Genomic DNA, 1153433 nt, shown 5'->3' with positions numbered 1-1153433 from the left:
CGAAGACACTCCTTGTGACGTGACGTGGACTGCCCTTTGCAGACCATTTTCTCGATCCACCTGATGCACTTTATGAAACTGATCAGCAATTTATTCTCGCTTACTTCTCTGACCATCTGCAACGTGTGTGGTGCTGCTTTAGAGTTCCTGCATAACTGCCGTACTTCGCTGTCACTTATAAGAGTTACTTTGTATGTGCTGCATAAAATCAGGCGGAAACGGTTAGCTTTGAGAACTCATATGGCAGAACGCACTTCACATTTGGCTGTGGATTCTCTTGCCCTACGCATATCTGCGTGCTCACTGTGCGCTCTGAAATTAGAAGTGACACGTGACGTAACCAACAGACATACTAACGGCACTGTGCGCAAAATCTGCTCAAAGCTTCATCTGGTTGCCCCTGTGGTCTTAATTTCGCCACGGATCGGACATGGAAAAAAAATAGTCCTCGTATTTGAGCGATGTTCCAAATTTAATGTGATGTCCCATTATTTACATATAGCATTCATTCAAATATACCGAGATGTCCATAGATGTTTGTCATTTTCATCCGCTTATGGTATACATGGCTGCTTTCTATCTTAACGAGCTGGTTGTGTAGTGTTACTAGTAAATTGTCCCGTTGGCTATTAAAATATCAATACAATACAAAGGGCTTACAACGAAATTTTACTTATTGTGTGTATACGGTACAATTGAAAGAAAACATGATGATTTGGTGGCTTACTTTGCTGTATGGTGTTATTGCAGAACGGATGGCAGGCATTGGACATGTAATTGTGAATCCATAGTTTGCTAAATTAAAACACGATGATATTCAAAATATAGTACTAATGGTGTTAACGGTATTGTTTAGAGGCCAGGGGAAACATATGCAGGTTTTCTGTACATGAAAAAGTGGCAGAGGGAGTTTAACATCTCAGCACATCACTAACATGGCTGCTGCTGTGAAGCGAAATAAATCCAACTTGTAACTGGGAGAAGAAGAGCATTTCACCACTATGCTAAAGCACTGCAACAAATGAACTAGTATATACTTTTAGTTACTAGCTGAGTACATGAAACGTAAAGCCTTTTAAGGTACAGTCCTATCATATCATCTGTCACAGGTTAGCACTAAAATAATTAAAATTCCTGAAAAGTTCCCTTAATCAGCATAAATCGTTAATGCAAGAATTTTAACATTACATAATGCAAATACGAAATGGCTTACATTGCTCCCGTAATAAACGGTAGCTAACAAGATCATGAAGTGGTTTAACATGTTTGCTTTGAACTTTATTGAGGTTAGACAGAAACTTTCTCACTTCAGTGTAACTGAAAATTACTATATCCATATCACTGGAGCATCCTGTTAATTGCAATTTCAAACGCACACCTCAAGAATGTAACCTATAACACCAAGAAAGTCTTAAAATATTGGAATATTAGGATAAAGACTATTATTTCAACATATCCTGGAATAAGAACATCAGGCCGGTGTGGCTGAGCGGTTCTAGGCTCTTCATTTTGGAACCGCGCGACCGCTACGTCGCAGGTTCGAATGCTGCCTCTGGCATGGATGTGTCTGATGTCCTTCGGTTGGTTAGCTTTAAGTAGTTCTAGGTTCTAGGGGACTGATGACCTCAGATGTTAAGTCCCACAGTTCTCAGAGCCATTTGAACCATTTTTGGAATAATAATGTTCCTGCTGCCTTTAAGCGAACTCAAGGATCAGCACTGCTCTACCGGCAGCAGTTTACCTCGGCCATAAACATTACTGTATTCTCTAGGTGTCTGAGACAGTTACATAACTGCCCAAGAGTGTGCGCACTTGCACAGAGTGACCTTTGTGTGAAGGTGGAATTTGCTAATATTTCTGCAGATCACAAGACACTTCACTTAGTGTTTGGCTTTCACATTGACTTGATTCGCCACGTCGAAACCTGACACATGGCTGCATTAATTTATTCCAGATGACATGCAGTCAAATGCAGCTTCAAATGCACCTACTCATGTGTAGCAACTTCAAAAGTGAACTGTGTTATGAAATAAATCAGTTTGCTACTGTATAACAACCTGTAGGTTCAAACTTCTTGGTAGATTAAAACTGTGTGCCAGACCGAGACTCGAACTTGGGACGTTTGTCTTTCTCAGACAAGTGCTCCACCAACTGAGCTACCCAAACACGACTGATGCCCCGTCCTCACAGCTTTATTTCTGGTAGTAATTCGTATCTTACCTTCCAAACTTCAACGAAGCTCTCCTGCAAATCTTGCAGAAATAGCACTCGTGGAAGAAAGGATATTGCTGAGACATGGCTTAGGCATAGCCTCGGGGATGTTTCCTGAATGAGATTTTCACTCTGCAGCAGAGTGTGCCCTAATATGAAACTGCCTGGCAGATTAAAACTGTGTGCCATACCGAGACTTAATCTGACCACTATTGTTGTAGTCACGCTAGCACCTACCTTCAGTAACACTCTTGTAAATTTCTCCAATATTTACACATATTTTCATATTAAATATGATTAAACATTCCGAGCAATCACTACATTCTGTCGATACACAGCCTGATTTACATATTTTAGTAACTGTGCTAAATACATAACATTTTATGTTGGAATCCAGAAACACCAGATCTAAGTGAAATTAACTCTGCTTTTCTCCATGATGCTGTGATACTACTTTGAACAATTGTTGGTTTCACAAAACAATATAAATAAACTTTATATTATTGCACATAAACACAAAGCATATTAGCGAAAATAACTTTTTACAGGGTAATCTTTTAGCGTAGCACTGCAGAATTTCATTTCTAACCTTCTTTTCAGTAATAGAGCAATATAATGCATAACAAGAATCTCTTCATTTAAAAGCTTCCCACATCCGTTAATTATGTCACTGTGTTTATATTCTTTTGATTCCATGTCATATATTTTTGCAAAAGTGTATAATCTTGAATAACATTACTAAAACCCACTTTGTATGTAAATATTAAAACACTGCTAATATGTGTACTATATGTGTGGTGATAATTTCATTGTAATTGTCCTTTTACTGCAAGTTGAGAGTTGTATTCGGATTTTCTGTAGTTCATCTGGAATTGAATTTCTATTTTCTGTTGAATATTTCAAGTGTCCACAAAATGAAACTGAAAGATTCACAACATTTTATGTTATCCTTCAAACAGCCAAGCAGGCAGGGAACTCGGCAGATTATGGAATTCCAGACATACTGCTCACTGTCACCTCAGCCCCTTTCCTAGCAAGTCTCCCTTATATATGTCAGCCACCAAGTTAATGCAGATAGAGATATTACCTAAATTCACATTGTGTTAACGAACAATATACACGACACCTCCGGTCTGTAAGATCATATCCTCCCAGTTTTCTTTAATTTACCTTGATATTTGTGACACAAAACAAAACCTCAACAATCCAAACGACGCCATTGCCTTAAAGTATGGTTGTGCTGGTACATGGGTATTACATTTATATTACTGGGTTAACCTACATAGCTTGTATCTAAGTTCATGCAAAAACAAATCTTTGTTAGTCATTATATCTTTAAGTAAATCATATTCTCAAGTATTATCAATATTATTAATTCATTTTTGGGACAGCAATGATAGCAACCATGAACTTTTCCATTATTCCTACTTCTGTCCTTCAGATATACTTTGCTTTCACAAGCCTCGCTCTTGTGCTCATCTCAACTTCTTCAGTTGGAGGTGATGAGTATCTTGTGTTGGCCCTTCTGAAGATCTTCTAACAACATATGCGTGAACACAGCCAACAGCACTGTGCACCTAATTGATAGACTGACTATGTAGCAAAATAAAATAAATTTCCAAATAATCATTGCTTGGTGAAGCAGATCATTACTCACAGTGGTCCAGCTATTTGAACCTACCAGGACTGTCACATGTCTGTTGTTTACTGCTTTCAACTAAGGCCGATCAAAATGACAAGAACAAATAAACATACATTTAAAAATACAACCATCAACATGTCCGCTAAATCTATTCTCTGGTGCAAACTATCCCTAAATGTCACCACTGCTGCAGTAGTATAAATGTACACCAATTTTAGATGAATTTCAGGAGCCCAATTCCTTTGTCTAACTTCATTAATAGAGAACCATCAAGCAGCACTCTTCAGTCAAGGTGCCAAAATTCCTTACATGCACAAATGAAGCATTCCAGACAGTTTCATCTGATGACACATAATTTTCGTCAGGCTGCATGTATTTTTCTTCCTACATCAATATTTACTTCCCTCTGTCTTCATTTATATAGAACATGAAGACATTGTTACAAAATGAAGTTTAATCTCCTACACAGTTTGTCTTTCTGCCAGCCATATCATCAAATTGTGGTTCTGCATCCAACTACACACAGACAAATAATTGTCCTCAAGAATACTTTGATTTGACATTCAAACATATTACTAATAAGATTTTAAATTTCACATGTGTAACAAAACATCAAAGCAAACAGCCCGAAAGCCCTCACATACAGCACAATATTCAAACTGAATTACTCGAGTAAATTTATAACAATGGAAAATTCAGAATGTAACAATGGCAATATTATGTAAAGCTCATATTGCTACCCACAATATAACGGTGATGTTGAGTTAGAGGCAGGCAGTCCAGAAAGACTGCTAAATATGTGAGCTTTTAGCCAAAAGACCTTTTTCTAAAGTAGACAGCTTAGACACATTCACACAAGTATATACTGACACACACATGACCACTGTCTCTGGGCACAGAGACCAGAGGGCGAGTAACTGCCATGATGGAAGGGGGTAAGGAGTGTGAGGGATAGCTGGGTAGAGGAGGGGGAATGTAAACTGCAGTTTTTGGGAGCATGCAGTGATGTGGTAGGGACATGGTAGAGCAGCTGAGTGCAAATGGTAGGTTAGACATGATGAGTGGAAGGGCATCAATAAGGGATAGGAAAGGAAAAGAGAGAGAGAGAGAGTCAGAGATGGAAAGAGCAGGGGGGAGGGGGGGGAGAGAGATGGGGGAGAGAGAGAGAGAGACAGAAGGACGGTGTGGTGGGTGTGTTGGTGGAAAAGAAGGCTGTGTAGTGCTAGAGTTGGTGTAATGAAGGAGAAGAACAGGGACTAACGAAGATTGGGGTTGGGGACATCAGAAATATAGGATATACTGGAGGGAGAGTTTCCACCTGCATAAGTCAGAAAATCTGACGTTAATAGGAAGGACTCAAAGGGAGCACTCTGTGCAGCAATCATTGAAGTTAAGAACACCTGTTCAGCAGCTTGGTCGTCCAGCTGGCTCTTTGCCAAACTTTGTTGCTGGCCATTGATATGGACAGGTAATGCATGACTGTTTACAGAGGTAGACCAGCCTTTGATGGGATAGGTGATGCTTGTGATACGATTTGAGTTGGTGTTAGTGTGAGGATGTACGGGGAAGTCTTGCACCTAGGTCTGTTACAGGGGTATAAGCCAACAGGCAAGGAGATGGGCACAGGGGAGGAGTAGGGATGGAAGAGGGTGTATCATAAGTTTGGTGGGCAGTGGAATTCGACTGTTGGTGTGGTGAGAAGGGCAGTGGATAGTTTATTCCTCATTTCTGGGCGTGGGAGAGGTAGTCCCACCCTTGCGGCGAACGTGGTTCAGTTTCTGCGGTCCAGATTAGTACTCAGTCACAAGGGAAATGCTCCTTTGTGTCCAGATGTGGGACTTTGGGAGGTGATGTAAGACTGCTCACACTTCAGCACTGCACAGCATTCCAGTCCATCAGTGCATACACTAGTCTCACTTTCTCTCTCACCCCACCCTGTACTTCTCTCGTGTTCTGCCTCCTCCCTCAAACCTCATGTCTAACCTCCTGACAGCACCTAGCTTCCCTAGCCCATACCCACTGTGTCCTTGCATGCTTCCACAAGCAGTGCTTTACCGTCATCCACATCTAACCTGCTGTCCCTCCTCCCACACCAGTCTTTTCCTTATCCCTATCAAGAAGACTTCTTCTCACATATGTGCAGTTTCGGGCTGTTGGGCCCTTGTGGCAATAGCTGGTGGTTATATATGTGTCCCTAACCTTGGGTGAGTGTCTACTTTAGAATAAGGCATTTTGGCTGAAAGTTCACATATTTAGCCGTCTCTTTAGTGTGCCTGTCTGTGACCCTGCATCTGCTCTATATCGTTTTCTTTATACTCTCAACTAAATTTCTGCTCCTTCTTCTCATATAGGTAAATAAAACATCAGAGTCTGCATGCTTGCTAACATAGCTAGACATGACTTAAAAACACCCAAAATAATGAAACGCCCACTAAAACCGCTGGGCAGAACAGGTAATAGGATTGTGGAAAGGGCCAAGGGTTGAAGTCAGTTTCTGCTTTTGATTGTCATTTATTGCAATTTGACAAATCTTTCACGGCTTAAGGCCTCCAAAAACAAATATTAACAAGATAAATATCCAATTAAGATAGCAATAAAATAATTCAAAAATCAACATATGCAAAGGGCAAATGCGAATGATAAAGGGCCACAATAAATTTCCAAAAACTTTAGAACGTATTACCATTGGTCTTTAAAGGCAGAAGACCAACAAGAATTCTGTAAAAAATCAAAAGTTAATTAAGATAGCAATAGAATAATTTAAAACCCGAAAGGCAACATATAGAAGGTGCAACACAAATAGCTGTGGGCCACAATTAAATTTAAAAACTTCAGAATATATTACAATACACCCTTAAAGGCAAAAGGCCAGCATGTTTAAGAACAATAAATCTTAAAAATCAGCAAGATTAAAATCCAATTAAGATAGCAATTAAATAAATTAAAGGAAGAAGACATGCAAGTTGCAATACCAATTGTTGAGGGCCACTATCAGGCTTCAGAATTAATAGCTTAATGGCAGAAGGCCACAGTTTTTAAGCTTGAAAGGTAAATTTAAAAATTAATTCTACCATATTTTGAGAAACAAACAATAGCCACAAGCCTAAAATTTAAAATTGCTGACAATAAATAATAAACACCGTTGGCACTCAGAAGGCCTCCAGGGGGGTCGGTCTGCCCTCGTTCACTTAGGTGAGACATTTGACGAGCCCAACTATACTTGATCCATCGGAACCCAACCAGAGGGCAGCCACGGACCAACCGACACATCTACTCGCTTCCCCTCAATCAGTACATGAGAACTCCAACCAGCAATGTTACAAATCTGATAATCCATAATGGAGTACGTATCAGCTGTCAAAATTACACACCACGTTGGACAGCGACAGCAGGTGAGGAATGGACGCTGCCTGAAATTACGTTAGTGGCCAGGGCAGGTAACCAGAACACTAATGGCACTAGGCATTAAATTCCGCTGGAACACGTGAATTTGGAAGACGGTAATAGTTAACTCGCTCAAAGAACACTGCTGAATTTACGTCAGTCCCCAGGGTAGGTAACCAGAACACTAACGGCCACAAGACAGAAAATTCCACTGGTGCACTCAAATCGTAGTCGACCAAAATAGTTAATTTCTTCGCATGGCAGCTAAATCTCAGCAGTGGAAACACTCGGTGTTTCTCACCGGGAAACCTCCCCAACAGCAAACCACCAAAGCAAACCACCACAACATGAATGGACGTGGCTTGAGTAGTTGAAAGCACTACTCAACTTTGACGTCCTGAGTCGGCGAACCACGAAGCTCAGCGAACGGACTGCTCCACACACGCTCCGATACTGCTCAGGGACTGCCAGCGGCCCCAGCCGACTGCACCTCGCGGAGAACTTCCCTCGTCCGCAACAACCGACCGACTCATTCCAGACCCCCTTACCGGAAACCATATGCACCAAACCACAGATGGTACACAGCGATAATATGGATACACATCACTGCTGCCACACGCAGGAGGAAGAAAAACCACGACGTGACCGGGACAAGGGCGGGGAAGCAAACACAGATAGACAGCGAAGTTCTCGGAAACGGATGGTTGGGAGAGAGCATGGCTCACATTAAAACGGCATAATGAATAATATCCACTTTAGCATATCCATTAACTTTCGTTTCTTCTTTTCCTTTCTGTCTGTTTTGCTTCATGCTTGTTTGTTCAAGTAATACTGAAATAAATATGCACTGAAAATACGAAAGAATCATATTCCTCACAAAAATGCGGTTCCAGATCTACCTCATGGTATATTTCGCTAACAGCACTTTCATTACAATAATTACTTCCCACTTCATTCGCTCATTCAATAATAATACAATTTCTTTGTATTTATTATCTTGTACATCCATTGACATAGTCGAAGTCATGTTACTCGAAGAAAACTCACGTCATTGGTCCATTACTACCAATAAACCTCAGTATCAGGCACATGATTCCTTTGGGTAGGTCTATTTAATACATATTCGAAACAATACCATCATTACAAACTTACCAACACATGATTCATGTGGCCTGGCGCACACACAATGAATCACCAAAGTTGCGAGTCAGCTACATTTCTAAGCCTGTTATGACTATATACTCTTTGTAACATTATCCCTCTGTCATACATAAATTTCCCTCTTTTCCTCTTCACCATTACCAAAACATCTACATTATTCAAACAATGTTTTACTACTAAGAAACCTTCATCGCTGATTTAGTTTCTTCCTGGCAAAACTCATCATATACATACATTGATGAGCCAAAAAATTACGACCACCTGCTTAACAGCCTGTTTGTACGTCTTTGAAACGAAATACATGATGATTCCCACGGTTTGTTGGTAGGTTTGTGGCGGTTTGTGGTATTAGATGTCTAAGCGCAAGTCGTGTAACTTCGCGCAAATAACAGGCCGCCGATTTGCGTATGCGCTGATGGCTCCCGACAGTGACCTCTGCTTGTTCCGTAGGATTTACATTAGGCAAATTTGGTCACCGGTACGTCAACATGGGTTCACTACAATGCTCCTGAAAGCATTGTAGCACAGTTATGGCTCCGTTACACTGACAATTATATTGCTGAAAGATGACATCGGCGTCGTGGAAGACATCAAGCATACAGGATGCAGGTGGTTCGTAGATGTCAAAGTGACTCCGATTAATATTACAGGTCCCAAACAAGCACAGGGAAAGTCTTCCATAAAATAATGCTGCTCTCACCAGCCTGCGTCCGTGGCGCTTTGCACCTTTCGAGCCACCGTTCACTGCGATGACGGCATTTGTAGAGAGGACCATCGACCAAATTGTAGCAGAAATGTGATTCACCCCAAGACGCGATACGTTTTCATTGATCGACAGTAGAATCCCACTGTTTCCGTGCACAGTGCAATCGTAATTGACGATGGTGTTGGATCAATATATGAAGACATAGGGATTATCTGCTGCGGAGCTCCATGTTCAACAACGTTCAACAGCGTGTTCCGAAACACTTGTGCGTGCACCAGCATTGCCGGCCGGAGTGGCCGAGCGGTTAAAGGCGCTACAGTCTGGAACCGCACGACCGCTAAGGTCGCAAGTTCGAATCCTGCCTCGGGCATGGATGTGTGTGATGTCCTTAGGTTAGTTAGGTTTAAGTAGTTCTAAGTTCTAGGGGACTTATGACCACAGCAGTTGAGTCCCATAGTGCTCAGAGCCATTTGAACCATTTTTGCACCAGCATTGTGCTCTTTCGGCAGAGATACCACAGATCACCATCATGCTGCTTTACAAATCAGTTGACGACGGCCAATCATTTAGCGCCTAGTGGTAGTTTCACTGTCCGCCTACCTCTTTCCATATAGGCTATCAACAGTAGCTCTTGAATATTCGACCAGCTTCGCCGTTTTTGTGATACGGGTGCACAGGCTTTGCGTGATAAAGGTCTGCTCTTTGTCAAAATCGCTTATGTCAATGGATTTTCTCATTTACAGACCATATCTTCGCTAGCACACATTTGTTACCACGTCACGTGCCCGCAACGCCACCGGGATACATCCAGCGTAACGGTGGGCAGTGATCGTAATGTTTTGCCTTATCAGTGTGCGTGCCATGCCCCATGCCATAATCTATCAACAAATTTCCTTGCTCATCCTCCATATTGAACATGGCTTCTTTAAAATTGACTAACTATCATCACTAATAAATTCGGTACAATTATCTTTCCCATGTTCCCATGTCCTTGGGCAAACTCCACTGATAAAATTTGTTTCACAGATACTGCATTGCACAAGACGTACCTTAAATCAAATGTTTGTCTCTTCTTAAACCTTTGTTACTCTGTTCAGTTCGCTCTTTACATCAATTTACATTCGAAAATCAGAATTATGCATTTGTTTGCAATTTATTTGCTTACACTCCTGTACCTGTTCCTCAGTTAGCCAAAGTTCACGAAACACAGATCTCACATGAATCAGCCATTCCTCTTCTGCAATTTTTCCTTCAGAATCTGTCCCTCCACTAGATCATCAAATTTTAATAGAATGATATTAAATCGCGACTTCAATTTTCAAATGTCTCATGCATTACTTCACTTAATACAGATTTCATTTCCCTAAATTTCGAATACTTAATTTCAATTACTTGTGCACTCCATTGATTTGGAAACGATGTAGGTTCAATTCCTGAAAACTAATTTATTTCATGCTTTTAACTATTATAACTACCTGAAACCCAAACCATAACCTCCGATTTATAATCACTTAATCTGTTTTTAATTTCATGGGTCACGTCTGGATACACAAAACACAAGCAAAACAGCTATCTAATCTTAAACTTTCGGGCTCGACACTATGTTACGGTGTGCTGACGTCACATGGCGTGGATGTGAAACGATGGACAAGCAACACAGCAAAGAGATGGTGACGATGAGATGCTATGGCTAGAGGACAGGTCAGTAACAGTAGCCGGGCTGCGTGTGTTTGGGTGAAGACACGATGAAGCAGTGATCTGGAGGGGACAGTATTCAAAAGTCGCCGGACGAAGACTTGGGTGCTGACATGTTATGGCTTGATTTCAGCAACGGGATGACTTGGTTACACGACAACGGGATGCAGTGGCGTGGAGGCGTCACTAGAAAGCGACATTGTAGCGCTGCGGCGTGGAGGGCCGTCAGTGCAGAATGACAGAATGTGTATGGCACGGATGTGACGGGGTGCGGAATTGACGCCGTGGCAAAAGGACTTGGAGGTGTCAGCAACAGAGACTGCTGTGTTATAATGGCGGGGGACAGAGGTGCATCGCCAGAGATACTGAAACGTGGACAGGCAGTAGTTCACACTGGCTCACGCTGGGCTGATGTCTTGGGCTGGGACTTGGAGGCAGCTGTGGACGTGACTGCGGCGTTTGGGTGCGTGACGGAGAAACTGTGGCTTGATTAGGCGTCGGTGCTTACAGGCGTGACGTAATACGGCAGCCCGGCGCCAAACAGCGGTTGTAGCAGTGGTGTGCTCTGGATCTCAGTGATTGAAGCATGGGTGCGTGAAGAATTGCGACAAGCCACAACATGGGACCGTTATGCAAAGGATTGTGGCACAGAGAGTGGTAAAGCGAAGCTGATTTTGCTGTAGTCTACTCCTTCAGCAATGTGAATGCAAACAACCATTCCACTTCTACAACTACTGCTGCTACAGCTTCGACAAAAACTAATATCTCCTATTTTCACTCCCTTAAATCCTGCTCCTGAAATATATTAGCGGAACTGCAGTTACGTCCCCGATGAAGCAAAATCAAGGGAAACTTCATAGAATGACGGTTATTCCAGATGAGATGAAACTGGATACAACTTAACGTGAACTTACTGGTGAATGTACCTGGTGAATGAACCTATCTACTGAAGAAATCGGCTACTAAATAACAAGCAGTCCCGCCGCACACTACCATATAACGTACTTAAGCGCCAACAAGAAACTGGTATACAGCGCTGCGGTCGACAACGAGTATACAGGGTGGTCCATTGATCGTGAAAGGGGCAAATATCTCACGAAATAAGCGTCAAACGAAAAAAACTACAAAGAACGAATCTTATCTAGCATGAAGGGGCAAACCAGATGGCGCTATGGTGGGCCCGCTAGGTGGCGCTGCCATAGGTCAAACGGACACCAACTGCATTTTTTTTAAATAGTAACCCCCAGTTTTATTACATATTCGTGTAGTACATAAAGATTTATGAACGTTTTAGTTGGACCACTTTTTCCGCTTTGTCACAGATAGCGCTGTGATAGTCACAAACATATGGCTCACAATTTTAGACGAATAGTTGGTAACAGGTAGCCTTTTTAAACTGGAATAGAGACAGTAGGTACGTCTGAAGATTTTATTTCGGTTGTTCCAATGTGATACATGTACCTTTGTGAACTTATCGTTTTGAGAATGCATGCTGTTACAGCGTGATTACCTGTAAATACCATATTGATGGAATAAATACTCGAAATGGTGTCTGTCAACCTCAGTGCATTTGGCAATACGTGTAACCACATTTCTCTCAACAGCGAGTAGTTCGCCTTCCGTAATGTTCGCACATGCATTGACAACGCGCTGACGCATGTTGTCAGGCGTTGTCGGTGGATCACGATAGCAAATATCCTTCAACTTTCCCCACAGAAAGAAATCCGGGAACGTCAGATCCGGTGAACGTGCGGGCCATGGTATGGCGCTTCGACGACCAATCCATCTGTCATGAAATATGCTATTCAATACCGCTTCAACCTCACCCAAGCTATGCGCCGGACATCCATCATGTTCAAAGTACATCGTCATTCTCTCATACAGGGAAACATCTTGTAGTAAGATCGGTAGAACATTACGCAGGAAATCAGCATACATTGCACCATTTAGATTGCCATCGATAAAATGGGGGCCAAATATCCTTCTTCCCATAATGCCGCACCATACATTAACCTGCCAAAGTCGCTGATGTTCCACTTGTCGCACCCATCGTGGAATTTCCGTTGCCCAGTACTGCATACTATTCCGGTTTACGTTACCGCTGTTTGTGAATGACGGTTCGTCAGTAAATAGAACGCGTGCAAAAGAACTGTCATCGTACCGAAATTTCTGTTGTGACCAGTGGCCGAACTGTACACGACGTTCCGAGTCGTCGGCATGCAATTCCTGGTGTATAGATATATAGTACGGGTGCTATCGATGTTGATGTATCATTCTCCAGAGCGACGTTTTTGAGATTCCCGATTCTCGCGCAACTTGTCTGCTTCTGATGTGCGGATTAGCCGCGACAGCAGCTAAAACACCTACTTGAGCATCATCATTTGCTGCAGGTCGGGGTTGGCAGTAAATGTGTCTGAACACTTCCTGTTTCCTTAAATAACGTAACTATCCGGCGAACGGTCCGGACACTTGGATGATGTCGTCCAGGATACCGAGCAGCGTACATAGCACACCCCTGTTAGGCATTTATCTCATAACAGCCATACATAAACACGATATCGACCTTTTCCGCATTTGGTAAACGGTCCATATTAACACGGATAACGTATCACGAAGCAAATACAGTCCACACTGGCGGAATGTCACGTGATACCACGTACTTATACGTTTGTGACTATTACAGCGCCATTTGTCACAAAGCGAAAAAAGTGGTCCCACTAAAACTTTCATAATTCTTTACGCACTACACGAATATGTAAAAAAAAAATGGGAATTCCTACTTTACAAAAACGGAGTTGATATCCGTTTTTCCTATGGCAGCGCTATCTAGCGGGTCAACCATAGCGCCATCTGGTTTTCCCCTCGAGCCAGACGAGTTTCGTTCTTTGTAGTTTTTTCGTTTGATGCTTATTTCGTGAGATATTTGGCCCCGTCACTATCAATGGACCACCCTTTATAAGACAAGTGTCAGGTGTAGTTGGTAGATCGGTTACTGCGGCTAAAACGGCAGGTTATCAAGATTTAAGCGACTTAGAACGTGATGTTGTAGTTGGTGCACGAGCGATGAGATACAGCATCTCCATGGTAGCGATGAACTGTGGATTTTCCCGTACAACCATTTCACGAGTGTACGGTGAATATCAGGAATCCGGAAAACATCAAGTCTCCGACCTCGCCGCCTCCCTAAAAGGATCCTGCAAGAACGACGACTCTTCCACAAATTTCTGCATATTTAAATGCTGAGCCATCAAATGTGTCAGAATGCTTCAACGAAAAATCATTGATATTGGTTTTCGGAGCCGAACGTTCATTCCTGGACCCCTGATAACTGCACGAAACAGGGCTTTATGATACAAGAACTTAGGCTTCCGCGGACGGTGTCATAGTGATTGAAATTCTTCTGGGTGTTATGCTGCATCATTGCTAAAAACTAACAACCATAATAAGCTAAAACCGACGTTTCGGCCGGATTGCAACGGCCTTCCGCAGGGCGCGACTTGTTTTGCATGGGGATAGGTGCTTCTATTTATTACAGACGATCGATGTCTGACGACACTGTTGTAAAAGTTTTAATTGGCGCTTTAATATGATTGGCTAGTCATGACGTAATGGAAGATGGAAGGAAAGAGGGTATTCGTTGATGTCCATATCGTCAACGGTTGGTAGCTGATCGCCATTCAGCGTTCGGCTTCTGGTCGGCAAGTTTTCGTCCTGGTGTGCGCGGAAGCGGACTGACAGTTGCTCTACAGCTGTTTGTGCAGATACGTCCGTGTCCCGTGTAGCTTCTGCCCCGCGACCGGTCGCGGTCCGTTGGACTGGGATGGTCGGCAGCCAGGACGCCGGGGATTTGTAGCCATCTTCTCTGTTGATGTTCTCAGGCTGCTTAATAATTTCGATCGCCTCCCGTATTTTGCGTTCTCACATCCACGATTCTTTCGCCAGTACTCGGGCTTCCTGGAACCTGATAGGCTGTCCTCAGCCATGGTGGTGTTCTGCTACCGCCGATTTATTATGTTGTAATAATCGTACATAGCGTTCGTGTTCTGCTACTCCTAAGCTGACAGATCTCCCTGTTTCTCCTATGTAGGCAGCTCCGCACTCACACCGTAGGTCGTAAACACCTGCAGTGTTAAGATTGTTGACTACATCCTTGGTGGGACCTATCATTTTGTGGATCCTGTGACTGCTTCGAAAAATCGGTTTGAAACCTCGTCGGCGGAGAACGTTGCCTAGCCATTCACTGACGCCTTTTACTACGGTATGTTGATGATTTTCACTTATGGACCGTCTGACAGCAACTGAATAAAACACAATTTTAGTGCCATAGGCGTTTCGCCTTTATTTTCTGCAAGGCATCATCAGTGGCCTGTAATATGTACATATGTTAGCTATTTTATTTACATTTTTGTCATTGTGCCTATAGGTTATAAACAGTTCTGGTGGTTGGTATTTCCTATTAAGTAGTAATGTTTTGAACTGTACTTACAAGTTGCGTAGACAGTTTCTTACATATTACGCTCCTGTTGCATTTTTGGTCTTGTTGTTCTTCCTATGAGCGCCAATTTGCTGTTTTTTCCGCATTCCACAGCACTATGCACTGAACGCTTCTTTTAATGCAATGTTTTGGTTTCTGTTGCCGACTGTCAAATGTTTTTGCCAAAGATCGAATATTACTGCCAAACTTATGAGTGTAACTATCGAAGTATCTGTGGTCTGTTCGTGTATGCATTTGTGTGTGTGTGTGGGTGTTTTTTGTTGTCGTTAATTTATTTTAATTTTATTGTATTTAATTATTTATTTTTGTTTATGTCCTGTGTGTGTGTTTTGGTGTGATTTTTTTTTTGTGCTGTGTATGTGTGTCTGTCTGTATTTTGGTGTTATGCATTTTTTTTTTTTGGAAGGGGGGGGGCCTGTGTATGTGTGTGTGTGTGTGTGTGTTATTTCTTTTTTACATGTTATCATTTCCTTTATTAAGTGTAGTAAGGAGCCTGTGCTGATGTGTGTCTGTTCATTTATCACATGTTTGTTTTCTGCTATGGCTTTCTGGATGTGGAAGTTTTCTTGCATTTGTATAAGATGTTTCTCATGGTTGCTTATTCTCATTATTTTCATTTCTTGTTCCATGTTTGTAGGATGATGGTTGTAGTGTTTTAAATGCTCTGCAAATGTGGAATGGTTTGTTTCATACTTCCAACATCTGATATGTTCTTTGTATCTTGTTTCAAAATTCCTGCATGTCATGCCTATGTATACTGCATCACAACTTTGACATTCAAGTTTATATATTCCTGATTGTTGGAATTCGTCCCTCTTGGTAGCTGGCTGGCTTAGGTGTGATTGAAGGGTTTGCCCAGGCTTATATGCTATTTTGAAGCCCTGTCTCTTTAGGATGTTTGCAACTCTGTGTGTTAGTTTATGTTTGTAGGTCATGGTGTACCATCTGGTTCTTTTCTGTGTGGTGTTGTCATTGTGTGTGTTTGTTGAGTGTGTTTGTAAGTTTTCAGCTTGTGAGTTCTTTTGTATTGTGGAAATGTTGTGTTTGTTTTTTATTTGAGTTTTGATTGAGCCTGTGTACCACATGTGTGTCATACCCGTTGTTCCTAGCTATTTGTATGATCGTGTTCATTTCTTGTTCATAGTTTCTCTTACTGAGTGGGACTCTGTTTAATCTATGTAACATGTGTCTTAGTGCTGCAAATTTCGGGCTTTTGGGGGTGGCACTAAAATTGTGTTTTATTCAGTTGCTGTCAGACGGTCCATAAGTGAAAATCATCAACATACCGTAGTATTACGGCAACTGAGGAGGACAGGACCACGAAAGTTGAAGACGCCTTTTACGTATGGTAAGTGTACCAGTGGAAGCTTGTCTTCTTTGCCTTATTCTCGTGTTCTGCTCCCTTTGGTTTTAGCTACCTTTCTTATGATGTTGTCATCACAGCTGTTGGCACGAAACGTGTGTTGCAGCTCCTTTAATTCTTCTTTGATGTTATTTTCATCGCTTATCCGGTAGGCTCGGGCAGTTAACGTATGCAGAACAGAATACTTTTGAGCTGGGTGGTGGTGGCTCTCCGCGTGCGGGTACCGATTAGTGTGCGTTGGTTTCCGGTACACTTTGTGTCCCAGTTTACCTTCGGCAGCTCTGTATAATTCCACATCCAGGAATGGCAAGGTACCATTATTTTCTGTACCATGTGTGAACTTTATATTTTTGTGCAGGCTCCGTTACGTCCCAGTTGTTGGCTACGATATGTGGACGACACATTCCTGATCTGGTCTCACGGTGAAGCGGAATTGGGAAACTTCCTGCAGCAATAAAATAGCCTCCACTGATGCACAGATCGAATTTATATATTTTCGTAATTTAGATAAATGTATAACATTTTACTTTGGAACCCAGAAATACCAGATCCTATGGGAATCAAGTGTTGCTTTCTGAATGGCTTTGCGGTATTACTCTAAACAATTGTTAGTCTTATGAGACAATGTAAATGACCTTTATATTAGTGAACATAAAAAACAAAGCTAATTAGAATGAATAATGTATTTATAGGATAAGCTTTTAGTGTAACTGAGTAGAATTTCATTACTTGAAATTTTTCTATTAAGAACCTGTGATTTAACAACTTCCCACATCTGTTAATTATATCAGCGTTTTCATCTTCCTCTGATGTCATGCCATATATTTATGTAAGTGTGCGTAATGAGAGATAACTTGTGGCCGGACGGGGTGACCGAGCGGTTCTAGGCGTTTCAGTCTGGAACCGCGCGACCCCTACGGTAGCAGGTTCGAATCCTGTCTCGGGCATGGATGTGTGTGATGTCCTTAGGTTAGTTAGGTTTAAGTAGTTCTAAGTTGTAGGGGATTGATGAACTCAGATGTTAAGTCCCATAGTGCTCAGAGTCACTTGAACCATTTTTGAGGGATAACTTTAATAAAACCACCTTCCTATACAAATAATTATGTCATTTATATCATGTATGCCACATGGGTGGTGAACAATACATTGGAATCGTTTTTTCATTATGAGTGGAATGCTGTATTCAGAATTGTTGCAGCGCCTCTGGAACTGAATTAGTATTTTGTGTTGCCTATTTTAAGTATTCATGTGGTGAACAGTACATTGGAATCGTCCTTTTATTATGAGTTAAATGGTGTATTCAGAATTGCTGCAGCTCATCTGGAACTGAATTACTATTTTGTGTTGACTATTTTAAGTATTCATGTAATGGAATACTGTAGGTGTGGTCTTAAGTCCTGCGACTGGTTTTATGGAGCTCTCCATGCTACTCTATCCTGTGCAAGCTTCTTCATCTCCCAGTACCTACTGCAGCCTACATCCCTCTGAAACTGCTTAGTGTATTCATCTGTTGGTCTCCCTCTACGATTTTTACACTCCACGCTGCCCTCCAATACTAAATTCGTGATCCCTCGATGTCTCAGAACATGTCCTACCAACCGATCCTTTCTTCTAGTCAAGTTCTGCCACAAACTCCTCTTCTCCACAATTCTGTTCAATACCTCCTCATTAGTTATGTGATCTACCCATCTAAACTTCAGCATTCTTCTGTGGCGCCACATTTCGAAAGCTTCTATTCTCTTCTTGTCGAAACTATTTATCGTCGACATTTCACATCCATACGTGGCTAGGCTCCGTACAAATACTTTCAGAAACGACTTCCTGACATTTAAATCTATACTCCATGTTTTTCTTCTTCAGAAAAGCTTTCCTTGCCATTGCCAGTCTACATTTTACATCCTCTCTACTTCGACCATCATCAGTTATTTTGCTCCCCAAATAGCAAAACTCCTTTACCACTTTAAGTGTCTCATTTCCTAATCTGATTCCCTCAGCATCGCCCGACTTAATTCGACTACATTCCATTGTCCTCGTTTTGCTTTTGTTGATGTTCATCTTATACCCTCCTTTCAAGACATGGTCCATTCCGTTTAACTGCTCTACCAGGTCCTTTACTGTCTCTGACGGAATTACAATGGCCGGCCGAAGTGGCCGTGCGGTTATAGACGCTGCAGTCTGGCACCGCAAGACCGCTACCGTCGCAGGTTCGAATCCTACCTGGGGCATGGATGTTTGTGATGTCCTTAGGTTAGTTAGGTTTAACTAGTTCTAAGTTCTAGGGGAATAATGACCTCAGCAGTTGAGTCCCATAGTGCTCAGAGCCCATTACAATGTCATCCGCGAACCGCAAAGGTTTTATTTCTTCTCCATGGATTTTAATTCCCACTCCAAATTTTTCTTTTCTTTCCTTTACTTCTTGCTGAATATACAGATTGAATAACATCGGGGATTGGCTACAATCCTGTCTCACTCCCTTCCCAACCACTGCTTCCCTTTCATCTCCCTCGACTCTTATAACTGCCATTTGCTTTCTGTACTAAATGTAAATAGCCTTCCGCTTGCTGTATTTTACCCCTGCCACCTTCAGAATTTGAAAGAGAGTATTCCAATCAACATTGTCAATACCCTTCTCTAAGTCTACAAATGCTAGAAACGTAGGTTTGCCTTTCCTTAATCTTTCTTCTAAGATAAGTCGTAGGGTCAGTATGGCCTCACGTGTTCCAACATTTCTACGGAATCCAACTGATCTTCCCCGAGGTCGGCTTATATCAGTTTTTCCATTCGCCTGTAAAGAATTCGCGTTAGTATTTTGCAGCTGTGACTTATTAAACTGATTGCTCGGTAATTTTCACATCTGTCAACGCTTGCTTTCTTTGGGATTGGAATTATTATATTCTTCCTGAAGTATGATGGTATTTAGCCTGTCTCATACATCTTGCTCACCATATGGTAGAGTTTTGTCAGGACTGGCACTCCCAAGGCTGTCAGTAGTTCTAAAGGTATGTTATCTACTCCGGGGGCCTTGTTTCAACTCAGGTCTTTCAGTGCTCTGTCAAACTCTTCACGCAGTATCTTATCTCCCATTTCATGATCATCTTCAATCTCTTTCATTTCCATTATATGGTCCTCAGGTACATCGCCATTGTATAGACCCTCTACGTACTCCTGCCACCTTTCTGCTTTCCCTTCTTTGCTTAAAACTGGGTTTCCATCAAAGCTCTTGATATTAACGCAAGTGGTTCTCCTTTCTCCAAAGGTTTCTTTAATTTTCCTGTAGCATTATCTATCTTACCCCTAGTGACATAAACCTCTACATCCTTACATTTGTCCTCTAGCCATCCCTGCTTAGCCATTTTGCACTTCCTGTCAATCTCATTTTTGAGACGTTTGTATTCCTTTTTGCCTGCTTCATTTACTGCACTTTTATATTTTCTCCTTTTATCACTTAAATTCAATATTTCTTCTGTTACCCAAGGGTTTCTACTAGCCCTCGTCTTGTTACCGATTTGGTCCTCTGCTGCCTTAACTATTTCATCCCTCAAGCTACCCATTCTTCTTCTACTGTATTTCCTTCCACCATTCCTGTCAATTGTTCCCTTATGCTCTCCATGAAACCATGTACAATCTCTGGTTCTTTCAGTTTATCCAGGTCTCATCTCCTTAAATTCCCACCTTTTAGTAGTTTCTTCAGTTTTAATCTACAGTTCATAACCAACAGTTGGTGGTCAGAGTCCACATCTGCCCCTGGAAATGTCTAAAATTTAAAACCTGGTTCCTACATCTCTGCCTTACCATTATATAATCTATCTCATACCTTCTAGTATCTCCAGGATTCTTCCATGTATACAACATTCTTTCATGATTCTTGAACCAAGTGTTAGCTATGATTGAGTTATGATCTGCATAAAATTCTACCAGGCGGCTTCCTCTTTCATTTCTTAGCCCCAGTCCATATTCACCTATTATGTTTCCTTCTCTCCCTTTTCCTACTCTCGAATTCCAATCACCCATGACTATTAAATTTTCGAGTCCCTTCACTACCTGAATAATTTCTATAATCTCATCATATATTTCATCAATTTCTTCCTCATCTGCAGAGCTACTTGGCATATAAACTTGTACTACTGTAGTAGGCGTGGGCTTCGTGTCTATGGTGGTCACAATAATGCGTTCACTATGCTGTTTCTAGTAGCTTACCCGTACTCATACTTTTTTATTCATTATTAAACCTACTCCTGCATTACCCCTATTTGGTTTTGTATTTATAACCCTGTATTCGCCTGACTAAAAGTCTTTTTCCTCCTGCCAGCGAACTTCACTAATTCCTACTGTATCTAACATTATCCTATCCATTTCCCTTTTTAAATTTTTTAACCTACCTGCTCTGTTAAGGGATCTGACATTCCACTCTCCTATCCGTTGAACGCCAGTTTACTTTCTTCTGATAACGACGTCCTCTTGAGTAGTCCCCGCCCGGAGATCCGAATGGGGGACTATTTTACCTCCGGAATATTTTACCCAAGAGGACGCCATCATCATTTAATCATGCAATAAAACTGCATGCCCTCGGGAAAAATTATGGCTGTAGTTTCCACTTGCTTTCAGCCGTTCACAGTACAAGCACAGCAAGGCCGTTTTGGTTAGTGTTACAAGGCCAGATCAGTCAATCATCCAGACTGTTGATCCTGCAACTACTGAAAAGGCTGCTGTCCCTCTTCAGGAACCACACGTTTGTCTGGCCTCTCAACAGATACCCCACCGTTGTAGTTGCACCTACGGTACGGCTATCTGTATCGCTGAGGCACGCAAAGGCAAGGTCCATGGTTCATGGGGGAGGGGGGGGGGAATGGAATGGAACACTATGACCTGCAGTTACTGAATCATATTAAATTTGAAAGCTCACTTCTCCATGACCCTGAGGTAATACTCTAACCGATTATCGGTCTTATAACGTAATGTTACTAAAGATTATATCAACATACATAAAAAATGGTATCAGTTATTTATGGGCTATCCTTATAGACGAACTGTGTAAAATTCCAGAGCACAATTCATTGCAGTAATGTGGCAGTTTTATTACCATTGTGGTCCTCTTTATTTCGGTAACTTGTCACCTAGACATTTAACATCCCTGCTTATATTCTTGTTTCGATGTTTGTCATTTGTTTATACAATCGCATGTAATCGTGGATTTCTTCTTTTAAAAATATCAGTTTTACATATAAATATTAATATCAGCTGTGTTGTATGTTCTTCGTAGATGGTGAGGAGTACAAAGGAATCGTCCTTTTATTACAAGTGCCATGACGTACTGAGATTTGCCATAGCTCGTTTAGAGCTGATTTTACTGTTTTATGTTGAGTGTTTCAAACATTCACGTACTGGTGCCATGATGGGCCTGCATGCTCGCAGACGCGCAGTCAGGCCCCTCACCGAATTAGGGAACACCAGGCATGGATGCTCAGTGTCGGCTTCCGACAACCTCGTCCCACTTACAGTAGTGTCTCCCTTACATACATCAGCCGCTATACTAAATCGTCTAGTAATGTGCGCTCCATTCACAACCTTTTCCATAAAGGAGATATACGATACCTCATACTTGCCGCGGCGTAGACTCACAACTAAACTGTCACATGCCAACCTAATATCGAACTCGGGATAAGCTGCAGATCAATCTGTCGCCCCAAACTGATTGATTTCGTTCGCATTCAAAATGTATTAAAGCTAATCCCTAACAATACCTGTCGCAAATCACGGCGTGGTGTGCTACACTGCAAGACAGGAAAAAAATTCTTAATGTGCCAGTATGCTACCTACAAAAGCCACTTATCCCAGGAAGAGCACCAAGCTCTGCAGAAACATCCCCGCAGTTGTGTCGCTCTGCACAAGTTTTCCAAACCACTGCTTAGTGTGCGACCAGACCACGTTTTCATTAGTTATCCGTTCAAAAATGGTTCAAATGGCTCTGAGCACTATGGAACTTAACAGCTGTGGTCATCAGTCCCCTAGAACTTAGAACTACTTTAATCTAACTAACCTAAGGACATCACACACATCCGTGCCCGAGGCAGGATTCGAACCTGCGACCGTAGCAGTCGCACGGTTCCGGACTGCGCGCCTAGAACCGCGAGACCACCGCGGCCGGCTCAGTGATCCGTGATGACGTCACAAAACATTCGAACCGAATTCAGATATCAGTAGTCTCTTTCTGCAGTTCTTCCACATAGCTATAGCATTCCTGTACAGCGAGATTAACTTGGGTAAAGTCAGGCACATGGTAGATATGAAAGTCACGGAACCATCCAAAGCTACGGATCTTTCTCTATTCAAGTTCAGTAATCCCATTGGCCTGGAAGAACAAGAGTAGTTGATTAAACAAACTATTACTAGTTTCTCAGGCTAATGAGAAGCTTTACACATAAAATGGACTCTTTCAAGGTGCCCCAAGAACATTTACATTCAGTAATGTTACGTTAGTATTACTCATTCGTAATAGAAATTACACATTTTCCGAACACGGAAATCTTGTTTCAGCAATTATTCCCTACAAACTGTGGAAGGTCTTGGGTAATTCAGCTTTAATTGGCAAATCATTTTCTGTTTGTCATTTACTTTCTTCGTGCAAAAATGCTAAGCACTACAATTATTCGCTTTTCACAGGAATCATTCACTGTACAAACGAATATAGATTGTGTTACAGGCATTCCCCGCCAATATCTGTGCACTTTGCTGTCGTTCTGGCAACTTCTGTATTTGAGTAGCAAATCATTCTTTCAGAGTATCCGGGCGCCATTGGTGGACAGCTACATGAAGTTCGTCTTTGGTGGTGAACTTCTTACCGCACCTGATCTCTTTTAGTTTTCCAGATAGTGCATAGACCCTAGGTGCCACATTCGGTGAATATGGAATATGTTGATCAAACATAGTAGTAATATCCTGGAGCCTGGCAAATGGCCGCGAGTTGTGGTGTTGGAGCAGAACGCCACGGCCTCGTTTCTCAGGCAGCGGTGTTGAATGCGTCGGTAAAACTGGTGCAGTGAACTGCAGTATCAATTCCTGTTGACGTATTGGGGGTGGGAGGGGGCAGCCAATCCACCCTTCCTAATCCCAGAACACAGTCACCATTTGTTTCTTCGCAATTAGTTCTGGCACTAACTTCTTGGGACGAGGGTTCCCATTACGCTTAAGCTCCATAGTCTTAGGTTTTTTTTTTTTTTTCTAGAGTCTCATGGAAGCTAAGACTAGTCGACGGTGACCAGACGCTCAAAGAACTCCGTTGGATTAGTACTGTACTATTTCACCAACTACTGGCAATTTCGCGCGCTACCGATTCTGCACAATGGTGACGGATGGGGCACCCATTGAGCACACATCTGCTTCACCTTCAAATTCTCAAGGTTGATGGTGTGTAGGTTCACCGTGATTGACCTATTGCTTTCTCTAGTTCATCAAACCTGAATCACCTGCGCTCCATTATCAAGTCATTGACGCGCTGATCACTGGTTACGTCCAGGTGCGATATCCACTCTCTGCTGTCTCTGAACGCTGCGTACCTCCTTATTGCCAAGAGGTAAAAAGTGCTCTTGCAGTACGCCACCTATTGGAAGCAGAAACATCATGTGGTGGCAGTAGGTAACACTACCGTCTATCTTCAAGCATACATCTACATCTTTATCTACGTGATTACTCTGCTATTCACAATTAAGTGCCTGGCACACGGTTCAATGAACCACCTTCAGGCTGTCTCTCTACCGTTCTACTCTCGAACGGCGATCGGAAAAAACGAGCACTTAAATTTTGCTGTACGAGCCCTGATTTCTCTTATTTTAAGGTGCTGATCATTTCCTCTATGTGGGTTGGTGCCAACAGCATGTTTTTGCAACCTCAGGACATAACTGGTGATTGAAATTTCATGGGAAGATTCCGTCGCAGCGGAAAACGCCTTGGTTTTAATGATTGCCACTCCAATTCACGTATCTTGTCTGTGGCACTATCTCTCCTACAAGGCGATAATCAAAATAGAGCTGTCCTTCTTTATACTTTTTCGATGTCATCCGTCAGTCTCACCTGATTTGTATCCTACAGCGCACAGCAATACTCCAGACTATGGCGGACAAGCACGGTGTAAGCAGTCTCTTTAGTAGACGTGTGGCATCTTCTAAGTGTTCTGCCAATGAATCGCAGTCTTAGGTTGGCTCTACCCACAACATTATCTATGTGATCGTTCCAATTTAGATTATTTGTAATTGTAATCCCAGGTAATTAGTTGAATTTACTGCCTTCAGATTTGTGTGACTTATTGAATAATGTTAAATGTCAGATGGGTAGATCACATAACAAATTAGGAGGTATTGAACAAAATTGGGGAGGATTTTGTGGCACAACTTGACTAGAAGAAGGGCTCGGTTGGTAGGACACGTTCTGAGGCATCAAGGGATCACCAATTTAGTACTCGAAGGCAGAGTGGAGGGTAAAAATCGTAGAGGGAGACCAAGAGATGAGTACACTAAGCAGATTCAGAAGGATGTAGGCTGCAGTAGGTACTGGGAGATGAAGAAGCTTGCACTGGATAGAGTAGCATGGAGAGCTGCATCAGACCAGTCTCAGGACTGAAGACCACAACAACAACATCGCATAATCGAAATTTAGCGGATTTCTTCTAGTACTGATGTGAATAGCTTCACACTTTCTTTATTCAGGTTCAAAAAATAGTTCAAGTGGCTCTAGGCACGATGGGACCTAACTTAGAACTACTTAAACCTAACTATCCTAAGTACATCACACACATCCATGCCAGAGGCAGGATTCGAACCTGCGACCGTAGCAGTCGCGCGGTTCCGGATTGAAGCGCCTAGAACTGCTCGGTCACCGCGGCCGGCTATGCAGGGTCAACTGCCACTTTTCGCATCATACGGATATCTTATCTAAATCATTTTGCAAATCGTTTTGGTCATCTGATGACCTTACAAGACGTTAAATGACTGCATCATTAGCAAACAATCTAAGACGGCTACTGAGATCGTCTCCTATGTCGTTAATATAAGTCAGGAACAATAGGGGGCCTACAATACTTCCTTGGGGAATGCCGGATATTATTTCAATTTTACGGGATAAATTTCCGTCTACTACTACGAACTGTGACCTTTTTGACAAGAAATCCCGAATCCAGTCGCACAACTGAGGCGATATTCCATTGGCAAACAGTTTGGGTAGAGGGCGCTTTTGAGGAACGGTGTCGAAAGCCTTCTGAAAACCTAAAAATATAAAATCAATCTGACATAGCCTGTCGATAGCACTCATTACTTCTTTAGTATAAAGAGGTAGTTGTGTTTCCCAAGAACGATATTTTCTGTATCCGTGCTGACCACATCTCAATAAACAGTTTACTTCGATGTACTTCATAATGTTCGAATACAGTATATGTTCCAAACCCTACTGCAGGTCGACGTTAGTGATATGGGCTTGTAATTCAATGGATTACTCCTACTTCCCTTTTCGGGTACTGGTGTGAATGGGGCAATTTTCCAGTCTTTAGGTACGGAGCTTTCTGTGCGCGAGCGGTTGTACATAATTGCTAAATATGGAGCTCGTATTTTAGCAGCATTCTCTGCGAGGAACCTGACTGGTATACAGTCTGGACCGGAAGCCTTGCTTTTTTTGATTTAAACTGCTTAGAGACATCGAGGATATCTATTTCAATGTTTCTCATCTTTGCAGTTGTTCTTGATTGGAATTCAGGAATGTTTACTTCGTCTTCTTTGGTGAAGTAGTTTCGGAAAATGGTGTTTAGTAAGTGTGCTTTAGTGGCACATTCATCAGTGACTTCAACGTTGTTATCGTGCAGTGAAGGTATTGATTGCGTCTTGCCACTGGTGTACTTTATGTATGACCAGAATCTGTTTGAGTTTTCTGCCAGATTTCGAGACAGAATTTCGTTGCGAAAATTTCTGAAAGCATCTCGCATTGAAGCACGCACTATATTTCGAAATTCTGCAAAACTTGGCCAGTCTTTAAGATTTTTCGTTCTTTTAAATTTGGGATGCTTTTTCGCTGCTTCTGCAACAGCGATCTGACTCATTTTGTGTACCATGGGGGATCAGTAGCATCACTTATTAATGTATGTGGTATATATCTCTTAACTGCTGTCGATGCTATTTCTTTGAAATCATTCCACATTTGAAACTGCTTTTTTACAGGTGTTGCAAGGAGAGTGTCAATTAATATTGAACGAACTGAACATTTTCTTTTAACTGCTCCTTGCATGGACTGATTACCCCGGTCCTTCAAATTTATTCATTGTGTCGCACAATATAGTTTCCAACAGTGTTACGCATTCAGCACATGGCCATCCTCAATTTAAGTTATAAAAGTCGAGGGACATGAAAGGGAAGCAGTGGTTGGGAAGGGAGTAAGACAGGGTTGTAGCCTCTCTCCGATGTTGTTCAATCTGTATATTGAGCAAGCAGTAAAGGAAACAAAAGAAAAATTAGGAGTGGGTATTAAAATTCGTGGAGAAGAAATAAAAACTTTGAGGTTCGCCGATGACATTGTAATTCTGTCAGAGACAGCAAAGGACTTGGAAGAGCAGTTGAATGGAATGGACAGTGTCTTGAAAGGAGGATATAAGATGAACATCAACAAAAGCAAAACAAGGATAATGGAATGTAGTCTAATTAAGTCGGGTGATGCTGAGGGAATTAGATTAGGAAATGAGGCACTTAAAGTAGTAAAGGAGTTTTGCTATTTGGGGAGCAAAATAACTGATGATGGTCGAAGTAGAGAGGATATAAAATATTGGCTGGCAATGGCAAGGAAAGCGTTTCTGAAGAAGAGAAATTTGTTAACATCCAGTATTGATTTAAGTGTCAGGAAGTCATTTCTAAAAGTATTCGTATGGAGTGTAGCCATGTATGGAAGTGAAACATGGATGATAAATAGTTTGGACAAGAAGAGAATAGAAGCTTTCGAAATGTGGTGCTACAGAAGAATGCTGAAGATTAGATGGGTAGATCACATAACTAATGAGGAAGTATTGAATAGGATTGGGGAGAAGAGAAGTTTGTGGCACAACTTGACCAGAAGAAGGGATCGGTTGGTAGGACATGTTCTGAGGCATCAAGGGATCACCAATTTAGTATTGGATGGCAGCGTGGAGGGTAAAAATCGTAGAGGGAGACCAAGAGATGAATACACTAAGCAGATTCAGAAGGATGTAGGTTGCAGTAGGTACTGGGAGATGAAAAAGCTTGCACAGGATAGAGTAGCATGGAGAGCTGCATCAAACCAGTCTCAGGACTGAAGACCACAACAACAAACAACGACACCATTACGATTACTGTGCGAGATGTGAACGTATTGTATCCTAAAATACAAAGTTTATCGCTAACGTCATCAACGCCTTTCGCAAAGCAAAGGCAAGAAATGGGCCACTTATGTATGAACGAAGACCTCGTGGCCTGCTTAGTATGCAAATGTAGGTTGTCTGCGCTTTAAGAATTTCAGAGTAAATGAATGTGCTGTTCTATATTCGAAGTTTAAACCTAATATGACTCCCCGTTAATAAACACAGAGTCAGTTAAAGCTTTACTTCAACGTGACCTAGTCATAATCCGGCCTCAAAGTAGATCGCCAGACAATGTAACGGGGAAATCAGCTGAGCTGTAAGTGCACTTACGATCAGTGCCTTCTACAGTCCTTCCAGTTCTTTTTTTTTTTTAAGGAGAGGATGGGGTCAGTCATATATTATACCCTGATTGTTACCTATTTAGGTTAAGTGGATTCCGAGTAAATGAAATAATGATTGACCGATGTACGCTGATATTATATTTGGCTGTGAGAACACTTGTGTGTATGTAACGTCATAGCGGGTACATTTCATTCACGGGCAGTACACAAAGCTCTGAAGTAGGAATGGAAATAACTCTTTTCATCTCGACGAAGTGCCACTTCAAAGATTATTAAGCTTTCCACTTCATATGAATGTAGCTTTACTCTGAATGCACATAACGTCAGACATTCCAATTAATGTCACTCTGTTAGCGTGCAGCGTTTTATAAATCAGTCCTTTCCTCTGTAAATGATTACATTGTCTCCATTTCACTGGCTCGTAGATACGAACTGAAGAATTGGATTAGCGCTTATAGTTCGTTCGCTCCTAATTTGTTCGCTAGGGTGTGTCTAACTAACAGCAACTCCTTACAATCTTCTCTTTAAAGCTAATAGCGGTAATAAGAAGCGGGATAGCGTTTTCTTCGTTCTAGGGAATTGACATTTCTTTGCTCTCCACTTTTTTCACCCCTAACAAAAGCTAATCACAGTGATACACTACTGGCCATTAAAATTGCTGCACCACGAAGATGACGTGCTACAGACGCGAAATTTAGGCGTCAGGAAGAAGATGCTGTGATATGCAAATGATTTGTTATTTAGAGCATTCACACAAGGCTGGCGCCGGTGGCGACACCTACTACGTGCTGACATGAGGAAAGTTTCCAACTGATTTCTCACACAAAAACAGCAATTGACCGGCGTTCCCTGGTGAAACGTTGTTGTGATGCCTCGTGTAAGGTGGAGGAATGTTTACCATCACGTTTCCGACTTTGATAAAGGTCGGATTGTAGCCTATCGCGATTGCGGTTTATCGTATCGCGACGTTGCTGCTCGAGTTGGTCGAGATCCAATGACTGTCAGCAGAATATGGAATCGGTGGGTTCAGGAGGGTAATACGTAACGCTGTGCTGGATCCCAACGGCCTCGTATCACTAGCAATCGAGATGACCGGCACCTTATCCGCTTGGCTCTAACGGATCGTACAGCCACGTCTCGATCCCTGAGTCAACAGATGGGGACGTTTGCCAGACTACAACCATCTGCACGAACAGCTCGACAACGTTTCCAGCAGCATGGACTATCAGCTCGGAGACCATGGCTGCAGTTACTCTTGACGCTGCATCACAGGCAGGAGAGCCTCCGATCGTGTACACAACGACGAACCTGTGTGCACGAATGGCAAAACGTCATTTTTTCGGATGAATCCAGGTTCTGTTTACAGTATCATGATGGTCGCATCCATGTTTGGCGGCTTCGCGGTGGACGCACATTGGAAGTGTGTATTCGTCATCGCCATACTGGCGTATCACCCTGTGTGATGGTATGGGGTGCCATCTGTTACACGTCTCGGTCACCCCTTGTTCGAATTGACGGCAATTTGAACAGTGGACGTTGCATTTCAGATGTGTTTCGACCCGTGGCTCTACCCTTCATTCGATCCCTCGAAACCCTACATTTCAGCTGGGTAATGCACGAGCGCATGTTTCAGGTCCTGTACGGGCCTTCCTGGATGCAGAAAATGTTTGACTGCTGCCCTGGTCAGCACAATCTCCCGATCTCTCACCAACTGAAAACGTCTGGTCAACGGTGGCCGAGCAACTGGCTCGTATTAATATGCCAGTCACTACTCTTGATGAACTGTGGTATCGTGTTGAAGTTGAATGGGCATCTGTACCTGTACACGCCATCCTAGCTATGTTTGACTCAATGCCCAGGCGTATTAAGGTCGTTATTACGGCCAGAGGTGGTTGTTCTGGGTACTGATTTCTGAGGATCTATGCACCCAAATTGCGTGAAAATGTAATCACGTGTCAGTTGTAGTATAATATATTTGTCCAATGAATACCCGTTTATCATCTGCATTTATTCTTGGTGTAGCAGTTTTAATGGCCAGTATTGTATTATTTGATCAAAAGACATTAATAAGTAGCCATTAATAAGCGGTGTGACGCCTGTTGCCTTTATGACAGGTTCAGATCTGGTGGGCACACTTTCTATGAGGTGTATGACTGTGGTGTAAATGTCGTCCTTCCACCGTCAAGAACCGAAATCGTAGCAAGAGGTAATGATATGGGACACTGGGGTGTGGAGCGAATTCTACTGTGTAACTTATCCCAAAGGTGCTCCATTGGGTACAGTTTTCGTCTCTGGATAGGCCAGTTCATTCCAGGAATTTTGTCTACAAGCCATTCCCTTACTGTGTGCATCTTCGTGCAGACACAATAAACCATTGTCCTCAAACAGCCGGCCGGAGTGGCCGAGCGGTTCTAGGCGCTACAGTCTGGAACCGCGCAACCGCTACGGTCGCAGGTTCGAATCCTGCCTCGGGTATGGATATGTGTGATGTCCTTAGGTTAGTTAGGTATAAGTAGTTCTAAGTTCTAGGGGCCTGATGACCACAGCAGTTAAGTCCCATAGTGCTCAGAGCCATTTGAACCATTTTCTTCGAACCTTTCCTCTATTGTACGCTGTGCACATCCTTCCGAATTTGGCCTTTTTCTAAACGTAATAAGGCAACCACACTATAGATGCAAAAAATGCCTCCATAGAATAACATTGCCTCCTTCATACTTTACAGTTAGCACCAGACACGATCGCAGGTAGCATTCTGTAGGTGTCCGCCAAACTCAGACACTTGTGTCGGACCTCCACAGGGAAATGAGTGACTTAGCAATCTGAATCCCTAGTTTACAAAGATCCGTTGTCCCGTGGCGTAGCAATTTACAACACCTCAAGCGCGCTTGCATTGCCTGCAGAAATGTCGGGCTACGACGAGATGCTCGACCATTGTACCCCATTATTCTTAAATCTCCGGACACAGTGCCAGATGGACGGCTGGTGGCGCTTCGGAATTCACGAGTGATTCCTTCTGCTGATATCATGCAATTTTTTGCAGTTACTCTCCGCAATGTTCGACGGTTCCCATCCGTCGTACACAAGGTCTGCCGGGTCTCCGCTTAGCAGTGTCTGTTTCGTTGCGTTTCCATTTCGCAATCAGATCACTAAAAGGGTTGAAATGTTCCAGATGGAATAGTTACTCAAGTGACATCCAACGAGTAGTACAACTTCCATGCAACTCACCTCACCTGACTGACGCTTTCTGCTCTTACTGCTTCTTTAGTGACAATACGAAACAACCGCATCCTTGAATGAAAGCGGTTTGCCTTTCGTGACATCTAGTGATTGCTTTTCGTAAGAGAGTCAGCATACTTTTGATCGTATGGTGGTCATACAACCCATCTGCACCCTGTTTAACTGCAGCATGACCTATGCCGTAATGACTAATTGAGCATTTTCCGTGTAAGACTTTCGCTGCATCCTGCCCTGGAGTTTGTTCCGCTCAGGGTGACGCTCCTTGAGAGACACTAAGCTCCCTTTTTCCGAGTAAATATTCACTCACTCCGTCGACTGATTTACTCTTTTAAGGTGTTCAGGACGTATCCCTCACCACTGCATCGCGGTACACGGGTATTTTTTGATTATTTTACTTATAGTGGTACTTAATGAAAATAAATATCTATTAAATACTGCAGTATCATTTACTTTGTTAAATATGGTGGTCTAGCTGAAGACTTTGAAATAACCCAATATCACGATAACATACGTACGTACCTCGGCTATTCCGAAGTACGTGCGGAATAATATTTTAAACACTACGCGCGACGCACCGCCTTCTAATAGATAGTTCGCATGAGCGCTGCTGTTTTGAAAAGAAAATGTGCGTGCTTTTATGCAACCTGTAGTAATTAATTTGGTTCTCAGGGGGCTACTGGTCATTATGTACCAAACTCCATAAAGTAACTGAGATATTGTTATGTTCATTGAATGGAATACTTTTCATTATTTATTTTCGTTGTTTCCAAGGCAAAACTGGACAGATTCTCACTTGCCGTTAAGTGCTAAATGTTAATAAATGAAATCTATTTGTACTCTTTTAACTCTGAAAGTATTGGAAGATCAAAACGGAGAAATCTCTCACATTTACATTTAATATTATGACATGAATTTATAATTATAAAATATCCTCAGCGTAATCGCCGACCAAATGCTGCTAGGGGAGGACAGCTTCCTGCAACACGAAGTTCTGAAAATAAATTTGTTAATTATAATTAATGATTATTATCATGAGAGGTGTCTACTAAATTAATAATATACACTTTCTCATAGCAATCATAAGCATATTTTGCTAAATTACAGCCAGACTTGCATTGAATACCAGACGGCTATACAATGGCGGTCTCCCGCTAGACGAAACAAAATAAGAGAGAGAGTTCAATAATACAATACTCTCTGGTCATGTTCATTTGCATTACACAGAGATTATAAACCAAAAAGGTTCCTTCTTAACCACATCGCTGTTTGTGAGCGCTGGTGGTAATAATTACACTTTTTAATATTTGTTATACATCGTGCACACGTACGCAGTCTTGAAATAATTTGTAGTACACATGTCACACAAGCAAAACCCCTTTTCTTTTTTAAAATGTCACTTTATGTGACGCTCCGTTACATCTGCCACCATAGAAGACCCCATGAGCATCGTGTATCTGCTCACCTCGGCCAAAGGAATTGAATGGCGCACTCTACATCACACAGCTGCCAGCGCAGTGTATAAAATCAAGGCAAATGAGAAAGTATGTAAAACAGCTAAGGTTTTATTTAACCAGCCATCAAATAGATTGTCGCAGACGAAGAACCTGCTCGGATCCTTGTAGCAAACTAACACTGTTCAGGTCGAAGGAAATGTACTCGAATTACAGGTAAATGAGTTAGGAAAGTAATGGAATGTCTTAAGTTTGGAGGGGTCCGCAGCTCGTGGTCGTGCGGTAGCGTTCTCGCTTCCCGCGCCCGGGTTCCCGGGTTCGATTCCCGGCGGGGTCAGGGATTTTCTCTGCCTCGTGATGACTGGGCGTTGTTTGATGTCCTTAGGTTAGTTAGGTTTAAGTAGTTCTAAGTTCTAGGGGACTGATGACCATAGATGTTAAGTCCCATAGTGCTCAGAGCCATTTGAACTATTGTTAAGTTTGGAGGACTGGGTGGGGAATTCACACCACTCCTCACTAGTGTGAGTCCACTCTGAAACGGTATAGCTATAGCATACACATTAACAATTGTTTTTTTAAATGTCTTTCGATGGAAATTTCAATTGATTAATGCCGAAAATATATGTGGAAGTTAGGACCAGAAGACTGAAAACTTTTAGGATCTATTCATTTGCATATGTGTATTATTTTAAAAAGTTGAAAGCAGTGTAATAGTTATTTATCAATATGTAAGTGACTGCTCTATGTGAGGGTTTACTAAATGTATTAATTAAGAGAAAGATTATTACCGTGGTTTGCTTGGTGCACTCTATGGTGCCGTACTCAACAGTAATGGAAGAAAGAGACAGTTTCGCGGCATTGAACGATGTACACGCATTATCGATGGCCGTCGACTTAAAGTTATTGTAGTGCTTAAAGTGCATCGAACCTTTGCAATCGCCAAGTCATGGATGCAGGAATTTCCAGACTGATCAAGCTGTGTGAAAATTCATGAGCCACGGCTGCCGCTGTAACAATGGCCGTGCAATTCGTCTTGTTGCTAAGTATATATTAATTCAGCACAGTCGGGAAGCAGCTGTGTGAGGTCATCGTCAACGACCACTTGGATGACTCAACCTCAACAACACTCCCATCGACGCAAATCAAGACAAGACAAGACTTTCATTTAGTTCAGTTAAGTACTTTGGTTAATGGAGTACTTGTCACACGAGGACCTTGTGAGAGAAATTTTAATTTGGACATTATAGTTCATTAGTAACAGTCACCAGACTTTTATCTTTATTTCATTATTGTTCGATCCTCAGTCATTTTTCATTTATTACAAAAGATAACCTTTGTGATATCCTTAGAATCATTATAATTTTTAAGGAGTATAGTTTTTCAGAATTTAATGCTAGCTGCTCTATTTTTTTAACATGAATTTCAACTATCAATGTATTAGTGAATTTTTTCATTCTATTTGCTGACGTAAAATTTGCTAATTGGCAGTTCACAATCCAGATAATAAATTTCAATAATTAGTTAGAAAAAGAGTTTAAAGATGGCTGCTAGAACATGGCATTAGAAGCAGTTGGGCTTGCTTCCACCTTAGAACTTTTAGCACGTCCTACAGTTAAAAGTTTTTCTTTTAAATTCGCAGTAAATTTCAGAATTAAGTACAGTCAAATTAGCTTCGTCAAAGCTTGACGTTCATAAGAAACTCGACTCTACATTTCTTTCGGGGTGTTTCATGAGCTAAGATACGGTCTTCTGTTTCCCTGAACGTGCAACTTCAACGGATGGAGATATTCACGGTATCAAGAACGATGCTGAAGGTAGCCGTGTTACCATTGAGACAGTGTTCTTGTAACAGAAAGTGAATTTTACGATCGAGCACCTGCATACATTAATTTCTTCAGAATTGATAGTCGATCGCCTTCAATGTGTAACAGCTGAAATGGTGGTGATTGTGGATTGTCAATTCAGCCAGGAAGCAATACCTGGAATGCCTGGACCAGTGGCAATACTACTCACTCTCTTCGCTGGTAAAAGACAAATTTATTTTACACTGTTTCAGACACAAAGCAGCCAAATAAGGCTTTATTTATTATTATTAATTATGAGGCCAAGCAATGAGAGTCATTTAAAATTCAATGCCAATCTAAATAATTTACGGAAAATTTAAGGTTCTTTTTAACACAAGATAACATAATATTCTTTAAGGCAAGACACGTTCTATATAAGACACAGAGGGTAATGAGGGTAAAGCCGAAATAAAGGCAATTCCAGAACAAATCAGAACATCCTTAATTAACAGGTGGTGAGAATAAAACATGAAGAAAGTCGACTGATCGAAAAAACCTGACACCATACTTAAAACAATGATTAAAAGAAACACTTTAACATCAATATTTATGTAAGATGTTGTTAAACACAGAAACACATCAACTGAACATTTAAGACATTTTCCAATAACGCAGGAATAATTAAGTTACAATAGATTATGGTGTATGCTGGGATCCCAACGCACATCAAAATTTGCTTAAGGCGAAGGCCCAGAGATAACGGATACACTTTCAGAATTATTCCAAGTGCAAACTTAACTTTAACCCGAACATTAAGTAGCGCTGGTGTGGTTGGAGGAAACAGCGTGAAACACAGAGAGCGCGAAGGCTGCTGATTGTATGCACTCCAAATGACGTAAACAACCGGCTAAGCAGGCCAATGGGGCGTAAGTGAGGCCAGATCCTGGGTAACATGTACCAGCAGTGTAATATACGAGATAATTAACAACAGTTTTCTGCAGCACATATACATTCAATTAGACAGAATTCCAACACACAACCGTGCATCAGATAGGTAGAATTAATTAATCTGTATTCTTACCAAAAACCATGACAACTTAGCTGTTTTTTAAGAAGTGTACCAAAGGATTTAAGAAAGCATCTATAACTATTTAAAAAAATTCACCAATAAAATAGAAATATGAGAAAAATTTCTCTATCTTGCAAACCATTAAAACACACACAAGGACACTCGCATGACGTTCAAAGCTCATCAGTACACAAATTAGTTCATAGCTGTCGGAGAGAAGAAATGAGGCCTGGAACAGAGTACAATTTATCTGAGTCACTTAAATAGAATAGACACACTACATAATTTCTTAGATAGCAAAGAACTTTAGCATTAGCTCCAAAGAAACCACAACGACAAAATCAAATTATAAGTATGCCAATGAAATAGAAAACAGACACACATTCTGACTTGAACAATTAATCATCTTTGGTAACTGGTAGTACTAAATATTTCACTGCACCTTCAATTGAAAATTTCATGTTTTACCATTTAGTTTAAAAATCCAAAGAATAAAGAGAGGTGGACACAAACAGGTAACGCATATACTGATAAACACAGCCAACCTTAAAAACAAGCGTTTTTCATTAACACGGCGCTTTCCACTGGCACCACGGATACAAAAGGTTTACACACAGGACAAATTATAATGACGTATCAGCCAATGAATCAGTCTAAACTGTCTATCAGATCTTGCAATCTCATTGCCCTTCGAATACCATGGAAACACGAGCGTCCGTACCTAAGAAACAGAAGGAAGAGAGACCAAACTGAAAGTGAACCCTGCCCTGGCAGCTCAAAGCCCTTGTCATGAATCAAAGCACAAGCCACGTGAGAACTCGATAACTTACAAGGGATAATATGACCACAATATTGATCGCCACCAACACCAGGCGAAGAGGCCTGAAGAAAATATCATTACAGCTTCGTTTCTCAGACCATACTACGCACGAAACTGGCCGCCATGCCCTGAGCCCCTACACAAGAGGGCGCTACGCTCCAACGGCAAAGTTTTCCTTAAAGACACAAGAGGGCGCTACGCTCCAACGGCAAAGTTTTCCTTAAAGACACAAGAGGGCGCTACGCTCCAACGGCAAAGTTTTCCTTAAAGACACAAGAGGGCGCTACGCTCCAACGGCAGTTTTCCTTAAAGATCATAAGAATAATAATATCGATACATTAAGAGAAAGCTGCCACGGCTCAGCCTCACACACCGCAGCTCGTGCGCCTTACGCTATTCCGGTTCATGGCTAACACTCACGACTTTCCTTAGCCTGTATAACCTGTGCAACTTGCCAGTCATAAGGATACGCACTAGTAAATTAACTGGGCTCAATAACTGAAGAGCCCTTAGGGGCTCACGAAGCGGGGACACAATTTACCAGAAGGTTCTAGCTGACGTCCTCTGCCCATGATGAAGTTACGAATGACAACAGTATCACCAATTTTTATCTTACAGGGGTGCCTGCGCGGTTATGTCTAAGACGCTAGCTTCGACAGGCTACGTCCATGTTCCTCCTAGCCATACTCCAGTTACTTTCAGTAACGCCCGATTCGATCTCGTCAGGAAAAATTTCATCAAGAGTTCATAGGAAGAGACAGCATCAGAGAAGCTTCGATAGCTTTAATATCTTCATGGTGAACAGTATTAAACACAAAATTCAGCCAGGAGATAGAACTGTCTCACTCCTTCTGGGCCTTACAATACAAGATGATAAGCTCCGACTTAAAATTTCTAATAACCCCCACCGCAAACGATCCCTGGCGTTAATAAGTAGTAGTTTTAACATGCTTAATGCCATTTTGAAAAAAAAAAGAAAAAACTTATGGATTGCTGGGACAGAAACGCGGGAACATTGTCACTAACCAAGCTCTTAGGTGGACCGAAACAGAAAATATCTTAGATGTTGAATGGTGAAGCCAGCAGTGACTCCCCTGTCGACCACGTAAAACTGGCAAATGCACCTACTGCCACATGAATATAACAATATCAGTTCCTGGTACGAGGATACCGACCTACAAAACCGTTATAATTTTTGTATGTGGGGTGTCCTTCACGGGTTTAACCCTAACGAGAATTCCGATTAGATTTAACTATTTTGAATTTTTCACGCTCCCCCACGAAACGCCGAACAACCTTCTTCAAGGAAAGTTAGGTAATATATTCCCTAATATTAACCAGGGTTTAACACAGTCCCAAATGACACCTGTACCGGAGTTATGAAAATAATGAAACACGACAGGTGTTAACTTACTTGGGAGATAAATCTTCAGTCCCTTTGTAACCCTCCTACCTCTCCGGCTAATTAGGATCTTCTATATGACCGTGTACCTAAAGTCTCTAATCTGTGGGGAAAATGCATCTACTCCGAAGAACAATGCGAAACCGGGAGATGAAAATTAAGCTATTATCGAATCGCCACTGATCAGTTCTTTAGCAGAGACGATTCCAAATAAAGTCTGGTTAACTTTATATATTTCTATTACGTAAACTAGTTTTTAATTAACAGTAGTTAGGAAAATTTGGATAAAAGTTTTAAAGACTGTTTACTCGTTGTGGACAGATACATTTTGTTACTTTACCCAACGTAATTTTGAATGTCGTAATTGTAGCGAGCGGAGGTGTTGTTTGAACTTACTCGTTGGTAAAGCACTCCGTCTTCAGGCCACAAGTGGCCCATCGGGACCATCCGACCGCCGTGTCACCCTCAGTTGAGGATGCGGATAGGAGGGGCGTGTGGTCAGCACACCGCTCTCCTGGTCGTTACGATGGTTTTCTTTGACCGGAGCCGCTACTATTCGGTCGAGTAGCTCCCCAATTGGCATCACGAGGCTGAGTGCACCCCGAAAAATGGCAACAGTGCGTGGCGGCCGGGATGGTCATCCATCCAAGTGCTGGCCACACCCGACAGTGCTTAACTTCGGTGATCTCACGGGAACCGGTGTTTCCACTGCGACAAGGCCGTTGCCTACTGGTTGCTAAAGTCTGTCATTTACTTAGAAGTTACTGTGGTATTTCTTAGTAATAAAAGTTATAAATTACGCCACGATCTATAAATTAGTACTGTGCTTTGACAGTGAAATTCAGTGTCCAAGTTACGTAAAGTTTTATTACCAATCATTTATTATGAAAGTTACTCTATTTTTAGCAGATGAATTAACACTGGCTTTTGTATCATTCTATTTTTGACATCGTACATACTACAGCCAAAGGTTTCATTAATACGTAATTGTTCAAAAGTTGGAAAAATTATGTTTTTATAATCTAATAACTTAATGTTCACTTCATTTTCTGATCATCTCGGTTTCTACAAAGGGATAGGATGGATACTACTGTGATAATGGCCTAAGAAATTTATTAACGTGACAATATGCACGAAAACAATGTTATTTAAGCAAGAAATTCCCATGACGCTGGTTAGCTTATTACAATTGTACTTATAAAAACTCTGTATCTTACTTCACTTCATGGTGCTGTTGGTTTGTCGAGTACCTTCATTTAGCGGTAAAATTTCGCACAGGTAGATCTTCTTTCCATACGGTAACCATTAACAAGGGCCCACAGTACTCTTGATGTCATGTGAATTACTGTTGCTGCATCTGTACTGTGCGCAATAAATGCCCATTTTTAAACATCTGCCAAAACAGCTATTTCAGTTTTCACTGCTCCGCACTTCGGAAACAGACTTTTTATCTCCGCACTTTTGCGTAGCCACTCCAACGAATAGACATAACCAGCGACACCAATTGTCTCCTCGCGACTCCGAAATGCTACCTATCTTGGCGCGCTTGCACGCCCAGCGATAATGCATTTACAATTTATTACACTCTTTGACAATAGCTTATCCTTGACTAGGCCAGCGTGTCTACTAAAATTTAACATTCCAAATACTATTAAATAACAAATAGCATTTGTAAGTGGACAACATATTGGCAAGAATAATATTCAGCACAACTAATAAAACAATGTGAAACACATAGAAAATGTATGATTATCCACGGAGTTGTGGTGTTATACCTTGTCTTAGCTATCCTTACGACAAACAATGCTCTTGCTGAGAACATAGTCGTTAACCTGCTGTACGTCTTGTAAACGGCACTTAATAGATCGAGGAACTGGGTCTTAATATTCCTTAATTTTAAGAGCAGAAAACAACTCCGGAAATTCCGAGAGTACGGCTCCCGTTTGCCTGACTTACGAGCAACATCCCCTGCTTCAGTATAGTCACGTTCTTCGTACATAGACGACTCGATTGTCAGTGCCTTTAACGTGGCTAACAGTGAACTTAAATGCTGATAAACGCACAGCCCAACGTGCGATTCTTTCCGGTTTTCTGGGTCGCCCCTCAACCCAGCTAAATGTGCGATTAACTGTTTCAAGCTGAAACTCCCTATGCTCTAAATACAATCTCATGTTCTGTACGGCGAAAATAACAGCGAAGGCTTCCCATTCATATACCCAATATTTTAATTTAACAGGTGGCAGTCCTCTCGAGGCATAAGCTATAGAACGGTATAGCCCCTCAAACACCTGCAGAAGCACAATGACCACATTCTCGTTTCTTACGTAAGCCGGCCACGGTGGACGAGCGGTTCTAGGCACTTAGTCCGGAACCACGCGACTGCTACGGTCGCAGGTTTGAATCCTGCTTCCGGCATGGATGTGTGTGTTGTCCCCAGGTTAGTTAGGTTTAAGTAGTTCTAAGTTCTAGGGGACTGATGACCACAGATGTTATGTCCCATAGTGCTCAGAGCCATATGAACCATTTTTTGTTCTCACGTAATTTATTCACACGAGCGGGTAGGTGAGCAAAATTTGGGACGAATTTCCAAAAAAAAGTTGGCCACGCAAGTAAACCTCGGTACGCCCCTCTTTTTCGTAGGTGGTGGTAACCTACTTAGGTCACGCGTACGCCTTTGATCTATTCTGATTACATCAGCAATCTAGCTAACTTGACCTTAGATTGTTTGACCGTAAGATGGGCCTCTCAAAAACGAAGTAACATTTGCTGACGAAGAACCAAATTTTCATCGAATCTCGCGCTGTAGACAATAACATCAGCCAGATAGTTGTAGACGGAATTAATTTTAATGTCGTGGTGCACGTTAGCACTTTCGAGAGAATATCGCAACCACGGTGGAAAGCCCGAATGGAGCACGATTGAATTTGTGAAGATTCCATTCGGTACTGAAAACCGTTACCTGTGTGCTGTCCTCAGTTAAGGATATCTAATAATAAGCTTTGTTCAAATCTAAATCAGTAAAATAATGCGCCCCCGAAAATCAAGTAAAGCAACTGTGTAGATCCTGTATCCGAACTTAATGAAAACGATTTATTGACACATCGTCAATACAGATTCAGAAAATATCGTTCTTACGAAATACAACTAGCACTATGTATTCATGAAGTAATGAGTGCTATCGACAGGGGATGTCAAACTGATTCCATATTTTTAGATTTCCAGAAGGCTTCCGACACCGTACCTCACAAGCGTCTTCTAACCAAACTGCGTGCCTATGGAATATCAACTCAGATGTGCGACTAGATTCGTGATTTCCTGTCAGAAAGGTCACAGTTCCTACTAATAGACGGAAAGTCATCACGTAAAACAGAAATAATATCCGGTGTTCACATCTCCATTGTGCGAAAAGTGGCAATTGACCCTGAATAAAGAAGAGTATGAAATTACTCACATGAGTACTAAAAGAAATCCGCTAAATTTCGATTACGCGATAAGTCACATGAATCTGAAAACTGTAAAGTCAAGTAAATATTTGGGCATTCCAATTAGAAATACCCTAAATTGAAACTATCACATAAATAAAGTTGTGGGTAGAGCCAATCCAAGACTGCGATTCATTGACAGAGCACTTAGAAGGCGCAACAGGTCTACTAAAGAGGCTGCTTACACAACGCTTGTCCGCCCTATTCTGGAGCATTGCTGTACGGTGTGGAATCCGCATCAGATGGGACTGACGGATGACAGCGAAAAAGTACAAAGGAAGGCAGCTCATTCTGAATTATAGCGAAATAGGGGAGATGCTTAGACATACATAATATGTGAATTGTAGTGGCAATCATTAAAACAAAGGCGTCTTTCGTTGCGACGGGATCTTCTCAAAAATTTCAATCACCACTTTTCTCCTCCGATTGCGAAAACATTCTGTTGGCACCCACCTACATAAAGAGAAATGATCATCACGTTAAAATAAGAGAAATCAGTGCTCGCACAGGAAATTTTAAGTTCTCGTTTTTCCGCGCGCCGTTCGAGAGCGGAACGGTAGAGAGACAGCTTGAAGATGATTCATTGAACCCTCTGCCAGGCACTTTATTGTGAATGGCAGAGTAATCACGTACATCTAGATGTAGATGTAGATAAAAGACAACCTCGAAGACCGTCTTTTAATTGATAAGCCTACAACGGACAACCACTATGTAAATGCCCTCATCCCTCGTGGGACTTGCCCCCCTTCTTGCAGCGGTGTACCGTAGGTCCCTAGAAGAGCGTAGCGTTCCAAAGGATTGGAGAAGGGCAGAGCTCATCCCCGTTATCAAGAAGGGACGTCGAACTCATGTGCAGAACTATAGACCTATATCTCTAACGTCGATCAGTTGTAGAATTTTGGAACACGTATTATGTTCGAGTATAATGACTTTTCTGGAGACTAGAAATCTACTCTGTAGAAATCAGCATGGGTTTCGAAAACGACGATCGTGTGAAACCCAGCTCGCGCTATTCGCCCACGAGACTCAGAGGGCCATAGACACGGGTTCCCATGTAGATGCCGTGTTTATTGACTTCCGCAAGGCGTTCGATACAGTTCCCCAAGAGGTTTAATGAACAAAGTAAGAGCATAGGGACTATCAGACCAATTATGTGATTGGATTGAAGAGTTCCTAGGTAACAGAACGCAGCATGTCATTCTCAATGGAAAGATGTCTTCCGATGTAAGAGTGATTTCAGGTGTGCCGCAGGGGAGTGTCGTAGGACCGTTGCTATTCACAATGTACATAAATGACCTCGTGGATGACATCGGAAGTTCACCGAGGCTTTTTGTGGAGGATGCTGTGGTATATCGAGACGTTGTAACAATGGAAAAGTGTACTGAAATGCAGAAGGATCTGCAGCAAAAAGACGCATGGTGCAGGGAATGGCAATTGAATCTCAATGTAGACAATTGTAATGCTCTGCGAATACATAGAAGGAGTGATTTAAAATGGAATGATCATATAAAGTTGATCGTCCGTAAAGCAGATGCCAGACTGAGATTCATTGGAAGAATCCTAAGGAAATGCAATCCTAAAACAAAGGAAGTGGGTTACAGTACACTTGTTCGCTCACTGCTTGAATACTGCTCAGCAGTGTGGGATCCGTACCAGATAGGGTTGATAGAAGAGGTAGAGAAGATCCAACGGAGAGCAGCGCAGCGCAGGATGTGATGCCATACGAAAGTAGAGAATGAAAATAGGCGTGGTAGGCTAATTTACTCAGATGTATATCGCCAAAATTTGCTATGACCCTAATAGTATAAGTAGCTGAACTTAAACGTTTCAGCAGATCCTCATGGTGTTTTTTCCAGTTCAACCCCTCATCAATGCATACATCTAGAAATTTTGAATATTCTACCTTAGCTACCGATTTCTGATCGAAGTCTATATTTATTAATGGGGTCATTCCATTTACTGTGTGGAACTGTATATACTGTGTTTTGTCAAAGTTTTATGAGAGCCTATTTGCAGAGAACCACTTAATGATATTCTGAAAAACATCGTTTACAATTTCACTAGTAAATTCTTGTCTGTCGGGTGTGATAGCTATACTTGTATCATCGGCCAAAAGTACCAGCTTTGCATCTTCGTGAATATAGAATGGCAAGTAATAAATGTATGTTAAGAACAGCGGAGGACCCAAGACCGAACCTTGCGGCACCTCATTCTTGATTGTTCCCCAGTTTCAGAAATCAGCAGTTTTATGCATATTATGTGGACTGTTTATTTCAACTTTCTGCACTCTCTCAGTTAAGTATGATTTAAACCATTTGAGCACTGTCCCATTCATACCACATTACTTGGACTTATCTAGAAGTATTCCATGATTTACACAATCTAAAGCCTTTGATAGATCACAAAAAATCCCAACAGGTGACTTCCGGTTACTCAGAGCACCTAATATTTCATTAGTGAAAGTATATATAGCATTTTCCGTAGAAAAACCCTTCTGGAAACCAAACTGACATTTTGTTAAAACTTTATTTATACAAAGTTGTGAAGCTACTCTACAATACATTACATTTTCAAGAATTTTGGATAAGGCAGTCAGAAGAGAGATTGGGTGGGAGTTGTTGACATCAGACGTATCTCCTTTATTATGCAGTGGTATAAGAATGGCATACTTCAGTCTATCCGGGAAAATACCCTACTTCCGAGAGCTGTTACATATGAGGCTAAGAATCCCACTTATGTCTTGGGAACAAGCTGTTATTATCATGCTGGAAATGCCATCAATCCCATGTGAGCTTCTATTCTTGAGAGAGTTTATTATCTTCCTAATATCAGATGGAGAGGTGGGTGGAATTTCAATTGTACAAAAGGTATGGGTAAGGCCTCTTCCATTAACTGCCTTACTTCTTCTGATGTACATTTAGATCCTATTTTCTCTACAACATTTAAAAAATTTCAAAATGTTTTCGACTTCGGGCTTCTCGTTTATCAACTTTCCATTGGCTTTGTTGGTGATGCAATCATCCTGGACTCTTGGTTGGCCTGTCTCCCTTGTAGTAATATTCCAAATTCTTTTGATTTTGTTATTAGCGGTACTAATCTCAGACATGATGCACATGCTTGTGGACTTTTCAATAACCAGTTATGATCTGTATAGCGTGTTAAGTTTAAATGCATTTAAGTAAGTTTTCACGGTTAAAGAAATCTAGAGAAACTCGTAAAAGGATTTATAGGCAAATAATTTCTTTTAATTGTCACTACGTGAAAAGAAAGTTGACTGTGCTGATTAACGAATACTAGCAACACTTTCAACACATTCACTAATACCTATAAGTTATTAATAAAGAACTAAGGGATCTCTGTGTTAGAGTACAAGATGTCTGATCCTCTTAAAATATAATTCTGTGTATGCATATTAATAATTTTGTTGTTAGAAAACCCATATATAGCTACGATCGCAAAAGGGATCAACTCCACTATTGACGAACAGTAACAGACACATAAAGGGTCTATTAGACAGTGACAAGTAGAGTAATTAATTTTTACTTATTTTCTAAGGATCTCGTACCGCTGTTAGATGTACCGTGCAAACCTTTGCTACTGTCAGTGCTAAACAATGGTGGACATCTTAAGCGGGCAGACGTATATCCTGAGTGAACTGATGTACGAGCATTGAGCATACACAAACTGTGGTCGATACGTTGTAATGGTATAGCCGAAGATCTGGAGATGGCAGGAGCTGAAAGACTCATCAGTATAAATTTCCATTGTACGTTAATTACTATGACAGAACTATAACTGCATGAGATAGTATTAAAAGGCGATGATTATTAGGTAATTGAATTTGTTACGTTTTGTGATGAAGTTGATCATGATTACTGAAATATTGTGTTAATACTAATCACAGTTGCAGAGTTACACGATTTTATTCTATTGTAGCATGTGTATTAGGTACTTAAAGCTTATTTTGAAAATATTTTCGATAAATTCCTGGAAGAAGCAGAAAAAGGTAGAAAAAAGGCGAATAAATCTAGGGAGGAATTTAAAAAAAAAGTGTATACAGCGGGTACCGAGGTGCTGAAACGCTGGCAGGAAGCTGTAACGAACGAAATGGCACAACTAATTTAAGATATGAGGAAGTTATTAATATGGTAATAGATGTAGAAAAATCATTATGTGAAATGTCAACACTTCCTGAGAAACCAGTAAATGCTAAAGAGACCAGGAAATGTCGATTTACCATTGTGGAATGTTACAGATCAAATTAAGAAGGAGATCCGTGATTTAAGCACATCTGCATATCATAAAATAGGTACACCACAGAAATTGGCAATGGTTGGTTGGTTGTTTTGTGGGATGAAAGGGACCAGACTGCGATGGTCATCGGTCCCGAAATTGGCAGTGGAGGTGATAAAGGATGTGAGTGTACCTTTCACAATAGTCAGTTGTTCTGAAAGAGATGTAGAGCTGCTTGCGATCACAAATGCCACCAAAGAGATAATGTAACGTTAATATGATGAGAATTTAATAGTCAACCTGCCTCTGAACTCATAAAGTAAATTATGAGAAAGGATATGTGTTCGGTAATAATAGGGCCGATTTAGTGGAAGATATATAACTGAGTATAAAAAATAATAGCACTCGCATTCCACAGAATAAAACTCGGTGGTCAGCGCACCCTGCAATTCTTTTGAAGTCATTCCAGGGAGCTTTACAGCCACCCCGAAATAGTCGAAGGAGTATGAGGTTTACTGTCATTCACCCAGAGGAAGTACTAAAGTGGGCAATGTTAAATATGAGCTGATCTGCCATAGCTGATGCCTTTACGCATGGGTTTATCGCGAACTGTTGGTCAGATAATGCCTAGAGGAAACTCAGACTTGAATTATATAAAACTCAATGGTACGGTGATAGTTTAGGTAGATTCAGATACGATTAATGACAGAAAATATCTAGTACATGGGTGAGCTTGTAAATTGCATTAAATAGAATACTGATAATTAGATTATCAGACACAGTAGGGGGAAGATCTTATGTTGAAAGGCGGTCCCAGGCTCAGCTGTTATTAGAATTGCTGTATGGGTGAATTATTAAAATAAAGCAAAAATTAAACCAGAAACTAGAACGGCGAACTGTGTTCAGATCAGATGACCGTAAACATAGATTCTGAAGTGACAACTATCGTAAGGAGCGGGGAAGTTATTATAACTGAAGCTATCCCAATTACATTATAGAGATAGAACTAACTACTGGGGATGGGACCATCCAATTAGGAACAATGACCGTCAGCAGAGTAATAGTAATTGTAACCCCAATGACGAACTGAGTAGTTCGAAAACATTAGGTGAAAATGATAGTAAACATGTCCAAACCAGAATGAGATTTTCACTCTGCAGCAGAGTGTGCGCTGATATGAAACTTCCTGGCAGATTAAAACTGTGTACCGGACCGAGACTCGAACTTGGGGCCTTTGCCTTTTGCGGGCAAGTGCTCTACCAACTGAGCCACCCAAGCACGTCTCACGTCCCGCCCTCACAGCTTCGCTTCTGCCAGTTCCTCGTCTCCGACCATCCAAACTTCACAGACGCACTCCTGCGAACCTTGCAGAACCAGCACTCCTGAAAGGAACGATATTGCAGAGACATGGCTTAGCCACAGCCTGGGAGATTTTTCCAGAATGACATTTTCAGCCGGCCGGGGTGGCCAAGCGGTTAAAGGCGCTACAGTCTGGAACCGCGCGACCGCTACGGTCGCAGGTTCGAATCCTGCCTCGGGCATGGATGTGTGTGATGTCCTTAGGTTAGTTAGGTTTAAGTAGTTCTAGGGGACTGATGACCTTAGAAGTTAAGTCCCATAGTGCTCAGAGCCATTTGAAATTGACATTTTCACTTTGCTAGGGAGTTTCATATCAGCGCACACTCCGCTGCAGAGTGAAAATCTCATTCCGGAAACATCCCACAGGCTGTGGCTGAGCCACGTCTCCGCAATATCCTTTCTTTCAGGAGTGCTAGTTCTGCAAGGTTCGCAGGAGAGCTTCTGTAAAGTTTGGAAGGTAGGAGACGAGGTACAGGCAGAAGTGATGCTGTGAGGGCGAGGCGTGAGTTGTGCTTGGGTAGGTCAGACGGTAGAGCACTTGCCCGTGAAAGGCAAAGAACCCCAGTTCGAGTCTCATTCGGCACACAGTTTTAATCTGTCAGGAAGTTTCATGTTCAAACCAGCGAACGTAGAACTACTCAAAATCGTGATGGAGTAGTAATAAAGGTATACACAGACAATAATGAGGCCATTCAGGTCATGTTACTCACCCAACAGCAGTCGAAAATGTGAATGTATTGTTTTGAAATGTTAACATCTGAAGGAAGTGAATGAAGAGCTGTTATTGGAAAAGGAAGAAACTAAGAACAGTGACTTAAATTTTATAGGGCAGATAGTAGCTGAAAATCAGGCTATCGATATTATGCTAGACACATAAAGCAAGGTTAGTCTATATTCCAAGAAATTGCTGAAACAAACAAGTTCAGAAGGAAATGTCCATTGTTTCCCATGAGCATATTAAAAGTGGACTGTTTCATTCGTAATAGTGAGGAAGAGGTAGTATTTTTTGGATTTGCTATCACATGCATAACATTGTAATTCCTTATGAAGATAGTAGCTGACATTAATTGACATATCTTTTTGGGAATGAATTGGCTGGTTACACATGGAGTATTTGAAACGTCCCCTTTTTAACAAATTATACACGACTGTGCTTAACCTGACACACAATATTTTTAGCGCAACGCAATCTGACTTTCAAGAATCCCTACAAAAGAATGGCCCTGACTAACATTAAACTATATCTTCCAGAAATCACTTACCTCACAAAAATCTTCATTACTCGAACTACTGCAATACAGCGAGCGCCACTACTGCCAGCTAAATAAAAGATTCGAACTACTGACGGCACTAACTACTGATAGGGATAGTTAGCAAATGAAAGATATTAATGGAGAACAAACAATGTATTTACCTTGATATCATCATATATAAATATAGCAGTTCATGACAAATTACAAAACTCCGCCATCTCTCTCCCCACATCCACCACTGCAGGCGGCTCACCTCCAACTGCGCAACGCTACGCGCTGTTCGCATCCAGCTGCCGCTGCCCAACACTACAATGGCAGACAACAATGCAAACCAGCCACAGACTGCACACAGCACAGCCAGTGATTTTCAGAGCGCTACGTGGCGTTACCAATATAAGAACCTAAACAGCCTACTTACATAGCCCCCATGCTCCCCACAAAAAATTTTACAAATTGGTTTGGGCAGTGGCCAATACAGATTTGAAAAAATTTTTCATAATTACAATAACAAAGAAATCAAATGCACACACTTATTGATACAATGTTGGTCAAAAGCTAAAATTTTCTCACAGTCTATAAAGACAGTCCTGATCATTCATCACAGTGAAACTGCCGTTTCTTTTCTCAAAGTCTGAGCAGTAAAAGACAACGCACACGGAAGTAGTGGATTTCCATGCCGTCTTGAAGAAGTAGTGTTGTCCTTCCAACGGAAAGACAGTGCTGACTCTTGACATGCAGACAGGTAATGGGCCACAACAGAGCAAACCCACAGCGGAGTCAGTCGAAGATTTGATGAATATTGGTGGGTAGGTCATCACAGAGCAGACCCACTGGAGTCCTGGTAGAGATTGTGGTATTCGTGGGCCACCAGAGGTGCAGACCCACTGCAGTCCTTGTAGAAATAATGGTATTGGTGAGTCAGCAAAGGTGTAGAACCACTGTAGTCCTTGTAGAGATAATGGTATTGATGGATCATCAAAGATGTAGACCCACTGTAGTCCGTGTAGAGACGGCCAGCAGCCATCTGTTGCGACTGTGCAGGTGCACAATCACCATCGAAGAGTCTTGGAGAGAATATAGCAAGTCCATAACCACCACTTGTGCACTCACAAAGTTTTTTGGAATTGTCCTTAGAACGAGCAATGCTGTTATCCAATCCCTTGCTGAATTATCAACACACGTGCAAACACTAACAGTCCCTACTCCTCACATATTGTCCATATACTATGACCAACAGAAACGTGTGCAGTGAAATGGAACTTACAAGTTACTTAATTTGATTAACTGGTGTCAATTACAATATTATAACACGAAAATATAATTACAACGGTACAAAATACATCATTAAAACATAATAATACAGATAACATTTGTTGATAATAGGGGCTTTACAAAAGAATAGAAATAAACATATACATCATAGTTACAGGAATTATGACATGAGTACATACATAAAAGATCGGAATAACTTTCGAAACACCAACTTCACACATGAGCATTAAACAGAATGGAATGAATAATGTCTAACATCTTTACAAAGTAAATAACATATTATTAATGCCAATTATATTCGAGGATAACAGTATTCCTCATCATAGTGAATGTAGCTTAATATTAAAAGAAGAAAAAATTCTATGAAACTACACAGAGACAGGAAGAAAACAAATACACAAGGGTACACAAACACATAGTGGGATAACACCAATAGGAAAGGACAGGGTTCGTTTTCAGTGTAACATTTGGTACTGTAGTCCAATCCAAAACTTCATATATCTTTCCTCTTATTTCATCCTTTGTTTCCACCAAAAAAATTCTATCTAAGCATGCTTTCTGTATTTATATGTTCACACATTTCTTACCTCAACATTTATTTCCAAGAAAATCCTACCTAAACCTGTTTTCTGTACTTTTTTTCGTATAACTTCTCAATGCATTTCTTCCAATTCATCGCAACTCATTCTCTTAGAGGCTACCCCCTCTTAAGCTAACTTAAATCTACTGAGCTCAGATGCTAAACTAAGGGATGAGGCAATGCAGCAGCACAAAATAAGTAACACAAACAACAAGGACCAAAAAATGGAAAATTGCAAAGCAAGCTACAGTAAATCTAACTTACCAAGCAATGCAACATTACAACTAATATGAGCCAATGTGCAGCAACAAGAAAAATAAATTAGTAAAACTGGCTTAGCAGAGTAACACAAAGTCAAATTCAGTAACACTATGCCTGGCAAACAGCAGTAACTTATACCTAAACATGACACAGCTCAAGCAGAAAAAATATTACAGTAAAAACAACAATGCAGATAAGGGAAATGTATATTCACATCTTAATATCTATGTAATTAAAGTGGTGCACCACAACAACTTATTGTAAAAAAAAATATTACCATGTACTTGAAAAGAATATTATGTATGCAGTTACTGTTACTAGTCCCTTCTTATTGTTCTTTCCTTTCCAAGTGCTCCTTTTTTGAAGAATGTGGATCACATAATTATTATTTAATAGATATGTTGACAGAAAGTGTTCACATTAGCAAATGCATTTAATTGTACTTTATGAAACCAATGCTGCAACACAGCTGGAAAACAGATGTCAAATGAAATAAGCAATTACGCAAACCAAAGCATAAAAATATCATTCAATAGTCATGTGGCATTTCGTAAGTCAGTAGCTCTCAACTCTTGTAGAAAGACACTTGTCATAATCAGGTGTGCAGATGTACGAATATTTCCCATCAATTCATAAGCATTTCAGTAATTAGCACAAAGTACGAGTAACCATATGTTTTCAGGTAATGAGCGTGTAATATTCGCGATGCTTTCTACAAAGGAATGTCAATAGTGAGGATAATGGCCTCCCTTTTTTTTCTACCTGTGCCGCTGAAAGGCTAATGGCTTTTTTTTTCAGGCGGCTGTCGCCCAGGTGGGTGCCCGCGACGCATTACGTGCAGGTGGTCACTTAACTTTCTTACGGAAATATTTACGACAGCAGTTTCCGCTACAGTGACAGTCTCACATAAAAATATTTCACAGGTCAAGAATTAGCGTTGCAAATCTGTAGAAACAAAATCCTATAAATATAAGTGTCCAAATAAAATATTCGTCAGCATTGTGATACAGTCACGCATTTACGCACATTTCATAACTCTTAAAGTACGATTCTTGGTTTCCAACATACTTCTTATTCCTCATATACGGTAGCATCATCTTATTGATCATAAACATATCTCAACAGCATAGTACACATCGTCGTCGTAATAATATCATAACATCTCAGTCAATTCTCAAAATCGTCGTAGCTTCCTCCAATAATTTCAAAACCTAAAAAAGATTCTATGCTCATTTCAATAGTGTCATCTGCCTTAAACAAACTTTAAAAATCATGATCCCATACCAAATACATCATTCAAAGCTCTCATTGTATCACAATGGTTTCGAAAAAATATGAACAGTTTACAAAGTACAGACAAAATACAGTTTTATAAGTGTGAAGTTATCCAACTGTGTAATTACGTAAACAACTGTCACTGACGTAGTAAAAAAAATGTTTGTCTCTCTCAGTTAAATGATCAGATAGCTGTGTAATTTGTGTGTTAGAGAAATATGGTACCGATGTGTAAAGTTGTATAAGCAAATACCATATTAGCTAGGGTTCCTTGTGGTTACCACACACATGGTACACAAAGTAAGCGTGTACCCCCCTGAGGATTAATGTAATTATACCCTCAGGTGTTACAGATTACAGCAATGGAATGAAATGTATCACGGAAAACTTTCTTTGTAGTTCAAAAATCTTTAAAATAAATGTTTTAAGTACAACATTAATCACTGAAATGCGTGTCCTGTAGCGCTAAATGTGCATCTTGTTGTAAGATAATCTCTGTGGAAGTGTCGTAGTTATCGTCCTCCAAAATCTAAGTTCTTCAGAAGCCAATGTACTTACCTCATGATAAACAAAAGTGAAACGCTTTGCGTATAGATATCTTAGTTATTACGCTTATTGTTGTGATGAAGAAATTACTGTGCTGTAACGTATTGTTGTGCTACGGAAAAGGCTGTCTCATTGTAGCTATACCACAAAAGTTACTATTAAAACATGTTTTACTTTCCAGAATAATACAGAAAAACTGTGCAGATATAAAACAGAAACACCACAAAAGCAACAATGTAAATAGTCACTCATTAGTAGCGTCATGATAAAATCGTGTAGCTGTAACATAAACTAATCACTGTGTCATCTGGTATCTCACATAAAGTACTTTAAATCCAGAATGCATTTCCAAGTAAACCAAAATGTTGCATTAAAATCTCATTAGCACTACTGGTAAATGTTCTAAGTATGTGAGCCTTATAGTCGTTATGTAATCATGCAACTAACAAGCAAGAATGTACACACACAATAACACTGTGTCGTCTGTTCACAATAACAATGCATTCGTAATTTCTGTTTAAATATGTTCCCTAGGTTCTTGATGATGATGATGATTAGTGTTTTAGGACGCACAAAAGCGAGGTTATCAGCGCCCGCCCTAGGTTCTTGATTGGATATTTAACTTCAAAGATTGTTGAATGGTAACAGTTTCTAAGTCTGACAATGCATACTAGAAATGTGAAGTTAAGAGTTTTATGGCAAAGACAAAGTTAAAAAGCAGATTATCTTTCAATAAACGGTTTTACATGTGAAATGTGGTGCAATCTTTTACTCTTCATAGTACTCAGAGTTTCAACTTGAACGCAGTTATCATGCAGTATACGTCGGTAAAGAATGCCGGAATTTTTCTCAAGGTTAGCGTGTATGTTATTTTTCTCTGAGCCAGCTGGCGCAGGTGGCTGCCTGCGGTGCGAGTCATTGTCTGTTTCTTTGTTGGCGCGCGCCGTTATTGGTATTAGGAGACCTAACTTCTACAAATTCATCGTGACGAGAGTGCTCTGCTCTGTTTAAATCTCGCCAGTTCTGATGCAATTCAGGTGTGTCGTTACGATTATATCGTCTGTCGTCATATCGGTAGATTCGATAGTATCTTTCATGTCGGTCACGTCGTGGAGAATTTCTCCCTGAATCGTAACTGCGCGCTGGACCGTTGCGTCTAAAGTTATTCTGTCTCCCTTGATAATAATTATTTTGGTTCCCATATTGTCTGTTTCTCTTATTGTCTTTGTGATAGTCATTACCACGGAGAGGTGATCTTTCCCTGTAGTTATTACTACTCTGCCAACGGTTGTCATACAGTTGGTGTCTGTTTTGGTCACGATTTGTGTTGTGAGAATAGCCTTGTCGTGTCAAGTTATTACTTCTTTCATCGCGGAATTGCGATGGATGTGACCTGTAGTTGTTGTGTTGTTGGTTTCGCGTTCCGCGATTGTCAGTGTCAATTTCTAATTCTTGTAAGAGTCCCTCAAATGCTTCAATGTCATCTTTGCAACGTCCTGCCAAAATAATATGTCGTAAATGTTCAGGCAATTTGAGTAAGCAAATGCGGATGAGTTCTGAGGGGCTGTATGGGTTTGAAAGATACTGATTCTTATGCAACATGTCTTCAAAATATTTGACAAGACTGGAAAATTCAGATTGTTCAAAGTGTTTCATCATCATGATGCTATGTTTTACTCGGACTTGTGTAGCTTGAGACCAATATGCTGAGAGGAAGGCATGGTAAAATTCTCCTTCACTGTGACAATCGTGAATGACCGATCGCATTCTTACAGCTGGTTCATTCTCTAAGTAGCCACACATAAATTCTAATCTGTGTTCTAACGACCAGTTGGGAGGAAAACAATGAGAGAATTGATGGAGCCACACTTGTGGATGAATGTCGTTGGCAGAGTTCTTAAACATTTTGAATTTACGTGTAGTAATGAACAGCTTATAATCAAAATCATCATGTCGGCGAGTCGCATGTCGGTCATTGTTACGTCGTTTCGGCGGTTCCATCTCAAAATTTGGTGTACCTTGCCAATTTCTATCATAATTTACGAAATGCGCTGTGTTATTATTTTGTGGCCGTTCCGTATTTCTAAGTTCTTCTTCCAGTGTTGGAGCGCGAGTGTCCTCTGAAATATGAAATTTTTCTATTACTTGTGCCAACTGATCTTGTACTTCCCGGATTTCTCTTTTGTGTTGCGTATTGATTTGATTTTGATTTTGTTTGAATTTTCTAATTTCTACATACTCTTCAGTGTCAGTGAAGGCTACAGGTGTTGTATCATTCAGATCATCATCTACCTTTGTAGATAAGTTAGTGAACTGATCTGAAAGTTCGGCTACTTTATCCGATAGTGAAATTATTTCCTCTGTGTGTTTTTCTGAACCAAGTTTCAGAGGGTCCATTTGTGTTGAAATCGAATCTACTGTGTCCTTTAAGTTTTCCTGAGTTCTTGCAAGTTGCGTAACCGAATCGGTAGATGCAACTGAGTCAATTTTAGCTTGCAAGATGTCATAATTTTCATGAACAATGGTTTGCAGTTCTTTTATGGCTGCTTCGTGATTCTGTAATACATTTTCATGCCGCGAAAAAATGGGTTGAAAATGCTCACAAATTTGTGTTTTTACGTCATTACAGACTTTTTGACATTTCGATTCAATGTTATGTAACTCACTAGTTAAATCTTCACGTGTTTGTTCAAGTGTGGTGTCTAACTTTTGAAGATTTTGTCCCATTGCGTCTAACTGTTGCTGTGTTTGTCTCTGGTGTTGTTCCATTGTGTCTAACTTTTGAAGATTTTGTCCCATTTGTTGCATTAATTGTAATAACAATGCATTAGTGTCTGGAATCTGTTCCTCTGTGCTTTTCAGCAGTGAATTTGCACCGGCAACATTCACATTTTGACAAGCGGAAAATGTGTCTTGACTCATTTGAGAAAACGGTGAGGACGCAAAACCTGAATCTACAGTATTTGCAAAATTGTGTCCTGTCATTTCGGATTCCTGAGGCGACCTGTTGCCGACCGATCGATCGATAATGCTTCCCTCTTCACTAATTGTTTCTCTGTCCACGCCATTGTTTGCTGCCCGCTCCATTTCCCTATGCACAATTACCAAATTACTACTTTGAACATCAGTTAATTCATTACTCGGTGGCGCTAACGTACTGCTTTCATTTTCGCTGTCATTTCTCAGTTTACTTTGGAGCCTAGTATTACGTTTTTCACCCGCCATTATTGTCACAGTATTTCACACGACAACACAGAAAAACACAATTTGAAGATCAAAAATAAGAGAACACACTAACATAGCACTGAAAATAATATCTAGTTAATTGCAGCTGCGAAATACTTGGTGCAAATCTACATGCATGCCACAACTGTTTTACTGTACAACAATGAAAAACTACAACTACAAAGGAAATTCTCTCTATAATTACGTGCTAGCAATAAACAAAATCTACACTAATTACACAAACTACAAGAATAAATCAGAAGATTCCAGTGAGGTATCCTGGCAGGGTCGCCATATGAAACGTCCCCTTTTTAAATAATTATACACGACTGTGCTTAACCTGACACACAATATTTTTAGCGCAATGCAATCTGACTTTCAAGAATCCCTACAAAAGAATGGCCCTGACTAACATTAAACTATATCTTCCAGAAATCACTTACCTCACAAAAATCTTCATTACTCGAACTACTGCAATACAGCGAGCGCCACTACTGCCAGCTAAATAAAAGATTCAAACTACTGAAGGCACTAACTACTGATAGGGATAGTTAGCAAATGAAAGATATTAATAGAGGACAAACAATGTATTTACCTTGATATCATCATATATAAATATAGCAGTTCATGACAAATTACAAAACTCCGCCATTTCTCTCTCCCCACATCCACCCCTGCTGGCGGCTCACCTCCAACTGCGCAACGCTACGCGCTGTTCGCATCCAGCTGCCGCTGCCCAACACTACAATGGCAGACAACAGTGCAAACCAGCCACAGACTGCACACAGAACAGCCAGTGATTTTCAGAGCGCTACGTGGCGTTACCAATATAAGAACCTAAACAGCCTACTTACATATTCTGCATCTACGTAGATACTCCACACGCCATCCTACGGTGAACGGCAGAGGGTACCCTGAACTAGTCATTTCCTTTCCTGTTCCACCCGCTAATAGAGCGAGGGAATCGACTGTCTATACGCCTCCGTATCAGCCCTAATTTTGTCGTGTATCTTCGTGCTTGTCATACGCAATGTATGTTGGCTGCAGTGGAACCGCTTGACAATCAGCTTCAAATGACGGTTGTCTAAATTTTATCAATAGCGTTTCTCGAGAATACGTTGGCTTACGTCCAGGGATCCCCATTTGTGTTCCCGGCTCTATGCCTAGCTCTGAGCAGTATGCGACTTAACTTCTGAGGTCATCAGTCGCCTAGAACTGAGAACTAATTAAACCTAACTAACCTAAGGACATGAGACACATCCATGCCCGAGGCAGGATTCGAACCTGTGACCATAGCGGTCGCTCGACTGCAGACTGCAGCGCCTCGAACCGCACGGGCACTCCGGCCGGCATTGTGTTCCCGAAGCATCTCCTTAATACTTACGTGTTTTTCAAGCCTACCGATAGCAGATCTAGCAGTCCGGCCCAGAATTGCTCCGAAGTCTTCCTTCAAGCCAACCAGGTGCGGATCCCAATCACTCTAACAGTGCTCAAGAACAGGCCGCACCAACGTCCTATATGTATTCTTCCTTATAGGTGAACCACTCTTTCCTAAAGTTCTTCCAATAAACATGAGTCGACCATTCGCCTTCCCTACCACAGTTCTCACATCTTCGTTCCATGTCATATCGCTCAGCAACGTTCTCCCAGATATTTAAACGACATGACCGAGTTAAGCAGCACACTAGTAATACTGTATCAGAAAGTTAAAAGTTTGATCTTCCTACTCATCAGCATCAAATTACATTCTTCCACATTTAGGGTCATCTGCCATTCATCACACCAACTGGAAATTTTGTCTTAGTCATCTTGTATCTTTCTACAGTCACTCAACTTCGACAGCCTTCCGTACACCAAGGCATCATCATCAAACAACTGCACACTGCTGCCCATCCTGTTTGCCGAATGATTTACGTATATAAATTACAACAGCGGTCTTATCACACTACCCTGGGGCACTCCTGACGATACTCTTGTCTGTGATGAATACTCGCTATCGAGAACAAGATGCTGGTTTCTGTTAAGCGAGCGTCCAGGCAGTCACGTATCACTCCATATGTTCATACCTTTGTGAACAGCCTGCAGTGGGGAACTGTGCCAAATGCTTTCCGGAAATCTAGACATATGAAATCCCCCTGTTGCCTTTCATCTCTTGTTTGGAGTCTAACGTGTGAAAAAGGGCAATCTGAGTTTCGAAAGAGTGGCGCTTTCTAAAACCATCCTGATTCATTGATATAAGCGCCTCAGAATCAATTTATTTTTTTAATTTGGAACCGAGAATGTGTTCAACTATTCTGCAGCAATCTGATTTTAATGATATTGGTCTGGAATTTTGCGGGTCGGTTGTTTTACTCTGCCTATACACTGGAGTCACCTGCCCTTTGTTCCAGTCGCTTAGGCTTTTGTGCTGGGCAAGAGATTCATGATAAATGGAAACTGTAGAGTACTCTTTGTAAAATCGAACTTTGTTGTTAGAATTTCAAAATGAAAGGGTGAGCGTAAATGTTGACAACTGTCAGCTATTGGTTAAAGTAAGAGAGGAGAGGAATTTTAATGACTGGAATATTGAATTAAATAAAGGTTATAAGTATGAAGCAATGGAACTATTTATCGGAAAAGAATACTAGAAATAACGATACAGTTTGAGAAAAACCAGTCAAGGATAAGTACTTAGTCATTTGGGCTAACACTGGAAGGAATGTGTCAATTGGAAAAGGTGTTTCTGAGGAATAAGATTGCGTTCAGTGACAAAGTGGAGGTCAATCAGAGATATGAAAGCAAGCTGAAAATAAAAGAGCATACACCATTTTTTTTTAATTTCGAACTGAGATCGAGTTCGCCTATTCTGCAGCAATCAGAAGTTAAAGATAATGGTCTGTAATTTTTCGAGTCGGTTGTTTTACCCTGCTTATATACTGGACTCACCTGAGTATAGATGGAGCAGTTGAAAGTGAAAGAAACATGCTGATCAGCAAGGGTATGAAACAAAGAACGAAGAGTTCATTAAAGAAAGCAGTTTTTGCTGTTAACAAACCTAGTGGCGCTATCTGAATGATCATGGGCTTTAGAAGAGTGAAAATAACAACACAGACTGAGAGAGAAAGGCCACTTGTCATGGAAGAAATGTTAGCTCGTTTCCATAATGCGCCATACTTACGTTCAACTGATTTTCCCAAAGGCTAGTGGCATGTACCCATCATAGACGAATATAGGATATTGACTATTGTTGTGTTTAATGGTGCCTCTTACAAATTTTATCTTCTGCCGGTTGGCCTGAGCATTTCTGTTCGTATATTTATTCTAGTCCTTCATCTGGGTCTGTGGGATAATTTGTTAGATGAAGTTTTTGTATATGTGGACGATGCAGTAATGGTTTCCAAAATCCGGAAGGAACATATTATGTAGACGGACAAAGTGTTTGATTGTTTAGCTAAGAGAGGAGTAACTGTTAAGTTTGCTAAGATTAACTCAGGATGTATCGAGATTAAATTCTTGCGGCACCTAGAAAGCAATCTAGCCATTCGACCTGATCCAAGGAAAGTACAGACTATGAAAGGCTGTTCTCCACCCACAAATAAGAAACAAATTAGATTTTTCCTTTGACTAGTGGAACTCTTTCATATCTATACTCCAAGACCGATAGTGAATTGTGTTACCATAAATGTCTTGTTGAAACCTATATCTCAGTGAGTGTGGAATGATAAAGCTCAGGCTGAACGACAAGCTGTGAAAAAGGAATGATATGCTCCATAGATCCTGAGACATTCTCAACTGAGCAGAGAGTTTTCTGTAGCAGTAGGTAAGTCATGGTATGATACTGAGGGTCAGGTGATCCAAAAATATTATGATAATGAAATCGTACAACATGTAACCCTTACTTTTTTTATTTCCCATTTTGCCATTGAACATAATTATTTTGCAGCAGAAAAGGAAAACATTGCCATACAGAAATTTGAATGTTCGTTCAAAGGTCATAGAACAGAGAATTATATTCAACATGGGGATTTAACACTTTTAATGACTAGCAAACACTTACACAGTAGGGTAATGCTCTGGACATTATATTATAAGAGTATAATATATAATTCAGTAATATGTAATAGGGGAAAGTAAGGCCCTAGACGTTATGTTTCGTTTCCATTTAGAGATGAATCGTGATTTGAATCGTTTAGGGATGAGAACAGAGTTTGTAGTTTACGTACGTAGCAGTACGGAACACGAAAAGAAATTAAAACAATTGGTACAAAACTTAAGTAGGGAACAACTGAGATATCGTTGGCTCAGTTATCCAAAGAAGAGATTGTTAGCAACTGATGATGATAGGCCTTATTAGAGGTATTGGACTTCTCCTAATGGGCTACTCTTTAATAGCACCTTCATTTTGTCATGAGTTTTCTCATTGGTTTGATGTGAAATCCTTCTTTGTGCCACTCTTTTCATCTCAGAGCAGTATTTGTAATGTACCTTCTCTATTATTTGCTGGATGTATTCCACTCTCTACCTTCCTCTAAGGTTTTTACCCTCTACAGCTCCTCCTCGTATCGTGGATGTTAGTCCCTCATGTGCAAACAAATTTACTATCATCTTGTCCTTTCTTCTTGTCATTGTTTCCTTCTTTTCCTTTCCTCGCCGATTCTGAAATGAACATCCTCAATCCTTACTTTATCAGTCCATCTAATTTCGCTCATAGCAGTAGTCAGGGTCTAGCTAAGTGGCGAGTCTGTATATCTCGGCAATATGCTTTTAAATTAAAGTGGTAAACATGTAGAATGTATAGTCACTTTGATATTAAAAAATGTTTAGCCCACTTCCAAAATTATTTTCTTTTGTAACGGGATTAATAGACTTTTGCAAGGAAAGCTGCAAACTTGTAGGGTATGTCAGCAAGCTAAAGACATAATGGGAAAAATGAAAATACGATGAACACTGTAACAACCTTACTGTAACACATTGGCACATTCAAACATACCAGCTATAGATAATTTTGGCCCTTTGCCCAGAGGAACTAGTGGTATGGTATACGAAGCAGCGATTTTGTAATTTTAATCTAAATACGTAACGTTACACCAATTTAGGCAGCAATTAGTAACATCATGGTAAAGAGATTAGACGAAGAATATTTCCCTTAAGTGGGGAGACCTAAGATATTAATTTCTGATAATGCTGTTCAGTTCGTTGCACAAAACATTACAGAATTTTAGAGAGTACAGCGTACACAGAAGGTACTTACACCCAAATATCATCCACAAACGAATTCAGTGGCTAGGTTAATAAAAGAACTAGCTTCAATAGGTAGGATTGCTGTGTTAAATAACTCAATAATTGGTCATTGCTCTTAATAGAATCTGAAAAAAATATTGAATGATCCTCCCCACAACAGTACGGAAATGGCCCCCACAAGAGATAATAGAAGGACAAGAATGGGAACTAGATCACTATACAGAACTCAATACACTCGTTGGGATAATGAGTGGGAAAGTTACCTTCCGGAATCAGTATATAGTAACCTCCATAAAAATTCTAAGAATAGACCTAATACGTCAGAAAAAGGCATTACAAATCATAATTTTATAGTTGGTGATCAAGTGTGAGTTCATAGACGTTGGAAAAGCAGTAAGATTGGCAAGCATATCAAAAGGATTTTATCTCTGTGGTGTTCAGTATGAGATTAGATTAATTCTTCACTCCAGAATAGCCACGCTTAAAGATGTGGATTCTGACAGAGAAAGATGAAGGTATAATTAAATGACATACTAATGGATGTAGTACCTTATGTTAAAACTTGTCACAAGTAAGCAGATGATTTTAAGAGATATAGTAATTGAATTGATTTTTTAAACATAAGATGCAGCTTCATGCCACCAATGAGATGTAGATCTATGGTTTCATAAAAAAGAGGAAGAACTAAATAAGGATTGTCTTAATAGTACGCTATCTAAGTGTCTTGTTTAACACGGTTTTAGTTTGCAAGAAGCACTTGAATTTGATTTTTAAAATTTTATATGAGTGAAGAAGGTGAAATTTCATTATATTTCAATGATGTAGGGAAAAGTATGGGAATGGGGACTTCAAGGACGTATGGGAGGTAATATTTAAGAATATTATAGAGTGTTAAGGTTCATGGTTATCTGAGAAGTATTTTAATACATTGTGTGAATGTAGTGCCACATTAATTATGAACTTCTAGATGTGTAGCTAAAATCTTAGCCATAACCGTATATTACAGTATATGCTTTGTGAAAGTAAAATGCCTCGCAGGCATTTTAAACTAGGAGGAGATCGTAGTTACTTGAATCTTGTTGGGAAATTGAGGAGACTCAATTAATAACCATCTGACGGAAAACATTAAAAATCATAGAAGAAGCTCTGATCATCAAAACACTAGAGCACGTAAGAGTTAACTGAACACATGAAAAATAAATAAAAATAAAATTTGTTATTTACAAAGGCTGACTCACTGGGAAAGCAACATGCTTTGAGATGTGACAGCATTATTCATTCTGAACAAAAAAATTTATACGTGTATGTGTTTTATTCCGAATGTTTTCAGATATAGAGCACACTCAACGGTCATTATTATTTCTTCTCTGTGCTATTCGAAAGTTGTCTTTGCTTACAAAGTATCACACCAGCGTAGAGGAAGCTGAGAAAAACAATTTGTTAAATGGATCGGAAAACTACCTGGAACTGGCCTATACTAACTATGGAGGGGGCGATTTCAGAGTTATTCAAGTAAAACTTACAAAAAGATATGAAATATGTTCTACCTCGGAAATCATTCGGAATATAGCAAATGTACATACGAACTTTCCTTTCTTCAGAATCACTAATACTATCAGCTCTAAAAGCCTGTACCTTTTTTCCTGTCTCACCTTGTATAGAAGCGATGTAGCGTTTAATAGCCAAAAGTTAAATGTTAAAATTATATTCACCTGCTTCCTCCACTAAGTTAAGGTGACGAGGAGGCTGTGTGTCTTGTCAAGTCGCAGGCGCACGATTCTTTTACTTTGTGTGTTTGTCGCCTTCGCCTACTGACTCAGCATCTAGAAATATGTTCCGTATCAAGGGAAATGTGAAAATAATGCCTGTATAAGGGTTATTATCTTTGTGTCACATTGGTATTTAGTAGATGTTCCAGCCTACTATCAGGGCTGTTCACTGGGATTGCAACCGATGACCATCGTGAACAATATTGTAATTCATACAAAGAATAGCTGTGGTGTACATGTGTACAAAGTAATGGCTTCAATCAGTTTTAATACGATCTAAATTGACAGTACAATTTCAGCCTAACTAGTGTTCGGTTAGAGTCTTGAATGAAGATAGCCGTGGATAACATGATTGTCAAGAGCGAGCTACTAGGTGCGGTAAGTCACTACTACAACCAACAATAGTTACTGCTTCGCCCATCCATCCAACAAAATTTTTTCAAGGAATAGGTTTCTGTTATCATAGTTAACATAGTAAGGATTCATGTGGTGATTCATATCGTATTCGTGTGATCAAGGTAGATTTTCTGTCATGTGTTATTGCTTAAAGGGCCTGAGTAACTTAATGTGTTAGGATGGGTTGATAGTGGTGTAAATGGAAACAGTTGTAATGACGGCGATTGTAAGTCCTTGATTTGTGTTAGTGAACTGTATCAGCATCCGTCTCAGTCATGATGCTAGGGATTCTTGTAGCACACTCTAAGGTATTTGCGTTCTACCTACTTTCTGCCTATTGTTCCAGTTTTGGCACTGAGGGAGGCCATGTCTCAAGTTGACTATATTTAAGGGGACATTCCGTACCATTCCATAACGGACACTTTTCTTGCACTTACACAGAAGATTACATGTTAGTCTGAGAAGATCTTGTCTGAAATAGTGAAAAAGAGACCACTACACTTTTTTGGAAAATTCATTGAAAACTTAGTACAGCGTAACTATTACTTGAGGTTTACCAATGTTATGTGACATTTTCAGTTAGAGCTTTATAGTGGGTCACATATCGCTAACACGTTAAGAGGACTGCACGCCATTTATATTGCTTAAATCTATGGAACAAAGCAGTAGCGAAATATAGGTAGTAGCGGCACATAGGTTTCTTTTATCACAATCTATAAGTGGAATATCAGAGAATCATTTGGTACTCACAGTCTACTAGATACGACTGATGTTAAAGAAAACAGAAAAACGTGAGAACTTTGTTTACAGAAATTAATACTGGCTACCTGAGCTAAAATTAAAGCAAATCACCCTACGTTGACTCCTATAAATAAAAGCCTAAAGATAAATGATGAATAACAGTCCAAAAAGATACTATTTAAACAAAAGTAAAGATTCTTAACATGCTCTAGGCAGTCGTAATTACATTAAATATAAACTAATGATTTCTTTGTAACAATACGACTATCTTATTTAAAAACGAAAGACAAAATATCATAAATGGTAATTACTTTAAATTCAGAGATATATTCTAATCCATAATATTTATGAAGATAGATGTACATATGAATGGACTGTTTTCAATGAAACTGGGTAACATATCGTTTACTGTCTGGATAGAGCTATTGTGAGGGTAAGAACCTTTCGAATATCAATGGGTTGGGGACGAGGATGAAGAAGCAGTTACCCACGACGCAACAATACTCACTTCGACAATACACTTTTCCACACTAATCATCCCACAGCAAAGGAAGTTCTGGCTTACTGACTGCTGCACATGCTACTAACAGTGATCGACAGTCACCTTCCCAGGAACTAAATACCATTTTTTTTCATGAAGATTCATGTCCATTTACATTGTCATTCCATATGCCGAAATTGAACTGTGGCACTGTCTCAAAATACATTTCCTTGTATTATATACCACTACTGTACAGATGTATTATGGTTTTGTATACTGGTTGATAGTAAAATGTACATGTGTATATATTATTGCACCATACATTTTTGTAGCATACACATAAGCTGACCTTTTCTAAAAGAGATACGGAAATTCTATCCTATTTTATTTGTTTAGTTTAGTGTATTACTTTATTTATTTATGTTACTGCATGATACATCTTTCTGTCTCACTCACGGAATCTGTCAACCAGCAAAAATTTAATAATTTTGTCATACGTATTGTAACTGTCCTGCTTGTGTGTCGACAGCACTATAGACTGTGGTAATGTCGCTGACAGTGCTCTGCGCCCTGGGCAAGAGATTCTGTGGTTGGATTTAAAAAAAAGATTCAAACGGCTCTGAGCAATATGGAACTTAACATCTTAGGTCATTAGTCCCCCAGAAGTTAGAACTAGTTAAACCTAACTAACCTAAGGACGTCACAAACATTCACGCCTGCGGCAGGATTCGAACCTGGGTCCGTAGCAGTCACGAGGTTCCAGATTGAAGTGACTAAAACCGCTCGGCCACCGCGGCCGGGCATGTGGTTGGACGGACTAGCAGTTAGCGAGTGGATAGGGAAGTCTATGGATATGATAATCTTAGTGGAGTCTCTGTTTAGGTAGGACATGCATTGTAAAGTGCATCGAAATAGTTTGTTTGGAAGCAAATACGTAGGGAAATGTATGATGATGGATATTTGGTTTATAATGTTTGCGCAGTGGAGTTATTGACAACTATATATCTTTTGAAACTGGATGTCACATGAATAAGGTGAAATTTTCTAAATACAATGTTTGCTCTTCAACAAAATCTTCCTTTCACTAACTGTATGTCTGCCAGTAGTTAGAGTCTATAGCAGTTAGAATCTTTTTATTTAGCTGGCTGTAGTTGCCATATGCTGTAATTGCTGTAGTTCTTGTTATGAAGATTTTCTGTGACGTAATTGATTTGTGAAAAAGAATTGGGTTTTCAATGTTGGGATTCGTGACTGAAATGAGTTTAGGCAATTAACAGAGTTGGAGGTCGTTTCATATTCCTTTAATTTCATATTTCTTGGATTTGTATTATTGTTAGGATATCGTGTAATTCAGGCCCATTCTTTTGTATTAATTACTGGAAATAATGTTGTCAATGTATAGCAGTCAGTTTGGGTTGTATACTGTGGGAAATAAATGAATAGGTAAAGTTTCAATTGTTTTCGTCAGGGAAAACTCTGTAGGTCACTGTTTAATGAATATAATTAAGGAAGTTGTTTCAATATCTTTTACTTATTTCACTACATTTACTTACTTCTGTTAAATATTTCTACTTTGTATTCTTCGAAAAGATTTGTAATTTTAACATAGACACAATAAGTGTGATGTATGAAGATGTGGCCTCTTGACACATGATTTGTAATATGTAAGTTAAGCAAAACTGTGACGACCACATTGTAAACGGGTATCTGGTGAGGGAAGATGACCTTCACGTTACACTGAGCTACTCTAACATATTGGCAGCCATGTTTGTACTACACATTAGTGTCATGACACTTCTTTGTCCTTTATATTGGATTGTTGATGTCACTGATGCGTTAATTACAAATGCTACATTCATTTGTATATTTGTTGTGCTAGGATTATACAGATGCCTCGGCGTCCTTGTGACAGCAATAATGCCTCAGTGGGAGCATAAGGTAGTACTTGAAGAATGATTGAAGCTTAAAGTAGATAAATTGTAAAATAGTTTCTTCAGTATGAATGAGTGACTTTTTTCCGCTTCGTTTTCTCCTTTTAATAAATAAGTCAACCAACTAAACAATAAAGCCTCTGGCGCCACTACCTGCCATATGTATGAATGGACTTGGTTGTTTCCGACAAAGATGAATCAAGTGACTGTACCTATATGTGGAATAGCACACACTACATCCTTAAGTGTAACACCGCCCACTCATATACAGCGTTATCGCTTGAGAGTGTAGAGAAGCGTCAGTCCTTCACTGGCCTGCCCCTCCTGTTGAATACTAATCCAGTTAATAATTCGACAAATCATCCTCACGTCGATCGATTTTTCTTCTCAGCTTCAATAATAGTGTATTAGCAGTGACTGTAAGGTCAGATTAACTTCTTCTTCTCTAATTAAAAACATAGGCTTGTGTAGAAGTAGTATTTCGCTTGCTAAATGCAGTTTTTAGTGGAGCAAAGCGAGAAAGCGGAGAGCAGACTGCAGACCGGTAGACCACCGGGGTACTGTTTCTCTGAGGAATTGGGAGGTGGAGCGTGGGCGGAGAGCACAGGTCGAGGACGAGCCTACAAAGGACAGAGGCTACTGAACATGTCAAACAACAGGTAGGCGCCCAGCATCCTGTCTCCATCATCGTGCGTCTTGGGCCAGTTCAATAACAATACAAGTAGACATGCCCCCATTAAAATGGAACCGTAGTGATTCATCTAAGCAGAAGAGCTGCCATCTTTACTATTACGCTATTCTTCGAAAACATGGTCTGTCTTTTGAGCTCTGATTTATGTCCGGCGAGTCCCCAGAAAAATGTCCATCATCTATCCCGTTTAGAAAGCAAGTAAACCATTCTTATGGGCTTTCTGTATATCATTTGCTTAGCCGTGTGCTGAGGCGACTGTCTGGCGCAAAGACAGTAGGAGAGGAAGAATTTCCCCACCCACGGACAGAGAGATGCGTCCTGAATGCTCTTGAATAACGAAGTCCCATTTTCAGCATTTTTCCGTATGAAACGAGTGGACCAAAGAATTTCATTTCATGCCAGAGACCCAAGGTCCAGAATTCTCTGAACAGCGAGATGACAGACAGTAGGTTGGAAGCTATGTTTTGTACAGCGACGGTGGGAGTACAGCTGCAAACTGAGAAAAAGGCTATTGGCGGAACCTAGGAAAGATCTTGCTAGTGGCTAACAATGTTATACAGCGCGAAATTCCGCACAGATCTGGTACTGTGAGAGCTGTGTTCACTCTAATTCACTTTCTGGTACACTTCAGGACAGTGGGCTGGACACTCTGGGGGTGTGGTGTCCACTTGACACACTGCTAGAGGGGTGTTCACGTCTTGGTCTTGGAGACAGAGAGAGGTGAAGGCGGTTTTGGCAACTGGACTTGTAATAATCTGAATTCTGGTGACCTTTACCAATACGTCTGCTGTCATCACTCCTGCTGACAGTTACCGTAAGATAGTACAGCTTCTTTGGTGCATTACGTCGCAATAAAGTTACTGGTTTGATAGACACAAGTAAATCTAGACAGGCCCACTAACTAAATTTACAAGCATAGTGCTCGTGAAATACTTTCTGTTTTTCTCGATCATACAGTCACTATATTCACGCGACTATATTATATTTTATGACTCCTTTAGAAAGTTTCTATTAAAAATGAAGAATTTTCTCCAGCTGTATTTAAGATGTCGATTTAATTTTGGCAACTAGTTTCAACGTTATAACAACGTCCTCTTCAGGCCCATACACTTTTTGACGTCAACTGCGTGCGGCTGATACTAGAAGTCTGTGGTGAGATATGGACGTGCTCCGTGTGGAAGGTGGGTAGTAACTCATGTGGTTGATCATTTCTCTTCCAAACTATATCATGTATCAATTAAATATTCTTGAAGTGGGTAATTAAATGTAGTGATGCTCTTCAATTAATCCGTATACACGCAATAACTTGTGATAAAACTGCGAGTTACCTGGGTCATATAATCCCTCTCATCATGTTAATTGGTATAAAAATTATGAAAATGTCGCTATGTGGCATTCAATGCTGGGGTCACGTCGTTGTCAAACTGCGTCAAATTTAATTTCGTTGCGATCCTTCATTAGGCATTTGGGTTTCAAGGAGCGACCTGCCTCTCAAACGTCCATATGACAAAGATCTGTCATGAGCACAGACAGCATTTTACGTATTACAAGTCTGCAAAATATAGTTCCAGGTGTACGATAAGTTTAAAAGCATTTAAGTAATTTTTCAGTCTAAAACAGAAATAGATATGCCACTGAAATACTTTATAGACAGATAGCTGTCTTTATACTGAGAACTGGGTTTGCTTATTACCGAATACCACTTTCAAAACAATCATTAATACATATAAGCTATCGGTTTAGAGTTAAGGGATCTTTATGTAAGAGTATAGTACTTCAGATGCGTTGAGACTAAAATTTCTTGTACACAACAGTAAACAATTGATTTCGTACTGAAATAGCTATGTAAAGTTGTAGTTGCAACAGGCAACAATTCCACTACACAGTAACGCTAACAGGTAGATAAAGTGTCGTCCAGACGGTGATAATGAGACTTATCGTACTTGCATATAAGGTGGCACAATGAAACATTGTCTGTCGACTAACCGATTTAAGTAAAGGAGAACAAAATTTTAAATAAATTTAGCACAGCAAAGACATCTCAAATACAGCAGAAAATTGTGAGTGCGTAAGCACTTGATCTAAATACTGTCTAATTAAAGCAGAGAATGAAGAATGTTTACGTTCATTAGCATGTTTTCTAGTAATATATAAACTTCTTTTGTTTAAGTGCAGTCACATATACATAGGAAAAAGCGTCAAATGACATATTTAAAATTTCCGATGTGGTGCATACAGGGTTAGAGAAAATAATGATAAAAAAGAAAAATTTTGATTCGCTTACAGTGAAGTATTACTTTTGAGCTGTGGCTTTACGCAGCAATGTTGTAGACAACAGAGTGAGTGGAAAATGAGGAAAGACTGTGCAAGCAGCCCCGTGAGAGAGCCATTGCTTCCGTATTTATTTTTCTCCTAGACGGATTGTCTACATGTGACTAATTAATTACTAATCGGGGCATAGAAGATAACACATTGGACACACCATTGTCAGCACATGCATTGGCGAATGCTTGGGAGATGTGCACCGAAATTAATCTCTATTTAACCAGGAAGGTAGCTTGAAGCCAACTGACAGTCATATACTGTGGAAGGAATAGCTTGTGCTTTATCAAAGCAAACGTTCGGTTATTCACTCTGAAGAATTTTGTGGAAAAATATAGCCGCCGGAATCGTGTGTGAGAGGCCGTATTCGCATATTCAGGTCAGATGCCTTATCACTGCGCCGCCTTACTCGGTCAGCATCTCTCTGCAATGTATGAAATCATTGTGAGCCACACTTTGCCGACTGACGGTGCCTGCAGATTTACGGCCTTTCAAACATGATCCACGACTGAGAAGAGTTGTAAATGACTCAAGGAAGAGTGCTACAAAGCATGTTCTGAGCCTTCCTGACAAATTAACACTGTGTGCCAACCGAGAGTCGAACTGAGATTCATTGACTTTCGAAGCCATGTGCTCTATAAACTGAGCTAATCAAGCACGACTCATGACCCATTCTCACAGCCTCCATTCTGCCAGTACCTCATCTATTACATTCCACACTTCACAAAAGTTCTTCTGCGATCCTCGCAGTACTAGCACTACTGGAAAAAAGGACACCGGGGAGACAAGGCTTAGCCACAGCCTCGGGCATGTTTCCATAAAGAATTTTTCACTCTGCTGTGGGGTGGTACAGATATGAAACTTTCAGACAGATTAAAAATCAGTACCAGACTGAGACTCGAACTCGGGACCCTTGCTTTTTGTGGGCAATTTCTCTACCAACAGAGCTACCCAAGCACGTCTTATGAACCATCCTCACAGCTTCCATTCTGCCAGTACCTCATCTATTACATTCCATACTTCATAAAAGTTCTTCTGCGAACCTTACAGAGGTAATAATTATGGAAGAAAGGGTATTAATGAGACATGGCTTAGCCAAAGCCTGAGGGATGTTTCCAGAATGAAATTTTCACTCTACAGCGGAGTGCGTGTTGACATGAAACTTCCTGATTAAAACAGTATGCCGGCCGGAGGCTAGAACTCGAAATCTCCGCTTTCCGATGGCAGGTGCTCTACCAACTGAAATACCACCCATCCTCGCAGATTCAATTCTGCTAGTACCTCAGCTCCTACGTTTGCCCTCGAAAGGCGAAGAGCCCGAGAGCGAGTCTCGGTTTGGCACACAGTTTTAATGTGTCAGGAAGTTTCATATCAGCTCACGCTCTGCTTCAGAGTGGAAATCTCATTGTGGAAACATCCCATCGGCTGTTCGTAAGCCACGTGTCTGCTATATCCTTGCTTCGGGGAATGGTATTTCTGCAAGTTTCGCCGAAGAGCTTCTGCGGTGTCTGGAAGGTAGGAGATGAGGTACTGTGGAGGATGGATCGTGAGACGTGCTTGGGTAGCTCAGATGCTGTATTACTTGCCCGTGAAAGGGTAAGTGGAAGTTTCACATCAGCTCACACTACGCTCAAAAGTGATAAACTCGTTCTGAAAGCATGTTCTGTTTACACCCACACAGCGCCATCCTTCTACGCGCAATCCGTCGCGCCAGCAGGTCCTGTTGATGAGTTTTAATTATAGCTTTAGAACTACGTTTCATAAATGGCCGATATGTAACCTCACCCATGAATCTAAAGGTGTAAGGTCATTACGTGAATTTAAAAGTGCAATCTCGCATGTGAGTTTGAAGGTACAAGTCCATTACCATAAGAAAAGCTCTTCAACAAGAGCTCCCCTGCCCCCCCCTCCCCCTCATTGTTAGCTAAAGCATTAAACATCTTTCAAAATACATAGCTGGTGGGGGGAGAACGGTGCATTTTGGCAAGGTTTAAGTACTATCTGTTTTATCAGTAGCGGTTTATTTTGATGTTTCTACACTCTTTTCTTGTACACTGAAGCGCCAGAGGAACTGGTGGAATCTGGGTTGTTGCGGGACGGAGCGGATCAGGTTGGTGAAAGGGGCCAACATCAGTTACTGTTAGTTACACAAGAACACGGAACTTTATTCCTGGAAAACACAATGCACAGTTTTCTCTTTAAAACAACAAGGATCAATTCGCGGCTGAGGGTCCAAGTCACTTCTCAATGTTTAAACAATTCATTTTAAAACACAAGGATTTAGCGAAACGGCTGAAGGCCTCACTTAAGTAAATTTGAAATATTCTCTCGGCTAAATGCCCAAATAATATTTTAGATCAACAAAGGAAATTCTTTAAAAGGCAAGCATTTATCAATTTCGGCTAAAGGCTATATGAAGGAAAATTTAAATTAATTCCTCTGCTGAAAGCCGAATAATACTTCAACATAACAAAAGGCAACCTTTAAAGGTAAGCATTTACACAGTACTACAGAAAACCATCTTAAGAAACTTGAAATATCTTGACGGCTGCAGCCGCAAAATACTATTCAAAATAATCAAAGACAATCTTTAAGATACGCATTTCCACAGTGCGGCTGAGGGCCATATTAAAAATTCAAGAGAATTAAAGAGAAACCTTACAGACAGGAATTTACACATTTACGGCTGAAAGCCACAAATTTTAAAACAAACGCGGCTGAAGGCCTGAATACAGGACAAACAAGAATTTTAAATAAAACATGGCTGAATGCCTAATCTTAAAATACTTCCCATAACGTTTGGCTGAATGCCATAAGTGAACACAGAACAGACAAAACTAATACACGGTTGAAGGCCTCGCACAGTACTTGAGTCTAAAGAAAATCAAAATCCCAAATAACAGAACAGTGGTGCTCAGAAGTGTTCCAAGGCTCAGACTGGGGAGGAAACTCTAACAACAGTTTAGGTGAGACAGGCAGCCAAGCGTCACACTAAATAATCGGATGGCAGCACGACCTAGGGACGGCTGACAATCCAACCAACAACCTAATCAATTCCCCTCGATCGCAACCGACAGACTGGCTACTCCAGTACGTAAACAGCATTCATCTGCTCAGCGGAAATCACAGAAGCTATACACAGCTTCACATAAAGACTTGCACCAAGAACTCCGACAATCCTAAAACCAATCGCTGTGGAACAACAAGGAGAAATGACAAGTCACACACACACACACACACACACACACACACACACACACACACACAGATTCCGTAAGCGGTAGGCGACCAAATACACGTCGTCCGATGAGACGACCAACCGAACGACCAACCAATGTTGTCCCCACTCAAGTTGAGCGTCGGCAACGGTCGGGCGAGTCATGTCCGTCCGGAGCTCACTGCAGCTCGAACACGACTTTGCTTGATGTCCGTTCTGAACTCGGAGACACGACGATCCGGGCACACTGGCTCGTCCCATTCATGCAGAGGTAACTCTTGTCCATCGGTGACGACATCTCTACACAAGGAAGGGACCGACTCACGTCCGGCAACATGACCGACTGACGGGGCACTGAAACAGTCAAAAGACCAAACACACGTCGCGCAATGAGACGACCAACCGAACGACCAACCAGCGGTCGTTCGCGCTCCAATCTGCTTCCCTCAGACAGTTCATGTGTGTGGCCAGCGGTCGGCAAGTACTGGCTGCCCGCACCTCACTGACGCTTCGTGCCCGACTGAACTCCCCGACGGACGACGACCGGGAAATACTAACGGTCGCACCAGAAATAGTACGACAGTACACTTATCTTATAAGCGCTGCTGCTGTCACTCAGGGCAAGGAAACCAGCAACTTAGTGACGCCAAAAAAATGGAATAAGGAAGAGGCGACAGAACAATAAAAACAAGATGACGAGCAATAAACGGCATGACCACGAGCTGCCCACGGCCCAACTGGTATACACATGCATATTCAAATAAAGAGACACACCCAGAACACAGCTCTGCGGTCGGCAAGGCCCATACAAGACAGCCACTGTCTAGCGCAGTTATTATTTCTGTTACTGTTCCTACAATGGCAGGTTATCAAGATTTAAGTAAGTTTGAACATGTTGTTATAGCCGGTGCACGAGCAATGGGACGCAGCATCTATTAGCTAGCGCGAAGTGTACTGAATATAAAGACTCCGGTAAAAAATTAAATCAACGGACATCGATGCGACCGGAAAAGTCCCTGCCAGAACGGAACCAATGACGACCGAAGAGAATTGTTCAACGTGACAGAAGTGCAACCCTCCCGCAAACTACTGCAGATTTCAGTGCTGGGCTGTTGAACGAAACGTCATCGATATGCACTTTGGGAGCCGATAGCCCACTCGTGCACCCTTCATGACGGCACGACACAAAGCTTTACGCCTCGCGTGGGATCGTCAGAACCGACATTCGACTGTTGATGACTGGAAAATTTTTTCCTGGTCGGACGAGACTCGTTTCCAACTGTATGGAACAGATGGACGTGTACGGATATGGAGCAACCTTATAAATCCTTGGACCCTGCATGTCAGCGGGGGACCTTTGAAGCTGGTGGAGGCTCGGTAATGGTGTAGGTTCAAATGGCTCTGAGCACTATGCGACTCAACTTCTGAGACGCCTAGAACTTAGAACTAATTAAACCTAACTAACCTAAGGACGTCACACACATCCATGCCCGAGGCAGGATTCGAACCTGCGACCGTAGCGGTCACGCGGTTCCAGACTGAAGCGCCTAGAACAGCGCGGCCACACCAGCCGGCAGTCTACTCTTCAACTCTCTCCTAGAAAGTTTTGTTGGTATTGCTATTGAGACCCACTCACAACAAGATTTCGTTCACTTTACTATTCCTTTGCAATGGAGGTAAGGTTTACTTAAGCTCACATGGATACCAGGTCACAGTCTGCCTTTCGTTTCTGCCAATCACGATCTTTTGCATAAATAGTCAGTAATGACTTGGCACAAATTTCAGCCTACTGGCAAGCGTGTGCTAGAATTGATTACTTGTTTTGTTTGTTCAAAAAATAATCATTAAATAAAATCCATTCACTACACTATAAACGTCAGGTCTAGTAAAGTACGTACCGTAAATGAGAACTAAAACAGCTCAACATAAATCTTAACGTGACACCACTTACAATATTTTAGAGTTGTTAATCTCTTAAAACAATTACGGTTATCATTTCCATGCTGGGTGACTTGCATATTTCTTTTAGACGTTTTCACTCTTCTGCTGGATTCCGGGATATGCAACGAACTCATCGCATAATAAAGATGCAGTGGTTTATGAAAGTTGGCAGACAATCAAAAGAAGAGGAAAAGTCATATAACTGAAGCACAGAAAATTATAATGACCTAAAATAGAATAGGAATATTTAAACTGTTTACAATGCTGATAAAGTTATGAAGAAACTTAGATATAGAACTCTTTATGTAAGCTGACCATCAGGGCTGCTAATGATGCCAAGTGTAATGGGCCAAGGTGGCCAGTCCAGATTCATCTCACACTGAACATTGATAAATTTATCTCTCTCACCGTCTCTATACTTTTTCCTTCCATTGATGAACACAACATCAGAAGACATCGTTACCTGACTCCTCTCTGTAACAAATGCGCTCAAACATATAGAACATACATACAGTTTACATGTACAAAGCATTTCAGTATTTTATTTGAACACGGAATACGATGCCTCAGAAGAAAACTGATATAGCTCCAAACCATAGGTTCAGACCACAGTTTTCCGACAGGTAGCCTTTGGTTGTAAGGCCAATGCGGGAACTGATAAGACTCTCCCATTTATTCCCACTGTGCCCCACTATGAGCTTCTCCAATACCTGGCTGTTTGAATGAAAAAAAAAAAAAAGCTCATCAGCTCATCCATCCCCCGAATTGAAACTCTCGACGATTTTTGTCTATTATCGACATTGATACCGGAAAGATATTGGTATAGGCAGTAAGTAAATTTTTTATGTTTTAGTGTTAGGTTTCAAGTGACTTGACGTAATTACAAATTAACACATTTCCGATTTTTCCTTTACTTGTATTGTCAAACCTTGCATCTTGCTAAATTTCATGATTCAAGGTCAACGGGAAGTACCCTACAGGTTTTAATGAGTGAGTTGGTCAGTATCAAAATCTGTGATGTAAACGGTCGTATCTTTTGGTTGCATTAGCTTAGAGGTTTATATTTGTTACACCGCTAAAGGACCTTAATGTGATATAAATTTCAATCTGATACATCAACCCGTTAGTGAGAAAAGGGGTCTTAACAGACAAGGTGCGTGGTTTAATTCCCGATCAAGAATTTTCGGACTTTTTCCCCATTGTTTGTACTGTAAAATGTTGCTGTTTGACAAATTTTCATGATTCCAGTCTAACGGGAAGTATCTTATAGATTTTGAAGAGTGATCAGACGAGTATGAAAATATATCACGTAAATGGCCTTATCTTTTTATTTCATGTACTTAGAAGCATACGTTTATTAGGCAAGGAAGAGATCTTAGACCTTAGAATGTGATTCCAATTTCACCTTGATAAGGCAACCCGTTCCTGAGAAAAAGCTGTCTTACCCGACGGAAGAACAGACAGAGAGATAAGAAACGACAATTAGTTTTCGGGTAATATAACTACGAATTGGCTATGTTTCATGGTTAAAGGGCAATGGGATGTACCCTTTACGATTTGAAGAGTGGGTTTGCGAGTGCAAAAATATGTGACATAAATTGCCGTATCTTGTTTGATTGTATTGACTTAGATGCTTAAATTTGTTACACCGCGAAAGGACGTTTTACTTCAGTATGTGGCGTATATTTCAACTTAGTACCCCTACCCCTTCCTAAGAAAAAGGCTTCTGAGGCACACAGGCAGACGATAACAAAGTGATCCTATGAGGGTTCCCTTTTCACCTGCTGAGGTATGGAACACCAGAAAAAAGCGGTCCTTACGTACCGCTGCTATTTATACAGTCAACCTGGTATCCACATAGCACATCTACTGGTTTATTTTTTGTTCTAGACCATGTTACTCTTGTCATAAATTAATCAACATCGGATAACAGATGGTGTGATCAATATATTTCACACGTTTCGCCTAATCATTCCCATCTGCAGCAGAGGAATGGTAATACTGTTCTGTAAATTCGATAAACAGTCTTTTAATATACTCGGACTGACAGATCTAAGAACCCTTTATAACTTGTGAGAGATGCTACAGTGGAGTCGGTTTGAGAAGGCCCCTCACAGCCGGCAGCGCGCTTCTCAGCTTTCAGATGCGCAGCCGCAACTGCTGCAGGCTAAAACAGTGGTACTCAGTATAGTAGCGAAACCACCGATGAGTTACCAGAGAGTTGTTATGTGACTGGATGGGGCAGTTGCACGAGACTGCCGCCCTGAGTACCCCGCAACTGACAGGGCTTTCCTTCCGCCACCTCAACTATAAAACACCACTACAATGAATTTAGTTCAAATAAAATGGCCCTGAGCACTATGGGGCTTAACATTTGAGGTCATCAGTCCCCTAGAAATTAGAACTACCTAAACATAACTAATCTAAGGTTATCATGCACAGACAAGCCGGAGGCAGGGTTCGAACCTATGGCGGTAGCTGCCGCGCGGTTCCAGACTGAAGCGCCAATGATTTTAGTAGCTGGTAGTACGTGTTACCGATTTCGGATCACGAACTCTTAGATGTAGAAGCTAGATACCTATTTCGGTCACTTTAAACTCTTCTGAGTCAACCGAAATCTCTTTCACTTTCATTGAACCTGTTTACGCGTCAATGATCGTTTCATTTCGACAAAAATTGGAGTCTCGGTTACATAATTTGCTTCACATTTAACAAAAATAAGGAATGTAAGTCTGCAGGCTCCCGTGGCCGTTGTCTCTGAAGTTATATTGTACTGGGTTATTAGGCCACGTCGTGTTTCTTCTAAAGTGATCGATGTAAGATCCTTCTGCTGGGATCTTTCTCATCATCTTCTGGTGTCCACTACTGCTAGTGAACACTAGAAGATTCTCAGGAAGATCCCATCAGAGGGGTAAAAACTTCGATAATTTTAGAAGAAACATGTCGCGGCCTAGTAGCCCAGAAGAATTTAACTTCAAAAATACAGAATATTTGTCTCAGCGTATTTACTCTCTTCATCGTCCTCGAAAATCCCACCTTTGTTTGTGTCTCCTATTTTCGTTCTCGCATGTATATTTAATCTTTAGTTCTGGTTTCTAAATTTACTTCATTAACCTCTGTTTTCTTCTACTAAGTCTCTTCTGTGTGACAACGGTTTATCAATGTTCTCAGTTCCACATCGTCTACGTACTCATCACTTTGAATAAAAATTTCATCAATTTTTATTCTGTAAGGACTTTCTTTGTTTTAGTTATTCCGATAAGGCAGATAAAGCAAATTACTAACTATATTGTGTAATCTACAGTATGAATAAATCATTCGCAATCTATGGATTTGAACTACTTCCCTCTTGCAAATAGCACATAGCACAACATCAAAACTGTATACTAACTGCTACGTATCTATAACTGAACACTGAAATATTCAAATGTCTTTAAAATTGGATACGGAAGTAGAGGTCTAAGGCCAGTAAAGATACGGCAACTGTCATCGCATAGTTCTTGCACAACATTGTACGCTAGAGATAACCGTACTGTGTAATTTGTTGTATCTTCGTACAAATGACGCAGTATCATGGTATGTACCTTACACTAAACTGTCCACATAATGAAAAACATTAACACTGCACTCTATTAAGCAGCTTAGGTCAGAGCTTGTAAATATTTGTGCCATATTTTCAATACAGTATTTGGATGTTTCCCAGCACCTCACATATGTGGAGATTGGGTAGCACCGCATGAAGACAACGTGCTGTTAATTTAAGAAAAAAGAAAATTACGTTGCTTTTTCAACGTCCCGGTCCATGAAACAAATACAACCGCCAAAGACTCAGCATGTGACTTTCCTCCATTCACAATCTGTGTTCGTCTTCTTACTAGGTGAGGTTGCAGAATATAGCGGGGTCTGCCATCCTTCTCCAGTTGGCGCGATCTTGTGCTTCGTCAGAGTGGAGAGCAGCTATCTCGACTTCTATAAGTAGGGCAGCTAGCCAACGTAGTCCCGATCTTCCAGCAGGTCGTTTACCATCCTCTTTCAAAGAAAAACTGGTTCTCGCAATTTCTCTGGGTGTAATCGAAGTATATGTCAATAACAATGTGGACGAGGATAGGTGACTTTCTGTATTGCCTGAAAATTTGAGAATATTAGCTAGATCATGTATTTTTGGACCAGATGTCCATCGAAGCATTTTTGTTTGCATTATGGCACCTTTTACAGCTTGTGCCCGACTGCGTTCGTCTTATCGCAAAGCACAGCAGCCATTGTCCTCCATATAAGCCACAAACTGAATTTTCTCATTTTGAGACTACCGAAGTATTTATCTGTTTTACTTGCTATAAGCATTCAAAGCATAGATTGCATAAATATTTGTTCATTTAAAACAACTGGACCCGACAGATATTGCTGTCATCATCAGGTCTTAAAAAACTTTTGGTTCTGAAATGTGTTCATTTTAAGTTGGAATTTACTCCATATTTGTCTTTTGTCATGCGTAGTAAGCCACAAATCGATGATTTGCGGCAATGCAGATAGTTGCGCCTCTTTTCAGTCTAGCGATACGTTATTATGCGAATTGGAGTCAATCTGATATACAAATCAATTACATTTCAAATTAAATCCTACCAAAATCGGGAAGACTGGAGAAATGCTAGTTCTTTATCATTTACAATACAACAGTGTTGACTGCTTAGGTGAGTACTGCCGTTTCTTTCATCTAGACACTTGTAATATTTCACTGCTTGTACTGATATGGGCTAAAGCAAATTTTAAGTGCTGATCCAGCCACTGAGAAGTAAGGGCACTTCAACACAAGAACCGAAAAAAAATGGTTCAAATGGCTCTGAGCGCTATGGGACTTAACATCTATGGTCATCAGTCCCCTAGAACTTAGAACTACTTAAACATAACTAACATAAGGACATCACACAACACCCACAATAACCATTCCAACCCCCATTGGTCTGCGTCAGTCTCTGGTGCTGAACTCAGTGTGGGGGAGGAAGGATGCAGCAGATAGCTGTGCAAGTTTCCGGGAGAGATTTTGTCAGCATAAAGCATTCTGTTACATTTTTCTACTAAAAACGTTTGCGAATCGTTTCCGTGGGTGGCAGAGGAATTGGGATATAACATGGCCAGCTTTTTGAGCCATTCTTGAGAGAATGTAGAGGAGACTGCGATCTCGAAAGCTTTATAAAAGACAGGGGCAATGGTGATCACATGATTCGACCACCTGTTCGGCACTTAGCCCCACATTTTCCACTTTTCTAAGTTTCCTCTTTTTACGTTCCCAACTTAGTAAATAGCACGCAAAATGTGCCCAATAGAATACACCCGGATTGGAGTATCGTGATGTAAAAATTTAAGATGCAGGTTTCTCGAAGATGGGTTTTAGGATACTTGATTGGAAAGACCGCATTTTTCCTACTGTGATGGGAGTATAGCAGATAATGCTTAATTGTACCGTTTTTAGAACAAAAATGTTCCTTGTCTAATTGTCAATTGCTGTTCGAGATGTGAAAAACGTCCTCAAAACTGACGCACTCTGGGCTGTTAACTTCCCTTCAGATATTGCTGTGTGTGGAGCGACGTCAGGCTCTGCTATCGGAGAGTACACTTGGGTCTTTGCAGCGGAGTCACTTCCCGTCTTACACTCGGTATAGACGCTCCGGCTTCCGCACGCAGCTGGAACACCTTGCGATCAGCACGCTCCTGGCGGCGACTTCGCCAGTAGGCTCGAGGATCAGAGCTTCTCCGAGGGCGCCGATGGACCAGCGGCGCCCACACAGTCGCGCTTAGTGAGCCATCGGTGTCTCTCGTAGAAAGAGCAGTCACACTCCAACGAAGCTGATAATTAGGGGCAGCATCGGTGGTATGAGTCGCTATTAATTCAATAACCATTATATGAATGCGCGGCGTATGTCCGAAAGAACAGACACCACGCAGAACATGCAGCTGTGAAAAATAGTATTTAAATTAAAGGAGGATCACAGCTGACAGCTGCGACGGGCCATTAAGCGGATTCATCGACGCAGACCGAAAATGTGTACCTGACCGGGAGTTGAACCTAGGATTTTCTGCCTATTAGGCAGGTGCAATAACCACTGCTCGATCTGGGAATCACCGGTATTGCAACTACACTATCTCGCCACGCTTCACGGCCGGCAAACATTACCACCGAGCTTCAACTATCCCCAGCCCCTGCCCAGGCCTAGCTGGGCGCTGGATACCATTACTCCTGTAGGAATCTCTGAATAGCTAACAGGAGTACAGTTGACAGGGGCTGTGGATGGTTGGCGGTCTGTGGGATTGAGGATCGACCATGAGATGTGCAGAGATATTCCGTGTAGTGACGATAACGCTGTGTCCCAGATGGAGCAGTGGTTACCGCACCTGCCTAGTGAGCAGGAGATCCCGGGTTCGACTTCCTGTCTGGTACACATTATCAGTCGTCGCCACTGATTCCACTTAACGTCCCGTTGCAGCTGACAGTAATGATCCACCTTAATTTTTATAGAATTTAATAACCGTCGATAATTACAGAGTTAGGGTCTACAGGACCACTGGGGCTGGTACAGATGCACAATTTCACTTGTAATCTAAGCGTGAATTCATAGAATAGATTTAAGTCAGTAAATATTTAAGATGTTAGTGAACCGAACTTACCTTCGCGAACTTCCCTTCCCGAACTTCACCAACAAGGTGTCACATCACTTTTATCTTGGTTCGTGTTCATTGTTGTTGTTCTTGCATCTACAGGTACTTTTACTGAATTATTTGTGAATTTCTTTTACGAAACCAGCTTATGCAAATAAACTCAAGAATTTATCGTATCGATGAATTCCATTTCATAGATAGTCATCCATGTGCATAATTAAAGAGATTATGTGTTTACCCTGAACCATTGTCCATTGCTTGGACCAAAGTTAGCATTCATGAACTCCACTGCGCACAGTTTAATTAGCGTAGTTCACTGGGGAGGGTTCTAGATACATAACTAGCATCGTTTGTCACTCTCTTTACTTTTATTTTAATAGCGAGAGAAAGAGGGGGAGGGGGAGGGGCGGGGCGTTGGGGGTTGAGTGCCCAGTAGGTAGCTATTTATGAGTCTATTTGATCGAAGATATTTGTCTTTGGCAGATCTATTCCTTGGATCTTCATGGTCATGATGATATGTTGGCAGGTGCCAGTGTTTTTTGTATAGGGGCGTAGACGGGACTTTTTCATAATGTGGGGCCACAGTTATCATATATTTCTTTAAAGTCAGTACCACCATTAGAGTGTTGTTTATTTGCAGTGTTACATTTACACCTACACGATCATGATTTCGGCTTCAAAGTGCCATTATTAATTGGCTCAAATGGCTCTGAGCACAATGAGGTCATCAGCCCCGTAGAACTTAGAACTACTTGAACCTAACTGACCTAAGGACATCACACACATCCATGCCCGAGGCAGAATTCGAACCTGCAACCGTAGGAGTCGCGCGGTTCCGGACTGTTGCGCCTAGAACCGCTCGGCCACCCCGGCCGGCGCCATTATCAATTGATTTAAATGTTATACAGTGCCTAAGATGGCATACTCTCGTATTTAAAGTACACTATTAGATACATCGTATTTTAAATACGAGAGTATGCCATCTTAGGCACGGTATAACACTTAAAACACTTGATAATGGCACTTTGAAGCCGAAATCATGATCGTGTAAGTGTAAATGTAACACTACAAGAAAACTACATTCAAATGGCGGTAATGACTTTAAAGAAGTAGACGGTACTGTTCAAGCCACACTTTCACTTCTGGGTATGCGCTTCAGCACCCAATAGAAGACCACCTGCATACAGCAGGATCAAAGGTGCTGATTTCTGAATGGAGGATGAAGCAAATTCGTGATGGACACCCACAGAAACATGATAACTACGCGATACCACAGTAACAGACGTAACTCAACTTTAAGGTTTGTCGTAGAGCAGCTTCATTCAGACAGTATTCCAGGTGATTCATGCTCTTGCAGGGCAAATCATATGGATCAGATGCTACTTAGGCAAAAGCCTTTGCACGCTATCATTTACAATACACCTGGATTCGATACCTTGGTCCACTTGCGAAATTCATGCTCTTGCAGGGCAAATGATTTGGATCAGGTGCTACTTATTCAAAAGGCTTTGCATGCTATCATTTACAATATACCTGAATTAGATAGCTCCATACACTTACGAAGCATTCCGGATGTCCAAATTAGGTGGTTTACCATGCGTAAGCTGTGACACGCACGGTACGGAGTGGGTATGTAGCTGGCGTCAGTGACAGACTTTATCGGAGAGCTCCTATTTCCACATTCAGCGGTCCGGTACAAGCAGCCGTCGCGTCGCGCAGCACGCTGCTTTCAACACTTGTACCACAGAGTGAGTACAGGCGGCAGTACACGGGCCGCGACGGCCTCGGGCACGGTGCAGTGGCGACGGCAGGCAGAGAGCGGCTGGCGGCCAGCGATCGCCGGGCTCATTTTAAATATTCACAGCGCGCCGGCCGCCCGCTGCCGGCCGCTACGGGAACGTTTTCATTTCGCCGCCCGGCGTGATGAATATTTACGCGGGCGCCCGATACAGGGGACGAGATCCACTGCAATTACAGCCGGACCGTTTTTGCCGGATTTCTGCACAGACACCTGCTGAATTCAGCAACTTCCCAATTGTGGTTTCAGCCGGCGATGAATGTTAAAATATGGCCAATTCTCACGAAAGTAATAGAAAACCTTATCCGAGGCATGAGTATTTCTTTAAAGATTTTGTGATACCAATTTGTGCGCAAAGAAGAGAGGAAAGATACAGAAAGTCGTGAACCTTCCTTGTTGCTCCAGTTACTTCTCTTTACTGACATTTGTGATGCATCTTACATAGGTTTTGTACTCATTAGTAAGCCTTGTGTCTTCGCTGTCTGTTATCACTACAACGAATAGACAAAAAAGTTTTATTACTTACTACTATAAAATTCTCGAATGACACGTACCATAAATAACCCCAAGCTCCGTGCTTGTCGGCCGGAGTGGCCGAGCGGTTCTAGGCGCTACTGTCTGGAACCCGCGACCGCTCCGGTCGCCGGTTCGAATTCTGCCTCGGGCATGGACGTGTGTGATGTCCTTAGGTTAGTTAGGTTTAAGTAGTTCTAAGTTCTAGGGGACTGATGACCTCAGAAGTTAAGTCCCATAGTGATCAGAGCCATTTGAGCTCCGTGTTTGTTTTCTAAGATGTTTAATAGCATATTGCCCATAATAAAGAAACAGCAATGATTTCACTATTTTCCTGCCAAGTTCCCCGATATTTATGGTTACTGTTCTCGCGTGTAGTAGAAGGTTATCCCCTCTTGAGACTAAACGTAAAACAATGAAATTGAAGTTCACATTAAGATTCAAAACAAATCTACACGCAGAGCTAAGACGAACAGGGCACCCTCGCAACATTTTAACGAATTTCCAGAGTGTTACAGAATTCTATGGCGGTTTATGAGGTAGATGTATCCCACTAAGTTAATACGCAGATTTCTGTGTTGGGGCTCAATAACTTAACACATGACGTCAAGCTTTGGGAACTTAGGTAAAAATAGTACAGAACACGGCATGGATATGGCACAATGTGTCGTTTTCACGAAAATCAGAACTAATCGTAGTCTCCTCCATTCAAATGCATGCAGAAGTAGATAATTCTTTTATACATTATTTTGGAACTTTACTACAGTCCTCAATAATTCTACTGCTTTGTATACAATGTGTGTTTAGCGATACGTAGAGGTGCCAATAAGGTTCAAAGGATGCCGAATACATTGATAAGTCAAAGACGTCTTGAAGACGTATGTTGATAACGTGTGTGCGAAATTTCAGTTTTTAATTGCCGCGATAATAGATGTGTTTTGGTACTGATATGTTACACCTCCATCTATGTGTGCCATTCTGATGAGCTAACTTAACAAACAATCATATAGCTTAAAATATTCTGGATAAACATGGGCTAAGTAAGGTTCTTGGGACACAGGTATCCCACCTTCTGGACTGATAAACTTAAACCTTTTGGTAATGGGACTGTGTTACTGAGTTAAATGCAAAATAGTTTTTTTTTTTTAACTTTTGCTTTTCAAATACCTCAAAAATAAATTTTTGCCATGAAGACATAATAACTAGCACGGAACAGACGTACCGCAAGTACCAATTAGTACTCGTAGTAAACCTAGCAATTGAATGACTATAGAGATAATACTTATTGCTAGCACTGCAGAACCTGTTTTCTAGAAAGAAGAGGGGCACGATAATTTATTAGGCAGAGTTCCACAGCTCTCAAATTATTCAGAAGTGTTATTCCAACAATTAAACGGAAATTCATGAATAATGGTTCAGCATTACTGGAAAGGAGATCCCGAGTGGCAGCTTGAGCCGCCTTCTTGGAAAGGTTTTCTTGCTTTCGCCCGCAGTGACGCACTTCTGTCTTAAACGTGTCTGTCCAGTGTAGCTAACTGTAATCGGTATTTGTAGTGTGCTGTCATTTTAGTGTTGTGTAACTATATGACAAGGGACAGAAAACCCGGCATCAACACACGGCCTTCTCTCAAACAGTATCAAGGAAGCCAGTGGGCTTAAAGTCGCCATTCGACGGACGGATCACAACAACAGTGTCGCATGTCCTCACTTCATGAGATTCATCATCATTTCTTCCCCTTCGACGCGCAAGTCTCCGAAGTGGCTTCAAATCGAAACACTTCCACCAGGCGAACGGTGTACCCGACGGGAGGTTTTAGTCACACGACATTTATGTTTTTTACTTCATGAGATACTACGGAGATGGTTGGAATTTTGTCCCAGTTATTATCGCAAAGTCTGGTGAACATAAACCTTCCTCTCTTTTCCTACCATACACTGACCGTCGCACGTTACAGGATATCACGATTTTTATCAACGTACCATTCTGCAATATTAGAAAATATCTTCAGCGCTCACGATAGCCATGTCCCATCGTTATCATCACTGAGCACTGACTCTGCTGCTACACTCCACAAAGCTATTGTATAAACCAAACAACACCCTCAAAGTTCCTCTCTACTGACAGGCTACGATGCTTTTCAGCTGAACTGGGTGTAATTACCCTAAAGCAGCTTACTACGCTGTTGAGCGGCAGGGCTTGGCCAGAAGGTTCGAAAGCTGCGTTCACAGTTGAAAACGTGCATAACCTTCTGTTTACGACGTCAGTAAAACATCTTTTAAAAAACAATTAAGAAAGTAAACAACTTATCGAACATTAAAGAGGAAACCAGATAAGCAACTGACGTCAGCAAAAGAGCTTTTAAGCAATTAACAAGCTAACCAATCTCTCAGACATTAACAGATATCTGAAGTCCGCCAAGCTGAATATTAATAATGAAAGCCTTAACTTTCACAAAGTTGATATCGATTACTTTTAATTACTGTCGCAGACTAGGTGACAACTGAGAGCCACACAAGCGATGAGTCTCGCCCGTTGGTGACGTAAATTAAGAATTGGGAGAAGTCATTCAACCCCGTTGCAGGTGGGATAACCCGACGGACAGGGTGGGCGGTGTGAACTCGCCACACACGGGTGTGCTGGTGGATGGGGCAGGTCCCGTACAACTTGAACTATCCCGTACAGTGTCAACTACAACGGACTAAGAAATAGCCTTTGAAACTAATAACAGTGCACTGCTTTACAAAGGGCGGAACATATTTCATTTTATTAACATTTAAGAGTCAATCATAAATAAAGACTTTCATCTGCCCAGTCAGCAACAAAGCACTTAACAACTTGGCAGCATAATGAGATTTTCACCCTGCAGCGGGGTGTGCGCTGATATGAAACTTCCTGGCAGATTAAAACTGTGTGCCCGACCGAGACTCGAACTCGGGACCTTTGCCTTTCGCGGGCAAGTGCTCCACCAACTGAGCTACCGAAGCACGACTCACGCCCGGTACTCACAGCCAGGTACTGGCAGAAATAAAGCTGTGAGTACCGGGCGTGAGTCGTGCTTCCGTAGCTCAGTTGGTAGAGCACTTGCCCGCAAAAGGCAAAGGTCCCGAGTTCGAGCCTCGGTCGGGCACACAGTTTTAATCTGCCAGGAAGTTTCAACTTGGCAGCATTCTTATTACAGGAACGAGAAAACTAATAAAGCTTCCGTTCCCCCAAATTTAATCAGCAAAAGTTACTTTTACTAATCATGCAGCAGAAACAATCGTTAAACACTATTCTGGATTGGAAGAGAATTTCAACTCGCCGACTCCTACCATGTTTTGCAGCTAGATACTAGCCATAACTAACGAATCGGGCAGCTCTTACTAACATAAGCTCCACTTCTTCATATAGCAAAGCAACCGAATCTCAGATGTCAAACTTGGTTTATCAGACTGAGCATAATTATAGTTGAAAAGTACATTCTTATTTTAGCAGAACTTACTATAGAAAATCTCAGGGAAGGTCAACTAACAATCTCACCCAAACTTTTTGCAAATACTTTTAACTAAAATGATTATAGTGAAAAGGCACTCTGATTAAATTAGACATTAATGTTTTTAAAAGGAGTAACAACACGTAGTGCAGCCCTCAACTGGGTTCACGGAAAGCCACTCGAAAGCCAGTTTTGATTAACATAACTCCACTAGCTTTGTAACTCAGACCACGCAACTTCCGCGCATTTCACAAACAGTTGCGACAAACGCCTGTAATTAAACAAAGTTGCTTCCATTAAGGTAAACTTCAGTTCTCTTGAAGCGAACCTCCATAAACAGCAAACACAGCAGACCCTCTGTGAAGGAGGAACTAGCCGCAGCACTACGACTTTTATAAAAACAAGGCACAGAATTCACAGAAAGAGTCTCATCAAAATATTTGATGAATCGGTAGCGAAGTGACACTCAAAAACTTCACACGCCAGACACAGGTAAGTCTCCAGAGCACCATCGTCACCACGGCCAACTCAGAACACCGTCTTCACGGGATGATGCCTGTGCTCTGGAAAATCTGTTTACTATCGGCTCTAGACAGCAGACGTAAACGGGACTCGCACCCTGTAAATGCTTCTACCAATTCGGCCCGCCAATTCTGCCAACCTTCGTGCCGGTCAAAGCTCCTCCCTCGGAGGACAACCAAAGCTACCGCGATCTAGCGATCGATTGATCGATGCTAACTGCCACGGTTCAGTAGGCACCAGCTATCCTTATTACACCGCACTATCCAGGGTCTTTCACTTTAGACCTACCGCAACACAATATCTTGCCACAGCTGTTTATTAAATGAGCAAATTCGGAATAACCATAAATATCAAAAATCTCGTCTACAAATACCTGAATTATTTGAGTATGCTTTTCGGTTCTCCATTACCATAAAGCAGCGACCTGTCCATCACAGATTTCCCCTAGGCATATAAGTCACTCGCACTATACTGCTACAGTCCACCTGCTTCCATTTACTCAGTTAAGAGACATATCAGTATTCTGATGTCACGTTGTTCGTCTGCTTTAATTCTAATAATTAAACACATTTAATCAGCAGTAATCAACACAACACAATTTTCAAAACAGATATAAGTGTTACGAAATATATATTGTTCTGATTGCTTCAATTTTCAACTGCCTGTATGACAGCGACGCCTCTTGGCTGCAGCCGTAACTACGAGTAGTAGCCTCTGATGGATCGTAAGAGCACATCTGTCACGAAGGAGTTGTGAGACATAACTACCTGTATTAAGGTTTTGATTACGCCCGACTTGTACATGGCAGATGCATGCGTCTATCCCACAAAAAACTAAAGACTACATAAACCACCATTACCAAGAATTCTATAATAGCGTAGCTGCTCCTGCTACCCATGTTCCGACATGGCCTGTTCGAAACACCGACCGTATATAGGAGATGTAGGCCTGAAACCCCAGGCTTCCTCAACCGTTCGACCTCGAAGATCTGATGCATTTCTTATAATAGGCTCCAGCTAATAAACCGCATGGAGCGTATGGTGTTCCTTGGAACTTTTATAAGAGGTTGTGTCCGTTAATGAGACCACACGTCCTGTAGATCCTCAATGAAAATGGTAAAGCATTGCCGAAGACTTTCGACGCTGACATAAACGTGTGTGATCGGGTTCTTAATCTAGGAATGGAGACAATCTCTCTCTCCATTCGTCCCCCCACCCCAAATACTGAGAAGTCTTCAATTCAGTGCTGTACTGGGTCGATCGACAAAAGAGGTTCTTGCACTACGCATGGACGTAGCTCTGGTGTAGTAGGATGAAAACACTTCCTATTTCTTCGCAATTTTATACTTACGTCTATGACCGCACTAAGTATCTCTCCCTAAGAGAGTGACTACTTATTTACGGCTTCGAGCCCAACTTCATACAGACTGTGACGGTGTGCATCTTGCTCGTCACAACAAGAATTTGGATCAATAAGTTCCCAAGGTCTCACGTAACTGTCTGTCGTGATCTGAGCCAGGGATGCCCGCTGTCGGTGAAGTTATATGTGTTAGCTCTAACCTCAAGGGCTTCACGTTACTTAACATAATTCTGTTGAGACATATAAGATGACGGCAACGTCATCCTGCCTGAAGAAGCAGATGTTCATCTTCCGCAACAGTTGTTATAAGAGTACGGGGCGAACAGCGGCAACATCGTGAACTGGCAAAAAATCAGGCCTGTTTAAGTAGGCCGTGAACATGTCATTCACCACAGGCTCCTAAATACCACGTTCCGCAAGCAACTGCGTTTATACGTGTCAATAGCTCCAAGGATATATTCCACAAGAAATGGATGCATAAAATGTAAAGCCTATGGGTAACCTTATGAGAGCACTATCTGTGGTCTTTTGAGATACTGAAAATGGTTCCTATTAATAATTGGCTTTGTTTTACCTACGGTCCATCACGTAGTATCATTTTAACCCGCAATGCGAAACACAGCGAAACTACTTCTGGCATATGTTGCTTCGGCACTCTGGCTGCCTAACATCTCCGAGACCCGTTTCTAATGCCAGCCATACCCACTATCGAAAACTGATTGGGTTTGTACAATCCTCTAGTCCTTTCAGTATTATTTAGGCCAGATCTGTTTTCAGTTTATTATTAGCTACCATAATATATGTAATTGAAAATGTTTCAACACATGAAAGCCAGTCAACAAGCCTTCGCCAATGTACCTGGTCGTTTTAATTGAAATTTCCCTATTTAACACGTTATGACACGGAAGTAGCAAACTTAGCAGCATGAATGTCCAGAGTATGAGGGCATGATTCCTATGTGTCACAGCGCCACAGTCCAGTTCCAACCATGGCCACCAGGTGCCGTGATCAGTCATCGTGATTCATAGTTTCACACATCTGACAGTCGCAGTGCACTTATTGACGTGTCAACATGAGCTTCGACGAAAGGAGCAGGGCATTATTGGTGAAACTCTAGTATAAAAATAACAGTAATGCTGCAGCAGCACTTCGAGCATATCGCCTGCTGAAAGGATTACAGAAAGGTCCTCTTTCTCCACCCGCTGTGCGAAGTATGATGAAGAAGTTAGAATCAACTGCAGAACTTGGCGACGACCATTTGCACCACCGGTGGCCAATGATATCGCTGTTGCTGCGGCAGACAACGCTGCGCGCAATTCCCGATCGTCAGGCAGTGCGCGTGGTGTGTCATGATAGTTCAGCATCCCGTGGTCCACTGTACGGTAGGTGCTTCGAATCCATGCTCAAACGGTATACATACAAGATCCATATCGTACAGCAGCCACGCTGTGTCACGATAGTTGAACATCCCTAGGTCCACTGTAATGTAGATTTTTCGAGCCATTCTAAAATGGTATCCATACAACATCCATATCGTACAGCAGCTTGCATTAAGTTGACGAGGGCTGGCCCTGGACCATCCTATGGACAGATGTAGCACAATTTCCTCTGACGGGAGACGTGAACACACAGAATTGCTGAGCGTAGGGATCTTCACCTTCAATAAATTGGCATGAAGTATCTCTGTATGATGAACGTGTCACCGTATGGTGGGGCTTCGAAGCTACATTTATTATTGGCCCATCCATTTTTGAACAGTTTGGCGCTGTAGGACCAAAAATCTGCAGTGCGCCTGACCGGCGTTACGGTGATGTGCTTCGCTAGCATGTCATACCCACCCTACAGGGGTGACGCATTGAACTCAACAGTTTTCATGTAAGATGGATCCCAACTGCACGTCTCTCGTGAAGTTCTCCTGCTTCTCCGAAACTTATTTGGCAGAATGCTATCTTGAGCTTACAGACTCTTCTGGACACTGATAGGCACCATAATTAGCGCCTTTTGTAGCGGTAACGGTTCCGGTATGTAATGGTATGATGTACCGTAGCGGCACATTAAAAGTGTTTCAACTGAATTGATTCTGCATTATTTTTCTTCCGTATGTCCTTGACATTAATGCTACCAAGTTTGGTCCTCGTGTGGCAATTAGTTTCCGTGTTATAACGTGTTAAATAGCGAATGTTTAATTATAGCCACCCGGTATTCATGCCTGAAACAGAACCCCTGCTGTGTTTGAGTAGTCGTATTTCATTATGGCAAGTTACATGGAGAGGAGTCCCTCCACGGTTCCAAAGCTTTTTATACCAACAGGTCTATCAGTATCCAAGGGTACACTCACGTAGCAAGAGTTACCTAACGACGGACTGGAGCTGAGATTCACTAAATCTTCAACAAAATTCCTAGAGTCGGATGTCAAATCATTTGGTTGGATGTAAACGATTGTAAGGTGCCAGTTACATTCTAGTATCAAACATTCTCTGCAGAAAGTATTAGTTACAGGACACCTTCGCCGATTCATTTGCTCAGATCTATATGCAATTTGGTCTTTAAAAAAGAAGAAATTGGCTATAATTTCCAAAACAAGCCCTACTGTCATCGACATGATCATCATTTCCCAGCCGAACTGTCCCATGCACAAAACACCAATCGTATACGTGATACGTTGCTCATTTCACTCAGTGCCCGACAAACACAGCTACTCCGGACGTGAGGGTCTTTCAGTATTACCTGGAACAGCCACAGTGGATAATGCGACAAAGTGAGCCAAAAATGTTTTGAAGTGCTCCATAAGTTTTTAATCATCTCTGCTAGTGTGCACTAACAAAGAATAGAAGCTAAAATTCAATGAGTGCCGACGCTGTTGGAGTGGTAATTGTGTTTGCTGGATGAGGAAAAATATCGGAATACCTACTGTGCAAATTCTGGATTTTCTACATCCTGCAATCAACCTTACGACACAGAAATTGAAAAAAGGGCTGTTTATATATCTCCGCATGAGCATAAATGTCTCGTGCCTTATCTTCGTGGTTCTTATGTGGAATGTATGTTGGATGCAACAGAATCGTTCAGCAGTCTGCGTCAAATGCCGGTTCTCTAAATTTTCTCAGTAGTGTCCCTTGAAAAGAATGTCGCCTTCCCTCCAGAGATTCCCATTTTAAGTACCGAAGCATCTCCGTAATACTTTGTTCGCCGTAATACTTTGTTCGAATCTACCAATAACAAATGTAGCAGCTCGTCCCTGAATCACTTTATTGAATTCCTTTAATCCGACCTTGTGCGGATCCGAAACACTTGGGACGTACTCATGAACAGGTCGCACTAGGGCCCTACATGCGTTCTCCTTTACAGATAAACCAAACTTTCCCAGAATTCCTTCATTAAACCAAAGTCGACTCTTGGCCTTTCCTACCACAATTCTCACATGCTCTTTTCATTACATACCCCTTTGCAAAGTTACGCCGAAACATTTAAACGGCGTGAATGTGAGAGGAAGGGACACTACTAATGCTGTAACCCAGCATTACGGGTCTGTATTTCTTACTCATCCGCATTTACCTACATTTTTTCTATATATACAGTTAGCAGCCATTCATCTCATCAACTAGAAACCTTTTTTCTTTACGAAATGTGACCTTTTAGATAGCTGATATCTGTGTTGCTGGTTGTATGAGTTATGACTGAAAACATTGTGTTGGAAGTATCCCGCAGAAACAACACGCCACAGATAGAGGAAACAACTGGAGGTAAGGTTATTTTGTTTGATATTTGCCTGTATTAGACTTGCTGCGACGGAAGAAGAGGACAGTTCTGTTGTTGCGGAAGAAGGGGATGAACTTCAGTGTAGTGTGAGTGCAAGTCTAGCAACCACTCCTGTGCAATCTGGGGAATTAGAAAATTAATGTTTTTTCTGTTGTTAATGTATAACAGTTACCTTCAACTAAGTGCGTTGAAATGAAGTCGAAGTGTTCAGTGAATGTTACTAGATGTGACATTTCCCTTTCCTTCAGGAATCGGTTGGATGTTTTCAGCAAGTTAATTTGTTTGTTATAAGCAATGATGATGTGAAAGAACAGCAGTCTGTGGAAGCAGTTCAAAAATTTGGTCTGTTGCCTGTAAAGAAAATCGCACAACGAATTATACAGAAGGAAAGTAAACCAGAAAGTTATGAACAAATTTTAGCTGCATGACAAAAAAAAAAAAAAATCGCAATGTAAAGCAAGATATAAACCAGAATGTTGATAACAAAAGTGAACAGCAGAAAGCAATCTTCATACGAAAATTGAGTAGCATTCTAGCAGTACTAACAGTTTGACTGCCAGCTTAAGGAGTTTAAATTTTAAATAAATGTTTAATGGAGTCAGGATGACACACTAAGAAAATGTGGGAGAAAATTGTGTCACATGAATTTGGATGAAATATTTCCTCTACTTGAGGAAAATTGTAACCAACCTTAAGAACATGTTAAAGGGCAATGAAGAGGTACCTATGTAAAGCAACCAAAGATTAGATCAAGTTAAAGAGGACAAACAAAATATTGAGGAGCAAGTAGCTGCTGTGGCATTCGTTGGTGAAAATTATCTGAAGGCCAGGGGAGTAAGATAAATGACGAAATTTAAAACTGTTTAAAGTCGGTAAAGAGCACGTCTGACTGTGCATTGCCAATTGTTCTATATGTGTGAAGCAATCAGAATTGTAAAGCAGTATTCGCAGTTCCGTCTATAACTGCAATTGTAAATATTACTGTACCAAGTCAAGATCGACGTTAATCGCTGATGCTGAATTAAAGGTAAATATTTACTTAAATTTTTCTCTACTAACTTCTAATCATTTAAGATGTTCCATATACATCCCGTCAAGTAGTTCATTGATACTCACAACAGCCTACGTCATAAACACTTGCAATAATGGCCACCCGTTGCGATCAGACTAAGGGTGAAATTGCGTGGCTCAGCCGGGTCACCCTATTTCTATGAGGTCCATAGTTTCGTATCATACATAACAGAATAACTTGAAGTTGCTTATTAAGAGACAATTGAAATAGTAGTGTAAGGGTGGCATGAGCCCATTTTTGATATGTAAGTGATTTTCAAATTAACTAAACTGACCAGTAAATTACCCTTACATACACCCCCGACCCCAGCCACACGCCTCGCACAATACTGTTTTCCTCAGCTGGCACACGGAACCCATAGCCCTCCAGCGCCCCACCCCTCCTTCACCTATACTACTGCTGAGAATTTCGAATCTTAGCGCGAATTTCGAGTTTAGGATATAATTTCGAATTTTGGCGGGATAGATATGTTTTAAATAACTGGTGCAGCTTAAGGAGGGGTAGGGGAGAGAAAAGGATGTTGATTAGAAAGTAGAAAGTGAGCGGGAGCTGGGCTAGGAGGAGGTGGAAGGAACAGTGTCTGGACTGGCTCCTTTGTTCCTATATAAGCAGGGTTGTTTAAATTACAAGTTCCTGAACGTTGTGTTGCTTTTAACAATTTTTTTTCTTTTATTTATCTGTTCTTCACAAACGTTTTTCAACAACGTTTCTTAAATATAGGAGGTTAGTTTGAAACGTTCTTGTTAACACGAAGGCAGGTCAGCACTAACGCAACGAGTTGATCACGTGCTATTTATTGGACTGTTGCCTGTAAACACGTGCTCTTTGAAGAGAGCTGTAGTGGTGACGGGCTCTGTTGTATTTCCCCACACACTGCCATCGGATTCAGTAATAAAAACTGTATCGTGTACCGTGATTCGCCACTCCATACAACGCTTTTCCACTGTTTAGTCGTCCAATTTTTACGCTCCTTACACCAAGCATGGCGTCGTTCAGCATTTACCGGCGTGACGTGTGGCGCATGAGCAGCCGCTCGACCATGAAATCCAAGTTGTTTCACCTCCTGCCTAACTGTCACAGCACTGACAGTGGATCCTGGTGCAGTTGGAAATTCCTGTGTGATTGTCTGGATGGATGTCTATCTGTTACACATTACGACCTTCTTCAACTATCGGTGGTCTCTGTCAGTCAACAGACGAGGTCGACCAGTACGCTTTTGTGCTGTACGTCTCCCTTCACGCTTTCACTTCACTATTCCATCGGAAACACTGGACCTAGGGATGTTCAGGAGTATGGAAATCTCGCGTACAGACGTATGACGCAAGTGGCACCCAATTTCCTGACCACGTTCGAAGTCCGCGAGTTCCGCGGAGCACCCCATTGTGCTCTCTGACGCTATCTCATGACTGCTGAAGTCAGTGATATGGAGTACCTGGCAGCAGGTGGCAGCGCACTGCACCTAATATGAAAAATATATATTTCTTGGGGTGTCTGGATACTTTTGATCACATAGTGTAGTAGGTGTCATGCGAAATGGAAGAAGGAAAGGTTTCTGGTCAGACGAAAATAGGATAGTGTCAACAGCAACAGAAAATAATATAATATTAGCAGGTTTTCCTATAAATAAGACGGTACGGCGCAGTGTGCGTTACTGTCAACAGTTAATTGTTGGGAAGACTTTCAGCAGAATTGTCTGCAAACGAACGCCCCAATTACTCGTTCAGATATACACTAACGTGTCTAAAGTCAGGTTATACCGATATGCACATATACAGGTGGTGGTTGTATTGCGTACACAAGGTATAAAAGGGGCGGTGCATTGGCAGAGCGGTCATTTGTACTCAGCACATTCGTGTGAAAAGTTTCCGACTTGAATACAGCTCCACAACTGCCACTAGTAGCCTTCGAACGCGGAATGGTCATTGGAGCTAGACGACTGGGACATTTCATTTCGGAAATCATTATGGAAGTCAGTATTCCGAGAACCACAGAGTCAAGAGTATGTTGAGAATGCCGAATGTCAGGCATTACGTCTTACAGCGAACAATGCCTTGGCTGACGACATTCAGCAGTGATGTTTGCGTTCAGCTGTCAATGTGAACAGACAAGCAATTCTGCTTGAAATAACAACAGAAATCAATGTGAGACATATGACCAACACTTCAGATATTACAGTACGGGGAAATCTGGCTTTAACGGACTATGGCAACAGGCGATCGACTCGAGTATCTTCGCTAACACCACGACATCGCCTGCAACGTCTGTCCAGGACCCATGACAATATCGGCTGGATCCTAGACGATCACAACAATGTTGCCTGGCCAGATGAGTCCTGATTTGAGTTGATAAGAGCTGATGGTTGGGTTCGAGTGCGGCGCAGACAAAACAAAGCATGGACCCACGTTGTCGACAATGCGCTGTGTAAACCCATGGTGGCTCCAGAATGATGTGCATTGTGTTTACATGGAATGCACTCGTTCTTGTGATCCAACTGAACCGATAATTGACTGGAAAAACTTACAGTTTGGAAAATTTGAGAGAGTGATTTGACCACCCATCAAACATTTATGGGAAACAATCGAAAGATCAGTTTCTGCAGAAAACCCGCACTGGGAACACATTCGGACGGCTATAGTGGCAGCATGTCTCAGTATTTCAGCGAGGGAATCCCAAATATTTCTTGAGCTCATGCCACGTTGATGCATTATGCAGGGCGTTACGTCGTCGTACGGAAGAAATATTGAATTTAATTGATGAAAGGAGAAAATATAAAAATGCAGTAAATGAGGCAGGCGAAAAGTAATACAAACGTCTCAAAAATGAGATCGACAGGGCCGGCCGGTGTGGCCGTGCGGTTCTAGGTGCTTCAGTTTGTAACTGCGTGACCGCTACGGTCGCAGGTTCGAATCCGGCCTCGGGCATGGATGTGTGTGATGTCCTTAGGTTAGTTAGGTTTCAGGAGTTCTAAGTTCTAGGGGACTGATGACCTCAGATGTTGAGTCCCATAGTGCTCAGAGCCATTTGAACCATTTTGAGATCGACAGGAAGTGCAAAGTGACTAAGCAGGGATGGCTAGAGGACAAATGTAAGGGTGTAGAGGGATGGCTAGAGGACAAATGTAAGGATGTAGAGGCTTATCTCACTAGGGGTAATATAGATACTGCCGACAGGAAAATTAAAGAGACTTTTGGAGAAAAGAGAACGACTTGTGTGAATATCAATAGCTCAGATGGAAACCCAGTTCTAAGAAAAGAAGGGAAAGCAGAAAGGTGGAAGAAGTATATAGAGGGTCTATACAAGGGCGACGTACTTGAGGACAATATTCTGGAAATGGGAGAGAATGTAGATTAAGACGAAATGGTAGATACAATACTGCGTGAAGAGTTTGACAGAGCACTGAAAGACCTCAGTAGAAACAAGAACCCGGGAGTAGACAACATTCCATTAGAACTACTGACGGCCTTGGGACAGCCAGTCCCGACAAAACTCTACCATCTGTTGAGCAAGATGTATGAGACAGGCGAAATACCCTCAGACTTCAAGAAGAATATAATAATTCCAATCCCTAAGAAAGCAGGTGTTGACAGATGCGAAAATTAGCGAACAATCAGTTTAATAAGCCACAGCTGCAAAATACTAACGCGAATTCTTTACAGACGAATGCAGAAACTAGTAGTAGTTAACCTTGGGGAAGATCAGTTTGGATTCTGTAAAAAAATTGGAACACGTGTGGTAATACTGACCTTACGACTTATCTTAGAATCTAGATTAAGGAAAGGCAAACCTACGTTTCTAGCATTTGTAGACTTAGACAAAGCTTTTGACAATGTTGACTGGAATGCTCTCTTTCAAACTCTAAAGATGACAGGGGTAAAATACAGGGAGCGAAAGGCTATTTACAATTTGTACAGAAACCAGATGGCAGTTATAAGAGTCGAGGGACATGAATGGGAAGCAGCAGTTGGGAAGGGAGTGAGAAATGGTTGTAGCCTGTCCCCGATGTTATTCTATCTGTATATTGAGCAACCAGTAAAGGAAAGAAAAGAAAAATTCGGAGTGGGTGTTAAAATCCATGGAGAGAAGTAAAAACTTTAAGGTTCGCCGATGACATTGTAATTCTGTCAGAGACAGCAAGGCACTTGGAAGAGCAATTGAATGGAATGGACAGTGTCTTGAAAGGAGGATATAAGATGAGCATCAACAAAATCAAAACGAGGATAATAGAATGGAGTCGAATCAAGTCGGGTGATGCTGAGGGAATTAGATTAGGTAATGAGACACTTAAGTAGTAAAGGAGTTTTGCTATTTGGGGAGCAAAATAAATGATGATGGTCGTAGTAGAGAGGATATAAAATGTAGACTGGCAATAGCTAGAAAAGCTTTTCTGAAAAAGAGAAATTTGTTAAAATCGAGTATAGATTAAAGTGTCAGGAAGTTGTTTCTGAAAGTATTTGTATGGAGTGTAGCCATATATGGAAGTGAAACATGGACTATAAATAGTTTGGACCAGAAGAGAATAGAAGCTTTCGAAATGTGGTGCTACAGAAGAATTCTGAAGATTAGATGGGTAGATCACATAGCTAATGAGGAGGTATTGAATAGAATTGGGGAGAAGAGGAGTTCGTGCGATTCAGGTTTTAACTTATGATGTTAAGTTCTGTTCGAATCCTTCTTGGACGTCCATTGTTTAGTTTAAAGTTTGGTCACAGACCCAGTGTCCACAAGAAGAAGGGACCGGTTGGTATGACATGGTCTGAGGTATCAAGGGATCACAAATTTAGCGTTGGAGGGCAGTGGGGAGGGTAAAAATCATAGAGGGAGACCAAGAGATGAATACACTAGGGAGATTCAGAAGGACGTAGGTTGCAGTAAGTACTGGGAGATGAAGAATATTGCACAGGATTGAGTAGCATGGAGAGCTGCATCAAACCAGTCTCAGGAATGAAGACCACAACAACAACATAGGTCGTCCGACACGATATTAGGAGGTATTCCATGACTGTTGTCTCCTCAGTGCACATCTTAAGATCAAAAACTGAGGTTTAAGAGGTTGTAAGGGCATTTGTGGTTGCTGAATGGGTCATTTAGTATGGCAAGGGCAATTAAAATCTGACAGTCATTGGGTAGTAACGATGGAGTACGTGTAGGAATTCAATACAGAACTGTGAAAAATACGGGTAATATAAACGGAAGAGGAGCAAAAATCTAGTTCTGCAGTAACGTTCAGCTAGTAATTATGGTGTTAAGCTGTTTTAAGGAATTAGAACCATTGCTTGCTCGTAGATTTTTTGGTGGTCGAAGTTCACCATTTGGATGAGTTATACGTTGTTCGATAGTCAAAGGTCAGCCCCTTTTGAAGGATTTGTGTAACGTCCCCTTATAAAATTTTATAAATGACTGTGCTGGCAAACCTCTTACGTTATTTGATTTTCAAACAGCTGATCAAAACTGAACGTTCTCAGACATTTCTCTCTCTGATCATCACTAAACTGACACACAATATTTTTAGCGGAAAGCAGTCTGACTTTCAATAATTCCTACAAAAGATTGACTCTGACTAACAGTAACCTATAGCTTTCATGAATCACTTACCTCACAAATATCTTCGTTACTCGAACTGCTGCAATACACCGAGCGCCAATACTGCCAGCTAAATAAAAGATTCTAACTGCTGAAGGCACTGATAGGCATAGTTATCTAATGAAAGATTTTGATAGAGAACAAACTGTATTTACCTTCATAAAGGTCAAAAGTCATCATATATACATACATATCGATCATTTCATGACCTCCATCTTTACAAATTTTCCTTTTTCTGGCGGACACACGTCCAGATCGCCCGCTAATGGTAACCTTTAATTTATTAAGGGTTTTAGGAAAATTATTTATAAGTTAATGGTTATGTGCGGTGCATAGACAGACACATTGCTAGGAGCAAAAGTAATTCATCCTTTATGACGATTCGCAACTTTTTGTTGACGCCCGCAGCAAGTATCGGCTCTAGGGAGGTGAGTGTGCCACTAGGACACTAGACGAACGAGGGCCTTGGGGCAGGCGTGCCGGCCTCTAGCCCCAGAAATGAAGTTTGCCGCAGGAAATTGAAATGTCAACTTTTCATTCGGCAGCGGTGCGTGGCGGCGGGGGCGACGCGGGGCGTGGGCGGGCCCTGGCGGCTGAGAAGCAATATCCTCCTCGCGGCTCGCGGATTGCCTGCCGCCTAAGTGCCTAATGCAAGATACATTAAGGCGGCGGAGCGCCGCCGCCAGCCGCTGCCTTCCGCTTCTAATACCGAGACTTCTTCCCATCACGCCGCGGTGGCAGCCGTCTGATTTCACTGACACTTGTTCAGGCATATTTCACTCGCAAGCAGCAGCGTAAAATCGCAGGCGTGAATTTTACTTTGAGCCACCGTCGCGTACCGAGTCACCAGCACAAAATAACGTAAGAGGAAGAATATACACAACCGGAAAAAAATTTGTGCATAATTTTAGGTGTTTCCAAATCATTCAATATCTATTGTTGCAGCAGTGCACGTGGAATACACGAAATGATTACATTTACAGATCAATGGCAACAGAGGTTCTGTGGTACCAGGTACCGACACACGCTGAAACACCCATATTAATACATGGTGTAGTATCCACGGATGGAAATGAGGCGCTGCCTATGGGATCCAGTCGATGTCCAGATGGCGAATACTATCCGGGGATACGTTACGCCACACCTGCTCGACCTGTTCCCGTAGTTCCGTGAGAGTTGTTGGTTGACGAGTTGTACATGTCACTCGTCGTTCCATCATATCCCATACGTACTAGACTGCATACGTCCGGAGACAATGCTGCCCGGGGAAGTTGCAGCACGTCTTCCAGAGAGCATTGAGCTTCACGGGCAGCATGTGGGCTAGCATTATCCAAAAACAAATCACCTTCCTACTAAACGCTGGTTGGCGTCACCTTCAGGAGCACCCAAGGTGAATGAGAGTTGTAGCTTATTGCAGCCCAGATCATAGGCGTGAGGTGGAACAACTCTGTCTCGGATGAATGTACTCTGCGAGACAGCGCCCACCAGGTACACGTCGTACACAAACGACGATCATTTGTCAGCAGGTATAATGTGTTTTTATCGCTCAAGACGACAGCGCGTCATTCCATCTTTCAAGTGACCCTCTGACGGCACTGGTGGAGCCGTGCACGTCGATGCTGTGGTGTGAGTGGATGACAGCCCAAAGGGGTGACAGCTTGTAGGCTCAGTGCTAATAACCGGTTCGCCACAGTTCGTGTTGACACGTCTGGGCTCACAAGCTCTCTTATTTGTAATGTGGTAGCAGAGGAGAGAGCAGATAGGTGGAAACAATACATTGAAAGCCTCTATAAGGATGAAGATTTGTCTGATGTGATAGAAGAAGAAACAGGAGTCGATTTGGAAGAGATAGGGGATACAGTATTAGAATCGGAATTTAAAAGAGCTTTGGAGGACTTACGGTCAAATAAGGCAGAAAGGATAGATAACGTTCCATCAGAATTTCTAAAATCATTGGGGTAAGTGGCAACAAAACGACTATTCACGTTGTTGTGTAGAATATATGAGTCTGACGACATACCATCTGACTCGGAAAAGCGTCTTCCACACAATTCCGAAGACGGCAAGAGCTGACAAGTGCGAGAATTATCACACAATCAGCTTAACAGCTCATGCATCGAAGCTGCTTACAAGAATAATATACAGAAGAACGGAAAAGAAAATTGAGAATGCGCTAGGTGACGATCAGTTGGGCTTTAGGAAAAGTAAAGGGACGAGAGAGGCAATTCTGACGTTACGGCTAATAATGGAAGCAAGGCTAGAGAAAAATCAAGACACTTTCATAGGATTTGTCGACCTGGAAAAAGCGTTCGACAATATAAAATGGTGCAAGCTGTTCGAGATTCTGAAAAAAGTAGGGGTAAGCTATAGGGAGAGACGGGTCATATACAATATGTACTACAACCAAGAGGGAATAATAAGAGTGGACGATCAAAAACGAAGTGCTCGTGTTAAGAAGGGTGTAAGACTAGGCTGTAGCCTTTCGCCCCTACTCTTCAATCTGTACATCGAGGAAGCAATGATGGAAATTAAAGAAAGGTTCAGGAGGGGAATTAAAATACAAGGTGAAAGGATATCAATGATACGATTCGCTGATGACATTGGTATCCTGAGTGAATGTGAAGAAGAATTAAATGATCTGCTGAACGGAATGAACAGTCTAATGAGTACACAGTATGGTTTGAGAGTAAATCGGTGAAAGACAAAGGTAATGAGAAGTAGTAGAAATGAGAACAGCGAGAAACTTAACATCAGGATTGATGGTCACGAAGTCAATGAAGTTAAGGAATTCTGCTACCTAGCAGTAAAATAACCAATGACGGACGGAGCAAGGAGGACATCAGAAGCAGACTCGCTATGACAAAAAAGGCATTTCTGGCCAAGAGAAGTCTACTAATATCAAATACCGGCCTTAATTTGAGGAAGAAATTTCTGAGGATGTAGGTCTGGAGTACAGCATTGTATGGTAGTGAAACATGGACTGTGGGAAAACCGGAACAGAAGAGAATCGAAGCATTTGAGCTGTGGTGCTATAGACGAATGTTGAAAATTAGGAGGACTGATAAAGTAAGGAATGAGGAGGTTCTACGTAGAATCGGAGAGGAAAGGAATATGTGGAACACACTGATAAGGAGAAGGGACAGGATGATAGGACATCTGCTAAGACATGAAGGAATGACTTCCATGGTACTAGAGGGACTTGTAGAGGGCAAAAACTATAGAGGAAGACGGAGATGGGAATACGTCAAGCAAATAATTGAGGACGTAGGTTGCATGTGCTACTCTGAGATGAAGAAGTTAGCACAGGAAAGGAATTCGTGGCGGGCCGCATCAAACCAGTCAGTAGACTGATGACCAAAAAAAAAAAAAAAGCTGTACGATCTGCCACTGCTGCCCTAGCAACACGACGATCCTGGCTGGCATCTCAGCCGAGTGCACCTCCAGAACCTCGGCTACAGTTATGATACGTGACCACAGAGACCATCATAGCTTCACAGCTAACCAGCTGACGCACCGAATCCAACTTGCGTGGCAGTTCTCGATAGGATCATCCCTCCTTTCGGAAGGCCACGTTTTGATCCCTTTCTAATTTTCTCAGTTAGCTGTAGGAACCGCGAATGTGTCTGCATGGCATGGCTGGCTGCTTGGTTAACACGTTTGCAGCACACTGAGCCTCCTGGCTGTGAGCATTCCCCATTAAAAGGTAGAAGATGGCGTTCAGGTAGCTATCTTTTGGTGAACGACCTTAAAACCATAATCAGTACATCTACTAACCCCCAGATGGAAGCCGGACGATTCAGCCGAACGGTTCTAGGCGCTTCAGTCTGGAAGCGTGTGACCGCTACCGCCGTAGTTTCGCATCCTGCCTCGGACATGGATGTGTGTGATGTCCTTAGGTTAGTTAGGTTTAAGTAATTCTATGTTCTAGGGGACTGATGACCTCAGATGTTAAGTCCCATAGTGCTCAGAGCTATTTGAACCATTTGAACATATTTCCGTTGCAAATGTCTGCTGGAACTATCGGTAAAACACCGAAAACTGACACTGATGAAGCGACACGATAGCAGACGGAAACCTGTCGTGTATTTTCAGTCATTCAGCTTTCTCTGCCTAACGTTGCAGTAACCGTGATAGTTGGTCTTTGATTGACTGCTGGTACTGATGCTAATGTCGTGCTTTGTGACAAGGATTTACGTCTACATTGAGCTTTTAATGCTCAGATACATGTATGTAATTTTCTGTTTCACGCAAGTGGATGACTGTGTTTTTGACCGATTTGTGAAAAAAATGATTCCACTGTATCAGAGAAAGATGGTGATTATGGAGTACAGGTCTGATGGAAAATCTTCCTTAAGCATACAGTTCGAAGAAGGGCAGGTCGTCGTTTCAAATGACCCTACAACTGAAAATAATTTTACAAAATCGATTCGTGCCAACAGTCAAGAATATGAACTTTAACTAGTGAATACAGTTGGTCCAGTTGAATATTCTATATTTCGAGCACAGTATCCTATGGACATTCAAGGTTATGTACATGTGTATTCAACTGTCCCTGCAAAATCATCTGTCGGCCGCTGTGGCCGAGCGGTTCTACGAGCTTCAGTCCGGAACCGGGCTGCTGCCACGTTCGCAGGTTCGAATCCTGTCTCGGTCGTGGGTGTGTGTGATGTCCTTAGGTTAGTTAGGTTTAAGTAGTTCTAAGTCTAGGGGACTGATGACCTCAGATTTTAAGTCCCATAGAGCTTACAGCCATCATCATCTCAATATCATCTGAAGTCGTATACATAATATATGTCAGACTAATGGATGTGAGAGAAATGGTTCATGTTCCAGTTGTTTTGGTTGGTAGTAAAACTTACCTGCAAATGGACCCAATTGCGTCCTTTGAGGAAGGAGAATGATGATATTATTCGTTTCTTTTGAATTACATTTTGATTCAATGTTTTGTTTCATAGAATTTATTTGCACCAGTTTATTAATTACTGTCAAATGATTATAATCTCTCAACACGTTTTGTATCTGACATTTATATTTTGTATTTAGGAATGGTATATGTCGTTTTAGTATGTTGCACAGTGATATTACTTTTGAGAAATTTGTGTAAACATTTAATTTTAATACTAATTTGGAAAAGTTATCTCTTAAATATTTTGCTTATTTACCTACGTGTTAAGGTTTATCACTTACACAGACCCGTCAGGTTAGAAACATTTATAAGATGTTGAATGAAACGTCGAATGCTACTGTGTGAATGTGACCATTTAAGCCATACAGTGCTACAGAATTTGAATTAACTGTCATAATGATTTTTGTTTTGATTTAAATTATAGTATTTGATCAGGAATCGAAATAGCCTGGGTTTGAACCCCGCTGGCGCTTTACTTTTAAACAGAAAGCATCAGCAACGGCCACTGATGACTTCTGGCACAAAAAGACACTCTCGTTATCTCGATGGCATTTTGAAGGAGAGCGGCGGAAAGGACAGAGTTTCAGGGCTCTTTCTTGCCCTTGGGGTTGAAAAGTGTTCGCTAAAAGGCAAAAGAATCAATAACGATTGACGGCATGAGGATGCAGAAGTCAATGGAAACCACTGTGTTGAAGAGACATATTATGTAGCCTCAGGACACATGACCGGTAATTGAAATAGTGTCATGATGATCTCTCTATTGCTAAAAGACTCTGCATTAGTCCCCCTATCGGACCTCCAGGAGAGGACTCGCAAGCAGGAGGTGGCCATGAGATAAAGATGGGACAACCAACGGAAGGGTAACGTCCGAACATGGAATGTCAGAAATTGAAACGTAGTATGAAATCTACAAGAACTGAAAAAGGAAATGCAAAGGCTGAAAATAGATATAGCGTGAGTCATTGACCTGAAGTGGAAGGAAGATAAGGATTTCTGTTCAGGTGAATATATTTTGATATCAACAACAGCAGATAATGGTATAACAGAAAAACCACCATATTCTCTTAAAACCTTGTGCAGCTACGTTACTACATACTATAGGTATAGTGCTGTCGTCTTGACTTTGCATCTTAACAACATTTGTTACATAATGAAATTCGTTTCTTGAATTTTCAGTACAAAAATAATTTTTTTTTCATTGATTATTCAAAAAGTGGACGTGTTTTTTATGATAATATGAACATAATTCCAGAAGCAGTAATATCTAACTTCAATATTACGCACTTCTTAAGTTTCGAAAACAGTGGAATAATCACAAAAGTCAAAGAGGTAGCTTTATGGATACTTTTAGCATTTGTTCACATAGTAAACAGCATCTAATTACAAAGATAAAACATTTTCACTTCAGTATTACTCGCCTCTTAGAAATTTTCCAGAATTATATGTTTTATGGGGAGCCTGAGGTGCCTATGCTGCCCATGTTAAAATCACTAAGTTTGAGGAACATTTATGAATAAACCACCAAATAGAAAAATTATAATTTTTTTTACATATAGAGTGGTTTAGTATTGCAGTCATGACAGAGGGATATTGGAGTATCTTTTCTAGTTTCCTTCCAATTACTTTTTTTAATAATGACCCTAATTATTTACAATAAGTGCTTTATAATTAAACTGAAATGAAACTACTGAACATATTGCCAAATGGCTGTATTACAATGTAAGTTTGACCACTAGGAGTGCTGTATAAAACTTTCATTTCTCTAGCACGAGTGGATTTTGAGAAAATGTTCCTTATATTCGAAAAATTCTAATTTACTGGAAATGGCTATCAAAGTTTCTCAATACATTCCTGCACTATAGGATGGTTTATCAAGGTCTTCTTCTTCATCATCCAAAAGCTTCCTCTTCTGTCTACTTTTCTGGCCTGTTGTTCCATCATATTTCATATGCCTTTCTCTTCTTTCTGCTCCTCTTATCCTTTCTCTGTCAATATTTCTTAGTGCTCGTACAGTGTTCACCCCAGCTGTAAATCCTGATGCCTTCAGATCTTCACACTTGAGACTGTTCCCTTGGTTGTAGGTTGCTATTGCATCATAAATGCCAAAAGGCAGTGTTTTTATGCTTACAAACACCCTTTTAGGAATCACTTTCTAAATCAAATTGTTTACGCTCTCATTAGGATTCTGCGTCTTTCCGTGTAGACATTTGTGTAACAATTCTGGCTGTGCTAAGTGATGAAAAATTGGTTTTATTGCATTTATCACAGCTGCTGGCAAACCATGTTTGTGATCATAGTCCTTTTTGCATTATATCTGCACTAGGAATCTTTTGGGCACAGGCTGTGTTGAGGGTATTGATTGGAAGAGGCAGTATGAAGGAACAATGTCCACATTGCTTTTCGCATGTCACTAACATTACTAGTATTTCGCCTTATAGCATACCCATAGTATCAGTAAGCCTGCCTCTCCCTCCTATTGTCTTTCCATCACTGAACTTACTTGAACCCAAAGTTTGTTTGAGCCTCTTAGCGCTTCATTTGTCACAGAAAACAATGTAGTCCACCCTTGCACACTCGCTGTATGCGTAACATAAGGCGCTGTATGCGTAACAGGCCGAGAAAATCCCAAGCAGTTCGCCGTGAAGTCACGAGAGGGTGTTAGATGCATTCAGCGGCCGCCCATTTCCTCTGCAGGCGTGGGGGAAAATGGTAATAACTAATAACTCCACTTCTAGGGCGAGTAGAACAATAATTCAAAGTTTGAAGAGGAATGTTCTAATTAATTTTCGGTAGCAAAAAAAAAAAAAATCGTATTTTTTTGGATTTGACCACCTCCGGCTCCCCTTAACTAACTAGTTAAATAATCACGTTGCGATTCAAATTACAGTCTTGTACACTGCGACCAAGTCTTGAAACCATTTTGAAACATTTAATGCTACGTGAGTATTTTGTCCACTCGCTTCGTTAGCGGCTCTATTCACGGCATACGTCTGATGTTGCCGTCTTGGCCCCGACTGAACAATGAAAAAAAAATTATCGCCTGCTTGCTTTCCCACACGCTGACAACGACAGTTCAGGAATACATGTCAACGGGGCAAGCCGAATATCAAGAGATAGACTATATAAGCATAATGAATGGGTAGTTAAGCATCGAACGGGAGATAAAACTCTACTAATTATGAAAGATTTGAACTCGGCGTTAGGGGAAGGAATCAAAGAAATGTTTACTGGAGAATATGAGCTTGGTAGTAGGAATGAGAGAGAAGAGGTACTAATTGAATTCTGCTATATACTCCAGATATTAGCAGTGAAGAATCACAAGAGGAAGAGGTTTATGGTTGTGGGAAAAGACCCAGAGCCAAGGGAAGATTCATGCTGGATGAAAACGTGATCAGAAAGATATTTAGAAATCACCTATTTGATTATAAGACATACTCCATCGCCATTTAGTTGTGATGAAGAGAAGATGAAGATCAAGAGAGTGGTGCAGAAGAGTCATCGTGAAAGGGAGTGGTATACCGAAATACTGAGTAATGATGAGATATGTTTGAAGATACCTAAGGAAGTGGCTACTGTGATAAGGAACACCAGGGTAGGAAGTTCTGTTGAAGAGGAATATACACCTATAAAATGGGAAAACAAATGTGCAGGATAGACAGAGAAGAAGGTAACTACGAGGAATGTGGATAAGAGAAGAAAATACTTCAGTTGATCGACGAGAGAAGGAAGTAAAAAAAATGCACAGGGAAGGAAAGGAGTAAAGCGATGTCAATCACTTAGGAATAAAATAAATACAAATTGTTAGGCTGCGAAAACAGTATGAAGAAATCGAAAATGAAATGATCGTCGGAAGGACTATCTCAGCTTATAAACAAGTCAAGAAGCCTTCGAAGAAATTAAAAGCATGGATGGTAACATTAAGACACCACTGGGAATTGCAGTGTTAAATGCAGAGGAGAGTGCAGATAGGTGGAAAGAATACTTTGAAATCATTGAAATCTTCTATGAGTGGGAAGACTCGTCTGACGATGTTATAGGAAACAAACTGTAGTCAGTATGGAAGACATAGGGGATCCAAAGTCAGAATTTAAAAGAGCTCTGGAAGACTTGAGAACAAACGAGCAGAAGGGATAGAAAACATTCCCAAAAATCTTTGTGGAAAAGTGGTGTGCAGAATATATGACACCGGCGTCGTGCTGTCAGACTTTCAGAAAAATATCATCCACACAATTCCGAAGATAACAAAGGCTGATAATTGCGAGAACTATCGCAAAATGAGCTTAACAGCTCACGCATCAAAGTTGTTTACAAGAACTATATAGAAAAGAATGAAAATGAAAACTGATGGTCTGTTACAAGAAGATTGGTTTGGCTTTAGAAATGGGAAAGACATAAATGAGGCGGCCATGACGTTACTATTGATAGTGGACGCATAATTGGAAAAAAGTTAAGACTCGCTCATGTGATTTGTCGACCTGGAAAAAAGTTCTACAGTGCAAAATGGGGCAAGATGTTCGCAGTTATAAGAGGAACAGGTGTAAGCTATAGGAAAAGCGGGTACTGGTAACACACAGTATGTTCAAAACGAAGTAGGATCATAAGATTGGATGACCAAGAACAAAGCCCTCGGATTATAAATGATACACGAGATACAGACTTTCGCCACTACTGTTCAGTCTGCACATCCAAGAAGCAATCACGAAAATAAATAAAGTTTGAACAATGTGATTAAAATTCGGTGACATCAGTGATGAAATTCACTGATGAAATCGTTATACTCGGTGCTAGCAGATGAAATGCAGGATCTGTTAAATGGAATGAACAATGTAATGAATACAGAAAATCGGTTGAGAGTAGACCGAAAAAGTGAAATGTAATAATTGGGAGAAATGAGAACAGCGAGAAACCTAACATAAAAAATAGTCGTTACGAAGTAAATGAGTTAAAGGAATTCTGCTGCCTTAGAAGAAAGATACCCCATGACGGACGAAGCGAGAGGGGCATGAGAAGCAAATTACCATAGCCAAAGCGAAGATTAGTCAATTGATATGAAACGTAGGTTACAATGTGAGAACGACGTTTCTGAAAAAGTAAGTCTGTATGGTAGTATGGTAGTGAATCAAGGGCATTGCTAAACCAGGAACAGAAGGCAATCGTGGCGTTTTAGGATGTAGTACTAAAGAGGAATATTGAAACTTACTTGGTCCGATAAGATAACGAACGTGGAGGAGGTTCTCCTCAGGATCGCTGAAGGAAGGAATATATTGATATCACTGTCAAGAAGAAGAGTCAGGATGATGAGACTTGTCTTAATAATGTCTAGGGTATTAGACGGAGTTGTAGAGGGCCAAAACTGTTGTGAATGGTGGAGGTTTGGATACTTCCAGCAAATAAGTGTAGCAGCAACACTTCATTATGATTGCAGATAACATGGAGATATACTCAAAATTTCCTACCGACTTCCGAGATAATAACTGGATATTCTACCTATTGATTCCCAGCGAACTTAAAGTATTATGGAAATGTTGTAAGTAATCGATTCCTTTCCTCAGCCATGTGGGTAAAACATGAATTGGAAAATTTACATAAAGACGATTACTTCAATCTGTGTGTCAGGAGTCCTTTGCGAATTAGCAATAAAACAACAAAAAAGAAAAATGCTACCACTTTCGTAGGCACTTCTATCCATGCCACCAGATGGTCCTTCGCTCTGGATCTTCCACTAACACGGTCGTGTAGTCGTTTACATAACGTTGTGCCAGCGACAGTGGCTAGTATTGTAAAAGAATCTACCTATATTTTGGTATCGGCATTGAAGAGTGGGTGTGGTAATGGTAGTTACTCATGCAACCGAAACGCCAGAGTGATCACTAAACCACGGTTAGTGGAAGACAATAATTTAGCCCTAACAGCCAAGGCGTCAAATGATCTAACATTCACTTACTAATTAGGTGCTGCTAGACAGATATGCTTCTCGCCAGCTCCTAATTTCCTGTGATTTAATTTCTCAGCGAAACTAACTGATCCATTTGTAGTTAGTATTGTTACGTGAGTACCATGAAATTTTCTGACCTCTGAATTCTTTAAGTGCTACAACTTGGTAGGTGTAATTAATGTCCACATTGTTTGGATACAAAATTAATCTTCCACTCTGCATTGAAGTATCATGTGGTTATGAAAGTTTTCGACAGTATAAATGCATGATGGAAGTAGGCGAAAGCCGATAAAGGTGATGACTTCGAAATAGTGAAACAGAATTGTCCAAAATAAGTTAACACTCATGTGGCACTACATAATTGTAAGTTTCTTTCAGATTAAAAATGGCCCCTAACTTACTTTGGAAGAGAAAAGGAAGAAGGTTCGATAGAAGTGTTTGGGTCAATCTCAATAGTAAGAAAATAATTTGAGCAATGGTTTCATAAGGATGCTTAAGTATCCATGGACTGCGTGATAAAATCTGGGCACAGTGGGTCTGTGACCAAACTTTAAACAAAACAATGGACGTCCAAGACGTATTCGAACAGAACTTAACATCATAAGTTAAAACCTGAATCGTACGAACATGTCTCTTAAGAATTTTCTACCTCATTTGGGAATGACGCCCTACCACATTCAAGTGGTGCTCTTTATGTGGAATGAAGTCACATTTTATGTCAGCGGCAACTCGAATAAGCACAGTTGCAACATTTAGAGTACAGACAATTCCCATGAACTAAGAGAGCACACTCGATCCTCTCCGAAAGTTGGGGAGACCACAGCACCAGGCTCCTTAGGTTGTGCTTACACAAAAACATTTTTAAACACATATAGGAATTGGAAATACAACTGCAAAGATAAAGTGTTTCTTTTTCACAGGAAATGAGTAATTTTTCAAAATACAATATTTTAGCAGATCAAATAAAGAAAAAAAATGTTCACAAATTACTATGGTGGCAAACCATTTCCCAATGTCATAAACTTTACAAATTCATTAATTACAACTTTAATTATTCATTTTTGGATAAGAAGTGATACTTTAGATTAATTTATAAGTCGCTCTAAGCAAACGGAATGTAAAAGAGATAACAGCGTAATGTTTATGCGTTGACGTTGTCACAGTTATAGTAAAGAAGATTTTCTTGATCCGCACAAGCCACAAAAGCCCACCCCCTGCATGATGCGCGCCGAACCGAAGCTTCATTTGTTGATTCCCTGCAAATAATACATTCCGTAGTGCTGTCTTTTTCATTTGTGTCAATTTTAGAATATCCGTTCTGTGGAATATTTGTCAGAAATTGATGTTTTCGATTTATTTTCACTTATCGATGTTTCTTTTTCTGATCACTGTTCTGTGCCTGATTTTGTATCTTCTTTTCTTTTATTAAGCCTACTTTTGCAAGTTTATCTCCAGGGTCCTCTAATTTGTTTTCTAGCATATCTTTATAGGGGCTGTCATTTAATATTTCACTGTTTTCGTTTCTTCTCTTGCTGCTGTCAATTTTATTTCTCGTTATCTCTGACACTGGAGAAATTCTGTCTGTTTCTGTTTGGAATAAGGAATAAATGCAGTTTCCGTACCCACTGAAGTACCCAGAAGTGGTTAGAGGAGAAGCAGAGCAGAATCTGCCGTGAAAAGACTAGTTGACGCAATGCCGGACAAGGTGGCAACTGTTGACCATGACGGCACTGGTCAATCGTTGACGCAGAAGGACTTACAATTGCAGCCCCTTGTTCATCTGAAGAAGCATTTAGCAGCCATACAGCACTTAAAACCGTCGTTCTTGAAATAATTGTCGGACTTCCCTCAGAATGAATTGTAGTAACGAAGTCTAAATCTGAAGAAAGATGTCTCTCTTTAATGGGTGGAGCCCAGTGCAGGAAAAGGCCCATCCTGCAAATAGCCTTGAAAGCAATTCCAAGTCAACCAGCAATGTCCCTTTGAGTTATGTTAAGAGGACTAAATTTGTTCTTCTATCTAGCACACATCGTTGTAAGCTGCTTTGAAGGGTCTCGTTAGTGTACGGTCAAGTGGCTGAAGTATGTGTATAGTGTGAGGAGAAATGTGTACCGTATGCACATTGTTGTTTCTTGCGTACAAAATTACTTGAATTTCTTGCTTGAGCTGTGGCCATATCAAATTATAACAGCAGGACTTTCCGTTGTTGGATTCACACGAGCAACAAACATGTTAAGCCAAATCAAAAATTGTTTTGCAGTGATCCACCCATTTTGTTCACAACCGCAGATACTCCCCTCTGCTGCATCCTGTTTTAGCCACTCAGCCATTTTCTTTCTCCAAAACACAATTAAAGAGGGTAGAAAAGATCACCCGTAGCACTGATTGTTAAGAACAAGGTCACATTTCTTCTTTTTTTTCCTGACGTGAGTTTGCTAACTCGTTTTTTGCCATTTTGGGACAAAACCGCTGCGGAATTTTCATGAACCACTGACACACCAGTTTCGTCACAGTTGAAGATTTTTGAGGGATCTAAATTGTATATATTTTAACATTGCCTCATACTCGTTATAAAACTACTGAACTTGTTCTCTGTCGAAGCCGACAGCCCTTTGAATACTCGTTGACTGGTGTTTTCGAAAAGAGAGTTCAGCATCGTGGCCTATAAATTGATAGTAATATTTATCACCAGCTGTCTGTTTTTATTTATTAAATTGGTGCGGAATTTTAAGGTGGTAAGAAATTTAAAATACAAATTGTAAAAATAATTTTTTACTCGTTGGTATCATTCTGTTATCTAGGTCTACCAAATGGTCAACTAAGCTTCATTCTAACTCTTCTGAAAAGGTCTACTTTAAACGGCTAGTTTTGGGTTTCATTTCAACATCCCCGTCATTTTTAAAACATTTACTATGTCCGCCAAAGTGCTTTTGGGACGAAAAATGAATCGAAACCTGCCTTATTCCCATTTTGTCGGATAGGACTTGCTCAATAGCAATTTTCATGTTATCCTCGGATCAAAGTCTCCTTCTTTTCTCTTTATCCGGGCGTTAAATGTCCCTGGAAATGGAAACACGATATTAGCCATCTCTACGGTCGTTCTAATACTGTTGTTTAGGTGCCCGGGAGTGAGCAAGTGATGTCTGCCGATAATGGGCAAATGTGGAAGGGGAGGAATATAAATTTATCATCATTAACTAACGTTTTAAAGCGAAATTCAATTACCTCTATTTATTCAGAATGTAAGGAGTTTTAACATAAAAATAGCTGAACACATTGTCGTTTAATAGAGGGTGCAACCTTACAAGGAAAGCCTCCGCTCGAGCACAAACACATGTCCCAGACGCTGCTCAGAAGACAGTGGCGCAAACCGGTGGAATCCTTATTGCCACCATACGTGACAAAGAGCTTCACGCACAAGAAGGCATCTGACTGACATCTATGGTTGTTTTTGAGAAATATGCTCTGTCCGATACTGGGCAGTTTCAGGTACTGTGCAAGTCTCCCCCGATACATGGTGTAGTATTTCGAAATCTGACGTTCGAAATACTTGTTTTAATATTGTTTTAATGATCAGCCTGGAACTGGAGATTGTCTACATTGAATGGGGAGGAGTGAGAAACTAAAGGAAAGGAAAGGAGCTACTGAAGTGAGCTGTATTTGGACTGTATGCGGGATACGTTACGACGAGTGAAAATGTGTACCGAATCGGGATTTGAACCTGGGATCTCCTGCTTTCCATCAGTTGCGTTAATATCTGCGCCACTTTGACACAGTGTTTACCGAAAATGTGTGGAATATCTGGACAAGCGTCTCTCCCGACCCACATTTCGGCCGAGGGCCACTTCTGTACACTTTCATATCCTCCATGATCGCTACTTTGAGATTCCCGCACGACGCCCAACATAACAGTGCATTGCCACCGAATGTGGTTGATTCATTGCCCATCGAGGACACCACGCATTTATGTAACTGGAGATTCTTGCCTAGGTACGTTCAGGAATTTTGTTGCTGATAATCGTCCCTTTCTTATTGTACCATCCAGCAAGATGGTGCACCGCCAGTTTACTTTTTGAAGGTTTTGAATTATCTGGATGAAACATTTGTCAGCAACGTCACCCGATTTCAGTCCATGTGATTTATGGCTGTGGCGAATGTTGAAGAAGCGCGTGTACTGACATTAAAGAGCTTGTAGAATGTATAACACAAGTTGTCCGCTCTGTAACTGAGGAAATGTGTGAACGAGCTATGGCCTGTGGGCTGAAAAGATTTTGCACATGAATTGAACACAATGGAGTACAGGTCTATGAAGTGCGCTAGCTTTATTTGGACTTGTGTACAATGTGTATGTTTGAATATTAGAATAACTTAAACAGGAGTAAAAATAAAAATATAAAATAATAATAAATATTAAAAATAACAGAATAAAATGAAAGTCATTTCCACATAGTTGGTAAAATCTTTTTTGGGTAACCCTCTAACACACACATCGTGAAACTCGGATACCACAATGCTATTACTCGCGGACTAAAAGCAAAAAATATTACAATATTTCGCCCTGTACATGTTTTCGCAGAAAAAGGTTGTCAACGAAGGCAGATTGCAATTCTGTAATCACGTGCGCGACAATTATCGAGAATTCCAGGTTCAACCACTTCCATGTCCAGTTAGTGCTGTGGACAGAGTTTTACCTTAGGGTACTAGAGTTCGAGAGTTCTATTATGGGGCTGTGTGAAATCATTTATTACATGTTGTTGTTATTGTGGTCTTCTGCCCTTTGACTGGTTTTATGCAGCTCTCCATGCTACTCTATCCTGTGCAAGCTTCTTCATCTCCCAGTACTTACTGCAACCTACATCCTTCTGAATCTGCTTAGTGTATTCATCTCTTGGTCTCCCTCTACGATTTTTACCCTCCACGCTGCCCTCCAATGCCAAATTTGTGATCCCTTGAAGCCTCAAAACATGTCCTACCAACCGGTCCCTCCTTTTTGTCAAGTTGTGCCACAAACTCCTCTTCTCCCCAATTCTATTCAATAACTCCTCATTAACAAACTGCCTATTGGCTTCTGTCTCGGGTTCTTCGGCCGACGTTCATCTAATGATTTTTCTGACTTTTCGCCAGCACGAGTGGCTGGCATTGTCAAAGCTTCACCCACCATTGCCGGAGGTGAAGCTTTGACAATGCTGGCGAAACATCAGAAAAATCATTAGATGAACGTCGGCCGAAGAACCCGAGACAGAAGCCAATAGGCAGTTTTTCAACAAGTGGCCACGAAAGCCTTAACAATTTTGAACTCCTCATTAGTTATGTGATCTACCCATCTAATCTTCAGCTTCTTCTGTGGCACAACATTTTTAAAGCTTCTATTCTCTTCTTGTCCAAACTATTTATCGTCCATGTATCACTTCCATACATGGCTACACTCCATACAAATACTTTCAGAAACGACTTCCTGACACTTTAACCTATACTCGATGTTAACAAATTTCTCTTCTTCAGAAACGCTTTCCTTGCCATTGCCAGTCTACATTTTATATTCTCTCTACTTCGACCATCATCAGTTATGTTACTCCGTAAATAGCAAAACTCCTTTACCACTTTAAGTGTCTCATTTCCTAATCTAATTCCCTCAGCATCACACGATTTAATTTGACTACATTCCATTATCCTCGTTTTGCTTTTGTCTATGTTCATCTTATATCCTCCTTTCAGGACACTGTCCGTTCCGTTCAACTGCTCTTCCAAGTCCTTTGCTGTCTCTGGCAGAGTTACAATGTCATCGGCGAACCTCAAAGTTTTTATTTCTTCTCCATGGATTTTAATACCTACTCCGAATTTTTCTTTTGTTTGCTTTACTGCTTGCTCAACATACAGATTGAACAACATCGGGGAGAGACTACAACCCTGTCTCACTCCCTTCCCAACCACTGCTTCCCTTTCATGCCCCTCGACTCTTATAAATGCCATCTGGTTTCTGTGCAAATTGTTAATAGCCTTTCGCTCCCTGTATTTTACCCCTGCCACCTTCAGAATTTGATACAGAGTATTCCAGTTAACATTGCCAAAAGCTTTCTCTAAGTCTACAAATGCTAGAAACGTAGGTTTGCCTTTTCTTAATCTTTCATCTAAGGTAAATCGTAAGTTTAGTATTGCCTCACGTGTTCCAACATTTCTACGGAATGCAAACTGATCTTCCCCGAGGTCCGCTTCTACCAGTTTTTCCATTCGTCTGTAAAGAATTCGGGTTAGTATTTTGCAGCTGTGACTTATTAAGCTGATAGTTCGGTAATTTTCACATCTGTCAACACCTGCTTTCTTTGGGATTGGAATTATTACATTCTTCTTGAAATCTTAGGCTATTTCGCCTGTCTCATACATCCTGCTCAACAGGTGGTAGAGTTTTGTCATGACTGGCTCTCCCAAGGCTGTCAGTAGTTTTAAAGGAATGTTGTCTCCTCCCGGGTCTTTGTTTCGACTCGGGTCTTTCAGTGCTCTGTCAAACTCTTCACGCAGTATCGTATCTCCCATTTCATCTTCATCTACATCCTCTTCCATTTCCATAATATTGTCCTCAAGTACATCGCCCTTGTATAAACCCTCTATATACTTCTTCCACTTTTCTGCCTTCCGTTCTTTGCTTAGAACTGGGTTTCCATCTGAGCGCTTGATATTCATACAAGCGGTTCTCTTCTCTCCAAAGGTCTCTTTAGTTTTCCTGTAGGCAGTATGTACCTTACCCCTCGTGAGATAAGCCTCTACATCCTTACATTTGTCCTCTAGCCATCCCTGCTTAGCCAATTTGCACTTCTTGTCGATCTCATTTTTGAGACGTTTGTATTTCATTTTGCCTGCTTCATTTACTGCAATTTTATATTTTCTTCTTTCATCAAATAAATTCAATATTTCTTCATTTACCTAAGGATTTCTACTAGCCCTTGTCTTTTTAACTACTTGATCGTCTGCTTTTGTAGTTTCTTCAGTTTTAATCTACAGTCCATAACCAATCGATTATGGGCAGAATCCACATCTACCCCTGGAAATGTCTTACAATTTAAGACCTGGTTCCTAAAACTCTGTCTTACCATTATATAATCTATCTGATACCTTTTAGTATCTCCAGGATCTTCCATGTATACAACCTTCCTTTATGATTCTTGAACCAAGTGTTAGCTATGATTAAGTTATGCTCTGTGCTAAATTCTACCAGACGGCTTCCTCTTTCGTTTCTTCCCCCCAAACCATATCCACCTACTATTTTTCCTTCTCTCCCTTTTCCTATTGACGAATTTCAGTCACCCACGACTATTAAATTTTCTGGTCCCTTCACTACCTGAGTAATTTCATTTATCTCATCATACATTTCATCAATTTCTTCATCATCTGCAGAGCTAGTTGGCATATAAACTTGTACTACTGTAGTAGGCGTGGACTTTGTGTCTATCTTGGCCACAATAATGCGTTCAGTATGCTGTTTGCAGTAGCTTACCCGCACTCCTATTTCTTTATTCATTATGAAACCTACTCCTGCATTACCCCTATTTGATTTTGTATTTATAACCCTGTATTCACCTGACCAAAAGTCTTGTTTCTCCTGCCACCGAACTTCACTAATTCCCACTACATCTAACTTTAACCTATCCATTTCCCTTTTTAAATGTTCTAACCTACCTGCCCGATTAAGGGATCTGACATTCCACGCTACGATCCGTAGAACGCCAGTTCAGTATGCTGTTTGTAGTAGCTTACCTGCACTCCTATTTCTTTATTCATTATGAAACCTACTCCTGCATTACCCCTATTTGATTTTGTATTTATAATCCTGTATTCACCTGACCAAAAGTCTTGTTTCTCCTGCCACCGAACTTCACTAATTCCCACTACATCTAACTTTAACCTATCCATTTCCCTTTTTAAATGTTCTAACCTACCTGCCCGATTAAGGGATCTGACATTCCACGCTACGATCCGTAGAACGCCAGTTCAGTATGCTGTTTGTAGTAGCTTACCCGCACTCCTATTTCTTTATTCATTATGAAACCTACTCCTGCATTACCCCTAATTGATTTTGTATTTATAATCCTGTATTCACCTGACCAAAAGTCTTGTTTCTCCTGCCACCGAACTTCACTAATTCCCACTACATCTAACTTTAACCTATCCATTTCCCTTTTTAAATTTTCTAACCTACCTGCCCGATTAAGGGATCTGACATTCCACGCTACGATACGTAGAACGCCAGTTTTCTTTCTCCTGATAACGACGTCCTCTTGAGTAGTCCCGGCCCGGAGATCCGAATGGGGGACTATTTTACCTCCTGAATATTTTACCCAAGAGGACGTCATCATCATTTAATCATACAGTAAAGCTGCATGCCCTCGGGAAAAATTACGGCTGCAGTTACCCCTTGCTTTCAGCCGTTCGCAGTACCAGCACAGCAAGGCCGTTCAGGTTAATGTTACAAGGCCAGATCAGTCAATCATCCAGACTGTTGCCCCTGCAACTACTGAAAAGGCTGCTGCCCCTCTTCAGGAACCACACGTTTGTCAGGCCTCTCACAGATACCACTCCGTTGTGGTTGCACCTACGGTACGGCCATCTGTATCGCTGCGGCATGCAAGCCCCCCCACCAACGGCAATCTGCCCAGCGATATGCACGCTGTTCTGTCTCTTCAGCGATTCACAGGCAACAACTACAGTTTTTACTGTAACATTGATAGTAAAAGATCAGCCGTAAAATAAATATTCATGACGAGGAATAGTGACCTGATATGAATTACCTCTCATAGTGCAAGAAACCTCAGGGCTTGTACAAAACCTCCATAAAGGTCTCAGTTTAGCTAATCAGTCCATAGTGGATGGTATAAGAGGCGTGCGGTATGGCTGGCCGTGCTATTCCATCCACCATCTGTGGAGACCAAGACGACCCTTCCTTGGCCTATCTTAATCGATATGTGGGATCCTTTCTGCCTGTTTTGCCGAGAACTTTGGGTCCCTAGCAGAAGTAGTATCAGCGGCATCGGGTTCTGTGCAAAAGGCAATTCTACACCCGGTGACTCTAACTGCTGACGCGGGAGCCTATATTATCCGAAATAATGTTCAAAATGGATGCCATTACGACGTATGTATTTAATTAACATCATAAACTGATAATATCCACACAATTAGTCATGATTAACTTAACGCCAATAATTTCCTGAGGGCTTGGTCTTACGATAAAACTAGGTCTGAAGGAATTCGACTGGCGAATATAGCGCGCAGCCTGTACCTCGTACTCACACTCGTGATATTTCATAGCCAATCATACATTTACATTAGCTTACAGATTAGCCATTTATTTATTAAGATGACCAATTTCTGTCGTAACTCTGTTGTAAGAGAGTACTTATGACCTGTAGGGTTTTTCTAAGAAAATGGCTCTGAGCACTATGGGGCTCAACTGCTATGTCCCCTAGAACTTAGAACTACTTAAACCTAACTAACCTAAGGACATCACACACACCCATGCCCGAGGCAGGATTCGAACCTGCGACCGTAGCAGCACGAGGGTTTTTCTAGTATCTATATTCGAAATAGATACTTTTATTAGCATACATTTATTGAGCTACTTTACCTGCTTTGCGCCAGAGTAACTGTGCTTTCCCTACATACTTCACAGCTTACGTAACGGGCGTTCTCACATCTAGCCGCATCACACCTCTTGCAACGCCACATAGTGCACTGGCTCCTTCGGCCAGCGTGGGAACTGGAATCTTACACCAAACTGTATCAGTTCTGCAGTACCTCTTTACTCACTGAATGCTACATGTCTACAGAAGCGATAAAAATCTGTAAAAATGAAAATAAAATAGCAAAACTTGGCTTGAATATAAGAGGTCCCTTACAACAGGACAGAAATAAGTACAGAAGTTCTGTATGAAGAAGTGTTAAACATACTTCATTCAGTAAGAGCGACCAGTTCTAATGTTTTAAAAACACAATGTGTGCCAGAAACAATCTTCAGATCACATGCTGCATCTCCAAACACTTAGCAAACACAGTATCATTCTTCTTTGAACTCATCGCTGCATAGTTGCACCGTCAGTTACGACTGGAGCATAAGATCGTTCTACCAGCTCTTCCACAGTCATCAGCGGAGTACAGTTAACATAACAAGGATTGGCAATTACCTGTGAAATTGGTTTCTTGCCTTACTGGCGATGTAATGTCCTACAGAAACATAATGTAAATTGTAAGTATGATAGCGGGAACTAGGCAGTAATCGATAAAACCAATAGCAGGAGGCATATTGGATACTGTGTTGTGTATTGGCTACACGTCTCGTATGGAGTACCTAAGGGACGCTGCGTTCTCGGAATGCTATACAACAATTCAAGCAAATAACACTAGTAGTTTTATTTCTATAAAGCAGATTTGACAGCACTTAATTTGGAGATTTACTAGGAGTAGTCGCACGCGATGAGCAACATGCCAACAAGTAATGTTCGTCGCTATAGATAAAGTCCAAACAACCAATGGACATGGATCGTAGCACTCTCTGTAAGGCGGCGCTAATGCTGTCGACTAGTGTCCGTATACTGACTCGACATGAGCGCTGATGTCCGGCCGAGGCTGGCAGCAACGGCGCTTGTATTCACTTGTTGCAGGTGTCGCTCCTGTCGTGGCGCGGTCCTTTTCCGAGCACCATTAGCCGACGTTGTTTCACCGCCTTCTCTGGTCTTGCGTTCTGCATCTTCGTTATGGCTCTTGTGGTTACGCCAGAACATACTGGACTCGATTGTAATTCATGAAGTAGTGTGAAACAGTACACATTTTCGATGTCGCTTTGTGATTTTCATTCATACAGGAGAACTCCCTAGGATAAATGAAACCTGTACAGAGCAAAAAAATTATAACCAAATAAAATTTTCCATTTAATTACGACGTCTATAGTATTCATGAAGGTGTCTTCACAGCGCGTCTATTTCTGTCAAATATTGTGCATAGAGTTAACAGTATTTAAGTTATTACGCATCTACACGTTCAGCCAATGACATTGCGTCATTGCTGTCTTACCTTTAACCACTTCAGGCGCTTTATCGCTACCGTTACAATTCAATTGGTAGATAGATCTTCTCTGGCTAAGATAAACATTCCTTTTTTTCTTTTTTTTTTTAGAGTTGCATAATCGTGTGGATTGCTTCACTTCTCTGGCTAAGATAACCACTCCTTTTTTTTCTTTTTTTTTTTTTTTTACACGAATCCATAGAAGCTACGAATTTCTTAAGTCACAACATACAGCTTGCAGTTGTTGGATTAGATTATTATGTACTATTGCTGGTATACTGGAAGAAAGGACAAGCTTGTAGAAGCCAACCTCAGGATGGATCAGTTTGGATTCCGGAAAAATGTAGAAACACAGCCCTAAGACGTATCACAGAAAATATGTTATGGAAAGGCAAACCTACATTTATAGCTTTTGTGGAGTTTTGCCAATGTTCACTGGAGCACTGTCTCTGCAGTTATGACGGTAGCAGAGGATAAAACAGGGAATGAAAGACCATTTACGACTTGTACCGAAACCGAACGACTGTTATAAGAATCGGTGGTCATGGAAGGGAAGCAGATGTTGAGAAGATGGTTCAAATGGCTCTGAGCACTATGGGACTTAACTGCTGAGGTCATCAGCCCCCTAGATCTTAGAACTACTTAAACCTAACTAACCTAAGGATAACACACACATCCATGCCCGAGGCAGGATTCGAACATGCGACCGCAGCGGTCGCGCGGCTCCAGACCGTAGAGCCTAGAACCGCTCGTTCACTCCGGCGGGCTGTTGAGAAGAGGGTGAAGCATGGTTGTAGCGTATCCCGATATTACACAATCTGTGCGCTGAGCTAGCAGTAAAGGAAACGAAACAAAAATTTGGAGTAGGAACTGAAATTCAGGGAGAAGAAATAAAAACTTTGAAGCTTTGTGACGTCACTGTAATTTTGTGACAGACAGCAAGTTACTTGGAAGAGCAGTTCAACAGAATCGACTCCGTCTTCAAAGGGGAATGTAAGACAAACGTAAGCAAAAGCAAAAGAAGGATAATGGAACGCAGTCTAATTAAATCAGGTAATGCCGACGGAATTACGTAAGGAAACGAGACACTAAAAGTGGATGATGTCTACCTTTTATCTGGACAGCAAAAATACTGATAATGACTGAAGTAGAGAGGATATAAATGTAGGTGTGCAATCGCAAGAAAAGAGTTTCTGAAGAACAGAAATTTGTTGACATTGAGTATAAATTTGAGTGTTAGGAAGCATTTTCTGAAGGTATTTCTATGGAATATAGCCATTCGTGGAAGTGTAATATGAACTACATACAGTTTAGACAAGAGGAGAAGAGAGGCATTTCAAATGTGGTGCTACTGAGGAATGTTGAATATAGGTTGGGTAGACAATGAAACCAATTAGGGGGTACTGAACTTGGGGCGAAAGGAAATATGTGGCGGAACCTGACTAGATGAAGGGAGCGGTTGGTAGGACATATTTTGAGACATCAGTGTTTCACCAATTTGGTAATGGAAGGAAGTGTGGAGGGAAAAATTCGTAGAGGGAAACCAAGAGACGAACACAGTAAGCAGAGTCAAAATGGCTCTGAGCACTACGGGACTTAATATCTGAGGTCATCAGTCACTTATAATTACTTAAACCTAAGGACACCACACACATCCATGCCCGAGGCAGGATTCGAACCTGCGACAGTAGCAGCAGCGCGATTCCGGACTGAAGCGCCTAGAACCGCTCGGCTACTCCTGCTGGCTTAAGCAGAGTGAGAAGGATTTAGGTTGCAGTAGTTATTCGGGGACTGAAGAGGCTAGCACATGGTGCAGTAGCACAGAGAGTTGCATCAAAACAGTCTTTGAACTGAAGACCGCAATCAACATACTGACAAAAGAATGTATTGCTGGGCCGGCCGGAGTGGCCGAGCGGTTCTAGGCGCTACAGTCTGGAACCGCCCGACCACTACGGTCGCAGGTTCGAATCCTGCCTCGGGCATGGATATGCGTGATATCCTTAGGTTAGTTAGGTTTAAGTAGTTCTAAGTTCTAGGGGACTGATGACCTCAGCAGTTAAGTCCCATAGTGCTCAGAGCCATTTGAACCATTTTTTGTAGTGTTGAGATTATGCAAAACTTCGTGACTAATCTAACATAACAGCTGAAGGCTGCATGGTGACTTATTTCTTATGGGATTGATATCACACGCTTATTACCAGTGTTCCAGTGTTCGTGATAAGCAAGTTGTGTGCGCCTTTAGGTAAACGGTAAACGTAATTGCAGCGGCTCCTTTCCCGGACAGGTCGCTGCTTTGCCGACGCCATGTGATGTGTGTGATTGTTGGTGGTGGGGAGGGCCGGCGGGGGGGGGGGGGGGTGGCGGGGTGGGGTGAAGGTGGGAAGGGTGGAGAACAGCAACCCGGGTGTGGGTGGAACGGGCCACTGCGCCGTGGCGTGTCGAGCCGTAAATAGCCAGTGCTTTATAACTCTAATTGGTACACGCCAAAGGATTTGCGAGGCATTACGTGCGAACGGACGCAAGTGTTCATTACGGCCGTAAACACGGCACGTGGTCCAATTTACCGGCACGGCGGCACAATGAGACGTGTTGGCTCGCGAGGCCAGCGCCGTGGCCTGTGTTGTGTGGCGGACGAGTGCTTCTGACGTTCTGTAGCCGCACACACCTCCTCGCCTGCCACACCACTTGACTGACGGTTCTCCAATAGCCTTCCTGGGTATCCTGCTGGGAGCCCACTGCAGCCGACGTCCGCTTCTAGGAGGCAACAGCACATGTATCCCTACAATCCAACAGGCAGTTATTAGCTATACAGAATAACTGTTACCTCTCGAAGGCTTTTTTCTGGATTTAAGATTTCTGCCTTTCTAGTAGTAGACCACTACGACTTCCTCCCTTGTGGCAAATTGTTCATCTCGGAGTAGTTCCGGCAACCTACTTCCTGGAATATTGGTCAGGTATATTCCAGGTTCTATCCGCTGTAACTGATCTCTTTTATTACTTGAATTTATATCAGAACGAGGAAATCATGAAATCTTTCTTCTATAGCAATGGTTAGCAACCTGGAAAGGTGTGGGGGGGGGGGGGGGGTGTTGGATGGTAATTACTCCCTGAAGGGAAAAATTGTCTGAAGGATAAAAACAATAGGTTGAACTGTGATTCGCTCATGACATTAAATTACTTTTAAAGTCAATATCATCATCATTTCGTTACACTGTGATACTGATAAGCTGCCAATAACTGAATTATTCATCAAATACTAGCATTAGTGTGTGAAACGAAAGTATGAACAACATCCTCTCACACAGCCCACATAGTACATACATACGTTGTGTCTTGCATCTTTGACAGGAAGACTGAAACGTATAGGACACACAGGCATTGATATTCAGTGAGAATACCCTGCTCGAGTTTTACGTCTATGTGTCAACATGGATTCTCTGCAAATCACGTTTAAGTGCCTGGCAGTGGGTTCATCGAACCACGTTCACAACTCTGTATTATTCCAGTCTCGTACAGCGCCCGGAAAGAACGAACACTTACATCTTTCAGTACAAGCTCTGATTTCTCTTATTTTATCATGGTGATCGTTTCTCCCGACGTAGGTGGTGGTCAACAAAATATTTTCGCATTCAGGGGAGAAAGTTGGTGAATGGAATTTCGTGAGAAGATTCCACCGCATAGAAAAACGCCTTATGTTTAACGATTTCCAGCCCAAATCCTGTATCATTTCAGTCACACTTTCTCCCCTATTTCGCGATTATACAGAACGTGCTACCCTTATTTGAACTTTTTCAATGTACTCTGTCAAAAGTATCTGATAAGGATCCCACAGCGCACAGCAGTATTCCAGAAAGGACGGACAAGCGTAGTGTACGCAGTCTCCTTAGTAGATATGTTACATTTTTTAAGTGTCCCACCAACAAAAAATGGTTCAAATGGCTCTGAGCACTATGGGACTTAACATCTGTGGTCATCAGTCCCCTAGAACTTAGAAATACTTAAACCTAACTAACCTAAGGACATCACACACATCCAAGTACGAAGCACGATTCAAACTGTTGAGAGGTACTTAAGTAAATAAATTAGTGAAATCAAAGTGAACTAGAAATTAGAATATAAATGGAAAACTTGGTTTAGTTTAGAGAGTTACATACTCGCATTCAGCGGGCAGAACAACAGAACAGAAGAGACAATGACCATGAAGTCAGCGAGTTCCACATAAGCGGGCGCTGTCGATTCAGCCGTCAGGGCATCGCCCGACCGGCTCACGTGTTTCTCAGTTGTCGCATGTGAGCAAAGGCCCTCGCCTACATTCCAAGAGCCAATGACCGACCTTAAGAAGATTCTTCGAGAAGCTCTCCAACGTGACGGAAGAGGCAATGACCAGCTCACGTGTTTCTCAGTCGTCACATGCGATCAGAGGGCCCCGCCTACATTCCAAGAGCCAATGACCGACGTTAAGAAGATTCTTCGAGAAGCTTTTCAACGTGACAGAAGAGGCAATGGCCGTGAAGTCGTTCACCTCCAGTGAACTGAAGTGAATAAATACGCGAGACGCGGTGGGCCCGACAGATGAAGACAGAGGAAGACAGATGAAGACAGACGGAGAGGAAGACGAGAGACGAAGGAAGAAAAGAAGAGTAGCAGTAGTTTTCAGTCAGTTTCGGTGCTGAAGACCGTCATGCAAGAAGAGACTACATCATGCACAGTCGCACCAAGTCCGCCGCTGTAATGGAATTGCAAGCAGCAGCCGCGGCGCCAGAAGACAGAAGTTAAAAGGTATTGGAAGTCTGATTTTTACGTACCCGGGTGACTCGTGAGGACGGGAAGGAGACGGCCTCACCTCAGCAGTCACCTGTGAGCTGGGATAAAGACCTGACAGCCGAAGACTGGCAAGCGGGAGTCCGTGGTTCGAGTTCCGGACACTGGCCATGCCCCGCCGCGCCGCTCCACTGGTCGACGCACAACACACGCGGCCGCTTAGAGAAGAGAAACACTGGGACGCCACACCCAAGGTATCATCCGATGCACGACTTCGCTCGCAATAGTTAAACCGGCCACCTCGCGCTGCGCGTCTCCGGTCAGCTGGGCGAGACGGCGACACGAGATACACACCGCTACGCGTAATCAGACGCCGCCGCCGCCGCCGCCGCCACTGCCGCTGCCGCAGCAGAAGACTTCACAAACGACACAGCCGCCGCTCTCCGAACCAGAGCATCCCGTAAGATACATTTGTATATATCTTCAATAAAAGTTATCTTATGTAAAAATGATGTTTCATTCGACCTCATACCCGAGCCAGGGAAGAACCCACCCTGCCCACATGTTGTTAAGAGAGAAAAGTTAATTTATTTAATATTTTCACCCTGACAGAATGCTTTAGAATGCTCATCCTGACAATTGACAGCATCAAAAGAGAAAACCCAGTTACATTTGTGTCAGAAGCCGTTTTAGTTGCTACAAAACCTGCGACCGTAGCGGTCGCGTGGCTCCAGACTGAAGTGCCTAGAACCGCTCGGCCACAGCGGCCGGCCTTTAGATTTGACTGATTTATCGTGTAACCGATATTTAAGGAATTGATTTTAGCACTCGGGTGGCAGACCTCACTCTTTTAATTATTTAATGTCAATTGCCAATTTTCGCACCATACAGATACGTTTCCCAAATCTTCTTTGTAATTTGGTTTGGGCTTCTGATGACTTCGTTAATAGATAAACGACAGCGTCATCTGCAAACAACCTAAGACAGCTGCTAAGATTGCCTCCCAAATTGTTATAAGGAACCGCAAAGAGCCTACAACACGACCTTGAAGAACGCTAGAAATGACATCTGTTTTGCTTCTTTATTCCCTTCGTAAAATGAAGCGAGTCAATAGACACCACAACACAAAAGTAGCTACGTAACGGCTACTAAACTACTGTAGGACTTACACTGTATAAATAATAGTAATGACTTCCAATTTCCACCATTTCGGAAGTAAGAAGTCCACCAATCAAGTGATGCACAAACAGGAGGCACACTTTTTACTATGGCTGATTTTAGGTGATATTGAAGGTAGTGTTCAAGCAAGGGTCTCTAGGTAGTGGAGCAGTGGAGAGGAAGCAAGTTTTTTAACAAGTGTCAGTCCTCAATGTGGATAGTTAGTTTTCCTTTTGTAGAAGGAGTTACAGGTTACACACGTGATGCAGTGAGAACAACGTTCTTAGAAATAAACAGCAACAATTGTCTCACTGAATCATAATCCTTGGCTTAATAAAGTATCTATAAAAATAAATATAATTCATCTTCTGTCGTTTTAAAAATGAAAGTGCTCACAGAAAGATATTTTTCGCTCCAAAGTCGAGCTGTGACCATGATGACGGTGGGAAGATTGAAAGGGGGGGGGCATTACTACCCAACATGTGGTTGCACTCAGGGTTAATGGTCTCAAAAAAGTTGGGAGTCACTGTTCTGTAGGTTTCTGTAATATTTCAAGACAGTCATCTACAAATTAATCGCAATTAAGGAAATGGTTATCTTAGATAAATAATATCTGTAAGTTTAGTGCTGAAATATTTGCAAAATCTGTAGGCGTTACTTTTCCTTTCACTCATATTTGGATCAGGTTATTTTCTCTAGTAACATAAACCACACTGATTTCTGCTCAAGCTAAGCTCATTGAGTAGATCCGATTTGTGTGGTTGCATTTCAAATACAGATCGAATGTAAAATTATCTACACAACGTAACCCAATAAAGTATCGAATTTCAAAAGCAAATAAGGTATGCGACAGATCTGTTGAACGGTAGATACCACTAGTGGTTGCTGTGAACGAAAATAATTTAATGACATTATGCAAACCACGCTAGCTTCCACTAATAAAATTGCCGTCGCCACATTTATTTTCACTATTTCCAAATAGTAAGGGATAAGAAATGACCTAAAGAAGATTGAGCGAATCTTTTAGGTCGTTATTATTTCAATTAGATAACTACTTTCACCAGAACAAAGGCAGCAATGGCAACGGCAGTAGTAAAGACAAAAAGAAACGAATAAAACCGAATGAATGAGTTATATTCGCGAATAACTACATATACCGAAACATGAAACAAATCGGGAACGCTAGCTCCTTACTATATGCTTCTCTCAGACAAACATGACACTTTACGCAAATGATAACACTGTACAGCACATTCATTTCCATTGTATACGGAGAATTATTTTGAAAAATGAGAATGTTTCCTAAATTATTAAGTGGTTAATAGAGGGGAATCTCACTACCCTTGAAGTTTTTACCGTTTACAGCTTCCTCTAGCAACATGGTAGTTCTCTGGTGTCTTACCGCATCCCCTATAAGGCTGCTCGTTTATTAATGTGTTATCGTATCTTCCTGTCTTCGTCGAACCTGTAGAGGAACTCTTCACACCTAATTACAAGCACTCTTCTATAGTACATCTCAAACGCATCAATTATCTTCTTCCACACAGTGCATTACAAATTATCAAATAAAGCTGTTCTCAAAACCTAAATCACACCAAAGCCTACATTTGATATTAGAAGTCTTCTTTGAACAAAAATTGCTTCTTTCCCTGTTCTAGTTTACTTTCGAAGTCATTCTTGCATCGTCCGTCGTCTGTCACTTTGCTTCCAAGTGCCTATGACAGGGGCTTCAGCAAGAGCAGAGTATCATATGTAGGACGTTAACACATGCACCCTGAAACAGTTTATGTTTGGAGGCCACAAGGAATTTTTTCGTAACTTTGCTAATAAGCTATGAAAGGCTAAAAAAGTAAACACATATGTTGCCCTGGTGTGATGAACGAGAGCAGGGAAGGCAAGCAAAGAAGACTGTCGTTGTTGCGGACGGAGCGAGGGATTTTCGGAATGCATGCTTCTGAAGTAACTAGTAGCACGTACAACGTTAAATTTAATACTAAAAGAGACGGTAATTATAGAGACTATCCCAAATTGTAAATACGTAGAATTAATTATTGTGTGAACCAAGTGAAAGTTAGATACGTTAAAGAAACAAAAGTCCCAAGAAACTAAAAAATGGGAGCTTATCTTACACGGGAAAACTTGGACGAAGCTATGCATCAGTTGCTGCTAATGACAGACGGGCTAAGATTAGCCGCTGATTAACTGTTATCAGTAATACCTGCACATACGAGCGTAGCAATTGAGGACAACGTAACCGCCTTTATGTGGTGTGTGCTATCAAATACCAAGTTTGGTTTATTATGTACTATGCCCCAACAGAACAAATAGTTCTGTCACGGAATTTCCACATATAACACTACCGTCCGCTACTCCTATACCATAACCTTAAAGTTGGAGGGAGATCGTATAATGAAACTGTTTTGTTAAAGCAATTATGGAATAAAGCAACAGTGCAGTGTTACCATCTGAAAGAAATGTAGTTGTGTTGACCGTGATATACCTAACGGAGGTGGTTTATCGGAAGTGCAAGTCAGAGTTTCATACATATTTAAAAGGCGACAAACAATCCACAGTGTCCAAATGATAATAAAAAATTACGCTAGCCTAATTAGGCACAAGAATGATTTCTTGTTGAAGAAAATATGTATGAGTAACTTTAACGGACTATCACAACCTACACATTGCCACACGAGAGTGCAATGAACTCTGGCGCCTGCATATGTTAACGTTTGAAGCTAACAGTTAGAGCAGAACAAACTATTTTTATAAATATAACAGATAACGAAACACACCATTACCTTGAGGACTTAGTCAAACTGAATGGTCTCAATAACGTTACTATTAATATTCACTGTTATATTTTACATTGGACATCGTTTCATTGCTACTATTCAAACATAATCCTATCTTACATGAAATATGGAAATGGTTCACATCAGAATCAGTATCTCACTACTAAACACCTTTCTACTTAGAATGAAAATTAAATGGGGTACACTAACAAATTACTTCTCACTGATTTATGAATAAAGCAGTTACTTTTTTCATAGACAGTGATCTTTCTATAAATCGTTATCTAACATGAGCACAATAGACAATCTTTTGATCCTGTTACACAAGTAAAATGCACTTTTAATACACAAGTGGAATCCAATATTGTACAGAACTTGACAGGAATAGCTAGAGTAATGGAAACTTTCTGTAATTAAGTAACTTTCAGCATTTGGTGGGGGTGTGGGGCTTAATCTTGACCACTTTAGTAGAGCAAAATGAACGCCCTTTCATTATAATAGTGAAACAAGCAATTAACAAACTTGAACATGTAACTCTCAACAGTTGCAGTTCTGAAATATTACTGCTGTTAAACACAAATTTGGGATATTTGTAAGATCCTTTCAACGAACAATATTAATTTTAGCATACTGTATTGCCATATTAATTTTAATATTCTTTCTATAAAGGACACTTGGTAAGCATTTTTGAGATGGGAAAGATCCTAAGTGGTTGTGTGACTAGGGATAATAATCAAGGTAGGTTTTCGGGTTTAAGTTACTTTACTTTTGAATACACTATAACATCCAGTGAGCTGATCCTTCACTGTACATTTCTATAGTTCTTCTGTTCCATTACAGTGATTGCGCAAAGTGGTGGCGAGTGCATGTTGGTAGGTGGATTTGCAAGTAGATTTGCTGGACTCTGTCATCTCTTGCTGGCGATGATAGATATCAATTCAAACATAATTCCAGCTAGTTACTGCATCTATCTGAGGCTTTGGCACATTGGAAAACGGCACAAAAGACCCATCTCGGTGGCACCAGCGTAATTCACGAACTTTCCTTGAGCTATTGGTGGTTCAGGAGCTCATCCCCAACTGACTCTCCATTCCACCTTTTTATCCATGCCAATCACATTTTGCGAGTGCTACAATGTTACGTTCCCAAGGGGAGCCACAACACCTTTTACATACAAATAACTAAGAACCCTAAGTGAAGGTCAGCAGTTTACAATACAGCAAATAATCACTTTAAACAAAACATGTTATTTGCACATATCAGTAGTCCTACAATTAATTATTAAATAAAATTATTCAGTTTTAAAGACAACCAAAGAGTTTATATGAGGAAAACATAATACATCATTTCCTCATATTGTACATATTACATAGATCACACTCCAAAAGACATCAACGTTTTTAACGCAGAAAAGAATAAACACTCTGATGGTATCGATTCAATCTGACAACATTTCCAGAAAGTCAACGTTATAATATTAAATAAAACAAAAGGCAAAATAAATCAGTTGACCATTAGGACTATGGTGTTGCATGTGCCCCATAAAACATCTGTAACACCGAAGTAATTATTGCAAAAAAGTTTCATATAATCCAACTTCAGTTGAAAAAAAAACAGATGTAAGAAGAATACAATACATACATGGAGAAATTTCATATATTTCTTCCATAACATTTTAAGACATTAACAATAATTTTCATCCTTACACTGGTTTAAGGAAAGAAAATTTCATTATTACACAAGGCATAGATTAAAATTATCCATCTCATCGACAATTATACTATATCACTGACAGACAAGCAGTAGGCAAAATAATCTGCACATCAGTAAAAAAAGTGTATAGTATTATAGAAAATGGTAAATATGCATTTACAAAATCATACATTAGCAAAAGCACAAATATTTTTCCAATATTATCAATTTTAAAGCTGCTCATCGTTTATAGCAGTCCAAAATATTTTTTGTGCATAAACACATTACCATATTCAGAATATATCTTTAATTATCACTGCTATGTCTTATCAAAGACAGTCCTAATCGTTTAAGTTCCTCCAGAAAACCTACATCTATTTGAATAAGATTCCATGTATGTTTTACTATAACTTTTCACTTACTACAATAAGAATAGTCAGTCCATAATACACTTGTCAAAAAACCTAATTTACTCCATTGCTGGCCTCAGCACTAGCAGTCCATGTTATAAATAACTAAACACAATTTTCTACATATACAAAATGTATTCCAAAAGAATCATTACAAATACATATTCTGCCAATCAATGGTTTGGCAGTCTCTGTATGCAAACATTTAGGCACAGAAACGCAATTTAGAATAAGATCACTAAAAGAACACCTTTCTAAGTTGACACACTGCCCCATCCTTGGCAGTTCGTGATCATTTATCAACTACTTGTCTCAAAATGGCTGCTGCTCACATAGAATAATTAGTAGTCCTCAGCTTCAGTACTAATGGGAATTTTTATTGGTTTGGTTTGTTACCCAACACTACTTTTTGAGCAGTTTATTGCCATCATCACCAAGTTTTTTCATAATTTTGTCACATTTTTGGTACAAATAGCATTAATGGTATAAAACATAAAACCTATAACTTTGAAACAGTAATTAGGCACTGATAATAATGAACCTTTCTTTACACCATGACAACATCAGGTAACATACACCTCATTAATCAAGAAAATTTAAATAACATTTTTGGTGTAATGACATTGTTAAGGAGATATTTGAGAGTCCCAGATTTGTGGTTTTTCTCCTCACTTTCTTTATCAGTAAAATTTTTTTATCGCCAATATTCAATTCAATTATTTTTACCCATATTTTGGGTTATCACATATGTCAAAATCATGACAATAATTTTATATCCTATTGCAAGTGATATCTGCCAACCCTTTTTGCACTAGACACCTACATCCCATATCTATTTTACACACATTAGCCAGGTTTATCTCCTTAGTTTTGTACACCTGCACAATTTTTCTACATTATATTTATGCCTCTTTTCAAAGACGTTTACATTTACAAATATTATAGCATTCATTTACCTAGTTTTCAGTATCCTTATCTTTTCTCATCGATACTTTCTTTTCATTTACTTTTCAATTACATTTTCCCTTTACAATACGCACTATACTTACATTATTCTTTGTCATTTTCTAGTGTACCCAATTTAATTATTCATTTACTTGTCCACAAACAATACACAGTATCTTGCATTATTTCCACACTGTTTAGTTTACCATGATAGAGAAGAAGGAAAGAGGACAGTAAAAATTCTGAATGATGAAGAGGAAGGTTGACAATACGAAAAGAAACTGAAGTAGTGCATGCAATGACTGAGGTACCTGGTGCTCATCAGGCACCTGACAGTGTGAGGAGTGGATGTCCTTGAGGATTAGCCACCCTCATCTGAGGATATATACCTTTAAGTAAACAACATAGTGCAGGCGTAAGCCCTCTCTGATCTTTAATTATACTAGAAATAAATTATTATCTTGTGGAGCTCTTTGCGCTTTCATTATGTTATCATAAGTATCATTATTCATAAAGTTTTCAGGTTTGTCGCACTATGACCCTATTCTCATAATTAGAATGGCATCAAAAATCACTCACATTGAGATAAACTGTTTCTAAGGAAAATCATGTGTTTCATTATAATAAAATAAACAACAACCTGCCTCAGGTCTCAATATCAACAAAACTGTAATTTCAGGTAACACTCAGATACAATAATAATAAAGTCAAGCATTATATAAATAATATATATACAACATCCTGCCCCCAGTCTCTTTGTTAACAAGGCAGTCTTTAATGGGTTACTAAAACAGTCACCTAAGTCTGGTACCGCTTTTGGCCTCCAAGTTTCTACATCTGTTACTAACCTATTCATATATTGCCCAAGACTTGTTTCATCAGGTGGCTTTTTAGGTTTTGGAATTGCAAAGTCTTTAGCAAGGTATAACATCTCCTGTTTTGCTATTATCTTACCAGGTGGTTCTTTTTGTTCCTGTACTTCACACTTATTCAAAACATTAGTTAAAACTTGCCCCAATATAGTGTTATCAGGAGGTACATGCAAACCATGTCCCTGTGCAACATTACTCAGTGATTCCTCTGATTTAGGCGCAGTTTCACTTTCATTAATACCTGAGAATCCATCTTCACTGCGTTCTTCACCACTTTCACTTTCATAATGAGATTTATTCCAGTTGTCCACTTTTAAGCAACAAGGAAAGTTAGTATTTTTATTTTCGCCTGTATTTACGTTCCTTTCATCTTCTGAACTACCACAAACATTATACTCGTCCTCAGATTCGGTTATTAACGTAACAGTGGGGCAGACCATAGTTAACTACTTCATCTACTTTGTTTTATGAATAACTTTCTTCACATGCCCCATAGTTTCGACACGTAGGCATTTCTGTAGTAGCACTTGGGACAATTTCAGCCTTAGTTTCATACACAGTATACTCGTCACATACATCGATAACCTTCATTTCATTTCCCTCTTTCTATCATTCTCAGACAACCGTGCGAAATTCCTACCAGACCTTTCTGCATCAGAACCACAAAACTCCCTTTCATCAACAATAATTTCACCTGCACTGTATATAATGTCATGTTTACTAACGTTCTCCTTTACGTCACTTTCACCTATTGTTAACTGTGCACACGTGTTTTGCGTGGGATATTCTACTTTCCTTTCCTTTTTATTCACCATAACATCCCCCACATCTACGTATTTTACCTCTTATACATCATTAAATGTACGTATATACTCATTTGCACTAGCATTTTCTGACTCTTTCATTTGTTAATAATACCTTTTCAGACGATTTTGACCTTGAAATATCATCATTGAATGACATATAAATTTTTAGATAATTCTGTTGCATTGTATTTCGATTTGTTTACTTTGTGCTGACATTTGCTGCCCCAGTGCTGCGATTTGTGCAGACATTTCATCATAGTTCGCTGCAAATTGTGTAGAAAAATTGTCATTTTGCAATGAAAATTGTTGCCCCAGTGCAGCAATTTGTGTTGAAAATTGCGCAGACAACATTTTGTGATTTATAATGCATTTTCGTGTTCAAGTCCTACTTCCGTTTCTGTATTTAGTGATTGAAACATACCCCGCGATTCATTAGCATAGCCACAGTCTTCGGTAACATTGCCTGTTCTGTCTTGTTTAATACGTGCAACATTCATATCTTCGATCCGTTTGTTTACGTCCACGTGATATCATACGTAATTTAATTCGCGCATAGAGCTATCTGTTGATGTGCTGCCTGAACTACAATCGACCGCTTTCTACTGTCGCTTGTCTAGATTTATTTCTAGTTTTCAGTTCATTTTAGTTACTCTTAAGTACTGATTAATTTTTACTTCCAATTTTAGCTGACCTTTCACTATCCGTTCTGTCAAATAATTTACCAGTTCGTGCCATTGGACGTTTTATGTTCACTCTGTGTTTGTAAAATGCTTAATAACTGTAGTTTTTTTTTTTTTTTTTTTTATCTGAAGTTGAGAACTGAGCAACATCGTGTCAAGGTCGCCACGTATAACACTGTAACTGACTTTATGTAGCGTGTGCTATCAAATACCAAGTTTGGTTTATTATGTACTATGCCCCAACAGAACAAATAGTCCAGTCACGGAAAAGCCACATATAACACTATCGTCCACTACTGCTACACAATAACCTTGAAGTTGGATGCAGATCCTATAATGAAGCTATTTTGTTGAAGCAATTATGGTATAAAGGAACAGTGTAGTGTTACCCTCTGAAAGAAATTTAGTTGTGTTGACCGTGACGTACGTAACGTATGAGACTTATCGGAACTGCAGTCAGAATTACATAAATATTTAATGGGTAACAAACAATAATTTACCTATCAACAGTGTCCAAATGATAATAAAAACGGTCGCCAGCCAGATTAGGCATAAGAATGATTAACATTCTTGATGAAGAAAGTATGTATGAGTAACTTTAACTTTAACACAACCTATACTTTGCCACACGAGAGTGCAGTGAACTATGGCGGCTGCATATGTAAACGTTTGAAGCTGACAGTTAGAGCAGAACAAATAATTTTTATAAATATAACAAATACTGTAACACACCATCACCTTGAGGACTTAGTCAAACTGAATGACCTCAATAATGTTACTATTAATATTCACTGTCGAATCGTAAATTGGACATAGGTTAAATATTGCTTTTCAAACGTATTCCTATCTAACATGAAATATGCAAATGGTTCACAGCAAAATTAGTTATTTAGAATGGATTAAGTCTCTCACTACCAAACACCTTTCTACTTAGAATGAATATTAAATGTACTTCACTAACAAATTACTTCTCACTCTCTTTTGAATAAAGAAGTAACAATTTTCATTATTCTATTAATCGACATCTAGCATGAGCACAATAGACAAACTATGGAAGCGGTTACACCAATAATATGTACTTTTAATACACAAGAGGAATCATGGAAACTTTCTATAATTAAGTAACTTTGAGCATTTGGACTACTTTCAGTGGGGGGGGGGACTTAATCTTGATCACTGTAGAAGAGGAAAATAAACGCACTTTCATTACATTAGTGAAACAAGCACTTAACAAGCATGAACATATAACTCTCAACAGTTGCAGTTTAGAAATATTACTGCAGTGAAACACAAATCTGAGATATTTGCAAGATCCTTTCAACAAACAATATTAATTTTAGCATACTCTATTGCCACATTAATTTTAATATTTTTTCTATAAAGGACACTTGGTAAGCATTTTTGAGATGGGAAAGACCCTAAGTGGTTGTGTGACTAGGGATAAAAAATCCAGGTAGGTATGAAAGTTCGAGTATAAGATACCTTATATTTGAATACACTATAACATCCAAGGAGCTGATTCTTCACTGTACTTTTCTATAGTTCTTCTGTCCCATTACAGTGATTGCATAATGTGGTGGTGAGTGCATGTTGGCTGGTGGATTTGCAAGTAGAATTGGTGAACTCTGTCATTTCTTGGTGGCGAAGATATTTTTAATTCCAACATAATTCCAGCTAGTTACTGCATCTATCTGAGGCTTTGGCACATTGGAAAACGGCGCAAAAGACCCCTCTCGGTGGTACCAACGAAGTTCACAACATTTTTAGAGCTGTTGGTGGTTCAGTAGCTCATCCCCGACTGACTCTTGATTCCATCTTTTTATCCATGCCAACCACAAATTGCGAGCGCTACAAAGTTCCGTTCCCGAAGGGAACCACAATACCTTTTACATACAAATAACTAAGAACCCTAAGTGAAGGACACCAGTTTACATAACAGCATACAATTACTTAAAAAAAACATGTTATTTGCACATATTGGTATTTCTACACTAAGTACTGAAATAAAATTATTCTATTTTAGAGACAACCAAAGAGATTATATTAGGAAGACAGAACATATCATTGGCTCATATCGTATATATTACAGAAATCACACTTCCCACACTCCGAAAGACATCAACGTTTTTAACAGAGAAAAGAATAAACACTCTAATGGTATCGATTCAATCCGACAACGTTTACACAAACTCAGCGTTATAACATTAAATAAAACAAAAGGCAAAATAAATCAGTAGAGCATTAGAGCTATAGTGTTACAAGCGGCGGACCCTTCAGGTGTCTGCCTTCTCGGCAACCGACCCCTGGGTCTAGTACGCTATCATCGTCGAAACGTCAGACATGAGGTTGAAAGACTACGGCCAGAAACACGGGGACCGATGACTGTAGCAGTCTGGTCCCTTTAATCCAACAAACCAACCAGAAACACGAGAAAAATCGTCTTGTGTCAATCAAGCAGTAGAGGGAAGAATCCCGTCCATTAAACTGTAAGCAATAATGAGAGAAAGGGCAAAAACTTTAGAGACTTGCTGAGACATACACTAGTAGCGCCTAGTACAGTGAAACACATAGGTTCTGAACTATTTTCTCACTGACGAATGGTATGGAGTTCAGAATTGTTTTCTTGTCTTGCTGTTTTCAACATCAATGATTTCAGGTATTGCTCTTTGGTCAGTTGCGCACAGTGTTATTGTTGAGAGCGAGGTAGGCTGGTCTTATGTTTAAGACGTTATGCGTCGAATCTTAGCAGCGGGTGGGACAATTTGTTTTGCCGAAACGAAAACGAGAGAGTGCTCCAGCTGGCCGACAAATGAGAGACATATTCGGGTTGTGCTTGTATCGGCCCTGAGTGGGCAGGTGAGGCGCATGCAAGGCCTGTGTTGTCAGTTTTGGAGTCGCAAGACAACGACGAATGCACCAAATGTGTGTGAAATCTTATGGGCTTTAACTGCTAAGGAAATGGCTCTGATGGAGAGGTCCGTTTGTATAGCCTCTTTCTTCAAATGGTTCAAATGGCTCTGAGCACTATGGGACTTAACATCTGAGGTCATCAGTCCCCTAGAACTTAGAACTACTTAAACCTATCTAACCTAAGGACATCACACACATCCATGCCCGAGGCAGGATTCGAACCTGCGACCGTAGCAGTCCCGCGGTTCCGGACTGAAGCGCCTAGAACCGTTCGGCCACCGCGGGCGGCGCCTCTATGTTCACCTGACTTTAATCTCCTGGATTTCTTCCTCTGGCAGCATTTAAAGCCGTGCGTGTATTCTAATCCGCCGACACATGCGGAAGAATAGATAGCACGTGTTCATGCTGCTGTTGTACCTGCGGATGCAGCCATGTTCCGAAGAGTCCAGAGCTGTATGGTCCAGCGGGTCGGGCAAAGTTTGGACGTACATGAGGATCTCGTTGAGCATCTACTCCGAGGACAACGTATTCTTTCGTAAACGTTATGCAATCGTTGACATGGTAATTCTTACTGTCACTCATCGCGAATGTGTTACATCCGTGCGGACATACTACATGTACTATAAAATGCTACTAGACATTACGTTATTTAACTGTACAATCACTTTTAGCATCTCTAAATTAATATTGTATTTGTAGTTATTTTTTCCTATGACACTTCATTTCTTTCAACTGTCTGTTTCTGACTTGTCTGATCACGTTGTTATTATGTTCACCATTACAAAACATTGTCTTATGTAAATATCTGATACGAGTGGCTTAAGAAACGGTTTAAACCACAGTATCACATGACACAATGAAACTGACAAATAAAAACAAATACGTTTCCACTCAGATTCGAACGCACGACCTCCTGCAGGGTAACCCTAAAAGCTACGCAGTTCACCAACTGCACAGCACTACTTTTACCCGTCGATGGAGGTAGTTCCTGCGCATGTTATTATAGTGTTGACGGATTGCTGCTATTTAAAGTCCATTTACTGGCGGAAATATTAACAGGACGAAATTTTGTGACACAGATTTTCATAGTGATTATATGTAGGGAATCTCGCTGCGAAGTCCGTGTATGTGAATTTTCCTTCACCCTGTATATACCATCTCTGCTGCGAGGCATCTAAGTATTAACGCCAATACTAATGAATAGTAGGGAAAAAGAAAAAGGAAATAAGCTTTTCCTTTCAGGTGAAGTGCATTAGTTTCAGCTACAATCACCTGACGTGAAATGAAACTGTTCGACCAAACACACTGTATGAATGCCAGTGGGTGTTAACATGTCATTGTCGGTATGAAATCGAATAGGGAGTTCTGTCCCGTGGTAGTATTTGAAAGCGCTCGATTTAGTGACTTCAAAGTATTATTATTCTGGGTGAATGGCTTCTACGATGCCATACGTCAATGCAGTGACTTGCTCCATGGAAATGTTTACGCTTCCTCGATGGTGTTGGATGAACGTACAATCTTTATAAGGTACTTCCCAGGTACAGATAAAAGATTTGGCAAAAGAGGGTGTATATATCTACAGGTACACACTTCTAATAATTTAATGACACAGCATAAGCTAGAGTGTCGACAGGGGTGGCAACCACACGTCTAGCGATTCTACGAGACATCGTGGAGTAACGAACTGGAGTTAGCTCGCCAGACTCTCCACCCATTGGAAGAACCCATAGTTCAGCCCTACGTCGTCTGCTATGAGTAGATGGAGATTGAAGCGTATAATGAGCGTTACAAGGTGTCGGCAGTGAAATACTAAGTTTATATACCGATATGTGAGACATTGTAATATCCTTTGCATTCCAGTGTAAACAAACAGTGACCACCACGACCGAGTTGAAGAAACAACCTCACCACACAGGTCCTCTAGTGAGCAGTGGTTCTGCAATAATAGGGTTGGAAACTAGAAGAATAAGACGAATCGATCATTTCATCCCGATATTACTCTAAAGTAATGGAACTGAGAAGTTTTGTCGGAACAGGGACTATAAGTGTCGAGGTGGTGAATGCTACAATACAGCAACGTGAACTACATGTCAGTTGGATAATTAAAGAAGTCGGCGCTAAACTAATAGATATACGTGGATATATCAAGACGATAGCTAAGGTACCTGCCGCCCATCATCACTAATAGCTTCAAACTATATATAAATCTAAACCACCTAAAACCATCTCAGTATACAGCAACATGTCGTCGACAAAGCGTAAAGTTATCGAGTCGAGGAAGGCTATTCGACGAAACCTACGATTGTTAAAGTAATTGCATTTGTAACAACAACAGCATTTCTCGGAAACGCTTAAGCCAGTGACCGACAGTCTAAAAGGGCTGTCTTGCACTATGGATGATGGGAGGAAACAAGAAGAAGAAGACAAAGAAGATGAGGGAGTAAATGCTATTATTGACTTCATTAATTGTTACAGCAATATTGATCGAGGTAGAACATGTGGAGTCAACATGATGAAGTCATAAATGTTGGGTAAGCACTGAATACGTTTAACTGAGAATGTAATAAGATTTGGGACAAGGAATTTGTAAGAACATCAGAAGGTATATTCCAAGAGATATAAAATCGTAGTTTAAAAGTTTCCCGTGACAGCGCGCATATGGCCACAAAAGCACGAATGAATGCCTCAAAGAGTGACATATACACTAATACTATTAAACCAGCTTTATCAGCTGCGCGTGGATGGGGAAAGGGGGTAAAACACTCAACAAACTACATCTAGAATATTGCACGAATTAGATGTTATCAGTCATACCTGAGCTCTAAGAATGACATATAATCGAGTAATTATGGAGACAATTGTTGATGAGCTTCACAGAACGACATGCAGAAAATTTCTGCACAGACATGTGATAATACGACGGTTAGGTGATTTATGGCAACCTGATGTAGATATGCGAGATTTCTCACTATCGAATAACTGTTGAGGCACATTGTAATGGTCGTAGATACATATTCGTGATTTACTTTGGCCCTACCTGAGAAAAGGACGGGGAACGAGGTTTACAAGGTTTTTCAACAATGCTGCAGACTGGAACGAATCGATAAACCAGCAACTTTCAGACTGACTGCGGAGGCGAATACTTCAAGAGGCAATACTAAAGAGTAATCGAACGATATGGAATTAACCACGACTCAGAATTCTCTTATTCGAAAGCTAGCATGTAGAATGGATGAACATGATGATCAAAATTCGGATGTGGAGGGAATTTAATCTCCAAGACGCGTACTACTGACTACAAATGACTGCTCCCTACCATAAATCACTGACTAGTGTGATCACACTATTCACCATTCATTATGAAGAGAACATGTTGATGTCCATGATAATGTAGTTCTGAATACAGTACACAGCCGTATTTAGATGGTGGATCCACAGCAGCAGTTGTTCAAAATAACTGGTTCGGTACATAGTTTGAAATGAAGAACAGCTACCTACTGAAATGGCCAACGGAGAAATTTACAGTTTCCAAGGTGGAGACAGCTCAGAACTTACATCTTAAAAGACAGTGATGTTAAGGATATTGCAGGCATTTATTACACAGAGAAATTACAGAAAGGCTCTGAACTGAACGTGTTCCTCGTAGAGCGGGTCATAAGACGTCGAGTGAAGAAGGCATTGGTGAACTGGCTCGGCCTCTCATCAAAGCACAACAGTTGGGTAAATGCTCTTAATTTGCTATGTAATAGGAACCACAACCCACAAATCAAACTGTAGTGTGACATGAGTGCTGGGAAATGTATCAACAGAGGTGGAGGCGGTATTCTCGAGAATCTACCATTTGAATTCCCTATCCCTGGATACGATTTTTGTTGACTTGGAGCTAAATTGAAGCAACGCCTAGCTTGTGGTGATAAGGGAACTAACATCCCAGACTTTACATGAAAAGAGCACAACATTTCTTATGCTAGAAAGAAGGATCAACTCATTTCATACAATATGTTAAGTGATAAGGCTGGAGAGGTAAGTAGAAGACTTGATATTTGCATAGGACAACATATTGCTGCATTCCTGAACGATAACGCAATGGGTGGCAAAGGTAAAGTGGGCGCTGGAACAATCTTCAAGAAAATAATGAATGCAGAACGTCACACACTAAAGAAGGAAAATCTGACAGGACCTTTAAAAAATAGCACTCGATCATCAGCGACAGAAGCGAAAGGGGCTTTTAGGCAGAAAGAAGGAAGAAAAAGACTTGCCAGTGCTAGAGACATCTGGTGGAATCATTTCGTTTCTGATCCCACGAACACAGATCTGCTTAAACTCATCATAAAAGTAAACATCTCTACATTTCACAGCATATTGATGTGGGATACATTGCCTGAGGAAATGCAGAAATCCAAAGAATATTTTATATTCAATTTAAATATTGCGGGGCGGATATGCAACTCATTTGGTTGCATAGGTAAAAATAAACGGAACGTCATCAAAATTTTGCCTCATTTGGTGATTTAAGGCCACCTGATAAACTCTGTTGTTATTTCACCGATGCGAACCAGGTGATGTACAATTTTCCACGCTACGAACACTTCATACCTCTGTGGATTTTCCTGGCAAATGTTTCCCATGACAAATGCATATAAACAAGAAGTAGGCCTATGCACGTAACAATCTTTCGCGGCTAAGATGTGATGTTTTTCACTCTACCTCTAAAGGAATGTCTGTCAAGATTAAAAGTGAATTTTCTAGGGGAAGTGGAGTACAGCACTGATCATGTACCAGCATAGCTAAAGTATACGTAGAACAGCATAGCTAATGTCACTGAGGTAAATATTAAATTTCACTTAGGAAATGGAGAAGCTGTGGTAACACGTCCCAGATGCTATGAAACTGCTGCTTTAAATGTGTGTATAAAACGATTTTTAAAGGAATCTGCTTTACATGAAATAGAAGTGACAGTGGATTTTGGTTCCAAAGGTTCAATATAAACGCTACTAGGTTTCTCAGGGGACAAGTGCTGGTACGTAATACTGATAAAATTTACGAGTGAATCAGGTAGTGGACATACTGCCAGTCAGTACCATTCATATAGACAGTAATATCGCGATGAATTTATACCTCCTAACGACATATTACTCTGTCCTGTATATGTATTCTTTCTTACAGGGGGCCCTGGTTATAAAATTGAGGAGATACCCAGTAATCCGATGTATCTTCCTGTGATTGTTCAGATATAACACCATATCGAGCTCAATATCGTGGATCATAACTCAAATCTAGACGAATGTCACACCGAGGAAATTACAGCATGTTTCCATCTGAAGCGAAATTATGAGTATTAAGTATAAATATAGCTTACCTAGCCATCAGAAGATCACTTTGCAGTGGCAGCAGAATGGGTTAACATGTGACAATTACGAGTATCTTCAATGTATTGGAGCGAAACCCCGCAATGCAGGCCCTCGAAGTAACGGCTTCAGTTTAATATAATGAGCATATTATTGTTCAGGAGTATTATTCTCACAAACCACTTGCCTCAGCACCGTTAAGTAATAATTCAGCATCAATATGGAGTGACACTTCCAAGCAAGAGCTTCCAATATTTGGAGAGCGTACTTTCACCTAAGAAAGCTGAGGTGCAATCAGTATCATTGCTCCTTATTTGTGTTCCATTCACCTTTCTGTTTTAAGAAGTGAGACATCGAGTTGAAATCGAATGTAACAGAAATGCGGCGATCACATATATAATCGAAACATACATCTGTTCATCAACATTGGACTTGAATGCTCTACGAAAGACAGGATGGTTCATAGACTGATCGACAGATAACTCCTTTAGTGGATGCATTTAACTCAAAATATTGATGGGACTCTTTGAAGGCAGCAATCAAATTTTGGTGAATGCTAAGCCAGAGCTGAGTCTAGTCCGAAGCGCTACAGATAGCAACTCGTACATTCTAGGACAGGGAGAAGAGAAGCACAAATTTTTGCTACAAAACCTCATATGGAAAGCGCTACATCTATCGCTATCAGAAGAAGAGAATCTGAAACGTCTACTTGTTCTGAATTCATGAGTGCATCTGCAATTAACTTTCCGTTCTTGGTAATTTTTGAATACCCAATCCTTTCACAGTCGTCTCGCCAAGCGTTGGCTTTTAAGACTACTATCCAACTAGAAATGCCTTGCTTTATTATTCTATCGCTGCAGACAGGAAGTAAGGGGAGTACTGACGAGGATTCAAGCATATTTTATCAGCTGTATTCTAAGCAATGCAAGAGTTTACCTAAAGTACCAGTTTTTCGATACTATAATTTGCAGTATGACTGGAGCATGAAGTCTTAGCGACTTTAATATGACATTACAAAAGATTTGGTACCTCATATTAGAGAGTGATGACGGTTTCAGATGCACACTTAGCCTGCAAAGATGCGAGGAATAATCACAAATAGTGGTGGTATGACGTTAAAAGCAGCACAAGGTAGTAAAGAATGGAACTGTGGATATTCATACCGAATGCGAATCATCTGAAAACTCTCCTGTGGGCACTGCAGGATATTCACTAATACTACATGATCATCTTGTAAACTACTTGCCGTTAGCAGGAACTGTACTACCTGTGGTATAAATGCAGGGGCATTACATCCTTTACAGCACGTTATACAACGATTCCTTAAAACGCAAAGGCTGTTGTAGGTACACAGGGGTTTTAGGGACAAGTATGGACGATTTGTGTTTAAAGATGTGGCCTTCCATGCATTCTGCAATGTCGGACAAGTACTAACGAGCTAGTCAACCATTTAGCTCAGTGCATTGTGGTAAAACACGAAAACCTGTGACGTGATCGACACGGAGTTACCACGTAAATCGCTGAGACTATGACGGGATAGCATATGAAGATACTATTGCTTTGTACTGAGAATATGACTATGAAAGCAACAAAATTTATGTCAAAGACTGTAAGAAGGTTGCCTCATTTCCTGTAATTTATAAATGCCTATCAGACGAGAATCTGGAAACAGAAGGATGTATCGTCTCCAAGCAGCTGAAGAAGAACAAATATTGAAATAATCGGTTTATAATCGCTTCAGAAAACACACAAGTTGTTGTTTCGGCTTCTATGGGAGTCGACAGAATCAAGGAAGGAGAGAAGTTGAGACGGGCGGTGGTAGAAATGCGAAATGACACTTTCAAATTAATAGAATCTCCGTTTCTAAAAAGGAAAGAAACTTAACTTTACTTCTCGTTATGAAGAGGCTTCATTTGACTGATGTGCTCCCCGGGCCTCCTACATGCAAGTACACTTATACACTATTACTACTCGCAGATCGCAGGCTAAGTATCGCCTTCCTATTACTCAGTACTGATGCCCTCGAAGTCTGCGACCGCACTAGAGCCGACCATTTTTCTTTTTATTGTCTTGTTCTGTCGAAAGAGTGATCGATTTTTCTCTTCTGGAGTGACAACGTGTGAAAGATATTTTCACTTTATTGTGTATTTGCTTGCAGAGGGACTTGGAGGCTCCATGGGTCCATGAGACCTTTGAAGGTGTTGGTTGGGTAGTTTTATGAGTCAGTGACAGTAACTATTTACATGTAAAATACCGAATAACTGAAGATTACATGATCTTCGATGGTCCTGTGGGAGGGCAACAAATGGCTCGAGGCACCTTGTGTTTGTGGCAATGTCGTGGTAGGGCCTGGCCTACATTCGCAATTTTGCATACATTTCCACGATACTCATCTAATTTGTGAAAAAGACGAGTTCCCTGGCCTCCTCAGCGACGTATTTTTCTCCATTCAGCTCGTGTATCTCTCTCGTCCTGGCCCACCTTGGGGCGCCTAGGCTCCTTTTCAAACCCCTGGTTTGTGGTTGTTGCAAACTGCTTGTTTTAGAGTCACATATTGATCCACAAGATGTTGAGCCGCACAGCAGGGAGGGTTCTACCGTTGCCCTATAAAGTTTAAATTTCGTTGACGGGTTTAGATTCCTGCCCGCAAAAAAAGGTGTGAGTGCCCGGATCATCTTCATACTATTCAATTTTCTGTCTAGTATGTGTGGGATGAAAGTCATCCCTTCATCCTGTATCACTCCAGGGTATTTCGTCGTCGTAGTACATCGTATTGTCTGTCCACTGATGACAAGTCGCGTCCTCAGTTCCGGCCGTATCTTCGTAAACAGTATTGCTGCAGTTCCTCCCATTGTTCGCCGACGACAAGTTGTCGCTGAATCCTGTTGACAAGTTGTTCGAAGTTCCTTCGTGAGGCTACGAAGGCCGTGTCATCAGTGTACAGACTGGCGGTGACGTGTTGAACGGTGGGTATGTCGCTAATATCTTAATTAAACAATCATGGCGGTATCATCGGGGCATGACCAGTGATGGGCCGCTAGCTAAGTGAGCGTTAACAGTGGGCGCTAACCTCTGTCTTCCTGTAGGTGTGGCGCTGCCCGCTCTTTCTATCGTCGAGCGGGTCAGCCCTATCTTGATACCGTTCCGTCGCGCTGCGCTGGCCGGTGCGCAGTCGATGCTTTCGGACCGCACACGGTTATTATTCAGTTAGGTTACCAATAAATAATGTGTTTATTAAAAAAAACTTTGGATTTAGTTTTTCACTCCCTATTTTACGCCTCCTCACTTTTCGGCTTCAGGTGAGGAATGCAACTTACGCGTTTTGCTGCACTACACGTGAAGAAGAGGTGCCAGGGGGCCTCGCACGGAGCTGTGCAGCTGCTGTACTGATAAACAGGCGTCTACAGGCAGCAGCTGGCTTTGCGATCTTGCTTATACTATGCTGGAAAGTTATCGTGGTACCACGTGTACACCACGTGCAGAGGTAGTGGATAACAAGTACCATGAATATGCATTTGCCAGTGTTAGGTTTCATATACGAATGTATGTGAACTACAGCTAACTCCCAATCTCACAAAAACTGCTCTCATAGCGGAACGTGCAGATGCGTGTCTTTCGCTTCCACATGACTTCTTAAGTAATGGAGCCCAGTAAGTTGTCCTCGATGGTGAGTGTTCATCGGAGGTGAGGGTAGCATCTGGAGTGCTCCAGGGAAGTGTGGTAGGTCCGCTGTTGTTTTATATCTACATAAATGATCTTTTGGATAGAGTGGATAGCAATGTGCCGCTGTTTGCTGATGATGCTGTGGTGTACGGGAAGGTGTCGTCGATGAGTGACTGTAGGAGGATACAAGATGACATGGACAGGATTTGTGATTGGTGTAAAGAATGGCAGCTAATTCTAAATATAGATAAATGTAAATTAATGCAGATGAATAGGGAAAAGAATCCTGTAATGTTTTAATACTCCATTAGTGGTGTAGAGCTTGACACAGTCACGTCATAACATTGCAGAGCGATATGAAGTGAGACAAGCATGTAATGGCAGTTGTGGGGAAGGCGGATAGTCGTCTTCGGTTCATTGGTAGAATTTTGGGAAGATGTGGTTCATCTGTAAAGGAGACCGCTTATAAAACACTAGTAGGACCTATTCTTGAGTACTGCTCGAGCGTTTGGGATAGATCGGATTGAGGGATGACATAGAAGCAATTCAGAGGCGGGAGGCTAGATTTGCTATTGGTAGGTTTGATCATCACGCGAGTGTTACGGAAATGCTTCAGGAACTGAGGTGGGATTCTCTAGAGGAAAGGGGGCGTTCTTTTCGTGAATCGCTACTGAGGAAATTTAGAGAACCAGCATTTGAGGCTGACTGCAGTACACTTTTACTGCCACCATCTTACATTTCGTGGAAAGACCACAAAGATAAAATAAGAGAGATTAGGGCTCACACAGAGGCATATAGGCAGTCATTTTGCCCTCGTTCTGTTTGGGAGTGGAACAGCGAGAGAAGATGCTAGTTGTGGTACGAGGTACCCTCCGCCACGCACCGTATGGTGGATTGCGGAGTATGTATGTAGATGTAGATGTAGATGAAAATACGGAAGTCAGTGTTATAAGCGCAGACGTGTGCTTCCTTCTGTACATTTGCACCTGCACCCAAGAGCGTGAACCACCTTATTATACCGGCTGATCAAAAAGTCAGTATAAATTTGAAAACTGAATAAATCACGGAGTAATGTAGATAGAGAGGTACAAATTCACACACATGCTTGGAATGAGATGGGGTTTTATTAGAACCGAAAAAATACAAAAGTTCAAAAAATGTCCGACATAGGCCGCTTCATCTGATCACAATAGCAATAATTAGCATAACAAAGTAAGACAAAGCAAAGATGATGTTCTTTACAGGAAATGCTCAATATGTCCACCACCATTCCTCAACAATAGCTGTAGTCGAGGAATAATGTTGTGAACAGCACTGTAAAGCATGTCCGGAGTTATGGTGAGGCACTGGCGTCGGATGTTGTCTTTCAGCATCCCTGGAGATGTCGGTCGATCACGATACACTTGCCACTTCAGTTAACCCCAAAGCCAATAATCGCACGGACTGAGGTCTGGGGACCTGGGAGGCCAAGCATGACGAATGTGGTGGCTGAGCACACGATCATCACCAAACGACGAGCGCAAGAGATCTTTCACGCGTCTAGCAATATGGGGTAGAGTGCCATCCTGCATAAACATCGTAGGTTCCAGCAGGTGTTTATCAGCCAGGCTGGGGATGATGCGATTCTGTAACATATCGGCGTATCTCTCACCCATCACGGTAGCAGTTACAAAACCAGAATCACGTATTTCCTGGAAGAAAAAAGGCCCAATAACGGTAGATGTGGTAGATCCAACCCCTACCGTGACTTTCTCGTTGTGCAATGGAGATTCCACGACAGTTCTAGGATTTTCGGTAGCCCAAATTCTGTAGTTGTGGGCGTTGACAGACCCTCGGAGCGTGAAATGAGCTTCGTCGGTCCACAACACGTTACTCAACCAATCGTCATCTTCCGCCATCTTTTGAAACGCCCACACCGCAAATGCCTTCAGATTTACTAAATCGCCAGGTAACAGTTCATGATGCCGATGGATCTTGTACGGATAGCATCGGAGGGTACGCCTCAGTGCCAACCAAACTGTAGTGTATGGAATGCCAGTGCGACGTGCGACTGCACGACCGCTGACTTCACCGTGCATAGACGAACCCGCTACAGTCTCCATTTCTTCCTGAAGTGTCTCAGCAGCATTATGCCTTGTGTTCGGTCGGCCATTACGGGGTCCATCGTCGCAACAACCCACGGCTTCGAACTTCGAAATCATTCTCGCCACAGCTACATTTGTCAACGGATCTATACCCGTTCGAATCCCCTACCTATGGCGTTAGGATCGCAACGCTGAACTAGCACATTCCCCATTCTGATAATACAGCTTCACTAAAAGCGCCTTTTCAGGTAACGTCAACATGCTGCGACTGCTGGCGCATCTGATTATCTCTCTCATTACAGCTCCTTTTATCTACGATTGTCATGCGCAGCCACTGACATTTTGTTGTCCAGTGCCATGTGTCGGACATTTTGTGAACTTTTTTTTTGTTCTAATAAAACCCTATGTCATTCAAAGCATGTGTGTCAATTTTTACCTGTCTATCTACATTATTCCGTGGTTTATTATGTTTTCAAATTTATACTGACTTTTTGATTACCCGGTAAATCAGCGCTGAACAGCTCCTTCTCATTTCAGTTTGATAATCAATGACGCGCTGTGCAAAAACTGACGGCAGTGCTGCTGGGAAGAGCCCTCGTTTGACAAATGATGACAGTTTGCTTCCAAGCATAACAACTTTTCGATGATGAGGCAATGGATGTGTTATTAATGATTTACGTGAAATCGAAAGTAAGAGCTATCTTCCATACGTGCATGTAATTCTTTTTCACGTTTTCGTGGGATAAGTATTCCTTGTTTTTTTTTCTGCTACAGTCGAACAGATCGATATTGATGTGTCTCAGCTATCGCCAGTGACGCCATTTTTCTCTCAGAACTCGTGGGCAATGACTCCAAATGTTGAAAGGCAGGTACCTGAGTAGTAGTTTTGCTACTTCTTCAATTAATAATATTTGTTGTTGTTGCATACATTGTTTCTTTTTCTAAATTCACATGATTTTGATATTGCAAGGAAAGTTAAAACGGAAGTGAGCCAAAATTATTACCATATAGCAGATTTAATATTGTGATTGATAATGATGTTGATGAGCGGCTGAAGCACTTTTCATTGTTGAACCTCGACATATCAGAATTTAATTATCATTGGTATGATACTAACCAATGTCGTTTTTTTCTACCACTGCACAAGGAGGCTAGTTCACAACAGAACGCCTTTATTGATGCGGGCGGCGACGTCTGTATCACCTTGGCCTGTGTCAGCGGGGCGGTGTCGCTGATGCCATCTTCGTCATCTCAGCTGGGGCTGTCACGCTACTGTCCCCAGACTAGGGTCTAGCAGTAGCAGCTCCATAGTCCATCTTCTTCACCAACAGTAGGTAAATCATGGAGCCAGATTAGACTACTCTGAGTAGGTGGTGATTTCGGAGGTAGGACGTTACAATCCTACATTTATAGCGTAGAAGTTGGGTTTCGAGATATGGCTACTTTGCTTCGTCGAGCAGTGTTGGAAATGGAGCTCCCTGAAACCATCGATGCCTAGCAGTAACCCGCCATTGGTCGAAAAGTGGTTCTCCAACGTGAGCTGTGGCGCCCTCCTAAAGAAGACAGTAATGATGCTGCAGACGCATGTACCGTCAAACTATGGGGGACGGAAGACACAGTATCGCAGGTCAAGTCAACTACAGAGTGGTATGCAACTTTTACCCAGACTGTCATAGTAACGCGTTTTACCAATATGAAGGGCTCTCAGCTGGTACTCAAACTTGATGTGTACTCGCATGCTCTTGACTCACTTATAGGGAGTCCAGTTTCAGCCGTCACTGAACAGACATGTATTAATGTCCGGAATAAAAAGGAGGGTGTCAGATATTGCCTCGCGTGCTCGCTTCTGGCTTGCGATGAAATCAGTCAAAAAATGCAACTGCTATGAATATATACTTGTACAAGACATCTGATGCTGGCGGGCTTTACAGCTTTGAAGGCATCTCATTCCCCATCACATTGACAGACCTAACAAAATTCAAGAGGCAGCAATCTAATTACTCGGTTAACGTTTATAGCCTGCATGTGGAGAGAAGAAAAGCAAGCCAGGAGATGTAAAGCACAATGGAGCTGGACCCCCAGCTTTTCTGCATTATATGGTCATAGTCCTTAACACGTAGATTGATTGATAGTCTCCAAGATGAGAAGCAACACTACATTTGTATCAAAAATACGTTGTGCTTACTTTCCGCCATCGCACAAGGCACTTTTGTCACAGCTGCATGCACTCTTTTACTGTCCGTGAGCATTTATAAAGCCATTTGGTTGATTGCACAAGCTAGAAACTGGTACGTGTGGAAATACTGAATGAGGACAAAAAGTTCTTAATGTTAAGAACGGTCACCGCCAAATATGAATGCCCATTTGTTGTATAAACTGACTTTTTGAGTGTTTATAACGACGGAAGGGGTCAAAATGACCCAGGTCATACGTTTTCCATTTATTGTCATATTGAGTTTATTTACTTTGTTCATGAAAATCTTTGACGCTTTCTAACTTTTCCCCTATTTCAGATGATGTTTTAGTACTTACAAAATATTTTAATTTTCTTCACAGTTTCTTTCAGTATACCTAGAACGGCGGAAGGGGTCAATTTGACACCACTGTAATTTCACTTCTGAATATAAGTAAATTATCCAACAATACAGTGGCAACAGTGAGCAGCAACGCAGAGCAGTTGCTCATTGTTTCTACTTGACACGTGTACATTCCAATCTGCCACAGCTTATTTAGCGTCGCTCAGACACTCTTTGTACGTGAAACAAATTTTCGAACTTATATCGCCAGCGTGGACTTTCTGATGAAGAGGTGTTACATCTCTTAGAGAATTCCGAAGGTGAAGCGGAAATTGACTTATGAAGATGATGATTATGGACCTTACGCAAGTGGAGATGAAGACATTGTGAACGATGGGTGATTAGTGGAAGATGATTCAGATGCTGATACACGTCAACCATCACTTCTTTCAGCACAGCAGGTACAGTTGGAAGCCTCTGCTACGACGACTGCAAGAGAGGGAACCGTGTGGAAGATTGGAAATTATTCATGTTCTGGAAGGCGGTCAGCTGTGAATGTTCTGAAGGAGAGAGGGAGTCCCACTACTTACGCTTGCCAACGCCATCGAGTGGCACTGTCATCAGTGCCTTCCGTCTTATTTTTTATGAAGCAGTTCTACGCCTCAAATGCTCAAAAAGTACTAAAATCAATGCCTGGGCTATGTCACTCGAGGAACTGGAGAAACTGATAGCCATAATGTATATTCTGTTTTTTTTTTTTTTTTTTGTCATCAGTCCACTGACTAGTTTGATGCGGCCTGCCACGAATTCCTTTCCTGTGCTAACCTCTTCATCTCAGAGTAGAACTTGCAACCTACGTCCTCAATTATTTGCTTGACGTATTCCAATCTCTGTCTTCCTCTACAGTTTTTGCTCTCTACAGCTCCCTCTAGTACCATGGAAGTCATTCCCTCATGTCTTAGCAGATGTCCTATCATCCGGTCCCTTCTCCTTATCAGTGTTTTCCACATATTCCTTTCCTCTCCGATTCTGCGTAGAACCTCCTCATTTCTTACCTAATCAGTCCACCTAATTTTCAACATTCGTCTATAGCATCACATCTCAAATGCTTCGATTCTCTTCTGTTCCGGTTTTCCCACAGTCCATGTTTCACTACCATACAATGCTATACTCCAGACGTACATCCTCAGAAACTTCTTCCTCAAATTAAGGCCGGTATTTGATATTAGTAGACTTCTCATGGCCAGAAATGCCTTTTTCGCCATAGCGAGTCTGCTTTTGATGTCCTCTTTGCACCGTCCGTCATTGGTTATTTCACTGCCTAGGTAGCAGAAATTCTTAACTTCATTGACTTCGTGATCATAAATCCTGATGTTAAGTATCTCGCTGTTCTCATTGCTACTACTTCTCATTGCCTTCGTCTTTCTCCGATTTACTCTCAAACCATACTGTGTACTCATTCGGTTCAGCAGATCATTAAATTTTTCTTCACTTTCACTCAGGATAGCAATGTCATCAGCGAATCGTATCATTGATATCCTTTCACCTTGTATTTTAATTCCACTCCTGAACCTTTCTTTTATTTCCATCATTGCTTCCTCGATGTACAGATTGAAGAGTAGGGGCGAAAGGGTACAGCCTTGTCTTACACCCTTCTTATTACGAGCATTCGTTCATGATCGTCCACTCTTATTATTCCCTCTTGGTTGTTGTACATATTGTATATGACCCGTCTCTTCCTATAGCTTACCGCTACTTTTTTCGGAATCTCGAACAGGTTGCGCCATTTTATATTGTCGAACGCTTTTTCCAGGTCGACAAATCCTATGAAAGTGTATTGATTTTTCTTTAGCCTTGCTTCCATAATTAGCCGTAACGTCAGAATTGCCTCTTTCGTCCCCTTACTTTTCCTAAAGCCTAACTGATCGTCACCTAACTCATTCTCAATTTTCTTTTCCATTCTTCGGTATATTATTCTTGTGAGCAGCTTCGATGCATGAGCTGTTAAGCTGATTGTGCGATAATTCTCGCACTTGTCAGCTCTTGCCGTCTTCGGAATTGTGCGGATGATGCTTTTCCGAAAGTAAGATGGTATAACGCCGGACTCATACATTCTACACACCAACGTGAATAGTCATTTTGTTGCCACTTCCCCCAATGATTTTAGAAATTCTCATGGAATGTTATCTATCCCTTCTGCCTTGTTTGACCGTAAGTCCTAGAAAGCTCTTTTACATTCCGATTCTAATACTGGATTCCCTATCTCTTCTAAATCGGCTCCTGTTTCTTCTTCTACCTCATCAGACAAATCATCACCCTCATAGAGGCTTTCAATGTATTCTTTCCACCTATCTGCTCTCTCCTCTGCATTTAACAGTGGAATTCCCGTTGCACTCTTAATGTTATCACCGTTGCTTTTAATGTCACCAAAGGTTGTTTTGACTTTCTTGTATGCTGAGTCTGTCCTTCCAACAATCATATCTTTTTCGAAGTCTTCACATTTTTCCTGCAGCCATTTCGTCTTAGCTTCCCTCCACTTCCTATATATTTCATTCCTCAGCGACTTGTATTTCTGTATTCCTGATTTTCCGGGAACATGTTTGTACTTCCTCCTTTCATCAATCAACTGAAGTATTTCTTCTGTTACCCATGGTTTCTTCGCAGCTACCTTCTTTGTACCCATGTTTTTCTTCCCAAATTCTGTGATGTCCCTTTTTAGAGATGTCCATTCCTCTTCAACTGTACTGCCTACTGCGCTATTCCTTATTGCTGTACCTATAGCGTTAGAGAACTTCAAACGTATCTCCTCATTCCTTAGTACTACCGTATCCCACTTCTTTGCGTATTGATTCTTCCTGACTAATGTCTTGAACTTCAGCCTACTCTTCATCACTACTATATTGTGATCTGAGTTTATATCTGCTCCTGGGTACGCCTTACAATTCAGTATCTGATTTCGGAATCTCTGTCTGACCATGATGTAGTCTAATTGAAATATTCTAGTATCTCCCGGCCTTTTCCAAGTATACCTCCTCCTCTTGTGATTCTTGAACAGGGTATTCGCTATTACTACCTGAAACTTGTTACAGAACTCAATTAGTCTCTCTCCTCTTTCATTCCTTGTCCCAAGCCTATATTCTCCTGTAACCTTTTCTTCTACTCCTTCCCGTGCAACTGCATTCCAGTCGCCCATGGCTATTAGAATTTCGTCCCCCTTTACATACTGCATTACCCTTTCAATATCCTCATACACTTTCTCTATCCGTTCATCTTCAGCTTGCGTCGTCGGCATGTATACCTGAACTATCGTTGTTGGTGTTGGTCTGCTGTCGATTCTGATTAGAACAACCCTATCACTGAACTGTTCACAGTAACACACCCTCTGCCCTACGTTCCTTTTCATAACGAATCCTACACCTGTTATACCATTTTCTGCTGCTGTTGATATTACCCGATACTCATCTGACCAGAAATCCTTGTCTTCCTTCCACTTCACTTCACTGACCCCTACTATATCTAGATTGAGACTTTGCATTTCCCTTTTCTGATTTTCTTGTTTCCCTACCTCGTTCAAGCTTCTGACATTCCACGCCCGGACTCGTGGAACGTTATCCTTTCGTTGATTAGACACTTGTTCAGATACAGGCCACATGTCCTGTGGGTACACGTTACGTGTCTTTCATGCAGTGGTTTCCATTGCCTTCTGCATCTACATGTCGTTGATCATTGCTGATTCTTCCGCCTTTTGGGGCAATTTCCCACCCCTAGGACAGGAGAGTGCCCTGAACCTCTATCCGCTCCTCCGCCCTCTTTGACAAGGCCGTTGGCAGAATGAGGCTGACTTCTTATACCGGAAGTCTTCGGCCTCCAGTGCTGATTACTTATCAAAATTCAGGCAGTGGCAGGGATAGAACCCGTGACCGAAGACGTTTTGATTATGAATCAAAGACGCTACCCTTAGACCACGGGTACGTTCTGGTTGTACTGTGCACAAAAGGTATGTCTGTGGATGATCTTTGCTTACAATCTTGGGGGCCTGATTTTATCAAGGACATAATGCCAAGGTACAGACTTCAGAAGCTTCTCAGATTTCTCCGTTTTGATGAAAATCTACGTGTACTGAACTCCTGGCAGCCAACAAATTCGCTCTTGTATCTGAAGCTTGGGGAAAGTTCATTGAAAACAGTGTTCGCGCTTACCACTCTGGAGAAAATATAACCATTAATGTTATCAATCATAGCAAGATGCAGGTTTACTCAGTTCGTGTCCAACAAATCAGACAGATATGGTCTCAGATTCTGGTTGGCTGTTGATGTAACAACAAAGTGTATATGTAATGCTTTTTCACACCTCGGCAAAAAGGACATGCATAGACATTAGATTAGATTAATTCTTCATTCCATAGACCCATAAAAGATGCAATCATCCTGGGTGTGGAACATGTCAGATAAACATATTACAAAAATGTAATTAGAAAAACTTGAGTTCCGTTAATTTTAATGATCCTCAGTCAATAAACAGTAAAATTATGTACATGAATGTAATTTAAACTTCTAATATTTACAGGTTTAATACTTACATTTGCTTTCATTAAATCCATCATTCAGATATATGCTAGTTTCTTGACCATTACAACCAAGGATTGTTAAAAGTTAAAGTAAATTATCCATTTCCGTGATCCTCAGTTAAGAACAGTCAGATTATGTACAAGACTTAAAATTAAATTTCCACTATTTACAGACTTGCACTATTTACAGAAAAACAGCCACTTGGAGAGTACATCGTCCTGTGACTCATGGAGCCAGTTGTAAATCAATGAAGAAATGTGACCACAGACAACTTCTTTACGTATCTTCAACTTGCTAAAAAACACAAAGAGAAGAAAACTTCAGTAGTTGGTACAATGAACAAGATCCGCCGTGAAATTCCCAATGAAGTAAGGAAGCCGAATGCTGAAATACACTCCACCACAATATTGCACATTAGTGGCAACACAGACCGCACCTTGACTGAACAAAAATGTCATTCTTCTGAGTACGATGCATGCTGAAGCAGCAATAAGCAAGGAAAGAAGGAGAAAACCTGAAACCGTGACATTCTACAATTCAACAAAGTACGGGGTGGACGTGTTTGATCAAATTATCCGTAAATATACTAGGAAGTTTACATGTAGGAGATGGCCAATGCATGTCTTCTACAACTTACTGGACATGGGAGCAATAAATGCAGGGGTCATCAAATGGTTCAAATGGCTCTGAGCACTATGGGACTCAACTGCTGAGGTCATTAGTCCCCTAGAACTTAGAACTAGTTAAACCTAACTAACCTAAGGACATCACAAACATCCATTCCCGAGGCAGGATTCGAACCTGCGACCGTAGCGGTCTTGCAGGGGTCATCTGTAACATAGTAACAAAAATGAAAATGGAACGGAAGGAGTTCATACTTCAACTGGCAAATGAACTCAAGGGAACGAAAGATCAAGAACATCAGGCAGAGGAAGAGGATATGGGACTGAAAACAACTAGAAAGAGGAGGAAGTTCCAAATCAGCCACTGCAAAGGCAACAAGACCAGCAAAAACTGTGCAAAGTACCACAAAGCCGTGTGCAGAAAATGTGCGAGTAAAATAGAAATCACCTGAGCTAAGGGCATCTAACAGCATCAGACGATTTGAATGAAAAGTAATACACAGCTGTATGTGAAACACATGTGAGAGTAAAATGGACCAAATATACTGAATGTGTGTAGAAGGTTGTATGAATAGTTTATTAATTAAAATCTATAGAGAAGAAACTTGGTAGCAGTAGCAACAACAAATTTATATGATACATTGTTGTCCAAATAAGTTAGTAATTATTATTTAAAATTGTAAATAATTTTGTGATTACTAGAAAAAAGATATGGGATAACAAACACTGAAAGGGGTACTTGTCTAAGTTAAATACGAAAATATTTTATCTGGGGTCAAAATACCCCATTCCCGCCGTTTTATGAATGTCTGAAACTCCGCCGTTTTAGTGTTAATCGTTCCTGTGGCGCGTTGTGAAAGTGATCCCAAATATTCCGCCACCGCTTTCACACAACGACACGTACTCTACGTAGCAGCGTGTCAGGTACACACTCGTATGATTGCAGTCACAACAAATTTGATTCATGTGTGGGGGATAATCTTGGGAGACGGTTGCTCTATGAGTTCTAAAAGCATGGGTGGGATGTTGATGGCTCTCACGGAAAGAAGTCCAGAGGTGTAAGATCAGGAGAACGGGCTGGCTAATTTATGCGTCCTCCACGTCCTATGAAACGCCCGTCGAACATCCTGTCAAGGGTCAGCCTAGTGTTAATCTCACTGGAGAATGATTTCTCATGGAAGCAGGAAGTTAAATGTCCTATTTGTGACCTGCCTTTGGATAGAAAAGTGAAAACTCCATATGGAGACAGGGGCCTTTTATTGGGGAAGTTCCGTGGTGGAGCCCTCAACACATACAATCTGAAGTACAAACTGCGGTGACACATACCTGTCTTCCTACATAATCTGAGCGGATATTATGCTCATTTTCTTGTTGACCACTTGGGTGCTTTCGGGTAGGAAATTGATAAGGTCAGTATCATAAATGACACTGTAGAAAAATACATTTCAATCTGTAAGTGAATCACGTCTAGAATATTGCTCCACTTCCAGAATTCACTACGATTGGTACAGGTGTTACACCTATGACATATATTGCCACCTGATTTTTTCGCCTTTACCGTGTACTGTGTAATTTGAATTACGTAAAACGTAATAATTGTCAATTAATTTCTAATGTCAATACAGTACGTTAAATATTGTGTTACATAATGGAGAATTATTAATGTCAAACATTGTAATTAAACTGCCTAACTGTCAACGATAAACGAGTAACAGCTAGTGGAGGTCATAGTTCTGTTCACTGGGACTTGACGTCACAGAGCGAGTGAGGTAGGATATATTTACTGAGAGATGAGCGATGGAAGTGGTTGTATGCGCAAATAACGTGCTCCGTGTCACTGTGTTATGTGAAACCACTTAACGTACATCAAATTGCTGGCTCTGATTACTCTGTGGGTAATGCAGATTAATTCTCCAAACGTGGAATTATTTGATCATTGTCGCCTATGCAGACTACAGCTTCTGGATGACTATAAAAATACTCAGTAAAATCATTCACGTTGCGTAGAAACTGTGAGGCACTACCCAGGCACATTGCTTTCATCATTTTTCTAATAAGAAGTGAGACAGTAACATTTTCCGATCACATTCTTTAACCGAAACCTCCCCTGTGTGTACTAATCGATGTGTCGTGTGTGAAAGAAAAGACCTGAATAGATAAATTAAAGGTGTGTGAGTTACCTTTACAATTTAAAAGGTAATTAGATGCAATTCTTACGAACGTCTCATGTAGTTAACAGATTTCCTTGCATAAAACTCAGAGGCATTGTTCACCCTCGTTTGAAAATCAAAGTAAATGTAAACCACTGGTAAATATATTTAAATGGCAATTTTTCATGTAACATGTGGATAACATTATCCTTGAATGTATTATCTAGGTTTAAAGTCGGTAGGTTATCAGTAATGTGTTGCAATCCTGATGTTAGTTATAATCCGTCTTGAATGCCAAAAATGTTTATTCACATGACTGGTTTCAGTACCTCTAGAACCATCTTCAGATCTGCAGTTTCGGATACAGGAGTAAACCGTCCACACACATCAACCTTCACAAGCTGCATCGAAACTGCAGATCTGAAGATGGTTCTAGAGGAACCGAAACCGGTCATGTGAATAAACATTTTTGCAATCAAGACGGACTATAAGTAACATTGTATAACGAATGATTGCGGTATCCCATCAAACATTATGTCTGCTTTTGCAAAATGTTTCAATTTTCATGATCAAGAAAATGATTAGTTTCCAGTCAAAATTACCTTTAAAAATCGATAAATAATCAAGTTACAAATTGTTTCATTAAACTTCAATTAATTTTCGTTTTCTCAAAGACTACTAGTATCGAGTAATCTGCAGGGAGCGGTTAAGTAAGTTTTTGGTAACAATAATGAACTTCAGTTCCACTAAATTCAGTGTCGTGTATTTCAAATCACATATCAAAATATTTCATTTACTTGTATTACATTATCTAAGGTTATTTTTGCAATATTCATTCATTCTTATTGTTTGCTTGTAGTTTTAACTAAGTGTGTATACGGCTTCTGCTGCCATGTTATTATTTCAATATTATTTCAAACAACTGCTCAGGTTATTACCAGTTTCTCGAACAGAAATTGCGCTACTGACCATAAATATTAGTCATCTTAAAGCATTCCAACCTAATATCTTTTAATACTTGGTGTGAGTGACTGCACTAATTGTCAACTAAGAGACTATAAACTGTAACAGCAAGAGAGAAGTGGGACAGGATTACATTATCTTTCTTAATAGCTTCTTCTGCACATCATGTCTCTAATCGGTTTTTGATTTCCTCGGAGACGGTAGCATTGTTCAAAATGTTATCATTTCCGTTGGGCACGTGTGATAGAAGGTAAAATTTGCACAGCAACCGATTAGTGTAGTGGTAATCGATTAATAGAGGCGGACATAGACACCTCGTCAGATACCTGCGTCTTGGTAATATGCTTACCAATCGTGCTGCATTTTCTGATGATGCCAAGTTTCAGCTTCTAACGATGAAGAAAGTCTTAATCCGAATAATATCTGGACTCCACTGCCTGTCACCAGATAGAACGTGGTGTCTCTGCTGGGTATCAGGAACTAGATGGTGCGGATGTGTCCACGGATGGCTCCTAATGACAGAATAACATTATTTATTGATCAGTTGCAATATATTGGTTGTGGGCCCTCTGGGCGATGTTTGCTTCCACTCGCAATATTCTCGGCGGTCACGCATGTGCCCGGCGGACGTTCACACGTGGGCCCGCAGCTGCGTCTGGAGCTGCGCTGGCGTAACTCGAAGCTGATGTCACGACAGCGGTGCTCCGGCCTTGCTGCGATTTACTGCCGCAGCTGGGACCACGCGCATCGTGCCTCGGTTATGCTGGTGCCTGGGGAACGTAACAGCGGGAAAGGTCAGTGCCCTGTCTCAGCCAGACATCCCCGGCGGCGAAAGTATGGCGTCTGCGGGCTAGCGTCCCCGGCTCTTGCACTGGTCACTGCGTTTTGTGGGGGTAGCGTTTCAGGGCGATAGCAACAGTGCATTACCATAGCGCACCTCAAGCGACTACGCCCATGACAGACAGCTGCCTGTTGACGGCGTCCGACAATAGTTACTTTGGCGGCCTCACTCTGGCGCCTTCTAGGCGACGACCCGCATTACAGCGGTGGCTGTTGCGATGATTGCGATGGCAGTGACGACTCCGAACTGTTGGCAGCGCTAAGTGACACATCCTGGGCGTCACTGCAGCTCCTCCCGACGGACGATGTTAACGAGTGGTTTGCCGATCGTTAAATACGTTTTTGTGGCGCTGATTTCTGCTGTTCTTCTTCCCCAGTAGGTATGTGGAATTTTCTGGTGTTGCTCTGCTGGTGTAACTGACCCCATTACAGTCCTCCATGTCAACATCCTGGAATGCTGCGAGCTGGCCGTCCACACAGCGTTCTCCTTCTTGTTCTGAACTCGGCGCTCCACCGACCCAGTTACGCAACGGTATCGTAGCATTGAAATGCGCAGCCGAATGTAACACACATACGATTTCTGACTCTCAATTTTATTCGTATTTGAACTTACTTAAACCGAAAAATTCTAACATTTAACTAAATTAATCACTGTCGTCTTCCGACCCTCTACACCATAATGGATGCACAGTACAGGCATGAGGTGAATGTTTGGTAGAGGTTCAATATGTCTGATTTAGAAGGTTAAATTGTACGAAGAAGCAGATGTGCCCTTGCTCGTAGACCGTTTTGAGTAATTCTCTACTGTGTGCCAGGGCACGTATCACTCGGTATTCTGCTTTCTGTTACACCGCCGTGGGATTTCGGGGGTGGCAACGTTAAGAAATACATGTATCAACCTCGAACTGTTAATCGACCTTGGTATGCTGCATTTTTTCCGAGCGCTGGTGGTCCACGGTGGACTTTGTCAGTGCGTACACATGCACGCCAAGGCCAATAACCCTCCACTGAGTCACTGGAAGTACAGGGCACCCGACGATCTGAATTTCCTGCTTTACTACCGTGAGCAGTCTCTACGCACGTCCCATGCAACAATCTCAGCCGCTTGGAGGGTTCCGGTGGCTGTGCAAAGATGAAATCGTCAGAATGAAGAATAACATTTTCAAAGTGGTATTTGATGCTGGTAGGGGATACGTCCTGGAGACAGACCTGGTATAGCCCGCCGATTTACATGATGTGCACAGTAATCTGCCATTAAGTACCTAAGCGCCTAGGTCCGCGATATGTTCGGTCCCCAAGCTGATGACTACGCTGGAGAATCAGTGGACATACATTCTCCATTATAGATACCTCAGAGACTGCCCAGGTTGGCGATGCGACTTCTTAGAATCACCCACAGAATCTTCTTCGACAAGAGTTTCTGGCTGCAGGAGTATGTTCATTCAAACAGCGAACAAATAACTCTCGCCACATGTGATTTTGAAAAAGATTTTTATAAATTAACTAATGAATCAGTTTTCGGAAAAACCATGGAGAATGTTAGATCATGTCGCGATATCCATTTAGATTCATTGGATGTGTGTTATGGTTCAAGAGATTGCATCACCAGACCAAATTTCAAACGGGCCATAACTTTCAATGAAGGAATAGTTGCTTTGGAGATGCCTACGGTTTCTGTGTTCACGAATCCAGTACTTACCGGTATGTGTGCTCTTCGCCTCTCCGAACTCCACATATACCGTTTCCGTTACAAGTTAGCGAAACCGACCTTCGCAGATCTCAAGTTACTTTAAAAGCGATTCCAAATTTGGGAGTAAATACTCCTTAAAACGAAATTACCTTAGCGGTATATACTGAAAGACTGAAGACTGTTGGCTGAATGTGTGTGTGTGTGTGTGTGTGTGTGTGTGTGTGTGTGTGTGTGTGTATGAGAACCGTATACATTGCTATGTGTACCAGGTACACGGCTGTACACTGTGTGTGCTCATTAAAGTAAAACATATATTTTTGTGTATGTGTGGGTTTTCACCTGCTGGTGCTAGTTCCTGTACACTGTTGTTGTTGTGGTCCTCAATCCAGAGACTGGTTTTATCCACCTCTCCATGCTACTCTATCCTGTGCAATCGTCTTCATCTCCCAGTACCTACTGCACCCTACATCCTTCTGAATCTGCTTAGTGTATTCATCTCTTGATCTCTCTCTACGATTCTTACCCTCCATGCTGTCCTCCAATACTAAATTGGTGATCCCTTGATGCCTCATATCATGTCCTACCGACCGATCTCTTTTTCTAGTCAGGGTGTGCCACAAATATCTTTTCTCCCCAATTCAGTTCAATACCTCCTCACTACTTATGTGATCTATCCATCTAATCTTCAGCATTCTTCTGCAGAGCCACATTTCGAAAACTTCTATTCTCTTCTAGTCCAAACTATTTATCTTCCATGTTTCACTTCCATATATAGCTACACTCCATACAAATACTTTCAGAAACAACTTCCTGACACTTAAATCAATACTCGATGTTAAAAAATTTCTCTTCTTCAGAAACGCTTTCCTTGCCATTGCCAGTCTACATTTTATATCCTCTCTACGTCGACCATCATTAGTTATTTTGGTCCCCAAATATCAAAACTCATTTACCACTTTAAGCGTCTCATTCCCTGATCTAATACCCTCAGCATCTCCCGATTTAATTCGACTAAATTTCATTATCCTCCCTTAGCTTTTGTTGATATTCACCTTATATTTTCCTTTCAAGACATTGTCCATTCTGTTCAGCTGCTCTTCCAGATCCTTTTCTGTCTCTGACAGACTTACAGTGTCATCGTCGAATATCAAAGTTTTTATTTCTTCTCCATGGATTTTAATTCCTACTCTGAATTGAATAACATTGGGGAGAGGCTCAACCCTGTCTCACTCCCTTCCCAACCACTGCTTCGCTTTCATGCCCCTCGACTCTCATAACTGCCATCTGGTTTCTGTACAAATTGTAAGTAGTCTATCGCTCCCTGTAATTTTACCCTGCTATCTTCAGAATTTGAAATAGAGTATTCCAATCAATATTGTCTAAAGCTTTCTATAAGTCTACAAATGCTAGAAACGTAAAGCTGCATGCCCTCGTGAAAAATTACGGCTGTAGTTTCCCCTTGCTTTCAGCCGTCCGCTGTACCAGCACAGAAAGGCCGTTTTGGTTAGTGTTACAAGGCCAGATCAGTCAAGCATCCACACTGTTGCCCTTGCAACTACTGAAAATGCTGCTGCCCCTATTCAGGAACCACACGTTTGTCAGTCCTCTCAACAGATACCCCTCCGTTGTGGGTGCACCTACGGTACGGCTATCTGTATCGCTGACGCACGCAAGCCTCCCCACCAACGTTAAGGGGCTGTATACTGTATAAACTGTAAATAATAAAATCATCAGTTGCGTAAAATAAAGTGATTCTGTATTTATGCAATCTATTTCTTGAATAAACAAAAGCATTGTTGCTGCTGTAATATATCTCTGCTATTGTAAAAGAAATTACTTATAGTTGATCAGATATAAAAAGCAACCTACCATCTCATTTTTGAAAATAGATATATATGTCGGTGTTGTTATTATTTGTTCATGTAACTATTAGAGTTATTGTATGATGGAAGTAAATGTGTACAATTTCACAGAACTTTTTTCTTATTCACACTCAAAAAGTGAACTTAACAGACAAATCTAAATAACTTTCATTACCTCTGAATTCAGTCTCAATCGTATTCAGGTCATGGACATTCTTTCACTAAATTCACAGTTCACTGATTTTATGGTTACAGCTCACCACTTACACCCTTTGGTACAAGATTACAAGCATTGACGCATTGCTCCATTTGATTAATATTAACATAGTTATTACGAAAATTTATATATTTATTACACAAATACTCAACAAATTCTTGGTACTTTGCTGTCACATCTTGACGTCAACGACAATATCTGTCAGCGGCAATTGTGGATAATTCACAGAACAGGTCTTTCCGCTGCCGAGAGTTCTTCCAGGATGTGTGGCCGTGGTCCATGGAACTCTTCTATCCCTGACGTTTCGCCCAAATCTACGTTGGACAGCTTCGGAGGTGCGCCAGGTTTGGCTAATTCTTGCCGGCTGACTGGTCGGACGTCGAAGAACGGCCTAAATACCGTGGAAAGTGGGCGTGATGGACAGTGGCGGTAGAGAATCGATGAGAAGTTTCTATCTTTGACGCACTATGATCGATAGTTATATTTTATCCTTGACAAGGTTTATGTCTACTATCTTGTGAAATCGCGACCACGGCCACTTTCCACGGTGTTTAGGCCGTTCTTAGACGTTCCACTCTTCAGTCGGCAAGACTCAGCCTAACAAGAAGAACCTCCGAAGATGACGAACTTTGCTTTGGACGAAACGTCAAGGATAGAAGAGTTACATGGACCACAGCCATACAACCCGGAAGAATTCTCGGCAGCTGAAACATCCGGTCGTGAAAGCCTTCAATGTATGACAGGTCTTTCCGTTTAACTACAGTTCAGCGTTTTAGGTACATATACTCACGAAAATAATGGCAACTCCAAGAAGGAGTTGTGCAATATAAAGTTGGTAGGCGCGTTTCTAAATCTAAAAGATGATTTACATTCAAATTTTGCACCAGTCGCATAAGAGCGACACTAGTAGCGTCACTATGAGGACGCAAATCAAGTATGTTTCAAATACACGTTGTAATGGTAGTGAGCTTTAGTTACCTTTGAGACTGGAGGTAGTGAGCTTATATTAGTCAAGAACGCCTGGAAGGCGACAAAGACGTTATTATCTACAAGTCACTGAGGTGCTGATTAGTTGGTTGGATGATTTGGGGGAAGGGGATCAATCATTAAGGTTATCGGGCTCATTGGGTTAGGGAAGGAAGTAAGCCATGCCCTGCCGAAGGAACCACCCCGGCATTTGACTGAAGCGATTTAGGGAAATCTCAGAAAACAGAAACCACGATGGCCGAATGCGAGTCCAGTGTGCTAACTACTGCGCCACTTCGCTAGGTGAGGTACTGGATAACGTCTTGTAATAGGGCTACGAGAAGCTGGATGTTATTTCTGCGATATTGCAGGAAGACTTGGCAGGAATGTAGCCAATGTACAATACTGCTGGCAGCGGTGGTCACGACACTGTACGGTCGCGAGAAGACTGGAATCAGGACGGGCACGTACCACTATCGAGAGGAGACATCGTCGTGTTTTGCGTATGGCTCTGGCATATCCGCAGCTGAAAGTTGACACAACACGTGGCACTACAGTGGCACAACAAACGATTACATTTCGTTTACTTCAACGGCAGATCCGACGCAGACGGCCCTAACGAGCGTTCCACTGACACCAAACCAACATCATTTGCGATATCAGTGGTTCCAAAGAGGAGCTCATTGGAGGGCAGAGTGGAGGTCGGTGGTGTTTTCTGATGGAAGCGTGTTCCGCTGTGTTTTGTGATGAAAGTAGGTTCTGTCTCGGTGCCCGTGATGGCCGTGTGTTTGTCAAAAGGAGGCCAGTTGAGGGCCAGCAAGAAACCTGCCCGCGTGATAGACACAATAGAACTACTCCCAGACCGAGGATAAAATGGTTCAAATGGCTCTGAGCACTATGGGACTTAACTTCTATGGTCATCAGTCCCCTAGAACTTAGAACTACTTAAACCTACCTAACCTAAGGAGATCACACAACACCCAGTTATCACGAGGCAGAGAAAATCCCTGACCCCGCCGGGAATCGAACCCGGGAACCCGGGCGCGGGAAGCGAGAACGCTACCGCACGACCACGAGCTGCGGACCAGACCTAGGATAAAAATTCTTATGCCAGCAGGAGTATTCTCAAGGTTATTTGAAGCACTCTCACTGCAAATTTGACGTCAATCTGGTCATTCGACCTGTTGTGCTCTCATTCGTGAACAGGAGTCAAGGGGTGCTTTGCTAGAGGTTAACAATTGTCCACATATCGCTGTTGTCCCAATATTCTCTGCAGAACGTTGACATATTGGCTTGGTCTGCTCGATCACCAGGTCTGCATGCAGTCGAGCGGATATGGGATATAATCGGACGATAGCTCCAGCGTCATCTGCAGCCAGCATGGACAGTCCCTGTAAACATCGCCCACATGCAACAGGCATGGAACTCTATCCCACGAACTGTCATCCGGAATCTGTACAACACACTGCATACACGTTTCTATGCTTGCATTCAAAATCCTGATGGTGACACCGGTTATTGACGTACCAACACTTAACATTTTATATGCCTCATCTCACGCTTACATTATGCTGGTGATCTCGCAGTGTTTATCATTGGGTATTGTCCTACAAAATGATGGTCAGGTCCTGCAGTAAATGTCATCACTTCTGTCTCTGTGCTGTTCATTTTGGAACAGAATTTACGACCAGCTTAGAGAAAGAACACTCTCTGCATGACCTGGCCAACATTTTGCATGACAATGCTGAAACACGTGCAGTGCGAGCCGTTACTGATTTGTTGGACTGATGGGGCTGCTAACTGCTATACCAGCTACTACACTCCGCTGAATTGAGCCCTCGTGAGTTCAACTCCATTTCTAAACTGAAGGAAACACTTCGCGGCATCCGCTTCAGAGCTGCTACAAATTCGACGGGCAATAGACCACGCCGCTCGAACTGTCAACACAACAGGCACTGCCAAGAGTATCCTACGACTTCCACATCGCTAGCAACGGGTTATGCACAATGCTGGTGACTACTTTGAAGGTCGTTAAAACTTTGAAACACGTATCTACTTTGTACGAGTTGTAAATAAATAGTTGACACTGTTAAAGTTCCAACCCTCGTAGTTACAACATGTAGCAATAGATGGGGTTGTAAGCACAATAATTTAATAGTGGTTGAAAACAAATAAAAAATTAATCATACAGCAATGCCTAGGGTGTACGTTTGACGTTAAACAAACTGTACTATTCAGTGTGCATCGGTGTACAGGTGTGATTCAATTATTTACGTAAGCTCATCCACCACGGCAAGGTCATATCACATCGGATGGGAAAAATCGGTTTTTAACTGTCCTGAGGCCAAAAACAGCATGAAAAGCATCACTCACATCGGTTATTATTGTCCTGTGGCCAAAACAGCATACAGAGCATAAATCGAAATCAAATCCGATTTTTAATTTCCACGTTACTGGTGATAAGCATATTCAGTATGCTGTCCACCGTTTTCTGCAACAAATTGAAATCGAGAAACAGCATGTTCCACAACTGATCGAAGTGATTCCAGGGTCCCATTCAGAATATGTAGCGCAAAGCGTGCCTTCAATGCTGCTAACTTCACAATCGGAACAGTGAGTAGAACATCTTACAGATAGCCCCACAACCAGAAATCACGCGGATTAAGATCAGGTGATCAGGATGGCCAGGCTATAGGGAAATGGCGGCTGATCATTCTAGCACTTCCGAAATGGCGCTTCAGCAACCGCTTAATGGGATTTGCAATGTGCGGAGGTGCGCCGTCTTGCATAAAAATGATCCCATCCACACATCCACACTGTTAATGAGCTGGAATGACGTCACTGCGCGAAAGACACTCATAGCGCTTACCAGTGACGGTACAGGTAACAGGACCGGAAGCGCCTGTCTCTTGGAAAAAATGTGGCTCTATGATAAATGATGACGTAAACCCGCACCACATAGTGACCTTTTCAGGATTAAATGATAATGGTTGCTTTGCGTGTGGATTTTCCGTTGCCCATATTTGTCAATACTGTGTATAGACATCCTGTCAGATGGATGTGGGCTTCATGTGTCCACCAGATCTTCCACAGCGTATCGTTGTCCGCTTCCATGTGAGCAAGAAATTTTAAAGTAAAAGTCTCTGTTGCTGGCACGCCAACAGGAAGCAACTCGTGCGCAAGGGTAATTTTGAATGGATAGCAAACAAGGATGTTTCGTAGGATTTTACGTACCGTGCTCACGGGTACGTCCAATGTTCGGCCAATTCTACGTGCACTACACGTTTGCAAACCACCACTCGTCTCCTCCTGCATTGTTGTGTCCACTGTTTCCACTGACGTCGAATCAAGTCGTTTCCTCACTCTACCAGGTTTTACACCAAGAGAACCCGTCTTTTCAAATTTCCGAATCGTTTTCTGCAGACGGCACTCATTGGACCAACGCCTTATTTCAAACCCTTCAGTGTCCGGAACTTCTGCAGCGCGACGTGCGCACAGTCATCATTCTTGTAATACAGCTTTACAAGCAGAGCTCAATCCTGCATTGAGACAGTCATGGCGAACGATGCACACGCGGAAGGAGGAAAAGCCGTGCACCGGACATGTTTATACCAACTTCAACTTCAATGGCTCGTGCGCATGACCGGTGTTTTCATTTTAGTATTCTGACACATACAGGGCCATCTGTTGATGAATTTTCACACTATTTATGTCCTTCTGCCACACGTTTTCCCCCTTCTCCGACAATATTCCGTTGCAATTTGACGTCATTCTGACCAGTAGTGTTATTTTTACAGCGTTTTGAAAGTTTAATTATAATCCCTCTGTATTTCCGAAGTATTATTGTTCTACATCAGGGGCTGTCGAATCGCCCCTGCCACGGTCAAGTGCAAATCTTCCTCTTTTTCACAAATGATCAGTAAAGCACATACTTTACTGTGAATGGTACTAACTATATTCACAGAATAAAAGTTCTAGATTACTCACCTTCGTATTTTGAGGTGTACGTAGTTCTTGTACTTATGTACCTCACTTCTACAATAGCGAGTGACATGGCGACCCTGAAACTGGTGTCTGCATAAAATCGCTTAGCAGACCTGGTGGATGGGCTATGTATTTATACGATGTACACAGATCTATATATTTTGGATTTAGCATTATCTGTGAACTGGTGTATTGTAGTGTATTGTAGTGTTTGTTCACGTAGTCCAGTCTTTCTCAATGTCTGATTTTCTTACTACATATAGTTACCTCCAAGCCAACATACGTACGTCTTTGCAGTCCTGCGTTCTTTAATCCTTTCAAAGTAAGAGAGATAGTCAATTAATAAACCTATTTGTCACCTGAATTAGATTTCTTCTTTCTTGGTGTCATGGAAACCCTCTTCATGATCACGGTGTTGTCAGTGCCAGACCTCGTCTGATGTGATGTCACTGGCTTCTTCTAACTGTTTAGGACGCTGTTTACTTTAAGGCATTCAGTATTTCAACAATAACTCATCACTATGCAGTATAAAGAAAATTACACAGTTACATTATTTTAAATTATGTAATATTTTTGGCTTTAGCAGTCATCATATCCAGCTCCAAGATTCTCTCTTAGAGCAGTTAAGATTGCAGCACTAAGCAGATGACGTAAGAAGTACTGTGAAGAACCAGTAGCTGTTGACATGTCCGGTCTCCCTTCCCGAGGAACGGCCGCCGGAATTGTAGTGCATCACTGTCATTGCCTGCTGTGATCGGAGGTAGGGGGCCTAAATGCTAATTTTCCTTTATTAATGTTGTAAAATTTGTCCAACAAATTTCCTTGACATTTAAAAACAGTCATCTGCAAAGAAAGGCTATCGCTCCTTCATTTCAAAAGTCGCAATAATAAGCGAGACTAAAAACAGAAGTTCAACGAATAGGCAGATGAAGCATTTGGGGTGTCTTCAGGTCAGGCCTAAACTGTACGCCTAACAGAAATGGGTTTCGCTGTCTAAGCACTCCGGAACGAGCAGTCTTGAGGCACAGACGCGTTGTCTGGTACGACAGATTGTATTTCGATTTTGTAAAGAACTGTTGATTCTAGAATATTCAAAAGAACAAGTAAATTGTGAACAGGTACCACTCTTTAGAGAGCACTTGTTAAATGATTAATGATGTGTGAGTTTTAAATAGACGGTGGATAAAAGCTATAGCTCCCAGTTTCTCATGTTCTGCTGGAATCAAACGACTGAAATCCAAAAACGTGAAATAATCTGTCATTTACGTGGTATCAGTTCATCGCTAACGGTTCGCTACATTAAGACAGCGAATCTACGTACTACTTGCTGTTTTCTGCGCAGGGGACATCTATAGAAGACTGCAGGTTGGTCAACTTAATTAGGAACGCCATCTATTCCACTCAGAGTGGTGGACACATCCGAGCACCTCGCGTGTACTGCATTGTCAGTACAATTGGAAGAGTGGCACATAGTCTGTGGTACCATATTTGGAAATCATAGAGCTATTCTAAAATTAAAATCATTTTATCCCGCAAACAGTAGAAAAGTTAACGACGACAGTTTCTTCCACATTTTATTCACGTCCTTCATCTCTGACAGAGATACGCTTTTGTTGAAACTGTGAACCAATTTCTTGACAGTTCATGTGAAGTATGTGAAGTAGACAGCTGGTTCAGTAAACTTACTTTGGTGATACCTACTAATAAGAAGCGTTATTGTGGCGTCACAATATTATAGTTATCTAGCTGAGCAAATCATAGCCTTGTTCAAGTCTTTTCAATAAACCTAATTTTGAAACAAAGTAAACAATACAATAACGTTTTTACAGTACATGTGCCAACATGAAGAAAACCATTTCATCGATTTAAAGGCCATATCCACCACTGAGAGCACAACGAATAGGCAAAATGTTTGGATACGTGTCCAACTTGCGATGGTAGGCCTTCCTCATTGTGTGATGAGTTTCCAAAGCGAAAGGAAAGAACAATGCTTAGCGTTCAGCGTGCTGTCATGAACAACGTTTTTACACATGAAGCAGAAGTTTGCTCACTTTCAGCAATAGGAAATAAATCGGCCGTTTCGTTCTCAAACGTGATAAGCTGAGAATCATCTGAAGGTGCTGTGGGAAGCTACGGAATACTTGAATCTACATGGCCGGAAGTTCGTTTCGGCCAGCTACTGTAGAATTCGGTTTCAGTTTTTGTTAATTAGGGCATCTATGGGACTTAGCGAATCATTCGATAGTAACTTGGACTATGAATAAATTAGTTGAAACTTACACGTTATTCATAGAAATGAGCTATGACGGAAACAAAACTTGAGGAAAACGCTCCGTAAATTTGAAATGTTGAAACATACCCTAAACTGGCTTAAGGTGTAATAGATTGACATAAAGGATAATTTCAAACGTAGTTCGTAAGTTCATTATGTAAGTACAATTACAATACCTCCATTCTTTGTTGAAACCAATTCTCTCTGAGCGACGTGCAATAAAATGAAGTTAAAGCAATATACTTATCCGTAGAATTCGTTGTTTGATACGGAGTGTTCATGGTAGCAGTGATGCAATATTAATTATTTTACATTTGCTACTTTGGATACGCAATGTGAAAATGTAATTTCCTTTAACACTTAAAGGTGGGAAGGAGCTTCCTAATAAGGAAACGATGCTAAATTTGGAAACTAACATCGTATTTTACAGCTGGTTTCCATTCCTACAGGTGAATTATATAGCACAGTAAGTAATTTGTCATTGATCTTTAAACATCAGAATCATAACAAACGAATAATATTTTCCAAATGAGAACGTATTTAATAACTCGTCTAATCATACATTTCTTCACCACTTCCGTCGTGTTCCTCATCATCATAGTCGTCATAGTTAGGAACATTATCAGTAGCTCTGTCAAACGAATCCCCCTCGCTGTTTGTAAGACCAGATGTATGGATCTCGAGAGGTCACCACAGGTTTCGTTTTAGATACTAAACATGTTGTCATCACTCAACAAGTCCGTCATACAACGATAAAACAAAGTACATCCCTTAGTTTTGGTGTAAATTAACTGAAATTAATTGCAGATTCTGGTCTATTGTGATCCTGTAAACATTAGGGCACAGTTTTCAACACTTCAGTTGGAACCACTCAGTATGAAAGCCGTGCCTATTCCCTCAATTTGCTTCAACTTCTGAAATTAGCAGATTATCATGTTCTTTCGTTCACACAAAATCACCCTGTTTCAAATCACAGGCAGCATGATATTTCTTCATTGGTATTTCATGGCTGTATTATTCCCGTTGGTTAGTAAGCACAAAGCGTTTTTCTTTCGTTGGCCAGTATCTTAATAATGACTATTTATAATCTCGAGTTTTTCCTTGTTAGTTCATTATAAAACTGCAAAACAACCTTTATCAGTACTTGTTGCCACAACTAAGTAACTAACTAACTAACTACGACATTTAATTTTGCAGATGAAGTAAAAGTAAAGGAGATAACCTTTAGCTGGACTCAATAACGGAGCGGTTGTACGCGCTTCAGTCCGGAACCGCGCGACTGCTACGCTCGCAGGTTCGAATCTTGCCTCGGGCATGTACGTGTGTGATGTACTTAGGTTAATTAGGTTTAAGTTGTCCTAAGTCTAGGGGACTGGTGACCTCAGATGTTAAGTCCCATAGTGCTCAGTGGCATTTGAACCACCAGTAACGGACTTCACATCATTGTTGCAGACATTACTTTGGCGATTAAATAGTATTTACTGTAATTTGTAGCAAAAATGACACAGAAACGGTCTAGAAAGTTGCTACGTTATTTTTGGGTGTTAAGTGTCTCATTGTTGGGCCTAATTGTTACACAACAACGAATGGATAAATTTATACATTCCTGTAACGGCCACGTGTACTCATCTGTCAAAAAATATGTACCACAAAATATATATTCCAAAATATGTACCCCACACTGCTGTAAAAGAGAAAATCTAGCGTTTAATGTATCTCAATCGTAACGTAGAACTGGATTAAAATTATTTTAAACCGCTGATGATCAATGAACTTATTAAGTGGTACATGTCAGCCAAAAAAGACGCCCACTGCGAAACTAGTTGAGATAACTGGATAATGGAAACACAAATATATACATAGACGCACGCACATACACACACACACACACACACACACACACACACACACACACACTGGGTATGATCAGACCTAAGACCAAACAGACTCTTTCCCTTGATCCCTCAAACACACATATACTTACATAAGATACATACATAGTATTAATGGACTCCTATTTTCTTTGTTTGTAAGCAATGATTTTACTTTGTCTTGAATTCAGTATGACATACAAAATTATTCTTCATAACAAATTCTGAAGCTAGTGAGGCACAACTACGTGTAATGGTCCTATCCACAAAGGTAAAAGTCCTTTAAACATAGAGCTCATAAGACTAGGTTATGCAAGTAGCAACTGTCATATATCTACTCTTTGTTGAAGTCAACCTCCACAGTGCTTCTCTCAATGCTTTACGAAATATCACCCAAAGGCAGAAACATACGTACATGTCAGCTGTGATACAAGCGAGGGTGCCAAACAACACACCGAAACACACACACACACACACACACACACACACACCGACTAGTGCGTGCTCTCTTGTCTGTTTTTCCACAGCTGTTTTTTCCTTTTTTTTTTATGCAGCGCAGACCAAGCGATTTGCGGCCACCCCAGCACTAAACACGCCCTTCGACCTATTGCACTGACGTCTGCGCCCTCGACAAATGGCGGCCAAGCTGCACTACAGTCCACCACTTAAATCTCGCTCTTCTAAATGGCCAGTAAATCCAGCGACGAGCAGAGCACGGCGCGGCGTTTGTGACTGGCGGGACGACTCCTGCCGGCCCGTCCAGTAAATCGCCACAATTAACGGGATCTCTAATCCGGCGGCGGGCTCACGGGCACAGTACGGCCGGACGGGGAACCCCCGAGCGGACAGCTAATCACTGTGCCGCTCGCCGCTCGCCGGGCGCTTCATCGACACGCGACCGGCCAGAAAGCGGCTTGTGTTCCGCGATTCGCACAGAAAACCAATTAAAGCGCTCTCCCTGCAAGCAGTCAAGGCACTCCCGGTCCACCCCCACCACTCACTCCGACCCCCACCCCTCCACACCCATCAACTACTCGCCGAGCGTCCGCTCCCTCCCAGCTCCTCCATTGAATTCCCAGGCAGCCACTGCCGCTCTGGCTCCACGTCGTCGCTGCACGTCGGTTGCGGCGGTCGTAATGCGTCGCCGCTACAGCAGGCGCATAAATGAAGGACATTAGCTCTCGCTCCGTCCAGCCTGAAGCTGCGGACAACTACTCCGGCCACCCCATCCCCGTTCACCCCTCCAGCAACCGCAGCTGCGAGCGCCGAGCGGCTACTACCTGCCTCAGAGGCGGGCAATATTTCGTGGCGATGCACATAACTGGCCATAAATTGGCACGGAATCCGGCCGCTAAAGTTCGGCATTAGGGGCACGTGCAGAATGAAAAACGCCCCGGGCCAGTGGCGGCGTGGTTGTAAGTGCTGCCGGAATGCTCTAGCTGGTGCGCCCTTTAAAACGCGTGCATAACTCATCCTGCAAAACGTTCTTTATCTGCTCGTAACGAAAATTTCTCCGACTTTATCGGACCGATCGAGATCCAATACGGGATATATTTAGGTTTACCGATAGCGGTAATCACTAGTTTTGTTTTGCACGGACGCTAAAAATAAATTCTGATAGGGCGCCAAAGTTTAAATCGCCGACCTCTTTCGTTCCAGCGCCGTACAATGCTGTAATTGAACCTTCCTCTGTATTTCATCTACAAATTAGCAGCATCGCCGCTTCAAACCGCGTGTGTTATTTAGCGAATCGAAGTACCGATTCAGAATTAGCTAACACGTTCCCTTACACTCTTGGACGAGCGTATTGTCTTGTGTTGAGTGATCCTGTTTGCAGAGAATCACGACTTGAGAGAAGATTGGTTAAAAACCGGCGTGACAGAAACCATAACAGCAGAACATGAATAAAAACGAAGCCTTAATTTTCAGTCATTACATCTTGCCCAGTAATACATAATGAACATTGTTGGTGTACAGGAACAGTTTTAATTAACAACACAGTTCCCTTCAACAAAAGTATCCACCTTAGGCCGATAGCAAATATTTTTCGGTAGGCTTCAGCAAAAGATAACAAAGTATCAATTGCCACAAGAAGAAAAGTTGGGACGAGTTGCTGGGAGAATGCCCAGGGGAGGGGGATATCTGATGGAAATGTTCATCGTTCAGAAAGGAGCTGCCTGGTGTTAAAACTACTGCGGTAGAAGCCATACGGCCGACAGCTTTTAGATGCGTAATACAAGCATGCACTGAAGTATCGTTGTAGGTAACAAGCTGATCCCATCTTCCTGGTGCGCCACATTCTATCTTTCTCTGTTACTTCCATCAAAACGTACAAAAATTCGTTTCAGACTTTAACGTAATCGACCCTTTTAGAAAAGAATATGCATTGTGTTTCAAGTTGTTAGCAGTGTCGTAAAGTCGGATTACAAATACCATGTAAGGCTTACACCCCATAACAACGAAAAATTTCCCGATATTCTGGACATCTGGTAACACTGCTCATGTCTGGCTTGTCACATACGCTAGTGTACACGGGCCTTTTCGTTTGTTTAGGAAGCGTTTCGTTACTCTCATGAGTCCATTATTTGCCTGTGCGATCCCGGCGAACTGCTTTAGGCATCAATGTTTCTTCAAATAGCAAAAGTATTGAGAGTCTGAAAGTTATAGAGATTTGTTACAATACTAATGCTCTTTCTCTTATACCTTTCCAAATGCACCGAAGCCTGCCTACGAAGTGCCAGGTGGACAGCGATTAGAGATTCGACTCTCGTTGTAGAGAATCCGGATTCAATTCAGCGTTTGGCCATCCAGATTTACATTTTTCGTGATTTCCCTTATCGAAATCAGGTGAATGCGGGGATGGTTCCTTTGAAAGAGTAAAATCCGAGCTCCATGCACGCTCTTCCCTATTATAAGCCTGTACTCACTCACCAATGACCTCATAGTTGCGTGAACGTTGAAATGTGTTGTATTACTTTATTGTTATTTTATACACTTTACATGACACGAACTAGACTGAGGATGCAACTATAGATCCTTGAGTCGTCGTTGAGATGGACAGATTTAAAAACTATTTAAAAGCGATAAAACTTCCTCAGGCTTGTAACTGCATTACGTGTTTCGTTTTAGGTGGGACTACGTGTAATTCTTTTGCCTCGAATATTGGTATTATAGGTAGTCGTTTGGGTAATAGCGCCATCACAAATCTTCTGCTATTTAAAGTACAATGTGATTCTACTATTTTCTTGTGGTTGTGACTTAGTCTGGATGCTACCAACTGCTACTTTCAAGATTGATTAGTTGATTAACGTTGCAGCGGGTAACAGTTTTCTTCAATTTGTACGTCGCGCAAAGTTCGAAGGACCTGGAAGTAAATGCCCAAAGAGGAATATTAGTGTCAGGGGAGCAGATAACAAAGCTGAGGTTCGTAGAAGACATACTCCTTACTGCAGTAAGTAACCATGACTCAAAAACCATCCTAAGAAAAGCGCAGAATATGGAATTCGTTTCTGTGGTATTAAATGATTCTCACGATTGATAGTTGATAACCCATTGCTCATGGTTCACTTTCGAGTTGCACGTTGCTTATGTAGCGGCTTCAAAGGGGAACAAGAATTTGGTTTTACGAATTTCGCGTGGTTGCTGGTATAATTTAAAACTTTAAAATGCTTAATTCAACACAAAAAGACAAGTATTACAGTTGCAAACTCTGTTACGTGTTGAGGCAGCGTCAATAATTGCGAGTAAATAGCCAGATTGTATTCTTCCAGTATTTGACAATCAGAACACTTAGTGAAATGAGACAATCTTCAAACAAAATTTCAAAACTTAATGTAACGTTTTTCGCTGACTTCCCCCCCCCCCCCCTTTCGGTCCCTCCTCTCACAAAATTATAAAAGGAATAAAGTTTATGCCTTAGTACATTTTTGCTGTTCTTGCAGTAAAAGTGGCTTATGAGTCACAACGATTTAGTCTATTACTTCTTCACTACTACCTCTACTCGCAATCCATTTTCATGAAGTATCGTCGTCTATCACTGAATCTACTCAAAATTATATAATTCTACTACTCGTAGTTCGGAAGCTATATCATCATAAACACTGACATGAATCAGGAACCAAATTTTGTTTAAAATGGGGCGAAACTAGCCTGATTATACTCAAGTTTAATGTCACATATTTACCAAATTAACTCATCTGTGAAGTGTTAAGGAGTCTGACGCTCATTGTATACATGAATTTCAGTTGTCTAAGGAAAGGGCGTATACTGACAAAGGAATAAAAGACGAACCTGAGACTAAATGTAGGAAAGAGAAGAAATGGTTCAAATGGCTCTGAGCACTATGGGACTTAACATCTGAGGTCATCAGTCCCCTAGAACTTAGAACTACTTAAACCTAACTAACCTAAGGACATCACACACATCCATGCCCGAGACAGGATTCGAACCTGCGACCGTAGCAGTCGCGCGGTTCCGGACTGTGAAAGAGAAGAGTAATTAGTTTTATTTCAAATCGGAAACAGTACAGTATTACATTTAGCAAGGGATTTCTTTATATGATATAGCATTAAAGTAGATTGACCAAAAAGGGAAATCAACGTAGGCAAATAGAGCTTCCTTCAGTAAAATTGCATAGTTAACGTTTCGTATGGAACTGAAGAAAAATTTTCTGATGGTTCACCCATAGAGCCTCAATATACGTCAACTGCCAGTGCTTGTAACCAGACCGTTAATGGCCACATGGCAGAAGATTCCGCCGGTGCACTTCATTTCAAATAACCAAGTACAGTTCAACTCCACCGGAGGGTGGCTAAAATTTGCCAACTGGAAAACACATGCTATTGCTCGTGGGAACATCCCAACAGCTGACAACGAAATCGAAATGACACAATGTCATCAGTCATGACTTGCTGGTAGATTAAGTCAAAACTCAACTTTTATGTCCAGGATCGGTGAGCTACGAACCTCGTAGCAATGGGAACCGCACCAAACACTCCGACACTGCATAGAAGCTGCCAGCGGGCCCGGAAAAACCACACACTGCAGAGATTTCCTCGCTGCTCCACGGCAACCGCCCAACTGCCCAGGCACTGAAACGGTGAAAGGACCGAATATACGTCAGTCGACGAGACGACCAACCGAACGACCAACCAATGGTCGTCCCGCTCCAATCTCCCTCCGTCGGACAGTTCATGTTTGTCGCCAGTGGTCGGCGAGCACTGGCTGTCGGTGCCTCACCGGCTCTGTTCCCGACTTCACTGCTGCTGCGTCCCGACTGCACTTCTGGTCCTTCTCCAACTGTCTGGGAGACACACGATGACCCAGAAATACTATCGGTCGCTCCAGAGATGGTACGAAAGTGCACTTATCGATACCTGCTGCTGCTGCCGCTCATTGGAAAGTAAGGCAGGAAGTTAGGGACGCCAGTAAATGGAATAAGAAAACGAGGCGGCAGTACCGTAATTGAATATGACAAACAGTAAATGGCCTGAACACGAGCTATGCACAGCTAATTCCCTTGGCTAGAAGTTTCCTTTTTGCCTTTGCTAGTCTGCTTTTGATGTCCTCCTTGCTCCGTCTGTCATTGGTTATTTTACTGTCTAGGTAACAGAATTCCTTAACTTCATCTACTTCATGCCCATAAATCCTAATTTTAAGTTTCTCGCTGTTCTTATTTCTACTACATCCCATTACCTTCGTCTTTCTTCGAATTACTCTCTATCCATACTTTGTACTCATTAGACTGTTCATTCCGTTCAGCAGATAATGTAATTCTTCTTCACATTTACTCAACATAGCAATGTCATCAGCTAATCATATCATTTATATCCTTTCACCTTCCATTTTAATTCCACTCCTGAACCTTTATTTTATTCCCATCATTGTTTCCTCGAAGTACAGACCGAACAGCAGGGGAGAAAAGCTACATCTATGTCTTACAACCTTTTTAATACGAGCACTTCGTTCTTCGTCGTCCATTCTTATTATTCGCCGTTGGCTGTGATCTCTTCCTACAGCTTACCCCCCCCCCCCCCTTTTTTTTTAGTTTCGAACGTATTCCACCATTCTACATTGTCGAACGCTTTTTCCAGCTCGACAAATTGTATAAACGTGTCTTGATTTTTCTTTTGTCTTGCTTCCATTATTAACTGCAACGTCAGAATTACCTCTCTCGTGCATTTACCTTTTCTAAAGCCAAAGTGATCGTCATCTAGCGCATCTTCAATTTTCTTTTCCATTCTTCTGTATATTATTCTTGTAAGCAACTTGGGTGCATGAGATGTTAAGCTGTTTGTGTGGTAAATCTCTCACTTGTCAGCTCGTGCCGCCTTCAGAATTGTGTGGATGATGGTTTTGCAAAAGTCAGATGGCATGTCGCATGACTCGTACATTCTACACACCAACGTTTCTACTCATTTCGTTGCCTCTTCCGCCACCGACTTTAGATACCTTCCGCCTTATAGGTTCTTAAGTTCTGCAAAGCTCTTTTAAATTCTGATTCTGATACTGTATCCCCTACCTGTTCTAAATCGACTCCTGTTTCTTCTTCATTCACTTCGGACAAATCTTCCCCCTAACAGAGGCTTTCAGTGTGTTCTTCGCACCTATCTGCTCTCTCCTCTGCATTTAACAGTGGAATTCCCGTTGCACTCTTAATGTTATGACCCTTGATTTCAATGTCACTGTGTCACTGGAGGTTGTTTTGACTTTCGTGCAGGCTGAGTCTGTCCTTCCGACAATCATCTATCCTTTTCAGTGGCTTCACATTTTGCCTGCAGCCATTTCTTCTTAACTTCCCTGCACTTCCTATTTATTTCCTTCCTCAGCAACTTGTATTTCCATATTCCTCAGATTTCCTTCTTTCATCGGTCAATGGAAGAATTTCTTCTGTTACCCAAGGTTTCTTCGCAGTTATCTTCTTTGTACCTATGTTTTCCTTCCCAAATTCTGTGATCACCCTTTTTATAGATGACGAATTTTCTTAAACTGTACTTCCCTCCAAGCTATTCCTTATTGCTGTATCTATAGCCTTAGATAACTTCAAGCGTATCTAATCATTCCTTAGTACTTCCGTATCCCACTTCTTTGCGCATTAATTCATCCTGAGTAATGTCTTAAACTCGTGCCTACTCTTCATCTCTACTATATTGTGATCAATGTCTGCTCATGGGTACGCCTTACCATCCATTATCTGATTACGGAATCTCTGTCTGACGATGATGTAATCCTACTGAAATCTTCCCGTATCACCCTGCATTTTCTAAGTATACCTCCTCCTCTTGTGATTCTTGAACAGAGTATTCGTTATTAGTAGCTGAAAGTTGTTACAGAAGTAAGTCAGTCTTTCTCCTCTCTCATTCCTTGTCCCAAGCCCATATTCTACTGTAACCTTCTCCTCTCCTCCTTCCCCAACAACTGCATTCCACTCTTCCATGACTATTAGATTTTGGTATCCCTTTACATGCTCTATTATCTTTTGAATATCCTCATACACTTTCTCCAGGCCTTCATCTTCAGCTTGCAACATCGGTATGTATATCTGAACTATCGTTGTCTTGCTGTCGAGTCTGGTAAGAACAACCCTATCACTGAACTGTTCACAGTTACACTCTCGCTGCGCTACCTTCCTATTCGTAACGAATCCTATTCGTGTTATGCCATTTTCTGCTGCTTTTGATGTTACCGTTTACTCATCTGATCAGAAACCTTGTCTTCTTTTCGCTCCTACATGTAGATCGAGCCTTTGCATTTCCATTTTCAGATTTTCGAGTTTCCCTACCAATTACCAACTCGATAAAAGAAAAGCGAACAAAAAACTCAGAATGACCGCTGGAGAGGGGACTTACGCAAATCTGACAACAGTGCAATCAGCACCATATTTACGAAGCATGGCTAATTAATCCGCAATTGCGAATAAGGACTGCCATCAGCTGTAGAATGGAATGCCGACAATAAAACTTGTGTCGGACTGGCACTCGAACCCGGATTTCCCTCCAATCACGAGCGGTCACCTTACCGGTTGCCTATCTGCGCATGCATGCATGTCAAATGGAAGTCTGCATCTTAATCATAATAACACAGGCACCTAAATATCGTATACATTATGAGAACGCTGCTTGTATCTGTTGGCGCTACAAACTTCGGAATCGCGAGGGCTGACATCGCCACTGTGAATCTGAAAGCAGAACTGGGAATACAGCGACGCTCAACATGTCTTTCGCTCCTCCCTTCGACAGCTACCTCATTGGCTGACGGAAATCTCGGGAAGAAGTTCCCGCAAACCTGATAAGCCGGGGGGAATTACTGACATGTCTGCGACTAATAGTAACGGCGTAGAATTCTTTTCCAACGGCTTTCGGTTGATAACCAGAGCCGCATCGGTCGTAGTGAGGCAGTCTCGCACAGGATCGCCCACGTGCTGCGAATAATATCAAGACCCCTGCTCGATACAACTACCAGCCCATCGGCTGTCGAAAGCGAAGCAGACAGCAGAGACTGTCAGAATAAAAACGTTCTACAATTACTTTATATTACACTTCTGTGAGTTGCTGTATACACTCTTATTTTTAAAAAAAGGGTTACTTAGTAGGAAAAAGGTTCCATATTTCTACTGGTTATAATAATATAAGCAGATATAGGACGTTAAGTTCTATGGTGGACCCGCCTCTCTCATACCGTTAGAGGTGTGACAACAGAGTGTTGTTGATGACGATTAAACCAAGTAATATCAGAGCCTAATACTTATGAGAGGGTCGCAACCAGAGTCTACCCTCACAGTGACATTTTATTGGGTCGATAGTAGCAAGAAAAAGCGTTCTGAAACAAATATATCGTAACTTGCATAATGTTTTCCATGTGATGGAGACTTGACAACGTATCCAATGTTAAATTACGGCGATGTCTCTGAAGTCGGGCCCACACATTGTTGCCTAAGAAGAATTAAAAAAAAAAAAAAGAGTTTTCTAAGGCTGCTGACCAACTTCGTAACAATAACCCTTTTTTCGCTGTAACACAGTCCTTAATAAGCGGATAACTTCTGCTAGGTCTAAAATTTCTTCCGAATTACATGTATATAAACATTGGACTGTCAGTAAAATATAGACATCTGTGGAATTAGCTCCTGCGATAACTGTAGCCTGGAGCCATTAAACCAACATGGTAAGGGTCTCAGACGATTTATGAAATTTCGTATTTTGTCGTAACACATCATGGTAAACTTAAACATGTAATGTACGTGATAAATTACTATTGATTCAAGGAAAAGTTGTAGCTACCGACATAATGACTGTATAGTGGAACCGTGACACACTTGGAATGAAGATTTTTCTATCAATAATAACGGCGAGAGGATAAGAAGTCTAGTCTCCCAGTCAGGATTTTATAGGAAGTAAATTGGGCAGATGAGATGATTTCAATCATCCGTCTGAGTAACCCTGAATTCGACCATTAGTTCGGCAGCCAGTATAGGTTAAAACTATAGGTACACAGCATATTCTCTATAAAAGGTTTATAGGTTCTTCTTTGAAGAAGGGTATCAACGTACTAAATCGTATCGTTACCCAATAACCCGTTAAAACTGCAGTCTTCCACAACTGTTACACATCCAGCTAAAAACATCACTTGTGAGTGGGTATCCTACGATCACGTCAAACTTAGCAGATGATTTCATTATTGTGACTGTATCATTTGTTGAAAACTCAGTGGAAATGAATGCACGTTGGCATGGGTCTTCCAACCGTCCATATAGAGCAGGACGTCAAATAGAGGTGGTTGTGACTGTAGCGCCAAATGGAGGCAGTTGAAGGAACGGGAAAAGACAGTGTGTCCAATCTGTGAGCGGTTACGGTGCACTGTGGTAGTATTTTCCATTACACTATGTCCAAAGACAACATTTGAACGACTTCACATAGGGAAGAATCATAAGGAAAATGGGAGGAGCACGAAATATGACGAGTGTACCCAGAATGAGATTTTCACTCTGCAGCGGAGTGTGCGCTGATATGCAACTTCCTGGCAGATTAAAACTGTGTGCCCGACCGAGAGTCGAACTGGGGACCTTTGCAAAGGTCTCGGTCGGGCACACAGTTTTAATTTGCCACGAAGTTTCATGACGAGTGTAGTTCTGAAGTTTGCTGCTGTTCACAGTACTTTTTCACGAGCATGGAGAGCGTTCAGCACCACAGCGCTGCCTTCCGAACGCGATGAGATGGTCGACCACTGTCAACCAAAGCAGCAGACGACCTCAACATTGTGCAACAGACAAGAAGAGATTTACGTCAAACAACAGGCGCAGTTGGCGCGTCCGCGAGGAACGCAGTCTTTCGTTCCTAAGTGACAGGGGTGGTCTCTTTGCCCGATCAGTATTACGTTGTATTCCATTGACATCTGTACATCGCAAGCCTAATTTGCGATGGTTTCGACCGCAAAGGGACTGCACCAACGAGGAGACGACTCGTCTGCTCTTCTCGGATGACAGAAGATCCACTGTGAGTAGTGATTTCGGGCGTATCCACTTATGACAAGAGCAGGCAACATTCAATGCAGCCAACTCTTTTGCCGAATATGATCGTTTTGGTGATCCTTCTGTTATGATGTGGTGAGGTGCAACGTCGCTTGGGCGCAATGATATCCAAATCTTTGAACACAGTACACTCCGCAGTAAAAATTATTGCGACATAGTATTCCTTCTCCCCACTGCGTCTTTTCAGGGGTGCATTCGGGCCTGATTCCATTACTATGGTGTACAATGCGCAACCGCATCTAAAGGCTCAGGTGGAGGAGCTCTTGTAACGAGATGATATTTGGGGAATGGAATAGAGAGTACGTACCCCCCCCCCTCCCTCCCCTGACGTAAATACCACTGAGCACATGTAGTATGAGATGGGAAGAAGTCGTGCAGCGCTTCCACACACACCAAGGACCATCCATCAGTTGTCAACAGCACTGGTGAAGGAATGGAATGCTTTAGCACAATAATTCCTTACCAAATTGGTGCCCAGCATGGGAGCACGTTACAGAGCACACATTGTCCTGTCAGTCTGTGTTAGTATTTGTTAAAATGTAGGACAAACACTACATTGCGTCATAGCGTGGCAGTATGTACACAACAAATGATTTTTACTGATGGACGATACTTATTTTAAAGACACTGAAATTTGGTTTTGCAGGACAAAGCGGATTAGGTTGTGGAAAGGGGCCAAGATCAATTACTGTTAGTGACACAAGAACACAGAACTTTATTCCACGACAACACAATGCACAGTTTTCTCTTTAAAACAACGAGGATCAATTCACAGCTGAAGACCGAAGTAACTTCTCAATAATAAGGTTTTAATAATTCCTTCTAAAACACAAGGATTAAAATATCTTTCGGCTAAGAGCTCGAATAATATTTCAGATCAACAAAGGAAATTCTTTAAAAGGCAAGCATTTACCAATTTCGGCTAAAAACCATATTAAGGAAAATCTGAATTAATTCCTGAGCTGGGGTGGATGACGTGTGACTAGGCCCTCCCGTCGGGTAGACCGTTCGCCGGGCGCAAGTCTTTCGATTTGATGGCACTTCGGCGACTTGCGTGTGGATGGGAACGAAATGATGATAATTAGGACAACACAACACCCAGTCCCTGAGCGGAGAAAATCTCCCACCCGACCGGGAATCGAACCCGGGTCCCAAGGATTGACAATATGTCGCGCTGACCACTCAGCTAGCGGGGTCGGACATTCCTCAGCTGAAAGCCCAATTAAATTTGATCATAATAAAATGCAACCTTTAAACACAAACATTTGCACAATACAACAGTAAACCATCTTAATAAAATTTGAAATATCTTAACAGCTGAAGGGCCAAACAATTATTCAAAATAATCAAACCATAAACATTTACACAGAATGGCTGAAGACCATTTTAAGAATTTAAGAAAATTAAAGAGAAACCTTACAGAGAGCAATAACACATTACGGCTGAAAGCCACAAATTTAAAACAAACGCGGCTTAGGGACTAAATACAGGGCGAACAGGAATTTTAAATAAAGCACGGCTGAAGGCGTAATCTTAAAATACTTCACATAAGGTTAGGCTGAAGGCCATATAATGAACATAGGACAGGCAAAATTAATACGCGGCTGAACGCCTGGCACAGTGCTTGCGACAAAAGAAAATCACAATCACAAACAACAGAATAGTAGTTCTCAGAAGTGTTCCAAGGGTCGGCCTGGGGAGTAAACTCTAACAACATTTTAGGTGAGACAGGCAGCCAAGTGAGACACTAAATAATCTGATGGCATCACGAGCTAGGGACGGCTCAAGAACCAACCAACAACGTAATCAATTCCCTTCCATCCGTCCAATGGCACGACAACCAAACATATCAGCGAGGACAAGGATCACAGCCGGACTAACCTTTAATAATTGGCGTCTTAAGACAGTCAAGGCACAATACCCACTCTAAGAAAAAGGGAGAACTACACGCCATGACAGACATCATCAACACGGCGAGGAAATACACACTCGCTGCTCTGTCCCGACCGACTGACTGCCTAATTCAGTACGCAGACAGCATTCATAACTGCCCAGTGGAAATCACAGGAGCTACACACAGTTCCACGTAAACACTTTTCACTAAGAACTCAGACAATCCTGAAACCAATCACCGTGGAACAACAAGGAGAAATGACATGTCACACACACACAGAGTTTCTATAAGCGGTCGGCGACCAAATACACGTCGTTTGAAGAGACGACCGACCGAACGACCAACCAACGGCAGTCTCTGCTCAAGCCTCCTTCCGTCGGACAGTGCATGTGTGTGCCCAGCGGTCGGCCGAGTACTGGCTGTGCAGACCTCACTGGCGCACCATCCCAACCCAACTCCATAAGCGTTCGGAGCTCGGAGACATGGCGGCCCAGGCACACTGGCTCGGATCCAAACATGTAGAGACAACAACGTCCCATTGGCTACCCAACATCTCTGCAAAAGGAAGGAACCGACCAAAGTGTCGCAAGATGACCAATCGAAGGGGCCCAGAAGTAGCCAGAAGACCAAATACACGTCGCCCAATGAGACCACTAACCGAACGGCCAACCAGCTACCGTCCCGCTCAAATCTCCTTCCGTGGTCGGCAAGTACTAGCTGCCCCCGCATCACTGGCAATGCGTCCCAACTCTCTTCGGACGGACGATGTCCTGGGGACACCGGCTCGGAGCCAAGCATGCAGAGGGAATACTTGCCCGTTGGGCACCCGACATCTCTGCACAAGGAAGGAACCGACACACATCTGGCAAGATGACCAACTAACGAGGCGCAGGAACAGTCAAAAGACCAAATACACGTAGCCCAATGAGGCGACCGACCGAAAACCAACCAACCGTCGTTCCCGCTCCAATCTCCTTCCGTCGGACAGTTCATCTGTGTGGCCAACGTTCAGCAGTTACTGGCTGCCCGCGCCTCACTGGCGCTCCGTCCCTAATAAGAAAACGAGGCAGCAGTATGGTAAGAGATGATGAAAAACAATAAACGGAATGAACACGAACCACACACAGCTCAGCTGCCCAGCCTACTTTATAGCAAAGAAGTGATGTTGATTTAAATAAGAATAACGTATGACGGTAAGGAAGGACACAGAAGGTCACAAGCAGACAGATATAGCTATCAGGACGACCCTAACGATGAAGCTCATACAGTCAAACCGCACAGAGCTTCAACGATGAGATATGATGATGATGTTGAGTTTGTGGGGTGCTCAACTGCTCAGTCATCAGCGCCCTTATGAAGTCTCAATTTTTACTGAATGCAATTTTTACACGGTCCAATCTTTCCACAGTCTCAAATGATGATGATGATAATGAAATGATGAGGACAACACAGACACCCACTTCCCGATCAGAGACAATCTCCAACCTGGCCGGGAATCGAATACGGGAGCCTGTGAACGATGAGATATGAAGCAGTATATCTCTGATAGCGCCTTAGACCATCCTTCGCCAACTCTCTTTCACCCCTCCCTCAAATATGTGTCGAAGGTCGTAAATTTGCCACAGCTCGTACAATCGGGGAGAGCAATCGAAAAAAAGGTTAAACGTTCGATAAATAGGGTTAAAAATTAGACAATCGCTAAGCAACAGCATTAGGAGCTAATCTAAGTCGTGTAGCTAAATAATTTCCTATCTACAGTGCGAATACAGTTCCCTTTTGTATCCTTTATCAGCAAACTTTCCGTGATTCGCCTATAGCTACGTCAGTATTCACGCAATGTGCTTAGATTCTGAAATGATACTACTTTAGGCCGATCTAACTATACTTTAAGGTTCCAAATAGATTAGACTTGCAACTAGTATGTATTGGATTGGAGAATACCACAGCGTTCACAATGAAATAGCACTAGAGTTCCCTCACACACACACAACTTCATCTTGTCTCTCGAGAATGCACTAGCGTTCCAGTAGTAGGGCAAATGTGCTCTATATCTACTCATTACAGCTCCTCTCTATCAATTACGACATCCGTGACTATGTGTGTGTGTGTGTGTGAGAGAGAGAGACAGAGAGAGAGAGAGAGAGAGCGAGAGAGAGAGAGAGCGACATTCTCTGTCTTCCACTCCCTCAGCATTCAAGATTTCTCGCGCAGATACTTTCATCTAATGCTCATGTTGCATCTCGACATTTTCCACATTTTCAATATTTATCAGTTTTTTCCCTTTCTACATGTGCACCTGTGGTTCATGGTGTGGGTTCCTGTAGTCATGTCCTAGTTCATGAACCACGGGCAACGTATGAGTGGCCAAGTAAGTGGTCCCGACAGTCGGGATACCAGTTACATCGGAATAAGGCTGAGCATCTCGGACATATTCTGAGTCGTGGTCACCTTTGTGCTCATACGGCAAAGACTATCAAATCCACCGGTTAGTCCCCCAGCTTCCCTGGTACTTCAAATATGATGCTGGCAACAATCAGAGCAAACTGCCTCGGACCTTTGGAGGTGACGGAGTCCCACCTCTAACTGACAAACCAGGGACTCCTAAGATACGACTTGGCAAACAAATGGTAATGAGATGAGGAGCTATTAATATGAATGGGGGCTACTCTTGGAAGAGGCTGCAAGTAAGATGGGGCTGGACGTTTTAGCTGTTAGTGACATTCGGGTAAGGGGTGAGATAGAAGAAGAAGTGGGAGAATACAAGGTCTACTTGTCAGGAGTCAAAGCAGGAATAGCAGAATGGGGTGTAGGGCTTTACATCAGGAAAGAAATGGAACCCAACGTAGTTTCAATAAGGTATGTAAACGAACGACTGATGTGGATAGATTTGACAGTGTCTAGCAAGAAAATTAGGATTGTGTCAGTATATTCGCATTGTGAAGGGACTGATCAAGATAAGATGGATAGTTTTTATGAGGCACTCAGTGGTGTAGTTGTTAGAGTAAAGGACAAGGACAGTGTTCTGCTCATGGGTGATTTTAACGCCAGGATTGGGAATCGAACAGAAGGGTATGAAAAGGTTATGGGTAAATTTGGAGAGGATATGGAGGCCAACAGGAACGGGCAGCAACTGTTGGATTTCTGTGCCATTATGGGCTTAGTAATCACAAACTCCTTTTTTAAACATAAGAACATTCACCGGTATACTTGGGAAAGCAGGGGAACCAGATCTGTCATTGACTATATAATAACAGATCAGGAATTCAGGAAGGCTGTGAGGGACACACGTGTATTCAGGGGATTCTTTGATGACACTGATCATTATTTAATCTGCAGTGAAATTGGGATTGCGAGGCCGAAAGTGCAGGAGGTCAGGTCCACATGTAGGAGGATAAGAGTGGAGAAACTTCAGGATAAGGAAATCAGGCACAAGTACATAACAGCGATATCAGAGAGGTACCAGTTAGTTGAATGTGGTCAATTACAGTCATTGGAAAAGGAATGGACAAGGTACAGGGACACAGTACTAGAAGCGGCTAAAGAATTTCTTGGAACAGTAGTGTGTAAAAGTAGGAGGAAGCAAACAGCTTGGTGGAATGACACAATCAAGGCAGCCTGTAAAAGGAAAAAGAAGGCGTATAAAAAATGGCTACATACTAGAACTCAGGTAGACAGAGAAAGTTATGTTGAAGAAAGAAACAAAGCCAAACAGATAATTGCAGTATCCAAGAAGAAATCTTGGGAAGACTTTGGAAACAGGTTGGAGACATTGGGTCAAGCTGCTGGAAAACCATTCTTGAGTGTAATTAACAGTCTTCGAAAGGGAGGTAAGAAGGAAATGACAAGTATTATGGACAGGTCAGGAAAACTGCTGGTGAATCCTGTGGATGCCTTGGGCAGATGGAGGGAATATTTTGAAGAGTTGCTCAATGTAGGTGAAAATACGATCAGTAATGTTTCAGATTTCGAGGTAGACTGGGATAGGAATGATGATGGAAATAGGAACACGATTGAGGAAGTGGAGAAAATGGTCAATAGATTGCAGTGCAATAAAGCAGCTGGGGTGGATGAAATTAAGTCGGAACTCATCAAGTACAGTGGAATGTCAGGTCTTAAATGGCTACACAGGATAATTGAAATGGCCTGGGTGTCGGGACAGGTTCCATCAGACTGGACAAAAGCAGTAATCACACCAATTTTTAAACATGGAAACAGAAAAGATTGTAACAACTACAGAGGTATCTCTTTAATCTGCGTTGTGGGTAAAATCTTCTCAGGTATTGTTGAAAGGAAAGTGCGAGTATTAGTTGAGGAGCATTTGGATGAAAATCAGTGTGGGTTCAGGCCTCTTGGAGGTTGTCAGGACCAGATCTTTAGCTTACGACAAATAATGGAGATGTGTTATGAGTGGAACAGGGAATTGTATCTATGCTTTATAGATCTAGAAAAGGCATATGACCGGGTTCCTAGGAGGAAGTTATTGTCTGTTCTACGAGATTATGGATTAGGAGGCAAACTTTTGCAAGCAATTGAAGGTCTTTACATGGATAGCCAGGCAGCAGTTAGAGTTGACGGTAAACTGAGTTCATAGTTCAGAGTAGTTTCAGGGGTAAGACAAGACTGCAACCTGTCTCCACTGTTGTTCATATTATTTATGGATCATATGTTGAAAACAATAGACTGGCTGGGTGATATTAAGATATGTGAACACAAAATAAGCAGTCTTGTACATGCGGATGACTTAGTTATGATGGCAGATTCGATTTAAAGTTTGCAGAGTAATATTTCAGAGCTAGATCAGAAATGTAAGGACTATGGTATGAAGATTAGCATCTCCAAAACGAAAGTAATGTCAGTGGGAAAGAAATATAAACGGATTGAGTGCCAAATAGGAGGAACAAAGTTAGAACAGGTGGACGGTTTCAAGTACTTAGGATGCATATTCTCACAGGATGGCAACATAGTGAAAGAACTGGAAGCGAGGTGTAGCAAGGCTAATGCAGTGAGCGCTCAGCTACCATCTACTCTCTTCTGCAAGAAGGAAGTCAGTACCAAGACTAAGTTATCTGTGCACCGTTCTATCTTTCGGCCAACTTTGTTGTATGGGAGCGAAAGCTGGGTGGATTCAGGTTACCTTATCAATAAGGTTGAGGTTACGGATATGAAAGTAGCTAGGATGATGGCAGGTACTAGTTGATGGGAACAATGGCAGGAGGGTGTCCACAATGAGGAAATCAAAGAAAAACTGGGAATGAACTCTATAGATGTAGCAGTCAGGGCGAACAGGCTTAGATGGTTGGGTCATGTTACACGCATGGGAGAAGCACTGTTACCCAAGAGACTCATGGGTTCAGCAGTAGAGGGTAGGAGGAGTCGGGGCAGACCAAGGAGAAGGTACCTGGATTCGGTTAGGAACGATTTTGAAGTAATAGGTTTAACATCAGAAGAGGCACCAATGTTAGCACTGAATAGGGGATCATGGAGAAATTTTATAAGGGGGGCTATGCTCCAGACTGAACGCTGAAAGGCATAATCAGTCTTAAATGATGATGATGATGATGATGATGACATGTGCACCTAGAAAAATGCTCTTTTTCTTTTCATATGCTTATGTAACAAGGTGTGGGTTACTATATTTGTTATGCCAGCTAGCTTTAATACAGAACCCCAACATAACCAGGGTAGATACTTAATCCTCAATCGGCAACACTAACGCTAAAACACAGTGAGTGCTGTTGGAGGTAATGTGTGCTGACGTTGTACTGCTGCAATCATACAGTTACACTATTTCACATATCAACATCACATCTGTTCCTCCACCGACGCCGGAAGTGGCGGGGCGGTGGCGGTGCCGGGGGTGGCGGCGGGGGTGGCGTCTGCAAAATCCTACTTGAGGTGATAGTAGTGGAAGATTGAAAACGACAAGAAAGGCATAAGGCGGGGTTGCAGTGTTATACTACCATTAAATGTCAATGAAGCATTGAAAAAAATGAAAGATAATTGTACACACGTGCAAGGATAACTGATACCAGGTCATCAGGTAAGAAGGGCTTTGTGAGATATAACAGCAAACTTAGCACAAAATTAGGGTTCAAAATAAACAAAGAAGTAGCTGATGAAATGTAATAGAAAGAAGAACAACGACATGCACAACGTCAACTTTGTCAGTGATACAGTAGTGAAACCAGTAAAGGAATTTCCTGTACATAGGATGTAGGGTTGCACAGCATGTTTGGAACAAGAAAGCTAGCGGAAGTAGAATGACGCAGCCATAAGCATTCGTCAATAGTAAAAGTTACTGAAATCAAATACTGAGACGGAATTGAGAAATAAATTCCTATAAACATCTCGAGTACGACTGTGTATAGAAGTTAAACGTATATAATCGCAAATCCGGAGAAGAGAAACTGAACGCAATTGAAACGTGTTAATGGAGGATGTGAAAAATTGAGAGCACTGTTTAAGTACGTAATGGATAACTACCAAAAACAGTAGCTGAGAAAAGAAGATACTTGCCAGAAGATGCGACTGTAGTGGCGTCCAGGAATACAATGCTCGGCAATGACAGAGTACCTGAGAGGAAATATAGCAGGCACTAAGGAGAAAATAAAATACATCAAATAAACTCCATAAGCTACTAGGTGTAGCAGTAACGTACAGATTAGCGCAACACATGAAAATACCAAGCAAGCCGCAAGACTGAAGGCTTAGATTAAAAAAGTGCCTCATACGTCTTGATGACTTCATGCAGAGATAAAGGAATTTACACATTCCACCTGAGATTATGTCGATGTGAACCACTGAGACGTGCTGTCGGCGTCGCCGACACTGTTGGAAAGTAAACACAAATACAGCATTCCATATGACCGAAAGCAAGCATTTGTTCAACGTTTGCAAGAAAATCCACTCATACTGTTCCCATCTTTATGGGTGCCTGAAACAATTACAACAGGCAAGCTTGGACTGGGAACACATTCAAGCTATTTTCAAACCACCGACGGAAATGAGAGAGATTTTCTACCCAATATTGGCAGGCAAGACCCAAGTATACCTGGAATTTGCAACGTTCCTTTTTAGTCCCGCAACAGTGATAATGATCTGTCCGTGCGTACTTGTGTAAAAAGCATTGTGCAGATAAATCGCCCAAACATTAAGGATGGAGGTTATAGTCGGTGGCCTAGTACAGTCTTATTAATAGCCACAGAACTATGTTCGATTATACAAAAGTTATCTCCTGTCACTTATGTGCTGTCCGGGATATTGTCATAAAGAAAGTCGATCGGACTAGAATGTGAAAGGGGCTCTGCTAATCCTTTTCCGATAAGAAGCCGGCTCTCGATGCTGGGAACGTATAGAGGAAAATACCGTGACGTGTACTGTATTATGGTATCGGTGGCACTGCTAGCATAATTTCATCGTATACGTTAACGTAACCTATGAAAACATGTGCGAACTACTTTAGTGTCTCCACGACGTATTGAAGACGTAATATCATTCACCATAATGTACTCCTCAACGATGAAAGGGGGAAATGATGAAATACTTGTGTGCTCGGTGTAACCTGTCACCATAACTAAATCTAGGCAATTGTGTGAATTACTTCTGTATGAAAGATAGTACATTCAGCACTGTGACTTATATTACGAACTCTAAAATTTGTATCCGGCACATGATACTGCATAGTGGCTCATAATACGAACTGTAACAACTACTTCCGTCACATTGTGCAGCTAAATGGCACGTTAAATCAACTATGTCTATAATCCCCTGCACCGAAATAGGACAGAGAGAGGTGGAATTGTGATTAGCGTACTACACTCGAGTTCGGGATGACGACGGTTCAGTCCCGCGACCGACCACGTGATTTAGGTTTTCCGTGATTTTCCTGCAACGCTCCATGCAAATGTCGAAATGGCTTCTTCCAAAGGGCACGGCGGATTTCGTTACACAACCTTGAGACATTCCGAGCTTGTGTTCCTCTCTAATGACCACGCTGCCGACGGGACTTCAAACTATAATCTTCCTTCCTTCCTTACATCAGAACTACGATGATTTAATTTTAATAGTGCCAACTAATTATTTGAAACAAATACAGACACAAAACAAATGTATGCTTCTAAGGTCCTTGAAAGAAGTCACTAGAATTACGTATTGTGGTGCCCTGAAAATATTGTAAGTTCACAGTTGGTGTGCCCATATGGGCCGCTAGGCGGGCAAGGGCCTCTTGGCAGGCCGACCACGTGGTGTCCGACGTAGACCGAAACAACAAGGGTCCAGCCATGTGGCAGGGAATTCCATGGCCATGCTGTGTCGATGAGGGAGACACGCCGGGAGTGCCAAAGATGGTGGACTTTGTGAAACCTCAATGGCAGACATTTCACAGTTCGTATAGAAATTAATAGTAGACAGATGAATCACGATACCTCAAAAAGAAACATGCACATTACGATTATATTCACGACGATTCTGATGGTGTATTCATATTTTCAATATCTATATTTGTTTGAGGTTTAGTATCTGACAGTAAGTAATACAAGTAACACCCAGAAACGAATTTCCAAAAACGCAAACCCTTCATCCGTTTTGTCGATCCATGTGTCTTTAGAAAGCTATTACTGTAAACTTTAATTGGTATGAATTACAGGCATCTAACTTGAACAGTACATGACTTATTGGACGTCAAAGTGCGCAATTACCATCGATAGCGTCAGGCCATAAGTATTGCACAGGTACACGAATATACAGTAGCAGCATGCTTATATATGTATTTATTCATCTATGTCTTTGTTTATATGCGATATATACTATTCAAAGTGGCTGATTACTATCGATCGCATCTGGCCATAAGTACTCCACAGTTACACGAATAAACGGTAGCAGCATTCTTATAAATATATTTATTAATCTCTGTCTTTGTTTATATCCGATATACATTATTCAAGAAGAAATTGGTTAAATACTTACTGGGTTGTAGAAAGCACAGACATTAGGCTACTGGCCTACCTTTTGTTGCTATTCCTTTGATATACGTTTATTTAATATGTTTATGTATTTAATAATGTGTGTTAGAGCGTGTTTCTAGTCCAGTCGTAGGAATATTTATTTAATTTCAAGTAAGTTAAATGTAAATCCAGTACTTCGTATGTGCTTCAATATGTTTGTGAGTGTACGTTGGCTTGGAGACATGGAGGGAGCTCTCTAGCCAATCACGGCGCTCGTTACTAAGAGAGACGCGTGGAGGTTGGGAAGGAGCATCGTTTTCCGGAGAGGACACAGGGAGTTGTGAGCAGTGCGGTACGGGGGACAGACGGCACTGGACACGGCAGCTGCTGGACGCGACGGCGTGACGGACGCACGGTCGTGGGGAAAGACTTAGACAGTGGAGCAGTTTGCACGTGGTCGCGAGGGACAGATATATTTCGTAGTGCCGATTGTGCTCTTGTGCGATACCCATGGTTACTATAGTGAAGACGTAGTATGCGTTTAGAAGTAAATTTCTCGCGAACTATGTTGTCGTTCATAACGAATTACGTGCAGTACGAATCTATTGTTTCCCTGTTATTCAACTTATATTACATTTAATTGCTGGACCATCGACATCAATAAATGCTTTGCAGAAATATACTACATTCTCAAAAGTACTTCTACTATAATACTCATTATTTAAATTCGATTCCCGGCGGGGTCAGGGATTTTCTCTGCCTCGTGATGACTGGGTGTTGTGTAATGTCCTTATGTTAGTTAGGCTGAAGTAGTTCTAAGTTCTAGGGGACTGATGACCATAGATGATAAGTCCCATAGTGGTCAGAGCCATTTGAACCATATGAACCATTTAAATTCGTTAAGATAGTACCAGCAGATATTATTTATTGCAAGCTTTTATTTATAAATTTCTACGTTACATTCGCGATTACCAAGTGATAGGAACCTTAGACCGTTCGATTCATGTGTATATTGATATTGTATACTGTAGACTCAGTAGTATTTGGCTTGTAATGCATGAAATACGTATCCCAACCCCTAGACAACGAAACCAGGCAAAACTTTTAATATTTCTACTCTGAGTCTGAGGGCCACCACCAACATTTCATTTTTCTGTTTTGAAAGCCCGCATTATCATCCATGGCCAGCGATTTGAAAGTTGTAGGATGTATTTTACAGCGCCAGTTATGTTGGTGACGTTTTCTTTGACTTCATTAAGGCATTCGATACAGTTCCGCCTAGTGAGCAAGATACGAGTGCGCGGAATAGCAGACCAATTATGTGACTGGACTGAAAAGTTTGTAGCAAACAGAACTCATCATGTTGTTCTCAATGGAAAGAAGTCTTCAGCCTGTAAATTGACTCCAAATGTACTGCGAGGGAATGTTAAAGGTTCTTTACTTTCCGCAGTATATACAAATGACTTAGTAGACAACATCGTAAGTTCCACAAGGCGTTTCGTGGATGACGCTGTTGTAACAGAGAGGTCGCAACGCTAGATAATTGTAACGAAATGCAGGAAGACATGCAGACGATCGACGCTTCTTCCAAGTAGTGGTGACTGACACTGAAAATAAAGAAATGTAGCGTACTGCGTATACATAGACAGAAAGACCCATTACTGTAATATAACACGACTGAAGGACAATCACTGGATGCAGTTACTTCCCCTACACATCTGGGAGTGTGTGTAAGGGAAGGTTTCATGTGTAACGACCACGTAAAACTCATCGCTTGTAAGGGAGATGTCAGACAGAGATTCACTGGAAGAATCTTCAGGAAATGTAGTCCATCTACGAAGGAGGCAGCTTACAAAACCCCCGTTCGATCAGTAACTGAAAACTGATCATCTTATTACGAGATACTTACCACGACAGATTAATTTACAGGTACATTTAGTAAGCAATAAGCGTCACAGAGATGATCAACCTACTGGCAGACGCTGCAAGACAGGTGTTCTACATCACCGTGTGATTCACTATTTCGGTTCCGAGAGCCAACGTTCGTAGAAGAACTTCGTGCTACCTAGATCACGAAGCTTACTGGGAATCGTTCATTCCGCGAATTATCCGTGACTGTAACAGGGTAGGGGGAGGGGGGGGGGAGGAGGAATGACAGTTCTACGCAGGTTATCCTCCATCACACACCGCAATTTGGATCGCGGAATATATATGTAGAAGGAGACAGTTTAAATGGAGAGGTCTATTTCCCGATAATTCACCTTAATGGTTCGGAGCTGGAATCACTCTAACGGTTCTGAAGTGAATGCAACATAACTGCTTTCTTCATTTTAAGTGTGAACTTGAAGTCACAAGGGATTAAATTCGAAGACTAGATTAGATGTTACATCACTTCTCAGCTCCACTGTTCGACAAGCAAACTGGTGATGTACGAAACCCAATCGTTTTCCTGCGAAATGATGGGTGGGTACTGAACAAAGCGTTACGGCTTCTTTCTCAAGGCTGCTCGCTGGTTCGAAAAATGGATAGTAAAATATGGCACTGATGGTCTGCCATTGGAGAGCGATATGAATTTGGATAAAGCCAACACGATCCTATACGAGATTCATCATATCTTTTTCGGGTTCTGCCGCACTTCCAATTGTCGCGTTAGGTAAACCCATAACGATGTTGTTGGTTTCAGTGACGTTTCTGGTGTGGCTCGTACGAGTTGGCACGTGTCTCATCTACTGAAATGGTTCAGTGTAAGAAAGCCTCTCCTCTGTGTTCATGCCATTACAAGTTGGTACGACTGGAGTCGCATTATAACCACTAGGATTACGCATTTTCGTCGAATCTTGCTAAACGCATCGACATACAACTTTTCTCAAATGGAGGCGAGTAGTAGCACAATGCCGCCACCATCTCACGTTGCCATTGTTGCAAAATTTATTCAAGATGGCGGACCCAAGATGGCGTCGTTGGATATAGCAACGTTGCAATAACGTCATGGTTGGAAGTTATAATTTTGGCAGAAAAATAGGTCAGTTATGCTACCTCGACTAACCTAACCATCTCCCCTCCCCTGCGCCCTCACCTTATGCAGAAAATGGCATGAAGATTAAATTTTGGCGGCTAAAGGGTCACTTGGGCTACCTCCACTATCCTGTCATCCAATCACCACCTCTTCCTTGGAATTGGTGGTAGAAGGACTCAGCCTGTGCTGGGCTGCTGGATGGGAAGGACTGTACATTATTTGTTTTCAGTGGGAAGTTGGAACAATTTATTTAGCGAAGGGTTTCACGTAATTCATTTATTACACTGATGAAAAACATTCGCTATGGCGTGTTACGGGTCACATTACATAGCCTATATATCTGCAAACTCCTCATAAATCACCGAAATAATGCAGTACACTGATGTGAAGACATGAAAAGAACTCATAAATTGCCAAATGAAATGAAATGTCGTGTGGCTAGGGCCTCCCGTCAGGTAGACCGCTCGCCTGGTGCAGGTCTTTCAAGTTGACGCCACTTCGCCACTGCGCGTCGATGGGGATGAAATGATGATGATTAGGACAACACAACACCCAGTCCCTGAGAGGAGAAAATCTCCGACCCAGCTGGGAATCTAACCAGGGAGCTTAGGATTGACATTCTGTCACGCTGACCACACAGCTACCGGGGCCGGACGTAAATTGCCAAAATAATTCATGTAAAACGCTCTGCAAACCCAGTCACTAGTTGTAAACTGTCATAATAATGCATTGCACAGCCTACAGACTTATTCACAAACTAGTGAAAGACATGTTCATTGCTCATGAAACTGCCAAATAATAATGTATATTTAACGGTCTGCCACCATGCTCACAACGCTTAAACAGCCGAAAATAATGCACTGCACAAACACTCATTGCACGTAAAAACAGTTTCAAACTATCGTCGACAGCAACATATCAGCGAACTGATACCTACAGAGCTCCAAGGTATGTGCACCGGGTGCCACACTCACGCCGGTCCCATACGGCAGACAACTCTGGGCCACAAGCATGTATTTTCCATTGCCGGTGTGATGCCTTTCTACATGTGGCCCAGCAAAGACCTAACTCCCAAACGACTCACCATTGTAGGTGCAGATAAAAGTTTGTCAGTGTTTTACTGATGTCACAGGTCTATGTAAATAAGAGACAAGTCTCACTCTGAACGCACTGTAGAAATGCTTTGCAATGAATAGTACAGGATGCAATGTTACTAGAGGTCCTAAAGGGACATGGGAGGCGCATCCAGCAGTGTAAGTGTTTACCATGGCTGACACACAGCTTTCGGAGTTGCCGATCCAGCAGAAGCCCAAATGACAAGGGAGAGACGTCTGCATAGGGGCTCACTCTCGCAGCCACAGTTAAAAGGCTGTCAGTGTTACACTGATGACACATGTCTTTGTTGATAAGAGCCAAGTCTACCTAAGGGAAATCGTAAGGTGTTGCAGAAATAGTTAACAGTCGCTTATCTGGATGGAAATTCTCGCCCTTCCTGGACCTCTTTCTGAAAACAATGAATGCGTTCTGCCTCATGGCTCTAAGGAGGCACACGTGCTACCATTCCTGGTAATCATGACGTCCTACTTTCAACATACGTCTCAGAAACAGTAAACATTGTCAACACTAAAAGCCTTTTTCATGTATGTGCACACTTGGGAAAACATCGTTAGTCATAAAAGCATTCTCGTTTTTTTGGAAACAGAGTGCTGTCTAAGCACAGACGGGGAAACCAGAACAACTACGCAAACAGAATTCGAAGCACTGTCCTGCAGAAGAGAAAATTGCTGGAATTTTCGGTGTCCTACAACTGATGGAGAGGTCCCAGTGCCAAAATTCTGGATGAGGGACAGCATACCACCATAAATACCCTGCCCCCATTTTGCTAGAACCGCTCCTTAGAGGCTCCTATGTCTCAGCACAAAGGATGTCTTGTGAATAAATGGAGCATTCTGATTGGCTCTTACAGAATTTAGCCACCATATTACTGACACTGCCGGTGTAGGAGCACTGTCCGATTTTATTTTCTGCAAACGAGACTTTCAGCGGCAAAAGTTATTTTGTACAGATCGCCATATTGCACTGACAGTTAAACCTTGCAAAAGTGGGCTACACATCGTCAAATATGGGAAGACACTTCCTCAATTACACTTTCTGCCACTGGCGACGGAAGCTTGGATATTCCAGTGTAAAACCGATCTCCAGACAAGGCTATATATAACCACACACCGTATCGATGTAGTAAACACGCAGTTTGTATCCTGCACCAGACAAAATCATCGTTTCTTCATCCTGGCCGGCCGAGGTGGCCGAGTGGTTCCAGGCGCTACAGTCTCGAACCACGCGGCCACTATGGTCGCAGGTTCGAATCCTGCCTCGGGCACGGATGTGTGTGATGTCCTCAGGTTAGTTCTAAGTCCTAGGGAACTCATGACCTCAGAAGTTAAGTCCCATAGTGCTCAGAGCCATTTGAATCTCCATGCTGCACATAGTTGGTGACTGCCAAAAACTCGTACATATACCGCGAAGACTGTTGTACAAAGGCAGGGTCGGTTCACCACAGCACAAAGGTGTTACTGATTCTGGCCCCAGCTTGCTTGCTTGACACACCCATCTCCAGACTCTGGGATTACAAGAACATATGTATTTTCACATGGCGTGCCAGAATATCATACCATTTTCGCGATACTTTTCCATGTCAAGCACACTGTAGTATGCTACAGATCGCTTGCATAGTATAATTCCGAAGATACAGACTGGAAATTATTCCTCTAGAAACCCGAAACTTTAGCGAAATGGAGCAGGCTCTAAATCTCTGAGTAACAGAAACATATTCTGTCTGCGAAGATCTTTCGCGAAAACTCGAAAAAAATAGAGGAAAATGATATTTCTACTCCTGAATACTGATGTCGGTGATATAGCAGATTCGAAATCATCCTTATAATGAACAAAGTCAGTTAAGGTGTTACTTATGTCCAGAGAACCAGCAAACGTGTCTTCCACCCGTCTCTCACCTGATAGACGTACTCACCACAATCGATGTTCTTTTAACCAAATAAAGGTGGGAAATGTGCAGAAGCCGTCATTCGGACAATTTACATAGAAGGGAATAAAGGCCCAGCGCAAACACACGTCAATATTGAGTTATCTCAAATTTCCACAGAGATCACACGTCATCACGAAGCCTGTCCAACACATACTATTAGTTCGCTATTTAGTCGTCTAGAGGGCGAAAGGATTACGTCAGCTACTTTACTGTACCCCAACCGGTCTTTCAAAATCGACAGCTTCTGCCGTTAGTGGGAAACCTGAATCATTCCCGCCACAGGCCACCGTCACCACGTGCCATGCAACTCTAGACAGAGTTGTTCTAGGAAACATGTTACATGTATATATATATTTGACCACTGTTCTTACAATTAAATATTACGATCGCGGCCGCTTATATTACATTCAACAGTGATCGAAGTATTGTAAAAACCCCTGCTGATTCCTTACGACTGGGCATAATCATTTCCTTTGCACATGTCTGAACATAAACACATACTTTATAAGCCTGATACTTAAGGCGATACTATCACGTATCCACTACTACTGAGTATAATACTTCGTCAATAAATGACTGCTGGTGATACGAAACAATACTGAGGAAATTCAGCGAACGGTGGACATGTCTCCTACGTTTTTCCAGCTTAGTGTAGGCAGTCTCTCTAGTACACATGTTGCATTGTCTAAATGTTCTGCCAATAAATTACTCTCTTAGGCTCACTTTCCCTGCAAAATTACCCATTACAATTCACGTTATTCGTAGATGTAATCCCTATGTACTTATTTTAATGTAAAGTCTTAAGATTTGTCTGATTCATCGTGTAACTGAAATTTAGCCAATTCCTTTTACTAGTCACATGGGACACCTTTGATCTCGAACGCACGGAAGCATGAAACCATGCTTAGAATAACACTCGATCATAGAAAGAACAGAGTTCTGTGTCGTTTCCGAGCAAATCGTTGCGTTCTACCATATCTGACAGATTAATAGAGAGAAACAAAGTAACAAGATATAAATACCGTAATAGGAGCTTATACACAATTAAATAATGGCAGCGGATCATAACATTTTCGTTCAACAGTACCAAAATCCCTATGCTAAAAAAATTATAATAGCGCAAATCGTACATATCCTACACCACTGATAGTGCTTCTATATTCCTCGTGGTGCAGTCGTGGGATTTCGATGAGGTGGTTAAAACAAATTGGAAGAGAACAATGTGCATACCTCACAAAAGCTCAGTTTTCAACTTCAAAATCACTTTCGTATTCAAGCAGTCCAGTATCATAAGCCACACTAATTACATTGGTAAATGAGTATGTGGGTATGTCAATGTCGTAACCTGCTTTTCGTCTTCCATATAGTTACACAGACCTATATTTTCTGGCAGAAAATTGATTATAAATTACGGATAGAGGTTTGAGAATGAACTAACCATCATCTAACTTCACTTGTCTTGCTAAATCAGCGATCTTTCTGATATAGAACTTCTACTGCCGAAAGAAGTAAACATCAAAGCGGTGGCAGTATTTTGTTGTTTTAGGCATTAGTTCTTTGTTTGGATAACTTTCATCTCAACGACCTGACCAGGAGTCATACAGCATTAGGCTCTTTTCACATTTTACGTGTTCGCCAAGGACTGAACTCACGTAACTTTTCATCTGTCTTTTATCATTTTTCCACTTTTTCATGTCTCCATATGAACGTTTCGTGGGCAGAATGTTTTACAATTCTGGACTGTTGCTATTGCTCTGGAGATGAACGTCGTTTACTGTTGAACAGCCAACTTCAGTTTCATTTTCTTCCTCACCTTCAAAATCAGTGTACCTATCCCGCGTCACGTCACCTATTTCTGTGTCATTCTCATTACATGTCTGAATTTTTGTGTTATAATATACAGGGTGGTCCATTGATCTTGATCGGGCCAAATATCTCACAAAACAAATGTCAAACGAACAAACAACAATGAACGAAACTTGTGTAGCTTGAAGCGGAAACCAGATGGCGCTATGGTTGGCCCGCTAGATGGCGCAATTGTTGGACTGCTAGATGCCGCTGCCATACGTCAAACGGATATCACCTGCATTTTTTAAATGTAGAACCCCCATATTTATTACATATTCGTGTAGTACATAAAGAAATACGAATGTTTAAGTTGGACCACGTTTTTGCGTTGGGATAGAGGGTGCAGTGATAGGCAGAAACATATGACTTACTATATTAGACGAACAGTTGGTAACAGGTAAGTTGTTTAAATTTAAATACAGAACGTAGGTACGTTTGAACATTTTATTTCGGATGTTCCAATGTGATACATGTACTTTTGTGAACTTATAATTTCTGAGAACGCATGCTGTTACAGCGTGATTACCTGTAAATACCACATTAATGTAATAATTTCTCAAAATGATGTCCGTCAACCTCAATGCATTTGGCAATACGTGGAACGACGTTTCTCTCAGCAGCGAGTAGTTCACCTTCCGTAATGTTCGCACATGCACTAACAATGCGCTGACGCATGTTGTCAGGCGTTGTCGGTGGATCACGATAGGAAATAGCCTTCCACTTTCCCCACAGAAAGATATCCAGGGACGTCAGACCCGGTGAACGTGCGGGTCATGGTATGGTGCTTCGACGACCAATCCACCTGTCATGAAATATGCTATTCAATACTGCTTCAACCGCATGCGAGCTATATGCCGGACATCCATGATTTTGGAAGTACATCGCCATTCTGTAGTGCAGTGAAACATCTCGTAGTAACATCGGTAGAACATTACATAGGAACTCAGGATACATTGCACCATTTAGATTGCAATCGGTAGAATGGGGGACAATTATCCTTCCCCCCATAATGCCGCACCATACATTAACTCGCCAAGGTCGCTGATGTTTCACTTGTCGCAGCCATCGTGGATTTTCCGTTGCCCAATCGTGCATATTATGCTGGTTTACGTTACCACTGTTGATGAATGACACTTCGTCACTAAATAGAACGCGTGCAAAAAATCTGTCATCGTCCCGTAATTTCGCTTGTGCCCAGTGGCAGAACTGTACACGACGTTCAAAGTCGTCGCCATGCAATTCCTGGTGCATAGAAATACGGTACGGGTGCAATTGATGTTGAAGTAGTATTCTCAAAACCGACGTTTTTGAGATTCCCTAATCTCGCGCAATTTGTCTGCTCCTGATCTGAGGATTAGCCGCGACAGCAGCTAAAACACCTACTTGGGCATCATCTTTTGTAGCAGGTCGTCGTTGACGTTTCACGTGTGGCTGAACACTTCCTGATTTCTTAAATAACGTAGCTATGTCGTCCAGGATACCGAGCAGCATACTCAGCACACGCCCGTTGGGCGTTTTTATCACAAAGCCATACATGAACACAATATCGACTTTTTCCGCAATTGGTAAACGGTCCATTTTAACACGGTTAATGTATCACAAAGCAAAAACCGTCCGCACTGGCGGAATGTTACGTGATACCACATACTTATACGTTTGTGACTATTACAGCGTCATCTATCAAAAAGCGAAGATAGTGGTCCAACTAAAACATTCATATTGGTTTACGTACTACACGAATATGTAATAAAAAATGGGGGTTCCTATTTTGAAAAACGCAGATGACATCCATTTGACCTATGGCAGCGCCATCTAGCGGGCGAACCATAGCGCCATCCATCCGGTTCCCCCCTTCAAGCTAGACGAGTATCGTTCTTTGTAGTTTTTTCGTTTGATGCTTATTTCGTGAGATATTTGGCCCGGTCACTATCAGTGGAACACCCTGTATATCCGGAAACCTTCTCTCCTCGACCCCGGTTACATTTCCGTATTCAGCATGCCACAGCGTTGTGACTAATATCCGTATCGCATTTCTAGGAATCATTCTCTTCATGATATGATTGTACACATGTTACACACAAACCCGCGTGCAAACACTCCAACAGACACATTCGTACTGTGTGTGTATTGTTTATGTGTATTGAACCAGAGACCTAGAAACGACGGAGAGGCTTCGTCCCGCCGTAGCTCTCAGTCGTTCACAACTCCACAACAGGCCACAGCAGTCCACCCACCCTACCGCCACCCTATACCCAACTTAGCGTTATTGCGCGGTTGCCCCCCCCCCCCCCCCCGGGGACGCCGCTCCCCCCCCCCCCTGGGAACATATGGTATCAGACGACTGTACCCCCAAATGTTTATGTGGTTGAGTAATTATGGTGTACACTTACGTGGAGACAGTGTTTGCGCAGCAATTACCGACGTAGTGTAACTGAGGTGGATTATAGGGAACCATGCCGGCCGCGGTGGCCATGCGGTTCTAGGCGCTATAGTCCGGAACCGCGGGACTGCTACGGTCGCAGGTTCGAATCCTGCCTCGGGCATGGATGTGTGTGATGTCCTTAGGTCTGTTAGTTTTAAGTAGTTCTAAGTTCTAGGGGACTGATGACCTAAGATGTTAAGTCCCATAGTGCTCAGAGCCATTTGAACCAAAGGGAACCAGTCAGCATTCGCCGAGGTAGATGGAAAACCCATTAAAAACCATCCACAAGCTGTCTGGCACACCTCGACACTAATCCGCCAGGCGGATACTTGCCGGCGATCGGCACACCGTCCCACGCGGGAAGCAGCGCGTTAAACCGCGCGGCTAGCCAGGCGGGTATTTCATACCGTTGCTATACCAATCATGTAACTCTAGCACTTGTTAATGCAGCTACAACGTGCCACTATCAAATGGCACCAGCAGCAAGTGTGGAGATTTTCATATAACAGACCATTTTATTTTCATATGTTAGGATATGCATCGTTTTGTCTGTTTCCGAGCAATTGTGGTCCAAGGTGTCCCTTGTCACATGTGAGACTTCACACTTTTTATTAATTAGAGTATATTATCTCTTCTGCAATACTTTTGTTTTATTTGTGTTAATTTTCATTCCATATTTTTTTCCGTTAGTTGCAATGGTGTCCACCAAATCCTGTAATTCTTTTTCCCCTGTGGCTAGAAGGACAATGTCATCAGCAAATCTCAAGCACCCTACTCTTCTTCCTCCAATATCTACTCTTTTGTCATCTAATGAGCATTGGTCAATCATATTTTCCAAGTACAGGTTGAAAGGAGTAGGTGATAAACTGCATCCGTGTCTTACTCCTTTCCCTAGTCTGATACAGTTTGTACTCTCTCCTCTCACTTTAACTGAAACTTTTTGATTAAGGTACAATGAGTTTATAATTCTACTAGTTTTCCAGTACACTCTCTTTTCCTTCATAATAGTCGCCAGCTTTTCCCAAACCACATTGTCAAATGCCTTTTTTAAATCGATGAAGCACATATATAGGTCTCTTCCTTTTTCAATAAACCTTTCTCCTAAGATTCGTAGAAGCCCTATTGCATCTCTGGTGCCCGTATTCCGTCTAAAGCCAAACTGCTCCTGGCCGAGAATCTCCTCTATTACTTTTTCAAGTCGTTTATTAATTATTCTTAACATCACTTTGGCTGCATGTGAAATGAGGCTGATTGTCCTGGGCTCGCTGCATTTCTTGGTTCCTTGTTTTTTCGGTAATGGAATCATTACTGTTGTCAAAAAGTCGTCAGGCCATTCACCACTGTCATATATTTTATTACATAACCTCAATATTTCTCTTATTCCATTGTGGTTCAAGCATTTTAGTATTTCTCCCGGTATTGTATCTGTACCTACTGCTTTGCCATTTTTCATTGCAGCAATGGCAGACTTTACTTCTTCCATTATGATGGTCGGTCCTTTCTCTTCATCACTTACACTGTTGTGTGATTCAACTTCCAGAGTTTCTGGTTTGCTATTTGTGTCATATAGCTCTTTTATATATTCTTCCCATCTCTGGAGGACATCGTCACGATCTTTGTACACTACCTCTTCGTCTTTACTCAAAATTTCCATAGTAGCACTTCCTGCTCTGTTTTGTTCCCATGCCATAGTCTTTGTTGTATAGTAAGTCGTATCTTCCCTTCCTGTCCAGTTCTTCAATTTCATCACATTCCTCTTTTAGCCATTTCTTCCTAGCCTGCTCTGTTTCTCTTCGTAGTTCGTTATTTAACCTTCGGTATATCTTTCTTGCATCTTCAGTGTCCTTGTTTTTCAATTTTCTTCTCTCCTCCATCTTGGAAATCATTTCTTGTGTGACCCATGGTTTTTTTGACCTTTTCCCTTTTAAATATCCTATGTTTTGCTGTCCTGCTTTAATGATTCCTTCTTTCAGCATATTCCAGTACTCGTTGGCATTATTAGGTGCTTCTTTGTCTCGTAATGTGTTTAGAAAGTCCCGAGACAGCATTTCTGTAATTTGTTCTTTGTTGGACCTTATCTTCTCTAGATCCCACTTCTTCACCATTGTCGGCTTTTTCGGTTTTTTCATTCTTATTTCTATTTCTATTTCTGCCATAAGTAAGTATTTTGCAGCATTTTTTATTTTCGTCCATTATTCCCTCTGTTACATTATACGTTTCCTCTACAATTTGGTCATCATGTTCTGAAGTTGGCATATACACCTGGACAATCAGTAAATCTTTTTGTGCTCCTTTCAGCCCTACACCAATAACCCGGTCATTTGCATAGTCTACATATTCTACACATTTAGCCAATTCCTTTGTCATAATCATTCCTACTCCATTAATTCCTTTTATTTCTCCTCCTGAGTAGTAGAATACACATTCATCTGACTGCAACTCTCCATGTCCATTCCATCTTACCTCAGCAACTCCTACGAGGTCCATTTGATTCTTTTCCATCTCTCTTTTAAGGTTTTCTAGTTTTCCTGCTTGTAGCAGAGTTCTGACATTCCAGGTACCAATTCTCGTATTGATTTTTTGCCTCCTTTCAATTTTTCCCCACTGATTTAACATGAGAGGAAGCCATTTTTTGTGCATAAAATGGAGACTGCATTATGCAGGGAAGTTAATCTGCGGTGGTATTCCGTTGCCTTCCGCAGTTCTGGCGGCCACCCTAACATGGCATACAGACGCCTTTTGCAGCCGCCCGCTCCGGGTCAGACGCTGCATGAGAAGTATAGGTTTGGAAATGAAAGACCCCTAGCCCTCGAAACCTAATAGCGTCAGGGTCGGAAAAGAACAAGAGTTGGCCAAGGGTGGCCAGGGTGGCCTAGCATAAGTAAGCGGAAGCAATGCCAGGACTCAGCTCGGGGCCCCGTGGTCGCCAGTCACGTATCACTAGGTGTGACTCCCTGGAAATAAGGATATAAAAATTGTGCTCAATTGAGAAACACTAGAACAGGAGCAAAATTTTAAGTATTTTGGAAGCAGGATGGACACCGACTGGAAGTGTACAACAGAAATTAAAACAAGGATAGCAATGGCAAAAGAGGCATTTTATAAGAAAAGGAGAATCTTCTGCAGCGGTCTGGACAGAGAACTCAGAAAGAGACTCATAAAATGTCTTGTATGGAGTGTTCTTCTATATGGCGCTGAAACATGGACTATGAGGAAAAAAGACAGAGAAAGGCTGGAGGCTTTTGAGATCTGGACATGGCGGAAGATGGAAAGAATAAGTTGGAGGGACAGAGTAAAAAATGAAGAGGTACTGAGAAGAGTGGGAGAGAAAAGGCAGTTACTAGATGTAATAAAGAGAAGAAAAAGAAATTTGATTGGGCATATATTAAGAAAGAATGACGGGCTGATAAAAACAGTTTTAGAAGGTTATGTAGAAGGGAAAAGGAAGCGAGGAAGGAAGAGATTCCAGATACTGGATGACATGATGGACGGTACAACATACAGCAGCCTTAAGGAGGAAGCAATGGATCGCAGAAAATGGAGAGGCAAAGGACCTGCTAATATAGCAGATAACTGATGATGATGATCTCTTCTGCACCAGGCACATAATGTGTCCAAATCATTTTACAATCCGATCTGATTACACAATAAATTTACAATACGGTAAATGACAGCGTCATCTGCCAGTAATCTAAGAGGATTGCTCAGATAGTCTCCCTAAATCGTTTCTGTAGATCAGGAACAGGAGAAAGCCTGTAATACTTCTTTGGGGTACGTCATATATTACCTATGTTTCAGTCGAAGACCTTCCGTCAGTTACTACGAATCGTGAGCTTTCTGAGAGTAAATTAAGGATACAGACGCACACCTCAGACGATACTTCGAAGGGACGCAATTTGATTACATGTTTTTCGTGAGGAACGGTGTCGAAAACCTACTGAAAATCTGAAATCCCTTGTCGATATCTCGCATTACTTCATGAGAATAAAGAGATACAACAACAGTATCTTTTGAAACCCTGCTGGCAGTTTGTCAATAGATCGTTTTCAAAGCGGTCATTATGTTCGAACGCATATGTCCCAAGACCTTACTGCAGATCAGCATTATTAATCTGTGTCTGTAATACAGGGGATTACTCCTATTTTCGTCCTTGAGTACTGATGTTACCTGTGAAACTTTACAGTCCTCAGGTACGAATCTTTCGACGAGCAAGCAGTTACGTGTAATTGCTAAGTATGGAGCAACTGTATCAGCATGCTCTAAAGTAATCTAAATGGTAAACAGTGTGCTATGGACGGCCTGAATTTATTCGGAGATGTAAACTATTAGCTAATAAAGTATTAGTTACTGTCTACTATTTTCTGGCTAAATTTTTCAAATTTATCTGGGCACTATGGGACTTATCATCTGAGGTCATCAGTCCCCTAGAACTTAGAAGTACGTAAACCTAACTAGCCAGGGACAACATACACATCCATGCCCGAGGTAGGATTCGAACCTACTACCGCAGCAGTCACGCAGTTCCGGACTGAAGCGCGTAGAATCACTCGGCCGCAGCGGCCGGCTTCTAACTAAAAAGATAATTAAATGCTAGGCAATAATAAGTAACCTAATTTATAAATAAATACTAACTAATGATAAATATAATAGTAAATTATATATAATACATACAACTTACATGTATATAAAAATGTAAATGAATAATAAGCACTTACACATATCGAAACGTGGTTTCCGGCAAATGTTACAGGGTCCCGCGCATGTATGTTTTTGTGTGGTTAACGTTTTCAGCACTGTTATCAACTGAGATATAGAAGTATGAGCTTCTTTTTTTCAAGTCGAGACATATACTCTTTATAACTGCATTCGATACCTCCTGAGAAGACAATTACAGTGATATAGCGTTTGTAAATGTTGACGTTGAGTCATATCGTTAAAAATTCAGGGTATGTTTTAGAATGTGAGAGCACGGTGGCCGTAAATGGCATCTGCGACGCAAACACTGCAAAGCCGGCGTCTCGGACAAATCTGCGTAGTTGTATGCGTAAGGTACTCCAGCACTACGAGAATAAAGCTTTGTTTCCTCTTGAACCAACTTAAGACCTAGATGCTCGTTCACCTACAAATGTTGTATATGGAAATGCGACATAGGCTACAATCTATCGTATGGCTAATGGCTTCAGAGAACTACAGTATTTTATATTTGTTTGTCCTTCCAGGTTTAGTTCAGCTGAAACGGACAAAACCGTTCATTCTCCAGAAATAAAGAGATCTTATACGCTGCAAAAAGCAACTACTGAATAAAATATCTAAATGTTAGCAGAAAGATTTGACATGTCTTTCCCAGTAGGTGTCTGTGTACTTCTTAGAGGTAAAATACATTCTGCCGGGCATCTGTCTCTATCTACACTGCTCTAAATAATATCATGTGGGAAACATTCATTAACAGGTGCGGGGTATACACGCTGTCGACTTATTTGAGACTGTAACGTAATTTTGTACAAATGTAAATGAAATAAACAATTTATTAACAATTATTTGGTAGTCATCCAAAGGTCGGCCGCGGTTGTACGCGCTTCAGTCTCGAACCTTGTGACCGCAACGGTCGCAGGTTCGAATCCTTCCTCGGGTATAGTAGTGTGTGATGTCCTTAGGTTAGTTAGGTTTAAGTGGTTCTAAGTTCTAGGTGACTGATGACCTCAGTAGTCCCATAGTGCTCAGCGCCATTTGATCCATTTGAACCATCCAAACCACACAACATAAACTTTGTTTTCCAGATATATAACTTTATTCTTCATTTAACCATGTGTTCGAACTGTTGACCATGGACTGAAAGGCACATTTGCAATCACCGTTCGAATGAATGATTGACAGATGTAACTACAGTGTATGATATGGTGGAGCATGCATTGGCGATTCAACGACAATAATATTGTCTGGTATAGTAGTGGACGTCGTCATAGACTGCACCTTTGAGTGCTCCCCAAAGAAGAAAAACGGGAGAGTCCAATCCCGTGACCTCGCAGATCATTTGACAACAGAACGTCTTCCTATGCAACGTCCAGAAATTTCTCATTCAATGTTTCCGTTGCAATACGGGACGTGTAAGCTGGACAACCATCTCCTTGCAGCCACAAACACTGTCGAATTTGCATTAGTACCTCTTCTAGAAGAACCGGCAGAATGTCCATTAGAAAGAGTTGGCAAGAACGTCCACTTAGAAAACTAGAGATGAAGTAAGGTCCTACAATGTAATTTCCTATGATGCTGCACCACATATTTACACTCCACTGCCGTTGACGTTGCTCCTGACGAAGCTGGGGTGGATCTTCGGCTACCCAGTAGTGCATGTTACGCTAATTTACATTAGAGTGGTTAGTAAGCGTTGTAAATAGCGCATGTTGGAAAACCGTAAGGTCGTCTCTCGGTTGCTGAAGAGCAAACCGAAAAGATTCTGCTCGATGTTCGAAATCGCGGTCGTCGAGTACCTAATGTAGTGACAGATGATAGAGACGGAAATTGTGTTGGCGCAGAGTGCGAATGACATTGGCATGGCTGATTCCATATTCGTTTGTAAATGTCTCGTACCACTGCATCGTTGCTAGAACAGCTTTTTGTGTTCTCCGTCAGTTTCAGTCTTCTTCCTTGTCCTGTTTTTGACGTTCAAGCAACCTGTCCACAATAGCGTCTAAATATTTCGTGAAATTGCCTGGTGCGTCGGGCGTTGGCGATCCATATAGAGAGCCTTACACCGCTGTAATATTTTTACGGCATTTCTTTTACATTTACCATATAAAAGTCGTATATCCAACCTCTCCACTTTGGTGCACATGTCAGCAGGCAATGAATATAGAAGCAGAAATGAGCGGCCTGCAGTGCAGCCAAGTAAACAGGCAAATGCGTTGAAATTCTGTCACAGGGTAGCACGAGAGCTCTGCTTGGTGTTGTTTCCACCGATAATGACGATTCCGACCACCGTACTTTCAAAATGTTCAAATGGCTCTGAGTCCTATGGGACTTAATATCTGAAGTCATCAGTCCCCTAGACAAACTACTTAAACCTAGCTAACCTAAGGACATCAGACACATCCAAGTCCGAGGCAGGCTTCGAACCTGCGACAGTAGCAGGCGTGCGGTTCCGGAATGAAGCGCCTAGAAACGCTCGACCACAGCACCGTACTCTCAATTCTCGATTTGTTACGACAGGTCAGCGTCCACATTAGCAAACGCTATTCCACTGTAATTGTTTTCTCAAGAATCGAGTGCAGAGTGCAGTTATAAAAACTATACGATTCCATTTAGAAAACGTACTTACGAACTTGCTTTAATAATTCCGTTGATACAAGCTCTGAAAACATTAACCAAACAACAAAAGAATACCATACCCACCTCGACGCTCTAACATTTCGATATGTGTAACTGTTTCATTTAAAAAAAGTTCTTACATGCTTGCTTCAACATCTCTGTTGATACAAGCGCTATAACATTAACCAAACAAAAAAGAAAGAAAGAAAGGAAAGAAACAACCACCTCGACGCTCAAACATTTGCTGAAAACCATGTAACTGAAAAATGTGTAACGAAATGGAAGGGCAGTTACGTTTCACGTTGGACACCCTGTATATACAGTACTATCTAAGAACTACTACCCTATTAACCATTAACCTCTAGTCTTAAACTATTAAAAGCATCTAGCACTGAAGTTCGCACTAACTTTCAAGCTTCTGCAAAACTGGCCATTCTTGGGGATTTTGTGTTCTTTTAAAACTGGTGTGTTTTGTTACGTTTTGTTTCGTTGTTAATGCATCTCTATTCTGACCTCCTCTGTCAACCAAGGGGGGATATTACCATCTCTTATTAATTTAACTGACATAAGCACTGAGATGCCCAAAGTCATGAGATGGTGGTTTGCACGTATACAAATGGCGAAGGTATCGCGTACTGGAGATAGAAAAGGCAGTGCATTGCTGGAGCTGTCATTTGTACCCCGTTGGTTCATGTGAAAAGGTTTCCGACGTGATTATGGCCACACTAAGGCGGCCTTCTGTTTCGGACGCCATTAGGGAATTCAATTTTCAGAGATTCACAGTGTCAAGAACGTCCCAGGAATACCAAATTTCGGGCATTACTTCTCACCATCGAAAGCACACTGTCCAACTGCTTTCACTTAACTAACGAGAGCAACGACATTTGCGTAGCTTTTCCAGTATTAACAGAGAAGCAAAACTGCGCAAAATAACCGCAGAAATCAATGTGGGACGCACGACTAGCGTATCCGTTAGGACATCGCGGCGACATTTGGATTTAATGGGCTATGACAGCAGACGACAGACGCGAGTGCCTTTGCTAGCAGCGTGGCATTACCTGCAGTGCCTGTCTGTGGTTAGTGACCATATCAGCAGGAGATAATGTTGTGGATTGGCGAGAGAGCCAACCCACTATGAGAGGAAGCTGAAAGGCACGCTTTTTAGCTCACGCAGGCTGGCGTGAGGTCTGCAACAGGTCAAGGAAATGAGACTAACAAAAAACGTACGTAGGTGCTGGAATACTCAACTTTAATCCATAATTGGTGAACATCGCTCTTGACGGTACATGTTTTACAGCATCAATAGTAACTGGTAATGACGCCTTGCTAGGTCGTAGCAAATGACGTAGCTGAAGGCTATGCTGACTATCGTCTCGGCAAATGAGAGCGTACTTTGTCAGTGAACCATCGCTAGCAAAGTCGGCTGTACAACTGGGGCGAGTGCTAGGAAGTCTCTCTAGACCTGCCGTGTGGCGGCGCTCGGCCTGCAATCACTGATAGTGGCGACACGCGGGTCCGACGTATAATAACGGACCGCGGCCGATTTAAAGGCTACCACCTAGCAAGTGTGGTGTCTGGCGGTGACACCACACATAATTTTGACAACCAGCCACAGGGGGCGAAAATTTCTGAAGATGCCTTGTACATAAGCCGAAACCAGTTAACCAACAAATATCATCCACATCTCGACTGTTCATTTTAACTTAAATGTCAATTGGACCCTAGACGACTTGGATACTGTGGCCTGGTCGGAGGAGTCTCGATTTCAGTTGGTAAGAGCGCTGACAGTAGGGTTCGAGTGTGAGGCAGGCCCGACGAAGCCGAGGTCTCAAGTTGTCAACAAGGCCCTGTGCAAGCTGCTAGTAGCTCCGCAATGATGTGGGCTGTATTTGCATAGAATGGACCGGGTCCTCTGGTGGAAACCGTTATCTTCAGCTACTCGGAGATTACTTGCGGCCATTCATAGACTTCACATTCCAAAACAACGATGAAGTTGGTATGGCTCACACAGTGCCATGTAACTGGGCCAAAATTGTTCGCGATTTGTATGAAGAATATTCTGAACAAATCGAGTGAATGATTTGGTCACCCAAGTAATCCGACATGAATCCCTTCGAACATTTATGGAACACAATTGATATGTTAGATCGTACACAAGATCCTATCTTATTAAAATTATATGTGACGAATAAAAGGGAAAAAAATCTTGCACTTTCAATTCTCTAAATTTGTTGAAAAGCGTAAGAGGAGACTGATTACATTGTTAAAGTTGATCGTGTCATAATAATTACTGTTTGCTTCAACACGTGGCTAGCTTCGTAAGAGTGTGACGACGGCTCCTCAATAGCAGATCAGATAGGAGAACATGCAATTCTTATTTTCAGGGTAAATGTGGATTCTGTATGTACGGCTGTTCATGACCTAGGAAAATTTCTAAATAGCCATTTCCGGGCGACAGTACTAGCCCCCCCCCCTCCCCTGGGAAAGTTTGTCCATAAACGTCATTTTTCTGCAAGTCAAACGTTTCCACATTGTTGACTGTAAAACTGTAGTTTCATACAGTCAAGATTCAATAAACACTTATCACAAACACATGTGTGTAAGAACACATTTGATTCGACATTAGGCCAGTATCAGACATTAAATGTTTATTGACTTGTTCTGATAATCACATAGTATTTAAAATTATACAATACTTGTGATTGCATAAACTATATTGTCATCCTACAATTATCTGTGGCGCGTGTATTGTGTGTGTATTGATAGGGAAAATGGAAATGACTGAGAGGTTTCGTCTCCCCGTAGCCCTCAGTGGTTCACAACCCAACTACAGGCCACTGCAGTCTACCCACCTCACCGCCGCCCCACACCGAACCCAGGGCTATTGTGCGGTTCGGCCCCCAGTGTAACCCCCTTGGAATGTCTCACACCAGACGAATGTGACCCCAATGTTTGCGTGGTAGAGGAAATATGGTGTACGCGTACGTGGAGACTGTGTTTTGCGCAGCAGTCGTCGACATAGTGTAACTGAGGTGGAATAAGGGGAACCAGCTCGCATTCGCCGAGGCAGATGGAAAACCGCCTTAAAAAACATCTACAAGTTAACTGGCACACAGGAGGTAGCCTCTAATCCGCCGGGCGGATTCGTGGAGGGGACCGGCACGCCCACCCGCTCCGGAAGCAGCGCGTTGGAGCGCGCGGTTACCCCGGCGGGCCATATGTGGTGTACTTCGCTGTGTGTATGTGTGAGGCAGTGTGAATGAGGCTTCGAAAAGACTTCCGATAAGACCCGGAATTTATTTAAAATTTGCTTCCCCATTTGGGTTCACTGGCTAGGGAAAAGCGGGAACAATACCAGCCTAGAACCTTTAAACTGCATCTGACTGTGTATGTGACAATTAACTTCGTGAGTTACGCACTTTCAGGTGACTCTGATTTGCCAATTGTTAAAGTAGTTTACATATAAGGCAAACTAATTATTTAGAAACACACATTAAACTGAAGAGAATTCGCTCAACTTGTTATGACAGGTGACATAAAAATGTTGGTTTCTCACATTGCTGTTCATGTGCTCTGCACTGTTAAATAGTTTCAGTTCATATCGACTTGGACTGCTTACATACGTTTACAGTCTTCGGTCTTGATACATCATTTTTGTGTACGTCGTCGTCGGCAAGTGGCAGTCGTCTGCGCTGCTGGAACCCATACATCGGCGGAACCGTACGACGGCGCAACTGCGAGCTGGTCCTGGGTCGTAACTTTGCGCCGCTCCGCTGTCCACATTGCCCGGACTTCAAGACTCCCCATAACCGCATCTCGTAGGAAGGACATGAAGACCACGACTAGTTTTAGTTGACCTTATTTAGACTGCTATACCTTGCAAGCGAAAAGTTAGCCTTGTGTACATTCAAATTCCACTGGCACATCCTTTGTGGGCACCACTGTTTATGATCGTTGTGGTGTCACCGCCAGACACCACACTTGCTAGGTGGTAGCCTTTAAATCGGCCGCGGTCCGTTAGTATACGTCGGACCCGCGTGTCGCCACTATCAGTGATTGCAGACCGAGCGCCGTCACACGGCAGGTCTAGAGAGACTTCCTAGCACTCACCCCAGTTGTACAACCGACTTTGCTAGCGATGGTTCACTGTCTACATACGCTCTCATTTGCCGAGACGATAGTTTAGCATAGCCTTCAACTACGTCATTTGCTACGACCTAGCAAGGCGCCATATTCAGTTACTATGTATCCTGAACAGATAACATGGTGAATCATGTACCGTCAAGAGCGACGTTCATCATAATGGATTAAAGTTAAGTATCAAACTAATTCCGTCCGCTTTCTGAATTCTAATTCCTTGTCATGTTCCAGACCTCACGTCAGTATAGTCCTTCACCCCTCACGTCATCCTGCGTGAGCTAAAACGCGTTCATTTCGGCCTTGTCTCATAAGACGGTATTGTGCCTGCAATGAATAGTCACGGTCAACTCGCATTGGCTTGCTGTTCAGTCACTGCACCATACCAGCGTCGACAGTTTAAATCTATTCGATTATCCGGAGTGGACCGCGCTCGCAGCTTTTGACCGACCGCACCAAATATGTTATTTCTGCGCGCTGTGTGGGTACAGTCTATTTCTCAACTTGTTGCACTACGTACGCGCTGATGCTGTGCACAGTTCTTTTGGAAAGTGTCTGCGTCCTATGGTTCCTACATCATTGAGTTACAGTACGGAAAACGTTCTTTCGTCCTAAGTAAAGTTTTCATCACTCTAAGAGCTTCTTCAGTTTTCTTTTACCCAAATGATAGGCACTGCACTGGGTAACACATTGAGTTTCGTACTGCAGTGTGTGTTCAGTATATTTACGCGGATATTTTAGTAATTCCATTTCGTTATTTCGGTTCATCCACTGTATACATCTTAGCAAGTTCCCACTATAGATGTATTGTTTACGAGGATTGACTTACGCCCTCTTACTACAAAATAGCAATATTCCCTGACTTACTGTCAACTGACCTTTACCGGACTACAACTGTCTTGTACATGTTTTACAAAGAAGTTTCATTTATTCTCGTTATTTCCCTTATTCAGGTTACGTGTGATCTGAATGAGCACCTGGATGCATGTAATTTCGCCTTAGCTAAAACAACAAACGGGAAACCCGACAGGAATGATGGTGTTACGGTGTTTAAAAAAACACTCACAGCAAATATTTGACTCAAAATAACTTGAGATATGGAATTAAAATTCAATCTAAATAAGTACGTGTACCAGGTAGCCTACCTGACATGCAAGTATCTCAACAGTTAACCACTATTTTTTGGGCGTTACACTTTCTCTCATTAATAGCTCTTTTTAATGAGAGTACATGTTGCACAATGTAAATACGACATCACATTTATACATACGCATTAAATCAACATTTATATATAAAGAATAAAATCCTGTCTTAGTTGTTAAATCCAGCTTAGTCGTCAAATGTGGGGTGTCTAGGATACCTGGTTTCTCGGACTGCTAGACAATATTCAATCAAATCGTTCTAAAAAGTTTTATTGCAAAAAGGAAATGATTACAATAATTAACTTCGACCATTACACGCCGGCCGCGGTGGTCTCGCGGTTCTAGGCGCGCAGTCCGGAACCGTGCGACTGCTACGGTCGCAGGTTTGAATCCTGCCTCGGGCATGGATGTGTGTGATGTCCTTAGGTTAGTTAGGTTTAAGTAGTTCTAAGTTCTAGGGGACTGATGACCACAGCAGTTGAATCCCATAGTGCTCAGAGCCATTTTTTTGACTATTACACAGAAGTGTCACAAGCAAAGGGAGACATGCAAAATAAGCAATGTTCTTCAGTACAAACCTGTTCTGTCTCTGATATGCTAGTGCCTAATCTTGAAGATACTCCTCAACTGGGCAACGACCATTCCGGTACTGCGCTCGTGTCCTCTTCACATAGGGGTCGCTGCTGTCGCGTTGTCGTCATGGAGAGGGGTCAGTTACGTGCGACTGGCTGACTCCTTGTCACAGCCATCTTTTCTCTTTCGTTTCCGACTGGCGCGCCTGCGACGTGGGTGGGTCCAGCTCCATCAATAGGATGACAGGCGGCGGAGGAGACGAAGGCTCTGTCTCCATAGTGTCGTCCCGCTATGTCGTGATGACAGCCCCTGGCAACTGCTGTGGCCGCGCTGTCCTCGGGATCCGTGAATCTGCGAGAAGAGACACAGAAGGATCACAGTGCACATGACGATGGTGAATCTGATTGTGATGCCAGCGCTGCAACCCATCTGAGCCTGAAATGGGATACATGCATGCACCAAGTCGACGAAGGTTCTCACCTAGCGCCCACCGTCTTGGTACCGTTAAAAACTATGAAAAACGCAGTATCATGTGGCTCGAAGCGATACTTGCGGCCTTCCTACGGCACTGGATGCTGAGGAGGGTGGAGCAGATGGAGCAGTATCCGATGGCGGCGGCCGTGAAGCGATTCCGCTGGCGAAGGTCCATCTCGTGGATGCGAAGATAGGAGGCAAGAAACGGGTCCCTGGTGTGCGGTGCGAAGTTTGAACATGTACTGCTTTAAGGTTCTCACAAAACTTTCCGCTTCACCGTTCAACTGTGGACCGAATGGTACACTAGCTACATTCTGTGTGCCATTGTGTTCACAAAATATTTCAAATTCATTTGACGTGAACTGAGGGCCGTTATCTGCCAATCTGACTTCAAGCAAACCTTCAAGGCAAAAAATGCAGTACAACGCCAGAATTGTGATACGTTACGTTGGCGAGTTCATTGGCACACCAAAAGGAAACTTGCCATAAGAGCCGCCCACAGCCAACCAGCAAATACTCCAGAAAGTTCTCGCAAAGTCTATGTGCACAAGTTGCCATGGTGATTGCAACTTAGGCGAAGCAATGAATTTTTTTGGCGGAACGGATTGATTTGCCGCACACGCGTGACACGTCATCTGTTGTATTTGTTTGTCCATATCCTGCCAAGTACAGTGGCGAAGCGCTGTTTCGTACGAAGCATACCCCCAGTGTCCTTGGTGAAGTAACAGCAACACTTCTTTTTGCATTGCTTTGGGGCACAACAGACGTGACTGTCCACTGTTAGTTTGAATAGGAATCACACCTTATTGTATAGCGATGCTATGCCGACGTGCAAAGTATCGGGGCAGTACAGAGTTCTTTATGCTACGCAATTACCTGGTCCAAGATATGCGAATCTATTTTACCAAAATGTTCAAATATGTATCAGCTTCCGTGCCCTGCGCAATTTCCCTATAGCTCAGAGGAAAGGACTGAAGCAATTCTCCTCGCGGAGTGGCCGCATGGTCTTGGGCACCATGTCACAGATTGCACTGCCTCTTCCGCAGAAGGTTCGAGTCCTCCCTCGATCATGGTTGTGTGTGTTGTTCTCAGTGCAAGTTAGTTTAAGTAGTGTGTAAGGCTAGGGACCAATGACCTCAGCAGTTTGGTTCTTTAGAAATTCACACATATTTGAACATATTTGAAGCAATTCAGAACCCTGAGCTTTGATGAGACAACAAGATGCAGCAGAAGCGTCAGGGGCAATCGGAAGACGTGAAAGTGCGTCCGCATTACCATTTTGAGCTGTCGGACGATACACACTCTCGTACTGGCATTGAGAAAACAGGAAGGCCCATATTTGAAATATTTGGGCTGTCCGTACACGAACCAGCTTCATCGGATGAAACAAGGACTCCAGTGGCATGTGATAAGTAGAATTTTCTGTCGTACTAACTGTGGTGGAATTTGGTGACACCATTCACAGTAGCATATGCTTCTTTCTCTATTTGTGAACAGTTACGCTGAGCTTTAGACAACACTCTTGATGCAAAAGGGATAGGCCTGTCTTTATCACCAAGTCTGTGTGGAAAGCACTGAACCGATTCCGTAAGAAGAAGCGTCAGCTTGCAACACAGCTGGTTTCTCAGGATCAAAGTGAACCAAGCATCGATAACTGAATAACGCAGCGCTAGTTTTTGAAAAGTTCCTTGGCACTCATCTGTCCAAAGAAGGGATACATTCTTGTGACGCAAGCGATACAATAGAGCTGCGGCTTGTGAAGTATTCGGTATGAACTGAATGTAATAGTTCATTATCCCGAAGACTGCCTGCAGTTTTGTGACATTGGGAGGAACTGTCAGGCCACGTATGGCTACCAATTTTCACTGAAGAGGAAGTACATCTTGACTGTTTATAACATGACCAAGATACTGCAACTCACGTTTAAAAAATTCGCACTTGTCCAGTCTACAGTTTAGCCCAGCATCAGAAACACATGAAGCAAAGCACGCAAATTTGCAATGTGTTCTTCAGGTGTACTACCTGCTACAACCATATCGTCCAAAGAGTTTGAACAGTTTGGTGTTTGGGCAGTAAGGTGTTCCAGATACTGATGGAAAATGACAGGTGCTGAAGCTCTGCCAAAAGGCAAATGCAAGTGTTTAAACGAGCCGAAATGATTGTTCACAACGCATACGGTTTGACATTTTTCTTCTAGAGGCATTTGAAGATATGCGTGGCGCTAATCAATTATTGAAAAATATAGACCAATGCCTAATCTGTCCATGAGATCCTCTGGGAGTGGGAGAAGATAAGTATAATTCATAGTTTGTGGGTTGGCTGTAGACCTAAAGTCAACAAAGAGGCAAACGCGACCTGAAGGTTTAGGGAGCAAAACTAGTGGACCTTCCCCTTGAATAGCTTGTACGGGCGTAATAGCTCTGGTATCTTGCAATTCTTTAACTTCAGCAGAGACCCTGTCCTGTAATGCAATGGGAACAGTTCTGGACGGGCAAAATTTCGACTGAGCGTTCTTTCATGGTAATATGTGCAACGAAATTGTTAGCCTTGGGTAAACCTTCAGAAATAAATTCAGGGAATTGTTTCAGCAAGCTACCTACGTTCTGTTTAGCATTGAATGCAGTCACGGACAAACAGTGTTCTCAATTTGAAAGCCAATGAAATCAAGCGAATCAAGGCGAAATATGTTCTCACAATCGCATAATAATAGCAAAGTGACAGTCACAGTTCGCTTATGCGATCGATACATGGATACATGGCAGGGAAATTACATTTTACGAGAAAAGGAATGTCTTGTCCATTATAAGCCATCAGGTACATGCTCGTTTTAGACAGGTGTGGGGAGCCTAACAGTTCACTTGTGTTACGATTCAGCAGTGTAACAGAGCCACCTGAGTCCAACTGAAATTTCACGCGTTTTCTACTAAAATGCAAATTAACAAAAAGTTTGTTGGACTGGCGTAGCAGTGAAGAAAATGTTTGCTTGCTAGATTTGCTAGTTTTGCTAATACTTTTAATGCACTGCACTGATTACATTGACCTTGTGACTAGATTTTCGTGAGTGGGCAGAATTCTTACGTTTGTTTTGTTGAAAACATAAGGATTTTACGTGACCTTTCTTCCAGAATGTAACACTGTGCTTGTCGGGACGGGCAGTATTGGTGTTTGTGCCATGAATAGAACCGAGGCCATGACTTAATTGTTTCGCCTGTTGAGAGAACTGTTTATGTGGTGTGGCGCGTGCATGCTGTTATTGCAATGGGCCTGTCCCGAGCAAGGGACGACTCGACCCGAGAAATTGGTGGCTACTCAAATTTATCGGTCGCTACAGCACCTGAATCATACTGACCTAGAATTTGCATGACATTCTGAAATGATGGATCTGGCACTTTCCAGATCTGTTCTCCAAGTCTGACATCAGTTACACTGTACACGATTGCATCACGCAACATAACATCCGCATATAAAGCACCACAAGCACATATGAGTTTGCATTTCCTTGTCATACCCTGCAGTTCTGTGACCCACTCGCGATAAGTTTGTTCAGACCATTTCTTGCAATGAAATAATTGGTACCTAGCTGCCACCACATTCACTTATTGGTCATAATAGTTAGTTACAGAAACTACAACCTGATCATAGGAAAGTTCACTTGGAGAAGCGTTAGGGATCACTTTCTGAATGAGGCGATAAACTGTACTTCCTTCTGTTGTCAAAAAGTATTGTAGTTTCACAGTACCTGGCACATTGTGAACAGTTACGTGTGCGTCATACTGTTGCAAACACTCGAGCCACTCCTCTTTGTTTTCGTTAAACTGCCGAAAAGGAGGAATGGCACTCTGTGCCATTGGTATTGGCTGCTGGGCGCGCAACATTCGTGATTTAAGTAACCAGGTACAGCTGTACCGTGTATGGCTGCGTGCCTATCTTCTGGATCTGAAACTGAAACATCTGTGTTAGTTGCACTGCATTTATCACTTGCAGATGAGGCGCCTGAGCAGGGGATGGGAAAGGTGAGTTGCTCACATTGGAATAGACAAATGCAGTAAACAGACAAGGCAGTATGAAAATTAAGCACCAAGCAAAGAAAATTTCTGCATTGCCCTCCTGAAAACTCTGAATTGAAGAAACGACAAGGTGGAATTAAGGCGCCAGCAAACCACAAAATCCCATGGCAAAAGAAAACAGTCCATCTGTGGCAGCAGTCGGCTCTAGGTTCTTCTTACACCTCATCGCCAAATGTCGAATCCATCGTCGTCGTCAAATAATGGGTGTCTAGGAAACTTGCCTCCTTGGATCACTTCATAACACTCAAAGAAGTTGTATTAATAAATTTTATTACGAAAGGAAAAAATTACAGTACTTTACTATTACAAAAAGGTGTGGCAAGCAAGGGCGACATGCAAAATAACCAATGTTCTTCAGTATAAATTATCCTAAGTCGCTTCTATACAAGTGAGGACAGGGTGCAACCAACTGCAGGTGGTTGTTCACGTCGGTAACAATGGTGTGTGTCACTTTCGATCAGAAGAGATACTCTGTGGTTTCGAGCGGCTAACAGAAGTGGTAAATGCTGCCAGTCTTGCTTGCAAGATGAAAGCAGAGCTGACCATTTGCAGCATAGTCCACAGGACTGATTGCGGACCTATGGTACAGAGCCGGGTGGAGGGTATGAATCAGAGGCTCAGACGGTTCTGCGACCGTGTAGGCTGCAGATTCCTCGACCTGTGCCAAAGGGTGGCGGGGTTTCGGGTTCCGCTGAATAGGTCAGGTGTCCACTATACGCAGCAGGCGGCTACACAGGTAGCAGGGGCTGTGTGGCGCGGACTGGGCGGTTTTATGCTTAGATGGGTTCAGGAAAACACAAGAAGAGCTTCAGTGGCAAAGGGTGCAGGCTGAATACAGGAAGAACGTAAATATAGGAACCATCGGTATAACAGTTGCAAATTGTTGTAGCTGTGTTGGGAAAGTACCAGAGCTCTAAGCGCTAATAGAAAGCACTGATGCTCAAATTGTTATAGGCACTGAAAGCTGGCTAAAGCCGGATGTAAGCTCAGCCGAAATTTTTGCGATGACCCTATCGGTGTTACGAAAGGATAGGCTAAATATGGTTGGCAGTGGCGTGTTTGTTGCTATCAGAAGTAGTTTAACTTGTCGCAAAAATAGAAGTAGATATTCCTGAGAGTTGGTATGGGCAGAGGTCATTGTTGGAAACCGGAATAAAATAATAATTGGATTCTTTTACCGACCACTCAATTCAGATGATACAGTTACTAAAGGGTTCAAAGAAAACTTGAGTTATATTTCAAACACATACCCATCTCATACGACAATATTTGATGGTGACTTTAATTTACTCTCGATATTTTGGCGAAAATACATGTTTAATTCCGGAGGTACGCACAAAATATCATCCGAAAATGTGCTGAAAGTATTCTCTGGACATTATTTCGAGCAGATAGTTGGTGAGCGCACTCGAATAGAAAACGGTTGTGAAAACAAACTTGACCTCTTAGCAACAAATAATCCATAGTTAATAACGAACATCATAACCGATTCAGGGAATAGTGAACACAGGGTTTTCGTAGCGAGATTGAATACTGTAATCCCCAAATCCTCAAAAAATAAGCGAAAATTATACCTATTGTAAAATACAGATAAAAATTTACTTGACGCCTTCGTGAGAGACAGTCTCCATTCATTCCAAATTAATATGTAAGTGTGGACCAGATGTGGCTTAAATTCAAAGCAGTAGTATCGGCAGCAATTGAGACACTTTTACCAAATAATTTAACAAACGACGGTGCTGATCCTCCTTGGTACACAAAACGGGTTCGAACACTTTGCAGATACAACGAAACAAGCATGCAAAATTTAAACAGTCGCTAAATCCCCAAGATAGGCAATCTTTCTCAAAAGCTCGAAATTTAGCGCGGACTTATATGCGAGAAACCTATAACAGTTTCAACAACGAAACTTTGTGTCGAAACCTGGCAGAAAATACAAAGAGATTCTGGTCGTATGTGAAGTATGTCAGCGGCAAGCAACAATCAATGCTTTCTCTGCGTGATAGCAATGGAGATACTATAGAAGACAGTGCTGCTAAGGCAGACTTACTAAACACATCCTTCCGAAATGTCTTCACTAAAGAAGACGAAGTAAATATTCCAGAATTAGAATCGAGAACAGCTGCCAACACCAGTAACGTAGAAGTAAATATCCTCGGAATAGTGAAGCAACTTAAATCGCTTAATAAAAGCAAGTCTTTTGGTCCATGCTGTATACCAATTCGGTTCCTTTCGGGGAACGTTGATGCTATAACTCCATACTTACCAATCAAATACAACCGTTCGCTCGACGAAAGATCCGTACCCAAAGACTGGAAAGTTGCACAGGTCACGCCAATATTCAAGTAAGGTAGTAGGAGTAATCCAATAAATTACAGGCCCATACCGTTAACATCGATATGCAGCATTATTTTAGGACATACATTGTATTCGAACATTATGAATTACCTAAATGAAAACGGTCAATTGACACACAGTCAACATGGGTTTAGAAAACATCGTTCCTGTGTAACACAACTAGCTCTTTATTCACATGAAGTGTCATGTGCTATTGACAAGAGATTTCAGATCGATTCCGTGTTTCTGGATTTCCGGAAGGCTTTTCACACTGTACCACACAAGCGGCTCGTAGTGAAATTGCATGCTTGTGGAATATCGTCTCAGTTATGTGTCTGGATTTGTGATTTTCCGTCAGAGAGGTCACGAGTTCGTAGTAATTGATGGAAGGTCATCGAGAAAAGCAGAAGTGATTTCTGGCGCTCCACAAGATAGTGTTATAGGCTCTTTGCTGTTCCTTTTCCATATAAACGATTTGGGAGACAATCTGAGCAGCCGTCTTCGGTTGTTTGAAATGACACTGTCGTTTATCGACTAATAGTCATCAGAAGATTAAAACAAACTGAAAAATGATTTACAAGAAATATCGGAATGGTGCGAACAGTGGCACTTGACCCTAAATAACGAAAAGTATGAGGTCATCCACACGAATGCTAAAAGGAACTCGTTGAACTTCGGTTACACGATAAATTAGTCTTATCTAAAAGCCGTAAATTAAACTAAATATCTAGGTATTACAATTGCGAACAACTTAAATTGTAAGGAAGACACAGAAAATGTTGTGGGGAAGGCTAACCAAAGACTGCGTTTTATTGGCAGGACACTTAGAAAATATAACAGACCTACTAAGGAGACTGCCTACACTACGCTTGTCTGTCCTCTTTTAGAATACTACGGAGCGGTGTGGGGTCATTAAGATACAGGAAAGGTAGCGCGTTATGTATTATCGCGAAATATGGGGAGAGTGTCACAGGAATGATACAGTATTCGAGCTGGAAATCATTAAAGAAAGGCGTTTTTCGTTGAGACGAAATCTTCTCACGAAATTCCAATCACCAGCTTTCTCCTCCGAATGGGAAATAATTTTGATGACACCAACCCACATAGGGAGGATCGATCACCACTATAAAATAAGGGAACTCAGAGCTTGTACGGAAAGATATAGGTGTTCATTCTTTCCGCGCGCTTTACGAGATTGGGATAATAGGGAATTGTGAAGGTGATTCGATGGACCCCCTGCCAGGCACTTAAATGAGATTTGCAGAGTATACATTTTGTTGTAAGAGTGCCTAATCTTGAAGCTATTCTTCAACAGGGCCGCGACCAGTTCGGCGCCGTGCTTTTGTCCTCTTCACATAGGGGCCGCTGGTGTCGCGTTGTCGTCCTGGAGAGGGGTCGGTCAGCGTACGATTGGCTGGCATCTTCTGGCAGCCATCTCTTCTCTATGGTTGTCGAGCGGCGTGCCGGTACTTGACTTCACGCCGTAATACTAGTTAGCAAGTAGTGCGTACTTCTCACTTCAAATAAGACACATCAAGACAATTCCTTATCAGGGCCCTTATTCGTTGTGCTTAACGTTCTGCAACAATCACGAAAATTATGCTACATTAATCAATAAAAAAGGTACATTCAAAGTAACACACCAAATAATATTTAACGATTACTATGTACAAACGTAAGTATTTAATTTCAGCTCCAGCAGAATGTTTCAACTTAAGTATAAAACTGTTTAATGTCAGCAAGTGGGTACAATTCTTTTACTTGGTCATTGTGGGAATTTCCCAATAGGTAACTACCCTCATGTGGCATACTCAAAATCTTCTATAACCCATTGTGTAACAGATGGTATTTCTTATTCTTTTACTTAATTAGAGATGCCTTCGGATGGGACCTAAGCAACACTAATTCGCCAGCATCTAATGTTTGTGGATCAATCAGCCATTAGCGAATTTCTTCTCATGAAGCCTCGCCCGTTTTATAGAGTGACTACCCCTAGGTTTAGTTTATATTCCTGACTTGCTTCCTGATCAGCAATCTGAGGAAGATGATCTACCCATTCGTTATGCTCAGTGGTTGTGAACATGAGCTGAGCCAGTGTGAAGCCTGTGTACGTATATAGCAGGTTATTATATATTGTCTCGAACTGGGATACATATTTATCCCATTGGATGTGTTTACCCCGAGCATATGTTCTGATGAAGCGGTTCACTTCCCGAAACATTCTTTCAGTAGTATGACTACTCTTGCTGAAGCTTGATATTAAAATAACATTTATGACCTGTGTTTGCATGAAGTCTTTCCATTTTCTACTGGCAAAGTATGAAACGTTATCCAACAAGATGGATACGGATTTGCCTACCACTGGTAGGTAATCAGAGACGATGTTACAATTGAGGTGGATGTTTCGCCTTTTACTTGGTACATTTTTATGTATTTGCTGAATATGCCATACATATAGACTGTGTACTACGTCCACCGCAGTGATTTGCAGTGGCCTGACAGATAATAGTGGATGTTGTTCTATTTAGCTGCATATGTTCGTTGGCTTTGCTTCTTGGCAAATGACACAAGTTCTCGTATTTGTTGTACCTGTTTCTTCAGGTTTGGGTAGTGACAATATTGCCTTGTGTAATCAGTACACTTTTAATCCCAAAACGTCCCCAGGTATTATGGGTATACCAAATAAAATCTTCTAGGTAGCTCAAAGGCACACAAGTACATCGTTTTCTTTCGATAGGGCTGTGTTTATAGAACAATACTTCGTTCGCAGATGGTAATGCAGACTTAGCACATGTTTAGGGTCACCATTTAACCTTTCCTTAACGTTTGACCAAGTGGGATCTGTGTCTTGCAATTGCTCTACATTTTTTCACATACTCAGCTATTTCTGTCTAAAAAATAAATTCCTTTACTAGGAGTATCTTGTACTCGGTGGATATTTCTACAAAGTCAACAAATTCCGAGAGACCTTGGGGTAACCTGGATAAAGCATCGGCCACGATGTTATCCTGTCCCTTTATATAACGAATCCCAAAGTCATGTTCTTGCAGGGTAATTTCCATAGAGTCAAAGGAGCATGCATTAATTTGCGTGACAACAGAACACTGAGTACTTGGTGGTTGCAGAATACCTTTACTTTATTCTGTGAATATAATAATGGTATTTCTATAAGGCCCACACAACTGATAATGCATCATGCTCTGCTACTGAGTATGACCGTTCACCCCCTGGCAAGACTCTACTTATAAATCCAAAGATATGAATATCTGTGTTCCCAGAAGTTTCATCGGTCTAGAAAAGGCAAGCCCCCAAGCCATAGATCGTAGAATCCATCGGCAGGCAGAAATCCTTAACAATATGTGGGTGACGTAGCATCACTGAATTTACTAGCGCCCGCTTTATATTATCGAATATGACCTTGCATTCTTCTGTCGAGTGGCAATGAACGTCTTTTGTCAAGAGGCACATTAAGGCAAAATTATTCAGCAGAGTCGCTGGCAGAAAGTAGTGAAAAAATTAAGCAAGCCGTAACAACACTTTGGATTGCTTTTTTATATCTTAGAGTAAGGACCATTCGCAATAACATCCATCTTCCCTAGCTCAGGTGCAATCTCTTGACGTGATATAATAAAATAAAAATGTAAATGTCGTGGGACTAGGGCCTCCCGTTGCGTAGACCTTTCACCGGGTGCAAGTCTTTCGATTAGGCGCCACTTCGGCGACTTGTACATCGATCGAAATGAAATTATGATGATTAGGACAACACAACATCCAGTCCCTGAGCGGAGAAAATCTCCGACCCAGCCGGGAATCGACACCGGGGCCTTAGGACTGACATTCTTCAGCGCTGACCACTCAGATACCGGGGCGGACTGGTGATATAATATGCTCAATGAACTTTCTCTGTTGTCGACTGACTGTAGATTTTTTTCTGGTTCGTGGTTACCGCAGCATTCGTAAATTATTTAGTACTCTCTCCATTTATTCTATATGCTCTTGCCGAGTACTGGTCATTATAAGTAAATCATCAAAGCAGACAGCAACTTGGTCTAGTAGCTCCGGCCCTAACACTGTGTCAAATTCAAATGGCTCTGAGAACAATGGGACTTAACTGCTGAGGTCATCATTCCCCTGGAACTTAGAACTACTTAAACCTAACTAACCTAATGACATCACACACATCCATGCCCGAGGCAGGATTCGAACCTGTGCCGTAGCGGTCGCGCGGTTCCAGGCTGTAGCGCCTAGAACCGCTCGGCCACTCCGGCTGGCTAACACTGTGTCAAGTGCAGCCATAAACATGCCTGCACTTACATTAGGACCAAACACTAACACCTCAAATTCGTAACCACATCCAGAAATATGAACACAGTGGGTTTCTGGATGACTCAGACAATGCTACTTGCCAGTACAATGACCACATGTCAATGGAGGTGAGATATTTCGTACCAAAAATCAGTTGTATCTGTTCCTCTATATTATTCGATCTTTTCCGCCCCAAGATTATTATTTTATTTACATCCCGAACGGCGAGTACCAAGCGAATGCCACTATATGTCTTCATAACAGCTAGAAATGGTCTCCTATATGGGGAAAAGTGCGGTTGTATTGTCCCAGCATCTTTCTTATCTCGTTCATGACAGTTTTTTTCGGGTCCACAGCACTGAGTAGGCAGCTCAACAGTACGTTTCATACTCATAAACTCGCATGTCAAATACGTTTCTCCGAATAAGACTTGTTTTCTCCTAGAATGTGGCTTCATATTGTTTTGAAAGGTGTGATAATTCACTTTGCTTTGTCAGGCATAGCTACTGATATTTTTTAATATTCATTTCTATTAAGTCAGATATCTCCTGTGTTTCTGGCGTGTAATCGTTCCCGATCCGACAGTAACCCTCTTGTGATTGATTATCTTTTACCGACGAAATGTTCATTCGCATATATCAGACTCGAACTGCCTGAATAAACTTGTCCTGGCTTTCTATAGTTTTCATCATTTCCAGCACCAACTGTGTCTCATGGTCCCTGTAGACAACGAGTCCAATGGAGAGATCCGTTTATGTGTCCTCCTCTCGTATAATATCCCAGCCTAGGATGACACATACCAACAAAATTATCCACTATTAGAAAAAAGTTCACAATATTTCTTGATTTTCGAAAGCCACTTGTGCCTGCAACTGGCGCTTAATTACTTAACACCCAGCCGCAGTGGCACCCACTACTTTTCAATTTTGTACTGGCAGGACGGGTGACCTCTTAACCTAGTTCACACATCTGTAGAAATTGCTGTCCACTACCGAAATTGATCCGCCGGTATCGATTACTAATTACAATTGAATACCATATACACTGCAGATTATCATTATTTCTACCTTTTCGACGTATTTATTTTCGCATTTGCGGTTTTCCTCAGACAACTGTTGCCTGTCATCTTCACCATCATTAGATGCAACCATGCTTACGAGAGTATGCTGGGTGCCTTCACCTTGGACCAGGACCTCATGCGAAAGGCTTACATGGAACGCGCATAGTTTGATGCTTGTGAAAGTTGAATTTGAGCGCTTTTCGCTATCTCCATAATACGTACAGTATGTGGCAGTGTTTCATTTGGTTCAATAAATTGTGAAAGATGCCAGGGCGGCTAATATGATGTCTCAGACACTGGTACCGTGGTAACTCGGTTTAGCGGTACATATTGTTGTGGCTGTTGTCTCGATCTATGGTTGCAGCCACTGGATCTGGAATTGAGGTACACATGTTCTTACTCCGGTTGGAATTAAATCCATTGTCACCTCGCCCTTTTCGATTTTGATTGTTGTAGTTCTTTACGTAGTTACCGTTATTGGGATTACTAGACTGCAGATTACTGTTGCTATGACTAAAACATTGTTGTTCGAGTCTTGGTTATAGTAACTGCATTCGCATTGCTGTTGTTGTTACAAGGCTTGGAACTACCTTCTTTATGGTTACTACCAATCTGGTGGCTATTGTGGTTTCTGCTCCCTTTCACATTACTCTGATTTGATCAGTAGATAATCGCTGATGGCTATGGTTCATGACTACTGTGGTACCACCTTCATCTAACTATGCACTGAGCCTATACGAGAATCTGGGCAGACGTTTGCGACACTGGTTCTTCTCGTTCACAGCTCTGGCATGCTCTGCTTAGTGATGCAAGAAATGCTACAAAAGCAGTACGCAGACATCTTACATACAGCAGTTGAATGTTGTGGCTTGACAGCACCCCAATCATTCAAGTGTAAGTCTGGAAAAAGAACATTTGTTAGGTACACTATAATTTGTGCCACCTAACATAATTGTTATGTTATGAAATGGATTATACTCACAAAGCTGATGAATTTGATACGCCACAAGCAATACTTTGCTGAGAATCACGTTATTTGCATGAACTTGGTGGTAAAAAAATCCGCTTAATTTGCATGTTGATAGACAAGTAGCATTTCTGTAGCAGTGAACTGAAGTGTAAGTGAGTCTACCTACCCGACCTGGGCACAGCGACATCAAAGAAAGTAAAGCCATAAACCAGTGAACCCACGCTGCTGGAGTTCAATTACGGATGGGACACGTTGATTGCATCTGGCAATTTCGGCAGAGGTAGCTGCACAACAGTGAGTTGCCGTTGGGCGTGTCTTCTGACACCCACCTGTTATATAGTAAACTTTTTAACTCAGCAAGGGATCCATTTGGGTGATCTCAAAGAACACAGCCCTTTCATTTTCGTGGAAACGTAAGAATGCTAATACTGCATCATCAGCTTGACAGAAACAAAACTCACATGACAATGTATAAGAAATGAGACCAACACCTTCTCTGTGAAAGCCTTTTAACCTATGAGCGCACTCGGGAACGCAGCCGGAAGACATTTTTGAGATGACGAATTAAGGTCAACTGTGTATGTCACCGGTATTTTGGTAAACATTCAGAAACCGCATGATGCTGGCTAGGACGACATATGACGTTCACGTGTACAGCTCCTGTTTGAGTGGAGCTTAGTGTTAGAGGATAGAAGGGTGAACGCTTACAGGACCAGGTGAAAGTAGTGTATACCCCAGTTCGTTTCTGAAACCTCAATGGACACAGAAGCGACGAAAGTTGCAGCAAAATCACCCATTAGCCGATAGTAGTTGTGGCAGATGGTGAACCCACAATACGTCGCTGTAAGGCTGTAGCAATAGAGGCAATAATGAGTGAGTAATTGGAGGGATGCACTCTTCCCCGAAGGGCTGTGTGCTGGACTGAATGCATCCATCTCTCTTGTGGCTCCAGACGAGACGTTTTGTTGTTATCACTTTTGTGTGTTCACGAGGGTCTGGATTGGAGATTACGAGCTACGAACTGTGCTAGTTAAGTTCTGCAGAACGTTTGAGGGCAACACCAGTGTACATGTCACTCAGCGTTAGCGAGTGGTAACAGGAAGTTTATATAGCCAGGGTGAAGCATAAATTTTTCGCCTCACGAAAATTCAGTGCAGTTTACGACTGTACATCCAGTGAAGGCCATAGCAGAATTTTCAGGCTAGGCGCCAATGCATCCGCCGCCGACACACGTCTCACGCGACCACGGCCGCACTCATCACCACAGTCTGCACAATACGCGTGGCTCAGGCAGTAAGTGTGGGAGTCACTAGAGTGTGTTCACTTCAAATCTGATTTAGATTAGAGTTAGTTTGTGTAGTTTTTCTCATACCCTCGTGTCCGTGTTGGCCACGTATTACTTTTGTGCTCCCGGTGCTTAGATTAGTGGAAGGCATTCAGCAGATAGACGATATTGTCCAGCTGCTACTGAGTAGACAGTGTACAGTGAATTGTGTGGTTTTATAACACTGTCAGTCTAATATTTTCGGGGTACATTTTGGGGTTTTCAGTGTACTTGAAGTTAAGCTAGTATTTGGCTTTCTCATGAGATTACGCATGTGTAAGAATTATTTTGGGAAAATATCAGGTTTACTTTGCTTGAAGTGTGGTTCATTCAGATTTTTTTGTATTAATTTCTCCTTCATTGCCAAATATGCAACCTGAAGACTCTGTGTATGATGATTATTGCAATAAAAATATTCAGTATAGGTACAGGTAACAATTCGTTTCTTTCATCTGAAGTGGAGATAACCCCTTCTTCATTGACATATTGTAGATCATGTATAGCTCCTGTAAGGCGTCTGGGATTATTGGATCTTACATGAGCTTGATCCATAGTGACAGTACAATACCATGTGAGATCGTTAGAAAATAATAATAATATTATATCAACAAAAGGCAATTGCAGTAATATCATGTACTGAAAACTAAGAAAACTATATCTACCAATATGGATTAAATAAGTTAAACACATTTTGGAGACGAAATGAGCAGGCTATGAAACCCCACTAAATAAGAGAACTGCGAGCTTGAGCGCAGAAAGCGATAAGGCCAGAACAATACAATATTCCTGGCCAGGACCGAAGGTAAGTGGCTGGACGGCTTTAACAGGGCTGGGCTGTGACCCACCAAAAAAAATAATATTCACCTCTAACAGGATTGCGACTAGCTGAAGCCATACTGGGCGGCACAAACTTGACACGGTGGGGAGATCCCCATTATATAAATGCATAATGAGAACTAAAATATTTAGATATGTCTCCCGTTTTGCGGTAGAACGCACAAGTGTGTGGAAAATGGCAAGGGCGTTGAGAGTTTTGCTTTCTGCAAAGTGTAGATTATGCGCATCATGTATTGTGGCGGCAAGTAGCAAAGAGGAAGTTAATTATTCCTGCGGAATTTTTGTGGCCAAAGAAATTGTGCACATAGCTCCAACCCTTAGCGAGTGTGCAATAGCCATTGTTTTGACTAGGGAAAAATTAACGTTCTACGGAATGCAATCAAGTTGAGACAGTGAATTCAGTCAACGCCAGAGTAGGGAATTAGCATTTCAGAACCAGCATGGAGACCCTGTCATTGCAGATAAACTTTTTAAAGTATCATTGCGCATTAGACCATAGTACATGTTGAGTCGAGATTTTGCTCACTCCAACTTGCGTACGCTTTGACCATTGAATTTCAAAAGCTAAGATACTAACCTACCCTCACATTGAGTACATGAGAGGTTTCTCATTGGTACAAAGAGTAAATTTATTCTCCACCAACAATGAGCTAATGAAGATTATAATCATTCTTTCCTGTGAAAATTTTTTTTTCAAATATAGAGATAACTACTTAAATAATCGTCAGTTCATTACGTCCAAGAGTTAAATATTTTATTTAAGGTTGAAAGTAATTGAACATGATTTGTGTGTATCACTTGAGTCCAGAAAGCCCAGTTGATAAATTATATGCACACAAAAAAAGAGAATAGCTTTTTGTCTTTCTAGAATAGACCCCTAACTTTCACTTTTATTAATTCATTAAGTGACAGCAGCATTAGTAATAATTTGTGATGTGATCCGCACATAATATTAGCTTACTTACAGGGCCAGGTTCATATTTATATAGAATGTCTGTTTAGTTCCCTGGGCTTGAAAAGACAGTTGACATGTTTTCTCCATTCGCACGCAAACAGGTAAGCTAAGTTTGCGCACATTAGTCCACTTGCTGTGCAGATACAAAGTCCGGACAACCTCACACAGCTATTATTTTGATGTCTAAACATCACAATGTCTGGGATTTCCTTACCTGGCAGTACCGGGGTTCACTGGCACTGTAAACTGCACAGAGCTATCCGCACATGGTACGAGGTACGTACAGGTCGTACAAAACTGGGTGAGTACGTTAGACATTTTACCTTGCAGCTGAGTTTTCCAAGCCAACACTGTCCAGCAGCAAAGCCTCACTCAACACCCTATCACTCCATCACCCCTATTCTGTAGTGGCCCCTGGTACCCAACGTCGCTACTATATGTCACGTGTACGGGAGTTGAGAAATAACGTTGATGAATGGAGTTTCTATGAACTGATTCATAGATTAGTTTACTTGACTCTCAGACAACTGCCTTTGCTCCCTCAGATGTTGTGGTGCTAAATTAGACAAGACAATAAACCAGTGAATTGGTGTTGGTTTTATCGTGCCAACGTCAACTGTTATTGTGTCATTAATCTTGATATATATCTTGCTGACTGACTGCATCTACCCGCAGAAGAGAAACACTTTTTGTCACAGCATGTACAGCTGATCTTGCTATTGTATATGGAGAGTTCGTGTGTTCCCTCTGCTCAAACCAACCAGATTCCAGACAATGTTGAGCAAGACGGCAGGTCCTAGGGGCTTGATGACTTTAATTTCTAGTTATTCGTTTGTATGCATTTATGTTCTATTATATAAATAGGAAGGCACTAGGACAATTATGTCTTACTATAAAATGGGTTAGTAGTGACTGTGCACCACTTGTATCTCGTTGCACAGATTAATTGGAAGTGGCGGATATATGTTTCTGTTGATTAAAAATTTGTTTTCTGTTTGTGTTGCCGCTGTGCGGGGAGGGACATGCGGCTTGCAGATTTACAACAGGGCAGACTAGGAAACTGAAAGCACCCAGCTGCATGTACAATGGCCACTCTCACGTCATGGAGGTGGCTTGTGGAGGGCCTCTGCCGACCGGCAGTCATACAGTGATGGGCAGTGTCCTGCCCTTAGCACACTACGGTGTTTTGTTCACAAAATTAGCTGGAGAGCTTTCTCTGCACCTTTCAGGCTTTTCGCATGGTGAGGTGGTGCCCTGGAAATTGTTCCTGATCAGGAGAAAATCTCATTCAAAATGTGTGTATATTTGCGGACTGGCTTTCAAAGGACTTTCTTTTATTTAAAGAGAAGTGTATCTGTTAGGACTATAAACAGTTACTCGATCAAAATCCGACACAGCCTCGCAGCAGTTCGTAATACTGTATCGCGTTTCAACCTCTTCATCGGTCCTTTCAACATTTATCGTTGGGAAGAGTGTCGTACCTTAGTACACTCGTAAGACTTTCTGCTCTCGCAAGTCACATAATAAAAGTTTAAGATATATTCTTGTTTAATTTTTAAATAATTGTATTCACTATTTACGAGATGCAATCTGTTTTTAAAAAATACAGAAACTACTCTGAAAAACGGCGGTTTTCAAAATGTGAAAACATTTTACAGGGTACAACATCGCCCTGTACCTAGGTGCAAATATTATATTGCAGTTTAAAGGTGCTGAGATTGAGCAAATTCTTTTCAGCGCTGTATTTGATATTCACGTCTTACATTAGTATTCTGCTTCATACCTATAATCAGTAAGTAAAATCAGATTAAGCTTGAATACTTGTCGGGTTACCTTCCATTCGGAAAGCGGTTGCACTCAGCGTCTGCTATATTGACTTGTAAACTATAGATTACACCAATCAGCCGTCCTTTTTAAATTTTATTATGCAGAATAAGATTTCGGCTATAAGCTAGCCATTGTCAATGCACTATTATTTTCGCTCAATGCATGTAAGTCCCTGGATGAACTGTGGGTGAAGCCCGACCAACAGGGACTTACAAGTATTGAGCGAAAGTAATAGTGCATTGAGAATGGATAACTTCTGGCCGAAATCTGCAACTGCATAATAAAATTTAAAAGTGGCGACTGATTGCTGCAATCTATAATTTACAAGTGAAATATTATTATCAGAAATCAGTTGCAAGATAAATATTGGTTGTATAAGGATCTATTGGAATCTAGGGCAGATTTGCATTTTCAAGGGAGGTAAAGCTGTCAAGACATTAAAGAAAATGAGTTCATTTGTAATTATCATATGTTCAATCATAAAAGATCTTTTTTTGCTTCAAGTTACATGATGGTGAACGACTGATGAAGTGTGGCTTACATGTCCCCATGTTATGTAAACAGTTCTAAAGATCGCTAGGATTCTACTTATCCTAAAATTCTATACCTGAAAAATTAACAACATTTTCCATCTAGCTACAATATATAATTTAGCGCACATAGATGCAGAATGCGAAACGTTTAAAAATGGCTCACAAGTCACAACTGCATTTCTAACAATAGCTTAAGTTAGTCTGTAAAGAGCATTCTTTAATGTGTTTCTAAAATCGGTCACTAGATTCAAGCACCGTCCAAGAAACATCTTCTATTCCTAGGTACACTACACTCTAGATACAACACTTCCCCCTCCTCAATAAGTGTATTCTCAATACCTACATGGTGAATTCCTTGCATTGTTGAGAGCATGAACATCTGCATTTCCATAAAAGCAATATTTCCAGTCTTCATTACTGAATATAAATGCAGCTGCTTAAAGGGAGGTGTTCGAATAATTTCTCTTAACCTCAGGTGCAAATGGTTCAAATGGCTCTGAGCACTATGGAACTTAACATCTGAGGTCATCAGTCCCCTAGAAGTTAGAACTAGTTAAACCTAACTAAACTAAGGACATCATGCACATCTGACATTAGCGGTCGCGTGATAATAGACTGAAGTGCCTAGAACTGCTTGGCCACAACGGCCGGTCTAACCTCAGGTAGCTAATTGTTGACAAACATGTGAAGTTTGGACTATTCTAGAAATTTTGCAACCACTTAGCCAATTTATGGTCAGTTTGAAAACATGCAGCCAATTTTTATAAGAATTGGGCCAATTTTACAAAGAATTTTCTGATTTTTACGACCAACCTGTCAGTTTTCCACTAATGTCTACAGCCTTTATGCCAGTATCCTGCAAATATCCGTCGTCAATTAATTAATTATGCTCCCTACTGCTCATCCTGTTCCTCTGTAGACACATGCAACTGCACTAAAAAAAAAGGGCTGGGAAATTATATACTTTTTTCAGTTAATTGCGCATTGTCACACAGAAGAAAGAGTGCTGATGGATACTGAGTCTGCGATTTCAGCCAGATCTGGCACTAATAGCCAGCTGAGCAATATGTAGAATGAACTGCTAAAGTGTGGTGTGTAAGATGGTTAAAAGAAATACACAATGAGACGAACAGAAATAATACTTTTATGAAAAGGCAATATCTGTACTGAAGTCACAACGATCGATTAAAGTCCCCTAGACATAACAACAAGGTGGGGGGGTGGACATTGTTCTCTATAGTACGCACGCCGCAAGGTTAGTGTGCAGTTCCAGTGAGAGCGAATTCCATTCCTCCATTAGCATTGTTGACAACTTCTGAATGCTGTGGAAGTGCTGCTATACACCTCCCAATGCACACTGTTACGCCATAAAGTCAAGACCTGGCACACCAGTCGAGAACGATAGAGCAGAGAAGGCTGTGAAGAAGACGTCAGCCAATTTCACACCGACCGCTCTCCAGGACGGCAACACTACAGCAGCGGCCTCCATGCGAAGAAAATATAAGCCCCGCACGCGACTGGCCACGGCCCAGTTCTACAGAAGCTTCACAACTAGCGAACTCAAGAGCCAAATGTAATACTTCACATGTTTTGGGAATTGTATATACTGAAGAGATTTATTATTTGCATGTCGCCCTTTACTAACGGCACTTCTGTGTTATTGTCTATGTATTGTCAATGTTCATTTCGTAACAAAACTTATTAATACGATTTTTTGAATGTTGTGTAGCGATCTGAGAAGGCAGGCATCCTAGACGCCACGGATTTGACGTCAAGGTAGGATTCAACACATCCTTCACATACTCCATGATATTTAATTCCAGGCAACGGGTCCGTTTACTGAATACCCTCTCGTTCCAAGAGCGCATCCAGTCCCACTGTTCCAAAGTATTCAATGCAGAAACCAACCTTGAATAGTGGCACCTGGTGAAGAAGTACAGTGTCACAGTAACGCCGACGGCTCAGTGTATCATGTTCAAAGATTCTGACGTCAATACGCTAAAACAACATTTCAACTCTCTACATCATAGCTCCTAGACCAACAAAATGGTCATATCTCACAATGTTCCTGGGTGCATTAAGTGTTGCCACCTGTTGCCGGCTTTGTGAAACAAGATCGTTTTGGAGCTCCAGTTGTAATGGTGTATGGAGGAACAAACTTGCATGCATGCACTGATCTTTAAATACTTCAACACTAGTTAACTATAACTTAAGAGTATGCAGACACAATAGCGCCTTTCTTAGCACTCATATACAGCCACACAATTAACGAAATCTCTGTTCCTAAAGACTGAAAAGTATCACAGGTCACACTAATATTCAAGAAATGAAATAGTAACGCATTGAATTACAGACCCAGATCACTAACCTCATTTTGAAGTAGCATTTTAGAGCATATACTGTACTCGAACATTATGAACCACCTAGGATAAAACGATTATTGATACATAACCAACACTGATTCAGAAAATATCGTTCTTGTGCATCGCAGCTACCTCTTTAGTCCCATGAAGTAATGAGTGCTGTCGACAAGGGATTTCAGAACGATTCCATAGTCTTATATTTCCAGAAGGCTTTTGATATCGTCCTCACAAGCGACCATTCATCAAACCGTGCACATATGGAGTATCGCCTAAGGTGTGTGACTGGATTCTTGATTTGCTCTCAGAGAGGTCGGAGTTCGTAGTGTTGGACGGTAAATCATCTAGTTTAACAGAAGTGATATCTGCCGTTCCGGAAGGTAGTGTCATAGGCCCTATGCTGTTCTAGATTTAGATAAATGATCAAGGTGATAATCTGACCAGGCCCCTTAGATTGTTCGCTGATGACGCTGTAATTTACTATCTAGTGAAATCATCAGACGATAAATTCCCATTACAAAATGATCTGCAGAGAATTTCTGTATGGTGCGAAAAGTAGCAATTGGTACTAAACAAAGAAATGTGCGGGGTTTTCCACATGGGTATCGACAGAAATCCGATAAATTTTGGGCATAAGATAAATCGCATAAATCTAAAGGCTGTCAAATCGACAAAATACCTTGGAAATACGATTACGAGCAACTTAAATTGGAAATATCACATAGATAATATTGCGGGGACGGCGAAACAAAAACTGCGCTTTGTTGGCAGAACACTTAGAAGATGCGACAAACCCACTAAGGAGACAGCCTACATTAAACTTGCCCGTCCTCTGCTGGAATATTGCTGCACGTGTGGGATCCTTACCACGTGGGATTGACGGAGGACATCGAAAAAGTGCAAAGAAGAGCAGCTTGTTTCGTGTTATCGCGCAATAGGGGTGAGAGTGTCACTGTTATGATACGAGAGTTGGGGGGCAGTCACTGAAACAAAAGCGGTTTTCTTTGTGGGATATCTATTTACGAGATTTCAATCACCAACTTTCATTCCCGAATGCGAAAATATTTTGTTGACACCCACCTACATCATCATAATAAAATAAGAGAAATCAGAGCTCGAACTGAATGATTTCGGTGTTCCTTCTTCCCCACGGGCCATTTGAATCTGGAATGGTAGAGAAGTAGTATGAAAATGGTTCAATGAACCCTCTGCCAGGCACTTACGTGTGCAGAGTAACCATATAGATGCAGACGTAGTAGATTAACTTCGTTGTGACACTTTACTCCTCCCTCATGAGCGAGCTTTAGTCTTGATTTCATTTTTATCAATGACAATGGGTGACTGCACCGAACAGCGCAGCAAGGAGCTCTTCCAACTGTCACGCAAGCAGACTGAAGTGGTTGACCACATACAATTAGTGTCAGTAGTTCCCATGGCGCTGATATTAACGCACGAAACATCTCAGGCTTTTGCTTGGGTTCTATCGATAATACCATTCAGTGTCCAACTTTTGTCCTGCTCTCTTGTTCGGTTTCAGGAACCCAAACGAAGAATATTTTTGGCGACACCGTCTCTAGGAGGCCATTTGAATCAGCACTAACAGTGGCCTGATTCGCTAACTTCAATACTTCATGCAAACTTCACACTAACTTGGAAACTGTGCAACGTATCGAATTTTTTCCTAACAGATATTTCTCAGCACCTACCCTGAACACCCTTCCTCAGGACCTACCCTACAAAACCCTTACGAGACTAGACTGTTCCTGAACACCCTGTGTATATTGATATACATCAGGGGTATTCAGCCTCTCGATCACGATCGACAGGTCGATCGCCAAGGATTCATGAATCGATCTTTCAAAACTTTTACCAGAAATCAGTTCAAATGAGCTGTGTCTGTAAAATACCGGTTTGTGAAGAATGAGTGTGCTCATTGTTTTTTTTCTCTTTTTTGGGGGTCATCAGTCTTCTGAGTGGTTTTATGCGGTCCACCCAGAATTCCTCTCCAGTGACAACCAACCTCTTCATCCCAGAGTAGCACTTGCAGCCTATGTCCTCAGCTATTAGCTGGGTGTGTTCCAATCTCTGTCTACCTCTACAATTTTTGTCCTCTACGGCTCCCTCTAGTACCACGGAAATTATTCCGTAATGTCTTAACAGTTGTCCTATCATTTTGTCCCTCGTCCTTATTTTTTCCACGTATCCCTTCACTCTCAGATTCTGCGCAGAAGCTCCTCATTCCTCACCTTATTAGTTTTCTGTTACTTCTCAATACTTTAGCCTTTCTTCGACGTACTCTCAATCAATATTCTATACTCGTTCGACTATTCACTCCATTCAGTAGATTATGTAAGTCTTCTTCACTTTCACTCAGGATGGCAATGTCATCAGCGAAACGGTTCATTGATATCTTTTCACCTTGAGTTTTAATTCCACTCCTGAACCTCTATTTTAATTCCGTCATTGCTTCTTCGATGGATAGCTTGAACAGAAGGTGTGAAATGCTACATACTCATCTTACACCCTTCACAATCCGAGCAGTTCGTTCTTGGTCAACTCTTATTACTCCCTCTAGGATCTTCTAAATGTTATATATTATCCGTTTCTCGCTACAGCTTAGCCCTATTTTTCTCAGAATTTGGAGCATCTGGCACCATCTTACATTGTCGACCGCGTTTTCCAAACCGACAGATCCTATGAACGTTTGATTTTCCTTTAGCCTTGCTTCCATTATCAAACGCAACGGCAGAATTGCCTCTCCTGTGCCTTTACCATTCCAAAAGCCAAACTATTCATCATCTAACACATCGTCAATTTTCTAGCCCATTATTCTGCATATTATTCTTGCAAGCAACTTGGATGCGTGAGCTGTTAAGCTGATTGTGCTATTATTCTCGCACATGTTAGCTCTTGTAGTCTTCCGAATCGTGTGGCCCGATATTTTTCCGAAAGTCAGTTTGTATGTCGCCAGACTCATACAGTCTACACAGCAACATGATAATCATTTTGTTGCCACTTTCCCAATGGTTTTAGTAATTCTGATGGGATGTTATGTATCCCTTCTGCCTTATTTGATCTTAAGTTCTCCAAAACTCTCTTAAATTCTGATTCTAATACTGGATTCCATATATCTTCAAAATCGATTAATGTTTCTTCTTTTATCACATAAAACAAGTTTTCCTCCTCATAGAAGCCTTCGTGTACTCCTTCCACCTATCCGCTCTCTTATCTGCATTTAATAATGGAATTCCCGTTGCACCCATTGTCTACAAACTGATAGTCGTGGGCGGTAAATGTAACAAAAGTCTCTGCACCTCTTTTGTCTCCAACAACATTTCACCCCTATTGGCGCCTGCGCCAGCTAATCACCTTTCCTCCGGCTACTCGTGAACTGTTACTGTCTTTAACCAAAGATAAAAATAGAAACATTTATCCTCATCAGACAATGTTGTCCTGTTCTCTTGTCGACTTTCATAGCTTCGGTCTAAAAGTTACACATTTTGTCTATGTCTGATTTTGGATCTTGCTTTGTTATTATCCTGGTTTTTGATGGGATCCGTTCTCCTACTCTAATACTTGCTCGCAGTTCATCGCCGTCCCCTTCGGCTTCGTCGTTTCTAATTGGGGCGTCATCTCCACATAAGTTATAGAATTCTCCGCAAAGAATTATGTATGTGACAGCATTAAAGAACAAAGTAATTTGCATGCATTCAATTATACAAAATAAGATAATACACAAGTAGCATACATTTATTTAAATTTATATTTTGTGTTGAATAACAAGTGACAAAAATGACAGGATGTCACAATAAATATATTTAGTTTTGTTAGTTGCTGCACAGCCACTCTTTACTCTACGAGATCTTTTAATATCCCCTACCAATCATAATGTCAGATTCTTCAACTTCTTTTGTGTACCATTCCCTAAAAATACCTTTGTCGTTAGTAAATTTGTGTGACTATTCTTCTTGTAGGTATTGTATTGATTTGTATAGTATGTTAACCGGGGACCTACAAACGACGAAGGGGCTCCGTCCCCGCCGCAGCCAGCATAGTGTAACTGAGGCGGAATAAGGGGAACCAGCCCGCATTCGCCGAGACAGATGGAAAACCGCCTAAAAACCGTCCACAGACTGGCCGGATCACCGGACCTCGACACAAATACACTCCTGGAAATGGAAAAAAGAACACATTGACACCGGTGTGTCAGACCCACCATACTTGCTCCGGACACTGCGAGAGGGCTGTACAAGCAATGATCACACGCACGGCACAGCGGACACACCAGGAACCGCGGTGTTGGCCGTCGAATGGCGCTAGCTGCGCAGCATTTGTGCACCGCCGCCGTCAGTGTCAGCCAGTTTGCCGTGGCATACGGAGCTCCATCGCAGTCTTTAGCACTGGTAGCATGCCACGACAGCGTGGACGTGAACCGTATGTGCAGTTGACGGACTTTGAGCGAGGGCGTATAGTGGGCATGCGGGAGGCCGAATTGCTCAACACGTGGGGCGTGAGGTCTCCACAGTACATCGCTGTTGTCGCCAGTGGTCGGCGGAAGGTGCACGTGCCCGTCGACCTGGGACCGGACCGCAGCGACGCACGGATGCACGCCAAGACCGTAGGATCCTACGCAGTGCCGTAGGGGACCGCACCGCCACTTCCCAGCAAATTAGGGACACTGTTGCTCCTGGGGTATCGGCGAGGACCATTCGCAACCGTCGCCATGAAGCTGGGCTGCGGTCCCGCACACCGTTAGGCCGTCTTCCGCTCACGCCCCAACATCGTGCAGCCCGCCTCCAGTGGTGTCGCGACAGGCGTGAATGGAGGGACGAATGGAGACGTGTCGTCTTCAGCGATGAGAGTCGCTTCTGCCTTGGTGCCAATGATGGTCGTATGCGTGTTTGGCGCCGTGCAGGTGAGCGCCACAATCAGGACTGCATACGACCGAGGCACACAGGGCCAACACCCGGCATCATGGTGTGGGGAGCGATCCCCTACACTGGCCGTACACCACTGATGATCGTCGAGGGGACACTGAATAGTGCACGGTACATCCAAACCGTCATCGAACCCATCGTTCTACCATTCCTAGACCGGCAAGGGAACTTGCTGTTCCAACAGGACAATGCACGTCCGCATGTATCCCGTGCCACCCAACGTGCTCTAGAAGGTGTAAGTCAACTACCCTGGCCAGCAAGACCTCCGGATCTGTCCCCCATTGAGCATGTTTGGGACTGGATGAAGCGTCGTCTCACGCGGTCTGCACGTCCAGCACGAACGCTGGTCCAACTGAGGCGCCAGGTGGAAATGGCATGGCAAGCCGTTCCACAGGACTACATCCAGCATCTCTACGATCGTCTCCATGGGAGAATAGCAGCCTGCATTGCTGCGGAAGGTGGATATACACTGTACTAGTGCCGACATTGTGCATGCTCTGTTGCCTGTGTCTATGTGCCTGTGGTTCTGTCAGTGTGATCATGTGATGTATCTGACCCCAGGAATGTGTCAATAAAGTTTCCCCTTCCTGGGACAATGAATTCACGGTGTTCTTATTTCAATTTCCAGGAGTGTACGTCGGGCGGATTCGTGGACCATGCGCTCCTTCCCGCCCAGAAACCGCACGGCCAACCGGGTGGGCTTCTTACAGGTACTTAGCGTCTGTTGCAGCCTTTTTTGATTTGTATTACTCTGTCCGAATTGGAATTTCAACCCTGTCTACAATAATACAGGATGCATGCAAGAAGATAGGAAATGTGGGAAGCAGTAGCTGACGGATTTTTCAAAGTAACAGATTTCCCAAAACGCGTTGGCGCAATAGATGGAAAGCATGTGAGGATTATGCATCCCAATGTTTTATAGAGGCAAGCATTATTTTTCAATCGTACATCTAGCTGTTTGCGGTCATAACTACTGTTTCACTGCTGTTGACATTGGGGGATACGAAAAAATTCTGACTCTTCTCTATTCGTGAAGCCTACTTTCGGAAACAAAATTGTGACTAAAAATTTGCCTAGCCCGCGCATGTTGCCAGGGACCACAAGGCCAGATAGTCCGTTTGTGTTTGTTGCAGATGAATAATTCAGATTTTCCTTGAATGTTATGTGTCCTTTTGCTGTCAGATCTCTGTCGTTGGAAAACAGTCTTTAACTGCCGTCTGTATAGAAAGACGTCATATTGAATGTACATTTGGAATATTGTCGAATAAGTGGCGAATTTTTCACCGACCGATGAATGTCTCCCTCGAGCTTGCAGAAGACATTATAAAGTGTCTCGTTTGGCTTCACAATTTCGTCCACCCCGGATATGGAATAAAATTCGAAGATAGTTTTTAATGTGATGGTTTTAAAGGTACAGACTATAGCTCAGTTCCTAACTGTAGATCGGTTGTAGTGAAAGGTATTCGCAATAACTTTCCACAATACTTCGTCAGCAGTACTGGAGAATGCGAATGACAGTATTATCGAATATAAGCATTGAGTAAACGGTGAGCAAGGTAATTGCGATATGTTGTCACTTATCACAAAACGAACTGCCGTGCAATGTATCAGTCTCGTATGTTACTACAGAAAATACCTAATTAAAGACTAATAAAAATATTTACACTTACTTAACTATGATTTTCTTCTCCTATGGCCGCAAGGTGACAAAATCCTTGTTACACGTTCTCCGTAACTCATTACAAGATGCGGCCTATTTTACTTTGTTCGAATAATCAGGTGTGGAAAGTCCCACAGCAGTGGCCTTTGTTGTAATTCTGCAATGAAGCTCTCTAAATCGAACAAACTCCTTGTTTTCTCCATGGCTTAGACGCTCACGCAGATCTTTACAAGTGATCTACACTGGCCAATAGACAGAAACAATATAGCCGTTGAGCTAGCAATGTGCAACGAAACTGCACGCCGACGGCGACGAGCGGCTCACAGTGTCCCATGCGAAATCTCCCACATAGCTCTGTGTAACGTGAGTTGCAGGCGATTCACTTGACAGAGTACACTGCGGCTCAGTGAGCTGAAGTCGAAGATTTGACTGTCTCATGTGAGACGACGCATAAGGTCCAATGTAACACGAATCGCTTCAGTTCTCTGCAGCTGAACGCACGGCCTCCGGTGTGAAAGGGGCCATTTAGGAACCAGAATTAGGGTTTTCCAAGACCCACAAACCTGGGTCTAAGGTTCACGTCCACCCCCTTCCGATTATTTATTTCCTATTTTCCTTTCTAAAATATTCTTGGTCTTTCTTATTAAGTTAATATTATTCGTACCACAAAAGTCGATTTTGTTTATCATACATAATTAATCAGCTGGACTTATTATTGCACAGGCCAACGACTGGAATGTTTCCCAAGTATCCAGAAATCTTAACGAGACTACCACGCCGCGCGGGATTAGCCGAGCGGTCTACGGCGCTGCAGTCATAGGCAGTGCGGCAGGTCCCGGCGGAGGTTCGAGTCCCACCTCGGGCATGGGTGTGTATGTGTTTGTCCTTAGGATAATTTAGGTTAAGTAGTGCGTAGGCTTGGGGACTGATGACCTTAGCAGTTAAGTCCCATAAGATTTCACACACATTTGTGACTGTCACTCTTGGTGTAAAACTAAACACAAGTTTCACACAGGAATCTTTTACTTTATACAGTGTGAGTCACTAACTCTTGGCATCTAGAATAATTCCGAAATGATGATAGGAGCTGAAAAGTTAATGGGACAAAAGTTGGATGGGACAATGGGGGCCGTAATAGGATGTTGGTTTGTGTTGCTAAGTGAGGTCGCTTCAGAGCTATGCAGGTCAACTTTGTTTTTTTTTTTTTATGTGATGGTGTAGTTTGGTACTTACTTCCCGATAGCGGCTTTCGCGACGAATCCAATGATGTGTTACTGTAAGGTCTCTGTAGGTCAATGAGGTCACAAAGGTATCATGAACGTCCATTTACGGACTGTGTTCGAAGTGATGACCATTGGTATAAATGCAGTACTGCAATGTTCTTATCATCGATTGAGGAGTATACCTTATTACATCGGCACTTATAGAAGCACATGCTCTGACAATTCTCTCTCTCATTTCTTCAGGTGTAGTGCGAAAGTCTTTTTAAACAATGTCAGTTATGAATCCCCCAAGGAATAAATCCAGACACGTCAAATATGGCGAAGGAGTCGGCCACGACACGTCTCCTCCACGTCCAATCCAATGATTTGGGAATTGTCTCTGCAACTCCTTTCTAGCCATCAGCGAAAAATGTGCTGGGCACCCATCGTGTTGATACCACATCCTGTTCCTTGTTCCTAAAGATAATCCTTCCAATAACACACCTAATGTTTCTTGCAGGAATGTGGTGTACATTGTACTATTAAGATTTCCTTCGATGAACTAGGGGCCTGTAGTTCTGTCCTCACGAATCCCACACCGTACATTCACCGAACAAGGTTTTTGGTGTGCAACTTTCCGCAGCCAACACGGATTTTAAGTTGTCCAATAATGCATGTTATGCAAATTATCATTTCAGTAAATAAATTCAAATTAATAAATGTGTGATCCCTCAGAATCTGAAGTTGAGCCAATTTTCAAAATTAAATGCGTGCCAGTTATTTCTTGGTGGAGACTGATATGGTAAGGATGATATTTATGGCGATGCAGAACACTCACAACACTACTCTGACTCATGCAAGATTCCCTTGCAATTTGACGCGCACTAACACATGGATCTCGAACCACTGTGCAAGCGTACCAATTACCTTTTCCCCATTAATAAGCATATCGACTTGTTCTTCGAAGGCTCTCAGCATTACGGGACTTAACTTCTGAGGTCATCAGTTTCCTAGAACTTAGAACTACTTAAACCTAACCAACCTAAGGACATCACACACATCCATGCCCGAGGCAGGATTCGAACCTGCGACCGTAGCGGTCACGCGGTTCCAGACTGTAGCGCCTAGAACCGTTCGGCCACCTCGGCCGGCGTTCTTCGAAGGAATACATTATTCACATTCGCTTGATTCGACGATACTAGTGTTAACGTTCCTATTAGTATTGTATTGCGAAACGGTCGAATGGAGTTTCCATGTCAATGGTACGCTAGATGGATACGCCGTATTCGGCGAATCTTTACCATTTGCACGATATACGAGAGAGAACTGTCAGAGCCGAAGCGATAAGAAATAACACTGAATCCATGATAAGAAGTTTGCAGCACTGCATTGATACCAATGGTCATCACTTCGAACAACTTCTGTAAATGACGTTGATACCACCTTTTTGACCTCCCCTGACATTAAAAGACCTTACAGTAACACATAATTGGATTCGTCTCAATAGCTGCTATGAGAATATAAGAACCAAACTGTAGCAACCAATTTAAACAAATAAACAAAGTTGACCTTCATATCTCTGACGTGACCCTACCTAGCAACAAAAAACCAATGTCATTTTATGGCCCACATTGTCCAATGCAACGTTTGTCTCACAAACTTTTCACCTACAATCATACGTTCGGCGTTATTCTAGGTGGCCATAGTTAGTGAATCACCCCGCGTATACAAATAAATATATCAGATGTCAATACCGCTTCACTTGAAAGATTCTTTTATTTAGACCACGACCGGTTTCGGGCTCTTATACGCCCAACTTCAGGTGAAACCGGTCATGTTACAAATATAAGAACATTACAACTGTAGCGGTATTTTCAACCTCTGGTACAGTGCTCAGTAGCGGATGTTCCTCCGACAGGATTGGCGTTATATACGTATGGGTGTATGGACTAGCTCATGTTTGTATCTTGCAGGTAAATTTGTTTCAGTGATGGTGGGCAGCTTGGAGAAAATCACCTCTTCCATTCGAATGAAATTAAAAGATGAATCTCGATCTTGAAATGTATATGATGAAAAGTTGACAGTCAATGCAAAGTCGAGAATATCGATATTATGCACGCGCGGACCTACACTGTACGGTATACCTTAACTACATTCATTTTAAGAGTGGCAATAGGGCGAAAAGTCAATTAATTCAACAAATGACTTTTACTATTAGTTATTTCTGATCTTTGTACAGCATTGTGCAGTGTTCCGGTATCAGCAATTCGCTGTTCAAGCCATTGAAGGCTTCAAAATATTATTCGCGATTATCTTCTCTCTTATTGGGCAACCAGTAACAGAGATCTCGCACATGTTTTACGCATGTCCATTTTCGTAAAGAGACTGTGGTTTGCAAGCCAAATGAAGCCGATTCCGTTCAGGGACACGCCCCCGAACGGGCAGCATTTGTAGATAATCTTCACCCCCATAGTGCAATTGATCTATAAATGAGAGATAGCTGAAAATTCTTACCAGCAGTTAGGGTCAATACACAAAGCATTTCCCATAAAATCATTGAGCTATTTATTATATTTTGGTACTGAAAGGAATATTAATAACAGTGTAAAACGTAACGCTATTTCACTGTGGTACGATTTTCTTTTTTACCACTGACTGCACAGCTTGGAAAAAGAGTCACAGTATGGATAAAATTCACGTAAGTGTTTTATGCCTCCAAAATTTTTCAGGAATTAATAGGCAAGGGAGGTAGAGGAGGTCATTCTAAATATCAGTACCAATTTTTGTGACTTTAACTTCAGTCATTTAGGAGAGAAGTGTACCTGAATGATGAAAATTCAAGTTTTCGATAAATCGCAAATGAAGATTTACAGATTTATTAACTTACCACTATGCTCGTTTAGGACATTCCAGCAGCATACTCCAGTTGTCCTCCTTCTCCTTATCCTCCATGCTCTTTCCCTTCATTCTTTTCTTTACCCTTGACGCTTTGGTAGCAGCTTCTGCTTCAGTCTCTGCTTCGGGTACCCGCCGCTTGTCAGTAGCAGTTAGAGCTGAAGCTATATCTCTTCTCGTCTGGATGTTCAATTTCTTCATAACATTGATCCTTGCAATTGCACCATCATTGAATGATGTTGTTGCATCCATTACACCAATCTTCAGCACTATCAGCCCAACAAATACACCTTTGGGTATTCTCTCCCATATACAGCTGTTGGAGCTTTCATTTGCATTTTCGGAGAGACCACGCACACATTTCCTAAGTAGGTTTTTACATGCCATAGCCCTATATATACGCCTAACTGACTCCATTACAGGGAGGGATAAGGAATGCCTGTGGGTATATTCTATGCCTGTAGCATTTCTCAACCAATGCTTGCACTTTTGGACACAAACAATAATGTGGGGTTTCATCTGTTGACACTCTGCGAAACTCTGTTGCCCAAACAGCTCGTGTCATGTTTTCCAAACCTTCTACATTTTTCCTTATTGCTGGCCCATAATATTGAGTCCAATAATCAGTTTCACTTTTAGTAAGACGAACTGGACCACCTATGTGTTTTACGCCTGACAGTTTTTTTCCACTGAAGTGTTTACATAATTTTCTCACTCGAGCTCCCGTTCTTTTTTGTACATGCTCAACACATTTAAGCATTCCTATCAGACTGTACCTATATGGTTTGTCATTAACAACAGTAGTGTGTCCTTCACAGTCTCCATCCCCAAGTTAGCCTTCATGCCTCACACCATTACTGACCTCTCATCTCCTAAAAATGTTTAGAAGTTCTTTCCATGTTTCCACTTGGGCCGTCAAAGTTCTTTATATGAACATGGGTGCAGTTAATTTACTTGAACTACCCTAACAGTGCTTTGTTAGAGATTCATAATCCAATATCTTACCAGTTTCAATAAATGTGGCAGTTACAACCCCATTCAGAGAAGTATGACCTCTCTTCTGCCAAGCCATCAAATGCTGCTACAATGTCTGCTTTCTCAGGTAAGGCGACCGCTTCTTCTGCTGCTCTTTTCGTTGAATGTTTGCTTACACCACATAAAGCATTATGTATTAATTTAGTGCATCTGTCAAACCTCAGCGGAGGTGAAGGCAAATCCACCACTGCACCAAAAGTCTGGACAGCCCTCCTTCCCCTTCCAATACATCACTTATCATAAGCAAACTGAATATTTACACTTTAATGTCGACTATCAGTTACTGTGTCATAGTATCACTGTGCATCTTAGACGAGTTACTAAACGACTAGGAAGAACCTTCCTTGCTGAAATGTCCTCAGGAACGTCAATACTATCTTCACTAAGCAGTACTTACATTTCGCAGCACTCTTCAAAAGCCTTAACGGATTATTTAGGTTCACGATAATATTTCCGAGGTTACAGCTGCTCTCTATACTACTAGGCTTCTTCTTATTACATTCAGAAAGCGAAAGTTCACGTCTAGAAGCACTGCCTGTAAACACAGCTTCTGCAGGCGACTTCTGAGGCAACTGATGTTTAGTATTCGGCTGTGTTTGGAACTGGTTGTGTGAAACTTTCGTTTGGGGCTAAATTTCTTTACTCTTGGCATTTGTAGCACAGGAAAAACACACACAGCAACAAAACAATACACACTAACTTCAAAACCCCACGCGTATGAAATTCCAAAATCATATATTCTCAGATCTTTGTTTACATTCAACTCATAGCCTTCTCGACAAGCTTGTACTATGGTTCCTGGAGTCAGAGCCTTCTAGAATACACCTGTGTTATCGGTACGTAACTAACGACGGAAAAAAACGAAGAACAATATAATGCATTACGTATTCTGATGCACTTCAGTCTGACAGATGGGCGTGACCCCTGTGCAACATTACTTTCAACCTCATATTTGATATGAACGGAAAACTTTTCTATAGACCAATATTTTTTTTCAAATTCTTGGTCATTATCACTATCATATCCTCTTAACCAGGTCGTCCGGTACGCAGTCGGCGCTGTCTCTCGTGAGAACGTATGTCCCGCCTGCGTCCACTCCACTTTGGCTGCCTCGTTCCGTGCGAGGAAGTCTTAGTAAAGTTTTTGTGATGAATAAACACAGGAAATCATACCACTTCCATGTTACGCGGGAACAAGATTTTTTTTTCTTTTTTGTGTCAGTGCGCAAAGATGCATTAAGTGACCAAAAGTATCCGGACTCCCCCAAAATTTCACCTTTTTCACGTTAAGTGATTAGGTGCATTGTGCTGCCACCTACTGCCAGATACTCCGTATCAGTGACCTCAGTAGTCATTAGACATCGTAAGAGAGCGGAATGGGGCGATTCGCGGATCTCACGGACTTCCAACGTAGTCAGGTGAATTGGGTTTCACTTGTGTCATACGTCTGACCGCGAGATTTCCACACTACTGAACACCCCTAGGTCCACTGTTTCCGATGTGATAGAGAAGCGGGAACGTGAAGGAACACGTATAGTAGAGAAGGCTACAAACTAACGTCTTATTTTGACTGACAGAGACCGCTGACAGTTGAAGGGGGTCGTAATGTGTAATAGGCAAACATCTGCAGATATCATTTTACAGGAATTCCAAACTGCCTCAGGATGCACTGGAAGTACTATGACAGTTAGACGGGAGGTGAGGATACTAGAATTTCATGATCGAGTGGCTGCTCATAAGATACACATCACGCCAGTAAATGTCAAACGATGCCTACCTTGATGTAAGGAGCGTAAACATAGGACGATTGAACGGTGGGAAAACGTTGTCGGCAGTGACGAATCACAGTACACAATTTGGCGATCCGATGGCAGGGTGTGGGTATGGCAAATGACCGGTGAACGCCATCTGCCAGCGTGTGTAGTGCCAACTGCAAAATTTGGAGGCGGTGGTGTTATGGTGTGGTCATGTCGTTTGCACCTCTTGTTGTTTTGCGTGGCACTATAACACCACAGGCCTACATTGATGTTATAAGCACCTTCTTGCTTCCCACTGTTAAAGAGCAATTCGGGGATGGCGACTGCATCTTTCAACTCGATCGAGCACCTGTTCATAACGCACGACCTGTGGCGGAGTGATTACACGATGCCGGCCACTGTGACCGAGCGGTTCTATTTGCTTCAGTCTGGAACCGCACGACCGCTACGGTCGCAGGTTCGAAACCTGCCTCGGGCATGGATGTGTGGGTTGTCCTTAGGTTAGTTAGTTTAAAGTAGTTGTAAGTTCTAGGGGACTGATGACCTCTGTTGTTAAGTTTCTTGGTGCTCAGAGGCCGGTTTTGATTACAAGGCAATAGCATCCCAGTAATGGAGTGGCCAGCACAGAATCGTGACCTGAATCCTATAGAAAACCTCTGGGATGTTTTGTAACACCGACTTAGTCCGAGGTCTCACCGACTGACACCGTCACCTCTGCTCAGTGCAGCACTCTGAGAAGAACGGGCTGCCATTCCCCAAGAAACCTTCCAGCACCTGATTGAACGTATGCCCGCTTGAGTGGAAGCAGTCATCAAGGCTAAGGGTGGACCCACACCATACTGAATACTAGCATTACCGATGGAATGTGCTACTAATTTGTAAGTCATTTTCAGCCAGGTGTTCGAATACTTCTGATCACATAGTGTGGGTATATATTGACTTATAATGCTACTTCAGACATGCGTAAAACGGGAATTACTGAACCATATTAGAAGAAATTACAATTAAACAAATACCATTGGGTTCTGACAGGCATTGATATACATCAACGGGGACAATTGAAAATGTGTCACCTGACTGGGACTCGAACCCCGGATCTCCTGCTTACATGATAGATGCTGTATCCATTTGAGCTACCGAGGGCACAGAGGATAGTGCAACTGCAGGGATTTATGGCTGGCACGTTCCCCGTCAGACCCACATTTTCAACTTATAGTCCACACACTACATTCGTAGTGCCCCTGCCATTATACTCATTCCTAACAGCAGAAAATCCACCGAGTCCCGTAAGAGTTAAGGCAGATCGTGTGCATCTGCACTGAAGAAGGTCATCAGCTAGGTAGCCTTAAACGATATGAAGATGCCTTTTTTTTTCGGACATGTCCGAAAGAACAGATGCCATTGGTGACCGTGCAGTTCTGTAGAATGAATCTACGATTACGTCAATACCATTAGCTGCTGACGATTGTTGATATACATCAATGGGGAGAGTGGAAAATGTGTACCCCGACTGGGACTCGAACCCTGGATCTCCTGCTTACGTGGCAGACACTCTATCCATCTGCGCCACTGAGGGCATAGGGGATAGTGCAACTGCAAGGATGTACCGCTGGCACGCTCCCCGTGAGACCCACGTTCTCAACTTATAGTCCACACACTACATTCGTAGTGCCCCTGCCCTCGTATCCATTACTCGGACAAGTCCGAAAGAACAGATGACATCTTCACATGTCCCCCTGTGAGACTCTGAAACTGTGGACTATGTCTGTCAAAAAATGCAGTTCTCCCAATCAATACAGGGGGTTTAGCTTTTAAGGTGAACACGCAGACCACTATTGCTTTTCTCTGCCAAAGCTGTTATGGTCCGTGGGTTGTCGGCCGGCCGGCGCTGCTGCGTGCTAACTCACCCTCCTACAGACTTCCAAACAGGCTGGATGCCTCCGCCATACAAAAACTCCTGTGGCCATCGTGTCTTCAATGTTTGTGTATGCCAGCCTCGACTTTTTAATCTCGGTCCTCACTTGCGATTTATTTATTAGATTTACTTATTGCTTACATGGAAATATGTAAAATTTAATCTACCCTATCGCGTTTGGGCTCAAATGAAACATCTTGATATGCAGAATACGATGGTGAGATTGGAATATGTAAGAAACGTAGGTCAGGAGACCACGTCACCTTACGTCATTTCATAATCATTCCCTCAATAGCATTACAACAGCGACTATTTTTACAACACTTGTAGTGTTTTTACTTAATGGTAAATAAGAAATAAATTTAATTCCATGAATCGTTTATCGATGCTTTGTGTATACTATCAACATTAATTAGGAAGCTAGAATATCGAGTAAGAGAAGAACCAACTCATTTCTTTACACTCTCATATCATTCACGCCTAAAATTTCTCATTCTTTTACACAGATACGCAACTACATAGGAAATCTTGACTAACTACGCAGATAGCATTCCTGGTGATGTCACATTTTCCGCATGCATAGCTATTCACTTCAAGCTACTTTCACACGTAATGCGTAGAACATGCAGAATACCTACCGTGCATATTAAATGATTGCAGACTATGTGAATGCTACATTAACAATTACAAACACAGAGCTACCATTACCTCAAAGTACCCTTATCAATGTCTATCATTCATTGTACAACCTAAATTTATACAGTAATTTACTCCTCCGGCTTCCTTATTTTTGTTTTTCCTTTCCATGCCGCTGGCTTGCTTCATGTGGCGTCTTGCTTCATTGCTCTTCGCGCTGTTGAAGACGTATTTGCTGCAACACAAATTCTCGCTACAAAATGTATTATCTTCTCTTCTACAATTAAATCTTCCTGGTAAACGTTGTTATTGCCATTTTGACTCTAGCATAGACGACTTACATTGCCTTATTGACATTATACAATCTAATACTAGGGACACAAAATCTATGAGTGATATTTAATATACAAAATAACACTGTTGACCTATATTACATAAATTGTACATTGATGCACTGTTTGCTATTCTATGAAGGGTTTCACGTTGGATACGCGATGCAGCTCTCTCGATTTCTTTCTCCTTGGGGTCTGGACTTCGATAGCGTTGTGGTGAGGGATATGGCACACTCGGTGAGCTCCACTGTAAAGGCTAAGGAATTTTTGCAGATCCTTTTCCCCTTCTTTGATAGCTTGTGTGATCGAAGCCACACCTTTTGTCCAATATATAAGTTGACTTTTCGTACCTTCTTTTGGTATGTCTTCTGCCTTACTTCAGCAGCGCGCTTTATGTTCTTCAAAGCTACGCCTAAGATCTCCTTGTGACGGAATTGTCTTTCCTTTGGCCATGCTACCAGCTCTTTGATTCGGTTCGGAGGCTTCATATTTTCCAGTACTAATACCGGTGCCAACATCGTCGTCGCATACGGCAACTCGTTCAGAAGTTCTTGGAATGTATTTATATGCACGTCCCACGTATTGTGCTTGCGGTAACAGTATAGGCTACACAGCCGCCCTAACTCTTTCCTGACGCGTTTTGTGGGGTTAGACGATGGGTGGAACAACGAGATAAAGTTCGCCTTGATATGTCTCCGTTTTAACATCTGCAGCCAATGTTGAGACCGGAATTGTGGCCCGTTGTCCGAGATTACCCGTTTGACCCGCCCAACTTCTCGCACGAAATCGTTTACAAATGCCGCCGCCACCGTTTACCCCGTTGCTTTCCTCAGCGGAGTAAAGCAGACAGATTTTGATATAAGTTCTATAGGTACGTGAACGTACGCTTAGCCTGACTTTGTCCGAGTTATTGGCCCGAACAAGCCCACTGCAGCGACTTTTCGGAACCTGTTTGGAATTATCGGGTACATCGGAGCGGCGAAAGATGTGGTGGGTGGCTTCGTCCTTTGACACGGTTTACACACTCTGATCACCCGCGGTATTCTTTTTAGCGTATTATTAAAACAGCACGCCTCACGTAGTTTCTGAAAGCCCCGAAGTGTCCATAGCTTAGGTGCGTGTACCACACTAGTTTATTGATCTTCTCCTCAGGTATTACCACTAGCCATTGCGGATCTTCTATGCTCCGTTTCCGGAAAATAATCCTGTTTTCTACCGTATAATTTTGCCGAATGGTAGCTTCATTTCTGTCCCTCCACTTTTCCTTCACTTCTTTGAGTATTGGGTCCTTGTCTTGTTCGCGGCCGACGTTCTTTAGTGGCATTGTCACAGCGTTATCGAAGGTGACACTTTTCAGGTACAAAATGCTGAAATTTTTTCTCCCCGTTCACCGTCTACTCCGTTTCTTAGGCCTACTGGAGCCCTAGAGAAAGCGTCTGTAATCTGATTCTTTTTCACCTGGTATGTACTCGATTGTAAAGTTGTATTCCTGTAGATAAAGCGCCAAGCGAGATAACATGCCGTGGGCCAACTTTGCCGACATCAACAATTGTAGTGCCCGTTGGTCGGTAAACACCTTCGTGTTCCTTCAGTATAAGAAGTATCTAAATTTACTGAATGCTCAGACAACTGCAAGCCCCTCGAGTTCCGTGACCGGGTAGTTTCTTTCTGCTCGCGACAGCACTCTATTCGCGAAAGAAACGGGCTTCCAGCTCGACAAATAGTTAACGTCGTCTCCTTGAAACAGAACCACACGAATTCCGTTCGCCGAGCTCTCCGTCATGAGGTAGAAATGGCGACAAGTCTGGGTGTGCGAGAATAGGTGAATTTAATAATGCCTCCTTCAATCTTTCGAATTCGTCCTGTGCCTGAGCTTCCCAATACCAAATCTTATTCTCTCCCCTTAGCACGCAGAGACGTGGCGTGGCCACCACGATTAAGTTCACAAATTTCTTGAAAAAATTTGCGACTACTAACAATCCTCTTAGTTGCCTCTTCCTTGATGGCCTTGGAAATTCAGCAATCGCTTACATTCACTCGAGGTCGGGTGCTATCTCATCCACCGAAACTATGTGACCTAGAATCTTTATTCTCTTACGCCCAAATTGAGATTTATCTAGGTTAACTGTTATACCGACTCGTTCAAAAGCGTCTAACAAACGGTTAAACAACTCATTGTGTTCTTCCCAGGATTTTTCTGCTATCAGCACATGGTCAATGTGTAATGTAATTCTCTCACGTAGGTCCTCAGGATGGATATTGTTCAGGCCTCCTATGAACGCTGCTTCGGAAACATTCAACCCGAACGGAAACCGTTTAAATTGATAGCAGTTCTCATAACACAAAAAAGGCGGTATACTGCTTACACTCTGAATGCAACACGATTTGCCAGTAACTGGCTCTCTTATCAATGGACGTTAATACCTTCACTCCATGGAAATGTTACAATAATTCTTCCATGATCTCCGGTCTGTGTGTTTCTGCTTTAATAATCGTGTTGATTTGTCGAGAATCCAGCACCAATCTACCGATTGATCCTTTTTCGGTTCCACTAAAAGCGGTGAGTTGTACGAACTCACGTCGCGTTCAATTACGTCCTGTTGGAGCCCCTTTGCGATCCCCGCCTTCACTTTCTCTTTATGTGCTAACGGAATGGGGTACGCCTCACGAAAAACTTTTTGTGTTCCCGTATTTGGAATTTGTATTCAAAGTCATTTATCGCACCCGGTGCGTCCAAAAATATTCCCTAAAACCTCTAGCAATCTTAAATGGGCGTCCTCTGGCATGTCTCCTACGCTGTGCATGCTTCCTTAGAATATTTATCTCAGAACCTCGTCCCTTCCGTGCGCCGATACCGTTAGGCTCACTCTGCTAATACAGTTTACCAGGGTCTCCGGCTCCTCGTGCACTCTCAGGTAAGTCAGAATCAGTAGGCAGCAGCTGGATTCAGACGCATCTATTATGACCCAGTTATCGAACTTCAATTCAACGTGGTTCCCCTCTCTCTTTAGAGACATACCTCCACCGAAATCCACAATTGCCTGGTGAGCGTTCATGAAGTCTGGCCATAAAATTACTTCAGTGTTCCTTAAGGGCACAGTGAAGGAGTTGTAAGTAGGTTGTTTAGATTTTTATATTGGCAACGCCACGTAGCGCTCTGTATGAAAATCACTGGTTGTGCTGTGTGCAGTCTGTGGCTAGTTTGCATTGTTGTCTGCCATTGTAGCGTTGGGCAGTTGGCTGTTAACAGCGCGTAGCGTTGCGCAGTTGGAGGTGAGCCGCCAGCAGTGGTGGATGTGGGGAGAGAAATGGCGGAGTTTTGAAATTTGTAAGACTGGATGTCATGAACTGCTATGTATATTACGATTTTTCAACACTATTAAGGTAAATACATTGTTTGTTCTCTATTAAAATCTTTCATTTGCTAACTATGCCTATCAGTAGTTAGTGCCTTCCGTAGTTTGAATCTTTTATTAAGCTGGCAGTAGTGGCGCTCGCTGTATTGCAGTAGTTCGAGTAACGAAGATTTTTGTGAGGTAAGTGATTTGTGAAAGGTATAGGTTAATGTTAGTCAGGGCCACTCTTTTGTAGGGGTTATTTAAAGTCAGATTGCGTTGCGCTAAAAATATTGTGTGTCAGTTTAAGGACAGTCAAGTATAATTGTTCAAAGGGGACGTTTCATATGTCGACCCTTAGCCGAGGATACCTCACTGGAATCTTGTGATTTTTTCTTGTAGTTTATGTAATTAGTGTAGCTTTTGTTTATTGCTAGCGCGTAATTGTAGAGAGAATCCCCTTTGTAGTTGCTTTTTGTTGTGGCATGCATGTAGATTTGCACCAAGTATTTCGCAGCTGCGCTTGCAATTAACTAGATATTATTTTCAGTGCTATGTTAATGTGTTCTCTTATTTTTGCTCTTCAAATTGTGTTTTTCTGTGTCATCGTGTGAAATATTGTGACAATAATGGCGTGCGAAAAACGTAATACTAGGCCCCAAAGTAAACTGAGACATGACAGTGAAGACGAAAGCAGTGTGTTAGCGCCACCAGGTAATGAATTAACTAATGTTCAAAGTAGTAATTTGGTAATAGCGCGTAAGGAAACGGAGCGGGCTGCAAGTAATGGTGTAGGCAGTGTAACAATTAGTGAACAGGGAAGCATTATCGTACGATCGGTCGGCAACAGCTTGCCTCAGGATTCCAAACGGACAGGACACAATCTCGCAAATACTGTAGATTCAGGTTTTGGGTCCTCACCGTTTTCTCAAATAAGTCAAGACACATTTTCTGCTTGTGAAAATGTGAATGTTGCCGGTGCAAATTCACTGCCGAAAACCACTGAGGAACCTGTTTCAGACACCTGAGCAATGTTACTACAATTAATACAAAAAATGGGACAAACACAGCAAAAGCTTCAAAATTTAGACACAAAATCTTCAAAAGTTAGACGCAATGGAACAAAATCTTCACATCACGCTTGAACAAACACGTTAAAAATTAACTACTGAGTTACATAAAATAGAATCGAAATGTCAAAAAGTCTGTAATGACGTTAAAACACAAATTTGTGAGCATTTCCAACCTATTTTTTCTCGTCATGAAAATGCATTACAGAATCACGAAGCAGCCATAAAAGACCTGCAAACTATTGTTCATGAAAATCATGAGACGTTGCAAGCTAAAATTGACTCAGTTGCATCTACCGATTCGGTTACGTATCTTGCAAAAACTCAGGAAAATTTAAAGGACACAGTAGAAAGACACATGGAGGATATTAGTTCATAATCAGAGAAAGTAGTTGAACTTTCGGATCAGCTAAATAATTTATCCACGAAGGTAGATGATAATCTGAATGACACAAAACCGGTAGTCTCTAATGACACAGAACAGTGCGATCAAATTAGGAAATTCAAACAAAATCAGAATCAAATTAGTACGCAACACCAAAGAGAAATCCGGGAAGTACAAGATCAGCTGGCTCAGGTAATGCAAGAATTACGTATTTCAGAGGCCACTCGCGCTCCAATACGGGAAGAGGGACATAGAAACAAGGAACAGCCACAAAGTAATAACTCAGGGCACTTCGGAAATTATGAAAGAAATTGGCAAGGTACACCGAATTTTGAGATGGGACCGTCGAAACGACGTAACAATGACCGACATCCGACTCGCCGACATGATGATTTTGACTATAAGCTGTTCATTACTACACGTAAATTCAAAACATTTAAGAATTGTGGCAACGACATTCATCCACAAGCATGGCTCCATCAAATCTCTCATTGTTTTCCTCCCAACTGGTCATTAGAGCACAGATTAGAATTTATGTGTGGCTATTTAGAGAATGAACCAGCTGTAAGAATGCGATCAGTCATTCACGATTGCCACAGTGAAGAAGAATTTTACCATGACTTCCTCTCAGCATATTGGTCTGAAGCTACACAAGACGGAGTAAAACATGGCATCATAATGATGAAACATTTCGAAAAATCTGAATTTTCCAGTCTTGTGAAATTTTTTGAAGACATGTTGCACAAGAATCAGTACCCGTCAAACCCATACAGCCCCTCAGAACTCATCCGCATTTGCTTAATCAAATTACCTGAACATTTACGACATATTAGTTTGGTAGGACGTTGCAAAGATGACATTGAAGCTTTTCAGGGACTCTTACAACAATTAGAAATTGACACTGACAACCGCAGAACGCGAAAACAGGAACACAACAATTACAGGTCACATCCATCGCAATTCCACGATGAAAGAAATAATAACTGGACACGACAAGGCTATTCTCACAACACAAATCCTGAACAAAACAGACACCACCCATATGACAACCACTGGCAGAGTAATAGTTACAGAGAAAGATCGCATTTCCATAGTAATGAGTATGACAGAGTTAACCATAGAAACAGACAATATGAGAACGAAAATAATTATTATCAAGGGAGACAGAATAATTTCAGACGCAACGGTCCACCACGCAGTTATGATTCCGGGAGAAATTCTCCACCATATGACCGACAAACAAGAAAATATGTCAACTACCGACAAAATGATAGGCCTGAATTCCATCAGAACTGGCGAGCTTCAAACAGGGCAGGGCCTTCTCGACAAGGTGAATTTGCGGAAGTTAGGTCTCCTAATCCCAATAACGACGCACGCCAACAAAGAGACAGACAATGACTGGCACTGCAGGCAGCCACATGCGCCAGCTGGCTTAGGGAAAAATTACATAGACGCTAACCTTGAGAAAAATTTTAGCATTCTTTACCGATGTACCATATACCACATGATAATTCCACTGAAGCTGAAACTCTGCGTACTAGGAAGAGTAAAGGTTTACGCCACATTTCACATGTAAAAACCGTTTATTGAAAGATAATCTGCTTTTTAACTTTTTCTTTGCCATATAACTTTTCACTTTACATTACCAGTATGCTTTGTCAGACTTAGAATCTGTTAACATGCAACAATGTTTGAAGTTAAATATCCAATCAAGAACCAAGAGAACTTATTTAAACAGATATTACGAATGCATTGTTATAGTGAACAGACGACACAGTGTTGTTATTTGTACATTCTTGTTTGTTAGTCGCACGATCACGTGACGACTATAAGGCTCACATACTTAGAACATATACCGGCAAAGTACGTTCTGTGGGATTAAAGATGACTTAGCACTTGGTTTCTTTGACAGCTACACAACTATATTACGACGCTACTAATGTGTGACACAATTTACATTGTTGCCTTTGTGCCGTATCTGCTTTATATCTGCACAGTTTTTCGGAATTCTTCTGGAAACTAAAACATTTTTAATAGTAACTTTGTGGTATAGCTACAATAAGACTGCTTTATTTGTTTTGTAGCACAACAATACGTTACAGTGTAGTACTTTCTTTATCATGGTACTGTACGTAATACCTACGATATCTGTACGCAAAGCATTTCACTTTTGTTTGTCATGAGGTAAGTACATTGGCTTCTGCAGAACTTAACTTTCAGAGGACAATAACTATGACACTTCCACAGAGATTATCTTACAGCAAGACGCACATTTAGCGCTACAGGACACGTATTAGAGTGATTAATTTTATACTTAAATCATTTATTTTTAAAGATATTTGAAGTACAATGATACAAAGGTTTTCCGTGATACATTTCATTCCATTGTTGTAATCTGTAACACCTGAGGGTATAATTACATTAATCCTCAGGGGGGTACACGCTTACTTTGTGTACCATGTGTGTGGCAAGCACAAGGAGCCCTAGCTAAAATGTTATTTGCTTAAACAACTTTACACATCGGTACCATATTTCTCCAACACAAAATACACAGCTACCTGATCATTTAACTGAGAGACACAAACATTTATCTTACTACATCAGTGACAGATGTTTACGTAATTACACCGTTGGATAACTTCACACTTATGAAATTGTATTTTGTCTGTACTTTGTGAACTGTTCATATTTTTTCGGAACCATTGTGATAGTATGAGAGCTTTGAATGATGTATTTGGTATGGGGTCATGATTTTTCAAGTACTTTGGAGGTAGATGACACTATTGAAATGAGCAGAGAATTTTTTTTATTTTTTGACATTATTGCGGAATGCTACGCTTTTTTTGAGATTTCGCTGAGGTTTTATGATGTTATTATTACGATGACTATGTGTATTATGCTGTTGCAGTATGTTTATGATCAATAAGCTGATGCTATATGAGTTATTTGATTATGCTACGTATCTGTTATGATGAAATATTGAAGAAGTGTTGACGAATAAGGTAAGGAATTATGAGTAGTGGTTAGGGAGTCTGGTTTGTGAAAAAGGTTGTTGGAAACCAAGAATCGTACTTTAAGAGTTATGAAATGTATGTAAATGCGTGAATGTATTAGAATGCCGACGAAAATTTTTTGGACACTGTTACATCAATAGTATTTTGTTTCTACAGATTTGCAAAGCAAATTCTCGAACTGTGAAATTTTTATATGAGACTGTCACAGTAGTGCAAACTGGTGTCGTAAATACTTCGGTAAGAAAGCCAAGTGACCTTGACATAATGCGTCTTGAGCGGCCAGCTGTGTCAGACGCCTGGAGAAAAAGCCATTAGTGTGTGCCTTTTCAGAGGCACAGGTAGAAAAAAAAGGGAGGCCATTATCCTCGCTATTGACATTTCTTTGTAGAAAGCGTCGCAAATACGACACACTCAAACTTGAAAACATATGCTTATACTGTGGAGCTCTTAATTTATGATATTTCCTGAAATGCCTAATGAAATGATGAGAAACATTTTACATTTATTGTCTTTCTAGTTGAGAGAGTCTTTTGCCTTTGGAGACGCCATTTGCCTAGTGAATGACGTTTCATGGATTGCTCTATATAGGCTATATATATTTGCTCATTTCGTTTAATATCTAGTTTCTAGCTGCACTGCAGCATTGGTTATTATAAAATTTAATAGATGTACTAATATCACTATTTTCTGTCTACAGACCCAGGAAAGAATACATTTATGATGTACTTTCTTAGAAATGAGAGCACAAATAGACATTTCCCTTCACAGGAACTGCATAAATAATTTTTAAACTATTTTGTAACTTGTCTGCTACAGTAACTTTTCGTGATGCATCATTCTAGTATTACGATGTGACATAGGTATTAGATATGGCCATCATTAGTGTAATATTTTTTATGATTGAGCTTTGTCATGTTTAGATATAAGTTATTGCATTTGCTGCTGCTGTTTGCCAGGCATAGTGCTACTAAATTTCACTTTGTATTGCTCTGTTAAGCTAGTTTTACTACTGATTTATTTTTCTTGTTGCTGCACATTGGCTCACATTAGTTGTAATGTTGCATTGCTTGGAAATTTAGATTTATTGCAGCTTGTTTTGACAATTTCCATTTTTCCATTGCTGTTTGTATTAATAGTCTTATGCTGCTGCATTCCCTTGTCCATTAGTTTAGCATCTGAGCTCAGTATATTTCAGTTAGCTTAAGAGGGAGTAGACTATATAAGAGAATGAGTTGTGATGCACTGGAAGAAATGCATTGAGAACTAATACGAAAAAAGTACAGAAAGCAGGTATAGGCAGGATTTTCTTGGAGATAAATGATTAGATAAGATAATGGAAAATAAATAATGAGGTAAGAAATATGTGAACATATAAATACGAAAAGCATGCTTCGATAGGATTCTTTTTGGTGGAAACAAATGTCGAAATAAGACGAAAGATCTATGGAATGAAGTTTTGGGTTGGACTGCAGTACCAAATGTCACACTGAAAACAAACCCTGTCCTGTATTTTTGTGTTATTACACTATGTGAATTTGTGTTTCACATGTCTTAATGTGTTATGTTGTAGAATTTTTCTGTTAACATGTTATTTTCTTTGTAAAGATGTTTAGACATTATTTATTCTGTTCCGTTTTAATGCTCATGTGTGAAGTTGATGTTTCGAAAATTATTCTGATCTTTTATGTATGCACTCATGTCATGATTCCTGTAACACTGATGTATATGTTATTTCGATTCTTTTGTAAAGCCTGTACTACAAATGTTATTTGTATTGTTATGTTCTTTAATGATGTATTTTGTACCTTTGTAATTGTATTCTGATATTATAAAATTGTAATTGACACCACTTCATCATATCATTAACTTGTAAGTTCCATTTCGCTGCACACCTTTCTGTTGGTCATAGTATATGGACAATATGTGAGAAGTAGGGACTGTCAGTGTTTGCACATGTGTTAATAATTCAGCAAGGGACTGGATAACAGCATTGCTGGTTCTAAGGACAATTCCAAAAATATTTGTGAGTGTACAAGTGGTGGTTATGGACTTGCTATATTATCCACAAGACTCTTAAATGGTGATTGTGCACCTGCACAATCACAACAGATGGCAGCTGGCCATCTCTACAAGGACTACAGTGGGTCTGCATCTTTGATGACCCACCAATACCATTATTTCTACAAAGACTACAGTGGGTCTACACCTTTGCTGACTCACCAGTACCATTATTTCTACAAGGACTACAGTGGGTCTGCATCTTTGATAACCCACCAATAACATTATTTCTACAAGGACTACAGTGGGTCTACACCTTTGCTGACTCACCAGTACCATTATTTCTCCAAGGACTGCCGTGGGTCTGCACCTCTGGTGGCCCACCAATACCGTAATCTCTACCAGGACTACAGTGGGTCTACTCTGTGATGACCTACCTACCTAAATTCTTCAACACTTCGAATGACACTGCTGAGGGTTTGCTCTGTTGTGACCCATTACCTGTCTGCATGTCAAGAGTCAGCATTGTCTTTCTGTTGGAAGGACAACACTACTACATCAAGACTGCATGGAAATCCACTACTTCCTTTTGCATTGTCTTTTACTGCTCAGACTTTGAGAAAAGAAACGCAGTTTTACTGTGATGATTGATCAGGACTGTCTTTATGGACTGTGAGAAAATTTTAGCTTTTGACCAACATTGTATTAATAAGTGTCTGCATTTGATATCTTTCTTACTGTAATTATGAAAAAATTTTTTAAATCTGTATTGGCCAGTGCCCAAAACAATTTGTAAAATTTTTTGTGGGGAGCATGGGGGCTATGTAAGTAGGCTCTTTAGATTTTTATATTGGCAACGCCACGTAGCGATCTGTATGAAAATCACTGGTTGTGCTGTGTGCAGTCTGTGGCTAGTTTGAATTGTTCTCTGCCATTGTAGCGTTGGGCAGTTGGCTGTTAACAGCGCGTGGCGTTGCGCAGTTGGAGGTGAACCGCCAGCAGTGGTGGATGTGAGGAGAGAAATGGCGGAGTTTTGAAATTTGTAAGACTGGATGTCTTGAACTGCTATGTATATTACGATTTTTCAACACTATTAAGGTAAATACATTGTTTGTTCTCTATTAAAATCTTTCATTTGCTAACTATGCCTATCAGTAGTTAGTGCCTTCCGTAGTTTGAATCTTTTATTTAGCTGGCAGTGGTGGCGCTCGCTGTATTGCAGTAGTTCGAATAACGAAGATTTTTGTGAGGTAAGTGATTAGTGAAAGGTATAGGTTAATGTTAGTCAGGGCCACTCTTTTGCAGGGATTATTGAAAGTCAGATTGCGTTGCGCTAAAAATATTGTGTGTCAGTTTAAGGACAGTCATGTATAATTGTTCAAAGGGGACGTTTCAGAGTTTTCCTCGAACTTCTCGGCGTGACATTTGAACATGATCCTAGTCTGCCACTTCACTTCTACACTTTTACCGTATATTGCCCCTTTCACCTTCGTCCCTCGAAAGGGCAATGTCGGCCAAGCTTCCGCCTCCCCGCATTTTCGGATTGCAGCCTCACTAACAATCGAGATCGGACTCCCCGTGTCGATTACGCAGTCCAGTGATACCCCTTTTACTGAGATCACAATCACCGGACTAACGGCTGAAATCCTATTACCCGTTTGTTACTGAAGTAGTGTTTCCCTAATATCTTGCCGGCCGTGATGGCCGAGCGGTTCTAGGCGCTACAGTCTGGAATCGCGCGACCGCTACGGTCGCAGCTTCGAGTCCCGCCGTGGGCATGGATGTGTGTGATGTCCTTAGGTTAGTTAGGTTTAAGTGGTTCCATGGGACTGATGACCTCAGAAGTTAAGTCCCATAGTGCTCAGAGCCATTTGAACCATTTGGAATCCTAATATCTCTCCGACTTATGTAACGTACTTTGAAACTTTCCGTCAACGGGTGTGGCCTGATACCGTCTCCCTCGATCAGCATTGATCATAACTGCTGTTTTCCCTCCATCTCCGTTGTTTTTTTTTCGGATCAGCCGGTCTGATTTCCACATCATCGGGAATAGTGTCCCTTTTCTTATCCGCCGGATCCTGCCCGTATTTTCGCCGCCATTTCGTGATGAGCTACGCCGATTACCGTGATTGTATTTTCCTCTGTTGCGGTAATCGCGCACGTCGTGGTTGCCATTACGCCATTCGTTTGTGTATTTACCATACTTGTTTTCGTTCCCCCAATTACCTTTTTTACGGTTGGTAATTAGTATCTGAGTACTTGCCCACCCGTGAGTCCGTACGTGTCTGCGTTCTACTGCGGCCGCGATTCGTTTTACGCTTTTATCCTACATCGTCTCTTTCTGCGAACTGTGCCTTTTCCTGTTTCCAGTCACCGATGTACTCTAACTCCTTTAAGAGTAGTTTCAACGATCCTGTATCGTCCTTACATCGTCCGTCTAGTACGATATGGCGAAGCTGAGTTGGAAGTTTCATTATACACACCCTTATCAGTTGGCCCTGACTGTAAGGGGTGTTCAGAAACTGGTTGTTCTGCAGCATATGTTAGAACAGTCGCGCAGGACTCGCAAAACAAGATTCGTTTAAATTTGGTAATATATCTTATGCTTTACCCGGTCTTGCGCCGCCTCGGACCAATACGCTGAGAGAAACTCGCGCTGAAACTCGCGTACCGTCGTACACGTGCCCGCTACAGCTCTAATTCACAGTGGGTTCGGCTTCGAGATAACAGATAAATTCTGTTTTATATTCATCCGGCCAATTGGGTGGTAGACAAAACTGGTATTGTCGAAGCCAAGCACGTGGTTGTATCCCGTTCACCGAATTGCGGAAGACTTCGAATTTTCGTACAAAGTGTTTGTAGTCAAACCTTTCCTCTGCCCTCCTGTACGAAACTGCGCTTGGGTTTCTGTGTCATTCCCGACAATCCCTTATATCCCTACGCTCGCTAGTTTCTCCGTAGTCCTCCTCATGTCCGGAATCACATCCCTCGCTACTGTATTGTGCGCCTTTGCGCACGTGGTTTCCCTTTTCGATTCCGCACGCGAGAAGGTACTCCACGCGAGCCACGAGTTCGCATACCTCGCTTGTAGTACCACGTTGTCGCCTGTTGACCTCGCATTGGTCTTCCTGAAATCTCCTTAATAATTTTATTTCTTCATTATCTGTTGCATTCAGCAATGAAGCGTTCTTGCTTCTCGCCGATATTGTTTTATCTGAAACCTTTTCCACCAGTTTTTCTAACTTTTCTTTCACCTTGAAGCTATCTGGCAGATTAAAACTATGTGCCGGACCGAGATTCGAACTCAGGAACTTTGCCTTTCGCGAGGAAGTGCTCTAACAACTGAGATACCCAAGCACGACTCACGCCCCGTCTTCACAGCTTTAATTCCACCAGTACTTCGTCTCCTACCTTCCAAATTTCACAGAAGCTCTCCTCGAACCCTTTTTATTTCCTCCCTATGTTGCCCTTTTACCGCTTATACTTTTCCCTCAAGTTCCACAATTTCCCTAGTGTTTGCATCGACCTTTTCTTGAGTTCCTTTGACTGCTTTTATTTGTTTTATCACCTTTTACTTTTCACTATTACACCTTTCTGTTAATGTTTGGAGTCCCTTTTCTAATTTTTGTCCCCATTTTCTCATTTCGACCTGAATTCTATTCTGTTCTTTTTCGACTGAGCTTAATCTATCATCTACTACTTCAAATTTTTCGTTGACTTCGTTTACAACGTCCTTTAGAATCTCTTCAAGTAGCGCCTTATTCTCTTCAAATCTCGCATTTACTCCGGTCATGATGCCCTCGAGTTTTGCGTTTGATTCCGTACCTACTTCATGCATAAACTCCTCGAGATTTGAGTTGAATTTGGTAATACACTCCTGGAAATGGAAAAATGAACACATTGACACCGGTGCGTCAGACCCACCATACTTGCTCCGGACACTGCGAGAGGGCTGTAAAAGCAATGATCACACGCACGGCACAGCGGACACACCAGGAACCGCGGTGATGGCCGTCGAATGGCGCTACCTGCGCAGCATTTGTTCACCGCCGCCGTCAGTGTCAGCCAGTTTGCCGTGGCATACGGAGCTCCATCGCAGTCTTTAACACTGGTAGCATGCCGCGACAGCGTGGACGTGAACCGTATGTGCAGTTGACGGACTTTGAGCGAGGGCGTATAGTTCGCATGCGGGAGGCCGGGTGGACGTACAGCCGAATTGCTCAACACGTGGGGCGTGAGGTCTCCACAGTACATCGCTGTTGTCGCCAGTGGTCGGCGGAAGGTGCACGTGCCCGTCGACCTGGGACCGGACCGCAGCGACGCACGGATGCACGCCAAGACCGTAGGATCCTACGCAGTGCCGTAGGGGACCGCACCGCCACTTCCCAGCAAATTAGGGACACTGTTGCTCCTGGGGTATCGGCGAGGACCATTCGCAACCATCTCCTTGAAGCTGGGCTACGGTCCCGCACACCGTTAGGCCGTCTTCCGCTCACGCCCCAACATCGTGCAGCCCGCCTCCAGTGGTGTCGCGACAGGCGTGAATGGAGGGACGAATGGAGACGTGTCGTCTTCAGCGATGAGAGTCGCTTCTGCCTTGGTGCCAATGATGGTCGTATGCGTGTTTGGCGCCGTGCAGGTGAGCGCCAGAATCAGGACTGCATACGACCGAGGCACACAGGGCCAACACCCGGCATCATGGTGTGGGGAGCGATCTCCTACACTGGCCGTACACCTCTTGTGATCGTCGAGGGGACACTGAATAGTGCACGGTACATCCAAACCGTCATCGAACCCATCGTTCTACCATTCCTAGACCGGCAAGGGAACTTGCTGTTCCATCAGGACAATGCACGTCCGCATGTATCCCGTGCCACCCAACGTGCTCTAGAAGATGTAAGTCAACTACCCTGGCCAGCAAGGTCTCCGGATCTGTCCCCCATTGAGCATGTTTGGGACTGGATGAAGCGTCGTCTCACGCGGTCTGCACGTCCAGCACGAACGCTGGTCCAACTGAGGCGCCAGGTGGAAATGGCATGGCAAGCCGTTCCACAGGACTACATCCAGCATCTCTACGATCGTCTCCATGGGAGAATAGCAGCCTGCATTGCTGCGAAAGGTGGATATACTCTGTACTAGTGCCGACATTGTGCATGCTCTGTTGCCTGTGTCTATGTGCCTGTGGTTCTGTCAGTGTGATCATGTGATGTATCTGACCCCAGGAATGTGTCAATAAAGTTTCCCCTTCCTGGGACAATGAATTCACGGTGTTCTTATTTCAATTTCCAGGAGTGTATTTTCTTCCTTTTTACCATACTTTCTGAGCCATGGTAAATTTTCTGTTTTGAAGAGCGCGCCGCAGCACGTAGTGTGAAGCAGTCGTCCTCCGTTTCTGGCGGTGACGCCGCTGTCTCAGTCGCAGCTTTGGTGTCTCCCTCTGGTGGGAAAGGGGAAAGGTAGCATTCAAGGGGCGCCATGAGCTCGCTAGGCGGCGAGTCTGGTCAGTTGGTCAGCCGGGTCTGTGTGGGGCAGTCAGTGTCTGTCTGTCATCCGGAGTGCTAGTATGTGTTAGGCTTCCAGTCTGCTCGAGTTGTTCAGGCAATAGTGATTGGCGGTTGGATCGGTCGGCTGGTCGGTCGCGCACTGAGACACCAGATGACTTGTCCGTCTTGAGCGTCGGCGCATGTGAGGTCGCCACGTCAGTCCAGTGGGTCCCGCCGTATTGCGAGAGGTAGTGGCATCGCGGCCGACACGAGAGCAACAGGAGTCAACCCACGACACAGGTCTGGCCGGTGCGAGTTGCGACTCTGTGAGACGGGAGATCGGCGCGCCTTCCTGCGTCCGTTGAAGCGGCTGGTACCCGATGGATCGGGAGAGCGTTTTGGAGGTGCTGCGCCAGGTTTTCGCCAGACATCGCAGTTTATTAGAAGTTAAGTGATTCGTGTTGAGTTGTTTCATTTACTTGTTAACTCCTACGTGTTTCTTGGTCAGTCTCTCGTCCCCAGCTTGCTCGTCTGTCTCTCGTCCGCACTTGTTAGGCAGTTAGTGTCTGTCTGTCTGTATGTCGGTCTGCCATACGTTAATAGCAATCTCTGTTATGTTTGTCGGATTCGGTGTTAACAAATTTATTGCTTAAGTTGTAAAGGCCGAATTCCTGAATTATGTTATTATCTTGCCTATCATCTTGAGAGGCGGTATATGTGTAACGTAGAGTATGTTTGTACTTTTTATGTAAGACTGTGTAAGTAGGCTGTTTAGGGTTTTATATTGGTAACGCCACGTAGCGCTCTGTATGAAAATCACTGGCTGTGCTGTGTGCAGTCTGTGGTTGGTTTGCATTGTTGTTGGCTATTGTAGTGTTGGGCAGTTGGCTGTTAACAGCGCGTAGCGTTGCGCAGTTGGAGGTGAGCCACCAGCAGTGGTGGATGTGGGGAAGTGAGATGGCGGATTTTTGAGAGCCAATGATCTGGACGTGTGTCCATCAGAAACACTACATTTGTAAGACTGGATGTCATGAACTGCTATGTATATTATGATTTTTCAACACTATTAAGGTAAATACATTGTTTGTTCTCTATTAAAATCTTTCATTTGCTAACTATGCCTATCAGTAGTTAGTTCCTCCAGTAGTTTGAATCTTTTATTTAGCTGGCAGTAGCGGCGCTCGCTGTATTGCAGTAGTTCGAGTAACGAAGAATTTTGTGAGGTAAGTGATTTGTGAAAGGTATAGGTTATTGTTAGTCAGGGCCATTCGTTTGAAGGGATTATTAAGGGTCAGATTGCGTCGCGGTAAAAATATTATGTGTCACTTTACTGTTGATCAGAATAGGTAAAGAGCGAAATGCGAAATGTCTGAGTACGTTGAGTTCTGCTCAGCTGTTTCAAAATCAAATGACGTAGGGGCTTACGAGCACAGTAATTCAATGCGAAATGTCTGAGTACGTTCAGTTCTGCTCAGCTGTTTGAAAATCAAATAACGTAGGGGCTTACCAGCGCAGTAATTCAAAAATTTTTCTAAGGGGACGTTTCAACTGCATTTCATAGATTTTATTTGTCTTTTTAGTGTATAAAGTTGCCACCCCTCCATCGTAATAATTCTTTTAATAACATGTTGCTCTTTCGGTGGCCAATAATTTTTCATGTGAGTATTTTGTACCATTTCCATCCCTCTTACAGGGTGCACAGTTCATGTGTTCGTGTGAGTTGTTAAAATTTTTGGTTTAAAGGAATCTGGTCTCTTGCAGATTTGCGCTAGTGTACTCTTTCAGAGGTTGTTGTGAGCAGTCGTGACTACAGCCGTGTTAAAAGGGAGCGGCAAGGTTCTTAGCCGGAAAGCTCATACTACCAAAAAAAAAAAAAAAAATTTCTGCCTCTGAATAAATAGTCTGCACATTTTCTATGTTCGGCATTGTCGCAGCGCAACTGAAATCGGGGTAATCCCGTTGCTTGTCTCACCCTATCCTGTCTATTCTCTATCCGCGGTTACCTGACCTTCCTCTGCAACTGACCTATTTATTCTCGCACCGCTCCTCGAGCGATCACGTGTTTCCATTTTGGATCCTGGGATCATTCTTCCGCACGAAGTACGTAGTTAATATAGCTTGTAACCTCCCCCTCACTTATCGACCTTAATGACAGTGAAAAATTAGTGAGTGTTGCTTTGCTATCAGTTCACTAATTGTGACCTTCGTTGATTCTTCTTTGGTCAGATTGGTCTCATCTGCCAATCTACCAGGAGGAATGTGCCCAGTATTATCTGCAATTACTTCCTCTGGATCTGCGCAACCCACACTGCTATCGTCCGACCGTATAACGTCAGCTCTAACCTCATACACGCTGTAATCTACGTGCTTTTCTACCAATCGTGTCCGGCTATCACTAAAATTCTCGTAATCTTTCTCCTTAAAACTCTCGCAATGTTTAAACTGGAATTTTGCGTCGGATGGGTCGGCTACTTCTACCACTATAACTTTCGTTAAGGTCTGCCGGTTAGGGCCACAACTTTCCGTTACTACTTCAACATCCAACTCCTGCGGGACGAAACACGACGAATGTTGCTCGTGCTCCCCATTAACATCAACATTTTCTGATAAAGTCTGTCGGTTAAGGACAGAACTTTTTATCACTTCACAAACGCTATCGTCCTGCGGGACGAGACGCGACACATCCTGCGCGCGCTCCCCATAAACACCTCTCCCATACAGGCCCCTATAATCTCTTAGTTCGTCGTATAAGCGACCGAACTGCTTAACCAGACCTCATCCATCTCTGCATCCCCTCGCTCGATGACGGACGTGTTATCCAACATCTGATCCTCTCTCAACACTTGCGAATCATTCTTAAACTCAATCTCCAGTTCCGCTGGGGGTGTTACAGTTGCCACTTTATAATAGATTTCCGGAACACTACTTAAATTGTTCTCACTGACTGTGAATGTATTTTCTACTGGCGTGTCTACAACTGATCTACTACTTGTGGGCTCACGCCCTTCTCTTAACACTGGCACACTCTCCCGCCGTTGATTATTCCATACGGAATTTTCATAACGACGACACCTGTGTTTTCTACTGTTATTGGGTCGCCAAAATTTCTCCACGCCCGGTCGGCCTCTCACCGGCGCGGCTAATGGTTTCCCTGTCTCGTCCCAGCAGATCTGCTCCCCGGATGCTGCTGAGGCGGCTTATCACACCCTCTGGCGTTATTACGATTCTGTGAAGCCCGTATCACGTTAGTATGATACTGGTTTCCGTCATTCCTGTTATTATTAGGATTGTACTGATTGTTATTACGGTCCCAAACTTTATTGTTATTGCTGCCATGGTTGGGGTATACATTATTCCCATTGTTATCGTTGTTGTGGTTGTTGTGGTACCCGTTGTTGTTACCACGGCCTCTACCATTGTCGCGATTAGTGCACCAATTGCCCTCGTCCTCAACTCTTTCCAGGAAATCATTGATTGTCTTGTAATTGCTTCCTACGTAGCGTTTTGTATGATCTGGAAGCTTCTTGTAGAGTTCCCAGACTATTTCGGATTCGGTGTGGCGATCACGCAAATATTCCAATTTGCGGATAGAGCCCTCACAAAACTCCTTCATCGAGCCACGCGAATTCGCGTCGAAAGGCCTCGATACGACAAATTCGCGCCAGACACTGTGTTGTTTTTGCTCTGACCAGTATTCAGCCACAAACAAATTTTCGAACTCGTCAAAAGTCAGGTTCGTAATGTTGAGGTTTAAGCCCCAACGCTTGGCATCACCAGCCAACACGTCAATAACAGCATTAATTTTTCTCTCATTAGTTCATGATCTGGGTAAAACTCTTTAACAATTTTTAATGAAATCCGTCGCGTGTATACCGCCTTTTTTCAAGGGGTCGAACCGTTCCTCTTTCGTCAACAATTCCGAACTATGTGCACAGTTTGGCACATAGCTCTGTTTTTCATCAAGTTTCTTTTCTAGTTCCGACACTCTCGTAATTACTTGGCAACTGGCTGTCGCAAGCGTTTCCACTTCCCTCTTTTTCTCTTAGCAGGTATTAGCCTGCTGCCTCACTTTAGTATCTACTTCGGACACTAAAGCCTTTAAAGTTTCCACCTTCCGTTGATCCCCTTTTTTCACTAATTGAATTTGTTCCGTCACCTTATTCTCGATGATCGGAGCAACTGCTTCTCCTACACTTTTCTCGATTCTGCTAAGTTCGGAATCAAAACGAGTATTTATGCTCGCAATTTCCGCCTGAGCGCCTATCATTTCCTGTTTAAGATTACCGATCTCGGTATTAATTTCAACAATATCTTCTTTGATTTTATCAACTTTTGTGCTAACAACTCCAACATTGTTGTTAAGACAATTAATAGCTTTGTTCTGCTTGTCTAGCTTCCTGTCAATTTTTTCAGACTGAGCTTTTTGCTTGGCAGACTGAGCTTGAATTTCTGCCGACTGAGTTTCTATCTTGCTACACTGAGCCTTGATTTCGTTAATCAAAACAGTCAATAAATCTGTTAAATTCCCGGAAACCAGCGGTTTTACTTCCGTAGCGCGTGCATCTTGAATTGTCCCAGCGTATTCGTCATCAGGGGTTCAGATTCGATTTTCACTTCCGATTCCGAAACATTTTCTAAAGTTGGGAATTCCATTTCTGCTCTTTGTTGCGTTGCGGCGGTCTCGTCTTTCACGCTAGCAGCCTGCCCCTGAACAATGGGTTCCGCAGTGCGCGTTTCCCACTGTTCGACCGATTGTTCCGTACCCAAGTCTACCAAAATTTGGTAATTGTTGCCTTCATTTATTTTACCAATTTTCAATATAAATGCCAAATCTCAAATCTAATTAGGATTCCTCCCGCTACTTATTCTCGCTGTCGTAACAATTTGTTCGTAACCAGTACTTTGTTACGCTATTTGTACAATGCAAAATTCGTGTCCAGAACAACCTCAAATCCGAAGATAGTCCTGTGACCAAGTCACCACGTGTAACCTCCCCGTCACTTATCGACCTTAATGACAGTGAAATTTAAACCGCGTGTACCTAATGGAATTCTGGGAAAATCAATCGTCACCGAAGTTAATCTGTCGTTAAAGAGGGAGGAAAGGGTTACATCTAAATGAAAGGAAAGATGCAAATGAAATTGGTGGAAATCAATTTTGAGAAAAGGGTAAAATTAATAAAGAAGGTAAATGTGCGGTCGTTACGTTAGAAATTAATTGGCGTTAATTAGATATTTGAGATTTGGGGAAAATTACTGTCGCCAGTCCTATGGACAACTATTATAATAACTGAAAATGAAACATTAATGCTCATAAAATTAGCACTAAAAGCGTGGTAACTGAAGGTTGACACGTGTTCTGTGAAAACTGAATGCTTGTCAGAAGTAATAAATTTCGCTACACTCTGACTTAATTTAGCAAAAGAATTAATAGAACCAGAAAACTGAATTTTAATTTAGTGACTGAAATTATAGTGAACTTTGTTTCTGAAACACTAAGATATTCAATAAAATAAGGTTAGTCTTGGGCTACCTCAACAATCATTTCCTAAGCTACCTGAATCTATGCAATTTAGAAGTAAGAGATTTAACTTTGAACTTGAATTAAATGATTCTGAACAATTAACAATAGTAAAATTCAGTACGTACCAAACTGAGCTGCAGTCAAAGGTAAGCTAAAATATGGCAACAAAACTCACACTCTTAATTTGTGCATGTGTAATCTAAATATTGTAGCCAGCTATGAATTTTTTAACTGAACTTTGAAATTAAAAGAGTGAAATGGAATGATATTACTTTAATGCTGGCGCTTGAATTTCAACGACACTCGAGTTCATTTCGGAAAAGGGAGGGACCCTGATTGGTAATGCAATTGGGACAATGAGCAACAAAGGTTCATGCTAAGTTACTGTATTTTGCTAATGGAATAGTTTGAAAAGCTGAGGTCTGCCATACAGTTCTATAACTTTACTTGCTTCAGTCTTCGTTGTTGGTTGATTGAAGGTTTGAAGTCGTCGATCGAGGAGGTGGCGGCAGTCACTCATTGTATGCCGTCGCTGTTGATGAAGCTGGATTTTGGTGCGCCTTCTTCTCAACACGGTCACCAGGCAAAACGGGCTCTTGATGTGCGCCAGCTAATGCTTCCCGTCCGCGACACCGTGTCAGAAACTATCATAGCAAGTCGAGCGCAATTGCATGCTGCCAAACCCCGAAAGCGCGGCAACTCGCGGGAGCGTCATACAACACACGTGCTCCACCGCCCTACTCCAGCCAGACTCTCTCTGCCCGCGCTCCACGCGGCAGAGTTAACACTACCAAATGTCGTAAACACTTCGGTTCTCCACACGACCTGACGATGTAATCGTTCAATAGCATAGTTTTCCCTAGGCAAGACCCAGTGTAAAAATACAAAGAATATTTACAAAACAAACCAATTATACATGAACACAAATGCATATATATATATATATATATATATATATATATATATATATTATTTTCCGTAGCCTAGCGCAAGCTATAATTACACCCAACCTGGCACAGTCGTCAGACACAGCCTAACGCATTTATTGTCACACCCAATGTAATTTAAAATTTCCCAAAATACATGAACATAACACACAAAGAAAATTGCCCCCAAAATCATACAAATAAAATCACAAAGCAACGCGGTATTTGCAACGCAGAATTTGCAGTGCTGATTAATCACAAATTTGAATTGTGGCACCTGTGGAAATTTAATCATCTGTTAGAACATCCTATAAATCTCACAGCACCACAAAAGAGTACCTAATTTGAATGAGATTCTAGGCTAAAGGGTCGCCATTAAGCATTATACTTGCTTTCCGTAAAGACTTGGTAGGCATTCTCAACTTGAAAATGGCACCTGTATATTTTGTGAAAGACGCCTACGACCGTTTGCATGAGCAAATATCACTACAAAATATCTGATTATTGATTAACTTTAAGTTGAAAGTTTGAATAACCTAACAGGAATGGTAACGGAAATAAGACGTTGCAGTGAGACTAAGAATTTTATATAACGACAACATTTTATTTAATAAAATCATGAAAATAACTCCTTGATCACCACTTTACTTAATGGTATGGTTATATGGAATGCTGGCCCGTCATCAGTGATACCAAAAAAAATAGCAATTTTATGCAACCTGACTATCTGACCTAACCAACATGACTATAGAAGCCATCACCAGAGCGTCTTTCTCAGTGTCTCAGCAGGGAATGCCTAACCGTCTCCCCTTGTCCGGGGTCCACACGCGGTGGCCGGAAGGGCTCAGGGAGTCTGCACAACGGCTATTTGCCAACCTAACGGGGCCTGCTAGCTCGCGGGGACTTATGTCTATTTGGTCCAGTGCAGTCGCACTCTACTCTATACAATGGTTGGCTAAACTGCATCTCCACATTCAGAGAACCCACAGCAGACAGACCACGCATACGTCAGCAGACGATCCACATTCACATTTGCAGACTATCCCAATGAAGACAATATTACATAATTCCGGATTAAAATTCCCTGAGCGTCCGAAGGGCACCAAGGTGTGTTTTGAGCATGTGACTCTTGCAACAAGCCACGTAGCGGCTCACATGTGGCCGTTACAGTACGTTGGAGAATTCTCAAAACTCGAACCACCTTCGTCTGATCGCTACCTAAAGCAGTATGCAGATCTGTCGGCAAATTAGCAGCTTCCTGCTGGTCGTCAAATAAAATGCAGTCCAAAAAATATGGCGCACGGAGATCTGTACGCCAAAAGCATCACATTTGGGACGATCCTCTCGCCAGAGCTAGAAACCATGCATCATAGGGCTGTGGCCTACGCCAAGACGATTAAGGAGAACCTCGTCCCGTCGACGTTTCTAGAAGGAAGTATACCAGAGCCCACTTATGGGCCTAATGACACAGAGCTTATTGTCGGTCACTTCCATCCACTCACCCTCTAATCGACTATAGAGTTCAATACTTGGGTCACAACATGCAGGGAGAAGGCACATTGAAATACTGGAGCATCAAGGCACGCCTCTTTGGCTGCTAGATCCGCCCTTTAGTTTCCCACAGTACCCATGTGCCCTGGTACACAGCAAGAAAGATACCTCCTTCCCTAGTCGAGGGCATCCTGGATAGTCTTGTCTAATTTATTTGCTGGCTACAAACTTTTCAGAGAGGGAAGGGTACTGAGAGAATCGAAACAGACAAGTAATTTAGAATTGGAAGAACGCCCAATCTGCTCAAGTGCCTGCAAGCCTGCATACAATTCTGCCTGAAAGACAGTAGAGGCTTGAGGCAGTTGGAACTTGAGGATACAATATGGGAAAACAACTGAGCAACCAACAGAATCTCTCTGTTTTGACCCATCTGTAGAAACAGCAACTTAGTGGTGGTGCTCAGATAAAATGTCAGAAAATATTGAATGAAAAACGGATGCTGGAGTCCAATCTCTCCTCCACTATACCAGATCTAAAATTACTCTTGGTCTCTCCAGTAACCATGGCTGCAGATGGTGAAACCCTGGATTTGGGGTCGTACTGGCCTCACACCTAGTGCCTCCAGCACAAGCTCCACGTGGAGCCCAGATGGTATTATGGCTCTTGGATGGTTGGACGAAAAGCTTTCCAGAGGCCGGTGAGCAGCAGTGTGGTGTGCATATGAAGTCGAAGCAGCGAGGAATTTTCACGCCTCATGTACCGCAAGGAGCTGCCACCAGGTGATAAGTGGCGGTTCACCGACCTCAGCACAGAGGCTGACCATGTGACTAGTCCGATTATGAAGTCGAAACAGCGAGGAATTTTCACGCCTCATGTACCGCAAGGAGCTGCCACCAGGTGATAAGTGGTGGTTCACCGGCCTCAGCACAGAGGCTGACCATGTGACTAGTCCGATAATCACCTGTGGCCAGCCATACCCTCACAGTGGACAGAGCCAATGATCTTCAAATAAGAGGACCACGTTGATCCGTACACCGTGTACCCGTAATCCAGCTGCGAGCACACGAAAGCCCCCGCCCCCCCCCCCCCCCCCCCCACAAGAAGTGTCGCTAAGCCACTTCAAGACATTCAGTGTCTTCTGCGTTTTGGTTTTCTGGCATCTCATTTGTGGCAATCGCTACAATTTGGAGCCAAAAATGAGGTCCACAAACCTCAATGAGTCTCTAACATGTAGTACAGGGTGCCTCATATGCAAGACAGGTGGATTAAAAATACCATGAGAACGCTTAAAATGAACACAGACACTAATCTGCAGAAAACTGAAAACCTGTCTTTGCAGCCCTCTCCTCCACCCAACGCACTCTAACTTGCAACTTGCAGCTTCCTGTTACTGCACCGGAGGAGGAACAGGAAACAGCAAAGTCGTTCACAAATAAGGAGTACTGTATGGGACTACTTATCGTAGATGTGATACAATTCATGGCTATGGCAAAGAGGGTAACACTTAAAACACTGCCCTGGGGGACACCATTTTCCTGCTGAAATCATTGTGACAGCGTGTCACCAACTCGGCTCCTAAAAAACCGCTGAGATGGGGAACACCTTATAAAGATGGGGAGATTGCCACGAAGCCCCATTATTGCAGTTGTGTGAGAATATAATGTCTCCAAGTAGTAGCATATGCCTTACTGTTATTGCCAGACAGTGTGGCCATGCGGTTCTAGGCGCTTCAGTCTGGAACCCCGTGACCACTACAGTCGCAGGTTCGTTTCCTGAATGTGTGTAATGTCCTTAGGTTAGTTAGGTTTAAGTAGTTCTAAGTTCTATGGGACTGATGACCACAGATGTTAAGTCCCAGAGTGCTCAGAGCCATCCTTACTGCTATCAAAGGATATGATGATACAGAAATGTTTACTTAGGAAAGCCTGCTGAATAGGTGCCTCTAGCGGGGTCTGGTTATCGACAGTGGACCGTAATATCCAGAAACCACACTGAGAGCGACTAAGGTTTTGTCTGGTCTCTAAAAACCAGACCAGACGATGGTTAAATCTTTCCTATACAGCTCAATAAGGCGATACTCCGATAACAGCTGAAACACGTGCAGTCTTTTCTGGTTTGAGGAGAGGTGTCAGAATTGCCTCCCTCCGCGAGATGGGAAAGATGCCTGCCAACCTTATGAGACTAAAATATTCTAGGAGGATTTCCTTTGGCGCCGCTGGCAAATACCGAAACATGTAGTTGTTCATGACCTGTAGCAGTGTTGCGAGCCTCAGGCAGAGCCAATTCAAGGGTAGTTTTAAGCCACAGGACTGTTGGATCTGAAGTGAAACTCCCCCCCCCCTCTCTACAGTCGCATGGTAGAAACGAATCGCCGGATCTGGTTGGCAGTAGTTTTTGCAAAATGCTCTGTCAGCATCTGAGCAATGTCTCCAGATGTTGTTCGGAGACACCCCCATTTTAGAACTGCTGCTACTGCTAAACGACAGTGCTTACTGGAAATCCCCCAAGATAGCTTCCCACACTTTTTTAGAATAGGTAGAACGGTAGATGGAGTCTAGGAACTCCTGCCATGATGTTTTCTTAGTCTCCCTAATGACACATTGATCCATTGCCCTCGCAACTCGAAAGGCCCTTAGCTTGTCTGCTATTGGTTGGTTTTTATAATGTCGATGAGCCACATGCCTGTGGAGGATCGCTGAATCACACTTATTCGTCCTCCAAAGTACAGGTTGCTTCGTAACATAATGCGAGCACTTTGGGGTTGATAGGTCAGCAATATGATGGTCAATCATGTGATGTGGTCCACCTATCCACAGACACTGTTGTGGTGCCATCTGGCTGAAGAACATCCAGTTAGCCCTGCTGACCACCCATTTTGGTGGATTCTCTTCAGATAATGGTCTGGCCAGTAAGTGGATGTGGAATGAGAAGTGGTCACTGCAATGACGGTCGTCAATGACCTACCACTGAACAGAGTCTGCGAGAGTGGAAGAGCAAAAGAAAGGCTTATGACTGAGAATGACCCAGTAGCAGTACACAAATGAGTGTGAGTGCTTGTGTTGAGGATGTACAGCTCTTGAGACGTATGAGGCTTTCCAAAACCCTACCCTGAGGGCAGGTAGAGGTCAAGCCCCACAAGATGTGATGGACATTGAAGTCCCTCAGGAGGACAAATGGCGGGGGGGGGGGGTGGGGAGCTGTTCCACAAGATCTGTGATAGCTTCAGAGTCTACTGCATCCATCGGAGGTAAATACAGTGAGAAAACTGTAGCCCTCTAATAGGCATGAATTTGTACAGCAACTGGTTGAGGGTCAGTAGCGATGGGGAGAGCAGAGGAGAGGGCCCACCTCTCCCTTTGCTCTTTCCCCCGATAGGACGTCCCTGCAGTATAGCGTATAAATCAGTACCACAGGGACGTCTGTGTTCTTAAAATGTGTTTCTTGTAATCACAACCACAATGGGTGAACCAGTTCTAGGAGTTTCAATTCCTTCACATGGGTCATAAACACAATGACGTTCCACTGAAATATGGGAGCCATTTCAACGAGGAGAATTAACTCTGTCTTTCCCCTTCTTGTTCTGCCAGAGTTATGATACGGCATCAGAGGCAAACTTCGACGTCTATACCAGCGATGCTGTGGCCCTCATCAGACTCATTACGCAACACCGAAGTCGCCTGTTCCGATGTCTTCAGAGCAGACTGCGTCAGCCATTTGGCCTTCATTCTCAGCTTGGATTCTGAGGACATTGGCAAGGCTGATGGAACAGAAACACTCTGCTGAATCCCTCGCAATGTCTGCTATGAGGGTTTGCTGTCAATGTGGCCGAGCGGTTCTAGGCGCTTCAGTCCGGAACCGCGCTGCTGCTACAGTTGCGGGTTCGAATCCTGCCTCGGGCATGGATGTGGGTGATGTCCTTTGGTTGGTTATGTTTAAGTAGTTCTAAGTTCTAGGGGACTCACGACCTCAGAAGTTAAATCCCATAGTGCTTACAGCCATTAGTATTTTTTTTTTTTTTTTTTGCTGCCTATGCTGACATTATTTTCGGCAACATTCAGTTCTTCAGCGATAGGGTCTAGGAACGCAGGCTGGCGGCTACATTTACAGTAGCCCTGCTCAACAGTCATAGTATGGGTGCTCACACTGACCTTCTGGACAGGCTACTTCAAAGCCAAGACTAAAGACTCGGCGACAATTGGTGGCTCAGTGGCCAAAATTTCCTTGTTTGCGTTAGAGAACGAGATACATTGGGTTACTTTAATTTCCGGAATCTTCTTCAGCGAAGACAGGACAATCCCTACTCCAAACCAGACAGGCATGGCATAGTCGTGTGACCACAGCACTACCACTTGAATCAGTGCATTTGTTTTGGGACATATGGTTTTACCATAAGGTGGAGAAAACCTGCTGCAATTAGTCCGGAAAATTCGGAAGATTGAATGTCGGAAAAAATGACTCAGACTTTCAGAGCTCTCCGTGAACCCTTTTCATAATGTTGTGGACATCAGTTACAGTTCTTTTGAACCCATATCCGTGATGCCTGCAGGTTTTCAGATAAAATGTTGAAAGGATGTGAGGTGGTGGCACTCAACTACGTATCCTCAGACTGAAAGTTGAACTATTAAAAGTTTTGGCTGGTTTCATTCCCTTGGGAGTTGTATACGTAGTTGCCGCTTCACGAGTCAAATCCCGCTGAGTATACACGTGAGACAATACTGTCCTTACGACTTATCTTAGAAGAAAGATTAAGGAAAGGTTACCCTACGTTTCTAGTATTTGTAGACTTAGAGAAAGCTTTTGACAATGTTGACTGGAATACTCTCTTTCAAATTCTAAAGGTTGCAGGGGTAAAATACAGGGAGCGAAAGGCTATTTACAATTTGCACAGAAACAAGATCGCAGTTATAACAGTCGAGGGGCATGAAGGGGAAGCAGTGTTTGGGAAGGGAGTGAGACAGGGTTGTAGCCTCTCCCCGATGTTATTCAATCTGTATATTGAGCAAGCAGTAAATGAAACAAAAGAAAAATTTGGAGTAGTTATTAAAATCCAGGGAGAAGAAATAAAATCTTTGAGGTTCGCCGATGACAGTGTAATTCTGTCAGAGACAGCAAAGGACTTGGAAGAGCAGTTGAACGGAATGGACAGTGTCTTGAAAGGAGGATATAAGGTGAACATCAACAAAAGCAAAACGAGGTTAATGGAATGTAGTCGAATTAAGTTGGGTGATGCTGAGGGAATTAGATTAGGAAATGAGACACTTAAAGTAGTAAAGGAGTTTTGCTATTTGGGGAGCAAAATAACTGATGAAGGTCGAAGTAGAGAGGATATAAAATGTAGACTGGCAATGGCAACGAAAGTGTTTCTGAAGAAGAGAAATTTGTTAACATTGAGTATAGATTTAAGTTTCAGGAAGTCGTTTCTGAAAGTATTTGTACGGAGTGTAGCCATGTATGGAACAGATACATGGACGATAAATAGTTTGGACAAGAAGAGAATACAAGCTTTCGAAATGTGGTGCTACAGAAGAATGTTGAAGTTTAGGTGGATAGATCACATAACTAATGAGGAGGTATTGAATAGGATTGGTGAGAAGAGAAGTTTGTGGCACAACTTGACTAGAAGAAGGTATCGGTTGGTAGGACACGTTCTGAGGCATCAAGGGATCACAAATTTATCATTGGAGGGCAGTGTGGAGGGTAAAAATCGTGGAGGGAGACCAAGAGATGACTATACTAAGCAGATTCAGAAGGATGAAGGTTGCAGTAGGTACTGGGAGATGAAGGAGCTTGCACAGGATAGATTAGCATGGTGAGCTGCATCAAACCAGTCTCAGGACTGAAGACCGCAACAATAACAAGGTTTCACAAAGTCCGTCGTGTTTGGCACTCGCAGCGTGTCTCCTTCATCGACACAGCATGACCATGGAATTCCCAGCCTCGCAGCTGGACCACGAGATGGGGCTACCCCTCATGTTGAGCTAACCTTCGACACCATGTGACTGCTTCTGGGCTGCGGTCCTCTGGGATGCCCCTGCATGGCCATGCCAACTCCAAACTTCGAATATTTCCAGGGCACCCAATTCGCCCGTTACTTCACATGCCCCAGCAAATAATAACACCTTTAACACTATTCAACCTGGTGTGCAGCTCAATTGTGATAAGATGTTCCTCAAGTAGCTTAGCATCCAAAACCTTCTGTACTTGTGGAACCTTCGTATTCTCCAGCAGAAGAGTATCATTCTGTAGCCTTTTGATGGATTTGAGTTGCCCAGCAAGTGCCTCGAGTGCTTTATGGATGTAAAACGGCGACATTGTTTCGAAAGAACTGTCTACAAGTTTCGTAACAACAAAACATTATCCATCACAGGATGTGGTCTGTTACTTTGGTTACTCGTTGACAGTCAAATTTGAATCACTTGAACTAGCCATACGAGGTCTCTTAGGACTCTGGGTGATAATACTGCCCAACGACCCAACCAGTTAAGGAAGGCAGTCCACCCAACTGAGTTTCGCATGCCTGGGTAAGCATTATATGAGTTAGGTGCAGCAGGTTCTCTAGAGGTTGCCCGCTAATCTCAGCGGTGAAACCAAGATCCCAGTTCCCTGTGACATACAACATTCCACTGGCTCGTGGATGATGGTCGCTGGACCATGTCCAGATTGAACGGTGACAGGGGACTGGTGGCTCTTACTAGGTTTACTAGTCCCCAACTCAGGAATCCTGGGGTCGCCAAGCTCGTACCCACCAAACTAATGGTGAGCTCCTAAGGGCGATAACTTTTGAAAATTAGTGGGTGCAAAAACACACCTTAACACTGTAAGACTGGCATTGTCAGTTTTATCGCTTTTCCTGTCAACTTGTCTGTATGAGACAGCGTTATCAACGGCGAACATAGTGAGATTTAAGTGTAGAAACTCACTGACTCATCCTCATCTTTCAAACTGTGTCTCTGACGAATTATTAACTTAAACTTGCTAAGGATATGCAAAACCAGATAACCCAGCCGCGCAGGGTAGCCGCGTGGTCGAGGCGCCTTGCCATGGTTCACGCGGCTGTCCCCGTCCGAGGTTCAAGTCCTTGGTCGGGGGTGGGTGTATGTGTTCTCCTTAGCGTAAGTTAGTTTACGTTACACTAAGTTGTGTGTAAGCCTAGGGAGTGATGACCTTAGCTGTTTGGTCCCATAGAAACTTACCACAAATTTCCTGATTTCCATATAATTAATTGAACAATTTCCAACATTGTTGATGGTGCAGAATGCTTTGTTCGTGTGCGTAATACATTGAAAATAGAGTAATTTCGAAGGGGAGAAATTTACCTTCACGTACCTTGTGTAATTAAAATGCTTCTTTTCAGATATTGTGATCATTGTGTTTTAACCTTTATATGTTTTTAAGACAGTAGATCTCTGAATGGACTAAGTTCGTGAAGATGATACACCCACCCCATTCACCAGCACCGATCCATTCACCACCACCGCTTACCATGATGGTATGAGTGTCTGAGGGTAATCAAAAACTGAGCGGAGCTTGTTACCATCGAAATAACTTTTTGTTTTCGGAATTGTTTGTGCACATGTTTAAAGTACTTTATGTCAGACCGCAGTTCTCACTGAGAATCAGCGTATGATAGACCTCAAGCCCAAAAGGTCGAGAAACCCTGATGTAAATTTATAATCTTCCGGCAATCACTCGCATTGATTTAGCCTCAATTTGTGCTTCACATTACCATCACGATTGAGGCGTGCGTGGCTCGTGTTCCCACCATCATGTATTTTACACCCAGTTTTTAACGTACTTCCGTCTCACTACGTTAATTTAAATTACTACTGTCACTGAGTTGCTGCTTTGTCTGACCGTGAGCGGCGTTAACAGTGCGTATCGATATATCCCCTCTCGCAGTATGTTTGCTCGACTGCTATGACTCCTCGCTCGTTTTCCGTTGGAAGTCAGTTGGTCGCAGTTCGAATTGGCAGTTCGCGTCAGGAGTTCGGGTTGCGAGTGCTGCCAGTTGGTTGGATCGCGTCTGGACCTCAGTCCGGACCTGCAATTTGGGGAGTGGCAATGTGGCACTAGGGCAGTCGGGTTGGAGCAGCAGTGAGGTCTGCATTGACAGTGCCCGCCCGACCGTTGCCGCCGCACATCACCGGAGCCGTGCCACGGTCTTGGTGGATCGTCGGTCAGTTGTCCTACTTGACGACGCGTTTGCGCTCCCCGATTGTTCGTGAGTCGTGTGTGTGTGTGTATGTGTGTGTGTGTGTGTGTGTGTGTGTGTGTGTGTGTGTGTGCCTCGACTCCCAATTTGTCTTCGTGTGTCCTTAGGTACTGTTGGATATCGTTCTGGTTTTCGTGCAAGTGTTTGTCAGGTTGTATGTGTAGTTGGTGTGTTTTCGTTTGACAAGTTATTTAAATGTTGTCGGCATACCGGCTCTGAGAGTTCGGTCGTCTCATCGCGCGACGTGTAACGGGTTCTCCTAGTGCTTTTGGGCTCCTTAAGTTGCTATCGTGTGGAACTTGGGTCGGTCGTTTCCTGGTGCCGGATGTCGTTTAGCCAGTGGTCGTGTTTCCTCTGGATGGTTGGGTCCGAGCGAATATTTCCGCCGTGATGTGTCTGGAAGTGAGTGGGAGACGCACCAGCAGTACAGTCGCGACGGAGCAGCAGCCGCGGACGGGCCAGTGGGCAGTCGGGCGGTTGCTGCGGGCCAGGTAACATATCTCCTCGCGGTGCAGTGGCTCGGTCCGCCACCGTTGCCTGCGCAGTGTCGGAGCGTGTGTGGAGCTGTCCCATCGCTAAGAGATTCGTGGTTCACCGACCCAGGACGTCAAAGTTGGGTGGTGGTTTCAACTACCCAAGCCACGTCTGTTCATGTTTTGGTGGTTCGCTTCGGTGCTGTTGGGGAGGCTTTCTGGTGAGCAACACCGTGTGGTTCTAATGCTGAGATTTAGCAGCCATGCGGTGCAATTAACTCTTTTGGTCGACTACGATTTGAGTGCACCAGTGGAATTTTCTGTCTTGTGGCCGTTAGTGTTCTGGTTACCTGTCCTGGCCACTAACGTAATTTCAGGCAGCGTTCTTTCCTCACCTGTTGACGCTGTCCAACATGGTGTGTAACTTTGACAGCTAATACGTACTCCATTGTGGATTATCACGTTTGTAACATTGCTGGTTGGGGTACTCATGTACTGATTGACGGGAAGCAGTTTGTTGTGTCGGTCAGTCCGTGGCAGACTCATGGTTGGGTTCGAGGGATGAAGTATAGTTGGGCTCACCACCTGTCTCATCTAAGTGAACGAGGGCAGACCGACGTCCCTGGAGGCCTTCTGAGTGCCACCGGAGTTTTATCTGTTGTCAGCTGTATTAAATTTTAGCCTTATGGTTATTGTTCGTTTCTTAATATTTTGCAAATTCATTTTCAAATTTATCCTTCAAGCTTCAACACTGCGGCCTTCTGCCTTTAAAGATTATGGTAATATATTTTGAAGTTTGATTGTAGCCCTCAGCCATTGGTATTGCATCTTGTATAAGTTATTTCTTTACATTATTTTATTGCTATATTAATTGGATTTTTATCTTGTTGATTTTTAAGATTTCTTGTTGTTAAACACGATGGCCTTCTGCCTTTTAGGGTCTATGGTAATATACTCTGAAGTCCTGAAATTTAGTTGTGGCCCTCAGCCATTTGTATTGCACCTTGTATATGTTGCCTTTTTGGTTTTAAATGATTTTATTGCTATCGCAATTAATTTTTTTTAAAGATTTCTTGTTGGCCTTCTGCCTTTAAAGTTCTATGGTAATACGTAATTATTTTATGTCCTGCACTCGAAAAATGAAATAAATAACTAAAATTCAAAAATTTTGGAAATTGATTGTGGCCCTCAGCCATTTCTATTGCACTTTGCATATGTTGTTTTTTAATTATTTTGTTGATACCTTAATTGGATTTTTTATCTCCTTAAGATTTGTTTGTTGGAGGCCTTCAGCCGTGAAAGAGTTGCAGATACTGACTTCAACAGCGAGTTTAGCGGGTGTACCAACGATGTTCGCCGAAAGCGGAAGAATACCAATGCATGTGTATCACATTCAGCGTGAGCTGCACTTTCTCCCCTCGGTCACTACCCTTGGCAGTCAGTCGGGAAGTCCCCTCGCCGTCGCAGAGCCTTAGTTCGCGACGGCGCCGCCGCGGCGCTGCCCTCCGGCCCGCCGGCGGCCGCGACTGCGAGTGAGCCGCACTGCGCGCCAGTGGGCGACGGAACGCCGCGGCGGTCGGTCGGTGATCTGCGTGTGCTGCGGGAAGCGTGCGCGTCGGGCGCTAGACACGCGCGCCGGTCTTCCGAAGTTCCTGGAGTTAGCCGAACGGTGTTCGCGCACACGCTCCGTGCGCGAGGCGAACGTGTAGACTGTCAACAGAATACCGCACTTCGTACTAACGGCACACAATATTTACTGGTATGCTGTGTCTGATATTCAGCTTAAGTATTTAACCGGAAATAGATGATACCACTTAGTGTTGATTCGTTTCGGCCCTTGTCCCCTTTGAATAACCAGGTCAACTTGTGCTGCTAGATTAAGTCGACATTATTTCCATCTAATTTTGCAGTGGTAATCCCAAATAAAAATTATGTCTTCGTGGTTCCTTTGGAATCGTGGGCTGCCATCCCAAAAAGTATTAAATCGCACACTTTTCAGTGACAGATTTTAGTTTTTATAGAAATCCGCGATGAGTATTCAATATTTTGACGTATAGTAGACTGCTGAGCCTCTAGAGGCTGAATTGCATCACGCTTCTTATTAATAATTATTGTCTTCTTAATGGAGGCGGCTTCTGTGTTGTTTCCTGTTAATATTTTATTGAAATTTTGTTTTAAACTGGGGAGCTTAAGAAAAGTCTTTTTCCTTCCTGGCAGGCCGCCGTGGCCGAGCGGTTCTAGGCGCTCCAGTCTGGAACCGCGTGACCGCTACGGTCGCAGGTTCGAATCCTACCTCGGGCATGGATGTGTGTGATGTCCTTAGGTTAGTTAAGTTTAATTAGTTCTAAGCTCTAGGCTAGTGATGACCTCGGAAGTTAAGTCCCATAGTGCTCAGAGCTATTTGAACCATTTTTTTCTCCATCCTGTGGTATTTTAAGACTGCGCGACACTTACTTTTTCAGACGCAGTCTCCATAATAAAACACTTTCGATGATTGCGCTTCAACATAACTACTATTCTCTGAGAGAAAAATACTCTGGTTTACAATTATTACTCTGAAATTATATATCTGTGTATTGATCAGGAAACGACAAACAATCGGTAAAGATTGGAGGAAATGATAGTGTACAAGTAAACGCAAAGCGTTAATGTTACTGGAGATGAGCTCAAAAAATGGGAATGGGAATAATTACAAATATACGAGTATGTCATTTACGGCTTTATGGGTAACTCATAATCCTTACGCCGGCCAGAGTGGCCGAGCGGTTCTAGGCGCTACAGTCAGGAACCGCGAGACCGCTACGGTCGAAGGTTCGAATCCTGCCGCTGTCATGGATGTGTGTGATGTCCTTAGGTTAGTTAGGTTTAAGTAGTTCTAAGTTCTAGGGGACTGATGACCTCGGATGTTAGCACTACGGTCTGGAACCGAGCGACCGCTATGGTCGCAGGTTCGTATCCTGCCTCGGGCATGGATGTGTGTTATGTCCTTAAGTTAGTTAGGTTTAATTAGTTCTAAGTTCTAGGCGACTGATGACCTCAGAAGTTAAGTCCCATAGTGCTCAGAGCCATAATTCCAAGGTGATACTCTTCCCGATTTATGACCCTCTGGTTACGTAAAAACAGTAATAATTATATGATCATTCCCTTCACTTAATTATAACTCTGCCATTGTTGTACCGCACTGGGATATATTTAAAAGAAGGTTCTAACATGGAAGCTTTTGTCACTACTAATAGTGGATGACGTACGATGTGTATAAGCTGGAAGTGGAGGTGGTAAGCAAGTGATATTCTATATTATGATCTCTGCTGCTCCGCTGTGTACTAGGTGGAAAATAGTGAAAGTCTAACCTGTTTCATTCTTTAAGCTTTGTGTATGTTATGCAATTTACCGAGGTGCGATCCTCATCAAACATGCCAATTATAATCATTTTTGTACCTTTTTGTCCCAGAGGAATAGAAGAAGCTCTTTAGCTTCTCACAATATCAGTTGTTTTTTTAAGAAATGTTACAGAAATATATATTTTAGTGGTTCTTTTACGTAAAATTGTTACTGAAGTGTGTAATATAGATTCCCACTGTAACCTTACTTTCCTGTTACTATAGATATCCATAACAAGGTATGGAAGTGCACATTCATTTTAGCAGTTGACAAAAAATGTCACAGTGACAAATAGAATAACTATTCTCGGACATTAAATAAGTGTTCAATTAGGGGTCAATTTGTTTTTGTAGGTGCCTATTCCGCGACTTCATTTGGAAATTTCATGATTATTTAGGTAAAATCATTTGGCTCTGGGAATGAGTGGGATAATTTAAGGGCTTCAAAATTGGACCAAACTGTACAAACATTCCGAGAAAAGTTGAACAGATTACCACTTTTTTTTTAATGATGGTCGCCGACGGTCCCGTGCGAGACGCAGTAGCCTAAATGAGCGTGGAAGATTGCTTTGTAGATTTATACCATTCTCTGCCTTTGTTGCGTATAAATTGCCGGCTACATCCGTTCTGTTCTGCTCTTTGCAGGCCGCGGTTTCCTGCTCTAGCGAGAGACAAAGCAGGTGGTCGCTTGCCAGTCGCCGCGCAGCTGCTGAGTGGGCCAAGCTGCGCTCATTTCCGCCTCAAGAGCGGCGGCTCCAGCGGGGGAAGACAACTATTCCTCCGTCTGCCAGAGGCTTTCTGGCGGCCGAGGTTCACTTGCGGGCGGCCCCACTGGCAGCGTCCTGTCTTCTGACATGTCCAGCTCAAACTTTCCGCACGAGACACTTCCTGTGAACGTACTGCTGGGACCACTAAGTCACTAAACAGTTTCCTACCATACTTCCAGTGTGTTTACGCGAGTGAAACGAATACCGAAGTCATAGCTAATCCTCCAAGGTGAAGGGAAGTGACAGACATAGCGTAGGCATACAATATGTAGTTCTTAGCAAACGTCGTGTTTCCATTCCCGTGGCTGTTGAAAACCTCTTTTCCAACATCTCGCAAAGTATCAGGAAAAGCTAATGAAAGGGAAGTACAAGAAATTTGCTACTTCATATTTCACGTAACAGTGACGGAAAAATGCGGATTGACCTGTGTCGCATTTAAATGTTGGACTTGGAATTCCGCGACGTGCGTTCGTCTTACAGGAAGGGCTTCCAGTTTTAACTGAACAGAAAGAACAGAGGAATTATAGAGGAGACTCTCGTGGGTTAACATAAACGTACACTGGAGGAAGGGCCCAAGGATTACGGCGACGGCAATGGACGAAGTAAGTCACGTTCGTCTCGACTGACCAGCCCATCGACAACGGCAGACTATGGTGGCGGCCACAGTTGGAGGAATGACCCTCGTTGCCTGCGCAGCCATCTTCGTGCAACTCGCCTCCATGTCTTCAGTAGCTCTACAAAGTGAGTACCTGTTACAAATAGGTGGAAAGTGCCACTTACGTAATTTAAACATAGGCACGTAAGGGGTATTGAAATGCGATTCCGGTCGGAGAAAGAATATTATTTATGTCTTCCTTAATTTGCTAGTAACCTATTTACTTGTTGAGATGTAACAACAGAAAAGTGACGGTCTCCATGTTATTCTACCAAAAAAGAAACAGGTCTGAAGTATAGGGAAACGTGGTAACCATTAATCTAACGTAAAAGCTATAGATGCTTTGCAGTTTGACAGTACAGAATATTACTGATGTGGTAATATCACATAACATCGTTTAATGATAACCTTGTCGGGTACGTAACGGTGACACTCCGATATAGTAGCATATACCAATTCTTGTATTTTTGTTTGAAGTTAAGACTTAATTCTTTCTGTGATAAGTCTGGTTTATATTTGAAATTCTAAATGCTCAAGCATTGGTTCATATTAATGGATGCTTCCACAGCACTTTTTCTCGGTGGGCCCCTGTTTGATGTGACAAACTTTAACTGATTTGTTTATGTATTTATTTTTCTTGTAGTTGAGTCCAAGCAAACTAGTTGGACATTAAAATAGACGCTTTTAATTAGTTTGACATGTCCATAAAACATTAATTATAGCCAGTGCCATTAATGAAATAGAGTTATGAACGGGCCGACCGGAGTGGCCGTGCGGTCTAGGCACTTCAGTCTGGAACCGCGTGACCGCTCCGGTCGCAGGTTCGAATCCTGCCTCGGGCATGGATGTGTGTGGTGTCCTTAGGTTAGTTAGGTTTAAGTAGTTCTAAGTTCTAGGGGACTAGTGACCACAGACGTTAAGTCCCATAGTGCTCAGGGCCACTTATGAACGTATGTCTGTTTTCTGTTCCATTTCTTATTTGCGATTCTGTGATACAAACCAGTCACTACGCCATCTCGGCGACAGGAACGAACATCATAGTGAAATTATTTCGTGACGTTCTATGTGCGCCTATCAACCGCCGTACCACGGAAGAGAGACCACCCACGCGCTTGTGTGTGTGTGTGTGTGTGTGTGTGTGTGAGAGAGAGAGAGAGAGAGAGAGAGAGAGAGAGAGAGAGAGAGTGTGTGTGTGTGTGAACAAATAGCGCTTTTGAAAGTAAAGACTAGCACGCCAGACAGGAGAGTATAAAGTAAATACAATTAGACAAGGAAAGTTCTTTACGCAGTAGTATTTGTGACTGAACTGAGCTCACCCATTTTCAGCAACTTTAAATTAAATTTTTATTTAAAAAGTCTGTTGGTGGTATGTAGAACGGAGGACGTGAACATGAGTATCCTGTGAATTAAATTGTAAGGGCAGACGTTAACTCTGTGGTGACGGCGGACTAACTAGAAACAGCACCCGCGCTGTTGTACGGCGAATATAGAGGGCTAACGATGTTCTGAAACGAATGCTCTGCAATCTGCATTGCTCCATCATGATCGCTGTGGGCTCTATTCACTTTAACTTTAGGAGTTATTCGAAAAATGTTTTCCACAGATTACGTTTTGTGCAATAGAAGGAAGAAGTGAATAGAGTTTCTTGTGAAAATTGCAGTTTACAATTTGGTGATTAATTTGGAACGTTACCTAGAGCCACACATAACGAGAAATCGGTCGTAGTCTTGTCGGTACAAAACGGGGAAATTTACGAAATAACATTACTGATGCCGTAGAAACCGTAATTTTGGAAAATCTATCTTTTCTTGTAATTGCGCCTTGTAAATCTCCTTGATTTGTCATTATTACGTGGACCTGATTGCTGTAACACCTGAACATTGATTCGTTTATCTACGTACTCGGCGAGATGACATAGCAGATGCGGCACTGGGCAAGTGTGATGCAAATATAGCGTCCCAGTCCACGTCAGATCATCTCCACTAAATATTTCGTGATTCACTTTACATGAGATAGGGAATAATTCATTTTAGAACACACTGATTCCGAAACTGACCACATCAGTATAACTAATTACACCTCCATTGACGGAAGGATGTTTCCTTGCCTGCAGAATGGATTTCTCGAAGATATCTTTAATTTTTTGTTGGCCCAGAAGTTTCTTTGATCATCAACATCCATAGTAATATACTTCTAACGTGGATAATATTTTAAATTGACCCGATTTCTTCTGCATGAACTTCTCACTAATGTTCTTTGTTATCAGATAGTAATAACTAATTTAATTACTACTATTTATATGGCACATAAGCAAATTTTTTACTCTCATCCTCGACTGAATTCTGTAAATGACTAGTAATAGTTACTGTTATCTGCCAGATAAACGTCACTGAACTGGTAGTGGAAGAAAATTGAAAGCAAAAATTAACAATGAGTATCAGTAATTCTGGAAGTACAATAGCTAGTGTCAGACAATGCATGAACTTTTTTGCGAAACCTTTACCATACAGACACTGCATTTCACTATCAAATATCTCTTATACAGACTATAGTAAGTAAATTTAAATAACAATGACATCTGTTCATTACCTTTGAGTTGACGCCACATTGGGCGACTCGCGTTCCGGTGACGAAGTTGAAATGATAAAAAGAACAACACAGCACCCAGTCTAAGAGCGGAGATAATCCCCAACCCGGCCGGGAATCGAACCCAGGCCCGCTGTATAGGAGGCAAGCGCGTAACCATCCACCTACGCAGGCGGACAGAGAATAAATTATTTTTAAATATGCTTAATCTGGAATAGCCTGCTTGCTACGGGTCACAGTTCGCACAACTAACGCCATTGACAAAGTAACTGGTTTGCAGTGAGGCCGCGATACTGTTACAACGTTTTAGCAGCCAGTGCAGAGAGTATTTTGGAAGATTCAGTAGTAGCTGTTGACCGAATTCCACTGCCTTTACCACATGTATATGCTATATTTCTCTTCCAAATCTTGTCCAAGGAGTAATACATGAACGAACTGTGACATCGGAACGTATTTTGTGTGTCGAAATAGAAGCGCAGACATATTTGTCGTAGTACAGTGAACTAAGTGCCACTGAAGATATTTGATAATAAAATTCCTAAAGCAGAGGAAAGGGATCATTTTGACGCCCCATAATATATTTTCATGTTTGATATACATAAATACATTATTTCGTTTATGTTAATCGCTACCTTTTTACAAGTTATAACAACAATTCACAGGTTGATTCTTGCAAAGAAGAAAGAAACGCTTATATAATATTGGCTGGTTGTTGTTCTCTTCATTGCAAGAATCAACCTGTATTTTCCACACAGCCACGGTATCAAAATGTCTGTTTTCGACAAAACAGCATAAAATGATAATTTAACACTATCATTAATGCATTACTCACTCCTTTCAACAAAAAATATAGCGATCTGCTTTGCTCATTAAAACATTTTTGCTAAAATATAGAATTTCACGTATTAATTATTTCTGGACCATCCTATATTCATTTAATATTTATTGCCCGTATTATACTGGCATGTATTACACACACAGTTTTGTGATAACGTACTTTTCAATCGAATCATTAAACCCAGAGACGCATCTAGCACAGGTGTTTTCAGTTTTAACCGCACATTTACCGCATACTTCTTTGTGGCGCTATACACACTTGTCACTGGTCTTGTTGCCTTTGCAGATGCATCTATTTCTTTCGCTTTCTAGGTGATTTTGGACCCGCACCTGTTCTTCTTCCTGCTCTTTCGTTCCCGTGAAATTATTTGCCTGATGAAGTACAACTTTTTCCTTTCAGTTTCCTTGTTCGGTTCTATTTTCTAGATGAACCACGCATTTACTTCCACCCAGGATTTTCTCCTTGGCGTAATGTCCTTGACGTAATTAGGTCCTCACGTGTGCCACCAAAGATCATCCACAATCATACCATTCGTATAAGTTACACTCCAGACATATACGGCGGCTATCAGTTTTTCCAGTTCATCAAGTGATACCGTATAGTCTTTGATTTTAGCTCTTATCGAGCAACAGAATCTGTGTATCGCTTCATGAGACACAGCATAGCTCTATCAGAAGCTAGAAGGAAAGCACTGATGAGAGTCGTTTACTCGTTGCCAGGAGTAAGCATCGGGATTTCCTCTCTCTTTTAGAAATTTCACAGACGGCCTTCCTCCTCAATATGAGTAACTGACAATCTCCGGCTCTTTGCAGAAGCTTGCAATTTGGACAGCTGTGATTTATGTGATAAGAATTGACGTAGAAGAGCATCTGAATCCTCCTTCAGTAATCCCTCCTCATTCACTTATCAAAGGTACAGAATCCTCTTATTCGATCAATGAATTAAGTTCCCAATTCAAAGTACAATTCTCTAACATAGATAATATTCCTTAATTAGAAAATCCATGATGACGAGAAATGTTCGAAAACGCCTTTCATGGACAAAAAGTATTACCTGAATGGCACAATATATGCTGAGACAGACCGGAATGTTGTAAGTCCCAAGGTGCATTATGAACATCAGCAATTCTTCATGATTGCCGACAGTGGCCCTTGATTTTTGAATTATACAGCCTACATATATTCAAAAGAGAAATTACAGCATCAGAGAAGCAGTTGAGATCGGAATGTTTAACAATATCATTAACCGAGACAGTGGCTACCACATACAAACTGAACATAATTACGTCTGAATTGATTCTAATTTGTTTAATTACATTCACAAACATTTTGGAGTTTTTGATATAATGTTCACAGCGCTCAACAACTTTCTTTAGAAAAGTACCTGAGTTATTCATCGTCTACAGAAATGAAAATCATTACTAGTGTCCGCCAGTCAAAGACAACGATGCACTTTTCTGTAGCATGTGGTCGTTCCGTGACGTCTCCATGATATAATTTGGCAATAGAAATAAAGTCCATAATGGCCTGCTGAAATTAAATCTACTGACGATGAAGACGGAGGAAGTTGTCGGAAACACCATATTGACAAATCTAAAGCCGAGAGAGCTCTGTGAAGCATTTATTCAAGAATTTCGTAGCGGAAAACGTTTGTATTATAATCACTATTTGCATGTGAACACAATCCGTAATTTGTGAGGAACTCTGTTGTAATTCTGCCGCAGTGCTTGCTTGAAGCCAAGGGAATGATGTCTTACGCCGCAAGTATATTAGGAGCGTCAGCTGAAGGAAGGCAGCTGTGAGCCTTTGCATAATATCAAAGGGTGTAACAAGCAGGTGCATCGATAGATAAAGATATACACAATTTTCAAGGTACTGCTGTACAGATTCATCCTAGTGTGAAAGTGCCAACACTTACACAGCAGTGTATGTTACAGCATAGCACAAGTGCTGACGTCTTGTACTGTACGATGATAAATGAACTATAACCGAAGGTTTTGGTTGTAACTTGTAAAGATAAGATCACACCAAAGAAAAAGTGCAAACATAAACCACCAACGATGAAATGCTAAATATATCTCCAAGAGCTTGGCATCTGGAAATCTGTTTTATTACAGGGGGCCTGCACTAAATCCATTCACAGTATTCACAGGTAGATCTACAAATGCAAGACGATAGAAGCCTATTCACATCGCCGTTCATAATAGATAGCCGTTTGAAAACATCAGGCATCTCTCGTGTCTTCCTTTTGAGGGTTAGAGGCTGCCTAGCTATGCCGCTAGCTTCCGCTATCTGTATGTCTTTAACGGCAATTTATTCTACTTTACGAGTGGAATATGATGTTAGCGATCCTTTAGCAGGGTGCTGAAAGACCACTCGTCACGATGTACAGCATCACTCATAGCTGATCTCAGACAGTGCCGGCGGATGTTGTACGTAGACGGGATCTTTGATGCGTGTCAGTGGGACTTAAATTTAGTTGCTACTCCGACAGATCGGTATAATGCTACATTGCAGACAATATGTCTCACACAGTCAGTAACTATGTATTGTACAACATAAAACGGAACCGTGATTTCCAGTTGCACATTCTTGTTGCTTGTGTTATCTGCTGACATCATTCTGTTGTAGGTGTACTCACATTAGTCATTGCCTCTGAAAATGTTGCTCAGCTTATGATGGTCCGGGTTAGCATTCTATGCTCCGCAAATTTTTCTTGATCAACGTGTAAAGTGCCGAATTTCTCTGCTGTAGCTGGTGTTAGGAATTCATTTTCTTTCGCCAACAGTAGTCCTCACACCGGATTTATGCGGGCAACCACGACTTCGCAAAATATACAATCAACGTCTTCAACTATCTGCTGTATACAATCATGTCCTTGTCCACCTCTACAAGTTTCAGTACCGTGCAAGATGTCCCCTGATGTCTTACCATATATCTTATCAACCTGTTCCTTCTTGTTTTCAGTATATGCTACAAATTTAGTCTGCGCCGGTTTCACGGGTAACCTCATTTCTTATCACTCCTATTTTTAACATCATTCCAAAGCACCAAACATCAACCACAATGATTCTCTTCTTTTCTAATGGGCGTACAGTCCAAGATTTTCTTCCATCTAACGTTGTGCTCCACACGTACATTCTTAGAAATGTCTTCCTCAAATTGAGGCCGATGTTGAATGCAGTAGACTTCTTTAGGCGCTGAATGTGGTGTTTGCCTTTGCCAGTCTGCTTTAATGTACAATTTGCTTCGTTTTCATACGTTGCTTCCAAGATAGCTCAGTTCTTTAATTCGTTTACCTTTTGCTCCAGTTTTGATGGTAAGTTTCTCACTAAGCTCATTTCAGTTACATCACATTACTTGCTCTCAGTACATATTCTGTGCTCAGTACACTATTTATTTCATTAAGTAAGTTCTTTAAGCTTTCCTCACTTTCACTGAGAATAGCAACGTCATCCGCGGACCTTGTTGTTGTTATTCTTTGTTACTAAATTTTAGTCCTACTCTTGAACCTATGTTTTATTTCCATCATTGCATCAATGAAGTGTAGACAGAACACTGAACGAAAGACAGCATCCTTGTCTTACAACGTTTTTAATCCGAATTCCTCTTTCTTGGTTTACAATTCGTACTGTTCTTTCTTGGTTTTTGTATATATTGATTATTACCCATGTTTCCCAATAGCTTACTCCTATTTATCCCGAAAATTTGGAACATCTTACATAAATTTACGTTGTTAAAACGCTTTATTTTGGTCGACGCAGCTTGTAACCGTGTCTTGATTTTTGTAAAGGGCCGTTCCTATCATCATACACAACGTCTGAAACGCGTCTGTTGTGCCTTTAACTATCTAAAGCCCTGTCTCCAGTAGCTGAATGGTCAGCGTGACGGATTGTCTGTCCTCTGGGCCCGGGTTTGATTTCCGGCTGGGTCGGGGAATTTTCTCCGTCCAGGGTCTGGGTGTTGTGCTGTCCTCATCATCATCCTATCATCCTCATCGACTGTATGTCGCCGAAGTGGTGTCAGATTGAAAGACCGGCACCCGGCCAACGGTGCCGCCGACGGGGGACCCTAGCTATACGATTTAATAATTAAATAAAACCTATCTAAAGCCACACTGGCCGACACGTAAGAGGTGGTCTATATTTTCCATTTTTCTGTGTTTTACCTGGTCAGTAACTGGTAAGAATTAGGTGTCACCCTAAATCTGCTATAGTACTCTCACTTATCTTCCCATGGCATCTTCAGAAATGTGTGGATGATATTTTTCCTGAAGGTTGGTAGTATATCGACAATCTTATACGCTCTTCACGCCGACACGAATAACGCTTCGGCTGCTACATTCCGTAATGATTTTACGATTTCTGAAGGAATGTCGTGCATGACTTCCGCCATACTTGAGCCAATCTTGCAGAGCAATGGAAAATTCTGACTTTGATAGTGCATCCTCTTGTCTTCCTTATTCACCCCAATTTCTTCTTCTGTCATGATGATTCCCACACCTCGCCGATGCCTTCAGTATACTTTCCCCATGTATCCACACTCTCTTCTGCATTTAAAACTGGAATTATTCATGCATACCGAATGTTATCTCCTTTGCTTTTAATATGACAGAAGGTTTTATTGGATTTTTCTATACATTACATTAGTTCTTCCGATCACTATTTCTTTTTGTGTTTCTTCATACTTCCCCTGCAGCTATTTCACCTTGGCTTCTCTAAAATTCCTTCGTTCATCGGTCACTTCGTATTTATTTCGTTCCTGTGGTTTGTCTGTACTTCTATCTTTTCCTGAGCCTTGTGTGACACGAAGCGTAGTTATCTATCAGAGCCGATGTACCTCTTTCAGACTTTATCAGTTTTATCACCTAGTGAACTGGACACTAACACGTCTCAAAATATCTGCACATACTTGTTTCTGATTTCCACTGTAATCAGTATCCTTCTGTGCTTTGCATTCAGATAGTGGTGGAATTTGCGGAGTTTCGTTTCTCAATTTCTCCATGAGGCCAAGTCACGAATTTATAGTCAACACTTTCTTTTTCTGCTAAATGAGGTGTCAGTTGATTAAAAAACTACTGCGTGTTGTACCGCATCATTGAATAAAATGCTTTACTTAGAATCCATACTAATATTATACTTGCAAAAGCAAGTGTTTGTAGCGCTTTCATGACTAAGACACTGAATCGATATGGATAAATTTTGGTATGGAGATAGCTTGAACGATAAGGAGGAACATAGGGTACTTTATTAATTTAAAGCCGGCCGCGGTGGTCTAGCGGTTCCAGGCGCGCAGTCCGGAACCGCGCGACTGCTACGGTCGCAGGTTCGAATCCTGCCTCGGGTATGGATGTGTGTGATGTCATTAGGTTGGTTAGGTTTAAGTAGTTCTAAGTTCTAGGGGACTGATGACCACAGATGTTAAGTCCCATAGTGCTCAGAGCCAATTTTTTTTTTTTTTTTATTTAAAGAATATGACGCGAAATATGGAAGAGTACTTACTCTCTGTAACACCTATCTCATCTTTCACTTTTGAACTGCTTTTATTGTTTGATATGTTTTACATAATACGATTCAACGTAATGAATAAAATGTTTAGACAATCGTCTTCGTGTTTAATATATACTTCCATTCTAGCGTCAGGCGCTAACCTGTCATATTTTTGCCGATAAGCGTGAAGCGTTTCTTATAACTTCTTTGTTGCTTGCAAATTTGCGTGAACAGCTCGTTGTCATGCGGTTATCGTTGCTGTTTCGCGTTCGTCGATTTCCAGGTATATTTCCCGACCGGATCGGTATTTCTGTCTGCTCGCGTCTGGGTGTGTGCGCTCTCTTCATCATCATTTTATAATCATCTTCATACCACTCAATGAAGTGGCATCACATAAAATGACTTGCATCAAGCTCGCGAACATCCAGTCTGTGGTTTCTTGGTCAATAAAGTCATACACACATGTCAGCAAAAGTTACTTACTGGAACTGCCTCTTATTTCCGATTATTTAGATGCAGCATATATATGTATTAAGTACCGAAGTAATCAGCAACGCTTCTCATTATATCACACAAAACAACATTTTTTCCATTTATCTTGCACCTTTATTAATTTATAAAGAAAGTTGTTCCAAATACGAAGTGACTGTTGTCAACGGCAGGTAGCAACGAAAACTCACTAATCGTTCAACCAAGGCGAAAGCTCGGTCCCCGTAGCATCATAATGACTTTACAGGTATCACGGAAACAAGAAAGAAAGGAAACAATTCTGTTGAGATTTTACGACCCACTTTATAGATTAAGAGTTATCTTTTCACATTGGCAGTAGAGCATTATCTGTATCACGAAAGCGAGGAGCTCTGAGAAGTGACATCGTACAATGAGCTTGGCACCTAGAGATAATTCAGTTACGGCAGCACTGGATGTGATGGGACAATCGGCTCGAGAAATAATCTTGAAATCTAAATGGTACACAGACCGCACACAGCATACGGACTGTAAGTAATAATTTTCGAGCGAGAATTTAGTTTGGTGTAAGAACAGCCCTTTTTCATGTGACAAATTTCGGAAATAAATCTGCCGTCAATTGTAATGAAACGAGAAAAGAGGGTGCTGAAATGATTTTTAGAGACAGTGGAACGCATGGCGGGAAGTACATAAAAGGGAAAACAGAACCCTTATTTGGCAAAGCAAAGATGGTAAAGAGGGGATGGGTATTCCGCTAAGTGAAAAGGATTCTCTCTGTATATTCCGTGCTATGGCGTATTTAAGAAAAGCAATAGTGATAAAATCAGCAAGAACCCTCGGACTCCAAGGAATAATTTCACAGTATGATTGTTTCAGCTAGTACAGGTGCGAAGGATCCAAAAACCTCACCTAAATCACCAGCAACTTTCATAGAAACGAATACTGGACCCAATACAAATTCTGTACAGAAAAGGAGGCCTGCTATTGGAAGATACGCCTGCGACACAAATGCAAGTGAAAACCTGACAATGTTTCTTCATCTGTGCAGAGCAAACTATAAACTGCTATATATTACATTCACAGTACACCCGAAAAAGGAATCATTTACGTGCTGCCGGGCAAGCTAAATAATTAAGGAAATACATGAATACATTTTTTCGTCTTCACTTTGCTTTCTCCATATATATTTACACAAATAAGAGTGAAACAGTTCCGTGCACTGCCTTCTCCTTACAATAATCTTTTAATTGCAGACAACGTTTCTTCAATGGTGTTTGTGTGTGCTCCAGTTTTTGAATCCTTCAAATAAAGGCTTTGATTTACGAATAGGTGTTTGAATCCCTAATCTTTTACGCATTTATAGGAACTAATCAATTAGACACTATTGTTTTCCCATATATTTTTTTTAATTATCTCAAAAAGTGCCTCTTAAGATTTCTCTTGAAAAACTCGAAAAAATTACTTATTACTGCCGGCCGAAGTGGCCGAGCAATTCTAGGCCCCTCAGTCTGGAACCGCGCGACCGCTACGGTCGCAGGTTCGAATCCTGTCTCGGGCATGGATGTGTGTGATGTCCTTAGGTTAGGTTTAAGTAGTTCTAAGTTCTAGGGGACTGATGACCATAGATGTTAAGTCCCATAGTGCTCAGAGGCATTTGAACCATTTTCTGAAGAAATGTATTCTGTGCTACATTCACACACCCATTAACGTGCCAACCACAAAATGGTACTTATCGGTAGTCTGCTATGTGCAGACCAGGAACCTTTACCTACCGATCATTGTTTCTAGTGCCCGTTATTCCCTTGTACCCAAAATATCCACATGGATCCCTCACTGAGACTCTTCTTCGGTAAAATTTTCATTGGTGACTGACAAACCCACACCTTCTGTCTTTCGCGATGAATACACTCGCCGTATACCAATATAGATTTTTCTTATTGTCTTTCAGACTGTACAGAAACTCCAGTCCACTCAGCGGCTCATTTTGAAGGCATTACGAACACTCACTAAACGTTCGAAGATAACAGTATTTGAATAGGAGCCAAACTTCTCGAAAGAAGCCAAAGCAAATGCAACTGACGACACAGAAAAAAACAGTGGTCAGTTGTTTGGTGAGAACTCCAACTAATCAGAAAATGCGTGAAGACTACTATATATCGATAACACACCACTGCAAGGGCACAGTGTACTTTTACATACTGAAATTAAAATCAAATGGAGAGAATTACAATACACCATGATATAAATGTAAGGAAATATGTCACTGTTGTATCTGACAGCTCAGTAGGAAATTCTGTCCTTCATGATATGTCAGGTGCGGTATAAAAATCAATATTTATGGAGTGGAACTTCGAACACGCTTCAAATGGCGAAATATTTATTGAACATCTAACAGCTGAAAATTCATTTACTGACCCAGCCAACACAAGCCAAGGTGCAAACCTGTTTAATACCACAGGCTCGTTTTTCGCGACCACATTCGTTGACATCGCCAACTCACAATCGGACTGTTCCATCACAAGCTAACCTAGACATCGGGCTACGCTACAGATCAGTCTGTCACCAGAGACAGGTGTTTGCACTCATGCCCACGTCAACAATGTCGTGTTATTTTACCAGTCAGTGAGGTAACGATACGGTCGTAAATCTACATCTGCATCCATATTTCACAAACCACTGTGAACTCTTTTGTAGAGGGCGCTTCCCATTGCACCAATTATTACAGCTTATGGGCGCCCATACAATAGTTTGGATGGGGGGCGGAGGTCTAGCTGGGGCTTATGAAGGATTTTTAATATTATGGAAGACGAATGACTACTTGAAAGAAGCCATAAAAGTGTCCAGTTCCGACCCTGTTAAAAAACTGCGTAATTCCAACTTTTAAACTGCAAGAAAAACACCTGACTGCAACATATTTTTTCCTCTCCCTAGAGGGGAGTCAGAGGGGGGGGGGGGGGGCGGCGAACGCCTCCGCCCGCTCTTGGCCCCAAGTTTAGAAACCGTTGTTAGGTCTTCGTTCATTTCCATTCACGTACTGACTATCGTAAAAATATCTATGATTGCTGTAATTAATTTATTCCACTCCTCTGTATCCCTAGGGAAGCGATAAGGAGAGAGTATTAGTACATTCTTAGCAGATATTTTCAGTAAACCTAATTCAGCTTTCATTATAAGTACCGGTATTTTTTATGATTAATATTCAGTACCGTCTCATACCTTTCAACACGTGTAAGATATCCCACGAAAAACATATAATACTACCGACACAATTACCATTTTACCTAACATATATTTGTTACAGCTAATTGTCACCGTATAATACGTTTAATATAATAAAGACATTATTAGAATTATTTTGAAAGTGATTCATAATTTTGTCTGCTCAGAATAGTTTAAAGTTATTGGGTTTGGAATAAAATTAGTCTGTACATCAGAACAAGATCCCTTTGAAGACATTCCAGTAAATTGCGATGAACGCAAATCGTGTACCTTTTTTGTCCTAAGTTTGCATCTGTCTTCAACAGCGGCACTGCAACTAACTGCAACAACCTATTCGGGTTCAAGCATTTTCGGTAGATGACGATGATGCTTGGTTTGTGGGGCGCTCAACTGCTTGGACATCAGCGCTCGTACAAAGTCTTGATCTTCAGACAGTCCAATTGTAGCTACTTTGATGAATGACGATTATGATGAAATGTTAAGGACAACACAAAACACCCAGTCCCAGAGCAGAGAAAATCCCCAACCCATCCGGGAATCGAACCCGGGACCCCGTGATCCAGAGGCAGCAACGCTAACCACTATAACATGAGCTGCGGACATTTTCCGGTAGAGGCGCCACAAATATTGGTTTCTTTAGAGGTTGGTGGCAAGAGGACATCGCTGGTGCAATAGTCGGCGACTCTTAGTGTCTATAGGTTATTCCGTGACAGTGCGAATCCAATCTACTTGTGCACGTGGTTTACAACCTGGCACGGCTGGAGAGTTTTGGTGAAGACATAACAATTAAATCGGACGGTAAGCCCGAGAACCACATTTAAAACTATTAGCATAAGACTCACGAGCGTAAGTCTGGTTTAGAGCGTAGTTGTAAGACAGCTCAAGCTGCAAAGTTACTCGTATCCAGCAAACCTCAGAGAAACCACACATCCTCCGGAACGTGAATGCAGAACGTCGGGTGGCCTTTAAGAACTACAGAGACAGTACAACAGTAACAAGCCCGTCAAGTTGTAGACCCTGAGCGTCACGTTTATCTTACAGCTTCCAAGACGCTTGAAGACTCACAAAAAGGGCGTCATGTAAAGGCTGAACGACAAATAGAGAGTCGTGACTTTACTTGTGGCACGTGGGAGGCTTTTTATGAGATTGCATTTGATTATAATTTGTTACCTTACAGTCTTACATTAGTCACCATTGGAGGATGGATGAAATATGAGGCACCATAAAGCATTAAATGATAGGGTGAAAGGGTTGGTACGTGTTGCTCCGGTGGCAAAAGCTCTCATCAAGTACTAGGTCAGCCGAACGAACCCATATAAAGCCCTCTTCATTTCGAATGTGATGAATCGAGGCCATTTTATATGTCACTAGAAAATACAGTACACGCTTTGAGATCGGCATACTGCAAAATAGTAGAAACACGTTCGTTATGTACAAACATTACTACCTTATGTACTCACCAACACAAATCATAGCAAACTACTGTTGTGCGAGTGAAGCAGAGAGTAAGAGTTAGTTTATTTATAATTACTGCAGTTCATACATCGACGCGGTACAATACACAGAAGAATTTTATTCATGGTGTAGTTAAGGAAGGATCAATTATGCGAACTCCTGTAATAGAAGATGTGCTACTAATGGTGAAACGGGGGAGGGGTTATTGGAGAGAACATCGCTATCCGTCAGCTCATATTGATATTTTTGCCGTGTAGTCCCGTAAGGCTTACTTTATTTTCTACAGCTTGATTTTTTTTTCTCTACCTTTCCAAAGTCGATTTTCGTCTTAGTATACGAATAGTATTTCGTCATTTTATATGAAAATTGCGATCTGTCTTACTTATACACCGCCCCCACTCCAAACTGTTTTGTACCTACAAGTAGGGCATAGTGTACCTACAAGCAAGTGACGTTTTCTGGTCGGTACTACAGTGTAGTAACAGGTATCAAAATCACTTAAGGCAATACGTACTCTATACCGCCATAAGTGGTTTCCGTCGTGCTATACAGTTTTTGTTGTTCTCAGACATAAAGTTGCGTTCTTTGCAGCATTTGTAAACATTTGGACTTCTACGCATATATGTGCTGCATAAAATATTAAAGCAGTTTTCGAAATTTGCTGTTAATTCTCCAGATAGTGGTTGTTTCAGCAATTAATTTCTATGTGCTTTTAAAACTAGTTTCATAACATATGGACAGTGAAACCATACTTCGTCGTTCGTGCGCCATCTTCTACCTTGAAGCAGAAGGAGGTACTTTACCACGAAACATTTGATAATTGCCAATTATCAGAGTTTTAACAATTTTACCTCTCTTAAAAACTGAAATGTATTTTAGTTTTCAATAGCTGCAATTTCTAAATGTATATGACTTTTCAGTAGTTTCTGATCAATCGTGATTTATTTGATTTCTCTTATTGCGTCTTAAAGTGTAGCAGGGTAGTAAAGTATAACAGAGAGAATATAATGTACAGTACTAACAAGATTATCCCTAATCGCAAGGCTTTTTAATGTGAATACAATATTTGTTAATAGGAACGTGATCATGTTATACGGTCGGACACTTTTGTAATTTCAGAAAAATTAAGTCAATGCCGTAACGTGCCATGTGGCTTGATATTATGACAGTCTCCTGTCAAATTAACGAACAAGCTCTACCATTTCGGTTTGAATCTCTAGTTTCTAAACTCGGTGTTCTAACATTACAGCGCTCACAACAAAATATTTTTTCGAGAAAATTTTAGATTTTCTGTTTAGTAGGGAGTTCTCTTTGTTTTGATGGTATTCAGTATTTCTATCCGGTTTCTGAACTATATGATCGTACAGTTGTTGTTTGAGATCTGCGGTATTTATTGATTACCCGCCCTAATAACCGTGCGTGTTAGTAACATTTTCGAGATGGGAAGGTGCGCTCGGCCCGGATCGAGTCCTTCGGGCAGATTAGCGTCAAATGTCGGTCTGCTGGCCAGCTTGCATATGGTATTTAGAGGTTTTCCCACATCCCACTCCGTGACTACAGAGTTAGTACACAAATTCCATCTCAGATACCCGATTTTCAGTCATTTGTAAAGTTATCGATGCCTGTCATATGAATAAACTACACGCAAGCAGATACGGGTACACATATTCCCTCCAGTTATGGAGGGTGGGGGGGTAATGTGGTGGATGCAGAAAGGCAATCCGGCTGTCTCTTACACTACCAATGACAAATCCGTTACCAACAATGCAGCCTGTACTCCTATGTGGACAAAGGCACAGGAAAATGAAGGATAGTCTTATGTATTTACTGATTTTATCAGCTTATCGGACGACCTTTGCATTTTAGCTGTCTACTGGACCTGACAGATTCAGTGTATTTCCGAAGTTGATGAAGAAGGAATGAAGTAAGGTAACTTTAATATGCAATTTGTTCTACTTACAATTTTCCGTTTTTGTAGGCAGTATTTAGAAAATGGCTTACCTTCATATCTTACTTCAGGCTGGTAACTCCCACGTTCTTATGATTTGTTACAAATTTAATTTGGTCTTCCCCGTTAGATGGTACATGTTCATACTTTCTTAAATTTGGCATATTCTGTGGGAACGAGTTCCCTTATCCCCTTTTCTTTTAAGTATCGTACTGGGCTTGTACCCGAATGATTGACACCATCCTGGTTACCAAAAACTGCTGCAGACATATTGTACATATAGCTACTACTAAAATCTCAGAATGGCTTCCACTCATTAAATCTGAGTTGCATGAGGTCGCTTGATACCATTTGAGATACCCAGACATGTCTCACAGCTATCTCTGTGCTTCATCATCTGGTGCTAAACGCCATCACCTGCCAGAATATTGCAGCAGGATGACAGCTTCAGCAAGAGGGGTTGGGGGGGGGGGGGGTTGGCCGAAAAGTATTGGGAATCTGGCTACGGTGGGGAGGGAGAGTGGGGGAACCCATTGTTCGAACACGTATCCGTTACGGTCACACCACATAAGTCAATGTACATATTTGTCTCGCTGTGAATGCATCGGTTCGCCCGTGAGAGTTTTTTTTAGTAAAGCCACTTTTTACATTACGGCGAAAACGTGTTGGCTGATTGTTGAGAGCAACGCGCAGTTGTGAAATTTGGTTTCCTGTTGGGGAAATCTGCCGCTGAAACTACTGTAGTGCTTAATACTGCTTATGGGGTTGCTGCCGTAAGTAAAACCAGAGTCTACGTGTGGTTTTCACGTTTTAAAAATGTCGAAATGTCAATTGAATACCAACCTCGTTCAGGACGCCCCTCAACATCAACACGTCGACAAAATCAATGCCATCTTTCGTGGATATCCTTGCCGAACCATTGATCAATTCTGTGAGATGTGTGGAATATCTTGGAGTTCAATTAAAAGGACTCTATCTGAAAATTTGCACATGAGAGGGGTTGCAGACAAATTTGTCCTTCACCTTCTCACAGAAGAGCAAAGGGAGAATCGACTTTAGGCATATTTTGATCTTCGAAATCAGCTCAAAGAGGACCCTGAATTTTTTTCCAAGGTGATCACTGGTTATGAATAGTGGTGCTATGGATACAATCCAGAAACAAAGAAGCAATCAAGCGGGTGGATGATAAGTGACGCTTCTCGTCACAAGATATCTCGCCAAGTACAGTCAAATATAAAGAAAATGCCCATTTGTTGATGTGATTACAGAGGTTTTGTGCTCGAGTTCGTTACCCCTGGTCAAAATGTCAACCAGGATTTCTGCGAGGGTTATTCGGAAAGTAAAGAACGGTCGGTCGCGAAATGGAAGTGAAAATCCGATGAAGTTTTGCACAGGTGTGTTGAGCAGTGTGTCTAGTATGCCCGTCGATCGCGTTACGTCGTTCCTTAGGGATCTGAGCACGCAGGAAGCACTTACAGATACCTAGAACAATAGTGTCTCCGGCCGAGTACGAGGCCCTGCTGAGAAATTTCGTCTGAAGCTATGCAGCCAACATTACATAACTGTCGTGCACTTTCCTCTTCACGACAACTTTCAGCCGCATTCTGCAGGGGTAATGAAGATGCTTCTGCATCGTTTTCAATTGGAAACGTTTGATTACCTACAATACGGCCCGTAATTGTCTTCCTCTGAGTTTCATCTCTGCTCACATGAACCGCTGGCTATGGAAACTACATTTTGGCACAGACAACGAGCTGTAGTCCACCCTAGAGAATTGACGGAAAGCACTGGCGGCTGCCTTCTATAACGAGGGTATTGGAAAGTTGGTACAACGCTACGACAAACGTCTACGTAGGATCGGCGACAATGGAAGTTGTAGCAAACTGTTGCAAATAAAACAGTTTTGATTTTCACAGTGTTTTTCAATTTAGCGACCGATCGTTCATTAAATTTCGAATAGCCCTCGTATTTGGAGGTTTTGAAAAGACTGAGGGAGGGTATCCGGAAGAAAAGGGCAGATCTTTGGCGCACAGGCGACTAGTTCTTCCATCATTACAACGCGCCGGCGCACACCGCACTGATCTAGCCCCTGTGATTTCTTTTTTTTTCCCCAGGCTCTAACGGGACATGAAAGGAAAGCGTTTTGCCACTGATGAGAAGGTACAACAAAAATCGCTGGAAGACGTAAAGATCATTCCGATAAATGAATTTAAAAACTGTATAGAACAATGTTCGGATCGTTTGAAGAATTGCGTTGTGGTCAGTGGAAAATATTTTGATGGTGAACAAAATTTGGTGTAAACATTTTACGGAAGAAAGACGTTGGAACGAATTTGCCGTTTTTTTTAGTGAGCCCCCTCTCATATGCCATGGACACTGTTCCCACCCCTGCCCCAGAGCCAATCTGTCTTGGCGTCGGCATTAAATAGGAGTAAAATGTGAATCACTGACTGAAAAATATTTTTGTCTGTGATAGTAATTCATTGTCTAACCGTCCCTAATACATACAATCTATTCATTATTTTGTCTAAGTTTCAAGTGCGTTCCTAGCGCCAGAAGAGCATCGCGTACCACAAATGTCAGCCATTTATCCATTTCTGCATGTTTGTTCTGTACAGTAGTCTACGTCTGTACCATTCTCACGTATTTACTTGAAGGTTATTAGATTTATGGCGGACAGAAAAAACGTATCAACTATCAACTGCGGAAAATCTTCGTCGATTTTCCATTCTGGAGGACCTGACAGTAAGAACACCGTTCATCATTGTGTCGGGAACTGGTATCGTTTAATGGTCGTCAGAAACATCGCGTGAGGTGGAAGCGTTTTGATCTATCTGCTATTGAGTCTATAATTTTGGGGAGGTATAGGTTTTATGAATGTGCTATTGGGGCCCACCATTTCACAGGTGCGTGTTAGAGCTACAGCAGACAATTTGATTTGTTCGATTTCCTGCTCTTCATAGATCTGAGTTCGTTTATTAACTTCATTGTCGTAGATTGGCACTTAACATCAATATAATAACAACCAGCAAAATATTTGGCATTAAATTCTTTTCGTCCCACTAATAGACCTTACTTCCATTTTGAGTATTCTTCATGTTCATGTAATATCAATAAAGACTGATTTTGAATGATGAAATTAGTCTGGATTTTGTTTATTATATTTTATCATTTATCACTAACACCAATATCAATAGTTACGGCTTTAGTTTACCTACTGCCTGTCTAAATTACAAACTAATTCTGGTTATCTGATACTGATGGTACTCACTGCTCTACTTAATAAGAGTACGCGTACGAGTGTGTGTGTGTGTGTTTGTGTGTGTGTGTGTGTGTGTGTGTGTGTGAGAGAGAGAGAGAGAGAGAGAGAGAGAGAGAGAGAGAGAGAGAGAGAGAGAATGTACAGAAGTAGGGCACACGTTAACGGTTAGAAACTTGGTACTACCATCAAGCAAACACAGTAACAGCATTCGTTTAGTCTGACGATCCACTCATTAAATTAAGAATACGTTTAGGCTTGAAACACTGAAATAGGAGATTATGGTTTGAATTGTTACTCTCGTTCGGCAAAGTTTCAGATGTTAGTAACTGGACTACATTAGAGATCAGTGAATCTGTGCGCGTTGCGGTATCGGAAGTTCAAGACACACATTCCACTATTTATTTGTACCTTCGCCCTTTACAGCCTAAGATTTTCACAGCGAAAGTTTTCATTTTTGTGTCATGAAGGATCAGACCATGTTCAATTACTTGTCTGAATAATGCTTGTGGCAACAAAAGCGCAGTGGAATGATGTTTTGGATATTAGTGCTATTCATTGGAAGAACTTCGGTGAGATATCAGCTTGTTTAGATTTTCGTATCAGACAAACAGAATTTGTGATTTTTACACATTCCTTTATATTTCATATAAGATCATTTAGCTTGCGGCGATGTTGAATATTGTTTTCTTACTAAACATTTTGCTTTGAATATCGAACAAGGTCTCTTTGAATTAAAAGTTTTTATAGTGGACAACAGCAATGACACTCTTCATATACAGTGTATCGTAAGATTACAAGTTTCTGAAGTCGAAATGCCTTTAGTACATCTTAAGGAGTCGCTAGAGAACATTCTGTTAGCTAACACTTTCTGTCTAGCATGGTATCTGAATGATAAATTTGCAATAATACGCTGCGCGTAAGGGAAATATAATTTGGAGTAAGTCACTTTTAAATACAAACGAGCATGTGTACGACTGATATAAGGCAGCGTGAAACTTGTATTTATTGTGCATCCTCACACAAACTGAGAAGATTTCTTACAAAAGGTCGTTTAACTAAAAATCAGGAATGAAACTTTAGTTGCCGGCCGCTGTGGCCGAGCAGTTCTAGGCGCTTCGTCCTGGAACCACACGACCGGTAAGGTCGCAGGTTCGAATCCTGAGGACGGCTTCTGTGGCCGAGCGGTTCTAGGCGCTTCAGTCCGGAACCGCGCATCTGCTACGGTCGCCGGTTCGAATCCTGCCTCGGGAATGGATGTGTGTGATGTCCTTAGGTTAGTTAGGTTTAAGTAGTTCTATGACTAGGGAACTGATGACTTCAGATGTTAAATCCCATGGTGCTCAGAGCCATTTGAACCATTTCTGAAACGTTAGTTACAATGACATTTCCAACATGTTCGTTGCGATACAGCTATATACCTTATACCCCAAGCATGAAGCTTCCTGGGGTTCCTCAGCAATATTGTTCAGTAGTCTGTGAGTATAATTATTAGTCGTTCATTGACATTGTTTATTCTCCGTACTTATTTTTCATTGAAGTTCTGATAAGTAGACATAGTGCAGCGCAAAAAAATAAGAAAGTCACTGACCTAATATAGTACCTAAAAACTAAAACTTCGTGGTGGATGAAAAGTGTCTGTTGGGGACTCGAACCAGGAACATTTAGCGGGCAGTGTTCTTACCCAGAAAAATATTATCATATTTCAACTGTTTTCCTCCATCAAGATGTGAGTAAAGGCATCTAAGTAACTGTTGTAATTTTATGTACTAGTGAGATAAATGAAGCTGCGAAGCAGCTCATGAGTCGTCTCTCGATAGCTCAGCCGGAAAGAGAATATCCCTCGAAATACAAGGTTTCGGTTTCGCCTACAGGCCTTCGAAACGTTTTGATTTAAAACATTATAGTTTCAAACTACATAACGAGTAAACTTTTCCGACGCACTGAGCACTTTCTGTTAAAAATATGTTATCAATGTAAATTGTAAATTCAGGTTTCTATTCGTAAAGCTGAACATAGTTCCGTGTACATGACACAGCTAAAAAAAAAGGTGTCACGTTTCGTAAAACTCTCTCAGCAGTAATTTAAATTGCTGCAGTGATAATGTCAGCAATGTTCGTTAATTACTAAGTATATAATTTACAGAATAACTATCGGATATCGAGCGTAATGTACCAGCACGTTCGTCACATACGCTGCCAAACTCAGAACATCACAGCCTCACAGTCTGAGTCTTGTATCGAATTTCACAAGTGACAAGTAAATTCATTATTAATAACGTTCCTGGGACGGCTGGCTTTAACGTTGTCCCCCAATAATTTTAAATATATCTGCAGCAAATTCAGCGAAAAAGCGTCTCTTTCATTTCGCTTACAGCTGTAAGATAAATCCCTTGAACAAGCATTTACTTAGTATATACGATATCTGAATGATAATTGATAACCTGAGTTGCTTAAAATCTATTGTTCCCCTAATAGACATTCGCGAAACCGGTACCAGAAGTTGTACAATTAATCTAGTACTGTTAGTAACCTCTACTTTTACACCAAATGTGTCTTGCAAATTATGTTTTAGATTACCGAAGTACATATTACTTTATTTAGCTAAAAAGTAGAACTAGCAGCAAAATATATAAATAGTTTCATTCACATGAATGTGAGATCTTTCGTTGGCAACGGGAAGCAACGCATAAAACGCGCAACACACTTTGTGATACTTAACAGTAATTAAATGATATTTTGTTAATTAATCGGGATGATGTAGCATCTTTATTTGTGCAAAATGCCAAATAGTTATTTACTTTTCAACACTTATGTAGAAATTTTACACCTTCATTGAGCACAATTTTACGGAAAAACCATTTTTAACGTTAATTTACGAGTTCTTTCAGCCTTTGAAAAGTGATAGCATACTACAACTCAAAAACAACACTCTCTCGTTCAGTACACTGTCATCTACGAAGCATGTAATCTTAACGATGTTAGACGTACTTCAGCGAATAAGTGTTCGATACACTGATAGCATCGCATTCTTTGTTTTTGCATCACAGACGTTATAAATGCAATATTTTTCAGGACTCGTAAATGGAATTAAATGTTCGGCAAATTGGAATTCCACTCATCTGACAGCATACAAAAACAGCCGAAAACTCTGCCTGTAATTTTATCTTGAAACTCTTCCATTAGGTCCGTGTTTGCATAGAAAAACAGTAATATCAGAAATTGAGTCCGCCTTGATCCAAAACATCTTGTTATACGTTTAAGAAGGTGTTTTACATCAAGCCGGACTCAACTTCTGAAATTACTGTAACTCTGCCTCTACTAGTTTTAGGAGGACAACTGTCTATACCTACTCACCGCATTCTGAAGCCTGCCACCCGGTGACGTATATCCAAACGAGTTGTAACACAAGAAATATTTTAACAGATTGTGGTAGTAAGTCCTTCATAAATGCTATCTTTAGTAGTAGTCTTTAGTATGAAGAGTGGCTCGGTTAAGCTGTCCACGCTCTACCCTGAACAAGCTTCATCTTCGAATAACTACTGCAACCCACATCCACTGGAACCTCTTTACTGAACTCGTCTAGTGGCCTCTCTGCGCAGTGTTTCCCCTAACAACTCCCTCGAATACTTTACTGACGATTCTTTGACATGTCAGGACTTGTAATGTCCACCGAGCCCCTTTCCTAGCACAGATAGGCCACAAATATTTGTTCTTTCCAATTCTGTTCAGTAATTTCTAATAAATTACCGCTACCTATCCATCTAATCTTAACCATTCTATAACAGCACTAGATTTCAAAATTTTCTGTTGTCTTCTTGTCTGAACTGCTCACCATCTACGTTACACACCCGTGAAAATCCCTCCAGAAACGACTTCCTACAACTTTAATTTATATTCGATGTTTTCAAACTTAGAAACTCTTTTATTGTCATTGCTGTATTTTGTTCCCATCCTACTTCGACCATCGTGTTAGTTTACTGCCCAAATTGCTAAACTTACGTACTATATCCAGTGTCTCATTACCTAATTTGATACCCTCAGCATCACCTCATGTATTTCTTGTATCTTCCATTACCATTGCTTCTTTTGTTTATGTCATCTTATATCCGTCTTTCAAGACACCGTCGATTCCCTTCAGCTGAACTCCAAAGATCTTTGCTGTCTTTGACAGATTAAGTGTGTAATCGGCAAACATCAAACTTCTTATTTCTTCTGCCTGAACTTTAAATCCTTCTACACATTTTCAGTGGTTTCCTTTACTGCTTTCTCAGCATAAAGATAGAAAAACATAGGGTATACGCTACAAGTCAGTCACATTCCCTTTTCAAGTACTCTTTCTCTTTCAAGCACTTTGACTCATACCTAGCGTTTGCTTTTATTACAAGCTGCAAATAATCTTCGGCCCCCTGCGTTTTACTCTGGTACCTTCACTATATCGTAATATGTATTGTAACCAACATTATCAAAAGATTCATTAACGTAGGTTTAGCGTTCCTTAACTTGGCTTCTAACAAAAGGCGTACTGTCAGTATTGCCTCGAGTGTTCCAACATTTGTCCGGAATCGAAACGAGTCCAGTTTATACCAGGTTTTCCATTGTTCTGCAAATAGTTTGTGTCAGTATTTTGTATGTGTGACTTATTAAATTGATAGTTCGGTAAATTGAACACTCTTCGGCACTAGCTTTCTGCGGAGTTGAAAGTATTACGTTCTTCTCCTAGTCTGGTTGTATTTACCTTCCCTCAGATATGTTGCACACCAGATGAAATTGTTTTGTCTTCCAATGACAGCAGCAGTTCTAAAAGAATGTCGTGTACTACAGGGGCCAGTGACCTTTTTCTGGCTTAGGTCTTTCAGTACTCTGTGCATTCTTGTAGCAGTATATCTTTCACCTAATCTTCATCCAGTTCTTCTCTTTCAATAATACCATCTTCAAGTTCATTTCCATTGTATAGCCTTTTTATACAGTCCTTCCACCTTTCAGTTTTCTCTTTTTGCCTAGTACTGATTGTAGATCAGAGATTTTGAGTCATGAAGTTGCTTTCCTTCTCTCCCACGGGTTCTTTAATTTTTCTGTCGGCCTTATCAGTTTTCCCCTAGATAAGCATTTGTGTTTTAGTCATTCTTGCTTAGTAATCCTGCGCTTTCTATGAATTTCTTTCTTCAGATGTCTGTATTGCTTTGGGCCTTCTTCATCTGCCACATTTTCAAGATTTTCTGCTTTCAGCGATTAAAATTAATATCTATTGTGATATCGAACGATTTTTACCAGGTATTGTCTTTTTATCTAGTTGATCCTCTGCTACCTTCACTGTTTATGTATTCCTCTCAATTGTTTCAGTCAGTCGTTGCCAACTGCAGCTTTGAAATTGTCAACAACCCCTGATTCTCTCAATATATCTAGGTCCCATTTCGCTAATTATTTAGTTTTAATCGCCTGTTGATAACCAATAAATTATGCCGAGAGTCCACATCTGCCAACAGAATTAATTTAGACGTTAAAATCTGGTTTTGAAATTTGTCTTACAGTTTTACGAATTGTTCAGAGTTAAATTTTCACTCTGCAGCAGTGTGTACGTTGATGCGAAACTTCCAGGAAGATTAATATTTAGTGCCAGACGGAAACGTGAACTCGGGACCTTCGCCTTTCGCAGCCAACTGCCCTAACGACTGAGCTACCCAGGCACGACTCACGACCCGTCGTCATAGCTTCACTTCCGCCAACTCCATATCTCCTACCTTCCAAATTTCACAAAGGTTCTCCTGGGAATCTAGCAAGACTAGCACTCCTGGAAGAAACTGTATTGCGGAGGCACGGCTTAGCCTCAGCCTGGGGGATGTTTCCAGAATGGAATTTTCGCTCTGCAGCTAGTGTGCGCTGATATGAAACTTCCTGGCGGATTAAAACTGTGTGCCATACCGAGACGCAAATTCGTGACCTTTGCATTTCGCGGGCTCGGACACTGCTGTTGCGTGTTGTGAAAATGGAACAGCGGAATTTAGAGCAACATTATGCCATCAAGTTTCGTGTTAAACGTCGGGAATCTGAGAGTGTGGTTTCTGAAAATCTGTAACAGGCTTCAGGGAAACATTCCTAATGGAGAGCACAAGTGTATCGCCGGCAAAAATCAGTTTTGGTTGGAAGAGAACACGCTGAAGATTAACCTCGCTCAAGGATCTCTTCAGCTTCAAAGTTTGAAGAAAAGGTCAATCGTGTGCGTGATCGTGTCAGATCGGACCGACATTTAACATTTAGGATCATGGGTGACCTGATAAAAGATTTCCCCATGCATCAAATTTTGATCGAACTTTCGCACATGCTGAAGCTCTGTGACAGAATGGTGTCGAAGAATCTCAAAAGTGAGCAGAGGGACAATCGAAGAAACGTATTCGTTGATCTTCTTGAGACCATGAATGTTGCTTTCGTGTGTCCACAGGTTGTGAATCCTGGATTTTTAAGTACGATGCTGAGACAAAGCGTCAAAGTGGGGAGTGGCACACTGCGATATCAACTTGATCGAAAAGTCCCTGAATGAGCGAATCAAAGCTGAAAACAATGTTGACCTGAAATCATTGCGTAGGCTTCCGCCGCAAGAGTCAGTCGACATAAAGGTTTTTTGGGTATGGTGCCGCGTCATAATGTAAAATACTACTGCTGCTGGAGAAAAACCAACGTTTCGCCCACGGTTGCAGCGGCCTTCTTCTGGGTCTAATGGTGCGTTCTAGCTATGTAGTGTCCTTTATATTTTGTTGTTACTGTTCACTGCGCATGCCATTACGTCATAATCTTAGAAAGATAGTTGGTTTCATTGGTCACTGAGGGAAGAGGAGAGGGAACTTTATTTTAATAGGTTATTGCGGTGGAGGGAGTACGTGACCTCTGTTGTGTATTGGCTCTTGTGTTATGTACCATGATTGGTCGTCACCGTCGAATGAGTAGTTGACTGCTGTTTACCAAGTGCTGGACGTCGGTCACGCGGCGGCAGTTACTCGCCGGTAGAGGTTGTGCCTCGTGTTGACAGTGCGGTCTGTTGGGCGCTGATTGCTGGCAGCCAAGATGGGGCAACCCTGAGTCCGTCCTCCCTGTTCATGTTATTAGGGTGTTTAAGTATTTCCATGGCCTCTCTCATTTTGCGTTTCGTCATAATTGGCTGCTTGGCCAACACACAGGCTTCACTAAATTTTATTTCTTTTCCGCAGTCTTGGTGATGTTCTGCCACTGCGGATTTGTTGTGTGGCCCTAGACGAATGTAGCGGTCGTGTTCCCGAATGCGCGTTCCTATTGGCATACCAGTCTCGCCCATGTATGCCTCTCTTCATTCGCATTCCTCCTTGTAAACGCCTGTAGTGTGTAATGCATCCACCTTGTCCTTAGTGGAGCCTAGCACGTCCTGAATCCTACGACCACTATAGAAGACAGGCAGCATCCCAACACGGCGAAGGTGTTTTCCTATTCGGTCAGTAACATTTTTCACACAAGGTATGCGCACTGGCCGGCCGCGGCGGTCTCGCGGTTAAGGCGCTCAGTCCGGAACCGCGCGACTGCTACGGTCGCAGGTTCGAATCCTGCCTCGGGCATGGATGTGTGTGATGTCCTTAGGTTTGTTAGGTTTAAGTAGTTCTAAGTTCTAGGGGACTGATGACCACAGATGTTAAGTTCCATAGTGCTCAGAGCCATTTGAACCATTTGAACTAGGCGCTACAGTCTGGAGCCGCGCTCCCGCTACGGTCGCAGGTTCGAATCCTGCCTCGGGCATGGATGTGTGTGATTTCCTTAGTTTAGTTAGGTTTAAGTAGTTCTAAGTTCTAGGGGAATGATGACCAGAACAGTTAAGTCCCATAGTGCTCAGAGCCATTTGAACCATTTTTTATGCGCACTGTTGGCTGCAGTTTATCTATTTATTGCTTATCTATCTTGTTTGTGCTCGTCGACAAGGCTGTGTTTATCGACTTATGGATGTAGCCATTGGCTAGAATCGTTGTGCTTAGCCTTTTCAGCTCAGGTGTAATGTTTTGAGCATCACTTAGGCGCTGCGCACGGATTGCCAAAGAACGGATGACAGACATTTTCTGCGCTGGGTGGTAGTAGGATTGGGCGTGCAGATACCTGTCTGTATGCGTAGATTTGCGGTATACTCTGTGCCGTCTCCTTCTTCCCTAAGTGACCAATAAAACCAACTACCTTTTTAAAATTATGGCGTAATGGGATGCGCAGTGAACTGTAACAACAAAATATAAAGGACACAGCATAGCTAGAACGCACCATTAGACCCAGAAGAAGGCCGCTGCAATCGTGGCCGAAACGTTGGTTTTTCTCTAGCAGCAGTAGTTTTTTACATTATGACGCGGTACCATACCCAGAAAATATTTATGTCGAATGTGGTTCTGGTTTTGACAGTATGGTATCGTGCATAAGGAATTTTGTTCTTGACGGCAAACTATTAACCAAGTGTATTAAAGGATGTTCTCGAAACTGCCAGGAAAAAGGTGAATCGAGTGAGACTGAACAATTCAATCAAGAGGATGCTGCATCATGACAGCCCCCTGTGTTACACGGCTACTTCCATCATGGACTTCTTGACCTCAAAAAATGGTTCCAATGGCTCGCAGCACGATGCGACTTAACTTCTGAGGTCATCAGTCGCCTAGAATTTAGAACTAATGAAACCTAACTAACCTAAGGACATCACACACATCCATGCCCGAGGCAGGATTCGAACCTGCGACCGTAGAGGTCGTTCGGTTCCGGACTGTAGCGCCTAGAACCGCACGGCCACTCCGGCCGGCTTTTTGACCTCAAAAGGCATTCCTATTGAAGCCAATCCTGTTGATCCCCCGTCTCGTTATTCACCTCGTAGTGACTCTGGAGAGCACTGAAAAGAATGTCAACCACATATTAAGGGGCGAACAGTTGAAACCTTTCACCGATGCTACCAAGAAATGGAACGAGAACTCCGCCGGTGTACAGCTGTCGATGGAAACTACACTCATGCTCATAAATTAAGGATAATTGCAGGATGTCGTGCCACACAACGTGACAATGCACAAAACTGGCGCTAGTACCATAGACACATAAGGTACACACAGGACACGTATCTGTAAATCCACTGTTTTGGTGATAATTTCAGGAAACCGTCCCGAAACACATGTGCTACAAAAAGATACTGTTTCCTGCGCGTGTACCCCGACGTCAATATGGTGTAGGATCACCATGCACACGTGCACAGGCCGCACAACGGGTTGGCATACTCTTGATCAGGTGGTCGAGCAGCTGCTGCGGTATAGCCTCCCATTCTTCCACCAGTGCCTGTCGGAGCTCCTGAAGTGTCGTAAGGGTTTGAAGACGTGCAGCGATACGACGACCGAGAGCATCGCAGAGGTGCTCGATGGGGTTTAGGTCTGGAGAACAGGCAGGACACTCTATTCGTCTGATATCTTCTGTGTCAAGATACTCCTCCACGATGGCAGCTCCGTGGGGCCGTGCGTTATCATCCATCAGGAGGAAGGTGGGACCCACTGCACCCCTGAAACGGCGGACATGCTGGTGCAAAATGACGTCCCGATACACCAGACCTGTTACAGTTCCTCTGTCAAAGACGTGCAAGGGTGTACGTGCACAAATCATAATCCCACCCCACACCTTCAAACCACGACCTCCATATTGGTCCCTTTCAAGGACATTACGGGGTTTGTATCTGGTTCCTCGTTCACGCCAGATGAAAACCCGGCGAGAATCACTGTTCAGACTATACCTGGACTCGTCCGTGAACATAACCTGGGACCACTGCTCCAATGACCATGTACTGTATTCTAGAAATGAGACTTCACGGGCTCTCCTGTGACCAAGGTTCCGTGGAATGCACCTTGCAGGTCTCCGGGTGAATAAACCATGTCTGTTGAGTCGTCAGTATACTGGGTGTCTGGAGACAACTATTCCAGTGGCTGTGGTTTGGTCCCGAGCATGGCGACCTGCAGTACTCCGTGGCAGTCTGCGGGCACTCATGGTGAGGTATCGGTCTTGTTGTGGTGTTTTATACTGTGGACGTCCCGTAGTGTAGCGCCTGGACACGTTTCCTGTCTGCTGGAATAGATGCCATAAACTTGAGAACACACTTTGTGGCACACGGAGGGCCTGTGCTATGACCTGCTGTGTCTGACCAGCCTCCAGTCGCCCTAGTATTCTACACCTCATAACGTCATCAATATGCATTCTTTGAGCCGTTTTCAACACACAGGCACCATTAACACGTCTAAAAATGTCTGCACACCTACTCGCAGCACTGTACTCAGACATGCGCCAACACATCTGAGTATGTGGACTGCTGCCAGCGCCACTGTGCAACGATCGCAGGTCAAATACACCGCATGGTCATACCCTGAGGTGATTTAAACCTGCAAACCGCCCACCAGAGCGGTGTTTCACCATGTTTCAGCATTATCCTTAATTTATGAGCGTGAGTGTACTATGAAGGGGCATTATTGCTGTTTGGGGAAAAAATCTATGGTAGACAAAAATTAGTCACATTTGTTTTCTCATTAATCTCTTATAATAAATCAGAGAATAACGTAAAGGCGCATTTATTACAATTTTCTTTTGTTAACTTAATGTCTGGTGTAGGTCCGTACACACTTGTATTTGCGGAATAGTTTGCAAATTTCTTATACCATAAAGGAAGGTCAACATTTTAGCTTTGCATACTTAACGCGTACTGCGTTCAGGTGATCACGAAACATCGCTGGAATAGATCTTAATTTCTTCACGAGAGATTCTGTATTCACGCCAGATTTAAAGCGGCAGCAAGGTATCAGCGATTCCAAGAGTCTCCACTGAGCAACAACTTTGTGTATCATTCTTGTACGGCCGCTGGATACCCAGGAACTGCTTTACCTGTTAAGTTTGCGAGAAATGCGACATTATCCGAGCCCTTCCAAAGCATTAGCTTCTTTCGTTATGACATGTTACGATTCGTACAACTGCGTTTTTACTTCATTTTTAACACAAAAGATACATTCCATTTTTCCCCAGAACTTCCACTTTTACCCAACGAGCACATTTACATGAATAATGTGGTCTGTTTTAGAACGGACAAAATATAGTGCTGTACTGCTACTGGGTACATTTATTCACCACGATCTAGATTTCTACCTTTTGTCCCATTCTCAAGTGAGAGCTTACTATGATGAAAATCAATACATAATCATTCCTTTTTTGAGAGGTTGTCGTCTTTACAATCATTTTTAGATATGTATGTAATATAATTATTTGTTATTTGTATCAAAGAACTCTACTCTTTGGGTAATAATTAGTATGCTAAGTACTACAATCGTTTCCATAAATTACGTAGGCTATAATCTCATCGCTGTTGACATACAGATAATAATTTCTTAAAGGAGATACTGTTGGAGTGTGAACGTAGATAAGCAAAAAGTATTTGCTCAAAGTGTAACATTTTGTGGCTTTTATTAATCCAAAATCGCGCTGCTTACCTATGAAACGGGTGACGAGAGCGTGTTACAACCACCCTTTATTGGGCAGTATTGGTGACAGCAAAATCCCCTTTAACTCAGTTAATTACCTGATGGAACGGTACGCAACGAGCGCTTCAATGCTTTACCTGTTAATGGGAGGCTTTCGAGACTGAGGCTTTCACCACGTGCTACAGAGGGTAAGTGACACGTCGCTGATTAAGTACTTACTGTCTGTAATTCGTTACGCACGGCAGTATAACTGCGAATCACATTGAATACACTGCTTTTCTACACGGACAGAAAGTAAAACACAGTATTGTTATTTAATATCTGACCACGGGTACTGAACTCTCACACAAGCGCGGCACTGCTTTCATAATTTTTTTGCTTCACTTGGTACCGTATGTTATCAGCTTTACAAAAATTCAGTTATTCTGAATGTGTTGACAACTGCGCAATAAGAGTTTTCCAGAGATAACAGGAAAGAGATTATTTTTTTTTAAATAAACATGTTAATAAATGTACAGTTAATTTTTTTCCAATAATTGATCATTCATTTAATTCCGTAGTTTGCATGGTGAACTAGGAGAGTTCACTAATACTGTAACTATATTTTGGTTACCCAACGCTGGAACTATGCACCGCGCATGCCCACAAGTAATTTAGAGAGAGATGATATTCTTTTAGATATCTGCCAATCACAAAGAAAGTTTGTGTCATGCACGCAGTAGTACTTACTTAAAAAGGTAGACGATACATTGTCTTTTCGAGATTAAATAGATTTGTCCGTTATGAATGTTTTTAACAATACCTCGTTCTACCAGAAGTGTACATGTGACATAAAATAGTAATTCCGCTGGCCAGTTTACCCAAATTTCGACGTCAAAAAGATTGTGAGTACTTATAAAGCACAAATTACCGTTTGAATCTCGTCCACAGAATGATACATAACTGGCATGGAGAAACTGCAGAAAATATTGTACGAACATAAATTCATCCCTGAGATAGGAGTATAGTTTAGCCTTGCCACGTTACTAATTATTTGTGCTGGCATCCTGTCACTTGTCAATCAAAGATAACTGGACTTATGTTAGCTCTACGTGAAAATTTTAATGAAGTGAATAAATTTCTGGCATTTACATCATTTCTGATATCTATCATTCAATGGGACGTTCAAATTGAGAGGTTTGTTACTATAATCGGGATAATAATAGCAACATAGTTAGTCATAAGACTTACAGATTAATTTAGTTGAGGATGCCAGTAACACAAATACGTCAGACCAAGCTCTTTCGTTATATAGTGCTATATGTGACATTGTGTTATATACGTATACTACTATACTCCTATTTTGAATGAGTGGTAGGGAAGTATTTTGTAACCGCCGAAATTTTTCTCCATATATTATTGTATCAGTCGTTAAGGAAAAAGGCATGTTTTTTGCATATTTTTAATGTAACAGTGAGTTGAAACTACGTGTCTTAGGGCAGACAAGTACCAATAAGAAAACCATCAAATAACGACATAAATGCTCTTATAGGCATTGGTTCAAAAAAGGATATCACATATCGAAATTCCGATGACTGTCATTCTGTAGTTCACGTTCGGGAATACCACGACAGTTAAATTCAGTTTTGTGTGTCGACGTACACCTTTGCAATCACACCCCCTTTATGAGATGGCTTTTAACAATATTCCGTAGCGTCTACGACAGATACCACTATTATAACTATGCCCCCTCCCCTCAAATCCCCCTCCTGCTTCTCACCACATACTGGTCGATGCGGGTAAGCTTCTAACTTCGAGTTATAGGAGACAAAAAGTAATATGTTCATATGAAATACGTGCTGGGAATTTTAACAGTAAACATCTCCGTAATTCAAAACCCTTCTCTTGCTGCACCCGCAACTGGAGTCCGTCAAGCATCTCTACTGCGCTCTTGCGCTTACTTAATGAACTCGTGACTAAAGGAGATAGCTTCTGTCAATCTCATATGATTTTTTTTAACTTACGATACATTATATGCAACATCAGTTTCTCCAATGTACACAAATGATAGTGGACTCCATTTTATTGGATTAAAAAACTATACAACAGTTTGTAAGCAAGAATGTTCGTAAATTAGATTTCGAGAAATTAAATGTGAATTTTGCTTTAGCACCGCAATATGAGAACTTGATACCAGAGCGCCAGAAACAATAGTTTTGTTTCAAAACTACAGTTTTTTCAAGAATTACATGAAACATTACAACGTATTACAAATGCACCCCAATTGAAACGTACATTCACAAAATGCGTAGCCCCAATACATCTACATACATCTTGAAAAAAGTCACTAGCTCTTTTGCCTGTGTTATACGATTTGGGTATATTGTACGATTTGGAACATAGAGAGTTTTCAGTCAGCAATTCGTCGGGCCATCCTGATTTAGGTTTTCCGTGATTTCCCTAAATCGCTCCAGGCAAATGCCGGGATGGTTCCTTTGAAAGGGCACGGCCCACTTCCTTCCCCGCCCTTCCCTAATCCGATGAGACCGATGACCTCGCTGTTTGGTCTCTTCCCCCAAACAACGCAACCCCCAACGCAAGTCAGTCATTCATCACCTTGCACATTTGTGATTTATTTCACCTTGTGATAATGACGCGATAGTTAGCATTAATGTGATGTAAGCTGTGGGTGATTATCATCGTACAGACAGTACAGTTTATGAATAGCTTTTACTTCGTTGTTACACTTTCCTTCAAATCTTCAGTTAGGCTTACTGATGTATTTAGACAGAGAAACTTCAGCTTTACAGATAACTTACGATTGCCTTACAAAATGGTTCAAATGGCTCTGAGCACTATGGGACTTAGCTGCTGAGGTCATCAGTCCCATAGAACCTAGAACTACTTAAACCTAACTAACCGAAGGACATCACACACATCCATGCCCGAGGCAGGATTCGAACCTGCGACCGTAGCAGTCGCGCGGTTCCAGACTGTAGCGCCTAGAACCGCTCGGCCACTCCGGCCGGCGATTACCTTACAGAGTGAGGGTAATTTACACTGAGCGAGTTTTCATTGATTTATTGGATGGAATACGGATACACATGAATACGGATTCGCTGTCATCTCCCTCGAAGAAATGGTCAATTTTCACTGTACTAAAAAATAATGGTTTGTGCATATGCACCCTGCTCCCCAGTCCGTCGTACAACTGTGAGAAATTCGGGCTAACCACAGACATAATCCAGCTGGCAGTGTAGGTAGTCAGAAAGAGGGTTGCCAGCGACTACGTTGTAAGCGTGTAGGCTGATTACGACGCTGGTTCATTGTCGCTGTGTGGGTTTCCTTACCCCGTATCAGAGCTGCCGCGAAGAAGACTGTTTCCTGTCCACGGCGATGTTCTGGCTGCTTGTTGCACGTATGTGGCTTTGTCTGTTGAGTCCACAGAGGTTAGACAAAAATATGGCAACTGCCAGAACTGCATGCTTGAACACAAATGCAGATGCTAGCCGAGCCTGCAGGTTGCGATCTTGTATTTGACTATGAACGACGGCTGTACAATGTCCTCACTGCGTTGCAAACGTTCGACGTAGTCGAATTAATGCTCTGTGTACCTATGGGTACATTATGTCGGAGTTAAATGAACAGGAACGTCGACCAACTGCAGGTGATCCTATGTTGGGTGCTAACGTAACCAACGGAGCCGAAGTATTTTGCACTTCGAGATACACCGTATGGACAATTTGTGCTCCATACACGGAAAGCGGAGAAACATTATCACTCGGCGGATGAAAGTGTGTGTTGTGTACTTACGACAGACGGTCACTGAGGAGGATTGCGACGAAAAATAAGTGTAAAAGTGACTGCAGTAATGAATATCACATTCTCGGGCCCCTTCAGTTACATAACAGTGCGAAGGGAGCCCCATAAGCAGGGAATACAGTGGTACCTCAAATTGCAAAAACGATCGCCAGTGACGCCAGTTCCTGTAACACGAAGACATCTTCCCTCAGCATTAAAATCCGGACTATGGAGCAACGGAAGAATATCATTTGGTAGGATGAGACGTGTTTCATACATTACTGGTTTGATTTGGAGAGAGGGGTGCGTGATGTTGTCATCAAATATAGTACTTTCATAGAGTTATATTTGCGAGAGAAGTCTCATATGCGAAGCAGACTGACCTGCCACAGCCTTGCCTGCCTTACGTGGCATCTAAGGGATTAGTATCACTTTGATCGCTATTTTCTTTTTTTTTAGTTATAAATCATCTGACTACACTGATGGGATCAGCCACTAACTCTTCTCGTAAGCCAGCCTCTTCATTACAGAGTAGCAGCTACACCTGACATGCTCAGTTATTTTCTGGATGTATTCCCGTCTCTGTCTAAGTCCAAAATTTTACCCTCTACAGTTTCCACTAGTATCATGGATGATAATCACTGATACCTTGTCACGTGACCTATCACCCTGTCCCTTCTCTCTAGTGTTTTCCATGTGTCCCTTACTTCGCCAATTCTAAGGAGAATATCCACATACCCTATAATATCGGAAAATCGGTACTGCACTAAGTTTCGTTTCTGTGTTACGTGAGTAAGTTATTGGTATTCTTAATGCAGTTTTCAGTTTCATTTGGACTCTATTAGTTTTAGTTATAGACTTTAGTTCTTCAAGAAAAAGTTTTTTACAATAAGTCTTTTATTTTATGCATGTGCTCCTGTTTTTCCAGAAAAAGTAAAGTGTTACTTTTGTCTGCCATTGGAGCTATTGTCCCATTTCCTGTAGCTTTTTTTCTTTATTGAGTTAATTGTTAGAATTCCTTTGTTGTCTTCCTGTTTGCTCGTATGATTTTGCTTGTTTTGGTGAAGCCATTTTCTTGTTTTGATATCAGCTCACTGTTAAGTTCTGTTGTGTTTGTATGACTATTTTGGTTTTTCCATTCATAGGCTGCAATATGCTCTCTATTTCATTTCATGTCGCTATTGTTAACACTTGTTAAAAGTGTTCATGTTAACGTTGTATGTAACTCCTTTCTAGCTGTTTTCTCATCAGCAGATTTAATTGTTTGTGTCTTTGTTATTTTGCTATCTTATATGTTCTATTTTATCTGTCATGTGCCATAGGACTGTAGCACAGTTACGGTAAGTTGCTATCAGCAGGTGAAAGTCGCACAATTTTTTTTGGTTTCGCTAAATTTTTTTCCTCCCTGTTGTAGACCTCACAAATTTTAAACGTCAGATAAGCAATAATTTCCTGACTGTTAAAAGATCTGAGCCCTGCTATCTTGTCTGCTTTAGGACCACGAACTATTACCGTGGTGTGCGGCATCATTGTTTGTAAAAGTAAAATTCACAACACATTCCCAGAATACTGAAGAGCCATGCATAATTACATTACTGACCATTAAAATTGCTACACCACGATGGTGACGAGCTACAGACGCGAAATTTAACCGACAGAAAGAAGATGCTGTGATATGCAAATGATTAGCTTTTCAGAGCATTCACACAAGGTTGGCGCCGGTGGCGACACCTACAACGTGCCCACATGAGGAAGGTTTCCAACCGATTTCTCATACACAAACAACAGTTGATCGGCGTTGCCTGGTGAAACGTTGTTGTGATGCCTCGCATAAGGAGGAGAAATGCGTACCATCACGTTTGCGACTTTGCTAAAGGTCGGATGGTAGCCTATCGCGATTGCGGTTTATTGTATCGCGACATTGGTGCTCCTCTTAGCAGAATACGGAATGGGTGGGTTAAGGAGGGTAATACGGAACGCCTTGCTGGATCCCAACGGGCTCGTACCACTAGCAGTCGAGATGACAGGCATCTTATCCGCATGGCTGTAACGGATCGCGCAGCCACGTCTCGATCCCTGAGTCAACAGATGGGGACATTTCCAAGACAACAACCATCTGCACGAACAGTTCGACGACTTTTGCAGCAGCGTGGACTATCAGCTCGGAGACCACTGCTGCGGTTACCCGTGACGCTGCATCACAGACAGGGGCGCCTGCGATGGATACTCAACGACGAACCTGGGTGCACGAATGGCAAAACGTCATATTTTAGGATGAATCCAGGACCTGTTTACAGCATCATGATGGTCGCATCCGTGTTTGGCGTCATCGCGGTGAACGCACATTGGAAGCGTGTATTCGTCATCGCTATACTGGCGTACCACCCGGCGTGATGCAATGGGGTGCCATTGGTTACACGTCTCGGTCACCTCTTGTTCGCATTGACGGCACTTTGAACAGTTGACGTTACATTTCAGACGTGTTACGACCCGTGGCTCTACCCTTCATTCGATCCCTGCGAAACTCTACATTTCAGCAGGATAATGCACGACAGCATGTTGCAGGTCCTGTACGGGCCTTTCTGGGTACATAAAATGTTTGACTGCTGCCCTGTCCAGCACATTCTCCAGATCTCTCACCAATTGAAAACGTCTGGACAATGGTGGCCGAGCAACTGGCTCGTCACAACACAATACGCCAGTCACTACTCTTGATGAACTGTGGTATCGTGTTGAAGCTGCATGGGCAGCTGTACCTGTACACGTCATGGAAGCTCTGTTTGACTCAGTGCCCAGGCGTATCAAGGCCATTGTTATGGCCAGATCTGGTTCTTCTGGGTACAGATTTCTCAGGATCTACGCACTAAAATTGTGTGAAAATGTAATCACGTGTCAGTTCTAGTATAATATAGTTGTCCAATGAATACGCGTTCATCATCTGCATTTCTTCTTGGTGTAGCTATTTTAATGGCCAGCAGTGTACTTTCGTATAAATCACAATATTATCGACGTCTTTGTACCCTGTCGTGCGCGGACGCCTTCTCCTCCTATAATAATTGGGCATTTTCTGTGTTAGCGGTCCAATGCTGATTTTTGAGCAGCTGCGCGAGGACTGATGCCTTGTTTCCCAGTTCGTTACTTATATGGAAAAAAAGTATTGCCTTCTTGAGCCCCTGGTTCTCGATGTACGTGCGCTGAATTTTCGCGGTCTGCCATTGGTGCATTATCCCGCGTAAGCGTATAGCCGTACCAGTACGCTCGTGTTCTGCTGGAGTGCTTATGCAACGGCCAGGCAAAGACAAGCGGTTACGTAATCACTGAGACCAAAGCTCACACAGAGAGTAACCTTGAGTGCCCCTGAGAGCTACAACACCAGGAAGAAGCGCTTCTCATCCTTTTGGCAGGATCAATCTGCAATTCCTTTATTTAATATAGATAAGGATGAAGGGCAGGGAAGACTTTATTTCAATTTCTATAATAATCTGTCACATCACCAAAACGCCTTTTCTACCTTTTTTTGTCGCAGCACACCTCAAACTCTTCTGCTCCTATTTTCCTGTCTGACAAGAATGCCTCCTTTGCCTGTGCTGTCCGCTTCATATTTCTTTCCTCGCTTCGTCCATCATGAGTTATTTTGCTTCCAAGGTAGCGGTACTCCCTGACTTCTTCTATTTCATGACCATTAATTTTAATGATAAGCTTCTCGCTAGTCTCATTGCTCCTGCTTCTCATTAGCTTCGTATTTTTCCGATATACTGTCAATTCACGCACTGTATTCATTAGATCCTTCATTCCGTTTAACAGTTTCTGTAATTCTTCTTCGCTTCCATTGATAATAGGTATGCGACCAGTTCGTGTTGTCACTCATGTCCTTAACCCTGAATTTTAATCTTACTATTTACTACTGAACTTTTCTTTAATTTACATTATTGCCTCTTTGATGTAGAGATTGAACAGCATGGACGAAAGAAGACATCCCTGTCTTCCCCAATTTTAATCCGAGCAGTTCGTTCTTCGTCTTCCACTGTTATTGTTGCCTCTTAGTTCTCGTATACATTGTATATTGCTCACCTTTCCTCATAATTTACGCTATTTATCATCGTTTAACGCTTTTTCTACATCGATATAAATTGATTTTTCTTCATTCTAGACTCCATTTTCAAGCCCAAATTCAGGACTGCCTGTGTGACGCATTTAGCTTCCCTAAAGCGAACCTGATGATCATGTGACACATCTACCATATTCTTTTCCTTTCTTCTGCATATTATTGTTGTCATCAGATTAGATACATGAGATTTTAAGCTTCTTGTGTGACAGTTCTCCATTTATCTGAACTGGCTACCTTAGGAATTGTGTGAATGATACTTTTCTGAAAATCTAATGGTTCCATAAGTCGCCATAGATTCTACACACAAACTTGTTTGTCGTTTACCCCGAAGATTCTACAAATTCCTATAGAATTTTATCCACCTATATCTACATCATACTCCGAAAGCCACTTAATGGTGTGTGGCGGAGGGTACTTTCGGTGCCACTTCTGATCCCTCCATCCCTGTTCCACTCGCGAATAGAGCATGGGAAGAATGATTGTCGGTAAGTCTCTGTATAGGTTCTAATTTCTCGCATTTTCTCCTCCTTGTCAATGCGCTAGGTGTAAGTGGGCGGAAGAAATGTATTGTCTGACTCCCCCTCAAAAATGCTGTCCCGAAATTTCAATAGCAAATATCTCTGCGATGCACAACGCGTCTTTTAAACTGTGCCAGTGGAGTTTGCTTAGCATCTCAGTAACGCTCTCTCGCCAGCTGAACGATCCCGTGACGAAACACGCCGCTCTACGTTGGACCTCTATCCTCTCTATCAGTCCTACCTGATAGCGTTCCAGGTAGATGAACGATACTCAAGAATGGGGCGAACAAGCGCCTTATAAGCCACTTCTTTCGTGAATGAGTTACATTTCCTTAAGATTCTTCCGATGAATCTGAGTTTTGTCTGCTTTTCCACTATCTGTATTATATGGTCATTCCACTTAAGGTCGCTCTTGATAGTTACACCCAGATATATTACGTCGGACGCTGTCTACAGCTGTTTGTCATCAATACTGTAGCTGTACAGTATTGGATTTCTTTTCCTATGAATGCGCAATATGTTACATCTATTTACGTTCAGGGTCAACTGCCAGAATCTGCACTATTCATCAATTCTCTGTAGCTCGTTCTGCAAATTCTTACTATCTTCCGGCGTTGCTAATTTGGTAAAAACAACTGCAGCATCTGTGAAAAGCCTTAAAGAGCATCCGACGCTTTATACCAGATCATTTATATATACTGTAAACAGCAACATCTCTATCACACTTCCCTGTAATAATCCAGGTATTACCTTTGGATCAGTCGATTTTCTTCCGTTAAGAGCGACGTGTTGAGTTCGATCTGCCAGAAAGTCGAGAATCCAGTTCGCAAGTCTGCTCCGCTACTCCGTAAGCTCGTATTTTTTTCATTAAACAGCAAAGTGGGACGGTGTTAAATACCTCACTGAAATCAAGAAACGCGTCCTCAACCCGAACGTCATTGTCCACTACGCTGTGGATCTCATGGGGGAACAGATCAAGCTGAGTTTCGCAGGACCTCTGTTTGCGGAATCCATGTTGATTCTTACAGAGGAGATGCTCATTTTCCAAGAACATCATGATTCTTGAGCATAAAACATGTTCCACAATTGTACAACAGACTGACGTCAACGACATAGGTCTATAATTTTGTGGATCTGTCTTAAGGCCTTTCTTAAAAACGGGAATGACCTGCTGTTTTTTCCAGTCGTTAGGTACCTTTTGTTGCTCAAGCGATCTACGGTACATTACAGTCTTCATAGTTTCTTATAGGTATCTCAACTCGTCCTGAAGCCTTTCCAATACTAAGCGATTGTAGATGCTTGTCTCAATTTCTGGCATTTGGACGGTCGCACGACGATTGAAAGGAGGTGCAGTGTTACGATTTTTCACGGTGAAACAACTTTGGAAGACCGAATTCAGTATTTCTACCTTCTCTCTGTTATCTTCCGTTTCAGTGCCGGTGCGGTCGCTGAGAGAAGGAATAGATGATTTTGACCCACTTACTGATTTTAATACGACGAAAATCTCTGAAGGTTTTTACTCATGTCGGTTGACAAAGTCTTACTTTAACACTCATTGCCGGCTTCTCTCATTGCTCTCCTTACGCTCATTCTCGCTTCGTTCAACTTTTGTTTGTCAGTCGGGCTTTAACTTCTCTTGATTCTGAGATGAAGTGCTCTTTGTTTACGCAGCGCTTTTCTATCGCGGCTATTAAACGATGGTGTTTCTTCCCCATCCCTTAAAACCTTACACGGAGCATACTAGCATAGGGCATTTTGAACGATGCCTTCGAATTTTTTACGTCTCCTCTACACATCTTCGTCACCATCGTCGAATAATTGATGCTGACTGCTGAGATATTCTGAAATTTGTATCCTGTCACCTTTTCTGAGCAAATATATCTCCCTACCTATCCTAAGATTCGTTGTAGGACCCGTCGTCATAGATACTATCACGGCCTTATGATCACTGGTACCTTTCCCTGCGTTAACTGATTCGGTAAGTTCAGAATTATTTGTTGCCAGTAGGCCTAAGACGTCACCCTCAAGATTTGGCTCTCTGCCTGTTCAAGGTAATTTTCGGACAAGACATCCAGAACAATGCCACACGATTCCCTGTCTCTGGCACCAGTTTTGATGGAATAACACTCCCAACCTATACCTGTGAAGTTGAAGTCACTCCCTGTTACAGCGGCATGATCGGGAAAATTACCAATGATATTCTGCAAGTTCTGTCTGAAGCGCTCTACAACTGCAGATCCTGACCCATGTGGTATATAAAAGAATCGGATAACCATTTTTGACTGTTCTTTGATACTCAATTTCACCCATATTAATTCACATTCGGAATCCGTGATAACCTCTCTAAATTTTATCGCATGTTTTACTCCAATAAACAGGCTGCCACCATTGACGACTAGCCTATCCTTACGATAAACATTACAGTCAGAACTTATGATTTCATTGTCATTGACGTCTGCCTTCAACCAGCTTTCTGTTCCCTATACTATCTGTGCATTATAGCCTTCAGTAAGATTTACTAATTCTGGGACACTTCCTTGGATTCTCCTGCTGTCTACTAAAATCATATTTATCTTTCCTATCACTGATCTGCGAGGACCAAGTTCCTCTGAGGTCGCTGTGGCTAATTTGACAGGCCAGTCGTCATTGCTCCCTAGGGACGGGTCCTCTAAACTAAGAATGCCCTACGTGCACGCCATAGGTACTTCGCTACCCTAGTAGTTGCTTACTGCGTGTAGTGCACGCCTGACCTATTAATGGGAACCCTACAATTCTGCTCTCGATAGCGGAGGTCAAGAAATTCGCTTCCGATAGCGTCGCAGAGCGATCTGAGCCTCTAGTTAAGACCCTAAACTCTGCTCGAAACCAGAAGACGGCGATCAACCCTGGGTACGATGCTACAAATAGACAGTTTAGCCTGCAACCCGCGTGCGTTGCTAGTTGCCTTCACCAAATCAGTCAGCCGCCGAAAGGAGCCGAGGATGGCCTCAGAACCCAAGCGGCAGGCGTCAATCGGGCCGACATGTGCCACTACATGCAGCCGGTTGCACCCAGTGCGCTCGGTACCAGCCGGCATGGCCTCCTCCACATGACGGATGAGACCACCCGGCAAACATACCGGAAGCATATTAGAATTCTTTCTCGCCTTGCCTGCTATCTGCCTGAGGGGCTCCAACACCTACCTAACATTGGAGCTCCCAATCACTAGCATACGCACCCTGTGTACTAGTCCCGACTGGGTAGGAAAATAGACCGCTGACTCAACGGGAGAGGCATCTCAAGCTGGCTCAGAGTAATCAACACTGGGAAACACATCGTACCTATTCTTAAGACGTAGGGAGCCAGCCTCAGGGCGTGTTCCTTCTTTTGCCATCCGCCCATTGACACGCGAACCCACCACTGCCTGCCACCCACTCTGGAGTGACGATGGACCGGTTAGATGTTGTTATTCAGAAGCTGCAGCGGCGTCCGGGTCACCACGAGATTCCAGTGTCACAAAAGGTGTCGCAGGTGTCATCACTGGCGCCCCGACGTCACCGAAACTATGAGCATTAACTAGAATCTTGTCGGCGGCAGCCAACGCAGCTTCCAGCTGTTTACGGACAGCATCCAACTCACCTTGTGTCCGTTCACAACAAGTACAGTCCTTAGCCATATCATACTGTGTATAAAATAATGTCTCAAATGGCGTTACTGAGTTTGAAATGTATGCAAAATATACCATAGGAGATTAAAGCCATAATAAAAGTTGCTGTGCAGATTTCTCACTGTACTCTGAGACCGAATGCTATTAAAGAGAAATAAATTTCTCTACATGGAAAATTTACACTGGGAAGTCGCCCTGAATAAGGATATTCACAAGACTTACGCAAAAACAAAAACTACGATTAATTTTCTAACTACTAGTCTACACAGTAAAATACACACGTACAGTTCACTTCTATGCAGAAGCACGTGAACACAAAACGAAGACTAAATTAATTTACAGTTATCACACAAGGGCTGTTGCTACTCTTCTACGCGTCCTGTCTGCTTGGTGGATGCCCTATCCCTTCTGCCGTAATTGATCTCAAGTCATCCAGAGTGCATTCCGATGCTTACTTCAGTATTGGATCTTCTATGTCATCCTTGTTAATCCACTTTCTTCTTTTATCAATCAGTCAGATGATTTTCCGTCCCCCGACCGCCCCCCCCCCCCCCCACTCATACAGACCTCCGATGTGCTCTTTCCACGTATCAGCTTTTTCCTCAGAGCTAAATAGTCAAAACCCCATTGCAATCTTAATGTTACCATCCATGCCTTTAATTTCACCCAAGTTGGTTTACCTTTACAATATGCTAAGTCAGTCCTTCCGACGATTATTTCTTTTTCGTTTTCTTTTACGTCTTCTCGCAGCAATTTCGCTTTGGCTGGCCTGAGCTTCCTATTTGTTCCGTTACTAAGTGATTTATATAGTTTCTTTCATCTCTTTCAATGGGCATTTTTGTACTTCCCCCTTTCTTTGATCAGTTGAAGAATTTTAACTGTTACCCAAGATATCTTCGTAATTACCGTCCATTTATTTTCCTCTTACTGATCTCCATCCGAGATGGCCCTTTCTAGAGATGTCCACAGCACTTTAACTGAACTAGCCACTGAGATATTTTTTATCGCAGTATCCACTTCCTTAGCGAACTTCAAATGCGTCTCATAATTCATCAGTACTACAGTATCCAATTTCATACCACACTGCTTCTTCTGTACGATTCTCTTAAGCTGCATTGTGTTCTTCATCATTATTAAAGTTTTATTTGAGTCCATATATGCTTCTGCGTGCGTCTCACATACTAATACCTGATTTCGGAATTTGTCTGCGATCATGATGTAATCCAACTGGAATCTTTTCGTGGCTCCGTGTCTTTTCTAGCTATACGTCCTCTTCTTATAAATCTTGAACAGTGTATTTGCTTTTAACACCTGAATTTTATTTCAGAATAGGATTACTTTTTCTCCTCTCTCATTGCTACTGCCAAGTCCATATTCCCTCGTAACCCTTTCTTCTATCCTGCCCCTACAACCACGTTCCAATCCCCTGTGAATATTAGTTGTAAATTTGTCTTTACGTACTGCATGTTCTGCTTGCGACATTGGCATGTATAACTGAAATGCTGTTGTCTAACCTGATGAGTACAAAATTATCACTAAAACCTTCATAGTATTACTCTCTGCTCTACCTTCCTTAACATAAAGGATCCTCCATACGTTATATCATTTTCTCATCAGTCCAGAAACTCTTACCTTTTTTCCATTCCACTTCACTGACATCCATTGTAACTAGATACAGCCTCTGTTTTCCCCTTTCTGGATTTTCTAGCTTTCGTGTTAACGTCAGAGTTCAGGCATTCCACGCTACGAATCGTAGAATGTGGTATCCTAGTTGATTATTCCTTCTTTTTCTGATCATCACGTCCCTCTTGACAGTTCCATCCCGGACATCCGAAATCTTTTGCCAATTAAGAGATAGTCATGACTTTTATTCAGTTAAGGGCCACATGTCCTGTAGACACACACGATGTGCTTTTAACGCAGTTGTTTGTAGAGCCTTATGAAACCTCATGTCATTAATCTATGTTCACTCTTCCCCTTTTTGTGCAGTTTCCCACCTCAAGGTCAAGAGAGTGACCTAAAACTATGTCCGCTCCTTGCCTCTCTTTGACATGGCTGTTTAAAGAACGAGGGTGGCTTTCTGAAGCCGGAAATCTCCGGCTGCCATTGCTGATGATTTGTTTTCAAACTAAAGGCAGTAGTTGGATTTGAATCCGAAACTTGGTTTTTGTTTATTGACTGAAGGCCTCAAAATTCAGAGAACCGTCAGCCTAAACCTTCCTCGGATATTTCAAAATGAAAGTGAGTCCTTTATTAACGAGTTTTGTGACAGGTGAGACGAGACGGTGGAGGCTATCAGAAAGCAGTGTGTCATTGTCTTTGTGCTGGAACGAAGGTTTATCGTACTTATGTTTTGAACTTCCAGAAAGATGGAAAAATGATTGTAAATAAATGGAGATTACGTTGAAAAGTGCGAGAAAAGTCTGTATTTCATGATGATGTACTTCGTTTCTCCATAATATATATATTAAAAGATTAAAAAATCGTTGCTCACTACTTTCAGTATGATCTTTGTGTTTTTTTTTAATATTACAGAAACAGTTCAACGCCATTGCCGTATTTGTACTTACTTCTAGTCATGTCCGTTTCCTCACTGTTTCTAACTGCCCTGTGTCATGAATCCATTATTTATTTAGCTTCAAGTCTTCGTCTTTTCGATTTACTATATACACTGCCTTGCAGTAGAAGATGAAACTCCCAGAAGGGCAAGAGGAAACGAACTACAGGGTTTGAGAGTGTAAGCGACGTTATTTCGGTGATTACGAAGAACTTGGAATTATGAGCTCATTTAGCAGCATAAAGTTACACCGTCGCTGCACACACTAGTTTTGTTGTAAGCAATTAAGTCCTCACATACGGCGATCAGGCACATAATTGCTGTAACTGGCCCTTGATATCCTGAGTACTGGCACTTTGGTCCAGTTCACTGAGCTGGTCCCACGGTTGACCCATTGGCGACAGGTCGTCGGATCTTGTAGCCCGTGGGAGTACCAGGCGATTATAACTAAAGTGCAGCTAAAAACACGGATCGAGTGTCGGTTGTATTTATTGTATGGCAAGCATATTTCGTAGATATTGTAATGCATGAATGAGGATCTGATACACGCTGAAAATAATTAGTGGTTGTTTTGTCCACCAAGTGGAAATATGGCTCTGTGACTGCAAGAAATATTTCCATGTGTAATGGATTACGAACGGAACGTTGACAGAAAAGATCAAACAAGCGAGAAAGGCATAACGTTGATTTTATTATAAACCTTCGCTTTCACAGTTTGTTCAGTATGAGCAGTGGAGACAAGGTACTGCTGCTATGATGATCAACTATTGCTCTCAGCTGTTACGGTGGGATCTAAGCAACGTATTCCTATATACTGACCCCTAGATCGGGTAGAAATCGAACTTGTTCCTGGTAAATGATCTTTTTAGATACTCCCAGAGCCAAAAGTCTCACGGATTCAGATCAGGTGATCTGCCAGGCTATGCAGTTGGAAAGCCACCGGAGAAAAACGTTTACGGGAGGTTACATGAAGCATATCTCTCAATGGAAGATCGGCATGAGGTGGTACAACATCTTGCTTAATAGTGGTTTCCACGTAGTTGTGCTCTTCCAAAGCAGGAATAACATGCGGTACAAGTGGTGTCGAGAACGTGCGGATGAACTACACTCCTGGAAATTGAAATAAGAACACCGTGAATTCATTGTCCCAGGAAGGGGAAACTTTATTGACACATTCCGGGGGTCAGATACATCACATGATCACACTGACAGAACCACAGGCACATAGACACAGGCAACAGAGCATGCACAATGTCGGCACTAGTACAGTGTATATCCACCTTTCGCAGCAATGCAGGCTGCTATTCTCCCATGGAGACGATCGTAGAGATGCTGGATGTAGTCCTGTGGAACGGCTTGCCATGCCATTTCCACCTGGCGCCTCAGTTGGACCAGCGTTCGTGCTGGACGTGCAGACCGCGTGAGACGACGCTTCATCCAGTCCCAAACATGCTCAATGGGGGACAGATCCGGAGATCTTGCTGGCCAGGGTAGTTGACTTACACCTTCTAGAGCACGTTGGGTGGCACGGGATACATGCGGACGTGCATTGTCCTGTTGGAACAGCAAGTTCCCTTGCTGGTCTAGGAATGGTAGAACGATGGGTTCGATGATGGTTTGGATGTACCGTGCACTATTCAGTGTCCCCTCGACGATCACCAGTGGTGTACGGCCAGTGTAGGAGATCGCTCCCCACACCATGATGCCGGGTGTTGGCCCTGTGTGCCTCGGTCTTATGCAGTCCTGATTGTGGCGCTCACCTGCACGGCGCCAAACACGCATACGATCATCATTGACACCAAGGCAGAAGCGACTCTCATCGCTGAAGACGACACGTCTCCATTCGTCCCTCCATTCACGCCTGTCGCGACACCACTGAAGGCGGACTGCACGATGTTGGGGCGTGAGCGGAAGACGGCCTAACGGTGTGCGGGACCGTAGCCCAGCTTCATGGAGACGGTTGCGAATGGTCCTCGCCGATACCCCAGGAGCAACAGTGTCCCTAATTTGCTGGGAAACGGCGGTGCGGTCCCCTACGGCACTGCGTAGGATCCTACGGTCTTGGCGTGCATCCGTGCGTCGCTGCGGTCCGGTCCCAGGTCGACGGGCACGTGCACCTTCCGCCGACCACTGGCGACAACATCGATGTACTGTGGAGACCTCACGCCCCACGTGTTGAGCAATTCGGTGGTACGTCCACCCGGCCACCCGCATGCCCACTATACGCCCTCGCTCAAAGTCCGTCAACTGCACATACGGTTCACGTCCACGCTGTCGTGGCATGCTACCAGTGTTAAAGACTGCGATGGAGCTCCGTATGCCACGGCAAACTGGCTGACACTGACGGCGGCGGTGCATAAATGCTGCCCAGCTAGCGCCATTCGACGGCCAACACCGCGGTTCCTGGTGTGTCCGCTGTGCCGTGCGTGTGATCATTGCTTGTACAGCCCTCTCGCAGTGTCCGGAGCAAGTATGGTGGGTCTGACACACCGGTGTCAATGTGTTCTTTTTTCCATTTCCAGGAGTGTAGTATACCTGACAGGCCCTCTGGGTGTAATGTCTTCAAAGAAGAAAAGATCGAGGTGCTCGTCAATCCGCATCGCACAGTCATACGGCGAGATCAGTGCCTGTTCGTGCACAACACGGAATTTAACAGTACCCCGATTTCGGCAGTTCTATGTATTCACCGCACCCTGTAATGTGAAATGTGCCTCGTCACCCAATAGAATACTGACCGTTCAGATCTCATCAACTTCGATCCGTTCCAGAAAGCGAATGGCAAATTCAGAACGTTTGTTTCAGCCGCAGCACCATCTGGATTGCAATTCTCGTGGCACTGGACGAACAATAACACTTTACGGGCTAGTGCTGTATTGCCAGTTACAGCAACAGCAACCTCGTCTATAACTTCCACCAAGACAGGAGGCCTTCCTCTTGCAGGTGCCACCCCAAGCTGATCCGTGTTTTCTAATTTCAAAAAATGGCTCTGAGCACTGTGGGACTTAACATCTTAGGTCATCAGTCGCCTAGAACTTAGAACTACTTAAACGTAACTAACCTAAGGACATCACACATATCCTATGCCCGAGGCAGGATTCTAACCTGCGACCGTAGCAGTCCCGCGGTTCCGGACTGCAGCGCCTAGAACCGCACGGCCGCCGCGGCCGGCTTTCTAATTTCGTTATCATATTATATAAACCTTAAAATGACATCGAGCCTCTCGCAGGACCTTTAACTCGGCGGTACTCTCTCAATTCAGCACAGCTCCACTTACAAAGCACAGTCTCTCTTCTCGACAGAAGACAGTGTTGATGTCCTACCGACATACGAGTAATGTACAGCGCCAGATTTGCACCTGGTGGCAAAAAGTTTTACCAGCGTAAATGGGTGCCACAAAACGCATTTTTCTCGCTGACATACTATAATTACGACTTACAATGGACTTCCATGGTCAGCGGAACTTTAATTAAAAAGACCCAGTACCTCAATGCCTCGCAGGCGTTTCATAGAGACACGTGAAATGTGTGGAAGAACATCGTCGTGTTAAGAAATGACATGACGATGTAGTTGCACAAGAGGTAACACATGAGACTGCACTACGTTCGTGATGTACTGTTGTTTCCTCACAGCTCGCTCACCTTTCCTTTTTGCTGTGTGCCTAGAGCCTCCTGTCGGGTAGATCATTCTTTCGAGTTGGCGCAATTTCGGCGACTTGCGTGTCGATGGGGATGAAAGGATGCTAATAAGGAAAACAAAGACCCAGTCCTTGAGTGGAGAAAATCTCCGTCCCATCCGGGAATCGAACCCGGGCCGTGAGGTACGACATTCCGTCTCGCTTGCCACTCAGCTACCAGGGGCCCTCCACACAATGAGGCCAGGAGTAACTCCGCTGTATCTCACCAAAACACTAGAAGAATGGGACATCTTCCGAGGCTGCCCTCACACTCACGGAAGATAGTAAATAGGATTACTGTAGAACTGCAATCTGTCGCTCAACGCAATACAAACCCCTCCATCAGGAGTAGATGCTTCCAGGTTAAGGCAGCTCTCCATACACAACCACCTTGCCCCTAGAATTGGCGTACAATTTAAAATATGGTTCCTAAATCTATCTATAACCATTACTAAATCAATCTGAAACATTCCGGTGTCTCCAGGTCTCTTCCATATGTACGACCTCCTTTCGTAATTCTTAAACCAAGTGCTGGCGGTGATTACATTATGCTCCCTGCAAAATTGTACCAGGCGATTTCCGCTTTACTTCCTCTCCCCCAGTCTGTATTCACCTACTGTACTTCCATCTCTTCCGTACTCTACTATCGAATTCAAGTCAACCATCACAATTAAATTTTCGTCTCCTTTAACCACATGAATAATATTTTTTGTCTACTCATACATCTCTTCACTCTCTTCATCATCAGCGGAGTCAGTTGGCGTGTAAACTTGTACAACTGTGACAAACGAGGGTTTCGTGCTTATCTCGGCTAGAATAATGTGTTCATTATGCTATTCATAGTAGCTTACCAGCGTTCCGATTACTTTATTCATTACTAATCTCGCTCCTGTGATACCCCTGTTAGAATTGGTATTTCTAACCCTTTATTCACCTGACCAGATATCCTGTTCCTCTTGCCACCGAACTTCACTAATTCCCATTATATCTAACTTCAACATACTCATTTCCATTTTAAAATTTTCTGACCCACCCGTCCGATTAAGGGCTATAAGATCCCACGCTTCGATCTTTACAAGGCCAGTTTTATTTCTCCTGATGACATCCATCTGGGTAGTAACCGTCCCGAGATATGATTAGGGTACTATTATACGTCCGGAATATGTTCCGAAGACAATGCCATCATCATTTAACCATACGGTAGAGCTCCATGTCCTTGCTAAAAATTACAGCCGTAGTCTCACTTGCTTTCGGTACCAGCACTGCAAGGCCATTTTGGTTGATGTTACACGGCCAGATCAATCAATCATCCCAACTCTTGCCCCTGCAACAACTGGAAAGGCTGCTGCCCCTCTTCAGTGGCCCCACGTTTGTCCGACCTTTTAAAATGTACTCCTCCGTTGTGGTCTTACGTATGGAGTCGCTATCTGTGTCTCGGAGGCACACGAGCCACCCCATCGATGGCAAGGTCGTTGATTCATGAGGGTCACATAACGAATCTATCGCGTAATGTGAATAATTATCGCCAAACGCAATGCTTACAAGTTACGTCTATACATCTTGCGACATTTTATCTGTTCATTTTCCCATCAGACATGACATTTTAATGTATAAATTCTTTACTACTAATTGTTTTCGCTACTCATTATGCATACAGTGTTCACATATTCCACTGAACCTACCAACAAAACTGTATCTGTCTACGGCACAAAAGCTCAGGATATGTGACGTCCTACACACAGCGATGCGTGAAAAACTGTCAAATAATGATGGACGTTTAACTTTACTATTACCAAACCTCGGAAACGACGCCGATGAAATTTGGTAAGAACATATCTTGAACCCTGAGGAAGAACATAGGCTACATTAGAAAGTGTGTAGTACAAGATATTTATTGATTTGAAGAATATTACGCTCATCAGGTAAAAATATTTACTCTTTAAAAAATCGATTTACTCTCTCAGTTTTGAAATTTATCATATTTTAATTAAACTGGAATCCGTATGACCCTTTGTCTTCAACGACAGTTGAATATAGACAATGGAGAAAATAACAGTTGTTGATCATCAAATTCGTCATTTTATTACAACAGATCCTATTACATGCTCCTCGTCATACATTCTGATTCTCCTGTTTTGTAATTTTTAGCACTGAAGATTTCTGTATAATAGTTGAAGTCCTGATCTGCTGTAATAAAACGGTGGAGTTCGCGATCCATTCGTGTTCATCTCTCGATTGGCTTTATCATAGTTTTGAAAATGCTTTTCTTGTTCGAAACGTGCTCTGTGGCTAGATTCAAAGTAATGAGTAGAATTCTTATACGCTCTCCAGTGTTTCATTCCATGCTTCGACACATATTTGTTGCATTATGTACAAGTTGTATAATGTGTAGCTCCTATGCCCACTACCCAGTTTTTGAAAAGGAGACAACTTAGTGAACCTTAGAATTTCAAACTTTTACGAACCTTTTTCTAGCTTACTATCCCCACAAAATGGCGAAAGGAAAAGAAATTTATCATTTATTCCTCTTTCGCTGCTCATGCGGTTAAAATGTTGCATCAAATTCAACGGGCTCTGAGCACTATGGGACTTAACAGCTATGGTCATCAGTCCCCTAGAACTTAGAACTACTTAAACCTAACTAACCTAAGGACAACACACAACACCCAGTCATCACGAGGCAGAGAAAGTCCCAGACCCCGCCGGGAATCGAACCCGGCAACCCAGGCGTGGGAAGCGAGAACGCTACCGCACGACCACGAGCTGCGGACGTGTTGCTTCAGGCATGACGTCCAGACGTTTGCATTTATTGCATCTTTGCTACTAACTTTAATCGCAACGCATTTGACAGACAGTATCCATATACTCTTTTGAATGTACACTCTTTGACATAAAACTTGACCGGCGGCCGGCCGCTTCAGAGGCTAAGTCCGCGCCGATCGCGACATGGGACAAAAAAACTGGCCAACTCGCTAATTCTCTAAGTCCGGTTATCTGCACAATCTGGCAACACTGTAGACTGCGGCACTTCCTGGAGGAAAACTTGTCCCACGATAGAGAAACTCTAGGCTGATTACGCCTGTGGTCTAGCGGTAGCGTGCGTTGTTTCTGTTTATAATGTCTGTGGATCGAGAGCAGCTGGCATAAAATATTTTTATAGCCTCTTCTGTCTGAATGCTGAAGACGTGAATGTAATGGTAGCGCAGATTCAATCTATTTCGCTTTGTGACACACCGATATCAAAATTTTATTCACCAACGATTTTGCGGCAGATTTCCTGCAGACTGTCCTCCTCTGGACGCCGTATGCGGCAAAGCTCCGGGATCCATTTGCTGGCTACTGGCAGCGGCCGTGGCGACAGCAGCGGCGCTGCACTCCCCCGTTCTTTATCGAAAGCGCCTGCTACCGCTCATCGCTTTTGATGATTTAAAACGCTTTATTATCAAATGTTGCTCCACAGAAAATTTCTACAATTTCCATTCACGCTCAAAAGCAACGGAGACAGACGCCCTGCTTAGTAGGCGGGTATTATATTACATTAATCGGCAAGAGCTGAGTATGGCCCGAAATCAATTTTATAGACTGGGACGAAATGAAACCACCTCACCACATTCGATGAATTTATAAATGCTTCATACCTCGTTTCTTTTCCTTTCAAACTCAATTATTTGTGCAACTTTTGGTCAATGTTTGGATGTTTTCGTCAAGCCAGAGTGAGCGTCTGTGGTGTAAAGTGTATTACAGTTCATGTTTCATTCCTTATGGTAAGTCTATGCGATAAACTGTGTGAATACCTTGCAATGCATGCTCTGTAGCAGTGCAGGAACACTGCACATTTGGAGTTCATGAAGTATTTATTGTTGATCGGAAGTGATAGTTAAGGTCATCAGATTTAAACCAGAAAAATTTGTCGTTTTGAAGGTTTCAGAGAACGGAAAGGAATTGCTAACGCCGGTGTTAGAAAACGTCTACAGTTAAATGCTATTGCATAAATTTAGAAGAAGGGAACTATATTAATGAACATGTGCACTTCATAAACAACCTTCTGACATGTTAGACCTATACGACGAACAAAGCTCAAATTTATATCGTTGACAGTCGGTTTGAATCTGTTCAGGGTCTATTTTACAGTGAAGCACCTTGGAATTTGCAAAGCAGAAATCCATGACATTAACTTAATTTACTAAGTCGAAATCGGACGAAGATTGATGTTTAAAGGCATTCTTCAGATTTCGCATAAGAAATTTTTACTAGCAGTTTGCAACTCCATTAATTAAAATAGAAAATAAAAGGTTGTAGTCAGCGGCTTCTACCGTGAATCGAACTGCTGTGTCTAATAGTACTAGCACTGCAACGCACAAGGGAACCTCTGAGCTAACGATACAGTGGCTGCGAGAGGCGGAATATAGTCACTGCGATGTTGCCTGAGCCTCAAAACGCAACCTTAAACACACGAACAGATGAGGTGGAGATTACTGTTTTAACGTACCGTCGACAACGATGTCATTAGAGACGGAGCACAAGCTCGGATTAGGGAAGGATGGGGAAGGAAATCGGCCGTGCCCTTCCTAAGGAACCATCCCGGCATTTGCCTGAAGCGATTTAGGGAAATCATTGAAAACCTACATCAGGATGGCCGGTCGCGGGATTGCACCGTCGTCCTCCCGAATGCACACACAAACAGGTGATACTTATGTGAAGAACGCCGTTCTTGGAGTCCAGAAATTAAATATACTTTCTAATTGTGTCATCTTGCAGTGGATTATATCGTACGAGTCTTCGATGTGGAAAACGAATGTCAAGTGAATTTAGCGAGGTAACGCCGACCTACACCCGGAAGTAAATGCACTATCAGAGTGTTGACAAATACTTGCTACGACGCTGCCATTTCTAGGCTCTCTGACGAGGCAGCTCTTCAGCGAAATGCTTGCCGTGATTCTCCGATACGGTTCTTCAGAGTGGAGACGCGCGCGCACATTTGGTTTTTATGCGGCGTTCTCCCCTGATGGTTTCTGACGTCGCCTTGTGGGCTATGTATCTATATGAGACATTCAATTATCATTAATACAGAATCATACAAGTTTCAGCTTCCGGCGTGGAAGAAGGCAGTTGACGCCGACATTATATCATTTCATTTGACACGTAAGAAGAGGTAAAGCGGGAATTTACTTTCGTTAACACGAAAGATATGCCGCACATATTGATAACGAGGAAGTCTGCGTCTTCATACGTTTCCTCCTTGAAATCTGTATGCTCTATTATATACTAAGTAGCCCGATCATTGTTTCAGTAATGTTACCCTCTTGTTTGACCCCGTAACGATGAACAGATTCCAAATGCATGTCTCCCTTCCTGGGTAGTTTTTTGTGTTTTATTGCTTGGAATTCCTGAAGCAGACCACTGTGCCTTCCCCCTCGTGGGTTAGGTCTCAAAACTAAACCGCTTTGTATCCAATGGCATAATTTATTCAGACAGCATCAGCATAAGACTATCAAACAAAGCCTTCCGTTTACAGTTGCAGCACTCTAACCAGCACTGACCAAAGTGTAATCCACGGTCATGGTCCTAAATTACCAGCTGTCTGCTACTGTGGCAAAGTCCGTACTACACTTTCGATTCCGCAGCACCATTTTATCTGGTAACACTGTGTAGTTGCACAGTTGTGCTACCAGGTCTATCCTCACACTGTCAACTTTATGTATCTCACTTCTCCTGTAGCGTAGATCACGAGGAGCCGAAGTAAATGAGTGTATTCTGCATGACGTAACTTTCAGTATTCCCTTCTTTCATAGCCACTCTTCATGTGCATCGGTACCAAATAGGAATGCGAAAACTCTTGCGAGTGAGAGAATGACAATAACAATCGTAACAAGAACAAGCAAATAATGAATGATGTTTATTCCAACGCAGAACGAGAATGGCTTTAAATATAAAAATCTGTATCTATATCTATATCCATATCTATTGATCTTTGAGTTGGCACAATGCAAATATATTCTTAGCATTTAGTTACTGAATTTAGTTCTGGATGTTTGCAGAGAAAAGGAAAAGTCGTTACTTCTCGCTAGTGTAATATAATGTGAACCAGCAACTACCCTTTCCTTAGAACACGACTCAAGCAGGTCCCCAAGTAGCTACCGAGGCACTGCTGCATTCTGTTCCCTGACATTGCTCTGAAGACGGTTAATGCAGATAGTTCCGATTATGAAATACAAAACGTATTGCAGGTTAGTTCCTAGGATAGTAATATTAAATTTGCGTTGTAGACGGCACATGAACGTGACGACTATCCATATTACTCATCAATATAAAAAGACAATATTATGGGAATTTAGCAGGATTACTCAACATGAATTCTGAAATTGGTTGACTGACGCCCAGCTGCTAAACGTCGTCAAGAGTATACGATGGCCTAATCGCACTAGGAATATGAAGATCGTCTTCGACAGCTCGCAACTTTCACATTGCTATCTCCACCCTACTCCAGACAGCCCTCGGTGGAGTTGCACTAAGTTGCCGTTGCAAGTTGTTCGGCATATGGATTCAAACCCAGCTCATGCAGACTAAGGAAAGATTTCGTTACTGACGGAAACTAACAGTCATTCCTGATTAAGCATAAAGAGAGTGATATACCTCGATTTTAGACAGTATCAGTTAGCAAATATCAACTTTAAATTGCATAACGCAAACATGTTTAACAGACGCGAATTCCTACCCATCATCTATTGTCCCTGTTAACGAACTACGAGAGGTGTTAAATATTGCTTCTTCAGAAGTAACTTACTTGAAATGCCTCGAGGTAAAGCTTTGTGTTAGACACGGATTCGAACCCAGAACCTAATCGGATTGCTATCGAAGCACAGTCAAATGTGACATATCGGATTTTCGCGGCAGTAGCTAGATGTTTTAACTGAAATGACGAGACGAAACATTAATTTTTTCCTTCCCAGGACTCCTACCCGGCACCTATAGCTGTTATATTCTAGAGAAAACGAACGTTAAATATGGGTTTGTTGCACCAGCAGTGATATGTGAGCATGTTTGAACTGGGAATAGAGCCCCACATATATCGTTGTTGACTACACACAAAGAGACGTCAGCTACCGAATTTTTCTCCACGAGCTGCTCAGAATAACATCTTGAACTTACAGTCATCTCGCAAATAGTTCTGTGTCTCACTGGCAGTGTTGACAACGAATGAAAATACATTAAAAATCAAAGTTCTTATCCACCAGCAGATAGGTGTTCTCCTGCTAGAGCTTGATAATACATAATTAAATCTTTAGTGCCGGGCCAGGATTCGATCCCATTCACGCGTAATATGTGGAGATGTTGAGGAATCTGCAGTTTTGAACAAACAACAAATTGTAGCCGAGCTGTATTGTCACGAAGGGATCAAATTCCGCGTTAAGGGCGGTCTGAGTTGCATTCCCAGTTCAGAACCAATCTTATCGACATACAGAAGCTCAGATAAAAGATGGAATAAGTGTCCTGTGACCATACATAACGTTTGTTTCGTCACTTGAAATAAATAACTAGTATAAGAAAGGTTACTGGTGATGGAGTTTCTACATGTCGCCACTCCAGACTTTATTGTGGTTCAACCTACCGTCTACTTGGTAGAGAAGGAAAATCATCTTTAATGTGAATTTTCAGACCACACTGCCATTACACCTTCTTCACTTGGTGTAGCCAGGAGAGAATGGACTCTGCCTCTCCCTATCTAAAATCATTGACAGAAGTGGGAATCCAACCCAGACCATAGGAATAACAACCTACCATCCGTCCAACAGACCACGAAATCCTCTTCTCTCATTTTTCTATCGTAACGCCGTTGCGCCACACTGGATGAGAATTCTGACACACAGGCGTCCTGTAGCAATTTGCACCATGTTCAGTAACTTCATTTACTTGGTTGACCGAATCACCATGAACTAGCTGCCTCGGCTACCCAGTGCATACATTCCACTCTATATTTTGTAATCACCGAAATAAAATCACGTAACTGCCACCTACACAGAACTGCCAACAGTGTAGGATGCAGAAGTTTAAATAGGAAGTGTTCCTTTCCACTTGAGCTATTCTATTGCTCTATCTGTTTGTAGAAAACGTCGTTAAGTAAAAAAAAAAAGAAAAGCTGTAACTGTTTGTCTCTCAGAAGTCAAGACCTGGCCATATGCATAATCTCACAGTGCTGTGGAATCAAAAAGTTCTGGAGGAATAGTTGCCGAGCTCTGGAGCTTATGTAGCTACGTGTCAGCTTGTAGCATAGATAAGATGTCGCGAGTTCGAATACATTCAGTGCTATATTTTTTAAAACGCAATTCTGCTCTCTGCTGAAGGTATCAATCTAATGGAACTTTGAACATAATTCCCTTCACTTCTCAACCCAAAGTAGTCGCATGTGGAAAAAGGGCTAACTACTGTGACATTTTGTTCTATTCAGGTTTAATAGACAGCAGGCAGCAGATGCATCTCGAAGATGTGCAGGGAGAGCGCATCGTGCCATAAAATGTCAGAAAAGTGTTTTCTACATTAGCCGTCGTGTGGTAGTGATATTTTATTCTTCTTCAAACTTTGTTTGACAGCTTTAACTCAGAACAAGTTTTCTACATGCATGTAATCAATAAACTGCATGTGCTTTGTCAGACTGTCACAGGTAACATCAGAGAATTCGCATATATCGTTGATGATTAATTTCTCTCTCATGTTTACTATTGTTTTAACAAAACTAAAGGAAACCTTACGAAAATTGTGCACTGTAATATAAGAAATGAAATAAAACTAACCATGATAACCTTACGACGAAAGTATCTGTACACAAGCATGCCTCTATCGACACGAATTAGTAAAATACAACTCACTTAGATTTTGATTGGGTCTGTGTTTAATTGGTATGCTGTGTCATACTCAAGAGGTATGCAAATGTGGCAATTCATAAATATAGTTACGTATTCCTAGAAACCCAAAATTCGCTTGGCAGCAGCGGAAAGAGGCCTTACCTGTTGAGCAGCATTGTAGGTTTTTCAACATTGCACTATGAGCTGAAAGCATTTTCTTGCGATTTCCTTATTGATGTTTGATCTGATTGCTTGTAGCTCTTTCACAGAAGGGATAAAAACGTTACAGTCAGTGAGACTGGAACTGCGAAGCGTAACAGACGCTTTTTCACAGGTCCGCACGTTACCACAGAGCTGGCGAGGAGGTATGGGTCTGAGCTTCCTATTACGAGGGCAATAAGAACTCGAATTCGTAAACCGTTATTTGCAGGTCGAGATTAGTTGCGGTTTCCACCTGCAACGACTTTCCTGGGCTGAAAACCGTAAATTTTCAATCTTTTGTTACCCTTCAAGCGATAATAACTCAGATTATTCAATGGAAATGACAGGTAAATTCAAGTGAACTTTGAGGCTCAATTCCGTGCACACCAGGAAGTAACTCGTCGATCACAGAGTTGCCAAACATACGTTGCCTTGTTGCCAAATCTCAGTTACAGTACCAGCAGGAAGAAGACGAACCGATGTGATCCTACAGCGGTCTGGAAAGTGACCATAGCTGGTGTCTCCAAGTCGCGGCTGCTACGGCCTGGAATACGTAATGCGTCTGATTCGCTTTCTGTAACTAGGTTTAGGGACTGGAGCGTAGTTACTAATAATACTCAGAACTGACTGCAAACTGAGCATCATAAATCAGTAACTCTAATTGTTGTTTTTATATTTCTTTCGTAAGTGTACTCAAAACTAAGAAAGTCATTCACAGGCGTTTTCGTGCCTCGCCGATAGTCGAGCACAACATACAAATAAAAATAAAAAAGAATGTGTGTGTGTGTGAGTGTGTGTGTGTGTGTGTGTGTGTGTGTGTGTGTGTGTGAGAGAGAGAGAGAGAGAGAGAGAGAGAGAGAGAGAGAGAGAGATAAATAAAAAGCAATGAGAGAGAGTGTAAAAAATTGTTGTAAAGAAATTGAATCATGGTAGTTAAAGAAATCTTTCATTAAAATGACACGTTCCACATCATTACGAAATGTCGTATTCATGATCTATGGAACAAGAGTTAATCTAATCTAATCTAATCTAATCTAATCACATCATATTGATGATTAGCCATGAAGAGTCATGAATTATCGAAATTTTGGCTCATACCAGTAACCAAATCTAAACTTGAAAATAAAAGACGACAATTTTTGTAATAAACCGTGACTCCTATCACGACCCTTTCGTCCCTGTTATCTAACCACGAAAGATGTCTGATATACCTCCATTCTGAAGTAACAAAGTGTGCATGCACTTAAAGATGAAGTGCATGATGTGAAGTTCTGTGACGGAGATACGAACCCAACACGTAATCCGATTGCCAACTAAGAAAAATCAAATGTTACGTATCGGTTTTTCTTACGAGCCGCTAGGTGTCTGAATCTAAAATAAGGATACAAACTTTCGTGCCTAAGCGACAATCGAACTGCACACCTACCGTGCATCCACGAATATAGCTTAAGTATCAGTTGCTTACTCATGAACAGTAAGATGTGTGCGTGTTTGACCAGAAATAACGACACCTGTTGCGATTGTTGGAAACACAAGACCAGACATTGAAATTGAGCGTTAATTTTCACTAGAAGGTGGGTGTGCACTTGATAAAGCTAGAAATGAAATTATGAATATTTTTGTACTGGATCAGGTTTCAGACCCACATACTTACCTTTGGAGGAGACCTAGAGAAGATTGCAGTCTTGGGAAAAGGAACGAAATGACTGAACTATACTGTTCCGAGGGATTCAGATCCTCGAAAGAGGAGATACGAGTTCGAATCACAGTCCAACACCAAATTTTTAAACGTCTCTAGTTCAATCAAGTACAAGTAAAATAAGAGCCCTGTCCCTTTAAATGGCTATCGGTCCATCAAATAAAATAAACTTTTCTAATGTAAGTAAGCTTACTGGCGACTGTATTTCTGTTTACCATGACTTCCGCTGTGTCATTTCCCAACGTAAACCGGCTCTGCCCAGTTGGTAATGAAGGAACATAATGTTTAATGCGGATTCTGGATTATAACGTCTTTCTCTTGAGGTTACCACAGGTAAAATAAATCTGTTTGTGCCTCTTAAAAGTAAATGCCTGAACCCACGCATTGCACCTGTGATATCTCGTTCCACCATACCATTGTGGCCACATTACCCAGCCCCAAGAGTGTGCTGTAACGGATGATGTGCTTAGCTTACAAAATTAGTCACGGTGGAAAATATGCGAGTCTATTAAATGGTCAAGTAGAAGCAAGCTTCTGATGCAGAGATTATGCTATTCTCATGTCAGCAGGATGTAAAGACTCTTCTAGGCATCATAGGCTGGATGTGAAGCCATTTTGATTTTTCACAAATTCAGCAAATTTCTTAGTTCGAGAAAATCCACTGTGAAGAGTGAAGTTGCCGGATAATTCGATTATTACTGTTATTATTACTATCATTTTATTCATACCGCTTCTGGAACACGACCGTAGTCTTCAGGTAAAACGCGAGACCAGCTAATATGACGTCTGGCGACTGAAAGCACATATCGACAAAATTTTTATCGCCCCTTTCCTCTCGGTGCTGGAGCTATGAGTGTAATTCAAGCGAATCTACAATATCATATTAGCTGGTCTCGCGTGTTACCTCAAGACTACGGTCGTAGTCAAGAGTAATGTACTAAGACTGGAGTCAAGACTTCCTCTGGGTAGTGCCGCAGTCTACATGTTGCTAAATCGAGCATATTGCCAGACATAGAATTCTGAGAGGAGCACGACTGTATTTTCCACCTTACGTGAACGACTCGGCGGTCAATTTTTTGGTCTGAGACTGTTATCTACAACACATATTGCACGCTGAAGACCCAGAAGAATTTAAAAAAAAAGTAGTTTATGAGAGCAACGTTAACCATAGCGTTCGAAGTATTCATCGTATTGTATACGTGTGTGTAAACGCCTTCCAATGACCACTCAAGAAAGACAAGGATACACAGTCTAGCTCCAATATTATAAATACGCCTCAGTTTGTGGATGAACTCAGACTTAGGTTGATAATAATTGTGAAAATTTAGCAGCACTTTACCAATTGGTGTTAAACTCGTTTTCAACCAATGATTCCCACAGCTACAGGGATACTACTTGTGATACCTCTTAGACAAAATACTTAAGCAGTGTTATCAGACGAAAAGATCAACCTGACACAAACTGTGGGAAGTTTGTTTTACAACCTTCGTACCTGGATATTCAGCTTTTTCCTATTTGAGATATCTGTGAACGTTGCTGCTTAAGACGTTTTAAGCAGAAACTAAATTCCCTCAGCTTCGACAATGTTTAAAGAAATCGTCTTATTGGCACTAAATCGTGGTTTGTGAATTGTTTACCGGCCGTACTCTGCCGTATTTTGTCGGTTGGAAAGCAAAAGCTTACTGACAAATTTCACACAGAAATTACTGTTACAGTGTACTTATGGAGCCAAATGAGTGAATTGCGTATTTTCCGGTGAGAAAGAGAACTGGCAAACAGTCTTCGCTACATTAGGTTATTTAAACTGGTGTCACTCTGAGCTAGAATTTATGGTCAGCGACTAAATGTAAGGTCAACGTTTCGGATGCGAGTTTTGCGACTGTGAAATACTTTCCTACATTATAGAAGCGAATATTAAATTTGAACTAATATTGCGAAAATTTTGTACTTGGACAGCTTAGAATGAAAATACTTCTGTTTATTTCAAAGGGAAACAATAGATTTTCTAATACACTGTCTGTCATACACAACATGAAACAGGTTATGTCGACCAAATCATGTGGAAGAACTAACAGCAACGTGTATCGGAAGGCAGTAAGATCTCTTGCCTTTTGGTTTGTCAGTACTCGATAGCCATTTCTAGGCAAAAGTAAATGAAGAAAGGCAGTGCGTTTTTGTTACCAAGTAACGTCTTCGTCAATTACTTTAGTTTTAAAGTAATCTACGAGTAATTGCTGGTGTTTGATATTAACATGAAAAGGATTCCGTAGACAGGGAAAGAACCTGTTCTTGGGAAACTACATCTATAGTGACCAAAAGGCATTAAATGATGTTCAAGCACTTGTGTTACAGCAGCGGTATGAATAAAATGATATTAATAATAACAGTAATAATCGAATTATCCGGCAACTTCACACTTCACAGTGGATTTTCTCGAACTAAGATATTTGCTGAATTTTGAAAAATCAAAACGGCTTCACATCCAGCCTATGATGCCTGGAAGAGTCTTTACATCCTGCTGACATGAGAATAGCATAATCTCGGCGTCAGAAGCTTGCTTCTACTTGACCATTTAATAGACTCGCATTTTTTCCACCGTGACTAATTTTGTAAGCTAAGCACATCATCCGTTCAGCACACTCCTGGGGCTGGGTAATGTGGCCACAATGGTATGTTGGAACGAGCTATCACAGGTGCAATGCGTGGGTTCAGGTATTTACTTTTAAGAGGCACAAACAGATTTATTTTACCTGTGGTAACCTCAAGAGAAAGACGTTATAATCCAGAATCCGCATTAAACATCATGTTCCTTCATTACCAACTGGGCAGAGCCGGTTTACGTTGGGAAATGACACAGCGGAAGTCATGGTAAACAGAAATACAGTCGCCAGTAAGCTTACTTACATTAGAAAATTTTATTTTATTTGATGAACCGATAGCCATTTAAAGGGACAGGGCTCTTATTTTACTTGTACTTGATTGAACTAGAGACGTTTAAAAATTTGGTGCTGGACTGTGATTCGAACTCGTATCTCCTCTTTCGAGGATCTGAATCTCTCGGAATAGTATAGTTCAGTCATTTCGTTCCTTTTCCCAAGACTGCAATCTTCTCTAGGTCTCCTCCAAAGGTAAGTATGTGGGTCTGAAACCTGATCCAGTACAAAAATATTCATAATTTCATTTCTTGCTTTATCAAGTGCACACCCACCTGCTAGTGAAAATTAACGCTCAATTTCAATGTCTGTTCTTGTGTTTCCAACAATCGCAACAGGTGTCGTTATTTCTGGTCAAACACGCACACATCTTACTGTTCATGAGTAAGCAACTGATACTTAAGCTATATTCGTGGATGCACGGTAGGTGTGCAGTTCGATTGTCGCTTAGGCACAAAAGTTTGTATCCTTATTTTAGATTCAGACACCTAGCGGCTCGTAAGAAAAACCGATATGTAACATTTGATTTTTCTTAGTTGGCAATCGGATTACGTGTTGGGTTCGTATCTCCGTCACAGAACTTCACATCATGCACTTCATCTTTAAATGCATGCACACTTTGTTACTTCAGAATGGAGGTATATCAGACATCTTTCGTGGTTAGATAACAGAGACGAAAGGGTCGTGATAGGAGTCACGGTTTATTACAAAAATTGTCGTCTTTTATTTTCAAGTTTAGATTTGGTTACTGGGATGGGCCAAAATTTCGATAATTCATGACTCTTCATGGCTAATCATCAATATGATGTGATTAGATTAGATTAGATTAGATTAGATTAACTCTTGTTCCATAGATCATGAATACGACATTTCGTAATGATGTGGAACGTGTCATTTTAATGAAAGATTTCTTTAACTACCATGATTCAATTTCTTTACAACAATTTTTTACACTCTCTCTCATTGCTTTTTATTTATCTCTCTCTCTCTCTCTCTCTCTCTCTCTCTCTCTCTCACACACACACACACACACACACACACACACACACACACACACACACACACATTCTTTTTTATTTTTATTTGTATGTTGTGCTCGACTATCGGCGAGGCACGAAAACGCCTGTGAATGACTTTCTTAGTTTTGAGTACACTTACGAAAGAAATATAAAAACAACAATTAGAGTTACTGATTTATGATGCTCAGTTTGCAGTCAGTTCTGAGTATTATTAGTATCTACGCTCCAATCCCTAAACCTAGTTACAGAAAGCGAATCAGACGCATTACGTATTCCAGGCCGTAGCAGCCGCGACTTGGAGACACCAGCTATGGTCACTTTCCAGACCGCTGTAGGATCACATCGGTTCGTCTTATTCCTGCTGGTACTGTAACTGAGATTTGGCAACAAGGCAACGTATGTTTGGCAACTCTGTGATCGACGAGTTACTTCCTGGTGTGCACGGAATTGAGCCTCAAAGTTCACTTGATTTTATCTGTCATTTCCATTGAATAATCTGAGTTATTATCGCTTGAAGGGTAACAAAAGATTGAAAATTTACGGTTTTCAGCCCAGGAAAGTCGTTGCAGGTGGAAACCGCAACTAATCTCGACCTTCAAATAACGGTTTACGAATTCGAGTTCCTATTGCCCTCGTAATAGGAAGCTCAGACCCATACCTCCTCGCCAGCTCTGTGGTAACGTGCGGACCTGTAAAAAGCGGTTGTTACGGTTCGCAGTTCCAGTCTCACTGACTGTAACGTTTTTATCCCTTCCGTGAAAGAGCTACAAGCAGTCAGATCAAACATCAATAAGGAAATCGCAAGAAAATGCTTTCAGCTCATAGTGCAATGTTGAAAAACTTACAATGCTGCTCAACAGGTAAGGCCTCTTTCCGCTGCTGCCAAGCGAATTTTGGGTTTCTAGGAATACGTAACTATATTTATGAATTGCCACATTTGCATACCTCTTGAGTATGACACAGCATACCAATTAAACACAGACCCAATCAAAATCTAAGTGAGTTGTATTTTACTAATTCGTGTCGATAGAGGCATGCTTGTGTACAGATACTTTCGTCGTAAGGTTATCATGGTTAGTTTTATTTCATTTCTTATATTACAGTGCACAATTTTCGTAAGGTTTCCTTTAGTTTTGTTAAAACAATAGTAAACATGAGAGAGAAATTAATCATCAACGATATATGCGAATTCTCTGATGTTACCTGTGACAGTCTGACAAAGCACATGCAGTTTATTGATTACATGCATGTAGAAAACTTGTTCTGAGTTAAAGCTGTCAAACAAAGTTTGAAGAAGAATAAAATATCACTACCACACGACGGCTAATGTAGAAAACACTTTTCTGACATTTTATGGCACGATGCGCTCTCCCTGCACATCTTCGAGATGCATCTGCTGCCTGCTGTCTATTAAACCTGAATAGAACAAAATGTCACGGTAGTTAGCCCTTTTTCCACATGCGACTACTTTGGGTTGAGAAGCGAAGGGAATTATGTTCGAAGTTCCATTAGATTGATACCTTCAGCAGAGAGCAGAATTGCGTTTTAAAAAATATAGCACTGAATGTATTCGAACTCGCGACATCTTATCTTTGCTACAAGCTGACACGTAGCTACATAAGCTCCAGAGCTCGGCAACTATTCCTCCAGAACTTCTGGATTCCACAGCACTGTGAGATTATGCATATGGCCAGGTCTTGACTTCTGAGAGACAAACAGTTACAGCTTTACTTTTGGACTGAACGACGTTTTCTAGTAACAGATAGCGCAATAGAATACCTCAAGTGGAAAGTAACACTTCCTATTTAAACTTCTGCATCCTACACTGTTAGCAGTTGTGTGTAAGTGGCAGTTACGTGATTTTATTTCTGTGATTACAAAATAGTCGAATGTATGCACTGGGTAGCCGAGGCAGCTAGTTCATGGTGATTCGGTCAACCAAGTAAATGAATTTACTGAACATGCTGCAAATTACTACAGGGAGCCTGTGTGTCAGAATTCTCATCCAGTGTGGCGCAACTGCGTTACGATAGAAAAATGACTCGCAGAGAAGAGGATTTCGTGGTCTGTTGGACGGATGGTAGGTTGTTATACCTATGGTCTGGGTTCGATTCCCACTTCCGTCAATGATTTTAGATAGGGAGAGACAGATTCCATTTTCTCCTGGCTACACCAAGTGAAGGATATATAATGGCTGCATGGTCTGAAAATTCACATTAAAGATGATATTCCTTCTTTACCACGTAGACGGTAGGTTGAACCACAATAAAGTCTGGAGTGGCGACATGTAGAAACTCTATCACCAGTAACCTTTCTTATACTAGTTATTTATTTCAAGTGACGACACAAACGCTATGTATGGTCACAGGACACTTATTCCATCTTTTATTTGAGCTTCTGTATGTCGATAAAATTGGTTCTAAACTGGGAATGCAACTCAGACCGCCCTTAACGCGGAATTTGTTCCCTTCGTGGCAATACAGCTCGGCTACAATTTGTTGTTTGTTCAAAACTGCAGATTCCTCAACACCTTCACATATTACGCGTGAATGGGATCGAATCCTGGCCCGGCACTAAAGATTTAATTATGTATTATCAAGCTCTATCAGGAGAACACCTATCTGCTGGTGGATAAAATTTTGATTTTTAATGTATTTTCATTCGTTGTCAACACTAACGATATCTGACGCTTTTAACTCCCAGTGAGACACAGAACTATTTGCGAGATGACTGTAAGTTCAAGATGCTATTCTGAGCAGCTGGTGGAGAAAAATTCGGTAGCTGACGTCTCTTTGTGTGTAGTCAACAACGATATGTGTGGGGCTCTATTCCCAGTGAGCGCTGAACTCTTTGTCATATTATTTCAGTTCGTCGTGTCATTTAATGTTCATACATATTCTCAACTAGTTGCTCGTGAATAACTTTAATTTTTAATGTCATTTTGTGTTAAATAGTTCAAATGGTTCAAATGGCTCTGAGCACTATGGGACTTAACTTCTAAGGTCATCAGTCCCCTAGAACTTAGAACTACTTAAACCTAACTTACCTAAGGACATCACTCACATCCATGCCCGAGGCAGGATTCGAACCTGCGACCGTAGCGGTCACGCGGTTCCAGACTGAAGCGCCTAGAACCGCACGGCCACACCGGCCGGCCCCCACCATCTGGTATCAATGCATTACCCTATCATCCATTATATATAATCATTTTCGTAGTACACTTGATATTATAGATGAGTAGGACACAAGACAGGACATAGATAATGTCCGTTTGACGTCAACAGTGTGTAACATTTTACTTTTTTTGAATAGGACAATGTTCCTCTCCAATAATTTTTAGATTAGTTACAATAAGCTTACGCTGCAAGAGAATTCGCTTGTATTTTTCAATATGTGGTCCGTTTCGGTTTGAAGGCCTTCCATAACATCGGCAACGTATTGTAACTCCACCGAGGGCTGTCTGGAGTAGGGTGGAGATAGCAATGTGAAAGTTGCGAGCTGTCGTAGACGATCTTCATGTTCCTAATGCGATTAGGACATCGTATACTCTTGACGACGTTTAGCACCTGTGCAGTCAAGTCACCCAATTTCAGAATTCATTTTGAGTAATCCTGCTAAATTCCCAAAATATTGTCTTCTTATATTGATGAGTAATATGGATAGTCGTCACGTTCATGTGCCGTCTGCAACGCAAATTTAATGTTACTATCCTAGGAACTAACCTGCAATACGTTTTGTATTTCATAATCGGAACTATGCATTAACCGTCATTAGAGCAATGTCAGCGAACAGAATGCAGCAGTGCCTTGCTACCTACTTGAGGACCTGCTTGAGTCGTGTTCTAAGGAAAGGGTAGTTGCTGGTTCACATTATATTACACTAGCGAGAAGTACCGACTTTTCCTTTTCTCTGCAAACATCCAGAACTAAATTCAGTAACTAAATGCTAAGAATATATTTGCATTGTGCCAACTCAAAGATCAATAGATATGGGTATAGATATAGATACAGATTTTTATATTTAAAGCCATTCTCGTTCTGCATTGGAATAAACATCATTCATTATTTGCTTGTTCTTGTTACGATTGTTATTGTCATTCTCTCACTCGCAAGAGTTTTCGCATTCCTATTTGGTACCGATGCACATGAAGAGTGGCTATGAAAGAAATGAATACTGAATGTTACGTCATGCAGAATACACTCATTTACTTCGGCTCCTCGTGATCTACGCTACAGGAGAAGTGAGATACATAAAGTTGACAGTGTGAGGACAGACCTGGTAGCACAACTGTGCAACTACACAGTGTTACCAGATAAAATGGTGCTGCGGAATCGAAAGTGTAGTACGGACTTTGCCACAGTAGCAGACAGCTGGTAATTTAGGACCATGACCGTGGATTACACTTTGGTCAGTGCTGGTTAGAGTGCTGCAGCTGTAAATGGAGGGCTTTGTTTGATAGTCTTATGCTGATGCTGTCTGAATAAATTATGCCATTGGATACAAAGCGGTTTAGTTTTGAGACCTAACCCACGAGGGGGAAGGCACAGTGGTCTGCTTCAGGAATTCCAAGCAATAAAACACAAAAAACAACCCAGGAAGGGAGACATGCATTTGGAATCTGTTCATCGTTATGGGGTCAAACAAGAGGGTAACATTACTGAAACAATGATCGGGCTACTTAGTATATAATAGAGCATACAGATTTCAAGGAGGAAACGTATGAAGACGCAGACTTCCTCGTTATCAATATGTGCGGCATATCTTTCGTGTTAACGAAAGTAAATGCCCGCTTTACCTCTTCTTACGTGTCAAATGAAATGAATGCCATGAGGAATAGAATATTTGTTGACTGCGTCTCTTCTTGCTTCCATCCTTACCAACATATTTCTTCATTCTCGTGGTAATCATGACATTCTATGTGTATGCTGCAAAAGATTGCAAGTGGAAAAATTAGACATCGAGGTGCAAAGCGTTATATTCAATTCGAATAAGCTTCCGGTGTATTTTTACTTCGTTTGTATTTTTAGATGATTATGAACGTTACGGAAAAGTATCTCACATGCTTTATGTTGAATGAGAAACATTGAATGATCCGTTTTGCTTTCCCTACGTTGAAATGATATAATGTCGGCGTCAACAGCCTTCTTCCACGCCGGAAGCTGAAACTTGTATGATTCTGGATTAATGATGATTGAATGTCTCATATGTATACATAGCCCACAAGGCGACGTCAGAAACCATCAGGGGAGAACGCCGCATAAAAACCAAACGTGCGCGCGCGTCTCCACTCTGAAGAACCGTATCGGAGAATCACGGCAAACATTTCGCTGAAGAGCTGCCTCGTCAGAGAGCCTAGAAATGGCAGCGTCGTAGCAAGTATTTGTCAACACTCTGATAGTGCATTTACTTCCGGGTGTAGGTAGGCGTTACCTCGCTAAATCCTCTTGACATTCGTTTTCCACATCGAAGACTCGTACGATATAATCCACTGCAAGGTGACACAATTAGAAAGTATATTTAATTTCTGGACTCCAAGAACGGCGTTCTTCACATAAGTAACACCTGTTTGTGTGTGCATTCGGGAGGACGACGGTGCAATCCCGCGCCCGGCCATCCTGATTTAGGTTTTCAATGATTTCCCTAAATCGCTTCAGGCAAATGCCGGGATGGTTCCTTAGGAAGGGCACGGCCGATTTCCTTCCCCATCCTTCCCTAATCCGAGCTTGTGTTCCGTCTCTAATGACATCGTTGTCGACGGGACGTTAAAACAGTAATCTCCACCTCCTCTGTTCGTGTGTTTAAGGTTGCGTTTTGAGGCTCAGGCAACATCGCAGTGACTATATTCCGCCTATGGCAGCCAGTGTGTCGTTAGCTCAGAGGTTCCCCTGTGCGTTGTAGTGCTTGTACTATAAGACATAGCAGTTCGAATCACGGTAGAAGCCGCTGACTATAACCTTTTATTTTACATCTTAATTAATGGAGTTGCAAACTGCTAGTAAAAATTTCTTATGCGAAATCTGAAGAATGCCTTTAAACATCAATCTTCGTCCGATTTCGACTTAGTAAATTAAGTTAATATCATGGATTTCTGCTTTGCAAATTCCAAGGTGCTTCACTGTAAAATAGACCCTGAATCGATTCAAACCGACTGTCAACGATTTAATTTGAGCTTTGTTCGTCATATAGGTCTAATATGTCAGAAAGTTGTTTATGAAGTGCACATGTTCATTAATATAGTTCCCTTCTTCTAAATTTTTGCAATAGCATTTAACTGTAGACGTTTTCTAACACCGGCGTTAGCAATTCCTTTCCGTTCTCTGAAACCTTCAAAACGACAAATTTTTCTGGTTTAAATCTGATGACCTTAACTATCACTTCCGATCAACAATATATACTTCATGAACTTCAAATGTGCAGTGTCCCTGTGCAAGGTATTCACACAGTTTATCGCATAGACTTACCATAAGGAATGAAACATGAACTGTAATACACTTTACACCACAGACGCTCACTCTGACTTGACGAAAACATCCAAACATTGACCAAAAGTTGCACAAATAATTGAGTTTGAAAGGAAAAGAAACGAGGTATGAAGCATTTATAAATTCATCGAATGTGGTGAGGTGGTTTCATTTCGTCCCAGTCTATAAAATTAATTTCGGGCCATACTCAGCTCTTGCCAATTAATGTCATATAATACCCGCCTACTAATCAGGGCGTCTGTCTCCGTTGCTTTTGAGCGTGAATGGAAATTGTAGAAATTTTCTGTGGAGCAACATTTAATAATAAAGCGTTTTAAATCATCAAAAGCGATGAGCGGTAGAAGGCGCTTTCGATAAAGAACGGGGGAGTGCAGCGCCGCTGCTGTCGCCACGGCCGCTGCCTGTGGCCAGCAAATGGATCCCGGAGCTTTGCCGCATACGGCGTCCAGAGGAGGACAGTCTGCAGGAAATCTGCCGCAAAATCGTTGGTGAATAAAATTTTGATATCGGTGTGTCACAAAGCGAAATAGATTGAATCTGCGCTACCATTACATTCACGTCTTCAGCATTCAGACAGAAGAGGCTATAAAAATATTTTATGCCAGCTGCTCTCGATCCACAGACATTATGAACAGAAACAACGCACGCTACCGCTAGACCACAGGCGTAATCAGCCTAGCGTTTCTCTATCGTGAGACAAGTTTTCCTCCAGGAAGTGCCGCAGTCTACAGTGTTGCCAGATTGTGCAGATAACCGGACTTAGAGAATTAGCGAGTTGGCCAGTTTTTTTGTCCCATGTCGCGATCGGCGCGGACTTAGCCTCTGAAGCGGCCGGCCGCCGGTCAAGTTTTATGTCAAAGAGGGTACCTACAAAATTATGTCATTGTACAACCAATAGTTCAAGAGGTATGAGGAAGGAGAAGATGGATGGAGAGAGGCGGAGTAGGAGACGGACAGAGATAGAGGAAGAAGATATGGACAGGAAGTGGGGTGGTAGACGGAGAAAAGGGAGTGAAGGAGAATGACAGAGTGGGGGGAGGGGAGATGTGCTAATAGAACTGAAGTATTTTCAATTACTATGAAGTATTATGTCAGTTTAGTATAATTTTCTGTTTCCTTTTACACATGCGTTACTGACATGGGTGTATGGTTCGTTAGTAGAGAACAGTAACCTCACACGTTTTGAAGTTTAATAAAGTCTTTTGTAAGTCACCGTAAAAGACAAGAAATGTGGACGACGGCGACTTCCAAACAATTAGTGTAGAAGTACTGTAGTGTCTGATAGCTGGAAAATTTTTACTAAATAAAAATGGAATGTAATTTGCTTCGTTACCGACTGTACCGTCGGTTCGTTAGTAGAGAACAGTAACCTCACACGTTTTGAAGTTTAATAAAGTCTTTTGTAAGTCACCGTAAAAGACAAGAAATGTGGACGACGGCGACTTCCAAACAATTAGAGGAGAAGTACTGTAGTGTCCGATAGCTGGAAAATTTTTACTAAATAAGAATGGAATGTAATTTGCTTCGTTACCGACTGTACCGTCAGCATACTTCCGTGAGTTTCTCCGTATAGACCCTGAGTATACTGTGATAAAAACTTAGTGCTGCGCTATGACGTGGAAGAAAAAGAGAAATCGACAAGGTCGCTTGTGAAGGCACAGGCCACCTATCTGAGCCCAGGTCACCCTTCAGCGCCATGCCTCACGCTCCCTGTTGCAATGCAAAGCACGTCGGAAAAAGGGAGGATAAAGGGTGAGGAAGATGAAAGAACATAAAAGATAGACGAACAAAGAGGGTCAGATACTAGGGGACGACATTTTGCCTCGGTATTTTGCATGCAAATTATAGACTTGCCTCCGGCAAACAAAATACACCTCACCTCCGTAGCGTGCTTGGCGTTATTCACACAAGAAAAGACCTCACTGCTTCTCCACACGCTATTTCGTGGACGTGTATGAGCTGGTTAAGTTTTATAATTAAGCTTCATTTTTTTTTAAAAAAATCGGTCTAGGACAATAACATATGATGTGTTACTTCTCCAACAAGTAAGAATAAAATCTTACTTCCAAGATTGGATAGGAGACCGCAATATGTAACATAAAAGTTTCTGTAATTTCTCTCAAGAAAAACGAACGTAAAATTATTATTCATTGAGTACATCAACGTCGTTGCAGTAAAATTTAGACTGCCAGGCTGCTCGCAGATGGAGAATTACTGCATGGCGCAATATCATAAATAGAAGAAAAGGTAACATACAAGGACAATACAGATCCTTATAATTGTTGACTTAATGATTAGAGATGGCGGGAGGAGCCAATCAAACGTACGTAGAACCTTTCTGGTATACTGTCAGAAAGTGAGAGTCATATCAGTTCTTATGAACAGTAGTACTGTGAGTAGTGCGAATTGCACGGAATTGTTTCTCTGGCATTTACACGTAATATAAATGATGAAAAATCTTAATTGAATGTATTGCTTGTACATTCAGGTAAGAACTTTCACTTAGCCGTTTAGATATGCATACAGAGTGGGTATGCAGGTCGCTGGAAGCTTGCTCATGTAGCACGTGTGATATTATTTCATCGCAAATTTAAGGAGGGCCAAACCAAAGATAAGGGAAGCAAAATTAACGAAAGGAGAGCAATGTGAGAAATATTTAATGATTTCATTACTAATATAATATTATTCCAACCGATTGATGAAATATTCCTAAATGTTTCAGTGTTACGAGTTCCATAGTTAAAGCTGATGGACATTGCATATGTAAACGATTGATTTCAATACATCAGCAACCTGATAGTGACAATAAGGTTATACTTAAACAATTACAGTTTGTTTCAGTAACACTCTGGAAAATAACTAAAATGACTATGTTAACAGCTGCACAGAAATAGCGACGTTTCTTTTGTTTACCTATTTAAATACATATTCCTTTCGAATATTATTCTCGAAGCTACAAAGATAAATACGTTGACCTCTGAAATATGCTGTATTTTTGACAATGGATCCTGTAAAGTTTCGGGTCCGTCCGAAAACTGCTGTGATTCTCGTTGCCTTTAAAACCACATGTTTTATACTGCTTGCTTGATGCTGGCAAGAAGACTGCACGTTGTATCGTGGTTTACAGTGAGTTTTTAATCTAGTACATTGAAAATAGGGAAATTATGTACAACTCGTTGTTTCCGTTATTATTTTCACCTGAGCAGTGTATGTAAGTTCGAGTTTTGCTATGTATTTATTCCCAGTAAACGAAATTTTAGAAAACAAGAGAGTTGCTGTAGAGAGTTTGAGATGATTTTGTTTCCTAGTGGCACTACGAGAGAAGCACTTGCGATTTTTGATACTCTCTTTCGTTTCTCAGAACCCTGTTTTGAGTGCTTACGGAGTACATTGTAGAAAGAGGAGGTCTCTACCATATACTGAAAATTTTTTTATCGAAATAATGGAAAATTTTTCACCATCGAAATAACACCGGAATACTTTGCCCTTAGTGAAACTGTACTTCACTGATAATCTTTCTGAAGGAGAAACATACTTTTTGACATTTTCTACGAGGATATTTCAGAGAGAGCGCCAGCACGGAATAGAATAAGATAGCTAAGGAAATTCACTGATGTCGTTGGTGTCGTTATTGTTGTTGTTGTTGTTGATGATGCTGTTGTAGCAGACTTCAATCCGAAGTCTTACAAAGCTCTCCGTCATAGAGTAACCCGCGCAAGATCCTTCCCCTTGCCATAACTACTGCAGATCACATCTATTTGAATCTATGTTCCGGCGTTGGCCTGCCTTTAATTTTTTTTGCATTCCACATTTACATTCAGTACCGTACTGAAGATTCCAAGACGTCCTATCAATCGACCAAGCGTGGTGGTGCAATGATTAGCACACTGGATTCACATTCGGGAGAATTACGGTTAAATCCTGCGTGCGGCCAACCTCATTTAGGTTTTCCGTGATTTCCCTAAATCCCTCCAGGCAAATGCCGGGATGACTCCTTTGAAAGAGCACGGCTGACTTCCTCCCCCACCCTTCCTTAATCCGATGAGACCGATGAACTCACTGTCTGGACTCCTCCCCCAAACAACCCAACCGAACCGATCAACCGATTCCTTCTTTTACTCAAGCTATGTCAGCATACAGGAAAGTCAAAACAACCTTTGGTGACATTAAAATCAACGGTGATAACATTAAGAGTGCAACGGGAATTCTATTGTTAAATGCAGAGGAGAGATCAGATAGGTGGAAAAAATACATTGAAAGCCTCTATGGGGGTGAAGATTTGTCTGATGTGATAGAAGAAGAAACAGGAGTCGATTTAGAAGAGATAGGGGATCCAGTATTAGAATCGGAATTTAAAAGAGCTTTGGAGGACTTACGGTCAAATAAGGCAGAAGGGATAGATTAAATTCCATCAGAATTTCTAAAAGCATTGGGGGAAGTGGCCACAAAACGACTATTCACGTTAGTGTGTAAAATATATGAGTCTGGCGATATACCATCTGACTTTCGGAAAAGCATCATCCACACAATTCGGAAGACGGCAAGAGCTGACAAGTGCGAGAATTATCGCTCAATCAGCATAACAGCTCATGCATCGAAGCTGCTTAAAAGAATAATATACAGAAGAATGGAAAAGAAAACTGATAATGCGCTAGGTGACGATCAGTTTGGCTTTAGGAAAAGTAAAGGGACGAGAGAAGCAATTCTGACGTTACGGCGAATTATGGAAGCAAGGCTAAAGAAAAATCAAGACACTTTCATAGGATTTGTCGACCTGGAAAAAGCGTTCGACAATATAAAACAGTGCAAGCTGTTCGAGATTCTGAAAAAAGTAGGGGTAAGCTGTAGGGAGAGGCGGGTCATATACAGGGTTATTACAAATGATTGAAGCGATTTCACAGCTCTAAAATAGCTTTATTATTTGAGATATTTTCACAATGCTTTGCACACACATACAAAAACTCAAAAATTTTTTTAGGCATTCACAAATGTTCGATATGTGCCCCTTTAGTGATTCGGCAGACATCAAGCCGATAATCAAGTTCCTCCCACACTCGGCGCAGCATGTCCCCATCACTGAGTTCGAAACCATCGTTGATGCGAGCTCGCAGTTCTAGCACGTTTCTTGGTGGAGGAGGTTTAAACACTGAATCTTTCAAATAACCTCACAGGAAGAAATCGCATGGTGTTAAGTCGGGAGAGCGTGGAGGCCATGACATGAATTGCTGATCATGATCTCCACCACGACCGATCCATCGGTTTTCCAATCTCCTGTTTAAGAAATGCCGAACATCATGATGGAAGTGCGGTGGAGCACCATCCTGTTGAAAGATGAAGTCGGCGCTGTCGGTCTCCAGTTGTGGCATGAGCCAATTTTCCAGCATGTCCTGATACACGTGTCCTGTAACGTTTTTTTCGCAGAAGAAAAAGGGTCCGTAAACTTTAAACCGTGAGATTGCACAAATCACGTTAACATTTGGTGAACTGCGAATTTGCTGCACGAATGCGAGAGGATTCTCTACCGCCCAGATTCGCACATTGCGTCTGTTCACTTCACCAATAAGAAAAAATGTTGCTTCATCACTGAAAACAAGTTTCGCACTGAACGCATCCTCTTCCATGAGCTGTTGCAACCACGCCGAAAATTCAAAGCGTTTGACTTCGTCATCGGGTGTCAGGGCTTGTAGCAATTGTAAACGGTAAGGCTTCTGCTTCGTCGACTTCCGCGGGCTACGCGTGAAACTTGCCCGCACGCGTTCAACCGTTTCTTCGCTCACTGCAGGCCGACCCGTTGATTTCCCTTTACAGAAGCATCCAGAAGCTTTAAACTGTGCATACCATCACCGAATGGAGTTAGCAGTTGGTGGATCTTTGTTGAACTTCGTCCTGAAGTGTCGTTACACTGTTATGACTGACTGATGTGAGTGCATTTCAAGCACGACATACGCTTTCTCGGCTCCTGTCGCCATTTTGTCTCACTGCGCTCTCGAGCTCTCTGGCGGCAGAAACCTGAAGTGCGGCATCAGCCGAACAAAACTTTATGAGTTTTTCTGCGTATCTGTAGTGTGTCGTGAACATATGTCAATGAATGGAGCTACAGTGAATTTATGAAATCACTTCAATCATTTGTAATAGCCCTGTACAATATGTACAACAACCGAGAGGGAATAATAAGAGTGGACGATCAAGAACGAAGTGCTCGTATTAAGAAGGGTGTAAGACAAGGCTGTAGCCTTTCGCCCCTACTCTTCAACGTGTACATCGAGGAAGCAATGATGGAAATAAAAGAAAGGTTCAGGAGTGGAAATAAAATACAAGGTTAAAGGATATCAATGATACGATTCGGTGATGCAATTGCTATCCTGAGTGAAAGTGAAGAAGAATTAAATGATCTGCTGAACGGAATGAACAGTCTAATGAGTACACAGTATGGTTTGAGAGTAAATCGGAGAAAGACGAAGGTAATGAGAAATAGTAGAAATGAGAACAGCGAGGAACTTAACATCAGGATTGATGGTCACGAAGTCAATGAAGTTAAGGAATTCTGCTACCTAGGCAGTAAAATAACCAATGATGGACGGAGCAAGGAGGACATCAAAAGCAGTCTCGCTATGGCAAAAAAGGCATTTCTGGCCAAGAGAAGTCTATTAATATCAAATACCGGCCTTAATTTGAGGAAGAAATATCTGAGGATGTACGTCCGGAGTACAGCATTGTATGGTAGTGAAACATGGACTGTGGGAAAACCGGAACAGAAGAGTATCGAAGCATTTGAGATGTGGTGCTATAGACGAATGTTGAAAATTAGGTGGACTGATAAGGTAAGGAATAAAGAGGTTCTACGCAAAATCGGAGAGGAAAGGAATATGTGGAAAACACTGATAAGGAGAAGGGACAGGAAGATAGGACATCTGCTAAGACATGAGGGAATGACTTCCATGGTACTAGAGGGAGCTGTTGAGGGCAAAAACTGTAGAGGAGGACAGAGATTGGAATACGTCAAGCAAATAATTGAGGACGTAGGTTGCAAGTGCTACTCTGAGATGAAGAGGTTAGCACAGGAAAGGAATTCGTGGCGGGGCGCATCAAACCAGTCAGTAGACTGATGACTAAAAAAAAAAAATTCATGAACTTCTTTTTTCCCCTATTATATTCATTACTATTTCATTAGTAATTCGATCTAGCCTTATAATAGCCCTCCGGTTAGCCGTGAGCACAAACGCACTGCTCTCCGGCTTGAAGGCGTGCTGGTCCCCGGCACGAATCCAAGGTCCGGTGTGCCTGCCAGTCTCTGGATGGTTTTGAAGGCGGTTTTCCATCTCCCACGGCGAATGAGGTCTGGTTCCCCTTATTCCGCCTCAGTTACACTATGTCGGAGATTGGTGCACAAACACTTTCTCCACGTGAGCGAACACCATTTTTAGTCTACCACACAAACATAGGGGTTGCACTCGTCTGATATGAGACGTTCCCGGGGGACCACTGGGGGCCGAACGGCACAATAATACTGCGATAGGTGTGGAGCGTCGTTAGGGTGAATGGATTGCCGTAACCTGTTGTGTGGTTGTGTACCACTGAGGCTGCGCGGGGACGAAGCCTCTCCGTCGTTTCTAGGTCCCCAGTTCAATACAGTACAGTACAGTACAGTAGCCATGTAATATTCATCGTTCCTCTACCGCACCACCTTTCAACACGTCTATTGTCACCTTGTCTGCACTGCCTATCACCATGTTTGACATCCATAAAGTGTTACACTTGGCACAAATACGCTCTGAAAATAATTCTTAACGCTTACATTAATTTATATTCAATGTTGATTTTTTTATTATAAATCTCCTATTGCTGTTGCAAATCTTCCTTCCGTATCCTTGACTAAAACCATTTATTTTACTGTCCAAATAGCATAACTCGATCCTCACTTTCAGTGTTTCATTTCTCTAATTCCCTCAGCAATGCGCCATTCAAACCGACCACATCATATTACGCTTGTTGTACCTTTATTGATGTTCATCTTGTAACCAATTTTCCATTTACTTCTCTTCCAAGTCCTCTGCTGTGTCTGACAGAATTAAAGTGTCATCAGCAAACCTCAAAGATTTTATTTCTTTTCGCTGAAGTTTAATTCCCTTTTCTGATTAATCATTAGTTTCCTTCACAGCTAGCTCAATGCAGTGTTTGAATAACGTGAAGAATAGACGACAAATCTATCTCACTCCTTCTCAATCCCTGCTTTCCAGCCAATTCCTTAGAATATTAGACTTGTATGATGTTGCTATAAAAATTGGAAATATCCTGTTAATCCCTGTATTTCATCACGGCTACCTTCCAAATTTTAAAGAATGGGTATGAGTCAACATTGTCGAAAGCTTCCTATAAATCGACAACTGCTGTGTATGTACGTTTGGATTTCCTCAACATATCTTTTTAGATAAGTTGCAGGGTCAGTATTAGTAGGGGGACATGGGTGGCATCAGTGCATTTTGCTAGTACCGATTGCCTACATCAGGTGCAGGTATGCACTCAGGGGTAAACCCATTGTTCTCCTTTCTTTGAAAGATACATAACCCCCCTCCCACCCCTGCCGCAGCCACCCCTCCTTCCTCGCTGCTACAGGTACGCGTCACTGGAATAGCCGCTCTCACTCTTATCAATTTCATTGACTACTTAATGAAACTAATCAATTAATTAACCTTGCCTCCTCTGGTAAATACCCTCTCCCCCAAAAAATAGTGGGAAATTCAAATTCCATCTGGACAACGCAACATACCACGGCTACCTCCACTAACCTAACAAATTGGCTGGAAAAATGGGCATGTGGGCTATGTCCACTAACCTCATCTGATCGCCACTTCCTCCTAGGAATTGGCTTGAAAAGGACTCAGCCTATGGTGGATAGAATGGACATTAGTCTTTATTTTGGATGCACTATTTATTTAAACAATCAGAGGCATATCTGCCATTATGTGTGTTCACCCAAAGGTCCAGAGTCCAACTGACCTAGTACACAGTACTGCTACCATAATGCACTGTCATCTGTTTAGTGGCAGAATTCAAATGGCGGTCTGGGGTGGGGTGAAATGGCAGGAAATAGTGTGGTCGCCATGGATTCTGGAGAGCAATTGACCTAGTACACAGTACTGCCACCAGAGGGTACCGTTGTCCATTCCGTAACGGAATCCAAGATGGCAGGAGATATGGCAGAAGCAGTGTGTTCACCAGAGGGGTCCGGGCTAGTACACTGTACCGCCACCAGAGAACACTGCCATCCATTCCAAGATGTAACTCAAGATGGCTGTGTGGAGAGGAAAATGACTTAGCCAGTGCTGGGATGCTAGAGAGAGGAAGGGGTGTACTTTATTTATTTTGGCACAATTTATTTAGGGCTGGAATTGAGATAGTATATTTATCACACTCATACAAAACACATCCTATGACATGTTTGGAGTCATGCCACACAGCTTACACACCTGTAAACTACTCGTAAATTGCTGAAATAACACTCTGCCGACGTGCAAACAACTCCTAAATTACTGAAATAATTTCTTATAGGTAAGAAAAGGGGTTCACTATACTTTCAACTATCTAGTTTCAGCTACTTTTTAAGGTCATCCATCCACTCACTTCCACACTTCCTATCTACTTCCTACCTATCTCGATCTATGTGCTTGTATTTCGGATGTGGGGTTGGGTGGCTGGATGACCTTGAAAAGTAGTTGAAACAAGGTAGTTGAAGGTATAGTTGACCCATTTTCTTACCTATATGGAAATGTACCTGGAGCAAGGGAGGTTTGAGGGGGGAGGAGGAGGAGAGGGAGGGGGTCTGAGAACAATATGATAAGTACCTGCAATCTAAAGGATGGATCCTTTTGGCAGAAAGTACCTGTCAATCAAAGGAGAACAATAGGTTTGCCCCTGAGTATGTACCTGCCTCTGATGTAGGCAACCCACACTAACCAAATGCACTGATGGCTCCCTTGTCCCCCCACTAGTATTGCCTTGTGTGTTCCAAATTTTCATGGAACACAAACATCCGTGAGGTTGGCTTCTAACAGTTTATCCATTTCTCTGTTAATAATTTGTGCTAACTGTCTTCAACTATGACTTGTTAAACTGACAGCTCGGTGCATATGTCCTTTTAAAAGTGGTCATAGCGAATTTTCCTTAAAGCGGAATTTGTAATTTTAAAATCGACTAATCTCTCCGAAAATCTTTTTACGCGAATAAGCTGTACCTAATAATAGTCTCACATCTTCACTAAAAGCCACAATATGAAATCGTAAAATATTTATCTCTGTCTTGTCACTTTAATAGCGTTGAGTTCACAGTGATGGTTATTAATCTTTCTTGAGTTACATTAAAATGAAGCAGCTGAATTTCTCAAACAGCGCAATACACTGGTTCGACAGCTACCTCAGAAACAGAAGTCAACAAGTCATCTGTGGGTCGGAAAAGTCATCATGGAAAAACGTGCGCTCTGGAGTTCCCCAAGGCTCCGTCGTTGGTCCATTACTCTTCTCACTGTACATTAATGATATCTCTTCAGTGATTCACTCCTGCAACTACCATCTATATGCCGACGACATCCAACTGTACGTAAGTGCAAGCCCCAAGAACATTTCTGACGCAGTAGCGAGTATGAACGCAGATCTTTGCTCTGTTTCTCGATGGGCACAGAACCTAGGTCTTAAACTAAACCCCAAGAAATCCCAGGTCATACTTATATCTCATCCAAAGTTAATCAGTCGGTACCATCGCGAAACAGTCCCTCAAATACTCCTCAATGGTACCCAACTACCATACCAAAAAACAGTAAAAGACCTTGGAATAATCGTGGATGAACACCCAAACTGGGAAGAACAAACAGTCACAGCTTGCCGGAAATCGCTCTCCTCCCTACATGCGTTTCAAAAATTTAGAAAAATATTTCCAACCCATGTTAAACAAAAATTAGTCCAAACACTAGTCTTGCCTAATCTATACTACTGTGATGTAGTTCAACACTGTACAAATAGTGAAAATTCCAGATGCATCGAGCTAGTGATGAATGCTTGCGTTAGATACGTATGCATTATACGGTTGTATGATCATATCAGTCCTTCATACTCCCAGCTAGGTTGGATACGCCCACATAAGGCACGCGATCTCCACACGATGTGCTTACTTCATTGATTTCTTAGCCACTGGTGCCCCCAATACTTATCTTCCCACATTAAACACCTGTCATCATTCCACAACTGCAATACCAGATTGGATACGTCTAGCATCTTGGCTGAACCTTTACATAACACAAAATCTTTCTCCGTGCCATTCTCCATCTCAGCCATACGACTATGGAACGCGCTCCCCTGTGATCTGCGTCTAATCCAGAACCACTCAACATTCAAGAGGGAAGTCAAGACTTACATGTTAGGGACGGTATAGCCAACACTGTTGTGCCCCTCTCATCTTTTTCTTTCTCCTCTCCATCATAGCTTCGAATTTTACCATTGCATTTCTCTTCCTCTAACCTATGTACCTCTTCTATATCTCTTTCACCCCATTCTATCGTCTTATGTCTCTGCTTGATGAGAATAACTCACAAGCTGCAAGAATATAACGAGAAAATTCCCAACTAGCAATAGGACTGACATTCATAAAGGAAAATATGTTTACTTTCATATACATAGTCATTATTATTATTATTATTATTATTATTATTATTATTTTTGATTGTTATAATTATTTTTGATCGTTAGAATTATCATTGTACTACTTATATAATCTCTATTTTTTTTCTTTAACATTAATACTGTATAACATGTTATATGTCCTTAATGTTCTGTAGAAACTGAAATTTGTTGAATCTGAGTATGCCTGGTTAGGTGTAAGAGAGGGCCTGAAGGCCCTAATCTTGCCAGGTAAAATAAATGCATAAATAAATAAATAAATTACATAAGTGTTCTGCTGAAATTTTTACCACATAGTTTTTGATAAATTTTATTTCGTTATACAGTGCAATGGATGCAGATTGTCATAAATTCTTTAAAATAAGCAAGCTCCCGCTTAAAGTTGCTAAATAGGTTTAATATCGTTCCCTAGTTGCTACGTTAATATCATTACATAGTCAGCGTGCAAATTCTTTCGAGCGCCGTGTTCACCACAGATTTTACATGGAATGTGGCTGACAGTCTTGTGGTACAAGGACTTTTTTAAGGTTTCTAATATGTCCTATGCTATAATGTAGCGTACTGTTCCTCGATAACGACGTTTATGCCAAATCTGGTCGTTAGCCGATGATCTGGAATACAATTAATGTCCTTGAGTGGAAAAAAATTTTAAAATTTGTTTGTTTTCAAAAATTACAGGTCTTCGGTCAGTGCCTTCCATTGCCACAGCGGACGTAATTGGCGATTATTATGTGAGATTCGTAGCATGCTGCTGAAAGGAAGTGCTCGTGACACTAGATTAATTGAAGAGTAGGGCAGTGTAACACCCATGGACGAACTGAGAAACAATCCAAATATTAGCTAACGAATTTTGAGAAGCAAACGAAGATATAAATTAAACAATTTGAAATTGTTCCTATGTAATAAGAGGTAATTGTTTTAATCACTACTAGAATTCGTTCAATAAATATCTGAGGAAGCGCTCTCTGGTTACCAAGCCTATTTGTACCACACCTAATTCAAATATAATCCCACAAGACATTATAACATAACGGTCAATAGATGGAGGTAGATCTCAAGGCAGATAGTACCTGTAAGAGGACGGGTCCCAACGTGAAGCACCGTTTGCATTTCACACACAAATTAATCGTTGATCACGTCCGCGAGGATGTGGTACTTAGTCGCGCGACACGGCGAGGTGAAGTGCACATCGCTGGGCACGTAGAGGAGAAGTCAGCAAAGTGGGGCGATCACCGGTGCCGTAATGCAAATACGGGAGTAGGGCAAACAGCCGCGAGGGAAGCGTTTTACGGGGGCCGGGATCGGGCCAGAGCCTCTATACGGGCGCCCGGGGAGTGTAAACACGCGAGGCCGCGCGCTCCCGCGTCTCCCGGCCCCCACCTGCCGCTGCAGCCGCCGCCACCGGCTTCAGAGCACTGACACCACTCGCCGAGCACCGCAGAAGTTCCGTAACAAATATATCTGAAAAGGCCGCACGCAGAATCTCGCTTTCCGGAGGGAGGTCTTGTCACTCGGTTTCCATTTGAGCTAGGCACATGGGCTAGGAAGTTTTTGGTTTAGCCCAGACCGGTGGCCACTTGTATTGGAACATGTGTCCTAATGTAGCTACATTACACTGTATTACGCATGGTTTGAACGACGAACCGGAGCTGACCTTCAGCAAAATAGTACGAATCGATTAAGATTGTAATGGGGGTGAAATTAATGTTCAGCTAAAGCCAACAGTAGTGTCTGCACTGTTTGAATTTAACGTGCAAAACCAAGCACCCTTAAATAACTTTTCACTGGAGCGAAGCAGGTGCTTCAAATTTGGTCCACCAACGTGTCTACGATACGTTCAAATCATTTGAAAAAAATTTTTTCATCGTTTTGATTTTACGTACACGTAAAACGTTTTTCTGGGAGCTTTTTGAAGAGAGCCACTGCTACACTTTCTACGAATCGGCTCAAATTTTAAATGAACATAGATAAATGGATGAAATCAAAACCAAACCATTCTGGCCAATGGTCTTTATATGTTTTCTAGATACGAAGGCTCAAATGGTTCAAATGGCTCTGAGCACTATGGGACTTAACTTCTGAGGTCATCAGTACCCTAGAACTTACAACTACTTAAACCTAACTAACCTAAGGACATCACACACATCTATGCCCGAGGCAGGATTCGAACCTGCGACCATAGCGGTCGCGCGGTTCCAGACTGTAGCGCCTAGAACTGCTCGGCCACCTCGGCCGGCAGATATTAAGGTTTAAAAATGAGGTAAATGTAGAACGTTAAATAAATTCTCACCTGAGGTTAACGTGCAGTTGAAGTGAATCAAATAAGTTAATTATTACCTTAAAATTGATAAAATTCTTTCAAAGAACTAGTTTCATTCCGATTTTATGTACAAAAACTTGTTTTTGTGAGTTTTGTCTCACACTCCACTTTGTATGTCAAACGTGTGCGAAACACTTCAAGTTTTTACAGAAGGTAGACAAATACTTGCAATTAATGGCTAATCTGTTGTTTTGTCAAGTCTCTAACCCTTGACACGATGTATGCAACGTATTTAGAAAGACAATACTAAAACTGTACCGGATCAGTCGCCTTCGGTTGCTTAGCTGTCGCCGTCAATTATCCGAATTATTTAGAGTTAAGTTGGGAGCCGGCTGGAGTGGCCGAGCGCTTCTAGGCGCTGCAGTCTGTAACCGCGCGACCGCTGCGGTCGCAGGTTAGAATCCTGCCTCGGTCATGGAGATGTGTGGTGTCCTTAGGTTAGTTAGGTTCACGTAGTTCTAAGTTCTAGGGGACTGATGACCTCAGCAGTTAAATCCCATAGTGCTCAGTGCCATGTTTTTAAAGTTGTAAACCGGAATGAAACATATTCCTATCGTAGAAAAATAAAACAATAAAAGGAATAAGTCCTGGGCAGAGTGAGAGATGTAAAAGAAGGGAATTAGCTTTTAGATTTATGTAGAGACATTTAAATTAAATTACTAGTTAACCCAACAACACCAGCGCAGTAAGCTCTCTTTCCCACACATCCTGGTACATGTATGGTGAAGGCTGTAGGAACATACAGAGAAAAGTTTATGTGCTCTAGAGAGTATATTAATGCGTATACCGGAAATAAACGATGTACTCGGCCGAAGATTTCCTCGTTTTGCCAACGGCCTTGTCAAAGATGGCAGCGGAGTGCACAGAGGTTCAGGCAAATCTTGCCCTCGCTGTGGGAAACTGTTACTAAAGGGTTGAAGAATCAGGAATGATCAACAGCATGAGAATGCAGAAGACAATAGAAACCACTGCAGTAAACGTACGAACTGTGTTCCCATAGGACATATGGTCTGTTAATGAAAAGTGCCTTGATGATCTCTCTACTGGCAACATTCCGAACTAGTCCCCAGTCCAATCGCCGGGAGGGGACTGCCTAGAGGGAGGTGACCATGAGAAAAAGACTGAATTATTAACGAAAGCGTAACGTTGTACGAGACGGGGCGTGGGAGGTCAGAATTTTGAAAGTGGTATCAAAACTATAGGATGTGAAAAAGGAAAAGCAGAGCGTATATGGGGGTCAGAGAAATGAAATACAAGGATATTTTATCAGACGGTATACTTTAATATAAACAGCAGCAGAAAATGGTATAATTAAATGGTTGAAATAGCTCTAAGCACTATGGGACTTAACATCTGAGGTCATGAGTCCCCTAGACTTAGAACTACTTAAACCTAACTAACCTAAGGACATCGCACACATCCATCCCAGAGACAGGATTCGAAACTCCGACAGTAGCAGCAGCGCCTAGAACCGCTCGGCAACAGCGGCCGGCTGCTATAATAAGATTAGGATCATTATGAATAGGAAGGTAGGGCAGAGAGTGAGTTACTGTGAACAGCTCAGTGACAAAGTTGTTCTCATCAGAGGCGACAGCAAACCAACACGACATCGCAAGCAGAAGATGAAGAGATGGAGAAAGTACCGGGTGATCAAAAAAGTATAAATTTGAAAATTTGATAATGTAGATAGAGAGGTAAAATTTGACACACATGCTTGGAATGACATGGGGTTTTATTACAACAACTACAAAAAAAGTTCTCAAAATGTCTGACAGATGGCGCTGGACAGCAAAACTGCTACCGTGACGGGTGAGAGGTACGCCGTTATGTTGCAGAATCGCATCATCCCCAGCCTGGCTGACAGACACCTGCTGGAAAATACGATGTTTATGCTGGATGGCGCTCCACCCCATATTGCTAGGCGCGTGAAAGATCTCTTGCGAGCGTCGTTTGGTGATGATCGTGTGCTCAGCCGCCACTTTCGTCATGCTTGGCCTCCCAGGTCTCCAGACCTCAGTCCGTGCGGTTATTGGCTTTGGGGTTACCTGAAGTCTCAAGTGCATTGTGATCGACCGACATCTCTAGGGATGCTGAAAGACAACATCCGACGCCAATGCTCCACCATAACTCCGGAGATGCTTTACAGTGCTGTTCACAATATTATTCCTCGACTACAGCTATTGTTGACGAATGATGGTGCACATATTGAGCATTCCCTGTAAAGAACATCATCTTTGCTTTGTCTTACTTTGTAATCCTAATTATTGCTATTCTGATCAGATGAAGCGCCATCTGTGGGAAATTTTTTGAACGTTTGTATTTTTTCGGTTCTAATAAAACCCCACGTCATTCCAAACATGTGTGTCAATTTTTACCTCTCTATCTACATTATTCCGTGATTTATTCAGTTTTCAAATTTATACTGACTTTTTGATCACCCGGTATATGAGGATACTGAAAGGGTAACACAATAAGCAAAAAGAGATGAAAATCTAACAGTCATGGGAGACTGGAAAGCAGATGTGGGGAAGGAGAATATGGGCTTGCCATTAAGAATGAGGGAGAAGAAACTGAGTTCTGCAATAAATTTAAGGTAGTAATAGCAAACACTTTGTACAAGAATCACAATACGAGGAGTTATACCTGGAAAAGACTGGGAGATACGGGGAGATTTCTGTTACATTACATCATTGTCAGGCAAAAATTCCGAGATCAGATATTGGAATGTAAGGTGTGTCCAGGAGCAGGTATAGACTCAGGTCAAAATTCAGTAATTATGACGAGTAGACTGAAGTGCAAGAGAGTAGTCAGCAACAATCAGTGAGCGAAGAAGATGGGATACGGATGTACTCAGGAATGAAGACATATCCTTGAAGTTCTCTTAGCCTAAAGATACTGCAATAAGGTATAACCAGCCGGGGTGGCCGAGCGGTTCTAGGCGCTATAGTCTGGAAACGCTCGACCGCTACGGTCGCAGATTCGAATCCTGCCTCGGGCATGAATGTGTGTGATGTCCTTAGGTTAGTTAGGTTTAAGTAGTTCAAAGTTCTAGTGGACTGATGACCTCAGCAGTTAACTTCCATAGCGCTCAGAGCCATTTGAACCAATAAGGCAAGGCTCAGGAGGCGTTTAGATGAAGAGGAATGAACATCTCTAAAAAGGGCAATTAAAGGAGCAGGAAAGAGTAAAGTAGGCGCAAGGAAGATAACTGCGAAGAAACCATGTGGACAAACGGAAGAAATACTTCAGTAAATCGACTGAATAATAAATTCAGGAATCCAGAAATGCAAGTCACTTAAGAATGAACTAAATAGGACGTTCACGGAGGATAAGGTAATATGGCTGCATGGGAAGCGTTAGAAATCGAGAAAAAAATATTATTGTTGGGAACACTCATCGTACAGAAAAGTCAAAATAACCTTCCGTGAAATTAAAAACAAAGGCTACAACAATAAGAGTGGAGATGGAATTACTCTCTTAAATACAGAGGAGAATGGAAATAGTTGGAATGAGTACATAGAAGGCCTCTATAAGGGCAAACACTTGTCTGACGACGTGATACATGGAGAAACAGGAATCGAAATAGAAGAAATAGTGGATCCCATATTGTAATCAGAATTTAAGGAGCATTGGATGACTTAAGATCAAATACCTGTCAATGTCAGTGAAATTCACCAACAGTCGTGTATCTTAAGATATTATTTAATTAACTTTGAAGGCTATCAGTTCCAGCATTTCACTGCGCCATCTTCAGGCCCCATATGCATCTCTCCAAGTAAACAAAAATGTCGTATAGAGCCATAAATCTCTGGGTGTCGTGAATTCAATCGTTACACTAGCGTGTCATTCGAAGACATGACATTATTAGGAGAGGTGCATGTGGGCCTGAATAAGGCGTAGTGAAAGGCTGAAAATGGTAGCCTTCAAAATAAAATAAAATAACATCTCAAGATATAAGGCTGTTGGTGAATTTCATTGACATTTACAGTTACTTTACCAGACGAAGTCCTCTGGCCATGATGGACCAATAGAGACTCAGATCAAATAAGTCCCAAGGGATAGATAACATTTCATCTGAATTTCTGAAACCATTCGAGAGGGCGGCGATAAAATGACTGTTCCTGTTGCTGTGTAGAATGCATGAGACTGGCTATATAGCATCAGACTTTCGGAAAGAAGCCATAAGCATACAGTTCGAAGATCGTAAAAGCCGAGAAGTGCGTGAATAATCGCGCAACCATCTTAACAGTTCATGCGTCCCAGTTGCTGACAATAATACAGAGGAATGGAAAACCAAATTGAGGATCTGTTAGATGGGAATTAGTTTGGCTTTAGGAAAGGTAAAGGCACCGCAGCGGCAGTTCTGATATTGGTGTTGATAATGGAAGGACCGAAGAAAAGTGTAGACACGTTCATAGGATTTGTTTACAATGAAAAAGTGTTCGACAATGTCAAATGGTGTAACGTATTCTAAATTATGAGAAAAATATATGTAAGCTCTAACAAAACATAGGTAATACACAAAATGTATAAGCATCAGTGGGGGATAATAAGGCTGGAAGACTAAGAATGAAGTGATCGGATTGAGAAGGCGGTAAGACAGGGATGTAGTCTTTCGCCTTTACTGTTCATTTTATACTCCAAAGAGATAGTGATGGAAATAAAAGAAAGGTTCAAGAGTAGGATTATAATTCGAGGTGAAAGGATAACAGTGATAAGATTCGATGATGACACTGGGATTCTTGGTGAAAGCAAAGAAGTATTACAGGATCTGTTGAACGGAAAGAACAATGTGAAAGAGTACTGTATATGGATTGGGGTAAATCAAAATAAGACGAAAGTAATGAGAAGTAGCAGAAATGAGAACAACGAGAAAAAAATCAAAATTTGTGGTCAAGAAGAAGGCAAAGTTCAGGATTTTTGCTACCTGGGTAGCAAAATAGCCCGTGATGGACAAAGCAAGAGAAAACTGAAAAGCAGACTACCACTGGTAAAACGGCATATCCTGTCAAGGGCATCTGTTAGTATCAAACACAAGCCTTAAGTTGCTCAAAAGCTTTCTGAAGATATACGTCTGGAGGAAAGCGTTGTACGGGTGTGAAACCTGGATGAGGTAAAAGTCGAGCAGAAGAGAATCAAAGCGTTGGAAATGTGGTGCTACAGGACAATGTCGAAAGTTATGTGGATTGATAAGTTAAAGGCCGGCCGCTGTGGCAGAGCGGTTCTAGGCGCTTTAGTCCGGAACCGCGCTGCTGCTACGGTCGCCGGTTCGAATCCGGCCTCGGGCATGGATGTGTGTGGATGTCCTTAGGTTAGTTAGGTTTAAGTAGTTCTAAGTTCTAGGGGACTGATGACCTCAGAAGTTAAGTCCCATAGCGCCCCGAGCGCTTAGAGCTATTTGATAAGGAACGAGTAGATTCTCCGCCGGATGGGCGAGGAGAGTATGATGTGGGAAACATTGTTAAGAAGAAAGGACAGGTAGATAGGACATCTGTTGAAACATCAGGCGTAACTTCCATGGTACTAAAAGGAGTTGTAGAGTGTAAAAACTGTAGGAGAAGACAGAGAGCAAGTGATTGATGAGGTAGGTTGGTACTGCTACTCTAGGACGGAAATTTGGCCACAGGAGTAGAATTCGTGGCGGTCATCATCAATCCTGTCGGATCACTGATAAAAAAAAAATAGTAAATTATAATGCTGGCAGACGTGTGATCTGCTACCACGGCCATTTATGCTAATATCACCGTGAGCCGGCTGGCCCTCTCTTACATCATCGTGCACGTTCGTGAAACTGTTTAACCACAGAATGGTATGGAGCGAGTTCTGTAAGAAAGTAGTGCAGGTTGACAGTTTCACAATTTATTAATTAACTTCATACAACAGAAGAAAGTAAAACTGAAATAATCCTTTCCCCTAAGTTGTCCATTCAAAAGTTACATTAGGCAACCATACACGTAATGAAAATGTTTTACATTAGCTCTGCAACTCGCCGGCGGACAATACGTCACTAATAACTTCCACCATCCTGCTCAGTACTGTATCGAGCGGAATCAGCAAATATTACGAAAAATTAACTGTGCCAAAAAACGTAGTAAATTAGAACTATACAACGACCTGTAGCATAAGGGTAAGGTATGACCGCTGACACTACTGTCGCTGATCACAAGTACAGGCCAGAACATTCAGACAGCAAAAGAAAGGAGCAGCAAGCATACTAATGTGCGAGGGTGTGCTGAAAAGTAATGCCTCCTAATTTTTAAGTGAAAACTCTAAAATCTGTTTAAGTAAAACAAACGTAATTTACGTTCTAGATCTTTGTTCTTCATGTCTACATATTCATTTCTCAATATAACCACCCTGGTGAGGGACATGTTTTTCCAAATGGGAGACCAGTTTGTTGAGACCGTCACTGAATAGTGTTTCATTTTATTGACGGAGCCATAACCCCTCGAGCATCAGAGATCTAGAACTTTAACAGCTTTTTAATTAAATAGCTCTGACAGCTTTCACATAAAACATTCTGTAGCATTACTTTTCAGCACACACTCGTAACAGTACCTCGTGTATCCAGTTGGGCCACCGCACTGTATTACCAAATGCCGCCAGAGGGACGCTCGCGTGCTAACGAACCAACTCAGTTTCTCAAGTAAACTTGGCACTGCAATCATTACCGTAGTTCAAGTCAGCACCCACGAACTGAGAAGTGTTATTTCAGTTAACTGAGCCGCAACAGTTCGGATTTAACAACGAGGGCTAGCATGAATATTCCGTCTTATAAGGGAATATACACCACACCCAGTCTGGATCCATTCAAATCACTTTAGTTAACAGAAATGACATACCATTCAATTTAATATTGGAAGAAGTATCGCATAAATATCTAAAATTATTTGTTATTTTGGCAGTTCATCATTCATTTCCATTTACATGTGTCACCAACGAGTGACAGCCATTCAAGCAGGGCGTAAGTCAAAATTCGCCTACCAACATGAAACGAGAAACGCAGCAGGGTTGGTCTTTAACTCGGAGTCCACTTCTGCACCTAACCGTTGGTAAAACTAGCCCATTACTGGTGACGGTAACAGTGTCCTTTAGTCAGCATTTGCCCATGAGCTCATACTAGCTGACTGCCTCACCCGCTCAGGCCCTGCAGTGTTGGTGGTAGGTTCTTATGGGACCAAACTGCTGAGGTCATCGATCCCTATGTTTACACACTACTTAATCTAACTTTAACCAATTTACTCTTATGACAACACACACACACACACACACACACACCTTTTCCCGAGGGAGGACTCGAACCTCCGATGGGGGGAGCCGCGCAAACCGTAGCGAGGTGCCTAAGACCGCTCGGCTACAGAGCGCGCCCTCGACCCAGCACCCTGCAACTATCCGCAAGTGGCGTTCTCTTCGCGGCAGCGGTGCACAGACAGCAAGAAGTGCCGCTTGCTCTGAGGCTCGATTATTCTTAAACGCTTCACAAGCCTATAGTACTAATGCAGTATCGTTACGCCTCCGTGAGTAATATAGCCGTGAGTAAGTTAAGCCAAATCAGTGTAAACGGTCCTAACTTCTTCTAACTGTTGCTGTTCGGTTAAAACTGTTTACGAGAAGTCGCAGATGCTGTCACCCGGCTAAAAGTGTTCTATAATGACACTCGGTGTCCTATAAGTAAATACTTAGTTGATACCTTGCTCCACCTTCTCGATTACTTTATAAAATTTGAAAATGCATTACTCCATGTAACATGTAAGTGTTCTGTAACAAGACGTTCACCAAAACACCTCTAGAACACTTCTGATTAAAACGTCATACACTTGTTCATTTAATACAACTCCTAAGCAGACTGCTTCTGTCCTCAACTAATCTGTATTGTCATCTGTCCGATATTATCGGTTTGTAAGAACTACTGACTGACATCGCAGGTGTAGTACGTAAGCGCAGTTCATAGTATTTAGCAAGATCTGCTGCAGCAATAAATAATGACGGGGATGTGAGTAGGCAGTGCTTGTCTGTTACAGGGATAAGTCATTTCCCCAAACTAGTCCATTTGATGCATATTGGCTTATTAATATTATCGATTTAGATCTGTTAGATTTCAGAAAGTCCTTAACTGTAAGGCAGAGAAATCAACAAACAAATAAATGATCCTTGATTATAATAAATTTCGTGTCAGCACTGAGTGATAACCCCTCGACGATCACCAGTGGTGTACGGCCAGTGTAGGAGATCGCTCCCCACACCATGATGCCGGGTGTTGGCCCTGTGTGCCTCGGTCGTATGCAGTCCTGATTGTGGCGCTCACCTGCACGGCGCCAAACACGCATACGACCATCATTGGCACCAAGGCAGAAGCGACTCTCATCGCTGAAGACGACACGTCTCCATTCGTCCCTCCATTCACGCCTGTCGCGACACCACTGGAGGCGGGCTGCACGATGTTGGGGCGTCAGCAGAAGACGGCCTAACGGTGTGCGGGACCGTAGCCCAGCTTCATGGAGACGGTTGCGAATGGTTCTCGCCAATACCCCAGGAGCAACAGTGTCCCTAATTTGCTGGGAAGTGGCGGTGCGGTCCCCTACGGCACTGCGTAGGATCCTACGGTCTTGGCGTGCATCTGTGCGTCGCTGCGGTCCGGTCCCAGGTCGACGGGCACGTGCACCTTCCGCCGACCACTGGCGACAACATCGATGTACTGTGGAGACCTCACGCCCCACGTGTTGAGCAATTCGGCGGTACGTCCACCCGGCCTCCCGCATGCCCACTATACGCCCTCGCTCAAAGTCCGTCAACTGCACATACGGTTCACGTCCACGCTGTCGCGGCATGCTACCAGTGTTAAAGACTGCGATGGAGCTCCGTATGCCACGGCAAACTGGCTGACACTGACGGCGGCGGTGCACAAATGCTGCGCAGCTAGCGCCATTCGACGGCCAACACCGCGGTTCCTGGTGTGTCCGCTGTGCCGTGCGTGTGATCATTGCTTGTACAGCCCTCTCGCAGTGTCCGGAGGAAGTATGGTGGGTCTGACACACCGGTGTCAATGTGTTCTTTTTTCCATTTCCAGGTGTGTAGTTATTACATTATCATGTCCGAAGCGTTAGTGAGGCATACGGGTGTGGAAAAGTTAGAGAGTCGGAAGTATCTTTCGCATGATGAGTCGCTACCAACAAAGCTCGATGAAATTTGGGCCACGCTTACCAAAGAACTGCTGTAGTGTAGTACGGATGGTGTCGAAGAGAAATACACAATGAGACGAGCAGAAACGACACTTTTATTCAAAGACAATAATTACACTTAAGTTACCGCGACTGACAATGTTTCCCTGAGCTTACGAAAGTCGGGCATGCTTCTTAACAGGGCTTGTTAAAACAAAGACGGCAGTCCATGCTCTGGACGTTCTCACAAGCTGCTCATAAGGCTGTCTTGTTATTGTGGTATGGAATTCAATTTCTCCAGCAGCGCCGTGGACAACTGCTGTATCGTCGTTGGTGCATGTCCTTGGGCTGCGTTATGTCTCGCCAGCGCAACTCGCCCCAAATCTTTGGGACGTAAGTCGGGAGAAGGGGCACGCGAGTCCATTCGCCGAATATACTTTCGTTCGAAGAGCTCCTTATCGGCACTGTGCGACGAGGTAGCGGATTTTCGTTCTTAAAAATTAAAACACGGCCGAATGCATTACAGAAAAAACGCGCTTTGTGTGTCACAATAATGTTGACCGCTGCATATGCAGTGTTCAAACATCTGGTGGTCAGTACGCCCTGGCCATTGTATGCGTCCGCACAGTATAACACCTCGACCACCAAAACGATCATTTTCGACAATGCGGGATGCACCGTCATATGGCGGAGATGTGAACATGTAACGCACGCAGAAACTACTAAATCAACAGAGCACGAACCAACTCGTTTCACCAGCTTTTTCTTTGTTAAAAAACTAGAATAAACCAAAACCAGTAACACACTCTTCGAAATGAAAAAAAACAATAAGCATCCATTCTGCTGATAATGCAAATAACAAGTAATTCCTATAACCAGAGTTCCCTTCGACTCTATTTCCGTCCATCTGTTCCACGTCGAAGTCGGCTGTTAGCCGGAAGCGATGTATCACAATCGTTGAAGAAGAGAGAATGGTCGAGATGACACACCGCTGAATCGGCCGGTCCTCTCCACTCTCGGCGAGTCGAGAACTGCCTGCTGAAAGCCCAGGCGCCGGCTTATCCAGACCCAAGCGGAAGGATATTTCTGGGACTGTTTGCTCATACGTGATCGTCAGGAAATAGTTCTTTGATCGTCGCGCCCCCTTCCTCTGCTGCTGGTTGATGCGCTCTGATGGACGTTGGCCGCACCTAATTGTTTGTTATGAACTACGTTACTTGCTTGTAAACACTCTTGGGTCAGCCAGACTTCGCAGGAGAGTCAGCAACCCGCATCGCTGGTCTGTCTGCGGTGTTGGCGCTGTAGTAGGCGTCTGTGGTGACTGCAGCATGAATATTGTCGTACAAAACATTTTCGTGGTCCACATGTTAATGTATGGCGAGGCATAACGTTGTATAGGCGTAACGACCGCCAGACGTTTCAACAGGCACACTCATCGGCCAGCGTTGTTGTGACACTGTACTCCTTCCCCATGTGCGTCTTGTCAGGGTCACATTCGGCCCTGAGTTCATGTTTGTGGACGAGAATGTGCTACCACACCGAGGAGAACAGCTGTAGGAGCTACAGCAACAAGAGGATATTGGATTAATGACCTCACCTGCCCGTTCCCCCGAATTAAATACCATTGAGCATTTTACTTCAAAGAGACATACTGCTTCGCGCCCACATCCACATGCACTACCTACCTTGCGCTGGTGGAGGAATGGAGCGCCCTACGGCAAGATCTCCCGACTAACCTGCTGGTCAGGACAGGATTACGTTGCATAGTATTTGTTGTCTTCTGTGGTGATCACACACCCTACTAAGAAGCGTGCCACACCGTTTCTAATGTCCAGGGGACCAACATGAATCGCGATGGTTTCAGTGTAATTACTTTCATTGAATAAAAGTATCCACTTCGTCTCATTGTGTCTCTTTTTTTACTTACCTTCTGCGTTATACTGTAGCAGTTATTTCTATTTATGGTGCAATTTTCACCACTGTGACAAGAACCTCGTGACGTCGAAAAATATTTTGAAGTCAAATTAATAAATGGAATGTCATAAGTTACGAAATACGCATGAAGAAGTAGTGGGGAACTTATTTTCGTCTCCCCATCTCTCCTAACGTTTTCCTTTCTATGGGATTTTGGTATGACTTTGCGGGTTATCAAGAGTCTAATTTTTCTAAATCCCAATTTTTTTGTTTTTTGTTTTTAAAGAATCATGTTTGTGTGTCATCACTTGATTTTTATTATATTTTTATTATATTTTTATGCTTTCCATTCTTACTATGATGGGAATTTCCTTGTCACGTAGTAATTTTTAATGGAGTCTGTTGACATGTACATTTTCTACTATCCCGGTCCCGCAGCATATATGAGGTCAAAATATGTAACTTTTTTATATAAAGCCACGCGGGATTAGCCGAGCGGTCTAGGGCGCTGCAGTAATGGACAGTGCGGCTGGTCCAGGCGGAGGTTCGAGTCCTCCCTCGGGCATGGGTGTGTGTGTTTGTCCTTAGGATAATTTAGGTTAAGTAGTGTGTAAGCTTAGGGATTGATGACCTTAGCAGTTAAGTCCCATAAGATTTCACACACTCTTTTTTAAATGTAAATATATTCCCAGTTACCTGCGAAGTACTTTGTTCAGTTTCTACTGGTCGTGTTTCCACTGCAAGTTTGTATTGGCCAGTATGCCAACGTGAGGTCTAGTTGTTGGAGTCAACAATTAATAGAGCTTACTTACATCTATAAATGATTCATATAAATTTCGTTTATAATTTACTTACGTCTGAGTGGAGTAACGTCCATAATGCTTCTTGGAGATGATATTTGCCCCATGATTAAAGTTGTATGAAACAAGTAATTTCGTATGCATAGAATAATAATTTTGACAGAAGCGGCTGATAGTCTTCTGGGGAGCGGAATGATACGGGGACTAGAAAATAAAGCATCTTGAATCAATGGTTTATTAAAACACTTAATATCATGCAGTAAAAGGTACGCCAATAATTGACCAGAGTCACAAGTAGTTTACAAGTCAATAAAACAAGGACAGTGAAAAGAATGGTTCAAGGTAAATAACAAGTGCTTCGATCAACAAAACTTAAATTCTGAATTATTGCAGTAACAAGCAAAGAATCACAAATCAGACTGCTGCTAAATACTTAATCGCCATGTGACTTTATTCGTAGGGGTAAAGGAGACCAAATGACAAACATACTACTACAAAATTGGCTAGAGCCCAGTTAACATTATGTTTCATCGGAAATCTAAAGAAAGAAATTGTTACAAGCATGTGTAGTTAACAAGTGAATCCAAATTTATTCTTAACACCTGCACCAATGGCTTAAGGCCCAATGATAAAAGTGCATTATAACAAGATAAGTAAACATAGTGAACAATTGCATATTAATACATAAAAGCTGACATCGGTGAGCTACGGTTGACAGTTTCATCGAAGCTAATATGGCCCAATAAACCTGTTAATGGCGATGCTGGCAACACCTAATTTTAAGGGGACTGCAAATTTCACACACTCTGAGCTTCAGTAATATTCATCCAAGCTAGAGCATGTATAGGCTAACTGAATTAGCGGCAGGTGTCCACAGAAACTAGTTTATATGCGGTGCAGGCAGAAATTATATTACAAGTGGCCGCCAAGCCCCGTCTGCTTACTTAAGCTTTTTCTTGAAGGAAGTTTTAAAATAATCACGTGCTGTTTCCATAATTAAAAAATTCAAGTGAGATAGGCTGTTGCAGTTACAGAAATAAGAACAGTTACAGAAATAAGAACAGTTACAGAAGAACAACATAAATACCAAAACCCAAATTACAGCCAATACCTAATTTTAGGACATACTAGAAATTTTAACAGCACTTAAGAAAAAAAAGAAAGAAAAGACATACACTGAGTTAATGGTTGGCAGTTACACATGCGAGCTGTACAATTGACAGAAGTGCGTTAGAATTTGCCCTGAAATACGACGAAAACACAAGATGTTCTTAAATAACTATGACACGTTCTTAGACCCTGTGGCCAAGCATAGTAGTACGCTAAGTTTATATTCAAGGATGCTCGTAGGCGAAACGAACGCTTTATGTCAGAGCAGCAAATAATGTCAGCAACTGTTAAAATCTACCGACAGACTGGGCAACGTCCAGAGAGCACGACCAAATAAAAGTATTTAAATAATTAATAGAGTTAACAACGGTAATAAAAGGCAAGTTAGGAGGATCTAAAGCAATCAGATGGCCAGCTGTCTTACAAAAATAGATCACAATCAATGAACGAATTCTGTTTGATGTCCGTCACAGCACCAACGCATGGAGGTAAGTCTATATTACAGAGCTTTAAGTAATTGATTAGACAGAATTAACCAATATGAGATTCAAAGAAAATGCGCAAAGTACGTGCAACAAGCGCTTTAACCACTTCCAAAACATACTGAATAAACACTATTCGATAAAACGCAGGAGCAAGGCAAGCTAACTAGAATAACCATAACAACAGGTTTCTAGAACCCTGTTTAAAACGCTAACATGAGGCAAAGAACACTGGGGGTAATCTACCGAAGTACATAACAAAGCAACCCTTATTGCAATAGACGACGGCCATGCCGCACAATGAAATTCTTTACGGGGTCAATTTTATGAGCAAACGGAAGAAGTGGCAATGGACAGATTGTAATCACCAGTGGTAGCCAACCCTTTCATCGAAAGGTACGAAGAGGAGGCACATGAATAAGCCACTTACCAACCCAAGTGCTTTCTTAGGTATGTCGATTACACATTTGACATTTGGCCCCATGGTAGGGAGATGCTAGATGACTTTTTGGAACATCTAAATTCACGCCACCCAAGTGTAAAATTTACTATGGAGCTAGAGAAGAATTGACAGCTCCCATTCTTGAATGTCCCAGTCAAGAGGAAGGCAGATGGCGCTCTGCGGCACAGTGTGTATCGTAAGCCTACCAACACTGACTTACACCTTCAAGCCAGTGGCTGCCACCACCTGGCACAGAAGAATGGAGTCTGGAAAACATTAGTTCACAGTGCTCAGGCCCTGTCAGATACAGAAAGTCAGGCCACGGAGATAGAGAACTTCTACAGCTGGTGTTCAGCAGAAATGGATACTCTTCCACAGACATACAAAGGGCACTTCGTGCCACCAGCCGACCATACGGTACAGAAGAGGAGCCAGAGGAGGCGAAGAAGGTGGCATACCCGCCGTATGTAGCATTCGGTCGGATCAATCCCGCGTCCGGCCATCCTGATTTAGGTTTCCCGTGATTTCCCTAAATCCCTCAAGGCAAATGCCGGGATGGTTCCTCTGAAAGGGCATAGCCGCCTTCCTTCCCTGCCCTTCCCTAATCCGATGAGACTGATGACCTCCCAGTCTGGTCTCCTCCCCCAAAACAACCCAACCCTACCTTGCCATATGCTGGACCTATATCTCCAAAGATCAGCAGAATTCTTTCAAAATATGATATAAAGAGTATCTTCAGTCCACCCTCCAAAATTGGGACAATGCAAAGGGTGTGAAGGAAGACCTGGGGCTACGTAAACCAGGCATTTACAACATCCCGTGTCACTGTGGAAAGTCATACATTGGCCAGAAAACCAGGATGGTGGACGTCAGGTGCCAAGAACACCAGAGGTACACCAGACTCGGACAAGCAACCAAATCTGCCATAGCAGAGCCCTGTCTGGCACTCGGTCACTCAATGGACCACAGCAACACCAAAATTGTGACACAGACGTCAAGATTTAGGGACAGTATCACAGAGGAGGACATCGAGATCAAGGTTACAGACAACCTAATAAACTGAGACAGCGGTTACCAATTCAGCTCGGCGTGGGGTCCGGCTCTGTAGCTTATCACAGCCACAGATGGCGACCAACTCGAACGCGGACGTCCGAGGGAGCACTGGAGAAGAGACACCACCTTACAAGCAGCGCCAGACGGGCGCAGACGGTAAACAGAGCGCCCAGCGCCCTCTGGGCAGTCTCAGGTAGTACCTGAAGAAGGCAACGAGTTACATGGGCGAAATATTATGCCAGAGAGACACAAACATCAGGCAGTAGACCCTATTATTTCACATGCCAAGATCACGCCGGGAAATTCTGAAGAGTTACATCAGAAGACTCTACAGTGAGATGTACCTTAATAACAAGAAGGTGGATAAGCTTCGACGAGGAAGGGGATGATGCTGAGTTCTCTCAGTTTCCTTCTGAGGTGCCGGTAGGGGGATGTAGTTCCTATCTTCGCCAGGTTCAAGCATCATGTTAACACTAGAACGGCGAACAGAATCAAACACCGAGCCATCCTCGCGTAGGTAAGAGAAAGAGTGAGTTACATGCGCCACCACCTAGATGTCACCTCCTCCTTTCCATAGTAGCTACACTGACCTGAGAAGACTGGGACCAGGTTGCTGGTGCCTCCTGCTCCTTGGTTGAATACACCATGAGGAAATCAACGGCACGTCAACAGGCCAAGTTTGAGCGCCTTAAGAGAAAGGTACTACAGGATGTGGACACACGGACAGTGGTCAACATGTGAGACAAGCAGCCCGATGAGGCCAGATGGCACTCGTAAGCCCACCCACACTGAGTTATACCTTCAAGCCAGTAGCTGCCACCAGCTGGCACACAAGAATGGAGTCATGAAAACATTAGTTCACACTGCTAGGGCTCTGTGAGATATGGAAAGTCTGGCTACAGAGATAGAACATCTACAGCTGGTGATCAGCAGAAATGGATACTCCTCCATAAACATCGAAAGGGCACTAAGTGCTACCAGCCAACCATAGAATACAGAAGAGGAGCCAGAGGAGGTAAAGACGGTGGCATACCTGCCATATGCTGGACTTACTTCTGTTAAGATCAGCAGAACTCTTTTAAAATATGATATAAAGAGTATCTTCTGTCCAGCCTCCAAAATTGGAACAATACTATTGAGTGTGAGGGATGACCTGGGGCTACGTAAACCAGGCATTTACAACATCCCATGCCAGTGTGGAAAGTCACACATTGGCCAGACAAGCAGGACGGTGGACGTCAGATGCAAAGAACATTAGAGGCACACCAGACTCGGACAGGCCACCAAATATGCAACAGCGGAGCACTGTCTGGAGCTCAGTCACTCAATGGACTACAACAACACAAAAATCGTGACACAGACGCAAAGATTTTGGGGCAGTGTCTTAAAGGAGGTCATCAAGATCAAGGTCAGAGACAACCTAACAAAACGAGACAGCGGTTACCAGCTCAGGTCGGAATGGAGTCCGGCTCTGGAGCTTGTCAGGGCCCAACGAAAGGAACCAAGAAACTCCTCAGGAAGTACTAACACCTCAGTAGCAGCGCCAGACGGGCGCGGACCGCGAACGGAGCGCCCAACGCGGGACGGGCCTCAGACAGCGGCCACGGCAACAGATGACGACCGAATGGAGCACGGACCTTCGACGGAGTACCAAGGAAGTGCCAACACCTCAGGAGCAGCGCCAAGAGGGCGCAAACCACGAACGGAACGCCAACCGTGGGTCCGGCTCCAGACAGCTGCCACGACCACAGATGGTGGACAAGCCGGATGCGGACGTCCTTGGGAGCACCTGGGCAGGGGCCAAAACCTCAGGAGCAGCACCAGGCGGGCGCGGACCGCGAACAGAGCGCCCGACACAGGACAGCCCTTAAAGAGCTGCCACAGATGGCGACCAACTCGGGCGCGGTCGTCCGAGGTAGCACTGGGGAAGAGACAACACCTTACAAAGAGCGCCAGGCGGCCACGGGCGGCAAACAGAGCGCCCAGCGCCCTCTGGGCATAAATACTGGACGAGATCCTCCAATACGGCAGTATTAGGTAGCACCTGAAGATGACAACCAGTTACGTGGCCGAAGTATTGTGCCAGAGCGACGCGAACATCCGGCAGTAGACCTGATTATTTCACATGTCAAGATCTCTCCGAAAAAGCCAGAAGAATTACAACAATTGTACACGTTTCACACATCTTCACTACAAACCGTAAGCGCTCTCATGAGAAAAACCAACGGGTGGCTTTGGGCCACAACACCGGACGGGAAGAAGACACATGAGTAACCAGTATGAATTTAAAGGCAATAATAATGATGCTCTCCATATTCTACAGCAGGGGCACTGCCATATAAAACATATTTGTTGGGCCCATACGGGGGGCCTTACGCAGGGAAATGTTTTAAGTTTCGGATGAAAAATAGTGAGTTTTAAAGTTAAGCTTATTAGAGTCATATGATCAACATTAGAACCCCGAAAACTGGACTTTCAATAACTCCACACTCCGGGAAACTCGACAAGCGTGACTGAGTTTTGGCTTTGGAAAATGAAACAAAACATAAACACGCACGGTAATTTCAAAAAAATCTAATTGAATTTATAGTACTAATCATGCTTATAGACTATTACAGAGCAGTGAATATATAGCTTTGAAGAAAGTGAAATTATATTTAAATAAGTTCTAAACAGTCATTAACAGAATAAAACATAAAACATAGTTGTCGCACAGCAACAGCACTGTGATTAATAAGTGAAATAGCTAATTTGAACTTACTTTGAATAACGCTCAAGGTTCATTAAATAAAAACAATATCTCAAATTTAATGCTTTAATAAGTTAATAAAGTTATTACAGTATCTCTAATACTTTCAGTCAAAAAGTATGAACTAGCAGATTTAAATTGTGTCTTACACCATAAAAATTTTTAATTATTTGAAAATAACTAATACAGTACTATATTAACATAGTAATACAGTACTACACTAGTACTAATATTTCGAAACTGAAAAATTAACATTATGAATGTATTTAATTCTCTATTTTATAAATATTTTTGATATTGCTGTAAATGTCATTATTAGGGCTAGAGTGTCTTTAGAAAGGTGCAAATTTCGACCATCTGACTGGATTACTGAATATGAAGTCGTTGATGACTAGTTGGATATCCAATTCATCCAAAACGCTTTGGAGGGCATGTAGAATTGCCAAATTGTTCAATCGCTTCTGTCCCATTTTTGATGGGAGATATGACTTCAGACATCTAAGTACGCTAAATGACCGTTCTATTGTTGCTGTCGTGACTGAAACTACTTGGAGATGCTTAATGCACTTCACTAGTGCACACAACATTTCTCCAACTGCAGGCTCTTATGTAATGTACTTTCTTACATCACCATCTTTTTTAAGACCAGTTGATTTTTGTTATCAATATTGGCTAACATCTTGAAGTGTAAGCGCAGCCTCTGAATGCCTAGGTCGTTTTTGAAAACCTCAGCTGATTTTTCCAAATTTGTTTCATCTCTGTTTACAAGAAGCAAACACTCTTGTTCAACTGCAATGACCTGTGTGATTGCACTTGAAGCATACCGCTCACTAATGCAAGACTGCACCGTTTTACAAACTTCAGTGTAAATACCGATGCAGTATTCCCCTGGGGTTTCGAAACTGTGAGGTGAGGTGAAGTGGCTTCATTGTTTTCATACTTCTTTAGTATACTTCGATTCCGAGGATGTGAAGGATCATCAACTTGTGAAGGTTTTTCTTTTAAACACAATTCTCAAAAGTGTTCAAACCTATCACACTTTCCATTCAATACGCAAATCAATGCCTCTTTTTTCAGATCAGCAACACTTAGATGATGGCAGTGAATTTTTTCATTGACATCCTCTAATGGGTTCATTTCATGGCAATAAAGACATAAAAAGAAATAAGAATGGAGTTGTAACATTAACTCAAGGTAGCCTGCACATTTGTAACCTGCCTCTGTTTTGTCCTGTGCTGAACATGTAGCAAAAGAGTCTAGAAGTTATTCAAAGTGTTTCAATAATCTAAACATATTAGAAGCTCGCAGAGTCCATCGAGTCTGACAAACGGGTCGTAGACCAGCTTGGTCGTTGGAGCTCTCATAGCGTATGGTTCTGGAAACTCCCATCCATTTGTTGGATTCCGGCCGCGGTTCTAGGCGCGTCTGTCCGGAACCGCACTGCTGCTACGATCGCTGGTTCGAATCCTGCGTCGGGCATGGATGTGTGTGACGTCCTTAGGTTAGTTAGGTTTAAGTAGTTCTAAGTCTAGGGGACTGATGACCTAAGATGTTAAGTCCCATAGTGCTCAGAGAGATTTGAACCATTTTGAACCTTACGGTGTTTATTAAGTCCTTGGCAAAAGCCATTATATCCCTCATAGACGTAAGTTGGCGGAGACTGTCTACAACTGCCAAGTGTAAACTGTGATAAGTGCAGTGAACATAACGTGCTTTTGGATGTATATGCTAAAGTAACTACACTCCTGGAAATTGAAATAAGAACACCGTGAATTCATTGTCCCAGGAAGGGGAAACTTTATTGACACACTCCTGGGGTCAGATACATCACATGATCACACTGACAGAACCACAGGCACATAGACACAGGCAACAGAGCATGCACAATGTCGGCACTAGTACAGTGTATATCCACCTTTCGCAGCAATGCAGGCTGCTATTCTCCCATGGAGACGATCGTAGAGATGCTGGATGTAGTCCTGTGGAACGGCTTGCTATGCCATTTCCACCTGGCGCCTCAGTTGGACCAGCGTTCGTGCTGGACGTGCAGACCGCGTGAGACGACGCTTCATCCAGTCCCAAACATGCTCAATGGGGGACAGATCCAGAGATCTTGCTGGCCAGGGTAGTTGACTTACACCTTCTAGAGCACGTTGGGTGGCACGGGATACATGCGGACGTGCATTGTCCTGTTGGAACAGCAAGTTCCCTTGCCGGTCTAGGAATGGTAGAACGATGGGTTCGATGACGGTTTGGATGTACCGTGCACTATTCAGTGTCCCCTCGACGATCACCAGTGGTGTACGGCCAGTGTAGGAGATCGCTCCCCACACCATGATGCCGGGTGTTGGCCCTGTGTGCCTCGGTCGTATGCAGTCCTGATTGTGGCGCTCACCTGCACGGCGCCAAACACGCAAACGACCATCATTGGCACCATGGCAGAAGCGACTCTCATCGCTGAAGACGACACGTCTCCATTCGTCCCTCCATTCACGCCTGTCGCGACACCACTGGAGGCGGGCTGCACGATGTTGGGGCGTGAGCGGAAGACGGCCTAACGGTGTGCGGGACCGTAGCCCAGCTTCATGGAGACGGTTGCGAATGGTCCTCGCCGATACCCCAGGAGCAACAGTGTCCCTAATTTGCTGGGAAGTGGCGGTGCGGTCCCCTACGGCACTGCGTAGGATCCTACGGTCTTGGCGTGCATCCGTGCGTCGCTGCGGTCCGGTCCCAGGTCGACGGGCACGTGCACCTTCCGCCGACCACTGGCGACAACATCGATGCACTGTGGAGACCTCACGCCCCACGTGTTGAGCAATTCGGCGGTACGTCCACCCGGCCTCCCGCATGCCCACTATACGCCCTCGCTCAAAGTCCGTCAACTGCACATACGGTTCACGTCCACGCTGTCGCGGCATGCTACCAGTGTTAAAGACTGCGATGGAGCTCCGTATGCCACGGCAAACTGGCTGACACTGACGGCGGCGGTGCACAAATGCTGCGCAGCTAGCGCCATTCGACGGCCAACACCACGGTTCCTGGTGTGTCCGCTGTGCCGTGCGTGTGATCATTGCTTGTACAGCCCTCTCGCAGTGTCCGGAGCAAGTATGGTGGGTCTGACACACCGGTGTCAATGTGTTCTTTTTTCCATTTCCAGGAGTGTATTTTAGTCCTTTGAACTTACCTCCTAAAATCGAGGTACCATCTTAGCACTGTCTTCTTAAGTTATCCATTGACAAATTAAGACGAGCAAAACCGTCTTTTAAAATACGAAGCAGAGTTTGTGATTCAGTGTTTGGGGTCTCGTATAAGCAAATAAAGTCTTAGTTGATGATTAAGGAATCGTCGACAGTACGAATACAAAATGACAGTTGTTCGTGAATCGAAGAACCATTTGTATAGTCAAAAACAATAGAAAAATGTTGAGTCTTCTTGATTGAAGCCAATACCTATCTCAACACAGACTTTCCTAGTAGATCAATGATCTCGTTTTGAATATCGTGGGACGCCCACTTATACCCCGAACGCCCTAACCAATCTTTAAACTCATATATGTCATTCTCTCTGAGTTCCAACAATTGAAAAATAATTAAGTTTACATCTTTGTGCCCTCTAATTGCTAGTCCTTGTCAGCATAGAAATTGCACGGTTGTAAAAATTGTCTCAAGAGCTAAACAGCCTTTCTTCAAATCACTATCTAACTGTTCATTCAATTGGGAAGCCGCACTCCGGTTAGTGAGAGTATTTAGTTTCAGATCACCTCCTTTATGCGTAAACGTATTTTCATTAAGACGGAATTTTTCCAAAGCCTTTTTCCAGTTCGAAAACTGAAGTAAATACATCCTATTTTTTTGAAGAAAATTGTAATACATTTCTAGCATCTGCCTCTTTGCAGGTTTTGGAAGAAACTGTTTCCGTAGATGCTTCATATTCTAGCCATGTACTCGTATATTTGTCCATCCAAAACTTCTAAAATGATTTTCCCTTACCAGATTGTCCAGGTTTCGACTGTGAACGGTTCTCGCCTGTAGACGACGAAGTAATTGACGACACAATAATTTTTGGAGGTTGACTTGCAGTAACAACAACTTCCACGCCACCTTTTTGATGACAAATTTATCCACTGCAAACTTAATTCACAATACGCCAAGAGCCTAAGGTAAACGAATAAAATATAGTCGTACGAAATAGTCCACTAGACACTGAATTCGGAACACTAAACAAGCCTGCAGCATGCACTGAACCAAACCATCACTCTGAATGACTGCAACTGAAGAGTGGGCTTTATACAGCCGCGGAGTTGTAATGTCTCGAAATGCCAAGGAGGCGCAAGGCGGAGGGTTCGAGGCGCTTCTGCTCCAGTCCTTTTCATATCCCCACAACGTTGTCCCGCCGGCGCCAGACTTTACCTGAAGGTTTGTGCACCGGAACGTATTCTAAGTGTGCCTGCAGCACCGTAACACTATCATGATTCGCACCAGTAGTTTTAGTTAACCTGCTTACTACCATAATAATTATTTGTTGCCGGCCGCGGTGGTCTCGCGGTTCTAGGCGCGCAGTCCGGAACCGCGCGACTGCTACGGTCGCAGGTTCGAATCCTGCCTCGGGCATGGATGTGTGTGATGTCCTTAGTTAGGTTTAAGTAGTTCTAAGTTCTAGGGGACTGATGACCACAGCTGTTAAGTCCCATAGTGCTCAGAGCCATTTGAATTATTTGTTTTAATTCATTACTGAATGTATGGTAACTATGGTCAAACAATAAAAATGAAAAATTGCAACATAAATTTGTGATTTTACAAAGCACAAAATAAATAACCCCCAAACGATATTTGAGGGGGCTCAGGCTCCCTCAGGCCCCATGCAGCCGGCGCCTGGGCTCTACAGTTTGTGCAAGCAAGAGTTTTAAGCTGGCTCACTTGCGTCAACGGTCAGCCAGAAGAAATTCAACTTCTCAGCCACTGTGATGGTGCAGACAACTCTTCACAAACAAGGGCGCCGTCTTCCAGCAATGTCCTACCAACGCGGAGCGCTTACACGCCCTCCATCAGAACGGCCCTCCAACTACAAACTACAGCAGCTGCGAGCAACTCACAGTAAGCGCAGTTCCGGAATGTATTCCGTCGGCTCCCGTACAGTTGTACTCTCAAGGCCCAGCGTCCAATCGTCGTCCGGTAACGGCTATAAGCAACGTTGGCTCTGGTAGAATCGATAAAAGCAAAGGTATCAGGTACCCATGGTAAAATTTTAATTTGCAACACATCAATATTTTTAGTTAATGTAATTACATTATCAGAAAATGACGTCTGTGTGAAGTGTCTGATGTTTTTGAGTATGACGGTTCTGACACCGATGTAGATTGTGAAATTGATTTCTTCTCTTTATTCAGTTTCATAGATTTTGGCGTTTTACCATCGCGGATGGGATTAAGTTTAAAGTTTTGACTCGAAGTGTAACGAACAGGTCTTTACGTGATTATGTAGGTATATGACTTAATTCTACAGAAGTTCACATCTTCTACTATTTACTATACAGTTCATGTTTCTAATGTGAAACATTAACACTCGCACTGTATCAGCAACCAAAGGGCTCTGTAACGTGATATTCCATATCTCTCAATGCACTTAGGAAGTCTAAAGAATGACAAAGCTGGTATCTATTGTTCATTACTGTTGTATTTTACTTCGATACATAAACTCCTCTTTCATGCCACTATTGACCATAAGCTTTCCTTTAAAATATTTTACAAACCAACGTTAACGGTATCGCTCCCTTTCATCGGATATTGCATTCAACTTTGCAGCTTACTCACTGTTTGGCACGGAGTTGTAACATCTTACAACAAGAATGAGAAGACGTGTCACGACTGTGTGTATTAAACTATAGTGTAACATTTCATACTTAACACGTGTAGCATCACCTTTTCTCTATGTTCGGTAATATACAAACCTTGTTGTTAGATTCAGTTTGGGATCTAGGAGATTAATAATGGGTTATAATTTTTATGTTTCTCGTTAAAGCTTTCGGTAACATTGCCAGTATTCCTAGCCGTGTATGCCGGCCAATTTACGACTGATGACCAGTTTTATAGTAAGTCCAACGGCAATTCAGGCTAAGTACTAAGAAGCAACTTGTTACGGCGTAAAGTCAAACGCCGGCACGCCAGTCGGGTACGATAGAGAAGAGATGGCTGTGGGAAGACGTCAGCCAATCGCACGCAGAAGGTCCCCTCTCCAGGACAACAAAGCGTCAACACTATAATCCGTTCATAATAAGAATAAACCTGATATAAACATTGCACTATGAATTCTTCCGCGTTTGCAGGAACCTCTTTGGATTTCCGTTTCACATGGGACAGCAGCCGGACTGTATCGAGTAGTGTCAAGTACGAGAATGAGGATACGTTTTGTGCTGTGCTCTACGCGCACATCGACTTACCGATAATACGGGACAACAGCTTTAACGGTGCGCTTAACTTGGACAGAACTGGCCGGTCAACTGGTACAGCTCACCTGCAGTGAAGTGGACAGCTGCAGTTCACACGTAAAAAGAGACGAGCAGAGGAGCAATACAGCTTCGAATATCACTTAATTTGGAGCAGAATGAAATAATACACTGCAATACGCTCCTTAGACAACTAGACGAAAACCACGTTATAGTTTTCAGCTAACGTACTATTGTAATTAAAGGCAAGAATGATAAAAATTCCTGACTTAACCACAGAGTAATTTGTCTGCATACACTGAGTGTAACGTAAGAGACTATTGAAGGATTTCACCGTATAGTTAGATATTGAATGCCCTAAAGGTGTTGTTTACAGTCAGTCGTCTGGTAATGTCTTTTCTCCATCCTTGTCCGAATCAGAGAGATACATTCCAGTTTTGGAAGTGTCACCTGCTACGTTGATAACGAGCCTATCAACAGAATCCATGAGGCCAACCAGGCGCAGTATTATCTCTTCTTTTATGAAAAGCCGTTCTATATCCGGCCAGCATTCGGCTGTGACGTGTGAAAAAGCTATGTGCGTTTGTTTCAGTATGTCTGGCAGCTTAACAATCTTGTTATTTCACGTGCCAAATCCCGCATCGTGGCTCCGGACCAGTTCTGTTGGGTTCATTTTGTAATGGTACAGTAGCAAATGTAAAAATGCAGCATTTGTATGATGTGCTCGATGCTGTGAAAATGATTGTTTTTCATGTTTTTACGGTACTTCACTACCTCTATGGTATAAAACGAGGATTTGGTTTTTCATTTTTGCCTTAAAAACTAAATTGTTATGGTTTCTTAAATGAAACAACGTTTATGAACAGTCTTTCATAAAACATCGACAATTAATAATTTGTACTAGTATCTGAAATGGAAACAGGAATTTTGGCGTCCAATATGTAATTAGGAAGAAGAAGACGTGCATTATTCATAAGAAATGATGATGAGTTTTATAAGTACGAGATGTAGGTATTTCAAATTGAACGAGAAAAATTAATTATGTTTGGGAAATTGTAATCAACGCACGAATAAAAAAGGATTCAAATGGCTCTGAGCACTATGGGACACAACTGCTGATGTCATTAGTCCCCTAGAACTCAGAACTAGTTAAACCTAACTAACCTAAGGACATCACAAACATCCATGCCCGAGGCAGGATTCGAAACTGCGACCGTAGCGGTCTCGCGGTTCCAGACTGCAGCGCCTTTAACCGCACGGCCACTTCGGTCGGCAAGCACGAATAACTGCATTTCATTCACACTCCATTACGTTAACGACTGCTCTACAAGTTCAGTGTGAAACTGTTGGTCAACTGCAGTATATACAAAGCTGGTAAAACTTCCAAGCCGATTGTCTGTGTAAATTTATGAAAAACATTAAGAACATCCTATTTTTCGGCACTTCTTAACCTTGTTCCATTCACGTGTTTCACTACGGAACAGAAAGCAGCCTCAGCAACTTTCATATTGCGCAATAACACCGCGACAATCAGAGCACAACGCTGTAGAGGCTTTGTCCGTACACGTTTTTTGAAATAAAAACTACTTAGCTAAAGCGTGATTAAGAAAAACGTTGATGGCTGTTAATACATTTGAATACCTTAAAGTTTCATTTAACCTAACTTAGTAATAAGGTATCCAATATATAAGTATGACCTACTTCCAGGAGCGTAACACCGCCAGTGTACGTGAGGTACGGCTTCTGACCAACCATCGCGTTTGTGTTTGTTTACATCAGGTGTATTATTATGACGAACGGATTATAGTTAGTTCGCTTGCACTGTCTATGTAGCGCAGACTTGGAATTATTTATACTGAAGGAGATCGATTATTTTGTATGTCCCCCTTTGCTTGCGACATATCTGTGTAATTGTGAAGTTAAGTATTGTCTCTTTCCTTTTTGTTATAAAACTCATTAATGGAACTTGTTTCATTTAATTGTCTAGCGAACCGAGAACGATGGATTCCTAGACACCGCATATTCGACGACAGGGCTGGAGACATAATACAATGTATCTCAGCACTCTTACAAAAGTCATTCACGAAGTCTAAGAAAGAGAGGGGTTATTTGACTATATATTAAATTTGACTGCACACTCTCTCTCAGTTCCATCTTTGTTGCACTAAAGGTGGATTACGTAGTCTACTAGTATTTGAGCAGCTAAATACACTTCAGCAATGGCACAGTATTAATGACAGTAATATTGTGGATAATGATAATAATATGAAAACATTCAATTACATTAGGAAAATATGTTCTGAGGGTATCTGAAGCAAACAAATGTGTCATTTTCTCTTTAAGAACTATAAACATTCTTACTTGAAATAATAGTGTAACAAGTAATACTAAGAGAAGCATTATTACATACCAATAATAAGAATAATAACAATAATAATGGAGCCATTGATAAAATATGTGGAAGAGAATAGAAGGAAGCATTATAATACGATAGTAGACTTTTCGTGCTAGGAGATTTAGAATGTGGACAAGATCCGTAGGAAAAGAAAGGTTTTAATGGGATAAAGAGCGCTCTTGAAATAGCGAAAGCTTATCAACAATTTTTCTTTTTGAAGCTAGAAATGTTAATCAGCTTTCCAATATTGTGATGGACATTATTCAAGAACGACAACGGGTGACTGAATAATTCAAAATGTGGTTTTCACTGATGAGAATAGATATTATTGTGGTCACGTTCTAATCAGAGTAATAAACAAACTGAAGCGAGTTTATACTTTGATAAGAGGCTAAATACGACAGTGCTTATGGCTGTCTCTGCTCTCTTCCACTTGCAGGCTGATCAACAGAGAAAATGCTGAAACAAAATATGCATCTCACAGTTTTTCGTATACCGAAGAGACCGTCTCCAATAAGTACATTCTAAAATTAAAGGTTTCCTGTGACCCGAGCACTGCACAGAAATTCCGTTAGCACCAAAATCTTCGGAAAGTGGTCCATTTATTATCGGCGCTAATAGCTGAAAGTCCTACGTATTACAGATGGTGACTGCCCGAAAATAAGAGTATTTATTATCATTTTGATATGCCACAGCCTCCCAGACCATTTACTTTCAGTCGATAAGCGACGTTTTAATGGCTCTTGAGATAATTAAAATTAATCTAACGCGTATCTTCCGCATTCGGTCAGGTCCCGATGGCCCCAAAGGACAAATTTACGGTTTTAATACCGGGAGATTATGCGTTATTTTAGCCCTACCGGCTTTAATAACACTTGCAACAGGGGCTGCGGTGGAGGTTCCATTCATTACTCGCTACCGCATCGCTGTGGAACTTTTAATAACGTCTGATATAGGAAATCTATGGAAGGCCAAATTACGATCCAATTTACAAAGTGTTGGGCGGCGCGTCTTGGCGGACAGCCCAGCCGTTGGCTCGCCTCCGCCAAAATGTTAATGAACATCAAAATGTTAATGCCTCAGCACGCAGCCGCTGATGCCAGCCGTCGTTACTCGCCTTCTTCTTCTCTCTTTTCACCACCGCCCTTCCTCCTCCCTTTTGTTGCCTTGTCCTGAGATCGCTATGTTAGTGTGCCAATTTTCGTGTCAGCGCCGAGAAGAGGGCAATGAGCGGTAGACAATGCCTCACAGGTAATAAGACTGGCGGCGCATTTCGCGAGGAGCGATTTTCGTGTCTACTCACTTGATGGTGGTGCCGCTAAGTTGTTCTCGGATGCTCAGATCCTCGCGCATAATTTAAAGGGGTGACGGTTGAAAAGAGCGCCTTTGACGAACTCGCCCCCTCCGGTACACGGAGATGGGGCGACTTAACTGCCCTCTGTGATTTATAGTGGTTCCTTGATGGTCGTGCCGTTGTTGCTTGGCCTTGATGTCCGTACCTCAGACAGAATAGACAGGCGACTTTCTGGAGAGAGACAGGTTGATGATACACGCCTCAAGGTCGAGGGGTGGTTTTGTTAACTGTGACGCTCGCTGCTGTTGTAGCCATCCTGAGCCCTAATGTTGAAAAACCGAAAGCGTGCCAGATATTTTCCTTCTTTTTCCAAGGAGGGGGGAGGATTTCTGATGTGCTGATCTTAATAAAAAGAGTGTGCAAGGTCCTAAAACTGTTGTCGTCTCCTCACTGTCTCATGGGATTTGGTTACGTCAGTAGAAGTCATACTTCCGAATGGCTATGTGCTATTCGAGAGAAGGAAAGTTGGGTCGACAGACACAATTTGCGGAGTCCTTTGAGCACAGTCTCTGATTGGGGAAGAATAGGGTAAGTAATAGGCCGCGTCCTTAGAATTTAGCTATCTGGAAAATCCACAGAAAATCTAATACTTAATACTAGGAAGGGGGTTCTGAATGCGAGTCCAGAGTCGTTTGCCGTTCTCCAGAGAATAGTCTGGGTGCCTGCACATCTAACTCATTCAGCTACAGACTCGACACTGAAGTACAACCTCTGTCGTAATGGACATCTTTAAAGGTACACGAAAATCGATGACACCACAACTGCGCCAAATAGTAATGGCCTCAACCAGGCCAGTGAGACACAGGAATTTATCATCAGTGCAGAAATTTGGTTGCACAACAAATAAATGAGATTCGCCCATTGTCTGTCCGCTGATCCCTTATATTCGGTCCAAAATCATCTTTAAAATTACTCTCAACATCAACAAACTATGTTTGTCGTCTTAGATTCTGTAATAATAACTCTTCCAATGGACGTGGCTGTGTCGCTCGTGTCACAGGCTACTTACCTGCAAGTGGCCGTCACTCTGATGCCCATCTCAGTCATTGAGTGAGTGAGTGAAAGAGTCAGTGTGGGAGAGAGGGACGGATGGAGGAAGAGAGAGAGAGAGCAGGCGAGGTGTGCAGGGGGATAAGATGGGAATGTACGGTCTCCATAGCGCTTCACCGAGCGAACTGATAATCGAATCTCAGCTGTATAACGAGACAGTCGTTTAGTCGTTACATGCAAGTACTGAACTCGTTCAGCTTGATAGTGTGGTGTCATCAAAAATAAACTTTTTGGTAAAAATGTTGTAAACAACAAAATGATGAACATGATGTAATAGTACAACTGTAATTATATTGAGCAAAACCTCTTGATTAATTATCAATTTCATCTTTCCTGCTACAAAATGCTAATCGTATACAGGAAGAGAGACACCGATAAGCATCAGAGTGAGGTACCTGTGTAACTCGCTTAATTATCTCAATGCAGTCACTTTGTGACATGAATACTAAAGGAAGTAATACGTTAGCTTACACTTCTTCGAAAGTACGCTGTAATAGTTTTACGAATTTGAACTGTGAATTTCGCCGTGATGTAACGTCTCATTTGTAGCGTCTGTCACAGGAGTACAATAAGCACCATCGCAATTCTCTTGCATGTTACAAACGAATCCGTGAGAAGTAGCACACCTCTATTAGAAGTATGAGATAAGGATCTCAGAGCAACAAGTAAGACCCATGAACTAGTCGAAAGTCTATTTAATGAGCCATTTCCTTCATGAATTAAACACATTTCCTTGTGCAACTACCAGTGAATCACAGCCAGACAATTTACGGAGTAAAGACGCAACACTGGGTTGAACGTTCTGTGGACATCAATGATCATTAAAGATGAAGCACAAGCTTAGATGGTGTCAAAGTTGGGGAAGGAAATCTGCCCTGCCCTTTCAGATGATTCAGCTCAGAATTTGCTCTGAGCGACTGAGGGAAAACACGGAAAACCTAAATCTCCATGGCCGAACGTGATTATGAACGGTCGTCGTCTTGAATGCGACACCTCGTTCGGTCATACAATTTACATTCTCAAAACTACACTCATGCTCATAAATTAAGGATAATGCTGATACATGGTGAAACAACGCTCTTGTGGGCGGTTTACGGGTTTAAATCAAATCGGGGTACGACTGTGCGGTGCATGTGATCTGCTGTCGTCTCACGGTGGCGCTAGCAGCAGTCCACATACGCAGAGGTGTGCTGGTGCATGTCAGAGTACGGTGCAGCGAGTAAGTGTGATGACGTTTGCAAACGTGCTAATGGTACTGTGTGTTGAAAACGGCTCAAAGAACACATTAATGACGTTATGAGGGGTAGAATACTAGGGCGACTAGAGGCTGGTCAGACACAGCAGGTCGTAGCACGAGCCCGCCTTGTGCCACAAAGTGCGATCTCAAGATTATGGCAACGATTTCAGCAGACAGGAAACGTGTCCAGGCGCTACAGTACGGGACGTCCACAGTGTACAACACCACAAGAAGACCGATATTTCACCATCAGTGCCTGCAGACGGCTACGGAGTACAGCAGGTAACCTTGCTCGGCACCTTACCGCACCCACTGGAAGAGTTGTCTCCAGACACACAGTCTACAGACGACCGAACAGACATGGTTTATTCGCCTGGAGACCTGGAAGGTGCATTCCTCTGACCCCTGCTCACAGGAGAGCTCCCAAAGTCTGGTGCCAAAAACACAGTACATGGTCATTGGAACAGTGGACCCAGGTTATGTTCAAGGACTTCACGTATAGTCTGAACAGTGATTCTCGCCGGATTTTCATCTGGCGTGAACCAGGAACCAGATACCGGCCCCTTAATGTCGATGAAAGGGACCTGTAAGGAGGTCTTGGTTTGATGGTATGAGGTGGGATTATGATTGGTGCACGTACAACGCTGCATGTCTTTGACAAAGGAACTGTAACAGGTCAGGTGTATTGGGACGTCATTTTGCACCAGTGTGTCCGCCTTTTCCGGGTTGCAGTGGGTCCCATCTTCCTCCTGATAGGTGACGACACACGGCCCCACCGAGCTGCCATCGTGGAGGAGTACCTTGAAACAGAAGATATCAGGCGAATGGAGTGGCCTGCCTGTTCTCCAGACCTAAACCCGATCTAGCACGTCTGGGATGCTCTAGGTCGACGTATCGTTGCACGTCTTCAAACCCCTACGACACTTCAGGAACACCGACAGGCACTGGTGCAAGAATGAGAGGCTATACCCCAGCAGCTGCTCGACAACCTGATCCAGAGTATCCTAACCCGTTGTGTTGTCCGTGTACGTATGCGTGGTGATCATATCCCGTACTAATGTCGGGGTACATGCGCAGGAAACAGTGGCGTGTTGTAACACACGTGTTTCAGGGCAGTTTTCTCAACTTATCACCAATACCGTGGACTTACAGACCTGTGTCATGTGTGTTCCCAATGTGCCTGTGCTATTAGCGCCAGTTTAGTGTAGTGCCACGTTGTGCTGCTCCACATTCTGTAATTATCCTTAATTTATGAGCATGAGCGCAGTTATAAGTGCTCGGTCCACTTCAGACTGCTCTGGATGTTTACTCCTACATATGGTCGTTAAAGCTTCGACAGACTTTTAGTGTTACAGGATAGCGACTTTTCCGCCTATTTACGCGCAGTAGGTTATTTTTGTTTACGTTGAAGGCCAGCTGGCAGTTCCGATTATGTTTAACAGCATCGTCCTTTAACATCCTCTTGGAGTTTCCGGCTCAATCTACTATATGATATACACACACTGGTGAGCCAAAACATTATGAGCTCCTGCTTAATAGATTGTTCGTTCGCCTTTGGAACGAAATACAACACCAATTTTGCGTAACTGGGATCGGACAGTTAGTTGGTAGATTTGTGAAGGTATGTGGCATTAGAAGTCTACGCACAGGTCTTGCAATTCGTGTAAATAACGGACAGCTGATTTGCGTACTTGGTGATGGCGTCTGATAACGACCCAGATGTTTTCGAAGGATTTGTATTAAGCGAATTTGATCGCCTAGACATCAACTGGAGTTCACTATAATGCTCCTTAAACTAATGTAGCACGCTTCTGGCTCCAAGACACGGAAATTTATTCATCTGAAAGGTGACATCACTATCGGGGAAGACATCAAGCATTAAGGGTTGCTGGTAGTTCGCAGCTGTCGGCGTGTCTTCGATTACTGCCGCAGGCAGCATGCAAGCGCAGGAGAATGTCTTCCATAGCATAATACTACTCCCACCAGTCTGCGTCCGTAGCGCCCTGCACGTTTCCAGCCCCCGTTCACCTCGATGACGACGTTCGTGGAGACGATAATTGATCTAGTGTAGCAAAAATGCGATTGACCCGAAGATCCTACACGTTCCACTTATCGACGCTCTATTCCCGATGGTCCCATCTCCATTGCAATTGTAATTAACGATGTCGTTGGGTCAACATTGAACACGTAGAGTGAGGTCCATGTTCAACAGTGTATGATGAACGGTGTTCTACGAAGAGTCGGTTACGTCCAACCATTTGGCGCCTAGTGGTAGTTTCACTGTCCTACCTTTCGGCAGTAGCACGTGAACATTCGACCAGCTTCGCCCGTTTCGAGATAATCGTTCACAGGCTTTGCGTAATAATAATGTGCCCCTTGTTAAAGTCGCTTATCTCAATAGACTTCGTTAAAGTCGCTTATCTCAATAGACTTCCCTTTTGCAAACCAGATCTTCCCTAGGTTGATCCCCCGTCCGTGTCTGCTTCGCTTACTCACTTCTGTTACCGCATTATGTGCCCCCTTCGCCACCTGTCGGCATCCAGTGTTGCGGTCGGCTGTGGTAATATTGTTTCGACTTATCAGTGTATATTGCTAACAGTAGCGGCCTTATAACTCTTGTTCGGTCTACTTCCGGAATTACTATTACATATGTTGTTTTTGTGCTGTGAATACTGTACTCTATCAGCTAACAGCCCAGTATTCCATCTAGAAGCTACTGAGATACTCTGTAAGTTCGTATTCTTTCACTAAACGACAGTGCGGAATTATATAAACCGCCTTCTTGTAGCGAAGGTACGCGTGACTGAGGCAGCCATTCTTTATGGCGCTCTTAGAGTCTTGGAAAAACGGAGTTAGCTGAGTTTCGCATGACCTCCCTAAGCCGTAGCAATAGGTGAGTAGCGTCGTTATTTAAAAATGTCGTAATATAAAGGAATAGGAAGGGAGACCTCGCGCTGAGGCCCCGAAGACCACGCAAAGGTCTACCTGCCGCCGTGTCATCGTCAGTCATTCATCAACGGATGCGTCAACGCACCGCACTACCACTGGTCGTTAACGACGTTTCGACCTTAGAGCCGCTACCTCTCACATCAGCTGACTCCTCACCTGCTATTGCGAGGCTGACTGCAACCCTCTCCAGTCCTCTCACCGAGGAAAAATCTCGGGTTGTACCGGGAATCGAACCCACGTCTCTCGCACGAATGTGTGTTGCGTTGACCACTCCATTGCGGAGGACGTCAGTGTCTTCACATACGAACATGAAATGTTCTCCTCCAACTGATATACAACACAGCAGCGAAGCAGGTCTGTAATTATACGCATCTTCCCTTAAGAACTTATCTTGATAGTGGGAATAACGTGTTTCTGCACTCGTATGACAGCCTGAATTTTTTCGGAGGTCTACGGTAAACTAAATCTAGAAGGGAAGAAAGTTCGCACCACGTTAATAGAATCGTACATGTTATTCGTCAGGTTAAAAAAAAAATGTTCAATTGTGTGTGAAATCGTATGGGACTTAACTGCTAAGGTCATCAGTCCCTAAGCCTACACACTACTTAACCTAAATAAGCGTGAGGGCAAACACACACATCCATGCCCGTGGGAGGACTCGAACCTCCGCCGGGACCAGCCTCACAGTCCATGGCTGCAGCGCCTCAGACCGCTCGGCTAATCTCGCGTGGCAATCGTCAGGTTCATAACGTAATTCTGCGTCACTGCAGTTGATTTCCTCTTCGGCAATCATTTTGCCATTTTGGAACTGGTACTGTGATTGAAAGTAGGTACCCTATTACGATTTCAAGCAATGAAACAACTTAAAAGACCGAACTCAGTATGTACGCAGTCTGTCATCATCTTGCTCGTAGGTATAATGGTCTCTCAGCGACTCAGTAGTATATTTTCACCCGTTTACTGTTTTTACATAAGAAAAACATTTCTGGGTCGTTTTCACGATCAGAAAGGAAGGAAATATTTTTATGTATATTGCGTTGAATGCTTCATGCACTGCTCCGCTTACCCAAAATTAGGCTTGTTCCCTGTATATCTGTGGTCTGGACTTTCACTTCCTTTAACTATGAGATCGTGTTTTGTTTCTTCTGATCCCATAGAGTAATAATTATCTTTTATTAGTGCAAACTGTCTACCCTCAAACGGGAAAATTAACGGATCTAAAGTAGTAATTATGGTGACATTTAACGTTTCTAGCAGATGTAGCTCCCTCTTTCATCTATTCTCACTTCTATAGAAATTTCTTGCGGGAGCAAGGTTTCAGCTCAGTGTATTACGTTTGGCAGCCGTTGTTGAATAATCTGCAAATTTTCTAAAAATGTTTAATGTTCCGTCGACATTGATGTAAATAGGTACGGTCCATTTCTGAGGCGAAATCTACTCACTGTAACAACATAGTGTGTCGTCTGTGAAGGGAAAAACTTCGAAATATAAGAGAAAAAGGAAAACGTAGTTCTTTCCAGTCAGTTCGAGAAGGTTGCTGGTTGACATCGCAAAGCATCGTGGCGAAACAAGTGAAATGCATTCCACAAGTGACAGAGTTTTACAGTCGAAGATAAAAACAGCCGAACACTTAAGTTTTTGTCGGCGATTGTACATAACTTTCCCTGTGTTTTTCCGGAGCTTCATAAACATTTGATACGTGCAGTAAAAATTAATGTTGGGGGTAACTTTCTCGAGATACCAAACATAATTTGGGAGCTGCGTTCAACGTATTCTTTCAAAAATGGCAGCCTGTACTGTAAGGACGCCACTAAAATTGCAGTGTAAGTCGTTATGCCACTCTATACCAGCTATGTCTAAAAACGGATGTGGTCTGCTTCATTGCTGTTTTCTTCGTTACGTCAATGGAAAATGTTTAGCAGTACTTTGTTTAGTTAGCTTAGAAATAGCTTCGTATTAGTTGATACATGCAGAGATATTGTATTGACTAATTATCTTTTTTTCTCTCATAATCTTCCTCATATTCCTCATAATCTACTTTAATTATCCTTACATATATGTTCTGCACCGCTTACTGTACATATACAGGCTGCACGATACATTTATTTGATATATTTTGAGTTTTCATTTGATGCAAATGACTAAAATGTGGAAGAATGAATATTTATTTCCTTCCGCAACGTTTCCCCATTCGTTTTACCACAGACGCAGCAGGCAAATTCTGCACTGGAGGCAGTGGTATATTCTTTCTAGCAGATGGCAGCTGTTTGCTTTCGTTATAAAGATACATGTGTCGATTCTACTAGCACATTTCAAACAGTTTAATGAACATAATGACGTCCTCGATGAAATCGTTAGGCGTGATCGTGGGAAGAATTATCGGTGATCCCTCTGTATAATTTCGTATTGATTTTTAGACTTAAAGGAATTGTATGGTTAATGCTAGGATTAGGTTCTTATGGATCATAATGATAGCGGCGTAGTCTCCATTACGTGAGAAGACCCAGGTATTATTTTATCTGCATAAGTGAAACACAGAAATGAATTAGACATGCTATGAACCAAAATTTCTACTTCTGTATTTAACCGCTTAGCAAATATTCATTTCGTGCTATTCATTTTTAATTTCTATCTGTCTATATCGCGATTATCAAAACGTGTAATATCATTTTATTAACTCGTGATCTAGACAAATAAAAATTACATTAAAATCCAGATCGGTGTTACACATTACTGAGCATGTCAGCTCTCATAGTAACAATGTTATTTATCTTGAAGATAATACTACATGTTTTCATGTTTTGCAATTGAATTGTTTTTATTTTATCAAACAAATTTCACCTTACTGAATAAGTCATCGTTATAGTCCACTTAGAGTACCTCATACAGTTACGTGAAACACGTTTAGCCAGAAGAATTGTTAAAGTACAGGAGAGTCTTAACCACTCAGCCGACTGTGAAAAACGCCTTGTATTTGTAGAGCAAATTGGCAGCCGCCCACATTTCGTCTATATTAATACAGCGGAATTCACACCTGGCTGAGGGTTCATCGAACCGCTTTCAGACTGCTTCCCTGCCGTTCCACTCTCTAGCAGCGTGTGGGAAGAATGAACACTGAAATCGTCCCGTTTGAGCTCTAATTCGCTTATTTTATTTACTAATATAATTTGCCCCAATGTAGATTAGCGTCATTAAAATATTTTTGCATTAAGAGGAGGGCGTTGGTGATTCAACTTTTGTGGAAAAGCTCTCCCTGCAACTATATACGCCGTTGTTTGATGACTTCCACTACAACTCAGTGATATTCACTCGCCTGTTTCGTGATAATACAAATCCAGCTGTCCTTCATTGGACTTTATCGATGTCCTTCATTGATGTTATCTAAAAAGAGTCCTGTACTGCACAGAAATACGCTCACAGAGAACGGGCGAGAGTGGTTTGGGCGCTCTCTTTAGTAGACCTACAGCATCTTCATAGAGTTCTGCTGATAAAACACATATTTTTGTTTGCCTTCCTCACAAAGTTATCCAGGCGAACGTTCCAATTTCAGCTGTGCTTAGATATAAGTCGTCCGCCGGCTTAGTTGACTGGTTACATGCTTGCTTCCCATGCAACTGGCTCTGGTTCGAGTTCCGGCCGGTTGGAGATTTTCTCCTCTCGCGGACTGGGTATTGTGTTGTCCTCATCATCATATCATCCTCATCACTGGCATGCAAGTCGCCCAGTGTGACGCCGAATGAAATAAGACTCGCACTCGGCGGTCGAACTTCCCCGAATGGGGCCTCACTGCCAACAATGCCATACGATCATTTCATTTCAGTTATAAGCCCTAGGTGCCTAGTTGAATTCACAGCCTTTTGATTTGTCTGATCTGTTGTATAAGCTATATTTGAAAGATTTCTTTTATTGCTAATGTGGATGAGCTCACAGCTTTCATTCTTTTGAGTCAGCTGTACTTGCCACACTGTACAGACCTCTTGTCTAAATCATTTGGCAATCACTTTTGATGCTCTGGTAGTTTTACTAGAGGTTTAATGACAGAATCTGCAAACGAAAGAAGAGGGTTGATAGGACTGTCTCATAAATCATTTACACGTATTAGGAGCAACCGAGGTGCAATAACACATGCTTGGGGAACGACACATATTGCTTCCGTTTTACTCTAACTTTCTGAGGCTAACTACGTACTCTGACCTTTCTGACAGGAAATCACATTGAGTCGCACAACTGTGACGATACTTCATAGGGACGCTATCGGATTAGAAGTATCCTGTAAAGAACTGTCAAAAGCCCTCTGGATATTTGGAAATATGGAATGCATTTGAGATGCCCTGCCGATACCACTCTGATTAGTGCGAATAAAGAGCATTTCATTAAAATTATGGGTTAATTATAATTAACATATCGTTAATATTAATGTAAAACACTACGCCAATATTAAACTGCTTCATACATTTGTTTTCATTCATATGTACACTAGAATATAAATGCAAATAATAAATTTAACTCATTTGCAAACATAACTGAAAAATCACTAACAATATTCTAAGTGACTAAGAGCGCATTACTTGTATGTGTGAAACTGCTTAAGACTATTTTTGTGCTTCAAAAGAATTTTCACGGTAGTTTCTGGTTCCACTGTTAGATTAATTTAATTTAGACGTTTGTGGACAGGTTAGATGATTGATTCGGAAATGATCATAAAAATCTAAGAGAGATTGTCATATTTGGATCTCAAACGTACCTTATGTTTGGTTTCATTTTTGTGTTCGTCCATCTCAGATCTTTCCTTCTCAGGAGTTGCCAGTAAAGCTTCAGCAATTTCAACTCGAAATTTCATCATGTCCTTAATATGTTTTTGTGGAATTTTATTACGTTTTGCAGCTTTTTGTATTTAATCCACCATTTGGCTATAGACAAGCCGGGCAGTGGAGAATTACCTTAAGAGTACATTTCTTTGTCCTAAACTATAGGCGGTAACGTTCCATTTATTGATCACAGTTGTTTAATCCATTCCTCCAATGGTTATATCTACTTACAATAGAGGGACATGCTAGCTGAATAATATTCCTTTTTGGGACTAACGCTCACCTGGTGCCCTAGACGAATTCCAAAACACTTGGATGTCACCAGAACCCGATTGCTATCTTTCCATTGTTCCAAATCTACCTTTTCATCACCACTGACCATCGACACCGATTCACCAATCATTGATTTTGAAGTATTACGGAAGGTTACTCCTCTTAGAATGTTTGACCCTATTGTCCCTATTCTGTGATATCTGATATCAGGTAATATCTCCAACAGGAGAATTGTAGTGAAATACCTGTCAAAATACAAGTAGGGTCCAACAGGAATGATCTGTGACAACCCAGCAACCACCTACGGCGCAAGTCCCAACTGTGTACCACAGAGAATTTTTTAAGCACCTTCATATATTCCAGAGTCAATTACAAGACATGAAGTTGATGTAATCACAATTTTTTTTCAAACCAGTAGGACTCGGTTTATTTTTGAGAGATCAAAGTATCATTTCCCTCAAAAATGAATCATCTGTTCATTGGTGGAATAGGATTTGTATTTTCTAGGAAGATTGATATAAAATTTTCCTAACAGTGTCGGTAATTGGTTCAATTTACCACAGTTTCTTTCTATTTACTTTCATATTCAGTATGTACTTACAAGGAACAGAAATTTCTCAGGAGAAATAATGCTGGATATTACCGGGAGATTAAATACTTTCCGCGGATAAATAAAAGTTCTAGGGTATCGGATCACGCCCGTTATTAAATTTGACCAAGGAAACTATTGAGCTCAACGTGGTAAAGATGTAGTGATTTACCATTTTTTCCAGTTGAATGCAAATAAAAAACAAACGAACACAGTACGAAGGCCCAACGTTGACGACCGGCCGTCATATCATCCTCAGACCTCAGGTGTCACCCGATGCGGATAGGGAGTGGCTTGTAGTTAGTGCACTGCTCGACTGGCCGTTGTCAGTTTCCGTGGCCGGTGCCTCCACTTCTAGATCAAATAGCTCCTTAATTGGCTTCACAACAGCGCTCAGCAGACCTGGAAGGTGACCCATCCAGGTGTAAGCCAATCCCCTTGATTTCGGTGATCTGTCGGGAACCGGTGTACCACTGCGACAAGGCCTTTGACTGCAGCTGAATGCACATTTGTAAATTCTGATGTAGAGGTAAAGAACTGATCAGAGTAATAACGAGACCAGTACTGGAAAGGCCTTTCCGACGTTACTGGGTAACGGAAGAAAAATATATTCCCAATGTTTCATATACCCTAAAATATTAAAAACTGCGTTGAATAAACTAAAATGTTCTTCAGCTTTGTGCTGGAAGCATATGCAGAAAGGAAACACCATCTTAGTCGATACCCACCTGTAAGGTGTCAGGCAAATCCAACACCTTCCATGAAAACCCTGACATGATAAGCAAATCCAGTAGTATGTCACATAGCTCCGAATAAATCGTGACATTAAATTAACCAAAGTAATACGAGTAACGAGTGAGCAAATGGAATACCACAGACTAACACAAAAATGCCTAAATGCATGGCATACCTTCCCACCGCGAGACAGACGCAGTTCCGAGGGGAGAAACGAGAACAGAAGCCGAGAGCAGAACCGTGTTAAGCGAGAAGGGACGGACACCCACGTCGCCAGCTAACCGCTACGACCACACCACCCGCAAGTTTTAGTGTGAGACTTTTTCGCGTCTCTGTTACTTTAGGACCACCCCCCAGCCCATGTTAAAAGATAGAGCCCTCCAGAAGAACTGTATAGATCTTACGATAATGCTAAAAGGACCACACCAGCTGCAAGTGTTAGCGTGAGACTTTTTCGCTTCTCTGTTACGTTGCAAACTTTTAAAATCATTGCCCCACCACGAAAAGTATAATGTTTCTCATTGGATAGACAGAATTTTTGTAGGCGGAGCTTAAGGTTAACATTGAGACCCTGATTGGTCACATGAAAACACAGCCGGATAATTTTTTTTCAACCAACTTCGGTAAATTGTAGAAAGGAGAAGTTAGGAGGGAGTTGATTCCGAGAGGGCGAGCTGGACGGAGCTGCGCCGGCCGCCGCCCCCTGACGAACACCGACAAGGTAATGGACGCACGTGATGCCGCATTTTTGAGCGCATAAGGCTTCACTCAGAACTGCAGAAGTCTCATCTGTTACATCCCCTTTACGTAATACTACTGTCGATCGTCAGTTAAAGCTCATGGTGTTCACATTTGCCACTAGAAGTAAAAATCTGAAACTCGATGATTTTTCTGTTATATAGTTATTGAGAAGCCACATCAGCCACTGTAATTTATGACAAGTTAGATAAGTAATTAAAGATAATTGAGGGTCACTGTAGACCATTTTGCCGGCTGAAATGGCCGTCCGGTTAAAGGCGCTGCAGTCAGGAACCGCAAGACCACTACGGTCGCAGATTCGAATCCTGCCTCGGGCATGGATGTTTGTGATGTCCTTAGGTTAGTTAGGTTTAAGTAGTTCTAAGTTCTAGGGGACTAATGACCTCAGCAGTTGAGTCCCATAGTGCTCAGAGCCATTTGAACCATTTGTAGATCATTTTCATAGTTTTCTCTCTTGAGAAACTTAATTTAATCCTAGATTATAGATGTGATATGGACATCCTTCGATCCATTGTAGAACTTGGAAAACCATACAGGGAATATTCGTTCACATTTTTGTTGAACGCAGTCGGTTTTTACCATCCTGTATTAAAACATTTCTTTTATCAATAGTGCAATTTATAAACAATGTTTTGTGAGTAGAATAAAATTTCCAAAGGTAAACTTAACTGATTTTTCGACGTTATTTTACCAGCTAACTAAAAATAGGAAAGCCTTGAACCCCTTCCATAATATTTAGTTAGTATTAAGATTCTTTTACAGGGAGTGCAGTGGAGCTGACGCTGAATTCATTAAGTATTTGGTTATATCATCGCTAGTCTCACTGAACTCTTCTGAATTCTACATGTCATGTGTGGTTTGGCGTCTCCTTAGCAGCAACAGGTCCCAGGTTCAAACTAGTCAAAATGGTTCAAATGGCTCTGAACACTATGGGACTTAACTTCTGTGGCCATCATTCCCCTGGATCTTAGAACTACTTAAACCTAACTTACCTAAGGACATCACACACATCCGTGCCCGAGGCAGGATTCGAACTTGCGACCGTAGCAGTCGCGCGGTTCCGGACTGAGCCCTGAACCGCGAGACCACCGCGTCCGGCAAACTAGTCAAATCCCTAAAAAACACGCTCAGAGCGTCGTTGCGCGAAAGTGGTAGGGAGACACGATATAGAACAAACAGACACCACACAGAATGTTAGACACCTCCGTTGTGTCATCCTCGATTTAGAAAACTAAGCGTTCCCTTCATCGGACTCATTTTGTATCACACATCTTTTGAACATTTCCCAAGACTAGTTTTTCCATCACTGCTTTCTTCTGAATATGTTCCTTTGATGTCGCTCAAAAGGTATTTTTAACGGTCAGTGAGTGAGTTGATGTCTTCAGACAAATCACGTATGTCTGATGTTTCGCTCAAGATACTACATATTTAACATTCGGACAAGAAACGTTTACCAGTCGCCATCGGTGTAGCAAAAAATGCCTTTAAATTAAAAATGAAATTCAGTTAACGTTTGTAACTGAGAATTAATACCCACGCCATTGTGAAGGTGAATACAAGCTACTAACACTTACGATAGTGATAGTAATGATTTGGTCCCTAGTAGAAAGCATAATGTGAAAAGAATTTCAGATGACGTTGTAAATTTATGGTTATTACACTTCTTTTCACAGGAAAACTTTTAAACAATATAATTATGATTAACGGAAAATAGTAAAATTCTGTTGCGACAACACCTGTCAATCTACGGAATTTTCTTCGCAGAGGAGTACTCCGCCAACAATACTGGAAGCGGACATAACAACAGGGATAGACCCTCATAACTAATAGGAGTCTGTGTGAGACGGAGAAATGATGGAGGGGTGATACAGTGTGTAGATGTAGGGTGGAGGGTGATACAGGCTGTAGTACACAGTCGCTCTTACACAATGAAAGTGTCTTCTATATTCATTATCCTGTCGACTTGTTTCGTGACAGTACGGCAAACCACACCTTTATTCCATAGGATCAGACTTTTCTCACTTTTTTAGCGAAGATGCACAGAGAACGTCTTCAGAGTGAAGTAGTCACTGATTTACGTGATTCATGTCAGAAGAGCCAAATCGGTTCTGCGTAAGGTGATAGAAATCACGAACTGTGCCTCAGAGTTGTGTATTGCATTTCTTCACCACTTCAGCCAATCTCAGAATGATGCAGAGTATGGCCTTTGAGTATATAACTACATTTCCTTATTTATCACCGCGTCCTTTCTGTACACTGAGTTTTAACACATGCATAGGACTCCGCAGGATTTTACGAAATTAGAGTATCTGCTACAAAGATCATTTTAGGATAGGAACCACATTTCCTTGTCTCTTGCTTGAATTTACCAGACGCTGTAATTTACCAGATTAATTTACCAATTAATTACCCACTCGCGTTTACTGTTTAAATACAGAGTTGCCACACTGTAATTATAACGATACCGTGAACGAAACTAATGAGACAGTTTTTTAGGTAGTAGAATAAAGTAAGCGGGCGGTTGCAATCTGTTTCAAAAAAATATACAGGTGATAACTTTCGAGAGTTTTCAGTATTTGGCGGTAAACCATGTGGCAGGGCAAAACATGAAACGGTTTTGGCACTTTTATCCGTGGGCCGATGGAGATTTTCTGTGTCTGCTTCGTTACAGACACATTTGCTACAGTTATCAGTAATGGGCCACTGAGTAGTTCTGACTGTAACCGTTCATTTCTCCAGACCTGCCTTCTACGTTCTCTGAACTGTCAGTATTCGGTCTCTTAGTGTAACTCACTCCATACAATATCTTTCGTTCTGGTACTCCTACCAGATTTTGACTATATGAACACATGACAGCCAATATTCTGTATTTTCATATGTAATGTTTATGTAGGCTCACTTCCACGCCTGTTATTTGTAGTAAATCTTCACGCCTGTTATTTGTAACTTGAAACTTTTACCCACAACTGCTTGTCAAGTGTATTCAAGTTTTGTTACGTGCATTTCCTGTGACCCACTTTACACACCTCTATGTAGTTTCAGCAACATCACGCTCAGTTCTGTATCAGTTTCAGATGTCACCTGAAAGCTTGCATTGCAAAACGCTTTCTTCCCACGCCCATGCAATTCCAACTTCTTACTTACATTGACTGTATTACGTAACCTTGTTACCTAGAGAATAAAATGCGTCTCCAACAATTTTGATGGTTTAAGTAAGACTTATCGTTTTCGTTGTGCGTTCTGCATTTACGCTTTGCATTGTTGACCCGTGATTCATGTTCAGAGTTAAATGTGACACTGCTGCATTCAGTAATCAGAGTCGCACAATATTTCGGCCAATAGTGTAGTACGTTCTGTCCGATATACGTATTAAAATTGCTGCCACCGTAGCCGAAGTCGTCAGCGCATGCTAGTGTACTGGCGCTCGACTCGGAGGTAAGCCGATTCGTATCCATGCAGTTGATGAACCTTTAAATGCCACCGCTTGGATGGCAAAGGGAGGAGAGATGATGAAAATACCTCCTGATCAACAGACTTTGCGCCAGTGTCCTGGATTCAGCTCCAAAATCGCTCCACAGTTGGGGGAGGACATGTGATACTGTTGATGGTGCACCGTACGTCGGATTGGGACGTTAAGCTCGGCGATGCCTCTGTGTTATTCGCGGTGGGTAGTCTATGTGCTGACAGGGGGGTTCATCCTCTTCCTTCCTCCCATCTATAACAACAGAAAAGCAACACTACACCGTCAAAAACACTCATCATAGTCATGCACACGACAACGATACACATCTCGTATGAAGTCGGAGGAAGGTAACGTCTAGTTGCCTCCAATAGGATCTCCCCATGAGCTTCTGTGCGTGGTTCCTGCATTTGTTTCAATTCTTTCATATTCTGAGTTTGGGGCTTTGTGCTGTAACTTCCAACAGCACATCTCTCTCACTGACAGCACAAGCATCACGTATTAAGTAACTGTAACATAGTTATTGCAATTGACACTCCACAAATGTTCGGTACAAAGTCTAAAACCGACGAGAACTACCGAAATTATTAAGGGAGCATTTAGCTTGTAGCGTAGACAGCAACTGCAACTTCTAACTGTTGCGACTTTTAATGGTGGAAATTTTTCTTCTCTGCCAGCAGCTGCAAAGAATGGTCCACATTAATCCTAGTAAAGACAATATATCTCGCCGTTCTACCATCCTCACTTCTCATCAGTTGCCTCATGTGTCTTAAATTCTCCCACAACAGTAAATGTAATTTCACGTCCGTTGTACATTGAGAAGAAGAAATATCACCTTTCGACACATCATTGCCGTATTTAGATAACCATATTACATATATTCTCAAAAGATTCATCTTTTACCAAACAATCACCGTAAGACTTCGGGCAATGTGAGTGCATCCGCACTGGAGAGTGTCATTGTGTGTGATAATATACAGTAAACACAGTAGAATAACAGAGAACCTCACAGTAATTCCTAAAAGCAAAGACATTCAGTCTCAGTACATACATTACAATATATGAAGATGGTATCCGTCCTTCCGGACATGTCCAAAAGAACAGATACCATCTTCAAATAGATAAGGCTTACCGGCCAATGACCTTCTTCAGTGCTGATGCACTAACATTGCCCGAATTCTTACGGCAATCGGTAGGTTGACTGCTGCAAGTAATGAGTATAGTGGGCAGGAGTGCTGCAAATGTATGTCGACAGAAAGTTGGAAGTGTAGGTCTCACTGGGAGCGTGCCAGAGATAAGTCCCTGCAGTGGCATTACTCTCTGTGTTCTCGGTGGCTCAGTCAGGTAGAGCGTCTACCATGTAAGCAGGAGATCCCGGGTTCGAGTCCCAGTCGCGGCACATATTTTCAACTGCCCCCGTGGATATTTGTCAACGCCTGTAAGCAGCTAAAAGTCTGGATTTTGTTCTTCGACAGCTGCAAAGTCACCAATGGTATCAGTTCTTTCGAACATGTCCGAAAGATCAGACACCATCTTCATAAACATACGGTATTGTCGTGTGATATCGAGAACTTGCATGCATTTAAACACGCAGTCAAGAACTGTCAAACGGTTCTGAAACAATGAGTCGGTCCCCTGCCGGAGGCGGCTGCTGGCGCTCGTAAGGCCCAGCAGTCTCACGTGCTGTGACGTGCGCGCTACTACCTGTCTTTCTCCTGGGCCTCGGAGTAAACAGAAAAGTAGATTCTGTGTCTTAAACGTTTGCGCAGGCATTCGACGGTATAAATTAGTAAGGTATGATGGCTCAGACGTAATGTGTGGTAGCTGCTGCAGAGAACAGGACTTTTCGGTAATTTTTTCATATGTTGTCCACCATCTTAGCTGGGTGGTAACGTGCTCCCCTCCCAAGCAAGCAGACCCTGGATCGATTTCAGACTGAGTTCGAGATTTCCTCCGCTAGGGGACTGGGTATTCTGTTGTCATCATCATTTCATCCTCATCACCGGCGCGCAAGTCGCCCAATGTGGTGTCGACTGACATACGGCTTGCCCTTGGCGGCCGAATTTTCCCTGATGGGACTTCCGGCCAACGATGCGATACGCTCATTCCCCTTTTTTTTTGTATGTTTATCGAACAACTTTCGCAGTATAGAAAAATCTCTAGACGTTACTACACAAGTGGTTTCATTTAGAAACGGAACTAACAGCGATTTTCATGTAAATTTTTGTCACGAAAATCCACGGAAATTCTTGTTCGCCGATTTATGAAACAGAATCCCATTCAATGAAGGTTTAACTAACTATGAAATTGATAAACGGAGTTTCAGTTGGGACGTCAGACAAAATTTGTTTGAGATGAGTCTAGTTGGAAAATGGCAGTCTACTTCATTACACGACATAATCGAATCATTTATTTCAGAGACTGTCATCTTATATCAATTACGAACAAATCCTGCAGCCTGTTATTTATTGCATCCATGATTGATTTTGACAAACTGTAAATTTCACATTAGTTGGCCCATGACAAGGTGAAGGCAATTGTAGACGAACGTTTGTAATAATTTCTGTTACTGCATGGTGGACGTCGATGGGAAAGGAAAATAGATTTAAGAGGAACGACGTTGTGGTTTACACAAAGAGTTGCTCCGTGCATGTTGAAGAAACAGATAACTGACCAAATATTAGAAACAGATAATTCAGCAAATATTAGGCTATAGTTTTATCTGTGACATAGTCGCCCAAATATGTATCAGAAGTAACCCCAGTTGTCCTTTTTCGTTCGAGGTTTTGTAGATATTTCCCTGCGTAGTAAGACTAATTGTGGATTTGGACTTTCCTCCCAAATATTTCCAAATGCGACTTGCGAGTCGGTTATTCTGCTGTAAAAAGAAGGGCTACATTATAAGCCGGATCTTGAACGTACTCTTTTGCTCTTAGAGGTAGAAAATGAACCCTATTAATACAAATTATAATTCACTATAGCGAGAGAACAGCATATTTTAAACATTTTCAATATGTCGTTTATGTTTCAGTGCCATTGACATTTCTTGAAATATGACTAGTTTCGATATTCATGGGTTATTCTGATGTGTGGTTCTGAAGCTGAATCAAGTACACGGATTTGACAAGATATAGACTAGTCATACTCTGAAAAAGGTAGAAAGTACTGTGCATGTGTGACTTAAATATAAACGATGTACTTCATTAAAACTGTTTAGCCCATTACATTTATATCAATTAAATTTTATGGTTCGTGAACTGATAGCTAGTTGGTTCAAATGGCTCTGAGCACTATGCGACTTAATTTCTGAGGTCATCAGTCGCCTACAACTTAGAACTAATCAAACCTAAGTAACCTAAGGACATCTCACAAATCCATGCCCGAGGCAGGATTCGAACCTGCGACCGTGGCGGTCGCTCGGCTCCTGACTGTAGCGCCTAGAACCGCACTGCCACTTCGGCCGGCTGATAGCTAGTGATTATTGATTAGGGAAGAAGTAGGAGAATAAATAGTTTTGTTGCTGACATGACCTCGATAATAGGGATTTCAGCTGCAAATTAAGTTGTTGTAGAATGTAATGTCTACTTTCATAATAACATTCTACCCAGTCTCGTTATTGTTTCTTATCTTTGTAATCAATTTCGCAGCCTTTTGGCCTTCCATTTCACCTAAGTGAAATTAATCCGAAAGTGTATCTTGTTGCTGTAACACACACATACACAAACACACTTTGTCCTACATACCCACATTCATGGAAGCTACAATTCAGTTATTCAGACTGTCTTGTAAATAGGGTATCCAGAGATAAAATAATTATATATAGCGAAATGAACACTCAGAAAAATTAAAACATGTAGAGGCGTTGAAATGCCGGTAAAGTTGATTGGGAGTCCAATTTGTGGCGTTATCGCTTTTGTTGTACTCGCGCGAAGACTAGTACAACCGGTTTCGTACCGTGCACGTTCAGCCCTCAGGTGACAGGATGCATATCTGCGTATAAAACTTACACATAACTTTCTAAGAACGGTATTATTGACTTACTAAGTTCCGATCTGATATCAGTAAAAGATTAAAATCATGACTCTCAAATTAACAACCAATGGCCTGAGCCGCTCCCATACTGTTAGTCACCAGATGCTTTGTCCCTTGTTGTCTAAATGACTTAATGCATGCTCCAAGGAGCAATGAGGAGACTACTGACGCTACCAATAGCAGAATTCAAACTTTATAAAGCCAGTTGCCACAGAAATAAAGGTCTGTAATAGTAATGACGCATTAGGTGAAACAGGGACTATAAATAGACCCAAATGAAAGACAATTGAAACCGTAATATCCGACTCATTCGGTAACGTGAAACCATTAAGACTCTTTAACATACGAATAATGAGAGAGCAGCTGAGAATACATCAGTGTACACCACTCATTTTTTAACAACACCTATGCGTCATCAAATATTGTAGACGTGTTCGTAAAATGAAAGTCTGTATGAGGTGAAATTTCTCACCACCCTAAATAACACAAAACAAGCAGGACGTAAGGAAAGCAATTGCCAGAAATTGATGCTATATATGTGTATGCAGAATGAATATTCACTCCATATTCTTAAAAACCATTAAAAAGCCAAGATCATTATTTTTCTTTTATTCAATGTAATTAGTTTCAACTGTCTTAGCTGTCATCTTCAGGTCTTTTTCGTAGAAAAACACATTCATTTTACGCTCAGTCTCATGCATATGATATTTTACTACCAAAAAAGTTTAAGATCTGAACATGACAGCTTAGACTGTTGAAACTTGTTATCTTGAGTAAATAAATATTTGTACAATCTTGGCATTTGAATGGTTTTGAACAGTTAAACCAGATCGCCCTTCAATGCTCTCTTAACGAGAAAGCTCAATCACTCCCAATTCTAGTAAGGGCATGAGTATTGGCTCCCTGGATTAAAGGACGACGTAGCGTCGGCAGCGAATATATGGAGTCGAGGTAACAGCAGAACATTAAAACGCTCTTAACTGGCGTGGTGCGCGGAGACAAGATGAGTGCGAGGTTTGCGCGCCAGGTCCAAATATTTTATGGCACTTGCCTTCCCGTGACCGTTAGCGGAGACACGTGAGCGCTCACGTAACAGTAACGAAAACAAATCGCACTGTAAATGATTTCAAGACGGCTGTCTTGTCTATATACTGTCTGGTGGTCCATCGTGTTCTCGTAAAATATCACGATAAAAATCTCACGATTAGATTCCTGAAGTGCCCTCGCTCTCAGGTTACGACCAATACAGCTGTGGGATGGTTGTTCACTGTATGGTGATAATTTAATTTTTTTGTAATTGAGAAATATGATCGTAGTAAGTCAATACTACGTATCTTAAAAAATTCTGTGTAAAAAAATGTAACTCAGAAATATAAATGAGGATATACCTGCATGGTAGAAACCTATTGTACCAGTCTCTGAATGCATAAAATAAAACAGCTGATACGGCAAATCGGACTCTTCCATCACCACCTCCAACGACACAACCTCCTCCCCAACATCCTATGTGGCTTCTTCCCTTCCTTCTCTGTCCATGACCAACTCCGTCGCCTCACTCATCTCCTCTCCCTACAGCTTAACTTCCGTCGCTCCACCATTTTTATCTCTCTCGACCTCGAAATGCCTACGACCGTGTTTGGCATCCCGGTCTCCTGTTTGAACTCCAGACCTACGCCCTTCCTGTCAACTGTGTCCGCCTGATAGCCTCCTTACTCTCCCGTCGCTCCTAATATGTTACCACCCACAACGCCGATTCCTGCATCTTCTACCCCTCTGCGAGTGTATCACAGGGCTCTGCCCTCCACCTCTCCTCTACATCCTGTACATAGCAGATTTGTCCAACCCCCCCCCCTCCCTCTCCAGTACACATCCTGCAGTATGCCGATGACACTGAATTCCTTGCCCTCATCCCTACCTACAACGGTACCAACGCCTTCTCCTCAATGACCTTGAGCCTTTTGGCGCATATTGTAACCAGTGGCTCCTGAAAATCAATCCTTCCAAGACCCAGGCAATCATCGTAGGTCGTACCACTCGCTCCTTCCGGCTCCTTGATTTTTCCCTTACCATCTGCACCTGTCCTGTCCGCCTCTCCCCTACCCTCACCTACCTTGGACTCACCATTGACCGTCACCTCACCTGGATCCCTGGATCTCTGCTCTGTCCAATCCAAAGCCTACAAACACGTCTGACTCCTCAAATTCTTCTGTGTTTGGACTTCGGGATTGAACCCCTCTACCGTCCTCCACACCTACTAATCTGTCCCATGCTCTGTTATGCCAGTCCCACCTGGATATCCTCCCCTCCAATTCTGCAAGTCCCTTCAGATCCTAGAACGCCATGCACTCCGCCTTGCCTTCCATACACACCTACCATCCCCCACGAGGATCCTCTATGTCCTGATTCGTTTCCCCATCTGCTCCTTTTCCTCGAACATATCTGCATCCTCTACACCTCCTGCAGCCTAGATCGCCTTTGTCCCTTGGTTGCTCCTCTCCCCTCCAACCGCCACTCTCTGTCGAGCCTTCACTTTGTGTCCCCTTTACACTTGACCTCTACACCCTTCATCTCCTTTCCCAAGCTGACCTCTGCTGATTCCCCCTCCTAGATTATGCCCTCTCTCCCTCCATTTATCCCTCCTATCAACTCTGATCCCCGCCTCCCCCTCCGACCCTTTCTCCTTTTCCTAGGTTCCCTCTTCTCCCCCCCCCCAACCTTCCATCCGGTTCTTTCCCTTCCTACCTTCTCTCTGTCTCCCTTCTCTCGCCCAAGTCCATTTTGCTCTCCCCTCCATTATCTTTCCCACTCCTTCTCGTGCCACCCATCACCCCTCCTTTTCTATATCCCCCCTCCATCGGCTCCCCCTTCTGTTCTTTTCCTCTCCTCCCCCCTTTCCTCCCCCATACCATCTGCGACCATGTCACCTGTATAGTGCTGTTTTAAGTGATTGTTCAGTGTTGTGCATTCCCTGTCAGTGTTGCAAACAGACACCAAACTGTAACTAGATGTGTTTTTTATCTCATGCGAACAGAAACCAGACTGTAGCATTGTTTTTTAATTGTGCCTGTCTACTTATTGTATGTGTTCATCCACATCATCGCCGCAGTGTTTTTATATTTTAAATTCTACAACTTTCCGCCATTTTACAGTTTTTATAATCTCACCGTTGTATCGCCTTTTTTGTTTGTTTATATTGTCATTATGTTTCTTAACTTTTTTGTAGGCTGTAGAGCAGCATATTACACTGCTGCCAGTCCGTCCCCCCATCCACCTATGGGGCGGGGGGGAGGTGGGGGGAGGATGAATCGAAATGCAATAACGGAAATAAAACATCGGACTCACTATCACGTTTACCAGCATTTCTGCACCTCAGTGTATTTTAATTGGTGTGAGAGTTCATTTCAGTATGTATCACTTACTCAGCTCCATCTTCTACAATTTATCGTCTCCACCTATCAGGTTACTTACATGCAATGCATCGACGAGACACTCTTTTCAGTATTTTCTTTTCTTTAATATTGCGATTTACAGGTGAGCTATTATTTGTTAATAATATTCCACATTCAGTAGCAATACTTTTATTTTTTAATTACAGCCAATACCGAGGTCTATGTAGACGTAATGTACGTTACGTGTCTTCCGTTTTTCACCAAAAAGGTAATACAGCTACACAGTTGTTAGATTGTAGGAGGAAACTGTCTCAGGCGGGATTAATCAGAAAATATATGACGTGCATGTTTGCGACTCCGCTATAGTCGGCATAACCGTCTTAAGGCTTACTTGCACATTAACATGTCAGATATCGTGTTGAATACGTATGAATGTAAAAGAAAAGAAAATTGTTAACTTTTACGCCTTCAAATAATTGTTTGCTTTTTGGTTCGTCAATCTATTAAACTTTATTAGTCATGTAGCACTGTTATAAACATGCTAAATCGTTCTAAATGTAAATGTGAATATAGCCTGTCAGAGCCCGAATTGAATTTGGAAGGATATAAATCGAAAATTGTTAACTGTTACTCTTTTAATTAATTTCTTTGTTCATTTCATCCCGTCAATCAGTGTAAACACAAAATTGCGAATTTCATTGTTCCATAACATCACTATTAACTTACGTTAAATGTTAGTCATTTGAGTCAAGTAGAGCTATCATGAACATAATAAATCGCTCGAAATGAAAACTAAAATGTGGAAATCATCGTCAATGGAAAAGACGTATATTATGTGGCCAAACGCGGGTAAAATGTTACTCATTTTTCCCAATGATTCCATTCGAGATAGTTTCCCGTAATATCTTACAACAGTGTAATTTTGTTGTTGTTATGTGAAACACTGAAGTAGCTGTAATGCTTATTTAATCAATACACGCCTAGAAGATGGAGCTGCAGCTCATAAAAGCATTTGTCAGCAAATATGAGTGGTGTATGTAATTCAACGCCTTTTTTCTAGGCCAATTATGGGTGGAAAATTGCACAATTTCTTGTTGGACATCGTGGAATATTCCTGCTTCTGCCCCTGTACTTTCCTGACATTGCGGTAGATGGCGCCTCTGTATGTGACATTCATAGCTTGCGGAATATTGAGAGAGACCTTGCGGTGAACAAATGCGCCTGATATCATCGTAAGAAGAGCGTGAAACCCATCGGGTCTCCCACTCGCTAGCCATCCGCACACAGATGTGACTCCTGCAGTGTTGGAACGTAGAGACACTCTCACTGGCGTTGGTCCGTGGATCATAATCCAATATATCGCGTCTCTGTCGGTCGTGCTGCCGTACTCGTCTACCAGCTGGAGCACTCAAATGGTTCAAATGGCTCTGAGCACGATGGGACTTAACTGCTAAGGTTATCAGTCCCCTAGAACTTAGAACCACTTAAACCTAACCAACCTATCGACGTCACACACATCCATGCCCGAGGCAAGATTCGAACCTGCGACCGTAACGGTCGCGCGGTTCCAGACTGTAGCGCCTACTGGGTTCCTCGCCGCTTAACAGAAGACCATGAAGAGCAACGATGAACCATTGGTGAGGAATTGCTTGCGCGTTACGAGGCTGGTCGTGCCAATTTTTTGCCGAACGTCTCATAAGCGAACATCGTCACATAGCGACCGTCTTCTGGGACTCTGACAGGGTGATCCTGTTTGATATCCTCCTTCACGGTGCTACGATCGATCCTGAATTGTATTCCGCTACTCTCTGGAAATTTAAGGAATGGCTTCAGGGTGTTCGTCACCACAAAAGTGCCAATTAGATTCTCCATCCACATGAGAACATAAGGCCTCACACATGTCTGCGCACGCGAGAGAAGCTCACAAAACTATGTTGGACTATTCTTCCTAGTGTACTCTATCGCCCGGATGTCATACTTCCCGACATTCACCTGTTTGGCCCGAAGAAAGATGCACTCCGCGGGAAACTGTACGTGGATGATCGGGATATTGCTGCTGCAGCAAGACTTTCGCTGCCGACGGTGGTGACCGACCTGTTCTAGGCGCTTCAGGCCCGAAGGACTGCTACGGTCGTAGGTTCGAATCCTGCCTCGGGAATGGATGTGTGTGATGTCCTTAGGTTGGTTAGGTTTAAGAAGTTCTAAGTTCTAGGGGACTGATGACCTCAGAAGTGAAGTCCCATAGCGCTCAGAGCCATTTGAACCATTTGAAGACGTTCGCTCTGACGGCGGCCGATAGAGAGATACCTTGCAGGGATACAGGCGCTCCGAATAAGGCGGCGTAAGGTCGTTGGAGATGATGTTGAGAAACAGAGTATTGTAGTCAAAAGAGTGGGAAATGATATGCCGCACAGAAATGCCGAATAAAACGAAACTAGTTTCGGTGAAACAATTTGTTGCATTCTGATTGAACGTCCTCCGTGGAATACCAAAATTTTGCGATTGAAGTCCAAAATCGTAAACATTTTTTGTCTGTGAGTTCACAATCGTGTACGCAATTATATAAAATCTAATAGTCAACCCACCGGATGGACACAACTTTTTTCCATTTAAAAAACACATTAACCAGATTTAAACTGCTCCAAGACTATGTTCGTCACAGTGGTAAAAGTTACATGAAATCACATAACAAATATAAAAAATCTGCAACAGTACTCTCGTCAAATTACATGATGGATAAAACTCGAGAAAGACAGACAGTTATCACAGAATGTTGAAATCGTGATAATGATCGAAGCAGACAAAATGAATTAAAATTTTTGCTGTGGCTGGGACTCCAACCCGGGTCGTCTTGCTTGCTGGGCAGAAATGATAACCACCGCAGCACAATGGTCAACGACGTTGCACGAACTACCTAAGTTGAGTGCTAACGGAAAAATGAGTTGAAGTTTGTGTTGGGGAGGGCACTCACCTTAGGTAGTTCGTGCAGCAATGTTGATCATTGTAATCTGGTGGTGTAATGGTTGGCATTTCTGTCTAGCCAGCAAGAATGCCCGGGTTCGAGCCCTAGCTGCAGTACAAATTTTAATTCATTTCGTCTGCTTCCATCATTATCGTAAATAGTAAAAAGAGTCTTAGTCTCAGGGAAATCTTGGTTACAAGTGGCGACAAAAGGTAACATACCCAAGAAACAGGCGTCGGCGCGGGATATATATCATGTCCAACAGCAGAGGCGCCCACCAAACATCGTGGAGACTAAAAGCCGTCACGTTGATTGGAAGGTGGTGTGGCGGACGATACACGCGGTTACACAGGACACAGACGTCCGATCCACATGGTACATCACAGTCAATGGTAAACAGATCAGCCAATCACGGCTCCACAAGATAAAAATGGTGGAATCGCCTCTATGTGTAGACTGCGAGATGCAGACACAGACGAACACCGTAACAGATGTGGCGCAACAGAATACGTATGGCGCTTGGTGCGAAAAATTCTGTAGTATTTCCTACGAGTGACTCCGGACCACGCTACACCTACGTTTCTACTATTTCCTGATCGACAGTATTTCCCGTTCACGTAGACCAACGCAGTCACATGGGTCCGTGCGCATGCGGTACACTACTTACTTCACGATGGACCTAAAGTTGTATTCGACCTTAGGAACTACCTACAAGAACGTCATTGCAAGATCGTACGGAACCCAAAATACGGACAGTATTTTTCTAAATACTTAGGGAGTGCCCTACGCGACCCTCCACGCAGCTGGATCATCAACAGGTAGAAGAAGACACCCATTCAGTGAGCTGACAAGACTAGGTTCGATTCTCGGTGAAATAACATACGACATACGTGAAGACGTAGTTGGATGATGAAGCGTAAGGAGAGTAGCGACATACCCTTCTGCATCATGTACGCCGCACTTTTGTTTTTCGTTTTCCCCATATACATTACCTCGGTGTAGGAACGTGCCGAGATATTGTTTTGTTTACTCCGAGCACGATGCGGTGATAGGTACATTTATTTTTGTTGTGGTATAAAGTAAAACCAAATTAAGAAAATATTAAAATCAGTAAATATATAAATAAATAATTAAAAATTTCCAAAAAAGATTTCCCATACCATCCAGGATTCCTTGATTCCTGATTCCTTGACGGGCGAGAGGGACACTGTGGCCAGGCGTCGGGTTATGACCCCGGATCACTCTGCCCTCCCCACCCTTAAAAACAAAAAAAAAAAAAAAAACAGAAAAAAACAGCTGTAGCCGCCTAAGACCGGCAAATACATAGGGCAAGAGTCTGATGCTTATCGAACCCTAGTTAATGTCTTTTATAAGTAAATAAATTGTCTGCAACTGGTTAGCTGACTAACCTAGTAGTTACAGGCGTGGAGAGCCGACGAGTAATAACGTAATACGATTTATTCTGTATCTGGAAGAGTACAACCGTCTGTTCGTTGTTCGTCTCACTACTAGTACAAAAAAATCTAGTGCGCACCGGAACAGCAAAACTGTGGCCTTCCAGCGACCACTCCACTGCGGCCTACATTCTGTGTGGCCTCGATCGGAGTTTTGGCCGCCCGGTGGTAGGGACAGTGCGGCCCGGCGGGAGGCAGCGCCGACGGCTATCTCGAGGCCGGCGGGAGGAGTGTGTAGCAATTTACTGGAACACGCGCCGCCGTGTCTGCCCGCGTATCGAACGTCCCTGTTCTGTACTGTTCCGCTCTGTTCCGTCCTGTTCTGCACTGCGCTGTGAGCCGCGGGCAGGCCGCGCGCGGTCCGTCCTCTGGCAGGCGTGCCAAACAGACCTCGTGCACCGCCGCAGCTCAGCCGCCGGTGCTGCTCGCACGTGGCCTGCCTTCCTGCGAGCACAGAGCATCTCAGCACGTTGTCAGGCATTCCGCCGGCGAAACGGCTAATGCCCTGTCCCACTCTACAAGGGGGAGCAGGAGCGGCTGCGGGAAAGAGAGAAAAGACTCGGGGTGGGATGGTGGTGGACGGGCGGAAGGGTGGAAGGGAGGGTTGGGGGGGGGGGGGTAAATTAGCTCGCCGCGTGCGCCTCGCGCTAATGACTACGAGGGAGGCGAATGTCGCAGCGCTTATTACGACTGTTGTCCTTTTTAAGCGAGAAAGGAGCCGCAGCGATAGCGTCGAGAGATGAATAAAAGTATTCCTGCGCAAATAGCGCGCAGCCGGGCTGCTTTCATTCCGCAGTGCGCTGCTCATAGTGTGCAACGTCTTGCTCTCTCATTTGGAAACTGGAGCAAAACGTAACGAAGATAAGGAATGCTGTGCGTGAAAGCTTCCCTGAATATCAAAGAGGGATCTCCCCTATAGACTTTTCAAGATCGTGTGACTGGGCGGATTCTAAAAAGCTGATAATGAGAATCTACAAGAAAAACGCTGCACACGGCACAGAGCTCAGCGAACCCCGAGTCTGTGCGGTCTGACACATGACAAACGTTTACAAACATCTGGCAGATTAAAACTGTTTTCCAGACCTGGACTCGAAGTAGGGACTGTGTGATTCGAGGACCACTCTCTGACTGGTTCAAATTTTTCAGTCACAATTCAAGACCATCTTTCACAGCTCTATGTCTACCCATATATCCCAAATTTTCAAACAATGTGAGCATCGGTGGATGTGGATGGGATACCTCCCATCAGGACGGTACCTATATTGAAACATCCCCTTAGAAAATTTTTCTAAATGACAGTGCTGATAAACCTCTACGTAATTTGATTTTCAAACAGCTGAGCAAAACTGAACGTACTCAGACATTTCTCTCTTTACTTATTTTGATCATCACTAAACTGACACACTATATTTTTTTAGCGCAACGCAATCTGACTTTCAATAAGCCTTACAAAAGAATAGCCCTGAGTAACAATAACCCATAACTTTCATGAAATACTTACCACACAAAAATCTTCGTTACTCAAACTACTGCAAAACATCGAGCGCCAATACAGCCAGCTAAATAAAAGGCTACTGATAGGCATAGTTAGCAAACGAAAGATTTTGATAGAGAACTAACAATGTATTTCCCTTAATAATGTTCAAAATATATATGATGACTTTTGAACATTATTAAGGGAAATACATTGTTAGTTCTCTATCAAAATCTTTCGTTTGCTAACTATATATATATATATATATATATATATATATATATATATATATATATATCAGTTCATGGTATCCAATATTACAAATTTACTCTTTCTGATCGACACACGTCCATATCGTCCGCTCTCAAAATTCTGCCATCTCTCTCCCCAAATCCACCACTATTGGCGGCTGACCTCCAACTGCGCAACGCTAAGCGCTGTTCACATTCAACTGCCCAACACTACAATAGCGAATTTTCCAACAATGCCAACCAGCCACAGACTGCGCACAGCACAGCCAGTGATTTTCATACAGAGCGCTACGTGACGTTACCCATAAAAACCTAAACATCCTACTCGCAATATCAGCGTAGGAATTTGGTACTGCTTGCACACCACTTCCTCGATTGTTTTCCAATATATTCGAGACTTTCTGTAATGGTACAGTTTTTCTCTTCTAGGACCCCTTTTAATACTAAATAATTTATTTGGTCTAAACTGCTCATATTTGTCACAGAGTTTTCGTGATCCATTGTTGTACAAATTAAGCTTCTTTTGTGTCTGCGTATTGGTCTTTTTATTTCAAAGTGTCCCGTTTCGTGCAATGTCGCTCATCTTCAGATTGTTAAAAAATAAAAATAATTTACGATCACATTTTATACAGGTGTTTACAATTCTGCGAAGCAAAAAACATTTTTCTACGTAATTACAGTACAAAAGTTGTTTAGGATACAATATTTAGTAGATAAAGAGCAACCAGTCTGAAAAGACACATCATTTCAGTATCATATAATGAAACTATACTTGGATACTGTCCCTTTATATTCAAATTTGAAAAGAAATTTAATTGGTGCAATTTCCTTTGGTGTTAAAGACGCCATTACGCCTTCTGACGGAGTTAGAATACAATATTAAGTTAACATATACATAACACATTCCAACGAATTACATATCAAACACTGATGAGAATTCCTGGATTTACAAACATATTTTACAAAAGGAATGATTTAAAAACTAAAGAGGCATTCTCGAATTTGACACGACAAAGGAAACCTCTGCGTTTTGTTACTTTGGCCTAGCACTTTACACAGCTCCCTCCGCAACGGGCTAAAGGAGAGAAGAGGGGATACTTAGTTGAGATATATACTTTAGTTATCCAAAGTAATTCAAGTCTGAATCACTACAAAATGTAGACTGAAGAGCAAGACTTAATGAAGTCCCCTAATATCTGTAACGTATTTACAAAGACGTCCGCCAAGAAACTTTCGTTTCCTCCCATGGTGAATAGAATTCCCCTGTTGTACTTGTTAGGAGACAGTTTTGTCGGTGGAAAGAAAAAGGATATTCATTCAAGAGACAGTTCACATGTGCCTCCTCCAAATCCATTATCATTCAATGAGCATATCGTTAAAATGAGAAACAATAAGAAAGTGAGATAAAATTTGCTTGTTTTGCTGGAAGTCAGTGTCAAATGCGTACCGGCAACTATTCTTTCGTTAGGCGGGAGACAACGCATTAACGGTCTCCAAAATGAAATTCAACAACACTGGCACAATTTAGATATGCTTTTGTTGCGTGAAGCCTCTGCCATGGCCTTCATTATGTGTGGGTGGCACCCAGGCAATTAAATTCTAAGTGCGCAAGAATACTTAGCAGTGCTTACCAGCGACTCAGCTACACATGTTGATATGTGTTTTGCAAATGACATCTGTTCTTGGTGCCAGCAGATGGTCAGAAAATGTGATCATACAGAAAATACTGAAATGGTGATAATGTTGAAACATGCATCGTAGTTCCTTTCTTATTCTGCGTATCAAGACAGTGTTTGATTTTCTGTAGGTCTACATTTAGCTCGAAGAAATTTGCGCTCAATTCCAAACGATATTTCTGTCGTAAAAATTTTGGAAAAAATTAGTGTAATCCGTGAAAATTTCATATAATTTTAATATCAGCAGGTTTCTGTCCCTATGGACAAACTTGTTAAAAGCCAAACGTCTCCAAACGAATACATCCTTTAAACAAAGAGTGTACATATGTTTCTCTTCAATATTTTGTTGAGGAGCTTACACTAGCACACACATTCGCTCCTTGGTCTTAATCCAGTTGTTTCAATGGTTCCGCATGTTACTCTGGATGTCCCAATGTTAGGGGTAGAGGGCGGCCTGATGTGCGTCCCGTCACAGCCCATACATCTCGCTGGGGTGGGAATTGTGTACCCCCATCTGTGCTTGGTGTTATCCATGGGAAAGAGTGGGAACGCTTTCGAAATGTCTACGATTCTAGTAACTGAGGCAGTAAGTGGGGTTAAGCCTGATATTAACTCGGTCGGATGTGGAAAACCGCCTAAAAACCTCATTCATGTCAGCCGACAAATCGACCCTCATCGTTAATCTGCTGGTTCGATTCGAACCGGGTCAGGCAGCCGTTCCCGAATCTAGGAAACGCTGTGCCCTGACGAGCGCAGCTATCGGTGTGAGTGTCGTAATAGTCCACTCAATCTCGCATTTTTTATCTAACATTGAATAGCAGTAACGCACATTACCACTGTTCCATTCCCACAGCTCCTACTATGGTTTCTGTAAGTTTCTCTTAGTTACCAGGGAAAATTCTAGAATAGGAAATCCCCTTCCAAATGGAAAAAGAACTTGCTCTGAAGAGTATGGTAACAAAAAAACAGGTGGTGAGTGTGAAGGTACGCTGCTAATATAGAGCAAGACATCGATGTAACTACTCTACACTCATAAACAGGTACACAGATATGTTGTTAATATCAATATTTTAACAAAGGTTTTCAGTTAGTTTCCTTGTGTATTAAGGTAAATGATGAATCACTATTATACTCATGCAGTTATCCCTAACTGTCATTTCCTAGCGCGACTAGCACATCAACTGGTTTCCAGCTAAAGAGAACTAGGCTCCAGTAGGTGTTGGGTCTCGAACTTAACTCACTACTCATAGATCAATAGAACGAAAGATGTATACGAAATAATTACCTTGTGACTCTGGCTAAAAACACAAGTGAGATGCAAATATAAGAATTCAACAAGAGAGTTCTCTTAGCCTCTCTCACCTCAATTCTCCACAATTTTACCTGCAAGTGGTGCCCCTGTTAAGCTGAGCAACCCAGAAGAAGGTTGGGTAACCAACTCCAGCGGGAAACTGGGTCGGCGAGCCGACAGGATGTGGAGGACAGTGGAAAACAACCTCCACTAGAATTACTTCCCTAGACGTTCATGGGATGGACCTCTTTGCACAATATTCCGGATGTAAAGTTTCACCTCAATCGGATCTCCGGGAGGGGAATTCAACGAGGACTGCAGAGATTAGGGCAAATGGAAAAGGGAGAAAGGAGATGAAGTAGGAAGACGTATTGAGAATTGCTGCTTGGAATGTTTTAAAACTTCTCCCAGAGGGGAAATTAGAAAGTACCAAACACGAAATGAGAAGAAACTAAGTGGATGTACTCGGAATGTGTGAGGCGAGATTGGGTGGTTGTGGAGAACTAGAAAGCTCCGACTTCCGACTCTACTATTCAGGTGAAGACAAAAATGGAATATATGGGGTTGGAATTTCGATAGGTAAATGACAGAAGGACAGGCTTATCAAGGTTGAATATGTTGGTGGAAGAATAATGATGATGAGACTAAAAGGGAAAACGAAAGTCTTATTTATCATCCAGGTCTATATGCCAACAAGTAATCATTCATATGAAGAGGTAGAGAAATGTTATGAGAAGATAGAAAACTTAGCAGAGAGATAAGAAATGCATCTATTGCTATAATGGGCGGTAGTTGGTGAAGGACCAGAAGGAAACTCTTGGAAAATTTGGACTGGGAGAAATAAATTAGAGAGAGAATAGGTTATTGCAATACTGCAATGAAAATTTCATTGTAGCTGGAAATAGTTTATTTGATTACCACAAAAGACGATGATATACATGGATATCTCGATGTGACAACAAAATATATCGAATTGATTACATAATTATGCAACAAGCATAACGAAATTGCCTAAGGAGTGAAAAGGTATCCAGGGGCAATATTTATTCACATCACATATTAGTAGGAGCTGAGTTCTAGTTAAATTGAAAAGAACCTGGAAAGGACAGAAGAGAAAGCACATTAACGATGAGAAACTGAAAGACAAAAGCAACTGTGAAAAATCAGAGAATGCACATTGAGAAATCATGATGCAAGGACAGGAAACAGAGTGCGCAGAGGCAAGATGGGATTGTTTTAAAAATGTAATCAATATGGCAGCTAAGGAAACGCTTGGAGTCACGGAGAGGAAAAAAGTAAAGGAAGAATGGGTAACACCATGTATGAAAACCAAGAAGGATGACCGCAGAAAATGACAAACTGTAAACACAGAAGAAGGAAAGTGCAACTACATGAGGTTAAATAATGAATTAAGAAGGGAGACAGATACAGCAAAGGAGAAATCTCTGACAGAAAAGTGACAAGATAAAGAAATTAGAGAAAGAAGGAGAACAATGATTGATGTACAAAGAAGCAATGGATTTAACATTCAGGGAAAAGAGAAAGAACAATGGACAACAGCAAGTAGAGGCAGCAGACAGTAAAATGTTGGGTGAACCCCAAGACCTAATGAGAAGATTGAAAGAACATTTAAATGGATTTATGCTGCAGGCAGCTGACGAAGTGAAGAAGAGATTGGGATAGAAGAAGAAGAAGATAAAGTTGCCGATGATGACAAGGGAAATGCAGTACTAACTAGTGAGATTGAAGCATCTATGAAGGAGATGAAAAATGTTCCTGCAGAATTGTTAAAGTCACTGAAGAACGAAGAGAAAATGGAGTGGACTGAAATGTGTAAACAAATATACTTGATTGCAAAATGACCAAAGGACCTTACAGAAAGTATCTTAATGCCTATAGAAAAGAAAAAGAACAGAAAAAAGTGTGAGGAACGTAGAACAGTGACCCTGATGTCGAATGCAGCCGAAGTCTTGCTGAGGACGCTCAACAGAAGGCTATATGGAGAGCAAAATTGGGTAATAGGAGTTGTACAATTTGATTAGAGGCGAGGAGTGGGAACTAGAGATGCCACTGGGCTACTGAGACTGATAGGGGAGAAGTATGTAGAGAAGAAAAGGAAGGTGTATGTTGTGTTCATTGATCATGAGAAGGCCTTTGACGGCGTCAGATGGGACAACGTGATGAAAATCTTAAGGAAACATGGAGTTGACTGGGGGGATAGAAGGCTATATTTGAACCAGAGCAAGAATAACAATTGGAGGTGTGATGAGTGAAGAAATTGAAATGGGAAGAGGTGTTGCCATCAACACTGTTCGATATCTATCTGGAGGAAGTTATTAATGAAAGTTTTGATGGAAGGAGTGGAGTTTGTATATGGGGTCAGAGAGTGAAGTGTATAATATTTGCAGACGACACGGTTGTGACGGCAGAGAGGACAAGAGAGGTGGAACAAATGTTGGATGATCTAAACAAAAACTTAGGAGAAGAAAACGAAAAGCATGGTAACTGGAGGAAAGGGGAGAAAATGCTGTGTGAAAATAGGGGGAGAGGAAATAGAGAAAGTGAATAGCTTCAATTACTTGTCATGCGTAGTATGGATGATTTGTATTGCTCAACAGAAATTAGGAAAATAATTGCAATGGTAAAAGTATGATTCAAGACGAAACACAAATTACTTTGCGGAACACTAAACAAAGATCTGAGGAAGAGACTTACCAAATGTTAACTCTGGAGCATTGCACTGTATCCTGTGGAGACCTGGACACTGGGGAAGGAAGATGAAAGAAGATTGGAAAAACTGGAGAAGTGGGTATGGAGAAGAATGGAAAATATGAAATGGCGAGACCGAGTAAGGATTGAAGAAGTAATAAGAAGAGTTGGAAAAGAAAGAAACATGCTGAAAGTTATCAGAAAGGGAAGTGGTATGGTCATTGTTTGAGGAGGGACTGTTTGTTGAAGGAAGGAATAGAAGGAATGTTGGAGGGGAAAGGGGGAATAGGAAGAAGATATCTAATGCTAGACAATATCAAAGGAGACCAATATTCATAAATGAAAAGACTGGCTATGGACAGACAAAAGTGGAAGAGGTTTAACCCAAGACAAGACCTGCAGCAAGGCAGAATGCCATACTACTATTACTACTATTATACAATCTAAGTTACTAAAAATTCATGTGTCGTCATTCTGAAAAACAAGAAACGGCGATTTCTATAAAGAGGTTTGGAAGGCTTGCACTTCAATCCTGAAGCTTATGAGCAATCCCCAATCTTAACAGTTATCGAACACGCTCGTTCATACCTGCGTAACGTTATGACCCTTCACCGCTTTTCGGAAGGTATTTCTTGTAAACTCTGTAGGCATCCGATGTACTGCAATGTTTTCGTAGCCTGCTGTAAACTTATCCTGGCATCTGAGGGTTTTCACAAATACTACTGGTAAAGGCTCATTCTTTTTTATTATTTACGACAAATTCCTAATTCTAGTTACAGTTGTTCTGAACTTAAAGTTTGTCGGATCTTTTTGTGTATCTCAGTCTGTTGATAAGAGTTTCTTATATGGCGCCGAAATTTTCTTCGTGTGTAAATCACCAATGTGCATCACTGTGTTCAAAAAATTAGAACGTAGTCGTCCATAGCTTCTGACATGGTTTCTACTGTCCATCCTTTTGTAATGTATTGTTTGTCACATGGTTCAAATATAGCAACTGAGTTACTTAAGACTTGGCATTTCATACGTATTTCGTATATTTCGTTAAAACGTAGTTTGAACGTACCTCTGTGCCACATTCCGTGAGCAATAATCTTTCTGCAGCAAGATAATGAAAATCATATTCCCAGTAATTTTCGTTCCCTCCTTCCTTCATTTCTAAATTTCTAGTTAAGGTGCGTAAAGAAGTACAAATTAATGTGGCGGCCTTTTATAGTCTCTCGCATCTGCTTCCATTTCTGCTAGTTTCTACTTATAATACGAAGAGGAGACGGCATCAGCAGACGACAGAATTTATCTTCATGTAATCAGCAGGCGACACTTACGAGACAGTCTTTTTTTTTGTTGTTGTTGAAAAAAAAAGTCACGGCAGCAGTTGAAAATATTAATGTCTCTGTTGTGGATGCCATTGTTTCCTTTCTAAAAGATAGTGCACTTAACTGTATAGAGAATGCAATTTTGATGGTATCTCTGTTACACAGATTGGTGCATGTAGCTCTTTTCCACGAGAGAAACCGTATTGCAAAAGAGGTTGCCGATCAAAAGATAAACACGTGCAAGTCATGAATGTGGTGTATAGCATTTTTAAGACGATTTGTTTCTTGTGCTTCTTCTTTGCGTATGCTTTAGAGCCGATAAACAGAAGCAACAGATGGCCGTACATTTCAACCCAGTTAACGGTAAGGGCAAGTTATACAACCAGGGTGCCAATTTGACATAACAGTAAGTGCTGCCCTGCGTCACTTTTTCTGAAAATAGATTTCCTTTGCACTTTTTCTGATCATCCGCTGTAATATGAAGTAAGTTTAAGGTTAACGAATCTGGCCTTCAATACAAATAATACTTCGACGGCAGTGTTTTATAATTTGTTGCATCCCAGTCTACCCTACTGACTGGTTCAAAAGATCAACTTCATTAATTTCCTCGTTCTTCTGATACCGCATGCATATTCCAGAGGGGATATAAACACATCCAGTGACCAAATGAAGCGTGTTACTCATCGGGCAAAACAGATATTTCGATGCATACGAAATGCTTGTTTGTATTTCATATGATTGTTGACAAACTCTTTTGCTTTGTCGGGATTAATCCTCATTTTAACTGGCTGTATTTATCGAGTTCAGAAATAGTGCTCAGATACTTCTAAAAGGGACCCACCGCTGCCTGTAAGACACAACGCATGGAAACCTCTGGTAATTAGGGGTGTAACTCGTGTTTCTCGCCCGAGTAAGATACTTAGCATTGTGATACCAGAAATCACTGCAGCCTTTGAAGTTATCCCGATACAATGAAACTAAATGAAATTTAGTTACTTTTGTCTACACTCATGATGTACTCCATTTTCACAGATATTTATTAGATATCTGTTTGTCAGGTCAATACATTACATGAAGTAAAATTACGTGATTTGTGTGAATATCTACGGCGCTTTCCGCAGGATATTAATACACTCTTCGCAAAATCAGTTTGCTGGTCTCCTGTCAACAACCAGTAATGAACGAAAATAACTAATGGGGCCATTTCCTGTTAATCAGGCAAAGAAATTTCGAACACAGCCATCAGTATGGCAGGCTACGCTGATCCTCATCCTGAAAGATGTCCTACAACTTGTAACGTACCTTCTCTCTTATTATTGTTTTTTGTTATTGTAGTAGTAGAGATATGAAATTATTGTAGCGGTTTGATTAGTCAGCCGTACTTCGGAATTTTTTTTTACATTAAATGGAGCCTGAAACTTGCGTAATAAATGCTTCATGTGAAGTGCGATTTGCGGCATAAACAAAAATTAATTGCGGAGATGCAATCCACAGAATATTAACAGAAAAGCTTTAGAACAATGCGCACGACTGACTAGACACATTCAACGTACATTCGCGTACGAATGGTTGCCTTCTGATGAGAAAGGTCTATCTTAAGTTGTTTTGTGTAAAATAATTACGTCGTAACACACTCGGAGATTGCGAACGCACAATCAGGGTAGAGGCACGTACTTTCTATCATTCCCCGTGGCCTGGGTAAGAGAATTGCAATTATTTAAATTTGAGAATATTTCTTTTTCAATCGGACTCCTAATTTTATACGAAAGAGAAAATTGCAGGTTATGAATGTCTCGGCAAAGACATCAAAATTAATCTTAGCGGCCACCAAAGGAAAGTAGTGAGCGCCATCATGTACCTCCATTGTTGAGCAGCGCTGTCGTAAAGATCGTCGCCTCCATGTAAAATTCGCCTTCTCGAATTAACACAATAGTTTTCACTCCATTGGTATGGGATTTAGGCTGGATCTTGACAGAAATTATAAAACACATTTTTCACCATTTAACACATTCATTCAACTCACACATAAACATGAAACTATACAGTACGTCTTTACGCCAGCACATCAGAACAAAAAGGTAGTTAATACTAGAAGTAATAAGAGAATCTCGAAATTAGTCCTTTGTCTCTCAATGATAAAAAAGTAATTTGGAGTATTCCTCTGGTATGACAGTCGAACAAATTTTCTTCTTCCATCTTTGAGATTAAATTACAACATTTTTTAGTTCCTTTTCAAACTACATCTACTTAACAACTTTACAGTTCACACTTAAGTGCCCTAAAAAGTATTCAGAAAAACACTTTCTCTATTTCTGTACCGTTCCACTGTAACAGAGAGCGGGAAAAGCAAACACTTAATCTCTCTGTGCGAGCTCCGATTTCTCTCATCTTGTTACGATGATCATTTCCCCCTTTGTAGGTTGACGTCAACGAAATATTTTTTCGTTCGAAGAAGAACATTCGTGATGTGAAGGTCGTGAAAAGACCTCACCGCACCGAAAAATGCATTTGTCTGCTGAGACGATGATATTTGGTTTGTGAGGCACTCAACTGCGCGGTTATCAGCGCCCTTACAAATTCCCAAACTTTACACAGTCAAGTCACGTCACTTTCCCGAGTGTTGATAAAATGATGAAGAGAACCCAAACACCCAGTCCCCGGATGGAAAAAAATCCCCGACCAATTCAGGAATCGTACCCGCGACCTCATGATCCCGAGGCAGCAACGCTTGCCATCTTTTTTCTTTCTTTTTTTTGTCTAATCCACTTCGTTTACATTCCACAAAAACAGTAACAAGAGTGACTAGTCTGCAATGAAATGACATAAATAGCTAATTGCAGTCATCAATTATAGCATTAATAGAGTTTGGAATCGTATTAATTCCTTAAGAGTAGCACAAATTTAGCAAGGTCCTCCATTCGAGAGGCATTCTCACTATCACCCTCAACTGGTGGCAGATCAGCATCCATATTTCCTTCTTCTGCAGCCTTGGACTCCTCTGCATCAGTGCCTAGATCCAACTTAATCACTCAATAAATACTTGACGTATGTTCCTAAGTCTCCTCCAGCGTAAATTATGTGGACAGATAAGCAGTCCCGAATAGCAGCGTCGCAAAGTCCTTCACTGCCTTGTCATTCTTGTCAGTTTGTGCCTTCTATCAGTATGCTTAGGAATTTCAAGATCTTCTTTTATAACAAATAATTGCCATCATATTCTTCTATCTGCTGTACTACTGATTTAGTTGTCATGCCACTAGGCCAAGAACTGCAGACGTATTTTACCACCTCAAGTCAGGTATCATATCCTAACACTCTCTCCCCTAGTTCACGAATGTACAAAATGCGTTGGCCTTCTCTGAACTGTTTGGATGATCTCCGCTGATCAGGTAAGGTAATAACATCGGAGAGCAGTACTCTAGGCGACGACGGACAAGCATACTATATACAGCCTCTTTAGCGGATATTTTGCATCTTCTAAGTGTTTTGCCAATGAAACGCTTTTCCAAAAATCTTATATAATGCATTGTTCCTATTTAAGTTGCTCTTGATTGTAATTCGAAAATTTTCAGTTGAATTAACCGCCATCAGATTTCTGTGATTTATCGTGCATCCGAAATTTGGAGGATTCCTTTTATATTTCGTGTAAATGACTCCGAACTTTTTATTATTTACTGCCAATTGCCACTTTGCGTACCAAACAGATATTTTTTTCTAAATCATTTTGCAAGTGGTTTTAATCTGATGTCTTTACTATAAGGTAAATGACAGCATCATCTACAACCGATCTCAGAGGGCTACTCAGCTTGTCTCAAATTCATTTACGTAGATTACGAGCGGCAGAGATCCTACAGCACTTCCTTGGACAACGTCAGATATCAACTCCGTTTTATGCAGTAACTTTACACCAGTTACTACGAACTGTGACGTTTCTGACAGGATATCACGAATCCAGTAGCACAAGTGAAACGATACTCCACAGGCACCTAATTTCATAAGAAGTCGCTTGTGTGGAATCGCATGAAAGCCATAGGGAAATCCAGATATACGGAAGGAATTTGAGATCCCCTGACGATATTACTCATTATGGAAATGAAGACATATTGGTCTTGAACATGAACGGTATTTCCTGAATCCGTGCTGACTGTACGTCAGTTTTCTTCGAGGTAATTCATATTATTCGATCACAGAGTATGTTCCAGAATTCTACTGATAATCGAGGTCAGTGGTATGGGTCTTTAATCCAGCGGATTACTACTATATTCCTTTCTCGGTATTGGTGTGACCTGTGCAACTGCTCTGTCTTACGTAAGAATTTTTCGTCTAGCGAGCGGTCGTTTGTGATTGTTGCGTATGGAGCCATTTTTATGTATCAGCATACTGTGAAAAGAATCTAACTAATATAGTGTATAATGTAGTGATTTAAGTTGATTCATTAACTTATAAGTTACTCATATTGGCAGCCGTTCTTGATGAGAATTTTGAAATATTAATTTAGTCCTTTTGGTGAACAAATTTCGAAAACTCGTATTTAGTAACTACACTTTAGTGGGCTTGTCGTCGGCGGTGTTACTATTGCTATCGCACAGTGACGATATGAATTGCATTTTGTTGCTGGAGTACTTTGCATAATTCACTGGATTTTTTGCCAGATTTCGGGACAGAATTTTGTTACGATAACTACGAGTATTACGGGCATCTCACAGTGAATTCCGCGCTAATTTTCGAGGTTCTGTACAACTTCATCAACATTTGGACGCATACATTTATACCTGACATGCTTTTTTCGTTGCTTCTGTAACAGTGTTGTGACCTGTTTTTGTACCATAGGGGATGATGTTGGTCTCTCACCTATTTCGTACATAGTCCAGTCACATTGACGCTACCGTTGCCTATGTTTCACGTCGACGTTCCGTAAGCACTCACAGTTTACAGGTGTCAGAACTAGCAGTGGAAGGTACCTAAAACGTGTCGTGTGTGTGTGTGTGTGTGAGTGTGAGCGTGTGGCGGGAGGGGGGGGGGGGATGCGGACAGCAGTGGTGTTGTTCTCGTAATGAGGAAACAGAACGATTTGTCTGGAATCCTGAAGAGCATGCTCATTGGCTTTCGCCGTAAGGGTGCCAAGATTTCCGAAACGGCTATCTTCGTAAACTGATCGCGTGTCACCGTGGTTAAAGTATACCATGCATGACAAAACAGAACCACTTGAAACCAGCTCCGAGGCATCTGTGGTGCACCACCTGCCGTAGGTGACAGAGAGCGTTCCTTGCGGAGATGTGTATGGGTGACTATACCTGCTAGTATTGAGCAACTCACCACCCAGATAAACCTGGGAGCCTCCAACTGTTTCTCCTCAACGATCCATCAGCTAACGTTGCTGTCTTTGGGCCTCCGCAGGATGCATCTGGTTCGTGCACCCACGCTCACCGCTGTTCGTCAGCAACGGAGGTTCAGTATGCACCCCAATGCAGCAACCGGACATCCACAGAAGGCGATTGAGTCCATCTCAGATGAATCTCGTTTCATGCTCCATCGGACATGACCATACGCGTGTACGGCGTGAAACTTGAGAGAGCAAACACCCTGCAACAGTAACGGCCAGGGAATATTTTCGTGGTATTCCCTGGTTGATTTACTCATTCTGGAACGCACAGTCGAACAACGAATGCATGCATCTATCCTTGGGGCCATGTCCACTCCTACATGTAGCATGTTGTTTCTCGGTAGGAACGCATTTACCAGCAGAACAGTACGTCACTCAGATTGCAGTGTACGTGCGTGGTGGGAAGATCAACAGCATGAGTGTACCGTACTCCTCTCGCCGCGGAACTCCCCAGTTTTACACCCAATAGACAGACTGTGGGGCCACCTCGATCGATCTCTTAGCGCCGTGAAACCTCAGCCGAGAATTGTTGAGCAATGGGCCGGGCCGCGGCACCGGGGTCTGCTTGACTCCATATCCCTGTCAGTACCTTGCTGAATCTCACTGACTCCTTTCCTGCACATCTCGCAGCGGTCCTCGCTGCTAAAGGCTGTTATTCAGGCTTTCGGCAGATGGAAAATTAATGTGACTGGGCAACGCATACGTATCTCAGTGCTTTCTGTACTATTTCTTTGAATTAAGTCACAAGTGATCTATGCTTTCGCAATGGGATTGGAAGTAATGGAGACTGTCGCCTTGGAAGGCTGAGGATTAAATTTACTTACACTTCTTCGTGGTTTTTTCTTTGTGTGTGAAATCTTATGGGACTTAACTGCTAAGGTCATCAGTCCCTAAGCTCACACACTATGTAACCTAAATTATCCTAAAGACAAACACACACACCCATGCCCGAGGGAGGACTCGAACCTCCGCCGGGACCACCCGCACAGTTCATGACTGCACAGCCTTAGACCGGGTCTTTTCCTTGAAAATTGTGCTACACGAGAGACAACTATGACTGGTGCGTCGTAGCGAAGCTAACTGAAATGACACAGAACAACGTCGTGGCTGTCGGCACACGTTCTGTTCCGACATTCAGTATTGGGACACAACAACAGCTGTGACGATCTGTTCTTGCCGTTACGCCTCTTCATATGTTTTGACTATTCTACGAAACTCAGCGGTAAATAACAGCACAATCTACAAACAGTCGAAGGTAGCTGCTAAGAATGTCTCTTGACAGCAGAGGACCTATGACAGTACCTTGGGGAACGTCAGACACCACTTTCTTTCTAAGCGATTACATTCTTTCCGTTACTACGAAATGTGACTTTGTGGCAGAAAACACGTATCTACTCGCACAACGATACTTCGTAGATTTGCCATCTGATTACAAGCCGCATCTGAGGAACAGTTTCTAAAGCCTTGACGAATTCTATAAATATGATATCAGTTTGAGATCGCCTATCGTTAGCACTTACGGCTTCATCAGAATAAGGAGGTAGTTGGGTTTTACAATAACGCTATTTTCTGAATCCGTGCTGACTGAATGTAGTTTATAGTGTTCCAACACAGTATATGTTGCACAGCCTTACTGTAAATGGACGTCGTGATAAGGATCTGCCTACGTTAAAAGAAATTGGACTGCCGATTGTTTCCATGATTCCTTTAGATATCGATTTGTTCAGAATCACACAGGTAATTTTCGTAGTGTTAGTGACTGGTCTGCTTGATAATTAGCATCCCATAGTGAAAGACAGGGGAAGGTCAATACATGGGAACAGTAAAAACGCGGTTACCATGCCGAATATCGAGTAGAAAAACCGTTGGAATTCAAAAAAGCTTCCAATTGCCTCGGAACGGATGCATGTAGATCCTGTATGAAGTTCAAGGTAATTTTATACTATTATTCCTGAAAAATGTTGGCAAATTCGGGTAACAATGATCATAGTGGATATCAATTACGTGCCATATTCTCGATAAAAGACTGCAGAGTCTGAATTATATTGAGACTTGGTGACAGTTACAGGCAGCAGAGACGTAAAAATTCATCCTGCTGCTCCCAAAACCAACACTGTAGGATGCGAGCTATGAGAACGGGGGCCCGGTCGTCTTGGAACGCAGGATCCGCGCTAGAGAATAAACAGGCTGGCTTGGAATGGACTTGACCAACCAAAATTGTCACATAATGCTTGTCAGTAATGGAACCTTGCAGGGCAACAATGGCACCCATGGTATACCACGATAGGGCTACCCAAATCATCACTGTACCGTCACCACGTTCCAATTTAAGAACGTAAACTCGGCGAAAAGTTGGAAACTGTTTGAAACAAGACTCATCAGACAAAATGATTTTCTTTCGTTGGTCCACAATAAAAATTTAATTACTTCGGCACTACGCCCAACTGTTACAGGTATTTTCAACATTGATGAAAGTGTTTAGAGCTACAGCTCGTGACGCAATTTCATGCTTATGGAGCTCCGATCGTGTAGTTTTGGTGCTGAGCGGATTCTAGAGCGCTACAAGGAGGATAAATCCTTGGAATTGGTTACGTAAGTCCAACTCCTCCCCCTCGCGAGTGCCGAAAATTTGTCCATTTTCAAATTCGCTTAGCTTAGACATAATGCACTAACACGTACTCCGATCACTGTTGTGACCACGACTAACACTTGAAACCTATTGAGAATATTGGGCAGGTGTCTTTAGTGGTTCAAATTGCTCCAAGCACCATGGGACTTAACATCTGAGGTCATCATCCCGTAGTCTTAGAACTACTTAAACCTAACTAACCTAAGGACATCACACACATCCATGTCCGAGGAGGATTCGAACCTGAGTCCGTAGCAGCAGCGCGGTTCCGGACTGAAGCCCCCAGAACCGCTAGGCCACAACGGCCGGCTTTCTTTAGTGGTCAAACAGAACATCACAATCTGAATGCTTTTCTAGCATCTGCCTTTATGTTTCTTGAGGTGTTTCCATATTTATATCTAACCCTGAACACAGCCAAAGTTGCACATAAATGTAGGTTCAACAGCTTTCTCATGAAATACTAAAAACATAGGGTTAATTAATAACTGAAATTGGGAGTTCAATTGTAGCAATTTATTTTCTCGTTAAAAGGTGTGTCCGACTGGCACGGCGACTGTAATTTTACTCTGATGCAGCAGGCAATGACATATTTGTGTGACACAAAGAAATTATTTGCTTTCCATATTGTTTTCTGTACTGGTTATTAGCACATTAGCATAATTGTGCTAAAGAACAATTATCTTCCAATATGACTGCCTAAATTAACCAACAGCAACACGATAGCAACCATATCTTCTGTAAAATAACACGTCACACAACTACCACTGCAGTGTCAGTGATAAACGGGCATTAATCTTGTTCGTAATTCGTAGAGTTCCGTCTCTAAAGAAACGTATTCTTAGTCAGTTTTCCTGAAGTACCCTTTTCATTCGATTCAGTGTGTTAATCATAATTGTAGGATGTTCATCTTGAGGGATTTAGAAGCCACAAGCTTGTCATTGTTTGCCTACAAATGAAAAGGCATGACGTTACCACTCTCAGTATAAAATAATTTTGATCTCGTTTTGTTTTCCTTTCATATGTTTCATTACGACGGTGACAATGTCACTATCACTGATTTTTTTTTTTTCATTTCTCTTAACGATACGTTCGGTTACACATGTAATCTTCCTAACCATAGCATTAGATACTTGCAGACGACCACATTCATAAATATATTTTGAATTTGAAAGTAAAATACCTATTACAGAAATTAATAACTCCACCTAAATGGTAAAGTAGTTGGGAGAAGAGGTTTGTGTGAAGATACTGTGTTTTTATCAACGCTGTAGCCTTGTCAATTTTTAATGCTGTTTGTAGAGATTTCAGTAAAACACGAGACGCAGTTTTCAGTAAGAGACGAGACGTTGACAAAATGCACTTCGTAATATTTGAATATAAGGAGGACAGAATTAATCGTTTCAAGCGATGGAATATCGCTCTCGCATCTGATAGACTAGATAGTAACTACGTAATGTTCCTGTAGATAGTTTACCGAAAGTGTGATGTAATCTTGAAAAGTTTGCTTCACATTATTTTCAGAAGGCGACGACTTACAGCCTATAGAGATCTGAATAACTGCATAACACTTTGTTAAAGGATCTCAGAAATTAAAATAACTTAATTGCGGGGTGTGTGCTTAGTCGTGGTCATTTGTATCTAGAACAATGTTGACACATCGGCTATATCAAAATTGTAGAATGCATCCAAGTACTAGATTCATGCATGGGGCAACATGTTAACAGGACGAAGCACAGGGCTAGAGATAAGGTATAACGTTGAGACAGTTACAGAAAAAAATCATGGATCTGCGCTTAATCTATAATCTATAATTAACTTGTGGACAGTAATAAAGATTCTTATACAGCGACAAATAGCTGTTGTTTCAAATTACACTTTCAAAAGAAAAATCTTGCCCATATTGTATAGAATACACAACTGACGATGAGTGGGCACAGTGAAACAGCCAGGGACAGCTAGGACACACGGCCGCTCTGCCCGGCACGTGCCACGTGCAGCCTGGGATTGTGCACTGACGTGGCTGGCGGGTATCACCGCGGCTTCATTATGCGTATCGCCGGTAACCGAGTCTTTATTGCAGCTGACAGTGATTGGTGGGCGCGCCGGCGTTCGCAGCCCCTGCTGTCACGCAACCCGCGGCGCCGTCAGGTGGGATCCGCGCCAATTACGTCCGCGATAGGGCCCGCACCGAGCGGTTGCGGCGTGTACACACCAGTGGCGCGTGGCATCTAAATTCTGCTTCTCAGCTAATATGTCTGTTGTTCAGTTCCTTGCCTTGTACTATTTCCAAAAATTTTGTAGGTACACGTTTCAGTACAAACCTACCTAACAGACGGTGGAAACGACTGTCGGATAGCTGCTGGATCTACAGGGCTTGGCTTTAAAACACCAGAGCAGGACATGTACCAAACGTAGGGCTGGAATAAAATGTATCACATCTTTGGATATGCAAATAATCAGCATGTCAACTCTGCCACACTTTACTGGTGGGACCATAGTGGTGCACAGATGTTTTTGCAAGATGTGATAATATTAAAAGACAGGGTGTGTGAACAAGAATCATCCGATTAAAAAAAAATCATAACTATTATGTTATTTGAGGTATGTGCATGGAGAAAGTACTGTTGGAAAGACCAAACTGTCGAGTTTCATATGGTTCCCGCTAGGTATCAGCAGTTTTACATTTTACAATGTGAATATCGCGTTCTCGTACATCTCAAGGGAGGCATACTGAACACCTATGAAAAGGTATAAGAAAACGCTTTTTGAGTTCCCCGTTCATCAAAGTAAAATTCATTTAAATGTTTATTAGTTTTATGGAGACAGACTAGCAAAATCAGGTAATCCTTTTTTTTATGCCCTGTGTTGCAAGTTTTGATATATACGAGGGCCACTCCAAAAGAAATGCACACAAATTTTGTAAAAAATACAGTTTCCATTCTGCATGTGTGAAAGTCTTACAGTGTGTAGATACATCCTTCCCGCATGTTCGCAAACTGAGTTAAACCTGTTCCCGTGAGTGGCGCCGTCACAGCATGTCTCCAAGGTGTCTGCTACACTTGACGTTCGTCAGAAGAAACGTCCTGTCATAGAATTCCTGTGCAGTGAAAACGAGACAGTGGGAAACATCCATAAGAAATCGACAAAGGTGTATGGAGATGCTGCTGTCGATCGCAGGACAGTTAGTCGGTGGGCAAGCAGTTTACGTGATGAAAGTGGGCACAGCAATATTGAGGACTGTCCTCGCAGCGGCAGGCCTCGTACTGCACACACTCCAGGCAATGTGCAGAGAGTTAACGAATTGGCGACTGCTGACACTCACACACAATGAACGAATTGTCACGCTACGTTGGGATAGGGGAAGGAAGAGGTTGCAGAATACTGGAAGTGTTGGCGTTAAAAAAGTTTTGTGCCCGATAGGTTCCCAGGATGTTGACAGTGGCTCACAAAGAAACAAGAAAAACGGTATGCAGCGAACTTTTGGAACAGTACGAGTATGTTGGAGATGAATTTCTTGGAAGAATTGTGACAGGTGATGAAACATGGCTCCATCATTTTCCACCAGAGACGAAGAGGTAATCAATGGAGTGGCATCATACAAAATCCACCCAAGAAAGGAAATTGAAAACCACACCTTCTGCTGGAAAAGTTATGGCTACGGTGATTTTCGATTCCGAAGGACTCTTGCTTGTGGACACCATGCCAAGTGGAACCACCATAAATTCAGATGCATGTCTGACGACACTGAAGAAATTTCATGCTCGACTGAGTCGTGTTCGACCACATCGGCAATAGCAGGAAGTTTTGCTGTTGCAAACAAGGCACGACCACATATCAGTCAAAAAACCATGAAAGCGATCACAAAACTCGGATGGACAACACTAAAACATCCGCCTTACAGTCCTGACCTGGCTCCATGTGACTACCGTCTCTTTGGGAAACTGAAAAACTCTCCTCGTGGAACAAGGTTGGAAGATGATGACTCCCTTGAGCACGCTGCCAAACAGTGGCTACAACAGGTTGGTCCAGAATTTTACCGTGCTGATATACAGGCACTGGTTCCAAGATGGCGGAAGGCAGTTGAGAGGGAAGGAAATTATGTGGAGAAATGAAAATATTGTTCCTGAAGGATGTATCTACACACTGGAAAACATTCAACCGTATAGAATAAAAGATGGATTTGAAAAAAAAAAATTGTATGCATTTCCTCGTATTTTGCGGTGACGTCGAAACAGTTCCGAGCTCCAGGAGCTAAATTTGAAAAGAGGCACACATGAATTATTGTATCTCAAAGGGTTAGTAGTTATTTGCTTGGTACTTTCTGGTAGATTATATTTGTACCTAACCTGTATGCATATTTCGATATTACATACAATGTACATCATTTTATGCTATCATTATCAATGAGAATGCAATCTTGTTCATACAACGATCTCATATCACATCCTAGATATCCAACAAGTTGTGAAATCAAGCCATAAAATATCTACAAGAATAATTTATTCATACTTACATAAAGTTAGATGGAAGCTAAAACTTGAAAATCTGAAATAAGAAAAAAGTCAGAGTGACAGGGAGAATTCTATAGGGTATGAAGAAAAACACCACAATAATACCCCTCGAAGTGGAAAAACAAGGAATAAAAAGTAAAAAGACTTATTTAAGTATGAGGTCACTTATAAAACTTTGTTTACTTACGAAACTCAATATCAGTACGCGTTAATTTGCTTACTGCATCACTTTCTTTATTCATATTTCCTAGTTTCGGGAGACATCAGTGAAACTGAACAGGATGTCTTTTGGAAGCAAAGTTTCTTTAGTTGGTTAGGTAACGCACCCTAAGCTTCATTACCTCCCAACGTCATCCATAAACTGGCTAGAAGGATCAACTTGTAGCACATTAGGAATGAAGCAAGATAATTCTCGTCTCTTCAGTAAGTACCATTATCGTGCAGTATTCCAAGAGGAATGTAGATTTCGCTTTTTGCTTGTGACATTGTTTGCAACCGCAGATTCTGAGAAGCTTCCAATCATGGAGAGCAAATTTTTTTAGTCCTCAAAATTTCACGTGTTTTTCCGTCTGTCCTAGCGCAGGAAAGTGTTGTTTTCTTTTTAGACTATTGCTTTTGTGGTATTATACACACCTACAACGTAGCAAAGCTGTGTTATTCCCGGTATACTACAATAACTCTGTGGTGCAAATTGAGTGCTGAATAAGCAGGTCATCATCAGTTTCACTTGTCTACAAAAAAAAAAAAAAAAAAAAAAAACGATAAACTATATTAATTCAATCTGGAGCAGGGGGTGAAGGGCGACGATTGGGGCGGTTGACTTCCTTCTGAAAACTGAGGTGATGTGACTGGTATGGTCATGTCTATATGGTGTTGGGAATCGGCAACGGAATCCGTGTACCAGTGTGTTGGACCGGCCTCTTTCTGAAGTTTGTGTAGTGATGAATGTGGTAGCGACGGAGGAAAGATTGAAGAGACAGTCCTGTAAAAGTTCGTATCCATATAGACCGCAGATCAGCTGTGGTGGAACGACCTCATCTGTAGTCACACGTCGTCTATAAGCCTAGCAATAGTTACGTGCGACACGTTTCACTACTCTTTCGATAGCAGTACATACGTAACACAATGGCGCTGCTCACAAGCTACGAAGAACGTTTTATGTAAATTATATTATACAGATTCGATGTTTTTGCAGCCTCTGTGTCGGCCGATATAGAGATAAAGGAGGTAGTTTCGTAAGGAGATGTTAATTTCAGTCACGAATTTCGAATTTTCAATACCGACTCTTGTTGCCACGGTATTTTCTTCCCAGTGGTCGTCGACTATACGGCAAAATACGCCAGATACACTGACGACTGACTGGTTGGGTGAAGGCTGTCGTAGCTCCCGTAATACAGGAAAAAGGAAAATAGTTTGTCGACACCAGAGAAACAAACATCTTACGGAGCACAAACAGGAGAAAATTTAGTAGCTACCCTTACCTGGAATGGAGTGAGGAACTTTCTTATTACACAGAAGCGAAATTGCAACCGCACCAAGGAGTCGGCGTAACTTCCGCAAAAACAGTGAAACTTTACAAAAAAGAACAAGATATAGATTGGATGTTGAAGCTGCGAAATGTTAAATCCGCAGTGGCCGACCGTTATTGCTAGAAATTATAGATTGTGCTGTAATGAATAAAAGGGCTGTATCCATGTTCCACGATTCACTTTGGGCCTCTTCTGGATGCCTGTGGGTAGGTGTAGTGCCATTTACTTCCTGTATTTGAAGGTTACCTGATATAATCAGTTGGTGGATGATGTGATTTTTAATGTAGTCTTCTTAACAAAATCTGTTGTTTATTTGCCAACATAGATATGTCAGCAAATTAGTGGATGTATATGAGGTAAGATCACACGGAGGAGTTCTCATTTAGAACAGATGAATGCTCGTTCTTTATGAAAAATGAGTAATGCACCTTGTAAGAAGGAGGAACTTTCTCTGGTACGTGTCGGAAACTGACAGGCGTATGCAGACTGTGGTTTGTCATTCCACAATATTGGTACTGGTGTTGGTCAGGTTCCTACAACTGTCTTGCTAATATAAAATTGAAGGGGCTCAGTCATAGAGGATCGTACATCCAAGTCACATAGCTTGAGTTTGGAAATTTCCTTGTTTGTTGCTAGACTTGTATCCCCAAGGACACTGCGACGATGCTGTTAGCACGTCGACCATTTTCGGTGCATCCATACACACGGAAGAAAAGAGAAACCCACCGGCAGAGGTGAACTCATTAAAAATAGTTTATGCGGAAATGGCACCACGTCAACAATCCATACAGGTCCCAGTTCAGAATACTGTATCACGATGGATATTTCCGCTCCAAGATGAACATACAGTGTCAAACTGTATTCATCGCCATAATGTGGTGCCATGGTGTACACAACACGGCAGTGTGCATTTAACATAAGCAACACTTACGACAACAGACGTTACATATTTTATAAAGTGTTAAGGTCACTTGCTGTTCAGTGTTCTTACTTTCAACATGACGGTGTCTTTCATCAAGATAACGCAAGACCGCACTCACTGGAACATCCATTCTTGCGATGCGGAGAAAGTGGCACGCCTCCACTCGCCAGCTACTATGATTGGTTGCCATAGAGTTGAAGCAGCATGGAATGACGTACCCGTAGTTGTCTACCAAGCTCAAATCGACACAATAGGCAGCTGCGTTGCTGTCTGAGAGAGCAGCTAGGTGTACTATATTCCGCACCCTGCAAACCTCCTAATAAACGACAAACTGAAACAATCATTTTTCCTTCTATGCCCTATGTGAGCAATAAATAAAGTTTCAATATATTACTTGCGCTTCCTACTGCTCCAACTTACAGGCAGGAAAGACGTAACTGTCTGATTCAGCTCGTTTGTCTTAACATTTTTCTTTGTTGGGGTTCATCTAATTTCGCTCTCTAGCATGTTTTGAAGCAATGCAGATTACGTTATACTTTGTGCATGTCTTCATGTAGTGATCCAATAACGATATGGAAAAATCTACGTGCAGTTTCTTGTGCTCCCATTCTTATGAATTATGACTGAGTTTAGAATCTCTGTCAAACCCGAAATTATTGTAGTTATTATGCTAGTTCCAGCACGTACCAACACACGCCGTATGATTAAAGTAAGTATAAATATGACTGTTCCTTGACAAATGGGAACACTTAAGTGTTATGTAATCAACAATGACATGAAATTTTACTTTCAAGAAAGAGAAAACAGCCATTTACAGGAAAAGAGCTTCTTTTCAGAAACGGAATGTTGATGCAAACCCCAAATACAAAACAGATCATGTAGTCACAGAAGAAATTAATGTTCTTCTTCGAAATTAATTTTCTTACGATCTGCCCTGAAATTTTTTATGTACGAAGAATACACCGAAAGAAACACATCGTCAGAATTTCGATTGTTAACCCACAATGCAAGTATTTGTCAAGGAAAGATGAATGTTGCCAATTTCGTAGGTTGTCATCAGGTTGGAGAAATGTACACTCCTGCCGCAGCTGTAGCGGACAGTGCATGCCCAACACTGAGGGGCATGTCCTTGGTTGTCGACACATTGGTAAACAAGTAACACGGCACAGAACGACCGTAATTTACAAAGCAAATTTCCGTTTTCGTTGCTACTTTTTCTGTGACAACTCTGGAGGGTTACTATTCACTAGAATTTGTCAACTCATTTAATATCTATAATTAGCAGTTCCCTTTACAGTATCGTTAAGTGTTGACAACGGACATGAGATTGAAATAATTTTCTTTGTGTTTTCCTCGTATGGGCTTGCTAATAGTATCTGTCTTTGTGCAGCTTCCAGAGTTTCACAGCAATGTGGAATCCCCTACTATTTTAAACTTTGTATAGATGGAATATGAAGAATGTGGTATCGAATCGAAAAAGCCTCCTCCTCCTGAAGACATACATATATGATATTTACTAGTTAATTCCTTGGAAATTTATTCTAATGATGTCGAAATTTAGTTAGAAATTGTATACACATGTCAGTTGTTGTTCAAACGATGTCTGTTGTGCGAATTTAAATGCACAACAAAAATACATCTTTTAAACTTAAAGAAATCGCTTACAATAATAGCTTTCAGTGACAAAGAAAAGACTGTATTTTGTTGGTTAAACGAAGGAGGGGGAAAGCGCTTGAACTTAGGAAGCGTGCAAAGCCAGTTTCGTTTCGTAAAATCAGAACGTAAGCTGTAAAATTGGGGAAAAGGTTTGCAAAAAGTACGTCATGTGCACCAAAATGACAGTTGAAAAGGTTTGAAAGAAAAACTGTACGAATTATTTAGAGCTACCGAGGGAGATCTACGAGACGAGATCTTTGGTTAAATGGATCCAGGGAATTATATGAAATACGAAGTCGTAAAATTGCTTTTAAAGTGAACTTGAAGAGATATCGTTAATAGATAACACTAAGAGAAATTCGTAGCCTACCTGCAGACGAAGCTTCTTGTTATCCCTTAAAATACAGTTTCGCACTGACACGTGACCGTCCTTTCCAAAGGCCGCTCTTGCGGCAGTGCTATGTCGCTCGCGGAGTGCGTCTCAGACCTGTGTATGTGCTTGTTTGTGTGTGTGTGTGTGTGTGTGTGTGAGAGAGAGAGAGAGAGAGAGAGAGGGAGAGGGAGAGAGAGGGAGAGAGAGAGAGAGAGAGAGAGATCACGGTCAGAGCCCGCCACGCGCCCCGGTCTATTTATGGCTTGCTGAACTACGCTCGGCCTCGGTTCTCTCTGTATATTGTCACAGTTCTTAGTGTACGTAACTGGTTCTTGCTGCATGTTACCGCAATACTGTGTTCATATTCTTAACGCTTCCGTGGAATAAGGTTGTGTTCAGTTTACTAATTTTGTTGTACTTACGAATAATTGTTTTTGTTGTGGTCTTAAGTCCAGAGATTGGTTTGATGCTCTTCTCCGTGGTGCTCCATCCTGTGCAAGCTTCTTCATCTCCAAGTAACTACTGCCCCCTACATCCATCTGAATCTGTTTAGCGTGTTCATCTCTTGGTCTCCCACTACGATTTGTACCCTCCACACTGCCCTCCAATACGAAATTGGTGATCCCTTGATGCCTCAGAACATGTCCCACCAACTGATCACTTCTTCTACTCAAGTTGAGCCACAAGTTCCTCTTCTCTCCAATTCAATTCAGTACCTCCTCATTATTTAACTGATCTGCCTATCTAATCTTCAGCATTGTTCTGTAGCACTACATTTCGAAATCTTATATTCTCCTCTTGCCTAAACTAGTTATAGTCAATGATTCATTTCTATACATAGCTACACTCCATACAAAAACTTTCAGAAAACACTTACTGACACTAAAATCTGTACTCGATGTTAACAAATTTCTCTTCTTCATAAACGCTTACCTTGCCATTTCCAGTCTACACCTTTATCCATCAGTTATTTTGCTCCCCAGAATAGCAAAACCCATCAGCTACTTTAAGTGCCTCATTTTATAATCTAATTCCCTCAGCATCACCTGGTTTATTTCGACTATATTTCATTATCCGCATTTTGCTTTTGTAGATATTCATCTTACACCATCCTTTGATGACATTATCCTTTCCGTTCAATTGCTCTTCCAGGTTCTTTGTTGTCTCTGACAGAATTACAAAGTCTTCGGCCAACCTCAAAGTTTTTATTTCTTCTCCATGGATTTTAATTTCTACTCTAAATTTTTCAATTGTTTCCTTTAATGCTTGTTCAATATATAGGTTGAATAACGTCGGGGATAGGCTACAACCCTGTCTCAATCCCTTCCCAACCATTGCTTCCCTTTGACGCACCTCGACTCTTATAACTGCCACCTGGCTTTTGTACAAATTGTAAATAGATTTTCGCTCCTTTTATTTGACCCCTGCCACCTTCAGAATTTGAAAGAGACTTTTCCAGCCACATTATCAAAAGCTCTCCTCAAGTCTAAAAATGCCAGAAACGTAGGTTTGCCTTTCCTTTATCTTCTAAGATAAGTCTTAGGTTCCGGATTACCTCACGTGTTGCAACTTTTCTACGTAATCAAAACTGACCTCCCCTAGGGTCGACATCTACCTGTTTTTCTATACATCTGTACAGAATTCGTGTTTTTGGTAGTCGTGACTTATTAAACTGACGGTTCGGTAATTTTCACACCTGTCAACACCTGCATTCTTTGTAACTGGAATTGTTATATCTTCTTGAAGTCTGTCTCAAACATCTTGCTCACCACATGGTTGAGCTTTCTCAGGGCTGGCTCTCTCAAGGCTATCAGTAGTTCTAATGTAATGTTGTCAATTCCAGGGGCCTTTTTTTGACTTAGGTCTTTCAGTGCTCTGTCAAATTCTTTACGCAGTATCATATCTCACATTTCTAAGTCATGTTCCATTTGCATAATATTGCTATCAAGTACATCGTCTTCGTATAGAACCTTTATATACTCCTTTTACCTTTCTGGTTTCCGTTCCGTGCTTATAACTGGTTTTCTGTCTGAGCACTTAATATTCATACATGTGGTTCTATTATCTACAAAGTTCTCTTTCATTTTCCTGTAGGTAGTGTCTATCTCACGCCCTAGCGATATATGCCTCTATATCGACATATTTGTCCTCTAGCCATCCCTGCTTAGCTATTTTGCACTTCCTGTCAATCTCATTTTTGAAACGTTTGTATTCCTTTTTGCCTGAGCATTTACTGAATTTTTATATTTTCTCCTTTCATCAATTAAATTCAATATCACTTTTGTTACCCAAGGATTTCTACTAGCCCTCGTCTTTTTACCTACTTGATCCTCTGCTGTCTTCACTGTTTCCTCTCTCAAAACTACCCACTCTTCTTCTACTGTATTTCCTTCCCCCTTTCTTGTCAATCGACTTCCTGTCAGTCGAATGGACCTTGGAAATTGCCGTAACAAAATGGATGTCAGTGTTCAATAAGAATCTAATTCAAGACAGAAAATATTAACAGTTACACTTATGAGAAGTCTTAAAATTACGTACAGCTGTGCAAACTGAGCTACCTTCTTACATTCTCAACAAGATAGCAGAACCCGAATGAAGCCCGATTTCTTGATGGCAAAGTATATTAAACAATTAAATATGTATATATATATATATATATGTATATATATATATATATATATATATATATATATATATATATATATAAATTTTAAAAATATGCAATTATAAATATGTATACAACAAAATATCTAAAATGGTGCTAAGTGCTGGACCAAGTTAATGTGAAAATAGACCCCCATCATTTCTTAAACAATCCAAATTAACATAGAGAATATAGAGATCTTAATGAAAGCAGACCAGATCTGAGCAAGACAAATTCATATACCAAAACCCTCCTAAAACTAATCTCTCAAACCCGACCAAAAACCCCTCTTGGCGGGGTGGGGGTAGGAAGAGGGAATGGGAGGTGGTTGGGAATAGAGAAGGAAAGTAGGAGAATTGGATCTAGGCGGCACGAACAAATTATTTATCGGGATGAATGAAAACGCACTTGGACCTTATCAGTAGTAAGGAGAGATTCAATAACAGAATCAAATGTGTTAGGTCCGCCCGTATTTAATTACGTAATTTCATTCTGTATGTAGATACCACCTGAAGATACACCTCCGTAGTTTCATTCTGTATGCAGATACCACCAGAAGATACACCTCCAAGGTATGAAACCGGTCATCATGCAGTGAAAATACAATAAACAGCTGTAGCGCATTTGGAAAAAAATCGCTCTAAGCACTATAGGACTTAACATCTGAGGTCGTCAGTCCCCTAGAACTTAGAACTACTTAAACCTAACTAACCTAAGGACATCACACGCATCCATGCCCGATGCAGGATTCGAAACCGCGTTCTCAGCAGCAGCGCGGTTCCGGACTGAAGTGTCTAGAACCGCTCGGCCACATTATTTACAAGTTCTTCAGTGGTGGTTATCTGATCTATAAGGTTATTTATTGACTGTAATAGTATTTGAAGGTTGAAATTAACCTGTCAAGTAGTGTCTAAACAAAATTAAGTACACCTTTCCTGTAGGTAACAGAAATTATTTTAACACAGAGAGAAAATATGTGAGGTATCCCGCTAGTAAGCTTGTCTGGCCAAATGTCGTTCGCCCATGAACTGTTGTAGCAAATTTCATTGACTTCCAGTGATTCTGATATCATAATGGCTATGTATGTCTAAACTTCAATAAACATTAGTAGTAATAACATAAAGCAAAAACCACCCCTGCCATTACAACCTGTTTCTTAACAGAATAAATTCTGCACAATATACTTTCAGTATTGAAAAACAGGATAGTAACATTCAGGAAAGTAATGTGATGGCAGTGTAAATGTTAATCAGCAGCAGCAACATTTTGAAATCAAATGCTAAATTCCACTGTGACTGTCTAGGATTTATATTTCTTATTCGAGTTAACATACAGAAGCCGTTAACTTTCTTCGTTATGTTGAACATTACTTGTGGACAGATTATTTATTTCAATCAGCAAAGATCACATCATAGTCTGTCAATTACTGTATTACTTGAATAACAATCCCTTTACTTGCAGTACGCACATTTCTTTTTCTCTGTCTTTTTTCCCTTATCATACATCTTTTACTTTCCTTCTGTTTTATGCCCGCAGCTGTTGGTCCTGCGGTCGCGTTCTCGCTTTCCGAGCATGGGGTCACGGGTTCGATTCCCGGCGGGGAATCCTGCCTGCAGATGAATGGGTGCTATTTTTTATTCGTCATCATCATCATTCATCCCCATTATAGTCGGAGGAAGGCAAGGGAAAACCACCACCTCATCATTTCACCATCATTCATGAAAGTGGCGAGACTGGACTGAATTTGTACGGGCGCTGATAACCGCACAGTTGAGCACCCCATAAACCAAACATCACCATCATCACCCTTCTGTTATGTGTGTGAACTATTGAAACTTCCATGTTCACAGGCGAGCTGGATATTGTTTCATTTAGTTCATAGAAGAGACTGTTACGAAGTGTTATTCACAGTACCAACGTTTCCTATTTCTAAGAAACAATAGACTGGTATTACAAAGCAATTTATGTTGTGGGTGAGAACATATCAGTTCATTGAGTTTAACTCGCAGTGTTCAACTAGTGACTGCAGCAGGTATGAAAGATGCCACCACACGTAACGTCCATATCAGTATTTTTTCCATGTTACAGGGGCCGAATCGCCTTTTGTATTACTCAAATCGACTAGTTTGAACACAATATCCTCTTCAGACAAAAACATTTCTCCTCCCAAACTCTAATGTAATGTGATGGCATATTACTCGTACTTCCACGCTGCGATACTATTGCGTCGATAGTTCCCGTGCCAAAGTCTTCAACATCCTTCCGTAGTCGTTAGTGGTACCCGTCTTCACCAGTGAAATCTGCACAGATTTTTCGACCTAATTAAGCTATAGAAATCAAAAACAATTTAAATTGCTTCCACTTGATAACAGAACTGTTCACGTTATAGAAATATTTGTGAATGTAGTGATATACAGGGTTATTACAAATGATTGAAGCGATTTCACAGCTCTACAATAACTTTATTATTTGAGATATTTTCACAATGCTTTGCAGACACATACAAAAACTCAAAAAGTTTTCTTTAGGCATTCACAAATGTTCGATATGTGCCCCTTTAGTGATTCGGCAGACATCAAGCCGATAATCAAGTTCGTCCCACACTCGGCGCAGCATGTCCCCATCAATGAGTTCGAAAGCATCGTTGATTCGAGCTCGCAGTTCTGGCACGTTTCTTGGTAGAGGAGGTTTAAACACTGAATCTTTCACATAACCCCACAGAAAGAAATCGCATGGGGTTAAGTCGGGAGAGCGTGGAGGCCATGACATGAATTGTTGATCATGATCTCCACCACGACCGATCCATCGGTTTTCCAATCTCCTGTTTAAGAAATGCTTCTGTTTTAGCCTTTTCCGTAAGATTTTCCAAACCGTCGGCTGTGGCACGTTTACCTCCCTGCTTGCTTTATTCGTCGACTTCCTCGGGCTACGCATGAAACTTGCCCGCGCGCGTTCAACCGTTTCTTCGCTCACTGCAGGCCGACCCGTTGATTTCCCCTTACAGAGGCATCCAGAAGCTTTAAACTGCGCATACCATCGCCGAATGGAGTTAGCAGTTGGTGGACCTTTGTTGGACTTCGTCCTGAAGTGTCGTTGCACTGTTATGATTGACTGATGTGAGTGCATTTCAAGCACGACATACGCTTTCTCGGCTCCTGTCGCCATTTTGTCTCACTGCGCTCTCGAGCGCTCTGGCGGGGGAAATCGGAAGTGCGGATTCAGCCGAACAAAACTTTATGAGTTTTTCTACGTATCTGTAGTGTGTCGTGACCATATGTCAATGAATGGAGCTACAGTGAATTTCTGAAATCGCTTTAATCATTTGTATTAGCCCTGTACATGTCATCTCTGGAAGCCATTTAACTTAAGTATTTGCAATGAATACATATGTTCCCATCTGGTGTATGGTTGCGTCAGTCAGCTTCAGATTTACTCTGATTGTTAGAGGTGTCTCTGGGGATTTACCCTAGCACCTGGTATCTTCACGTCTACTCCATACAAGCACTTGATTCAGTTACACTATTATCGAATTCTCTGGCCTGACCGAACGGCTTAGCTCAGTGGTTGGCGCACTGGACTCGCATTCGGGATGGCGACGGTTCAACCCCGCGTCCGGCCGTCCTGACTTAGGACTCCCGTGATCTCCCTAATTCGCTTAATGCAAATGCTGGGATGGCTCCTTCGAAAGGGTACGGTCGCTTTCCTTCTCCATACTTCCCTTATCCGAGCCTGTGCTCTGTCGCTAATGACCTCGTTGTAGACGGGACGGCAACCACTTACTACTTCCTCCTCCGTCCTCCTCCTCCTCCTCGTCTCTGCCCTGTATTTGTGGTCGATACACTCTCCACTTCTGCGCTGGTGTCTCGACATATTATAGTGTATACGAATTTCAGTTTGAGGAAGTAAGAATATGCCAACGATTGGGAAAGGTCGTATCACAGATGCTGGAACGTTACGTACAAATAATTGTAAATGGAGGAAGTGGATGAGTAACGGCAATCCAAGTGTATGTGGTTTGACAGAAACTGTAACTACATGCTCACAAACACACCCGTGCACTACACGACGAAGTGTTTACCGGTGCCTACATAGTCCCTGTACCTGTTCTGCCACCGAACGCTCATCCACGTGCTCTTGTTCCATCAACAGCACGCATGTCCGCTATTAGTTAATGAGTACTAGGGTGCTCACAGAAACTGATGATTCCATTGTTTCACATATTTCAAGACCAGATAGTCGTCACTTTCGAGTGGTGCGAAAGTTAATCATGTGTGTGTTTAATGGCTGCAGTTTTACTTCGACGCCAAGTTCAGTCGTCGAGACACTGTTTGCAATGATGCTGTCATAGACGCACCTCGGCACACGACACCACATAACTAGAAAGAAGAAGGCTTCTTGTCTTTGAATGTCAACATAATTTTATTCGCCATGGTAGTAGTCTCGTTATGATGGTGAGTTTTAGATGAAAGACTTTTCGTATGGCACGAATATGACCAACATTTAAACTCCTTTCGGTAGCCCCTATACCTGCATATGCGTTCCATGGCATTATCGAATACATTTCAATCAGTGGAATGTAGCAACAATTTCGCATTAACATAAAAATATTTCCAATTTTTTTTTTCATATGTTCAGATGTACGAAATTTTCCAGCTGAAAACAACCTGAAGCTCCACACTGCAATATTAGTGACTGACATAAAACAGAGAATCAAAGACGAAAATTATGTACCTCAAGACGTTATATGACTGCGAAAGCAACTCTGGAAAATATAGTCTACGAACTGTTGTGTGAAAAACAAGATACTTCCCTCAATTATCCACGAATTTCTTATGTGTTTGCTAATAAAAGCAATAAAACTGTGTTGAAAGCTGAATGCATTTAGCTATCGTAGAATTACTAACAAAATGTTCACAACACCCTGATACACTTCGATACGGAGTTGTAGCTTCACCGATAATACAGCACGTATCGACTGGTTTAGGCATGCTTAAAACTGATAATGAACCAGGACAGTACAAGAGAAGTATACTGTTCTGCTGATCTCGGGCGTCGAGGCTTCAGGCATTTGTTTCATAATGCAAAGATATCGTGGCAAATAATATGTATGATGCTACTAAGAGACTCATACTTTGGCACCTGCTTTTGTCCGTTGCGAACCTTCGTTAAATTCAAACAACAAACGTAACCTTGCAGCCACTGCAGAGGTACGTTTTCCCGTTCACTGGACTCCAACTTCCTCACTGGGCAGGGAACACACTGCAGCGACAGTTACGGTCTACAAAGGCAACTTCTCTTGTACTGTACGAACGGCTGCTGCCTCAACTGGTACGCATTCCCTGCTTGCTTAGTTTAATTGGAATTAGTAGTCCGGTAAATATACGTAGAGCCCGCCCGGTTAGCCGTGCGGTCAAATGCACTGCTCTCCGGGCGGGAAGGCGTGACGGTTCCCGATACCAATCCACCCGACGGACGGGTGCCGAAGTACGGCGTGCCGGCCAGTCTGTGGATGGTTTTAACATCTGCCTCGGCGAATGCGGGCTGGTTCCCCTTATTCCTCCTCAGTCACACTATGCCGGCGATTGTTGCGCAGACCCTGTCTCCACGTACGCGTACACCATAATTACTCTACCACCCAAACTTTTGGGGTTACACTCGTCTGGTTTGATACGTTGTCGAGGGGGTCCACTGGAGGCCGAACCGCACAATACCCCTGAGTTCGGTGTGGGGCGGCGATGGGGTTGAGTAGACTACTATAGGCTGCTGTGGGGTTGTGAAGCACTAAGGGCTACGGCGGGGACGAAGCCTCTCCGTCGTTTCTAGGTCTCCGTTTCAATACCACAATACAAATATACGTGAATTATTGAGTCTGTAGGACCAAAAACGTCACCATAAACCTGAAAGAAGTATTTACTTTTAACCTTTAGTGCAGCCGGGAACTATTTGTACTGTGTTGGTGACCCTTGTCAAATTAAAAAGATCGAGACGCTCGAACAGGTCGATAGTCTTGGGAACTTTATGAACTGCTTATTATGATTAATTTTCGGTACATGTGGTTTACAGTCAAATGAAACAGTGAAACGACATCATCGCCTACTTGGACTGTCAAAATTATTAAAGGCTATCACTGCAGTTCCATACTTGCCACGTATTTCAAACGACTAGCAGTTACATTAAAAAAATCTGGTATATCTGTATGTTATCATGGGTCATCTCTATTGGCTGAGTATATGACTTTTTGACACAATTTATTTCATAAATAATATCAAAGACCTACACAACTGCACTCTTTAAGTTTGCATAGACAATTCACTGACTTCAACCTATATTATACAGCGAATGAACATTATTGGTGTTCCGTGCATCAATGTGTAAAAACCTCTATAGGATCGCTTCGTTGTTCGTCCATCCGTCTGTTTGTTTGTTTGTCTGTCTGACTGCCTGCATGTGTATCCGATAGTTAAAATGGTTCAAATGGCTCTGAGCACTATGGGACTTAACATCTGTGATCATGAGTCCCCTAGAACTTAGAACTACTTAAACCTAACTAACCTAAGGACATCACACACATCCATGCCCGAGGCAGGATTCGAACCTGCGACCGTAGCAGTCGCGCGGTTCCGGACTGAGCGCCTAGAACCGCTAGACCACCGCGGCCGGCTATCCGATATTTAAGAACGCTTTTTCTCATGGAAAAGGCTTGATTTATCTCACTTATCGATGTCTACGGTCCCTTGGCAATGTGAAACTTTGAAGCTTTAAAGTTAACTCAGTCAAAAGATACCGTCGTGTATGTCACATATTTTGATACTTGCAAATTGACACATCAAAAGCTATAGTGTACTTCCCGTTGACGTAGAATCATGAAATGCGCAAAGAACCAAAGTTTCGTAGTCCACGGGAAGTAAAATACTCTGAAAATTGTTAAATTGTAATTATATCACATTAGAAATAGTTTTTTTGCCATTCGAGCATGTGTTGCACTCATCACCCGTGAAAAGGCATAATGGACGAACATTGTTGCATGCAATCATAAAATCTAAGTTCCAGTCTCGTTTTACAAGGTAAATGAAAGCTATCTGATTAAATGCTTTTATCTACATATACAGGGTGGTCTGTTGTTCGGGACCAGGCCAAATATCTCACGAAATAAGCGTCAAACGAAAAAACTACAAAGAACGAAACTTCTCTAGCTTCAAGGGGAAAACCAGATGGCGGTATGGTTGGCCCGCTAGATGGCGCTGCCATAGGTCACACGGATATCAACTGCGTTTTTTTTTTAATAGGAACCCCAATTTTTATTACATATACTTGTATCCGGCGAACGGCCCGGACACTTGGATGATGTCGTCCAGGATACCGAGCAGCATACATAGCACACGCCTGTGGGGCATTTTGATCACAATAGCCATACATCAACACGATATCGACCTCTTCGCAATTGCTAAACGGTCCATTTTAACCGGGCAATGTATCACGAAGCAAATACCGTCCGCAATGGCGGAATGTTACGTGATACCAACGTTTGTGACTATTACAGCGCCATCTACCACAAATGTGAAAAAATGGGTCAACTAAAACATTCTTATTTCTTTACGTACAACACGAATATGTATTAAAAATTGGGGTTCCTATTTTAAAAAACGCAGTTGATATCCGTTTGACCTATGGCAGCAGCATCTAGTGGGCCAACCATAGCGCCATCTGGTTTCCCCTTTCAAGCTAGACGAATTTCGTTCCTTGTAGTTTTTTCGTTTGATGCTTATTTCGTGAGATATTTGGCCCGGTCACTATCAGTGGACCACCCTGTATAAACTCTATTTTTCCAGTTCGCTTCTTTTTGTATTACCGTGCTAGTCCTGCACCTTTTATAAGTGTTCTCTCTGTCGCTACTGGAAGGCCCCACATTATTAGTCAGAGATAAATGACACGGAGAACACTACGAACATGGTTGTAGATTTGTATCACCTTAATAGGAATAAGGAGAAATAGGGAGAATGGGGGGGACGACAGACGTTTGATTGGAGTAGATTAATATTAAGAAATTTATTGAAGCGAGCTCCCACCGAAGATGTGCTTAATTTATACGGTAAGCACATCTCTTTAAATACTGCCAAAATTTGTAAAATTTGTCGAAGAAGCATCTGACCGGTCCTATCGAAATGACCGTATGGCTCATGCTAACGGCCGTGAGGCACGCAGGTGCGTGGAAGAGTCCAATATTGCGTGACGCCGTAATTGTATGCTAGGTGCGGCATGCTGTACCCATTACGTCGATATCCCGCCACGCCCCTGAGCTCCGTTCGCATCGCAAGGGCTCCTATTATTAGGCCGTTCCGTACAAAAATCTGATATATTTATTAATTTTAAGCTCTAAAAGCGGCGAGCCGTAAAACTCCCTTTAATGGAACTCCCGTATGGAGCGACCGGCGTCAAAGCCGTTTCCCAGGTTGCTTATCAGCCGCCGGTCTCCACAACACAGTGTGCTTTCACGGTCAGTTGCAACGCAGCCGATAGTTCGGTGCAGGTGCATTTTAGCTGGAAAATACAAGGGAATCGTCGTCGAAAACAAACTGTGCTACTTTATGGTAATTAGGTATACGGACAAAGCACGGAATGCAGCGCGAGACTTCTTTGAGGTACAGGTCTTGGAAATGTAATGTACACACAATTATTCATCGCACAGTACCAGTATACCGTTTCATATAACAAGAAAGTAACGCTGGGTGCTAATGATTCTCCACAACTGATACAGACACTAGCTTCTAGTCACAGGAGTCATAGAATACGAAAGCGGTGAGGCAGAACTGAAACAGATTTGTAGCTTGTCAGTCATGTTCTTCAGTTTTTACAGGATTTAGTGAAAGCAGTAAAGGAGATGAAGGAGAAATTTAGAAAAGGAATTAGTCAGTCGGAAAAAGCATTTTACGTTTTACGGAAGACAGTGCCAACGGACTGAAAATATCAGTTGAAAGGAATGTGTAGTGTCTCGAAAGCATGTTATGACATAAAAAGAACAAAAATACTCGTAAAATACGTTTATTGTAATGTAGTTAAATTAGGTCATCCGGTTATTGCACTTGCTATGGTGTTATAAAAAATATGCAATGTATAATGTTGCACAAATATGCAGGGCGTCGTAATGTTTGGAGTAAACCAAGAGAATAATCCGAATAGTCCATTGTCGAACAAATCTACCAATAGTCCTGTATAGTATATCAAGATTTCAAGTTTCTCGCAGCCACTGGAGAGCTGGCTTTATAGCCAGCTTGATCTGAGCAGCTAGTTCCATGCGACGGCGTGCTGGAACTCTCACCGGTCACGGGTCGTAGTGGGCCTCTCACGGCATCGACCTAGCGGTCGGATGGCGCAAATATAGCACTGGCGTAATTAGATTACGAAAAGATACGTTCAGAGTAGTCGAGCAGTTACGCTACTTGAGCATAAACATCATATAGGCAGAAGTAGAGAGCGGATTCTGATCTAGGTTTCGGCACGGATAACTACGCCTTCTCCGGATCACACTAAAATTACAAACTGCCTGAAGAGGCATTGTCCACCATCAATACAGAACGCCGAAAAGGGCAAAAGACTCGCATGAAATGTAAAATAAACGATACGTGTGTTCCATGTCAATAGATGTACTTAGATCAAACGTCAGAAGCGTGCTTCCTCATCCCAGCCAACGTTCGCGGAGGAGGGGTGGGGGAGGGGCGGGGTGGGGGGGGGGGGGGCGGAGCTCTTAGGTAAACTGAGGTGGTACCGGCAGCTAGGCTGTGAGAATGTCAGGAAGGAATGCGCATTCGCGAATTAAGAAATCGTCTTCTTCCATGTGATTGGCATAAAATGTGTTACGAAAGTGATCCGATGACCGGGTCAAAAGCGCAGGAAGTTAATGCGTGTGTGTGTATAATGTCCTAGCTCGAGTACGATTTTATAGAACTGTAGAACGTGAAGAGGCTAAAACTTTACATTTATGTGGGATAGCAAATTCCACGGATGGCCAAAACGTATGCACGCAGGAAAGACAAAATACCATCAGCTAGAGGGAGGCTAAAACATGGGGGATGAATAACCCATTTTTCAATGCATGCGTTTCCACCATCCGTCGAATTTGCTATTCCACATATATAGTTTCAGCCTGTCCACGTTCTATAGTTCTATAAAATCGTCCTCGAGCTTGGACGTTATACACACACATGCATTAACTTCCTGCGCTTTTGACCCGGTTATCGGATCACTTTCGTAACACATTTTATGCCATTCACATGGAAGAAGACGATTTCTCAATTCGCGCATGCGCATTTCTTCCTGACTTTCCCACAGCCCCGCTGCCGGCGCCACCTCAGTTTACCTGAGAGCCCGCGGCCCCCCGGACGTTGCCTGGGGTGACGAAGCACGCTTCTGACGTTTGATCTGAGTACATCTATTGGCATGGAACACACGTACCGTTTCAAAAAATGGTTCACATGGCTCTGAGCACTATGGGACTTAACTTCTGAGGTCATCAGTCCTCCAGAACTTAGAACTACTTAAACTTAACTAACCTAAGGACATCACACAAATTCATGCCCGAGGCAGGATTCGAACCTGCGACCGTAGCGACATTTACCGTTTATTTTACATTTTATGCTAGTCTTTTGCCCTCTTGGTCGTTCTGTATTAATGTTGGACAATGCCTCTTCAGGCAGTTTGTAATTTTATTGTGGTCCAGAGAAGGAGTGGTTATCCGCGCCGAAACATAGGTCAACATCCGGTTTCTATTTGCAGTCGAGGCGGATTCTTTATAGTCATTAAATTATTCACGACTGCTGACGCACTGCGGTGTTAAAAGTTCTCAAGAAGTAGAGAGGTTTCTAGAATGTAGACTGCTAGTACCTTGAGCAACTTTCGTCAGAGAGGGAAACTGTTAACATCATTTATGAACTTAAACGTCAGGGAGTCTACTTTTATATGGTAGTAAGAAGTGAACAATAAAAGCCAGAGACAAGAAGGGAACATAAGTTTCTGAAATGTGAATTTGCGAAATGCTGAAAATTAAATCCATAGAATGTGTAACTGAAATGGTACTGAACTGTATTGGTGATGAAGGCATTTATGGCACAGATTGTCATAGAGAAATGATAAACTCTTAGACGACACATCCAGCAGCATAAGTGAGTAGTCAGTTTTGTAAAAATGAGAAGCTTCGCGGCAAATTTCATTACTGTAAGTTTCAGATGGCTATACTTTGTTGTAGCTATACAGACATGGGCAGAATGTTGCAGGACTGACTAGCAGGAGAACTGCTTCACACAATTATTCGCACTAAAGTTTACCGCAGAAGGATACTGATGATTCAGTAAAGCACAGCCATTGGCTGAGTGACTGATTTGTCGCCACAGACAGAAGACAACGAAAGTGAAAATAATGCACAAGTAATTTAGCATTTATCATTGCTAATCGCTAATAAGCTGTCACTGAAGCAAAATTTTCTGAACATCAGAATCGGTCAGTGAGATGATGGCAAAGTCGTTTTCGCTGCAATCTTCTGACCATTCTCATCAAATATGCAACCAATCTACATCTCTTTTCCGAACAGACGCTTCACATAGAAACCCAAAGGCACTTGTTGCCTCACTACATTTTCAATATCAAAGCAAAACTCTGGTGTTTAGGTGAAATTAATTTCCATCAGCAATATTCATCCGATACTTGTTATCCAGCACCAGTGACGCAGAGAGCCCGCCAGAGGTTTTAGGAAATAGTGTCCCTCTACAAAAACATTTCGTAAAAAAAGGAAAATAACGAAAGAAAGAGCATTCATTGTAGTGATGAAATAGTTGTTCATTATTTCCTTAATTTTTTGTTTTTCGTCATATATATCCATAGAAATCTGAGTAGATGTCTCGTATGCATAGAGAACCAATCGTTGACCTTTGCCCACGCGCTTCCATATTCAAACACAGTACGTGCGCTCCCATTCTGTGAATGTGCAACTCATCATATTAATGAAGCGTGCTGAAAGCTTCGGGGAAATGTTACAAGGCAACATGTCCAAATATCAACGCCAAAGATAGATCCGTTATAGGTAACATTAGGTTCAAATAAGGTTAGTTATAACTGACCGATAGTCATATTCACAGAACACCAGCCGTAATGTGGTGCCTGCTCCGTGGAATACAGTTAGCTGAAGACACTAATTGTTAAATACCAATGACATTTAAATATGCAGTAATCAAAAGTACTCATACTTTCAGATCATGCGAGAGCATGCGACTACAATTCAGTCAACGCCTTGATTTTAGATTTATGTGCAACAACCAGTTGTACTTTACTATAAGCATGTGACACCAACGATAATTATCCTCTACACTATAGAATAGCTTACGTTTGAGTGGTAAGTGAACATAAAATTTCATAAATACTAAATATTTGTGTAACCCTTGGTAAATGAATTCTAGAGAATACCACACAAACAGTATAACAATGTGTTTTAGGGAGCAACGGGCAAACACATTGTAGCATCACGAAAATGCGAAATCTACAAGAAATGACATGTTGGAAGGCAATAATTATAGGTGTGCTGCAAACCGACTTGTCAACATTAATACGTTATTATTATTAATAAATAAAATATTATTAATAATTCAAATATATAAATAAAAAGTATAAAAATAAAAAAGTATGTAAATAAAATATTATTAATAAATAAAACACACTGAAGATGGAAAATCTTCTCCAAAACATGTATGGGTAGTAAAACAAGGAAACTTGTCTTTGCTAAAGGCAGAACCAAATTTCCCTTTAACTTGTGTAGTTATACGACTAAATACCAAAAACAAATTCGGCTTTAGACACCATCGTCAACAAGAAATTGTGTTCTTTTCTCTAATGAACTTCCTTTTGTATCCTAAAAGGAAGTTCATTACAGAAAAGAAGAACACAATTTCATGTAGACGATGATGTCTAAAGCCGAATTAGTTTTTGATATTAAGTCGTACAACGATACACATGCGGATGGATTTCTGTGACTCCGACTACCGGTCACCTCCGTTGCAGCTTAAAACGTTCATAATTGACTCACACACACACACACACACACACACACACACACACACATATATATATATATATATATATATATATATATATATATATATATATATAGTGCATTCTTATTGTGGTACTGCTATTTCAGATATGCGAGACCCGTGAAATGATATATATATATATATATAAACAGGACAGGATGCTTTTCCTCCTAAAAACAAATATCATTAGTTCATGTCTCTAAATATCATTCCACAGGTCCCGCATATCTGAAATAGCAGAAATAGCAGAATCACAGTAAGAATGCACTTTTCATAAAATGTATGGCCATACAGATATTAAGGGGATTTCGAACGCTATATTACGAGAATCTTAAATTTAGCGACTTCACTTCCATATATTTCGGGAACCACTGCAGCCATTGACATGAAACTTTTACAGGACATTAAACTGCATGTTCTAAGTTCACATAACTATAATAAATGTATATCAGACACTGATATCTGGAAACAATTTTTTAATTACACGGTTAAAATTTTGTTTGGCCTATTTTTTGTGCGTTATATTAAATAATTTTAATTAACGTAAAATTATGTTCTTCTTTTAGGTCAGTAGACTCAGGACATGTATTTCATTACTGGCTGAAAATTTGAATACTCTACTCGAAGTGGTTTCTGAGATTTAGCGAAAATGCAACAGAAAATTTAAATTTACAGGAATGGCTTCTAAAGTTTCAAAAGACTGTACCTCACTTAATATATGTTCAATTTTTAATCTTCAGTCACTCAGAAGCATCCTACACCATACTGTATATCATCCTGATCTTGTTCCAAGTTTTTTTTTTGCCTTTCCTTCTTTTTGGACTCCTCAGTGGCCAACTGTGTTGCATACTCTGCTTTATCAATGCGAACCTTGTCCATCCGTTCCAGTTCTTTGATGCAGTTCACTCCAGGATTAATTCCCATATGCTGTAGCACTTTCACCCTACCAATGTTGGCATCATGAAAAGCAATAACAGCATCACTGACCCCCCCCCCCCTCCCCAGTTTAGTGTATACATTCCGACAAAAACATTTTTCGGTAAGCGAGTCCATATAAGATTAATGAACGACTCATTGGGATTTTGAGTCTGACTACGCAGACACTTCTTCAGTAATTCAGGATTTGCCAGGTCTCTGTAAATAGGTTTTATGATTTACATGACTGCTGGTGGGATGGAATGTTCATGGCTGCATGAACTGTTTGAGTATTGAGCATTGCGGTAATTGCACCATGAATTAGCTCCAGGTGGGCAAAGGTGATGCACTGGTTATTCATGAGTTGTCAGTCTGTGGAAGAAGGTAGCCCATACTGCCTGCTTCATTTTCAACAAATCCTCAGTATTATTTCTAATGGTCATCCCATGATACTTCTGCAGTTCATCAGTCATTTTGTCTGACAGCATGCCTCTTAATGTTTATCCATCAGAGAGTTGTTTTGTCTCTCAGACATTGTTTCAACTTCCTCAACCTGGTGCCAATCTTCTTCTGGACGTCACCAACACATTCCAGTTTTGTGATAATCTTCCCACCCTAAGGCTGAGCGGCTGTTACACCGTTATGTGCTTTTGAGTCCATCACCAAAGAACTTAGTGTAACACGCTCCCCATTCGTTCACAGTTTGACTAAAAATATCAGCAGCAGCAGATGCCTCCATACCACCTCTTGTTCCTTCATAATTTCTGTCACAGATATGCCCTTCATTAGCTGATGTACACTTACAACGATGTTTGTTTAAAATCTGGAAATCTATTACCTTTCCAGTATCCACACTGGTTTCCATAGCAACAGAATTCTTAGAACTGCAGCCACACTTTTGCCAAGTGTCATCAAAAGCTACTGGTATGTGAGTCATACCGTCATTTATTTCAAAGATTCGTTGGCCCTCCACATATTTTACAACACACAAATTCAACTACGATCCTTGTTAGGATGCGTAAACCTACCAGAATATAACTTAACCTACAATTTACATCACTTTCGTTTTGAGGAAATGTGTCTCACAATGTATTATTTTAATCTCCGAAGCTCTAATGGGTGTTAAATACTGACGAGTTTTTCTGTATTTCATTGTCTGTTACTTCACACGCCACATGGTGAACACCGTATTTCCCTTCATTCGAAAGTCTATCACCATGAAACCCACGTTTCGGAAAAACGCTTCGTTTTGGCGTCATACTTTACTTTTTGAGGGATTCACCAATTTATTCGTCACTTTTCCTCATAAAAACATTAGCACTTTGACATACAACGGGTGTGTATACTATGAATGAAACGATATGATACTGTTTTCGATAGTGCTACCAAAACAAACATGTAATTTAACTTTTATAACACAGCAATCCACAGCCTTCCGTATAAAAATTTATTGATTTTATTAGATCTTGAAGTAATGCTTCTACAAATTTAAACGCTTCTAACTAGTGTAGATTATATTTAAAAAATTCTTCCCATGTGAGTTATAATTTTGTTCGGAAAATTGCAAATTTTTTAATGTGATAAAAATCAGAAATAGCGATTTTTTTTTCCTTTTTAACTTCCCTGAAGTAGAAAAAGGATAAACTTTGTATGTTCAGATGATGCTTAACGGATTTATTCCATCTTAACACTTCTACTTTCTTCTTGCAACTACTAAGTCAGGTGCTACACAGGTATGGTTCATCGATCTTTTAATGGCCTTCCGCTACATGTAGTCATGTATTTAGCACGTTTTCAGACGTTTTTATTAACTAATCTCGCTGACTCTAAGAATCTAAGTTTCAATTCTTGATCGTCACTCTGTTGTAATCAACAGACGTAATCATAGAGTAGATATTTTGTAACAACGGCAGACAATACATTTAACTCAAGATGTGCAAATTAGTGAAATCTTGCCACAGAGGTGTGGCACATTGTCATATCGCCATTAGAAAATTAATGTTACACCTCGTACCCCATTGTAAACAACAGTTCTGCAAAACAGTTTTTGTGCGACCAGTGAGGCCACTTAAATAAGTTTTTGCAATAGCAGTAGCAAGACTAGGAAGTTGCTGTACGATATGCAGTAGCCTTTTAATGAACAATTTATTTTGCCATACAAGGAAGGATAAAAATTTGCATGCATTGGTACTGGAACAAACAATTATATTTGATCGTTAAGATTTTAAAACAAATTATGCCAGAGGGAACGGGCTTTAGTCCTCAAATAATTCGTAATTTCATTAATTATAAAAATTTTCATACGAATCTTAAGAAGAAGCAACGGGCTTTAGCCGTTAAAACAGTTAATAATTTAAGCAGCCACTGGATAATTTGCTTTTATGGAAGTATTCTACACGTCTAATCGAGGCTGGTGATAACAAGACCCTTTGAGCGTTAAGAGAAAATTCAGTTACCTAAGTTGAGCACCAAGAGGCATTCGATTACTAAAAATTTGGGAATTAAAGTTTGCATGCGACTCCTGAAGGAACTCGGAACTGTAACGCGCGACACGCAGTCACAATTTACTTTACGATATCTGATCAAGTTCTACCAGTTAAGTAGAAAATATTAGTAATTAGTAACAATGGATAAAATACGAAAATACAGAGCCATAGCAATAATAATAATTAACGCAACGGTTCGTTGAATTTTAATTTGACCCTGCTTTTCACCCAGATGTACAGACAATGGTTCAGCGGCACGCATTCCGCAAATGGTATCTGCTCTGTCATACTTGGCTGAAGTAAACATTCTCAGACAGATGTTTGTACAATCCGCCGGCGTGCCCACGCCCCGCGTTATATTACCACAACACATACAATCACAACAAAGAGACAAACACAGTGCATTTTCACTTTACAGTAAGGCAAATCAATTATACACGAAGTCCCAATATTGCTCAGCACAGCGCGGGGTAGCCGCGCGATCTGGGCGCCTTATTACGGTCCGTGCGGTTCGCCCCGTCGGCGGTTCGAGTCCTCCAGTCCTCCTTCGGGTATGGGTATGTGTGTTGTCCTTAGCGTAAGATAGTTTAAGTTAGATTATGTAGTGTGTAGTCTTAGGGATCGATGACCTCAGCAGTTTGGTCCCATAAGACCTCACCACAAATTTCCAAATTTTAGACAGCCCGGGCGTGCAATTGGCTGAAACTGTCAGAAAAATTAACTGTTAAGCAAATCACGACCGTAGGATCAACACCCCATAAATACAGAAAGGGGACAAGAACTTCCAGTTCATTCCTCACAGAGCACAGGCTGGTATCCATGCACTCTATAACCGCAACGTGAGATTCTACGTTTTAACTCAAAAGCTCAAAATAATAATCTACAGTTAATCACTGACACTTGACACCCTAGTCACCAAGTGAATTTAAGATTTTAGTCAACATGGAGGAATATTACGAACATCTGAGTTTCCAGCGGAGACGAGAGCAAGACCATAAAACGCCACACAATGCGCCTTAAACGCCTCGCTCCACGACCCATTGGGCCAGAACAGTAGGCTGTACTCTTGTGTATATATTGCGGTCGGTGGCCATTACAAGACTTTCTACCCCACTACCATCTGTTTCGGGCATGGAAAAATCAGCATGTGATCACGACAAGTGCAGGCCTCCTTCACTGTGTTTATGGTGTCTGTTCTTTCGGAAATGTCCGAAAGAACAGACACCACATTATAATTAAGGCGATGATGTCCGATGATCCATTCAGTGTAGATGCACTCCTAGCTCAAACTCTTACGACAATCGACGAGACGCCACGAATAATGAGGCTAATGAGGACGGGAAGTGTGTCATACAATATGACTCTGACGGGAGGCGTGGAGCTGTGTTGATCATTGTGTTTCGTTGGCGTAGTGGCCAGCACATCTACATAGTAAGCGGCAGAACCGGGTTCGAATCCCAGTCAAGGCACAAATTTTCAAGTTGTGGCAATCATATTGAGCAATGTCCACTGGCAGCCAGTGTGTTTAATTCCTTCGCGTCTTCCTTGTCCGGCCAGCGTACCTCCGGTCTCTTCTCGAAAATCAGACCAGTAGACATTTCCATGCTTGTGCGCCGTTTAAACCTGCCCCAGATCACTTTAAATTAGAGCAGACCGCAGCGTGCTCCCTCTCGCTTCGAGCAGGACGTGTTAATCCTTGTATCAGCTGACCTGAGGGAGAAGTCACTATATAAGTGTAACTAATATCCAAACAATATAAGAAGCAAGCGAAATAACATGAATGCTGCCAAGTCGTTGGCAAACTGTAAATACATTCAATTTACTTCATGGAACAAGTAGCAGAGATTCGCAAAACAAGCCTAGTTTGGGAGATTAATGGAATTCTACGGATCGGTGGTTGTCCCTGTTCTCATATATAACTTCATATGAAGGTCAACAAGGCTGCAAGGACCTGAGAGTTATTTACAGTGTGTAAAGGTGTACTTGGCAGACAGTTAAGGAAGAACTAGCGTCAGTAATACAATAAATTTCACCGCTAGAGACTGCTAGGAATTACAGCCCTAGCGGGAACTGGACAGCTGTCCGTGAACAGCTTGATATTACGCTTATGGCTGTCAACCATCTATGCAAGGCCACTCTCACTAGTGACAGTAGTGGAGTGTTGCCTTAACGTGTGGTGGGACAGTTTCTCTTTTCACAAATGACATTCCCAACCTGACACCAAGCGGGTCCCTGATGGTGGCTGGCAGATGTAACGAGAACGGGTGAAGTTGAGAACGTGTATCAGATAGCCCAAAGCTAAACAGAATAAATCTAACGAACCGTTAGCAGTCATTGTCTGCGTTACAATGAGAAATCGGACTCTGCTTTATATGCTCGAGTCATGGGCAATCCTTCCTCATGATCAACGCGGCGAAGAGAACATATGAGAGTTGCTGATTGCAAGCAGCTTGAAGATTAAGCCTGTAATGGCCTGTGCTATGAAAAGAGACGACGGTAGCTAGTTTTCGGGATACTTCCCGGAAACTTCCGTGTGCCTGGCGTAAGCGCTCATTCCGAGAATAGTCGAGAGTCAAGGCTGCAGACAGCTGCAGATGGTCGCTTCATTGGCAAAAGTGGGACAGACCATTTTCAGTTACTTTTGGAGGTAGAGATGGGGCCTGCTTGTCCCACGCATGGTGTCTCAGCATATCTGTCGAACTACAGCATCGTTCAGTGGACTGATTGCAGATTTCTCGTGCAAGGCAGAGTTGGAGTTTAAGATGTAAGCCTTTTTGCCTCTTCTACTGCGAGCTTGTCTGAAGATTCCTCGTCATGTACTACAAAGTGTAAACTTACGAGAGACATCTTGGATGTCAGAGATACTCCACACTGTGGAAAGGGGCTCTACTGTGGTAATGTGCGTTTGGAAGAGGATGTGTTTCTCGGTCAGCAGAGTTCGGATTCACCCAGTAATCGTACTATATCATTTTTTGTGGTAAGTTCCTTTGCGACCAAACTGCTGAGATCATCGGTCCCTAGGGATTCACGCTACTTAATCCAACTTAAACTGACTTACGCTAAGGACAACACACACTCACACACACACACACACACACACACACACACAAACACAAGCCCGAGGGAGGACTCCAACCTCCAACGGTGATAGCCACGCGAACCGCGGAAATGCGTCATAGACCGCGCGGCCACACCGCTCGCACATTATTTAAGTAAAAGAAATTAAGAGCTTTCCAATAAAAACATTACGTGTAGCCGTACCCGGGCTCGGTTAATGAAATTGCTTAACACCCAATGTTGTCTGTTAATTTTAACCAGATGTTAATTGTAGGAAGCTTGAAAACGTATCTTCAAGAAGTGTTGGAGCGGACCAGTAGGCCACTATTAACAATGTAGCGATTGAAAGCAATCAGCTACCATCTTATCTGTTTGCGTATTCGTTGCTAAAATACACACCGTATATTGGCGAATTGTTTAAGGCCGATAAAGTAAACCACTACTGAATTACCTGCTCACTGAGAAACGGGACATTGCTACAAAACAGTAGCTGTGGCACTCCTGTTTCCATTCAAGTGGCGACAGACTTAACCGCTGAAGCCCTACTGTGGGTCTCTAATTTTGAGCATTGCGTACTGTGTTTTGGAATAATAATGGCATTTAGCTTCCGATGAAGTCAGGCGGGACTCTAATTACTTTCAACACGTCTAGGTTACTGATTCTGTAACTGTGCGACAGGAATTTATCTGTGTTTAGACCAGTTGGGACTTTGAATATGTTATGGCATCCGACACTTCGGAATTCGTGCTAATCTCGAGTGAACTGTAAATCAACGAGATTAGGCCTTGTTTTAGGGAACTGATCGATTTTCTAAATATCAATCATGTTTTTAAGCATTCAGCAACCTTTATTAAGATTTACAGGGTGTTCAGTATCACTACTGGAGCTCGATCAATGATTACAACTGCACGTAACTTTTTGGAAGGTTGTGAATTTTAATGAACTTAATACACCCATTCGATTGGTCATCCTGCGTCAGCCTCCTAGACTGTACCCTGGTTAACATTTGCACTTGTCGGTCAGCAGCATACAGAGTATTTCTTTTATGCACCTTAACAGGAGTTAAGCACACGTGTCTGGGTGTAGAAACGGTAGGAGATCATCCCCGAGTAGATGACGGGAACCAGCAAGCAGAAGCATTGCAGCCTCATTCCTTTGCGCAGACCGTCGCACAGCACAATAGTATTACCACTCTTTGAAAACCAATGGTGTTACCGAAATATGTGGCGTCAGCATGGCAACACCCGAGGCCAGCCAGAAAGACAGGCCGTGGCGCGTACGTCACGCAGGTAGGCCTGCGTTCGCTCGCTCGCTCAACTCAGCAGACAAACTAGGGTTCCACACCTGTTAATTCGTAATTAGGTGTGTACTTACAAACGAGAATTGAATCTTCTGCTGGAATCAGATATTATAGAGTCTCACTATTATTAGTCCTACAATAATCGGAAATCCGTAGGCATACTTATAAATTGTTACGGCTGTACTGCGTTACAATAAAATTTAAATCATGCCCAAACGGTTATCAGTAGCATAAGGTACCATTTCTTGTATGAAATGACGACCGTTAAGCAGAAGATACTAAATGCCATTATTATGCCTTTATACAATCTGAATCGATATTTGATCTTAAATTAAATTTTGTTTTCGTACTGCTTAGCAGCAGGAGTTCATAATAGCAGATTCCAGTAGAAGAAGCAATTCTCGTTAGTAAGTACACGCCCAGAGTCGAGTTGGCCGGCCGAGGTGGCCGAGCGGTTCTAGGCTCTACAGTCTGGAACCGCGTGACTGCTACGGTCGCAGGTTCCAATCCTGCCTCGGGCATTGATGTATGTGATATCCTTAGGTTAGGTTTAAGTCATTATAAGTTCTAGGTGACTGGTGACCTCAGAGGTTAAGTCCCATAGTGCTCAGAGCCATTTGAACAAGAGTCGAGTTAACAGGTTTATAACGCATTTTGTCAGCTGAGCTGAGCGAGGGAGCGACTTCGGACCTACCTTCGTGACGTACGCGCCGCGGCCTGCCTTTCTCGTGGGACTCGGGCAACACCCAACTACCGTAGGGACTACAGGACCATTATCGGTCACTGGACGTTTGCTAGTACAGCCATCAGCGTCTGTTAGTGTTATTTAACTGGTTCGCCCTGTTAGCGAGACGTTCGCGGGTGTGGTGCAGCGGTCAGATTACAGACAGAACGCAACCGCCAAGAGGCTGTGTCACCAGCGGTCAGCGGCTACTGGCCCAGCCATGCTGCCCCGTTAACCACTGTGGCTGGAATCAAGACAGCACACCTTCGCCAATGACTGTAGTTTCGATGCCCATCCAGCCAAAAGGGCCAGTGTACGTGAAGCATCGCTGTAACATAAACAGGTCTGTAACTCTGACACAAAATAAAGAAAGGACGCACCACGAAGGAATTATCCGAATGGGATGGAAATCAGTAAATGTGCTGTAAATACACAGACAAGGACATCAATACCGTTTGAGAAAAATTGTATTGTTTATTCAAGGAAAGAAAGCTGTAAATCGAGCACGTCAATAACGCATTGCTCTATCATTGCACTCATGCAATCAGTTATTGACTTTTGTATTGATTGACAGAGTTGTTGGATGTTCTCCTGAGGGATATTATGCCATTTTCTGTCCAGTTGGCGCCTTAGATCATAAGCAACCAGAGATGGTGGGAGCCGGCTGTCCATAATACTCCAAACATTCTCAAATGAGTGGAAATGTGGCGATCTTACTGGCCAAGGTGGTAAGGTGGCAATAATTTCGCACCTTACAAGAACACACCCACATATTTTGCCTTGATTTACAAACACAATCAGGTATTATGTGATATGTTGTACATTGTATATATGAATAGGTGAGGGAGACTGACATTGTCACGTACGCCTTGTAAATAATTGTTAACGCTTATTGCATGAAAGATGATGGAGTGTCTTTATTATCATACTAGTAGAGAGGGGTTGGAACGACATTGGAAATGAAACTGAAGACGGAACTCAAGCCCAGGATGGAGGTTCCACACAGGTGTGTTGGTCCTGCTTAAACACAGGAAGTAGCAAGACGGACGTTGAGACATCTGAGCGCTGCGACACAGTAGAGTCGCGATCGATCGGCCGCTATTGTAGTAGAGCTGGAAGGCTAACCGGATAAAATTTCCGAACTTTGCAAGTCTTGGACGCAGCTGAGAGGAACGAAGAAGTGGCACCTCGGAAACCACACAGGCTGGGTTATTTCCAAGGATTTTTACTCAGAAGAGTAATATTTTATGAATATAAGTTTTTCCTCGCAAACTTTCCGCGCTGGACGACAAAAGACTAACCCTCGCAAATTTTCCGCGCTGGACTACAAAAGACTACAATATGGTTGGTCGGAGTTCAGAATAATCTGTAGAGAGGTAGAATGTTTCATGGTTTCGGGAATATGATTCGTTTTCGGAATTACGATGGTGGGGAGCCGAGCCTTGCTGGGAAGACAGCAGTGGAGAGAGGGGGACTTCCACTGTGAGTGTCCACGTGTGACGGTCGCTCGATATCAGCTTTGTTGGTGGTACGGACGGACTTGCTCAGAGGACCGCCTTCTGCGGTCCTACTGTTTGAAAAAACTTATTTGTGGCTGGAGTTCTTCCATCGTCACAGACGAGTACGAGAACCACCACTTCCACGTACCGGATGCAGTACATACGGTGATATCGCAAATTGCTTCCACTTATTAGGACTATAAAAGTTAAACAGCTGTCATCACGTTATTTCCACTGAGGTTCCACACCACCGTAGATCACCTTTGAAAGTACTACGTAGGTGATGTCAGTCATTTCGCGTAATTGATATTAGACCGCGCAGTCATTATAAGTTGGGCAACTGACTTGTAATTTTACTTAGTAAATGTAAACTTTGTAATATAAAGTTTTTTTTTTAATCTACAATAAATATATAAGTAGGAACGGCGTCTGTATTTTAGTAGGATTAATTGCCTTCATCATTCATATATGTTTAGGTAGTAATTTATAGAATTCAGAGATCCTAGGATCTGCTTCAGGGGGTAGTCAGATAGAGCCAAATCTTCATTTTAGCGTTTACTATTTTCCGTTGCGCACATTCATTTTCACCCGCCTAGATTAGCATCTTGGAAGGTAGGTCTCGGCAAGCACAAAGAAGTGTTGTAGAAAATTTCACCTCTGGAGGAGGTCATTATCTTGATGAAATGTAAGCCCAGATTGCCTTGTCGCACCGTACAACAAAACGGGGCCTTGAACAGCGTCGACGCACCACTGTGCTGTGTGAATGCCGTGGATGGAAACCAAAGGCGTCCTTCTATTAAAAGATATGGCAAAGCAGACCATCCCTTCTGATTGTAGGGCGGCACGGTGGTATCCCACCGTTGCTCAGGACGTCTGCAGACATTTTGTCGGCCGGGAAACTCAGTGACTAAGAGTAGAACTGTCTTCACTTATGAGTGCCGCTTCGAACTGAGCCCCAATGGCCAGTGAAGACGTGTTTGGAGATGTCCTGAAAACTAGCAACGTCACTTATGTGAGATTGAAGTCTGTCTTGGTGTATTCTAATGAGGAATTCTTCTGTACTGATCAGCCGAGTTGTGGCGTCGTCTTGTCACGACGTTTCGGTGACATTCGTACCCATTATTTTCATCGAAGGTGTCGGTATGTTGTGTTCCACCAATCTATATAGTCACTCTGTGGGGCGGCGGATAAGTTGTAAAAATAAATGATGAATTGCTGTATAAATGCTTGCAAGTTGAATCAGTTTCTGGCTTTTAGAATGTTGTTAATGCTGTCTTTCGCCGTTCTCAACACTGGCTCTCTTTTTACTTTTTGGCACCCAGAAAGTGATTTAATAAAACATGGAACCAGTAATTAGAGACCCTAGTGCCCACTTTATCTGAGAATGTTATTATAGCTGCAGCTTATAGCTCTGAGGAATTAGGAGATTGTCCGGAATTTCTAATCAAAAACGATTTTCCAAAATAGTTGAGTACATTCTGAAATTCACTGATAAAAAACACAAGTATCCCTACAACCTAACTAACAGAGCAGTTCAGAGTCTAATGCGTTGATGCAACTATAAATGTCCGAATTAAATGTTAAAAAGAATGCTCGCCATAATTTGATGAAAATACTTCATCAAACGCCACGCTAAATATTTGGTAGAATGTCTGTCCCGCGACGGCACGTGAAAATACGACAATACGCAAACTGAAGCTAGATAATGAAAATCATCCCAGAATTAACACTTCACATGAAATGTTTTCATGGTTCCGCGTATCTCTAGTAGCTTAATACGCACCCGAGGCTGTTTGTAGCAGTAACACTGATGCGACGCGGCTCCCGATACAGATGGCGTGTCATTCAGCGTCTGGAGAGAACTGGGGCCTTCTTTCCTCGCGCAGCGTTCTTATATATAAAGCCGCGGTGCGGACGGCTAAGGGAACGCCTGATCTTTTCGGCTCTCCCGACTAGCCACTGGGCTAGTAACGCACCACTTCAAGTTACATAATAATTTATAGCTTCTTTTGCTGATGGCCGAAGAAGCTCTTAATTTAAACGTGCATTCAGCACGCAGGTAAGTATTGATAATAAAATTTTGACGTGGCTAAGTTAAATATTCTGGGCGAGAGAATTAATTAAATTACACCGTACGCAGTAGATGAGCTCTGAAGTGGCCCTTTTGAGATCCGCTATCGCTATAATTTTATAGGTATTCAAAAGAAACTTGACACATCTTCATAGTCATAGCGGACCTCCAACCTATTTAAATCTATACATCCTAGCCTTATTTATTAGCCTACTTAATCTATCTTGCTTCCTTCAGTTTTGAGACGAAAACCACAAAATCATGAATTTCCACTAAAATCTTAATTTGTGAAATCCAAAGTACTGTTTTTATTAAATCATTATGAAAGATGAATCTAAATATAAATTTTGAAGTCTCTAGCTCTTTTCTGTTTCGCCAATGATTTTTTTAGAAAAACGTCGAAATTTCGAAAATGGTTGAAGTTATCGAACACACATTAATTAAGTATTATTCCTGACATGCTAGAAAAGTTTTAGGTCATTTGCTTGATTTTTAAGGTATTGCGCAACATTTATGACGTCAGAGCTAGTTACAGCAGACTGGCTGGCACACAATGGAAACTGATGTGAATTTACTACAGCGTGAGTAGGCTGCTTCCCTACATCACCCTCTACTTAAATTTTTTGTTTATGAATGTTAATGAATGAAAAAAAAATTTAATTACAAAAGGGAAGCAAGAGTACAGTTTAACTCCCTATAAAAAAATCTAAATTGAAATATAAGCCTGTAGAAACACTAAAGAAAACTGATTACCTACATTAATTATTTAAATTGTGGGCATGTTCACTGCCTTTTAAACAATGTCATTACTCAAAATTTTAAGCAAAGTCAATGAAATATTTTGGCATACATATTGCCTTAGACAAACAAACACATACAAATTGAAAAATTATGAAAATCTTAGATCCATTAAATACATTAAATACATTTTTACATACACAAATTCAAAGAAAATAACATGATACATAAACACATGATTATCTGTTAGCAGTCTTTTCTAAACCTGAAAGAAAAGTTCACAAATAATTTTTACACACGTGGTTGTAGCCACGTTGGCTGGCGTCCTACACTTCCATTCACGAGGGTAGAGGAGGGGAAGTTGCTATGGTGTGCGTCCTTCACGTTCTCTCTAAATTACATGGGGGAAAGGGGAGGGGTCACTGTGAGTTGTGTCCAAGTCACTCCACGCTTTCACGCAGCTACCAGGCTGCCATTATCTGGTTTGTCCTGTAGAACAAACAAAAAGAGTGCCTCAGACTTTGTTCACTTAATCTCTATGGGTGGGTCACAATGAACTGGGGATATATACATTTTATCCAATAATATTTTGCTGGAACAAAGTTAACAGAGCTTTTTCAGTATTACTCTCGCGATTACTTAACTGTCATGAAATCGTTAAACAAATGGCTCAAAACGCCTTTAGTCACGTACTAGAGAAAATTTATGCCCCTAAGGCATACAATCATAAATCATATTTAACATCAATTTATTATTTCTGGGCCGGAACACTGAACCAATGCTCGGTACATTCCTGATACATTTGTATTTTAAGCACTTAACTGACTCATCTTTGATTACCTTATTCTTAGAGATAGTATGAGTATGAGTAGTGGTTGTTTTCTCAGCTTTGTACATGTGAGTAACTTTTGGTAATAGTACAGTTGTGAGTGTTCAAAACACACTACGTTTAGTTGACTACAAAATCCACTTATTGGTCCTCTGCTGTTGTCAGTTCCACATCTGCAATTAGGTACTTACTTACTTTGAAGTGTCGTTATGCTGAGCTAAAATAATGTTTCACGTCTGTCAGTATGTTATTTATTTACTTTGCTAGTGTATGTACTTATTTAAAACTCACTCTATTAATATTTAAAGCATAGGATAGCACATTTATTTCATATTCATAGTGTACTGCAGCTGATTAGTTTGCTCACGTGGCAATCCATTTCCACTCGATCGGACGCTGAAACCTCAGGTAGTCTCTCTCGGACCTACCACTAAAGTGCATCAAGTAAATACGGACGAGCATAATGCTAAATTCCTTAAACCTATAGGACACCATGAGCTACTCTGTCTCATCTAACGTAAGGGTACATATGGTCGCATTCACGCCTCCAACTCATAACCTCAATACGTGTAGGTGTATCCTGTCACACACTACACTAAAATAATGGCCAGCTCCAACCTTATAAATACTTCAGGGACGTGTCCTTCACGTCTCAACCACAAACACTGCTCAATTCTATTACACTGCCTTTCCTTGCTACACCAGGTGAGTTTAATCTTACAACTTATCTGCATATTTTTCATAACACTAAGCAATCTCTTTTACTATTGATTAGTTAGCTCTACAGCATACAATATGTTTTACTACCACTTCAGATCCTGCTTGTACATGAATTAATATATATCTTTTTAACTTACTGTTGGTGGACCATTTCCAATAAAACAACACTTTGTAGTTACTATATTACCTGGGTTCTATACATACTTGTTACTCAAATACATTTTATATCTTCATTACGTCATACTTCTCTATTGTTTGTCACTATTAGGTTTGTCACATTAGGTATTTTTCTTCACTAATCGGTAGATAGAATGGTTACATAACTTATGGCTTGACAGCCATGACAGAAAATTTTCATGTCTGGAAAGAAGAGGTCGAAATTTTTGTGGATAGGAAAGATGAAGAACGAGTGAGACCTGAAAGGGAAAGAAGATCTCACACAGCTGGGACTGCACAGCTGCCACACTGTGTAGAGGTTACAGAACAACCTCCTCCCTACAGCATTCATTAGTTTCAGAAAATTTTCGTATTTGGAAAGAAGAGGTCGAAATTTTAGGTGGATAGAAAAGATGAAGAGTGAGTGAGACCTGAAATGGAAAGAAGATCTCACACAGCTGGGACTGCACAGCTGCCACACTGTGTAGAGGTTACAGAACAACCTCCTCCCTACAGCATTCATTAGCTTAATGCTGGCTTGATAGTCATAACAGAAAATTTAATGTATGAAAGAAGAGGTCGAAATTTTTGAGGACAGGACAGAGGAAGAATGAGTGAGACCTGAAAGGGAAAGAAGATCTCACACAGCTGGGACTGCACAGCTGCCACACTGTGTAGAGGTTACAGAACAACCTCCTCCCTACAGCATTCATTCATAACCTTTGACCACGCCACGTCGATCTGAAAATACCTTATGATGCCTTTTTAGAACCTGTCTCAGTTCTTCCTTCTGATTGGCTGAAATCTTATCGATTTCCTGCAATTTAGCTTCTATTTTGTCCACAATAATTGCTTCTTCTTCTTCTTCTTCTATGTTCAGCTTACTGTTATTAAGATTAACACCTTCGTCCCAATACCTCCTATTTTTCAGAACTCGTATAGGCAGCTCCCAAGTTTCATCATCAGTTACTACATGTTTATCACTAAAAGGGACTGTAATTACTCCGGTTATTGGCAAGACCATTTTTAACTGGCTTGTTTCAAAGTCAACAACACTGATATTTTGACAAGAAATCTATGCCAATTGAAACCTCAATACTGAGATTGTTTACAATTAAACATGGATGATCAATTAAATTACCATTAATGTTAAAGGGCAGCAAAGCTTCTTGCTTTATCGTTTTTGACACCTTGCCAGTAGCACCAATTATTCTTAGTCCTGATACCCTCATTACTGTAAGCTTGCCTTTACCAGATATAGCATCAAAGAAGGACTGAGATATTGCACTCACCTCACTTCCACTGTCTAAGAGACAACGTACATTGATACCCAACATATTCACTATTATTATAGGGTGGCTTATTCTAGGTTGTACAGGTGATTCCTCAAATTCATCTTATAGTTCCTTTTGGATTTGTCTCCAACTAAAGTGATCGACATCTGTCTTCATTACATTTAGGTCACAGTGTGTAGGGGTTTCCTGAATTACATTTTCAGCTGCCTTTTCCAGTCGGTCTATTGATTTTAAATCGAAACACCGCACGACGTCATTACATTTAGTTTGCTGAACATGACCCAAATTACTGTAGTCTGAGCGATTCTGCGTCTCCAGACCGGGCATAACACTAGTTACAGCTAAACCACTTTTACCATTTTCGTCGGTTTCCTTCTCAAGTGACAACGGGTCACAGCTACTGGGTTCATCGACCCTCAACAGCCTACGCTCTACATTCTCACTTACCTCCTGTCCTAAATCTATTAGTACATTATCAACATCCTGCACAGGCACTTTAGATAAGAGCACATCATCTTCATCGTAAATATAAGCATGAATTTCTTCTGCTTCTTCACCTGACAATTCAATATTTTGTAGCTCTTCCCTATCATTACACTGCTGCGCCTTCTGTTTCTCTTCCCACTTAGAAAGCGTTTCTAACACGGTATCTATCAAATACTGTGAGTGATCTAATATTTCTGTTGTATCCTTAGATGCTACTGACACTTCATCCACCTGTTCAGTTTGAGTATTCTGATTTGTCTTACTAATTCCCGTAACTACTGGCTTAGGAAAAGTAACCGCCTGGTGAGCGCCAGTGTCCTCATAGACGGGAACTAGTTTTCCTGCCTCTGTCTACTACTGTTTCCTTTAGTTTCATTATAGTTAGCTGGCATAGCATTACTTTCCGTACTGTTGTTTACATGCATATTTCTGTTTGGAACAAAATTATTATCCCTTGGACGCCATTGTTGGTTCTGATAATTATTTCCCCAATTCCTACCTCTCTTAGGATGGGGAACACCTACTGTTCTGATGTTTACATTGCCACTTTGCTCGTTCCTAAAATTACTATTATTGTTATTGGCATTTCTGTTATTACGTGCTTGCTCCTCATTGGCAGCAACACGTCCTACAATTTCCAAATACTCAATGAAACGATCCAGATTGTCTCTAGGGGCTGATATAATTCTAGTTTGCCCATACCATGGCAGTTTGGCTTCAAGACCCAGTATTATCATTTCAGGTTTTAGCTTTTCGTCCTAATGTGATAAACGTGAAATCCATGACCTAGCAAACTCTTTAATTGATTCCTTGCCTGCATTGAAGCGTTTTCCACTCCAAAATTCTCCCAACACTTCCTTTTGCTTATTGCTAGACCAATACTCGTTAATAAAAGCTGTTTTAAATTCCGCTAATGCTTTACATTTCAACATAACATCAGCTGACCAACGCATGGCGTCACCTGCTAAATGGCTTTTAATAAATGAGATTTTCTCTCGTTCAGACCAAGTCGGTGGAATCACATCTTCAAAATCGTTCCAGAAATCTAGCAGGTGGATATTTTTATCTGGATCAAACCGCAAGAACTGCCGACACCCGATAAAAGCGGCGGTTGCAGCTACAACTTGTTGTATACTACCATTACCAGAAGTTACTGAAGCTACTTTACTTTCAATGTTAGCAATGTTAGTACTGATATTTTCTACTTTCATTTCAACATTATCTACTCTTTGCACAATATGAGTAGTGTCAGTTTTGATTGCTTCTACTTCTGCTTGACATATGTTTACTTTTATATTAACATCTTTAAATCTATCTGAGCACAGTTCAGATTTCGCCTCGATCTTTTCTGCTAACTTGTGCTCCAGCTTCGCATCTTCCATTTGGAAGTCCTTGCGAACCTCAGCAACTTCGGATTTTACTGTTTTATACATTTCAGAAAATTGTTGAGCAACCTTTTTCTTAATGTCCTCACGGTTGTAATCAATTTTATAATTCAAACTGTCTAGATCCTCTTTCAACTTATTGCAACCAGCCTTGAAGGTATCGTCCATTACCTCCAATCGCTTATTAAAATTTGTTTGGCTGGCCACAATCTCAGACTTTAATTCAGCATTACTGTTTTTGACCTCACTTATTTCAGACTTTAATTCAGCTGTCATTCTAGCATTACTGGCTGACATTTTTGCATTACTGGCAGCTATTGCTTGTAATATAACATTTAGATCAACAGCCCCAGCATCTTTGGTTTGCTCACTAGCTGGCTTTTTATCAGACTCAGGTGACGAAAAACTAGCTCCAATACCAGAATCATCAAAACTAAATGAAACTTCTGATTGATTAGTCATATCTAACTGCTCCTTCTTAAACTCTACCATCTCTGATGACTGTTTCATTTTTAATTCATCAGAGAAACTATCATCCAATAAATTTACAATTTCTACTTTCTGCTTTACTACAGGGGTCTCTATTATTGAATCATTGCCCCTTCGCACACTACTGTCAGGAGACAATACTTCATTTTTCACTTTAACATTACTACTTTCATGCATGTTTACACTTGAACCGTTGTTTGAATTTACAGTTCCCTCAACAGACATAGGTTCTAATTTAAGTTTAAACTCAGTTTCTATTGGCGGTTCCATCGCCGACAGTCTTTTAATGCAGGTTAGTAAAATTTTTAACAGCTTTTCACTCAACTTAGTTCCTTCTGCACGACGTATGGCGTTGCCGGCGCGGCGTGCCAGGATTCCTGATGCGACGTGGCACGTTGAACTGCAGACAGCTCTCCGACGGCTGTTGTGTGTTTGCGTGGCCCGCAATTGCAGGCTCTGCGCCGGCTGCTCCAGCGGACGACTGCGGTGCGGTGAGACTGGCTTCTCGCGATGCCGGCAGCACCGCTAGACTCAGTGGCAGCTCCGTCAATCCAGATGTGTTGTTAATCCAATTGCGTTGTCCACATGCACACGTAACACTTTCACTGCTCTATTACTCAGCTGCGTGTCGCATTTCACTCGCGAATCCGAATCGTTAAAAATCACTTTCACTTAGTTGATTTCCCGGCCGATGCACCATATGTGGGGCGGCGGATGAGTTGAAATAATAAATCTACTGTTGTATCCTTGTTTGAATGTTGTGACATTTCCCAGCCGATGCACCATATGTGGGGTGGCGGATAAGTTGTAAAAATAAATGATGAATTGCTGTATAAATGCTTGCAAGTTGAATCAGTTTCTGGCTTTTAGAATGTTGTTAATGCTGCCTTTCGCCGTTCTCAACACTGGCTCTCTATTTACTTTTTGGCACACAGAAAGTGATTTAATAAAACACGGAACCTCTGAGAATGTTATTATAGCTGCAGCTTATAGCTCTGAGGAATTAGGAGATTGTCCGGGATTTCTAATCAAAAACGGTTTTCCAAAATAGTTGAGTATATTCTGAAATTCACTGATAAAAAACACAAGTATCCCTACAACCTAACTAACAGAGCAGTTCAGAGTCTAATGCGCTGATGCAACTATAAATGTCCGAATTAAATGTTAAAAAGAATGCTCGCCATAATTTGATGAAAATACTTCATCAAACGCCACGCTAAATGTTTGGTAGAATGTCTGTCCCACGACGGCACGTGAAAATACGACAATACGCAAACTGAAGCTAGATAATGAAAATCATCCCAGAATTAACACTTCACATGAAATGTTTTCATGGTTCCGCGTATCTCTAGTAGCTTAATACGCACCCGAGGCTGTTTGTAGCAGTAACACTGATGCGACGCGGCTCCCGATACAGATGGCGTGTCATTCAGCGTCTGGAGAGAACTGGGGCCTTCTTTCCTCGCGCAGCGTTCTTATATATAAAGCCGCGGTGCGGACGGCTAAGGGAACGCCTGATCTTTTCAGCTCTCCCGACTAGCCGCTGGGCTAGTAACGCACCACTTCAAGTTACATAATAATTTATAGCTTCTTTTGCTGATGGCCGAAGAAGCTCTTAATTTAAACGTGCATTCAGCACGCAGGTAAGTATTGATAATAAAATTTTGACGTGGCTAAGTTAAATATTCTGGGCGAGAGAATTAATTAAATTACACCGTACGCAGTAGATGAGCTCTGAAGTGGCCCTTTTGAGATCCGCTATCGCTATAATTTTATAGGTATTCAAAAGAAACTTTACACATCTTCATAGTCATAGCGGACCTCCAACCTATTTAAATCTAAACATCCTAGCCTTATTTATTAGCCTACTTAATCTATCTTGCTTCCTTCAGTTTTGAGACGAAAACCATAAAATCATGAATTTCCACTAAAATCTTAATTTGTGAAATCCAAAGTACTGTTTTTATTAAATCATTATGAAAGATGAATCTAAATATAAATTTTGAAGTCTCTAGCTCTTTTCTGTTGCGCCAATGATTTTTTTAGAAAAACGTCGAAATTTCGAAAATGGTTGAAGTTATCGAACACACATTAATTAAGTATTATTCCTGACATGCTAGAAAAGTTTTAGGTCATTTGCTTGATTTTTAAGGTATTGCGCAACATTTATGATGTCAGAGCTAGTTACAGCAGACTGGCTGGCACACAATGGAAACTGATGTGAATTTACTACAGCGTGAGTAGGCTGCTTCCCTACAACTCGACCACTGTCCACTTCTTCAGACTAGCCAATCACCCGCCTCCAGAAGGCGGTGCTGCGTATATGGTGGAGGAATGCGACGTGACGGTGGGGAACCACGGCGTTGTAGAGGCACGGGCGTCGAGTCCCGTTGGCTGTGCAATCTGTCTGCGGGCACCGCCGCCTCCGGAACGCAGCCCTCCTCACGTATTTTCTCAATTGTGGAATCCCCCGCTGTGCTAAGCATAACAATGTAGTAAACCGTAATAGCAGATTTGAGCTTGCGCAGAAATCTAGTAAACCGTGACAGCGGATTTCAGCTTAGCGCAGCATGGGATTTCACAGTTGAGAAAATACATCGGGAACGCTCCGTTGTGAAGGCGGCGGAGTCCGCAGACAGATTGGACGGCAACCAGGACTCGATGTCCGTGCCAGGGACGTCGCGCTATCCTCCACCACTGGTCGCGTCGCGTTCCTCCACCATCGACACGAAACCTCTTTCCTGTGACGCTTGTTTGACCCGCTTGCAGAAATGGACAGCGGTCGGGTAACTATATATATAGGTGCAACATAGCATTCTCACACTGCTTGAAGATGATGGTGACGAAACCCACTTGAAGATTTCTTCACCAATCTGGCTGTCGCTCGCCATACGGCCGGACAAGCAGGAGTGATGATCTCGAGTGCCATTTATTTCCATAGTAGGCCAACTTTGATCGTTACACGCAGCACCCTTACACCATAGCGGTTCGACGACGACATTCTACACCTCGTCTGGTTGCCCTGCATAGCAAGCCATCTTGAGCTTACATTTGAGCAAGATAATGCCCATCCGAATACAGTGAGAGGTTCTACTGCTTGTCTTAATGCTTTCCAAACGCTACCTCGGCCAGTGAGATCATCGAATATCTCCCCAATATAGAACGTTTACACCAATGCGGGCAGGGCTCTCAACCAGCACGGAATTTTGACGATCTAATTCACTAGTTGGACCGAATGTGGCACAGAATCCCTTCAGAGGACGTCCAGGACATGTACCTTACATCTACCGCATTTCATCCCATTCGGATAATTCCTTCGTGGCGAGTCATTTTTTTGTCTTAGAATGTATATGACTGCAACATAGGTTGCTAATATCTGATGCTCCATACAGTGTGGCCCAACTGTCGGTGGGAGGAGATCGTAGCATCCACCCTCATCTTCCAGTTCGTAGACAATGCCTAATGCTGCCCACACCGTTACGCAGGCAACAAAATATCATTCATAGTAACACTCATTAACTGTCCACATACTTAATTTTTGTTGTCACTTTCTTTGCCTGGATTAAAAAATATAGCATCAACCTCGCCACTATAATTTGCTCCTGGGACGTGACCACATTTCCTGTCTACAACCACCAGGACTACACTTGAAGCTGCCTGGCAGTGGCAGATCATAACTGTGTGCCGGACCGAGACTCGATCTCTGGACCTTTGCCTTCGCAGGCAAATGCTCTACCATCAGAGCTACCCTAGCACGACTCACAACCCGTCCTCACAGCTTTTACATCTGCCAGTACCACGTCTCCTGCCTACCAAACGTTAGAGAAGCTCTCCTGCGAACCTTGCAGATCTAGCACTCCTGAAAGAAAGGATATCGGTGAGACATGGCTTAGCCACAGCTTGGGGGATATTTCCAGAATGAGATTTTCACTCTGCAGCGGAGTGTGCGCTGATATGAAATTTCCTGGCAGATTAAAACTGTGTGTCGCACTGAGACTCGAACTCGGTTCCATTGCCCTTCGTGGGCAAGTGCTCTGCCAACTGAGCTACAAAATCTAGACTCACGCCCTGTCTTCACAGTTTTAATCTGCCAGGAAGTTTCATGTCAGCGCACACTCCGCTGCAGAGTGAAAATCTCATTCTGGAAACATCCCCCAGGCTGTGGCTAAGCCATGTCTCCGCAATATCCTTTCTTTCAGGAGTGATAGTTCTGCAAGGTTAGGAAGGTATGAGGCGACGTACTGGCAGAAGTAAAAGCTGTGAGGACGGGGCGTGAGTCGTGCTTGGGTAGCTCAGTTCATAGAGCACTTGCCCGCGAAAGGCAAAGGTCCCGATTTCGAGTCTCGGTCCGGAACACAGTTTTAATCTGCCAGGAAGTTTCATATCAGTGCACACTCCACTGCAGAGTGAAAATCTCATCGTGGAGGACTACACTTGGTAAACACTAGTTAATGGAGGAAATATAGTGAATCAAAGTGAAGCTGCGGAACAGTCAGCAAGCTGCCTGTCACATGTGATGGTATGAAATGATCAAGTCTCCGGAGATACCACTCAGTTGCTGTTGTTGAAAGTAAAGACATGATTGGCATCTCCTGCCTCCAGCATTAATCGGTTTGAATCCAAGTGGTGAAACTGAACAAAATAATTCTTTGATTGTCTATCGCCAATAGTGAACTATTAATGCTGATTCGTGTACTTTCCCGTTACCTACCACACGAAAAGCTGTACGCATGTTGCTAATCTATTCACTGCGCACTGGAAGATCAGAAAACGCATACGAAAAGATGTTTTGTCTTGCGGTAAAGGAAGGTTACGGAGCCCACATTAGTAGGTCGCGGACCACTATGTGATACGGAAACCTCTAGATCATACTTAGGAGTGTAGAGGCGTTTAACGTTTTGTATTTTAGAGTTACAGTGGTTGTAGAAGGAAGTAGTAACTTAACAGAATGCAGATGAGACAGTAAAATCAGACCTGTGTTGCAAGCACCAGCTGCTCCACGTCGCGATCCAGCGGTTCTTTGCAAGGTGTATATATGGTGCATGCTTTCATGCACATAATCCAGAATAACTGGTGTGCGTCCACGGAGCCCCACAGTCGACCCACCTAGATGCGAACCTGCGTTTTCTCGCACCCTTTGTTGTAGTCGGACAGAAATGTAGTAGTTGCACTGAGGTGGTCCTTAAGACGCTCTCGATACATGCCCAAACATTACGTACTGTACCGTGAAGCGGAGGATTTGGAACAGATCCGATCTTAAGATTAAGTATATATTCAGGCGATATATTTCCGGACATGGGTTCCTTAACAGAAATATATATACTAAGTCCGTTGTACGATTCACATAAGCCTGTGATAGGAATTGTGAAGCATCTTGTGTATGTACGACATGTGTTCCATCAACCACAACATGTTCCTATGTAGTAGTTGGTTACACATGGATGAGCTTTGGCTTGTATTAGGTATTTACATCTGGAACGTTTCTGAAGAGAACACATTGTAAATGTAAAGTGAATGAATGCCTTCGGTATCGCAAGGGGGTTGTAATGATCACTATGAGTCATATCGGGCGCTAAACCGGAATATCTATATCTACAACTGCATCTAGATGTACAAACATAATCCGCAAGCCACCACAATATACTTCGTATAGTTATTAGTCGTTAACTTTCCTGATCCATTTGCAAAAGGAAAGAGACAAAATCAACTGCTTATATGCCTCAGCGGGAACCCTAGTTTCTCCTGTCTTGGGCGCCAATAGAGTCGTTCTGAAATCAGCCTCAAGTACCAGTTTACTCAGTTCTCGCAGTAGCATCCTCTGAAAATAACATCGTCTTCTCTCAGTGGTTTCCTATTTGAGTTTACGGATCATCACTGTAACACTTGGGCGCTGATTTAACCTGCCAGTAACTAACCCAGCAGGATGACTCTGAATTGCTTGAAAGTATTCATTACTTCAAAGTATTTCCTAATTCCGACCTGGAGGGGATACCACGCACTTGAGCATTACTCAACAGCGGGTTGCACTAGTGTTCTGTATGCGGTATCCTTTATAGACAAGCTACACTTTCTTGAGAAATTGCATTAAACCGAAGTCGACTATTCGCCTTCCCTACTCTCAACAGTCCATACGTGCCCCTTCCATTTTGTATAGATTTGCAGCGTTATTCCTAGATATTTAATCGACCCAAGTCTACTACTCTGCATTAACTTACCTTTATCTACATTTGAAGCACAATATCATTCGTAATACCGAGCGAGGTGGCGCAGTGGTTAGCACACTGGACTCGCTTACGGGAGGACGACGGTTCAATCCCGTCTCCGGCCATCCTGATTTAGGTTTTCCTTGATTTCCCTAAATCGTTTCAGGCAAATGCCAGGATGATTCCTTTGAAAGGGCACGGCCGATACCCTTCCCAATCCTTCCCTAACCCGAGCCTGCGCTCCGTCTCTAATGACCTCGTTGTCGACGGGACGTTAAACACTAACCACCACCATCACCATTCGTAACATCAACTAGGAAGTCCATCGAAGTCATCTTGTACCCTCCTACAATCATTTAACGACACATTCCCATAAACAACAACTTCATCAGCAAAGAGCCGCAAACTGCTGGTCCACCTGTTAGTGACATCATTTAGGTAAACGAAGAATAAGAGCAGTTCTATCACAATTCCCTGGGACACTACTGATGATGCCGTTTTCTCCGATGAATATTCGCCGTTCAGGTCAAAGTACTGGGTTCTATTACTACAGATGGATTGGAGCCACTCACATGTCTGGGTGCCTACTCCGTATGTTCGTACCTCAGTTAACATTCTTCAGCGGAGCAGTGTCCAACAATTTTCGGAAATACGGGAATAAGGAACCGACCTGTGGCCCTATCCATGGTGAGCAGAATATCATGTGAGAAAAGGGCAAGCTCAGTTTCGGAAGAGCGATCCTTTCTAAACCGCCGGGCGGTGTGGCCTTGCGGTTCTAGGCGCTTCAGTCTGGAACGGCGTGACCGCTACGGTCGCAGGTTCGAATCCTGCCTCGGTCATGGATGCGTGTGATATCCTTAGGTTAGTTAGGTTTAAGTAGTTCTAAGTTCTAGGGGACTGATGACCTCGGATGTTAAGTCCCATAGTGCTCAGAGCCGTTTGAACCTTTCTAAATCCGTGGTGATGAGCTGACAGAACCTTTTCCGTTTCAAGGAAATTTGTTATATTGAACTCAGGAAATGTACAAAATTTCTGCAGCAAACCGATGTTAAGAACACTGGCCTGAAATTGTGCGGCTTCGTGCATTTACACTTCGTCTATGCCGGAGACACTCCCTCTTTTCTCCAGTCGTTTTGGGTTTTGCGGTTGACAAGAAATTCGTGATAAATGCAGTCTAAATAAGGGCAAATGCCGTACAGTATGCTCTGTAATACCGAACTGGATTTCTGTTGGGACCTGGTAATTTCTTACTTTTCAACTGTTTCGTTGCTTCCGTACGTATAAGATCACCATACGGGAGTCTGAGCGATGATCAAATGATGGTATGTTTATACACTCCGCCTGCGTGAATGATTTCCTATCGCGAAGAGTATCACACCTAAGCATTGGGTGTCTTTATGGCCACACAAGGTTCATCGACGAGTGACTGGATCGAAGACTTTGTGTAGCATAGCGGTTTCACTTAGGACCAGAATTTTTCTTGTTCTCGGCAGGATCTTTCGCTAAGGTACAACGGTGGAAGTTGTGTTATGCTTCTCGCATCAATCTTCGTAGAGACGGATGAATTTCTATTTACCTTTGTCTGCCATATTGGCGAGCTCTTTTTTGAATCGAGAGTGCTACAGTCTCTGCCTCCTTTCAATTTTCCGAATTTTATTGCTCAATCACGAGACTTTTTCGTCCTTAATCCATTTACTCGGCCGATAATTATCCATGGTACGATTTAAAGTTTACCGTTGCCAATAATTTCTTTACGTCCATCATAGTGACTCTAAATGATAACCATTCACTGTCTAGTAGCCTGTAACTCCTCTACGTCCATCATACTGGATGTAAATGATAGACAGTCACTGTTTAGTGCCCATCCTTGCCATCGTGACCACTAATCAAACAAGGTCTAAAATACTACCACTGCCTGTGGACAGTCAACTAAGTGCTCAAAACAGTTTTCAGAAGAGATGTTCAAGAGTAATTCACAAGACTGTCTATCCGTACCAAGCTGCAGTGAATCCACAGCCGCCCAGTTTTATACACGGTAGATTAAAGTCGCCTCCAACCAGTATTGCATGATTCCAGAATGAGATTTTCACTCTGCAGCGGAGTGTGCGCTGATATGAAACTTCCTGGCAGATTAAAACTGTGTGCCCGACCGAGACTCGAACTCGGGACCTTTGCCTTTCGCGGGGAAGTGCTCTACGAACTGAGCTACCGAAGCACGACTAACGCCCGGTACTCACAGCTGTAGTTCTGCCAGTACCTCGTCTCCTACCTTTCAAACATTACCGAAGCTCTCCTGCGAAAATTGCAGAACTAGCACTCCTGAAAGAAAGGATATTGCGGAGCCATGGCTTAGCCACAGCCTGGAGGATGTTTCCAGAATGAGATTTTCACTCTGCAGCGGAGTGTGCGCTGATATGAAACTTCCTGGCAGATTAAAACTGTGTGCCCGACCGAGACTCGAACTCGGGACCTTTGCCTTTCGCGGGCAGGAGGGCTTCTGTAAAGTTTGGAAGGTAGCAGACGAGGTACTGGCAGAAGTAAAGCTGTGAGTACCGGGCGTGAGTCGTGCTTCGGTAGCTCAGTTGGTGAGCACTTGCCCGCGAAAGGCAAAGGTCCCGAGTTCGAGTCTCGGTCGGGCACACAGTTTTTATCTGCCAGGAAGTTTCATATCAGCGCACACTCCGCTGCAGAGCGAAAATCTCATTCTTGAAACATCCCCCAGGCTGTGGCTAAGCCATGTCTCCGCAATATCCTTTCTTTCAGGAGTGCTAGTTCTGCAAGATTCGCAGGAGAGCTTCTGTAATGTTTGGAAGGTAGGAGACGAGGTACTGGCAGAAGTAAAGCTGTGAGTACCGGGCGTTAGTCGTGCTTCGGTAGCTCAGTTGGTAGAGCACTTCACCGCGAAAGGCAAAGGTCCCGAGTTCGAGTCTCGGTCGGGCACACAGTTTTAATCTGCCAGGAAGTTTCATATCAGCGCCCACTCCGCTGCAGAGCGAAAATCTCATTCTGGAAACATCCCCCAGGCTGTGGCTAAGCCATGTGTCCGCAATATCGTTTCTTTCAGGAGTGCTAGTTCTGCAAGGTTCGCAGGAGAGCTTCTGAAAACTTTGGAAGGTAGGAGACGAGGTACTGGCAGAAGTAAAGCTGAGAGTACCGGGCGTGAGACGTGCTTCGGTAGCTCAGTTGGTAGAGCACTTGCCCGCGAAAGGCAAAGGTCCCGAGTTCGAGTCTCGGTCGGGCACACAGTTTCAAGCTGCCAGGAAGTTTCAGTATTACATGATCTCTCTAATTCAGCGCTACTGAGCATAGACTTTCTCTGAACGATTTCACACCTGTTAAAGGCGGTATCGGGTGGCATATAAATCCGATAATTAACTTTGGTCCTGCGAGGCCTGTTACTCGCACCCAGGTAACTTCAAAGTCTGTTCCAGTTTCGACATTTATATACGCAATATTTTTGTCGACGGTATTGAACACTCCCCCTCCCATGGCGTCTAATCCCTATCTCCTATATGTGTTCTATTCCTCCATATTTCGCAGCTTCCTACTTCAGATTTCAGCCAGAACTAAGTTCCGGGAACGATATGAATACTACAGTTTTCCAGATAGGAAGAACTTCAGAAACTTCCCTATGAAAACATCGACGATTTTTTGTTATTATTTTAACAGTCAAAGTGTCTTTTCCTTGTACGTGGTCTGATCTGGCTCTCTGGATATCGACTGGCGAGCGTTCATCGGAGGACCTCAAACGACAACTTAGCTTAAAAATCCAAGGGCATTCCACAAATACTCTATTATCCAATTAGCCACTTCCATTCTGTAGTGTAACCCTAAGTTATCAAGGGAAATTCTACAGTTCTCGAACCCACAACGCTTTTACAGAAATGAGCAGCTAAGACAATCACAGAATCGATGAAACCCTTAGACAGTCCACTTTGTCCCAAACCAAAGAACCCCGAACGCTGTGTGAATAATACAGCAAAATGCTCTGCTAGCAGCCCATCAGTGGGGGTAGCAGCGTTTACCACTTCTGCCAGCGACCCGCGTGAACTGAGGACGGGCTCAGAGCCTTAATGACAGCTGTCATTGGTTCCGATAGAAGCCACAACTTGTTGAAAACTACACGTGGCACCTTCGATAGCCCCAGGCAGGGCCTCCTCTACATCTCGGATGAGGCCCTCTGGTAGACATACAGAGGGCACATTGACTTTTTACGGTTGTGTGCGCTGTTTTCCCAAGGGGTCCGTAACGCATTTGACACTTGAGCAAAGGTTTAACAGGAAATGCCTTGTACAGTGATTGGAAAAGATACTACAAATAATTGACGTCATAGGTAGCAAGTGCCAGTTTGAATGGCATGGGAGAGAAATACTTGGCGGGCAGCATCCAATCAGTCAGAAGACAATGTAGTGCAACTGCAGAAATGAAATGCGAGGTACGAGGACCTTGGGGTGTTACTGTGTTCAACTTTAGCTACCGCCTAATACTGCAGAGGAAGGACTGTCTCTCCCACTCACCTGCATTAACGTTTTCCCACATATAGAGCACGTTGCCATTCATCACACCAAGTACAAACTCCGTCCAAATGGTGCAAAGTGATTTTGGTCTTGTACAGTTAAAAATCAATATTGGGGTGCCTCTCTACCATTGCAAATAACGCTGGAACCGATACTACACCCTTACGACTGAACACCTCTAAAGCGCCACTGAAATTCTGTTGACTATTTACGGTCACTCGACGATAAACAGTTGGAATACTACCAATATTCCTGCTACAGTTCCGCCCAAAATAGTTGAGAATTACAAATTGCTCTTTTGAAATTATACGTTAGCCTCACATCTGATTTTTCCTATGAGAGGTAACGTGACACACACACACACACACACACACACACACACACACAGACACACACACACACACACACACACACACACACACACACACACACACACGAACACATGAACACACACAGATTTTGACCTATATGAAAAACAGGTACAAATTTGAAATCAGAATGACAGTTATGTGACTATTTAGATAGATTGTTTCTCTTCTTTCTATTGAACTGTTGTCACTATCCTTGGCACATCTTTTGCTTTTTAGAACTAAGAATGAATAAATTAAAGTGAGTTATTGTCATTGACATAGACTGGTATAAATTGACGTCCTTTACAAAACCACTTTCTGAATTACAACCCTTTTAAATGCTGACAGACCTTAAGGCTGACTATTTAGGATTTTGCAGTCAAATAAATATGAATTTACTGTTTGCTGTAATAGTGCGATAAAATATTTGACTCTTAGAGTATCCTGCACCTAAATATTAAGTTCAACGTTTTTGAAATTATTGCTATTATTGTACTGAGTAACTGTCACTGTCTTCAACATCTCTTAGCGTTTCTCTACCTCTAGGTAATGACTGAATTCAAAATAGATTTCGAGTAAGTACAGACCAGTATGCCGAAAGTAGTGTTCATCGCTAGAGATGTATAGCTGTGATCTCTCTCTCTCTCTCGTTTACGTACTGGCCTGTGGCTGTAGAAATTGACAGCAAATTGGGCTGTAGAGCGTTTGATGTTTGGCAGTCTGAGGGAAGATAATAGATTGGCGGGTAATACATCAATTAATGTAGAAACAATTACTTCTGCCACGCTTGTGCCCCATCGAGTCGTACAACTTTCATTGTTGATCATTTTAGGATTATTTCAGAAAATATATGGGATTTGGGTGTTACGGGACAATGTACTTAGGTAGTGTAGAATCTATTGTAGCAGAATTTCACTGTTTGCTCATGGTGGACCTTCTCAAATACTAAATCAATGAAATCACTTTGCAAAATACGATCCATGTAAGTGCCGTAGTTCACAGACTCTATAGATCTCTCAGGGCAATTTCTTTATTTCTTTTGTTCGTCGTCTCGGTTAGTGTTTTGTATACTCATTTTCTTGATGATGAGTTAACCCTTCTATTTCTTTCGATTGCTGGCTTCTTCTTGTCTTCTGGGTTGGTCTTCAGCTGAATTTTACATTCTTCAAAAATGGTTCAAGTGGCTCTGAGCTCTATGGGACTTAACGGCTGAGGTCATAAGTCCCCTAGAACTACTTAAACCTAACTAACCTAAGGAAATCACACACATCCATGCCCGAGGCAGAATTCGAACCTGCGGCCGTAGCGCTCACGCGGTAGCAGACTGAAGCGCCCAGAATCGCTCGGCTACTCAGACCGGCTTACATTGCTCATCCTCGTTTGTTGCTATCTCTTTTCTTTGTCATCCCTTCTTGCATCTCCTCTTCTTCGTTCTCCGCGTTGCACACTGTGACTATTTCTGAAAAACAGTGTGTCTCCATTCAGCATTAACATCACTCATTTCCGCTAGAAAAAAAGGCACAAGAATCATATCCATCTTCACACGTTAACATCCCTGAAACAAAGAACTTACTTTCATTTTTCACTTCCACCTTAACAAAATTTTACACAGATTAAATTTCTCAACCAGGTCAAAGGCTTCACTCCCGTATAACAATTGCACACATTCAAAGGTACATGGAACATGACAACGTATTTCAAGAATTCATTGAATTCATTTACGCTTAAATAGAAGTAAAAGAAATTATTTTGTACAATTTATATCCAATTATCATTAAGTATGTCGGTTAAACTGAAATACATTGTGTTATATTAATAGTGCAAAAATTTGCGTTATGCAACAAATTAGAGTAGTATTATGAAAACAATGCTCAATGTTGCTCATCTTTGTAAGAACTAAAAAGAATGGTCCCACACAGTCGTAATTGTATGCAAAGTGATACTGGTGTATGAACCTTACGGCATGCATCATCTGTTAGCTTATGGAGGACTATGTCAGTGGTTTCTTTCTTTCTTTCCTGGTGCGGGGCGGGTTGTCAGTCTTCTGACTGGTTTGATGCGGCTCGCCACGAATTTCTCTTCTATGCCAACCTCTTCATCTCCGAGTAGTACTTATAATCTGCATCCTCAATTATTTGCTGGATGTATTTCAATCTTTGTGTTCCTATACCGTTATTGCTCTCTACAGCTCCCTCTAGTACCGTGGAAGTCATTCCCTCATGTGTTAACAGTTGTCCTGTCACACTGTCCCTTCTCCTTGTCAATGTTTTCCACATATTCTTTCGTCTCCGATTCTGCACATAACCTCGTCGTTCCTTACCTTATCAGTCCATCTAATATTCAACATGCTTCAGTAGCACCGCATCCCAAACGCTTCTATTCTGTTCAGTTCTGTTCCTGTTTTCCCACAGTTCATGTTCCACTACCGTACAATGCTATGTTCCAATAGTATATTCCCAGAAATTTCTTCTTCAAAGTAAGGCCTATGTTTGATACTAGTACAATTCTCTTGGACAGGAATGCTCTTTTCGTCAGTGCTAGACAGCTTTTGATATCTTCCTTGCTCTGTTCGTCATTGGTTATTTTGCTACCAAGGTAGCAGAATTCCTTGACTTCATCTTCTTCGTGACCATCAATCCTGACGTTAAATTTCTCGCTGTTCTCGTATCTGCTACTTCTCATTACCTTCGTCTTCCTTAGATTTAATCTCAGTGCATATTCTGTACTCATTAGATTGTTTATTCCATTCAGCAGATTATGTAATTCTTCCTCATTTTCACTCAGGATAGCAAAGTCATCAGCGAATCGTATAATTGATATCCTTTCACGTTGAATTTTAATTCTACTCCTGAACCTTTATCTCCATCATTGCTTCTTTGATGTACAGATGAACAGTAGTGACCAAAGCCTACATCCCTGTCTTGTAAATTACCCGTCTCTTTCTATGGCTTACCGAAACTTTTATCCGAATTTCGAACATTTGGCGCCGTTTTCCATTTCCGAATGCTTTTTCTAGGTCCACAGATCCTGTGAACGTTTCTTGATTTCTCTGTATTCTGGCTTCCATTATCATCCGCAACGTCAGAATTGCCTCTCTATTGCCTTTACCTTCTCTAAAGCCTCACTGATCGTAATCTAGCACATCTTCATTTTTTTCCTCTTTGTATTATTCTTACCAGCTGCTACAATACATGAGTTGTTAAGCTAATTCTGCAATAATTCTCGAACCTGTCAGCTCTTACAGTCTTCGGAATTGTGTGGATGATATTAATCCGAAGCAGCGGCCTTGCTGCAGTGGATACACCGGTTCCCGTGAGATCACCGATATTAAGCTCTGTTGGGCGTGGCTGGCACTTGAATGGGTGACCATCCAGCCACCATGCGCTGTTGCCATTTTTTGACGGGCACTCAGCCTCGTGATGCCAATTGAGTAGCTACCCGACCGAATAGTAGCGGCTTCGGTCAAGAATACAATCATAACGACCGGGAGAGCGGTGTGCTGACCCCACGTCCCTCCTATCCGCATCCTCTCTGAGGATGACACGGCGGTCGGATGGTCCCGGTTGGCCACTCGTGGTCTGAAGACGGAGTGCTTTTTTATTAATCCGAAAGTCAAATGGTATGTCGCCAGACATACATTTTACACACCAATGTTAATTGTCGTTTTGTTGCCTTTTCCTCAAATGATTTTAGACATTCTGATTGAATGTTATGTATTCCTTGTGCAGTATTTGATCATAAGTCCTCCAAGATCTTTTAAATTCTGATTATAATACTGGATCCCCACCCTCTTCTAAATCGACTCCTGTTTCTTCTTCTATCACATCTGACAAATCTTCCACTACATAGAGGCATTTCAGTGTAGTCTCTCCACCTCTCCGCTCTCTCCTCTTCATTAAGCAGTGGAATTCCCGTTGCACTCTTAATGTTATCCCCCCTTGGATTTAATATCACTAAAGATTGTTTCGACTTTCCTGTATGCTTGTCTGCTCTTCACACAATCACTTTATTTTCAATTTATTCACGTTTTTAAGCATCCATTTCGTCGTAGCTTCCCTGCAATTCCTATTTATTTCATTCCTCAGCGACTTGTATTTCTCTATTCCTGGGTTTCTGCTTTCTCCTTTCAATGATAAACTGAAATATATCTTCTGTTACCAATTATTTATTCGCAGTTATCATCTTTGAACCTGTGTTTTTTCCTTCCAAATTCTGTGATAATCCTTTTTAGAGATGTTCATCCCTTTTCAACTGTACAGCCTACTGAGCTATTCCGGAAACACGCGACTGCTACGGTCGAAGGTTCGAATCCTGCCTCGGGCATGGATGTTTGTGATGTCCTTAGGTTAGTTAGGTTTAAGTAGTTCCAAGTTCTAGGGGACTGATGACCACAGATGTTAAGTCCCATAGTGCTCAGAACCATTTGAACCATTTTTTTACTGAGCTATTCCTTATTGCTGTATCTATATCCGTAGAGAACTTCAAGCGAATATCGTTATTCCTTAGTACTTCCGCATCTCACTTCTCTGCATATTGATTCTTCCTCACTATTGTCTTCTTCTTTTCCAAATTTTGAAATTTGTAATAAGTTCCTATGGCACCAAACAATGTCAACCTCAGCATACTCGCCGTCACTACAACATTGTGATCTATACCACGTACATGCTCCTGGGTACGCCTCACAATCCAGTAACTGATTTCGGAATTTCTGTCTGGCCATGATGAAATCTAACTGAAATCTTATAGTATAACCCGGCCTGGTCCAAGTATACTTCCTTGTATTCTGAGTCTTGAACAGAGTATTCGCTTTAAGTAGCTGAAATTTATTAGCAACTCATTTAGTCTATCTCCTATCTCATTCCAAGTCCGAGGCCCAAATTCTCCTGTAACCATGTCTTCTGCTTCGTCCCCCTACAACTGCGTTCCAGTTCACCACGAATATTAGACTTTCATCTCTCTTTGCGTACTGAATTACCCTTCAACAGTGTCTTTAACCTTCTCCTTCTCTTCATCTTCGGCTTGCGACGTCAGCATGTGTACTGAACCATTGTTGTCGGTGTCGGTTTCTGTCGATTGTGATAATAAAACCTTATCACTGAATTGTTCACACTAACACACTCTTTTCCCTGCCTTTCTACTCATAACGATTCCTAATCCTATTATACAATTTTCGGATCCTGGTGATATTACCCTATATTCATCTGGCCAGAAATCCTTATCTTCATTCCGTTTCACTTCACTGACGCCTGATACATCTAGATTGAGCCTTTACATTACCATTTTCGGATTTTCTAGCTTCCCTACCACGTTCAAGCTTCCGACATACCACGCTGCGCCTCGTAGGACGTTATCCTTTCGTTGATTGTTCAGTCTTTTTCTCATGGTCACCTCCCACTTGGCAGCCCCCTCCCAGTGATTCGAATGGGGGACTATTCCGGATACCAATGGAGAGATCATCATGACACTTTTCAATTACAGGCCACATGTCCTTTGGATACACGTTACGTGTCTTAAATGCAGTGATTTCCATTGCCTTCTGCACCGTCAAGCCGTTGAATATTGCTGATTCTTCCGCCTTTATGCACAGTTTCCCACCCCTGGGACAAAAGGGTGCGCTGAACCTCTGTCCGCTCTCCCGCCTCCTTTGACAAGGCCGTTGGCAGGATGAGGATAACTTCTTAAGCTGGAAGTCTTCGGCCGCCAATGGTGGTTGTTAATCAAACTTTACGCTGTGATTTCGAACCAGGGGCTGAGGACGTTTTGATTACTAATCAAAGACGCCACCCCTAGACCACAGGTACCTATAACTGGGTACTGTCAGATAAATAATTAACCTCCTTGGATGCAACTTCGCTTAGAAAGTGTACTCCTGAGGCTAAGTATAAAATAAGTCAATGCGAGTCCGTTCAGTTTCGTGCTGGTATCATAATTGTTAGAAAATGTTGAGAAAAGCTCTGTTTGAGGTACTGAGACATTTTCAAGTTAATTCTAAAAATGCTATTTACTTCCTTCTTTTACACATAATACATGTTTTAATCTAAAGACGGATTGAGAACGATTAAAAAATTGTTATATTTAGATAAACAAACTTAAAGAGCTGCTTAAATCAAGGAGTATGTTACGCACAATTACGGCAAGGGCAAATAACTTTTATTGGACAGTCCACTACCCTTCAAAACGACACAGATGCAAGAGTTTTTTCTAGATAGTCATCATGTCTTTGTAAACAATGGCTAGACAGGTTTCCCAGTAGTTCAGTTTCTCCACAACAGGAATCCATCCATGGTCCAAGAGCCATTCGAGCTCTGTGTGAAAATTCTAATTTTTTTAAAGCCTTTCCCCTCCACCCCCTCCCCAGACATTCTTCCAGCTTGCCGAAAAGATGTGGAAGTCGCTGAGTGGAAGATGTGGACCTCCCGATCAGCGTCAATCAGATCTGTGCTGCCTTGGTGAAATTATTGTCACCATTTAATCACGGCTAGACGCGAATTAGCTACTGTTCCATACGTAGCCATAACTTCGACGTGAATCTGTGCACAATTTAGACCTCTTGCCTACGCGAATCTCATTGTCCCGTGTAATCAATGGAGTATTTTTCCAGTTGAAGCACCACTTTAATGGCGCAATGCGATGCACCGCCTTTCCGTACCGCACCACAGCTATTTATGCAAGACACCAGGAACATGACAATGATACACTGTATTTCGGCAGTGGTCTTAACGTGAGACGAACAGACTAACTTATTTCTGAAGTTCCTACGTGTGAAGTTGAACTATTTGACATATTAGAATACCGTATTAAAATAATGCAATTTGAAATGGACCTCTAAAAAAAGGAGTCCCTCTGCTGGAAGTCTGCCGCCCGAGGTGGCAACGCGGTTAGAGGCGCCATGTCACGGATTACGCTGTCCTTCCTGCCGGAGTTTGGAGTGCTCCCTCGGGCATGGGTGTGTGTTGTTCTTACCATAAGTTGTATAGAGTTAGCTTAAGTAGTGTGGAAGTCTAATGACGAATGACCTCAGCAGTTTGGTCCCTTAGGTATTCACACACCCTTTTTGCTGGACGTCCACATTATTTAACCGATAGACACAAATTAAATAACTTTCAGTAAGAATCCACTGTCGTGAGGCAGTACTACTTGCAACAAGTCCACATTTAGATAAATTTATTAAAGGTGTGCGGTAGTGTGTGTTTCGTGGGTTGGACATTCCGTATGCGCAATAATGAGGCTGTTCAACATACCAGGCATTGAGGTACGTGCCTCGAATACAATCACTCTGATGGCATTGCATATCAACAGTAATCAGCCCAGCAACCGATTCTGCATTCCTTCAGAGAGGAATTGCGCAAAACTAGGCTTGCTAATGGCTTCTTTTTATTTCAGAGCAGACCTTAAACGACAGCGCAGCATCCCAACAGGAAGAATCATTGGTAAGAAACATTAGTGTTACTATTGCCTCAATCAGGACCTAATATTTGAATGGTTTGCAAGGCAAAATGTTCTTAAGTCACCAATCTCTTGTATGTTGCGATTTCGTCCTACCTCCTCACTTATTTTAGGCTAATACGTCAATATCTACACATCTGAAGCACTCACCACGTTAGTAATCTCCTTTACAGATGCTAATCATTGCTACTCCAAGAGGAATCCACTCTGTTGTTTCTTACTATGCAATCTATGAAATAGGTGTGTTGAGCACATATAGCTACCGGAGCGTATTTAAAAGTACTGCCTCTGAATTTTGTATCTGAAAACTCTTAAAGCTACTTAAGTACAACAGACGTCATTAACATTCTACATCTTTACTCTTCATGTCTACACATGTATTTCTGAAAATAATGAAGCTAGCGAAGAACACGTTTCTCCTAGAGAGAGGCCAGTTTGTTTATACCGTCACTGTAGAATGTTTGGATTTGTTGACGGAGCTACAAACTCACCTTTGCTTGCACTGCTGAATTACTATCTAGTTGAAGTGCTCAAAGATGTTCTTTACGTTTTGGTAACAGATGAAAATCGGATGGGGTCAAGTCGGGAATATATGGGGAATGATGGATGACAGTGAACCCAAGGCATCGGATTGTTGCAACGCTTGTGTGTGTACTGCCACTGTCATGCTGAAGAGGGTCCGGCCGCTGTGGCGGACCGGTTCTAGGCGCTTCACTCCGGATCTGCGCTGCTGCTACGGTCGCAGTTTCGAATCCAACCTCGGGCATGGATGTGTGTGATGTCCTTAGGTTAGTTAGGTTTAAGTAGTTCTGTGTCTGTGGGACTGATGACCTCAGATGTTAAGTCCCATAGTGCTCAGAGCCATTTGAACCATGCTGAAAGGGAGGGTGCTTCATGTGTGGAACTCTTAGAATTAGATACTCGATCACAACAAGCTGTTCCTCACGCACCAACATAGTTATGTTGCACATCGCCATGTTACACTCCACAGTCCAGAGCCTTCTGAAGGTAGAGGACTGCAAATATGCATGAAAATTAAAGATGTACAATGTTAAGAACGTTGTTTCACTCAAAAACATTAATGGCATTTACATTAAAAATTCAGAGGCATTGCTTTTCCCCACGTTCTCGTAAACCTGCTGTTTTTTAGTTTTGGAGCTTCAAAGAATAAAATTGTCGGTTACTCGTTCCATTAATTCCTCGTTTCGTAGTTTAATGTTTTCCAGAACTCCGTAGCATCGAATTACGAGTTATGTATCTCAAAAATGGTTCAAATGGCTCTGAGCACTATGGGACTTAACATCTATGGTCATCAGTCCCCTAGACCTTAGAACTACTTAAACCTAACTAACCTAAGGACAGCACACAACACCCAGCTATCACGAGGCAGAGAAAATCCCTGACCCCGCTGGGAATCGAACCCGGGAACCTGGGCGTGGGAAGCGAGAACGCTACCGCACGACCTTATTTGTCTCCTTCGCTTCTAACTTCTGCTAGACGTTTCCGTAAAATGATGTCAGAATTCAACTTCAGTGTACGTGACGGAAACCTTCGTTCTTAGAATGTTTCTGGACTGAGATATCTATTCTTCCTTGATCCGAACAAGAACTGTTTCGTTTCTCGCACTGTTTTCCTAAATGATGTTTTGCCTTCATCACTTCCGACCTGGCTTCATTTCCATTGAAGTGATGACAGGAGGGCCTTTAGATGTCACTGTAGATCTTCAGTACTCCGAACTTAGTTTAATTTGTCGTATCGTCATGGGTGTTATAGAGCGCTAGATAATAACATTGTTTTTATCGTTCAGTACCTACAAACCAATACGAAGAATGTATTTCAGTTGATGTGACTCCTCTGCTCTCTCGATAATAAGGCATACTGTTTCTTCCTCTTGCGTCAGCTTGCTTAACTGAATGGTAACGTGCTTGCCTCCCATGCAGCGCACCTGGGTTAGATTCCCTGCCGAGTTGGAGGTTTTCTCCGCTCGTGGACTGGATGTTGCGGTGAAACTTCCTGGCAGATTAAAACTGTGTGCCCGACCGAGAATCGAACTCGGGACCTTTGCCTTTCGCGGGCAAGTGCTCTACCAACTGAGCTACCGAAGCACGACTCACGCCCGGTACCCACAGCTTTACTTCTGCCAGTACCTCGTCTCCTACCTTCCGAACTTTACAGAAGCTATCCTGCGATACTTGCAGAACTAGCACTCCTGAAAGAAAGGATATTGTGGAGACATGGCTTAGCCACAGCCTGGGGGATGTTTCCAGAATGAGATTTTCATTCGGCAGCGGAGTGTGCGCTGATATGAAACTTCCTGGCAGATTAAAACTGTTCGCCCGACCGAGACTCGAACTCGGGACCTTTACCTTTCGCGGGCAAGTGCTCTACCAACTGAGCTACCGAAGCACGACTCACGCCCCGTACCCACAGCTTTACTTCTGCCAGTACCTCGTCTCCTACCTTCCGAACTTTACAGAAGCTCTCCTGCGAACCTTGCAGAACTAGCACTCCTGAAAGAAAGGATATTGTGGAGGCATGGCTTAGCCACAGCCTGGGGGATGTTTCCAGAATGAGATTTTCACTCTGCAGCGGAGTGTGCGCTGATATGAAACTTCCTGGCAGATTAAAACTGTGTGCCCGACCGAGACTCGAACTCGGGACCTTTGCCTTTCGCGGGCAAGTGCTCTACCAGCTGAGCTACCAAAGCACGACTCACGCCCGGTACCCACAGCTTTACTTCTGCCAGTACCTCGTCTCCTACCTTCCGAACTTTACAGAAGCTCTCCTGCGAACCTTGCAGAACCAGCTCTCCTGAAAGAAAGGATATTGTGGAGACATGGCTTAGCCACAGCCTGGGGGATGTTTCCAGAATGAGATTTTCACTCTGCAGCGGAGTGTGCGCTGATATGAAACTTCCTGGCAGATTAAATCTGTGTGCCCGACCGAGACTCGAACTCGGGACCTTTGCCTTTCGCGGGCAGGAGGGCTTCTGAAAAGTTTGGAAGGTAGCAGACGAGGTACTGGCAGAAGTAAAGCTGCGAGTACCGGACGTTAGTCGTGCTTCGGTAGCTCAGTTGGTAGAGCACTTCCCCGCGAAAGGCAAACTTCACGAGTTCGAGTCTCGGTCGGGCACACAGTTTTAATCTGCCAGGAAGTTTCATATCAGCGCACACTCCGCTGCAGAGCGAATATCTCTTTCTTGAAACATCCCCCAGGCTGTGGCTAAGCCATGTCTCCGCAATATCGTTTCTTTCAGGAGTGGTAGTTCTGCAAGGTTCGCAGGAGAGCTTCTGAAAAGTTTGGAAGGTAGGAGACGAGGTACTGGCAGAAGTAAAGCTGTGAGTACCGGGCGTGGGTCGTGCTTCGGTAGCTCAGTTGGTAGAGCACTTCCCCGAGAAAGGCAAAGGTCCCGAGTTCGAGTCTCGGTCGGGCACACAGTTTTAATCTGCCAGGAAGTTTCATATAAGCGCACACTCCGCTGCAGAGTGAAAATCTCATTCTGGAAACATCCCCCAGGCTGTGGCTAAGCCATGTCTCCACAATATCCTTTCTTTCAGGAGAGCTAGTTCTGCAAGGATCGCAGGAGAGCTTCTGTAAAGATCGGAAGGTATGAGACGAGGTACTGGCAGAAGTAAAGCTGTGCGTACCAGGCGTGAGTCGTGCTTCGGTAGCTCAGTTGGTAGAGCACTTGCCCGCGAAAGGCAAAGGTCCCGAGTTCGAGTCTCGGTCGGGCACACAGTATTAATCTGCCAGGAAGTTTCATATCAGCGCACACTCCGCTGCAGAGTGAAAATCTCATTCTGGAAACATCCCCCAGGCTCTGGCTAAGCCATGTTTCCACAATATCCTTTCTTTCAGGAGTGCTAGTTCTGCAAGTTTCGCAGGAGAGCTTCTGTAAAGTGTGGAAGGTAGGAGACGAGGTACTGGCAGAAGTAAAGCTGTGGGTACCGGGCGTGAGTCGTGCTTCGGTAGCTCAGTTGGTAGAGCACTTGCCCGCGAAAGGCAAAGGTCCAGAGTTCGAGTCTCGGTCGGGCACACTGTTTTAATCTGCCAGGAAGTTTCATATCAGCACACACTCCGCTGCAGAGTGAAAATCTCATTCTGGAAACATCCCCCAGGCTGTGGTTAAGCCATGTCTCCACAATATCCTTTCTTTCAGGAGTGCTAGTTCTGCAAGGTTCGCAGGAGAGCTTCTGTAAAGTTCGGAAGGTAGGAGACGAAGTACTGGCAGAAGTAAAGCTGTGTGTACCGGGCGTGAGTCGTGCTTCGGTAGCTCAGTTGGTAGAGCACTTGCCCGTGAAAGGCAAAGGTCCCGAGTTCGAGTCTCGATCGGGCACACTGTTTTAATCTGCCAGGAACTTTCATATCAGTGCACACTCCGCTGCAGAGTGAAAATCTCATTCTGGAAACATCCCCCAGGCTGTGGCTAAGCCATGTCTCCACAATATCCTTTCTTTCAGGAGTGCTAGTTCTGCAAGGTTCGCAGGAGAGCTTCTGTAAAGTTCGGAAGGTAGGAGACGAGGTACTGGCAGAAGTAAAGCTGTGGGTACCGGGCGTGAGTCGTGCTTCGGTGGCTCAGTTGGTAGAGCACTTGCCCGCGAAAGGCAAAGGTCTGGGTTCGAGTCTCAGTCGGGCACACAGTTTTAATCTGCCAGGAAGTTTCATATCAGCGCACACTCCGCTGCAGAGTGAAAATCTCATTCTGGAAACATCCCCCAGGCTGTGGCTAAGCCATGTCTCCACAATATCCTTTCTTTCAGGAGTGCAAGTTATGCAAGGTTTGCAGGAGAGCTTCTGTAAAGTTCGGAATGCAGGAGACGAGGTACTGGCAGAAGTAAAGCTTTGGGTACCGGGCGTGAGTCGTGCTTCGTTAGCTCAGTAGGTAGAGCACTTGCCCGTGAAAGGCAACGGTCCCGAGTTCAAGTCTCGGTCGGGCACACAGTTTGAATCTGCCAGGAAATTTCATATCAGCGCACACTCCGCTGCAGAGTGAAAATCTCATTCTGGAAACATCCCCCAGGCTGTGGCTAAGCCATGTCTCCACAATATCCTTTCTTTCAGGAGTGCTAGTTCTGCAAGGTTCGCAGGAGAGCTTCTGTAAAGTTCGGAAGGTAGGAGACGAGGTACTGGCAGGAGTAAAGCTGTGGGTACCGGGCGTGAGTCGTGCTTCGGTAGCTCAGTTGGTAGAGCACTTGCCCGCGAAAGGCAAAAGTCCCGAGTTCGATTCTCGGTCGGGCACACAGTTTTAATCTGCCAGGAAGTTTCATATCAGCGCACACTCAGCTGCAGAGTGAAAATCTCATTCTGGAAACATCCCCCAGGCTGTGGCTAAGCCATGTCTCCACAACATCCTTTCTTTCAGGAGTGCCAGTTCTGCAAGGTTCGCAGGAGAGCTTCTGTAAAGTTCGGAAGGTAGGAGACGAGTTACTGGCAGAAGTAAAGCTGTGGGTACCGGGCGTGAGTCGTGCTTCGGTAGCTCAGTTGGTAGAGCACTTGCCCGCGAAAGGCAAAGGTCCCGAATTCGAGTCTCGGTCGGGCACACAGTTTTAATCTGCCAGGATGTTTCATATCAGCGCACACTCCGCTGCAGAGTGAAAATCTCATTCTGGAAGCATCCCCCAGGCTGTGGCTAGGCCATGTCTCCACAATATCCTTTCTCTCAGGAGTGCTAGTTCTGCAAGGTTCGCAGGAGAGCTTCTGTAAAGTGCGGAAGGTAGGAGACGAGGTACTGGCAGAAGTAAAGCTGTGGTTACCGGAAGTGAGTCGTGCTTCGGTAGCTCAGTTGGTAGAGCACTTGCCCGCGAAAGGCAAAGGTCCCGAGTTCGAGTCTCGGTCGGGCACACTGTTTTAATCTGCCAGGAAGTTTCATATCAGCGCACACTCCGCTGCAGAGTGAAAATCTCATTCTGGAAACATCCCCCAGGCTGTGGCTAGGCCATGTCTCCACAATATCCTTTCTTTCAGGAGTGCTAGTTCAGCAAGGTTCGCAGGAGAGCTTCTGTAAAGTGCGGAAGGTAGGAGACGAGGTACTGGCAGAAGTAAAGCTGTGGTTACCGGAAGTGAGTCGTGCTTTGGTAGCTCAGTTGGTAGAGCACTTGCTCGCGAAAGGCAAAGGTCCCGAGTTCGAGTCTCGGTCGGGCACACAGTTTTAATCTGCCAGGAAGTTTCATATCAGCGCACACTCCGCTGCAGAGTGAAAATCTCATTCTGGAAACATCCCCCAGGCTGTGGCTAAGCCATGTCTCCACAATATCCTTTCTTTCAGGAGAGCTAGTTCTGCAAGGTTCGCAGGAGAGCTTCTGTAAAGTTCGGAAGGTAGGAGACGAGGTACTGGCAGAAGTAAAGCTGTGGGTACCGGGCGTGAGTCATGCTTCGGTAGCTCAGTTTGTAGAGCACTTGCCCGCGAAAGGCAAAGGTCCTGAGTACGAGTCTCGGTCGGGCACACAGTTTTAATCTGCCAGGAAGTTTCATATCAGCGCTCACTCCGCTGCAGAGTGAAAATCTCATTCTGGAAACTTCCCCCACGCTCTGGCTAAGCCATGTCTCCACAATATCCTTTCTTTCAGGAGTGCTAGTTCTGCAAGGTTCGCAGGAGAGCTTCTGTAAAGTTCGGAAGGTAGGAGAGGAGGAACTGGCAGAAGTAAAGCTGTGGGTACCGGGCGTGAATCGTGCTTCGGTAGCTCAGTTGGTAGAGCACTTGCCCGCAAAAGGCAAAGGTCCCGAATTCGAGTCTCGGTCGGGCACACAGTTTTAATCTGCCAGGAAGTTTCATATCAGCGCACACTCCGCTGCAGAGTGAAAATCTCATTCTGGAAACATCCCCCAGGCTGTGGCTAAGCCATGTCTCCACAATATCCTTTCTTTCAGGAGTGCAAGTTATGCAAGGTTTGCAGGAGAGCTTCTGTAAAGTTCGGAAGGTAGGAGACGAGGTACTGGCAGAAGTAAAGCTTTCGGTACCGGGCGTGAGTCGTGCTTCGGTAGCTCAGTAGGTAGAGCACTTTCCCGCGAAAGACAAAGGTCCCAAATTCGAGTCTCGGTCGGGCACACAGTTTTAATCTGCCAGGAAGTTTCATATCAGCGCACACTCCGCTGCAGAGTGAAAATCTCATTCTGGAAGCATCCCCCAGGCTGTGGCTAGGCCATGTCTCCACAATATCCTTTCTCTCAGGAGTGCTAGTTCTGCAAGGTTCGCAGGAGAGCTTCTGTAAAGTGCGGAAGGTAGGAGACGAGGTACTGGCAGAAGTAAAGCTGTGGTTCCCGGAAGTGAGTCGTGCTTCGGTAGCTCAGTTGGTAGAGCACTTGCCCGCGAAAGGCAAAGGTCCCGAGTTCGAGTCACGGTCGGGCACACTGTTTTAATCTGCCAGGAAGTTTCATATCAGCGCACACTCCGCTGCAGAGTGAAAATCTCATTCTGGAAACATCCCCCAGGCTGTGGTTAGGCCATGTCTCCACAATATCCTTTCTTTCAGGAGTGCTAGTTCAGCAAGGTTCGCAGGAGAGCTTCTGTAAAGTGCGGAAGGTAGGAGACGAGGTACTGGCAGAAGTAAAGCTGTGGTTACCGGAAGTGAGTCGTGCTTTGGTAGCTCAGTTGGTAGAGCACTTGCTCGCGAAAGGCAAAGGTCCCGAGTTCGAGTCTCGGTCGGGCACACAGTTTTAATCTGCCAGGAAGTTTCATATCAGCGCACACTCCGCTGCAGAGTGAAAATCTCATTCTGGAAACATCCCCCAGGCTCTGGCTAAGCCGTGTCTCCACAATATCCTTTCTTTCAGGAGTGCTAGTTCTGCAAGGTTCGCAGGAGAGCTTCTGTAAAGTTCGGAAGGTAGGAGAGGAGGAACTGGCAGAAGTAAAGCTGTGGGTACCGGGCGTGAATCGTGCTTCGGTAGCTCAGTTGGTAGAGCACTTGCCCGCAAAAGGCAAAGGTCCCGAGTTCGAGTCTCGGTCGGGCACACAGTTTTAATCTGCCAGGAAGTTTCATATCAGCGCACACTCCGCTGCAGAGTGAAAATCTCATTCTGGAAACATCCCCCAGGCTCTGGCTAAGCCGTGTCTCCACAATATCCTTTCTTTCAGGAGTGCTAGTTCTGCAAGGTTCGCAGGAGAGCTTCTGTAAAGTTCGGAAGGTAGGAGAGGAGGAACTGGCAGAAGTAAAGCTGTGGGTACCGGGCGTGAATCGTGCTTCGGTAGCTCAGTTGGTAGAGCACTTGCCCGCGAAAGGCAAAGGTCCCGAGTTCGAGTCTCGGTCGGGCACACAGTTTTAATCTGCCAGGAAGTTTCATATCAGCGCACACTCCGCTGCAGAGTGAAAATCTCATTCTGGAAACATCCCCCAGGCTCTGGCTAAGCCGTGTCTCCACAATATCCTTTCTTTCAGGAGTGCTAGTTCTGCAAGGTTCGCAGGAGAGCTTCTGTAAAGTTCGGAAGGTAGGAGACGAGGTACTGGCAGAAGTAAAGCTGTGGGTACCTGGCGTGAGTCGTGCTTCGGTAACTCAGTTGGTAGAGCACCTGCCCGCGAAAGGCAAAGGTCCCTAGTTCGAGTCTCGGTCGAGCACACAATTTTAATCTGCCAGGAAGTTTCATATCAGCGCACACTCCGCTGCAGAGTGAAAATCTCATTCTGGAAACATCCCCCAGGCTGTGGCTAAGCCATGTCTCCACAATATCCTTTCTTTCAGGAGTGCTATTTCTGCAAGGTTCGCAGGAGAGCTTCTGTAAAGTTCGGAAGGTAGGAGACGAGGTACTGGCAGAAGTAAAACTGTGGGTACTGGGCGTGAGTCCTGCTTCGGTAGCTTAGTTGGTAGAGCACTTGCCCGCGAAAGGCAAAGGTCCCGAGTTCGAGTCTCGGTCGGGCACACAGTTTTAATCTGCCAGGAAGTTTCATATCAGCGCACACTCCGCTGCAGAGTGAAAATCTCATTCTGGATGTTGTGGTGTCATCATCATTTCATCCTCATCATCGGCACGCGAATCGCCCAATTTGGCGCCGACCGCAATAAAACTCGCACTCAGTGGCCGAAATTCACCGTTTGTGACCTTCCCGCCAGCAATGCCATTCGCTCTTTCCATTTCTTCCTCTTACTTGGAATTTCGCTGACTGGAGAACTACATGGAGGTACTCTTCTTACTGTTGAGAGGAAATTAGTTGGGCTTGATTTGTCCATGCGAAAATTCGATGTCTACTTTCTTTAAGTTTCCTAACTTTGATAGTGAAATGTGACGTTAACTTTCCGTTTAATGTTAAGATATGCAACACATATCTCTGTATCTCTCACCTATAATACCGCTGAGGTAGTGCTAAAGATTCTACTCATGACAACTAGAACAAAATATTTTCTTCTGGCTATTTAATTGCAATTACTTCTGAGCAATACTTCATGACTAGATACTGATACTAGTTTTCCATCCTGAGGCTTATCTAACCTTGAAATGTGTGTGTGTGTGTGTGTGTGTGTGTGTGTGTGTGTGTGTGTGTGTGTGTGTGTGTCTGGTTTGGGATCTTATTGGCGCTCAACGGTGAGGTTATCAGCGCCCTGGCATCGATTATAACAAACGAACGTGGATAAGAACGAAAACTGTCGTACACTCATGCACACGAAACTACCAAACAATGAGTCTATCGCACAGGCAGTCTCACATGCCTTAAAACGAATGTGGAGGCGAGATAGCCAACCGAGAAATTGAAACAGAGGGAAAACAAAACACAAGAGAGCTAAAAGAACAGCACAGGGAAATGTGACTGGCTGACCACTTGCGAAAAGATTGGATGAGCCAGTCATCACGTTGACACATTAGAAATATCGCCCCAAAATCTTGTTAAAAACTTAGGACAATTCACAGAACTTTAAAACGCGAACCACATTCGTTTGATCATTGCATAAAATTGGCTGCAAACCCGCCGGCAAATCCGCTGCAGTCCGCTTGTCAACGAATAAAATGCAGTCCAATAAAATGTGGTGCACCGTGATGTGCACGCCACAAGCACCACACATCGGAGGGTTCTCTCGCCGGTAACCTTGAGATGCCTTATCTGAGGGCGTGTCGGAAGACGATCGAAAAGTAGTTGGTAAAAATACATTTAAGAAGTGCTTGTTTTTAATAATAACCCAAGGAACATAAAGCCACGGCGTACTTCAGTACGTAACGGATAACTTTAAGCAGTATATATATATATATATATATATATATATATATATATATATAGGAATGTTGTCAAAATCACAGAAGAGGCATGTTTCGTCAACATTGCCTTTTAGATTTTTGTTTCCGTAGCACACAGTCTAGTCACTTTAATATTATCAACCGTCAAAAGCCTGAATGACCACCTTTTGCGGCGTGGAAAGGCTGAAATAGACACAGTGACGTTCCGGGATGTACCAACAGGGAAGTGGAGCCATGCTGACTCTAGTGCCTTTGCCAGCTGCGATAAGTTTCTCGGTTGGGGCTCCGTGGAGGGTACAGCCCAACCGAAATGGTCTCACAGGTTGCCAACTTGGTTTCAGCCCTCGGAGTTTGGTTCCCAGAGAGGACAATAAACCCATCCAGGCGCCCTTCCAAACACGCACTCCACTGAGAGTAGTTACACGTTGCGTTACACTGCTGATAGAAGACATCCGGCCGTGGAAAAATCAATCCGCATATAGGGGTGGTCATGGTCCCAAATATAGATACAGTATTAATCTATAATTCCATCCAGAATCACGAAATCACTCAGAACATAACGGTCTCCCCCCCCCCCCCGCCCCCCACTCTCCGGCCTGGACCCCTCCGATAATTGTATCAAGGCCGTACACACCAACGGCGATCTTTCTAATTGAAGATGAAACGTTATTCATCTGACAGGGCCACCTGGCGCCGCACTGTGGACACCGAATTACGGTGTTGGCGTACAGATTCCCAGCATTCGTCGCCGGTGAACAACAGTCAGCATGGCTGCACTAGCCAGGAGCCTGTTGCGAAGCCCATACGCAGCAACGTTTCCGGAACGGATGTTGAGGAGACACTGTTGCTAGCCTCTTGGTTCATCTGGGAGATGAGTTGCTCAACAATTGAACGTCTGATCGCCAGTATACATCTGCTCAGTCGCCGTTCACCTCTTTCATCTATGGTCCGTGATGCAACACAGTTGCCTTGGCGACCGTTTCGGGTAGCGCCATTTTGCATTGCATTGTGTACTTAAACTACGGCGGCACAAGACTTGTGTATGGCCAATTGTTTCGGAAATGCTTCCACCATTGGCCCGAAGGCCTGCTTCGACAACATAAATCGCTCCAATTCCGCTTTACGATAACGACTGCACTGCTGTACACGTACTCGCGACAGATTTTATATGCCCTTCACTGCTAGTGCTGCCCCCTGATGTTTGTGATTGTCGCACGTTGACATCAAACGTAGCCGTTGGTCTCATTAATGTGACTGGTGTGAAGTGACAGGCTTTGGGGGCGGATGTGAAGACCGCAGTTTCTGTAGTAAAAATCGAGGCAAAGTGGAAGTCGAGAAGCTGGCATGTTTACATCTAAGATGGGTGTGTCAGCCGTCTTGAGAGCAGCGGAATCGTCCTAGTTTCGGCTTTGACCGACAGATGGCGGTACTTTAAAATGAGTACGGTCGGTTTCGCGTCCAGCCACGTGACGGGAAACTCAACGGCCGGCACGCTGGCTCATGGCTCTGGGCCGCTTATAGCATAGAGATAAAATGAATGTATGATGTAGAAATATATCAAACCTGATCCCAGTGTGGCACAAAGGAGCTTGTAGGCCCATTTTAAAGCAGAAAATTTGCTGGTTGTGCTAATATAAACGCGCCTTCAGTCACCCTGGTAGTTTTTGAATTATAATAAATTGAATATTTCAATAACTAAGTAAGATTGTAAATTGGACATCTTGGAGACGCTTTAACAAAATTTTACAAACGAGGTGTCAAATGAAAGGTCTGAACGAGTGGTCGAGGGATTCTACGCCCTACAGTCTGGAACCGTGCGACCGCCACGGTCTCAGGTTCGAATCCTGCCTCGGGCATAGATGTGTGTGATGTCCATAAGTTAGTTAGGTTGACGTAGTTCTAAGTTCTAGGGGACTGATGACCACAGAAGTTAAGTCCCGTAGTGCTCAGAGCCATTTGAACCATTTTTACACGTTCAAAAAATTCAAATGAGGAGTCAGAATGTGTTTTTCGTGATAAAAAATGCAGGATTTTGATAAATAAAAAATAGTAACTATAAAGATAGCGGCAGTACGGCGAAGTAGACATACGGAAATAGGTAATACAATAATAATATCAGTTATTTACGCACTGAAAGTATTTTAAATAATGAAAAGTTCTATATGAAGAACACACAAAGTTTAATAATATGAAAATAACGTACAGAAATTCTGATGAAACTGAATTCAGCGGAAAATTTCGGTCTAAATAGAAGCGTTACTTGCATTTCATTGTATCTATATAAAGTGTAAAAGTAAATTTTATGTTAAACAAGCTTGATTTGACTTCAGAGTGTTGAAACCAAGGGCTTTTAAGGGCGGCCATTTTCTGTGGGTGGGAGCAGTCATTCATTTTAGTTGAAAGGGATAGCACGTGTGACTGGCAAAAGTCCGTGCACGAATTGGACTTAGAATATTTTCGGACCGCGAAGTCGCGTGGAACTTGTGATTTTCAGCGGTTGGGTGCTGCTGGACTTTGAAGAATTCTCTGTGGTGCGTTTGTGAGACTTGTAGAAAATTTCGTGCACGAGTTAAACTTAGAATATTCGTACCGCGAAGTCGTGTCGAACTTTAATTCTGAACAACCGCTGTTGGACATAGTGATTTCAGCTTGCGATTGGACATCGCGTTGTGTTTGGTTTATTATTATTTTTCTAGAAGTATTCTTCTCCTCTTCGAACACTGTTCATCTTGTTCATCTTTCAGCTATTTTAAAAGGAACATTAAGTGAATAATTGCTCTGATTGTGATTAATATTTGAGTGGCGCTGTTGAACTGGCTTGGTAAATATCTGAGGTCAAATCAAGAACACTTAACAGTATTTCATTAAAATCTGTCGTGAACAAGTCAAAATAAACTCCAATTAGTTAAAACTGTGTTGTGTTCACAAAAAATTATTCCTGCCTGCTAACATTTGTTTTTATAAACTTGACATTAACTTAAAATTACTGGCGATAGTGCAGCGGACGTGGTTGGCAGCCCAAAGACCTAATGTAGCCTACCACATTTTACGGAACCCCAAGGGGAAACATACTATGTAGGTGCTTGGGTGATAACTTTTCTTCGATTTTGTTTTTTTGTTTTTTCGTGCAGAAGCGGTTGGGGGCTCGAGCCATATAGTTTTACTAGACAACTTACATTGAACTAAAATTATTGTGATCACCCAGTCCAATCGGTGTTTTTCACCCGATCTCGCGCATAGAGAGAAAGCGTAGCACGTCGCAAATGGTTTTCTCAACCCGGCGAAGCTCACAAATGGGTATTTCTCGTCCTTGGTAGCTCGCACTGGACAGTGTACATTGACCATGAGGAGGTGTGGTGTTAATATGTATGTGACCTACGTTAACTGCAACTCGCTCTTTTGCAACACACTACGCAGATATTGGCTACTAAATGAAAATTTTATATTGCATGAGGCGTTGATGAATGTAAATTGCGCAGTGCTGCGAACGAGCTCGAAATGACTAACAGGTGAAGTCTGTTGGATGTATTGCTGCGATTAAGTCAGCATGAACAGGACCGATGTGGCTCAATATTCGTCATTCGGCTGCCTTTGCTGTGAAAGGACTTGCCATGAAAGCGGAGGGCCTCATAGAGATATACGGCCGAGGTCGACTGCGTGTAACATCGACTGATCGCCTGTCGATAACCGCACTCGCTTGGCCGCTCAAAGAAGCAGGCGAACCGCAGCATTCCAACTCTGCAGCAGATGTGGCCACGGGTCGTCAACGGTATCGCCCGTATTGCTTTTCATGCATGGGAGTAGCCACATTGGTACCATTCATCTAGTATCACTCAACGAAACTTATAGCGTACTTTGCGGTCAAAAAACTGCTTCAGGATGGATACATTCTTCTTATTATAAGTGGTCGTTCTAAGTGTGCTTTAATCTACAGACAAAGCAACTGTTAAACACCTTTAAATAAAAACATACATGTGAATCTTTTACTGCGTGAAAATTCTATTTCTAGGTTTGCTGAACTAAAGGTACCAGTTATATTCATTAGAAATGCTTTTTGTATGGGCAACACACCGTCCTTCAGTAAGATGGCAGAGCTGAGGCCTAGTTTACAGTTTTTTATTACATCGGGCTAACATGCGGTACTGTCAATACGTTATCACATAGGTGGCGATAGATTTTTCATTTTTATCATCGTCCAACCCGGCCTGATGTGACACAACACAAATTACGCTCCTGTGCCAATTTGTTCATCTCACAGCAGCACTTACACTTGATAGCCTTAATTATTTGTTGAATATTTCAATCTGTATCTTCCCCTGCTGTTTCTCCCTGTACATGTCCCTCAACTACCATTGCAATTTTTTCCTGTAGTCTTAACACATATCCTGTCACTATGGCTCATCTGCTTGGGCGTGTTTTGCACATGATCCCTTGTTTGCCGATTTTGATGGCAATTAATTCACTTATTTCCTTATGAGTCCACATTATTTTCAATTTCGATCTGTACCATCACCTCTGAAACACTTCAGTGATCTTCCTTCCCGAGTTTCCTACAGTCCTAAATCCACTCTCATACAGTGCTGTGATGCAAACGTATAATTTTACAAATCTCTTCCCCAAATGGAGACATATCTTTTGGCAAGAAATACTGTCCTTTCCGGTTCTAGTCTGCTTCTTATACTTTCCATACTTCGTCCGACTTGAGTAATTTCGTTTTCACTTTATCAGAATACCATCACTTCGTTTATTTCATCATCGAATACATGTAATCTGCAAAATGCTGAATAGGTTTCTGAGGAAAAAGAAATTGACTGAATGCAGAAAGACTTTATTAATCCAATATTACGCTTTTCGGCGTTTTCTGTGGTAAGTTATTCTGAAACTACGAGTAACTAATGGACGTAATAGTTACACGCCGTATTGGTAACAAACGTTGAGAGCCTTATCCAAAAAGTCCTCGTACCAGTATCTTGACTCTCTCCTATGCCTGCCTGTCAAGAGATTATTGAACTACCCTTTCCCAAACCCTCTTACGACCCCTCTCCCCCATCCCTTCACCATTTCATTATTTAAATGTTACATGTGTGCTTATAACAGCTTGAAGTTATATTTATGGCTTTTATTTTTGGTGCTGGACGGTGATATTTGGTCGCTTTAATCTTGTATTGTGTATTACAAATAAGCTGTTACACTACGTCGGTGCTGGCTATTATGCTAGATAGCGCCACTTCGCCTGTCTGAGTTACACATATTCCTAAAAACATTGCTTATTTTGTCTTGTTGCCCTAATGTATCGGCACTAAATGTGAAATTCTTTTTAGCTGAGCAATGCATGTGGCTATATTAGTGCTTATGTACGTTAGTTTTCATTTAAAAAGGGCAAAGAATTGAAACTTTTAGGCTATTTGTTATGTGCTTGTCATCTGAATAAAATGATTATTTTTGTTGCAATTATTGTAATTTTGCAATTATTGTAATTATTCTATGTGTTATATTTATATACCACCAAATACGACTGTCTCCACTTAGTGTCATACTTGCAAGTACACACTAAGAATGCTACGAATTACGCTGTGTCATCGTTTTACGTCACTTTTATCTTTCGTAAACTTTTCTCATTTTCATGTAACTGCGTTATACTCTCTTAGTATAGTGCCCATTGTTAATCATAAGTTATTCATATGATGACGCTGCAGGGTCCCATGTCCATGTTTGAAACGCCGTCTAGTATTCCAACTCTGTATCATCGTGGAATGGTCAGTAATCTGGTGTCAATCAACTCATGGTTGTTACCAGTACGAAATGTAACTATTATGTTCATTGGATTCTTGACGTTTAGGATACTCTTATGTTTGTAATGGGAAAAAAATGGCTCTGAGCACTATGGGACCCAACTGCTAAGGTCACCAGTCCCCCAGAACTTAGAACTCGTTAAACCTAAGGACATCACAAACATCCATGCCCGAGGCAGGATTCGAACCTGCAGCCGTATCGGTCTTGCGGTTCCAGACTACAGCGCCATTAACCGCACGGCCATGATTGTAATATTTTTAACTATATGGTTTCGTTATTCATTTTTATTTCAGATGTAGTTACGTAATTAATATTGTTTTAATATATATCTGATGATGTCAAATGCTAAAACCCGTAGTTGTTGTTGTTGTGGTCTTCAGTCCTGAGACTGGTTTGATGCAGCTCTCCATGCTACTCTATCCTGTGCAAGCTTCTTCATCTCCCAGTACCTACTGCAACCTACATCCTTCTGAATCTGCTTAGTGTATTGATCTCTTGGTCTCCCTCTACGATTTTTACACTCCACGCTGCCCTCCAATGCTAAATTTGTGATCCCTTGATGCCTCAAAACATGTCCTACCAACCGATCCCTTCTTCTAGTCAAGTTGTGCCACAAACTTCTCTTCTCCCCAATCCTATTCAATACCTCCTCATTAGTTACGTGATCTACCCACCTTATCTTCAGCATTCTTCTGTAGCACCACATTTCGAAAGCTTCTATTCTCTTCTTTTCCAAACTGGTTATCGTCCATGTTTCACTTCCATACATGGCTACACTCCTTACAAATACTTTCAGAAACGACTTCCTGACACTTAACAAATTTCTCTTCTTCAGAAACGATTTCCTTGCCATTGCCAGTCTACATTTTATATCCTCTCTACTTCAACCATCATCAGTTATTTTACTCCCTAAATAGCAAAACTCCTTTACTACTTTAAGTGTCTCATTTCCTAATCTAATCCCCTCAGCATCACCCGATTTAATTTGACTACATTCCATTATCCTCGTTTTGCTTTTGTTGATGTTCATCTTATATCCTCCTTTCAAGACACTGTCCATTCCGTTCAACTGCTCTTCCAAGTCCTTTGCTGTCTCTGACAGAATTACGATGTCATCGGCGAACCTCACAGTTTTTACTTCTTCTCCATGAATTTTAATACCTACTCCGAATTTTTCTTTTGTTTCCTTTACTGCTTGCTCAATATACAGATTGAATAACATCGCGGAGAGGCTACAACCCTGTCTCACTCCTTTCCCAACCACTGCTTCCCTTTAATGTCAATCGACTCATTCAACTGCCATCTGGTTTCTGTACAAATTGTAAATAGCCTTTCGCTCCCTGTATTTTACCCCTGCCATCTTCAGAATTTGAAAGAGAGTATTCCAGTTAACGTTGTCAAAAGCTTTCTACAAGTCTACAAATGCTAGAAACGTAGATTTGCCTTTTCTTAATCTTTCTTCTAAGATAAGTCGTAAGGTTAGTATTGCCTCACGTGTTCCAACATTTCTACGGAATCCAAACTGATCTTCCCCGAGGTCCGCTTCTACCAGTTTTTCCATTCGTCTGTAAAGAATTCGCGTTAGTACTTTGCAGCTGTGACTTATTAAACTGATAGTTCGGTAACTTTCACATCTGTCAACAACTGCTTTCTTTGGGATTGGAATTATTATATTCTTCTTGAAGTCTGTGGGTATTTCGCCTGTCGCATACATCTTGCTCACCAGATGGTAGAGTTTTGTCGTGACTGGCTCTCCCAAGGCCATCAGTAGTTCTAATGGAATGTTGTCTACTCCCGGGGCCTTGTTTCGACTCAGGTCTTTCAGTGCTCTGTCAAACTCTTCACGCAGTATCTTATCTCCCATTTCTTCTTCATCTACATTCTCTTCCATTTCCATAATAGTGTCCTCAAGTACATCGCCCTTGTATATACCCTCTATATACTCCTCCCACCTTTCTGCCTTCCCTTCTTTGCTTAGAACTGGTTTGCCATCTGAGCTCTTGATATTCATACAAGTGGTTCTCTTCTCTCCAAAGGTCTCTTTAATTTTCCTGTAGGCAGTATCTATCTTACCCCTAGTGAGATAAGCCTCTACATCCTTACATTTGTCCTCTAGCCATCCCTGCTTAGCCATTTTGCACTTCCTGTCGATCTCATTTTTGAGACGTTTGTATTCCTAAAACCCGTAACATTCGATTAATAAAGTTGTTTTGACTGCCAATGACTTTTCCTGCAGCGACTGGTTCAGAATACTCGCATACCTTCTTCGTGACATTGTCACTGCTATGTTATTTTATGCCGTGCAGCGCTGTTCAGGAGGTCAAACTGTTTTTCATTCTTAGAAGAAAAACATTGGTTAGTCAAATGAAAACTCATTTCAACAGGAAATGTATGTGTAGTGATACTATTTCTAAATACGGTAGCTTAAAGCTAAATAGCTAATATTTGTACATATGACGTATCAAAGACAAATGTTAACGTATCTTTGTGAAAAGTGAAATGTAAATGGTACACAGTGCCACACAGTTGTCAGATTTTACGGGTACTGTAATTTGTAAGCAGTTACCGTATGTCTTTTCAGAATATGTTCTTAGTGAACTAATGAATCTTATTTGTGATTTTTTAAACTGGGACCAATTTTGCATTAGTAGAAGGCATTTCCGAAAAATTGCATGCGCTTACAGCTCATCGTACTTGGTTCAAATGGCTCTGAGCACTATGCGATTAAACTTCTGAGGTCATCAGTCGCCTAGAACTTGAAACTAATTAAACCTAACTGACCTAAGGACATCACACACATCCATGCCCGAGGTAGGATTAGAACCTGCGACCGTAGCGGTCACTCGGCTCCAGACTGTAGCGCCTAGAACCGCACGGCCACTCCGGCCGGCGCTCATCGTACTCTAGTTAACTCAGTACCAGTAGCTCCGCATAAAACACCCTTTTGCGGATAGAGTCGTAAACTTGTTAAAGTCAGAAAATTCAACTGAAGAAAATACTCTCTAAAATAAAGGGGTAAATTTTAGTCTTCCAGCAAAAAAGTATGAACAGATTATTAAAAGAGTGGTAGCTGTGGCAGTATGTGTCTGTGAAATGTGTAAAATTTCCCAACCCTAGAAAACCTAAAGTGTAGTCGCTGCTCATAAAGCTCTTAATAAAGCTTCACTTTCGGGACGTTTTTTTGTTTCCCTACCGGCGACAGCAAGTAGGATGAATAAAATGTTACATGAATATAACGCCATTCTCATGAGGGCTGACAAGGGCTACTCTGCAGTCTATACTTCAAATTCGGATTGCATTTTGAAAACAGTAGAATTTTAATAATAATAATAATAATAGCATCCTTAAAGTCAGAAAATACCCACTTCAAAGATTTTCTGTTTGCGTTATATGATACTAAAAGCAGACAGGTTCTAGTGAACGCTAAAATTCCCTCCCTTTATTCACAGATTATGTTACATAAACTGAGCCATCCTATTTTTCCGATTATTGTGAATGGTAGTCGTTGACCTAATTACTTTGTCAACAGTTTCTGCCATGCAAAGCTGAAAGCTGCATTAACATTTACTGAAAATAGGGATGTATAAAATAGCTACGAAATTACAGTGCTTCTCAGTGACACCACCATCCCACAAAAGGCTATTATTACCTTCCTTGTTATTACCAACCCTTACACTAACATTCCGATTGGCGAGATACGACAAATTGTACATTAAAACCTTCTAGTACAAAGGAGTGTTGGAGATACACAATGGTGTACAAAATTAAAACAACAAACGTAAATTAAGTAAGGTTGTATAGATTTTGCCACAAAACAGTATAAACAAGTAATAGTAAAATAGAAACTATTTACAGAATACAGATCGTAAACAAGTGCAATGTGGAAAAAGGTAGACAAAAGCGTTCTTTGTTTTTTCCGGCTTAACGGATCTGCACACACTTGCTGACAACTGTTTAATGTGCTTACTATGGAGTGTGACCACCTCTGGCAGCAATATAGGGATAACAACGAAGGCGCATGCTTTGAATTATGACGTCTATTTCATGTTGAGGCGATAACGCCTATTCTTCCTGGAGAGTGGAGAACTGCTCGAACGTCTTGAGGAGTGGTTGGTGATTGCTGACATGATGCAAACTGTTTCCCTAGTGTACGCAAGACTTGCAGCAAAAGATTCAAGTCGGGAGAGCAACCAACCATGCCATGCGTGCAATATCTTCCGTTTCAAGGAAAACATCAACAGCACTTACTTTATGAGGTCGAGCATTACCGGCCATCGCTACGAAGTCAGTGCCCGAAGCACCTCGCAACAACCACAAGTGAGTCCCAAGATCTAGTCACGATACCTGACTGCAGGTCAATCTTGCCGAATCACCCATACAATTTCATCAAGAAGTGTCCATGTGGTCAACATAATCCCCGCCCACTACATTAGTAATCGTCCTGGATATCTGTCTCTTTGCATAATGTTTGGGTCCAGAAATCGTGTTCTACGTGCCCTCCAGATATGAATGCGTCTAGAATCACTCTCTAGACAAAATCGAAAGTTGTCTGTGAAAAGAACAGTGGCTCATTGTTCGACCGCCCACATGTACACATACAGCAGGTCCCAAACACTGAAGGCCACTCTACCGAAGATTTCTCCACACTGTTTGTCTTGACACAACTCCAGTGGATGCTGCGAGTGCAGATGCCAGTACTGAGGTGGTACTGTCATGCCCTTACATCCAAATAACGGTCTTCTCTTTCAGATATCACACGTGGTCGGTCCTTCCCTGCTCTTTGGGGTACTGTTTCGGTCTCTATAAGTTGTGCCGTATCCGATAGAAGACAGAAAGATTCCCATTAAGCCATCGGGCCTCATCATTTTGGGACTGTCCTGCCTCCATTCTTCTTAACGTAGGTGTCTTCTTTGTGCCATACAGCAATGTCCGCGACTGCATACACAACGATTGTGGATGTGGGACTAGCCGGGAAACATTACACCATTTGATAGGTGCCCTGATGTAATCGTTGACACTGTTGTCCGTTGACCGAGATGCCATTCTCCTTGCAGAACACGATTGTACGGACATCCGTTGACAATCTGTATGATTATACGGTGATTGAGACACAAAACGAGGGAATTGTGGTTCGTTGCTTTAGTTTTGGACACCAATGTATTTCTGGTGTCACCTAGAAGCATTGACGTTCCATAACTACTAGAACTAATCTGTTTCTCTCCTTTTTGTAATTATTTCACTTTTAAGAGTAAAACATATTTTTAGAAAGATGGCCTTAGAATGGGCGATGTCAGGTATTTTGGCCGATAGTTTTATAAACGATTTAGTAAAAAATGTTTTTAAGAATAACAATGCTATTACTGATAACATTCTTATCCATCGCACATAACTCGATGATGTATTTCCCCAATTCAGTGGTGATGAGCTAGATGTAATGAACCTAGCCAACGAGCACAGTAAGTTGCATGCAGGTACCCAATGTGCTGTGGAAATAGAAGGAAATGGATGCCTCAGCCATCTTGACCTGAACGTTAAAAGGGAAGTTACTGACTTTGGTTTACATACATTTAGTACACCTACCACAAGAAACGTAATTATTGGCGCTGATTTGTGACACTCCCGGACATACAAACAAGCATTTGGTATACAGCATTATTCATACTTGCAAAACTAAATCCTGATGCAGACTGCATGGACAGAGAAATAGATATAATTGTGGAAATAGTTATGGACGGTGGGTTTACGGAAGAGTTTATTAGTAATACAGGTAAAGCGTTTTTTTTATTTACATGCATCCAGCCCTGTTACAATTGATGACAACATTAATGAAGCTTCCATTTCATAGTCAGGCCTGTTTTGTAGAGATCGGTTCCTGTAATCAAAGGAAACTCAATTCCTTCCAACGCACTTCAGTAAACGAATTGTGGATAAATTTTTGACGTGAGCCGTTAACGAAATTACACGCTGATCATGTGATTGTATTATGTGGGGAAGACTCTGAGACCAGATTTAGAGAGCATTGTTAGAGGAACGCTACTGCAGTTGTATGTCGTTTAGCTAGCGAGAATCATTTCCGATCCCCGTCGGAACTGTCACAACCGTCAAGCACAGTGCTTGTGATACTGCGACCCACGGGCCGCATGCAGCTCGAATCACGTATTCGTGCGGACGCGTTACTCGGCCGTATTTTTAGGTCTCTGCACTTACGTTCCAAACAACAGTGTTCGAGTATGCGGATTTTCATCCGGTCACATGTCGTGTTCTATTGAGCAAAGAGGTAAGGGCCTCACTGTTTTGAGTAGATCTTGGCATAGCGACCGTTTGTATACCATTAGCGCACTGTAGTTATCCAACAGTAAAGGGTTGGAATTGAAATACTACAAGCAACTTCCAGCTCAGGCAAACAGAGCAAATCGGCTGGTTATTTTGCAGTAGTCGTGGTCTAGTGTGGACCTTAGGCAGCTGAGCATTTGCTGAGAAAACTCGGAAAACGGTGATTTTTGGGTACGAAAAGCTGCATCTGTGCGGATGGCCATTTCTATAATTTGTGTGCGTGGCAGGTCGTCGAAATTTTAACTTTACGTTCTTAACGTGATGTTCTCGGAAAGCATTGAAACTTTTTTCGACATTGTTATCGAGCTCCACAGGTTCGTCTTTGTTTACGTCAATTTAATTGCTGTGCAATTCAAAGTTAAGAGCCTGGCAGAGGATTCATCGAATATCTTCAAGCTTTCGTCTACTGGTCCACTCCCGAACAGCGCGCCGGGAAAACGAACACACAAATTTTCCGTGGAAGCTCTGTTTACTCTCACTTTATTATGATCATAATTTTGCCCTGAGTAGGTGTGCAGCAACACAATATTTTCACACATCGAGACTAGTGATGGAAGTTTTATCAAATGGTCCTTTCGCAGCGAGAAACGCCTTTGTTTTAATGACTGCCACCCCACTTCATCTATCGTATCCGTGGCACTTTGTTGTGTCAATATCTCTATTCTCTTCTGTGCCTGTTTGTGAAGACGTTATTTTTATCTACCCCCTCTCACAAATCCATATCCCTTCTACCCTCGACTTCTTAGTATCTACATTACAAATATGTACTCGTAGCTGTTTATAATTATGCTTATGGGTACAATTTTAGGTTCGGCCAGTGACATCAGGTCATTTCAACATTCTGTTGTCTGTTGTAAATAAAATGTTACACATCGCCTGTTCTGGTTGTTATGCTGGATAGGACCACGGCACTCATTCATTTCGGTTGTATTTATTTATACACACATTTTTACTTTATTTTGTTGTTCGAATACGTTGTCACTAAATGTTTCTTCTTTGTGAAGTTCTAGGCATGTAGCTATATTAGCGCTTGTGTACGCTACTTTTCATTTAGAACAGAGAATTTTACTGCTTTGGTTATTTGTTTTCCAATGGTTGCCTACCAGCCATTTTGTTTCTATGGCGATTACTGTAATTTTTCAATGTATTGAGTTTGTGTATACCACGAATTATCTTATGTAGTAGGTTGCTTGCATGTTTAACGCCATCAAGTGTCGAACACCTGTACCTATGTCAATAGTTACATTGAGAATGCTGTGAGTTATACTGTGGAACAGTTTGAAATTATACTTATCTTCTGTAAACATTTCTCACTTCCGTTGCGAGCTGCTTACTATTCTCCTGGTTTAATATTGTATGTAGGTCATATGTAATTCTCACTATGGCGCTGCAGTGAGGCATATCCTCCTTTGCATTCGGTGTTCAAAGTTTGTATCTTATAATGGTTAGTGATCCAGTAAGAGGCTACTCATGTTTGTTAGTACTACAGCACGTGGCAACTATGTTCACTGCTTACTTCAAGATCAGGCTACACCTGTTTTTTCATTATAATGTGATTAAGTGTACTTCTATGTTAGTTTTTAATCAATTTTTATTTCATTTGTAATTGTATGGTTTATTTTATTTTAACAGACATGTCATAATGCCAAATGCCCAAATACGTAATACTGCAGTAATAAAGCCATTTTTCATTCAGTCGGTGACTTTTCTCCCAGCGACTTACTAAACATTTTGTAGACTAATTTATTTTTGAACATGGGCACATATTTCCTTTAGGACTTTACCTCTACTGTATGTCAAGGTTCAAATGGCTCTGAGCACTATGGGACTCAACTGCTATGGTCATAAGTCCCCTAGAACTTAGAACTACTTAAACCTAACTAACCTAAGGACATCACACACATCCATGCCCGAGGCAGGATTCGAACCTGCGACCGTAGCGGTCGTGCGGTTCCAGACTGTAGCGCCTTTAACCGCTCGGCCACTCCGGCCGGCTGTATGTCAAGTATGTAATAACAATAATCAACGTACAGGTGCGCCAGACATGCATTCCCCATTGCATTCTGTAACAGTAAACCATAATTGGTGTTTGTAACTGCTAATGATATACTATTGTTAATGCTGGTACCGGTGGAGGGGGGAGGGGGAGGGGTTAATAAGTCAATTTGGCTGCTTTGTCTGTGGCAAGAATAGTTGAACGGTAGTAATATATCATCTCAAATTATTTGTCTGCATGAACAATGAATGTCTGTGTTGGAGGGAGACTGGAAATGCATCATCTCAGCTTCTTTGTCTTGAGGAGGTGGATGGGTCAGGGGAGGGGAGGGGTTAATCAGTCATCCTACACGCTCATGAAGCTGACGTAGACACAATACTATTGTCTGAACCGGTAGTCCAATTGTTTCCGTGCTTAGCAATATCTCTGTTAGTATTGCTGTTGTAGAAAGGGCTGTACTTCATTTGTTGAGGACTTTGTCACAATCCATTTAATACAAACAGAATTACGAGGCATCTGGTATACAATTTGTTCAAAATTATCCAGACGGCCATATGTAATGCTTAAACGGTCACTAGATATCACGAAAGACGGAATCGTCAGTATAAAAGGAAAGATGAAATACTTCTGTAGTCAACAGAGAAACAGCAATAACAGAATGGCTTGGGCAGGAGAGCTCAGGAACTTCAAACGTCTGCTAATCTCTGGATGTGACCTGAGTAGCGAACACATCAGGGCCTTTCCAACTCTTCTAAAACTGGTTATGTGTAATGCTGGTAATGTGAATGTGAAGTGGAAACGCTAAGTAGCAACCGCAGCTAAACCATGGCCAGGTATCCTCGAGCGTTGCGGAGAGTAACTGAAAGAACTCGTATGAAATCAACCGAAGGAGACCCTCGTGAGTTCTGAAATTCTACCAGCAGTCAGCTAGCACAATGACTGCGCTTAGGGAGTTAATCAGAATGACATAAAGTGGTTGAGCGTCTCCTAATAAGGCCCACATTCTTATAATCAAGTCCCGATACTGGGAGTAAAGGATCAGATTTTTCTACCCTTTTCTATAGTAGGTACATCGTTTCTTTCTCGTGCTCTAGTGAAGTGTGTCTTTCATTTTGAAGATGCGAATTCACTTCCCCACTTACTGTGTACGGGCTACTCTCATTTTGTCTGAGTCCCTTCTCTCATAAGCCGTAGTTGGTTGTATACTGCTGAATTCAATGTATGAAGCTACAATGCCGATATGAGCTACAATGAATGACAAAGGTGAACTGATCTCCTACACATCTGCAAGTTTTTAAGCGAAGATATGATGACTTTCAGCTGTTACTCCTAAGGAGCAGCGATGCTTAATCTAAGTCATGTATTATAATACGGGTGAAAATGATTAACTTTCGCCTTACCAGTGGAGAAAAGAGAGATGAATCTGATACTTTAGTCCCCAATGTGGCAGGTTGAGCAGCGTCTTGGTGGTTCGGCAACGGCAGATGCTAATTGCGCTAAAATGATTTTATGGGTGTCTGTAGGCCCGAAATCACCAAATCCTGCCAGCAGTCTTAAAGACTCATCAGTGAGTGAGGAATTTTACTCTGCGTGCTTTTTCATTCAGATCCTGCATCTACATCTACATGATTACTCTGCAATTCACAGTTAAGTACCTAGCAAAGGTTTAATCGAATCACTTTTATGCTACTTGTTCACCGTTCTACTCTTCAACAGTGCGCTGGGTAAACGAACACTATGATTTTCCCGTTCCTGCTCTGATTGCGCTTACTTTGTTAGAATGACAATATCTCCCATGTAGATGGGCACCAACAAAATATTTTCACACTCTGAAGAGAAAGATGGTGATCCATACTTCATGAGAAGGTCCTGCCGCAGCGAGGAAAGCTTTAGTTCAAATGACATGCACGCATTTAGTATATCATATCCGTGACACTACCTCCCCTATTTCACTGTAACACAAAACGAGCTAACCTTCTTTCAACTTTCTCGATGTCCTCTGCCAATTCTATGTGGATCGATTTCCACACCGCACAACAATACTCCTAAATATGGTGGACAAGCTAGTGTATGCGGTGTCTTTAGTAAACCTGTTACATTTTCTAACTGTTGTGCTAATAAATCGCAGTCGTGGGTTTGCTTTCCCTACAAAATTATTTATGTGATCATTCCAATTTAAGTTATTCGTAATTCCACTGCGTAAGTATTTAGTTGGGTTTACAGTCTTTACATCCGTATGATTTATTGTGTAACAAAAATTTTGAGGATTCCTTTCACAGCTCTTGTTAAAGCTTTCGCACTTTACATGTTTGAGAGTCAATTGTCACCTTTTGCAACCTTCAGACATCTTGTCTAAGACATTTGGAATTCATTTTGTTCATTTCAGACATTTCATGACGGTAAATGACAGCATCGTCTGCAAACAGTCAAAGAGGGGAGCTGGGATTGTCTATTAAACCATTTACGTAGAACGGTAAGAGAGGACCTACAACACTCTCTTGGGGAGCGCCAGATTTACTTCTGTTTTCCTCGATGGCTTTCCTTTAGTTATTGCGAAATGTGACCGTTCTAATAGGATATCACGAATCCATTCACACAACGGAGGCGACACTCCATAGTCATGCAGTTTGATTCTAAGCCGTTTAAGAGGGACGGTGTCAAACCCTCCTGGAAATCTAACACAACTACGGAATCACTCAGAAATCCATGTCTATACCACTCATCATTACGTGTGATTAATGAGCTAAGTGTGTTTTACAAGAACGACATTTCATGAATCTATGTTGACAATTTGTCAACAAATCGTATTCCTCATTGTATTCGACCACAATATACGTTCCAAAATCCTTCTGAAAATCGACTTTAGTAATATTGGTCTGTAATTCGGCAGATTACTCCTGTTTCCTTTCTGGAGTATTGGTGTGACTGGTGCAAGATTCCAGTCTCTGGTTACGAATCTCTCTACGGGCGAGTGGTTGTATATGTTTGCTAAATACGGAGCTATTGTATCAGCATACTCTGAGAGGAACCTGACTGATATACAGTCTCGACTGGAAGCCTTGCCTTCAAGTATCTACGCTGCTTCGCTACACTGAGAATATCTACTCCTGAGTTACTGGAGTTGGTAGACGTTCTTAATTCGATTTCTGGAATATTTACTACGTCTTCTTTTTAGAAAGAATTTCGGAAAATTGTAATTACTAACTCTGCTTTAGTGGTTCTGTCATTAATAACATCACCATTGTTGTCATGAAATGAAGGTATTAATCCCATCTGGTCACTGGTGTCCTTTACGTACTACCTGAATCTCTTTGAATTTTGTGTCAAGTTTCGAGACATAGTCTCGTTGTGGAAACTATTAAAAGCATCTGTCACTGAAGTTCACACTACATTTCGAGCTTCTATAAAACTTCACCAATCTTGGGGATTTTGCATTCTTTTAAATATGGCATGCTTTTTCCGTTGCTAATGCAATAGTGTACTAACCTGTTTTGTGTACCATGGAAGTTCAGTACCATCTATAACTAATTTATTTGATATATATCTCCAAAGTGCCGTCAATACTATTCTTTGAGTTTAAACTACATCCGGTCAAAGCCTAGATAGATTGCAAAGAGTAGAGACTCTCTATTAGGAAGGTGTCAAGCGAAGTTTTATCTGTATTTTTTGGTGGTTGTATTTTGAGTTTGTTTTTAGTGGGCATGGATGTTAAGGTATTCAGTCGAGCTACAACAATCTTGTAGTCACTAGTCCCTGTATTTCTCATGATGCTCATTACTTGGTCAGCATATTTTGTTGCTAATAGGTAAGTATGTTTATGCAACCATTTACACATCTCGTGGTCTGCTGAAGTAATTGTTCAAAATTATTTTCTGAGATGGCAATCAGTACGATTTCGGACGACGTATTACGCCTACAACTGACTTTAAACACGTATTTTCACGAACATATCGAGGATAGGCTAAAGTCGCCCCCGACTATAATTGTATGAATGTGGTACCTATTTGAACTGACACTCAAGTCGGGGAGGCTGTAAGAGGAGGCAATAATTTATCTACCTAGTTCATTCACATTGATGTAGCGTCTGTGTATGACTGTAAAACTGAATTACATTCCCACCAATGTTTGAAGATTAGAATTTTGTAACACAGATGATTCTGGGATCTCCCATGACACAGTATAGTGGGAAGGAGAGTGAATCAAGCCATGACACCGTCACGTCTTTTTAAAGGGGCAGACTACTCTCGTTGGTGATGACGGAGATAGATTTAACGAGGAAGATGAAAGATAAGAAGTTTTATGTGACAAGAAAACCAAACTAAGATGTCTACTTCTACATCTACATCCATAATCCGCAAGCCACCTGACGGTGTGTGGCGGAGGGTACTTTGACTACCTCCATCGGTTCTGCCTTCTATTCCAGTCTCGTGTTGTTCGTGGGAAGAAAGATTGTCGCTATGCCTCTGTGTGGCCTCTAATCTCTCTGATTTTATCCTCATGGTCTCTTCGCGAGATATACGTAGGAGGGAGCAATATACCGCTTGACTCTTCGGTGAAGGTATGTTCTCGAAACTTCAACAAAAGCCCGTACCGAGCTACTGAGCATCTCTCCTGAAGAGTCTTCCACTGGAGTTTATCTATCATCTCCGTAACACTTTCGCGATTACTAAATGATCCTGTAACGAAGCGCGCTGCTCTCCGTCGCATCCTCTCTATCTCCTCTATGAACCCTATCTGGTACGGATCCCACACCGCTGAGCAGTATTCAAGCAGCGGGCGAACAAGCGTACTGTAACCTACTTCCTTTGTTTTTGGATTGCATTTCCTTAGGATTTTTCCAATGAATCTCAGTCTGGCATCTGCTTTACCGACGATCAACTTTATACGATCATTCCATTTTAAATCACTCCTAATGCGTACTCCCAGATAATTTATGGCATTAACTGCTTCTAGTTGCTGACCTGCTATGTTGTAGCTAAATGATAAGGGATCTTTCTTTCTACGTATTCGCAGCACATTACACTTGTCTACATTGAGATTCAACTGCCATTCCCTGCACCATGCGTCAATTCGCTGCAGATCCTCCTGCATTTCAGTACAATTTTGCAGTGTTACAACCTCTCGATATACCACAGCATCATCCGCAAAAAGCCTCAATGAACTTCCGATGTCATCCACAAGGTCATTTATGTATATTGTGAATAGCAACGGTTCTACGACACTCCCCTGCGTCACAACTGAAATCACTCTTACGTCGGAAGACTTCTCTCCATTGATAATGACATACTGCGTTCTGTTATCTAGGAACTCTTCAATCCTATCACACAATTGGTCTGATAGCCCATATGCTCTTACTTTGTTCATTAAACGACTGTGGGGAACTGTATCGAACGCCTTGCGGAAGTCAAGAAACATGGCATCTACCTGTGAACCCGTGTCTATGGCCCTCTGAGTCTCGTGGACGAATAGCGCGAGCTGGTTTCACACGACCGTCTTTTTCGAAACCCATGCTGATTCCTACAGAGGTAGATTTCTGGTCTCATTATACTCGAACATAATTCGTGTTCCAAAATTCTACAACTGATCCACGTTAGAGATATAGGTCTATAGTTCTTCACATCTGTTCGACGTCCCATCTTGAAAATGGGGATGACCTGTGCCATTTTCCAATCCTTTGGACCGATACGCTCTTCTAGAGACCTACGGTACACCGCTGCAAGAAGGGGGGCAAGTTCCTTCGCGTACTCTGTGTAAAATCGAACTGGTATCCCATCAGGTCCAGCGGCCATTCCTCTTTTGAGCGATTTTAATTGTTTCTCTATCCCTCTGTCGTCTATTTCGATATCTACCATTCTGTTATCTGTGTGACAATCTAGAGAAGGAACTACACTGCAGTCTTCCTCTGCGAACAGCTTCGGAAAAAGACATTTAGTATTTCGGCCTTTAGTCTGTCATCCTCTGTTTCAGTACCATTTTGGTCACACAGTGTCTGGACATTTTGTTTTGATCCACCTACTGCTTTGACATAAGACCAAAATTTCTTAGGATTTTCTGCCAGGTCAGTACATAGAACTTTATTTTCGATTTATTGAACGCCTCTCACATAGCCCTCTCACACTAAATTTCGCTTCACGTAATTTTTGTTTGTCTGCAAGGCTTTGGCTATGTTTATGTTTGCTGTGAAGTTCCCTTTGCTTCCGTAGCAGTTTTCTAACTCGGTTGTTGTGCCACGGTGGCTCTTTTCCATCTCTTACGATCTTGCTTGGCACATACTCATCAAACGCATATTGTACGATGGTTTTGAACTTTGTCCACTGATCCTCAACACTATCTCTACTTGAGACAAAACTTTTGTGTTGGGCAGTCATGTTATCTGAAATCTGCTTTTTGTCACTTTTGCTAAACATAAAAATCTTCCTACCTTTTTTAATATTTCTATTTACGGCTGAAATCATCGATGCAGTAATCTCTTTGTGATCGCTGATTCCCTGTTCTGCGTTAACTGTTTCAAATAATTCGGGTCTGTTTGTCACCAGAAGGTCAAATACGAGGGCAGTTCAATAAGTAATGCAACACATTTTTTTTCTGAAACAGGGGTTGTTTTATTCAGCATTGAAATACACCAGGTTATTCCCCAATCTTTTAGCTACACAACACTATTTTTCAACGTAATCTCCATTCAATGCTACGGCCTTACGCCACCTTGAAATGAGGGCCTGTATGCCTGCACGGTACCATTCCACTGGTCGATGTCGGAGCCAACATCGTACTGCATCAATAACTTCTTCATCATCCGCGTAGTGCCTCCCACGGATTGCGTCCTTCATTGGGCCAAACATATGGAAATCCGACGGTGCGAGATCGGGGCTGTAGGGTGCATGAGGAAGAACAGTCCACTGAAGTTTTGTGAGCTCCTCTCGGGTGCGAAGACTTGTGTGAGGTCTTGCGTTGACATGAAGAAGGAGAAGTTCGTTCAGATTTTTGTGCCTACGAACATGCTGAAGTCGTTTCTTCAATTTCTGAAGAGTAGCACAATACACTTCAGAGTTGATCGATTGACCATGGGGAAGGACATCAAACAGAATAACCCCTTCAGCGTCCCAGAAGACTGTAACCATGACTTTACCGGCTGAGGGTATGGCTTTAAACTTTTTCTTGGTAGGGGAGCGGGTGTGGCGCCACTGCATTGATTGCCGTTTTGTTTCAGGTTCGAAGTGATGAACCCATGTTTCATCGCCTGTAACAATCTTTGACAAGAAATTGTCACCCTCAGCCACATGACGAGCAAGCAGTTCCGCACAGATGGTTCTCCTCTGCTCTTTATGGTGTTCGGTTAGACAACGAGGGACCCAGCGGGAACAAACCTTTGAATATCCCAACTGGTGAACAATTGTGACAGCACTACCAACAGAGATGTCAAGTTGAGCACTGAGTTGTTTGATGGTGATCCGTCGATCATCTCGAACGAGTGTGTTCGCACGCTCCGCCATTGCAGGAGTCACAGCTGTGCACGGCCAGCCCGCACGCGGGAGATCAGACAGTCTTGCTTGACCTTGCGGCGATGATGACACACGCTTTGCCCAACGACTCACCGTGCTTTTGTCCACTGCCAGATCACCGTAGACATTCTGCAAGCGCCTATGAATATCTGAGATGACCTGGTTTTGCGCCAAAAGAAACTCGATCACTGCCCGTTGTTTGCAACGCACATCCGTTACAGACGCCATTTTAACAGCTCCGTACAGCGCTGCCACCTGTCGGAAGTCAATGAAACTATACGAGACGAAGCGGGAATGTTTGAAAATATTCCACAAGAAATTTCCGGTTTTTTCAACCAAAATTGGCCGAGAAAAAAATGTGTTGCTTTACTTATTGAACTGCCCTCGTATGTTATCTGCACGAGTCAGTTCTCTGTTTAACTGCTCAAGGTAGTTTTCAGATTAAGCACTTAAAAAATTTCACTGGATTCTTTGTCCCTGCCACCCGTTATGAACGTTTGAGTCTCCCAGTCTATATCCGGCAAATTAAAATCTCCACCCAGAACTATAACATAGTGGGGATATCTACTCGAAATATTTTCCAAATTATCCTTCAGGTGCTCAGCCACAACAGCTGCTTAGCCAGGGGGCCTATAGAGACATTCAATTACCATGTCTGAGCCTGCTTTAACCGTGACCTTCACCCAAATTATCTCACATTTCGGATCTCCGTCAATTTCCTTCGATACTATTGCACTTCTTATGGCTATAAACACACCTCCCCCTTCACTGTCCTACCTGCGGTATACATTCCAATCTGAGTTTAGGATTTGATTACTGTTTACGTCTGGTTTCAGCCAACTTTCTGTCCCTAGTACTATGTGGGCATTGTGACCGTTTATTAATGAGAGCAGTTCTGGGACATTTCTATAGACGCTCCTGCAGTGTACTATTAGCACATTAATATTGTTATTCCCTGTTGCATTTTGCCTACTCCTACCTTGCCGCGTCTCAGGAGGCGTCTTGTCGGGCCTATGGAGGGTATCCTCTAACCTAAAAAACCCACATGTGCACTCCACATTTACTCCGATACCCTTGTAGCCGCTTCCTGCGTGTAATGCACGCCTGACCTAGTCAGGGGGAACCCTACATTTCTCCACCCGATAGCGGCAGTCGAGAAATTTGCACACCAAATCTCCACAGGATCATCTGAGCCTCTGGTTTAAGCCTTCTACTCGGCTCCAAACCAGAGGACCGCGATCGGTTCTGGGAACGATACTACACATAGTTAGCTGAGAGTCCACCCCGCGACCGAGGCTTTCCGCCTTCACTAACTCCGCCAACCGCCTGTACGGACTGAGGATGACCTCTGAACCCAGACGGCAGTAGTCATTGGTGCCGACATGAGCAAAAATTTGCAGTCGGGTGCACCCAGTGCTCTCTATCGCCGCCGGAAGGGCCTCCTCCACATCTCGGATGTGGCCCCCCGGCAAGCAGACAGAGTGAACAATGGCCTTCTTCCCCGACCTTTCCGCTATTTCCCTAACGAACTCTGTCACCCGCCTAACGTTGGAGCTCCCAATAACTAATAAACCCCTCCCCCCGTGTGCCTGCTCGGACCTTGCTGAAGGAGTAGCCACATGTCCACTCACATGCAGAGCGGGCGATGCCACACGGCCAGCTTCCACATTGGCCCTCCGCCTCGTGCGCCGCGAACGCCGCTGAACCCGCCAATACCCTTGGGGAGAGGGTGGCCCAACCGCTTCCGGTACCCGCGAAGATGTCTTGACAGCAGGGACAGTGGGTGAAGCATGTAACACCTGGGGTGTACCATGCGACGCACCAGACTCCCCACTGCCGCTACACTCCGAGGAAGCAACCTGTAGACGGCTGACCGCGGCCATCAACACGCTCAGCTGTTCGCGAACAGTGGCCAGCTCCTCCTGCGTCCGTACACAGCAGTCACACATCCTATCCGTCCTAAGAAATCAGTTTACTGTAGAGAGTTAACCAACTTTTAACTAGACTGCTAATTCACTAAAGGCGGCTGATAGTTGACTATACTGTGGTTACTAGACACATCTTGTAGAAAACAATGAAACATCACTACCTGTCTCTGGACTGTATTGAAAACAAACACTAGCACTACTGGCACTATGGTTGACTAAAGGGAATCTCTCTGACTGTATTCAAATCAAACACGAAGTCTATGGAACACTATTACTAGCACTCTACAATTAAAGCTTCCTAAAAGCAAAAACACACGGACGAAAAAGTGACAAGTAAGAAAAACACAGTTAATACTTAAATTAACGCAGCTCGCTGCACAGCAGAAGTGACGTAGACGGCAGTTACGACGACACTGCTTCGTGGGTGCCAGTCACATCTTGCTAGGTGCATATACCTGGAAACGAAATTGGAAATATACTCATCTTAAGAAGTGACTTCTAACGACATAAGTAGCAAAAGGCTGTGTTACTTAGAACACGATAAGGACCCATCTTAAAAAATAGTATTTATGGATGCGACATGTAGAGCTCCTGAATTATACCGCAGCCCACTCTTTACCAAATCATATAATAGAATATTAAATGAATATAACAGCTGTATAGTTCCATATATATAAAACTATGGCACTAAATCACTGTCAGTAAATCAGACTGCCTTTTTGCTTGAGAATACTTTTTGTCAAATACAGCTAAGCAGTTAGGTGATATAAGAAAGAATTAAACAGAATTGACGAAGAAAATCTTGGGACCAAAATATGAGAATGGGGAATGAAAATTAAGAAGTAATACCGAAATTTATGAAATATTAATACTGAAATTTATTAAAAAATATGACAAATGTCAGACGGAATGAGGAAGAGTTGCATTCTGTGGACATCTAAAACAGATAGCTGAAAGGAGGGTTACAAAAGTATATTTTTCACTTTTTAACAAAAACCTTAAAACGTCAGTGATGTGGATAAAATAATTTAAAGGGGACCTAAAACAGATGAAAGTAACGGACGAAGAAATAGGAGGAAGACAAAAGTTGAGAGCAAAAGTAAATAATTTTAGGGGCCTCTAGCAGAAAATAATGAAAATCACCGGTGAAATATGGACAGAAGGAACATGAGGGAAACACATTTCAAAAATGAAAAACTACTGGAAAGAAAGAGAGGAGAAAAGTGAGACTGTAAAAGTTATTTTGTGTAGTACTTAGCAGACTGAACCAATGAGAAAAACTTTCTGTAAATACTCATATACTTCAACTTCAAAATTTTCAAACAACAAAGCAACTTAAATAGTATCACTTAATGAACGTGTAGCTACAGGTAATGCTCCCGATTTTAAGTTGTTTTAGATGTAATCAAATTCTTGGAGACACAATTGGAGCTGGTATAATTGTAACCCAGAAGTACAAAATAGGTGTTCCATCTTAATGATGAACCTCACAAACAAGACTTGTGTTACTCAACTCTGTTTTAAAGTGCATGCAATCAAATACTCCGACTCAACAGGTGAAATAATTAATTCCATAACCTTACAACATTCACACTTCAGTCAACAACTGACCAAACACTAGAAATTACAGATCAAACAAAGACAGAAATTCCCTGATTTAAAACACGGCATCTGTAAATATCCTCATTTGTAGCCTACTGACGGATGCACAAATTGGTCACAATACTTACAGTATGGTCCGCACAACACGTTGCACTGATACAAGCATGTAGCAGCATGAAGTACATCCCGGTAGATGGATGGTGGGTATATGGCACCCACGTGTGGGCGACATGGATCCGGCGGCAGTTAGTGGCATGGTAGCGAGAAAGAGATGCTCACATTCTGGAGACCAGGACACACAGGTGGAGGAGCTGAGATACATCGATAATCAGCTGGTAGGTACTCCATATTACCACAAATGTAAGCGAAATATTGATGTCCAGCTGAAGGCTGCATGACGATCTTTATCATGGGGCTGCAGTGGGACTGGTGGATGAACAGCATGGTCTGTTGTGCGCACACTTAGGTCGTCAGGCCAGGCTACGAAATCTGAGACAGCTGGGCAGCAAGGGAACAAGGCCAGTATCCCAAGCCAATTGCAATGTCGGCACTAGTGGAGGACATGAAGCTAGAGGTCAGTGGCAGGTGAACTATGCCTGTCACATACAGCACCCATGCAGTTGCTGTGGCATTTTCCGACCGGAAAACTAGCTGGCACTGGTTGGCTGGCCATAACAATCGAATGGGACAGACTCACGTGTAGTGCACATGTGCACAACGTGTTCTGTGTGGTGCTGCTCGATGCTGTTCTTTTTTTTTCCAAGAGACAGCTCACCCTGTGGCAGGCATGTGGCACGTTTCGCGTTCTCGGTAGTGCGGGTAACACACAACTGCAGCAACTCTCACAAAGGAGTAATACAACAATCCTCTATCCGGCCACACAACCTCACACTAACAGAAATTTACGCGACCGCTATTTGGGCTCAGTGGTTGGTTTTTCCCACTTTTGACGCCAGTTATCCACACGATGCCCGGATTGATGTGAGCATTGGAATGGAGGTTGGTTTGAAATGAAAGTGAGGTTTGAGTGTTTGACTATACTCTGACAGCAAAGCGTACATAAGGTCTCGCTCTGTGGGAAGAAGTGAAGGTTCACTGTCAGTCCAGGAGGTTGGTACTAAAATAAAGGACTAGGGAATGGAAAAGCTAGTGATTCACCTCTCCATCGCTGGGTACCGATCCTCATGAGCAGAGGCAGAGTTCGATGGCAAGAGCCGTCCGCTCTGGCTGAGAGCAAGATCAGCCAGTTAGATCAACTGCTTTCACCACCCCAGGGCCCTCCTACGACCGTACATATGACCTACCTTCCACCCTCCCTCTTGGTTACACAGTTGTGCCTGATTCAGCAACTTATAATGTATTCATCCGGCACTTTCCTGAAAGGCAGACAGGCTTGTATGTGTGCTCTGGTTGAAGCTATATTGGGAGAGCGTTTGTAAAGACTTTGCGTGGGCCTTTGAAAGAATTTCAAACTATAATCATTCTGTCATCTGCTACCATTACACTGCCCTAAATGATTTATTTTTATGTAACTAAAAATTAATGGGATCCTGTGATGGACATACAGTTTGGTTAACCAGTGTCAATCGGTATTATGACTAATGTGTGTTATCATTGCATCGCAAATAAACAGAAATATAAATTCATTTCTGCAAGTAGAATGCGTTAAAATTAAAACAACTACGTTGTAATAGGAAAGAGAAAACAATTTTACTTTGATTCCTTAGTATCTTCACGAAATTATTAATTTAGTTTTCAATAACTATCTTCTTCGACTGTCGTTTCACAACCAATCTCCCAATTATTTATTTGTTCTCAGGTACGATAAGTTCAGTTTTTGAACTCTGTCCTGTAGTAGTTGGTAAATGATTTACTTAATGAAGTTAAATTCTTTGAAAAATTGAAAAGATGAATAACAATGCAAAACGAAAAATAGTTCGTGTAAAAGAGGGGAAAAGAAACGTTAAAAGCTACTCACAGTAAATGATCCACAAGCGAGCGGTTCTAGGCGCTTCAGTCCGGAACCACGCTGCTACTACAGTCGCAGGTGCGTATCCTGCCTCGGGCATGGATGTGTGTGATGTCCTTATGTTAGTTACATTTAAATACTTCTACGTCCAGGAGACTGATGACCTCAGATGTCAAGTCCCATGGAGCTTAGGGCCATTTGAACCATTTGATCCACAAGGTAGAGGACGTATGCCGTAAAGCAACCTTTTAACACAGGGTATGGATATCTGAAATTTATTAGCCAATTTTTTCCAAGTCAATTGAAAGCCTATTGAAATTAGATGGTACTGACATGCACACAACACTGCGAACTACCTAAACACTTGATATCTAAGTCAAAATCGTTTTCCATTTCATTTTTTGTGTATAGGTGTAGCAGTTTGTTTTGAAACGCCCCACATTACTACCGACAGATTTTGTAAGTAGAGCCTGGATTTTCATGTACTGTTAAACCGGAAAACATTCATGGGTTCATGCTGTATCTTCTCACTAAATATTCACATTCAGGCAGCAAAACAATAAAAATATATGTCCTCAAAGTTGAGATATATTTTTTTCCATTTTACATCAAAAACAGTAAACAATAGCCGCTTTCTCCAATTTTTTTAGTAGAATCTCTTGCGTTTATCTGACAGAAAATTCTTTGTACATTTCTACGTCACAGGAAATGGCAGGTGCGTACTTAAGTGAAAAAATGTCCGACGAAGGCAGGTAACGTTGAAAATTTGGGGTATGTTCGCCAGAAAAAATTTTTTCCTCAACTTTATAAACTGAAAGTTCACATTTGATTGCAGAACTTTGATCAGCTAAGCTTTTACTGAAGTAACCATTTTCCCATAGGATGATTGCAAAGATATTTCAGCCCGTTCAACAATTGTCGAAAATTTAGCCAGTGATAGACCTATGGCTTGCAGCTTGGTTATGTCCGCAGCAAATGCGTTAAATTTGATTTGATGTAAAACAGTTTTCCTTCAGATCTGCTTTCTTGAATGCCATTTGCTCGTCTTTAGTCCTCGAAACTTTCTACGATATGAAACCGGAAACTAAATTTAGTAAGGATCAGTAACTTAATGCTTTCAACTAAATGACAGAAACATACGGTAACTTCATTAAAATTACGAGTACTGTCTTCCTCTTATCAAATTAACTTCATCATAATTATACGATTCAGTATCGCAGTACATATTAATGTATCCTATCTGCTTAAAAATAGATTGTGGTGACAAAGCTAAATTTGAGAGTGTATCTCTACATGCGACAGATTAGGCAGGTGCTTTTACGAAGACCGAAAAAAGGAAAATAGTCAGCTTCCGACTTAATTAATGTTGTCAGAATTATTTGAACTTATATTTCATTATTCTGTTTGATTTCGTTGTAGAAGCTGTCAGAGTATTCACATCGTCATATTTTAGAAGTACGCTTTTAGTTACACAATATAGCAGGAGGGCTACACGTATAAGTAGCCCAAGAGTTGGAAAACACTTCCATTGCTTTTACAGTCTTCATCATATGCGGACAGCATCGCTTAACAGTATTATGGGTCTTTGTATTCAAATTTATTGGCCATGATATTTAAAATAATAATAATAATAAATTTATCAGGTTAATACTACCTTTGAAAGTACGACCTTCAGTTTGCAAATGCTTTACCAAAACCAGCTCACTTGATTTGCAGATAGAAAGGATGGAGCACATGGACTTTCTAACGATAAAGGGTGATAGGATGAAGCCAGGAGAATCAGTTTCTGTCTCTGCGTGCATTCTTGACAACAAACGCTTCATGCTAATTATTCGCTATACTGGAGGTCAAACCGAACTCTGAAGTAATAAAGTGACATGAAAGCTCACAATGAAAAAGCTCATGCTCTAAAATGATATCCTATCAAGTTACGAATATGGGGATAATTTCAGTGGGAACACTTATAAATAAGAATGATTCAAATATTTTTCTCATTACAATTACTTTTGAATTCCATCTTCAAATAAATCAGCTTTTGTAGAGTGTTTTGCTTTTTTCCAAAGCTTTTCAGTACACTAGATAATGTTTTCCAGTCCTCTAGTTAATTTTCCAACTATAAAATTTGCATTATATCGCCCAACAGTGTAATGAGGAGAGGCAGAAACGTTTAATGTTTCAAACCTATTCGAATATCATACAATACGTGACAAAATAATAATTAATATAAAAGCTGAAGGGTGATTAAGTTCACAAAATAATTTTTTACATTTTTGTAGAATGTAACATATCATTCAATCACTTTGGTTGTAAGGGAGAATATAGAAATACATTTTATCCCTGACTGAAACAATGGATCATGTAAACATCTTCAGAAGAGTGTATTTACAAGTGTGAAGCGCGCAGATAACAACAAATATACACGTGCGCCGTCTCTTACTGATTTAGCGCAACTGATACGCTCAACTCACTGGATATTGCTATGTCGCCATTCGTTGTAGATGTTATCAATTTAACAGTGTGAAATCTTGGACTCAGTTTTATCAGTTAAAATATGTGTAATTGTAACGTTGTATGTATGAAACTTATATTGCGTTTATATACTTGTAACTTTTTTTTCTTGGAGAAGACTGAATTATAAGGACATATATTACGAGACAAAGAACTTATCAAAAAGACTGCTTAGAAATAAACGATGGGGATGTGACTTATTGCAAAAGCCTGTCAGTCTTACAGAATGATTAGAACTTTGATAGGTGAGGATTTTCGAGCGGAAAATACAGTATTAATATTTCTTAAGCTGTGTGAAGTTAGTGAAGATCAATTTTCTTGTTGGGGATGTGAGGTCTCTCTCACAACGTTGAGATTTTGCATGGTAATTGTTCATGAAAGACAGCCTGACCATACTTAATGATTGTCATTATATGTGCTCGAATACGTAATTATGAAGTCACCATTGGAAGCAGGTTTGAATATGACATGCGTGCATCTTCCTAATACGTTTCAGACGTGCTACTTATGCAATACAGGAGAACAGTCTCAAGAAATACAAGATTATTTCAGCAGCTATTAAAGTTAATGTCTCTCAAGGAATTCCTTTGAGGAACTGTAACAAATATTATAAATTTGTTTATGTGGGCGTAATTTCTTTCTGTCCATACATACTCACTAATGCAAACCCTTTCATTGTACCAAAGGACAATTAACTAAATCGTTTCTTTGATGATAAAAATTATGTATTATTTGCCATAATGTAAAATGATAACAGCAAATTACGATTGAAAAAATCGTGAATTATTATTATACGTGATGGACATCAATTTCAAACTCATTGAAGTGATCGTTTAATGCGGATCAATTTAGTGTCAGATGTTCTGTGGAAATAAATTACAATTTATTTTTAATTCCTATAAGTTTACTGTCAAAGAGTATTAGTTTGTTTGTTGTCTATAACAGAGCTGTTTCATACATGAGATACTAAATATAATAATTTTACAAACTGTTACACTTGCTGTTTTAGTTTATTGTTAACGTTTAGTGTTAGAACATGTAGATAATGCAATACAGCCGTTAACTATTCAATAGATATTTCACGATACTTAAGCAGGAAGTTATTGTGCTTGTGTTGTGTTGCGCTTTGTCAGATGTTTCCTAATACGTGTTTATGGGTACCTGGCAAACTTTAAAGTATTATTTTTGGGACTTGTAGTATGTACAAGGGGTTCTCAGTGACTAATGCAACGTTTGTTTTTTCTCGGCTGATTTCGGATGAAAAAATGGGGAATCTTTGGGGGACATCGTGGAATGTTCGTGTTTCAGCCCCTATAGGTCTATGAAGGTCAGTTAGGCGTCGGTGTTGTACGTAGCCTAAAAATTGGCATCTACAACTGAGTTACATACGAAGCAGACAGCTGTCTATGAGTAGCTTTCGTGAAGAATCAGAGCATCGCAGACATTTATACGAGCTTACAGAGTGTCTTCAGAGACACGGCGGTGAACAATTCCACGGTGAGTCTTGGGGCGAGGCGTCTGGCATCTTCGAAATGAGGTCGCTCAAACCTCTGCTCTCTCCCATATGCCAGCCAGCTGCAAATTGAGAACGTGCGAACACTCTCATTGGATGTGGTCGAGTGATCACAGACAAACACCTCGCTGCACAACTGGAGGTCTCTGTTGGTAGTGCTGACAATCTAGTTCACCAGTGTATTATTGAAAGATATATGCCCGCTGATTTCTTCGCTGCATAATAGAATATCATAAAGAGCAACGAAGGACCATCTGTGCGGAACTGCTCGAGCGGTACGAGGCTGATGGTGACAATTTTGGCTGAACATCGTCACAGGCGATGAAATTCTGGTTCATCACACTGAACAGGAAACAAAACGGTCACCCACATAATGGAGCCACGTCATCTCTCCTCCTCAAAGCGTCGTCCTCTGCCTGTAATCACCTGGCGACGGTCTTCTGGGTCACCGAAGGGGTCATCCTGTCTTACGTACTCTCTCGTGGTGCAACAATTAATTCTGAAATATACTTTGCTACCGTCAGTAAATTTAAGAAATGACTTCAGCTCTTCCGTCGCCACGAAATTGCAAACGAACTTCTCCTTCCCCGTGACAAGGAAAGGCATCACTCAAGCCTGCACTCCCGATAGGAGCTCACAAAAATTAACTGGACTGTTCTTCCTCGTGCACCCTACAGCCTGGATCTCGAACCTTATGACTACCATCTGTTTGGCCTAAAGAAGGATGCACTCCGTGGGGAGCAGTGCGTCGATGATGGGGACGCTATTCAAGCAGCAGTACGATGGCCCTGTCATCAACCAGGGGAGCGGCACCATGTGGGTATACAGACCCTCCCAGCAATGTGGTAGAAGGCTGTGGCACTGAAAGGAAAATGAGTTGAATAACAGTAAATTGTAGCAAAATGAATAAAGAATAATAAGTTGTATTGAAATTCTGAGTAAAACCTAGCTGTTTTTAGAAAAATGTGATGTATTACTTATTGAACGTGACACAAATGTTGAGAACAGATACCTAGAACTGCTTTCAGTCGAAGACACTAGCTCTTTAATGAATTTCACTAATTAGGGTGATATTAAGGTGGTACACTATTAATGACCATTAATGACCTGAAACATTTACACCATTAACTTTGTGTGACAAGGCTAATGACAGTCCTGGTCATAGTCCGACGGCTTAGGCAATCCACAGGCCACATTAACTACGTGGTACAACCTAACAGATGCAGAACACTTATCAATTATTGCTAATTTGTATTATAATTATACTAAAGACTGTGTGGCATTACAAGAAAAATCATTCAAATGTCATATTTCCTACCACAAACGTTACAGTATAAAATCAGAGCAGTTTCCTTACGAAAAGTCAACAGTAAATAAATCTTACAAGTTTTAAACTTGGTAGACTTGGAAACTGATTTCAATGTTAGGAATTTTAGTCATGTGTACCTTCATATTTTATTTGAAGGTAATTTTCGTGCAAGGTGGCTGCATCTGAGATATAATTTTTTCTGTACTTCTCTAAAAATTATCTGAATGCTACATTTGACGGTTTTTCTAATTGTACTTTGGCTCTTGCTAAAGCATCACATAAATCCACAAAAAAAAAAATGGTTTTGCATTCGTTCTCGAACAGTCCACGGGAGTACTGCCAGTCCATAGTATCCAACGGGCATAATATTTCGGCGACCAGACATGTCGCCATCGTCAGGTGCGCTGACAAACGGTGAGCTCCTGAGGGCGGGCGGCCATATTTAATCCCCTCCCCTCTCGAGGCGCTCTCTCCGTGGTCCGCGCCCGCGCGTCCGCGGTTTCTGAGACGTTGGCGTCGGCACCTGTGGTGGCGTCAGTGTAATTGCCTCGTCCGTCCTAGTCGCCCGTTCGTTTCCTTTGCTGAGCGTCTTTTTAATTAGGCTCATTGCTGGTTCTCGAGCCCTGCTGAGGTTGAAGGCGCAATCTCAGTTGATGAGTCCGTCCCTGCTACGAATTTCGACAGCCTCTAACCACGCTGACCCAGTATTTTGATATGTGTACCAAGACTCTGGTATATTGATAGCCCATTTCGTGATTTTCGGACAAACAGTGCTCAGCGACCGCCGCATTGTTGGGGCACCCAAGTCGAGCGTGCCTCTGATGTTCTCGGCAAAGATCTTCGATGGTGCGCACTGTCTGTCCGATATAAGCCCTCTCACATTGCCACAGAATCTGATATATGCCGGCTTTCAGTTAACTGAGATCGTCTTTGACACTTCCCAATAATGATCGTGCTTTATTTGTTGGGCAAAAGACCGTTACTCCTCGGTGTTTACTAATATTCGTCCTATTTTCCCCGACACTGCGCCAGGTATCCGCATGCAAATAGAGGTCGGTGTGCGTTTTCTTCCTATGTACTCCGTGGCCCAATGTGCCATCAGTTCTTCTTTTGACCATGACGTCCAGGTAAGGTAATCTTCCTTCTGCTTCGGTCTCCATAGTGAATTTAATGTTCAGATGTATGTAGTTCATGTGTGTACGGAAGTCTAAGAGATTGTCCCTTCCATGGGTTCAGATTACGAACGTGTCATCCACATAATGAAAACACGTAGGTTTCCATTTAGATGACGCGAAAAAGCTTCCTCCTCGAAGTACTCCAAATAGCGATTCGCGACCACAGGCGAGAGTGGGCTCCCCATTACGACTACTTATGTTTGTTCATAGTATTCTCCATTCAAGAGAAAATACGTGGATGTCAGTAGGTGCTTGAAACGGTCGGTCGTCTTCTCGTCAAATTTCTGTGCAATAAGCTCAAATGACTCTCGAAGAGGCACCCTGGTTTTGCATTCCTTCAGTTGATATTGTAATAGCAGATGATTGCACGTTTTGAGATTTTGTACATTCTGTAGTTTCAACTTTGCGATTTGGCACATAGAAGTTACATACTGATCTACTTGAAACTGTTTTGATCAGCAAAAGAAATATAGCCTGTATCAACATTATATTTTTTACACGTAACTTTCCTAGGGTTTGTGACTTTTAGAAACAGTGGCGTGCTATGTTGTAGAATTGCTTATGAAAAATATTGTTTAAAATACACTAGTGCCTGGTAACATTATGGTAATCACACAACCACTTTCATCTTTATTGCACCAGGTACAACAACCGACAACACCATTCCGTCTTCGAAGTTGTATTCCGTCTTCTGGTCAGGTGACTACAGGGTTATAAACACAAAGTCAAATAGGGGTAATGCAGGAGTAGGTTTAATAATGAATAGGAAAATAGGAATTCGGGTAAGCTACTACAAACAGCATAGTGAACGCATTATTGTGGCCAAGATAGATACGAAGCCCACACCTACTACAGTGGTACAAGTTTATATGCCAACTAGCTCTGCAGATGACGAAGAAATTGGAGAAATGTATGATGAAATAAAAGAAATTATTCAGATAGTGAAGGGAGACGAAAATTTAATAGTCATGGGTGACTGGAATTCGAGTGTAGGAAAAGGGAGAGAAGGAAACGTAGTAGGTGATTATGGATTGGGGCTAAGAAATGAAAGAGGAAGCCGCCTGATAGAATTTTGCACAGAGCACAACTTAATCATAGCTAACACTTGGTTTAAGAATCATGATAGAAGGTTGTATACATGGAAGAACCCTGGAGATACTAAAAGGTATCAGATAGATTATATAATGGTAAGACAGAGATTTAGGAACCAGGTTTTAAATTGTAAGACATTTCCAGAGGCAGATGTGGACTCTGACCACAATCTATTGGTTATGACCTGTAGATTAAAACTGAAGAAACTGCAAAAAGGTGGGAATATAAGGAGATGGCACCTGGATAAACTGAAAGAACCAGAGGTTGTACAGAGTTTCAGGGAGAGCATAAGGGAACAATTGAAAGGAAAGGGGGAAAGAAATACAGTAGAAGAAGAATGGCTAGATCGTAGGGATGAAGTAGTGAAGGCAGCAGACGATCAAGTAGGTAAAAAGAAGAGGGTTAGTAGAAATCCTTGGGTAACAGAAGGAATATTGAATTTAATTGATGAAAGGAGAAAATATACACTCCTGGAAATTGAAATAAGAACACCGTGAATTCATTGTCCCAGGAAGGGGAAACTTTATTGACACATTCCTGGGGTCAGATGCATCACATGATCACACTGACAGAACCACAGGCACATAGACACAGGCAACAGAGCATGCACAATGTCGGCACTAGTAATGTGTATATCCACCTTTCGCAGCAATGCAGGCTGCTATTCTCCCATGGAGACGATCGTAGAGATGCTGGATGTAGTCCTGTGGAACGGCTTGCCATGCCATTTCCACCTGGCGCCTCAGTTGGACCAGCGTTCGTGCTGGACGTGCTGACCGCGTGAGACGACGCTTCATCCAGTCCCAAACATGCTCAATGGGGGACAGATCCGGAGATCTTGCTGGCCAGGGTAGTTGACTTACACCTTCTAGAGCACGTTGGGTGGCACGGGATACATGCGGACGTGCATTGTCCTGTTGGAACAGCAAGTTCCCTTACCGATCTAGGAATGGTAGAACGATGGGTTCGATCACGGTTTGGATGTACCATGCACTATTCAGTGTCCCCTCGACGATCACCAGTGGTGTACGGCCAGTGTAGGAGATCGCTCCCCACACCATGATGCCGGGTGTTGGCCCTGTGTGCCTTGGTCGTATGCAGTCCTGATTGTGGCGCTCACCTGCACGGCGCCAAACACGCATACGACCATCATTGGCACCAAGGCAGAAGCGACTCTCATCGCTGAAGACGACACGTCTCCATTCGTCCCTCCATTCACGCCTGTCGCGACACCACTGGAGGCAGGCTGCACGATGTTGGGGCGTGATCGGAAGACGGCCTAACGGTGCGCGGGACCGTAGCCCAGCTTCATGGAGACGGTTGCGAATGGTCCTCGCCGATACCCCAGGAGCAACATTGTCCCTAATTTGCTGGGAAGTGGCGGTGCGGTCCCCTACGGCACTGCGTAGGATCCTACGGTCTTGGCGTGCATCCGTGCGTCCCTGCGGTCCGGTCCCAGGTCGACGGGCACGTGCACCTTCCGCCCACCACTGGTGACAACATCGATGTACTGTGGAGACCTCACGCCCCACGTGTTGAGCAATTCGGCGTTACGTCCACCCGGCCTCCCGCATGCCCACTATACGCCCTCGCTCAAAGTCGGTCAACTGCACATACGGTTCACGTCCACGCTGTCACGGCATGCTACCAGTGTTAAAGACTGCGATGGAGCTCCGTATGCCACGGCAAACAGGCTGACACTGACGGCGGCGGTGCACAAATGCTGCGCAGCTAGCGCCATTCGACGGCCAACACCGCGGTTCCTGGTGTGTCCGCTGTGAGGTGCGTGTGATCATTGCTTGTACAGCCCTCTCGCAGTGTCCGGAGCAAGTATGGTGGGTCTGACAGACCGGTGTCAATGTGTTCTTTTTTCCATTTCCAGGAGTGTAAAAATGCAGTAAATGAAGCAGGCAAAATGGAATACAAACGTCTCAAAAATGAGATCGACTGGAAGTGCAAAATGGCTAAGCAGGGATGGCTAGAGGTCAAATGTAAGGATGTGGAGGCTTATCTCACTAGGGGTAAGATAGATACTGCCTACAGGAAAGTTAGAGAGACCTTTGAAGATAAGAGAACCACATGTATGAACATCAAGAGCTCAGATGGAAACCCAGTTCTAAGCAAAGAAGGGAAAGCAGAAAGGTGGAAGGAGTATATAGTGGGTCTATACAAGGGCGATGCACTTGAGGACAATATTATGGAAATGGAAGAGGATGTAGATGAAGATGAAATGGGAGATACGATACTACGTGAAGAGTTTGACAGAGCACTGAAGGACCTGAGTCGAAACAAGGCCCCCCGGACTAGACAACATTCCATTCGAACTACTGACGGCCTTGGGAGAGCCAGTCCTGACAAAACTCTACCATCTGGTAAGCAAGATGTATGAAACAGGCGAAATACCCTCAGACTTCAAGAAGAATATAATAATTCCAATCCCAAAGAAAGCAGGTGTTGACAGATGTGAAAATTACCGAACAATCAGTTTAATAAGCCACAGCTGGAAAGTACTAACACGAATTCTTTACAGACGAATGGAAAAACTAGTAGAAGCTGACCTCGGGGAAGATTAGTTTGGATTCCGTAGAAATACTGGAACACGTGAGGCAATACTGACCTTACGACTTATCTTAGAAGAAAGATTAAGGAAAGGCAAACCTACGTTTCTAGCATTTGTAGACTTGTAGAAAGCTTTTGACAATGTTGACTGGAATACTCTCTTTCAAATTCTAAAGGTGGCAGGGGTAAAATACAGGGAGCGAAAGGCTATTTACAACTTGTACAGAAACCAGATGGCAGTCATAAGAGTTGAGGGACATGAAAGGGAAGCAGTGGTTGGGAAGGGAGTAGGACAGGGTTGTAGCCTCTCCCCGATATTATTCAATCTCTATATTGAGCAAGCAGTAAAGGAAACAATTTGAAGTAGGTATTAAAATCCATGGAGAAGGAATAAAAACTATGAGGTTCGCCGATGACATTGTAATTCTGTCAGAGACAGCAAAGGACTTGGAAGAGCAGTTGAACGGAATGGATGGTGTCTTGAAGGGAGGATATAGGATGAACATCAACAAAAGCAAAACGAGGATAATGGAATGTAGTCGAGTTAAGTCGGGTGATGCTGAGGGTATTAGGTTAGGAAATGAGACACTTAAAGTAGTAAAGGAGTTTTGGTATTTGGGGAGCAAAATAACTGATGATGGACGAAGTAGAGAGGATATAAAATGTAGACTGGCAATGGCAAGGAAAGCGTTTCTGAAGAAGAGAAATTTGTTAACATCGAGTATAGATTTAAGTGTCAGGAAGTTATTTCTGAAAGTATTTGTATGGAGTGTAGCCATGTATGGAAGTGAAACATGGACGGTAAATAGCTTGGACAAGAAGAGAATAGAAGCTTTAGAAATGTGTTGCTACAGAAGAATGCTGAAGATTAGATGGGTAGATCACATAACTAATGAGGAAGTATTGAATAGGATTGGGGAGAAGAGAAGTTTGTGGCACAACTTGACCAGAAGAAGGGATCGGTTTAATAGGACATGTTCTGAGGCATCAAGGGATCACCAATTTAGTATTTGAGGGCAGCGTGGAGGGTAAAAATCATAGGGGGAGACCAAGAGATGAATACACTAAGCAGATTCAGAAGGATGTAGGTTGCAGTAGGTACTGGGAGATGAAGAAGCTTGCACAGGATAGAGTAGCATGGAGAGCTGCATCAAACCAGTCTCAGGACTGAAGACCACAACAACAACAACATATCCATTTTGAACCTAGGTCAATACTTGCGAGTGGCGGATTGTGCTCATTCTCTTTATCGAGGCCCAGATTAAATGTCGGTAAACTTAGTACCGGAATACTTCCGAGTTCTTTGGTACATGATCTTCATCTATCGGTAGTCATGCGACAGAATGCGTACCAACTATGACCCAAGCACCGCGCATTGAAACGGGATTTTCCGGTGCTCATCCCTCGGGTTCTGTTGGTGATAGAAAGATGGAGTGAACTGTTTTGATAGGGCTTGGGCTACTGTTCATTTGTATACGTGACATAAGGTTTGTCTTAGTGTCGACACCCTACGGTAAGGGGTTGTATTTGAATATTACATACTTTCTCCTGCTTAGACAAAGGGAGCAAATCGATTGATTATTTTCACATCTGATGTGGTCTACAGCTGGCTTGAAGGAACTTACGAAAGCACCATTAGTTAACGGGTGGTTCCTCGGAAAAGCCATAAAATTTGGTTTTTAGTGTATTTTCGCCGTCACTTGTGGACCAAAACTCAGAATTCCTAGACGGCAATACACGAAAAAGGGTTGAAATTGTTAAAATATATTCCTAAACCAAGTTCTCGAACATACTTGCAGATTTTCTTCATACCTTTATCCGTTGTCGAGATACAGAGATTCAAAATTACTACATATGTACAATTGTAGATGCACTGTGCGACGATTAAATAGACTATGAACTGACGTAGCATGGAGAAATATGCTGTAAAGTGGCTCCATTATCGTCTGGGAACCCCATGATGTAATACTGAAGCACATGCAAAATATTTTTGTGCACATAATCTGGTTTTAGGTGAAAATTTGTTTTGCATTAATTTCACGTAAGTAAATTATCAAAATTTTACTAACCAATAGGTTTCTTTTGATATGAGTTGTATGCCCTCCTGTAGCAAGGAAAAGAATGGAACCAGCGGAAAAATGCTCTTATCGATGTCAAGTATTTACTGTATTTTGTGCTGAAACAGAGAGAGACAGTGGCAGTGGCAAAGAGACGAAAACGTATAATTGCTGGAAGATACTGGGCAGTGGTTGTGAAGGAGATAATGTCAGTGTGACAGAAGGAGAGGGACATGGTGGCAATGGAACGTGTACAGTGACAGAACAGTATTAGGTAAAGAGTTAAGGCGATAATCCCAGCGGGAGGGGGCATGAAAAAGAGAAAAACAAATTAAAAGTGGGTGAGAGCCAGTGATAATGAGAGATAGAGTACACGACGGTGAGAATGAGGAAAAGGGACAGTGAGTGACAATGAGATTAGACAGCAGCGATAGGAAGGAACGAACGAGATATTAGTAGTAAGATAGAGCAACAAGGAGACAGTGACAGTGACTGGAGACTCTAGAAGTAGAACGGAACGCATGGGACTATGCCTGTGTCAAAACAGACAATGAGAGACAGACACACAGAAAAAGGTAACATTTAGTTGGGCTGAATTAGTGACTGAGAATGGATGGGTATGAGCGACCTACAGCTATGGACTAGGGGGGTGTGACTGAAGTACAGTTAAGGGAGATTTTGGGAGTCTGCTGCGTATTTCATATGAAAGGAAGCGCGAGTACGTTCGCACGCCAAATTTTTTGGGAACATTTTTAAAGGTGCTGAGGAAGGTAGAATGTGGCAGCTGATACCCCTCTTTGCAGTTCGTCACTTAATAAACAGGAACATATTCGCATTTCTGTGCTCCGATAGAAGCATTTCTTGAAAAACACAAGAAAAAAACAGTAATTGTATAGTCATAAATATACGAGTTCTTATCCACGAAGTACTGTAGATAGTAATTTAGTATGTACGGAAATCATAACAGCATTTGCTCCTTTGTTTGTGTGTGTGTGTGTGTGTGTGTGTATGTGTGTGTGTGCGTGTGCGTGTGCGTGTGTGTCTGTTATGTTTAGTCAATTGACGTGTGCCTGACTGCTTGATTTCTAGCTTTCCTGCAATACTTAATAAAATAAAGGACTTTTTTTGCTGACAATCTACTTAATTCATCTTGAAATTAGTGTAAGAATACTCGAGTCTCAACCACACAGCTCGAGAATGCGGAACACTACTGAGATCTGCTCATTTGCTGTTTACGATGTTTCCTGATGACTAATGGTAGCAGAGGACGGACGAGGAAGGGGTGCGGTAACGAACGTGACAATAACTGCAGATACATTGCTTAAAGTGGTGCTACCAAAATTTCTGGCTACAGGCCTCTAGGCCCAAGCCAGCTTATCACAAGAATTGTGTAGAAGTGCGAAAAGGTGGTCAAGGAGCGGAGAGGGATGGCAGGATTCCGAGGAGCGAACGGAGGAGGGAGTGAGTGTGGCCTCAAGCTTTGTTGTAGGGAAGAGCGAGATCGAGAAGGGAAACAGGTCACGTCACTGTGACTGTAGTTTTCAGATTCGATGGTGTGGAGAGAGTACGGGACACCTGCCGCTGACCCTCGGCATTGGCTGGGGAAAGGAAGACAAGAATGAAATTTTCACTGTGCAGCGGAGTGTGCGTTGATATGAAACTTCCTGGTAGATTAAAACTGTGTGCCGCACCGAGACTCGAACTCGGGACCTTTGCCTTTCGCGGACAAGTGATCTACCAACTTTTTTTTTTTTTTAATCTCATTCTGTTCGCTTTTGTTCGTTGCATCTTCTCGGGGCGGACGTCGGAAGACATCCGTTTATGTTCGTTGTTGATCGATTAACTCAGTTTTTTATTACAGAGGGCAGCTAATCCTCTCACCGAACACGCTGAGCTACCGTGCCGGCAGGCAACTGAGCTACCCAAGCACGACTCACACCCCGTCCTCACGGCTTTACTTCTGCCAGTACCTCCTCTCCTACCTAAGGTAGGTCCCGAGTTCGAGTCTCGGTCAGGCACACAGTTTTAATCTGCCACGAAGTTTCAAAGCAAAACAAGTTCGACACAGTGTAAGGATACACTGAGGGAAGGGGTGAGAGAGGATAGTGGCAAACTATGATTTTCTTCATGTGGGACGTCGCCGTCGCATATTTGTTAAAGGACATCTTGAAGTATTCCGTCTAGGCGGCGTTTTCTAAGCCCTGTAGCTCAGAGTATGCCTCTAGAACGGAGCAGTGGAATCTGCGTCTGATTAACTCTGCTCTCGGCCACTCATACTTCACAAATATCTTATCATTGTCAAACTGTGTGATGTAATACTGAAAAATTACACAAAATTATAACACAAAGTTTCTAGTGGCGTCGGATTCCTTTGGCTCTTAAGAACGAGTCGTCCCTGCTACTTCAAGTCTTAGTACGAGTCGCAAGAAAATTCCGTTCCATTGTCGACCGACATCGTAATGTATTAGTTTTGCTTGTACTTTTGTCCCGCATCGGCGCAGGGATTTGACGTGCTTACTTTTGAGAGGTGATCGAATGTCTTTCCTGTTGCCACGTCGTTACCGCTCGGTACAGAATGTGTGTACTCCGATTGTCTGCGTATAGTGTGATGCATGTGAAAAGTAGACGAAATTTTTCTAATCGTTGTGAATCTTCTAGATGAAGCAGCCCAGTATTTACCCAATGGGATGTGGGATATCGCCTAAGAACAACATTCGGGTTGGACAACACACCAAACCTCGTCGACAATCCCCCATGTGCATTCGATACGTGGCCACCCACCTCCCCGACACAGTGTTCTACGAAGCAAGTTCGTGCTCACTATTTTCACTTTTAAAATTATACTCGTAAGTCGTGTGACGTCTGTGTATTTTACATTGAACTCCCGTTGTATACGAATGCGGCGAGAAGGTAAGGAATGGGGAGACGTAATGGTTGTCCAGCCTGCATCACACTTTTCATGCAGCATATATTAAGTACAATAATTTGCGCCACTCACAGTAGATAGCAAGGATTGGGATCAGTGAGAGAAGGCATGAAATATATAGACTTCTACCACCATCTACCAATCCGAACTAGGAAGCTTGACCTAACTATGTGTTCTACGGGTTAACACTTACGGCGTAATTCACATGAAAAGTCATCAAGTACGTTATTCGAGTCTAAGTGCTGAAGCCAAAAGAAAGGAATAATATGCATTAAAAATCTATAAATTATTGCTGTTATATCGGAAAAGGTTCCTCTAAATATGCATTAAGTCTCCATACCATCGAAGTTTGGGTACGTACATGTAGAATGCACGTGCGTGTCAATCCGGGCTAAAAGTGTTAGACATTATATGCAGTGGAAAGACAGTTTTCGAATTCCATAACTTCCTGTTCGACGTTCGAGTAATATAACCACAGATCGCCCTCAGAGCCCTCTTGTAACCGAGGATAGCCATCGTGAATATACAGAGCTGCTTCGAGATACGGTATTATAGCAGAGAAAGTTAAATGAAGCACCACCAAGAGGGGAAGTGGAGTGGATGCGACGAGGGAGTGGATGGCTAACTGGAATACACATTTCCATCCAGTCATCTGATATGCGTTTTCCGTTGTTCTCGTAAATGGCCAATGACAAACACAGGGATGGTATTCTGAAATGGATATAGCCACCTTCCTTCCATCCTTAGAAAATCCGAGCTTTTGCTCTGGCAATAAAGACCTCCTCCTCCACGGGATGTTAAAACATAATTTTCGGTCATTTCATTTAAATAAGCTTTCTTGTTTCATTGCTATTGTCGCGGAGGGTCATTTTAATTGCATCTTTCGGAGTGTATAAAGGAGCCTGTTAGATCAAAGAAGGTACCAATTGTTCGGAACTTCCGGTTTTACTTTGCAAATGACAGTATTGAAACAAAAAAGTAATTCCTGTTTGAATTGTCATTGTTTTCGTGTTACTGAACATTTGTCGATTCCTCCTTGTTGATCTTTTCTTGCTATGTTTTTGTATTATCTTACTCCTTACTCATTTCACGCCATAATGAAAACATGAACCTTTGAAGAAGAAAGATCCAACTTACTAAAATTATATGTAGAATGGAGAGATAAACATCGTTTATTCTTTGTTACGTTCCCTCTTAGCTGAATCCGAGCATTGCTTTACAACATTTCTCTGAATACTCTTCAGCATTCAGTGAGAGACTTAGCTTTTACTAACGTCGGCCAGTGCAGGGTTCTAACTTTAACTGCCATTTTTGTTGTTAGAGACTATGCAATAGAGCTGAAGAAACTCTTTCTCTGTGTTGTACGCTGTACCAGTTTAACGGAACGGCAAGTTAGTTGTAGTTTTACAACATAATAGGAGCACTTCCAGTACATTTACAGTAATAGATCATCCTTTTCGATGCTTTGCTAATACTGCTTTTCAATTAAATACTCAATTTACTTTAACTCGTGTGCCACTGATCAGCGTGTCAGTTGTATTATATCGTCAGGTTCTGGCCCAACGGCGAGTAGTATTTTAGCCAAATAATGCGCAACATTCTCCTGCTTTCCGTGTAATATTTTCTTGATATTCTTATTGTAATTGCAGCGTTAGAATATTCCATGAGTGTAATAGAAAATTCCGAACACAATCATGAAAATTACACCTAATTAATACATTCTTATCTATTATCTCACACTGCAAATTTTATCACATTATTTCTATTCTGCTTACTCGTTTCCACAGCAAGTCAGTTACTGCTGGTCGCAATGTGCTGCAGAAGATTACATGTAAGCAGCGGAAAGAAGGAAGGAATGATGATTACTGTTCAATGTCCCATCGACGTCGATATCATTGGAGACGGAGTACAAGGTCTGATTGTTTCAAGGGTGAGGAAGGAAATCTGCCGTTCCCTTTCAGAGGAACTTTCCGGCCATTTTCCTGGAACGGTGCATGAAAATTATGGAAAATCTGAAACACGAAGACGGGACACGAATTTGAATTGTCGTCTTCTCGACTGCGAGTCCACTGTTGTAACCACTGCACCTCCACACTTCGTTGTAAGCAACCAACGTAACGGCTAATTGTGGTAAAATACAATTCTTGTAGGCTTTATTTAAGAACCGCTTCCTTAATTACTCGTAACCATCATATTAACATATCGGTAGTAATGGTAATCGAGTTCAGCAGAAAGACGGGCTTACTACTGGAGCATATGTAACCTTTTAATGCTACATTTTTTAAACTCTTTTCAGTTATCTTAAGTACAGGGTTTTTACAAATGATTGAAGCGATTTCACAGCTCTACAATAACTTTAATATTTGAGATATTTTCACAATGCTTTGCACACACATACAAAAACTCAAAAAGTTTTTTAGTCCTTCACAAATGTTCGTTATGTGCCCCTTTAGTGCTTCGGCAGACATCAAGCCGATAATCAAGTTCCTCCCACACTCGGCGCAGCATGTCCCCATCAATGAGTTCGAAAGCATCGTTGATGCGAGCTCACAGTTCTGGCACGTTTCTTGGTAGAGGAGGTTTAAACACTGAAAATTTCACATAACCCCACAGAAAGAAATCGCATGGAGGCCGTGACACGAATTGCTGATGGTGATCTCCACCACGACCGATCCATCGGTTTTCCAATCTCCTGTTTAAGAAATGCCGAACATCATGATGGAAGTGCGGTGGAGCACCATCCTGTGGTACGTTTAGTTCCATGCTTGCTTTATTCGTCGACTTCCGCGGGCTACGCGTGAAACTTGCCCGCACGCGTTCAACCGTTTCTTCGCTCACTGCAGGCCGACCCGTTGATTTCCCCTTACAGAGGCATCCAGAAGCTTCAAACTGCGCATACCATCGCCGAATGGAGTTAGCAGTTGGTGGATCTTTGTTGATCTTCGTCCTGAAATGTCGTTGCACTGTTATGACTTACTGATGTGAGTGCATTTCAAGCACGACATACGCTTTCTCGGCTCCTGTCGCCATTTTGCCTCACTGCGCTCTCGAGCGCCCTGGCGCCAGAAACCTGAAGCGCGGCTTCAGCCGAACAAAACTTTATGAGTTTTTCTACGTATCTGTAGTGTGTCGTGACCATATGTCAATGAATGGAGCTACAGTTAATTTATGAAATCGCTTCAATCATTTGTAATAGCCCTCTACTTTTTCCCAAATGTGCATGGCTACATACTGTGTTACAAATGGAATTCAAACTCTAAACTATCGAGAAAACGCTGTCTGTTCTTTTGTCAGTTCACATGTTGTTTAAATTTATAGTTTTCCTTGATACCAACCATTGTCACATCTTGTAAGGGCTTTTGCTTCAAATCCGTAACTCCTGTCATTTTTCTTACTCGTCGTAATACAGATTGAATGCAAAAGTCTTTTTCTGTGAAACGAATCAGATGCACTTAGTGAAATGTATCGACGTTTGAGATTGAAATCAAATACGTTGCAATGACATGAAACATTGTCAGCGCTGTTTGTTTAGTTACGCTGAAAACTGTGTCATATGCGAGTACAACTGGAAATTTGTGCCAGCCCTGTGCTCGAATGTGCAGCCGCCTGAAGAAATAGGCTGTCTGAGCGCTTGCGTCAGGCAGGATTCAAACTTTGTTACTGATGTGTCCGCCTATGATTTCCGAATATTGCTGCTAGAGTTTCTCTCACTGGGTATGTGGAATTAATACGAACGCCGAAGAAATTCGGAGGAGGTCCGTGGCTTATACAAGGGATGCAGACGGTGTTCCAGGAAGAATGGTACACATATTAGGAGGTGGCAGTGCACATTAGTTCTAATAATACGTTGTATGCAAAACGTCTCCAGTTTTTATTGGTTACAGAGATATCGATATCTGAATGTAGCTGAAGCAGAAAGCTCATAGAAGACTTCAAGAATAGGCACATGATTAAGTTCATAGTTGACTTGCACCCATTACCGCACTTTGGGAGTATCTTGACATCTGCACGTGTCGCTCTTCTGAGGTAGTTTTAGCATTCTGTTATGGGGGCCACATTAATGGTAACCCATACAAAGGAAAATCATTTGCGGAATTTGTGATAGATCATACTTTCAGCGGTGTTCTTTCTCAAGATAGCGATTGTAGGATTAAAATGTAAAATCCAACGGAGAAATTGCAAATTAATATCCGTGTTTGTAACCGCCAGAATGAGGTATGTATGTTAGGATGTTTTTGGAAAATTCATTGAAAAAATCGGAAATTAAAACCAGTTGTGAAGGATATCACTCGTGAGTGGCTCGACCGGTTTCGTCTTCGTTTTTTTTTTTTTTTTTTCTTTGTATTCGTGGAAGGTGATAGTATTTTTGACATGAAAACGGAAATAGATAACATTTACGTTCAGTTTGACAGTTCAGGTATAACATGTTTTCACGACAAAAAGCATCAGTTTGACAGTGGTATATACATATACATAACATGAATACAAATGTAACATATGAAGGAGAAACGTTGTTGTCGAAAATTTCGAAAAATTCTTGACCGATCTGCAACCAAGTTTTACATGAGACTCTAATGACCATTTAGGCGGACATAGGCTGTATATTCTTGTAATATATATAATACATACATATATATGTAAAATATAAAGGGGAGCAGGCCGGGGTGGCCGAGCGGTTCTAGGCGCTACAGTCCGGAACCACGCCACCGCTACGGTCGCAGGTTAGAATCCTGCCTCGGGCATCTATGTGTGAGATGTCCTTAGGTTAGTTAGGTTTATGTAGTTCTAAGTTCTACGGGACTGATGTCCTCAGAAGTTAAGTCCCATAGCGCTCAGAGCCATTTGAACCATTTATAAAGAGGAATCTCGAAAAGGTCTTAACGGATTCACTTCAAATTCATACACGATACTCTAATGAACATTCAGACGGAAATGGACATACAGAGGAGGATCAAGAGATGGACAGAGAGAAGGGGGAGGACCTTACGGACAGAGTGATTTGGGGGTGTGGGGGTGGGGAGGAGAAGTAAGAAGCTACTGAACATTCTGCATTCTGACGGAAATGGACACAGAAAGGGGGAAGAGGAGATGGACAGAGAGGGAAGGGAAGAATTATGCACAGAGAGATAGGGAGAGGAGGAGATGTAAGGGGTGAAAGGGGAAATGAGAAGTTGAGCAGAGAGATGGAGGGCAAGGAATTTGTGTACACTATTGCGAAGCGTCACCGGGTTGGCTAGTCCGAATTACAAAACCATCCTTTGTGGTTACATTTACTGTGGAGCTCTCACCTTTCTCAACTCCTCACAGGTCAAAATGTAAAGGTATGCGGTCGAGAGTCCTTCGTGGCCAAGAAACGTGGCAATATCTGCCGGGCCATCTTCTGGAGAATAATAGATTTAGATGATGTGTCAGCTGGTGATTAGTATGAGCAGGTACCCCGTCAAGATGCAAGAAGGTCTCTAAAATATGAATGTTAATACAACCAAAAAACATCGGATTCCTGACTGGAACTGACTGGAAACAGAGAAAAAAGGTCCAATGGAGGTATCTCTGGATATGCGTCGTTGCCACGGTAGATGGCGCTGACGAAAGAAAGTTCGTCAGACCACGCACAGTGTCTATAGCTCACAGATGATGATTAGGAATACTTAAAATGCCATTTCTCGTGAGGTTTGCTTTGTTGGTAATGAGCACCGATGACAGAAATCCCATAATTGCGGAGGTCCGGCGCAAAAACCATCGAGAAAATCCTTCCCTTACATAAGAAATCCTTTGTTGATAATCGTTGCACTTGTTGCGGGTGATAGGGATAGTAGCGGTTCTCGTACAGGATAAACCGAATCGTAATTTGTCTTACGCCATGTTGGCGAACCACACTACTGGCCATTACAATTGCTACACAACGAAGATGACGTGCTACAGACGCGAAATTTTACCGACAGGAAGAAGATGCTGTGATATACAAATGATTAGCTTTTTACAGCATTCACACAAGGTTGGCGCCCGTGGCGACACCTACAACGTGCTGACATGAGGAAAGTTTAGAACCGATTTCTCATACACAAACAGCAGTTGACCGGCTTTGCCTGATGAAACGTTGTTGTGATGCCTCGTGTAAGGAGGAGAAATGCGTACCATCACGTTTCCGACTTTGATAAAGGTCGGATTGTAGCCTATCGCGATTGCAGTTTATCGTATCGCGACATTGCTGCTCGCGTTGGTCGAGATCCAGTGACTGTTAGCACAATAGAATCGTTGGATTCAGGAGGGTATAACGTAACGCCGTGCTGGATGCCAACGGTCTCGTATCACTAGCAGTCCAAATGACAAGCATCTTATCCGCATGGCTGAGACGGAACGTGCAGCCACGTCTCGATCCCTGAGTCGACAGATGGGGACGTTTGCAAGACAACAACCACCTGCACGAATAGTTCGACGACGTTTGCAGCAGCATGTACTATCAGCTCGGAGATGTCTGCGGTTACGCTTGTCGCTGCATCACAGACAAGAGCGCCTGCGACTGCGTACTCCACGACGAACTTGGGTACACGAATGGCACAACGTCATTTTTTCGGATGAATCCAGTTTCTGTTTACTACATCATGATGGTCGCATCAGTGTTTGAGGACATCGCGGTGAACTGACATTGGAAGCTTGTATTCGTCATCGCCATACTGGCGTATCACCCGGCGTGATGGTATGGCGTGCCATCTGTTACACGTCTCGGTCACCTCTTCTTCGCATTGACGGCACTTTGAACAGTGGACGTTACATTCAAGATGTATTACGACCCGTGGCTCTACCCTTCATTCGATGGCTGCGAATCCCTATATTTCAGCATTATAATGCACGACCGCATGTTGTAGGTCCTGTACGGAGCTTTGTGGATACAGAAAATGTTCGACTGCTGCCCTGGCCAGCACGTTCTCCAGATTTCCCACCTATTGAAAACGTCTGGTCAATGGTGGCCGAGCAACTGGCTCGTCACAATACGCCAGTCACTACTCTTGATGAACTGTGGTATCATGTTTAAGCTGCATGGCGAGCTGTACCTATACACGCCATCCAAGCTCTGTTTGACTCAATGCCCAGGCGTATCAAGGCCGTTATTACGGCCAGAGGTGGTGGTTCTTGGTACTGATTTCTCAGGATCTATGGACCCAAATTGCGTGAAAATGTAATCACATGTCATTTCTAGTATAATAAATATGTCCAATGAATACCCGTTTATAATCTGCACTTCTTCTTGGTGTAGCAATTTTAATGGCCAGTAGTGTACATGTCTGGACCTTGTACTATTGTTCGTTTCAATAACCTCTAGAAGCCGGTCTTCCAAATCTGGTGTGCGCACAGTCCGCCACCTCTCTGCACATTCGTCTCTGAAAGGACCCATGACTACGTAAACGCCCGAAAAGGACATGAAGTGTTGTATGAGGTGGTTGGTGTGTGTGAGGGTACCTGTTTTTGAATAGCCGTGCTGCCTCTCGACCTTTGCCATCTGCTTGGCCGTACACAAACACCATCATGGCTTGTTTCCGATATGAACATCGTACCATACTGCTGCTTACAGTACGCTGCGTCAGTCACACATCATGCAACAACCCAGTCGAAGACAGGGGACGTGGTCATAGGAACTGTCATTCGGCATCGCCATTTTCGATGCATTTCCAGACACATGTTTATAGGACTTTTTCTCCTCCATTTCTAGTCAGGGATCCGCCCATGCTGTTTGTTAGTTTTATTAATGTTCACCCTGTGTAACGGGTCCTTGCAGTAACACATCAGATCCAATCAACTGAGTATTTATCAAACCACACCCCAATTTCACAGAGACCCGTTCCTGGAAATGTGTATTTCCAAAGGCATGTGCGGTGACGTTGACTCAACGATGTGAGTTACGAGTCTCCATGATATCGCCACGAATGAAAATGCTTTTGTAAGTAAAGTATTGGTGGGACTACCTGGTGAATAGGAATTAGCCAAGGCCAAAATTCCCACCTACTTTCATCTCCTTCTCGGTGTTGAATCCGCTGATAATGATAAAGAGGCAAGATCGTGCATACTCCTGCGATAATCTTGTATGCGGAAAACTGATGCGTGCACCGATTCACATGAACTTGTTAAATGACTACTATCTAGGAAATGACGGTCTACTTTTTCCCGAAACTCTATTCATTCGCATTTCAAAGGATGTACGACTGGTGGCCATTGCACCCGTCTCACGCGGTTTCCTAAAAACAGGAGTAAACAGTCTTTAAGCTGGTACTCTGCAGTTAGCGAACATCTACTATTTGCTCTAAAAACAGCAACAACATTTCCATTACAGAACACGCACACAAATACCATATAGACATATCCACTTACTCAGCAACTGTAAGGGCGTGGGATCCTTAAAGAAACTACAGAACTGGCTAGCAAATCGCAACCATAGTTGAAAAATGCAGTTACGTAAAGTTAAGTACAATTTCACAATTTTAATATCAAAGACGAAAGTAACGGCAAGTGGATTATCAACACGTCCGATAACAATTTACATCTGAAAACTATCTCTGTGTTTGTATCCAATAAAACCTGGTCCCATATTATATGGAATGCTTTATTCGAAATAGTCTATACCACCATATCCTAAAGTATTTTCCATTCCTTCTTAAGCATCTTGTGGAATAAATAAATTAAATTCACTGAAATTAAGAGAATTGTCATTATATATTAATTACATTGCAAGTTGAGTGTATCTGAATTGTTTGCACTGATACCACTTCACATTACTGCGTCTTCCTGTATTTCATCCTCCCGGGTTCGATTCTCGGCGGGGTCAGGGATTTTCTCTGCCTCGGGATAACTGGGTGTTGTGTGCTGTCCTTAGGTTAGTTCGGTTTAAGTAGTTCTAAGTTCTAGGGGACTGATGACCATAGATGTTAAGTCCCATGGTGCTCAGAGCCATTTGAACCAATTTTTGTATTTCATCCCCATGAATGTACTCATTCCATTTCAGTGGAGGTAATTTGTATTTTCTAAATAGTGTGCGATATTCACCAGTTTTATACTATTGCTATAAATTTAGTATTTTTAGTGTTTAATTCCCTGGTGGCATTTTGTTAATGGCGTTTACTTTAAAATGTCCATTGAAAATTGTGTTCAATCTAAATTAATTTAACTAAGTGCGGAGCTAGCTCCACTTCAAACTTACATTTCATCCACCATCTCCTGCTTAATCTCACCGAAATGTATCGAAGAGTTACTACAGGCGATACCAGAGTAACCAAACGTAGTTCGAAAATGTTACGTAGAGTTTTATCTCAATCAAGGTAATACGTAGCACATGTCTATATCTAAAGGAATAATGAAATCCATGTAGATGTTTGTTATTCGTTAGAGTGTCTTCTGTTAATAATAAAAGCTGAAAATATTATGTTGTTGAAACCAGAAGAACTGAAATATGTTCTTGGCGCTTATTATAAGCTTTCAGGAAGTATCGAGTACGCCGAAGTTTCACGTAAAAGAACACGGAATGGTTTACCTAAGTACTTATGACTTTATAAGTTCTTAAATGAATTCACTCACACTAAAGCTGTATCACAAACTCTGACAAGGGAATCAATTCCAGCACTTTTTATTTTCTCAAAAGTGTCACATCTTCATCCAGTACACTAATTCATTACGTTATGTTTCTAGTAAAGACGAGATTTAGATTAATCCTTTGAGGGCGAACCTTTACTGTTTTCTCTTTACGTACTTCTAAAGTACAAAGAAAACTACGCTCTAGTCACAAAATCTTCTGCGTTAATGTTGCTACCCACAGATAGTTTTATTAATTTTAGAAATATTAAGGTTGTTGTAAAGAAAGGATTTGTACGAACGCTCTTACAATCTTCGTACAGCCACCATGCGCATCACGACTCCCATACGACAAATCGAAGTAAGTAAAATAAATTTGCGAACAGTATGTCACCATCTAGCATTTTCTGGGCGCAGTTTCCTTTATCTGTATGCAATTACAGTAAATAATTTTTTCTTTGATATATAATGCGGGCAGGCGACTAATTAGAAAAACTAATGCGTACACAAATCCCGGGCTTTCGGAGAACTGGAAACGAGTACAAATTTTTTCGAATTATTTGCCGTATTCATGATTTTAGACGTTCATATTGTGAGGAAAATTGGATTAGTCTAGCACAAGAAATATGTGGTGCTCTGTAAACGCATACGGCATGCACGAAACCAGCAGTAACTATGCTTGCTGTGAGGCAAACGAAATACCTCTTTGGTTCTGCGGAATGTAATTAACGTAATTTAGGGCTGACCCAAGAGGCCAAGTTTAATTTTGGTCGAGTCAGCAGTTGCAACTCGGCATCCGCTAATATTAAAGATTCACCAGCTACTCGCCAGACTCTGCAATGCTGAGATATTGCTACCGCTCCGGAGCCGTACAATTTCTCTCTGCAGAGGAAGATATATAAGCATTACTATGTCACAATTTGTGTGTTACTAACTGCACACACGTTTGTGCCAAATAGTTCTGTTCTCCACATGTGAGCATATGGATAATAATATCATGGGTATTATATTCTATTGACCACACGTAACTACCTAGCAGTTGAAATTCTAGCACCAACATCTGCTACGGCATTTATTTTCAGCTAAAGTACCTTTGCTGGGAAGTAGTTAGACTCTGGATCAGTAATAAAAACAAATGAAACCGTTGTCAACAGAGACTCTTAGAAATGCGGAAGGAGTAAGTCACATTTTAATAGCCTTCCAGCAGCAGAATATTAATATTTACCAACAACAATTAGATACTGCATTCACAAGTATTAGTTTTCACGAACTAAACATTTTGTATTTACATTGCAGTTAAAGACATTGGTTAACATTTCATTCTACGAATGTAATTCAAAGTTACGATCTAGCCATTTTTGGGTCAATTGGTATAAAAATTTACTAGTTTTCGTTTATAAGAAAAATAGTGAAGTGGTAATGAACGCAGCACAATTAAAAGAAATTGTAAGTATTGTTCTACGAGGTGATATGTATGTGTCTCTTCCTTCTTGGGCGATTAAGAAAATACAATCGTATTTGGGATAAGCGAAGTGTCGTGTACCCGTTCTACCATTCACACTTACGTCATCCGTGCTTCTTCTTACTGTTCACTTCAAGGGAAAGACGATATTTATCCTTCGAATAAGTCACGGCCGTTTCCCTGATCGTGTGGGACGGCAGTAGTGCTCATGTCTGACGCCTGTACGCTTTAGGAGGTATCAAATTTATTCCGTTTCTCCTTTATCTCTGTTATAAGCAATAGTCTATTTAGTTCCTTCTCGAAACTCGTGATCTGCATACGAATCACCTACATTAATTTAAAATCAAACTTTGGATACTCTAGAGTGTATAAATTTGGCTGCAAAATGTCAGTTTTCTAAGCGGGTATCACAACGGCGGTTAAATTTTTCTTCAGCCGCTTAATTCACTATTTGTTTTCCAATTAGGATTTGAATCGAGTGATAGAAACAATAAAAAAAATTACGAGTAGAAACCTTTCATTTGTAACTCATTGCCTCCTTCGGTTTTGTTGTTAGTTACAATCAGTTTTTCACACCTGTGATGAATTAATTTAGTTTCGTAAATCGACCCTCAAAATGCCTGATTTTCAATAAACGTTACTGCTTCCTACAGAGCTTGAAAGTACCACATTGTCACAGTCGTTCAAAAAGTTACATACTGAGATCTTTTTATCTTCTCCCAGGTACACAGAGGTAGGATAGGAGGATCTTGATGTGGAAACCCAGTGCGCCAGACTCATCGAGTGACATTCAACAATATCATTTTCTACCATCACTTCCACATACGACACAATTGGTACTTGGAGTAAAAAAACCAAAAGATATCAACTGATATTTTACGATTAAAGTATTCAGGGCTACAGGGGACACTGACCTTTAAGATTTTACCTCTAATGAAAACTCAGCATTAAAAATACAGTTCAAACACTGACTGACAGGGTTTATGCATTCACTGAATTATAAAGCAATGCATTTGAACAGCAGCCAGAGGGCTCTAAAATCTTATTTACTCAAAAGCAAAGAAAGAATAAAACACGAGTTACTTAAGCAAATTAAACACGTATGGCTGCCTCAAATATTTAAATGGAAGGTTAAGCCCTTTAATTAATATATTTGAATACGGCAAAAAGGGTCATGAAATTTATAGCGACAAAGAAATTACCACGTATTACTAAATTAATTGAATTTACTTGAGCAACGGTTGGTGTGCATCCCTACATAGTATTCAAGAACAACAGAGCACAGTCATGACCGAAGTTATTTAACTAAACGTGGCAGGTATTACTGAACTGTGCTACACTTGACAATCTAAATCTAATCAACGCAATAAAAATCGCTAACAGCACTCTGTTACGGTAACATTACAATTAAAACATCATATGAACATAAAGTGACTTTAACTAAAATCATTTACTACACTAGCGAATTTTTAACAGCTAGCAAATACAAAATGTTTAACGGTAAATTGTCTACAATACCAAAGATACAAAATATTCAGGAACTGCACCTGGTACGTAACCGATCCACACAGGTCCTTAATGTCTTAACTTTGTAAACACAAATAACAGCTAAGACCTTTAAACAAAAGAAACAAATATAAGTACACATTTCATTGCATGTAAAAGAAATCATGCTTGCATGAGTCGGTGTATCCTTATGAGAATTTACTGCACATGAACTTGCAAAAAAGTGACTCTTTAATAAATCTACAGAACTGGCTGCGGAGTGATATCCTCATAACACAAAACGCGGCCGACTTTGCCTCTTCACACTAAGACCTAGACGTGATACGACGCATGCGTATAGATCAAAGGTCACAGTCCATATGTGTGAAATCACAAGCAGGGCAGACATTGACAGATAATCCCGCAGTGGAATGCAATGCATAGCTCATGCAGAAATATTCAGTGTATCAATTAATGAAAATGCTTCCACGAACAGTATTTATTAAACAGATATCCGATGAGTCCCCTTTGGAATCAGATCATATAGCTCCATTTAGAGTTAGAAAGCGAACTCACCACTCATACGATGCGGTATTTGCTCCCCCGCACAACGGCCTTCCAGGCCAGCAACAAGACGCCGCTTCCTCCCGTGTAGCTTGTGCCAAACTCTCGCCCGTTCGAGACTCAGCCTCGCCTTCTGCCCATATCCGTCAACGTCAACATGGGCGTGGCAGCGTCAAAGTGGTCACGACTGCTCTGACTCCCTTACTCGATATCCACCAATAGCCAACTGCCGCTCTCATTTTGCATTCGCGCACCACCTTCAAGTAGTCTCCCATGGAATTGATGGCATCTCCAACAACGTACTAAAAGCTTGTTCTCAACAGATAAGTAGGATTCTCAGTCACATATATAACAGCTCATTGGAATAGGGCATTTTTTTCTGATGGATTGAAATATCTTGTTATTACACCGTTGCAGAGAAATTTATTGAAGGGTACCTTCACATATTTGCAAAAATTAAGCACTAACAAACAACTAACTTGATTTCCAGGAAATCTTTCGAAAAGAAAATGTTATGTATGCTTTCAGTGATCAAATATTAAATGCTCTGAGTAACCAAACATCACCATCTGGAATTTTCTGTAATCTCTCAAAGGCTTTTCATTGAGCATATCAAGGAATTCTTCTAAATAAATATTCTGATACGAGTGGACAATGCACAAGTGGTTTACTTCTTAGTTAACTGGAAGAGTACAGGAGTTTGAAATAAACAGTTCACATAATAAGCAAAAATCAGCAAATACCTCAAACTAATACGGTATCAAGAATGGGTAGCACAAGGTTCACCCTTCGGTGCCTTATTGTTCTTAATATGTATTAATGACTTGCCACTCTGTATTCACGAAGATGTGAAGGTAGCTCTTTTAGCAGATGATATATATATATAAACTTCCGAATTTTGCTATCAATAGCCTATCCGAATTCAGAAGCGATAGCATTGAGCATTCCTATAACACTAACAGAAAAGTTGATCTTCACTACTTAACTTTGGCACAGAAAGGTGTGAATTACGCTGCCGCAGAGATCTTTGGTCACTTACCAAATAGCATCAAAAGTCTGACAGATAACCAACCAACATTTGAAAATAAATTGAAAGAATTTCTGAATGACAGCTCCTTCTACTCAGTAGATGAATTTTCAAATATAAATTAGAAATTTTACGACCTTAAAAAGAGAAAAAAGAATTAAGAGGTGTAAATAAACCATTTGTTAATATGACACGTTCCACATCATTACGAACTGTCGTATTCGTTATCTATGGAAGAAGTATTAATTTAATCTAGTCAGTATGTTGGTGTGGCGCGCGCCCTTTCACTACAACGGCAGGAAGGGCAACTGCCACGCCAGCGATGATGGGTGGGGTCGTACCGTTACGAACGTATCAGACCCTATATTTACTGCATGAGTAAATAAACATGATACATTGATCTTGTTACAAAACAGTTTTCAAATACTCATAATTCTTCATTTGCTAAAAGTGATCAGGATCAGTATGATCAAGACAGTAGGAAAGTCTGCCCTGAATGTGACACATTTTGTCTTAATGACAGAATTAGTGAGCGCATATCCATCTTTGGAGGGCTTCCAGTCAGCCATTATTTTTCCTCTTTCTAGAGACAGTTTTTCAACATACCACCACTGCTTTCTCAGCACAGAGGGTGAACATGAGATTTTCGTTATTTGACAAGATAGCCTCTTCTGCATTCGTTACTGTCGGTGGGGAGATAGGAGGAGTAAACCGTGGACCTATCGGTGATAAGGGGCTGAAGTGAGCACCAGTCGTCGACAATATCCGACAGGAAGATGTCTTGCGAGCGACGGCATTCGCTGAGGAGGCAGCTTACAGCTAGAGCTGCTTCTGATTATATCCATTTCAAGTAGGACTCTATAATACTACGATCACTGCCAGTGACGTTGGATCCTACTTTCTTATTTGGAATGCGCCAACGGAGATTTGTTCCTGTCCTGCTGTGTGCAGTGCAGAGCAGCAACGACTGCCAGTACTTACAGTCTTTTCATATCACCTTTTATGCTGGATTTGCTGTCTAATACATAATATATAATGTACCTTCAGGGGACATACTGTGTACCGTTTATTTTATGTACGTAATTCTTCAGCAGTTAGTAATTGTTTGAACTGCTAGCTTAGGTCACTCAGTACCGAGGATTTATTTATCGGCACCAGCGTACCCGAGTACAACGGATTACATTTTTAAGTACCACCTATATTCTGTACAAATGCGTTAGAACTTGACACTAATAAATCTCGCGGCAATCACTAGGGTAAAAATTATTTCAGTGCTGAGGTCTGTAATATTCCACTCTCCTTCAGTACACATCTATTCTGAAAGTATCATTGTTTATCCAAAATTTACACTCTATCATAGAGGTTTTGGAGGTTTCCAGAGAAAGATCAGCCGTAGTGCCTCTAATACCTGATCTTCTGTCACGACAGCAGTCTTTCGTTTACATAGCTAAGAATTTACCTGTGATCAATCTCGGCCTCATGTTTACCATTTTGAAGCTCTGCTGTAAATTTTTTCTCTCTGTTCAGTACTGAAACATCTCCAGAAAATAATCGACAAAAAACCATTAAAAATCTGAAAGGTGAGCCTCGAAATCCTTAGTTATTGTACACAAACATTTACAGATGCAATTATCAATTTTTGCCCTTTCAGGTAACCACTGTACAACCTCCATTGTACAGTTAGTACTTACTTGTGGCTAGATAGGGCGAGAAGGCTGGGGGCTAGTTCTGTGTTCATGGCTCATATGCACGCAAAGGATAGTACCTCACTGAATGGCGAATAATTCGAGTACTGTACATGCCGTTTATAATTTAGAGTTCACATCACAATTCTAATATGATGAAAGCTGTATCATGTTGAACTGTATAAGATTCTTGAATAAATTCATGTCCTACACTAAACATTTGTATAAGTACTAATTTAGATGCTTATCTACATTAGGAATTTTTATCCTGTATCATGAAAAATTTTCGTAGCCTGAGGAAATTACCTATTTAATGGAGGGTCTACGAATACAGGGAACATTTCTAATACGTTGGTGGCCATGAAAACTGCAACACCATGAACGGAGCTTGCAACAGTTTCCAAAATTGTATGAAGTATACTACATACATGGACACAAAAGTGTTCGGTATTTCAGTGCAAACCCACAGTGTAGTGTACTAAAATTAATTAAGTCATGAAAACATTTCCTATTACTGCTCGAATTATATAATCAGTATAATCGTATGTCGCATGGCCGATTTGACTGACCATAGACAAGAAAGTGGTTGGGAAGGTAGGTTGGAGCTAGGTTTGCATCAGGACATGTGCGGCAGATGAGGTCTGCACAATGCGTAAATCACCAGGCGTTGCTTTTATAGTGGCTGGTTGACAGGCAGCAGCTTTCATTTTCCACAGCCTGCGCCTCGCAACGACGCCGCGAGCAGCCCAACTCACTCCTTTTCCCACTCTGTCTCGCCACTGACCCTCATCCATCAGGTAGCACTTGGCTCACCGACTCATCTCGCGCTTCTGTATTTGAAACATGGCGAATATTCTCTTTCGTGATCGTCTTTGAGAAGTGGCGTAAGTGTAACCTTTTGACGCTGGCGTCAGACAAGGAACTACAGACAGATGTTTAAGGATTCGTAAATAGAACTGCGAGTTAAGTACTTTCACGAAATGAATACATCGCACGCAGATGATATCCATTGGAATGAATACAGGGATTTTACTTAGTCTAGAGACGGATTCGAAAATAGAGTGCCAAGTCTCCTGAACACAACCTCATCAGCTTGTGATTCCTCACCACTGTCTGCTGCCTATCTGCTGTATTCTCCTCACATCACTCGTTGACTGGCTGATTCAGACTGACTGTGTGTCAAATACATGATCGCTCACTTGGCTGATGCTGCATTGCAGTTTCGCCGCTCACCTCTCTCACACTCTTCTCCAGAGCGCTGAACGTTTTGTCGTATCGTCGTTGTTTCTGGTGGAGAGGGTGGGGGGCCCTGTTCAATTACATCCCTATTGATAATCGGCACTGCGTACTAAAGCTTTCCAGTCTTCATGCAGAGTGAAAATATAAAATTTTGAGGCGGAAGGCGTGTAAACGAGAACGACCCACTTCGTTCTCTTGCAGTTCCTTGTTAGGGTTGCTAAAACTGCTTGCTGCAAAAACCCAGCAACCCGAACGTCACCAGGCATTGATTCAAGTGTCCGTCTCCTTTCTTCATCAAAGCATCTACCCAATAGCAAATTGTTTATTTCAAAAAGGAATGCCTGTGCTTCGCTCAAGTGTCCCTATGGCCTGTGTGAATCCCTCTTGCTGTCCGAACTTTACAAGGGACAACGTTCCTGAGCGAGGCAAACACTTCAGTTAAGCCATCCTTGTCGGGGTTCTGGGAAAATCTTACAAACCGGTTTTGGTTTAACCATTCCTGATCCTCTGAGACGAGCAATGAAGTATTACTCTTGACATGTAATTTATGTAATAGGCTTGATATATTCAGATCTATTTATAGTTCGTATTTCATTTGCAGTTGATTTCGCTATCGTAACTACTATTAAAGATATAGTAATTGAAGTCGTTCAGTGGTCTATCATAAGATGGATGTGCGAAAAAACTAGATACGAGTTACACTATCTACATTCTACGCACACCAAAAAATGGTTTGCATCACCCTGATGCTGTGGATATTGTGTCACAGACACAGTCCATTTGACTGTTCAGAGATGTGGCTAAACCTGCCCAGACATGTAAAACAACCATCCATGAGCAGCGCCTGTTAGACGGACGCGGTCCGACAGCCGATCAGTTCCTGTCATTCCACCAGGAAGGAGGTTCACGGCTCGTGTTGTGTGTAGTACAACCATGCTTAGACGGTCAATACCGCGGTCGATAGCGTCCGCATTGTTACTTTGTACCTGGAAGATCAAGGGAAGTGTCCAGGTGCATCGGAGAGAGCCAAAGAGATGATGTTCAAACATGAAGGAGATACATAGAGACAGGAACTGTCGATTACATGCCTATCTCAGGCCGCCCAAGTGCTACTACTGCAAAGAATTACCGCTTCCTACTGGTTATGGCTCGGCGGAACCCTGACAGCCACACCACAACGTTGAATAATGCTTTTCGTGCAGCCACAGGACATCGTGCTACTACTTGAACAGTGCGCAGTAGCCTGCATTATGCACAACTTCACTCCAGACGTCCATGGCGAGGCCCATCTTTGCAACCACGACACCATGCATTGCGGTACAGATGGGCCCAAGAACATGCCGAACGCACCGCGCAGGTCTGGCATCACGTTCTGTTCACCGCTGTGGGTCGCATATACACTATTGGCTATTAAAATTGCTACACCAAGAAGAAATGCAGATGATGAACGGATATTCATTTGACAAATATATTATACTAGAACTGACATGTGATTACATTTTCACGCAATGTGTGTGCATAGATCCCGAGAAATCAGTGCCCAAAAGAACCACCTCTGGCCGTAATAATGGCCTTGATACGCCTGGGCATTGAGTCAAACAGAGCTTGGATGGCGTGTACAGGTACAGCTGCCCATGCACGATACCACAGTTCATCAAGGGTAGTGACTGGCGTATTATGACGAGCCATTTGCTCGGCCACCATTGACCAGACGTTTCCAGTTGGTGAGTGATCTGGAGAATGTGCTGGCCAGGGCAGCAGTCCAACAATTTCTGCATCCAGAAAGGCCCGTACACGACCTGCAACATGCGGTCGTGCATTATCCTGCTGAAATGTAGGGTTTCGCAGGGATCGAATTAAGGGTAGAGGCACGGGTCGTACCACATCTGAAATGTAACGTCCACTGTTCAATGTGCCGTCAATGCGAACAAGAGGTGACCGAGACGTGTAACCAATGGCACCCCATGCCATCACGCCGGGTGACACGCCAGTATGGCGATGACGAATATACGCTTCCAATGTGCGTTCACCGCGATGCCGCCAAACACGGATGCGACCATCATGATGCTGTAAACAGAATGTGGATTCATCCGACAAAATTACGTTTTGCCATTCCTGCAGCCAGGTTCGTAGTTGAGTACACCTTCGCAGGCGCTCCTGTCTGTGATGCAGCGTCAAGGGTAACCGCAATTTTAATGGTCAGTAGTATGTCTTCAACCAGACAGTCGTTGTGTTTGGAGGGTTTGGAGGCAACCTGATCAGGCTGAACGCCTTAGACTCACTGTCCCGAGAGTGCAGCATAATGGTGCTTCCCTGCTGTCTTGGGGTGGCAATATGTGGTTTCTATGTACGCCACTGGTGGTCATGGAAGGCGCCGTAACGGCTGTAAGATACGTGAATGCCAGCCTTCGGACAATAGTGTAACCATGTTGGCAGCATACTGGCGAGGCATTTGTCTTCATGGACGACAGTTAGCGCCCCCACCATGCACATCTTGTGAATGTCTTCCTTCAGAATAACGACATCGCTCGACTAAAGTGGCCAGCATGTTATCCACACATGAACCCTGTCGAACGTGCCTCGAGTAGTTTCAAAAGGGCTGTTAGTGGAGGGCGTGACGTACCAACCAATCTGAGGGATCTACGCCGAATCGCTGTTGAGGAGTTGGACAATGTAGACCAACAGTACCTTGATGAAGTTGTGGATAGTATGCCACGACCAATACAGGAAGCATCAATCCAAGAGGACGTGCTACTGGGCGTTAGAGGTACCGGTGTGTACAGCAATCTGGACCACCGCTTCTGAAGGTTTCGTGGTTTGGTGATACTAAATGCAATGTGTGGTTTTCATGAGCAATAGTAAGGGTGAGAAAGACGATCATGTTGATCTCTAGTCCAATTTTCTATACAGGTTCCGGAACTCTCGGAACCGAGATGATGCAAAACTTTTTTTGATGTGTGTATATAAATTTAAATGGGATTTAACATCTGAGGTCATCAGCCCCCTAGACTTAGAACTACTTAAACCTAACCAATCGAAGGACATTACAGACATCCATGCCCAAGGCAGGATTCGAACCTGAGACCGTAGCAGCAGTGCCGTTCCAGACTGAAGCACCTAGGACAGTTCGACCACAGCGGCCGGCTGCATATAAATGGAAATACTAGGTAGAATATCTCACATTCAGATATATGAGTTACAATTGGGTTGCCTGGCTGAAGATTGGATTGTTTCTTATGTAAGAATTCGAAATGACCACTAGCAGCAATAGAGACAGCATTGTAGCCTACCGACTCTCGTGTCAATACAGAGCGTGGTTTCAGTGTCCCAACTTCTTCAAGATCTCAAAGCCCCCTTCTCCTCCAACATTACTGGCACCTCAGAGAATTGGCATTTGTTCATTCGGTCGTGCGGGTTCGTGAAAACCTGATCGAATACCATGAGTCAGGAAAAAAGCTTGTTGACAGGGAGTCAGATATCCAACTTAAATTGTGAAGACTTCTGGAACATTGTGTACCTCCTGCAACCATTACTGCGGCTTCCCTTGAAATGGGAACAGACTCACGTCCACACAGTGGTGCTCCGTAAAGGAACAGTGTACGCAGGAATGGAGCCTCTGTTATTTTCAAACCGATACTGCATGCGGCGTCATGGTGGACATACTCATATGCAGAGTCTCCAAGGACAACGACATTGTCACATTGCATCTGCCGTCTTACGGGTAATGAACCTGGACTGATGACGGGGGTTGCCATTGGGTACACTACATGGTGACCTCTGTTTCATTTATGTGATGGTCTGACTGTTAGGATATTTAAGGTCGTTGGCTATACCCTACAGCTGAGGTCTCCGTGATGTTATCTGTCAACTACACAGTGCTTTACTGGCCTGACCTACATCAATAAAGTTGGTGTTCGCCTATAACCACAGCCAGCACGTTGTCTACATCACTCAACCATTGGAAACATCTGGTCCGGATCACCGAGAGTCTCGTTCACCACCATTTAAGAGTTGTAAACTCTATTATTAAGTTGAGGAATATTGGAATAACATACCTGGATCTACACTCCTGGAAATGGAAAAAAGAACACATTGACACCGGTGTGTCAGACCCACCATACTTGCTCCGGACACTGCAAGAGGGCTGTACAAGCAATGATCACACGCACGGCACAGCGGACACACCAGGAACCGCGGTGTTGGCCGTCGAATGGCGCTAGCTGCGCAGCATTTGTGCACCGCCGCCGTCAGTGTCAGCCAGTTTGCCGTGGCATACGGAGCTCCATCGTAGTCTTTAACACTGGTAGCATGCCGCGACAGCGTGGACGTGAACCGTATGTGCAGTTGACGGACTTTGAGCGAGGGCGTATAGTGGGCATGCGGGAGGCCGGGTGGACGTACCGCTGAATTGCTCAACACGTGGGGCGTGAGGTCTCCACAGTACATCGATGTTGTCGCCAGTGGTCGGCGGAAGGTGCACGTGCCCGTCGACCTGGGACCGGACCGCAGCGACGCACAGATGCACGCCAAGACCGTAGGATCCTACGCAGTGCCGTAGGGGACCGCACCGCCACTTCCCAGCAAATTAGGGACACTGTTGCCCCTGGGGTATCGGCGAGGACCATTCGCAACCGTCTCCATGAAGCTGGGCTACGGTCCCGCACACCGTTAGGCCGTCTTCTGCTCACGCCCCAACATCGTGCAGCCCGCCTCCAGTGGTGTCGCGACAGGCGTGAATGGAGGGACGAATGGAGACGTGTCGTCTTCAGCGATGAGAGTCGCTTCTGCCTTGGTGCCAATGATGGTCGTATGCGTGTTTGGCGCCGTGCAGGTGAGCGCCACAATCAGGACTGCATACGACCGAGGCACACAGGGCCAACACCCGGCATCATGGTGTGGGGAGCGATCTCCTACACTGGCCGTACACCACTGGTGATCGTCGAGGGGACACTGAATAGTGCACGGTACATCCAAACCGTTATCGAACCCATCGTTCTACCATTCCTAGACCGGCAAGGGAACTTGCTGTTCCAACAGGACAATGCACGTCCGCATGTATCCCGTGCCACCCAACGTGCTCTAGAAGGCGTAAGTCAACTATCCTGGCCAGCAAGATCTCCGGATCTGTCCCCCATTGAGCATGTTTGGGACTGGATGAAGCGTCGTCTCACGCGGTCTGCACGTCCAGCACGAACGCTGGTCCAACTGAGGCGCCAGGTGGAAATGGCATGGCAAGCCGTTCCACAGGACTACATCCAGCATCTCTACGATCGTCTCCATGGGAGAATAGCAGCCTGCATTGCTGCGAAAGGTGGATATACACTGTACTAGTGCCGACATTGTGCATGCTCTGTTGCCTGTGTCTATGTGCCTGTGGTTCTGTCAGTGTGATCATGTGATGTATCTGACCCCAGGAATGTGTCAATAAAGTTTCCCCTTCCTGGGACAATGAATTCACGGTGTTCTTATTTCAATTTCCAGGAGTGTATTATTGAAGATTATTTAGATTCGATGACGACCTGTTATATAAACATTTTTGTGGTTAGTGTGGGTAGCTCTAAATACATTATTTTGCACCTTTTATCACCTACAGATTTAATAATGATAGTATGGGTAGCTCTAAATACATTAATTTGCACCTTTTATCACCTACAGATTTAATAATGATGTCTTCATATCATTTCTGGTGCTATAATTTTAAATGCCAGAAGCACATTTTGCTAACAGATACACTACGTACTATTTAACATTAATAATCGTTAAGTCACGAAAGCGATATATTTATGACGTCACGGGTACACATTTGTGGTGTTGGTCAGCTGAGGTAAGGCTTCGGCCGTCACTTTGCAGGTCACCCTCAGTCGACGACATCTCTGAGCGCTCTGGCGCTGGTGTCTGGTTCCGGGTCGGCTGCGGCGGCGACGCCTGGCAAGCTGCGGCACGAGGGCGGCGGGGGCGGCGCGTCGGCGGCGGCCGCCGGCAACACGCTGGCCGCGCCCTCCGTCTTCGTCACGAGCAACTCCACCGTCGTGGTCGCCCAGGAGGGCGGCACCGCCACGCTGCCCTGCGTCCTGCGCAAGTTCGCCTCCGGCGTTGTGAGTACCACCTCCATCCAACGCTGAAACACTGCTGCAATTCTCATATTTTTTTTATTAGATGCATTTATTACAGAATGTGAAGCAGTGCATAAATGTTGTGCCTTAATTTCTGGAACGGGGATGGAGTAGGACTCTGGGAAGGAGCAGGAACCATCATGTACTGTGCAGACCAACTTTTTAGATACGGTGCTAACGAAACTAAAATCAGTCATGTTCCCTTTATCAGCAGTTATACCCTCGATGCGTCACCTTACATCGTGTCCACCCCCGGTAGCTGAGTGGTCAGCGCGGTATAATACCAATCCTAAGGGCCCAGGTTCGATTCCCGGGTGGGTCGGAGATTTTCTCCACGCAGGGACTGGATACTGTGTTGTCATAATCACCATCAACTCATCCCCATCGACGCGCAAGTTGCCGAAGTGACGACAAACTAGCACCCGGTGAATGGTCTACCCGACGGGAGGCCCTAGTCACACCATATTTACATTTACCCTACATGTCCATGTACATAACAATGGAAGTGTAGCATTGGTTAGTACACTGGGCTCGTATCCGGGAGAGCAGTCATCCATATGGATTCATCTATGGTTTCCCTAAATCACTTAAGGCATATGGTAGGATGCTTCGACTGAAAAGCAGTCGTGTGATTTCTTCCCATTCGTATTTGAGTTTGTATTCGTCCCTGGTAACAAATTGCCTACAGCTTTCTGATTTACGGAACCATGTGACTATTACCGCGTTACTCGCCACTGGTGTTCAACAACAAGTTAAGAAATTTAGTAAGTCTGTTTATCCAAGTCGTAAAAACACTAAAACAAAATATAATTCTAAAACGACAAACTAATGTTAATGATTGATCTTTGCGATAATTTCACGCTTTTTGGTTCCAGTGTTTAGCAGTTAGAAACAAGTGTTTGATGTCAGAAGCTTCCCTCAGATTACAGCAAACCAACAAGTGTTCAGAGTCCTGCCTTGTTCTACCTTCACAAAGTTCATCATCACACTTACCCCTGCTTCTTCAGATTAATTTAGCATCTATGCACTAATGTTCTCAATATTTTGAGTCTCTTCCCGTTCCCGTAACGTTGCTAATGTCCGTTTTGCAGTCCACAGTGGCATAAAGACAGTTCAGTTTTGGCAGGTTTGGGAAGGGGAGAGTCTATGCCTCTCATTTTACTATTCTTCAAATTGAAAGTTAATTTTATTGACCCATAATAATTTAAAGGCTCAAATTATGTAATATGTGCCATTGGTTTAAATTTGTTGAATTAGAACACTAGTGACAGTACGAAGCGCCTTATTGAGGCTATGTATTACATCATGAAATTAGTTTTATAACGTGATGAAGTTTGCAGAACTTCAGCACAGCATAATCCAGTTCCTAAGAGAATATTTTTGCATTGATTAAATTAATTGTGTATTTTTATACCTTAGGCCTTTTACATTTACTTTCATGTGTGTAATATCCACTTATCTGATTCTTCAATACGAATAAGCAGAACAAATCATTAAACCATTTACTAGAAATTTAAAATACAAAAGGAAGGAACTGGCCTCTTTCCTTTGCTATATCGCTCATAACAGTTTGGGCATCAGTTCTTCATTCCCGATGAATTGTGAGCGTGGCAAGCCCAGTCGGACGTGCCTCGCTTATGATTCTAATAAGGTTGGAAATAATTCCCTAATCCGTGGCCGTTCTCACTGGCAAGGCTGCCAAGAGCTGTAGAAACTGAATCACATTAGGATAGATGTAACAGCGCAAGAATTTCAGAAAGTATAACCAACCAGATACAAAAATGGCCCTTGGAGACGGTTGCTAACAGAATCATGGGATCGTGGAATGCGCTCTTGTCAAATTCTTTAATCTTTTCCAGAACCGGAAAAAAACAACCATATATTTCGTTGCAATCTTGTGCTCTGCGAAGACGCTCAATCCATTTAGTGAGTGTCATGCGTTTCAAACTCCTGGCTCGAACGTTGGTTAATGATACAAAGCATCATTATATACCTGTCTCAGCATAGGTATAGCAAAGACATTACATACCATTTCCCGTGTTCTTAGTGAATGCCTGATAAGTGAAATGTCCTCTGCCATCAACATCCTTCTTCGGCACATATGTCAGGCTGTAAGTATAATATAAGTGATTGTTCCCTAACAAATGACGAAAAACGTTTATAGCCACATGAAGTAGCAACATTTCCCAAACCTTTTTGTTCCCGACGCAACTTACAAATTTCGCCTCAATTTGCAAGGACGCCTATATCGCAAGTTCCTCCAAAGTTGGACGGAGTATACAACACCAAAGAGGATGATTTCTTCTGTAAGTACTGTACGTTTTTCTCTACAAGTTCGGGTAAAGATAGTCATGAAATTATTGAAGCCTGTATAACGTCTAAGTCTTCGAAGTGGATGTATGCTCTTGAATATTTCAACACCCATGTGAGCAACGACTACCGTAAGGCTGCTGTAAGCGATGGTGATTATTTTTTTCACATGATTATGAACAAGACAAAAGATATGAAACATTGCCTGGAACATGGGTTGTTAGAGCAAGTAGAAAAAAACAACAGAAAATTCGTAGGGCCTATCGTCATGGTTTTGATTGTTTGTGGACATCAGGAGATCGCATTAAGTAGACACAGAGACTTCGGGCCTATTGAAGTTGACAATGAAAATGATAAGAAACCGGTTACCTTTCTCTGCAATGTAAAATAACATGCGAAAGGTGATGCAAACGTACGAGGAAGCTTGGAGGGACCTTGTAAACGTGACATTATCGTCCCATCCCAAAATCAGATCATCTGTTTCATCAATAACCAAATCTTGACGAATATTGCTCAATTCGTTAATTATGCCGAAAGTATCACAGTTGGAACTGCTGACGTTTCTGAAATAGAGCAACTCTTTGTTTCCCTTGTATTTCCACAGATCTCAAGGATGGTGTAGAGTTACTGTAAATTGGTTCCAGTGGTTGATGCGACTGGTAATGGATAAGCTGGATCTATAATTGTAGACTTGGTGAAGTTTGGCCTTGGTGTGTCATTTTTAAGAGAAAGCGCTGTGACTGTGCTGCACCCTAGTCGGGAACACTCCGTTGGGCTCATGCATTCATACAACAGTACTACCCTTTAGCTGTGTATTCTCAAGTGTAGCTCATAATTTTAATTTAGTAGTTACAGATATATGCTACATTTCACTTATCAGGCATTTACTAAGAACACGGGAAATGGTATGTAATTTCTTTGCTATACCTATGCTGGGACTGGTATTTAATGATGCTTTGTATCATTAACCAATGCTCGAGCCAGGAGTTTGAAACGCATGACACTCACTAAATGGATTGAGCGTCTTCGCAGCGCACAAGATTACAACGAAATATATGGTTGTTTTTTATCCGGTTCTGGAAAAGATTAAAGAGTTTGACAAGAGCGCATTCCACGATCCCATGATTCTGTTAGCAACCGTCTCCAAGGGCAATTTTTGTATCTAGTCGGTTATACTTTCTGAAATACTTGCGCTGTTACATCTATCCTAATCTGATTCAGTTTCTACAGCTCTTGGCATGTTTCCTTGGGATGTGGCGTGCGGATCTGAAGCGCTGTTTTGTGGTGTTAAGTTCATGTCTTACGAATATATATTGTGTGTGGGGGGTGGGGGTGTTCTTTTCCCAGACTAAGTGAGAGAGAGAGAGAGAGAGAGAGAGAGAGAGAGAGAAAGAGAAAGAGAGAGAGTTGTGGATAGACATTTGGAGCGAATGGTTTGTAGTATGGGTAGAAGGGAATTTAATTTCAGAAGCTCGACATACGCACATTTCATGTAGATTTTGATTTGTGCCAAAGAGAGTTTCATTGCATAACATCCCAAGCAAAAATGCCAAGAAGAAAACGAACATTACACAGATACAACAACACGCAATGGCTGCAGAAATTCTGTGTTTTATGAACGAATCGTAGAAATGAATGCATGAAGACAAAAATCAAGAAATACGCATCTTACCTCGACACGAACAAAGTGAAAATAGCACAACATGAAAAAGTGTGAGTAACATGCCAAACATCATGATACATAGTGATTTCGGTCTGAAACGCATAATAAACAAAAAATAAAACAACGTTTTGTTTTTTGCACATGACAAGCAGTAGACAGCGTGATAGACTCAAAGCTGCTAGCATAAAAATCCAACGACTTCATGTGAGATATGTAAACAAACTGATACATCCACTGTATTTCGAAATGTACTACAGAACTAGAAACCACAAATAAATCGTTAATTAACAATACAGAATGCCTGAAGTCAGTGATACATGTCTCTGCTCAGTATAGTGTGCAAACCAATGTAAATATGTTTTTCAACAACAATCGCTCATTTTACAAATGTAAGTATTTTGTTCGAGATGTTTTTTAAAGGTTAATTTATATCATTTTTGCAGAATGAAAGTAAACAAATAAACGCCTTTCAGAGGGCAGAACGTGTGCTGACACTTATTTGGGTGAAAACGACACAACAAAGGCGTCCTGCATAAAGCGGAATTCCTCTCCAATTTTGTTAGGAAGCACGGAAATAAGAACTACAACATTCAGAAGCTTAGCAGTTGAAAATGTTTTCATTTTCCGTTTTACGATGCAATATCGTACCTCTCGAAATGAAGATTTTAGTATAGTAGCTCCAATAACAATGGTGTTCGCCACACTGTCGTATCAACAGTTTTACAAAATGTAGCGCAGAGAATCGTATCAGGAACAAACTAAAATATTTGCTGGTTACCGCATGCTCCGGCAATGTTCCACTACCTCAATAATGCGCATTGTTTCTGTATTCATTAACGTTCATTTATGGATACTGTAATATGCTGTGACTGAGCTGCTAAACTTTGTATTTAATTAACCGTTGATGTTAAACTGATACGTGTTATTGAAACGAAGCTGAAAACATGCAATATTACTATGGAATGGAGGCTGTTGTTTAAAATGGTTCAAAAGGCTCTGAGCACTATGGGACTTAACTTCTGAGGTCATCAGTACCATAGAACTGAGAAGTATTTAAACCTAACTAACCTAAGGACATCACACACATCCATGCCTGAGGTAGGATTCGAACCTGCGATCGTAGCGGTCGGGCGGTTCCAGACTGTAGCGCCCAGAACCGCTCGGCCACCTCGGCCGGCTTATTTAAATAAATAAGCTTTAATGATTTAAAAACACTTAACTTGCTGTTAACCAATCACAACGTACAACGCGTCCGTTGTCGACGATTCTCTTTTGTGTGTGATTTCGTTCTGATACATTCTATCACCTCCCCATAATGAACCATGGAACTTGCCGTTGGTGGCGAGGCTTGCGTGCCTCAGCGATACAGATAGCCGTACCGTAGGTGCAACCACAACGGAGGGGTATCTGTTGAGAGGCCAGACAAACGTGTGGTTCCTGAAGAGGGGCAGCAGCCTTTTCAGTAGTTACAGGGACTACAGTCTGGATGATTGACTGATCTGGCCTTGTAACACTAACCAAAACAGCCTTGCTGTACTGGTACTGCGAACGGTTGAAAGCAGAGGAAACTACAGCCGTATATTTTCCCGAGGGCATGCAGCTTTACTATATGGTTAATGATGATGGCGTCCTCTTGGGTAAAATATTCCGGAGGTAAAATAGTCCCCCATTCGGATCTCCGGGCGGGGACTACTCAAGAGGACGTTGTTATCAGGAGAAAGAAAACGCGTTAATTTAAAAAGGGAAATGGATAGGTTAAAGTTAGATATAGTGGGAATTAGTGAATTTTGGTGGCAGGAGAAACAAGACTTTTGGTCAGGCGAATACAGGGTTATAAATACAAAGTCAAATAGGGGTAATGCAGGAGTAGGTTTAATAATGAATGTAAAAATAAGAATAGGGGTAAGCTACTACAAACAGCATAGTGAACGCATTATTGTGGCCAAGATAGACACGAAGCCCACGCCTACTACAGTAGTACAAGTTTATATGCCAACTAGCTCTGCAGATGCCGAAGAAATTGAAGAAATGTATGACGAAATAAAAGAAATTATACAGATAGTGAAAGGAGACGAAAATTTAATAGTCATGGGTGATTGGAATTCGGTAGTAGGAAAAAGGAGAGAAGGAAACGTAGTAGGTGAATATGGATTGGGGGTAAGAAATGAAAGAGGAAGCCGTCTGGTAGAATTTTGCGCAGAGCATAACTTAATCATAGCTAACACTTGGTTCAAGAATCATGAAAGAAGGTTGTATACATGGAAGAACCCTGGAGATATTAAAAGATATCAGATAGATTATATAATGGTAAGGCATTTAGGATTCAGGTTTTAAACTGCAAGACATTTCCAGGGGCAGATGTGGAATCTGACCACAGTCTATTGGCTATGAACTGTAGATTGAAACTGAAGAAACTGCAAAAAGGTGGCAATATAAGGAAATGGGACCTGGATAAACTGAAAGAACCAGAGGTTGTACAGAGATTGGAGGGAGAGCGTAAGGGAACAATTGACATGAATGGGCGAAAGAAATACAGTAGAAGAAGAATGGGTACCTTTGAGGGATGAAGTAGTGACGGCAGCAGACGATCAAGTAGGTAAAAAGACAAGGGCTAGTAGAAATCCTTGGGTAACAGTAGAAATATTGAATTTAATTGATGAAAGGAGAAAATATAAAAATGCAGTAAATGAAGCAGGCAAAAAGGAATACAAACGTCTCAAAAATGAGATCGACAGGCAGTGCAAAATCACTAAGCAGGGATGGCTAGAGGATAAATGTAAGGCTGTAGAGGCTTATCTCACTAGGGGTAAGATAGATACTGCCTACAGGAAAATTAGAGAGACCTTTGGAGTAAAGAGAATCACTTGTATGAATACTAAGAGCTCAAATGCAAACCCAGTTGTAAGCAAAGAAGGGAAGGCAGAAAGGTGGAAGGAGTATGTAGAGGATCTATACAACGGCGATGTACTTGAGGACAATATTATGGAAATGGAAGAGCATATAGATGAAGATGAAATGGGAGATATGATACTGCGTGAAGAGTTTGACAGAGCACTGAAAGACCTGAGTCGAAACAAGAACCCGGGAGTAGACAACATTTCATTAGAACTACTGACGGCCTTGGGAGAGCCAGCCCTGACAAAACTCTACCATCTGGTGAGCAAGATGTATGGGACAGGCGAAATACCCTCAGACTTCAAGAAGAACATAATAATTCGAATCCCAAAGAAAGCAGGTGTTGACAGATGTGAAAATTACCGAACTATCAGTTTAATAAGTCACGGCTGCAAGATACTAACGCGAATTCTTTACAGACGAATGGAAAAACTAGTAAAAGCCGACCTAGGGGAGGATCAGTTTGGATTCCGTGGAAATATTGGAACAATTGAGGCAATACTGACCCTACTCAGCTAGATTAAGGAAAGGCAAACCTACGTTTCTAGCATTTGTAGACTTAGAGAAAGCTTTTGACAATGTTGACTGGAATACTCTCTATCAAATTCTGAAGGTGGTAGGGGTAAAATATAGGGATCGAAAGGCTATTTCCAATTTGTATAGAAACCAGATGTCAGTTATAAGAGGTGAGGGACATGGTTGGGAAGGGGGTGAGACAGGGTTGTAGCCTCTCCCCGATGTTATTCAATCTGTATATTGAGCAAGCAGTGAAGGAAACAAAAGAAAAATTCGGAGTAGGTCTTGAAAGGAGGATATAAGATGAACATCAACAAAAGCAAAACAAGGACAATGGAATGTAGTCGAATTAAGTCGTGTGATGCTGAGGGTATTAGATTAGGAAATGAGACACTTAAAGTAGTAAAGGAGTTTTGCTATTTGGGGAGCAAAACAACTGATGATGGTCGAAGTAGAGAGGATATAAAATGTAGACTGGCAATGGCCAGGAAAGCGTTTCTGAAGAAGAGAAATTTGTTAACATCGAGTATGGATTTAAGTATCAGGAAGTCGTTTCTGAAAGTATTTGTATGGAGTGTAGCCATGTATGGAAGTGAAACATGGACGATAAAGAGTTTGGACAAGAAGAGAATAGAAGCTTTCGAAATGTGGTGCTACAGAAGAATGCTGAAGATTAGATGGGTAGATCACATAACTAATGAGGAGGTGTTGCAGAGGATTGGGGAGAAGAGAAGTTTGTGGCACAACTTGACTAGAAGAAGGGATCGGTTGGTAGGACATGTTCTGAGGCACCAAGGGATCACCAATTTAGTACTGGAGGGCAGCGTGGAGGGTAAAAATCGTAGAGGGAGACCAAGAGATGAATACACTAAACAGATTCAGAAGGACGTAGGTTGCAGTAGCTACTGGGAGATGAAGAAGCTCGCACAGGATAGAGTGGCATGGAGAGCTGCATCAAACCAGTCTCAGAACCGAAGAACACAACAACAACAACATTCTATCACTGGCATATTGTAGCAGCATACAACCAAATTCTTCACATCCTGAAGGTGTTACTAAACCTAGTTCTCTACACATATTTTTACGAAATTGTGCGCAGGTGTGTAAGAAAAAAAATGTTTATCTCTTATTTCGGGTTTTTTTTGGGTGGGGGGAGGGGGAATTGTCTTAAGCCCGGAAGCCCTCTCCCCGCACCACACGCCACTCCATGAAACGCCACTGGTTGTCTATAACACTCCAGAAGCCTATTTTCTCGACTACTCAGTCCGGCGAGCTTCTGCTGAGTTTGGAATTGACATCTATGTAGGGAGGATGCTTTTGCTGGATTACAGTCCCAATGGATAAGCATTATTTAAGAACAATGAATGCCTAGAATCCGCTTCTTGAGTCGCCATTTCATTTACTACTGCTATCTGACTTCTTGAATTTAGACGTGCGACTCCAGTGAGCGGAAAGCTCTTACCAACCACGGATGGTCTTAAACGTCATGACTACTTGTATTTTCTCGTGAAGACCTTCATCATCCTGTATGGCATGTGCAGAGTTTCTCCCTATGTGGTACGTGTCAGTTTGTGAACGTGATTGCTTTTGGCACACACCTTCTGTCTCCGTTTGCAAATTATGGCGTGATACAGTTTTAACCCTAGGTATTTGAGGTAACACAGTGACATGAATTGTGTAATTTCTATGTGATGTTCAGCTTTCTCCTTGCCTCCGTCGTATGTAGGTGGAACGCGCACACCTGCCTTTTATTCGGATTGTGCTTTTAAGTGGTGATCGTTGTAGATAACTTAGTAACTACAGCATTGGGGAAATGATTACTTAAGTCCTCAGCAGTAAGAATAATACAGTGAACTGTGGGGATAAGAATGTTGATGATGTCTGGCACGTGTAGTAGGCGACATATTGTTAAGATTTACAATTTGAAGATGGAATGGAAAGGATCCTCTGTGGTGGGGTAAAAAGATTAAGACGTTACTAGGAAAGCACAGAAATTGGCGTATCAGACTTTAACGAGGACTCAAAGACTGAATACTCTTTAATCTTGTGTATGTACAGCCACGTAACATGTATTAATGAACTCGAAAGCAAGAAATCATGCGTAAGTACAGAGCTACGTAACATGCATTAATGAATTCTGAAGCTAGACGTTACCTTCTCAGCAGTAAAAAAAGGAAAAAAAGAAAAAAAGCAATTAGCGAATGGAAGAAAGTATTCTGCGAAGTACACGTCAGGAAAAATGACATCAAAAAGAAAACGGAAAAAACGAAAAAAAAAATTATGGATCGCAGGGGTTGGACAAAGACACAGAATTAGCGGGAGAAATGCAAACTTGAGCATAGCCAAGTTTGCTCATTGCGCTGTTTTATTTGACCACGAACGGCCCCTGTGAAACGTCCTCAGTACGTTGTAATTGTCAGTCGTCTTCAGAAGAAGGGTGTGTGTAGTTGTGAGTGCATTATGTCGCAACTAAGTGAAGTCAACCGTTGGCATATTGTTGCTGCTCGTGTGGTGTGTCTCCCATAATCAAGGCAGGAAAAGCGTTTGGTGTTTACAGAAGCACCGTATCGAGATTCGTACAGCATCTAGGTACAGCGGAGAAACGTCATCAGCCAAGTCACGAGAGTCTAAAGGGAATAGCGACGAAAAACAGGAGGAGGACAGTTGCAAAAGGCATTGCAGAATTAAATTTCGCACTTGCGAACCCCATCCACACCAAAACTACACGAAGGCAGCCCCGTAAGCCACCACTGTCACCAGATCACACTATTATTGCATCATTGTGGGCCACTCAACTCGGCGCTACTGTTAAGGGAGAATGGTATAAGACTCTCTTCAAAACTTTACAGGAACTGTATTTACTCATTCCGAGACGAGTGGAAGCGTTTTTGAGTGGTATCTGTTTTCCTGTACCGTACATGGCGTGGTAACAGGTTGAGTTATTGGTGCTTCAGTGTATTGTCCAATCCGTATAGCACTTACATGTGACCGCAGCACAGATGGGAAATGATAGATATTCGAGTAAATGTGTCGGATATTTGTAAGACAACTCACAGCTCTTGAAATAGGAATTTTATACAGAAAATCCGAATGCACAGACTTTTCTGGCATGTGTTTGCCCCATTTACGGTTGCCACACGGGAACTGAGGTTTTATTGTCTTTCTTTATTCGGTACATAATAATTTCAGTTACCAAATGGACGTAAAATATTATTTCGTGTTATTCACGTGTGTTTTGGCAACGATAAACCTAATAACTGGGGCGAAAATTTATCTTTGACTTGGTTATTAAATTCTGCTCTTAATAAAGATGAAGAATATTTGTAATCTCCGTAACATTCACTTCAAAACAGCAACGGCGCACAGTTTACTTGGAAACAATTCGTTCGTTTTAATTGTCAGACTGCGTAATATTATCTTTAACTCTGTGAGCTTAAAGTTCGAAAACACGGTCGGACTTCGGAACAAAAGAAAACGATTGCTGGTTCTATATTAATCTGTGAGTGAACTTGCCAGCTGAAATAAATTCCTGTAACAAAAGGAAGGCTTCCATATTTAAATATTTCACATTCTTTCTATTATGAACTTTTCTATTAATAAAATGGGAAGGTAATTTTAGTGGCAGTAATCGGGATTAGTTAGCTCTTTCTTTTTAATTATTTCAACCACTAACATACACGATAATGTGCGACAACTCACATGAATTAGCAGTCTCGACGACAAAGAAACCTGAGAGACAATCTAAGAGCGTGGCAATATAGCAGTGGCCGACTTCTCCATTGTCTCGTTTTTGTATACTCCATCATACATGAGAATCTTTGTCATCTTTGTTTCCATTACAGTTATATCAGTACAATGTTTATAATGATCACTGGTCTTACACAAAGGACAGATTTTTTATACATTAATTGTTTCCCGTGTACATGGTACTTTCACGACAACGTGAATAATGTGAATAAAAAACAGAGGGAAGTGCCCTTAATTTTGTCTGTGGCGCTATAAACGCCCCGTTTCAATGTTAAACTTTGAATCAATATCTGAGTCAGAGAATAACATTCAACACAAAGTTATTTCGTTTCGTTCTACATTTCGTTGTTACTCGGTCAAAAACGTTCATAAGCAGTTACTTCGACACTGAAGTACTATGTTCATTCTATACAGGTTTGTCGATACTAGTTACATTTTATTTCAAGTGATTGTGTGCGTCATTTGGTCAGCTGATGATCATGATGTACATTATCTTTACTAGTATTCGATTAAGCCGTTTCACTAGACTCTGTTTTACATCTTACCCACGCATACATTTATTGTCCACCTAATCAGGAGCGGTCCACCGGAAAAACGGGCATCCAAAAACCAGGGATCGTACCACAGTCTCAAGTAGTTAGTTTTACAATTTCATTTGCATTTCATATGCATATGATATTACAAAACATTACAAAAACACATAATACGTTTCTGCAAGGATTCTGAAATACGATCACAAGGAATAATGGACACTTCCGTTAGAATGTACATCACCAACCTTGGATAAATGATATATTTAATAATAATTTGTCATCTCAAAAATATTGAAAACTTTACAAATGTTTATATCCATTTTCATTTTTTGAACGAGAATTTTCTTAGACTTAGTACATATTTGCGGATTTGATACAATAACTGTTATACAGCTTATATATTATAATGAGATAGAGATTCTTGGGGATTAGTCATGGTAAATTAAAATCACGACACCTCGCCAAATAGCTGGTAGGTTGACGCCAGAAGCTTCATAGTCGCACTAGAACATGGGCAGGTCATCTGAGGTGCCGAAGGGAGTCAACCAGGCTCCAGGCATTGAGGCGACTTTAATCCGACGATAAGGGTACCATCCGGCATTCATCCACGAAATGTAACCATTCGGCGTTAATTTACATATAAATGGGACTGATGCTTCTGCTGAAAAGACATTTGATTATCCGCACATTGATGTAAAGATGCTCTTGTAATGTTTGGATTCTTGTTTGTTGTGACGGTTTTCCTTTCGAGTTTGAAACAGCCGCAAATGTGTTTCACACATTGATGAGCCAAAACGTAATGAAAACCTACTTGGGCTTGTTTGTCCACCTTTGGAAATAAATAAATCATAATTCTCCGTATCAGGGTTCAGACAGTTTGTTGGTAGGCGTGTGGAGGTATGTGTCATTAAACGTCTATCCACAGGTCATCTAATTCACGCAAGTAACGGGATACTCATTTGCGTACACGGTAAAGGCGCCGGAGAACGACACTGATGGATTCCATTTGTGTTACATAAGTCGAATTTGGTCGCCGAGATATCAAAGTGGGTCCACTATAATGTTCTTAAGACACTGTAGCACCGTTCTGGCTCCGAGACTCAGACAGTTACTCTTCTGAAAGATGACATCGAAGTCGGGGAAGACATCAATCATGAAGGGATGCAGGTGGTTCGTAGCTGTTAGCGTGTCTTCGATTACTACCATAGGTCACTTAGAAGCGCAGTAAAACGTCCCCCATACCACAATACTGCTCCCATCAGCGGGCGTCCGTGGCGCGCTGCTAGTTTCGAGGCACCGTTCAACACGATGACGGCATTTGTGGAGACGACCATCGACGTGTTGTAGCAAAGTCGTGTTTCACGGGATGAGCCGATGCGTATCCACTGATCAGCGAACGAGTCTCGATATTCCCGTGACTACTGAAATCGTAATTGACGATGTTGTTGGGACAGCATGCGATCACTTAGGTGTGGTCTGCTGCGGAACTCCATGTTAAACAATTTACGTTGAACGATGTGCTTCGAAACACATTTGCGCGCACCAGCACTGTGCTCTTTCGGCAGAGATGAAACAGATTACCATCTATCCTACTCAATAGAGAAGACAAGCCCCCGGAACCCCAAGTTCTGTGAAGAGTCGTCGATGTCCAACCATTTACCGCCTAATGGTAGATTCACTGTCTTCCTATCTCTTCCCACAGATGCTCACGACAGCAGCAAGGCCAGCTTCGACTATTTCGAGATACTCGTTCAGAGGTTCTGCGTAATAACAATCTGCCCTTTGTGAAAGTCGCTTATGTCAATGGATTTCCTCATATCCAGGCCGTATCTTCGACAGGGTGATCCCCCGTCGGTGTCTGCTCCGCTTACGTACGTTTGTTACATTATCACAAGTGGTCAACGCCACCAGGTGGCATCCACTGTCGCGGTGGGCAGTGGTCATAATGTTTTGGCTTATCAGCGTATCTAGTACTGTTGTACATGTTTCAACTGTTGCTAGCAGCACAAACACAGTCGTCTATATAAATGGCTTTATGTTTTGTTACAAAATATCGCTATTCTTACTCAGAGTGTCCACGACATAGTAGTCATTGGGAAGGTTGTATTTAAGGGGTACACAACATGCGGATGATTGGCTTTCCATTGCAACAACATAAATTTCACCCGCAATGTACTATCGTCTACTAAAGTCGAGACTGCACCTCAAACGACAGTGGGCGGAGTACAGTGTGTTCACAGACTAGCTGACTTCGGAGTCCAGCAAAACATCGACTTTGTTTCCTGTTTGGTTTTTTTTTCCTTACGCGATGCTGAATTCGCTCACTGACAGTTGATTCTAGATAAATGAAATTTCTCTCGCCTCATCAGCACTAGTTTTTTCGTCCGTTTCAACGCTAATACGATCACACGGTTCATTACTCGAATTTCACTCAAAGGTCCAGTATTACGGCTTTCAATAAAAAGTCCTTAATATCATTGACTTTAATATGAATAACCATTAGGTATCGTTTAAAATGTGAGGCTTTTACTTAGTCACATTTTGAGGTTTTGTTCCCACCTGCTCCTTCAGCGAAGGCCGTGTAGTCACTGTATCTACTCAAAGTCCAACAGGGTACTCACTCCCAGCACGTACAGTAGTTCATTTCGACAGTAAAAAACTGAAATGAACTAAATATAAAACCCTTATTCTAGTTATAGTTTCTACAAATCTTAATATTTTAATTCCTTTTTGCCTTAATCTGGTGTATACTACACATATTTGAAACTATTCATTCACATTATTCACTACCATTGCATAGGCTGATTTGTACAAAGTTCCGTAAAAATTAAAAAAATGGTTCAAATGGCTCTGAGCACTAGGGGACTTAACTTCTGAGGTCATCAGTCCCCTACAGCTTAAAACTACTTAAACCTAACTAACCTAAGAACATCGCACACATCCCTGCCCGAGGCAGGATTGGAACCTGCAACCGCAGTGGTCGCGCGGTTCCAGACTGTAGCACCTAGAACCGAACGGCTGCTCCGGCCGGCCATAAAAATTAAGAATAGGCTTATGTCATACTGCTGTTCTCCAACCTCATCAGATATTTCCAGCACAATTAGCACTTTGCTTGACTTACTACGCAGTTCGTACTGTCGTGTATATCAAACTGTAGTATACGTTTATGGAGATTTTTTCGTTCTTTGTTAAGAACGAAAAAATGTCCATAAACGTATGCTACAGTTTCATATACACACTATTATTGAACAGAAATAAGCAAACAGAGGAAAAATCTTGTAACTAATGGAAATATTTTTTGAGGTCTGGACGTGGATCTAATCCATATATTTTGTTAGATTAAGGAAAACGATATAAATAACTTCCTTCGTGAGGGACATTCACTGTCTTATACGGTCCACTGTATCTTAACAGCGATTTCTTTTTTTTCCGTTTTCACATTGAAGGCTTCGGCTGTGATTCAAACAAATCTGTACCGTAAGCGTGGTATTTCTGTATTTTTCCATTTTACCTTAGTTGTTATTCCGTAAGCTTGCTTGTTGCACTAGCGAAGTCAATGTTTGATCTTTTCCTCCAACGTCAGTTATTGTCATGGCGTGCGGGGAAGTGGTATTACTTTCTTGTTTAGTTCTGAAGCTGTACGGTGTAAATATATGGGGAAGGTTATCTCTTCAAAATTTTCTATGTAAAGTACCCCCTTTAGCTTCATTATTCCGTCCGTAATTTCAGATAAAAGCGTTGTACCCTCTAGACTGGATTACTTTAAGGAAAATGCCGTGCTATCAGTATCTGTTTGATATTTTGTTCCTTTAGAAAATGCTTCCATCCATGACTCGTAAATTCTGCAGCACTGTGTGACAAAATCGCTTTCGTGACAGTTCTGCTAGGAATGTAATAATTCAGATTTTATTTTCAGATGGGAGCCGAAGTAATAGTTTTTACTGCAATACATCTTGACTTTCTGAAAATATCCAATGAGGTTTCAACATGTTTGACACTTTGACGTGATTTTGGTAGGGTTCTGTGACTAGAAGTTCTACTTGTTTAATACGGGAAAGTGTGTGTAGTGGTTCAAATGGTTCAAATTGACCCAAGCAGTATGGGACTTAACATCTGAGGTCATTAGTCCCCTAGACTTAGAACTACTTAAATTTAACTAACCTAAGGACATCACAGACATCCATGCCCTAGGCAGGATTCGAACCTGTGACCGTAGCAGTACCTCGGTTCTCGACTTAAGCGTCTAGAACCGCTCTTCGACAATGGCCGGCGTGTGTAGTGGAACATGGCAGTGTACGTTTATCGGTTTGTTATTCAGACATTTTGTAACTGCTGAATATATAACTTCATGTTTGGGAAATATCAGTAACGCTTTAATTTTGTGTTCATTTATTTATATCATAGTGCATAGTAAGACGCCCTGTTAAACGAGCAGGACAGGACAGGTGGTTTAAGTTGTGGAAAGGGGCCGAAATAAGCGGCTGTCAGTTACACTCGCCCATACAACGTTTTAGTTGATCAAACAAGAAAATTTAAGAGAAAACTGCTTTAGTTTTGAAACTTAATTAGCGGCTGAATGTGCCGTACAATCTAATGCCTTAAGGGCAAGACAACTTTAATTTAAAAACGACTGAAAGCCAATAACTTAAAGATCAACCAAAATCAGAAATTTTAAAGGCAATGCCGTATCTTAAAACAGTTCCTCAATTAGGCTGAATGCCCAAAGAATCTGACAACTTACGGGCAAACCAACCTTCATCTAAAAATCGGCTAGTAGCCATACAAGTACAAACAACAAGAACAAACAATAAAAGGCAGTACACCCAGGGGTGCTCAGAAGTTCCGAGGATTGGCCTGGAATTCAAACACCAACGTCCGCTTAGGTGAGACAGGCAGTCGGCCAAACCATTATCGATCCGACCACAACCCAACCGACAGACAGTCAACGGACCCAACGACAAGATAACTCTACTTCATCCAACCAGCAAACAACAGGGAGTTCTATGGAACAACGTATCAGGTATTGCCGCCCACAACCAAATATACACTGAGCTGTCAAACTACGCACCGTGCTGGACAGCGACAACACGATGAGGAAAATACACTGCCTGAATTTACGTCAACGGCCATGACAGTTTACCGGAACGTTAACGGCCACAAGGCAGAAGATTCCGCCGGTGCACTTCAATAACCAAGTAAGTTAAACTCCACCGAAGGGTGGCTAAAATTTTCCAACTTGAAAACACGCGTTCTTGCTAGCGGGAATATCCCAACACCCACCAACGAACTCCAAACGACACACTATGAACAGTCGTGACTTGCTAGTAGATTAAGTCAAAACTCAACTTTCATGTCCAGGATCAGTGAGCCACGAACCTCGTAGCAATGGGAACAGCACCACACACTCCGACACCACACAGAGGCCGCCATCGGGCCAAGCCAGTCCACGCGCTGTGGGGATATCCTCGCTGGTTCACGCCAACCGACCAACTGCCCAGGCCCGGAAACGGTGAAAGAACCAAATATACGTCGGCCGATGCGTCGACCAACCGAACGACCAACCAACGGTCGTCCTGTTCCAATCTCCCTCCGTCGGACAGTTCATGATGCATGTCGTCAGCGGTTGGCGAGCACTACCTGTCGGCGCCTCACCAGCGCTCCGTTCCCGACTTCACTGCTGCTGCGTCCCGACTGCGCTGCTGGTCCGTCCTGAACTTACTCGCAGACACACCATGACCCAGAAATACTATCGGTCCCTCCAGAGGTGGTACGACAGTGCACATATCGATACGCGCTGCTGCTGCCGCTAAAGGGCAAGTAAGGCAGGAAGTTAGTGACGCCAGTAAATGGAATAAGAAAACGAGGCGGCAGTACCGTAATAGAAGATGACAAACAAAAACTGGCAAGAACACGAGCCGTGCACAGATCACATAGGGTCTCCAGACGCCACAGATATACCAAATTAAGCCTTCTTGATAAGGATCGGATACACATACACGCCATTTTTCAGACTGAAGATTGTAAGGGTAAAACAGAATGTTGTGAAATAAGGATTGTTTTTCTGTTGGAATTGGTGGTTAATTTCTCAATGTTTCTTGAGTCAGTTCCCATTTGGGATCTATATTCTGTAACTGTTGCATGTTCTGGCACATTATTACTTATGGTTTCCTCTATGTGGATTCCTTTATCAGCAAAACATTAAATTCAATATTTTGTTCTGCTTTGTCCGTGCAACTGTCGAAACCTTGTGGCAGACGTGGCAACACATCAGGTATACCAATATTTCTCCCTTTTCTGTATACAATTTCTATATCTGACTCGTGGAGAAACATCGACCAGCATGTTTAGCGCTGATGTAATAAATTACAGCTTACAAGGAAACTGAAAGCCTAATAATCACAGGAAATATTCACACGTTTGTCATGAACGCTGTACCTAAATTTCCTTATCGACCACACTACAGCGAATGTTACTACCTCTGTAGCAGAGTATGATGCTTCACACTCCGACAGTGTCAGACTTGCAAATCCGGTTATTCGTGTACCAGTGTTAAATCAGGAGGTGATAAGATCCAAGGCCTGAGAAGAAAGCTTCGGTATCCAAGGAAAAATCTATATTCATATTAGGATGATGGAAAATAGTTGCAATCAGCACAACCTGTTTAATCTTGTCATGATCGGCTCGAGATTTATCGTTCCAGCACCAAGGAACATTTTCCTATGCAACGGAGTAGGGGCTCACTACTAGCAATCGATTTGAAATTTACTAGCGAAAAAATGAAGCTTATCCTAAGAAAGATTTCAATTGTCTCTTCGTGCTGGGTGGTAGCATATTTTCCACTGCAGTTGTCTTCTTGGAGTTGCACTCGGATAAAATGATGTGCATTACAAAACTTATGGCTGTTCTTACAAGTTTCAATTTGCTTTAATCTGCTGTAACTCCAGTTTCCTGGAACTTCTGAAGCACTCTTTCCCGGAGCTCCTTATGTTCTTTCCAAGTGAAAGTAGCTACCAGCAAGTCATCTTGATCTACAAGACGGCTACTTCAATCAGGAGGTCAGGACACAAGACTGTATCTAACGCTGTTGTGAATACACAAGCACTCATATTAAAGTCAAAGGTAGTAGGAAAAGAAAATAACTTCTACCGTTAAAATTAAAGGCAACACACTGACGAGATTATTCCGACATTAAGACCTGTCAGTATGATATCTCAAATTGACTGAAGATAAATGTCGTATGCCATAAAATTTCTTTAAGTTTGCTGGTCGTCTCCTAGCAGGTTTGATAATCTTGTTTATTTTCCTACTTTTCAGCGTTAAGCGTATCGCTCCTCAATCCTTGTAAAGCTAACAGTCGTGCCCGTCGGCTAACATTATTGGATTTAGCACCAATAGCACATACTACACGAGACTTTTGAACAAGCAGTGTAAGAGATCTTTGCTTCTCAAACAGTTTTTATAAAATTTCAGGGAATCTACGTTTGTCGAAATTTTTGTGTCAATACAGTGGCACTTATATTACTGTTGCAGCAAAGGCAGCTGGAACTGCAATTATGTTGATGGTTGAACACACGGGAAATAAGACATTTACTTCGTTATAAAACACAAATTAACAAAATACGTACAGTATTTATATTCTTACATATTTCCTATTTATTGACAGTCCTCGTCTGAGGTCGTAAGCTTTACCATCGCCACAGGGAGATTGATATTTTACTTTCTTTCTTCTTTTCTGATTTAATAAATTTAATCACGAATTAGCACTAAAATTATAAAAACGTACAATTGTTGAAGATCTCAAAATAGCAGCGACACGTAGTTTACTTGGACACAATTAGTTTCCAGAATGAGATTTTCACTCTGTAGCGGAGTGTGCTCATTCTGGAAACATCCCCCAGGCTGTGGCTAAGCCATGTCTCCGCAATATCCTTTCTTCAGGACTGCTAGTTCTGCACGGTTCGCAGGTGAGCTGTAAAGTTTGGAAGGTAGGAGACGAGGTACCGGCAGAAGTAAAGCTGTGAGGACGGGGCGTGTGTCGTGCTTGGGTAGCTCATATGGTAGAGCACTTGCCCGCGAAAGGCAAAGGTCCCGAGTTCAAGTCTCGGTCCGGCACACAGTTTTAATCTACCAGGAAGTTTCACAATTCGTTTCAGTTAATTCCCTAACTACGTAATACTGACTTTAACTCCGTCAACCTTGAAGCTGAATGAGTCATGTGGACCTTGGAACAAAGGAATGTGATTGCTGGTCCTGTTGTGATTAATGACTGAGAAATGTTATTGCAGAACTTGGCAACCGGATTTAATTCTCATAACTAAGGGAAAGCTTTCATATTGAAATATTACATCATTCTATTTATTATGAACTTTTCTGTTCAGTAAAGTGGAAAAATAATGACAATGGAAGTAATCGGAATAAAGTGAACACTTTCGCTTTAATTATTGGAAACACGGGACTGAGCGAAAATTCATATGAATTGGCACTCTTGACAGCAAAGAAAAATCAGTTGAGAGACAATCTATAGCAAGGCAATATAGAAATGGTCGATTTCTGCATTGCCTCGTCTGTACACCACATGGAGCTCTTCGTCCTCTTTGTTTTCATTGCATTGATATTACTACATTGTTAATTTTATGCAGGCATCTATGGTACATCTCTGGATGACGTCGTCTATGTTGTCTTGAAGAGAAATAACATTGCGTACGGCATAGTGTCAGTGTAGCAGCTATTCTTGATAGTTATTCTCTGAGAAAGAACATTGCGTACGGCATAGTGTGAGTGTAGCAGCTATTCTTGATAGTTATTCTCTAATTTACACTTTTGTGTCTGTCATTACCACCGTTATTATTACTACTATTATTATTGTACTTGTTGTTATTTTCGTATTCACCGACTTGGATCGCCTAGCAACTGCAGTTTCTCTCTTCTCCTTGTTATTACCTATTTTTCCAGGACTTCTTCTTCACCGTCTCTCCATGTTGTCTTTTCCTTTCATCAGTCCCTGTTGTTCCGGATTTTATATTGCTTCTGCAATGAAAGCTTTCCAAATTTAGTATTTAGTTCTTAAAAAGTTTTCCGTAATTTTCGATTCTTTGATGTCGTTTCTTTCCTGTTCCTTCCTAATTTCTGTAATTTATGCTATAGACGATTTCATCTTCCAAAAATACAGCAGTATTTTTTCCGTTAGCCTATTCCCACTCATTCGGTAGAGGTGTCCCAAAAACATTAATGATCTTTCAACCATTACTACTGATACTCTCTCTATACATCTACAGATCTACTCATTACGTCCAATTTTACAACATGCTAGTCTGTATTCTACCCGTAATTTTCTTAATAATCTGTCTTTCAAGAACTTCGATTCTGTTAAGCTTATAGTTCATCGTTAGGCGTTCACACCCATATGAACATTCTGGTCGTACTACTGTGGTGCAGCGCTTGAGTTTGGTTCTAATACATGTGCATTTCTTGTTATAGATGCTTTTACCAAACAATTACACTGCGTCTATTTTGTTAATTCTTATGGTACATCCTTTTGTATGGTTTCCCAAGAGGTTTTAATTTACTTACGCTCTCAGATCTCCCTATTTGTTCTCTTTGCTACCTTTTCCAGTTGTGATACCTAACAAACAGGGTTGGGATAGCTTTAAGGACCACATGGTATGAGGACCCACATATTTTGTCCTTTATTGTTTCATATAATACACATTATTACTTAACAAAAACGTTATCAGTACTATTTAGAAACTTATTAAAGGAATCATAATTCTTACCCGAGACCTGAACAGGCTCAATTCATTAAAAACAAAGTTTAAAAATTGTGCCATTAACAGCAGGGCCTTGAAATCGGAAGTACAGAGATTCCAAAAAACAAGAAGAGTCACACCAACTGGGCGTGGCTGTAAGCAAGTTCAACTAACAATTTTATCAACCAAATTAATTGCAATAGCAGCCGCTAAAGGTACTAACAATTTGCAAACTTAGGTAACCGTTACACAATTGGACAAAATTAATCCAAATATCGGAATGCTCATCAGAGATACCACTGATTGTAGCTGTTGGAAGGCCGCTTAGCAATTTGTAACCCTTAAAAAGAAAATCAGTTAAGCAATAAAATACACAGCCTCTCAAAACCAACAGTTCGTGAAGGTATAAAATTTAAATATAAATGCCACTCGTATATTCCAACGAAACATTAACAACAACCATTAATAAATATACAATTACCCAAAATTCACGGTAAGTTGGCAGTACATGCAATTTAACTGTACTTCCAACTGGTACACACCAGCAGAAGCCTTGACATAACCTGTAATAACTATACAACTGCCCAAAATTCGGTATAAGCTGAGAGCTACAGCAGACGACTGTTATAGTTAACAAGGAATGAGCAGCCAAATTTCACAACAAGTGTAGTAGTAAATGACTGTGGATCAAGGTAACCTTCGACAGTGTATATTGATAAGTAACAGGTCTTAAACTTAATGCGCTGAGAATCAGTAATAAGAGTGCAAAATGGTTCAGATGGCTTTGGGCACTATGGGACTCAACATCTGAGATCATCAGTCTCCTAGAACTTAGAACTAGTTAAACCTAACTAAGCTAAGGACATCACACACACATCGATGCCCGAGGCAGGAATCGAACCTGCGACCGGACTGAAGTGCCTAGAACCGCTCGGTCACCACGGCCGGAAATAAGGGTGCAAGGTTTAAACGAAGAGTTACAGATGTACAGTGAGGAAGAACTTCAGGCTTGGCAAACACGACTTAACCTCTTCAGCTCTTTAATTGCACCAAATTGACCTAGTAGATAGTGTCGGAACTTCCATGCGGCTTTTCGCGGATGATGCCGTAGTATACAGAGAAGTTGCAGCATTAGAAAATTGTAGCGAAATGCAGGAAGATCTGCAGCGGATAGGCACTTGGTGCAGGGAGTGGCAACTGACCCTTAACATAGACAAATGTAATGTATTGCGAATACATAGTAAGAAGGATCCTTTATTGTATGATTATATGATAGCGGAGCAAACACTGGTAGCAGTTACTTCTGTAAATTATCTGGGAGTATGCGTGCGGAACGATTTGAGGTGGAATGATCATATAACATTAATTGTTGGTAAGGCGGGTACCAGGTTGAGATTCATTGGGAGAGTCCTTAGAAAATGTAGACCATCAACAAAGGAGGTGGCTTACAAAACAATCGTTCGACCTATACTTCAGTATTGCTCATCAGTGTGGGATCTGTACCAGATCGGGTTGACGGAGGAGATAGAGAAGATACAAAGAAGAGTGCCGCGTTTCGTCACGGGGTTATTTGGTAACCGTGATAGCGTTACGGAGATGTTTAGCAAACTCAAGGGGCAGACTCTGCAAGAGGGGCGCTCTGCGTCGCGGTGTAGCTTGCTCGCCAGGTTTCGAGAGGGTGCGTTTCTGGATGTGGTATCGAAGATACTGCTTCCCCCTACTTATACCTCCCGAGGAGATCACGAATGTAAAATTAGAGAGATTCTAACGCGCACGGAGGCTTTCAGACAGTCGTTCTTCCCGCGAACCATACGCGACTGGAACAGAAATGGGAGGTAATGACAGTGGCACGTAAAGTGCCCTCCGCCACACACCGTTGGGTAGCTTGCGGAATATAAATGTAGATGTAGATAGACCCAACTGCTCGTTCCCACTTCAACGGCTACACTCCACTGAGGCAGGCATGGAATGATCAGCTTTACTTAACTTGAGCGACCACAACGCAACATGTAGCGGCTGTGGACTGCCGGTCATCCAAGATGCCGTGCGACGACGGAAGTGCCACCGCGCCAAAAACAAGCAGGCCTGTGCTCCGAGCCCAGGGACACAGTAATACGTCGTTTACCGCAGAAGTTGCCTTGCCAACACACATCAAAAGGGAACAGTAATCAGCGCAAATAAGGCTTCATACAAGAATGGCCAGGAAGTGAAGTATTACATATATATAAATTAATGCCGAAAGTTGGTACCGATAAAGGTTAAATTTAACACCCATTAAAATTACTGTTATTCGCAAATGAACATATGAGCCCCTGCTGATGCAGTAAGTCAAGCATACACGTGTACAAAGATAAACTTCCCTCCCACACAGATCATGTCATAGTTGATTCCCTTCAAAAGACTTATAACAAGGAATACTCTTACACTTGCACGACATATGGCATAGAACACAAACTGCAGTTAGTTACACTCACCGATATTCATGTGCTGAATCACTCGTAGGCGCTTTAATATAACAGGTCGATCGCGTATGACACAGAGCTAGCCTTAAAATATCAAGAACTCAAATAACTTAACTCCACTCAGGTGTGAAGGAGCCGTGAATTGCAGGATTACAGGCAGGGTGTTGTTGCCTCCCAACCATACAGGCGACCGTCGCGGTGCCGCAAAGTCTCAGCTCGAAGAATAAGCCGGGAACTTGCCGACCAGTCTGTACGCGACGTCCGTAGGTCTTCTACGACGGAACACAAACTCTTACGCGAACCGGCTAGGCTTGCCTCTGAGCGACCAAACCTTACGCGGCGTCTCGATAAGGCCACAGGACAACAGGAGTCCCGTAAAGCCACAATTTGCTAGCCGCATGCCCCTCTGCCCTCTGGTTCTCCAGACCCCCAACACACACACACCTTGACCAAAGGCCTTATCTAGCTGCTACTCTTTATGTAACGACGACGTAAATTAAAAAAAAAATAAAGTTCTATTTTTCTGAAACCATACTCTGATGTAAGTGAGGCTTGAAATTAAATAAATTAGTAAAAATATCTTACGTGGTCCATAGCTCGTGGTCCCGCGGTAGCATACTCGCTTCCCGAGCACGCGATCCCGGGTTCGATTCCTGGTGGGGTCAGAGATTTGCACCTGCCCTGTGATGACCGGGTATAGTTGTGTCGTCTTCATCGTCGTCCTTCATCCCCATTACGGTAGGAGGAAGGCAACAGCGAACCACCTCCATTAGGACCTTGCCTAGTACGGCTGTGCGGGTCTCCCGCATCGGTCCCCTACGCAATGTCGAGAAGCATGGGACTTTGTCATCATCATAAATATCTTAAGTACAGTGAGTGCAGAGGAAGGTGACATATTAAAAATTGTTTCACGCACGAAAGAGGTCATCTACCCAATACTCGTTTAACTCATTCTTAAATACTGTACGTCGCTCAGGAACCATTCTCAGCTTCGCTTAAGAGGAGAGTCAGAAAAGATTCAGGGAAGAGCTGCACTGCTCGTATAAGATTTCTTTTTGGAAACGTATCTCTAATTTCCGGTTCCTTCAGCAGTAACTTCGGGCAGTGGATCTTCTTGTCGATGTAAATGCAGAGGAATTTCACCGATGGGAGACACATCCGTACGGTATGCTTTACGAGTGTGGTACCAAAGACACATCTTCCAACCGAATGGATACACTGATGCTACCTCTGACGTGGCCGCTGAGCTATTCATCATATCCCTAAGATACAACAGATCCAATCCCTTGGGACCTATCTGATACACGGTGTGTCCGAGTTCATTTAGGACTGCTAATGTCAAATTCCAAACTACAATACTATCTCGTAGCGGAGTTGCGGGGTTACAATATTTGAAGATTCTAAAACAATTGTGCAGAAACTCAAAGCGATAGCGTTATTGCAACAGCCCTTCTGGGCGCGAATGTAACAGTACGTGTATGACTGTCGTTGGAAAATGACAGCGCAGCAGTGAGGCAACATCCAGTGTTTTGAGTCTTCCACCGTTTTGGGCGAGAATTCGTCGAATTCGTCCCGAAAACCGCGACTGTTTAAAAACTTTTAAAACGATTTGAGCTGTGTTCGGATCCATGGGGAAACTGTTTTGAATAATTACTGTCTTTTGTGAACACAATCCGTTACTTCTGTTTTTCACAGCCACAGTCCTAACAGAACCGGGGCTCACTGCGTATGACGATAATGTGAAAGAGTTGAACAATAGCTAATACTCACGATTTTCAGTCTTCAATGAATGTCTAGAATGAGTAGGGTCTATGATCGTTGGATACCAAGTGAGCCGAAAAGTACACATATAAGAAAACTTGTTTGTGGATGTCGAAATAAGGGTTATGGTGTTTTAAGATATAAAGAAACTTAACTTTTGTAGATGTCGAAATAAGGGTTAAGGTGTTTAAAAGAGCGTCAGTCGTGTAAAATCCGATGTTGACACGTGAACACAACAATAGGAACCGTAGAATAAGCATCAAAGTATGATGTGGAAATATCCACCTCGGCCTACAGTAGAAAACTTCATAAGCTAAACTTCTGTGGAATAAAGAACGATGAAAGCGTCTTGGAGTATGGAAGGTCCACTACTGCTGCATTTAACTCCTTAATGACGAACACTGAGTAGTAACGGTACCTTTGGGTGACTGCGAGATGTCAAACCCAAAATCTAAACGAAGAAATGGTGGAAAGTTTCACAAGAATTCTTTTATTGCAGGATAATACAAGGCCTGATACAGCTGGACAAATAATCGATTGCTTTCAACTTTGGTTTTGCTCTGCTGTAACATGCATCACACAGTCGTGATCCATATCGATGTAAAGTCTTGCCTGTTTGACACATTAAAGAATATAGCTATAGGTGTATAAAATGTAAAATATAAATTGAGATTTGTCTACTGAAGTACCGCTATGACTGCCTCAAAAAACACTCTGCTTCCCACCTTTCCATTCAGAATCGAGAGCACAGATGTACCGACTAACAAAGGTGCAACTAAGATTAGGAATACCGAAGGCAGCTCAATAGTGTACCAGAAACGACTCACAATTGGACGAGTTATCACCTTACACTTCCTGAAAAAGAAAGAGCGGGGAGTGATTTCGCCCGGAAGATCGTCTTTTTCCGTAGCACACATCAAAAAATACGCGAAACCAGTTAATCACCAATCGAGACAACAGTATGTAAAAAAGCAAAAGACGAAAGAAATATTGAAGAGGTACCAATAAATAAAATGAAACGTAATACTTCTCTGACATACACTTTACTTGCAAAGGTACATCAGTCTTTATTATTCCTGGGAGTACGAAACCGGAGGCATATCCTTTGGATTAAGCGACGACAGTAAATATTTTAAACAATTTATCCTTACTAACGAGGGGCCATTCCCAGGTGCCAACGATCTTGATGGAACGTGGCGAGCTTGTAGAGGGGATAAAATAATGCAATACTGTTTATTTGTTTGTACCCAAATTCGCTTTAAAGGGGTAAAAGACACACTGAAAGGTAATTTGGCATATAAGGTTTGGAGGAAATATCTTCGAAACGATGATATATAAAATCTGTCCCCAATATAAATGTTCATACGTAATTAAGGTTCATCAAATTTGTATCATCCAATATTGCAACAATTTAAAATTTTGCAAAATACCAAACTACTATTAATTAATTTTGAAAAATGAAAACCTTAGTTACAACAGAAATTAAAGAAACTTTCAAGCTACGTACTTGCATCTCTAATATAGCTGGTAACTGCTATATTACTTTGGAAAATAAGCTATATACACTATGCTGTAAGAATATTTCAACAACACCTAAAAATTCATTACTAATGTAGTTATTTATTTGCGTTATATTTGTTTTTAAGTTCTAAGTTTTTATTTTACGTGTCATGTTCATTATTTAATGTTTTGTTTTGTTCTTTAGTTAACTGTTTCATATGCGTGTGTTCTGATAACTGAAAGTAATACGTAACTTATGATGATGATACAGAATTATTACACTAATGATAATCTGTAAATAACTGTTTAAATCTTGATGTTTTGTTACACCTTACACATAAAATGAACGAACTTTCATAACTTAATGTACATGACAGAGAACAGATTTTCTTTTGTTATCAGTCTTCTGACAGGTTTGATGCGGCCACCAAGAATTCCTCTCCTCTGATAACCTCTTCACCTCAGAGTAGCACATTCAACCTACGCCCTGTATTATTTGCTGGGTGTGTTCCAGTCTGTGTCTTCCTCTACAGTTTTTGCCCTCTACAGCTCCTGTCAGTACCATGGAAGTCATTCCCTCATGTCTTAAGAGATATCATAACATCCTGTCCCTTCTCCCTATAAGTGATTTCCACATGTTAATGTCCTCTCCGATTCTGCGCAGAACCTCCTCACCATTACGTTTTCAGTCGACCTAATGTTCAACATTTGTCGGTAGCACCACATCCCAAATACTTCGATTCTCTCCTGTTCCGGTTTTCCCACATTCCACGTTTCACTACCATACAATGCTGTACTCCAGACGTACATTCTCAGAAATATCTTTCTCACATTATGGACGATATTTGATATTAGTTGACTTCTCTAGGCCAGGAATGCCCTTTTTGCCATTGCTTCTCTATTTTTGATGTCCTCCTTGCTCCACCCGTCATTAGTTATTTTACTGCCTAGGTAGCCGAATTCCTTAATTTCATCTACTTCGTGACTATGAATCTTGAGGTTAAGTTTATCGCTGTTATCATTTCTACTACTCCTCCTTACCTTCGTCTTTCTTCAATTTACTCTCAGTCCATATTGTGTACGCATTAGACTGTTCATTCCGTTCAGCGAATCATGTAATTCTTCTTCACTTTCACTCATGATAGCAACGTCATCAGCGAATCGTATCATCGATATCCTTTCTCGTTGAATTTTAATTCCACTCGTGAACCTTTCTTTTCTTTCCATCATTGCTTCCTCGATGTACATAATCAACAGTAGAGGCGAAAGGCTATATCCTTTCTTACACACTTTATAATACGAGCACTTCGTTCTTCGTCGTCCGCTCTTATTATTCCCTGTTGGCTGTTGTATATTACCCGTCTCTCCCTACACCTGACCCCCACTTTTTTTCAGAATTTCGAACATCTTGCATCATTTTACTATCGAACGCTTTTTCCAACTCGACAAATCCTATGAACGGGTCTTGATATTTCTTTAGTCTTGCTTCCATTATTAACTGCAAGCTCTCTCATGCCTTTATCTCTCCTAAAGCCAAAGCCGGTCGCTGTGGCCGATCGGTTCTAGGCTCTTCAGTCCGAAACCACGCGGCTGCTACGGTCGCAGGTTCGAATCCTGCCTCGGGAATGGATGTGTGTGATGTCCTTAGGTTAGTTAGGTTTAAGTAGTTCTAAATGTAGGGGACTGACGACCTCAGATTAAGTACCATAGTGGTTAGAGCCTATAGCCAAACTGATTGTCATTTATCGCATCCTCAATTTTCTTCTCCATTCTTCTGTATATTATTCTTCTAAGCAACTTTTATGCATGAGCTGTTAAGCTGATTGTGAGATAATTCTCGCACTTGGGATCTCTTACCGTCTTCGAAACTGTGTTGATGATGCTTTTCCGAAAGTTAGATGGTATGTTGCCAGACTCGTACATTCTGCACACCGAAGTGAGTAGTTGTTTTGTGGCCATTTCCCGCAATGATTTAAGAATTTCCGATGGAATGTTATCTATACCTTCTGCCTTATTTGATCTTAAGTCTCCAAAGCTCTTTTAATTTCGGATTCTAGTCCTGGATCCCTTACCTCTTCTAAATCGACTCTTGACTCTTCTTGTATCACATCAGACAAATCTTTCCCCTCATAGATGCTTTCATTGTATTCTCTCCACCCATCCGTTCTCTCCTCTGCATTTAACACTGGAATTTCCGTTGCAGTCTTAATGTTATCACCCTTGCTTATAATGTCACCGGAGGTTGTTTTGACTTTACTGTATGCTGAGTCTGTCCTCACGATAATAATTTCTTTCTCCATGTCTTCACATTTTTCGTGCAGCCATTTGTTCTTAGCTTCCTTGCACTTGTTATTTACTTCAGTCCTCAGTGACTTGTATTTTTGTATTCCCGAGTTTCCCGGAACTTTTTTGTACTTCCTCTTTTCATCGTTCAATTAAAGTATTTCTTCTGTTACCCATGGTTTCTTCGCAGTTACGTTCTTTGTACCTATGTTTGCCTTCATTGCTTCTGTGATGGCCCTTTTCAGAAATGTCCAATCTTCATCAACTTTACTGCTTACTGAGCTATTGCCTATTGCCATATCTATAGCCTTAGAGAACTTCAAGCTTATATCGTCATTCCTTAGTACTTCGTTATCCCATTTCTTTGCGTATTGTTTCTTGGTGACTGATATCTTCAGCTTCAGCCTACTCTTCATCACTTCAGTATTGTGATGTGAATCAGAATCTCCTGCTGGGTACACCTTACAATCCAGTATCTGATTTCGGAGCCTCTGTCTGACATAATGTTATCTAACCGAAATCTTCCCGTATCACCAGGCCTTTCCCAAGTGTACCTCCTCCCCATGTGATTCTTTAACTGAGTACTCACTATTACTAGCTGGAACTTGTCACAGAACCCGTCTTTCCCCTCTCTCATTCCTTGTCCCAAGCCCATATTCTCCTGTAACCTTCTGTTCTACTTCTTCCCCTACAATTGAATTCCAGTCTGCTTTGACTATTAGCTTTTCATCCCTCTTTACATACTGTATTAACCTCTCATTATCCTCATACACTTTGTCAATCTCTCCATCCTCAGCTTGTGACGTCGGTATGTATACCTCAACTATCGTTGTCTGTTTTGGTTTGCTGTCGATTCTGATAAGAAAAAACCCTGTCACAGAACTGTTCACAGTAACAAACTCTTTGCCATGCCTTCCTATTCATAACAGATCCTACTCGCGTTATGCCATTTTCTGATGCCGTTCATATTACCCTATACTCATCTGTCCATAATTCCTTGTCTTCTTTCCACTTCACTTCACTGACCCCTACTATATCTAGATCGAGCCTTTGAATTTCCTTGTCAAGATTTTCTAGCTTCCCTAAAATGTTCAAGCTTCGGACATTAGGCGCCCCGACTCGAAGAACGTTTTCCTTTCGTTGATTATTCAATCTTTTCCTCATGGTACCCCCCCCCCCCCCCCCCCCCGCCGGCAGTTCCCACACTGATATCGGAGTGGGGGACTATTCCGTAATCTTTTGCCAATGGAGAGATCATCATGACACTTCTTCTATTACAGGCCACATATGTTCTGTGGATACACGTTACTAGTATTTAATGTAGTGGTTTCATTGCCTTCTGAATCCTCATGCCACTGATCATTGCTGATTCCTGTGCCTTTAGGTGCACTTTCCCACCCCTTGGACAAGAGAGTGCCCTGAACCGCTGTCCGCTCCTCCGCCCTCTTTGACAAAGCCGTTGGCAGAATGAGAGTGACTTCTTATGTCAGATGTCTTCGGCTGCCAATGCTGATTATTAATAATAATTTAAGCAGCGGCGGGATTGGAACCCGGGGCGAATACGTTTTGGTTATGAATCAAAGACGCTACCCCTTGACCACGGGTGTAATATGGAACGAAATTCAGCAAGACTTCCTTTTCGCTGTTGATACTCTAATTCTCTTGATTTATAGCAAGCATATTTCAATACATTGGTAAGCCTTCACGAAAAGCATTGATTTTGTACTAGTTACTACAGTTTCGTTAAGTTGTTTCTCTCTTGGAGATTGACATCAGAATCATTCAACAGAACTAAATCTGAAAATCTTCTCACAAAATTCTTCCAACATCGGAAGCAATATTCGTAAAATCTGTATACTTGTGCCGCCGTCCTTTCCACCGCTTCTGCCGTAACTACTCTTTCACGTCTGTTAAGGTTCCGGTTGCAGTTGCCGTGATCAATTCTCTGTCAGACTGGTCTATTTTCATACCGGTTGCCGTTTCCTCTATTGTTACAGAGTGGCTGGTAGCGATTCTTGGCTCACGCTTCGCCTCGTATGTTATCGAAATACCTACTTTTACTGTATCCGCGACTGATACTCCACGGCCGCGCCACGTAATGGCATTTGGTCGCCTGCGCATGGTATCTACACTAATGTTCGTAAACTAAGGACAATGCTGATACATGGTGAAATAACGCTCTGGAGTGTGGTATGACCATGAAGTGCATTTGACCTGCTGTCGCCGCATGGTGGCGCTGTCAGCAGTCCACATACGCAGAGGTGTGTCAGAGTACGGTGCAGCGAGTAAGTGTGCAGACGTTTTCAGACATGCTAATGGTGACTGTGTGTTGAAAGTGCCTCAAAGAGCACATATTTATGACGTTATGAGGGAAAGAATACTAGGGCGACTGGACGCTGATCAAACACAGCAGGTCGTAGCACGGCCCGTCCGTGTACCACTAACTGTGATTTCAAGATTATGGCAACGATTCCAGCAAACAGGAAACGTGTCCAAGCACTGCAGTACGGGACGTCTACAGTTTACAACTCCACAAGATGGTCGGTATCTCACCATCAGTGCCCGCAGACGGCCACGAAGTAATGCAGGTAGCCTTGCTCTGGACCTTACCGCAGCCACTGGAACAGTTTTCTCCAGACACACAGTTTACAGACGACTGAACAGACACGGTTTATTCGCCCGGAGACCTGAAAGGTGTATTTCACTCACCCTTTGTCACAGGAGAGTCTGTAAAGCATAGTGTCAAGAACACATTACGTGGTTATTGGAACAGTGGTCCCAGGTTATGTTCACGGACGAGTCCAAGTATAGTCTGAACACTGATTCTCGCCGGGTTTTCATCTGGCGTGAACCAGGAACCAGATACCAACCCCTTAACGTCCTAGAAAGTGACCTGTATGGAGGTCGTGATTTGATGGTGTGGGGTGGGATTATGATTGATGCACGTACACTACTGCTTGTCTTTGACAGAGGAACTGTAACAGGTCAGGTGTATGGTGGCGTCATTTTACACCAGTACGTCCGCCTTTTCAGGCGTGCAGTGGGTCCCACCTTCCTCCTGATGGATGATAACGCACGGCCCCACCGAGCTGCCGTCGTGGAGGACTACCTTGACACAGAAGGTATCAGGCAAATGGAGTGTTCTGCCTGTTCTCCAGACCTAATCCCCATCGAGCACATGTGGGATGCTCTCGGTCGACGTATCTCTGAACGTCTTCAAACCCCTACGACACTTCAGGAGCTCCGACAGGCACTGGTGGAAGAACGGGAAGCTATAACCCTCCAACTGCTCGACCACCTGATCCAGAGTATGCCATCCCCTTGTGAGGCCTGTGTACGTGTGCATGGTGATCATATCCCATGTTGATGTCGGGGTACATGCGCAGGCCGGCCGTTGTGGCAAAGCGGTGATGCTTCAGTCTGGAACGGCGCTTCTGCTACGGTCACAGGTTCGAATCCTGCCTCGGGCATGGACGTGTGTGATGTCATTAGGTGTGTTAGGTTTAAGTAGTTCTAAGTCTGGAGGACTGATGACCTCAGATGTGAAGTCCCATATTGCTCTGAGCCATTTGAACCATTTTGAACATGCGCAGGAAAGAGTGGCGTTTTGTAGCACATGTGTTTCGGGACGGTTTTCTCAACTTATCACCAATATCGTGGACTTACAGATGTGTGTCGTGTGTTTTCCCTACGTGCCTATGCTATTAGCGCCATTTCTGAGTAGTGCCACGTTGTGTGGCACCACATTCTACAATTAACCTTAATTTATGATCATGAGTGTAATTTTCTCACTGGCGTTATGCTGCAAGTCCTCGAATAGTCGGTTGAATCTCTGCGCATCATAATTACATCGTCCACCGAGAGTAACATGGCAAAGATATGTGGTTAACTTTGTCATACAATTTAGTGGCCGCTCGGCTAGGCTGCACGGGTTATACAGTGCTTGGATATATAAATATATGCCCTCAAAAATCTGTGTCGGAGTCACGAACCCAGATTGACCCTGAACTGAAAACATTACAATTTTACGCTTGACTCTGTCCTGAGCAGCCTCTGGCCAGTATTCCGAAAGAACCGTACAGTGGAAATTATGTACCACTTGAACATTGGAATTTATTAGTGCAAGCCAGAAGGCCTATCTCTTTTGGGTAATTCCTGAACACTTCTTAGGCTGACAGGGAATGCTTACTATTAAAATGCTGCATTTCCTCATGTGGCTATGTTTCACGATGGTCTTCCTGCCTCACTCGACTATAACCAAACCAGAATTCGTCGTCATCCGTATGAGGGTAGTCCCGCCCATCATTATCATCATCTGGGTTTTCCAGGGCGCACGCTGTGTCTTTGATGTCTTACACAGAAGAGCTGTCTACCTGAGACATGCACCCGCTCACTCCAGTCAGAAGATCTCGGGCTCTTTTAAATCTCTCACCTTCCGACCCTAATGCTTTTACCGTACCCTCCCACATTGGCATTGCCAATTCTTCCAACTATTTTCAAAAGCTGATATTATATTCTGTTGCACTTTCCAGAATTAATTCAATTTTTAAACCACTACTCTGCCCCACAGTTCTCGCAGTTACACCGATTGTAACCTTACTGCAACTATAGCTTTCACTATCTCATCATTATGACCCGAGTATGGGGCAACTATCTTTGCAATTTTCGCAGTAACCTCTTTGAGTACCATATCATTCTGTTCCGCACACATCTTATTACTTTTATCATTTCGACCATCATACTTTTTTTTTTAATTTTCCGCGCTAAACTCGTTCAGTATGTTACATTTCTGAGCAATCAAATTATGTTCCATCTTAGTAGAAGCCAACTGAATTTTTTTCTTATTTCAGTATTATCTCTAATTATATTTTTGATCACCCCTACCATTTCTGCCAGCGTCCAAACACGACTCGGAACACACATGTAGCCACCTTGCAGAATCAACAGGCTAACTGAGTACTAACGATAACAGATTTCCTCCGTAAATCAAACTCCAAAAGTAGTTCATTAGCTTTGCAATCAAGACTGTTTTTGTTCTGTAATAATTCGAAAAAGGTTACTGTGCCGGCCTGCCTCTATTAATTGGAAACATTTTAAATTTATTAACACTTAATAAAATTTAACAGTACGGAAAACCAGTATTCTTTACACACAAACCCAACACAACGATATTATATTCACATGTGTCGCCTACCACACGATATATCTTCACATGTAACATTAAGAGAAAAATCCCACATTGCATAAATCACTTCTAAATTTCCCAAACAGAATACTTCACACAAAAAGGATGCATAGCAAAGCTGTCAATGATGCTGCTCAAGCATAAGACGGAATTTTTGCGAAACTTACAGCGAAACATTCAAAAATAATACTGCTATACAGGCAATTTCCGGTATAACTGAGATCCTAGGCAAAAGAGTCGCCATTACGACAAACACCTACTCGTGTTTCAACTATACATCCTATACGAAAGGTCACATTGAAAGCAAACCTAGTCCTCGTTTGCATGGTGTATGCCTTAATTGGTATTTTTTATGAACTGCTTATAAATTGAGTCACTTATACTTGCAGTGAATCGCTGAGAAGTTCTGTCTGTGACTAGTACTAAAATCAGAATAAAAATTTCGTGTTAACACGTAATAAAACATCAAAAAAGAAGCAATTATTCAAGTTGGTTCACTATGAGGGAGCCAGATTAAAAGTAGAACGTCTTATACAAGTAACGTTACGAAAATAATTTACAAACCATTTAGCATTTATTAACGAATAAATACATGTTATAGCATCAGTTAGGAACAACACTTACCACTGAACAAATCCTTTGTAATATTTGTGTAATACAGTACCTATTTCTTAAGACATGAGAAAGACTCCGTTTGGTATAGGGGAAGGTTGCTCTCATCTACATGTTAATGCACATACATGCAGCAATACATACATGGCAAGAAAGCTACAAATATATACACCTGATTGGAACACGATGAACCAGAGAAGCGTCAACTTTACTTATCATCCACGTAATTGGCAGCTCGCGTAACAGCTGTCCATTTCGGAGGTACGAAAAATATTGAATTATCTAAGATGAAACCACATTCGCATACAATTGGAAGCTTATATTAAACAACACGCTTCATAGAATAACAACGTTAAGGTGAGGGCTCTCCGTGTGGCGGAAGATCACGTAGTCTTTTTTAGCAAACCGATGCAGAGAAACACCGAACTAACGGCATGAATTTAAAATTGAAACATGGGTACAGAATGCTGATACGACAAAAGTTGCACACTAACCAAAGCGAGACATATGTTCCACAAAGCTCTCTCCCATAGTCACTTAGCGGTACGACAAAGTATCACGTGAAGTAACTGAACTAGAGGCTGTTGTATTATTTACCATGGCTATAATTCTAAGCTACGTGTTAGCATCTCACCCTCAACCATTTCCTTACACATTCCAGTCACCTAAACTTACACAACAAGAGATGACCGAAGCAGACAGCCTTTACTCCTGACGGCCCATTAAACAGTGCTGTTCCACGCTGCCGGACGGAGATACACAGCTAGGTGCCAAAATCGACTGAAAAAGTACGTCCTGGCTACCTGTATCAATTTATAAAGTAGTTGCTGACCTGTTGTTGTTGTGGTCTTCAGTCGTGAGACTGGTTTGATGCAGCTTTCCATGCTACTCTATCCTGTGCAAGCTTCTTCATCTCCCAGTACCTACTGCAACCTACATCCTTCTGAATCTGCTTGGTGTTTTCGTCTCTTGGTCTCCCTCTACGATTTTTATCCCAACGCCGCCCTCCAATGCTAAATTTGTGATCCCATGATGCCTCAGAACGTGTCTTACCAAGCTATCCCTTCTTCTTGTCAAGTTGTGCCACAAACTCCTCTTCTCCACAATTTTCTTCAATACCTCCCTATTAGTTACGTGATCTACCCATCTAATCTTCAGCATTCTTCTGTAGCACCACACTTCGAAAGCTTCTATTCTCTTCTTGTCCGAACCATTTATCGTCCATGTCTCACTTCCATACATGGCTACACTCCATACAAATACATTCAGAAACGACTTCCTGACACTTAAATCTATACTCGATGTTAACAAACTTCTCTTCTTCAGAAACCCTTACCTTGCTGTTGTCAGTCTACATTTTATATCCTCTCTTCTTCGACCATCATCAGTTGTTTTGCTCCCCAAACAGCAAATCTCCTGATCTAATTCCCTCAGCATCACCCGAATTAATTCGACTACATTCCATTAACCTCGTTTTGCTTTTGTTGATGTTCGTCTCATGTCCTCCTTTGAAGATACTGTCCATTCCGTTCAACTGCTCTTCCAAGTCCTTTGCTGTCTCTGACAGAATTACAATATCATCGGCGAACCTCAAAGTTTTTATTTCTTCTCCATGAAATTAATACTTACTCTGAATTTTTCTTTTGTTTCCTTTACTGCTTGCTCAATATACAGATTGAATAACATCGGAGACAGGCTACAACCCTGTCTCACTCTCTTCCCAACCACTGCTTCCCTTTAATGTCAATCGACTCTTTTAACTGACATCTGGTTTCTGTACAAATTGTAAGTAGCCTTTCGCTCCCCTCCCACCTTCAGAATTTGAGAGAGAGTATTCCAGTCAATATTGTCAAAAGTTTTCTCTAAGTCTACAAATGCTAGAAACGTAGGTTTGCCTTTCCTTAATCTATTTTCTAAGATAAGTCGTAGGGTCAGTATTACCTCACGTTTTCAACATTCCTACGGAATCCAAACTAATCTTCCCCGAGGTCGACTTCTACCAGTTTTTCCACTCGTCTGTGAATAAATAGTGTTAGTATTTTGCATGCATTACTTATGAAACTAGTTCGGTAATTTTCACATCTGTCAACACCTGCTTCTTTGGGATTGGAATTATTATATTCTTCTTGAAGTCTGAGGGTATTTCGCCTGTATCATACATCTTGCTCACCAGATGGTAGAGTTTGTCAGGACTGGCTCTCCCAAGGCCGACTGTGGTTCTAATGGAATGTTGTCTTCTCCCGGGGCCTTGTTCCGTCTTAGGTTTTCAATGCTCTGTCAAACTCTTCACGCAGTGTCATATCTCCCATATCATCTTCATCTACATCCTCTTCCATTTCCAGTTGCTGACTTGTCCTTCCTAATGTTCCTTCAGCCAAGCAGAAGTTTCTTCGTCGCTGCTCAAATGTTGGCTAACTGCCATTACCACTCACAGAACCTCTGTCCAAAAAGTGAAGTACATTGGAACACCACACACACACATTCACATAATCTCTCTAACAGATGAGACAGGGAATGGATCATGGAAAACACAGAATTGTAGTATGGAACGCAATAAACATATCGGAAAAGTATACATGCGACTGCATACATACTTAGCATACCCACAGATGAATGAAATACAAGATATAAATTGAGAAATGACAATATTTGTAATTAATATACCACTGTGGCTACCTCATGAAACACTCTGCTGTTCATTCTACTTGCAGCTACCGATTTATTGACCAGTACGGGCGCTAATATCAGAAAGTCTGAAGGCAGTCAACAGAATTAGTGAAACGACTCACTTTGAGACGTTTCACTTCTATTGACCCTTTGATTGCTCTGAGGGAACTTTCAAATGTTATGTGATGCTGTGATTGCTGCCCTTCGCAGCTGTCAGAATCGAGGAAGGACTTCCACCGCCATTGGTAAGGCAATGCTCCACCTCTTCACTAAGACGTATTGGTCGTTCCCAGGGAGTTCTCGTTAGTTGGTGATGAATCATTCAAGAATGCTCATGTCATTGCTAGTTCCAGGCTTATTGTATGTTGAAGTTACTGTCACGTAGGTTGACTGCTGTCCCTCTTGATGGTTTTCTGGACCTTACTATCTGAGATTTTAACTATGTGATTGCTGTATGAATTAGTAAATATGTTTCTTGCAATTATTTTTTATTATTCGTGTTAACATCATCAGCAAGGATTGTGATATACTTACGTATGGGGGTTGAATATCACGAAAGACCGATATCCAGGACATTTTTGTGGGACGAATTCGCTCCACGAAGAAGCGTATTGCTACTACGAGCTGTGTTTCAAGTGTTTTAGTGTGAGTATTGTTTAACCAGTTACAACAGCGGTATTCTGCGACTTAGTATGAGAGAGTTATAACCGATGATTTGAGAGCTATTTCAGTGGCATCGCGAGCCGTTCAAAATGTATGTTATTCCCAGTTTTGCTCTTAGGTGCCACATTCCCAAGAGGAATTTTAAATAGCAAAGACCTGGCTACGATTACACCTACATATATTGGAGTGCTGCAGTTTTTGACAGTCTGATCTCTTCTTTATTCCGTAGCTTGGGTCTGATAGTAGTGTTGTATCAGCTTCCCTAAAGCTCAAATCCTGAGCGATCAGAGTATTATCAAAAGCGTAAATAAAATTCCGGGCTTCGTTTCTGGAAGGTCGTATGTGTTGACGTGATCACTGTAGCACAAATCTACTAGTGCCAGTATTGCTGGCGTCTGTTTTGATCTCAACCAAGGTAGAACATTCCTACACGTCGGCCGGGGGAATGAAAATGAGGTTGTAGAACGCAGAAACTGTTTGCCAAATAAAATGAATTTGGAAACTAGACGTCTGAAAGCTGTTTAATTTCACATCCTTTATCAGGCAGTCTGCTGATGTGATCAATGAGGTGTGTCCCAACCAGATTCCTCCAGTCAGCATCTAACAATAATTCTCCAGACAGGATATTTAACAATCATAATTCAATCCGGTCTAAAAGCAAGATAGAATTAGTTTTCAAGGCAATCAGATGCCAACGTAAGGACGATAAAACCAACCCTCAACACCTACAACAGATTCACTGATGCACTGAAAAGCGCAGTACAACGATTCATACCAAGAAGTTACCGTAAAGAATATATTTTTGGCTGGATGAATGACAGGGAAAGCCTTCTCAAGGAATTCGAAGACAGTGGTGATCCTTCTTCTGCCTCCGACCTTCTACAATCACAAAATGATGACAGACAAAACAGATTGAAAGAAACAGTAGTTTCTTTGGATCATAATCTCTCCATCAATAAGGTCTGGATCCTAAACAGGAGTTTGAATATAGCAAACGTCACAGCCAGACAAAAATATAGCACGAGTTTAGATGATACAGTCAGTTACATAATCTGCACTTCCAGGTAGCATGATATAATAAACACATCGAAAGAGAAGTTTGAATAATCTTGAAAGTAAAGAAACGTTCGGCACCACAGACGTCTGATGTTTCGATAAGATATCTATTGGAAGAAACTGTAGAACCTCTAAAGCACGTGAGATCTAGAAAGACAAGTATTGATGGTATTTACTCTGAGATTGTGTTGCACTGTTGCCCTGTAACTAAAAAAAAGTGGTTCAAATGGCTCTGAGCACTGTGGGACTTAACGTCTGAAGTCATCAGTCCCCTAGAACTTAAAATTACTTAAACCTAACTAACCTGTTCTGAGGTCATCAGTCCCCTAGAAGTTAGAACTACTTAAACCTAACTAACCTATAAACATCACACACATCCATTCCTGAGGCAGGATTCGAACCAGCGATCGTAGCGGTCGCGCGGTTCCAAACTGAAGTTCCCAGAACCACTTTGCCACAACGGCAAGCTTGTCCTGCAACTATCCAATGTCTGATCACCTTCTTCTGAAACATCAGGCAATCTGCCACATCTCTTCAAGACAATAAATAGAGGAAATATAGAAAAATTCAAAGAAGAACAGTGCGTTTCGTCACAGCTTCATTTAGTAATCCCAAAGGTGTATTGGAAATGCTCAGCAAACTCTAGTGGCAGACACTGCAAGACAGGAGTCCAGATCACGGCGTGGTTTACTGCCCGGATTCCGAGAGCGAACATTTCAAGCTGAATTCGGAATATATTTTGCTTCCTTCTACGAATATCTCGCGAAGAATCCGTGCGGGTAAACTTGCAGAGATTCGAGCTGACCCAGTACTCGTTCTTCCCACGGCCCACTCGCCTCAGGAACAGGAAGATGCCGAGTGGCAGTGATGGACAAAGTACCAGTCACCACACTCCATAATCTGCCTTGCGGAATATAGGTTTGGATGTAGATTTCTTTACTCTCATCAAAAACAGAACGCGACTTACTGATCCCGAGGTGTTAGTTTCTTTGTGTCAGTAATAGCTGATGCTTTTGATTTATCTTGGCACTTGACGGCTGTACTGTGTTGACGTCCTCCTATATAGCCAAAAAGAAGAAGAGTTCTAGCATCGATCCAAAACTATTTTCGGCCATGTACGATAAGAACGTCCATTTCCTTCCGTTTTTTTTTTTTTTTAAATGCACATTTTCCTTCGATTACTGATTTTTCTACAAATATTCGCCCACCTTCCCCTGATATTGTTGCAGTTCATTTTCGACAGAGATTTTCTGTAGAGCGCAAGATATAGATGGCGCTTTCACGTTAGTGAAATGGCTCCAAAGCATCTCTTCAGTTAAACTTCTTACGGACGGCTGTATTCCACTGCTTCAGTGAGGCCAAATTAATCCCAAGAGTGCGGTAGTGTGCTGCAAATATCATTTAGGTCTGTGAATTATCTGTTAAAATTAAGTCGCAAAGCGTTCTCACTTCTCTGCGTGTAATATTCCAATCGGCTGTTTCCTTTTACGTGGAGTTTTCAGGGGTGGAACGGAGTTCATTTCCGAAGATTATATTATTCTAAATATACGCTAATCACCCCTGTTAACGAATGAGAATTCCTCTCAAAGACCGTGCATTCATAATTACAGAGGCACCAGCTAGTCATGTCATTGTGCGGAGTAATTAACGGCTTTCAGTAAGCGGTAAAACGTTTCATTACAAATCGTTAATTATCGTCTCTTGATTTGCATTTTTGTGATATTCACCGGCGGCTGATGGATGTGGCGGATGTGGAATGCAGGAATTAAGCTTCAGCGCTACTGGTATCTGGATAACTCAAATCGCTCGGTTTGAAGTGTGAGGACTAATTCCTCTACTGTAGTGCCACAACCAGACATTTATCAGCCGAAACGTACAGGGAGGTACAACTGTGCTTTAATTGTGACTCTTCAGAAGTGTTTGAATTAGTAACACTTTTCCGAATTTGGATACTGTTCCATGTCCGAGTTGTTACCTCCACTGTACAATCAGCGTCGAAAATTTTGGATGCGATTGGCATACACTGATCAGCCAGAAAATTATGACCATCTGCCTAATAGCCGATTTCTTCACACTTGGCACGGATAACAGCGGCGTCGAGTCGTGACATGGAAGCGATGAGGCCTTGGTAGGTCACTGGAGGGTGCTGGAATAACGTCTGCACACACGTCACCTAATTCCCCTAAATTCGGGGGACAGGGTGATGACCTCCGATGCCAGGTAGGATCACATCCCAGGTGTGTTCGATCGAGTTCAGATCTGGCTTATGGGGAGGTGGAACTGCACATCAATCGGAACTCGAAATTATGTTCATCGAGCGACTCCGTTAGACTCCTGGCCCTGTGACATGGGGCATTATCTTGGTGAAAAATGACACTGCCACTGGGAAGAATGATCGTCATGAAAGGGTAATCGTGGTCTCCAACCAGTGTACGATACTCACTGGATGAGATGGTGCCCTTCACGATTTCCAGTGGGTCCGTGGATGCCCTCGTGAATGTTCCCCAGATTCGCACCCTCCCGTAGACGTAATGAAGAAGTTACCGGGCCTCATCAGACCATCCAACTCTCTTCCACTGTGACAACGTCCAGTGTCGATGGTCACGCGCCCATTTCAGACGTAGTTGCCGATGTCGTGGTGTTGACATTGTCTCATAAATGGGTCATCAACTGCGGAAGTCAATCTTTAGGATTGTTCGGTGCACTGTGTGTGCAGACACATTCGCTGTGTGCCCAGCATTAAAATGCGATTGTTTACTTCCCCACAGTTCGCAACTTGTCCCGTTTTATCAGACTGCCCAGCCTACGACGTCCAACATCTTTAATGAGGGATGGCCTCTCAACCCCACGACATCTGGACATGGCTTCATTTTGGGTACACCACGGGTTGAAGATACTCACCACAGAACTCCTTGAGCACCCGAGAATACGTACAGCTTCCGGAGTGCTGGTGCCGAGCTTCGGGGCCATCACAATCTGGCCCCCGTGAAACTCAGATAGATCAAACGTCTTCTCGAATCCACACACGGACAGAACACTAACTGATTAAAAGTCATTCTTGTCCAGGTAGCGCTGCTATCGCTTGGAGGGGACTATATCGATAGCAGGTCGGTGGTCATAATATTCTGACTAATCAAAATATGTACGAGGGATTATTATCTTTGAGAACGATCAGAAAGCTGAAAGTAACCTACCCCAATTAACTAAACAAAGACTGTTTTTTGCCTTGTTTCACAATTTTACTATTAGTGATACTGCACAATCTAGGTTTCGAGCTATACACCATTTTCAAATGCATTAGTGATTTTGAAATATGATAATGCACAGATAAACATGATTACAAGGGAAAGATAATCATCTCAACTTCTTAAGGTATTAATCCATGGCATAATGTACAATTGCGCGAATGACCATGTTACATCAAATTACATATATTATTACACAATTCAGCAAGTACACTACAGTGACAGGATTAAAGTTATATACCACTCACGAACTTTTGAACAAAGAGGGACTGGGGCTCAAAGTTTTGCAACTTCCTGGGTTTGGGAGCTCACCTTAAAGAGGTGAATAACTGAATTGGGTTTGCCGGTTTAACAAAAGGTGTGAGGATATACACATCTACACACTAATTTTAAAAATTCCTGATTGGTTGAGGAGTTGCGCCGGCGGTCTAGGGGTAGCGTCTTTGATTCATAATCAAAAAACGTTTTTGGTCCCGGGTTCGATCCCCGCCATTGCCTAAATTTTGATAAATAATCAGCATTGGCGGCCGATGACTTCCGGCATAAGAAGTCAGTCTCATTCTGCCAACGGCCTTGTCAAAGAGGGCGGAGGAGCGGATAGAGTTTCAGGGCACTCTCTTGTCCTCGGGGTGGGAAATTGCCCCTAAAGGCGGAAGAATCAGCAATGATCAACGGCATGAGGATGCAGAAGGCAATGGAAACCACTGCATTAAAGACACGTAACGTGTATCTACAGGACATGTGGCCTGTAATTGACGAAGTGTCATGATGATCTCTCCATTGGCAAAAGATTCCGGGATAGTCCCCCATTCGGATGTCCGGGAGGGGACTGCATGGGGGAGGTTACCATGAGAAAAGGATTGAATAATCAACGAAAGGATAACGTTCTACGGGTCGGGGCGTGGAATGTCAGATGCTTGAACGTGGTAGGGAAACAAGAAAATCGGGGAAAGGGAAATGCAAAGGCTCAATCTAAATATAGTAGGGGTCAGTGAAGTGAAGTGGAAGAAAGACAAGGATTTCAAGTCAGATGAGTATCGGGTAATATCAACAGCAGCAGAAAATGGTATAACAGGTGTAGGATTCGTTATGAATAGGAAGGTAAGGCAGAGGGTGTGTTACTTTGAACAGTTCAGTGACCGGGTTGTTCTAATCAGAATCGACAGCAGACCAACACCGACAACGATAGTTCAAGTATACATGCCAACGTCGCAAGCTGAACATGAACAGTTAGAGAAAGTGTATGAGGATATTGAAAGGGTAATGTAGTATGTAAAGGGAAACGAAAATCTAATAGTCATGGGCGACTGGAATGCAGTTGTATGGGAAGGAGTAGAAGAAAAGGTTACAGGAGAATATAGGCTTGGGACAAAGAAATGAAAGAGGAGAAAGACTAATTGAGTTCTGTAACTAGTTTCAGCTAGTAATAGCGAATACCCTGTTCAAGAATCACAAGAGGAGGAGGTATACTTGGAAAAGGCCGGGAGATACGGGAAGATTTCAATTAGATTACATCATGGTCAGACAGAGATTCCGAAATCAGATACTGGATTGTAAGGCGTACCCAGGAGCCGATATAGACTCAGATCACAATATAGTAGTGATGAAGAGTAGGCTGAAGTTCAAGACATTAGTCAGGAAGAATCAATACGCAAAGAATTGGGATACGGAACTACTAAGGAATGACGAGATACGTTCTCTAACGCGATAGATACAGCAATCAGGAATAGCGCAGTAGTCAGTACAGTTGAAGAGGAATGGACATCTCTAAAAAGGGCCATGGCAAAAGTTGGGAAGGAAACATAGGTACTAAGAAGGTAGCTGCGAAGAAACCATGGGTAACTGAAGAAATACTTCAGTTGATTGATGAAAGGAGGGGAAAATCAGGAATACAGAAATACAAGTCGCTGAGGAATGAAATAAATAGGAAGTGCAGCGAAGCTAAGACGAAATGGCTGCAGGAAAAATCCGAAGACATCGAGAATGAGATATGATTGTCGGAAGGACAGACTCCGCATACAGGAAAGTGAAAGCAACCTTTGGTGACATTAAAAGCAGCGGTGGTAACATTAAGAGTGCAACGGGAATTCCACTGTTAAAAGCAGAGGAGAGAGCTGATAGGTGGAAAGAATACATTGAAAGCCTCTATGAGGGTGAAGATTTGTCTGATGTGATAGAAGGACAAACAGGAGTCGATTTAGAAGAGATAGACGATCCAGTATTAGAATCGGAATTTAAAAGAGCTTTGGAGGACTTACGGTCGAATAAGGCAGAAAGGATTGATACCATTCCATTAGAATTTCTAAAATCATTGGGGGAAGTGGCAACAATACGACTATTCACGTTGTTGTGTAGAATATATGAATCTGGCGATTTACCATCTGACTTTCGGAAAAGCATCATCCACACAATTCCATAGACGGCAAGAGCTCACAAATGCGAGAATTATCGCACAATCAGCTTAACAGCTCAAGCATTGAAGCTGCTTACAAGAATAATATACAGAAGAACGGAAAAGAAAATTGAGAAAGCGCTAGGTGACGATCAGTTTGGCTTTGGGAAAAGTAAAGGGATGAGAGAGGCAATTCTGACGTTACGGCTAATAATTGAAGCAAAGCTAAAGAAAAATCAAGACACTTTCATAGTATTTGTAGACCTGGAAAAAGCGTTCGACAATATAAAATGGTGCAAGCTGTTCGAGATTCTGAAAAAAGTAGGGGTAAGCTATAGGGAGAGACGGGTCATATACAATATGTACAACAACCAAGAGGGAAGAATAAGAATGGACGATCAAGAACGTAGTGCTTGTATTAAGAAGGGTGTAAGACAAGGCTGTAGCCTTTCCCCCTACTCTTCAATCTGTACATCGAGGAAGCAATGATGGAAATAAAAGAAAGATTCAGGAGTGGAATTAAAATACAAGGTGAAAGGATTTCAATGATACGATTCGCTGATGACATTGCTATGCTGAGTGAAAGTGAAGAAGAATTAAATGATCTACTGAACGGAATGAACAGTCTAATGAGTACGCAGTATGGTTTGAGAGTAAATCGGAGAAAGACGAAGGTAATGAGAAGTAGTAGAAATGAGAACAGCGAGAAACTTAACATCAGGATTGATGGTCACGAAGTCAATGAAGTTAAGGAATTCTGCTACCTAGGCAGTAAAATGACCAATGACGGACGGAGCAAGGAGGACATCAAAAGCAGACTTGCTATGGCAAAAAATGCATTTCTGGCCAAGGGAAGTTTACTAATATCAAATACCGGCCCTAATTTGAGGAAGAAATTTCTGAGGATGTACGTCCGGAGTACAGCATTGTATGGTAGTGAAACATGGACTGTGGGAAAACCGGAACAGAAGAGAATCGAAGCATTTGAGACGTGGTGCTATAGAGGAATGCTGAAAATTAGGTGGACTGATAAGGTAAGGAATGAGGAGGTTCTATGCAGAATCGGAGAGGAAAGGAATATGTGGAAAACACTGATAAGGAGAAGGGACAGGATGATAGGACATCTGATAAGACATGAGGGAATGACTTCCATGGTACTAGAGGGAGCTGCTGAGGGCAAAAACTGTAGAGGAAGACAGAGATTGGAATACGTCAAGCAAATAATTGAGGACGTAGGTTGCAAGTGCTACTATGAGATGAAGAGGTTAGCACAGGAAAGGAATTCGTGGCGGGTCGCATCAAACCAGTCAGTAGACTGATGACCAAAAATAAAATTTTTTGAGTTGGTTCCCCTTTACCCATGTAACATCCTGTACGTCTATTGTGTATTTGTGATTATTGTAATGTTGTACAAAAGCTGGATCGGGCTTCTTCAATCTGTAGCTTCTGTGGTGCTCTTATTGCCTTCATCACTTCCACTGTACTCACATGTCTGTCTGTCTGCACATCGTACCCTGTGAGTTCCAGAAACAAGATTAGGAAATCTACAAGAGTAGTTAAGTGAGTCCAGCTCTGCGCACTTTTGGTATCGAACTGTTCAATTAATCGACGCCTCCCTCCCCTTAACCAGTTGTCATGCTAAAAAATTTGTGATTCCAGGAGTTTACTTATAACCTCCTGGGGATAATCTATCGGGATAATCTATCTGGTGAAACACACCACTACCTCCCACCCCACTCTCTCTTCCTCCTACGCCGCCACTCTGGAATACCTCCAAACCTACCCAGCATCTCCCTCGCCAACACTTTTGATAATCAAATTAAGTGACTAATTAATTAAATTGATCAATCAATTACCCTTCACCCTCTGTTAAACTACGAGCCTATCGGAGGGTCCCTCCACCTCACATCCCACCCCACCCCCTTGATTGTAGGATATTAAGATTTGGCTATAAATTCAGATATTAGAGGTAAACTCCAATGCTAATTGCATGTATTGCAGAGGATATAATGATAATAATAATAATAATAATAACAATAATAGTAATCTCAATCATTATTTATGAAAATTTAATTTCTGTATCTCTCGTATGAATGGATGTGGGGTACTGTATTTCATCACCTATTGAATACTGGTGCAGTCCAACTACAACGTCACAATGAAATATGTCTGTCCCATAATATTGGCACAGTCTAACAGCCCTCCTGCAATGGCGGCAATTTCAAATTCTTTGCTTTGGCTTCTAAGTGTGGGAGTTCGGAAGCAATAGTTGCGATTGCTCGAGCACTAGAGACTAGCTCTACGCAGTCTCATCAATAACTGCAGGCTGTAGACAGGATTTTTCACTATTAGTCCAACACTAGAGAGTTGCTCCAGAAAGTCTAGGCATTAGTTCTATGTGCTATGAAATTAGTTCTATGCGGGAAGTATGGGTATCAATAACAGGATAGCAGACTATTGCTGAAATAAAGCGAAATAGCCTCTGGCTTATCTACAAGTGAATAGCTGCTGGAAATGACACGTGGATGGGGTAATAGCATTACATCAGACACCCAACGTTCCAGTGTGGCTATAAATCCCTTCTCCACGGAGAGGGTCCCTGTAACAAAGGCACAGGGGAATGAAAGACACTTATATCTATTTATGAGTCGATATTTTCATCCCATCCAATAGAGACATAAGAAATACGTCACACGTCTTTTTTCGCAAGTGTAGTGCCTTAGCCGTGCGTGGCTCATGTTCCCGGCATCATGTATTTTACACCCTGTTTTTAAAGTACTTGCACCGCACTACGTTAATTTAAATTACTGGTGTCACTGAGTTGCTGCTTTTCCTGACCGTGAGCGACGCTAGCAGCGCGTGTCAATATATCCCCTCTGGTAGTATCTTTGCTCGACTGCTATTGCTTCCCGGTCGTTGTCTACCGTATGAGTCAGTTTGGGTCACGAACGGCCAGTCAGTTGGAACGCGTCTGGAGTGCAGTCCGGACCTGCCAGTCGGGGAGCTGTAATGTGGCAGTAGTGCAGTCGGGTTGGAGTTTTGAGGTCTGCGTCGACATGGCACGCCCGACCATTATCGCCACGCATCATTTTAGCCGGGCCACGGTCTTGCCGGATCGTCGGTCGGTCCTACCGGACGACGCGTTTTGGCACGCCGATTGTTCATGAGTCAGCTGTTTGTGTGTGTGTGTGTGTGTGTGTGTGTGTGTGTGTGTGTGTGTGTGTGTGTGTGCGCGCACGCACGCACCGACTCCCGATTTGTCTTCGTTCGTGCTTACGTATCGTTCACGTTTTCGTGCAGTGTTGGTCTGGTTGTGTAGCTGGCGTTATTTCCACAGATTACTATTTTAGATCTTGTCGGCATTCTGAGGGTAGTCGCTCGGTTGGTGCGAACCAGGGAAGTTATCCCCGTGCGGCGCAGTAGGCTGGGTCCGTTCCCCGTCCCTGCGCAGTGTCGGAGCGTGTGTGGAGCTGTCCGATCGCTACGAGCTTCGTATCTCACCGACCCAGGACGCTAAGTTCTGTGGTGTTTTAAGTACTCAAGCCACGTCCATTCACATTGTGTGGCTCGTTTCGGTGGTTCGCTGTTAGGAGGTTTTCCTGTGACCAACAAATAGTTCAAATGGCTCTGAGCACTATGGGACCTAACTGCTGTGGTCATCAGTCCCCTACAACTTAGAACTACTTAAACCTGACTAACCAAGGACATCACACACATCCATGCCCGAGGCAGGATTCGAACCTGCGACCGTAGCGGCCACGCGGCTCCAGACTGTAGCACCTAGAACCGCACGGCCACTCCGGCCGTCGGTGAACAACAGCGAGTCTTTGTATTGCTTCAAATTTAGCTGCCATGCGGTGGAATTAACTATATTGGCTGACTACAAGTCGAGTGCACCAGCGGAATTTCTGCCTTGTGGCCGTTAGTGTTCCGGTTACCTGCCCTGGCCGCTAACGTAATTTCAGGTAGTGTCCTTTCCTCACCTTTTTGTAGCTGTCCAACACGGTGTGTAGTTTTGACAGCTTAATATATATACTTATTTAATTGTGGATAATCACGACCGTAACATTTTGTGTTTGAGTTCTTATGTACCGATTGGTGGCAAGCGAGTCGTTTCGTCGGTCGGTGCGTGGCTGTCCCTTGGTTGGGTTGCCGACGGATCAGGTGTAGTTCGGCGAGGGCAGACCGACCCCCTGGACACTTATGATTACCGTTGTCTCTACTGACTCTCTCTCGCAGGTGTTTAATTGTCTGTTAATAATCTATTATTGCCAATGATTTCAGAAATTCTTGGTTTTACGCAGTTTTATGTAGTTCGCTTTTAACCTCTGGAAACTTAAGGCTTATCGTTATATTTTTTTAGTATTGGAAAATTAACTGCGGGCCTTCAGCCGCTTGGAACCTTATTCTTAAAATTACACTTCAAGCAAAAACATTGGGGCCTTCTGCCTTTGAAACGTTATGGTAATTTATTTTAAAATCACGAAAGTTTTATTGTGGGCCTTCAGCCGTTTGTATTGCATTTTGTTTATGTTTGTCTATCCACTTTTTCCTTGAGGCTTTCAGCCTAGTTCTGATACATATTTTTTATTATTTTATTTGTAATTTCAGCTGCGTGTGTTCGTTACTTGAAATTTGCCTTGTTGATTTTCAAGATGTCTTATTTGGAGGCCTTCAGCCGTGAAAGAATTGGAGTTTGAAACTCGTAGTTCTAAAAGTTCGGCTATGTGCCGGTTTGGTTGTAAATGTATTCGTAAATTATAATTTTGAAGTGAAACTCACCGCTACATTATTTGGCTCTTTCCACAATCCAAATCACCTGTTCTGCCCTGCGGGCTTAGCGAGCGTCTCAGCGCCCATAATCTTACTTGAGCATGGCGTCACAAGACGAAAAATCTGAAGAGTGACCTACAGTCTAGTCCAGCACCGTCTATCAAGTGTACTGTGTACCTGAAGAGCAGACTAACCGAACCCTTTCTTTTTATCTAACCAGTCAACACAGGCTAAGCAGTGGGTTCCAGTAACTGAACATAGTGCCATGCGAAACAACCAGACCTAGTTTGGGCTAAAATTGCATCCCGGCATTGTCTTTCTCCGTTTTAAGAAATCCACTTTACCCAGAATCGGGATGTTCTTGCCAATAACACTCTAATATCTAACTCAGAGTGTCAATTCCTCCCTTTTATGAGTTATTTTCAAGACAGAAAAATGAGGTCCTACACACACATTCGCATAGCTAAATTATGGTTACTGGTGAAAAATCTGTATAACAGTATGGCATAGGCTGTATCTCCGCTAAGAATTTTCTCATCAGTAGTAAAACCTTTTCTTATCAACTTCATATAAGTTACATCCTTCGTCACGGGTATAGAACACTAAACTAATTTTCGGCTCATGATGGAGTGCTAAGAAGATACTCTACAATTGTCACAGGATTTCTCCTCACATTCGATTTCTCTTAAAGACAGCCAAATGCATCGTCAACTACTAAGGCTGTAATGGCAGCCAAATACCAGCATAGAGGAATGGTAGATGTAGGGTTAATACTAGCTATCACTTTAAAAATTCGGTAATGTAGATGATTTCATTAAAATGGCCATCTCCTCCTGTCTATGTAAGAGATTAAAATTTCGTAAAAAGTTCTCGCTGCAACGACAAAACCCCTGATTAGCGGTCCAACTCGCGAATCATATCCGTGGTACTCCTGCCGTAGCTTCCGTCAAGCCAGCGGCACATCATTGATATCAAATTGATTGTCTAATTAAATAATCTGATCATTACATTACCTCAGCATCGTAAGTAATTTTTTTCCAGTGGTCGGATTACAATCTCCAGGTAACCATTAACTGTCGTGTCTAGTGGCTTCCCAGAGGCTCTGTCGGTTGTCTTGTGATGCTGATGAAATTAAGTTGCTTAAGATACTGATATACTTCCCTGAAATGACCCTTCTGAGAGCTGCCGGTCTCCATGGCAATATAGTATTTCACTCTTCTCTGCAGCCCCGCGACGCCTCTGCCCCATCTCCGCCGCCGCCACAGATTTGCAAGTGTGACCACACGTCATGGCTGTATCTGTCCCGGCCGACAAACCACCGCTCACCGTGTCGGACAGCTGTTGAAGATTCAAGACTCGCAAAATTTCTCCTATCCTTTTCGAAAGAACTAGGCTCTTTAATTTTCGTGTGCTAAATACCAAGATGCTGAAAATACGGTTATCCTCCTCCCACCTGCAACATGAAATGTTGTGAGATGTGTTTTCGAAATATGCCGGATAGGTTAACCTTGCGAAAAGTAACAAAAATCCTGTCTGCTGAGCACTCCGTCCCAATCGTGTATGAACCTACAGACCTAGGTTTACCTCAGAATACGGCCCTTTTGAAGCGTTCCTGTTGGCTCCCGCCAAATTAATGGGTTAATGCTTTGGAAACTGAAATGGGAATCCCTGGAGAGTAAGCAATGGTCTTTTGGAGAGATATTATTGAGAACTGACACTTGAAGCTGACTGCAGGAGAATCGCGCTGTCACCAAGAAACATGAAGCGTAAGTATCAAGAAGATGAAAGAGGATACATTAATACTCACTAGGAGACTATCTATATGTCTTTTCTCCCTCTCATTCTAGTTGTGTATGAAATAGGAAAGGTAATGACTAGTAGTGGTACAGAGTACCCTCCTCCACGCACCATATGATGGCTCGCAAAGTTTACATACTGATGTGGATGTAAATTTAGTCTAACTATTAAGATGTTAGTTCATCCATTCATAATGCACAGAAGGATGTCTTTCATTTATCGAGAAAACGAAAGATGTAATTTCTGCTGCTCATGGTCTCTACATCTACATCTACATGATTACTCTGCAATTCACATTTAAGTGCTTAGCAGAGGGTTCATCGAACCACAATCATACTATCTCTCTACCATTCCACTCCCGAACAGCGCGCGGGAATAACGAACACCTAAACTTTTCTGTTCGAGCTCTGATTTCTCTAATTTTATTTTGATGATCATTCCTACCTATGTAGGCTGGGCTCAACAAAATATTTTCGCATTCGGAAGAGAAAGTCGGTGACTGAAATTTCGTAAATAGATCTCCCCGCGACGAAAAACGTCTTTGCTTTAATGACTTCCATCCCAACTCGCGTATCATATCTGCCACACTCTCTCCCCTATTACGTGATAATACAAAACGAGCTGTCCTTTTTTGCACCCTTTCGATGTCCTCCGTCAATCCCACCTGGGAAGGATTCCACACCGCGCAGCAATATTCCAACAGAGGACGAACGAGTGTAGTGTAAGCTGTCTCTTTAGTGGACTTGTTGCATCTTCTAAGTGTCCTGCCAATGAAACGCAACCTCTCAGTAAAGATCTTCGTATTAGCCCCTCATTTTCTCATTGCAATCTTTTTTTCGAAATGAGTGTGAGAGGTTGTGATATGTCCACACACAACGCTTAGAAGAAGAGGTATCGAGCTCACCTCTCAACTTCCCTCTCATCAGAATATTTCTTACCTGCCATATTCTCACCAACCTTCCAGTCTTCGATATACAGCATTTGAATGCACCTGATTTCGACGACTAAGAGATATCACCCATCAAGTCAAAGATCCCTGCTAGTTCTGTCCAAGCTCCATGAAGATCCGACGGCACTATTCCATTAGTTAGAAGACTGTTTATTCCTCCACCCATTATTAATTAGGCAAAGAGCTATGACAGCAGGAAAGATAGCTCACTAACGTGCCGGAGGAAATCACACTCACACTATATATGTGGGGACAGCACTATGAAATTCAGAAATATGACACCTACGTTTAATCGATATTGAATGATTAAGTGTAAATACCTCCCTGCACGTGTGCTGATAGCGTTTATGGTATTTCTGTGATTACTACGCTAGAAATACAACAGTGTAGTGGTGTCGGAGGTTTCGTTAATAGCATAAAGTTTCGCGAGAAATATCACATTTTTTCAAGTGGATCATGCCTCCATAATATGAATCCTAAAGTTAGACATATCTGTAAAGCACATCTTTGAATATTTCGGTTTGCAAGTGGCAGAAGGGAAGCACGTTGTTTAACATCTTGTTATTTACCCCAGTGGCATATAAGCACCCATCCCTTCTGATAACGACAAGCCATCTTTGGAATCATTAACAGCTGTTTAGCAAGGCGAGCCGTTGTTTGTCGGCTCGGAGCGATACAGCCCCAACGTGGGACGGGACCGGATACGTTGTGGGAATGGAGAAAACAGTGAAACATCCTACTTCCCCTATAGACCGATAGGTCTCAGGAGGATTGGTTCGGGAATGGTGTACCAGTGTTCTAAGTGACTTAATTCCACCAGCATGACAATGCAACTGACAGAGTGAACGTAATTAGTGATGGACATCTTCAGCTATATGACGACCGTTAACACCCATTTTCGTAGTAGAGGAAGTGACTACCTAGCCGGTGGGAAACCACTTGGAGAGACATAGAAGCATCTGTAACGGTTAACTGGCGAGTGAAGTATGACTGCAGGAAAAAATTATTCACGATGCAAAGGGACTCTCACATCATTTTAAATAATTTGTCAGTCAATTAAGATTCAATGATGAACTGCCGGGCGGGTGGAAGCGAGGGCGAAGGCACCTCGGGTAGGAATCGGTAGTGGGAGGGGTAATCAGGAGTGTTTTCGTTGCGGCGAGATCATTTCACGAAATTCCAGTATCCCACCTACACAGGGAGACATCGCCATAGTAATAAAATCAGTCATGTTTTCGAGTTTATAAAGTGATACCTAATATTAACCCTATATTTACAATTCCTCCGTGCTGATATTTGGCTACCTTAAGAGATCTCGTAGGTGATGATGCATTTGGCTATCTTTAAGAGAGTGCGAAAGTGAGAAGAAATCCAGTGACTCTTTCATGAGATAAATACGAGTTTAATGTTCTAGTCCTGTAATGCATGTAATAACTGATAGTAAGTCGTTGAGGACAGAGAGAATACTTAGAGCAAAAATAATCTTTGCCCACTCTTGTACATGATATTCCCAAGTAATGACATTCCAGAGGTTTGAAAACGCGAGTTTGCTCCTATTTCCTCTGTCACCGAAGATATCTCGTGTAAAATGGACGAATTTTCGTTTCGCGTAAGAAATTAATGGTGTGTGGACAGCAACATCCACGATTCTGGGTAAAGGGGATTTTTAAATAGGGGTAGTTTATGTCAGGGGTGCAATTTAGGTTAGAACTACAGGTCCAAGCCGTGCCTGCTTGTCTCACATTGTACAGCCGCCAGTAGCACGAGTGGTCGTAAAGGTTCAGCTACCGGAAGCCGTGGCTTAGACTGTGCTGGCTGGTCAGGTACAAAGAAAGGGTTTAGCTAGTCTGCACTTCAGGTACACCATACACTCAGGAGACGGCACAGGTCTAGACTGGAGGTCTTTTGTCAGTTTTCTCGTCTTGAGATCCCATGTTAAAGTAAGATAATGAGCACCACACTTGTAAAAAATGATGTGTGATATATTTCGAATGTTTTTATTGGTTACGATGCGAATTGCAACTCATAAATAGGTATAAGTGTGAGGAATTACCCAATGATGTTGTTACTGAAGACCTTTATGTAGCAAGAGGGATTTATAGACGCAGTTAGACAGCACGTCGCTTTTGTAATGTTGTTACCCACCTGCATGTCACTACCACCGTCTATTCACTTGTAGATTCGCAGGAAGATAGTCCGCTGAATTTGAGTGATAGTTTGCTTTCCTCTTATTAATATCCATCCTTCGCACAGAGAAATAATGGCTAGACTGGCTGGAGCAACTCTCTGCTGTTAGACTAATAGCGAAAATAACCTCTCTACAACCTGCAGTTATTGATGAGACAGGTTAGAGCTACTCTCTAGTTCTCGATCAATTTCAAGCAGCCCTCCCCAAACCCTATGCTTCTCAGCCAGAGAAGAGAGTTTGAATTTTTCGCCCATAGGAAGTGGAGGGAGACGAAAATTTCATAGTGATGGGTGAGTGGAATTCGACAGTAGGAAAAGGAAGAGAAGGAAACGTAGGAGGTGAATATGGATTGGGGCTAAGAAATGAAAGAGGAAGTCACCTGCTAGAATTTTGCACAGAGCATAACTTAATCATAGCTAACACTTGGTTCAAGAATCATGAAAGAAGGTTGTATACATGGAAGAACCCTGGAGCTACTAGAAGGTTTCAGATCGATTATATAATAGTAAGAAAGAGATTTACGAACCAGGTTTTAAATTGTAAGATACTTTCAGGGGAAGATGTGGACTCTGATCACAATCTATTGGTTATGAACTGTAGATAAAAACTGAAGAAACTGCAAAAAGGTGGGAATTTAAGGAGATGGTACCTGGATAAACTGAAAGAACCAGAGGTTGTACAGAGTTTCAGGGAGAGCATAAGGGAACAATTGACAGGAATGGGGGAAAGAAATACAGTAGAAGAAGAATGGGTAGCTTTGAGGGATGAAATAGAGAAAGCAGCAGAGGATCAACTAGATAAGACAGGGGCTAGTACAAATACATGGGTAACAGAAGAGATACTGAATTTAATTAATCAAAGAAGAAAACACAAAAATGCAGTAAATGAAGCAGGCAAAAATGAATACAAACATCTCAAAAATGAGATCAACAGTAAGTGCAAAATGGCTAAGCAAGCATTGCTAGAGGACAAATGTAAGGATGTAGAGACTTCTCTCACTAGGGGTGAGATAGGTACTGCCTGCAAGAAAAATAAAAAAGTGACGTTTGGAGACAAGAGAACCACTTGCATGAATATCAAGAGCTCAGATGGAAGCCCAGTTCTAAGCAAAGAAGGGAAAGTTGGAAGGTGGATGGAGTATATACAGGTTCTATACAGGGGAGATGTACTTGAGGACAATATTGTGGAAATGGAAGAGGATGTAGATGATGATGAAATGGGAGATATGATACTGCGTGAAGAGTTCGACAGAGCACTGAAAGACCTAAGTCGAAACAGGGCCCCGGGAGTAGACAACAATTCATTAGAACTACTGATAGCCTTGGGAGAGCCAGTCTTAACAAATCTCTACCATCTGGTGAGCAAGATGTCTGAGACAGGCGAAATTCCCTCAGACTTCAAGAAGAATATAATAATTCCAATCCCAAAGTAATCAGGTGATGACACATGTGAAAATTACCGAACTATCAGTTTAATAAGTCACAGCTGCAAAATACTAACGCGAATTCTTTACAGACGAATGGAAAAACTGGTAGAAGCCGACCTCGGGGAAGATCAGTTTGGATTCCGTAGGAATGTTGGAACACGTGAGGCAATACTGACCTTACGACGTATCTTAGAAGAAAGATTAAGGAAAGGTATACCTACGTGTCTAGCATTTGCAGACTTAGAGAAAGCTTTTGACAGTGTTGGCTGGAATACTCTTTCAAATTCTGAAGGTGGCAAGGGTAAAATACAAGGAGCGAAAAGCTATTTACAATTTGTACAGAAACCAGATGTCAGTTATCAGAGTCGAGGGACATGAAAGGGAAGCAGTGGTTGGGAAGAGACTGAGACATGGTTGTAGCCTCTCCCCGATGTTATTCAGTCTGTGTTTTGTGCAAGCAATAAAGGAAATAAAAGAAAAATTCGGAGTAGGCATTAAAATCCATGGAGAAGAAATAAAAACTTTGAGGTTCGCCGATGACATTGTAATTCTGTCAGAGACAGCAAAGGACTTGGAAGAGCAGTTGAATGGTATGGATAGTGTCTTGAAAGGAGGATATAAGATGGACATCAGTAAAAGCAAAACGAGGATAATGGAATGTAGTCAAATTAAGTCGGGTGATGCTGAGGGTATTAGATTAAGAAATGAGACACTTAAAGTAGTAAAGGAGTTTTGCTATTTGGGGAGCATAATAACTGATGATGGTTGAGGTAGAGAGGATATAAAATGTAGACTGGCAATGGCAAGGAAAGCGTTTCTGAAGAAGATAAATTTGTTAACATCGAGTATAGATTTAAGTGTCAGGAGGTCGTTTCTGAAAGTATTTGTATGGAGTGTAGCCATGTATGGAAGTGAAACATGCACGATAAATAGTTTAGACAAGAAGAGAATTGAAGCTTTCGAAATGTGGTGCTACAGAAGAATGCTGAAGATTAGATGGGTAGATCACATAACTAATGAGGAGGTGATGCAGAGGATTGGGGAGAAGAGAAGTTTGTGGCACAACTAGACTAGAAGAAGGGATCGATTGGTAGGATATGTTCTGAGGCATAATGGGGACACCAATTGAGAACTGGAGGGCAGCGTGGAGGGTGGAAATCGTGGAGGGAGACCAAGAGATGAATACACTAAGCGGATTCAGAAGGATGTAGGCTGCAGTAGATTCTGGGATATGAAGAAGCTTGCACAAGATAGAGTAGCATGGAGAGGTGCATCAAACCAGTCTCAGGACTGAAGACCACAACAACAACAACAACAACAACAACATCCTTTGTACGCTGATAGCTTATTCGTAGTATTCTATCAATGATCCGCAGTCTGCCAGCACGTAAGCTTACGACTGAAACTGTGATTGTATCATTACATATTCACGCAAATGGTTACACCGCCGTTATTTCTGTGAGTTGACCAATGCCCACCTCATTGTTACTGCAGTCATAGGTTACTACTTTTTCGGTTTGTGAAGTGCACAATTTTTCATTTCTGAAAATCTAAGGCAACCTGCCAATTATTGTACCGCTCTGAACTCTCCTCAGTACTTGACAATATTTGCGCTGCTTCTTGCAGGTAATACTTATATAATATTATACACTGCTTGATAGCTGCTAAGCAAATGACACGTTGTTGGGTAAATGAATAGCCACAGGCAATGAGGGACGGCATGCAACACTGTACGTACGTGATGTGCGTGAGGTGGTATACTAATAACGAAAAATGGAAAAATGCGAAGGCAGGGCAACAGCCATGAATAACGATTGTATTTGACACAGGTTAAGCCTTCAAAATAAAGATCGTTATCGATATTAGTAATTATTATGCATTCTTCGGGCACTAGGATACATTTTGCACCTGCTGGCTACGAATCTGTTAATGAGTCCTAGGGGATGTAGTCATACTCTTTTCTCAAGGTAGTTTTCATTTCTTGCACGGTTCGGAAAACGGGTGTTTGTTGACAAACACTTCTAAGAGCATCCCAGGCTTTCGCCTCTCTACCTGGATTGGAATAATTCGCCGACCGAGATGTCTTCGCTTACAAGACCTGGCATTGTGGAATAGATGCTAATACCCAATCTAGACCTAGTTATGTATATAGCGGTATGCCTCTTACATTGTATATCAGCTCTTGCCGTAAAGTCAGTAATGCTGAAAAAATACATGTATGGATGAAAGGTCTTGATCTACTTGCTGAGAATTTAACAGTAACTGGTGATGTAACCGTGTACTATAATTAATAATAAAGTCTCATCTGTAGCGTCAGCCGCCAATCTCTAGACATACATCTGCTGAACGGGGGCTCAAGGATGCAACAATTAAAAAAAAAAAAATCATAGTGCCGCGTTGGCCGCTGCGAGGCTGCATGATGCAACCCGCTTGGACCGGCTTGCGGGCGGGTGCGCGTGCTGCTAAAGAGACGACAGCACGCGTACGAGATAACGCTCCCACGCCGGCCCCGCAGCGGCAAAGTCCGTTATCAGCGCTCTCATGTCATCAAGGTCATGCGCTCAGTATAAAAGAAGCTAACGCAGATCACCGGAATCGTCCCGCTGTGAGCTATATTTGTAACAGCATTGTAGCACTATGCCTCGCCGACGTGTGTATCGTCAACGTCGCCATCGCATGCCAGTCTACAAACACATAATAAGCCTGGAGAATAAACTTGGCACAAATAGAACTGCACAAAGTGTCATATTGAATGGACCGATTTTTTTCCGTGGATGTCGAGTGAATTTCAGTCTTGACGTTGCTACAGGCAGTACTAAAAGTTGATGGTTTCCGCTCGCTATCGTTCGATGTGGGGGTACCAAGGCCATTCAATGCATTTTATATCTTCACTTTTCGTTGTGTCCGACACCCCATTTATTCAGTGTGGATGGGCAGAAACTCGGGTCCTTCCGCACCTCGAAACAGACTGACGAAATCCAGAATAATGTCCCTCCAATACAGTTGTGCACGATACCGCCCGGAAAGGTATACCTCGATATTCGGCCACTGTGAATAATGGCTGCCCAGACAAGAACGCTTGCCGGCAGCTGTGGCCGAGGGGTTCTAGGTGTTTCAGTCCGGAACCACGCTGCTGCTGCGGTTGCAGGTTCGAATCCTGCCTCGGGCATGGATGTGTTTGATCTCCCTAGGTTAGTTAGGTTTAAGTAGTCTTAAATATAGGGGACGGATGACCTCAGATGTTAAGTCCCATTGTGCTTAGAGCCACTTGAACCAAGAACGCTTAGTGGATAGCGACGATGTTCATGAACATTCAGTTGTGTGTAATATGTTCCCCTCTTTGTTCAAACTAACTAGTTTCCGGGATTACTTGCCACAGTGCAACAGGATTTGCTCTGGAAAATTCACTCTGCACTACTGTTGCTGACGCCGACCAACATGCTCACTGCACCAGCGAACGCTATCTCGACAACGGTGCGGTTGCAGTGGGATCATTTAGTAGGCTTTCCAGCATACAAACCAGCCTCATTTAATAGCAGCAAAATGGCTGTAGCAGACAAATGTGTACCGATAACCGTTGCAACGTCTGCAAGTAGGATCCTAGGAATGTGACCACCATTCCTATTCGCCACTGGGGCTACGTATCTATACTCCTTCGGTGTGGTGGCCCGTTTACTACCAATTATATGCTTTCCCATAGCATTGCCATTTTCACCTGCATTTTCCAATCGCGAGATGAAACTTTTGGACGTGTACATTACTATTCAAAGCAGTTACACTGCCGGCCGTGGTGGCTGAGCGGTTCTAGGCGCTTCAGTCTGGAACCGCGCAATCACTGCGGTCACAGGTTCGAATCCTGCCTCGGGCATGAATGTGTGTGATGTCCTTCGGTTAGTTAGGTATAAGTAGTTCTAAGTTCTAGGGGACTGATGACCATAGATGTTAAGTCCCATAGTGCTCAGAGCCATTTGAACCATTTTTCGAGCCGTGACACTTTCACTGGATTTGACCCATCCAACTGCTCATCCATGATCGTAAGTACCGAAATATCTATGCCTTAGTTATCCATGTTGGTTGGCATTGAATAGCTCATTCTATTCGAGATATCCTCATTACATTTGAGCTCAGAATAGAAGATCCTGCAAAAACGGATGTCAGGAACATTGGACGCCAGTACTCTGAGTCACTACAGTCACCCTACTAGTATACGTGAGTGACCTGTGCTTTTTGCGAACTGCGAGGTGCATTCAAGTTCTAAGGCCTCCGATTTTTTTTCTAATTAACTACTCACCCGAAATAGATGAAACTGGCGTTACTTCTCGACGTAATTGCGCTGAAGACGTACACGTTTTTCACAACGCTGACGCCATGTTCCATGGCAGCGGCGAAGGCTTTTTAGGGAGTCTGTTTTGACCACTGGAAAATCGCTGAGGCACAGAGAGTGTCTTTCATTGTTGGGAAAAGCCAAAAGTCACTAAGAGCCAGGTCAGGTGAGTAGGGAGCATGAGGAATCACTTCAAAGTTGCGTAACGTTAGCTCGATGTGCGGGTGCGTTGTCTTGGTGAAACTGCACACGCACAGCCTTTCCCGGACGTTTTTGTTGCAGTGCAGGAAGGAATTTGTTCTTCATAACATTTTCGTAGGATGCACCTGTTACCATAGTCCCCTTTGGAACACAATGGGTAAGGATTACGCCCTCGCTGTCCCAGAACATGGACACCATCATTTTTTCAGCACTGGCAGTTACCCGAAATATTTTTGGTGGCGGTGAATCTGTGTGCTTCCATTGAGCTGACTGGCGCTTTGTTTCTGGATTGAAAAATGGCATCCACGTCTCATCGATTGTCACAACCGACGAAAAGAAAGTCCCATTCATGCTGTCGTTGTGCGTCTACATTGCTTGGCAACATGCCACAAGGGCAGCCATGTGGTCATCCGTCAGCATTCGTGGCACCCACCTGGATGACACTTTTCGCATTTTCAGGTTGTCATGCAGGATTGTGTGCACAGAACCCACAGAAATGCCAACTCTGGAGGTGATCTGTTCAACAGTATTTCGACGATCCCCCAAAACAGTTCTCTCCACTTTCCTGATCATGTCGTCAGACCGGCTTGTGCGACCCCGAGGTTATTTCGGTTTGTTGTCATATGATGTTCTGCCTTAATTAAACTGTCGCACCCACGAACGCACTTTCAACACATCCATAACTCCATCACCACATGTCTCCTTCAACTGTCGATGAATTTCAATTGGTTTCACACCACGCAAATTCAGGAAAAGGATGATTGCATGCTGTTCAAGTAAGGAAAACGTCGCCATTTTAAGTATTTAAAACAGTTCTCATTCTCGCCGCTGGCGGTAAAATTCCATCTGCCGTACGGTGCTGCCGTCTCTGGGACGGATTGACAATGAACGCGGCCTCATTTTAAAACAATGCGCATGTTTCAATCTCTTTCCAGTCCGGAGAGAAAAAAAACCGGAGGCCTTAGAACTTGAATGCTCCTCGTACAGGGCACGGTTTTTGTTCGAGAGATCTACGGCACATTGTAGTTAATAGAGGGGCTAACAGAACAGCAAATATTGTGTAGGATCTGACGGTGACTCAATGGTGCCTGAAGCTTTATTCGGTAATAACGACTTCAGGTGTTTCTCAAAGCCACTGAAACTAATATCTATTTTAGCAATAAGAGAGTGGTCAATACTACTAGGTTTTTCGGTGTAAAGATGTATTTGAAGACCATTTCTGCATTTTCTTTGCTGCCATAAATTTCGGTACCTATTTTGTCCTTGACTGATGAGATAAAAGTATGGTGTCTGCGCTGTTATGTAAGACCAGAATTTCTCTGGTTTTACTGTCTTTCGACAGTATTCTGCTGCAGTAGTCAATGGATGGATACTCAGTGTTCTCTTGACAGCCAGTCGCATTTCATTCAACATTTATGCCTAGCCGTCTGTTTTGTTTTACTCATATCATGCTGTGGTATCTATGTCTTTACGGGGTTCTTTATGCTAACTATCTACCATGAAGCATCCCTCCCATTACCAACTGTTCTTTTGGGTTCATATCTATACTGTGCATGGTCAACTATTCTTTTACACTTTAGCCATTTTTAATGTAATTGCTCCTTGCTTGAGCTATAGGTTTCAAGTTCCTCAGAGGAGCGTGACATTATTGATTCTTCAAGTTTGTTAGCAAACATGTAAGTCTTCCTAGTTGTTGTTTTTGACTCTTCTGCATTGACCATCATTGCTGCTAAAACTGCATCATGGCCATCAGCTTCGATACGAATATCCTCTAAGAGGTCAGGTTCACTTGTTCCCACCAGTTCAAATATGTTTACATTATGAGTATGGTTCTGAACCATCATTTCAAGGCCCTTTTCGCAAAAGGCATTTAGTAATGTTTCACAGGACGTCTTGCGACGCTACTACAAACGACTCTGACTATCCCGTTTTCTGTTGCATGATTACATTCAATGTGTTGCGTGATTAGTTTTCTCCGATAGTTGCTGTTTGATTGGAGAACTGAAATACTAGTAAAGTGTGAAGTGTGGATTTCTCTTAAGCTTGCCCAAACAATCTTGCATGTAGTTTCAGTATCTGTCTCCCAAGATTCAAGTTGCTGGTCTACTGCGGCAAATACACTAACTCTTACTTCCCATCAGCTTATCCTTTGAACATAAGCTTAAATTTTTTCCCGAAAACTCACTATCATCAGCTTCCCGTTTTAACCTGTTTTCAGTGTCTAGTATTATGTGAGCTTCGGTGCCTTTGGGAGCATTTCAAAACTCTCGCGCACTGTTCGAATTTACTCTCTATTATCACTGAAATTATCTTATTGAACGACAAACTAGAGAGGACATTATGCTTTGCACTTTTATATGAAATGGCAAAATACATTTTAAACAATGGTACGCCAACAGGTGGAAACAAAACACTCAAACAGTTGGAAATACAATTTCGTTCCACAGGTGAAACAGAATTGTATCACTTGCTGGACAGTTTTAATCTGCCAGGAACCGTTAGTCTGATCTTTCTGTGCGTGGGTAAAGTAATGAACTTTCAGCTTGCACAAATAAAAGCCTGTGTTTCTTCATGTATGAGTTCACAAATCCAGTACTGGATTTACAAGCAAGTGTTGCTAAAACGCAGATTGAGTTAATCTGTATCAACAGTCTACGTGAAAGAACATTGATTAAAAGTAAACATTGTCGAGAATCCATTTTTTATCGCCAGGATCTCAATTTAATTGGTACGCACCCCATTGCACTCAATTCTGCCTGCTGCTAGCAGCTTCATTTTGAAGGGATCGGGTCTCGGTTGCCAAATTAGCTGATCTTCAATTCAGTAGCAAGTGTCCACTGACTTACATTTACGTACTTCTGTTAGATTGAATCTCCACAAAACCTCATTGGTTTCAGGCAGATCAATTTTTTATAATATTGATGCGTAACTTTTACGATTGATCGAGTCCCTCAGAGTGTTGCTCCTTGTTCACACTCTTTTTCCCATTGCATAGATTTGCTACAATTTCACTTTACATGCCCCATCATACCCAAGATGGATGTATGTGTATCTGTTGCACTCAGTCATCCATGAGACGACATACATTTCATAATTCCTGTTACCTTGTTCTGAGATTTGTGTTTCCATTGGTCTCTAAAGAGATGTGTCCGTCGTTTCACCAGTCTTCTCACCCCTGACATTTTTTAGCAAATGCCTCTGTTCACTGCCGGCCGCTGGTGGCCGAGCGGTTCTGGCGCTTCAGTCTGGAACCGCGCGACCGCTACGGTCGCAGGTTCGAATCCTGCCTCGGGGCGTGGATGTGTGTGTTGTCTTTAGGTTGGTTAGGTTTAAGTAGTTCTAAGTTCTAGGGGACTTATGACCTCAGCAGTTGAGTCCCATTGTGCTGAGAGCCATTTGAACCATTTGAAACTCTGTTCACTGTAATTTTTTAACTCTGTTTGCTGTAGTTCCTAACCACTTGATATGTAACATTCTCTTGATTATGCATGAAGTTTTCCTTCTCTAGTTTGCCATATGCCTACAAATTTCTTCCTTTCGTTCTCTCTTGAAGATGTAAGGATTCAAGAGTTCATAACAATTCTACATCTTACTTACCTGGAGGAGTTCTTTGCTGACGTGCAGTTAAATATTTTTAACTGTCTATACATTTTTAGAAATTTCTGCTATTTCCAAACAGTGATTCGAATATCACTTTGTATATTCCCGTATACGTCGCATATACCAAGACAACGGGCCCAGGAAGTCAGTTCGTTTCAAAATCGATTGAAGGGTATGCATAAGTAGACTTGGAATCATTCCCTGTCTGAACAGAAGAAATATTCTGCCGAAATCGTCATGACAGCAAAAACGACCAGTACGGTGGAGCTTAAACGGCAAAGGTAATAAAATCCTATGAATCTAGAATGGCTATTATAATGAGTAATTAAAAATAATTGTTGTTATTATGTTTATAAGTACTGTAACATTCTGACGATTTCAAGAGATCATAACAGATCGAAACGACAGTTGCAGTTGAAGTAGGTGAACTGGTTATAAAGTATATATAGGAGCACCATGGACGATCTGAAAAAGACAAGAGAAAGATCTTTACTACCTGTGGGTATCTAATGGGTGAATCATACTGACATCAGTAAATATTACTGACATCAGTGCCTTTGATAACAATAAACCAAAAGAGAAATATGCTAAGATCACGTTAACCCTAGAATAGGCATATCACACTGCTGGAAGTGGAGAGGGATTTTGATGTTGGGGCGGTGTTGGTCTAGTAGGTATTCGAATCTTTTCTTTCGATTAGGGGAATGATGGTGATTTCTCTTATTACTAAGACATATTACCTCACACTTTTGTGTATCAGTTAACTGTTACTCGTTTGGAAACGACATTCACATCGAAGCGCTGCTTTCGTCTTTGATAAACATTGTTTCACGAAGTATAAACAGAAAACTCTTTCCTTTAATGCCTGTTCTTGATCCAAGGAGCAGGCACTAGTCCTAAGTGGTGACGTCAGTATATCCGGTCAGTAGATAAGATGCTACATTGTTATCACGCCCTATTTTGTTTCTGCCAGGTAATGAGATTTGTGTGACTCGGATCAGTTTGGTGGCGAAGGAACCAGTTCTTATACTGTCAAAGTAAAGGTGGTATTGTTCTTACTTCCGCACGCTGCTTTTAGCTTCTGAAGGAAGTAATACAGCTGTGATATGTTGGTAAAAATTTCATTATGAGCTATTCACTTCAAGTAGAAAAAAAGCACACAGGAATTCTTTCTCACATTTAATCTGCGTTTTCCTTGATTTTATGCTGGTGATGAAACAGGGTCCCACTGCAACGATCGTACTTTATATCTAGGCCCTTCTAATAACGCAGCGCCCCCGACAGTGCCTTGGTTAGCGTCCTGTTTTGGAATTTCCACAGCTGAAAAATGGCAGGAAACGTGTAACAGCTTTCATAAAAACACGCATTTCAACCAAAGATAACACGTACGGTTTCGTTTAAAATAAAGTGGTTAAGCATATACGCTTTGTTGTTACCTGTCACTACTTACTGCATATACCGGGAGAGTTCTTCCCTTGAAAAGGATAAGCCCTTTCTCAGTTCTCATTCTCCTGCAATCAAACTTTTATTCCATATCTAATGAACTCTTCGTCGATGGGACACCCTATGTTCACCTCACTTTCTGACTCTTACAATCGCCTCGATGTTTCCGTTTTCGGACGGCTAACACATTCCGCCGTCATCATAAGAAAATGAGGATATGGAGAAACTATATGAGGAAGAGAACGTGTAATTCAGCTTGGAAAGGGAGATGATAATCCAAAAATAATCGAGAATAGGAAAGCAATAGTATGGGAAAGAATAGAACATAGAATAACGGAGGAGATCAAGATTAGTTGCATGAAAGAGAAATGGATGGACTAGTTGAGTTCCGCAGTAAATTTCAGCAAGTAACAGCGAATACACTTTTACATACCTCAAGGGAGGTGTACTGATAAAAGACCTGGAGATACAAAAAGTTTACACCTGGATTACGTCACGAAAAAGCAGACTACGAAATGAGATATCGAATCCTGGAGCAGATCTGTACAGATTCGGACCACAATTAAGCAGTGATAAACAGTAGACTGTAATTCAAGAGAATCATTCAAAGTAATGAAAGCGGTAGAGGTGCCGAGAAACAATCAGATGCGTTTGATTTCCTCAACGATGGAGGATACCGCATTAATTCATATCACCATTTTAGAAGAGAACCTACTACAATACAGGAAGCTACCTTTGACAGGATAACAAGAAATCAGAAACCTACTGAAACTGGTGCTAAAACAAAATTACTTTCAATTTAACAGGGATATATACACCCAGTGAGATGGTGTATGAACTTTTGTAAAAAGCTCATTCTCAGAAGTTAAACTGTAAGACGTAGTTACAAGGTAGTTAAGTGCAAAGAACTCAACTGATCGAAACCAGAAGGAAACACAAAAATACTTAGGGAAAGAGTTAACTGGAGTTGCTATCGTGAACAATACGTACATCAGAGCGTATAATAGCATCAGAGAATTAATATTTGATTTTACTTTGTGTCAATATCTGTGAAATGCTGTAATGTATGTAATTATTTCTGTACATATCGTAATTGTTTCGTGATATTGTAATCTTTGATATGTTTTTGTAGTATGTACATGAAATAGCCACTCGGTTACAACATATAACAGAAAAAGATCTAACCCAAAATCAGACGCGTAACAAAATGGCAAAGAAAGAGCATGCCACCTTTAATAACGTAAACCACAATGCAATAGCAACGAAATCAGACAAAGATAATAGCTAAGTGATAATAGACGTAAATGAGTATATTAACCGAGTACAGGACTTTTTTAATAGCAGATCACATTAAAAAATTAATTAGGACCTGTACAAACAAATAGGTAACAGAAAATAAAAAGGTAATAAGACGCTGTGACACACTGATTCTGAAAAAAGAGCTAGTATAAACGTGAATGAAAAAAGCACCCAAACTACATAGATAACCAGAGATACATGAAAATTGAATACCGATGTGTCCTGTAGGAAACGCTATTGATAGTCCCACATACCAGATTAGTAAAAAGCTAAACTACGGGCTTAAAAAGATACTACGCCTATAATAAACAATCACAATTAAAATTCAAGAACCCTAGCGAATAAAACTTCGTCAGTATGATTCTTTCCGTTTGACATTATTAATTTATATACATACAATACAGTTCAAGGAACGGTAACCATTTTAGAAGAGAACCTACTACAATACAGGAAGCTACCTTTGACAGGATAACAAGAAATCATAAACCTACTGAAACTGGTGCTAAAACAAAATTACTTTCAATTTAACAGGGATATATACACCCAGTGAGATGGTGTAGCAACGTAACATAGTATTGCTAGAACCATATATATGACTACATAAACACCCCAGAGGCCAAATTCTTCAATCCAACAAACCCACTAAAAAAGAAAATAGTATACTACTTCGGATACGTTGATGATACTCTGCTGTTAATAGACGGATCCAACATTGACATACAACAGTTACATAAAAGGCTGAATGAACTACACGCAAAAATCAAATTCATCATGGAACCAGAAACTAATAAAATTATAAATTTTTTGAACCTGGCAATTAAAAATAGTAACAATGAGCACAAATTTTAAAGATACCGAAAACACACAGTATCAGACAACATTACTAACGCAAACTCTTTCCATCTGAATACACACAAATGTGCATACTTTAACGCAGTGATTAACAGACTAATAGATCTACCTTTACAACATATAGCCATACAAAACAAATTGGCTGTCCTTACCTACGCAGCTCGACAAAATAACTTTGATCCAAGCATAGTGAGAAAACTTTACGACAAACACCTTGAACCTAAATCCTTTGAGATCCATGGCGATATAAAATTAACGAAAGAAATACCCAAAACACAAAAGTTAAAACACATACAGCTAATGCACACAGGAAAAATATTTAACAAATTCAACGCATTACTAAAGAAGGCAGCAGTTAAATCAGCGTACAGATCCAGACACAATCTGAAAGCATTAACCCATTCCAATAAAGCAAAATTAACACTACACACACAACCAGGCATACATAAAATATATTTTAAAATCTGTGGTAAATTCTGTGCAGGCCGGAAGGGCACGAACTTTTAAATTAAGGGCAGATAACACACACGAATCAGTGACACAAACCAATCCACGTTCTTAAACCATATAAAACAGGGAATGATGAAGCTGATCAGATAACAGACCCAATAAAAATCTCAAAATCTTAAATATGACACCTAATGGATTTAAAATGAAAGTTGTGGAAGAAATCGAAATCTAGATATATACACTCATAGACAAATCCTGATCAAATAGTAAACGGACAAATGGGCCTGAGACATAAAAACTTCCTACATGACTTTACTCAAATCATCATACAGCTCCATTCATGTTAGTCGAAATGAACACACACACACACACACACACACACACACACACACACACACACAATTATTATTTTCCATTATTCCCTTTTAAGAGAGCTATTGAAGTTGAGTAGTCATGATTTTTTCTTCTTCTTTCTTCGTTGTTCTTAAAAATACTCTTCATACGTTCACTGTGTTCTCTCTTGCGTTCTGCCGGCCTTCTTTTTCCCGTTATGTCCTCCGTGTGTTCTTGTTTAAATGTTTGTTTCCTTATGATGTTTTTAAACTGTTCTCTATTGTTTATGTTGTCTTGTGCGATTCCCAGTTCTTTAATGACTTGTATAGAATAACGTATAAGCAAATTGTCACCATACAGAATGACTTCATTAGCTGTCATTCGCAGCTGTCAAAACGACAATATTATACACAAGCGATAAAAGACCTAGCTTACATTTAACAATTAATAAAGATAATTAAGTCGAATTCTCAAAATAATTCGGCTACAATTGCAAACGTCCTTGCAGCAGAACAGAACAGCGACAGCGTGATGATGCAATATGGAAGTAAGTACTAGCACAGTGAAAAGCATAACTGACATTGTAACGTTACAACATTTCACAAACCGTATTCGGCTGGGGTGGGAAAGTGCCCCTAAAGGCGGAAGAATCAGCAATGATCAACGACATGAGGATGCAGAAGGCAATGGAAACCACTGCATTAAAGACACGTAACGTGTATCGACAGGACATGTGGCCTGTAATTGAAGAAGTGTCATGATGATCTCTCCATTGGTAAAAGATTCGGGATCCCCGGGAGGGGACTGCCAAGGGGGTTGTTACCATGAGAAAAGGATTGAATAATCAACGAAAGGATAACGTTCTACGAGTCGGGGCGTGGAATGTCAGAAGCTTGAACGTGGTAGGGAAACTAGAAAATCTGAAAAGGGAAATGCAAAGGCTCAATCTAGATATATTAGGGGTCAGTGAAGTGAAGTGGAAGGAAGACAAGGATTTCTGGTCAGATGAGTATCGGGTAATATCAACAGCAGCAAAAAATGGTATAACAGGTGTAGGATTCGTCATGAATAGGAAGGTAGGGCAGAGGGTGTGTGACTGTGAACAGCTCAGTGACCGGGTTGTTCTAATCAGAATCGACAGCAGACCAACACCGACAACGATAGTTCAGGTATACATGCCGACGTCGCAAGCTTAAGATGAACAGATAGAGAAAGTGTATGAGGATATTGAAAGGGTAATGCAGTATGTAAAGGGGGACGAAAATCTAATACTCATGGGCGACTGGAATGCAGTTGTAGGGGAAGGAGTAGAAGAAAAGGTTACAGGAGAATATGGGCTTGGGACAAGGAATGAAAGAGGAGAAAGACTAATTGAGTTCTGTAACAAGTTTCAGCTATTAATAGCGCATACCCTGTTCAAGAATCACAAGAGGAGGAGGTATGCTTGGAAAAGGCCGGGAGATACGGGAAGATTTCAATTAGATTACATCATGGTCAGACAGAGATTCCGAAATCAGATACTGGTTTGTAAGGCTTACCCAGGAGCAGATATAGACTCAGATCACAATATAGTAGTGATGAAGAGTAGGCTGAAGTTCAAGACATTAGTCGGGATGAATCAATACGCAAAGAAGTGGGATACGGAAGTACTAAGGAATGACGAGATACGTTTGAAGTTCTCAAGCGCTATAGATACAGCAATAAGGAATAGCGCAGTAGGAAGTACTGTCGAAGAGGAATAGACATCTCCAAAAAGGGCCATCACGGAAGTTGGGAAGGAAAACATAGGTACAAAGAATGTAGCTGCAAAGAAACCATGGGTAACAGAAGAAATACTTCAGTTGATTGATGAAAGGAGGAAGTACAATTATGTTCCGGGAAAATCAGGAATACAGAAATACAAGTCGCTGAGGAATGAAATAAATAGGAAGTGCAGGGAAGCTAGGACCGAATGGCTGCAGTAAAAATCTGAAGACATCGAAAACGATATGATTGTCGGAAGGACAGACTCAGAATACAGAAAAGTCAAAACAACCTTTGGTGGCATTAAAAGCAACGGTGGTAACATTAAGAGTGCTACGGGAATTCCACTGTTAAATGCAGAGGAGAGAGCTGATAGGTGGAAAGAATACATTGAAAGTCTCTATGAGGGTGAAGATTTGTCTGATGTGATAGAAGAAGAAACAGGAGTCGATTTAGAAGAGATAGGGGATCCAGTATTAGAATCGGAATTTAAAAGAGCTTTGGAGAACTTACGGTCAAATAAGGCAGAAGGGATAATAACATTCCATCAGAATTTCTAAAATCATTGGGGGAAGTGGCAACAATACGACTATTCACGTTGGTGTGTAGAATATATGAGTCTGGCGATATACCATCTGAGTTTCGGAGAAGCATCATCCACACAATTCCGAACACGGTAAGAGCCGAAAAGTGCGAGAATTATCGCACAACCAGCTTAACAGCTCATGCATCGAAGCTGCTTACAAGAACAATATACAGAAGAATGGAAAAGAAAATTGAGGACGATCAGTTTGGCTTTAGGAAAAGTAAAGGGACGAGAGAGGCAATTCTGACGTTACGGCTAATTATGGAAGCAAGGCTAAAGAAAAATCTAGACACTTTCATATGATTTGTCGACCTGAAAAAAGCTTTCGACAATATAAAATGGTGCAAGCTGTTCGCGATTCTGAAAAAAGTTGGGGTAAGCTATAGGGAGAGACGGGTCATATACAATATGTACAACAACCAAGAGGGAGTAATAAGAGTGTACTATCAAGAACGGTGTGCTCGCATTAAGAAGGGTGTAAGACAAGGCTTTAGCCTTTCGCCCCTACTCTTCAATCTGTACATCGAGGAAGCAATGATGGAAATAAAAGAAAGGTTCAGGAGTGGAATTAAAATACAAGGTGAAAGGATATCAATGATACGATTCGATGATGACATTTATATCCTGAGTGAAAGTGAAGAAGAATTAAATGATTTTCTGAACGGAATAAACAGTCTAATGAGTACACAGTATGGTTTGAGAGTAAATCAGAGAAAGACGAAGGTAATGAGAAGTAGCAGAAATGAGAACAGCGAGAAACTTAACATCAGGATTGATGGTCGCGAAGTCAATGAAGTTAAGGTATTCTGTTACCTAGGCAGTAAAATAACGAATGACGGACGGAGCAAGGAGGACATCAAAAGCAGACTCGCTATGGCCAAAAAATCATTACTTGCCAAGAGAAGTCTACTAATATCAAATAGCGGCCTTCATTTGAGGAAGAAATTTCTGAGGATGTACGTCTGGAGTACAGCATTGTATGGTAGTGAAACATGGACTGTGGGAAAACCGGAACAGAAGAGAATCGAAGCATTCGAGATGTGGTGCTATAGACGAATGTTGAAAATTAGGTGGATGATAAGGTAAGGAATGAGGAGGTTCTACGCAGAATCGGAAAGGTAAGCAAAATGTGGAAAACACTAATAAGGAGAAGGGACAGGATGATAGGACATCTGCTAAGACGTGAGGGAATGACTTCCATGATACTAGAGGGAGCTGCTGAGGGCAAAAACTGTAGAGGAAGACAGAGATTGGAATACGTCAAGCAAATAATTGAGAACGTAGGTTGCAAGTGCTACTCTGAGATGAAGAGGTTAGCACAGGAAAGGATTTCGTGGCGGGCCGCATCAAACTAGTCAGTTGACAGATGACCAAAAAAAAAAAAAAAAAAATTCGGCTGCAGATGGCCTGCAGATGGCCTGCAGATGGCGATGATGCCAAAATAGGGCTCCTGATCGCATAAAATTTCTAGCAATTAATGATTATAGCAGAATTGTGGTACAATACCGTTTTTTCTTTTATTATTTCATTGGAAGACACCTATCATGCTGCGGGCCCCAGAGGAAAAAAATCGATAGAGAATAATCTGATAAACACTCTCTGCAAGTCTCCTATCATCAGTAGATTATACGTATGTATAGAGGGGATTAGATTTGGAAATGAGACACTTAGAGTAGTAGATGAGTTTTGCTGTTTGGGGAGAAAAATAACTAATGATGGCCGAAGTAGAGAGAATATAAAATGTCGACTGGCAATGGCAAGGAAATCATTTCTAAGAAAGAGAAATTTATTAACGTCGAGTATAGATTTAAATGTCAGGAAGTAGTTTCTCAAAGTATTTGTGTGGAGTGTAGCCATGCATGGAAGCGAAATATGGACGATAAATAGTTTGGACAAGAAGAGAATAGAAGCTTTTGGAATGTGGTGCTACAGCAGAATGCTGAAGATTAGATGGGTATACCACGTAACTAATGGGGTACTGACTGAGATTGGGGAGAAGAGAAACTTGTGGCACAACTTGACTACAAGAAGAGACCGGTTGGTAGGACATGTTATGAGGCATCAAGCGATCACCAATTCAGTATTTGAGGGCAGCATGGAGGGTATAAATCATAGGGGGAGACCAAGAGATGAATACACTAAGCAGATTCAGAAGGATGTATGTTGCAGTAGATACTGGGAGATGAAGAAGCTTTCACAGGATAGAGTAGCATGGAGAGCTACATCAAACCAGTCCCTGGACTGAAGAATACAACAAAAACAATAACATCATACCGATATGAAAGAAGACCACGATTTTTTCTATTACTGTTGATGACGTTTAAAATATGTCTGATCTGCTAATTTCTCTTGCAGTATCGATCTGAATAGCAGTCCACTTGTGAACTGTTCCAAATTAAAAAAACAGTCAGAAATATTTCCGTGGAAATATACTACATAATTATACAATTAGCTTCATTGAAAGTTATTGTAGAACTGTTGATTTTGGTCAAGGTGTGTTATTTATATACGAAGGCCTTGAGTTTGGTTCACTACCTTTTTATTCGTGGTTTTCATTCACTTATCACATCTTTTAGAACCGTGCAATTATTTTAACTTGATGAAGTCCAGTGCTATTCATAAATAAGGTTTTACAAAGGGAAAGCATAATTTCTTTCCACAGTCAATTGAGAACTGCTAAACAAAACGTCTTGGAAGCTAACTGCAGGTGGTAGCTACTTTATAAAGTGAAATAAAAGAAAATCGTAAAATCAATAATTATCCATAACTGTTTCACGAAATCATTTGCCAAATGTAGAATGAAGATATTGTAATTATCAGGCCCTAGGCGAAAGACTGAATTTTCGTTGATTCAGGTGCGTAACCTAAAGACCATCATAATAAGGGTTGGAATAATTTTATGGAAAACCACATGGAAGGTGGACCCACATTTTCGTAATTTGTCATTTCGTGGAATACACTGTCTTGCTTAACAACTGTTATCATTTTTACAAATTAAAAACATTGTCATAAATGAAAGATAATGCTCATTATGGTTTAAAGAATTTGAACAGGATCAATTGATTCACAAAAATTTTGAAGTTTTATAACATTAAGAACAGGTCTGAAAATGAGGAATATACATCTGCCCCAAATGCAAGACGTGACTGCCAGCTGGTTAAACAAACCAAGATTTACCAGTAAAATGGATTACTAATGACTGCCTCTAAAACTACTAACAATTTTCAAGCATGAATAAAATTTTAAACAAATAGACAACACCCACCAAAAATACGGCAAGTATAACAAGTTACGCCCATGGTTATGACTGTTGGAAAGCTCTTAACAGTTTATGAATCTTAATAAAATCCTTTAAGCAATAAACTACACAAACCCCAAAAATACAATAAAAGCTGGGAAAGAACACAATTTAAACGTGACTCACAGCTGGTACGCATCAGCAGAAACATTAATAATAGCCCTTAAACAAATACGCAACACCTAAAATAAAGTAAAATATGGCTAATTACAGCAGACGGCTGTCACAGCCAATAGGTAACAAGCAAACAAGTTTGACAATGAAGGAAGTCCGGTAATGCCAGTGGATAACAAAGGAAAAACACAACAGTTAATACTCATAAGAAAGGGCTTTAAATCGACACACTCCAGAACTAGCAGTAAGGCTGCAAAGTTTAAACAGGTAGTTCAAGATCAAATACTGGGACAAGGAACTTCTGACTTGCAGAACACGCTTTAAGGCTTATGTGCTTGCTGAACTGACAGCACTGAGTAGGTCAAGAGTTCTGGAATTAATTGGCGTCACTCCACGTGGCACGTATCAGAAGATAAAGTGTAATTAACTTGAGCCAATATGAGGCAGTTGGTAGAGGTGCCTCATCGAAGACCAAACTAGAAAACGGAAGTACCGCCACAGCAGAAAGAAAACACGTCTCTCCTCCGTGGCCAGGAAACAGGAATGCGCCGTCTACTGCTAGAACTGCACTAGCAACACACATCAGAAGGGAACAGTATTCTGCACCAAGTAAGGTTACAAACGAGAATGTTGACGATGTAGGCAATATTAACATATTCTAGGGGCGACTACAGATACGAATTTCAGACTTCAAAAATGGCAAAGTAAACATCAGCGCCTTCACACCAAGTTATTAGGGATTACACGAATATAAGAAAAATGCCTTGCCTTCGACACAGACAGCGTTGCAATTTGTTTCATCAATTCAATTTAGAACAGAGAATGCTCGTACTCTTGCATGGAATATGGCCTGGGCCAACAAATTATTGTCTGTTACTCTGATCGGTGACCGCCCACGCAATCACTCAGAGGTGTGTTAATATGCAATAAGAACCAGTTCCACATTAACACAGACGTGGCCTTACGATAACAAGTACCAATGTAAAACAACACTGAACTCTATTCAGGTGTGAACTAGCTGAGACTTCCAGGATTTCAAGTCGGGGTTTTATTGCTTCCAATCCGTACAGATGATTTTCCAGGTACCATAAAATTTAGTCTTTGACATTTAGTCTGGTTCTTGCTGACTAGACTGCATGTGGCGTTCCTTGCTCTTCCCACAACTCGCCGCTAGCAGTCCTTACTACAGCCGGCAAAGTTTGCCTCCGACTGATTTAACCACTCGCCGCTTCTCGAGGCCCGTACCGGACTTTGGGAGTCCTCCAGAACCAACAACTTGCCAGCCACGTGACCTCCACCAATCTGCCAGTACCAGGGCCCGCCAAAAACCAACAACACACCCGTCGACGAAAGACCCTATCCCGCGACACACGATCTGGATCGATTTCGAAAGCCCAAATAGCTAGTAGCGCAAGCGGAGCGCCATGCCCGCCGGAGTTAAAGCCTCCAAGACTCATAGACTATTACCACATTCAGAAACCAAGTGTTAGAACAGGGATACAGCATAATAACTTACTTAGGAATGAAATAAGGAGGTCGGTTCTAGTGTAACACTACGCTACTGCGCACGATACTTATTAAAGCCTGTACCATGGTAAGTTGACGGGCTTCACCTTATAAGAAAGGATTTTGGTATATATGTTGACCGAGTATACCAGGATGGAGGCAAAATCAGACTTTCACCCACTCAGTAACAACAATGATACGTCAAGCAAGTCTGAAACACGTTAGGACGGACAAGAAACAACACAGCAGATGCTACCAATTTGTTAATAAAACGGTCGCCAGCCTAATTAGGCATTAATTGATTTTCTTCCCTGTACAAGTTGAAGTACGTGTATGCAAAACAACACGTAATAACACTGCATAATATGGTAAATTTTAGAACCAGAGAATCTACTGAACTAATAATTTAACTTTCTGTACTAATATGAACAAGCCATAAATACACAACAATACACTATAATGTTCACTACAAACTTCGTACAGTCTATTGATCTGATTAAAATCGGGCATAGGTTACCCTAGAAATAGCACTTTCGAAACACACATACAATGTCAATTTTTAAAAGGTAAAACACTAATAACTTTTGGTTTTATCTTGACTTTAACTTTGCTGGTCAAATCAGTTCAGTACATTTCAGAATTTACATGAATAGAAAAGAAAAGGGGGGGGGGGGACCCTGAAACTGTTATGATCACTGTACTGAAATTTTTGATTATCAAAATCGTTAAGCACTCAAGATATCCAATATGAGTTACTACTCTTTTTATCTTATTTCTTGCTCATTTAACTACCATTATTTTTGTCTCAAATTAATTAGCCTTCATTACTAAACCAATTTCAACATAATCTTCCAACTTTTTCAGACCTATAACTTCATTCTAACATAGATAGGTCTGCAGGTAATTATTATTAACATAGACTTTAAATCTTCATCTCGGGACACTCGGATTGCACAACATGCGGAAAGGATCCTGTCTAGGTTAGTGATGAGGATAATTAAATGATAGGACAGTTCTGGTAAATGTTGTTATTGAACAGTAAGGAAGAAAAGTAACACTGGTCCACACGAATACAGTACTAAAAGATTCAACCTGTTCGTATCGATGCGGTGGTTGGCGGGCGGCGAGATGGCGAGGCGCAGAGCACACATACAATCACAGCTATGGCTCTTGATGTATCGGCACTTTACCTCTTCATAGCGTCGCAATATTTTTCCATTTAGTGCCTATGTAATTTTGCCATGCTGTATAGTCGTCGGAAACGGCACATCCGAGGCTCAATGAAACTACGTCTTCCAGGAGAGCCTCCTCGATCCAGAACGTGTTACTTAGCCCGATGCCCAACTCCGACTACTACTGCTGAGCCCGGTATGCCGTGCAGCGCCCGTGTGCATTTTCCCGCGCTCGCCTGCCATCCACCTTTTACCGCTCCCCTACAAACAGGGTATTCACCAGAGGTTTTGCATTCTACATATCCTAATACACTGCCTACGTATGGACCAGGCACACAATTACAACTTTGACATCTTACAATAGTTTCAACGTTTCTTACATTTCAGTTCTGTTATAACACTGCTTGAAACTGGACATAAATATTAATATTCACATCGAAATTTGTTTACAGTTTCTTTTAACATAATGGCAAGAAAAGAAAAAGAAATAAAAGAACATTGATTACACTAATTTATCGAAAATCAGAAGAAAAAATTATTATATGTACAATAGTATAGCGTTGGTGTTGTTACACTAGGCGCTACAGTCAGGAACCGCGCGACCGCTACGGCCGCAGGTTCGAATCCTGCCTCGGGCATGGATGTGTGTGATGTCCTTATGTTAGTTAGGTTTAAGTAGTTCTAAGTTCTAGGGGACTGATGACCTCAGAAGTTGAGTCCCATAGTGCTCAGAGCCATTTGAACCATTTGAAATAAGCAGGTACTGTAGGGACATTATGGCAAAATGACTAAATTACTGAAAGAGTAATGTTCGTTGAAAGACTTATTGAGTGCATAGACAATGAAAAATAAATTACGATGCTATTGAAAACAAGAGCGCCTACATTAGAAATGCAATTGAAATTTCACTGCTCGACGCCAAGGGTCGAACGGAAACGGAAATGTATGAAGTGTTGTTTGAAAGCCACTACGGTGACGTCTTCCCTGATACGACAGAGCTAACGGGAGTCGATATGGGACATGTATGATATCCAGTTGTTGGCAACCAAACGTCTTTTCCAGTTTATGTGTAGTATCTTTTTGACTGGAGACGTAATAACCGATTTTCTGAAAAATATCCGCACAATTATGAAGACAGCAATGGTAACTATGTGCGAGACCTAACGAACAATCAGGTTGACATTTCGTACATTCAAGCTGCTGAGATAAATATTATTGAGGAGACTGGAAAAGAAAATTTGAAGATCTCTGAGCTGATGATAACATAAAGAATCCACAGAGCCATTTTGACGTTGCACTTTCTAACGGAAGCTAGAATAAAGAAAAATCAAGACTCGTTGATTGGATTTGTGGATACAGAAAAGACGTTCAGCAACGCAAAACGGTGGAAGATGTTCGGCATTATGAGAAAATACGGATACATGAAAGGGGAAGCCCACAAGGCTACCACATGGACGCCGGGCACTTCGTGTCGCCTTCGACGTCGGCGTTCGTCGCACGACTACATACGACGCAAGTCACTCTGCATCCACTATAGGGAAGAGCGGTTACCGATCAACCGAGCATGAAGACTGCACAGGCGCAGCCTTTTACGTGTGCGATCGCCAACCAACGAGTTCTTCCATCATAACTGGGGACAGCTGTGGCCATTTATTGTGTTCCTTATGTAACCATGTACCTTGCATAACAGGCTACCTGACCTCGTCTCTTGATGTCATGGCACAGCAATTTCTGTAACAATAGTTACAGCGATAGAAACCATTGGAACGATTGATGTCCGTGTCAGTCTCTCAGTCGTCAGCTACTAATCTGCCACTGTTCTCTCTTCGCGAAAGGAGAGCAGAAGTGTTGAAATCATACGAGAAGGGCCTCCAGCAGACCTTTGCCGAACTCCACGTAACCTATCCACCCATGGTAAAATCACTTTTCGTCTTATAGGTGTCAACCTGTTTGTATCAGCTTTTGAGCAAGTTGGTCCCTCTCACAGAACGGGCACACTTGACCTTTGACGAAATTTATGCGCTATTAACCACCTACTTAACACCGACACTGCCATGCAATTACAGTCCATGTGGAAGTTTCAGTGCCGTAAATAGCCATTTCAGTCATTCAACACGTGGGCGGCTGAACTACAGGGACTCAGTACGAGATGCCATTTTGTGACTATGGAAAATACACTGTGATCAAAAGCATCCGGAAACCCCAAAAACCATAGGTTTTCCATATTAGGTGCATTGTGCTGCCACCAACTGCCAGGTACCCCATATCAGCGACCTTAGTAGGCATTAGACATCTAGAGAGAGAGAGAGCTCAATGGGGCGCTCCGAGGAACTCACGGACTTCCCCACCTTCACCGTGAAGTAATTTCAAATTATGGCGGGAAAAATTGAAGTCTGAAATTCCTCCTTACACCGACCTGTACCCTCCCACTATCTTCTGCTCCCAGCACCAATCCCCCGTCCTGTTCACTCCTCCTGCCCTTTCCTTCCGCCACTCCAAGCCACAGCAGTTACACTACCCTATCCCTTCCTATGTAACGCCCCTTTCTTCGAAACAGGACAGTCTTAGAGCTTCGAAGCCAGTCTTGTCACACATATTTAGCTCTCCCAGTAACAGCTCAGCGCTTTACTACCATAAAAATGAAACAGCAAATCAATCAGTTTCATAGGACAAGCGGGGTGTGGGACATAATACACCATTCTCGTCCAGTCATGATGTAAAGTGCGTAGCTGTATGTCTTGCAGATTTTAACAGATGTGTACTTTGATTCACTCCAAGCAATCAAATACCTATATGCATGCTCTTACAACGTAAAACTGGAATTGTGTATCCTGTCAAACTTCAGCAACTTCGCAAATGCTTTATTTCCTATTCATCATGTGAATAATGAATTACATATTTCTTCGGCTATTTAGTTTCATACAACGTGATTCAGCTGCCCCTAACCATATGTTGTTTACAACACAAAACACATTCAAAAACGACGTGCGAATGTTTATATTCTCACTAGCTACGCGAAAACTATAACCCAACTAAAAAAAATGAACAGAACCTCTTTGTAGGACATTTAGTGCAGTTAAATTTTGTACTGGGATACGTTTTCGATGGAGACCACGGTTTCCGAGTTATTCTAGAAAAACGCGTTTGAAGGTCACTTTTCTAGGTTTCTACTGAATAATTCGAAAACTGCAGCCTCTAGCGAAAACGTGTCCAAGCATAAAATTTAACCACGTTAAAAAATCCTGTTCATGATTTCTGCAGGTCTATGAGTTTGCACCTGGCAAGTGAGATGACATGAAAATCTTGCACGTGTTATTTGGAGTTATTACGAGTTGCATAATACCCGTGTGCAGAGTAGCTGAATCTCTCTGCATAGTTCTGTGTAGTAGAAATTTCCTCCGAAATGTCACGACAAACAATCTTCCAGCAGATACAGTCTCGGATTTGCATCTTTAACTGCTAAGAGTTTTTAATACCTCAATATACTGGATTGGGGTGAGATTCTTTTTGGAAACCATTGACTCTGAATTTAGCTATTAGCGGTTCTAGTATCTTGGACATATTACAACGGAAGACAAAACGCTGTTATGCTTCACTTCTGTAGGCCTCATATTAATTGTTCTAGATTTTGTGTGCACTAACTAAATTACTAGATCCTGCACCACATCAGTAGATTCTGCACAATATCAGCCCATTTCAGATAATCTTTTGCTGTGAAATATTTCAGCATTACGCCTTTAGGACTTCTCCTGAATCCATCCACATCTGAAGGTATAAAAATATAAATTGATGGGTTGTAGTTAATATTAAGCCCAGGGGTACAAATGGTGGGGGTCCCTTGAACTGTATTTCGCTTCTCGTTCTTGACGTGCGTCCTGTCCGCACCAGGTACCTGATGCAGTATTGTTCTGCTCCACACTGCTGCTTGCTTGCCGGAAATTATGAATCTAAATATGTAAGCGGGTTTAGGGGAGCCACTCAACTTCAAACACAACACAGTCCTTCAACTGGTATGAACAACTATATTCTAAGACGATAAAAGAAAATCGCAGGTTCACTGTTTACATTCTATGTCGTAAGTGTTTATCCAAATTAATGGATTATTACCTGTCCACAATATCACTCTGACGAGCGTACGCGTAACCATCGCGGCGGGACTGATTGTTGATGGGGCGGAACACGATGACCGAACGCCCGTTCTCACGCTCGCTTATCGACACTGGCACTTAAATGCTCTCTTTTGTGGTGAATAGTATTACTGAGTCACATTAGTTCATTCTGAGAGACCGAACACGGTACGGATGGTCGATGTACGGTGCGACACGCAACGGGGGGATACGGAAATCCGTTATTGGCGGCACTGCTCATTTTTAATTAAATCATTACGCTTCTTCCTCTGAATCACTTCCCTATTTCATCACTTTCCTGTAATAGCACTTCCAGCAACACTTGAACTTCCATAATAACAATGCCTCTCACATGCAGAGCCACCCACAACACAACACAACATAACAGTTCCGTGCCCGGTGCTCGACTCTGCAGACGCGGCTGCCCGCAAAGATACTCCGCAACTAATCAAGCGATATGACATTACGCTTACAGTTAGCTTCTTGAAATGAGTAGTGGAATTTGTTACTTACGTCTATAATTCGCAATCTATTACTACATTATTACATTTGTTAAATGCAACTGCAACCTTACTACCAGTTTTAATATTTAGAGCGGCGATTCACTTGTACTTGAAGTACGCCTCAGTTATCGTTTTTAAGTATTTACTCCTCGAATTGTATTTGTAATATGTGAGCAGGTAACTAAATCGAACTGATAAAGGTCGCCAATTCCTTTGGTGATAACTGCTCTCCTCCGACAAATATTACATGCTGCGCTGTGGGCATCATCATCTATTACCGTTTGGATATTGATTATAATGAGGACAAGGGTTAGTTCTGTCGGAAACATGAGTAAGAATATATCACTATGTTGACATTCCTCTGTTCAGTAGAACAGAAACGTGCATTCTACTATTCTTGTCAAATGGCAAATCTTTCGAGTGATAATGACACTGTTACATCACATTTCAACTCAGCAGTCAACACCCATTTGCATTGGTAGTGCAGGAAGTGAACGGCATCTCTTGTCCTCAGTGATACACACATCGTGTTCTGGAAACAAATCGTTAACTCACCTCCCTTCCTACTAAAACTTCACGATCACTCGAGATTCTGGTTTTATAACTAACCATAAACCATTCAGTGAGGTTTCATATGATACGTTGGCAGAGCCAATACTGTGAATGATATGATTTTCCATTAACCGTTTTGCTGAAGTCATATCCGGGACTTAATAAAGTGCATTGCGATGAAGAAGGAATTAATCAGATATCTACACTACTGTGACCACGAATGTAGGTTCCTTCAGAACAAATGAATTTTCTGTGGTTAGGAATCCTTAGCAAGCAAAGTGGGTGGTGTTCATGTTCCTAGAGAGAAAAGAAGCAGTGATAAATATTACACATCGCCAAAATATTAAAAGTTCCTCCTCAATCACGAGAAAAGTTTCCCTGGAGTAAGTTGTCTGCCTCCTAAACACGCGCACGACTGTAAGGAGAAGACATCCGAGACGATAGTACGGTCGCTATCTAGACACAGATTATACAAGTGTCTTAGGAGAAATGGTCAGTACTCTGGGATATGACAGGAAAGATCATTTGCAGCAAAAATCTTCATATCGATGTGTGCCATATTCTCAATGGTTTCCGAGATAGAATACGTTTAGTATTCATTGTTATTTATTTTCTGTATTGTTCAATACATTGTGAGTTTCACACAAGTACCCATGTAGAAAACATTTCAACAAGTATTTTAAGACGCATGAATTGAAAAATACTATAAGCATTATCTTTCACGTCCCATTACAGTTGTACAGTTCACAATAAGTGTCTCCAGGTCACACCGTCAGGTTCAATGCGTTTGTATACTTTCGGGACAACAAGTTGTGCTGCTGGTCCCAATGCATCTTAATGTTCCCCAGTGAGATTAGCAGCGTAAGGTCAGATAATAGTACTATCTTGACGAATCCACCGATTAGGATAAGTGTGGATAAGATGTCTCCTTACACATCTAGTAAGATGTGGAATTGTTCTATTACTCTGCAAGAGCATGACTAAAGGAACCTCTTGTTGGTGTTCAAGAAAGGAAAGTGCATGTACCTCTACCTCGCCATTAGCCTTTCTGATATGAATGGACGTGTCAACATGTTACTGATCATACCGCACTAAACACTGATTGGAAAACGAACTTTGAAACTGGTCTCTACTGTAACGTGTGGATTTTCCTGCAATTATGCATAATTATCGTGACTGATTCTGATCCACGTGAATGCAGCTTCATCAGTGGTAAGTATTAATGGAAGCAAGTGATTAATTTAACCAGTGAGTCAGTTTGTGTGGCTTAGTCGTCACTGCGAAGATGATTGATAGGCAGTATGGGAAATGGAAGTTTTCTCTTGTAATGTGTGGCATACACGTGTTCATTGGACATGGATACGTACAGAAATCTGTCGTGCGCTGGTGGTAGGGCTACGCTGCACCATATGAACAATGTGTTGCTGTTCCTCTGAGGCCGTTGTACTACACACTCAGAGGGACTATGGGAACTTGCAAGAATACCTGTTTCACGCAATGTGCTGAAAACCTGTTAAACGCTCTACGATCACGAATTCGACATATCGGAACGAGCCAATCATTTTTGACAGCAGCAGGAGCACTAGCTGAAGCCATGAATATACACCACAATCTGCATATTCTTCATTAGTGTACATGAGTGGAATTTTAGCGAGCGTAATATAAAACACAGTTAACCAATCCTACTGATACATTCTCAGTTCTTCGCCGCACATCCCTCACAACAAACTACACATAACTTCGTATTTAACAGCCTGTTTAAATAACAGAAAGACATCCCGAGGAAAGGAATTGAAGGGAACGAGGTAGTTTGGGCTAGAATAAATTGTCAAAGAGGTTGGTTGGATAATATACAAATGTGCGCGCCACTAGTACAAGAAATATATGTACATCGTCTGTCTCTGGAACCATTAGCAATAGAGCATAGGTCCATCTAAAGCTTTTTACTTCAAATGAATGGTCCTATCATGTACATGAATATTGATCATACATCTTGGAACATCCTGCATACGGCTTCAAACATGCTTGCCATCAACAGGCAGCAATGAAATTCGTTGTCATGATTCGCGACTATTCCTTTCCGCTCTTCGAGGAATGAGCGTTAGCTGATGAAGCTGTACGAGTTCCATGAATGCTGAAAAAGTACTACAGACGTGGCGTAAATGACTAGACCGAGATGTGGGAAGAAAATCCTTACCGATTGATATTGTCCTTGGATTCATACTACATAATATCTTTCAGAATACAACTCAGTCGTCAACTGGACAAGTATTTTTATTTACTTTTACTGGTTTCGACATACCGATTTGTCATCTTCAGAAGCTTACTATAGATTTGGCAGATATCTACATCTTCTTTCCGGAAGGGTAATGTAGCGGTAAGTTCAAAAAAGTCACGTACAGGAAGTTGTAAGTAGATGAATGGCGAACAATAATTTCACTTAACGAGGGTTTATTCAGCACTTGCACATACAACAGCGCAGAGCGAACTGCCTCCGGTCAGAACACATACGGTATATATACAGCAACAGAACATTCCAGTACAATACTTCTTGCCATTCGTGGATAATTCTTGAATGTATTCGAACCGAAAATAGAAATTAGTTTCTAACGGTTCAGGCGAGTTTAGAACTCATGACCCTCCACGCAACAATCCAGTATCATAACCAGTAGACTACAGCGACTGCGCTACTCGGCTTCTTCTGCGACAATATCTGTGTATATGTCAATGTGTCTTCTGTGAAGAAGATATCGATCTTCACTGAACCAATATTAAACACGTGGAAGATGAAAAATTAATTTCTGGAAACTAGTAAAGTGAAATAAAGGTATCTGTGCAACAGATGACTGAATTTTACTCTGAAATATATACTATAGTTGCTGAAAAATGTCAGCTATAAATAGGAAAGTGCGTGAGATCTCCTGTGTAACATGGACATTTCTTTACTGATACAATTACTGCTGATACTTCTTTCAAATATGCTATCAAATAGTATATAGCTTTAAGAGAAAAAGAAATCGTCTTTGTAAATATTAAAACAACTGGGTGCGCAGAGAGCAAATCTCATCCAGGAACTGATCTTTTTGCCACAGAGAGACAAGTATCAAATCGATCGAGTCCATCGAATAACAACAACGTCCAGCTCATTACTAATGGCTGATTTGGAGAAGGCAATCGGTCCTCGTACCTTTGCATTTCGCATCCATCGGAGAGGATAAATTAAATCATCTGAACATTGATGAAGTTAGCGTGACACGCTGTGGGTGAGCCAGTGATGCAGGCATCATAAGTTGTGGGTGAAAGTAGGTTCACGAAAAACTTACGTATGTTGAAATAAGACTGTATATAAAACTGAATTTCATGAAAAACTATTACTGCTCTATATCACGAACTTTCATAAGTACGGTATTTCTTTTTTTCATATACTTGTGTAAATAACAGTATTAGACGCCTTTTCACCAGTTTGTTGAATATGTCATATCTGGGACAAAATCATGACCAACAGGAAAGTGTACTGTCGTATTTCTTAGGAAAGAAGATCTCGTTTGCATTTTAATTCTAATATCAATCATCTTCATATGAACAAATGATAACTGACAAGTGCAGACCATTCCTACATTCGGGTAGTATTCTTCGTGCTATAATCGACTGAATAGTTCTTTTCGGGAAACTTGGACGAATTCAGATACGCATTCAACTTTATCAGTGTTGAACCGAACAGCTGTATATGCCGTAATCGTTGCAGATCCAATTTCTTTTACAAAAAAATTTTCTGACTTACTGTTTCCTTTTCATAAAGAGATTAGCTCTCTCTTCAATACTATAAATTTTGTTATATCCGAGCCCATTAGTTTCCACTAACATTATGGTGTTGGTGTCTACTTCATCTGAGATAATAAATGCAGTATCTCGTCTGCTGCTTGTTAGAACCAGATCTTGGAGAGCGTTAAGATAAATTTCTTGTAATCCTCTTCGAACCGAAGTTTCATACTAAGCGGGATGCAGGAGCTGAAACGCCCATCATTATCTGCAAATTCATTTCATATCTCGTTCCCCAATCACCATTTTCCAATGCGATTTCTTCACTTGCCTAATAAGATGCATATTCTTTCATTAGTGTTCGATTTCCTAGATTTCACACGTGACCAATAATATGGTTATTCAAATTATGCTCATTTTCGGAAAACAAATGTAGAGGTGGGTTGATTTGCGGGAGGGGACCAAGCAGCGAGGTCATCTGTCCCAGCGGATTAGGGAAGGATGGGGAAGAAAGTCGGTCGTGCCCTTTCGAAGGAACCATCCCGGCATTTGCCGGGAGTGTTTTAGAGGCATCACAGAAAACCTAAATAAGGATGACCGGCTGCGGGTTTGAACCGCCGTCCTCCCGAGTGCGAGTCCAGTTTGCTAACCACTGCGCCACCTCCCTTGATCAAGTGTAGAGCATAATGTTGATTTAAGTCATTGTCAGTAGCTTTCAGCACTCTTGTTTCATCGAGAAGCCTTCCTTCAATAGACGGACGACTCTCTCTAGAAGGCAGTTCAACTTCTTCACCCGACAAGTGTAGAATGAAAGGGCACAGAAAATGATAGTAGTAATTCTAACACCATGTACTGCAGTGATTATAGTATTTGTCGACTCTGAAAATTTAGCTCAATTTCACCTTCACATTATTAGTCTTCTTTTTCGAACGAAATACACTTCTATGTTAAGGTAGTCTTCCTTAATTGTAATAGGGCAGATATTTCTTCACCATGAAAATACATAAGATTTTCATTTTGATACCTGCACAGTCTTATATCCAGGTTGTACTGCAGGCTAGAAGTGAACTGTAGGAGCAGTATTGAAGAATGAACCTCCAGAACTGTTACACTCAACACTTACGCCGTTAACATTCTGAATATCTACTGGCTTCTCTGCAGACTTTACGGTTTCTTTTTCGATTACATTTCCCTGAAAACTTGGTATGACCTTATATTGCTATCCAGCTTTAAATCAACATATTCAAAGGACTGTCAATTGAGAACGAGAAAGATGGGAAAAAAACTATTCTTTATTTCAGAACTAATCACCGTAAAAATCTGACATTTGCTATCACAAACGCTAGATGTCTATTGTTTCGCATGAGAAGCAATTGGACGACCTTCCAAGCTCCTCCTGATGTACTACAACTGAGGGAAGGAATAGAGAAATAATTGAACAAATCTACTGTCACAGTGACGTCTCATTTCACACTTCATGGGTGACAATCAAAGGTTATTTAACACTAGTGTCAGAACAGTGATGTCGTCTTGTTAGACCAATGTGTGAACTTACAGCGTTGGACACGCTGAGTAAAAAAAACATTCATTGTATTTTCTTCGTGGAGAAGAAGCTTCACAGTCATTGATTTTGGAAAGTAGATTTTATTGCATGCAAAGAACGATTGGGTTTGTCTGCTTCCAGAGGCCATGGAAGTCACGATTGGTAAATTCCTGTTAGATGTGCGCAGTATAACCTTGAGAGTCACTAAGCACGATGTACGAAGCAGTAAAATTTTATACATGTAATCGTTTGGGGTATATGGCTAGGCAATGCCGAGAGTCGAGATAGCTCATTATTAGATGTAAGAATTAAGTTATTGCATTTTATTTTCTTGTCTTGTGAATGTTAGTTCTCAAAATGATTGTTGTCAAGGAAAGATCTTCGACACCAAGGCTTACAGAACCGGAGGCAATAGGCATATTATTGGAGTAGCTAGCACAATTAATACCGAATAATACAGAAAAGCGTAGATTGGTAGAACTGCGACCGTAACTGTGGGTTTTTGATTTGTCAGTCCAAAGTTTAGCTGCTTCTTTGTTTGCTAAGGCAACGAAGAATGTAGAGGCCCTTGTGGGAGACTTAGGGAATCTGGCTCAGATGGGAGGTTGGTCTGATACGGAGTTACTGAGAGTTGCAAAACTCAGACTAAAAGGGGATCGAAAACTGGAAATTACCGATGGGGGGTGCCACGAACTTGTTAGTCATTTTCGGCCAGGTGTCCGGATACCTTTGATTACATATTGTAGGTGTTCTGTATGGTCTGCTGTAGACTGGTGATTCATGTCCCATTGTTATGTGATCCTATTGTAGGTGTAGCTGGTGATGGCCCTTTTGGAAAATGTAAATCATTTAATATTGTGATGGCCCATCCTTACCCTTGATGACAGCTTCTACTCCCGCAGGCATACGTTCAATCAGGTGTTGGAAGGTTTCTTGGGTAATGGCAGACCATTCTTCACGGAGAGCTGCTCTCAGGAGAGTTATCGAGATCGGTCGATGAGGCCTAGCACCAAATCGGCGTTCCTAAACATCCCAGAGGTGTTCTATAGGATTCAGGTTGGGGCTCTGTGCAGACCAGTCCATTACAAGGATGTTATCGTCGTGTAACTACTCCATCAAATGCCGTGCATTATGAACATGTGCTCGATCGTGTTGAAAGATGTTATCGCCATTCCGGAATTGCTCCTCAACAGTAGGAGTCAAGAAGGTTCTTAAAACATCACTGTAGGCCTGTGCTGTGATAGTGCCATGCAAAACAACCTGGGTTGCAAGCCCTCGCCATGAAAACCATGTCCACACCGTAACACACCGCCTCCGAATTTTAGTGTTGGCACTACACACGCTAGCAGGACGTCCACCGGGCGTTTGTCATACCCACACCCTGCCATCGGATCGCCACATTGGGTACCGTAATCCGTCACTCCACACAACGCTTTTCCACTGTTCAATCGTCCAATGTTTACGCTCCTTATATCAAGCTAGGCGTCGTTTGGAATTTACCGGCGTCATGTGTGGCTTATTAGCAGCCGCTCGACCATGAAATCAAAGTTTTCTCACCTCCCGCCTAACTGTCCTAGTACGAGCATTGGATCCTGATGTAGTCTGGAATTTCTGTGTGATGGTTTGGACAGATGTCCATTTACTAAATATTACGATTCTCTTCAACCGTCAGCGCTTTCTGTCAATCAACAGACGAGGTCGGCCTTTACGCTTTTGTGCTGTACGTGTGCCTTCACGTTTCCACGTCACTATCACATCGGAAAGAGTGGACCTAGGGATGCTTAGGAGTGTGGAAATCTCGCGTACAGACGGATGACACAAGTGACACTCAATCACCTGACCACAAAAGTCCATGAGTTCTGCGGAGCGTCCCATTCTGCTCCCTCACGATGGATAATGACTTGTGAGGTCGCTGATATGGAGTACCTGGCAGCAGATGGGAGCACAATGAACCCAATATGAGGAACGTATGTTTTAGGCAGTGTCTGGATACCTTTGCTCACATAGTGTAGGTACCTGCAATCAATTTTGGAGGAATTTATCGATCAGCAGATGAAAGATGGAATAATTAAACAACGTAACAATTCATGAACAGCAGAAATAGTAGACAAGCAAAAGGAAAAAAAATGGACTGAACACGAAAATATAGATTTTTTTGTGATTACAGATACTTAGATGCGAAAACCAAAACGGATACCTCTTTGCCAAACGTCACAGAAACCTTCGGTCCTTTAGGCCAATACAGGTATTTTTCAACAATGGATTTAAATAATAGCCAGATATAGGTTGCTCCACAGGATCGACACGAAACAGTGGTTTCATGACACTGGGACACTGCCAAAAAAATGCTCCTGTATCGTTTCAGCGATTGTTGTATGGCGTTCTCAGATTTTTTAGACCACGTCAATGCTTAGTGTATCTTGATGACGTAATCCTCTATGGGAGTGAAATGGAACAACATGTGAAGTATTCATAAGGTGGAGAGCAGCGAAGTTACCACTGAGTACGGAAAAATGTCATTTTGGGACTGAAGAGGTAGTATACCTAAGTCATATCATCAGTAGAGATGGGGCTAGGGAAACCCAAGGTTAAATAGATCGCTACGTCAATTTCCTACATCAGAATCTGCAAAGGATTTGCAATCGTTTTTGGCGACCGGCGAACTATTACCGCCGGTTCGTAAAAGGATTTTCGGATATTGCGAGATCGTTGACAAATTGTTAAAACAGGTACTATAATTGTATGGTGAGAAGAGTGCCAACATGGTTTTGAGGAGCTAGAAAAAGCTTTAACGTCAAATCCTACATTTATGTTTCCGTATTTTAATATAGAACTTCTTTTATCATGCGTTGCATCCTGTCATAAACTTGGCTGTGTGCTGTCACAAGAGGAAGAATGCGTAGAACACTAGGTAGCTCATGCATCAAGGAAACAAAATTCCGCAGAAAGAAATTATTCCACAACTGAGAAAGGGATGTTAAACCGTATTTATGGAATGACATATTTCAAATGTTTTCTGTGTGGTGAAAGTTTTAGAGTACTAACAGATTAAAATTTCTGTTGGGGTTAAAGGATCCTTCCTCTTGGTTGACACGATAGGCAGTAAGACTAAGTGAATTCTTTTTATAAGTAACGCACAAACCAGGGACGAAGCATGGAAATGCACATGGCTTAGTTACAAATGTAGCAGTGTTACGTATTCGGGTTGTGAGCATAAGGAATGGCAAGCTGTAAAAAGAGCAGATGGCGAATGTAAGCTGTATTGGCAGAAGCCACAGTTATGCATGCAGGACAGGTTGATATGCAGTGAAACCAAGTTGCAAGCGCAGGTAGCAGAACAGGCGAAGCTAAGGAATAGCGTGTTACAAGAATCTCATGATCGCCTATTATTAGGTCATGGAGGTTGCAGATCTACCAACAATAGAATGGCGGAAAAATATTGGTAGAGGAACACGCACACAGACATACACCAGTATGAATTGCATACAGTGCGCACAGAGATCAGATTTCTGTCGGACGAGAGTACGGTAGCAGAGGTTACATGAACCATCAGCACCATTCGAGTTTCTGGGAATTGATGTTTTAGGTCCATTCAGTAAAACACCTGCAGGAAATAAGTATGCAGTCAGAACTACAGATCTTTTTCTCAATGTGCAAAGATGGTCACAGTGCCAAACCAGCGGGCAGCAACAGTGGCACAAGCTCTAGTGAATAACAGGATAATGAAATTTGGAGTTCCTGAAACAACAATAACTGACAAGGGAACGAACTTCACGTTAAAGCTGTTTAAAGAATTGTGTAAGTTATTGAATGTGACTAACAAGGGGAGGCCGCCAATTGTGAAATTCAGATTCGATTCATACTGCGCATAATAAAAGCTCATGGCCAGAGGTGTAATGTGGCAAAGCACCAAGATGCACTTCTCAGCCGTTGTCGAGAAAATCGACAGTGAAAAGAAACCGTTGCGGTGAACTATTCTCTACGATTTACAATTTCCTGCAGCGTCGTGGCGCAGCGGTAAGCGCTCGGGTTCGTAATCCGAAGGTCGCCGAATCGAATCTCGGGCCATGCAACTTTTTTTTTAGTATTGGTTTTTTTGTAATTCATATATATATATATATATATATATATATATATATATATATATATATATATATATATATAAAATTCCCGGCAACCAGTTGCAGCAATTATGCATATAATAAGTTGTTGAAAGTCGTTTGTCGTGAAAAAACTGGCGACTTCGAACATGATTATGTTTTCCGCAAACAAAGTTGTATTTCACAGATGTTATTAATTGTCTTCATAATGTTTACACGTGTAGTTAACGGAAGACGTAGAAACGATATTCCGAAACGAATACATATAGTGTAAGTCAAACTTTCGAATTAGAGTAGAGACCCCACTATATGTATATATATATATATATATACATATATATATATATATATATATATATATATATATATATTTCTGAATTTCACAATTGGCGGCCTCCCCTGGTAAGTACAGGACGAGCCCTCTCCATCAACAAGGCAATGGAAAAACTTAAGGAGTGCATAGGACAATCGGGAGGACCCTTGGATACTACGTTGACTTACATCAAACTAATTGTTATGTCTATTTGGGTACGTAATCTCTACCTATAACTAAAAACAGCACCCGAATACAGGACTGTCACCATATTAAGTAGTATAAGGTCGTACAGTGCCATCAACATTCGACGTATTGAAAGCGAAGAAAGGAAGACGGGTGAGTCTGTAAAGGAACTTGCCAGAGTGAGTACGGAAATTTTGAATAGAGTACGGAGGGCAAATACACGGAAACTGGACGAACACGAAGAAGCAATGGGCCATACGGCAAGGATAGCACATAACAGAGTTTGTCCGTGGGTGATGCTATCGCCCGCATCTCGTGGTCGTGCGGTAGCGTTCTCGCTTCCCTCGCCCGGGTTCCCGGGTTCGATTCCCGGCGGGGTCAGGGATTTTTCCCGGGTTCGATTCCCGGCGGGGTCAGGGATTTTCTCTGCCTCGTGATGGCTGGGTGTTGTGTGCTGTCCTTAGGTTAGTTAGGTTTAATTAGTTCTAAGTTCTAGGCGACTGATGACCTCAGCAGTTGAGTCGCATAGTGCTCAGAGCCATTTGAACCATTTTTTTGTGATGCTATCATCTTCGTATACGCCGAGGGGAGGACAGGTTTTTTGTAAAGTATGAGGGGCCATAACAAGTGTCAGGACTCAGTTGCCGGAAAGAACGATAATTGTGCATTTAGTGTGGAGGAAGCCTTTATCAACCGCGTCTGGGAGTAAATCCAGGAACAGGAGGTGTGGACCAGAATGGGAAGTGAGGAGAAAGGTATTGGAAGATAAACAAGAGATAGTGAACGAAACGGTTATGAGGAAACCGTATGGATTAAGGCCTACGACATGGTCATTTAATATTTTTTAAGTTAGTAATATATTTCGTATGAATAATATAATCAGCAGCGAGCAGCAATGAATTCAAGGGGCAGAAAAGTATTAATTTTTCGTGCCTGTGGGTGAAACGCAAAGAGGGTGAGATGATATGGTTTATAGTGGGGTTACTGATTTCCGTCAGGGTGAAAGCGTTACGGAACCAGCATCTCGAAGGGGGAGTGCTTCTCGCCAAGCACGAAGACGTAATGACCATCAGTCATCACTCGGAGATACACGATGTAATCAACACATGGGAGATGTGTAACGAGGTGAGAAGAATGGAAGAAGCATTCGACAAATTCCGTTAGGGAAACGAAAGGCACGAGATACTGGAAGGAAGTGCTGGGGTATGTGAGAAAATTCATGGGGTGAACGAGAAATTAAGGAGATGACCTAGGTACTGGGGGCTATTCCATATACACGAAGAAACAGATTTTGAAACGACGCTGGCACTACTGATGAGGAAGACATTCGAAGGGTGAACGACATTTTGGTTGAGGTTAACCATTTATAAAAGGGGACAAAGCCATAAGTGACTGACACACTACGCAGGCAGCAAGTTTAGAAAAGGACATATTGAGTAGCACACGACTGCTACGAAAATACAGTGGATAAGTCATGAGGTATGCCAGAGCCGCAGAAGAGGCTGTTAATTAGAGTAACAGGGAACTGCAAGGGGAAGTGGAAGTCTTAGACACGGAAGTAATGACAAAAATTGTTGCAGTCCATAGAAGATTATGTTTGCAAAGAATGAGGGGAAAGTAAGAGAACTACAGCGGACTGTGCACCACGATGTAAGACTTCAGGTAGAGGAAAACTTGCTGTCCCCAGAGAAGTATTTAGAGGGTCTCAGGAAAGTACATGAGGAACTACCGCAGGACCTGGGACGGTTTTAGAACCTGAGCTCAAAAGTTTACCTTTTTATTTCAGGACAGTCACAGTATCATTAGGACCTGATGGAGCGAAAGTTTGCATTTCCGTTTCTGTACCAGCAGCAGAAAACAAGCACAATACGAGTGTTACATCATTCATGCAAAAAAATGGTTCAAATGGCTCTGAGCACTATGGGACTTAACTTCTGAGGTCATCAGTCCCCTAGAACGTAGAACTACTTAAACCTAACTAACCTAAGGACATCACACACATCCATGCCCGAGGCAGGATTCGAACCTGCAACCGAAGCGGTCGTGCGGTTCCAGACTGTAGCGCCTAGAACCGCTCGGCCACTCTGGCCGGCTTTACTATTGTCATAAAGTTCACCACAAAGAGCGTAATCCATGTTTTAGTACGTAGAACACGAGGCACAGAACTCAGACCCAGCTGTCGTTCATATTCCAGTGGACTGGATACCCCAAGCACAAAAGCATGAGAAGGAACGTGAATGCACAAAGTGGAAGTATTAAGAATAAGAGATTCATTTTAGCTTGTAAGTCGTGAATAGAGAGTTAGAATTAATCGTGCAAGAATCCTAGTGGTGAAATAAGTTCCATAGTGTTTGAGTTGCAGGGCACGGCAAGGGGCCAACGGAGATATGTGAAGATTAAATGATGGGGTTAAGGGAGCCAATTGTAAGGAAAATTCTTTGCACTACCAGAAAAGCCCAACATCTATTGTTTCACGTGAGAGGCAACTGAACGCCCCATCAAGCTGTTCCTGATTAAAAAAATTAATTGAACAAATATCGTTTGGTCCTGATGTCTCATTACACTCTCCGTAGGTGACAATGGAGTACCAACATAACGAAACTTACTACTTGTGGCGAAATAGTGAAGTACACTGAGAAAGGTCACTTTAGGGTTACTGGTCCAACTCCATAATTACTTGTTACCATTAAGTGTAGATCTCCATAGTCTTGCTGAAAATCTGTGAAAATTCAATTGATATTCACAAATTGCACAGAATATAGGAAATACGTGGGTCAACTATGTCTCGATAAAACTTAATTTCTCAAATGAAAGTTCAGCCTAATTTTGTATTCCCTTAAGGCAGCAAAGCTGGAGCAATATCAGAGGAGACGAATCACAAAAACAAGCAATAATCCTACTGGAATGAGATTTTCACTCTGCAGTGCAGTGTGCGCTGATACGAACTTTCTGGCAGATTAAAACTGTGTGCCGGACCGAGACATGAACACGAGAACTTTGCCCTTCACTGGCGAGTGCTCTACCATCTGATCTACCCAAGCACGACTCACGCCCCGTCCTCACAGATTCACTTCTGCCAGTTAGGGAGGTAGGAGACAAGATATTGGCAGAAGTGAACCTATGAGGACGGGGCGTGAGTCATGATTGGGTAGCTCAGATGGTAGAGCACTTGCCAGTGAAGGGCAAGTGTCCCACGTTCGAGTATCGGTCCGGCACATAGTTTTAATCTGTGAGGAGGTTTAATAATCTTACTGCAAACCAAAATCAGTCCACATGTCTGTGTAACACATATTATTTGACTAACTGCTAATAATTTCCCTAGAGATCCATTGTCCTTTCTAGGCGCTGCAGTCTGGAACCGCGCAACCGCTACGGCCGCAGGTTCGAAGCCTGCCTCGGGCATGGATGTGTGTGATGTCTTAGGTTGGTTAGGTAAAAGTAGTTCTAGTTCTAGGGGACTGATGACCTCAGAGGTAGAGTCCCATAGTGCTCAGAGCCATTTGAAACATTTTTGAACCATTGTCCACGTGCATCAGTGAACCAGCTGATATCGATGACACAGTGGTGGTAAAATGATGTTAAATATCCCTTACTTTTCTGTGCGATTCATTAATGATGGTAATCGGCCATTCAAACTATTTTAAAGTCGTAGTGACAACCTTGTGAAACACAACCACCACTTCCGACAAACCAACCTGCCGACCTTTTGTGCCATAAGGCTGGACAGCAGTGATCTCCTCCGCTATCCGCCCCTCTGGCCACCACAACCTGTGACACCAGCAGTTCCCTCCTCTAGCTGCCCCTATAGCCACCAATACCTGTGACACCAGCAGTTCCCTCCGCTAGCTGCCCCTCTGGCTACCACCTCCTGTGACACCAGCAACTCCCTCCACTAGCTGCCTCTCTGGCTACCACCAATTGTGACACCAGCAGTTCCCTCCGCCAGCAGCCCCTCTGGCCACCACCACCTGTGACACCAGCAGATCCCTCCGCCAGCAGCCCCTCTGGCCACCACCACCTGTGACATCAGCAGTTCCCTCTGCTAGTGTCCCACTGACTACCACCACCTTTGGCACCAGCAGTTCCCTCCGCCAGCAGCCCCTCTCGCCACCACCACCTGTGACACCAGCAGTTACCTCCAGTAACTGCCCCTGTGGCCACCCCATCCTGTGACATCAGCAGTTCCCTCCGCTAGCTTCCCCACTGGCTACCACCACCTGTGACACCAGCAGCTCCGTCCGCTAGCTGCCACACTGGTCACCACCACCTGTGACACCAGCAGTTCCCTCCGCTAGCTGCTGCTCTGGCTACCACCACCTGTGACCCCAACAGTTCCCTCCGCTAGGTGCCCCTCTGGCTATCGTCACCTGTCACACCAGCAGTCCCCTCCGCTGGCTGCCCCTCAGGCCACCACCACCACCTGTGACACCAGCAGTTCCCTCCGCCAGTAGTCCCTTTGGCCTCCACACCAGTGACACCAGCAGATCCCTCCACTAACTGCCCTCTGGCCACCCCATCCTGTGACATCAGCAGTTCCCTCTGCTAGCTGCCCCTCTGGCTACCACCACCCTCGATATCAACAGTTCCCTCTGCTAACTGCCACACTGAGCTGTGATCCTGGCATCCAGTCAGTTTAAATATTTGCCTCCCTGACCTATGACCTCGAAAGTGGAACTCAGATCTTGTCTCAAAGTTACGATGTAAATTATTTAAATTACTCATGATTGATTAACATAGTGTATGGCGTCACATGCGCGTTAATGAAACAAGGAATTTATGAATAAGTAGCTGGTCCTCTGGTGATTGATACCCAAGCTACATGCTATTAAATAATGTTCTTAAATCGTTTTGTTATAGAACAAACAGTGTGTGTAGGTTACAGGACACACTTAGACGTTCAAAGATGTTCAGTGCTATTCTGAAAGGAACTTGTCTCTTCTTTCTGATCATGCATTCATGTTTGAGTTAATCCTTCTTGTTTTTTCTAATTTCTAAATTTAATTGCATTATAACTAGTCATCAACTTACCTGCCAATGGATGAAGTTTTTGCCCCTTGTGATCTCGAATTATGCTGCTGTGTGATCCCTTATTAGGATAGCACAATATCTAAATTCGTATCTTATCTCTATGTGTGTATATACTGATACATTCTGTTATTATATTAACGCGCGCTATCGATTCTGTACCATGTATCTCTAGTAAATTTCGTGCATATAAATTCAATGCCCTTAACAGGAGCTGTTCAACAAAATCTCATTTGTCACAAATTAAATAATATTAACGACGATTTAAATTTTATGTATAGAGACGTATTTCTCATAGTATAACATCTAAAGTATTTTTTCCAGAACAGAGGTGCTGTCGTCAGTAATTCTGATCCTTTAATTTCTTCACGCTGGTATACTTGCCTGTTATTTATTTCATCTTGCTCCTTTATACACTCTCAACGTGAAAACTCTCCATGGCCCCGAACACTCTACAAAGCTCCGAACGAAAGCCACTTCCCGTCTCTGAAATGCTACTTTCCAAAGGGCTTTCCCTGACGTCATTGCTACCATATTCGAGTGTTACCGGTTTCCGCCTGTAATCCCACACACCCACGCCGTTCAAAAGGGCATTCGCGTCCGTTTCCAGGCAAAAATTCTCCCCTTGATATAGGTAAGGCCCACGCCAAAATCCATCAGGTTACAAAGTATGCATTATTTTTATTTACGTTTCCTAAGTGAGATTTTGACTCTGCAGCTGAGCGTTCGCTGATATTGAACTTCCGGGAGATTAAAGCTGTATGCAGAACCGAGAATCGAACTCGAGGCTTTTGCCAATCGCGGGCAAGTGTTCTACGAATTGAACATGTAACACGTCAGCATCAGTTGCTAATAGAAACCAGTCTTATCCCAGGTTTCAGCCAAAATAATTTGGCCTTCTTCAGAAGCCAGTGACAATAAACAATTGCATGCCAATTTTGGCCATTTCAGGTATAAAACTGTAGCACCGTGGTAACCAGTCATACATCTACATTACTTGGGCTGAAGAGAAACATCAGGCTCCATTGTGCAGACTAAGTCGGTAGGCCGCGAGAGGCTTCTGAAGAAAGCCAAATTATTTTGGCTGAAACCTGGGAAAAAATTGGTTTCTATTTGCAACTGAGGCTGACGTGTTACATGTTCAACTATCACAGTTGTTGTCACGGTGCACGATGTTAAATATTCTACCAATCGAGCTACCTGAGCACGACTCACATTCCGTCCTCACAGCATTGGTCCCGAGTTCCAGTCACACACTTTTAATCTGTCAGCAAGTTTCTGATTTACATTTTGTTCACGTTCTAACGTTCTGTAAGAGCTTAGGAAATTGATAAGGCTGGGCATGGGAATCGAACTGTCTATACTTACAATGTGCTTATCTATGGCTACACCTGGTACTTGATTGACATTTACTGTTTACAACCATACAAATCGTATATGTAAATGAAACCGCATCAGTTAAGAATATAAAAGTTTTAATAGGATATAATTCAGCATCTGTGTAAGTGGAAGTTAAAAGATTAAATACTGCTGCCACCGGACGACGGAGAATGAAGCATCGATTCTTACTCGAAGGCCACTTCGTACTATTTCTGCCAAATGTGACGTCTTGGCTCTATTCAAAGGCAGTCTACAAATCTGTCATAAAGTATCCCAGGGTGCCTAGAACCGCTTATGACAAACATTGGAACTCTATAGAGTACTCAGTAGATTAGAGACTACTTACAGCCTAAAACATTCAGCATGATCGGAATGTATGGTATCACATAGGTCCAACTCCTCCCAATAGAAGTTCTCTAAAAAAATGCTGACCTTGATGGTTCGACCTTCACGAGGGCAGAAGAAAGACAGTTTACTGTTTTACAATGCCATCGACGACAGGGCCATACGTGATGGAACCCAGTGATGAATCCCAAGGTACGACAGAGGGATGGATGGGAAAGGGAACAGGCCGTATTTTCAGTACGTCAGGAACGTTGACATTGTTTGTATATTCAAGATGACAGTATCTGTGGGTATCTTCAGTTGGCCGCCCTGTCTACAGGTAGTACATTTTTGTTTTTTGTGTGTTGCAGGTGTCGTGGATACGACGCAAGGACTACCACCTGCTCACCGTGGGGCTGGCGACGTACAGCAGCGACGATCGATTCCTGGTGGTGCACGCGCGGCATCTGCAAGTAACTCATTCACGCCTCTACTTTCGTTTCTCTCTTTCCTCTTCCACGTTTATTATACTCCAATATAACTGACCGAGTCGTTAGCGTCAAACAGAATTCTTTAACAATGCGCATGCAGCGTCTGGTTATATGATCTCTCTAAAAGACGTGTAATCCCCCTGTCATTTGGGGGAAAATTATCTCACCTCTGTCTTCATGCAAGCGAAAATTCGATTTGTATAAAAACGTACCACAGATAAATATATACAACTCATTACAGCAGCCTTCCTAAGATCCCCATTGCTGGATGTCAGAAGGCAGAATTTATGTGCGCTTAGTGAAGCAAAGCGTCAAACAGAATTCTTTAACAATGCGCATGCAGCGTCTGGTTATATGATCTCTCTAAAAGACGTGTAATCCCCCTGTCATTTGGGGGAAAATTATCTCACCTCTGTCTTCATGTAAGCGAAAATTCGATTTGTATAAAAACGTACCACAGATAAATATATACAACTCATTACAGCAGCCTTCCTAAGATCCCCATTGCTGGATGTCAGAAGGCAGAATTTATGTGCGCTTAGTGAAGCACGCGTGACTGGTATTTCACCAAAACAAAACAAAACTATACTCTCGCTATCGCGACAGTGGTCAACCAGCTTCAGAACAGGCTAACGAAGATTCCTCGTTCGGAAAGTAAAACACTCAATACACCTACAGTTTCACAGTGGCGTATACCTTCCTACACGGACTGTACTGTTTGTAAAGAGTACGCCAGAAACAGACGATATGAAAAAGCTATCTTGAACTACACACATCAAAAAAGTTTTCCATCACCCCAGTTCCCAGAACTCCTGAAGGTAAACGTTTACTATGGATATTGTATCACAACACAGTCCCTTTGACTTGTCACAGATGTCACTAAACCCGCCCAAAGATGTAAACAGCCATGAATGAGCAGAGACTTTTAGGTGGAAGAGGTCCGACAGCTGATCAGTTCCAGTCATTGCTACAGGAAGGAGATAAACGGCTCGTGTTGTCTGTAGTTCAACCATGCGTAGACAGTCAATACCGCGGTTAGATACGTCCGCATTTGTTACTTTGTACCAGGAAGGGTTCTCAACAAGCAAGTGTCCAGGCGTCTAGGAGTGAACCAAAGCGATCTTGTTCAGACATGGAGGAGATACAGAAAGAAAGGAACTGTTGATGACATGCCTCGCTCAGGCTGCCCTAAGGCTACTACTGCACTGGACAACCTCTACCTGCAGATAATGGCCTTGGGGAAACATGACAGCAACGTCACTATGTTGAATAATGCTTTTCGTGCAGCCACAGGGCGTCTTGTTACGACTCAAACTGTGCGCATATGCTGCATGATGCGCAACTTACCTCCCGGCGCCCATGGCGAGGTCAATCTTTGTAACCACGACATCATGCAGCGCGGTACAGTTGAGCCCAACATCATGCTGAATGGACCCCCAGGATTGGCATCACGTTCTCTTCACCGATGGTTGTCGCATAAGCCGTCAACCAGACAATCTTCGGTGATGTGTTTGGTGGCCAACCGGTCAGGCTGAACACCTTAGACCCACTGCCCAGCGAGTGCAGCAATGTGGAGGTTCCCTTCTGTTTTGGGGTGGCATTATGTGGAGCCGATGTACGACTTCGCTCGACTAGAGTGGCCAGCATTTTCTTCAGACATGAACCCTATCTAACGTGCCTGGGATAGATTGAAAAGGGATATTTATGGACGACGTGACTCCCCAACCACTCTTTGGGATCTACGCCGAATCGCGGTTCAAGCGTGGTACAGTCTCGACCAACAGTGCCTTGACAAACTTGTGGATAGTATGCCACGATTAATGCAGGCATGCATCAATGGAAGATGTGCTACTGGGTATTAAACATACCGGTGTGTACAGAAGTCTGGACGACCATCACTGAAGCTCTCGTACTATGGTGGTGCAACATGCAGTGTGTGATTTTCATGAGCTATGAACAGGACGTAAATGATGTTTTTGTTGATCTCTATTCCAGTTTGCTGTACAGGGTACGGAACTCTCGGAACTGAGGTGATGCAAAATTTTTTTATGTGTGTGTATTTATTTAAAACACTGAGAAATAATTGAAAATGAAAAAATGGCATCTTAGATCTTAAAAATACGAGCGCCTACCAACATAGAAATGTTCTCGGTCAACTTCATCGCAGTGCGCTGTATTGCAGCTCCGATGGGTTCTCGAGATATTTGCAAAATGTCAGGATGTGTACTGTAAACTTCTGGGTTTTAGGTACCTCTTACTGCCATCAACGGAAGAAAGTCACACGGAAGCATAAAGAAAATGACACTTTCCCACTGCCAAATATATCCTCCCTCTAAACGTTCTGGCCGAGTACATTGAGACACCATGTTAGGGGAAGCAAAGATTGTGCCACAGAAGTCGTTTACATAGACTGGGAAATATAAAGGCATCCAGCACGGTACCTACATTACTGATTTGCAGAGCTTTGTGAAGACCCGTAGGAAGTAAAATATTAGCCACAACAGCATAATCGCTAATATAGATGTAATGTCGCTTATTACGATGGCGTGTGTAAAAAACACGCGGGATATCTTGCCCATACAGGTTTCGCATAGTATCGTCATATCATAAAGATAACGCACTTGTTGAACTGTGGTGAATGTCATAACACAACGGACTACACAGTGACAGGTTCATCATCTCCTTATGAAAGATTCTGAAGAAAAAACTACTCTTCGTTTGACCTGTGTTACTTCGTTCCGCACTGACGATACTTTCTTGGGTCAGTCCTAACGGTGAATAGACACAGTTGCAGTTTGTGTGTTACCCTGAAGTATTATTAATATATAATTATTATTATTGCTGTTATTATTGTACATCCCCGTTGTACCAAGTATACACTGATAAGTTCATATTTTGAACTTAAACATATGGAAGTAACTCGCTGCTACTGTGCTGTGAGAATGCTTGTAGCCTACTGTTAATTGCTATTGTCTTGTTGAAAATTGTACCTAGGATAATGCTTCTGAGTAACTGCCGTTAGTCGTACTGAAACCAGTTAAGTTACAACAGCAGAATGAATTAAACATATATAATTCAGACCCAAATCTGACTTGAGCTCTGCGTTATATGTACGAACTTATTTCTTGAAGAGATATAATTTTAGTTTAAATCTACTCACAGCGCTATCCCCTGAAACTGACTGTCTCTCTAATTATTCTTGTGACTGTGCGCGTCGGGCACGATGTTTGCTCTGTCTGTATTCCATCTCACAGGCTCGTAGGGCGACCAATGCCCTGCAAGGAGAGTAAACTGATGTACCTTAATGTGTCCAAAGAAGACAACTCACTTAGTCATAAAATGCGAATTTGTGATCTTGAAGAAAATACTTAAATATTTCGGTTTTGGTTAAGGAAATCGCTAAATGGTATAGTATAAATCAATACATTACAAGTCAAATTATGAAAGGCTATTGGGGGGGGGGGGGGGCGGATGTTCCTGTTGTGGACAACGAAAGTACAAGGGCCGTTAAAAAAACGCATTGAGTAAGTGCATAAGAAGCGTCTTGACATCTGGCTGACAATTGAATAGTATGGATGGTAAAATATGTTTCTGGAGCTGCGGAAGGTATAGTAGTTCAACAACATAGCCTCTCTGCGACTACTCCGCAGCTTATTCTGTTTATTTCGCCGTATCTTGCAGAGGCCTTTCCTGGGTCTACGAGTTTAGTTTTTCGTGAAAGATTCCCTCAGTGCCGCTCCACTCAAAGTAAGTCCATGCTATAATCGTAAGAACTCTTCATATGATAGTGTGGAGGAAGAGGAATGATTAGGTTACAAAAATTGACGAATACGATGAAGTCATTAATGGCAGTTACTTATTTCAGTTGAAACTTCCAGTACGAGAAACGGCGGTCCATGTGTAAAACTATTTGCTAACTTTTCGTCCTTGTCTGTCAAAGACAACTTCAGGGATAAAACTGGCAAACGAAGCCTTCTGCAACATAGTACACCAAAGGACATGGTGCACAGCCATTGAAACAATGGTCAATTCATGGATTTACATGTCATATTCCATGGAGTTTAATAACCATGGAGCACTAGTAGAGTCTGCGTAATATTTATGTAATAAATGGGATTCTGATAGATGCTATCCGATGCCGTTTGAATATACGATCGATTTCTATAGCTCCAATGAAGACAGATTAGCAGCAGAATTCAACGGAACGTGTCGCTACGTGTCGTCATGTCACGTCAGTGTGTATTTACACGTCACGTCACGTCGCGTTAATTCGTGTAGCCCAATACCGAACCATGAAAGCGGCATTATGATACACCATTCAGGATACGAAAAGTCTGAGTATAGCTCGGAATAATTAACAACGATATGGTTCATTAATGGCCAAGAAAACTCCATCGTATACTCTTTATGAATTTATCGTGGTAAATTGGTGAGAATTGAACCATCATTCCAAAACATCCATATCGTTTGCTGACAAAAATACCTTTATACAAATAGGACAAGCAACTTTTATTAGGGGATACATACAGCCGGTTTTCCTTATCCATTATCTTTTTCTTTCTGCGTAGCAAACTGCCTTTTCCTCCTACAATAAACTTTTTCACGTAATAAAAGATTATTTAATTAAAATTGTTTCATCTGTTTGTGTTCCCTCTCGGCTGGTGTAAAACGTTAAGTCTGCACTTGTCTCATTACAGAATGTTGACGGGATACAACGTATCTGAATAATTTGACGTGATTGATGTAACACTGCCATTGGAAGTTATGGAATGTTAAAACATGTAAAGTGAGTTAGGAAATAATAAAAGGTAGGGTCAAGGCATCAGCAATGTTTTGAAGTGCATCCAAATCGCAGCTTCATCTCGTAGTATTCTGAAGCAAATTGCAGCAGGTGCTTCGTTGGTACGTGAGAACACACTCATTTTTATGTGATCGACGGCTCACAATCAAGCGCCCCACTCCACCACTTGGCGTCTTTATTGGTAGTGCTGACATGCACTCCACCATTTGGGGTTCTCGAAGGTGTGTGGCTGTTGGCTTCCTTGTAGCCTAACAGAAGATCATAAAGAGTAACTGAGGACAATCTGCGGGGAATTTCTTACGCATTAAGACGTTGATTGTTAATAGGCGGATGGTGGCAATTTTCTGTTGATAATCACAGACGATGAAGTCACAAGCGATTAAACATGGGTTCATCGCTCTGAACCGGTAACAAAGCGGTAATCCATGCAGCGGGGCCACACCGCTCTACGCAGAAGAATATGTTGAAAGCTGCTCTCCCAGCCAGTAAATTCATGGCGACGGTCTTCTGTGATTCTGAAGGCGTTATTCAGGTTGACGTCCTTCCTTATGGTGCTCTGAAGCCTGTTGTGTTATTACTTGCTGACCGTCTCTGGTACAATGCTTGTAATAGCTACGACATCGACAGTCAGAAAAATTAATAAAGTTGCTGGCACGACTCTATTTCACGCACCCGGCAGGCAACACATTCCTCCACCCCAGTCTCTCAACACATTTCGGCGCTTCCCTTCACTTCGCGAGAAAGTCTCTTCGGCTTTTGGTTGTTCCATTCACTGGTCCTGGCCCTCTTCCGCACTTTTTCTACTAATAGGTATCGTTCTGTGTCATTGTAATCATCTTTGTATACATTTAATTTGCATAATTTGACAGTTTGTCTTTAATTCCCATGTTTCTTAGTTTCTTCCAATCTCTTTAATAATTTCCCTGAGCTTTCCAATTTCAAATTTTCCTCGTCGCTTTCCCCACTAATCAGTGAGCTTCTCTGACTAATCCCTTCATTCGGCATTTAACTGTCCTCTACAGAAACGACTCTCCTGTGTGCTACCCTGTTCAATAATTGGTCATGAAAGCTAAACTCAAAAGATTTTCTTCAGGAAGCAAGAGAAGCACAATTGTTAAACAATGTAGGTGCTCAAAGTTGCTTACAAACTGTTGACAGCAGCAAAATGTTCCCTTCGCCAAAACTCTCGTGTTACTAACACCTTTTAAGTAAGAAGTACGCTGAGACGTTTTGAAACCTCAACAAGAATAATTTGGCGGCTGAGTTACCAGCCACACAGTTCGCAACATGGACCTTCTGTCGTGCCAGTAGCCAGTCTCTCTGCTGGCAAATAAGTGTGTGCTGATACAAACTGTTCTAACTGCGTACCCAGCAACAGAAACCGACCTCACATTTCCTGACGTGGTCACTAAAAATAAAAAAAAGAAACGCACCTGTGGTTTGTGCTCAGAGACTCTCCTATTTCCAATATATTGGTAGTGTCCGAGTATCTTCGCTTCAATAAATATTTCCTGTATCGTCGTATGATGAGAGAGTGATGAACTTCTTCATTTATACAGGCAATTAAGTACACTTTCGACATGAAAGGTGTTCATCATACTCACACAAGAAATTCATATCATTCATTAATAAATTATTTATTATGTATGGAAGTGAAACGTGGACGATAAATAGTTTAGACAAGAAGAGAATAGAAGCTTTCGAAATTTGGTGCTACAGAAGAACGTTGAATATTGGATGGGTAGACCACATAACTAATGAGCAGGTATTGAATAGAACTGGAGAGAAGGGACATTTGGGGCACAACTTGACTAGAAGAAGGGATCGGTTCGTAGGGCTTATTCTGAGGCATCAATGGATCACCAATTTGGTATTGGAGGGCAGCACGGAGGGTACAAATCGTAGAGGGAGACCAAGAGATGAATATACTAAACAGATTCAGAAGGATGTAGGTTCCAGTAAGTACTGGGAGATGAAGAAGCTTGCACATGGTAGAGTAGCATAGAGGGCTCCATCAAACCAGTCTCTGGACTGAAGACCACAACAACAACAAGTTATTTTGTAAATAATGCCGTGTACATCGTTTATTGTATTTCCATTTTTGTATCGTCGTTTCAGATACCGCAATCATGATACAAGAATTGAAACGTGTCAGAAAAGACAATGTTGGACATTCTTTTCCATGGCTGATAAATTTAAATGTTACCACAGAGCTGTATTTCCCGTACATGTATTTATACCACAACCAGATTCGATCCACATCAACATCTTCATCTGACCGAAATTTTGCAGCAGTGTGCGTTACTAATTCTCTCAAGATGAGCTGGTGTCATGACTGAAACGTATCTGATAGCTACTAAGCATTCCCCTCGTGCAGGACAACAATCATGCAGAATATTTTGAAAGAAATTTCCGCCATTAAGATTTTAATTGTTCATTTCGTTTACACAATCGTCAACTTGGCTTTCTAGCCATTCTCAAGTGCATATTGAAATATTGAAACATGTTTATCGACGATGACGTCTCACAGACAGGTCAGTCTTATTTTAACATTTCAACGTGCACTTTTGAATGGCTACAAAGGCCATATCATGATAAGTGAACAAAATGGCCGAAATTTCTTTCAAAAATGTCTAACAGCACTTAATGGCATTTTCTGAAACACGAAGACCAAACTGAGACGTGCCATTTAGCCATATGTATTGCGATTATGCATTTTCAGCCTTTGCAGCGGCGCATTTATGACACAGTGTAACAATTTGTTACGAAAAATGTTGATGAACTTTCGGTAACCAGAAGACGTTCAATTGGAACGACACCGATTATAGTGTAATAAATGAACCTGAAATAATGCTGTGCAGATTTTATTAACATCTGTCTATTAAGACATCGCAGTCGGCAAGATGGTATTCCCTCATACTTCCACTTTTCCCGGCCACTTCTCTATGGGAAGCTGAAAGCAGCGCTCATTCCAGCAGGGGGCCACAAAACACTGAAAACACAGATGTGTTGTTCCTTTATGAGTCGTATGGGACATGTATTGCAAAACGAGGGGAAAATATAAGACTGAAAACCAAAATCAGCCTCAGGTGTCGACACGTAGTAGTGCATGAGGACGAGCTTTGGGCACTGATCGAAAAGGAAGAGGATAATATGTGCGTGTGAGGTGTGAATCAGGCCCTTACACCACGTGATCTACCACAGCTACCGGATACTGCGTCAAAATTTAGCGATTAAAACTGCAAAACAAATCAGTGAATAAGATCCAACCACTTCAACATTACGAACTCCGCCCTTTACGGAGTGAGTCACTTCGGGCTCCTTCTGGTAAGTTCCGGACGCTGCTACCTTACACATTTTAGAGTGAATCTCAAATCCGGCAGTCAATGGTTTTACTCTTGGTGACTACCACCAAGAAAATAATCGAACGCTGTAGAATTTTACATGAAGTGACACGACTTCAACAGAGAGGTGATTCTTATTCATGGTGTCATACTGCAATTGGAACATATGACGCATCGTGTTTGAGTAACTACCAACTAGAATGCTGAAAGGATACACAAGAAATTTTCGAGTTCAGTCGGCGTGTATTGACAGTTGTTTCCGTTGACAGCTTCTCTGACATGAAAATGCAAGTATGCTGCACAACACACGTCATTCGACAAAAAAGGTACAGCACTTGCTTCTTAATACTCCCCATTGTGCCACATTCCATGTTCGTCAGTCACAATTTGTATCCGAGACGAATTGAACCGTGAAAACAGGTAAGTTGATTCTTTGTAAGACTTGAGAACTATAATTACGAGTTGGGAAGTCGTTGATACGTTGCTTCACGAAGACGCTGCTACTAAACTGACAATCCTAGACAATTTGATTCGTGAAAATTACTTCGAACGTCTGCATTCTCTTATACATTTTCATACACACTTATTTTTCCTTGGGTTAATGCACCTCTGTTTAGCTATTTGGCTATAAGCAGGTCTTCGGAACCAGCTAGAACCTGTATTGCCACCCTTACGTTTCATTGTTGTATTAATCTGAGAGAAAATGAAGGAGTATTAACCGTCGCGAAAATAGGCTGCCGGTAAAATCTTAGTAAATGATGGAGTTCGCTGCGTAACTGAACAAAGAAAGAGATAAAAACTGTAGAAAAATTTGCGTAATCAAGTATCGACGTTGAAGAACTGTGTCAACGTCAAGCGAATGTCTCAGATGAGACCTGCGGGAGGAAGAGTGTGGAGAGTAGGAGTGGGGTGGGGGGAGGGACCAGGACGAGTAAGATTTGTTTCTGTTGTTAATTAGTGTCTGAATAAACAAAGAACAATATCTAACGAAATAAATCTAAAAACTTTGTTAAACGCCAACAGTGTATTACCACCACCATTTCGTCCGTCATGGGTTATTTTGCTTCCAAGCTCGCTGTACTCCTTAAATTCATCTAATTTGTGATCAAGAATTTTGATGTTAAGCTTCTCGCTATTCTCATTTCTGATACTTTTCATTACTTTCTTCGGTTTACTCTCAGTCAATAATCTGTACTCATTAGACTGTGCATTCGATTTAACAGATCCTGCATTCCTTTCTCAGCTTCACAGATGACAGCAATGCCATCTAATCATTGATATCCTTACACCCTTAATTTAATTCCCATTCCTGAACATTCCTTTACCTTCTTTGCTCCAGCGATGTACAGATTGAATAGGAGGGACAAAAGACTGTACCAGTGTCTTACACCCTTTTTAAGCCTAACATGTCAGTCATGGTCTTACAGGCTCGCTGTTCTTCTTGGTTTACACATATTGTATTTACCCGCGTTTCTCTGAACATTATTCAACATTTCATATCAGAATTTCGAACATCTTGACAACTTTATGTTCTCGAAAGCTTTTATCGATCGATAAATACTACGAACGTGTCTTGGTTTTTCTTCACTCTTCCTTCCATTATTAAGCGCATCGTCTCTTCACCATTGATCAAGCAAAACAGAACTTCAGATTTCTTTACCAATTATCTGTGTAATATCCTTGTCAGCAACTGGGATGCGTGAGCTGTTGAGCTGGATGTGCACTTATCTGATCTAACGAACTTCGTAATTGTGTGGACGATGTATACTGAAGGATAAAGGATTCGCAACAGGGAAAGGCAATTAATATAGAGTAAAGAAATTTAGGGAATGTATTTGACAAGGTAACATATTTAAGTGATTAATATTGCAAGATAAGTGATTAAAAGGAGCTCGAGGTAAGCCATTGCTAATGTGAATTGCTGGTACATTAAAAACCTGTGCGCAGCAGCCAGAATGTTGAATGCATGCATGCAAACATGGATGCATTGTGTTGTGCTGTGCAGGTGTCGGATGTCAGTTTGTTCCATACTTTTTTCACTTGGTCGATCTCTACAGGGACAGTTAATGCTGTTTCCATCTACGTGATTATCTGCATTTTACAATAAAGTGCCTGGGAGAGGGTTCAATGAACCTGCTGTCTCTCTACCGTTCCACTCTCGAACGGCACTCGGGAAAAACGAGCACTTAAATTATTCTATTCGAGCCCTGACTTCTCTTATTTTATCGTGATGGTCATTTCCATTTCTCCCTATGTAGGTGGGTGCCAACAGAATGTGTTCGCAAACGGAGGAGAAAACTGGTGATTGAGATTTCATGAGAAGATCCCGTCGCAACGAAAAGCCCCTTTGTTTTAATGATTGCCACTCCAATTCACGTATCATGCCTGTGACACTATCTCCCCTATTTCGCAATAATACAAAAAGAACTGCCCTTCCTTGTACTTTTCCGATGTCATCCGTCAGCCCCACCTGATGCGTATCCCACACCCCACAGCAATACTCCAGTATAGGGCGGACAAGCATGCTGTAAGCACTGTCTTTAGTATACCTGTGGCACTTTCTAAGTGTTCTGCCAATGAATCGCAGTCTTTGGTTTGCTCTACTCACAATATTATCTATGTGATCGTTCTAATTTAGATTATTTGTAGTTGTAATCCCTAAGTATTTAGTTGAATTTACAGCCTTCATATTTATGTGACTTACCGCGTAATCGAAATTTAGCTGATTTCTTTTAGTACTCTTGTGAATATCTTCACACTTTTCCTTATTCAGGGTTAATTGCCACTTATCGCACCATACAGATATCTTATCTAAATCATTTAGCAAGTCGTTTTGTGGATGACGCAAGAGGTCTATTCGTGTGGTGTCCTGTGTGTGCTCGACTGGAGACAGATCTGGTGATCGAGCAGGCCAAATCAAAATGTCGATACTCTGTAGAGCATGTTGGCTTATAAGAGGGGTATGTGTACTGTTGGAAAATACCCCTTGGAATACTGTTCATCCTTGGCAGCACAACAGGTAAAGTCACTAAACTGACGTACTACTTTGCAGTAAGAGTGTGTAGGATAGCCATTAGAGTGCTCCTGCTGTCAAACGAAATCGTACCCCAGACAATAGTTCCAGGTGTACGTCCCGTGTGCCTAGGCCGTAAATGGGTTGATTGATGGCGCTCACCTGTCGTCATTCAACCGACATACGACAAGCACTGGCACCGACGCAGAGTCAACTTTGATCAGTAAACACAACTGACTACCACTTCACCCTCCGATGAGCTCTCGCTTGACATAATAGAAGTCGCAAACGATGGTGCTTAGGTTTCAGTGGAATGCACGCTAGGGGGTGTCTGTCATGGATATGTCCATGAAGTAAGCGATTTATAACTGTTTCTTGTGTAACTGATGTGCCAACTGTTGCTCAAATTGCTGCTTCAGATGCAATACGATGCACCAGAGCCATACACCAAACACGATGGTCTTAGTTAGTGCCACGTGGCCGTACGAAGCCCGTCTTCTTGCGATCGTACATTCTCGTGACCACCGCCGCAAGCAATCACGCACAGTGGCTACATTCCAACCAAACCTTTGTGCAGTATCGCAGAAATAACATCCAGCTTCTCGTAGCCCTGTTACACGACTTCTTTGTAGCTCAGTGAGGTGTTGATAATGGCGTCTCTGCCGCCTTCAAGATGTTCTTGATAAACATCAACTCACTACGTCCAGTGGCTAAGCTAACTAACGCTCACGACCGTGACATTGTTTATTTAAAGTAAGCCTGATTTACAGCCTCATACAGGCGGTACTAGCCCCAATACTATTCTTCCGGGGCGAAATTTGAATACACACGACCTTTCAGACATAGATACACGCGCACGAACTTTCGTTTATGTCCTGCAACTCATTGTTGGTACTTTGATTTTTTTCCGTCCGTGTATTTCCGGAAATCTGAGGCCATGTCGCCTGTCTCCGGTGTGTTACACACCAACCAGAATAGTAGTCTCGTCGACACTTCAACCAACGATTTTGCAAATTACGATGGAAATTTATCTATCCCGTCACTCTTATTGGATGTATGACCTTCTGAAGCTCTGTAAACTCTGATTCTATTATTGGATCTCCTATCTCTTCCGTATGTTGCCAATTTCCTGTAGTATCACATCATCAGACAATTCCTCCCCCTCAAAAAGCCCTTCAGTGTATTCTTCTCAACTACCCGTTCTCTCCTCTCCTTTTAACAGTGGAATTCTCATTGCTCTCTTTATGTTGCCGCCGTTGACTTCGTTTTCAGACAAGATTGTTTTGAGTTTTTTGTACGCTGAGACAGTCCTTCTGACGACATTTCCTATTCTGAATTCTTCATATTTTTTGTGTAACCATTTTTTCGTAGCTTAGCTACGCCTCCTATTCATTTCATTCTTATGTGATTTATATTCTTGTATTTCTGACTTTCACTGAAAATGTTTATTCTTTCTTCTTTCGTCGATCAGTTGAACTACTTCTTCACCATCCAATATTCCTTCCTTGTACCTATTTTTGTCACTGAAACATCTGATTGTTCGTTTTAGAGGTGTCCACTTCTCTTCAAATGAAATTTGGTGTCCCTTATCGCAGCACTGATATCTTTAGTGATTCTTAGTGCTTTAGAAACCCACTTTCTTGACATTGTCTCTCCAGGACGGTTCTCTTGAACTTCAGTTTACTCTTCATTATCAAATTATTACCTGAGTCTATATCTACTCCTAGGTACGCTTTACTATCAAATATCTGATTTTAATACCTCTTTCTGACAAGATATCATTCACAAGGAAGCTTCGTGTGTCTCTGGGACTTTTCCTAGCATACCTCCTCCCTTTTTGATTTTTGAACAGAAATTCCCTACTATTGCAGAACCCAGTTAATCTTTCTCCTCTCTCATTCTTCTCCAGTAATACCACTGCCCGCTACTGTTGATAACCTTTCCTCTTTCCATTTCAGTTCACTGTCTCGCAGTGTATCTAGATTGAGCCTTTGCATTTCCCCTTTTCATATTTTATAGTTTCTTTACCAAGTGAATGCTATCCTTTTAATGTTTAATAAATTTTTTGGCGCATCCTCATTTACTCTTTAGCAGTTCCCTCAGGGTGATCCATATCTGGAAAAAAAATAGCCATAAGCCTTCAATGTTATGCAGCTGAAAACAGGTAATTAAACACCAGTGGCACTCAGAAGCCTCCAGGGACACCGGTCTGCCCTCGTTCACTTAGGCGAGACAGGTGGTGAGCCCAACTGCACTTGATCCGTCGGAACCCAAACAGAGGACTGCCACGGACCGACCTACACAACGACTTGCTTCCCACCAATCAGTACATGAGAACTCAAACAGAAAACGTTACAAACGTGATAATCCACAATGGAGTAAGTATTAGCTGTCAAAATTACACACCATGTTGGACAGCGACAACAGGTGAGGAAAGGACGCTGCCTGAAATTACGTTAGTGCCCAGGGCAGGTAACCGGAACACTAACGGCCACTAGGCAGAAAATTCCGCTGGTACACTTGAATTTGAAACACGATAATATAGTTAACTTCATCCGAAAGAACACTGCCTCAATTTATGTCGGTGCCCAGGACAGGTAACCAGAACACTAATGGCCACAAGGCTGAAAATTCCACTGGTGCACTCGAATTGTAGTCAACCAAATAGTTAATTGCACAGCATGGCGGCTAAATTTCAGCAGTAGAAACACTGTGTGTTGCTCACGGGAAAACCTCCCCAACAGCAAACCACCGAAACGAACCATCACAACATGAAGGGACGTGACTTGGGTAGTTGAAACCACTACTCAACTTTGACGTCCTGGGTCGGTGAACCACGAAGCATGTAGCGATCGGACAGCTCCACACACGATCCGACGCTGCGCAGGGGCTGTCAGCGGACCCAGTCGACTACATCGTGCAGAGATCACCCCTCGTCCGCAACAACCGACCGACTCCTCTCAGAATGCAGACAACATCTAAAATGGTCGTCAGTTGAAATAACGCCAACTACACACGCAACCTCAGAAACGCTTGCTCAAAGACCTGAACGGTACCCAACAGCACACACAAAGACAAATCGGGAGTCGATGCACACACACACACACACACACACACACACACACACACACACACACACACACGACTCATGCACGATCGGTGAGACAAAACGAGTCGTCAGGACGACAGACCGACAGGCCACCAAGACCGTGGCCGGGATCAAGTGACGCGTGGCGGCAATGGTCGGGCGAGCAATGTCGACGCAGACCTCACTGCTGCTCCAACCCGACTGCACTAGTGCCGCATTGCATCTCCAAACTGACAGGTCCGGACTGCGCTGCAGACGCGTTCAAACTGACTGGCAGACCCGACTTCGCGACACGAACCCCACTATGACAGACAATGATGGCGAAGTAATAGCAGTCAAGCAAAGATACTACGACGGGGGATATATCGATACGCGCTGCTAACGCCGCTCACGGTCAGGAAAAGCAGCCACTTAGTGACAGTAGTAATTTCAATTAACGTAGTGAGGTAGAAGTACAATAAAAACAGAATGTAAAATATATGATGGCGCGAACACGAGCCATGCACGGCTCAATACTCATATACCTATGCTTCCAGCTTCTGGCAAGATCAATGTGTAGTCTCAGGGCCCCCCTTGTGATGAAATATACGTATATTTGTGGCTGCTGGATTTGCCACTACGTATTTGGGGTGGGGGTGGGGGATTGCCTTGATATTACACATTGATCTTGGTAAAGGCCAATAAGTCTAGGTCTATGAGTAAGTATGTATTTTCTTTCCAAGTTCTTTGGGACTGTGTGACATTACTTAACTATACTGGATGTTCGCTGCTGAATTTACACAGCGTCAATGTATAGTGCCATCTTGCCACGTCACCTCTGTTAACGTATGGTAAACGATTGGGGGATGGTGGTAGAATATTTTAATTTATGTAAGGTACATATGATATATCCTGTGACTGAAAGTAAGATTTCATATCCTCAAGAATCAGCAGTATTTGGTTGAGATGTTTTCTGCACACTGTGCCATCCCGAAGTTTCACATAAGGCATTTTCCTGCATAGTAATTTTAATATTACTGTTATAAACCAATATAGGCATTCTGTAGGTAGAAAAAGTGCCCAGACTTGGATCTTTAGGTGGAAAACAGCGGTGGATGATCAGGGATTGGGTGGCTATGAACTGTGAGGTGAAGGATAGGTAGTTAGGACCTATGATATTGGCTGTGAAGTTTCTCAGTAGGAGATGAACCATCCCTTGGTGTTCTCCTGTAGGAAGCCAGAAAAATGGTGAGAGCCTTGTGCAGGGGATAGTGACAGTGCAGTTGGGACATTTGGGTCTTAAATGTGTGGGCAAAACTTTCTACTAATCCATCGGAGGCAGGGTGCAAGGCTGTTACTGGAACTAGGGCGATGCCTTTTCTGACACATAATGCGGTGAATACTACTGGGGTCGGTGGTAAAGGATATGAGCATTTGCATGGTTTCTTCTAGAGTAACAGTGGATGTCATAACTATAATTGTCAGGATCAGGGCCTACCAAAGAAGGAGGCATGTGGTTTTGGTGGGAATGTTCACTGGAGCCTTAAAAAGAACAATTAGAAGCTTAAAACCTGATAATAATGTAAAATATATGACACACACATGATCATGGAAATTTTAAGGCCAAAAATGTTAGATAATGCTTCTATCTCAATCAGGCTATAATTTTCGTGCGCATTGGTAAGGGTTTTACGCATCTGCTTCCAAGATAAGAGATTTAGTGAGGGTCATATGCTGTGAGGCACGAGGGAGAAAGAAGGACCTGTTTTAATTCTGAAAGCTTCATAACATCCTGCGGTCCTTCGCCAACGGACATTTCTCTGCAGTAGATAGTGTAATGGTTCAGCAATGGTGGTCATATGGGGAATAGTCTTTTAGTAGGAATTCAGTACCCCAACACTGATTTCTACTAGATGGTACTGGTAGGAGGAGAAGTTTTACTGTATGAATGTACTGAAGCGTAGGGCAGATGCCGGAAGCAGTGTGTCCAAGATATTCAACTTGATGAACAATGCAGCAACAATACTACATTTTAGATTGGCCTGTTGAATGACAGTGAACACAGTGTTCAAGCTGCTGAGCAGGTCCTGTGCATCTTTGCCTGAAAAGAGAATGTTGTCTAAGTAATTTGTTTTCCCCACTACATCGGGAGTGAGATGCTCCAGTTATCACTGAAAAATCACTGGGGCCCTGGCTATACCAGGCAAATGTCTGTTGTACTGGTACAGCTTGAAGAGAGTATCAATGGTATGATATGTGTGGATTCCATGTCAACTCGCATTTTGGGGTATGCACCCCTCACGTCAGCTTTTTTAATATCCCACGCACAAGACAGGTCGTGATGTCCTCAACTTTACCTCTCAGGTATGCATTAGTGCGAAATATGCCATTGTTGATCGCCCTGATATCTTCAAAATTGCATAAGCTACCATTCACTTCCTAGGCAGTGAGAACGGACGTAGTCCACACAAGTGAGAATGTCCTAAGTTTTTAGGCACTGTAATTCCCCTTTATAGCCTTTATGTCGAGGCAGTTGGGGGGGGGGGGGGAGGTGTTGGAGTCACGAATTTCTAATCCAAGTGTATTAGAGAGGTTCATACTTAAGAGACTGACAGTTCTCAGGGATCCACCTATATCAAGGGCGGGACGTTGTGTGACCAATACTGTACTTCGGCTATTAATTGTCCATTAAATCTTATAAGGTCATTGTAATAATTTCCTATTGGGGTATAAAAGAGTTCGAGGGGATGTGGTCGGGTGTACACTATGATTCCCCATCTATAGTGGTCGTGGTGGACCATCCTTCAATCCGCAAGAAACTGGTACGTTACTGATTTCAAAGTTAATGAAAGACATTCTGGATACTTTGGCTACACTGACTAAATACGTACTGTGTGTGGGTATAGTTAATCAACATTGTTTGCCATCATGTCTGAAGAGTCCATGTGGATGCAGTCCGTAGGAACCTTCAAAGGTGATTCACTCCCTTCGGCTCTACGTCCGAATTTCCCACAAGAGGTACGGTTTGCTTGGTAATAGTGGCATTACTGTGGCTGACGGGTGGTAAAACACTAATTACAGGAAGGAACTTGTTGAAGACAGCACTGGGATACCGTGTCGTTATCTAAGCTTAGTGTCATCAGGCGATGTCCTTAATTGGCTCTGAGGACGAGTTACAAACAGAAGTGAGGGGTCCTCTTGAATATCTAATAAATGAAGAGATTGGTCCAATACCGTGATGATGGGAAGAAAGGTCTCCAGAGGTGGGTCCTTGGGTTTCAAGAGAACAGTCCTGAGACCTTCATACAGGGACTGCACGAAACTCATATGCCTGACCAGTATAGCAGCTTATGCTATCCTCCACTGGGAGTTTCTGGTTTGAAAAAGCAGTCGTGACATAAATAATGTTTGCGGCAAATCCGTTCTCTGAAGGACTGTCCTAGCAGTTTATGACAATTAAAATATCTATGGCAGGTCAACCTTACGTGCACTTCAGATCCGTACTACTCAGGTACTTTTCTTCATCCTCCCATGTGAATGTGCATTGGGCTTCACATCCGAATTTCGTTCCTGTAGTAGGTGATACAAGTCCAGGTCTACATACTGTAATAGTTATCCCGAGGTGATGAGGTGGTAACATTACAAGTGTTGAATCCCAAACTACAAAGGCGGCTTAGTATTTGAGCTTTACGCCCGGAGGCGTGAGCCAAACACTTCTATCTGTAATTTCATATTGTTAACGCCATTGCTACAAGAATATTGTATTCTCTTGCACGCAGGAAACGTGTCGGGATGCACGCTCAGTCATCGGGAAGCAATACTCGACACAGCAGTCTAGCAGCTCACTTGGCGGCATGACAAACCAACGGGGACGAGTTCCTGCTTATCTCTGCAGCTGTAGAATGCCCTGGAGCGGTGGAGTTCGGATGTTTCATGTTATGACAGCATGCAATAGGCTTTGCAGAACGACGATGTGGGAGCTGTCACGCTCCCTCGTCTGCGCTTCCTGCTGTAGCTCTACTCAGTGTGTGTTAATGAATTAAGAGCACTGACCTGTTCTCGCATTACTGGCCCTCTTCACTTTCTCTCTAGATTGTGACATGCGGTCTGAGTCGTACGTCGAACATCTACCGTCTGTGTCCAGCAATCGTATCTTACATATGTCAGTGTACCCGGAAATACCTGTACCCGGAAATACCGTTGCTGTGCAACAGTATACGGGAAACAAAGATGCCTCTGCTTGCCACCTGAAGCGTCGTGAGCCAGGAAATGCTGCTTACTGCTTCCAAGGTTCCTCATGGTCCTACCTTGCTGACGTATGAGAGGAAGGCTGGTGGCGTTGACCGGAAACCCTTGTCTGTGGAGCTTGTCTTGGAGAAGCCGGAGGAGATTTCCGAAGGCGAAATGGAGACGGCTTCTAGATGATTAGTTAGGAGTTCATAGGTGCCCTGCATTTTCTGGAGCAGTGTCAACACCTAGAGAGTGTGATCCACCAGTTCCGTCATGCTGTAGGCAACGTTATAATTAGCATAATATCGATTGGGAAACACTCACAAGCAGTAACTACCCGGACTGGAGCACACTCTTTATACTGACGTGATCACAAAGCATTGTTGGCAACAGATATGACTGTACAAATTTATCTATCATAGAGTAAGAGCAAGTCTACTATGGCACGGATTAAATCAAAAGATAAAATAGTTCACTGCTGGAAACAGACAACAACACTTCTGGTGGATGAAGGTCAGTTAGATCGTCAACGTGACTTAGTTCAGTTAACAGACGATTTATAAAAGTCAAAGTCCTGTAGGATGCTCAAAGTACAAACAGAATGAACACAGTTTAAGCCCCATTTTGAGAAAAATTACCGAAGGCTAGTATGTACTCAGTTGAAACATAACAAGAATAACTTTACAACACCACAAGATGCCACAATGACTGGGCCTCGTCTTCTCTCTTAAGGAGGCCCCAAACACTCCTAAATCTATAGCAGGCTGCTCCTGCGGTCACGAAGTTAACCTAAATGGCAGCGACTCCGTGAAGTCGGCTCTGGAGTTAGAATCTTGACTGGCTGAATCCTTGCAGGTTCAGCGCGTGGCCCAGTAGACTCACTCAACGTAACCTAGTCTGCTCTGGCAGCACTAAGAGAATACAGCTTCACCTGTTTTCGATTTCAGAGCCCGCGGAAGAGTTTAGCTCCTTGCGGGCCGCGGACTCTACTGGCACCTGGGTGACCATATGGTGTACGGTTTTAGCATGGCCGTCTGTCTTCGAGCATATTGTCCCCTGTTACTCAGGCATCTAGAAGGCACCGTTGGGATGTTGGTTGCTGACACTCCAGGGGTTAATCCTCCATACAGCAGTTGTGACCCTGCTGTCGTATGCTATCATGTGATCAGTTACTAGCATTATGATATTATCTGAAGTCCAATGCAATGGTAATGACGAAATGTAAATGGGCCCTTTACAACAGATTAAGTCAGTAGAACCAGAGGAAAGGCACTGCAACCGTGGCCGAAATCCTGGTGATACCTTGCAACATTTCGCAGCTGCACATCCTCAAAATATATACATCCATGCATCACCTTTCAATCATTCTCCTGGAAAAAAGGCGGGTATCCAGTCCCCAAATCATTTGTCCTGTTATATGTAAGCTTTCGTGATAAGGTAACATCTTGAAAACCGCAACACATATATCAACTACTCCACTGTTGTCATGTCATGTCAGTCCTCTGATATTTATATGATATTTTTTTATACGCATCACGCCATTTGTTTCCTGTATACCGCATATTTAGTGGAAAACATATAGCGTCTATCATCTTAGACAAACATCAGGAGCTTATCGATTCCTAGGTGGCCCTGATCCTTGACAATTTAGAGAAGATACAAATTATCCGGACAGTTCATAAATGTGCTTCATCCAGTGTGAAGTTAGCTGACCAAGTCTTACGCTGTTTGACAAAACTTATTCCTAATACTATGTTTGTTTTGCTCCTGCCAGACATTTTGTGAATGTGTTCTCGTTTTATGCTGTAGAACCTAAATTATATGATCAAAATAAATATACATCGAAGATGACTTCGTTAACTGCTAAACATGTAAATAACATAATTTCACGAATTTTAAATTTTTTCAAGTGATGGAAGTATCGTTTAAACATTTTGATGGGTATTATCTGTCATTTTTGTCTAGACATCAAATCAAACTGATGTATTGCTACTAACGAAGAAGCAAATATGACTGGCAGTTTTTCTCGCTTGCAAACAAAGATGAGGCAGTACAAAATGAGAAAAATGTGAGAGACTACCTTCCAAATGTTCTAACATTCTGAGTGGTTTCTGTTGTTCTAAGTCGTGTCTCCCTACCACTTTCGCGCAACGACGCTCTGAGCGTGTATTTTAGGGAATTGACTAGTTTGAACCTGGGACCTGTTGCTGGTAAGGAGACGCCGGACCACACATGACATGTAGAATTCAGAAGAGTTCAGTGACACTAGCGATGATATAATCGAATACTTAATGATTTCAGCGTCAGCTCCACTACTCTCCCTGCAAAAGAATATAAATACTAACTAAATTTAGTGGAAGGGGTTCAAGGCTTTCCTATTTTTAGTTAGCTGGTAAAATAACGTCGAAAAAGCAGTTAAGTTCACCATTGGAAACTTTATTCTACTCTTAAAACATTGTTTACAGATTGCACTAATGATAAAAGGAAATGTTTTAATACAGGATGATAAAAACCAACTGCGTTCAACAAAAATGTGAACGAATACTCCCAGAATGGGTTTCCAAGTTCTACAATGGATCGAAGGATGACCTATGCCATATCACATCTATAATCTAGGTTTAAGTTAAGTTTCATAAAGGAGAAAACTATCCAAATGATCTACAGTGACGCTTAATTATCTTTAATTACTTATTTAACTTGTCATAAATTACAGTGGCTGATGTGGCTTCTCAATAATAATAGAACAGAAAAATCATCGCATTTCAGATTTTAACTTATGTAGCAAATGTGAATACCATGAGCTTTAATTGACGATCGACACTAGTATTACGCAAAAAGGGGGTGTAACAGATGAGACTTCTGCAGTTCTCAGTAAGTTTTATGCGCTGTTATGCGGCATCGCGTGCGTTCATTACCTTGTCGTTGGTTAGGCAGCGTCAGGGGGCGGCGGGCGGCGCAGCTCCACACCTCACTGTCACGGAAGCAACTCTCTCCTAACTTCTCCTTAGTACAATTTACCGAAGTTGGTTTAAAAGAAGCTATCTGGCTGTGTTTTCAACTGACCAATCAGGGTCTCTATGTTAACCTTAAGCTCTGCCTACAAAAATTCTGTTTATCCAATGAGAGACGTTATACTTTTCGTGGTGGGGCAATGTGTTTAACGTTTGCAATGTAACAGAGTCGCGAGAAAGTCACACGCTAAAACTTGCAGCTGGTGTGGCCCTTTTAGTGTTATCGTAACATCTACACTGTTCTGCTGGAGGGCTTTAACATGAGCTGGGGGGTGGTATGACATGCACTTAGGAGTTCTTGTGTTAGTCTGTGGTATTCCATTGGCTCACTAGTTGATCGTATTACTTTGGTTAATTTAATGTCGGGATTTCTTTGGAGCTATGTGACATACTGCCAGATTTGCTATCATGTCAGGGTTCTCATGGCAGGTGTTGAATTTGCCTCATTACAATGTGAATGAAGCGACCTAATTTGTACGCGAGTTCCCCAAGCGACAAGCAATATTTCAGTCTCTGCAAGCTGCCTATGGTGCTATCTTTATTTATTCCTCATCTCTTCGGCCTTTTTGCCCTGTTGAAACTATTTTCCAGAACTACGAACTGTTAATTTTATTCTTTGAGCATCTCGAGCCCAAAAAGTCTGATGGTTAGTTGTTAGTGTTCTTTTTTCTTTTCTCTGTCACTACACTTTGAATTAAAATTTTCGCGCCACTTCAAGACTTGAATGCGTTCCTACAAAATACCTATATATAATTCCAAAAATATAATGACAGTTCCCTGACCCTTTGCTCCCCTTTACAGGATCCCCTACACGTAACACGGAGTAGAGACAAATACCTAAAAGGTGGTGTGTCTTGTGCTTTCTTAACAGTAATAACCAGTGGCCGTTCTCAGTCTAACTCTTCCAGGCATAAATTATTGTTGTAACGTTACTCTATAAACCAAAGATTATAACTGTTGAAAATGGTCATCACTATGGTATTTTTACTACTTCCGAAGCGGCAAGTTCAGAACTCATGTTGTTTAGTTTCTTCACGCTGCTAATATGAGTCTCCTAAGAACGTAACTGTGCTCTTCTTTTGACTGAATATCAAGAGGACGAATGAAAGGGCCCGCGTGATTTATTACTGTCTTCATTTTGAATCATATTGGCTAGTACTGAAGTATGAACAGCAAACCAGCGCAGTGGCGCCTTACTGCACCTGTGGTGCCCAGAGAGAGCTTAACGTGCGCATCGTGTTTACCAACGAAAATTTGGTTAAGGAATCTTAGCTATGGCATTGTGTCGGAAGTCATGGTTCCTCAGCTAAATATTAGGTTGATCCAATTTCATTCAAACATTCATCAATGCAGTTATTTTTTCAATTACACTATATAACTTTATTGTTACTTACGTGGATATGAAAGTTTATAGCGAGTGTGTATAAAAGAATATTACTGTTCTAGATGCTCTATAGTATTTGAAATAATGAAGAGAAGAAATAAATATTTCGTTGATGTGTATTACGCAATTTTGCTGCTATTAAATAGCTTCTACTGATAATTTTGCGCCGTACGTTTAGCCTACATTGCCTAAGCTTTACTACTTTCATTCTCACTATTACGTCTTGCTTCCAGAGCTGGGGCCTGCAGATAAAATTTGTGCAGCCACGTGATGCCGGATGGTACGAGTGCCAAGTTTCTACGCATCCACCAACGAGTATTTTTGTGGAGCTTAAAGTAACAGGTAAGATATACACAGATATATCACTCATTAATACGACATTTGCTACACTATACAGCAGGCCCATTCGGAAGGTGCCTAGGATGTAATCTGTGCTCAAACTTTTTCCGCTCTGAAGCTAAAGAAATCATTTAGAGCCTTCGACATAGAATCCTAACTTCGAAAGCAGTGTTTAGAAATGGTACCATTAGTTTAGGCTTTGGTGTAACGCAAAATACGAAGTATTCATCGACATGAGGTTCTTCAATGTTAAACGCGTGAATAAAAGAGTCACGAAGTATAATTTGATGTCAATTTAAACTTTGTCCGAAAACGACATTCATCCCAATGCACTACCAACCGTAAGAAATATTGTGTATCGTACTTAGCTGCCACATACCCTTAGACCGATCAATTAATTCAAATGTAAGTTCCATCTCATTGTCATTTACCATTAATGCTTCCCTTTTAGAAAATAAATTTGCTTAGAAAGGCGTCAGTTAGCCACCGCAAAGCGATATAGACTACCTCCGTCGTACCAACATTGCTGGTCGTAGACTCGACTAATTGACAACAGTTGCTCGCGGCGAGCTGCTTTTGGCCAGCCACTGTCGCCGAGCGGTTCTAGGCGCTTCAGTCCGGAACCACGCTGCTGCTACGGTCGCAGGTTCGAATCCTGCCTTGGGCATAGATGTGTGTGATGTCCTTAGGTTAGTTAGGTTTAAGTAGTTCTGAGTCTAGGTGACTGATGACCTCAGTGTTAAGTCCCATACTGCATAGAGCCATTTGAACCATTTGAACCGAGCTGCTTTGTGCCGGTTCCTTCTCCCCTCTCCTCCCCTCCCCATATCTGCCCTCCCTTCCCCTCCACTCCCCTCCCCTCCTCTCCCCACCGGTACCACCGCCATCGCTATCCGCAAGCCGTCCAGCTTTTGAATACTGAGATGTGAGCCCGAGCCAGCTAACACGAGCATATCGGTGAATAGACCTGTGCCAGACAGTGTACGAATACGTGCTGATAAATATCGCCTATGAATTTATGTAAAACTTTTTAAGTTACTAAAATTAAACTTCATCTTTGTTCTTCGCCTCTACATATTTATTTCTTAAGATAATCACACTGGCGACGAACACATTTCTTCGAAAGAGAAAACGATTTGCTGATACTGTCACTACAGAATGATTGACTTCGTTGACGAAGCCAAAACCCACCTCTTCTTTCTTCGCTACATCGCTATCAAAGTGAAGACCTCGAAGGTGTTCTTTAAGTTTTGGAAATAGGGAAAAAGGGATTGGACGAAATCCGAACTCTAAGGAAGATGGTGGATGACTGCGAACCCAAGGCATCGCATTGTGGCAGATGCTGCAACACTCGTGTTTTGTCTGGTATCGTTATGCTTGTGTGGAAAAACTCTTTAAATTCGAAACTCGCTGACATCTAGCTGTCCCCCTCGTACCGTCATAGATATGTTACATACCGCTCTATTCCAAATACGTAAGACTCCAAATACGTAGACAAAAAGAGTAAAGATGTAGAATGATAATAAAGACGGTTTTATTTAAAATGATTCAGAATTTTCGTATAAGATCTGAGGTATTATCTTTTCAGCATGCCCTCGAATATAACAACTGGTAAACCGTAAACCTTCGTTGTTATTCAGCTGAGTTTGATCTTTATCTCAGAACAGTGAAAGATGAGGAAGTGTTATTAGGTGGACAAATATCTGGACATGGAAACTATTGTACTTTCACATTATTATGAGCAATTGAGTATGCGTTTGTAATCAAAATAGCTATGTATGTAGACAAATAATTTTATTTTCGTTAAAAGATTTCATTTTTGAGACAAAAAACTTCAAATTCTATCATTCTCCACCATTGATGTAGGCCATGTTTTACCCTTGTCTTGTTCCACTATTGTCTATGGCCATGCTTAAGGTACTTTTCGGAGCATTATAAGCTCACGTTTCCGTGTTACGAAAATATGTGCTCCGAGTATTAGATGACAGCAAAGTTCTCATCTAATTTTCATTTGTCTGTCGATACGTTCTTTGTTAAGACTTTTTGTATCTTGGAGCATTATAATTATAACCTTGGTTTTATTTAGTAAGTGATTATGGCCATACTGTCTCTAAATGTCTTAGAGAGCCTAGGCACCAAATGCAATAATCGTTACCCACAGTTTACAAGTGTCGAACATGATGTGTTATTACCTTCCACCCTAAAATTTGGTTTGGTGAGTGATGCATTACTGAGAAAAATATGAAAACAGCAAGTGCCTATAGTTCGATCTTTTAACCAATGGTAACTTAGCCTCACTTCAAATGCCAACATCCGTTAGGCACTTAGATAGGTATTTTAGATTAGCCGATACCAATGTAACACTTGACGCGAAAATTATTTCTCTCTCTCTCTCTCTCTGTGTGTGTGTGTGTGTGTGTGTGTGTGTGTGTGTTCCTGACACCTAAAGTTACATTTTTCAATTGTTAAAGTACTGCAGATTACACCCTTTACAGTTTTTACTTAATAAAATGTTTGAATATGGTGCGAAACACTTTGAACATGGTGCCATTTTTAAAATGTTCCAGTTAAGCTGATGTGATTTAAGAGATATAGTCCGCTTGACTGTTTCATCATAATAGTCACTAAAATATTACTCTGTGACCTGCCGTTCTCGTTTCAGTGGCCACGTAAATACTATGTTGTGATAGGCTGTTGATTCCAAAGGGAATTGAGGTGAGGAGGGGGTTATGATTTCATACAGTCATCATTGATGACAACATGAGGTTCAGGTCAGACGTCATTCACGCTGTAATGCGTTTGTCCCTGAAATTTTGGCAACCTAACGTCAAATATCAAATTTGACCCCGAGTCTTTCTATGCCACGCTGCAACCCTGTATCAGTCACATCTCAACTACTGAATCCGTTCCACGTCTTTCGACTGCAGTCCAGTTTCTGTGCAGGTTAGTTATAGCCTTCCACTCTCTGAATATTATCCCTAATAGTTTTAGAACTTCAAAGAGTCTAGTGCAGTCTGCAATATGGAAATCTATCTCTAAATATACAGATGCTATATGCATATCTATCTCTAAATATACAGATGCTATATGCATAGCTTTGTCTTTGTTAAACCAATCTTCTCACATAAATCGATCTCCCCTTATTACGTCGCATTTTCCTACATCTCTGCTAAACTCAGACTGATCTGCCTCGAGGTTTTCTCAATATTCTGCAACCGTGACGTATTAAACTGTGTGATCATTAATCTTCACACCTACAGGCACCTGCCTTCCCTGGAATTTGTAGTTATGACTCACTGCTTGTAGCCGAAAGATAATTAGCCTTTCTCATATGTTTTGCACACCATGTAGAATTGTTTTGTCAGGACTGGCTCTCCTGCACTGCAGACTGACGTCCCCCTCCCCCCCGCCCCCACCCACACACACACATTAGAGAAAACCACTTTTATAGCTAACCACTCCTAACATTCCTATATATACAATTATACTGCCACCTTCTTGGCTCCTTACTTACGAAGTACTGCACTTATATTAACATGCAATTTATAAATCGCCCACTAATTCTGTTACAGGATATTAACACAGCTACTTTCGTGATAACAAATACACAATAATATTAAGTTAGTGATATGTTACGGTTTGGTCCTCTACAACCAGATTTGTCATATCGCCTAATGTTGCTTGGTTTAGGGTCTGATAGTGATCAGAGGTAAGTGAAGAGATTCCCTTCTCGAGGTGGATATTTTCACCGCACATCTGCTCATTTCCTTTGCCGTTCCAAGAGAATATCATTTAAGTTTTGACAAAGTTCCAGTAAACAAATTTGATTTTCGTAGTGCTCATCCAAGTTGTAAGCAGGTTGAAACCTACACAGGTTAGCAGCATCCTTCAGGACGTTCTGATGAGTAGTTGGTGGAAGCAGTTTATATTTATTTTACCGTTATTTCCAATCTGGTTTGAGAATTTTATTTTTCGTTATTTTTCTGGTTTTCTATGTCAATCATTTGTCACGATCACACGAGATGTTATTAGCATGCTTTATATTTTTATCTGCGTCTGCAGTTTTATATTTGTAGTTTTGGAAACGCATGATCGTTATGGTTTCCCATATTTGAATATGCATTTGTTCATTGTCCGTTGGCGGCTGTAACACTTTAAATTGTACTTGAGTTTTTGCCATTTTTTGACATTTCTTTTCATTTCCTCCATGTTCCTTTTATCACGATTGTGTGAAAGAAGGCGCTCCAGCGACAAGGAAGTAATTCTTCTTCTTTCTTCGTTTGGGTCATCTAAGGACCAAGAACCAATGTCAGTGCTTCCTTCTTGGTTGTTTTTCTTTCTCCTCTAGTATTTGTTTCATCTTTTCCCTATGTGTCCTTTTCCTCTCCTTGGACCATTTTGACCCTGTCATCTTCTCCCTCTAGCCTTGGGACGTTCCCTTTTTTTAACACTTTCCTCTTGAAAATCTTTCTTTCTGTCGCATCTTTTTCACTTATGTTGTTCCATATCTTTCCTATCTTCTTGAATCGAGGCTATTGTCCACTTCTTATCCCAAAGATATTTAAAAATCTGTTTGGTTAACCTGTTGCTGTTCATTCTGTATAAGTGTCGAAAAAAATAGCAGTCGCCTCTTTTGTAGCGTTTCATTTATGTTTTCTATATTGCAATAAACTTTTTCATTGCTTCTTAATTTCCATACGTCTGAACTTTTTGGTGGTCCAAGTATTTTTTCACGATTTTTCTTTCTAGGATTTGAACTTTGTGTAATTTGTAGTTCAGTACTAAACATTAACTTGCATAAAGACATTCTGGATTTACTACTGTGTTGTAGTGCTGTATCTTCAAACTTTTAGACAGACACATTTTGTTGCAAACATTCCTAGTTATTCTATAAACTATGTCCTTTTTATGCAGCTTTGTTTCTACGGCGAATTTTTCTAAGCCATTTCCTTGGATAATTTCTCCCAAATATTTAAATATATTTACCCTCTTTATCTGGCCAATATCCGTTGCTAGGTATTCAGGAACATGTTTTACATTTGTCATAAATTTTGTTTTCTCTGCAGATATTCTTAAACGTCCCTTGTTGGCTCTTTCTCTTAAGAGATTGATTTGTATTCCAGTGTTTGAGAAGTTTTCAGAAAGAATGGCAAAATCGTCCCCATATGATAAACAATGAATTTCAATAACTCTGATTTTAGTTCTCAGTCTGATTGGTGATAGGTTCTGTTCTTTTAGTTTTTGTTTCCATTCTGTTAATATTTTCTCTGGTATGCAGTTAAAGAGGAGTGGAGACAGGCCATCGCCTTGCCTTACACCTATTTTCATGTCGAATTCCTTCGATATTTCACCCCGAAACTTGGATTTGGTGTCTGTGAGCGTTTCACGGATGAGGTTCGCTAACTTAGATTTAATGCCAAAATCTCTGATCACTTCATTTAGTGTTTCCTCTTCAACCGAATCAATTGCCTTTTTAAATCTATAAATGTTACAAACATATCTTTGGAGTTTGTAAGTCGAATTATGGACTTCAGGTTGAAAAACTGTTCTGAGCAAGATCCGCCCTTTCTAAATCACCTCTGATATTCTTCCAAATGCTTATCAACTGCAAGTTCTACCTTATTTAGTTGTATTGTTGAAAATATTTTACAACCAACTGGCAACAAATAGATACCTCTATAGTTATTTACATTTTGCTTATCACGTTTCTTGTGCAAGGGGTGGATGAGACCCACTTTTCAGTTTTCTGGTATATTTTCAGTTTCCCATATTTCTTCAAACATGAGCTGAAGGTTAGTTATAATTTTTCGTTGGGACTATTTAATAAGTTGAGCTGTAATAATAATCTCCAATGTATTTCTTGTTTTTTATGGTATTCATTGCTTTTATAATTTCTTCAACTGCAGGTGGTGGATCTGCTTCTGTATTTTCGTTGAGATATGGAAACTGTTGCTTACAGTTTGGTTCTTCACAGTTCAAAATTTTTAAAAGTATCTTCTTAGATTTTCACAGTTCTGGCTGTTGCTTAGGCCTACTTTACAATTTTCATCTGTCAAGAAATGCTTGGATCTTGATATGCCTTTAGATAACTATTAAACATCTGATGGAAATTCAGGGAGCTACTTTTTACAAAGTGGTTTTGTACGTCAAGAAGTTGTTGTTTCTTACTGTTTTTATTTCTTTCCTCTGCATTCTAAATTCATCAAGGTATTTAGGCTTCCCAGAACATTTCTGTTCGTTCCACTGTTTTGTTCTTTCTGCAACTGCTTCTTCACAGATTTCATTGTTCCAAATACATTTTTCGCTGTCCTGTTGATTTCTTTCGATATTTCTTCACATTTCCCTGAATTAGTTACATTAATATCTTCCTGAAAATTTTTTATTTCCTGTTTACTGATGTTGAGCGTCTGTATAGTATATTAGTTGTTGCTGTCTCATTTGCCTTTTCATGGGGAGAAGTTTCAGTTTAATTTTTATAAGGCAGTGATCAGAATTAAAATCCCTTTTTTTACTTCCTTTAAATTCATTTCTTTAAAATTGCATTTAGAAGTAACCACTTGATCTAACTGGAACTCCCTTGGATTGGATTCGATGAGATTCATGTTTTTGCATTTCTCAGTAATTTTTTGAAGATGGTTGACTTTACTTTTAACTGAAATTTTCTACAAAGAGTGATTAGTCTTGTGCCATTTTTGTTTATTCTTTTATGGATAATGGCCTACTATTTTCCTAAAACGATTTCTGCCTCTCTATTTGAGCCTTAAAATGCCCCATTATTGTAACAACATTTGATTTTCGAATTTTTTTATTTCTTCTTCTAGGAGTTCGAATTATGTTTTTACTTTCCTCGGATTTTTCTTATTCTAATCATTGGTTGGAGGATGATATTTTAACAAAGGTCTACTGGAACTTTTTACATTAATCTGTGCGAAGAGATAGTCCTTCTGAACTGTATTTGAATTCCGTAATATTAACTACTAAGTTTCTAAGAACATAGAAAGTGGTACCTAGTACTGGCATGGCTTTCATGACTTTTATTGCTGGTTTACCCATAAAATGTTAATTGCTTTTGGTTTCTGAAACATTTTCATCCAAAAATCTTGTTTCTTGAACTGCTAAAATTTCAAGTTCTTTTTGTTTACCAATTTTTAGTAATGAGTTTATGTTCAAGGTGCCTGCAAAGAATTTCGTTTTGAACTTGAGTTTGGAATCATACCTTGGATGCTCCGACTTATCCTTAATGCAGATGTCGAGACTCCCCAGAACCATAGCTCCTGATGCATTGCATAAAGCAATGGTGGGTTCCTCTTTCGAGTTACCACCTGGGGTAGTGCTTCCTCTTAGTTGACTTTCCATTCTGCAATTGAAATTGTATATTGTACGTGGTAGGAAATAAATTACAAGGTAAGATCGGATTGTTAGGCCAAAATGATTATTTTTTACGGTTTTCTCCATTAGGTTCTTCTGCCCTCTCTGTCTTTGGGAGTTAGGATTCCTCTTCCGCCTTTGAGACTGTTGACTGAGTTTCACCTGTGCTATCATCCGGAACCAGACTGACAGAGGTTTTATTAAATTTAATTTCTTTATATTTTACAAAGTGTTACTCCTTCTCCTCCTCCTTCCTCATTACCAGCTAGATGGGGTCCCAGGCTTGTATTTCATTGTAGCTGCTGTGTTTTTATTTTATTTATACAAATGTATTATCTGTGACTCCTATCATTTTTAAATTTTTCATTGTTTCGTTTGACCCTCTGCTGAACACGCAGAACTATTAGTTTGCTTTAGTCTAGTTTTTCATCTTACCTTCCGAGAGAAATTTTATCCCATAGCTATGGATCCGTTGTCATCCTAATGACCCTGCTTCTTTTAGCTCGAAACTTTTTTCTGTTACTTGTTCTGACGTACTGGGAACCGATTTCTTGTGGGAATGTCAAGCGTGCAGTTCCCTGTGGGTTAACAGCAATTTCTTTGATATACTTTTTAGTGGTGGCTAAGAATCATGCTTTAACTTTGCAGATTGTGTTTATGATGCAGATTTCCTTGATTTATCGTGAACTGTCTATTAATGCTACATGTCCATAAAATTTCAGATGTCTATTCTGTGCTGAGAAAATAAATAATTCCGTCAGGGAAAACATCTCTTCAGAACTTTAAGCGCAACCTTATAACAAATTGTATTTTGCGTTCGAATTTTTCCACTATATCTGTCGTTCAGTTTTCTCAAAGACGTTGATACTCATGGTTAGTGTAGATGTTTCAGTTACATAGTGTGTTTCTGGGAGAACGATAGTGTGGTGCTTGCGAAGCTTAGCTTTGATTACAAATTTCCACGTGATCCTGTAGATAATTCTCAGTTTTTCTACGCAGGGTTTATTGTTTATTTTTTTTATTATCGGTGATCTCTACAAAGTCATGTACATTCCTTGATGTATTCAACCTGACTCATGGTGCCACATCTCGCTGTGAGCCAGTCCATGTCAGTGATTATCTTCAGCACATATTTTCTTCGAGTCAAATATTTGATGGCCACTTTAGACAGCAATCTTATGAAACTTCTGTAAAACGTGTATATTTTCGGGTGTACTCCTAGTAATTATTGATTGGTTATAGGCAAAGGAAAGACGTTGGATAATGAGTCTTTTACTTTTGATATCGTATGTACTTAAGCTATTTCTTCCTGTTATATTTTGAAAAACATTATCTGGTACAAGGTCGCAGAAGTGTTCATCTGCTTTTATCCTCAAAGTGTTGGAAATTTCACACATGAATTTTATTGTACACTTTGTGTTTGTAAAGAATTTGTGTTTGATGCATCTCACCGCTTTACAGGTTTCATATAAGGCCATGACAATATTGGCAGGAGCGAGGAGTATGTAGCAAGCGAAAAATCAAAGACACCTCATAAATTTACTGAGATAGTGAAAGTTACTGTGCGAATCACTCCGACAAAAAATTAAGGAACATTATATGTTACCAAGTGCAGTGACCATACAGAATTACTTTATTTTTTCAGCCTACTGACTGGTTTGATGCGGCCCGCCACGAATTCCTTTCCTGTGCTAACCTCTTCGTCTCAGAGTAGCACTTGCAACCTACGTCCTCAATTATTTGCTTGACGTATTCCAATCTCTGTCTTCCTCTACAGTTTTTGCCCTCTACAGCTCCCTCTAGTACCATGGAAGTCATTCCCTCATGTCTTAGCAGATGTCCTATAATTCTGTCCCTTCTCCTTATCAGTGTTTTCCACATATTCCTTTCCTCTCCGATTCTGCGTAGAACCTCCTCTTTCCTTACCTTATCAGTCCACCTAATTTTCAACATTCGTCTATAGCACCACATCTCAAATGCTTCGATTCTCTTCTGTTGCGGTTTTCCCACATCCCATGTTTCACTACCATACAATGCTGTACTCCAGACGTACATCCACAGAAGTTTCTACCTCAAATTAAGGCCGGGATTTGATATTAGTAGACTTCTCTTGGCCAGAAATGCCTTTTTTGCCATAGCGAGTCTGCTTTTGATGTCCTCCTTGCTCCGTTCGTCATTGGTTATTTTACTGCCTAGGTAGCAGAATTCCTTAACTTCATTGACTTCGTGACCATCAATCCTGATGTTAAATTTCTCGCTGTTCTCATTTCTACTACTTCTCAATACCTTCGTCTTTCTCTGATTTACTCTCAAACCATACTGTGTACTCATTAGACTGTTCATTCCGTTCAGCAGATCACTTAATTCTTCTTTTCATACAGGATAGCAATGTCATCAGCGAATCGTATCATTGATATCCTTTCACCTTGTATTTTAATTCCACTTCTGAAACTTTCTCTTATTTCCATCATTGCTTCCTCGATGTACAGATTGAAGAGTAGGGGCGAAAGGCTACAGCCTTGTCTTACACCCTTCTTAATACGAGCACTTCGTTCTTGATCGTCCACTCTTATTATTCCCTCTTGGTTGTTGTACATATTGTATACGACCCGTCTCTCCCTATAGCTTAACCATACTTTTTTCCGAATCTCGAACAGCTTGCACCATGTTATATTGTCCAACGCTTTTTCCCGGTCGACAAATCCTATGAAAGTGTCTTGATATTTCTTTAGCCTTGCTTCCATTATTAGCCGTAACGTCAGAATTGCCTCTCTCGTCCCTTTACTTTTCCTAAAGCCAAACTGATCGTCACCTAGCGCAATCTCAATTTTCTTTTCCATTCTTCTATGTATTATTCTTGTAAGCAGCTTCGATGCATGGGCTGTTAAGCTGATTGTGCGATAATTCTAGCACTTGTCAGCTCTTGCCGTCTTCTGAATTGTGTGGATGATGCTTTTCCGAAAGTCAGATGGTTCACCGTCAGACTCATATATTCTACACACCAACGTGAATAGTCGTGTTGTTGCCACTTCCCCCAATGAATTTAGAAATTCTGATCGAATGTTATCTGTCCCTTCTGCCTTATTTGACCGTAAGTCCTTCTAAGTTCTTTTAAATTCCGAGTCTAATACTTGATCCCCTATCTCTTCTAAATCGACTCCTGTTTCTTCTTCTATCACACCAGACAAATCTTCACCCTCATAGAGGCTTCCAATGTATTCTTTCCACCTATCTGCTCTCTCCTCTGCATTTAACAGTGGAATTCCCGTTGCACTCTTAATGTTACCACCGCTGCTTTTAATGTCACCAAAGGTTGTTTTGACTTCCCTGTATGCTGAGTCTGTCCTTCCGACAATCATATCTTTTTCGATGTCTTCACATTTTTCCTGCAGCCATTTCGTCTTAGCTTCTTCCCAGCACTTCCTATTTATTTCATTCCTCAGCGACTTATATTTCTGTATTCCTGATTTTCCCGGAACATGTTTGTACTTCCTCCTTTCATTAATCAACTGATGTATTTCTTGTGTTACCCATGGTTTCTTCGCAGCTACATTCTTTGTACCTATGTTTTCCTTCCCAACTTCTGTGATGGCCCTTTTTAGAGATGTCCATTCCTCTTCAACTGTACTGCCAACTACGCTATTTCTTATTGCCGTATCTATAGCGTTAGAGAACTTCAAACGTATCTCGTCATTCCTTAGTACTTCCGTATCCCACTTCTTTGCGTATTGATTCTTCCTGACCAATGTGTTGAACTTCAGCCTACTCTTCATCACTACTATATTGTGATCCGAGTCTATGTCTGCTCCTGGGTACGCCTTACAATCCAGTATCTGATTTCGGAATCTCTGTCTGACCATGATGTAATCTAATTGAAATCTTCCCGTATCTCCCCGACTTTTCCAAGTATACCTCCTCCTCTTATGATTCTTGAACAGGGTATTCGCTGTTACTACCTGAAACTTGTTACAGAACTCAATTAGTCTTACTCCTCTTTCATTCCTTGTCGAAAGCCCATATACTGCTGTAACCTTTTCTTCAATTCCTTCCCCTACGACTGCATTCCAGTCGCCCATGACTATTAGATTTTCGTCCCCCTTTACATACTGCATTACCCTTTCAATATCCTCATACACTTTCTCTATCTGTTCATCTTCAGCTTGCGACGACGGCATGTATACCTGAACTATCGTTGTCGGTGTTGGTCTGCTGTCGATTCTGATTACAACAACCCGGTCACTGAACTGTTCACAGTAACACACCCTCTTCCCTACCTCCCTATTCATAACGAATCGGCCGGCCGAAGTGGCCGTGCGGTTAAAGGCGCTGCAGTAAGGAACCGCAAGACCGCTACGGCCGCAGGTTCGAATCCTGCCTCGGGCATGGATGTTTGTGATGTCCTTAGGTTAGTTAGGTTTAACTAGTTCTAAGTTCTAGGGGACTAATGACCTAAGCAGTTGAGTCCCATAGTGCTCAGAGCCATTTGAACCATAACGAATCCTACACCTGTTATACCATTTTCTGCTGCTGTTGATATTACCCGATACTCATCTGACCAGAAATCCTTGTCTCCCTTCCACTTCACTTCACTGACCTCTACTATATCTAGACTGAGCCTTTGCATTTCCCTTTTCAGATTTTCTAGTTTCCCTACCACGTTCAAGCTTCTGACATTCCACGCCCCGACTCGTAGAACGTTATCCTTTCGTTGATTATCCAATCTTTTTCTCATGGTAACCTCCCCCTTGGCAGTCCCCTCCCGGAGATACGAATGGGGGACAATTCCGGAATCTTTTGCCAGTGGAGAGATCTTCAAGACACTTCTTCAATTACATGCCACATGTCCTGTGGATACACGTTACGTGTCTTTAATGCAGTGGTTTCCATTGCCTTCAGAATCCTCATGTCGTTGATCATTGCTGATTCTTCCGCCTTTAGGGGCAATTTCGCACCCCTAGGGCAAGAGAGTGCCCTGAACCTCTATCCGCTCCTCCGCTCTCTTTGACAAGGCCGTTGGCAGAATGAGGCTGACTTCTTATGCCGGAAGTCTTCGGCCGCCAATGCTTATTATTTATCAAAATTTAGGCACTGGCGGGGATCGAACCCGGGACCGAAGACGTTTTGATTATAAATCAAAGACGCTACCCCTAGACCACGGGATATTCAATACCTGGTCGTCCGTTAAATACCAGCCGGCGAAAGTTGTTAAGAGAAGTGGGAATCAGTGGATGGAGGACTATGTTATCAAGTCATCTTAGGTTCTGACATAATCGGATGGTATTGTTATATCTGCAAGAATGTCAAACGATATGATAGGAGCCTTTACAAATGCTGAAAGATCTGATAGAATGTTGAGCCTGCTAATAAAACGAAAATATGTATATGCCGGTGACTGAGAGATCGCCCTTATGAATTCCCGTTCACTGAAATCGGTTGATTTAAGTTTGATATCGTATGTGGTTTCACTTACCTTGAATCACAAGTAAACTATTAGAACATTGTCAGGTGAAGAATTCAGAAACGAATACAATCTGTCAACATGTGCCAACAAGGCCTCAAAGTATGTGAAAATCATGTTTCTGTTGAGGAAGAGGTATGTTATTATGTATAAAGTTTTTCTGAGGCCGGTGCTAACATGAATTGCGGAAACGTGGACACAACTAAAATCAATGAAAAACTACTTGTAATGTCTGATAGAAACTTCTTGCGACAAATTCTTGGACCAATGGGAGAGAATTGTGTTTAGAGGAGGAAATTAAACAACGAATTACTTAACACATGCAATGAACCAAGAATTGTCAGTTGCTTCAAGGTTAAAAGACTGGAATGGGCAAAACATACTCTGAGACCTATTAAGAGAATGATATCCAACGCACTGCCTAAAGCAACCTGGAGGTTGGAAGACCTAAGCTAAAGAGGTAGCATGATAGCAGGGAATACACAAGAAAAACTTAAATTCAGGAGTACGGCACTAAACAGAAAACAATACAATAGTCTTCTACGGAAGGCCAAAGTTCGCTAAGGGCAGTCGCGTCACACGACGTCGAAAATGAGTGTATTTCTTAAAATCTGTTGGACTGTTGTTTGTTTTAAATCGAATAATATTTTTCATAGAGGCAATGTGAATCGACTAGCGGTGCTGTGGTATCATATTCAGAATCCAGAACAGCAGTGCACAATCTCCGGACTCCCGCCTGTTACTCACCCTTCATCCGTACTTCTTTCCTTCGTGATACGGTAAGGAAGTCTCATTTAGGCCACTGGTAGGAGAGAAATACGACAGCAATTGTTTCAATCCTCTCGCCACCTCTTTGTGTAGAGGTGTATGAACGCATTTTTCCAGTCCGTAGATATTATTTCACATATATGATGATTTGTCGACCACTAGATTGCCTCCTTCTTAAACATCTCAGCAATTACACCATAATCTCCAGGTGGTTTACTATTTTTGGAGTGTAATAAAATTCTGCGCGTCTCGTAGGCTGTCTGTAGACCTGAGTCTTGATAAAACTTCTCTTTATTTTTACAATCAGTGCAATCTTATTGCCAAGACTGCTTAAATTACTTACTATTATTGCCAAGTTTGCTTAAATAACGTACTACACTCCTGATAACAACAAAAGTGTTCATGCCGTAGTGATAAACACTAGCACCACTACAAAAATTTTAGACCCCAAAAGGAATGTTATTCTTCGTTACATTTTCTGCAGTAAAAGAGAATGTTGGAACTACTACTAAACAAGGAGGCTAAGCTCTTTTAGACTGTATGAACGTTGGTAACAGTACCCTGCTACTTGTGTTTGCCAAGCGAGAATTATCGTTTCTTTGTTCTGGCCATACGATCGCTATTAAGGAGTAACTCGGCTTCTGCATTATATCCGAAAGTTCTTCTCCAGAGCTCTTAGCTTCGTTAACTCTTTGAAACTTGGCTCGTCAGATGATAACTTGTCGATTAGAAAGTTCAGGAGAGTAGCGGTCGCTTTTCGGATAAAGGCCTTCCTCTTCAAAAGCAGGAAAGAGATAGTAGCATGAATTTTCCTTTTATCAGACCGAGTTCTCGTTAGTTAAATTATTTGATGCGATGTACACAGTTACAAATGCAAAGACATACATGTCAGTAGTATCGTTAGTCGCGACAACATTATCACAAATGCAGGAGGAATGAGTAATATTCTGCCATGTTTAAACTATCATCATGTTTTTTTTAAGCACGTTGGGACACTAATGTACCCAAAACAAGGGCACAATTAAGCCAAGATCTTAACTTTCTGCTTTCGCTATGCTTTCTAAGACTTAGTTCTGAATTGTGAGGTGCAGTGAATTAGTGCACACACATCATTCAAGATATCCTGTGGAAGATTATCATAGGGGTTTTGAGAAGTGATGCACAATTAGGCGCTACAGTTAAAAAACCCTGTATAAATGGAGCGTGCACAATGCCTCAAATTTGTTGCTAATAGAGAGTTAGCCAATTTCACAAGATGTAACGTATATTTTTGCACATGTGCGTACATCGTGCATATGTGCATTTATACTGGTTGTTTGTTAGGGAAATTGCGAGTATTATAATTTAAAATTTTTAGTTTTAGAAAGGAAAATAATTGTTGTTCCGTGATATCTAGGTCTTTCTCGGCGTTGATTATGGTGTCAGGCCCATCCTCCGTTATCTTCAGGTGCTGTTAGTTCAACTGTAGTGTGTACTTGCTGCCTGGACACCAACCGTACTGTGAAGCATGAAGCCCCTATTCCAGCTCGATTTCCGACGCCCACTATTTCCTTTCACGTTGTTTTCTTTCTTGATGCTCATCGACTAGAGCCGAACAACACTGAGATAACATGTGTTTCACGGAATATCACTGAGGGACTTGAGGAACAATGGAGTATCAGAGAGCTTTGTGGGTGTAGGGAATCGAACACAGGTGTAAACAGGGTTGATAAACTAACAATAACACACACTCAGGTTGGAGTCCAGACAACAAGTACACATAAAAGCAAAATACTCAGTGCCTGAAGAATACGACTGTGTCGGTGGTGAGAAGGTTGTGAATAAACATGGAAACTACAACTCGGCGTATCACCGGAAAACACACCACTAACTTCTTGTTATTTGCCTGCACTGTGACGCTGTCATTCAAAGTGCAGTAATAGAGACTTGGCACATTCAGTACAAAATGTCGTCGGCTTCCTTCGAATAACGAATAATGAAATTGAAAAATTTGTACAGTGGTTGCCAAACTACACTCAAAGACTTCATAAAATTAAGACATTATCCTAATGATATATGCCACACAGTGACGCATAATGATGAGGAGTTCAGTAACAAAATGCGACTAGATTGAAACATAATGCTTCTAAACTCAAGCAATTACGTCATGTTGTACTGACAGGGATGGAACACCGTTTTATCCTAATCTATAGCGTTTCGCTGGTTGGAAAGACCGTGCATCGGCATATATAACACTACATGGACTGAAGGTATCTAGCGCCAATTAAAACTGTGTAGGTGAGCAGATATTTAAAGGACCGTAACATGAGGCTAGTGTATGCGAAACATGAGCAGTAACATATTCGGAGAAGAAGGAATAGAAAGCACTGTAACTATTGTGAGTGAGGCGGATGCTAAAAATTAAATAAGCAAATATAGAAATTAAAAAAAGTGTTTCTTTGGTCCGATTCAAGAACACACGAGAGAAAAAAAGTCGGCGAAGCACAATGAAACATATGTAGAAGTAATCATCACCTACGTTCTCTCTCTCTCTCTCTCTCTCTCTCTCTCTCACACACACACACACACACACATACACACACACACACACACACACACACACACACGTACATGCACACACACACACACACACACAACATTTTTCTTATGTCTCAGACGTATCATGTCTGAATAAAAAGTATAAAACCACCTATTTCTAGTTCCTACATATTTCGCCTTTGCTTCTAAGGTAAATGTGGGAGCAGGAAACGCTCTCTGAACTATCTGGGACTGTACTCCATTACCAGTTCGCCGGATTTTTTACTAGAAAGGCAGGAGGTCTGCAACGGTTTGGATCTTAGGCAACCTGCTCTATCGTTCTGGGTGGAGGACGAGATAACAAAACAAAATGAATAATCAGAAAAATCTTCTGAGGGAAAAGTCCCCAGTAACTTTATTATGTTACTCTAATCAATACATGACTATACACTGAGCGTGTATGTATTTGTCTGTGACGTACTGTCCCATAAATGATAGTATTTCCAATACCTCGATTCCGAACAAAGTATCTGGACATCACCCTTCTTGGTACTGTAAATTTCAGATGTTTCTCCACCCTCACACTGTGAATATCTCTGTCCATATCTCAGTACCCATACAGGTTTCTCTAAGAGGAACGGAACGGCACCGTGAGTTCGCCATACTTCATAATGAGAAATGAGATGTTTAATAAAAACAAAAGAAAAGGATAGGTTCAAAATAAAATTTTCACTCAGAATCGGAATGTGCGCCGAAAACAAAATTACTGACATTAAAACTTTGTTCCAGACGAAGACTCGAGCTAGGAACTTCTACCCTTCGTGGGCAAGTGCTCTGCCAACAGCTACCAAAGCACGACTCATAACCCATCGTCACAGCCTTGTCAGCCTTGTTTCCGACAGTTGGTACCTCATTACGTGCCATCATACATTCACAGATGTTCTCTGTGAAACTCTAAGGACGAGCACTCTTGCAAGAAAGGATATTGCTGAGACATGGCTTCTGTGAAGTTGGGCAGGTAGGAGATAGGGTAATTGCGGAAGTAAGGCTCTGATGTATCGTTGTGAGTCGTGTTTGAACAGGTCAGTTGGTAGAACACATGCCCACGAAAGACGAAGGTCCCGGGCTCGAGTCTCGATCCGATCAAAGTTTTAAACTGCCACTAAGTTCCAAGAAAGATGGGTCAGTTAAGAAGACTACTACCAAGCACATAACTGGGGGCACAAAAAGTAGTCATATCGGTTAAGCTGGAAACTGTTGTTACTGCTATAATCTTCCCCTTTACAACACCTGATTTGATACTCTTCAGGATGATGAAATGAGCCCTTAGATACTTTCACGTTTGTAGTGAATACTTAAGGTAATGTCCTCTACAGGATACCTGTGTAGTTAGAACTGCATAGAGTGAAGATGACTATATTACTATTAAACTAAAACATTCAACGTGGCATTCAGCGTCTCGTGATAGGCAGTGAACGAGTTGAGTAGGAGAAACAGCAGGACTATAACAAGGATAAAAATGCGGCTGTCAGAAATATCTTTTCACACAACTCAGCAGTATACCCCACTGATTACATAAAAATACATAAAACGACTTAACATAATTTTAAGAATTGCCATCTGTGGTAAAGGCCCCAATTGTTAAAAATCGGTTAGCGGGGCATGTACTTCTAACATTTCTTCCTTATTATCTCCGTGTCTGAGATCCTTGGTGCCACAAGGCATTCTTAGGAAACGGTTCCGTTTCATATATCTGCAGCCACTTGAATGAAGTGACTGGAAGAAGTACTGAACGCCAGAGTCTTTGCAAGCTCATTAGTACATTCTGAAGTATATCCCCTTGAATCCGAGGGTTCCCTTACATGAACACAGAACTATATCATGAAATGTACTATAGTGTCGTTGTCAGTTATGGGTCTCACGAATGGTCCACATGCATGTACCCGGTCGGTTACCGGTAAACTGTGTTAAAATGACTCAGTTTGAAATACTTCTTATGTGCAGATAAAGGTAGTCAACGTATGTCGACGCACGCTAAGAACACTTCACCACAGCAGTGGCGCATTGAGACGAGATTACATGTACTGGGTCTCCTGTGAACACAATTCTCCTGCCGTAAGCATGACAGACGCGTAATAGCGGGCGATTCAAATGGAACATGAACTGGAAACCTACTTCGAAGTTGACGTGTACGGGACAGTACTATTACTGTACGCAAAAAGAGTTAAATTTCGCACAGATTTACAACGTGATTCTGGAGGTGTAGGGACAGAATTTAATGCAGTTTTCTGCATTAGTGAATCAGTACCAGCAATATGACCAAGGCCATACCGACGTGGGTATCTTGTACCAAATGCTTTCCTTCTTTTCGACAACCGGACAAAAGAATAAAAAGAGATTTCCAAATCTGAATACGTCCACACAGCGGTTACCGAATCCTTTTTTGGTCAAGGAGAGATTTTTAAGATTGGTAGGACGTTCCGATAGTTGTTTGCAGAGGTTTGAAGACTATGTCGAAAGTTGGGTCACGAATGTGTGTCATTTAAAGTGTAGCGTAGCATACAATAAAAATTACGCCACTGCCATGTTAGAGTGCAGCAAAATTTTTAAGTTCCTTCCCACCGTCGAAGATGTAAACAGAAAACTTTTCAGAAATCTTGAGTTTTTTTAATGGTGTCCGTTATGACGATTTCGGTAGGTCAGTCTTCCTGCATGAAACCTACCGTGGTGACGGTACTCAGACGGTACTTCATAGCCACCACAATCGATAAGCTGCACTCGAAACACTCGTAGCGCAGCAGCGGTATGGGCTGGCAGTACGAACTACACATATGTCCGCCCTGGGACGTAGCTGCCAACCCATGGGCGACACGTGTTTGGATAGCGGTTGGTCGATGACTCGTTAAATATAGGAGCACTGGGCTACGGCGGACAGTTCTCTTCAGAGTGCCGAGTCGTGTACAGTCTACAGCCACCGCTGAGTCTACCAGCCGTAGTGTTCGTCCGTTGTCTCCGAGATTTGGCCTCCGTAGGTCTCGGAGGGCAGCTCTTGACTCAACATAGGCGTCACTCGGAGGCACAGTGACACAACTTAAATATTTCGGAGGAGTCTTAATTATTTCGAATGTCTAAGAAGTATCTTTTAAGTTGAATATTTCCTCCTATTTAATAAACATCATTTTATTACTAATGTTGCGAATCTTTCTGACTGAAGGTAGCCTACTCCGTCCTCCTTCATTCCCATTACCTACCTGTAGTTTTTATCTTCTCATCCTTGTAGCGGCTGCACACACATATAGTTGCGCGACTGGAGAAAGTAATACAGTGTTGTTACTTCATTCTAGATTAGATTAGACTCAATTTTTGTTCCATAGTCTCAGAAAAAGAGAAGATTCTCGTGGGTGTGGAACATGTCAGAAAGCGTAACAGAAAAAACATAAAACAACTGAATATAATACTCACTACCTTTGTCATTTGTCTGGCGATTGTCAACATAGGTGATTAAATTACAGTAAACTGTAACTGCTAATATTTACAGAATTAATAGGCTGTCAGAATGAAATACTGTTAGCCACTTTTAATAAATTTATCATACACAGAATACCTAATCTTGACTGTTGTGACCAAGTTCTGTCAAAACTAAAGTCTAACGGACATTTCTACTTAAGCTGGTCTACCAGACCCTGTTAGGATACTCACCTGTAGAGTGGAAGGATTTGCCTACCAAAAAGTCAAAGTTTCTCAGATTAAACCGTACTTTATCTAAAAGAAAGCTTTTAATTGTTGCTGGCAATTTATGGAAAATGTGTGTTCTCGATTATTGAACACCATTTTAGGTCTTTATTTAGATTATTCTTATGCCTAGTGTTGATATTATGTATTGAGGCATTGGTTGCAAACAGAGATATAGTACTTGTAACAAATTTCGTTAAGAAATAAATATACTGAGAAGAAGTAGTTAGAATACAAAGTTCCTTGAACAGGTTTCTGGATGATATCTTCGATTTACACCACAAATGATTCTTACTAACGTTTATAACATAATTGTCATTTAGTTAAGTTAAGGTTTTTGTTCTCGACACATCAGTACCTCTAAACTCTAACACACCTAAATATTCAGCTCATTTTCCTGGATGTTGGGTACTGTAGGTTTCAATGTATCCACGGCGTCCCTATATCCAAACACTGTAGATATTTCTGCTCGAGAGCTGCTCCTTTCCCTATAAATATTTCTTAAGACGACGGATATAGGCCAGTACACCAACATATGAACGCCTTTTTTTTGTTTTTTGCCTTTGTAACAAAATGAAACCTAACACGAGATATACGTCGGAAAATATCCGATGATTACTCTGATTATTTAGTTTCTGGAGTTAACGGGTTTGTATTCAGTTCTCTATGAATCACCCTCTTGTAGTCTCCTAATGAAATGGTAATACACACATAAATAGCGAAAATATAATGCATTACACGTCAGTCTAATGATATAGGCGTAGTTAAACGAATGTATTTATAGGAAATTAAGGCTATAAGGTAATGATTAACAGTCCTAAATCAGTAATTGCCACGCAAACGGAAAGTGGTGATCACAAACAATACTTATATTATTACAGTCTTCAGATAGAGAAAGAATTGGATTAGCTTTGGGAGAATGGGAAATCCAGTATTAGAGTCAAAGTTTAATATGGTTTTCGATGCATTGCCATCAAATAAGGAGGAAAACATAGATAACTTTCCATCGAAGTGTCTAAAATAACTCCAGGAGTGGCAATTAGTAGATTATTCAGATTGGTCTTCTAGCCTCGAGACTTTCGGGGGGCAGCACTTTCCCGACAATAGGAAGGGCAGATTGGTACGAGAATTATCGCATTATCCGCTCAATGACCCAAGCATCCAATCCGAGCGGAGAAGAAAATTGAGAATGTGTTATATGACGATCAGTGTGGTTTTCTAAAAGGGAAACACACAGACAGGCAGTTCAGACTTCGCGCTTGATATCAGAAGCAAAGGTTAACAGATATCGAGACAAGTTCACAGGATTTGTAATCCTAGAGGCGAAGTTCGTTGAAGTATTTCTTTGCATTTTATTCAAAATTATCAGAAAAATGGTTTTATTGTAAATACCTACAGCTTTAAGAGCCAAACCTCAAAGACATTGAGGTTACAGATGTCATGGGATAGCGATAGGCTCACTTACAGATAGCGGCCCCATTGTGTAATAAGGTAAAAAAGGGGAGTGCATTCACGGTACTATCATTTTATACTCAGGTGATTCATATGAAAAGTTTTCCGACGTGATTATGACAGCGAGATTGGGATTAAGAGACTTTGAACCCGGAATGTAATTTAGAGCCCGACGCAGGCGAAATTCCATTTCGAAAATCGTTAAGGAACTCAATATTCCGAGATCCACAGTGTCAAGACTGTGCCTAAAATTCCTAATTTCAGGCATTACCACTCACCACGGACAATACAGTGGCCGACGCCCCTCACTTAACAACCTAGACAGCGACTTTTGCGTAGAGTTGCCAGTGCAAACAGACAAGCAACACTGCGTGAAATAACTGCAGAAATCAGAGTGGAACGTAAGATGAACCTATCCTTTAGGACATTGCGGCTAAATTTAGTGCTAATAATTAGCTATGGCAGCAGACAACTGACGTAATTGCCTCTGCTAACAGTACGACTTCAGCTGCAGCGCCTCTCCTGGAATCCTGACCAAATCGGTTGACCCTAGCTCACTGGAAAACGATGAGCTGGTCAGATGAGTCGCAATTTCGGTTGAACGAGGTGAGGGTAGGATTCGAATCTGCATCAGACCCCCATGAAGCCACGGACCCAGGTTGTCAACAAAGGACTGTGCAAGCTGTTGGTGGCTCCATAATGGTGCGGGCTGTGTATAAATCCAAAGGACTGGGACGTCTGTTAGGTTTGGATACGTGGAGATCACTTACAGGCATTGATGGACTTCAGGCTCACAAACCACTATGTAAGTTTTATGGATGACAATGCGCCATGTCGTCGGGGCAGAATTGTTGATTATTTGTTTGAAGAACATTGTGGACAGTTAGAGCGAATGATTTGGTCATCCAGATAGCCCAATATGAATCCCACCGAACATTTATGAGGCATAATCGAGAGGTCAGTTTGTGACAAAGCACTGCGTTGGCAACAGTTTCCCAACTGTGGATGGATATAGTGGAATCATGCCTCAATACTGGTACAGGAGACTTCCACCGACTTGTTGAGCCCGTGGCACTTGAAATTGCTGCATGGCACCGGGAAAAATGAAGTTCGGCATTGGGTAAAGAGGTATCTCATGACTTATATCACGTCAGTACATAAGAAGGTTAGGGGAAGACGAGGTGCTCGGATTATGAAAGTCTAATACATGAATGCAACACTTCAGCCATAGTCTTCAATCTATATAATGATAGTAATAAATTTAGGAGGGTGAAAGGACACCAATGATAAGATACCCTTATAAGACTCCTATTCTCAGTGGAACTCTGGAAGAACTTCAGTACTTCTTGAACAAAATGAACAGAATAATAAGCTCAAACTGTTGATAGAGACTAAGCCAAAGGATAAATGCGGGGGAGTTTTGTACATATGGGATATTATAGCTTGGAACATATGTGTGTCTTCGTAGTTACCTGAGTCTGTGACAGTTCTTCCCCGGAATAAGCACAGGCACTGTAGCTCAGCGTGTTCGATCAGATGGCAGGCTACCCTCTGTACTAAAGAAACGGAGCGAAGTACTCAACGAATGTCTTCAAGGGGTGTCATTTGACGTCCTACTAGACCAAACGATGAGAACAATGACGAACAGAATGACGAAAGAAGGTACCGTCGATGACTAGTAAAAAAGTCTGGGTCCTGGGTTCGGACCCAGCCACTACTTAAATTTGGAATAAAAATCATCAGCAGTGTCGACTGAAGGTTTTGACTGTGGAAGTAATCCTCATTCTGTCAACTGATTTGTTAAATACCTCGGAGGAAGAGGAAGATATTCAGGGACGTTTATTGCCCCTGGGGTGGGAGAAAGCCTCTAAAAGACGGAAAAATCAGTAATGATAAACGGTATGAGAATACAGAGGACAGTGGAAACCTCTGCATCGAAGATGCACAATGTGTATCCTCAAGAAGAAAGTGTCAATGTGACCTAACCACTCGTGGTAGTCGAGCGGTTCTAGGCGCTTCAGTCAGGAACCGCGCGACTGCTACGGTCGCAGGTTCGAATCTTGCCTCGGGTATGGATGTGTGTGATGTTAGGTTTAAGTGGTTCTAAGTTCTAGGGGACTGATGACTTCAGATGTTAAGTCCTATAGTGCTCAGAGCCATTTGAACCATTGTTTTGACATCACCACTGGCAAAGCTTCCGAATTATGCCCTTTACGGACCTTCATGGAGAGACTGCCAAGGAGGAGAAGAAGATGAGAAAATAGAGGAACAAACCACCGACGGGCTTAGGAGACGAAGCGTGGGAGTTTGAACAAAGTGGGGCACCTAGAAAATCTGAAAAGGAATATACAAAGGCTCTTACTGGATATAATGCGTGTCAGAGACGTGGAGTGAAGGTGAAGAGTCTGGTCAGACGAATATAGGGTGACGCTTCGTGGTACATTGTGTGACGAACCAAGACTCTTTAACTCGCGACCTTTGTTGGAGTGTGCTCTACCAACTGAGCTACTCAAGCACGACTCACGATCTATTCTCACAGTTTTGCTTTCGCCATTACCTCGTCTCCTACCTTCCAAACTCCACTGAAGTTTTCCTGCAAATGTAGCATAACTGGCACTCGTGGATGAAACCATACTGCGGCGACATGGCTTAACCATAGGCTGGGGGATGTTTCCTGAATGAATTCGGAATTTGGGCATTATCAACAACAGCAAAAATTTTATAATCTGAATAGGATTCGTTGTGAATAGGGAAGTATGGCGAACAATTAAGCGATAGGATTCGTCTCATCAGATTCGGGAGCAAAATAATGCTAAGAGGATAGTTCAAGTAACATGCCGAGGTCGGAAGCACAAGACGAAGAGATAATGAAAGAATATGAGGATAATTAACGCGGAATTCAGCGTGCAAAATTAGATTAAAAAGTTACAATGATGGGGCATTGGAACGCTGTAGCTGGAGAAGGAAATAAAAGAAGTGTTGTGGGAGTATATCGGCTTAACAGTATAAACGAGCGGTATGAGGGACTAATCGAGTTCTGTAATATATTTTAGTTAGCAATAGCGAATACTCTGTTCACGAATCACATGTGGAGTAGCTACACCTGGAAAAGACCTTGACTCGGTGGCAGATTCTGGCTGGCCGGGACAGAGATTCCGAAATCAAAAATTGGATCGTAGAGTGTACCCAGCAGGAGATACAGATGTAGAAGACAATTTAGTGATGCTGATGAGTAATATAAAGTCTAAGAGAATCGTAAGGAATGATCACTGTGGAAGGAGGTGGATACTGATGTACTAAGGAACGATGAGACGCGCTTGAAAGTCGCTAAGGATGTGGATGCGGTGTACAAGAGTTGACATCTGAGTTGAACAGGAGTAGCTTTCTCTATAAAGGACAGCCTATGGTGCTGCATAGTCAAATACAGGCATAAGTAAGGTAACTGCACAGAAATGTTGATTAACAGAAGAAATACTTCGATTGATAGGCGAAAGAACCAGGTACAAACCGATGCAGATAGAACGTAGACCACAATATAAATTCATTAGGAATGAAGTAAATAGGAAGTGCTGGGCAGGCAAACAGAAACGAATTTAAGACACATGGGAAGTAATCGAGAAAGGAATGGTCTTGTGGCGGATTCACTTAGCATATAGAAGAGTCAAAGCAACCTTCGTTGACATTAAAATCATAGGTGTTAACATTAAGAGTGGTGTGGACATTCAGCTAATAAAAGCAGCGGAGAGAGCGGATTAGGTGGAAAGAGGACAATGAAGGCCTCTATATGGGGGAGTACTTAACCGATTATGTGGAGTCGAAATGGAAGATATTGGGGATCCAGTATTAGTGTCAGAATTCTGAAGTTCTTTAGTATACTTGTGATCTAATAAGGGCGAAGGTACAGACAACATACTCTCGGAATTCCTAAATTCATTCTGCCGAATCAGCAACCAAACGACTGTTCAGGTTGCTGTGTAGAATCCATGAGAGTGTCGACATACCTTTCGGAGAAACATCGTCCACACAATTCTGAAGATGGGAACAGCTGATAGATAAGAGAACTATCGGACAATCAGCTGAACAGCTCATGCATCCAAGATGCTGGCAAGGACAATACACAGGAGAATGAGAGCTGAGGCTCTGTTAGATGACGATGTGTTTTGATGTAGGAAGTCTAAATGCACCATAGAGGTAACTCTTGACATTGTGACTGATAACGGAAGCAAGACTGAAGGAAACTCAATACACGTTAACTGGATGTGTCGACACAGAAAAAGCGCTCGATAATGTAAACAGCATAGTGAACGCATTATTGTGGCCAAGACAGACACGAAGCCCACGCCTACTACAGTAGCACAAGTTTATAAGCCAACTAGATCTGCAGATGATGAAGAAATTGAAGAAATGTATAATGAGATAAAAGAAATTTTTCAGGTAGTGAAGGGAGACGAAAATTTAATAGTCATGGGTGACTGGAATTCGAGAGTAGGATAAGGGAGAGAAGGAAACATAGTAGGTGAATATGGATTGGGGCTAAGAAATGAAAGACGAAGGCACCTGGTAGTGTTTTGCACAGAGCATAACTTAATCATAGCTAACACTTGGTTCAAGAATCATGAAAGAAGGTTGTATTCAAGGAAGAATCCTGGAGATACTGGAAGGTACCAAGTAGATTATATAATGGTAAGACATAGATTTAGGAACCGGATTTTAAATTGTAAGACATTTCCAGGGGCAGATGTGGACTCTAGCCACAATCTATTGGATATGAACTGTAGATTACAACTGAAGAAACTGCAACAAGGTGGGAATTTAAGGAGATGGGACCTGGATAAACTGACTAAACCAGAGGTAGTACAGAGTGTCAGGGAGAACATAAGGGAACAATTGACATGAATGGGGGAAAGAAGTACAGTAGAAGAAGAATGGGTAGCTCTGAGGGATGAAGTGCTGAAGGCAGCAGAGGATCAATTAGGAAAAAAGACGAGGGCTAGTAGAACTCCTTGGGTAACAGAAGAATTATTGAACTTAATTGACGAAAGGAGAAAATACAAAAATGCAGTGAATTAAGCAGGCAAAAAGGAATATAGACGTCTCAAAATTGAGATCGACAGGAAGTGCAAAATGGCTAAGCAGGGATGGCTAGAGGACAAATGTAAGGATATAGAGGCTTATCTCACTAGGGGTAAGAGAGATACTGCCTACAGGAAAATTAAAGAGACCTTTGCAGAAATGAGAACCACTTCTATGAATACCAAGAGCTCAGATGGAAACCCAGTTCTAAGCAAAGAAGGGAAAGCAGAAAGGTGTAAGGAGTATATAGAGGATCTATAGAAGGGCGATGTACTTGAGGACAATATTGTGGAAATGGAAGAGGATGTAGATGAAGATGAAATGGGAGATACGATACGGTGTGAAGAGTTTGACAGAGCACTGAGAGACCTGAGTCGAAACAAGGCCCCGGGAGTAGACTACACTCCATTAGAACTACTGATGGCCTTGGGAGAGCCAGTCCTGACAAAACTCTACCAACTGGTGAGCAAGATGTATGAGACAGGCGAAATACCCTCAGACTTAAAGAAGAATATAATAATTCCAATCCGAAAGAAAGCAGGTATTGACAGATGTGAAAATTACCTATCAGTTTAATAAGTTACAGCTGCAAAATACTAACGCGAATTCTTTACAGACGTATGGAAAAACTGGTAGAAGCCGACCTCGGGGATGATCAGTTTGGATTCCGTAGAAATATCGGAACACGTGAGGCAATACTGACCTTACGGCTTATCTTAGAAGAAAGATTAAGGATAGACAAACCTACGTTTCTAGCATTTGTAGACATAGAGAAAGCTTTTGACAACGTTGACTGGAATACTCTTTGAAATTATGAAGGTGGCAGGGTTAAAATACAGCCAGCGAAAGGCTATTTACAATTTGTACAGAAACCAGATGGCAGTTATAGGAGTCGAGGGGCATGAAAGGGAAGCAGTGGTTGGGAAGGGAGTGTGACAGCGTTGTAGCCTCTCCCAGATGTCATTCAATCTGTATATTCAGCAAGCAGTAAAGGAAACAAAAGAAACATTCGGGGTAGGAATTAAAATCCATGGAGAGGAAATAAAAACCCTGAGGTTCGCCGATGACATTGTAATTCTATCAGAGACAGCAAAGGACTTGGAAGAGCAGCCGAACGAAATGGACAGTGTCTCGAAAGGAGCATATAAGATGAACATCAACAAAAGCAAAACGAGGATAATGGAATGTAGTCGAATTAAGTCGGGTGATGCTGAGGGAATTAGGAAATGAGACACTTAAAGTAGTAAAGGAGTTTTGCTATTTGGGGAGCAAAATAACTAATGATGGTTGAAGTAGAGAAGATATATAATGTAGACTGGCAATGGCAAGGAAAGCGTATCTCAGGAAGAGAAATATGTTAACATCGAGTATAGATTTAAGTGTTAGGAAGTCGTTTCTGAAACTATTTGTATGGAGTGTAGCCATGAATGGAAGTGAAACATGGACGATAAATAGTTTGGAAAAGAAGAGAACAGAAGCTTTCGAAATGTGATGCTATAGAAGAATGCTGAAGATTAGATGGATAGATCACATAACTAATGATGAAGTATTGAATAGAATTGGGAAGAAGAGGAGTATGTAGCACAACTTGACAAAAAGAAGGGACCGGTTAACAGGACATGTTCTGAGGCATCAACGGATCACCAATTTAGCATTGGAGGGCAGCGTGGAGGGTAAAAATCGAAGAGGGAGACCAAGAAAAGAATACACTAAGCAGATTCAGAAGGATGTGGGTTTCAGTAAGTACTGGGAAATGAAGAAGCTTGCACAGGATAGGGTAGCATGGAGAGCCGCACCAACCAGTCTCAGGACTGAAGACCACAACAACAACAATGTAATAAGGTGAAAGGTGTTCGAAATTCTGATAAACGTAGGAGTAAGCCACAAGGAAAGACGTGTAATACCAATATGTTCAAGAGCCAAGAGGGATCAAAACGACCGGAAGGTGGAGAACGGAGTGCTAGAACTAGAAAGGGCGAGATGGGGATTCGCTTTTAACAATTGTTTGGTCTATACATGAAAAACTCAATGATGGAAATACAAGGTAGGTTCGAAAGTAGGGTTTAAATTCAGGGGAAAACAATGTAGTGATAAGATTGGCTGATGAAATTGGTATCTTCAGTGAAAGTGAAGAAGATTTACACGATGTGTTCCGTCGAATGAATATTATAATAACTATACAGGGTGAGTCACCTAACGTTACCGCTGGATATATTTAGTAAACCACATCAAATACTGACGAACTGATTCCACAGACCGAAAGTGAGGAGAGGGCCCAGTGTAATTGGGTAATACAAACCATAAAAAAATGCAAGGAAGTATGTTTTTTAACACAAACCTACGTTGTTTTAAATGGAACACCGTTAATTTTGTTAGCACATCTGAACACATAAACTAATACGTAATCAGTGCCGTTTGTTGCATTGTAAAATGTTAATTACATCCGGAGATATAGTAACCTAAAGTAGACGCTTGAGTACCACTCCTCCACTGTTCGATCGTGTGTATCGGAGAGCACCGAATTACGTAGGTATCCAAAGGGAACGGTGATGGACCTTAGGTACAGAAGAGACTGGAACAGCACATTACGTCCACATGCTAACACCTTTTTATTGGTCTTTTTCACTATCGCACATGTACATTACCATGAGGGGTGAGGTACACGTACACACGTGGTTTCTGTTTTCAATAACGGAGTGGAATAGAGTGTGTCCCGACATGGCAGTATACCTGGTGTAATGTCGCTGGAGACTTCCACAATACGTTGTTTCATATCCTCTGGGGTTGTAGACACATCACGGTACAGATTCTCCTTTAACGTACCCCACAGAAAGAAGTCCAGAGGTTTATATCAGGAGAACGGGCTGGCCAATTTATGCGTCCTCCACGTCCTATGAAACGCCCGTCGAAAATCCTGTCAAGGGTCAGCCTAGTGTTAATAACGGAATGAGCAAGTGCACCATCATCCTGATACCACATACGTCGACGCGTTTCCAGTGGGACATTTTCGATCAGCGTTGACAGATCATTCTGTAGAAACGCGATGTATGTTGCAGCTGTTTGGACCCCTGCAATGAAGTGAGGACCAATGAGGTGGTCGCCAATGATTCCGCACCATACATTTGCAGTCCACGGTCGCTGTCGCTCTACCTGTCTGAGCCAGCGAGGATTGTCCACGGACCAGTAATGCATGTTCCGTAGATTCTCTGCCCCGTGGTTTGTGAAACCCCCTTCATGGGTAAACAGGTAGAACTGCCACGCATTCTCTGTTAATGCCCATTGACAGAATTGCACTCGATGATTAAAGTCATCACAATGTTATTGCTGATGTAGCGACACATGAAACGGGTGAAAGTGGTGACGATGCAGTATGCGCATGACACTACTTTGACTCAGTCAACCTGCTCTCGCAATGTCCCGTGTACTCATGTATGGGTTCATGGCAACAGCAGCTAACACACTAACTGCACCTGCTTCTCCTGTGACGGGCCTATTACGGACCCGTTTGCGTGCTACGACCATACCTGTTGCATACTGTTGGCGGTAGATGTTTTGCAGTGTGCGGCACGTTGGATGCTTTCTGTCCGGGTACCGTTCTGCATACACCCTGCAGGCTTCAGCTGCATTTCGTCGACACTCGCCACAGATGAGTATCATCTCCGCCATTTCAGAGCTCGAATACACCATGGTCACAGTTCCTACAAAACTACACTATCACAGACGTCTGGTAACACGGTGTACTACAGTTGGTCTGCCTGCGGAGACGAATGCAGAATAACAATAGCAGCAAACGCTACATGCGGACACTGCGACAGCTAGACCAAACCACAACAGTACACTACAGCCACACTAGTAAACACGGTCGTCATCGTAAACATGTCCCAGCAGATGCTGCTCACCGACCGTGGCCCGTGTTTGTTACAACACGTAACTGAACGTCGGAGGCTTCTAGCGTCAACTTTGGGTTACAATATCCCCGGATGTAATAAACATTTTACAATGCAACAAACGGCACTGATTACGTATTTGTTTATATGTTCAGATGTGCTAACAAAACTAACGTGGTTCAATTTAAAAAAACGTATGTTTGTGGTAAAAAGCATACTTCCGTGCATTTTTGTACGGTTTGTATTAAACAATTACACTAGCCCCTCTCAGTATTTGATGTGGTTTACTAAATATATCCAGCGGTAACGTTAGGTGACTCACCCTGTATATGAGGAATGAGAGTAAACTGGAGGAAGACCAAGGTAATAAGATGTAGCAGAAATGAAAAAAAAGCGAGAAAAATTGGGGATCACGAGTCAGACCAAGTTAAAGAACTCTGCTATCCTTGAATCAGGATTATCCATGACGGATGAAGGAAGGACTCCGCGAATAGCGCACTAGCACAGCCATGGAGGTCATTCGTGACGAAGAGAAGAAGAAAAATCTAATGGTGTCAAGCACTGCCTCATTTTGAGGAAGATATTTCTTAGAATTTACGTTTGGAGCCCAGCACCATATGGTGGTCAGTAACGGACAGTGCGGAACCCAGAGGAGAAGTACTTAGAAATTGTTTGTGATGTGGTGGAACAGAAGAATGTTAAATGGGGAGAACCTATAATATAAGAAACAAGGATGTTCTCCACAGAATCGTCGGAAGAAGGAACATGTGGAAAACGCTGACAGACGGCCGGAGTGGCCGTGCGGTTCTGGGGGCTTCAGTCTGGAACCGAGCGACCGCTACGGACGCAGGTTCGAATCCTGCCTCGGACATGGATGTGTGTGATGTCCTTCGGTTAGTTACGTTTAATTAGGTCTAAGTTCTAGGCGTCTGATGACCTCAGACGTTAAGTCGTATAGTGCTCAGAGCCATTTGAAACAGCCAAAACGCTGGCAAGAAGAACGGGCATGAAGATAACGATGCGTTAATGTACCAGGGAATAACCTCTATAGTACTAGAGGAAACTGCAGAGCGTAAAACTTGTGGGGGAAGACTGAGATTCGAATACATTCAACATAAAATATACTACCTAGGCTGCGAGTGCTATTTAAGATGAAGAGGTTAGCGCAGAAGAGGAATAAGTGGGGGGCCGCAGACCTGTTACAAGACACATGCAAAAAAAAAAATGATCGGCCTCGGCGTAATAACCTTTACTCTGAAGTGGACAGTTGTTTGGAGTTCTGTTCTCTTATATTTCTAGTGGGTGAACATCAGGAAAATTTCAAAATGAGAAAATTACAAAACCGAATACAGATTATACCTCAGAAACTTGTAACGTAAATTCTTTCTCTCAGCTGGATTTTCATTAACTCATAGGTAATACCAGTAAGGGGCTCGCTGCATTGTGTAATACTGTCTCGAAGTATGCTTTTCGAGCTCTGCCTTGGTAAATCTCAAAATTCACCACCTTGGTAAATATCAAAGTTGACTACGTAACAATTATTGGTGTTGAAGCCCCATAGTTACGTTACCAAATCCTTTTGGTTTACCCCTAATCTACAGCTTGCAACCATGGCGTCCATAATATTTAACCATGTTTTCGACAAATGCCAGTTGCTCTTCAGGTACTAAATGATCTGTACGCTGCTTTAGTGGCATTTCCATATCCAGACGTATCTTAAAAGCGTTAGCGTTAAGGTCAGTTTTGGTGTTACCGGCGTAACGCATAACTAGACAGATTTGTAGAAATGCATCCCTTGTAATAGAGTTACACAGAGCTTGGGTTTTGGTGTCGTCATTGCTCACCCAGAAGTGTCTTTTAGTTGGCAGAAATTTGTATCTACTAATGAACAAAATCCCAATGAAGCTTTGAATCTCGTCAGAAGGTATATCTCAATCTCGAAAGTTAGTTAATAATGCGCGATGTCTTATTCCTTCAACTAAATGCTAAATTATGTCGTTGTCTATAAACATTACAAAAATCTCCATAGCAGATGCATTTATATTTAGATTAATCAGCTTCACGAAGTTAAGTATTGGATTCATGGTCAGAATCTCCTCCATTTATCCATTTTTGGTGGGCGTCATTGCTCCATTTCGATACATTTCACAATGACGGGGTTTGCATAGCACTATCATTGGTTGGAGGTACAATATGATGTGAGGCTGTGTCAGGCAAATGTGAAGGTTCCGCTAATTAAGTTTCAGTTTCATAATCGATGGTCACTGAAAAGTCTGGCTTCTGCATTAACACTGCCGAGATGCTAAAGTATCCACAAGTCTATAATTGTACAGGGTGGACCATTTTATTCCGTAATGGGGAATAAATTGGTATGGAGATGAGAGGCAGCAAAATATTTTTGTCAACAGTAGAAGGTGCCAATTAGAATTACGCATTGCTACTAATAGCCGTGACCTTGAATTTGGTTTTTAAGGTTATGTGAAGGTAGAACAGGGATACAGCAACATACAACGTTAGGTGCCAATTGGAAGGGGCATAAGGGGACACGTTTCGTTACCAATAACCATGATTTCAGAGGTAATTATTGAAGGTCTTTCGAAGGTTGTGTTGTGTTTGATGGAAACTCTTATTTCTGGCCTCGGATTTCCAAAGATCAAAGTGGAATTTAAACTTTCAGTTTTAAATTAAGTTTATATTGGCAAATACGAATGCTTCACAACAAATAAATGTTACTTTGACATTTGCAAGACAGAAGAATGACAAATAAAAAGTAGCTTATCGATTTACAAGTCGTTTAATGTGTCCTCTCCCGTCTCATTCTTCGGGATGCTCGTTCCAGTTTGTATCTAACATTGTATTTTGCTGTATCTCTCCTCCGATCTGAATTAATCCCTACTAGAACCAAAAATATACTTGAGTGTGTGACCTTCATTGACCTGGGCATGGCCTTGAAAGACGTGTCATTTTATATGTAAAATTAGCCGCTCTTTTCAAATTCTGAATCAGATATTAGGGTTTTCATTTTTTAAAAATGACTTGAACCTCCAAATCACCCTGAATATCACGTTCAAGTATCAATGCGTCATCGTCTTTGCCACCTTCAGCTTCTATCTAAAACACTTTGCTATATCTCATCTCTATCCCTAGGTATTCCCTATTATAAATTAAAATGGTCCACCATGTATATTGAACACTGGTAAGTGATATATAAAGCTTTAATCATAAAACTGTGTTTTATATCGGGAATAACACATACATCTGACTTCGTTCCTGTCTTCTGAATTCTCAACGGTTTCTACAGTGATGTCTGGAGGCTCCATGAAAATATGACAAGAAATAGCTCCAATAAGCGAAATGCGTGCCATAATATATAAAAGGAACACGGAGAATAATATAGGTAGTGCAAACACCTTGCGTTGTCATATAGGAACAGCAGTGTTCCGACTAAGAGATGGTGGTCATTATTTATTCAGATTGTTGAATTTATATTAACACGCGCAGCAGTGCACCTGTAACATTAATACACAAGATGTTACAAAAATTCTATGCTCAGCAATATACTCAACCGAAACGCACATCTCTCCGGAGCAATGGTGTGCACGACTCTACTATTTAGTAGAGTCGAGCACACCATTGCCATATGGCAGCGGGAGTCGTTAATGGGTTGCTCTAAAAAGCTTGAATCTGCAAAGAGGAGCAAACAGTGTTTTGGTCCGCATTATACTATTTTCTGAAATCGAGCTGGATAGCAAAAAGAAGCTATAAGAGATTTTCTCGCACCCCGAACTGCATACAGTGGCTTTTAGAAGACGAGTATTATCTTCATGTGCGAAACGCAACGTTATCGTACTTGATACCTTGGTTTGGCGAACCTTTCGTGATGTGGTAGTACCAGGCACAGCTGTACAGAACAAACTGTGCACTGAATGTGCTGAAGGTAACCCGGGACTCCGTGTGTTTGTAAACACATACACATATGTTATGAAATGCTGTGAGACTTCAATTGCCTTCGAAGAACTAAAAGTCGCTCGGTTTCTCCACAAAGGAGAGTATCCATATGTGAAGTGGACAGCTAAAATAAAATACCGTGTTCTAAAGTTTGTTTGTATTGGTTATTTAAAATACTGAAGTATTTATGTACAAATAAGTACTATATTTGCAAACTGTATGTCACAGACCTGTCACCACAAACTTCTAGTTTATATTTCATTTCTGAGCTTACTAACCTTTAACATTTGTGCAACTTACTATCAAATTAAATACATATTGTATGAACATTTTATACAGTGCATAATTAATATTGCTCCATGGTCACGTAATTAGTTGGTGCATGTTCACAATGATAATACTTATTAGGTGATAACCCTTCTTAAGCATGCACTGTCCAGAACATGAGTTCGTTTAATAACAAGTACTCGATATTTGCAGATGTAAAAATTATTTATTTCTTTGCATGAAATATATTTTAAAGTTTAGGTAAAAGAATTACACGCATGCCACAGTGCCATAAGTAAATAGTGGCTTAATTTCACATCCATCCTAAATCATTTTGTTAGTTACATTATGTGAATAATAACATGTCTGTAAAGTAGATTTATGTAAGTGCTAGTTCTTTAGTCGAGGAAGGACGGTGGAAGATTTTTGGATTGTTATGCGCCTGTTGATTGATAGTTGATGAACAGCTACTTCCACTTTAATTGCTACAGTTCTATACGTAAGCATGTTCGGGGAATAACTGTGTTATGTGCATTTTCTTCACTTTCAGTTTGTTTGAACACCACATTTCGGATATATTTCACAGATATTATTTTGAAATTGTCTTTGGAAGTTGTGTTCTCATGAAGCAACATTCCTTAAGTGAACTTGATCTCGTGGGGATGTGAATTCATCGTCTTTAAGTCTTAAGATCTCTAGGTAAACGTTATTCTTTAAGTTCAAGGATAAGTGAAGAACCAATATCCTCACATGTGGAAATATGTTTACCACTTTACTACTTTACAACTATTTTTAATTTTTTCGAAAGATTATTGCTTGGTGTTACCGCACATTTTTTGTTATATTAGTACATCTAGAGCTGGTTAATCCTCTTGTCGAAATCTGTTTCTTACACTTTCACTTTTTTTCCTGTGATTATTGCTGAGCGTTACCCAAATTTAATGTTATGTTAATGCACCTACAGCCGGCTAATTCGCTACTAAGATCAAAAACCAATATTTGTCTAATGACAATACGTCATGAATTATTATTTTTGTTCTCGTGTCGACGATGCCCTTAAGGTCCTACGTCAATTGGGAACTGAAATCAGAATTGTGAATCAGTCGGTCGCTATCGCGAAGTACAGACGGGCTTTTGTTGATTCTGTTGAAGTTTCGAGAACATACCTTCATCGAGTAGTCAAGCAGTATATTGCTTCCTCCTAGGTATATCTCGCGAAGATACCATGATGATAAAATCAGAGAGATTAGAGCCCACACAGAGGCATACCGACAATCCTTCTTTCCACGAACAATACGAGACTGGAATAGAAGAACCGATAGAGGTAATCAAGGTACCCTCCGCCACACACCGTCAGGTGGCTTGCGGAGTATGGATGTAGATGTAGACGTGTGTATTCGGACGTAATCCATCTGTACTGTCAGTCTAACTACTCGCGTCACGTTTCCATGGTCTTAAGAGCTACAGTGTAAAGAGGATGATGTTGAACTCTGGGGCGACAAAAGTCATGAGAGATCTTTTAATATCGTGCCGGACACACTTCTGCCAGGCTGTCTCAATAGCCGTCCATAACAGCAAAAGTGTGGCCAACACGGGATTTTGAGCACGAACTGACGTCTCGATTACGTCTCATAAATGTTCGACTGGATTGGTGTTGGGAGACTAGGTGGTCATATCATTCGCTCGGATTGTCCGAAATTTTCTTCAAACCCATCGCGAAAAATTGTTGCCCGATGACATAGGGCATTGTCACCAACAAATCTTGTATTGTTGTTGTGAACATGAAACACACATATGGCGGCAAATGGCCTCCAAGTAAGTCCTTTCTATGTAAACACAGTCCACACCATTATGGAGCTACCACCAGTTCGTCCAGTTCCTTGTTGGCAACATGGGTTCTGCGCCTCAGTCGAATCCTCACCTCTTACCAACTTAAACTGCGACTCATCTGACCAGGTCACGGTTATCCAATCGTCTACGGTCCTACCGTTATAGTCACGAGCCCTGGAGAGGCGCTGAAGGCGAAGACATGCTCTTAGCAAAGGCACGCACGTCGGTCGCCATAGCCCATTAACTTCACATTTCACCGCACCGTCGTAACGGATAAGTTCGTCTAAAAAGTTCCACAATGATTTCTGCGGTTATTTCACGCAGTATTGTCGTCTGTTGGCACTGGAAACTCTACACAAAAGCCGCTGCTCTGTTGTGTAAGTGAAGTCCGTGTTGTTTGTGGTGAGAGATGATGCCCGAAATTTGGTGTTCCCTGCACAGTTTTGACACTGAGGATCTCCGTAACGATTTCCGAAATCGAATGTCCCATGCATCTAGCTCTAAGTACCATCCCGTGCTCAAAATCGGCTAATTCCGGTCGCGTTGCCATAATTATGCCGTAAACCTTCCCACATGAATCACCTGAGCACAAATGGTAGCTCTGTCCATGCTCTGCCCTTTTATTCGCGATACTGCCGCCATATGTGTGTGTGCGTATTGTTATCGCATTAGTTTTGTCACCTCACTGTATTGTTGTATAACGGGAGACTACTGAGTCTGAGTGTACTTGAACTGCTTGGAACGAGTAACAAGTTCATTAATTCGCCATAATATCCGTTATCAGTCGAACTGGTCATAATATGCGACCTAGGTTTAACAGCAAGGAAATGCATGCAAGTGGATATTTAGAGGTGAAGTGCAGTAACGGTAACGTAGCTCCGCCGTTAGTTATACCCTAGTTGTCATTATAATCTCCTGCTACAATTTGTACCTCCCCCCCCCCCCCCCCCCCGCCACTTCCGACCATCAAATTAACTATCCGTTGACGCATCAAGATGTTTCCTCTTGAAACATCCATTGTTATAATCAGTACCGCTGTGGTTCTCTACCTCCTAATTTAGTATTCGATCTGTTTACTCCTTTCTGTACAATATCATATCAGATTTCCCAAACTTCTAGTGTTTTCTCTGTGTAATTTTTACCGTTAAAAGAAACACCACTTCAACAGAAGATTTCATAACATTTTGTTTATAAAATGATAGGGATCTCTGCTTCAAGTAGTTCACCTTCTTCACCAATCACAATCACACGAATGTCCGTAAGTTACAATGCTACAAGTAAATAAGCTTGACTGCTAAGACGTTTAAGTATCATCTTGTGGACTGGCTGGTCTGTGCATCTCCTTCTACTGTGTCTGTTGGCGGAAGGAAAACCTGCATTGGCGGGCACAGAGCCTGAAATAAAAAGTCAGTCGCACATAAGTGAGGAGCAGACGAAGCGAAACTTCACAGGTTGAGAAGGTATGTGATATTATTTCTGAAATTAAAAATTATGATCAAATTTTGAAAGTTTATGGCCATTTATCAGTATGACCCTGCAACATCATTGGCCTGGATGGATGCATAGATTCTGTGGTGGTAAGGTGTCATAAATCAATAGCATTCTCTTTTATGAGGCAAGCTGGTCAACATCTGTTTCATCTGGCCCTTGGTTTCGTGGAGACTGGCACTGGGACGGAGTCGACGTGCGAGCTGCTGCCACGTAAGTTGTATAGGGGACAGGTCTGCCAGCCACAGGGGTACCTCATCATCACACAGACAATAAAGAAACATGCCTTGAAGGGCGCTCACTGTCCTGCTGACAAATGGTGATAAGAGAGGTAACACTTGAGGAAGTAGGGTGCCCGTGACTTACCGCTGTTCCGTCAGAGTTCCCTCAATCACTACCAACTGTGACCCTACACCATACCGTCTGGCTCTCCACATCATGGCATCAGAACCAGTACCGCTGTGTCTTCCCGAAAGTTCGGGAGAACGGGTCTCTCCCAGGTCGTCACATTACTCGACGCCTATGACCATCCGAGGCAATCCGGAACCAAGATTCATCGCTAAGCGAATGCGACACCATTCATCAGCAGTCAACACTAATCAGTGATGTCACCACTCCATGCTTGGCCGATTGTGCTGTGGTGTTAGTGACAGTCTGTGCATCGTATGGTAGTACTGTAGTGCGGCTGCTGGTAGTCAAAGCTGTATGGCACAAAGGGAGCCCGTTACTTGTTCGCAGATGGCTCGCACAGATGTGAAGGGATTACGATACGCTTGGTGCACAATACTGCGATCTTCCCTCTTGACTGTCATACGTGGGCCACTGGAACCTTGACGACGAGTATCCCTCGTCCATAGTATGTGCGTCTATGAAGTTACACTAACTTCCGACCACGTCCTCTGGGTGCTTCACTTTTATCGTCGGGCAAAGTATTGGCTGGTGGAGCAACTTTGTGACTCACTGAGCCTCGCAGACAGGTGCCTATATTGCTGACGATGCTAAACTTTTAGATGCGTTTTAGTTATACAGTTCTATTAGTAACAGTGAGATGGCTACAAGTACCAGGATCATGTGGAAATATACTGTTCACAACGGCTTTCCAACTAGCACCAGACGATAGCGCTCTGCTTCAAAGCTCGAAATCCTTTCAGGTTTCGACTTCCCTTACGAGTGATTTCATCTGTTTATCTTGCAATGTGAGCAACTGAAGAAGTACAAAGTTTCCACTGTCACAGATTTCATAGCAGTTTCTCTACAGAGAATGTGCGTCGTGTTGTCAGGAATTTGCACCTTTCGTCGATTTAGATTTTATTACATTCTTTAAGGCAACTCCCGGATATTGGTAGCACAATGTTGCCATTTCCTTCCAGAATATGTTAGAGTACTTTTGTGCTTCTGTCTTTTCAGAATTTAAATCAAGTTAAAGGCACCGGAGAGGCTGCTGTCGTATTCTTTATTTATTCTGATTTGAACTACATCGCAATGGTAACGAGAAGGAAGGACTATAGGCGGTATTAAATTTTGTCTAATTTTAGATAGATTGCACGTAGGCAAGACGGACATTTTGTGCATCCTGCAACAGTGTATTCCTCCCACTGTGAATGGTCATCCAAAATTGTGCCAGGAGATTTGTTTTTAAAGCAGTATAGGAGGAACTAACACGAAAGTAAAAGTGTATAATTGACTTCTTGCGGTTTAATTTATGAGCTATCGTTTTTGCCCATTGTGATACTTATGTGAAGGATAGTCATCTGTAATACTAGTTGCGACAGCAGCAACGTTCCTGGAGCTGGTGCTTGGATGGAATTGAATGTCTCCAGCATATAAGTGGTATTTATGGGCATGAAATACAGATTTACATATCGCTAAGTTGAGTGGAGCAACGACTGGAAGCTGTGGGGCATCATGAAGCACATGTTTCCATTATGACTTCCCCGACAGCTGTTTGACATCAGCTTTTGAGATATCAGTTGAGCCACAGAATTATTCTCTTCGAACAATCCAGTTGTTTCTTTTCCGTAAATAGTATATAGCAATCCGATTTTAAGATAAGCAAACTTTTATGTCTATCCATAGAACCTATGATAGATTTCAAATTACAATTTTTGAAATGAGCTTTCCATTTTGTGATACGTAGTATTTCAAACTGGACAGTAAGTATATAAGAAAATGAGGATTCTATTACCTTGTTAGGTCTATTATGGAGAGTAACTGGCCAGTAATTGACTAATACAGTCTACAGTGCACTAAGAACTAATTACAAGAAAATAGAACATGTGCTCTGCAAACCAGTTCAGTGCGAATGTGACCTGCTCGACTTAAATCAGTTAAACACATTCAAAAGCTAATAAGCTGCAGGTTGGTACGGTGTGAACGTTTGGAGTTCGCTACTATTTGTTTCAGAATCGATACCTTTTTTCCTATCCGTTTGGGCACACGACCTCACTGTCTAGTTATTAGTTGATCGGAGGGAAAAGGGGGTAAGTTACAGTTCCTCCCGCACTCCATTCACAAATGGAACAGGCGAATGGTATTTGAAGTACTGGAGTAATGAAAACTGAGTCCGCCGGCTTAGCTGGATGGTAACGTGCTCACCTCCCATGTCAGCGGGCCAGGGTTCGATCCCCGCCCTGACAGGAGATTTTCTCCCCTCAGGGCCTGGGTGCTGTGTAGTTCTCATCATAATTTCATCCGCATTACCTGCTCGTAAGTCGCCCAATTCGGCGTCGACTGAAATAAGACTTGTACTTGGCGGTCGAACTTCCCCGGCTGGGGCCTCCTGGCCAACAATGATATACGCTCATGTCCATTTTTCATGAAAACTGAAACCAATAGCTGTACTGTAAGTCAAATGTCGTTTGTTCGAAACATGCGACTCGTAAAAGCGTCGTATTCAGGCCCCAAGTGAAATATGCCATCCTCGTATGAACCACAGTGACAAAGCCCAACAAAAACACAACAACTTATTAAGTTCAACCACAATGTGCAACCAACAAAGTCGAGTGCAGCGGGGCCAAAATTAATTGGATTCCGTAACTACCAGTAACAAGTCCACAAATGGTCTAACTGCTGGACTACAATTCAAACGTCGTTTCTTCAAATATTCCAGCAGTTTCGATGCGAAAAAGCGTGGGTTTCAGGCGTCAAGCGAAATCTTCCATCAGCGTACGAACCTCAATGAGAACATCATTTGGAGTCTTCAAATGGGAACTGTATAACTTTTTAAGCGTTTTGTGCCACCATGTGAAACTTACAAGCAGGCGGCGGTGGCCGAGCGGCTCTAGTCGCTTCAGTCCGGAACCGCGCTACTGCTACGTCACAGGTTCCAATCCTGCCTCTGGCATGGATGTGTGTGATGTCCTTAGGTTGGTTAGGTTTAAGTAATTCTCAGTTCTAGGGGACTGATGCCCTCACATGTTAAGTCCCATAGGGCTCACGTTTGAACAATTTTTTTTGCAACTTGCAAAGTCGAGTGCATCTGCTGCACTTGACATTGTTGATTGTACATGCTGGCATAACATGTTTACTAAGTTGTATTGTTTCCATCTGAGGATTCTGTTGGTCTTTTTTATGGTGCTTCTTACTTTCATGCCATATTGGCTTGGGGCCTGAAGATGACGCTGCTTCAAGTCAAAACTGGTAGCACGTTTGAAGAAACGAAGTTTTAGTTAGAATATAGCTATTGATTTCAATTTTTATTATTCAAGTGTTTCATGTCCGGTTTCAGTCTTACCTTCCTCGATGGATTACCAGAGAGTGGAATGTGAGGTAGGTGATGGTTGTGTCAAAAGTGTGGTAGCTTGTGTCATTCTCCATGAGGCGGCTTGTGTGATTCTGACGTAGGATATAGCAAGTGACCTTACTTGTGTACCTGGGCTGTCGACAGAGGCGGTGGCGGAGATTGCCGGAGCTCCGGACCTGCATCTGCGCAGTGGCAGCGAGCTGCGGCTGATCTGCAAGTTGAGGCGGGCCACGGAGGCGCCGGTGTTCGTCTTCTGGTACCACGACGACCGCATGATCAACTACGACGAGGACCGCGGCGTGGCTGTGAGCAAGGGGCGCGGCGGCAGCCAGCTGCTCATCCCGAGGGCGGAGCGCACGGACTCCGGCAACTACACGTGCGCGCCCTCCAACGCGAGGGCCGCCAGCATCACCGTGCACGTGCTCGAAGGTGAGATAGAGGGCAGCCTGTGTCTCTCAACCATTTCCCGTGCTCAGCTTGCGTCTCCTCTAACCAGGGTAGCCTTCTGGATCTAGTTGCTGACTTACTGTGTCACATCGATCTACTAGTACCCTTCAAGTGAAAGGATGTTTGTGTTTTAGTCTACCAACTGCGTGAAGTATTTAAATTCCCTTCTCATTTCAGTCTTAAAATGCTCTGCCTTTGTCAAATGGGTACCTTGCACCGGTTTTTGTTCCACGCAGCTTCTTACGTTTCCTCCATTGTGTCGTCACTGATTTACATCTATCTGTACTTATATACTCCGCAAGCCATCATACCGTGGTTGGCGGAAGGTACCGTGTACCACAACTACTAGTTGCCTTTTCTGTTCCACTCGCAAACAGAGCGACGGAAAAGTAACTGTGTCTATGCCACTGTATGAGCCATAATTTCTCGTAACTTATCTTATCGTCGTGGTACCTATGCGAAATGTACGTTGGCGGCAATCGGATGGTTCTCCATTCAGCATCAAATGCCGGTTCCCTAAACTTTCTCAGTAGTCCGAGTTTTCAAAGCATATCAGTAACACTTGTATGCTGGTCTAACCTACCGGTAACAAATGTAGCGGCTCGCCTCTGAATGGCTTCGATGTCCGCTTTCGGTCTGACGGGTGCGGATCCCAATTACTCGAGCAGTACTCAAGGGTTGGTCGCAGTAGCTGCTTTGTGCGGCCACCTTTACAGATGAACCACACTTTCTTAAAATTCTCCCAAGATATCGAAGACGATCGTTAGCCTTCCGCAGAACAATCTTCAAATTCTCGCTCTGTTTCATATCGCTTCGCAGCGTTACGCCCATGTGTTTTAACGTCGTGACTGTATCAAGCAGGATACAATTATGCAGTATCCGAAAATTACGGGTTTGTATTTCCTACTCATACTCATTAACTTACATTTTCTTACATTGAGAGCCAGCTGCCATTCATCACACCAAGTAGAAATTTTGTCTAGGTCTTCTTGCATCAGTCTAAACTCACACACCTTCCTGTACACGGAAGCATCATCAGCAAATAACTGCAGACTGCTGCCCACACAGTCTGCCAGACCATCTGTGTATAGAAAAGACCAACGGCCTAATCTCACTTCCCTGAGGCACCCCTGATATTACCCTTGTCGCCGAAGAACAGTTGCCGCCGAAGGCCACACACTTGGTTGTATTACTTAAGAGATCTTCTAGCCAGTCACATACTTGGGAGCCTGTTCCGTATCCTCAGTCAACTTCAGCAATATATACGTTCTGTGTCCGCTTCTGTCTCACCGTGGTCAGATTAGCTGAGTTGCAGTCCACCAATTTCATTCAGAGTGTTCTCCAAAATATAACAGCTCGTCTTAGTAATTCCAGAGATATCACAGAGTGTAGTTAGGTGTCCATTTTGTAGAGCGTTTTCTGCCGTAGCCATTTTCTCAACGTTTCGCCGGCGCAAACAGTGAGTGTTATACACCGAATGAAACAACAAGCTTAGTATTACGAGTGAATGGTAATAGTGAACTTGTTGTTTCATTCGATATCAATAACGGTCACAGTAAATCCTAAGCTAAAATGTTCGCATTTAATGTCATATACGCTGTGAGTTCTGTATCGTTGCTCACTGGCCTCGTAGCAGTCATATTTTCGGAGAGGATCTCTGGTTTGTTACTGTGTTCTGCTTCTTCTAAGCTAAATTAAACGCCTTCCAAAGAGGCCTCAGAAGGCCAACCAGTGCCGACCGAGCTCTGTTTCATCATCAACCGATAGGCGTCACTGGTTGTCGATATGGAGAGGCATGTGACCAGCACGTTGCTCTTCCGGCTGATATCGGTTTTCGTAACAAGATCCGTTGCCTCTGAAAGAAGCAGCTCCTCCATTGGCCTCACAAGGGCTGAGCCCATTCCGCTCGTCAACAGCGCTCGGCAGTCCAAGACGGTCACCCATCCAAGTGCTAGTCTCAAGGTCGTTGACGTTCTGTTTCTTCAGGAAGCGGATAATCTTCCCCGTCACTGAGTCACATGCAAGCCTGTTGAGCTCTTCTTCGGGTGTGTTTTGCTTTCAGTCTTACCAGAAATACCTGAATTTCTGCGGAAGACTTTTCTTAGGAATCTATCAGCTTAAGGCATATCTTCAGGGTAAATGGTGTTTGCACTAAGAGCGCCTTCATAAAATTCCTCTGCGTTGTGAACTCCTCCACATAGCAAAACGTCGAAACAAAGTTTCCACTACTATAATACTTCATTGCTCCTCAAGTGAGTATGTAGTGCTCCACTAAAGATCACAGTGGTGAAAACGTTGCCACATAAGTTGACGATACGACGTGGTCTACAAAAGTTTGGATTTCGAATTGGTTTGGAACACACTGCAGAACGTAAATCAGAAATGCCGGATGAAGATTAGTATTGTACTTCTTCGGAACAGGTTCGTATTTTAACCACTTAGCTCCTATGTTAGCTAATGAAATATATATAATATAATTTTTTTCATGTTCTGCCCACAGCGTGTAATTTATTATAGGTTAAATTCCTGATTTCACCTCGACTCTCGTTAAGCGTGTACAATCGTAGGTGTATTCAGGAATATGTTTCCTTTCAATAATAAATTATTCAACTGGCTTCAGGAACATATTTTATGCAGTGGCTTCAGTATGATGTTACAGTTGTCTGCTTTACACTGCTTTTTCCATACTAAGTTATCTATAACATCCTCCGTAGAGTGTAGTATATATTCCAGATACATTAATTTTATAATTATATTTGTCATATGTTACAGTATGTTCCAGTTTCATTACTGATTCAAATGTCCCGTTAGTGTATTCCACGTTTTATTAAGATTTCTTCATCGTCATCGTTCCTCGACTATTGTTACTAATGCCCCATCATTTCGCAGTTTAGCAGTCCACTTATTTATTGGTAAATCCTACGGAACCACGGTACCAAACGCATCCAAGGAAAGCAGGCATATACAATAGTTAACATCGTTTCCTACTGTCTTCCTTATTCAGTCACTTTCTGTAATCCTGCGTGTTGTTGTATTCACGGTTTAACGGAATTATTTTAGGAATTATTTATACTTTCGTCTGTTGCACTTCACAGTTACGCCATTGATTTGCGTACTATAAAAGATTGTGCCTCCATTCTATTTATCAGTTCTTGAAATTGATCAATTCGACTTATTATGACTAGTTCTCCACCTTTTTGAAATATTTTCACTTCCTTAGTTGTCTCTGAACCATATCAACTGAAACGCAATTGCAATATCGCCGTGCCCTAAATCATTTGCAAAAGAAGCTTGTGTCACATTACTGCTATCTGGATGGTTCCCACCTCATTTCTGCAAATATTTTCACAGTGTTCTTCACATCAGAGACAAGCGTATGGTCAGGAGTGCACCAGGAAAATGTGATAGGACCACTATTGTTCTCTGTATACATAAATGATTTGGCGGACAGGGTGGGCAGCCGTTGTTTGCCGATGATGGCTTAGTGAACGGTAAGGTCTCGAAGTTGAGTGACTGCAGAAAGATACAACACGACTTACACAAAATTCCAGTAGGTGTGATGAATGTCAGCTAGCACTAAATGTGGAAAAATGTAAGTTAATGCGGATGAGTACAAAGAACAAACCTGTAATGGTCGGATACAGTATTACTAGCGTCCAGCTTGGCACAGTCAAGTCGTTTAAATATCTGGGAGTAACGTTGAAACGTGATATGAGATGGAACGAGCAAGTGGAAACTGTGGTAGGGAAGGCAAATAATCGACTTCGGTTTATTCGGAGAATTTTAGGAAAGAATGGTTCACCTGTATAGGGGATTGCATACAGGACGCTGGTGCAAGCAGTCCTTGAGTACTGCTCGATTGTTTGCAATGAGTACCAGGTCAGATTGAAGGGAGACACCGAATGAATTCTGATGGGGGCTAATAGGTTTGTTAGTGGTAGGTTCGATAAAACCTAAATGTTACGAACATGCTTCGGAAACTCAAATGGGAATTCATGGAGGGAAGGCGACTTTTTTTTCGGGAAACACTATTGAGAAAATATGGAAAACAGACATTTCAAGCTGACTGAAAAACGACTCTGCTGCCGCCAACACACATCGCGCGTAATGACGGAGAAGATAAGATACGAGAAATTAGGGCTCATACAGGGGAGTATAGACAGTTTTTCCCTCTCTGTTTTTGCGAGTGGATCAGAAAGGAAAATGACAAGTAGTCGTACAGGTAACCCTCCGCCGTGCACCTTACAGTGGCTCGAGGAGTGTCTTTTTGGATGTAAGTGTAGAAAAGTGCAATGGAACCCTTATTCTCCTTTTTACTGTAGTTTCTCGGGTTATGATTGTCACGTAAATATAGTTATATCTAACCTGTAAGAATACATGATGACGAAACTTTTACCGCTTAAATATTTCGAACAGAAAATGCAATTTATCATTTTGTTTATGACTAATTGGCAGAACTATATATGAAGATGAGGTCAGATGCTATTAAAATTCAGGTTCTCGAACAGTCACTGAGTATGCTGATATTGCACTGAAGCTGTCAGCGGAATGGGAAACTTTGTGTACTACGATTTTTTCAGCCTTTTACATTATGTTAATTCCTATTCGGAATAGTTTAGTGGATTCTGCAAGTGTGTTTCCGTGAAGTCAGTACAGGTAGACCACTTCTGTTATATGTAAAATCAGTTAGCAGTTCCAAATCCTCTACTTGTTCACTGAGTGACCATACTGGAACCGAAACGGACGATAACAGAGAGATGGCCGATGTACTGAATTCGGTCTTCCAAAAACTGTTTCACTGCGGAAGATCTTAGAACGGTCCCTCCTTTCATTCATCGTACGAATGAGGATATACCAGGTATTGAGATAATCAACCGCGGATCAGAAATCCAGTTACACTCGCCTGGAAGTGGAAAGGCATTAGGACCAGACGAAACACCTGTAAGATACTATAATAATTATGCGAAAGAATTAGTTTCCCTTCTAGCAACAGTTTATCGAGCTGGCTGATTGTAATTAACGTGCAGCTACACGCAGAGGTTCTGTGTAGTCTGTAGTATGGTATGACAGAGAAACGTTGTAGATTTTTTAATGCGTTAATGAGAAACTGATTTACGATGAGAAAAAGTAATTCCAAGTGTGGCCAACGGCTGCAGATCTAGTGTTATGAATATAAGAAAGACCTGTAGAAATGATTCCAAAGGTAATGGATTAGCAACCGGACGCGGGCGAAAAACGTCAAACAAGTGCTAAAGGCATAATGCGGGTCTTAAATCAACCGCCGCTTATACAATTTGCGCAATACGATCAGCACCAGACTTCAGCTGAATCGTAAAACGACGTGATCAACCGTTGCCGGCAGTAGTTCCAGTGCAATATTAACGTGTTCCTGTATACTTTTCCTTCAAATCAGGTTAATGTCGGATGTGTCCTTGGTAAACGCGTTCTTTTAGATATCCTCAGAGTCAAATGGACTGAGATCAGGTGAACTTGCGGGCCATACATCTCGGAAACCTATGGAGGTAACATATTCGTGGAAGTTTGCATTAAGCAGATTTTTCAGTCGGCGAGCGAGATGAGGTGTTGCCTTATGTTACATGGAAACTTTGATTTCCACTACTTTGTGCTCTTCAAAAAGCAGTTATTATATGCTGTACATGGAGATCTAGAAATCTTTCATGGTACACCCTACACACTACTGGCGATAAAAATTGCTACACCACGAAGATGACGTGCTACAGACGCGAAATTTACCGACAGGAAGAAGATGCTGTGATATGCAAATGATTAGCTTTTCAGAGCATTCACACTAGGTTGGGGGCCGATGGCGACACCTACGACGTGCTGACATGAGGAAATTTTCCAACCATTTCTCATACACAAACAGCAGTTGACCGGCGTTGCCCGGTCAAACGTTGTTGTGCAGCCTCATATAAGGAGGAGAAATGCGTACCATCAAGTTTCCGACTTCGATAAAGGTCGGATTGTAGCCTATCGCGATTGCGGTTTATCGTATCGCGACAATGCAGCTCGCTTTGGTCGAGGGCCAATGACTGCTATTAGAATATGGAATCGGTGGGTTCAGGAGGGTGATACGGAATGCCGTGATGGATCTCAACGGCCTCGTATCACTAGTCGAGATGACAGGCATCCTATCCGTTTGGCCTGAGTCAACAGATGGGCACGTTTTTAAAACAACAACCATCTCCACGAACAGTTCGCCGACGTTTGCAGCAACATGGACTGTCAGCTCGGAGACCATGGCTGCAGTTACCCTTTACGCTGCTTCAAAGACAGGAGCGCCTGCGATGGTGTACTCAACGACGAACCTTGGTGCACGAATGGCAAAACCTCATTTTTTCGGGCGAATCCAGCTTCTGTTTACAGCATCATGATGGTCGCATCCGTATTTGGCGCCATCGCGGTGAACGCACATTGGAAGCGTGTATTCGTCATCGTCATACTGGTGTATCACCCAGCGTGATGGGTGTGGGGTGCCATTGGTTACACGTCTCGGTCACCTCTTGTTCGCATTGACGGCACTTTGAACAGTGGAAGTTCCATTTCAGATGTGTTACGACCCGTGGCTCTACCCTTCATTCGAGCCCTGTGAAACCCTACATTTCAGCAGGATAATGCTCGACTACTTGTTGCAGGTCCTGTACGGGCCTTTCTGGATACAGAAAATGTTCGACTACTGCCCTGTGCAGCACATTCTCCAGATCTCTGACCAACTGAAAACGTCTTGTCGAAGGTGGCCGAGCAACTGGCTCGTCACAATACGCCAATCACTACTCTTGATGAAGTATGGTACCGTGTTGCAGCTGCATGGGCAGATGTACCTGTACACACCATTCAAGCTCTGTTTGACTCAATGCCCAGGCGTATCAAGGCCAATATTACGGCCAGAGGTGGTTGTTCTGGGTACTGATTTCTTAGGATCTATGCACCCAAATTGATTTAAATGTCAGTTGTAGTATAGTATATTTGTCCAATGAATACCCGTTTATCATCTGCATTTCTTCTTCGTGTAGCAATTTTAATGGCCAGTAGTGTAGGCTTTATGGAAGTATTATCTTGAAGGAGCAACGGATCGAGAATATAGGTGCTTGTGAATCCGCACAGCACAGTCACATACGGCGAAATCAGTGGCTCTTCGTGCACAGCACGGAGTTGAACAGTACCCGCAGGGTAGAATGTGCTTCGTCTCCCCTTAGAATGTTGCCCTGCTCTTGTCTTCACATGTCATGAACTTCGATCCATGCCATAAAAGGAATAGCAAATTCAGACCATTGCTTTTGATCATCGGGTTTCACTTGCTGCACCATATGGGTGTTGTACTGGCACCAATGTAAAATAAACCGGAAAACTTACCGAATTGTTGACCACATGAGGGACAATTCTTGTGACTCGGCGCGAGAATTAGCACTATCCAGGGGCACGTGCTGAATGGTCAGTTATAGTAACAGCAACACAGTCAATAACTTCCACCGTGGTGGGACTCCTTCCTCTTCCAGATGGCACACCAAGCTCACCCGTGTTTTCGAAATTTCATTCTCATCTTCTTTACCTAATTTGAAGACATCGGGGCTCTCCTTAGACCTTTCAGTCGGCGATACTTTCTCAAATCAGCGCTGCAACTGCTGCCGTTTACACAGAACAGTTTCACTAAGAGCGCACCGTCTCTCTTGTTGATAGCCATACCGTTAGCTCGCGTTACAGCTGTAATTCAAACAGTGTATAGCTCCATATCCGCACCTGATGGCTAAAACTGAAACAAACATTTTTTTACAGCACAAATCGGTACCTCATTAACACACTAGCATATCTACCAAATTTCTCTGCCATACCATAATTCCAGCCCATCCTGGACATCCTTGCACTTTAATTATAACCACCGATACATCGCAGGAACAACAAAGGGTGCTATGCGACAGGAAATAGCCTCTAGTCATTCTTGTTTTCAAGAAGGACTGTAAGACAGATGCAGATAATTATAGGCCTTTGTCGTTGAATTCAGTCTGTTGTCGAATTAAGGAACGTGTTTTCTGCTGAAGAATTATAACGTTTTAGAAGAACGGAAATCTCCTCTGCAAAAATCAACATAGATTGCGCAGAGAGAGATCTTGTGAAGCTGAAGTCTCCCCTGTTCCTCCACGGGAGTCAAAGCACTGTAGACAACTTCGCTCATGTTTATTCCGTATACCTTGACTTCAGGAAGGCACCTGACACCGTCCCGCTCTGCCAGTTACTGAAAAAAAAACGACCTAATCGAATATCGGATCAGACTTGCAAATGGATTCAAGACTTCCTTGCTGATAGAACTCAGCAGGTCTCTCTTAACGGAAATAGCCGATTATCTGATACATGTGAAGGTAATTTCCGGAGTAAAAAATGGTTCAAATGGCTCTGAGCACTATGGGACTCAACTGCTGAGGTCATTAGGCCCCTAGAACTTAGAACTAGTTAAACCTAACTAACCTAAGGACATCACAAACATCCATGCCCGAGGCAGGATTCGAACCTGCGACCGTAGCGGTCCTGCGGTTCCAGACTACAGCGCCTTTAACCGCACGGCCACTTCGGCCGGCCAATTTCCGGAGTACCCCTAGTAAGTCTGATAGGAGCGTTATTGTTGGCAGTGCGTATGAAAGGCCTGGTAGAGAACGTGGGAACTTGTTTAGGACTTTCCGCAAATGATGAGGTTGGCTATAAGGAATCAGCAACGACAGAAGATCGTATCGATTCGCAGAGCGACCTGCAGAAGTTTTGTGAATGGAGCATGCTCGGGCAGTTGACTCTGAACGTGAGTAACTGTAACATACTGCACATACGTAGGGAAAGAAAGACGCTACTCTACAATTACACTATTGATGACAAACTCCTGACACCGTATCTGTTCTAAAATATCAGGGAGTAGCGATCTAGAGCAATCTTAAGTAGAATTACCACGTAAATAGTACAAAAGACAAACGCCAGGCAAATTAAGAGGACGAATTTTAAGGAAATGTAAATCATCCACGTAGGAAGTGCCTTATAAGGCACTTCTTCGACAGATTCTTCAGTGTTGTTCATTAATATTGGATTCTTTCTCGGTAGCCCTGGTAGAACAGATACAGAAGATCCAGAGAAGATTAGCGAGTTTCGTCACGTGATCCTTTATTCGGCGCGAGAGCTCTATCGAGGTGCTCAGAAAAATCCATTGGCAGACTTTACAAGAGAGGCGTTGCGGAGAGATTTACCATTGTAATTTCGAGCTAACAGTCTCGGGCAGGGCAGAGCGGACAACATTTTACGTGGACCTCACCAACCATACATCAGGTGAAACGACCACGACAACAGTATTATAGAAATTAGAGCTAATATAGAGGCTTACCTACTTCCGTTTTTCCCACGCGCCATTCGCCAGTGGAAAAGGGTAAGGAGGATCAGTTACTGGTACCAGAAGTACCTTCCGCCAAACACCGTTAAATGGCTTGCACACTATAATGTACATGTAGATGAAACGTACGGGTAATCTATAACTTTTATCCCAGTGAACTTCCACTTCCTTAGAATTTCCATTTAATATCATCGACTCGTTTTGAAGGAGCCTCAAAATTCAATTACTGAATACACCGATTTAAAAAGTGCGTTTTACCACAGTTGTTTTCTTTTTAAAAGAAGAGAGAGAAAAAGTAATGTGAGAGTGTTTTGCCAGGAGCTTCAAAATTTCGTTACAGACTTCCGTTGTAGTACATTCATTTAATTATGTATAGGAGTTTTTCTGAGGTGTTAGTTTCCTTTCATCACTTTCCAATACTTATTCTATATTCTATGAGAAGCCGTTTTCTCCTGTGGTGTTGGGGATTTTAATCTGCACTCCGCGAACTACTGAGTTTCATCTGCCGCTTCTTTTGTATAACACAGTGCGTTAATCTAAATTGAAGCCATAACTCGTGGAAACGGTACATGCCGATACAGCTCTGTTTTATGTTCCATCGGGATTGTCTCATAAAAAAGGAAAAAAACGCATACATGGCGAACCACCACTGAATGGAACGTTGTAACACTTTACGAGTTAACATGGCTACGATTCTGCAACGGACTGAATTCACACTCGGAGAACCACATTTTTCGTTAAATGATGGCTTTAATCTGTTTCCGCTTATTTTCCGCTTATTGTAGTGAATACGCCAACACGAGCCTACATTCGCTGTTTCGGACACTCGTGTAACGAGAGCTCATTAAAGTCATATGTTGTCTTGACAATTTCGGCATCTTTCGCTGTTCCACCTTAGAAGTCGTTTCTTGATAAATACGTACCAATAATAGCTGTTAATAAAAAATTGCCCTGCGCGACCGCTACGGTCGCAGGTTCGAATCCTGCCTCGGTGATGGATGTGTTTGATGTCTTTAGGTTAGTTAGGTTTAAGTAGTTCCAAGTTCTAGGGGACTGATGACCTCAGATGTTAAGTTCCATGGTTCTTCGGGAGTGCTTAGAGAACCTATGGAACACTCAGCCTTCATGGTAATCAGGGTGATTCAGCCAATAGGTAGATGTTATAATTCTGTAAAATCAGAAACAACGAAGTAAGTAACGTGTTACGTGTTTTTAGAAAACAGGTAAAAGTGGTGATGGAGCTGTATGATTCCCTTTACAGATGTAACGAGATCACTACTGAAGCTTTCGATAACATTCTGTTTGGCTGGATATACAGTTACTCGATTTAAATAAGGAAAGTGGGGAACCTCCATCTTGTGCCCTGTCCGTGAAAATTATGACTTCCGGTATCCGGCATGTGTGCGAAATGTCATCAAACCCGTCCCTAACTGGAAGCGGTTCGATACTGATTACTGAAGAAACTGTGGCGATGCAACACACAATGGAAACGATTATTAAGGTAATAACGTTTTAAATGAAAATAGTTTCACACTGTAGAAATTCTTCCAATCCATATGTGGCATACAGCAAACCAGTGCTCAACAGTATTGGTTACAAACAGTCTTGGTTGCAATTTTTTAGATTTTTATTTTTCACCTACGCGTTTCGCCTTATTTAGGCATCTTCAGGTTATCTTAATCTGAAAAGTTTTTACTGAGTTTAACGAAGGCGATGTTGGCCTGATATATTCAACGATGCCCTTTGGCTACACTGACTAAAGGATTCTTCTAACAAATACCAAATTAAGATAACCTGAAGATGCGAAAATAAGGCTAAACGCGTAGTTGAAAAATAAGAAACAAAAAAATTGCAAAAAAGACTGTTTTTAACTAAAACTGTTTCACACTGTCTAGGACAATCTTCGCGAAAGGTAGGGCTTCAGCCATCCACAAGCAAAATATTTTTACTCAAACGAAAACAGGCACTGTTAAGAAATCATCATTCAAGTTATGCTTACAGCGTGGCAAACAACGGGCTGTTACTCTAAAGGCTTTTTATAGCATGAACTCGGAAAACAGAGGTTTCTACAACCAAGTTTTGTTAAGGCACTACCGGTTTCGTAACTTATACCGATATCATCAGCTGCAGACTTAAACAACATGATATAACCAATCATACTGATTGAACCTTTATACATTAAAGACATACCAGAGCCTTTACCACTTAATTATGAGAACAGATGAAATCACAAGTATAACCACAATAATGAAAAAGCGGTAAACAACATAGCGGAGGATAAAGAAGGCGGAACCTCACAGTGAAAACCATAATATCCCTAGGGTGGGTTGTCAATGAATGAAATGTTACTATGCCAAGTAACAAGAACGCTAGTACAACCAAAGAGCGTTCATTTGAAGTTTCTGAGACCCGTCTAGGGCCCAAAATTCGCGAAGGAGGACATTATTTGTATCAAAGTCTCTCTTCTAAGAAGGAGCCATTCAAATACTCAGTGTTTATAACAGTGGCCGTCATTTTCGAAAAACTGTTACGTTCTCACTTGATAATTGGGGCGTACAGAGAGTCTTGGATCTCTTCTCCAGTACGTAAGGAAACTGAAAATGATGGCCCCTATGACCTGCAATTTTTCTTAGAAAGGGAATCTGAATGTAACGTTTTGCACACACGGAAATCAAATTAATAGAAAGATATGAAATGCACCAGGGTGTTAGTTGCGTTAGGGTAACAACAATCCGTAGGAATGTGAATTTGATTTTTGTTAAGTGGAGCCCCTTTCTTCATCGTTAGAGTTCGTATACGCGTTCATGTTCGCTTCTCCGCCCTTGCAGTGCCGGCTAAAGCTGTAGTGTCACAAACTGTAGAATTTCATGAGATCAAAGTTGCAACGCTTATCTCTATGTCAGAATTGGCAGATTTCTACACTAATGATTACTCTGTCAATGTACGCCCCATTTCGCTGTTGTTCACGTTGAAATGAACTCAAGGTTGCTTAAAAACTTCAGGTTTTAGGATAAGATTTTTAGACTTAAGTGGGACATTGTAACAACTAATTCGCGGTAATATGGTTATTTTCGTCGTCTTTGCTTAAAAATATTTATCTGTGAAAGAAAGTGATGTTTTATGACTTCGAAAAGTAACATTATAAAATAATTCGTCTAGGGAAGCGTAAAGTTTTTAAGGGGGCGGGACGTTCTTTGAATTGATTGAAAATGTCTATTTTACTTTCAATATATTTCAATTTTTTTTGTTGGCTCATAGATCTCAAGGTCAGTATGTTCTCAAAGTTTTAATGATAAAACCGTATTTGAAGTGTCTGAAAATAATTAAATATATGAGGCGACATTCCTGCTGTGTCCACTTCTTGAAGCACCATTTCAAAACTAGTTCCCTGAACAACGATTCCACGGATGACGTTCAAACAGACTTCCATGAGGTACATCTAGAAGGTTGTGATATTTATGTAGACCGTCTGTGAATCAGTTCCGTATTTTAGAAACAACGACAAAGCAGTGGCTTTGTTTATGAAAAAGCTATTTTTGTTTTGACTTCTGCTACTAACAGAGATGTACACAAGTGATCGATTCTTATACATCGTTGTAGGAACGTAGGGAAGATGAAGGGTTTGGAGTGATTGGGCTGTAAGATAGGAATTTTCACTCAAGACGTCATGAGAAAAATCCATCTACAGCGCCTTTCTGCAGGTGAAAAGACAGTTGAAAACCTTGTAAAAGAAAGAAGGCAGAAAACAGAAAACCAGATTAAAAGCCTTTCAGGGAAAGAGACCCTGAGTACAAATCTCGGGCCTTCTGAAGAGGAGATATGGGGAAAATCGTTAGACTGAACTTTAACTTTCTTTTCCTAAAAACCGTCTTTTTAATGTTTATGTACTTTTTTCCGAATAACAATGGAGAATTATGAAATTTTGTAGACTTATTTCCGTAAACCAGTGTATTTGTATTTGATTTGCCGTGGTCCCGAACTGCTTACTCTGTGTTCACAGCTGTCCACCATATGTGATGGAACGTCCGCTATCAGCCACCTGTAACCCGTCCAATATCGTAGGGAAGGTCGGCTTCTTAGACCTTTAGTTGCAAAGTCTTGAAGCCTTGATTATATTTAGAAAATTATGATCAAAAATTAATAAAATCTTCCTACACGAAACATTCAAGAAACTTCATGAGAGAGGCTTACAAAATACAAAGGTATTAAACAGCGAACATTGGGTAGAAATCTCTTACATAGTTTGTGAGATACAGGTAAATACATTATTTTTTAAAATAAAACTTTTAAGTTCGATGAAGATGTTCAATACACATAATCCAAGGTACTTAACAGTATATGTGTTAATTTCTTGTCCTGGGGGCTCAGTATTCGTTTTCTGGGTATAGGCGTGATGACGCCGGGCTTACTGAGCTAGTAAGTATTGTCAGTCCCCTTTCACCGTACGCTCTGCATACACTTCAGTGACCACTGTACTGCGAGGCAGTCGAACATTGTGTGTCACTGGGGAATGGGGATCTTGGATTCATCCCTTGCATCGCAAGGATCGTAAAAACCACCATAACAAACCCCTCAATCTTAAGGTGTGCTGCGCGCTGATGAGATGCATGGCTGTTGAGGTAGAACCGTCGTTAGCGGGCAACCTCTGGGGATCCCGCCGCACCTCAGTTATATAAGGCTTACCTAGGAATGCGAGGATCTAAGTGGAGATATTTCCCTGGCTGCTCGTAGAATGGAGATGGAACCCTCGAAGTTATCTCTTTCCCCTTCCAGTGGGAAGGGCGGGCTGCTAGTAGGTACTAACATCTAATAAGAAGGGTCGTGTAGCCAGTCAAAAGTTCCTGGTCTAGCAACACATGCTGGCAGTCTGAATATGCATTGCTTGCAGTTTATAGTCAGTGAGGCGATTATGTACTGGGGCACTGTTGGAGGAAACATCTAGTTCCCAACAAGTTAAGAGCCTACAGAAAGTATGGAAACATGAAAACTGAGCTTACACAACCTTCAGTTATAGCTAACGTGTTGTGACGCACAGGGATATGGTGGACATTCCCAAGGAGGAACTGAAGATGTCGCATCTGAAGGTATAGTCGACGTGCTAAATATCATGAAGAGGGTCGATGGGGATCTTGTAATGTCCGACTCATTTATATTGACGTTTGATGGGATGAAACTTCCTGAGCACGTAAAGGCAGGTTTCCTTCGATTAAGCGTGTGGCCTTAGTCCTAAACCCAATGCGCAGTTTCAAATACCAGTGTTTTGAGCATACTACTCTTGGGTCTAATGGAGAAGCTACCTGTGGAGAATGTGGTAACGCCGTCTACGAAGGTGTCCCTAGTTCGTCTCCGATGAAGAGTGTGATTAGCTCTGGAGCTCATCGTATCTGGAGTCAGGTCTGCAGCGTGTATCTGGAAGAATAGAAGATACAGGAATTTAAGACTTCGAAGCGAATCCCAAATATTGAGACCAAAAAATGCATAAAGTCATACTGCCCTATAACGTTCATTGCCTCCTTCGCTTCGGCTGTTAAACAGCCAGTGCAGAAAACCGATGCTGCTACACAAACTGAGGCTGCTGGTATCAGCACTAGTACCTGCGTTTTTCTATACACTTGTGCTGCTCCAATCATTTTGAAGCCTGTCCCCCGCCAAATAACTTCATAAAAAGCTGTGGTTGCCGACGTTGTGAAGCTCCTTGCCATTCCAGAGGTTCAGTACGCCCTCCATTGCTGCCACAAACAAAGCCACGGTTATAGCTCCAAAGTCTAGCCACGGAAAAATCAGACGAAATACGTCCAATAGGAAATAAGCAGCCCGACGATGTTGACGTCATTCTCTCTCACTTCTCTCTCGATTCTTCTGTAACTCTGATGATGGACTGGGGCAATCATCTCACCACAAGATTGAGCCTCCAACCACTGCAGGCTCCACTCACTACAGAAAGTCGGGATGAAAGTGCTACCCGCATGATAGATTGCTCCAATTATACTGTGAACGTTAATGGTTTCAGGACAGATGTGGAGGAACTGAAACTCCTAGCACAGGAACGCCCCCTGAGTTTGTGTTTGCTAGATAAACATTTTAAAGCATCTTATGCCCCTGTCTTGACTGTCTCTTAAATAATAAAGTCTATCCCAAAGACGATCTGAGTGGGGAAAGGGCCAGGGAAGGTCTCGCTTTGCTTTTCAATAACTCGCATCACTCCACTTCTCTCCCCCTAGCTACGACCTGCAAGCAGTCGCAATTGCGGTTCATGTTAATCAGGGAATCACAGCTTATTCGCTATACGTACTTCTCCTACTGGGAGACGTCATTTACCATCATATATTGTGGGCTTTCACAAGCTGCGACATAGTAGCAAATTGAACAGTGCCCCCAACATAGAATAATTTTCCTTTATTTCACGTCTATGGTCACAACATTTTTGTCATCAGACTACCGGTTTCGGTCTAATGACCACTTTCAGATCTAAAGATGGTCATTATAGACCGAAAGCGGTAGACTGATGAAAAAATATTTGTGACCATAGACGTGAAGTAAAGGAAATTTATTATGTACTGTGGGATCCAGTCTCTACATGCTCTTGGGGTCGGGTTTTGAAGAACCCATGACGCCTCACTAGCTGTGAATTCTCAGCAAAGTCATTCCCACGCATTTCTATGCAGCTACTAGGCCATTCTCCGTCATCGACCTCTCTTTCTGCTCCCCAGCCCTCGAAGACTGTTCATCAGGAAGTCATTAACGACCTTCATCCCACTGACCACTTCCCACTTCACACTGACCTACTCGACGAAGAATTGCTTTAGCAGGAGCCACCTAAACTGACGTCGTTCAACCAGTTGGATGTGCTCAAACAATGAGACAGTGTCCAGGAGTGGGTGGACCACATCACGCAAGTGATCCATCATGACGCTGACCAATCGATTGCAAAGTCCAGAGGTCATCTTAAGGGGCTCTTGTCGGACGTCACATAAGAAATCAAGGATTATGATCATCAAGATGAAGTATCCTTGCGCTCTTGACTTGTTGCTACATCTGCCTATCATTAATATCGAAGGGAGCCTTTCCGTAGAACTTCGTGTGCGTCTTCGGTTTCCTTGAACGCCCCGTCGTCGATCTGCGTCATTGGATTCTATTGGGCTTCATATGAAGAAAACGGATGGTGTCTGCTCAGCTTTTTCTTCTTGATGAATGATTATAATCCTCGACAGACGACTAGCGACGCAGGATTTTATATTGTTCACAGCAGCACTTGAGAAACTAGGTCTAGGGGACTGATGATCGCAGATATTAAGTCCCATAGTGCTTAGAGCCATTTGAAGCATTTTTGTAGTATCAGTTACATTGGTCAGTCGATACACACCGTTTCCGAACAAAGTCTTTTGAGTCGGCATTGTTACATAAAACATTCACTGACTTCACAAGCTGCGACATTGTCACGAATAAAAGAGTGACCCCTTTACTTAACGTCTATGGTCAGAAACTTTTGTTAACAGATTACCGGTTTCGGTCTATAAGACCATCATCAGATCTGCAGCAAAAAGTGGGAAAAAACATAAATTCACTCGCAGATTGTCTACAGCTTAAAAACAATACATAGACCATAATGAAAAGTACTACTGGCAATATATGCATGTGTGCGCTTTAAGTGTGAAGAGACAGATGTGGAGGAACTGAAACTCCTAGCACAGGAACGCCCCCTGAGCTTGTGTTTGCTAGGTAAACATCTGAAAGCATCTTATGACCCTGTCTTGACTGGCTCTTAAGTCTATCCCAAAGACGATCTGAGTGGGGAGAGTGTTTCATAAAAACAAAGTCCTAATGTACTGCATCCCCAACTAAACTGCTTAACTAACAGAGTGACTTCAGGCCCTATGCGTATTTTGCTTTATTTGACAATGTTTTACTCCAATCACTGCACGTCTCTGTTGTATATAATGTGTTGATAATTTCAGCTAGTATTGAGTGCCTCACATATTTACTTCGTTTTCGTACGTTTTACGCATGACTCTAGTATGTTCTTGTCCCTTCCCTGTTAATTTCATATACTGCGTTAACCAAATAATGTGGGGCATTCACTGTTACGGAATTTAATCATTCTTTTCTTGCAACGGAGTACCGCAGGGTAGGAGGGGCCCTCTGGTGGTCACGTTCCTCCAACCACTTCCTGCCTGTGTGGAATTCTGGCGTTAGCGCTAACAGAGGGCGCTGATTGTGTGCAGCGCTATGGTTTCTTTCATTTGTGGCTTCTTTAGCGATTTGTTTTATGGTTGTTTAATATTATCCTGTCTGCCCCCAGTAGCTGAGTGGTCAGCGCGACGGAATGTCATGTCATACCTAACGGCCCGGGTTAGATTCCCGGCTGGGTCGGAGATTTTCTCCTCTCAGGTACTGGGTGTTGTGATGTCATTATCATCATTTCATCCTCATCGACCGCCTGCCCCCTTTCGCTTTTCCACTCCTTCCCCCCTTTTTTCTTTCCCCATCATCTGTCCAGTTTCCTCCCACCTGCTCTCGGCTGTGGTATGTCACATTTGCCAACTTTTTAGTGCACTCTTGTTCGTCTTTCTCGTGTTGCGAACAGAAATCATGCTGTCGCTAGGTGTGAATTTTATGTCTTTTACGAACAGAAACCAGACTGTCGCCGCGTTTTTTTAATTGTCTGTCTATTGTTTTACCTGTCTGCTTCGTATGTATTTTATTAGCATCATCATCCCTCTGTTCTTTGTTTTAAGTTCCACAATTTTTTATTTCGCCATGTCACTTTTTAAGTCTCCGATTTTATCGCCTGTTTATATTATTTATTCTCTTCAACTTTTTAACGAAGTCTGTAGGGTGAAGAGTGGCATACTAAGCTGATGCCAGCTTGGGGGATTTGAAATTCAATAACGAAAAAAAAAAAAACCTCATCGACACGCAAGTCGCCGCAGTAGCGTCAACTCTAAAGACTTGTACCAGGTGAATGGTCTACCCAACGGGAGGCCATAGCCACACGGCAGTTTTAATATTATCCTGTGCACTATGAAAGGTTTTTAATATTTAGGTCATTATCTAGAATATTGGCACTAGAGCATATGTGAACTACTGTTTCTTAACTCTTCCTCTTTTTAAAAATTTTACTTTTGTCGTGTTCTATCTACTTATTTTTATTACTGTAATGCCTTTTATACGATACAAGCTCATAACAGACTTCAAATACTGTACCCCCCTTTATTTTCGCTGTTCAATTAATTATTGAAAACTAGTGTATGCCGACGTTAGTGACATATGGTGAACTTACAAACATCTTGCGGCTACTGTACGGCACCTTTCTTTTAACAGTAGTGTTACTGACAGCATGACTCGTGCATATGATGTTATTTATATATATTTGACGATGCTTGTGGTGATTCTACATTTAACATTTGACGATGCCACTATGGCTGCAGTACATTAGGACTTTGTTTTTATGAAACAGGTATGTCTCTTCACACTTAAATCGCACTCAAATATATATTGTCAGTAGTACTTTTCATTATGATCTATGTATTGTTTTTAAGCTGTAGACAATCTGCGAGTGTATTTTTATTTTTCCCATTTTCTGCAGCAGATCTGATGATGGTCATTATAGACCGAAACCGGTAATCTGTTAGCAAAAAGTTTGTGACCATAGACGTAAAGTAAAGGATACCTAATACATTCTCTGACTTGTCGCCGCATCAATACAGAATGAAACCCCAAGCTTTAGCCGGTTACCTTCACCTTCTTCGTCAGGAACAAGTGAAACATAACATCAACGGCATATTAAAAATCGAGAAGTGGACATATTCGTTGTTGTTGAGTGCAGCCTCCAACAACCCTCCCACAACAAAGGTCAAGATTGTGGTGTTCCTCACGCTGCTAAATACTGCATTTTCTGGCAACAACAAAGTTATTATGCGGCAGGTGTCATTAGACCACAGTTAATAAAGTCATTTCATGTAATAATTAATAAACTAGGCACTCATATTTTCGTGTTTCCCAACGCTGGTCTCGTTGTAAAATCATGGCTCAATCAAAAATGGTTCAAATGGCTCTGAGCACTATGGGACTTAACATCTATGGTCATCAGTCCCCTAGAACTTAGAACTACTTAAACCTAACTAACCTAAGGACATCACATAACACCCAGCCATCACGAGGCAGAGAAAATCCCTGACCCCGCCGGGAATCGAACCCGGGAACCCGGGCGTGGGAAGCGAGAACGCTACCGCACGACCACGAGCTGCGGTATGCGGCAGCATGACGTAATTACCGACCTATAAGAATCAGTTTTTTCGGTATATAAGACGAACATAGCAGCAGTTTCGACTACACCTCTTGCAATATGCCGATGACATCGTATTCCTCGCCCTCGTTCCTACCCTCCAACGGTCCCAACGCCTTCTCCAGAATCACCTTGACCATTTTGCAGCTTGGTGTAACCAGTGGCTCCTGAAAATCAATCCTTCCAAGACCCAGGCAATCATCATAGGTCGTACCACTCGCTCCTTCCGGCTCCTGGATTTCTCCCTTACCATCTCCGCCCGTCCTGTCCACCTCACCCACACCCTCACCCACCTTGGCCTCTCCACTGACCGTCAGCACACCTGGATCCCTCATCTCCACTCCATCCAATCCAAAGCCCACAACCACCTCCGACTCCTCACACTCCTCTCTGGGCGGACATGGAGGTTGCAGCCCTCTACCATCCTCCACACCTAGAAATCCTTAATTCGTCCCATCCTCTGTTATTCCTGGATATCTGCCCCCCCCCCTCCCCCAAATTCTATAAGTCCCTTCAGATCCTTGAGCGTCATGCACTCCGCCTCGCCTTCTGTATATGCCTCCCGTCCCCCACACGGATCCTCTATGACTACATTCCTTTCCCCCATCTGCTCCTATTCCTCGAACATATCCGCATCCTCTACATCTCCCGCCGCCTTGATCCCCCTCATCCCCTGGTTGCTCCTCTCCTCTCCCATCCCCGCCCCCTGCCACACCTTCACTGTTGTGTCTGCCCTACCCTCCATCTCTACACCCTTCATCTCCTTTCCCAAGGTTGCTTCCAACAACTCCCCCTCCTGGATGATGCCCTCTCTCCCTCCATTTATCCCTCTTATCAACTCTGATCCTCACTCCTCCTCCTTTCCTCTGTCCTTTTCCCGGGCTCCCTCTCCCCCCCTTCCATCCTCTTTCTTTCCCACCTCCCCTCTCTCTGCCCCCTTCTCTCCCTCGAGTGCTTTTGCATTTCCCTCCTCTACCTTTTCCCATTCCCTCTCGCATCTGCCCTGCCCCTCTCCCCCCTTATGAGTCCTCATCCTCCTTTGGTTCCCCACCCTCTTTTCATTTTTTCCTCTCCTCCCTCCTTGTTTTCCCTCTCCTCCAGGTCCCCACCCATCTGCCCTTGGCTAGGGTTGGTTGGTTGGTTTGGGGAAGGAGACCAGACAGCGTGGTCATCGGTCTCATCGGATTAGGAAAGGATGGGGAAGGAAGTCGGCCGTGCCCTTTCAGAGGAACCATCCCGGCATTGGCCCGGAGTGATTTAGGGAAATCTAATCACCTTGGCTAGGGAGTGTCATCTTTGTGCCGACATTTTCGTGCAGTGTTTTACAGTGAGTGTTCCGTGTTGCGAACGGCCATCATACTGTCGCTGGGTGTGTTTTGTTATTTCTTGCGAACAGAAACCTGACTGTCGCCATGTTTTTTAATTGTGTGTCTACTATGTTACTTGTCTGATCCCTGTGTATTTTATCAACATTGCCAACCCCTTTGCTTTCTGATTTAACTTTCCGCAATTTTCTGTCATTGTACACTCTAAGTCACCGTTTTATCGCCTGTTTTTCTTGTTTTTCTTCTTCCGTTTTTAAAAAAGTCTGTAGGCTGTAGAGCAGCGTACTAAACTGCTGGCAGCCCGCCCCCTTCCGGGGGGATTTGAAATTCAATAAAGGAAAAAAAACTTTTACGACAGTCTCTTGCTCCTGACGAAGACGATGAAGGTAATTGTCGAAAGCGTGGGGTTTCATCCTGTACCGATACGGCAAGAGGCCCAAGAGTGTTTTATACAACAGTGCCGACCCGAAACACTTTGTTGTCAATGAATGTTCCAGAATAGGGAAGTATTACACGCATGAGATATTTCAAGAAACTTCCAGAAATGGTTCACCTGGCGACACTGCAGCAAACTATATCTACGAGTACACGTGGCAGTACCAACTGGAGGAGGTGGTACGGTAGCCCTTGTTTATCACTGTGACCTCTCCTACCATTTTGATTAATGCAGGAGTTTAGAAAAACGTAGGCCAAACTGTCTACAATGAAACGCAGAGGTTTTGTGTGTTCAGCCTGGAAGTCGTACGTCGGGATGATGTTGCAGCAGAGAAGCCGGCACCGATGCAGCAGGACACGCGCAAGGCGTCGGCGTCGGCGGCGGCCGCGGCCCCGTGGCCGGCGTCGGCGGTCTTCCTGACGCTGCAGCAGCTGCTGCTGCTGTTGATGACGCTGACCCCGGCGTCGTGGAGCTGACGCGCCGCCCGGCGTCAGCAGTGAGCGCGGCGGCCGGGGCGCGCGCGGCGCCGGCTCGGCGACTGAGACGCGACCGCTGCGGCCGCAGTGGCGCCTGCCAACGCCGCTACCCGCTTCACACCCCGCCGTCGGAGCTCTCCTACCGGCGGACCGCCACCACCACTACTCGATGTCTTTATCTTTGTAAAATAAGACCTAATAAATATCTTTTGTAACCGTTAACGACGAGTTGATTTATCCTTTAGTGCCCACCCCCCATTGTCTTACAGAGGGATCAGCTACTCGAGTACTTAGCTATTTTCCGGATTTTCCAGACTTCGGTGAACCGCTCTCCACAGTACTGCAGGCTATACAGGGTGTTACAAAAAGGTACAGCCAAACTTTCAGGAAACATTCCTCACACACAAAGAAAGAAAATATGGAGTACTCAACATGGCACCTCGACTGTCGAACATTCAGAACATTCAGTTTTCACAGATGTGACCGGATTTGGTCTGGGGCGTAATTCTCGACGGAATCGCATCTGGAGGGAATGTGAAACACGATTTTTCGATACAAACATTGTGGAAAAAAAAGATATCGAGGGGGATCCAGTATGGTGAGGACAGGGATTATACTGATCACTCAAACACCTCTTCATGAAATTGTATGGGTGAATCCACAAGGTTCAGTTACTGTCAGGTATTGTTGGGCCCTCAATGCGGACGATAACGCTCGACCTCATACTGCTGAGGTGGCTTCAGTTTTCTTGGAAACAGAAAGATACTTCACACATGTCGTGGTCTGCACGCCCCCTCTGTTTTAGTCCCATAAAGCATATCAACGAGAATATGGACATGGCACAAGGAATGAAAGAGGAGAAAGATAAATTGAATTCTGTAATAAACTTCAGCTAATAATGGCGAATACTCCTTTCAGGAATCACAACAGAAGGCGTTATACTTGGTAAAGTCCGGGTGATACGGGAAGGTTTCAATTACATTACATCATGGTCAGAGAGAGGTTCCGAAATCATATAATGGATTGTAAGGCATACCAAGGAGCAGATGTAGACAAAGATCAAAATGCAGTAGTGATGAAGATTACGCTGAAAACACTGGTCAGGATGAATCAATGCGCAAATAAGTGGGATACGGAAGTAGTAAGGAATGACGAGATGCGGTTGAAGTTCTCTAAGGCTATAGATACACCAACAGGGAATAGCTCAGTAGGCAGTACAGCTGAACAGGAATGAAGATCCCTAAAAGGGGCGATAACAGAAGTTGGGAAAGAAAACAAAGGTACAATGAAGGCAACTACGAAGTAACCATTGGTAATAGAAGAAATGGTTCAAATGGTTGAAAGGGCTCTGAGCACTATGGGACTTAACTGCTGTGGTCATCAGTCCCCTAGAACTTAGAACTACTTAAACCTAACTAACCTAAGGACATCACACACATCCATGCCCGAGGCAGGATTCGAACCTGCGACCGCAGCGGTCACGCGGTTCCAGACTGAAGCGCCTTTAACTGCACGGCCACACCGGCCGGCAATAGAAGAAATATTTCAATTGATAGATGAAAGGAGGAAGTACAAAAATGTTCCGGGAGACTCAGGGAAACAGAAATACAAGTCACTGAGGAATGAAATAAATAGGAAACGCAGGGAAGCTAAGACGAAATGGCTGCATTAAAAATGTCCAGAAATCGTAAAAGAAATGATTGTCGAAAGGACTGACTCAGCATACAGGAAAGTCAAAACAACCTTCAGTGACATTAAAAACAAGGGTGATAACATTAGGAGTGAAAATGGAGTTCCACGAGAGAGCGGATAGGTGCAAATAATACACAGAAAGCCTCAATGAGGGGAAAGATTTGTTTGATGTGATAGAAGAAGAAATAGGAGTCGATTTAGAAGAGATAGGGAACACGGTATTAGAATCAGAATTGAAAAGAGCTTTGAAGGGCTTAAGATCAAATAAGGCAGACGGGATAGATAACATTCCATTAGAATTAGTAAAATCGTTAGGGGAAGTGGCAGCAAAACGACTATTAACATTGGTGAGTCTAATGTATGAGTCTGGCGACATACCATCTGACTTTCGGGAAAACATCATTCACGCAATTCCGAAAGAGGGCAAGAGCTGACAAGTGTGAGGACTATCGCACAGTCAGTTTCACGGCTCATGCATCCAAGTAACTGATGACAATAATATACAGGAGAATGGAAAATGAGGATGCGCTAGATGACGATCAGTTTGACTTTAGGAAAGGTAAAGGCACGAGAGAGACTATTCCGACGTTTCGGTTGATAATGGAAGCCAGACTAAAGAAAATCAAGACACGTTTTTAGGATACGTCGACCTGGAAAAAGCGTTCGACTGTGCAAAACGGTGTAAGGTGTTCGAAATTCTGAGAAAAAAAGAAAAGAGCATGTCTGGGATGCAATAGGGAGACGGATTGCATCACGTCGGAATCCACCAACCACTCTCCAAGAGTTGCGACCAGCTCAGCATGAAGAAAGGGCGTTATTGCCTCAGCATGAGATGGATGACACCATTCACATCATGCTCCGTCGATGTCAGGCCTGTGTTGCTGCCAGCGGTGGTCGCATCACATACAGATAACATTTACCAGTGTGTGCAAATCCGTTAAGATGAAAAAAACGAGGAATATTTTTGTATGTTACTCATTTGCAGTTGTTTGCGATGTGTGTTCTTTACATTGTTTCTACTTTACTGTTACCTCTTAATATTGTTTCTTGAAAAAATACACGCAATCTTACAAAATTTCCGTGTGTTGCTTTAATTTTTGACACCAATCTAGATTAGTTATAGAGTGTCCATTAAAATTCATGAGAAGGGTGAATATTTCAGAAATGCGATAAGAGTCAGAAATATGATGACAGCATACCACCAAAACGTATCTCATCAGCACTAGATGAATATTTTTGATGCGGAAAAAGGAGGAATGTATGTTGATGGATTATACCTGATACATACCTTATTGCTGGGAAGTTTCCTGTATTCAGACTTGTAAAGAAAGACATCCGGAATAGATGAGGTTAAGGAAGGAAGCTTGCCACTAGGCTTTGATGTCAAATACTAAATAATTGGTACCCTCATGTAGAAAAAATTTGAGCAATTTAACAACGAAGACATAGAAGTCGTTGATTAGAATGTATATTTATGATAGCTCAAAGTAGCAAATACATGAAAAGAAGGGAAACAAACTAAATAAAAAAAATGGTATTAAGTGAATTTGTAAATTATGTGGTGCATAAGATGAGCCTGAAACGGGAGATTACTATGTATTAATGGATTACAAATAACAGACAACCAGTTTCGATATAATGTTCATTAAACCTTGGCCAATGGTTTCGACGGTTTTAAAACTGTTCTCTCCAGACGACATGGCAATTGTTAACAAGATTACGCTATAGAGAGAGAGAGAGAGAGAGAGAGAGAGAGAGAGAGAGAGCGAGAGCGAGCGAGAGCGTGTGTGTGTGTGTATGTGTGTGTGTCGGACTATGGAGTTCTACGATGCTATCTGATATGATTTGCTGGACTATTTTTTTCTTTACGAATGGCACGTTAGTGCACCGTTTAACACTGATGTGAGATGTCCAATAATCTGGCGCCAAGTCGAATTTGAAACACAGCTTGGACAAAATCAATGGCCACACCGCTTTTTTAAACTTTAAGCTTAATATCTATATACACTATGTGATTAAAGATATCCGGACTACAGCCTGTAAATGACTTACAAGTTCGTGGCGCCCTCCATCGCTATGCTGGAATTCAATATTGTGATGGCCCACCCTTACTCTTGATGTCAGCTTCCACACTCGCAGGCATACATTCAGTCAGGTGCTGGTAGAGTTCTTGCGGAATGGCAGCCCATTCCTCACGGATGGCTGCCCTTAGGCGAGGTATCTATGTCGGTCGGTGAGTCCTGGCGCGAAGTCGGCACTCCAAAACAGCCCAAAGGTGTTCTGTAGGATTCATTGTAGGACTCTGTGCAGGCCAGTCCATTACAGGGATGTTATTGTCGTATAACCACTACAGGCTGTGCAATATGAACAGGTGCTCGATAGTGTTGAAAGATGGAATCGCCATCTTCAAATTGTTCTTCAACATAGGGAAACAAGAAGGCGCTTAAATCATCAACGTAGCCCTGCGCTGTGTTAGTACCACGCATAACAACAAGGGGTGCAAGCCCCCTCCATGAAAAACTCCACCACACCATAACACTGCCGCCTCCGAATTTTGCTGTTGGCACTACACGCCTGGCAGATGACGTTTACCTGGCATTCGCCATACCCACACCCAGCCATCGGATCGCCACATTGTGTACCGAGATTCGTCACTACACACAACGTTTTCCCACTGTTCACTCGTCCAATGTTTACGTTGCTTACACCAAACGAGGCGTCGTTTGGCAATTACCAGCGTGATATGTGCCTTATGTGCAGCCGCTCGACCACGAAATCCAAGTTTTCTCACCTCCCTCCTAACTGTCGCAGTACTTGCAGTGGATCCTGCAACAGTTTGGAATTCCTATGTGATGGTCTGAATAGATATCTGCCTCTTACGTCTTACGACCTCTTCAACTGTCGGCGGTCTCTGTCAGCCAACAGATGAGGCCGGCCCCTACGTTTTTCCACTGTACATGTCCCTTCACGTTTCCACTTCACTATCACATCGGAAAGAGTGGACCTAGGGATATTTAGGAGTGTGGAAATCTCGTGGACAGACGTATGACACAGATGACACACAATCACCTGACCACGTTCGACGTTCGTAAGTTCCGCAGAGCGCCCCATTCTGCTCTCTCATGATGTGTAATGACTACTGCGGTCGCTGGTATAAAGTATGTTCAGTAGGTGGTAGCACAATGCACTTAATGTGAATAATGTATGGTTTGGGGGATATCCGGATACTTTTGATCACATAGGGTATTTAGATGTAGCTTTGGATACCTGGAGAGGCAAAATTTTACATACTAAACGTTGCTGAGCTTCAGCAATTTTGCGTGCTAGGAATTCAATGGATTAGAAATAGCAGCCGTTCAATTGCAAAATACTGGATTTTTAAACCTTACTTCAGCAAACCATTTGAGGTAGGGGCGTAGAACTCAGGAATTCTACAGACGATATAATGTTGCTAATAAGCCAAATGTCTTCTGAAGAATATTGCTTTAAACCTGGCGTAACCATGGTCAGTGTTTAATAAACCTGTATTCTGTAACTGGTAGGCTGTTATTTCTAATCTATTGCAGCTCTAGCATGCACATCTACTGAAGCCCAGTAATGTTCAAAATCATGTTTAGTATTTAATTTGACTTATGGAAGTACGATATCGGTCTTACATACGAATAGTCTTCAAAAGAAAAAATTGTCCATGTGGAATGAATAAAAGCCTATCGAATATCAATAACAAAACATGGGAAGAGTAGATTAACAAAAAGGACGTAATTCTGAGGGAAATTTAAATGAAGGGTGCTGTACATGTAGATGACTCGCCACACCACATGGCATATGGTGGCCATCATAAGAAAATTTTACGCACACCTTTGAAAAAGCGGTGCTTACTAAGGTTCGTTCACTGTACGTGTGCTTAATGTGTTTACATGTGAGGGTGAGCCTTCGTCAATAAGGGCCCTGTAGGGAATAATAAGAAAAGGTATGACTGGTTGTGGTTTAGGTCAGAGGTGAAAACAGGCCACAGGAAGGAGTGAAAAGATTTTCATGAACATAGCCAGATTTTCTGAAATACAGTGACTCTTGAGTACAAAGCTTTCTGCACTATAGGAATTAGAACTTAAAAGACAATGAAGCACAGATTTTTTTAATGTACTGGGGATGGGCTGCAGTGGGGGAGTAACGTCAACCAGACAGGACACAACACAGGGACTCACACAGTGACCTTCATCGTAGCAGTATACTTAACTCCGGGATATAATCAGCAACAAGATGCGAGCATACGCAGTCCCTCGTGATACGGCTCCAAGCACATCCAAATTCAATCCGTATACCTGTAGAGCAGTCCAGATTCTGGCGACTGTCGTATACTAGAAACAGAGTGAGTGGCGCTAGATCTCGAGGGAATAGGTTGAAGAACTGTCACAGAACTGATATCGGACCCACGTCTCTGCCCGTAAATAGCGCCACAGAATTCGCTTCCTGTACCCGTAGCCTTCCATTTGATGCTAGTGTATCCCTCTAGCCCATCCTCTGATGATCTGTACAGGCTGTAAGTAGATACCGTCACATGTTGAACGTCGGCGTGGGTTGCATAACTTGGCATGTGTAACAGCGGACGACAGAATTTGATTGAACTACACACAGAGTTTTGCGTCACCTCGGTTCCGAGAGTTCCGGAACCTGTACATAAAATTGGTATAGAGAACAACATAAACATCATTTCCACCCATTTTATTGCTCATGAATACCATACAAGACTTGTTTTAGCACCATAAAGCGAGACCTACAGAGGTGGTGGTCCATTTGCTGTACACACCGTTACCTCTAATACCCAGTAGCACGTCGTCTTGCACTGATGCGTGCCTTTATTCATCGTGGCATACTATCCACAGGTTCATCAAGGCACTGTTGGTCGAGATTGTTCCACTAATCAACGGCGATTCGGCGTAGATCCCTCAGAGTGGTTGGTGGGTCATGTCGTCCATAAACAGTCCCAGATAAGTTAGACAGAGTTCATGTGTGGAGAACACACTGGCCACTCTAGTCAAGCGATGTCGTTATCCTGAAGGAAGTCATTCACAAGATGTGCACGAAAGGGGTCCAAATTGTCGTCCATGAAGACGAATGCCTCGCCCGTATGCTGCTGATATGGTTGCACTATCGGTCTGAGGATGGCATTCACGTATCGTACAGCTGTCACGGCGCCTTTCATGACCACCAGCTGGGTATGTCAGCCCCACACAACGCCACCCCAAAACAGACGGGAACTTCCACCTTGCTGTACTCGCTAGACAGTGTGCTTAAGTTGTTCAGCCTGAGCGGGTGTCCTCCAACACGTCTCCGACGATTGCAGACAGTTGAAGTCATATGCGACACTCATCGGTGTAAAGAGCGTGATGTCAATCCTAAGCGGCCCATTCGACACGTTATTGGGCCCTCTATACCGCGCTGCATGGTGTCGTGGTTGCAAAGATCGACCTCGCCATGGACGTCGGGAGTGAAGATGCGCTTCATGAAACCTATTGCGCACAGTTTGAGTCGTAACATGACGTCCTATGGCTGCACGAAAAGCATTATTCAAGTCTGTGTCTTTGGTGTCAGGTTTCTAGAAGCCCTTCCCTAGTTAGGAGCCCTTCCTGGCACAAAGTAACTATGCGGACGCGATCGAACAGCGTTATTGACCATGTAGGCATGGTTGGGCTACAGACAACACGAGCTGTGTTTCTCCTTCCTGATGGAATGACTGACATCTCTGAAAAGTCAGTACACAGTCAGCGTTATCTTCAGGAGGTCTGGGAACCGGGTGGATGCTAAGGTTTTTTTGATGTTTGTATTATGTAAGGTTATGCTCACGGTTTTATGAATTCTGGATTAAGGTTATATATGAATATCTTTGGTTCGTGTGCAGCAGTCGGGAGAGTTTCCTGAAAACATTCTTTAGATACTAGAGACCATATTCATTATGAATGTCCTCAATGTGTGTGTAGCACATAGACGTGCTTATTATGGTTGATATGATATTGTGTATGAAATGCCGGCGGTTTAGGCTGTTGGAGCTGTGTATCCCATTGAGGAGATGCATACTTCATAAAAAGTCTAACGAATGTCGAAAGGCCACGAAACGTTCTATTAAATGTGAGCCTCTGGTTGTGTGTACAGATCCTCGCGTTTTCTCGGTTGGTGTCACTGTATGTGCTCCACATCAAGTCAGTTTCGAGTTAGCTGGTTTCCTCATGATATGAAATTGGGTATATCTGTAGTAGGATTTGCCGGGTTGTTTCATATTTGTTCAGTTCATTGGTGCAGTGTGTGAATCAGAGTGCCTGTAACATGTCTACGTTTTGTCAAATACGCCACAGCTCATATCACGATACTATCTAATTATTGTCTGTAGCTGTGAGTTTAAGTCTATTGCTTACCACATTTATCTAGAATTGATGTATCGTTGGAAGAGCGTTAATGTTATGAGGCGTTACGGGTCACAGGATACCTCCTGGGTGTCCTCCACTCTGAATACTGCGCTATGCTCATTGCCCAAATGTCAGTTTTGAAAGTTTGATTTGCGAGGTTTTAGTGTATGAGACGCATATGAAATTAAAAGTTTAATGTAAGGAGGAAAGCTTAGGTAAGAATACAATACATGAGGAAGGCTGACGACGGTACCCAAGGAAAAATTCTGGACTGTGGTATTAATGCAGTTTCTGGAATTTGGTGTTACATACAGAAGGGCGCATTCAGGTACGAGTATCTATCGGAAGAGAAAAATACCTTGTTCGAAATTTGCCTTTCCTCTTAGTGAAATTCTATAAATCAAGGAAAGAACTGTATCTATGAAAGATAGTTGTGCAAACCATTGAGCACAACCCATTCCACGACATTATTTACATACTAAAAAACACATATACATACAGGACTTACTTTCTGTGTTTGAACACGTTTGCTATGGACCAAATCGATTTCTCAGTTTTTTGAAGTTGAGATACCATCCACTTTATTCACACAGCCGGAAAGCGACACAGTGTGAAACTTGTAATTCTGTATATGCTGTCAAGTTGTACGAAGAATAACTCACCAGTTGCAACAGATTAACCATGTACGTATGCATCAAGGAAATAAATCCAGTAAGACCGCACGGTGATATTTCCAACTGGATATTCGTGGGTGTCTGTTGCATCGCTTAAAAATAAATGGCGTCCCACATACGGGAGCCTCATTGAACCGAAGTACCCCATTCACGGATGCCTAATGCATGATAACAGGCTACCGTTCTCAATGGATCAATCCGTGTCTCCTGTCATTGCGAAAGCTATACTGAGACTCGCTTGTGACTCAAATAGATCTCTGCAGAATTTTAACTCGTAGCAGTTACAGCCACACCAGTTACGGAAACTCCTTCCTGTGGGAAGCGGTAAATGGAATTCAACTGTCTGATCCCCTGTATCACGTAAAATGTTGATGAAGGCTTCTGCTCATCTTAATTGATGCCATAATTATACGTTTGGCAGAGCGATGTTACAGTTTTATGAATTGTGGCAAGCAGTAATGGATTACATACAACACTGTCAAAATATACGCCTCTTGGTCTTAGGTCCAACATGGCTATATCTATTAGAAATTAATTTTCCAGATCCTGTAGATGGACGTGTAATTAAGTCGTATGACATGTTTTTAATTGCCACTAGACCTCGAGGAAATTGATGGGGTTGGGAACAGCTATATACGAGTAAATGAAATGTGAGGAAGAGGAGCGATATACAGAGTATTCGGAAATTCCATTTACAAAGTTCTAGAACTTCTAGAGAGGATAGGTATAATTTGAAAGAAAGTCTGGAAATGTACCATTTTAATTCCACGACGGTTCCAATTCAGATGTTTAACTTACCCACTTCTGCTTGAGGAATTGAATTAAATGTCACGCAGTACAGGTATCAGGTAATAGTTAGAATGAAAACGTAACGAACCATCCATTTGCCACATAAACTCATTCGTTTGTATTAAGAGTTAAACATTACATTTTTTACGTTATTCCAAAAGAAAAACAGGACCCAGCATACTATACTTATAAAACAGTACTGATGCATTACAACAGCGGCTCGACAGGACGGTTCCCGACATCTGTTCCTGTTGAAAATATTATGTACCCAGTACCCTATACAAGTCCTAGAAGTTTGTAACGGGAATTTCTGAATACTCTGTACATCGAAACATACCAAATATTATTAATTTATATTTTCGATGAAAAAGGATATTAAAAATATTCTCATGAATCTGTTTTTGTTAGACCTGCCATAAGTTTTGTTGTGTGTTTAAGTATTCCATGTGGGCCACTGAATGCCATTACATTATATATGGAAAGGGATCAGGAGAGAGCGAGAGGGTGGGAGTGGAAACAGCCAGTGCAAGTACACCCCCCCCCCCCCCCAAAAAAAAAAAAAAAAAATTAGCAAGAATTATTTTCTTTGACTACAGGTCAGTGCTTCTCTTTACAGAAAATGATCAAATTTACCCATGTTTACTGGCGCCAGCGTTAACACAAGTACATAAGAAAGAGAATCACGTGCTATACAGGCAATGAGAGAATTAATAAAAAATGCATCCTATTTACAATAAGCAGCTATCCTCCATCAGCAACAATCTTGACCTGGACACCGTCGTGTAAAATGATGACATTCGGCCACTTTTCCAGGACATTAAGCTAGCAACTTGAACACCTGAAAGGTGGAAACAGATAAAACAACAAAAAATATGCAAATAGAAAAGTCGGAGCTTGCACGTGGAGCACGCCTAACAGATCTCAGCTCTGAATCCTAGAGAAACTTTAAAAATTTATTATCAGCGATTGTAAGTCCATAAAATCTTATAATATTAAATAAAAGAACTATTAACATTATTGACATCCAGTCTGAGGAACTGTAGCTACCAAGCGGACCACTTCAAAGTAAGTATTGTAGAACTGATATGTGTAATAACTAACACCGATATCAAAAACACAATTAGTACAACGCGTAACCTGGTTTGCAAATACACGCACTGGGAAACCCTTCTTAACCCCCGCGGCAGAAAACAATGAAAGAACCCCGTTTTATAAGAACTTGTACCACCTGACACGGAAGCTACTGTCAACAAAATAGGAAACATAACCAGTGCCAAACAGCAGCACAACAACACTGAAAGTTCTAATGTTAGCTAAGTTCAATCTTGCAACCAGCATCCGCGGAAACGTGCAAGAATGGAATACAGAAAGGCTGAAAGCATTTTGTTTTAAAATGATTCTTTCAGAGTTATATTCTTTCCAGTATTCCGCACATGGTGCAGTAAAGAAAGTATACAAAATTTGACGTGCAGATGTCTTCGGTGTGCCAATAGACCGACGTTTCAGAGTGTATCAGGGTGTCTCCACCAGCACATCTCGCAGTGCAGATTTCAGTTGACGGCTCTGCTATGTAGACGATGGTGAGAAGTTCCACTCTTCAATTATGCGCAATAGCGCTGTCTCTGTCTTTCCTTACCTTCGTCTCGCTTGCTTCAGCTGTTCTCTCTTTCCTTAATCTCTTCTTTCTCGCTCCGCCTGTCTCGACCGTCCCCAAACCTTACAACTGTTTCCTTCGTCATTGCCAAGTATTTATGTGCAGTGGGCGGAGAGCTTACTTTGGCGAGACAAGATTACCATTGCAAAGGAGATGTAATAATAACATTAACAACAACCATAATAATAATAAACTCCGGATGTTCTTTGCCCTGCGAAAACTTAATCAGTGCGTAGCGTAGTCAAGAAACTTGGGAATCACCTTCCCTTTGCGCAACGAGCGTACCTCAGCCACGAAGTAAATGGCTTATAAGGCATTTTTTCGACCTATTATTAAGTATTGTTCATGAATATGGGATCCTTACCAGGCAGCAGCTATATAAGGGATGTAATCCAAAAAACAGCAGCGTGTTTCGTCACGGGATCGCTTACTGGGCGCGAAGCCGTTACAGAGATGATCAAAAGCTCCACATGCAGACACTAAAAGAGAGGAACTGTGCATCATGGAGAGTTTCTCCCTTTCTGGAAAGAGTCCGACAGTATATTACTTCTTCCCACATACATCTCGCGTAATGACCAAGACGGAAAATTTCGAAAAATTGAAGACAGTACAGAGGCTTAACGTCAATCACTCATCCTACTTGCCATTTCCGGGTGGATCAAAGTAGGTGGGATCGGTTAATGGTACCAGAAGTACCCTCCACCGTACGTAATTTGGTGGCTTGCGGAGTATGATGTAGATATATATGGAGGGAGATATCTGGAACTCATCCTCAATTCTTTGAACTGACGATGAATTAATCCGCGAGAACAAATACAGTTCACAGTATGTGGTCTGTGAATAGTTCAGATGGTTCAAATGGCCCTGAGCACTATGGGACTTAACATCTTAGGTCATCAGTCCTCTAGAACTTAGAACTAGTTACTAGTTAAACCTAACTAACCTAAGGACGTCACACACATCCATGCCCGAGGCAGGATTCGAACCTGCGACCGTAGCAGTCCCGCGGTTCCGGACTGCAGCGCCTAGAACCGCACGGCCACCGCGGCCGGCTCTGTGAATAGTGTCTGACTAGTAATGCACACGTCCTTAGCTCCAACTTGGAACCTGGGCACCGCCTAAATTTCTAAACAAAACTATCAGCGATGGCGGTGAATACGTACTGTTAAAGAAGCCACACTCGTTCTACTGATGGCCTTATCAAAGAGAGCGGAGGAGCGGACTCAGGTTCATGGTTAGTAGTCTCCTAAGAGATGGATGATTCACCGGCGATCAACAGCACAAGGATTCATAAAGCAACAGAAACCACTGGGTTAAGGGCACAGAATGTGAATACACAGGAGTCAGGCAGCAGCAACCGGTCGATACAGACGGAGCAACAGGGAAGTAACCGATTTTGTGACATTTACGAAATCCTAACCAGAAGCGAATTGTATAATTTCATCTGTGTCCTTTGATGTTTTAGTTTCTTGAGTTTCTGGGTGTTAATTTAATATCTAATAGCCACAGTTCTCGCGTTTTCGTTTCTGGTGGAAGGTAAATCGATTTTGAGAAAAAATATAAATTCCTAATCAGGCGAAAATTATTTAGTCTCACCTGAGAAGTTCGGTAGTTCGGTTTTTGAATCTGTGCATATTAATGTAATTTATTAGACACAGTTTTTGCTAATTGGTCGCAGTCTGCAGCAGAGTTACGCAGCACGTGTCGATAGTCCGTTTGTCTGTGTAGTGTAGTTTTCCATGGTCTTTAATATGGATAGGGACTGTGACTGCTGTGTGCGGATACAAGCCGAGTTGGTGACACTTCGCTGTCAGCTCCAGCCTCTGATGACTTCGATTACACAGCTTGAAGCTTCAGTTAAATGAGCATCACTGTTGTGGGCAGCGTGTCGCGATCCATCGGACGTCCAACAAGTGCGAGTGCTCCGATCGGGCCTCACAGATGGCTAGTCCAGTTACTGCTCGCCCTGAGGCTAAACACTCACCCGTGGTCGAGGGGGAGGTCGCCTGTGGGCGTAAAAGCCGGCGTAAGGACTCACAGGGGGCAGTACGTGAGGCCTGCGCGGTTTGTCTGACAAGTTCCAGATGCTGTGACAGACACTGTCGCTCAGCCAGATGCAGTTGCCTGTCCTGTTCCGAAGGACACTGTTACCTACCCCTCACTTATCGACCTTAATGACAGTGAAAAATTAAACCGCGTGTACCTAATGGAAATTTGGGACAAGCAATCGTCACCGAAGTTAATCTGTCGGTAAAGAGGGAGGAAAGGGTTACATCTAAATGAAAGGAAAAAGTCAATGAAACTGGTGGAAATTAGATTTGAAAAGGGGTAAAGTTAATAAAGAAAGTAAATGTGCGGCCGTTACGTTAACAATCAACTAGCGGTTATTAGATATTTGAGATTTGGGGGAAATTACGGTCGCCAGTCCTACGGACAATTACTATAGTAACTGAAAAAGAAAGGTTATTACACCTATAGTTAGCACTAGAAGCGTGGCAACTGAAGGTTGGCACGTGTAGTGTGAAAACTGAAAGTTTGTCAGAAGTAATAAATTTCGCTACGCTCTGACTTAATTTAGCAAAAGAATTAATAAAACCGGAAAACTGAAAGTTAATTTAGTGACTGAAATTAATAGTGAGATTTGTTTCTGAAGCGCTACGAAATTCAGTAAAATAAGGTTAGTCTTGGGCTACCTCAACAATCATTTCAAAAGCTACTTGAATCTACGCAATTTAGAAATAAGAGATTTAACTTTGAACTTGAATTAAATGATTCTGGACAATTAACAATAGTAACATTTAGTACGTACCAAGCTGAGCTGCAGTCACAGGTAAGCTAAAATATGCTAACAAAACTCGCACTCTTAATTTGTGCTTGTGTAATCTAAGTACTGTAGCCAGCTATGCATACCTTAACTGAACTTTGAAATTAAAGCAGTGAAATGGAATGATATTACTTAAATGCTGGCGTCTGAATTTCAGCGACACTCGGGTTCATTTCGGAAAAGGAAGGGACCCTGCTTGGTAATGCAATTGGGACAATGAGCCACAAATTTTCATGCTGAGTTGCTGTAATTATAGTTACGAAAATGGAACAGTTTGAAAAGCTGAGGTCTGCCATACAGTTCTAAAACTTTACGTGCCTCCAGTCTTCCTTGTTGGTTGATTGCAGGTTTGAAGCTGTCGATCGAGGAGGTGGCGACAGTCACTCATTGTCGGCCGTCGCTGTTGCAGAAGCTGGATCTTGGCGCGCCTTCTTCTCGACACGGTCGCCAGGCGAAACGGGCTCTTGATGTGCGCCAGCTAATGCTTCCCGTCCGCCACACCTTGTCAGAAACTATCATAGCAAGTCTAGCGCAATTACATGCTGCCAAACCCCGAAAGCGCGGCAACTCGCGGGAGCGTCACACAACTCACCTGCTCCACTGCACTACTCCAGCCAGACTCCCTCTGCTCTGCCCGCGATCCACGCGGCAGAGTTAACAGTACCAAAGATCCTAAACACTTTGGTTCTCCACACGACCTATCGATGTATTCGTTCGATAGCATAGTTTTCCCTAGGCAAGACCCAGCGTAAAATACAAATAATATTTACAAAACAAACCAATTATACATCAACATAAATGCATATATATATATATATATATATATATATATATATATATATATATATATATATATATATATATATATATACAAATAGTAAAACAATTACAATATATAAAGACACAGAAATGTCATATCTTCAGGTAACAAATAAAGGGAAAGGATTTATAGTACAATAGATTGAAATAGGAGGATATGCATTTCCGGCGTTACAACACTACCCAGCCTGCAAGATCCGAGCTGTCACAGAGGGTGAGATTATTGGACGTTGGGAGCTCCAGTCTTCCGCGCGTTATGGGCACGTAAGTAAGATGGCTGCCAGGAAGGGGGAAAAAGCCATTATACACTCAGCGTGTAAGCCGGGTGGATAGATCTGTACCTACAGATTGGAAAATAGCGCAGGTCGTACCAGTGTTCAAGAAGGGTAGTAGGAGTAATCCATCGAACTACAGACCTATATCATTGACGTCGGTTTGCAGTAGGCTTCTGGAGTATATACTGTATTCAAACATTATGAATCACATCGAAGGGAACGATCTATTGATACGTAATCAGCATGGTTTCAGAAAAGATCGTTCTTGTGCAACGCAGCTAGCTCTTGATTCGCACGAAGTAATGGCCGCTATCGACAGGGGATCTCAGGTTGATTCCGTATTTCTAGATTTTCGGAAAGCTTTTGACACCGTTCCTCACAAGCGACTTATAATCAAGCTGCGAGACTATGGGGTATCGTTTCAGTTGTGCGACTGGATTCGTGATTTCCTGTCAGGAAGGTCGCAGTTCGTAGTAATAGACGGCAAATCATCGAGTAAAACTGAAGTGATATCAGGTGTTCCCCAGGGAAGCGTCCTGGGACCTCTGCTGTTCCTGACCTATATAAATGACCTGGGTGACAATCTGAAAAGTTCTCTTAGGTTGTTCGCAGATGATGCTGTAATTTACCGTCTATTAAGGTCATCCGAGGACCAGTATCAGTTGCAAAGCGATGTAGAAAAGATTGCTGTATGGTGTGGCAGGTGGCAGTGAGGCTAAATAACGAAAAATGTAAGGTGATCCACATGAGTTCCAAAAGAAATCCGTTGGAATTCGATTACACGATAAATAGTACAATTCTCAAGGTTGTCAATTGAACTAAGTACCTGGGTGTTAAAATTACGACCAACTTCAGTTGGAAAGACTACATAGATAATATTGTGGGGAAGGCGAGCCAAAGGTTGCGTTTCATTGGCGGGACACTTAGAAGATCCAACGAGTCCACTAAAGAGACAGCTTACACTACACTCGTTCGTCCTCTGTTAGAATATAGCTGCGCGGTGTGGAATCCTTACCAGGTGGGATTGACGTAGGATATCGAAAGGGTGCAAAAAAAGGCAGCTCGTTTCGTGTTAGCACGTAATAGGGGAGAGAGTGTGGCAGATATGATACGCGAGTTGGGATGGAAGTCATTAAAGCAAAGACGTTTTCCGTCGCGGCGAGATCAATTTACGAAATTTCAGTCACCAACTTTCTCTTCCGAATGCGAAAACATTTTGTTGAGCCCAACCTACATAGGTAGGAATAATCATCAAAATAAAATTAGAGTAATCAGAGATCGAACAGAAAGGTTTAGCTGTTCGTTTTTCCCGCGCACTGTTCGGGAGTGGATTGGTAGAGAGATAGTATGATTGTGGTTCGATGAACCCTCTTCCAAGCACTTAAATGTGAATTGCAGAGTAGTCACGTAGATGTAGATTCAAGACGTGGAACGTGTCCTTCGGGATGGCATGAAGAGCACAGAGCGAAGACAACGGCGGGTGGTCGCTCATGTCACTATGAATGTCGCTTAGAATCGGAAGAGATTCTCTCTTCTAAGAGAAGTGCTAAGGGCTGCCAGATTTGTTTGCATAATGAAAGCAGAGCTCGCCATTTGCAGCATAGTCGACAGGACCAATGGCGTACGTCTGGTCCAGAGCTGAGTGGAGGATCTCAGTCAGAGGCTGAGATGGTTCTGCGACCGTTTAGTCTACAGATTAATTGACTTGCGATGTAGTGTGGTTGGATTTCGGGTTCCGCTCAATAGGTTAGGAATTCACAACAAGTACGTAGTAGGCGGCTTCACGGGTAGCAGGGGCTGTGTGGCGTGGACTGAGCGACTTTCTAGGTTAGAGAGCCACAGAAGAAAACAAAAAGGAATTCATTCTCAAACAGTACAAGCCGAATACAGGAAGAAATGAGATACATGAACCTTCGGTGTAACAGTTGTAAATAGTCGTAGCTGTGTTGGGAAAGTACCAGAGCTCCAAGGCTAATACAAACCACTGATGCTCAACTCGTTATAGGCACTGAAAGGTGGTTAAAGCCGCAGATAACTACAGAAGAACCTAACGGTGCTTCGAAAGGACTGGCAAAACACAGTTGGCGGTGGCGTGTTTGTTGCCCGTAGAAGTGCAGTTTATCTTGCCGCTAAATGGAAGTAGATAGTTCCTGTCAGTTAGTATGGACAAAGGTCACTCTTGACAACCGGAATAAAATAATAATTGAATACTTTTACCGACCGCTCACCTCGGTTGACATGGTAAAAAGGTCTCAAAACTTAAATATAATTTCAAACATGTACCCGACTCATACAACTGTAGTTGGTGGCGACTGCAATTTACCCTCGATATACTGGCGAAAATACATGTTTAAATCCGGAGGTAGTCATGACACATTTTCCGAATTTGCACTAAATGCATTCACTGAAAATTATTTCGAGCAGTTAGTACGTGAGAAAATGGGAATAATAAACGATTGTGAAAACACATTTGACCTCTTATCAACATATAGTCCCGAGCTAATAACAAACTTTAGAACGGATACTGGCTTCAGTGAACACAGGGCTGTCGGCGCGAGACTGAATACAGTAAACCCAATATCACAGCGTTATACTGGCAGGACTCTTAGATAATGTAACAGATCTACTAAAATTACTGCTTACACTACGCTTTTCCATCCTCTTTCAGAATACTGCTGTGCGGTGTGGGGCCCTTACCATAGAGGATTGACGAAGCACATCGAGAAAGTTCAAAGAAGGGCCACACATTTTGTATTATCGCGAAATAGGGGAGAGAGTGTCACTGAAATGATACAGGATTTGGAGTGGAAATCATTAAATCAATGGGGATTTTCGTTGCAACGGAATCCTCTCTTGGAATTTGAATCATGAATTGACTCCTCATATTGTGAAAATATTTTGTTGACGCTGACGTACACAGGGAGAAACGATCATCATAATGAAATAACAAGAATCAGAGCTCGCACGGAATAATATATATGTTCGTTTTTTTTTCCGCAAGCTGTACGAGATTAAAATAACAGAGAATTATTGTGAAGGTTGTTTGAAGAATCCTCGTCCAGGCACATAAATGTGATTTCCAGAGTATCCGTGTAGAGGTAGATGTAGACATGTCGCCCGCTATTGGAAAAATTGTCATGGTGATCTCTTCATTGACAAAACATTCCGGACGTGGTCTGCATTCCGATCTCTTGGAGAAGGCTGCCAAGGGGGAGGCGATCATGAAAGAAAGAAAGAATAACCAACGAACTGGAAACGTTCTACGGATGGGGTCGTGGAATATCAGGACGTCGAGCGTTGTAGAGAAACTAGAAATTCTGAAAAGGAAAATGCTAAGCCTCAATCTGGTTACTGCAGGGGGTCAGTGAAGTGAAATGGGAGGATATTTTTTATCAGAAGAGTATATGGTAATAACAACAGCATCAGAAAACGACGCAATGGAATTAGGAAATTAGGACAGATAGTTCTTGTGAACAGTTCAGTGATAAGCTTTGCTCATCGGAATTGACGTAATCCATCACCGACAACGACAGTTCAGGTATACATGCCGATGTCGCAAGCAGAACACGAAGAGATATAGAAAGTACATGAAGATACTGCAAGTATTGCTGAGCCTATGTCGTTCATATGTACTAAGCAAAGTTGGACGGGACAGCATGTTTGTACGAAGGAACAGGCATTTCGGCGACTACACTCATTATGAAATACACACATCAAAGAATACGTTTTGCATCACCCCGGTATCCAGCACTAGACATCGACTGTGGATATTGTATCACAGAAACAGTCCCTTTGACTGTTCAGAGATGTCACTAAACCCGCCCAAAGATGTAAGCAACCATGCATGAGCAGCGCCTATTAGACGGAAGGGGTCCGAGAGCCGATCAGTTCCACTCATTCCACCAGGAAGAAGGTACACGGCTCGTGTTGTATTTAGTTCAACCGCGGTTCGATCGCGTCCGCATTGTTACTTTGTGCCACGAAGGTCTATCAACAAAGGAAGTGTCCAGGCTTCTCGGAGTGAACCAAGGCGATGTCGTTCGCACGTGGAGGAGATACAGAGAGATATGAACTGTCGATAACATGCCTCACTCAGGCTGCCCAAGGGCTATTAATGATGACCGCTGCCTACGCATTATGGCTCGGAGGAACACCGACATCAACGCCTCCATTTAGAGTAATGCTTTTCGTGCAGCCACAGGACGTCGTGTTACGACTCAAACTGTGCGCAATAGGCTTCATGTTGCGCAACTTCAGTTCTGAAGTCCTTGGACAGAACTCCTGGATATGATTTCGATGAAGACCACTGCTACAGGGATGAATATTTTACAATCGGTCGAAATAGAAGCTGAAGAAATAAGACACTTCGAGAAAGCAGTTTTCAGTAACCATAGATGGGCATCGAGCAATGCGCGGTAAAGAAAAATCCTTTATTGGCATACTATGGAAAAAGCGTAATATGCTGGCCTTAGCTTCCATTTAATATTCTGCACATCAACGGGCTCTTTGTGCGTAAGTATACGATCTTCGGTCCGTGATGAAGTGCGTGTTACTTATGGAGTGTTTTCAGTCATCATTCTTCTGATGGGTTGATGCCGGTCGTCACATCTCAAAGATTTAATTGTAACGAACGTCCTCAATTACTTGTTTCATGTGTCATAATCTCTTTCTTCCTGTACAGATCTTACCCTTTACATCTCACTCTAGTAAGGCAGAGGTTACTCCCCGATGTTTTAACAGTTCCGCTGTCATCCTATGCCTTCTTCTTGCCAGTGTTTCCCATATGTTCCTTTCCACTCCGATTCTGCAGAGAACCTCCTCATTCCTCATCTTATCCGTCCACCTAACGTAGAACATTGTTCTGTAGCACCACAATCCTGAAGCTTCGATTTTTTTCTGTTCTCGGTTGCTCGAGTTGATGTTCCATTACCATACAATACTTTTCTCCAAACGTATATTCTCAGATATTTATTTCTCAAATTTATTCCAATGTTTGATATCAGTAGACTTATTTTGCCAGGAACACCTTTTCCAGTCCATCATGGATTATTTTGCTGCTTGGGAAGCATTACTTCTTAAGAATGAGATTCTTCACTCTGCAGCGGAGTGTGCGCTGAATTGAAACTTCCTGGCAGATTAAAACTGTGTGCCCGACCAAGACTCGAACTCGGGACCTTTGCCTTTCGCGGGCAAGTGCTCTACCATCTGAGCTACCGAAGCACGACTCACGCCCGGTACTCACAGCTTTACTTCTGCCAGTATCTCGTCTCCTACCTTCCAAACTTTACAGAAGTTCTTCTGCGAACCTTGCAGAACTAGCACTCCTGAAAGAAAGGATATTGCGGAGACATGGCTTAGCCACAGCCTGGGGGATGTTTCCAGAATGAGATTTTCACTCTGCAGCGGAGTGTGCGCTGATATGAAACTTCCTGGCAGATTAAAACTGTGTGCCCGACTGAGACTCGAACTCGGGACCTTTGCCTTTCACGGGCAAGTGCTCTACCATCTGAGCTACCGAAGCACGACTCACGCCCAGTACTCACAGCTTTACTTCTGCAAGGTTCGCAGGAGAGCTTCTGTAAAGTTTGGATGGTAGGAGACGAGATACTGGCAGAAGTACAGCTGTGAGTACCGGGCGTGAGTCGTGCTTCGGTAGCTCAGATGGTAGAGCACTTGCCCGCGAAAGGCAAAGGTCCCGAGTCCGAGTCTCGGTCGGGCACACAGTTTTAATCTGCCAAGAAGTTTCATTACTTCTTAACTTAACTTACTTCACGATCACCAGTTCTGATGCCACGTCTCTCGCTGATCTCATCTCTGTTGGCAATTGCAGTCTTTGTCGGCGTATTCCACAGAAGAATTCTTCTCGGGTTATCAGCCGAGTGGTGGCGTCGTCTTGTCTCAACGTTTCAATCAGCTTCGTATCCATCATCTTCTGGCGAAGTCATAAGATGATGGGTACGAAACTCATTGAAACGTTGCGCTAAGACGGCACCACCACTCGGCTGATAACCCGAGAAGAATTCATCACTCATCTCTATTATTTCTTACTGCTGCCGTCTTTCTATGATTTACTCTCAATTCGTATTTTGTACTCATCAGACTATTCTCTCCTTACAACAGATCCTGTATTTCTTCTTCACTTTCTCTTAAGATAGCAGTGTTACCAGAGAATCCTACTTTTGATATCTTTTCTCCTTGCATTTAAATCCCGCTCTAAACCTTTCTACATTTCCGTCATTGTTTCTTCGACGTATAGATTGAAAAGCAGGAGCGAAACGCTGCGTCCCTGTCTGGGACCCCTTTATTGTGTGCACTCCACTCGTAGTCTTCCACTCTTACTATTCCCTCTCGGTCTTTGAACATAATGTATATTACCCGTCATGTCCTATAGCTTACTCATATTTTTTGCAGAATATTTGACCAGCAGAACATCCGCAAGTGAGGAACATATTTATAGAATAAAAATGCGATTCAGCTGCCGTTAACTTTCATAATTTATTCCACAACCGTTTTTCGAAGCTTCATCTTCAGATACCACCAAAACGTTATGGAAACATAAGTGTGTGGTAGCTGGGTCAGTCAATCATGGGAGATGATACTCACGTCACCCAAACGCTCCCATGCGTTTGTTGGACATGGGTGGGTTCCACATAATGCAACGGACCGACCGCCATACCTCTATGTTCCCATAATTATTTTGTGACACCTTAAAACGAGGAAAACAGTATTGTATGGTAGTGAAACATGAACTTGGACAAATTTCCGGCAATGTCGCTGATATGCCAGTATGCCATACTGGAATGTTGTATTCTACTGTATGCGGGAGTTAATGTGAGATTTATTGCCTCTATTACGACCAACATAACAGTCTTCATTAAATACCCTTCCATAAACGGCTTGCCGGCCATTGCTGAACGTAGAGCAACTTTATAGCTAACTCTAACAGTCCTTTCCCAGCACCCCTCATTTTCCTCTGACATGTGTCAGAGGAAAATGATTGTGTTAGGAATAATATAAAAGGAAAAGGAATAGTTTAAGAGGAATGTAAATGAACTTCCTTTCGTAATATTTTTAACGAAAATAAACATGCTATTTTACTGTTTCAGACTTCATTTGGGGATACAGAATTGTCTTCTGGACGCCTTCCATAGTTCTCCTGTCTGGCGTCTCCTATGATAGCGATATACACTCCTGGAAATGGAAAAAAGAACACATTGACACCGGTGTGTCAGACCCACCATACTTGCTCCAGACACTGCGAGAGGGCTGTACAAGCAATGATCACACGCACGGCACAGCGGACACACCAGGAACCGCGGTGTTGGCCGTCGAATGGCGCTAGCTGCGCAGCATTTGTGCACCGCCGCCGTCAGTGTCAGCCAGTTTGCCGTGGCATACGGAGCTCCACCGCAGTCTTTAACACTGGTAGCATGCCGCGACAGCGTGGACGTGAACCGTATGTGCAGTTGACGGACTTTGAGCGAGGGCGTATAGTAGGCATGCGGGAGGCCGGGTGGACGTACCGCCGAATTGCTCAACACGTGGGGCGTGAGGTCTCCACAGTACATCGATGTTGTCGCCAGTGGTCGGCGGAAGGTGCACGTTCCCGCCGACCTGGGACCGGACCGCAGCGACGCACGGATGCACGCCAAGACCGTAGGATCCTACGCAGTGCCGTAGGGGACCGCACCGCCACTTCCCAGCAAATTAGGGACACTGTTGCTCCTGGGGTATCGGCGAGGACCATTCGCAACCGTCTCCATGAAGCTGGGCTACGGTCCCGCACACCGGTAGGCCGTCTTCCGCTCACGCCCCAACATCGTGCAGCCCGCCTCCAGTGGTGTCGCGACAGGCGTGAATGGAGGGACGAATGGAGACTTGTCGTCTTCAGCGATGAGAGCAGCTTCTGCCTTGGTGCCATTGATGGTCGTATGCGTGTTTGGCGCCGTGCAGGTGAGCGCCACAATCAGGACTGCATACGACCGAGGCACACAGGGCCAACACCCGGCATCATGGTGTGGGGAGCGATCTCCTACACTGGCCGTACACCACTGGTGATCGTCGAGGGGACACTGAATAGTGCACGGTACATCCAAACCGTCATCGAACCCATCGTTCTACCATTCCTAGACCGGCAAGGGAACTTGCTGTTCCAACAGGACAATGCACGTTAGCATGTATCCCGTGCCACCCAACGTGCTCTAGAAGGTGTAAGTCAACTACCCTGGCCAGCAAGATCTCCGGATCTGTCCCCCATTGAGCATGTTTGGGACTGGATGAAGCGTCGTGCCACGCGGTCTGCACGTCCGGCACGAACGCTGGTCCAACTGAGGCGCCAGGTGGAAATGGCATGGCAAGCCGTTCCACAGGACTACACCCAGCATCTCTACGATCGTCTCCATGGGAGAATAGCAGCCTGCATTGCTGCGAAAGGTGGATATACACTGTACTAGTGCCGACATTGTGCATGCCCTGTTGCCTGTGTCTATGTGGCTGTGGTTCTGTCAGTGTGATCATGTGATGTATCTGACCCCAGGAATGTGTCAATAAAGTTTCCCCTTCCTGGGACAATGAATTCACGGTGTTCTTATTTCAATTTCCAGGAGTGTATTTTCGTGAGTTGTTTTTACTATATCGTCTTTCAATAGACGATTTCCTTACACTGTAGATCAGGCATTTGGACACTACGGTTCAAATAGGCTTTTGGAAATCTTTGTTTTCGGAATACGTTGTTCCATTGTATATTATTGACATCTATAGGTCTGCTGCGATCAATGCGATTTCTTTTATGATCTATTTCACCACCAGTTGGTTCTTTGAATTACAGCTGTTGTTTGCTTTTCCTGAGTCGTTACTAGCCTTCGTTGTTTCTTAAGAGGATCTTAAGCTGTGTGCCGATGGCGTTTCCTGAGCCGGAGCGATAACGTGTTACTTCTATGCTGTGGCAGGAAACCCCTGTAGTCACACAGTACCTAGATGTTTGGGTTTTAGAAGACCTCCATGCCAAACGTCTTCGAACATCAGATAAGTACCTTGCTCTTTCAATACTCCATGGTGCTGGTTTCCAGATACCTTCAGACACTGCGGACGTTATCGCTCTGTTTATTATATTGGCTTAGGAGTTAACTGAGTCTCAAAATTTGCAGTTGCTGAGGCTATGTACCTCGGTTTGGAAGCCTAGTTTTCTTTTGAGGGTTTCACCGTTCTTGTAGGGCGGGGGAGAGGGGGAGGGTGTATCTTACAGTGACACGGTTATGCCGTATGAGAGTTATTGTAGCATTCGCGCAATTAATTTTGCTGCGTTAATATCTCTTTTTCTGGTCTATACCCAACGAAAACGGCTTTGGAAGGCCGGTCCTCAATTTGTAACCCTTTTTGACCTTGCTATATGGTGTAGCTTTGCGCTCCTTCCTCACAAGCCTTCTGGTGCATCCCTTGTGAGTAGGCAATTCAAACTTTTGGTTAATTCAATGAAACAGTTATTCATGAAGGTCTGATTGTTTACTATTTGGTAATATTACTTAACTGAAGCTGTTATTACTGAAGGCCATCCTGCCCACTTTTGAGTAAATTAAGAGCAATTTCATAATTTAGGTTACCTGTAACTTTTATTAATCAGTCCTACCTGTTTTTATTGCCATATCGTTAAGATCTGACATCTTATTAAATCTGTGTTCTAATAAACTGAAATTGTGATTGCCGAAGGCAAAGGTACTTATGTCAATAAAGTAGTAAGAGGACACAGCACATCATACTACATGGACCCTAACCTTTCCCCTTACATCCATTTACCCATAGCTGTAGATTTCAATATTAATACTGTTTCATAGTCTATAACTGTTGGTGTATTTGCTTTGTTACATTCTAGGAAATACTGTTGGAAATTGCGATTGCTGACCCTACTTCACATGTCATTAGTTATCTGTTGTATGCTTGTGGTGTCTAGTTTTGTGCTTGTAGCACGTACACTATGTGATCAAAAGTATCCGGGCACCTGGATGAAAATGACTTACAAATTCGTGGCGCCCTCCATGGGTAATGTCTGAATTCAATGTGGTTTTGGTCTACCCTTAGTTTTGATGACAGCTTCCACTCTCGCAGACAGATGTTCAATTAAGTGCTGGAACGTTTCTTGGGGAATAGCAGCCTATTATTCATGGAGTACTGTATTGAGGAGAGGTTTCTATGTGGGTAGGTGAGGCCTGGCGCGAAGTCGGCGTTCCAAAACATCCCAAAGGTGTTCTATAAGATTTATGGCAGTGCATTATGATGAGGAGCTTGATCGTGTTGAAAGGTCCAATCGCCATCCCCAAATTGCTCTTCAATAAGATATTTAAAAAATCAATTTAGGCCTGTGCTGTGATAATGCCACGCGAAACAACAACAGGTGCAAGCCCCTTCCATGAAAAACACCACCACACCATAACTCCTCCGAATTTTATTGTTGGCACTACACACGCTAGCAGATGACGTTCACCGGACATTCGCCATACCCACACGCTGCCATCGGATCACCATCTAGTGTACCGTGGTTCGTCAATCCACACAAAGTTTTGCCACTGTTCAATCGTCCAAAGATTACGCTGCTTACACCAAACGATGTGACGTTAGGCATTTACCGACATCATACTTGGCTCATGAGCAGCCGCTCGACCATGACATCCAAGATATCTCACCTCCTGCCCAACTGTCATAGCATTTGCAGTGGATCCTTATGCAGTTTTCAATTCCTGTGTGATGGTCTGGATAGATGTCTGCCTATTACACCTTACGAGCCTCTTCAACTGTCGGCGGTCTCTGTAAGTCAACAGACGAGATCGGTCTGTACGCTTCTGTACTGTACGTGTCGCTTCACGTCTCCACTTCACTATCACATCGGAAACAGTGGACCTAGACATGTTTGGGAATGTGGAAATCTCTGGTACAGACGTATGACACAAGTGACAGCCAATCACCTGACAACGTTCGAAATTAGTGAGTTCCACAGAGGGCTCCATTCTGCTCTCTCACGGTATCTAAGGACTACTGAGTTCGCTGATATGGAGCACCTTGCAGTAGGTGGCAGCACAATGCACCTAATATGATATATGTATGTTTCTGGGAGTATCCGGATACTTTTCATCACACAGTGTAGCTAAAAATACCTCTTCAACTTTCCGAAAAGGAAGTTCTCGAAATATTATGCAATATACACTCCTGGAAATGGAAAAAAGAACACGTCGACACTGGTGTGTCACACCCACCATACTTGCTCCGGACACTGCGAGAGGGCTGTACAAGCAATGATCACACGCACGGCACAGCGGACACACTAGGAACCGCGGTGTTGGTCGTCGAATGGCGCTAGCTGCGCAGCATTTGTGCACCGCCGCCGTCAGTGTCAGCCAGTTTGCCGTGGCATACGGAGCTCCATCGCAGTCTTTAACGCTGGTAGCATGCCGCGACAGCGTGGACGTGAACCGTATGTGCAGTTGACGGACTTTGAGCGAGGGCGTATAGTGGGCATGCGGGAGGCCGGGTGGACGTACCGCCGAATTGTTCAACACGTGGGGCGTGAGGTCTCCACAGTACATCGATGTTGTCGCCAGTGGTCGGCGGAAGGTGTACGTGCCCGTCGACCTGGGACCGGACCGCAGCGACGCACGGATGCACGCCAAGACCGTAGGATCCTACGCAGTGCCGTAGGGGACCGCACCGCCACTTCCCAGCAAATTAGGGACACTGTTGCTCCTGGGGTATCGGCGAGGACCATTCGCAACCGTCTCCATGAAGCTGTCTACGGTCCCGCACACCGTTTGGCCGTCTTCCGCTCACGTCCCAACATCGTGCAGCCCGCCTCCATTGGTGTCGCGACAGGCGTGAATGGAGGGACGAATGGAGACGTGTCGTCTTCAGCGATGAGACTCGCTTCTGCCTTGGTGCCAATGATGGTCGTATGCGTGTTTGGCGCCGTGCAGGTGAGCGCCACAATCAGGACTGCATACGGCCGAGGCACACAGGGCCAACACCCGGCATCATGGTGTGGGGAGCGATCTGCTACACTGGCCGTACACCACTGGTGATCGTCGAGGGGACACTGAATAGTGCACGGTACATCCAAACCGTCATCGAACCCACCGTTCTACCATTCCTAGACCGGCAAGGGAACTTGCTGTTCCAACATGACAATGCACGTCCGCATGTATCCCGTGCCACCCAACGTGCTCTAGAAGGTGTAAGTCAACTACCCTGGCCAGCAAGATCTCCGGATCTGTCCCCCATTGAGCATGTTTGGGACTGGATGAAGCGTCGTCTCACGCTGTCTGCACGTCCAGCACGAACGCTGGTCCAACTGAGGCGCCAGGTGGAAATGGTATGGCAAGCCGTTCCACAGGACTACATCCAGCATCTCTACGATCGTCTCCATGGGAGAATAGCAGCCTGCATTGCTGCGAAAGGTGGATATACACTGTACTAGCGCCGACATTGTGCATGCTCTGTTGCCTGTGTCTATGTGCCTGTGGTTCTGTCAGTGTGATCATGTGATGTATCTTACCCCAGGAATGTGTCAATAAAGTTTCCCCTTCCTGGGACAATGAATTCACGGTGTTCTTATTTCAATTTCCAGGAGTGTAATTATGTCTTGGAAGAATCAGATAGTGATACCAGAGACATAGTGTCTGATGTCTCACGTGATAATGGAAGAATGGGCGTCTTAGAAAAGAATATTCCTGAATCAGACGGATGGTCGGAAGGGGATTTGGCAGTGCAGTCCTCCATCCTGTAAAAGAAGCAGCCCATATTTCCGATTTTTGTACATAGTTACTTAATGTATTGTGAGTTACGTTATACGTGCGACAGCATCTAGTGCCACAATATACACTCTTTATCTGTTTCCAATAGCCCAAGAACAAATTACAAGTTAGGCTCAGACATGTGATGAGAAGCAGTTGTGGAAGAGAGGATTTTGGCCACCATAAAATCACCTTTTGTAATGGTAGTAATTTTCGTCTAAAAAACATTAATACACGCTCAATAGTAAACACCTGATGGCCTAAAGTTACCGAACAATTGTAAAGTAAAAGAAATGAACCATTGCATAGCAGCGACAGAATCTATTAATATTTATCTTAGCCGTTCTTGCGCGGTGCCTGTAAATCTCTATGTACATGTATCGATTAATGATATAAGAAAAAGGATTCTGTTGTTTCAAGACAAATGAGGCATTTGCCGCTTCACCTTTTACTGTTTGTATGGAAATACGACGGTGCGAGATCGGGGCTGTAGGGTGCATTAGGAAGAGCAGTCCACTGAAATTTTGTGAGCTCCTCTCGGGTGCGAAGACTTGTGTAAGGTCTTGCGTTGCCATGAAGAAGGAGAAGTTCGTACTGATTTTTGTGCCTACGAACACGCTGAAGTCGTTTCTTCAATTTCTGAAGAGTAGCCAATACACTTCAGAGTTGATCGTTTGACCATGGGGAAGGACTTCGAACAGAATATCCCCTTCAGCGTCCCAGAAGACTGTAACGATGACTTTACCGGCTGAGGGTATGGCTTTAAATTTTTTCTTGGTACGGGAGTGGGTGTGGCGCCACTCCATTGATTGCCGTTTTGTTTCAGGTTCGAAGTGATGAACCCATGTTTCATCGCCTGTAACAATCTTTGACAAGAAATTATCACCCTCAGCCACATGACGAGCAAGCAATTCCGCACAGATGGTTCTCCTTTGCTCTTTATGGTGTTCGGTTAGACAACGAGGGACCCAGCGGGAACAAACCTTTGAATATCCCAACTGGTGGACAATTGTGACAGCACTACCAACAGAGATGTCAAGTTGAGCACTGAGTTGTTTGATAGTGATTCGTCGATCATCTCGAACGAGTGTGTTCGCACGCTCCGCCATTGCAGGAGTCACAGCTGTGCACGGCCGGACCGCACGCGGGAGATCAGACAGTCTTGCTTGACGTTGCGGCGATGATGACACACGCTTTGCCCAACGACTCACCGTGCTTTTGTCCACTGCCACATCACCGTAGACATTCTGCAAGCGCCTATGACTATCTGAGATGCCCTGGTTTTCCGCCAAAAGAAACTCGATCACTGCCCGTTGTTTGCAACGCACACCCGTTACAGACGCCATTTAACAGCTCCGTACAGCGCTGCCACCTGTTGGAAGTCAATGAAACTATACGAGACGAAGCGGGAATCTTTGAAAATATTCCACAAGAAATTTCCGGTTTTTTTCAACCAAAATTGGCCGAGAAAAAAAATGTGTTGCTTTACTTATTGAACTGCCGTCGTACGTCCTCAATTATTTGCTTCACCTATTCCAATCTCTGTCTTCCTCTACAGTTTTTGCCCTCTACAGCTCCCTCTAGTACCATGTGAGTCATCCCCTCATGTCTTAGCAGATGTCCTATCATCCTGTCCCTTCTCCTTATCAGCGTTTTCCACATATTCCTTTTCGCTCCGATTCTACATAGAACCTCCTCATTCCTTACCTTATCAGTCCACCTAATTTTCAACATTCGTCTATAGCACCACATCTCAAATGCTTCGATTCTCTTCTGTTCCGGTTTTCCCACAGTCCATGTTTCACTACCATACAATGCTGTACTCCAGACGTACATCCTCAGAAATTTCTTCCTCAGATTAAGGCCGGTATTTGATATTAATAGACTTCTCTTGGCCAGAAATGATTTTTTTGCCATAGCGAGTCTGTTTTTGATGTCCTCCTTGCTCCGTCCGTCATTGGTTATTTTACTGCCCTGATGTTAAGTTTCTCGCTGTTCTCATTTCTACTACTTCACATTACCTTCGTCTTTCTCCGATTTACTCTCAAACCATACTGTGTACTCATTAGACTGTTCATTCCGTTCAGCAGATCATTTAATTCTTTTACACTTTCACTCAGGATCGCAATGTCATCAGCGAATCGTACCATTGATATCCTTTCACCTTGTATTTTAATTCCACTCCTGAACCTTTCTTTTATTTCCATCATTGCTTCCTCGATGTACAGATTGAAGAGTAGGGGCGAAAGGCTGCAGCCTTGTCTTACACCTTTCTTCATACGAGCACTTCGTTCTTGATCGTCCACTCTTATTATTCCCTCTTGGTTGTTGTACATATTGTATATGACCCGCCTCTCTCTATAGCTTACCCCTACTTTTTTCAGAATCTAGAACAGCTTGCACCATTTTATATTGTCGAATGGTTTTTCCAGGTCGACAAATCCTATGAAAGTGTCTTGATTTTTCTTTAGTTTTGCTTCCATTATTAGCCGTAACGTCAGAATTGACACTCTCGTCCCTTTACTTTTCCTAAAGCCAAACTGATCATCACCTAGCGCATTCTCAATTTTCTTTTCCAATCTTCAGTATATTATTCTTGTAAGCAGCTTCGATGCATGAGCTGTTAAGCTGATTGTGCGATAATTCCCGCACTTGTCAGCTCTTGCCGTCTTCGGAATTTTGTGGATGATGCTTTTCCGAAAGTCAGATGGTACATCGTCAGACTCATATATTCTATAGACCAACGTGAATAGTCGTTTTGTTGCCACTTCCCCCAATGATTTTAGAGATTCTGATGGAATGTTATCAATGCCTTCTGTCTTATTTGACCGTAAGTCCTCCAAAGCTCTTTTAAATTCAGATTCTAATACTGGACCCCCTATCTCTTCTAAATCGACTCCTGTTTCTTCTTCCATCACATCAGACAAATCTTCACCTTCTTAGAGGCTTTCAATGTATTCTCTCCACCTGTCTGCTCTCTCCTCTGGATTTAACAGTGGAATTCCCGTTGCACTCTTAATGTTACCACAGTTGCTTTTAATGTCACCAAAGGTTGTTTTGACTTTCCTGTATGCTGAGTCTGTCCTTCCGACAATCATATCTTTTTCGATGTCTTCACATTTTTCCTGCAGCCATTTCGTCTTAGCTTCCCTGCACTTCCTATTTATATCATTCCTCAGCGACTTGTATTTCTGTATTCCCGATTTTCCCGGAACATGTTTGTACTTCCTCCTTTCATCAATCAACTGAAGTATTTCTTCTGTTACCCATGGTTTCTTCGCAGCTACCTTCTTTGTACCTATGTTTTCCTTCCCAACTTCTGTGAAGGCCCTTTTTATAGATGTCCATTCCTCTTCAACTGTACTGCCTACTGCACTATTCCTTATTACTGTATCTATAGCGGTAGAGTACTTCAAACGTATCTCGTCATTCCTTAGCACTTCCGTATCCCACTTCTTTGCGTATTGATTCTTCCTGACTAATGTCTTGATCTTCAGCCTACTCTTCATCACTACTATATTGTGATCTGAGTCTATATGTGCTCCTGGGTACGCCTTACAAACCAGTATCTGATTTCGGAATCTCTGTCTCACCATAATGTATTCTAATTGAAATCTTCCCGTATCTCCCGGCCTTTTCCGAGTATACCTCCTCGTCTTGTGATTCTTGAACAGGGTATTCGCTATTACTAGCTGAAACTTGTTACAGAACTCAATTAGTCTTTCTCCTCTTTCATTCCTTGTCCCAAGCCCACATTCTCCTGTAACCTTTTCTTCTACTCCTTCCCCTACAACTGCATTCCAGTCGCCCACGAGTATTAGATTTTCGTCCCCCTCTACATACTGCATTACCCTTTCAATATCCTCATACACTTTCTCTATCTGTTCATCTTCAGCTTGCGACGTCGGCATGTATACCTGAACTATCGTTGTCGGTGTTGGGCTGCTGTCGGTTCTGATTAGAACAACTCGGTCACTGAACTGTTCACAGTAACACACACTATGCCCTACCTTCCTATTCATAACGAATCCTACACCTGTTATACCATTTTCTGCTGCTGTTGATATTACCCGATACTCATCTGACCAGAAAACCTTTTCTTCCTTCCACTTCACTGACCCCTACTGTATCTAGACTGAGCCTTTGCATTTCCTTTTCAGATTTTCTGGTTTCCCTACCACGTTCAAGCTTCTGACATTCCACGCCCCGACTCGTAGAACGTTATCCATTCGTTGATTATTCAAACTTTTTCTCATGGTAAACTTTCCCTTGGCAGTCCCCTCCCGGAGATCCGAATGGGGGACTATTTCGGATTCTTTTGCCAATGGAGAGATCATCATGACACTTCTTCAATTACAGGCCACAAGTCCTGTGGATACACGTTACGTGTCTTTAATGCTGTGGTTTCCATTGCCTTCTGCATCCTCGAGTCGTTGATCATTGCTGATTCTTCCGCCCTTAGGGGCAATTTCCCACCCCTAGGACAAGAGAGTGCCCTGAACCTCAATCCGCTCCTCCGCCCTCTTTGTCAAGGCCGTTGGCAGAATGAGGCTGACTTCTTATGCCGGAAGTCTTCGGCCGCCAATGCTGATTATTTATAAAAATTTAGGCAGTGGCGGGGATCGAACCCGGGACCAAAGACGTTTTGATTATGAATCAAAGATGCTACCCCTATACCACGGGCACAAGGCCCATAACGAAGCAACCTGACATATTCTGAATAGATGACGGTAGACCTATATTTACTGTGTGAATGGCTTGTAATCATTTTACTCCAATTTTAAGATGCGTCCGAGTTGACGACGCGGATGCGAAACATCGCAACTGTGCTGGCTCCCATCAAATGAATAACTGAAATGTCAGTAAAGACATTTGAAGAAGCCGATTTTCCTCACAGCAACCTAACAACTGACGAACAGCTTGTGGCATTTCCTAGTAGATGTCTATGTCGCAATATATTTCTTCAAATTCTGGAAAATATGGGTTGAAGTTATTGACTGTATGTGACAGTGTAACATTTTACGAGCTCATTCTGCAGGTTTACACTTGTAGACAAGAAGATGAATCACGTGAAACTGGTCAACGCAAGACACTTACTCCGTATATGGTGAAACGCTTACAGATTAGTGAGAAATGTAACAGCTGTTAGCAGCTGTCTACTGTTTGAGAAGCCTATTTTGAAAATGATCTCACTCGTTTGGATACAATTAGAAAAAAGAAGGAAGAACTTCGAGAAGCATTCACTCTAACTGAAGGTTAATTCAAGTATTGTTCCATGTTTGGACTCCAAGAGCGTGGTTCAGTTGTCCAAAAAAGAGCAAAGTTATAACCTTGGAAAGTCAAATGCATTCAAGGGAGGATGCGGACTATCATGAAGAGGCCAAGCCAATAATGGTTATGGATTATTATGAAAAAACAACGTCAAGAGCAGATAAAATGGACAAGCTGCTCAGAACGTATAATACAAACAGGATGAGCAAAAGATGGCCAATGACATTATTTAACAAAATGATTGATGTTAGCACTCTGAATCGATTTATAACACGGCTGGACCTTTGGACTAGCCTTGTCAGAGTGGGCTGACTATAGGAGACGGACATTTATCATAGAACTTGAAAAATCCCACTCATTGGTTGAAAGCTAGACATATTCGTTCGCCATGGTTTTATCAACACTACAGAAAAAAAAGAGGTCTGTGTCTCATTTGAAACAGATTGATAGATATAAAATACTCTGATAAGTATACAGCATGTGAAAGTTTTCTATATAAAAACCAAGCGACAGTTTCTTGTCTTGTATGCTACGGTTCGTAATTGTAGCTTCGGAATTTGCTCTAAAATATTTGTAGTTTCATCAGAATGGTTTGTACCTTTTACTGAAATAAATTTTTCAGTATTTTACATGCGGCTGCCAACAAGTTTTATAATGTGGAAAAACATAAGCAATGTGATTTTATTCAACTATTATGAATGTTACCTGTAGTAAAATACTAGACAGGAAATGTAGTTGATCAAGCAAGAAAAGTCGGTTTTCAAATTTATTTCACAAAGACAGAGTTTATAACAAATACAAAAAAAATTTCCAGAGAAGCTTCTCACGAATCAAAAAAGGTTCAAGAAAGTCAGTTCACTCAGATATTTAGGTGAGTGGCTACCCATAAACAATAAAGAAAAAGAAAGTCTAAAAATAGGAGCATAAAATATGAACATTTCGTTGTAGACTACCAGAAACATATACAAGAAGAAGCGTTATCATGGGACACCAAAATTAAACACTACAGTACAGTGATGAGAAGAGACGCTCTATATTGTGCCGAAACACTAAACGTTTTTCAAGAAGGTGGGATAAATAATGTAATGAAAATGGAAATTAGACTGGTTAGAAGCATACTGGGCCCAATGGCAACAGGAACGCAACACAAGAGACCACGTCTCAACAAAGAAATCTTCGGGAGAAGATAATAAGTACTATGCGCAAAACAAAAATTCATTCATCGGAAATTTGGCAAGAATGGAAAACTACAGGCCTACGAACAAAAAATAAAACAATGAAACTTAAAGGGGAACCAGAGTGGTTCACACAGACTTTAAGGGACCTCAAAGAAGCAGACATTGAGATAATGAACACACATTACAGCAACTTATACAAAAACCAAATTTAGAAGGTGATCTTCTGTGAAGAACTAGAGAGAAAAAGAAAGAAGCCTCATAACATTGAGGAGCTCTGAAGACAGAGTTCAGAACACATGAAATTAAATGGGGGCAAGAAAGAAGAAGAAGGAAGATAGAAAGAATTGATGTACTGATTTAACATGCTCAGCAAAACTGCCGGTCGAATAAATAAAAAAGAAATTCTAGTGATATCACTCCCCGGACCCAAGTGTAACAAATAAATATTCGGTATCAGGAGAGTTAAAATTTTTAATGTTAGCATAGAAAGAATTTGAGAGCTCGACATGATGAGGAAAACGTTCCAACATTATTGCACCGATGATCTACCAGTATGGTAGCATTCGCCATAATTAAGAGCAGCATCCCTTATTTTGACTTTTAGGTAAATTTGGAAGCGTGGGGCATACATAAACAGTAGCTGTAACTGACTTACGTGTTTGTTTACGTTTCGTACACGAGAGCAGAGATTTGTGGGGTCCCTGGCCACAAGGACGGGACAGTTGTTGAGGCGCTATTGGCATGACACTACTTGATGTGATGTCACACAAGCATTATAGCTGAGGTCCTCTTCGGAGGCTCTTCACTTTGTCCCAACCAGTATATATTGTCATCATTGCCTTTGTCAATATAGTAGCTACGAATATAAACGTTAAAAGCTAGCAGCACGGTTCAGAAAATTCGACACTTTGTTCTCTGTAAGTTAGCAAAAACTGCAAATTGGTAATACTCATTCCAAACGTATACAGAAGGGTCTCTGTTATGTTCCTCGACCTGCATAAATGCTGAAATTTTAAGAGTAGGATGTAGCTTTATTCTTGTTCGAGCGTTAGAAGTTTCGCCTGAGTCTGAGGCTCGGAGACAGTGCCCAGATGACCACCAGGTTTAGAGGAATCGTTTATGAGCACTCTTATATACGATGAACCCGACGAAATATCTAGAGATTTTATATAACGGAACAAACCAGTACGACTTGTTCATTCCGGGAGGGAGGTGCATATTATTTAGTAAGGGTAGTGTACCTTACAAGAGAAAATTCCATCCAAACAGTTCTATCGTCTTTTTCCGTCTTATAGCGAAACTCTTTCGCTTTGGCGCCCAACACAGCTGGTACCTGTATTCTGATCATTACCGTAGCATCTAAGATGTGTGAGACATCACAGATGGACAAGTTGAAGCGGAATTCGTTCTAAAATGACACACGTGCACACAAACATTGTAGTTATCAGTTTGTTAATGCCTATACTACATGACAACTATGGTCTGACAGTGGTTACTTCTAGTTGGAAAACAATATTAACTAAATATATACGTGCCATTACGACACAAATCGTAAGAGAAAAAATTGAGTAAAGGGACCGTACAGTGTCAACCAAGTTTTCTTCCCTTAGATGTCGACTTGCGAAACTATCGTGTACTTTTACATTTCATCTCTTGGCTCCTGAGAGATGCATCGAATAACGCAGACGTTGCCGTAAGGAGAATTGGGAATACCCTTAGGTGAATCTGCACTGCTACTCCGTGTAGGATTAGTATTTCTAGTGTACTGTAGATTTTTCCGACCATTCTTTGAAGATGGTTCAATCTCTACAGACTTTATTCTGAGCTAGTCAAAATCATACTAGCATAAATATTTTAAATACTTCATTTAACTCTTGTTAGGATTTGTAACACAATGGTTAAACTCTTGCTGAATTAACATCTGGCACTCGTCTGCGGGTTGCAGGAAAACTATCTTGCCAGGGTCTAGAGGATATGCCTTTATTTACTGTAGACACAAATGAAACAGTTGTTACTCAGATCACAACAAACCGGAACGCATACAGATAAGAAATGATGCGCATGGAGAAACTGAATATCCTTTCTTTCTGGAAAACTTCCTCGAAGTTAATGTGAAAACGACTTAGGAATAGATTTACTACCAGGTAGTGGACCTATATTTAGTTTATTGTTTTCGATATGTGTGTGTGTGTGTGTGTGTGTGTGTGTGTGTGTGTGTCACTGAGCAGATGCAGCATCGTGCGTTCAAAGACTAGTAGGCAGTGATAATTGGAGAGGAAACCTGTCCTACTATCCACCTTTTGTGAATATAAGTCATACGATGAAAATATAGAAACACACATCTCTTATCAGCACAGAGTGTCGTAAATATTTCATGCACTCCCGACTTATCATTAATCTACATCTACATCTACACTGATGCTCTGCAAATCACATTTAAGTGCCTGCCAGTGTGTTCATTAAACCTCCTTCACAATTCTCTATTATTCCCATCTTATATAGAAAGAAAGAACACCTGTATCTTTCCGTTCGAGCTCTAATTTCCCTTATTTTATCGTGGTGATCGTTTCTCCCTATGTAGGTCGGTTTAACAAAATATTTTCGTATTCGGAGGAGAAATTTGGTGACTGGAATTTCGTGAGAAGATTCCGTCGCAACGAAAAACGCCTTTCTTTTAATGATGTCCAGCCCAAATCCTGTATCATTTCTGTGACACTCTCTCCTATATTTCGCGATAATACAGAACGTGTCGCCCTTGTTTGAACTTTGACTATGTGCTCCGTCAGTCCTATCAGGCAAGGATCCCACACCGTGCAGCTGTATTCTAAAAAGGGGATGGAAAATCGGAGTGTAGGCAGTCTCCTTAATAGAACTGTTACATTTTCCAAGTGTTCTGCCAACAAAACGCAGTCTTTGGTTAGCAATTCCCACAACATTTTCTATGTGTTCCTTCCAATTTAAATTGTAATACCAAGGTATTTAGTTGCATTTACGGCTTTTAGATTAGACTGATTTATCGTGTAATCGAAGTTTAACGGATTCCTTTTAGCATTCATGTGGAAGACCTCACACTTTTCGTTATTTAGGGTCAACTGCCAATTTTCGCACCTTTCAGATATTTTTCTAAATATTTGTGCAATTTGTTTTGATCTTCTGATGACTTTTAGTCTATAAATGACAGCGTCATCTGCAAACAACCTAAGACGGCTGCTCAGATTCTCTCCGAAATCGTTTATGTAGATAAGGAACAGCAAAGGGCCTATAACACTACCTTGGGAAACCTCAGAAATCATTTCTGTTTTACTCGATGACTTTCCGTCAATTACTACGTATTGTGACCTCCCTGACAGGAAATCACAAAATCAGTCAGTTAACTGAGACGATATTCCATAAGCACGCAATTTCACTACAGTCCGCTTGTGTGGTACAGTGTCCAAAGCCCTCTAGAAATACGGAAACGGTCTCAAGTCCCTTGTCAATAGCACTCAACACTTCATGTGAATAAAGAGCTAGTTTTGTTTCACAGGAACGATGTTTTTCTAAACCCATGTTGACTGTGTGTCAATAGACAGTTTTCTTCGAGGTAATTCGTAACGTTTGAACCCAAAATATGTTCCAAAATCCTGCTGCATATCGACGTTAAAGATATGGACCCGTAATTAAGTGAATTACTCCTACTACCTTTCTTGAATATTGGTGTGACCTGTGCAACTTTCCAGTGTTTGGGTACGAATCTTTGTGTATGATTGTTAAGTATGGAGCTAATGCATCAACATACTCCGCAAGGAACCTAACTGGTATACAGTATGGACCAGAAGACTTGCTTTTATTAAGTGATTTAACTTGCTTCACTACTACGAGGATATTTACTTCTACGTTACTCTTGTTGGCAGCTGATCTCGATTCGAATTCTGGAATATTTATTTTCTGAAGGCCTTTCGGAAGGCTGTGTGTAGTTACTCTACTTTGGAAGCACTGTCTTCGATAGTATCTCCATTCCTATCGCGCAGGAAGGCATTGATTGTTTCTTGCCGTTAAGATACTACACATACGACCAGAATATCTTTGGATTTTCTGCCTGATTTGGAGAGGCGTAATTAATTTCGTTAAGCATAGGGTACCAAACTATGGGAAGAAGCTCTATGTCTCTAATTAATATCATAGCACATGAAGGTTTAGCATTACTAGATCAGCGACACTACAATTTTGTTGTTGTGAGATATCAGCATTTGATCAATAGATGTCTTTTGCAATGTCTGATTTGTTTACGGGTACTATTCTGCATCGGATTCATGTGGTACATCAGCATTCCTATAACCTCAGCCGCATTAGAGCTACCTTAAAATTGGCCAAATTGTGTGAGAGTATTTAAGGGTGATAAGTTCAAATGACTTAAACCAGAGCATGTAGTGTCAACCGCTGAGAAAAGCCCAGGTTTACAACGCGGCTAACGCATGCAATTCCGAAAGCTCGTTGTTTATACCTCATTATATTAGGTCCTGAGAACAGCCATAGCATGTTAACTGACCTCTTGGTATATGTGTTAACTGCTCTCAAATTAATAATACCGTGATTGATAACACTTTACCAATTAAAGTTGTGTGCACTTTATATTATTGTAACATGTCGAACTGAGAAAGTCTAAAGATATTCCGAAATGTTGTACAATCCTGAAAATTCGTATTTAAAAAGTTGAAAGTATTTTCTCAGATAATACAGCACCCAATGCTGCAACTTAACCGATAGTCATGGTAATGTGCACAGTAGGATCTTCGAAATTTGTCTTGAATCCTCTTAACGGAGGGGAGCAAACTTCATGAACAAGTAAATTCTTTTTCTGTATCAGTAGAAGCTGGGTTTCTCACAGCTCTGCTACGCAGTTTGGCCTGAGTCCAGCAAAGCCAATTGCTCTGAAAATCAGCTCTGCACATGTTACTGGCTCGTGTCCCACAAAGAACTCCTTGTTACCGCATACTGTATTAAAGGATGGCAGCAGAATTCTTATTTTATTGCTGCCCATAAAATACATCTCTGCCATGTGTATGGAGTTGTTGAACTTTATAATTTATCTGATTTGATCCATTATAAATGATGTTTGAAAGCTTGCGACTGTAGTTACAATAAGTTTGTTTATAAATGAATAAATCTTCTGCTACCAGTCACGATTTTTCTTTGTTTTACTATTCGCACGACGCGTTTCGAGAAATAATTCCCATTTTCAAGTGCGTTTTTTTTTATGTGTGTTAAGCCATTTCTTTTGATATTGTCAGTGTGTGAGAGTCTGCTTCATTTTGTTGACTTTTACTGCAATACATAAGAAATGCGATTTTTAGTTGGGTATCAAATTTCAAACTTTAGCAGCTAACCTCACAGAAAGAATTGATACCCAACTAAAAATCGCGTTTCTTATGTATTACAGTAAAAGTGAACAAAATGAAGCAGACTCACACACACTGACAATATCAAAAGAAATGGCTTAACACACATCAAAAAGAAAAAAAAAACCGCACTTGAAAATGGGGATTATTTCTCGAAACGCGTCTTGCGAATAGTAAAATAAAGGAAAATCGTGAGTGGTAGCAGAAGATTTATTTATTTATAAACAAACCTTTATAATTTATTGTACTACATTGACATATTATACAGATGACAATAACGTAGTTGGCAAGTGTTGCATCAACGAGAAAATATTGTCATTTAGTCCTTTGTGTCGGTAGGATGCTGCTTTTTTAGCGTAGAACCAATATGAGATTCAGATATTTAACTGTTGAGGGAATTAGTATGTGGAGTCGGAATTTATTTCAGAATATCTCATGGAAATACTGGATATTCTCTTTTCTGTATTTTATTCATTTCCATATTGTAGCCACTATCTGTTTTGTTTCAAATAATATGCCTCACGGAAACTTATATAAAGATAGATGTTCGTTCTACTTGCTATATTCTTACTTCACGAAACAATGCTTTATTTTGAACCATTTTAAGAACATCATTGAGAATTTGAACATCTATCTGGTGTAGCTAAATAATATCAACGTACAGAAGAAAACAAATCTTTCACGTTTAATAGCTATATCTTTAATTTTAATCACTTTTTGTGGTATTGACAGCTTATAAGAAATGTCAAATGTAGAATACTTTAGGTTACTTAAAAGAATTACATATATAACTGCAAATAAATGGCACCCATTCCACAACCAGTAAAAATTGTTATAACCAAAAGATAGTATAGGCTTATTCCAGCCTCTGGTTTCATTCAAGTACCTGCCTCTCACATGACGCTCAATGCTCTTTTGTACATTGCGGTGACGAAGAACATAGGATAGCGATAGGCACACATGCAGATGGCGGTAGTATTGCGTACATAAGGTATAAAAGCTCATTGCATTGGTGAAGTTGACGTTGTACTCAGGTAAATCACGTAAAAGTTTTTCGACGTGATTACGGCCGCACGGCGGACATTATCAGACTTTGAATGAGGAAAAGCTGTTTGAGCAATACGCATGGGACATTCAGTTTCGCAAATCGTTAAGAAATTTCATATTCCGAGGCCCATATTGTCAAGTGTGTGGCCAGAGTTCCAAAGTTCATGCATTACCTGTCACCACGAACAACGCAGTGGCTGACAACTTTTACTTAATGACCGAGAGGTGTTATCGGTGTGTCACCAGTGCTGAAAGACAGGAAACACTGGGTGAAATAGTGCAGAAATCAATGTGGGGCATACGACTAACGTATTCTTTAGGACAGTGTGGCGAAATTTGGCGTTAATGGTCTATGGCAGCAGACGACCGACACTGGTAACAGCATGACATCGCCTGCAGCGTCCCTCCTGTTCTAGTGACCGTATCAATCGGACCCTAGACGGTTGGAAAACCGTCCGCTTCAAGTGTGGTGCAGACCCCACGAAGCCATGAACCCAAGTTGTCAACAAGACACTGTGCAAGCTGACGTTTTCTCCACAGTGGTGTGGGCTATGTTTTCAGTGATTGGTCTGGGTCCTCTGGTCCAACTCAACCGATCATAGCCTGTAAATGGCCATTCATGAACTTCATGTTCGGATGACAATGCGCCATGTCACGGCGCCAAAGCTGTTCACGATTGGCTTGAAGAACGTTCTGGACGGTTGAAACGAATGATTTAGCCGCCGAGATCGCCCGACTCCGAGCCCATCGAACGTTTAAGGGATGTATTCGAGAGGTTAGTTTATACACAAAATACTGCACTCGTGCAATTATGGAGAGCTACAGAGCCAGTATGAATCAAAATTTCTGCAAGGGTCTTCCATCGACTATTTCAGCCCATGCTGCACTATGCAGGGGAAAAGGGAGTACGAAAAGATATTAGGAGGTATCTCATCGCTTTTGTCACTTCAGTGCAATCACGATGGAATGAGAAAACATACTCTTTAAGCGAGGTGCGTAAATGTATTCTATCGCATCTCATACCGCATTCGCTTTTAGTAATAGCGCCATACCTTCTTCTAAACCAAAGTTTGGGAAAGGTGGTTATGAAATACGTAACTGCGTCTCAGTGGGACCCGCCAATTCATGATCACAAGATTAATTTACCTTATAGATAACAGAGTACAGCTCGTACTGGCAAAGCCCCGTGCTTCTGGGAACTCAAATCTCATATAAGGGACGGTGATCTTCATTTCCTTTTATCCCCGTGGATTCTTTGTCTGCTATGCGACACAAAACGATTACAACTACCTGACTCACTAAAGTAGGTATTTTTTATGCCTAGGAGAAAATCTTATTTTCTGACGAACAACACTTAGTAAATCTATCCCCAATCATCTTTGTGATGCATTTTCTGCAAACTAGTTTGAGATTCCGGAAACTGAGGTGAGTCGTTCCATATTCCATCAATTTCATACAGTAAAACGAAATTACGTGTTCATGAGACCAATGTGAGCACTTACATAGAATTACCTGAGAGAATTGTAGTCCTTTAAAACATCACAAGAGTGAGTTCAAAATATGACAGTATATATGTGATATGTTACGACACTGAAAGGAACCTGTGACCACTGGAGACAGTGTCACAAGTTCCTCCAAAATATCGTAATACAACACACACACACACACGCGCGCGCGCGCGCGCGCACACACAAATCTCATATTAACAAACGCCAATCCGCCTGATGATGGAGGGTAAGCCTTTGAAACGCGACGTGGAGATGAATGAAGTAACTGTAACAGTAAACTTGTTGTTTCGTTTAACACCACTACGGTGTTGGATACGACACAGCTCTATCATTGACTGAAGTGTTCTGTGTACAATCAGATATTAAGCCGTTGTTTTCAGAATTTGATGTACGAGCGGAAAGATCATTCTGAACTTCTGATTGTGAGCTATGTTACAGTAATGTGCCATTTTAAACTAATCTCCTGCATGATATGGAAATGAAATGAGATTATGGGATTATATGCCGGGAGGCCGCATGAGCGAAGTTCAGCCGCAAAGTGCAAGTTTTATTTCAGTCGATGCCACATTCGCCGACCTGCGTGCGAGTGATGAGGATGAAATAATGATGAGGACAACACAACACCCAGACCACCAGCAGAGAAAATCCCCAATCCGGCTGGGAATCGAAACTGGGCCCACTGCATCGGAGGCAAGCACTTAACCACGCCGATAAGCGGGCGGACACCTGTATGATATAACACGGTGGACAACGTAGCTACCTCCACATCACAGTGATTAGAATGAATAAATCAATGTTACTGGTGTTATGATTACTCTGCATTGTAGATAGACTGGTTTATGCAATGTTCATTATTAAACCCGGTATTTGAAAGACATGAGTGTAACGTCAAATCTAGCACCATGAACCCTGAAACATGTCATTAAATTTAGAAAGCTGTTGTATGGTAAAGAATATTATGACGTATTGTATGGATTTACTCTGAAATGCTAAAATCAAGAAAATTATCAGATCCTCAAGAACTGACAGCTAAGAGCCTATCTCGATTAGCTAGGAATGTTCACGTAGATGAGGAATACACTTTATGAACGGATACTTATCCCCAGAAAATGAATGTGACCTATTGATAACGTGACGTAACTATTTTTACTACATGTAGGAGATGACCAGATCACGCGAAGCACAACAAAAAGGAGCTAACTTCTTTTTAAGTTACAGAGCTGAACACTGAACACAAGCACGAAATCGTTAACCACATGGAACACAGCTACCAAATGTGATCTATCGCGCTTCATGGATTCAATTTCTACAACAATTAATGTCGTTATCGGCAGTTGCAAACTTTGCCCTAATAACCCATGAATATTTTACCTGTATAGTGAAATAAATGGTTAACATTAATGTAGTCTCAGCAGCTGAAAATTTTGTTCTAACTGCATTATTTTCTTCTTACCTTGTCTGCTACAAACGAATTGCAAATGAGGACATTCTAACCGTGATAACCCTGAATCAAGTACTACAGAAATGTGTCACACAAATCTTTGAAAGAACATGAGAACTGCAATAGGGAGCTGAACGTGGCTGAAACTCGCACCATCAGAAAACATGACTTACCATCAGGTAAGCTACAAAACCTGTAGCAGTGCTTAGAGGCTGCAGCGATATCACCGTAACAGTGACGAACGCGCCGCTATTAAAACTAGGCAAATATTATTAGAAATGTCTGCTACAATGTTGTAGTCAATGGCGACAAACAAGGAAAAATGGAGACTGATCAGCGGAGCGTTGTGGAAACGAGCCAATTCTACCACCTGGCATTCTCACTGGGTGAAGCAGGACAAAACTCTCCCCTGTCTTATACTGTTTCGTTTTGGCGAAGGTACCTGGTTCGATCAAAAAGAGGCGATACTTAACTGAATGTATGGAATCAAACAAGTAACTTGCGTCGAGAGTGGAGCAGTTCTGCCATACTTGAAAGGTGCCTGCTTCAGAATGGCAGTCTTACAATGTAAATAATGTAAAATACCGGTAAAATGAAGACAGTAAATAGTATAGTGTAATTAGCTTTTAGTGATAAGTGAATGATTTCATTTGAGAATAAACAACGACGTCTTTGGGTCCACGTCATTGGGTTGGGAATAATTTGTTGAAGGAATTGCATGAGTGAAAATTGGATATGGATCAATAGATACACCTCAGATATGTGTCCTTAACCCAGGAATTTACCTAGAGCGGAAGAACGTGTTTCCACGACGTAGCGTAGGAAAAGGGAAACGCTGTCGTTCAATTAACACACAGTTTAGGTTCCCAGATGTCCTTCTCGACCAGAGATAAATGTTTCTCCTAACAGCGATTCATGAATGACGGCCCCAGCGTCCAAGATGAATGCGCAGTATTATCAGACCACAAAGAGAAAATGGAAGACTCACCAAGCCTTTCACCCCCCTCGGCCAGGGTGGTAGTTTCCGCTTTTGCACCTGCCGTCTCGCACCAATCTGCCAGCGAAAGTGAACCAACGGTGCGTGTAACGCGCGTCCCTCGAATTTCTATAGTCGCATTTTCTCCTCGACGTCGGTTATTGAATGCCAGATCCGGCTGAAGAACGCCAGATTGCCTCCGACTCGCGATGTCTGCCTGCAAGAGGTGAAGTCCGCGTTCTCCTGGTGGATGTTTTTTTTTTTTTTTTTTTCATCGGAGCTCCTGCTGCGGTGATATAAAATTTCGGCGCACCCGTGACTTTTGTTTCGCTGATTATCCTTTCTCTTTCGCTTTCTCCCTCTCATACACCCATGTTCTCTCTCCCTCCGTCTCCTCCTCTCTGCCTCCCTCCCTCTCTCTCTCTCTCTCTCTCTCTCTCTCTCTCTCTATCTCTTTCTCTCTCTCTCTCTCTCTCTCTCTCTCTCCCTCACACACACACACACACACACACACACACACACGCACAAACACATACATAAACACACATACACACAGAAAAGGTCTTCTACTCTATTTCTTTCTAGAGATCTCATAGCTGTACTAACAGTAAATTCATTCTTACGGCTTGCGTGCTCTGAAGACTTACATGTGATGACGGTCTTTTTAACATCCAATGGGCGTTAAAATGCATCATGTATCTAGTAACTTATCATAATCTCCTGCGTATCAGAGAATGTTGTACGTAGGATAGCGTACGTACAAATGCACGAAGTCTCTTGATCGCAGCTTTAGTGACTAATTTTATATCAACATCCACTAGACACCAGCAAGAGCTGCTTCCGCTTTCTAGGCAACTTTTTGGGTTGCAAGACATGACACTGTGTTTTTGTCATTATTTGTAAATATTTCGAATAACTTAAATTTTCCGCAAAAATTTGGTAATTTCAGGAATGGACTGCACCATATAAAAAGTGAATACCGCCATTTAAAGATGGAAAAAGAGCAGAAATCAGATTTCTAAAGAGTGCTAAATTAACAGCCCCAAAAGAAGAAATAACTCAAAAACTTTCTAGCAGAAGGTCTTTTCTAGTGTGAGCGAAAACAATAACTGCAATACAGTAAGTAATATCAACAGCTTCTATAATGAACTGTTTTCCGATCTAGAAAGGAATCCAGTTTGTAATGACAACTGATGACGTTTTATTTTAATAAAAACAAAGGCTTTTGGTAACAAAAGCGACTGTTTTCTTGCAGTTCCTGAGATGGTATTTAAATACTGTCAGTATTCTGTTACAGACACGAAAGACTGAAAAGTGTTTGATGTTACAACACTCGCCCTTCTCCATTTTTAATGTTGGCCTAGGAACCCACCTCGTACAAAATGATCGTGCTGTCTATGTTATGGCTCCTTGTAGCGAAGTGATTATCGTGCAGTATCACAGGTGCATGTATCTAAAAAGGAGGTAATCGTTCTGTGATCGAAGCTCTTTCGTAGACCACGTTTGCTTGCTCATACGTAATAGACAGCTGTGGTTCTGCCTTGAGAAAACACGATTTTTCTTTTTCTGCAACACATACGTGTTTCGTAGAAGTTTCTGTATCTTCAGTGGGTTTCATTTATTATTGTTGGACAATATGCAAAGAAGTTATGCATTATGATATTTTCTATAATCTCAAAAACTAATTAATATCGTAATATATTAATTCTTTGTGTATTCTTCAACTGATGATAGATAAAACCCACTGAAAATGTACAAACTTCTCCGAAACACCTATGGGTAGTCAAAAAAGAAATACTGTAGTTGCTCAAGGAAGGACCATATCTTATTACGTGCAAAGCACAAGATATTTTCTGAGAGCACGTGAAAGGTAATTAGGTTGGTTACGCCTAGGAAAGGGCAGGCCTATGTAAACATAACTCTTAAACTAATTGTGGACCTGTGTAATGACATAAGTGGAATACCTATTAACCAGCGCCCTCTCACGCCACTGGCCATTTCTACAATGAGCAGCTTTTGTTAACACTTTAATGTCACACTACACCTCCATATCAATAATTTCACTGTCACAGTTCCTGTAACACTCGAAGAGGAGATACTACAAAATGATAACAAGATGTTCATCGCATTGTATATTGAGCTAAAGATCATATACAGGTCACCTCTATAATAACAGTATTGTACTACTCATAGAAACATCATCACTTGCTAACTGAACTATTTTAAAATAGAGAGGTATTAAAAACAATTATTAGATTATACTTTCTTCAACTCATAACATACTCATCTAAATTGGCCTATTAAATTAACATAACACATCCACACATCATTCACAAATGGCAGCGTCTCTCAGTGTCTGTGAACCCCAATCGCGCAGTGTCCCTTGCATCTGCAAAAAGCCTAACTCGGCAGTGTTCCTACATATCTCCTAAGATTATTGAGCGACTCGGCTTCTTGGACATTGCTTCATCTCATCTGGTGCCCACAATTAATCTTCAATAGGCGTTCCCCCATCATGGAAACTTCGGCCGGTGATGATTCCGTGTTTCTCTTTTCCATGTTTCCCCGACAATCTCCTTGACTTTTTCGGGTCATGTTCTCTCGAATCCCAAGTAAAGTTCTTCTTTAACTTCATTTTAATTTTTACACCTATTTTAATATTTACTTCACAGTATCTCCTCCTGTTATTATCGTCATTAAATCTTCCTTAGGACAGAGTGGAGATTGTATGATACACCTCGTTTCACAATTCTAATACTTCTTATCTTTAAAACTTTTGATGTGTGAAATTTGGTGACTCCCTGTTGACTTTTGGCTCCACAGTGTTTCGAATTCCATGAAGTTGTATGGAAAATCCTTCTTACTAGATAAAGTCCGAAAAATACGGGCAAAAATTTCTTACTTAATAGCAGCTCTTCTTCAATCTTATTCTGGATCTCAACAGAACTCTGTCTCCCACAATGAAACTCTCACCTGTCTATAAAATATATGTATCCGTCTTTCCGTTATTTCAGAAGTTTATTGGCCGATACTGCAGAAAGATGTGCAGTGGTTACTAGTTTCACCCAAATTAAATCACCATCTTAAGATTATTTGTGTCAAAAATTGTTTTCCACACGGCCAGTGCATTTCGTCGAGTGTTGACATTAACTGGATACAACTGTAATGTATATAATCGTATACTTATGGAACATTCTACCGTCGCACCAACATAAAACTCATAAAAATTCAAAGTAAACATGTTTTATAGAGACGACATTCCGTAGCACCCTCCCTCGTCCTACAATAAGAAAATACATGTGGAAACAGTGCACAATTGGTACTATAAAACACGTTAAGATCTGTACACATGTTTTCATGTTGTGTCCTTATTGACATCTGATAGGACACTGTTATGTGGAAATCAACGGAATACACCGAGTTTTGAGGCGCCTTCAGAGGGCAGTAGTCTTATATCTGGCCAAGTGCCACAAATAGTATAAGCAGAACTCACACTTCGATATGACAACCAAGGGACAAAGAACGTGGTCACAGACGACCATAGACGATATAGTAAGCTCCTCCTCGTCGATAAACATGGCGTATACGTACAGTTACTAATCAGTACGCATGCAATTAAAGAAGGTCCTTGAGTCCCTTGAGCTAAAGTATTCACCTTAGAAACTACTTACCTCGTCATGGCCTCTATTGATTTGTTAAACGTTTCTTAACATGATCATCTAACTTCAGGTTTACGATACCTATCCCCTCATTCACTTACTTATCTAAGTATTTAATTTTCCTTATTCTCCTTTATTTGCATTTCTCTACTTTCTTCGCTCTTAATTTAACAGATTTTCTGTTTTCCCTACCCATTCTCCTAGTTGTTTCTGCTGTGCTTCACTATTTTGATCGTTCTTCTTAAGTACATCTTAATTTGCTATAAATGGTTCAGTGATCCTTCGTCATTTTATACTGCTCATCTGGGAAGCTATTCATGTCCATTGAACAGGTGGTGGTGGTGGCGTGGACTCGCAACAGACTCCATCCACTCTGTGAATCACTTTCGTGTCCCTTAATTCTTAGGTTTTCTGCTCCTCGGTTCAGATAATGACTGTTTCTTACAATTCATTGTTACTTTCCCCCTGATCTACATCAATAACATTCAGGTCCCCGGAGGCTCGGCTTCAAGCAGTTGGTGGTCATCTATTTAATTTTGTTGTTCTGCAGTACCTGCATACCCAGTTTTTCGTTAATTGCTTCCGAATTATCTGATACTTCTTAGTCAATATAACACATTTGTGCTAAGCTTCGCATCGTTGCTCATGTAGATCTTGGCATTCTTTTACACAAATATAAAATTCTACCCGTACATACCATTCAACACAAATCTCATCAATTTAGTATGAAATTCCCCTCCTAAAATACAATACATATACACAAAACTGAAAATATCCCCTCCAAAATGCTAACGACGATCTTCTTCTCAACAACGACAGTCCATACAAACCAAACATATTCACTAGTAACAGAAATAGAAGTACAAGATTAGCTATGTTCCAGCACTTACCCATAGTTAACAATTTTTGAAATTAATTATTATTGACGTGGTGACGTGTACTACATTTACTTTATCTTTTGATAAATAACCGCTACAACAGGAGATCGCAGATCATCCAATTCAAGGCAGACGTCTCCAAAAATGTGTGGTAGGTCGTTTGTTGTTTTATTCTTCTCTCCACTCGAAATGGGGCTTACGCTGAAGGCTAATGGAATGGATTCATATAGGCATCGATTAAACTTATCCAAATATGTCCTACAAAACTGTGACTGGGTCTTATAACGAAATATGAGTTGCAATTACCGTCTCATCTACTACAGTAATATGAATATTAAATAAAGGCAAACTTTGGCAATATCACCTTGAAAAAATAGTAGGCTAATAAACAAATGAATGGCAACGTGTGGTCCCTTTACTCTAATTTCTTTGGCATATCTGACATCGTGGTAGGGTCAAGAAAGATAACTATCTCAAGAGAAATTGACTTACAGTCCCAGAACGCCTAATGATTTTCGTAAGGGTGAGGAGGTGGCTCGTACAACAGAAGGGGAAAACGTCATGGGAAACATCTAGGAAAGGTCTCACGTTTATAAAATACCTCATGCACTTTGTTCTGGTATCGAAAGATATACGAGTATATATTAGGCTATTGACATTTGTTACAGCATTGGGTACATGAAGGTAACAACAGGTGTATTAATACCTCCTTGACAGTGAGAGTACGTTATTTAACATGTACACTGCAGTAAATTTAAAAAAATGTAGCTCCAAAAATACTAACTTTCAGTGTGATAATCTGGTGACACCTAAAGTGACCTGTGGCGGCTCGCTCAGATTCGATCTTCCACCGAAATTAGAAATAGCCTCGGCCAACGTACAAGGAAGGGGGATGACGCTCGGTGAGCGAGGTGAGGTAGCTCGCGAGATGTAAGTCAGGTTGGGTCGGTGGAGTGGAGTCTGCTCCCGGCTGGACATTGGTGTCGTCATCATCCTTAAACTGCAGCCGTGGATTTGTGGCATGTCGCCTTACATGCAAGATATTATTATCTTTTGCCTGTCCTCTTGGTATCTGACTGAACAAGAATGATGAGGCATAGCATGTCCTTGCTCCCTCAATCCCGGTTTTGTGATCGCCTTGTCCTCTCTTTCACTTCTTGGTAGTGTGAGAGGAAAATTCCTCTCAGATTAGATTAGATTAGATTAGATTAATACTAGTTCCATAGATAATGAATACGATATTTCGTAATGATGTGGAACGAGTCAAATTTTCCAATACATGACATAATTAAGTTCATTTAACAACATAATTAAGTCACTATAACAAATATTTTATTTTTTTTATTTTTTAAATTTTTCTTTCTTTTTTTCTGAATTTATATCTAAAAATTCCTCTATGGAGCAGAATGAGTTGTCATTCAGAAATTCTTTTAATTTCTTCTTAAATACTTGTTGGTTATCTGTCAGACTTTTGATACTATTTGGTAAGTGACCAAAGACTTTAGTGGCAGTATAATTCACTCCTCTCCGTGCCAAAGTTGGATTTAATATTGAATAGTGAAGATCATCCTTTATCCTTGTATTGTAGTTATGCACACTGCTATTACTTTTGAATTGGTTTTGGTTGTTAATAACAAATTTCATAACAGAGTACATATACTGAGAAGCTACTGTGAATATCCCTAGATCCATAAATAATTGACTCCAGGATGATCTTGGGTGGACTCCAGCAATTAGGATTAAAACCACAGAGCGGTGTGGCGGCGGTTTGAGGTGCCTTGTCACGGGTTGTACGGTCTCTCCCGCCGGAGGTTCCAGTCCTCCCTCGGGTATGGGTGTGTGTGTTGTTCTTCGCATAAGTCAGTTTAAGTAGTGTGTAAGTCTAGGGAGCGACGACCTCAGCAGTTTGGTCCCTTAGGAATTAATACAAATTTTGAACATTTGAACGATTAGGGCCTTGCTGCCTCGCCGAAATTGTAATGATTGTAGGTGTAAGATGCTATTGTTCTTAAGATCGCACATAGGCGCCTTAATTTAATCTTTAGACCACTTTGGTTGTACATGGTATGTTTGAGTGTTGACCACGGAAACCGCTAAATCTAAGATGTGCCCCACATCACCGTGTGGTTGTTCCTGGTTCAAATGGTTCAAATGGCTCTTAGCACTATGGGACTTAACTTCTGAGGTCATCAGTATCCTAGAACTTACAGCTACTTAAGCCTAACTAACCTAAGGACATCACACACATCCATGCCCGCGGCAGGATTCGAACCTGCGACCTTAGCGGTCGCGCGGTTCCAGACTGTAGTGCCTAGAACCGCTCGGCCACCCCGGCCGGCGGTTGTTCCTGTCCATCATTACGTGCTGAGTAATGAGCATAGGGATCCCTGTATTAAGTTGAAGTCTATGGATACCAGTGACTGTATACTGGCCTCTATCTCGACGGTACAGGAAGTGGGATTCTTCCTAAACATCGGTCAAAGGGCGCTGCCCCTCACACCGGCGGGTCGAGTCCTGCCTCGGGCTTGGATGTGTGTGTTGTTCTTAGCGTAAGTTGATTTAAGTTAGTTTAAGTAGAGGACCTCAGAAGTTTGGTCCCTTAGTAATTCACACACACACATTCGGCCAAATGGCCTGAAGATGACTTAGTGTAATGCTGACTGTTTGCATAAATAAAATGGAAGTGGAACTTTAGACGCCTGAAGGTGTTTTGATTTGACGTTTTATAGTGAATATCTGACGTCCCGCAACCGTCTTCTACAAAGATGGACTTTAAGAGACAAACTTTACTTGTCTGCAGGATCCGCGTTATGTGGGAGAGAGAGGGGCTGTGCATAGACTTATATCTTTCCGCCGTTACATTTACTGACAGTTATTTCCGATGTATACATTGCCTTCGCGGAAACCAGGCAGCTGGTGGAACCGACTGAACGCTCCGAAGGGACCCGAGCTTGCTGCCGCGAGTGGAAGGGCCCAGGTGAGCATAAATAACAAATATGTCAGGCACGCCGGAGATATAGAAAGTATTTGTAGCTAAGATACAAATAATACATCTTTACAAGGCCCACGCACAACGGAAAGACAAGCTACTGAGCTACAGCATGTGTAAAACAATGTTCAGCCAGGCTTCGTGAGTAATATGTACATTTAAGGCTGACAAAGTTCTAAATTATAGAACGAAATGCGAGGGCGCCACCAATTCAGTCACGTTAGTATCAGGTGCCGACTAACAAATATAAGACAACGAGACTCTTTAAACAGTTTTCGCCCAATTCGGCACAACAGGTATAAACAAATTCTACTACAACAGAAATAGTGAGTCATGTTCATTAAATGGAATACAACAAAAAATATTCTACCGGAATACTCCATTACTTAGCACTCAGTAAAAATCTGAAGGCGGGACAACTGATAAAGTCTACTAGTTTATGTTTTGAATCTCTCGCACAAGCAGGCAGACAGGTAAATAATACGCCTTCGACATCAACTAACACACCCGCACGGTAATGTGGGACACACCTGAGATTGAGCAGGTTCCGTGGCCAGCACAGAAACATACCAAAATACACAGCGATTCCTTTTGTAAACTATGCACTGTGGGGATTGAATTAAGTCTCCCATGTACGGACTTAAGAACAATATCACATGATACCTATAAATATTACGATTTCGGCGAGGATGCAAGGTTCTTCTCTCATACCACTAAGAAGTACAAAAAGAGGACAATGCGGTTAAAAAGCAGGGATTAAGAGTGTAAGGACATGTAATGGCTTAGTTTTCATGTTCAGTTAGATACCAAGAGGGAAGGCCATAGAAAATAATATTATGCGTTGAGACGACATGCCACAAATCCACGGCTCCAGTTCAAGGATGACGACGCAGAATGCTATGAACAATCAGACGCGGAACAACACGGGCCGCAACAACGGAGCTACACGCTATAACACAGGCCTTCACGAACACTCCCGCCAGATCCCGACTTCACTCCACCGACCCAGCTTGACTTCTTTGTCTCGAGCTATCCCACCTCGCTCACCATGCACCACCTGCCTACCTCTTACGGCGGCCGACCGCAAATTTTGTGATCGGTGGGAGATCGACACTGAGCGAGCCGCCTCGGGTCCCATAAAGCTATAAGCTGTTACGAAATTATCCTACTGAAAGTTAGTGTCTTTGGAGCTGCATAATTTATTTTTTATTTTTACTCCAGTGTATACTTTATATACGTACTCTCACTTTCAAGGAAGTATTAAAATATCTTTTGTTACCTTCATGTACAAAATTCTGTAACAGATGTCATTGTCCTTACGCTTATCACATTAGATACACAAGCTAAGTACATTGGGTATGTTATAAACCTGAGACGTTACCTAGATGTTAACCATATGGACGGTGGGGCCGTAGCTGTAGCTTCGTCCAGCCTTTACAAACCAAGAACACCGAATGACTCAACTGATATGAAATTCAAACACAAATTCAGAGAGAAAGATACAATGTGGATCAAGTAACCGCCATCACTGGCTGATTGTGTGCGTATTACATGAGTTGGAAAACTTAATATACACATTTACCATTGAAACGAAATTTTGCTTTTGATTCTGTACCTACATATGTGTTGCGAAAATATAGGACAATGGGATGATAAGATCAGATTACTTTGATATATCCCACAAGCACTATTAAGAACGTCCTAATTTGACGAGGACAGTTAAAGGAAAAAGATCCATTTCATTGAATGTAGGTACTTGGCAATGAAGGGATAGACAAATATGTTTCCTCTTGCTCTCCTCAACTGACACCACTTTAGAACGGCCAATCAATGAGCCTGGAAGTTATCAGCACTCCAAGGCAGAAAACCAGTAGAGGAAGGGTGACATGATAAGTTTTCAGAAAAGGTCTCCCATATACGCAGATTATTACTGATACTCCCTTTTATTTTAAATGCCTAATTTAGTCAGTGGAATTGGTATACCATAGTAGTAGTGTTTGCCTGTAGAAAGATGATGGAGTTTTCCTGTTCTCTTACCCCTAGTTCACATGTGCATGCAGTGAAACAATGGGAAATGTTGTAAGCGCCACTAGGCAATTAGCAGGGAATGCCCTGGCCAAAGTCGTAAGAGAGTCACACTCCAGGGACAGGTCCTTGGAAAGGCCACTGGGTATGGTTCGAGGAGTCACTGGCCACCAGACAGAGGCTGTCATTGTGCAGAGGTGCAGCAGGAAGTCAGACCATCGTTAGAAACACAGATAGCATGTCCTGTAGAGCATCGCCTTGTCAAATCGTTTTATTATCAGGAAATTGAGTGCGAAGTCGCCTTCTTTAGCTGGAACTCAATTCTGTACTCGAGATGCCGAAGGCTTAACACATTCCCAGAGAAGCACAGAAAACTGAAGATAATTAAACGTCTCACTGATGGCTGGAGTACCTTGGTCCTCAGACTTCGAAATTGTGGGAGAATGCCGAACAATAAGATGTTGCCGAACAATTATGTTATTTTATGTGTAACTTGCCGCTATTGTCTAACGTAAAGAAAACCTGCGTTGCAGAAAAACAACATTATTTGATCTGAAACCTGTAAACAAAATCAGACTTGAAGAAGCAGGGAACCTCATTTTTCGCGGAAAGAGACATTGCGCGATGCGGGTTTATTGATAGGGAACGGTATTTTAGTTACCTTTACTGTTAAAAATTGTAGTGTACGCTTTTGGCTCTGTGGGTATCAGATTTGATCAAATACTTGTGTTTTCTATCTTGTCATATTCTGATGTGTCTCCTGTTGTAGTGTATTATCGAAATAGTTTTTTCACCTTGTCAGTTTTTTTAATAGTAAAATTTTAATATTGATTTTTTTGGAATTTCTTTCTTGTTGGTAAGTTTGCTCCAGTCAATTGTTAGAGCCTCTTCGGATTTTCTCTTTGTCATTACTTGTTTCGTTTTTGGAGCAACTCTGATTTGAAGAAGTGATATTGAACGCTTAAGAAACTGTGGAAGGTAATACTTCTCATGTCATGGCCTGATAAAGGGAATAATTTCTTGAGTATTATGTTGTTTATTAGCTTTAACCTCTTTGGAAAATTGTTGTGCTGTAATCTGGAGATTATTTGCCTCGTTTCTTGTTAGTTTAATGGAACAATTTTTTTGGCATTACAGTTGTATCTTGTAGTCAGATCTGGGTGAGTTATCAATTTAGCGAGAATTCCCAATTTCCTTATTAGTTATTTGAACTTGTTAACTGCTGGCACTTGTTATTTATGTATTAAAGAGATGTTTGTATTTTTAACAAACTATGAATGTTTTTGAAGAGAAAACTCCTTGTGTCCAGTCCTTCCATTTGTGTCCTTGTCTCGGAAATCCTGATTTCGTGAAGCACCGCATCGGTATGGGTATGTAGTATGCAGATCAGAGTCAGCCGCTGCGTGCCAAATGCACGTTAAGCACAAACTGCAAGGTGGGCCGCCGCCCTTTTCGACCTTGCTCTGCACTTCTCGGTAGTACTCGGTGCAGCGCAACATGTCAGCATTTTTCGGTCGGCACACGATTTACAGGCATGGAGCTCGTGACGGATTTGATCGTACAAACTGAAAATCCTCTAAAGTCGTGGCCACTATTCCACTTTTCCATTGGAGTGAAAGAAGAGTGTGGAAACCTTATATGTTACTACAGAGTGTGTTGGTTAAATCAAGAGATTCGTCGGGTATAACTTTGCGAGTTAAAACCCGCTGTTGTTGAATATATGAATGAAAAAAGATAGGAGGAAGAAAAATTAGAACATTGGAGTGTAGACCTAGCACTTTAAGTGTTCTTGACTGCACGCTGCCCACTTAGGATATTTCAAGATAAGAAAGAATTTACTTCTGACTTGATGGGGATGTATTTGAAAAGAGAATCGGTTTTTCTAAGGAACAAATTCCCACAAAAATCATCGTTCATTTACGTGCTCTCGCTGGTGTTAAAGAAAAAGCGAGGCTTGAAGAATACATTGTGTCCTTGAAGGAATCGTGGCGATCGTTTTCTAAACGACTCGAAAACCCGCCCTATCTTAGCCTGTTTTAGACGTGTTTTCTAGACCTTTTACCATTTCTGTCGATAGTATTCCTGTGCAGATGACTCTGATTCATCTGCAATGTTTTTCCCACTTAAAATACAAATTCTTTTTTATTTATACCGTCCTGGTCCTTCACGTTGTTTCCCTTATGAAAAGGACTGTCCACATCTTTATGCTGAGGTTCCAAACGTGATAAAATACTTAGGTCATCACAGGTATGAGAATGGTTATTTTCTGTTATCAAACTAAATAACACACTATTACATGGCAACGTGAAAGATAAAATCTGTAAAATTATCCTTGTCTGTCTGCACGCCGACCGTCTATTCCTTGCCTTGGGCACGCCAAAAATAAATGAAAGAGAAAATAATATTTTGTTTATGATCTACATTGTTGAGATAAATGTGAATTATAATACTAATCTATGCAGTGAGAGTGCATTGTCATTTGAATTTCACACGCTCGAAATTGCCCCACCTACCTCCTACGCACACTCAGACAGTGTGACGTAGCAGTGAGGCAACTATGCAGCTAGGCGACAGAGCTACGTCACGAGAGCCAGAGAGCTGCTCACGTGCGGCATTCTTAGCCGAATCCACGAAATATTCACAATTTAAGCATCTCATATGCCTTATGGTAACTGGTACCACAAGGTATCCTTCAGTATAATACATGTTGTGATCACTGTCGCTTTCCTGCAAGTGATTTACTTAGACCTGCACTGCCGCCACTCCGAACGTGGAGCGTGGGCAGCGTCGTGCGCAGCCGAACGACCCGAACGAGCACAGTCGACGACTGCCTCTGCTGGAGACGGCCTCCGGCGTCCCGCTCGCTGTCAATGGTGGGCCGGGTAGCCGAGCAACTCCTCAGCCACGCAGATGTATGCATGGGCAGGCCGGCGGCAGGCTTTCACGCCGCGGCCTCTCCTGAATGCTAAGCAACTGGGACGCGCTCACCCCCCATTTCGATGGCTGCCTGCCTTCCAAAGAAGGTTGTTCCCGTCGTGGAACTTGCCTACAACTTCATCTGACGGCAAGATCAGCTCTGGGCGCTGTGCTTTAAAGCGTAGCCGGACGTCTATCCGACAGCGCGTGGGTGGCGGCGTCCCGACTGCTCGGAATCGGTCACACTTTAAACGAAGACGAACAAAAAATATCTACAGTGAAAGAAAAATAATTTTTGTTCGGGCCCTAATTACTTTTAATTGATGGGCCTATTTACATTTAAAATCTGTTATTTCAGCTTTGTTACAGACCATTATTGGTCACATGATAGATAGAAAAAAGGCTTCCACCCTCTACAACAATTTTCGATTACAGGTGTAGGACATTAACGAGAAAACTGCCAAAAATATATTTCAAAAACTCAGTATGATGTAAAGTTCACTTCTGAGGTTGCGAGACCCTTAGCATGTGAGAAATATTTACTGAACCCATTATATAGAATTATCAGTCTACACAGTCTAGGAGTTCATAATATGGACTGATAGTAAACTTAAAGGACGGAAGTGTGGATGTGCTGTTGAAATGAGTTCAGTGTTAGACGAAACAAATTTATGAACCATGTAACAGACGAAATGAACAGATTACATTACCTTGCAACCAAAATGAAATATGATGGACGAGGGAATAGAAATAAGAAGCAGACTAGCGCAGGGAAAGACTGCATTCTTCAGCGACAGAATATTCTTCAAGAAAGAAATACTGGTCAGTGTCATTCAGAAGTACATAACAGTTGTAACCACTTCCTACTTGCTAGTTAACGAATACTTGTGTTTTTTTGAACATAGCAACAATGATAAGGATAATAATTACTGTAATCATTTCTGAAATATTTGTCGTGGTGTTGGTCTTCAGCCCGTGGCTTTCAACGGTATCCTGTGTCAGACTCTTCATGTATGAATAACTACTGCGACCTGCGTACATTAGAAACTTCTTTCTTTATTCACACCCTGTTCTCCTCCTCCTCCCCCCCCAATCGCTTCCATCTTCTAACATACTGACTATACTTTAATGCTTCAGGATGAGTACTATCAGCCGATCAATTATTTTCGTAAATTTGCACCATCAACTTCTCTTCTCCGCAATCCGATTCAGTACCTTTTTAGCACACTGGACTCGCTTTCGGGGGAACGACGGTTAAATCCCTTCTCCGGCCATCCTGATTCAGGTTTTCCGTGATTTCCCTAAATCGTTTCAGGCAAATGCCGGGATGGTTCCTTTGAAAGGGCATGGCCGATTTCCATCGCAATCCTTCCCTAACCCGAGCTTGCGCTCCAATGACCTCGTTGTCAACGGGACGTTAAACACTAACCACCACCACCAGTACCTTTTTGTTATTTATTTCATCTACCCACCTAGCCTTCAACATTCTTTACAGCACTGTATTTTCTATTCTTCTTTTCTCGTCACCTCTGAACTGCTTTCCTGTAGCCACAATCAGTTATTTTGTTGCCTAGTAGCTAAACTCATTGATTACTTATGTCTCAATTTATAACTTCATTATAACTGCATTACCTGAACATTATATTCCTCTTGTTACACTTATGCTAATATTCAGTTTATGTATCCCATTCCAACATTTTATCCATTCCTCCACATCCATTACCATCACAGACCTTGAAATTCTCGGTTCTGCTCTCGCAAATTTAATTTTCTGTCCAAATGTCCCCTTAGTTCTCTTTATTACCCGCTCAGTCTACATACTGAATAAAAACGAGATATGCTACAAACTCGTCACACTCGCTGCTCAACTACTTCCATTTCATGTCCCGCTACCTTCAAACTTTCTAAGAGCGTAGTCTAGTTAACACTGACATAAGTTTTCTCTAAACCTTCAAAGCAATAAATTTAGGTTTTGCCGTTATTCAACGCAATTGGTTCAGTTTTACACTCACTTGTCAGAGCATGCCTTCTTTGGAATTGGAATTATTACTTTTCCTTGAGATTTGAGCGTTTAGCATGTTTCAAATATGTTTCACTCAATGTGGAGAATCCATTTTGGCTGGCTTTTGCAAGAATTTTAAGGAACGGCCTCTGCTGTAGGGAGTTCGTTTCCACTTACCTACGAGAGGCGTTCAATAAGTAATAAAACACATTTTTTCTGAAGGCAGGTTCGTTTTATTCAGCGTTCTTCTGCTCGTGCCCTGTGATAAGTTGTTCGTCAAACTTTACCAGCTTCTGAGGGACATAGGTACCCTTGCACCTAGAAAGACTTCTTCTTTTTAATTCTTTATTCATAACAATACTTTACCAGCTTCTGAGGGACATAGGTACCCTTGCACCTAGAAAGACTTCTTCTTTTTAATTCTTTATTCATAACAATGTTCATCATATATCAATAATCCACTACGTAATTAATTTGGTGGGTCTTGCAATTTACTAAAGTGTGACATGCAGCTAAATATACAGTAATGTTTGATTAATCCTAACGGGCAACTGATCTCAGAAGACTCACAGTGGAAGGCCCTGCTCAGTCCTCACGCCTGACGAGGAGGAGTGTATGCTATGTTCGGTGGAAGAAACCCCTGGCACCAATGTGCGACCATAATCAGCAGCAGAAGACGTGTCTGACTGTCTTATCTGTGTGGGGTGGGGGGAGGGGGTACTTCATGAACCAGTGCTTCACCCATACCATCTACAGCGTTTAGGCCCTAATGCCTTAGGACCATCAAGGCAGGCGGCGGTTCTGTCAATGGCTGTTGCAAAAGTGTATCGCAAATCCACTGTTCACATCCAAGATTTTATTTACCGATGAGGCAGTGTTCACAAGAGATGGCGCTGTGGATTTCCATAGCCATCACGTATGGGCAGATTTAAATCCCCAAGCAATTCAGGAAAGAGTGCATCAACACCAGTTCTCAATCAACATATGGGCAGGGGTATTTGGCGATAAATTTGCCCCATGTACTATCACAAAGGTTAATTGTGGCGCATTATCTGGACTTTGTCATTAATATATTGTCTACCTTGCCTTAGGCTGTGCCATTACAGTAACGAATACAAAAATGGTTCAAATGGCTCTGAGCACTATGGGACTCAACTGCTGAGGTCATTAGTCCCCTAGAACTGGTTAAACCTAATTAACCTAAGGACATCACAAACATCCATGCCCGAGGCAGGATTCGAACCTGCGACCGTAGCGGTCATGCGGCTCCAGACTGCAGCGCCTTTAACCGCACGGCCACTTCGGCCGGCCTAGTAACGAATACAAATGTGAAATATGTATGATGGCGCTCCATCACACTTTCATCACAATGTGCGCGAAAATCTGATGCAAACATTTCAAGCCTTCAAGCCCACTGGATTGGACACGGGAGTGACGGGGGTGGGGGGCACACCTTACCCTGCCTGTTTCCAAGACCTCAATCCGCTTGACTTTTGGTTACGGGGACACTTGCAGGAACTGGTCTTCGGCACGTCAATTAACGATGTGCAGACTCTATAGGGTCGCTTGTTCAATGCATGCCAGCGGGTAAAACAATAACCGGATGTACTTCAGAGGGTGCGGCATTCCTTACGCCGGAGGCCAATGGGGTGCATTGTCATGAATCGACGCTATATTGAACACCTCTTGTAAATGATTGTTTATCGCAGAAAGTATGCATTTCCAGGGCCATGTTCAGACTTAATTTTCTCTTTTAGATGAAGTCTCAGAGTATTGGACACTTCTTTTTAACACCCTGTGCAGGACCCCTATATACTGCTACACTTGGGATTAGGTGTCGTCTGTGACTGGTAATCAAAACGTGCTGCCCCTCTGGTAAGAAGGTAGCCGCGCTGGGTGGATTTTGAATAAAATTCATCACCAATGGCGGCATAATAAGTCATCCTCGTTCTGACAGCGGCCTTGTCAAAGAGAGCGGAGGGCCGGACTAAAACTCAGGGCGCCTTCCTGCCCTTGGGGTGATATATGGCTAATAAATCAGTAATTGTCAAAGGCATTACGTTTAAGAAGACATTGGAAGCCACTGTATGAAAATTACATATGGTGTGCCCACAAGACATGCACCCTGTAAGTGAAAAGTTTTATGACGATCTCTCAATGAATGGAAGGTTCTTCTAAGAGTGTGGATGTGGATCTCGGAAGTTCGAACGTAGTAAGGAAGCTAGAAAATCTGAATGGGGACATTCAAAGGCTCAATCTCTATATAGTGGTCCTGACTGAAGTGAAATATGGATTTATGCTCAGGCGAATATAGGGCACATCAACAGCAGCAGAAACTGGTATGACGTGAATATCATACCCTATCAATCGGATGGTAGGACAGAAAGTAGGCCACTTTGTTCTCGTCAGATTCGACAGAAAATCAACGCCGACCATACCAGTTCAGGAATGCTTGCCGACGACTCAACCACAAGTGAAAAGGTAAAGGGCAAGAGGATACTGAAAGTGTAATTCTGTATGTGAACTGAGAGAGCAATCTAATAACCATGAGGAACTGGAATGCGACTGTAAGGAAAGGAGTAAAAATTGGAAATTTGTGGGAAGTTCCTAAGGGAGCAAACTGCTGAGGTTATCGGTGTCTAGGCTTACACATTACTTTAACTTAAACTAACTTACGGTAAGAACAACTCACACACCCATGCCCGAGGGAGGACTCGAACCTCCGATGGGGAGGGGGGGGGGGGGAGCCGCGCGAACCGTGGCAAGGCGCCTAAGACCACACGGCTATCCGGTGTGACAAGGGAAGGGGTAGAAGAAAGGGTTATAGAGTAGAATAAAGGGTAACAGGGCGTATGGGCTTGGTCGTAGTAATGAGAGAGGAGAAAGGCTCGTAGACTTCATCAATAAATGTCAGCAAGCAACAGCGAAAGCACTGTACAACAATTGGAAGTCAAGGAGATATGCTTTGAAAGAGTTGGAAGATTGCACCTGAGATGCTTCACGATCAGCCAGAGAATCTGAAATCAAGTATTGGATTGTAAGGCATACAAAAGAGTAGATATAAACCCAGAATACAATTTAGTAATGATGTATGTTGACGATTAAGACGCAAGTCAGGAAGAACCAAAGGGCAAAGAAGTAGGCTACGGGAGTGCTAAATAATCAAAAGACATGACTGGAGCTCCTATGGCTGTAGATACAGCGATAATGAGTAGCGCAGTATTCAGCACAGTAGAAAAGCAATGGACTTCTCTAAAAAGGGCTCTCACAGAAGTTATAAACAAACAGCTAGGCACAACGAAGGCAATTGAGATGATAGCATGAGTAACAGAAGAAGTTTTTAACTTGATCGACGAAAGAAAGAAGTAGAAGAATGTTCCGGAAAACTGAAGATTACTAAAATACAAGTCACTGATGAATAAAATAAATAGGCAGCACAAGGAAATCGATGCATGAAAAGAGTGATTAAATAGAAAAACAAATCATTATCAAGAGACAAATTATACAACTTATTCCTGAGAACCGTCCAAGTTGCAATGTTAATTTTCTTTATTACTTGGTGACCCTAAGCTCGTTATCAAATCATGGAATAAGCTATGAAGAAACATGTATTAAGAAGGCTGAGTGGGCGATGAGTTTAAAAAAAAAAAAATGGCTCTGAGCACTACGGAACATCTGAGGTTATCATTCCCCCTAGAACATAAAACTACTTCAACCTAACTAAACTAAGGACATCACACACATCCATGCCTGAGGCAGGATTCGAGTCTGCGACCGTAGCGGTCGCGCGGTTCCAGACTGAAGCACTTAGAACTGCTCGGTCACACCGGCCGGCAGCCATGAGTTTAGCTAAAAACATCAATAGTGGGGTAAGAAGGACATCACCCCGCTCTGCATTGTTGCCAAATTTATTCAAAATTGCGGATCCGAAAAATTGTTCAAATGGCTCTGAGCACTATCGGACTTAACCATCTGTGGTCATCAGTCCCCTAGAACTTAGAACTACATGAACCTAACTAACCTAAGGACATCACACACATCCATGCCCGAGGCAGGATTCGAACCTGCGACCGTAACGGTCATGCGGTTCCAGACTGAAGCGCGTAGAACTGCACGCCCACACCGGACGGCGTGGATCCAAGACGGCGGCGGTAAATGTGGTAACGTCGCAATGATCTCATGGTGGGAAGTTCTAATTTTTTGGAGAAAGTAGGTCAATTGAGCTACCTACACTAACCTAACCCCATACCCTCCCCTCCCAAGTCTCCTCACTCCTCCCCTCACCACCGCTCTCCCAGAAAATGGTGGGAAAATGTTGGTGGGAAACAAGGTCACGTCGGCTACCTACACTAACCTAAGTAATACAATCACGAATCTTTCATGGAATTGCCTCCAAAAGGACTCAGCTTGTGCTGGACTGCTGAATAGATGGAGTTATGTCTTTATTTTGCATCTACTGTTTATTTAAACAATTTTGGTTGCCATAGGCAGTAGCACTTTCCAGAGTGTTCACCATAATGTCAAGAGTCTAACTGACCTGGACACTACAGCCAGCAGAGGGCAGTGTCGTCCCTTCCCCTCTTCCCTCACTGAAGATGGAGGTCTGTGGAAAAATGGAGGGAAGTGGAGTCAGTCTGTGTGCAGCTGCTGGAGAGGGAGGAGTGTACTTTATTTCCAGTGGGAAGTTTAAAACAATTAGTTAGGGGACGGATTTCACATAAATTATTTATTATTGCGCTGATACAAAAACACTCACCCTGACGTGGTTGGGGTCACAATAAATAGCCTACATATGTGCAAACTACTGGTCAATTACCGAAATAATGCAGTACACTGACGTACAGACACGAAAACAACTCATAAATTGTCGAAATAATGCATGTAAAACGCTCTGCAAACACACTCACTAATTGTAAACTGTCGAAATTATGCACTACACAGCATACAGACATGGAAACTGCTCTTAAAAAACTGAAATAAGGCAGTACACTGATGTACAGACACGCAAACAACTCGTAAATTGTCAAAATCATGTATGATATAAAACGCTATGCAATGACTCTCACTAAATATAAACTGTGATAATAATGCATTGCACAGCCCACAGTCATGTTCACAAAATAATGGAGGAGACACGTTCACTGTGTGTAAAACTCGCAAAATAATGCATGTATACGAGCCGCAAACACGCTCACAATGCTTAAACAGCCGAAAATAATGCATTGCACTAACACTCATTGCATGTAAAAAGGCTTTCGTACTATTGTTAACAAATTCAACCGTAATGTATCAGTGAACTGTTCCCTGCACAGGTTCCAAGGCACGGGTGCTCAGGCCAGTTCCACATGCGAAACACTTCTAGCCGCGCGGGTGTTTACCGAACCTCCGGTGCTAGCGCGATGATTCATAGCCTTTGCACCTGCGAGGCCAGTGAGATGTTTACGTAACGATTCACCATCGTAGGTGCAGCTAAAAGAGTGACAGTGTTATACAGACATCACATGTTTCTGAAAATAACAGTCAAGTCTCCCTCTAGACGACATAAAGCTATCTGTTGCAATGCTTTCAGACACTGTTTAAGAGAATATCCCAGAATAAGACAGAATGATTCTTCCTGGCGATTCTAATGGGCCAGCCCGTCCATTACAAATCAGCCCCCTCCTAGAAATCGCAAAGTATGGCAGAAACAGTTAACGGTTGCTTTTCTTCTCGTAGGAGCTTTCGTGATATCCCAGGTTGTCTGGATGGAAATTCTTGTCCTAACAGGACTTGTTTACTAAAATAGCCCAAAATAACACCGATTCCATTCTCCATTGTGATCCTAATGAGGCATCCCGTCCATCAGATGTTACCCTCCCTGGAAATCGTAACGTTCTGCCTTCAACATACATCTCAGAAACGGTAAACGTTCTCACCGCTAAAAGTCTTCATGCGTCTCTCCTAGCTTGCATAAACATCATTAATCATAAAAGCATTGTTGTTCTTTGGAAAGAGAACATGTCTAAGCACAGATGGGAAATTCAGAAAAATTGTGCAAAGACAGTTTGAAGCACTCTCCTACAGAAGAGACAAATTGCTGGAATTTTTGGTGTCCTACATTTGATCGTCTGGAGATGTCCTAATGTCATAATGGTGGATGAGGGACTACATGTCGCAAGAGATGGATGGTCTGCTTCAACTTGTAGATATCTTGCCCCCATCTTGTTTGAAGCAGTCCATAGAGGCTCCTATGGCCCAGCACAAGGGATGTCTTGTGAATGAATGGAGCATTCTGATTGGCTTTTACTGAACTTATGCATCAAATTGCTGCTGCTTCTAGTGTGGGACCACTGTCGTCCAATTTCTTCTGCAGACAAGACTTTCAGCAGGAAAAATTATTGCACTGAGAGTTAAACCTTGCAAAAGTGGTCTACACCTCACGCAATACGGGAGACATTTGCTCAATTACACTATTCTGAGACTGATGACGGAAGCTTGAGTATTTCAGCATTAAACCGATCTCTAATGCTGTTATGTGTCACCACATAACACGTCGATGTAGTAAACATTCAATTCATATCTGACACCAAACAAAATCATCACTTCTCCATCTTGCATGTAGATAACGACAATCAGACACTCGTGCATATACCAAGAAGACAGATAGGGTAAGAAAATGTATAGTATATACTTCTCGCAGCACAAGATATTTCACGTGAGGTCAGTAGGTCATCCACCATAGAAGACACTCACAAGTCATCTGCCCCTGCACACACACTGGCCCGATGCATAACCAAAGCATTCTCAGCAGACCGAGTTCACTCTTTGAACTGTTGGGCAAAGGCTAGGTCAGTTCCCCTCAGCAAAAAAGCATTAGGGTTTCTGGTGACAATCTGCTTGCTTGCTTTCTACAACCATCTCCAGACTCGGATATCAAGAACATACACATATTCAAATAGTTTCCCAGAGTATCATACTATCTAAGCGATACTTCTCAATATCAAGCACATATCTGCATGCTATCGGTTGCTTGCACAGAACTTCGAAGATATAGGCAGGAAATTGACTGATAAGGCCTTGTAACACTAACCAAAATGGACTTGCTGTGCTCGTATTGCGAACGGCTGAAAGCAGGGGAACTACAACCATAATTTTCCCGAGGGCATGTAGCTTTACAGTATGGTTATATGATGATGGCGTCGTCTTGGGTAAAATATTCTAGAGGTAAAATTGTCCCCCATTAGGATCTCCAGGCGGGGTCTACTCAGGAGGACGTCGTTATCAGGAGAAAGAAAATTGACGTTGTACGGATTGGAGAGTGGAATGTCAGATCCCTTAATGAGGCAGGTAGGAGAGAAAATTTAAAAAGGGAAATGGATAGGTTAAAGTTAGATATAGAGGGAATTAGTGAAGTTCGGTGGCAGGAGGAACACGACTTCTGTTCAGGTGACTACAGGATTATAAATATTAAATCACATAGGGGTAATGCAGGAGTAGGTTTAATAATGAATAAAAAATAGGAATGCTGTTAAGCTACTACAAACAGCATAGTGAATGCATTATTGAGGCCAAGATAGACACTAAGCTCACGCCTACCACAGTAGTACAAGTTAATATGCCAAGTAGCTCCGCAGATGACGAAGAGATTGATAAAATGTATGATGGGAAAAAAGAAATTATTGAGATAGTGAAGGGAGACGAAAATTTAATAGTCCCAGGTGAATGTTATTCGATAGTAGGAAAAAGAATAGAAGGAAACGTAGTAGGTGAATATGGAATGGGGGAAAGGAACGAAAGAGGAAGCCGCCTGGTTGAATTTTGCACAGAGTGTAACTTTGTCACAGCTAACACTTGGTTCTAGAATCTTTAAAGGTTGTATACATGGAAGAGGCCTGGAGATACTGACAGGTTTCAGATAGATTATATAATGGTAAGACAGAGATTTCGGACCCAGCTTTAAATTGTAAGACATTCCCAGGGGCAGATGTGGACTCTGACCCCAAAACACTGGTTATGAACTGTACATTAAAACTGAAGAACCTTCAAAAGGGTGGAGATTTAAGGAGATGGAACCTGGATAAAGTGACAGAACCAGAGGTTGTGAAGGGTTTCAGGGAGAGCACTAGGAAACGACTGACAAGAATGAGGGAAAGAAACACAGTAGATAAAGAATTGGCATATTTGAGAGATGAAACAGTGAAGGCAGCAGAGGATAAAGTTGGTAACAACACGAGAGATAGTAGAAATACTTGGGTAACTGAAGAAATATTCAGTTTAATTGATGAAAGGAGAAAATATAGAAAGCAGTAAATGAAGCAGGCAAGAAGATACAAAACGTCTCAAAAATGCGGTCGACAGGAAGTGCCAAATGGCTAAGCAGGGATGGGTAGAGGACAAATGTAAGGATGTAGAGTCTTATATCACTAGGGTAAGGTAGATACTGCCGACAGTAAAATTAAAGAGACCTTTGGAGAAAAGAGGACCACTTGTATGAACATCAAGAGCTCAGCTAGAAACCAGGTTCTAAGCAAAGAAGGGAAATCAGAAAGGTGGAAGGACGATGTACTTGAAGACAATGTCATGGAAATGGAAGAGCATGTAGATGAAGATGAAATATGAGATATAATACTGCCTGAAGAGTATGACAGAGTACTGGAAGATCTAAGTCGAAACAAGGCCCTGGGAATAGACAACATTCCATTACAACTACTGACAGCCTTGGGAGAGCCAGTCCTGGTAAAACTCTACCATCTGGTGTGCAGGATGTATAAGACAAGCGAAATACTCTTAGACTTCAAGAAGAATATAATAATTCCAGTCCAAAAGAGGGCGGTGTTTACAGATGCAAAAATTACAGAACTATCAGTTTAATCAGTCACGGATGCAAAATACTAACACGCACTCGTTACAGACGAACAGACACACTGGTAGAAGCCGACTTCGGGGAATTGCAGTTCGGATTCCGTAGAAATGTTGGAACACGTGAGGCAAAACTAACCCTAAGACTTACCTTAGAAGATAGATTAAGGTAAGGCAAACCTACGTTTCTAGCATTTCTAGACTTCGAGAAAGATTTTGACAATGTTGACTGTAATATACTCTTTCAAATTCTGAAGGTGGCGGGGGTAAGATACAGGAAGCGAAAGTCTATTTACAATTTGAACAGAAACCAGATGGCAGTTATAAGAGTTGAGGGGCATGAAAGGGAAGCAGTGGTTGGGATGGGAGTGAGACAGGGCTGTAGCCTATTCCCGAAGTTATTCAATCAGTATATTGAGCAAGCAGTAAAGGAAACAAAACAGAAATTCGGAGTAGAAATTAAAATCCATGGAGAGGAAATAAAAACCTAGAGGTTCGCCGATGACATTGTAATACTGACATAGGCGGCAAAGTACCTGGAAAAGAGGATGAACGGAATGGACAGTGTATTGGAATGAGGATATAAGATGAATATCAACAAAAGCAAAAGTCGAAGTAAATCAAGTAATGCTGAGGGATTAAAATTAGGAAATGAGACACTTAAAGTGGTGGATGTGTTTTGGTATTTTGGGAGCAAAGTAACTGATGATGGTCGAAGTAGAGAGGATATAAATTGCCAATGAAAGAATTTGTGAAGAGGAAAAATTTGTTAACATCGAGTATAGATTTAAATACCAGGAAGTCGTTTCTGAAAGTATTTTTGTGGAGTGTAGACATGTAAGGAAGTGAAACATGGACAATAAATAGATTAGACAAGAAGGGAATAGAAGCTTTCAAAATGTGGTGGTACAGAAGAACGCTGAAGATTAGATGGGTAGACCACATAACGAATGAGGAGGTATTAAACCGAATTGGTGAGAAGAGCAACTTGTGATACAACCTGACTAGAAAAAGGGATCGGTTCGTAGGACATGTTCTGAGTCGTCAACAGATTACCAATTTGGAATAGGAAGGCCGCGTGGAGGGTAAAAATCATAGGGGGAGACCAAGAGATGAAGCAGATTCAGAAGGATGTAGGCTGCAGTAGGTACTGGTAGATAAAGGAGCTTGCACAGCGTAGAGTAGTATGGAGTGTTGCATGAAACCAGTCTCTGGACTGAAGACCACAACAACAACAGAGTGGAAATTATTTCCCTAGAAACTCAAAACTTCAGTGAGGTGCAGCGTGCTGTAAACTACTAAAGTAACTAGAAGCTTATCCCATCTGCAAAGATCTCTACATTGAAAGTGAAAGAAAAACAGGAGAAACAGATATTTCGACTGGCGAATACCGATATCGGTGATATAACAGTTTACAAATCATCCTTATAATTTAGCAAGTCAACTAAGGTGCTTCTCATGTCTAGAGAACCAGCAAGTGTGTCGTCCACCCATCTTTCACCTGCTAGATGTACACACCACAGTCGTTCTCTCAACCAAATAAAGGACGGGACATCTGCAGTAGCTGTTTACCGGGCCATTTACACGGGAGGTTATATTGGTTCAGGGCAGAAAAATGTGTCCGTATTGAATCTTCAAAAATTTCGATGGAGAACACATGCGTCACGTATGCTATTCCACACATAGTGAGTATTAGTTCACTATTCAGCCGTCTACAGAATGACACGGCTAAGTCAGCTACATTCCTGTACCCCAACCGGTTTTTCCATTCAGACGGTTACAGCCTTTAGCTAGAAACGTGAACCATTCCTGCCACAGGCCACCGCCGCCACGTACTCCTCGCACACCACACAGGATCGTCCTAGGAAACCACCCACACATTTTTTATCACTGTACTTACAATTAATATCATGATCACGGTCTCATTTGGGCGACATTCGACAGTGAGCGAAGAGTTGGAAATACCCCTTGCACACGGCTGTGGCTCTGTAAATGTAGATATCTGTACCATTCTTATGATTTGACATACTTTCTTATGTAAGAAAAAAAAACTTTCGTTCCCTTTGCGGCCATCGCAGTATTCCACATCAAATCCATACCTTCCATACGACTGGACATTGTCATTTTCTTCGCACATGTCGGAAGACACATCTTCACACATATATTTTTAGGCCCAATGCTCATGGGGAATCTGAAAGCATCCCCAACTACTAAGTAAAATAATTCGCCTAAATCTGATTGCAGGCCTTACGAAACAATAGCGAGCTAAAATCAGCGATGGATGAATATGTGTCATAAGTTATTCTTGCGAGAGGTGCCACAGTGTCTTAGAAAGAGAAACATAACCGCACTACAAGCCGCCACATTTTAAAAACACGACCGCAAATACTATGTTACAGTCACAATCGGTCTTGGTTCTACAGGTGCTCACAAGTGTCGCTAACGATATCAATGTAAAAAACTATACAAGCCTTATAAATCGAGGTATTGCGTTTCCGCTGAATAAAATGCTTTTTCCACGCAACTAACGCAACATAGAATATAGATGGTGATGGCTTGAAAGTGCGGCAATATGACACCGACGGTGTAAGCTCGTAATAAAATCGTCGAATTTAGACAGTGATTCTGCTAACGTATGTGAAATGAAGTCGGCATTTGCAACTGCCTCATGTCGCGGCTAGATATTTCTCCTGTATTTGTAAAGCATTCAGTCTCGATGCCCCGTCAGAGGTTCTGCGATATGTTCACTGGGTAATAGGCGGCGGTTGATTGAGAATGATTGCATACAGTTCATGGTTTGAAGACTGAAGGCGTAAGAAATGTACACTAGGTTGTCAGTCCTATACTGGTTCACTTTCTGATAGAAATGCTGTCTGCTATTTGGAATCAAGTCTTTCCATTCAACCTCATGCCTGCGTTGGATCTATTGGAGAAGTCTTTTAATGATTACAGTCACTAGTGAATCATGTTTCTAACACTGTATATCTCGAAACAAGTCATCTTTTTCGAACCTGTCTGCACAGAAAAATTCCAACGTGGTTTTAAATAGTCCCAATGCATCTTGCACCTGCTCATCAGACTCAGCCCTGACATCCCTGCAAGCTTTTCGCAAGTGGTCGTTCCAATTTAAGTCGGAAATGAGGAGAAGTCAGAGAGAGCTCTATCTACCACATTCAGCAGCCCGAGTAGAAACAGTCTAAACTGAGTTCGTGCGACAGGACCATTCGATGGAAATGGGAACATGTTGCCGAAGCTCTACCAACAACGTGCGAATGTGTAAGGTGAGCGCCAAACTAAGCCCGCTTCTGCAACACGATGATGATGATGATGACGATGATGTTTGGTTTGTGGAGCGCTCAACCGCGCGTTTATCAGCGCCCGTACAAATTCCTAACATTTTGCTCAGTCCAAACTCGCCACTTTCATGAATGATGATGAAATGATGGGGACACCACAAACACCCAGTCATCTCGAGGCAGGTGGAAATCCCTGCAACACGAGATAGTATGAAGACAGTACGAACAGTTACGGTGGTGTTTCTTATCGAGAAACTTACGAAGACTCAATATCATACAGGTACTGCAGTCCAAAGCAGAACCGCGTCCTTCAGGCCCAGTCACGTTTATCACTCCAACATTCTATCATAGTTATTCTGTACTAATCAACAGAGAAAAATTACCAACTATAAGAGCTCCCCTAAATTCATCCGATAGAGAATCCGTTAAGATTGTTACTACACCTCTCTCTCTTCCGTTACATCGAATACAAATACCGTCTTTGTGCCGGCATCGAGCATATGCGGCGATCCCACTAAATCTAGATATTGTTGATCAATTGCATACAGCAGTGCAAAGTTTCATCACCCACTCTGTAGGAGAAGGATAACATATTATACAGACTATACTATCAGTCGCAAGAGGCGCTCCTTGTGTAGTTGTTTGAAACATTTTTTTTTCTGCTGTAATACGATTTGTAGACTACCATACATTTTGTTTTTCCCTTCGTGACTTTGAGGTTTGCGTCAGGTTCCAGACAGACATTATAACGTTCTGATCCATTACCTCTCACAGAAAACTAGATGTCACACGCTGTAAATCATGTTCTTGCTGCTGTTACCAACACACGCACACACACACACACACACACACACACACACACACACACACACACATATACACGCACACCCGCGCGCGCGCGCGCAGACACACACCCACACACACAATGATTTTACATAAAGGACTTTCACAACATATGGAAACTGGAAGAGGTTTGCGGCGTTGTAGGGCGTTTCCTAACTGCTGTGCGAAAGTGATTGACGGCCTCTGCATTTAAATTCATCTGTCACCGTGATGGGATTTCTGTGGCTCTGTGTTATGTTTTGATTGATTACTCATACTGCAGTCATGTATGCGATCACTGTTTCGGTGCTATCCATCCCATGATGGTGTTGCCCCTCCAACAAGACTCTTTCTCCATCTCAAACAAGCGATTCCTATAATTATGTGGTAGTCAACAGTGTAACAGTGGATAGATGGTATGGAAAAGACGCCGTCGATGTGCTGTATTAATAAGTATTACGGTTCATATTACGAGAGTCTTTAGCAATTTTTATTGATGAAGCGAAGCATGCTTTACAGTCTGTATCAATGCTAAAACGCCCCTCCATTACTTTTCAAGTGCCATTGCGAATGTAGGTAGATGACTGTGCAGAACGTCCATTCATTGTTAATCCTCCAACATATACACCATCAAAGTATACCAGACAGCGGTCTATATAGTTCAAGCATGTCGAGCATAGTGAGTAATTTACGATCTTTCTCTAGATGTATAGGGGTCACAGGGCATTCTCACTTTCTTAGAATAAAGTTAGAGACTGAAAGATCTCCTCGCACTGTCTTTGACCAACCCACCCGTCTGCACTTCACCGAATTAATCTGCAGGTGACCAGAAGTACACCACTACATTCCGCACCTCAAGAAAGAAGGGAGTGTACCGAGACTGCCACTGCTGTTCCTCACCCATCCAAGCGCACATCATTTCTCGAGATGCAAGCAAGTCGAGGACGTTAGCATCCCTTATTGGTGTATAGTAGTTGATATGAAAGTGTTGTGATGTAGTAGCAATATGTTAAGGAGAGAAAGAAACGGGTAGATTTTATGAATGCTGGAGCTTCAGAACATCCGCCTATTATCATCGCTCTAGATGTAATGTGCGGCAGATCCACACTCGAGCGCTAACTCAGGTGTGTCATATTGTGGATCTATGTCCCAAAGTCGTTCCGGACGTTGTGCGTGGCGGATCCACCTTCGAACCCTAACTCCGACTCGGCATATTGAGGATCCACATCCCAACGTTGCTCCGGATATAGCGCATAGCAGATCCACACTCTAACTCAGGTCTACTGGAGGTCCTGGTAGCCATCCGCAATGCATGCGCAGATACATACATACAGAAAACTGAGCAAACGCACTGTAAATATATAAAGTGTGGGTGAAGGCGAATGGATGCAAAAGAATACAGTGCTATACTATGCCGTATATTAAGACATCCAGGAATAACTGATACTGTTAGAGGGAGCTGCAAGGGCAAATGCTATAAGAGAATTTCGGATTTAGAAGATATACAGTGATTGTACACAGTCGATCTAAGTTGGTGATGTTTCGTTTTTCTTTATTTAGCGTATAGAAAAACTGCAGAAAACGTAATATGTATAGAACTTAAGAATAAGACTTAAAGGAAACACACAAAATTTTAGCTATCCAGTATGAATTACAATGTGTGAGAACTCTGACTATACTGCATAAATTATAACGTGTGAGTAATGTAGGTTGTTATTAATATGACGTTAGATCAGAGCTCTATATCTAGGAAAGCTAACCTGCAATAGCTTTGGTAGTAACCTTTATGAAGTCGTTCTAGTCCATTCGAGACGCTTAATTGGGCAATCGGTAATATTGTAGCCCACTGTTTGCTGCATTGCACCATAATCAAGTTCTGTGTTGTGTACAGTAATCCGTCTATAAAGGGACATCTTGCACCCTGGTCACCTGCTTTCAGTTCTGTTGAGGGACTCCACATTTCTTTTGGCAGATGCACGCATTTAAGTTACATAGTTGCGTCACCTGATTCTTCATATCTTGTATGATGTTTAACTCCAGCGCTCATCTAAATAGTCACATAGTAGTTGTTGGCCACCCCTGAGATTCTATAGCGGTTTTCCATACATGGCATGCTTCATTTATGGTATACATGACATGCCTGGCGTTCTGATCTGGAGGAAGAATTTCGTTGACTGGAGAATTTCTTGGAACTGATCTGTTTACCTACTGCATTCTAATCTCCGTCCACTGGCTGTTTTCGTCTGAGACCTAATGGTACTACGTTACATAAGACAGGGGCAGTTATGAAGTTACTAGCACAGGAGATGAAGCTGCAGCGGGTCGCATCAAATCTGACAGATCAATGGTAATTATTTCGACCTCACCGCTAGAAGAAAGGCATATAAACTTTAATCCAACATGTTATTAGTTACAGTACACGACCGACTACGAATATTGTTTGAATTATAAAATTCACATCTTCTCCTTGTTTTCGTTTTTGGAATAACATGTACAGACAGAAAATAAGTTAGTTCAAAGCTTAAATTACCTTATGTTTCATAAACAAAAGGGAAAATAATTAATTTCAAACATGCAGCATTGTCCATAGTGGCTAATTTACGCAGTAAGAAAATTAATTACATCTGTACCTTTCTACTGCGGTGGTAACTGTTTCTTTTTTCCCTTTGTTTTAATTGTCGCGAGTCTAAAAAATGGTTCAAATGGCTCTGAGCACTATGGGACTTTGTGGTCATCAGTCCCATAGAACTTAGAACTACTTAAACCTAACTAACCTAAGGACATCACACACATCCATGCCCGAGGCAGGATTCGAACGTGCGACCGTAGCAGTCGCGCGGCTCCGGACTTTTTTTTTTTTAGCAAAATTCCTGACCAGGCCGGGAATCGAATCCGGGACCCCGTGCTCTTTTTTCCTTTTTTTTATTTGTATTTTTTTTGTTTTTGCAACTTATAAGCAAACAAATAAAAAACCTCATGTGTACGAAAATAAAAGACGGCGTTCTTCATAAAATAACACAATATCCTTTGAAAACGGAAAACATAAAAGGTTGCTATATTTCCGCAACGGCCTTCTTTTTTTATTCTTTTTTATTTTTATTTTTTGTTAACATAAATGAGTATACAGTCTCACCATCAGCAGCAACCTTTTTTTTGTTTTTTTTTTTTTGGGAGCACAGGAGAAAGAAAAACAAAGAGGCTGCAGATAGAGAGCTATGTGTGAAACGGATAAACATGTGTAAGGAGAAAAAAAAACTTTGAAGAGGAGGAGGAAAGATAAGTGAAATAAAATAGGAATACTTTCCGCGCCATGCTCCACTTTGGCGCGCCATCAGAACAAAATGCATTCTCTCATTGACCATTGAAGGGGAACGTAGGATCGTCCAGTCTTGGCTGGCACGGTTCGTTGAGATTCCAGCTTTGAGGCGGGTTGGTGAAAATACTCTGTAAATAGTTCGCGAAAGTAGCCCGATAGTGTCGATGTCGGCGAAGGGTGTGGTGATGTACTTGGAGGCGTGTCCAAAAGTCCGCCGGATCGACGATGTCGTCCCGGAAGAGGTAGTTGACAGCCATGCCACTGATCCATGTGATGGCGTGCCACTTAGCCGATGGAAAGTAGGTCGTGTCGGGATATATCATCATGGTAGGAGAAACGTGACGTGGTGGTACTCGGAGGTAGAAAGCCACAATCTTCTGTACGAGGGTCCAGACAGCTGCTGCTGGCCCACACTCAAATCGATCTAAATCTGTATCTTCGACATTGCACTTGAGGCACAGGGGTGAGTCCACCAGTGTGATGCGATGCAGTTTCTGTCTTGTAGTATACTTGCCGTTGACGAGAAGGTACCACATAGAGGTGGTGTCAGTGGTGTGATATGGTTGGTGGATCGCTTTCCAAACTGTAGGCCATGAAACCTGGGGGTGACGTGTTTCGACGGGGTTGCGGGGTGGAGACTTTCGGAGAAGGCGGTAGATGTCGCGGGTGGTCGTCTTCCTAATCGTGGAGAGCTCGGTGCATATGTAGCTGTACTCCAAAAAGAAACGGCCGATATATGACATCGGAGGTTGGCGTCTCGAAACAGGTGCAAGCTCGGTGGTCAACATTCCAGTAAAACTAGCATTTTGGCTTTCCCATAACCGGAGCACAGTATTGGTGTAAAGTGGCGTAGTGCTGGCTCACACATTAACCAGATCGAGGCCACCATCCCGCTTCGGTAAGGTGAGAGCTTCATACTGGACTTTGAAGATGTGTCCAGAACAAATGAAATAGCCGAAAGCCGCCTGTAATCTGGCCGCCATTGTCGCAGTGATGGGCAGAATCTGCGCTATATGGGGTATCCGGGCTGCCAAATGGGTATTGACGAAGGTGACTCTCTGGCACGTAGTCAGCGGGCGTAATATGTGATTTTGTATGTTGGCCCGGATGCGTTGCAGCAGCGCCCGAAAATTGGTCGCCGAGGTGCGGCGAATGTCTTGCGTGTACACCAACCCGAGACAACGAAGGGTGTCCACCAGTTGAAATGGGACTACGCTGTCTGCGGGAAGGCCGCGGGCGATCTTCATGGCGCATGATTTTGCCACGTTCATAGCGCTCCCTGCCCCTGCACTGTAACGGGTAATCCACTCCATCGCAGCTTGTACGTCGGCCGCTGAACGTACGACGAAGGCCAAGTCGTCCGCGTAAGCTCGGCAGCGGAACATATAATCCCGGAGTGGAATACCTGTCAAACGTCGCCGTAATCCGCAAATGAGTGGTTCCATCACAAAGGCATAAAGCACAGTCGACAAACGGCAACCCTGCCGTACTAAGCGTTCAATCCGTATTGGTTCTGTAAGTCTGCCGTTGACGAGAAGTCTGGACGTTGCTCCACGAAGGAGCCGCATAATCACTTGCGTGAACGTCGGGGGAAGTGCCATTCGGTCCATCACTGTGTTGAGGAATGCATGATTGACGCGGTCAAACGCTTGTTTGAAGTCGATGGAGATTAAAGTGGCTGGCAGTCGCGAGTGTGTTGCCACAGCGATCACATCTCGATATTCACTGGGGGCTGTCTGTATATTACGATCGCCGCCTAAAGATGTTTCTTCGTGGGAAAAAATGTCTCGTAAGACATGTTTGAGTCACAATGCTAGAAGGCGTGTGAAAATCTTGAAGTCGGAATTGAGTAACGTGGTCGGCCGATTACTGTCGCGTCGCGTTCCTCCTGCGGGTTTCGGGACTGGTACAAGTAAGCCTTCCATGAACATTGGTGGTGGGTTCGCCGCGCCGGACAAAAGTTCCCAGTACATGTCCCTCCTTCGTGGCATCATCAAATCTTGGAAGGTTCTGTAAAATTCGAGAGGTAAACCATCCGGGCCGGGAGATCGATTCAGAGACCCTTTCGCCACAGTGCCTTGGACGTCGTCGGTGGTCACTTCAGAAGTCAGGAGGGTTGCAGCTACTGCGTTTAGAGTACCAAGTGTCTCCTGGGTAACCTCAGCAATGGCCTATGCACCGGCAGGTATTTCCTGATAGAAAAGTCTATAGTGAGTTGTGAATGCATCCACAATGGTAGCTTGCGAAGACAGCCGTCGTCCATCAGGTAGTCTAAAGTTGTCATTAAAGCCTGGCGGCGTCGACGAACATTTTGAATAATATGATGCATAGAAGGTTCTTCACCGTTAATCCTATCTTGGCTGCGTGCGCGTTCAATAGCTCCCTCTAGACGGCATCTGGTCAAGGCTAAAATCTTTGCCTTGATGCGTTGAGCTTCTTTTAGACGATCCGGGGATGGAGGTTGATCCATGAGTTCACGTAGAGCGCTATAGTAGAAATCAGTTGTATGGTGATTCCACCTGGCTTTGGCTCTGCCATTGTGTGTCAATGTGCGTCGGATGGCCGGTTTGGCGCACAGCAACCGCCACTGCAGTGTGGTCTCGTAACGCATAATGCGTTGAACACAGGTGTGCCACGTGTCGGTGACCTGTTGTCGACATTCAGGATCCCGCAGTAGCGCCACATTGAGTTTCCAAGGTCCTGCACTGCGCCATATAGATTGTCGACGTAGGTTAATGGTACAGATGTAGATGTCATGATCCGAAAAGGCAGACGGCCAACGTCCCGCGTTGAGGAGAACTGATTTTAGAGCATTAGAGATGTATATTCTATCAAGTCGGCTGGCGGAGTGGTTCGTGATGTTTGTATACCCCGGGCGGTCGCCGTGTACCAATCGCCAAGTGTCGAGGAGGCGAAGGCGGCAGACGAGGAAGCGAAGTTCCGGACATGTGGTGAAATGGGGGTATTGGTCTGTGCGCTCGAGAACACAGTTGAAATCTCCACCTACGATGAGATGATCGTATCGGCCGAGGAATAAAGGCGTGATATCTTCTGCGTAGAACTGGGAGCTATCCCTCCGTTTATCAGTGCCCGATGGGGCGTAGAGATTTATGATTTTGAGTCCTTCAACTGTTATGGTCATCCCTCGCGCTGTTGGGAGGTATGCGGCATCGGAAACTGCAATCCCTTCTCGGAGGAGGATGGCTGCGCCTGTGTGTTCCATAGCTGCAGGGGCGGCGTACGTCTCATATCCATAACACCCAGTCCAAGTTGCTGTCTTCAGTTCTTGTAACAGGGCGATGTCGATGTCCGCTGCTCTTAGCGTGTCACGGAGCAGTTGAAGTTTAGCGTGGGAGCCGATATTATTAGTATTGATAGTAGCTATTCGGTACGCCTGATGGGAGATCCGTGCTGCCGATAGGTTCGTAGCTGATAAAGATTGTTGTGGTGGATGCTGGAAGTCCATAGAAGTCGCAGGAGTCGCCGTAGAAACCTCCCCCTTTTTAGTGTCGGTCTAACGGAGGAACAGATGTAATTTCCGCATCAGATGGAGGTGGGAAATCCGTGTCATTCGCCCATGAAAATTGTCCGACAGGTTTGACATCGGCGAGAGGTGGCAGCGCTGTCGAGTCGGCTCAATTGCGTCGGTGACAACAGGCGTGCTATGTTCCATGGCTTCTGGGCGCGGGGCTTGCGCACGATCTCTGTTGGACGGTTCACCGTCTTGTGGATGACGCGTCTCCGTGGCAGAGGAGAAAGTGATATCGTGTTCTCCGTCAGAGTGATGTGGCATCTCTTCGTCCTGCGGAGGGGGCTCAATGGTCGATTCCGATGTCTTGCGGCGTTTTTTTCGTCGTTTGGGCGACTTCTGCTTTCGGCAATGAGTTTCGGTGTCTGAGAAGGAAGAGATTCACGTCGTTCCGGTACAAAAGCCGCGGGTGCCATGATGCTGTCGTCATTCTCCAGAACACTCTCATTGGTATCCTTGTGATCTGCTAGCATGGGTGTGTCCGGCTGTTGGACACGTTTACGGGCGGCATCGCCGGTGTCAAGGTGCTGGGACGCCTCCGGGTGTATCGGACCAGAGAGACGCTCATGAACGGCGCCTTGTGAGGGCAGGACGTGCAGTGTCGCCGTATAGGTGACTGGAAGGGTGGTCGTGGTTCTGTCGGTGTTCGTATCGTCGGGCCTTAGTTGTGTGAAGCGGCGTTGCAGGCATTCATTGCGGACGTGGCCTTCTTTGCCACAACCGGATCATGTTCGAGGTTGTCCGTCGTAAATGACCACCGCATGGCAGCCGCCGATAGAAATGTACGATGGAACGTGCCGTTTGAGATCGATTCGGACTTGTCTCACACCATTAAGCACCGGATACGTCGTAAACTGTGCCCATGTCTCGGCAACGTGGCCCTGGACTTTTCCGAACGGGCTTAGCGCCGCGGTAACTTCATCTTCATTCACCTCGAAAGGCAGTTCGAATACACGGACCGTCCACAGGCCCGAAGTTTCCGTCGGAGTGCCGAAATTTTAGTCCATGTTGCGTCCTTTGAATAATCTCGTTGCAGGCAGCGTCGGAAGTCATCTTAACATAAACGACGCTGGTAATGATAGATAGGTGTATGCCGATGAGCTCGTCACGGGGGATCTTCACATCTTCGCGTAGGAAGCGTTCGACGGCCAGTGCTTTGGGTCGGGCGTATTCGTTTGAGAAGGTGAACTTAAGAGTGTTCTTCCTGTAAGAGTTGGCCATTACAGCTTGTTCGACTGAGAAGTGCGGTGACGAGGAAGTAAACAAAACACTCCGCGCGCGCAGCGGCGTGGACGGCCGAGCGCGGTGCGCACTGCTGCCCTGCCGAACGCAGACTGGACCGAGCGCCTAGATCCGCTAGACCACCGCGGCCGGCGCGAGTCTAAAATCTTCAAAACAGCAACTATGCCCCTAGCAGTAATCTAGCACGTAGCTTTGCGCCAAGAATGCCACATACTCTTCACCACAACCTCTCGCCGTGAAACCTGTGAGGCCCAAATGAAAGGGTCCCTTCCTGCAAACACCAACTGTCTATTTCTTTTAATGTGGATACGTGGGCGTAGAACTATACCTGGAAGTACTAGATGCTTCGTATTTGATGCGTGATTAGCTGTATTTTAATTGCGCATTGAGGACCTACAGTACCAACATCCATCGTAATTGGGAGGTATGTAAGTGATGATATAGGTTTGAATAAGTGCAGTGTAAATGGAGCATTGTATTATGCTTTTCGTGTAGAAAATTACAATTCTAGCTTTATATAAGGAATGATGTAATTTGCTTCTCAAGTTGGTACTAATAAGTTGCAGCGATTCTGTACTTGAAATGAAATTCTATTCAACTCTCTAGTAACAAACTGTAACAATCGTTGTCATATGAAATAGTGTTCAATGATAAAAGAGGTGACATAGTCTTCCAAATGCATGAAAAAGATGTATGTATATACTATTTGACAAAAGTTCTGCCGGCCGATGTGGCTGAGCGGTTCTAGGCACTGCAGTCTGGAACCGCGCGACCGTTACGGTTGCAGGTTCGAGTCCTGCCTCGGGCATGGATGTGTGTGATGTGCTTAGGTTATGGCTCTGAGCACTATGGGACTTAACATCTGAGGTCATCAGTCTGTGCTTAGGTTAGTTAGGTTTCAGTAGTTCTAAGTTATAGGGGACTGATGACCTTCGAAGTTAAGTCCCGTAGTGCTCAGAGTCATTTGAATCATTTTTGAACAAAAGTTCTAAAGTAATGAAGTTGTATAATAGGGCTAGTACAGAGCTATTTATAAGAAGCGTATGTGTACCATGTGAGTGACTCAGGAGACATTTCTTGAAGTTAACAGACGTGTACACGTCTCTCAATTTGTATTTGCAATTTTTTTATGTTTAGATGCATTTACAGTACCCTGACAGTAACAGAAATGAAGTTAATTGTGCAGAGTATGCAGCCATGTTATCTTTTGTAAATGTACTAATAATTTACCCTGCGTAATTCATAGTCACGAAAAGTGAGTGTCTATCTGGAAGTAGATACAAATAAATGAATCAATTTATTTTCAATTATTTGTTTATATGTGAGCTTGATTTCTTCAGAAAGAGGTGTAATGAAACATTTGTCATTTAGGCGATACTAACTTCAAACAAGATTAGCAGATTACATGTATGGATACATGAAAATTGCACTGAATTATTACATGCAATGAAGTAAGGGCTCAAACATCAGCCATTTCTAATAAAGTATGAAGGTACAGGGTGTTTCAAAAATGACCGGTATATTAGAAACGGCAGTAAAAACTAAACGAGCAGCGATAGAAATACACCGTTTGTTGCAATATGCTTGGGACAACAGTACATTTTCAGGCAGACAAACTTTCGAAATTACAGTAGTTACAATTTTCAAAAACAGATGGCGCTGCGGTCTGGGAAACTCTATAGTACGATATTTTCCACATATCCACCATGCGTAGCAATAATATGGCGTAGTCTCTGAATGAAATTACCCGAAACCTTTGACAACGTGTCTAGCGGAATGGCTTCACATGCAGATGAGATGTACTGCTTCAGCTGTTCAATTGTTTCTGGATTCTGGCGGTACACCTGGTCTTTCAAGTGTCTCCACAGAGAGAAGTCACCGGGGTTCATGTCTGGCGAATAGGGAGGCCAATCCACGTCGCCTCCTGTATGTTTCGGATATCCCAAAGCAATCACACGATCATCGAAATATTCATTCAGGAAATTAAAGACGTCGGCCGTGCGATGTGGCCGGGCACCATCTTGCATAAACCACGAGGTGTTCGCAGTGTCGTCTAAGGCAGTTTGTACCGCCACAAATTCACGAAGAATGTCCAGATAGCGTGATGCAGTAAACGTTTCGGATCTGAAAAATGGGCCAATGATTCCTTTGGAAGAAATGGCGGCCCAGACCAGTACTTTTTGAGGATGAAGGGACGATGGGACTGCAACATGGGGCTTTTCGGTTCCCCATATGCGCCAGTTCTGTTTATTGATGAAGCCGTCCAGGTAAAAATGAGCTTCGTCAGTAAACCAAATGCTGCCCACATGCATATCGCCGTCATCAATCCTGTGCACTATATCGTTAGCGAATGTCTCTCGTGCAGCAATGGTAGCGGCGCTGAGGGGTTGCCGCGTTTGAATTTTGTATGGATAGAGGTGTAAACTGTGGCGCATGAGACGATACGTGGACGTTGGCGTCATTTGGACCGCAGCTGCAACACGGCGAACGGAAACCCGAGGCCGCTGTTGGATCACCTACTGCACTAGCTACGCGTTGCCTTCTGTGGTTGCCATACGCGGTCGCCCTACCTTTCCAGCACGTTCATCAGTCACGTTCCCAGTCCGTTGAAATTTTTCAAACAGATCTTTTATTGTATCGCTTTTCGGTCCTTTTGTTACATTAAACCTCCGTTGAAAACTTCGTCTTGTTGCAACAACACTGTGTTCTAGGCGGTGGAATTCCAACACCAGCAAAATCTTCTGTTCTAAGGAATAAACCATGTTGTCTACAGCACACTTGCACGTTGTGAACAGCACACGCTTACAGCAGAAAGACGACGTACAGAATGGCGCACCTACAGACTGCGTTGTCTTCTATATCTTTCACATCACTTGCAGCGCCATCTGTTGTTGAAAATTGTAACTACTGTAATTTCGAAAGTTTGTCTGCATGAAAATGTACTGTTGTCCCAAGCATATTGCAACAAACGGTGTATTTCTATCGCTGCTCGTTTAGTTTTTATTGCCGTTTCAAATATGCCGGTCTTTTTGAAACATCCTGTACAAATTTTACTGCTGTGGAAATTGTTGTTTTGTTGGGTATGTGGGTAATGTAATTGGGACTACTTAATCTAACAAGTTATACAGGGGATTACTGTGCCCCTATAATTAGTTTCACCAGTTATTTAAACGTTCAGTACGCAAATACTAACTACCACTTCGTGTGTTTGGACCCTTGCCGTGTACATGAGCTCTGTGAAAACTACATAGCCTGTGTTTGCCTTGTAATTTGGTGGGCTGGGATCCAAAACCTCGTATGCCCACACTGGTATCACATTTATGTGGTTATCCTGAACTAATTCACGAGAATGCGAGAGCTGGTGCACTGAAAGGGATTCTGCCATTTTCCGTCCTGGACTTTGTGCTCTTTCTCTAATGAACACTTCGTCGACGGTATGTTAATCCCATATCTTCCTTCCTTACCACCAGATATTGTGTAGTCATTTTGCGAGACTCCGTGACGGCTTGCTGTCTGTTATAACTTAATCACGTGTTTCTCGATAGATTTTCTATGTTTTTAAATATGTACCTAATCTATTGCAGGTGGCAGTGTTCACCATGAATAAAACTCTCGCTCTGCAGTTGGCTATGTACTCAGTCGACTCGTCTTTAAATTGTCGGCATGATGACCGATAACATACCATTTTCAACATTAAAGAACATGCCATTTAAAACGTCTCTTTCCTCAACGTTACAGGCCGTCACCGTCATCATCACAATCTTCACTTGACGGAGTATGTTCCACAGCTTGGTCCATAGCCTATCCTGCTTACGTACGTTAGACGTTGGATGCCCTGAGAAATTTCAAGTCAGCTGACTTAAATTTCCTTTTGTCTTTCTTCAAGAGTACCTCGTCCCATTTCCATAGAATACTAAGTACATCCATTGTTTTAAAGCCTTCAGTTTAGTTTCGATTCTGGTATCATACTTCAGGTCTCTAAGGTTTATGCACATACACATCATCTAACAAAAAAAAGTGGAGCACCCCGAGGGAGAGAAGAAAAAGAAAGGAAACTCAGCAGGTAGTGAGGGTATGTGACGTTATTTCAGTTTTGACAAAATCGACTCAAATTTGCAAAACACTTGACAGTGGTGGTTCGCTTGTCAGTGTGATGTTGTAAATCCTCTGGCCTGGTACATCTGGTAGAGATGTCACGAAGGCGTTGTATTCTCTCCCGAGCCATGGCAGCCTCTACACCAGTATCAGGTGACTGATACTCTGGATTTTGGCACTGGGACGGAACGAAGTAGGAACTACTGCAGCACATGTTCTATCCATGGCGGGCGGGCGAGGGGGTGGGGGGAGGGGGGGTTGTCAGCGGTGATAGATCTGGGGATTTCGCTGGGCAGCAATTTCAATATAAACTAGACAGTTCACAGAGACATGTGACATCTGTGGATGAGCACTGACCTCATGAAATATGCCACCACTATACTGTCGCATGAAAGGTAAGACATGTGGACGCTGGATGCCTGTTACATGCCGTTCACAATTCCCTCAGTCAGCTCAATTCGTGTCCCGAAATCATACCCAGTGGCTCCCCAGACCACAACGCCTGTAGTGAAACCGCTGTGGCTCTCCATATAATCAACAAATGCGACCTCTCTCGAGATTGCAGCGATAATTGTACACGATGATTGTGGTGTCACCGCCAGACACCACACTTGCTAGGTGGTAGTTTAAATCGGCCGCGGTCCATTTAGTACATGTCGAACTCGCGTGTCGCCACTGTGTGATCGCAGACCTAGCGCCACCACAAGGCAGGTCTCGTGATACGATATTGCACTCGCTCCAGTTGTACGGACGACCTAGCTAGCGACTAGATGTACGAAGCCTTTCTCTCTCATTAGCCGAGAGACAGAATAGCCTTCAGCTAAGTTAATGGCTACGAACTAGCAAGGTGCCATTAGCCTTACAGTGATTGTAATTAAAGTCTCCTGTGTATAGTCAAGAGCGATGTACCACAATGATTGATTAAAGATAAGTATTAATCCAGCTACGTACTTTTCTTCATAGCATTAATTACGTAGCCTGTTCCAGTACTTCACGCCCGTCTGCGTTAGTCTAGCGTGCATTTTCAGCCATCTCGATCTACAAGGTGTTGGCCCAGCTGCCGACACATCACATGGCGACGAGTCTACAAAGGATCTTGTGTTTTACTTTGCCCTAATTTATTTGTGTCTTGGCTTCGCCACATTCTCCAGATGTACTGTCCGAATTTTATCGCTTGCAGAATCAGCAGACGCAGGCGTTATTGGATGCTCTTGGACAACTCGTCCAGGGTCAACGTGCCATTCAAACCGATGCGGCCGCCGCCGCTTAACCGGTACCGCAGCTACAACCTGCCGTTGCACCCCCATTTCGAAGTTTTGATGAAACCCACGAGACTTGGCGGGAATGGTCCCGCCAGTTTGCCTTCCACCTCGCCGCCTACAGAATTCAAGGTAATGAGCGACAGCCGTTTTTGCTTTCTTGTGTTGGTGTGTCCACCTACCGTGTGATAGTGCAATTGTTTCCCCGACGCGACGTAGCAACTCTGTCCTACGACGAAATTTTGTCTGCTTTAGATGCCTATTTCAAAGAAACAGTTAATGTGGTTGCAAAACGGTGTACGTTTTTTCGTACAAAACGTACGGCCGGTCAAACTAATAGGGAGTGGGTAGCAACATTGCAAGGACTTACTAGGGAGTGTTCTTTTGACTGTGACTGTGGTCTTTCTTATTCAGATACAATGGTACGTGATGCAATTGCACAGAACGTTTGTGATGTTCGCATATGGGAGCAAATATTGAAACTAGTTAATCCCTCCCTTCTACAAGTGATAGACATGTTGGATAGACAAGACACACTTGACTGTGCTCAGGAATCTTTTGAAACTTCGCCAGCAGTGTGTAACATTAACCGGCCCGCCGGGCGAGCTGCGCGGCCCGGTCAATTGCCCTCGCGCAAACAAACGCAGCTGCCGCCGCGCTATAAGCCACGTGTGCCGCGCCAGCCCACAATTGCAGTGAAATCATGCCCGCGGTGTGCTACTAGACATTCGCGTGAACATTGCCCGTCACGCCAAGCTATTTGCTTTTTCTGTAATAGGAAAGGACATGTTCAAAGTGTTTGCCAGAAAAAGCTCCGATCAGACAATTACAATCATTCCAGGCCCTTTGCTTCGTGCCGGAATCGAACCAAGGACACTCAGGATCGTGGACCTTCGCCCATGGACATTCATGTAGTTAATTCCACTTTGTCCAGTGACACTTTCTCTAACAGTGACTGTGTTCGTCCCACAAAAACTGTGCGTCGACGTCGCCGGAAATCACGTCAATTAGCAAGTGATTCTGTGCCAGTGTCTGTTCAACTTGCCCAAAACCGTCGCTCTTGTCGTCAGCAGGACAATAAACTTTTTGTGGACTTAGACTTTGCAGGCAAAGTGATACCATTCCAGCTCGATACCGGAGCTGCAGTTTCATTGCTCAATCACGACACGTGCAAACAACTGGGCGCACCTCCGTTGCGTGCCGCCAATGTTAAGCTAACCACATATTCCGGACAGACAATTCCTGTGTTAGGACAGTGCACTCTTTTTGCAACATATAAAGGACAAACAAAACTTGTGTCATTTTACGTTCTTCGTTCTTCTTCTGCAGTGAACTTGTTTGGTCTAGATTTGTTTCAGTTGTTTAACATGTCTATTGTAAATCAGGTGCTCTCAGTGAATCAAACTGTTCCTACGGACAGTGTTTCTAGAGTATGTGAAGAATTTGCAGACATTATTGCACCGGGCTTAGGTTGCGCTAAAAACTGTGAAGCACAATTGGAACTGAAGGTCAACGCGCAACCGAAATTTTTCAGAGCGCGCAATGTTCCTCACGCATTGCGCCAGGAGGTCACAAGACCATTGAACAATGTAGAATCACAAGGTGTGAGTGAATGTGCGCAATGCCTCTTCTCTTTCAGCTCCGCTTCATCGCTTACGCCGTAAAGGTGTTCCGTTCGTCTGGACGACGGAATGCGAACGCGCCTTTCGCCAGTTGAAATCGGCGTTGCTTTCTAATACTTGCCTCACGCCTTTCGATCCCCAGAAACCAATTTTGTTGATGGTAGATGCATCGGATTTCGGGATCGGTGCTGTGCTTGCGCACAAAGTTGGCTCCCATGATCGCCCTATTGCCTTTGCGTCCAAATTGCTCTTGTCTGTGCAAAGAAATTACTCGCAGATAGAGAAAGAAGCTTTGGCTCTCGTGTTTGGTGTTACTAAGTTCCATGATTTCTTGTATGGTCGTCACTTCACCATCATCACAGACCACAAACCTTTGACATCCCTTTTTCATCCGAACAAGCCTGTACCTCCGCGTACAGCGCAGAACTTCATTCGCTGGTCTATTTTCCTCTCGCAGTACCGCTACGATATCTTGTATCGGTCCACTGCTAAGCACGGAAACGCCGATGCGTTGTCCCGTTTGCCTGTTGCTGAGGATAAAGCATTCGATTCTTCCGAACTTGCTTGCATGTTCATTGATTCGGATACGGATGAAATGGTCGAATCGTTTCCGATCGATTTTCGTCGTGTAGCTACAGCCACAGCTGCTGACCCTGTCCTTGCTACTGTTTTGCGTTTTGTTGCTACGCAATGGCCTTTGTCAAAGTCTCGGATCGAGGATCCGTTGGTTCGCAGATTTTTTGCTCACAGGGAGAGACTTTTTGTTCAACGTGGTGTTTTGTTGTTGCGTTCTGATAATGATCAGTCCCGAGTCGTGGTCCCACGTTCGTTACAGTCCTCTGTTTTACGGCTTCTTCACCAAGGACATTGGGGTATAGTGCGAACGAAACAACTTGCTCGTCAGCACTGTACTTGGTTTGGAATCGATGCTGCGATTACGAATATGTGTTCTTCTTGCATGGCGTGTGCCGAACAACAATCCGCACCGCCGCGGAATATCTTTGCATGGCCAAAAGCCACTTCCCCTTGGCAACGCTTGCACATTGATTTTGCTGGTCCATTCTGGAATGCTCGATGGTTGGTTCTGGTCGACGCCTTCAGTAATTTTCCTTTTGTTGTCCGGATGTCTTCCACGACGTACTCCGCCACCATCCAAGCGTTGTCTGCTATCTTTTGCATTGAAGGTCTTCTGCAGACTATTGTTTCCGACAATGGCCCACAATTCATGTCCGCAGAATTTCAGTCGTTCTGACAGGCCAATGGTATTCAACATCTGACATCCGCGCCGTTTTCGCCTCAGTCAAACGGTGCCGCTGAACGATTGGTCCGGACTTTCAAGTCACAGATGTCGAAATTGAAAGCGTCGCATTCTCGGGAGGACGCATTGTTGCTCTTTTTGTCCTCGTATCGGTCTCAGCCCCGAGATGGTCGCTCGCCGGCTGAGTTGCTCCATGGTCGTCCTCATCGCACCTTGATGTCTTTGCTGCATCCGCCGCATCGGGTTCCTGTGCAGCCGCAGACTCCGGCTTTTGCTCCAGGCGACATTGTATTCTACCGCAACTATCGCGGTTCACGGCGTTGGCTCGCAGGGCGCATTCTTCGCTGCCTCGGCCGCGCGATGTATTTGGTTTTGGGGGCCTCTGGTGAGGTGCGTCGGCATCTCAATCAGCTGTGCCTCTGTCGTCGCACGGGTTCTGCCGCTCCCCGTCTGCTTTCAGCGACGGTGCCGTCCGGTCAGCGCCCTGGGGACCCATCTACTGGCTCGCCTCATCCCCAGGTGTTACCGACGATGCCTTCCATTTTGCCCCATGGCAACGCGCCGCCGCAGCAGCCGCCGCCGCCGCCGCCGCCACCGGTTCTCCAGCCGGCGCCGCCCGCATTCGACTCTTCGCTGCAGCCGCCAAGCGCCTCCCAGGGTCACGCGCCGCCGATCGCTTCCCGTGACCAGCTGTCCTCCGCCATGGAACTCCCGCCCGCTCCGGACCACATGACGTCATCGCGCGTTGGCTACCCCGACGCAATGGAGGTCGACCCTTCGGCCCCTCCTGTTTCTTTACGGGCGCATACACCGCATGTTGACGTGCACCCTGGACTAGGTTTTCAGGCGTTTCCTAGCTCCCCTCGGACCGAATGGCCGGGTGCGGGTGACACAGCCTCGCCTGTTGTTAGGCTCCCCACCTCATCGCATACGTCACCATGGGGTCCTCCCCACGGCGGGCGGAAGCCTTATCTCACGACCGTTCGCCGATTTGCGGGGGAGGAATGTGGTGTCACCGCCAGACACCACACTTGCTAGGTGGTAGTTTAAATCGGCCGCGGTCCATTTAGTACATGTCGGACCCGCGTGTCGCCACTGTGTGATCGCAGACCTAGCGCCACCACAAGGCAGGTCTCGTGATACGATATTGCACTCGCCCCAGTTGTACGGACGACCTAGCTAGCGACTAGATGTACGAAGCCTTTCTCTCTCATTAGCCGAGAGACAGAATAGCCTTCAGCTAAGTTAATGGCTACGAACTAGCAAGGCGCCATTAGCCTTACAGTGATTGTAATTAAAGTCTCCTGTGTATAGTCAAGAGCGATGTACCACAATGATTGATTAAAGATAAGTATTAATCCAGCTCCGTACTTTTCTTCATAGCATTAATTACATAGCCTGTTCCAGTACTTCACGCCCGTCTGCGTTAGTCTAGCGTGCATTTTCAGCCATCTCGATCTACAAGGTGTTGGCCCAGCTGCCGACACATCAATGATCTTCCCAGGTACTGCAGCACTGCGATTTGTTGTTGAACACAATGCGATGCGACTGATCAGCAGTCACTGCTGCACGTGTGTTTTGGGTTAACGGAAGCCTATGCATGGGATGGTGTTACCCCATTCCCGGTGCTGCACGTCTCGGAGTGGGATGACACAGATTGTTGTACGGAGTCTATCACTTTTTTTCGCTGCTCCTTCCTTGTGCTTTCCAGACATGAACTACCGGAAACATGAGGATGAGTATTTCAGGATGAGCATTTCTGCCCTCATGTATCCATGGAGTACAGCTCTGGGCCACTGTCTCAACTGAATACCCCAAAAATTTGGATGTAGCACGATTCGGCCATCCGACCACACTGAAACTCGCATTAAGACCCCTTTCAGTGTCTTTCAGGTGCTGATAACATTGTCTCACATTAGTATATGGCCACTCCATGCCATTCACGTCTAAAGCTGAGCTGATAGCTGACGCCTCGAATAGGCCAAAGTTTTAATGTTCATACCGACTCTTGTTTCGTAAGTTCAGAGTTTCTTGATATGTGATGATGAGAGTAGACGAAAAGGCGTAAGAAAAAGAAATATATTTTAAGGCCTAAAAGGCTTTATTCAAAACGCTGATCGTACTGCTGATATATGGTGTTAGGGGTATAAGAGAACACAGTGTGATCACTGATACCTTGATATGTATCCACTTGAATCTGTTAGTTGTTTTTTCTGTGCTTTACAGCACTCAGGTCACAGAATTTTCTAACTGATGCTTTCTGTGCGTTTCTAACAGCGCCAGTGGGTGGATTATTCCTGTCAGTATACAACAGCACCTCAACTCCTGCCCAGAGCAAAATAAGCATTAATGATTTGCACTTGCCATATGTACTTGGAGATACGAACCAAACTAAAAATATACTACTCGTATTACTGCAACTGTCAATCAGCAGTGCACTGTCCTTAATCACAAATATATACACAGGTCAAAAAAATGTTTGGTGCCATCACGTTTCCCAGATCTCATAAAGACAGACGTTGGCTGTGGATATTGTATCACAGACACAGTCCCTTTGACTATTCAGAGAGGTCACTAAACCCGCCCAAAGATGTAAACAACCGTGCATGAGGAGCGCCTATTAGACGGAGGTGGTCCAACAGCCGATCTGTTCCAGTCATCCAACCTGGAAGGAGGTAGACGGTTCGTGTTCTCTGTAGTTCAACCATGCCTAAACGGTCAATATCGCGGTTCGATCACGTCCGCATTATTTCTTTGTGCCAGGAAGGGCTCTCATCAAGGGAAGTGTCCAGGCGTCTCGTAGTGAACCAAAGCGATATTGTTCGGACACGGAGGAGATACGGAGAGACAGGGTCTATGACATGCCTCGCTCAGGCCGCCCAAGGGCTACTACTGCAGTGGACGACGGCTACCTACGGATTATGACCCTGAGGAACCTTGACAGCAATAACATTTTTTGTGCAGCCACAGGAAGTCGTGTTACGACTCAAACTCTGTGCAACAGGCTGCATATGAGCATCTTCACTAACGACGTCCATGGCGAGGTCGATCTTTGCAACCATGACACAATGCAGCGCGGTAGAGAGGGCCCAACGACGTGGTGAATGGACCGCTCAAGATTAGAATCACGTTCTCTTTAGCGATGAGTGTCCCATATGCCTTCAACCACAATCGTCGGATACAAGTTTGGAGGCGACCCGGTCAGGCTGAATGCCTTGGACACATTGTCCAACGAGTGCAGCAAGGTGGACGTTCCCTGCTGTTTTGGGGAGGCATTATGTGGGGCCGACGTACGCCGCTAGTGGTCATGGAAGGCGCCGTAATGGCTGTACGATACGTCAATGGAATTCTCCGACTCTTTATGGACGTCGGAACCACCAACCACTCTGAGGGATCTACGCCGAATCGCCGTTGAGAAGTGGGACAATCTGGACTAACAGTCCTTGATGAACGTGTGGATAGTATGCAATGACGAATACAGGCATGCATCAATGCTAGAGGACGTGCCACTGGGTATTACAGGTAGCAGTGTGTACAGCAATCTGGACCACCATCTCTGAAGGTGGTACAACACGTTATGTGTGGTTTTAATGAGCAATAAAAAGGGCGGAAATGATGTTTATGTTAATCTCTATTCCAATTTTCTCTACAGGTTCCGGAACTCTCGGATCCGAGGTGATGCAAAACTTTTTTTATGTGTGTATATTTGCACTTATCCTCCTAACACCTTGTATACCCTACAAAGCCTGATAACAACACTAAACAGGAACGACACTTACGCGCTCTAGTGGCCGTACTACACGTCACAGGGAATAGCAACTCTAATTTACCTGTTACAGAGAATTTCTGTATGCGTGCTGGTGATGTGTACCTATATGAAGTTACGAGGGTCACTCCAAAAGAAATGCACACTATTTTTAGTAAAATCCATTTTTATTCTACATGTTTCAAAGTTTTACAATGTGTAGATACATCCTTTGGGAACAATATTTTCATTTCTCCACGTAATTTCCATCCCTCTCAACTGCCTTACGCCATTTTGGAAACAGTGACTGTATACCAGCACGGTAAAATTCTGGACCAACCTGTTGGAGCCACTGTTTGGCAGCGTGCACAAGGGAGTCATCATCTTCAAACCTTGTTCCACAACGAGAGTCTTTCAGTTTCCCAAAGAGATGATAGTCACATGCAGCCAGGTCAGGACTGTAAGGCAGGTATTTCAGTGTTGCGCATCCGAGATTTGTGATTGCTTCGATGGTAATTTGACTGACATGTGGCCGTGCATTGTCGTACAACAGCAAAACATCCTGCTTTTGCCGATGTGGTCGAACACGACTCAGTCGAGCTTGAAGTTTCTTCAGTGTCGTCAAATATAAGTGTAGCAGACATCTTGAAGACATGCTGTGGCGGCGCCACTCACGGGAACAGGTTGAACCAAGTTTGAAAACAAGCGGGAAGGATGTATCTACACACTGTAAAACTTTCACACATTCAGAATGAAAACTGTATTTTTACAAAAATAGTGTGCATTTCTTTTGGAGTGACCCTCGTACATTGACATCGGACCTGGACTTTCGGGTGCTTCACTTTTATAGCCAGGTAGTGTGCGTTTAAATTTGCCAAGTTTTAAATCGACGCCTTGATCTATTTTATCTGCAGTATGACTTGTTGCATATTACCCAATGTTCCACTGTCGAGAAAACACGCCTGACCTTTGCTCAAAAGCGCATCATCTGATTACTTCATAGAAATAACTCATTGTAGGTATATCTTTATGTAGAAGTTAGTTTTGTTCTCATGCTTGGCGTTTTATTTCTTCTGTTTACGGAACATAAATACTAATACCTTCAGTTAATTTGTACTACAGTGTCAAGTGCAGTTAGATTTCTTTTATTTATTTTTTATTAATTTAATTCTGCGTTACAAATTTGACAGTACTCTCTTAAATCACCCTCACACACGGTAAAATACTGCGGGCATGAAACGCTACACTGTTGTAGACCCATCTATTAAAATTCCACGGATATCACGCTCTTCAATAAAGGAACAGGTGTATGTCGGATACTTCAAAAATATGAGCTGTCGATGAAACTTCTTACGCGTAGCGACTCGTTTCACGAGTATGACACACTGCAAAAGAGCGAAGTCTTTCAGGCGATGATGGGACAGTTTCTCAGCCACGGGAAACGGAGCGATGGGATGTCCGTGTGTCGCTGCCTCAGCGGTGATGGATAGCGGCGGTCGGCTCTGAGTGAGCGACCAGCGATGCCAGGCAACCAGCGAATGTGCCTCTCCCAGACCGTCTCCACCACCTACCTCCCACCCATCCAACACACCCACCCCCTCCAGTCGCCCTCCGCTTCCAGCAAACCCGTCCCAGTCTCGTCCCAGCCCAGGCGTTGCGAAACGCGGGAGGGAAAGACGCACGCCAAGAATGAACTTCGTCCAATAAGAAGCCTGATTCTGACAAAAGCGAAATTTCACAAAAGGGACTCACCGCCGTGCTGAATACACAAAAGGCTCGAGGTATTCATTTGATTCCTTTGCGCGAGACGCGGCATTAAACATTTTCTTAGTTTGAAATACGAGAGCACAATTTTCTGAGTGTTTAACTTTGAAAAGTTGCTCGTAAGGGACTTTTGTGGCTGGTTCTGAGCCGTCCGCAGAACTTGCAACAGATGTACTGTTCGTCAGAGAATGGAGCGCGATGTGGAGCGTCTTGATTGTCGGCGGCTAAGCAGCTGGAACTGCTTCCGGATTACTCTCGTGCATTATTTATCGTTACAAACTGCGGAAAGTAAGCGGAAAGAGCCCCTTGCTTTCTTTAACTTCAGGTGTGCTTTACAAGGTAATCAAGTGATAACTGTTTTTCGTCACATTTTCCAGACGAATCTTTTCGTCACCAGCAAGAGGAAATGTACTTTCCCGTCATGCTTAAGCAAGCTACGCCCCGCACTCATAATATAATCATTTTATGGTTATTCTACTTTTAATTGTTTGTATAAAATGTCCAAACGGGACATTGTAATAGTTACTGTACAACACTCACATTTGCATCAAGAGTGATTCGACTCTTGCGGGCATGAAGTTATTGGTGCCCCACGATTTGCCACATGTGCTCAAGATTACGGGGTGGTTTCATTTCTAGTAACACGGTCCATCACCTTCCCTGTAGTTGTCCACTTCACGATGAAGGTGCAACTCATCGTCGATAGTGGAAGCTTTTTCCCTTGTATAATATCGAGTATTATTGACTGGACGAAAACGTGAAGTTTTAAACTTACTCCCCGTAAACTTGGCGTAGGAATAACATGAATTTTCATGCAATAGCACAGGTACTCCCCTATATTGCCCTTGACTAAAGATTCACGACTAAATTGTAGGGCACTTGTGTGCCGGAACATCTGTCGGGTGGTCTGAGGTGCTTAACTGAAAAGACATTCATGTTGCTTCCTCCACGCTGGTAGTTTTGGGCGTTAGCTGTGAAATATTATACTGTGAAGAAAAAGGCTATTATATTAGTACGTCTCTTCCATTCAGGTCTGTTTTAATCCTCACAACAAGGAGAGGGGGAGGGAAACTATTTCGTGTCCACTTGTCGAAAGTATTGTAAACTTTATACTCCAAAGTTTAAAAAAAAGTAATTCTGCTTTTAATGAATCCCTCTATCAATACCGTGATTATTTCAATTCTGTTCAGTCAAACTTAATCAAAAAATTTAAGTTTTGGCAGAATATGTCATTTTCTCAATGAATGTCATATTTAAGATTTTCAATTTCCGGACCTTATGTACACATTGATATATATTTTAAAAGTGTCTTATGATTAAAAGCAACAACACTTAAAACGAAATTTGTGTTAAACAAATTTTTTTTAGGGTGGGCGTAAGGTGACTCCCACTTCACAGTGCATGTTATTGAGAGTGCTTCGATGTCGCTCAGAGAATGCTAAAAGATATTTCCATGTTCAGGGCATTACTAACAAATCTGTATGTCTTTAAAAAATACAAAACTAAAGAACAAGTTAACGAATTTTTCATTTGTTTCAATATTTTTAAGGTGGGTATAAGACAATCCCCATTCATCTTAGTAATGCGCGTAGTAGAATATACCTTGATATTGCTAGGGTTAATACATTAGTAGCTGATTTCGAGCAACTTCACTCAGGTCCACAGCTTTTCGCTGTGAGTCTTGTATAAGTAAAAGTCAAATGAAAAAAAGCAGCATCGAAGAAAGTAACTAAACTGTTCATTATTTTCAAAGTTATCACCATAACTGTTAATGCATTTATCGCAATATCAGACGAGGCGATCAATGCCTTCATGGAAAACTGTTTGCGGTTGTCTACGGTGATATGCTTCTACCTAGGCTGCATGTTATTCCAATCAAATCGACAGCCACGAATGAGGTTTCTCTCTATTTCTTCCCGCCGGCATTAGAGGATGCTGGGCGACACTGACGTCATATACTTACGTAGATATCTCACATCGAAAATAGCGCTAATGTTCCCCAAGATAAAATCGTAATTGCCTTGAAATCAATGCAAATAAAGTAAAACAAAACATCTGAGTAGAAGGAAAGGAGACTGAGAACGACACTTGTTCTTCATAACAAAATAGTTCGAAAGGATTCTTTTATTGAGTGTAACGGCACCTTTCCTCTGCAAACGGCGAGTGTTCTGACGTAAGTGTATGCTGAAAACAGAGGAGGGAAATGTAAACCACTCGCTGTTTTCCTGCAGTTTCATCCAAAAATGCCAAAATTGTTTACATCGAAAACTTGTATTATATCCCTTCCATAAATTCTTCCTGTGATTGTACGACGAAAATATAGAAAAATACAAAGCCTTTTTGGTTTTATACTAGTCCCCAAATTCTGTCGAGTTAAATTTTATGATCTCGTTTGTCTGTAGTTAATAACATGTCGAGATTGTCTATTACTACTCTGACTATTAGAAATAAATTTAAATCACCGTTAAAACAATTTATGTTTTAATATTTCTGTGTACATGACACTGTATAGATTTATGGAAAATATGTTTCTGCCCTGAAGCTTGATTCATTATTTGTACCAAGCCGTACTTGCCCAATGAACTGAACAGCGAACATTCAGTGTGGAGAATTAGTATCATGCTGATGTTGTGGAGAGGGACAGAAAAGAGGGTGTGTAACCTGGCACCGGCACGTAGCCTCTTCCTCTCATATACGAACAACGAGTCCAGAAGGTATTAACGCTCCGTCCGATGTGTGGTTGCCATAACATGCCGCCACCTCATGAGGCACGGAAACGACGTTTGAATTTTCAACTCGTGTCCGACTTAGCGCAAGCTCGTTTCATAGTTGTTATGCCTAAAAACAATGATTATTTGTGCTGTCAGCAAGTTTTCAACGCGATACGATCGTGACTACTGGCCAGTAATGTCTCAGAGTAACGTGGACAAAACAAATTTCAAAACATCTGGAAATACCGTATGAAAATACAACAGAACAGACGAAACTTAGAAGAATAACGCAGATTTGAACACTTGTTCGCCTCTGTCGTTTCTCGTGTCTACCGCCCGTTCTGGCCTTGCGGTTCTAGGCGCTTCAGTCTGGAACCGCGTGACCGTTACGGTCGCAGGTTCGAATCCTGCCTCGGGCATGGATGTGTGTGATGTCCTTAGGTTAGTTAGGTTTAAGTAGTTCTAAGTTCTAGGGGACTGATGACCACAGATGTTAAGTCCCATAGTGTTCAGAGCCATTTGAACCATTACTCGTGTCTGAGCACTGTATCAGATTTCTGGTGGCTTTGTTTACTGGGGCTGCTTCTCTAGTTAGGTTTAACTGATGTTGGAGCTGTTCGAGGTCAAATGTATTTGTTACTAAGCAGGACTTATTCTAGAAGACGTGACTTACCGATATGGCATCCATTCTCGTAAGAGATTCGTGGTCGTGTCAACGTTTGTTACAGGCAATTAGAGAAGGTGATATACTAGTTTTGATATTCGTCAAGTCACCATCCATCATGTACTCCACTTCTTCATTGTCAGACGGGCCTCGCTTCTAACGGTAACTTGCTTGTGTCTGTGAGCTAAGCGTGGCATTATAATCTTTGCATTTACAGCACGAATAAATGTTCCAGACGTGCAAATCTTTTCTCACTGGCATCTTACAAGTAGCAAATGTGTGAAACTGTGAACCTAAGATTTACTTCATAGAAGGTGAAATTATGTGATTAGAAGGAAGAAGACTAAAGAGATGTAATAGCTCTGTTTAATTATAAACTCTTTGTGCAGTTTGCAGTTAATAATAAAAATACGGTAGCATATCTGGAAATCATTTATTGAAATTCACAACGCCTGCGATGGCTACGTCTACTGGCGCCGCAATGGATGAAACTTCTTCTTCTTGTTTTTTTTTTTTTTCTTTTGTGAGCACATCACTACCTAGAATTATTGTAGATTTTCTAGGCCAATGCGATGTTGAAGGTTCTCCAATGAAAAACCCAAACGAGCACAGTGGTGACGTCTTCAAGTGAACAAAATATGATTTAAGGAAATAATTATACAGGGAAACCAGACTTGTCACACAACGAACCCACTTCTCGCTCTGTGGAATCTCATCTCATGCCAGGTGCTTCCTTCTAGATTGCGGGCGTGGACTTAGTGGTCGTATGACCGAGCAGTTCTGCGGACGGCCGCAGGGGTCCTCCCTCGGCTGCTGCATTTGGCATAAAGCCCGGCGTTCAATTTACACAGCAAGCAGGCAGCTGGCAAATTACGCGAATAACGTCCGCACGGCGTAGCTCCGAGCCGCGGGCGAGCCCTCTGCAGCCACGAGGCGCACCATTCCTCATCCCTGCTCCCGTACAGAACATTTGCAAGGCTTTACACAGGAAGTTCCACATGCCAAGGACCCAAGTTTAGCTCAGCAAAACCTCTCGCACACAGACTACTAACTTCGTTAACATCATTTTTTGTATATTTTCCTTTTTATCGTTGAATGGTAAGGATCGTTCTAAATAATGTTATGTTTTGGCAAGTTCATGCACTCATCCTGCTCGTGCTTTCTTCCATATCTGAAACCGTCTGCTGCAAATGTGTAAGCTATTTGACTGATGAGTTATGCTAAGTGGAATTTTCATAGATATTATTTATTCAGTATCTTCATCAACATACCTGCCCGGATAGCTGCGCGTCTTAAAAGAACGATCTGGGACGGTAAGATGCGCAGGTCCCCAATCAAACTCGGCTTCTGGATTAAATGCGATAGTCGGTGCGCCGACAAGCCTGGATGGGATTTTTAGGCGTTTTCCCATATCCAACTATGTGAATAACTGCTGGTAGCAAAGGTCAACCTCATTTATACGATTCGAAAAAAAAATTACGAAAACTTCGTCTATTTTCACATTAATAACACTACACGTAGACAGTTGGAGTTCACATATTCTGCCCCGCGAGGTACCATCCGTTAATCTAACAATGCCAATACTTTAATATCGATGCCCACCCACCGCCAATGGGAGACAAAGATGCCAAGAAGGAAAAGAATATTTTCATCATCAGTGTCATCATCAGCTTCGTGACACCCACTACCGTATAAGCTCTTTCATAACTTCTAACAGTACTGTTTGCAGCCTTACGCCTCAGGATTCCCAAGTTTCCTTTTTAAGATAGTTTACCTAGATTCCATTACGTCAGCTATTACTTATCACTAGAACTACTTCTTACTGCATTTATGAGCAATTCGTCCTCTTTCATGCCCTTCCGTTTCCGTTTCAGCTCCATTACAGCTATAATTTTGTCTGTAACAGAAGTGATGTGAAGTTGGTTGAGGGACTGGCAGTTGACCCTGAAAGTAAATACTGCGTGGTTATAATTAAACTTTCGCTACTTGAGAGGGCCCCCGTGAAAATCGAGTGATTTGATGGCAATTAAATTTCGAGGGTTGGTTCAAATGGCTCCGTGCACTATGGCACTTAACATCTGAACTTAAACCTAACGAACCTAAGAACATCACACACATCCATGTCCGAGGCAGGAGTTGAACCTGCAACCGTAGCGGTCGCGCGGTTCCAGACAGAAGCGCATAGAACCGCTCGGCCACTCCAGCCGGCGAAATGTCGAGGGCATGTGAAAAAAAAGAATAGATGATTGAAAGGAACCCATTGTTATTTCCTCACGATAGGGTAACATTTATTAATCGCGTACATTTTTCCATCTCACAAACGTAGACGACCACACACATTCATGACAGCCTGGAAGTTAGTATGGGTACAGATTCACAGTTGTTCGCACCATTTTTCTAATCGTGGACCATTGAATTTTCAAGTGTCACACATTGCGCCCAACTTTCTCAGCCATAGCAGTAGTAACTTCTTCAACGATTTGCGGCGCAATTCTGTGAATTGTCCCACATTTTTAACAAGATTTTGGAGAGATGTTTTTAATGTGTCAAATGGGTGGCTGGCTCTCCCAAATTTTTTCGTAAGTGGTGAGCCAGTCACATTTCCCTGTGCTGCTCTTTCAGCTCCTTTGTGTTTTCCCTCTATTTTAATTTCTTGATTAGCTTGTAGGCAGACTGTTTAGGTTTCTATATTGGTAACGCCACGTAGCGCTCTCTATGAAAATCACTGGCTGTGCTGTGTGCAGTCTGTGGCTGGTTTGCATTGTTGTTTGCTATTGTAGTGTTGGGCATCTGGATTTTAACAGCGTGTAGCGTTGCGCAATGGGAGGTGAGCCGCCAGCAGTGGTGGATGTGGGGAAGTGAGATGGCGGGTTTTTGAGAGCGGATGACCTGGACGTGTGTCCATCAGAAACAGCACATTTGTAATAATGGATGTCATGAACTGCTATGTATATTATGACTTTTGAACACCTTTAAGGTAACTACATTGTTTGTTCTCTATCAAAATGTTTCATTTGCTAACTATGCCTATCAGTAGTTAATGCCTTCAGTAGTTTGAATCTCTTATTTAGCTGGCAGCAGTGGCGCTCGCTGTATTGCAGTAGTTCGAGGAACGAAGATTTTCATGTGGTAAGTAATTTGTGAAAGGTATAGGTTAATGTTAGTCAGGGCCATTATTTTGTAGGGATTATTAAAAGTCAGATTGCGTTGCGCTAAATATATTGTGTGTCAGTTTAGTGTTGATCAGAATAAGGAAAGAGAGTAATGTCTGAGTACGTTCAGTTTTGCTCAGCTGTTTGATAAGCAAATAACGTAAGGGGTTTACCAGCACAGTAATTCATTAATTTTTCTAAGGGGACGTTTCAAGCTATCTTGCCTCCTCATTGGTTTCAGTGCATGTGAGAGTGCCTGTGCAATAGAGTCATTGTGTGGTCGTTTCGTGAGCACGCGTGTCCGACAGTTGTCTTTCATGTCGACATTCATTTGTTTTCATCAATGTCAGGGCGCTGATAACCTCGCCATTGGGCTCCCATAAGACCCCAAACCACACACACACACACACACACACACACACACACACACACACACACTTCGGCGCAATTGGCTTTCGGTCACTCCCACGAGGAATTCCCTAATCGCCAATTAATTCGAAGTTCCGAATCATTCCCGGTGTGGAAATAGCGAATCCCCCGTACTCCTTTAATGCATCGATACTCGCGAAGAGCCGCGGCACTGATACTGTTAATTTGACAAAACAAACTTACGAATACAGCCCTCCGTATCTTCTCCAGGGCCACGTTGACTGCCTGCAACTTTAGTGCAACTTATGCTTGCGTTTCAACCCTACGTCCCAGTACCAGTCCCGGCGTTTAACAGTCAGTCGTGACACCAACATTACTAACAACGCAAATCGTGTATCGCACATTCTGAACATCTATCTTATGAAGATGTGGTAAATATTTTCCATCTAAACTGGTTCATGTGGCGAGAAGTCCTGTAACTGTAGCATATTGCGACCAAATAGCTCAAGGCATCCATTACTATTCAATTTAGCTATTAAAGAAAGATCTTTGTAGTCGGTAATGACAATAAAATATCTACTACTAACCGACTGAAGCAACTTAAAGTAGAATTACCACACAACACCAGTTCTAGGAAGAGCCGATACCATGCTGAGGTTCATTGGAATAATATGAAGCAACTGAATTTCAAGCACGAAAAAAACTCTTGTTAAGTATTATCCATCAGCGTGCAACCCTTACCAATTTGGATTAATAGAGGAGCCACCGAATATACTATGAAAAGCTTCATGTCTCGTCACGGTGTAAGCTCCCCAATCCTAGTGGTCCTACTGCATTTCGGTATAACTGACCGTGATCTCATATGACTAATGAATTTTTACGGTGAGTAAGGCCCCCCTTGAACCATGGACCTTGCCGTTGGTGGGGAGGCTTGCGTGCCTCAGCGATACAGATGGCCGTACCGTAGGTGCAACCGCAACGGAGGGGTATCTGTTGAGAGGCCAGACAAACATGTAGTTCCTGAAGAGGGGCAGCAGCCTTTTCAATAGTTGCAGGGGCAACAGTCTGGATGATTGACTGATCTGGCCTTGTAACATTAACCAAAACGGCCTTGCTGTGCTGTTACTGCGAACGGCTGAAAGCAATGGGAAACTACAGCCGTAATTTTTCCGAGTTCATGCAGCTTTACTGTATGATTATATGATAATGGCGTCCTCTTGGGTAAAATATTCCGGAGTTAAAATAGTCCCCCATTCGGATATCCGGGCGGGGACTACTCAAGAGGACGTCGTTATCAGGAGAAAGAAAACTGGCATTCTACGGATTGAAGCGTGGAATGTCAGATCCCTTAATCGGACAGGTGGGTTAGAAAATTTAAAAAGGGAAATAGATAGGTTAAAGTTAGATATAGTGGGAATTAGTGAAGTTCGGTGGCAGGAGGAACAAGACTTTTGGTCAGGTGATTACAGGGTTACAAATACAAAATCAAATAGGGGTAATGCAGGAGTAGGTTTAATACTGAATAAAAAATAGGAGTGCGGGTTAGCTACTACAAACAGCATAGTTAACGCATTATTGTGGCCAAGATAGACACAAAGCCCATGCCTACTACAGTAGTACAAGTTCATATGCCAACTAGCTCTGCAGATGATGAAGAAATAGATGAAATGTATGACGAGATGAAAGAAATTATTCAGGTAGTGAAGGGAGACGAAAATTTAATAGACATGGGTGACTGGAATTCGTCAGTAGGAAAAGGGAGAGAAGGAAACATAGTAGGTGAATATGGATTGGGGGGAAGAAATGAAAGAGGAAGCCGCCTTGTAGAATTTTGCACAGAGCATAACTTAATCATAGCTAACACTTGGTTCAAGAATCATAAAATAAGGTTGTATACCTGGAAGAATCCTGGAGATACTAGTAGGTATCAGATAGATTTTATAATGGTAAGACAGAGATTTAGGAAAAAGATTTTAAATTGTAAGACATTTCCAGTGGCAGATGTGGACTCTGACCACAATCTATTGGTTATGACCTGTAGATTAAAACTGAAGAAACTGCAAAAAGGTGGGAATTTAAGGAGATGGGACCTGGATAAACTGAAAGAACCAGAGATTGTACAGAGTTTCAGGGAGAGCATAAGGGAACAATTGACAGGAATGGGGGAAAGAAATACAGTAGAAGAAAAATGGCTAGCTTTGAGGGATGAAGTAGTGAAGGCAGCAGAGGATCAAGTAGGTAAAAAGGCGAGGGCTAATAGAAATCCTTGGGTAACAGAAGAAATATTGAATTTAATTGATGAAAGGAGAAATTATAAAAATGCAGTAAATGAAGCAGGCAAAATGGAATACAAACGTCTCTAAAACGAGATCGACAGGAAGTGCAAAACGGCTAAGCAGGGATGGCTGGAGGACAAATGTAAGGATGTAGAGGCTTGTCTCACTAGGGGTAAGATAGATACTGCCTACAGGAAAATTAAAGAGACCTTTGGAGAGAAGAGAACCACTTGTATGAATATCAAGAGCTCAGATGGCAACCCAGTTCTAAGCAAAGAAGGGAAGGCAGAAAGGTGGAAGGAGTATATAGAGGGTTTATACAAGGGCGATGTACTTGAGGACTATTTTATGGAAGTGGAAGAGGATGTAGATGAAGATGGAATGGGAGATAAGATACTGCGTGAAGAGTTTGACAGAGCACTGAAAGACCTGAGTCGAAACAAGGCCCCGGGAGTAGACAACATTCCATTACAACTACTGATGGCCTTGGGAGAGCCAGTCATGACAAAACTCTACCATCTGGTGAGCAAGATGTATGAGACAGGCAAAATACCCACAGACTTCAAGAAGAATATAATAATTCCAATCCCAAAGAAAGCAGGTGTTGACAGATGTGAAAATTACCGAACTATCAGTTTAATAAGTCACAGCTGCATAATACTAACGCGAATTCTTTACAGACGAATGGAAAAACTGGTAGAAGCGGACCTCGGGGAAGATCAGTTTGGATTCCGTAGAAATGTTGGAACACGTGAGACAATACTAACCTTACGACTTAAGAAAGATTAAGTAAAGGCAAACCTACGTTTCTAGCATTTGTAGACTTAGAGAAGGGTATTGACAATGTTGATTGGAATACTCTCTTTCAAATTCTGAAGGTGGCAGGGGTAAAATACAGCAAGCGGAAGGCTATTTACATTTAGTACCGAAAGCAAATGGCAGTTATAAGAGTCGAGGGATATGAAAGGGAAGCAGTGGTTGGGAAGGGAGTGAGACAGGGTTGTAGCCTCTCCCCGATGTTATTCAATCTGTATATTGAGCAAGCAGTCAAGGAAACAAACGAAAAATTCGGAGTAGGTATTAAAATTCATGGAGTGAGGTTCGCCGATGACATTGTAATTCTGTCAGAGACAGCAAAGGACTTGGAAGAGCAGTTGAACGGAATGGACAGTGTCTTGAAAGGAGGGTATAAAATGAACATCAACAAAAGCAAAACGAGGATAATGGAATGTAGTCAAATTAAATCGGGTGATGCTGAGGGGATTGCTATTTAGGGAGCAAAATAACTGAGGATGGTCGAAGTAGAGAGGACATAAAATGTAGACTTGCAATGGCAAGGAAATCGTTTCTGAAGAAGAGAAATTTGTTAACATCGAGTATAGATTTAAGTGTCAGGAAGTCGTTTCTGAAAGCATTTGTATGGAGTGTAGCCATGTATGAAAGTGAAACATGGACGATAACCAGTTTGGACAAGAAGAGAATAGAAGCTTTCGAAATGTGGTGCTACAGAAGAATGCTGAAGATAAGGTGGGTAGACCACGTAAATAATGAGGAGGTATTGAATAGGATTGGGGTGAAAAGAAGTTTGTGGCACAACTTGACTAGAAGAAGGGATCGGTAGGTAGGACATGTTTTGAGGCATCAAGGGATCACAAATTTAGCATTGGAGGGCAGCGTCGGGGGTAAAAATCGTAGAGGGAGACCAAGAGATCAATACACTAAGCAGAGTCAGAAGGATGTAGGTTGCAGTAGGTACTGGGAGATGAAGAAGCTTGCACAGGATAGAGTATCATGGAGAGCTGCATCAAACCAGACTCAGGACTGAAGACCACAACAACAACAACAAGGCCATAGTTACGGAAGGAAAATATCGCCGGTTAGTTGGAGGAAAGTACAAAAATAAATTATCTTAAGGAAGTATCTACGAGGGTAACTCAATCACTTAGTATTAGCAATTTAGTTATATTTTGTTTATTTTGGTAGTACTGTCGTTTTATGATGAAGAGTTACGCTTCGATTATTTGTTGTTATATCTTTGTAATTTTCAAGCTGCTAGGTTAGTTTCGTTATCACTGCCTGGCAGCTCCGCTGTCTACTTACACCAAAGAAGAGCAACGTTCAGTGTTCCTTTTTTTGTGGTCGTAAGGCGTATCAACGGCTGAAATTCATCGAAGAGTTTCGGGATATTACGGGAACAGTGTTTGTCACAACGGATTGTCTACGAATGGATTGAAAAATTCCGAAATGGTCGCACAAGTGTTACGCACGGTGAAGGAGCCGGACGACCGTTTACCACCACAAATGAACAAACCATTTAGCTTTCACGTGAAATTATTCTCTTAGACAGACGATTAACTAGTGACGAAGTGGCACATCGTGTCACGGTTCTGCCTACGAATCCATTCACAAGAGACTTGTGTTTCATAAAGTTTGGGCAAGATGGGTCCCAAGAAACAACTCACCCATTTGCTTAAGCAAACACACTTGGACATCTGCAAAAAACATTTGGTTCGCTTTGGTAACGAAGGTGACAACTTCGTAGATAGCGTCATTAGCGGGGACAAAACCTGGATTCATCATTACAGGTCGGAGAGTAAACGGCAGAGTATGTAATGGAAACATAGAAATTTACCGTGCAAGAAAAAGTTCAAGACCCAATCGTCCGCAGGAAAACTGTTGCCTACGGTTTCTTGGGACGCACAAGGTTTCCAGTAGTGGAACATTATGTGGAAAGGGGCACAGCAACAAACAGTGTTCGTTACAGAGAGATGCTTACTGCGAGAAGACGACCTCAGCTGTTTCTCCCAGCAGGAAAGACATCTCTCCGTTTTGGGTGCTGCATGCGCTTGCATTTAACAAACGTGCATGCGATGTACTATTGAAATGCCGAGAGTATACGTCCGAAAAAGAATTTGGTAACATATTACTTCCTCACAAGAGTCTAGCGAAATGATTATGACAAAAACTTGAGTGGAATTGGAGCACTTGCAAAAATTTATCGACAGCCGTCCGTCCCACGCGCCAGTCACAAAAGAAACAGACAGAGGAGAAATGAGATGAGCATATGTCAGTCATGATCGAGAGTCCCCACTTAGGTAACCGAAATTCCAGGTCTGTAACACTTTGCAACTTGCGTGTCGATGATAATGAATGGCTGACGAGGGCAGCACAACCGCCACTCCCCGAGTGGAGAACGTCTCCGACCCGGCCTGAAATCGACCCCGAGCCCGCTCCATAGCATTCAGACGCACTGACCACTCAGTTAAGAAATCGGCATAAGAAGGGGAGAAATTACAGTGACACAAGACGTACCCTCTCCCACACACCATAAGCTAGCTTGTTGAATACAGACGTGACGCAAATGGAGATTTAGATGCGGATAGGCGATTGGATGGCAAAATAATAAAGGCTGTTAATATCCGGATTCTAAGACGCGGAAAGAATGAGAGGACTGACTAGTGAGTGTTACGTAAAGTGGGTAATGCATGTGAAAAGTTTAAAGGTATGCTTTGTGTGAAAGTCGATTTCTGCTTGGTGATGATTATCTTGTACCCAAAAATCAAGAGGCTGATGGGGTTATATTTTCTTTTATGTAGACAAATGCAGAGCTTTGCCGGGTGATATTTCAAATGGAAACAGATGTTCCCGGCAGCTGTATGTATTTCAAGTAGTACAGGGTACAGCAATCAGTCGCAAATAATATTTATTGCAAATCCAGTGTTAAGTCTTTGACTTGAATAGTCCAGAACTACGTGTACATGCAAGTAATTTTAAAATCCTTTTGTTCTTTAATATTACTTGATATTTTATTATTTAATTTTGCTTGTTGTTTCATGTGGTTTTATTTCTCTGAAGGTAGTCACACAGTGACTACGTGTACATGCGAGTAATTTTAATGTCGTTTTGTTCTTTAATATTATTTGATATTTTGTTATTTAATGTTGCTTGTTGTTTCATGATGTTTTATTTCTCTGAAGATAGTCACACATTGACCGAAATCTGGATTTGTAATAAACATGATTTGCGACTTATTGCTGTACCTTTTACTAAATGATATAAGGAACTGGTCGTGTTTTGAAGAATTGTCTTCATGTGTTGCATCCAACTGTAGTCACTTGTATTGAGACACCGTCGTCGCCATCGATTCTCGCTTCTCTTTGTCTTCATAAACTTATAATGGGGTACTAAAAGTGTGGTAATGTGAGTAAATAGCCTCTCCCACTGACCTGTCAACATGAGCTGATGACGGTGTAATTGTCCAGCTGACGAGGTTCACGGGAATCCATGTTGCCAAGGTGGTATGAATACACTGCAGTTTCGCTGGGAACTCCTTACATATCCTCCACATATTCCCAATCTCTCCCCATCCAATTTCCATATCTTTGGAGACCTGAGGAAAGAATTTTATAGTATTCGATTTCGCACTAACCTTCCTGCTCATCCTATTTATCTCATTCCCAATTGAATTCATTCTTTTTCTGAATATTTTCACACTTTCTCTCGTCATTGTAATGTTAATTGATGATTCTTCGTATTTACGTTTCTTATATGTAAGTTTTTCTGTCACACGTCTGTGGTCACCATTTTTAGCGCTGCTCATTCCTCTTCAACTGAACTGAATAATGTGGTATTCATTATCTATAACCTTAGAGAACTTCAAAAACATCTCATCATTTCTCAGCACTTTCGTGTCCTGTCTCTTTCAACACTGATTCTTGCAGATGATTCTTTTAAATTTCACTGTCCACTTCTTCGTTACTTATTTGTGAACTGAGTCAACAGTTGTTTCTGAGTTCTTCAAATATCGGATTTAGGAACCAATTTTTGATCAGGATGTTATACCTGGAATCTTCCCATATCTCCTGTACGTTCACAAGTAACGTCCTCTCCATACAGTTTCTGACAATAGTACTAGCTATAGTTACCTATCAGGATCTCTCCCATTTCTACTGCCATGAGAATAGTATCCTACTCTGTGTTCTACTCCTTTCCTTAGAATTGCGTTCCAGCCCCTCTTCTTATGATTTCTGAAAATGGTATTCCCTATAAATACCTAAACACCCCTCTCTCATTTCTACTGCCATGAGAATAGTATCCTATTATTCTGTTTTCTACTCCTTTACTTAGATTTGCTGACCAGTTCCCCGTGATTATTCGATTACCAACTTGCAATGAATACTGAATTGTCCTCTCTATATCCCTCTATACTTTCGGTTCTTATGAGAATAATCGTATCATTGAGTTGTTAATAGTAAAATTTTCATATTCAGTTTCTGTATTTCCATTTTATGTAGCATTCCTACCTCGTTGATAGCCGTTCGGAATTAGATCAATATATTTATTTTTTTTATAATAGATTTATAATAGATCAATATAATTTCGCTGAATGTGAATAACCCGGTGTCAGATGTATTAGGATTAGGTGTTCTACCTGTTGGTGACATTGATGTAGGGAGTGTGACGTATGAAAGATTGGGTTGGTCGGTGAAGCGTACATGGATAGCTTAATACTGAGGTGACAGCTCGCGATAAGCAGCATATCCAGTTTCGTGTCCCAGTTTGACACAAATTTTCGTGTGTCACAACAGATAGAACTTCTGTACATAATAAACTGGCGCCAAATGATTAGCATTCCGCGAACTGATTTCGATGTGTTTACAATAACTCACTCTCTGCAATTTTTTTTTCATTGCAAATTCTGTTCATATTTTACCACTTTCCACTGCAGTTGTTATTAGCCTGTATTCGTCAGGCCGTATATTTTCGTCTCATTTCCATTTCAATGACACTCATTTTCTGTGTGCACCCTCTGTATATAGATTTTCGAGTTATACAGCATTCTTAGCACTTTCAACCTGCTAACATTCCATCCACACAGGTTGTCATTTCATAGGTTTTTCAAACTTTCCTCGGGTTGTTGTTACGTCTTCGCCGACTTTGGACCACTTTGCTTACATTTTTGACACAACGTGAGGACGTTGAAACGTGGCTTACTTTCCCTCAGCTATGAATTTGATACTGTTTAAGGAATTTGGTGCTCATTATAATAAAAAAGACTGCCATTTGCCACTTTAAAGCTCAATTACTATTCCTACATTCCACATATATCACTCTACACCAGAAGAAATAAACAGCTACCGGCTCACTTTCCCATCGTCGTATCAAACAACCAAACTGGTCGGTAAGCGGCGGCCTAACAGGAATGGCGTGACTTACTTACGATACAGACCTACTTTCCGATGCTGTGTACTGGAAGATCAGCCGCACATTCTCGTCCTGTTAACTTATCCGAAGTTATATTGGGGGAGCTGGTCTTATATTGAGTTTCCACGTGGGAAGCTTATTGAATATGTCCAGAATACTACAAAACCTTGCAAAGAATAGGTGCACCATTAAAGAAATAACGATCGAATGTGATAAAATAAGTTTCATTAATGAGGTTTTTTCATATGCTGTACATACGTTACTACACTTATGTAAAGTTAACAGTTCCACTTATCAGCATTCAAGGAGATTGCGAGAACGAAAGTACTTCCGATTGCCAGCTGCCCACAAATGCCACTATAAACACCTTGCTGCTCTGCCACGCGAAGTAACACAGTTTCTTCAAGGTAAGAAATACGCTTCACACTATCGCGACTAGATGGCCATCTGCGACACTCTGTAGTAATACTGAGTGACTACACAACTAGATAATCAACACTGTCACCTTACGAACGTTTGGTTGACCAATTACTTTGTGCCATAAGCTTTATTCAGTTAACCCATCTCGTTCTAAGATGTGGTCATCGGCCAAAATATATACTTCAAGGCATAAATTAAAACCATTGTCCACTTGGCTGTATGTATTTTCTTCTACACAGTGGATTTTCACCCCCATTTACAAGTTTCGGTGTTCTGTCTCGTCAGACAAACCATTTTAACAATTATTTCCTATGAAAGTTGTAGTGTCCCATATCGATTACTCCAGTGTAAACTTCTCTAGAACATTGTTTGAAAAAATTTGCCCTTTAGCCTCATTCTCCTTTGCATACACTTTTTTCTGTTCCTGTGTCGTTCATGCCATGAACATGTCCCTCTGCTATCTTCTCTTGCTCATTGCAGCTAACATTTAGCTTGTGCCCTTCGTATTCTCATGGCGGCCTCACATAAACCTTCCGTCACTGTACAATACTTACCGCCATAAGGCCTTAGGAGTCTTAGCGTTCTCTCGCCCCAGATAGTGGCAATGGATGCCTTTGGCTACCTCGCGCTGGCACAAATTCTGATTTCAGTATTCAACTAAAATTAACTTATCTCCAGGTCTTAACTGTCCCTGGTACAACACTAAAGATTGGCTGGTTGTGTACTTAGATTCTACTGTTTCCTTAGTGGTACAATTCCTATGTTTTCTCTTTCACTCACTATCACACTCACTGGTCATACCGGACTCGAGAGTCCATTACCGCAGCAACGTATTTTCGCCATCTGTCCCTGTCTTGGGCTATTTCCTTCCATTCACCTTCAATACCTAGGCTCCTCAAATCTGCCTTCACATTTTACTCCCATCTACGCCTCGGTCTCCCCACTGGACGTTTTCCTCTAAGTGCTCTACCAGTACTCTGCGCGCTGCCCTGCCCTCATCCATTCGAGCTACGTGACCCGCCTATCGCAGCCTACGTGTTTTACTAATACTGATTATGTCAGGGCTTGAATACAGTTCGTGAACCTCTTCGTTATGCAGTTTTAGCCACTCTTCGCTAATTTCATCCCTTTTTGCTCCGAAAATTTTTCTCAAAATTTTGTTTTCATATACTCGAAACGGGTTTTCATTTTGTACAGTGAGAGACCAAGTCTCACACCCGTACAGCATAACTGGTAGAATAATAGTTTTGTATATTCTATTCTTTAAGTTCCTGGACAATATCTTTGATGAAAGTAATATATTCAGTGAGAAGTAGCACGCACTTCCCGGCCGTAATCTCTTCTTCAGTTCGGATTCAATCTCATTTCTCGAAGTGATGTCCACGCCTAGATACTTAAATGTGTTCACTTTTTCAAACTGCATGTCTCCAACTCTTAACATTTCCTGATCTACTGCTGTTGGCATTCTAGTAGTAACCAGGTATTTAGTTTTGTCTTCACTTATCCTTAGACCCACATCCTCACTAGCCACGATTACCGCATTCGCATTTGCTGTTACAGATCCTTTCCTGTCGCTAATGATGTTTAGATCGTCTGCATACCCTAATATCTTGATATTTCCATTTGACTCCACACCTTCTGAATTATCTGCTGCCATTCGTACAATATATTGTAGGACTAAATTAAAAAGTAGCGGAGACAGGGCATCTCCCTGCTTAAGTCCGTTCTTTATTACAAATTCTTCTGACTCCTATTTCCCCACGCGTACTCTACCTTTTGTGTTTTTCAAACTTGCTTCTATGAGTCTAACATACTTCCTTGGTATTCCTAGTTCCAAAAGAATTCTGTACAATCTTTATTACAATACTGAATCATAGGCTTTTGTAGAATCTATGAAAAGACTATGACCTGGTTTATTGTATTCCCATTTCTTTTCGAAAATTTGACGCAGGGTGAATATTTGGTCTATAGTTGATCTGTTCCTCCGAAAGGCAGCTTGGTAATCACCCACAATATCATCTGCATATGGTGTAAGCCTGCATAGCAGAATATTCGAGAAAATTTAGGAACATACTGGTAATAGCGATATCCCTCTACAGTTACTAAATTCATTTTGTCACCCTTCTGAAAGATTGGGATCAGAATCGACTCCTGCCACTCTTCAGGTATCACCTCTGAGTTCCATACTTTAGTTATCACTTTCTGAACTACTTCCACCAATTTCCGTTCCCCATTTTTAACTAATTCTCCAGTTATGCAATCTGATCCTGGTGCTTTATGGTTTTTCAGTTTGTTGATTGCATCTCTTACTTCCTTTAACGTTGGCTCAGGTATCTGGGGTCGTTCTTTATGTATTTCGCACGTCTGCTCATTTCCTGCTTCCTGGTGTACATGTAACAGATGCTCAAAATATAGCACTGGAGTCTGTCAGTATTCCCCCCGGCATCCCCTCGAAGTGCATTTTTCCTAGCCTTGAACTCCTTCATATACCCATTTATGTCTAGGTAAAGTTCCCTAATGTTTTTTGTTTTACTGTTTGTTTCCATTTTGTTTTTAATTTGAATGTTCAAATAATCCCTTTTCCTTTCCCGTAGACTAAGACAAACTTCCCTTCTCATGTTCAAGAACTCCACTCGTTTTCTGTCTCCCATTCTATCCCAATCTAATCGCGCTTTTCTCCTTTCCTCTACCAGTTTCTTGCGTTTCTCATCACACCACGGTTTCGTCCTGTTTTTCTTAATTGTACCTATTGTGACCTTCGCTGCCTCTTTCATAGTATTCCTCACAGTGATCCACTGTTTATTTACATCCTCGTCTTGATCTTCGTGTGTCCTGAGAGCATCAAACCTCTTTTCAAATTTCTATCATGTACCTTCTTCTAAAGTTTTCATCATTTAGCTTGTCAGTGACGAACCTAACAAGTTCAGCATTGTGACCCTATGATGCTGCTGTAGATAGCTGTTGGTGAACTTTGGCAACTACAAGAAAATGATCAGAATCGCAGTCTGTTCCCCAGAAAGTCCTAACATTTTCTATATTAGCCCGTTGACTGCTGGAGGCGCACGATCCGCTTGGCATGCTGAGGCGCTGCGGCCTGCACTGTCGTCCGCATACCTGCGCTGATGTGGCTGACCCTCGAGCTGCCGCCTGGGGCGGAGGGCCCCTCGCTGCCCCGCCTGCCCTGTGCCGAATATTTCTGCAGTGACTGCGACTCCACTCGAAAAATTGTGTCCTCTCGCGGCTGATACAGAATACTCGTAAATGCTCTCACTACGTAGTTCCCCTGCAGCTGAATTACTACAGAATCAAACTGTCTGGTAAAACTATTTTCCGTCGCCAAGAATGATATCTTGTTTGTAGTTTCCCTGCACTATTTTTGTAGATTATGCCGAAAGCGACGTGATTCGTTAGCTTTACATCAATAGTTTATTGTTCTTTCTTTGATACCCGTTTATAATCTGTGCATTTTTCTATGCGTTCCTCACCGTACTAGCTCAAGAACGAATAAAATAAGCCATAGATTATAGCTTACTATACGTTATTTTTGTTGTTCAGAACATCGTATTACACGTTTATAGGAGAAAGCGACATACGGATCATCTTTGATATCGCACTACAACATCGGAATTTACTGTGAGCAACGGTAAGAACAGTTTTACTTCACGTCGTTAAATTCTGGTGTGATAAGAAATTTCACATGGCCTGCTGTTTGTATCGATGAATTGCCCGAATATTTGTAGCGCTTTGTAATTACCCGATTATGCGCAATTTTGTTTCTTTGACGAAATTTGTACATTACTTGTGATTGTTGCACATAAGTATTCAACAGATCCAACATTTGAAAGCTGTGAAATCTCTGTCGTTTTGTTAGCACATTAAATTCACTTATAGAGAAAATTCAATGAACTGCAAATTTAGGCGTTACTTTTACAATTTGTTAATATGTTTCCCATTCTTATTTATGATCTGGGCTTTGGACCGGCACTGGTGAAATTAAAAACCTTTTTATTTTGTGTTTTCCTTTTTATAATTTTTTTCGTTTTCGATTTTTTTTTCTAATAGCATTATTGTATCCGTTCTATGCTGCAATTTGTAATTCTGTTTTGTGTTGTATTTTTCAAAACAGGGTACGACACACAACGGTATCTTGCATGTTTTACATTTGTACCTGCTTTCTCGACGCACTTTTTGTTTGTAGCAAACAATGGATCTACGCGTTAGCGCACTTTTCTAGGATTGCTCACTTGTTATAATGTCTGGAAAATGCCTTCCCACAAATCTTAGAGGATTATCATCGGAACACCTTCCTCTGCCAGCTTTTCTGCGCTCTAACGCATACGTTTCTGTAAGTTCCCTTACCAGTGACAGATGGATGCTATCGTCATTTTACGACCTGTTAGTGATCTGTGTAGGACATGAGCATTTAAAACACACAGATATAGAACGTGAAAAATGAACTTTTTATACCACTTCATTGTTTTCCGTATACATCCGACAGAGCTAAGCAACATATCAGAACGGTCAACTGCTCCCATATTCAAGTTATAATCTCCAATGGTGTGTGGTTTCTTAATTTTTTCTCCAGTATTCCTGTCAATCTTTCCTGAGTCAACCATTTCTGTGGTGTTACATGTGGTCAACATCCATACTTCCCTTTTGCCACACCACTTTATAGCAAGCATTGTACCAGTACACATAAATTGAATATCTCCACGTTCCAGTTTCTTATGAACTTTCGGTATGTTGCGTCTGTTCTAACGGATAGTAAGTACCACATGCGTTCGTCCCAAGACTGTGAAGCCAGGCAAACAAGTCTGGGCTTGAGTGCCAGTTATCGACGTAGAGGGTATATCCACGTTCTAAATAGGGCTTCACAAGTGTAGCCACTATGTCACCACTTTTCCCCAAATTGTGGAACTCAGTTTCTGTTGATGCCCCTGTATAAACAATGAAATCCAAGACATAGTCAGTCTTACAATCACTTAACACAAATGTTTTTATACCGAAACTACTCCGTTTCGATGGAATGAATTGTCTGAAAGATAAGAGTTCTTTGAATAACAACAAACTTTCAACAATGCAGAGTTTCTGATGTGGATTAAATGCACAACGGAAAGCTGTACGAACTTCATTGACAATGTTCCTAATTTTGAATAATCTGTGTCCTCCAGTATAAACAATGAAATCCAAGACATAGTCAGTCTTACAATCACTTAACACAAATGTTTTTATACCGAAACTACTCCGTTTCGATGGAATGAATTGTCTGAAAGATAAGAGTTCTTTGAATAACAACAAACTTTCAACAATGCAGAGTTTCTGATGTGGATTAAATGCACAACGGAAAGCTGTACGAACTTCATTGACAATGTTCCTAATTTTGAATAATCTGTGTCCTCCAGTATTGGCAGAGCTGTGACTGAAATGTAACATTCTCATAAATAACAAACAGCGGTCTCTTGACATGAGTTCACTAAAAATTGGCGTATGTAGAAGAACATCTCTGGTCCAGTATTCGCTAACTTTCAGTTTTTTCACGCGAGGCATCAGAAGGCAAACAGCTTTGAAACAATACATTTCTTCATATCCAGTATCTTTCCACTTTGAGATTTGAGAATGAACTGATTCGGGAGTATTCTCCTTGGTGAATAAATAAAACCGATTCGTTTCGTCAGCTATATAATTCATCAGTTCTTGTGTAAAGAATAGCATGAAAACTGACAGAATACTATATTCATTCCCTATTTGACACACATGTCCCGACAGTGTATCATCAAATGCGTGATTAACTAGCTGAAAGTCATTTTCTTTCCAGTCAAATATATCACTAAGACGTACTTTCTGATTCTTCAGATTCAGAACAACTAACATCTCTTGTTGAAACATGAGACTGCTTTGACACCCCTGCTGACGTGGACGGTTTATGAATAGAGCTTTCGGACTCTGTGGAAGAGCTATCACCTTCGTCAAAATCAAGTAGTTTACCCTCACTGTCGCTCCTCGTAAGAATCTCCATCATTTCTTACTCAGTGCAACCACGACGTCTCGCCATTTTCGCGAAGAACACATGAAAATTCCCATGAACAATGACCTGTAGTGCGAAGCCTAGGCTCACAACAGACAAGCTAGCGGCCAGAACTGCGAAAGGCTACTGAGACATGCGACGGGAAGTCCGCTGTCCGAGTTATAATGGCATCAGCACTCAGGTAGCTGCGCGCCTATACTCGTGATCAGCGCTCAGGGGCCGGCAAGTGGGTGCGACTTAACTCGTCAACAGCGCCAACAGCGCCGAGTGGAAAACCGGTGGCCGCGACTATACTCCTCATTAGCAACCAGGGAGCGGCACGCAGCATGACGAGTAAACTCGTCAACAGCAGTCAAAGGGCTAGTGTGTCATCTCCGATCTACAAGAACATGATCAATTTGGTTTCGGGTGTGTCCAACCAGAGAGACTCAAGTTGCTTTATGAATGTCCTTCCTTTTGAAAAATGTGCTCTCAACAATCATGTCTTTTGAAACAGCAAAATTAACCACCCTTGTGCCATCATCATTCAATTTTTTTCTTTAGGAAATGTAATCCCGCACTTCTGTAACTATAAAGTGTAGAGTCTGGCAGTCTGCAGCTCAGCTGCCGTTTCTTCAGAGCAGCCAGCTACACAGTTCATAAGGTGCCTCCATTGGTGACACGTCAGCACAGTAGCAATTTGCATACCTATGTTTCTGTTTGTGCTTCTATAACATATTTTTATGTTTGTAACACTAGAATGGATATGATGTGTGATTGTTGTGTGCGGAGACAGGAGGAGCTGGCCGCAGTGCGCGTACTGCTGAATGTGTTTTGGTCTATGGTCAGTAGTCTTTTGTCTGCTGCCTCGGAGTGTAGCGGTGAAGGAGCATATGGCGCCTCGTATAGGGTATCTCTACATCTACATCTTCATGGATACTCTGCAAATCACATTTAAGTGCCTGGCAGAGGGTTCATCGAATTTCCTTCACAATTCTCTATTATTCCAATCTCGAATAGCGCGCGGAAAGAATGAACACCTACATCTTCCCGTTCGAACTCTGATTTCCCTCATTTTATCGTGGTGATCGTTTCTCCCTATGTAGGTCGGTGTCAACAAATTATTTTCGCATTCAGATGAGAAAGTTGTTGATTCTAATTTCGTGAGAACATTCCGTCGCAACGAAACATGCCTTTCTTTTAATTATTTCCAGCCCGAATTCTGTATCGTTTCTGTGACACTCTCTCCCATATTTCGCGATAATGCAAAACGTGCTGCCTTCCTTTGAACTCTTCCGATGTTCTCCGTCAGTCCTATCTGTAAGGATCCCAAACAGGGCAGCAGTATTCTAAAAGAGGACGGACAAGCGTAGTGTAGGCAGTCTCCTTAGTAGGTCTGTTACAAATTCTAAGTGTCCTGCCAGTTTAAGTTGTTCGTAAGTGTAATACCTAGGTATTTAGTTGAATTTACGGCTTTTAGATTTCACTGGTTTATCGTGTAACCGAAGTTTAACAAGTTCCTTTTACATTCATGTGGATGACCTCACACTTTTCGTTATTTAGGGTCAACTTCCACTTTTCGCACCATTCCGAGAGTCCTTCTAAATCGTTTTGCTGTTTGTTTTGATCATCTGATGACTTTATTAGTCGATAAACGACAGCGTCACCTGCAAACAACTGAAGACGGCTGCTCAGATTGTTTCCCAAATCGTTTCTATAGATAAGGAACAGCAAAGGGCCTATAACACTACCTTGGGGGACGCCAGAAATCACTTTTGTTTTACTCGATGACTTTCCGTCAATTACTACGAACTGTGACCTCTCTGATAAGAAATCACAAATCCAGTAACATAACTGAGACAATATCTGTAAGCACGCAATTTCACTATGAGCCGCTTGCGTGGTACAGTGTCAAAAGCCTTCTAGAAATACGGAAACGGTCTGAAGTCCCTTGTCAATAGCACTCAAGACTTCATGTGAATAAAGAGCTAGTTGTGTTTCACAGGAACGATATTTTCTAAACCCATGTTGACTGTGTGTCAATAGACTGTATTCATCGAGGTAATTCATAATATTCGAACACAAAATATGTTCTAAAATCCTGCTGCATATCGACGTTAACGATATGGTCCTGTAATTTAGTACATTACTCCTACTACCTTTCTTGAATATCGAGGGTAGATTAAAGTCATTACCAACTGTTGTCGTATGAGTCGAGTATGTGTTTGAAATCAAACTCAAGTTTTCTTTGAACCTTTCAGCAACTGTATCATCTGAACTGGGAGGTCGGTAAAAGGATCCGATTATTATTTTATTCCGGTTGCCAACAATGACCTCTGACCATACTACTCAGGTTTCGCTTGCTTCGCGGACGGCCTCTGATGCTGATGAACCTCCTATTGCAGCCAACGGGTGGACAGGGGCCCACAGCAAGTCGTGTGGCGAATGGTAATGCATACACGCCGTTCGAGGGACAGGACCACGGCCGTTCCTTCAGCAGGGTCAGAGGAGGCGCGCGGCGGTTTGCATAGCCAGTTATCGGAAGCTTCAACGTTAGGCGCATAATGTAGCTCGTTAGGGAAGTAGTGCTCAGGATCTGAAAGGAAGCAAATTATGCATTCGGTATATCTTCCTCGTCCGAGATGTGGAAGAGGCCTTACCTTCGAGTATCACGCATGCAGGGTGGAGTCATTTGGAAATTGTTGCTCACGTAGACATCTACGACGCCTGTCGCTTGGGTTCTGAGGAGGGAAAATGAGCATGTATACTCAGTGCAGTATGCATGATATTTTACATTTTTTTCTTGTATTCATACTACGCCTTACATGTTTATGAAAATATCTTTTTACGATGTGAGACGGTATCGGGTGCACATGGACGAATTATTTTGGAGTGAAGAGCTTAAGATCCGATGATGGAAACATAGTTTGCCGAAACTGGAAATCTAAATAAATGCTCTACAAAAGAGACGGTGAATTTTAAGCTTTTTTTAATTTCAGTTTTCAAATCAAACCTTATTAATAGCACTGGAACCGCTACCCTCATCTCAGAATCATTGGTTTTACCTTCTATTTTAGATCTTTGGTTTATGCCACCCTCCTAATTATTTCGAACTTACGGTAGTTTAGTTTCTTGAACCTTTTACGTATTACTTTTTTATAGGCTCAGCATTTTATACCTCCCTTTTGCTTATTTCTTGACTGATCTTACCACTTTTCTCTTTACCTTTCGGATTACTTCAAGACTCTATGTTTATCAAAACACTGTACCTCCATAAAGAAAACAGAACGGAGAAGAGGTTACAACAAGGGTAGGGAGAAGTGTTCTAAAGAGCTGAAGTGTACAAATACCCTCTAATGTGAAATTTCCTGAAGATCAGGAAATCCCTTACACTTTCTACATCAGTCCATTACCAGACAATATCTTTTAATCCAACACATTCCTAAACCCATACACTCTTTTTATTTTAGGGTAAACCATGAAACCATGATAAATGTGTAGAAACTTTCAGAAGCCTTGAGATACTCTGCGCGACCGCAATTTGGTTTTCAACACACCAAGTAGCACGGTAGCCTTCGCCTTGTCATCGTGCCATTCCTGCCCCTACTTGGCTCTCTTCAACATCATCTCCTTAGCCAAATTTTCCATGTCGCCCAGGTAAAAATCTAATTTACAAAGGAACTCGCCTCCTCCCCAATAATATTTGTGAGTTTCCTTCCAAAGATATACTCGCATTGCTCCAAACAAGTAACTTCGTATTACAGATTGTCGATCAGCTTTTCGAATGCTGGAATAAAACTGACACATTTGGTGTTATGTCCGTGACAAATCGGATGACACAATCGATTTAATTCATTTACTGTTTCACTTCGGTTACCCTGAGAACATATGGAGAAATCTTGATGTTTCGAATCAGATTCCTTACGACGTTACTTCAAACTTAAATCTGATGAACATAGGACCATAGTCCGACAGTAATGAACGCTGCTTCCGACCTTGCTTAATATAATCTGTATCCAATTTCTCCACCAACACTCCGGTATTCACATGACTGAAATAATAAAACTGTATATGCAGTGTAAAAATATCTAGCACAACATAAAATAAGTGTTCATGCCTCTGCATACAGGCAATAGACAGAAGAGACCAGTGGCAATTAATTTGTGCCTGGAACTGAATACCTTATTTGAGTCCTTGAATTTTCAGAGAAGTTGCGTGTACCTTCCGGCGCTGATCACACGCTGCAATTTGTTTTTGCACCCAGTTCCGAATTATTTCAAGAACCGTTGCTTCGTGTAATTTAGCTAAAAATTTTCCTGTACCATAATGTTCATAATTACATAAATTAGATCTATCAGGACGTCTAAGTATTTAAAGAAAAAGCAAAGTTTCCAGCCGACCTCATGCTTTCTCTTTGTGTGACACAGTATGTGACAGATAATGCACCTTCACCTTAGACTGTTTGCACGACCCCAAAATCTGCTGTTTTGATTGCAACGCATTTTGCATCATATTCGCCAAATTGCAGCTTCGTTTCTGGTACCCATCATGAATGACTTCCGTATCCCTTCTGATACTTCCCCCAGTCTTCTTGCTATTCCTCTGCAGATAGAGTGGACAAAGCATCGGCGAAAACGTTACCCTGACCTTTGTCGTAGCTGACATCCATGGCGAACTGTTGAAGATATATGGCTCACTGACCTTGTCTTCGGTATCTAAGGTAGCACCTCTTCATACAGGGCCTCACGATCAGTTAACTCTTCAGAATGTTCCCCCGAACTTTAGAAATCTGTACACATTGGCTAGCACTTTCTGGTGGATATGTAGTAGTTCCGTTAGGATAATAACAAACGAAATCATATAACGCTGAATCTGTCCCTGCTTAGCTTCGTATTAAAAGCTCTTGATTTCACTTTTGTACAAAAACTCAGCCGATAACATATAGAAAGGCTTTTTAATTGTGGATAACAAAAAATTTTACTTTAGAGCATTTGCCATTTTAGATCTTTTAATGCAACTTTACACTCCTCAGTGCACAACATAAACGCATTATTCGTGAACAGCTGGTTCACATGTGGACTCTAAACGACTATGATTGTACAGATGCTTTAGGAAACAAAGAAACTGAACATTGCTCTTAACTAATTACACTCCTGGAAATTGAAATAAGAACACCGTGAATTCATTGTCCCAGGAAGGGGAAACTTTATTGACACATTCCTGGGGTCAGATACATCACATGATCACACTGACAGGACCACAGGCACATAGACACAGGCAACAGAGCATGCACAATGTCGGCACTAGTACAGTGTATATCCACCTTTCGCAGCAATGCAGGCTGCTATTCTCCCATCGAGACGATCGTAGAGATGCTGGATGTAGTCCTGTGCAACGGCTTGCCATGCCATTTCCACCTGGCGCCTCAGTTGGACCAGCGTTCGGCTGGACGTGCAGACCGCGTGAGACGACGCTTCATCCAGTCCCAAACATGCTCAATGGGGGACAGATCCGGAGATCTTGCTGGCCAGGGTAGTTGACTTTCACCTTCTAGAGCACGTTGGGTGGCACGGGATACATGCGGACGTGCATTGTCCTGTTGGAACAGCAAGTTCCCTTGCCGGTCTAGGAATAGTAGAACGATGGGTTCGATGACGGTTTGGATGTACCGTGCACTATTCAGTGTCCCCTCGACGATCACCAGTGGTGTACGGCCAGTGTAGGAGATCGCTCCCCACACCATGATGCCGGGTGTTGGCCCTGTGTGCCTCGGTCGTATGCAGTCCTGATTGTGGCGCTCACCTGCACGGCGCCAAACACGCATACGACCATCATTGGCACCAAGGCAGAAGCGACTCTCATCGCTGAAGACGACACGTCTCCATTCGTCCCACCATTCACGCCTGTCGCGACACCACTGGAGGCGGGCTGCACGATGTTGGGGCGTGAGCGGAAGACGGCCTAACGGTGTGCGGGACCATAGCCCAGCTTCATGGAGACGGTTGCGAATGGTCCTCGCCGATACCCCAGGAGCAACAGTGTCCCTAATTTGCTGGGAAGTGGCGGTGCGGTCCCCTACGGCACTGCGTAGGATCCTACGGTCTTGGCGTGCATCCGTGCGTCGCTGCGGTCCGGTCCCAGGTCAACGGGCACGTGCACCTTCCGCTGACCACTGGCGACAACATCGATGTACGATTGCTCAACACGCCCCACGTGTTGAGCAATTCGGCGGTACGTCCACCCGGCCTCCCGCATGCCCACTATACGCCCTCGCTCAAAGTCCGTCAACTGCACGTACGGTTCACGTCCACGCTGTCGCGGCATGCTACCAGTGTTAAAGACTGCGATGGAACTCCGTATGCCACGGCAAACTGGCTGACACTGACGGCGGCGGTGCACAAATGCTGCGCAGCTAGCGCCATTCGACGGCCAACACGGCGGTTCCTGGTGTGTCCGCTGTGCCGTGCGTGTGATCATTGCTTGTATAGCCCTCTCGCAGTGTCTGGAGCAAGTATGGTGGGTCTGACATACTGGTGTCAATGTGTTCTTTTTTCCATTTCCAGGAGTGTATTACTTTTCGATGGCAGAAATTCCTTGATTCCTCATAACTCTATTACTACACACAAAATGCCATCGACCTTGATGACAAGTCCTAGGAATCTTATCTCATCTTTAACCAATTATGTTTTACTGAATTGAGCTTCATCCAACTTCCTGCACAACTATCAACGTACACTCCTATGTATTATATATTACAGCGAGGAAAATTCGGCTTTAACACCCGAATGACATTGAGGTCTTTACAGACGGAGCAGAAGTTTCTGTAGTGGGAATGGGAATCGACATTGTTTGAGAGAGGACAAGTTACTCTCTTGTCCATTTTTCGTACATGGAAAATTATTAGAGATTTTGTTACAACCTGATGCACCTTGAGAAGACTAGAAAGTTAACAGCCTGAGCCGACATTGATGGAGCCTGGTAGTGTGCTAAGAGCAACAGGTATTTTTATGGTACTTAACTCATAGAAATGACATGTTGGAAGTTGAAAGCACTTGGCAGCGAGCTCATCCCTTAGTAAATCTTGCTGGACAGATCGACAGCAGTACAGGGCAGACAGGACAGCCCCTCATCGAGATAGGTCTCCAGCAGAACAATGCCGAGCTACCTGATGTGGCGCCAGCCAAAGCCTTGGCTGGGGGCGACGTTCTGAAGGAATATGTCTACACAGTGGAGTCGTAAATTGGGTATTGTGTGCAGAGCCACTCATAATAAAAATTCACAAGTATTTGTGTTCACCAAAAGTACAAATAGGCCAATGAACCCTCCCCCCACCCCCATGAGCTGCCGCAATTGCGTAAGATAAATCCAGTGTCTGAGAAATATTTTGAGATGGAATCCTTATTACACCTCATAGTTAGGACTAATAAGCTCCAAGGCACAGGCGATTTAGGTAAAGACCTTTACGACTGTATCTGTTCACTTGTTGCCACGGGAAGCAATATGACTTTGCAGAAAATGGTCTCTTTCCCCCTCTGTGAAAACTTAAAAAGGTCAGTAACTGGCGGTCTCTTTTTTTTCCGAAGATGCAAGTTTTTTAACTCTTGCCCTGGTTTGACATGAGTTTGTGCTATCGTGTGGGAGGGGCGGTTATAGCGCCTCAAAACGGCGTGAAGGCGGTGTCGTTTGTGCAATTTGCGAGACAACGGAATTTTTTCTGTAGAGGTGTGAAACACTGGGTGCAGGATGCAGGACTTTGGTCTGGAAGCACTTCTAGTCGTTGCTCTGGCGTGTGTGGTTGGTACTTGGGATCGGTCCTGAGATTGACTTCACTTGCAAGTACTTTGGACTGGGAAGTATGTGGTGAAATTCTTACTGTACTGACAGTGTGTCTTCAAATGCCTCGGACTGCTCATTTGCCAAAGACACACTCATTCATTTTGGGTTTACTGGTCTTGACTTTGGGTATTCTAGTGCACTCTGTCGCATAAGAATAAATTGGTTCTTGATACGACCAGCAAACAGGTGTGTCACACACTGAAATCCACCATGACTTCAGGACTCTAGTAGAGAGTAAATTGCGATCCATCTGCCCGATAGTTAGACCATGAGATTCTTGCATTTCTTTCGTGACCGTGATCGATTCACAGGTACCACCTCCACGTCTCACCTCTGCCACACACATCTCGCCAACTGCATTTTACGTCTCTGCATGAAGCAAACAGGGTAATGTACTGCACCTTTGGCATTGTCATGGTATACAGATCTCAATCGCCATTTGCTCGCAGCTGAAACTGTGTAGAGAAATGTCAGTAGACTTGGTCAATCAAATTCAGCTCAGCGTTAGATCAATTCATATTGCGTTACACACTTTTTTAGGGCCAGAGATAAACCATCTTAGACAACCCAGGATCCCTGACCTGTGTAGTCTTAAACCACCTGTTTGTTGTTTGCGGTATTCAATCAATAACATGCTTAGCACAAATTATGTATGCTTTTTTTTTACAAAAAATACATATAGTCTGAAGACTCAAATAATGCCAACACTCTGAATCATTAAATAGTCCCACCACGATTAAACTTCCATTTTGGCGACCCTGCCAAGCTCTTGGATTGATGCACCTTCTGTTTCTGTCGGATCGTGTTGCATAGTATAGTCATTCAATTTCACGTCCCTTGTGCAAAATTTTTAATTGATGGCACCTTCTGTGACCGTCAGATAGTGGATAGTATTGCCTAGTGAAGTTTCTGTTTCACATGTTTATTGTGACGCACTGGGTGGAGTTGATTCGCGTTGTTGAAACCTAGACATAGTATTGATACTTAATTATAGTATGTATGTATTTTCATATTGTGGTTGTGACTTCTGTGCCACTTGATTGTTAGTTTCTGATGGCGAAAGCCGTTGTGCTGATTTGTTAAAATAGAGCGAGATTTGTGAGCATGTAGAAGCCTGCCTTCATTTGAATTCGTTGTCAGGAACTAGGAATCAGTAGCTCACTGGAGCGTTATTTAGAGTAGAATCTGTGTGGTATAGGAATGTGTAGCGTCTTAATTCGTTTGGGTCAGAATTAGAGGGCATGTTTACAAGAAGCAAGACACATTTGCTACAGAGTAGTGGAAGGATTCAAATGGCTCTGAGCACTATGGGACTTAAAATCTGAGGTCATCAGTCCCCTAGAACTTAGAACTACTTAAACCTAACTAACCTAAGGACACCATACACATCCTTGCCCGAGGCAGGATATTTTGTTAACCATGGATCTACGTCAGATTATTAGCGGTGACCAGGCAGATATTACATGGGACTGTCATGGAAATGCACCTACAGACCGGGCAGAAATGTCAAAGGTATAGTGTGCAGAGTAGGACGACATGTCTCAGTCGAGTGACGAAAGTGAACGAGAGATCGCAGCACAACGAAATTTAGTCGCTGCCGGTACGAGAAGCGCCATCAGTGAGACCAGACTCACAAACGAAACGTCACAGAATGATGGAATCTTGTTCATCTAGTCCTGGAGGTGTTATCAGTGGATCTCAGTTTGAGGCTCTCATCCAATTCATACAAGGAGGCAGAAAGGAAGAGGCAAGAGGCAGGAAGGAAGAGACAAGAGGCAGAGAAAAAGATACAGGAGGAAGAGGAAGAAAGACAAAAATTATTCATAAGTACGGTCACAGATGGTATTGATGGAGTCAAGAAAGAGGTCGCCGAAATCTGAGAAGAGCTATAGAATGTCAAGGGAACGAAAGCAGAAACGCGTGGGATCGCGGACCAGTCGAAACGCTATGCCAAAACAGCGCAATTGGTAGCGCAAGTAGCATGAAAGGGCGCATCAGTGACCAAAGAACAAGTTAAACTTTCAAGAACTGATGTGTATAAGACAAAGAAGGCACTTGCAACTCTCCAAAAGCAAGGCAGAAAGTAGTTCAAGAAACGCAGGAAAAAATGCTCCTGCCTAGGCGGAACACGCAATAGAACATGCTCCGTCGGTAACACACAGAAAGGCAGACTCCGATCCCAAAACCAGTTACACACGTATACAGAGGTCAGGAAAGCTATTATGTAAATCTGACAACACGAGGGATACCAAAAGAGTGCACGAGGATCATTTGGGCACGGATACATGGAGTCAAGCGCTGCAGACGAGAGGGAAAACTCGTACTACGAATGCGTCGAGCCTTTCGATCACAATTTTAAAATCTACAAGGAGGCAAACAACACATTATATCCAAAGACTTGGCTGGCACAATAGGATCATGTGCTACCAGAATCTTGGCCACTGGAGTACAAGCACCAGTATATCTGTGGTTTCTTAGAAGGGTCGAATGCAGAGCGTATGAGTGGAGTTGTGGAAAGTTGTCGTTCCTACCAAGAATTTAAGGACGCATTCCTTAGCACATATTGGTGGCGAGACACACAGGAGAGGATAAAACAGGAGTTGATGTTATGAAAGGACTTAGAAGCGTCAGGGTTCCGAAGTCCTGTCAAATTCTTCGAATCCGAGGTCAAGATGAACCGATTCTTGGATAAACCGTACAGTCCCATGGAAATCATAAGGCACTGCTACATTAAGTTACCTTTACGTTATCAGCGACTGCTCTTCGGTAGATGAAGCGATTCAATCGAATATTTCACGAGTGCGCTGTGTGAACTCGATTACGTGAATGAAATTCACAACTCGCGGGAAAGAAGTAGAAATAATGACCGTAACTGGCCAGATTCGTCAGAGACAAATGACGATGGACAAAATGGGGGATAACATAGATCGAATCGAAACAAAAATTCAAATTTCAATGGGAATAACCAGCCATTCCGGGAAAATAGAAGAAGACGAGGAAATTATTAAACGGTACAGTAGTGCCCGACATAGAAAAGATGTACAACAACATACTTCGTTGCTTTTGTTAGAACAGCGTTTTTTGTATAAAAACAACATTATATTTAATAGACCGAAGCCGGATACCAATGTAGGAAAGTAGGGCAATTTGTATATTTAATTGTTCAGATGTACACTTCCTTAAAATAGAGCCCTGAATCCCGTTTGGTAATGTTTATGAATTGAATGAATGGCTGATCGTTTGCTGACCACATATAGTGAAAGTAGATTCTATAATCAGCTTTGAGACGGTTCTCTGGTAACCTTGGACCGAACCAAAGAGAGAAAGTATACCAGAGCACTATAGCACCTGGAATATGGCTGACGAGTACGATGGCAAGGTCCTCCCCCACTTCAGAGGAAGCGCGGGATGATTGGATGAGCGGCCATGTTTCAGCACTCTGTCGCTGGTTCCTGAGATGTGAAGACGTGCTTTATGTGTAATCCCGAAAAACAAATTTAAATGAAAATGGTGTGCATGTGGAATATCTAAGAGTAGATAAAGTAACAATTTCTCTTTTCAAAAACTTTTGGTGGGAGGCCCATGTAAGTTATTCGAAAAGAGACATGCCGGTAAAAAAAAAAAAAAAAAAAAAAAAAAAGTTCATAGGGAACATAGGATTCTTTGTAAGTGACAAAGAAACCACGTGTTTTGATTATAAAATGAAATGCTAGCGTGTCGTAATATTAAGATGAAATACTTGCGTGTGTAAATCTAAGTTGATAATAAATAAGATTTCCGTGTGCAGAACTTGAATTAGAGACAAGCACTTCCACATTGTGAGTACAGTGCGATTCCCAACCTGACTATGAGACAATAAAAAAAATTAGAAAGGCTTGTCCTAGCATTCAGTTGAGGATCCGTATGTGAGATGAATAAGATACCAAAACTTCCATTATGAGATACAATCATGTGACGCCAGCTTGATATTCAGATACTTTGAGAGTGAATTAAGGTGAGTCAGCCATCTTCCCGGCAACACCATGTGAGTTGCATTACACAGGGTGATGTATCCTCCAGAGTTTGTGGTATGAAAATTATTATGTGGGTCAGTGACGTGTGAGTCTGTGATGACTGTTGTTTGATGAGGGAAAAGCAGAACGAGTTGATAACCAAATATTTTGTTTTTGATATGTGTTTTATACTGCCACTGTGATTTATCTTGTGTATTTAATCTGTGTGATATGCATGGGACAGCAGCGAAATAGTTTCAAATAGGGTGGGTCAAGCACGATTTTTTTCTAGTACAGCAGCGACGTAGCGAAAGATTCCTTACCAATCCAGAAAGTGCACAGTAACAATAAACAGAAACTTTATGAGACCATAGAATAGTAAAATGCTTATCTTCTGTCATGACCATGGGGCGGAGAATCCCTTGGTTAACTAATGTGCTTAAGTATTATGCAAGAAATTTGCAACATTAGCGATAAAGAATTTATTGTAAGAAAGAGGAGATATATGAAACAAATAGTGGTCTTGTTTATTGAGTTGTGGGTAGCAGTTTTGTTGAGGTATTTTACCGTAACCTCAATGTTCTTGCTGGGATGTCCAAGCTTTGATTGAAATATACACCACAGAATGGAAATGGGGTCTTGCCAGGGTGGAGTGAGTCCTTCAGAAATGTGCACAAGCGATTAGTCAGATGTGTTATCCATTTAGTTGCGTTAAGAGGTAAGGACGAGACTAAATTATAGCTTAACTGAGAGGCACTAGGGGTCATATTTCCAGCATAGTTGCAGTGGGTATGATAAATCATGAAAATATTTGTGATATAATAATAATAGCACTCGCTTATCAGGCCAGTCTTCTAGTAGGCCTGACTACTAGATGCCACAGAATGGGATAGGAACCTCCCAATTATAATCATAGCAACAACAATATCTACCGACGAAACGGAAACTGGAGAGAGCAACAGAACTCGAACCAGGGCCAACAGGGTTGTAGGTACCAACAGCAAAGCAATAGCAGTGCATACAACGTTCAATGTCAATAGAATGACAGACGTAGCGAATATGTGGAATTGAGGCCACCTAACCAATCCCAGGGGTCACGCAGAGAAAGTTCAAACAGGAATTGGTTCACAGCCGCTGCGGACTCAGCTCAAAACAATGCCATGGGAACTATCGGAACGAGAGATATTAACCTGTTACTGTACGAAGGTACAACAGAACTGCCACAGTAAGAGAAGGTGAAGCATGTAAATAGTCTCCATGGGTGATCTGTTCAACGTAATTTAATGTACATATTGTGTTGCTTAGCGTAATTTTCCATTTGTTCTATTTTGGTGTTATTTTGTTTGTCATTTTCTTTAGTCTCCAGCTTGAGTCCTTGTTGAACGTGGTCAAATGAATTTGTACTTGTGACATCTTTCCTGCCAACATACACTGGCAGGTGGCAGATTGAATTAAAATTCCGTTGCAAATTATATTTCATCAACTATCGGCACTTATTGTAGCTTGCCAAACCAGGCACTTCGCAGTACAAAAGTACTCCAAGCAACTGAGTACCGCTATTCTTTCTTTGGACCTCACAATTGTAGTCTGATTTCCACTTCCAGGAGAATAGGGAGATCTGTCGTAATTTGCCCACAAATGAGCATCGCACTCTGTCATAGCATTCTCGTAGATGAGCCTTTACAAGTGTTTTCTGGTACACCGTCCAAGGGCCTTATGGACGCCACTTTATGTTTTTCGTGGTGGCAAGACGTTAAATCGTGCCACAGAACATGTGCGTCTCGATTTTCGAATGTGTTTCGCATGGTGTTAGCGGTCCATGTTTTGGGCCCGTGTCCACACTAAGACTCAGTGTGTTATGAGCATGTGCATGTCGATTTTCGGATGTATTTGGTATGCTGTTAGCTTTGGGTGCGTGTTGACGCTAAGACGTGGTGTGTTACGAGCCTTCGCCTGTCATGCGATGTTGCCTGTCTCGTGGTGGAATTTTGCCAGCACCTTGTGGGCGCCGTCGTCGAAATATTGTGCACGAGGAATTAGCACGGACAGGTGCAAGTCATGGTAGAGTGGCGCACCCTAGACCCGGAAACACGAAGCTGAAACGAACTGATGGACCATGGATGAGACTTAAATTCGAAAATGTATATATAAAATCCAGTATGCTTGAGTTTCATTTCAGCTGCAGCGATCATGACAGCGGAGGCGGGAGGCATCATTGTACTACATAAAATTACGAGTACACAATCATAAAATGCCATCACAAAGATATCAGGCAAATCAACAACACCTGAGTGAGTAGACGCACATCCTGATTACTTCAGCATCAGCAGACAACACTGCCAGAAATCAAAAAATAAAAGAGGAGTATACAAGGAATAAAATGCATGAAATTTCACTTCGCTAGTATTAGCAAAGGCAAAGGGTAGTACAACAAGTTAGTATTTAGTATTGGAAGAGGTATGCATATTTGGTGGAGGTATAGAGGTAGCGACAGCGTAAAATTAGAGTGCATGACACGAGCTGAACTAACCAAATACTAACAAAAACACTTGCACGTACAAAGACACCTCACACCACATAGTTTACATACTTACGTTAACAGTACACTGCAGTCAGTATAGTTATTTTTCATGTTGTGTTATTAGTAATATTACAAATATATATTTATTTTAAGTAAAATATTTCTTTAATTCATCATTATTTCTTTTCTGTAAATTGATTACATTGATGTAATGACATTTGTGAGAAAATATGGCACTTGACCACAATTGAGGATTGTGCAGAAACTGAAACCAACATGGCAGACTGGACGTCATGGACCACACCAGCCAGCGAAAGGGAAGGGCAGTGGGCAGCCATAATGTGTCAGCTGTAGCAGCCCAGGTGTGGGGGACCACCTGCTGCGACGAGCCGCTGCCAGCTGACGCGCCTACGTCATGCAGCCCGGTCATCCACCAGTTGAACGCGGCATGCTCAAGCCAGCACAGTCAGCGGAACGCCACCGCACGCCGGCAACAACCCCCTAGCAGCAAACGACCCTTCAGGCCCCCATTTGAGGGACAAGCGAGTCACATGGCACCACAATCGACCCGCACACCGAGCCTAACTGACTCAGACGGTTGTCGAGAGTGACGTGTCCGATCGACAAGAGGCAAGCTAATCCAATGTCCCGCAAGGCATGCATTCCGATGTAGAGGCGAACGGGATGAGCAGGGCTGTCCCCCGTCCTGTTAACACTGAACGGATTTCTACACCACGGGGCAGATTGCACATCAAATGCAATGCTGTCACACCATTCCCTGACAGCTGACTGTAACCTGACCAGGATGATGCCAAGAGTCCAGCTGTGGTCCATAAGCTGCCAATATGCCAGTTGCTGCCCTGACACCACATGTTGCCTTGAGATGAGAGGGAGCAACAGGGATGTCTGCCTCCACTACTGCCACATCATGTGCTGAGTGACAGGCAATTCCACGCTGGCACACATTGCTTTTCTTCAGTCCTACCAGTCATGGTTTGTGCATGTGCGTAAGTGACATATTCTCAATTCGTGTGACACTTTCAACTGTAAAATTTGTTTCCCCAGGGACCCTTGTGGAGGGAGCAACAAGATACCTTTCTGTAATATCATTATGTAACATCTTCTTGTGTTTTTGTATGTATCAATTGATCTGTTTTGATTGTGAGGGCTATGTTTTTCTGCAATATTTATTAATGCTCTCGTCACTGATTATGTGCCTGTATTTGTTTTCATGTTATACAAAATAATAAAGATATTTGCACAACTTAGGCAATAAGACAAACAGATTACACATTTGATTTCCTTGGTCTTTGAGAATTTTTGAAAGTATGTGTTTGATGATTGATACCAAATGAGTGAAAGAGCAGGGGTAAATCAATGAGCAGAGAAAAGATCATACTCCAGGACATTGTATATGATTAGTGACATTCGTCACCTCTGAACTCAGGATATGGTGTGAATGGGTATATTTCTTCGCTGCAAGGCCTTTTTACCACCTATCAAATGCTTAACAGAAGTCTGTGAGGTAGCATTAAACCCTTTGTCTAACGTATTTCGTACTATTCACAGCAATGTTTTCATCTAATTTTTCTGGTTTGCAGCTTCGTGTGAGTGAATGACCCCTGGAATGAATGAGGTCAAACTATGATGTGTTTTAGCCATTAGCAATCCAGATTGGCAGAGTTACCTTTTCCATATACATATCGGTTATTAGGATGAGATTCAACTGCAATTTTCAATGATTTTGGCTGGTTCATGTCGCACTAAAGAATACTGAAGTGAAACACTACCCATGCAGAAATTAACAGCAGGTAGAGGGGAGTGAGAGATGATAAGTTACTCTCTCACCTATTTTTCGTATACAGAAAATTAGTAAAGATTATGTTACAACCTGATGCACCTTGAGCAAGACTCTAGAAAGTTAATAGTCTGAGCCGACACTGATGGAACCTAGTAGAGCACTGAAAGCATGAGGTATTTTTGTTGTTCTTAGCTCGTAGAAACAGCATGTTGGGCGTTGAAAGCAATGTGAGGAGAGCCCATACATCAGTAAATCTTCCCCGACAGGTCCACAGCCGTACAGGGCAGACCGGGCAGCCCCTCATCAAGACAGGTCTCCAGCAGAATAACTCTGAGCTACCTGCCGCGGCACCAGCCGTAACCTGGACTGGGGGCAACAGTCTGAAGGAACTCGTCTGCACAGTTGAATCATAAACTGGGCATTGCGTGCAGAGTCATGCGTAGTAAAAATTCACAAGTTTTCGTGTTCGCTGAAAGTGCAAATAGGCCTGAGAACCACTCCCCCTGGCTCCCTTGGTTGTATAAGAAAAATACGGCGTTTGAGAAACGTTTGGGGGTAGAATCTTTACTACATCTCATATCTACGACTGACAAGCTCCAGAGCACAGGCGATTTAGATAAAGATCATTTAGAGTGTATCTGTAAGCTTGCTGCTGTGGGAAGTGACACAGCTTCAAAGAAAATCGTCTCTAACCCCATCTGCGAAAACTTAACAACTCCAGTAACTGTCAGTTTCTTTTTTTTCAGAGATGTAGGTTTCTTAACTTTTGCCCTGGTTTGACATGGGATTCTGCTGTATTGTTGGGGAGATTTAGCACCTCTAGAGCCCTGTGATTGGCTCAAGATGGCGTGAAGGCGGTGTCATTTGCCCACTTTGCTTGTAAACGGATTTTTTTCTGGAAAGGTGCGAAGCATTCAGGTGCGGTAATTTAGCCCAGGCTGTGGTATTTGTGGTTGCTACTTGGGACTTGTCCTGAGACTGAATTCACTTGCGAGTAGTTTAGACTGGGAGCCTATGGTGAAGTTCTTACTGTACTGACAGTGGTACTTCAATCATCTCTGACTGCTCGTTTGCCGAGGGCAGACTTACTCGTTTATCATATAATGTAGGCTTTCACGGCCAGTGTTCTCTTCAGTTGAAACTTCCGGGCTGAGAGCCCGTAGTCGATGTATAGCATTTCCACCTGACGTTTCGTCTCCACCTGCGGGAGACATCGTCTGAGGGCGTCTGGCAGTAGACGGACGCCCTCAGACGATGTCTCCCGCAGGTGGAGACGAAACGTCAGGTGGAAATTTTATACATCGACATCGGTCTCTCAGCCCGGAAATCTCAACTTACTTGTTTATGATTTACCAGACTTGATGTTTGGTATCTTTGTGGGCTCTGTCATATAAGTGAGCCAAATTGGTCCTTAGTACGACCAGTGAATGGGCGTGTCACACACTGCAATCTACCGTGATTTCAGAGTAAATAGCAATCCATGTGCCTGATCGCTAGACAGTGAGATATTTTCATTTACTTCGTGGCCGCGATCGATTCACAGGTGCTGCCTACACGTCTGTCATCTGTCGCACGCATCCTGCCAGCTGAAATATGGATCAGCATATGAAGCAAGCACCGTAATGAACTGCGCTCCAGCACTGTTGGGGCGCACGGATCTCAATCGCCACTTGCTCTCAGATGCACCTGTGTAGAGAAACTTCAGTAGATTTTATCAAAGTCTGCTCAACGTCAGATCAATGCAGATAGCGTTATTCATATTTTTTTGGCCATAGTTTGCAAACCCAGGATCGTTGTCCAGTGTAGTCTTAAACCACCTGTTGATTGTTTACAGTTTGTCCTACGGAACTTGAGGTGTAGAGGAGAGTCTGATAAAACAGGGTAGTCTGATGAAACAGGGTATCGTACAATTCTGATCTAATATGTGCTGCCATCTCCCGGTAAACACAATAACCTCTTTAGCACTCCAGTTCCTTCATTCTTACAGTAGCTGCAGTCCGTTGAAAGCAACCGTGAGTTCTCTCGGTGGAAAAATTCATTTTTACAGTGTTGTTTTGTAATATTAAACTCTGAATTGTGCATTCATATTTGCAAGGAACCATTTCGTAGACTGTAAAGTAAGTATGATGTTAGTGAAACGTTGTCTCCACTACAGATCGTTGAGTGTTTCAAAATGTTTGTCCCGCTGTTGAAATCAACTTCTTCTTAATGGCGTTGTCAGAAAAAACTAGGTGACACTAAGTTTGATAAATTAGGATAATACCCGTTTTATCGAACTGATTTAAAAATCATTGTTTGCGATATTTAAACTGTTTATTTAGTTCGATCAATTAGAAAATTTGTGATTATGGTTATGGATACTATTATTGTTATTCACAGGATGTAACTTAGGCCATAATAATTATGGAGCCTTATAAAAGGAAAACTGTCAGTCATGGAGTGAAGAGAGTATGTGTGTTTTGGCCCAAACAATGGGCTATTTGAAAGCGTCAAAGTCCCTTGGGCTCCCTCTAGTACTCTCTAGTACTCTGGAAGCACGTGTAAAAAAGGCCTGAACTGGAATGTGTTTTGAGGATGCTACAAAGAAAGATAGGACTATTTACTATTTTAGAGGAAATTAATTAAACTGTTGCATTTTTATTATTATTATTGTTATTTTTGTTGTTGTTGTTTTAGGTCTAGGCTGCTACAAATCTGTATTTAATCTGGAGCAGGAAATTGAATTGGCTGTATATATCCTGCTAATGGAAAGCAGATTGCTTGGACTGACCATCGATGAGGTGCGGAGTCTGGCTTTCGAACTGGCAGAGAAAAATAACTAAGAAAATGGCAGGTAAATGCTCGATCTATTCGTTTTTGAAGAGGAATCCGGAAATAACCCTGCGTTTTGCCGAGCCATCTCATCTTTCCAGAGAAATGGGCTTTAACCGCGCACTGGTGAAGCAGTTCTTTGGTTTGCTGTTAGAACTTTATGGTATGTACAATTTCACAGCCGATAGAGTCTATGAGGTGGATGACACAGGAATAACAACAGTCCAAAATAAGCAATCAAAGTCGCTTGCCTTGAGGGAAAAACGTCATGTTGACGGTTTGGTTTCTGTGGAGAGAGGCATCTTAACGACTGCTGTAACCTGTATGAGCGCTACTGGAATTTATATGCCCACAATATTTGTGTTCCCTAGAGAAAGAGCCAAGCCTGAGCCGTTGGATAATACTCCGCCTGGATCTACTGCGGAGTATCCACCCTAGCGGATGGATGCAGAAGGAAATTATCCTGAAATGGTTTCAACGATTTGTTGAATTTTCTAAGCCAGCTGCAGAGAAACCCGTTCTTCTGCTCTTGGATGGTCACTCAACTTATTGATGTGGATAGAGAAAACAATGTTCAACTCTTGTGCTTCCCCCACACTGCACCCACCGCAGCTCCCGGATGTTACATTCATGGCCCCATTGAGTAATTATAACTCTCAAGAGATTCGAAAGTGGCTTCAGTGTCATCCTGGGCGAATGCTAAACATTAATCAAGTTGCAGGGCTGTATGGGCCAGCATTCATGAAAGCTGCTTCTATTGAGACTGCTGTAAATTCATCTGTAAAAGTGGAATATTTCCACTGGATGCAGATGTTTTCCCTGATTGGACGTATCAGCCTGCCGAAACAACAGAAATTGATCCACCGTTGGAGGAAGGTGATGTCTCGCTTTCGGTGCCTACTTCAGAGTAATTAAACAGAGAAACATCTTTTCCAACCACACCAGTGTCTTCCCAGTCAGACAGACCTAAGCTTTCAACTTCAACTTTCCACGTCTCCAAAAGACATAAAATCAGTGCCAATAGCTGAAAGAAAGGAACAAGAATCTGATAGAAAAAGGGGGAGGACAGCTGTTCTTACAAGTTCACCTTATAAGGAAGAATAAAAGTATTCTATGAAAAAGGAGAAGACTCCCAAAAAAACTTCAAATGGGTCCATATTCTAACAGTTTTAGGCCTGCTGAAGTCAGAAATGTTGTACAGAATAAAGCAAAGAAAGTAGGAAAAGTACGGGAGTATAGCACATCGTCAGAAGAGGAAGGAGAAGATAATATACAGCTCTCATTTTTTGTAATGAACTTTTCTCCAGTTCTAAGTCTGCAGAAGGCTGGGTAAAGTGTTACAAGTGTAGTGAATGGGCTCATGAACAGTGCACCGGCATTAATGATAATGCCGGCCAGAGTGGCCGAGCGGTTCTAGGCGCTACATTCTGGAAGCGCGCGATCGCTACGGTCGTAGGTTTGACTCCGGCCTCGGGCATGGATGTGTGTGATGTCCTTAGGTTAGTTAGGTTTAAGTAGTTCTAGGGGACTGATGACCTCAGAAGTTAAGTCCCATGGTGCTCAGAGCCATTTGAATCATTAATGATAATGATGATGTTGAACAATGTAAATGTTATTTTTGTTCATGAAGTGATTGTCAGGGTTTGTAAATGGAGTTTTTTTTTTTATTTCCTTATAATGTTTTATACAACTAGTCTGAGAAAACAGGCTACTTGACTCAAGTATAAAAGAGGCATTTTTTTAAATGCATGTTTTTCGTGCCCAATTGTAAGTAGACAGATTGGACGATAAGTGATTAAAAACTCAACAGATTGGTACAAATTGTTCATTACATACGCCACTTTGTTTATTAAGTACCCTGTTTTAACCAAATCTCCTAAATAAAACAAAAATAAAAAATATTTTGAATAACGTTTTAATAATTGCGAACCAGGTTCTCGTGGATTGTAGTGGCAAGCATCGACATCTTGGTAATGCAATATTGGTGAATTTGGGTGCATTTATGGACAAACACATTAATTGAGTTCCTGTTAAAGAGATACATGTTCCAATTGAAAGCTGAACATCAAAATAGTTTTGACCTCTTTTCATAACTTACATCCGGATCTTTCCTTTTGCAGATACTACAGGATGACCTAAAAGTCCGTTAACTTTTGAAAATTAAGTAAATCAAGGAATAAAGAAGGTGGAGAAGTAAAAATTGACACAAATGTTTGAGATGTCATGGGTTTTTATTGAAACCAAGAAAAGTTGCACAAATGGCCAACAGATGACGCTTCATATGATACAAAACAATAATTTGTCTACAAAATGCTCAATTTTTCAGCCGCCGTTCATCAGCAATACTTGTAGCCGAGGGACTATGTTAAGAACAACACTGTTCAGCATATCGGAAGAAAAGGTGAGAAATTGCCGTCGGATGTCATCTCTTAGAATCCCTAAAGAGGTCAGATAATCACGATAGACTTGCGAACTCAGTTACCCGTCAGCCACTAATCACACGGATTGGGTCGTAGGGACATGGAAGGTCAAGCATGACGGAATTGGAGGCTGAGCACGCAATCCCCATAAAACGATTGCACAAGAAATTCTTAACACATGTAGCCATATGGGGTGGAGCGCCATCCTGCATAAAAATCATACCTTATTGTAGGTGTTTGTCAGCCAGGCTAGGGGTGTTGCGATTCTGTAACACATCTGCGTACCTCGCAGCCGTCACGATCCGCATGCGGTTTCATTGACACTTTGCTGTCCAGCGCCATCAGCTGGCCAGTTTTTGCATTTGCTTTGGTTTCAATGAAACCTCATGTCATTTCAGGCATTTGAATGTCTTTGTGCTTACATTATTCCATGATTTAGTGCATTTACAAATGTTAACTGTTTTTTGGGTCACCCTGTACTTCCACGAAAATCATGGTTGTAGATTTTGGCGTCCTCAAATCGACGTATGTAGTATTTTTGAAGAACTAACAGCAAAAGCCCACATCTGAACGGCAGTGCAAAGCAGGCCTCTTCAACGTGATCGCAAGTTTGGGACAGCGAAAAGGAAAGTCAAAAGACTAGACAGAATTTACGCAGCGCAAAAGTACGTTGATTTGATACATTCCTCAAGGAATACGGTTTTCAGTGTTAATCAGTTTCCTGGTGAAAGTATAGTGGATTTATATAAATGAATAACCTATGTTCTACAAGAAAGAAGCCCCTGGAAAAATACTCATTTTCCAGCTATAGGTAGAATACTTCTTTTCTAAAGGATATTTAACCGCATATGGTTTAATTGATGTTGTGGTGAAGAAGCCTGTCTTGTTGCCTAATGACAGTGTAGAAATGCCACGTACTCCTACAGAAATGCCGTACAATGGAAGAATTCCAGTTCGAGACACCTAGATATCCAAGATATACGTAGGATAATTAGTAACACTTAGCGTGGGTAATAACCTTTTAACGAAGAGTTCATGCTAAGACCAATATAGCTACTGCAGAGGACGGTAAAAGGGATGGACGGTAGCGATTTTCAGAGTAAATTTGGTAGACACGGCTTGAAGAACATGAGAGTAATATAGAAATTTCCTGTGTACGTTGTATTATGAATATTTGTGGAAATATAGCTGTCTCTAAGGTTATAACAAGGAATTTTAGTGCCTAATTCACAATCCGTTTGAAGAAGGGACAAATTCATAGTTTTTAGTATCGTGATGCATTCTTCAAGACAATCCATTTCGTCTTTTCAAGATACTGAGTTATAAAGTTATGTAAAGAATCGCATGAAAATGGTATCAGCAGATAGTTATTTATATTTCCCACCAAAGGAGGTTCTTTATTGGTTGCCTTCTTCAACCTACCAATTCACGTGTATATTGAACCTGCAGTAAGATTTCTATGAGAAAGTATCTTTTCTCCGTTGAAGAACTATACACTCCATTGACTGGAATCTTTACCTATCATCCGGCAGTTGAATTAACTGCACTGCTTTCCTACAGGCTTTGTTAAATGATCCTGCATTTTCAAGGCCTGCGGGACACTTCATTAACCACCATCAGGTGTAAATCGTGTCTTTAATACATCCTCGAGGAACAACAGATCTTTATCCCGCATTTAAGGAACACAGTGCGTACGATAAGAACATGAACAGAGCTGCATATTGAAAACCATTGTTGTAATATTTCGAAAACATTAAGTTGGTGTACTGTTATTACAGCACTGCACAGTAGATGAGAGGGTACTGCATATTCGATTTTAATCATCATCACAATTTTATACTTCGTTGTAAGAAGCTTTTACTGTAAATGAAATAACACGTAACGAGGATTAAATGACATACGGGTCACAGCGAGCACTTCTGCACAATTAATAGTCAGTACAATTAATAGCACATGTTAAACCAATAAATGGCTCATTGGAGCTCGTACCTACGAATTACTTAAACACGACCTGTAACTGTGAATAGAACATACCAGCTATAACGGATGTAATTACAGCACGGAATGTAGCTCTAACGGTGTGACCGAGCGGTTCTAGGCGCGTCAGTCTGGAACTGCGCGACCGCTACGGTCGTAGGTTCGAATCCTGCCTCGGGCATGGATGTGTTTGATGTCCTTAGGTTAGTTAGGTTTAAGTAGTTCTAAGTTCTTGGGGACTAATGACCTCAGATTATAAGTCCCATAGTGCTCAGAGCCATATGAACCATTTTTGAACAGAATGTAGCAGATGCAGAGAATACTGAATGATAGACAATCTCTGTTAGTGCTCTTGCTTAAGCACTCGCCTTAGCGGCGGCAGCGGTAACGGGAACGGCATCACTGTCTTCGGCGGTGGAGATTAAATTCCCAGTTCCTGGGTGAGAAAAGATATAAAACCTCGTGTATCAGTATGCAGACATACTAAGAAAGCCGTACGTGTTTGAATAGCCGATACGGTCTACCTGAAGATTAAATGTAACTTAGGAATTTAATATGGAAGGATGCAAAGCGGAAACACTGTACCGAATGTAGTCGAAAAGACACCCAAGCGGAAAGAGTATGGGTATGTCCTCCGTTATGAAGAGGAGCTGATGCGAAGTGTGGATAGGTGCAAGCTGATGTGGATGAAATAGGAGGTGTCAGTGAATTACACAGAACCGAATGCTACATGCTCAAATAAGTCAGCAGGAGTCTGTGATGTCTGTGTCTAGCGTAGGTACTAGAACGTTATTTAAGCTGGTGTCAAAAACCTCTGTAATGAGTAGCTTACTATCAAATTTCTGGAAAAGAAGTATCCTTACCTTAACAGAGAAAGCAGATACGAATAAAATGATCCAACTACAGGTCTAATAAAGTGATGGGATCTTCTTGTAAACCACTGACGAGAGTAATATACAGAATTTAAAGAGAAAATGAAGTACAGGACGAAGATCAGATGGGTTTCTGGTAGAGGATGTGTAACCTCCAACTTCCTAATCGGCCTACTGGATTGCGATATAACTGAGAGTGGTTGCTTTTGCCAAATGATATCTGATAGTGGTAAGCCCATCGTCATCGAAGGAAAATAATACCGATTAGTAGGAGATTAGTGTACAACAGACCCTTTTGAAGGAAGAACCTATTCTTAACCTAATCAAAATTCTGATGATAGTTTTGAAATGGGTGGAAATTTAGTGCATCGCTCACAAATCACACTGGGAGGGGGAAGGAGGGGGTGGGGGTAAAGGGTAGTACTTAATATTTTTAATTCAAGAAATACTGGTAATACAAAGACTACTGATTAACTAAAAAGGGGATGATTAAACGTTCGCCAGCCCACTAGGACAGTGAATCTACAGAATCTTAAGAAAGGTAAGAAATTCAAACAAATAATCAGCGGCATGGCAATAGAAGGTTATCATGCTTTTCCACAAAATAATTGTTCGCGAGAATATAAATGAATCAGAAAGCACGGCGTTTGCAGTGAATTATTCTGAAATGCTATACATTGAAAGTAAAGTTAAATGAAGTTCCTGGTTAAATAAATAACTTGGCGTGACTAAAATTTCGTTATAGACAAAATGACTTCCAGTAACCTCAGTGTCACGTAATGCAGAATTTAGAAGAAGGCATGCAATTTACTTTAGAATATTGGAAGACTGAACTGAACTTACTTTAAGAAAATGAGGCCGTGATTCTACTTTTAAATTAACATCAATAGAATACATACCAAAGCAGCAGAAGTCACTCTCTAAGCAAAATACAGAATAAATGAGATTGCGCACTCTTAATATGTGGCGTATCTTTAGTTATTAGTTTTTCTAGTGAAATTTTAAGTTACTTTAAGCGCACGAAGCTACTACTCAAAATTTCAAAGTAGTTAAGCCTCTGTTAAGCAATACAAGAATCATTAGTTACTGAGTCAGAAAATTTAGACTGTTACTCATCATTAGCAAACAAACAAAACTGGCTCTAAATAGTTAACCAATTTCATATTTTTACGACACTCGGTGATTGCCTGGAAAGGAAAGGGACCCTGCTTGGTAATAATGTCTGAGACCAATGACAACACAGGTGCCCTAAAAGTTGTAACTATTGCCGATTATCATTCAGGTTAATTATACATTGCGAAGGAAATGACACTGTGTAATGCCGCTACAGGATTAGTTATATTTTGTCACTTAATAGTCTCACGATGTTGCAGCTGGCTGGAAGACGAAAATTGTAGCCGACAACAATATTGAGCTTCTTCTGTTGGTGCTACTGTTGGTTGTGAACCCCGAGTCGTCTCCAGAGCGACCGATAATAACGGGGCAGGCCATAGTTATAACTGCAGCTACCTCCGCCTATCCACTCCTACCGTCCTCTCAATACTCGGAGATTAGCGAATTAGGTGCGTGTACACCGGCGCAAACATAGCTGCAAACCGCGTCTGCTGAAGCACCCAACACTTCCGCACTCTTTCAAGACCCAAACTGCTCAGCGCGACAGAGACTCCCTACGCAGAAATAAACAATGGTGGAGCTACTGCCATTTCGTCGTTGCTATCTATACATTAAAGTTCCCTTGGCTATTACCCAGCAATTTACAATATTTACATTATAATTACAATCAATTATACACATTCCCAAATAAATACACTATGACAAATATTACATATTAAATATAATTTCTGTCTCAAAGCCTACAGATTCAGAATTAGAAGTACAGTACAAGTTCTCAACGGATATTAAACGCCGAAATATTTTGGATGGTGCAGAAGATATTTTATCTGCATTTTTCGTGTTACAAACAGTACCTGGGAAGCAGTATCGGCCTGTAGTACAGCAATGGAAAGTATATTTAAGGAAACTCAGACTACATTTCATTTCTGATCCAGACAATGAGAGGTCCATAACCCTGAAAATGACTGATGTAAGACACACAGACAATATAGTCTACAAAATCGTAACGGCCAAGTGGAGATAATGAAGGGGAAAGGGAAAGAAAGAATAAGCTAGGGCAACAATTTCAAAGTTGGTAGTATTTGTTGGAGCACTTTGTATAAAGGATTAATCGGTGAAGAGAGAAAGTCGCGATTTATACAGTCAGGATATAGGCGGAATCTCGATAGATCTCTGAGAACACATACAGCAGTAAACATAGATGCAGATCGGCGAAAAGCCAGTCTGGCGTTGAATTTTATCCTGCAGTACGATAAATGCTGAGCTGCAAGATTTTCCAGGAACTCGCTCTACTTGTTGGCGACATTTTTTTTTACAAGGGCAAAGATAATATTGGGGGCTTTAAATCGAGCCGACGAGTTCCGCGAACGAACTCTAATCAGGGATAAAAGACACAAAACAGTCAGTGGAAAGTAGCGTTCTGTTACCAGACGAGGCACAGGTGCGTACAAGCGGATGAATCAGCGTCACAGGTGACGTATAACATACGGGAAACAATATTACGTGACAGCAAGGCGTACGTTCGTATGTTCAACCAACCGTGAACAATATTTTTCCAACATTTTTTCGAACAAACGGATACTTCATATCTAAATTGATAATCTGTGTCAGGCGACAGCAAGTGAACCGAAAATGTAGGCACTAAGTCCAACGGTCGCGTGCGGTGCTGTCGTTATGGTCGCCAAGCAATGAACAAAACAGCGCCCTTGCAGCGGTCTTTGGCTTTTACTACAAGGATATCCTACTCCTGATATCATTATTAGGTGTGTCTTACTCAATTGTGTCGCAGAGGAAGGCAAAGTGAACTAATCGACGTGGAAACCTTGCCTATGGACTGTACTACACCCCGTTAAGTGCACGCTGTCTTCTCTTCTACTAGAAGATATCCTACATCTCTCAAAACATCCTATCCTTCATGGATGGTATACGAAGGAAAACATGTACTGTGTGTAGGCCTAGGGATATTGGTAGAAGTGAATCGTGGTTGCGTTAATTCATGGGCACATGTCCGCGAGAGGCCATGGTACTGTGTTAGAGTACTAGTCCGGCACCTAGCACTAATCCTCTATGATTTCTCAAGTCTGCATGCACTCCCTTGCTGAAAGAAAATTCATAACAGGTATATGATAGTCTGACTCGCAGCTGTCCGATATTTCCCGTATCCGAATACTATTCACTAAGAATTACTCATCCAAATTTCCTGCTAGTTTACGTGGTTTAGAGTAGGGTAAAACCGGGAAGTACTTTGATCAGGACACTAAACCCGCAATAGTACTACCTACATGAGATGCACATAGTAACTGTAATTATGATGAACAAGATCGTATCAGAACCTCCCACATCAGTAAATATATCCACAGGGACAGCTGGTAGTTAACTCAAGAAGATTACACCAATATACAAATATTGTGAAGGTCATTCTCATCCGTAAACACTTAACTTGCATACAGGACTCGTGACTACTTACGAGGCCGGCCGATGTGGCCGAGCGGTTAAAGGCGCTACAGCCTGGAACCGCACGACCGATACGGTCGCAGGTTCGAACCCTGCCTCGGGCATGGATGTGTGTGATGTCCTTAGGTTAGTTAGGTTTAAGTAGTTCTAAGTTCTAGGGGACTTATGACCACAGCAGTTGAGTCCCATAGTGCTCAGAGCCATTTTTTGAACTACTTACAAGGACTGGGTGTAAGGAACTTATATTTCGCTCGATGAAGTTGCAGAAGTGACCTGTAGAACTGAAGTCACGTGCCACGGGAAAGCAAAATATTCCTCAAACTATTCTCAAAGGGTTCGAGAGTTTTGGGGTGGAGTTTTGTTTCGATGAATGTACAGGTCACGAACATGGTACTGTGAATGACTGAACGGATCCAGTAGTTCTTTTTGTACAACATCGGTAAAAGTTAATGACTTATTAGATGATAAGTTTATTTTAAGTAAACATAGACATTGAATTACCTTCATAACACGTCTGAATGGTGGCATGTTGGTCAGTTGAGAACTTTGTCTCGTGTGGTTTCCAACTTAACTGCATTGTTCCTCGGGCATTACGCAGTATGAAACCAGAGTCAACAGTCCACGTGACCAGTTTCTTTACCTTGTGCTTGTCAAGCACATAATAAGCGACGTTGCGTGTGAGGAATTCCTCGTGTACGAAGATTATTTGCGTATCCCACATTGAGATGGTAAAGTATGATGAACATAAAAAAATGGTTCAAATGGCTCTGAGCACTATGGGACTTAACTTCTGAGCTCATCAGCCCCTATAACTTAGAACTACCTCAACCTAACTAACCAAAGGACATCACACACATCCATGCCCGAGGCTGTAATGCCTAGAACCGCTCGGCCACCCACACCGGCGATTAACATCACGTATGGTTTAGGAGACCGATTTTAATTGGAAATCAAAATGTCCTGGGTACTAATCTTGTCACTGGTTAAAGTATAAATTGAAGTAATCAGCAATGGTGGTAGAAGGCTTCGAGCATAAGAGTTCACTCTCGATCGGCTGTTTGAAGTATAGCAGAAGAGCGGAATGAGTTGCCAGGCACTCTCTTGCCCTTAACAGTGGGAAACTGCCCCTAAAACGCGGGAAAAGAGCCACATTCAACGGTATGCGGATGCAGGAAACCACTACATTAAAGAGACAAAATCTGTAGCTAAAGGACATGGGGCCTCTAGTTGCAGAAAGTATTATGATTATTCCATTGGCATTCGGATCTCCGGGAGGGGGTTGCCGAAGGGGAGGTGAACATCCGAAAATGATTCAGTTACCAACGAAAGGGTAAAGTTGTACAAGACTAAGCGTGGAATGTCAAATGTTTTAATGTTGTTGGGAAACAAGAAAATCTGGAACGGGAAATACTAGGTCTCAGTATAAATGTGGGGGTCAGTGAAGTTAAAAGTAAACAAGACAGACAAGTATAGGGTAAGATCAACAGCAAACGATATAACTGGAGAAGTATTCTTTATGAATAGGAAGGCAGAAAAGAGAGTGTGTTACTTGCATAGTTCAGTGACAGGGTTGATCTCATCAGCATCTACAGTAACCAAGCGTCGACAACAATAATTCTGATATACATGCCGACGTTGCACACAGAAGACGAAGAGATAGAAACAGTATTTGAAGATTCTGAACGGGAAATACGTGAAGAGAGATGAAAAAACTAATAGTCACGGAGGGTGGAATGCGATTATACGGGAGGGAGTAGTAGAAAGGGTTACGAGAGAATATTTGCGTGGTACGAGGATCGAGAGACGAAGAGACTGAGTTCTACAATACATTTCAGCTAGTAACATCGAATACTCTGCTCAAGGAACACAAGAGGAAGAAGTATCATTCGAAAAGACCAGGAAACACGACTAGGTTCCAGTTAGATTCCTAAATCAGGTATTGAAATGTAAGGCACATACGAGCTGAAATAAATTGAGCTCAGAGTTCGGTGATGGTTAGGCTGAAGTTTCAGAGTCTAGTTAGTAAAGCTCAGTGCACAAAGAAGTGGGATACCGAAGTACTTTTTACTTAATAAATACCTTCGAAGTTCTGTGCATCGATCATGAACTCAGTAGCCACTCCAGGCGACGAGGAATGGATACCTCTAACAGGTCAGTCGTAGAAGCTGGAAAGGGAAACATAATTACAAAGAGGGTAACTGCGAAGAAAGTGTGGGTAATAGCAAAAAATTATGCAGGTGATTCACGAGAGAATGAAGAGCAAAAATGTTCAAGTACATTCAGGAATACAGTTATACAAGTCACTTAGGATTGAAATAAATAGGAGCGGCATTGTGGAAAAAACAAAACAACTGCATGAAAAATGCGAAGAAATCTAAAAAGAAACGATTGTAGGAGGAACTGACTTAGCATACAAACAAGTGAATACAACATTCGGAGAAATTAAAGGCAAAGGCAATGGGAATTTCAGAATTAAGTGCAGAGGAGAAAGCGCATAGGTGGAGAGAGTACACTGGAGACCTCTGCGAGGGGGAGGACATGTCTAACAACGTTATGGAACAGGAAGTTGAAATCGGCGGGGAAGACATGGAGGCTTTAGTGTTGGAGTCAGAATTTAAAAGAGTATTGGGCGATTAAAGATCAAATTAAGCGAAAGGGATGGACAAAACTCTATCGGAATATAAATAGAATCACTGGAGGAAGCGACAACTAAACGACTTATAACTTTTGTGTGTAAAGTAGAGTTCGTGAGACTCGTTATATACCATGAGTCTTTCGAAAAAAAAAACTTATCCACTAACTTATGAAGACAGGTAGAGTCAACAAGTGTGACAATTATCGTACAATCAGCATAACAGCTCGTGCATCCAAATTTGCTGGCGAGCATCACATGCAGAATGGAAAGGAAAACTGGGGATCTGTTAGATGACAATCAGTTTTGCTGACAGGGATGTAGACGACAGGCCTACTGTGCAGGCTGCACAACGATGAAGCTATGGCGGAAATACAAGAAACGTTTAAGGGTGGAATTAAAATAGAGGGAGAAAGGATATCAGTTATTAGATTTGCTGATGACATTGTTAGTCCTAGTGAAAGTAAAGAAGATTTACGGGAGCTGATGAATGAAATGAACAGTCTGATGAGGGAAGACGACAATACTGAAAAGTACCGGAAATGAGAACAGTGAGAAACTTAACATTTTAATTCCAGATCACGTACTAGTGGAAGTTCATGACTTCTGCTCCCTGGGCAGAAAACAGACTGGTGATAAACGGAGCGGGGCAAAGGTAAAGTGCTTACGAGGGAACCTCCCCATGGCACCCCCCTCAGCTTTGGCGCAGTGGATAGGCCTAGAAAAACTGAACACAGATCAATCGAGAAAACAGGAAGAAGTTGTGTGGAACTGTGAAAAAAATAAGCAAAGTATACAAACTGAATAGTCCATGAGAAAGATAGGCAACATCTAGGACACACAAGCTCAGGAGCGCCGTGGTCCCGTGGTTAGCGTGAGCAGCTGCGGAACAAGAGGTCCTTGGTTCAAGTCTTCCGTTGAGTGAAAAGTTTAATTTTTTATTTTCAGACAATTATCAAAGTTCAGGCACTCACACCTAATCAACTTCGCTCTCCGAAATTCCAGGACATGTTCAGATTTGCTTGGACATATGCAGGATTTGCGGTCTACACACGGACAAATTTGAAAACGTTAAAAACATGTTTTGACAGAGCACAGGGAAAACTGTGCGACTGTGAAACTGTTGCATTCATTTTTTGTTGTTTATGTGACAAACTCTTATGTTTTCATCAGACTTTTTTGGGAGTGATTATCACATCCACAAGAAAACCTAAATCGGGCAAGATAGAAGAATCATTTTACCCATTCGCCAACCGTACAAGTTAGGTGGGTTGACAAAATATTCCTGTCATGTGACGCACTTGCCGTCACCATTGTCGTATAGAATATATCAGACGTGTTTTCCTGTGGACAAATCGGTTGACCTATGACCTTGCGATCAGATGTTTTCGGTTCCCATTGGAGAGGCACGTCCTTTCGTGTACTAATCGCACGGTTTTGCGGTGAGGTCGCAAAACACAGACACTAAACTTATTACAGTGAACAGAGACATCAATGAACGAACGGACAGATCATAACTTTGCCAAAATAAAGGAAGTAAACATTTCGCTCGAAGGAAGACTTGAACCAAGGACCTCTCGTTCCGCAACTGCTCACGCTAACCAGGGGACCACTGCGCCCCTGAGCTTATTTGTACTTGATGTTGCCTATCTTTCGCATGGACTACTCAGTTTGTATATTTTGTTTATTTTTTTCATAGTTCCACACAACTTCTTCCTGTTTTCTCGATTGATCTGTGTTCAGTTTATCAAGGCCTATCCACTGCGCCAACTTACAACTAAATCTGAGGGGGGTGCGATGGGGAGGTTCCCTTGTTAGTAGCATTGGGAAAGGGGGATACTTGCCCAAGAGAATAGGCTTCAATTTGAGAAATAGTTTCTGAGAATGTACGTTTGGAAAACATCGTTTTATGTTATTGAAACATGAACTCTGGTAAAACAGAAACAGATGAGAACCGAAGCATTTGATATTTGATGCTAAAACAGAATTTTGAAAATTAGGCGGACTGATAAGGTAGGGAATGAGGAGTTCCTTCAGAAAATCGGCTAGAAAATGATTATACGGAAAACACTGACAAGACGCAAGGACAGGATAATAGGACATCTATAAGACATCAGGGAATAACTTCCATGCTACTAGAAGAAGCTACAGACAGTAAAAACTCTAGCGGAAGACAGAGATTGGAATACACTTGCAAGTAATTGCGGATGAGATGCAAAGTTGGCACAGGAGAGGGAATTGTGGCGGGCCATTGCCACTAACTACACGTGTCGACGGCGACAACATTGTCAACAGCTTCTGGTGCCCATTCCAATTTACCAAGTGTTAGGCTGGACACAGTGCTGCATTTGTAGGGTGGTTGTTTCTATAACCCATAAAGAGGTGTTGCAATATATTTACCCACCTATAGTTGTTGACTAGAATTATCTGAGAAGTTAATTGCTGCATAGTTCTTCATACATCCATTACTACAAAACTACGGCGGTTAATAACAACCATGTTGTCAATGTTTTCTCATGCCCATACCCATTTGTTTAATTTGTTTACGGTGTGATGTGATGTGACGTGTGCAAAGGGAAAGTTGTGGGATGGTGGTTTTCGTATCCCACAACGAAATGTTATGATAAGATTGACCATCAGTTGTCGTGGTTCAGAATTCACTGACATATTAAGGATTGCATGTTGTCCCCTAGGCACATAGATGATGTTGCAGTATGATTTCCTGGTCAGTTGGTTTCCAGATATGGAGACATTCGTTGCTCAGCACAGTCGCCCGATCAAGAGCTCTTTACTTCTTCGCTGGGGATACTGGTACTTTAAGAATCGTGAGTACGCTACACATCCTCACACTGGATGAACTCAAGGGAAGCATACATACAGTTGCGGAGATGGCCCTTGGAACATGCTGAATCAGTTGATGGAAGCCTTCATTGCCGACTGGAGAAGTACCCGGAATGCGATGGTGAAGATATTTAGGGAGTTATACTTAGAATAAAAGAGAGGAAGATTGAATAGTCACCGTTCTACGAGTCGGAACGTGGAATGACAGAAGGTTGAACATGGTAGGGGAGTTACTAAATCAGAAAAGGAAATCCCAAGGCTCTGTTTGAATATAATAGGGGTCAGGGAAGTAAAATGGAAAGAAGACAAGGATTTCTCGTCAGATGAGTATAGGGTAATGTCAGCTGCAACAGAAAATGGCATAACGGGAGTTGGATTCGTTATGAATTGGAACGTAGGGCAGAGAGTGTGTTACTGTTATCAGTTCAGTGATAGGGGTCTTCTTATCAGAATCGACAGCAGACAACACCGACAACAAACTGAAGACATAAAGTATGTGAGGATATTGAAAGGGTAATACAGCACGTGAAAGAGTAGGAAAATCTGGTAATCACGGGGACTGAGATGCAGTTGTATGGGAAGAAATGGTTACACACGAATATGGAATTGGGACAAGGAATGAGAGAACGGAAAGACTTAATTGAGTTCTGTAACAAATTAGTTATTAATAGCAAATACTCCTATTGTGGAGGAGGTATACTTGGAAAAGGCCGGGTGATACGCTTAGGTATCAGTTAGATTACATTAGAGTAGAGATTCCGGAATCAGATACTGGATAGGAAGACATACCCCATAGCAGATATAGGCTCAGATCACAATGCAGTAGTGATGAAGAGCAGGCTGAAATTTAAGAGATCAGTCAGGAAAAATCAATACGAAAGAAGTGGGATAGGGCTGTACCAAGGAATGACAAGATACACTTGAAGTTCTCTGAGGCTATAGATACAGCAATAAGAAATAGATCAGTAGGCAGCACATTTGAAGAGGAAAGGACATCTCTAAAAAGGGCCATTACAGATATTAGAAAGAAAAACTTAGGTAACAGAAGATTTACTTCATTTCATCGAGAGAGGAGGATGTACTATAATGTTCCGGGAAACACAGCACGCACAAATGCAAGTCACTGAGGAATGGAATAAATATGAAGTGCAGTGAAGCCGAGACGAAATGGCTGCATGAACAATGTGAAGAAATCGAAAAGGAAATGGTTGTCGGAAGGACAGGCTCAGCATACAGGAAAGTTAAAAGCAAGGGTGGTAACATTAAGAGTGCAACGGGAATTCCACTGTTAAATGCAGAGGAGAGAGCAGATAGGTGGAAAGAATACACTGAAAGCTTTTATGAGGCGGAAGATTTGTCTGATGTGATAGAAGTAGACATAGGCGTCGATTTAGAAGAGAATGGGGATCCAGTATTAGAATCAGAAATAAAGAGCTTTTGGGAGCTTAAGATCAAATAAGGCGGGATTGGTAGATGACATTCCATCACAATTTCAAAAATCATTGGGGAAAGTGGCAACGAAACGAATATTCACGTTTTTGTGTAGAATGTATGAGTGTGGCGAGATACCACTCGACTTACGGAAAAATATCGTCTACACTATTCCGAAGACTGCAAGGGCGGCAGAAGCGAGAATTATCGCACAACCAGCTTAACAGCTCATGCATCAAAGCTGATGACGAGAATAATATGTAGAAGACAGGAAAAGAAAATTATGGCTGTGGCAGCCGACGATCAGGCTTTAGGAAAGGTAAAAGCACCAGAGAAGCAAAAATAAACGTTCGACAATGTAGAATTGTGCAAGATCTTCGAAATTCTGAGAAAAATAGGGGTAAGCTATATGGAGAGGTGGGTAATAAACAGAATGTACAAGAGCCAAGATGGATGAAAAATAGTGGACGACCAAGAAAGACTGGGGTAAGGCAGGGATTTTGTCTTTCGCCCCTTCTGTTCAATCATTACACAGAAAAAGCAACTATGGTAATAAAAGAAAGGTTCAAGATTTGAATAAAAATTCAAGGTGAAAGGATATCAATGATTCGATTCACTGAAGACATTGCAACCTAGAGTGAACGTGAAGAAGAATTATATGATCTGCTGATTGTAATGAACAAACGCTGGCTGGAGTGGCCGAGCCATTCTAGGCCCTACAGTCTGGAACCGCGCAACCGCTACGGTCGCAGGTTCGAATCCTGCCTCGGGCATGGATGTGTGTGATGTCTTTAGGTTAGTTAGGTTTAAGTAGTTCTATGTTGTAGGGGACTGATGACCTCAGAAGTTAATTCCCATAGTGCTCAGAGCCATCTGAACCTTTTTTTTTTTTTTTTTTTTTGAATGAACAATCTAATTAATACAGAATATGAACTGAGAGTAAATCGAACAAAGACAAAGGTAATGAGAAGCAGCAGAAATGAGAACAACGAGAAACTTAACATCAGGATTGATGGTCACGAAGCAGAAGAAGTTAAGGAATTCTGTTACCTAGGCAGTAAAATGACCAGTGACAGACGGAGCAAGTAGGACATCAAAAGTATACTAGCAACGGCAAAAAGGGCATTCCTGGCCAAGAAACGTCTACTAGTATCAAATATCGGCCTTAATTTGAGGAAGAAATTTCTGGATTACAGCATTTTATTGTAGTGAAACGTCAACTGTGGTAATAGCGGAACAGAAGAACATAGTGGCATTTGAGACGTAGGGCTAAAGACGAATGTTGAAAATTTGGTGGACTCATAAGGTAACGAATGAGGAGGTTCTGCGCACAATCAAAGTGGAAAGTAGTATGTTGAAAACGCTGATACATCTAGGAAATAATTGAGGACGTAGGTTCCAAGTGCTACTCTGAGATGAAGAAGTTTCCGCAGGAGTGGAGTCCGTGGCGGTATGCATCAAACCAGTCAGAAGACTGATGAGCCCCCCCAACCTCCAAAAAAATTAGAAATCTAATGGGGGTGGGGGGCGGCAGCACTACATTTTTCTTTGATGTGAATACGTGTCTCAATAAACGTGACAGTTTGTTTCGAAGACAGGATCTTTCGGTATCCTACTATTCAGTCTGCGGTCTCTAACAGTATAACTGATCGGCGGCTGTATCTCTTATGACTAGGTGCTAATCTGTGAATGGGATCAACTTCAAGTCGTTACGGATCTACCAGAACCAGACACAAGTTTCTATGACGTAATTGTATATCTTATGTTCTGAGATGTGAACTAATCGTTTTAACTGATCTCCTTTCAATAACCGTGATTTCCACAGCCGTAGGTGCGAATTCTGTTAACTTTGTTTAGCTACCGTTCTTCCTGTTTTTCTTCTCGAAGGTGTAGAGGCGATGGTGTTTTTATTCTACACCCGAGAGACACGTGAACGGGGTAACGAACCGGCTCCTTAACGCCGGACACGGTAGGCTGAACGAGGCGTAAAGCCCATTAACCCTAATACTAGCGTAAATTGAATTGCGTCAGAAATCCACGCTAAGTGAAGGAGACCATATTACGCTGATGGGGAAGATAATGTCATCGCTGCTAGCAGTTAGTCCCCGGTGCGTGACGCCCAGCCCTTGAAGAGACCTTTAAAACCAAGCTACGCTCCATTATGCCGTGCACCTTATCACACTTCGGTTGTCCAGGGCTACAAGGAATTCCCAGTAGAAACAATGTAGCAAACTTGCATCTGAAATCTAATAAATGATTACTAGGAAGAAAAACTATAAATTCCTTCGATCCTAAGATGTGAAAGCCAGCGTGCAGACGACTTGTATGTACAAGATCAAGTTTGGAATCGATACACTAATACTAAAAAATGGGCCCGACCGACAAACTCACACCACAATCAAAAGATGCGTAGAAGAGAGAAGCACCAACACATATTCCAAATTTACACAATCACGACGGAAACGCACGAGAAGCAGCGGCATCTCATGTGTATCTGCCACATTTAATGCTTGGTAAAAATTACTACTGACCAACCGGCAAATGATAACGAAACGTATCAGCAGGTTCTACGATATACTGCTACATCGAAATCAAAACATATTAACATCAGTATGAGTTTTAATGGTGCTATATGACTAGTCTGTGGGTAAAAGTTTGATATTCCAATAAGATTTCGCCGCATATGCCAATATACTCGTTTGGAAAGCAAGGGCACTGTGGCTATCAGCTGTGACCGCCATCTTGTATTAGCCTTCGATTTAATGCTATTCCGACTGGTGAACAGATGATTTAGAACTAATCTCCGTTTTGTTGCCGTCATTTAAAATGGCATAAATCTGGCAATCCAGTTATATGATAGTTTGACAAAAATTATGATCTTCCAGCGCTTTGGGTTGATGAATCATCAGTTGTGCGCATTATATCAGCCAAGAACCTGTGCTTGATAACGGAAAAAATAGGCCATCTGCTTCCTCTCCATTTTGATGTTTAATTGTTTTAAACACGTTTATTACAAGGCTGTCTTTCCTCCAAAGTCCTATTTCCTGTCAGATGCTGTTACTATCTCACCCACCGTTGTAACACCTTACAAAAGAAAGTATGGTGAGAGTTGACTAGTGCGTAAGAAAAAGTGAATGACTGAAATTATTGTAAGAAACTGAAATCAAGTAAGTCCATTACAAATTAGTGAACGAGAGAACACTGTTTCAGTTCCTCAATCGACAATAGGTACACAGAATGACAGCTGCTAGTCGAGTAGTAGAATAGTATGATGCTAAGAAAATACCAAAAAGATGTCAGTGGTAAGGAAGATGTAAGAAGCTCATTTTGCTTGATGTGGACTAACGTACATGGATGAGTGGAAACATTATGACCACCGGCCAACGCGATGGGGGCGTCGTGTTGTATGCTTCTTGGCGACACTGAGAGCACGACGGGTAAGAAAAGTATCTGAGCACACCAGGGACGAACGGGATATCATTCTAGGGAAGGCAAGTGGTGCAATACTGGAGGTCCGCCAACTAAAACGACTTTGACAAAGGCAAAATTTGTATGGCCCACTGCCTTGAAATGGGCAACGGCCTTGCCGCATTGAATACGCCGGTTCCCGTGAGATCACCGAAGTTCAGCGCTGCTGGGCGTGGCCGGCATTTGGATGGGTGACCATCCATCCGCCATGTTCTGGTGCCATTTTTCGGGGTGCACTCAGCCTCGTGATGCCGCTTGAGGAGCTACTCGACCGAATAGCAGCGGCTTCGGTCAAGAATACCATCACAACGACTGGGGGAGCGGTGTGCTAACCCCACGCCCCTCCTATCCGCATCTTCCTCTGAGGATGACATGGCGGTCGAATGGTCCCGGTAGGCTATTCGTGGCCTGAAGAGGGAGTGAGTGCAGTGCCTTGAAATGAGCATATCGGAAACGACGAAGCTGGTCGTGTGTTCGACAGCTACTGTCGTAAGCGTCTATTGAAAGTGGTTGAAGAAGGCTGAAACCACGAGAAGGAGACCAGAAAGTCGACGTCCGTAGCTCATCTCAGAACATAGATATCTGAGACTTGTCCGCTCTCTAAAGTAGGACAGGCAGAGTCTGTGGCAGATCAGACCACAGAGTACAGTGCTGACACAGATAACACGTGTTTTGGAGCACACCGCTCAGCGTACAGTGTTGAACATGGTGTTCCGCAACAGAGGATCCATAAGAGTCCCCATGTCGACCAAGCAACATCATCAATTATGATTACAGCGGGCACGGAATCTTCGAGATTGAACCGCGGATCAACAGGATCGTATCGCCTGGTCGAATGAACCCCGTTTATCGTTAAACTAGGTCAATCTCTGGATACTTAGCAAGTAATGGTCGAATCCATGGCAGACAGAATCACTGCTGAACAGCGTTCCAGAAGTGGATCAACACGCTTTTAAGTAGATGGTAATAAAATTTTGCCTCATCAGTGTATTTCGTGGTGAACTCGCTATGGAAGGAAATAAATAACTTTCTTAATTTTTCCAAACACTTAATTCAATTGAGGTTCACTTAGTTGCATAGATATAATGATGGAAAGTTTGTAGAAACAAAGATTAGGTGTCTATGAATGCTTTAACTGAAAATGGAGACTCATGAAACCCTGGAACCTAGTTTCTCGTATTAAATCATTTCTATACAGGGTTAATCACCTAAAACCAGCACTGCAAATATTACAGAAATGTGAAGTGCCACTGGCGTTAGGTTTTCACAGAATGGATTGTTAGTCAGAGGCTCATATTGTTATCCGGTCAACAGGCTGTGATAGTACTTTGTGTAAACAAACACTTATTTTTAAATGGAACAATGCCTATTGACATTAACAAACTGAAAGTACGGTAAATTAGAATATCGGTGTTTGTTGCAGGATTCTAGTGCGAGTCGTTTACGAGATAGAGTATTTCAAATAGCTTCCACACCGTCACTTGTTCAAAACCTGTGGTAGCACACACTAAAGAACATCACAAATGATTCTGCTCATTAACGAGACAATTGACCACCACAGACCTCCAGCGGTGGCAATACACGCTTCCAGTTTACTCGTAGTACCGAACGACAGCTACACACGTGCCACCATTTCAGCGGAGATTTTCGAGTTGGTTGCAGTAATACGTCGTAGCATTTCATCGGGTGCAGTGGATATGTCCTTGTAGACAATATCTTCCAGCTTTCCGCACAGAAAAAAATTTGCGGGCCTGTAATCCGGAGAACAGGCGAGCCAAGGATGCCCTCTCCGTCTAATCCAACGATCTTGGTACAATTCATGAAGAAGTGATGTGCGCTATGGGTTGGACAGCCATCATATTAAACTTCCTGGCAGATTACAACTGTGTGCCGGACCGAGACTCGAACTCGGGACCTTTGCCTTTCGCGAGCAAGTGCTCAACCATCTGAGCTACCCAAGCACGACTCCCGCCCCCTCTTCACAGGTTTACCTGCGCCAGTACCTCGTCTCTGAGGACGGGGCAGTGAGTCGTGCTTGGGTAGCTCACAGGGTAGAGCACTTTCCCACGAAAGGCAAAGGTCCCGAGTTCGAGTCTCGGTCCGGCACACAGTTTTAATCTGCCAGGAAGTTTAGTATCAGCGGACACCCCGCTCCAGAGGGAAAATCTCATTCTGCCAGCCATCATATCGCTTAACGGGTTCCTCCTAGTCTGCAGAGAAACTCCTTCTAGCATCCGTGTAAGATGGAAAAGGGCCTATGAGCTAATGGTTAATTATCACATACAACACATTTACGCTCCATGGACGGTGACATTTCTCTTGACGAACCCAACGCGGTGAGTGGTTTGTCAAGAGCCTAATAGTGCATGCTTCGGCCGTAACTGGCCATGATGGTTAAATGTGGTTTCATTACTAAACAAGAATAAAGATACGCCTAGAAAATCCTGTTTTAATGCCTATGTACAGAAGTTAACACGATTCTCATAGAAGTTTCCATGAAACTCTTGATGGTGAGACGTGTGGTAAGGATGAAACCTATGTCCATGGAGAATGCGTAGGACATTTGCCTGATTCATGCGATTATGCGGATACTAACGTGAGGAACGACTGCAGCAGCATCAAGAACGTGAATTTCCCCTACTTCTGTCGTCACTTTCTTCCTTCTGTTACATTGTCTAGGTGTTACACTACCATTTCCTCGTAACTGGTTTAACAATTTAATAAGTAACTGCAGTGATGGTTGACGTCTATTGGGATATCTTAACGCATACACCGCACAAGAACGAACTGCATTCTTCCTACACTCTGCATACACTATGAGCATGTCAACTTTTTCTGCATTGCTAAATCCCATGGTCCACTCAAAACCTACTGCTTGATCGCCATACTTTAACTGACTAGCAAGTTCCAGTGCACTAAAGGAACACACAAGCAGACTGTAGGCAAACATAACAACATTGTACCTAGCAACTACAGAGGTTGGATGGCACAAACAAGTGTCCGTGGGGAAACTTCTCAAAATAGGATATCTCGTAAACGACTTGCCCTAGAATCCTGCAGCCAATGTCACTGTTATTTTAATTTTTCCTACTTTAATATGTTTACATTAATAGGAATTGTTCCATTTAAAATGTGTATGTTTACGTAAAAAATATATTTCCAAAGTATTATTACAATCTTGGTATATGCTAACATTAAGAGCCTCTGACTACCAACCCATTCAGTGAAAACCACACATCAGTGTTACTTTCCATTTCTGCAATATTTGCAAGTCATAAGTGATTCAACATGTATAGTTCATTAAATTTTTATACTCAGACAAAATGTAATTGGTTGCTTTCATATATTGGACAGATTTTTCAATAAAAATGTTAATATATCGATCTGTGTAACGTATGCGGTAGCTTTCTTTCCGCACTACATCGGTTGGTGCCTTGGATTGACAACTGCGATGCTTATGGCAGTGGAACGAGCGGTCGATTCGCCTCCAGAGAGACGTTGCATGTTGCGACGGTGATTTAACGCCAGCTTCGGAAGTCAGCGGTCTCAGTAAGTTCCGGAGAGGCACAGTCCGAAGCGGCCAATTGGTTCTAGGCGCTACAGTCTGGAACCGCGCGACCGCTACGGTCTCACGTTCAAATCCTGCCTCGGGAATGAATGTGTGTGATGTCCTTAGGTTAGTTAGGTTTAAGTAGTTCTAAGTTCTAGGGGACTGATGACCTCAGAAGGTAAGTCCAATAGTGCTCAGAGCCATTTGAACCATTTGAACCGGAGGCAGTGAGCCGAGGGTGAGAGCAGTGTGTTTGTGCCGGAGGAGTGCGATACTTCGGCATCAGTAACAAGTCGAAACGCCAGTCGGTGTCCTGATTTACTAGCTTTGGCTGTTTGGGGAGTGAATATTGCTAGGTGAAAAACTTGTTTAGACGTGATGGTTGAGCCTTTACTTCTGCTTTTAGTCCGGATCTCGGAAAAAAGTTAGCTGTGGTGGCGGGGTTTCATACCTGTCAGTCAAGTTCCGATCATTGCTCGTTAGGGGCGGCTATGGATTACAGACCTTTGCATTCTGATTTGCAGCTGCACGGGGAAAGTAGTCGCTCGCTGGCAGTCTGGGGCTGCTGTAGCATTTTGTTTTACGAAGCATTCACAGCACTCCATCTTCTGACCATAAGTGGCCCATCGGGACCATCCGACCGCCTTATCATCCTCAACTGAGGATGGAGATATGAGGGGTGTGTGGTCAACACACCGCTCTTCCGGTCGTGATGGTGGTTTTCTTTGCCTGGGGCGCCACTATTCGGTTGAGTAGCTCCTCAATTGGCGTCACGAGGCTGAGTGCACCCCTAAAACTGGCAACAGCGCATGGCGGCCAGGATGGTCACCCATCCACGTGCTGGCCACGACGGACAGTGGTTAACTTCGGTGACACGACGGGAACCGGTGTAGCCACTGCTGCAAGGCCTTTGCCACGTTTTACAAATTTTAAGGCTTTTAATGGGTAAATGTGGCTTCATTACTACAAGAATCAAGATACGCCTTAGTCCGGTATCAAGTTGCAAGTGACATCAGTAGGTACTATTTCCTTGCCGACTGCAGCTGATGTCAAAAATATTTTCAATTTTGACAAACGTTTCGTTATGTTAATGCAGATGTAGATCGTTGGAACTGTCAATTCCTTCAGATATTCCTGCATTTCTGAAGGGACATAGATTTTTATAATAACCAGTATGTTGATCTAGAGATCCGCTTGCTGAGACTAGAAGGTAAGATCGGTTTCCACAGTAATTTCAGTGTGACCAGAGCAGAATCAGATACCGATAACCTCGCAATTAGATCCCTTCAATATAATAAAGACAGGCACTTTGATACTCCTCTTAATGGGTCATGAAACAAAGAAGCTTTATTTTCATGTGTCAGCAGTATTGTGCCTGGTCTGATGTGGCCCGCCACGATTTCCTCTCCTGTTCCAACCTCTTCATCTCAGAGTAGCATTTGCAACCTAAGTCCTCTATCATTTGCTGGATATATTCCAATCTTTCTCTACAGTTTTTGTTCCTGCAAGTGATATCTCCTTACAATAATAGTTTTTATCATATGGTGTAATCTTAAGAAGGCCGAGTTCCAGACGCGAATGTCGTGCCCTTCCTTGAAAAGTGGCCCGTCTTGTGTACCTCAGATAATTCGCGTAAATCATTTGTAAGAGGCGTTACCCATTGCTGTAGCATTACACTCCAGGCGGAGGTTCGTCATGGCCGTTCTCGGAAGTGTGAGCTGGGTAGAAGATTTCACCAGGTGGCTGATTATCGTGTGTGCCCTCGGTGAGATACCGGGACAGTGGAATGTGAAAAGCTTATTGATTAAGTAAGTTGGATTTTTGTGTGTGTGTGTGGGGGGGGGAGGATATTTTAATGTTTATTGAAGTTGTGAAAGCAGAGAATACTGTGTGGTAAGGAAAGAATAGGGAGGCACAAAGCTTTTTGCTGCGAGGATGTAGGGAGAATAGTCTTCTTAATTTTAGTGGCTACTGTTCAGAAAAAAATGATGATTCTCTGCCTCAAAGTGATTGCATTCTCTGGCTATTTTACTTCAATTAAGGACAGTTTCTTATAAGTCACTTTCATTTTGACTAAGTATTACTTGATCGTCAGCAAAACGTTATGTGCTAACATCGACAACGTTAATTTTAGAACGTTTTGTTTACTGTTCCCAGGTAGTGGTTACATCCTAGATATGTGTATTAAAAAGACTGGGCTGGCTCTGAGCACAATGCGACTTAACAACTGAGGTCATCAGTCGCCTAGAACTTAGAACTAATTACACCTAACTAACCTAAGGACATCACACACATCCATGCCCGAGGCAGGATTCGAACCTGCCACCGTAGCGATCGCTCGGTTCCAGACTGTAGAGCCTAGAACCGCACGGCCACTCCGGCTGGCAAAAAAAAAAAGAGTGGGTGACAGGGGCAACCTTGTCTAACTTCAAGGTTTATTTCAGACGTACTGTGTCTCGTGTTTGCTATTTTTATTTTTATTTCTTTGTTATTCATACACTGAGGTGACATAAGTCATGGAACTTCGCTTCACCCATATACAGATGGCGGTAGCACACAAGAAAGAAAAGGGCAGTGCATTGGCAGAGGTATAATTCTACTCATGTGATTCATGTGGAAAGGTTTCCAACGTGATTATGTCCACACGGCAGAAATTAACAGACTGTGAACGTGGAATGTCAGTTGGAGCTAGACGCACGGGGAATTCCATTTCGGAATATTCCGAGATGCACAGTACCAAGAGTGTGCCGAAAAAACCATGTTTCAGCCACTGCCTCTCACCACGGACAATGCAGTGGCCGACGGCCTTCAGTAAACGACCGAGAGCAGCGGCGTTTGCGTAGATTCGTCAGTGCTGACAGAAAAGCACCGCTGTGAACTGAGGAAATCAATATGAAACGTTCGACGAACGTATTCTTAAGGACAGTGCGACGAAAATTCAGTTTAATGGTCTATGGCAGCAGTGTCTTTGCTAACAGCACGACATCACCTGCAACGTCCTGGTGTCGATACCATATAGATTGGACCCTAGACGTCTGAAATACCGTGGCCTGGTCAGATGAGTCGCGATTTCATTTGGTAAGAAGTGATGGTATGGTTACATTATGGTGCACACCCCACGAACCCATGGACCCAAGTTGTTAAAAAGGCACTTTGCAAACTGGTGGTGGCTCTATAATAGTGTGGGATGTCCTTATGTGGAACGGACTGGTTCCTCTGGCCCTGCTGACCCGATATTTGACCCTAAATCATTATGTTCGGCTACCCGGACACATTTAAGGCGATTCATGGATTTCATGTTCCCAAACAGCAATTGGCACAAAATCCTCTACCGGCAACACTCACAATTATGGACGCTCTAGCACGAGAATTCCGTGTTGCTGAGCCCATGCCAGCTCGAGTTCCTGCACTCCGCTGCGGCGAAGTGCGACATGACATTAAGAGTTGTCGCATGACTTTTATCACTGTAGTGTGTATAAATCTTGCACAGCCCTTAGGAGAGGGGACCCCTTCAAAAAATACAACTTTTTTCTATTTAATTTGTCAAACGCCCTTTCGTAGTCACTTAAGGCAAGATATGTGAGTAAATTGAATTCAAGGTGTTCTATTAGTTGTCTCATTGTGAATCCGAGGGCCATTTGCCCTTTCGAAAACCATAATGGACAGCAGATAATAGGGTTTCAGCGGTTAGCGATAGCCGTTTCCTTAAAATTCTAGAATACAATCTATAAGATGAATTCACATGGCTAATAGCACTGCAGTTCTGACTTTAATGTCTGTTTTTAATTTGGGCATAGAGGGACTGTATCTCATTCTTCAAGTATGTAAGAAATGTGCACTATGTTCTATATTCATGTAATTCCAATTTAGGGTCGACTTAATGTGCCAAATTAGAACACGAAATTCAAGTGGAGGTGTGTAACGTGAAGCATGTGCTGGAAAGCTGTAAGCCAAGTAAAAGTGATCGACTTACGGTTTGGTGAGAGCTGGTTCACTTGGTGAGGCTAATGTGGGAAAAAGCATCTCAGGGCCCGTGGCCGCTAGGACGTAGACACCGAGCGGCTGGAAATCAGCAACATCCCCCAGACAGCAGGACTTGTGGAACGTGGTTCTCAGTCTGAAAGCATGGTCTCTGTGTGTACGTGGCCCCAGGGAAGACGGGGGTTGACAACATGACTGGCCTTGGTTGTTTTGAAATATTTCCAAATTCAGTAATATTGCAGAAGTTCATCGTAGTACAAAAGCAATCACATCAGCATATTCGTGACACGCAGGTGCACGTGTTGAGACATTGATGTTATGAATATCATGAGACCCGCAGAAGTCATGTAGTACAGTAAATTAACACTTGGTAATTTTCGGGAATCTACTACTGATTTCGGGAGATTTAAAATGTTGATTGCCTTAGTGGACTTTGGGTATTTATGAGCTGGGTAATATTTTGAGTTTAGTTTAATGTTATGTGACTGTTTTCCGTATACCAGGCATTGCTAACAATTCCTTCCAGAATATGCTGTCATTCTAAGTACACATATAAGCAAGCACAACTGCACTTTTGAATTATTATTATTATTATTATTATTAATTTTATTGTATATTCAAATGAATTATCGTACAACAACCATTCGTCACACTGATGTTTGAGTGAGTGAATAAATCACATCATTGAACATAAAGCATTTGGGTTTCGACTTTGCAAGTTCTTTCAGAAGAACAAAACCTTTTTATAGTTTTTATTATTATTCTGAGATTATGAAAGCCTGTTTTTTTTTAATTTCGCACTATACTCCAGTGTTTCGTTAATTACACTGGAGGACCTCATGTTAAGTGAATTTTGGCTGCAAGTTTGTCTGACGGATTGCAGGCAGACATGTACGGCTCGACCATGTGACTGTATTGTGCTTTAGTTTTGAATATAGCCGTGTATCACTAAACTGTGTCTAATGTCTAGAGCTTGATCAACTCCCAATAATTTTATTCAGTAAAATTGAAATGGTACCTATAAGATTTTTATAACATTAGTCGGTGATATGATCTAAGAAACTTCGAATGTCAAAGTAAAACACACATCATAAATGGCGCATACCAATGTTATACTTTGAAATGTCGAGACAGTGTTGTAGGGAGAATGCCTCACCTGGTTGCTCAGCTGCATGCTGCAGCTTGTCGTCCTGATGAACGTTTGTTGAACATCACGTGTGACGCCTGTCACGGATGTGTTCAGTTCTCTGACGCTGCTGACTGATGGTGCTGCGAAAACCGTGCAGCGCCAGACAGCCGCCGTAATCACTAGCTACACAAAACAGCGATTGCTCTTCGTAGACAGCTGCCACAGTGAAAAAATATCTTTGAACGGAATGGCCATAGAGGGCATGTAAGCTTCAAAGATAGAAAAGATTTCGTTTACAACGAAAATCAGCAATAGTGACTACAGTTCCACTGCCAAACACTTAGAAAGTATAGTAAGACATAAATTATTGTGGCAAAACTGAAAATCGATACAGTTACGCAACGTAAATTGACAGCAAACAAAATTAATCTGGTAGTCACTGAGAAATCAACTTGACATTATAATTCGGGTAATCTGACACAATAGAGGATGCACAGACAACTAGAAGGACCAGGGATGAGGAGAACGTAAAAGTCGCTGTAAATGTCCGATTGTCGTAAATACGTCGAGCAGAAAGAAGCAAATACTGTATAAAGGCTGATAAAGAATTTTTCGTGTACACTGTCAGACCCATAAAACACCCAATTTGAAATGTCTCCATTTACACATAGTAAAATCAAAACCGAAAATATCTCCTGAGGCAGAGGACGATACATTGGAATCAACCAATGACATTAGCTTAATATACGTTTTACACAGTACTAAGTAGTTTCAGTGCAGAGAGAGTTCCAAAATGACTCACATGTGGCTGCCCTCTAGGTTTAACCAACAGGTCAAAGCAAACCGAAGGCCAGCGTATGGTGCCGAGTTGCCTGTTGTTGTGACTGATAATTCGCAATTTTTCACAAACACAACTTGAATTGATGTAAATCCACAAGGTTGATGTTGGAACAACAAACGAAAGTTGTCAATAACGATTCCAGTAAAAGTCTCCTAATTGAGGCAAACATACGTTCGCTTCTAATTTTCCGCAAAGGTTCGTGGTAACACACACACACACACACACACACACACACACACTAGAAACAGTCCAATTCAGATAAGAAGCCGTAATCCTCAACGGCCGACGTACGCGAGGTCGGCATCTGGAGTGAACTGAACTTCGGTGCTGGTTCTAGCCCCTAAATAGCTGTCTCCAGCGAATCATGTTTTGGCGTAGTGATACTTCCTACAGGCCGGGGCTCGAGCTCATCCTGCAAGAATTAGTGCTCGGAGTGTCTGTTTCCATTATCTTGTATGTTCATAGCCGGTGTTTACCATGGTGCTTTTGGTACACCTTAGATAACCTCGTCCTCTGTGGTGTAATATAGGTTGCCGACCCTCAGGGGCTACCTTGGCTCCGGTATAACACCTGTACAGTGCAGCCACACACTGCAGCAGATCGCAATGGTGAACAGCCGACATGTGAACTGATAAAACAAACTGCTGATATAGGGTTATCAGAAAAAGGCATATGGGGTACATGTGAAATCTGTTAGAAGATTAAGCTGAAGGAACACAATTTGTAGTTTCAACACATCACTTTCACAAGTGTTTTCGAACCGACGATTGACGATCGCCCCTATAAAAAGTTAATTTTTGTAGTTTGTTAGATAATCTATTGTTTCGATGTACGTTTTATTTACCGGTATGTATTATGAGATAGATGGACACAGCGTAACTGCAAACCGGAGCGACAACAAACATCGTACTACGTTCGTGGTACCTGCTGGTCGGGCGATTTATTCCGTGTCGTCGGTTTGTGTCTAGGAGATATGATACGAGCCATAGAGAAAGACAGACCGTGACGATACTTATCACGCCGCGGGGACAAGACAAAACCTGTTACAACGATACTCTCAATTGGAACCTGTAAGACAGAACTATCTTTGCAACGTACACACAAGAGTGCAGTATACGAGATGCTGTTAATGAGAAGCCTCGCATTTATTTCGGATGGCTCTGAGCACTATGGGACCTAACATCTGAGGTCATCAGTCCCCTAGAACTTAGAACTACTTAAACCTAACTAACCTAAGGACATCACACACATCCATGCCCGAGGCAGGATTCGAATCTGCGACCGACATTCCGTTTGCGAGCGCAACCGGAAGTTCGACGGCCGCAATCGGACCTTCGGCGCAAGGAATCGTAGCTCGACTGACGGACATAAATAACACTGACAATGACCAGACAAACCATTCCACCAGAACCACCTGATGATGGCGGAAAGGTTATTCGCCGAAATATCGTGGGACTTCAACGATCGCATCTGACTGGACACCTGAGAGCCCTGGAAACAGAAATTGGAATGTTTAAAGAGAACTGGTGAATTTTGAGTATTCAGCATGAAGATTTGCGAAAGTTGATATGTTCTCAATAGCAACGAAAACCAACAGTCAAATTTACGCTGCAGTGGATAGATCTATCGCAAGGACAGCACGCCAACTATTTCAATTAAGGCTGCGTAACTGATGAACAGTTTTTAAATCCTTCGACTCCAGTCACGAAGGAGAAAAAGTTAACTATTCTACGAGAGGGCAGATTTCGTCTTCGACTGCGGAGGGCTTCGCTTATAACAATCCCATGACCAGTCAACAACAACATTCACGGTTCCCTGCTGCGGCACGTCAACCAGCAGCGGCTGTAGTATCAAAATAGTTCAAGTGGCTCTGAGCACTATGGGACTTAACATCTGAGGTCATCAGTCGCCTAGAACTTAGAACTACTTAAACGTAACTAACCTAAGGACATCACACACATCCATGCCCGAGGCAGGATTCGAACCTGCGACCGCAGCGGTTGCGCGGTTCCAGACTGAAGCTCGTAGAACCGCTTGGCCATCCCGGCCGGCCGGCGGTGGTATTACGGTGCAGTCACGTTCGGCGATGAAGCGCGACGTACACAACGGTCCAGTTCCTCGTCGGCACTTCGTAGAGCCGAAATGCAGTAAATAACGCGTGTTGGTTACTTTAAAGCTTTTGATGGGTTGGTGCTTGTGTTGTGGGGTAAACTGCAAGTGAGTTTGAAATCAGGATGTGTCGTTGTACTACAGTGGCGTTGCTATCCTTGTTACAGTATTAAGCTGAAACAAATTGAACATGTGTTATTGTATACACTGCATGCCTCAGAAGACGAGAGAAATGACTGCAGAAATTCCATCTAAGTTCAACATCTTTAGTAAACAACTGACTATAAATATAAAAAGGAAATAAAAACAGTAGAAACAGCACTAAGAGAAACAAACACCACACTAGAAGAGCGTCATTTGAGGAACAGGAAGAAATGGGAGCCAACATATTGCTATTACTGACATCATGATTATTATAATCATCATATCCATATTTGGTTTAGGCATTCTGGTCTGTTCTAGTATCAAGTGTACTGCCGCTGATTTTCCTATCTCTTCTTAGGACGCATAACAGTCCTTTCCCCTAGAGGTATAAATTTGTATATTCTCTTAAATATTCGTTCTCCAGGAATCCCTTGAATGAGTTCGTGCTATTTCTTCCTGTTCTCCTCCATTTTCTGAAAGAAGCTGTTGACTCCCGGTTCATTCCTTATTCCTCCATTTTTCATGCGACCTATGAGTTTGCAGCAAGCCAGAGGTGTTAGCAGTCTCATCTCTGCTGCCTCAATCCTCTTCCTCTGACTCGCTGTTAGAGTTCAAATCTCTGACCCTTACATCAGAACTGGTACTGCCATCAGATTATATAATTTCAGTACTGTTTCTTTTCTAAATTTATTTAGGGGAATTCGATTAAATGTACCTATAAACTGCTGGAATTTTTGCAGTTTGTATTCTTGATCATTATGCGTGACGTACGAGAGCTAACATACCTTGTATTTTAAAGTATTTCTTTGCTCTAGAGGCTTATCATCGAATTGTTGATTTTTCCCTTAAATGCTACTATGCAATGTCTTTGTGACGTCGTCTGTGTATATATTAAACAGGGTGGGTGATAAAGGACAACCTTGTCTTACTCATTCATAGATATTTTTCGCAAATGGACTTCCTTTTTTGTACTTTAATTTTGTTGTATGCATACACACTTTGAAATAAATTTATTAGTTGCTGGGGTGTACCATCCTATTCTAAAATTTCCCGCAGTTTAACTCCGTTAACTCTGTCACATCCTTTCTCATAGTCAATAAAGGCTATCTATGCAGGATGGTTGAGTTCCCCATGCTTTTCTATAATCCCGCATATTGGAAAACCGCTGTCTCTGAATGACTTTTCCATCCGAAACCGATTCTGATCCTCAGTGAGAAACGTTTCCGAAAGTATGTTTAGTATATTTGTTATTAGTTTCTCATAGATCTTGTATCCAGAGTTACCAATCCTAAAACCTCAATAATTATCAAATTGTTTGTGATCCTCTCTTTTAAATATTGGATAATAGCTTCTGTTTGCCAATCCTCTGTTATTATTACTGTATTTTCTACAAGTACTATATTCAACAGTTTTTTGAACAATGACTCCAAAGCACATTTAAATTCACATTGAGGTTGTGTTCGCTGGGTTTTTCTATTTTTATATGTCTTAACACAACCTTCCATTGATAGAAGATCAACATCCTCGTCATTAACTATAGTTTTTACATTCCTTTCATCATCTGTCCACTGATATTGGAATTAATCCCACCACTCATTTCTGAAACGAGGTTAATTTGAACCATAGCTCTTTCAAATCTATTAAGCTGTTTCAGTATCCTAAAGGATTTAGTTTGTTTGCCATGTATACGATATTCCATTTCATTTAGAAAATATTTCTGTATTTGTTGTTTTATTTTTCTCACTTGTCTTTTGATCATTGCCGTGTGTCACTTATGCTCGATACAGTCTTCTTGGTTCTTTGACTGAAAGTATTTCAGATGGGCCTGTTTGTTATATTTTATGATCTCTGCTAATACTTAATTCCAGATTGGGAGTCTTATTTTGTGCATTATTCTATTTCTTTCCACTCTTCAATAATGTACTGTTTATATTAGAGGTGCTTTACTTTTTCATCTAAACTCTTTCATTTTAACCATCTACAGTTGTATCTTGTAGAAAATGTATTCTATAGATCTCTTCTCGTGTTTTTTTGTTTGGTTGTGCTTTTGTCGTTCTACAGTAGGATCCTAAGGTTTCATATTATCATATTTCTATGCAAACCAGTACTTCTAATACCCAATAGCACGAACTCTTGCATTGATGCATGCCTGTATTCGTTGTGGCATAGTATCCAAAAATTCATCAAGACACTGCTGGTCCAGATTGTCTCACTCCTCAACGACGATTCGGCGTGGATCCTGCAAATCGTCTGGATTTTACGAACTTTACATTAGCTTGATCCAAACGATTGGACGATAAAGTATGAGATCCTCAGAATATAGTAATTACATAATATCAACAAAGGGCTATTGCAGTTAATCGCATGTATCGAAAAGTAACAAAACAATCCGTACCAATATGGTCAATAGCATTGAACAAACAAGTTAAAGCGAAACAAATTTCTGAGACGAACCGAGCAGGTGGTTAATGATATCGTAAAATTCCCATTTAGCAGGAGAACGGTGAGCTTCAGTGCAGAAAGGGATAAGACAGACAATTACATTATTCCTTTCAACGTAAATATGGCCGGGACTGAGGGTAACTGTCCGCACGTCATTAAGAGGGCTAGGCTTCGACCCAGCAAATAAACTAAAAATGTATTCACCTCTACCGAGATGGTGACTAGCTGAAACCATACTTGGCGATGCAGACGGAACACGGTGGGGATATCCCCATTCTATAAAACCAATTTGAGACCTTAAGGCTCTATCTCTCTTGGTAGTCTCACGGCAGATCGCACAAGTGTGTGGAATATATTTATTAAGGTTGGTACCCTGTGCACGGTCTGTGTCTGGGGAAGGCTGGATATGCATGAATGTAGCAAAGCATGTTGTAGATTTTATTACTAGTGTGAGAGGACTTTGAGCAGGGAGACATATTTGAATGGAGCGCTAATCCATGAAAGTGTTTTACTAAACTGTTATTCAATTTATTATCTTTAGAAACAGTAACGTCAATTAGTTGTGTAGACTGCTTAATTTTAGACATACTACTTTAGGTAGATTCTTGGTGCCAAAATCAAGAAGCATACTGTACAGTGAAGGAGTCAGAAGTCTAGATTCAGTATTTGTATACTGCCCAAACACCTTACGTGGTTTAGTTCTTTTCATGCTGAGGACAGCACAGTGCATGGCTGATGCAATTTGCCTCTCTAAAACCAAGTCTGAACGGGTAGCATTTTTATTTTACGACGTTCGTTAAGGTTTTACGACTTTTTTTACTGTTATTTACTTGCCTGAGACGATATCATTTATTGTTGGTGGACGAAAATATCAGGAGTTCAATTTAAGAAGATGATATAAACTACTGGGCATTCTATCGGACAGGAACGTAAAAGAAAATGATGGACATTGGGTGAAACTATTTCATAGCGTTTAAGACAATGTTTAGCCATGAATTTACGCCAGTATTTATTAATTATAATGATGATGTAATGAAAAGATATGTGTCATAAAAAACACCCCTTTATATCTGACGTAATTTACATCAATATGTGGCTTAGAACACAAATTAACGATCGTTAGACAGTAAACAGACTGCCGAAATTAAATGGCTAAAGCTATGAGGATGGGGCGAGAGTCGTGCTGAGTCACATCCGGCACAGCTATTGCTCGCGAAAAGCAAAGGTCCACAGTTCCAGTCTCGGCCCAGCAAACAGTTTTATAGTGTGAGGAAGTTTCACATCAGCACACACTCCACTCTGGAGTGAAAAACTAATCCTGGTCTTCAGAATTGTCTCTACTTCTGTTTATCGTTTTATATAATTCTATATCTTACTCGTTTTTAAACTTCAGTGGATGACACTTTAAAGGTAACGATAGTGAGATATGTATTTCAATGACAAGGAGTATCGTGGAGAGTGGAAAGTATAAGGGCTAGAACAGTTTATGTTGCGCCCATCTGTCAAGCTGGCGCAGGATCGTTAGGTTAATGGAAGGGCTGACAGGCCAGTGCTAGGTGCCGGCGCCATTTCGCCAGCGAAATCAGGCAGCTGCGAACTCTGAAAACAGTTCCGGCGGTCGACTGCCGGTGGTCGGCCGTTGTTGGTTAATTTCCGCCAGCAGACGCTGCGCCGCGTCGGTCCAGCATCGCTGCCGTGTTCCAGCTCCTGCCACTACATTAATCTGGAAAGGGTTGAAAGCTGGGCTCACAGAGGGCCAGGCTGCTTTCCGCGTGAGGAAGAGTGAACCCTCGACTGTTGTTGCTGAGGAGGGTCAAATTCTTCCTCCACGGTCGCTTTGTAAAATATTCTAACACCTTTTCATTTATAGCGCTGTCTGGCCAACTATACCAACTAACTTAAGACGTCTATGTTACTTTGTACACCTAGACATCATCAGCGGGTCTATCAATGATTTGATCTATAGTTATGTGTGATAGGTAGAACGGCCACCACAGTCCGTAAGTGTTGATTTAGTGTTGCAGTCTGCGATCATGCCTGATTCAGCATAGAGAAATATTAAAACACCCTCCAGTGACATTAAAAACGTGGGCAGTAACATTCCATAGTTAAACGCAGAGGAAAGAGCGGATAGGTCCAAGGAGTACGTTGAAGGCCGATATGTGAGGGAGGATTTGTCTGATAAAATACTAGATGGCCCATACTGAAGATGTAGGAGATACAGTATTAGAATTTAAAAGAGTTCTAGAAGGCTTGGGAACAAATAAATCAGATAGAATAAATACCATTCCATTCTGGTTACTAAAATCGTAAACGGGGGGGGGGGGGGGGGCGACTGACTATCCACCGACTAATTAAGTTGGTGTGTAGAATCTATACTTCACATAAATTCCAAAAGCAGCAAGGGCAGATAAAAGCGAAAACTATAGCAGAATAAGCTTAACATTTAAAAAACCCAAGCTCCAGACAACAATGATATAATAAGCACCGAAAAGAAAACTGAGGGTGTTTTAGATGAAAATCGCCGGCAGCTCGTGAGCTAGTGGCTAGCGTTGCTGCCTCTGGGTCCCGAGGGCCCGGGTTCGTTTCCTGCCCGGGTTGGGCATTTTCCCTGGCCGGGTACTGGATGTTTGTGTTGTCCTCATCATTTCATCATCATCATCCTTCGTGTCAGTGGCTAGATTGGACTGTGAGAAACAAACTGGACGATTTAAAAATTGGGACTTGGCACGAGCGCCGATGACCGCGTAGTTGAGCGCCCCATAAACCAAACATCATCATCATATGACAATCAGTTCCGTTTAAAGGTCTTAAAACCACCAGAGATGCAGCTGTGACTTTGCGCTAGGTACTGGAAGCAAGAGTGAAGATAAGAAAGGTTCATAAGATTTGTCGATCTAGAATGTACTTTCGGTAGTGCGTAATGGTGGAAGATCGAAATTCTGATAAAAAAAAGAGTAAGCTACACGGGAAGACGAGTAATATATAACACGTACAAGAACAAAGAGAAAACAATACGACTGCTAGATCACGAACGATATTCGCGGACATACAGTGTTTCACTCCTATAGCTTAATCTATATGTCGAAGAAGCGACGACGAAAACAAAACAAAGGATCAAGAGTGGCGTATAAGTGATATGATACGCTTATGACATGACTATCCTCAGTGGAGGTGAAGAAGAAGTGGAGAAACTGTTGAATGGTTTGAACAGTATAACGCAAAGAGAATATGGATGAGTAAACCAAAGAAAATCGAAAGTACTGAATAGTAGAAATGCGAAAAACGGTAAATGTAGAATCGAAATCTATAACAACGAAATAGAACAAGTGAATGAATTATGCTATTCTGGAGGCAAAATAACTAGAGACGGACGAAGTGAGGAAGACACAAAATATGGCTCTGAGCAGTATGGGACTTAACTTCTGAGGTCATCAGTCCCCTAGAACTTAGAACTACTTAAACCTAACTAATCTAAGGACATAACACACATCCATACCCGAGGCAGGATTCAAACCTGCGACCGTAGCTGTCCCGCGGTTCTAGACTGTAGCGCCTAGAACCGCTCGGCCACTCCGACCGGCAGACACAAAAAGAAAAATATAATCGTAAAAAGGGCATCCCAGACAACAGATCACCTAGTATCAAACATAGACCTTTATTTGAGGATAATATCTCAGAGACCGTTTATTTGGAGCTCAGCGTTATAAGGGTAGTGAATAATGGGCAGTGCGAAAACTGAAGCAGGAGTTAATCGAAGAATTTGAGCTGTGGTGCTGTAGAAGAAGTTTGGTAATCAATCCGAGTGATAAAGTAAGGGATGTGGAGGTTCTCCACAGAATAGACAGAGTAAAGAACATATGGATATTACTGACAAGGATGATGACACACGTGTTTTGACATCTGGAAATTACTTCCATGGAATTAGAGGGAGCTGTAGATGGTAAAAACTGTAAGGGAGACACAGCTTGGAATAAATGCAACAGATAACTTAGATCGGAGGTTGCAACTGCTATTCTGGGAAGAATAGTTTGTTACAGGAAAGGAATTCGTTGCGGGCCGTGTCAGACAAATCACAAAACTGATGATCGTCCACTATACACACACACACACACACACACACACACACACACACACACACACACACACACACACACACACACACGCACACAAAATCTAGCCTGCAACGATATGTACAAGGTGTGAACAGCGAAGAAGATACTGATGCATGTGAAGGACACGGAGTTCCCAAGTGCTCCTGCGTGCGTTTGAGACAGCTTAATCAGTAGATGTTAGGGGTTAAAGGGGTCTTACTGAACGTCATCATTTCCCACGAAGTCGAATCTTGTGGAACATTCACATGTGACAGTCACCTGATGTTAGACTGTATCGAAAAGTGAGAGCAGCCATAGTCGTAGAATAGGATCCCCCTATTCTACTCCAAGGATATCGTTCCCCCCCTCTCAACTGCGCCTGCCACCCAAGAAATAATGATTGACTTCTTGCAACATAATGTGTCGTTACCCACCGTTGGTCAGAGACTGGGAACACCTGGGCTAAGGTATTATCTTCAAATAACACTACAGTGCATTTCTAGTGATGCTGCGGAGAGGAAACAAGGACTGCTGATGAATGACGACACCCCTGCTGAGAAATAAACCTAAAGCGCTATTCTGCACTATCCTAGATGACCGTCGTCGGCGATATGGCGGAAACTTCGAGATAGAGCCTATTCCTCCCATTGTTTGGAGAGTCGCAGCGGTATTGCTTCTTGTGGCATGGTGTGTGTGTGTGTGTGTGTGTGTGTGTGTGAAGTCATTTGGTATTACCTCAACTCACGGCTGGTGCTGTTAGGGGGAACTGATGTCTACCACATCTTGCATCGTCATGTGTTATCTCTAATGCAATATTATCGTGGTAACGTGGCAGCGTGGTACTGGACGGGGCTCCTCCACACACAGCACATATCTCGATTAACTTACCGCATGACGCTGAGGTACACCTGCGGCCATCAAGTTCCGCCAAACTGTCCGCAGTGAGCATGTGTGAGCCCAACTCGAACGTCCACTCAGATTTATTGCCAGTGTCCAGGACACAAAGGACCAGTTGCAACTGTTGTGGGTCACCAGGTCTCAGGAGACGTTACGACGGCTTTGTCACACTAATACCAGCCACTCAGGGCTTGCATACTAGCCAGTGGATGTAGAACGTCTTACTTGTAGGTGGGCTCATAGCGCCAAGTTCTTTTTAAATCTGACTCGACTTCTGCATCCAAAGAAAACACATCGCACAACCCCTGTCCCTCTGAAGTTTCGTATCCTTTTCCCCTTCCAAGTGCTTCACCTTTTTTGTTTGACACTGCGCTTCAGTCGGAGATTTAACACATGTATTGAATAAAATATGGTGTCCTGTGCACAGATTACTTCACAATTGTAGTCGTGTTAACGACAGTTAATCACAACGATTCTTTTTATGGTTTCGTATGTAAATAGGTAATGTCAAAACCCTTATATAATTACGTTCATGTTCGTCTGCCTCTCTATCTGACTGTGTTTCTGTCCGACTTTCCCTTAGGAACGTGTTGTTGTATGAATTAGTAATTTATGTCACATGCTGAGCTCTACGATCACTTGGCGGTGTTAAAGAAATCTCAGCTTCTAACGTAAATCAATGCAATCTTAAGATACGGCCTCTCTTTGATACTCGCAAACTCACTCGGCAATAACGGGTATTCATTGGACAAATATATTATACTGGAATTGTCGTGTGATTACATTTTAACGCCATTTGGGTGCATAGATCCTGAGAAATTAGTACCCAGAACAATCCACCTCTGGCCGTAATAAAGGCCTTGATACGCCTGGGCATTGAGTCAAACAGTCCTTGGATAGAGCGTACAGGTACAGCTGCCCATGCAGCTTCAACACGATACGTCAGTTCATCAAGAGTGGTCACTGGCGTACTGTGACGAGCCAGTTGCTCGGCCACCATTGACCAGATGTTTTCAATTGCTGGCAGATCTGGAGAATGTGCTGGCCAGGGCAGCAGTCGAACATTTTCAGTATCCATAAAGGCCCGTACAGGACCTGCAAAATGCGGTCGTGCATTATCCTGCTGAAATGTAGGGTTTCGCAGGGATAGAATGAAGGGTAAAGCCACGGGTTACGTCTGAAATGTCCACTGTTCAAACTGCCGTCAGTGCGAACAAGAGGTGACCGAGACGTGTAACCAATGGCACCCCATACCCATCACGCCTGGTGATACGCCAGTATGGCGATGACGAATACACGATTCCAATGTGCGTTCACCGATATGTCGCGAAACACGATACGACCATCATGATGCTGTAAACAGAACCTGGATTCATCCGAAAAAATGATGTTTTGCCTTTAGTGCACCAGGTTCGTCGTTGAGTACACCATCTCAGGCGCTTATGTCTGTGTAGCATCGTCAAGGGTAACCGAAGCCATAGTGTCCGAGCTGATAGTCCATGCTGCTCCAAACGTCGACGAACTGTTCGTGCAGATGGTTGTTGTTTTGCAAACGCCCCCATCTGTTGACTCAGGGATCGAGACGAGGCTGCACGATCCGTCACAGCCATACGGATAAGATCCCTGTCATCTCGATTGCTTGTGATACGAGGCCGTTGTGATCCGGCGTTCCGTATTACCCTCCTGAACCCACCGATTCCATATTCTGCTAACAGTCATTTGATCTCGACCAACGCGAGCAGCAGTGTCGTGATACGATAAACCGCAATCGCGATAGGCTACAATCCGACCTTTATCAAAGTCGGAAACGTGATGGTACGCATTTCTACTCCTTACACGAGGCATCGCAACAACGTTTCACCAGAATACGCTGGCCAGCTGCTGTTTGTGTATGAGAAATCGGTTGGAAACTTTCCTCATATCAGAACGTTGTAAGTGTCGCCACCGGCGCCAACCTTGTGTGAATGCTCTGAAAAGCTAATCATTTGCATATCACAGCATCTGCTTCCTGTCTGTTAAATTTCGCGTCTGTAGTACGTCATCTTCGGGGTGTAGCAATTTTAATGGCCTGTAGTGTAATTCAGTGTTATTACAGGCCTTTATTAAAAGAAGTCTTCGAAAAATTTATAGTGAAGAGAAACGGAAATACTGTATAGTCATAATAAAGAACAAGACGTCCAATTAAGAAGAAATCGTGTACGGATATCAAGAATCACACACTTTGCTCCTCTGGAGAAGCTCTGCAGTCATTACAAGTCACGATGTTGTTGTTGTGTTGGTTGCAAACAAATGTTTTACAGCTGTTGCAAGTCACAGTTGTTTTTTTACCATCACAAAGACAGCACTTTTACACATCCTGCTAACCTCTCCGTTACTTACGGGGATTGATAGATAGGGTGACAGAAATCCTTGGATGTCCCTTGAGTTGAGCCCTTTCCTTCAACTGTCTCTCCATTAGAGTCAAGACCAGGTTTTTGAGGTACGTGCTTCTTCTGAACCTTTCATCTGAATGAATTGCGAAGAAGAACACTTAGCCAGCCGGTGTGGCCGAGCGGTTCTAGGCGTTTCAGTCTGGAACCACGTGACCACTACGGTCGCAGGTTCGAATCCAGCCTCGGGCATGGATGTATGTGATGTCCTTAGGTTAGATAGGTTTAAGTTCTAGGGGAGTGATGACCTCCGATGTTAAGTCCCTTAGTGCTCAGAGTCATTTGAACCATTTGAAGAACCATTAGGAATTAATTCCAGCAATACCAAGATTTCGGAACATCAAGTCCAAGGACCGTCTTCTGGTTGTCTTCTGAATGAAGTACAATGTACACATGTAATCAACACCTTTGGTTGCATAGTAGTCCAGATTTACAGAAGAACTTGCTCTAGAAGTGTCCACCTCATCAGTTTCACGCATCGCCAAGAAAAAGCTTAGCCTTTTCGCACGAAACAAAACAGAAGTTGTCTTGAAATCCGAAAAGACGGTTTACAGTTTCTCGTGACCTGTTCCGTAAAAATTCCGGAAGAATTTCCCACTTGTTCTTTTTCAGTGTCCCTATGAAGGTTACGCATTTTCTAGAAGATACTGTTATAGAGTATAACTACTGTAATAGTTGTCCATTGCTACATCCCTGTGAGTGCTCTTGATTGGTTCAACTAATCTCATCACAACATCCGCAGGCAAGTTAGGGTCCAGGATTCTGTCTGCCGCAGCGTAAAAAGGCTTGCAATCACATAATGCGAACAACTTCAAGCCATAGACCTACCTGGCAGGCTAATTGGGCATGTACTGCACGAAACCACAAAGTTCACGAAAACGAACCAACTTTTTGTCTGTGTTTGTGAACTCCCCTGACCTGTAGTTAATTCTGCAGTAGTTCAAAAACGCCGAGTGCAGACCGTGGATGGCAGCAATTTTGTCAACTGCAACTTGCTCTTTTCTCGTTGAAGTATTACAAACCCTCAGTGACCGGGGCAAGAACAGAAAGCGCTTGTAGGTAAATGCTACTCTGAGGATAATCACTCCGGTGCCATTTGACGCGCACAGCTCTAATACGTTTGTGGGTCTTCTTTCTTTGTACAGAAATGTGAAACAGTACTCCTAAGTGTGCCATTATTTCTGAACCAGAAGTATTTCCGCAGTCTCTGACCCTCGCGTAATTCACGGATGATATCTTGTAATTTATGCATCTATTGGTGTTCGCAACAACACAATTATCTCAGGATTAAAAAAATATTCACAGAACTTCCAATTTTAGTTTTAGTTCATGTAGAATTGCGTTTCGGAGCAACTAAGACCTTGAATACATTCTTAAGTTTTGTTCTACGCGGCACCACTAAGAGATTATATATCCGTAAAGTTCCTGGCCCTTACCAATATAAAAATGGCACACATCACTTGATAATTCATTCACTTCATTCCCGCAATCGTACGATTGTTCATATTCACTGTAATTATCTGCAGACTCGATTATGTCTGCCTCATCGTAGCTGTCAAAGAGATCAGGATAATCCTCTTCGTCTGATTTTTACTAGTGGCTTTTTTTATTAGTTATTATTATTGGGTTTTGAAGCTAGTATTTAATTTTATATTATTCTGGCTTTTAAAATGTCTGAACTCAAATGCAAGTCTGAATCAAATTAAAATTATCTTTGTCTAAATGAACCTTCAATTAAAGCAAGAGAAATACGTACTTGAGAAATTACGTAAAATATTTTTAAATATTGAAATCTGAAAGCAATTTGCCGGATATGACCACCATAGTAATTAATAATTGATATTTTCAAGCTAGGATCCTCTACTGGGATTGTCTGTTGGCGGGTATCATTTTGGGACGTCATTTACGCCTAAAATTTATCGGGCTTTGTTTTGTGAATACTGAAATTCTAGATGCAGGCTCTATTATGAAGGCAAACCAAACGTATTACACTGAATGCTGTCATTAATTCGCGATCATTCACTAGCAGACATGCCCACACTAAGTAAGCCACAGTTAATTATGAAATTCTTGAAAAATAAAGCTAAGGAAAAGAGGTATGTTAGTCGTAATAACAAACATAATGAAATTAAATAGTAATTATTAGGCAAAATGAGCATAATCTCTTCATAACAGACCAAACAATATATTTTATGACCGTACCAGACAATGGCTGAAAAGGAACAGAGACAACTAAAATGATGCCAGTCCTTGTTCGCATAAATTACATATGTAATCCAGTCACAGAGTTATTAATTTCATTGTAATCGCAGTGTCTATTATCAGCGATAAAATCGTCTCGGCGCTACTGCGCGAAAACACACAATCAAGAAATCCGACTACCCTTGAGAAAACATTTCAAGATGATTTCAGAATAAGGTGCTTCGTCTGGTGTCAAACCTTCAAGACAATAGGAAAAGAGTAATACTAATCTTCAGTTAGTAAATAATCATTCACTCGAAGTGTTTTTATAAGATAAAGCTTCTGATCTTGCGAAAATTCAGCGCAGGTTACGCTACATTCAGTTATATCACCGTGTGCGAGCGGTACGCAGTGCCGCCTCAATGTAGTTATCCATTTCGCAGATAAACAACGGTTTTTGTGGTCTTAAAATGCGACGGTAGCGAAACCTGCCGCCTGACACTCTCATCGCACCATACCTAGCACCATTGTTACGTGCTTGGCCCGTTAATTGCGGAAAGAAAACTGAACTGGCGATACTGTATGCCGCCACGCGCCCACCTCAGGATTAATATATAAGTTGTCAGTTTTTTTTTTTTTTAGATCAGCAGTCCTCTGCCTGGTTTCATTTGGGCCTCCTTGGTTATTTGTCCTCTGCCTATCCTTTAATCACAGTGAACCATCCAGTAGCATAAGTTATGTAAGGCTAACACAGAGCGTTTCCTGTGAGGGAGCAAAGTTGTAACAGACAAAAAATGTAGAAAAGGAGAAGAGGAAGGGGAAAGTAGGAGGAAGAAGAAGAAGACGTATAAAGAAAAGGAACTATTTGGAAGGTTCATAATTGGAGTTAGAGGAGAAGATGTACTGAATGATATCAGTAGTAAATTCGTATCGGATTTTCTTGAGCTACATCTTCCTTCCTGGGGCAAAGAAACGTGTTTCATATTTTCCGCCATTGCATAGGGTATAATATGTGGCAATGTAACAGTGATGAAGGATTAGTATTAGCGTAAGTTAAGTGAGTCGGGTCAGCGTGTTGTACCATGTTTTAACTGTACACCTCAAGACTGGATTTTTTAAATATGTAAGGTAATGTTTATCTTAACTAAAAGATTAATGAACTATGAGAATTAAACGAAGAGGAATGATGTGATGTCACAAGAAGGAAAGATGGGGCGTGAAACTGCAGTTTGCTCTGTACCTTAGATAACTTTGTTATATCAGTGGGAACACTCCACCCAACGTACAAAACTATTTCTAATGTATTTTCAGAGGCGTCACTACTCATCATAATACAATAATAAGTCAAATAAACGTGGGTCAGGGGATGCAAACCATCTCGGTTTCTCAGAAACTTCTAATTTAGCATTTATTTATGACACATATCCAAGGGACAATCACCTACAAAAATACATCCCTCTGCCCTTCACCGTATGGAATGATGCACTGTTTGAAGTATAGCACCTGTTAATGGTGTACCAAAAAATTAAACAAAATGACACCTCATACACTCCCCCCGCTGCTGCTAATCGTCACACAATGATTTCAGGATGTTCGTTCACCAAGCGTAGCACGTATCTCTCCAACACAGATGTCATTCCACTACTAACCCTTTGGGTACTAGCGAAAAATTTTCATAGGATGGTCATAAGGTTAGACAGACGGTACAGGAACCGTTGACTTCGCTGTTTGGTCCCTCCCGAAACCAATCCATCGACCAACAGACGATACACTGCGACTCGAATATTTTTCTACGTGCAGCACAAAAGCTCACAGGCTATTGCCATTTGCTGAATGATAGTAGCAAATCAAATCCACCGAATCAGATACGTAGGAGTAGCGGAAATGAAAGATAGTAATGTACTGAACAACTAGACTGTCATGAAATGTATTTGCAAATTGCAAATACTGTACCACCACAGATATAAAATTTACTCGAAACATATGAACATTTGTGCCAGAGCGAGACTCGAACCTGGATTTCATTCGTGTCACGAGAGGTCGTCTTATCACCTTTGGCTCTCCGAGCGTGCTTCCAGGTCCAGCCCAATTCTCTATACATCCTAGTGTAGTGTAGTGTAGTTAAAATCGTGAGGTGTTGTTAATATAAAATACTTAACATATTGCCATCCATACTTGACACCATGAAAGACTATATCTGAGAAGTAAACCTGATCCAAGTAGTTAGATAACAATGTTGGCAAGGCATGCAAGTTAGGTGCAGAACAAGTGACATTAAAAGACTTATTTTCCCATTTTGACACCAGAATATTAACGACTGCACGAACAATTTGATTAAGCACAAGTTTGATATAACAAAAGAAAAACATAAGTTAACACTGCACAAGTTTAAACGATCTCCAATAACGAAAATCATAAGAAAATCAAAAACAATAAACTTAACCATCTACACTACTCACAGTTATAAACTTCTTTTAATCTCACATTTTCAAATCAGTTGGTTTGCTATCTATTAGTAGCTGGATCCCTGCATACCACAAATGTTGATATGTGGTCAAAACGGAATCACAATCCTTTTTTCCTAACATAGTAACAACACATAAAATACTGAAAAGCAGTCACTGTGGCTGCAGCATGCTGAACCACAAATTCTCCATCTGTTGTTAACAGTTTACAGCCACAAGTTAGATATTACTCCATATAGTAACGTAATTGATTAACTTTCAGTCCTTCCAAATTTCTTAAATTTAATAGCAATTTACATTAAATGTGTGGCTATTATAAACTAAACTCGCCTGCCAAAAAATTAACACATTATTTATTTAACATCTGCATTTAGAATTACTACCAAATCTGACTATACATAGCTGATGCTTGCATGTTCCTACACATAACTCAGCCCACCACGGCCCCGAGTATAACTTGTATTTAGACACACTGCAATAATACTTTTCAAACATAACTGTAAATTAACGTATAATCTGCTTGAAACCTGTGCGCCCATTACTCATCACCTTACATCTTTCTTTCGTTGCCATTTTTGAATTAATCACCTCCATAAATTCTCTGTTGAATTCATTTTTATCTGCAACCATATCTTTGTCATAATCAGTAACTAAATTGATCTGAGTATCATTATAATCCTCAGTATTGACGATAAAATGTGCATTTTCGTTAACATTACTAATATCCTACATTCTATAATCAATATACTCTTTCCCTATCATACACACATGTCCTACCCCAAACAATTTAAAATCCTTATCGCCATCAAAAGTTTCAGTATCATCACTCAATTGCTGATACCCATTAATAAATAAATATATCTGTCCAACCTTTTCATTTACACCATTAGCAACATATTTCACTTGATTAGTCTTTAACGTTTCCTTCACACATCTACCATTAAAACATTATATGCAGTATACTATGCACAACAGAAATATTATCACCTGCATCAGATGAAAAATATTCCACTAACTGCACACAATTTAGCTCAACCTCATTACTGGAACATATGTCCCCATTTATATCTCCATCTACAGAAACATCAAACATATAATTAGTATGAACTTCCACTGGAGCGAACCTCACTCGACCTATATCAATATTAATCCTTTCACCATTCACGCCTTCATTTGTCTTAAGACAGAACATTTTTACCCTCCCAGACAACACAGCTGAAACTAACTCTTGAGTTCTTATTAAGAGTTTCAATGCTGTAATTCCACCTTATTCAACATTCTCATCCTTCCTATTACTTTCAACAAATAAACTACCAATATTATATCATTCCTCACAACTAATTGCGTCTTTATTAGACATTCTGTTATTTAACATCCACTTACCAATCAAATCAAACCAACCTCCACGTAAATTATTTATGGCCTGAATTGCCTGCATTTTGCAGATTCTCTACTCCCTTCCTCTTGATTTCTATAGCCTCCAGCTATTTTGCCTGTTGTTATTATTCCACCCCTTAGTCCTCATTCTTTCATTATTCAATGTTCCAAATATGAACCCTTTTAGAACAGATTTCAGATTCCCAAATATTGTCCCATGGGTTTCCTCTAACAATTTGAACAAACCTTCAACTATTCTCTTGTATGTATCGAGCCTTACTGTTGTAGTAGTTCCCCCAGTTACCTTTTAGTTCCTGTTGCCTTGCTTAAGTATAATTCTAATTCTTTTCTGATTCTCATCCTCAGTCCTGTTGTTGCCATTATTCATCAGACTGTTTTCCATATTCCTATCATTTCTGCTACACTGATGAGTTTTCCAATTATTACCCTCGTCATTTCTTACCTGGCTGTGCCTGTGGCACATTCTACGATCCTTTTCCCCCATATCCATATTATTTCTGCCAATTTTATGCATAGCTTTGTTGAGCAATAATCTTAATGATAAAGAATCAGGTTTTCAATCTACCCAAATCAGTAACTCCATAACGGTGAAACAGAGTTAACCCATGTAAACACACATGAAATATACTTAACATGAATCATTACACTTAAATTATTGATATTGCGAGCCATAAATGAGAACCGCGTTGCTTCTCTATGGATGGCTGACAACTGCTCCTACTCCCACCACAGCTTACATCTCCTCCCTGTTTTCCACGCATGTCACTGCATGTTGTTTGCACCAGTGCCGTTAAACGATTACACCAAAATTAGTGGCAACACAAAATCTATATCGAACGTTAAGAAAAAAGACGAAGTTCCCAAAAACTGGGTAAATTTTGTGTTAATCAGTAAATAACAATTGTAATTACACATAATTGACCATTAATTAGCATCATGACTAGTAGTCAATTAGAGTCAAGTGCTGTACTAACTGTAATTATCCATATTGTTAATATCATTGAATCTTTTCATTGAGTCTGTCACATGGAGCTTTCACGTCAAATAGTATTATTGCAAATGGTCAGTTATAGCTGACCCGTATGATATAAAAGTAGACAAATGGACAATAACTTACCAGTTATCAGGAGCTCCACTTAAAGTGCTTCGTGGAACTCCTCAAAGAAATAGCGTCCAGTACTGAAAGAATTCCAATATACACTTAGTATGTCATGTGTAAGGCCTCGTCCGAGATGTGGGGGAAGCTTTGCCAGCAGCTGTCGAAGGTGCACGTTGCAGTCTCTGGGAGTTGTTTCTGATAACGTCATCAGTGACTTCTCAGTTCGATCAGGTGATAGCGGAAGTGATGAAGACAGTTGGCCCCACTTGCAGGGTACAGAGCTCGCAATTTGCAGCATTGTATCCGGAGACGATTGGGATCCTTTGGTTTGGAGCCAAGTTGAGGGCCTATAACAGAGGCTCCGTCGTTTCTTTGGTACTCGTGACTGCAGACTTCTGGACCCGCAGTATCAAGCGAAAGGTTGTAGGATTCCTGATCAGGTATGCCCTACAAAGAGGAAGCAGCTACTATGATAGCAGTGTAGTAGTGGAGAGCAAATGGGGGTGTTTTGTGTAGTCGGTAGTTTGGGGCCTCCTGTGAATTCTCGACGGTCGGTGCGCAGGGAGCGAATTAGATCGCATACAGAAGAATAAGTTTAACTAAATTTTAACTGTACATTGTAGATGTATTTGTATGTAACCTCAGCTTACTGACCTCCAGAAAATATATCGCTCAAATTATTCAAGGAACCAAGAGCCTAAAATCCTTAGTAGAAAGCTGTGATACATTTAGCAAGGCAGGGAACGAATGCGCACCCGTAGGACGGGCGGTGTCCACTGCTGCCGTCCTTGGCCCCATTTTGCCAGTTCGTCGACGAAGCATTACAGAACCACAGAATGTAAAATTATAGCTACACTCATTAATAAACAAAACTATAATGCTAAATATCAACTAGCCATAAAGCAGTTTTTCCTCGATTGTTATAGTTTTCAGGACTGTTTCGTTAGGGTACATTGACCATCATCTTTATGTATAAGACCTTTGTAACAACTATTCAAAAGTGACGTTTTCGGACAACAACAGATCAAATATTCACAAGTTACTTTGTAGATATTACATACAGTCACATTTACACCTATGATGAACAATAATGAAATGCAATCGAGAACAAATGCATACGCAGGTCAACAAATTTCTATAAAATAAGTATAATCTTCCTAGTGTAAGGACGTTAAAACATCAACCTTATATATTAGAGCTCTGCAACAACTGACCGAAAGTAGCGCACTCCTAAAATAGCGAAAAACCGTTTCTAATTTATTTTACGAATATTATATGCAGTGATACGAGCAAGAACATACATGGTATAATGTAGCACTAAAGAACCGCCCTTATAGAAATGGTCCGTTCCTATGTTAAAACAGGAGCGTCACTAATGTATTCAGTATATAATGCCTCCACATTAGATACCAGAAAATGTCCCAAGTCTGAAACTGTACATGAAGTAAAGAGAATGGAAGCTGAGAGCATCATTAAATCATTCAAAATGTTATAGTTATGTGTAGCGGTGGAAGATAAAGCTGACTTCTACATTTTTTACTGTTAGAATGAAAAGTAAACAAACGTCTAATTGTTATGTAATCCAATTTACTGAAACCATGTTTTACTTCTCATAGCTCAAATAATAGTTTTGAAGAGATAAGAATGGAATAATTATGAATACGTGATATTCGTTTTCTACTTTTCATATATGGTGACTGAGATGAGCAGAAATGATGACGTTCCGAAAGGGTTGAGCATCTAAGATAACTGAGTGTTTTAGTGCTGTACTGCAAAGAAGGCAACCAGCAAAGACTGCGTTTTAATAGCGCACACTATTCACGGAAATGAGAGACTCATTGTAACGGGATGTAAAAGAAGTTAAACCAATTACCTTTCATTGCGGTGTATGAAGTTTTTGCGTGAAATTTTTGTAGAGAAATTTCACAACTTAAATCAGAGGAATTCATCCATGATATTTTGTGATTTTTAGTGTTTGCTCTTGAATTTAATGTTGTTTATATTGTTTTTTTGAATCCCTTGACAACTTTTTTTATTTTCTTTTTAGTCTGCAGCTCTACAGAAGACATTTAGGGCAGGGATGTAAGGTATCCACGATTCCTTACTCGACGGTAATCATATGTAGCTGACAAAGGTCTAGGGTAGGTAAAGAATTGACTGTCAAGCCCTGCCAAGTACTCTGAAAGAGGGATGTTGTCAATCAGCGAGTACAGTGGTTGTTGTAATGGCTTAGTGGGAGGAGATATCGCACTGGTTGAGTGCGTGCCCATTACCGTGGATTAACGACAGCACACCAAATGAACTACACTGGCTAGTGACAAAGTATGTCTTTACAGACAAGTGATGTTAATATACGGAGTGCCGGTTCTACACGTTCGTGTCGGCCACGTTGGCCAATGAAGTGCGGTATGTATCTCGTTTGCAGATTCTTATAACGGCGTTTGACGATATTTCGATGTATTAGACCGGTTTAGAGATTAGACGTGAACTTTTGTGGTTGGCAGAGGCAGTGACCGATACCTGTTGAGTTTGATCATTATATATTTCCTTACTTAGTGCAAAATTACATAACGTTGATTACTGCTAGACCTCTACACCTTAAATACAGAATTAGAGAGCCACCAAAATGCAACTGAAACAGCTCCCATAGCACTGAAAAGTGATTAGCTGTTATCCGTTAGCTAAGTTATTAAAATAAAATATTAGACTGCTAGATCTCTTAATATCAAACAACAGAAAGTTAAATCTGAATTGTTTCACTGTACATCAGTATGAATCTGAAGTATACCACATAACGATTCATTAGCACCGCATAACTACTAACTACATTCTGCATTATATAGCTTATGAATTCTCCGTCTTTATGTGGATGTGTTTGAGTTTTGTTCCGTAATATAACCATATTTTTGTTACGCAAAGGATTATGCGGCTGAAATGTGGCTAGGCCTCGCTGAAGTCATTCACCCTACCCCCATCAACTTTGAGTAACTTAGTCCTTCTACTTTGAGACTTTTTTTGACAATGCGTTTTAAAGTAAAATTGCCTTATCACCAGTTACTGAATTGATGTTAATTTAAAAAAAAACACGCTTGGTGTCCCATTGGCTCCAACCAACATTTCCCTGTGTGAATGTGACTCATCTTATAAAACTTGATGTCAGACATGCAAGTATATAGGTTGTTCATTACTAACATGCATGCAATCTAGTATGTATAAAACTTGCTTTAAAAGAAAGCATAGCTGAAGAGGGAGAGCGTCTGGACGTCTAACATGAACCACATATTTTACTGCACTCTGGACCAGCATGTGGACCTGATTCTCAGCCTTGCTTTGACTGCACATTACCAGTTGAGCCGTTCAGTCGCGTCTCAGAGATCGACCCAGAAGTTAATCTTGTCCCTAGCCGAGCTGTGTATGTTTTCTGCATTAATTATCGTTCAAATAACCAAGCACTATCCCCGTGAACAAAATCCCCACAATTCCCAAAGATTTCTTCCATTTGTGGAAGTCAACCTGTAATTGACTCTCTGAAATTACATAGTTCTCTCGTTGCATCATACTGCATCTCCGACGACTTTTGTTAATGCCATCCTGGTACTGCTGCTGTTAATTTAGAGCGATATAAAAGGCACTGCTTGATAAAGCACTGTCGTGGTGTGTCATTCAGCATAAATCTCTCTGTAATTTAAATAATGTGGCTGTTGTTATATGTCTCCCATTAGCAATTTCCACTTATGTTCTTACTAAAGACGTACAGTAACGTTCCAGCGGGATAATATCGTTAAGGACACACTAAACTCGAGCACGGGTATTTAATGGTAGGTGTTAACTGAGACTTAGAGCAGTTATATTTATTTGTTTAAGGGAGAAAGCGAGCAATTACATTGCCCACCGACCAAGTCGTAGTTCTTTCCGTCAGCATTTGTAGTATGTCACAGTATGAAGATAAATGACATCTTTGTTGTGATTCGCTAGGCGTATGCGTACCCTGATGTGGTATGTCGTCGGTGCCGATCTAAAGGTGCAACTTATGAATCAGATTGGGATCCTGCCATTCCTTTCTCTCTCTCTCCCTTTATTTATCTATCTAACTGTACAGGGTGTTACAAAAAGGTACGGCCAAACTTTCAGGAAACGTTCCTTACACACAAATAAAGAAAATATGTTATGTGGGCATGTTTCCGGAAACGCTTAATATCCATGTTAGAGCTCATTATAGTTTCATCGGTATGTACTGTACTTCCTCGATTCACCGCCAGTTGGTCCAATTGCAGGAAGGTAATGTTGACTTCGGTGCTTGTGTTGACATGCGACTCATTGCTCTACAGTACTAGCATCAAGCACATCAGTACGTAGCATCAACAGGTTAGTGTTCATCACGAACGTGGTTTTGCAGTCAGTGCAATGTTTACAAATGCGGAGTTGGCAGATGCCCATTTGATGTATGGATTAGCACCGGGCAATAGCCGTGGTGCGGCACGTTTGTATCGAAACAGATTTCCAGAACGAAGGTCTCCCGACAGGAAGACGTTCGAAGCAATTGATCGGCGTCTTAGGGAGCACAGAACATTCCAGCCTATGACTCACGAATGGGGTAGACCTACAACGACGAGGACACCTGCAATGGACGAGGCAATTCTTCGTGCAGTTGACGATAACCCTAATGTCAGCGGCAGAGAAGTTGCTGCTGTACAGGGTAACGTTGACCACGTAACTGTATGGAGAGTCCTACGGGAGAACCAGTTGTTTCCGTACCATGTACAGCGTGTGCAGGCACTATCATCAGCTGACTGGCCTCCACGGGTACACTTCTGCGAATGGTTCATCCAACAATGTGTCAATCCTCATTTCAGTGCAAATGTTCTCTTTACGGATGAGGATTCATTCCAACGTGATCAAATTGTAAATTTTCACAATCAACATGTGTGGGCTGACGAGAATCTGCACGCAGTTGTGCAATCACGTCATCAACACAGATTTTCTGTGAACGTTTGGGCAGGCGTTGTTGGTGATGTCTTCATTGGGCCCCATGTTCTTCCACCTACGCTCAATGGAGCACGTTATCATGATCTCATACGGGACACTCTACCTGTGCTGCTAGAACATGTACCTTTCCAAGTACGACACAGCATGTGGTTCATGCACGATGGAGCTCCTGCACATTTCAGTCGAAGTGTTCGTACGCTTCTCAACAACAGATTCGGTGACCGATGGACTGGTAGAGGCCGACCAATTCCATGGCCTCCACGCTCTTCTGACCTCAACCCTCTTGACTTTCATTTATGGGGGCATTTGAAAGCTCTTGTCTACACAACCACAGGCATTGTTGGTGATGTCTTCATTGGGCCCCATGTTCTTCCACCTACGCTCAATGGAGCACGTTATCATGATCTCATACGGTACACTCTACCTGTGCTGCTATAACATGTACCTTTCCAAGTACGACACAGCATGTGGTTCATGCACGATGGAGCTCCTGCACATTTCATTTCAGTCGAAGTGTTCGTACGCTTCTCAACAACAGATTCGGTGACCAATGGACTGGTAGAGGCCGACCAATTCCATGGCCTCCACGCTCTTCTGACCTCAACCCTCTTGACTTTCATTTATGGGGGCTTTTGAAAGCTCTTGTCTACACAACCACGGTACCAAATGTAGAGACTCTTCGTGCTCGTATTGTGAACGGCTGTGATACAATACGCCATTCTCCAGGGCTGCATCAGCGCATCAGGGATTCCATGCGACGGAGGGTGGATGCATGTATCCTCGCTAACGGAGGACATTTTGAACATTTCCTGTAACAAAGTGTTTGAAGTCACGCTGGTACGTTGTGTTGCTGTGTGTATCCATTCCATGATTAATGTGATTTGAAGAGAAGTAATAAAATGAGCTCTAACATGGGAAGTAAGCGTTTCCGGACACATGTCCACATAACATATTTTCTTTCTTTTTGTGTGAGGAATGTTTCCTGAATGTTTGGCCGTACCTTTTTGTAACACCCTGTATATCAAGAAGATCTCGCTCGACAGTGCACTCTACATTCATCTGTCGTTAACTATTTTACACCTCACCAATGATATCCTCACACCGCGTGAGAAATATGGGAAAGTGTGCTATGAAACAAAAACCCAGTCCTGTGTTTGGAATTCAGATGTATTGGTCTCCCTGCATATAACAGCATAAGATTTCACTGTGTTTTCGACACAGTCATGTAGACGGTAGCTCGATTAGAAAAGATTTTGATACCAATAAAGTTCGGTAGTCTTACGTCGCACGAAATTCCTCGCTGGAAGTATTATCTGTCGTGTGTTCTTGTCTAGCAGAGCAATGTCCTCCATACATTAGCATAGATCCGTCCACTTAGGAAGCTATGTCTCCGCTCTTGCAAAACCCCTACACTTCAAGTTTGCACAGATTAACGAGATGTTAAGAGTAGAATGAAATGAAAATAGCACTGTAGTAACTGAATCCATTACGGCTATTGCCCACTAATGTATTATTTATGAAGCTCCTCTCCAAGGTTTTTCTTGCTCATAATGAGATTATTTACTTGCTGTTAGCAAACAGGACCGCTGTGCCTCGTTAGCGTAGTGATGTAACCAGTCTGAATCCAATATGAAGAATTTTATTGCTGTTGGCATCATGATCTTAAGAGGTAGGCTTCTTACAAGAAAATCTCCAGAGCACGCAGGCTTATTATCTGAAAGCGAATTTCTTCTGCCTCCTTAAATTCCTTACTTCTATTCAGAGAAAATTATAATTTATTTTTTGCGTAAATTAGCGCATTCTACTTTTTACCATTTAAAACTTTATTACAAAATTGTTTCTAGCAAATTGATAGTCTCTCATGGTAATAAGCGTTTCGCTATAGGATTAAGCGGCTTGCTTTGACTACGTTACAGGCCGATAGCATAAAACCTGTCCGGCTTAAACATCAAAAACTTTTTATGTTGACAAAGCCACTCTTTACAGTTGTCCTGTTGAAGTTCAGAGGGTGTAATTTGCCTCTCATAGTGAAAGCTGGCATTCTCACAGGAATATAAAGCCTCTGCGTTATTTGTTGAATACCAGCGTGCAGGAAGTCGTTCCTCATAACGAATACATTTAATCAAACGTGACACACTCTTATACAGAGTTATTCGATGACTGTCTTCTTCTACAGAGGTACCAGCTGACTGTCTCTTTGACGCTGAAAGAGCGATCGCCCTGCTGCGTGTGATTCCACACCACAGCTTACGCTGCGTCATTTGTAAATTCGTGAACCCACTAGTTATTGCTGCCTGATACACATTTGATGTGAAATGCCTATTAAATTCATAATTATTACAGAAACACTATGTTAAATTATATGAGTATCAAGGCGTTTAATCTGATCTGGTATTTTGTCACCTCTTATAGTGACACTGCTTACTTTATTTGGTCGTTCGCTGGTTATGGACCTTACGTTTCTGGACAGGAAATGACCGCCTTACTCCAGCATACATAGTCACATATGCTACCACAAAAAGTTCACAACTGATGTTACTAGGCAGGTGAAAGCAAAACGATAACAGATAGCGTTTAGACTTTTCCAGGCAGGCAGTTTATTTCGGGCAGGCAGGCAGGCAGTTTATTTCGCCACAACAGACGTTTGTTCTCAATATCGATATCCGCTAAGACGAAGCCTGATTACATGTTAAAAAGAACTAATTTTATTTGTCAAAAGACTAAGTAGTACGTTAATTCGTCACACTCCCTATAATATGTACAATGAGGTGGCAAAAATCATAAGACAGCGATAAGCACATATACACATGAAAGACTCATCACGTGCAAGAGGTATAAAGGGCCAGTGCTTTTCAGAGCTGTCATTTGTTCTCAGGTGATTCATGAGAAGGGTTTCCGACGTGATTATGGCCGCACGACGTATATTAACAGACTCCGAAAGCCGAATGGTAGCTGGAGCTAGACGTATGGGAAATTTCATTTCGGAATTCGTAAGAGATTTCAATGTTCCGAGATCCACAGAGTCAAGAGTGTGCCGAAAATATCTAATTTCATATATTACCTAACACCCCAGACGATCCAGAGGCCGACGGCTCTCACTTAACAACCGAGAGCTGTGGCGTTTGCGTAGGGTTGTCAGTGCTAACAGCAAGCAGCTTTGCGTGGAATAACCATATATATCAATTATGGACGTATGACGAACGTATCCATTGGGAAAGTGCTGCGAAATTTGACGTTTATGTGCTATGGCAGCAGACGAGCGACCCTAATCCATTTGCTAACAAATGGTTCAAATGGCTGTGAGCACTATGGGACTCAACTTCTGAGATCATTAGTCCCCTAGAACTTAGAACTAGTTAAACCTAACTAACCTAAGGACATCACACACATCCATGCCCGAGGCAGGATTCGAATCTGCGACCGTTGCAGTCACGCGGTTCCAGACTGCAGCGCCTAGAACCGCACGGCCACTTCGGCCGGCCATTTGCTAACAGCACGACATCGCCTACAGTGCCTCTCTTGGGCTAGTGATCATGCCGATTGGACCCTAGACGACTACAAAACCATGACCTGAAACGATGAGTCCGGAATTTAGTTGTTAAGAGCTGATGACACGTTTAGAGTTTGGCGCAGACCCAACGATTCCATGAACGCGTGGCCTCGCGGTCGCGTTCTCGCTCCCCGAGCACGGGGTCCCGGGTTCGATTCCCGGCGGGGTCAGGGATTTTCACCTACCTCGAGATGACTGGGTGTTTGTGTTGTCCTCATCATTTCATCACCCTTCAAGCGCGTGGCAAGATTGAACTGAGAAAAGGTTGGGAATTTGTACGGGCGCTGACCACCGCGAGGTTGAGGGCCTCACAATCCAAACATCATCATCATCATCATCGTCATCCATGAACGCAAGCTGTTGGTGTATCCATAATTGCGCGGGTTGTGTTTACATGCAATTGACTGGGTCCTCTGGTCGAACTGAACCGATCATTGACTGGAAATGGTTATGTTTGGCAACCCGGAGACCATTTGCTGCCATTCACGGTCTACATGTTCCCAAACAACGGTGTAACTTCTGTGGATGACAATGTGCCACACCAACGGGCCACAACTGTTCGCGGTCGGTTTGAAGAACACTCCTGACAATTCGAGTGGAACATTTGGCATCCCAGATCGCCCGACGTCAATCTCATCGAACACATATGGGACATAATCGACAGGTTAGCTCATGCACAAAATCCAGCACCAGCAACACATTCACTATTATGAACGGTTTTAGAGGAAACATGACTATGTAAATACTTCCAAGTACTTGTTGAGTCTATGTCACATCGAGTTGAGGCACTACGCCGGCGTAAGGAAGTCCGACACAATTTTAGGAGATATTTGATTTTTTTTCACCTCAGAGTATGTTCCTTAAATATTCCACGGGATTACCATAATGTTAAAGAGAATGGAAAGACGCCACAAAGAACGCTTGAAAGTTATCTGTCCTATTTCCCATGAGGGTTTTCATGAAATTTTGGTCATAAAAGTAACGAAAGTTCTCAGTTGGATAAATGTACTCAAGCTCTATAGTCCTGATATAATCATACTCTTTATAAGTCTGTTCCTAAGACCACAGAAGTTGCTCAGAGAGGTTACTTCTTTCGAAGAGAGTAGTAGTGTATGTTGGCCAGTCTCATGTAAAACTGTGTAGATTTTTCATACTTTGAACACAGTGTATGATTAAAGCTTGCAGTTAAAATTTCATAGTGAAGCTCATGTTCTTGTCAGAAAGTTGAAATAAATGTCAAGGAATGCAATTATACACAAGAGAGCTATTAATGATTTTCTGACTTGTCTAGGTGTGAGAACATTGTGAGAACGTGTTTTGTTGTCTTCGCATAATGAAACATAGTTTAACTTAGAGTCTCCTTTCATTTACCAGTCAGATTAGGTTCCCTTCTTCATTTACTTTTATGATTGCGTTTGTATACACATCGCGAGTTGTTACTGAGAACTATTTTTGTGAAATTATTAACGTAGCATCTTGAATTGCACATTGGAAGTACGGCAAACGAAATTTTGTTTTCGACAGTCACATGAAAATTTCGAATGGCAACAGGTTGCAGAGCAGACGAGCGTTCCGTGCCCACAGGTAAGCCAATAAGTTTAGTAACCAACAGAGCTCATGTCCATTGTAAAACACAGTGATTGTCAGAGTGTCTTTCCGAAAATATCAGTATCATCTCTGAGGCTTAATACTATCAAAAGTTTTCAGTAAAATCCCAACTTATCAGTTTTCAAGCATAAAGCAGATGCATTACTTATTTGTTTATATGTTGGGTAATTACAATGAGAGTTCTTGTACAGTGATTGTATCAAGCCTTAAGATAAAGGTTAGCAACAGTGATGGCCAACGTTTTAATCTGAGTCATTTGTTTTGCAGTCAGATAGCATATGTCAATTGTATTGAAACCGGATTGTGCTGTCGCAGGCGTACTGTTTGATGCTACGGCTGGTTTGTATTTCGCATCGTGTCGCATGAGCTCCACATATTGCGTTTCAGAATGAAATTTTTACTGAGTTCTGTTGCCCTGCACCGAAGTTAACACATTTCGACGTCAAGGCTTACACATATTTCAGATACCGACTAGACACTTATAACCACGTGTTTAGCAAAATTACACATTAAGAGGACCGAGACAAAGTGGTTATTCAGAGTAATGGGCTTAACGATGTCTCTTTTTCTAATATTTCTACACCATTCGACAGATTAAATAACGTAAGACAATATTGAGCTCAGTATTAACAAGAATCTACAATCAGTTGGTATTTGCAGCATTCCATTATGTGTGTTGAAATATTATATAGTATTAAATGATATTAAATTTCGTATAATGAAATATAACTCATGTTTACCCAGGCAAAAATTAGATGAGAACGGGATCTATTGAAAAAGGCATTTCTGTTTATGCTCATATCCGTCCACGAGCGAACTACTGACTTTCATAAATGAAACTCACGGTGCATTAAAGGGTTTATAATGTTTTATAATATGTGTAATTTAGATCAGGAGCACAATCCAGGTAATATCTGCATTGCGGTCAATCATGCTACACGCCAAGCACATTACATATTAATGTAAAAATAGTTCCTAAAGTTATAAATAAACATACGGGCCAAGAAATGAAATGCTCCAAAAAATACACAAGGTGACCACCGTCCAGTCATAAGAAATTCTTCATTTCTCAACAGTAGTTGACAAGTCTAACACAAAATATTTGTTGCAGGTCACAGTGTGTCGTTTTCAAGAATAGGAGGAGAGTGATTGGTCACGATCACTACTGATAATACGTAAGCAAAATCGACGTGTTTCTCTTCGTAAAGGAATGTCCCTCTTCAGTTTGGTTGTAATATCTACTCTCGTTCCTGTAACTTTAATCCTAAGGCAATGTCGCTCCTTTTATCCAAAAACAGATTCACGTGAAGGTAGTTTACATATACAGCGGCAATATGAGACAGACTTTTGCCGAAATCCTTTCATTCCTATTTCGGCATCGTGCAGTAACACTGTTACCGACAATTGTCGTCAGAGTTCGCCCAGTAACATCGTGTGACACCTCGGTCATAGTGAATAGAATCTGTTCTGTCAAGGATATTAGAATCTATTATATTGTGGCAAGTATTTTACACTTTTCCCCTCAGTTATTGGAATAACCAGACAAGTTATACGAATATCTGAGATGAAGAAATAAACGTTCTATTACATAGTTGAGGTCTTTCGTGGTGAAATAAAAATTTAAGATTACGAAAACTGTGCATAAATTCAAATAATTTTAAGAGAATCGAATAACTTCAGTTAATCTTCAATGACTATCTTTCAACACATGTAAGAAAGAGAAATATGAGTTTTAGGATAACTTATCCTAAACAGGTGGCAGGGGTAAAATACAGGGAGCGAAAGGCTATTTACAATTTGTACAGAAACCAAATGGCAGTTATAAGAGTCGAGGGACATGAAAGGGAAGCAGTGGTTGAGAAGGGAGTAAGACAGGGTTGTAGCCTCTCCCCGATGTCATTCAATCTGTATATTGAGCAAGCAGTAAAGGAAACAAAAGAAAAATTCGGAGTAGGTATTAAAATCCACGGAGAAGAAATAAAAACTTTGAGGTTCACCGATGACATTGTAATTCTGTCAGAGACAGCAAAGGACTTGGAAGAGCAGTTGAATGGAATGGACAGTGTCTTGAAAGGAGGATGTAAGATGAACATCAATAAAAGCAAAATGAGGATAATGGAATGTAGTCGAATTAAGTCGGGTGATGCTGAGGGAATTAGATTAGGAAAAGAGACACTTAAAGTAGTAAAGGAGTTTTGCTATTTGGGGAACAAAATAACTGATGATGGTCGAAGTAGAGAGGATATAAAATGTAGAATGGCAATGGCAAGGAAAGCGTTTCTGAAGAAGAGAAATTTGTTAACATCGAGTATAGATTTAAGTGTCAGGAAGTCATTTCTGAAAGTATTTGTATGGAGTGCAGCCATGTATGGAAGTGAAACATGGACAATAAATAGTTTGGACAAGAAGAGAATAGAAGCTTTCGAAATGTGGTGCTACAGAAGAATGCTGAAGATTAGATGGGTAGATCACATAACTAATGAGGAAGTATTGAATAGGATTGGGGAGAAGAGAAGTTTGTGGCACAACTTGACCAGAAGAAGGGATCGGTTGGTAGGACATGTTCTGCGGCATCAAGGGATCACCAATTTAGTATTAGAGGGCAGCGTGGAGGGTAAAAATCGTAGAGGGAGACCAAGAGATGAATACACTGATTCAGAAGGATGTAGGTTGCGGTAGGTTCTGGGAGATGAAGTAGCTAGCACAGGATAGAGTAGCATGGAGCGCTGCATCAAAGCAGTCTCAGGACTGAAGACCACAACAACAACAACATCCTAAACACCGCCGGCCTTGTGGCCGAGCGGATCTAGGCGCTACAATCCGGAACCGCGCGACTGCTATGGTCGCAGGTTCGAATCCTGCCTCGAGCATGGATGTGCGTGACGTCCTTAGGTTAGTTAGGTTTAAGTAGAGGTAAGTTGTAGGGGACTGATGACCTCAGATGTAAAGTCCCATAGCGCTCAGAGCCATTTGAACCACTTTACAAACGCCTAAAGCAGTGAGAAGCAGAAACACGTTAACAACATTTTCTAACCACTTCGTATAACAGAATCACGACGCTACTGTAATAAAAGCACTATCACGCTCTACAAGTAACTCGTACACTGGTAGCGCTCGCTTACCACAACTGACAAAAGTTCCACTGCAGTACATTTAAGCATCATAATTGACAAATGTCCGCCGCCGGTAGCTGAGTGGTCAGCGCGACAGAATGTCAATCCTACGGGCCCGGGTTCGATTCCCGGCTGGGTCGGAGATTTTTTCCGCTCAGGGACTGGGTGTTGAGTTGTCCTAGTCATCATCTCATCGCCATCGACGCGTAAGTCGCCTAAGTGGCGTCAAATGGAAAGACTTGCACCCGGCGAACGGTCTACCCGACGGGAGGCCCTTGTCACACGACATATGTATTGACAAACGTACAACTTTTTTGAGCCTATAATCTAGGCCAAAAATTTTCGACACAGGTTTTACGTGCATGCCATGTGTGTTGGTAACTATAAGACTTACCTGTATACATAGACCAAGTATATTAATTTATACAAGCGCTAGTTGAATGCGCCAAAATATATTATTTAATTAATGTAATCTGAGAGAGCAACGGAGAGGTATTTTAACCACCTCTCTTGTTTTAATGCTTGTAACATTGCTTTACTTTTCTCGTCAGCCGTGGTGTACCGACATATCTAGTTGTACACGTGGCTAACAAATAAAAAGTGGATACCTCGTGGAAGAAAAGTATTTCATTTCTGCAAGCTTCAAGTACACCAGTTCCTCTCTATGCGCATCACGAACCATCTTCGCGGTGCACAAAAAGAGTCTTCAAGAAGACGACCGCCGCATCGAATTATTTATACAGGGCAGTGGTGCTTTTATTACGGTAGATTCGTTATTCTGTGATACGAAATGGTTAGAAAATGTTGTGTATGTTATTTTCACTGCTTTAGATGTTCAGGATATGTTATTCTAAAATTGGTATTTGTATTTCACTCATGTACTGAATGACAGCCATTGAAGGTTAATTGACGCAATTCGGTTTTCAGAAATTTATTTGAAATGATGCTAAGTGTTCGTAATCTGGAGTTTCTGTTTTACTACGAAGCCGGCCGCGGTGGTCTCGCGGTTCTAGGCAAGCAGTCCGGGACCGCGCGACTGCTACGGTCGCAGGTTCGAATCCTGCCTCGGGCATGGATGTGCGTGATGTCCTTAGGTTAGTTAGGTTTAGGTAGTTCTAAGTTCTAGGGGACTGATGACCACAGCTGTTAAGTCCCATAGTGCTCAGAGCCATTTGAACCATTTGAACCATTTACTACGAAGCACTTCAAGCATATACTAGAACGTTTCTTTCTTCATCTCAGATATTCATTAAACTGGTCTGGTTATTCCAACAATTGAGGGGAAAGGTGTAGAGTACTTGCCACTTTATAATAGTTTCTAATGTCCTTGACAAAACAGATTCTAATCTCCTTGAGCCCGCCAAAAGTGTCTCGTACTGACATTGTATATGTAAACTACCTTCACGTCAAATTGTCAATGGATTGTAAAGGATGAGCCAGACTATAAGGGATTTTACTTTATTATATGAGCACCCAAACGGTAACTTCATTTTTCCATTGCGGCCAAGCCACGGCCGGCAGTGTTAGCTGCCTGTAAATTCTTTCGTCCCACGGTCTAGTAACAGGAAGTCAGCACCGACGAAGGGCACCTTGATCACGCGCCACTCTCATGTGCTTACGAGGTAACGCCGCCCCAGGCGTCGCTTAGCAGGCAACGCTCTGGAAAGTTCCATGCCGCCCGCACGGTTTGCTCGGTCCTGAGCAATCAGGGTGGAGGAAGCCGCGTGGTGCGTCGAATATACCCGGCCGCCCGTCGCCGGACCCCGCTCTCTTGTATTCTTGCTCACCCGCGAGTCGGATGCGCGTCCTGTAGCACTGAACATCTCCCGCTTCTCCCGGTGCTACGGCACTGTGGACTTAGTTTTGGCAGACGACCACTTTCGGTAGCTTCGCGAACAATGTTCGCCAAATTGTAAGCTCTGGCTCACCCTCACCTCCCTAGGCCTATGTAGCCCCTTTCATCATGCTTTAGCCAATAAATGGCCTTTCTCTAAAATTTACACTATTATTCCATAACGCCCACCGCCTGCCCATACCCGCCATCCTGTACAGGATAAAAGGCACTGTCGTACTGCGAGAGACAGGCGGTAATTATCATTAACAGGTTAAAAAGCTTTCGAAGTTTATTCTTCTTACTACATGTTTTAGGAGGCTGAAACCGATGCCAATCGTCAAGTCTGGTTGGTGCTAGCGTAATGTACAAAACTTTTCACATGAGTTTATTGTGATGTCATCATACCTCTCTCTCTCTCGACAAAACAGTTGTATTGTTATAAACATGCTACATTTTAGGTATAGACGTTAGACGGAAATTGCCAAACAACCATAGCTACTGCACAATGTAGTATAAGGTAACGTTCAGTTAATTAGTAGTGTTGTTCTAAACTTGTGGCTTTCAATATCGTAATGAATTCAAACAATAGATTCCAGAGAAATGTACGCGTTATTATATTTTCCATCTTCAAGATGCTATACATTTCTTGTTCCTGGTGTAAAACATAAATATTTCTCGCTAGCCACGTTTTGCGTGTGGGAACGTTCCTGATCTCCCGAATAAAGTAAGCAAACTAGTTTTAGTTTTGCTAAATGTCGTCCAGAGTTCGAGATGATCGGGCGTTGACGTCGGTGTGGCTGAGATCGTGCCTATACTGGCGTATTGGTCTGGAAGGTTCGGTCGTCTTCGGTCGATGTCGGTCGTCGGCAGAGTGCCAACATGTGGATGCCACTGTAACAGCAGCCTAATTCATGACTTTTCTAACTGCAACAGGCTAACCCGCGTATGGAGGGGATTAATTTGGTACGTAAGATGGTACGTACGTTTTTTTTTCATTGTTACGGATATATGAGTAGAAGTGTTTTTGTTTTTAGTTTGATTATGTCTATCGTTATTAGTTGGAAGACAGGCTTGTACGTCGCTTTTACTAAGACAAAATATTGTACTGAGGGCATCTTTAGTGAATCAAATCCACCTAACTTAAAATACAGAAATGGGATTTCGTGGTACTCACTTGAGTGTCTGCAACGATGCTTCGATACGCGTTCTCTCGATAACTGAACCATCCCGTCTCCTCTTTGCAACCGTCTCCTATGTGATCGTAACCAGTACGGACCCTGTACTCAGGAGCAATACGCAGGAATCGGCCCAATAAGTGTCTATGTGCCCGTTACTTCGTAGGTCAATTACATTTCTGTTATGTTCTATTGTATCTCAGCCGGAGATTTGCTTTTACTAAATCTATCTCTACAACTACTACACACAATTTTTTAATGTTTCCAGTGATGTATAGTCAACAGTATAAGATAAGGGTAATGGGCCTTTACTGTCTCTTAATCACAGTAAATTATATTAATCTGCGTCAACTACTAGGTCTATAGCCATGCACCGATACTTTGCAAAACATCGTACTGCATTTTGGCACAGTTGTCTCGCCTCCAGTTTTCCTGTATACAGCACCCTCCCCATTATCCCCTAGAGCAGAGAAGATGTTTGTTGTCATAGAAATAACCACGAGTGATTTACTTGGCAATCTCCTTCTGCCGCTGTTATTTTCTCTTTTCACTTCAAATAAATAACAACGAGCTATGTCGCTATTTAATCTGTGAGCATTTCAGGGCACAAAATTGTAAACGTAAAAGCAATGGAAGCGAGGGCCGGAACGGGAGCTCCAGTCGTGTAAATAATAATGTAAAGTAATTAGTACAGACATATAAGATACAAGACTAATGATATATACACTGATGTGCAGAAAAAAACCAGAACGTCTCAAACGTCTTTAGGACGTTCATATCCAAAGGACATCTACACTGGTACGTTCTTCAGAAGTGATTACATTTGGACCATGCTGGCCAGCAGGTTTGAGGTCAACACTGATATCACGATGCAACACGACCTACTAGTAAAATATGCCTGCGGCTCAAGTTGTCCTTATAAACCAAAGATAATGGACCAGTGAGCCGAACAGACCTGGAGGATGCCTTGCAGACGTAGGCACGAACAATACTATCAATTCAGTGAGTTTGAAATATGGCGAATTATTGACATGAGAGAATGTCATGCATGGGTCAGGTCACACCACCCCGATCCACCCCCGAGGAGATGGAGACCTCTTCCCAACGACATTGCGGGACACATCTGCGTCCTCCTCGGCTCTGGCGCAACAGTGGAACTGTGTAACACATCTTACACTATGAGAAGAGATAATCTGTCGCCGTTTATTACGGCATGGGGTACGTGAGCGTCGTCCACTTCTCCACCTACGTTTGACGAATGTGCGGGAACACGTTAGACGACAATGGTGTGTGGACCTACGTCTCTGGGGACACAAATGATATCAGACATTGTTTTTGGACGAATCCAGTTTCTGTTTGTTTGAAAATGAAGAGCGGATTTTGCTTCACCGCAGACAGGCGGAGTGGAAAAACAGCGACTGGATTCGCACAAGACATACAGCACCAACTCAAGGTGCTATTGCTTGTGGGGTGCTACTTTGCACAACCACAGCTCACAGCTGGTGCGTAACCAGGACAGTATGACCATTGTGACCTACATGAATGACATTCCGCGACCAGTAGCCATACCCTTTCTGCAGAGCACCCCAGATGGCATTTTCAGCAAGACTATGCACGACCACATGTTCCTGCACGAACACTTGGCTTCATGGTGTCACAGGATGTCAGCCTTTTGCTCTGGCCCGCCAGATCACCAGAGTTGTCGCCAATCGAACATGTGCGGGATATAATGAAACGGCGTATGCAGCGCTGTGGCCTAATGTCAACCGCCACAGATGAACTTTGGAACCTTGTGAATGCAGCATTGATGGCTATATCACAGCACGTCATACGTGCTTTACACGCGTCGATGCCATCACTCATGGAAGGAGTTATCAGGGCTTGATGGCGAACCCTGTGGCTACTAGGCAACCGGACACATGCTGAACCGAGGTGACTGAAAGGCTAACCATTTCAGAAGAAGATACCAATGTACATGTTCTATGAATATGTACGTCCTATCTCTCGTCATTCAAGGTTTTCTGTTCTTTCTGTACGTGAGTGTACATGAATAAATTTGAAGAAAAGCTTACCTGCTTATACACGTTAAATTACTTTCCCCTTCCGTAAATACTATTTAAATAAAGTCACAATAAACAATTTTTATCAGTCACATAAACATATTCCATTGAGACCTCAGTCTTTTTCCAGAGTTTCAGAGCGAAACTGTCTCGCGAAATAAGCCATCTCATTACAAAACGGCAACAGGATTGGCGTCAGCCCCGTCTCACCTTTTCTCCAGCCTAGACAAAAGCGGCACTGGTGGCGCAACACGTAATTCCACGTAGAAGGCACAGTCCGCTGCCAAACACATGATTGAGAGATAGCTGTTAGTAACGTCGGAAACGGTCATGCGCAGATAATGCTTAGCAGCCGCTTTGTGAGATCTCCGTAAAAACAAATCGATTGCCATCAATGTGGTGTATGGATATCTCAGAGAGTCATTGGTTGCTAGTGACAGGGTGCAGTTGGTCTCACCTAGTCGCCATGGGCACACAGTTTAGCTTCCATGCAGAGAAAGTCTTAAATAACTGTACGTTAGCAAAAAAATGGTTCAAATGGTCCTAAGCACAATGGGACTTAACATCTGAAGTCATCAGTCCCCTAGTCTTAGAAGTAATTATCCTAAGGACATGACACACATCCATGCCCGAGGCAGGATTCGAACCTAAGACCGTAGCAGCAGCGCGGTTCTGGACTGAAGCGCCTACAACTGGTCGGTCACAGCGGCTGGCTGTACGTTAGCAAACAATAGATTCGTTATTGAAGTACCACCGTCCCGTCCCGCATGGCACTTCGCATCCGCACTACTCATCATAATCACGAAGAGGGAGCCTCAAGTAACAGTTCCTCAGATAAATTACACAGCAGTGACACCATTGTTCACTTGTACCTCTGGGATCGTATCGGTTTTCCTTAGAGGTCCATGAAGATATGACGCTTTTCACGCAGCTTAACGCCAAGACTACTCAGGAGGACGTCGTTATCAGGAGAACGAACACTGGCGTCCCATGGATCGGAGCGTGGAATGTCAGATCCCTTAATCGGGCAGGTAGGTTAGAAAATTTAAAAAGGGAAATGGATAGGTTAAAGTTAGATATAATTCCAATCCCAAAGAAAGCAGGAGTTGACAGATGTGAAAATTACCGAACTATCAGTTTAATAAGTCACAGCTGCAAAATACTAACGCGAATTCTTTACAGGCGAATGGAAAAACTGGTAGAAGCGGACCTCGGGGTAGATCAGTTTGGATTCCGTAGAAATGTTGGAATACGTGAGGCAATACTAACCTTACGACTTATCTTAGAAGAAAGATTAAGAAAAGGCAAACCTACGTTTCTAGCATTTGTAGACTTAGAGAAAGCTTTTGACAATGTTAACTGGAATACTCTCTTGCAAATTCTGAAGGTGGCAGGGGTAAGATACAGGGAGCGAAAGACCATTTACAATTTGTACAGAAACCAGATGGCAGTTATAAGAGTCGAGGGGCATGAAAGGGAAGCAGTGATTGGGAAAGGAGTGAGACAGGGTTGCAGCCTCTCCCCGATGTTATTCAATCTGTATATTGAGCAAGCAGTAAAGGAAACAAAAGAAAAATTCGGAGTGGGAATTAAAATCCATGGAGAAGAAATAAAAACTTTGAGGTTCGCCGATAACATTGTAATTCTGTCGGAGACAGCAAAGGACTTGGAAGAGCAGTTGAACGGAATGGACAGTGTCTTGAAAGGAGGATATAAGATGAACATCAACAAAAGCAAAACGAGGATAATGGAATGTTGTCAAATTAAATCGGGTGATCCTGAGGGAATTAGATTAGGAAATGAGACACTTAAAGTGGAAAAGGAGTTTTGCTATTTAGGGAGTAAAATAACTGATGATGGTCGAAGTAGAGAGGATATAAAATGTTGTCTGGCAATGGCAAGGAAATCGTTTCTGAAGAAGAGAAATTTGTTAACATCGAATATAGAATTAAGTGTCAGGAAGTCGTTTCTGAAAGTATTTGTATGGAGTGTAGCCATGTATGGAAGTGAAACGTGGACGATAACTAGTTTGGACAAGAAAAAAATAGAAGCTTTCGAAATGTGGTGCTACAGAAGAATGCTGAAGATAAGGTGGGTAGATCACGTAACTAAAGAGGAGGTATGGAATAGGATTGGGGAGAAGAGAAGTTTGTGGCACAACTTGACTAGCAGAAGGGATCGGTTGGCAGGACGTGTTTTGAGGCATCAAGGGATCACAAATTTAGCATTGGAGGGCAGCGTGGAGGGTAAAAATCGTAGAGGGAGACCAAGAGATGAATACACCAAGCAGATTCAGAAGGATGTAGGTTGCAGTAAGTACTGGGAGATGAAGAAGCTTGCACAGCCTGAGGGAATTAGATTAGGAAATGAGACACTTAAAGTGGAAAAGGAGTTTTGCTATTTAGGGAGTAAAATAACTGATGATGGTCGAAGTAGAGAGGATATAAAATGTTGTCTGGCAATGGCAAGGAAATCGTTTCTGAAGAAGAGAAATTTGTTAACATCGAATATAGAATTAAGTGTCAGGAAGTCGTTTCTGAAAGTATTTGTATGGAGTGTAGCCATGTATGGAAGTGAAACGTGGACGATAACTAGTTTGGACAAGAAAAAAATAGAAGCTTTCGAAATGTGGTGCTACAGAAGAATGCTGAAGATAAGGTGGGTAGATCACGTAACTAAAGAGGAGGTATGGAATAGGATTGGGGAGAAGAGAAGTTTGTGGCACAACTTGACTAGCAGAAGGGATCGGTTGGCAGGACGTGTTTTGAGGCATCAAGGGATCACAAATTTAGCATTGGAGGGCAGCGTGGAGGGTAAAAATCGTAGAGGGAGACCAAGAGATGAATACACCAAGCAGATTCAGAAGGATGTAGGTTGCAGTAAGTACTGGGAGATGAAGAAGCTTGCACAGGATAGAGTATCATGGAGAGCTGCATCAAACCAGTCTCAGGACTGAAGACCACAACAACAACAACGCCAAGATTGGCTCAAATGGCTCTGAGCGCTAAGGGACTTAACTGTTGTGGTCATCAGTCCCCTAGAACTTAGAACTAATTAAACCTAACTAACCTAAGGACATCACACAGTATTCGACCCTGCGACCATAGCGGTCGCGCGGTTCCAATCTATAGCGCCTAGAACCGCTCGGCCACTCCGGCCGTCCAACACCAAGATTCCAAACGCTCTAACGCCACTACAATTAAACTCAGTTTCCATCTTTCTCCTGCTGTAAGGTACTATAAACACTAACTCTATTGGGAAATTGTATGACAGCTATATTTATAATACGTCTCTTATCAAATGGTTCAAATGGCTCTGAGCACCATGGGACTTAACTTCTGAGGTCATCAGTCCCCTAGAACCTAGAACTACTTAAACATAACTAACCTAAGGACATCACACACATACATGCCCGGGGTAGGATTCGAACCTGTGACCATAGCAGCAGCGCGGTTCCAGACTGAAGCGCGTAGAACCGCTCGGCCACACTGGCCGGCCGTCTCTTATCATTTTCATGTAGTAGTAGTAGCATTCCCATCAAATAGCGAAGTGATTTGAATTCTCAGGTAGAAGCAGGAACTTCGGGAATTTACCCAACCGAAATTTGCACATCACTCTGTGTGCAGCCGCTAGTCCAAAAGAACAAACCTTTCGGCAATCAGTTATTTGTGTCCGTGTTTATTCTGGTATGTTAGCTTTTTAATAATTATCAATTTTTAACTTTTTTACTTTTATGTATTCATTTATAGGTGGGGTGGGTTATACCGCATATTGTGTAACACGTTCTATGTATGGGATTTTGTCAGTTCTGATGGGGCTCTAAATGTCGACGTTTAAGTGCCAAAATATAAAGAATTACCAGCAAACTTTTTTGAGAGACGTCAAAGTTTATTTGCGGTATTTAATAGCTTCCGTCGCCATATTACTATATGGACAATATCGTTGTGAAACTGTTGATGGCAACACTATGGGAAGGGAGTAGACTTCAGAAAAACTTCATGTCATACACTGATAGAGTTATTTATTTGAAATACACTGTTTCTGGAACTTTTGGTTGGTTCCCAAACGAAGATATCTATCCACCTGAGTAGATAACTAAAATACAAAGTCAGCCATGGAAAGTAGGCAATTGCATTGAGCAACCCGCCCTGCGTGGGGTGAAGATCAAGTCAAATACTCATTTAGTTCTGCTGCTTCGCTTATGCTACTTCCTGGAAATATGCCGTGACTATGCTATTGAATGCAAAGTTTTTGTGTTTGACCTTTTAAATAATAGTTACTCAGTGTGTGTCACACAGTTGACTGATAAAAATTTGTAACACCTTGAGGTTGCACTTACGATTCTTATGCCTACGACATTTTCTCACGGTGCAATGGTTAAAATTGCTGGTGAACTGATGAATTGGTCTAAGAACGCGTAGGAGTCATCGATAAGATGTGAAATCTTAAATCTTTTTTCCACTGTTGGGTACTAGGTGAATTTACACATGTTAAATGGTTTGGGTTAATTATTCAAAACATGAGAGCAGAGTTTCACCTCTTGGTAATTTAAGACACATTTAATTAAGAATAACGTAAATTAGCTTATGAAATACAGTTACCTGCAACGCTAAACAGTGTTTCACGTTGCTGCACGGCTTCCCAAGAGCAGAAGTAGAATGCGAGCTACGTGTGTTTTGAGGATTTTTCAGCTCTTCACTAACGTACTCGTAGTCGTAGATACGCCATCCAGTTTCGGTTGACTGTAAACGAGTATTGATACCGCAGTGAAGCGGGTTTATCGGCTGAGTTCGGTCGTTAATGGAAACGGACGGCAATCGCACAGCTCACGGTTGCTGAAACTATCCACTGAGCTCCGCTTGGCTCCAATCAATTGGTGTGAGAATCTGACTGCGGTGTTGTTAACACGCAGAGACCGTAATCTCTGGTTTAATTAAGCCAGTAACATGTAAGCGAGACGGGCAGCTACCGGTCTGATGCGAATCCGAGTGGAAATGTGGTGAAGAATAATTCAGTAATGCTACTGGGAATGACAGTCCTCAGAATAATATTATCTTGTTTTCCAAACCTACATTTTTGGTAAACGTTGTTTCTAGTTTCCTTACCTTTTCCCATTTATAAACAGTGTGGTACCTAGAGGCTGTAGCTTTTGAACGAAAGATAATTAGTTAAATTGCATTTCAGTAGCTCCTCGAGACGAATGGACAATTATGAGTCAATCTCATTATGAGTAAACCTTAACAGAGTAATGTATCACGAGTCTATCAATACAATTCTAAACATTTACTCCTACAGTGGTATCCAAAAGTTATGACAAGTCGGAAAAAGAAGAAACTTTACTGAAGAATTGGAACTGACCTCTACGTTGAGATGAGGAGTCATTCTCGCCTCAAGAAGTCCATATTAAGAAGAAAGCTACGACCGTTGATACACCCATAGTGCTACAGTCATGCATCCTCTGTCCTTTTAACCAGCATGCAGTCACTTGGAGCAACATACAAACCAATGGGACACCTTTGGGGAGAGTCACGACACCTATATTGCTTCAGAGCACATTATCCAACACCACTATCTTCTTTGATTTGTGTCATTAGAGTAATGGCCTACTATTCCTCGACAGCCAGTCAGACTTTACTGAATCTATCCTAAACAGAGTTCAACCCATCATAAAGGCGAAGGTTGAACACATCCGATATTAATGTGCAATAACTTGTGTCCCAACACTTTTGATCACACAGTGTACATGCTTTGGTGGGTTGCAGTAATGCAGAATAATGCGGGAAGGACCGCCCAAGATCGTCACTTCTTACAGGGTGTAGCTGTCGACCTTCACATAAGGGAACTCAGTCTGTTGCTCATAAATACAATGATAAACTATTTTCAGTTTGGTCACATTTTTGAAGGTAACTCACTGAAAGGTGCATGGAAAGGAAATTCAATCAAGAGCGTCGTTCCAAATACGCTAAAGTGGTGCCTTACTCCAGACATCCTAAAGTAGTGGCGTATTAAATGTTAGTTCGACCGAATACTAAGATTGTCCATCAGTCTGTAACCGTTTGCGGGTTTAATTAACAGGCGGGATATGACGAGCCGAAGAATTTCACAGAATTTCATCGCGAGTTTCTTTGGTATCAGAGATGCTAAAAGGAGGCGTTGTGCAGCGATGAGAGGTTCATCGTATGCAAGCTGCCAACAGTCTTAGAGATATTATGACTAAGCTACTAACAGTTAGACAACTATTGATCATGAATAATACTTTGTTACTTTCTCTCCCGAATGGTTCAAATGGCTCTGAGCACTATGGGACTCAACGGCTGTGGTCATCAGTCCCCTAGAACTTAGAACTACTTAAACCTAACTAACCTAAGGACATCACACAAACCCATGCCCGAGGCAGGATTCGAACCTGCGACCGCAGCAGAAGCTCGGCTCCGTACTGGAGAGCCTAGAACCGCACGGCCACCGCGGCCGGCTTCTGTCCCGAGCTATGTGCCAGATTCAGCCATTGTTTCAGGATAAAACTTTTGGATCTGGTAAGGGATGCTGACGAATTAACCCACGCAGCGGATGTAGCATCCAACAAGATATCTTTGTGTGTGCGTTTGGGGGGGGGGGGGGGAGGGGGAGGGGCCATTGTTATCTCATGCTGGCCGCAGGGACGCGAGCAGGGCGTCGATGGAGAATGCATGTGCCTGTCTGTTCTCAGCTCTCGGCCTGCCACCATATATAAAGAATTCATCCCTCTCTTCCTACTGATTATCAGACTGTCCATCAACGAGGGGCCACAATTGCTTCACTGACTGACCGGTACTGGTGGATCGTTCGGTGACCCTAGAACGTGCCGACTGTTCTCCGTATTTCAGCATATAAAACATTTGTACCCACATTCTTACGAGAATCCTCGGACCCCCACAGATAATTACTTTGTAGCCCATTTTCGCTCGAGTTTGCATCAGGCCGGTACTTGCCTGTCTCGTTTGTAGGTGACCAGCGGAATAAACACCGACATAAAGGGCGACGCGTGCAAAATCGGAGACTATCACTCTGGTACAGCAGTTAAAAATTCCGAGATCATGCCTCCCAAAAAGAGCAAGGCAACAATATTGCTTCGATATTACTTCGATATTTATCATGAGATATCGCCCTCACGCGAAAATCAGAGAAATTAGAAACTATAAAGTAACTTGCACTGGATTATGAGGAGTACCCAGGAGCAGATATAGACTCATATCACAATGTAGCAGTGTGTGGTACTGATGCAGAGTAGGCTGAGGTTTAAGAGATTTATCAGGGTGAAGAAATACACAACGAAGTCGGATACGGAAGTACTAAGAAATGACGCGACACGCTTGAAGTTCTCTAAGGCTGTGGATACAGCAGTGAGGAATAGCTCAGTAGGCAGTGCGGTTGAAGAGGAATGGACATATCTAAAAATGGCAATCACAGAAGTTAGAAAGAAACGTAGGTAGAAAGAAGGTAACTGCGATGAAACCACGGGTAACAGAAGAAAAACTTCAGTGGATCGATGAAAGAAGCAAGTACAAAAATGTGCAGGGAAATTCAGGAATATAGAAATACAAGTCATTGAAAAGTGAATTAAGTAAGAAGTGCGGGGTAGCTACTACGAAATAGCTGCATTAAAAATGTGAAAAAATCGAAAAAGTAATGGTTGTCCGAAGGACAGGCTTAGCCTACGGGAAAGTCAAAACAACCTTCCGTAGAATTAAAAGCAACAGTGGTAACATTCGGAGTGCAACGGTAATTCCATTGTTAAATGCAGAATAGAGAGAAGATAGGTGGAAATATTTCATTGAAAGCCTCTATGAGGTAGAAGATACGTCTGAGCTGATAGAAGAAACAGGAGTCGATTTAGAAGAGATAGAATCAGAATTTAAGAGAGTTTAGGAGAACGTAAGATCAAATAAGGCAGAAATGATAACAGTCCATTTAAATTTCTACAATCGTTTTGGGCAGACTACAAGAGCTGACAGAAGTGAGAATTATCGCACATTCGGAGTAACAGCTCATGCAGTCAAGTTTCTGACATGAATAATATACAAAAGATTGCAAAAGAAATTAACGGTGTCTTACATGACGATCAGTTTGACTTTAGCAAAGGGAAAGCCACCAGGGAGGCAGTTCTGACATTGAGGCTGACAATGGCAGCAAGACGGAAGAAAAATCAAGACACGTTCATAGAATGTGTCGACCTGGAGAAAGTGTTCGACAGTGTAAAATGGTGCAAAATGTTCGAAATTCGGAGAAAAATAGGGGTAAGCAACAGACAAGGGCAGCTAATAGGCTATACAATATGTACAAGAGCCTAAAGGAAATAATGTACTTTGTTATTAAAAGTATCCGGACACCTAGCTGAAAATGACTTTCAAGTCTATGGCGTCCTCGACCTGTAATGCCGGAATTCAATATGGCTTTAGCCCACCCTTAGCCTGAATGACAGCTTCCACTCTCGCAGGCATACATTCAATCAGGTGCCGGAAGGTTTTCTTGGAGAGTGGCAGTCCATTCTTCATGGGCTGCTGTCGGTCGGTGAGGCCTGGCACGAAATCGGCGTTCCAAACATCCCAAACGTGTCTATAGAAATCAGGTCAGGCCTCTGTGCAGGTCAGTCTATTACAGGGATGTTATAAACGTGTAACCACTTCACCACAAGCCATGCATAATGAACAGCTGCTCGATAGTGTTGAAAGATCCAGTCGCCATCCCCGAATCCCTCTTCAAAGGTGAGAAGAAAGAAGGTGAGTAAAACATCAATATAGGCATGTGCTGCGATAGTGCCGCGGAAAACAAGGGTAGCAAGCCCTCTCCAAGAAAAACACGACTACACCATAACACCATCGCCTCCAAATTTTACTATTGGCACTACATACGCTGGCAGATGACGTTCACCGGCCATTCGCTATACCTACACCCTGCCATCGGATCGCCACATTGTGTACCGTGATTCGGCACTGCACATAACGTTTGTCCACTGTTCGATCGTCCAGTTTTTACGCTCCTCATACCAAGCGAGGAGGTGTTTAGCATTTACGTTCTTGATGTGTGGCGTATAAGCAGCCGCTCGGCCATGAAATCACAGTTTTCCCACCTCCCGCCTAAGTGTCATAGTAGTTGCAGTGGATCCGGATGCAGTTTGAAAAAAATGGTTCAAAGAGCTCTGAGCACTATGGGACTTAACTTCTGAGGTCATCAGTCCCCTAGAACTTAGAACTACTTAAACCTAACTAACATAAAGGACATCACATACATCCATGCCCGAGGCAGGATTCGAACCAGCGACCGTAGCGGTCGCGCGGTTCCAGACTGTAGTGCCTAGAGCCGCTCGGCCATCACGACCGGCGATGCAGTTTGAAATTCCTGTCTGATGGTCTGGATAGATGTCTGCCTATTACACATTACGACCCTCTTCAAATGTCGGAATTCTCTGTCAGTCAACAGACGAGGTCGGCCTGTACGCTTTTGTGCTTTACGTGTCCTTTCACGTATCCACCTCACTATCACATCGGAAACAGTGGACCTAGGGATGTTTAGGAGTGTGTAAATCTCGCTAACAGACGTATGACACAAGTGACATCCAACCTCCTGACCACGTTCAAAGTCCTTCAGTTCCGCAGGGCGCCCCATTCTGCTCTTTCACGACGTCTAATGACTACTGAGGTTCTGATATGGACCACCTGGCAGTAGGTGGCTACACGATTCTCCTAATATGAAAAACGTATGTTTTTGGAGGCGTCTGGATAGTTTTCATCACATAGTGCACGTGTTCCCTGTTAGAAATCAAGTCGTAGATTCCACGTGACAAATGGAAACTGTTTCTCGCTGGACTGTTCACAATGCGGCAGATCAAATCCGCCAGTAATTTAAAACATGTGAATTTAGGTTGATTTAAATTACAGTCATAAGATTTTAGTTGTGGATAAGGTCCTCTGTATTGTTGTAACTTTGAACAAACATTTAAAAGTTAGATTTAAATAATAAAAATTATACGTATTGCGGCCAAGCCAGGTGGGTTAACCTCTTAATTTTATTCATCATAATCCACGTTTTTAGAAAGGCTGCAACTGTATCACATATGATTTAAATAGAGAGTGATTACTGATTATAAATACCCTATGTAGGTAATATTTGGCAAACTTACGTGGGTCACATTAAGTGAAAATATCTTCTCTTCAAACAAAAAACTACAACAGATATTAGTGAATACCGTAAATAAGGAAAAATATAAGTTCTCAGGCTCAGCAACAAACAAAATCACTTACAAAACTTGATCAGGTTTCTACGCAGGTCAGACTAGCACTGAACATGTTTCTCTTATATGTCACAGCTGTAGTAATTTCCGTAAATATGTTTCTTCCTGCAAAACTCAGCAAAATGGAATTTAAGGCAGAATCTATAATGTAACGTCAATAATAACTAGTTATGGTATAATAAATTTGATATCGACAAACTTATGTAATTAATGTTGGCCACAGAAAATGTAACACACTAAGTCCCAACTCTTTGTGAAAGCAGAGTTGTCTTGTGACAGCCAGAGCGAGAGCACCAGCAGCAGCGAGTACTGTTTGTATAAAGCGTTTATTTTGCATTTTGTTTACGACCTTCCACTAAGGAAGGGATTCTATTTGTGTTTATCTGCTCTGCATAGTAACTAACAGTTCTTGATAAAACTTTACGTAGTTTTCGTGTTAGATTTCTTAGTGTTTTCTTGATCGTTTAGAACAGAAAGCGCCCTAAAACAATCTTTTGTTTGTTTCGCGGCCGTTAGCCACTAGTCACTTGAATCAGCAGTTGTCTTGTGACAGCCAGAGCGAGAGCACCAGCAGCAGCGAATACTGTTTGTATAAAGCGTTTTTGTACTTATTTGCTGCGCTTAGCTTTTAAATAGTTTTTCTGGGAAAACCTAGCGTGGTTTTCGCGTCTCGTATTTCAGTGAGTGTTTCTTGATTATCAGAGTAGCTCATCAGAAGATTATCTTGGGAATTTGTCACCGTATAGAGTAGGGTAAACATAGTCATGTGTAGGGACTGTGGTTGTTGTGAGCGGACGCAAGGAGAATTGGCCACTCTTCGGGGGCAGGTGGAGGCTTTGTCTGTTAGGCTCATCGAGCTCGAGGCGCAGGCGTCGGCTCGTAGTGGCGTTGGGGCAACTGTGGTGAGACCTATGCCTACTTCGGTGGCCTTGGAATCACATGGAACCCCTGATGTCGCTGCGTCTTCCGGCAGTGAGCATCTTACCGGTCAGCCATCACTCCAGGGTGAATGGCGGACAGTGGTGGGCTCGCGCGTGCCTGGCCGAAAGGCGAAGGTGGGATCTGGCCGCGTGGCAGCTGCCTTACACCTTTCCAACAGGTACGGGGTGCTTCCTAGTGGTGATGACATCGTTTCCGAGCCACCACAGGATGCCTCGCCTGTTGGGCCAGTGGCCGATTCTCCGGCAAGATCCCGACAGAGGGCGGGCCTATTAGTTATAGGGAGCTCCAACGTTAGGCGGGTTATGGAGCCCCTCAGGAAAATAGCGGGTAGGTCGGGGAAGAATGCCAGTGTGCACTCGGTGTGCTTGCCGGGGGTCTCGTCCGTAATGTGGAGGAGGCCCTTCCGGCAGCTATTGAACGCACTGGGTGTGACCGGCTGCAGATAGTAGCACATGTCGGAACGAATGACGCCTGCCGCTTGGGTTCTGAGGCCATCCTTGGTTCCTTCCGGCGGCTGGTTGATTTGGTGAAGACAACCAGCATCGCACGCGGAGTGCAAGCTGAGCTTAATATCTGCAGCATAGTGCCCAGAGTCGATCGCGGTCCTCTGGTTTGGAGCCGTGTGGAGGGTCTAAACCAGATGCTCAGACGACTCTGCGACTATAATGGTTGCAAATTCATCGACCTCCGTTATTGGATGGAGAACTGTAGGGCCCCCCTAGACAGGTCAGGCGTGTACTACACACCGGAAGCAGCTACTAGGGTAGCAGAGTACGTGTGGCGTGCACACGGGGGTTTTTTAGGTTAGAGGGTCCCCCCCTTGGGCGAAACGATAAAATACCTGACGGCTTACCAGAGAGGACATTATCATCGTTGATAAAGAACGTCCGTCCTCAGAGACCAAAAACAGGAAAAGTTTACGTAATACTGGTAAACTGCAGGAGTATCCAGGGCAAGGTTCCTAATTAGTATCTCTTATTGAAGGAAATAGTGCGCATATAGTATTAGGAACGGAAAGTTGGTTAAAACCGGAAGTGAACAGTAACGAAATCCTAGACACAGAATGGAATATATACCGCAAGGATAGGATAAACGCCAATGGTGGAGGAGTATTTATAGCAGTAAAGAATTCAATAATATCCAGTGAAGTTATTAGCGAATGCGAATGTGAAATAATCTGGGTTAAGTTAAGTATCAAAGGTGGGTCAGATATGATAGTCGGATGCTTCTATAGACCACCTGCATCAGCAACCGTAGTAGTTGAGCGCCTCAGAGAGAACCTGCAGAACGTCGTGAAGAAGTTTCGTGATCATACTATTGTAATAGGGGGAGACTTCAATCTACCAGGTATAGAATGGGATAGTCACACAATCAGAACTGGAGCCAGGGACAGAGACTCTTGTGACATTATCCTGACTGACTTGTCCGAGAATTACTTCGAGCAGATAGTTAGAGAACCAACTCGTGAAGCTAACGTTTTAGACCTCATAGCAACAAATAGACCGGAACTTTTCGACTCCGTGAATGTAGAAGAGGGTATCAGTGATCATAAGTCAGTGGTTGCATCAATGACTACAAGTGTAATAAGAAATGCCAAGAAAGGAAGGAAAATATATTTGCTTAACAAGAGTGATAGGGCACAAATCGCAGAATATCTGAGTGACCACCATCAAACGTTCATTTCTGAGGAAGAGGATGTGGAACAAAAATGGAAAAAATTCAGAAACATCGTCCAGTACGCCTTAGATAAGTTCGTACCGACTAAGGTCCAAAGCGAGGGGAAAGATCCACCGTGGTATAACAATCATGTACGAAAGGTACTACGGAAACAAAGAAAGCTTCATCATAGGTTTAAGAGTAGTCGAATCATAGCTGATAAGGAAAAGCTGAACGAAGCGGAAAAGAGCGTAAAGAGAGCAATGAGAGAAGCATTCAACGAATTCGAACATAAAACACTGGCAAACAATCTAAACAAGAACCCTAAAAAGTTTTGGTCATATGTAAAATCGGTAAGCGGATCTAAATCCCCTATTCAGTCACTCGTTGACCACGATGGCACCGAAACAGAGGACGACCGAAAAAAGGCAGAAATACTGAATTCAGTGTTCCGAAACTGTTTCACTGCGGAAAATCGTAACACGGTCCCTGACTTCAGCCGTCGCACGGACGCCAAAATGGAAAATATTGAAATAAACGATATCGGAATTGAAAAACAACTGCTATCACTTAGTAGCGGAAAAGCATCCGGACCAGACGAGATACCCTTAAGATTCTACAGTGATTATGCTAAAGAACTTGCCCCCTTTCTATCAGCAATTTATCGTAGATCGCTGGAAGAACGTAAAGTACCTAGCGACTGGAAGAAAGCGCAGGTCGTTCCCATTTTCAAGAAGGGTCATAAATCAGATGCGAATAATTATAGGCCTATTTCGCTTACGTCAATCTGTTGTAGAACAATGGAACATGTTTTGTGTTCTCGTATTATGACGTTCTTAGATAATACAAATCTCCTTCATCATAACCAACATGGATTCCGCAAACAGAGATCATGTGAAACTCAGCTCGCCCTATTTGCCCAAGAAATTCACAGTGCCGTAGACACTGGCGAGCAGATTAATGCCGTATTCCTGGACTTCAGGAAGGCATTTGATACGGTTCCGCACTTACGTTTAGTGAAAAAAAATACGAGCTTACGGAATATCGGACCAGGTTTGTGATTGGATTCAGGATTTCCTAGAAGAAAGAACACAACATGTCATTCTTAACGGTTCAAAATCTGCAGATGTAGAGGTAATTTCGGGAGTACCGCAGGGAAGCGTGATAGGACCTTTATTGTTTACAATATACATAAATGACTTAGTTGACAACATCGGTAGCTCCGTGAGGCTATTTGCAGATGACACGGTTGTCTACAAGAAAGTAGCAACATCAGAAGACTCGTACGTACTCCAGGAGGACCTGCAGAGGATTAATGCATGGTGCGACAGCTGGCAGCTTTCCCTAAACGTAGATAAATGTAATATAATGCGCATACATAGGGGCAGAAATCCATTCCAGTACGATTATGCCATTGGTGGTAAATCATTGGAAGCGGTAACGACCGTAAAATACTTAGGAGTTACTATCCGGAGCGATCTGAAGTGGAATGATCACATAAAACAAATAGTGGGAAAAGCAGGCGCCAGGTTGAGATTCATAGGAAGAATTCTAAGAAAATGTGACTCATCGACGAAAGAAGTAGCTTACAAAACGCTTGTTCGTCCGATTCTTGAGTATTGCTCATCAGTATGGGACCCTTACCAGGTTGGATTAATAGAAGAGATAGACATGATCCAGCGAAAAGCAGCGCGATTCGTCATGGGGACATTTAGTCAGCGCGAGAGCGTTACGGAGATGCTGAACAAGCTCCAGTGGCGGACACTTCAAGAAAGGCGTTACGCAATACGGAGAGGTTTATTATCGAAATTACGAGAGAGCACATTCCGGGAAGAGATGGGCAACATATTACTACCGCCCACATATATCTCGCGTAATGATCACAACGAAAAGATCCGAGAAATTAGAGCAAATACGGAGACTTACAAGCAGTCGTTCTTCCCACGCACAATTCGTGAATGGAACAGGGAAGGGGGGATCAGATAGTGGTACAATAAGTACCCTCCGCCGCACACCGTAAGGTGGCTCGCGGAGTATAGATGTAGATGTAGATAACAACATCTCTATAACATCTGTTTCTCTCAAAAACTGAGTATGTTATGGTGTTTGTGTGGTATTCTCTGTAATGGAGGAGGCACGGTGCCTTCACAGAGCCAAAAAGGATACTACTTCTAACATCAGCGCATGAAAATTACGTAAGTGGTGTCCGCTCTTCTGGATGTGTCCCAAAGAACAGACACCACATACATAACTAAGGAGAAGACGGCCAATGATCCTTCAAACTTTTACGGGAATCAGCGAAATGCCACGAGTAATGAGTGGGACAGTTAACTAAGTCAGCAGTATGAAGATAGCTCATACCTGTCGGGAGGCGTGCGGGGTAGACCGTGACCACGGTGTCTTGATGGCTTAGTGCTCAGTGCTTCTGCTTCCTGAGCAGGAGAGCTGCGTTCGAATCTCAGTTAGGCACAAATTGTCACATTTCTGCGATGATTAAATGGACGCCCAGTACTAGCTGATATTTTAATTTCCTTGTGTCTTCCTAGAAAAAAATCTCATTATCTATTTAGTCCAATATCCCATTGTGCTACAACCTCAAAAAGACAACTATAGAGCAAGAAGGACAGAACACACAAACATCACACAAAAACATACAGAAAAAAAGCACTTAGCAATGGGCATACGTTTTCGAATGCGTCGTGCTAAGTATGAAAAAATATGTAATAGGTGCAGTGTTTCATTGTTTAAGGTCAGCCACTGCTCTGTATTTAGGTTCCAGCACAAAGCGTTCTCCGGACATCTGTCACAATCTGTCTGTTATGATGTTACCTGCTCCCTAACTTACTGGATTGTGAACCTTCATATACTATAAGATGAACCGTGGGCTGAAATGAGACACAAACGTCACATATTTACCACCCAAACTGTGTCCAAGAATTTTCTATAAAATCTAACACCCGTTCTACTGCCATTACAATAAAGCCATCCTCACTTTTTGTCTTATGAAGTTCAATATTGCATGTTCGTTTTCTTTCTGAAGTAGCGTGGTGCTCCACACTCAGACCATATGAGTAGAATTTTGAGGCAATGTTTCTGTTACTGAAGTGGCGAGTTTTGTTTAGTTGGTACTACACATAAAAATTCCAGAAGTGCGAACTTTTCATAAACACATCTATTTGTTCTGTACCTCAGAAAACTGTGAATAAATATTTATTCATATCTCTTTTTATGTCTCACATTTATATCTTTGAAATCACAGATAGAAACTGCATTTTCTTTATGAAGATGGTGCTACATGTAACAATTGTATCTGAAGTAAATGGATGCTGTAGTTTTCTTCGTGCACAACATGCAGAACGTACCTGAGGGTCAGTTTTTGATTCAGTCATCTTCGCAGCACGTCATATAAAAACAGAGCCTCCACGATATAAAATATAACGTAATTAGAAAATAGTTTATCATGAATTACATTAGAAGGAAAGCATACTATTGATAGTTACCAGTGAGGTTAGAAAACAGATTTGGATAGCATGTAAGGTGGCAGATTTAGTGAATGTCAATTACGCACCTTGCATGAGAGATTTTGTGTGTTGTAAGAAGTAGATAAGTATGTCACCTGACATACTTTGGCTAAAATGAGCAGTTTTATCTATTAGAATGTACAATACCTAAGGGATGACACTCGATTCGACGGTATTAACATACCAAACCCAAATGCTTCATGTGAATGAGGAAAAAATGAAAAAAACTTCTGAAGGAAACATTTTATTTTGGGGGCTGACACGAGTTGTGCCGTCATGGCCTGAATACCACGGAATGCCTTTAGGAAGATGGCGAAAGGTACAACGAACGTGTTGAGCAGAGCAGGTAGCTGGCCAGCACTGCTTGTTATGGAGAAAGTCTTTAGCAAACTAGGATGGGGAAATTTCAGATGGATACAAACAGACCAGTGACACAGTAGATCACTTGAAATGCCCGTGGTGCACTCGTGATGTATGCGTGTCAATTTTAGGCGTCAGAAGCGGGCACAAATTATCCGATTGGCTGAAGTAGACGTGGAACGAGTAGAAAGGGGCGACATTTCGACGAGGTTTGAAGGTAGGCCCCTTGCGATGGGCAGAGGTAGTTTCCTCAAGATTAAATGAACGCTCCCATTGACCTGAAAAAGCCGTGACGTGAAACACGAAAGGAAACAGATTGTGGACAGTTTGCTACGAAAGGCACAAGACCATAAACTCGAGAACTCTCCTCTGAACCAGCGTCAAGTGTACAGGAGGGCGCATCACGCCCTGTACGATGCCTAAAGAGGGATTATGTGTGAACACTGCATTCACTTCGGCTGACATTAAGCTATAAATTAACTGAAAAGTTTTTGAGCTCCAACAGTGGAGAAACAAAACAGCCACGTAGTTAATTGTTCTTGTGAGTACTGAGAGGGCATGGTAGTATACGCATTGCTCCATGTATTCACGTGTACATCGCCATATTTCCAGACTAGAGATGAGGGCATGTTTTCTCGCCCAACGAGAAACATAGGACAGTTTCTGTTGATAAAATCAGTAAAAGTTTTGATTCGGTTTTTATAGGATTTTCAGAGGGTGAGAGCAGCCCAGCAGCCGACAGCTCGTCGCAGATAGGGTTAATGCTGCTAGTAGAATCGTAAACTTGTTGATTCACCAGCTTGCGTCCACTGTGAACTCAAGCAACCTTGAGTAATCTTTTGCTCATCTTGTTACAAAAACTAACCATCCTCAATGGACTTGATTGTCAGCTAAATAGTACCGAACTTAGAACCTGAATCGGATGACTTTTCGTAATATTGGCCAATTTCAATTTGTAGAGAGCCTTCTATTTAAATTTGGTATTGTTGTGTTCAGTGTAATTTAGGCTAAACACAACGTAATGCGTTATCTTGACAACTACCATAACATTGTCATGTAACAACGTACGTAAATTTGTGTACTTCTTTGACAATAATTCTGAAATTACAAGAATTATGTACAGCTAGGTACCAATGTGCTCTGTCCTAGAATAAGGGTCCACTCCCAACTATAGTCACTGATTTTAGAGACGCTAATGGAAACACGGGGTGTATTTGCTGATGTCTGACAAACGAGAAAAGGAGTGGAGTGTCAGAAGCATACTACGTCAGTCTCTTGTTATCATAAAAATTCGCCGACCGGTCTGGGCGCTGCAGTCATGAACTGTGCGGCTGGTCCCGGCGGAGGATCGAGTCCTCCCTCGGGCATGGGTGTGTGTGTTTGTCCTTAGGATAATTTAGGGTAAGTAATGTGTAAACTTCTGGACTGATGACCTTAGCAGTTAAGTCCGATAAGATTTCACACACATCTGAACATTTTTTATCATAAAGCCTCGGTCACTTTCCTTACATTAAATTTTTGAAGGTCTTAGTGATTATCAGTGTCCATGGAGGATATGTATAATCATTGCTAAATATATTGTTAAGATGATTATCATTTATTTTTACGTCTCAGATGCATACCTTTTTAATTACATTACATGTTTCGATCAATCTGGATCATCTTGAGATCTAAGTAATTGCATCAGCAACCTGTCTTGCCTCTCATAAGAGCATATCAGAGTACTGGAACTGAGATGGAATAATAACTGAGATTTATCTTAAATACCTACTGATGTACAGTTGCAGAATTCTCTGTAGAGGACTATGCCGACTATAGCTAAACATATTTTTTAAACTTGTAAGCAGTCTGCGTTCCGTTAATTCTCTGATTGCCCACAGAATGTGTGAGAATATCAGTGACTGCAGTACCAGTGACTAGAGAATTTCTATAATGCTGTGGAGTATCCGTGCCAGCGTAAGCAAAGCGGTTTGGTCTAGAACCTGATGTAAAGTGGATGTGTTTAATTGTGCTTTGTGTTAATGGTATATCTCGCTATACTGTTTAGAGAAATCTACGACGTTGGTGACCCTCGGTTGTCACAACATTCACACTAGCATAGCTTTTCCTACAATTCCAAGTTCCTATGAACATATACTGCAACTATCTTACGTTATGCCTGTTACAGCTACTGCTTTATGTGGCTGCACCTCATGGACCCTGCTGAGTGACTTGTTACTACTTCCTTAACTGACAAACATTGCCAAATTCTGAACCGAGATCTGTTGTGCCTGCTTCATCACACAGTGTCTTATCTCCAGACATGACCACCATCAGCCAACCTACAAATGGATTTGAAGCAAGATTAGGATCCACATGCTACACGTTTAGATTTTGGTGCTTGGTGAACATTATGTATGATTCTGTGACTACAGTGACATCCACGCCAGCCACTACTTGGATACTGTTCGACACCATGACCATCACGAACAATGCAAGGCACCAGTGTCTGCACTACGTGGATGAGCACTACTAGATCTACATTGATGCCATGAATGCTTGGTGACACGCTGTCATACTCATTTGCATGACTTGTATAGTACCACCAGATCCGGTCGCTACATTGTACAGTGAACTGCTCCTCAGTCCAAGCTACCAACATTTCAGTTGGAACAACTGGACCTGCGTTTTGCGATAGTGGAATGCGCGGTTTCACCACTAGGAATCTAGGGTGACAACTCTAGGTTTTTGACGTGGTCCTGCCACCTGGTCAATCACATTGATATCATAAGTGACGACATAATAGTGCCCTTCAGACACAAACAATATGCCATAGCTAAATCAGGCTTTCTTCAGTGTTCATCTCGCATCCCAGAACCCCAACTTCGACAACCTGTCGTACCCAACAGTTCTCTGATAATACTCCATCTCATTACTGGCGTTGGCTATGAAAATCATATATAAAGCAGAACAATTCAACAAGAAGCTCGGCCTCACAGATACAATATTCACTCTGCGACAGCAAGCAGTACATTAATTCCAAGTACACAACCGTCTGTGGAACGTTAGGCGTCGGCTGCAGGCCTCATACCAGCCGTGCCAGAGCAAATGAAAACCGACGGTGACACCTCCATCCTATGCCCTGACCTGTGGGCCGTGTGCAGCTCGCGTTGATGCCGTTCATAGCTTGGCATCTTGTGATAGCGATGGTGGCGTCTCGCTTTTTTAGTGTGTTCCCTAGCGCCACTACGTTTTCTCGCCTCGTCTGTCCGTGAGTGGCAGCAGGAGCGCTTATCGATACCGCGTACTGTGGTACAATCTTTGGAGCGGCCTCTAGTATTTACGGGTCGTCGTGTGTCGAGCGAGTTGAGTTGGGACAGAGCGGCAGTGAGGTACGGGACAGCCAGTACTCGCCCGACCGCTGGCGACACACATGCACTGTCCGACGGAAGGATGTGGTCGTGAGAGTTCACGACCACGTCAAGGACTGGATTCAGCGAGTTTTAGTTGAATGGACTGTGATATTCGAATTGTGCATCTTGGACTTGTGTGTGTGTGTGTGTGTGTGTGTGTGTGTGTGTGTGTCTGCCCGTCGAAGTGACCTCATGGCAATAAGTTGTCAGTCCACGATTTATATTCGAATCTTTCCCGTGCCTGACTTGAGTGGGGACGACCATTGGTTGGTCATTCGGTTGGTCGTCGCAGTGGACGACGTGCATTTGGTCTTCCGACGGCTTCTGGCTCCTCTGTTTACTTTGTGCCGACTTATAATTCGTCCATGTTGTTTCACAGTGACTGGTTTTGTTATTGTTAGTTGTTGGAGGAATAGTTTTCCCGGATTCGTGTGTATCTTGTGGTTCTGAATGAGCAGTTATTCTAATGCTGTCTACGTACTGTAGTTGATGTGGGGAGTTGCGAACGGACATCAGTTCAGTTGAGATGCAGAAGCGAACAGGTCCCTACAGCGTGAGGGAGAGCAGGGGCCGCTGGTGGCGTGCTGCCACTGCCGGATCAAGGAGGGGTAGCTGCGAGAGCGATGACTTTGTTGCACACCGAACCCCGGACGTTTAAGCTGAGTGTAGAGTTAACTGCTAATGCAACCTAGACTATTGTGAGATCTCATCTTTGGTGGGCGGGTTATTGTTCCAAGGGCTGCTGAGCCTGGCGGCAATGATTGAAGTGTTTCGTGGCGGTGAAATATTGCATCCATCATTCTCTATTTGTTACTCGTCATTGAATTTAGTATTATTCTTGTTAGTGAAGTACAACCAGCGATATTTTCGGCATTGTGGCCGCTAACGCCCCAGTTACGTGGCCTGGAAGTTTATGTCATTTTCAGGCAATGTACCTTTCCTCATCACGTTGGTGCTGTCCGACATGGCATGTAGTTCGACAGCCTCTTGTGTTGTACTGTGTATTTTTTTTTCATTTACTTATTTATTTATTTTTTTTTTTTTTAGGAGGCCAACTTTGGTTCTAGTTGAGACACCCCGCCAAACCCGCAGGATAGGACAGGTAATTTAAATTGTTGAACGGGACCAAAATAAGAGGCTGTCAGTTACACTCTAAAACACATCTTTATTATTTGATGAAACACTACAAGAGCCCATAAAATTTTTTTTGAACACACAGCTATAATCTTTGGGACTTAATTATTGGCTGAAGGCCACTTAATTTAAAAACGGCTGAAGGCCAATAACCTAAAACGCAAGCATAATCAGAAATTTAAAAGGCAAGCCTTATCTTAGAACAGTTATTTATTTAAGCTGAAGGCCCAAAGGATCTGAGATTTTCAGAGCATACAATTTTAATCCAGAAATCGGCTGAAAGCCCAACACATAAGGCTAAACAAGATTAATTTTTAAAAAGGCCTTACGTAAAACAGTTCTCAATGAGGCAAAACTATACCAAAACAGAAATTTAAAAGACAAAGCCTCATCTTAAAACAGTTCCTTAGTTAGGCTTAAGGCCCAAAGGATCAGACACTTCTAGAGCAAACAAGTTACATTCAAATTGGCTGAAGGCCTAACACTTAAAACTCCATAACATTAATTTTTCTTAAATGACAAAGGCCTTACGTGAAACAGTTCTTTAATTTAGGCTGAAGGCCTTAAGAGCGAAACAATTCAAACTCAAAATCGGCAGATGCCCCAACACTTAAAATTCAACAACATTAAAACGTTTAAAATGGCAAAGGTCTTACGTGAAACAGTACTTCAAATTAGGCTGAAGGCCTAAAGAATCTTACGTCTAAAGGCAAAACTACCTTATTAAAAAAAATCAGCTAGAAGCCATACAAGTACAAACAACAAGACAAATAAAAAAAAGTACAACCAAGGGCCTTCAGATGTTCGACGGTTGGCCTGGAATTCAAACACTAACGTTCGCTTAGGTGAGACAGGCAGTCGGGCCAACCATTCACGATCTGACGTCAATCCAACCAAGTGACAGTCAACGGTCCCACCGACAAGATAACTTCCACTTCACCTGACCGGGGCACAACAGGGAGTTCAACGGAACAACTTTGAACATATTGGCGCCCATAGGCAATCATACATGGAGCTGTAAAACTACATCACCGTCCTGGACAGCAGTAACACGTAGAGGAAACTACACTGCCTGAAGTTTACGTCATCGGCCAGGGCAGGTAACTGGAGCGTTAATGGCCACACGGCAGAAGATTCCGCTGATGCACTTCAATTCAAACAATGAAACTCCACTGGACGGTGGCTAGAATTTTCCAACTTGAAAATCAAGTTGTTGCTCGTGGGAATATACCAGCAGCCGACACGAAATCCAAACGACACATTGTGAATAGTCTTGACGTGCTGGTAGATTAAATCAGACTCGATTTTCGTGTCCAGGGTCGGTGAGCCACGAACCTCGTGGCAATGGGAACACACTCCGACACCGCGTAGAGAACTCCAGCGGCTCGGGCTGAACTTCGTTCCACGCAGATTTCCTCGCTGCTCCACGCTAACTGACCGACTGGTCGGACACCGCCCATCCGGAAGCTATAACCTCCAGGTCAAAGACAGGCCTAGGTGCGAATATCGATACACGCCGCTACTGCCACCCGTGGAAGGAGAGGATAACAGCATAATTGCGATAACCGCGGGAGACTAAACACAGAATCGCAACGACGGTTTAATCCAGCGCATAGCACGAGCCAGCCATGGCTCACTGGTGTTTCCTTCGGACTTGGGTGTTTTCTGAAGACGTAGGCCTGATTCTATCGTTGTATGATAGGACGTTAGGCGGATTGGTTAGTCGGTCGCTCTGCGATTAAACTGCCGCCAGTCTGAGTTGCCATCCTGGTACGTGAGTACAATTCTTGGCTGCCTGTCTCACCTTACCTTATATTTGAGTTTCTTTCTCAGGCCGACCATTGGAACACTTGCTAAGAACCGCTTTTCCTGATTCCTTGGATTGTGGTGTTATGATGTTTGTTTTAAGGATATTTGTAATTTTCTAATTATTCTTGGTGTGACCTTCAACCGAGCGTTAATTTGACTTCTTTCATCATAAGGCCTTCAGCCATGTTACAATAAGTTTTTAAAGCAAACTTGTTTTAAAAGCAAGGTATTTGTTGAAATATGTGCTATTTGGAATTGTTCAGCTGACTTCTAACTCAGGCCTTCAGCCTTTTGTTATTTGAAATTGTGTGCTTCAGCCAGGTAATAATTTCACTTCTTTTATAATAAGGCCTTCAGATGTGTTACAGTTTGTTTTAAAACGAAGTATCGGTCTTAATATGTGGTAATTGGAATTGTTCTTCTGACTTGTAATTCAGGCCTTCAGCAGTTTGTAGTTTGAGGTTATTGTTGGTGGCCTTCAGTCCATAAGCTGTGGAATTTTTGTTTCCTGTGATAAGGCCTTCAGACGTCATACAGTCAAATCTGTTTTTTAAGAGATTGTTATTAAATCTTTAATTTCTTTTAATATACACTCCTGGAAATGGAAAAAAGAACACATTGACACCGGTGTGTCAGACCCACCATACTTACTCCGGACACTGCGAGAGGGCTGTACAAGCAATGATCACACGCACGGCACAGCGGACACACCAGGAACCGCGGTGTTGGCCGTCGAATGGCGCTAGCTGCGCAGCATTTGTGCACCGCTGCCGTCAGTGTCAGCCAATTTGCCGTGGCATACGGAGCTCCATCGCAGTCTTCAACACTGGTAGCATGCCGCGACAGCGTGGACGTGAACCGTATGTGCAGCTGACGGACTTTGAGCGAGGGCGTATAGTGGGCATGCGGGAGGCCGGGTTGACGTACCGCCGAATTGCTCAACACGTGGGGCGTGAGGTCTCCACAGTACATCGATGTTGTCGCCAGTGGTCGGCGGAAGGTGCACGTGCCCGTCGACCTGGGACCGGACCGCAGCGACACACGGATGCACGCCAAGACCGTAGGATCCTACGCAGTGCCGTAGGGGACCACACCGCCACTTCCCAGCAAATTAGGGACACTGTTGCTCCTGGGGTATCGGCGAGGACCATTCGCAACCGTCTCCATGAAGCTGGGCTACGGTCCCGCACACCGTTAGGCCGTCTTCCGCTCACGCCCCAACATCGTGCAGCCCGCCTCCAGTGGTGTCGCGACAGGCGTGAATGGAGGGACGAATGGACACGTGTCGTCTTCAGCGATGAGAGTCGCTTCTGCCTTGGTGCCAATGATGGTCGTATGCGTGTCTGGCGCCGTGCTGGCGAGCGCCACAATCAGGACTGCATACGACCGAGGCACACAGGGCCAACACCCGGCATCATGGTGTGGGGAGCGATCTCCTACACTGGCCGTACACCACTGGTGATCGTCGAGGGGACACTGAATAGTGCACGGTACATCCAAACCGTCATCGAACCCATCGTTCTACCATTCCTAGACCGGCAAGGGAACTTGCTGTTTCAACAGGACAATGCACGTCCGCATGTATCCCGTGCCACCCAACGTGCTCTAGAAGGTGTAAGTCAACTACCCTGGCCAGCAAGATCTCCGGATCTGTCCCCCATTGAGCATGTTTGGGACTGGATGAAGCGTCGTCTCACGCGGTCTGCACGTCCAGCACGAACGCTGGTCCAACTGAGGCGCCAGGTGGAAATGGCATGGCAAGCCGTTCCACAGGACTACATCCAGCATCTCTACGATCGTCTCCATGGGAGAATAGCAGCCTGCATTGCTGCGAAAGGTGGATATGCACTGTACTAGTGCCGACATTGTGCATGCTCTGTGGCCTGTGTCTATGTGCCTGTGGTTCTGTCAGTGTGATCATGTGATGTATCTGACCCCAGGAATGTGTCAATAAAGTTTCCCCTTCCTGGGACAATGAATTCACGGTGTTCTTATTTCAATTTCCAGGAGTGTAGTTTACGTATTTGTTGTGCAACCAAGAGTAATTGATTACGGCTCCATCCACAATCGTAGCCTTATCCTGTCCCATCCTGAGGAACCAGTTCTCAACCTGCAGACTGTAAGCGACACCACTCCGACAGTTCTCATCACTGCGCTGGTTGCCAACGCTGGCTTAAGGTTACCCTCTAACGTGTTTGCTCACGCTACATCAATCAGAGATTAGTACAGAGCCTTCTTCCTTAGTACCTATTGTAATGCCAATCTGTCTCACCTCCCGCAAATCATAAGCAAAGGATCAGCAGCTAACCCAGGTATCCGCAATATCCTTTCTTTCAGGAGTGTCAGGAGTGCTAGTTCTGCAAGGTTCGCAGGAGAGCTTCTGTAAAGTTTGGAAGGTAGGAGACGAGATACTGGCAGAAGTAAAGCTGTGAGTACCGGATGTGAGCCGTGCTTCGGTAGCTCAGATGGTAGAGCCCTTGCCCGCGAAAGGCAAAGGTCCCGACCTCGAGTCTCGGTCGGGCACACAGTTTTAATCTGCCAGGAAGTTTCATAGTTTTAACTGTTGTCGAGAATCTGCGAGTCTTATTTTTTTCTAGTGGAGCATCCTAAAGAAACACACTCGCATCCAGTGGTGCACAGACTAAATATGACAACCGAAAATAACTTTGAAACAGTCTAGCTCTCCTTCTGTTTACAGTAATTCTAGTACTACTTTTATTGAAAGACAAACATTTTGTTCATGATCTATCCAAATAATCTTTCACTCGTCATAGTTGTGTAACACTTAGGTGGTTACTTTTGAAGAACGAAACTATGTGGTGGTACGCCAATCGATTCTTCTGCACGATTTCGCTAAAGGTAAACGTACAGTCATCAAATTTACTGAGTTGCGAAGAGGTTAAAAGAAGAAAAAGATGCTATAGGGAACAACGTGATTGCAATAAGGAAATGTATTTTCAGTGAATAAAGACCACTGAGCAGTCGCCCCGCACTTGCGATAGGTAGGTGTGAGTTGGAGATAAACCGCAGGTCAACTGTTGATACAGGCAACTGAACGCGACTGCACCTATACATTACGAATGGTTGTCAAGCAGCTGAGTGAGATACAGGGAATCGCTAGGCTGCTTTATGGGTAGCAGCCAGAATGAGGTCACAAGGAAAGGTCCCCGCGGTGCGGCAAATCTCCTGCGATTGGCTGATCAGCGATAAGTTAAATCAGAACGGTCACGACATTTGCACCCAATTTTATTTCTTCAGGATCACACCTCTTGTACACTTTTGGAAACTAGTATCCCTACGATTTGTGTCTCTCATAAAAACAATCCCTGCACGTTCAAAACGCTCTACTCTCTAGGCATTTCCCATGGATACTTACAGGTCAAACATATTCTTACACAGAATGTGTGGGCTCCATGCAGAACTGATCTTGAATACTCACCGTGCCTTGTATCGGGACATCTGCTCATACTGAGACAAAGCCTTAAGGGGAAAGTAAGTAGTTACATCTACTTGCCCTTCGCTCCATAAAGTAACGTTTGGCTAGTATCCAAGAAGGTACGACGATTTTACGGCCATGTTGTCGGTGGTTTAATGGGTGTGGATACATGCATAACAAAACTTGCATCGCAATATCAAGATCAGATCAGCTGTTACATTATTTCAAATGATGAAAATTCCAGCAGCTCGTCACATCTTCATGTAACGAACACTTGACCTAAAGAGGACGTAAACATCGTAATTAGAACTATCTTATAACAGGAAATATTTAATTAATGTAAGGTTTATTAGAAAGTGACTTATATGAGCCTTTCAATACAATGTATCTTTAATATCTCCGTAAGGGTAAAAAATTCAAGTATAAAAGCACTGTGCAATTGTTCAGCATTATTCAATCACTGAAAATACATTCCTGTGCTGTAGTCATGAGGTTCCTTATAGCGCCTTCAACTTAAATTAAATTCTTGATTGTAGATATAAGAAACGTATGATCAGAGCATTGGTAGCCCTTATATCATGTGATTTGTTACGTTACGGCTAGAGTAGCTAACAGTTTACAACACCTCAGCAAATATCGACCGAACACTAAATCGTAATCCTAGGCACAACTTTCACAAAATTCCACGTCAGGATTATGATTTCGTTTTCTGTTATGCAAACCGTCATAATGGTCAGTAAATTCTTAGTCTACGTTTCCAAGGAAATATGCGTCTTTCACTGTTCTTATTACAACTGCAGCTATTATTTATATCTTTAAGTTTACTGCGTAAATCTAGGCTAGTCTCCAGACTTTACATCTGCTGAGAAGCTACACTTTTTCTTCCTGCTGTTGCTATAAGTAATATTGATGCAAGAAATTCCAGTTGGATATCCTCTAAGTTCAGTTGCAAAGGAAACCCAAAGATGTAAAACTTACAGTACTTTGAATGACATACGAACAACTCTTTCAACTGATTTAAAACACATTAATAGAGCGACGTTTACAGCAGTTACCAACAAATAATGAAGGTCGAAACATTAAGACTGATGCTGCCATTGTTCTTGTTTACAGTACTAATATTGCGGCTGTTGAGCACATGCCCCCCCCCCCCCCATAAAATCCAACATCAAGGTCGAAACGGTTATACACGTCGTTACACATTTTTCATTTAATTCCGAAAGACAGTCCAAAATTTATGCGCTACGGTCGCAGGTTCGAATCCTGCCTCGGGCATGGTGAAGGGTGGATACACTGAGCCACTGCGCCAGAGATTGCGCCAAAGAGTATTATTAAGCCGCCTACACAGTGCTTGGGGAGAGCTCGTGGTAGTCAGTGCCTGTCGAGGACTCGGAGTAGTCTGTGCTGAGATGTCGTAGTGAAAAGTGTTTGTTGAGATGTGCTAGTGGGCAGTGCTTGCTGAGATGTGATATTGGAGAGTTCTGGTTGAGATGTGATAGTAACGAGTCGGTGTGGAGAGATTGTAATGTCTAGAGTGCTTTTCATCAATATAAATTAAGGTAACAAACTACTTTTCTTTTTTTTCTCATAATTTCAATGTCCTGAATAATGCGTCATTACAGGTTCAGTCAACAAAGCATCTGGCTTGTGTTCTTGTATTAGAGTGTAATTCTGCTTTCCTTACGCAATTATAGTATTTATTTTTTTATTACTTCAGTATAAATGATATTTAAAACTTCTTGTCTTAGTGAAAAAGAACCGTGCCAGATGTGTACGTTGAGTCACACTCCCACACACAGAACAATTATACTTGTGCCTTGGTTCGTAGGTTTTATAGTTGCTGGGGACTTAATTAATTAATTTTGTTAACAGGAAATTTTCAATTCATTCTTTGTTGTTGTTCTATGCAGTCAGATTGCGTAATAATACTAGTCAGGGCCAACCGTTTGCGAGACTTGCGTAATCGGACAGACAAATACTAAAAATATTTGCATTTTATTTAATTAAGCCCCCATGCACGTGGCGACCGCTGCTTCGGATCGTCCCTTGGAATTATTCTGATTGTAAAAACAGTAGACAGTAGTATTGTTGTAGTAATTGTAGTTAGTAATTGTAGTCTATTTTTCATGTGTAGATTTGGTGATTAGCATTCTTCTAATGGTATTTTTCAAAATTTAATTTTTATTGCCTTGTATACGCGTTTGACGATTTAGTGCAATTATTTTAATTGTTCGTTAATCGTGTTTGAGGGAAACATTTCGAGTGAATGGTATTGTTGGAGATAAAGAGTCATTGTGTGTAAATTTCGTACAGTGACGAGTTTTGTATGTTTTGCAAATGATTAAGCGATCGATGAAAAAGGCAAAAATGTTGAATAATGAGAATGACGAAATTGTTAACATGGCGAACTCGCCTACAGAGGAAAACAGTATGATGGATAATGAAGTGGAAAACAATGTAATAAATCGAGAAAATAGTCCGGAACCACTTCAAAATTTTTCTCAATCAGAAAATTCACAGAATCCGAGATTAACGACAGAAGATTCTGGAATAGTATCGAACACAGATGATTTTATGGCTATGCAGAAGGAAGTTAGTTTTGCGGGAAATGTTAGGGGCGAAAATAATTCTGAACCATTTAATATGGAGCAGCTGATGAGTGCTATATTAACTTTGGGAGCACGTATGGAAACACGGTTAGACTCACGAATAGGAACAATGGAAACACGAATGGAAACACGGGTGGGAACTTTGGGATCTGAATTAAAAACTGACATGGGAACAATGGAAACACAGTTTAGATCTGAATTAAAATCGCAGATGGGGACAATGGAAACACGGTTAGATTCACGAATAGGGACGTGTTTCAAAAATATGAAAGATGAATTAAAGAAAGAAATCAGAGAAGAAGTACAACCGATTTTGAATGCTCACAATAATAGATTAATTGCAGTAGAAATCAGACAAAAGGAACAGGATAGAGAACAGGAGGAAAGAGATCGCATGATTGTACAGAAATTTTCAGAGTTAAATTTACAACGCGTACACGATAAGGAAGAAATATTTGAGAGAATCGAGGAATCCGTACCAAATGACAGAATAAATAACCTAACACAACAATATGAACAGTTAACTACCAAATGTGTTAATACTGAAACCCGAGTCGCGACACTTACGGAAGACGTAAATAAACAGAAAGAACAAATAGGTGATTTATCGGAAAGAGTTGAGGAGATTTCAGATAAACTGACAAGTCTTAGTTTAAGTGGGGACAGAGATTCAGATGATACAGCACCATTGCCATTTGCAGAAACCGAAGAGTATCAGAACATAAATAAGCATGTTGAAAGTCAGGGAAAATTTAATGAACGCGTGAAAAGGGAATTTGAGGCATTACGAAAGCAAGTCAAACAAATTGAAGGCGAAATAGTAGGAAAAGACAGTAGAAGAAACTTAGAATCACAGATAGCAGAGGGGTATGAAGAAAGTAATTTATTTCATTTACGAGAAGCAACAAGAGAGCGCCAGGCGCGCGAACTTGACAATAATCGACATTCGGACTGGGACAGACGCGGTAGGTCTTTGTCGCCACGAGGCGAAAACTTTGACTATAAACACTTTTTGACTGTTCGGAAATTTAAGATCTTCCGCAATTCTAAGAATGACATACAATCATGTTCATGGTTAGATCAATTTATGTACGTACTTCCACCAAATTGGCCACAAAGTCACAAACTGGAATTTATGTGTGGATATTTAGAAAACGAACCGGCGACGCGGATGCGCGCACTCATTAGAGATTGTAATAATGTAAATGATTTTTATCATGCATTTCTATCGGCATATTGGTCCGAAAACACGAAAGACAGAGTCAAACACAGTCTTATTATGCAGCGTAATTTCAAACATTCTGAGTTCCGCACGCCAGCAGAATATTTTGAAGACATGATTCGAAAGAATCAGTTCCTGTCCAACCCTTACAGCCCGACTGAATTAATTCGCATTTGTTTAACTAAGCTGCCACAATCCATAAGACAAATTGCTTTAGCCGGAAGATGTAAAGACGACATTGAGACTTTTAAGACTTTGCTGCAAGAACTCGAGTATGACAATGACGACGGGACTTCCTGTAATTTTTTCAGTAACAGTAATTACAATAGATTTTCGGAGAAAAGGGATAGTGATCGGAACGGACGTTATAGCGGTAATTTTGAGAATGACAGACGAAACAGACAGGACAATAGATACCAGCCTTATGACAATAACAGACGTTCTAACAGAAATTACACAGACAATTATAATAACGGTAATTCCTACCGGAATGGTCAATCATACGGAAACAGTAATCGGTATCATCAAGACAGAAATTATTCATACAATAATAGAAATTCTTACTATAGAAATAACCAGGGTAGTAGATACAACAATATTTTCAGAAGTGACAGTAGAAATTATACAAGGAGTAGTCATGCAGACAGACAGGAAAACAGAAATTTTAATAACAGACACAACCAAGAATTTGCATCTAACAGACAAGAGGGACCTAATTGGCATCCTCCACGTGACAGAACTTCATAGAGACAAGTGCAAATAGTAGAAATTGATCCGCGATATAACGGGAATAATCAAAGACGTGACGCAAACAATCGACAATGACTTGCAGCTTCGGCTTCTGGCAGCAATATAGACGGTTCAGAAAGTAATGACACTACGACTTTACACTACGTACGCCTGGAAGACATGAGAGACATTTTGTTACACGAAAAGGAAAATAATGTAGACGCATTTTTACATCCTGTTATTGAAGTATGTGTTGGTAAGAATAAGTTCACTGCAGTTTTAGATTCTGGGAGCTCATTGAACGTCATTAGTGAATCAGTTTTTCGTATATGTGAAAGAAGTATTGCCTGTCCTGTGTTACCTATTTCTAAAACTACAATTCGAGGAGCGATTTCTGGAAAAAGTGTGGAAGTTAAACAACAGACCAACTTAAATTTTATTTGTCAAGGATACGAATTTTCTGCTAATTTTATTATTGTTCCATTACTCAGTACACAAATTATATTAGGTATGGAGTTTCTTAACACATATAAGGCAATTTTGAACTTTAAAGAAGGAAGTGTGAATTTGACTGTTGCTGGAATGCCGAAATGTTTGAAATTTTTCGAGTGTTTAACAAGATCTGAATCAGATACAAAATGTTTAAGGTTTCTTACTTCTGATGTTTTCGTTGAGCATTATGACGACAGTGTGTTTATTCATGACAATGACAATAGACACAGAGACGCGATGGATGATATAATTAATAGCGAAGAATTACTTAATGAAAAGGTTAAGAAAGCTGAAGTGCCAGATGACGTTGCAAGAGAAGAGCTGCACCACATTTTGACTTCACATCCTACAGTGTTTAGGCATCACACAGGAACTATACAAGGCTTACAATATTTATTTAAAGTAAAAGAACACACACCATTTCGCGGGAAAACGTACGCTATTCCTTTGGCTTACAGAGATAAGGTTAAGAATGAACTTCAATACATGTTAGATCAGGTCATTATTGAGCCAGCAGTCAGTCCTTATACCAGTCCATTACACGTTGTTCTTAAAAAGGATGGGTCAATTCGTTTGGTTCTGGATTCCAGACAGATAAATAATATCATCATTCCTGAAACTGACCGCCCACAAAATTTAGATGAACTTCTTCAACATTTCCATGGAATTAAAGTTTTATCCACGATTGATATGCGCGCAAGTTTTTGGCAAATAGAACTCCACCCTGATTGTAGAAAATATACTGCCTTTTTAGCCTTTGGTAACTGTTACCAGTTTCGGAAATTACCGTTTGGACTTACTGTATCTTCTGCAGCACTCATTCGTAGCTTAAATGAAATTTTACCTGCTTATCTTCGTGACAATATTACTTCTTATGTTGACGATATTCTTATTGCTAAACATTCTTGGAGTGAGCACAACAAAATCTTGGATTCATTATTACGTATTTTTGCAAGAGTTGGCATTACAGTGAACTTAGAAAAATCTGAATTTGGTCGTTCTCAGGTAAAATTTCTCGGTCACGTTATTTCTACAGAAGGTATTCTTCCTGATCCAGAAAAATTAGAGGCTATTCGTAATTATGCTGCTCCTACTACAAAACGTGAGGTTCGTAGTTTCCAAAATTTTTGAGGAATGATATACTTTTCAAAAAAATTTTTGTGGAATGACATACTTTTGAGAAACTAACAGCTAGATGTAAACATGCAGAGAATACAAGGATACCGCGCTGTGTTTTGGCGGCGGCACATACTCAAAGCAACAGTCAAGTCTGCGCGCCGCACAAGGCAGTCGTTGACCGTAAACAATTGCTTCCTACGTCACGCGCCTACAGCTGATCGAGCGCTCAGTGCTAATGCACTGACAGCCGTAAACAAATACACAGTTTAATTTCTCCGATTAAATTCAGTATAAAGCTATAGTGACTTGATGAATTATGTTATTAACATTCAGTATTTTTCAGGATACGGTTGTATAAAATATTTAAGAACTTCAGGTAAATTCTGTGTGTCTCCGACGTTAAGAGGACTTGCTATCGAGAAAATTTCAGAAAGAATGTAATTTCCAAGAAGAAACTAATAAACTAAAAAGAGGTAACTGTTAATTGAGTTCATTTTTCAGGTAACATATTTCCACTTAGGTACGTACTTTAGACGTAATTTGCTGCTCACAATTACGTGATTCATACTTTGTGCTAATTTTATGTCCTATGAATTTACATATGAAGCGACGTTCTTGCGTACATTTGCTGACTTTTGTCAATGTTTTATTAATGAACAGGGTTGTTATTTGTATATATTATGCATCGCTTGGCTGCACTGCTTTTTCACTGATGTCATATTTTTTAATTATGTGCCTGCTGTGCTTATTTATTTAAATTATAATTGTCACCTGATTTATTGTGCTGAAGTGGTTAGGTATGTAAGTTATACTTTGTGATTTATCTGCTGGCGCCTTCAAGTTTACTTATTAAGATGACATATGAACATTTATTTGCTTATGCTGATATGAAGCTAATGACCTGTTTATTACGTAAGATATATGTTTACTGCTATGCGTATGGATTGCATATTTATACATTTCTGTTTGCGTCACAACTACTCTTTAATTTGGTATATAGCAATGCTGATGTACAGTGTATGAACATAGAGTTTAGGTTACACTATGGTATAGGTTACAGATTGTTTGCTTGGCAGAGCCTTGTTGTAAGAATTGTGCTGCATCCACTTGTTGACATTCTGTTCACTGCTGGTATATTTACTCGCTATTGCATGTTTTGCTTACGCTCAGTGCCTTATATTTTTAAGATAAGAAAATGAACTGCTATAATTCCACGAACGAGATTAGTACAAGAAACTTCATAGAAGTCACATGAGCTGGAGGTTCTATGAAAGCTGTATAAATTTATGCTAATAGGAAGGAAGCTAATGACATGACATACCAAATTTAGGTTTAGACCATTGACAGTTATTACACTGCATTTTTAGTGAGCAATTGAAATAGGAAGTGACACTTGACACAAGAAATACTCCACATGTTTGCTTCTGCCATAGTTCTTGAAGTGGTGTACACACTGTGAAATATTATAATCACTCACACTCCGTAATCGTACTTAATTACTGAGAATTATTCGAACTAAGTCTGTTAGAGGTCATGTATGCATTTCTTTGGTTTATAATTCATAATGAGTAGAAGATTTGGCTCGGATGGATTACACAGAGGTTGTGTGTTGAAAATGTGTATTCAGATTGTATGGGATGATGAACTGAAGTTTGCTCCAGGATTTTATCTGTACTTGTTCGAGGAGACTGACTAGAGGAAAGAGTTGTTATGGAAGTGAAATGATATTGGTAATAAGGTTTATATGTATCGACGTATTGAAGAAGTATTATTGAGGTATTATTGAGATTATGTGAAGTTGATGATTATTGGAGTTTTTGTGGACAAGAGGTAAGGTAAATGCTATTAATGATAAGGTTTATATGTATCGACGTAAGAGGTATTATTGAAGTATTGAGATTATGTGATGCTGATGATTATTGGAGTTTTGGTGTATAAGAGGTATAGTAAGTGAGGTGCATATTTTTTTTGTTGGTTTATATGGAACAAGGAGGATGAAGATAGCAGACTAGAACACTAAAGTGGAAGGAAGATTGTCTACACACACTTTGTTAAATCACTACGCAGTATATACTTTTTTTTTGGAGAGAGGAAGTAATTGCATACATAGGCTCACTGACAGTTGTTCAACAACAGTACATTTGATCTGGCTTGGCAAACATTGGTCTTGACATGATGACTATGATGTTGACTTAACTATTATTGACAGTATACATTGCTGCCGCCGGCCGCGGTGGTCTCGCGGTTCTAGGCGCGCAGTCCGGAACCGCGGGACTGCTACGGTCGCAGGTTCGAATCCTGCCTCGGGCATGGATGTGTGTGATGTCCTTAGGTTAGTTAGGTTTAAGTAGTTCTAAGTTCTAGGGGACTGATGACCACAGCTGTTAAGTCCCATAGTGCTCAGAGCCATTTGAACCATTTTGAACATTGCTGCCACTACTACTTGATACACATGATGAACATCAAATTTTGACAGAATTGCATTTACTCAGTTAACACTATTCAATTACACAGTAGTACTCAATGTGGATGAAAGATGAATGAGTGTGTTTTGTGTGTTTTCCTTTCCTAATCCTACCCACCTATTTCCTAATTATTATTTTATTTGTTTGTAGTGGCTTGCACTGACACCCATAAATATTAAAGGTTTACTGATATTTGTGTATTTGTAATAGTTAATATGACAATTATCTGACATCATTTGTGTGTTTGTTATGATTTGTATGTTTAGTGTAAAAGCATTTGTATGTGGATTCAAACTATTGTTCATGCCTGAACTGTGTGATTAGGATAGTGAATAATATGGACTGTTACTTGCACTTTTTCTACATGATTGGTGCCACTAGGACATGTTTAATTTCTGCTAATAAACTCTGATGAAGACTGTGATCAGTGATAGTGAATATCATGGACTGCTCTCTGCACCTGTCAACATTGCTGGGTGCCACAGATGGAACTGTTTCTACTGAGATAATGTCACTTGTTGCTGTCTGCACCTACCCAACACTGCTGGTTGCCACTAATGAACTGCTTCTATTGAAAGATGTCACTTGTTAATGTCTGCACCTGCTCAACATTACTGGGTGCCACTGATGAACTGCTTCTACTGAAATGAAGTCACTTGTTGGTGTCTGCACCTGCTCAACATTGCTGGGTGCCACTGATAGACTGCTTCTACTGAAATAATGTCACTTGTTGGTGTCTGCATCTGCTCAACATTGCTGGGTGCCACTAATGGAACTGCTTCTACTGAAATGAAGTCACTTGTTGGTGTCTGCACCTGTCAACATTACTGGGTGCCACTAATGGAACTGCTTATACTGAAATAATGTCACTTGTTGGTGTGTGTACCTGCTCAACTTTACTGGGTGCCACTGATGAACTGCTTCTACTGAAATAATGTCACTTGATGCTGTGTGTACCTGCTCAACACTACTGGGTGCCACTGATGAACTGCTTCTACTGAAATAATGTCACTTGTTGCTGTGTGTACCTGCTCAACATTACTGGATGCCACTGATGGACTGTTTTTTACTGAAATAATGTGACTTGTTGCTGTGTGTACCTGCTCAACACTACTGGGTGCCACAGATGGAACTGCTTTTACTAAAATGTTGTCACTTGTTGGTGTTTGCACCTGTTGACCGTTGCTGGGCTGGAATTATCAACTATTTGTTTTTTTTAATAATTAAAAGTATTTTATGTGAACATTTGTATAAACTGATTTTTTGTGTATTGTGTAAACTATTATGTAAAGCCACATGTATGAAAGAATTTGTATTTCCTACTGTATTTTATATATAAGGTTATTGAAAGGTCGGTGCAAAGCCAAAACTTTTAACTAATTATGTGATATTTAGGTATTAATATTATCTTTTATTTTTGTCTGTATTTTTGTGGACGAATTTGGTGGTATTTTCACCACCAATGCTGGCAAAAATACCATCAAATTCTGGCCTGTGGAGGAGGGGCATATGAAAGGTGGCTACACTGAGCCACTGCGCCAGAGATTGCGCCAAAGAGTATTATTAAGCCACCTACACAGTGCTTGGGGAGAGCTCGTGGTAGTCAGTGCCTGTTAAGCACTCGTAGCAGTCAGTGCTTGGGAAGAGCTCGTGGTAGTCAGTGCCTGTCGAGGACTCGGAGTAGTCTGTGCTGAGATGTTGTAGTGAAGAGTGTTTGTTGAGATGTGCTAGTGGGCAGTGCTTGCTGAGATGTGATATTGGTGAGTTCTGGTTGAGATGTGATCGTAACGAGTCGGTGTGGAGAGATTGTAATGTCTAGAGTGCTTTTCATCAATATAAATTAAGGTAACAAACTACTTTTCTTTTTTTTCCCATAATTTCAATGTCCTGAATAATGCGTCATTAGAGGTTCAGTCAACAAAGCATCTGGCTTGTGTTCTTGTATTTAAGTGTAATTCTGCTTCCCTTACGCAATTATAGTATTTATTTTTTTATTACTTCAGTATAAATGATATTTAAAATTTCTTGTCTTAGTGAAGAAGAACCGTGCCAGATGTGTACGTTGAGTCACACTCCCACACACAGAACAGTTATACTTGTGCCTTGGTTTCGTAGGTTTTATAGTTGCTGGGGACTTAATTAATTAATTGTGTTAACAGGAAATTTTCAATTCATTCTTTGTTGTTGTTCTATGCAGTCAGATTGCGTAATAATACTAGTCAGGGCCAACCGTTTACGAAACAGCGTAATCGGAAATACAGCTACCAAAAACTTAAAAAATATTTGCATTTTATTTAATTAAACCCCCATGAAATGGATGTGTGTGATGTCCTTAAGTTAGTTAGGTTTAAGTAATTCTAAGTTCTATGGGAATGATGACCTCAGAAGTTAAGACCCATAGTGCTCACAGCCATTTGAACCATTTTTGGAAATTTTATGAGATTTCGAGGCAATGTTATTTACATGACGTACAGAAAATTAAGGCATATTTTGAATTACAGACAACAATGAGAATGTTGGTGAAAATGGTGACCATTGGCTAGATTTCCAGCAAGGAATTAGTGAACTACTTTCTGCTATGTCACCTGTTAGGAGAAGTGGATAACACTGTTGGCAAAATTACGTTCCTAGCACGATGCTATCATATGGCAATGGAGGAATGGAGGTAGACGCTGGCATGTATTTTGAATGTAGAATGTTAGGAGCGCTGTGCAAGCGAGACCGATAAACATGGGTGGGAGCACATGTTGGTGCGCACAATGGCCAATTAACGCGACGACGCGAGGGAAACAAGGTTACTGGCGGCGGCGAACTGACTTCATTGGATGGCGGCGCGGCGCTTCAGTGAAAACAGCCGCGCGCCCTTCGTCCTCATGTTGGTTGCTGTAGCTGGGAGGCGTGTGGGCAAGCGATCCAGCAGGTTCCGTTTTCGCTACTAATTATGAAGCTCCCACTTGAGCGGTATGGTGTTATCCTTCATCCAGTCCCATTACTGCGAAAAATCAACACTACATAGCTACTACCGAAATTCTGCATAATTAACCGTGAATTGTAAGCTTTGCTTCTCCTACAGTTATCTCACTGTAGTTCTCTACGGCCCCCTCTGTCACTGCACTCACGTGGCTGAATATGAATGCTGTATATTTGTGTAATGAAAGACAATGTATCTCTACTACTTGAGCTGTTGATGGAGTACTGCTGACGTTTTGCTTAATGAAATTTGGCATCACAAGTAGACTATCCTGGACAATGGCGGCCACAGTCCCATGACGGCGAAAACCGACAGGTGACCGAAAAGGACATCATGAATAAAAAAGTCTTTGTATTCTTACAGTAACTCATACAGTGGGTAGACAAACATATACACACACTATAACCACAGGACATTATCGTGCCCAACTTGGTGTATAAAAACAGTTGGCATTCGAAACAGTTTCCATGCGGTCCTGTCGTCTTGGAAGACACTATCACCATTCGAGAAGAAACGCTGTACCAAGCGATGGACGTTGTCAGCCGAATTGTCACATTGTATTCGATAGCAGTGCGACCTCGCAGAGTAAACGATGGTCTCATGGAACACCATGACATTCCTGCCAAATTCGTCACCGAATCCCCGATGTGTCTCACTCTGTGGACATAAACTCGGCTGGAGGTAGGAAACAGAGTGAAACAAGAATCATTGGACCAAATGATTATCTTACAATGATCCGCAGTTCACGTTTATAGCTCAGCGCCATGGTATGCAGTTCTTGCCAACTGCATCACTGATAGGTGCTTTTCAAGTTACAAAATGGTTCAAATGGCTCTGAGCACTATGAGACTTAACATCTGGGGTAATCAGTCCCGTAGAATTTAGAACTACTTAAACCTAAGTACATCACACACATCCATGCCCGTGGCAGGATTCGAACCGGCGACCGCAGCAGTCACAGGGTTCCGGACTGAAGCGCCTAGAACTGCTCGGCCACAACGGCCAGCTTTTCAAGTTTCAGTTCGTCTTCTAATTCCCTGCTTATGGAACTCCCTTCGTGTTTTTTTGTGGTTGCTGATGGAGATCGCGAGTGTAGCATGCAGTTGTGTGAATGGGTCCGAGCACTGTGGGACTTAACGTCTATGGTCATCAGTTCCCTAGAACTTAGAACTACTTAAACCTAACTAACATAAGGACAGCACACACCACCCAGTCATCACGAGGCAGAGAAAATTCTTGACCCTGCCGGGAATCGAACCCGGGAACCGGGGCGTGGGAGGCGAGAACGCAACGGCACGACCACGAGCTGCGGACACACATGCAGTTGTGGTCTGACTTTAGCAGCTTTCGCTGTTCTTATTTTTCTTCACGGTCCTGTCCAATAACTGTCCGCCACGTTCACCCAGTACACGCTTTTGTCCTCGTTGTGTCTTATTGGATAATGTTTTGCGCTTTCTGTGTATGCGATATGTTTTCGGTTGGTGCCTCTTGAAAAACCGAACATTTCCGACCCCGTAGCTACGAAAGTACCCACCGTAGGAGCACTAAAATTTTGCCTCTGTTAGAATTCACTTACCTCCCTCAAAATGCATCCATAACTACACAGAATCGTCTGCAGTTCAAACGTACTGCGAACGATGGTACCCTTTAAGGAAATGGCATCAAGAATCAGAAAAGTACAGTGTGTATGCCTGTGGCCTCTCTCAACATATTGAAGACGCTATTCCTGCAATTATCGAGGGAACAGGGTGCAACCAACTGCATATTGTGGTGCACGGTATATCAAATGATGCTTGTCGTCTGGGCTCCGGGGTCATACATGGGTCATTCTAGCGACTGGAAGAGATGGTTCAGAAGACCAGTCTTTCGCAAGGAGTTTCCGAAAATGCAACATTTTCCGCACAACTGATCGTGGCCCTTTGGTTCTGAGTCAAGTGGAAGGAGTGAAACAGGGAATTCGAAGGTTCTGTGAGACGATACGCTGCAGCTTCCTGGACCTGCGCCATAGGGTTGAGAACTGTAGAGTCACTATAAAGGGGTCAAGTGTGCACTCCACGTCAGATGCTGCTACTTAGATAGCTGACTGTGTGTGGGGTACACACCAGAGTTTCTTAAATTAAGCGACTCTCCGCCGGCCGAAGTGGCCGAGCGGTTCTAGGCGGTACAGTCTGGAACCGTGGGACCGCTACGGTCGCTGGTTAGAATCCTGCCTCGGGCATGGATGTGTGTGATGTCATTAGGTTAGTCAGGTCTAAGTAGTTCTAAGTTATAGTAATAATAATAGTAATAATTCCAATCCCAAAGAAAGCAGGTGTTGACAGATGTGAAAATTACCGAACTATCTGTTTAATAAGTCACTGCTGCAAAATGCTAACGAGAATTCTTTACAGATGAATGGAAAAGCTAGTGAAATCCGACATTGGGGAAGATCAGTTTGTATTCGGTAAAAATATTGGAACACGTGAGGCAATACTGACCCTACGACTTATCTTAGAAGCTAGATTAAGGAAAGGCAAACCTACGTTTCTAGCATTTGTAGACTTAGAGAAAGCTTTTGACAATGTTGACTGGAATACTCTCTTTCAAATTCTGACGGTGGCAGGGGTAAAATACAGGGAGCGAAAGGCTATTTACAATTTGTACAGAAACCAGATGTGTCAGGAAGTCGTTTCTGAAAGTATCTGTATGGAGTGTAGCCATGTATGGAAGTGAAACATGGACGATAAATAGTTTAGACAAGAAGAGAATAGAAGCTTCCGAAATGTGGTGCTACAGAAGAATGCTGAAGATTAGGTGGGTAGACCACATAACTAATGAGGAGGTATTGAATAGGATTGGGGAGAAGAGAAGTTTGTGGCACAATTTGACTAGAAGAAGGGATCGGTTGGTATTACATGTGCTGAGGCATCAAGGGATCACCAATTTAGTATTGGAGGGCAGCGTGGAGGGTAAGAATCGTAGAGGGAGACCAAGAGATGAATACACTAAGCAGATTCAGAAGGATGTAGGTTGCAGTAGGTACTGGGAGATGAAGAAGCTTGCACAGGATAGAGTAGCATGGAGAGCTGCATCAAACCAGTCGCAGGACTGAAGACCACAACAACAACAACAAGTTCTAGGGGAATGATGACCTCATAAGTCCCATAGTGCTCAGACCCATTTGAACCATTTAAGCGACTCTTCATCCAGTCGTGAAATCAGAGCTGTAGAAAAAGCAGAAATATCAGTGTAAGATGAAAAGGAATTTCTAAAAAAGGTGAGAGCATTAAAACGCTAAAGATGAACTTCCGAAGCATTCGCAAATAAGTGACCGAGCTTGAAGCGCTCATGAAAATAGTTGAAGCTCACATAATATTAGGTACAGAAAGCTGGTTGAAAATTAAAAGTGGCATGAGTGAGACTTTTTGGGGAAATTTAAGTGTATATCTGAAGGATAGGCATAAAGTAATTGGAAGTGATGTATTTATCCCAGTAGACAAGAAACTTAAATCCACCGAGGTAGAAATTAAAGCTGCATGTGAGATTGTTTGGGCCAGATATGCAAAGATGACTATATCATTCTGTCCCCTTCCAGTCTCATCTCCTGATGCCACCGAAAACTTTGGAGAAAAACACATTTCTCTTGTGCGTAAGTTCTCCAATCATACTGTAATCATCAGAGGAGGCTTAAATCATCGAACGGTTAATTGGAAAAATTACTGTTTTACTAGTGGTGGCACGTTATAAGACATACTGTGAAACTTTGCTAAATGCCTTCTCTGAAAACTGTCTAGAACATATAGTTAGGACTCTCGCTCATGATGGAAATTTATTGGATCTAATGCCATCAAAAAGCCCTCAACAGTTTGAGGATGTCCACATCGAAACTGGCGTCAGTGACCTTGAAGGGGTGTGGCAACAATGGTTACCAAAGTAAAAAGAGCAAATAAAACAAGCAGAAAGGTATATGTTTTCAGTAAAATAGACAAAAATCAGTTGTTTCATATCTGAATAAGGAACTTGAAATTTTCAGCACGGGGCAGGAGAATGTAGAGGATCCCTCGCTCAAGTTTAAAAGAATATTTCACCGTGCAATGGACAGATATGTAATCAGCAGAGTAGTTCATAATCGGAGACAACATCCGTGGTACAGAGTCACTGTAAACGAATTTCTAAAGTAACAGAGATTACTGTCTACTAGGTGTGTAGAGAGGTGCTGAATGAAACTAGTTTGGCTGCCGAGAGAGCAATGTGTGTTGCCTTCAATTAATACCTAAGAAAATATTGTCAAGTGATACTTCACGTAACCTAAAGAGATACTGGTCGTATATAAAGGCTGTTAGTGTCCAGTCCCTAGTGAAAGAAACAGGAACTGAAATTGAGGGTAACAAAGCAAAAGTTGAAATGCAGAACTCCAATTTCAAATGTTCGTTTACAAGGGAAACCCCAGGAGAATTTACCCAGATTAATCCTTGTACAAATAAAAAGATGAATGAAATAAGTATTGGTGCAAATGGCGTTGAGAAACAGCTGAAATAGTTAAAACTGAACCAAGCCGCAGGGCCTTTGGAATCCCTGTCAGATTCTGTACTGTATTTGCAGCTGCGTTAGCCCCTCTTCTAACTATAATCAACCTCAGATCCCTCCGCCAAAATCCGTGCCCAGTTCTTAGAAAAACCCAAAGATCACACCCGTCTACAAGAACGATAGCAGATGTGATCCACAAAACTAACGTCCAATTTCCTTGACATCGATTTGTTGTAGAATCTTAGAACATATTCTGAGTTCAAACACAGTGAAGTATCTTGAACAGAATGAGCTCCTCAGTGCCAACCAACATGGATTTCGAAAACATCGATTATACGAAACCATACTCACACGTTTCTCACATGACATACTGAAAGATCTGGATCATGGCCACCAGGTAGATACTGTATTTCTTCATTTGCGAAAAGCATTTGACTCAGTACTGCACGTTAGCTTATGGTCTAAAATAGGATAATGTGAGGTAACAAGTGAAATTTGTGACTGTAATGGGAACTTCTTGGCAGGGAGGATGCAGCATGTTATCTCGGATGGAGCCTCATAGCAAGATGTAGAAGTAACTTTGGGTGTGCTCCAGAGAAGTGTCTTGGGATCCTTTGCTCTTCATTTGTATATTAAAGGCTTTCCAAACAATATTAATTGTAAAAAATCAGGCTTTTTACGAATGATTCAGTTGTCTATAATGAAGCACCATCTGAAAGGAGCTGAAAAAATATTGTCAGATCTTGATAAGATTTCAAAGCGGTGCAGAAGTTGACAACTTGATTTAAATGTTCAAAAATATAAAATAGTGCACTTCACAAAACAAAAGAAACGAAGTATCCTATGACTACAACATCAGTGAGTGACTGCTGGCATTGGCCAACTCATACAAATACCCGGGTGTGCCAGTTTGTAAGGATATTAAACCGAATCATCACATATGTTCAGTCGTGGGTAAAGCACGTGGTAGCTGAGTAGCCAGAGTGACGGAATGTCATACCTAACGGCTCGGGTTTGATTCCCGGCTGGGTCAGAGATTTTCTCCGCTCAGGGACTGGATGCTATGTTGTCCTTATCATCATCATTTCATTCCCACAGACAAGCAAGTCACCGAAGTGATATCAACTCGGAATACTTGTACCAGGTGAACGGTATACCCGACGGGAGGCCCTAGCCACATGGCATTTCCATTTTAGTCGTCGGTAAACCAGGTGTTAGATTTCGGTTTTCTGGTAGAATACTGGCGAAGTGCTAAAAAATCAAGCGTGAGAGCACTTTTAGAATATTGCTCAAATGTGCAACCTTAACATTGGATTTTGGACGTATACAGAGAAGGGCAGCTTGAATGGTTACAAGTTTATTTGGTCCGCGGGGTAGTGTCACAGAGATGGTGAAGGAACTGAATGAAAGACCCTTGAAGACAGTTGTAAACTATCCCAGAAAGTCTATAAATAAAATTTCAAGAACCAGTTTTAAATAATTACTCTAGGTATATACTAGAACCCCCCATGTATCGGTCACATAGGGATCATCAGAATAAGTTTAGAATAAGTACTGCACGCAAAGAGGCATTCAAACCATCATTCTTCCCGAGCTCCATACGACACCGGAAGAGGAGGAAACCTTAATAACTCAAACAATGGGGCGTACCCTCTGCCATACACTTCACGGTGGCTTTCAGAGTATGGATGTATACATAACTTTAGAACACTGTTGTGACCACGAGTGACACTTGGGACGTATTGAGGACATTGCATGGGAGCCGTTCGTGTTCAAATGCCACTGCTCAATCTGCTTGCTTTAACTTCATTTGATTGTAATTGACGACTACTGTTTTCTCACATAGTCCACTCACTTTTGGCAATGTTTTGGCAAAGATTTCATGTGTCATTTACTGCTTCTTTCACCTACGGCATGATTTGTTTAAGTGAAGTAAGGCCAAGGCTAACTACGCTGCCGTTTACGCGATATATCAGTTGTCCCCCATAACCTCGTGTATGAGTCAGTACAGACGTGAAGGAACGCATGAACACATTACCTCCAATAGGACTTCACCTACTAAAATACTGTGGTGTTGAGGCCGACAACTATTTCATTTTTCGCCAGAAAATTTCTTCTTCCAATGAAACTTGCCACGGATGAAGTAGTTATAATAAGCATCAAGTAAAGTTTCAAAAAATGGTTCAAATGGGTCTGAGCACTAAGGGACTTAACATCTGTGGTCATCAGTCCCCTAGAACGTAGAACTAATTAAACCTAACTAACCGAAGGACATCACACACATCCATGCCCGAGGCAGGATTCGAACCTGCGACCTTAGCAGTCACGTGGTTCCGGACTGCGCGCCTAGAACCGCTAGACCACCGCGGCCGGCCACGTAAAGTTTATAATTTGTCTGAAAGCACAAAACTCTTATTTTTATTTTAATCGATTTGATTCGTTAAAATGGATGAATAAAGACAGATATTTCAGTGGTCTGACACGTCCCACAAAATGTCTTGTAAAGCTGAAATACATTGACTGAGGAAAACGCATAGCACCCAGAAGGTAGTTTAGGATATTGTTGTATTTAACTTCTACAGATTTGTGGATGATTAGAGTTACTATTTTCTGTGACAGATAGAACGGCCATATGAGTGTATTATTGTTCTTCGTTTTTATTTTTGCTACATGGCCTGCATACATGCTTTTTAAAAATGTATGTTTGTATCTGTTTTGTGTACATATGTACATTCCAAATCTCGTTCTAAGTCACCGGATCTAAATCAAGCACCAAACTTCGTACGCATATTCCTTACAGTCAGGTAACAATCTCCACCTACCTCGTATAGTTCATGAGATATGCCGTCATAAAGAATGAGTTGCATAAGAAACTGCCACATCATGCATGACATTTAGTGTTATTACTTCTATGCTCCTAACTTTATTTGCAATTAAATATGCAGACAATATCCACAAATGCCACTAAATGCAGCTACAAAAGTATATCACGGTACCGTACATAGGTGGCGCCATAAACACTGAGATGCTCGAATAACTGCCGTACTGTGCAGGACGTTTTAATTTATTACTTCTTAGCTACTAAATCTGTTCGTAACATAATTTGCACATAGTATCCACATACGCCATTAAATGTACCTACAAATTTGTATGATTGTGTGACCCGTTGATATCGAAGTATGACGTCATAGAAACTGAGATGAACGAAAATGTGCCTTGTCACACACGATGATTGAATTTATTACTTCCTTGTTACTTATTCTTTTCGCAACATATTTCTCAGACAGCATCCACATATGATGCTGAATGTAATTATGCAAATATATCAGTGTTCAACATATAATTCAAGAGATCTGCCGCCATAGACAATAAGACCCACGAAAAGATATCGCTTCATGCATGAAGTTTTAACACATTTGTTCCTTACTACTTAGACACTCCTGCTGTTGAGTCAACTAAAGGAAATCCCTGACACCTGACAGACATTTTAACAGATTTCAACTGCGAAGTGCAGTGGGGTTGGTGATGACAATAACCTTCTACAGAAATATGAAGGGGTGTTGTCACAGAGCCGTTCACAATATATATCGCGTTGATGACACGCAATAATCTGCACCCAGTGTACAGAAACAGTCCAGGATACTGAACTTATACATCTGGATCTTATGCATATTTCGTTGTAAAACTGTTCCATAGTTTCAAAGGGGCTTTCACGAATACACGTTACTCTTCTCTTCTGTGTAACACAGAATATTTTTAATTTATTTTATTTTCATTTATAATAGACAATTAACAAAATTAGTACCCAGACAATGCCGCGTTTGTCAGCTAGTGGTGTATATAAGGGGCTTGAACAGCTTTAGGTATTGAGGTATCAATGATTGATAGAAAGGTGCCAATCGCTCTTGTAAGACATTGTCAGTACCTGAAAAGGGCTTCATTGTGGGCTTTCATTTGGCCAGCTGGTCGAATCGTGCAACAAGCATAGTCGAATGAGACAGTGTTCAGATGTTGTAATGTTTGGGAATACGAAGACACGTATACTCGTCATCTTAGATCCGTTCGACCACGTATGACCGCCATATGGGAGGACAGCCGTGTTATGATCCACGCAAGTTGTAATCCCTACGTCCGCAGCTCGTGGTCGTGCGTTAGCGTTCTCGCTTCCCGCGCCCGGGTTTCCGGGTTCGATTCCCAGCGGTGTCAGGGATTTTCTTTGCCTCGTGATGACTGGGTGTTGTGTGATGTCCTTAGGTTAGTAAGTAGTTCTAAGTTCTAGGGGACTGATGACCATAGATGTTAAGTCCCATAGTGCTCAGAGCCATTTGAACCATTTGTAATCCCTACACATTTGCGCCTGCCACCCGAAATCAGGTACTGGACTCCCTGATACATTCGACGACTATTGGTCGGAGACAAATAGCGGCCACACTACTCCCATACGTAAGCTGCCGCTACTGCCACATTCGAGACAGCTGCAGTTGGAGTGCTGGCGTTACTGGGGCGCAACGACTGCTCATGAAATCTGACGCATTGTCTTCAGAAACAAATGGAGGTTCTCCAGTACCCTGATGACCACCGTCGGAGAAGTGGGTGGAGTTTCCATTCTTAATGAAACATGCACACATCGTTGGAAAGGGGGAGTGGGTGTTTACAGCTGTGGATGTTCAGGGCTGACACAAATCTTTTTTCTAAAATTTATTTTTTGTTGTTTTTTCACTCTTTTTTTTTCTGAAACGCACCAACAATTTGCTGAATACAGCGCCCATACAGACACCTGGTGTCCCTTTCTTGACCCGGATGGTGGAAGCAAGTACTCTTACCACCATACTGATGCGGCATGACTGTCAATGATGGCACGCACCCTGTGAGCTACATGAAGAGCAAGGCACAGAGAAAGAGACTAGTTCATCCTCCAAGGCACAATAGCAAGTTTTGACTTCATATTTATTACTCAACATTGTATTACGCGTAGCCATCAAAGTAAACCGAGTAAGCACTAATAAAAATCAGGTCACAGTAAATTTCGAACAATTAAAAAAGAAACACAGAATGGACACAAACGAGCATTCACCGTCAAACAGTAACGTAGCTAACATTTCTCTACATGCTCACTTAGTAACAAAAGTAGTACACATAAAAAGAAAATAGCGGCCGCTGTAATAAACACCCAAGATTAATCAAACTCCGTCACATACGCCGACTTATTTACAACTACGAATAACGAGATCACAGCAAATTAAAATCCAACCAGACAAATAAAATACTGTGTCAGACGCGGCTCTCACGTTATGGTCAGAGATCACATCGCTAAATATATATTTTACTACACAGTGTGAAGCGAAATTCGTGGACTCGAGCTTCGCAGCGCGACTCCCCACATGACTGCGATAAAAAAATGGCTGTCAGAAAATTTCGACTGGCGAGTACATCCAGCAGAAAATGGACGTTAAAGAGTGGCAATCTGGCAACATTATAATCACACATATGCTAACTGCCTCTTTCAGCAAACATTCGTCGTGCTATGCAGTTGGTGCAGAGCATAGGGGTTTGCGTTTTCAAGCAGGAGCTCGACTGTTTGATCGTGGGTTAAGACATATATTTTTTATTTGTTTTATGTAGTCCAGGTGGTAGGGAATCTGGCACCTTAATCGTCAAGAGCGATTGAAACGGGTCCTATAGAAAACATTTACACTTACATACTAAAATCATAGAAACGGAAGGTTGGTCAGCTTTGCAGGAAGCAGTTTCCAAGTCGTGAGCGTGAATTTACTCACACCTCTTCATCTACTAGACGCTAAACCCATTTTATTTGTACTCTCCTTTAATGGTCCCTTACATCAGTATATCGTTAGGGCCTCAAGTTACCAATAGGACTAGCAACGTGCTTTGCGAATAATGTGCAAGCTCGGTTACTATATGTATGTGTTATTACCATAGTCCCACTAATTAGGCCTTTCAACACTGAGTCTGAAACCGCATATTGTTTAGTATGTACATTATTGCATTATTATTATTATTATTATTGTTATTATTACTATTATATCTACAGGATTGTGGAAACATCATGTCTATTACCGTCTGGGAAACAGTGTTATTCGAAACCGAACATTTCACAATTAACGATGTCCAGATGAATCATGCAGAACAATATCTGCCAGAGGGGTAATGCACGTTCGATGGAACAGCTCGCAGGACTGACGGCGTGTTTATACTACATGCGCTGTCCACCACACAGGGACTAGTTGCGAGCGGAGTAACGTGCCCGTAACAGCCTCCAGTGTACATGCGTACACGTATCGAATTTTCTCATTGTAAACCTCTAAACCAGTGCGGTAGACGTATGGCATACACAAACGATGAATATGTGGAATTGGTTCTGGTCGTTGGTGCATCTGATAACCGGGCTGGTGTTACCACTCGTGAATATGCCGTTAGATTTCCTCGTCGACGACACCCAATAAAAAAGTGTTTCGTCGTTTGGAGCTGCGCCTTTGAGAGTCATTTCCTCTCTTTCCATCATCGCGTGGCAGAGGTCGTCCACGGACTCGCCGTACTCCAGCTACTGAGAAGCTATTCTGGAGGTCCTGCAACAAGAATCTCAGCGAAGCACACGTAGCGTAGCAAGGCAGATGGGTGTCTCTCAATACACAGTCGTTAACGTGCTGCACGAGCATGGGCTGCACCCCATCATTATGCTTTCACGCAACACCTGAATCCTAGAGATCGCCATCAGCGGATGCAATTCTATGAATGGTTCTATCAACAACAGGAAGCGAACGATGACTTCGTGAACACCCTAATATGGTCAGATGAAGCAGCATTCACTTGTGATGGTGTCTTTCACATGCACAACGCCCACCATTGGTGTGATGATAACCCGCATGTCATCCGCGACCGTGGAAAGCAAGTTCGCTTTGGTATCAACGTCTGGGCTGGAATATTGGGTGACAGGTGTCTGGGTCCCTACATGTTGCCTGACCGGTTGACTGAATTCCTCTCAAAGTATCTGCCCGATGCGCTGGAAGATGTTTCACTAAATGTTCGGCAGAGGATATGGTTACAACATGACAGCGCACCTCCACACTCTAGAATGAATGTGCGACAGTGTTTGGACAGGACATTTTCAGTGAAATGGCTCGGATGTGGAGGTCCACTTGTGTGCCAAAACCTAAATTTCCTGGATTTAGGGATATCTGAAGATACACGTGTATTCTACTCCGCTTACGAGTGTGGAATAATTGGTAGCGCATGTTCATGCTGTTCTTGTAACTGTGGACGCGGCTTTGCTGCGAAGCGTCAACAGTTGAATGATACGAGGGTTTGCACAATGTTTCGATAAGCAGGGAGGTCGCTTTTAGCGTCTGTTTGTTCTGATGACAACGTATTCTGTTGTGAAAGTCATGCGCTCATTAATATGGACATTATTATTGTCGTGACAAGTAGATGTTGTGTTATTGAACTGTGCTATGGTCCTTAGCATCTCGAAATTGATATTGTTTTTGTAGTTAATCTGTTCTATGACAGGTCATTTGTTTCAGCTATCTATTTCTTATTTATATAACAACATACTTGTTATGTTCAGCGGTACCTAATGTTAATTTAGAATACATGGGACCTAAGGAACGGTGTATATTACAATATGAAATGTCACAAACAAATTACCAAAAAAAAAAAAAAAATGCAACCGAACCCAGGATCAAACCGTCGACCTCCTGCGTGCTAAACCAAAACTGTATCCACTGCACCAGCTGTACACCACTACAAATACGTGCTACCCGGAGTAGTTACCATCCATGTTGTTACAATGTTGCCAGATCGCCACTCTTTAAAGTACTTCTTCTATTGGATTTACTCGCCTGACGAAATTTTTCGACAGACATTTTTTTATCACTGGCATGAGAGTAGTCGCGCTGCGAAGCCTGAGTGCGCGAATTTCACTTCACCCTGTGTATATGACGGATAGTGATACCTTCGGCCTCGATTTAGTGCCTTGTGTTACACTCAGTACACACGGGCGATAGTTTCCGTTCATCCTCTCGGAACGTCCATACTATTTCCTCATCAGTAAACACTACTTCTGTCCTAAGATACTGAATCAGCTAAATTCGAACAATAGCTACTCGGTCTCAACACAAGCTAATACAGCACATCAGACAGCCAAACTATACGGCACTATCTTTCTTGTGGTTGAAGTAGAAAGCACACATGACACATATTTCTTTCATTACCAATTACAGGTCATTGTGGAAGCACTCGCAGTAGAGCTATAACCGATTCCTGAGCGTGCGGTCCCTACCAACGAGAACTCACAAGCCAATCACACTACAAACCGGCATCGAAAACAACTTGTCGGTACCACCGCAGAAAGTGTTCTTGCCGTTCGACTACCTACGCACACCCGACTTATGTAACTGATCCCTGCTGCTAAGTTACAGTGGAACCACTCCCCGTGCATCTATACTCGATTCCAGAGCGCAAAGCCGGCCGAAGTGGCCGTACGGTTAAAGGTGCTGCAGTCTGGAACCGCATGACCGCTACGGTCGCAGGTTCGAATCCTGCCTCGGGCATGGGTGTTTGTGATTTCCTTAGGTTTGTTAGGTTTAACTAGTTCCAAGTTCTAGGGGACTAATGACCTCAGCAGTTGAGTCCCATAGTGCTCAGAGCCATTTGAACCAGAGCGCAAAACACAAAACACACCAATGACACACAAGTCTTCTACTCTTCCTACAAAAGCGCACCACCATTCTTGTGAGTAGCCAGCCACCGATAACTGCTGTAATCTGGTACTGGTACAAGCTAAACCAGGCTAGACAGTACTTCCATATTTCAAAATGATTCAAGAAATAATGTCAGAGAAGACAGAACAGTTAAAAATCACTTCCTCTATCAGCAGCGTACTGTAACGCCAATGCACAGCGTTCTTGGCGAAACAAGCTCCTGGGACAATGGGCATGAACAGAGAATTCAAACACCGGCAGGTGAGAAGCACGACTAGTAAGAAGAAATCTAAACGCTACACAGATTCATTACGTTGCCCATAACGTCATGATATCGTTCCTGCCATATGAGCAGCTAAATGCAGCACTACCGCGTCGGTGACAAAGTGGGGGAAACACGATCGGGTATGGTGGAGGCGACTGAGACTACCAGCGGGTTCCGCAACCAGGGAGCGTCAGACTAACAGACGTAGCTCCACACGGAAGGTGGCGGGATTTTTCAAATGCATGCAGGGCGGGGCGACACATCACACTTGTCGAGGAACACCGGTGTTACTCGTGACTTCATGGCGCTGGGAGCTACCGCGTATCACTTAATGTCACAGGCGGTTGTCATTGAAGGAACTCTGAATGCACAATGTTACGTCGCGGACATCCTGCTTCCTCGTGTGTTACCTCTCATGCGACAGAACGTTTTCATCAGATCAATGCTCTTTCACACATGGAACTGTAGATAGAAATTGTCTGCGCGAAGTTGATTATGTAAGGTTCACATTTCCGTCCCCGACTGAATATCTTGTGTAACCGTCTTGTACGCCAACTTTCTACCAGGGCCACATTCCAGGATACCAAGAACCTGTTTCAACGGTGCGGGCCAGCTTGTCTCAATAGAGGATACCATGGCGTTATGGGACATTTCCCACTTATCCAGGCCAGAGAGAGTGTACGTCATGCTGATCTGTAGGCTCATACAGCCAAGTTCTTTGTAAGATTTACTCAATTTAATAATCCTTGGAATAATATCAGATACCCACTATGTGCGTGAAATTTCATTTCCCTCCTCCACTTTTGCGTGCTTCACTTTTTTTGTCATGCAGTGTGGATGAATAGAATCAGAAACTTGCAAGTGAGTGTAAAAAATTGACGTTTTTTAAAACTAAATTTCCCGCACTGGCTAGTTTTGTTGGGTATAAATCATCATAAATCCATCATTTCATTTTGTATTGTTCAGTACTACGTAGTATCACCTATGTAGCCATTCTCAAGTGTAAAGTATCACCTGTGAAAAGCACATACTTCAGTTACGAACGCCACTCAACTTTAAAAGTACAGAGTTATTCGCTGGACTTTACAGTTGTCGGTATAAAACCATATGCCACGAAAATTATAATTCCAAGGCTAGGTCACAAGTGGTACTCCTGTTCTACGATCTCATAATACTGACCATCTTCTTCTGTACGAAAAGTGTGAGTGACTTCGTTCTACCGCAGGCTGAGCCATGTAGCTGAGCGACAAAGCTCTACCCCGTCCGTACTCGACGCGCAACCCTTAGCGTAATTCCACAGCCTAGTCAGAGTTCTGTGACCTGCCATTCTCATCCATTTACGCTCTAGAATAGGTAACTCTCAAGTTCCTGGCTCCAGCTGTCTATTTTACATGCTACTGCTATAAGACATTTTGCTACTACAACACCTGGTGGCTACAGTTTCTTTCTTAAGTATGAAACCGGTGGTTCATTTGTCACTTTCGATTAAAACCATTGTCTGCCGGCTATTTCTTATCTTAATGCCTACAATTTCTTAATTTAATCTTTCTTCTTGTTTACAACTGTCTTAAATGGCATCCAATTTCTTGCTTTAGCTTTCGTTATGACCAATGATCGATGTCATGAACGCCACTAAATTCGGCTGAAGATGAGGTTAATAGAAAGCGCAAAGCACCTAAATGTTTGGCGCGATTCTCGATATGCCGACGACTGTCACCGCTCCAAAACCAAGTATACTGCCTCTCTCGTCCCACTCCCCCCCCCCCCTCCCCACCTCTTTACCCTGCTCTTCCGTTTCAAATGGCAGCCTCAAGCTGCTCGGCTACTCATAATAGCTGGTCGACTACTGACAGGAGCGTCATCAAGGTGATGTGGCTCAAATGGTTCTGAGCACTATGGGACTTAACTTCTGAGGTCATCAGTCCACTAGAACTACTTAAACCTAAGCAACCTAAGGACATCACACACAGCCATGCCCGAGGCAGGATTCGAACCTGCGACCGTAGCGGTCGCGCGGTTCCGGACTGTAGCGCCTAGACCCGCTCGGCCACTCCGGCCGGTCAAGGTGATGTGCGTCACCGTTTTCGTTGCAAGAGCTGCTGTAAAAGATTTGATTTATGCTGGTTAAACACATTTATAGGACTAGTAACTTTCCTCCAAATGTGTAAATAGCCCGGTCTAATCTTGCACTTGTTTCCCCTAGCTTTAAGATGCATTAGCTCCATGTTACCCATTCACTTGGCGAGGGAACGAGAAATGTAACCAATAATAGAAGAGTGCTAGACAGGAAATGATTGCGACCTTCTCATTTCACCAAGTTACGAGCTCTATTGATTTATTGCTTCTTGGATATAAAACGCCTCATCTCATTTATCGTTTCTCGTTACACCAGTCCAGTGGAGAGTAGTGCAAAGTCATATGACACGACTGAATACATCAAAATCAGCAAAATCCGACCGCTGCTTTGTAACCGCTGTCGTCGCATCGTTGCTGTGTAATTGGCGCGCTCGCTGGCTTTCTGCCACAATGCTGAACAGATAGAAATCTGGACGGCAGATTCAGTTCTGTTATTCGGGTGAGCACATGTGGCTCACTGTTTGCGGTATTCCAATACTATTAATATTGTTTCCAATTCGCCGATAGTAGCATTGAACATTGCTTCGAATCCCGTTAATTGACTTAAATGAACTGGTTCACCAATGGCCTAGTTGTTCCTCGGGTTGATACCTTCATTGGCATCCTGACCGCTGTTTGCCTTTCACAATGGTTTGACCAGTTTAGAATCATCCCGTTCGCTTAATGTTTCACTCTCCACGGGTCTCTGCTGGCCGTTGATAGTTGACATTTAAGCAGCAGGCAAAACTTCATTGATATTTGTTTTCTGTTGAGTCAATGAGCTACAATGAAGTATTAAACGCGACACGTTGTAATCTCCGGTTAAATTCTGCTTTAGCTGAATCACAATTAGATTTCCGCCTTAGCTGTATTAGTACAGAAGTGATTCACTTAAAGTCCTAACGAAAAAGTCAGTCAGAACTTTTCATCAGACTGCCACGCTACGGAATAACAGAAAAATATATTACACGAATAATACATTACCGTTCCTTAACACAAGTGATCTGATTCACTGCCATGTGTGAAATATATAAAACTGTAACTTAGTACAGGAAGTCCATCTGATTTTGATTTAGTTGTGGTGGTTTCGTCGCATTTTTATTTTGAAAACCACCAACAGTCCACTTGGACACCTTTAGAAAGATTGAAATATTCCTGTCGGATGTGTCATTCAGGAAACTTCCAGTGACAAGTCTTCGACGGAAGTCACCGATCTCTTAGACCGACCCATTCTTCTCGTTCTGCTTCTTTATTGGCAACACGATACTCCCTGCCTCCTTTTTACTGGCGGTTACGTCTCACGTGACATCAGGTAGTCCATTCCACATTACATAGGGAGTCCGGATGTTTTCGACCACATAGTGTGTAAGAGTGATTAGATACAGATCTTTCAGTCTGTCGCTTGGCAGTTATGCTCTTCAGATGATATTTAGTGATAATGTATTCTACATCTACGATAGTTTGCCTTATTCACTAAAATCTGTATCTGTGATTATTTACTTTGATGTGATGTACAGCTCATTGCCAACCGGTGTCCAGCAACGACTTTTCCTCTTGGTATGTCTGACCTCCAACAATCAGTAACAACAACTTTTACGTTTTAGTTCCGTGATCGCACTGTCTATGTCTGACATAGATTGTCAGAAAGAGAGATTTTTATTAATTGTTGGTCGTGTCATATTTCCTGTGATATCCTCAAGCTATGACTGTCTACAGTTGTGTGTATAAACTGTTTAAACACAGAGCATAGTGAAACTGTGAACTGTACAGCGCATCATGAGACTGCATCTATATAATAAGGAACTTTGCCATTGTTGAAAGTTTTGAACCATATTCTTCCTTACTGTAATTTCAAAGATGCCAGATATAATGTTGTTTTTTGTGATGAGACAATTTTATCCAAATGTGTATAATGACATGATTTAATGATGTTGTTTGATTACATCTCAATTTATTTTGTTCTACTATATTATGTATATTTCCACATGGTGCTTTCTACGTACTTTTATTTCTCTTCCCCACATAAATGACTTTTATTGTTAAACAGTTTTTATGGCAAATGTTCACAATTCAACTTTTACGTCAAACGATTGCACGGTTCGATAACAGTGTTCATACAGTCAACCTAGTGGGATTTATAACGTCTGACTGCTTACACAGAAGTAACTGTCTGTGGCTAGATGGAAATGGCCTTCGCTTGATAATTACTATTGTTACAAGTGGATATCTTCTTGATTAATTGATAGTGACCACAACTTCAGGGTGTATGTATGTTGTGCTATCTGCTTTAGGTATGTTATCTACTTAGATGCTGTTTTTGTTGACGTTGTACGTCTCTACGCTGGTTAAAGTTGTGTTACATACACAACAAGTACGTTAGTTTCAGGCATGCCAAGATGTATATGACTGATTGATCTTTCTTTCAATTTGTAATCTTTCTTGGACGACTTGAATTTTTCATTCGGGAGTAGTTTTGCATTCTAGGTATAAATTTAACAGTGCCAGTTATGTGACGTTAGCATTGCTCCGCCTCTTTCTTCAGGAGAATAAATGTAGGCAATTTTTTCCAGGACAGTGTGTGGCTGAACTTCTCTGGTGGCAACACACAGATAAATGTTACTTGTTTTGGGATCGCAGCCCGGTTGTCGCTGTGAGTTACTCGGAGTCGTCAAGATAAAGGTGCCGTAAGATGTATATGGCTGCGTGTGAGCATAACGTTAGCGCGAGTGTGTGGAACGTAGCTCCAGAACGGGGAGTTTTGTCCTGGAATGAATCATTTCAGAACGCAATGTGTTATTAGAAGCTTGTGGCGTGATTCCATTAATCTTATTTCAGAACTGTCGTCAGCAGACGCATCAATAAATCAATAATGGCTTCTGGGTCTGTTGTACTTGCCAAACCTCAACCATCGGCAATCGAATGGCATAAATTAGACAACAAGTCAACGTTAAAAAAAGGAGATGTGTTACCAAGCCGGCCGGGGTGGAAGAGCGGTTCTAGACGCTATAGTCTGGAACCGCGCGACCGCTACGGTCGCAGGATCGAATCCTACCTCAGGCATGGACGTGTGTGATGTCCTTAGGTTATTTAGGTTTAAGTAGTTCTAAGTTCTAGGGGACTGTGACCTCAGAAGTTAAGTCGCATAGTGCTCAGAACCTCTTTTCTGTGTTACCAAAGAAGTGAGACGAAGAAAGAAGGGCTCTCACAGCTGTCTGCAACTCTGTGTTAAATCATACGAGAAGAAAAGTCACAAAAATTTAAATTTCTCCCCTTCAACGCTCTGTTAGTGAACAATTGCATAATGATTCTCATAACCGTGAAACGTGCTACATTCAATAACTCAACGCTAGGGCAATTCCAGAACCTCAAATACAATTTCTAATATTTGACAACACACCAGTCACAATCTCCCAGGCCTTAAACACTCTTGCGCTCAGAATAATTTGTGAGCCACAGATAAGCAAAAATTAAGACACCTGCCACCTACACTGGTCAGACCGAAGATGACCGAACATTGCTGGAACGGAGGCCGCTGCTGACACAAGAAGAACTACGCTACGACACAAAGCGGTTCCTACTTTGCAGGCCGCTGCTTGAATGGAAATCAGTTACGCATCAGCAAAGCAGCGTCGGTGGTCCGGTTATTTCACATCTAGTCAAGAACTTGTTTTGGCATACGTGATAAAAACCTGATGTAGCAAAACAAGGACGGGCCAACCCTGTGTACACACGTTATTTTTAGGAAAAATTTTCAAAGTCTGCCGGCCATGTACGTGAGTTATCGAATCCACGAATGTATTAATTCACGAATCTAACAGTCCACAAGAATACAAGTCAAGGTGTCTACGTCACTCAACCAGTCCCCTCGTCTTAATCTGACACAGGTAGCTGCAGCACTGATGCTGGTGCTAAGTTCGTTGCTGTGAACTTAGTACACTGTAACTAGCAGGCCACATGCGAGAGCCTACTTTAACAGCTGCCGACCTTCTACCCACGATTTCTCGGTCTCTCATCTCAGGCCGTGCAGCTCTGTATCTACCGTCACGCGCGCGGGCAAACTTCAAGCTGACATCCACTGCTCGAGTGCCCAGACACTGCCGTGACAAGCTACCCCTTCTGCACTGCGTCAACGACATTCAAGGCACACATCGTCATGGGTCATTGGCAGGCTTTAGGCAGTGCAGCTGCTGAAAGGGACACCGACATGCTGGTGTCAGTGACATTGCTTTGCCGTTATTGTCATCGCTTCCTCGCTTGCACGAAGCTGTTTAACTGTGTGCTGACCACAACACTTTTCCTGTTGACAGCGTACAGCTTATGTTCCGTGGGCGTTAGCTTTCCTAGATATCGGCACGACTATGATTTTATCCTTTCCTGCTCCACTCCCAAACAGAGCGAGTAAAAAACATCTGTCTGTATGTATCCCCATGTATTTGTTATTTTTATGGTCCTTAAGCGCAATGTATGTTGGCGGCAGTAGAATTGTTCGGCAGTGAAATGCCCTGCTAAACCCGAAGGACAGGAGAGGTAGAATAAACTGTGCAAAGGGGCCAAAATGAGGGGCTGTCAGTTACACTCGCACATACAACTTTATTATTTGATCAAACATTACATGAGCCCAAAACAATTATCTAAACACACAGCTTTAATCCTTGGGACTTAATTACCTGCTGAAAGCCACTTTCATTTAAAAACGGCTGAAGGCCAATAACTTTAAACGCAAGTATAATCAGAAAATTAAAAGGAAACCCTTATCTTAAAACAGTTCTTTTGTTAGGCTGAAGTAAACAAGTTAAATTCAAATCAGCTGAAGGTCGAACACCTTAAACACCAAAACATAATTTTTTTTAGATACCACAGTCCTTACGTGAAACAGTTCTTTAATTTAGGCTGAAGGACTTAAGAAGCAACAATTGAAACACAAGCTGGCTAAAGGCCGAAGACTTAAAAATTAAATAGGTTGAAGTAAACAACTTAAATTCAAATCGGCTGAAGGGCAAAGACTTGAAAATTGAAATAATTTTTTTGTAATGCCAAAGGGCTTACGTGAAACAGTACTTTAAACTAGGCTAAAGGCCTTAAGAGTAGAAGAACTCTAATATAAAACACAAAACCGGCTAGAAGCCGTACAAGTACCAACAACAAGAACAAATAAAAAAAATAAGGCAGTACCCACAAGGGCGCCCAGAAGTTTGAGGATCGGCCTGTAATTCAAACACTAACTCTCGCTTAGGTGAGACAGGCAGTGGGGCCAACCATTCACGATCCGACGACAACCCAACCGACCGACAGTTTGTGGATCCACCGACAAGATAACTTCACCCGACAAGGTCACAACAGGGTGTTCAACGGAACCACGTAGACGATATTGGTGCCCACAACAAATCATACACGGAGCTATCAAACTACACACCGTGCTGGACAGTTACAACACGATGAGGAAACTTCACTGCCTGAAAGTTACGTCAACGCCCAGGGCAGGTAAACGGAACGTTAACGGCCACAAGGCAGAAGATTCCGCTGGTGCACTTCATTCAAATAAACATATACAGTGAAACTCCACCGGAGGTTCGCTAGAATATTCCAACCCGAAAATCACGTTGTTGCTCGCGGGAATAGCCCAACAGCCGACACCGAAATCCAAACGACACAATGTAAACAGCCTTGACTTGCTGGTAGGTTAAATCAAAATTCAACGTTCCTGTCCAGGGTCTGTGAGCTGTGGACCTCGTAACAATGGGAACAGTGCCACACTCTCCGACACAGCGTAGAGACCGCCAGGGGGCCCCGGCCAAACTACGACCCGCCGAGAATTCCTCACTGCTCCACGCCGACCGACCGACTCCTCAGAGCCAGTACGCCGACAACATTTGAAATAGCCTGTCAATCAAAAACACACAAAACACTCACAGTTACACGAACACTTGAACGAAGAACCAGACAATGCTAACGGCAGTGACTGTACAATAACATGGATGAATCAAGAGTCGGCACTTACAGCCAACCAGTAAGCGATCGCCGGCCAAATTCACGTAGTCCGGCAAGACGATTGACCTACGACCAACCAAAGTCGTCGCCAATCCAATCATGTATGTCAGCAACCGTCGGGCGAGTCATAGTGGTCCGGACCTCACTGCTGCCGCGCCATGACTAAACTTGTGCCGCGTGCCAACTCAAACACTGCCAAGTCCGAACTAACTGCTGGCACGTTCCAACTGACTGGTCGACACACGACGACCGGGAAGTAATAGCAGTGCAGCAAAGATAATACCGCAGGGCTCATATCGTTAAGCGCTGCTGCTGTCGCTCACGGGCAGGCAAAGCAGCAACTCAGTGACACAAGTGATTGAAACTAACATAACGATTTGGCAGTACGGCAAAAACAGGACGTAAAAGAAGAGACGGCACGAACATGAACCACGAACGGCTCAGGGAGTCAGCATCAAATGTCGGTTCTCAAAATTTTTTAAATACTGTTTCTCGAAAAAAACATCGCCTTCTCTCCAGGAATTCCAGTTTGAGTTCCCGAAGCATCTCCGCAACACTTGCGTGTCGTTCTAACTTACCGGTAACAAATTTAGCAGCCCGTGTCTGAATTGCTTCGATGTCTTCCTTCAACCCGACCTGACACGGATCCCAAACACTCAAGAATAGGTCACACCAGCGTCCCAAATGCGGTATCCTTTTCGGTTGAACCACTCTTCCCTAAAATTCTCCCAACATACCGAAGTCGACCACTGGACTTCTCTACCACATTTCTCACACGCTCCATTCACCTCATATCGCTTTGCAGCACTACGGCCACACATTTGAACGACTTGACTGTTTCAGGCAGGACACTAGTAATACTGTATCCGAACATTACAGGTTCGGTCTTCCTACTGATCTGCATTAACTTACATTTTTCACATCTATGGCTAGCTGCCATTCATCACAGCACCTGGAAATTTTGTCCAAGTCGTCTTGTATCTTCCTAGAGTCACTCTACTTCGGCACCTTACCGTACACCACGCCATCGTCAGCAGACAACTGCAGTTTGCTACTCTCCATGACCACCAAATTATTTATGTATATATAGAGGACAACAGCGGTCCTATCACACTTCCTTGGGGAACTCCTGACAATACCCTTGTCTCTCATGAACACTCGCTTTCGAGGACAACACACTGGGTTCTATCGATTAACAAGTTTTCCAGCCACTGAAATATCTGTGAACTTATTCCATTCGCTCGTACCTTCCTTAACTGCCTGCATTGAGGCACTATGTCAAATGTTTTCCGAGAATCTAGAAAAATGTAATCTGCCTGTTGACCTTCATCCGTAGTTCTCAGATCGTGAGAAACAGGGCAAGCTGAACCTCACACGGTCGATGCTTTCTAACACCATGTTGATTCGTGGACATAAATTTCTCAGAATATGTTAAAGGATTCTACAGCAAACAGAAGCCAGGGATACTTGTCTGTAATTTTACGGGTCCGTTCTTTTACCTTTCTTATATACCGGAGTCATCTGTGATTTTTTTTCCATTCGTTTGGGACTCTGTGCTAGGAGAGAGGTTCACGACAAATGTAAACTAGGTAAGGCCCAGTCCCACGGAATACGTTTTGTAAAATAGAACTGGAATTCCATCCGCACCTGGTGATTTATTTGCTTTCAAATCTTTCTGTTGTTTCTCTATGCCAGGAATGCTTATAAATATGTCGTCCATACGGGAGACTGTCCGATGGTCAAATAACGGTACGTCTGTACGATACTGCTATGTGAACTACTCCTTGAACCATGCTTCCCGTTCCAACATTATGGTTACCGTTCCTGTTGCTACGCTACAACAGCAACGTAGCTTTTTAAGATAACTTTTGCTCTGGTAGGTTAATTCTCGACGTCATGTACTACAAGAGAAACGGTCACAATGTCCTTGGCTGTAAAACCGTATGAGACGAAAATCACTTTACAAAAATTAAGAGGCGTGCCTGCATGGTATCTCACATTGCGTCTGCACAGGTCCAGACTTACTGTTAGACAAGACATGCACACAACGCCAAAGTAGATCAAGTGGGAAACAACACGTTCTGCATAACATCTAACATTCTGCATGGTGTCTGTTTGTACTATATCGCGTCTCCCTACCACTTTCGCGCAACGACGCTCTGAGCGTGTTTTTTAGGGAATTGACTAGTTTGAACCTGGGACCTGTTGCTGGTAGGGAGACGCCAGACCACACATGACATGTAGAATTCAGAAGAGTTCAGTGAGACTAGCGATGATATAACCAAATACTTAATGATTTCAGCGTCAGCTCCACTGCACTCCCTGTAAATGGATCTTAATACTAAGAAAAATGTAGTGGAAGGGGTTAAAGGCTTTCCTATTTTTAGTTAGCTGGTAAAATAACGTCGAAAAAGCAGTTAAGTTTACCTTTGCAAATTTTATTCTACTCACAAAACATTGTTGATATATTGCACTATCGATAAAAGGAAATGTTTTAATACAGGATGGTAAAAACCAACTGCGGTCAACAAAAATGTGAACGAATATCCCCTGAGTGGGTTTCCAAGTTCTACAATGGATCGAAGGATGACCTATATCATATCACATCTATAATCTAGGTTTAAATTAAGTTTCACAACAGAGAAAACTATCAAAATGGTCTACAGTGACCCTCAATTATCTTTAATTACTTATCTAACTTGTCATAAATTACAGTGGCTGATGTGGCTTCTCAGTAACTATATAACAGAAAAATCATCGAGTTTCAGATTTTTACTTCAAGTGGCAAATGTGAACACCATGAGCTTTATTTGACGATTGACACTAGTATCACGTAAAAAGGGGATGTAACAGATGAGACTTCTGCAGTTCTGAGTGAAGCCTTATGCACTCAAAAATGCGGCATCGCGTGCGTTCATTACCTTGTCGGTGTTCGTCAGGGGGCGGCGGCCGGCGCAGCTCTGCTCACCTTGCCGTCTCGGAAGCAATTCTCTCCTAACTTCTCCTTACTACAATTTACCGAAGTTTCTTTAAAAATAACTGTCTGGCTGTGTTTTCATCTGACCAATCAGGGTCTCAATGTTAACCTTAAGCTCCACCTGCAAAAATTCTGTCTATCCAATGAGAAACGTTATACTTTTCGTGGTGGGGCAATGTTTAACGTAACAGAGACGCGAAAAAGTCTCACGCTAAATCTTGCAGGTGGTGTGGTTCTTTTAATGTTATGGTAAGATCTATACTGTTCTTCTGGAGGGCTCTATCATTTAACGAGGGCTGGGGTGTGGTCCTGACGTAACAGAGATGCGAAAAAGTCTCATACTAAAACATGCAGTTGGGGTGGCCAATTTTGTGTTAACGTAAGATCTATACTTTTCTTCTCGAGGGCTCTAGCTTTTAACATTGGCGGGGGGGTGGTCCAGACGTAAAAGAGACGCGAAAAAGTCTCACACTAAAACTTGCAGGTGGTGTGGTCCTAGCGGTTAGGTGGCGACGTGGGTGTCCATCCGTCCCTTATCGTAGGGCCTTCCAGCTTAACACGGTTCTGCTCTCAGCTTCTGTTCTCGTTTCTCCCCTCGGAACTGCGTCTGTCTCACGGTGGGAAGGTATTACATGCATTTAGGCATTCTTGTGTTAGTCTGTGGTATTCCATTTTCTCACTCATTACTCATATTACTTTGGTTAATTTAATGTCACGATTTATTCAGAGTTATGTAACATACTAATGGATTTGCTTATCATGTAAGGGTTTTCATGGAAGGTGTGGGATTTGCCTGTCACCTTACATATCACCACCATTCGAACTGAATGTTTGTACTGAAGTTAGGCAATGATTGAATCATTGTCTAAGCCAGTCAAAAATTATTCCGTTATCTAAATTTTTTTGCCTACTGTTCAGACACGTTATTCTGGTTCTGTGCTAGTTTGTATTAGTAATTTATATTTTTATATACTTCCACATTATTCTCAAAAACGACAAGAGAAGAATATTTTTATGCTATTATTAGTTTTTAATTATTTTATTTCTGTATTTAAGTGTGAAGTTTGATTTTTTAAGAAGTTTGTTAGCGAAAATGAGGAGTCTTTCACATCGATTTTCTTAGAAATACATTTTTTATAAATGTAGTAATTAAGTAAAATCTATTCCTAACACATTTTCTAAATATCATGTACAAGTAAAATGTTCTTGTTTCTAGACACTCATTTCAACGTTGTTACACTAAGAAATATGAATTATTTCCAAGAATTGCTTCGACGAAGAAATATACATACACAAGTATTGAGATATTATCCTAACAAATGGTACAAATGTTAAAAAAAACGGAAAACATCCAACAAGATAATTTTTTATTCTTTGTTTTATAAGAAGAAAATAAGTAAAATATAGTTATTCTTATATTTGTATGAGGAGAAAATAAGTGGCATATAGTTTTAGTGTTTATTATGCCTTACATTTTTTCTTTATATACTGTCCATTTCAGAACTAATGACTTTTTTATCGATAGTCTATTTTTTACTTAAGTCCATAGTCAGTGACTGTTATTTCGTAGTTTATTAGCTGTCTGGTGTGCTTAACTTATTTAGTTTTCCACACATTTCTTTTGCACAATTCCTACATCATATAATTTGATTCCACACATTCACACAATCCTATGAATGTTTAAGCATGAGGTTGGCAAATGTTTTTGCACGAAGGTGATGGACTTGCGCGAGATGGATTTGGGCAAGTATTTGATGTACAGCTTCGTTCGTCGTTCCTTGTTGGCTTTGCAAGTGTGTGTTGCTGTTGTGGAGGTCCCATAATGGAATGGAGCTGTGAGTGCAGGATCTCGTGGTTTACTGGCTTTGTATGCGTGAAAGTCATCGTTATGTGTCGCTGAAAGCGGTCGTATTTCGTTGTAATACTTCGCAGACGACTAGTTTACAATAGGATAGGGATTTGGGATGGTATGTCGTCTATTCCCCACCCATCTTCTTTCTTGGTCTCAATCTTGCGAATCTTCAACTTCTGTTATTCCTGCTTCTTCTCTGCTTCTTACTTGCTTCTTGGTTCTTCTCTGGGCAGGATATGGAAATATTTATTGATAACTAGTCACTTTGAAGTTCTCCTCCTAGTAACAGTTTGATAAATGGTTTGAACATGTCATTTCTACTTTGTGGACGTTTTCTTCAGTTTCTTGCATCAGCGTGCTGTTTAATAGTGGTAGTGTGACTTTTACACATATTTTTTTGCCAGTGGTGGCTTGCCCAAGCGGTCTTCTCGTCAGGCAGTTTTTTGCTCGCTCCGCTGAGTGGGGGTTTTGGGGGTTTACGAGTGGTGAATGTCCGGTGTTTGCTTGTCAGTCCCTGCACCGGTCCCTTCTGGCGTCCGGTGTCCTGTCATGTCTCTGCAGGGTTCCATGTTCTGTCCCAGCAGATATACTGCCCACTTCATCTACAAGGGCCTTCTGTTTGTCTCGCTGTCCTTTCCCTTCTCTTGATGTGTCTGCCTTGTAGGAATCGTGTCTTGCTAATTATGTCATTTTCTTTCTTGATACTTCTCGTGTTCCAACTTGTGGGTCGTTGCATCTCGTCCTTGCTGGAGTTTTTACAATGGTTCTTACAAAAAGTTTTACTTATAATCATCTAACATATGTCTAGTACCTACATTGTTCTACGCCTTCTTGAAAGCTTTACAAATTTTGGCGCCCTTTCCATGTTACAATTCTAAGATATTTTGAGTCTTAATGTCTACAAAAATCCTCAAATTCGTTTCTTTATTGTTTTGTGTAGTGTCGTGGTGTATAGCATTTTAGTATTTCATGCTTTATTTCATGCTTTATCCCTTCACCTTAATCTATGGTAATATTGGTGTTATTTTTGATTTTGTTTTTATTGAATCTACTTTCTTTTTCCCACCTTCCTCTCTCTTCATTCTTCTTTCTCCTGACGATCTTATCTGCAACATAATCTTGAAATATTGTGCTGATTATTTACCAGTAATAAAATTAATCTTCAAACTTGTACTGAAAGCGATTAATACTGCCAGTCTTAGGTAAAAATACCTCTGCTTTATCTCGTAAAATACCCTCTAATTCTCTTTTACTGTGTTCTGAAATACCTTGAACTTCTTGCAATTTTTCGTCGATTTCTTTGTGAACTTCTAACATGAGTTGAGGCGATTCCCCCTTTTGTGCATAACATTCTAATTCTTCTTCCTCTTTATCTCTCATCATTCTTAATTGTTTGTTTATAACTGGTATTTCTTCTAATTTTTGCTTTTGCTCAAAGAGAAGGCTGACATTCCCGAATGTTACGCTACCTTTCCCCATATCTATTACGCTCGTCTCTCATTTAAAAAATCAGCAGCTATAATCAAATCTACAGTTAATTTAGGTATAATCACGAAGTTGGTTTCGATTTTTTGACCTTGGCATGAAAGAGTTAACCTTGTTTGTCTCATAACTTCCGCAGCATTGTTTCTAATAGGACCTCTTACTCTAATCTTACGTGTTTTCAGAACTGGCAATTCCTCATTGGCATTACACTGCATGAATAAATTTTCTGAGATCGCAGTCAGTTCACTTCCGCTATCAATTACAATATTGACTGGGATATGCTTTAACATGGCCTTCACAATTGGTTGATTTTGAAAGGGTTGGTTCTGTTCTTCTTCTTCTTGCATCAACGAATCCTCCTGAATCATACATGAGTCTTTTTAGGAATTTCTCTTGTAAATTCGAACTTTCTGTAGGACAAGCTTCGACTGCTACTTCTCTGTTTTTTATTTCCTCTTCTCTATTTCTTCCTTCATTTACGCTTTCTTCAACATCCTCTACTTCTTCCTCATCCTCGTCTATCTTCTCCTTTTTCGTTGCTACTTCCACATAATCGCATCTCAATGATCTAATTATCGCTTCATAACTTCCTTCATTATATACGTTGGGTTGTGTGCCCACTCGTAACTTATTTTCAACTTCTGTCAACTGTGCATTATCCTCATTGAATTCACTTTCCCTGGTTTCCATCTCAAATAGCTCTGCAATACTCAGTACTTCGTCCTTTCCTCCCACATTCGTTGTGCATGCCTCTGGTAATTCATCTTCCTCGTCAGTATACTCCCAATTAATTTCGTCCCAACACGATTTTGTTATTTTCTTGTCTTCGTTTTCATCTAGTCCCTGCGGATTTGTTTCTTCCTTCTTCTCTTCTCGTGATAAGTATTTTATTTCTTTGTTCAAGGTGCTGCAATTATCCTGGGTCGGTGCATCATTCCCTTTGGCATGGGCGCTTAGCTGTCAATTCGAACGTTTATGGGGGTTTGGTGGTCTTACCTCCACCTCTTCTATCTGCATTTTGTTTTCTTTTTCAGCTTGTTGATAGTGGTTTCTTTGTTGATAATTTGTCGGTCTATTGGTTCTCCAGTACCCGTTCCGGAGTCGTTATTCCCTCTGTAACAGTTGTTGCCGTTCCTGGGTGAATTATAGTTATTGCCATATTCTCTTCTAAATCCATAACGGGTTCTTTGTTGATATCTATTGTCGTTTCTTGGTGCGAAGTTATCACATGGTTCGTAATTATTGTTTCTTCGTTCTGTGTCATTTGGATTCCACTGCTTTTTGCTTTCGATTTCACGTGCGCTTCGTCTTTTTCTTGCGTCATCTTCCGAAAATATGAACTCTAGTTCCCTTAGAATACCTGTAAATGCTTCGACGTCATTGCCTCCGCGACCTACTAATGATTGCTGGTATTTCAATGGTAGCTTCATCGCGCATAATTTAATCAACTCTCCGTCACTGTATGGTACATCTAAGCATTGATTTTTCTTTGCCATTAATTCGAAAAATTTCACGGGACTCTTCTCTCCTGAATTTTCAAAATATGGGATCTGCAATTGTTCGTACTTCACTCTGTTCTGTGCTTCGCTGGACAAATATCGTGAGAGAAACTTCTCACGGAAATCTTCGTGCGATCGGCATGTCGCTGCAACTTTTTGCATGGTTTCTGCGACTGTTCCTGACATGTGTGCACACATAAAGTCTAATTTGTGTGCTAGCGTCCAGTGTTCTGGTAATCCTACTCGGAATTGATCAATAAAAGTTCTTGGATGTAATGAATTTCCTTCTCGAAAGTGTTGAAATTTTCTGACTGTGAGGAAATGATCGTTGTCGTACTTTGTCATAGTTCCACATGAAATTCGCGATTCTTCGCCACTTTTGCTTCTGATCGTTTCTTCCGTCGCTCTTTCCGGTTGTGGTAGTTCCATTGGATATTGTGCACTGTAACTTTCGCCTACCCTTGCGTAGTATCGATGGAGTGGTACGCAATAATTTTCTTCCATCGGTTGTGAACGTGTAGCTGAATGCATTGCACTGTACTCTTCGCGACCTGTCTTTCCATTGTTAGGTATTGGTTCGGTATCTTGTCTGGCTAACCTTGCTGCTTCATTGCACGATCCAAACTGTCTTGAATCATACATTTGTGGTTCCGCATGTGTTTGTGATGACGTTTGTTCATCAAGAATTTCGAAACATGTTTGTTGCTGTGCAGGCTGTCTGATTTCTCGTATGTTACTTTCCGCCTGTGATTGGAATCGCAAATGAGTAATATATTCTTTAATTGCTTGTTTTTCCGGTGCTGTTACAGATACGGATGTGGTTCCAGACTCTGTGCTTGTTCGATCCTATTCACTACGCTCTTCAATGGTTTGCACCAACTCTGTTCTCAATTTCTGAAATTGTCACTTCGTTTGCGCTTCTATTTTGACTATGCGGTTATCATATCTTTTCAGCGCTGCTTTTGTGATACGTTTGTGTAACATACTTTTTTCAACAACTTCACGCGCTGTACCTGCTGCTTGTCTAGTAATTTCGTTTATCTGTTTCTCCAGTTTCTTGACTTCTCCCTGGGTGTTGTTACGCAATGTTTTGATCTCGTGCTGAATGTCATTACGCAATGTTTGTACGTCCGCTTGTACCTTGTCAATGTCTGTTCTCAATTGATTGTCACCTGTTATTAAGTTTCCTATCACTTCTCGAGATTCTTTTGCCTCGTCTTCAATATGAATTAGGTGTAACTGAATTTTCTTGTTTTGTTCTTTAATCTCACGCATTTGTCTCGTGGTTTCTGCAGTTTGTTTCGCCGTTTCTTCATTTTGAATTTTAATTTGGTTCGCAATTTCTTTATTTTGCCTTGTCATGGTTTCCGTAATTTGTTGTAATAATTCTGCCAGATTGGTGGGTCCTATTGCGTTTTCTTCCGACGTCCTACGCTCTGTGTTTCCGCCCAAGTGTTGGTTCGCAACCGATTGCATTGAACTGTGCTGTGACACGTTTCTGCTCGCATTCCTTGTACTCTGTGGTGAGGGAGCTCTGATTACTTGTACTATGTGTTCTACGTATTCAAGACGCAACTTAAAATTCTCATCTCTACTTTTCTGCTCCTCTGTCGTATGCTGACTTATGTTTTCTATGCCTTGACGTACATTATCCTCGTTATGGTGCGTTATCTGTCCTATTTCTCGCGATACTGCATCGTCTGTTGTACTGTCGTCTATTTTCTGTCCGTCTTCATGTTGGGTCTCTACCTGAATTCGGTTAAGGCCTCGATCTGCCATTACTAATCTTTCCGAATCCCTTATTTTCTGATTTAAAAGCAATTCACGCGCCCAACTTCTAGTCAACATGCGCTCATACGATCTCACGCGTTTCATCAACGTTTTGTTCACACGACTTGACAAACCATTCACTTACTTGTTGGGTCCGAACCAACTTGTCAACGACGTATACGCCACCTGTGCGCTTGCATTGGAGAGAAAACTTAATTCTAACAATATTAAAATTCATAACATAATTATGCTATTGTCTCTGCCAGACTCACTTTCTATTGAATACTTTTAGTATCTATCGCTGCAGCTATTATTTTAGATTATGTATAACTTTAGAAAAAAAAATTTTTTACTCCGAAAATTTTTCAACAGGATATTTTTCTGACCTAGTTAGGCATGTGGTCAACCTTCATTCACGGTATTTTACCATCCTGGCTGGGTCGCCATTTTCTAACATTCTGCATGGTGTCTGTTTGTTCTATATCATGTCTCCCTACCACTTTCGTGCAACGATGCTCTGAATGTGTTTTTTAGGGAATTGACTAGTTTGAACCTGGGACCTGTTGCTGGTAGGGAGACGCCAGACCACACATGACATGTAGAATTCAGAAGAGTTCAGTGAGACTAGCGATGATATAACCAAATACTTAATGATTATCGAGCGAGGTGGCGCAATGGTTAGCACACTGGACTCGCATTCGGGAGGACGACGGTTCAATCCCGTCTCCAGCCATCCTGATTTAGGTTTTCCGTGATTTCCCTAAATCGTTTCAGGCAAATGCCGGGATGGTTCCTTTGAACGGGCACAGCCGATGTCCTTCCCAATCCCTCCCTAACCCGAGCTTGCGCTCCGTCTCTAATGACCTCGTTGTCGACGGGACGTAAAACACTAACCACCACCACCACCACCACTTAATGATTTCAGCGTCAGCTCCACTGCACTCCCTGTAAAAGGATCTTAATACTAGCTAAATTTAGTGGAAGGGGTTCAAGGCTTTCCTATTTTCAGTTAGCTGGTAAAATAACGTCGAAAAAGCAGTTAAGTTTACCATTGCAAATTTTATTCTACTCACAAAACATTGTTGATATATTTCACTATTGATAAAAGGAAATGTTTTAATACAGGATGGTAAAAACCAACTGCGGTCAACAAAAATGTGAACGAATATTCCCTGAGTGGGTTTCCAAGTTCTACAATGGATCGAAGGATGACCCATACCATATCACATCTATAATCCAGGTTTAAAATAAGTTTCACAACAGAGAAAACTACCAAAATGGTCTACAGTGACCTTCAATTATCATTAATTACTTATCTAACTTGTCGTAAATTACAGTGGCTGATGTGGCTTCTCAATAACCATACAACAGAAAAATCATCGAGTTTCAGATTTTTACTTCAAGTGGCAAATGTGAACACCATGAGCTTTAATTGACGATCGACACTAGTATTACGTAAAAAGGGGATGTAACAGATGAGACTTCTGAAGTTCTGGGTGAAGCCTTATGCGCTCAAAAATGCGGCATCGCGTGTGTTCATTACCTTGTCGGTGTTCGTCAGGGGGCGGCGGCTGACGCAGCTCTGCTCACCTCGCCGTCTTGGAAGCAACTCTCTTCTAACTTCTCCTTACTACAATTTACCGCAGTTGCTTTAAAAAATTTATCTGGCTGTGTTTTCATCTGACCAATCAGGGTCTCAATGTTAACCTTAAGCTCCGCCTACAAAAATTCTTTCTATCCAATGAGAAACGTTATACTTTTTGTGGTGGGGCAATGTTTTTTTTTTTTTTTTTTTTTTTTAAGTTTGCAACGTTACAGAGACGCGAAAAAGTCTCACGCTAAAACTTGCAGCTGGTGTGGTCATTTTAATGTTATGGTAAGAACTATACTGTTCTTCTGGAGGGCTCTATCTTTTAACATGGGCTAGGGGGTGGTCCTGACGTAACAGAGACTCGAAAAAGTCTCACGCTAAAACATGCGGCTGGGGTGGCCCTTTTTATGTTATCGTAAGACCTATGCTGTTCTTTTGGAGGGCTCTAGCTTTTAACACTGGCTGGGGGGCGATCCTGACGTAACAGAGACGTGAAAAAGTCTGACGCTAAAACTTGCGGGTGGTGTGGTCCTAGCGGTTAGGTGGCGACGTGGGTGTCCGTCCGTCCCTTATAGTAGGGCGTTCCAGCTTAACATGGATCAGGTCTCAGCTTCTGTTCTCGTTTCTCCCCTCGGAACTGCGTCTGTCTCACGGTGGGAAGGAATGACATGCATTTAGGCATTCTTGTGTTAGTCTGTGGTATTCCATTTGCTCACTCGTTACTCGTATTACTTTGGTTAAATTAATGTCACGATTTATTCGGAGCTATGTGTCATACTACTGGATTGGCTTATCATGTAAGGGTTTTCATGGAAGGTGTTGGATTTGCCTGACACCTTACAAACTTACTGCGTATTATCGTGTTGCCATTTCGTGCAGAAGGACATTACGTTATTTTAATTCAGTCACTAGAATATCAAGTCGAATTTCCGCATTTGTAAAGTGGAACAACTGGTTTAATAACGATGCAGAGGATCAAGGAAATCAGTGTTTAGCACAGGCTGTGATCCGCCTTCAGGACATTAAATCTCCTATCCAGTTTCAGGCGTCCTTCGTTACGAAAAGATCAGAAGCAATCCCTATATATATAGTTTTTTTGTAATGATTCTAGCTTAATATGCCTAAGGTCTGAGCTCTATTCACACTTCAGGCTACTAGTTTTAAGAAGCATCAATGTAACCTCTTCACTTCGAGCAACTTGAATTTAACAACTCACGTTAAAGATGATGGCCCTTCAGAACCAATAGGAGGAGAGTCAATGTCAGTTGGGCAAGAGGTAGAATTCACGCCAAGTAGAAACTCTGTTATCAGTAAACAGCGTTACACCAGAAATTTGAATTTATTAGTGAGCCAGTTGTCACGTAAGGTCACAGGGCCCTTAATATCTAATGATATCTGACACGCAAAGGAAGACATTAGATCCTAGTGGACACTGACTTAAACCAATGACAAAAGTTGAAAATTCATGTCGGACCGGTATCTGAACCCACATCTCCTGCTTACTAGAAAGATGCACTGATCACTACTCCATTGAGACATAGTGGATATCACAAGTGCACAGACGGTTCTGGCAGGCTTCCTATCAGACCAAATTCTCAACTTCGCTTAGTTTGGGTCAGCAATAAAGGGATCATTTATGGTCTTCGCCTTAATTATACATTTTATGCCTGCCACATATAAAATATTACGCTATTTGACCGAAAGACATTGAAAATGTTGGTGGTTGGCTGGTACTAAAACTCAGTACACATTCTTCGTGGGCTTTCGCCTTTTGGTGAATATACATTCTCGTTGATTCCGGAAGAGCCGTATCGCCTCGAGATGCTTCCTAAAGGCAAGTATCTGGATTCGAATACACGTGAGCCCCAGAAATTGCTTTCATGCCACTCGTGGCTATAGGAAGCGCAGAAATTGCCACAGGTGAAAAAAAATAATGATTTTTTATGTCTCTTCGTGTATTGTCAGCGATGACGGTTGGTGCCTATTTTGACTGTTTCAAAACCAGAACATCTGATCATATCATTTCAGTTGCAATCCTGCCGCTCCGAGAAACTTGTGAAAAGGCGTCCAGTGTTCAATGCCTCTTCATCGGTAGTCATCAACGATAGTATGTGAGGCTTCGACTACTACTCAACACGGTTCTTTTCGTCACGTTGTTTTTAGTTCATATAGATGTCTCGCTACTGGTTAAATAAACTGATATCTAACATCTATTCGTGACTGTTAAAAGACGACGATCGGTACCAGGGTCGAATCCCGAAGAATTAGGTTTCGTCGCCTCATTTCAGTTCCAGTCATGTCGCTGCTGATGAATTTCACCTAGATTAGTGAAAAACCGATTACTTTCTGAGACCAATTATCTGTCCTATTCCTTGACTTGGTCTCCTACGTGGTCCCCAGTTTCAGTGATATCTTTCTCGCTGATGTCATACCTTCATGCACTCTTATCGTTACTTTTTCGATTTTACGCACGTTCTGTATTATTCCTGTTTTTCTTTAGCGTATACCTATTTTTCAGAACGTTGCTATCAGTTTCCCCCATTTTTTGTTGTCGAATGCCTTCTGTAGGTCTACAAATGGTGTAGAAGTCTCTTGAATTTCGTTAAGTCTTACCTTCTTTATCGAGTCCAATTACTCTCTGTCGCCTTTACTATCCTTGAAGCCAGAGCTACCGTAAAAATAAACTCAATTTTCGTTTCCATTCTTTCATATATTATTGTTGTCGGCAGCTCTATTTGATTGTATACTATCAGTTGATTTTCTTTGTCGACTCGTGGACCCCATGTAGAGCGCCGAAGCGAAACACCCGACCATCGCCTTTCTATTGAGCCATACCAGCTCCGACCATCCATCCTAGGCAGCTCGTTCAGTGAATGCAGACAGCTCTGCATGCAAAAGGTCACGTGTTCGCTCCCCAGCACCGCCCTGTGGACGGCAGCTAGCAGTTTGCTTGACGATGTTCCCCAGACATTACAACGTCAGAGTTCCGCAGCCTGCTTGGGCCCCTACAAACACGTCACTAGGTGGCGTTGTAAATGCTACGTATGGGTTCGTCACAACATGTCAGTGCCTTGTACTGCCGTGGTTACTTCGCACTGCCTTCCCGCCTGCCAGCGATATTGTAAACCTGCCTCACATAATCGTTTGCGAACTACCAACACTCTCCGTGGCTGCCGTGCGATGTGCCAGTCGGTCACTTAACTATTACCTTCCAGCAATAGTGGCCCGAAATTTGCAAGCCTTCCCCAAATCCAAGTCTGTATTTATTCGTGACGCAGCAATATGGTTGTAGCGTCACTGTTACTGGAGGTAGTAGTTCATGAGATTTTGTACCGGTTGTGAGACCAACACCGACAACGATAGTTCAGGTATACATGCCGACGTCGCAAGCTGAAGGTGAACAGATAGAGAAAGTGTATGAGGATATTGAAAGGGTAATGCAGTATGTAAACGGGGACGAAAATCTAATAGTCATGGGCGACTGGAATGCAGTTGTAGGGGAAGGAGTAGAAGAAAAGGTCACAGGAGAATATGGGCTTGGGACAAAGAATAAAAGAGGAGAAAGACTAATTGAGTTCTGTAACTAGTTTCAGCTAGTAATAGCGAATACCCTGTTCAAGAATCACAAGAGGAGGAGGTATACTTGGAAAAAGCCAGGAGATACGGGAAGATTTCAATTAGATTACATCATTGTCAGACTGAGATTCCGAAATCAGATACTGGATTGTAAGGCGTACCCAGGAGCAGATATAGACTCAGCTCACAATATAGTAGTGATGAAGAGTAGGCTGAAGTTCAAGACATTAGTCAGGAAGAATCAATACGCAAAGAAGTGGGATACGGAAGTACTAAGGAATGACGAGATACGTTCGATGTTCTCTAACGCTATAGATACAGCAATAAGGAATAGCCCAGTAGGCAGTACAGTTGAAGAGGAATGGACATCTCTAAAAAGGGCCATCAGAGAAGTTGGGAAGGAAAACATAGGTACAAAGAAGGTAGCTGCGAAGAAACAATGGGTAAGAGAAGAAATACTTCAGCTGATTGATGAAAGGAGGAAGTACAAACATGGTCCGGGAAAATCAGGAATACAGAAATATAAGTCGCTGAGGAATGAAATAAGTAGGAAGTGCAGGGAAACTAAGACAAATGGCTGCACGAAAAATGTGAAGACATCGAAAAAGATATGATTGTCGGAACGACAGCCTCAGCATACAGGAAAGTCAAAACAACCTTTGGTGGCATTAAAAGCAACGGTGGTAACATTACGAGTGCAACGGGAATTCCACTTTTAAATACAGAGGAGAGAGCAGATAGGTGGAAAGAATACATTATAAGCCTCTACGAGGGTGAAGATTTGTCTGATGTGATAGAAGAAGAAACAGGAGTCGACTTAGAAGAGATAGGGGATCCAGTATTAGAATCGGAATTTCAAAGAGCTTTGGAGGACTTACGGTCAAATAAGGCAGAAGGGATAGATAACATTCCATCAGAATTTCTAAAATCATTGGGGGAAGGGGACACAAAACGACTCTTCACGTTGGTGTTTAGAGCATATGAGTCTGGCGGCATACCATCTGACTTTCGGAAAAACATCATCCACACAATTCCGAAGACGGCAAGAGCTGACAAGTGCGAGAATTATCTCACAATCATCTTAACAGCTCATGCATCGAAGCTGCTTACAAGAATAATATACTGAAGAATGGAAAAGAAAATTCAGTATGCTGTAGGTGACGATCAGTTTGGCTTTAAGAAAAGTAAAGGGAGAGAGAGGCAATTCTGACATTACGGCTAATAATGGAAGCAAGGCTTAAGAAAAATCAAGACACTTTCATAGGATTTGTCGACCTGGAAAAACCGTTCGACAATATAAAATGGTGAAAGCTGTTCGAGATTCTGAAAAAAGTAGGGGTAAGCTATAGTGAGAGACGGGTCATATACAATATGTACAACAACCAAGAGGGAATAATAAGAGTGGACGATCAAGAACGAAGTGCTCGTATTAAGAAGGGTGTAAGACAAGGCTGTATCCTTTCGCCCCTACTCTTCAATCTGTACATCGAGGAAGCAATGATGGAAATAAAAGAAAGGTTCAGGAGTGGAATTAAAATACAAGGTGAAAGGATATCAATGATACGATTCGCTGATGACATTGCTATCCTGAGTGAAAGTGAAGAAGAATTAAATGATCTGCTGAACGGAATGAACAGTCTAATGAGTACACAGTATGGTTTGAGAGTAAATCGGAGAAAGACGAAGGTAATGAGAAGTAGTAGAAATGAGAACAGCGAGAAACTTAACATCACGATTGATGGTCACGAAGTCAATGAAGTTAAGGAATTCTGCTACCTAGGCAGTAAAATAACCAATGACGGACGGAGCAAGGAGGACATCAAAAGCAGACTCGCTATGGCAAAAAAGGCATTTCTGGTAAAGATAAGTCTACTAATATCAAATACCGGCCTTAATTTGAGGAAGACATTTCTGGGGATGTACGTCCGGAGTACAGCATTGTATGGTAGTGAAACATGGACTGTGGGAAAAGCGGAACAGAAGAGAATCGAAGCATTTGAGATGTGGTGCTATAGACGAATGTTGAAAATTAGGTGGACTGATAGGGTAAGGAATGAGGAGGTTCTACGCAGAATCGGAGAGGAAAGGAATATGTGGAAAACACTGATAAGGAGAAGGGACAGGATGATAGGACATCTGCTAAGACATGAGGGAATGACTTCCATGGTACTAGAGGGAGCTGTAGAGGGCAAAAACTGTAGAGGAAGACAGAGATTGGAATACGTCAAGCAAATAATTGAAGACGTAGGTTGCAAGTGCTACTCTGAGATGAAGAGGTTAGCACAGGAAAGGAATTCGTGGCGGGCCGCATCAAACCAGTCAGTAGACTAAAGACAAAAAAAAAAAAAAAAAAAAAAAAAAAAAGTGAGGTGGCTCATTGCTTCTCTTAGTTTCATACCCGCCTACAGTAGTGGGGGAATTGATTTCACATTGCCAGTAGATTTATCATTTAAGTGTTTTAATTGTTGAAAATATTTCCTTTCCCCAGTGGCTTTCTTACCTCGGATCAACTGGGATGATAATTGTGCGTGTGAAATCTTATGGTATCTAACTGCTAAGGTCGTCAGTCCCTAAGCTTACACACTACTTAACCTAAATTATCTTAATAACAAACACACACACCCATACCCGAGGGAGGATTCGAATCTCTGCCGGGCCCAGCCGCACAGGTAATGACTGCAGGACCTTAGACCGCACGGCTAATCCTGCTCGAAGATAATTCGTAATTTCGATTGTCCTAATGATCCTCCCCGTTTATGAACAGGTGTGCAGCATCTGATTCTATTGCATCTGCATAGTCCTACAGAGATTTCATCATCACGTTCAAATGCAAGTTTCCTGCGTCTGGTGACTGTTTCCGGCGAGTTGGCCACGCCGTTGGAAATCTTTATATCGATTTGTTGAGTTCTGTCATCCGTGGACTGTGGAATATTCGCAGAGAATGGTTCATCGTTGTAATACCTACGATCTTGTCGTGGAACGGTGGCTTGTCAGTGATCTGGACCTTGTCTTTCGAGAAAACTCACTTGCCACCACAGGGTGGGGCCTCGGTCACCCAACCCTTATGCATGCAGTGCCTGCACTTAGTGAGTCCATTGTCTGCCAAGGTCTTCGTAAGTGCTGGTCGGAGGGCAAGCCCTACTGGACAGCAATCGACTGAAATCAGTGTGGCCTAGACCGCTGATTTGGCAGCGCACGCCGGCCGAGGTGGCCGAGTGGTTCTAGGCACTACAGTCTGGAACCGCGCGATCGCTACTGTCGCAGGTTCGAATCCTGCCTCTGGCATGGATGTGTGTCATGTCCTTAGGTTAGTTAGGTTTAAGTAGTTCTAAATTCTGGGGGACTGGTAACCTCAGAAATTGTCCCATAGTGCTCAGAGCCATTTGACCATTTTTGGCAGAGCACACTCTGCTGTCTGTTCACCGCAGGATACTCGTGTGGTCGTGAGCAAAGATCACGATTATAGACACGATGTATTGAAACTATCGATAAACTTTACTTCAAATACACATGGAATATAGCCATATAGTGCAATTAGGTTAATTTGAAATTTTTCTGTTACTAGCGGCATGCTGGTGTCTTCCGATACCGTACCGTATCGTGTTTCGGTCCCTTACAAGCCTCGACATTGTTACGTATGGTGTTTTCTTTTCACAACACGCCATACGCAAAAGGTTCTCCCTGCGAGGAATGTCTCAGGTTTTAATATGTGTTCCATCGCTAGACGTCACCGTCCGTGGACAGTTCGAATGCCCTGTGACACGAGGCGAGGCGGGACCGGGACCTCCTCTACACTGCGCCATTGCTGTCACCGGGTGCAACATTACACCAGCACCCCCAAGCGCCACGACGTGAGGGCGCGGTGTGATGGAAGACAGAACGTTAGTCTTCGCAGAAGAGAACAAATTACAATGAACCAGAAGACACCACCGACCGAGCTGGATGAATATGATTGCGTTCCTGTGCAGCCGTGGTTGAGTCGGTAGCTATTAAGAACAATTTGCCGGCATACCTCACACAGTACGGCATGCCTGGTGCGGTTTTCTGTAGGGAAGTCTGTCCCGCCTAGTTTGAGAAGGCACGGGTGTGTGTGTGTGTGTGTGTGTGTGTGTGTGTGTGTGTGTGATTCATCGCTTCCACAAATTTTTGTAATTGATCGTCTTCCTCATATTATCGGCGGTGTGCGCATAGAACAGATTTATTTCTGTGTACATACGGTTTTCTTCAGTGCTGGAGCGATTAACGAGTAATGCGTGCTTGCTCAGTCCTGATACAGTTACCATTGTTTCTATATATGGTGTGCTCTCGAATCAATGCAGTTGTGTCTTGCTGCTCTGTGAAGCATGTACGTTGTACTTAATGCCAGGTCGTGAGAGCAAACACAAATCATACGAAATAGTATAATTGAGACAACCCTTGCGATATTTTCTGCAAGAGTGCTTAAGTATCCATCTAGTTTCCTCTTTCAATGATTGATCCTTTGCTTCTTCCGGTTAATGTTGTTGTCATAAATTCGCTCCGAGCAGGAAGTCTAAATTATTACAGAAACATTGGTCATTTTCCTCTATTTCAAATTGCTTCGGAGTTGGTTATATTGCCGCCAATTTGTAACTGTGTTACTGGGCACACTGATTGTGTGTATTTAGAGCAAGCTTTCATGTAAGAGTTCTCACGGTTATAGGAAGCTTGTATACGCTGTTCATGCCTAGGTACGTTAGTTTGCTTTGAGTCTGTCATATTTTCTAAAATATCTGACCATCTGTGATTAATTCGGGCTGCAGCTTTCTGTAACTTTACCATCGAAGTTATTTTAGCATTATGTGGGTAGACTTGGTGTTACATGTGTTTGAACTTCTTTTGGTTATTGTAACACCTAGGACTTTCGACTTGATGTCCTGGCAGAGGTTCGAGTCCTCCCTCGGGTATGAGTGTCTCTGTTTGTCCTTAGGGTAATTTAGGTTAAGTAATGTGTAACCTTAGGGACTAATGACCTTAGCAGTTAAGTCCCATAATATTTCACACACAGTCTTCGACTTGATGCAGAGTAGCGATAATGCTATCAAATGTTTCACTTCTAAAACCAATGTCATGTTTCAAAGTGCGGAAATTCATTGTAAAAATGTTCTTGAAATTTTATTAAATTAAAATTTCGAATAGTATTGTTCACTCATAGCTCAATCCAGACCTACTATCCCTGTGACGGCACAGTAGGGCTGGTGCATATGGGGAAGCTTACTAACTTCACAGCTTTAAAACATTCTCTTGTATCCCGCCTGGAAGGCGGTGCGTGGGTCTGCTCCTGTAAGCTGAAGGTTAGGCCGAATGTAGGAAGTGAGTAGGAGCCGGAAAAGGAGAAATGCTTCGGTACTGCGTATAGGTTATAGCTCTTTTACTAGTGTATGAAGATGTACAACTGGTAATACTACATTTTGTCTGCGGTGCGAAGCTGTACATCAACCAAACATCGGCTAGAAGTTACAAAGGGAAAATCTGTAGTGTCTCGCCCAATATGAAATAGAAACAATATTGCTTGGTCGTCTACGCAGAATCAATTTGGCTGAATCTGGAGCGGCGCTCGTAGAGCTGCACAGCACCGGCTAGAGAGCGCTGTCGTCGGTGTCGCTGTCGTAGTACCAACCTCAGAACTTGTACTTACGCCGTGGGATCGTAGCTATCGGTACCACACATTCCACTGTAAAATAAAATAGCGACTGTACTGTTAGGTGGGCTAATATGGCAGTGCACGTCTCAGTAGAAAATCAGAACAAAATATGTGGCTAAAATAAGGATGTTTCCTGGTTGTGTTCCTTCATTCTTTGTTGAAAACACCAATTTAAATAATCTTTTTGCTTCCGTAGTGCTGGCAGAACTGGATACATTAGTAGTTTGTAGGCTATTCTCCTGTTAATTTTCATCCAGTCAGCGTGTCTTGTTTTGCAAGGGGACGTAGAATTACAGTTTCAAAATCGATCACGAGTAAACCAAAACATAGATAACTCGAGACAAAATAAGAGAGTAAGTAGATCTTACTCTCCATAATATTTCAATAGCCCTACTTGAGAAACACATGCACAGACTACACAAAGTTAGCAGATTTCAAGATGGCTAACATACACAAATACAAAATTGGTTCAAATGGCTCTGAGCACTATAGGACTTGAATTCTGAGGTCATCAGTCAAGTACAGGGTTATTACAAATGATTGAAGCGATTTCACAGCTCTACAATAAGTTTATTATTTGAGATATTTTTACAATGCTTTGCACACACATACAAAAACTCAAAAGTTTTTTTAGGCATTCACAAATGTGCCCCTTTAGTGATTCGGCAGACATCAAGCCGATAATCAAGTTCCTCCCACACTCGGCGCAGCATGTCCCCATCAATGAGTTCGAAAGCATCGTTGATGCGAGCTCGCTGTTCTGGCACGTTTCTTGGTAGAGGAGGTTTAAACACTGAATCTTTCACATAACCCCACAGAAAGAAATCGCATGGGGTTAAGTCGTGAGAGCGTGGAGGCCATGACACGAATTGTTGATCATGATCTCCACCACGACCGATCCATTGGTTTTCCAATCTCCTGTTTAAGAAATGCCGAAAATCATGATGGAAGTGCGGTGGAGCACCATCCTGTTGAAAGATGAAGTCGGCGCTGTCGGTCTCCAGTTGTGGCATGAGCCAATATCCCGCGGGCTACGCGTGAAACTTGCCCGCACGCGTTCAACCGTTTCTTCGCTCACTGCAGGCCGACCCGTTGATTTCCCCTTACAGAGGCATCCAGAAGCTTTAAACGGCGCATACCATCGCCGAATGCAGTTAGCAGTTGGTGGATCTTTGTTTAACTTCGTCCTGAAGTGTCGTTGCGCCGTTATGACTGACTGATGTGAGTGCATTTCTAGCACGACGTACGCTTTCTCGGCTCCTGTCGCCATTTTGTCTCACTGCGCTCTCGAGCGCTCTGGCGGCAGAAACCTGAAGTGCGGCTTCAGCCGAACAAAACTTTATGGGTTTTTCTACGTATCTGCAGTGTGTCGTGACCATATGTCAATGAATGGAGCTACAGTGAATTTATGAAATCGCTTCAATCATTTGTAATAGCTCTGTAGAACTTAGATATGCTTAAACCTAACTAACCTAAGCACATCTCACACACCCATGCCCGAGGCAGGGTTCGAACCTGCCACTGTAGCAGTCGCGCGGTTCCAAAACTGTAGCGCCTAGAAGCGCTCGTCCACCCCTGCCGCCTGCAGAAATGCAGACAGTTCTGATGTTGTAGTTGAGTCTGTCATTTGCGAAATAAAACAGAGTAATATATTCTCAGAAATTGAAGGTTAACTGAATTCTGACTCAAAATGACCATCATAGATACATTTTGTTATATCTGTACCAAAAATGTCAGAAAATTCCTATTTCACTCGTTATTTTGGTTGAAAGCTATTATTTGAAAAATGAGCAGACCCCCGCAGACAACGTACGTTGCGGAACGTTGCTCAACATTATGTCAGCAGAGCTACTTCTACAGTTTGTCCAAAGACTTCTCACTAAGTGCAGACAATAGAGACAGTTAGAAAGGCCCCGAGGTAACAAAACAGTAGTCTAATTTACGGAATTGTAAGCGAAAATTGGATTCACTGCAAAGCTAACTCACTGTGTAGACATGGGTCCTCTTTATAGAGATGTTACAACAGTACCGGGAACACGACGTTTCTACGAAATGTGAGTGTGGTGTAGGTGACGTGCTTGAGCGAAAAAGGCTTCAGCCCTCAAGACAATACAGAGCCACCAGCGCATGCTGCGTTTCCACGTATCTTTGCCGCGGAACAATAACAGAGACCGGCGCTGAATGTACACTGCTTCTGCAGTATAAACCACAGGCTGCAGAAAAATAAATATGAGTCGAAGGAGACCAGACTAGGGAAGAACACCGCTCTAGTGGAAGTGGAACCCTATTGTTACAGAAAATTAACTAGGGAGTTTAATTATTTCTTTTACATAAGTAAACCACAGAAATGCGAGAGCGGCAAAAGAGTGAATCTGTGAAGTGGAACGCAAAGAGATCCCGTTCGATATAGCCTCACATCATCATACAGCGACCTGCCTACGCTTGTCGTCGGAGCAGCTAGTTCGCACTTTGGTTATTGGAAGTTGATCATGGTAACGTAGGTGTCGAGGAATGGGTGTGCAAAAATCGTAATGCCATGAATAAACCTTAATTGACTCGATAACTGAATTGTACCTCATAGACTGGAAAGTAGCTAAGCAAACAAATATTTTGCTCTGGCATTGTAGGAAAAGGGTACACTACTATTTGTCGTCAGATTGCACTGATTAACAGAACATTGCCTTAAAAAGTAGAGGACAGAAAATGAATTATATCGGTTCTTATGAAAGGCGCCAAAGGGCTGAGACGACCGAGCGAGACAGTGAGAGAGTGAGAGAGCGAGAGAGAGAGAGAGAGAGAGAGAGAGAGAAGGAGAGGGTGAGAGGGAGAGAGAGGGAGAGAGGGAGAAAGAGGGAGAGAGACGGGAGGGAGGGAGGGTGCGAGAGAGAGAGAGATAGAGAGAGAGAGAGACAAATGCGAGCAGCTATAATCGACAGTAGAGAAAGAGGCGTAGTATCAACATTTTGTGCCTCTTACCATCTCCCAATGGCACACATTTTGAATGTAAAATATGGATCACCAACAGTTGACTTCACTCTTTATGTGAGAGACAATATTCCTCTGAGTCAATGTACGCCCAGTACACGACATTCTACAACATTGGGCCTAACTCGAGTTTCATTGTGGAGGATATTAACTACAGAACGTGGCACATCTCTGCTGGCTGCTTTATAAAATTGACAAAAGTAAAACTGAGTGATAGTGCTGGGTCTTATGTGAAGACTCAGTCCCAGCAAAAACAAAGCGTACTGCTACAGTTGGAGGTATTTTCCGTATTCACCCTAAATGGACGTTCACGTGAAAAACTAGGACCCATTTAGAAGCGAATTCTGATGGAATTCTACAAGTTTGTTATGTTGCCGTTAGGTTGGTCCTAACGGAAATCTGCCTCTCGGCAAATGCATTTTTGTGCTAACGGAGAACTCCTTTATATGAAGAATACGATCGAGTGCTCACGACCATCATGGTGAAAAAGAAGTAATTACCAAGGGAAAGGACGTACATTAAAAGTAGGATTATCAAATAAATCTCCGTACCTACCGAACATTATTAAATAGTTAGCGTTTTTCTATGGCCTATAATAGAATAGAAAAATGTTATGCTAAATATTAATCGAATTAGTTAATGTCGAATTCTCTAAACAAGATAGGTCACATAAGTTTCATTGCATCCAAAGATACTCCGATTTATTCCTCTTTAGTTGTCAGCCTAAAAATTCTAACGGTTTTTCACGGGCTTCTAGAAATATCCACCGCGGTTTCCAAGTGATAGCTTTCGTGCTCAGAAATTAGTAAAGCAATCGGAACTAATTACCTTTAAATGTCACCACAACCAGCTGCCTCCTCCTGCGAGTCATTGGACATATTCTGTACTTATTCCGGTAGCCGAACCAGAGACACACAGCTACAAATCACAAAGGAGAAAAATCGCATTACACTTTCTTTTTAATTGGGCGCTTTCTTCGAAATAATGTTGTTTATCAAACTCAATGATATAGAAAATTTTTGATTAATAATCACTAAACTTGCTAATGCTTCCTATGCATAAAACGTCCATGGTCGAGATAGTATAGTTTGTATGCGATTTGTGCATATTATCTTGCTGCCAGTAGTGGAGACGTTCAGTTAGATTTGACACTTTCAAGTCTCACCTTCATGATTCTTACCTGCTCTTGGCATATTCTTCGCAATGAACCTATGTCTGAAGTTATATTTCGTGCATGTTTATGTGAGACCACGGAAATTAATCCTACATTGAAGATGTCCACTGTGTGATTGAAATCGACATGCTATAATAAATAAAAAGTTTCAAATATATACGACCAATACTGAAGTTTTCCTTGTTCGCATTAATGCTTTAATTCTTGTACTATGTGAGAAACGAAGGAGACATCTCATACAAAATTATACATTCGTTCGATTTCTCTTTGTCAGTTGTAACATGAAAGTTATTATAATTTTCAGCTGATGCACGGGAGAAACAATGTTATAATGACATTCTCGTCTTGATCAAAATATATGTTTTTACACTGACGTGAGAAAAGTCATGGGTTAGCGATATGTACATACACAGAATGGAGGTATTATCGTGAGGGGGTTGGGTTGTTTGGGGGAGGAGACCAAAGAGCGTGGTCATCGGTCTCATTGGATTAGGGAAGGAAGTCGGCCGCGCCCTTTCGAAGGAACCATCCTGGCATTTGCCTGGAGCGATTTAGAGAAATCACCGAAAAACCTAAATCTGGATGGCCGGACGCAGGACTGAACCATCGTCCACACGAATGCGATTTCAGTGTGCTAACCACTGCGCCACCTCGTTCGGTGGTATTATCATGAACAGAAGGTATAAACGGTCAGTGCATGGCCAGTGCTGTCATTTGTTCTTAGTTGTGACAAGGTTTTCGACATCGCTACGGCGGCACAACGGAGGTTAGACGCGTGAAACTTTTCGTTTCAGAAATCGTTAATGAACTCAACATTCCAGCGTCCATAGTGTCAACAGTATGCCGAAAATACCAAATTTCACACATTACCTCTCACCATGGGTAATGCAGAGCCCGACGGCTTTCACTTAACGACAGAGAGCAGAGGCGTTTGCTAGTGCTAAGAGACAAGCAACACTGCGTGAAATAATCGCATAAATCAACTTGGAACGAACGGCAAATGTGTCCATTACGTCAGTGTGGCAAAATCTGCCATTAGTGGGCTATGGAAGCAGAGGACCGACAGTAGTGCCTTTGCTAAAGGCGCAACACAGCTGTAGCGACTCTCCTGGTCTTGTTATTGTATTGGTTGTACCCTTTGCCTGGTCAGAGGGTTCAGCTGGCATGAGCTGATGCTATGGTTCGAATGTGCCACAGACCCTATGAAACCATGAACCCGAGTTGTCAACAACGCACTATGCCAAATGTTGGTGACCCCATAATGGTGTGGTCATTGTTTACATTGAATGGACTGGGTCCTACGGTACACCTGAACCGATCTTTGACTGTAAATGGTTATGTTCGGCTACTTGGAGACCATTTCCAGCCATTCACTGATTTTATCTTCCCAAACAATGATGGGATTGTGAGGGATGGCAGTGCGCCATGTCGCTGGGCCACAACTGTTCGCAGCTGGTTTGAAGAGCACTCTCGACAATTCGAGTGAACTGTTTATCCATCCAGATCGACCGACATGAAACCCATCGAATAATTATGGGTCATAATCGAGAGGTCAGTTCTTACAAAATTATTGACGGCTGTAGAAGCCGTCCATGCCACATCGAGTTGCCACATTTCGACATTTCGCCATTTCAAAATACCAGGACACTATTGATACCAAATGTCGAGTCCGGCGTTGTTTTCAAGCTTAGTGCGTTCAGGCAGTGGACTAATTGGTTTTAGAAGTCGATTTAGCACTATGTTTCTATTATGAATGTTATGACGGAAACTAACATTAACTATCAACTACCATTTCTCAGTTAACCTATTACGCCAGTGGCCTTGCCGCAGTGGTGAAACCGGTTCCTGTCAGACCACCGAAGTTAAGCGCTGTCGGGCTGGGCTAGAACTTGGTTAGGTGACCATCCAATTTGCCGAGTGCTGTTGGCAAGCGGGTGCACTCAGTCCTTATGAGGGAACCTGACTAGCTACTTGACTGAAAAGTTGCGGCTCCGGTCTCGTAAACTGACATACCGACGGGAGAGCGGTCTGTTGACCACATGGTCCTCCAGATCCAGAGACGCCTGTGGGCTGTGGATGACACGGCGGCCGGTCGGTGACATTGGCCCTTTATGGCCTGTTCTGGCGGAGTTTAGTTTAGTTTTTAGTTAAACTATTAGATGAGCATTTTTCCCAAAACGGTCACATAAATGACCTAAAACAAGGGTTAAATGGACAAATGAAATCAAATGAACTAATCCCCACTTACAAATGAGATGTGCATCAGAATCAGTGTGTGCAGTACATAATTAACGTAGATTACGTTTGGAAGCTGTACTGTATGCTTCACATAAATAACAAACCACTATGAAGGAATACTGAACTGCCTGCAAGCACACAGGCGTGCAACATTTCACGTTAACCAGACAAGGGAGGCCACCCCAAGGAGAATCTACGGATGAACGTGCTAGCAGCAGCAGAGATCATTGCCACTTGTTCAGGATTGCCTTCCCCCTGAAGCAGCCCACTTGGTGCAGCTGCTCAGAATTCAAAATGCAGATACGATATCCTATAGAGCAGGCTACCAGAAGGGTGTGATTTAAAAACCTGAATGTGGAAGCACGAGATGTATCATTTTTCATGAGAACCAGCAGAGCATCTTTGCGAAGATGGAGTCCCACCTTATAGTCCACAGACACAACTTTACACGCCTGGCAAGCGCTACGAAAAAGAAATCATGTCCGAACTGCTTTATTGCACCAAGTGTTAGAAAGTGTTCCCACTGCCTGGGTTGAACTTAGCCACAGATGCAAGTGGTTGTTATGAAGCCAGTGACTTATTTTGCACCCACTACCGCCTACGCCTACACCCCCTAACGTGCGAGACTTAGCGACAACAGGAAGAAGATCAGTAGGATCAGTGACATCAATTTTACGAGTTTCAGTCATTTCAAATATCAATCTGAAGGCTTGCTTGCAGATGTTATGACCTATATGCTTTCAGCGCAAGCCACAAATGAAAACTGTGGTATCGGTAGTTATAATGACACAGTGCAGGTACAGGTTCTTAGGTTGACACTACAACACCGGCACCGACGACAGTGCCCTCTAGCCGGCGTTGTGCTGCTCTACGCGCGCCGCTCCATATTCTCCCCATTTGTTCGCGAGCTGACGACCAACCAACATTGTTTCATCTTCATAGTGGGAGAGCCGGATTTTGCCTCTGTTAGATCTGATACATCCGGCTTTGAACCTACGTGCTCATCGTTACCAAAAGATACGTATATGTCATTAACTAATATTCGCTATTATATTTGCGTTTACATTAAAAGCAGTAGCGAGAATTTTACGTCACCTGTTCCTACTTGCTTCCTACATTCGGCCTACCCTTCAGATTACAGGAGCAGACACACGCGCCGCCTTCCAGGCGGGATACAAAAACTGGCGACAAGCAGGGACTACAATTTTTTCCTCTCCTCTCTTTTCTTGTCGCTGTCCGATCTTGTACGTTTTCAGGCTAAGCAAATGACGCAGCTGCTTGCTGCCATAAATGGACTGGCCACACTCCAAACTGCAGCTGCTTGGGCGCCTCCGATGTCTCCGCCCGTACCACCGCCGACGACACCTCCGTCGTCACCATTTCGTGCCATCAATCTGGACGTTGAACGCTGGTCTGAATACATCGCCCAGCTCTAGGCACACTTCGCAGCATACAACATACCAGGTACAGAGCGGCTTGCCTTTTTCATTGCCAATGCGAGTGTTGTGTTATTCCGTGTGCTCGTAAAATTGTTTCCCACCACCCGCCCAGAAACTAAAATTAACGACGAAGTGATTGACGCTTTGAACTCCCACTTTCGTGACAGTGTAAATGATGTAGCTGCATCCTCCAATTTCTTTCGGGGCCCTACTCAGTCCAATAAATCTTGGTTAGCGGACCTTCAGTGACTAACATCTGATTGTGACCTTAAGTGCTCATGTGGACGTTCGTATGCGAATATAATGCTTAGAGACGCTATTGTGCAGAATGTGGAGGAGCACCACATCCGCGAGCAAATCCTAAAATTTAGTAAGCCGTCTTTGCTAGAAGTAGTGGACTTGCTAGACAGACAATATACATTAGATATGGTACTTCCACGTTCGGCGTGAGCCCAGGTGTGTGTACTGTTAGCGCGGCACAACTCGTGCCCTCCCGCCCGGCCCCAGCATAGACAGCCACGCCGCGCCGCCCGTGCGCAAGTAAACACGTTTCACGCCTGGCACCCGCTAAGAAACTGAAATCATATCCGAACTGATTTATTGCCCACCCAAAGGACAGCTGCCCATCCAGTCTGGCTAATTGTTATTTTTGTAATAAGAATGGACATATGCAAGCTGTGTGTGGTAAGAGAAACTCTACCTCACAACCTGTCTCCCATTCATGTGATTCGCGTGGGCGTCACCACAATGGAAACTGCTGTGATTATATTTCACATGAGCCTATGGACGTTAATGCCATTTATTCAAAGCCTTCTGCGTCACTTGCTTCTACAGCTCGTCGTGTGAATCAAGTTTGGCCTGACACTTCCTTTCGCATTCAGCCCAAAGCGAGGAAACGACTTTGAACATTTGTGGATGTTCTGTTCGGATGCAGCTGGACACTGGTGTGTCAGTTTCTTTACTGAATAACGCAATGTATGATTTGCTAGGTTCGCCCCCTCCTCGTCTTTCGCATTCCATGCTGTCTGCATTGACTGGACAGGAAATTTCAGTGTTCGGGTGCCACGTATGGCGCAACGGATTGTACAGTGTCTACCCATGCGCTCCACTCTAGTGCTGCTATGAACATTTTTGGCTTGGACGCATTTGAACTTTTTTCCCTCGCAATTCTGGACTTTGCATCAAAGTTAGTGACCATGCAGACAGTGTTGCCGCACTATGCGATGATTTTGGTGAACTCTTTTCTGATGGCTTTGGTTGCGCCGCAGACTTTCAGCGCATGTTGTAGTTAAAGACAATGCCATGATTATTTTCCGGTGCGCACGGCCGGTACCGCACGCACTGCGGCCACGTCGTAGCTGATGAACTTAACCATTTGCATGGCAATGGTGTCACTGAACCTGTATGTGCTTCGCCATGGGCTTCGTCTATGCTGTGTGTGATGAAACCAAACGCTCGTCTCCGTATTTGTGCTGACTTTAAGTCTACAGTAAATCCCCAGACGGGTCGCTACGTTAACCTTACCGCGTAGTAAAGACATTTTTGATAACCTTGGTGCGGGAAAATCCTTTTCCACGACTGACTTGCAGGACTCATACTTTGAAAATTCTGCAGCAGTTGTGTGCCACTGTCCCTAGTTGCTCGAATTATCTGGACGATATAGTTGTGTCAGGTCGAACCCCTGACGAACATTTGCAGAATTTGGGTGCTTTATTTACTGTACTTTTGCAGGCAGGACTCAAGTGTAACAGAGACAAGTGCAAATTTTTTCTAACTGAGATTCAGTATTTAGGACATATGATAAACGGAAAGGGCACCCACCCCTCGCTGTCACACATCTCCGTGCGATTAGGGACTTGCCAGCACCCAGGAACTTGAAAGAACTTACGTATTAAATTCGGTTTATACAAAATGCAGCGCCGATTGCAGCGCTGTTGCATCGCCTTAGGCATAAGAACGTTCCTTTTGTTTTGTCTTCAGAATGTGACGGTGCTTTCCACAAACTCAAATATGCTTCGTTCAGTGATCGCTGTTCGAGTCCTTTCGATCCCTCCAAACCAGTTGTTTTGGCTGTCGATGCATCTTCCCATGCCATCAGAGTTGTTCTCTCGCACCGCATTAATTCTGCCGATCGCCCGATCGCTTTTGCGTCTATGTTGCTCAATTCTGCCCAGCAAAACTATTCTCAAATCAAGAAAGAAGCCTTAGCTACTGAATATGGAGTGACAAAGTTTCATGATTATTTGTACGATCGGAAGTTCTATTTGGTTACCGACCATAAGCCTTTGACGTCGTGGTTCCACCCATCAAAGCCAATTCCGGCCTGTACTGCACAGAAATTGCAACGTTGGTCTTTGTTTCTGTCTAACTACAATTACGAAATCTTGTTTCGGCCTACGGCGCAGGATGGCAATGCTGATGCTTTGTCTCGTCTGCCTATCGGTCCTGAAGAAGTGTTTGATTCTTCCGAATTGTCCTGCATGTTTATTGATTCACAAGATAAGGAATTAGCTGATGATTTTCCAGTGGATTTTCGTTTCATTGCTTCCACGGCAGCCTCCGATGCTTCTTTGCAGATTCTTTTGCTGTATATTCGTGCTCAATGTCCTCCATCTGCTACGCAGATTCGTGATCCACTTGCTCGACGTTACTTTGCGCAACGTCACAACTTGTCTGTACACAAAGGTGTTATCTTGTTACGAACTGACAATCATCAGTCCCATGTGGTTGTACCTCATTCGTTGCAATGGGAAATACTCAGATTGCTGCACACTGGCCATTGGACTACAGTGCGGATGAAGCAACTAGAACGTCGTCACTGCACTGGGGTCGGAATTCATAAACAAATTGAGAATTTGCTAGCTAATTGTCGCTCTGGGATGGAGCGTCCATCTGCTGCCCGCCAGCGCTTCTTTGCGTGGCCGACTCCTAATGTGCCTTGGCAGTGCGTTCATATTGATTTTGCGGGTCCTTTCTGGGACACCCGCTGGTTGATAGTCATTGATGGGTACAGCAACTTTCCTTTTGTTGTACCTATGTCTTCTACTACATCTGCCAGTACTATTCGGGCTTTGACATCTAATTTCTGCATTGAGGGCTTTCCTGAACTTATTGTCTCCGACTGTGGCCACCAATTTTTGTCCTCAGACTTCGAATCGTTCTATGCTGCGAATGGCATTCGCCACCTGATCTCAGCCCCATTCCACACCCAGTTGAACGGGGAGGCTGAACACTTTGTGCATAAATTTAAGTGGCACATGAGCAAGTTGAACGCCACTCACTCTCACGAGTGCACACTATGGGCTTTCCTTACTTCCTATCGCTACCAACTGCGCAGCACCCATTCCCCAGCGGAATTGCTACATGGGCGCGCCCATCGGTCGCTCCTGCAGCTCTTGCATCCGCCGCTGCGCCCTCCCACTGCTTCGCCTTTTTCTGGCTTGGCGCCGCATGATTTGGTGTTCTATCGCGTTTTCTCTGGCAGGCAGCGCTGGGATCCGGGGCGCATTCTTTGCCAATTTGGCCACACCTTGTCATTTCTGGTCCTTCCGGCACTGTCAAGTGACACTGGAATCAGATTCGGTTGTGACATCCTCAGTTTTCTGCTGCTGGTTGTTTTCTGGCGCCGGCCGTTGTGGCCGAGCGGTACTAGGTGCTTCAGTCTGGAATCTCGTGGCCGCTACGGTCGCAGGTTCGATTCCTGCCTCGGGCATGGATGTGTGTGATGTCCTTAGGTTAGTTAGGTTTAAGTAGTCCTAAGTTCTAAGGGACTAATGACCTTAAATGTTAAGTCCCATAGTGCTCAGAGCCTTTTGAACCATTTGTTTTCTGGCAGAAATGGAAGCTTCCAGGCTTCCTCCACCTCAGCCCATGACTCCACCGACGACGACTCCGCCACCGGCGCTCCTGCCGCCGCCGCCGCCGCCGCTGTCGGTCCAGTCTCCTGCACCGGGCGGACGCCTCTCGCCGCCGCCACGGCCCCACCTCCGGCCGCCGCCGCCGCCGCCGTCGCCACCGTTTCCACCGCCGTGTTCCTCCACTGTGCCGGTACCGATGGATGCTGAGGCTGCCATGTCATAGCCGTCGTCGCCATAGCCCATGGAGGTTATTGCTCCGCCTCCTCATCCGAGCATACCCAGTGGCAGTGCACGGCCTTGGCAGGTTTTCCAAGAGACGTTTTCCTTCCCTCCTCACGATCAATTTGGGGTCTCGGGTGGGCAGCTCGCCCCAGCAGTTTCGCTGTCCACCCCCTCAGTTGCGCTGCCCCTGGGTCCCTCCACCTGCCATCGGAAGCCCTACTCGACGATGGTGCGCCGTTTCGGGGCGAGGGATGTGGTATCGATAGCTACAATGCCATAGTTGTTAGGTTGGCACTACGACACCAACATTGACGACAGAACCCTCTGTCTGGTGCTGTGCAGCTCTACGAGTGCCACCCCAGATTCTCCCCATTTGTTCGCGAGCTGACAACCATCCAACATTGTTTCATCTTCATAGTGGTAGAGCCACTACAGATATTGCCTGTGTTAGATTTGATACATCTGGTTTCGCACCTACGTGCTCATCTTTACCAAATCTTACATATATGTCGTTGACTAATATTCTCTATTAAATGTACTTTTATGTTAAAAGCAGTGCTGCGAATTTTACCTCACTTGCTCCTGCTCGCTTCTTACATTCGACATACCCGTCAGTTTACAGGAGCAGACCCACGTGCCGCCTTCCAGGCGGGATACGAAAAAAAAGACAGATATCTTTCAATAGCGCTCTCTGTCTACTTAAATCAATCTTTTGGCCATCATGGGACAACTTTGCAATTGTAACCGTTTCGTACTATTATCGTATATTAGAATAAGACACCAGATCCCTTAACTAGCTTTCCCACAGTAATAGAATTAATCAGATGAGACACCATGCTCTTTAACATACAAAATGAATGAACTGTATTTATTGTTTATTTTCGTATTTAGCGACTATTTGTTGTTTTGGAGAGCAACGACTAAATACATCAGATCAATAGCGCCACGATTCATATCTCTAGTCAACGTCCCGACCTGAACCCCACAAATTTGGTTACTCCTGAGCAGGATTCTTTGACCGAATTTTGGCCCGTGAAATTTGTATTATAAAAAGGACTTGCCCTTTTTTCTCGTTAATGATCAAATTCGCTTAATTAATAAATAACATGTAAGTTGCTCATACCTGAACATTTATGTATTTCTTTCAGTAAGTTGACATTAGTATATGTCCATCGTTGCTAAACTAAAGAAACATCGTTGAGTATTTGGTGGCCTTTTTGTTTTTCGTGTTTCGTGTTTGTACGTATTGTGTACTACGAAATTCAGCATTGAATTACTAGTCATGTCGAGATATCTAATGTTTAAAGTAACTTCGGTACCAGGGAAGAGAGAAATATTTCGAACAGAGCTCAGATGAAATGCTCTTGAAGTTTGAAGAGGTCCGTACCATGGTCGTTGTGCACATTGCAGTGTAGTGGGACACACACATTATGCAACCGTTCTGTACTTATATTACGTTCTATTTTAAAACTGTCTGGAGATTTTGCATTCGATTGATCAGAGGGAGCATGGTTAATTCTTAGGACGAAGTATTAAGCGGTATAGTTGGCAGACGAAGCGTGTGTGTTGATACCACACGTAATTTTAAAACAAGTGTTAGATCCAATAAGCCAGAAGAGAGGAAAACAATGACCACACGTGTACAAGATGGGGAAAGTAACGAACGATTTCTGAAGCATTAAGGGAAGAATTTCGTTGACCACATATTTAACGTATTTGGCAATAATAAGTTTAACTTGGGGCATCACTATCGAGAGTTTCTAGCACTAGTCTTCAGTTACCTATTTTACGGAGGTTTTAACTGCCTACGTCGTTGCCGAATTCTGAGTGAACCTCGGAAAGTAGCTGGTTTACTTGATTTTCGTAACTGAGAAAGGGATCTGTTACTCGGAGGAACAACGGAAGTAAATTTTCGATACATCGGCTTTTCTCAAGTTGAGACGATTCGTCTGAGAGAATTGTAAAAATATTAGAATGGGGCACTTTGAAATGCAGTGACATGGATTACGTAAACAATGTACAGAGATGCACGGCAGTCAACGACACTTGGCAAGCTAAACAAAAGCAAGTCATTCAACAGGTTGAAATAAATTAAAAGGAGGATGAATTCATAGCTTGTGAAGGAAGTGCGAAAGAAGTCTGAAACGGGGAGCAAGTTCGTTAAAAATTTTTAGAAAAACGCACCAATAGCCGTGTGCACCGTGAACATATCCTCCGGTTCAACAGGTGTCCCATGGGTGTGCGAATTAGATGAAACGCCAGTTATATCGCCGCAGATAATATAAAGTGAAAGTGTCCTCATCTAAAGTAAATAGGCTACTTGAAAAAAAATTATGGAACTTGCCTGTTCCTTATACACTCCTGGAAATTGAAATAAGAACACCGTGAATTCATTGTCCCAGGAAGGGGAAACTTTATTGACACATTCCTGGGGTCAGATACATCACATGATCACACTGACAGAACCACAGGCACATAGACACAGGCAACAGAGCATGCACAATACCGGCACTAGTACAGTGTATATCCACCTTTCGCAGCAATGCAGGCTGCTATTCTCCCATGGAGACGATCGTAGAGATGCTGGATGTAGTCCTGTGGAACGGCTTGCCATGCCATTTCCACCTGGCGCCTCAGTTGGACCAGCGTTCGTGCAGGACGTGCAGACCGCGTGAGACGACGCTTCATCCAGTCCCAAACATGCTCAATGGGGGAAAGATCCGGAGATCTTGCTGGCCAGGGTAGTTGACTTACACCTTCTAGAGCACGTTGGGTGGCACGGGATACAAGTGGACGTGCATTGTCCTGTTGGAACAGCAAGTTCCCTTGCCGGTCTAGGAATGGTAGAACGATGGGTTCGATGACGGTTTGGATGTACCGTGCACTATTCAGTGTCCCCTCGACGATCACCAGTGGTGTACGGCCAGAGTAGGAGATCGCTCCCAACACCATGATGCCGGGTGTTGGCCCTGTGTGCCTCGGTCGTATGCAGTCCTGATTGTGGCGCTCACCTGCCCGGCGCCAAACACGCATACGACCATCATTGGCACCAAGGCAGAAGCGACTCTCATCGCTGAAGACGACACGTCTCCATTCGTCCCTCCATTCACGCCTGTCGCGACACCACTGGAGGCGGGCTGCACGATGTTGGGGCGTGAGCGGAAGACGGCCTAACGGTGTGCGGGACCGTAGCCCAGCTTCATGGAGACGGTTGCGAATGGTCCTCGCCGATACCCCAGGAGCAACAGTGTCCCTAATTTGCTGGGAAGTGGCGGTGCGGTCCCCTACGGCACTGCGTAGGATCCTACGGTCTTGGCGTGCATCCGTGCGTCGCTGCGGTCCGGTCCCAGGTCGACGGGCACGTGCACCTTCCGCCGACCACTGGCGACAACATCGATGTACTGTGGAGACCTCACGCCCCACGTGTTGAGCAATTCGGCGGTATGTCCACCCGGCCTCCCGCATGCCCACTATACGCCCTCGCTCCAAGTCCGTCAACTGCACATACGGTTCACGTCCACGCTGTCGCGGCATGCTACCAGTGTTAAAGACTGCGATGGAGCTCCGTATGCCACGGCAAACTGGCTGACACTGACGGCGGCGGTGCACAAATGCTGCGCAGCTAGCGCCATTCGACGGCCAACACCGCGGTTCCTGGTGTGTCCGCTGTGCCGTGCGTGTGATCATTGCTTGTACAGCCCTCTCGCAGTGTCCGGAGCAAGTATGGTGGGTCTGACACACCGGTGTCAATGTGTTCTTTTTTCCATTTCCAGGAGTGTAGTTAGGGGATCTCGGCTCTCTGTTGGATAAATTAATTTAATGACTTAGGTATTGTAGAGGTACACATGGCAAATATGAGGTTTGTTCAGGAAACATAGAAATTAGGCAAAATGCACTGTAAATGAGAGTAAATATAAACTTCACTATGTTTCAACTTGGGCAGATTGAAAAATAGGAATAGAAAAGGAATACTTATTTGGGTCATCACATGTGTGATGATAGACAATTATTGTTGAACGAAGTGGTGCCAGATATATAAATGACACAGTCTATGAATAAAAGGCGTGAAACAAAGTTGATAATAATAATGAAAAATAGGAAAAAGGTTTCTATCAGAGCAGAGCGCACAACAAATTAAGAAACAATGAAACATCCGTGAATCATCTCAACAGCGAATCGGAACATGAGCAGTTATCTGAATACCGAAAAATCCCCTTGGAATAGAAAATTAAACAGCAGAGTACATGCCTATAGATGTGTGGAGCATACTACGCACAAGCTGAGACAGTAAGCCAGAGATAAACTTCCCTCCGATCACGCTCTGAAGTTGGGTTGGAATTTTGTGACCACAAGCCGCGATTCGTGACTACCTATCGCGGATGCGAAAAAATTCTGTAAGTCTTCAGTAAATTCCGCTTTTAAGATTCGGCAGAACGTCAAGTCAAGAAAATACGGACGACTGTGCTACCAAAGATCGCAACCAAGGGTCCCTCTCCATCATTTGATAGCAGCACTTGCAACGGCACTCCACGTAATCTTTCCTACTAATTACAGAAAGGGCCTACGTTCTGCTGCAAAGAAGGATTTGACAGTTTTTCTAGCTCCCACCAACAGGCTAATAATGTGTTAGACAATGAGTTTCACTGCATTCCTACGCAAGGTTTGCTTAAAGAAAATTAAGGTAATTTTAGTGAGAGTCTCGAATTTTATTCCTACAGAAAAGTACAGCTAGTAAATCTTACAGACACGAGTGTGGTCATACTTATAGCTTTTGAGGAGGAGTCTGAAGACCAAACACAATGGGATATCAGCATTTTATTAGCTGAAGACACCACCAAAACCTAAAATTGCTAACATATGGAATTCCCACTCGTGCCACTATTGGTCTTCAGCTCTGGTACTGAAAGTGCTGCACATTACTTGACTGTCCTTCTGTCCCACTTCCCAGTATACTAGCAAGATTAGTACAGAGAGGCTAGCTCTGCTGTTTGTGTGGTATGATAACACTAAACCTAAACGACGGCTCGTTCCTCGAGACCGTGCGAAGGCTTGACCAGTAGTCCGTCCCATTCGAAAGGAATTCCCGTAACCCCAAAGCTACATACATTAAAGAGAAATAGCTTGTACAAGTATGAATTGTTAAATTAAGTACACAGAGGTGCGTTATCCACATTGCTACAAGCTACGAACTAACAAAAATGGCTCTGAGCACTATGGGATTCAACTGCTGTGGTCATCATTCCCGTAGAACTTAGAACTACTTAAACCTAACGACATCACACACATCCATGCCCGAGGAAGGATTCGAACCTGCGACCGTAGCAGTCGCACGGTTCCGGACTGCGCGCCTAGAACCGCGAGACCACCGCGGCCGGCTACGAACTAACAAGTGTGAATGAAGTTAATAAAACCCGAGTACCACATTCAGTAGCACGAACTTTTGACTGATTTAAACAACCATTTTTTAGTTAATTTTGATTGAAGATGAATAAATAAAAATAGAATACAGGAAAACGAATGATAACGCGATACGTTATGCCGAAACATCACGAGTTGGCACAGCTCAGTGCAGCCTACAACTGTATGATCTGTAGAAAGCAATCGAACTGATAAACTTACGTCTGTGTGTGGAAATGTCACCATATCGTCAGCGAAAATTTACACTGGGTTAGGATGATTGTGTCATATATTAATGAATTTGCACAAGGTCGGTGACCTACTGTCACCTTGGAAGTATGATGTGAGCATGGCAGCTTTAAGATAAGTGGACGAATACGAGATCTCAGACTTGTGAAGAGTAAATATGCTATGAGGGCAACCAATACTAGGCAAAGGATATATGAACGCTGGTAGGATGAGGAAGAGCGTCATAGAACATTGAGATTGCAAATCGAGAATTTTTCGTGCATCTCAAGTTATGATTAAGAAGTAGACAAGTTGACAATTCACTGTTTCAAAGTGAGAAATGCAAAAGACAGAGCAGTAAACGTCGAAGTTTTTATAAAGAGATTACATGAGTATGATATTTGAAGACTTTCTGTTAAGCAGTGTAGAGCAGAATTTTGTGTCCGCAACTAGGTCAGATTTCTAAATATTTTTTGTTATAAGGGTTGAGATAAGTTTTGTATTACGATTTATTAATGTTATGTAAGCTACATACACTCCTGGAAATTGAAATAAGAACACCGTGAATTCATTGTCCCAGGAAGGGGAAACTTTATTGACACATTCCTGGGGTCAGATACATCACATGATCACACTGACAGAACCACAGGCACATAGACACAGGCAACAGAGCATGCACAATGTCGGCACTAGTACAGTGTATATCCACCTTTCGCAGCAATGCAGGCTGCTATTCTCCCATGGAGACGATCGTAGAGATGCTGGATGTAGTCCTGTGGAACGGCTTGCCATGCCATTTCCACCTGGCGCCTCAGTTGGACCAGCGTTCGTGCTGGACGTGCAGACCGCGTGAGACGACGCTTCATCCAGTCCCAAACATGCTCAATGGGGGACAGATCCGGAGATCTTGCTGGCCAGGGTAGTTGACTTACACCTTCTAGAGCACGTTGGGTGGCACGGGATACATGCGGACGTGCATTGTCCTGTTGGATCAGCACGTTCCCTTACCGGTCTAGGAATGGTAGAACGATGGGTTCGATGACGGTTTGGATGTACCGTGCACTATTCAGTGTCCCCTCGACGATCACCAGTGGTGTACGGCCAGTGTAGGAGATCGCTCCCCACACCATGATGCCGGGTGTTGGCCCTGTGTGCCTCAGTCGTATGCAGTCCTGATTGTGGCGCTCACCTGCACGGCGCCAAACACGCATACGACCATCATTGGCACCAAGGCAGAAGCGACTCTCATCGCTGAAGACGACACGTCTCCATTCGTCCCTCCATTCACGCCTGTCGCGACACCACTGGAGGCGGGCTGCACGATGTTGGGGCGTGAGCGGAAGACGGCCTAACGGTGTGCGGGACCGTAGCCCAGCTTCATGGAGACGGTTGCGAATGGTCCTCGCCGATACCCCAGGAGCAACAGTGTCCCTAATTTGCTGGGAAGTGGCGGTGCGGTCCCCTACGGCACTGCGTAGGATCCTACGGTCTTGGCGTGCATCCGTGCATCGCTGTGGTCCGGTCCCAGGTCGACGGGCACGTGCACCTTCCGCCGACCACTGGCGACAACATCGATGTACTGTGGAGACCTCACGCCCCACGTGTTGAGCAATTCGGCGGTACGTCCACCCGGCCTCCCGCATGCCCACTATACGCCCTCGCTCAAAGTCCGTCAACTGCACATACGGTTCACGTCCACACTGTCGCGGCATGCTACCAGTGTTAAAGACTGCGATGGAGCTCCGTATGCCACGGCAAACTGGCTAACACTGACGGCGGCGGTGCACAAATGCTGCGCAGCTAGCGCCATTCGACGGCCAACACCGCGGTTCCTGGTGTGTCCGCTGTGCCGTGCGTGTGATCATTGCTTGTACAGCCCTCTCGCAGTGTCTGGAGCAAGTATGGTGGGTCTGACACACCGGTGTCAATGTGTTCTTTTTTCCATTTCCAGGAGTGTAGTTTCATGGCACGTTTTGTTTTTTTTTCTAAGAATAATGTATATTTCTGTAAATATCTTGTGGTTCTGGGAACCACTTCTTGCCTTCTGATAATTAGCAAATCAACGAATAATTTTTGTCGTAACAGTAATGATGAAGTCAGTACCTGTTAGGAAATCAGGAAACGTTGGTGAGGCACAAGGAAAGATGTTAAATCGCCCAACCTCTCTGATAGAAAGAAACTAAAAGGTTGTACCGTTATTTGATCAACAAACAGTTGTCCTCGAAATTCGACAAATATCGGTTTGAGATGGTTAAGAGAAAGTTACCAGTAATACCATGAAGAGGCCTCGATGATTAAGTAAAGAGACCCTATGGGAAAGTATAAGAGTTATGAGGTCGGAAAAGAAAGTTTTCTCATCGAACGAGTTCAGTTCTCATCCAAAGAAGTTACGAGGATGGTGTAGGAGAGACTGAGAAGAGAGACATTAAACAGACCACTGACTGTTGTTTTCATGTTTAAGTTAAGGGTGTTGGTTGAATTTTATTTTATTATAAGTATGCCAGATGCGATGGAGTACTGTACAAGGATCCGTGAGCCTTATCAGTAGACATGAGGGAACACAGAACTTTTAGGATTTATCGGAAATGAACTAACCCTGCCATATATGGATGAATAATGATAATAAAATAGGCTGTTTTATATGAATATTTTGTGAGTTGATTTGAGTGTTATGTTATAATTTTGTGTATCTTCATGTACTGTTGACAGGACAGACAGATGAACTTTTGATGAACCATGACATACGTGAAAGCAGAAATAAGGATAAGAACATCAGAGTAAATTTGAACCTTGTTGGAGGAAGGAATGCTCTGATTTTTAGTATCCTCACTATAAGAGGGAGAGACCAAGAAACTTAGCAAATGTGGATAAATGTAAAAAGCAAAGTAAGGAAAATGGTAAGTCAAGGAACCACTGAAGTGATAGATCTACAAAATTAAGTGAAACGTCGGACTGTGAATTTGATTTATGTGTTAAGACTCTAAATTCACTTCTGTTTGTGTTGCAGATATACAATCGCTACAGTTCTTGAGAACCAACGGTGTGAATAACAGTAAGATGAAAGGTAGGTGGAAAGATGGGGAAGTTAATTTTAACAGGGCAAAAGTATGGAATCCAAATATATATAAACGGTGAAATCGGTAAAGTGGTCTTGGCTTACTGGTAAACATAGCAAAAACACAGGTAATTGAGAGACTCGTCTCCCTCTGGAATAATTGATACTACATGCAGATAATAAATAAGGAGATGGAAAACTGAATCTAACGCAACCTCACCGCTGCTCCTAACCTCACAAAAGAATTCTACAAAGACAATGTTTTTAAGAATCTTTCTGAGAGAGGACGAAATAACATGAATCAAAGTAAAAGTTAAATTGTACAATGCGACAAATGTTACAGTTCAAACGAATTAACTATACAGAGATGAATCATTAAAAGGACATTGGTCCATTAGTTATAAACAATGATTTAAATGAAACTGAGGAAGTAACTTCATCAAATCATTGGAACTTACAACAGAGGTGTGAGGTTGTTACAGAAGTGTAATTGTAAAAGTTGTTAAAAGTTGTATCAGCCGAATGCTTTTTTGTCCATGTGGGTTGTAGTATTGATATGTGTTTCGTAAATTGTTTGAGGCCTTGCAGTCACACGTTGGAATGAGGCACGAGAGGGAGATGGCTGATGGAACGAGAGGGCTGGATAAAGTATGAGGTGCCATGACTGAGTCACTGCCAGACACACATGTGGCTCTCGAAGCCTAGCTGGCAAGTGAGACTACTGAGGCGAGTGTCTGTGAAAACTACTGAGGCACCTTTCTGCAGGGGCAATTTGCTCCAAACTTACGGATGGGACCACCACACAAGCGGTGCTCCAAATGGACGTGGCGGAACACACTGTCGCTTCTCCGACAGAACTAGTCGCACTGTTTACATACACAAGTTATGGTGTCGTATATGCACTTCATGTAGTTTATCAAGCAACCACCACGTGTTGCCTGTAGCATGAAACACTACTGTCTTCATACTTAAGGAACAATAAGACTGTTCCTTTACGTCCACACTTCACAATACTGAAGAAGTGGAAGGAAACTATCCATTCAATATCGATGTATATTGTGACACTATTCCGGAGGGAAGAGACTTGTTTGGACCTTATTTGTACCCCTGCACTTAAAAACTAATGTAAACTTCTGTGATCAGATGAGAGACTTGGACTTATGTAAGACAGAATACGTTGACGAGCGCTGTAAAAATGTCATTTTGATGGAACAAACCTAGTTTGTTTGCATGAACTTTGAACACTGAAACTAATCGCCTTCTTCTTATACCAGGCCAGTGACTTCGCCAACCTTGTGAAATGAACATGAATTTTACCTCAAACCGATAACAATTTTTGCGTGCTTTCCTTCTTCAGAGACAGTTTTTGTACTTTGTGTGTCTTACCTTTTACTGAGAAGGAACTAACCTATAGATCTTGATTAAAATGTCTTAGTATCAACGATGTCTGAAAAGTTTTGTTGCATTAACGTACGTATTTATTATCCCATGTGGTGAAACTGTATGTTGTAATGTTTAAGTTCACCCATATATACTTTCATAAATTTAAAATTTGAAATATTAGTTAGAAACGAGTACACCATTTCATACACAGTGACACAAATGTGACTTCTGTAGTGAAAACTGAATGCAGTTTTTTGTGTGCTTACATTTACACTTTCTTGTGCTGAGTATGTTGTTCTGTGTATCTTGTCTTACGCACATATTGTACCATGCACATGTTTTGCATATCTTATAGCAGTTACACTGCTGTATATACATTGAATTTGGTACTTTTTATATTTCTGTATGATGATGTATTTTTCAACAGATTTTACTCTGTTGCTATGTCTATATATTTTGCAAAACTGTGAGTTCGATCTTGAAAATTGTTTGTAGTAAGGATGAACAACGAGTCGATGTCTTAAAGTATAAAAAGTTTGTGTTAAGCCACTGATGACTGAGTCAGTAATAAATGTAATATTACATTGTTTTATAAAGTTATTTAATGTAAATATGTTTAAAACTAAGAGCTGGAATGTAATGGCAGTTTTAAAAAGACTGAATAATTTGATACCTGGTACATTAAATTACCTTTAATGTTTCATAAGGTAAACTAACTTTACCAGCGAAGTGAAAGAGTGAATAAGTGTTGGCTTATTGTATTAAAATATAATATAATAAAATGTAGACGAGTATATTTGGCAAATTCTTAACCCAAAACCGTCCCTCAAATGATCTCATAATCCCTATGCCGTGCATGTCAAATTTCTTTTATAAACTTACAGTTCAGTAACTTCTGAGCGTAACTGCTTCTGCACAAACTTAAAAACTACAGTAAGGGGTAATGATACTGGACTGTTTTTCCAAAACTATCCCATAACCGATATAAAACCAGAGTTGAAAATAGCGTTGGAATCAGAATAACTAATTCGCATTGATAAATGAGATGTATGGGAGTAACAGTGACTGTCAGTACTTAATTAACACTCATCACATTTTCATACTGAATTGTATGTTTAACTTAAGTAAGAGGCCCCTATGATGACACACTGAGCTGGGCTGCAAACACAGACGTGCAGGAGGTCACATTATCTGGGCAAGGAAGACTGCTCCCAAGGAGAACGCCCTGAAGGAGGTGCCAACAGAGGTAGATATAAATGCCGCTTCGTCATTACGACCTTCCATAAGAAGAGGCGTCTCTGGTTTCCGCTTGCCAGAAATTGCAATCTAGATACCGTCTCCTGTAGTGCTGGACCATCATGAGTTTCGGATATAGCAACCAGAACGTGGAAAAAGTATCTGTACCATTTCCGCTGAATGGTAGATCACTTTAGTGAACGAAATGTATAAAGAAGGGCGTCTGAGAAATATTCTGACTGATTGTTACATCGGAAAGTGGAGTGAGTACACTAGACTTAACACATCTTTGAAGGCTTAGGATCCAACCGAGCGCAGGCAGTGCAAAATGCAAAGACTAAATAGTTAACACAAAAGTAACTTCCAGGACTGGCTAACATAAATAATATAGAAATCAGAGAGAGGAACTCGACTGTGCAAGCGAGGTCCGACTGCATTGTCCAAAGACACAGACAGAAAGAGCGAAGGACGATGTTTTCCATCACATAAACCGACTGAAGTAAGAGTCAGAGATGGGAACCAGCTTCCTTTAAGGGATGTTTTTACCGATAGGGATCCGGAATATCGATAGCCAGCCAATCGAAGTGCCAAGCTGAACGAAAATCACAAGAAACGAATCTTCGTTTTAGGAAGCAGGCAACACAAAATCACATCTCCACCAGGATCTAGTAACTGATTTTGCAACCACCTCAGCTTCCACCTGCAGATCAACATGATGAGGTCTAGCTTAGACAGCGGGATGAGCGATTTTAACTGTTTTTAATAATTTCGATCTCAACTCTGATGATTTGCTTGCAGATATCTACCACAGGCAAGACTTTGTATTCCTTTATGGGGATATTTGCCTTTTACACAACCTTTCTGCAATCGTGGTACTACTTCATGTTTGCAGTTATTTTATAGTGATATGGGTTTATTAGAATCAGACCCCACCCCCCATTATAAGACTTTCCAAGGTATTTATTTAACATTGTCGATGTTTGTCACATAAGTTAGCACGCACTTCAGTGTAGTAAAATGCGTCAGTTTTTATTCCGTTTTAATTTTGTAGAAAACGACGTCCACACTGATTTTTTCAAGAGTAAGAATTAATTACGTCAGATGCACAGCGTTGATTTGCATACCTCTAGTCAACATCCCCATATGTACCTTTTTCGTTCGTATAATTTTAAAGATTATTTGACTAATTTTCAGCCACACTATTGGTAACTCGCGTTAAGGAACAAGGGGCGTATTTAACACGATTAAGCATATTAAAATAACGTAAGGGAATGCAGATGGGACACGTTATCCACAACTGCTTACGTTTCGACATGTACAAAAACTGTAATTTTCAAGGTAAGACTGCAGCAAGTAAGTGCACCAGGTTGCATTCCCATAAATTATAGGAACACTGTACACGACAGGTGAAACACAGGTACCACATTGCTTACCTCTGTCTATGCTTGTAGAGGCTGGATACACTCTGCCGTAGTTAAACAAGACTGAAATGTGCCTTGTCGATTCTGTTGAGGTGTCCTGGTCTAAATATTGTCACAACTTTTTTCACAGTTGTTCATCATGTTAATTGTCCTACCGTCAATCGTATCAACCAACGTGCTGCCTAGCTCTTGTTCGTGAAAGGCGCTATTAAAGTCGTCTAAAATCGGATTCTACTTGCAAGGAATTATTTTGTGTTCATTTAACGACTACTTTAAAAATTTACGCCTTTTCATGATAGTGGCTGGACGGTGCTTCTTGGTTGCTGTCTGACTGGTAATTTTACTCTTTGTAACTGCCCGGAATTTGGCAAAGATTAAGTGATTCGGAGCCTAATGGTGGGTCTCGACGTTCTGCTAGAAATTAAACGAAGAAGCTTCTTGACAACACAGCTTCATCCGTGCTAGGGAAAGGTTTACATTTTGGCGACGTCCAAGCGTTTGCCAGTGTGTGATTCCTTTGTTTCTGTTGAACAGGCTGTTTTTAAACTACCTCCTGATGATGAAGGGGAGGTTAGTAGGGAAGGATGTCCTATGTTGACTGGAGTACGTCCACCAGCGGAGGGGGTCGCTTTACGTTCACTGGGTGTTATCTGGATACTATTATTTTACTTGCAGACGACAATACTACAGTTGTTTTGGACAAGCAGTGTTTACTGTCTAATTTACTGGTTCTGAAACCACAAGAAGGGTGGACAGAAAGATTAACAGCCTCATGAAGAAATGTTCCTGGTGGCAGGAGTCTACCAAGTGTCTTAATTCTTTTTGTGTTGCCCCCCCCCCCCCCCCCCCACACACACACACCTATCCTTTGGCTATTTGGCCTTATGAAGATCCACAAACAAGGATTTCTTCGTCGTCCAATTGCATCACAGGTGCTCCAACATATCTTGTAGCAAAATATCTTGCTACTCTACTGAGCCCACTAGTAAATCGGTGTCACCTTAACATTAAGAACTCGGTGGATCTGTTAATGTCGATTACAGAGAATACCTCTGAATGAATCTGACATTCTAGTAAGCTTTAGGAAGGTCTCTCTCTTCACTCGCATTCCTCTTTCTGAATAGTTAGAGTTAACTGATGTTACGTTTCGTTTTCAACTAATGAAAGTATTTCGTCATGTGTTGACTTGCACTTATTTTTTATTCAGTTACCAATACTATGAGCAGACAAACAGGGTTGCGATTGGAAGTCCTTTGTCATCTGTTACTACCAATGTGTTTATGGAAGGTGTTGAGTAACGTGCTTTGGATTCGGTTAATTTGAAACCGACGCGTTTTTTCAATTATGTTGACGATAGTGTTGTTGTTTGGTCTCCACTTCTTGGGACACTTTGGTCACTACTTCTAGGGACGCGTAATATTGTACAGCCGAATATTTGCCTCGAGCTGTTCAGGAGGAAGTACTTTTTTTTGCCGTCAGCCTTGTGATTGGTTTGAAGAGGCCTACCACGAATTTCTTTCCTCTACCAAACCATTTATCCCAGAGTACAAATTATATCATTCTACATAGTCAATCATTTGTTGGATTTTTGTCCAGTCTGTGCCTTCCTCTACAGTTCTCACCCTCTACTGCTCGCTCTAGACCATGAGTTATTCGATGACGTCTTAACACATGTCCCATCATCCTAGCTCTTCTTCTTGTCAGTGTTTACTATATGTTTCTTTTCTCACCGAATCTAAGGACAATCTCCTCATTCCTTAACTTATCAGACACCTAATTGTCAACAAAGTGCACAGCCTACTTTCTTCCCTATCCTTCAATAATCCGATGGGACCGATGACCTCGCTGTCTGGTCTCCTTCCCCAAAAACAACCGAACTTGCTCCTCCTTTGATTCTTGAAAAGACTATACGCTAGTACAAACTGATATTTGTTACACAACTCAGACTTTCTCCTCTCTCGTTCTTGCTAACCCTTTATTCTACACCCTTCCTTACAACCGCATTCCAGTCCTCCTTGACCAAATTTTTCATGTCCCTTCATGTACTGATTTACCCGTTCAGTATCGTTTTATATTATTCTCTCTATCTCTTCATATTCTGCTTGCGATTCTGGGCTGTATATCTGACTCTTGTTGTCAGCGTAGGTTTACTGACGATTCAGATGAGCATTTCACAGTAATCCATTTTCAGCCTCACCCTCCTATTCATGACGAATGCTACTCTTGTTACACTATTTTCTGCTGCTTTCAGTATTTTCCTATACTCATCTGACCTGAAATCGTTATCTTTTTTCCATCTAACTTTACTGACCACACGGCAAATTTGTCAACTAATGCATAAAGACATTCAAATGAAACATTTCCAGTACAGTTTACAGCCACAGCAGAATACCAGTCATCAATAAATTTTGAAATCAACCAGGAGAAAATTAACAGGAAAGTAAGCGTTATAGGACGACCATGAATGAAAAAGTCGAGTGTATTGAAAGAAAGTTTAAGAGCAGCCAGGAAAAGGACTATATTGTCCGTGTACATCCATATTCAGAGAACTTCGCTGACTATAGAAATTTATAGCAGTTAGATGGTTTTCCCCAAGAACGGTACCACACATCCAGATGCGACAGTGAATAGTCGACGTGGTGCAATAAGGAACAATCTGATTCGCACAGAACTGGTAACTTCAGTTATAAACACTTTCTGGCAGTACATAAATTCAAAGTTTTCAAGACTTACGGTAACGAAATTCATCCCTAAGGAGTGCACAATTTATCTGTGGTTATTTGGAAATGAACCTACAGCTCAATAGAGAGACACTGTCAAAGCGTAAAATGATCTCTTCCGAGCTTTTCTGTCAGCCTACTGGTCACAGGTCACACAGGATCGTGTAAACCATAGCATTATGATGTTACAAAACTTTTATCAGTCTGCCTTCTGTAGAAGGGAGAATACTTCGAAGACACTGTATGTAGAAATCAGCACTTATCGAAATCATACAATTCGCTAATTCGTATTTGCTTAACAAAGGCATGTAGTTTTCACCAGCAGACGTAAAGATGATTTAGAAGCATTTCAAACATTACTTCAGGATTTGGAATTGGACAGCGATAACGGTTTAACGAAAAAAAGACACAGTAATAATCACAACAGAAGGTATGACACGCAAGAAGCTTTTCTACTGCCTGAAAACAAAAATTATGGAAACACGCCAAACAAACGCTACCACGGAAACAATCACAGATGGGCTAACAGACATAGTCCGTATGACGCAAAATACGCGTATGTGAATAACGAGTATTGTCATAAAAGTAATTTCCGTAGATCTGTCGACGAACATTTAACAAATGTCATAGTAACTACGGAAATGAGATCAGGTGTTGTCATAACAATCTTAATTACTGTCAAAATAATCACAGACATTTGTCTAAGTCATGCAGTAATCGTGGATATTTTCAAGGTTGCAGTTCAGGTAGATCAAATCCTCAAAAGACATGACACAACATCAGTTGTGCTAATAGAAACCAAGACAGCCCACACCGACACAGTCACAGTAATCATCATTTGCAGTGGAAAAACTGGGAAAGAGCCAGCCCAGCACGACAGGTAGAATCAACTGAAGTCACATCACCAAATACACGAGATAATCAACGACGAGGAAGCTACAAAGGACGAATACATTCTAAGAAATTCTTAGTGAGTTAACACACGATTCTAAATCATTACTTCCGTTACTTATGCTCAAAAATCAACAACCACCAGACTGTATAAGTGAGTTAATAAAAATTACAGCTTCAAATAATAAGAAATTACGTGAAAAGGAAATACGTTGTATAGCACTGAAGAACGTGAAAAGGCTGCGGGAAGAGGAAAGAATACTCAGCAGGTTCAAGTAACCATCAAAAAGCTGCAGATTGGAAAGATGACTCTGGTTAAGTTCCATAATTATTCTTGTAGAGGCAAGCAGCTTAGTCGCCAGTTCTTTCTTGTATATAATGGACCTTAATGAATTCATAGCACTGTACACGACAATGTTGTGGAAATTGAAACCATTCGGATATACAAGTGTAAAGGAATTCATCATATCAAATCATCTACAGTATAACTCTAACTACACTGAAACGTCATAGAAAGTGGTACAGACAAGCGTATTCACATACAGACATAAGAAAACAGGCTGAAAACTGCGCTGCTGTCGGCAACGCCTGTACATAACAAGTGTGTGGCGCAGTTGTTAAATCGGTAACTGCTGCTATAATGGCAGGTTATGAAGATTTAATTGAGTTTGAACATGATGTTATAGTCGGTGAACGAGTGTTGTGACACAGCATCTCAGATGTACCGATGAAGTGCAGATTTTCCCGTACGACAATTTCACGAGTGTAATGTGAGTGTCTGGCATCCGATAAAACATCAAATCTCCCACATCGCTGCAGCAGGGAAAAGGTCCTGCAAGAACAAGACTAACGACGACTGAAGAGATCGTTCAGCACGACACAAGCGCAACCCTTCCACATATTGCTGCATATTTCAGTGCTGGACAATCGACAAGTGTCAGTGTGTGAACCATTCAACGAAACATCAAACTCTTTTACCCTTGTTCACTGCATGACACAAAGCTTTTCGCCTCTCCTCGGCCCTTCCATACCGACATTGGACTGTTGATGACTGAAGAAATGTTGCTGGTCGGACAAGTCCCATTTCAGATTGTATCGAGCGGATGGGCGTGTACAGATATGGAGCAAACCTTATGAACTCATGGACCCTGCATGTCAGCAGCATACTCTTCAAGCTGGTGGAGGCCCTGTAATGGTGTGTGGGGCTTTTGGAGTCGATGTGACATGGGACCCTGATACGAGAGTTGACACTTGCATAAGCATCCGGTCTGATCATCTGCATCAATTCATGTCCATTATGTATTCCGACGGACTTCGGATATTCGAGCAGGACAAAGCGACACGTAAAACGTCCAGATTTGCTACAGAGTGGCTCCAGGGGCACTCTTCTGGGTTTTTAAACTTCGGCCTGCCACCAAACTTCCCAGACTTGAACATTATTGAGCATATCTGGGATGCCATCCAAGGTGCTCTTCAGGAGAGACCTTCACCACCTCGTATTCATAAGGATTTAAAGAGAGCACTGATGCGCTAATGATGTCAGTTCCCTCCAGCACTATTTCAGGTGTTATTCGAGTCCATGACAAGTCGTGTAGCGGCACTTCTATGTGATCACAGGTGACCTACACAATATTAGGCAGATTTACCAGTTTCTTTGCCTCTTCGATTTATATGTCACCTCTTTCGAAAATTATTTCTTGCATTACAGCTCACAGCAACAGTTAGTGTTTAACAATACTATTGCAGCGCTAGCCAGAGTGACTTCCATCGGTTACCAGGCTACTTTCGACAAGAATCTGACGACAATGGTCTCGCAACAGTAGTAGGTCAAAGAGAGTTGTGGCTCATAGAAAATTTTCGACTAAAATTTCCAGGTCACAAGCCAAGAATCTAATTTCACAGTTACCCCAAGCCAAAAAATATCATTTGCCTATATCAAAAGACCAAATTCCAATTTTTCAGATTTAAAATGTTTCACATCTAATAAATTTTAATATTTGTAGATAATAACAAAGGAACCTCATTTGTCAGCATCAAAAAAAGAAAATTCTCATTTCATCATTTAAAAATCTAATTATTTCTAATCTTTATAAATAACAACAATCAAACCTATTATAAGATTACACCCTATAATTTAAAAAATTGAAAATAAAATTTCATATATGTAAATATACTGGAAATTTAAAAGAGAAAGATTTAAAACATTACTTTAAAGAAAGTGGTTACTCAAATATAACTAGAAAAGATCATTTGAATTTATTGATTTGCTTAATCAGAAAGAAAGGAACAAAGAAATACAGGAGAGATACTTAAATAAAACTTTGAAGAACTTTGATCAACTGCTAGAATAGGGAAATTGAAGAATTATTCAAAACTTTACAAACAAACATTAATTTACCTTTTTGTAAATCCTCTTCACACTATCAATACAAATGATAACGGTAATAAATTGACCAAACAAATTCGAAAGACCCCTTTCAAGTTGTAAAAAAAAATAAAAGTTACCCAGAAGTTAATCAATCATGTCAAACACAGAAGTGAAAATTAATAGTGATAACGATTTGATTAAAACATCAAATTCGTAAGATCTGTAAATCGAAAAATGTAATAAATAATTAAAGTCTCAATAAAAAACAATAAATCAATTTTTTTAATAAATATGAGGAAAAATTGTTAAAATAATTAGATAACATAATTATTAACGACAAAGAGAAATATTTTGCATAACTTCAAGTAGATAAATATCAAGAAATAAAACCGAAAATTTATCAGGTTTCAATATTCCATTGGGTGCAGATTTACAGAAAAAGCTTCAGCTTTAAAATCAAGAACATAACTTATTGCACTAACATTAATGATAATTCTGTAGGCACAATTGAATTTTTTAATCGAATAATGGAAGAAAATATCAACAAAATAAAGAATGTGTCAATTCAAATACAGTCATTTATAGTTAATATGAAATTTTATTTGAATTTTCAAATACAAGAAGAAAACAAGAATTAACTTTTGAAAAATCTGACCAGGATTTACTAAGAACGATATATTTAGATGATCATTATCAAAAACAACAAACATACAACTAATTGAAATGTAAGAAATACAAAGCAAAAATTTTTTTGGTCTTTACTACTAACAGACAGTTTAAAATTACATTTAAATAGACCTTCTTATATCTGTTAGCCAGAAGGAATTAAAGATTAAGAAAGCAGTAAATAATGTGAAAAACACACATCAAAAATGTTTTATGCGGCTATAAAATCTGTATTATATAATTTAGACAAAAATGTAGTCAGAAATAATAACTAGAGATATATTGGAATAGAATGGATGAAATTTTCAAACAATACTAAATTCAGTTTCCTGTTCATTTAATAAATATTTTGAAATTTGAAAACAAAACACATATTTCAATGTTGCTTATGCATATGAAAGCAAATGGAGAAAAAAACTATTGTATATCCTGATTACCAAACATAAAATAAATGAGAAAAATATGACAATCTTCTTTTTACTCTAAATGATAGTAATTCAGAGTATCATTAAATAAAAAATCTTTGGCAACTGATTGGTACACATACAAGAAAAGTCATTGGAAAAATTTATCCTTGTTATGGATCTTTTAGAATTTTTATTCACACAAGACAATAGACATTCATGAATACTATTGTAAAGAAAATAGACAAGTATAAATAGATATGCCTCTTAAAGGAGAAGAAATTGAAATTAAAAAAAATTTTATAATTCCACATGAGTTTCGAACGTTTATAAAAGGATTTTGTAAATTATCGACAAAAACCTGAAAAAACATATTTAAAAAGTACCAAAAACTTTTACCAATTTGATTCAGTTATTATGTTAAATTTTCTATTGGAGATTATAATAATTCTGTAAAGGAAAATATGCAGAAAAAAAATCATTAAAATATACAAACATCAATCAAGAGAAATTGCTAGAATATATGATCGAATTTTTCCAATGAAATAGACTAAAGAAGGAGTAATAAATCATAAATATTCAGAAACTTCTAATATCTATGAAAAATAATTCACTTTTGTGAACAGAATATAAGAAATCATTGTCATTTGACAGGAAAATACTGAGGTGTAACATATGAAGATCCCTATCTTAAATATGAAAATCAGAAATTTATTACCCTTTGGATGTATAATTCAACAAAGTATGAGGTTTAATTGTTATAAAGGAATTAGCAATAGTTAGTAAGGATAGTGATTCAATTCCAAAGAATGACCAAAAATTTATTTCTTTTAATAGGCCTGTTGTAGATGGATGAAGTATAAGATTTTTAGATACTTTAGTATTGTATGACAAGTATTGATGATTTATTTTCTAACCTTACTAAAGAAAAAATTAATAGAAAAGCAAAAGACTTTTTATGTAATGAATAAGATTTAATAATTAAAAAAGAGATAATTCACATAAATATGTGGATTCTGAAATAAAATTATGATAAAACATTGACTAAAGCAGATAACTTGTTCAAGATTTTCTGAAGATAAAATTTCTATGACAATTATGAAAGAGCAAATACGTTTTGGAAAAAAATCAACATAAAACATGAATATAGCCGTATAAAATTTATATTACCCACACAATGCTTTAATTTTAGCAGACACAAGATTAAATCTTATTAACTTATGTTGCTAGATTAAATCTTATTAACTTGTTTCATCTTGATATTTTACTGAACCAGAATTTTCTTGGGGTTCCATATTATAATGAGAAGAGTAGAATTATATTAATTACATGATAATGATATGATTTCATTTCTGATAAAAGAATTTGTGTTGAAAGAATTAAAGGAAATGAAAATCAAATAACAAAACTATATTATAATTTTTAATAAATAGAAAAACAAAATATATTGCATATTTAGATGCATGTAGTTTATGGGATTCGACATTGTCTCAGTTTTTAGTTTTTAAAGATTTTAATTGGGTGTAACTTGGAAGTTTTTTTTTCCTGATGAGATACATGAAACTTAAAGATTAACATGCAACACCAGAAGGAAGGAATAATTTTCGACAACTATTAATAAAAAAGAAAAATATGTTTATATTTAGTAGTCTTAAACAAAGTTAAACCTTTGATAAAAATTTAAGAAAACTCATATATTCTTATCATTTGTTCAATCAGATTTACTGATGAGATGTATTGACAAACGAATTTCATATAAGTGATTATCCAAAAGAAATTATGTATAAAATTTTGGTAATAAATACGAAGGTTTAGGCAAAGTGAAGGATAAAAATAGTGGGAAAACTAGACTAGAACAAATTACTTTAAGGTCATATATGTGTGCTTCTAAAGTTGGTGAAAAGGAAGAGAAAAAGAGTTAAGAAGTTAAATTATCAGAAGTGAGACATTTCATTTCGATTATTCTAAAAATATAATTAACTGATAAAATAATACAATATAGAAAAAAGATTTTGATTAGATCATTTAAATATGATTTATACACTGTTGAATGTAATAAATTGTTTTAAGTTCTGATGATGAATTGTCATGTTACAAAGTGGAAATAGAGTAAGCTTATTATCAATTAAAACTAAATAAAATAAAAGATGATAGCAGTGATATATTAAAATTATCAAACAGTCGCACAGAAACTTGGAAAAAAAAATTAATCTCAATTTTTTTTCATGATACGATAATTTTTGATGACTTGGAAAATAAAAACACAAACTCAGTATCGACAAAATTTATTCAACTTTTTGAAAATCTCTTTCTTTTCCATTTTTATATTCTAAACCTGATCTCTCATATTTTCAGTGTTCGGAGATATGAAGATATTTAGAAGAATTTTAAATTTTTTTCCTCGTTTTTCACAAATTATATGTTTAATTGTCTGAATTTTGAAGAAGTTGTCCTTATCTCTTTCTGTAACAATCTTTACAAATTGATTTTGAAGGCAAACTTGGTCTTGTTATTTTAATTTCCTTATGAATTTCTTTCTTGGTGAGATATTCTATTCTCACTCTCTGTTACTAAAGAAAAGATATATTGTAGTTAAAAAGCCAAAGTATATTAAATGAACTGTATTTAAATGGGGGTACATTAGATATAAATAATATCTAATGTAAACATAAGAATTATAATTTATGAAAATAATGGTCTTTTGTTTAAAGTAAAACATGTGGCTAACCTTTTAGAAGATAAAATATACAAACAAGTTATTTGAAAAAGTATTGACAAAGACAAGTGTGTGATACTAGAAAGTATAAAACTCTCTTTGGGATGCTTGCAAAAGGAAAATAAATATACACAATAATTATTCATGAATTGCATTATGTTTCTAATATTCAAATCAGTAGAGGAATAAACAAACAATTTAAAAGTTGTGTTACTCATGATGCTTTACAAAGAGTATAAACAATGCAGAAAAAAATAAAAAAATTCTATAGAGGACAAATAATTCACTCAAAAATTTAAATAAAATAAAAGATGAAAATATTGAAGATTTCAGGTAAATAACTGATAAAGCAATTGGAATCATAAAGCAATGTAAAAATAAATAGATTATCACAACATTTAGTTCCTCCATTGAGTGATGAAAGTTTGCACCTACTTTTGCCATTTTAGGATTATAAATAAAGCCTATAATTATAAATATTATGTTACTTAAATACAATTGAAAAAGCACAAAATTAAATAGAACTTATCAGAAATAAATACCTAAACTATGAAAAATTTTAAAAATTTATAATGTACCTAATTCTGAGTTTTTATACAATCTAATCAAATTAAATTTTGGAATTATTCCCAAATGAAATTATTTCAAAATTATAATTAAAAATACAATGGTACGAAATATAAATAATTAATCAAACGTTTCTTAAATAATATATCTAAATTTTGAGGTACCATACCTACAGTCAAATTTTAAGTAGCATTCATTTGAAGTTTTTATGTATCTAATCAGCAAAATTCACTAAATCTGCAATGCATATTTACAACCTTCAATCATTAATGAAAAAATTATAATAGTGACTATTATATTCATATCATATATATATATTTATTTATATATATATATATATATATATATATATATATATATATATATATATATATATATATATATATATATATATATATATATATATATAATAACTTTACTTATATTTACCATAACTTGGAGTCTTTCTTCAAACTTACCCATTTAACATGAAGTTTATTATGTTCCAACTTTAAAACTTTGTCAACAAGGTAAATATCTGGAAAATTTATTTCCAGTACATCTTGTTCATAAAAATTTCCTTTCATTTTTTCGCCATTCACATCACGCATTTTATATTAACTCGCACTGAAATGATTAACAATGCAATATAAGAAATTTCTGTTTACCAATTTACTGTACATCCCATTTCAAAAATTCCTTACATATTACTTATTCTTGCCCTCTCCTCAATTTTATATTTAAGGCTAGTATCTAACAAATTAGTTATATAAACAGATATCAATAACATTTTACATATGTCAGATGAATTTTCGTTGTTGAATGTTTTATGTTATTAGGGATATCATCAGATTTTTTAACAAAGTCTACACATTTTAAATTTTTTGATGAACAAAATTCTTCCTAATTTTTTCTTTTAATGTTCCTGTAAATCCTGGAACCAGATTTCCTCTTAATTTACTGAAAGTTGAATAATTATTAATATTAATTTTTTTCAGTATTTTCTGTAATTCTTAATTATAAAATTTATTAACTATTATCTGTTTGGTAACTATTTGGTTTTATCCAACTCAAATAATTCTTGGTAGAATCAAGTATATTTTACCTGTTTTATCTTTAACTGGAATTGCCCAAGCAGATTTAATAAAAACATTGATAGATGTCAATGAATATTTGTCCTTTATTCATTTCTGAAACTCCTTTGATCTTTTCGTGAACCATTTTCACTAAACCAGAATTTCATAAGACGTCAATTGAAAAAGAAAGTAGATGTTTTTTATCAATTCCGTTAATAATTTGTTCACGAACATGTAGAGCGACCCCTACAACATTTTTAACAACTTTATTCTATTTTAGTTTCACAAACTGATAGTGAAACTTCAATTCCTTGTTCACCATTTTTAGTTGCTAATCGATGTGGATGAAGTGTTTCAATAGAGTTTTGTACTCCCAATAGTAAATGTGATTATTATTCTCCATTTGTATACAGTAAAAGATAATGAAAATTATTTCAACAAATAGAATTATCTTTACATCAACTGGAACCGTTTCCAAGGTAAATCTTAAGACAACAGTCAGAAAATTTTATTTCTAAACGATTTAGATTGATTCGATTTAAGGTGTTATTTAGAAATGTTCGCCAACAACACACATCGAAATTCCAAAATTATAAAATGTTAAATCAATGTTTATATTTTGACCAACAAGACGAAATTTTGAGGAATAAATCTATATTTGTTGAAATTGTATGTGTTTTTTTCTCTTCTGGTGTTAAAGGTAAACACAGTAATTTATTTATCATATATTTTATCTGATAAAGGTTTTACAATGGCCTCCTTAGAAAAAATGCTTTCAAACATAATTAATACATTTACATATACTTGTTTACGATCAAAAAGACTTGGTTCCACGTATGTCTTAATCACTCAATCCAATTCATCAAGTGGACATACCATGTTAACTATTCTTCTACTTTCAAAATGAATTGTATTATTTAGCTACTTCGAAAGTGTTATGTAATTCTTTCTGGACTCATTCAATTACCTTTACTTTTGTTCAGTCTGCAGCGGATTGAATATATTTAATCTTTTAAGTTAATTCCTTGTTAGTCTTCAGTTCTCATGATTGAAAGTTGAAATGAGTTATTTCCTAAAATATCACCTAATAAATTGAAAATATCATTAGGTTATAATTCATGGACAATAGTTTTAAAACAAACAAACATTGCCAGAAATTACTTTGTCAGTGATTTCAGTTTTCTCGATATTGTAGCAAACATTACTTTTTCTCAAATAACTAACCAGTTTTTTCGATATATCTTTTGCTTATGAAAAATACACATCTCATGCCTTTATTTCTATAATAATTACTCCAAAAAGGTGAACATGATCAGAAAGTATCTAAATCTACTTCTCCACATTCTAAGTTATTTTGAATGGGTAATTCATCAATCATCAAAACACCACCAAAATGAGAAATACTTAATTCTTTAACTAATTCTTTAATGTCATCAAACTTAAAATGACCACCAATAAATTCATGACAAATACGATTTAAATTTGTATCAACTTGCCTAAATATATTTAGGAATCTAAAACTATCTTTAATTGTTTTGGTATTTTTGAATTTGTTTGACTTACATAATTACAATCTCTCCTTCATGTCTTTCCCTAGTAAAACATTCTCATACTATATCTTGATTCCCAAGAATGAAACCATCAAAAACAACAACTGCATTACTTCCACATTCATCTAATACAATAATTTATTTTTTTTTCAATTAATAATTATCTAATGTGTCTTTTATTCAATTTTTACAAGTATTGTAATTATTACTTAATATTTTGGTTGTTCTAAACTACTTGAAAAATTAGCAAATTATTTAAATTTTCCCCACTTTAACCATCCAGCTGCTAAAATATAACTATCAATAACTAATGTGGATTTTCCATAACCACTTGGCCCTATAATTGTACATCGAACTGAATTTGGGGGAAGTTTATCATATTTGTTTTAAATATATTTTCCAGGCTTCATATTTTTAGTTCCCAAACTGTTAGTTATTTACACAATTTTTCATAACATAAATGAGTAAATTATTTGAATTAAGTGATAATTCTTCTGTTCTGAAAAAATGATTACCTGTTCCAATTAATCAAATTTGTAAAATTATTTTACTATTCGGTATTTTTTCTTCGTTTTTAACTCAAATATTACACCAAAAAATACTAACATTACTATGATGGAGCAAATCCTCTTCGATAACATAGTTAAAAAAACCTGGAAAATTGCTTTCAGTCCAAATATCCAAATATTCATATTATAACAGATAAAATTACAAATAGATTTGTTATTGTAAGTGTTAAAGATCTATGTATTCATACAATAATTTTGCAAGTCCTTTTGGATATAATAATGAAAACTAATACAAAAAGTCTTACTAAAGTTGTTCCTAATATCATTCTATTTGAATTAATTAATGTAAATTTTGATTTGCCTGATGTAATGTATGTCACATATAATGAATATTTTCCTCAAGAAACTCAAGTCATTGCTTCATTTAAAACATATTCCGAATTTTGGGGACAATTAATTTGTTGTTGTGGTCTTCAGTCCTGAGACTGGTTTCATGCAGCTCTCCATGCAACTCTATCCTGTGCAAGCTTCTTCATGTCCCAGTACCTACTGCAGCCTACATCCTTCTGAATCTGCTTAGTGTATTCATCTCTTGGTCTCCCTCTACGATTTTTACCCTCAATGCTGCCCTCCTATACTAAATTGGTGATCCCTTGATGTCTCAGAACATGCCCTACCAACCGATCCCATCTTCTAGACAAGTTGTGCCACAAGTTCCTCTTCTCCCCAATTGTATTCAATACTTCCTCATTAGTTATGTGATCTACCCATATAATCTTCAGCAATCTTCTGTAGCTCCACATTTCGAAAGCTTCTGTTCTCTTCTTGCCTAAACAATTTATCGTCCACGTTTCACTTCCATACATGGCTACTCTCCATACAAATACTTTCAGAAACGACTTCCTGACATACAAATCTAAACTCGATGTTAACAATTTTTTCTTCTTCCGAAACGTTTTCCTTCCCATTGCCAGTCTACATTTTTTATCCTCTCTACTTCGACCACCATCAAATATGTTGCTCCCAAAATAGCATAACTGCTTTACTACTTTAAGTGTCTTATTTCCTAATCTAATTCCCTCACCATCAACCGACTTAATTCTACTACATTCCATGATCCTCGTTTTGCTTTTGTTGATGTTCATCTTATACCCTCCCTTCAAGACACTGTCCATTCCGTTCAACTGCTCTTCCAGGTCCTTTGCTGTCTCTGACAGAATTACAATGTCACCAGCGAACCTCAAAGTTTTTATTTCTTCTCCATGGATTTTAATATCTACTCCGAACTTTTCTTTTGTTTCCTTTATTGCTTGCTCAATATACAGATTGAATAACATCGAGGATAGGCTACAACCCTTCCCAACCACTGCTTCCCTTTCATACCACTCGACTCTTATAACTGCCATCTGGTTTCTGTACAAATTGTAAATAGCCTTTCACTCCCTGTATTTTACCCCTGTCACCTTTAGAATTTGAAAGAGAGCATTCCAGTCAACATTGCCAAAACCTTTCTCTAAGTTTACAATCGCTAGAAACATGGGTTTGTGTTTCCTTAACCTTTCTTCTAAGATAAGTCGTAGGGTCAGTATTGCCTCACCTCTTCCTACATTTCTACGGAATCCAAATTGATCTTCCCCGAGGTTGGCTTCTATCAGTTTTTCCATTTGTCTGTAAAGAATTCGCGTCAGTATTTTGCAGCTGTTACTTATTAAACTGATAGTTCGGTAATGTTCACATCTGTCAACACCTGCTTTCTTTGGGGTTGGAATTATTATGTTCTTCTTGAAGTCTGAGGGTATTTTACCTGTCTCTTACATCTTGCTCCCCAAATGGTAGAGTTTTGTCAGGACTGGCTCCAAAGGTCTCTTTAATTATCCTGTAGGCAGTATCTATCTTACCCCTAGTGAGATAAACCTCTACATTCTTACATTTGTCCTCTAGCCACGCCTGCTTAGCCATTTTGGACTTCCTGTCGATATCATTTTTGAGACGTTTGTATTCCTTTATGCATGCTTCATTTACTGCATTTTTATTTTTTCTCCTATCATCAATTAAATTCAATATTTCTCCTTATACCCAAGGGTTGATCAGCCCTTGTCTTTTTACCCATTTGATCCTCCGCTGCCTTCAATGTTTCATCCCACAAAGCTACCTTCTTCTACTGTATTTCTTTCCCCCATTCCTGTCAATTGTTCCCTTATGCTCTCCCTGAAACTCTGTACAACCTCTGGTTCTTTCAGTTTATCCACGTCCCATCTCCATAAATTCCCACCATTTTGTAATTTCTTTAGATTTAATATTCAGTTCATAACCAATTGATTGTGGTCACAGTCCACATCTGCACCTGGAAATGTCTTACAATTTAGTACCTGGTTCCTAAGTCTCTGTCTTACCATTATATAATCTATATGATACCTTTTAGTATCTCCAGGGTTCATCCATGAATAGAACTTTCTTTCATGATTCTTAAGCAAAGTGTTAGCTATGATTAAGATATGCTCTGTGCAAAATTCTACCAGACGGCGTCCTCTTTCATTTCTTACCCCCAATCCACATACGCCTACTATGTTTCCTTCTCTCCCTTTTCCTACTGTCGAATTCCAGTCACCCATGAGTATTAAATTTTCGTCTCCCTTCACTACCTGAATTATTTCTTTTATCTCATCTTATATTTCATAAATTTCTTCATCATCTACAGAGCTAGTTGGCATATAAACTTGTACTACTGTAGTAGGCGTTGGCTTCGTGTCTGTCTTGGCCGCATTAATGCGTTCACAATACTGTTCGAAGTAGCTTACCAGTACACCTATTTTTTATTCATTATTAAACCTAGTCCTGCATCATTCCATTTTGATTTTGAATTTATAACCCTGTATTCACCTGACCAAAAGCCTTGTTTCTTCTGCCACCGAACTTCACTAATTCCCACTATATCCAACTTTAATCTATCCGTTTCCCTTTTCAGATTTTCTAACCTACCTGCCCGATTAAGGGATCTGACATTCTACGCCCCGATCTGTAGAACACCAGTTCTCTTTCTCCTGATAATGACTTCCTCTTGAGTAGTCCCCTCCAGGAGATCAGAATGGGGACTATTTAACCTCTGGAATATTTTACCCAAGCGGACGCCATCATCATTTAATCTGAAACGTCCCCTTAGAAAAATTATACATGACTGTGTTTAAACTGACACACAAAATTTTTAGTGCATTGCAATCTGACTTTCAAAAATCCTTACAAAAGAATGGCCCTGACTAACACTAACGTATACCGTTCACAAATCACTTACCTCACCAAAAATCTTCATTACTCGAACTACTGGAATATAGCGAGCGCCACTACTGCTAGCTAAATGAAAGATCCAAACTATTGAAGGCACTAACTACTGATAGGCATAGTTAGCAAATGAAAGATTTTGATAGAGAACAAACAATGTATTTACATTACTAGTGTTCAAAAGTCATAATATATATAGCAGTTCATTACATCCAGCCTTACAAATTTCAAAACTCTGCCATTTCTCTCCCCACATCCACCACTGCTGGCGGCTCACCTCCAACTGCGCAACGCTACGTGCTGTTAACATCCAGCTGCCCAACACTACAATGGCAGACAACAATGGAAACTAGCCACAGACTGCACACAGCACAGCCAGTGATTTTCATACAGAGCGCTACGTGGCATTACCTATATAAAAACGTAAACAGCCTACTTATATTGCCCCCATGCTCTCCACAAAAAATTTTACAAATTGATTTGGGCGTTGGCCAATAGAGATTTGAAATTTTTTTTTCATAATTACAATAACAAAGAAATCAAATGCACACACTTATTGATAAAATGTTGATGAAAAGCTAAAATTTTCTGACAGTCCATAAAGACAGTCCTGATCATTCATCACAGTAAAGTTGCAGTGGTTTTTTTTTCTTAAAGAATGAGCAGTAAAAGAAAATGCACACAGAAGTAGTGGACCTCCATGCAGTCTTGAAGAAGTAGTGTTGTCCTTCCAATGGAAAGACAGTGCTGACTCTTGACATGCAGACAGGTAATGGGCCACAACAGAGCAAACCCACAGCAGAGTCAGTCAAAGTTTTGAAGAATATTGGTAGGTAGGTCATCAAAGAGCAGACCCACTGTAGTTCTGGTAGAGAGTATGGTATTGGTGAGTCATCTAAGGTGCATACCCAGTGCAGTCCTTGTAGAAATAATGGTATTGGTAAGTCACCAAAGATGCAGACCCACTGTAGACCTTTTAGAGACGGCCAGCAGCCATCTGTTGCGACTGTGCAGGTGCACAATCACTATCGAAGAGTCTTGCAGACAATATAGCAAGTCCATAAACCACCACTTGTGCACTCACAGAGTTTTTGGAATTGTCCTTAGAACCAGCAATGCTGTTAACCAGTCCCTTGCTGAATTATCAACACATGTGCAAACACTAACAGTCCCAACTTCTCATCTATTGTGCATATCCTATGACCAACAGAAACATGTGCATCGCAATGTAACTTACAAGTTACTTAGTTTGATGAACTGGTGTCAATTAAAATTTTATAGCATATGAATACAATAACGAAGGTACAAAATACATCATTGAAGAACATAATAATACAGATAACATTTGTAGTAAAACCGGCTTTACAAAAGAATAGAAATAAACAAATACATCAGTGTTACAAGAATTATGACATAAGTACAAACATACAAGATTAGAATAACTTTTGAAACATCAACTTTACACATGAGCATTAAAACAAACCAGAATAAGTAATGTTTAAGCATATTTACAAGGTAAATGACATATTATCAGAAAAATTCTACAACATAAATCTTATTAGCTAGACACATACAGAGAATACGAACACAAATTCACATCGTGTAATAACACAAAAATACAGGACAGGGTTTGTTTTCAGTGTAACATTTGTTACTGCAGTCCAACCCAAAACTTCATTCCATAGATCTTTCATCTTATTTCAATATTAGTTTCCACCAAAAAAATCCTATCCAAGCATGCTTTCTGAATTTATATGTTCACATATTTCTTACCTCACAATTTATTTTCCAATATCTTACCTCATCATTTATTTCCAAGAAAATCCTACCTAAACCTGTTGTCCCTAAACACTACTATTTTGTTCATATCCTCTTTTAAATACTTTTTTGGCCAAACCATTTTCTTACAGCTTCTCAATGCATTTCTTTCCATTCATCACAACTCGTTCTCTTATATAGCCTACCCCATCTTAAGCTAACTTAAATCTACTGAGCTCAGATGCTAAACTAAGGGACGAGGTAATGCAGCAGTGCAAAATAATTAACACAAACAGCAATGATAAAAATGCAAATTGCCAAAGTAAGCAGCATAAATTAGTAAAGCAAATGCAATATTTCAACTAATATAAGACAATGTGCAGCAAACAAGAAAAATAAATACGTCATAAAACTGGCTTAACAGAGTAATACAAAGTCAAATTCAGTAACATTATGCTTGGTAAACAGCAGCAGCAAATGCAATAACTTGATCTAAACATGACAAAGCTCAAGCAGAAAAAATATTGCAGTAAAAATGGCTATGTTTAATACCTATGTCACATCTTAACACTAGAGTGATGCATCACTGTAACTTACTCTAGCAGACAAGTTACCAAGTCACTGACAAAAGTTATGTATGCAATTCCTGTGAAGAGGAAATGTCTTTTTGTGCTCCCTCGTTTTGTTTGGAAATAGATCATAAAATTATTCCTTACTGGGTCTGTAGACAGAAAATAGTGATATTAGTATGTCTATTAAATTTTATTTTAAGCAATGTTGCAGTGCAGCTAGAAACTAGATATTAAACAAAATGAGCAATCTCTCAATTAGAACAACAATAGATGTAAAATGTTTCTCATCATTTCATTAGGCATTTTAGTAAATATTATAAATTAAGAGCTCCACAGTATAATCATATGTTGTCAAGTATGAGCGTGTCGTATTTGCGATGCTTTCTACAAATAAATGTCAATAGTGAGGATAATTACCTCCTTTTTTCTCCACCTGTATCTCTGAAAGGCACACACTAATTGTTTTTTTCCAGGCGACACACAGCAGGGCGTCAATGACGCATTATGTCGAGGTCACTTACCTTTCTTACCGAAATATTTACGACAGCAGTTTCCGCTACAGTGACAGTCTCATATAAGAATTTCACAGATTGAGAATTTGCGTTGCAAATCTGTAGAAACAAAACCCTATTAATAAAACAGTGTCCAAACAATTTTCACGGCATTGGCATACATTCACGCATTTACACACATTTAATAACTCTTAAAGTACGAGTCTCGGTTTCCAGCATCCTTTATCACAAACCAGAGTCCCTAACCACTACTCATTATTATTTGCTTTATTACACATATACATATTCGTAGACACTTCTTCAATATTTCATCATAATAAATACGTAGCATAATCAAACTCCTCATATAGCATCAGCTTATTGATCATAAGCATACCGCAACAGCGTAATACACATCGTCACCATAACATCATAAAACCTCAGAGAAATCTCAAAATTGTGTAGCTTCCTCCAATAATTTCAAAACCTAAAAAATATTCTCTGCTCATTTAAATAGTGTCATCTACCTCAAACATAGTTTAAAAATCATGATCTCATACCAAATACATAGTTCAAAGCTCTCATAGTATCACAATGGTTCCAAAAAGTATGAAGGGTTCACACAGTACAGACAAAACACAATTTCCTAAGTGTGAAGTTATCCAGCTGTGTAACTGCGTAAACATCTGTCACTGACGTAGTAAAAAAGAATGTTTGTTTCTCTGTTAAATAACCAGGTAGCTGTGTAATTCTGTGTTGGAGAAATATGGTACCGATGTGTAAAGTTGTATAAGCAAATACCATATTAGCTAGGGCACCTTGTGTTTGCCAGACACTTGGTACACAAAGTAAGCGTGTACCCCCTTGAGGATTAATGTTATTATACCCTCAGGTGTTACAGATTGCAGCAATGGAATGAAATGTATCACGGAAAACTTTTGTATCATTGTACTTCCAATATCTTTAAAAATAAATGTTTTAAGTACAAAATCAATCACTCAAACACATGTACTGTAGCGCTAAACTGTGCGTCTTGTTGTAAGATAATCTTTGTGGAAGTGTTGTAGTTATCGTCCTCCAAAAGCTAAGTTCTGCAGAAGTCAATGTACTTACCTCATGATAAACAAAAGTGAAATGCTTTGCATATAGATATCTTAGTTATTACGCCTATTGCCGTGATGAAGAAAGTACTGTGCTGTAACATATTGTTGTGCTACGGAAAAGGCTGTCTCATTGTAGTTATACCACAAAACTTACTACTAAAACACATTTTACTTTCCAGAATAATTCAGAAAAACTATACAGATATAAAACAGAAACACCGCAAAAGCAACATTGTAAATTGTCACTGATTAGTAGCATCGTGATAAAATCGTGTAGCTGTCACATAAACTAACTACTGTGTCATCTGGTATCTCACAGAAAGTACTTTAAATCCAGAATGTATTTTCAAGTAAACCAAAATGTTGCATTAAAGTCTCATTAGCAGTACTGGTATATGTTCTAGGTATGTAAGCCTTATAGTAGTTAAGTAATCGTGCAACTAACATGCAAGAATGTACACACACAATAACACTGTGTCGTCTGTTCACCATAAGAATGCTTTCGTAATTTCTGTTTAAATAAGTTCTCTTGGTTCTTGACTGGATATTTATCTTCAAACATTGTTGCATGTTAACAGTTTCTAAGTCCGACAAAGTGTACTAGTAATGTGAAGTGAAAAATTTTATAGCAAAGACTAAGTTAAAAAGCAGTTTATCTCTCAATAAACGGTTTTACATGTGAAATGTGGTGCAATCTTTTACTCTTCATAGTACTCAGAGTTTCAACTTGAACGCAATTATCATGTGGTATACGTCGGTAAAGAATACTGGAATTTTTCTCAAGGTTAGCGTCTATGTTATTTCTCTCTGAACCAGCTGGCGCACGCGGCTGCCTGCGGTGTGAGTCATTGTCTGTCTCTTTGTTGGCGCGCGTCGTTATTGGGATTAGGAGACCTAACTTCTACAAATTCACCTTGCCGAGGAGGCCCTGCCTGTTTAAATCCCGCCAGTTCTGATGCAATGCAGGTCTGTCGTTACGAATATATCGTCTGTCGTCATATCGGTAGATTGCGTATTTTCTTCCTTGTCCGTCACGTGGTGGAGAATTTCTCCCTGAATCTTATCTGTGCGCCGAACTGTTGTGTCTGAAGTTATTCTGTCTCCCTTGATAATAATTGATTTGGTTCCCATATTGTCCGTTTCCATGGTTATCTCTATCATATTCATTACTACGGAAATGCGATCTTTGCCTGTAACTATTACTCTGCCAGTGGTTGTCATACGGGTGGTGTCTCTTTTGGTCACGATTTGTGTTGTGAGAATATACTTGTCGTGTCCAGTTATCGTTTCTGTCGTCACGGAATTGTGACGGATGTGACCTGTAGTGATTGGTTTCCTTTTTTTCGCATCCCGCGACTGTCTGTGTCAATTTCTAATTCTTGTAACAGTCCCTGAAAAGCTTCAATGTCGTCTTTGCAATGTCCTGCCAAAATAATATGTCGTAACTGTTCAGGTAATTTGATTAAGCAAATGCGGATGAGCTCTGAGGGGCTGTATGGGTTTGAAAGATATTGATTCTTATGCAACATGTCTTCAAAATATGCCACAAGACTGGAAAATTCAAATTGTTCGAAATGTTTCGTCATTATGATATTATGTTTACTCGGTCTTGTGTAGCTTGAGACCAATATGCTGAGAGGAAGGCATGGTAAAATTCTCCTTCACTGTGACAATCGTGAATGACCGATCACATTCTTACAGCGGGATCATTCTCTAAATAGCCACACATTAATTCTAATCTGTGCTCTAACGACCAGCTGGGAGGAAAACAATGAGAGAATTGATGAAGCCACGCTTGTGGATGAATGTCGTTGCCAGAATTCTTAAATGTTTTAAATTTACGTGTAGTAATGAACAGCTTATAGTCAAAATCATCATGTCGGCGAGTCGCATGTCGGTCATTGTTACGTCGTTTCGGCAGTTCCATCTCATAATTCGGTGTACCTTGCCAATTTCTTTCATAATTTCCGAAGTGCCTTGTGTCTTTATTTTGTGGCTGTTATGTATTTCTGTGTCCCTCTTCCCGTATTGGAGTGCGAGTGTCCTCTGTAATATATAATTCTTGTATTACCTGCGTCAACTGATCTAGTACTTCCTGGATTTCTCTTTTGTACTGTGTATTGATTTGATTTTGATTTTGTTTGAATTTTCTAATTTGTTCATACTCTTCTGTGTCAGTGAAGGCTACAGGTCTTGTGTCATTCAGATATCATCTACCATTGTAGATAAGGTAGTGTACTGATCTGAAAGCTCTGCTACTTTCTCCGATAGTGAACACATTTCCTCAGTGTGTTTTTCTGAACCAAGTTTCAGAGTGTCCATTTATGTTGAAATCGAATCTACTGTCTCCTTTAAGTTTTCCTGAGTTTTTGCAAGTTGCGTGACCAAATCGGTAGATGCAACTGAGTCAATTTTAGCTAGCAAGGTGTCGTGATTTTCATGAACAATAGTCTGCAGTTCTTTTATGGCTGCATCGTAATTCTGTAATGCATTTTCATGCCGCGAAAAAATAGGTTGAAAATGCTCACAAATTTGTGTTTTTACGTTATTACAGACTTTTTGACATTTCGATTCAATGTTATGTAACTCAGTAGTTAAATCTTCACGTGTCTCTTCAAGTGTGGTGCCTAACGTCCGAAGATTTTGTTCCATTGTCTCTAAGTGTTGCTGTGTTTGTCTCTGGTGTTGTTCCATTGTGTCTAACTTTTGAAGATTTTGTTCCATTGGGTCTAACTTTTGAAGCTTTTGTCCCATTTGTTGCATTAATTGTAATAACAATGCACTGGAGTTTGAAACATGATCCTCATTGCTATTCGGCAATGCATTTGAACCGGCAATATTCGCAATTTGAAAAGCAGAAAATGTGTCTTGACTTATTTGAGAAAACGGCGAGGGCGCAAAACCTGAATCTACAGTATTTGCAAGATTGTGTCCTGTCATTTCAGATTCCTGAGGCAAGCTGTTGCCGATCGATCGAACGATAATGCTTCCCTGTTCACTAATTGTTTCACTGTCTACACCATTATTTGCAGCCCGCTCCATTTCCCTATGCACAATTACCAAGTTACTACTTTGAACATTAGTTAAGTCATTACTCGGCGGCGCTAACAAACTGCTTTCGTCTTCACTGTCATTTCTTAGTTTACTTTGGAGCCTAGTATTACGTTTTTCACACCCCGTTATTGTCGCAATATGTCACATGACAACACAGAAAAACACAATTTGAAGAGCAAAACAAGAAAACACATTAACATAACATTTAAAATAATATCTCGTTAATTGCAAGCGCAGCTGCGAAATACTTGGTGCAAATTTACATGCATGCCACCAATGTTTTACTGTACAAGAATGAAAAACTACAACTAGATAGGAAATTCTCTCTACAATTACGCACTAGCAATAAACAAAGGCTGCACTAATTGTACAGACTACAAGAAAAAATCAGAAGATTCCAGTGAGGTATCAATGGCTAAAGGTCGACATATGAAACGTCCCCTTAGAGATATTATACATGACTGTGTTGAAACTGACACACAATATTTTTAGCGCAACACAGTCTGACTTTCAAAAATCCTTACAAAAGAATGGCCCTGACTAACTTTAACGTATATCTTTCACAAATCACTTACCTCACCAATAATCTTTGTTACTCGAACTACTGCAATACAGCGAGCGCCACTACTGCCAGCTAAGTTATAGATTCAAACTACTGAAGGCACTAACAACTGATAGGCATAGTTAGCAAATGAAAGATTTTGATAGAGAACAAACAGTGAATTTACCTTACTAGTCTTCAAAAGTCATAATGTATGTAGCAGTTCATGACATCCAGTCTTACAAATTTCAAAACTCCGCAATTTCTCTCCCCACATCCACCACTGCTGGCGGCTCACCTCCAACTGCGCAATGCTACGCGCTGTTAACATCCAGCTGCCCAACACTACAATGGCAGACAACAATGCAAACTAGCCACAGACTGCACAAAGCACAGTCAGTGATTTTCATACAGAGCTCTACATGGCGTTACCTATATAAAAACCTAACCAGCCTACTTACAAATCATACAGTAAAGCTGCATGCCCTTGGGAAAAATTACATCTGTAGTTTCCCCTTGCTTTCAGCTGTTCACAGTACCAGAACAGCAATGCCATTTTGGTTAGTGTTACAAGGCCAGATCAGTCAATCATCCAGACTGTTGCCCCAGCAACTACTGAACAGGCGGCTGCCCCTCTTCAGGAACCACACGTTTATCTGGCCTCTCAACAGATACCCCTCCACTGTGGTTGCACCTAGGGTACAGCTATCTGTATCGTTGAGGCACGCAAGTCTCCCCACCAACGACAAGGTCCATGGCTCATGGGGGGGACAAATAATTTATGATGAAACAAATTTCCAGGTTTCAATTCTTTTCTGAATATATAAATAACCATAACTGATGAAAGAGGTAATTTAATTGACTTCAATGGTGTAATGAAACAGTTATATTAGAAGTGAATTAATGCTTTTTTTTCCTCAGTACATCGTGAACCAAATAGGTAGTTATTGATTTTACTCATTATCAGTAAATGGAAAAACGAAAAATAATGTATATTTTCCTAACAAGGAAACAGAAGTTAATATTAATATAGGTGAAGGCTAGATTTAACCTAAGTGTCCGCTACTTTCGGTGCTTTATGACGTTACTCAATTGCATCTAACAGATTTTTCAGTATATGTTGCATAATTAAATATTAATCTAATTGATGATAACGTTTCTAAATTGTTTGATGGTATTAGCAATTAAAAAGTTACAGTATGTTATCTAGAATGGAGCGTGTTTTTATTTCTTCTTCAACTCTTGTTTGATCGATTTCTTCCCTTTTCAATGTATGAACTATGGATGGATATATTCTTAACATGTAAGATATTAAAATCAACAAAATGAAGTCTTATTTGGTGGATTTTTAAAAAATATATAGAAGTTATGTTTGTTGGTGATTTAACTGCTATTTTTATTCGGAGGTCTAGAAATTATGTACAGGATTCTACTCTTCCTTGGACTACAGAAAATTATGATTCTACACTTCCAAAAGAGCATCAAATTGTTGCAAAAAGTATGGATATTCCTGTTTCTGTTGTTAAATATGAACCAGAATATTCATTTGAATTAGAAAAAGAAAGATTTAAAAATCGAGAGATTCCAACTTCTTACTTGAAACTTAAAACAACTGAATTTCCTGGATTACAGATACAAAGAATTTATCAACTAGATATTAATTATTATAATTATACCATTTCGAAAATAACTGAAGAAATATTCCCTTACTTGATTCTTCTTTATTTGATGATGTTAATCTACAAAATATCTATATTAAAATGGAACAAAAGAAGTTTTCCCACAACCATTATGGAATATCGGTCCACCAAATAACTTCTTAAAAGCATATGGTTCCTTTAGAGATTTTTAAAAGGTTACCCTTAAATAATGATGTAAATGTTAGTCCATTCAACTTTAGTGTAAGTTGTCATATGTATATAATTAATATGACTGGAAGAATGAATGTTTTACCTACTCAAAAAACAACAATGAAATTATATGCATTCTTTAATGAAAATATCTCAAATGATACCATTGCATAAGTTAATATGTATAGCAAAAATAATATAATTAATGATTCACAATATAGAATAATTAATGAAATTTTTTTAATTAATTAAATGAAGGAAAAATTAGAAAAATAAAGAAAGTTTAACTTTATGTTTTTATTTACTGTAATTTTCTAAGTTCTATAATACTTCCAATTTATTTGACATTTTTCTCCTCATTGTAATTATGTAGCATTTAGTTTCCTTTGTAGAGGCCAATGTCACCTTTTGGCTTGGAGAAACACCGAAGTTAGATCATTGATTTAAAACCTTTAAATTTTACTCGAAAATGCTCTTTGAGCCACTTCTCTCTTGGGCGTACTACTCACAACATACTTTATATACCACCAACGAATTGAGCTATTTGCTGCAATGACATATACATTAATCACGATGCTCCAGTCTTCTAAATTTCACCTACAATATGAACAGGAACATTATTTCTAATATAATGAACGCTGACAGTATTTTATTAAACAAGTTATGGTAGGATTCACAGGTTGCTGGCAATGTATTATTCACTTACAAAATATTTTCAGCTATAAACAGTGATGATAATCCACAGACATTTAACTTCTACCAATTCTGAAGAGATACACAGGTGCTTAGGATGGAAACTGAGTTGTCTGTAAAGAAGAGTAATTGGTATTTTGATAAGAAGTTTCTCAGGATCTGTTGTGAGGTAGTGAAGCTTTGTTTATTGAACTGAGTTGTTCACTATTATAGCTATGCGATGTTGTTTATGTGCTAATATGTGGACAAAAACATGGCAGGGAAAAGTTATTTGAAGTGTATGTTGAAACAAAGGCCGTAAAAATGATTGATGTTGCAATAGGATAAAGAGTTTTATGTTGGTTACATACATGAGATGATAGTTATCAGATCAATGATGCATACTGTAATAGAAAAAGGCAATAGTTATGATGATTAATATAGAGAACGCATGAGTGAGTAATCTTTTAGGGCAAAGTGATTCTGTTTCTTATTATAGTCAATTTTTATGCCTTCGGGATGCATTTTGTGTTTATAAGCATAAAAGGTAAGTTTTGCAAAAGCTGTTGTTACATAACAATAGTAATTTAAGGTATGATAATTTGAGAAGACACATTTATCTGTTTCTGTAGAGTTCATAACTACCTGATGCAGATTATTCAACCATTTTACTAAACATATACTATGATTTTTTATCAGAACAAACAAGTTTAACATTTTCGGATACTAACCAGTAATTCAAAGAGTGTATGATTTTGTCTCTATTTCTGCATGAAAAATATTTTGCAGAGATGTGGCTCAGCACTGATTCCTACTTTATTTGGGACACACCCTTTCAGCATAGGGTACATCATTAAAAATTTTTTGTCTTGTCTTTTTGGTAGTGTCTATTTTCTTCTTTATACTGATGAATGACATTTCTCTGATTTGTTTATAGCTACATGCATGCAACAAATTTTGTACAGATAATGTACCTTCTCTTTGCCTAACATGTAAACTTCACATATGGATGAAACAATGTCACTGTCCATCTGTTTAGATGTTTGGAAGACATGGAAATGAAGATGATGTGGATTGACTGCAATGAGACAAAGGACATACAGGAAGTATGTGACATACTAATGATGATATTTTTACTTTTCAGCTTTACTGTTCTTGCAATGCCTTAGGAGAAGAGAATTTTAACTTTTCTACAAACATGTATAATATCGCAAAGTATCTGTCTATTTTTATTTAGATGTGATGTAGTATAATGCCATGAATTGCTTTAGCTTAAGTAATTTAAGATTGTAAAAGGTGTAACTGGAATGTTTTAAGATGGGCTTGTAGTTGTACAATGGTGGTACTTACATGGTACTGTGATGCACCTTCTTCAAAATAGTCCCCATATGACTGAAAACACCGACGCCAACGGTGATTCCACCTTTGGAAAAATTCCTGAAAATATTTTTTCCTGATGTGTGTTAAGCATGCTCTCCATATTGGCTGGATGTCTTCTATCGAGTAAAATCACTTCTCTTTCAGTGAAAATGTAAGTGTAGAAAATGGTTGAAGTCAGCAGGGGCCACGTCAGTGTAATATGACCGCTGTGTAAGCACAGGAATTTTGAATTTGGTAAAAAATTTAACGATGGAGAAGGCACAATGAGCCTGAGTATTGTGTTGGTGTAGGACACAACTCCTGTCTTTCCACAATGCAGGCCTTTCCTTCTGCTCCTTTCCATGCAATAGCTCAAGGACATATTTATATTGCTCCTGGTTAATTGTCTGTAACTCAGGAGTAAATCCATGATGCACAATACCGGTAGAATCGAAAAAAATCACCAGCATTGTCCTCACCTTTGATTGCCTTTGCTTTTTTCGGTGTTGGTGGACCTGGAGTCTCCCACTGCGAAGAATGCACATTGGATTCAGCATCATATCGAAATACCCACTATTCGTCACCTGTAAATACCCTATTTTAAAAATCTGGGTCAGTTTTACTCCAACTATTCAATTCTTGGCACACTTCCAGTCGGTTTTGTCTCTGGTTTGTCCAACACTTTTCGAATGAATTTTGCTGACACAAGATGCATGTTCTGAACTTCTGTTAAAATTGCCTGAACTGCATAGAAACATAAATTAACTTCATCAGCCATATCGCTAAATATAAGTCTACGAGTGCTCTAAGTCGCAAAGTTACAGAAAATTTTCATTCATTTTTGAGGTGGAAGAATGGCAGGACCGTGGTTCACCTTCAAATGATTCGTTGAAATTTTTAAATCTGTTGCACCAGACAAAACCATTTGAGTGGCTCATACAATTACCTTCAAAAGCTATTTTTATTATTTCGTAAGTCTCAGATGCCAATTTGTTGGTTTTAAAACAAAATTTCACACAAACTTGTTGCTCCGTTTTTACGTCCATTTTCATGCAGGCAGAAATCGGCAACAAACCCTTACAGACCCACACTCAACAAACTGACAACCACAAAGTGAATAAAGGAAATCCACTTTCCTGTCAGAGGGCAATCAAAGACCAGACTATGACTCGTTCCTCACCCTCTGTGTACCTGCCTGCCTAACAAGTAAGCAGTAGTGGATCCATTCTTAAAACTCTCCTATCACACCTTGTATTTTGCTCTGATACCTGTGTTATTTATTGAGTTTGTTTATGATGTATATTCTCAGTATACATTGATACTACAGGATGTGGCGCCATTAGTACTCTACAATAATTATGTTTATGGTAGTACACTAGGGAGCTCTCATAAGTCATGAAAGAGGTGTAAGAAGTCATGAAAGATGTTTAAGGAGGAATAAAAGTGAAAAGGTATTAACAGAAATTGTATAACATCTATATGAGCAAAGAAAAAAACAAATCAGGATAGTGGTCTTACACATATAGATAAAGAAACACAAATACATTATCAGGAGAAACATGGATTAAGGAGTAAGAATAATTAATACAGTCAAAGTCAGTGTATTATAACACATAATATGGTCAGTAGTTAGCATAGTATCTAATTACATTTCATCCTCTAGTTATGTGCCATCACAATCCTCATGTGTCTCTTTCTACCTTACTAATTTAAGAATAGCTTCTTATTATGTCTATAACTATACACTGCTTTGGATGACTTACTTCTCTGATGTTTCTGAAACTGATTATTGTAAAACCATGACGCCGTTTTGCTATACTTGTTTACAGACATGGAAATCTGTTGTTACCATTACACCACACAGGCATTCCATATGTACAGCTTTGTAAAATCTTATTACTCCTGTCTTACTATAGGTATATTGTATGTTGTAAAAATAAATAACTTTAACTGATTCACCACTCACCACAAATGAATGAGACTTGCCTAGGTGGAATAAATATGTCTACTGATTATATGCTCAAATACTCTCTGCCAAATATTGGCATACTTCACCAATACAAGCTGAAACGGACTTTTATAAGGCACTCTTCATTACTAAAAGATGGTTTTGGAGTCTGCAATGTCTCTAGTCTCCTTCAAGCAGGTACTAATACAAAGTTTACTGTTGGGTTGTAAACTTAGAAGTGTGCTTAGTCTCATTGAGTCTGCTTCCATATAACTTCCAACAAAAACGACATAATTACAACAAGCTAGACGAAGTTTGGCCGTTTCTGACTAGGACAATCTTCTAACTATTTTCATCATGCAAATTACTACTGCCACAAATGACTGCGCTTCAGAAATGTGAGACTTGAATGATAGACACTCTAATCTACTTCCTGGCTACTGCAAGGAAAGTGTAGATCACAAATACTACTTCAGTGCAAAATGTAACATAAGCCTCTCATATTATCCTTGCACAGAACATTCTCTCAGACATTATCAAACATGATAACCTAGGTGGGGTGTTTTCTATTGGTTACTTTATTCACAGGTGCTTAAATTATGTCAACATTTTTTTGTTGTTGTAGTTTTTTAAGTCTTAATCTTTGTACTTTTAACATGTCTTCTACGTTCCTATCTTAAATGTTTCGAGTTGTGTCGTTACCCCAGTCGAATCTGAAATGAACCTCATACAAAATTCTACTCAGGGATGGAAGAGGATATGTAAGGTGAGAATATGAATTCGACTTTTGTATCTTATCGATGTGCACTTCCGAGGGAGATCAAGTTATGTTACTGCTAAACAAATTTTGGTCTTGTCGTGACACAGTCTTCGCCTCTGCATAGTCTGATACACTTTGAGTTCAAGTGTGGTTGGTAAAGGACAAATTAAGTAGTGCTTTGTTGACTTGTGGTTTATCAGTTAGATGAATAAAGGCTTATTGTGAAGGGCAGCAAGGATGACTATGATGTATAGATTGTAGTGTGAAAAGGATATAAATTTTTGATAATGTTCTTTATCTTTGCAGAGACGAGTATTAGGTAAAAGCGGAGCACAACACAGCCAGGAATAATTATTGTCAGATAGTTAGCTTGCTCAGAAATGAGAAATAGACCACCTCACTTTCCTCAGTCATGCATTAAAGTATAAATTGATTAAGGTGTTAGGTTTTTATAGAAGTTATCTGTTAACCTTATACCCTTTACAAATAATGGTTCTATTGGTTAAGCATAATATTTTTCAGGCCAATGTTGAGTGTGAATATCATGTGAGCATTTATTCGGCTTTTTGAATACATAGTGCGTTCTGAAATCGTTGTCTTGGATTATCATTTCATTGGAGTAGTTACTCTCCACATCCTATGGTCTAAAGTATGTTTAACACTATGTATTACCACAGTGCACCATGAGGTATGCAACAGTTTCAATACTTGTTTTTGAAGTACAAATCTAGCTTAGCTGTAGGCTCCTTGGTGTTTGCTGCTATGCTTTTGAGAAATCTGCTAAATTATTGTTAAGACGTGAGATAAGTGAATTAATGCCAGATAACTGTTTTACTTTAGTTGTGCATTTAATATGTAGAGAAGCTGTAATGAGACCACTTACACTTCAATTGAAATTAGGTTCTGTTTAGTCGAAGGTTAGCATATGAGCTTAAGATGTAAAAATGGATAACAAATTTTGAGTACCTATTCCTGGTAATAAAATATAGAATTTTTTATAGAGTAATAGCTAAAGTTGGACTTCATATTATAAAGAAACATGTAGAGGGGAGCTCACAATTTATTCTTACCTATTCCATAAATTGCGATTCTTCCACTATTCCTTGGCGACGATGTGTCTTATGTCCTACACCTCCTCAAAAATGTCTTCATATCTAGCGGCAGTGACTCTATAAGTGATCAAATGATTAGGTATTGTTTCATCATCTGTGGAGCCAGATTCTTCAAAAGTATTGTTCTAGTGATTGGTTCATTTTGATGATTGTCTTCATAAATTATGGAGGTAGTAACTGCAGCTATGTTGAGTAATGCAAAGACAAAGTCAATTACCATTCGTTGTCACTCAGGAAACGCCGTATGTGCAACATAACTAGTCAACTGTGCCTACTTATCATTTCACCATGTTATAATTCAGAACTGTGACAGAGAACCTGGCCTCTTCATCCACAGCTCCATCTTCATGTATCGTTGAAAATAACAAACATATATATGCTTTATTTAGGAGCAAACGAGACAAGAAAAGCGGCTTTGTAAAAGCCAAAAACCTTGCAAGCAGCTGCCCAGTCTTTGTGTGGTAGAAACAGTGTAGGCATTTCTCTTTTATTCTAACGCAGTGTACTAATAATAGTGATGCTATTCTATAGGATATATAATGCTACATAATAATTGGAGTACCAATTATCAGGAGGAGGATACCTGTTTGACAGCAAAATTTTCTCTGTTAAACTATTTACAATACCAGTTGGCATATTTGAATGGTAGAAAGGCCCACTGGTCGTTTTCCTACAGTGAAACTGTGAACTCTAAGAAAAGTAAATTTTGACATCACATAGAACATAGCTTTTTGTGCTGTAGTTGGCAGATTTATTCGGAAAATGAGACACAAAGCTGCGTATGAGTTGAAATGATTCTAGTTTTTCATCAGTTGTTACATTTTTGCTAGAGCTGTAGTAAATTTGCCGATTTTTTCTAAGTAATTCGAGGATATTTTTGTTAAGGTTACAAGCTTATTTGCTTTTTGCGAGCAGCTTTTGTTGTTTCAATCTCGAAGTTTATCGATCTCAGAATCTACAAAATTTTTACTCTTCTAACATGTGTATTCCTGTTTCATCTGAGGCACACAGTTCTTGCACATTTGTGTGATTTCCTTTCTTCGTCCCTATCATATAGAGTAGGCTCAGTAGTGCAATTATTTCCTCCTTCGTTACTTCGATATAGTTCTGATCTCTTAAAATGATTAGTGTCAGCTTTCTTCCGTTTTATATACAAGTTTGTACACGTAATTACTTTATCAATCATATTATCATCTTTCATAAATGGGAGAGCTTGTGTCCTTGGCCTCACATTCCTTGCATTCCTTTCGGGAGCCCCGAAGATTTTTATGAGATTCTTTCTCACTGTTTAGGACTACTGCTTGTGTGGAGTTTTACTCCACAAAATGATAACCTCTTTTCCCAAACAGAAATTATGACAGTCTGCTAATCACATTCATAGCCCCTGGAAATTATGTTCACAACCCAGGTTATGAATTATGTCACCTAGAACTATAATATCCTTCTCGTCGTCTGATGAGCTCACTCAGATTTCACTAAGATCTTCATTAGTTATCGATAGACATTTTTGGATTTCCTGATCTGTTACACTCGTATCACATCTATGAAACATGAAGTGGGAATTACTCGTATAGAGCACAGTGTGTAAGAAATTTATCGCGAGTTAAACTTTGGAAAAGAAAGTTAATTATTGGAATTTCTCGATATATAATTAAATTATATGCAGTAGATAGTTACCAAAAACAATTTGCTAGGAAAACCAGACAAAATATAAAACAATTTCAATCTAATGGCATGACAGATGGCTTGTGTATATCTGCACCAGTGAGGCACTTTGTAGTAAAAATTTATTTAGATACACACGCCTATGTGCTAGAAAGTCAGAAACATCACTGACATCATCGTTGAAACTAAATAGAGGAACAGCTAAAGTGGAAATACTGCAACTCCATTTTTGCGACAGCAATGAGCATGGAAATCCAGTGGCTGCGTTTTTGCACCAGAATCGCAGCTCGAGGATTAATATAGTCGGTGTACATCTGAATTTAAAAGTTAGCGACGAAATAGAAGAAACATTGTCACAATAAGAGTGCCAATGCTGATTTAACCAGGGGCCCATCGCTGGTCTCCCCAGTGTGGTTGCAAACTTCTAGAGCATTAGTACTTAGTAAGGGAGAGACGTCACTTGCCCTGCATTGTGCGGGCAGTAAGAGAGAATAAAGTACTGGTATGTAAGAGGCACCGGAAGCATAGGAATCAAGTTAAGTTATATTTGTTCCCTTAATAGAAATAAAGTTTCCTATTAATTAGAAAGTGTCTTATAGAGATGTTTTTGGATTCCTGCCATGGCCATCGTAATTTCTCTGCTTTCTTGCTTGTGTCAGTGCTGACCCCCACAGTACCCGTCACAAACGATATCATACGGTGTATACAGTTACACAAAGCATGATAGTCACTGTATACCATCTCAGAATATGTGTCGACAATGTGTGTGTGAAACGATATCTATTGTACACTTAACAACGTTCGAGCCACATATTAGCATTTACTAAAGTAGGATTTTAAAGTTATAGACTGGTGGAAACGATAACATACTTCAAATTTATCGAGGCTGTTTTGCCCGTTCTGTTCAGAACGTTTTTGTTGTGGTCTTCAGTCAGAAAACTTGTTTCATGCATCTCTCCGTGGTACTCTATCCTAGTGCAGGACTTTTCATCTCCGAATAACTGCTGTAACTTACATCCTTCTGGATCTGCTTACTGCAGTCGTCTCCCTCTATAATTTTTACCCCCTCTCTTCTCTTGAATACTGACTTGGCGACCCCTTGGAGTTTCAGAATGTGTCCCATCAACCGATTCATTTTCCTAGTCAGTTTATGCCACTTATCTCTTTTCTCACCAGTTCAATTCAGTACTTTATGTGAACCACCCACCTAATCTTCATAATTCTTCTGTAGCATTACGTTTCAAAAGCTTCCCATCTTATCTAAAACGTTTATCATCCTTATTTCATTTTCATTCATGGCTGCACTCCTACAAACAATATCAGAAAAGACTTTCTAAAACTTAAATATTCATTCGATATTAATTCCTGCTCTTGCCATTGCCAGTCTACATTTTATATCCTCTCTACATAGGCCATCATCAGTAGATCTTCTAACAACCCTACCACAACAAAGGTCAAAATTTAATAATGATTGTGGTGTTGCTGACGCTGCTAAATACTGCATTTTCGGGCAACAACAAAGTTATTATGTGGCAGATGTCATTAGAGCACAGTTAATAAAGTCATTTCATGTTATAATGAATAAATTAGGCACTCATCTTTTCGTGTTTCCCTCCCTGGTCTCGTGGTAAAATCATGGCTCAATCGTCGAAAATCTAGGTGGTGATGATTACAAGCTCGGATGCAAAGAGGCCTAGGCTTTATTGTGCTATATTCAAAAGTTTTATAGATGTGTTTCACAAACTATCCTTGAAGATTACTCTTTTGCAGGACAATGGTGATGTAAAAAAAGTAATCAGCACTCTGAATTTAAGTTACACTTATTTTTTATTACTTTCTGTGCAATATCATGTAACACACAAAACTTCACTTCACAATATAAAACATACTTGAAAACATCTTCCTCACTGTTAAAGTTCACATTTTATAAGCTGACTACAATATGCGTCTTTCCAACATGACGTCCAAGACTTGACCTTTCGAAGGTCTGACTCTCTAACCACTAATAATCGCTTACGCACCCAGAAATCAGAGTTACAAGTACGTCAAAGATCAAGTGAAAAAAGAAAGAATACACATAAGAACGATATCATTACAACATAAACTTACCGATACATCAAAGTACCTCTACATTAATGAAATCCAATCTGAATGTTGTCTCAGAAATATGTCAACTACTTTACAGAGACACAGTTGACTATTGCTGGTATCGAGAGGTTGAGTTGAGGTGCGGTAATGGTTACGTAATTCAAGTACCACTACAATCTGCTACCAAAATAATAAAACTCGTCTATGACTTTAAGTGTGTTGTTTCCCAGTGTAACTCTCCCAGGATCACCTTGCTTTATTCAACTACATTCCATTATCCTTGTTGTTGTTCATCTCATATCCTCCTTTGAAGGCAGTGTCCACACAGAATAAGACGACGATATCAAGTGGCTGACGATGACACGATGGACGTAGAACAGGTGTAACAGCATTCCCTGAGAACCCTACTACTTCACCCACGCGGAAATAAGAGCTGATTTCGTCAGGTAACGACTTCAGATCAGACATGTAGCCGCCATATTGACGTCTGGTAACTGGAGTGGCAGCGTGACATATACCCTGGGAGACCACTTTCGCTATTGGAATGGAGACCACACGTGCCGCTGCGCTGCGCCCTTCGCAACAACTGCACAGCGACGTGGCTGAAAAAAGTGACGAGCGCCGGGAAGGGCGCAGCCCGGCGCGCCTTATACGATTCTTCGTGTGACGGATCGCCGTCGCCGCCGCCGGCACAACGCCGCTGATCCTGCTCGTTATTTCTCGACGCCGCTGAGGGCGCGGCGCTTGGCAAGGGGAGGAATAAACGCCCGCCGACCGCAGCTGTTGGCCACTGCTCGGAAGCTGAGGGCCGCGGGCGCTTGTTCAAAGTTTTAATTGGCCTCTAAAGCGTTCTCCCAAAGAACGCCGTCTTCCTAACCGTGCCGAGTTTCCCATTACGACCGCTCCTGCCAACAGTACCATGTGTTTATTGCCGCAGAATTATTTCCTTTTTTCTATTCTTAATTCTTATTTCTTGTAGTGGAAGATAAAAACAGTTTTCCGGGAAGTTAGCCGTGGAGTTTCGTCAGATCAAAGCAAACCTCATCAGAGGAAGTACCGTTAGAAATGACGATCAGGTAGCAGCATTAAGTTATCCTATCCGCCAAATGGCTAGCAAGTGATAGCTCTCTACACGACGTAATAACCAGAGGTGCGGATCCTTAGATCGGTTCTGGTGGGGGAGGGCACAGTTTGCTTCAATCTGTACCTACGTTAATGTCTTCTAAAGTACATATCGACAAATCAGACTACGACGTCGATGTTGGATTATGAAGACTAGTTTGCTTTACATGTCCTCCTTGATTCGTCCATAATACGTTATTTTGCTTCGAAGGTATCAGAATTTCAACACTTGATCTACTTCGGTGTCACCGGTAATCTCAGTTCTACTGCTCATTAGGTTCGTCTGTCTTCCTTTAACCCCTAATCCATATTCAGTACGTCTTTGACATTAATTCGGACCAATAGTACCTACAGTGTACCTTCATTCCCGGTAACGAACACGGTCACTGATACCGTTTCACCTGAAATTTTACTGATCAAAAAAAGTTCAGATGTGTGTAAATTCCTAATGGACCAAACTACTGAGGTCATCGGTCCTTAAACTAATTTATGCTAAGTACAGCACAACACTAATGCCCGAAGGAGGGGCCGCGCAATCCGCGACATGGCGCCTGAAACCACGTCGCGGCTTTAATGTTACTTCTGGATCTTTCTTTAATTTCCGTCATTGCTTCTTAGGCGTACAGATTGAACACAAGGTGCGACAGAATGCTCACTGTCCTATACCCTTTTTAAAACGAATGCTTCATTTTCATCTTCCATTCTTGGTGCTCCTTTTTGGTTTCGGTATGTATTGTGTATTACCCTTTGTGACAGATTGCCTAGTGCGATGTCGACCTTCGTATTCAGATCTCAAGATATATCCTAGGTACGGGAGCTTACTGTACATCATCCCTTCTACAAGTGGGGAGAGCCTCTTAAGTACAGGTTTAACATAATGGACGATACTTCAACAGATGGATATTGACGCCAGACCCATCAAAAACGTAGATAAATATTTATCATCGTAATAAATGTGCGCCAAATAGCAAATTAAAACCAGTATCTAAGAAGAGTAAACATCAAGTGGATCCATAAGGTACGATTTGAAGAATTACTAAGAAGAATAGTTCACGAATGGCGCCAATGGAAGGCCTTTACTAGAACAAGTTTGAGTGTTATACCTACTACACATGTCACCCGAAGCTAACACCAATACGTATTGACCGAAATTATTTCACTGCGGAAGACTCTAATACAGTCCCTCCTTTCAGCCATCGCACGAACGTCAGATACCGAGATAGGTGATGGCTTTTGTTTCAGATGAGATGCCGGTTAGACTCTATAGATGTAATGCTAAAAGCTTGGTCCCCTTCCCTGACCAATTTATCGTAGATTGTGTGAGAAGCGAAGCATACCTAGCGACTGGAAGAAAAAAGTGAAGTTCATTGCCGTTTTCAAGTAAGGTCGTACGACAGGCGCCCTAAATTATAGTCATGTATAGCTGTCAATCATTTGTACAATTCTGGAGCCGGTTTTACGCTCAGAAATGTCAGAGAACGAAAATCTCTATAAAAGCTAACTTGAACTGAAGAAGCCTACAAAACATTGTTCTGCTGATCCTCAGTTACTGTTGATCAGTCTGAGACACTTATCAGCTTCGATTCAAAGGAGATAGACAAGTTGCAACGAAGAGCGATGTGTTTTGTCTCGGAATTCCGGGAGAGTACGCTCCGGTAACAGCAGAACAACGTACTAATTATTACTACATGTGTTCCGTGAAATGACCACAACGAGAAAATTCGAGAAATTAGAGCTAATACAGTCTATTCATAGTCACTTCTCCCACGGGCTATTCGCCAATGGCACAGGGAAGGGGAGAACACATAGTGGTGCAGAAGCACCCACCGGCACACAGGGTCAGCTGGTTTGCGGAATCTGGATGGAGACGTAGGTGTCCAAGCTCTGAGTTTCCTGCAGACACGCTTCTGCTGTGGTACAGGTAACAGATGTATCACAGTGATCGAGTGAAATAGCGCGTCAGCTGTAGACGTATTCCGAAGCTGAAGTACGGACAGTACGATTCTTGTGGGGAAATCGCCTAAACTGCACACTTATTCAGGGTGAAGTTCTGGCGGTATATAGATCAAATGCTATGTAGCGTCCAGCTGTAATGAAATGATGCGTTTCGTTTGACCTACGCAGGCGTTTGGGATGCTGATCGGGAAGGAAGACCATCGTCTTTGATCACGGACGAAAGCGTCCAGTCAGTAGGCCAGCTAGCTGAAAGGGTGAGGGGAGGAGGAGATTTTCCTAAGATGAGGACATTCACACAGCTATTCTGAAACAGAGAAGAAGTATAGTAGGAGTGAGTAAAGGGTGGAGTATGTTAAATACATACTTGGTGATTCAGTGATGATGTTAAATACACTCAGGAGAAATGGAGAGGTGTAAGTGTATCAATTTGAGGTCACTGGACCTGGTCCGGAAACAATGAGTGGATAGTTACAAGTGAAAGCTGTTCTGATACCTTGGACAGTGGAATACATGTAGCAGTACAGTTTTTGCTAAGACTTTAGGGTATGCAAATTTCAAATGTCAAGATGGGCTCTAAAATACATACCTTATGAGCTACGGGCAGTTTTTCAGTATAAGAGACGTATTTCACAGCATTGAAGCTGATTAAGTGTTCATGTTTGCGAAGGTATGCATTTTAGAGCGCATGTATACTTGAGTTCTTCTCCTTGTTTAGTCGACCCTAGCAATCCTAAAAATTGCCTACCCTTCATTCTTATCAACAGCAGTACCGTTACTCGTATTCCACTGTCCTCCCTGATAAAACCACTTTTTGAATTCCTTCAATTTGCTTATCTTTCCCATAATCCACCTTTCATTTCCACATATATAGCCTCAAGATATTTATATGTCGATGTCGATACATCATAATAGCAGAGCTCTTTCATTGAATCAATCTTCCCTAGCCTGTCTATGACAACTACATTACTTCACCCAACAATGTAGTCTTATATGACTATGAAGTTGAGCAACTACTTGTTCTCCTTTACGCTTCTTTCTTTCACCTTCTTCTTTACTTGTTTTTTCCTTATGCCACATCCAGTGATGTTCATCGTCGTCTGCATGTCTTTTGAGTTTTTCTCATATCCGGCCGATATGTTTCTGTATTAGGCGACACTTAACACCAGGACGGTTTTCCATTGCTCTTTTATCCCTCCTCTGAAATTTTGTAACATTTTTCACGTGCACGTTAAATAGCAGAGGTATCCAACTTAAAACCTGCCTTATACACTCATTAAAACGAAGTGAAAATTATTGAACATGCACATTTATAATTCCAGTTTCGGTTGTGCAGACGTCGAAGATCAATCGTTTGCTTCTGTATTTGAGGTTAAGATATCTAAGAGATTTGAACACTCTTCACATCAGGTTGCGGAATTTTTTCTATAGGTTCACAAACTCTAGGAACGTTTCATTAGTTTTCTTCATTGTGCTTCCTATTACTATTTTTTTGTTCCAGAAACGGAACAAACCATCTTTTTTGATTTGTTTTCTGTTCTTCTCCATAAACAACTAGTTATTAATTGAAAACTTCTGAGGAAACAATGAATACAAAAGTGAAACGAATACTGTTATTTCTGCTTCATCAATAACTTTAATTTATTGGTAAAATAGTACCAATAGAATGATGATAAAATGCACTTTTTCATTCATTTTCTTTAGACACTATTTCGTTTGCTAGTACATGTTACTAACTGTCCAGAGTAACATACAGTACTCCACGGGTAACAAATTTTTCACTCCTGGGAACACATTGATCGGGCTACGTTTCCTGGAGAAGATGAGAAGCCGAGTAGCATATGCAAGGAAAGGCTTTGTAGCAAAAGGGAATCTGCTACCGACAAACATCCGCCCTAATACTTGAAAGAAGTATCCACAGTGTAATTTTGAATACTACACTGCTTGAAAGTGGAGTTTCTACATCAGTCGGATGGATGCATAAAATATCAGGATAAATGGACGAGAAGAGATGATATAAAAAAGATTAACCTGAGAAAGAGTCGGGATGACAGGACTTATGTCGATACATAAGAGAATAACCTAACAGAAAGTAGTGGAGAACTCAACCCCCCGCTGAGGTCACTAACGCACTTCTGCACATTGTTGCTCGACCCAGAGGTAGCCAGATCGAGAGCTGGTGATGCAAGACGTGCCCACCAACAATAGTCGGCCGGTGATGATAAAAATGTGATAAACTAAAATTCTTGATCACTTAAACTGATACAATGTCCTTGATTAAATTCCAAACCTCTGAGCCTCGTCTTCTGAAGGGAGGTCATGTGACAGTGGAGATGTTGAGCCATCAGTCGGAGGGGATGATCAGTCCGGCGGCCTCATTGGCTCCGTTCTAGAGAGGTAGACCACTTGCAGGGACCGATTTTCTCCCTGGCCCTTCTCTCATCAACGGGCAGCACAAAAATAACACCATATCAAAGACGCAACAAATAAACCTCTTTTAGCTGCAGCGGGATAAACAGAAGTGATAAGGTTCTTGAGAGAAATTAGTTTCCTGTATTCCCTTTTTTTATATCATCTTTAGTTTTGCTGTGTATGTTATGACACTTTGGTTGTGTAACTGTTTTCAAGCAATATGCTAAACCAGCTAAGCAAGTACGTTTTAGATTGCAGTCTGATAATTTTATGGACAGTGTGCAGATGGCCACGTTACCGAGGTGATACATGGTTCGGTACAAACAGCAGCACATAACATGTCATAGCATGCGAAATATAAATCAATTTGGTATAAGAACAGCGAACAAAGAAAACTAAATTATTTCAAGACCTCTTAAACCATGTTTAAAAGGGCCAATACCTGTGGTGAAATTATACCATTTCCAATTATGTCACTAGACGGTCCCTTGGGGAATCGTAGGCCATATACGCCTCCTTCATGATAATACATGGGAAGACAAATTTGGAAACACCTAAAATCAATAAACTAAATTCTACAGTATCACCGTTACTCTGCGTTAATGACACTGGTACAGGTGATAAAATCGTGGTAATTCTCATCAAAATAGGCAGAGGCGTTGTGGAGGAAAAAGAAATGAAACAACGAAAGACTCAAGCAGCCGGCACACGGTTAATAGAAGTATAGTTTAACTTACTCGAATGAAAGCGTATAGTGAACAGCACCCTATAGACTGCAGGCACCCCTAACTCTTCTCGTAAGGCATAGGGTCCGACAGTCGTACCGCTTGGCAGCACGGAGGATCCTAGCCAACAATGAGATTCTACGCGAGGCGTGTGCGTTCCTGTCCCTCCCACCGCCACCCCCACCACCACTGCAACCCCAGAGCCCCACTACGGTGCCGTGCCGCTGTGGCGCCACAGACCCTCCACGGGAAATGGAATATAAATCGGAAGATTGTGCCCTGTGCCTCCTTTTCTGATCCGCCTCCACGACGAATAGAGTTCCCTTATTTGCTCTGAACAGGTTTTTGTCGTTGTGTTTCGATTTTACGAATTCGCAGGGACTATCACATATCGTCACTGCTCTGCATCCCGCAATTTTAAAAACCTACAGGAAAATATTTTCTACTGCAATCAACATAAAACGTCAGTAATAATTTCAAGCCACGCGTTTTCCCTTGGCCGCAGTCTGAGTGTCTAGTTTTTGATGACAGACTCTAGTTCAATATACAGTGTACACTTCTCTAATTTATTGTTTTTATATTGCACTAGTGTGTTCATCTATACATACCCTTACACGTTTTATCTACTCTAATTTCTTCATGTAATATACACTTTTTTTCGTTTCATATTCTTCTGCTTTCCCCTCCGCAGCCACTGCCATCGAAAAGCAACTAACCGTAGAGGTCCTAGCTTTAGTCCCACCAACCTGTTCCTTCATCTGTTCAAGGATTCCGACACGTCTCTTTTTCCACCTATTCCTCTTATCGCTTTAGTATTTCATAATTATTACCATTATTCAACTGCTTCAACATTTATTGATGTTTTAAGAACAGTAACATCAGAGAATTTGTTGTCACTTGTTTAAAAACACATAATTTCACTCAGAATTATTTAAACCAGTGAGGAAAATGTTATACTAGTCGTAGAAATATGAGGGCAACAATATAATCAACTTTTCCTTATAATTCAATGGCTGACTGTTAGCGTGGTTCTCGCTATAGTGGTTCGGAGAAACAGGAGGCCAGCATTTGCTGTAGGGACAGATCTGAATTAAGTGCTGGAAGTGGCAGAAAGAAAGAAAGAAAGATTTATGAGGATACTCATTAGACGAAACTTGATTCCGAGTTTCTGTGTGTATTTATGTGTAGTGGAGAATATAGATATTGCAGAGGAAATGAAACAAAAATGAATAGTACACATGATAAAAATTACGATGACAAAGTAGAGCTGTTTCAGTTGTTGCACAATAAGGGGGATTTATGGTCAGAAGGAACAGGGAAGGTGCAAAGTTTTATACACTCACTGAAATTAAACCCACCTAGGCCCATTAAAATTAGGCCTTACCCATAGCAGTATCAGACACTGATATTGATGGACGTGAGCTCCAGTTCTGTCGGCGGTGAGCTCCAAACGACTTTACGGTGGGATTTTATTGGGCAATGTGGAAGTGAATTCTCTATTTCCATTACACTTGTCAAGAAAACGGATATCTCAATCTCGATAGTCTAGATGTTACTAAATTAAACGAAATAATAATCAATTAATAAAAAGGATGAGCTACTTTAGGGTTTCAAAAAGTTTGGTTATTTATTATCCTTGTTGATGGTTTGGAAAAGATTCATCGGTAGAAGACAGCAGGAAGTACCCTGCTTTTCTGCTTGGAGGTAGGTGCTACCGGTACAAAGCAGTATCTGTTGTTCTGTTCGTTTGGCATTGTGTTGTGTAATTGGTGGTAAATTTATGAGTAAACTCACTATATAGGTCGATGACATCTAGTAGCGACAGCAACTTCACAAGAACAGTATAATTTAATGGAGGAAACGTAAATTAAAGAAGTGTTGCTTTGTAAAAGGCGCATTAAACTTTTTGGGATATTTAGTATCACCAGAGTCCCGTATAGTGACGAGAAAACAAAAACAGTAGCGGAGTGTGCGAAACTTAGGAATAGGAAGAAGTTGAAATCCTTTACAGGAATTTGCAGCTTCTGTATCAAGGTTTTTATGACAAAAACCCAAATCCATCTTAATTTTTATGGATGTTAAAGAAGAATGTGTTATGGTTGTGGATAGCTCACAGTGGTACAGTGAAATGATAAAAAGCAAGCTTGTGGTATGGTTCAACTGTGCGCCCGGAGTTTTGGACTGGTGCAGCTCATTTCCAAAAGCAAATAATTAGAGAAAATTACGGAGTACTAGAGTGTGGCTTTTCCCAGTACGATTCTGTCTGAACATGAGGGGGCCCATCATAATTCTGAAAAAAAACTTTAGTTAATAGTATGGGACTTCATGAAGTCATTTTCAGGGCCATGAAACCATCGCAGTGACTGACTATGAAGCTTTAAGTTATTTTGAGGACTACAAGTGCTAGATAGAAAACTAAGTGAATGCTGTTTCTGCAGCAATTTCAGCATACAATAGAGTACGTCAAAGGTACTGTCATAACCAATATGCTTTAGTGCCTACATTTTGGAAGTGAGGAGAACATTGAGGATGGTGGAGATACGAAGTTTAAAATGATTTATATGACTGATGCACATGAGAAAAAGTCATTAGAAATAAATATAATAGCATTACATGTATTCAACGTGCTGATAAAGCTTTAAAAATAATAACCAAAACCACCTACAGTCTATAGGTGACAGAAAACTTAACGTGGTTACACTAAATTTAGAAATGGTGCTCTGAAGGAAAGTATAACATCTCTTTTAACTGAGAACAATATTATCAGGTTTATTCTCATATATGAGAGAAGTAATGGATAATATCGTAAATAATTAATAGCGTTGGAAAAGTTTTAATTAAAACTATCGATATATAATCTCTCATCAGAATAACGCCTGCCGCAAAGTAGCGATTCAGGGAAATCAAAGGGGGTTTAACGCGGCTAATTTTATTTATAAATTCTACTATATAAACCATGTGCGGGTATTGCTAGTTCCATTTTCTTGTTTTCTGCGCTGTAAATAGGTCTGTGCAGCGCGGCGTGCGATATAGTTGGCATTTCCGTGTGATACACTACGGAAGAGATCAGGGCATTTTTGTTAAGCTGCAAGAAAATTGACTATACTTAATTTGTACGGGTCAGAATTTTGCTGTAAGGTCATGGACTAAGAATTTCTGAGAAATTGTGTGCGCGAGAAAAAGAAACGCTTGGTGTTAAATTCTATTACGTGCCGAATAATCGGTTATAGGATCTGTGGAGTATATGAAGGGTGTTAAATTGAATATAAGATCAGAATTGTATACTTATCTCTGTGAAAGCGACAGCGTACGAAGTTTGAATAACTGTATCGAAGAATAGACGAACGATAAAGCACAGACGAACAATAAAAATCACGGACATTTTAGTTGCCGTAATTACTGAGAGTAATTGTAGGATCAATCCACTTTACCATACAATAAAACAAAATAATTCATGATCATTTAACTATTATTAAATGTCAGTAATTAAAAAGTAAAGTGATTTTAACAGTAGCGAGCGTATTTGTCAACGATAATCATAGCAAGCTGCAAACTGTAACCTTGGGTGAACGAAGGTTCGATCATGAAATATTAAGAAGCATAAATTGTGACTTAAAGGCTATTTAACATTTCATTTCCACTCGGGCAGAAATAATACCAAAGTCACAAACAGTGCGAATCAGTAGTGACGTCGGAAACTGGAAGTTGAAATAATAACTAATATCCAAGGGCGTTATTAACTATCTTGTTTTCGCTGACGCACCAACAAATGAAGGACGATCGACTGTGCAAAAAGCCATCATTCATTATTATTGTGGAAACATGACATTTAGTCGCCGTTACAGTGAAGATGTTTGTAGCGGCCCCATATCAGATATAGATATAGCGAAAAGTCGGGCATATACAGTAGATAACAACATCAATATCCGACTTCAGAGAAATCGACGACAGCAGATCCACGGAGGGTGGCTAGAAAACACAAAAGCGAAGATGATTAACATGTACAGTCACTGAATGACAGACACAACAGGTCACAGTTACATATAAAAATTTTACAGGATTTTTTCTTATTTAATAACTTGATTGTACAGTTAAGAAACAACTCAGTGCATGTGGCAGATGCCTAAGAGTGAAGCAAACACCGTATCCACCCAGGGCATGGTAGGTGACCTGTTACAAATGACAAAAATGTTTCAAATGGCTCTGAGCACTATGCGACTTAACTTCTGAGGTCATCCGTCGCCTAGAACTTAGAACTACTTAAACCTAACTAACCTAAGGACATCACACACATCCATGCCCGAGGCAGGATTCGAACCTGCGACCGTAGCGGCCGCTCGGCTCCAGACTGCAGCGCCCGGAACCGCACGGCCACTCCGGCCGGCTACAAATGACATTTTAGGACATATACATAATGGAAGCGGTGGACAAAAATGCAGTCTGCTGGTGTCAGATGCTTTTGAAAAGTACGTGAGACTGTGTGGGATGGCGAGCGTGACCAGCAAAATAACGACAGCGAAATACCAAAGAGATTATTTTCCAAAAAATGGAAAGCCGAATGCACTGCTGTCAAGTAATTGGTATCTATTTGTATCTCATTTGTTGAGGAATTTTATGCAATGTACAATGAGCATATCAGAATTTCAGGGTATATACCAGTGAACAATTCCACAGAACCCAATATGTGAGACTTTGGAAGGCTAGGCAGAAAATATTGCCACTACAGAGACGTGGCACGGCGGAATACTTTAAAGTGTAACTATTCGACGCAGTTCATGACACGTTGCACGATCTTCAACGAAACGCCAACAGTCTCCTATCTAATATAGTTGAGTCACTGCCTAGGAGACATTGTTGAGAGAGCCTATGAAGAAGCAACCTTTAGAAAGCAAGTACGGACACGGTATAGAGTACAGAACTGCTAAATACAAAGAGGGCGATTTAATTCTTGAGAGAACAAAGAAAATTGCGAGTGACATAGATAGATACATCAAGAAACTTTTAGAATTATAGAATTACACCATGGCCCTTGCAACACCATAGCTTAGTCACTACATACTTTTTGTTGATTTATTTAGCTTTCTGATTTGTTCGACATCCCATTGTAGAATATCTGTAATTAGAGTATGATTAATTCGATACTGTAATGAAGTGTAATCTCTGTAATATCCACAATATGAACAAATGATATGTTTTGTCTTTCTCACATAATCTCTTTGGTTGTCTTTAAAAATGAATACAATTTTTTGTAGAAATGTCAATATCTGCAAATATTCTGTTTTATTTTAAGTCATTGTTTGCTGTTATGTCAACTACTGACCTTCACTTAGGGTTCTTAGTTATTTTGTATGTAAAAGGTGTTGTGGTTCCCCTCGAGAACGGAAGCATGTAGCAAGTGCAAAATATGATGGACTTGGATAGAAAGGTGGAACAAAGAGCCAGACGAGGACGAGATACCAAACTGTCAACTGCTCATGTAAAAGTGGTGTGTTGTGCTGGTGACGAGAGAGGCTTTTCGTGCCGCTTTCCAATGCCTCGGATGGACGGATATAGAGCTGGAATTATTCTGGAATTGGTACCTATCGTCACCACCAATAAATGACAGAGTCCAGCATTTCCGCCTGCAGATCCACCCACCAATATACACTCGCCACCACTTTGCGCAATCGCTGAAAAGGAACCAAGGAACTGTAAATATGTAAAGTGAAGGATCAGCTCTTTTAATGTTTTAGTGTGCTCAAATATAAGGTAACTTATAATTGAATTTATGTACCTACCTCAATTTCTTCCTTATCACAACACCTCTCAGGTTCCTCTCCGTTTGAAATACGACTACCGAGTGTCACTGTTGTGGAAGATATGAAATCCTCAGAGCCAAACAGTTAATTAAATAATGTTCTTTCATATTTGGTAAGAAGGGAGTTTCAGATTTACTGTGGGTTTGCTAAAATTGTGGGAGGTAGTAAATGTAGCTTTGTGAAAGCCTCTCAGTGATTGAATCAGTTCAATTTAAAACTGTGTGCCGGACCGAAACTCGAACTCGGGACCTTTGCCTTTCGTGGGCAAGTCCTCTACCGACTGAGCTACCCAAGCACGACTCACGACCCGTCCTCACAGCTTTAATTCCGCCAGTACCTCGTGTCCTACCTTCCAAACTTCACAGAAGCTCTCCTGCGAACCTTGCAGAACTAGCACTCCTGGAAGAAAGGATATTGTGGAGACATGGCTCATCCACAGCCTGGGGGATGTTTCTTGAATGTGATTTTCACTCTACAGCGGAGTGTGCGCTGATATGAAACTTCCTGGCAGATTATTACTGTGTGCCGGACCGAGAGTCGAACTCGGGACCTTTGCCTTTCGCGGGCCAGTGCTCTACCGAGTGGTCTCCCGAGTTCGAGTCCCGGTCGGGCACACAGTTTTAATTTGCCAGGAAGCTTCATATCAGCGGACACTCCGCTGTAGAGTGAAAATTTCATTCTAGTCCAATTTAAAGTTTCGTGGACTTCCAAAGTTACTTAACGAATCATTGACTTGAAAGTAGAAGACTGTGGTAATAAAGACAACTTGATGTAAAAGTTTAAAAATTAAAAGTTCTTAAAACTGAGGGTTATTAAGTTTTGCTTAGTTAATGATCATAGTGCTGCCTGTAGTAAACTTTAAAAGGTGAGTCAGTTTCTTGCAAATTTGTCAACATTGAGTCTCACTGCAGTAAAAGTCGTGAACAGCTTTTGTGGAAAGTTATATACTCAGGTCTGCTAAATGTTTGTCTCTATTATGTATTGGAAGTGCGTATTAAAACTGTAAGAGGATCCACAGTTTGTCTATTGTGCTCATGCTAAGTAACAAGTAACAGAAAGACCACGATCTATGAAAACAGTAACTTCTTTTATTCAGAGGACAGTGAGAAATGGTCTGCTAGTGAAATATAATCTTTTCATGTCAGATAGAAAAGTAATTGGTAAAAGAGAGACTAAACCTATGCCCAATTTGTAATTTTATAGTAAATATTCACAGTAATGTTATTGACGCCATTCAGTTTCAGTAAGCCCTGAAGGTAATAGTGTATATAGTTATCAGCTATATTAATGCAAATAGTTTGTTCTGCTCTGTCAGCTCCTACCTTAACGTGGACATATGCTATTGCCAGAGTTCATTGCACTTTCGTGTGACAGAACTATAGGCTGTGTTTACTCATTGATGTTACTTATTTTCAATTCTTGAATAAGAATGTTACTCATTCTCATGCCTAATTACGCTGGAGACCGTTTTAATTATCATTTGGACGCTGCGGATAGGTAAATTATTGTTTGTTACTGTTTAAATATTTACGTAATTCTGACTTTCACTTCCGATAAGCCACCTCAACTAGGTACATCGCGGTCAACAAAGCTTAATTCCTTTTCGAGGGTAACACTGCTCTGCTTCTTTATACTCCAGTTGCTTTAATAAAATTGATTTCTTTTATATGAACTGCCTCCAGCTTTGATGTTATGATATAGCAGTAGCGGACGGTAGTGTTATGCCCTTTTGCAGTCGTAAGCATGTGTCAGTCAAATGGATATAGATTACAGTATCCTAAATCTACAAACCAATTAGTACAAAGAAACGTCTGTGAATTTACATAGTGAAAACAAGAGGTGTCAGTAAAACAATAGCTAAAAATAGCAGTTTTGGAAGTGAAGTGTTAATTGAATGAATTTTCTTAAACTTATGTTTGTTAAATTTTGTTGATCTCTTTGATACAGGCATTTTTTCTGTCAGAATCATATTTAGAAAACGAAAAAAATCTTTGTTTATTACGTTGCACTAAATGTACTTTTATCACTTTCTCAGGAAGCTGCTTGTCAAGGAAAATTTATTGATGCAAAAGGTAATGTGATGAGAAAGTATTAATTCACAAATTCAGCAGTTTAATTTATTTAGTGTTTGTGTCTAATCATTATGCCATACTACATATATTTTAAACAAGAAGACAATAGGAAATATAGGGTGGCTGGGTGTTAGATTTGTTGACTTGTTGTTGCAACTGTTTTAGGTTTTCTTAAGCATTTTGTTTGCAGTTGAGTTTTCTTTTACACATCTAAATATGTTTTTGGTGCCTTTACTTGTCCAGGATGTAGATGGAATGTCAGCTCTTTAATAATATGTATTTATGACTAGGATTTTATACAGATTTGTTAACAATGTTGGGTGAAAGTAATTATAGGGTACTAAGTTGGAGTGTTGGTAAAGATCATGGATGCACAGATTGAGGCCCATGAACGAAATGCTGTCAGCCATTGATTCGTTGCTAGAAATTAGTTCATTTCGGAATACGTTGTGGTAATTACGTTTGTTAAATAAGGTGATTATTTGTAAAGCAAATGAGCAAAAGTAAGTGCGTAATTTTTTTTCCTTCTTAGAGCTCTTACGTGCTCACACTGATTGGTTTACAGCTGGCAGTACTAACATGTCGGTATCCTCCTGGTATTGATGTTGGTTTCATGAGCTGTGGTGTATGAGTTGTTACTGATTTATTGTTAATTAACGGTCCATACTATAATGAATAACCTTTTCACTTAGTGCCACATTTGAGGTCTGGAATTTGTGTAGCGTTTCCACTGGATAGAAGAATAAAGGCTTTGCAGTTGTCCGTTTACAATGCGAATGTTGGTGATGTTGAGCTGAAAGCTTGCATGTCACACTTATCGTGGAAAGCCTATGCAATGCGAGCTCTGTTGACGCCATGTCTTTATCTTATACTGGTAGGAGAGGCTTTTTCTGAGTGCTGTACAGCTGTAACTGGTCTTTTTTACTCGAGGGGTACGACGTTTGCCATTGCATTGTGAGGTGCCGGCTTGACATAAACTCAGAGGCCATAAACTATTTTACAGTCACTGAGCAAATAAAATCTAAACCATTAAACGTACAGAATAGTCTATGGCACCACATAGAATAGAGAAACAAAGTGCGGAAGCACGTGTAAACACCCAAGCCGTAGCTAAAATTGTGCTTAAGATGTTGATGATGTAGTGTGTGTATGTATCAATTAATTTTTTTAATGTAATGTCTTTTCAACACCTTCAGCGATACTATACAACAAAGGGTACGCGGGCACAGCACTATCGGCAAACGGCTTCAGAAGATTAGTTAATGCGGTATAAACTGTGTTGTGAATCTAATGTTGACTTCCTTATCTAAAAAAAAAAATCATTTAATGCATAGTAAGTTGCAAAACAATAAATGTAGTGGCTGTTTCAAACAGTAAACTAGCATAGCATTAAGTGATCGTATAATTCTATTATAAACAGGAGTAAATAAAGGTACGTTAATTACCTCACAGATATAAATATAAATCGACACCAAGGACCCAGCAGAAACTCTGTTTCATAAGGGAAGAGATGGCAAAATTCTAGTCCTAATTCATGTTTCATATTTGTGGTAGCAATAAGTACTATCCACATTTTATTGGATGTGACGACCATGTGTGCAAGCCAAATGCATTATACTGGACCTCTGGATGACTAGAAAATATTTAATATCTTTCAACAGTCCAAGGGAATCAGCGAGCACGAGTAAAGCATGCTGCGAATTCATGTGGGTAGCTTTTATAATAACATGTACATATGTGTGAAATTAGGATCATTACCTTGAAAATCCGCGTCTGTATAAGGGTGGCAGCCATGGTGGTTACAGTCACTATGCCTTGGGTCAACACCGATACGTACTTCACGTGCAGATGGGCAGCTTGTCAATCACGACACTATATTGTATCATCCGACAATTTTAGAGACTTGTAAAATTTCTGCAGGAGCTCAGGAACTTAGAAATGTTTCTTAGAGTACGTTTCGTGGAGTTCATCAATAAATTGCAGCATCGTGTATGGACTAGCAAAACTTTCCCGTATACAAACTTGGATTTTAACGTTAAAAACTAGAGTCGTAAATGTTTGTGAAAATTATGTGATAGCATGGCGCTTTCGGCCGAGAAAATTGTTCAGTCGCTTGTTACGATTCTTTCTGTTTGATTCCAATGGAGCGACTTACTCGGAGATGACAATCAGATGAGGTGATTGTTATTCTACAGACAACCCTTGAGTGAGGAAGGTCTCCGAACCGGCTAGGAATGCAAGTCGAAACCCCGAGATTAGGGGACAGCGACCCCAGCAACTAGACGCGAAGCTGTGAACAAAAACTAGCGACTTTTCGTAATCTAGTTATTGATTCAATAAGTTGTTGTTCTCTCACGGAATCAAACATAAGTTAAATAACCACTTATAACTAAACGGTAACCGGCTTGTGATTATATCATTATTAAGTTCACCGTCTGTAATCCTACCTTCGGTTTCATAAAATTACTACAAGTTAATACAAGATTGACAGACCACTGCGACAGATGCGTGGTCATCCGCTAGATGCCAGTGGAGTCAAAGTACTGTAAATCGGTCACGCACTTAATCAAACCTTTGACGCATAGAGAAAGTGTGAAGTAAGGGGGGACAATTTCATCGCTCATGGTACACATGTAAATCCCTCCACCCCATTACCTCAGAACGCCGCTATATATACTAGAAGAAAATTGCGAAGACTATTGATAAAATGTTTAGAGAGCAGTAAACACATAACGAAAGCACGGGACTCTGTCCGAAAGAAATATCGAGGGTAACTGGCGTTTCTGCTGCAGGAGAAAGTCCCCAGTCATTCTGCACGAGACGCAGTATGAATTACCTCTTCTGTATAGTACTAAATTAAGCTTAATACCAACCCTCCACTCTCACACCCTGTTTCCTCGTGAAATGACAACTATTGACTTACATCCGTTTCCTTGGTTGATGAAACATTGCCAGTGAGGCATTTCCAAAAGGACGCTGAGTTCAATGAAAAGATTCCTGGACAGTCAGAAAGCATATTTTTACAACCAAGATCTCTGTTGAAACATCCATTGATGGGAAAAATTTAAGGAATTGAAGAGCGTGTAAACAGAGAAGGAAGACTGGTAATTAATGAAATATTCTCACGAGACATGTCGCAACTGTATAATTTTTCAATTATTATTTTCACAGCCTCATTTGCAACTAGTCTCACTTTACCACTTGTATCGATCACATAATGATAACCTCAAAATTTTTAAAATAAAATGAAATTTGAGATGAACAAAAAAACTATTTAGGAAATTAGACTGAACATATTTAAAATTCCAGAATGAGATTTTCACTATGCAGCAGAGTGTGCGCTGATATGAAACTTCCTGGCAGACTAAAACTAGGGTAGCTCAGATGCTAGAGCACTTGCCCGCGAAAGGCAAAGGTCCAGAGTTCGAGTCTCGGTCTGGAACACAGTTTTAATCTGCCAGGAGGTTTCATATTTAAAATTCTTTAACTGTACAAGAATAGGAAGCTAACACTGGTTGAAATAACTTAAAACTTAAGACAATGTAAGCGACTAATCGCAAATTGTGAAATGTCAAATTTATTATAAAAAGAGAACACTGTTATAAGGAACAACACTACACTACACCTGTGACAAAATTCTGACGTACCGTGAATTTTACTAAACCGCTTTGCATCATACACAACCCTGAGTCGTGGATGATGAGCAGGGGGAGACGGAGACGGGAGGGGGAGATCACAGGCTGCTAATCCTGCGGTGCTTTAAAATGTAACCATTATACTGTCTTATTTAAAAACTGGGAAGCTATTAGAATCGTGAAGCTGATGTTAATAAATGAGACACCAAATCAGAATTCATTGCTGTTGTTGTGGTCTTCAGTCCTGAGACTGGTTTGATGCAGCTCTCCATGCTAAGCTGTCCTGTGCCAGCTTCTTCATCTCCCAGTACCTACTGCTACCTACATCCTTCTGAATCTGTTTGGTGTATTCATCTCTTGGTCCCCCTCTACGATTTTTGCCCTCCATGCTGCCCTCCTATACTAAATTGGTGATCCCTCGATGTCTCAGAACATGTATTACCAACCGATCCCTTCTTCTAGTCAAGTTGTGCCACAAGCTCCTCTTCTCCCCAATTGTATTCAAAACTTCCTCATTAGTTATATGATCTAACCATCTAATCTTCAGCAATCTTCTGTAGCACCACATTTCGAAAGCTTCTATTCTCATCTTGTCCAAACTATTAATTGTCCACGTTTCACTTCCATACATGGCTACACTCCATACATATACTTTCAGAAAGGACTTCCTGACACTTAAATCTATGCTCGATGTTAACAAATTTCTCTTCTTCGGAAATGCTTTCCTTGTCACTGCGAGTCTACATTTTATATCCTCTCTACTTCGACCATCATCAGTTATTTGGCTCCCCAAATTGCAAAACTCCTGTACTACTTTAAGTGTCTCATTTCCTAATCTAATTCCCTCAGCATCACTCGACTTAATTCGACTACATTCCATTATCCTCGTTTTGCTTTTGTTGATGTTCATCTTATATCCTCCCTTCAAGACACTATCCATTCCTTTGCTGTCTCTGACAGAATTACAATGTTGTCATCGAACCTCAAAGTTTTTACTTCTTCTCCATGGATTTTAATTCCTACTCCGAATTTTTCTTTTGTTTCCTTCACTGCTTGCTCAATATACAGATTGAATAACATCGGGGAGAGGCTACAACCCTGTCTCACTCCCTTCCCAACCACTGCTTCCCTTTCATGTCCCTCGACTCTTATAATTGCCATCTGGTTTCTGTACAAATTGTAAATAGCCTTTCGCTCCCTGTATTTTAACCCTGCCGCCTTTAGAATTTGAAAGAGAGTATTCCAGTCAACATTGTCAAAAGCTTTCTCTAAGTCTACAAATGCTAGAAACGTAGGTTTGCCTCTCCTTAATCTTTCTTCTAAGATATGTCTTAAGGTCAGTATTGCCTTACGTGTGCCAACATTTCTACGGAATCCAAATTGATCTTCCCCGAGGTTGGCTTCTATCAGTTTTTCCATTCGTCTGTAAAGAATTCGCGTCTTTATTTTGCAGCTGTGACTTATTAAACTGATAGTTCGGTAATTTTAACATCTGTCAACACCTGCTTTCTTTGGGATTGGAATTATCATATTCTTCTTGAAGCCTGAGGGTATTTCGCCTGTCTCATACATCTTGCTCAGCAGATGATAGAGTTTTGTCAGGACTGGCTCTCCCAAGGCCGTCAGTAGTTCTAATGGAATGCTGTCTACTGTTGGGGCTTTGTTTCGACTTAGGTCTTTCAGTGCTCTGTCAAACTCTTCACGAAGTATCGTATGTCCCATGTCATCTTCGTCTACATCCTCTTCCATTTTCATTATATTGTCCTCAAGTACATCGCCCTTGTATAGACTCTCTATATACTCCTTCCACCTTTCTGCTTTCCCCTCTTTGCTTAGAACTGGGTTTCCATATGAGCTCTTGATATTTATAAAAGTGGCACTCTTTTCTCCAAAGGTCTCTTAAATTTTCCTGTAGGCTGTACCTATCGTACCCCTAGTGAGATAAGCCTCTACATCCTTACATTTGTCCTCTAGCCATGCCTGCTTAGCCATTTTGCACTTCCTGTCGATCTCATTTTTGAGACGTTTGAATTCCTTTTTGCCTGCTTCATTTACTGCATTTTTGCATTTTCTCCTTTAATGAATTAAATTCAATATTTCTTCTGTTACCCAATGCTTTCTACTAGCCCTCGTCTTTTTACCTACTTCATCCTCTGCTGCCTTCACTACTTCATCCCTCAAAGCTCCCCATTCGTCTTCTACTGCATTTCTTTCCGCCATTGCTGTCAATTGTTCCCTTATGCTCTCCCTGATACTCTGTACAACCTCTGGTTTAGTCAATTTATCCAGGTCCCATCTCCTTAAATTCCCACCTTTTTGCAATTTCTTCAGTTTTAAACTACAGTTCATAACCAACTGTTTGTGGTCAGAGTCCACATCTGCCGCTGGAAATGTCCTACAATTTAAAACCTGGACTCCAAAACTCTGTCTTACCATTATATAATCTGATACCTTTTAGTACCTCCAGGATTCTTCCATGTATACAACCTTCTTTTATGATTCTTGAACCAAGTGTTAGCTATAGTTAAGTTATGCTCTGTGCAAAATTCTACCAGACGGCTTCCTCTTTCATTTCTTACCCCCAATCCATATTCACCTACTATGTTTCCTTCTCTCTCTTTTCCTACTGTCGAATTCCAGTCACCCATGACTATTAAATTTTCGTCTCCCTTCAATACCTGAATAATTTCTTTTATCTCATCATACATTTCTTCAATTTCTTCGTCATCTGCACAGCAAGTTGGCATATAAACTTGTACTACAGTAGTAGGCATGGGCTTCGTGTCTATCTTGGCCACTATAATACGTTCACTATGCTGTTTGTAGTAGCTTACCCGCACTCCTATTTTTTTATTCATTGTTAAACCTACTCCTGCATTACCCCTATATGATTTTGTATTTATAACCCTGTATTCACCTGACCAAAAGTCTTGTTCCTCCTGCCACCGAACTTCACTAATTCCCACTATATCTAACTTTAACCTATCCATTTCGCTTTTTAAATATTCTAACCTACCTGCCAGATTAAGGGATCTGACATTCCACGCTCCGATCCGTAGAATGCCAGTTTTATTTCTCCTGCTAACGTCGTCCGCTTGAGTAATCCCCACCCGGAGATCCGAATGGGGGACTATTTTACCTACGGAATATTTTACCCAAGAGGACGCCATCATCATTTAACCATACAGTAAAGCTGTGTGCCCTCGGGAAAAATTACGGCTGTAGTTTCCCCTTGCTTTCAGCCGTTCGTTAACTGAAACATTGATCTGAAACACTAATTGTTCGCACAATCAGCGGACATCTGAAGTATGTTCTCTGCTTGTGTACGTAGGGCTTTCTTCCCCTGCCACAGTGATAAGCTGCCTGCTAGTGCGGCGTTCTGCTTAAATCCTCTTCCGCCGAGTGGGGTTGTAGCAAGCATGAGGAGCTGATCCTAACTTGGCTGTCTGAGTGCGTACTCACAATTCTTGAACTACATATAAATTTTAAAAATCGCATTGGAGACTGAAATGTTATCTAGTTCTTTTAGGTGATGTCCATCAACTTCAAGTTCATCCAGAATGATCAAAGAATGTCCTTTTAGTGCAGTGTATAAAATTTTCAGATATGTTTGTATTTGTCCTATCTAACGTTTACTTTGAGTCTGATGATCTACAAACACTGTCTCATTATTTCGTAGTGAAGTGTTATCTTTAAATCGTATGTCAAAAGTGCTACCAGTACGACCTGTATGTTGTGGGCGACTATCATTTTACACACCTGATGAACTAAATTTCGAATTTGATTTCTTTGTACTATGTGTTGGACGGAAACAAAGAAATGAAATTCTGCGGAAGCCTATTCTTAACTTACTTTTTGCCTGCCGATGTGGTCGAGCGGTTCTAGGCGCTTCAGTCTGGAACAGTGCGACCGCAACGGTCGCAGGTTCGACTCCGGCCTCGGGCATGGATGTGTGCGCTGTCCTTAGGTTAGTTAGGTTTAAGTAGTTCTAAGTTCTAGGGGCTGATGACCTTAGATGTTAAGTCCCATAGTGCTCAGAGCCATTTCATTTAACCTACTTTTTGCGTCCTTTTTGCACATTGTATCTGGCAACTTTCATCTATATTATAGTGTCATATAAGATAATTTTTTTTTTTGCATTTTATTTCCGTCTTTCAACCCCTTAATACAGAAAAAAAATTATACTGGAAACAAAAATTCAAAAAAATATGTTTCATAACCAGTGACGAAGTCTTACCAGGCACATAAGGTTAAATCTGAAAAGTGTTGTACAAGTCAGGTATAATCGGATACATCGAATTTTTGGGGTAACATTTCAATCAGCAAAACATGTTTTTTTAACATTTTGACGATATATTGATAGCATAGAGGGTGCCTAAAACCTTTTGTTTCAAATTGGAAACAGATGAAACTGTGTCCATAATCGGCTACATTGAGATAGGGAACCAGTCTTCGGAAATACATATTCATTGTTTTTGTATCTCGCCTGGGGGGCGGCGCGTGAGGAGGAACGGAAAAAGGTAATGCAAGTCAGTAATGCCAGAACATGGTTTACTGGTGCAAACACAAGGTGATAAACGATTACACAACTTTGTACGTAGGTGCGATGCTGAAGCGAAGTGTCCTGGCTGGCTGCACCTGATCAAATGGGCAGAACCTGTAGCGATGCTCGTAGAGCTCTCCAGCGCCGGCTAGAGGGCGCAGTCCTCTGTGTCTCTCGTAATGCCAACTTGAGAAACTATTCTGTGGCGTCTTTGCTATCGATACCACAATTGTGTAGCTCATAGTTATTGTACGAAGTGACGGTATGCATGCATGCACGGCAACCGCACATGAAGTTCTGCAGCACTGTCTCAAAGAACCCTTGGGGCAGTTTCACCTGGAAACAGTCAGCTTGGACCCTAGAAAACAAGTGTTCATCCGTTTCTATAGGGGTTTCATACAGCAAAGTCTTGACGTTAAACCAGGGAAAAAGTCTAGCGGCGATCGCGCTGATCATGGAAGAGGATCCTTCTTTCTACGCCAACGGTGAGGGTAACTGTTTTTCAGGTTCTCGCTGACGTTAAAATCGAAGTGTGCTGGTGCACCGTCGTGTTCAAGCCACATCCTTTTGTGGACGACAAGAAGTATTGTCTCCAAGAACTGTGGCAGCATATCTCGCAGTAACATCAGGTAACGTGGACCACTGAAAATGGGAGTTAGCAGATACCACTGATGTGGGGGGCGGGTGGTGGCGGGGGGGGGGGGCGGGGGGGGGGGGAGTGGTTACTGTCCTCACTTCCACGTGGCTGTTGCAGTTGTTGAAAATCTCATTACGGGTGAATGAGACCTTATCTGTGAACAATACAAACTGTCCGAAGTTCGGCACTACAGACCTGCGATGGATTATCCATTGACGGAAGTGAACGTGGGGCTCGAAATGTATTGCTCCCAGTGCCTACACACGTTCTTTATTATAGGGGTGCATCCTTCGATGTGTGCGTGTACTGGGATAGGTGCTGCTTGCGTCCGGGTGATCGACCACCCGCTCCAAAACTGTCTCCTCATAGTTTGGCTGTCGGGCGTTTCTTTGGTAGGAACCTTGGCCACCTCTCTGTGGAATGAACGACCCCGTCTCTCGTAATTTGGTATCCACGGAGATAAACTACCTCCAGGTAGATAACACTTTTCGGTAAAGCCTTCGCGGAACATTTGTGCTGCTTTACGAGACTGCATCCTGCCGCACCGTCCTTTAAATCCATGTCAGGAAACTCTCATTACTTGTAACGTTCCATCTTCGAGTATGCGTCGTGCACTGTTGCCAGTAACACACCTAATCATGGACATAACCTGTGTAATGCAATGGGCACCTGTGACCAGGGATAGAGGTGTGTGTGCGGCAAGGCGAATGCGCTGGTCCACTGCATACGGTCGTCACATGAAACACGTGCTGTGAGCTATATTGTGTTCAGTACGCATGGTGGTCAGGGCTGTAAGCTGTTTATCACTCTCTGCCTATTCCGGTTTACAACAGACCCCTTGGATATTCGCCAGAGTGCGGCAGAACTGCATGTGCCGTTGCAACACATGCACGGAGACTGACGGTCGTCACTGTGAACAGTTACTATGAGCTACGCTATTTTCAAGCAGTGTGCGTTATGTATGTCCATAACACAGGAAATACTATTTCCCTCAATTTGTTCCCTATCTCTCTACCTATCGTTGTACACTCTTTATCACCTCTTTCCGACCTGAGGCACCCTGGATACATGATTAGAAACGAAAAAAGAAGGTGGCATTTATTTTAAATAGTAATATATAATAACACTTATCCCTATTCGTAAAATTCAAGTAAACAGTTTATTCCCTCATTTAGATGCAGGTATTTTACACATTTGTTTTGCATATGTAACGAGGCCAACCACACACTGATACCTCTTGCATAGTACTTCTGCCTTTATACCGGCTGAAAGCCTATCTATCATTGTATACGTCCCGCCTTTTCGCTGCTTGCAGATCGCCTCTGCCATTCTCGATTTGAATCCGAGCAGATCACTTTGTGTATTACGAGAAATTCTGAAACTTTAACAGTCTCTGGCCGCAGGTGGTATACGAGCTTTGAAATCTCTATTTGCGTTTCGAGGACCGTAAAACATCGGGGATCCATCGCTAATAAAATAAAAGCTTCAGAGTATTAGTAATTTGTTAGAATTTTCACGTCGCAATAGAAGTGAAGTGTAATCTGTTGAAGCAGAACTTCACAGTCGGATGCTCATAGGGATTATAGGACACCTGTAATAATTTGTAGTATATATATGGAAATAACACAATTTGTCACTCAGCTCTTTTGGTGCCATTAATCAAGGGAAATATTTACTTTCACTTCACCTGATTTCACCTCTTGCATGCGACCACCAAAATAGCAAGTCTCAGTACACTCGTATGCACCCGAAACACCCAGGAGTTGGAAGCACATGTCAGAGGCATTGTTAGCTTGGTATACAATCTACATTTACAGCCAAAGGCACAGGAATACTATTAACTCTCAAATAATTATAGTCGGTTTCAACTATGCGAATTTGCTTCTCTCGTCTTTAAGGGTGTAAGACGTCGTGGTCTCCTGACCGTCATTGCTTACGTATTCTGCCCTCACAATCATGATCCGCACATGAAGACGCTTCATTCGAACCTAAACTCGATAAGATGCAGTCAATGTTGTATGAATTCATGTAAACGATATGCAATTGACAAGTGAGTGCACCATGGTAGAAATACACGAGGCTGGCGTGCACACATAGAATCCAGACACGATGGTCACAGAGGCTTTTAGTTCAGGAGAGAGGCCGCACAGTTGGACGCCAGGCCCTTCAAAGGACGACCCAGCCCATGTCGGCCAGTGACCGCCAGTGTAGCGGACAGCGTGGGCCCAAGTGGAAAGGGGCGAACAAACCCCCGTGTTTGGCTTAACAGCAAATTCCGTTACATTGTGTGGGAGCGGCCAGCCTACGCATTCTTTACATATAGCACGCAGTTTCAGAGATTTTCACAGGGAGACAGCAAACGCCAAACGCCAAAGCTACAAGTTTCTGGATTGGTCGCCTTAAATGAAACGTCATTCTCCCATTTTAGATGACCAATGCTGACTGGCGGACGATATTTCTGATGCCTTGAGCTGAAGGAATAATGGAAGAGACCGAGAGATATACCCCTTCACATCTGGCATGGAGAGGCGCGGTTCCGTTGTCGCTCTTGGAGCGAGAACACGTAACGAGAGCGTGCGCGTTCGTACATGGACTCGAAAGAGCGAGGAACAAGTCTCTCCTCAGTACTTCACTGGGAGAGTACCTCTGTCGAGAGCGAATCAAAGGGCGTCTCTATGTTGAGTTCTTGCGATTAGGCATTATTCACTGTGTTGACCGACACACTTATTGTGCGGTGTGAATGGACAGAGTTATAGTTAAACTCCTGCGAGCGAATTTTGAGTGGCATTGCGGTGGACTGGTTATCTGACCGGTGTACGATGCCAATAGTTAAACTGGGGGCGAATAGGAATCCTTTACTTCATCAAGGCATAGAGAGAGTATGATTGACGAAGGTCAATCCAGATAGAACGAGAGTTATCTTATTTGAAAGCAGCGAGCGGCGCAGACAGCAGTCATCGCGGCTTACGGTATTGTGCGCTACAGCTATTTGGAGCCCCATATTTCCTCCACAACAGTACACTTCACTGTATTTCACACGCGACAGCCCCAACCGCACCTAGCAACAATCCAAAGGATAATTATTCAAGTTGCGTAGGCGCAGCTCTCAGCCATTCTGCCAAGTTAACTACCATCTTAAACTTTGGGTAGAAGTTTCATTAGCGAATCCTATCCTTGAAAAGTAACTTCACATTCCGAAATTAACCAGGATATAACTTGTTCAATTCATAACTAAAAGTGTCATTGTAATTTCTCAGAATTTTTGCAAAATAAATAATAACTTCTGTAAGTTTCATGTTTTTCTTACACTAAATAGCACTACTCCAGTACCCAACTATCCCACCAGTTACGTAAGAAATTTTGTGAATTTTTGTGTCATTTCCTTACAGCGGACGACTGCAGAAGATATTTATTGCTGAAAGTTTTCAGGCATTTCTCTTTAGAACGTTAGGAGCGTCTGTCTGATTTCTGTAGTAGTGTGGGGGGTGGAAATTGCATCTTGCATGAGCCACAGGGTAAAGGGTACATCTCAGATTAAACCGTTGCGCAGAATAACAGAATAACAGATCAGCCCCACGTGCTCAGAAGGGTTTAAGGTGTGGTCAGAGATATGTAACTGAAAGTAAATTTTCGGTAGGGCCAACAGTGAAACAAATTGACATTGTATATCTGGGCCGAAGGGCCGTTTTTTGATCATCCTATAGGAATTTGCATTCTATTGATATCACCTGGGAGAACCGGATACAATTCTCAATCTACATTGTGAATTGAAGAATCCATTAAACTTAAGAAATCTTGACGATGAACTAGGACTGCCCACTCAGCAGGGGCTTTCCATGTTCGCTACAGCCCCAAAACAAACATAGCGGAATGCCGAACTCGTAGGCGGCATAGCAGCGCTGCCGCAGGAAGACTGAAACCAATTGCGCACAAGCAGAAACGCACAGCTGTAGACATCCTCCGGGAAAAACTGTGTGCACTCACGCATACGGACCTAACTTATTAATATCAAGTGCATGATCCAAATAGCTTCTTAGATTTTAAGTAAACTTCATTACATGTTCTAGACAGATATTCGTCACATTTGAGTATCGCACTGCTTTAGTAGCTTTAGTAGTATAGCTGAGAGCCCACGGCCCACCGAACGTTGGCTGGAGTGAGGAAGCAACCTTCTCACGTTCGAGCTAAGTACAGCTATTGACATGGCACGTACGTACCACTTATTTTACATTTTATGCGAGTTTTTTGCCCTTTTGGGCGTTCTTTATTAATGTTGGACCATGCCTCTTTAGGCAGTTTGTAGTTTTAGTGTCTTCTGAAGAAGGCGTGGTTATCCGTGGCGAAACCTAGGTCTACACCCGGTTTCTATTTGCAATCGAGGCGGAATCTTTATAATCAAGAACCTATCCTGTCGCCCTCCTACCACCCTCTCTCCTCTGCACAACATTCATCAGCGTGCAGCTGGTACAAAGGAGGATACAATTAAATGTTTTCACCTACATACTGCAATGCTCTTCCTTTCATTTTACTGATTGTGTGTTATTTTTAAAGCAGTTTGAGTTTTTACAACATCGAACCCATTTTATCTGTTACTTCTGGTAGAAGTTTAAGAATTTTAGGTTTTAAAAATTTCCAATATCTACAGATATTTTTAATCGTAATGTTTCATTTTTATTTGATATTTGAAGATGATCATTAAATGGTCTCTACATGTTATCATGTGTAGCTAGTTACAACTGTCATTACTACAATAAACATATTCAAAACTAAGGAACATTCATGGTCACAGCTTGAGTTTTCCGAAGCGATAATGAAAGTAATACAGATTTGAGCCGTGTATCGACTTGTGCTACGCCTTGTATTTAGATTGCATTGGTTTTCCTTTTCTTCCCCTGACATGTTTGTTCGATATGTTGTCAGTCATTAAGTGGCTGCTTGGTTGTCTTTTTCCCTCTGCTATCAATATCTGCGTTTTGCTTCCGGGAAACTGCTATGGAGGAAGTGAGATCTTTGACCGTTGGTAACTTCGTGTGGTGGCGCGGAAGTAGGGGCGTGCACTCAGAGAGTCTGGTGGGCACCGGAGGGCAGTGTGGCTCTCCAGCGCGAAGCAGGCGTGGTCGGTTGTACCGAGTCGCCACGTGATGTATGTCGGTTGTGTGTAACGAGCGGGAGGAGTTGACGGAAGAGCTCCCCGCGGGTTGGTTGTGTACAGAATCGCCCCACGAGTAGTTGCTTTTCATTTCACCTTGGTGGGACGTTAACAAGCTTCTATAAGTCCTCAGTTTCAACACTGGAGATTAAAAAGAAGACATCTAACACGAATGAGCGGTCACTACCCGTCAACGTTGCAGAGAAGACGTGAACTCCGGTGACAGAGCGTGTCGTCGCGTGACCGTGGCGTGTTGGGTACATTGGCGACGCGTGCGCGGTCGGATGTGTGGATTTTGGCCATCGGAGGTCGTGTACTGCCTGTTCGAGCATAAATCCAAGTTAAGTTCGTGGAAGGTTTGATCATTAAGTAATAAGTTTGAGTAACCAGTGTCTCTTCTGCCTTGTGGCCTCCGGCGATCGGGTTTCCTGTCCTCGGCACCGGTGTAATTGAAGCCAGTGATATTTCCTCCTCCTCTCGTTACTGTCCGATGGGAGGTGTAGTTCTGCCAGTTTAATTGTTTCCCTATTCTGTCGTGTTTTATGAGTAAATTCATGCTTCTTGTTGGTTGATCATGTTGTCGCTCATTCAGGACTGTGTGGTGTAATGTTTCCTTCCACGAGGTTAGCTCTAATTCTGTCAGCAAGTTAAGCTTCACTATCTCACCATACTGTATTAACAAATTTCTGTATTTACTTTAGTAGCCTGTTTACTAACGTTTTTTAAATTTTTTTTAACTGTTGTATTGCTATAAATTACTTGATCGCCGCTAGCGAAGTGTTTAGAAGGCCGTTTATGGCCGTACTGCTTGTTTCTATAAGATATGAATAAAACATTTGTGTGTGAAATTGTCAACTCGACAGTAAACTACTAGAAATTTGGTTCCGTTTCCCAACTTGTGGTGTGGCTTGTAGTAACCGTAACCACTGTGTGTGTCAAGATTGTATCACAAAGAATCATCCGATTTGGCACGTCTACATTTCTGAAACTGATCAACAAATACTGCTCCGGCGTAACAACAAGCGCCAGCACGAAGATCAAGAACGATACGGAAGAGAGGGCTGTGAGACGACGTCAGCCAATAGCACGCTGACTTGGACGTCGCCACGACAGGAGCAGTCACTACAAGAAGGAATATAAGCGACGCGCCGCCTAGTCGAAGAGAGGCACTACAGCAGAAGAGCTCCACTAGAAGAGCAGTGACTTATGAATTTGTGTGATTAGCTTGTCACAAGAAATAATCACTTACAGTCAGATCCGGTGACCTTGGAGGTCAGCAACGTAAGGATGAATCATTTGGTCCAATGCGACAGTTCCATCGTTCCACCACTTCCAGATGCCAGTGTGGCCGTGCCCCATACTGTTTGCAAACAAAGTCGCTCAGCTCAGTCTCCAACGGTGAAAAAAAAAGACTTCTCAAGCATATCGAGATATATGCCTCCGGCAACAGCGTTCGCGGCAAAAGGAAAACGGGCCATACGACTTTTCCCGCGAAACTGCTACATAGACATTAAATTTTGGATAGTCCTTATGTTGTACAACTTCATGTGGTGGTTCCGTAACCCATATTTTCACATTACGAAGATTCACCTTTCCATTTAAATGGAACGTTGCCTCGTCACTAAACACTAAACGTAGAAGAATACTGTCATCCTCCATCTTGCCAAGAACGACACTACAGAACTCCACAATGTAGCTGTTTGCCACTTTCACGAAGAGCTTGCAGTTGCTGCATTTTGTAAGGTTTCGTGTGTAGACGTCGACGCAGTACACTCCACACGACATCGGGGACATGTTGAGCTGGCGAACGGATTTCTGCGGACACCTTGTGAAACAATGGCGGATGCGTTGGACGGCTGTGTCAGACACTGCGGTTTGCCTTTACACACACAACCCTTATCTCGGAATTGTTCATGCCACCTTCTAATGCTCTGTGCTGTGGGAGGTTCCACACCATACCTAGTACGAAACTCACTCCGAGCAGTTATTAATCACCCGCACTGCGCAAAACGTAGGACACAAAACGCTCTCTGTTGTCCCGATACCATTTTTTACTAGCACTGAAGTGGACACACACTGCTGCTACCAAGCGCGAACCAACTAAAACTCGAGAGTTTGATTTTCCAACAGTACGTTGTTCACGCATATATCTCAAATAACATAATAGTTATGATTTTTTTTTAAATCGGATGATTCATTTTGATACACCCTGCGTAACTACTGCTCTTAGCAAAGCGTTCTGTCAACCTAATTTACGCATATTGTACATATTCGTATCACATACAGAATAAGTTGACTCTCTTTTTTTTTGATGTATTCAGTCTTCCTCCCTTACACTCGTCGGGCAGTGGCCCATAACCGTCTATGGACCGCACATCGGACATGGGTGCTACAGGCAGTGGTTTACAGCCACTCTACAGTCGCTGCTACCGTGTGACACACAAAAAATTGGGCTGAACTAAGCTTTCATGTAGTCTGTACTTCGTATAAAGAACTCCCTTCTCCCTATAATACCTTTTCAATACCTTTTCTCAGGTATACAACAACGAATAAACATAAAAGTCAGCCACGCACACACATATGTGTCTTAGTTTGTTTATGTTGGTGTGTGTGTGTGTGTGTGTGTGTGTGTGGATATGTGTTACTGTAACTGTGGCAGAAGTAAATTGACAACTACTATTTAATGAATGTTATCTGCTGCTTCCATTTAGAGTTCAGCAATCCTTGTTACGTATTATCGTTATTCTGACTGTTTATCAAATTGTCGAACTTCGAGGAGAAATACGGACTCAGACTCTCCCATAATGTCCCATACTGCTCCGTCAGAACAGCGGGCAAACGTTAACTCCTAAAGCTGTTTTTAGAGTTTTAGAGATTAATTTGTAAATCACTAATTACAACAGCTCTTGCTACGTAGACAGCCACAGAACAATTAAGATTCTCGTGTGCTGTCGTAATGATTGATGAAGTCCCACATTCATTGCTCTACAACTGGGATGTCCAACCTTTCAGATTGCAAGAGGAATACTTTTGAGCCTCAGATAATATACTAAGCACTAACTATAACCGCTGAAAAAAGGTGTGCTGTCACCTCCAGGCACCACACTTGCTAGGTGGTAGCCTTTAAATCGGCCGCGGTCCGTTAGTATACGTCGGACCCGCGTGTCGCCACTATCAGTGATTGCAGACCGAGCGCCACCACACGGCAAGTCTAGAGAGACTTCCTGGCACTCGCCCCAGTTGTACAACCGACTTTGCTAGCGATGGTCCACTGACAAAATACACTCTCATTTGCCGACACGATAGTTTAGCATAACCTTCAGCTACGTCATTTGGTTCAAATGGCTCTGAGCACCATGGGACTTAACATCCGTGGTCATCAGTCCCCTAGAACTTAGAACTACTTAAACCTAACTAACCTAAGGACATCACACACATCCATGCCCGAGGCAGGATTCGAACCTGAGACCGTAGCAGTCGCGCGGTTCCGGGCTGAGCGCCTAGAACCGCGAGACCACCGCGGCCGGCCTACGTCATTTGCTACGACTTAGCAAGGCGCCATGTCCTGTTACTATTGATATTATGAATCATGTACAGTCAAGCGCGACGCTCATCAATAATGGATTAAAGTTAAAGTTGAGTATTCCACCAGCTACGTCCGTTATTTCTAAAGTCTAATTTCCTTGTCCTGTTCCAGACCTCACGCCAGCCTGCGTGAGCTAAAACGCGTGCCTTTCGGCTTCCTCTAGTAACCCGGTGTTGGCTCTCCTGCCAACCCACAACAAAAGGTATGGTCGGAGATAAACAGTTACGTACGTAAGTAACCTATGAGACTAGATTAACATTTTGTATATAAATAATAAGAAATCGTAGAATTAATGTAACATTTGACTCTGAATTTGTGAAATTAATGTCTCAGTATCAGATTCGATCGTAGTGGTTGTAAGTCTCATGGTGTTTTCATTGTGTTAATTTGATATTTTCGTTGTATTTATTTCTCTTTGTGTGTCTTACTCTTGAAAATAACTGTTCACAAACAAAAGTGCTTGCACACAAAGGCGATATAAATAACGCATGACTGTGCAACAAAGGATATTTAGCTCTTGGCAGGTATGATATTTGAAAGTCCAACAAGGATACATGATCAAATTTTTCCTTTAGCTGCATGTCAGATTGCAACTCTGTGCATTTCATGTAAAAATATACTGCAAGGGTTTTATATTCTTTTAAAAAGTTGTCAAATAACTACGAAAATTTTGATTTTTTGATTCTGAAATCTGTTTCATAATTTTTGCATCAGATATCAACCACTGTTTGGGATTATGTTACGGTTTATCATAACTTTACAGAAACTCAATTTTACAGAATTTATTCTTTTTTGAAGACCATGTGATAGATTCTCATTTCCTGGGCGGCATTCATACATACCTTTTTTTCACACATAGCGCGTGGGCCAACTGTTGGACACCTCTGCTCTATAGTGTTGTTCTTATGTATAATACTTTGCAGTACATTGTATGTATCAGTTATGCGATAATTTTAAAAATCTCCCTGTTTCAACATCGATGCCTTCAATAAGATATTTAGATTACTCTAATCGTTGCCGGCTCTTACAATTCTTCTCATTTATATTTTTTTTTTTAAATACTGCTTCTTGGGATAGAAAGTTAAATATTCCTGGTTCCCTTATACATTCCAGTCTCCTATTCAAGTAACCCAAAAATTTCCTTTTTTGTATGTAAATGTATATAATTTCTCTTATACTTACCTTTCTCTTATTCAATTATCCAAAAAAACTTCTTTTTTGTATATATATATATATGTATATATATTATTCCTGCATCTTTTATCTGTAGATTCGTTACTACTTAGGTTCGAATTAAAGATTACAAAATAATAATTAATTTATTTCTTCTATTTCACTTACGTTAGAGCTGTCTTGAATGCAAGTATTCAGATGAAATATTCCAGGTTCGGTATATAATTTTTTCCTTATTCGTAACAAGACATCAATTAGATATGTGATTTAAAGAATTGAGACGATTAACCGAAAGAAACAAATATACATATATGAGTGTAGTGCAATACGTAATGCCCACATTTTTTTAAAAAAAGCTATTAATATAGATAACATACGTCTTTGTTGGTGCTTAGAAATATTAATAGAAATATTAATTATAGGAGCGTTTGGAGACCGACGGAGAGGCCTTGGTACGAAAGCTGGATGCAACACTTTGCGCCAGAAACAAAAAAGGCATTCCAAGGAGTGACGTAATCCACATTCATCACAAAAGAAAAAATTCAAGACAATCCCCTCTGCCCGTAAAGTCATGTTGACAGCCTTCTGGGATTATGATGGCGTCATTCTCGTGGATGTGATGCCAAAAGGGTCAAACAGCAGTTCAGAGATGTAAGTGATGACTTTGAATAAACTCAAGAAGCATTTCCGACGTGTTCTATCGGAAAAGAATTCAGCAGATATTTTGCTTCAACACGTTATTGCACGCCCACACACAAGCCTGAGTACCCGGCGACACATCGCAAATTCGGTTAGACATCATTACCTCAGCCACTCTACAGTGCAGACCTGGCACCCTTGCCGGCCGCGGTGGTCTCGCGGTTCTAGGCGCGCAGTCCTGAACCGCGCGACTGCTCCGGTCGCAGGTTCGAATCCTGCCTCGAGCATGGATGTGTGTGATGTCCTTAGGTTAGTTAGGTTTAAGTAGTTCTAAGTTCTAGGGGACTGATGACCACAGCTGTTAAGTCCCATAGTGCTCAGAGCCATTTGAACCTGGCACCCTTGGAGTTCCATGTGTTTGGGCCGCTTAAAGATCCTCTACGGGGAACACACTTTGAAGATGACGTGAGTGTCAGTCATGCAGTGAAAACATGGCTACGCCTACAGGACAAGAGCTGCTATCAGCATGGAATACATGCTCTTCCACAACGCTGGCGTGCGGCCATTGGACGTGATGGAGACTACGTAGAAAAATAGTTCATGGACACACACACAGATGTATACTGTCAGCAAAGTCTGACCCTCGACAGTGAATAAGTTCTGAGAAAAAAAAGTGGGGCTTTACGTATTTAACGACCTTCAGTACATGTAGCAGTAGTTGTCGTTAGTTGTCGTCAACCACTGAAATTACGACGTGTGACATGTATGGCAAAGGAGCAAACTACTAGTTGCTTAACTCTGGTTTACTGGTCACTGCCACGTGACACGACAGCAACGGCCGTGAAGGGAATACTGATCGTCCCTAATGGCGTTGGAGAGCGCAGTTACATTAGCGCTTCTGGCCGTCCTTCGGTCAGGGTGGACGCGGCGAAGGACTGGGAGCCCAGCACGCAGTTCTGTTGGCCACTCTTTGGATGCCCGCCGACTAGAAGTCGGTACACACCCGCCAAGTTGGTCGCCTTGCCGGCGAGCGCGGTCTGCCGCAGTGCTTGCTTCCACCGCCCGCAGACCGAGGAGCAGGCCCGTGGGCGGCCATTAGCAGCAGTGCGGCGCCAGTGTTGCCCTCTGTCGGCAGGTGGCCACTACTACACTTAGCAGCAGCTCACCGAGTTCGCTGTGGTCACGCTATCGGTCTCACGAACGCCGAGCGCCAACTCAGATGACCCACTACTGGGGCACTTTGCTTCAGGGCGCCAGGGTACCGAGATTGGAACACCTGTGCCTTAGCATGAATAAGGCAATGAAGGCAATCCTTAATTAGATGGGAGCATGTGCAAATAACGAACATGCAAATAAACTGTATAAAGAAGCTGTCTCATTTTTTTTAGGCCAAGGAAGGAGAACTCATGCTTACGAAAATTGACACCATATTCATTGATAGGATATAGCTGATTTGTGAGCAAAATTTCGAAGGTTTTCTAATGATATTTTATGAGAACTCTGGCATAAAGCACCCATAGGATCCAGTCTGGTTACAGGCTAGTCGCATAGCCATTAGTTTCTGACCCCATTCATCTTTGTGTCTGTCTTATACAGATAATAACACGGCAATTTTTCACTTGCCTTTATCAGAAGGTAATGAACGATTAATACAGTGAGATCTAACTTAATATTTCTGACCCCTGAAACATATCTGTTTCTTTCAGATGTCTTTGTGCTGAGGCAGCAAGTAACACACTCCAATTCCTTGCCTTTCTCAGACAAGTAGAAGGCACTCACCAGAATAACAGCCGAACTATACTGCGAATGGAACGCCATCTTCTCGGTTTGCTTTCATCTATCCTTACAAGTGACACGCTGCTATACAGAGTGTTTCACCAAATGTGTTTGCCTCTGTAAGTTACGAAGTAATAGGCGACTGAAATATTTATAGCGGTGTTTCACTAAATGTTTTTTGCCTCTGTAAGTTACGAAGTAATCTGCGACGTAAATATTTATAGCGGTAGGTCACCATAAGAAACGTTACACTGTCTGCGGAGCTGTGAATATAGTTTATTGTGTTATTATCCAAAGAATTACAGCAAAAAGATACAATTTTTTAAATGGAACAATAGTTGTTTCTATCATGCACTGAAGTGAGTAACACCAGCTGTGTATACATAAGTTTTAATTAGATTCCTATCACTTTTAGTTTGGGAGCCACAACCCTTCGAAGTTTCAGGGGCAGATACCATACACTGTACGTAATACATGGATGTGTGGTGGGTGATGGATGTTCTGGCGGTTGGAAGTTGATTTAAATGAGATGTTCAAATGTGTGTCCATGTTCCTGAATGCAAAATGCAAGGCGCATTCTAAAGGATCTGTGAACGAGATGTAACATCTCCGGTGTCACGGAGTGACATGCGTCCCCCATGCGCCGTTTTAGATCATCTGGGGATGTGGGCTCAGTGACACAAATACGACCGTTTGGATATCCCCACAAAAAGAAATCTAATGGTGTTAAATCTAGCGACCTTGCAGGCCATGAATGACGATAATGACGCCCCAACCATCTTCCCGCAAACCTGTTGTTCAGTTGCGCAGAATGGACTGGGTGATCATCGAGCTGCAACCACATATGGACTCTCGTGTGTAGACACAAGTGTTCAAGGAGACGACCCAAACTGTCGATTATAAAAGTGTGATATAACTCACCTGTCCGTTTACCTGGGAAGTAGTGGGGACCGATGACTTCATCCCCAAGTATTCCACACCATACATTAATAGACCACCTACATTAACGGTCGACAGGTCTTACCCACTGAGGATTTCTGCGACCCAGTAGTGCACATTATGGTGACTCACTGCACCATAATTTGTGAACGTGGACTCATAAGGGACCATAACACCTTGTAAACAGTCCAGTGTGAAATTACGCATGGCCCATTCACAGAATGTAACTCTCACATGGAAATAGTTCCCATGCAGCTCCTGGGTCAGTGACAATTGGTACAGGTGAAACCTGTGGCCGTGTACTATACGCCACACAGATGTGAGACTGACACCAGCGACTGCAGCAACGGCTCGTAAGCTGACATGAGGATTGTATTGTACTGCAGCTAAAACAAACACCTCCGTCTCCTCACTACTAGTAGTTTTTCGTCTGTTACTGTGGCGCATTACCAAGTTGCCTGTTTCCCGAAGTTGTTGTTCGGTATGTAAGAACGTAATGGCTGTCAAGCTCTTCGCCTAGGATATCTCACAGCATACGCCATGGATGCTTCAGTGGGATCGTGTCGGCACTCGCCGAGCATCAGCAACATGTCAACGTACTCGTTGTTCGTGTACGCCATCTTCATCCGATGTTAGTAATTGCGGTATACTGAGCCCCATCTGTTTGTGTGGCTCGAACCGTCGGGTATACGGCCGTGTGAGGCGACCGTCAGCCATCTAACAGCGCATCGAGGAAGCTTCTCCCTCCGTGACACCGGCGGCGTTGCAACTCGACCGCACCACAATTAGAAGGCGCATTGCGCTACGCGCAGCGTGTGTGGTATCTGCCAATGAAATTTTGAAGGATTGTAGCTCCCAAACTAAAAGTGATAGGAATGTAATTTAAATTGATGTATACACAGCTGGTGTTGCTGATTTCAGCGCATGTTAGAAACAACTATTGTTCCGTTTAAAATTGTATCTTTTTGCTGTAACTCTTTGGATAACAATACAATAAACTATGTTCATATGCCCGCAGACAGTGTAACGATTCGTATGGTGACATACTGCAATAAATATTTCCATCGCCTATTACTTCGTAACTTAAGAAACAAACACATTTAATGAAACACCATGTATGTCAGTTCCATTCGTCTACAACTGTTGTAAAATATCTGCTTTCCAATATTGCTTAACAATAAAGAATAATACGAGATATAAGGAAGCCGATTGTTACAGACAACAGTGTGATTGTAAGAAGTTGGTGAAGTTGTTTCCACATAATTTGGATTGTCGTCGGTTTTTGTAGAGACAATCGCTTTGAAGGACGTGGGGGCTCCGCCATTAATATGCACCCACAGAATTTTTGGGAAGTCGGTGCCTGTTAACCAGAGCAATCGTTATTCCTTTTCGTTAGGCTTACATTCAGAATTTCTACCCCTGGTTTGCTTTTCCAACAGTTTAGATTCTGTGTTAGCAGTGACGCACAATAGTATGGATAGTTTAACAGTTGAATAGCTTGCCGATATCAACCCCGCATTTGCGTTCGGTGACAGTGATACGAGAGTGGTACACTCTGGCTATGCTGAGCTGATACCGCAGATATGACAAACCACATCACAGTACCTTGGCATGTATCTGAGGTGATGATGGGAGATGGACCATCTAATAGCAGATCATTATGTCTCTTTTCAGAAAGGTGCTAAATACTTCTCTCCTTGCAGACTTGTATCTGTCAAATACATATTAAAAATCATAGAAAATTATATTTGTAGAATAAACGATTTACGAGAAATAAGTCTCGTAAAGCATGTTGCACGCCCAACCTTTGTATCTGAGTGTTTAATGTGTGAAAACTTAGCATACCGCATGGTGGACAAATGGAAAAAACATCTGAACCATGTTCTCAGGCCCAGTGTGTCAAACTGACATTCTAAATGCCTATAAGGCAGCCAATATCACGTGCGGACCATAACAAAAATCTTTAGAAATCCTGCTGTCACGTACCTAGAATGCATGAATTAATAAAATTGAAAGTTTGGGGTCTATTCCAGAAAGACAAAATAGGTATTCCCTTTCTTATTCTACATAAAATTTATCAACTGTTGCTTTCAGGGGTAAGTGATAACCAAAAATCATGTTCAATTACTTTTGACACTCAATAACAAAATATTTAATTCTTGGACATATTAAAATTATTATTAAAATCGTTATATCTCAAAATGTAAAATATTTTATCAGAGGAAAGAATGAGTATTAGAAATCCTCATGAGCACATTTAAATCTATGTTGTTTTAGCTGGTCAATGCACTGAGTTGGTGGAGAATAAATTCACTTTTTGAACCAATGAAAACATTTTCATTTACCCAATGTGAGGGTAGGTTAGTATCCTACCTTTTGATATTCAAAGGTCGAAGTGTACGCAAGATGGAGTGAGCAAATTCTACACTCAACATTTATTGTGGCCTAATGCACGATGGTACTTTAGCAGTTGGCATCTGCAACAGCATTGTCGCCATGCTGGATCTAAAACACTAATTCCCTACTCTGGCCTTGATTGAATTCACTCAGTCGCCACTTTCTTGTGTTCCGTAGAATGTTAATCTTTCCCTATTCGAGATAATGGCTATTGCACACTGGCTATGGTTTGTAGCAATGTGCACAATTTATTTAACTGCAAAAATTCCTGCAGGAATAATTAACTACCGCTTTGCTATCTGTCATCATAATGTATGAAGCATATCATCCTCACTTACCAGAAAGCAAAGCTCTCAAAGCCCTCACTTATTTCCACACCCTTGTGCAGTCTGCCATGAGATGAGAGAGAGAAATAGAGCCTTAACGTCTCAAACGCTTTTATATAATTGGAACTCCCCACTGTGTCACGTCTGGATCACCAAGTATGACTTCACCCAATTACCGTCGCGTTAGAGGTGAACACATTTATATTTTCCTTGCTGGGTCGCAGCCTAGCACTGTTAATGATGTGCAGCCACTTACCCTTGGTCCCAGCCTTATTTAGGTTAAAGAAATAATATATTGTTCTCACCTTATCCCTTTCTGTGCTGAAGCTCGCCATTCTCTTGCATGGGAGTATTATTAACCACATGCTTGGTTCTTCTCCAAAATGCTTTTCACTTTAACTTGTTTGTTCCATGCCATTGTCCATAATGGTAGAGATTGTTTTTTTTTTAGTTTTCAGTATATGAGA

The 1153433-nt window shown here is 42.0% G+C and overlaps 1 protein-coding gene, 1 long non-coding RNA gene, 2 other non-coding genes and 1 pseudogene across 4 annotated transcripts; 3 read left to right on the top strand and 2 right to left on the bottom strand.

Moving 5' to 3' along the window:
* Positions 1-38714: 38714 nt before the first annotated feature.
* On the bottom strand, positions 38715-38832 carry LOC124799909 (annotated as a pseudogene).
* A 250468-nt stretch (positions 38833-289300) lies between these two features.
* Positions 289301-585790, top strand: LOC124798670. The gene is made up of 3 exons (XR_007016969.1): positions 289301-289487; positions 291754-292616; positions 585690-585790. It is a non-coding gene; the product is annotated as an uncharacterized LOC124798670 (long non-coding RNA).
* On the bottom strand, positions 512436-512510 carry Trnas-cga. Its single transcript has one exon. It is a non-coding gene; the product is annotated as a tRNA-Ser (tRNA).
* Positions 518278-518352, top strand: Trnal-caa. The gene has a single exon. It is a non-coding gene; the product is annotated as a tRNA-Leu (tRNA).
* Positions 585791-585796: 6 nt separating the features above from the next.
* LOC124799163 (igLON family member 5-like) lies at positions 585797-772615 on the top strand (the record flags this gene model as incomplete). Its single annotated transcript, XM_047262702.1, has 5 exons — positions 585797-585934; positions 685426-685527; positions 708629-708737; positions 750409-750693; positions 772467-772615. Coding segments are annotated over 5 exons (783 nt in total), but the record flags the coding sequence as incomplete, so codon positions are not given.
* Between the last annotated feature and the right edge of the window lie 380818 nt (positions 772616-1153433).

Source organism: Schistocerca piceifrons, chromosome 5, assembly GCF_021461385.2.
Source record: "Schistocerca piceifrons isolate TAMUIC-IGC-003096 chromosome 5, iqSchPice1.1, whole genome shotgun sequence".
NCBI classification, from domain to species: Eukaryota; Metazoa; Arthropoda; class Insecta; order Orthoptera; family Acrididae; genus Schistocerca; species Schistocerca piceifrons.
Note: the sequence above shows the minus strand (reverse complement) of the source record. Positions and strands in the feature narration are given on the sequence as shown.